Below are 1,057,545 nucleotides of genomic sequence, written 5' to 3'. Positions count from 1 at the left end.
AGATGGCCGGGGTGTTTGGGCTCCTGCCATCCCTGTGGGCGAGTCCTAAGGATGGGACTCAAGCTCTGAATGGAGTCCCAAGCTCTGGGCTTCCTGCCCTGCTTGGCCCAACCTCAGCCCTGGTGCACATCTGGGGGTAAATCAGCAGATACAAGAGCTCACTGCCTCTCACTCTCTGCCACTTTGGCTTTCAAATAAAATAAGTCTTTAAAAAATATATTTTCAAATTCACATTTGTTATCTATTTACAACTAACAGTCTACCAACCAATCATATTATTATGTATTTAGATTTGGGGGTGGGGCGTTTTTGGAGAATTGCCAAGCCCCACTTTCACAGAAAACACAGCAGATTCAATTCAACAGCCCGAGATGAAAGAACGAAGACCGAGGGTCATTTCAGGATTCAAGCCAGGACCATGTGTACTCAATCTGTCCTTGCACTTGCTGCCCTCATTAATCCAAAGGTCCAGCTTTCCGAGAAAATAACATGTTTTCGTGATCTGAAAAACTGATTGGAAAGGGAAATGATGATGTCACGGGAAACAGGAGAGCAAATACCATGGTTTATATAGCAGCATTTGCTGACTTCTGTACATGTCACCTGCGAAGTAACAGGCTGAGGTCTGAACCGCCCTTCCAGAGCTGGACCTGGTAAAACAGGTTGAACTCAACAGTGTGTTTACAAAACGACATGAGGTAACTTCAGTGTCGATTCCAGATCTGACCTAGACAGTCCTCAACCAAGCTGTGTCATTGAGAAGACAGGGTCAGCCAACAGGCCCTGACACTCAACGGCCCCTCTACCCTATAAGAGCAGAAGCACAGCCTCTTTAAGGGCCGCTGGATCACACGGAACAGACAATATCCTAGGCCACAGGACAGATGTACTGTCCCAATGTGCATGGAAGCTTCCGTTACCTAGCCATTAGGAAATGGATGGAAAGCCTCAGAAATGTAGGCTCAGCCACTCTCTTGACAACAGACTTTAGAAACAAGTCCACAGGGCTGAGCAAACCCAGATTCCCTGCACCTGCTTCTGTGGCTGGCGTGCCCGGGATGCCATGATTTGAATTTACACTCACTCTGTAACCTAAGACATGGAGCAGTTTCCCTGCAAGGTTTTTCAAGTACCACTTTTCTTCTTTTTTAAAAGAAATTACTTACTTAAATTTATCTGAAAGGCAGAGAGATGCTCCCCAAATGTCCATGACAACTGGGCCTAGCAAAGCCAAAGGAAGGAACTGAAGTTTCGCCTGCGTCTCCCACGTGAGCGGCCGGGACCTAAACACTTGGGCCAACACCTGCCACCACGCAGGGTGCGCATCTGCAGGACACGGGATCCTAAGCAGAGCCAGGAGCTGAACCCAGGTACTCCACTGTGGAATCTGAGCAGCCCAAGCACCACTCACTACCAATCTCACTCAGGTAATTGAAGCTGCAGCGTCTGAAACTAAAATAATCTTCAAAGTTGAGCTGACCTATGCTTTCTCTCAATCGCTCTTTATATATTACAGATTTCTACATTTTTCTTTTTGTGGAAAAAAGAAGGATTCTTAGGTCTGGCCTCTCTGTTTGTGCTTATATCCTTGGAGACCACTGTTGCACGTGAAGTAGAGGAAACACTCAAGAAATTGTTTAGAAGAGGTGAATAAATGAGCATTTATATTAACAAGCCATTTCTCTATTCTACTCTAATTACCGGGCTAATGGCTGGATAAGTACTCAGTAAACATTCAAGTGGTGAACTCATAAACATTACTCAGTGAGAAGCAATCTACATAACCTTGAAATATTTTCCTCCTGTCCTTGTTGGCAAGTGTAGCTGTCTGACCTCTGATTAGAAGGGCAAGCTGATGCCTTCTGGACTTTTAAATTTTAAAATGATACCACAAAATGGGCTTCTTTGGTATCTTTTATTTTCAATAGCAAATATAAACTCTGATCTCTCCTTGGTTAATTGTTGCCCCAAAGCAGCAATGTAGATCTGTCGTAATCCTGTTTTTGCTAGGCAGTATGCCTTCAGATCCTCTGCCGTGCAAACTTCATCATCGCCCTTCCTCTGCAAATAAACAAAAACAAAACCAACCTTCCTCCCCTCCCCCCCTGCTTCCCGCTCTCCCCTGCTTCTGCTAACCACTATTCTACTCTCGATTTCTTTGACGTCAATTTTTAAAGATTCTCCATAGAGTGGTGGTAGCTGGAGAGGAGGGAGAGGACCTGGAATGGGTTGGCTAATAAGTACTCAATTACAGAGGGGAAATAAGACTTGAGGTACTATTGCACAGCAGGACAACTCCACAAAATGACAATGTACTACTGTGTATTTCAACAAAGCTCGAAGGACACTGAATAGTTTTGCTACGAAGAAGTGACAAAAGTTTGAGGAGACGCTTTGCTTACCCTGATTTTAGCAGTACACATTGCGGGCATCATTAATATGCACACATTAAACATCACATGGTACTCTATACATGCATAATTTTTTGTGAATCAATTAAAAATAACCCCCCCCCAAAAAAAAACCCACCACTATCAATAGCATTTCAAAAACACTCCATTGCAAGATTAGCATGGCCAACCCACAGGATTAGACAGTCCCAGGACTCTGCACCCTGCAACAGCAGAAAACACAGTGCTTTCCCGAACTTGTGGAATACACACCAAGACGATCTCCTGCGCCACAGAACACACCTCAACAAATCTTGAAAGAATGAAATCATAGACAATGTATTGATCCATCATAACAGAATGTGAACAAGAAAATCTCCAGACAACTGGAAAGTGAGACACACACTTCTAAATAATCCACAGGTCCAACAGGAAAACTAAAGGGAAGTTTACAAAATGCATTTAACTGAACAAAAATGAAATCTATCAAAACACGTGGAACATAGCTAATGCAGGGCTGTGCTGGAAATCTGTAGAACAAAATGTATATACCAGAAAAGAAGGAACCTCTCTTAGAAACCCCAGAAAAAAGAGCATGCAGAAGGAAGACACAATTAAGGGTGAAGACAGATCTACAAGAAATTGAAAGCGGAACCAAATTAAAGAACTGCTCTTTGAAAAGACTGATAAAGCTGACAAGCAGAAAACAGGTTATCAGACCCTGCAGGACCCCTCCAAAATAAGGGACTATTATCAACAGCTCTACACACATCGCTTTAACAATGTTGACACAAGGACTAGTCCAAAACAGGGGCTTAGGGCTGGTGTTGCGGTGTGGCAGGTAAAGCTGCTGCCTGCGACACCAGCATCCGAGAAGGCAAAGGTTTGAGTGCCGGCCACTCCACTTCCAATTCAGGTCCAGCTTCCCGTTAAAATGGCTTGGGAAACAGCGAAGGCTCATCCAGGTGTCTGGGCTCCTGCCACCCATGAGGGAGATCCAGACGAAATTCCTGGCTCCTGGCTTTGGCCTGGCCCACGTCTGGCCATGGGGGCATCTGGGCAGCGAAACGACGGACAGAGCGCCTCTTTCTGTCTCACCTCCCCCCCCCGCCCCTGTAACTCAGACTTTACAATTAGTACTCCATAAAAGCGAAAAAAGAAGATCCAGTGGAGGTTCATCAAAACGAACAACTCCTGCTCTGCAAAGGCTTTCGTCTCACACAGAGCCTGAAAATGTTTGTAAAAGAGAACATTTGCGGGCCCGGCGCGGTGGCGCAAGTGGTTAAAGGTCCTCGCCTTGCACGCCCGGGATCCCATATGGGCGCCGGTTCTAATCCCGGCAGCCCCGCTTCCCTTCCAGCTCCCTGCCTGTGGCCTGGGAAAGCAGTCGAGGACGGCCCAAAGCTTTGGGACCCTGCACCGCGTGGGAGACCCGGAAGAGGCTCCTGGCTTCGGATCGGCATAGTATCGGCCCGTTGCGCTCACTTGGGGAGTGAATCATCGGACGGAAGATCTTCCTCTCTGTCTCTCCTCTCTGTATATCCGCCTTTCCAATAAAAAATAATAAAAATAAATCTTTAAAAAAAAAAGAGAGAACATTTGCAAGCCTTGGATCTGAAAAAAACACTTGGTACCTTAAAAGATGACGCTAAATGAAAAAGTCAATTCCAAGCATTCCGATCTCATAACGTTTTTATGAAATGACAAAATCACATGGCGAATACATGAGCAGTTGTCAGGGGGTACAGGGAGAAGATGCAGGGGCAGGCGGGAAGCAGGTGTGCAATAAAAGAACAAGCAGGAGGGGTGCCTGCAGTGATGGGGACCTCTGCATCCTGAGCATGTCAAGGTCCCAGCGCATACCCCGGACCACAGCGATGCAAGATGCTTTTGGGGCAAACTGAAGAATCCCACCATGATCTCGGAATTTAAACTCTAAGATAGGATTACAAGAATTTTGAGCACTGAATTGATGTAATTGCCTCAAAGTTCACAACAGAGGCCAACATCTGCCTCTCCGTGTCAGGGGCTGACTTTTATCATCGCTGTTCCAACTAGCGTAAACCTTCTAGGCATCCCAGGTTTATCAGCCTTTGGTGCAGCCCAATACCAGGATCTAGAAGTGTAAAGCAATGTCACGGAGACCTTTTCTTGAATGTCCAAATCTCACCACCCATACATGCAGGTTGAGGAGGCAAATCACGAACAAATGTAGAAAGCTGTGGAATCCAGCACAGATTGCCCAGCCAGCCAGCACATGTGGCCACCTCCTCATTAAATCATGTTATCACTAAACCAAACTATCAGCCCCCTACATTGCTTGCTTTGAAAGCATGCACCCCATCCTCGTAGCCTCTCTGCTGCTTCCTGTCTGGCACCGTGGAGACACGCAGGAAGTGGTTCCTGTACGACAGCTGCCCCTTACCCACGATGGCTACTTCCAGCAGGTGCCTGAAACTGCAGGTAACACCAAATGCTGCACATACTGCTGTCCCCTACCCATAGCTATTAGTGAAGCTTAATGTGTAAACCAGGCACAGAAAGAGAGGAACAACAGCAAAAGAGCACAATGACCACAATACACTGTAATCAAAGTTATTAAATCTCACGAATGATTTACTTTTGGAATTTTTCATTGAGTAGTTTTACACTGTGGATGAGTGTGGATAACCAAAACTGCCAAAAGCAAAAATTTCAGATAAGGAGATGTCTGTTGTTACCCAACTGTACAGGAGACCCACAGTGGAAGGCCCCTGGCCTGCCTTCCCAGTGCCCACTGTCCCCTTCTCCCCTCCACACTTCATGGGGAAACCAAGGCCCCGCCCGATCCATTCTGTGGGTTCATCTGTGGGTTCACGATTTCATTACCTCCCTTACACCCAGCAGCCCTGTGGCAACGCTCCCCAAGTGCTTTCCTAGGACAACAAAGCCATTTCCGTATGAGTTATAACCCATCTAGGTCTAGGGTGCCATCAGCAAGCACTGCTATGCTGCAGCTTCTCACCCCTCTGGGACCCTCCCCATGGGGAAGCACCTTCCCTGCTAAATTCCACAGGAAGTGTGTCCCAGGCCAATTTTGCCGGACCCCTGCAGTGGTGAGTTTAGGGAAGGAAGGGAACGGCCAGGCACGTGGACGGCCCAGTTCTCTTCTTTGAAACAATCACATCAATTACCTCTTCCATTCGGAAAAGCAGCTACATGCAGTTTATTCTTTTCAATCTGCTCTTCAAAACAGACCAAAGTCTTCCCAGCTCTTTGCACCTGACCTAGAAGGACACTCAGGGATGGTGGCTGTGCCAGTTCAGGGTGACAAGAACCTGAGAGCCCTTCTGCTGAGCTGCTCTCTGCTCAGAGAGCTCGAGTTCTCCTAGACTGATCTGCAAAGATACCAATTATCTTCTTCCCAGAAAAGGGTTCCCAGGGACACAACGTATTCTTCAAAAGTCCCAACCCAGAAACAACAGAGGTGCACTGTGTGGACCAAGACACGGCCTTTAAGGGGCCCACTTTCCAGAGAAGCCTAGGACACAGTGCAGTTCCCTCCTTCCAGGGGTGGGAGACGTTTTTTTCTGCCAAGAGCCACTTGAACATTTGTAACATCATTCACAGGCCATACCAAATTACCAAACTCAAAATTGGCCTGCTCTATAGATTTGTTGAATGTCCACTCCCACTTGTGGTTGCCTCTGCAGGATCAGCCCAAGTGATTCTGCAGGCCTTCTACAACCCACAGGCCCGATGGTCCCCACTCCGGCTTAGAAGCTCCCCACTTCTGAATGAACAAAACAAAACAAAAACCACTGAAAGAGACTGCCAGGGTTTTCCTACAAAGATTAATATGCATACTGGACTCCTCCTACAGTAGGACAGCAATAAAAACGTAATCATGTTCTTAGGGGACTCAGACTCGGTTCTCCAGCGCACACTGACACCTGATAAGCTACTGGATTTTAACACCAAGTGCTGCACCAGCAATGACTTAATCAATCTCAGCCAGCACTCCTTGTGATTAACTGCCTTCAGAAATTTCCCCAGGAAATGGTAAGAAAGCATGGCACCAAATCAGATCCATGCAGCAATGATTCCAGTATTTATTACAGAGTTTGAGCCATCCACCTGTACACATGGAGCCTGATGCGGGGAAAACTGAAGACAATGAACTGCAGCAGCATTCTAAAGGGCCAAGTTGGAAGAAGATATGACATGTACCGACCAGAAGGGTTAGAAAAAGCAGGAGGCGTTCTCATTGCCTCCTCCTCCTCCCAGGGCACCCCAGGGCACAGATGTCCAGCATGCTGTCAGCAGACAGGGCTCCCCTGAGAAGCACAGGTGGTCTGCAAGCAGAACCACCAGAGGTGAGAGGACCCCAGGAACTGACCAGGCCCACGTGTGTCCTTTCCTTGACGCTCAAGATTCTAGCCTGGAAGGAGCAGTCTAGAGGACGTTATCCTCCGGGAAGTCAAGTTGAGACTGCATGAGGAGGGCAGAGCTGAGTGTAGCCCAAGATACAAAGAAGCCTGGACTACAGGAATCTGTAGGGGCAGCATCAGGCTCCAGGATGAGCTGGGAGAGGTTGGGGATGTCCTGGACATTGGGTTGTGTCGCACAGAAGTTGCGGAACTGGGCCTCTGTAGAGGAGGTGCCGGCTTCAGATGCCTCAGCATCTAACAAGGCTGGTGCTAGCAGCCAATGTAGCCATTCACAGAGCAAGGAGACACTCTGAGAATGGTGCAAATGGCAGTGCCAAGACTTGGGAACATCATGGATTGCACTCCCAGAAACTTGAATGGGACAGCCAACACTGTGCACAGACTATGCGGTCTATAGTGCGTTAATGCTATGGCTTATTGCTCCTTAGGCCATGTAAACAAAACATGAGATTCAAACAGGAGGGAGAATGATGCAATCCAAGAGGTGTGGGAGGCAAGCACAAGATGCAGGCGGTCACTGCCAGCTCACTAACAACATTTCATTCAACAGCAGATTGCAAAAGCACTGGCCGTCCCCTGAGGTCCTACTACCCGCAGCCATCTTAGTCTAAATACACTCTCCCAGGATCTCAGACAGTCTCCTAAGCACACATCTCTAAGCATGTGTCCCCATCATTAAGCCATGCGCAACTGTGCAGCATACCCCAAGCAATCAGGTAAATTCCACAAGGTTGAAAATCAGTCTTCCGAATCACCCCTAAAGTCATGGAAAACCTGAATGATTCAAGAGCACTGGTCGCTTCTCTCTTCTGGGATTCCAGTGTCTAATTCACTCGAACGAGGTTTGGACTTAGGGGTAACTTGGCTAGGGGAGCGAGCACAGCAGAGCAGATCCTTCTGGCTCCATCACCGACCAGCAGCCCCACAGCTCGTAAAGTGAGAGTGCAATCCTTTTCTAGGAAGGGCAGGGACCCACAGATCTGGCCAAGTGGCCTGAGGCCACAGGCTTAGCTGAACTTGGTCAAACAAACAGGATCTGCAGGAAGAGGAGCTGGGCCAGGGACCCTGGGGATACTGGGTTTACTGCAGAAAAGGCAAAGGTAGAGAAAGCATAGAAAGCAGGTCTGGCAGATCATAAAATGTACCATGTTAAAGACCATGTGTAGCTTTGCTAAGATACGGTGGATTCCTTCCTAACTCAAGCTTTAAAACATCAGTTGTGTTCTTAAACGTTCCTCACTTAAATCTAGAATCCCTTCGGATATAACAGAAGCTGCAGATATTAATACATCCCCTTCCTTCTTTTTTGTTTCAAATGAGGGTTGGAGGGATGTTATTTCAGAAGGATCCACAGACTGTTCCAGCAGGGGCGCTTCCTTTGAAGGGCTGTATTTCTAAACCCCATTCAGCCCCTGGGTGACAATGGGAGGGCCACACAATGGAGGGTCAGTCTTTACCATAAAGCACTGAGCTGCCTCTGTGCTGGCTGCATGGAAGTTGTTTAGTGGTGGATTTTTGCTTAGGAGTTGGGCAGCAGAACAAATAGAGTGAATCAATTGTTTCCATCCAAATGTTTTAGGGCCAACCTCAAAGTAAACACCATGACCGGCAAAGATGGCATGGCCCAATAAAACCCACAGCCAAATCCAAGCTTTCCGTGGAAAGAGAACACATCACAAGTTCCAGACATGAGTTCACACGTCCGTATTTTTCATTTGTAGCTTTCATGGGACCACACTACCAGGGTGGCTTCCCATCCAAAGGCACAAATGCAGTGGGTCGGGTCTTACCGTCTCAGGTCAACTCAGTTTTAATAACTCAAGAGGACATTTTAGGATGTGTTGCATGATTTAATTAATCTCGGCAGGGTTCCAAGAAGGCCCGTGAAGTCATCGTGGAAAATGTTGTTCGGATGTTAAATTATCACAAGTTGATTAATCATGTCCTCAGAAGAAACAGGCCTAGGAAAGGTTGCTGTTATAAACTAAAACTCTTAGAGACTTTCAAGAGGCTGATGAAAAGAAACACATGGAATCACTCCGTGGGAGTCTGGTTGAAGACTGGTGCTCATCGTTATTTCTTGAATGAACAAAAGCAATGAATGCATACAACAAAAGAGGATACACAAAAATAGACTATTCTTTCCTTAAAACATTTTATGTATTTGGAAAGAGTTCGAGGGGAAGAAAGAGAGAGAGAAATGTCTTTCATTCGCTAATACACTTCCTGGATGGTCACCCAAATGGCCATTGCTGGACCACGTCAAAGCCAGGAGGCGGAAGCTTCATCCTCACCATGGATGAGAATGGCCCCAAACACTTAGGCCATCTTTCACTGCCTTCGCAAGGCCATGAGCAGGAAGCCGGATTGGAAGTGGAGGAGTCAGGACTAAAACCAGCACTTATATAGGATGCTGGCAATACAAGACTTGGCTTTACCCGCTATACCACCACAGTGCTGGCCCCTAAATTATATGTCCTTTCAAATGATGTTTAGAAATCCATACCTTACAATGACATTTAAATCCCAGAAGATAAACTAGCTGCCAAAGCAAGATCAAGTCTAGAAATGGATTGCATGTATTGAAAAACTGGTGTTTAGGTTACAAACGATGGGATTAGCAAAGAGCTCCCTGGGCATCCGGCTGACCTGGACATGCTCATGTGTGCAGTAAAGCTTTGCTCCTTCATGATACTAGACTTTGGTTATTTCACACCTTTCAGTTTTTACTATACAGAAGTAAGCGAACTGGTACTGGAGGTTAGGAAGGCTGGCAAGGTGGGCACCAGGTGGTCTGCCTGCAGCATCATCTTTTGTTATCTGTGAATGGAGCGTGCATACAGAATCAGAAGGGGCTTTTATTTCCCAGGTCTCTGAACAAGAGGGGACCTATCACACAGACCTGCAATAAGCAAGCACGAAGCCTGCTTCCCATCCCTAAGCACCTCAGCCTCTGGCATCACCACAGAGACCCCAAGCACTTTTCCAGTCTGACAGGTACACTCTGCCAACACTGACGGATCAACTCACGCAGTCCTCACACCGTGACCATGGCCCTCAAGCTTGACTGACAACACCTGGGATATTCAAGACCCTTCCACAAAATGGCATAGCTGTGTGTAATCTACACATCCTCCAGTAGACTTTAGGTGATCTCCAGGTTACTTCTGACTTCTAATACAATATATTATAACATCCTTAGAACAACCTAGTATTTACAACATTTAATACAGTGTAAATACCAAGCAAACAGCTGCTATGCTAACAACACGGAAACAGTTTGTACACATCTAGTACAGACTCATGTTTTTCAAAGCTCCAACTCAATCGTTCAATCCCAAGGATGTGGAGCCCATGGCTATGGGGGTGACCCTAAGAGAGCTAACTAGCCCTTCCATCTCTCCCACCAAGTGAGGCGCAGCAAGGAAGCCCTCCACAGCAAAGCCAGAGCTCTGATGATGGACTTCCCAGCTTCCAGCACTGGAGAAACACATTCCTGCTCTTCATACATTATCTAAAGTATTTTGCTCTATCAGGAGGAGTGGGCCAAGACAGATCCTATTCACACGTTTAAGATAGGGCAACTGAGACATAAAGAGGTTAGAACGTTGCCAAGGTCACACAGCTGGTCAACAGTAGGGATGGGAAGCCAGGCTGTCTGAGGACTGCCCATTCCTAAGAAGTCACAGCAGCCAGAGGTGCTGTAGAAAATAGCATACAGGCTTGTGCAACTGACCGGAAGCAGGGGCTGGCACTGTGGCCCAGTGGGTTAAGCTCCCATTCGGCATGCCTAGATCCCCTATCAGAGTACCAGCTGGAGTTCTGGCTCCCATATTCACAATCCAGCTCCTTGGTGATAACCCTGGAAAGCAATGTATGATGGTTCAAGTACCTGACACCTTTGTAGGAAACAAGATGGACTGCTGGCTTCCTCCTGGCTCGGCCTGGCTATTTGGCCATCTGGGAAGTGAATCAGCAGATGGAAGATTCTGTGTGTCTTCTTCCTGAGCTCGCTCTCTCTCCTCTCTCTCTCTCTCTCTCTCCTCTCTCTCTCTCTCTCTCTCTCATCACTTCCCTTTCCCCCACCAATTCCATACCTCCTCTCACCTAGCCTTTCAAATCAATCAATTACTTTTTAAACACAAAGGGAAACCAATGATAGGCTCCTAGGCTGACAACAGAAATAGTACATCAGAAATGTGGATGGTCATGAGCTTGGAAAGAACCTCTAGAACGCCAGCCAGGTGGAGCCAGTCAGGCCACAGTTGTCTTAGAGTTGACCCCATACAGGAAGAGGGTATTCCACCTTGCATTTGGCCTTGCATCCCAAATCAGAGGGCTTGGGTTTGATTCCCAGCTTCATGCTGATGAATACAGATCCTGGGAGATGGCAATGTTGGACCTGCCTTCTGGTTCCCGCCATCCGGTGGGAGACCTGGAGTGAGCCCTGAACTTCACCTTGACCAGTCACAACCACCACGAACATCCGCAGATACACACTGCTGGGCTACCCCCCTCCCCAATGCAGCCTCTGAGGGTCTTCCACAGGTCTGAGGGTGGGGAGGAGCCCCGGAATGCATTTTTCTAACAAATCCTCTAGTGCTATCAATGCCGGGACCACACTAAGCACTTGGAATCAGCCAGGAGTGACAAGTCAGGGCCTGGGGTCACACAGAACAGTTGGGGTACCCCCACAGTCACAAGTTGCCATCTGTCCCAGTGATTCCCCAGAGGCCACAGCACCTCCTCTATCCCTCCCATCCTAGCCTCCTCACTCCTGGCTGGGATTCAGCCAGGTGGACTGAGCTCCTCCAGGAAGCCTTCCTGGGTTTAGGCTCACTCAGGTGTTCTGACCATCACATAGTCCAAATGACTCGGCTTTCACGTGTCCACCCCGCCCCCCCACCACCACCACCAGCACCACGATGTGGGCCTTTCATCTTCCCAGCTTTAGCATCCAGCATATAGCCTGCCATGTTCCTGACACACAAGTAAGTGACAGGCATACACCTGTCCCCACACTCCGCAGGAAAGTCTCCACCAACCCCACCTTGTGGTAGCAGCTCCCACCCCATCCCCTGGAGGCCTCACAATGAATGGGCTGATGCTCACACACTGGGAGGGAAGGACATCCCTGTGTCCATGCGACTGCATCATGAAAAAAGGAGGCTCACATATGATCCACGCATGGCACCTCCAGGAAGGACGGGCCCAGCACACACACTTCTCCATTTTCTCTCCCACAGCAAGAGTGCACCATACAAACCAGTCATGTTCGCAAGTGCATACTGCACTGATAGGACTCAAGACACCTTAATTTCTGTCTAGAGCAGGAGCAGGGAATGCACAAGCTGGCAAAATCATTTGGTGTGGCCCTGCCCGGGCAACCATAGAATTGGCTCGAAATTCACTAAATCTAAATAGCAGGCTAATTTTTTTAAAACATATTTATTTTTGAAAGAAAGAGAGATCTTTCACACCTGGTTCCTTCTCCACTTGGCCACAATGGCCAGCGCTGAGCCAGGCTTACACCAGGAGTCAGAAGCTTCATCTAGGTCTCCCAGGTGGAAGGTAGGGACCCAAACACTTGAGCCAACTTCTGCTGCTTTTCCCTGGCCATTAATAAAGGGTTGGATCACAAGTGGAGGAGCCGGGACGTGAACCAGTGCTCCATATAGAATGCTGGCATCTCAGGCGGCTGCATTACCTACTATGCCACAACACTAGCCCCAAAGCAGGTTAATCTTAAAGCTGCTAATTCTGCATGGCCCATTAAAAAACGTTATAAATCTCCAAATGGCCCCTGGCAGAAGAAAGCTCCTTCACCCCCGATCTAGACAGTGCCTGGCTACCAGGGATGGAGGGCCTGACCTCAGAGATTTAAAAGAGACTGATTTATAATTTCAACACTCAAGGGCAACGGACATGCACAGTTCCTTTCCCATAGATCAACATCTCTGCGAGCGGCTATGATCAAAGGTCCCATCCGCAACACCTGCGGAACAGAGCTCCTCGCTGCCTCCTGCCCCACCTGCTGCAGGACAATAAAAGCTCAGATGCACCTTCCTTTGCACCTGTCCAGGTGTGAGCCAAGACACCCCTTGCACAGGTTCCTCTTGTCCCCCCCTCCCTGATGGCAAACGGGCAGGCGACCGGGAGGGTGCCTGGGACAGGGGAAGGACAGGGCTGAGCCGGAAATCCTGCAGGCTGCCTCCTTCCACCGAAGCCTCTGCATCCACCCACTTCCGGCCACAGTCTCTTATTCTCCAGGAACACTCAGCATAATGTCCTTTGCCACCCTGGTAATGGGGGCCCGAGCAAAAGGCTGGCCCTTAACCCTCCTGGGTTACATTCCTCTACAAGACCCTCCCGTCAAAGGCTGCACTCAGAGCAGGAAGACAGAGGGGCTTCCCAGCCCCCACCTGGCAGACACAGGATCCCTGAAATTACCACAAGCACCCCAAGGACACGGGGCAGTCCTTCCTAGGGGAACGGGGCGCAGGATTCCTGACCAGGAGATGGGCTCCTCTGTGATCCTGGTGAGGAGAGGTGTCGCTTGTCTGGAACACTCTAAGGAGCAGCAAGGATAAGGAGCTACCAGCACTCCCCAGTGCCAATGCCCGGCCACAGCCAAGTGCCACCACCACAAAGGAAACCCACGCACCACATCCTGTGTCCCATGGCACTGCCCCCACTGGATGGCACAGAGAATGCTACACAGAGAGAAGAGCAGCCAGTGGGAACGGAGGGCGGCCCTGGAACTCCTCTCTGAGGGTTCCTAGGTTCAAGGCCCCTCTCCCGCCTCTGGAGTCTCTGTTTCAACGCAGCAGCAGGACCCCCACTCCATGCACGCACCAGGTGAAAGGCTCCTGGAGGTCTGAGTTATGAGCAGCCGGGGTTCAGGTCTCAAGTCTTGTCGTTGGATGTTTGGTGGCCACCAAGGCATCCCTGACTTCCAACCCCATTAGGGAGTGGGAGACCTCAGCAGCTGCCCGGTGTGACAATCCTGATCGGAACAGCAGCACCCCACACAGAAGCAGTTGTCCAAAGGTGCCCTCCCTTCTCCCAAGCCTGGCAGTGCTGACCCATCTCATGAGGCCACTGTATGCCATCAGACCTCAGAGCACAACGCAGGGCTACAGAAGGTACAGTGCCCAGCACGGAGAGAGCAGAGGCATGGATGCGGGTCCGGGGAGAATGCGGCATGGATGCGGGTCCAATGGGATGCATGGGTCCAGCAAGGCCAGTACATCAGCAGCAATTACCCCGTGCCTGTCTAGACACACTTGCCCCACTGCTGTTTGATTGGCAATGCAGCAGTAAAGCAAACCACGCTGCACACTGACACCTCACTCTTTGCAAGCAGCACACATCCTCAAACATGTCAACTACTGGCTTCCAAAGCACCTGTAGGACCTGCAAGCCAGGTCCCTTGGGTGTTGCCACCAGCACTATGGAAATAACGGTAACAGCTTCCTGTGATGGCAGAATTTAGACTTCTGTGACGTTACGGAACCCACGTACCCCATTACATATCTCAATAGCAAGCTTGTTTTTTAGGTGTAGTTGAAGACATCCATGGATGCTTTCCATTCTTAGTGAATCTTTTCCAACATCTTGCAGCTAAGGCGAGGAAGGCCAGAGAAGGTTCGTTGTTTTTAGCTACAGGGGCCAACCCACCGAACTCCAGAACCAGGCGAGAGACTGGGCCCACCTCTGCTCTTTCTCCTCGATGTTTCCTTTTCGGGGCTACAACTCCGTGGTTTGTGCAACAGCAGCCCCCTTCTAGCTGGAAGGAAATGTGGGATCCAGTCGCTAAGATTACACATGGAAATGGAAATAAATAAGACTCATAAACCATACAGCTCTCGGGGATCCTACAGGCCTGCCAGCCAGGTGAAACCGAACACTCAACCAGCGGGAGGAGATGGCTGGCCATGGTCTTTCTCAGGACACTTTCTTCATGGTGGCCTGCAACCAGAAAGGGCCAGTGAGAGGCACGGGCGAGTGCTGAGTGAGTCCAGGAGCCCCGGGCCTTGTCGGGGACTTTCAGCAGTCCCTCCTCCCCCCCCCAGAGCACTGTCCACAGCCCACAGCTTCACTGTGTCAAGTATCATACCCTAAGAACCAAATAGAGCATGTCATTCCCAAAGCTCAACTCCAGCCCGTGCCTGAGCTGAGCTCAACAGGCTGGGGACCCTGAACCTCTGCCAACTGGGGAGAAAGGGCCCCCAGCAACAGAGAGCTGCAAGAATCCCCTTCCCCAGCCTCCTGCTTCTTGTCTCTAAGCTGGGACATTGGTGTACAGGGATATGAGGAGGAACTGACATGAGTGTTATTGTGTGTAAAGTCCTCGGAACAGTGCTGGTCCCTCACTGTCTAATAAAAGCTTCCACATTGCACAGAGCCATCATCCCAGAGCCACCTATTGGACTGCACCAGACTGAGGGGGCAAACTGCCTAGACGCAAAGCGACTGCGAGCCAGAGCACTCCCGCGCCCCTCCCTGCCCACGTCCTCCCACGCAGGATGCACTGAGCCCACGCCGTGTGCAGGAGAGAAGGGTGGGTGCAGAGGAGCAGAAGGAAGCCCGGGGGATGGTGGTGGAGGGGGGAACCACCATGGAAGGAAGGGGGGCGCAAGGTGTACTGTGAGGGCAGCTGGGGGGCTGAGGATGGCACCTGTGGGGGCACCTGTCGGGGGCCCTCGGCAAAAGCCCAGAAGAGAAGGAGAGTGCCCAGGGGAGGAACAGCAGGGAAGGAGGACGAAATCCACAGAAACCCTGGCACTTGGACAGGGAGAAAGAAACAGAATTCGGGGGGCCCTTAGGGGTAGATGAGGGAGGTTAAGAAACACGAAAGTGGAGGGGGAGGGGTGAGGCATGGGAACGAGGTTGAACCCAGCAGCGCGTGGTGGAGGGCAGGAGTCACAGAACAATGAGGTGAGGGCCTTTGCAAGATAGGATGGGGGCTTCAGGAGAAAGGGGGCGTTTGTCAGGACACGAGGAGGGGAAAGGGAAAAGAGTTTCTGTGCCTCTTGGCCGATGAAAAGAAAAGCTGATAAAGGGTGTAACGTGGAGGGGTTCAGGGGCGAAACGGCAGGCAGAAAGTAGGAGGGCACCTTAGGAGGGACAGGGAGGAGCCTTGCGAACACGTGCGGAATACAGCCCAAGTTTCTCCGTATTGTCATCATGGCCCCATGCTGGGACACAACCGGCCAGAGGCTTGTGTCTGGGCCCTTTGGGGCGTATTTGCTCACGCTTTGAAACTGCACCGCCGGACGGACGGCTGCCAACAAGGGGCAGCCTAAGTCCCCTTCCCGGGACCAGAGAAGCAACTTCCCCCGCCCCCAACCAAACCAGGTCGCCCCCCTCCGGGCCAGGGGTGGCCAATGACCGGATCCGAGTCTTTCTCCTGAAACGAGACCGAGCTGGGAGTTTGGGAAGCAACTTGCTATCGAAATTAAGTCCTCCAAACGCGTCTCTTGATGCGAGGGGCTTGCCACCCGAACCCATTAACGGGGACCTGGCCACTACCAAGCTCCCTCAAGCTTTGTTCACTGTGTCAGCCCAGGGAGCGCGGGATAAAGTTTCAGGATAATCCCCGGACGTGTCCTGCTGAAAACGGTCTTTGGGTCTTTCGCAAGAACGCCAGCCGCACGTCTCCCCCGGGAGCGACGCGTTGGGCCGGCTGGGCGGCGCCGAGCAGCCCTAAGGGAGAGGCTTAGCGCCCGCGGTGGCCCAACAGGTGAGCAGCCCTAACCGAAGAGAAGTTGGGAACAGGGCGCCCCCAAGCCAAGAAAGCCGTCGCCTGGAGACCGATTCTCACCTAACAGACCGCGCCCCGCGCCCGCCCGGCAGAGCCACGCTTCCGCGGCGCAGCCTCACCTAGTTGCAGCCCTCGCTCCGCGGAGCCTCCGAGGTCGGCGGATCCAAGCCGTTCCTGCATCCCAGGGCCGGCCTCCGGTGCTGGCGGAGCCCAGGAGCTCGCGCGCCCTCAGGAGCCTGCGTTCCGACGCGCACAGCCAAGAGCTGGTGGCGCGCTCGGCGGCAGCGGGAGAAAGCGAGGCGCGCGCTCCGGGCCCGCGCCAGGTCCCCGGGCCACGCCTCCAAAGCCGAGCGTCCCCGCCACTCCAGGACACGCCTTCCACCCCGGCTCACCCCACTGAGCTCCAGAACCACTTCCCACCCACTCACTCCCACGCCCACCGGACCCCGCCGCGCTGGCCACCCTCGCTCTCCGTCCCCCAGGACCGTTCCCAGTCCCTTCAGCTGCACCTAGCTCACCTCCAACCCAACGTCCCCTCCCGCCACCACCCCCACAGTCCGGGTCCCCTAAAGCCGACTGTCCCCACCACCCCCGGCCAACCTTGCAGTCCCGCCCAGGGCGGGAGGAGCCACCGTGTCGCCGGGGCAACCGCCTCCCGCGGCCCACTCGCCCCACCTCTGCCCGGGCGAGTTCACTCCGGGCGAAGGCTCTTGTGGCTGGGCTTCGGGAGCAAAGGGAAACGAGGTGAGGATTTGCAAGCCTACCGATTTCCCCAGAGCCTGGGGCGACTGTGGTGTGGAGAACCCGGCTCCAGGTCGGCTCGTGAGCGCACCTGAAACCCCAGGTTGCACGCTGAGATCTGGGCCCCAAACTTCCCTGGCGTGATTGCCTCCCGTTAGAGAATTCATCAAACGAAAACATTCTTCCAGAAAGTGGAGTTTTCTAGACGCTTGCTTTTGGCGGTTAGATCCTAGAATTTGTACTATTAAGCACGCGTTATTTGGATCATCAGAGGACAATGCCATTGTGGTTAAACTACGCAGCGTGAAATTATTACTACTCGATGAAAGTCAAAATTGATTTTTTATCTCCTTTTAAGTAATGAAAAAATGACTATGATATTGTAGTCGATACATATATCCTTTGCACTTGTGGAACCCCGTTAGAATGTACCACAAGGGGTAAAGTCAGAAACGAGGGGCATTGCCTCATCGTGATGGGCCTGTGTGGGTTCCTCAGTTGGCAAGGGATACATCAATGTAATAGAAGATGCTAATTACAGACACGCTGCATGGAGGGAAGACTATACTTTTCTCTAAAAAATAAAGTTTAATTAATACACTAATAATAAGCTTCAATAAACTCCCTTAGAAAATAAAGCCTCATGAAAATATACACCAAAATAGTAATGGTGACTAGCTGAGTTGTGTAAATACGGGGTTAATTTAGTTTACTCCTCGAATTCTATTGAAATTTGCACATTCTCAACAATGAGCGTGTTTGATGTCTTGTTCAAAAATTCTATGGGAAATGAATATTCTGAAAAAAAAATTGCATGGATTTTCAAAACTGTTTGCACCAAAGCAGATGTATTTTTAATTACACTTTTTGAAAGGACCTGCCCATTATGTAAAGCAGAATAATATTACAAAATAAGCCCTGGAAAGTTTTAGGGACACAAAAGGGGAGGCAGATATGTATTCCTTTGTATACAAGGCTTATTTGTTTATTTATGTATTTATTCGTGTGAAGGGCAGAGTGGCAGAGACTGCTTGTGCACTCCCCAGCTGACGACAATGGCCAGGGCTGGGCCAGGCTGAAGCCAGGAGCTCCATCTGGGTCTCCTACGTGGACCATCTTCTGCTGCCTTGTCAGGTACGTGAAGAGCGGCTGGAGGGGAAACTAGAACAGCGGGGTGGGCACCAGCAGTCTGACATGGACCTTGCAGCCTCCACACGCTGTATTTCTACTTCATATAGCCAAATCTGCATGAAGCGATCATGAATGTTAGAATGCAATCTATTTTAGAAATATTGAAAAAACACCACGGGCTAAACTGAAGGGGTTTTGTTGTCTCTGTAGAAGTAGCACAAATTTGACACACAGACTTTCATGGAAGCCAGGGGCTAAGTTGCAGAGATCCTGGCTCCCGCTGCTAATTTCAGCTTCCTGCTCAAGTTGGGAGGGAGGTGATGGCTCACCTGCTTGGGAACCGTCTGTGGACAGCCCGGCCCTATGCTGCCTGCCCGGCATCTGAGGAGTGACAGCCAAGGGAGCACCTCCTTTGACTGTCTGTAACTCGTTCTTCTGTCTTTCAAATAAACATAAACACATTAACATATTAAAAGAAAAAAGAAAACCAGGTCTGAAAGCATCATTTCTGCCAGTTTGGAAATCACATTGATATTTACATACAGTGCTTTTTCTAGGAAAAAAAAATCACTATATTGGAAACTAAGGCCTCAGGGGAACAAGCCTGGCCTTCAGGTTTCTGCAGTGTTATAGACTTGGCCTAAAGACATCCTTCTCCCTGACGTCCTGTGTAACCTTGGACAAGCACTTGGCTGAGAGTCAACTTCCTCTTCAGTGAACAGGTACAAGGGGAATGAAAACTTTCACCTATGTCTGCACTCTTGGTGTCATCTCGGCACACAGTGGTGTCTGATAATTGCTAGTTCCTGTCCTTTAAGAAGCAAAACAAAACAGAAAAACATTTTCCAGGGCTTCTGTAAGAACCATGGACTTCTGGGACAAAATATTATTTCTGGATTCAGATTAGAAACTTATTAGAAGTCAGGATGGTTCAAGAGAAAAATCATTGATCTGACTTAGAGAGGTGGAATATTGCCACCCTCACTCTGTTTTCAGCTGCGTGCATACCACGGGTAAGTCACAAACTCTAGTTCTCAGTCTTCTTGAATGAGAATTTAGAACCTTCTCTTTCCATCATTGCCTGGGGAATCAGCATGTGATAGCTAAGTTTTGTTTGTTTGCTTGCTTGTTTTTTAACTGCCTGAGTTTCCGGAGATGGCTGCTCTCTGCCCAGGCAGCCAGCATCACTCCAAGCCCTGATTATTAAGGCCAAAGTCTGCATTCTGTTCGTCCCTGCAGGTAGAATCTTGCAACTCTCATTTTGACCTTTCTTCCCCTCTCTTCTGATACTACCAGCAGTTAGTATCAACAGCAGCCGGTTCAAAACATTCAGCTGAGACTCGTCCTAACAGCCCTGACACTTCCTACAGAACCCTGGCTTTCACCAAGTTTAAGGCATCTGTTTGTGTTTTACATGATAACATCCCAAATGTTGTGTCCTCCAAATGAGGCAGCGTCTTTTCATTCATATTTTTGGACCACCTCATCTTCCATTCTTTCACAATCATCATTTCCCTTAAGCCTCAGAGCAATGGTTGGACTTCTGGAACCATTCTTCTTTTGCAGGTGAGGAAATGAATTGCAGACACCATTATGTGAAGTCACAGTGGTAGTAAGGGAGAGGACCAGGACTGGAACTTCTGCTTCTTCTGTCTGAAGAAAGCCCTCTTAGGCAGGAGTTGGCAGGGGCTTCTAGAAGGGTCAGGGCAAGGAAGAAAACACCTTTGTCCTCATGTTACTTTCATCCTTGAGGGTCTTCCACAAAGCAACAATTCCAGCCTCTGCCCCCACCCTTTACTGACTTGTAGGAAAAATCTCTTGGTTCCTATGTGTTGATACAACAAACCTTATTTATTAACTTATTTATAGCTCCCAAGATTCATTCTCTGTTGCCCATCTTCCAGCCCAGACTACTGCAGGGAGCAACCTGGGGTCAGTGTTTGGACACGGTGCACTAGGACTTCGCCTGGCCGAATAACTAAGGTACAGACCTAGCCAGAGAACCAGGGGGACACTCAGGGTTACCAACAAGAATGGTGCACACATTTTCCAGTGGACGTTTATCAGTAAGACTGCACATGTCTTTATCTTCGTCAAGCAGTGCCCAATGTTGAGCTTGGTTGTGAAGTTGAGAAGGGAAGGAAGAGAGATTGGATGGCCCAAGATTGGCCCTGCAGCATCCCAGGTAAGGTCCAAGACACTAAGTCTCTTCTGGTCTCTTGCCATGTAGTTTCAGGAAGATCAGCTAACCTCACTGTGACTGGATCCTTCTCTGTGAACTGTTGGAGTGAAGATCAAGGGTGACAAGGTGTGTCGAGTCCTCGCTCAGTGTCTGGCATGTGGTCAGATGCTCAGCTAAACGGCACCTACCGTCCACTAGCATGGATAAGGATGATTTCTATCCAAGCAGACGTAGCTCAGATTTAAAGCTTGCTAGGGTGACAGGACAGGGGCAGGCATTTATTAAATGACCTTCACCTATGATCATTTGTTCAGGCAAGAGTGGGAGGAGCCCAATTCATTGGGCCTCAAAGCCAATGGCCTTAGACCGCACAGGAGTGGCCACAAGCCAGTGCAGGGTGTCCCTGGCCACCCAGGCAGGCAGAAAAGCTCTCACACCTAAATTTGCAATGAACGGGGCATTTGCAGGAAAGAGAAGAGAGTGAATACACGATCCTCTCCCCACAATCACCATGGAAAACAGTATTGTGAAGTCTATAAAACTGAAAACAGAATCACTGCACTCTAGGGACACAGCAACAAGAAAGGAACAGACATGGTAACACCCACGTCCACAACAACATCAGTCACAACAACCACAAGCTGAAAGCAACTCACACCTCCAGGGAAGGCCAGTGCGTAAGCTAAGTGTGGTCCATACACACGATGGAACGCTACTGAGCCTTCAAGAGGAACAGAATCCTAGCATGCGTGCCCCTTGAGGACACTGGGTGAGTGAAGTATGCCAGTCCGACAGGTGTCTGTGGCCATCACACACCTAAGAGAGAAGGCAGAGTGATCGTTTCAGGGGCTAGGTAGGGCAAGCTGATAGTGGTTTAGTGGGAAAAGCATTTCAGTTTTTGCAAGATGAAAAGATGGATGGTGGTGAGGTTGCCTAGCAGTATAAAGGTACTCAATACACTCACTTGTGAACTTAAAAACAGGTAAGATGGTAAACCCTGTGTATATTTTACCATCGTTTAAAAAAAAAAATGGCCCCAGCTTTTTGACCGGCGTGCCTGATTTTGCACAAAGCCATTGGGATTGGGGAAAATGTCTGTGTCTGCAACTGGCTGATTCCAGCGAGATCTGGAAGCCCTGGTAGCCTCTTTGTAAATCTAGGATTAAAGATGCATGGATTAGTTTGGAAGAGCAGTCTTCTAGAGTGATTTCCCATAAGCAATCTCTGCCTGTGCTTTAATCAAGTAACCCCTGACATCGTGTCTTCCTGCCTACATTGTCATGATGGATATCCTCATCCATCAAGCTTTGGTTTACCACTTGGACCCCTTCTTCTTTACACAGGGTGCACTTAATGCTCTTTCTGAGTGGACTCTGTCCCTGGGGATGGGGAGGCACACAGACCTCCCATAGAATTCCCCTTTGACCCTTCATTGCCTGGTGGCTTTGTACAAATTGCCCGGCACCTTCATTTCTTTTTGGATAAGGTGGAAGTAATACGACTTGCTCTGCATGGCAACAGAGACTATATGAGGTAATAGTCAACATGAAGAATTTGAGCTTGCCTGATTTATCGAGTGTGTGATAAAAATGACTATCAGGAGGACACACACACACTCGCCAGTTGAGGAGTGAGGTCTGCCATTGACTTACTTCAAGTTCACTTCATTGATGCCTACTCTGGCTTCCGCTGGTGTCATGGAGTACCTGGAATCCAGCATCAACTTCACAAAGAGATCGCATGCTGCTTGATGATAGTAATGCTTCTAAAATTTGATTTGCTTAGGATCTTCCATAATTCCAAGTTTATAGTAGTGCTAGGTATTCAGTAAAATACATAATAGTCATAATAACATGCTATTAGTTACATAATGTAATAAACTAGGTACTAAAACAGAAAAATAAAAATAAAAATAAAACTTATTGCTGAAACCAGAGACCTTAACAGTCTAGGCAGAGACCCAGTTCCTTTTGACTGACTTTTTTATGTTTCACATTAATACAATAATTCTTTTTAACTCTACATTTCTAAGTACATCCCTAGTAACAACCAAAGCAGGCTACTATCCTCTGAGATGTGGCATGTCACCAGCTTTGAGTTTCAGTTCAGACCAATCCCTTCCCTTTTAATGCCCAAATCCATGTTTCCTGCCCCCAACACCTGACTTCAGAAGTGCAGAACAAATGGGAGAGGACCCGATGATTCACTGTTTACCTGTGAGGAGCCTTCCAGCACCAAGAAGCAAACTAAGCAGACATATTTCAGGTGGAGTTAAAGCATTCACTAAGGCAATAGATGGTGAGCATTCAGATGTGAGTACAGGAAAGACAAATAAACGCATGTGCTGGGAAAATAAGCTACTGTAAGGGAATCACATTTGTGGAGTGCTTAAGAAAACAGTGCTGTTTTGATCTGAGTAGGACTTGTCACCCCAAACTCAAGCAGATGTTGAAGAGCTGATATCTTAATGGTTGATGTTTAGGGGTGGAGACTTAATCCAGTTGCCGAGGCTGGGAGGCTGGGCTGCGGGCTGTTTATGGGTCCACTGGGGATGCAGCCTCGGAGGGCGGAGCTCACGTGAGAGGGCAGATTATCATTACAGTTCACGCTTGGCCTAGGTTCTCACTCATCTTTCTGGCATCCCATGAAGTCATTCCTGTCCATCTTCCATGACCAGAGTCCCCATAGCCCCAACTTCGGGACCCACCTGATCCTGAACTTCAACCTCCCCAGAAACTCCTCTCTCCCCAAAAGCTCCTCCCCAGTATTTGAGTTAAACAGAAAACAGACTCACGCAAGTGCTAAAGGTAAGCACCTGACCAGAGTCAGCAGGCGTAGTCCTTAGACCAGGGGTGGGGCACATCTGACTTGGAGCGTGGTATAATGCTGATGAAATCATTTGGCCTGACCCTGCCAAGACAACAGCAGACAGGACTCCGAATTCAAGAAATCTACAACAGGTAATTGCTACAGTAATAGTTAGGTATGGCCCATGAATGATGTTATTAATATGTAAATGGTCCTTGGCAGAAAAAAGGATCCCCTCTCCTTCTGGGATTAGACAGAAATATTGAAATTCTGGAAACTTCTCAGAGTTTCTGCATTGTTTGACATATACAAACTGCTTCCTGAACATGCTTGAGAATGAGACTGGTAATGTTTACAAGCCATAAAGCTGAAATGCTAGCTGTCACTCTAACAGGTGCCCTCCTCTCAGCCAGAGCACACTTTGGGCCCCGCCCACAGCCATGCAATCTTTTGTAACATTCCATGTTTACTTTCTAAGGGACTGCCAGTCATTTTCTCAGAATGGCTTAACCACCACCTTATCCCACCCTCGCTAATGCTTGATGATGACTTAGTCCCAGGTTTTTTTTTTTTAATCAGAAAAAATAAAGTGATATCATTTTTTCTGTTCTGAATTATTCATTTTAATAATTATTTATTTTATTTATTAGACATGTAGAGAGAGAGAGGGAGACAGAGAGAGATGATCCATACACTGGCTTACTCCCCAAAAGCCTGCTATAGCCCAGACCTAGAACTCAGGCCAGAGATCCCATGTGAGTGGCAAGGATACCACTGACTTGAGCCATGACCTGCTGCCTCTTGGGTGTGTATCACAAGAAGCTGGCATCAAGACTCAAGCCCAGGCACTCCATCGTGGGATGCAGGCATCTCAGCAGCACCTTGACAGAAGTGTCAAGTGCCAACTCTCTGTCCTGAATCGATGAACTGTAATGGTGAAGTATTTTTGTTATTACTAGAATTATTACTGTCTCGGGTGTGATTACCATGTGTGGGTACTGCATAGTGTGTTTAATTTCACTGTCAAAGTTACTCTATAGTAGAGAAAGCTTTAAAAAGATTTATTTATTTTTATTGGAAAGGCAGATCAGATTTACAAAGAGAAGGAGAGACAGAACAATCTTCCATCCACTGTATACTCTCCAAATGGTCACAGTGGCCAAAGCTGAGCTAATCTGAAGCCAGGAACCAGGAGCTTCTTCAGGGATTCCCATGCAGGTGCAGGGCCTCAAGCTCTGGGCCATCCTCCACTGCTTTCCCAGGCAATGAGCAGGGAGCTGGATGGGAAGCAGGGTTGCTGGGATTAGAACCAGCACCCATGTGGGATCCTGGTGTGTGCAAGCTGAGGACTTTAGCCATGAGGCTACCGTGCCAGGCCTGACCACAGGGCCTTTGCACAAACTACATTAACCTCTGAATATCTCCGCTGAATGTGTCCGTGGCTTTCGCATACCTGTAAAGCTCCTTCCAGTGGCAGCTCTCCACTAGGCAGGTCAAGGCCATTCTGTCTCACAAGTTCAAGTCTGTGCTTCCCATCCTGCCCTTCCTATCTGTGGAACAGAGCAGCACTCATCCTTCTCCAGAGCTGTTTTTTGGTTCATGTGTCTGTCTTCACCACCAGCAACCAAGCCTCTGGAGTTCCTGGTGCCTGGCATCACATCTGCCAGGAAGCACTTAATAAAGACTCATTGGATTCTGATGCACTGGAAGGGGAGGACTTCAGATGCAGAGTCACTTCAGCAAACTTTATGGTTTGACAACTGCTAAGCGGCTGAGATTCAGGTCCAAGTGTTTTACCCACGAATTCAGCATCTTTCCACAGCCACAGCTGCAAGAGATGTCCGTGAGCATGGTGCGAAGTTCACAAGCACCAGAGGCAGTATCTCTTCGAAGTCCACCCAAGCCAGAATCAAGCACAAAATTCTCGTGCTCTGAAAAGGCGGTGGCAGAAGACAGACAAAATGTTGGGATGTTTCTTAATCTTCAGATCACATTTCAACAGTAGGAGCTGACTCTCGCCTCTGAATTCAGGAGACACGTTTTACTAGTCAGATTTTCACAGTTATAATGAAATACCTGATGCAACACGTGGTATTCCTCTTTAGCTCAGGCATCCCCTGGTTTTGGCTCTGCTGAGGCAGGTGCATAACGATGGCCACAACTGTGAGAAGAAGGGTCATATGACAGGCCAGGAAGTAGAATGGTTGGGGCCAAACTCAGGCTGTTCTATCAACCTTCCCAGGAGAGCTAACTTCAAGGGCACGCCCCTGGGAGGCCCCACCTGCCAGCACTATCATTAAATGAAGCCTCTACCCGCCGAGGACCATTAACTCATGACTTCAAGGTTTAAATATCTGCATGATTCAGAAACCAAATCGTGTCCCAACCACAGCACACCAAGACACGGATGTAAAGAGAAATGACAAACAATGATAACCTTTACTTCATGCCATGAATGCTCATATCCTTATCCTGCCTGGGGTTGGCTTACCCAGTTCTGGTAAGAACTCAGTGAACTGATTTCAGGATCCACTGACAAGACAGTGATCTATCTGAGTGTGAGATGATGCTGCTAACAGCAGGTGCAAACAGGACACCCGGGCCGGTGTGCCTCCGCTTCCTCCTCTAGCAGCCTCTTCCTCTCCGCTGGGGATGCTCTAACAGCTGCCCTCCAAATGTACAGATGTTATTCTCCTGTTTCCGGTACGTTCTAATCATAGCTTCAAGCTTCCAGAAATTTCATTTATACCATAACACTTGATATCAAAAAGGGGCTCGTTTCTAGTTTAATATTGCCACAAAAGAGAAAGTCCAAAACTCAGTTTTGCAAATTGCTCAGACCTAATCTCCCTTGAAGGCGAGTTGGGTGTACAGACCAAAATTACCAAAGTTAACCTAAGCCCTGGACCCCTGGGTGACACTTTGAACCCCTCACTTCCTCAGCTACTAATGATGCTACTCTCTGTTCCAATGTAGCATGCATATTCTCATCGCACTTTGCTTGTAGATGGGGGTTTACGTGCCACCAAGCCTTGTCACTTCCCAGAGTCCCAGAGTCCCCTGTATGTGGCACACTGGGTACAGCCTATCCTGGTAGAAGAAAACGCGTGTGAATAATAAACCAGGAGTTCTGCTGCAAGTCACAGTGACTCCTGTGTCATCCCTCTGCTCTTGGCTCCCCTCCCTGCCTTCCTCAAGTTTCCAGATCTCTCTACACACGCTGGAACAGAACAGTCTTGTTTCTGCTTTTGGCTGGTCTCATCTGTTTGGTTCATGAAGCCTTGCCTATGATGTCAGACACTGTAGACACAAGGAAACAGTTGCCAACACATGCTCCGTGGACTCTCCGCCTGTGCCAGCCTTGGTGTTAAACCTCTGCCCAGTCCTATTAGAATGGCAACGTTATGCTGGTCGCACTTAGGCCAAGTATTTCTAGTCGTGCTTCAGGGCACAGACTCCATCAGCAGCCTTGGGAGGCACTGTTCCTGAGCAGGCACTGAGGTGGTTCATTTGTCTAAGGTTGCCAAGGTAATTCCTTAGCACAGCACGCAGGCACACCCCCAAGCCGTTCCTATTCAACTCTACGGGAATTGCTGCTCTGGGAAACACATAAAACAATCCCTGTGCTCCGTGAAGCCACACAAGATCACGTAGACTCCCCCCCATAAATCACCACCAACAAACTTCTTCCCAGGAACACTAATGTGGCAGTAACAGGCCTAATCAAAGGACTGCATATTAAAAAGAGGTGTTACTATCCCAGTAAAGAAATACCGTAGCAAATAGAGGGCGTTAGCTTTTAAAAGGGTGGGAAAGCCCATGACTCAGCGATTCTGAGTATATGGTGAATTCAGAGAAGGTTCTTGAACAATTCCTGAATGTTCAGAATTCACGGCACATCAGCCACAGAAAGGAAGCCTCAGAAACAACCCAAGTGTCCACCGATGAATGGATAAAGAAAACTGAGTCCATGTAGGCACACACAAGAGGGAATACCAGTCACCCTTAAGAGCAAGGAAATTCTGATCAGCGCTGTGACATGATGAACCTCGAGGAGATTATGCAACTTAAAAGAGCCAGACACAAAAAGACAAACACAGCTAGCCCTCTGTGCCAGGGACTTCGACACCCATGGAGCCAAGCAACCTCGGAACAAAAATATTCCGGAAAAAAATTAAGCTGCATTTGTATTGAACACACACAGACTTGCTTCCTTGTCATTTCCTCCCAAATGATATAGGATACCTAGTAGGCATTATCAGCAGCCAGAGGTGGCTTAAAGTCTATGGTCTAAGGTCCATGCAAGGGCCCGGCCACTTTGTGTCCCAGCTGCTCCACTTCCCATCCAGCTCCCTGCTTGTGGCCTGGGAAAGCAGTCGAGGACAGCCCAAAGCCTTGGGACCCTGCACCCGTGTGGGAGACCTGGAGGAAGTTCCTGGCTTCTGGCTTCAGATCAACTCAGTTCCGGCTGTTGTGGTCGCTTGGGGAGTGAATCATCGGACAGTTCTTCCTCTCTGTCCTCCTAAAGACAGAAGAGATTTCTCTGTCTCTCCTTCTCACCCTAATCCTGTCTTTCCAATTTAAAAAAAAAAATCTTGAAAAAAAAAATAAACTTAGAGTTCATGCAAATGCTACTTCATTTTATATAAGGGGCCCAAGCACCTGCAGGGACCTTGCCACTAAATCCCTCCCTCCCCTACACCATGGCCACTGAGCACGACTGAGATGAAGTGATGGGAGAGCGCAAACTCACAAAGATGAGAAGTGGAATGGCAGTTGCCAGGAGGTGGAGAGGGGAGCACTGGCTCCTAAGTGCCGAGTTTCCTTCTAGACAGCTGAAGTGTTTTGAGGGTGGGTGGTGATGTTGGCTGCAGAATAGTCGTGCACGCAACTCCCTTAGAAACTGCTTGGATGGCCCATTTTATGTTCTGTGTGTCCCACTGAGGCTTTTTACAGAGTGTAGGTTGCTCCACCGTGGCTCAACACTGCTGAATTGCAAAGACAAGGGTAAAATGCACATGGACTGCGAGGGTGGAGAACGTCTCACTTCCTGGAGGGAGAACTCAGCAGGGAAGAAGTGACTGTGGCCTTTGTCGACACAGTGTGGCTTTTGGCTGCATGGGGCCGTTCCCACCCTGAGGCTCTGTTGGCAGAGCTGAGCAGGAGCATGCGCAGGAAAACCGCTGCCGCCAGCATCGCCTTCTCTGTTAAGCTAACTCACCTGGCAGAGACTCATTTGAACAAAGCAGACTCTAGCACAGCATCACGGCTGAGTTGCCCGGTAGTCAACCTTCTCCTTTCTATTGTCACTGCTTTGTGTCCTGTCCGAGTTATTAGACACACCACACATCAAGATATCATCCTGCCCCTCACCCCGTGTCAATGAATCAGGCTTGAGGAACATCTTAAGGATCAGGTATCGTTTTCCTACCGTCTGTGGGCATGGAGTTGTAAATTCTGGAAAATAATGAACTCCTTGAGATCCTATGGGAAAATAATATATACATGTAAATATATATGCATGTGTGTTTATGTGTATGTACACACACACACACACACACACACATATATATATAGAAAGAGAGAGAGAGATCAAGAATCAATGAAACATTTCTTTCCCTTTATTTCCATAGCTTTTTAGGAAGAAAACATTTCATGTCAGAGTAAGGTCTAGTAAAAAGCTGGAACTTTGCACATCCACAGAGTGCAGGCTGTGTTTAAGACTGCACTAAACACAGCCAGTCACAGCGGAATAGCTTTAGCTGCACAGACACATACCGATTAAATACCTAATGTAATCATGACCTCTAAGAATATACAAATGATAAACAAGAAAGCTATTGGCTATGTTTTCCATTTCTGCATACTTCTTGTAATTTATTATCTGAAAGAATGCTTTAGAGGCTATTGAAGGCCTAAATTGCTCTATGCTAATTGTCACACTGGATTATGAATTATCTCCTGGTAAGACTATGTTGATAAGACTATAAACCACTTAGCTATATATCTCCCTAGCAATTTTTAAATGAAAAAACTTAACTAATTAAGCTCATTTGAGATGTAGAGAGACAGAGAGCGCCTATCTGCTGCTTCAATCTTCATATGCCAGGAGCTGGGAACCCAAGTACTCGAGTTCGCACCTGCTCCCTCCCAGGGTGTACACGCAGGAGGTTTACGGTCCGTGCAAGGCTCCAATTTCCTATATCCCGGGAAACTGGATTGAAAGCAGCTCTGGGACCTGAGTGAGATTTGGACTGCAGGTATCTCAGCTGATACACCAAGTGCTTGTCACTCCCTGCTCCCTCCAGTCCAGCCCATGTGGAAGCCAGTAACAGTCACAGAATGACTGGATGGTGGGCTTGAAGAGGCGGACAGGGGAGGGAGAGGTTGGAACCTGGCTGGTTAATTGAGTCAGATTTGAGAAAGCCTGATCTATTCAGACAGGTCCAGTGCCAACAAGCTATCCATCTGCTGCAGCTTGAAGAGCCCCTTCAAAAACACATTTGGACATTCAACTCCAAAGCCTCACATTAATGGAGGTGGAAGGTCATTGGGAGGGGACCGGGATCAGATGAAATCATGACACTGGGGCCTCTGAGATGGAATTCCTGGCTTTCGGGGAGGAGGAAGGTGAGAGGAGAGTGTTCTGCCTTGCCTTGAGGTCCTGCACAGCCTTGCCAGCACGAGGGCCTCGCCAGCGGCTGAACAGCCACTGCATCCATGCCAGCAGACTTCTCAGTCTCCAAGACCGTGAGCCAAACAAACCACCTTTCCATAACCCAGCCTGCGGTGCTCGGTTACAGCAACAGCAAGGGGACCAAGCCTGTGTCCTTTGCATAAAAGATCACAGAGGAAAAACAGAGAGAGGACCTGAGTTCACCTCCCAGCTTCCAGCGGGGTCTTGAACGCTCTGGGAAGGAGGACCAACATCGCGTGGCGCTCCCAGAAAGCACTCGGTGTGGGCAGCAGGTTGTCTTCCCTGCTGCTCTCCCAAGCACAGCGACCACCCATCCTAGATGGGGCAGGTTTCACCGATGTGACATCATCTTATCAACTTCAGAACACCCACGTGAGATAGATGTCATCATTTCCATTTTCCCGGCGAGGAAACTGGGCAAATAATCTGCCAAAGCCCATCTGGCTGGAGAGCCGAGGGTTAAAGCTGTGTGATTTCTGTCGCCTACCTACATGAGCCCTTGACCTTGGATGCCACTGTGCTAGGTGGCTTGAAGCAGCTGGCAAGTACCTGAGAGGGTTAGCTGCTGCATCTTCCCTTTCTAAGATGTCTTTTGTGTTTTGTAGGGTGAAGTTAAGTGAAGATTCTATCAAGGAATCCCCAACCTCAGGTACCCCATCCAGCTTTACAACTGATAGCAGAGTTGGTGAGGTTTGGGAAGAAAGACTACAACTCAGAAAAGAACACCTTTTCTTTAAAAAAATGTTTAAAGACTTCTTTATTTTTCTGGGAAAGGCACATTCAGAGAGAGAGAGAGAAACGAGAGAGAGAGACAGATGGAGAGAAAGATCTTTCTTCTGCTGGTTCACTTCCCAAGTGGCCACAATGTCCAGAGCTCAGCTGATCCAAAGCCAGGAGTCTCCTCTGGGTCTCACATACAGGTGCAGGGTCCCAAGGCTTTGAGCCATCCTCCACTGTTTTCCCAGGCCACAGGCAGGGAGCTGGATGGGAAGTAGAGCAGTTGGGACATGAACTGGCACCCATATGTGTGCAAGGATTTAGCCACTGAACCATTGCATCCAACTCCCCCCCCTCCAATTTAGAATTCATCTTTTAAAAGGGACTAATGATCAGTTGATTCAAAATGCAAAAGAGTAGATTAATGAATGTGTTGCATTATCAGGGCTTGTGCAATACTTTATTCTGATTGCTGTCTACCAACCTCTCTTCATCTACCACTTAGATTTTTAAACATTTTTATTCATGAATTTACTAGAGAAGTAGACAGAGCTAACGCACATCCCCTGGCTCTCTCCACACTAGCCTACAGCAGCCGTGGCTGGGTGGGGTGAAGCAGGGATCGGGAACTCAATCCCAGTCTCTCGAGAAAAGGTCCCAATCACTTAGAGCATCACCTGCTGCCTCCCGGGGTGTGTGTTAGCATGAAACTGGAAGGGACTTTGTATTCAGGCACTCTGGTGTGGGATGCAAACATCCTAATCGGTGTGTTCACTGCTAGGCCAAACACCTGTCCCATGGATGATAATGATTATTGGAAATTTTTAGTATGAAAGAGAATAAGAAAAGAAAAAGGAGAAAGGATGGAAAGGTAGAATAGGAAATGACGTGCCCTTGCCTGATAACCTGCAGTTGCCTTAAATGCTAAAGTCTTTCTACACTTGTGTTCTCATGCACCTGACACTCTCTGTAGACTTTGCAACAGCCTCTTAGGTCAGAACGTGATGTGGCAGGTCCTTCACCCAGCGACAGGCACAACGGCACATCAGTCACCCCAATCCTCCTGCCCCACGGCCTCTCCTTTTTGCTCCCCACCAAAGTAAATATCTTAAGATTCAAGTTATTCTCTCATCAAGGTCAGTTTCTGCAGGCATCCAACCCAAACAATTTTTTTCCTTCTATTTAATTTTTGATTTTATGGTACAAGTCCATAGGCTCTGGGATTTCCTTACTCCTTCCCCAAATTCCCTCCCCATAACTGATTTCCCCGATATTATTACAATTGTATAGTCCTTCATAAGCAGTCATAAGTCCATCATTCTGCTATTGAAGTGTGTCCTGAAATTGCTGAAACAGACAATGGCAGACAGTCCAGGATCCTAATGTCAATATATATCCAATAGTTTCATTGGGAGTCCGTCTTTGATTTGGAAGTAAAGATGCATACTGCATTATATATTCACATGTGGATGATATCTCTATTACACAGATACTATACATTCCCTTAAATGAGAAACCATGAAAGAAAATCAACAACAGGAAGAAAGACAAAACAAAAGATTTATAGCACCATGGAGTTAAGTAACACGCTATCGAATAACCAGTGTGTCAATGAAGAAATGAAACCAAAAACACAAAAGCTTCTTGGAGAAAATGATGCTACTGTGTGATCTATGACTCAGTGAAGAACTTAATAAAAGAAACTATTTTGAAGAAATGAAAACAAAAGCAATATCAAAACCCAAGCAGTTTGTAACCCGCTAAAGGCGGGGGTCGGAGGGATCGTTGATTGGGCATTGAGGATGCCAGCTTAGTCTTCTCGAATTCCTGGTGTATTATCCCAAGATGATGCTGGCTGTTGCACTAGGCTTCCTGAATCAGGACCGCTAGTGCTCAGGCTTTTGAGTGATTACCTTAGCCCATTTTCTGTTGCTATAAAGAAATATCGCCACTGGGCATTTTATCAGGAATAGAGAGGTTTATTTAGCTCACACTTTTGGAGGCCAGAAGTCTGAGATCAGATGATTTGGGAACTCTTAGCAGAGGCCATCTCGGTGTGGCTGCACCTGCAGAAGAGCTTATATGGCAAGACAGGAAGCCAGAGAGAAGCAGGGGTCAGGCTTACTCCTTCATGACAGCCAGCCATCCTGAGTCCTACCCAGGATCTATGTCACCCTTTCTCAGAATGGCAGTGTCTGAGACGACCTAACCATCTCCCACGCATTCCCACCTGCTGAAGGTGCCACCATTCAACACCACCACACCAGGATGAAGCTTCCAGTCCGTGAACCTCTGGGGGATGAAACATGTGCAGAGCAAGGCCTTGAGCTAACAGATTCCTGAGAAACACAGACTGTAAAATTCCAAAAAGAGAAGAAATAATTATCTCTTAATGGGGCAGGCCTATTGGTGCAGCCAGACAAGCCACTGCCTGGGATGCCCACGTCCCGCGTCAGATTGCTAAGGGTTGAGTCCTACCTCTGCTTTTGCTTTTTAATTTTTTAAATGATTTTATTTTATTGGAAAAGCATATTTGCAGAAAGAAGGGGGGACAGAAAGATTCTCCATCTGCTAGTTCACTCCCCAAATGGCCACAACGGCTGGAGTTGAGTCATTCTGAACCCAGGAGCCAGGAGCTTCTTCCAGGTGTCCCATGCAGGTACAGGGTCCCAAGGCTTTGGGATATCTTCTGTTGGCCTCCTAGGACATAAGCAGGGAGTTAGATTGGAAGTGGAGCAGCGGGGGCATGAACCCACGCCCATTTCGGAGCTTGGTGCTTACAAGTAGAGGATTAGCCAGTTGAACCATGGAACCGGGTCTTGCTTTGCTTTTGATTCAGCTGTTGTTAATGCTTTTCTTAGGAGGCAGTAGATGACGGCCCAGTATTTGGACCCCTGCTACCCACGTGAGAGACCAAGAGGGAGCTGCAGGCTCCTGGCTTGATCTAGCTGTACATGTTGCAGCCATCTGGGGGAATGAAGCAGTAGATAGAAGATCTCCCTCTTTCTTTCTGTGTGTCCCCATTCCCACCCCATCCTGGGTCACTGTGTCTTTAGGATACCAATAAATGAATACATCTTTTTTTTTTTTAATGGGGCATGTTCCAAAACTCTCACTGAGAAGGATACAAGACCCCTTGTGGAATTTCAGTTCCACAGAGAAAACCTCAGATCTACTGAAGCCGAGAGCACTCTTCAAGACATCAAGGCCTCAAAAGACAGGACAAAAGTGGAGGAGCTGTAGCAGCTCGCAGTCAGTCGCTTAGTTGACGATGGAATGGCAGATGGGGCCCTGACCGAGGAGGAGGACACCAGCCAGGACGTGATAACTCCCGTGCAGGGCCGGCTGGTCAGGGTGCAGTTCTGCATTGCTGATAGTGATCTAGCCTTGCTTGCTGCCCTGTGCACAGGACAGATGTTCCTACCGGGGAAGGAAGGGGAGGATGACATTGGAACCCTCTGGCCTATTTTTGCAATTTTTTTTTGTAAGCCTAAGATTATTTTTAAGTGAAAGCTGCCTTCCAGACCATCAGTCACAATCGGACAAAGCTTGCTGGATTATTTCTGGTAAACACACACAAAGGGAGTAAAGGCCAAAGGTGATGCCCAGCCTCCTTCTTTTAATCATGCGTTTCCATGCAGGATCTTCAAGTCCTGTGGAGTTTATTCTTGGCAACGCTGCTTCTAAGGGGATGTTGCTGGTTCATCTGCTGTGCCCTGGCAGAGAAGATGCAGAGTAACATGAAGAACTGCCTGCCAGTTGCAAGTCCAAGGAAAATAAAGCACAGCTTTGCAGGAAAGGAAAGCTCTAGACCTGCCCAAAGTGATGGTTAGTCCACACCAGCACATTACTGCCCTCGAAGGGATGCATGAATCAGAGAAAATATAACAATGTGCACCGAGTGATACCTCTGGGTCTTGTTTTGTTAAATTGGAAGCTTCACAGCCACTGGTAGTAAAAGTCCAAAGCTTTCACGGCTTGCCCTACTCTAGACTCCTCTGGTGTGCATTAACTGTCTTCTTTGTAGCAGGCAAGGATCGACAGGACTTCAAGCGTTCCTTCACGAAGCGTTTGCATTCTCATGGCGCACACCCTGAGCCATTACTATATCGATGCGCCTTTAATCAACGGCAGCCCAAATAGTGGGGGAACATGAGTAGACAGGGATTAGATAAGGCTGTCTAAGTGAGGCTTTGAGGAATAAGCAGACGCAAAGAGCAAAGTTGCAGGGAAGGAGAGAGAGAGAAATTTTTCATCTGCTCATTCACTTTGTAAATGCCTATCGTAGCCCTGGCTGGACCAGGTGGGAGCCAGGAGCCTGGAATTCCATGTTTGTCTCCATATGGGAGTCGGTGGCCTACGCACTTGGGCCGTCCTCTGCTGTGCGTTAGCAGGAAGCAGGATGGGAAACAGAATAACTGGATTTCGAATCGTGCTGTGAAATGGGATGCTGGTTTACCAGCTTGCACTGTGATAATACCAGTCCCTTAATGTGTTAGTTTTAAAAGCATTTATTCTCCCTGCTCTCCTGTAAGATTGATTATATGGCACAGATGAGCTTTCCTGATTTTGATGTTAAAAAATGGCAGATGCTCATCAAAGTAAGTCCTGGTGTTTATCATTAATGAGGTCAGAAAATCAACCCAGTACCTGCTGGCCCAACTTGTATACTCGTGATCTTGGCTTTTTTCCTATAGGGAACTGAAGAGTTTCAGAAATACTTAGCTGAATGCTAGTTGTGTTGGTTTATTAAACCACAGAGAGGGCCCAGTGCGATAGCATAGTGGTTAAGTCCTCGCCTTGTGTGCACCGGAATTCCATATGAGCCCTGGTTCTAATCCTGGTGGCCCCGCTTCCCATCCAGCTCCCTGCTTGTGGCCTGGGAAAACAGTCGAGGACGGCCCAAAGCCTTGGGACCCTGCACCCGCGTGGGAGACCTGGAGGAGCTCCTGGCTTTGGATTGGCTCAGCTCCAGCTGTTGCGGTCACTTGGGGTGTGAACCATCGGACGGAAGATCTTCCTCTCTGTCTCTCCTCTCTGTATATTTATCTTGCCAATCAAAATAAATAAATCGGGCCCGGCGCGGTGGCGCAAGTGGTTAAAGGTCCTCGCCTTGCACGCCCGGGATCCCATATGGGCGCCGGTTCTAATCCCGGCAGCCCCGCTTCCCTTCCAGCTCCCTGCTTGTGGCCCGGGAAAGCAGTCGAGGACGGCCCAAAGCTTTGGGAACCTGCACCTGCGTGGGAGACCCAGAAGAGGCTCCTGGCTTCGGATCGGCATAGCATCGGCCCGTTGCGCTCACTTGGGGAGTGAATCTTCTTCTCTGTCTCTCCTCTCTGTATATCCGCCTTTCCAATAAAAAAAAATAAATAAATAAAAATAAATCTTTTTAAAAAATAAATCAATCTTTTATAAAAATTAAAAATAAACCAAGAACTTGTGCCCCAAGGGAAGACGTGGGCTCTGGGCGGTTCTGCTTCTACCTCTGATCCCTTTGCCTAGGATTTCAGAAGGAATCTTCTCTCTCTCTCTCTTTCCCTCAAGACATTTATTGATTTGAAAATCACAGTTACACACAGAGAGCGGGGAGGAACAGGTGTGCACTGGCAGAAAGTCGGAGTCAGGAGCCACGCTCAGGATGGCCCAGACACGCTGCTGTGGAAGGAATACGGATGTCTTAATCACCAGGCTACACACCTGCTCCCCTGATGTCAAATGTTCATATCACTCAAATAATATTTAATGTTCGCATATATTTTTATATATTATGATGATGTCAGATCTTTAAAAAGAAACCCTTGAACCTTTCTGGCTGGGGAGACTGCCCCTCTCTTGGCTGGCCTTGTCTCAGATACAGCAAAATCCCACCCCCAGGAGCATATATTTGACAGACAACACAAACCAACCGGAGCCTAACTCCTGGTTCTGGTCCATACACCCCAGGATCTAAACTTCTCCTCCCTTCGTCATTAGAGAGCCCAGTGCCAGGTAACTAGAGTCTGCTGCCATAGCCTAGAGCCCATGGGCATTACTTAAACCAGTCAATTCTAACCTTTCACCCTGGCCTGCCTTGCCTTTCCCATGGAAACACCAACAAACCAGTGGCCTGCACCTGACCTAACTTTTGTCTTCTGCCTGCTGACCACCTGGGGTCTTTCCCGTGTGGCCCTGTGTGGTGAGCCCTGCCTCTTGCCGCCACGACCTGGGAATGTAGTCAACTCCTTGTTTCATCCAGTGGTTGCATCTGCCTGACTGTCTTAGAACCTAATGTAAAGGTCATCTACCAAAACTTCCACCCTCACTGTCAAAACTTATAATGCACACTGTGCTTTACGACTCTTCATAATGAAAAATTCTTTTGCTGTTACATAATCCATTTCTCACTGAAATCACCAAGGCAAGTTTTTGTTTTTCCCATTTTACCCAGGAGGAAATCAAAGAAACATTGGATGACTTGAGCTGAGCTAATTGTTGGCCACCTCGGGGCTGGAGCCCACGCCTTCACACTCCGGATCACTGACCGTTCACCCCACCATGACACTAGGAAACTCTACATTGAGGACTTGGAAATCAACTTATAAATAAGGAAGCTGAACCTGCCCTTCCCAGAAGTCCGCACCTGTTTCTGAGCCACAGGCCATATCGCTCATAAAACTAACGAGCACATTCAAAAAAATTCCACACACAACCTCCCCCCCCGCCCCTTTTAGCATAAGTCTATTCAGGCATTCGCTATTCCTTAAGCAAATATTTCTTGCAGGCTTGCTAGGTGCCAACCTTGTGTTGGGAGCTCATCGCATCTAAGACTCCAGTAATGGTGGGTACTATTGCTTTTACAGCTGGGCCCTTCAACTTGGCTTTGGGTCATGTACATTCATAATTAATCTAAAATGTGTCCTGAGAGTTTTTCTCCATTATTGTTATTTGAAAATACATGTATTTTTGGAGCTCTGGCACTGAAAGATCAGTCAGGAACTCAGAGGAATCATGTCCTGTTAATAATCTGCTTGGAGAAATTTCTCTCCCACACAGCAGCCCAACCAAGCTTAATATTTTTGAAGCAACTTCTAAGGCTGACTGCTACTGGAAAGTTCTTCACTGGGCTCAGAAAAGTGAGCACTTTATTTTGATGAGATCAATAGCTCTAAAAGGAAGCTCCCCAACCCCTAGCGTTTCTTCATGTTGGCAAATGAATTACTGTAGAGTACTGGAGCACTGACTCACTGCAAAAACCATTAGCATTTCATCATCTCAAAGTTGGGGAAAGGGAGTGTTATCTGAAAATATTTTAAGGGCCAAAGTGAAGCATACTGTGTGGTTTTCGATCTTTGATTTTCTTTTTTTAAGATTTAATTATTTTTATTGGAAAGTCAGATACACAGAGAGGAAGGTCTTCGTCCGATGGTTCACTCCCCAAACGGCCTCCATGGCTGCAACTGAGCCAATCCGAAGCCAGGAGCCAGGAGATCTTCCAGGTCTCCCATGTGGGTGCACAATCCCAAAGCTTTGGGTCATCCTCTACTGCTTTCCCAGGCCACAAGAGGGAAGCTGGATAGGAAGCAGGGCTGCCGGGATCAGAACCAGCGCCCATATGGGATCCCGGGTGTGCAAGGTGAGGACTTGAGCCGCTAGGCCATGCTGCCAGGCCATTTGACTTTGTTGTGGTATAAGGAAGTGAGCTTCTGATAGATCATTTGAATCTTCACATTGCTGTCCCATCTGCTCTCTGCAAGTGAGAGGGAGAGAAGGGAAGGCAGTTTTTTTGTTTGCTTGCTTTTCGTTCAAGGATGAGGGCGTTGGGGTCTTGAGGCTACCTCTGGAAGGACCACCACCTTGTGGGTTTCTACAGATGCTTCGTTTCTCGGAGTCCCAAAGGCTGGGAGTCCGAGGTCAAGTTGTGAGCAGGGTGTGTTCTTTCACGGCTTCCGGGTCCGTTCCTTGGCTTGGGCTGGTAGTTGTTTTCTCCCTGTGTTTCCTCTTCTCATCATCTTTCTTCTGCACCCAAATAACCCTCATTTGGCTAGACAGCAGTTATAACAGGACCCCCCCCACCACCACCCATCGCTGACTATTTCCTAATAAGGTCACATCCTGAGGCTCCCAGTATTTGGATTTCAACAGACAAATGTGTGCAGGCGGGCACATTCAGTGGATAAACACGGACAAAGCCATCGTGAGATCAGAAAACTGCTCCACAGGGGCTGCCATTGAGGCGCAGCTGGCAAAGCTGCTACCTGTAACACTGGCAACCCATAGGGCTGACATTTCCAGTCCTGGTTGCTTCACTTCCGATCCAACTCCCCGCTCATGCAGGGGGGAAGCAGTGGAGGATGGCCTGATGCTGCACCCCACATGGGCACCTGCAAGAAGCTCCTGGCCCCAGGCTTTGCACTGGCCTGGTCCTGGGGAGGGAACTAGTGGGGAGAAGATTTTCTCTGCCTCTCTCTGTTTTTTTTTTTTCTTTTCTCCCTGTAATTCCAGCTTTCAAATAAACAAAAAATAAATATTAAAAAAAAAACACTCAACAAAGGCCTCCTATCACATAGACTCAGGGCAATTTTTGGCTACTCCTGGCTACCACAGTGGATTTCCACTGGGGAATACAGATTTTCTGCTCCAGCTTTACAGGGAACAAGCAGGGACTAAGGAAGACTGCTCAGCTCAGGAGGCCGAAGTCTTGCCTCTGCTGATCAGGAGCCAACAGGTGAGCTGGATGGTATAATTTACATCTTACACGGAGCAGCACATTTTACCAAGAATTTAACTTATTATACCTTTGTCTTAGGAAAACCTCACAAGGGTCTAGGATGGGAAAATTGAGACCTGGAGCTGGCAAGTGACCTGCCAAGATCTTGGAGAGCCAGTTTTGAGTCTGCCATCCATGGCCCCTCCCACCCAGCCTTGCATCCAAGTTTCCTCCTCCAGCTCAGTGGACTCAGTTTCCTAGAGAATGACGAAACTCCTTCCAGCTGTACATGTAATGTCACAGCTAACGCCTTGTGAGCCTAGGATGGACATCCGAGCAATTCTGCCATCCCTTCTTGTTCTATCTGTGTTGGGAGTTGTGGGTGTGTGGGTGCAGCGAGGGTCCTCCAGAGACCTCCGAAGCTGAGTCACGTGGTGAGTGAGGGCACACGCGGCTCTGGGATGCCACTGGCATTCATCAGCTTCTCTTGTAAGTCAGTGGTCCCCAAAGAAGTACGAATAGCTGGGTTCTCAGGATGCCATGGCCAGGGTATCAGTTGATACTTCCTTGCCGCCTTCTTCCCAGAAACACTCTGTTCTCCTCTCTCTTGAAAGCGTTTCCAAGGGGAACCCCTGGGTTGATGCAAGGCGTGGCCCAAACTACCAAAAACAGATGTGCCGTTCTGGGCATCAGTCCAGCCACTCAAGGCGGCCAACGCCCTTCTAACTCCATCTGCCTCTGTGATAAAATAGCAGCTGGAAGGCAGCTGGGGGGGGGGGGGTGTCCCGCCCCTGGGCAGCTCACCAGGGAGTCCTAGGGCAGAGCTACCTATGGGAAAGGATAGCTGGGGTTAGCAGTTTCTCCAGTGGGGTTCAAGGTGCTCGGAGAAGTCCAGACCCCAGTACGTTCATGCCATCAATTACCTCTGCCATTACCCCTTCCTTGCATCAAGGCCATGAGGTCTGCCTCCCAGCATCAAACATAGCACATGCCCTAGTGGGTACATGGAGCCAGCCCTCTCCCAGGCCAGTACACTCATCTGAAACACACTCAGTATGATGTCTGTCCACTGGCTTGACATGGAGTTTATGACTGCTTCTGGAGGCCACAGGGCCAAGACCAGCTCCAGTGCCTTTGTCCTTGATTCAGTCATTTGTCCTGCTCCTTTGCCCACTTGAGTCATGCCTGTGTTTTCTTGCTGTTCTCCTACTGTCTGTCCCATACCCTAGCTCAGTGGGTGGGGCCAATGCCACTTCTCTAGCCATCTGCTGACTGCCCCGGGGGTCTTAACTCAGTCCTCCTGTGTCACACTCCACCCACCCACCTGTTAGGGAATCCATATTTCCACACCGTTCGTTCTGCCTTCCACCTGTTGCTTCTCTCTGCCTATTGTATTCTACCTCCATGATCTGTCACCTCCCCTCCCAACTCCTTTGGGTATCTCCCGCACCTGCTGTAGCGCAGCATGAGTATCCAGTTCCACAGGCAACTGCCTTCCCTGTGTCCGCTGAGGTTAACCCTTCTGAAGCTGTGGGCATAAGCTCTGATAGCCACATGCAGTGACAGACACATAGAGTTGTCTCTCACTATCCGTACAGAGTTGACTGTAGGATTGCCAAAATCCAGGGATGCTCAAATCTCTTCTGTTAAATGGAGTGGGATTTGCATGGAACTTACGCACATCCTTCTGTAGACTTGAAATAAACCTTACATAACTAATACCTAATGCAATACAACAGCTAGGTACAGAGTTGTTATACTGCTTAGGGAATAATGACAAGAAAAAGATCTGTGTGTATCCTGTACATACTTTTTCCACATATTTTCAATCCACCATTGACTGAATCTCTGGGTACAGAATATGCAGATACACAAGGCCAAATCTATCCATATAAACTTTCGTTTTCACAATTGATCCCAAAGATTCCAAGACTGCTGTTTGTTTTTTTTCAGGTGGGAAAACACTTAGTATATTTATTGTGGGCTTATACAGTCTCTACCAGGTTAACTGTAGTTTTATTAGGAGGCATATGCTCCAATGTTCAAGTTTGTCTTTCATCCTGTGCAGAGAGAAAGTTTCAGGAGAGTGGTTTGACCCAGTGCTGTCTTCTAGTCTGCACAGGCCTCACAATCTCTCCATGTGGGTGTGTATGTGGGTACCAACATGTCTTGGAGACACCTGCTACTGCACCCATTTCCCCACTGGGAAAGGCAGGAATCCACTGCTGTTAGCTCCTTCCCATGTCTCGGCTGTGACACTCAGGGATACAATGTCCTCCTTGTTGCAACCCTGAGTCCCTAGGAGGCTCACCAGCCCTCTGCCCACTCACAATGCCTTGACATAACTAGAAGGATCTCTGGATCCCATCCAGAACCTGTACATTAACAAGGGAACCCAACACTTGCCATCTCTTCCCTAGAGAGTAAACAAACGGGAACCAGGACCCACTCTGCCTTTGAGATCCATCCCCAACCCACTTGGAATTATTTTAGAGGCACCATGTTATTCCTAGGATAAATATAGCAGCTGGGGTATGGGTCCACAGGAGGCAGACAGACCCAGTGGAGGGGCCTCAGGAGCTGGAGGTGGTTTTAGACATCAAAAACAGGTGTTTCAATGACCCCAGCTGGGTTAGCAAGGCACCTGACAAAACTAAGGTTTCTGTCCAATAAGGACCATACTCCTTAGCCAATGACCAGCCTCAGGGCTCGAGCCCAGGCCATCTACTGCCTACAACTGCACATCTGTAGAAACTCTGGTTTCCAGGCTGAAGGCAGCTGTCCTGCTTCCCTGAGGGACTTGAGAATATCAGACAGAGAGCAGGGCTGCAGCCCAGCAGTGACCCCGTCTCCAGAGGCTCACTGGCTTGTCCACTCTCTGACCTTTCTCTGGCCCCTCTCCACCTTCTCCAGTTCCAAGGCAACCCTTCATCAGCTTAGTTTGGAGCACTGCTTTTGTTATGTCCACTGCCCTGTTCGGGAACCTGCCGGCGTCTCTCTTGTCTCAGATGCAATCCATGTTCGTCCCACTCCTCAGCAAGCTTACCTGCCCCCCTCCCACTCATCTCAGAAGACTTCCTCCAGATGCTGTTCCTTCTGCTAGGTAAGTCTGCATCGCCGCCTGCCTGTAATGCCAGCATCCAGTTGGCTTTTCCACAGGCAAAGTTTTGATGTGAATGTGGGTATTACTATGCCACTTCACTTAAAGAACTTGAATGTCTGCAGATTTTGGTATCCACAGGGGTCCTGGAGCCTGTCCTCATGCTATGGAGGGATGACCAGACATCGTTTCCAAGGTGAGTAAGTGATTCACACCTAATTGTGTCAGGTGCAATAAAAATTAACAGAATTGCAACTTTCTCCCTTTCCATCCCATCTTTTTCACTGCAAGCAATGCACAAAAATGTAAAACCTCACATACAGGCTGTTCTTCTCAAAGGAATGATCTAATAAAGGGACTTTAATAATGCAGGCTTTAATAAAGCAAAGTTATAAGTCCTTTTCTGGATTACTTTTACTTTCAAGGTTAAATGGAAGCCTTTTGAGAGGCCTCAGTAAAAAAAACAAACCAAAACCAAACCAAAACCTTGCCCTTATTTGTGTGAAAAAAGAAAATTTCAGTAGCTTTTCTATCCGGTAGCACAAAGGTTACAGATGGGCCATGGAACTAGATCTGGCTTCCCATCTCCCCCCATGCCCACAGGACAGCTTTCTAATTCTTGTGTGCCTGGGTGTTCCTCTGTCCCCAGCATTTTAATCTGAGAAAGCAGAACCCAGGCCTGGAGTCCTAAGTTCTTGCTTTCAGCCGGCTCAGACTGGGTCTTTGGATGGAAGGCGTCCACTGCAGCAGTGACCTCTTTCAGATCCAAGCTTCTTAGAAGTTGGCACGTCAGAGGGACTAAGGGGTCGATGGCCCAGCAAGGCGCTGGCGCTCCAGGCACCTATCTTCCCCTGGGCTCTGCAGCTGTCACGCTGGGTGGTGACTTTACTGTCGCCAAGCACCGGGTGGATTGGGATGGTAGAATGAGTTGGATGAGTTTTTATTTGTTTGCCTGTTGATTTTTTTGTTGCTGTTTGCTCACTTGTTTTCTTCTCGGGTTTTAAAGATGAACCGGTCAAGGGGCTGGCACGGTGACTCAGCAGGCTAAGCCTCAGCAAGCTAAGCCTCTGGCACGCGCTGGCATCCCATACAGGCGCCAAGGCAGATATATAGAGAGGAGGAGAGACAGAGAGGAAGATCTTCATGTGATGATTCACTCCCCAAGGGACCGTAACAACCAGTGCTACGCCGATCCAAAGCCAGGATCCAGGAACTTCCGCCTCTGGATCTCCTACGCAGGTGCAGGATCCACAGGCTTTGGGCCATCCTCAACTGCTTTCCCAGGCCACAAGCAGAGAGCTGGATGGGAAAATGTTATTTTGTGGGACATGCAAGCAGAGATTAGTGATAACAGAAGTAAGGTAAATGTTAACTGGTTAAACCTGAGTTATTATCCACTATGGAAAGTAAATACTTTCCTTGTAATAGGTACGACATTTTTATGCTTGAATTCTCCCTAAATATGTTTATTTCCTGCTTTCAGAATTCTGTCTCCATAATAAGGTTGTATAAGTATGTCTACATCAGTGGAACCTTATTTAATTAATTTTTAAATTTTTTTGTTTGAAAGACACAGACAGAGAGAAGAATCTCCCGTCTCCTTCCATTTGGTTCACTTCCCAAATACCTGCAAAATCCAGAGCTGGGCCACACGACAGCCAGGAGCCCAGAGGCAGGCATTCGATCCAGGCCTCCCAGGTGAGTGGCAGAGACCCGACTACTTAAAGCCATACTCACCATCCCCCAAGGTTGACATGAGCAGAAGTTGGAGTTAGGCACCAGGACCAAGAACCAAACCCAGGCATTCCAATATGGTTTGGGGGCATCCAAGCAGCAGTCCAGCTGCCAGATCAACACAGATTCCAGGCCCCAAGGCAGGGAGGTTTCTGAAGCCCTTGACTGAGCGGGAAGGGCAAGCTGCTGGGCTACCAGAGGCCTGAGCAGCATGACCTGGCCTAGGGAACCTTCCTGATCACTGGGCCTCACCACAAGGCTGCCTCTCAGCGTCACTGCTCGCTCCTAACAGCTAAGCCAAAGCCATCAATATCTGACCATGCACTGGAGCTGGATAAATTAAAGCTGATGACTTGGAATGTTTTGAAACACTTGCAGAATAGATTAGGCAAGTTGCAGGGACAGGCCAGGGAAGGACGTTCCTGCCAGTGGCAGTCACTGTGCAGGTTTCTTTCCCAGGCTTGATGAGTGCACCTGAGATGGGAAATGTTTTCCTGCAGTCTTTTTGTCTTCATCTCAGAAGGCTCCTGTGTCACATGAAAGTTCCCTTCAGTAAATGTGTTCTGCTTCTCTCTTGCTCCCCTGTCTCTTGTTGGCAGGAGTGTCTGCCGGGACCGTTCCAGTGGGGAGGAAAGGAATCGCTCCATTCTGACTCCACATAAAAAAGCTCCTGTAGGAAGCGTTCTTGGATTAGCAAAGAGCTTCCCAGCAGGTAGCCACAGTAAGTGGTTTTTGCTCCCCATCTCTGCTTTGCTCCGGCAGCTTCAAAGTGAACATGGGCATCACCGACTCTAAGGAATTTGAGGTAGAAGATCGCCCACATGCAGCGTTTTCTGGGGAACAACCTGTTGGGCTGTGATGGCAGTGTGGCTACATAGAGACCAAGATTTGAGTTTGAGTCTCTCCCTTTCTCATTCATTTCCTTTCTTTTTATCTTTTTGAGAGACTTTTTAATTTGCATGTTGATTTCCTTCCAAAATATCTGCTAATACTGAGTATATGCCAAGGACAAAGACTGAAACCAGAAACCCAAATCTGGGTTTCCCAAAGGGATGGCAGAAACCCAATGACTTGAGTTTTTATACTGCCTCCCAGAGTCTGCAGGCCAAAGCAGCTGGAGCTGGGAGCAGATCTAGGATGTAACCCAGCTACTCCAAACTATAATGCAGGGTTCCGAGCCAGTGTTTGCCAATTGCATGGACAGCTGTCGCATAGACCAAGGCTGTACCCTGTGCCTAGGTACCCCGTCCTGGACTCACTCACAGGTTGTATGTAGTGAAGGATCCCTGTGTTTTCTGCCCACCTCACCTCCTCCCCAGAGGGAGCCCTGTTTAAGCAGAGACAGCTTCATGTCTTGGCTGAAGGCTCGCGCAGCAAACGGGATGGAGGACGAAGCTCGCCCGCCTCTTGTTGGCTGGGTTCAGGGTGGAAGGGGAGAGGTACCAGACTCTCACCTGTTTGACACAGGCTTCCTGATACACCTGCCTTATATCCACTTCTCCAACAGTCACTTTGGTCTTCCTGCTCGTCCTTCATCTTCCCAGTGTACCCCGTCCCCTTCCAGGTCCCAAATAGGAAAAACATCCTCCTCTTGGATCTGGATGATCACAGCTGCATAGAAGAAATTGCCTGGTTCTCAGTTCGCACTGGTGGACTAAGCTCAGCTGGCTCTCCTTTACGCCTTACACCAGACACCTTCGCTAAGAGGTTCAGAAAGGGTGTGTCGGTTGAGAGGGTGTAGTTCAGCTTTCTCCACGTGACCCTTCAAAACGTCACTTCCTTCTCTGTTCACGCTGAAGGACTCCCCGCAGCTCCTATCTTAATTTGATCAACTGTTTTCGATAGCAACATACTGTCCCTTCGCTGGCTCTGGAGACCCCAAGGGTCCTGCTGCTTCCCCCCTAGGTAGTGGGGATGGCTCCGTGAGGGATGAGAGTAGCTTGACCCCTACCCTGAGTTACCAAGCAAGTCTCCACCTTTGTGAGTGGAGGCAGTTCCAGGGCCAGGAACCTACAGATTCCTTCGCTTGTGACGTCAGAAAGGGTGAGCCCCGAGCCATCAAACACCAATTCCGGAACTGCTGCTACCGCAGCTGCTCCAGGTGCCCGGCTAAGCTACAGGGGAGTGGACATGGTCCAGAGGGAGTAGAAAGGAGACAAACTGGCAAGAGTCGGGGACGGGGCGGCCACGACATGAGCGAAGGCTTCCCAGTGCCCCCAGCTTCCTCACCCTGGGAATGAGTGTCAGATACTTCCAAGATCCTTTGCCTGGACGAGGACCTTGTTCTTACAGATCTAGGCAGACAGGCTGATGGGGGAAAATCACAAACCTGAGAGCGTGCTAACAACCTCCAGTCCCACTGCAAATGTTCAGAGCAGTCTCTACAGAATGCAAGAAATGAACAGAAAGGGGCAGAGTGCTACTTACTGTAGAAATACAAGAGTGCCTTGAACAAGTATGTGGCAGGAGGAATGAAAAGATAAATTTATTTAGGGCCTGATACAATGGCTCAATTAAGCTAATGCTTCCCCTGCAAGTGCTGGGATCCCGCTGAGATCCCATATGGGCAAGAGTTTGCATCTCGGCTGCTCCACTTCCCATCCAGTTCCTGCTTGTGGCCTGGGAAAGAAGTGGAGGACAGCCCAAGGCCTTGGGACCCTGCATGCACATGGCAGACCTGGAAGAGGTTCCTGGCTCCTGGGTTTGGATCAGCTCAATCCCAGAAGTTGTAGTCATTTGAGAAGTAAATCAGTGGATAAGAGATCTTTCTCTCTCTCCTTCTCTCTGTAAATCTGCCTTTCAAAAAGAAAGAAAAAAAAGGTTAAAAATTTTATTTGGTCCCCAACCACCAGCCAAGCTTTGAAGTGTAAGCACAGAGAAATCTTCAGGAAGTTCATCAGAAATGCATATTATGGGATCAATTCTGTGTGGATTTCGATTTCTTCTTTTTCCTTTTTTCCTTTACTTCTGACAATCTTTATATAGTTAATTAGGGCAAAAAGGCTCAAGAGCTACAGGAAAGTGGGTAAGACTATTATTTCCACATTGTTTTCTCTTTCTTTTGTATCTGGAGTAAAGGGGGAGATAAAGGGAGAAGTCCCACCCAGTCTCCCACCCATCCCAGGTCCCTGATGTGGGGGCATGCTCCGAGGGTCTTGCTCAAGTGGTTTTGATAGCTCACCAATTAAGAATTGCTGCCAATCTCGCCATTCCAAGCACAATGAGGTTGGATTTCAATTTCTTCGTGCCAAAGGACAAGTTTAACGCATTTATCGGAAGGGTGGAGAGACAAACGAGTGACATCTTCCATCCAATGGTTTACTCTCCAGATGTCTGCAACAGTAAGGTCTGACTCACGTTGAAGCCAAGAGCCAGGAACTCCATGCGAGTCTGGCCCATGGCTGGCAGGGATTGTTGTGCCAGAGTTTGAGATTCCCCAGAAAATCATCAAGTCTGAAGTCAGTACTAATGTATAAAGGTGGTTTATTCAGGCTAACCTAGGTCTTCCAGCAACTTCCCCTGCCCCCATGCCCCGAGGCTGCAGCAGGAACAGCAGGGCATGGAAAAAAAAAAGAGCGAGGTTCAACAGCACAGGGTTTTTATACATTTCAGGCTATTAATTATACAGTCAATGATTGGTCAGTTTAACTGTTAACTTTCAAAAAGAGCAAGTTGGCAGGCTTCTATTGGTGGGTTTGAAGCAAGCAACTTTCAAACAGTACAAACTGGTGGGCTATAGGGCGGTGAATCTTATCTAACACCAGGGACCTCCTTCCTGAGGAGTGGTCTGCCTACGTGACCTGCCAGGTGCCCTGCCGGGTGTCACGTGGACTGTCAGGCCTGGAGTTCACACAGCCCCCAGCCAAGCAAGTAAGGCAGAAAACACCTAGGTTCTTCAGGATCCAAGTGCTTGGGTGGGTTCACAATGTCTTCCCACACACATTAGCAGGGAGCTGGAGCAGAAGCAGAGAAGCTGGGGCTCAAATCAGTCCACCTTGGGATGCTGGCATTGCACACGGTGGCTGAGCCGGCTGTGCCACACAGCCAGCCCCCTAAACTTATCTTCTGGTTCCTTTTTCCATAAACCCTTTGAAGCACCAATCCCTCCACACACCTCATACACATTAAACAAAGGCAAAACTTGCAGTCACTATGCTAGAGAAGACACATGTCCAATGTGAACTATGCCAAGGAGCTAAACAAAACTTGAAAACTCTTACTCATGGTCTGGGCTGGTCCCTACTGTCCCTGGGACCGCCGACCTCCCGTGGCAGCACTGGGAGAACCAACACCCGCTATCTCAGCTCTCCCAGGGGCTGCAGTGGGGCTGTGTCCTTGATGAGGTCTCTGCAGGCTGCTCACCTGGACTCAGTAACAGACAGACGGGCAAGACAGACTCTAAGGCTTGTCTTAGTGCATTCTCTGTGGCCAAAACAAAGCACCCAAGGCTGGGTGTGTTGCCAAGAAAAGAGGCTTCTTGGGAAAGGTCAAGGTTGGACAGCCCAGCCCTCTTGCGAGGGCTGCTGGTCTGCATCACAGCACAGCAGGAGTGTGCATGTGAGACAGGAAGCCAGAGAGACTCAGGGGCCAGCTCTGCTCTTGATCACTTCACTCTTACATCAGAGAAGCAGAGTTCCATAGGAATAGTATAAATCAATCCCCATGTGGTAGCTAGTGGCTAAAGTCCTTACCTTGCATGCACCAGGATCCCATATGGGTGCCAGTTCTAATCCCAGCAGCCCTGCTTCTCATCCAGCTCCCTGCTTACGGCCTGGGAAAGCAGTTGAGGGCAGCCCAAAGCCTTGGGACCTGTGCCCACATGGGAGACCCAGAGGAGACTGCTTGGCTTCAGATCAGCTCAGCTCTGGCTGCTGTGACCACTTGAGGAGTGAATCAGTGGATGGAAGATCTTTTCTCTGTCTCTCCTCCTCTCTGTATATCTGATTTTCCAATAAAAATAAGTCTTAAAAAAAAAAAAAAGAACGATACTACCTTCTGTAGGTCCTACCTACTACAGGCCCATTTCAATATTATCACCCTGTTACCAAGCTTCTTGCTCATGAGCTGTGAGAGATCAGCCACATCCAAACCATAGCTAACAGTGGCATCGAATTCTCCAGCACAGCTGCAGGCAACTGTGTAGGTTGCCTTGGACCTAGGCAAGCGTTAGCACTGCCGAAGAGAAAGCTGGTGGGTATTCTGGACCTGACTCATGCTAACTCTGTGTCAACACCACCAATATGCCAACATAGCTTCCCATTCTCACCCATTAAGCCTTCAAGATGGAGCAGAGGGCAGGGGAGTGAGCAGACCACCGGTACACACTTGCTAGGATGCTGGTCCAGCATGGGGATCACTGAGGGCTTTTGATGTGGTCAGAGCTGCAGCCATGGGCCTCCTAGGTCCAGGCCGTTCCACCTGCAAGGTCTGGCCATGATGCACATGTTACATGATTGGACCACTATGTTGCTGACTGCTGTGCAAAGAAGCCAGCACATCTTAGAGTAATGATGAAGATGTGAGGCACAAAGCCATTGGCACTGAGTGGAAATTCTCCAGCTCAGAAAGGGATCCATTAGATAAGAGAGTTCTGAAACCAGGATGTCCCTGATCAGCAAGAAGTAGCTACAGAAGATGTGATGAATCGGCACCCTTCAACAACCCTAGAGTAAGAGTCGAAAATCTAGGATAAGGAGATGAAATGGAGCAGGCAGGTAACAAGCTTAGGGTCATGAACTGGAAGCCACACTTCCCCAACTTGTCCTAAATCCCACTCACCTCTGCCCTTCAGTGAGGTCTCCCCCAGGCCGTATTTCCTCGCCTAGGATTCTGGGGCAGTATCATGAAGGCACTGCCCTTCCCACAACCACATGAAGGCTGGTAAGTGTGGAAGGGTGCTCTGCAACTTCCTACAGGCACAGAATGCAAGGTAGAAACATCTTCCCCTCTCCTACGCCACACTTCCTGAGCCTCTCCACCCACAGCCAGGATCTATCTCCTCACCTCGTAAATAAACTTTAAAAAAATGTTTTTAAGAGAAAAGATGACACAAAAGCTTGCCATTTAAGTCTTACAACTTTTCTGTAACTTTGAAATTATTAAAAAAAAATACAACTCTGTTTATATTTTCTAGTCCTTTTTAAGACATAAAGTGATATGATTAAAAAGAAGATGCAGAGAGACTTTCAAAAGAATATGGGCAATTGCTGAAAGAAAACTCAGAATTTCTAAATCATTCAAGGTCAGTAAGAAAGGCCTGTGACCTTTGTAAAAGATTGTGATACACTGCATCAAGAGGACAAATCTGTTGTGTTAGCCTTTAGCAAATTTAAAATTTAGAACAATTCACTGTGACTGGCAAGCTTTATTTTTGATGTCTGCATCCAGTTCGTGTAATAACTCGATGTTTCAGAGGTGTTATAGGCTGTGTGTTCTAACTCTTAGCAAAAATATAGACACGTTAAAAAAAAACCTACATTTTGATAGCAACACTTGTAGAATGCTGATTGTTTTTCAATAAAAGGAAAACTTATTCTTAAAAATGATAAACTACTCCAAATGTGTGTGTGGGGGGGGGTGCGTTGTAGCCTAGTGGGTTAGCTTGTTGCCTGTGACTCTGGCATCCCAAATGGTGCTGCTTTGAGTCCTGGCTGCCCTACTTCTAACCCAGTTCCCTGCTAATGTACCTGGGAAAGCAGCAGAGGATGACCCAACGCTTGGGCCCCTGCATCCACATGGGACACCAGGAAGTAGCTCCTGGTTCCTGAGTTTAGTCTGCCCCAGCCTTAGCCGTTATAGCTATTTGGATGAGTGGACCAATGCTTTCCTTCATGCTCTTTCAAATAAATACAATAAATCTTTTTTTTTTAATCACCCCAAATAAGCAATACATTTTAATACTCCAAACAAATCTTGAAAAATTTACAATCAGCATTTGGTATTAGCTAAGAAGTTAGCGTTCAGCCTAGCTAGGATGTCCTCAGCCCATAATGGTACAAGCAATGAGTATACTAATTTTTAATGCAGATCCTTGTCTACAGAAGAGACAGAAATACTAAGCAAAGACCAGTAGTATGTAAAAACAGGAATAAAAAGTAGTTATCAGTGAAGAAATAAGTATACATTCACATGCGAGTGGGCTGCCTGATACTGAGAAATACCCAACATGAGTGGACCATAGGGCTGTTCGTAAGTGAGGGACAGAGCGAGACCTCTGTGGGAGCAGTCCATCTGAGACCGGCCAGTGGCATAAAGAAGGATAAGGAAAGCAGTGACGCAAGCAAGGTCTGGCGGGAAGAGCTCTCTCCACTAAGGCAGGAACTGGCACCCAGGTGGATGTACAGTCAGGCCAGTTTGTGTCCTAATGAGATAAAGTGGGTCTATCAAGACTGCAGGCAGTTAGAGGCAGGTTTATTTTGCCAGAATCCAAGAGCTCCAGCTCGCCTGAACTTTAACTGGTTACATTGTGCCATTCTCAGAGAGCCCTGGCTCAGGTCCTGCTCCAGCTCCTGACTATAGAGCCTCACACATAGGGACCCTGGGAGTGGCTGCGGGTGGGGTGGCTCGAGTAGTTGCATTCCTGGCACCCATGAATTCTCATTGCCCATCTTGATTCCCAGTCCAATCCTGATCATGTATGGTTAGCTTTTGGGGAATGAATAAGCAGACAGGGGAATGGATACCTCTCTTTGAATAACTGTGCTTCTGCATCTCTCTGCATATCAAATGTAACCATCGAAACCATCTTTAATGAATAATCAGCTGGTTTTGCAACGTGAACAATCAGATACCAGCTTTCTGTGTTGAATTTACTTGTTATTTGGTGCTTAGAAGATTCAGCCTTCTTCAGGCTGGGCAGGGCGAAAGAAGCTGGCTCTGATTTTGATAAACCCTGTTGCTTTGTTGACTGCATGAGGCTTGGACTGCAGGCACCAGAATCAAGGCCAACTTCCCCAGCACAGACCCAGTGAGCCTGCACGCACAGCTCCCTGTGTCCTCAGGCTTTCCTTTCCCATGGCCCGGGTTTGCCCAGGTTATCTTAAAAGACTAGAACAGGAAATTTGTGAGGGAATTAACAATGGTTATCTCTGGGGGGAGGAGGTTTAATGACATTTTCTGCTTTAAACAGACATGTATATTTCCCAGTGGGCCTTCATTGCTTTTGTAATAAAAAAAAAAAATTTAAGCAAACACAAGACAACTCCCACTTCCCCTTTATCATTTATAATCTTGCTTTTTTTTTTTTTTTTTTTTTTGCCCAAGGACCAGAAGCCCAGGAAACTTCCCACTGTGGATCCCGTCCACTCCCTCCTGACAGCACAGAGCCCAAGTTCGCCTTTGTGATCAAACACCACCAACTTTCCTCTCAATGCACGCTTGCCCTGCCACTTCTTCAACTTGTAAGCACCAATAGACCACAAATCCAAACACGCCTTGTCACCCTACCGGCTCTGAAAGCCGCACAAAAGGTTTTCTAAGCAGATACCTTGATTTTTGCTTTAAGGATTTGTAACAACCACAGCAAAGGTTTGTGCAGTGTTTGCACCAAATTCTACCGAAGCACTTCTTACATTAACATTTAATCTTCACAGAATCCCAGGACCTCAATTTCACCAAGATCCATGCGTTAAAACCAAGGCACAGGGAGCATAGCAATTTCTCCAGGGCCACACAAGGAGTGGGTGGCAGAGCCGGAGTTTGACCTCGAAGACTGAGCAGCTTATTGTAACTTGCGGCTGGTACTGCAGCCGCGCCAGGGAAAGCAGACCTAAACCAAGGCAAAACAACAGGATAGGGAGGCCGCCCAGCATGCCTCTTTCGGAAAAGCAAGAAGCCTCCCCTTCGGCAGTCAGGTGCAGGACTCCATAATCATTAACTGGGAAATGAGGATGGAGGTTGCTCCTAGTCTCAGAGGTCTGGGGGAGGGGAGAAGGTCCCTGGGGGAGACTGGGGTCCCTGTGGCTTTCATGCCAGATATAGATCACGGTTAGGCTGGATCTGATTGACTTTACTAACAGCTAAAATAAACACATCCGCTCCACGGCGTGCCATTTGGTGGTTGTTCCTGAACGCTCTGTGCTGGGGGGAGGGGATCGCTCGGAGGGCTGCGGCTGCGAGTCAGCAGTGACCTCGCACAGGAAGGCCCATGGAATTCTGTCCAGCCGCCCCCAGGTTATGTACTCTATGGATGCACTTTGGACATGTTCCCTCCTGAGACGGACACTGGAGAACCGACTCCACCCGCCCAGCTGGGGCGCTCAGGTGGTACCTCGACGGCATGTGGCTCTCAGAGGAGCTGTTTACGGAAAAGCGGGAGATGAGGCACCCCACAGCTCAAAGTCTTGGCTAAAGCAGTAGACAGGCAGAGCAGGAAACCCGGGAGGAAGTGACGGGGAGGACTCTGCTCTTGCAACCTGAGCTGTCGGCTGCTTGTGAAGGCGACTTAGTGTGACAGCTGAGGCACACGACCCGCCGTGGCCCCATCTGGAGTGGCAGAGGAGGTGGTATTCCAGACTTTCGGGACCACGTGGAACAGTGTCACAGCCACGGAGAGAAAATTGCATCCGCAAAGCCAAGCTGGCTAATATTCCCTTCTCTCCCAGCAATTTGAGAATGTTATTGTTGAATTTGTGTAGGGTTTACTTCTTTTAATATATTCCCGGGCTTATCCTTGGAGAAGATTTGATAAGAATTTGAGAACAATCACAGAAAAGAATTGGCTGAGGATCTTATGATCATTTTAAATTCATGTAATAGTTAAAGGAAGAGGGAGGAGAGGGAGAGGAGAGGGAGGGAGACAAAGGGACAGAGAGACAGAGAATTCATCGGCTGGGTCACTCTCCCAGTGGTGGCAACAGCTGGGCATGGGCCAGGCCAAGCCAGGAGTCTGCAGCGCCATCCAGGTTCCCATGTGGGTGCAGGGGACCAAGCACGTGGGCCACCTGCTGCTGCCTTTCCAGGCAATTAGCAGCGAGCTGAGTGGGAAGTGAAGCAGCTGGGATTCAAATGTAGAGCTCTTAAGGAATGCTAGTGTCCATGCTGAGGCTTAACCCACTGTGCCACTCTACACCAGTCCCTTAGCTTCTTCGATTCCACCTTCAAAATATCTCTCCCATAACATCACCTTGGAGTTGTGCTAATTCTCCAAGGCTCCGCTTTTCTCGCTGTAAAATGGAATTTTAAATTAATACTTATCTAATTGAGTTGTAGTGATTAGATGAAGTAATTCTGATTGTGTTTTTTGAATTTTGAAGAAATGTATTTGAATAACTTTTGCTTCTTTTTATCATCTTCTATTATTTTATATACTATATATTTTAATTTTGTATATTATATTGAAATGTTACATATTCTATATTTTAATTTTTTAAGATTTATTTTATTTTTATTGTAAAGTCAAATATACAGAGAGGAGGCAAGACAGAGAGGAAGACCTTCCATCTGATGATTCACTCCCCAAGTGAGCCAATGGTTGGTGCTGAGACTATCCAAAGCCACGAGCCAGGAACTTAATCCAGGTCTCCCATGCAGGTGCAGGGTCCCAAGGCTTTGGGCCATCCTCCACTGCTTTCCCAGGCCACAAGCAGGGATCTGGATTAGAACCGGCACCCATATGGGATCCTGGCACATTCAAGGCAAGGACTTTAGCCACTAGGCCACCTTGCCAGGCCCTTAATTGTTTTTTAATTTTTAATATTGAGAGGCATACATACACGTGGGTCTCCAATTAGGGTGGGGAGGGTAGAGGCATGGAGAAAGGTGGGTGGGACAAATGTCTCAGTTATTTTATTTCTCCTGTGTCCACAGTTGGGGAGGGGGAGGAGTCCTCTCCTTGCTGTCAAACTACATTAATACATGGATGGGGAACCATTGTTTAATGACACCTTAGAGACCCTGATGTGGAGAAGAGTGTTTCGAGGGTGTTATTAAAGTGTTTTTGATAGTTCTGAGAAGTTGTCAGCTTCATGGCACCAGGTTTGATCAAGTCCACTTAGTGCCTCTATAGGTCCAGGAACATGTTGCAAAACTTGGCCTGGAGAGTGGTCCAACCTGTTTTGTTTTCAATCCTCTGACAAGGCACTTGACATTCTCTGCTGGCCTAGAGTAGCTGGTTGTTTTATTCCCCATGTACATCTGGGCCAAAATAATTGTCTTTCAGTTCCTTTTTTCTGTGAATGTTTTGAAATCTCCTTGTACATTTATATTTATTGAGCACATACTGTGTTCCAACACGGTTGAGCTCGTTGTCATGTCTTTCATGTGCATTTGGGTCTGCTCTCCAAAAGTCTTGTGACCCTGCACCTGCATGGGAGACCAAGAAAATGCTTCAGGCTCTTGGCTTCAGATCAACTCTGCTCCAGCCATTGCAGCCACTTGGGGAGTGAACCAGTAGATGGAAGACCTTTCTTTCTGTCTCTCCTTCTTTCTGTAAATCTGACTTTACAAATAAATAAATAGATAGATCTTTTAAAAATTTTTGTTTGCTTGAAGGAATAACAAAGAGAACACTGAGAGAGAAAAAAAGAGAGAGAGAGAGATTTCCCACCCCCTGGTTCACTGCTCACATAACTACAGCAGCTAGGGCCGGACAAGGTCAACGCCAGGAACTGGGCAAGGTCAACACCAGGAACTCCGTCTGGTTCTCCCACGTGGGTGGACCCAAGCACTTGGGCATCTGGTGCCTCCCTGGATACATTAGCAGCAAGCTGGACCAGAAGCACAGTGGCCAGGATGGTTACTGACTGCCACAGCATTTGACCCAACCTTGTAAAGTTCTTACTACAGGGACCAGCCTGTGGTGAGTACCAGATAAACGTTCTTACTGTTGTTAATCAATCAGAGATGGCTGTGTGTTAGCCTTTGTGCCAGGAGCTACAAATGGAAAGAAAGACTGTTTACTCTGACGATGACAGCCTCACACAGCAGTTCCCAGGCACTCAACCAGGGAGTGTTGAAAATGCAAATATTCAGTGACTCGATCAATAACCGGGAGGGTAGGGCCCAGCCGTCTTGTTTTTTCTTTGTTTCTTTCTTTGCTTCAAAGCTTTCTCTAAGATCTTCAGGTTCTGATCTTCAGGTTCTCATCTGAAGGATGAGAACTGTCAGAGTGAATGGGACACATCTAACATGTCTTGTAGTGATCCTAGGCGGCAGTGAATTGGGCTTCCTGTGCTTAGAAATTCCTAAATTGCCAAATACATCTTGTTGAACAAGCCGCATATGGCAAGAGTTGTGCATGTGCAATTTTTATAATAATCACAATGGTTGCGCACATGGTTTTTCCGTTGCTGCATATGAGAGGGGATGTATCCATTAATCAGGAAAGATGGGTCAGATCCCTATGGGTAAGAAGGGATGGAGATGGGGAGTGAGCACTCAGGAAATGGAGGAATATGGAGCAGCTTTTTGCAGCACGCGGCTTCTCAGCTGTGGCTTGTTTGTGCTGAGGCCAGCCGATGCTGAAGAGTGGCGTTGGTTTGTGCTTGGGTCCGCTGCTGACAGTGTGTGCTGAGGTTGGTGGTGTGGGCTTGTGCCAACTGCGCAGGTCCGTGCTTTGGGCACTTGGAGATGGTCTCTTTCACTTGTGTCTACACGAACACTTACATCAGAGCCACTGGAAGCCTAGAGCTGATTTCCTGTGTTGTTCAGCATTTTCTCATGATAGTGTGTCTTTCGGTTTCCTGTTTTAGAGTTTTTATCAACCAGTTTGTAATTTGTACTTGGTTCTAAGAGACGAAACTGAATTAGAAAAATAGATTACTATGGAAACTCCTTTCAGAAAACAAATACTATTTATGTATTTTAAAGGCCCTTTTTTCCCCCCCAAAATGAAATCATTTTTATGATGTGAGTTTGATGGTAGGAAGTGATGTTTGGAACCTGATTATGTCGGAGATGAATCAGGCATGCACTTGTAGTTCTCCTCAAACTATGAATGAACAGCGTGTCTTTACACAATGGCACTTCATCTCTGAGCTAGCTATCTGCGCAATCCAACTAGAAGGGAATGAAATCAGCAGCAACACTCCAGCAGCTGGAGTCACTGGGGTGAATGGTCCTTGGGCAATAAAGGGCCCGTGGGGGAGGATGGCTGTCATGTTTTTGTTCTTTGGCTTCCCTTTTCAGAAGGTGCTTAGAAACCATTTCAGGGATCTTTCTGGGACTACAAGGCTTCAGGAAAATGATGTAGGAGAGAGAACTCTAAAGAAGTGACACAGGTATATGCCTCGGAACATCCCACAGTTTGTCAGGAGCTATGCAATAAGTCAGCAAAAAAAAAAAAAGAAAAAAAGAAAGAAAGAAAGAAAGAAAGAAAGAAATCACTTAAGACACATGAAGATGTGGTTGATGAAATTTTATCTAAACACAAATTGCAGCTCAAGACACGAACCAGGGACCAGCATAATAGCTTAATTGGCTAATCCTCTGCTTACAAACTTTAGGATCCCATATGGGCACCGGTTCATGTCCCAACTGCTCCAATTCTGACCCAGCTCCCTGTTTATGGCCTAAGAAGGCAGTGGAGGATGCCCCCTAAAGACTTGGAACCCTGTACCCATGGGAGAAACCTAGAGAAAGATGCTGGCTCCTGACTCCTGATCCTGGCTTCCAGTTTTGGATCAGCTCAACTCTAGCCATTGAGTCATTTGTGGAGTGAACCAGTGGATGGAAGATCTTTCTGTCTCTGCCTTTCCTTCTCTTAATGTATAAGTTTGCCTTTCCAGAAATAAATAAATAAATCTTAAAAAAAAAAGAGTGGTAGGCATGGTGGCATGATAGTCCTAGCGTGAGACAGCATGGCAGGAGTCAGCAGGTCAAGGGCAATTAGGTTACAGAACCAGGGGATCAAAGAATAAAATGTTGGCTAGCTTGTAACACTGACATTTATTACTTTTTTTAGAGCTAAGAATTTCAAAATTAACATAAGACCACACCCATGTTCTCAGTTGTAAAATCTGTATTTATGTTTGAGTTATCCAATCTAAACCAAAGGCGCAGCTTTCATGTTGGAACAAAGGTCTTGTGTTATCTCAGTAAATGTAAGAATTAAAAGTACAGCAGAGTGGTTGTCTTAGCTTGGGTTGCTCCAATAAAATACATAGACTGGGTGTCCTCAATGACAGACATTCCCTTCTCATGGTTGCAGAGTATGGAAAGCCCAAGACCAAGGTGTTGGCTGATTCAGTTCCTGGGCAGGACTCTCCTCCTCAACTGTAGGCTGCCACTTTCTCGTGGTGTTTTCCCACAGCACAGAGACACATAAGGATAGAGCATTCATAAGGACATGAATCCCCCATGAAGAACCCATCCTCATGACCCTCCCCGCATAGGTGGTTATGCCTGATGGCCTCTAATAAACCCCACCTTTGACTCCCACCACACTGAGAGTGAAAGCGTACAGATTTGAGGGACCATGGTTCACTGCATAGCAGTGATGAACACCTCGTGCTTCAACGATGGCTGGATCGAGGTTGGAACTCTGCCTCTGTCACTTGGTATTGGTGACATCAGGGGGAGGGGCCATCCGCTGAGACATTTCGTCTGTGAATTGAGGGAGAAACGTGTTTCCAGGCGGAGTTGGGAGGACCAATTGACATGGCCCAACTGAAGTGTCAAATGAGGACACAAGGCTCACAGCATGTGGTTGAGGGCGGCTGACTTCTAAGTGGACTCAGCATCCTTGCCTGAGGCTCCTACTGCCCATTACTATCACTGAGCAAGTGTGGGTTGAAATTGCAACCCCCAAGATGATGGTGTTAGGAGCTGGGGGATCTTTGTTAATATGCTATTTATCCGGTGAGACAGGGATGAGGAGATGCAGAGAGAGAAATCCAATCCACTGGTTGGAATTGGCCCAAGGCAAAGCTGAGAGCAGGGAACTCAGTTTGGGTTTCCCATATGGTGGCATAGATTCAACTACTTGCAGTCTCCCCAGGTGTGCGCTACCAGGAGGCTGGAACTGGAAGCAGAACCATGCCTCTGTGATGGGATGCATTCTGCAATGCGATGCGGGTATCTCAACCCAGTCTCTTCATCACTAGACCAAATGCTCACTGTAGATGGGATCTTTTTAGGGGGGAAGTGATGAGGTCACAAAGGCAAAATCTGAATCACCCCTTCCATCAAGTGAGAACCCGGCAAGGAGGCACTATCTCTGCTTCAAGAAATAGGCAATCACCAGACTCTCCATCTACCACTGCCTTATACCTGAACTTCCTGCCTCCCTGAGTTGGCAGCCGTACATTTCTGCTTATGTTGCCCAGTCTGTAATTTTTTTTTACTCCAACAGCCTGGACAGACTGAGCTACTCGTCTATTCCTCTCCTACAGTGGATAGGGCTGCGGTGTGTCACCCATGGGGCTTTGCAGGAAGCAGCTGTGGCTCTCACCACATTCTTTCTTGCATCCTTCTCAGGAGGAAGCCAGCTGCCACGTGGTAAGAAGCTAAGATGCTTGCCAGCAGGCTGTCCACTGGGCACTAGGCCGAGTCCCCTTAGAAGCTGGTCTTGTGTGCCCAGTCACAACTTCAGATGGCTCTGTAGTCTCGACCAATATCTTGACTATAACCTCTTTCTACAGGCAGACAAGTCCTGTATCCCTGGCCCTCTGAAACCATCTACAGCGAAGAATTTTCGCTTTCATTTGGGCTCATCTGTCATGTGGCAGCTGGGGTCTAGCCCAGCCATGGTTGCTGCTGCCGTTACTGCTACTGTGAGTGGTACCTGGCACCAGAAGGAGTGAAAACTATATGGTTCTAGGATGCCTTCAGGCTGAAAAAAATACCCAAATGTCTTTTTTTTTATTAATTTTAAAAATGATTTAGCTAGTTATCTTATTTTACCTGAAAGGTAGAGAGACAAACAGACACACACAGAGAGATTTTCCGTCCACTGGTTTCCGACGTCCTTTCAGAGGCATCTCAGGATCACTTCGGGAAGTTGAGTCAGGCATTTCCTCAGTGTCAGCATTCAGTCCACTTCCTGGTGGATACAATCCCGGGAACCCAGCTTCCAGGAAGTCAGTTTTTGTCTGTGGACTCATCCCAGGAAGGACTCTTTTCTACTATGTGGGAACCATAGAATGAACTATGAGCAGTACAATTCTAGAATGTTTTCAAGGACACCTGAATACCAGAAAGGAGGCCTTAGCAACCGAGCAGTAGAAACAGCACAACAGAGTAAATGCATGGTTAAGAATCTGGAGCAATCATGCATCAAGGCGATGTGGAAGAACTTGGGACAGACAGAGAATGCCCCAGGCCTGGGAAGCAGAGATCTACAGGCTAAGCCCCAAGATTCAGAAAGTAGAAGTTGGGACTGAAGAATGGATGCTCCTGGTAGGATCCTGGGATTATGAGACCTCAAAAAGTTCAAGTTGTGGGGCCGGCGCCCTGGCCTAGCAGCTAAAGTCCTTGCCTTGAACATGCCGGGATCCCATATAGGTGCCAGTTCTAATCCCGGCAGCTCCACTTCCCATCCAGCTCCCTGCTTGTGGCCTGGGAAAGCATTTGAGGACAGCCCAAAGCCTTGAAACCCTGTGCCCGTGTGACAGACTTGGAAGAGCTCCTGGCTCCTAGCTTCGGATTGGCTCAGCACCGGCTGTTACTGAAGAACCTAGATGTTTTCTGCCTTTTGTGATTCTGCCTTAATGGCTTGGCTGGGGGGCTGTGTGAACTCCAGGCTTGACAGTCTGTCTACCTGACACCCCGCAGGACACCTGGCAGGTCACGTAGGCAGACCACTCCTCAGGAAGGAGGTCCCTGGTGTTTGATAAGATCCACCGCCCTATAGCTCATCAATTTGTACATTTTGAAAGTTGCTTGCTTCAAATCCACCAATGAAGCCTGCTAAATCATGTCTGTATAATTAATAGCCTGAAATGTATAAGAACTGAGGGGCTCTCTATCTCTCTCTTCTTCTCTTTTGCCTTGGCTGTGGCTGCCCCTCCCTGCCCAGCCTGGCTGGGCTGGGGGAAATGCCTGGGAGATCTAGGCTAACCTGAATAAACCACCTTTATGCCTTAGCACCAACTTCAGACTTGATGATTTTCTGGGGATTTCAAAATCCACCACAACATTATGGTCACTTGGGAAGTGAATTATAGGACAGAAGATCTTCCTCTCTGTCTCTCCTCCTCTCTGTATATCTGACTTTGTGATACAAATAAAATGAATCTTTAAAAAACAAAAACAAAAAATAAATCTTTTTTTAAAAAGTTCACGTTAAAATGAAAATATAAAGAGACTTATTTTGGCATGAAAGTTTTAAACACCATGCAGTTACTTCACAATGCACGTTTCCCCATGAACTTTTTGAGCACCTCTTACAAAGTATTTTGCTATCTATATTTATTGTACATATATAAAATATATCATGTATTGGATCTGTAACAAATGGTTTGTGTTGGACTGTTCAGAACATTTTGTCCATCTGCTGTGTATATGGGTCTGCCATGCATAATGGGGTACAAAGGTGGCACCGTCCTGGCAGTTCTCATGCTGAGGCCCCGTATGTAAGGAGCTTACCGGGTCCTGGCTGGAGACAGAGGACTCCTGTGACTCACTGTAACGGAGTGTGACACATGCAGGGAGGCACTGGGAGCAGAGTACGGAACGGACCTGCTGAGTTCAGCAGAGGTTTTGTTTGGGAGTAGAGCATGTTCAGGCCAAACCTCACAGGTCCCCTGCAGTGCCTGGGGAGGCAGCAGCCAGTCCTCACTCGTGTCCTGCCAGGATCATGCTTACACACAGGCAAGAAGGTGTGGCAAAAGGCATGCAGGAAGGAAGGACACGCCCAGCCTCAGATGAGGTTGAAAGGTGGCTGCCAGTGTCCTGACAGCCAGCAAGAGAAAGGCACGTGCAACCACAGAACTACCGCTAGCATCTCCGCAAGGACGTTTGTCCTTCTGTTCGTCCAGACGACTCCGAGAACAGAGAATGCACCTGTTTGGATAGATCCAGTGCAACCTCAGTACCAACACAATGTTCGCCTGGCTGCTGGGCAGCAGCAGTGCCTGCAGCCTGTCAGCCCTACAGTCCCAAGGGGACCACAGCCCATGCTCTGCGGTGTGCTGGGTGTGGTAAGATAGGTGGATTCAAAGCATTCCTAATTTTTATTTCAAAGGCAGAGCACAGATCATTAGAAAGATAGATGACAGATGATAGACAGGCAGATGCTAGATAGAACTTGATCTTCTAGTCACCGGTTCAAGGCTCCAGATGCTTGCAACAGCCCGGGCGGGGCCAGGCCTAAGCCACAAGCAGAGAACTCCATCTGGTTCTTCCACATGGGCTGGAGGGACCCAAGGAGTAAGGCCCTCACCTGGCATCTCTGGCAAGCGCAGTAACAGGAAACTGGATAGGAAACGGATCAGCCTCAGGCACTCTGATCTTGGAAGTGGGCATCCCAAGAGACTTACTGCACCATGCCATAACGCCTGCCCTCCAGGACAGCTCTGATTTGTATTTTCTAGATGAGACAGGTTCATCAGACTATAACCCCTTGTAAGTGAAGGAACCTCTGTGTTAGTAAGGAACTCCAAACATACATTTTAAAAATCCTTTTATGATCAAGTAGGAAATACAAGGAGGGCTTCACATAAGAAATTGAGGAGAAAAGCATGCTTTGATTACCTAAAGAAATAGGGATCCTACCATGGGGAGAAGGTTCGGGGAGGGGTGGGGGAAATCCCAGCGCCTTTAACATTGTGTCACATAATGCAATAAAATTAATTTAAAAAAAAAATAGGGATCCTTGGACGGACAGACCCCAGGAGCTAAGATGCATGTGTAGCCACAGTGATTCCTCTGTTTTCAAAAGGATTGCATTTTTATTTTGAAAGGTAGTTACAGAGAGAGAGAATTCTTTAGCCACTAGCTCACTCCCCAAATGGCTGCAACAACCAGAGCCAGGCCGGTCCAAATCCAAGAGCCAGGACCTTCTGCATCTCCCATGTGGGTGCAGGGGCCCAAGGACTCAAACCATCCTCTGCCTTTCCAGGCTGTTAGCAGGGAGCTGGATCAGAAATGGAGCCACTGGGACTTGAAATGGTGACCATATGGGATGCTGGCACCACAGCTGAAAACTTAATCTGCTACACCACAGCGGAGTAACCAGTTTCTTTTTATTTTCTTCATTAATCAAAGAAGAGCCCAACAAATTCCCAGATAATGGAAACAGAATTTCTGTCTTTAGACAGGGCCCCAAATCCTTGATGTTAATTCTTTATTCCTTTATCCAAAGTTGTTGATTGGAAGAATGCAATCCTCCCATGTATAATAGGATCCATGGGTTATAAAATGATGGGTGTATTGTCTTAAGTTCTATATGTACCAAATAACATTTCCAGAAACATCCTTGTTTCAATGTTGTGCCCCAGGATCCAGCACACAGAAGGTGTTGAATGGCAGTTTGATAAGTGAGTGACACCTGATCGTTCGTCTATGAACCCTGTGTCTCCAGCACCTTCCCCTAGGTGTCAACCAAGTTTAGACCAAGTCAGGGGGCTGATGCAGTTTCAAGGGAAGCAATTTGTCTCTACAACAGCCATGAGGGTCAAGGGGTTTGGAGCTGATCCATGCACATTTCTCAATACTATGTGAATTTGGATTTATTTGGTTGGGAGGTTCCAGGGGTCAATATATTTTTTTAAGATTTATTTTTTTAATCGGAAAGTCAGACACACAGAGGAGAGACAGACAGAAAGATCCTCCGTCCACCGACCCATTCCCCAAGTGGCCGCAAGGGCCGGAGCTGAGCCGACCTGAAGCTGGGAGCCAGGAGCCAGGAACCTCTTCTGTGTTTCCCACGCAGGTACAGGGTCCAAAAGGGCTGTTTTCAACTGCTTTCCCAGGTCATAACCAGGGAGCTGGATGGGAAGCTGGACTGCTGAGATTAGAACCGGCACCCATGTGGGATCCCAGTGCATGCAAGGCAAGGATTCTGGCTGAGAGGCTACTGTGCCAGCCCCAGGGGTCCATCTTCTTATCTCTGACTCATAAGAGATTTCAAAGGGAAGTCGTGGCTTAAACTGTAGCAGAAAAAAAAAAAAAATGAGACTTACTAACACAGTGAACCAGGCATGCTAGAGCGAGCTACAACCCATAGGGTCAGATCATCCCTCTCCTATTCCCTGTAGGCGTAATGGGGTGGTGCTTTGGGTAGAACTTTCCAGAAAGGGTTGGGATTCTTAGGAATTTGGTGATTTCCCATCTTCTGGCCTTTTTAGGAAGTTTGAGAGGTTATCACTGTCAGGTGCACGGTAAGAGTGTAGCCATGGTAGCTGTATTCTAATAATGAACTGTAAGTCAGCATCGGGACACACTAGGCAGCCCTGTAGGATACACCCAACTGCTGCTGGTTCCGGCCAGCGACTCTGCCACAAAAGCAGTTTGGGGTTGCTTATCCTGGCAACACTGGGCAAGGGTGTGACGACCTAGTTCCTCCAGCTCTTCCGTTGATCCTTGACTGTCTCCCTACCAATAATAGTTCATCCATCTGGGTCCAAACATGCAGCCTCCTCCCCAGATTTGTCCTCGTGAACCCTCATTTCCTGTTGACACCACTGCACAAGGAGGAATGCGGTCTGATGGAGGAGTATCTTCTCTCTCCCTCCGCAAGCCCCCTGGCCTGTGATCTGGCCACTGGCATCACCTGAGGGGCTCATGGGGAACGGGGCTCTATTGGTTTTGAAGAATCCAAGGCTGGGGATGGCGTTACGGCCCAGCGTGGACCACCAGCACCCCCATGGTATCACTGGGCTAAATTCCGGCTGCTCTGCCTCTGATCCAGCTCTCTGCTAATACCCTGGGAAGGTAGCAGAGGATGGCCCAAGCACTTGGTCTCCTGCCATCCCTGTGTTCCTGGCTGTTGTGAATCAGTGGATGGAAGGGCTCTTTTTTAGTCTGTTTCTCCCTCTGTAACACTACCCTTCAAATAAAAATAAAAATAAAATCCAAAGCCTCCAGGATGTTTAGTGTAGAAGTATGGTGTTAATAAGGAGAAAGCCGAAAGTTGAGATAAGATGGCAATTATCTGTCAAATGTGCAAGATTCAAAGGGCCAGAAGGAAATCAGTCCTAACAAAGAAAAAAAAAAAAAGAACCTGATATACACGTTTTATGAGGTCACTTGGCAATGTGGGTCAGGGACCTGAAAAATATGGAGCCCTGTGACTCAGTGGATACAGAAATGCAACCCTAGGAAATAGCGATGTGCCTAGATCATCCCGACAAAGACACTCACTGCAGATGGATCTATTTACCACAAGGCAGATGGACACTCAATACCCAGCACACAGCAGTGCTCTTCAGCGGTAAGCTGAAGTCAGTTTAAAAACAATGATGGCGAAAATGTGAAAGTAACTTCAAAAGCTTTGTGAAAATTGGAATTGAATGTATTTTTGTGCAAGCAAAATGAAACGCATCCACAGTTTTTAGAAACACATGAAGGTTTCTAAGATGGAATTTATTTGAAAGGCAGAGTGAAGGGGTGTCGGGAGAGAGGGAGAGCTGGAGAAAGAGAAAGCCTCCACCCCAAACAGCCAGCGCTGAGCCAGGCTGAGACCGTGACCTCCATCCAGGTCTCCCTGTGGGGCCGGGGCCCAGGAGCTTGGCTCACCTGCTGCTGCTTTCCCAGCATAAGCAGCGGCAAGTGGAGCAACTGGGACTCCAACCGGCACTCCCATATCGGGTACCAGTGTCTCCAGGGATGGCTGAATCCATCGCTCCGGAAAACAGCCTCCATGGTTTGTTTTCTAAACACCTCACATTTCTATGAAATTTTTGAAGATCTTTGTCCTTCAAAACATATTGCTAAATGTATTGCAATAAGCTCATTTAAAAAAGAATTTCCATAGGTCTGATTCTGATCCAGTATAAGTGACAATAACAAAAAACTGAAAAACCACATCTCGCTCTCTCTCCCCATTCCCTGTTTCTGCACCGCCTCCCTTCTAAGACCAAATCAAACGACAGGGAGGGAAATCCGAAGAGCATGAACTGAGGGGGGCAGATCCTCAGGAAAAGAGAGATTTCCAACATTTCTCCGGACAAAGCAAATAACAAAGGGGGTTGCTAGGGGAAACCAAAAGAATTGAACTGCAGTCAGGAGCTCTCACAGAAGGGGGTCTGTTGGGGGAAAGGGTGGAACGTCCTTCAAAGCCCCCAGGGAAACGCTGAGCTTGGGGCCAAGGGCCTTATGTGCAGGGATAGGCAATGGTACTGGACACGGGGAACGCTCTGGATCCAGTGTGCCTCAGCCACCCAGCACCCGTGTCCCCTGCTTCCCCCATCCCCTGGAACCATGAGGAGCAGTCAGCGTTTACCCCCACGCCCCACGCTACTTAGAGTTTCCTCCAAAAAGAAAAGGAAGGCCACTCCTTTGGGAGGCTCCTGGTTTCAAAGGCTTCCACACAAGCTCCCCATAAATCAATTCCTTGCAGGTCATGAGTGGGTCTTGTCCACATAACCACAAGGTCCCAGACCGGCTCCCCATTCGAGGGAACACATTTTCAAATGCCAAGCACCAGAAACCTTTATTCTGAAATACAAATAGGCAGGCATATCTGGGTAGAAATCAAGTCCAACACTGAAGGGTCACGAGATGCTAGAGTCCTCGAAAGAGTTCATGGAGAAAAGAATGAAAAGATGGGTTTACTTTTGGTGCAAACATTTTTTGGAATCCATCTAATTCTTCTAGGATAGGCATTTTCCCTGAAGTGCTCTCCTTGAAATTCAAGTCTGGATCCAGAAGTAGAGGTAACCAATACAACTTCCATGGTTGGGATGGGCCCCCCTCCCAGAATCCGGGTGTTGGAACTTAGTCACCAAGGTGATGACATGATGAGGAGAGGTGGGACTTTGGAGACTGATTACATCATGGGAACAGAATCTTCAATGATGGGATGGCTTCTCACTGCTTCTGCCTCTCCACAGACTCTCCAGAGGCCTCAGCTCCAAGACGCCTGCCCAGAAGTGGAGACCAAGATGTCAGCGGACACCAGCCTTGTCGCTGCCTTCATCTTGTACCGTGAGAAGTAGATTTCTGGTTTTGTATAATTATCCCATGTTTTGATAAAAACAGCCTAAGAACTAAACTTTATTGAAATTGGGAGAGGTGACCCAGGGTGGTACAGATGAGCATGCTTTATGCCAGAGATCCGAAAGATACTACAAAATGTTACCAAATAGGTTAAGCAATATAAGCACCGTATTGACAGTTGGGTGAGAATTACCACCAAAGGGCCCAAAAGAAAAAATGATTGCAAGCTATCTCTGGGGTGTGGGGAGTCCATGTTTATTCCCTGGTTTTGGTTTTTACCATGTCTCTATCTGAGGAGGCTTCAAAAACTGTGTGCACAATGCAACAGACGAATGCGCTAGGATGGGCGTTTGGCCCCCATTCCATGTTGGAATACCCAGGTTCAAGTTCCCACTCTGCTTCCCATTCTGGCTTCCTATGGTGCATCTCCAGGGAGGCAGTGGGTGATGACTCGAGCAGCAGAATCCTTGCCACCCACACGCAAGAGAGCTGCGTTGAGTTCAGGCCTCCTGGGCACGGTCTGCTCCGGTGCTGGCCGTTCCAGGCTTTAGCAGGAGCCAGCAGATGGAATATCTCTCCACCTGTCTGTGTCTCTCACGCTGCCTTTTAAGTCAAGTTTGAAAAACAGAGATATGCACATTTCCCATGATTTTTCTGAGGATTATATAGTTTCAATGCAAATCTAAAATACAGGGAAGAAAAGCTTTTGTAGAAAGAATCCTTCTGCTTTTCTGTGTTCCACTGGAATTCAGAGTCAACCTAAATACAAAACTGTGCGGATCAGTGCTGGGACGCATCTAATAAGAAGATGGTTTTTTTCTTCATGAATTCAGAATTGACATTTGTTTTTCATATTCTCCCAGACAACAAGCTGACTTGCATTAAAAGTTGCTGCATTTACTCTTCTTTTTTAAATATTTGTTTTTATTAGAAAGATTTACAGAGAGAAGGAAAGACAGGGAGAAAAGATCTTCCGTCCCCTGCTTCACTCCCCAAGAGGCCACAACAGCCAGAGCTGAGCTGATCCAAAGCCAGGAGCCAGGAACTTCCTCCAGGTCTCCCACACGGGTGCAGGGTCCCAAGGCTTCGGGCCGTCCTCTGCTGCTTTCCCAGGCCACAAGCAGGGAGCTGGATGGGAAGTGGAGCAGCTGGGATACAAACTGGCACCTATGTGAGATGCCGGTACATGCAAGGAGACGACTTTAGCCACTAGGCTACTGTGCCAGGCCCTACTTTTCTTTTTTAAAGATTTATTTATTTGTATTCGAAAGACATATTTTTATAGCTAGAAGAGACAGAGATGGAAAGATTTTGTGTCTGCTAGTTCACTCCCCAAATGGCCACAATGACCAAAACTGAGCCAATCTAAAGCCAGGAACCTGGAACTTCTTCCAGGCCTGCCATGTGGGCACAAAACCCACGTCTTTGGGCCATCCTCTACTGCTTTTCTAGGCCATAAACAAGGAGCTGGATGGGAAATGGAGCAGACGGGACATGAACCAGTGCCCATTTGGAACGCTACCACTTGAAGTTAGAGGATTAGCCTGTTGAGCCATGGCAACAACCCCTGCATTACCTTTTATTCTTTGAAAGGGCTTCAGGTTTTTTGTTTTCTGTTTTTCCCATTTCTGATAAGCCGTTGCTCTGGCCTCTTGGATAGACCGGGTAGGGACCTGGATTAAGAGGCCACTCTCTGGAGACACGGGTCATCAGGTCTCCAGCGGGTCAGGTGGCCAGGGCAGTTGGGGCAGCGTGTTCCAGGCCCCTGAATCACTAGAGAGCTATGACCTTAAATTTTCTTTTCTTGTTTTCTTTCTTCCAGGGAGACTTCAAAGGACACTGGCATCCCTGGCCATCTTCTGATCATCTTGCATTTCGCTCTCCGAGTCTTAATATATCTACTTTAGTTTCCAGTCTTTTCTTCCCCTGATAGAGTTGTAAAGGCTTTATTTATTCCCTCCACCACCCTAGCAAGCATAAATTTCTTCCCCTTTTTCCCCCCTACCCTTATCGTTCTTTCATGTTTGTGCTTAGTCTGATGGTTCCCAGGAATATAGTTTTCGGAGAGGAAATGTAACTAAAATCCTATCCAGGACATTAGGACACAGTTACATTCTGAATTCATAATCCCACACTCATTGCGGCTTACCCAATCTGCTTTATCTGAAATCGAATGAATTTAGGAACAAGGTTTTTCTTTTGTTGTCTCTTTCTCTACAAGATCACCCATTATTCTAATGACTGTGAGCAAGTGCCTGGCTTAATAGTCCCAACGTGGGATCTCTGTAAAATGGACATGGCCCTCACCTTGAACTTGTTTGTGAAGTCTGCTCTGCACTGAGAGCCAGCACAGGGGATTCCACATGCGAAGCAAACAATGACTGGATTGTTGGTCCTTAGACCCAGTGACACACAATGCGAGTGTTGTTCTGTCTGTGCCAGCGGCTGCCCCTCTGCTAAGCCAGGGGCCAGCAGGCTTTGTCGCTGTCACACAATCGCTCGACTGAAGTGAGAGGAAGGGCAGGAAATCGAAAAAGCTGTCACAATTCCCACCACTTCAAGAGTGGAATACTTTACTTTTTTTTTTTTTTTTATGGATGAGGGAAGCAGAGAAAAAGAATTTTGGACTTCTAACAGAGGAGTGATGAAAGATGGGAACATTTTCTATGAATTACAACTGAAGGTTATAGACTGGGGGATTTAACGGAAATTGATTTCTGCTTGTTCAGAGGCTGGAAGTGCAGATAGGAGGGGTCTCTGCTTCTTTCTCTCCTCTCTCCTTGGTTTGTATAGGCCACCTGTGCCCACGTGGCCTTCCTTGCATGTCTGACAGTCCCATTTAACACTGATCGTCTCATGGTATGAAATGGGTGTTCAGGCCTCGAGCATATGCTCTGCAGGTTTGTTGTAGCTATTGTTGTGTATGCCTTTTCTTTTTCTGAGCACTCAACACAGATTTATCAGGTTGCCAAACCACCACCACCTCACATTGTTGTTGGTGTTACAGATTCCAGGAGAACTCCTGCCCCACAGCAGACAGTGACATGGGAAGAGCATTGTAAAACACGGTATCTTCGGGGGAACGGTGAAGGAGGGGGTGAATGAGGTTTTGTGGGGTTTCAGATGACTATGTGACTCTCATTCTCTTAGGAGCAAGAAAGTCAGAGAGAAAGTAGGAATGCAGCTGCCATTAAAACAAAGACCTGAATTCATTAGGTGGATAAAGTGGAGGTGACATCATTCTAGAAGGCAGAAACAAAGACAGCAAGGCACGGAAGCATAAAAGGAATGGCCCGATTTTTGTTATGAACTGAGAGGTGGGTGCGAGGGACTGAGTTCAGTGAGATGGATGGTAGCCAGGCTGCGGAGCTAGGACTTTATCCAAGGTCAACCAGCCGATCATTTGAGACATGAGCTGGCAAGTGAACATATACACCTGCTATGCGCAAGGCACTATTGTTCTATTATGCGATGCCTCAACTCATTTGGCCTTTCTAGTTAGAGTCTTAGCTCGCAAATCTAGGCCCTTTACCTAACACTTCTTTGCGTTTCCTATATCCCATCATTGTCCATAGGAGAACAGTGACTAAATGAAAAGGAGTCTCCTCTCTCTCTCTCTCCCTCTCTCTATCCTTCCTTCCTTTTTCTTTTCCACTTTCCCTCCCTCCCTCCCCTCTTTCCCTCTTTCTTTTCTCCCTACCTCTTAATTGGCTGTACTTTTAACCCTAGAATTGGGAAACATTCCATTCTACAAATAGAAAAGATGTTCCTGGAATGCTGTTTTCCAGAGGCTTAATGTCCATCCGTGATCACAGAGAGATTTGCATACATGTAAAATACAAAACACTTTTCCTTACACATATTAAGGGAAGGCATATTAAGGATGGGTGTGTTTAAATTTACCTGGAGAATTCTCAAAGCAGCCTGCTTGGAGACTGGATGGACTAAATAGTTTCTTCTTTTTAACAAACATGAAGTGAACTCAGCTGCTTCTCTTTCGTCAAACATAAAACACCCTCTCCTTAAGAAAGATCCTATTCTATCTTTCTATTTGATAAAACCCAACTGTTTCCTTCCCCGTGACCCCATCTGACTGGAATTTTCTCAGCACTTCTGTACATGCTGGACAGCCTATTGTGGATATTCTCAAAATGCTTATCCTGTTCCTAACAAGTTCATAGAGGTAATTTCACTTACAAAATCATTAAAAGAACAGCATTCCTATCTCCCCATCACCCATGTGCCCAGTGTCTGGAAGAAGAGTGGCAATTGCCATCAATAGAGCTCACCATTCAGCACAGGATGAATGCAATCATTTTTTTCCCATCGTCTTTGAGGTAGGTACTGTTTTTGAGGATGTGAAATTGAGGAACAAAGAAGCTAAGCAAAAATCAAAGAGCCATGCTTTGTGTGTGGGTTTTGAGGCTAGAGGTGGGCTGTGGAGTCTGTGACTGCGATAGCTGTTCCATGACCAAAGAAGGCTTCATATCTATTGCTTAGGACTACAAACCTGGAGCCCGTGAACAAGTATGCACTGAAATCCCTCACTCAGGGTACTCAGCTGCTCTTGCTGATCCCAGGAAAGCAGGGAGCAGAGTGGGGGCTGCCCAGGACAGTGCCTGGCAGTGCAGCAGGCAGCCCCTGCTCCCAGCCCGGGCAGCTGCACAGCTGTTCAGGGTCAATGGCCCTGTGTGGGGGGCGGGAGGAAGGCAAAGCGGTGGACAAGAACCAGCTTTCTTCTCCCTCGGCCCAGCAGATAAATCGCCAAAAAGGCTTTTGTTTTTGTAAATACAGCTCAAAGAGAATATAGATTGAGAATGCTATTTATATATAAACCGGATTTTTTTAAGGATAAATTATAGTTAATCACAGTAGTAACAATAGCGTCCATTGATGGAGCCCATCAGTCCCAGCAGGCACTGGGCCAAGTGCGCTCTTGCCCAAGCAGTAGAAACTGCCTTCCCAGTGAAAGGGGACCATGAGGCTCAGAGAGGTGATGCTCACGCAGCAAAGTGCTCAGCCAGGAGGATGGGTCTGGGTCTTTCCCAACTTCACAGCTCTCCCCCTCCATCTTCCTCCATCGCCTCCTGCCAGCTCCCTCGGCACCCTCCGCTCCCAGCTGGGCCCCTCCCTGTTTTGCCTTTTCTTCATCAAATGAGGTATAAGTGACACACTGTTGAAAGACACATCTGTCATTATCAATTTTCTTGAGGAGAAAATAGCATAAGGGTTAAATATATATATATACGTTATATATAATACATATTATATAGCAATAGATATAGAATAGGTTAATATATATATTAACCTCAAAATGTTGGGAAAGGGGAAGGAGCAGAATACCTATCTACAAAATTTTATCATGAAAAATAATCATAACAATAAAAAGAGTCTTTAAAAATCTACCTCCTAGAAATATACAATCAAGTATTTAGAGCACAATGGGAACACGTATGTCTTAAAATGCTAATGATAAGTAACAACTAACTTTTAAAAATGAGCATACAGCTAAAACACAAACAACATACATTTTTATAATATAGATATGTCCCCAGATAGAGACTGGCACTCGGGGAGGCTGGCTTGTCACGCCCACGTTGACTGCCCTGTGGGAAGGTCAGTGAAGTCTTAGTGGCAATCCACGTGAATGCAAGATCTTCTTGGGGTAGAGACAGGAGTGGGACCAGAGTTCAACGGCAAAGATTTCTGTGGCTGAGATGCAGTTAAAAGAAAAAAAAAAAAAATTGTTGACCTTACCAGGTCATTTTTAATTGGAATGTCAGCAGCTGACAGCACTTTTAATTTTCTCTGCCCCAAAGGAATTTGATGTGCATGAAATGAAATGATGCTTAGGAGACTACACATTTCGTCCGGCAAGCTGCCCACGAGACCCTCGCAGTCTGCACTTGGCCAGGCCCCTGGCTGCTTCAAGCTTAGTACAGAGGTGGCCTGGGAGGTCGGGGGCCTGTTGACTGTCACACTGCCACTCTGAATGGCTTCCTGTTTGTGCTGCAAGCAGTTGTAAAACTTGCTCCCGAGTCTTAATAATCGGAAGGAAAAACAAAGCCTTAAAACTTATTGTAAATATTAAGTACAGTAAGGATAGGGCTGTCCCTTTGGGGAAATCTGTATGGTTCTATCCACTTTCAACCAGAGGAGCCACCTTTCATGCCACCGGATGTTGTTTTGCTGCGGAAGAAGTCTTTGTTCAAGTAAAGGGTGGGTATTAGGTAAAGAAAGCTGAAACTGCAGAGGCAGAAGGCAAGTGTCAGTGGTCAGCAGGAGGTGTGGGAGGGAGGCTCGCTGTGCTGTGGTTTCTAATAAAGCAGGATTATTCAAGGACACTATGATCAGAAATGCTGAAGGAAACAAGCTAAGTAATTACTGGAAAGTGCTAAAGTCAGCCCTATTTAGAGTAACTCCTCCTCAGCCACTAACCAGGAAAGTGACAAATGTGACTTGAGGCAGCCTGGCAGCAAGGGCACCCTGCCCCCAGGAGTACTGGGAGGGCAGTTCCGGACACCACCAGTACACACCCAAAGGATGAATGCTCCGTATGAAGGGACCCGTGTTCTTCGGCTTGGACTTCTCTACAGCTCAACGTTCTCCCTTCCTCCTCCAATCTTTCTCACTTCCTGATCTGGAATTGGAAAAATGCTACCCCTTACCCGCTGGTTGGCATTGTATTTACACAGATGCAGGTGCTTGGGATGCTATTGTGTCCCAATACATCCACCACAAGCGTCAAGTGTCAGAAACCAAAATATGCAGGCAATGCTCCTAGCCTCTCGCACATCCCAGCTCAGCCACAGAGTATGCTGCAAAACCTTGACCGTGCCCCCTTGTCATAGTCGCTGTGTGGCTGGATCACAGCTGTGGCCCACGCTGCTGCCTGACATAAAAATGGACATCGGACTACATAACGCTGGCAGGGCAAGGGTCCAACCCGCGCTTCAAAGCAGTGACCTTGGGTCAGGAGCCACTGCCGGGTCAAGGATCATTATCTGTTGGAAAAGGCAGGCTGTGTGTAGGCCTACAGTTACACCTGTCTGAAGTATATGTTTCAACATAGGGCACCAGGATTGGTCGTTTTGAAGCTAAGTGTATAAAGTGTTGAGAAAAAGAAAATACACAAGGAGTCCGGCATGGTGGCATAGCAAGCGAATCCTCCCTCTGTGGCTCTAGCTTTATAGGGGTCCCAGTTTAAGTCCCGCTTGCTCCATTTCTGTTCTGCTTCCTTGCTAGGGCCTGGGAAAGCAGCAGAAGATGGTTCAAGTCTCTGGGTCTCTGAACTCACATGGGAGACCTAGAGGATACTCCTGGCTCCTGGCTTCAGATGATCAGCTTAACTCTGGCCTTTGTGACCATCTGGGGACTGAACCAGCAGACAGAGGACCTCTGTCTCTCCTACTCTCAGTGTCACTTTTACAAATAAAGACAGAGGGTTTTTTTTTGTTTTTTTTCAAAAAAAGAAAGATACATAAATAGGGGTGGAGTGTGTGGGCATTGAAAGCTCCTGCTACATTTTATCATAACATATTCAGGCTTATTTTTTTTTATTTGAGAGTGAGAGAGAAGAGATACAGCATTTCCATTTGCTAGTCCAATCTGCAAATGCCTGCCGCGGGTGGGGCTGCACTGAGGCTGCAGCTGGGAGCTCCCCAGTGGGTGGCAGCAGCCCAATTGCTCCAGCCATTACCATTGCTTTCCGAGGTCTGCATTAACTAGAAACCCGAAATCACGCGAAGGCATCCAGATACACACATCTGAACTACAAGGCTGGAGACCTTTTTCATTTTTAATTCTAATCATTTTAAATTAATTTTTTAATTTTTAATTATTTTTAAATGACGTTCATGGCACTTGTCCTCATTATGTCTTACCTGAAACTGGATAGAAATAGGACTCAAAAGCTACTCTCGACCCAACCATGTGTCCATCTTCAACTGCAGATCCCTCCAGCCTGCTCCTAACCAGTCAGTAACAAGGATTGCCCAGACTGTAACTGTGAACCATGAGAGTGGCACCCATGTAAGAGAGGGGCCCATGACAAGAGGCAGAAAACGCAACACAGTTCACTCCTCGGAGCTTATTGTTCAGAGAATGTCCTGGCTGGGAAAGCTTATCTTGCAGCACTGTCCTTGGAGGAGGCCAGACACACACAGGACAAGAAAAGCTGTGGGACGGGTCAAATATAGCCTAGGTGAGGAGGGTGACGCTTGAGCAAGAAGGCTCCCCTTGCTCCCCGGCTCCCCTCTAAACACACTGCATGTGCATGCGTAGAGGACAGAGACAGAGAAGGGAACAGACAGGGCGTGGGAAAACAGTCATCAAGCCAACACTGCAAGATGATAATAGGAAGTTGTTGTTACCTTAGCTTTTTTGCGGGCATGTTTCAAGATTCTATAACAGGTATGTAATCAGATGGAGGCAAGAAGACCACACAAGTTAGCGTTCCTGCCACCATGAGGAGCAGACACACTGGAACAGAATATCTGCAGTTGAAGATACCCAGAGCCCGATACCCTAGGGTGCTGTGACAGGCTGAAGGGGCCAAGGGGAGTGAAGGGAAGTGGGGGCAACAAAACACATATTAATGGCTCTCCACTCACCCGCATCTCCAAGCAGAAGTTGGAAGTAGATGTTTTGTCTTTTTCTCGGTGCTCCAAAAGACAGTGAATTTTCCCTCCCAAGAATGCATGAATGCACCATTGAATTTACTATCTACTTGAAGAGTTCAGTGGAAGGAAGGCGGGAGCGGGGGTGAGGATGTGCAGTGAGCTGAATCCTAGCTCAAAGCTGACAAGCATGACCTTGTGAGGGTGGGGAGCCGCCGAAAAACAAAATCCACCTTGGTCTCTCTGTTGATTTTTGATGGGAAACAAAATGGGGGATTAAAAGGCCAAAGTGTTAGCCCCTGAAGCTCGCAATTCTGGGACTTCTGGAAAATAGTTTTGCCCCACTGGCAGCCTCAGTTCTCTCCGTGAATGTCAGAGGGGATGGCTCCGGCCAACATCCACGTGTGGCTGCTGGCAGAACATTCTATCACTGTCAGAGATCAAAGCTGACCTATTGGAGAGAGAGTGAGCACATGAACTTTAAAGATGAGCCATCAAAAGATAATTTCATTTGAAAGCTAAATGCATAAAAGTGAAATTTAAAAATCTATTTTTCTTCTTTAAAGAGCTGTTCCATGATGCCATGACATTTCAGGCTAAACCTCTGTCTGCAGCATCCTATATGGTTCCTGTCTTGAATCCTGGCTGTTCCACTTCCTGTCCTGTTCCCTGCTAACGCTTCTGGGAAAGCAGAAGGAGACGGTCCAAGTGCTTGGGGCTCTACACTCACACAGGAGACCTGGAAAAGCCTCCTAGCCCACTTCTGCCCATTGCAGTGAGCCAGTGAATGAAAGATCTTACCCCTCTTTCTATAATGCTGTGTTTCAAAAAAATAAATCTGTAAAAAAAAAAAAAAAGGGAGGGGGGTGTTTAGGAGCCTGGCATGATGGCTCAATGGGCTAATCCTCCCTTTGTATGTGCCAGAATCCCATACAGGCAGCAGTTCCTATGCCAGTTAATCCACTTCCCATCCAGCTCCCTGATTGTGGCCTGGGAAAGCAGTCGAGGACGGCCCAAAGCCTTGGGACCCTGCACCCATGAGGGAGAACCAGAAGATGCTCCTGTCTCCTGGCCTCGGATTGGCTCAGCTTTGGCCGTTATGGCCACTGGGGGAATGAACCAGCAGATGGAAGATCTTTCTCTCTGTCTCTCCTTCTCTGCAAATCTTCCTTGCCAATAAAAATAAATAAGCCTTTTTAAATAAAATAAATAAAGGTTTAAAACATCGTGGAGGACTTGACATCTTCCTAGAGAAGACAGCCAAGCATTGTGTAAGCAGTGTTGGTGCAGGAGAAAGAGAATTAGAGTCACACGAAGAGCGGGTCCAGCCAAGACGAGCTGGTGATGATTAAAATGAGAGGGAAGTTAGCATTGAGTTTGTGCTACAAGCCAGTTTTTGCTTTCTTGTATAGTGGAGTAAGAAGTTGTTTATAAGTGGAAGACCCAAGTCTTGTGAAGTTCTGGTCACTAGTCTGGACTGTTACAATTTGTGTATTTCTGGGAGAGGCATGCTAGCCACCAAATCCCACAGCCCAGATTCTATTTTACCAGGACAGGGAGAGAGCAGATGGTTGCCTTTCCACCAAGCATTCCGGATGGTCCCTGCAGTCTCAGGATCCACCTTTTGGAAGCAGTGTGATCAGTAACACGGCGGCAGCCAGCTCTCTCCCCTCTGTCTTTCCTGTAGTCGGAGTTTTTTTTTTAAGGTTTATTAATTTTTATTGGAAAGTCAGATATACAGAGAGGAGGAGAGATAGAGAGGAATATCTCCCATCCAACAATTCACTATATGGGATATCGATGTCCAAAGCGTTGTCTTAACCACCTGCTGAATCAAGCTAAACGCCTGCTACCAGGCTCTTTTTGAAACTATCAAATAACTAAAGCCTTTGCACCCTCAAATGCAGAGAAAGGGAACCTGGGACTGCGGAGCCAAGCTCCTGCTGCTCAACTCAGGAAGGGGGCCCAGCTCGCGTGAACCCAAAAATGTTCGATTTCACTCTTCATCAAATATTCTTAAAGTCCAGCCCAGTTACCATGAGACACCCCAGATTCCCACTGATGTGTCTCAATGAGACTGACCTGCTAACCTTGTGAAATATAGACCCTGTTGATTAGGGTCAGGTGGGCCAATGGATGGCTTGTTTATTGCTTTGGACAACACGTAATTCAAATAAAATGTGACCTTGCTAGCAACAAGTGAACACTCTCACTGCTTTTACCAGGGTGTTCTGGAAAGCAAGATGAATTATCCTAGCAGGCTATGGTGTCCTCTGATCCCATCCGCAAGGAAATGATCATTTGTGCTGTTCATAAACAGATACCAAATGTTTTGCAATTCAACTTAATGTGGCTGCTCAGGCTGACTCAAAAGTCTCCTAGTTTTAGTCACAGTTTTTAAGTCATAGGATGGAATCTGTGGGCTACACAAAAGCTTTACATAAAAATGTTTATATTACAAAAAAATGACAGCCTTCTTTAAAGCCACATCTTTAAAACACAGAAAGACTAAGGTGCCAGATATGCGTCAGTTTCACAGGGAACCAGCAGGGTAGGGAGTACCATGTTGGAGTCTGGGAGAAGATGCCTGGCTGTGGATGGCACTAAGTGCCATTGCCAACAGACTTTGAAATGGGTCAGCTGTCTTCAGTTTCAATTATTCTTACAAACTCCTTTTAGTCCTTCCCATATGACATCATCACCACCACTGATTTTCAAAATCCGCCTCTCACGGACATTTCTATTTCTAAGACAAAATTCACGGTCTTGTAGTAATCATTCAGGTTGGGCCAAACACAGTCACTCAATAAATAAAGGAGTAATAAAAGCCAACTGAGAAGGGGGGAGTAAAAAATAAACGAGACACACACCTGATGATGTCACCTGACCTGGGAGCCACCCAGTATGCCATCCAAATCACCGTCTCCCTCAGAACGGTCAGGGTGCCTGGTGACATGGTACCAAGATAGCTCTCTTCGCAGGTTGAAGAATGAGCTTTAAGAAGTACCTTCAGTAGTCAACATTGAAGACATGCTTAACATTGGAATATCTCTAAATGCCACTTCTCCATTAAAGAAAAATGAGAAAACTGGCAAAAATAGTCAAAATAACTTTATCAAAATTCTGCAAATTAACCAAAGACTTGAAACAAACCAAGTAGTATTTTTTAAAGACTTATTTATTACTATTGGAACACCAGATTTACAGAGAGAAGGAGAGACAGAGAGGAAGATCTTCCAGCCGATGATTCATCCTTAAGTGAACGCAACAGGCCGAGTGAGCCAATTCCAAAGCCAGAAGCCAGGAGTTTCTTCCAGGTCTCCCATGCGGGTGCAGGGTCCCAAGGCTTTGGGCTGTCCTCAACTGCTTTCCCAGGTCATGAGCAGGGAGCTGGATGGGAAGTGGAGCAGCCGCAACAGGAACTGACACCCATGTGGGATCCCAGCACATGCACTGAGGTGGGAGTGCTTGGTGAACTGCAACAACGTGGCATCCTATAGATTCTACTCAAGATAGGTCTGGGTAGCCCTAAGATCTGAAGGTGAGCAGATCAAGAACACTGGTAGTGGCACATCAGGCACCATTTCATAAGGTGTGCCAAAGATTTTAACACTGCAAAGACAACAGTGAGCTGTGCATGTGCCGAGCTTGGGGAGAACTCACTACTGAGCTTAGTGCATTGCTCTGGAAAATAATACCGACTATGGCATCATACAGGTCAAAAAAGGTCCTTGTGGCCCTCAGACCTAACAGCCAACAGGTTCTGGCAAGATCAGCACCAACAACAACCTAGCCATATAGCATACCTGGTGTCTCCTAATCCTGGGACCTACTTCAACCAGAAGTGGGAGAAAGGTTGTACAGACAATGGTGCAGCCTCAGCATGGTATCACAGGAGGTGGAGACTGGTGAGCCAGGAGTTGGGGCTACAGAGACCATGGTGGAAATCTAACAAAAGAACCCAGACTTGGAACTCGCTGGAGGGAGTGACACAACTGACTGCAACAAAGAGCGTGAAATGTGCACGTGAAACACATCAACTGACATATAAAGGAATACCAATTAAACTCACAGGAGACCTCTCTCAGGAAACTCTACAGGCAAGAAGAGAATGGAGCAACATATTCCAGATTCTAAAAGAAAAAAAAAATGGTGGCCCAGGATAAGGTACCCAGCAAAGCTTTCCTTTGTCTTTGAGAATGAAATAAAATTCTTCCACAGTAAAATTAAAAGAATATGCCTCTTCCAAACCTGCTCTACAAATGGTACTTCAGAAAAAAGGGATAGCTCCCAAAACCAAAGGCAAATGAGAACATCCCAGTAAAATAACAAGAGAACTAAATCAATGAACAACCCATTGCTAAAATGACAGAATCAAATTACCACCTATTTGTACTAACCCTGAATACAAATAGCTTTAACTCATCAATCAAATGTCATAAATTAGTACATTGAATTAAAAAACAAAACCTATCTGTTGCCTACAGGAGACACATTTCACCAACAAAGATCAGCAGAAATTATATCTGATGAATTTTGATTTTTTTGTTGGTTTTGCCTCTTCAAAACACTTTCTTCTGATTAAATTTTTTAATGACTCATTGATCATAAAGCAGCATCATTTTCTTCAAGAAGGTTCTTCATTTTCTTTTTCATTTCTTCAGCAACACATTAGTCATTCAGTAGCATGTTATTTAACTTCATGGTGTAGTCAATTTCTCTTTTTTTTTTCCTTGCTGTTTATTTTGTTTTGTGGCTTTTCATTTCAGGGGATATATAGTAGCTCTGTCATTGAGACTATCATATCCAGATGTGAGGAAACAATGCAGTATGCATCTCTACCTACAGATAAAGATGGACTGCCAATGAAACTGTTTAGTATATCTTGACAATAGGATGCTGGACTCTCTGCCACTGTCCATGCCCGCATTGATGGACATATGATTGTGTGCAAAGAATTATGGTAATGTTATAGGGGAACTCAGTGAGGGAGGAAGGAATTGGGGAGGGAATAAGGAAAATCCCAGAGCGTATGGGACTGTATCATAAAAAGATATAATAAAAAGAAGAAGTATAATTTTTAAAAAAAGAAATACAAGTCAAGCTGGTTAGTTCAAGAGTTGGGATGGTGTTGTGCTGAGCTAGGTGAGACCATGGAATCCTCCAGCATTCACAGATACTTGGACTGGAAACAAGCTGGACAGGTCCAAGTTGTACTTACTACCTGCATGTACATCCTAAAACTGGTTGTGGGACGAGCCAGGCTGCAACATTCACCAGATAGAGGAGGCAGGCTATGCTAGGCAAGGACCTAGCACCCACTGGCATGCATGAGATCTGGGTTTGGGAGTGGGCCAAGTGGGAGAACGTGGAAAATATCGCTAGTGAGTAATGGCTCTCACTGATGAGTACGTGGTCCAGCCCTGGAGGTCAGGGAAGTTGGGCAAGGTAGTTGCAACTGTTGGCAAATGTGTGGGTTGGTTTTAGAAGGAGGCAGACCAGGAAAGGCCGAGCAAACTTAGCTCACTAGCAAATGCTACTGGTTTACATGAGCTAGGGATGGGAGCAGACTGAGTAGGACCAGTTTTGGCACTCGCCAGTGAGAGTTGGGACTGGGGTCAGGCCATTTCAGGCCAGGCTACAACATCTGAAGGGAAAAGTCAAGCCATTGGCTTGGTGAATGTGAGGGCAGTGTGTGGTGGGCAGGGTTAGGCTGTACCACAACATCCATTGATTTGTGAATGATACGGGACTGGAGACAGAACTAAACAGGTGACTGCAACCATCAGTGTTTGTATAGGCTGATGTGGGTGATGGACTAAGCCAGACCCCACACTGGCTGGGACACACAAGAATCAGGTTGGGGACCCACCCCCCACAACTGGATTACTGGATCCAGAACTACAACCAGTGAAAATCATAGGATCTGTGGTCTGACTGTGGAGTGTATGTATCAGAACTGGGTCTCCACAGTTGCTGAGGTCTGCGCGGTGGATGACATGCCCAGATGCTTGTAGGGGTCATGACAACCAGCTCATCGAGGCCTGTAAAGGACATCTAGTACCATGGAGGGCAGAACAAATTGGACAGCTCTCCCAGACGAGTATTTGGGTGAATTGAGACTCTAAGGTGGACTATGTCAGTCAATGGCCCTTGGAAGGATTTCCTCAACCTTGGAGCAATGAAATCAACAGCATCTCAGAACTACCAACAGTATCCTTGGAACATGCTCCACGTAGGCACCCTTTCAAGACCCCACTGCTCCACTTTTGATCCAGCTCCCTGTCCATGCTAATGTGGTACCTGGAAGAAACTCCTGGCTGCTGGCTTCAGTCTAACTCAATTCTGGTCTTTGTGGCCATCTGAGGAGTAAACCAGGACTTGGGAGTTTCTCTCTCTCTCTCTCTCCTCTCCCTTTCTCTATTTGCCTTTCAAATATTTTTTAAAAGAAATATATATAGGTGAATACCATGGATAATTTTATTCCAACAATTTAGATAACGTACAGAAGCTTCAGAAAGACACATACTATTGAACTTGGTTGAAGAAGAGATAAAAAAATCTTGCTAGAAATATATCAAATAAAGAAATCAAATTTATAATTAGTAAACTTCCACAAAGAAAAGCCCAGGCCCACATCGGTTCACCGGTAAATTCTACCAAATGCTTAAAGAATAGTTTGTACCAATCCATCACAAATTCTTCTGAAAAACAGAAGAGAACATTTTCCACCTCATCCTATTAGGCTTACAGTATCACATAAAAATTAGACAAAGATATCACAAAAAAAACAAAAAATAAATACCAATATCTAATGAATACAAAGGCAAAAATCCAAACAAAACCAAATCCAACAATATGTCAAGAGAATTATATATCATAACCAGAGGATATTTATCCAAGAAATCCAGGGTTGTTCCAACATCTAAAAACCAATTAAACTGATATGTAGCTGGAGGGAAGGAAAGAGGGGAGGGAAGAGAACATAGGGGAGGGGGAAGGGAGACGCCAGCGCCAACTAAACTGTATCAAAAATTTAAAAACTGATATGTTTACATACACACATACATGGCGAACAAAATAAAAGACAAGAATTGTGCAATCATAACAGACAGAGAAAAAGGAATTTGATAAAATGCAATGCCATTTCATGACGAAACCAATCAATAAACTAAGCAAAGAATGAACAATTCACAACTGACACTGAACTTCATGGTAAAGGATTAAATTTTTTAGCTTAGCATCAAAAGCAAGGTATGGATAAGTATTTTTAACCACTTTTCTTAAATGCTATACTGGAGATCCATTCAGGACAAGTGAGACCGAGAAATCAAATGACATCAAAATTGGAAGCAGAGAAGTTGGACCTCCTATGAGACTCTAGAAGGCTCTTTTAAATGATTTGCTTTATGTTCCTTTTCTCCAAATTTTCAGACATAAGTGAGCTTATGTCAAGGCTCCAGTGTAGTTTGTGCACAAAAAAATAAAGAAAAATAATGAAAATGAAGTGGATTTGATTTATTTTAACACTTTTATCTTTAAGAGAGAGAAAGAATGCTCTCATCCGCTGGTTTGCTCACTTCTCAAATGGCTAGGATTCAGCCGGCTTCAAGCCAGGAGCTGGGAACTTAATCCAGGACACCCAGGTGGATGGCAGGAACCTAAATACTTGAGCCACCACCTGTATTATTGGAAATCTGAAATTGGGCATTGAAACAGGACTCGTACCTGGTACTCTGACATGGGATGTGAGCATCTTAACCTCTTAACTGACATCTCTATTGCTAGGCCAAACGCTTGTCATAAGACTGAGTAGCTTATTGCTGAAGGAGATGTCCCTTCCTGTCCCCTAATGTTGGACAAATACCAGTGGTCACCATGGAACATGCGCTAGGTGGAGAATGAAGACGGTTCCTGCATGTTGGAATGGTTTCAGTGTCTTCAGAAAAGTCCTGGACTTCATCCCACAAGGGCTGGTTTGCTCCTTATCTGTCTCTCCCCACTGTCCTTCTGTATAAAGAGAAGCAGCTCGGAGGACACTGGCCAGGCATCCAACGACCACAGCCCTGGCTGGCCGAGGGAAAGCTCAGGAGAGCGCAGGGACGCTCCCCACAGCAGGTGGCACCTCTGAGCCAGCCAGATGCATTCCTGCTTGCGGCCTGATGAGCTTACAGACATTCCCAAAGCAGGGACTGGTGTGCACCAAGGGGCCAGACTCCTCCACCAGAACTGAAACAGACACGTGCAGGAGCGTTTCCCAGTACTTCCAAGAACCACTGTCATTGGAAGCAAGGCAAACTGAGACTCAAAGCCACTGTCCTGATTGGCTTGCTGAATTGCAGGAGCAGGCTGAGAACTGGGAGGCTTGGGTTCTGTGCTCTGTGTGGGACTCTGCACTCAGCCTCGCTCATTCCCCCCCTGCCCGCTTCTCTGTCATGTAGGGAGCTGCCCCTCTTCTCCCCAAGCTCTGCAGGGGTTCTCCCAGTAGGGCCCCATCATGTCCCACCTTGACAAGCCCTGACCATTGCGCTTTCTGTCTTTCTGCCTAGCATTGTGACGTAGTGAATACAGCTGTTCCTAAAACACCAGCATCCCAGAGCAGTGCTTGTTTGAGTCTCAGCCACTCCACTTCTGATCTAGCTTCCTGCTAATATGCCTAGGAAAGCAGCAGAAGATGGCTCAAGTACTTGAATGAGACCCAGAAGGAGTTTCAAGTTTGTGACTTCACCCAGCCTAACTCCAGCTATGACAGTCCTTCGGAAAGTGGACCAGCAAATGAAAGGTCTCTCTCTCTCTCTCTCTCTCTCTCTCTCTCTGTAACTTTGCCTTTCATATAAATAATTTTTATAAAGTTTCTGCTTCATTTCCCACCTTTGAGCTATCATTCTTTCCTGGAGTTTCTCCCTAAGCCTTGTCCTGGCTGACTTTGCCCTTCTGGAAGGGCCTCCCCTTCGTACAGAATCCACAGCAGCAACCTCTGTCCTTTCCAAAGAAGACCTCACGTTTGCTTTCATGACACGAATCAGTTTGTTTTGTTTTTGTGCCTGGAGCATAAGGTGCATGGAGCAAGGCTCTTCTGTGTGCTTCATTTCAAATTACATTCCTGGGGGCCTTGAAGACCATACCAAGAAATTGGGCTTTACAGTAAAGGAAAAGCTAGGACGCAATTGGATTTGGGGTTGGCATGGATCTCCCCATCTGACCGCTATGTAGGAAGCTAAGAATGGACAAAGCAAGGAGGCAGGGGCGCCATGAGAGGCTCTCGGGGAAGTCAACAAGAGGTGATTGGCTCCTGCAGCAGGCTCAGCGGTTCCGGCATCCTGTTGTGGCTGAGTGGAGCCAGAGGGAGAGGAGGGGGCCGACACAGGGTTGGCTCATGCTCAGGGGGTGAGGCCGTTCAGTGACCCCTAAGGAGACAGCTGAAGACAGCGGAGACACAGATGTTTATGGGACCTTCAAGTAAAGAGCCTAAGTACCAAGGGCCTCAGAAAGTTCAGGAACAATTTGTTACCATCATTAGTTTCACTTTGTATGAACTTCTTGAAGACTCCATTATAAACAGTCAGAATTAGTGGTTGGGCCAGAGATGTGGTCTGGAGGGACAAATGTAGAAGTTCCACCAACATCAAATACTATTCGTAAATAGCACACCATGGGGCCAGTGTTGTAGCATAGCAGGTCTGGCCTACTCCCACATTAGGGCACCAGGGCTACAAATCCTAGATACTTTACTTTTAGCCTAGTTCCTTGCTGATGTGCCAGGGAAAGCAGGGATGTCCCAAGTCCTTGGGCTCCTGCCACCCATGTGGGAGTCCCAGGTGGAGTTCTAGTTCTTTTTTTTTTTTAAGATTTATTTATTTATTTTAATTGGAAAGGTGGATATACAGAGAGGAGAGACAGGGAGGAAAATCTTCCATCCAATGGTTCGCTCCCCAAGTGGCCGCAACGGCTGGAGCTGAGCCAATCTGAAGACAGGAGCCTCCTCTGGGTCTCCCATGTGGGTGCAGGGTCTCAAAGTCTTGGGCCGTCCTCGACTGCATTCCGCCACAGGCAGGGAGCTGGATGACCGGCACCCATATGGGATCCCAATGCATTCAAGGCGAGGACCTTAACCGCTACGCTATCGTGCTGGGCCCAAGTTCCTGGTTCTTGGCCTCAGCCTGACACAACCCTGGCTTTGTTGCACTTATTTGGGGAGTAAACCAGTGGATGGATGGTCTCTTCTTCTGTCTGATATTCTGCCCATCAGAATATTAGACAAGTTTACTATCTCAGAAGCAGATAAGAGGCCCTTACCACACACCAAACCTGCCAGCAGCCATGATCCTCTAGGGGGGAAAGAAGCCCATTTCTGTCGTTTAGAAATGACCCAGCCTGTTGAACGGACAATGCATAAGTATAGAGGAATCCCAAATAGTGCATGAGCCATATGTACACTAAAGATTCTATGACTTTATAATGGTTTGTGGGCATTTCATGAAAGACACACTTGTGTTATGTATTATGCAAATCCCTCCACAATGCTAAACAGTCATGCCAGCCCTGAGGAATGTTGATGTAACGCTTGTTGTATAAGAAACCATGAAGATTAAGAATGGGGATTCCTGTCTAGACTCCTCCAGTGACTTCATCCATGCTGACTGGCCAGTCCTTTGCTTCTCTGACCTGTGTCCAAGGTGATGAAAATGGAAATAGAATCAGCCTTCCATGTCCATGAGTGTGACATGCTAGATTCATCTAGTCACAGAAGGGAAAGAAGCTATACTGAGCACATGCCAACTTTTCTTGTTATTATTCCTCAAACAGTGCAGTGAAAGCATGGCGTTTATAATGCTGACACTGTATAAGGGCTGCTTCGTGACTTAGAGATGATTTAGTCTTCGGGAGGATGTGTGTAGGTGATGGTTACCTCTGCTACAGGAAGTGGCTGGACACCACAGTGACCTCGGCCAGATGTCTGGCATGCCTCGAAGACAGTCAAGGCCACGTAGGGCCAATGATGGACAAAGGCCAACATTCCTTGCCCTATCAGGGCCCAAGCAGGGCCGATGCCAGCACCCAGGTCAGAAAGGGTATAAAACCTTTGTCTCCATTACCCAGCTTGTCTTTCCCACTTGTGGTCCCCTCCTCTCCTGCTTGTTCCTCCACTGCACGGGGAAAGGCCCAGAAATAGACTTCTCTTTGCTTAATGAAGGCCTGATTGTACTCAGGCTGTGTTTTTCTTTCACAGGTGGTTGGTAAATCTAACGGTACGTTCTATGCAAACCCAACAACGGGTTTATATTAGACTTGAGAACCACTGGATGTTTGGATTTTGAGAGAGACAAACAGATGGACAGGGGTTCTGTCTGAGCAGTTCCAATTTATTTGGGGAGTACAAATTCTTATATAGGGTATTGAGTAGCCTCAGGCCATGAATCCCAGAAATTCCAGGAGGGGAGAACTAGGAGCCAATTGTCACCTGCACAATTGCAGAAGCCACCTCCCATAGGTCAGGGGCAGGGGAGCCAAATGGACCCGGCCAATCAGTCTTTCTTTTGAACGACTTGACGTCTGCCCTGGTTCACGCCCAGGACTCTGTCCCACAGAAATTGAAGGGACAACTCTATATGACCACCCACTCAATTTTTATAATTTTATTTGAAAGACAAGGAGAGAGAGATATCTTCCACCTGCTGCTTCACTCCCCAAATGGCCTCAATGGCCACAACTGGAGCAGACTGAAACCACGAGCCAGGGACTCCATCAGTGTCTCCCACACTGGTGGCAGGGGCTCAGGAAGTCCATCTGGATCTCCCAGCTGCTTGGCTCATCTTCTGTTGCTTTAGCAGGGAGTTGGACTGGAAGTGGAGCAGCTGGGACTTGAATCAGGTATTCATGGCAGCATGACAGGCTATGTAAGGCCTCCAACTTCATTTTATAACAACAGCACACTCTTCAAGAAAATTGTCACTTGTATTTGGCAGGTTGTTCAAAAACTCTGACATGAGAATGAGGCAGATGTTAGAAACACTTGTGTGTATGTTTCAATGGCTTTCTCTCTGGAACCAAAGTGATGCCTCTCACCCCGAGAAGGCCTTACATATGAGCAGTCCGGGCGAGTGGTCCCGACACTGTCCAAAGTCAGCCAGGGGCGTTCCCTGCTCTTACCCAGGTTCATGCAGGGTTCTCTTGGATGAAAAACCATGCACATCTCCTGTATCAGGGATGTCTCAGCTCCTTCGCTTATGTTCTCTCACTCTGCCTCACCAGGGCAGGAATGCCAGTGCTCCCCGCCTCTTCTGAGGCTCCTTGGCAGGTGCAGCAAGGGATGCCTGGAGACTCAGCACAGACCCCACCAGAGCTAGAGGCACTAGGCCTAGTGGGGAGCAGACTTCGGTGCCCCTGGAGTAAGACATCTGGGAGTCAGAGATTCAAAGCCTTCTCTTTTTTTCTTTCACTTTAGGAAGGAAAAAAGTTGAAGCTAAGAAGGTAGGCTTTTTACCTGTAGCAAAATCCCACGCAGTTTCTTATGAATACTTGTAATGACTAAATGTCAGTTTAAGAACTACCAAGAGGTAGGTGTACTGTATTATTTTTAAAGCAAGAACAGTTGCCACCTGGTAGGAGCATCCTAAGATTCTGTCCCTCTCCTGGGTGTTGATTCAACAATGCACATTTGTTACTTCATGTTTCCATAGAGACGGATCACGAGTGCTTGGAGTTCCAAGTGCCTGCTCACATTCGTCTCGGGAGGAAAAAGTCAACTCTGAGCTCCTCCTCAGAGCGTGGACTAGAAACAGACTTCAGAGCTGCAAGCCACTTGGATTTAGGTTCTAATCCCCATTCAGACACTTCACAGTCATGTGACCCTAGCTGATTTCCATAATGCTGCTAGCCTCACTGGACTCTTCCATACAATGGAAACCATCCTTACGGTAAAGCTTGTTTTGGGGAATCCAGAGCTATAAAGAAAGCATTTAGCAAAGAACAGTTCCCTGTCCGTGGGGACAGCCTTCGCTTATGTTCGCAAATTGCAATCCACTCTCACTTAATGAATTAAGATCACAAGGCCAGAGAAGCATGACCCCAGGGCTTTCATCTCAACTGGGCATTTGGCTAGCTCGCAAATTAGAGGGTCAAACGCTGCCATCAAGATGTTACAAAGCAGTTGCTCAACATAATTGGACCAAGGCTGCTGGAGGAGACGCTGGAGGAGGCCCAAGCCTGCAGAGGCAGCACCCGGGTGAGCCGGTAAGCAGCTGAGGGATCAGCAAACAGCAAGACCCGTGGCTGGCGGTGGCTCCAGCCCCCAGGGCTTTATCAGGCTTCCCACCCCTTGCCAAGTCCCTGTCACCACCAGCAGCTCTCTGAGGAGGAGAGGCTGAAAAGGAAGCCTGGGGGTACCCAGACCTGGTGGGAAACTTGCCACGTTGTAAATCCAAGAGCTCAGCTCCTGGCTCAGGGTGCCAGTGGGCTGTCTGTGCCTCATGAGTGAGGTGGAGAATGAAGGGACAGAAGGGGGTGGGGAGGGAAGGGATTTTCAACTCTCTGTCTTCACCCCCTGCGGTGCCCAGCTTTGTCCCGTGGGTCACTACCTTTGAAAGGAGATCAGCTCCTTGACATTTCAGCTGAGGTGTCTCCCTGCGGGAACCTTCTGGGTCTTTTTTGAAGGCAATGGATGCTGTGCTGCCCAAAGGTCAGCTTTTCTCCACAAAACCTAGACGCCAGACAGAGCAAGTGAGCCCCGTGAGAGGCCTTTATTACAGCGAGGGAGGCAGTGTAGGACAGGGATAAAGCGAGAGCAGAGCAGAGGAAGAAGAGAGGAGAGAGAGAGAGAGAGCAGAAGAGAGAGATGGACAGAGAGGAGCAGAGACAGAGAGCACAAGGAGAGGGAACAAAGGAAGAGGCACCTCTATAGCTCGAGGTGGGTATGGGCAGTGCCAGGTCAGGACTGGCAGATGGTGGACACCAGGGCTAAAGGCCTCAGGGAGTGCACAGTTTAAATCTGTAGGTCACTAGGCTTACTTATGCATGTGGGGATTGAAATCTAGGAGGTTTACGGTAATGATGGGTCACCAGGCATTCAAGGCGACTGAGACCTAGGGAATTTAAGGGAGCACTGGGTAAACAGGCTTTCAAGGCATTCAGGGTGGCACTGAGTCCAGGATGGCGGGGTCAGTCTTGGGGTCACTGTTAGTCATTGGTTCTCCCTAGTGCCCTTGGTGAAGAGAAGGCAGAGGGACGTTCATCCCGTGAGCGCCTTGATTGGTTCCTGGTGGAGGGAGGACAGTGGGCTGATCCACACCCACTGTGACTGAGTCCACGGTCAGAGAGCAGGGCCTCACCCTCACCGGGACCCTCTCAGTCGGTCCTGCTAGACTATGCTTCTGTCTGCTCGCATTTCCACAGGGCTGTAGCGCACCACCAAACCTAAGCACAAAACCAATTTTCCCTGGGTCTTCATCTCTTGTTAACCTAGCTTTTGTTGCTGGAATGTTGGCTGCGACCTTCCGAATGGCAAAAAAACACATCATCCTTTCTATCCTTACAGATCCATGCCTGCCTTTTTATTTTTCCTCTGATACAGACCCGAGTCCTCCCGGTCAAGCCAGGACAGTGGTCATCACCGCCCGTCAACCATCCTTACTCCGGGGTCCTCCTCCCCCAGCATGCAGATGGTTCTGCTTAAAACCCAACACAGCTCCTTTGTTCATAAAACTGGAGTGACTATTGGAGTAGGCAATGGTTTAAAGTCTAATACTTGGTTGTCTGTGTATTAAGAAGTTTCAGTGACAGTCTACTTTTATTTCATATCATTGCCTATACCAATAGTGTCACGACCCACATAAAGAGCAGAAAGCAGATCCTTTATTTTCCATCTCTAATGTTAAGTGGTTCCTTTTTCACGCTGTTCTTTGCTAGGAAGTCTAAGTGCTCATTTTGCTTATCTTCTTAAAAAAAATGGCCTTTTGGTGGTGCAACTTATAGTTTTTTTAGCTTCACTTCCATTTATTTTTGCTATAATTACTATCATTTCATGCTTGCTACTCATCTTTTTAAATAAATCCTTGAGAAGCATTATTAGCTCATCTGTTTGAGACATTCGGAATGTTTTTAAGCACCTGACGTTATAAATGTTCTTTTCAATACTGTCTTGGCTACATCTCTTGAGTTTTGCTATTTTTGTTCTCATTATTATTTCTCCACAAAAGGTATTTTTTTTTCCTTTCTCTTATTGATTTATTCAGTGCCACGTCAATAACACCATTTTGGTCGTCAATAACATCATTTTCTTTAAAGTTTCTGATTTTCTTGTTCATTACTTCAGCAACACATTGGTTTTGCATATAAATAGGTTTTTTTTATTAGTTACATTGCATTGTGTGACACAGTTTTATAGACTCTGGGATTCCCCCCACCCTTCCCCGTACCCTCCCTCCATGGTGAATTCCTCCACCTTGTTGCATAACCACAGTTCCAGTTCAGTTGAGATTCTTTCATTGCAAGCATATACCAAGCATAGAGTCCAGCATCTTATTGTTCAGAGAAGTTCAACAGCTTGTTGGGGAGACCTTCTCTGGTCTGAAGGTAGAGCCGGCAGAGTAAAATCCCGCTCAATTAAAAGCCCCAGCATAACATCAGCAACAATTTATAATGTAATGGAATTAACTGACATAGTATTGAGTAACCAATATGTTAAAAAAATGCAAATTCTTAACCACATCCTGTGACTACTTCGTTGACATTTCAATTTTAGTTTATATACAACCGGTTCTATACATCTTAAAATGGCTATAGATTACTCTTCAGCTGTCTCGTGTCTATTTTCATTATAATGTTTAGCATTTTATAGCGTTGAAGCATAATTTTGCTGAACCTGGCTGATTTTCCACTTGTAATGGGGTTACCGACACGTAATCCCATCATATCAAGGGGCATCTGAACTTGAATTTTTGAAACAGAAATAAGCACCTCGACATATCTGTTCGTAGCTGGCATTCAGCACCTTTTAACATCTCACTCTGACATCTCTCTGTTTGTTGCCTCGTGCTTTGAGAGCCCTGTGGTTCCCATGGGAGCCCCTGCATACCAGATGAGCACTGAGCAGCCGTCACAAATACATCCCTAGCTACGGAGCTGTGCAGTGTAATTCCTGCTTTAAGCAGCACAGAAAAGCCAAGTTTCCCTTGCATTTTGGAAGGAGAAATCAGGAAGCACTCAGAGGCCGGGAAGCGAGTCAGGTGCAAAAGGGCTCAGCAAGAATCCACTGTTTGGCAGCCCCTGGCTGCATGTGCTGGAAGCCAACCAAATCTTGAAGAAACCTGATGAATAGCCCTGTCCCTCACGTAACTGGCTCCTGTTCCTTTATTTCTGCAGGCAGCAACAGCACCCCTCCTCCCCACCTTGGCCCAAGTAGCAAATGCCTCCTTGGATTGCCCCTGGGGGCCTATGGGCTCTCTTCCCACTCACAGCTTACCAATCAGTTTAAACTGCCCAGCTCCTTTCTTCTCCCATCCAGCAAGTTGCTAAGTTACAGAAGACAATTAGGGCTGCCTTTGGGAGCTCATTGCCATTCCAGTCATGGGGTGGGGCCCCGCTCTCTCCCCGCCTTGCTCTTTCCAATAAACAGAAGGGAAAGACTGATTAAAGCATGATCATGGTAAATCCTCTCAAAAGCATCAAGCTCTGAGAGGTGGTTCCTGTAAACCGCACCGGTGACTGTATGTTGTAGAAATCCACCAAATGCTTCCTTGGACCAGTGCCGTGCAGCAAGGAAAGGGTGAGGGGTGCACCTGTGCTTGGAGACAGGGGCTGTTCTCTCAGCAACAAAGGATGGAGGGACAGGAAAGTGAGCAGTTTGCACCATGTAACTCTGGAGGCAAAGGGCTTCATTCAGAACTCTGCTTGACTGAACGCCAAATACCCAACCAGCCAGGGCAGCTTCTCTGTCTGAAAAGTGACCCCCCTCTGATCTTCCAAATGGCTCTTACGGGGACGGGTCAGGAGGAAGCTGACTGTCCATCCATGCTGATTGATGTGACCAACACCTAGGCAGTTACTCTCTGAGCAAGGGGTGGGCAAGGATGGGCTCAGAAACCTGGAGGAAACAAATACATCTTCCAGCCACCTGCTGCTCCCCCTGAGGCTGGCTCCAACTCCTCTGAGCACTCCCTATGGCTCACACCAGGGCTGCTGGCTGAAGATTAACTTGCTACTCCACCGCACCAGCAACCAATAATGAAAGAGGATAAATATGGCAATAATTTGCAATATTATTTGAAGCATATGAACTGTTAATCTGAGGAATTTGCTGTTTTGGATAGAGGTTGACTGCAGATATCTGAGCCTATGGGTGAAACAGGGACTATAGCACTTAGGTGAAATAATGCAGAGACCTCATTTGTACTCCAGCTGTAGCTAAGCATGAGGGGGCCCACAGAAAACATATAGAGCAGCTGTCATTGAATGCAAATGGTGTGGGTGCTTGAGAAGCACCTAGTAAACTAAGCAAGAACCAACTGGAGCTTTCTGGGAGGGATGACTATGCTTTAAGGTGTCTCTGTATCTGCAATATCTAGCACAGGACTAGCATGAAACACACAGGAGTTAAGTGCTTCCATGAATGAAGAAAACAAGAAGGAGACCTCAGCTCCTCAAAGAGATGAGGAGGAAGCAGAGGGGAAGCATGGAGCACACTCACTATTTCCTTGCAAAGTTGGCTTTTCTCGATGGGTGGAGTTAGGATTTAACCAAAGGCAAGCATTGCAAGGCAGCCAACGAGGACTCACGATAAGGCACAAAGTGTCTTGCACTCCAGGGGCTTGCTGGAACCCGCATGATGATTTGTATTTGGCTTTGCTGCTTACAGGTTAATGTATGGAGTATGTCATGCAGTATAACTGATATTCTCTGACATCAAGGTCACAGGTCAAATCCCAGGGTCTAATTGCAAGTTTAAGGGGAAATTACCTACCAGATGACATATGGCACGTCAGAGCTAATGGATTCCAGAGTCCAGCCCAACTGGGCTCCAAGCCCCAACTGCAAAAACGTGTCAGCAATTCTGATTTTCCCTTATGGACAGGGTGGTGCTGTGCCCTGCTAGGCTTTATTCATTCTGAAGCAGTGGAGCATGCGACGGCAGCAAGTGCCTGGGATCAAGCAGTGATCCGAATCCTCTGCTTTAATTCCCAGTAAGTCACTGGTACCTGTTTCATCTCTTCATGGGCCATTTGTAACGTAGCAGGAGACTTTGCAAATGGTTGTGTTCATCCGAGTTGTTTGGCTTCAAAAATCTGGGATGTCGTTGTGCCTCCTTTAGATTAGCAACCCTAGAAGCCAGGTTTTCAGAATTCTCAATTCAGTTCCTCAGCTCTCCTACATTATGGTTTTTCTGAACATTTAGAATACTTTTATTTTTTTAGCTTTTTTGCTGTCATGTCATTTTTGAGTCATTGGTGTTTAAAATTCTTACCCATCAATCCCTAAGCAACAAAAAGCTGTTAGATATTATCTTCAAAGTCTTCGCATCCTCAGGGAGCTGCTGTCTCGGAAGACAGGTTGACTTATGCCTGACTTAAGGGCAGCTGCACGTGACTGTCTCCAGGGAGCACCATCCCAGAGGGGCACGACTGGGGCAGGGGGATGGGAAGATGCTACTCTGAAGTGCGACACTGCCAGTTTGTGCTGCAGCGTGCATGAGCACAGAGTTCAAGTGCAAACAGGAGCACTATGGGAGAGAAGGCGTGAGGAAGCAAGCAAGGAAAAAATGATGGGTGACATCATTGTCTGATCTTGGAGGGTCCATTCCCACGGGCACTACTCAAAACCCCCATACTGCCTTTTCTCATGCACACATGCCTATGACAAAGCTTCAGTGGTGATTCAGGTGCACTAAGAGGTTAACAATCACAGCAGAATATATCTTTCAAGATTTTCTTCTTTTTATTGGAAACTCAGATTTACAGAGAGAAGGATCTTACATCTGTTAGTTTACTCCCCAAGTGGCCACGATGGCCAGAACTGAGCTAATCTGAAGCCAGGAGCCAGGAGCTTCTTCCAGGTCTCCCACACGTGGGTGCAGGGTCCCAAGGCTTTGGGCCACCCTGGACTGCTTTCCCAGGTCACAGGCAGGGAGCTGGATGGGAAGAGGGGCAGCCAAGACACCGACTGGCATCTATGTGGGATCCTGGAGCATTCACTCACTTGGGATTTAGCCACTAGGCTGCCATGCTGGGTCCCAATAGAATATTTTTTAAATATTTTATTTTTATTTGAAAGGTAGATTAAAAATAAGAGGGAGAGACACAGAGAGAAATCTTCCATTGGTTCACTTCCCAAATGACTGCAAGAGCCCAAGCTGAGCTGAACTAAAGCCAATAGCCAAGAGCTTTATCTGGGTCTCCTTCGTGGATGCAGGGTTCCAAGACTTTGGGCCCTGCCCTACTGCTTTCCCAGGCCACAGCCAAGAGGATAGATGAGAAATGGAGCAGCCAGGATCAGAAGTGGTGCCCGTATGGGGTGCGGGACTGCAAGGTGTGGGATTAGCCTGTTAAGCCACCAAACTGGCCCCACAATGAAATATTTTTAACAAACTAGTACATAGATCTTCCTACCTTATAAGGTGCTATTTCTGGAATTTTCCATTTAATATTTTCAGGCTGCAGTTGACCACACTTAATAGAATTTGTGGACCTTCCAAAGGTCCACGGAAAGATAAGCCTTGCACAGTAGCCTAGCAGCTAAAGGTCCTTATCTTGAATGCTCCAGGATCCCATATGGGTGCCAGTTTGTGTCCTGGTGGTCCTGCTTCCCATCCAGCTCCCTGCGTGGCCTGGGAAAACAGTCAAGGCCCAAAGCTTTGGGATCCTATACCCACATGGGAGACCCAAAGAAGCTCCTGGCTCCTGGTTTCAGATTGGCTCAACTCAAGCCACCGTGGCCGTTTGGGGAGTGACTCATCAGACGGAAGCTCTTCCTCTGTCTCTCCTCTTCTCTATAAATCTGCCTTTCTAATGAAAATAAATAAATCTTTTAAAAAGACAGAAAGAAGTGCTTAGTGTGAAGTGCAGAGTAGAGACAGGAGCAGTGGCTATACAATAATGAGGGGTACTGGAGCAGGTAAGACTGTGCGCCTTCAGGATTCTAGACACATCTTTGGCTACATAATTGGCACAGTAGGTGTGCTTAGCTCACTGCCTGCCTCGATATTCCTGGTGACCAATATTCCTGGATGCAACTATTGTCCAAGGCTATTTCCCCTCCTGATGCATCAAGGAGTGAAGTTTATGTAAAGGGTTTCACATGGACTTGAGAACTCACCTCACGGCAAAGCTTCTAGGCTAGACCCTAAGCCAAGCTGCAGTGAGGCGGCCACCACTCAGGTCCCCATGTGCTAAATGCCACCATTTACACAGGTGCAGTCATGCTTGCTCCTGTTATGAGCACCATGCCACGTGTGTGATGACAGACCGCATGCCCAAGACTGTCACCCGCCCCAGCAGGAGCAGTCCCTGTGAGAGCTCTCATTCCAAGGGTCTCCATTTATCTCCATGGAGGAAGAGGGAGGAAGGTTGCCAGACAGGGAGACAGGTGGCAAGTCTAAAGGGCCATGCCATGAGGTTCATCTCCAGGAAGGAGGAGAGAGTAGAAACCTTGACAGAACAGGGCAGGGGACATGCAGCCCCAAGGGGACACACTGCGAAGGTTGCCCCTTGCCCCTCTCGAGTTGTCTCAGCATTAATCATCTATTTGTCCAGTTCGCAGATAAGCCTCATTTCTTATTTATCTCAGTCCCAGCTGGGTACTAATGAGGCCTGATCCTCCTTAGGTTCGGCAATTAGATGAGAGCAGGTGCGTTCAGATACGGTCAGCTGTAGACTTCTATTCATCTTTCTGCAAAGCTCTCTTGACTGTATTTAGAGGAGAAGATTGTAAAGACAGTTCAACTCAGAATCATTCTGCAAAGGAGCCTTAAGTTGAGAAAACAGCTTTGCCGGTGTTTCCGGTGTTTTGCAAGCTTTTAAAGAATATGCATCAGCAATTCTAAATGCATCATTTCTTTAATGATGATTGCAAGCTTTGTATGGTTCTAAGAAAATATTTACTCTGAGATGAAGAACAGCTTTCACCGCCCCTCCCCCCACACACACACATACTTTTGTGTATAATTTTATACTTTCTCCAGTTCATTCTGCCTTAATATTCTTGATTGGACTGTGTGTTTGTTAGCTACCGAGCATCCAGGGTCAGCAGTTTTAGCATGCACAAGGATGGGGCTGGTATAGCGGCATAGGAGATAACACTGCTGCATTTGACATTGTGGCATCCCGGTGGGCTTCCAGCATCTGTTTCCTGGCTGCCCCACTGCCAATCCAGCTGCCTTGTAATGGCATGAGAAAAACAGTGGAAGCTAGTCCAATATTCAGTTTTTAATTTAATGCTTACTGTGCATCTTTCATATGTCAATGTATTTGAAAAACCCTGTAGTTTTGACCTATAGAAAGGTATAGGCTTGGTATTCAGTGGAAGGCTAGTTCTTCATGTCTTCTGATTGAGCTACCAAGTGTTGGCACTCTGAAGCTTAATGAGTAGATCCCTATTTAAGTTAATAAGCCGAGTGGTGAAGGGGCCTACACCTCACATCGAAGGTGCTGGGTTGGACACCTGACTCCTCCCTTGGTTCTGGCTTCCTGATGATGCAGATCCTGGGAGGTAGTGATGACAGCTCAAGGAATTGGTTTCCTATCACTGAGTGATGTGGATTGGATCCCTAGCTCTTGGCTTCAGCCTCAGGCCCAGCCCTAGCCATTGTGGGAACCTGGGGGACTGACTCAGTGGACTCTTGATCTGTTTGTCTCTGTCTATCTCTCAGTATCGCAAACAAGCACATACAATTTTATGTTTAAAAAGAGAATGCTAAGTAAGAAGCAAGCAGCAGGGACCTAGCATTAACAGACTTTCCAGGCACCTGCTATGCCAAGTCTGATGTGTATTTGCACAAGGTGTAAGTGAGTTACATTCTGATTTGGGAGGGGAAAGCTGTGAAGACTGAGAGGTTTGGGTAGTGAATCCATTCAGCTTGGTTGAGGGTGGAGGGTGGAGCAGGTGGCTACTGGATAGCCTGGAGAGAACAGGAACAACAGAACAAACCAATTCCATCTGTTTCCAATTTAGCCTTGAACTTGTTATGTTGAAGATGGCACCAGAGGAATACACCGGCTCTAAGTCTGTGGGGTCAGCAGAGGCCACCTTGGCTGTTGTCTCACACATGGCAACCCGTTTTAGGTCCTCTTCCCAGGCTGTGGCTCTGCCTGACCCTCACACAGGGCTCTTGTCTGCTGGGGCCTGGAGGCTGCCGATGTAGTTGGCATTGCCAGCCAATCATGCAAAGTGAGTCCTCAGCTGCAGTGCCAGCCACGGAGCTATTTGAAGGGGCAAGGAGGGGGACAGTGATGGAAGGGGCGCTGCAGCAGTTACAGCTGTTCCCTCCCAGCCCTGTGGGGCAGGCCCAGGCCCGGGTGGACAGGAAACAGCACCCAGCGGGGCTTGGGATCACCCTCCATGTTACAGCACTGTAGCCGCTCTCGGAAATGTCTGTGCTTTGAGATGTAGTTCAAAGACAGGCTTATCCCAAGGAGGTCCCAGTTGGCCAGCTGGCCCCTCGTGGCAGAAGTTCAGGGCAGGAAATGGGGAAATGAGAATTTGAGCTTTTGGAGTCTGCGACATAGTCTTGTGACAGTTCTTTTCCTTGGGCCTCCTCAGTGGCTTAGAGCAGTAGACAGCATACCCAGAGGCACATGGAGGCTATGGCAGCCCTCTGGGGCCTGCTGAGGACATCTGGTACCATAGCAGAGGTGGGAGGGCAGAACAAACTGATCAACTATCCCAGCCAAGCACTGACAGCAAGTATATGGGCAAATGGAAACTTTAAGGTGGACTGTTTCAACCAATGGACCTTGGAAGGATTTCCTCATTCTTGGATCACTGAGACTAACAGAACTGCAGAACTACTGAAGCCATTTGAGCAGAATTCTCAGAGCGTGCTCCGCGTCAGGGACCCTGGGATGACATCAGGTGGCTGTTCCCCATCCCCTGGTGCTGAGGCAGTTGGGAGGCTGGGTGTGGCTTCTCCCCTTCTCATTCTCCTTCCCCCAGACATGGGGACAATGGTCTTATCCACTTTCCCCTAATCCTTGACCCTTCCTACCCCCCCCAGATATGGGAACAATGGTCTTACCCTTGACCCTTCCTACCCTAACCAACTATGTAACATCATCACAAATAAAAATTTAATAATAAATTCAAAAATAGGAATACTTTTAAAAGCAAGACTTTGTTCATAAACAAGTCCAAAAAAAAATACAGTACCATGAAATTCTGGTGTTAATTCCATCGCCTCATCACTAAAAAGTGTAGGTGTGACTCGATGTAACTAGGTGTGACTCAGTGTGACTCGGTGTGACTCGGTGTGATTTAGGGGTTGTCTGCTGTGGTTTGTATGTACCTTGCACAAGTTCACATATTAGCCGCTAGTCCCTGAATTTCTGTATGTTGCTGGTATTTGGAGTCTTTGTGCAATCGCTGCTTGTCACTGTAATGACCTATCTTAAACAAACTCGTGACGAAGGAGGGGTGTCCATTTCCACTCCTGGTCTTGGAGACTCACAGTCCAAGGCTGGATAGGCCATGTGGGAGAGTGGGGGGAGGGGTGATGTATTCACAAAGAGGATGGCAGGCCAAGCTAGGAAGCTGAGCTAGATGGGTTCCGTCTACTCTGGCTGTTCCAACAACCCCCTCATGACAACTGCCCTCCGAGGGCATACTCCCGACCAGCCTTTCTAGTGACCGCAGCCAGATGGAGTTTCTGCACTCTTAGTGCTGCTAACAAAAGACATGGGGGGTTAGACTTGAGGAGCCATGGCAGGAGCTGACGAAGGTGGGGTGACATGATGTGGGTACGGGCCTGATGCTGACATCAGGTGGCTTCGTGGAGAGAGGAAGGGAGGCCTGGGCTGGCACGTTGGCTCTGTTAGGACGCAACAGGAAGACCCCCCTACAGGTGCCACACAGATGCCAGCGCCCTGCTCTTGACTGCCTAGCTCCAGAACCATTAGCCAAATCAATTCCTGTTCTTGGTAAATTACCCAGTCTGCAGTAATTTTTGAAAATTAAGCAATGAAAAACAGACTAAGTCACCTCCTTTGCAGATGTGGGGCAGAATTTATATTTTCATCACTTAGTTCCACATTACTTGCTAATACTCTGCTGCAGTCCCTACTGTGTTGTTTTAAAGATGTATTAGCAATTCAGAGGAAAGAGATTGTCCTGCCGAGTCACCCCCAAATGGCTGTAACATCCAGGACTGGGCCAGCCAAAGCCAGCAGCCTGGTGTTCCTCATTGCGGGTGGGGACTGTGCCATGACTTTGGACCCAGTCTTCGCAGTTTTGAACAGGTAAGAATAACTATGCCTGAGATTCCGAGCGTCCTGTGTTTGCATCAGTTTTGCTCTAACACAAAAGACTTGGCACAAATTGATGCTGGGATCAACAGAAGGGGATCTTGGGTAATCTTGGATTTCATTTCTGGAAAGAAGCTTGTTTTGGAATGGTTCTAGATGAACACACAAGTTTCAGAGGTAGCACAGAGCTTTCCCATGTGGCCCCTGCCTAGCTCCCCATTGTTAACATCAAACATTACTATGGTGCACTTGTCCCGCGCCTGGACTCGGACCAGCACTCTGTTAGCTGACCCCAGAGTTCCTGCAGAGGTAGCCTGTTCCAGGCCCTGCAGGACACCACATGGCATTTAGCTGTCCTGTCTCTTTGATCTAGAATGGTTTCTTCAGCTTTCCCTGTGACACTTTGAAGCAGTATTTGAGCTGAAGGTTTTCTTTCATGTTGAGTTTAAATTACTATTTTCTTGTGATTTGACTGACAGGCATCCTCAGAGGGTAGGTGTCCTTCATATCACAGAAAGTGTCATCACTATGGCATCCACAAGTATCATGAGCTGCTGAACGATATAAAAGGATAGAAATGCATTTCTCATGGTCATGGGGGCCAGGAAGATCAAGGTCAAGACGATGAGGATGCTGTGCTGGTTGAGGGTCAGCTTCTGCATCGTTGATGATGAAATGAAGGAGGTAGCCCTACGGGGTCCCTTTTATGACGGTACAAATCTCTTTCATAAGGGCCCATCCTCATGGCCCAGTGACCACCCAAAGGCCCTGCCCCATAAGAGCTTCATGCTAAGGGATCAGATTTTAACAGGTGAATTTTACAGGGACAGAAACATCCATTCCATTTCTCCACTGTGATTTCTGTTTTCCCTTTTACTTGGTTGTAATCACTTTAAACATAATCCAGCTACTAAATCAAGAGGTGGCGCAACAGAAGTGCGAGACACCAGCCATTTGCCATAGGAGATCTTGGTCAGAGACTGGATGACTGAATGGAAGGCTGCAGTGACAGAGCAGTCTCTTGGGCATGGCAAGCTCCAGGTGCAGCTCTGGGAAAGCACAAAGCCACACAGGCCCTTAGAAAGGAATCCTGCACCTGCAGCACCAGCATCCCATATGAGCACCGGTTCCAACTTCAGCTGCTCCACTTCTGGTCCAGCTTCCTGCTGATGGCCTGGAAAAGCAGCAGAGGATGGCTCAAGGCCTGGGGACACTGCACCCACAGGGGAGACCCAGAGGAAGCTCCTGGCTCTTAGCTTCACACCAGCCTAGTTCCAGCTGCTGTGGCCATTTGGGGAATGAACCAGCAAGCAGAAGATCTTCCTGACTATCCTCTCTCTCTCTGTTTTTAATTGCCTTTCAAATAAAATAAATATTTAACAGATTAAAAAAAAAGGAAGGAAGGAAGGGAGAGAGAGAGAAAGGAAAGAAAAAGAAAAGAGATAAAGGAAGGAAGGAAGGAAGGATGGAATGGATGGGCTCAGCATGGTAGCCTAGCAGCTAAAGTCCTTGCCTTGCACGTGTGAGGATACCATATGGGATGTAGTTCTAATCCTGGCAGCTGCACTTCCCATCCAGCTCCCTGCCTGTGACCTGGGAAAGCAGTTGAGAAAGGCCCAAAGCCCCGGGACCCTGCACCTGCATAGGTGACCCAAAAGAAGCTCCTGGCTCCTGGCTTCAGCTTGGCTCAACTCCAGCTGTTGTGGTCACTTGGGAGTGAATCATTGGATGGAAGATCTTCCTCTCTGTCTCTCCTCCTCTGTGCATATCTGCTTTTCCAATAAAAATAAATAAATATTTTTTAAAAAAGAAAAGAAGGAAAGAATGGAAAGAAGGAAGGAAGGAAGGAGCCATGGAAACCTAGAGTGGTAGCAGATGTCATTCACATCAAATTTCCTGGGACACCAGGATGGAGAGTCGGTGCCCGTGGTGTGTGTGGTAGAGAGCAAGCTTTTGTTTTCTGTTGTCTATAAAGGGTACAGTAAGACTGGAGCAGTGCTGCCCCCTCTTCTTGACCCTGAGTTGCAGAAGGGACAGGAGAGGAGCAGACCTCAGGGGGGCTTTGCTGTTACAGACAGCCAGGACTCAGTTCAGACAGGCAGGTGGAGGGATACTTAGCGATGATGGGAGGCAGGGGTGGGGGACGTCTTGGTTTTCTAGAAACAAGGGTTCCAGAGGTATGTGGGAGGCAAAGCAGTTGAGACACCGGGACCAGGGCAGAGGAAGCCCAGATCAGTATGGGGTTAAGAGGAGAAGAGGCTGGTTGGCCCAAGGTTTGATTATAGGATGGAGGATGGGTGTTTGCCTTAGCACTTTAGATGTGTGTATCCCACATCAGCCTCCTTTCTGCTTCCTGCCAGAACAGGCCTGGAGGCAGCAGGGATGGCTCAAGTAGATGCAAGGCTGAACTGAGGTCCCAGTACCTGCCTTTGGTGATCCACCTCCAGTGGTTGTGGGCCTCTGGGGAGTAAACAAACGGATGAGAACTCTCACCTCACTTTATGTGTCTGCCTACCTCTCCTCTCTCCCTCTCTCTCCCTCTCTCTCTCTCTCTCTCTCTCGTTCTCAAATTAAATAAGGAAAATTAGATGTTATGATACTTAGGTAAGCATGTGAAGAAATGCATGCTTCATGTTAGCTCCATTTAGCCATGGCCCCACATACGTATTTCAAAAACAACATGTTGTATGTAATCACTGCGGGATATATCGTTGGCATTTGTCAATTGAAACAATCATAAGAATCCACTGCTTTCTCCTCTGGACGCTTATTGAGTGCATTGCTACGCCGGAAGGTCATTTGGCTCAGAGGACACAAACAGGGATTGAACAAAGGCCCTCACTGGCGGAGGCTGGACCCTGACTGGTGCTCAGAAGCAGAACCAGGGGTCAGAGAGGGACAGGGGTAGCTTCCTGCAGGGGTGCGGGAAGACCTGTGTGTGGAGGGCGCGGGACAGGGGGGAGGAGCAAAGCCCTGGGCACACAGGACCCCTGAGACCCAGGCCTGATCCCTGACCTTTATAGAGTGCAACATCAGGCCGGAGCCACCTGAGCTAATCACACGGCAGTCAGACCTCCCCTGACAGGCCTGGGGTGTCTCTACAAAGACCAGCGTCCCCTGGCATCTCCAAGGCAGCCAGCTGTTGGCAGAACACTTGGTTGTTTTCTATGTGCAACTTGGCAAGAAAGAGGCAGTGACGGCCTTTGACTTTTAGGAGTCACAAAATCTGGGAAACTGAAGCCATTCTTGGGTGGAGACTGGGGTTGCAGGAACAGGCAGCCCAGCTGGATGGCGTCCCTGTGCCAGGGTGCCAGGGGAGACCCCAGACCCTCTGGGAGAAGCACAGTGGTCTGTTCGGACGGTGGGGTCTGTGTAGGTGGTCCTGGCTGCAGCGGAAGGCCTCGGGGAAGTGCTGATAGACACACACTACCCCCACAGCTCGGGCTGGGGCCAGCACATGAGACCATGACCGCAGCAGGGCAGCATCCAGACAACGTGCGCCCTGCGACAGGGTACAGAGAGATTTCTGGGCAGAAATCCATCCAGAACTAAACTTGGGAAGTTCTGGTTCTTTCTTAATCTGAGCAAGGGACTAGAAGGGAGGATGATGAGAGACAGGTCCCTGGATACAAACACACAAACGCACACGTGCATCTACTTGTGACCTCCTGCATGGCTGAAAGCCAGACACCCCAGCCCACAGTTTGTAAATGGCCGTAGAAGTCAGAGCTGTATGGAAGTTCTTTGTCACCTGTCCTCACACCTCTTCGCTTTTAAAGATGAAAGCCTGCAGAGGGATGGGGTCGATCAGAGACGGCACCCAGAATGACAGAGCCCCTTGGCACTCCCCAGCATGGTGCCGTGGGCCCATCCTGTCTACGTGCTCTTTCTGCATTTTGCTCATGCCCGCTGCCCCCGCCAACCTCCTCTCACCCTGGACTCCCTGCCCTGCTTTCCACGGAACATCACAGCTGCACTCAGTCATAGCTCTGAGACCACGAGAAGTTGGTGTGAGACTAAGAAGACGGCCAGCTCTCAGCACAGCAGTGCCAGTATTAGGAAACCTACCACCATGTGCCAAAGGTCAAGGAAGCAAAGTAAGAGCTCACCCAACCTGTTAGGATTCATTCGGACCAGTGCACCCGCCTTGAGGGTCCTCCCATTGGTCGGTTACGTCTCCACCCAGATATGTCCTCACCACTCAGCCGCCTTGGAGCCCACGGTACCTACCTGGAATCTTAGTTCTAAAGCATCCTAGCTGTGTGACTCAGGATGAGTTATCTAACCTCTCTGAGTGTCAGCTTCTTCGGTTACAGGCGGGCCATAATTATACCTCAACCCAGAACTAAGGAGAGCGTTGAGCAAGATTACCAAAGTGTCAGTACTTGTTCCTGGCACAATGGACTCTCAGAAGCGTTCTGTCTTCATCCTTCGGGAACTGCCCTTGGAAACGGAGGTGCTTGTCTAAATCGCCCCACAGTGTCAAACCACCATTGTCTTCTGAAGACGAACCGTGGCCTGGAAAGCGGCCGCCAGCCACTTAGAAATGGGTGTGATACCTTAGCCTGGCATCGAGCGCACAGCCCAAGGAGCAGCCGCAGCGCTGGTAATGAGAATGCAGGTCGGAGGCCAACTTGTCTTGACCTCCTCGTGTTGCCAGGGTTGTGCTGGGTGCTGTGGTTACCGACTCTGGCCGCTGGCCTCAGGAACCCTGGGTCTGCACGGCTGCAGAGACATCGCTGCCAGAGCCAATCAGCAAATGGAGGGTCCAAGAAAGATAATTTTCAAAAACAGGATGAGTGGGGTTGCAGACAACTTGGAAATTGTATTATTAAAAAAATCAATTTTTTTCTCTCTCATATGTCAATCAATGCACCTGTATGCCTTTAACACAAACCATTAAAAAGAACAATTAGACAATTCTTTCAAATAATTAGCTGTTCCTCACTGACTTGGCATGTTTAAGCAGCCTTAAAAAAAATAAGCAATTGATACGTGATTTGATTTTATAATTGGGTAGGCAATTTTCAATCCACGAGTTTCAGACCAAGGAGGTGATTTTAACTCGATAGTTTGCTCAGCTGGCCTCTCTGAGCGGTGCGTCAGTTACTACTCTTAGTTTCTTACAGCCCATATGGAGGCGAACTGATGTCAGTGAGGGCTGTACACGGGCTGAATGAGCTTACCACCACTCGAATACCTGAGCACTTGAACTCGGCAATCATTTGCTGTTGATGGTTTCCCACCCTGGAATTCTCCCGCCCCTCAGGAGCAGGCAGAGACATCCTAAGTACGTTTTTCTGGGTTTCGTTTCTCTGTCAGTGACAACTTAATTGATGAGGCTTCATTATTAGGGGAAAAGAAATCAATTCAAAAACCCAACCCTTTGACATCAGGCAAGGGGCGTCACTGCGTGGGGAGGTGGGAGCACACCCCAGGTGGCGTGTAGGACCATGGTCACTGTGTTGGCAGTAGCTTGCTAGCTGTGAATTTGACCGTGAACGTGTCTCATGGCCCTTTGCAACAGCGTTCATGAAGAGAATATGCAAGAATTGAGGAGCTGAGGTCATAAAGAGCGGAGTGGGGGTCAGTGTGGCTCTCCATGGGACGGCTCCTCAGCAGACACCCTCCCGCCTCCCTGAAGAAAGTGGGAACTCGGATGTGCTCTCTTGGGCCAGGGTCATGGTGTGCAGGGTAGAGGAGGGAGGTTGGTGGAGACATTCCAAAAGGCGAGGAGTGCCCGTGTTTAGGAAGTCACGTTCACCATGTTGGCTGCAGGTTAGAGATGGGACTGGATGGGGAAAAGGCAAAGTAGATTTGACGTTCCGTCAGGGTCGATCAAGTACTACCACCAAGGCCTGGGCCCTTCTGTATGTTGCATCATGATGCAATCCTACAGAACACCCCAACCACTCAGACTGCCATGGAAGTGGTCCCAGGACTCCAGACAATGCGCCCTGACAACTTGCCTCATTGAAGAGCTCTACTTAAGCATCTGAAATAAGCCTCACTAGAAATGAAATGGGGGCTGACACAGTAGCGTGGCAGGCTATATGGATGCCGGTTCGCATCCAGGCTGTTCTACTTCCCATCCAGCTCCCTGGATGGCCTGGGAAAGAAGCAAAGGATGGCTCAGGGCCTTGGGCCCCTGCATCTTTATAGAAGACCAGGAAGAAATCCCTGGCTCCTGGCTTCAGATTAGCTCAGTTCTGGCAACAGCGTTCGTGGCCATTTGGGGAGTGAACCAGCAGATGGAAGATATCTCCGTCTTTTCCTCTCTGTCTATCTCTGGAACTCTTTCAAGTAAATTCATAAATCTTTTTTTAAAAGCGTGGAGTGAGGCAACCGCACTACACATGGACTTTCCGGAGAGGACCAACAGCAGCAACGAAATTGCCAAAGACCCAGAATTGCTCGAAGTAAGAAGTTCTCTCCTCCCATACACCTGCATCTTGGTAGATAAGAGGAGTCATCCCCTTTTAATCTGTAGGACAATTAGAGGAAGAAAATTGGATCTGTGACCCCATCACTTTGAGAGTCTTATCAGACGTACAGAGCAATTTGCATACTTCTTTTACTATTTGAAAGTCAGAGTTAAAGAATGAGAGAGAGCGCAGGTGCATGATAGATTGATCTTGTATCTACTATTCACTCATCAAATGAGTGAGTGAACTCCCCAGGGCTGGCCGGACCAAAGCCAGGAGTTAGGGGTTTTATGCGGGTCTCCCACACGGGCGGCAAAGGCCCAAGCGCTTGCATCTTCTACTGCTTTTAACAGGGATCTGGATCAGATGTGAAGCAGCCAGGACTCAAACCAGTGCCCAAATAGGATGCTCACACTGCAGACAGCAGGTTTACCTGCTGTACCACAACCCCAGGCCCTAATTCGCATATTCTTGTCTTATCTGCTATCCCAGAACAAAATCACCCAAACACACAGAAAAGGATAGTAGTAGTGTCGGTACCTCAAATTCACAGTTCATTAGGGGAGTTGCTGAAGGACGCCGGCCTTGCCATTTGTTTAAGACATACACATGTAAAAATATTCTATGAGCTGACACTGCAGGAGGGTTCTGCAGCCACAGCCAATACGACTGAACTCAACTCACGAAGGAAAGCAAAACAGCTCAACAAGTAATCACGGTGGCGCTCAGCTAGAGGGACCGAGCACCACGGGAGAACAGAGGACCTAGTTCCTCATGTTCTGTCAGGACACAGAAAAACCAGCCAGGGTTAACTCTGTGCCTTGCTACTTACAAAGCCCAAACAACAGACCTCTTTGGTTCACCAGACGTATAAGTTTTGCCTGCCTGTCCCTTCCCAGGTTTTTAAAAATCTTTCAAATGGCTCCTGAAACACTCAGCTGGGCACACAGTTGGCACTGCATAGAGGCTGCCCGGGGATCTTCGTCATTGTCATCATTTTTGGTCTTTCCTTACCGATTTGATCAAAAGTGACCATTGTGCTGTACACAATGATTCCAACATCCCGGGATGTCAGCGTGTCCTCCGTCAACACACCCTGTAAATTGTCCAAACCACTAATGAATACACGGGAGTAGCCTGACATCTCTCAGTACATCCAAACATCCAAAGGACACTTTTCGTCGGAGGATACAGCCACGCACGTTGCTCTGAGTCGGCAGGGATAGAGTTCCCTGAACATTGAGTGGGAACGTTACCCCTGCACCCCTGCGTGTCCTGAGAGCCCCCAGGGCTCCCTCCCAGCCCTTCTGAGAGCAGCCTCGTGGTTATTCCTTGGAAGCTCATACTCAAAAAGTCACTCAGACAGAACACATTTTGTTATAAACAGGACATTGAGCTATGCCAGACCGTCACAAGACGAATGGGAAGGTTTTTGAGCCTACCCTAGAAGATTCTCCCTAGCCCCCTGCACCCCACCCATTTTCTGGCCAAACATAGCACGGCTGGCGCAGGGTGTGCCAGGAGCACTGGGGCGTTTTGGCGCTGGAAGCAGCCTGCGTGGGATGGTCATGTGCCTCCATCGTGTCCTTGCTGTGACCACTGTATGGGCTTCTCTGCTTCTTCCTCCACATCCAGCAAGGGTGCTGAGTCCAGGGATGGGGAGAGCTAGTATTCAGAATTTCCCTGCCTACGCAAAGCCTCCCAGGCACCTCCGTCAGACCCCAAACACAGGGGTAAGCCTCGGGCTGCTGTGGCATTCCTACAACAGCTGCACCCTGAGCATATAAATAACCTGTCATAACTCCTCCTTTGTGGGTTTCCAAAACATTCCAGTACATTCCTGGTTCATGGCACACACAGGAAGCTATTCCCGAAAATGTGGCTGGTCATTAGTCAGGTTTCAAACCCTGGAAACCAAAGGGGAATGGGTGTGTGGCCTAGTGCTTGGGGGTGCCCCTGTGCCACACTGGAGCTCTTGGAGCCTACTTCCGGCCCAACTGCTGACTTCAGCTTCCCACTTTGAACACCCCAGGAGGCAGTGACGATGGCTCAGGTGGTTGGGTCCTTGCCACCTATGAGTGATACCAGTTAAGTTCATTTAAGGAGACCAGCAGCTGGAAGCTCCATTTTCCCATCTCTGCCTCTAAAATAAATACAATTTCTTTTTTTACAAAAAGAAAAAAAAAACCTGATGCTTTGTTTGGGTGTCTCTGCATCTGGATGGCTGAGGCACCAGCCCCCAAATGATACAAACATGAAACTGAAGCGCTGCCAAACTTGCTCCTCAGTAGGGTACCCCCGCAGGCAGGTGTCCCAGACCTGGGAGAACAGCCCAGCCAGTGCGCGTCCCTGGGACACCTAGTGGCCAGCGAGGGAAGTGCCGGTCTGCACAGGCCACCCTGGACTGCAGGTAAATAAGGCAGGGTTGCTCGGGTATCCAGCTGGCTCATCCTCTTTGTTCCTGCATAAGCAAGTTGAGGTTTGGGGCAAGAGAAGCTGGCCCCGTTGACATCTGCAGTGCTGGTGTTTAGTCCTCACAGATCTTTCCATCAGCTTGGTAGCAAGCAGCAACTGCAGGCAATGCAAGGGCAGTGGCGAGTCCCTGACTGGGAATGTCAGAAGTGGTACACTGGACAGCTGCATCTACATGGACGGATTTTCCCAATTCTAGGACGTTTTCTTTTTTTAAGGTTCATTTTTTATTTGCAAGGCAGACTTACAGACACAGAAGGTTCATTCCCCACATAGCCGCAATGGCCAAAGCTGGGCCAGTCTGAAGTCAGAAGCCAGAAGCTTCTCCCATGGGGGTTTAGGGGCCTAAGAACTTGAGCCATCCCCTGCTGCTTTCCTGGGTCATAAGCAAGGGATCTGGACCGGAAGTGGAGCAGCCAGGACTTGATCAGCACCCATACAGCATGCCAGTGCTGCAGGCAGAATCTTAATTTGCTACACTACAACACTTGATCGACATAAGATTGAAAACTGAGAGATCCAGAGAATTTCCTCTGAGCAGAACATTGCGATTTAGTCACCTAAATACACTCTTCTAGTTTGAAAAGATCTTCATTTGGTTGTATTCTCTCGTAATATTCATTGTATGTTGAAGACATCCTCCATTAATGAATACCAGTGAAAATAGTTCACTCCCAATGAAGTTAATCAAATGCCTCACAGTGCTCCAGTGCAGACACACTGTGCAAATTTCCAAGATGCTGTCTGAATTTCATGATCTCAAAATTCAAGGAAAGAGAAATATTCTTGCTGCTCCAACTCTCACTGCTTCGTATCTAAAAGAAATAAATACCAGCTACAAACAGCTTTGTGCCAGAGGCCCTGATAGGTCTCAAGGGCCTAAAACGAGGTACTGGAAGCCAATTCCTCCTGGTCAGCCCCGTGGATTCCAGAGAGAGAGAGAGCCAGAGCTGTATATAAATCAGAGAGGACCCACGTCAAGAACCGAGGAGCTCAGGCCTTTCAAATAAATAAAAATAAATTTTTTAAAAAGGCAAAATAGGGGGTCTTGAGGTCATTGTGGGCATCACTCTTGGGAGACTTTACTGTGGTTCTAGTAGTTCAGAACTTGAAGCGAAGCACAGTACAGTTAGTTCTGGAGGAAAAGCCAAGGCCCGCTCTGCCCTTGCTTCCTAAACCACACAGCTGCCTATCTTTCTGCTGCTCCCCAATGCCATGACACAGACAAAGGGGACTCTCTCTAGGATGCTGGCACAGTGCAGAGCCCCCAGCCTGAGAATCACAAAGGAAAGCATGTTACCCAGCCCAGGCCTTTGGACACAGCCAGACAAAACCAACTGAGACAGTGCCTGCTAGGCCTCGGCTGTGCAGCCAATTCACCGCGTCGGCAGGGAACTCGGCGAGGCGAGCAGAGACCCACATGACCATTTTCTCTTGCAGACACCTTCACACTTCTCAATCTGTTGAAGTCACAGGACTGACCATCACCGTGCATGTTTGAGAAGCAGATGAAATGCTAAACATGGTAGATATTAGAAAACAGAAACACGGCCTGGTGCAGTAGCCTAGTGGCTAAAGTCTTCGCCTTGCACATGCCGGGATCCCATATGAGGCCGTTTCTAATCCCAGCAGCTCTGCTTCCTATCCAGCTCCCTGCTTGTGGCCTGGGAAAGCAGTGGAGGATGGCCCAAAGCCTTGGGACCCTGCACCCATGTGGGAGACCAGGAAGAGATTCCTGGCTCCTGGCTTCGGATCAACTCTGATCATTGCGGCCACTTGGGCAGTGAATCGATGGACAGAAGATCTTCCTCTCTATCTCTCCTCCTCTCTGTACATCTGACTGTCCAATAAAATAGAAATAAATTAAAAAAAAAAAAGAAACAAAAACTGGCTGAAAGTTTCCCTTCCACTCTAGTTCCTTGAAACCTGATCCTGCTGGCAGGCCAGTCTTCCACAGACAAACTTACCTGCTCAATTATTCTTCCCCAGAAATCCCTGTTGGACAAGGAGGATGTCAGATGCCAAGCCCAAAGCAGGCAGAATGGTTGCAGTGCCCTAAGATTAGAGCTCAGGCCCAAAAGCCACAGCTTGAGGGATGAAGGGGAACTGGGGGCGGGTGTAGGTGCCAGTTGAGCCATTGTGCTGGCCCTAGCTCAGGTTTTTATTATCTTTTCATGGAAACTATTTCCTAAGATCATGCCTCCAATGAACTAAAGACCCGCAGATGGCACACCTCCCAGCACCCTTCTTAACACCATCAGCTGGCAGCTTAGGTGTTTAAATGCCTGAATTATTTTGGGCGTCCTATTCTAGACACTTCCCAAGTGACTACAATAGCAGACCCAGGCTGCAGCTAGAAGCCAGGAACTCCATCTGGGTCTCCCACTTGGGTGGCAGGGCCCTAAGCACTTGGGTCCTCTTCTGTTGCTTTCCCAGGCACATCAGCAGGGAGCTGGTCACAAGCAGAGGAGCTGGGACTTGATCCAAGCACTTGCCGGGGATGATGGCATCACAAACAGCAGCTTAACCTGCTGTACCACATTACCAGCCCTTGTAGGAAATGATTTCAGCTTGTTGGTGTCCTAAGCGAAAATGACCTGGTTTTATCTAGTTATTTACCCAGAGATCAAAAAAAGAGAGGCATACACGCAAGTGGAAAGAACTTTCATTCACTGGCTTATCCACTGCTCACAATAGCAGAGGAGCCAAAGTTAGGAGCCAGGAGCTCAATCTATGTCCCCCATGTGAATGGCAGAAACCCAAGTGTTGGAGCCGTCACCGCCGCCTCTCGGGCACTGCAGCTTGCAGGGTGCAGGTGGCCAGCCAGGACTGCAATTCCGGTACTCCAGTGTGGGATGCCGGCATCCTGGCCTTCCTCTTCACTGTTAGGCCAAACACCAGCCTATCATCAACAGTAGCCAACACCATAGGCATCTCAACTGGTTGAGCTCATAATGAAAAGTGCAGCAAACTTTCTGCTCGTCAAGGTACCAAAACTCCTTATGGCCAGGCCAGCTGCAGAGCTCTCCGTGGAAACTGTAAGCCAGGGAGCTCCAAAAACATGTCTTGGAAGAGTTGCCACCAGAAAGGAAATGGGGCTTTATCAGCACCGTCCTGAACATTGAGCACAGAGCCGTGGCTTCCCGAGAGTGGTCCATCAGAAAAAACGCACAATGGTCAGGAGAGAAGGTCATGACAACAGCTCTTCGGGATGCTGAAGGTGTCTTTCTTGCTGCCTTTCTCGGGGCCAAAGAGTGCCAACATTTGCCTCTTGTGTTTTTTAAAGAAAGTCAGCCAAAGCTCTCCCAGAGAAACACCTAGGAAAGCTTTCCTGCCACCCCCTCGCCCCCACAGCAGGCTCCCGCTCATTCTCCCCTGCCAACAAGGGCCGCTTTTGGAGTGTTTCCCTGGGAAATCACAGGGCGTCCGCTTTCACAGCCGAGAGTCTTTAAAAGGGCACCTGTTTTCCTTCAGGTAATGATGTAAAAATGACTACACTGACGTTTAGATTTTTAGGATCCTCAGTTCTTTAGGGATGGACTCAATGTATCACTAATTACAAAAAAAAAAAAAAAAAGTCATGAACTGGAAGAAGCTTGCCTTGAAAAACAGAATTTACGACTGGTGTGGCACAGTGGGTTAAGCTGCTGCTTGTGACACTGGCATCCCATTTTAGAGTGCCAACTGCTCCACTTTCAATTCAGCTTCTTACTAGTGTGCCTAGGAAGGCATCAGATGATGGTCCAGGTTCTTGAGTTTCTGCCACCCATGTGAAAAATTAGGATGGAATTTCTGGCTCCTGGCTGTGATCTGGTCTGAACTTGGCTGTTGTGACCACTTGGGGAATGAATCAGCAATAGGAAATCCTTATCCCTGTAGCTCTGACTTTCAAACAAACAACACTTATTGTTTTTATCTTTTAATTACGTTTCCATGAACTTTCTGAAGTCCCCTTATGTTATGTGGCCCACCCAATCCAATTTAATTATCTCATCGCTTGTTTAGGGCCTTTGATGGTCTTCCTTCTTAGCCAATTGAACTTGGATCCAAACACGTTGATTGAAAATGGCTATCTCTAAAAACAGCAACAACTCCTGATAAGAGGTGCATTATAGGAAAACTGCAAACACAGTTCAAACCACTGCGGAAAAGGAAGAACTAATTTCGGATGATACAAAGGCCATGGTTAAATTTAGCTCTAAGTTTTCTGGAAGACAAAAAAAAAAAAAAAAGCACATCTCTTTATGTGACAAAAGGAAATAGATACATTATTGAAAGAGGACAACTCTCCAGATACAAATTCCCAAGAGGCAAGAGCCAAGCAAACTCCTGCAACTTTGTCCCAAGACCTGCCAAGGAGCCCCACAAATCACGTGGGGAATGACAGCTGTAAGTGTTGCTTTTAGAGAAAGTTCTTACACACTCAACTGCCTTGGCTTTTCCACTGAGAGCAGGGCCCAGCAGAAGAACAGAGGGAGAAGGAGGGAGCTCGGATCTAAGAAGAGGACCAGGCAGTGATGGAGTTGGGCAGAGGTCAGCCACAGGGCCGTGTCTCAGGGGGCCACTCATCATGGGGACCAGTCCAGCCTCGTCCCTGCTGTGCCTTGGTCTTCTTACCACAAAGTAAATGGAATTAGCAACACCTTCATAGCCTGTTTCACCTCAGGACACCATGAATGCAAGATGCTGTACTAGTGTAATTTCACCATATTATCTCTGGCAATTCCATTACATAGAAAACAAAAGAAGAAAATCAAAAGGCTTTACCATGGCACAGAGCAGTTCATACTGCCATTTGTCATTCCCCTGGAAACCTTGTGTCTGGAGGGGTGACGTCATTTGTCCCACTCACTGTGCTTTCCAGTTTTGTCAGGAGGGGTATTTGTCAGAAACCCTGCAGTGTGATGAATAAGCAGAGCATTTACCCAAGTTGTGCAATAACGTGACCTTTCATTGTTGAGTTCCGCTTGCCCAATACTCTGTCCTTCTGCAGCATGAGGCTATACACCAAAAATTCCCCCGTTCAAGTTATGGAAAATGTATGCTGGAGGGATAGATCGACTAAAAGCTTGATTTTTTTAAGGAAAGCATCATCTTTTCCTCCAAGCTGACCAATGTGAACCCAAATCAGAAAGTATCAGTTAAGAGCTTTTGTGAGTGTGTGTGTGAGAGAGAGGCATGTGTGTAAAACTTCACATGCACATGTGTGTGTGTGGCCCAGGGTGCTGGAATCACAGTGCACTCTTTGCCCTGTGTAGCTGAACCCCAGCTCCTGAGCACCCCAAGCTGCAGAGAACACCACTGCCGACACGCCAGAAGTTGCTGCGGCGTCTGATCCCAGCAGAGACAGCACCCACCACCCAGGAGTCTGTGCACCTGCTCCTCCTCACCCTCGGCAGCATACCCCTCTGCATTTGTCATCAGCAAAGCCAATGTCCCTGGGGAGGAGGGACATTTACCTAAGGCAGGGAGCAGTTTACCCACTGAATGGGAGAGAGGGAACATGACCCAAATCCAGAGATGCCATCAGCGTTTCTCTGTGTAGACCAAAGGAAAGAAAGAACCGTGCCAACACCAACGATGACTATATGAGATTGAATGAGTCTGTGTCTATTCCACTCAGCGGAGCTGCTAACAGCTGTGTTGACCCGGACTCACAGCCCCAAAGGCCTCACCACCGGCTCAGAGCAGGCGAAGGTGACTCCGCACAGCAGTGGACGTGGCATTTGCTGCATCCTGCCTACTGTGGGCCAATGCTGGCATTTTAACTTTGTATCTCAACAAGCAGGGGACTTCAGAACCTTTTTTGTTTATTTGCTTACAAAAATTTTTATTTAATTTTATTGGAAAGGCAGATTCACAGAGAGAAGGAGAGACAGAAAGAAAGTTCTTCCGTCTGCTGGTGCATGTCTAAAGTGGCAGCAACAGCCAGAGCTGAGTCCATCCAAAGCCAGGAGCTTCTTCTGGGTTTACATGGATGCAGGGTCCCAAGGCTTTAAGCCATTCTCAACTACTTTCCCAGGCCACAAGCAGGAAGCTGGAAGGGAAGCAGAGTAACCAGGACAAGAACTGGTACCTATACGGGATCCCGGCATGTATAAGATGAAGATCTAGTCACTAGGCTACTGTGCTGGGGTACAACCTTTTGTCAAAAGCACCTTTCATGTGGTGTTTCTCTATGGAGCATCCCCAGGTCACGTGAGTCAGAGCCAAGGTGCAGGGCTTGGTAGAATGCAGATTCTCTGGCTCCCTGTGGGCCAACTGGGGCAGCCTCTCTGCAGTCAACACAGCAATTTCCACCTTGACCAAGCTCCTCAGATTCTATCTCTAAGTGTCACATTTTGAGAAGTCTTGCCCTTGGGGCTCATGGGGCTCATGGGGCTCATGGGGTAAGGCTATCTCCCAGTGACCAAAGCACCAGATGATGCTCACGAACCAGTTCCATGAGACCCAGGACAGCGTGTGACTGACTCTAGTGTAAATAATGGCTGAGACACAGGACCAATGGCTTCCTCTGGCAACCTGCTTTGCTTAGACAGCTAAAGCAATGTGTGCATGCCACATTTAAGAAAACGGCCCTGAGAGGGCACTTGGCCTAGAAGTTAAGACACCACTCATGGCATGTGCATGCCATACCGGCTTCTGGATTTGAGTTCCGGGTACGGCTCCCAATTCCTGTTTGCTGTTACTGTGGAAGCAGTAGGTGATGGGTTAGGAAGCTGGGTCGCTGCCATCCACCTGGCAGACCTAAGTGAATTTCCTGATCCTGGCTTCGGCTAGCCAAGCCTTAGCCATTGCAGGAGTTGATCCGCTCATGGGTGCTCCTTTTTGTTTGTTTGTTTGTTTTATTTTTTGACTCTCTTAAATAAAGAATATATAAATAGAGACCATCATTAGCAGATTAAACCACCAGTTGAAATGCCAACAACCTATATGGGAGCACAGGTTTAAACTACTACTGCTCCATCTCTGATCCAGCTCCCTGCTAATGTGCCTGGGAAAGCGGCAGAAGATGGCCCAAGTGCTTGGGCCTGTTACGTCGCAGACCTGAATGGAGCTCTAGGTTACTGACCTTGGCCTGACCCAGTCCTTGCCATATGGGTCATGTGGGGAATAAACCAGCAGATAGAAGATTTCTTTCTCTTTCTCTTCCTCTCTCTTTTTCTCTGTCACTCTTTCAAATAAACAAAAATGAATGTTAATATACATACATTTAAAAAAACATAAAATGGACAAAAGATTTTTCTGCAAAGGCTAAAACTTCACCATGGCCTCACTGTTGTACTTTTCCCTATTTCCCACACAATAGGGTATGAATTCCCACTGAAGCCAAGGGAGCAAAACTCCTCTGCTTTCAGGACCGAGACCATGTTGCTAAAAATCTGGAACCTCAAGAGAATCCGCAGAACTGTCCTCTAGGATTAAGCAGCGTTCTCTCCCGTGGCTGACGATCGGCAGAAGATGCCAGGACTTCTCAGCAGATGTGCCTGGGTGCGCTCCACCTGCCTCCAACTCTAAGCCGCACACATCTGCCTCTGTCCCACACACAGTCCCAAGCAAGGAACTCCCCACACGTTTTCTAAACAGCTTCTGTCAAGCAACATTTTCCAAACAGGATGAGGAAAGGGTGAGGACTACATGTCAAAACTTTGCAGATGGATCGCCTTAGGGGTGGGCGAGTGGTACAGTGGCTAAGTCGCCATTTGGGAGGCTCCCATCCTATAAGCGAGCATGCGGTCCAGGTGCCATCAACGCTGCTTCCCTGCTGAGGTGCACTCTGGGAAGCAGCAGGTGACCGCCCAAGCCCTACACTCACATGGGACACCCAGCTAGAGTTTCAGGTTCCTGGTTTCAACTTGGCTCCCACCTGAGCTTTGTGGACACCTGGGAAACGAATGAGCATCTGTGTCATCTCTCTCTCCTGGGCTTTCAGACACAATGTAGATAAATAACACTTTAAAGCTTGGTCTTTCTGACTTGCTCTAATCCACCTGCCCCCCGCCAAGTTACCGTTGGTTACAAATTCCTTTTCGGCCCATCTCAGCCGAGAACAGCCTTCTGCAGCCTGTCCCGTGTGAGCCCTCTTCCTTTTAGTATTGTCTAAAACTCTTCTTTATGGTGTGAGAGACGAGCAGAGTTCCCAATGGCTGGTTTGCTCTCCAGATGTCTACAACAGCTCGGACTGAGCCAGACCAAAGTTAGAAGATGGGAATTTGACCTACAGCTCCCTCTCGCATGGCAACAGTCCACCGTGTCCCGGGATGCGCTGGGGCCAGGAGCCGGAGCTGGAAACCCAACCCAACTGCAACGTGGGACACGCGCATCTGGATTGTTAGGCTGAAACTCACCACTCCTCATTTCCTTGTCACATCCCATTTCCACAGTCACCTGGCGACTAAGTGCCTCTTGGCTTACTGTAGTGACACGAAAGCAGGCACCCCAGAATCCACAACGGTCCTGACTGAAGTCCTTCCCTTCTCTGTTACTCCCTGGAGAGAGTAAAATTACACCAAATTTGGGGGTGTAAAAATATGACGAACTCTGCCTGGAGCAGGAAATGGGGAAACTAACAAAAAGAATCAAAACACGGCATTTCCTAGATACCACCCACGATTCCAAGCCCAAGTCCATGTGTACGTGTACTTCCAATATCATCAAGCCTAGGCCTACAAGCTATTTGGCAAAACTCACGTTGACCTTCGTTGTCTTGCGTACAACATATAATGGCATGAATCTGTACTGGAGGTTCTCATTCAGAGGTATCGCACTCGGACACAGGCATCATAGCTTACTTAACACTGACCCTCGTTACAAAGAAATCTGTGTGTGAGCTTCATACAGACAGAAAAACAGAAACAAAATTCCAGTTGAAGTGTACTTTATCTTTAAGAATCTAAGGAACTCTATAAAATTAAAAGTTGTGAGCTGCTGCTTGGAACACTCAGACCACGTGAGCGCCCATCCCAGCGCCAGCTGCTCCGCTTCCAGTCAAGCTTCCTGCCGACGTGTCCGGGAGACAGCCGCTGCCAGTTCAAGTATCCGGACCCTGTTCCTCATGTGGGAGACCCCACACAAGCTCTGGCTGGCTGCTTGTGGTCTGGCCCAGCCCTGGCTGTTGTAGGCATTTGGGGAGGAAACAAGCAGATGGAAAATCTGTTTCTCTCTCAAACTGGGTGTGTGTGCGCGTCTGTTGCTCTGCCTTTCCAGTAATTATAAAAAAAACTTTTTTTTTTTTTCAGAAGAAAGATGTAAGCTTTTCCAATCTTCTGTTGTGCTTTGAGCACATGCTGACATCTGTATTTTGCTGCATTTTTGTTTGAGAGCAAAAAAACTGCTTTGTCTGTTCACGCCTCCATGTAGCTTTCAGCATAGAAGCTTCCAGCTCCTTAGCCCAGCAGCCTTCCTACTTGCCCCTTACCAAACACATGTGCGCCTTGAGGGTTTCCCGAAGTTCACGGCCTAGCATAACCTCATCGAGCCTAGAGTTGCTGGTGGGTGGACAGCTTGTCTCTAAGCTCAAAAGCCAGGTGGGAATCATACAGAGGAATTCTAAGGCAGAAATTGCAAAAGCCGGAGAGAAGAGATTTAAAAACACAAAAGCATGGCATGTTGAAATACTTCGACGCTTTGTCTGCCTGGTTATAACAGAGAACCCCCCGCTAAATTCTCTCTTGACAATTTCTCCGTATTAAAACACTGTACAATATTGGTGCTTGCCTGACTTGGCTTTGGACTCAGCTGTCCCTGGGCCTCTAAGTGCTACTGACTTACTTCATCCAAGGTCGGCAAGGTCATGCTGTTACCGCCCTCAGCAACCCCCACTTTGCCTTAGAACACAAAGCAGGAGTTAGGCCTGGCTTTGCTTTCTACTGGCCTTATTCATCTCATTACTTCCCAGTGTACTAGTACAGGGAGTGTGGACAGACAGGCTCAGGTGCTGTTCCAAACCTTGACTCAACCCTATCCCACTGGGGAGGACTTGAAAGTCACCTTTTCGGGGCCTGGTGCGGTAGCCTAGTGGCTAAAGTCCTTACCTTGCACACAGCCAGAATCCCATACGGGTGCAAGTTCCTGTCCTGGCAGCCCTGCTTCCCATCCAGATCCCTGCTTGTGGCCTGGGAAGGCTGTCGAGGACGGCCCAAACCCTTGGGATCCTGCACCCATGTGAGAGACCTGGAAGAGGCTCCTGGCTTCGGATTGGCTCAGCTCCAGCCTTTGTGGCTGACTGGGGAGTAAATCAACAGACAGACAGAAAATCTTCTTCTCTGTTTCTCCTCCTCTCTGTATATCTGACTTTCCAATAAAAATAAATTTTTAAAAAAGAAAAAAAAGTCGGGCCCGGCGCAGTGGCGTAAGTGGTTAAGGTCCTCGCCTTGCGCACCCGGGATCCCATATGGGCGCCAGTTCTAATCCCAGCAGCCCCGCTTCCCTTCCAGCTCCCTGCCTGTGGCCCGGGAAAGCAGTCGAGGACGGCCCAAAGCTTTGGGACCCTGCACCCGCGTGGGAGACCCGGAAGAGGCTCCTGGCTTCGGATCGGCATAGCATTGGCTGTTGCGCTCACTTGGGGAGTGAATCATGGGATGGAAGATCTTCCTCTCTGTCTCTCCTTTCTGTATATCTGCCTTTCCAATAAAAAAATAATAATAATAAAAATAAATCTTTAAAAAAAAAAAAGAAAAGAAAGTCACCTTCTCAAAGCCCCAATCTCCTTATTTAACAAACATGCTTTGCGATTCACACAGGGCCTTGTTCTATTGGTCTGCTTTTGGTTGCCATAACAAAACACATGGAGGTTGGGTCCTTACAGAAGAGAGGAGGTTGTTCATTTATCTCAGAAGTAGAGGCAGAAAGGCTGAATTGAGCATCCCATGCTCTGGATTTTATGGTGGAGGTCACGTGGTAGAGAGCATCATGGTGGACATGCATGTGAAAGCAGCCTCACGACCAGACCGGAAGCCAGAGTAACTCGAGCTTCAGACTCCCTGGGGTGCTGAGAGGATGACGCTGACTCCTTTCCAGGCCTCCCCCCTCCCCCAGGCCTTTGCTCTCAGCTCCTGCATCACTCCCTTCCTGGGATCCAAGCTTCCTGCACTTGAACGCTGGAGGGACATCCATCCGCATGGCATCCAAGCCAGAGCACTTGTTCAGAACTTGACACGCAGAGAGTGTCCGCAAAGCCTGCTTCACTGCTCCCGCTGCCTCCCCTGGACCGGGCCTGACCCACACTCCAGATAGTTTAGCTGGAAGCAGTGAGCATCAGCCATTGGTTGGATCACCCAACCGCTCAACGCGGTCCAGACTTGCAGAATTTCTGCCAAATGGGCTTTAGTGGAAGTGCCAGGGATACTGCTCTTGAAACAAATGCTCATCTCAGCAAAAGGCGCTTGGGATTGGTCACATGGAATCAGGCATTTAGTCTTCCTTGCATCAACCTGGATCCATCCACCAGATGCATGTTTTGATACAGGAGCTAGTAACTTGAGAATGAAAAGCCCATGTCAGCCTCTGCTGACGGGCTCAGTGCTGGAGGAGACTGGAAGGGTGCGTCCCTGGGCCAAGGTGCCATTGATGAGCTCAGCACTCGTCACTGACCCGCAGTCAAGGCCCGGTGCAGAAGATGCAAGTCAGTGGTAGGACTCCCGCCACCCCCCACCCCTACCCCATCCCACTCACTGCACGAGTGATGGAGAGAACCCACGGCAACTTCAGAGAGAGAGAGAGAAAAGGAAACACACACCTGGTGATCCCTCCAGTTGGTGGAATAGCAAGAACCAGAAGGGAAAGCGACCAAGGTCAAGATGGAGGATTGGACTGCTGGAGGCCCAAGACCAAGGAGGAAAGTGCCCTTTGGTGAGACCTGACCGTGAGAGGGCCTAAAGGACGCCAAGAGCTTGTTTCCAAGGCTGATTGGCAAGCGGAACTATCTAACCCGCTTCTGTTACTAAGAAGCCATGGAATTATTTCCACTGAGTGTGATCTCTCGGAAATGGCACCAATGAGTTTCTACCCAAGACATACCACTCCCACTGGTTTTATTCCTGCCAGGAAAATGTGCCAGGGAGGTCTGTCAGAGCCAGTTTGCTAGCTGCCGGAGGAATGAGTGGCAGCCACAGCCCCCAGCGATGCAAGGCAGATTTTAAAGTGGAACAATCAAGAAACTGTCTTGAGAACTCTGGTGACATCACAGAGCATGCACCTTGTATCCTTGTCAACATGGAACAAAGGGTCCTCTACTTTCAAGAGGTAGATCAGGAGGCAATCTCCGGAGTAGGAGGTGACCCTCTCTTTGTTGGTGGTGGTGTTGACAATCAGTTTTCATGGTCTCTGTTAAAGGGCTCATGAAAATGCCACCCGCGGCCAGAGTTGCCTGCCTCCCGTGTGGCCCATGACCTGCGATGAGCTAGTCCCTTGGAGTCACCTGCTCCCCTTCCGGCCAGAGGTACAGTGCAGAGTCCTCAAATGTGCCAAGAATCTTTCCAGTGTTGTTTCCTGATTACAGCGGCCAATTCCTAGATCCTGGCAAGCGACGAACGTGAGCAAAAGTCTGCAAACTTCTACCCAGGGGCCAAATGCAGTCCCTGTTTTGGGAAATGGAGCGGCACTGGACACAGCCACACCTGCTTCTTCATTCACCTTTGGTTTTTGTCTGTTCAGGCAATAATGCCAAATGTGAATTGTTGCAAGAGCAACCATATGATCTGCAAAGCTAGACTCTACTACCTACATTTGGCAGACAAAGCTCGTTGGTTGGTCCGTAAGTTAGAATTGTCTTGCTCCTCAGCATCAAGGGAGACATCTTACTGAAGTACTGCGCAGAGGCCCTCAACTTACAGTGGGGCTGTAGTCATATAAAACTGTCAGAAATTGAAAATACTTTTAGAGTAGACATTTAGCTTGGCAGTTAAGATGAGCTTGCACTACATTGCAGACCTGGACTCAATTCCCAGATCTCGCTTCTGACTATAATTCATCCTCATTCCAGATCCGGGGCGGCAGATGCGTTGACTCAACTAATTGGGTTCCTGCTATGGGAGAGCTAGGTTGAATTTCCAGCTCCTTCTCCAGTCCTGGTCCACTTCCGGCCACTGCAGCATTTGGGGAGTAAACAAGTGGTTGTGGGGAGGGAAGCTCTCTATTTCCACATCTCTGTTATTCTTTTAAATAATTTTTTTTTTTACAAAACAAAATATTGTAAGTGGAAAATGCTTTCCATTCACTTGAGCTAAGTGACACCCGGCAGCCACGGCTGCCTGCCGTCCAGTGTCTGAGAGGGGGCGGAGCCAGAGGACACAAGCTTGGCAGAGACCCAAGTTCAAATCCCAAGTGTGATTTCTGATGTAAATTGCCTTGACACCATCACAAAGTCCAAAATTACTTACGTTGAACCACCCAGAGTCAGGGCTATCTAATTGTAACATCTGTGTCTCTGCTACTAACTAGATGCTTGCTCAGGCACCAGGGCTCTCCAAATACCGACTACCCTGGAATCTCAGAGGAAACTGGATTCCAGGATAAATACAGAAAGCGGGCCTGGTGTGAGGACTCAGTAGCTGCATCCTTGCCTGCACGTGCCAGGATCCCTTAAGGGTTGTGGTTCATGTCCTGTCTGCTCCACTTCCCATCCAGCTCCCTGCTTGTGACCTGGGAAGGCAGCGGAGGACAGCTTAACTCCTCAGAACCCTACACCTGCATGGAAGACTCAGAAGAAACTCCTGGCTCCTGGCTTCGGGTTGGCTCAGTCCCGGCCATTGTGGCCATTTGGGGAATGGAAAATCTTTCTCTCTGTCTCCTCTCTGGAAATCCACCTTTCTGATAAAAATTAAAACTCAATACAGAAAGTGACAGACCCAAGGGGCTTGTGAGGCAAGCTGAGAGGTTCGAAGAACTGGGTGTTGGGTGGCCTTTTCTGAATGCATTATGCAGATCTTGGGTTAAAAAAAATTCCCCTAAAAACCAATCGACCTTTGCATTCACTGGGATTCTTGCTTCTTTTTAAGGATTTATTTATTAAAAAGGCAGAGTTACAGAGAGAAAAGGTAGAGAGAGATTAAGATCCACTTTCTATATGCTTGTTCTTTCCTCAAATGGCTGCAGCAGCCAGTTGCTGCGCCAAGCTGAAGCCAGATGTCTGAAGCTTCTTCTGAATCTTCCACAATGGATGCAAGAGCCTAAGCCATTGGGCCATCTTGTGCTGCTTTCCTAGGCGCAATAGCAGGGCGCTGGTTTGGAAGCTGAGCAGTAGAGTCTCAAACTGTGCCCTAATCGGAGGTTGTGGCTTTACCTGCTATGCCACAATATTGGCCCCAACTCTTGCTTCTTTGTTATTAATACTTGGAGTAGAATAGGAGCATTGAAAACTTATGAAAAACATTTTTTTAAAAAAAATTCCATAATTTCTGAAATTCATAAACTCCAATCAGCCAATCCACAAATCCCAGATTAAGAAACTTTGATGAATGTTTCTGCTTGCTGTGGGAAAAACAGACCCCAAAACCACTCATCAAAGAACCTGATTTTAATTAGCTTAATGAACAATTAGCAAGTGCTTAATTGGCAATCAATTTTAAATACTAATTGCCAGCTAATAATACACAGAATAGCACCATTGGGTTCTTGTTGTTTCGGAGAGCAAGAGAGGGCTCCGCAGGAGGAATGTGGCTTGCGTGTGATCCCGAAGAACAGCACAGCTCCTGGCAAGCAGGAAGGGGCGAGCAGGGCTGGGCTACACAAGTCTGCAAGGTGCCAAGAATTCCAGCCTTGCTGTTCTCACCCATGGGCCCAGGCAGGGAGCACCCAGGACCTCTCTGAAAGTCAGTGACCTGCAAGAATGTCCAGGTGTTCGTTCCGAAGTCTACACTGCAAGTAGCTTTCAAGAAACTACCCAGTGGTAGTTTAAGATGTTTTTTTTTTCTCTACTGATGAGACCAGATTTTCTTTGTCTGCTTTCACCAAGACAGTAAATTGCAAAATATGCAGAGGGCAGAGGGACCCAGCTGTCTTCCATCAGGCCTGGCAGGAAAGACACTCAAAGATCTCAGACGTTTTCCTGACTCAACTTTTTTTTTTCTTTTGGCTTTGGAAAATACAACTACCTTCATAAAAACATGCCATTATTGTAATGAGATTATTTTAAAATTAGTATTTTAAAAAAACCCAACTTTAGTATGTAATATTGTGAGCGTTAGTAGAGCTTGGCCATTTTGAACAAGAGTGCCTGGGGAGCCTCCCTTTTTGGAAACATGGAGGAGTCCTGGGGCCATTGCCTTGTATAAACTAAATGCAAGGCAACCTTGTGGCTCCCATTAGTCATGTGGCTCTGATACGTTTTCTACACTTGTTTATTCCTTTTTTTTCTCCCTTAGTTAGGCTGGGTGCCCAATCACCCAAAAGGCTAGGCCACCCTTGTGACCTTTAAGGTTCCTCCTATTCTAGTCCAGGGTAATGTTAAACTAGGTCACTTGAGAAGAGCATTTAGGAAGCAAACAATCCCCAACACAAATAGCACCGAATGCATGTTTCCTTCAATGTGATTGTGACTGTGGTCTTATTTGCTATACAACTGGCATCCACTGGGATAAACACTAAAGACATAGAATCTTCCTCCAAAAGCCTTACTTGTAATCCGGAACTTTGCTTGTTGACAAGTGACTTGCTGGATTCAAGATGGCGAGTTTCTCCATGTCTCTCCCCATTGAGTAGTGGGGTTGATATGCCCACATCCTGAGTCTGGTGTTGCCAGGGGAACGGCTGAAGCCTTAGATTATGGTAGAAGGGACACCACACCAGTTTCAAGTGGACCTTGTAGAGGACGGGCAGCTCTGCTTCTGCCCCCTGGGAGCACCCAGTCCCAGCACCCTGCTTTCCAGATCCAGGGCCCTCACTGTGCAGCTGTGTGATCAGCACTTACCTCCAGGCTCCCAGCCTTTGACCGGTACCAACTAACATCCCTGGGAATGTGCTATGTTGAGCCCAACGAGCCATCAAGCCGATGGTGGCCCCACATGACATCCCAGATTCCACACTGCCCAGCTGACTATATGCATCACACAGAACTCAGGCAACAATTAGATAGCTGCTATGTCTATCAGCTTTGTAGTACTACACCTGGAATGCCTCAGAGGAGCTCTCTAAGAAGCAAGAAGGCTTGTTTGGGCTTACGGTGTTGGAGGTTCATTCACAGCCCATGACTGGGCAGGCCTGTTGGTCCAGGAAGCTGGAGTGGCCAGAGCATGGTGCAGGGATAATTGTATGGTGAGCCAAGAAGGAGAGAGATAGCAGTTAAGATCACATCCAACTCAGCCTTTATAGTCAATCTTCTCCAGGGCACGCTCGATGATCCAAAGACCTCCCACTGGGCTCCGTTCCCACACGCAATAATTACATCAAGTCTCCATCCTTCATCTAATAACCATTGACATTAATCCATTAGCCATTAGAACAAGACTTCGGGGACCCAGCCTGCAGTGCATGGGCCTTGGAGGGACAGCGGAACTATTATCCAAACCGTAACAGCTGCTTTAAATGATCAGATAGTGCCTGGTTTGTCAGGCAGTAAGAGATAAAAGGCAAAGAAGAACATTATCATTTGGGGAGATAATGCTTGAATTTATAGAGAAGTGGAATAGCTCTCCAATTCACGTTTTTTTCTGTCAAGATTTGTTGACAGGGCCCGGCGCGGTGGCGCAAGTGGTTAAGTCCTCGCCTTGCACGCCCGGGATCCCATATGGGTGCCGGTTCTAATCCCGGCAGCCCCGCTTCCCTTCCAGCTCCCTGCCTGTGGCCCGGGAAAGCAGCAGAGGACGGCCCAAGGCTTTGGGACCCTGCACCCGTGTGGGAGACCCGGAAGAGGCTCCTGGCTTCGGATCGGCATAGTATCGGCCCGTTGCGCTCACTTGGGGAGTGAATCATCGGACGGAAGATCTTCCTCTCTGTCTCTCCTCTCTGTATATCCGCCTTTCCAATAAAAAATAATAAAAATAAATCTTTAAAAAAAGAAAAAAAGATTTGTTGACAAAATAAACATCAATTTCATTTTAAAAAGATAATTAAGTCAGGGACCCACACTAAATCCCATGTTAGGTAAGAGATGGAAGACTGCATTAGATAGCCAATGATACGTACCAGAGCCTCTCAAGTGAGCGCTCAGCATTTAAATCCCGGATCCAACTAATTTGATGGGGAATTTGGTCTCCTACATTTCCGCCAGCCCTCCACTGCCTTGGGGGCTGCATCTCAGACTCAAACAATTGTGGAATAAAAACACTCAAATATATATATAATTAGCAACTTCGTTGAATATGCACAGAATTTTTTCTTGTCATTATTTCCTAAATAATGCAATGATTAATCTAGAATTGGCATTGCATGAGGTATTTTAAGTCTTCTAGGGATGAGTTAAAGTATAGGGAAGGACTAGCGTATCCATGGATTCGGGGATTTGCGGGGTTCCTGGAATGGGTCTCCCACGGCTGTCAGGGGTAACTGTATGTGGAGCACAAGGGCTTATCTTTCATTGCATTTCACTCTTCCACTTGGTATTAGTTCCGAGAAGCCAGTCAGTAGGTTATGTAAGGAGGGCTCCCCTGGGTGTAAATTTACATTGCTGATTTTCCCACTGTGGAGTTCCCTTCTTGCCCAAGATCATAATTCCAAGAATTTTCCAGCATCATTCGTGGAGTCTAAACAGTCTCTTGAGCAACTGCTGATTGTTATAAACTCAAGACTCCTTAAAGGAATTTTTCCGTGGGTGGGGAAAAAGCCACCGCCTATGGCTCTTAATCAGATGTTGAAAGTACATCGCAATAAAGAAAGGCCTCGTGTGGAATCTTCAGAATCTCAGATTACATAGATGCCTTTCTCTTCTGCTCAAGTCCCTCCTGTCATCTCCTTCCTGTCCAGTGAAAAGACTCGTTTTGATGAGTGAGACAAGTCAATGGGCAGCTCTAAGCACGAGGGACTCAGCCATGTCTCCCACTTGGCCTTTCACACCCTTCACCCGCTGTTGACTGTCCAGGGTCACCACACAGGTTGGAGTAGAGGACTGACCTGCATGGAATGGATGCAAACACAGAGCAGACTTGGTATGTCAACGCACTGAGCAGTACCTTACACAGGGTCTGGCTTCCCGTGGAATAAGAGCGTGGGAGACACCGGGCATTTCCAGTTCCTCAGTGCTCCCCCTAAGTCCCCACAGTGGGTTAAGCAAGGGATCCAGAGCTCTGTGAGCCTTGTGAGACTGGGGCCCGACACAGCCACCGTGTGGCCACGTTCTCCTACTGCCTTCTCCCATGTGCAAGCTCATGGGAATAACGATTTACCAGTCTGAGTTGAAACTGTTAAGTTATTTACTAGAACATGCCTGTTTGGGCAAGAACCAGGGACACATCTGTCCACAGATTAAACCTGCATACTCATTGGGGTGCGGACCCGGCCACCTGCAACAATGGGGGGACAACCAACATACCCTGGGACCCTATCTGAAAACAAAGATTGAGCAGGCCAGTGCCTGTAACCAGTTTAGGTCCTGAATGCTCCACTTCTGATCCAGCTCCCTGCTAATGCACCTAGGAAAGCAGCAGAGGATGGCCCAATGCTTGGGCCCCTGCACTCACATGGGAGACTCAGATGAAGCTCCTAGCTTTGGACTGGCCTAGCGCCAACCCTTGCAGCCATCTGGGGCGTAAACCAGACGATGGATGATCTTGCTTTCTCTTTCTCTCTCTCTCTTTGTTAACTCTGCCTTTCAAGTAAATAAATCTTTAAAACAAACAAACAAAAAACCCCAAAGATTGAGAAGCTGATCTTTACAATGCCTCTCCACTCAGTTGATCACCTTTTGGGGAAAAAAAAAAACAAAACATTGACTCCTTTTGGCTTCAGTTTTATTAATTTTTGAAATTTTATATTCTGAGTAGTTTTGTCCCATTTAGTGGCTCACAGAGCATGGTGGTCAGGTAGCGGGCTTGCTGTGGCTCTCCAATGGGTCCATTAAACCCTGTGGGTCCCAGAGGCTTCCTCTGTTACCTACCAAAACCCTGAGTTACATAACTTTAATAGATGTCTTATGAATCTAGAGAAAAAAAAAGTCTTGAGTTCTTTTTCTCTCCAAGAAAATCATTATATTTTGCAAACCTTTCCACCCTATCCAAATCGAGCCAAACCAATAAGTGAGTCAAAAATATACCCTCGCCAGGGGTACTGGTACTGCCAATATTGCCAGGCTGGGTGATCTAGAAAACTAAAATGCAGGCCTCAGAGCCACTGACTCAACTAGCCCAAACGGTGAGAGTGGAAGGCAGGCGTGGAGCCCAGGTGAACACCAAGGACAGGGCCACTCAGAGGCAGGGCACTCACTGGTCACTCACATGGGCAAGGTCAGCCACATTTCCAGCTTAAAATGATTCTTACAATTCTTCTGCCCATGAGCTGAATTTTCCCACGTTTCTGAAGTTCCCACACTTCATTTTCAGCCATTAGCCGCCATGAGCTCCATTTCTACAGAAAGGAAAGCGACAAGCAGCTTGCTTTGCTTTCAGCCACCCAAACCCCAGCGTTGTTGCAGTCACTCCCTGTGGCATGGAGAGCTGGACTAACACCAGCCAGCGCCAGCCAGGCTGCTCCTGCCTACACTGTGTGAGCAAACATTAGCAAACAGAACACACAAGACAACTATGGGGTGAGAACTCACCCGAAATGCAGGCAGAGAAACCGAGAGAAGCAGGGAGGGGACAGAGCCACGCAGCCAGGAGCGCACCCACACGCTCACAGCCCACAGTAACACCAGAGCGCTGTCTCAGGGAGAGAGCCGATGGGAGAAGACAGGCCATCGTAGGGCAGAGCAGGGCGTGCTCCACGGTGCCTGACTAGGTACCCAGTACTGAGAAGAGTCTCTATCGATGCTTACCAAGCCAGGATCAAAACCTTGGTTTCTAGAAGCTTTTGTTTTGATCCCATGTTCTATAATCTGAAGATCATTCAGTGTGTTCAGGGCACTTAATTTTCCTTTTCTCTAAATCTAAGTGTGCTTCAATTGTTGACAAATGCCTTGTTAGAGTTATAAGCCTGTTTGGACCATCCTAACATTCGCCAAGTTCAGTTAAATCACGCTTCAATACTACAAGCTGTTAAATATAAAAATGAAAATAGACCCAAGACAGCTGAGTGGTAGCCTAGAGCCATTGTAAGGTGTAGAGCAGCCGGATGTGTATAAACTAAAATTGAAAAGTCAATGAAATAGTCACAGGTTGTGGTTAAAAACTTGCATTTTCTAACATATTGGTCACTCAAAACCATGTCAATTAACCCCATAATGATGTAAATTGTTGATGTTATGTTGGGGCTTTTAATTGACCGGGATGATATTCTACCAGCTTGCCTTCAGACCAGAGATGGTTTCCCCAAGAAACCGTTGAATTTATCTGGACAATAAGATGCTGGACTCTATGCTTGGTATGTGCCTGCAATGAAAGAATCTCAACTGAACTGGAACTGTGGTTATGCAACAAGGTGGAGGAATCCACCATGGAGGGAGGGTACAGGGAGGGGTTGGGGGAATCCCAGAGTCTGTGAAACTGTGTCATAAAATGAAATTTTAAAAAAATCTAAGTGTGCTGGTCACATTTCTGGTTGGTCACTCTATGTTTTCTCCACTGTTCTGACATCTGGGAGGCCTGGAGGAGATGGCACGGAGCAGCCGCACATTGCACGGAGTAGCTGAAGGAGTAGCTGAAGGAGTTGATCTCTGCTTGCAGCTGAGTAAGTGGGAATTCAGGTTTTGGATACACACTAGCAGCAGATGCGTCAGCCCCAAATTCACTGATGGAGTTGAGTTTTTGACCCAGTCAAGTAAAGAACAAGACCTTGGTTGACGCTAAATCTCCCTAAAGGTTGTCAAAGGTTTGAGATCCTGCCCTAGCCACCTGCCAGTCCCCGTGCAGTGTGGACATGGTCTGTGCATGCTGTTTGGTCCATATACAGAGAACAGTTCTAATCATGGCACAAATGAAGAGATTGCAAACAAAAACAAGTAGGCTTTCAAGCCTTTTGCTGCCTTGAGTGGCAATAGGCATTAAGAAGCAGCAGAAACACAGCGCACTGAGTGAAAACCTGGGTTTCAAACGCCGGGGAGCCAAAGGGAAACGTTGGTTGCCATGGGGCTTTGTCACTCAGATGCACTGATGTGATACTGGATGAGGCAGCCAAAGAGCTGTTTTAACCCTGCAGCAAGTGCCTGGCCTCAAGACTAAATACCTTTTAAAATGTATGGCCTGTTCATAGGAGACATTTTCATAAACTGGAAACCGGGACTGGCTTTGAGGTACAGTGGAATAAGGGATGGCTTGCATCCCATTTAGGATGGCTTGTTTAGATCCTGGTTGCTCGGCATCCAATTCAACTCCCTGCTAACACACCTGGGAAGGAAACAGAAGCTGGCCCAACTGCCTGGGTCCCTGGCACCCTGGGGGAGACCGGATGGACTTCCTGTCTCCTGCCTTGGTCTGGTCCGACTCTGGCTATTGGGGCGATTTGGAAGGAAACTGGGAGATAGAAGAGTTCTCTCTCAGTTGTGTGTCATTCTGCCTTTCAAATAATTTTTTAAAAGCTGGATTTCATCTATAGGCAAATATGCTCACAACTGCACACATAATACATAATACGTAATACATAATACATAAGGACAGCAAAATGAAAGTGGGTAAACTCTAACCTTACGTATCGGGATACTTTTTAGAAAACAAAAGGAGAATGTACACACAATATCTTAACAAGCTTAAAAAAAAAAAGATTTATTTTTTGATTTGAAAGGCAGATTTTTACAGAGAGAGACGAGATAGAAGTAAAGTATTCCAAACGCCGGTTCGCTCTGTAAATGGTTGCCATGACGGGAGCTAAGCCGAGCCTAAGCCAGGAGCCGGGAGGTTCCGCCAGGTTTCCCACGTGGGTACAGGGACCCAAGGACTTGGGGCATCCTGCACTGCTTTTCCAGGCCACAGATAGTTGGACGGGAAGTGGATCTTCTGGGACACAAACTCTGCCCACATTGGGTGGAGGATTAGCTGGTTGTGCCACCATGCTGGTTCCAACAAGCTTTCTTTGAAAACAAGTAAAAAAGACAACTAATCCTCAACAAATGAACTGAAATTATTTCCCAGAGAAAGGACAAATGAAGTTGGAAACACTGAATTTTCACGTGCAGAAGTTTGAAACAAGACCCACACCTTACACCCCTGTACAAAAATCAGCTCCAAATGGGTCAAGAAATAAACCAAAGACCCGAAACCATCAAACTACAGGGAAACACGGCAAGATCTTGGCCTAAACGAAACACTCCTTGGGTAAGACTCCAGAAGCAGAGGCAACAAAAGCGAACATCAAAGCAAACGGGGATGGGGGGAGGACATAGGGCAAGGGATGGGCGGAGTTTGCCAAGCATTATTCTGCTAGTTATCACCCAGGAAACATCGGGTGTCATTTCCTCGTTTTTATCTCCAAAAACCACACAAAGTGTTCAAGTCACATTACCCGGCCCTCAGAGAAGAACATTCTAGAACAGTGCTTTTGCTTGAGGTCCACAGCCCTCAGGGGAGCTCGGGGGCGTCGGCTCGGCCTCCGGTGGGTTTCCCAGTGACTTCAGCTGCTGTCCAGCACGACTCTCCTTTCCTGTCGGAGCCTCTACGCACGTTTTCGCTTAAAGTTAAAATTCCAGGGAGACCATCTCTGTGGATGTATCCACCCATCCCACGGGAGAACTCTTCCGTGGGAGTCAGAAGACACAGAGGGAAAATCATTCGGCTTCATCGGGAGTGCTGTTTTGGGGGCCTAGCTTTAACATATTTTCTTACTTGAACTTTTTAAAAATTACCATTAAAAAAACACTTGCTATTGATCGTGTTAAAGCATTTCAAGCTCACAGTGTCGTCGTGTAAACTCACCATGGACCCCACCACCTCCAGCCCGTCGGTATTCTAGTCCCCTTTGTGCACCTGTGCTTCAAGCATCACCCGTGGTGCTTCCCCGTGTCTGCTGTGCCCCGCACGGATCCGTCTCCTCCTCCACGCGTTACAGCCCTTACCAGCCGCCACCTGCTTCCTCCTACCTGCCCCCATGCCTTTCCACTCTCTGGACCCTCCGCTTACTTTCATTCTTATTGTTCTTAAATACTGCGTCCTACTTTGTAACCCCAACGCGTACATAGAGACACACCGTGGCAATTATTTTTCTTTATCTCCCTTTTAGAATACAATTCCTTGAATGCATGCTCAAAAGTATGATTGGTTTAAATTCATGGATAACTTTTGTTTTACTTAAAGAGCAGGAATCAAATGAGTTATTGTTCAAGTGGCATTGGCCAAATCATCTGGGTAGTTCACTTGAAGGATTTTACTGTTCAGAAACCTTTTGTTTGAAGGTAAACAGCTCCCTCTTGTGGCTGCAGAGAGGAACTGGGATTGTGGGTCCCGAGCATTAGCAATCAAAATAGAATTTCAACTTATTTTAGAACTTAAATTTGAATTGGCCTTCAATCAGCGTGCATTTTGGAATTTTAAGTAAACTAATTGCCACGAAAGGAAATTTTTATTAAGTGCAGAATCATATATTTTTGCCAAGAGTATACAGAAGTAGCTATTTAAAATCCAGGTCAATCATTTTCCATCTCAAATGACTGAAAATTCACTTTTAAAATATTAATATATTTTAAGCGTTAATAGCATATTTGCTGAAAATGTAAAAGTTGCATACATCTTTTCAGATCCCAGAAGTGTGGGTATGGGTACCCTAATAAAAGTTCATGAAAAATAGAATGAAAAAATACTCATTCTGATCCAAACATCTTTGCAATCCATGCATTGCTGATTCACAATGCGCATTTTCAACTTTTTGAAGATCCCTCGTGTGCATGGATTCTAAAATTCTCTGCACCTAAATCAGCCTAGCTTTACGTTTTGTTTTCCGTGAGTATGAAGTCTGAAAATGCAGGCCAAACTCACGAAGTCCACAAAGTCATTCTTACCAGGTCTGGGGCACTGGTCACTCCGGAGGACACCACCTGCAAGGGAGCAGAGAGGGGTGGCGTTAGGGCCTCAAGGTTTGAGAGCAGAGTGTCGGGGGGCGGGCGGATCCCACCTGAGAAACACCTATCAAGATGGCATGTGTGCACACCTCACAGCCACTTACACCTGTCAGTTTCAGAGCTGAATTACATCCGTACCAGACGCGGGCTTGTCATCCTTCCCTGGACAGTGGAGTACCACTCTATGACACATCATTCAGTTCTCTGCGAATCACCAAGCTCTGGGCAGCTACGGCAGCACATTAGCTAAGGGACTCCCATCCCTGCAGATCTGCGTATCCACGGGATACTGGAGCCATCCTCTAGTGGATACCCTGACCCCCACACCCAGCCCTGAGAGCAGCTTTCTATAGCCTGACGTGAACCCCGTGTCTGGGCTGTGCATTGGATGACTGCCTTTCAAACTCATCAGACTTGAATTGCACACACGTGTTTCCAAGTGGCACCTCACAGGCTCACAGCGCAGCCCTGCGGCTTGCGGGCCGGCCCGGGGCAGGTTTCTGATGGGGCCAGCAGCCGGTCAACGTGAGAACAGCACCCACTAAGGCAGTGCGGTGTGAGCCTACCCAAGTGTGTGTTGTTAATGGGGTCGGGGCGGGGGGTGGATTTCTTCGGGGGTCAGGAAACTGCGTGATCCTTTCCAGATATTTGACTCTTTCCTTGACACACGGCCGCGCCCCTCGTCCCACTCTAAGGTCCAGCCAGGGCGAGTGAGGGACAGCCCAGGAGGAGGGCGAGAAGGGTGGCTGGTCAGGCCACACAGGCGGAATGTATACTATATAAGGCACATTCCCTTGTCCCCCAAACCCCAAAATAAAAACCACCTCTCACTCCCCCGGGTGCGACCTCCCTGGCCCGCTGTCTGTACCGGACCAGTGACCCTCGCCTGGGAGCGCTCCCAGGAAAGCTTGTTTCAAGCTGATCTTTATTCTGGGTGGATTTCTGGCTCTGGACATGAACTCGAGCTTTGCATCCACCTGGACCAGAGTCCTGCTCCCCGAGTCCTTCCCTTGCGCCTTTCTCCTTCCTTCTGGGGCTCATGGCACCTGATCTTCAGGACACACAGCCCTGCCTGGGAGACCCCGAGTAGGGCAGGGTGTCACATAGTGGAAGGCAGCACAACTGGACTTTGTAACAGACCCACTCCTCTGACGACCCATTAACTGGTGAACCAGTAATTACACTCCTTGGAATATCCCTGTCTCTTCCCAGCTCCGCTCCTGACTCGTTTCCTGCCACTGCACACCCCGGGAGGCAGCAGGTGACAGCTAAAGCAGTACAGCTCCTGCCGTGTGCAACCTGGATGGGGTTCCTGGCTTCAGTCTGACCCAGTCCTGGTTGCTGGGGGCATCCCAGGACTGAACCAGTGGATGGCAGATCTGTCTTGCTGTCTGTCTCTGTGTTTTATTATTGGTGTTATTAAAACATCAATGCTATCTCTGTATTTTGAATGAAGTATTTTTAACTACCCATGAGTGAATCTGCTAATAGAAAAGAGATTGCCAGAAAGGAAGTGTCCGAGGCAGGGTCCTTCCTGAAATAGATGCTCTCCCTGAAGACCCAGCAGTGCCTCCCCCGGCCAGGTAAACCGACAAGGCTTCATGCCTACCCCAGGGCACCAGGGAGGGAAACCCCGACCCCGGCTGTGGAGCAGGCTTGCCCGCGTGCCGTTTTTCTTTTTCCAAGGCCTGCCTGGTTAAGGCTGTCCGAGGTCACTGTTTAAAACGCACAGGCCTCATTCTGTCGAGAAAACACTGCTGTTTCCAGAAAAAGCCAGAAAATGCTCTTAAAAAAGAAACTGTCCCAGAATTACATCACTCCTGCGGGAGTCCCCAGAGCGCCAAGGACAGGAAACTCAGGCGATGCGTGGTGGGGGGACCACCGGAATCCACCTCCCCTCCCCGAAGCTCGCCCCAGGCATCCTCCCCTTAGACGGGTAAACACAGCAAGGTATTTTCAGAGGAAGACATGCAAGATGTTGGGCTAAACTAAGCAACTAGGGACACAGTGCGTGGATTGTCCAAATATTTATGCACCAGAAGAACTCCCAGACGCCTCGTGGTCATGAAAGCCCCCAGGAAAAAATTAGTTCAGTTTTAAAAGCTCTACAGACAGACTTGGAAAAAGCTGTCTCCAGGAAGCGGAAATTTCTACATATACTCAAAAATAAAGCCAGAGAAGCCATGTGTGAGCTGGCCCGACTTGTTCTACCCTCAGATTTTACTTTTCTTTACGTTGGATTTTTAAAATTTATTTATTTGCTCTAAAAGGCACAGAAACAGAGAATTTTCCACCCTCTGATTCACTCCCCAAGTGGTCCAGGAAGAAGCCAATGGCCTGGATTCCACTGGGGTCTCCCACGTGCTTGGCACAGACCCAAGCACTGGGGCCATCTTCGGCTGCCCGCTCAGGCCATCAGAATCAGAGCAGTCAGAACTCGGAGTAGAGTCCTGCCAGGGATGCCGGCGTCGCAAGCTGCAGCTTAACATGCTGTGCCGCGAAGCCAGCCCGTTTCTGTGGGGTCTTGACAAAAGCACTCCTAGTTGTCACACCGTTCATCTTCCAAAGAGTCCAACATCCTCTCAAAGAGGGAGACAGTCTGATAGGATCACACACTCGTGTCGCACGGCCTCTAACTGTTCCTTAGTTAACACTTCACTCCAAGGACTCTTTTACCACAATCCCCCAATTTTCTAAAAGCTATTGTTGAGAAGCCCGCTAAGAATTCAGAGGCAACATCTCCCAAGAACGTCTTTAACGCAGATTTCATCTGAAATAGAACACGTTTCCTTTTATTAAAGGCAGAAAGTGACGCTTACTGGATGGAAATGTTTTAAAACCAAGAAGAGCCACCTGAAGTTAGCAGGTGGACTTCCACGGACCAGAGGAGACTTCCACTTCTGCGGGACTTCCACGGGCCAGGCCACTGCAAATGCAAGGAACCAAGGGGGCTGAGACCAGGTGGTTCGGAGGAGGGAAGCTGGAGCTTGTCTGGGTCAGACCAGGACAGCTGCCCACGTGGGAGACCTGGGCTGGGTTAGCTGGCATCGCTCACAGCTCACTGGCACATATGAAAGCTGGGGCTGGGCTGGACACGGCTGCAGCATCCCTGAGTGTGTATCCAAGCCTAATGGGATGCAGCACAGATCATACTGGTCGGCTGCACATACCAGCATGCGCAGGAACCCAGACCAGAGGTGGGCCTGGCGGGGGTTCCTGGGGATCACTCCAATTGGGCTGCAGTTCCCATTTGGCATACATGAGAGCCAAATGTGTAGTGGACAGGGTTGGGCTGGGCCACGGCATCTATTGGTTTGAGTGTGAGATGGGACTGGAGACAGAACTGATTGGATGATTACAACTACCAGTGTGTTTAGGCTGATGTGGGTGATGGACTGAGCTGGACCCTGCACTTGCTGGCACACAGGAATCAGGTCTGGAGTCACCTTGAGTGAGAGTTCTTAGGGTACCCTGCCCCCAGACCACTGGACTCAAAACTCCAACTACAGGGAAAACAGGATTTATGGTCTGACCTTGGACTGGATGTATCAAAACTGGACTCTTCAGTTGTTGAGGCTCGTGCGGTGGACGGCATGTCCAGATGCTAAAGGGGGACATGACAATTCACTGAGTCCTGCAGAGGACGTCTAGTACCATGACAGAGGATGGAGGGCAGAGCATACTGGAAAACTCTCCCGGCCAAGCTTTGACAACAATATCTGGGTGAGTGGAGAGTAAAAGACTGAAGGATTTCCTCAACCTTGGAGCAACAAAATCACCAGCATCTCAGAATGATAAAAAATCCCTCAAGCAGTACCCTCAGAACATGCTCCACATCGGGGATCCGACATCGAGTTGCCATCCTCCATCCCTGGGTGTTGATGGGCTAGGATGCTGGGAGCAGCCTTTTCGCCCCATTACCCCCAACCCCAATACAGAAAGGAAAAAAATTAGAAACATCTGTCTCATCGACTTTGCCCCCATACCTCAACTTTCCCCGCCCTGATTAGTGGTCCATAAGGGCAAACATCCTTCTCAACTATGTAAACATCATCAAAAAGAAAACAGATTTGTATTTTAACTAAGGGAAGTGGAGCATGGGGAGATGGCAGTGTGGACAGGATGTATGCCAGCAGCACGCCAGAGCAGCTCTCTGGAACAAGCCCCTCCCTGACACACCGGGGGAAGGGTGTAGCCCGGCTCACGCCTCTAGAATTGAACAAGAGCTGTGAGCAGTGCCTGCACTGGGCTCAGCAATGCTTTCAATGCTCACAGAGTGAATCAGCCCCTGCTGTGCAGCCTGGGTGCGGAGGCTTCCGTAACATACAGACACCTAGTGCTTGGGGTGAGTGGAGTATAAAGGTTGGCCCAACACCTCTGCAACCTTCTAAGAAAAACTACGTGAGCGGGCCCGGCGCAGTGGCGCAAGTGGTTAAGGTCCTCGCCTTGCATGCCTGGTATCCCATATGGGCACCGGTTCTAATCCCGGCGGCCCCTCTTCCCATCCAGCTCCCCGCTTGTGGCCCGGGAAAGCAGTCGAGGACGGCCCAAAGCTTTGGGACCCTGCACCCGCGTGGGATGCCCGGAAGAGTCTCCTGGCTTCGGATCGGCATAGCATCGACCATTGCGCTCACTTGGGGAGTGAATCATCGGACGGAAGATCTTCCTCTCTGTCTCTCCTCTCTGTATATCTGCCTTTCCAATAAAAAAGAAAAAAAACTACGTGAGCAACTCAGCCAGGCCGAGCTTTGATGTCCTCCTGGGCCAAATGGTCACAACCACACACACATAGCTCCCTCAGACAGATTCTTCAAGGATGAAATACAGTCCTGCAGGGCCCTTTGCGATGGCCTAGTGGATAATGTCCTTGCCTTAAATGCACCAGGATCCCATATGGATTTCGGTACTAATCCTGGCAACCCCGCTTCCCATCCAGCTCCCTGCGTGTGGCCTGGGAAAGCAGTCGAGGACAGCCCAAAGCCTTGGGACCCTGCACCCACATGGGAGACTCAGAGGAAGCTCCTGGCTCCTGGCTTCAGTTCAACTCAGCTCTGGTCATTGCAGCCACTTGGAAAGTGAACCAGCAGATGGCAGATCTTTCTCTCTGTATATTTGTCTTTCCAATTAAAAAAAAAAAAAAAAACCCTGCAGCAGACTCTCCTAACACTCTGCTGGCTAGAGAGAAGTGGCATTTTCAGGAACAAAAAGTGGAGGAACACAGGAGACGGAACGCTGGAGCAAGCAGGTGGTCAAGGACAACAGCAGGGTGTGCACAACCTACCTCCAAAACTTCACGGCCATCAGCAAATTCCAGGGTAAGTAAAACCACGAAAGACTTGGAAAAGTCCCTTTTTGAGCTAAGGGGAACTTACACTTGCCTGTAGGAATCTTGTCCCTATAGGTTTCTTGCCTTTATGTAAGAACAGGTAGAATCTGTGGCCGTGTCCCGGGTACAGGGCAGAGTACATGGGTGGAACCCTGGGGCTGGGCATGCCAAGAGGGAAGCAGGACAGCTGAAGGAGCCAGGGGAGGGAGGACAAGGCAGTTAGAAGCAGCAGGGTGCCAGCTCTGTGGTGAGGGGCACGGGGACGTGGGACCTAGGGAGATTCCTGGAGAGAAGTGTGGGCAGCCAGACAGGTGAGCAACCAAGGCTTAGCTCTGCTCCTCGCCCAGTGAGGCCGCAGCATCTCCAGGTTGGCAAAGGTTTGCTGCACCCCTTCACACCAGCCTCCCACACTGGCTGTGCACAGCCAAGGAGTCTGCAGCAAACAGAACTCAGCAATGGGCTTGGAAGGCTTTGCTGCCAGACAGAAAGAACATGCCCACGGAGGCCCGCTTGAGTGAGGAGAGAGGCTTGGCCCAGGTGCACCAGCCCTCCAGCCCACAGCCAGGTGTGTGTGGGAGCCCAGACAAGGCCACGGCCAGGAGCCTCACCAGCCTGGGGGCTAGCGAGTCTAATCCAGGTCATTGTCTGCAGTCACTGGGAACTGGGCAGGTGATGTGTGCTGTTACTGGAGCGATACTGGTGGTTGTGGTACCTGAGATGACTCTTCCCCGCAGGACTGTTAGCAGGGAGGCAGCCTGGGTCCAGGAGGAGCCAGCTTGAGTCCAGACTCCTCCCCAGACACGTAGGCCGGTTCTGGGAGACAGGCAGGGAGCAGACTCTCACATTTAGGGAGCAGAGCGCAATGGACCTTGGGAGCTGTTGGGGTTGATCATGTTGGCCAAGTTGAAGGGTCTGTATCAAAATCCAAGGGGAAGCAGGTGCAGCCACCTCTGAATATCCCCTAAGGATTTGTTCTAGGCCGCCCCAACACGCACACATCCTCCTGTAGGCCTCGAATCATCTCCACATGACTCACAGCACCTTGCAATGTAGACAGTGGCTGCGCTGTATTGGTTAGGGAGCACCAGCAAGCAGAGGAGTCTGTCTATGACCAGTACAGGTACAGTTGACTCCCCTCCAAATGTTTTCAATCCATGGTTGGTTGAATCTTGCAGATTTGGAACCCGCGGATCGGGGTACAATTGCGCAGTCTTTGGTGCAGGTGTAGCAGAAATGCTGGGGGTGCATCTGGGCAGCCTGCAGGTCTCCCAAGAAAATGGCCAAGGGGGTTAGCTGAGGCCCACGCCCTCCTTCCAGGACAGGAAGGACAAATTAGAGCTTTGTCTAGCGGATGCCAGGAGTGTTTGTCCTGAAAGGGTCCCCAGGTCCTGTTGCCATGTTGCTATGTTGCCATGACGACGGTCCCATTGTGATGCCAGGATGCTCCCTTAGCTGGGGACTGGCACTTCTGCCACAAGGTAGTCACTCACTGGGCTTCTTGGTCATAAGTGTGGCAGTGCCATAGTGCTCTTACCTCCCTGTAGGGCCAGTGGTCAGAGGCAAAAGTCACAAAAAAGGTGCTTATCTCATTTAGGGACACAATGGCAGGCAAGACCAGTCATTGGCCTGTAACTGTAACTCACTCCCAGGTGTGCCGCAGCTGGTCTGAGGGCTCTGGGTGTGGGAGTTAAGAAGGACATAGGAGCTGCCAGGGTCATCCCTCATGATGACCCTGAGGCCTTCCCAGGACTGTTTGAGACCCTGAAGTTCCAGCTACCTTTTGCAGGATACCTGGCTGTTAGCCAGAGAAGCAGGCTACGTGGACACATGCTCTCCCTGTAAAATCAGCACCCAGTGTCTGCAGCAGCCACAGTTAAAGAAAAAAGCAAGGCAGGCTCAGATTCTAGTTCACAATTCTGGGGGCACTGCTGAACAAGCCAGCACATCCCCTCCCTTCCCCGTGGGTCTGCAGCATCAGGTGCAGCCCACAGCTGGGGACACCGTGGTCTGGGCAGCGAGGCAGAGGTGAGATTCCAGGGTCCTCACTCAGCAGTGGCTGCTCCCAGGAGCCCAGAGCTTCTTCCAGTCTCTCACATGGGTGCAGGTGCCCAAGCACTTGAGCCATTCTCTGCTGATTTCTCAGAAGCACTAACAGGGAACTGGATCGGAAGTGGAACATCCGGGATTTGAACTGGAGCTCACATGGGACTCTGGCTCCATGGTTGGAAGCTTAGCTGTAAGCCACAGCTCTGGCCCCTTGCGTCTGTGTCTTAAACTGAACGAAGCTCTTTTACTGCTTTGACGTAACCATCTATTTGCTCCATTCTGTAACAGACTTAGAGTAGCATCGCATATTACCTAATACTGACTTGCTTCGCCACAGCACTGGTCCCCAGACTTTATCGTCTCAAGAAGCAACTTTGTGATTGTCACACAGCAAGAACACCGTCTCCTTCAAACACCTTACATGGTGTCCCTACGCTCTTGGAATAAAATCCCAGAACAGCATTCCCCATTGAGAGCTGACAAGGCAGAATGTCCTAGTGTTGGCATTTGGGCCATTTGTACTTTTTGCTCTCCTGGCCTCACCACGTGACTGGTGCCCAGCGTGCAATAACTCAATTCCTTGGCTGTAAAATGGAATCAGGGCAGTTCTGTGGTGTAGCTGGTTCACTCATGGCATCAGCCTTCCATATGAGCACCAGTTCAAGTCCTGGCTGGTCCATTAAAAAAAATAAATTTATGTTATTTTTGATGATGTTTATATAGTTAAGAAGGATGCGTGCCTATGTGGCCCACCAATTAAGGTGGGGAGAGTAGAACAATGGGGGAAAGTGGATGAGACAAGTGTTCCCATGCTCCTTTTTTGTTCCTGTACTGGGAGAAAGGGAAAGAGGAGAGGGTCGCTCCCAACAGCCCAACTGCATCAGTACCCAGGGATGGGGGATGGCCACCCGATGTCATCCCAGGGTCCCCGATGTTGCTGCACTTTCAATCCAGCCCCCTGCTAACGTGCCTGGGAAAGCAGCACAGGATGGCCCATGTCCTCAGCATCCTGAGCCCACTCGGCAGAAGCTCCTGGCTTCGAACCAGCCCAGCTTTGGCCATTACAGCCTTTTGGGGAGCGAACTAGTGGATGGAAGATCTCTCTGTAACTCTTTCTTTCAAATAAATAAATAATACTTTTTTAAAAAAAATAGGATCATCACCGTACACATCTTAATGATTACTGTCATGCCAATTGTTTAGCAACTCGAGTCCGAGTTCACTGAATGGCAACTGCTGTTACTCTATGATTACTATTGTTATGAATTATTAGAACCTGCCCATCTTCCTCCCCAAGCTCCCCTGGGACCTTCCGGCACCTTTTCGTTTCTTCACGTGTCACAGTTCAGGACTGGGAACCTGCTGGACTACTTATGTCCCACATTGTCTGAAACCACAGTTCACTCGTGCCATTTCCAGCTTTCCATCTGTCCTGTCTACACTCTAAGGAAGACAAGCTCTGCCATGTCCTGGAGCCGCCACACACACTATTTCCATGCTGATCAATGAATTAGTCCTGCAGAGCCTCGGGCAGGATATTCCTATACACGCTGGGGGGGGGGGTCCACCCCTTTACTATGGGCTATAACACCCAGGGGAGGCTGAGCATTAAAGCTGCCCCCTACCTAGGCCCAGCAACACTGTCAGACACTTCTCCCAAGAGTGAAGATAAGATAATGGGAGAAACTGTGAGAAACTCTGCATGGATTTTAACTTTATTTATTTATTTAGATATTTGTTTTGCTTTATTTGAAAGGCAGAGTTACAGAGAAAAGATCTTCCATCTGCTGGTTCACTGCCTGAATGTCTGCAGAACCAGAGCTGGGCTGATCTGAAGCCAGGAGCCAGAAGCTTCTTCTGGGTCCCCCTCTCTGCTGCTTTCCCACACCAGTAGGGATAAGGTGGGTGGGAAGTGGAGGAGCCAGGACATGAACACTCATACAGAACACCAGCATTCATACAGGCTGCTGGTGGCACAAGTGGAGGTGTAACCTACTATGCCACAGCACCAGCCTCAGATTTTTTTTTTTTTTGCATCAGAAGAAACTTTCTTTTAATTTCATTTTCCCATGAACCTTTCAAAAGCCCTAGTATGAAAGGTTACTTACGAAATTGCTGTCTTTTCTCTGCAGCGCGCATAGAACAATGCCAAGGTCCCACTGCTCTAACCTGGTGTTCTTCAGGGGAACGTCTTACAGCCAGAAGCGTGCGTCCCTACGGGACAGTCGTACAGTGGAGCAGGTGATCACATGGGAGGCAGAGCGCTGCCCTTGCGAAGGTCAGCGCTAAAGGTCAGCCGGGCGGGAGTCATTCTCACCGAGGGAAACAATGTCAGTTATGCTGCTGTGTGCCGGAAGAGGAATCCACTCCTCCATTGGCAAGAATGCCTCCTGCCGGGCCTCGGTAGGGCTGGCTGGCAAACTGAAAAGAATGCGCTTTCTTTAGGAAAAATCTGCTGCAAGACATTTACCAACTGCTCTTCAAGCTGACTATGAAAGTCACTTTCAAGAACCGAAATCCTTCGCATCCTCACGCCGAGAGGGGCCGACGCCTGTGATCTGTTCCCTCGCTAAGCAAGAAAGAGACATAATTTCCCACCAACGCTTCTATATTCCCTCAAGCCTCCTTAAAACGATTGTTTTCGCTTTATGATTATTGTTTGCCAAGATTTATTTGAAAGGAAGGGTGGCGGAGACCTTCCATCCACTGGTTCACTCCCCAGATGGCCACCCCATCTAGGGCTGAGCCATGACCAAGCCAGGAGTCAGGAACTCCACCTGAATTTCTCATGTGGTGGCAGCGATGCAAACACTTGGGCCACCTTCCTTTGCTTTCCCGACACGTCTTACCAAGGAACTGGAGCAGAAGTCCAACGGCCGGAACTTGAACAGATGCTCCGACACGGAGCAATGCCTTCGCTTGCTACGACACGAAACTGGCCCCTACTGTTTTCACTCTATATGTGCACCAACTTTTTCTCTCTTGTGCTCCAGTATGCCCTCCTGCGCTGAACGTGCCCTGCTAAGGTACATGTGAACACATGAATCCATGAGCTGTTTCTACGGTCCACCCAAGCTCCCCAGATCTTACACCTAAACAGATCAGACACACATCTTTTCAGAACGTGGTTTCATCCACACACTCAGATAGAGCAACCATTACAAAATTTTAAGAGGGAAAATTTTGCGGGATGAGAATACCGGATAAAGGCTTTGAACTTATTTGAAATGAAATGATGATGTCCTCTTTGGCATTTTGTTGGCTTCTCTCCCAGAGAGTCAGAAAAGGCCAGAGTTCCTTGACAATAACAGGTCTGAGAAGCTCTCAGACCATTAACATTGCAAACAGCTCATTCTGCTCTGTTGGCTCCCCCTTCGGACCGGGGAGGGTCTCCCCAAGAAGCCGCTCAACTTGACCCGACAATGGGATGCTGGACTCTATGCTTGGTGTATGCTTGCAATGAAGGAATCTCAACTAAACCTGAACTGTGGTTGCGCAACGGCGGGGAGGAACCCACCATGGGGGGAGGGTTGGGAAAGGGGTGGGGGGAATCCCAGTGCCTATATAGAACTGTGTCACATAATACAATAAATATAAAAATAAAAAAATAATAAAATCTGCCATTTAAAAAAAAAAACACTGAAAACAGCTCAGCAAAGCTGACTTACATGTCACTGAAAGACAGTAATATTGCGGCAAGCACTGTGGTGCAGGTAGGTTAGACCACCACTTGGGACACCTGCACCCCATATCGAAAAGGCTGGCATCCAATGCCCCCTCTACTTCCAGTCCAGTTTCCTGGAAGACAGCAGATGGCAGCTGGACTGCCTGAGGCCCTGTCATTTGGGGGGGGACCCCAGTGGACTTCCTGGCCCCTGGCTGCGGCCTGGCCCCGCCCCAGCTGCCACAGGCATTTGAGGAGAGAAACAGCAGGTGGAAGAGTTCACACATTACTATCTCTCCTGCTTTTAAGTTAAGAAAAATAAAATTTGTAAGTAGTGGCAACATCAAAGGGAAGGCAGTTGCATTTTCAAATGCTTATTAATTTGATTTATTCTCAAACATAGATAATAATAGTGATTTTTTAAAAAGCCGAGCGTTGAACTATAAGTTCCTTGCAAAGCTAATGGTAGGAGGAGTTCCTGGTCTAACTTGGGGATGTCTAGCTAGTTGGCAATCTGTCGTGCGAGCACCCGTCTCCATTCCCTCCTTACTGTGATGGTGACTCCAGAGCTGTATTTGTAACTTCCTTACACTACTTTTTAAATAATTCATCTATTATTATTATGTAATTTATTAAACAGTATCTCACAAGACTTGGCAGGGTTTGAAAAGCAGTTTTTCACCTAAGACAGAGAGTCACCGCCCTGGGCCGGAACCCAGATCCTGAAGGACCTCCGGGGGCCGAGGGGACCCCAGGGAGAACAGGCCAGAACAGGTGTGTTACAAAAGCCACAGTACCTGGAATTGTTTATGTACTCCCAGTGGAGGATGCCGCACACAGCCCATGGAAAACAAACTAGGCATAGATACCATTTTTTTCTTTCACCAAAATAAACTTATCTTTTAATTTCACTTGACCATGAACTTCTCGATGCCTGGGAGAATGGAGAGATGGGTGAACATTACGACAGCAACCCCCTAGCATGCTGATTCTGGCTTATGTGGGGTCTGTGTTCACAGATGTCTCCTGTAGGCTTTCTCCTATAGTTACACGTACCTCTAATCACCTCCACTAAATGCCAAACTAAAAAAGAAGGCATTTTGGGGCCCAGCGTAGTAGCCTAGTGGCTAAAGTCCTCACTTTTCATGCGCCAGGATCCCATATGGATGCCAGTTTGTGTCCTGGCAGTCCCACTTCCCATCCAGCTCCCTGCTTGTGGCCTGGGAAAGCAGTTGAGGACGGCCCAAAGCCTTGGAACCCTGCACCCACATGGGAGACTCAGAATAAGCTCCTGGCTCCTGGCTTTGGCTTGGCTTGGTGAGGCCATTTGTGGAGTGACCCAGTGGATATAAGAGCTTTCTCTCTGTATCTCCTTCTCTCTGTATATCTGCCTTTCCAATAAAAATAAATAATTTTTTTTTTAAAAAAGACATTTAGGTCCTTGCCTTGGACACGCCAGGATCCCATATGGGTGCCAGTTCTAATCCCAGCAGCTCCACTTCCCATCCAAATCCCTGCTTGTGGCCTGGGAAAGCAGTCAAGGACGGCTCAAAGCCTTGGGAACCTCACCCATGTGGGAGACCTGGAAGGAGGTTCCTGGCTCCTGGCTTCAGATTGGCGCAGCGCTGGCCATTGTGGCCACTTGGGGAGTGAATCAACAGATGGAAGATCTTCTTCTCTGTCTCTCCTCCTCTCTGTACATCTGTCTTTCCAATAAAATTAAATCTTTTTAAAATTTTTAAAAAATCATTGATACAATGGCTAGAGTATAATATAAAATATTTTCCCAGATATTTTGCAATGTTTTCACTCATTAATAATCCGACTCAATCCAAAATTGCAGGAAACGTAATGAAACCCATGTTAGCTAATTTCCTGCTGTGACATGTAAAGAGCTGATTACAGAATGAGGATTTTAACCTTAACCCTGTTTTTCTTTTTTGTTTGTTTGTTTCCCTTTAATCCTAGGTTTTCTCTCAAGCTAGTCAGCGTCAGAACCCCTTTGTAAATCCCAGGTTCCTCGCGAGCACACCCGTGGCGCTGCCTGTCCCCTAAGCAGTTTGTTTCAGTCCCAGAATCGCTGATCTTCACATCTGATTGGCCCATCGCAAAGCTCCATCATGAAGTTGCCACTGGTACCAGAGGGCCTGAGCTTAGCTGGGTATTTCTGTGGTTGAAACATCACCACGGTTTCACGGAACACTTCCCTGGAGTTCAGGTGGATCTCGGATGTCTATGAAGATAAGCATAGACACACGGGCACCAACAGACGGATTGTTGCGATTGTACTGCTCCGTGGGGGAAATGTTATAAAGGCAACAGTCTAAACCCAGGCAGTGGGATTCCAGATGACTGTGCAAATGTTGCACTTTCAAAGACTAAACTGACAGGCTCTGGGAATGAGATCTACCCACACGCCGCTGGCTGCAGTCCACAGAGGGAATCAACAGAAACAGAAATGGCAGCAATTTTTCCCGCTCACTCCCACATCCGGACAAATATTTAGCTGTACCACTTCTGGGGACATCGGAAGCTAAAGTCCCACTAGGACCCCATTCCACAGGCTCTGGGATTTCCCTTCCGCACACACACTGATTTCCCCTCTGTTACTACAATAATACAGATCTTCAAAAACAGCCACAAGTCCGTCATCCTGCTATTTCAGTGCACCTTGACATTCTGGGTATGGACAACGGCAGAGTCCAGCATCCTACTGTCACGATATACTGAACAGTTTCATTGGGAGTCCATCTCTGATTTAGAAGTAGAGTTACGTGCTGCATTGTATCTTCACATCTGGATATGGTAGTCTCCACTATACAGTTCCTCTGGATGATTATTATGTACATGCATGTTTACCTATATAGCTATTGATCTTGTACTTTGCATGCAGGTTACCTTATAACAGACAGAGCAGGTGATATTTGTCCTTTGGAAATTGGCTTGTTTCACTAAGCATGGTGGTCTCTAGTTGGGACCATTTGATCACAAATGGTAGAATTTCATTCTTTTTGATGGCCGAGTAGTATTCCCCAGAGCAGCTGTGCCATGGTTTCTTTATCTGCTCCTCTTTCAGTGGGCATCTGGGTGATGTTCATTGCCTCTGCCCTGTGTTCCACTGTTCCCTGAGAACTCAGGCACAGCACAGCTGCAGGAAGCTCTCTCGGTAGAGAACCACCACCGCCCTGCAGACAGGCTGCAGGAGCTCAGAACCTCCTGGCGGAGGCGAATTGGCAAACCAGTCTGCAATACGACAGAGCCGCTTTGCACACCTCCTGGCCTGGAGGCTGCTCCAAGTTTTCTCATGCCCTGGGGGCTGTCCTGTGGAATTCATTTCCCCAGAGAGGGGACACTGGTCCCAGTGCGGTATACACTGGTCACACAACATAGGCAATACTTCTTTGAAAGCCTCCCCCAGTCACAGGCGGAGTGCTGGGGTGGGTTACTAAATGGATACAGAGAGACAACAGTGGTTTCAGACGACCTCACATGACAGGCAGCTGGCCCTCGAGGCCCTCCCCCTCAGCACCTGACACCCAGGTACCCCATGCGGCTGTCCCTGGTACTGCCCTCACTTTCAATGAGCTCACCGTCTGCGTGGACGACCATTTGGGCTGCTGCGCCTTCTCGCCACACCTCCCATGATCTTCTCTTTACCTCAACGTCCCATGCCCAGTCACAGCTCAGGCCTCATTTTCTCAAAGCGATACTGTTGCCTTGACAACAAGCCCAGCTGTAGCCAGCTGCTTGCGGCGTGACCTCTGCACCATGCCGCTATGCCTCCCTGCCTCCAGCTCACCGATCTCCTCTCCTCACCCATTTCTCTGTTCTTGGCTTGCTGCTTCTGTTGAAGCATCCTGACCCTGTCCCCACATCTTGGCCTTCCAGCCTCTCACCATCCACCGCATGGACCCGACCCCTGCTTTATCTGCCGCTGGGCGCCCTCCAGGGATTGGATGGGAAGTGCTGAATAGTCACCCAGTTTGAATCTGTTTCCTGCAGCTGCATTGGGTGATGAGTATAGACAGGAAATTCACTTGGCTCTCGCATCTGGGACCTGGGGGGGAGGGGCTGAGGGCACGACCATGGCTTAGTGATGCAGTAAGGTGTGGCACGGAAGCAGAAAGGCAGATGCGTGGAGAGACAGGAGGGATGGGCTTGCCTGGGAACCAGCCCCTCTCTGGGGAATGAACCTGCATCCAAGAGGAGGACAAGCGTCAGCCTCAGGACCCTCCCTGTGGGCCCCTCTTCCAACACTGCTGGTTTAGGGAACTGAGCTTCCACATCCAAACCGGAGCTGACCCCCCAGCTCCAAGGTTTCCCCCGAGGGAGCAGGGACTTCACTACCTGAGCCATCTCCGGCTGCCTGCCAGGAAGCTGACTCTGGAGGAGAGCTGGATCTTGAACTCAGATACACGGGTATGGGATGAACTTGGGTCTTAACTGCTAGGTCAAATATCTACTCCTCTTCCACTTTCAGAGGATTTTCAGGGGTGGGCATTTGCCTAGTGGTTAAGATGCTGGTTGGGATAGACACAAGTCACACTGAAGCACCTGGGTCCCATCCCCAACTCCAGATTCTAGCTTTCTGCTACGGCAGATCCTGGAAGGCAACAGCAGACGACTCAAGTGGCCGAGTTCCAGCCCGCCTTGAGGCAGACATGGATGGAGTGCCTGGCTCCTGCCTTTGGCAGCTGCAAACATCCAGGGAGTGAATCTCTGGGTGTGAATTCTGTCTGAATGTATGTCTTTCCTCCTCTGAAATAAACACATATTTTTTGAGAAGTTCTCCCCGCGGAGCCCCATGCGTCCCCTGGCTGCTTCTCCCTTTTCCTTCTCCATCTGAAGAGGTCTCTGGTGGTACCCATGCTGTGAGATAAGTGTGAATTGTACAGTGAAATATTTGCCCTTTCAGCAGCCTGTGAAATGCTTGTTCAGTGTCATCTCATCCGCCCTCCCCTCCTGGGGTTCTGGGAACTTTATTTGCCTCCCCCCCATGACCAGCCCCCTTCCCTCTCCTTCTCTAGCGCCTCTTCGCCCTCTCTTTCATTTAAAAAAAAAAAAACGAAATTTATTTATTCTAAAATATTTGTCATTTAGATGGGGAGATCACGGATTCATGCAGGTCCCAATGTATTTGAAATATGAAAATTACTTTTTCCGGGCCCGGCGCTGTGGCCAAACGGCTAAAGTCCTTGCCTTGAATGCGCCAGGATCCCATATGGGCACAGGTTCTAATCCTGGCAGCTCCACTTCCCATCCAGCTCCCTGCCTGTGGCCCGGGAAAGCAGTCGAGGACGGCCCAAAGCCTTGGGCCCCTTCACCTGCATGGGAGACCCAGAAGGAGGTTCCTGGCTCCTGGCTTCAGATTGGCGTAGCACCGACCATTGCGGTCACTTGGGGAATGAATCATTGGACGGAAGATCTTCCTCTCTCTCCTCCTCTCTGTATAGCTGACTTTGTAATAAAAATAAATCTTTTTTTAAAAACTACATTTTAAAAAGTCACATTTGTACAGGTTTAGTCACACTGGTGAAGTTGCACCACTGCACAGCTGTTCCAATTCACGGTACACCACAGTGTCTCTATGCCCTTGTAGAGTTCCTTACTGTGGTCATCATGAGCAGCAGGGCTGTGAGCACCCCTACATATATCTTGTGGTGCCTGTGTGTGTTTCTATGGGGATAAATCCAGGAGTAGCTGGGGCCCCTGTACCACACGCACCCATCTGGCCCAGCTTCTCAGATGCCTCTTCAATGTCATATATTTTGCTTTGCCCATCCCTGTAGCCATCAGCACTGTGGGTCTCAGTTGCACCTGTGGGGCCAATTTCACACAGTCCCTGAAACATCGGCCCTTATCAGTGCGGGGGATATGGGTCTGTGCCCCCTCATTGGTGCAACGTTGGTCTCACAGCCTGAGGGACCTACCAGAATTCCGCCATCCATTCTGGGTTTGGTTGGAGGCAAACTCCACCCTTCTCCGGCCACTGTGGTAGCCATCACACCCCAAGAAGCAACACATGATGGCTGAAGCACCTGCCACCTGTGTGAGAGACCTGGATTGAATTTCCAGGCCCTGACCTTGGCCCATGCCCAGCCTCAGCTATTGTAGACAAATAGGAAGTGCATCAGGGGAGCTCTCTTGAATTCCTTGCTAAACAAACAAACAAACAAAGGTAAAATAACATGAAACTCAGAGTTATAGTTCCTGAGCCATTAAGGTCTAAGAAATAATTATAGTAAGGGACCCGATTCAAATCAGTGTTCCCCTCCCCCCAACTCCCTACCAGGAGTCTGAACACTTCAGCCTTTCCCTCTTGAGACAACAAATGCTTTATTTGAATTTCAATGCCCTTCTCATCATCCTCTGCACTTTTTAAAGACGTGCGCGCTTTGATCTTAGCTGCAAATTAGTACACTAATTAACACCATCTCCTGCTAGTCTATGCCTTTTGTGATTTTTTTTTTCCCCAGCAGTTTTGGTAAGAAGAATCAGAACTGTCTAGATCACAAAATCCAGTTGATTATAAACATGAAAAGGAATAGCAGATAAAGATGCAAATATATGACCTCTTTTTATCTCAAAGACAAAACTCCAGTTAGCCTCAAGGCTGCATCTCCTTTGAGTTGAGAACTGTGGCCTTCGAAGATCCACCTGCTAAAGCTGACCACTCTCAATTGTTCCCATCTGGGCACAATTCCTATCTAGTTATCAGCATGATTCGTGGTCTAAGAATAGCTTAGAGCTAATAGCAACTTAACAAACCAAGGACTTGCAGTGCTAACAGGAACATCAAACAGCATGATAAATGGAACTAGTGGGAACAGCATTTAGCTCAAAGGGTTAAGCTGCCAGCTGTGACATCAGCCGGACGGGTGCGTGTTGGTTCCGTCACTGGCTGCTCCACTTCAGATCGCCTGCCCTACTATCACGCCTAGAAAAGCAGTGGAAGAGACCCCGACAGAGTTTCAGGCTCCCAGATTCTGCCTGACCCACTTGCGGCCATTGTGGTCCTTTGGAAGTGAACCAGTAGATTTAAGGTTTCCTTGTACCCCCTCCTTCACATATCTTCTGCTTCTTTAAGATTTTTCAAAAAAATGGGATTTATCACAAAATGACACTATACCCTACTTGGATTCATTTAAGTTAAACCCCCAAAATAAAATAACCTTAGATTTAAATGTGTTCAAAGATCACACTTTCTCTTGTGATTCTAAGGGAAAAGATAAGATCAGGTATGTCTGAAAATTCATTTCACTGAATGACTTCATCGCAGTCTTCTTTAAACAAAGAGGTTTCCATGTAGCTTCAGGATCCCGGAGTTACCAAGGTTTCTCAACCTGACACCCAGCCTTGGCACTACTGCATTTGAGACAAGGCAGGTCTGTGTCTGGAGGCTGTCCTGTGCACTGCAGGGTGTTTAGCAGCTTCTCTGGCCTCCACCCCTCCACTAGGTGCCAGGAACACCTTCACAGACGCAATTGTGACAAGTAAACCTCTTCTAGACATTGCCAAATGCCCCGTGGGGGCCAAGTCATCTCTCATGGAGAGCCCAGAGTCACACTGACTCATCCTGTTAATAACAGCTTAAGCAAACACTTTGGAATGGTATTCTGATATCATTTTAATTTGCTCACCCACCTTTGTCTTGAAAGCTTTTTTTGTTTCACATCCTCAACGTGTGTGTGTGTGTGTGTGTGTGTGTGTGTGTGTGTGTGTGTGTGTGTGTGCATGGCAGGCTGCTGGGTGTGGAATCTATTGCCTATAGACTACTAAAATTTTCTCACCTGTGTCCAAAAACCCATGCTGCTTATATCTTTATATTCAGAGATTCAGATTTTGCAAAGTTAATAAAGAGGCCCTGTCTTCACTACCGTTACTCACTAAATGAAGGACGGAAAACACAAACATTACCTACAATCATTACAGACATGGTCCCAGTCACGCATGCGTGGGATGGAGCCCCCACTCGGGATCGTAGCAGGCAGAGCCAAGGGGCATCTTCAGAATGAAGTCAGCCAGTCCCACTCATGGCTTTCCTCTACCATGGCTCCGCTTTTATTCTGATAGGAAGTTCTGCCTTTATGGAGGAAGACTGCATGACCCCTAGCTTGCACCCCTACCCACTGGCACCATGGCAGGATAGGTCTAATTCTTCATGTGCACAATAATTCTTAGAGATACTGAAGTGTCATTCTACAAGAATATGAGTGTGCCTTATATTCTTGGTGTTTTAAAATCTATTCATTTCAAAGGTGGTTAGAGAGACAAGAGAGATATCTTCCATCTGCTGGTTTGTTCCCCAAACAGCCAGGGCTGGGCCAAGCTGAAGCCAAAAGCCAGAAGCTACATCTAGATTTCCCATGTGAGTAGCAGAGGCCCAACCACTTAGGCCACTTCATGTTGCCTTCTAGACACATCAGCAGGAACTAGAGCAGCTGGGACTTGAACAGGTGTTCCCAGATGGGATGCCAGTGTTGTAGCTGGCAGTTTAAGCTGGGACACAACATCAGACAATTCTCTACATTCTCAACCATTGACATGAGTCCCCACGGAGACTTTTTAGCTACATTTTTTTTCCCGTAGGTTTTTGTCAAAAGTGTTTTGTGGCCTAGAAATCCACGCATAGTTTTTCAGAACCTACATTTTCAACATAGTATGAAAGACAATTTTTCACCAAATAGTCTGACTTTTCATTCCATTTTCCATTAGAAAATTCTTCTGAGTAGGAACTTGAATGCTGGGAGTACATCTTCTTCATCCCCAAACCGCAAGAATCACAAGAACACGCCCAAGTTGGCAAGAACGGGCTCTGACGCTGAAGCATGGCAGTCACTTGCTCATGGAGAAGGAAGCATTTCAAATAACTTAGTCCTGTGTCACTTCCCTGGTGCTCACATACTCGGTGTCTGCATCCTAAGATGCCTAAATTCCGACTGCTGTGGGCAGGCGCGGTGTGCAGCTGGATGGGGAGTTCTCTTAGAAAGATCCTAGACATCATGAGCAAGTTAGCCCCGCTGCTCTCTCCTCCTCTGACTCTTCCAGGTAAATGGCGACAGCCCAGCCCGTAGGTCAGCTTCTGTGGTCCCAGTAGGTGACTCAGCCATGCCTGGCAGTACAAGCCAGGCAGACCAGGGCAATGCCTCTAGTTTTTGGCACAGTACATTGGGAACAAAACATCATATTTTAATGCCATGGAATCAACCACAGACTAGTTGTGGTGGATCAATTAAAACCATGACTGCAAATATAGCCATCTGTGTGCAAGAAACTGCTGACAGCACCACCTTGAACCTCAGAAGTGAGCTGACCCCATAATGCTCTGTCTTTGCATGTGAGCCGACCAGCTGCAATTCTGCATTTTCCAAGCACTAGGCTTAGGAGGCCAGGATGGCCACCTGGTTAAGCTCAGGGACTCTGCCCAAGGCCCAGCATGACAGCTGGTTCACTGTCCTCTGAGTGACAATGCAACCACTACCTTCTTTGAACGCTATCTTTTCTGATGCATCCATCCTTTCCTGCAAGGTCAGAGGTTACAGTATCCCTGACCCTACATCCCACCCTGCCACAGCACACAGCACAGCGCCTGGAGCATCTGAGAAGAAATGGAAATGACAAGAACCTCTCAGGCACAGCTCCTCTCTACAGAATTCTCCAGCAATGTAGGCACGGTGGGACTGACCCTTTTTTAGCTCTTGCCACATGCAGGACACTGTCACAGTGACTTTAGGTCCAGGTGGCGGGGATCATCCGATGTCTTCGAACTCACGCCTACCAGACACGGTTTCCTAGCACTTTGTAAGTCATGGCCATGGTCCCAAGGGAACGTGGACTTCAGAGGGGGAGTTTCTGCCTTGAAGCTGATGAGTCTAAGGCTGCAAGATCCCTGCCCTGCCAAGCCCTGGGCAGGGCTGCAGATATCTGGTCCCAGGCCTCTTTGATTTTATTTTCTCAAGATTTACTTGAAAGGCAGAGTGAACGAAAGAGGGAGAGTGACAAAGAGGGAGAGACCTACCATCTCCTGGTTCATTCCCCAAATGGCAGCAATGGCCTCGGGCTGGAACACGCTGAAGCCAAGATGGCAGAATCCCATTTGGGTCTCCCACATGGGTCCAGGAACACAAGCACTTGGGCCATCCTCCACTGCTTTCCCAGGCTCATTAGCAGCGAGCTGGATTGGAAGTAGAGCAGCTGGGATGATGATGCTACAGGCAGTGACTTAACCCCATAGGCCACAAGGCAGGCTTCCCACCCTTGTATTCTTTTCTTAAAGGGTACCCCCCTCCCAGGTTGCATTCTCTTCAGGACTCACCAAATCTGAACCAGTCCTGCTGACACTCTCTCCTGGCCTGGAGCAGGAATTTCAAGGTCCCAGTGATTGGGAAATTCCACTCTGAAGAGGCAAAGCCTTCATTAGCTTGGAAGCCTGCAGACAGCAGGCAACAAGGTTATCCACACTGCTGGCCAGCAGCTGCCACTGACCAGCACACTGGCACTGGGCTATGAGCAAGTGATAAACAATTGTGTTAAGCCACAGAAATGCTGGGCTTTGTTTCTTAGGGTACTGTGGTGTCACACTAACTCAAACATGGCCTCACTATTTGATATGACGCTCATAACAAACTTGAGTGCTTCGTGTTACTCTGAAGGGCAAACATTGACCTACAAGGTCACACTGCTCTTCAGAACAGAACTGCACTTGTTCCTCCTGGGCACCGACAGAGATGGCATACCCGGGGTTGAAGGAATACATCTGAGGAGACCTTCTCCAAACGGCTTAGGACCAGAAATGCTTTAGATTGGGGAGTTTCTCAGATTCCAGAATATTTTACATATTCACAATGAGATAGCTTAAGGAATGGGATCCAAGTTTAAAAATGAAATTCATTTATGTTTCCCAGCCTGAAAGTAATTTGATGCACATTTTTTTGTGCACCTGTTATGACTGCGACCCGTCACACGAGGTCAGGTATGGAATTTTCCCTTTGTGGCATCAGGTGGTGCTGGCACTCAAAAAAGTATCAAGTTTTGGAGCTTTTTGGATGTTTGGACTGAGACTTGAGAGGACAACAGGGAGTGTCCTTGGCTTTAGTAATCTCACTGAAAATGAGGCTAATTATTCTGCTGATATCACGGGATGATGTGAAGGTGAAATAAAATGATTGATGTGAATCTTCAGCACAGTGCTTGGTTTATAGTAAACACTCGGCAAATACTAGCTCCTGTCATCACTGTAACCTTATAATCACCCTGCAATCGTCATCACTGTGTCCTTGTCCTGCTCGGTAGACTATGAAAGCCTCTACGTCCCAGTGGGCATTGTGACACAGTGAGCTAAGCTCACACTCGGGGCACTTTCATCCCTTATCAGAGTACTTGGTTCAAGCCTCAACTACTGTGTTTCTGGAAGACAGTATGTGACAGCCCAGGGGTTTGGGCCCCTACGACCCACATGGAAAATCTGCATGGAGTCCCTGGCTGTTGTCGGCATTCGGAGGATGAAGCCAATGAAAGATTTCTCTGTGCCTCTGACTTTCAAAAAAGAAAAACAAACTTCAATCTAAGTAGAGTGCCTTAGTCACTATCACCGAGTATGGAAGAATTTCCTTCTCAGAGGTAAAATAAAACCAGTCCACCACTATTCCCAGAGTCTCCGCATTCTGATTTTCTGTAAATAGAGGTCATGGTGCGATAAACCGTGCCTTTTCTTGGACTGAGAAGCGTGTTCCCCTGTCGCAGTTTTGCTTAGAGAGTACTCTGATCACTAAAGCAACACCCATGATGCTGGCACTTGCAGCCCTTGCCCTTTCCTTCTTGGCCTTGCCACGTAATCTCTTCTATGGCTCTTCTATGCGGAGTGATGAGAATGTTATGACACAAGCAGGGGTGTCTGACCCTGCTCGATTTGCCTTACAAAGATCAAGGTGGGGGAGACCGTTCTTCCAACTGTAACAGTCACAGTAAACGCCCTAGGCCCAAAAAAGAGCGCAAAAGGAAGCCACTTGAACGTGTCTCAAGCTCCAGGTTTGCTTGTTGACTTTGGTGAGGGTCTCTTTAGGTGTGACATTCCTCTGTTTGGTGCACTGCTTACAGATGAGACCCTACATTCAAAACTGATGACTGCAGCTTGCAAAGATAGGCCTTCTTACCCTGGGTCAACCCTAAATTACAGCCACAATTCAAAGAGGGGAGACACAAATGATTCAAAGACTAGGTTGTCTGATGGGCTGCCCTTGAAATCAATTTTGATGCAAAAATGAAAATAGGTAGCGAGGAGGAGGTCTCTGGCCCACCACCAGCATTGCCTGCACCCACTCCATAGGATAATCTTCAGCTTGTTCTGATGGCATTAAAATAAAGTTAGCATGGCTGACACTCCCACTGCCATTGGGCACCTGACCTTACGAGATTTCCAATTACGAGATAATTGAACCCCACCCCTAAATTCTATCCATTTTGAATATTCAATTAAGCTTCACTGCAGACACCACCCCCTCTACCTACAGATTGGACAAAGGGAAGGCCCTGTGCCCTGTTGAATGCAGTCCCCTCTTGAACAAACCTCACTCCTTCCCGAGTGCATACTTTCACTTGCCTTTCTGCTGACCTTCGTCTGTGTCTGGTCCTTGAATTTGTTCTTGGGCCAGAAAGCAAAGCCCACACCATACCACAGTGATGGGAGCGTGCAGAGCCCAGAGAGCATCTCTGGCACACTGATCCTGACCACACTCGCCACCTGTGTTCCGAGAGCTCCTGCCCTCTTTGTGACTTCATCAAGGCAATTGGCAGGAGCCTGTTGTTTTCGCTCTGCTTGGTCTTAACCTTGAGCAAACCCCATCTGTCTCAGAGGCTAGTGGGACAGAAGGCAAATGAGACTGCAGCCAACCTAGTCCTCTCTCCTTGCCACATGGAGTTCAGGGGAGACACTGAGGGTCTTACCCAGAACCCTCACTGTGTAATATTCTCACAGGTAGCAAAGTCCCATCCCCAGAAGATCTCCAGCTCTCTAGCATGGTTCACCAGCCAGTCATCAACAGGTGTTTATGAATCCACAATGTGTTCAGTGTTGGGAAGGTGATGGGAAACAAGGTGATTGTGGCTTTGCTTGTTCAACGCTTACAGTCTTTGGTGGGTCGCTGTTTGGACAGGCACTTACAGAACAAGGGGATTGTGAAGGGTGAGCCTTTTGCAGGGTCCTGGGAGAAGCCATTGACAGACTTGGGGATTGTTGGACAAGACTTGCTGGAGGAAGAATGAGCAATGAAGGCATAAGTGGAAGAATCCAGAGCAAGGATAGAACCAGAAGTTGTGAAACAACACTGTGTACCCTGAGTTTAAGAAACTGACAGGTTGCAGGGGGAATAGGGATGCTAAGTGAGGAAACTGAGTGTGAGCAGGCAGAGGGCTCGCTAGCCTCAGTGGCCAGAACAGGGAGTTAGAGTTGAAGCCCAAGGAAGATGGAGCCACCAGAGGGTTTTAATCTGAGAATTGCTGAACAGGAACCAGCTTGTAGGCAAAGGAAGGGACAGAGGTGGCTGCATTGACCCAGAAGCACTTGGGTGGGGATCCGGACAAGGCAGCAGTATCAGGGCGCAGCACACGAGAAGCACGGCTAGTAGACAGAACTCGTGGTCTGTTAAGACACCTATGACAACATGTCATCAACAGCAGCCAGTAAACAGAGATGTATTTTTCAGAGCTGCAGAGGCTCGATCATCCAAGATCAGACCGGGCAGGTTTAAGGAATGATGAGCACACGCGTTTTGGGTTCACAGATGACACGGTCTTGCTGTTTGTTCACTGGCTGGGAGAGAAGGCAGCTCTTTTAGTCCTCAGTCAGGTGGTCTCTGCTCTCAGGGGCTAATGAGCCCGACGGCCTGCCTCTCACACCACCCTCCTGTGGGTTAAGGTTCAGTCTAAGGATGTGGGGGCAACACAGAGTTCAGACCCCACAGTGACACACTGCATTTGGGGGAAGGCAGAGAGAGATCCCCACAAGTGCAAGAACATGGGAGCTAGGCTGTGACTCAGGGTCACGTTCAACCCAGGGCATGTTGGCTATGAGGCTTCCAGGATGTGATTAGTTATATCGGCTCAACAAAATGAAATTTCAAGAGATGCTACTTGGGGGCTGGTTTTAATATCTTGGACTAATACATTTAATAAATGGAAATTTTTATCATGTTCTCACAAAGGTATCGTTTTCTTCTGAATCTGTTCCCTGTTCTCACATCAGACTGTCCCCTTAATAAAATGGACCATCCCTGGGCCAGGACTTGATCAACGGTGTTGAAAGCTGGTTTGACGATTCTCAAACAATGCTCCCGTTTCAATTGCTGAACTCCAAAAGACTCCCACGATCTGTGCTCAGGAGGCCAAACGAAAGCACATTTTTCAACAACAGCCAATTTAAAGAAGAGGGAGGAGGAAAAAGGAGCAGCCCAACTGGGAAATGAACAAAGGAAATACAATGGCTCTAGAACATTCAGAGTTCACTTCAAATGAAAAAAATAGAGATGAAACTGCCCCGAGCCACCTTTTCTGCTTTAAGACGAGCAAGGATGGAGGACTTGGTGAATACATTGTATGGATGAAGGGGAGGCACAGGGGACACATGTGAGTGTTTCATCAGAGATAGCAACATCCTTAAATATAACAAGTCCCAAAGATTTCCATCAGCACATCCATCTCAAGAAAGTTGATTAACCTAGATTTACTTGCACATATGTGAAATGACTTAAGATCATAATTGCTCACTAAAGTATGGAAAAAATCTGAAAGCCCAACAACAAGGAACTTGATTATATCATATGTGTGCTCTAGCTGTAGAATATATTACACGAGTTATAAAAAGGGATGGCATAGTGGAGCAGTGTGTTAAGCTACCACCTGCAACACCAGCATCCCATATGAGCACTCATTCAAGGCCCAGCTGCTCCAGTAATGATCCAGTTCCCTCTTAACAGGCCTAGGAAAGCAGTGCTTGCGTCTCTGCACCCACGTGGGAGACCTGGGTGGACTCCTAGCCCCTCAGCTTTGGCCATTGCAGCCATTCAGGGAGTGAACCAGTGGATGGAAGAGCTCTCTGTCTCATTCTGCCTTCCAAATGAACAAAATATATCTTTTTAAAAAATACAAAAAAAAAAAAGTAGAAATAACCCAAATGTCCATGAACAGATAAATATAATGTAATATTTTCATATAATGGAATGTCATTTAGCCATTAAAAAATGAAACTCTAACAGGCACCATAACATGGATGAACTCGACGACATTATACCAGGAAATTAAACCAGATACAGAACAAAAACACTCTGGTCCCAGTCCCATGCGATGTCTTGGAGTCCAACTCTAGACAGGAAGTAGGATGGTGGAGGGCAAGGGATGAGGAGTGGGGAGAAGTGGAGGATTCGTGTTTAATAGACACACAGTTACAGTTTCGAAAGATGAACAACTTCTGACACGTGCGTACTGGCAATGGCCACAGCCAATTTGCTGTACTTATGCAATAGACTAGGTACTCAAAAACTGACAAGACACGAAGCTTGCAGGATTTAGACTTCCTAATTGATCAACATATAGCAGCAAATCAAGTTCTACTGGCCAAATCAAATCTTTTAGAGAAAAACACACAGCCTGGTGATTGATTACCTAAGTTGGCTGAACACAGACATTCCTTAAAAAAAAAAAAAAAAATTGTTGGTTTAGGCAAATCCCAGAGTTAACAGCAATGACTACAGCAACTTAATTGTCAAAGTGCTTAAACTTCTCTCCGAAGACCACATTCCCACAACCAGGACAACTGTCGATTCTTACTAAAAATTGAGTATTTTACAAGTAGTGATAGATATATTCAAAGAGCTGGACATTAAAAATATTCTAAAGTACCACACTTAATATATACATAAGTTAATAACCACTAAAAGGACATTTGATAAATAAGATCCCAAGATTATGTATTCTATAATCTAAACAATCTGGTTTCATTATAAATGAGTTATATTTTTATGACAAGTTCGGTATAGGATTCAACTAATTCAGCCCTCTAGTTACTTTCAAATATAAGTCCAAAATATCCCAGTTTAGAACTTTTTAGGTTTATATATAATGCAAAATTATATATAATGTAAAACATTATAAAAAAAACACACAAAGTGTGTTACTTTGTATGTGTTGTAACTTGTTGTATAAGAAAATGCTGCCATGTTTCTCTTCAAAGAAAAGATGGACATTTGGCTCAGAGATTTCATTGTTTCCTGTTGCTTTTGTAACATCCCTGAAACCAAGTTAACTTAAACACAGTGGCTTATTTACAGCCGCTTGTTCTGAACTCAGCACTGATCTTAAAGGTTCTGGGCCTGCTAGTCGCATCATATCTCAGTAGACTGCATCACATGTCTGGGCAGAGCAAGTGTGTGTCAGCTCAGGTCTTTCTTTTCTTCTTACATAACCATAAATGCCATCACTGGGGATGCTAGCCTCATGATTTCATCTATCTTAATTGCCTCCAATGGCCCCATTCCCAAATTCCATCAAGATGTGAATCTGGGGATTTAAGTTTACAATATGTAATTTGGCAGGCACATACAAGCCATAGCAAAGAATTGTCCTGTGATATTCATTTGGGACAGCACACAGCCATGCCAAAAGCCCCCTTAAGAGATGGTGACATTCCTGTGCCAACCTGGGCTGCTGTAGGGTCCAGCCTTCTCAAGCAGAGACACCCAAGCCAGCAACACCTGAAGATGAATCTACACAACCAATGCCCAGGTCCAGAGGATGAACAAAGATAGTTTGAGAAACTCTTTCCTCCAAAAATGTTCTTTGTTAACCTCGTGCATGATAACAGGGAGGTATCGCTGACCCCCACAGTGCTGCCAGGGCACCAGAAGACTCAAGAACCAAAGACAAAGACATTGGCATTGGAGAAACATGAGGATTTTAGAGAAGGCATGCTCCTGGCTTTTATAAAGAACAGAATTCCAAAGCATTGGGGGAGCCTAATCAGATCAAACTAATCAAATCTCTCCTCTTGTAGATAACACAGCTAAACCTACAGGAATTGGGCTTTCTAAGCATATGCTAATTTGTGCTAGAGACAAGACATGCACATGGCCGTCTCTGGTCTTTGCTTCTACCAACCAAATAAATAAACTCTCACTTGATCGGAACTTCAAGTTACCAAGGTTTCGTAAAGCAAAAATGCATTTCACTTCTTTGAAATTTAATGTACAGTTTCCTTAAAAATAAGATACACAATGAATGGGACTAACCCCCAAATACATACATGAAAGGGAAGCATGCTAAAAAAAACAAAAATCACCTGCAAACTGAACTCCCAGAACATGGTTTATCCATTCAACTGAAAACATCAGAAGCAATGAAATGAGACAGCACATATCCTCTGCAGATTGCTCCAGGTGCAAACCCTTATGGAAGCTGAATTCCATGGGCACAGGGTGAAGAGCTTGAGCTAACTCCAAGGGGACACTTCTCCATCCCAGGACTGGCTCATTCAGCTCCATGCATTTCCCCCCATCTTTTTCAGGAGATAGACAATTGGTTATTGCCCTGTCTTCTCTTGCCATTTGGAGTTAATACATTTTCGATTCGAAAGAGAGATAGATACATGAGCATTCCCATCTACGGTTCACTCTCCTACAAGTCCTGGCACAGGATGCCAGGAGTTCGGAACTCAATCCAGGTCTCCCACCTGGGTGGCAGAGACAGTCTGTTGAGCCATCACTGCTGCATTCACAAGAAGCTGGAGTCTGGCATCAGAACCCCAGCACCCTAATGTGGGACGCAGGTGTCTTAGCCACTAGGTCATACACCCTTTGCACCGCATGGGATTTCAGATCAGTATTTTCCTCCTTCCTGCCCTACTGTTTTCCTCGACACAGCACAGATTCTTATGTTTCCTAAATGGCCTCTGTCCTTAAAATTATCACTCAGATAGTGCTTTTATTGGCTTTTTTTTTTCTTTAGCGTTTTCACTGGAAACATGACTGCTATCAGAAATGAAGAAGAATGAAGACTCCGCTCCTCCTTCAGACCAGCCCCTTATGTCCTTCAAGAAGATAAAGACTTCCAATCCTTCAACCAGATTCGCCCTAGTTCCAGCCGATACAGGCAGGAATCCTTGAATCACTGGATCAGGTAGGAGTTTGTACTGAAAAGCAGGGAAGTGCCTGGTTTGGGTGTGGACAATGTGAGCAGACAGACCTCAGGAAAGAGGCTTCAGTGAGTGGGAAGCGGGGCGCTGGCGAGCTCCAGGCAGCTGGTGCATCTCTGGGAGAGCATTCCTGTATTCACATCGATTCACCATGAACCTGATGACAAACTGCTCAAGGAGAACACCCATTGGTGTTGAGAGGAAGACCTTCAAAAAGGTCATGGAAACATCGAATTAGAAGCTAAGCTTATTTTGGTGGGGGGGGGGGATTGAAATGCATATATAAAGATCCAGAGAAAGTTTATGGAAAATGTATACTATGAAGAAACTATTTATGCACTATTTTCTAGTTGTTTTTCTTGCACCAGAATAAGCTTATCTCTTAATTCCATTTTCGCACGAACTCCTGGGGGCACTACTGCATGGTACATGATTCACCAGTGCCTGCCAAGTGCTTGAGAGTTTGCACATCTCTCAAGTGCCATCACCTTTTCCAGCAGCACAGCACGTGGGCCTGCCAGCTGTTCCACCAGGTCCAGAGCTGAGGACGCTCTTCAACAGCCAGGAACAGCCCATTTCCCTGGCTCTTTCTCCATTTGCATTTGGTTCTCCTCTTCCTCCATCTCAGGGGGTTGTGTATGAGGTGAGCATTTAATTAAAAGGTGTTACAGAAGCGGCTTCTGCCCTGCCAACCCAGCCTTGCACCGTGCCAGCTGACTTGTACAACTGACCTCTTAGACAGAAGGCTGGCTCAGCTCCAAAGGGCAAAGCTACCACTCTGCCCTGCAGGGATCCGCATCAACCCCAAGTCTGACTTCTCCAACTTCAGGTGCTGGCACCCATCCCTGCACTAATTAGCTATGCGTTACTTTGAGAACCGGGCATTCTTTTCTGGCTGGAATAACAATAGCCGTTCCCACAGAGCCTGTTTGTAAAACCAGCCATCCAGGAGAGCTATTGGATTATGTCCAAAGAGCACATTTTGAAAGCTTGATTCTCTGAAAAAAAAAAAAAATTCAAAAACACCAACTAGATGGTACCCCAGAAGGGACATTTCAGAATACAGTCTGGGACCTGATACTTAGAAGCAATGGGGAATGGCCACAAAGCCTTCAATTACAAGTCTATAAGTCAAGATGGTGGAGAACAGGCTTTGTGAGACTGAAGGAAGAAAAAAATGCCTAAACCCATGGATGGAATTTGAATTTAGCTTACAGAAAGGATGGTGACATGGCTCATTAAAGCTCTCAACAAATAACAAGATAATAAATGCAAAAAAAAAAAAGACACACAACTATACTTGATCTTTCCCGGAAGCAGATATAAAGTTTTAAAAGAAGTTCAGGATACAATCACAAATATTTTGAGATTTGAGGACTGATGATATGAAAAGTTTTATTGCACAAGTCTCTGGCCGGTGTAACCCAGGGCCAAACCCTGGCCACAGGCTTGCTGCCTTCTTTCTAAACCAGGCTATTCTAGGACCACATCTTGTAACAATTTGAGTGTATAACACATTCCGTTTGTAAGCTTGTAACCGGATGCCTCAGAGGAAACCTTCTCATTCTTAAGGGCTACCTTTCTCAGGCTGAAAGCTCTGCCAAGCTCATCTCAGGAGAAACAAGCCTGGAACACGCCACCGGCTGGAGATGGCGCTGGCTCCTCCTCACGGCTGTGCTGCCGGTCACATAGACATCTCACTGTGTCTGCAGTGCTGCAATTCCATTTCCACCAAATGTATCACACGGCACAGGCAGCGACTATGCCTCAAATCACCCCACAGCTCAAAAAGGCGAGACAGGCCAAGCCTGGCAGAAAATGGGATCCTCATCAATTTCAGCATACTGTGTCAAAAAGTAATGAGGTTTGAAAAGGTGGGCACAAAATGTATGAAGCAAGCTAAATACAGAATCCATTTCCAGACATCTTTTTAATTAAATAAATAAATAAATAATATATATATGTGTGTGTGTATATATATATATATCTATATCTCCAGGGAAATATGTGGATATAAAAAAAAATAGCCACAATTCACTCAACCACTTCATGTGCCGGCAGAGACCACCAATAGGCACAATGAGGCTATCAAATAAAACAGCTGGAAAGAGCCTGTCTTCAAAGTCTCGGGCCAGCAAGACTCATTCTACCACGTCAGTCCAACACGCATGTGTGGAAGTCCTCCCCTTCCTCCCGCCACGCCCCATGTCACAGCATGCGACCGCGTTTGGAGAAAGTGCCTTTGTGGGGTGACTGACGGAGATGCGATGAGGTCATCAGGGTGGCCCTGCTCCAATGTGACAGGTGTTCATGTGTGGCGATTAGGACGTGGGTAACACATGGGGAGCAGAGGTCTTCTCTTTCTCTGATGTGCCTGGCACCCTCTTCCCAGCCAGAGATGGAGCCTGGGGAACGGGAAAGGGCAAGGAGCCAACCTGCACCCAGCACCCCAAGTGTGACGAGAGACTCAGTCTCCCAGAGCTTGTCACAGTACAACACAGTGCAAGATATTACAGACACAATACAGAACCATCGGACATCCTCAGAAGGTGTGGTTCCTGCATGACCGTGACCAAGTCACTCAGCTTCCCTGGGTTTCTGCTTCTTCATATACTAAAAATAATAATGAATAATAATAAGCTGGGCATTTGGTGCTGCAGTGGCCACTGCTTCGGACACCTGGACCCCTTATTAACATTCCTGGTTTGAATCCAGGTTACTCTGCTTCCAATCCAACTTCCTGCCAGTGTGCACTGTAGGAGGCAGTAAATGATGACTCATGTGTTTGGGTCTCGGCCAGCTACAGGGGAGACCCGCACTGAGCTCCAGACTCCTGGCTTTTGACCTGGCCCAGCCCTGCTTTTTTGCTGGCATTTGGGAAGTGAGTCAGCAGGTGGGAGATCCCATGTCAGAGTGCCTGTTGGTTCAATCCTGGCCACTCTGTGTTTCTGATTCAGATTCCTGCTAAGGCACCTGGACGGCAGCAGATGACAGCCCAAGCACGTGGTGTTCCTTCCACCCAAACAGCAGATTCAGGTGGAGTTCCTTGCAGGCATTAGGGGAGTTAATTACAAGTCAATTTTTCTCCCTCCCCCTTTCTGTTACCCTTCCTTTCAAATAAATAAATATTTCTTTAAAAAATGTTTTTCTTTTTAAAATATTTATTTGTTTTTATTGCAAAGTCAGATACACAGAGAGGAGGAGAGACAGAGAGGAAGATCTTCCATCCTATGATTCACTCCCCAAGTGACCACAACATCCGGTGTGAAGACAGGAGCCAGAATCTTCTTCCTCCAGATCTCCCATGCGAGTGCAGGGTCCCAAGGCCTTGGGCCATCCTCAACTGCTTTCCCAGGCCACGAGCAGGGTGCTGGATGGGAAGCAGGGTGGCCAGGATTAGAACCAACGCCCATTTGGGAGCCTTGCATTTAAGGCAAGGACTTTAGCTGCTAGGCTACCCTGCCGTGGCCAAATAAATAAATATATCTTTAAAAAGTCCCGGTCACCTACACAGGAAACCTGTTGGTCCAGGCTCCTGGCTTGGGTGTAGTCCAGCCTTGAACTTGAGGGCCTTTGGAGAGAGAATCAGCAGATGGAAGATATCTCTGTCTTTCAAATAAACTAAAAATTAATTACTATGCTTTAAAATGTCATCTTTTAAAAAACATCCAAAGATATCTTTAGTTACAGGAAGATTTTTTTTAAGGGAGGGAGTTCTATTATGGCCATTACTCACTGCACAGGACAAGATCACTCAAACTCCTTGCCTATAATTTGTGGCTGAAACAAGGTTGGCATATTTGTAAGTAAGAGAATTCTCAGGGCCGGCTTTATGGCACAGTACGCAGAGCTCCTGTCTGCAATGTGGGCATCCCATCTGGGCACCTGTTGAGGACCAGCCTGCTTCACTTCTGATCCAACCCCCTGTTATAATGATCCTGGAAAAGCAGAAGAAGATGTCTCAAATACACAGGACGCTGGACCCACATAGGGGACCTGGAAGAAGCTCCTGGTTTCAGCTTGGCCCAGCGCCAGTCATTGTGGCCATTTGGGAAGCGAATCAGCAGATGGAAGCGCTCTCCGCCGCCTCTCTCCCCCTTTGTGTAACTCTGACTTCCAAATAACTTTCTTTAAAAAAAAAAATTATCACTAGAATAAGACACAGCTGATTCACTCCCATCTTTGTAAAAAAAAAAAAAATCACCTCTTAAATGTCTTCAGATCCCATGGAACTATGTGGCTTTTAATACAATAGCTGTATGTGCTTCTACAACAAAAAAAATTCTGTAAATACTGAAGACAAAATTTGCATACACAGACGCAACCAGGGCTTTGCACTTTCCTGCGATAATAATTCAGGAACGTCTGTAAAGGGATGCTATCGTTTTTTTCCTCAACTTAAAAACAAATCGCTTTGTGGTGTCTTCCGTCATTCGGCAATTCAAGAATTCCAAAAAAGCACAGCATCGCGGCGTTAAACAGGCGGTTGCTGGGACGGCGGGATCTTTGAACAAGGAGTGAGTAAGTGGCTGCAGCCATGGTGCATGCAGCAAGTGGCCAGCAGGTCACCGAGGGCCGGCCTGGAGCCCGCGCGCCCTCGGGCGCCTGGCAACCCCGGAACGCGCTGTTCGGACCCGCCCCCGCTGCCGTGGCAACGCGAGCTTTGTGTGGACCCGCGCGCTCTCCTCGCTGCACCTGCTGCGGCGCCCGCAACTTTTCAAATCCTCGCCGCGCCTCACCGCTCCGTCCCTTCGACGCGCAGCCGCCGGGCGCGCATCCCCTGCCACTCTAGTCTCGCGGACCCCTGACTGTCGCCGCAGGCTGCCTTGGTGGTCCTTTCTGTTAACGCGCAGGGGACGTGACACCACTGACCTGGCTTAGCATTCCGCCCACGTTCCTTGTGGGGTTCCTGGGAGGGATGGGACCATCCCGCGGCCGACTCGCAGGAAGAAAAGTCACGGCGCCCGCCGCAGACCCGGAGCTGGGAGCCCAGAGTTCGGCGCGCTTCTCATTTGCACGACAAAGGCGGGGACCCTCTGGCCCCCGGTGCCGCGGCGCCCGATCCGGACGGCTGCCTCCTTCCTGGCCGGAGCTCACATAGGCCCCGAAGTGCTGTTCAGATGCCAAATCTCCTTGGCGAGGAGCAGGTCCGCCGCAAGCGCCACTGGGGAGACGCGGGCGGTGCTACTTGTTCTTCAAAGGACAGGGTGCGGCGGAGCAGCGGCCGGGTCGGGGTCGGAGCGGGAGAGGGCAGACTCAGCTAGCTTCTTGGCGGGTTTCTCTCACGGACTTCCTCCACTCCTCGCTGTTCCATATTCATGAGAAGGCGGAGTCACGTTGCAATTCTTTGGCCTCGCCTGGGGTTGAGCAAGCCAAGGAAAAGAACAAGAGGAAGAGAAAAACTGGGGGGGGGGGGGAAAGCATCCTGACGCCAGCAAACCTTGGATTCCCCAGTTCCTCCCTCCGGGAATGAGGACAGGCCCGAATCACACACAAGACATTTCAAGAAAGTCCTGATCAGATGCTGTGGCCCTGAACTTAAGTTGAGGAGTTTTGTTTTGTTTTGTTTTGTTTTGTTTTGTTTTGTTTTGTTTTGTTTTGTTTTGTTTTACAAAAATATTTTATTTGAAGGCAGAATGACAAAGAGACACAGGCAGGAGAAAGAAGAGACAGAGGAAGAGAGAGGGAGGAAGGTTGGGAGGGACGGAGGGAGAGATCTTTCATCCACTCGCTTATTCCCTCCTGGAAAACTCCCCACATTAGCAGCATCACTAACTGACATCTTGGTTGCTGAGAATATTAAATGAGCTAATGTACAAAAGTCACAGCACTGGCTACTACAATCACCTCTCAAATTTCTTAGATAAGCAGAGTCTTCAAGAAGGAAACAGGAGACAGAGATGAGAGACATCTCCCACCTCCTGGCTCACTCCTCACGAGGCTCCAGCCGCTGGGAACTGTCACTCAGCCACTCAGTCCAGGTCTGCCATGTGGATGGCAGCGACCCAACTACTCAAGCCGTCGCCTGGCGCATCACGAAGGATGCAGCAGGTGGCTGAGTAGGATGCTGGGATAGATAGCAGAGCTGGGACCCAGACCTAGGCACCCCAAGAAGGTGCTTCCCCTGTGTCCCAAGCAGGAGCAGCCAGTGCCACTGGATGACCTGGAGGGCAGCCACGTGGTAGCATCCATCAGTAGTTTCGGTGACTGGATTACAGAGACTAACTTTGTTCTCTAATCATACCACGCACCTCTGGATCTTCCCCTGTGAAGAGCAGTGGGGAGTGAGCGTGCTGCCTGTGAGGTCCAGGCCCTCTGCCTACATTATCTCACTGTGCACTCAGGCTCTTCAACAACATGTAGCACGTGCATGGGACCCAGGACCCCCAGCACCCCCAGGACCCCCAGGACTCCCAGGACCCACTGACCTCTCTCCCACAGCTACTGTTTCTGATCATCCTTCAAGGCATCTGCAACTGTTGCCCTATCAGGGTCCCTCATCCCATGAGCAAGACCCAGATAAGGTAAACATTCTTTGAAAAGTTTATTTCTGCGGACTTCAAGGGTAGTTACAAAGAAAAAACAGTTACAGCAGTTGTAAGATTTATTGCAGCAAAGCGAAAGCAGCTACAACCTAGCGCTAGAGATAGCAGCTACAACATACAACATAGCCTTGTTAGCTCTAGCTCTAGCATCCCCCCTGGGAGAATCTCCTTTTAACCATTTTTTACCCAGACCTTTTTACATTACACAAACCAATCCATACACAGTTCCTCACATCATGTGGTAAGCACATCAATCATGACTTAGGTCACGTAGCTTCCCTGCATGCTGGCCCAATCCTCAGTAACTTCCCGAAACCTGTTTACCACCTTTGTGCCACGAAGCAAGATCAACAAGTGCTATCTTTGAGACACGGCTCTGCTCTCCATATTGCCCAGCGGCGTGGCCTAGCGGGCAAGTCCTCGCCTTGAACACACCAGGATCCCATATGGGCGCTGGTTCTATCCCGGCAGCTCACTTCCCATCCAGCTCCCTGCCTGTGGCCTGGGAAAGCAGTTGAGGACGGCCCAAAGCACTGGGACTCTGGATCCATGAGGGAGACTGGAGGAAGTTTCTGGTTCCTGGCTTCGGATCGGCACAGCACCAGCCATTGTGGTCACTCGGGGAGTGAATCATTGGACGAAAGATCTTCCTCTCTGTCTCTCCTCCTCTCTGTATATCTGACTTTCCAATAGAAATAAACACATCTTTTTAAAAAAGGAGTCCATGGAAAACATGTATTATGACAAAACTATGCATAGATACCAAATTTTTCATGCAAAATGAACAAAACATGTTTTTAACTATTTTCCATAAACTTGTTCCCCCTGCCCCCAATATAGTATAAGATTTGTTCACTGATCTGGAGATCAAAAAATCTCGTAAGAATTCTCATTTGACCCAGTGGTGAGGACAGAGTTTGGGATGCTTGGCTCCTGTTTGCAGTGCCTGAGTTTGAACCCTGGCTCTGCCTCCAAGCCCCGGTTCCCATTACTGTGTACCTCTGGAAGCAACTGTTCATGGTCCAAATAGCTCCATCTCTGCTCCCCGTGTGGGAGACCCAGGCTGAGTGCTGGCTACTACTTCAGTGTGAGCCAGCCTTGGCTGTGAGGGGCATTTAAAATTGGATAAGGGATAGAAGACTGATTCCCTCTCTTCTTTCAAATAAAACACATATTTTATAAAATAACCTTGTTATTGACATCATTTTGTTAGATATTACTGTCCATAAGATTTACTTCAATTGTCAGTATGGTTAACTCTTTAATTTTTTGTTGTTGTTGTTGATTTTATAATTCAGTCCCATAGGCTCAAGGATTTTCCCTGCTCCAATCCCCTGCCCCCACCTATTTTCCCTGTATTGATAGCATAGTCCTTCAAAAATGTCACAAGTCCATCATTCTGTTAAGTAGACATATCCTGATATTGTAGGTATAGATAATGGCACAAAGTCCAGCATCCTATTACCAAGACATATCCCACAGTTCATTGGCAGTCCATCGTTTATTCAGGAGTAGAATGCATTGTGGTTCACTCCTCTCTCAACTTTTGTATTACTCTCTACTTGACTCATCTGGACTTAAATACATTCTATCCTCTTCGTAGGTCCCAAGTTAATATACATCAAAAAAGGTTAATTATGTGGGAAAATCTTTATTCTAAGAGACACAAATGCAAAGATATACTTCAAAACCTCTCCCTCTTTCAAATGTAATATTAGTCCCATGAATTGCTCTTGTGTGTTATTTAGCTTTGAATTACAAGAAAATAAATGAAAGTTACTTATGTCTCCTGCACTAAATTCTTCCAAGCATCAGACTAGTTTAACTTTGGGTCCCTAATTCAAGTCACCTTCTATCATTTTCAACGTGCACCCGAGAGAAATGGGCAATATAAACAAAGCTGACACAAGCTGACAGTCCTATTAACTGCCAGCAACAAGCCTGATGCCTCAACTCAGAGTCACCTCCCAAACTGCAGCTTCAGAAAAACCTCCCAGCCTTCGGTTGGCCAGTTAGCTGCGGAGGGAGGAGGAAGGAGACTGAAGCTGAGGTTTCAGAGTAAATTCACCTTTTAGTAAGTCCTTGAAGGGGATTCAGATTGCCTCATAAAGCAGCAGTTGCGGCCAACTGTGCACATTGCTCTGTTACTATCGAAGTAGTAACTTGCTACTCCTCATGTTGACTTCTGCGTTCAGTAGTAATTTACCACTAAAAATGATGCAGGATGATGTAGCCAGGACTTCTGCAATAAGATGCCAATGGATAAGGTCTTAACTCTGAACATGGCAGACCAACTGAGTATTTCTAGGCAGAGCCCACAGGGAAAGGGTTGGAAGGAGAAAAGGTAAAAGTTCAAGGGAAGGGAGTAGTCTTGTTGAGCCTTCTTGAGGAAGGCAGGCCAGGGTGATCAGGTGACAAGTGTTGGGGAATTCTTGTTGCAACTAAACTAGACAGTATAAAAACTGTTCCCAAGAAAGAGACTCAATTACAAGAAGCTTGATGGTGGGGCTGACCTTGTGGCCCTTCAGTTCAAGCCTTGCCTGTGAGATCAGCATCCCATAGGAGCACCAGTTCAAATTCTAATTGCTCCATTTCTGATCTAGCTCCCTGCTCATGCACCTGGGAAAGCAGCAGCAGATGGCCCAAGTGCTTGGGTCCCTGCCACCCCAATGGTAGACCTTGGTGGAGTATGGCTTTAGTCTGGGCCAATTTCAGCCTCTGTGGTCAGTTGTAGGGAGGAGTGGGGAGTGAAGCAGGGGATAGAAATCTATCTATAACACTGCCTTTCAAATAAATAAATCTTGAAACATGGAGAGAGAGAGAGAGAGAGAGAGATAGCAGATACTCTTGATTATATTTTCTTTGAGGTGAGAATGTTCTTCCATTCGGCAACTATGTATGAAACAAGATGCTAGGCACCTGGGAAGTTAAAAACATAGGAAAAATTGCCCTTAAGGAAAACAAAGTATAATGGAAGACAACAAAAGAGTATAAATTGACTTCAAAGGGTACAATTCAAAATATTAGTTTATTTATCAGTATTTTTGAAATCTGATTCTTTTCAAAAGAGAGAAAGGCAGCCTATCAGAAAGACAGAGCTTTCAAATGTTGGTTCATTCCCTAAACACCCACAGTAGTGAGGACTTGGCCAGGAATTCAGTCCGGAGCTCCTGTGTGGGTGGCACGGATTCACGTACTTGAATCAACCCCTGGTTTCTCCCAGAAAACAGTGCATTATTAGCAGGAAGCTAATACTAAGAATAGAGCCACAAATCAAACCAGGCACTCTGGTATCGGATGTGGAATTTCAAGAGGGTCATTCCCTCCCAGATGATAGTTTGAATATTTTGAATGGCAAACTCTCATTTAAAGCAAGCAATCCAATTGAAACACAAATAACAACCTTTAGTTATTGTGTAGGTAGAAATTTGGTGAGAACACAAGTTGTAAGGCTTGGTCCCTGTCCCTGGTGCTGAAGAAAATAGTGAGGCTAGGTTTGAAGGTAAAGAAAAGGGAAAGTTAATCTATTAGCATATGGAAAGGTAACAGACCTGAGGAGGGGGCCATGCAGTGGGGATGCGGACTTCAGAAAAGTGAGAAGGGAAGTGTAAACTTGAAGCAGATCTCTTGTTGTAGATAGGTAAGATTGATTATGACCACTGTCACCTGGAGAGCTACTTATAGGACTCCAACATGGGTGCAGGAACCCACACATTTGGGCCATCTTCTGCTGCTTTCCCAGTCACATCAGGAGGGAGCTAAACTGGAAGTTGAGCAGCCAGGACTCAAACCAGCACCCATATTGAAACCAAACCCACATAATGTAATAGCAGAACCCAACCTCCTGTCTGTCTGCCTTTGCACAAGATTTCCTTGTCTGTCTTTTATCAAAAGGAATTTACTGACATCAGGGAGCCGTCTAGCTGGCCACATAGGCTTCCAATCAGCACACTCTAGGAGTCATTTGTTTCTCTCATACATAAGAATCTCAATGACCAGTATTGTCTGAAGGGTTTCATCTTGGGGATGTCCTGCAGAAAATGTAACTGGATTCAGGTTACTCCCAGAAAGGCTGGAGCCCACCTGGCCATTGTATATCCCCTAAAAATCACAGCATCACTGATCAAGGGAAAGATCATGAACTGGACTGACCAGCCAGGAGCCTTATGCACATGTACCTCTCAGCTCCAATTTTCTATCTAAAAGAATCTTCACCCCTAACTCCTCAAGGACCTTGGGAATTAAGCGACAGCTGTCAGGTTCACATTCTTCGACCATCCCAAAGTCAGTGATTGGCTTTCTGCACATTGTGTGCGTGGATCCAATCTGCCAGTCCACAACAATCCCTCCAACTGCAGTTAGGCGTGTTGTTCAGCAACAATGTGGAATACCAACATTGCAGGTGGCAGCTTTGCCCGCTATACCACACCACCTACATTCACGTGTTTATGGTCAGGAAGCAGCAACATTGCAAGGAAAGAGAAGGAAAGCATAATTGGGAGAGCAAATGTCTCTACCATTGAACGCTGTGGCATCAAATGCCCTCAGCTCCTTCCCAGGGACCTGGGACACATGTCTCAATCTCTGGGGCACATCTGTCCCACCTCCACTGCCCTGCCTTCCTGAGACCAGCAGTTGTAAAGACCACTGGCTCAAGATGAGGGAGACAGGCAGAATGTCACTGCCCCCTGCTCCCCTCTCCATCCTAGCTCACAGGGAAGGAATCACCTTCTGGGGAACAGAGAGCGAGGCAGGGGATGGGAGAAGCCAGACAGACACCAGATGACTAAGCATTCAGGACCGGACTAAGCAGAAGCCTGGAGCTGGTCTCCCACGTGAGTGGTAAGCATGTGGGCCATCGTCTGCTGCCTCCCCAGGAGCATTAGCAGAGAGCTGGGTCGAAAGCAGAGCAGTGGAGCAGCTGGAACTGAAGCCAGCCCTCTGATGTGTGATGCCAGCATTTGTCAAGCGATGACTGATTCCAGCGTTCCGTGGTGCTGGCCCCTGTCAGCCACTTTCAGGCTGCCGAGGAGTCACAGTCTGAGAGACATCATGAATTTTGGAAGGATAAATGGAAAGGGAAGATTGGTATAGGTAAGTGTTGGCTGACCGCAGAGAAAGAAGCTCTCGTTTCCGTTCATGTTTCTCAGGGGAGACGTAGTTGAACTACGCCAGGCAAAGACGGGATTGAAGCAGGTGGAAACTGGCGAGAGGGAGGAAAGCCCAGGAGGAGGTAATGGTGTGAGTGACAGGAAGGTGGAAATGCTGACCACACCCCCTACGTGCTGCCACCTGCCAGCTCTGAGTGAACTTGGGCGCGCTCCTCCAGCCATGAGCAAATGGGAAGAATCACAGCACCTCCCTTCTCCTGCTTGAGGACCTGGATGAGTTCGGGTAAGCCCAAGGCTCAGAACAGAGCTTGCTGTGGGTGACACATTACCGATACCATTGCTGAAAGAGCCAGTAGTTAAATGTAGCAGAAATTCAGGGACGGAGGAGTGTCAGGGAGAGCCAGCTCTTTTCTGCAACCACTCCTGAATGCTTTGGTGCCATCAGACAAAGCCTTTCAAGATTTTCAGCATCTCCCAAAACTTCACTGGGAAGGAAGTCACTGAATCTGGGCCCGGCATGATGGCCTAGTGGCTAATATTCTCGCCTTGCATGTACCAGGTACCAGTTCGTGTCCTGGCTGCTCCACTTCCCATCCAATTCCCTGCTTGTGGCCTGGGCAGGCAGTCAAGGATGGGCCAAAGCCTTAGAACCCTGAACCCACATGAGAGACCCAGAAGAAGCTCCTGGCTCCTGGCTTCAGATCAGCTCAGCTCTGGGTGTCGTAGTCATTTGGGAAACAAGCCAGCAGATGAAGTATCTTTCTGTCTCTCCTCGCTGTAAAATCTGACTTCCCAATAAAAATAAATAGGTATTTTTTTTTAAAAAAAGCTAATTTTTACACTCAAATATCTTAAAGGGTTTGAATTTTAGCAATGAATGAGATTCCTCTCCATTTCATTCCTGATTGAAAAAAAAATATTTAAGAGCATAGATAAGCTATATAAGTAGTGAACACACACACAGCCACAAATGCTAGATAAGGAATGCCAATTCATATTTGTTTGAAAAATGGTAGCTACCGAGACGAATTAACTGGCTAATTTAGTTGTTCACATCTAATTTATTAGTTTTTCTCTCTGACTGTCATGGTTGAGGTGAGCTTTATTTGACTTTACAGTCATAAAAATCACAGGAGGAAAAACACATTAGCGCAGGTGTACACGTAAGATTACAATATATGACAGAAAGTCCAGGTTTTAACTACTTGCCCTTAATGTTTGGTAATGTGCTCCCTCTGTGTTTTAGTCATTCATATGTCAATGTTTTGCTTCCTTTTTTTTTTTTTCCTTGAAAACATTTAAAAAGGGACTGATGTGTGTCTCAGTGGGTAGATCACTGCCTGCGACAGCAGCATCCCATGGGGGCATCAGCCCACGTCCCAGGCCAGCTCCCTGTGAATTGTCTTGGAAAAGCAGCAGAACATGGCCCTGCCACCCACAGGGAAAACCCAAACAAAGCTCCTGCCGAGACGGGTCACCAGAACTTTAAGGTGACAACTTCGGGAGGCTCTGGGAGCCAGCGTAGGTGGAAGGAAACTGCTGACTTCAGGGCAGGACCTTCAGTTGGGCCAGTAAAGAACAACTTGGCTTCAGGGTTCCCTGCTGTGCACCCAGTGGTCTTCCACTCTCAGACCCAGCCCCCATCCGACTCCCTCACCCCAGGACACACATCCTAGCTGCAGACCAAGGCCTGGTTTGCCATCTCTGGTTTACCCCTCCCCCCAGGAGGCGAAGTGGAGAGGCCACGTTCACACAGCTGGTTTAAAACTGGCTTGCCTACTTCCCATTTCCATTTTCACTGACCTGCAAATACTAGTCATGGTTAAGATACATTAAGCAAAAAATTCTCTCGGAGGATAAGTTTGCTAGGAGACCCTGACAGAGCCTGGGAGGAGCAGCAGAAAGGAGCGACCATGTTAGTAATCAATGTGAGGATGTTGCTCACAATAGGTACCTATGTCTTAAAAGTACAGTTGAGTCAGCTTTGAAAACTGGAGGTGCCCAGGCAACCAGCACTAGATGGAAAGCATTTCTCTCTTCTTCAGGCCATTTCCAGTCTCTCTGCCTCTCTCATCCAGGGGCAGCCATCTCCCTCATCATTGTCATCATTCTGTTCATTTGAAAAGCAGAGCGAGGACACACACACACAAACACAATTTTCCTTCCGATAGTTTACTTCTTGGCTGAGGGCCAAAGTCAGGAGCTAAGAACCCCCATCGGTGTCACCCGCATGGGTAGGAGGGGCCCACGTGCTGAAGTGATCTTCCACTTTTTTCCCAGGCACATGTGCAGGGAGCTGTATCTCAAGTGGAACAGCTGGGATTCGAACTGGTACTCATTTTGGTTGCTGACATCATAGGCCATGGCTTCACCCACTGCACTGGAATGCTGGACCCTTTTCTTTTGGTTCCCATTTCCATGGATTAGTGTTGATGATTGTTGGACTTCATAAACATGGAATCTCACAGGATGTGTTCCTGGGTGCCTGGGTGAACGGCGTGTTTCTGAGAATCATCCACGCGGTGTCTGTGTTGGGAGCTTGCACCATCCCGTTGCTGTGTGGGAACCACCTTCAAGTGGATGATGCCTGTGACGTCTCAGACTTGGCTTATTACCATCATCATCTCCTTAGTTGGAGGTAAATTCTAAATATAGAATTTAAATTTCTCAGCTTTGCTGTTCTCTTAGACAACAAGGGTCACGGAACTAAGACATAAACTGTCTATTTCTTTCAGTCACACATCAATAAACTGACTACATCTGACAACAGAATTTCTGACAGTAATTGGTGGATTCGGCTCCCACTGTTGATAATTAAGGCCATCTGCTTCAAAAGACTATCTACGAGGGAGGCGCAACCCCGGTGGCAAGGCCAAGTTTGTGCAGGCTTAACTGATGTTGACAGATTGTGGAAGTGAGGAAGTATTTTTGTGGAATTGTAAATGAAGAAGACACGCAGAGAAAAAGAAGACATCCCTCCCTAAAAAAGACGAGTGCTTTCTGAAAGTAAATGTGCCCATAGCTACTTCAAAAGGCACTTTGGATCCTTGCAAATGTAGAAACACTGACTGCCCCACAGGTGCCAAGTCAAGATGAAGATGGAGCGACCAGGGAGACAAGGTAAAAGCCGCAGGGTTTCATGAGAGGTGAGACGGGAGGGACGCTAGCCGCATGGTCACTCGGAGGCTGCAATAGGAGGGCCACACCACCCAACCAGCACACATGAGCCCCACGGGGGGTGGCATGGGGCTCCCATACAGGATCACCATTGCCACTGGGGGGCGTGTGTTGAGATGGGGGCTGACCAGGCAGGGCAGAACTACAACACCTGTTGGCCTCATATGAGTTGGACCAGGGAAAACCCAGGCTGGCACAAGCGTAAGTTAGGGTGAGTGCAGGTTGGTTTGGCTTTTCCACAAAATCAGCTGGCAGATGCTGGCCGGGGGCGGGGGGGCGAAGGGGGCGGTGCAGGTAATTTTGTCAAGCCAAACTGCAGAACCACCAGGAGATTGCATGATCCAGGAGTGGGTCTAGTAGGGAAAGAGTGGGCACCTCCCTCCTGGGTTGCCACTCCATCTGATAAGCATGAGAACCAGAACTGGGGCAGGCATGGCTAGACAAAGAGTGTCACCCGTCGGTGCATGTGTGAGCTGGATAGCGGAGCTGGTTGGGTTGAACTAGGCTTTAATGCTCATTGATATGTATGAGAGCTGAATGGGATGTGGGACAGACCAGATGAGTCTGCTGTACATACTGGCAAGCATGGGAACCATGGCAGGGGGCGGGCCTGGTAGGGTTATTGTGGGTTGCTCCAAATATGTGGTGGACAGGATTGGGATGGATTCCAACACTCACTGGTTTGTGTAGAAGATGGGGTTGGAGCCAGAACTGACCCAGCACTTGCAACCACCAGCATATGCATAGGCTGACTGGGGTGACAGTCTGTGCCAGACCCTATACTGGCAGGCACACACAAGAATCTGGTCTCGTACTGTTTCAGTCGAAGTTTCTTTGGAAATTCTCCCAATCAAACTGCCGGACTCAGAACCCCAACCATGAAGAGACTTGCAGGGTCCACAGTCCAACTGTGGAGTGCCTGTGTCAAAGCTGAGCCTCCTCAGAGGCTCAGACGGAGCAGTGGACAGCATATCCAGCTGCACATGGAGGCTATGGTAGTACATTGGAGCCTGCAGAGGACACCTGGTACCACAACAGAGGATGGAGGACAGAACAAATTGATCATCTACCCCAGCCAAGTGTTGGCAATGAAAAATCTGGGCAAGTGGAGATGCTAAGGTGAACTGTGTCAGCCAGAGGATTCTGATGAGATTTCATCATGCTTGGAATGGCAAGACTGGCAGCAATTCAGAACAGTTGAACTATCAAAACCACTTGAGCAGTGCCCTCGGAGCATGCCCCACATGGAGGACCCTGGGATGGTTGGGAGGGTGGGTGTAGCTTCTCCCTTTTGTCTCTCCTCTTCCCCCAGATACAGGAAGGAAAAAGGAGAATGTGGAAACAATGGTCTTACCCACTTTCCTGCAGCCTTTGACCCTTTGAGCCCTAATCAACTGTGTAAAGGTCATCAAAATTACAAAAAGAAGTGAGTGTCCCTCCCTTCTGTGGAAGTCTTCTGTGATGTTTGATTTCACAGAATTATGGAGGAAGTCATGAAGAAAATGCTGAGATGACTGAACTCACACGGGTTTTAGAGTGTAATTGATCAAGACTGTGAGTGATGGACAAGCTTCAGACACAAGCCCCGTCACCAAACCTTGGCTGTCTGACGCCAACGTCGCTGCCTCCGATTTTGCTCATCCTGGACTTTTTGCTGGAATAAAGATGGCTTAAATTTTAAGCTACCTAACATCCCTTTATGGCAAAAGTAGTGACAGATACTCCTCAGGGAGTCCAAGCAATGGGTGTTAGAGCTACCAAAACATCTGGCATTGGGTCAAAGCACCCTGGAGGGACAAAGAGAAGAGGCAGAGAGTGGCTCCCTGGCCTGCCTGCACCTGCAGGGCACCAGAATACTTGAGGAGTGCGGAGCTACAGCCCCTCTGGGCAACCGAGTCGGCAAGGACTGGCAGCAGTCACCTTTTCTGACACTGGCTTGATTTACCATAGCAGGGTAGGCGGGAATCCCAGAGTCCCACTGATGAGCCATATTTGCAGGCAGGAGAGCCCGTCTCCATGACAACAGAGAAAGAGCTTGGATTGTGAATCCTGGAAGGTTTCTTTTGGCCTTTCCCCTCCTCCCCTCCACAGGAACCTTCTAAAATGCCTAGTCCTTCAAGTGCCTCACCTAGGAAAATTCAGTGTATCCCATAACGAGAAAAGCTAAAAAAAGAAAAAAGGAGAAGGCTTAACCTAGTTTCAATACAAAGATTCTATTTAAGCCATTGTGGGGGAAAAAACCCAAACTCACCAACAAGCAAAAAAAAAGTGAATTGAATGACCTCGAGAATGTATACAGAGTGCTAATTCAGATCGTGACCAAGTGTCACCATGAATTGAGAAGATGGATGCAAACCATTGTCACTGCTGGGAAAGTCACACTGCACAGGTCGTCTGTGTTGGCCTCACTTCAGCATAGTTACCAGCACGCAGGGAAACACCAGGAAGTGCATGTTACTAACCTCAAATGCGTGGATACTATCACTAATGAAAGATTTCTCATTGCAGAAATCCAGTGCCACAATGCTTCCCCCAGGTGTTTTATCTTTTGTTTTGCTTAAACAAAAGTATCTTTTGTTTGAACAAGAAGTATCTTTTGTTTGTCTTAAACAAAACATAACAAAACAAAAAAATAAGCAGTTGAGCGGGGGGGCAAACACTACGGCATAGCCGGTTAAGCTGCCACTTGACATGTGATGCCCAGTTGGCGTCCTGGCTGCTCTGATTCTGGGCTCCAGGAATGTGCCTGAGTCAGCAGCAGGTGGCCCAAGGGGTTGGAGTGCAGCTACCACGTGTCTATAGGATTGAACCAAAGCAGAACCCAGGATAAAACTTATAACTTATGTACTCACATAAATTTAAACAATGACTGAAAGTACTCAATGTGTCAAAATAGAAAAAGGAATGTCAAAGAAGGCACTAAGTACTAAAAATAGGATCTAAAGGACTATAAAACACAGCAGCAGAGCAATAAATAAATCCAGAGATTGTTTCTTTTAAATGAACAAATCACTAACTGACCTAGCAACAGAGAAAAGAGACAATTATACACCAGGTTGAACAACAACACGTGCCAGTCCACCTGAGGGCTGGGCTGGGCTGGGCTGCTTTACTCACTGGTGAGAGCTGGGACTGGGGCTGGCTGGGTGAACCAGGCTGTAGAACCTGCTGGTGGGTACCAAGCCTGGGAGCAGGCCATCTCAGACTAGGCTACAGCACTTGATGGAAAATGCAAGACCTAGGGCTGGGAGTGGGCCTGGTAGGGACATTCTGGGGGCTCCCTTGCTGGGTTTCCACTGGGAAAAATGAGATCTGGGACTGGGTGGGAGGGGGCGAAATTTGGGGTGCTGGCCAGACCGAGCTAAGGCTTCTGCACCCATTGGCATGCAGGAGAGTCTGAATGGCCCGAGGTGTTACTTACCAGGCAGCTGCATCCCTTGTTACGTGTGCTGGCTACTGCAGATGACAGAACATGCGATGCTGATCGGTTTGAGATAATTTGGGGGAATTCACTAAAATAACTGCATGATTTGTTTATTAAGATGTTGAACCATCCAAACCATGCTGCTGTAAACTTCAAAGGGTTTTTTTATAGAACTGTTTTAATATAAAGCTAGATTTTTGTTGCGTTCTTATTTTAAAATTTTAAACCCAATGGCTATACATGACATTTGCAATTTTTCTCATGTGTAATATTTTCAGATTTTTGACATTATATTTAATGAGTTTTTCCTTTTTTCTTATTTTTATGTGTTTCTTGAAATTTTTTTCATTTTAAAAATTGTTTACATAGTTGAGAGAAATGTATGCCCGTGTGGGCCTCTAACTAGGGCAGGGGAGATCAGGTATGGATGAAGGTGGGTGGGACACATGTTTCATTGTTTCAGTATTTTTTTTTCCTCTTGTACCCAGGGGAGGAAGGGGAGAGGGCTATTCCTTGCTGTCAAACTACATTAGCACCCCAGGATGGGAGATGGTCTTTTAAGATGCTTGGAGATTCCAATGTGAGGAAAAGTGTTCTGAGGGTGCAACAGCCCTGAGATGTTGTTGGCTCTATTGCTCCAGGGCTGGAAAGTCTTTCCAAGGTCCACTGGTTGACAACATCAACTTTAGTGCATCCACAGACCCAGGAACGTGCTGCAACACTTGGTCAGGAGAACTGTCCAACCTATTCTGCTTTCTGATCTCTGATGTGGCACTTAATGTCCCCCTGGCAGCCTAGATGAGCTGGCTGTTACGTCTTCATGTGCAATTTGACATGCTGTCCACTGCTTAGGCACCAGCAACTGAGGAGATCTAGGTCTGATACATGTACTCCAAGGCTGGACTCCACATCCTGTGATTCTTCCTGTGGCCAGGTTCTGATTTCAGCTCTTAGCGGGGAAGTCCCCAGAATACCTTGCCGGGGATGACGCCAACTCCCTGCTTATGGCCTGGGAAAGCAGTCAAGGATGACCCTTGACTTAAACTAAATCATCCCAAGGCAGAAGGTGGAAGGGAAGAAAAAGATGAAAGAGGGCATAGAATGAGCCAAATGTGTCTTTTGACAGGGAATCCACCCCTGCAATAATGAATGACTCCCATGATGACAGAACTATTCAATTCGCAAGGGTGGTTTTGCCACTACCCACAGGCATGTCATTAGGGTCCACCTCCTGGAACTATCACCTAGAGGATCAAGTTTCCAACAAGGAACTTTTGGAAACACATTCAACCAATGCTGAGATGAGGTGGTTCTATCCCCCAGAGAGGATTTATTGTTAGTTTTAGAAACAATACAGAGAATTCAGAAGGTGTCAAGGAGTTGAGGCACATATGTGCCAAGATGAAGATATAAACGGAATAACAATTTCTTCCATAGAAATGTCTCAAAGTTATAAGAAGCAATCATTTACAAACACTGAAAATTACCAACAATACGCAAAACCGGAAGGGAAAGTCACTGCGTGGGCTCCGTGGTAGAACATGGAAGATGAGAACATTAATCAGTAAGCTTCAATGAGTAAAACGATTTGTGGAATTATGTCGAGAGTCTAACAAGATGATAGAATATTTGAAGAAATGATAACAAAGGAGCTAGGATTTTTTTTTCTTTTTGAAACTCAGTGAAGTCAACAATTCAGAATAGAATCTTCACGCCTGTGGTGTGTACTCGGCCGGCGGAGCCTGCGTCAGCCCCAGCCTGTCTTTGCTGCCTTTCTCTCCTGGCCTGGTTAATGAGACCCAGTGACATGCTACTTTCTCAGCTCCCTAGCCACCCTGCAGGACTCTGACCAATGACAACTGCCCTGAGTGTGATACTCAAGGTGTGTTTAAGCTCCCACCTACACCAATCCTCATAGTCTCTGAAATGCGGGGTTTTGTTTTCTGTTTGAACAAGTGAAGATCTGTGGTTCATGTCCTTCCATCCGGACATCGTTGACTTCCATCTGGACAAGTGAGTGTGCGCAGCTGATTCATTCACAACCCCACTACACAGTTCGACATTATCCCCACTACTAATGTACACCATCCGGTTAGCCTGAGAGTCCATGGGTAGAACTGCTCATTTTTGAATTATTTTTAAGCATGTGACCCAACTTCACTCTGCCTTATCTGTGAGATGACACATTTCCAAGTTGTCTTCCATAGATTATTGGCTCTCTACAGACTTCTCAAGGTGAGATTCGTGAAGTGAAAATCCTAGAGCAGGTGTTTGGTTAGCAGTGAAGGTGTGATGCACAGAGCTGCAGCTCCCAACCCCGGCCTCCTGAGCCAGACCCCAGGAGGCAGCAGAGAGAACCCTAATGACTAAATCTTCACCCTCTTCGTGGGAGACCTGGATGGGGTTCTCCCCACAGGCATTTGGGGCATGAGCCAGAGGATGGGAGCAGTGTGTGTGTGTGTGTGTGTGTGTGTGTGTGTCCCCAATCAATCAATCAATCAATCAATAACACTAAACGGCAAAAGTATAATTAGCCAGATGGATCTATTTTTCTGTGCCTTTTGGAATCCTGGAATCCCTGGCTACTGAGATCTCCGAATGAACATCAGAATACGCTGCTACAGACTCAGCCGCCTCTCTAAAGGAGCAAATGCCTTTGACATCTTCAGACCCTTTTCCTATGGGGCGGTTTTTCCACACAAATCTATTTGCCAACTGCCATTAAACCACAAGACAATGAGCAGACTGGCTGCCTGGTGGAAATGACCTTCTAATGTATGGTGTAGCTTTTGTTCAAATCTCTGGCTGTGGCTGGGCACGGGATTACAATCCCCAAAACTTGTGGGAAATCTGAAAATGAAGTTACAAATTAGAATCACAGACCTCAGAGTTGCTCAGAGGTTTGGCCAGTCCGTCCTATTTGTGGTTCCCCAAGTGCGTATTTTGCCGGCAGCATCTGTAGGGAACAAGCCCGAGTCTGCAACCCCATTTTGGCACGTCTGCTTTCCTGTCCATTCACAGACGGTTTTAGTGGCTGCCTCTCTTTGAAAGAGCGTTTTGCATTTGTTCATAGGGTGGCAAACTCCTCACACATTTCAAAGAAATCACAGCCTTCTTAGCACTCTTACAAGCGCCCCCTCCCTCCCATGTGTTCCTGAAAAGCTGTCTGCCACTTTAATTTTGAATACTTAATGAACTTTGTGTTACTGAAGACTCCTGCTTTAGGAAATCCTATGTGAGCTATTTGCCATTGATTTTCTCTGCAGTCCTGCCCTGGGGAAAAGGATTTTCTTCAACAGGATTATTTCAGATCATCCCTAGCAGCATTTACAAGATAGAGGAAAGGATTTGGGGTGTTTTTACTGTAAAGAAATGAGAAATCTTTGAGGAGATAAGTATGTTTATCCCGATTTGAACTTTCTATGCAGTGCACCCTATAAGGGTACCCTTTAACTATGTATGTTTTTATGCGTCAACTAAAACCCTTTTTAGAAGTATATATGAAAGATAATTACTCCAAACTGCTAATTACTCAGAAATGTAGGATCCATGATCAAGGTTGTGTACTAGGAAGTGCAAAACTGGTGCTCAATATCTGAACTTTGATGTGAAAAGTAGGTCATAGATAAAATTATATTATGTATTACATATTATGTATTACATGCATAATGAATACTATATATCTATAATATGTTACACGTATTTCTTATTTATATTTCATATAATTATCTTACCACAAAATTACATACTTATATGTAACTATAACAGAAAATAGAAATACAAGATATAAAATGTACTAAAAGTAGAATGTATATAAAAACACATAAATATGTATTTTAAAGTAGAAAGAAATTTTTTCATTTAATTTAAATTTTCCTAGATATTTTAAATTTGAATTATGAAAACTAGACAAATCATTCATTTTACTAATCTCTCTCTTTACATTTTCTGCACTGAGTGTTCTATCCCTAAATGTATTTGAAATATGAAAATTACTTCTTCCACTGAAAACTTGAGGCTTTAAGTAACATTGTTCATTGTTACTATTCTTAAATGACTGATATACTAATTTTTATTTTCTTATTTATTTACTTATTTTTACATTTTGATTGGAAAGTCAGATTTACAGAGAGAAAGATCTTCCATCCACTGGATCAATCTCCAAGTAGCCACAATTGCTAGAACTGAATCGATATGAAGCCAGGAGCTTCTGCCCAGTCTTCTACACAGGTACAGGGTCCCAACGCTTGGGTCATCCTTGACTGTTTTCCCAGGCCATAAGCAGGGAGCCGGATGGGAAGTGGAGCAGCTGGAACACAAACTGGTGTCTGGTGCATGCAAGGCGAGGATTTAGCCACTAGGCTGCCACGCTGGGCTCAGCAATATTTTTAAATGATGAGATCACTACTGCTAAGGCCAAAGCTGTGATGAATTGCCAAAGTTGCAGGTTACAATGGCCACCATTACATCCTCACAGTAACTCTGCTTCCATTCCAGCCTCCTGCTAAAGCTCCTGGGAGGGCAGTGGACCTCTTCTGCCCAGGTAGGAGATGACTTCGACCTGTTCTAGAACTGATCGATGTAGCCATCTGCGGAGTGAACCAGCAATGCGGGATTTCCCTGTCTCTAAACCACTTTCAAATAAATAAATAAATATTTAAAGGTAACGATGTCTTTTAAGTGGCATACATATTTTTAAAGATAGAAACACCAACAGTTTAAGAACTTTAATGGCATAGGGGCTATTCTTGGTGCTGGTCACACAGGTGGCCATCTTTAACCATTTGTTCTTAGTGTTAGTGTATGAGTCTTTTTTTTTCCCCTGTAATAGTTGTGCTCAATTATTTCCTTATCTGTCAGTTTGACAGTTTCCCTGTTGACTTCCTGCTGTGACGGATGAGGACTGTCGTGTTTACTCCTTTTCATCTCTATCTTCCTCCTACTCTTCCTTACAATGTATCACTATGCTTAATCTGTTCTGATTATCCAAACACTATTTGCATTGAGAGCACGGTACAGGTCTCCCACGTGGGTGGAAGAGATACAATGACACAATTGCTTACCAGCATCAAGGCTTCTCAGGGTTTGTATCAGCATAAAGCTGAGTCAGAAGCCAAGCTGCGCATTGAAGCCACAAGGCCAAAAGCCCGTCTCTTGTTACATGTTTTACAAGCAAGGGGACAGTTGGGAAAGTGGCAATCTATCAAGGAGCAATGGGAACTCAGCAGCATCCCATATGATCACCAATTGGAGCCCCAGTTGCCCTGCTTCCAAATCAGCTGCCTGCTAATGTGCTGGGGAAAGCTGCAAAAACAGTGGCTCACGTGATTGGGTCCTATTACCCACATGGGAAACCAGGATGGAACTCCTGTCTCTTGCTTTGGCCTGGCCCGTCGCTGGCTATTGTTTCAGAAGTGAACTAGCAGGCAGAAGATCTCTCGTTTTCTCCATCTCTCTCTGTGCTCCTAACTCTACCTTCCAAATACTTTTGAAAATCTCTTTAAAAATAAAATCCTCGCTCCAAAGTCATGGAGGAGACGTCCCTCGGAGTTTGTTACGCACTTACCACATGCACATGGTGAGAAGAGTGAGGAGCAGGAAGTTCATTTGAATGCCTTGCCCTCTCCAGCTCAAGCATGGATTCTCCATAGTTGCTTCTCTCCTCTGATACAGGCACATCCCCCTCCTGCCACTGAGTTCAGGAGTCAAGCGAAATTCTAGGTGAGGGCTATTTTGGTCTTCATGAAGACAGCCAAACAGGTTGAGAAATTACATCCTGTTCTGATACATGATTAATGAACTTGGAAGAAGGCTACAGTTCGTTGTTCATCTCATCCTGACCAGACAGTTTGGCTGTGCTGCTGAATTTTAATCAGGTCTGTCGATTGTGCCAACATAATAAAAATGGGCCAACTTGGCAGGTTACGTGTTTGCCCAGGGATCATCAATCAGCAAGTAGTTTTCTGATGGAATGTGTAAATCAACAAGACACACATCTCTGCTGATCACCAGCCGGCTGAAAGATACGGCGAAGTGAGTGGGTCAAACATCTAATGACAATGAATAAAAAAAAAAAGAAAAAACTAGTCTTTTTTTATTTCTTCGTGTGAAACACACACCTATGTGTTAAGAATTTTTCTTTCGCTGTGCTTAAAAAAGAGCGGTTTTTTTTTTTTCAAAATGAACCGCCATTTGTTTGAAGTATGTATTGAAGGTATTGTAATGACCGTGGTATGTGGCTTATGAATAAGCCGCTGAAGCAGGAAGGAACATGCATAAATAAAGGAAGAATGGGGAAAGATCGATAATGGTTTTTAAGTCGGTTGATGAAATTTAGTATAGTCTTTTCTTTGTGTTTCATATATTCAAACTTTTTAATGATAAAAAAGATATTTTAACGTAGCTATAAATGAAATAGTATGTCCTCAAAATGGCCCTTTGCAGGTACTGTAGTCATATATTATATTTCCAAAAAAGCCTGCTCTACCCTTTGTATCTTTTTATTTTTGTTTTTTTTTTTTTTAAGATTTATTTATTTATTGGAAAGTCAGATATACAGAGAGGAGGAGAGACAGAGAGGAAGATCTTCTGTCCGATGATTCATTCCCCAATTAACCGCAACGGCCGATGCTATGCCGATCCGAAGCCAGGAGCCAGGAACTTCTTCAGGGTCTCCCACACGGGTGCAGGGTCTCAAAGCTTTGGGCCGTCCTTGACTGCTTTCCCAGGCCACAAGCAGGGAGCTGGATGGGAAGTGGAGCTGCTGGGATTAGAACCAGTGCCCATATGGGATCCTGGTGTGTTCAAGGCGAGGATCTTAGCTGCTAGGCCACGCTGCCGGACCCTACCCTTGTATCTTACGTATGAGTTCATATGTTCATCTCCCAAGTGGATAAGATTTCTCAACCTCAGCACTATTGACACTGGAGGTTGTAGCATTCGTTGCTGTCTTATGCACTATACAAGGGTTCTTCAAAAAGTCTTTGGAAAATGGAAATAGAACATTTACTTTGGTGCAAAAAGATTTTGGAATCTATGTGTATTTTTTTTCTCTCTTAAGCTTTCTTTCTTCATTTGATAAGCAGAGAGACTGAGAAAGAGAGGCAGGGAGAGATCCTCCATCCCCTGATTCACTTCCCCAGTGCCTGCAATGGCCAAAGCACGTCAGACCAGGAATGAGGAATTCCCTCTAGTTTACTGTGCAGGTGGTGGAGACCCAAGGCCTTGGGTGGCTATCTGCCGACTCCGTGGTGCATTAGCAGGAAGTTGGGTCCAAATACCGAGTGTGTGGAATTTGTCTTTCAGTGTCTAACTTACTTCACTCTACATGATATCATCGGCTTGCGTCCATTTTGATGCTAATGGCAAATTCTAAGTTTTGTAGCTGAATGTGGTTCCATATATCGCATATACCCCGTTTTCTTAATCCATGTATCTGATTACGGACACTTTGGTAGAGTCCATATTTTGGTTGCTGTGAACAGTACAGCTATAACCATGATGGTGCAGGTATCTCTTTGATATAGTGTGTTGACGTCTTTCAGGTTTAAACCCAGCAATGGACTGATGCATCATATGACAAGAGTGTTTCTAGTTGTTAAGAAATCTCAGCTGTTTTCCACTCTGAACGAATTTACCTTCTCAGCAACAGCGTGTAACTGTCTGTTTTTCCTCACATTCTTGCCAGCATTTGTCACTCTCTGATTTTTGGATAATAACCATTCTAACAGAGCTGGAGTGACAGCCCATTGTGGTTTTGATTTGTGTTTTCAAGATGGCCAGTGATGTCGAATGTTTTTTCAGCTAGTTGCTAGCTGTTTGCATTTAGATGTTTTTAAGAAACATCTAGAGCGCGGCATGGCAGCCTAGTGGTTGAAGTCCTTGCCTTGCACACACGAGAATCCCATATGGGCACCGGTTCGTGTTCCGGCTGCCCCATTTCCCATCCAGCTCCATGCTGTGTCCTGGGAAAGCCGTCGAGGATGGCCTAAAAGCTTGGGACCCTTCATCTGTGTAGGAGACCCAAAGGAAGCTCCTGGCTCCTGGTTTCAGATCAGCTCAACTCTGGCTACGGTGGTCAGTTGAGGAGTGAATCATAGGACGGAAGATCTTCCTCTCTGTTTCTCCTTCTCTCTGTATATCTGACTTTGCAATAAAAAATATAATCTTTAAAAAAAACATTAAGAAAGAAGATACAAATAAAGGAAGAAAGGGGGAGGTGGAGGGAGGGGAGAGTGGGAGACGAGAAGAAGATATTATAGTCTTAGAATTATATCCATGAACTCTACACTCTCTTTGTACTAGTATTACATTAATGTGAAAAAGTAAAGCATCATGTACAACGGCAGAGATGCCAGGACGTGAGCCGGGCGTTCTAATGTCCAAGCTGCAGCTTCGTGCACTGTGCTGCAAGGCGACGACTCCAGCACACGTGCTGTCCATGACCCTTTGCGTGTACTCTTGTGTGGAATGTTGAACAGCATCCCCGGATGCCAGGAGCACACGTGAGCCTCCTCTTTCCCACCCTTGACAAAAGCTTATCCAGATGTCCGGACAGTCCCAAGATGTCCCGGAGGAGAGGGGAGCACACAGAATCACCCAAATGTGAGCCGCTGAATTAGGCCCAACACAGGCGGAGGGCTCCCAGTACTACGTTCCTGTAAAAAAAAATGAGGACTGGAGCATTTGCCCAGCTAGCGTTTAATATAAGTTTGGTGAATGATTAGATTGGAAACCTTCCCAGGAGCTGTAAAAAAGGCAAAGTATGAAGAGAACAAACTAAGCAAGAAAGCAGAGCCAGGTGACAGCTGTTTGGTGACAAGAGAATATCAGTTTATTCTTAAGGAATTGCATTGCTTTAAGATTTATTTATTTTTATTGGAAAGATACATATACAGAGAGAAGGGCCCGGCGCGGTGGCGCAAGTGGTTAAGGTCCTCGCCTTTGCACGCCCGGGGTCCCATATGGGCGCCGGCTCTAATCCCAGCAGCTCCACTTCCCATCCAGCTCCCTGCTTGTGGCCTGGGAAAGCAGTCGAGGATGGCCCAAAGCTTTGGGACCCTGCACCCGCGTGGGAGACCCTGAAGAGGCTCCTGGCTTTGGATCGGCATAGGATCGGCATAGCATTGGCCGTTGCGGTCACTTGGGGGAGTGAATCATCAGACAGAAGATCTGTCTCTCCTCTCTGTATATCCGCCTTTCCAATAAAAAAATAATAAAAATAAATCTTTTAAAAAAAAACATATACAGAGAGAAGAGACAGAGAGAAAGATCTTTCATCCACTGTTTCATTCACAAGTGGTGGCAATGGCCAGATCAGAACTGGTGCAAAGCCAGGAGCCAGGAGCTTCTTCCAGGTCTCCCACGCAGGTGCAGGGTCCCAAGGCTTTGGGTCATCTTCCACTGCTTTCCCAGACCACAAGCATGGAGCTGGATGGGAAGCAGGACTGCTGTGATTAGAACCAGCACCCATATGGGATCCCAACATGTGCAAGGCGAGAACTTTAACCGCTAGGCCACCACACCAGGTCCAATCCCTATTTTTAAAGGTTTATATTATTTGTTCAATAGACAGAGTGGCAAAAAGAGGGAGAGAGATCTTCCATCCACTGGTTCACTTCCAAAATGGCCACAACATTCAGTGTCAAATATGAGAGCCATCCGCGTCTCCCGTGTGAGTAACAGGGACCCAAGCTGCAGGACTATCTTCCTCTACTGTTCCAGGCAGAGTATGAAGGGGGCGGACAGGAAATAAAATAGCAGAGTCTCAAACCAACATCTGCTGTGGGATGCTGGCTTTAAGAGTGGTGGCCCAATGTGCTATGCTGCTGCTGAGCTAGCCTTGTGCTTTTAACTTTAATTACCTATTTGTATAGAATATGATACTTCATTCCGATTTTTTATTTGCATTTCCCTAATTACTTAATTATATTAAGCCTATTTTTCATGAACTTTTGGTCAGTTTGTATATCGTTTGAAGAAAGATCTACTCAAATCTGTATTGTGGATATATATTTTTATATATCCTTTATTTATATATATTTATATATATATTTACATATTTATGTATATAGCTTGTTATATATGCTGAACAAAAAGCCCATTATCAGATATCATTTTCAAATATTTTCTCCCCTTCTATGACTTATTTTCACTTTTAAATAATATTTTTAAGCACAGGCTTTTTGCTTTGAGGAAATCCATTTTATCCACTTTTCTCTTTAGTTGCTTGAAGTTTTGGTGTCATCCCTAAGAAAACTATTGCCTTACAAGGAACAAAGATTAACTCAAGAGTTTTAGGAACTTCAATTCTTGCATGTAGATTTATCATCCATTTTCAGTTTATATTTATTTGTTTACTTATTTGAAAAGCAGGGAAAGGGGAGCAGTAAGAGAGATTTTCTATCTGCTGGTTCAGTCCCTGGGTGGCCACAACAGCTGAACCTGAGCCAAACTGAAGCCACGTGGGTGGCAGGGTCCCATGCACCTGGGTCATCCTCCACTGGTTTCCCAGCAACATAGCAGGAAGTTGGACTGGAAGTAGATCAACCGGAACTCAAATCAGTGCCACATGGGGTATACTGGCATCACAGATGCCAGCTTAACCTGCTGTGCTGAAATACCAGCAACTTGAGTTAGTTTTTATATATTTTGTGCAGTGGAAGCTAAGCTTTTTGTAAATGTGTGGATATTCAATTATCCCACCACCATTTGTTGAAAAGACTATTGTTTCCCATTGAAAGGTCTTTGAACGCATGTCAAAAATCAATTGATCATAAATGTAAGCCTTGACTTCTAAAATCCCCATTTAATTCCACTGACCTATATGTCTGCCTCTGGTTTTTTGTTTTGTTTTTGTTTTCTAAGATTTATTTTTATTGGAAAGGCAGATTTACTGAGAGAAGGATAGACAGAGTGAAAGATCTTCCATCTATAGGTTCATTCCCCAACCGGCCACCAAAGCCAGGAGCCAGGCACTTGTTCTGGGTCTCCCACACAGGTGCAGGGTCCCAAAGCTTTGAGCCATCCTTGACTGCTTTCCCAGACCACAAGCAGAGAGTTAGATGGGAAGGGAGGGACACAAACTAGCACCCATATGGGATCCCGGACGTGCAAGGTGAGGATTTAGTCACTAGGCCATCGTTATATTGGTCTTATATCTTTTTTTTTTTTTACTTCTTCTTCTTCTTATTATTATTATCATTTTATGATACAGTTCTATAAGCTTTTGGATTTCTCTTACCCCCTCCCCAACTCCCTCCCCCCTCACTGAATTTCCCTATATCATTACTATAGTATAGTTCTTCATACACAGTCACATGTCCATCATTGCGGGCACGGACAACGGCAGAGAGTCCAGCATCCTATTGTCAAGATATAGTAAACAGTTCATTTGGAGTCCATCTTTGTCTGGAAGTAGAGATGCATACTGCATTGTATCCTCACATCTGGATAAGTTGTTAGTCTCCATTACACAGTTACTATACATCCCCTTAAATGAAAAGCCACAATACAAAGTCAACAATAGGAAGAAAAAAAGAAATTAAAAGCGTCATGAAGTTAAATAACATGCTACTAGATATGATAGTCTCCATGACACAGCTAATATACATCCTATAATATCTTAATTATGGGTGCTTTCATAAAAGTTTTGGAATTAGAATATGAGAGCTCTTCCACTCTGTTCCCCCCTTTTCAAGACTGGTTTGAGTATTCTGAGCTCCATGAATTAAAAAATTAAAAACGAAATCTAGAATAAGCTTGTCAATTTCCAAAATAAGGCAGGTGGGATTTGATGAGCTCTGTAAAATCTGTAGGTCAATTGGGAAATATTGCCATCTTGGCAACATTGCCTTTCAGTCTTTGAAGGTGCATGACTCTCTTCTTGGCTAGATATTCTTTAAGCTTTTAAACAAGGTTTTATAGTTCTCACTGAACATATTTTGACTTCTAAAACCTCATTTGTAGAGAGTAGGTGCTTGGTCTAGTAGTTAAGACACTTAGGTCCCATAGCAAAATATTTGGATCTGAATCCTTGCTGTGGCTGCTCACTCCAGCCTCCTTCTGATGCAACCTGGAGAGGCAGCAGTCACGGCTCGAGACCTTAGGTTCCTGTCACCCATGCGGGAGACCCAGGTCTCATTCTGTCTGCTGGCCCTGGCCACCCGTCTCCTGCAGGCATCTGAGGAGTGAGGAAGTTGGTGGGGGCTCCGTTTCTCTCAAATGATGAATTGCTTCAAATCATAAAAACGAATCTTATATTACGTTCAATATTGTTGTGAATTGTTCTGTTGAATTCCTTCAACGTTTTTCAGTCGTCAGTCATTCTGTTACTTTTTATATATCCATCTCACAACCTACGTAAGGATAGCCATTTGTTGGCATGCATTGCATCCCACATGTCAGTACATTTCCCTGCAGAGAAAGCTCCCTGCCTTAAAAAAGTAACGTGTGGTTTAAAAAGAACCAGCAAAGCTCATTATTCTTAGAACGAGACAGTTCTAATAGCCGAGAATACTAGAGGTTATTGCAATCGGACTGATATTTTATTAAGCAAGGTCCCTCTCAGGTGTGGCAGTGCTCGACAGAGCACAGCTAATGACAGTAAATGGAAAAACAAAACCATTGAGTGCTGGCACCCTGAAGAGCTCAGATGAACCGCTAAATCAGTCACTACGGTGAGAGAGGATAGCGTGGGTCGCCACTTGCCTTACCCCGACATTTGCCGTCAGAGCAATCAAACAAAACGGCATTTGTCTCTCTTTAGAAAGAAGTCATTGTCAAAAGCTCATTGAGTCTGCGCGTGTGATCAGTAAGCTCCCGAGTGGCCCATCGTTGGACTGGCATTTCGCTCTGTCATTCACACGTGGCCGTGGGGAGGGTGAGCAGGGCTCTCTGATGCCCCCACACTCCCCTGTTGGAGCGACCCCTCAGGAGCCTCTGCTGGCAGCCACAGGCACACTCTGCTGCCGCACAACTTCTTGTGACAATGTCATGACCCTGGCAAGGTTTCTTGGGCCCCCGACTTAGCTTAAGGCTTCGCCAGCTTCAGACATCTAGATACAGTCGGGCTCACCGTGCAGCTGAAGGGACTTCCCACCGTGTAGCATCTGTGATCTGCATGAGTGCCCTGTGTAAGAGGGCATTCCAGGGAGCGCAGGAAAAGCTTCTGATGAAAACACTGTGTAAGGATTTCAAAATGTTTTTGCACTGAATTTCTTTTTAAAGATTTGTTTATTTGAAAGGCAAAGTTACTGAAAGAGAGAGAAACAGAGAAAGAGAGAGATCTTCCATCTGGTGGTTCACTCCCCAAATGGCCACACCAGCCAGAGCTGGGCCAGTCTGATGCCAGGAGCTTCTTCCGGGCCTCAAACGTGGCTGGCAGGGACCCAAGCTTGTGGGCTGTCCTCTACTGCTCTCCCAGGCCGTAAGCAAGGAGCTGGATAGGAACTGGAGCAGCCAGGACTCAAACTGGCGCCCCTACGGGATGCTGACCTAGCAGCTTAACCTGCTATTCCACCTGCTCCCCTCAAAATTTAAAGTACTCTGTAATATAAGTAGATCTTTATCTTTAAAACTCCTAAACAGAAAAGTATGCTGAGACACAAACATGTAGACTGATATATATGCACGCTTATACTGACATGTGTTTAAGAAACTGCATTTCTTGTTGAATAATAATTAAGTCACTTCAGCTGTTTACACGAAGAGCCTATGCAATCCCACAATTTGAAATTTTTCTGGGAATAAAACTAATTCTCTCCCAACATGCTATAAAGCCATTTCTATGCTATGCCACCAGCCACACAATCTGGAGCTGGCATTATGCCTCTTTCTTTGCGACGCTGTCTGTCTCATGTGATCCCAGGAACGCCTTCTCCACCAGTCGGGAAGCAGCCATGGCCGGCCTTGGAGGAGGTGTCCATGAACTTGAGGTCAGTCTTCGCTGGGGGTTCTGCGGCAGCAGGGAGGGTGAGCACTCGCTTCTCAATCCCCACCACACTGTATTTCGGCATGACAAAGCCACTTCCATGGACAAAGTCACCTGAGGGGTGACTCACTTGTGGCAGATGCTGTAAGTCGGTGCAGGCACTGGTCAGCGTGCCCTTCTTGACCACACAGCGTGGCTCCATCCTGCAGATTTTGTAGCTCCATGCAGTGCCCAGCCAGTGCCACAGGTGCAGGCTGAGGAAGTACACCACTCCCCAGTGCAGGCGACCTGGCACAGCTCCTGGGGTGGGGACAATCTTGCCAGACAGTTTCTCGCTGTGCTAGGGGTGGGGGACCCCTTTGCCCTCTCGTCCTGACCAAACCTGCAGTTCGTTGGGATCTGCTGCTCCAGCTGTGCCAGGGGCCCGGCCCAGCGGCTCAGTCGCAGTGTCTCTCTCCAGCTGGATCTTCAGGAGGTGGGCCTTCTTCTTGTGCAGAGGAAGCAGGTGCTTCTGTGTGTGGGCTGAGGGGATGAGTTGGGAGTGCTGCTTCAGACTGGTGGGGTCCTTCCCTGCTGCTTCTGGCCGACGTCATCCCATCACTTCCTGCAGCATTTTGCCAGTTCTTATAAAAACACCTTTTGCACTCACCACTGACCTGCTTGGCAGACACGGTCTTGAAGGTGTGGAAGCCCCGGGGGAGGGGGGTCGCCCACGATGTCTTCACAGTGATCACAGTCCCCACAACATCCTTCTGGTTCACCTTGAGTTCCCACCTGTGCCCACGGGTGAGTCATGCCGGCCTTGTAATGCAGGAAAGCTGTGAGGTGCGCAGGCTGGCACTTCCTTGGGGAGGCTCCTCACTTTTCCACAATGCCTACCTCTGCGTTTCAGAGGTGAGCCGCCCGGAGAGCCATGTCTGGGAGCGGAGCGTTTGCTGAGACATCCTGCTGCCGGGTCCACTGTGGAGCACAAACTGGTTCTTCACTTGTCATTAAAACATCTGAACTCACTCTTCCCCTGAGAAGTCTGATGTCCTGTCTGAGATTCCGGAACTACTGGCAGCCACTCCTTCTTCCCAAAGGTCAACATGAGACGGCAGAAACCCCATATTACACCAGCTCTGTAGCAAAAGCAAATAAAACCAGTAGCTCTTATTCCTGATTCAGGCTAAGAGATCCAACAGGCCATGCCACGTGCAGTCTCTAAAAAATGGGATGGGAGTTAGGGACCACAGGAAAGGTATTCTTTCCTAGTGTCCCATCATATGAGTCAATAACATAGAAAGAATGGCTCATCCTGCCATTGAGGTCCTACCGGTAGTGAAAATGTTTACTGGTGCTGCCAAGTCGGCCGTGCAGGCTTCCCTAAGGGCAGGGAGTCCCCTCAAACTGAACACTGGCTGTGCCACATTCAACATGTCTATGGCAAGAGTGTCTCACCGCTGCCACCTTGTGGGGATCAGATGGTATTAAAACCCAGATGACCTCCAAACATTGACTTACTGACAAGGCCAGCATGTCAACGTGTTTCTAGATGTGGTCACACAAGGAAGAGGTGTGGTTTCCTGAAACAGACAGATGGTAGGAAATTCCGGCATCGTTTCCACGCCACCTGATCTGTAATGACCATCGTAGCCGACAAGTGGATCCCATCCCAAGATGTCAAGACACTCTGCTGTCTCCCGCTTCTTTTTGACCATTGCGAATCAGAGTCTGCAGAATCTGTTCTTGTGTGAGGCTCTGTACTCCTTCGTGTCCTTCCTGGAACTCCAGTGGATCCTAAAATTCCCAAGTGCTCAAGCCCTCGCACAGTATTGCGTGGAACCTCTGCACGTCCTCCCACAGACTTTGAATCTTGATGATCCTGCTAACACCATGTGTGGTACAGATACTCCAGGGTTTCCCATCTGTACTCTGTTGAAGCCTCGGCTGTAGAACCCACAGTTACCCAGGGCCAGCTGTGCCCATCAGCGGTAAGGGCGAGTGTGCTCTGTGCTCTAGACCTCAGCCGAGTCTAACTCCTGCTGGGTTGTGTGTCCTCCACAGACCTCATGACACCAGGTCGCTGCATGGAATTCGGTTGCCAAGGAAATGATTGATGAAAGGAACCACCCATGCTGCTTCCCCTCCTTGCCTCTGCCAGGCCTCACTTCCCAGGGGCTCACTGGGAAAGGGTTTCACGGACTCCTCCAGGGGCCAACGTTCGCAGCCGCATTCTCTGGCTGGCTTCTGTCAATTCAGGGATACCACAACAGATGTCATCCTGAGAAGTGACACCCAGCTGGCCTTGTGGGCCCCGAACAGTGACTAAAGGCAGGCTTCTCACCACAGGTCAACATTGGGTAGAATTTGCACCGTGGGAGATGGTAGCAGTGCCTGGAAACAAGCAGAAATGCCTCCAGATCCAACAAGTCATTGTTCTCAAGGCTGAGAAGAACTCAGTGACCCCATAAATCCCAAAGGGGTAAATATATGAGCAGGGCTGAGCGTGTTTGCCCACCCACCTCCATCTCCTTGTCCAGTCTAGTTTCATCCTCTTTCCACGCTCACCACACACACACACACACACACACACACACACACACACACACGCATGCAGCCTTCGTTCTGCCCAGGAGTTAGATGCGTCTGTCCTCAAGTGCCAAGCAAAGGATTTATCTATAGGAAACAGAAATTGTTAAGTTACATGAGAGGCAGGAACATAGAGACAGAGACATTCCTTAATTCTCTGTTCACCCCCAGCCTGTTCCCAATAACTGCACTGCCCACGCAGGCCCAGGTCAAAGCCGGGAATCCCAAACTCCACGCATGTCTCCCGTGTGGATAAGCAAGGGTCAGTTCCGTCTCCTGCCACCTCCCAGAGGACACCTTAGTGAGAAGCTGGAATTAAAAGCAGAGGCAGGACTTGAACCCAAGTACACTGACATGGGATGCAGGTGTCCAAACCCAGATTCTTAATTGCTAAACCAGTCACCCCAGAAAAGCTAAAATCTGTGAAGAAGAGAGCCATCTAAAATATAAATACTCCTGAAAGTTCAATAGAGTGAAACAGCAACAGCACAGACGGGAGGAAAGCCTAGTGGGTGTCTTTTCCCATCTTCTTCTCCAACTCGTGTCCAGTCGGCCTGTTGGTGGAGCCTTCTCTGTGCCAGGGACTTTGCCAGACCCCGGGGGACACTCCAGACCTTGCCCCTGCCTTCTGGTAACTCACCATCTGATGATAACTTTCCAAAGAGGGACTTCTTTCCTCCTTCATTTTTCCCAACAGACTGCTAAATGTGGCTTGCCCACCGCAAGGTGAAGCAAGAGCCTAAATCCTTGAAGCCACTGGATTCAAGAAAGAAAATGCTTTTTGAAACAGAGGATCTATAGGACCCGATGCTATGGTTTTAACAGGGCTTGTCCCTCCCAGAACTCACACTGAGGCTTGCCTCTCGGTGTCCTGCTGTGCAGCAGTGGTGGGAACTTCACGACGCACCTTGCACTGTAAGGGGCTCTCTCTCCTGGAAGCATTGAGCTGTGTCTGGGCAGTGGACAAGTACGTACGTGGCTGGGATAGTTACTGCAATTGTTGGCTGTTTCAAAGGACAAATTTGTGACAGTCCAGTGCAATGGTCTCCAGAGGCCTTCTTCTGAAACTGAGTCACCTTTTGTTGCATACAGCAGAGTAAATGATCTGATGTGATGGGCAGAAAAGATTGGTTTTGGAGACTGAGAAAGGTAAAGAAAGCAGAAAGAACAAAGGGTGAACTGATTATTGCCACGTTAGTCTCCTGGTAAGGCAGGCCCAGCACCAAAGGAAGACTAAGACACGAGTGACATCAAGTGACTCTAAGTTATCCCCTGGGACTCCAGCAGAGCCTGTGCATTCAGGCCCTCTGGAGCTGGCTGGTTGGGGCAGTCTGGCATTTACCTCCGTAATCCAGGTTCCTCTGAAGGTCGGAGGATGGCTTAGCTTCAGCTTGGTGACGCGTAACTTTAGCATGAGCGATTCCATTTGCATTTTCAGCCTGATCTGCTGGGGCTTAGCGCACAAGCTTGATCCAAACATCATGTCATGGGGTTTTTAAAATTGAGTCACCTTAAAGTAAGGTCATCTTCTGGTCTCCTCTTTCACGTGCAGCGGCTTCCCCTTGATTCCCCTTCTGCAGCTTGAAACAGCAGGTGGCTCTCAACCATCAAGGCCTCCGGATCTCAGCCTCCAAAATGGTGAGTCACAGCAAACCTTTTCTCCAAATAAAGAATTCTGTCTCAGGCAACAAAATTTTGACACAGACATCAACTCGTGGAGGAACATGCCGAGCTGCAAGAAGAGAGAGAGTCAAAAATCATGTGCTGGGGTAAACCTCAAAAACTCTGAGAACCAGGATGCCTGTAGAGGAGTAGAATATTTCCCCATCCGCCCTTCCTGGTTACCTAGCCAGGACTCCCTTAGCAAAAGGCAGACTAACAAGAGAGAAACTGGCTGCATTTCATGCACCGTGGCCCAAAGAAATTAGTGTATCTCTTGAGTGGAACTCCAAGATGCATTTTTTTTTATTTTTTTAAAGATTTATTTTTATTATTTTTTTATTGGAAAGGCGGATATACAGAGAGGAGAGACAGAGAGGAGCGCAACGGCTGATGCTATGCTGATCCGAAGCCAGGAGCCTCTTCCGGGTCTCCCACGCAGGTGCAGGGTCCCAAAGCTTTGGGCCGTCCTCGACTGCTTTCCCGGGCCACAGGCAGGGAGCTGGAAGGGAAGCGGGGCTGCCGGGATAGAACCGGTGCCCATATGGGATCCCGGTGTGCAAGGCCCTTAACCACCTGCGCCACCGCGCCGGGCCCCCAAGATGCAATTTAAGCTTCAGGCTTAAGAATCATTTTGTCTCTCTGAATCAAAGGAAGAAGGAAGTGTGGGAAGGTGCAACCAGCTGTCAAACACGGTCAAGTTAGCCTCGCAGGTTTATGTCAGTTCCTTCCTCCTGGACTGTAAGTCTCCAGTGATTCCTGCTGGACACCCCAGGCATGCATTTCCCTCAGCCAGCTAACTCTCTCTTGTACAAAAACTTTTCAGAGCTGAAATAACTCAAAGGTCCTGCACGGTAGCCCCAGTGCCTAAAGTCCTCGCCTTGCAAGCGCCAGGATCCCATATGGGTGCCAGTTCATGCCCCAGCTGCTCCATTTCCCTTGCTGCTCCCTGCTTGTGGCTTGGGAAAGGCTGGCCCAAAGCTTTGGGACCCTGCACCTGTGTGGGAGACTACGAAGTATTTTTGGGTACAGTGTCCCAAGCCCCATCACTGTAATAGAAATAGACAAGTTAGCATTGCTCATTGGATAAGGGTAATGGTGGACTCGTTTCATGCCATGATGTCATATGACAGGGCCTCGTAGTGTAATTGGACAGCAGCCCATGAGACACAAGGACGGGGTCAAGGTGAAGGGTCAGACTGGAGATGTAGGATAAAAAGACCAAAAAAGACGCACCGGAACTGCTTTTGGACAGATGCACAGAGAGTGCATCGTAAAGTCGTGGCACTAAACCTCTTCCTTCCGAACCAGCGGCAGGAGAGAGAAGGCTGGAGGCGAGCGTGCAGAGTCTCGTAGTTCTGATAAAAACTGGGGCACCTTCTCAGCTGCATTTGATGCAAGAGCAAAAATGTGTGGGCCTCTCCTGGGTGTCCCAACACCCCCAAACTAACACAGTTTTACCTCTTTCACCTTCCTCTCCTGGGAGGTCTTGGTTGCAGTGTGCGAGGCTCTGCGACCTGCAACCACCGTGAAACCATAACAAACAAGCACTTCACGGAAAGACGCTCCACACACACACACCCTGAAATCAGACACGGTCCCTTTCCTGTGTTTTTATTGCAAAGTCGGGACTTGGGTGCCTGTCCCCATTCTTTGGTGCCAATATCTCACCAGACGTCCCTGTCTGCCTCCTGGAAAGCCTGGCGCCGCGGTCACAGCACAGCTTCTCTGGTTTTCCCTGAGACCGCCTGATGCTGCGCTTTCGCTCTTCCCTGCCGCCCGGGGTTGGCCTTCATGTTTGTATGACGGGTCAGGTACTGCGGACTCAGTGTTTCCACCCGATGCGATCAGTGCTACCTGAATGCCTGAGTGGTCCCAGCATGCCAGGCAGGACACCAGGCCACGCCTTTGTGTACCAACGCTTGCTGGGAGAGCTGTGACCCTGCAGCCACCCCCAGGCTCTCTGGGAGGGTTTTACAGGGCTGATTTCTAAGTTGATACTTTTGTATGGCCTGTGAATCATGTTGTTAGTATGCAAATGGTCCTGGGCAGAAAAAAAGTTCCCCAGCGTTAACCCTCGGTGATGTTTACTGTAAACTCGTGTGAAGTGTTTTTGAATTCAGTGTTTTGATCCCATGCTTCTCAATTGGGAGTCATGTCTCTCTTTGGAACCACCCTCACCTTTCTGGTCAAGAGAGGATGACCTGCCACCTTCCCACTAATAGGTCTTCCTTCTAGGCTTCTCAAGGTTCCTCTTTTCCTTGTCAGGAAGGACAGCTCACTTTTGTAAAGTTTCTACCTGATAAAATAAAGATGTATTTCTTTATTTAAAAAGAGCAGTTATACAGAGAGAGAGAGAAAGAGAGAGAGATTGCATCTGTTAATTTACTCCCTAAATTGAAGTTTCAATGAGCAGAGCTAATAATGATGGAAGAGGACCTGGCTTGATGGCTCAATTAGCTAATCCTCCCATTGCAAGCACCAGGATCTCATTTGGGTGCTGGTGTGTGTCCTGGCTGCTCCACTTCCCCACTTCCCATCCAGCTCCCTGCTTGTGGCCTGGGAAAGCAGTCAGGGACACCCACAGCCTTGAGACCCTGCAAGCACGTGGGAGACCCACAGGAAGCTCCTGGCTTCAAATCAGCTCAGCTCCGGCTGTTGCCATGATTTGGGGAGTGAACCAACAGATGGAAGATCCTTCTGTCTCTAAATCTACCTTTCCAATATAAGAAAATAAATATAAGAAAAACAAATTCTGCCACCAGAAGAGCAAAGTGTTGCTCACTCTGTCCCCTCATCACCGCTTGGCGCTGACGCACTGCACACTCTGCAGTGACACCGTGGGTGTCTGTTCCACACAGCATCCTACATGCACATGTACAGGAGCGCTTGAGGAAACTCTACAGGAAAATGGAATTCAAAATTTTGGTGCAGACAGTTTTTGAAACTGAACAGTTTTTCCATAGCATGCATTTTTGTGAAACTCTTTGAAGACTTCCCTTGTGTGTGGCTTTCAAAAATGTTTGCATCCCAACTTAGCCTGTAATTCCATTTTTCACAAACTCTTAGAAGCGCCCGCATAGCAGCTCAGCGAAGAGGGTCCCTGCGTGTTTTTTTCTGACTGTTTGAATACCCAGGCTCCTCTAGGAGTTTTCAACAGGAAGACGGGCGTGGAATGAGCTTGTGAATGCGATGCCTTGCAGGCAACATCTGGTGAGATGCAGGGAACAGCCCCCTGGACCCCTGGCTTCGAGCTGTGGCTTCAGATTGAATGTGAGCAACTCTTAGAGGACCAGGGAGGCCGGCGAGGGATGTTCGGTGCTGGGGCCATCAAATGCAGCGCCGACCTGGGGCCACTGTGCACCACCATTCTTCATATATCCTCCCCATAGTGGGTATCTCAGTGTTTCTTAACAAAGCTGGGCGACCTCATCACTTCTTAGATTCAGGCCAAGTAAACAGGATCAAGGAAAGGGACGGAAGGAAGAGGGAAAACAAGACTTGAATAGTTCAAACTGTGGATGCCCCATTGGCCTGAATTCTTGGACTTTTTTTCTTCCTCAAGGATTGCTTGTTACTGGATGCTTTGCAAACAGGTAGGAGGTTTGGGGACGTCTCAAACCTGCCGTTTCTATAACAGCAAATACTGTTGGAGAGCAAGTCTCGCCCAGGTAAGGCAATTCCTTCTGTAATTAGACTCATTAAAACTGATACACATTGGGCCTTTCAAACAGCTCAGGCAGTATGTCAGGCTTATATTTCACCTGAGCTCTGGAAAATTCTGCAGTGGCAAGAGAGCAATTCAATTAAACACAGGTATTGAAACTAGACAGTGCCGGCCCAAGGGGACCCCAGCGTGCTGCCTTTATTACAGATGAAGCAAGTCTCCCTTCCTGGGGAGTGCGGTGCCTCTGAAAGTGTGAGCTTCTTCGTGCCTGTCCCCTGAGACAGATCCATGCTTGCCCTGCCAGGGCTGCTCCTGTAGCCCCTCTCCTGAGCAGCCTGGAGGAGCCCCATTCAAGCTACCTGGCCCAGTAGCTAGCCAGCCAGCAAGGCAAGAGGAGGGATGGCTGCTCCCCACGTCAGCTATTTGGGACTTTATTCAAATGCTTTGTCCATGCAAAATAGACACCAAGACTTAGAAGAGGGCCTGGCACGATGACCCAATTGATTAATCTGATCCTTCAAGTGCCAGGATACCACCTGGGCCCCGGTTTGTGTTCCAGCTGCTCCATTTCCCATCCAGGTTCCTGCCTGTAGCAGAGGATGGAGAGAATCAAAATGGCGGAATAAGGTAAGGACACGTTTAACAGACAGAGAAACATTAGCCAGTGTGAAGCAGAGAGGACACATTTCAGAAATAGAAGAAGACAGAACGACAGCAGAGGGGTACCTGGGGACTGACAGACACGTGAAAGTAGCAAAAACAACAGTGTGGTGTTGCAATGACTGATACCCCAGCGGCATTCAGTGAGTGGCCATCTGAATTGCAGTGGCAGCCAGAACTCCACCATCAACAAGGTGGGAAGGGACGTTCACCAGGAGCTCAGGGGGTGATCCCAGACAAAGAACTGTCTGTCCTGCTGATCTGTTTGATTTGACCAGGAGTAAAGACAGAGTGGCATGTCCCAGATGGGCAGTGTGGGAACAGGGTGGATGTCATAGCCCAGTCTGCCTCCTAGAGCCGAATTGGGAGACATTTTGTATAGGGACACAAGAGCTATGGGACAGTACTGCGCATTCAGTGAGCTGGGAGAGAACTCATTTCTGGCTCAGTGCATTGCAATGACAAGGCATCCTACAGGTTCCACCCAAGACAGGTCAGAGTAGTCCTCAGACCTGACAGCCAGTAGATCAAGAACTCTAGTAGGGCCCGGCACAATAGTCTAGTGGCTGAAATTCTCGCCTTGAGGTAAATCTACCATCTGATGATTCACTCCCTATGCAGCCATAATGACTGGAGCTGAGCCAGTTCAAAGCCAGGAGCCAGGAGTTTCTTCCAGGTCTCCCGCATGGGTGCAGGGTCCCAAGGCATTGGACCATCCTCAACTGCATTCCCAGGCCACAGGCAGGGAGCTGGATGGTAAGCAGGGCTGCCAGGATTAGAACCAGTGCTCATATGGGATCCTGGCACGCTCAAGGCAAGGACTTTAGCCACTATGCCACCGGGCCCTCTCATTAAAATCTTTATTGATTCATACATCATAAAGCAGCATCATTTTCTTCAAGAAGTTTCTTGATTTTCTTTTTCATTTCTTCAATGACAGGAAGTCATTCAGTAGTATGTTATTTAACTTCATGACACTTTTAATTTCTTTTTTCTTCCTGCTGTTAATGTTGTTTTGTGGCTTTTCACTTAAGGGGATGTATAGTAACTGTGTAATACAGACTAACATATCCAGATGTGAGGATACAATGCAGTATGCACTTCTACTTTCAGAAAAAGATGGACTCCCAATGAAACTGTTTACTATATCTTGACAATAGGATGCTGGACTCTCTGCCATTGTCAGTGCCCGCAATGATGGACATATGACTGTGTATGAAGAACTATACTGTAGTAATGATATAGGGGAACTCAGTGGGGGAGGAGGAAACTTAGGGAGAGGATAAGGAAAATCCCAGGGCCTATGGAACTGTATCATAAAATGATAATAATAATAATAATAATAATAAAAGAAAGAAAGTCCAAGTCCTTGGAACCCTGCACCTGTATGTGAGACCTGTAAGAAGCTCCTGGCTCCTGGCTTCAGATCAGCTCAGCTCTGGCTGTTGCGGCCATTTGAGGCGTGAACCAGTGGATTGAAGATCTTTCTGTCTCTCCTTCTGTCTGTGAATCTGACTTTCCAATAAAAATAAATAAATCTTAAAAAACAAAGACTTAAAAGGACCCTTATCCCAATAGTGTGCCTCCTCTTGTTGTATTTGGATGCCACCTACAGGGTAAGTTATAAAGGAGGGGGGTTCTTTGGCTCATGACACTAGAGTCAAGGTCTGTCGCTGCCCGGGCCTTCTTGTGGGCAGCACAGGGCAGCATGGCCAGCATGGCTTGCCAGCTGGAGTCCCTGCACGGGAAGCCACTCCTGCCATCACAAGGTTCTACTCTCACCACCCTTCTGACTGTAATCACCACCCAAGGCTCCCACTCCACATCCCACTCATTTACGAAATTGGGGATTAGGCTTTCGTGTGAGTTTTGGTAGGAGTGTTCCAACTATAGTCCCAACAAAAGAGGGATCTTCCAAAAGAATGTGAAATATGGATTGTGAAAGCACTTGCATGCTTTTCCAATGCTTTTCCACCAACAATAAAGTTCCCTCAAGTAACAGGCACGTCAGTGTCAGGAGGTTACCGCACGAGCTCCACTTTGAACACACTGCTTATGTCAGGGTCCCGCCAGCACCTTGCTTTCTGTGATGCGACACAGCAGGGACGCTTCTGGGAAGCAAGTGGCCACACCTTCGGGGCTGTTCTGTGTGAGCGTGTTTCTGCACCGGCAGGAGCGGGGAAGTCCTCAGGATTCTGCTCCCTAGGAAAGAGGAAAGGCTTGAAGGCCCTAAGAGGAATCTCGGAAAATCCACAGCATGCGTGGGATGGTGACGGGTGCCAGTCTTCGTGTGACGCAGATGGCTCAGCAGAAGGGAGCTGGGCCAGAAGGATGGCGTCCCTGGCCTGGCTCCACGCACATGCGCTTGCTCTGTGTGTGTGCAAGCACAGTGAGAATGTGCTGCACTGGTATTTGTGGATGAGCATGCATAAGTGTGAACACACATACTTGTGAATGAATATGTGTTTGTCATCTTGTGTTTGAGCATGTGTGTCTAAGTATGTGGGTGTGTGAATGCATGTGTGAGAGTGTGTGTGGCTCATGTATATGTAAATGTGTGTGATGTATGTGAGGGCATGTGTGTCTCGGTGTGTTTTACATGTGGTAATGTATGTGCATGTGTGTATGAATCTGTTGTGTGTTGAAGTAGGGAAAATCTTAGGCAAGTTCCTTAACATCTGGGGTTGATAGTTCTCAACGTCCAGTGCATATATAGATTAGGCAGGCTTTGCAGGGAAGCATGTATACGCACACGGCATCGCGCACCTGCTGTGGTGTGAATGTGGCTGTTCTCTCTGCCAGCGTAGCAGTGTTAAGCGGGGTGGCAGCTTTAGGAGATGAATGGGTGGTTAAGAAGGACTAACGCGGTTCTCCCGAGACTGGACCACTTACTCCAGAGCAGGTTTCCACAAAGGGAACTTCCATCACCCGGTCTGTGTCTCCCACACACCCCGCCTCACCTGGGGTGGGACACACAGCTGCTGCTGCCCTGCTGTCAAATCGCTAGCCTCCTGCATCCAGAGCCAAAACAGAGCCCTCTTCCTTACACGTGTCTTCCAGTCTCAGATACACTCCTGTGGCAACAGAGAATGGACTAAGGCAATAACCTGTAATGCATTTTTAAAATGATCAGCTATACCTCAATAAAGATGAAAGGAATAGGCAAAGTGAAAATGGGTTTCGACTCCATCCCAGCAACTCTGATTCCATGGGACAGGAAACTGATTTTCAAATGAGCCCTTCCTTTGTGATGCCAACACGGGTGCTCCACAGACCATAATATGAGAAAAGCTGGGGTTGGGTCCTCAAGAGTCAACTCACAATAGTTCCCCGCCCCCACCGCAGAGTGCCTCCAAGGGCAGGGAGAGAGTCTGGGGAAATTCACATTGTAAGTTGAAGACTGCATATATGTGCAGGATTGCTTGCTAACCCTTCCATTGTTCACATTAAAGCTTCCGTATCCCTTCCTACAACCGTGTGGATTTTTCTCTAGGTAGGATCTTCCTTTAACTCTAGGTCATTCCCTGCATTCTAATTTTCACCCTCTTCTCTCTGTCCTTCCTCCATGTCTGCCTCCAAGGCCAAGGCTTCCTTGTGTTCAGGCTTTATGCGGTGACTGTCGTGTCTCCATCCAGTTGCGTTTCCCTGGCAGTACACGCTTCTCTGCCTCACACTGTCAATCTTGTCATGAAAATCATCGCTCGTAGGTGCCAAGCTGTCAGGAGCACAGATTTGCAACAGATCTGGGACATCGAAGCCACACCAAATGTCCATGGGACTTCCCAGGCTCTAGGACCTGTTCCGGCTTTGTTGGGTGTTGCTTTTGATTTTTGAATTCACAGGTCCTGTGCACTGCCACAACTCTCTGACTCGCTGGTACTCGGAGCTAACAGTCTTTCAACACACTGCAAACTGATCCTCTTGGGGGTACTGTCCCAAGGTGCTGGCTGGGAAGTGGGATGCCTATAGCCCTCATTTCTGTCCTTCTCATCACCCACCACCCCCAACATCTTACACACAATTCACCTGAGCTGTACTGCCTTGTCTCTTCCTTTCCAGTTGCTCTAACTTGGCCAGGCTGCAACGCCCATCTGCTTTGGTGTGCTCATCAGTGAGCAGGCTGAGATGAATTTGCATCTATGAATATATGACTCAGATAGGAGAGGAGAGTCACTGTATGGTAGATAACTCCTGGAGCTATGTGTGGGACGGGAGGGGATGGAACCACAGAGGGCTCCATCACATGACCCAGACCCCCGTGTGAATAGCACCAAGCTCAATGTATGTGAAAATGCTAAAAAGCTGTGTTAACTTTGCTGTGTTTTAAGTTACTGTCACTTTTCCGTTTAAAATGTGTGTTCAAAAATGTTTAATGCAGTTGTTTCTCTGCATCCCTGAGGGACATTGCAGGACCCCCCCAGGGGCACCAGTGTTGAAGTCAAGTGGCCCAGTATTTGCCTAACACCTGCACAAAGAAGCTTCTCATCTATTTTTTTAAAAATTTATTTATTTTTTTAATGGAAAGCAGATATACAGAGAGGAGGAGGGACAGAGAAAAAGATCTTCCATCCACCAATTCACTCCCCAAGCAGCTGCAATGGCGAGTGCTGAGTTGATCTGAAGCCAGGAGCCTAGAGCTTCATCCTTATCTCCCACGCGCATGCAGGAACCCAAGGCTTCGGGCTGTCCTCGACTGCTTTCCTAGGCCACAAGCAGGAAGCTGGATGAGAAGTGGGGCTGCTGGGATTAGAAGCGGCACCCATATGGGATTCTGGCACATGCAAGGTGAGAACTTCAGCCATTAGGCTACTGTGCTGAGCCTACCTCTCATCTATTGTTAAACAGCTCTAGATGACTTATGATACCTAACATGATGTAGGTGCTCTGTAAGCAGTTGTTCCAGTGGCTTTTTGTTCCAAAGAATAATGACAATAAAAATAATGTCCACTCATGTTCAGAACACACAATTTTGGGGGGAAATTTTTGTTCTTTGTCTTCAGTTACACCTGTGTGGGTGGGACCTGTGTGTAGACATGAAAGCCTTGCTGAACTTGCTCCCACTCCAATAGCAATGTCTAGGGAAGACTAATGTCTATTTTCCGGGGTGTTCCTAGGCGTAGAGTCAGAATTGCAACATCCTCATGTGTGAATGAGGTATCGGCGGTTTGGTTATCACGGAACCAAAGTGAGGTTGAAGCAAGGCCAGTGTGGCAACCTGTACGTTGCATCCTTCTACAACGGTTTCTTTGAAATGTGTCTTTACTTAGTTGAAAGGTGGAGAGAGAAAGGAAGAGAGAGGAGATAGATCCATCTTTCATCTACCAATTCACTCTCCAAGTAGCAAAATGATCAGGAATAGGACAGGCCAAAGGCAGGAGCCTCGAACTCCATCCACAATATCCATGTACCAGGTGCCTGGGCCATCTGCATCTTGCACTGCTTTCCCAGGCACATTCACAAAGAGCTGGATTGGAAACAGAGCAACTGGAACTTGAACTGGTGCTTAAGCCTTGCAGGCACTGGCTTAACCCAATGAGTTACACACCACCCACTTCTCTGACTGAGAGTGGACTACACACATGGGTCAAACAGAGCAACAGCGAAGGGAGTTGGACCATGAACAAAGCATCCTTGCCTTTGTGAGGTTACTGTCTTACAAGAAAAGCAGATGAGTCAACAGGAAAACATAATAACCTGACACGGAAAGTTCTGTTCTGTCGCATTCATGAAAACAACTCTCCTCAGAGTGTGGGTGTTGTGAAATTGGAAAACAATTTTGAAAACTCTACTCCTTTGATGCATTATACTCTCGTGGGAGGTTATGTGTTCCTATGTCAAGGAGAACGTGAGGAGGCAAGTGGAGCTAACAACAAGGGCTGGAATATGCTCAGTGTGCAAGGCCTTCCAACATCAATGGAGGAAAAGCAGCCAGGAATCAAGCAGCAATCCAATGAGGGGATGCAGGTAACCCAAGCGGCAGCTTAACGTGCTGCACTACCACCCCTCCCTCCCCTGTCCTGCTGCTATGAACTTTTTTCAAGACTCCTTGTAAACAAATCAAGAGCGTGGGTAGGCAAAGATTTTTTAAGCAAGACACAAAGGCAATAATTAATAATTATGCCCTGTGCTCTAGACAGAGGCCAGTGCTGTGCCTTCACACCTCCCAGCTGCCAATGCTGAGAGCCAACCACATGCCCATTGTTTATGATTTTCACTGTCTTTAGTCTACTGGTAGAACAGCACAGAAGGGACTGAAACAGTCTGGGGTCTGTGGTTTGAATAAACCCAATAGTTAATGACACAAATGGGGCCTGCCATCCTCCCCATGACCTGTATCAATTCATTGAACCCTCACCCAACCTGCGGGGTGCTCACCAGTACTCTCCCCATTCCACATGTGAGAAGATGTGGGCACTGAAGGGACTGTCTCCAAGCCTACACAGCAAGCAAGCATCTGAACTACAGCTCAGACCCAGGAGGGCCGTGCCACACTCCAGCCACACTCCAGTCCTCTCTTTTATTTTATTTATTTATTTATTTTACATGAAAGGCATAGAGTCAAAGAGGAATAGACTGAAAGAGAACTTCAACCTATAGGTTTACTTCCCAAATGCCCACAACAGCCAGAACTGAGGTCAGGAACTTCAACCAAGTCTCCCACACCGATGAGAGTAGTTAAGCCATCATCTGCTGCCCTCCAGGATGCTGGGCTGAGAAGGAAGGAGCTGGGCTTGAACCAGGCATGGTGATAGTGACTGGTATCCCAAGAGGTGACTTCCGCTGCCTGCATGCCTGCCTTGCCTCCTAGCACCCTAGGCTGCACCTGTTACCCTTTGCTCTCTTTTCCTCGAAGGACCCACTGTTTCGTGTTGGTGACATGGTGGCATCCTGACTTCAGTTGCAAAGCATAGTGAGGGCAAGGGGCAGGTGTCGCCTGTGCTACCCTTGGCCTTGGCCTCTGGCCCTCTCACTCAGCCACTGGGACGTGCAAACTGGCAGCCTTGGGAGCGGAGATTAACTCACAATGTGCTTCGAACATTTCAAAGATCAAACCTTTCAGTGTAGGGCTTGGTGTGATGACCTACTGGCTAAAGTCCTTACCTTGCATGTGCCAGGATCCCATATGGGTGCCAGTTTGTGTCTTGACTGCTCCACTTCCCATGCAGCTCCCTGCTTGTGGCCTGGGAAAGCAGTTGAGAACATCCCAAAACCTTGGGACCCTGCACCTGCATGGGAGACCTGGAAGAAGTTTGGCTCAACTCCAGTTCTTGCAGCCATTTGGGGCATGAACGAGTGAATAGAAGATCTTTCTCTGTCTCTCCTTCTCTTTGTAAATCTGCTTTTCCAATAAAAATAAATAAAACTTTTTTAAAACAATTTTTTTTTCAGTGTAAAAACTCTGTATCTTTGTATCTCATCTCCCCCACATTGCAATGCACACTGTTTTCTGAGGTTTTATTTCTGGCCACACCACTCAGGCATCCTCTGCCACCAAATGGTGTCTTACCCTCAGTCGTGTCCTTTGCTGAACATTGGGGGTTCCAGATGACGGAGTGTCTTCTTTCAGCCGTCTCTGTCACCCCTGAGCCTGGCACTGTGCCCAGAACTGTAGTCTGTCACGCTGTGTGCCTTGGAGGACAGGATAGAGTGTGCAGCAGCGGCCCAGAGTGACGGCAAAATGTGAGAATGGAGGCGACAATGTGACACTCCTTAGGGAGAAACAGCTTCAAGAGGTTCATGCAAAATCCATCTTATTATTTAAAAATGCATGGATTTCACAAATTTTGCGCCAGAATACACTTGTCTTCCCAATCCATTTTTGACAAACCTTTGGAAGCCCCTTTTTAGGCTCCATGAGGGACACTTTTGGGAAATCACTGTGGTTTATGGTGATGCAAAGAAAAATCGTTCCTTCCAAGCAAGCTGTTGGGGAAACCCCTCTCCACTACAAGTCAAATCCCATGTAGTATTCCATGGAAACTTGCCACGTTCTACCAATTAGCTGATTTCTTAATAAGCTAATTCATCTCCGTTTTTACCGTGGCGTTCTCTCGCCTTCACTCGCCATCTGTCCTTTTGAGCATATAGTAATGGATCCCTTCCAAGATGTTCAAAAGCTCTGATGTGGGATAAATGTGTGTTAAAGCTCTCCATCACCAGAAGGACTGCTTGGGGCCCCGCCCCCTGCCAATGAAGACGCTCTTCCCTGATTTCTGTGTCTCAGGAGGGGACGGATTTGTGTCTTTGAAGCCACATATAGTCAACTTCTTCACATTATAGAGTTGTGCACTTTTCAAAGAAAATATCAATGTGGTCGACCGCACGGCAACTTATACAAGAAAAGACCAAGGACCCTGCACTGTCCCCTAGTTGATTTGATTCTGGAATATAAACATGACAAAGAAGAATTTCACATTTCATGCTACCTCCCATGAAAGAAAGCAATTCTCTTCATTCATGTGAATGCCTTGTATAACTGCATCTCACATTCTTACAACCTTTTCGTCTACTAGTAAAGTCTCCTGGGGGAAGAATCACAGTGAGTCTATCATTTCTGGGATGAAGAAAATGGACCCCCGATTCTGAACACACAGAGTTTAAAACATAAACATAACATTCTATCAGTTTTGTCCGTCATTCTTCCCTCTCCCCCTCCCCCACCTACTCTCCCTCACACATATTTTGCTAAGTTTTATTCGTGCTATTTGATTTTATTCTTTTCCCTCCTATAACTTCCACTTTGTTATACAGTCATTCCCTGTGTGCAGTCTTGCTCGCTTTCCATAGTTTTAGCTACTCACATGCCATGTTCTGAAAATGTTAAATGGAAAATTACAAAAATAAACTATTCATCAGTTTCAGATTGCACATCACCCTGAGTAGTGTGATGAAACCATGCGCTGTCCTAATCCATCCTGTCCAGGAATGAAGCATCCCTTTGTGCGGCACATCCACCTTGTATACCAGACCAGCCTATGACCAGTAGCCATCTTGGATACCAGACCACCTGTCACAGCGTTTGAGTTATTCTCAGTGGACCCCCTACTCACGTCACTCCTGATCCCCATCATGCTCTATTTCCTTGGCTCCCAGTTCACAAAGCAGTGGTTACTAAAAGTCAAAGGCTTGCTCTTCCGGGCAAGCCCAGATTCAGTTGGTTAGTGGTTAACCACCTATGTGAAGACCTTTGCCAACAGCTAAACATAGATCAGGTGTTTAGCCACACATCTGCCCTTCAGGTGCTTCCAGGCTGTGAGGATAGAGGCTGCAGTTCTCCCAATCTCATTGAAACCGCAAAGAAAAGGATCTTACGCCAGATCTCAGCCTGGGAGTTCTTCATCTGCGTGGAGCATGCTCCAGACCTTTAGAGCCAGCCCCCAGGGCAGCCTTAGCAGGACTGTGCAAGCTCACAGCTGCTGGCGGGAGACGCCCTTGTCCACCTGTTACCACCCGAGCAAGGCCTGCTGGCCCTGTTTCTGGGATTGCAGCCTGAGTGTGAGCACAACATGCTGTATTCCCCATCACCCTGCACCTCCCACGGAGCATGCAGCATAAAACCACAGAGGGTTAGCAGATCAATCAGACAAACGGAGCCAGAGCTACATCACGAGGGGAACAGAAGTCTCCGCGGTAATTCTGGATGCCAGTTTTCTTATGCTGTCTTCAAAATGCCACCCAGGCTGGAAGTAGCACTGGTTTGGGATTCTAGGGTTGAAAAAGCTGGCGAGTGCCTCCTGTGAATTGTCTTGTGAGAAAGGCGCACAGATGGAAAGGCGTCCATTACTGCTGGCTCTTATCTCTTGCAAGGCTTAGAAGCTCTCTGTCTCCCCTCGTCTCCTCATTAGTCATGGAATACAGGGCCACAGTGGCTTGTATTTCCACTTCAACCTTCATCAAAAAAAAAATTTTGTTTTTAATCTGATAAGACCAAGTGCTAGCATATTTCAAAGCTTCCATTACATAATTCAAGGCAAGTTTAGAGGCTTACTTTATTTCTCTTAAATTATTCATAACAGAAATCTTTAAAATATTCAAACTCCTTTCTCTAGCAATCAAAGGCGAATGCTGGTGGAGAGCTCTCCGCGCATGGCTGAAAGACATAGGATCGATGCTGGGGGCTGGGGGGAGTGGAGCAGGGAGGGCGTGGCCTCTTTCAGAGGCTTCAAAGGATGCTACGCTGCCTGCTCTACTTTTTAGATCAGGGCTGGGCCAAATGGAATTTACTGGGCTAGGGCGCGGCTTCAAGGGAGTCTTTTGCAAAACACAAGCAAAGATGCGGGAGATGGGGAAATGGCGCCCTTCGGGGCCGCTGGAAAGTCGCTCATTAGCAAGACACTGGGGTGCTACTATCTAGACACTAGTGCAGCTGACACTAATTCCGGGAGAAGGATGATTCATTGCCATGGTTACCGAAGCCAGAAATATTACCTCCTGCAATCAGTGCACACAGAGATCCTTTAAAGAGAGTGTAAAAATTAGAGCACTGTAAACAATTCGTGAAAATTGCCGGCAGCACGGAGGCTGCACTTACACAATGCTGCTTTCAGGACATTCGGAGCAGAGAGAAAGCACCATTGCTACAGCAGCAAATTTAGCCGAGACCAAAAAAAAAAAAATTAAAGAGTAGCCACAATGGAAGCTGTTAGTTGTCCATTGCCTGGGCAATGTCCAAGCCAGGCCTGTGTATTGGTAACGCTTACATGATCAAGTTCTTGTTCATTAAAGCGACAGAGTCAGCGAAGGATCTTAGAAAATGCTGTGTTATTCTAGCAAGGAAGGGCTGGAGTCTGGCACTCACGCTTCTCAGGAACAAGCCATGGAAAAAGTTGAAAGGGAGAACACTTGTTATGTGACATATAATAAAAAAACAACCCATTGGTAAATGTACAACCTTTGTGTTTCATGTTTCTGATGACACTGTAATATTTACCCGCTTTTACGGGTACAGTGCACTATTTCAATACATGTGCACAGCCCAGCCCGATCCAGTCCAGTAATTAGCTTGTCCATTCCCTTGCCTCTCCTTTATGTCTGGCGCCTACCAGCTTCTCCTGTTGTCTCTTTGTACCATGCCTTATACATTATTGTAAGCTAAGGTCACTCTACTGTAGCTGTGGAATACTGGATTTTGTTAAGTCTATCTAATTCAGAGTCATTACATGAAGTGAAACAAGCCAGACACAGAAAGACAAATAGCACATGTTCTCTCATAGGTAGAAATTGGCCTCTTTTTTTTTTTTTTTTAATGATTTGAACTTGGAACAGAGATTACTAGAGTTTGGCAAGTTTGATGAAGAGTGGATAGAGTGAGACGAAACATGAACTTTTCATTAGGAAAAAAAATATGAATGATTGATTTTCAAGGCAGGATGACAGAGAAATAAAGAGAGGGAGAGAATTGTTCATCCATGGATTCACTAACGCAGATGGCCCCGACAGCTGAGACCGTCCACGGCGGATCCAGGGGTCAGAAACCCCATCCGGACTCCCACATGAGTGGCAGGACAAGTTCAAATAGATGGATGTCCACGGGAAAGTTACAACTGCATGAGTAAGTCGTTTACGTACCTCGATGCACAAACTTTGCTCGTTTTGAGGAATGTCAGTGTCTTGAAGCAATCCATAATAACCCAGCAAACTGTGCTGAGCTCAGCCACGCCTGCCATTCAATATTCTCTCGTTTGTAAGTCAGGACCATTTGAGCAGACAATGAGCTGAAGTTTACCTTCTGCAACATAATTTCTGCACTAAAAGGTTGCTAAACCAATTAGCGCTCTCAACAAGATCATAGTAGGGGATGGCTAATCTACTTACAAGAAGAAAGCGCTTCTGGCTTTTACAGCATAATTTATAAAGGCAGTGAAAATATTCTAGATTTCCTGTTCGCCATCAGTTCCTTAAAGAAAGAATAGTAGTTGACTGAGCAGCCACAGAATGGGTTCAAATGAGTGAAATTTAATAAACAGATAAATGTAAGGAGAGCTATCCATGTGGGTGGAAGGCAATCTCCACCCAGCAAATGGATCTTTGTGGATGTCGTTCACTGTTTGATCCCCAAGCATCTGGGAAAAGGCAGCTGGCACGCAGGAAGTCACGTTGTACTGTGCCATTTGGCCGACTGCCCTCTCTCTCTAGTATCAGTTCTTTATGGTCGACTAAGTTCTCAAAATACTAAATGGGACATCTCGAAAATAAATATTAGAGGTTCTAAAATATCTTCATCACAATTTTTGCAGTCATTCTATTTCTTTTTTACTTACTGTTAAATATCTTACTCTTCTTGATTCGGAAATTAAACTTAGGGCTCCACACTGTGGTTTAGTAGGCTAAGCCTCTGCCTGCAGCCCTGGCGTCCTATCCAGCTCCCTGATGATGGTTGGGAAAGCGTTGGGGTCTGGCCCAAGTGCTTGGGAGAACTGGAAGAAGCTCCAGGCTCCTGACTTTGGATCAGCTCAGCTTCTGCCTTTGTACCCATTTTGATGGTGAACTAACAGATGAAAGATCTCTGTGTGTCTCTCTTTGTAACCTGCATTTCCAATAAAAATGAATAAATATTTATAGAAAAATTAAACTTCGCTGGACTGATGCTGTGGCATAGAAGGTAAAGCTTCCACTTGCAGTGCCAGCATCCTATAAGATCACGCTGCTTCATTTCTGATCCAGCTTGCTGTCAAATGTGTCTGGGAAAACAGCAGAAAATGGCCCCAATACCTGGGTCCCTGATCCCCATATGAGGGAACCAGGGGAAGCTCCTGGCTCCTGGCTCCTGGCTTCAGACTGACCCAGCTCCAGCTGTAGCAAGAATTTGGGAAGTGAACCAGCAAGTGGAAGATCTCTCTCTCTCTGTTTTTCTCTATCTGAAACTCCACCTTTCAAATAAATCGAACTAAAAAAAAATAATGTTTAGAAAGCCAAATTAAACTGAATCATAGATAGGTGTATGTGGGCAGATTACGGAATAGCAAGCATCCTATGCTATTTGTGGCTTCAGGCATCCAATGTGGTATCTCCAGCGTATCATGTGCAGGTAAGTGGAGACGACCATATATATGTACCGCTTTCTCATAGCTACTTACACTGTATTGCTTGCTCTCTCTGTCTCTATCGAATATAGACTCACTTGTCAAAATTTGGAGTTGTTGTGTGATCTTCTTTGTGAGTTTTCCTGTGCAAAGCACACATTTAATCAGACCCGCAGGAAGGGGACAGCGGTGTGGGACGCCTGTGGGTATTTCTGGCCCCCCAGTATTTAGACAGTGCTCCCCAACTTTTACTTCTTAATTTCTTCATGTTGACTCAACCGCCAAGTCCATGCGATGGCCTTAATGGACTGCTCTGTTCCCCCTCAGATCTCAGGTTCCAACCCTCGATTCTTCTTTTCTTCACCTTGATACACACCTTGATATACTTTTTCAAGCAGTAGCTGAAAATGACCTAACATGTCTGGTCGCTTCTAAACACGACAGTCCTCACCGCTTTTCCGATGGTTGCTATTCAGTTACAAACTCTCCTAGCTTATGATTTGATTTGACCTTATGATGGTGTGAATGTGACATTCATTCAGCAGACACCATGCTTTGAACTGGGTCGTCCCTGGGCTAGCTCTGTGTGGTTCAGTCTTCTCTCTGGATGCAGAGTAGCATTGGTGGCCATACCTCCTCGGCATCCCCATGAGCATGTGAGGGGCTTAAGCATGGCTCTAAGGTGTATGCTCTGTGGCTGAGTTGGGATGGACAGTACACTGGCAGGTGTGTCTGCTTTTGTGGCTTTAATTAAAATACTTGGGCCCGGTGAGATAACGTAGTGGTTAAAGTCCTTGCCTTGCATGCGCCAGGATCCCATGTGGGCGCCGGTTCTAATCTCGGCGGCCCTGCTTTCCATCCAGCTCCTGGCTCGTGGCCTGGGAAAGCAGTTGAGGACGGCCTAAATCCTTGGGACCCTGCACCTGTGTGGGAGACCTGGAAGAGCTCCTGGCTCTTGGCTTCGGATTGGCTCAGCTCCAGCCGCTGCAGTCACTTGGAGAGTGAACCATTGGATGGAAGATCTTCCCCTCTGTCTCTCCTCCTCCTCTCTGTATATCCACCTTTCCAATAAAAATAAATAAATCTTTTTTTTTAATGCTTAACAGGAACTTCCTGGGGGGAGGGGAAGGTTCATTTCTGTTATGATTTGTAGGTTACAGTTCGAGATTGGCGGGTCTAGAGATGGCACCTGTGTAAGCTGCTCGTGTCAGGCATGGAGGAATGATCACATGGTGGTGAGGTAAGAAGAAAAGTGAAGTGGCAAAATTCGAACTCAAACACATCAAACTTCTCCTGAGAAGCCATCCAGTGAATGCACAAACCAAATGGCCCAGATGTTGTCATTAGATCAAGCTTCCACTCTTGGTCCATTAGCCATTAGCATGAAGACATCACAGTTTTAAACATGTGGGTGAGTTTTCAGGAAGACAAATCCTGCCTTATTCATAGCAGGTGGATTTGATATGATTTTAATGGTGATGAGTTTGCCAGCATGTCGCTCCTTATAGGCAACTCACAGCTTTTGGGGAACAAAGTCTTGACACACTAAGGCTCAGGTAGTAAAAGCAAAAATGGACAAGAGGCCGGGGCCAGCTATCTTAACAGGCTTGCAAACTCAGTAGCCCTCAAAGAGATTTTGCTTGAAAGGACAAATATATCAGTCTCCAAGCTCTGCTTTTGAGTTTCAGAGAAGCTCAAAAGGAACTAAAGAAGCATGTGGCACCTGCTGTCCCCTACTCAGGCTGGGTGAGCCCTCTCTGCAGTCCCTCGTCTCTCAGCCTCAGCAGAGTGCCCACCTCTCAGAGCAAGGAAATTGGAGAAACAGAAATCCATTGTCCTATCTACTTCTGTGGCAGGTGGATTTGCAGCCCCTCTCAGAAGGACTTGAGGCCCTACTGTGCTGCTCGGTACCTGCCTGATCTGGGGAAAGGCAGGTGCCTTCTCTGAGCTTCAATTCCTGTAATTGCAAAATGGCCAAGGTGAGTAGCTCCCCCTTGAGTGATCATGAGGATTGGTTGTCAATGAGCATGGAGCGACTGGTATGTGGGAGGACCCAGGCGACTCTGTCCTAACTTCAGCAGCTGGGATGGGCCCTGCCATGATTAACTGCTTTTGTTCACTCCTGTGCCCACCCGGAGCAAACTTTGTGCTTGCACTCATGTCCAGTGGCTGAGCCACATCCACAGGGCAGTCATGGGAAATGCACGTTTTCCTCAAGGTTTCTTGAGGATTCACAGTACCCAACCCACAGTACAAACAGTGAAGCTCTGTCTTCCAAAGTCTCCATTGCTGCTTAAGAATCTTACATTTTCCTCTTTCTCTCTGTGCAATACAGAATCTAAAGTTTGTGCTGCATGTCTTGGGTAGTCGAGGCCCTGACCTCCGCGGGACCCCGCACTGTAAACCACAGGTGGAGGTCAGTAGCTGTCTGCCTCCCCATAGCTGGGTGCCCAATGGCGCGGGCCTGACCATGTCGTTCTGAGATGCTCCTCTCAGTGCTGCCCTTAGGAAAGGACTAAAGACAAGACAAATCCAGCGTGCAAAGCGGCAATGTCACTCATTTAGTTTGTCTAGGAAAGCTGCGATTTGCACGTGGACCTGATTCCAAACCCTTCCCCACCCAAGTCTAGCCTTTTGTATTTCTCTTGGGCATTAAGAGATGACTGGGTTTTCTGTCCTGCTCCACCATGATGTAGTTCCACAAGAATATGGGAGATGCTCAGATAAACTCCCCAAGGCACAGCCATGATATAAAGTGGGCCACGATAGAAAGGACAGCCCTGTTAATAAAATAAACAAATAAATAAGCCCTTGACACCCTAGCAGTAAGTGACCCAAGGGCCTGGTTGCCTGGTGGAACAGAGCTCCCCTCCCCCAGCCTCCTTCTTCCATAAGGTGGGCAGCAGCAGGCCCTTCTCCACCTGCAGGTCTGGATCACACAGAGCCTGTCTCCGGCTCCATGATGGAGTAACAGATGGAATACATGTTCTGTCCTGCCGCTTAGAGTTTAAATCTTGGATTGTCCACTTCCTAATGAGCAAGTTGTCCCTTGTCCTGGCCCATGGTTTCTCTTTGTGTAACTTATGGGTAATGTGACCTTCCTGGGTCGGGGGATGGGGTCATAATTAAGACCCAGAGCATTCTCAGCAGAGAGAGAGAACTTCACTCTGAGTGTGACAGAGCAGGGTGCCAGTCCCTGGCCCTGCCTTTTCCTTCCCTCTGAGGGCAGCCCTGCCAGTCCTCCTCTACCTTGAAGGCAGCTTCTTCCTCTTCCTGCCTGGGCCAGGCGATTGCATTCTCCTTGTCATTCATGTTCCTCAAATAGGAAAAAACATAACCAGTGGTCCTTAATTGCCCCCCGGTCCACCCCGCCCTGGGACGACATTTAGCAATGCCTGGAGGAGGTTTTCGGTTCTTACACGTGGGGAGGCAGATGCTGTTACCCTATGGAAGGCAGAGCCAAGGATGCCATTCAACATCATACAGTGCACAGCAGAGCCCGTCACAACAAAGAAGTGTCCACCCGCAGAGGCCGGCCGGGCTGGGCTGGGCTGGAGCTTAAACAGGCTGTGGCTCCCACTCACAAAAGGGTCAAAGGTGGAAAACGAGAACGTGCACAAATCGTAGTATGTTGGAGGTGAACTTCGTCAGAAGTCCTTAGCCCACGGGGTGTGCTCCTGGAAGATGGTTCTCAGAAGGCTGATTATAAAAGCCTGAGGCAGGCCCAGTCACATTCTATCTCTCTCTCTCTCTGCTTCCTGGATCACCACGTGACACCTCCTCTGCACCTGTTCCATCATCACCACCTGACAGCCGCACCAAACCAACAAACCAGGTAATCTTGCGCTTGACTCAAAAACCTTGGCCAAGGTAAATGGTCCTCCTTAAGCATCTTGTATTTAGGTGTAGTGACAAAAGGCTACCAAAGGTTGCAAGCCCAGAGCTTGGCCAAGTGGGCCCTTCGGCTGTGTCTGTATCCACAGTGTCTGTGATCCCAGGTGAGAGGACATTACAAAGATGTGCCTGCGGGCAGACGGCCTGCCTAGAGAGCAAGAATGGTGGTAGGGGAGTAAGATCTCAGATGATTTTTCTTGCATTTCAGTAGGATTTTTATATTCATTTAATTTCTACTTTATTGTTCATTTAGCCAGAAAATAACAACCACCTATCAGACCAGCCAAGCCAATAAAAACAAAAAAGTCTCACTTCACTGGTTTATGCTCTTTCAAGTTTTAAGTTATTTTTTTGTTTGTTTGCTTGCTTGCTTGTTTTGCTGGATATTATTTTGATCTGCTAGGTCATTAAAAATTGCTAAATCAAAGTGTGTGTATATAAACAGATGAGGGGAAACAGTAGGACAGATGGGAACAAAAAGGAGTCATTTAATTATAAGACCAACACCTTCCACAATAACAAAGGAAAAATGCGTTCCTAATGAAACGCAGGGGCTGAATATCAGAAGACATCATTACAATGAGGCAGAAAAGACTCCGCTGCAGAGCACAAAGGGTTCACCAGGGCGATACACCTGAATGTCCTATTCATTCAAGGCCAGCGCATGGCTTAGACTCCGAAATATATTAAAGAACTAACTGCTTCCGCACCTCCTGGTAGCTGAACACGAGTGTTACAATACATGCTGTTAGTCCATGTCAGCAGAGAGTGGGGGGAGTTTGCATATGATTTACATATAATCTTTTTTGCAGGCACATTATAGTGATCACAAATCTAAGCTTCATTTTTTTCCCAAAAAGAAGAACTCGGTTGGCTTCCTTCAGATGTGTCAGTGTTTGATCAGCTTTTGTTGTTTCTGCCTCTAACCGCTGAACATGCGCAGATTCCCAAGTTGTCCTTTTGATTTGTGTAGTAACACTCTGATCTAGACAAGGCACCAGGCCATCTCACCATTCCCCTTTGAAGTGGTAAGAGAGTGTGGGGTAGAGTGTAATTCCTGAGTAATAAATGCCAGTTATGAAATTATAGCCTCCATTATTTATGAAGAAGAAATGTGTTTTGACAGAAATGAGCGTAAAGACGGTTTTATAACAGGACGGCTTATTTCATTTGCCCATTCCACACTGTCTAGCCTTACTCTAATCACCTATTTATTTACTCATTGATTCACTTATGCTACACTCCCCAAATGGTTTTAGAAAGAATTCATGCACAGAACACACACACAGAGTTAATGTGATAAACATCAAGAGAAAGGCAGGGTGAGATTAACACACAAAATACAACCTTAAAGCACCACAAAACTCTATAAATTGAATGTCAGGCTTCTTCATAGCCAAAGTAAAAATGCACTCCCAATTATCATAAACTTCACAGGCAGAAAAAAGTCATTCCAAAATGGAACATTTCTTGGGATGACCTGAAGGAGCCTTCTGTTGTGTCTCTTGACAGCAAATTTTCAGCGATTTTTTTAAGTTGAAGTCAAATTTGTGTTTTCTGACTCCCTACCTCTGGCTCTTATTTGTACTGTTGCCAAAATACGGGAAGAGAACATTAATTTTACTGAAACTGTCCTGGAGAAATTCACAGACATGCATAAGAAAGGATCCACAAAAATGTTCCCATGGATTCATCAGTATAAGAATGGATCCATAAATTTTGATAAATTGCGATTTAAGAATGTAGTATAGCAAATTAAACTAAATGGATAACATCCACATCATCAGTATGGATAAATCTCAGACATGAACCAAAAGAAGCAACTGGGATGTGCTACCTGTAGAATGAGTTGAATGCTATAAAAGTTTAATCTTCTCAAACAGTACTCTATATTGTAGCTACCGTTAAAATTTTACAATTCTAGTTTGGCAAATCCAGAACCTGTGATTCTAGAATAAGGAGGCGGTTCTCAAAATGAGAACAGGATAAGGAGATCCGCCACACAATCGGAAAGTATTTGCTAAGACACAATGGAAAAGAAGCACAGGAAAAATGAAGCGCAGAAACAGACCCGTTGAGCAGAGCTCCACATTTGGAATGTTGGCTGAACTCCTGGACACCTGCGGTTGACCAAAGCTCAACAACTGTAATTGGCTGAGACTGTTACTTGTTACAAGAGTATACTGTTTTTTAAATAACTTCTTAGATTTATTTAGATTTATATGCGAAGCAGAAACACAGAGAAAGTGCATTCTTATCTACTGGTTCACAAATGCCCACAACGTCTGACAGTCAGAGGCTGGGCGCTGGGAATCCAATCCACATGTCTGCCCTGTGGCCGGCAGGAACCCAACCATTTGGCCCTCTCCATTGCCTCCCAGGGTCTGCAGGAGCAGGGACTCAAATCCAGACACAAGAAGATTCTCAGGCTTTCAGCTCCCTTGCCTCCTGAGTTCAGTGGCAATGCATTCCCTAACAACTCAAGGACACCAATGTGGACACACCCTCAGACCAAGTATTTTCGATTTAGCAATATCATTACCAAATACACTTGAATGTAGGTAGAAAATGGGCACAGCTGCAAGACAGTAACTCCCTTCAGGGGAACAACTACAAGAATACAGCAGTCATGACGTTACCTACGCTCCAGTCAGGGGTGCAGGGCAACACCAAACTCCCACTGTATCTTTAAGATTGTCTTTCCACAAAGATCTGTTGCACATATGGCCAATCCATTCACAGTGCAATCTCAGTAGTAGCAACTTGGAGGTCCATTACACTCTTCTCAGAGCGTTTTAATGCTTTGGAATATTTTACATTTAAAAAATGAGAACAACGACAAGGTCACTTGAGGGCAAATGTTGACCATTCAGGAAGACCAGAGCTGGGATTTACACTTTCTGGGCACCAACAGTATTTCAGCCAGGTACAGTCTTCTTCCAGAATACTCTCCTGCCACTTGGAATGGATAGGAGTTAGGATACACTCAACAGGCACAAGTTGTCGTCCCAAGACATTGCTTTGAGACATCTGCTAGGAATATAAGCCAACCTATTACATCAGTTAGGAAGCCCACACATCACTGCTTAAAAATGAACGGGCTAGTGTAGTGTCATATCACACTAATCCTCTGCCTTTGGCCTGACAACCCATATGAGTGACAGTTTGTGTCCTGGCTGCTCCAATTCCAATCCTGCTCCCTGTTGGTGACCTGGGAAAGCAGCAAAGGATGGTCCAAGTCCTTGGACCTCTGCTCCCATGTGGGAGACTCGGAAGAAGCTCCTGCCTCCCAGCTTTGGGCCAGTGCAGTTTGGCTGTGGCAGCCATTTGGAAATGTAATATATGTAAACCAGTAAATGGAGGAGGATTTCTCTCTGTCAATCTATCTATCTCTCTTTCTCTCTGTAATTCTCACCTTCAAGTAAAAATAAATCTTCTGAAAAAAATATATATATACATGAATCTCTTGCTGCTTGGTTCCCATGACATGTAATTATCTGCATCTCTACATGAGATCATATTTTCAAAACTGTAAACTGCCCCATGGGGATTGGATTATGGGAGCCCTCCCTGTCCCATCCCATCACCAGGCTCAAGGTTTCAACTAGAGATTTGTGGTAGAGAATCTTCTGATTTCTGTTGAAAATAAATAACGGAAATCGGGGCCATGGGAGGGGAGAGAAGCAGGAATAAAGCATGATTGCTATTGCTATTAAGGGCACCCTCCAGGGAGCAACGCAAAATTAAAACTAGAAGCAGATTCTGTGCCACTCACATGCCAAATCATTGGAGGCCCATCTATTTTAAGTCCTGGCTTGATTACATGTGATTAACATGAGCACAGCAAATCCAAGAAGGCACACTGCTCGCAGTCGCCCCAGCTGTGTGCTACGTGGCTTCCGGCTGCCTTGGGATGATCCCAAAGCATGCTGTCACATTTTTCCCAGGAGTCAATCCGCCTTCACCAAGACTGAGGATGAAGTCTGCTTGCCAAGTGCTCTGAGTCAGCCCACTCCAGTGCCCCCAGGCTGCCGGGAGTTCCCCGGAACCCGGGCACTGTCACAGCACCCTCCATGCAAGCCATCATTTCTCTCCACAGCAGAGAAGAGCAGATGGAGACTCGCACTTCTTCTGCTTCTTGCACTCACACTCCAGGCTGAGTCCCAGGCATTCCTCCAATAAACAAATGATTCACAAACGAAGCTTCAGAAGCATGCTGACTGCCTCCAGGACGCAGCCGTGTTGTCCAACGTCAGCCAGCTGTCCTCATTCTAGTGTTTCACATGGCATAGTCTCCTCTTCTGGGTAGCCACAGGGCTGTTTCAGGCTCTGTCCAGCTTCGTAAGTCCTCCCCACACTTTACTCTTCAATGCTAGGTAAGTCCCTCAGTCAACACAGTGATTGGGTCAACAGTAACCATGTGTCTGAGGGACTAATCAATCAGAATCTCTCAAATCCCTGGTAGTGTGATTGGTACAAGGATGAGCTTAACGGGGGCAGATGACATGGCGCAGTTGGTTAAGATGCCACTTAGGTCTGCAGCATCATAGTGAAGTGCCAGAAGTCCTGGCAGCGGGTGATGGCCCTAGTGTTTGGGGGCTCGCCACCACCTGGGAGATCCAGCCGAGTTCCTGACTCCTGGATTTGGCCTGGCCCAAATGTTGGGTTTGCATTTGAGGAATGAATTTCTGTGTGTGCCCTCTCTGTTTCTCGCTACTACCACTCCCACCCACACTTTCAATAATAAATAAATGAATGTTTTTAAGTGATGCTCTCAGGACCCAGATTTTGTGTTTTCTTGAGGACAGTTGGTTAAGATGCCACTTCGGTCTGCAATATCATAGTGAAGTGCCTGATTCCTGTTTCACTGTCAGGTGTTCATCATACCCAGCCCCGCCCCTGCCTTACCACAGAGGATGCACTCCAAGAGGTCCCGCAGGTGCCTGCAGCAAAAGTTTTGCAGGTGCCTGCAGCAGCCATATACAGCACAAACCTCGTGTCTGTTTCCCCTACATAAACATACACATTTATGCTAAAGTTACAATCTATAAATTACACACAGTAAGAGATTAGCAGCAAGAATAATAAAACACAACCACTGTAATAATACAGAGACAGGAGTTATGAATCACTTATTTCTAAGATTTTCTACAGTACATTTGAATCACAGTCGACTGCTGAGATTCAAAGTCACCGAAGGCAAAACCAGGGACAGAGAGGGACTTCTGCATTGGCCATCACTGAGACGTGGAGTCTGTGGTTGCCAGGGACCGGGCAGTGGTGCCTGAAAAGCAGAGCCAGAAGGACAGAGAGGGGAAGAAAATCAACTTCCGGGGGCATTGTCTGAACTCCTAGACACAGCCCTGTCCTTGGTCTTCCAACTATAGGAACCATTGGTTTTCAGTCTTTCTGAACAGGGCTTCCTATCCCCTGATGTTGGGCATTTCAAACAATCCTTTCTCATTGTCCAAAGCAACCTGGGGCCATCCTTCATCAGGCTGCACCAGGACCCTGTCCGCTCACCTTCAGCGGTCTGCTGGGCTGCTTCCCACTCCACAGAGCAAAGAAAAACCCACGAGTCTATGTGAAAGTCTCAGCATCCCTGCTGCCCACCTCCCCTTCTCCTCCATCTGCACCTCGTCCCACTAGAACACCACAAAGGCAACCTTCCAAATTCCAAGAGAGCCTACTGCCTCTGGAGGCATCCCAGGGTCCCCACCTCTGCTTGGATTTAGCCTCTTCAATTCTTTCTGCTCACTTTAGGTTCTGTCTCTTCCATTCCATGGCTCTGTGTCTCAGCAAATGAATGCAGACTGACCTTTCCCAGAAGAAAAAAAAATCAAGGGAGGAAGAAGGAAAGAGAGAAAGATAAATGGTCCTGCTGAAACTATCATTCAATCATCTTTCCATGACTTCACAATTCATTATCTGTTGTGTGGTAGGCAGCTACTTCAGGGTCATGAGCTTGGAAGCCACCTCCCCCACCATCACCTAGGTGTTTCCTGCTGTCCACCTGTGATGCTCACCTATCACCACCTGGAACCTGGGAGGGGGCGGTGTGGTGAAACCACTCCCCTCGCAAGCCCCCAGAAAGGCTCATGATAAGGAGAGGCTCGCTGTCTTGGTCCCGTGCTTCTGTCACTCTGGCACTCCGATTCTTGGTCTCCCTGGTACCACACAGATGCTCTGTATTTCTAATCTGTGTACTTTCAAAAATTCCAGGAGAGGTAAGGCCTAGAGGTCATGGAATGTGGGCAAAAAGAAGCCAGGGAAAAGTGAATGTCTGCAGCTTTGTAAGTGTGTGCAAGTTGTTTGCATGTCTCCTGGGATAACCTATATTGCTGACTTCAGGGTAATGACCATTTGTTTCTCTTGGGGTTTTGATTACATGGACTTGTGATTTGCTATTTCTGTTGGGTTCTATAATCACTAAGCTTGGTTAATAAAGGCTCCTGAATACACCCTAGGCTTGTCTGGCGTGATCTCACTCGCACCACGCAACATTGTCTACAGAAATCTCTGTGTGTTGCATGTTCTTGTTACCCACCCGCCCCACAGCCCACTACGGTCAGCATTCTGCCCCTCCACTTTCCAGAACCTGCCAAGTGCAGTCGCCTTCTTTCAGCATTCACTCCCCTTTCACAGTGGGTTCTGCTGATTGAGTCTCCTCCTCACAGCCTGGCAAGCACTCCCCTCCGAGACCTTTCTGTGCCTTTTCAACGGTTCACCCTTTGCTTTCTATCCTGTAAGTCCACAATACACGGCCTTCCCCAGACGGTAGGGATCGTCAAATGTTTGACAATATCAGTGATTTTTTTTTTTCTCCCCTAAAAACATTCACTTTGCACGGTAGGGTTAAGGCTTTCAGTGGCAGATGCAAACACCTCCCCCCTCCCCAGGGTATTTCCACAGAAAGGGCTTAACCAAGAGGCTAAGAAGATGGGCAGTTCACATCATGGTGGGGAAGCCAGAACTTTCCAGACAAAAGGACTGCTGTGCCTCTGCCCAGGGAGGAAGAAGGCAAAGCCACCCTACCCAACTCCCGGCACAAAACAGATCTGCTTACACTTGTGTCCGGCACACCCATCTTCCCATTCCCATCGTGACTCCACCCCAAGCCAGCTCTCGCCTGATGCTCCCAGAGGGATAAACTTGGTGACTGTCTTGTCCACAAAGGGGGCTTGGTGGGCAGGTACCTTTATTATTGCTCCCCTGGCATAGAAACAGAGACCCTTGGGATGTTCAAGTGAGTTGATCCCACAGCTCGCTTATCTTAAGGAAGACTCAATGCTCACATCTAATTCCAATTCTGTTAGTCCCAAGCCAGCACGATTTGGGGCCATTCTGTTGCATTGTGCTTCTCCTGCCTTTGTGCAGCTTATCTTCTGAGAAAACGGTGCACTGGTGTTGCTGAGGGACCACCTCTAGCAACGGTTCACTAATCAGTTTTCTCAGCAAGGAGAAGAAAATAGAATATAGCTTGGGCTGCCTGCTGGAATCCTGCGATGTTCTGAAACATGATCTTTACCACACCCACACTTTCTGATCCTCAAATGACATTATTATTCTAATGTTCTAAAATATCACAACTCAGCATATCCCAAATTAACACTGTCTCCAATATACCTACTGTCACTTTACCAAACTAGAAATATCTACCACTCTTTTTCTCTCCTTCTCTGTCTCTCTCTGTATTGTGCTTCTGCTAGCTAATTGGGTATTTTCACTAACCTTCAAATTTCTCTCAAAATTGTACTTCACCTCCACCTGGACACCGGTTTCAATTCATAAAGCCTTCCCAGATATTACAGATGGCTCACATGCAAAAGCTAACCGATTTCCCAGCCCAAATCTAGCCCTTCTCATTCACTCCTCCAGAGAACCAGAAAAGGACTTGACTCTGGCTCCTCCCACACACTCACCTCACTAAATCACCTTGAGGAAAGAAAATCCTTTTGGGGACTTGGAGGACCCAATCTGCATGGCTCCTTCCAGCACCGACTCTCTGGAATTCTAGTTCCAACGATCCTGCTCACGGGGTCTCATGACCATCCAGTCACTACCCATGACCATGCGGTTTGGATGCAACTCAGGTTTAAGTCTCCAGGCAAAGAATCAAGAAGCAGCAGTCCGCCAGCAGCGACAGCTCTTGTCTATCCAGCGCGGACTGGGTGCCTGGCACTGTTCTAAGCTTTAGCCTTCACAGGATCTCATTTATTTTGCCGATGTAAAGGAAGCCTGTTAGCCCTTCCTGGCTCCTGGACCATGTTCTACTGTTAGCAGACAAACTGCGCAGTCCCAATGAGCGGAGGCAGGAAGACAGAGCAGATCAAAGGAGCACTGCCAGGACAATGTCCTTGCAGCCACAGAAGGGCAAGCTGTTGGGAAGAGAGGAGGCAGGCAGGGCTCCCTGGTGTGCTGCTGGCAGACACGAAGGTCTCAGGAGGTGAAGTCACAGCCCCACCTGCCGAGGCGGAGACCTAACGCCAACATCTCCAGAGGCAGAACCTACACTTCTCACAGTAAACCTTCTACCTTCCTTTCTGTATATGCACTTTTAAATATATATATATTTATTTTATTTTTGTTGGAAAGGCAGATTTGCAGAGGAAAGCTGAGACACAGAGAAAGATATTCCTTGTGCTAGTTCATTCCCCAAGTGGCCACAACAGATGCCAATCTGAAGCCAGGAACCAGTAGCTTCCTCAGGTCTTCCACATGAGTACAAGTTCCCAAAGTTTTGGGCCATCCTCTGCTGCTTTCTCAGGCCACAGGCAGGGAGCTGGATGGGAAATGAAACAGCCAGGACACGAAGCATTGTCCATATGGGATCCCGGCAGTTGTAAGGCGAGAACTTAAGCCACTAAGCCATCACACCCGGCCCTCTGTGCACACTTCTGAGCTAAGATCCTCTCTCCCATTCACAGGGACCCAGGAGCCTTATCAGCTCCTTTCTTCTTATCCTATTCTGAGTCTTGTCCAGGAAATCTCAAGCCCAAGGTCAAGTTTGGGCTCCCTAAAACAGAGCCAGGGTAGTCACTCCTTGGCCAGTCATTCGAGGTTAGCTCGCAGCTCCTGCAAGAAAGGATGTAGGGAAAACAGGAGGATGGCCAGCAAGCCTTTGGTGTCGGGGAGGTCTGCCCTTGGCCTGAGGTCTCAAGGACACAGGGACCACAGGTCTCTGCTCCATTTGTCTCACTGCCAGCCCAAGGGGCAGGGCTTCTATACTCCTCCTGGCCCTGAGGTGCAATGGAGGCAGCTTCCAGCAGGCCTGAAAAAATGGCTCCTTCCAAGCAGGGACAAAACTTCCTAGGAGGTTACGGGAATGAGTCTATGGGTATCCATGATCTCTCCCTCTTTTCCCCTCTCTCGTTGTCCCTCCCCTTTGTCCTGTTTACTCTCTCCTCTTGCTCTACAACTCTGTTTTTCAAGTTAAAAAAGAAAAAACCTGAAAACCAACTGTCACTTGTGTCACATTATTCACACAACACCACTGTGTTTCTGGCTTCCTGCACCATGTATTTAACCAGTGCATTGAGCCATGGTCACTAATGCATCTTGCACCAGAATCCATTGAGACTATATAGCACTGCTGCTGTTATTTTTCGCACCTTTTGGGATGGGGAATGAAACAAAATGATTTTTTCAGATGCCAGAGCAGGGAAGAGAACTGAAGTGACTGACCACAGCCTGGACTGCCCCTGGACAAGTGAAGTTCATGCGATTCTGGGGCTATCATGACTGTGACGGTGGCCTTCATAGAACATGAGGGCCTGTGTATGGGCCTGCAAAGCAATGTGGAAGGGACCTGGGAATGCTCGTGTCACTGGAGTATTGGGACGTGGTGTTAGAACTGCGTGACTGGGCAATTCCACCATTCTGCAGGCATCTGAGAGTGACTGACACCACTCTGAATGGTGGCACAGAGCTGCTCACGGTGGCTTTTGATGCACTGGAGAGGCAAGGTCGTTGTTGAGATGTGGGAGGCTGCTGGCAGCTCAACAGACAGCTTTACGGTGAGTAGGTACAGGACACAGTGTCAATGCACAAGCCAGTCTAGTCATAGATTATCATGATCCAATTCTGAGGTCTGTACCTAACGGTGATACTGCTTTCATACAACTATCAGTACTGTAGCTGGGTTTATATCAACACACACACGAGCAATGCGTTTCACTATGGCACTAGGCTGGCAATGACATTGCTAGGTGACATATGTGGTCCGTTGTTGGCCAAAATGTTGCTTTGCAGTACATGACTATTCAAGAGGACTTTACAAGTTCATGGAAGATGAGCATTAAGTTAGTACAATTTTTTAAAATTCATTTTCTTTGGAGATACAGACACAGAGAGCGTCCACAGCTGCCTTCCCTTTCCACTGCCCATAGTATCTGTGGCTTGGGCCAAGTCAAAGCCAGAGCCTGGAACTCAGTCTGGATCTTTCAGATGGGACACAAGGACCCAACCACTTGAGCCATTGCTTGGTGCTTTCCAGGGTGCAAATTAAAGGAAGCTGGATTGATAGCAGAGCTGGGATTTTTTTTTTTTTAAGATTTATTTATTTTTATTGCAAAGTTGGATATACAGAGAGAAGGAGAAACAGGGAGGAAGATCTTCCGTTCGATGATTCACTCCCCAAGTGAGCACAATGGCCAGTGCTGTGCCGATCCAAAGACAGGAGCCAGGAAATTCTTCTGGGTATCCCACACGGGTGCAGGGTCCCAAAGCATTGGGCTGTCCTCAACTGCTGTCCCAGGCCACAAGCAGGGAGCTGGATGGGAAGTGGAGCTGCTGGGATTAGAACCGGCGCCCATATGGGATCCTGGTTTGTTCAAGGCGAGGACTTTAGCTGCTAGGCCATGGCGCCAGGCCCAGAGCTGGGACTTAAACCAGGCAACCTCGTATGAGATGTGGAGGTCTTAATTACTATGCCAAGCAGATACACCTGTGTCTTATTTCTTGGCATAATTATATGATGTTATATAAAGAAAAGATAATACTATTTGTCAAGTTCCATAAATGAGAGGGTTCAACAAATTTGTAGGGAGGTAGATGAGTCCAGCAGTTAAGATGCCACTTGGGGTGCCCAGACTGTGTTCTGGGGCTCCTGGCTCCAGCTTGGCCCAGGCCTGGCTCCTATGAGTTTTGAGAAGTGAACACTGGGTTCATTTTCTTTCTTTCTTTTTTTTTAGATATTTATTTATTTTTATTGGAAATCAGATTTACAGAGAGAAGGAGAGATGAAGAGAAAGATCTTCCATCTGCTGGTTCACTCCCCAAGTGGCCACACAGCTGGAGCTGAGCCAATCCGAAGCCAGCAAGCAGGAGCCTCTTCCAGGATGCAGGGTCCTAAGGCTATGGCCTATCCTCGACTTCTTTCCCAGGCCACAGGCAGGGAGCTGGAAGAAAAGTGGAGCAGCAGGGATATGAGCCAGCATCCATCGGGATCCCAGCACATGCAAGGCAAGGACTTTAGCCACTAGGCTAGTATGCTGGACCCATTGGATTCATTTTCAAGGTAAGATGTTTAGCATGCACAGATGACTAGCTAAACAACAGGTTGGTTACATGTACCTGAGAGTTCTGAGGAAACAGGATGCTGGTGACCAAAATAGCTGAAACAAATGGCAGAAGGATTATAATCTCATAGTACTTAGTCAATAAGGAACCAGGGGAGGGAATTGAATTCTAGAAAATAAATGGTTTGCTATAATCTACCTGGAGAGTCTGGCCCACCAGACCTTCCGTGTTGCAAGATCGTTAATGAAGTTGCTTACTGTCCTAGCTGAGTCTGAGTTCATCCTTTGAGTAGACGGGCAAGGCTGTTTCTCACGAGTATTTGGGGAGTGAACCAGCAGATGGATGGTCTTTGTCTTTCAAATAAGTAAGGCATTAAGAGAAATAATCCACAAAGTGTCAGGGAGAAAATGTCATATGAACCTTCTGCAGAACTTTGCAATACAATTTCTCTGAGGATTTTCCTGAGACAAGTGGCTGTCCTCAGAGGGCCTGGTGTGTCCCCCATGGGTTTCCCGCCAGCCAGGGTTCCACATTTCTCCTCTGACTCTCCAGAGTCACCACCAAGGGAAAAACATGTTCAATAAGTGAGTGATAAAACATTGAAGACCGTTTTGCAAGTCTTTCAAACATTTATAACAGTTGAAATTAGGCTGAGCAAGTCTGACCATTCTTCCTCTTCTTATCATTTCAGTTCCTAGAAAGAGGACAAATGGACTTTGAACCCAACCAGCACCTCGACACCAAGCCTTCCACCAGGGGGACAACCTCCTCACTTTTCTCACATGCATTAGAACTGTTTCTCGGGGGCAATGACTCCACTCCAACTGCACATGAACCAGAATTAGACGAAGCAAGCTGATAGGACAGGAAACATTGGGACCAGGCCCACCTAGCCTCCCACAGCCCAGCCAAGCCCTCCCCACACCAAATGAGGCTAACCCCCTGACTGGAGAAGCTGCTCCTTGGATGTTTCCAACACAAGCTCCACCAGCAGCTCCAGCTCCTCGGGCTACTATCAATGGCTCCAACCACAGGCAGCCCTCTGGTCCTTCTGCTAAGACAACTCCATCCTAATCATCCCATTCGCACCCACTTGGTTGTGATGGACAATAGAGAAGTGGATGCCGTTTCCCAGATGCAGGAACAAAGGCTACAAACACCTGACTACAGTCCCTCATCTCACCAGGTTATCAGCCCAAGGCTCTCACGACAAGTCTACAGGGAAAATAATTTTATTTTATCTTATCTTATTTGGTAGGCTGTATGAGAGAGAGAGAGTTGTCTTTCATCTGCTGGTTCAACATCCAAATGTGCTTAACAGACAAAACCAGAATTTAGAAACTCTGACTCTCCCATGGGGTTAGCAGGAGCTCATGCACTTGGGCCATCTTCTGTTGGTGTCCCAGATGCATCAGCGGGGAGCTGGATCAGGAGTGGAGTAGACAGGATTCAGACTGGCACTTAAATGATATGCCAGTGTCATAGCAGCAGCTTAATCTACTGCACCATGATGCGAGTCATAAAAGATCAGTATTGTATGAAGTTCAAACTCATTTAAGAATAAGTGGATTGTTAGAAAGATAATTCTGGGTTAAAGATCAGTATTTAAAAGGCTACTTGGAGCTGGTCTTACGGTGCTGGAGGTTAAGCCGCCAGTGGTTAAGGCGCCACCTGCAACACCAGTTGCCGGTTTGAATCCCAGTTGCTTCACTTCTGATCCAGCTCTTTGCTGGGAAAGCAGAGGCAGATGGCCCAAGTGCTTTGGTCTCTGTCGGGAGACCAGGATAGAGCTCCTGTTTCTTGGTTTTGGCCTCACCCATCCCTGGTTTTTGAAACCATTCAGGAACTGAGCCAGCAGGGGAAAGATCTCTCTTTTTCTCTTCTCTCTCCCTCCTTCTCCCCTGCCCTCTCACTTTCACTCTTTTCACATAAGTTGATATTTAAAAAGAAAGATTAGTAAGAAAACACAGAACATATATGGCAAGAAGGATTAGGACCATAATAGAAGTCTTAAAAGAAACGATTGATCAAAAGATGCCAGTGCTGGAGCTGAGGGCATTACAGATGATCCGAAAGAGTGGCCGCGTAAGATGCCATCTTTTATTGCTACTTATGAAGATATCCAGATTAAGGTATATCACTGTTGCAAAGCCATCACTCCTTCAAATCAAAGGTTGGATTGGCCTCACTGGCTGGTACGTTGTTGCTGCCTCTGTGCAGGAAAAGAATTCAAAGGGGAGGTGTAGATAGAACTGTGGGGCAAAGCAAGATTTACTGATGAAGTAAAGCATTCTGAGACAGGAGTGTGGTGTCATACTTGGGAAAGAAAATGAGCTGCAATTTACAAGATTTAGCGTCACCCTTTTATAAGCTGTGGGATGGTGCTTGGGGTGGCCCCTAATTATGTGAAGGAGGTAGAGCTCAGGGAGCGGATGCGATGCACGGGGTGATCTCCAGGGAGCAGTCATGGCGTCAGGTGCATGATGAGACGTGAGGCTCAGGTACAAGATGGAGAGTGGGTGGCGAGTATGCTGAGCCTGCAGCCATGGTGGGCAGTGTGGGGCTGCAGCACAGACATGGCCGCTGGTCTGCCTCAGTTCCTCACTCCTTAGCAGCTCTCTGCCTACATCAGACAAGGTGCTCAGCTAGAAGAGGAGAAATCTCCCTGACCTCCAGCAAGCAGCCACACACTACTAAAAAGTCATACAGAAGGTCTGGTGCGTGTCTATAAGACTGAGCAAACACAATATGGTACAAGTGTTCTGAAATGCAATCCTGCAGGCCAAAGAAAGATTCAGAAATTCGTTGCAAGGACAGGCATCTGGATCAGTGGCTGAAACGCTCATATTCTTATCTGAGTGTCTGGGTTGGAGTCCCAGCTCTGCATCCAATTCTAGCTTCCCACCACTGCAGATTCCAGGGGACAGTAGATGATGGCTCAAGGACTTGAGTCCCTGCCGTGCACGTGGCAGTCCTGGCTTCTGACTTGTCTAGCCCTGGCTGGTTTCAGCATTTAGAAAATGGACCAGTAGCTAAGAACTCTGCCTCTTCTTCTATCTCTGTTTTTCTGCTTCTCAAATAGATTAATATTTTTTAAAGATTACTGGAAAGTAGGAGTTACAGAGAGAGGGTGAAGTATCTTCCATCTGCTGGTTCACTTCCCAAATGGCTGCAATGAACATAGCTGGACAAATTCAAAGCCAGGAGTCAGGAGCTTCTTAGGGTCTTCCACATGGATGCAGGGGCCCAAGGACTTGGGCCACCCTCTGTTGTTTTCTCAGGCTGTTTGACAGGGAGATGGACTGGAAGCAGAGCAGCCAGCACTCAAAGCAGCATGGGATACTGGTGGCACAGGAAGAAGATTAGCTTGCTATGAAACCTCACAGACCAGCATTTTGGCTCCTTAGCTTAAGCCGCACTTGCAACCTGGTACCTCTTATCAGACTGATGGTTTGAGTTCCGGGTGCTCTGCTTTCCATCCAGCTCCCTGCTAAATGGCCAGGGAAGACAGCAGGTAATGATGCAGTTACATGGGCCCCTCCACCCACAGAGCGAGACCAGGATAGAGCTAGTGGCCCCTGACTTCAGCCTGGTCCAGTCCTGGTTGTTGTATTCCTTTGGAGAGTGAACCAGCAGGTGTGTCTCTGTGTCTCTCCCTCTCTCTGTGTTGCTCTTGCCTTTCACACAAATAAAGCTTTAAAGGACACACACACACAAACACTCACACATACACACACACTGCCATCTGGGAAGAAGTACATGACACAGATCTCAGAGAAGTGGATTAATTCAATAGCCTGAAAGACGGAGAGAAAGAGATCTACCCAGATACCCACAGTGGCGAGGGTTGGGCCAGCCTTAAGCCAGGAACCAGGAAGTCGATCCAGACCTAACACCTGGTGGCAGACTTGGGCCACCACGTGCTCCCCCTCAAGCTTCACACTGGCAGGATGCTAAAGTCAGGAACTGGGGCTTGGCATTGAAGCCAGGTTATTTCTAAGGTGCTGGCATCCTCAGCAACTATGCCCAACACCTATAGTTCTTCAGAAACAAAAGAAGCAAACCCTCACATTCTCACTATTCCTCACTTTGGCATCAAAATACCACAGATTTGAACCTGTTTCATGTAGGTAGCGAAACATATCACCAAAACAAGAGAATGATTCTTTAAAAAAAAAAAAATCCCCAATCATCTTCATGTTGACCTCTTCCTAACAGTCACAGCAGATTAGCTGGCTTTGGGAGGGATTCCATGGAATGGAGATTTTCTGTGTAAAGAGCTCAGAAATCAGATCTGAGTCAGAATAACAAACAACCATTTCAGAAGGCAGCTGCCCAAAGCAAACAGTTCTTTTTCACTTGTTTACTTAGTGGGGGAAGAAAAGAGGGGCCTCCCTCTGCTCTTTCAACCATCACGCTCGTCCACTCAGATCAAATCACACCACCCTTCGCCCCATCATGCGTACGGTGTGTCAAAGCGGGAAAGGCGACACAGAAAATCCAGCCTGGGGAAATGACAGCCAGCAGAATTCACTTTAAATGCAAAGGAGCAACAAAATTTATTGACGGAAACACAACAGTGAAAATGGCAGTGCTGTATTTTCAATTTCAGATGATCAGTTGAAAGTGCTAATAGTCCAAGCTTCTTACATTCGTTAAAAGAGTGATTATCAAAACCAGCAACATGCACAATGAACATATGCACACAACGGAATTAGAGCAACAACTATACAAAATACCCAAAATAAAATATTTACAAGTTTAAAAATATAAACATTGATTCCTCTATCCCATTAAACCATTGGAGTGGAGAAAGGAGAAAAAAACCTATTGCTATTTAGAATCTTTAAAAAAAAAAACAAGCTTTTAAAATTTATTGATTGTGGGAAATCATTTTTGATGTTTTTCAGGGATTTAACATTCTGTTATAAAAATAATATCTATAAACCTACTAACAGTTTTCCTCCAGTGCACGAAAAAATAATACAGCCAGAAGCTTGTCCTCAAAGACATGCCTGACTTTCAGGAAAACTAATTACAGAAATGGAATTTCTCATTTGGGTTTTCTTTGCGCTATTTTCAAACAACCTGCAATTTTTTATTTTACACTGAGATCCTTCGCAGAAATCAATTTGGGCAAAACCTGAAGTTCACAGTGAGTTTGCTAGGGAGCTGGTGACAAGTCCAAGTGTCAGGGACTCAACTTTATTTGTAACAGTGAAACTATTTTCCCTGATATTCTTGACAGATCCACCACTCTCGGATACTCCCTGCTTTGTCAAATTTATCCTGGAAGCAATGGAAATGTTACTTTGTTAGAGTTTCTCCTGCTTTATTTTGGAACGAATGTGTATTAGGGGAATAAAGGTTTGTGCTGTGAATAGTCACAAAAAGTCACTACTTCCTTCAGGCTCCCTGGGGCTGTTTGCTTCACTGCGTGTCTATCTCCTGCTTGACCAGGGGTACTGGACCAGTTACCCCTAGCATTTCCACCTTCACCTGTCAAATGATCCAGGAGTAACAGTGTCCAAGAAAGTCCAGTATGTCTCAGGTGCCAGCAGCGAGGCTACATTTTATTAAACACTTAAGTAAGGAAGAACTTTACTCTGCCCAATTATTGAACGACTTCTAGGAACCACTCCAGTTTACCATCTGATTGAACTGTTACTGAATTTTTCCACTCTATCGCATTAAAACAAAGTCTTGAGCTCAGAGAAATGTGACCAAAGGTGGTTAATTCACTTGTTGGCAAAAAAAAAAAAAAAAAAATTCATGAGATATGACAGCAAGGCAAATTCAAACTGATTTTTCGTAAACATTGAGAGAGGCATCTTTTAGAAGAATTGGGGTGAAAGAAACCTCAGATTGCAATCTGCTGAGGTTACATTGACGAGTCCATCTTAGATTACAAAATCTGCATACAGACTCACTAATATACAGCTCGCAGACAATTTGTGAATATGGCCCAGATTTTGAGTGGCCAGGGTGAGAAAAAAAAAATCCACTGGAATCCGATTATCTGTCTTAAATACCTGCCTGTAATTTAGATGATACAAAAGCCATCAAGTGGTTGTGAGTTCATCCTGGACTAAAACAGTCATCGTCATCATTGTCTATGTTGTCCACAATCATGAAACAATCTCAATTCCTGCTGTTCAGTGTGTTCATCAGATTCTTCCTTAAAAGCAAATTCTACAAAAATTGACCCTTTGGGCTCAGAAGAATTTACAACTAAAGCATGAGCTATAGAGTTCGATTTCTGGCTCAAATTCCATCCCTGGAACTAAACAAGTGGCTCTGGGCAAGGTACTTGACCTTTCCGGTGTAGGTACCCTATCCTTGCCTTACACGGTTCTTGTGAACTATAAAGATAACGGTGGAAAAAAAAAAAAAACACCCAAAGCACCACGCCCAGCACCATGGCAACACACACACAGTCTAGGTTAGCTATTAAATGTAAGCTACAGAGGAAGTCCTAGACACCGTGCAGGAACTGAGAGATGAATGAGCTGGTGAATTGGAAAATAGGGGCCAGGATTCAACCTCTGCAGACAGAACAGGGGACGACTTTGGAAAGAGCCAGGTGTTTTGTTTGTTGTTGTTTGTTTGGTTTTTTTTCTGGAGTTCAGAATTCTATCAAGGCAAGGGATAACTCCACCAGCAGATAACAAGCGCTGGTGGAGACACAGAAGAGCAGGAAGCCTTGTGTACTGCTGGTGGCCGTGTAAAACGGTGCAGCCGCTATGGAAAGTTATGGAGGTCTCTCAAAAAAATTTTTGTAATGATGCAGCAACTCCTCACCTAGGTATTTACTGCCCAACCCCCACCCCACCCCACCCCCACAAAAAAAAACTCTGAGATTTTTCACTCCCTTGTTAAACATAGCACTGTTCATGATAACATGGAAACAGCCTAATGTTTGTCCATAGATGATAAAAATGTAGCGTATACGTACAGCAGAGTATTCTTCAGCTTTTCAAAAGGAGGAAAGGGAAAAATAGTAAGAAGAAAAGAAAAAGGAAGAAAAGAGAGAGACCTGTAATGTGGGACCATGTAGAACAACCTAGCAAACTCTGAAACGAGTTGAAATGAAGGGCCAATGCTTCCTGCCTCCAGCTGCGTGAGACCCCTAGCCTGGTCTAACGCACCAGCCAAGCCCAGAGGGAGGCTGCAGGGGCCGGGAAAGGTGGAGAGTTGCTGTTACACCCGATGAATGAGTTCTAGAAGTGTGCTATACGACATTGTGCCTGGAGTGCCCTTAAACTCCTGTCACCAGGGTAGGACTCCTACCAAGTGTGCTTTCCACAAATACACCTACCTGGAACACCCAGAGCAAGCCTAGACGGGCACAAGGGAGAAGAGCAGCCTTCCAACCATGCCCCAAGAACTTGTCTCAGAAGACCGACTGCCAGGACAACAATGGAGATTTCTTCCGCACCTTTCAAGCTTATCCCTCAAAGGAGGGGAGAGCTGGAAGGGAGACCACTTGCTTGAGTACCAACTGAACAAAGCAGCTGCTTTCTTCAGAATTGAGTCTAAGCCCGTCGGCTCAGGCACAAACCCAATTTCAGCCGTGTGGAGGTGGATCAGGATGTTCTGCACAGCCAAACTATTAATGATGCTAAGCAGTCGGCTGTTCCACACAGGTACTTCGGCAACGATTTGTGCAAATGGCAAGTCTAATATGGTGCCAAAAAAAAAAAAAAAGGAAATCCATAAGTAAATTTGTTTCTATTTTTGTTTTATGATAGACATTTTCCATGAACTCTTGGAAGACCTCTCATTGGCAAGGATTTCAATTTTTTTTTTTTTTTGCACCAGAATAAACTTATTCCTTTTTTCCATGAAGACTTTGAAGCTCCAGATCTCCAGGGAGTTCGTATCCCTGTCTTGGTGATTAGGGGGAGAAAGAAAGGGCAAGAAATACAGAGATCAGAAATGGACCAAACGAACCAAGAGGCTGAGTAAGATGTCGCACCAGGGAGATACTGTGTTCTGCCCTAGGTGCTCCTAAGAGTCAATATTTGTAAATTTCCTAGCAGAGGCTGGCACATAGTAAGTATTCAACAAACACTGATCATTATTATAATGGCTACTATTTTGCTCCAAGGACTTTGGTTTAATTCATACAACCCTCCTTCAATTTCACTACACAAACTGTAAGTCACAAAGTAAATAACAACAAAACAGTGGAAATAAAGATAACTTGAATTAATATTCAGAAAATCCAGTTACAGCACAGCTGTGCAGGAGTTCCAAACGAAATGGCTTTTCAGTAGGCATTAGATGCAGGACACACCCTCACAGATATGCAATGCCTTGTGTCCAGGTCAATACGCATCACCACAGAGAGCCAGTCTCCGCCCTGGAGGCTCTGTGACCCCGGCAATGCGCTGGGTTCCCTTTGAGAAGGACCCCTTCTCCATCAGCAGGAGACTCACGTTCTCATCAGCCCTGCTCATCAGCCTCTGCCTCCTTGAAACAGACGCCACAGCAGAGAGCTTTCTGGGAAGCCCTCCACAACAGCCCCGAGGAAAGCTACAGAGCAGAACAAGGCCACCAGCCAAAGCCCACGCAGGAGCCACCCTCCGATCACACTGCCGGTGTGAGGTCACCTCTAGCCTCCTCATGCTTCCCCACCTGCCCGCTCTGCCCTCCTCAGGCCCCTCAAGCCCCACAGGCTCCACAGACATGGCTTATGCAATGGCGTGGCAACTTCTAAGGCCAAGTGGACACAACAAAGGCCTGCGTGGGAAGGGAAAGGAATGTTAAGTGAGTTGAGGACTTTGGGTTTTTCCTCTAAAATCCTTGGATCCATGTCTCGCCCAGGATAAAGTGGGCCAAGTATGAATACGCGAGAGTGTTCTGCAATGTGCCACAGCCACACCACCGCACAGGACAGCTGTCATTCAGAATGGCTAAAAGCAGCGAGGGAGTTGTACTGTGCGGATGCTAGGGACATGCTCACATCACACGGAGCGTCCCATTCCCGCTGTCAGAGTGTCTAGACAAACATGGCGAAAGCCACGGAGCTGACCACAGAAAGCAAAAGAAGCTAACAAAGATGGAAGGAACGAGAACTCCTGACAAAGCTGAAAGAGATCTTGATACCTGATAAAATCTTTTTGCCTGGACAGTTGTGCTCAGCAAAAGCCTATTTGCATATTCATTTAAATGTAAACCCTTACAGGCTACTTCTGAGGCTACTAAAATACATCCTTTAAGCTCAGTAAGTCATCACCCTCACAGAGGTTAAGCAAAGTACTTAAATAGGCAGACATTTTGTGGCAAGCATATCAAAAGGAAATTCTTAACGGCCTACATCCCATTGTTGTTACTAGGTAAAATACTAAAAATACATTTCCTGATGTCGTTATTGAAAATGCTGTCACTAAACTCTCAGCTGGTTCCGATGGGAGAATAAAAGCATTGACGGTAACAGGTGCACTATAGATTATAGTCAGGGTGTCTGTGCAGAGATAGATACACTTCAGTTCAGGAATGGATGATTTGGCTTTTTCCTACTTTGGACTAAATGGGGCTACTCCATGAAATAACAGAACTGTACAGACATGAGACAGCTATCATCAGGTCATATCCAACCCATCCACTAAATATTAGCAGTTATGGGCCCTTCGAATCCTTGCAAAATCATCTCACCACGCATCGATAGGAATCAGAACGTAAATCCACTAAGATTCTAAAGCATCATCCGCGTGGATACAAGGGAGAGACACCAGCCCTTGGCACGTGAAAGCCCCTCCGTCCCTCTTCCAGAGCTGGGAACTGCTCACCTTCTACCCAGCCTGCCCAGGGCGACTCCCCAGCACACTAAGTCCTTCCTCTGTGCAATTCCCAAAAGCACACGGGTTAAAAAGACAATGTTTTCTATCTCTCACCATTGGTTAAGTGACAGCCCAGGGAAAATGACAGCAAATGTCAGAAACATTTCCTCCTGGACAAGACAAAGCACAGTGGTGTGATAAACACAGAAATCAATCCCAATGAAAAAATAATTTCTTGTAGTGTTTCAGGTTGCCTGCGCTATTGGAATATCTTCACCGGTTCCTCAATTCCTCTGTTTAACTTTTCTGTACAGCTGAACAAAGGAACGAACACAACTTGGTCACTGAGTTGCACAGAGGAAAATATAACCCAGGAAAATGCAAGAGGAATAAATAATATTCCTTTGTTCTACAGTCAGGAATAAAATTTATGTTCTCGCCACTCACCAGGGAAAAATGTATGTGTTTTGAGCCTAAATAGTACTATTGGCAGTAAATCACTTACTCGAGAAGGGAATAATTTCTAAAATATTTCTCAAATCTATAGTAGCCGTCTTCCGTCTGTTGGTGCGACAGCATTGAGTGTCTGAACCCACGTGAGAGTGACACGCCTGTGTGAATTTCTGGTAATGTGCTCAGAACGCTTAAGGCTACGTCTGTGTAAAGGACCACAGCTAGACGCATAAGGAAATTAAATATTAAAACCTTGCTCTGAAATAACATTAAGGATCTGAGGCAATGCAATAAAAGCCATTAATCTGACTTATAAAGCCAATCCAGTAACCTCGGCCACCTCTTCTGATGGAATCACTGCGCATTTAAAATCAAGAACCACCTGCTTTATGCCACTGGCTCACATTTTTTCCCCCCTCTGACAATTTGTCTTGTTACTTCCTTCCTGCTACTAAAACAAGTTTTCACAGATTTAACTTGCCCTCTCTTTCCTATTACAAAACAGAAAACGAATTTAAGAGCAAGGTAACACTTGGTGACTCCAGCAGACTTGTCCCTGTCATCGATACCTGTGCACGTCCACCCGAACATGTACCATCTTCCTGAGACGATGAATCAACTCTCAGTCGAAGCCTGAGCCTTTTGAAGGCAAGTCTCCAGGATGATGCTAATTTAATCATTAGATGCTAACCGCCTTCTAGGAACTGCTCCTGTTTACTTATAATTCCAACCACCGAGGTGTGTAACAGCCCTTTCTGAAATGAATGCATCCTCTGATACACCAGAAAACATACAGAGCAGGAACCAACTTTTCAAACAGTTTTGAGCACACAATGTTTCCCGTATGTAAGTTGGTCAATGTCCCATAGCTGTCTAAGAAGAGAAAGCCAGTCAAGTGATACGCAAAACTCTAGTTTTTAATGTTAAGTGCTCCTCATGGTGGATTCCAGTACTGAGGCATGGTTGAACCCAAGATTGTATAACCAAGCTTAAAACCACTGAAAAACTACAGTTTGGAGTCAGAAGCAAACAGGCTCTTACCCAAGGCACAGCAGAGCCATTCCTCTGGGACATCAATACAGCAGAACTTTCGACAGACAGAAAAAAGAGAGAGAACCCATATAAAACAAAATCAGCATCAATGGTTTGGGATAGTTATCAAATCTAGCTGGAAGGCCAGATTTAAAATGCTAGGTTGTCAACAGATTATAAAATGTTAACAGTGGGATAAACTGCAAAATATGCATTATGTACACATGAGAAGGTTACAGCATATAAATCCATCTGTTGGCATGGAGTGACAGCGTTCCCTGATCCTGATTTCTGCACCGGGTGGGGAATAGAAAAAACAAAACTCTGCTCGCCTGCTCGCCGGGGCCTTTCCCTCTCCCCAAGCTCAGCCAAGCTAAGCCCAGTTCCCCTTCTCTGGCCTACTTCCGGCCACACACCCAGCAACTGAACGCAGGGAAGCTCTCTCTGGTCCACAACATGCCCTCTGCTCGCCGGGTACAGCACCTGGCTCCTCGGTACTATGGGGGATACTTCACAGGGATGGAACAGGGGAAGGAAAGAGGGAGGGAGGGAAGGAGAGAGGGAAGGAGAGAGGGAAGGAGGGAGGGAGGAGGAGGGGAGGAGGGAGGGGAGGAGGGAGGGGAGGAGGGAGGGAGGGAGAGGTTAGGAAAGGGGAGGAGTCCTTGAAGAGGGGCCCTCCGCACAGCCTTCCTCCAGGCCCCTTGCTTCTGGGACGCCCCCACGAGCCTGGCATGACTTAGTGTAAAGGCAGGTAAAGGTGATTTCGGAGTGGTCAGTGCATTAAAAAAAAAAAAAAAAAAGAGGAAAAGAAAGAAAGAAAGGAAACATATTTCTAAAAAGAAAAAAAATGCTTGAAAATAATTCTCAGGGACTTATCTTGAGAGGAGAATTAGGAGAAGTGCAGGCGCAGCTCTCCCTCTGTGGCGCCCCTTGCCCCTGCTCTGACACAGGAACCCCCGGGGGTCGCAGCTCAGGAGCAGCCCCCCCACGACCTTCTTCAGGGGAAGCCCGACTTCCTGCAGGCGTTCCATGCAGGTGGAAGCGGTCCTCTTTGACTCGGGTCCTGTCCCCAACCCCACCACCACCACCACCACCACCACCACCACCACACACCCACGTCCGCCTGGGCCTCGTGGGCCTCACAACTTTTTGGCACTGTCGTGGCACGCGGCCGCTGCGCGCAGAGTGGTCCCAGCTAAGCCGCGACTGCTGACCCTGCGGACCAGCACTTTGGAGACCGGGATTTTTGTTCTGGGCACCTCGCTCCTGGCCGGCGGCTGGTGCACGGCTGGATGGCTGGCCGGGAGGTTCGTGAGATGCTTGATGCTGATGGGGATCTTGGAGTCCTTGAGCAGACTGCCAGGCGTCCGCAGTGGACAGGTGATGGCGCCTGGGGACACCGGCTTCAGGCGGGAGGTGCAGGTCGTCTCCTCGCCGGCGGGCAGGGCTGCTGGGCTGGCGTCGGCGTCGCCTACCCCGCTGTTCCTGGGGACGGCCGCCTTAGGCCCGCCGCCCGCGCTGCCTCCTTCGGGGCCGGGAGTTGTGGGGTCCCAGGAGCCCTGGTCCCCATTGGGAACTCCCCCTTCCAGTTGCCGCTCCTTCTCCGGGCGCCTGGGTTCCTCCTTCGGGTGGGGTTCGGCGGGCATCCGGTTGAGCCTCCTGCGCTTGACTGAAGACACATCCTTGGCAGCTTCCGTGCCCACGGCGGCGTCTGGGCAGGTGTCTGAGCGCCCCGGCGTCACCTCCGGCGCGGCCGCTGTCGTCGCCTCCACCTCGGCCGGCCCCTGTCCTTGCTCCTCCGTCTGGGACAGCATGTCCCAGAAATCCTGCAGGCAGGTGTCGTCCGCCTCGTCCGGGCTGGCCATCTCCTCCCCTCCACCTTGGTATGCCACCACGCCGGGGGTCTTTTTAGAGGCCACTGGCTTGCCAGGCCCGGGGCCATGCCTGTCGCAGCTGGCCCCCGCCTCGTCGTCCCGGTCTGCAATTATATCTCCACAGCCTGTAAAAGAGTCAAAGCTTTTCAGTGAAGTCACGTCAGAAAACATGAGACAAATACGCTCGGCCGACGGGTCTGCGGGCGGGTCGGCGGCGGCGGAGGAGGAGGAGGAAGGGCCGGGGACGGCGCGCGCAGGGCCGCGGCCACACTCGGAGTCCGCCAGCGGGGCCGTCGGGAGCGGAACGTCACCTGTCCTCGATGCGTCCTCGGCCGCGTGCAGCTCGCCGGGCCCCGGTGAGACGGGCGCCCCGGGCTGCTCTCCCCGCGCGGGGCTCGGGGCCTCGCGGCAGGTGCGCGCCGGGGCGCCCTGGGCTCCGGCGGCCGCCTCTCCTCCCCCTCCGAGCTCACCTGCTGCGTCCCGCGGGGCGTCCGGGCCCGGACTCTGCAGAGGCTCGCGCACCGCGGCTGCCGCCGCCGCCGCCCCGGGCGTTGCCTCCTTGACGCACTCCAGGCTGGCGGTGAGCGAGCCGGGCAGGATGAGGCCGCCGGCGCCGGCCGCGCGCGCGCCCTTCTTCTCCTCCTCCTCCTTGCCGCGCTTGTCCTTCCTGGGCCAGCGCATGCTGCTGAAGAGCCCTCTCAGCCCCTTCTTTTGTTTGCAGCCAGCCTGGCTCGCCTCGGCCGGTTCCCCGCGGCCGGGCTCCGATCTCCCGTTCTTCCTCAGAAGGGAGAAGAAGCTGTGCGACTTGGCCACCGAGCTGCTGGGGGCCAGGGAGCCGCCGCCGCCGCTGCTGCTGCCGCCGCCCCCGGCCGCTCTCAGGGGCGCCGGGTTGGGCCGAGCCCCGCCACCGCCACCGCCACCGCCACCGCCACCGCCACCGCCACCGCCGCGCGGCTCCTCCTTCCTGCCGCCCTCCAGCACCACCACCTCGGCTAAGCCGTCGTGCGTCCTGCTCCGCACCATGCCCGCGGGACCCGAGCTCTTCCCATCCCCTTTGTTTTTGACCCCAAAAAAGCTGGGCATGGTGCCACCCGATTTCCTCTTCTTGAATAATTTGAAGGCGGCTTTATTAATCTTGCCCGACGGCTGCTCCGAGGCCGGCGTTTCGGCGGCACAGTCACAATGCAAGTCCATGTCTGCCGAGAGGGTCCCGGCCCCGGCCGCCTCCTTCCTCCTGCAGCCCCCCGCGGACGCGCGGTGCCCAACGCGCGCGCTGACAGCCCCGCCGCCGCCGCTGCTCCTGCTCGTCTCCATGGCAACCGAGCGGGATAAGCCGCTGTCGTCAGCCGTGGGCTCGCGCCAGGCCACTGTCATCCGCGCTCTAAATCAACCGAGCCGCGCTGCTGCACTGCCGCTGCCGCCGCTGCTGCAACCCGAGCACACACGCAGGAGCCACCGGCTCCCCTCCCGCCCGGCGCTTATATAATCCCCTTAACCCACTTCCACGCCGCGGGGCCGGCCGCTGCAGAGCTGGCTCGGGCGTGCGCGGCCAGAGCAGGCGGCAGGCGGCAGGCGGCAGGGCCTGGAGCTGGCTGCACAAAGAGGAATCCTCCTCGGGGCCCGATTCCAAATCCTACTGAGCCTCTCTCCGGCGCACCCACTTTCCCAGTCCTCCTCCTCCTCCGGGGCGGCTCTTACCTGCTGGGGTCCTGAAATGCCCTCTTCTCATAGCCCACCCCACCCCACCCGCTAAAAAGGACAAAGCAGTTCAACCCTGCGAACACCTCTGACCATGTGTCCCCGCACTTCACGCATTCTGCAACATCTGCTCTCGCAGCGCAGCAGGCACGGAGTCGGTTGGTCTCCGGGGCAGTGTTGCATCCCTGGTCTCTGCGGTTCTGATTCTAGTTACCACCTGCAGCCCTCACATGCCAGCGCAGCAGCTCCGTGGGCGTAGGTAGAGCTGCTTGGGCCCTGGGGACAGCAGTGGCACTTAGCCTAGACTCCAGCCACCCAGGAGTGAAACCAAAGAGCCAGTGGGCAGCAGCATTCAGCCATAACGGAGGCATTGAAAACTAGTGTAGACTGTCAGGCCCATTCCACAGGTGGGTCAGAGTCCCAGGGCCTGTTCTGCCCTCTGCCGCTCAGCGGGACACTGGCTTTGTCCCCCCCCCACCACCACCACCACCCAGCCCCATCAGGGAACTTGCACCAGGGATGTCCTGCCGATCCTTCCCCTCTAGGGCAGGAACAGCCTGGCAGAGGTCTCTGTGGAGACTCTGACCCACCCGGTCTGGAGACAACTTCCTGCTTGGGAGGGGCCCAGGCTGTGTGTGGAGTTCTTCTGCGTTCTGACGTGGCGAGTGACAGCTAACCCTGCACCTGTGGCCTCTGGCTTCAGGAACTGACTGAGGGATCACCAGCAAAAAAAAAAAAATAAAAATAAAAGTGATTCTAAGAAGTAGGTATAGTCGAGGGATCTTGTGACTGGAACATGTAAAGACAAACTACACATGAGTTTCAGACTGTTTTGCACCAAAATAAATTTTTTAAATAATTTTAAATTTTAATTATTTGTATTAGAAAGGCTGATATACAGAGAGAAAAGGAGAGACAAAGAGAAAGATCTTCTGTGGGCTGGGTCATTCCCCAAGCAACCGCAATGGCCAGGCTGTGCCGATGTGAAGCCAGGAGCCTGTAGTTTCTTCTGGGTCTCCCACGTGGGTGCAGGTTGCCAAGGCTTTGGGCTGTCCTCGACTGCTTTCCCAGGCCACAGGCAGGGAGCTGGATAGCAAATGGAACAGCCAGGATGTGAACCAGCACCGATATGGGATCCCAGTGCATGCAAGGTGAGGACCTCAGCCGCTAGGCTACCACGCCTGACCAATAAATTTAAGTTTTAAAAAAATCACTGAAAGGCAAAGGGAGAGGGGTTTCCCATGGGTTGGCTCAGTCCTCATATTCCCCCACTGCCTGGGGCTAGGCCTGTCCGAAATGGGGAGCTGGGAGCTCAATCCAGGACTCCATGTGAGTGGTACAAACCTAAGTTCCTCAGACACCTGCTGCCTCCTGGGTGCGCATCGGTAGGAATCCAGAATCAAGAGCAAAGTTCCATGTACTCAAGTCCAAGGCGCTCCAGCACAAGATGCAGAAACCCCAAAAGAATATTATTTTTGATTTATTTTATTTTACTTGAAAGAATTAGAAAGAGAAGGGTGGGGGAGAGAGAGACAGAAGAGGGAGATCTTCCATCTACTGACTCGCTCCCCAAATGGCCACAACAGCCAGAGCTGGGTTGATCTGAAGCCAGTAGCCAGGATTTTCTTCCAGGTTTCCCAACATGGGTGCAAGTTCCAAGGACTTGAACCACGTTCTGCTGCTTTCCCAGACCATATACAGGAATTTGGGTCAGAAGTGGAGCAGCTGGGACTCGAACCGGCATCCGTATGGGAAACTGGCACCACAGGCAGAGGATTAACCTCATAAGCCACCCCATTGGCCTCCCCAAACAGTATCTTAATCACTGTGCCAAATGCCTGCCCCCAAACCCAATTTTTTAATCTATGAACTTTTGAAAGTATTCCTTATATATTATATCTTAGTGGAAATATTATTTATTAAATATTATTTAAGAATATACAATGTTTTTATAGGTCCACAAATATCACTCTATCCCACACTCATCATGAGCTCCGCTTCTATGTGCTACTTTACAGTAAGTCAAGGGATCCCATTTCCCGTCCATCCAAGCTTGGGTTTCACTAACAACATATCATGGCAATTGCAGCTTCCGCAGTCCGGAAATGTACTTGGCTTAAACTTGGACATTGAGATCAATAGCTGCATTCTCTTTATTTTCATCAAGAACACATTTTTGTAAAAGTAGTAAATCAGTTAAGTTTAAGTTTAGAAATTTGATTCCCAGATTTCCAGTCCTGTCCAGTCATTCCATCGGTAACAGTGTATTTGCTGTGTGCAAGGTCAAGTTGAGACCAAAGACAAGCTTCTCCTGCTTCTTTGTTGTTGTTGTTGTTGTTGTTGTTGAATACATTATTTCTCTTTTTAAAATATTTATTGTAAATATTGGAAAGGCAGAATGGGGAGACAGTGACAAGAGATACCGTCCATCCACTGACTCCCTCAGAGTCCTACCTGGACCAGGCAGAAGCTGGAAACCAGGAAGTTCTTCTGGGTCTGCTGTGGGGATGGCAAAAACCCAAGCATTTGAGCGATCTATTCTACTACCTTCCCAAGTGCATTAGCAGGGAGCTGGGTTGGGAGCAAGGCAGCTGGGACTTGAACCTGTGCTCCAACAGGGGATGAGGTGTCCCAGGCAGGGGCTGAACCCTCTGAGCCCACGGGGGACGACCTGAGCTGCTGTTGATGCTGATGCCGGCCACCAGGCTGAGTCTCGCAGCTGCGCTGTGGGGAGATCAGGTGTAAAGAGAACCCACTTGGTATCCTGTCACAACCCCTAGGAGGACAACCAGAAGTCTCTCTCCTTTCTTGCCAGACATGCACACATGTGCACTTGTTTGTAGACACACGCACACACACACTTGACTGTGTTGGTCTCAGTCAGGGACTGTGTTAGTCTGAAGTCAGGGAGCAGAGGATGGGAGATGAAGTAGTTTATCCAAACCCTTCCCTTCTCCACTGACCTTCAACGTGACAGTGGAGAGAAGGTGGCTGGCCAGGACGGCCACAGAAGACTCTAATTTACATGAGAATCCTTGGGTCCCCTGGGAACACATTTGGCCAAGGACTTTGCGATAGATATTATTACTCTGGGACAAAGACTTTCAAACAGAGAGGGACAAAGCTGTCTGCCAACCCAGAGAAGGTACCCTTGGCAGAGACATTGGTGCTGACATATAAGAGCATAAGGATGACTAGAACCTTCTGAAGGAGTTGGCAAGGCATCTTAGAAGCTTTGGTGATGTTAAGGACTCCCATTGCCTCCCACCCAAAGAGCGAGGCCAGCTGATGAGGGATTTACCAGAAAACTCAGACAAGTGCAGGGAAGGCCTGCAAGCGAGGGAGCCAGGAGTGAGATGGTGTGATGGTGAGAGCCCCAGCCAAGCCACTGAATGGCCAAGATTTATCCAGATAGTAAACTGCCCTTGGAGTCACAGGTGGGGGAGATGGCATGTGCACCAAATCGTGACGTATCCTTCTCTACAGACAGATGAGACAGTGAAGCCAGGTGTATCGGAAGTCCCCACTTTTGTTCGCAGTTTCTTCTTCCATTCTCTGCCTCTCTCTGCCCCAATCTAGAGCAAGCAGAAAATTACAATGGAAAGCAACGGAGAAGAGGGCTGGGTGGGGGAATCATTTCAGGACAGAGCTTTCCCAACAATGCCGCGCTTCACACATGCGAACAGCAAGTGGGTTTTGCTTCAAGACACGTGTGTCCTCTTCTTTTTTGGCACAATGGAGTGTTTGTCATTGAGTCTGGGCAGCTGTTTTTGGAAAAACCTGTTGTGCAAGAATCTGCTTCCCAAAGCACAAGGTGCCACCATGTCACAGAAAGAGGGCAAATCCAGGATTGCGGCGTGCAATGTATGGAGAGAACTTACAGAAAGAAGGATAGTCTTGGATGTACATGAGACATGTAGACCTTGTTGCCAAGAGGCAGGAGATAAAGGGTTTTGTTGACAATGGTGGCTTGTGGCTAGTCAGAGTGCACCTGCATTGATCTGGAAAATACTAGCATTTGTAAGACACATTCCAGGGAAGATGTATCCTGGAGAGCAGCTATGAGCTTCAGAGAAGAACAGTGGGTTATCTAAAAGACTATTTATTCCTTAGAGTTTGGTATGGCCATTAGGGCTAAGGGCAAAATGGCAGTTATATCCAAGATGGTCATGGGCATGTTGAGTGACATCCCTACATCAGCATCCTGAAGCCGGGGAGAACGTCCTCAAAACACAAAGGAAGGGCAAGAAGCACGCCACAAGGAGTCACCAAGAACTTCAGCGCATCATCATTTGTTAGTTTCTCCTAGCCAGGCCAATCTCGCCCTGCCTGCGTCCTCCACGAAGCAGTAGCAGTGTGGAACTTCCTGGGTGAGTTACCCAGATGTAACGGCTGCTCAGGTGGCTTTTGCACTTTCGTTTATGGAGACTGCTGGTTGTGATTTAAACTTGCCTTGGGTTTTTAAGAGGTATAAGTGAGATTTGGAAATGGGACCTACATTGGAACCAGTGCTTCCCATCTGAAGACTTCTTGGGCAGTTCTGGACCCCAGCCCGGTTAGAAAGGTCTGGCCTGATGTCACTGGTCATTCCCACCTGTGTCTATTCCTCCAAGGTTAACCTTCAAAGCTAGGATGCCAGAAAGGATGCTCAGATGTCCCACTCAAGGCCAGGTTCATCAGCTTCAGCCCTCCCCTGTCCTCACCCCTGCCCACCCACCCACGGCCTGCCCTAGTCCTCCTCAAGGTTCCATGAGCCTCATAGAATGAAGTGCCCAGGCGTAGGAGGGAGACGTGGTGTGCCCCTTGCTGGGATCCTGGCCCAGGGCCACAAAGCTACTTCCCTGGCCAGAGCTTGAGGCCCAGGCCACAGCCAGCAGGGCGAGTCTCAACTTGTCTGGTGTTCTTAAGGCTTTCCTTAGCACACTCTGAGCTCCCATTTTTTCTAAACTCCAGCTTTCACAATGGGTTAATGGGTATTCTGGTATGTGTCGGTCTAGAGGAGAAATCCGTTTCTAATTAGTGATATTCTTGTGTGAACCCTCCACACAACCTGGCAATTTTCCACCCTGGTATACATGTGAAACTGCCGAGGCAAGGGCAATTTCCATGTCAGCTCAACAGTTATCAAGCAGCTCAAGGAGCAGTGTTCTGGGTGCTTCGGGTGCTGTCTGGGCCTACCCTAGGTACGAGAAACCAAGCTGAAGCTAAGTGAGCATTCCTCTGCAGTACTGACAGCACTGGTGTTTGGTGAGCCATGCAGGACCCCATTAAACCACAGAAACCCCTTGTCTTCCAGCACTGGAGGCTGGAGGGCCAGGCTCCAGGAGCTGGGGGCCGCTGTGGGCCCTAAGGGAGATGCTGTAGCCAGCATCACGTGGCTCCAAGACACGTCATTCCCGTCTCTGGCTCCTGCAGATGTCTGTACCTCATCCTCTTCAAAGGACCCCAGTCCTTTTGGATTAAGGCCAACCTGCATCTTAACAGACATTTTAACTGCATCTGCCAAAACTCCATTTTCAAACAAATTGCCATTCACAAGGACCAGGGACCAGTAGCTCAACATGCCTTTCTGGAGACGTTGTCCAACTCGCAACAGTGTTATTCCCAACAACAGGAGGATCAGCATCCGTCACCTTCAGTCCCTCTATCCCACTTGGTCATCCTGGCCACAGATAACTTCTGGCTGCCCTTGGACTCTGGCTTTGGCAGGGCTTCTCCAGTGGGTGGGGCCTTGGCAGATTGCTGGGTCACAGATGGCTTTTCTGAGGCTGCCTGCCATGAGCACAGTGCCACAGCCAGGGTAAACAGGTGATCTTGGCCAAGAAGAGTGGGCTTCGGCATGCAAACCTGAGCTTTTCGGAGAGAACATGACTGGGAGTCAGGCGCCCCATGGCAGAAAGTGTGGAATGAGAAGCACGTGGCTGTTTTTCTGTTTGGCCCTGCACCTGAGCCAGAGTGACCTGAGAGGTGCACCAAGCCACCAGTCTGCTGCTGCAGCTACTGCAAAATCCTTCTGCTCCGCTCTGCTCTGTGATTGAGCTAGAACCATGCTCTAAAGATACGTGACCTCGCACTACAAAATGGGCTGGGGGCTCTTCAGCTGCTGGCACTGAGATGAGCTCAGTGAGGCCAACAATAGGACAGCATGAGGTCATGGAGCAGTGGGTGTGTGGATGGGTAGCCAGAGCTTCAGATGTGAGCAAACAGAGTGTTGGGGAACAACCAAATTAGCAGTGAGCATCATCTTGTCCTAGAAGCTAAGCGCACGAGAACCAGAGCCCAAGAGGAGGGCCAGGGGCTGTGAACAAGCAAGTAAACAAGGTCCAGGAATTCAGCACTGGGAGGCCGGAGGGGATGCAGGAACCATCTGTGCCACAGTGGAACTGTGACCCAGCGCCCAGGCTCCTGTCACTGGCATCTTTGGCTCGCGATAAAGCAACTCTATTCTGCATCTGCTTGTAGACATGCAGCCAGCATCACACCCAGGCCCTCAGCCAACAGGCCATGGTCCAGCCACTCTGCATACAGACAGTGCGTATGAGCCACGCTGTTTATCCCAGGTAGGCTCCTGCCCAGCTTCCCCTTCCCACCCAGCAGCCTCTAGCTGCGGCAGCAAGCTGCCTTCTGCCCCTGCATCCCCTCATCATAACCCTGAGACCATTCTGGACCACCAGGCTCCTTTCTCAGCTCCTTCTACTTCCATCTAAGAGCTTCTGGAAAATTCTCTTGCTTTGTCAAGCTGGTGCCATTGTCCTCAGATCTTCATCATCTCCCTAGTGATAAGAACACTGTGGACACACACAAAGGTGTCAGACAGTGGCAGAGTCCTCCATCGTGTCTAAGTTTCTAGGGAACAGAGGTATCTCAATCTCCTTGGTGGAGTGAGCAAGCAGTGGAGCCCCTTCCCAAAGGCCCCAGGCAGGTTCTCACAGTCTTTCTGCCAAGCACGTTTGTGGTGTGCAGGTCTAATCCCAGTAGGGGATGCTGAACACTGAGTGAACCCCACACCCTGATGCTAACCTATGTGAGCACCTTGGGCCAAAGCACAGGGAAGCAACTGCAGCATTCACAGGTGGGCAGCACGGGATGGTGGAAGGGAGGAACCTGGAGTCCAGAGTAAGGCAGCCCTGACCAAGGCTCAGGAAAACTGTCCTTGGAAGAGGGACTGTGGTCAGCAGGTCTGCCATGTGGCACTGTAGCTGATGGGCCCTTGAAGCCCACTCTGTCTTGGGTTTCAGCCGCTAACCTTCGAATCGCTGGGAGACCTCCCTCTCCTATCTCTCCTCTCTCTTCCTGTAACACTTTCAAATCAAAAGGAAAGGTCAAGAAAGAAATGCTTTGTTCAGTTCTCAATGCTGAGAAGTCCAAGACGGAGGCTGAAGATCGGCTTTCTGGTTCATGAATGGCACCCTCTAACAGTCTCTTCCCATGGCGAGCCGGGGGATGCGTCCTCTCCTGGGCCCATTTTATAAGGCCGCAGATTCTGATCACAAGGGCTCAACTGAGGAAACCTAATCACCCCCTAAAAGACTTCACTTCCTCATGTCATCTCCCTGGGGTTTTCCACTTGTGAATGTTAGAACACAAGGCTGCCTGCCACAGCACTCACCCATGGGCTTAGGCACGTGTTGGAGGCAGAGGACTGAGTCTCTTTCATGTGATGATTCAGGGTCCACGGCTTCACCCCTCGGAGTCTCCCCTGGGGTCTTGTTGTCTTCTGCATCTACTGGAGCGAAGGGAAAGAGATCCTGGAAGAAGTTTGATTTTTTTTTTAAGACTTATTTATTTTTATTGGGAAGGCAGATCAGATTTATGGGGGAAAAAAAGGAGGAACAGAGAGAAAGATCTTCCGCCTGCTGGTTCACTTGCCAGGTGGCTGCAATAGCCGGAGCCTCTTCCAAGTCTCCCACATGGGTGCAGGGTCCCCAGGTTTTGGACCGTCCTTGACTGTTGTCCGGGGTCACAAGCAGAGAGCGAGAAGCGGGGCTGACAGGATACAAACCAACTCCCTTACGGGATCCCACTGATTGCAGAGTGAGGATTTATCCATAGACCCATTGCACTGGGCCCAAGTCTGCGTCTTTCAAATTCTAAATGTGTTTATTTTTGTTCAAAAGACAGAAAGTGGGAGGGAGAGGGAAAAGGAGAGAGATTTTCTGTCTATCGTTCATCGACGTGTATAATACCTGCGCATGGCCCAGGCTGAACCCAGGAGCTTGGAACTCAGTCCAGGACTCCTACGTGAGTGGTAAAGGTCCAATTGCTTCAGCCATCTCCTGCTGCTCCTGGGGTGTGCATTCGCAGGAAGTCAGAACAGAAGCGGAGCTAGGATTCAGCTCCAGGCACTCTGACGTGAAAAGCAGGTGTCGAGGGCATCCTGTGAGTAAGAACTAGATATGTAGCCACATGCAACTACCAGAGAGTATGACCAGTCTACCCAGGTGCCTGCCACGGTCCTTTCAGTATGGAAGGAGAGCACAGACAGCTAAGCTAAGGTGCCAGTCAGTCTGCTCCGTGGCTCTGCTAAGAAAGGGGGCATTCGGCCTTGCCTACAGGCTCAGCTTCCTTCATGCTCCCACATCCCACGGGCTGTACACCAGACCCCCAAACCCCCCGGGCCAGTCTCCACTCCCAGCCACCTCGCAGCTCTCTTCATAACCTTTAGCCTTCTGCTTCGTGGAAAGGAGTTTGGGTTAAAAACAGACACATCAAGTTAATGTCTGAGAAAGGCAGGATTACATTTTTGGCTGAGGTCATTGCAACTCGCACAAAAGGTCTCTGGGCTGTCTGTTCAATTGAATGAGCATTTATTGAGCACCTACTGTGGGCTAGGTGTTGCCAAGACCATGGTGCCTGCCTTTGAGGTGGACCAGGACACTTGATTCCAGGGCAGTCTCTCCAGCCCCTTAGGCGACAGCACCAATGTTCTTCCCAGGCACTAGGCCAGTATGCCCAGGCCACAGGAGTTTGTATATCTGGGTTCTCGCCTCTGAAAAAAATATTGCTGTTTTCCTCCGTGATGGCTTAGTCCCCAAATAGCCAAGCTTACTTCTGTCACAGATCCGAACCACCAACTGGGTTTTTTCATGGGTGTTGGGTAAAGTCCCTAATCCAGCTTCCTGCCGGCTTTCCTTTCTGTTCTCTTGCCATCCACCACAACAAGGGTACTTTTTATTTCCTTTCTTTCTGGTTTTTTTTTTGTTGTTGTTGTTGTCTGTTTGTAGCCAAGCATAGCATCATGTGCTCTGCTTTTAGCTGTTCCCATTCTCCCAGCAGCAGCTGAAATTCCCTCCGAGAAGGAAGGCTGGGCTCTCTTGACATGCAGCCTTCGTAGGAGTGTCTGCTTTTGTTTAGCGGAAGACTGAAGCTCAATCAGGAAGTTTCTAGGTCAGCTGCAATTTGCTCTAAGAATGATGAAGTCCAGCCAAAAAAAAAAACCCAGCAGTACTATGGCCTAGACTCTTTGGAGTGTCTTGTCTGATTACCCAATTATTAGAGCTCAGATTAGGAAGGGATTAACCCCCAAGGTTGGGCAGATGGAGAATTATTAAAATACCCCATGTGGTGTTTCAGAGTGAGTAGCAAAATGGCCACCTGCCCCATTCCTCGTGTTGTTCTGTCCTCATTTACAGGCCCGAGGCTTTTCTTGGATGCCTGTGTCTGGAGAGACTGAATAGCACAGGAAACAGGCTGACTACCCTTCTGGCCCAAAGCCTATGCCCTCCTGAGCTTCTGTCTTTGCTTTGTACTTTGCCCTCAATTGACCAGGTAAGAAACTTCTAACTGATTTACAAATAACTTTGGGGATATCTCCAAGTGACCTTGAAAACAGAATGTCTGGGACGTTCTGGGTGATCACAGCAGACAGGGTGTTTCCAATCCCAGAGCTCTTTTTCCTACCTGTTTAGGGAATGAGCAAGGCCTCCTTCTGGAAGCTTCTGTGGTTCGTCACGGCTGTTTCCTTACAGGTGTTCTCAGACACTGTCATGGCGCGAGGCTCTCTCCGTGACTTTGTGCCTGTTTGTGCTTGTTGGGAAGCTGGGACAATCTTTGTATCACTCTGCTGGGGAGGGAGGGTCAACGGCTTGGGCCTTGCTTTGAATCCACAGGCAGGAAGATGCTCTAAGCAATTTCTTCAATCACTAACAACCCACTTAGTTCTTCTGCTTGAGTCCTTCAGCTTACAGAAGTGGTAATACTGTAAGCGATGTTTAAGGATTGCTTAGAAGCATTAATGGTTGATTTTTAAAATTACTCCAATTGAAATTACAATGATTCAGTTGAATGCGTTCTTCTTTCTTACACCTCTGATTGAAGTCAGTTCAGGAAATGTGTATCTAGCTCATGGAATGCTGACTCCAATGCAGACAAGCCCCAGCATGAGGGAAACAGAACCTCAACAGCAGCAAGGGGTCAGTTCCAAAATTCTAGAAGTGGCCACCCGTTCATGAGTGGCATCCTCCAGCTTAACGCTGCCTTGAATGGACAGTTCCACTGGAGACTTAGAGTAGAGCTAAGTCGACTTCCTTTCTTTTCTGTTCATCTTCACAGCTCCTTCCCCCTAGTCATACTCCTGTAGTCCATCCGTTTTTATGAACCAGGACCATTCCAAATGATTTCTATGCTTCTGTCACTTAATTCCCGCAGTAGTGACTTGGGTCAACAGCACGACAAAACTCATGGCTGAGGATCAACCCACTTAATCAGTGGTTTGATAAACTATGGCTGAGCAGCATTCTGCTCCAAACCCACCTGGCACGGTGATTGTGGTGTCGCTCGGAAGTCCACAGCTCAGAGACTCAGGCACGGCTCAGCTGGGTGGATCGTCTTGCAGACTGCAGTGGAATGTCAGCAGCCAGGACTACTAAGTCTGGAATAGCTTCACTCACACTCCCCGAATTGTGACAAGGACAGCTGGGTGGTTCCACGTGGCTCTCATCCACCATAGCACTGCCTCGAGCTTCTTTCCATGACCACTGTCCCGCCAGGAGAGCCAAGTGTTCCAGGCAGCCGATCTGCTCGAGCCAGCCTCAGAAGTTACACAACTTCATACCTACCACATTCTGTCGGGATAAGAAAGTCCAAGGCTAGCCCAAATTCAAGGGGAGGGGAGAGTCTCAGGGTCACATGCCAAAGTGCCTGTGAGATTGGTGATGTTAGATGGCCACCTACAGGGACATTCTGCTGCCACAACACCAAACTTGCCTAGCTGAAGACAAGTTGTCATGCATTTCCTAAATGCATTTCTTCCCATATCTACGGCTAGCTGTGAAGTTTGTCTGAGTCTGCAGTTTTTCATCTTATTTGTTGTCAGCTGTTCCTCAGGCAGTACAGACATGCTTACCCTGCTCTTCTGCTGTGCCACAGAAACAGATACCATAATCTAAGGGAGTCCGGGGCTGGTGCAAAATGGAAGAAGAAGCATTTCTTGATTCCTGGTAATGAGATTGGACCAACGGAAATTTTTGAATGCCAAATAACACCTCAAAGGAATTCAAACAAAGCTCTGATTTCCTGCCCCTATCATCTGGCCACCCCCAGTGCTTGTAGAAGTCTTTGAAGGATTCAAGTGAGATTCCATTTTATGAGATGTCGCCTCACATTCCATCTTTGTCTGTCAAAGCAGCTGTGATAGGTTGGTGTCTCAAAAGCAGATGTCTGGCTCCCCAACCCGTAGGCTGAGAAACTCAAAGGCATGGCACTGGTGCACCTGCCTGTTGTCTGGTGAGGACCATGATGTGGCTGAGGACACCATGTGGTCAAACGCAGGGAATGAGTGCCAGCCTTGGTTTCTCTTCTTGTTCTTCTGAAGCCAATAGTGCCACCATCAGATTGTGAGCTCCACCCTCAACACCTGCTCCAATTCCAGTGACTCGACAAAGACCCCCACCTCCAAAATATCATCAACACATGATCTGGGGAATTAAATCTTCAACATGTGAATGTTGAGAAACACATTCAAACCAGAGAACACTTCAATCCATTGGTTTCATCTTCACTGCGTTCACTGTCCTGTCAGCTTTCAATCAGACCCACATTTCACTCAAGGCCTACCTCCTTGCACTGCTTATTCCAAGTTACTGATAAAACCATAGTTTATTCTCTTTCCATAATAAAGAAACACCACCGTGTTTCCAAAAAACACCCCACCGTGCAAAACTTCTCTCCACATTAAAATTCAGCCACTGATCTGCAACTTTGGCAAGCATGTTTAGGTGATCTTGAATTCCTCAATCTGTCCTTGCATACAATGTCCGTTTGCGTACATTTTCTTGGGGTTATCATTGGAATCATTGCCATCTTCTGTTCAGATTCTGGGGACCCATGCTCTCTACGTTTCACTCCGTGTCATGTCAATGATGCAACGAGAGAAACACAGTCAGTCTGAATGTACCTGCTGAGCACCTGCAGACTCCAGGTCATGACATCTTTCCTGTCCCGAGTCACTGTTTAACCCTTCAAGTAGGGCACACGGGATTCTTACCTCGACACCATTCACCCATTTCCAGCCTTCTTCTGACCCCAGTGTTTTGCTGATGTGACTTCAGGGGTGCAGTCATTGAGCCAGTCCCAGCACCCCTGAGAACCTGGCCTTCTTATGAATCAGAGGCAGGAGACACGAAGCCAGAGCAGCAGGGCTGCACAGTCCTTCCGGTAGGCCTGGCCCTGCTCCCCTTCTCTATCTGTTGTATAGTACATCTATGATCAGCCCAGCATCCGCCTTCAAGCTATTTACAGTAGAGTTCAAGGAGATGATATGCTTTGTAATGTGGTATATATTATTATTTACTATCTTCTATATATAGTATAATAATGTGAGCATATATGGTAGAATCCAATCACTGCCTTAGGGGAGGATGAAAAAGGAGACCCTACACTTTTTATTAGCACAGATCACACCTGGAGTAGACCCTGCATTGCAGGTGAATGTCGGTGAATATGCAGAGAAGTAGCCCTCACGGTGCCGTCTGTGGGTCCATACATTTGCAGCCATTCTTGAATGGATGTGGGTAACAATGTAGCAAGTCCCTTTATATTCTTCCGCCATGTTGCCAATGGAATTGAAAGTCCAAGGAAATGAACCAAACACAGACTCCTTCAAAGGGCTGCTCAAAGGATACTGTGCCTAATGGGACAGTGAGCAATCATCCAACATCAACCTGATGTCAGCTGCAGGACCGGGGGACCCTTCCCGGGGTCTGTTGGATGCCTGATTAACATGCCCTGACTCCACAATTTATGAAAAATGCAAATCTTTCCCATTAATTTTGTAGATTACCAAGAGCTGCCCTCCCAGTGCTATTCCCTGGCCGTGGCCTGCCCACGCCTCTCTCCATTCAGTCTCCCTTAGGTATGATATGCTTTGGGGCACTGACCGTAGCTGCGAGTCACTGCAAATGGGCTGTGTCTGTGCACACGGGCTCCTTTCTCTTGTGCCCTGTCACTCACTCGCTCAACTCCCTGGAGCAACTGACACATTATCCTCCAGAGCTTCTCCCCAGAGCTTTTGTCTCAACAAAGCCAAGTTTTTCCATAAAAGGAATTCTTGGATCAGTTGCTAATAATATACATCTTTTCCCCTCATGCTATTGTATGAAGCATTTTTTATGACATGGGAGAATGCTTATGTAGCATGAGCTAAATAAGAAAGCAAAACACACCCTTAAAATCCAACCCAAGATGGTCTGGTGCATCACAGGAAATGGAATCTATCAGCGGCCGTGGCCAGCATCAGCAACAGGACTTTGGGTGGGTTTTTTGTTTTTTGTTTTTTGTTTTTTTTTTTTTTTTGCTCTCCTCTGTGAACATTGCTGTATTTTTACCAAATCTCTGGAGATGACACATGCATTTAGAGTCCAGGTACCTGCAAGAATGATATAGCCCTTTGAACAAATTAAAATCTCAAGAAATTGGAGTGGCTAGCATGGGAAAAAGAAAGCGGGGGCTTCCTTCCTCCACTAGGAGCCAGCTGCATGTCCCTCGGATGAGCCTGCCTCCCTGTCTTGCCACCATCACCTCTAGCTTAGAAGCACAAACTTGATGGTGCCAAGGTTTTTGAAAGGCAGATCTAGTTTTCTGCCTTTCTGATGCCAGACTGCCTCTGTGACGCGCTGTCAGTCAGAAATCTTCGCAAGACACTGAAGGTGCTGAGGGGGTGGGGACCTTGCTGCTGGAGAATGCACACATGGCGTGCACCTGCTGGTCTGGGGATTCGGTGCACAGTTGGCCCCGACTCTTCAGCATGCAACTTGCTGGGACAGATGCACTCTAAAATACAAATGGGTTGCTTTCTTAATCCAGCAAAAGGAAAAAAATTAGCCAGGAGAAAAAAAAAAAAGCATATCACCTGTGTTGCATATTTTGCTTCTAAAGAACCCAAATCATCACCCTGATGTAAACAGCACGCCTTTGTGCAGGGACAGGCTTTCATTGTGAGGTTGGCAAGAGGCGCTGGTGGGTCTATGTGACGCTCCTTTTCCATTTTCGGGGGCACACACACTCATACACACACATCTTACTACTCATGTCAGGACAGACTTGAATCAGCTCGTTCCTCTTCTTCCCTCTTACAGTGTGAGGCATCGGGGGGAAATGTTTTTCCCAGTAGTGATGTGCAAGCCATTTCTTGTAGGTGGCGTGGGTAGGTGCTATTCTTCACCTGCTATCCATCATCGCAGGAGGTTGATTCTCTGCAAACACCGAGGTATGTCTCATCCTGCACCTGTGACTGCAGGAACTGCCTCCTCCAAGCATCTGGCAGATACATAGAGCACAGCCCCCTGATCAGAGGGGCTGGAGCTGCAGACATTCCCATGTGTGCTTCGTTCCCCTCCCTCACTCCCTGCTTGCCACAGGAACAAAGCCAAGGATAGAGCGGGAGTGAGGCCTAGTGGGCAGAGAACCTGGGAGTTTGAGAGCAGAATGACAAAGAGCAAAGAAGAAGAAGGGATAACCTCACGTCAAGGAGGTTCTAAGATAAGGCAAGACCCAGACATGGGACAACTTCCACCTCTAATGCTGCCTTTCCCATGAAAACCAGGGGTATACATTAGCTTCTGTCTCAACAACCCCAAAGCAACTCAAACTTTTTCTGGACTCTGATGACTAAAAAGCAGTGTCCTTGGTGGCAAATACAGCAGCAAAATAATTCTCAGGTCTTCCCTTCCAAATCAATTATGACACCAAGCTCTTCCTTTGTGAAAGTTTTAGAAGGTTCTAAACAGAGGGAGGGTGATGAGAATGGACTGACACTTGGAGACCATCCTTGGCTGCCATATGGAGACTGGATTTGGTAAACAGGCAGACACAGGGACACCAGTTAGGTTTCCGTAATCCAGGGAGAGCTTGCCTGGTGTGGACTAAGCCAGGAGTGATGCAAACAGTGCTGTGTTGGGGGGACAGAGTACCTGGCCATCATTCACAGTGAAACACGGTGCTGGTAAAAGCCACTTAGATGTGACAGCCAGGACACCTACTCTTCCACACTGCTCACTGAGCTCAGTGAAGTAGAATGCAACATGTGCCCTGGATTCACAGAGCTCATAAAATCTAGCATGGGGGCCTGGCATTTTGGCACAGCAGGTAAAGCTGTCACTTACAACACTGGCATCCCATATTGGGCAGCTGGTTCTAGACCTGGCAACTTTCCTTCTGATTCAGCTCCCTGCTATTTCCCCCTAGGAAGGCAACTGATGCTGGCCCAAATGCTTGGGTCTCTGCCACCCACTTAAGAGACTTGGTTGGAGTTTCTAGCTCCTGACCTCTGCTTGGTTTAGCCACAGACATTGTGGCCAACTGGGAAGTGAACCTGCAGACAGGAAGTAAACCTGCAAGACAGGCAGAAATGAGACAGGGATGGGAAAGGAGAGTGTGTTCTGAGGGCATGAGTGGTGGAGAGAGTCACTCCAAGGAGGCCCTCCTGGACAAGGAAGCCTGAAGGTCGAAGGACACTGGCATAAGAGTGGGCACCAATGCTCGATGGCAGGGTTTATTCTATGTTCAGAGTTACAGGAGTCCAAACAGGAGGGGATTGGGGCTTAGGTCAGTTACTGCTGTCTGCATGCAGGTGGATTGAAGAGAGCAAACCCAGGCCTTGGAAATCAGCCACAGTTCTGGCACGTGACAAGAAGAGAAACCAAAGTGAACAATCCCTGTTGGCCCGGAGCTTCCTGGACACTATCTGGTTGAGTGCAAAGAGTCAACAGGAGGACAAAGGGGCACCGGCTCAGAGGGTGGAAGGTGGCTTCATGCTTCTGTCTAGTCCAATCTCAGAGTCCTGGTACACAGGGACCTGCTGGGCACAAAGCAATGCATGGCTGGCACTCACCTAGCAAGACCAGGGTGGGATTCCTGCTGAGCCCCGCCTTAGAGCTAACAGTCACAGCAATGGAAGAGTGTAGGATTATCAGGAGAGCTGGAGGGGACAGAGGCATGACCTCGGGAAAACTCAGCGAAGGGTGCCGGAAGCAGTGCATGAGCCTCAGAGTTAACAGTTCTGCAAGTAGACCTCTCACTTGTTCGGGACAGGTGCCATCTTGACATCATGGCCAACTTGCCAATGCTCCATGCCATCGTCTGGGTTCCTTGTCTCTGCGCTCTCGGATGCCCTAATGCCGAGAGAACTGAACACAGCACAGCTGAGAAGGATGTGTGATGATATTACCACCACAACATTTGGTCCATGAGTTTGTCCAAGTGTGTGCATCAGACCCTTGTTCTGCCTTTGGAGGCTTCCAAAGCTCTCTACAAAGTAGTTACATCATGACTTCCTGGCCGAGTATCTGAGAAGCGTTCACAGGTACTTAAACCGTGGCCTGGTGGACACTTGGTCCGTGATGCATTTTCTTCCATGCAGAGCTATTCCCTTTCTGAAGAGTACAAGTTTTATATAAGTAAGGAAAAGAGGAGCTGTGAAAAATGGACTGGAAGGGCTGGTAGAAGATACCAAGTCTGATGGTGGACTGTTTGCAAGGATTACATCTCACACCATCCTTAGGGGCGGCAGAGTGAAAAGACCCTCACCTGGCAAATAAGCCAGCAATGCCTGTTCTCCATACTGAACCACAATAATGACGGCTTGAGTGATTAGCAAGGCTCAGCCTAGAAAGCCAGGCAGGCTGCACAGCAGGCAGCACCCACTTGCACAGGGCCTGGGCTGAGCTAATGACTCCCTCCTGCTGTATCTGAACACTCTTCGTATTTGTGGAACAAGGGACTTTGCATTTTTATTGTTAGCACTGGGCCCTGCAAAGCACGCTGCCGAGCCTGCAGCAGCAGGTGAACAAGCATCTAAGGAACAACGAAGGAGGGTGGGAGCGTCTCTCCTGGAAATAACGTTTGAAGCCCCAGTAACCTCAGGATGTGGCCCCAGGGGCTCACCCACCCGGCTTCACCGAGGTCAGCCTGGGAGGGGCTAAGGGCCCGGCAGAAGGCACTGGCCCTGGGAGTTACCTTTGAAGCCGGAGCCTGAGCAACAGCTGCTCACCCTGCTTGACCGAAGAATTTAGCTGCAAAAATCTAATTTGGAGCTCCCTAATGAAGCTAATGAAGTCAGATCATTTTAATCTGTTCTTGGTACAGCTCTACATCTAATCTCCGAATAAATAGATCCTTGTGACTTTGTGGCATGTGCGTCCTTTGTGACTTGGAAGCCAGTCCCCAGCTTTCTGGGACTCTTCTTTTGAACTTGAAGGGAAAAAAAAAAAAGTGATTTTTGCTTAGCCAAATGAACGTTCGAGATGAGGCAAAACGGCAATGCGCCTTTAAGATGAATCAACCTCGCCCCCATTTTACTGCCTCTGATTGATGACCATAAATAAACAAGTCACACCCAAGGGGCCCTCCTTCCTGAAAGAGCCCACTTGATCTTCAAATAGTTCTGGTTTGAATAATGTCTGTGATCACACACAGATGTCGCCTGCAACAGGCTGAAGTTGGAGCAGTTCTGTCTTTTGGTCTCAACTTCCATAAATTAGGAAAATTTCCCCAAGATGCATACATCTTCCTGCAAGTGGGGAAAAACCTATGAAATCCACAATTTAGCTGGGTGCTTCTATTTTCTTGCTGGTCAATTCTATTCCCGTGAAATTTTCCTCCCTCTTAACCCCATGAAATACAGTCACTCTTCTCCCTTTTAGGGTTCATTGGTTCATTTACAAAATCTTTTCAATTGCAGTTCCTTCACTAAATATTTTTTTTCATTCCCAATCTGGAATTTTCAAGTAGGATCTGGTCCCCTCTGCAAGAGGTTTTGTTGCTATGCACATGCTTGCAATTTTTATTCATGCGAAAGGCAGAGTTAGAGAGAGAAACAGAAAGAGAGGGAGAAAGGAAAAAGAGGAGAGACAGAAAGGAACAGGCAGAGAAGAACAGAGGGAGAGCGAGCCTCCATCCACTCCATCCACCCCCCCGTGTAGCTGCAGTAACCAGGGCTGGCCCAGGCTGTAGCCAGGAGCCTAGAATCCCATCCCGGTCTCCCACAGGGTGGCAGGGGTCCAAGGACTTGAGCCATCACCTGCTCTTCTCCCAAACACATTAGGTGTAGGATGGGAAATGGAGCAGGAGGGGCTTGAACTGGCACCCATAGGAGATAATAGTGTCTCAGGTGAGAGTTTAACCTGCCAGCCCCTTATAATTTAATTTTCAAACATTGTTTGGGAAAATCCAAAATTCCATTCATGAATATCCTGTTTGGTTGATTATAAGAACAACAATAATTAAATAGACAAGATTGACCAAGTGCTTGCCATGTGTGTCAAGTAACATACAAGTGTCTTGTTTATGTTGAGATTGAATCCTTCACTCACACGTGAAGGCAAGGACTCTTGCTGGTAGAAAGGGGAAACTGAGGCACAGACTGACTCTATCCTGATGCAGAGTGCTCCTGGGGGAAGCAGCGGGCAGAGGCTGGGGTCTGGGCACCTTGGCTCCAGAGCTGCAGGCTGAACTCAGGGTCTTGTCTGTAGGAACAAGCTCTGAGCCACACCTCTGTCTACATCTTCAGCTCAGCTGAGAACTACATGCAAGATTTTTATTTCGGAGCACAACCCCCTGCCCGACTGGATGGGAAAAAGTCAAATCCAATGAGCCCTGATTGACCATGCCTGAGGCTGCCTCCTCCACCCAGCGAGTGCAGAGATCAGAAAAACACAGACCTCCTTTCAGAGAACATAAAGGTATTTCACAGATGTCTTTGATAACGACAATGACCAATTCCAGTGTCCCCCAAAGGAGGAGTTTCACTGGCAAATGCCAAGGTGTGGTGGGCCATGCTAGACTGGGCCGCAGTGCCCAACCAGCACACACGAGAACCAGGGAGGGAAGGGGGCAAAGCCAGTAGGGGGAATGTGGAGGGCTCCACTGCCGGACAGCTACTCCCACTGGAGAGCGTGAGTTGGAATGGAGGCAGACCAGACCAGGCAGGGCCACAACACCTGTAGGCCTCATGTGAGCTAGATCAGGGAAAAGCCAGGCTGGGATGACGGTTTCTACTGGTACAAGCATAAATCAGAGTGGGTGAGTGTTGGCTGGGCTTCGCTGCAGCATCAGCTGGCAGAGGCTAACACTGGGGCCTAATTCTGTCAAGTTAAACTGCAGAACTACCTGGAGAGTACATGACCTAGGAGTTGCCCAGAATGGAAATAGTGGGCACCTCCTTCTTGGGTTACCACTTCCATTGTAGAGCATGAAAACCAGGACAAGGGCATGGGTGGCTAGACAGAACGGCTCACCAGCAAATGTGTGGACTGGGAAAGTAGGACTGGTTGGGTTGAACTAGGCTTCAATGCCAATGGACATGTAAGAAAGCTAAATGGAGTGTGGGACAGACTTAACAAGTCTGTGGTACATACTGGCAAGCATGGGAACCAGGGTAGGGGGCAGACCTGGTGGGGGTTATGGGGAGTCACCTCGACTAGGCTGCAGCTCCCACTGTTTGCGTGAGGGCTGAGTGTGAAGTGGGCAGGATCAGGCTGGACTGCAATACCCACTGGTTCACATGGAAGATAGGGCTAGAAACAGAACTGACCCAGCAATTGCAACCGCCAGTAGGCATAAGCTGATTAGGGTGACAGACTGTGCCAGACCCTGTGCTGGCAAGCACACACAGGAATCAGGTCTGAGATCACCTCAGATGAAGTTTCTTTAGGGATCCCTCCAACTGAACTGCTGATCTCAGAACCCCAACCATGAAGAGACTATGTCAGCCAGTGGATTCTGAATAGATTTCATCACGCTTGGAACAGCAAGATTGGCAGCAATTCAGAACTGTTGAACTATCAAAACCACTTGAGCAAGACCCTCGGGGCACGCCCCACATCGGGGACCTTGGATGGGTGGGAGGCTGACTGGGGCTTCTTCCTTTATCTCTCCTGTTACCCCAGATAGAGAAAAATATATGTATAATGTGTGTGTGTGGGGGGGGGGGAGGAGACTTTCCCCAGGTGTGAGACTACCTGTAAACTCAGGAAAGCCCTTGGCAAACCAAAATGAGTTGCTTACTCCATTAATAGAAAATGCATCCTCGTGTTTGTGCATGCATGTCTATTTGCATGTAAAATAAAATACAGATAGCCCCCCACTTACAATGGTTCAACTTTAGGGCTTTGTGGAGTTTTGTGAGAGCCAGGGAGGACTTCTGCCTTCTGGTTCTACTCCTGAATGCCCACAGTGGCTAGAGGGCTGAAGTTGAGCCCCAGATTGTCAGCCCTGGAGAGTCACGTCTGTGGTAGGGACCCAAGCACTTGAGCCATCACCTCCCCAGGGTGCACTCCTCAAGAATCTGGAATTGGGTGCCTGAGCCAGGAGGGGGACTCAGGAATTCTGTTGAAAAATTCATGTCTCCTAACTGCAAGCCAAACGCCTTCCTCAACTTCAAAATGCTTGACTTACAGTGCTACCCGCAGCGTGGAACTTAGGTCGTGTTCTCTCGTGATTATGGGAGCACAGCAGTAGTTGGGAACTATCCAAATTCAGCTTTTCAAAGACACTTTTGACCAAATGCGTTGCACTTTTGCCCACAGCTTCTGTGCTGGAGAATTTTGCCCAGCAGACTAATGCCAATGTTCCACAAGTGTAATGTTTCCAAAGTGTACTGAAATGCCTTGCAAACGTACAATAGATACTTGGACCTTAGACGGGTCCATTGCAAATGAGCAATGACTCCACACATAACCCCTGTGGTTGGGGCATCTGCCTGAGCAAATATGCAGCTTTTCTGGACCCTTCTGTGGGCCCCTGGAACATGGAGGCAGCATGAGTCACTCGCTGAGCAATGCGCTCAAGACTCCCATCTGGGGCATCGTCAGTCGCTGCATTGCAAAGATGAGGGAACAACAGGCTCAGAGGAAGACCTTCCAGATGCCCTGTGGGGTTTGGGGAGGTGAATGTGAGGACAAGTGCTAAGCCACCTGGAATCACATCTGCCTTTTCTGCCCTGCCCCTCTCTGGACCTCTCTCCACAATCCCATTAATGACCCCAATGTCTCCTGGCTCTTATGAGAGCAGGTGCAGGGCTGGCTGCTCTGCTTTGTCCCCAGTTCAGCCTCTGCACCTCCTGCTGATGGCCCCAGCAACACTGACCTAGGAGCTTTGCATTCCCTGCTGTGGGACTGTGGGACCACACGCACCGGGGAAGACACAGGTGGGGGGACATTTTCTCCCCCAGTGGACGCCACACCTGCTCTCTGGAGAAGCCTTCGCCCACTTGGGGGAAGACACTAGGGCGGAGGGCTTTCATCATGCTCCACATAGGAATCCCAGTGAGCTAGAAAGAACAGAGGAAGACAAAAAGCTTTTCTTACGTTCTTATTTTGATGTTGGTGGCTGAACAGTCCCTTGTTTATAATCCTGTGGGCAGAGATTCAGCTCCAGCGTCATGATACCCGTGGCTCAGCCAAAATGTGAAATGAGACTCATTGTGTACACACACACACACACACACACACACACACACACACACACACACAGGGGACTGGGCAAGGCCACGATCAAGGCAGAGTTGGGTCGGCCCATAACAGTGGGAAGCCGGATGTGAGCTATTCTCATACTCCTTGTGCAGGTTGGAAACTTCTCTCGCTCCAGGTCCCACAATCCCCATAGAAGAGGCTGCAGGGACAGGATAGGAGCAAACAGGCACCTTTCAGTAGGCAAACTGAGCTTGAGCCCTAAGGCAGACCAGGAACTTCACCATTGTCAAGGTCGTTTGCTGAGCTGGGAATCAGTACTCCTGGGACAATGGAGAGTGAGGTCCTGGGGAGACAACACATGCCTGAATGGAATTAACACTTAAGCTGATTTCAGATTCATATTAGCTGGGGTTAAGTGTGTCACCAGAGCAATGTTTTTACATGTATTTTCATTTTGAGGTTGAGATGGAGACAGTTATGAAAACAAGCATGAAATTAATTCCCCTATAATCTCTCAGTAGGAATATGACATCATTATCAGAGCTCAATGTCGAAGAAATATTAGAATAAGAAAAAAAAAAAGCCCTAAATGCCCCACACTATAGAATAATCTCACAGTATTAACATAGGAACTGCCGGTAATTCACCAACACTCTCTTGGTGATATAGCTCTTCCATTTAACTTTTATTCAGGCGCCTGTTTTTCTGATTGACCTGAAAGGTTTAAAACAGGGATCAAACAAGCACATAGCCACTAAATAAATACCTGATGAACACATGAATGTGTGAGAGCACGAATCATGGAAGGCAAATTTTTAAAAAATATGTGCAGAGGCCAATTCAAGACCCAGCTGCTTCACTTCTGATCCAGCTTCCTGCTAGTGCAGTTGAGAAAGCAGCAGCAGATGGCTGAACATTCAAAAAAAAAATGAAATTCTACCATTTGTAACAAAATGCTCCCAACTAGAGACTGTGACCCACAATGAAAAAAGCCAATCCCAGAAGGACAAATGTTCTCTCTGATATAAGACAACCTTTGTACAAAACGCAAGATTAGTAGACATATACGTAAACCTGTATACACACACGTTTATCTAGAGGGACAGTACAATGGAGACAAGTACACTGTGAAGTAAAGATACATTACAGCACCCATCTCTACTCCTGAATAAAAGCCGGACTCCCAATGAAGCTATTAAATATGTCTTGACGATACAATGCTGGATTTCTACCTACAATATCATGATACACTTAAATAGCAGTACGATGGATTTGTGAGTGCTACTGAAGGACTATACTGTTGTTATAATATAGAGGAAAAGATGGGGAGAGGAGAGGAGAAGAAGAATAGAAGAGGAAATCTCTGAGCCTATGGAACTGTATCTTGAAAAATAAAAATAAAATTTAAAATATGGCTGAAGTCTGCCTTTCAAATAAATAAATAAATCTTTTTTTAAAAAATCATATTTGGCGGATCAAATTGACAGATATTCATATTCACTCATTTATTCAGTCAACAAACTTCTAAAAACTTGAGAGAGGGGGTGTTTCCACCTACTGATCCACTCCTCAAATGCTTGCAACAGTGGAGGCTGAGTGAAGAACTCAACCGAGATGTCCCACGTGGGTAACAGGAACCCAACCACTCAAGCCGTCACCTCTGGGGCTGGCACCATGGCTCAATAAGCTGATCCTCCCCCATGTGGGTGTTGCTTTGTGTTCTGGCTGCTCACTGTCATCCAGTTGTCTGCTTGTGCCCTGGGAAGGGAGTAGAAGACAGCCCAAAGCCTTGGGACCCGACACCTGTGTGGGAGACTCAGAAGCAGCTCCTGGTTCCTGGCTTAGTTAGGCTCAGCAGTGGCCATTACGGCCATTTGGAAAGCGAACCAGCGGGTGGAAGACCTTTCTGTCTCTCCTTCTCTGTGTGAATCTGCCTTCCTAATATAAATAAATAAATCTTTAAAGTTAAAAAAAAAGAATCCCTTCTGCCTTCTAAGGGCTGCATTGGCAAGGTGCTGGGGTCAGAGGCCACAGGCCAGTACCAGTCCCAGGCTCTCCAGCGGGGGTGTGGGTGTATACCGCTGCATGTCTCAACCATTAAGTCAAATGCCCTCCCTAAAGGTTACAGCATTTTAAATTAAAACTTCATGTTAAGATTTAAAAACTACGATTTAATGAAAATTAAGTCATGATATTCGAACACTTATTCACACTGTTCCAAACTTTAATCCCTCCACCCCATAATAGTCACAAATTTTCCAAACCAAGCCCAGCTCTCCTCGTGTCTCCATAGAGAGAGCAGCAAGAGCCCTCTTGGGATTTTGATACCACCTGTGTCATCTGCCCGGTCCCCAGGGTCACACTCCCCGACTCAACCCCAACCTGAGCCCCTGGGGTTTCCCATCCTTTCCAGAAGGGTCCTTGGAAAAGCGCTCCTTTTGGCTTCCTTACGAGCAAAAATTCTGAGTGTTTGAAATTTTGGATTATAGGACCAGATGTGACTTCCCAGTGCAGGCAGCTAATAATCCACTAGCTATTCATGTGCATTCATGGTTCTTTGTACTGAAGGGAAGAACACAGCCAGTCGGGAAGTCCTGGGCCTCCCCAGGACTGGAGGCAAGATGCATCATGGGCTGTGTTCTCACAGGCTCAGACATGACCTGACCTCCATGTCCCACACGAGCAATTTGTACCTGACTGCCAGACTCCCACAGTCATCCCGCCAGGGAAATGCCAAGGGAAGCTCACAGCGTGGGTGTTGATGCCAACACAAAAGCACCTAACATCCCAATAAATTCCTCCGTGTCTTCCTCTGCCTGGAAGGCTGCTTCCTGGGGGATCCGTTCCATCTGCTGCAAGCTCCCGGCTCATCCCCAGATCAGACACATTGGAGGCCAGAAAACTGCTCGCATGTTCTAGCTTACAGGTGCTCAGCTGGCAGAGCAGTTGCCTTTGCTCTTAGGGACAATTTCTTCTAGTCTGGCATCTGCCTCTTGTCATTCCAGGAAGGTTTTGTGATTGTCACTTTTTTTTTTCTTTTTTACAGGCTTACTTATTTTAAGTGTAAAGGCAGATTTACAGAGAAAAGAAGAGATGGAGAGAAAGGTCTTCTATCCACTGGTTCACTCCCCAAGTGACCCAATGTCCGGAACTAAGCCAATCTGAAGACAGGAGCCAGGGGCTTCTTCCGGGTCTCCCATGTGGATGGAGGGTCCCAAGATTTTGGGCCATCTTCTACTGCTTTCCCAGGCCATAAAAAGGGAGCTGGGTAGAAACTGGAGCACCGGGGACACAAACCAGCACCCATATGGTATAATGGTGCGTGCAAGGTGAGGATTTAGCCACTGGGCAATCACGCCAGGCCTTGCGATGGTCCATGCTATGGCTCAGTCTGCTAATGCCACAGTGACCAAATATTTATCAAACATCAATCTGGATTAGGTTTGAAGGCATGTATGAGATTGATGTTGAAATCAATGGTCTTTGAATGAAATGGATGTAATGTGCATGGGCTACTCTGATCAGGTAAGCATCAAGAAACAACTGAGGTTCCTCCAAAGAGAACATTCTGCTTCTAGACAGCCTTTGCACTTCAATTGTGATCGTTCTTGTTGGGATTTTCAGACTGCCCTGTAATTTCATATTGTTTTTTTAAAGATTTATTTTTTTTTATTACAAAGTCAGATATATAGAGAGGAGGAGAGACAGAGAGGAAGATCTTCTGTCCGATGATTCACTCCCCAAGTGACCACCACAGCCAGTGCTGCGGCGATCCGAAGCCGGAAACCCGGATACTCTTCCAGGTCTCCCACACGGGTGCAGGGTCCCAAAGTTCTGGGCCGTCTTCGACTGCCTTCCCAGGCCAAAAGCAGGGAGCTGGATGGGAAGTGGGGCTGCCAGGATAGAACCAGCGCCCATATAGGATCCCGGCGCATTCAAGGCGAGGACTTTAGCCACTAGGCCATGCCGCCGGGCCCCATATTAATTCCCATAACTAATTAAAAAAAAAATTCCTCAGGGACACCGCTGTGGCATAGCAAGTTAGGCAATGCCTACAATATCAGCATCCAGTGTGTGCACTGATTCCAGTCCCACCTGCTCCATTTCTGATTCAGCTTCCTGCTAAGGCTCTGGGAGAGCACTAGAAGATGGCCTAAAGACAGGGGTCCCTGTATCCTTGTGGGACACTCTTTGCCTCCCAACACAAAAAGGCACCCTATTCGGCTCTAGTGGGGGATCTGAGCTACGAAATCTACCCTGTTCCCACACCACCTGTTTGGGATCTGCTGCTCTGTCTGTGCTCCTGGTCAAATCAAACAGATTGGCAGAAAGGGCAGTTCTTTGTCTGGGTTCACCTCCGGGTCTCCGGATGCACGTCACTTCCCACCTTGTTGCTGCTGGAGTTCTACTTCCAGTGGAGTTCTGATCACCACCTGTCGAATGCTGCTGGGGCGTCTGGTCACTGCAACAGCACACCGTTGTCTCTGCTGCTTTCCGTTAGAAGCATCTCTTGGACGTAAATAAATTTGAAATCTTTTTATCTTCACAATACATACTTCCATGAATTTTTGAAGACCCCTCATATTTACAAATATTGAAACACTTTGCATCAAAATAGACCTGTTTTTTTCTTCCATTTTCCATGGGATTCATGAAGTACAGTAGTGTTACAACGGTCGCATAAGACCATCATGGAGGTATCCTCGTCAGCCTCATGAGGTGGTGTGTGGTGTGCCCGGGTCTGCCGTGTGGGGGGTAATGCTAATGCAGACCCAGTGCTGTGCTGCCAGGCTTAGAACAGGCACAGTACATGTCATGACATGAAACGCATCATAGTTGATCATGAGAACAAACAACTGCCTGACGTACGTGCTTCCATACTGCACTTTGAATCATGGTGTTAGACTGTAATCTACCTGTAAACAAAAGCAGACTGCTGTACTGTCAGCCTTCCATTGCTTTAATTAAAATTCCCCAGAGGAGTGCCATAGGAATTATGCTATCTTAAATGAAGTGTTGGAGGTGAGCCTTGCCCACTAGGTCAGCTCCAGTTGTCTGATATCTGATGAGAGCAGTTCACAAGGCAAGATAATGAAACAGAACACAGGCCTAGTGCTCTCAATGTGTAACCGGCTCTGCCAGGAGAAGCATTGCCCAGGGCAAGCTCCCAGTGACCTAACTTCCCCCACTAGGCACACTCCCAGCTGCCCTAATAAAATGAAAGCTCCTCCCTTAATCCACTAACATCAATCCTTTAACCACTAACATAAGACTTGGGGCTTAAATGTCTGCAAGAGTTTAGGAAGCCCAATCTGTTCAAACCAGAGCAGCTATAAAGCAGGATGAAGCCTGCACGGCCACAGCCCGGTCCATCGTGTCTGACACACCTTTGGGTTACACAGGAAATGTTCTTCACACCCTCAGCTCTGAGCAGAGCACTCTCAGATGTTCACACATAGCAGGACCTCGTGGTGCAACAGTAGCGCGTTTGACTCCAGACGTTCACACATTACACCTGCTGGTGGATGCAATCAGCTGATACCGCAGTTCCAAGCACGTGTCTGTGCACCTGGGCCACCTCCTGATGCTGTGTCTTAGAACACAGACCTCACAGAGAACTGCACGGGCAGGAGGCTGGTGCTGCTGACGTCAGAGAGGTGGCTGCAGGCTGTCCTCCCCTCCTCCCCAGCCCTAGCCACCCACGAGGCAGAAGTAGAGACAGTCCCACAGGGGAAAAGCAGCTTGCATGGAGAAATGTCTCGTGCCTCCTGACCTGGGATGAGAGGCCCAGGAGAACTGGAGCGCAGGTACCAGAGACCTCAGTGATCCAGCCCTGCTGCCCCAGCATGCTGGTACCACGTTTTCTCCAGCATGGCCAGAGCAGCTATTTAGCAGACAGCATAATTTTTCAAATTATTTTTATTGCAGAGGTAGATATACAGAGAGGAAAGACAGAGAGAAAGATCTTCCATCTGATGATTCACTACCGAAGTGTCCACAATGACTGGAACTACGTTGATCTGAAGCCAGGAGCTTCTTCCAGGTCTCCCATGTGGGTGCAAGATCCCAAGGCTTTAGGCCGTCCTTACTGCTTTCCCAGATTACAGGCAGGGAGCTGGATGGGAAGTGTAGCCGCCGGGATTAGAACCAGCGCCCATATGGGATCCTGGCATGTTCTAAGTGAGGACTTCAGCTGCTAGAAAGAAAGAAAGAAAATTGGCTGGGACATACATGTCAGTAGGGGGGAAATTGAGAGAGTCAAGAAGACAGGTTGTTGGCAACTGTGATCTGATTATGTTTATAATAGTTTAGAACAGGACTGCTGGGGGTTGAAACTTCCGGCAGCCTGCTGGCTGCTGGTGGGTGCCAGACCAGAGCATCTCTATGTTTCGATCCCTGACTCCAGCCACTGCGTGCACATGGTGAGCTGTCCCCAGGCAGCCAGTGCGCCATTTCGCACCAGGCTCCGCCTGCTGGCTGCCCGGCCGGGAGCTCTGGGGTTTTGGTTCTTTGAATCACTGCCTCGGTAGCTCCATGTTGAACCCACAGTGCTTCTGGGATGTAAATCAATCCTAAAGATTCCCAACAACAGAGTAATTTTTCCTTTGAAGAACTTGTAATCACTGAACAATGATGACCACCGAGCACCGTCCATGCAAAACCTAAAACTCAGGGCTTGTCTAGCAGGATCATATCCTATCACCTGATATGATGATGGATCAGGAGACGGGCCACATTAGGCAGGGCCATGACATTAACTAGCACTCGAGAGAACCATATCCGGGGGTAGATTCTGTAGGGGATGTTTGGGCCAAACCCTGTGGAAATTATAGCCCCACTGGTTAGCTCAAGAGCTGGGGTGATGGACTAAGCTAGGTGTGACCAAGGAGCCTGCCATCAATCACAGGTAAAGGAACTGACAACAGTCTGGACTGTTCAAGGCAGTAGCACCTGAATGTGCATCCTAAAACAGGATGTGGGGTGGGCCAGGCTGCAACGTTCACCAGCTCATACAAGGCCAAATGGAAGGGCAGACTTTGCCGGAACCTGGCCTAAAACCCAATTGCATGTATGAGAACTGGGTCTGGGAGTGGATCAAGTGCAGGAACTTGGGAAATTCGCCTAGCGAGTCATAGCTCCCCCGGTGAACATGTAGTCCAGACCTAGGGGTTGGACAAGGTGGGCAAAATAGCTCCAACGGCTGGCCATTGTGTGAACTGGAAATGGAACAGGGTGTCCCGTGCAGGACTGAGCAAACCTTAGCCCACAAGCAAAACTAGAAACCAAGATGAAGCACAGGTCATGCCGAACTAGGCTCTTGCACCTACTGGTCTGCGTGAGCCAGGGACGCCAAGCCACAGTGTCTAAGGCAGAGGTCGGGGCAGGTGAGGGGCTGTGCCAAGCTGAGTCAGAACAACCACTGGCATACACGTGATCTATGGCTGGGAACAGGCCCGGTTGGGGAGCTAAAGGGACACCCTGGCTGGGTTGAGGTTCCCAACAAGGGGAGCGTGGGCTCGAATGGGGGACTGCATTCTGATCAGGAAATGGTTGTAGTCTCCCTTGGCAGAAGTGTGGACTGGGACTGGACGCACTGGGCCAGGTCAGACTCCAACACTGTCTGGTGTTCTGGAGGGTGGACTAGGCTAGGTCTCAACCCCTACTGAACCATGTGTGAGCTGTATATGGGTATGGACGAGCCGTGGCTGGGCTGAAGCATCCAACAGCAAGAACCAGCTTGGGTTGAAGGCCAGTCAGGAAAAGCCACAGTTCCTGCTATAACAGGAGGTGAACTGAGTAGCGCTGGCTCATGGACCCCCTGGTATGTGCGAAATCTCTCATTGGGAAAGGTTCTGATGGAGGAGCCTGGGCAACTCCTCTGGCAGGACACAGACCTGGCAGGTAAGCGCAAGAAACATGACAGGAAACAGCCCAAAACAGGCCATGAAAAGTGTCCCACTGGCATACATTTGGCATGGGTCCAGGGAAGACCAGGCTAAATCAGTTCACATCATCCACTGGCAAATCCGAGCACTGGAACAGAGTGTGGGTCGAGCCAGGAACGGTCACGACAAAAACCAGTGCACAATACGGAATGCCAAGGTGAAGTTGCCTGTACCAGATATGACTGCAGTGCCCAACCAGCACGCATAAGAACCAGGGAGGGAGCGGAGCCGGCAAGGGAAATGTAGTGTGGGTTCCCTTACTGGACAGCTACTCCCACTGGAGAGCGTGAGCTGGGATGGGGGCAGACCAGACTAAGCAGGGCTACAACATCTGTGGGCCTCATGTGAGCTAGATCAGGGAAAAGCCAGGTTGGACTGATTGTTCCTACTGGTGCAAACAAAATTAGAGTTGGTGAGGGTTGTTTGGGCTTCGCCACAGCATCAGCTGGCAGAAGCTGGCACTGGGAGCTAATTCTATCAAGTCAAACCACAGAACCACCTGGACAGTGCATAATCCGGGAGTGGGAGTGACCTGGGAGGGAAATAGTGGGCTCCTCCCTCTTGGGCTACCACTCCCACTGGAGGACACAAAAACTAGGACAGGGGCTGGGTGGCTAGACAGAGAGGCACCCAACAACATCCGTGAGGGCTGGATAGTGGAGCTGGTTAGACAGAACTAGGCTTTAATACCCATTGACATGTACGAGAGCTGAATGGGATGTGGGACAGACTGAACTAGTCTGCTACACATACTGGCAAACCAGGAACCAGGGTAGGGGGGCGGGCCTGGTAGGGGTTATTGTGGGTCGCTCCAACTAGGCTGCAGCTCCCACTGGTTTATGTGAGGGTCGAGCATGTGCTGGGCAGAACCAGGCTGGACTGCAACACCCATGGTTCCAGTGGAAGTCAGGACTGAAAATAGAATCAACCCAGCAATTGCAACCACCAGCTGATCAGGGTGATGGACTGTGCTGGGCCCTGTACTCGCTAGTACATACAAGAATCTGGTCTGGGTTCACCTCAGACAAAGTTCCTTTGGGGATCTCATCATGCTTGGAGTGGTGATATTTGCAGCAATTCATAACTGGTAAACTATCAAAACCACTTGAGCAAGAATCTCAGAGCATGCCCCACATCTGGGACCTGGGGTGGGTGGGAAACTGGGTGAGGCTTTTCCCTTAATATCCCCCTTTACCTCAGATATATGAAGGAAACAATATGGAAATAATAGTCTTACCCACTTTGCTGTAGCCCTTGAACCTTTTTATCCTAATTAGCTATGTAAAGATTGTAAAAAAAAAATATAATAAAAAATTGAGAAAGAAAAAGAACAGGACTTATTTGCTGGAAGGGCCAGTTCCTTTGCTGCATCACTGTCACCCATCAGGGCGTTTTTACTGCTACGGAGCTTAGCAACAAGAAGATCAAACCTCTGGGGACATCCATTTCTCCCTCATGACCATGCTCTTTTTAAAAAAATTATTTATCTGAAAGGCAGAGTGACAGAGTTCTACCATCTGCTGGTTTAATCCCCTAAATGATCCCGATGGCCAGGAGGGGCCAGCCCAAGGCCAGGAGCTGTATCCAAGACTGCCATGTAGGTGGCAAGAGCCCATGGACCTGAAACATCTTTCTCTGCTTCTCCAGGGGAATCAGGTAAAGAACTGGATTGGAATGGAGAAGCTGGGACTAGAACTGGTGCTCCTGGGGGGGTACTATCACTGCAAGTGGCAGCTTTATGCGCTCTACCACAGCAGCCCCAACCCTCCTCTTTTCCACACAGTTCTTCATGCAGGAAGATTCCTGGCCCTCGAAAGTGCTTACATTCCTGGTGGGTGCCTCTGGGAAAGAACAGGAATTTGGCTTCTATTCACTTCCGCAACACGCTTGGGGTCTCTGACCAGCTGGATGCTGCAGACATAGTGGCACAGGAAGTAGGGAGTCACATCACAGCCAAGCCTTCCACGAGGCAGGGGAGGTGGCATTCCTCTCTTTTCTTTCTTTGCCAGATGCAGTTTCATGCTCATTATGTTGAAAGTCTGGCTGCTATACGAGGAATTCTCAGGCTAATAGCAACAGCCCCTGCACTGTGTGTGTGTGTGTGTGTGTGATTACTGCAATTACCATTAATAACGGTCCGGACATCCAAATGCCTGCTGTGCCATCTCATCACAGCTGTCCATCCTGCATCATGGGGCTCGCCACTGCAGGACTGTGTGCGTGTACACATGTATGTGTCTATACAACACATGTATGCAACCAGCCCTTGGTCACCTGTGAGATGGTTTGCTACCCTCCCCTTCTAGCTGTCTTTTTTTGAACCTTCTTTGTCTAGTAATTTCCTGTCCCCAAAGCCTTCCCCGAGGTCTGACAGTCTAGTCACTGGGTTTCAGAGATGGCAATTCTCCCTGCTCCCACCGCTGGGTGAGCTGGTATGAGGGTAAGATCTTGATTCAGAAACTGATTTCATTCTCGCCGTAGCTCATTGAGGTAGCTACAGCTGTTCTCATTTACAACTAGGAAAATCCGAGGCTTGAAACGTTCGTTCACCTGCCAGGATGTCAGTTCACCTGCACAGATGGGAGTTGCAGCAGAGACTATAAACCTTATCAGCTTCAGAAAAGCAGCCTTTCCCTCAATGTTAGCCACAGTCTCATTTGAAAAAGAGTCAAGCCCCATGTTGGTTTAAAGTAAAATGCTTCTCCATACCGATTTGTACTCTTACTTTTATTTTTGTAAACTTTACATACTTGATTAGGGGACGAAGGGCCAAGGGTTACAGGAAAGTGGGTAAGACCATTGTTTCCACATTCATGTGTATGTGTGCATCTGAGGCAAGGAGGGAGACAAAGGGAGAAGCCACACCCAACATCCCATCCCATCCCAGGGTCCCCTACATGGGGCATGCTCCGAGGGCACTGCTCAAGTGGTTTTAATAGTTCAACAGTTCTGAATTGCTGCCAGTTTCGCCATTCCAAGCCTGATGAAATCCCCTGGCTTTCATAGTCCACCTTGGGGTCCTCTGTTGTGGAACCAGGTGTCCTCTTGCAGGCTCCAATGGACTGCCATTTCCTCCGAGTGCACTTGGATATACTATGCACTGTTCTGAGTCTCCAAGGAGGCTCATCTCCAACAACTGCCATCCATGGTCAGATCATGGAGCATGCAATTCTCTTCATGGTTGGGGTTCTGAGATCAGCAGTTCAGTTGGAGGGATCCCCAAAGAAACTTCATCTGAGATGATCCCAGACCTGATTCTTGTGTGTGCTTGCCAGCACAGGGTCTGGCACAGTCCATCGCCTCAATCAGCTTATGCCTACTGGCGGTTGCAATTGCTGGGTCAGTTCTGTTTCTAGCCCTGTCTCCCACACGAACCAATGGGTGTTGCAGTCCAGCCTGATCCTGCTCACTTCACACTCAGCCCTCATGCAAACCAGTGGGAGCTGCAGCCTAGTCGAGGCAACTCCCCAGAACCCCCACCAGGCCTGCCCCATACCCTAGTTCCCATGCTTGCCAGTATGTACCACAGACTTGTTAAGTCTGTCCCACATCCCAATTTAGCTCTCATACATGTCCATTGGCATTGAAGCCTAGTTCAACCCAACCAGCCCTACTTTCCAGTCCACACATGTTGGCAGGTGCCGTCCTGTGATGCTGTATACTAACAGCCCAACCCAGGACCCCCATGTGGGCTGGTGAGTCAGTCTGGCCCAAATAGATCTTATGGACTCTCCCCTCCAAACCACCAGGTCTCAGTCCCCATACTTGCCAGCAAGTTCCATGACCCGGTCGCTAGGAGTCACACAGGATTCATCCCTCACCTTCATTCACATTAGCCTTATCCATGGATGTCCCCAGGCAGCAATTACATACATTAAAAATCCCAGAGCTCACTGCCAGGTGGCCAGCAGGGAGACTGACACCCAATGGGCCGCCCCAAGCCTAGAACTTGCTCACCATGTGGCAGCAGTGGCCACGGCCTGAGTCCCCAGGATTGGGTCTGGCCTGGCTCAAGAACCCGACCCCCCCAACCACCACATTGCAGGGGGCTCCTTTTGCCCCAACTCCACGGCCGAACACTGCTGATTTGTACTCTTAATGTAATTTTCCGTGGAAAGAGGCCAAGTCTCCTTAGAGAAGTAACTGGCATCAGATTTAATGAAGGAAACATAGGACATCTAAGACATCTGGGAGCACTCAGACCTCAGAGTGGTTTCAAATCAACGTAGAACCCTATCTGGTGCCCGGTTTGCCAAACACAAGGCGGCATGATCATCATAAGAGGGAGGATGGTGATCAGGTGTGCAAGCTGGGCCAGCCCTGGGCCCAGCAGATAAGATGCTCTGGCTGGAACATCAGCTTCCTGGCCACGTGCACCTTGGAAGGCAGTGCTGATGGTTCAAGAGTTGGGTTCCTGCCACCCATGGGGAAGTCCTAGATTGGGTTTCTGGTGTGTGTGTGTGTGTGTGTTTGTACACAGTGGCACAGTCTTGTGATCATAGGTTTGTGGAAACACTAAGTCAAGAAACAAACAAGAACCAATACTCGATTACAGCAAGTAGAGCCAGCACCTGTAACAGCAGCATCCCATATAAACACTGACCCAAGTCCCAGCTGACTCACTTGTACACCAGTTCCCTGCTAATGCACTTAGGAAAGCAACAGGACATGATTCAGGCACTTGGGCCCTTGCCACCCACATGGAGATCTGTAAGGAATTCCAGGCTCCTGTCTTCAGCCTAGCCCAGACCTGGTCTTTGTGGTCACTTGGAGAGTGAAACAGCAGTTGGAAGATCTCATGCTCCTGTTTGTCTTGCCTTCTCCTTCTGTAACTCTGCCTTTCAAATAAGTAAAATAAACTTAAAAAGTCAAAAAGGAACAAGCCAAAATCCACTCCTTTGACTATCTTCAGAGGTTGCTAAGGCACCTGCACTTGGTTCTGAAAATGAATATATAAAGGCAAGAATCCAGCATTTGTCTGTTCCTGCTACACAGACTGCATCTCAGAGTAAACAGTCAAAATTCTCCTTCATTCTCCAGCTAATTAATAGTAAACTAATTATACAGCTGGAAAATCACAATTTTGCGGATCCCTGAAGGAATGAGGATACTTGCCAACCATTAACAGTAGCTATTAAAAGCCATCCAGAGAACAGGGTTGAGCTAGGAGGCCCATCCAGTGAATAGAAGGCAAGGGTCCCTTGCAGATCCTGCTGGGAGTAAACCCACTAAGAAAATTCACTTTGGGGCCAAGTGGGAAGATTGAATCTGGACTGCCTGTTATGGGGTTAGAATCAGCTGGATGGATATGATAATGGTTTCATGCTTCATTATTTTGTTTGGGGTTTTTTTTTCTTAATGCCCTTATCTCTTAGGGACACAGACTAAAGTACATACCAGTAAAGTGACACAGTATCTGGGATTTGCTTTCAACTACTTCAGGACAAATAGCAGTGTGACTCCATTAGGCATACAAGGCAGAATGTGCACAATGGTGGGAAGTAAGGGATGAGTGGATGGAGGTTCCTGACTCCTACTTTCATGCACAGATGAAATTTCCAGAAGATGTCTTAGGCACTCCATTGTCACATTCATGCTTCCCTCTGGGCTGGCTCTTCTTTGGGCTGTGCAGGGGCAGAAGAAAAACAGGAGCTCCATCTCGACTGCTCCTCCCACGGTGCGTGCTGTGCTGGGGCTGTGCTGGGGCTTTCTCGCCTGCCAGGCACCCTTGGGATCTGATGTGGGAGACTCCTGGGATGAGCAGATGTGCAGAAAATGACTTCTTTGGGAGAGCTGGGGCAGATTTCACTTTGTTTTTGTTTGGTTTGTTTCATTTTGTTTTTGAGGCTCTCTTCAGCTGGGCTTTCCCACCTACAGGTCTCTTAATGTGAGCCAAGGTGGGAAAGTTTTTCTCTGCTAAGCACTATTAAGCTATTTATAACATCATTTATAGGTCATACAAAATAATCAACTCAAAAATTAGCCTGCTATAAATTTATCAAATTCTGAGTCCTGCTTGCTGTTGCCTTGGCAGGGCCAGGCCAAGTGATTTCACGGCCCTTACGTGGTCAGTGGGTTACGTGCTCCCCATGGCTGCTCATTCTCCCTAGCTGGACCGTTATTATCTACAACCTCACACACATACACACACTCAGCATCCTTGTCCATGGCCTTTGCAGGTCCAGGCAGAGGTCCTCTTCCACCTAGACTATATCTTATCCTGGACCAATGTCCCACTAGGATTGATCTCAGGAACTCCTCATTGGTTTCCTTTACAAATAGATACTGTTGGGGCCAGCACCATGGTGCTTGCAGGCTAAGGCCCTGCCTGCAGCACCAGCATTCCATATGGGTGCAGCTTCAAGTCCAACTTCCTCCATTTTTTATCCAGCTCCCTGCTCATACGCCTGGGAGAACAGCGGATGGCTCAAGTCCTTGGAACCCTGCACCTGCATGGAGAGTTGAATGGAGGATCTGTCTCCCAGCTTTCGCTCGGCCCAGCTCTGGCCATTGCAGCCATGCAGGGAGTGAACCAGTGGATGGAAGCTCTCTATCTCTGTCTCTCCTTCTCTCTCTGCAACTTTCCCTTTCAAATAAATCTTTGGTGGAAAAACCCCACAAATACGCTTGACTGCATTAAACCTGGGGTGCAGGGTGGCTACAGCAGCAGATTCCAGCATGTTCTTGGGGATTACTACTGCTCCTTCAAGGGCTTCACTCTCCTTTTTCTTCCAACCTTCCTCTCTTCCTGCATGCTATCAACTTTTCCAGACAAAACTCACCTCTGTGGGCCTCCCCCAGAGATCTGAGAAGGCACTGGTATTTGAACATGAGCTAGGAGCTTCTGACAGCAGTGGCTTCCTGGAGTGGCTAGCATCAGGTAGCTTCTCAGATGAAAGCTGAATGTTACCTATTAAGAATGTGCGAAAAGAAGGCCTCGCACAGGCCTGATGGTTTGCTGATACCGGAACTCTGAGTCGGCTTCTCTGCTTTTCTGCATTGTCTTGTCCTGATCACATCAGGCCACCACAGCCATAAGCATCCCCATCACTGTACAATAATAAGCAGGCCCTACCATTAAGCAGAAGAAAGCAGCAAATTCTTTTGGTGTGCCTCTGTTTTCTTTGAAACAGAAAATCTTCCCCAAAATTCTCCTACAGCTCACTGGCTAGAATTTGGCCATATGTGCCTGCTCCCTTCCTTCCTCCAACAGAATCGCTAGCCAAAGGGAATTGTTTGGTCACAACCAGCTTACACTGTTCACAACCCATGGTGGCGGTCCCATCTTCCCTTCAACTACACTGGAGCCAAATTGGGATGCGATCAGCAAGGCAAATGGGAGGCACTGTATTGGCTGTTGGGTGGATGCATTCATTGGCTTGCTATCACTGCAACTACTTGAGAAGAACTACTTATGAAGAAAGGATGAGGGCCCGGCATGATGGCGAGGTAGCTAGAGTCCTTGCTTTAAATGTGCCAGGATCCCAAATGAGCACCAGTTCTAATCCTAGCAGCCCCACTTCCCGAACAGCTCTAAGTGAGTCAGGAGACAAATCCTGTTCAAACTATAGCAGTCGTCAGCACAGACACCCAAGACAAACCCTAACCAGTGTCTACTTCCATCTCATGACTCTGACCAGGGCAAAGTCTACTACAGCCCTCATTAGTCCTGACTTGGAACCAATCACACATGTGGGCGTACCACAGGGCACACTCATGTGAGTGCTGCAAGTGGCACACACTAAGCCCAGCTTCCCAGTTCAAAGAGGCTTTGCCACTGAGACGAGCATGTGGCACAGTGTTGCCAACCAGCAGCGACACTAACGACGAGGCACACTCTTAAAGGTCTGGGAAAACAGGAACCGCAACCAGATCCCTTATTGCAAAAAGTGGCTGCTTTTATACTGCTCTGCACCAACCACTTCTCCCCGTAGGTCTACTTGGCGCTACCTGATAGGCCAGTAGCAATGACATAATCCCAGCGAGAGCATCAGTCTATCCCTGTGACTTCCTGTTTGCCTACTGGCAAGACCAACCCCACCTCCTGGCCCTGAGCCAGCCACCATGTTGCAATGGCCCTTCATATTCATGGGGGTAGTTCCAGTGCCCCACTCCCCACAGCACAGCAGTTAGTCATCGCTTGCATCAGAGTACCTGGTTTGAGTTCTAGCTCTGCTTCCAATCCAGCTTCCTGCTAATATACACCCTTGGAGGTAGCAGGGGCTGACTCAGTGCTTAGACTCCCGACACTCAAAGGCAGCCTGGATTGAGTTCTGAACTCCTGCATTCAACTTGGTCCAGCCCTACTTGTTTCAAGCCATTTGGGGAGTGAACCAGTAGATACAAATACTTCTCATTGTCTGTCTGTCAAATATAATGAAAATACATTAAATAAAATGTTAAAGAGGTTTATTCTTGCATCATGCCCCTGGTGACCCTGAACAGCTTAAATCAAGGACTGAGAGCCACAACATGGTGCCACTGAGGCAGCAGGAAGCCAGTATGAGCCTACAACCCCCTCCCTCTTACCTGGGCACTACAGCACCTCAGCCCCTCCACAGGACAACACTGCCAGTCTGATGTCACCTGGAAAACTGGGCTTGCTCAGCCAGGACAGGGGTAAGGGAAAGGGACAAAAAACATGGAGCTGTGACACAGTAACAAAAATAGGAGCTGTCTTTAGACCCTGTGCAGGAGCTGCAGGGAGAGCCGTGGGGGCAGCTGGAAGACCGGAAGAGAACCAGCCTGAAGGAACATGAAGAGGAGGCCCAGCCCTCACAGCCTGAGGCAGGTGTGCAGACGGCAGAGAGAATACAACCACTCCATGCTGGTCAGTGAGAGAGAATGTGGAGCAGAGGCAGAGAACAGGCAGAAAAATGGGAGCATGCTGGATCTGGACTCCAGCAATTGATTGATTGATTGGTGGGAGAGCAGAGAGAGAGAGACAAGGATACTGTCAAAAAGAGAGAATGCCCCCATCCTACTTTTTCTCCCCAGAGACCCATTTGGACAGAAATGCAATCCAGATCTTTCATGTGAGCTTAGTAGGACTTAGGTGCTTGAGCCATCACCCGCTGGCTCCCAGAATCTGAATTAGTAGCAAGTTAGCATTGTATGTAGAGTCAGGACCTGAACTCCGAGGCTGTGACACGGGACGCAGGCATCTTATTGGGTGTCCTGACCACTGGGCCCAACATCTGCCACCGTAGATTCATTTACAGGAATGGTCTTCCTGCGTTCTGCTGCTTCCTGTCTTCCAGTTACCATAGGCAGGTCACAGTGTGGCTGGTTGTAACTCACTGGGCCCTGGGGTTAGTTCTCATGCCTGTCATGGACTAGTCAGAGCCTCCTCCTCTTGGGGAGTTTGAAGGTAAAGGACAAGGGAGACAGAAGCAGATACTTGAATGAGAAGGTCAGATACTTGAAGGCAGCGGCTGCTTTAAGGAGGCAAGGAGGCAAGGAGGAAGCCAGGGCCAAAAGGACTCGGGGCAGAAGAAGCCACTCCCTGGTGGAGAGGAAGCCTGGAGTTTGGGGCTGTGGATGGTAGCAGAAGGGAGCTTCTTGAGGTTGCAGGGGAGGATGGGCAGGGTTGAAAGCTGCTTCGTATCCAGAAGCAAAAGCTCAGCACCCCACTCTCTGACAACCCTGCCACATGACCCAGCCCTTATCTCTTTACTTCTGAAATCACAGTTCCCCTCTTTGCCTATCCCCCATCCCCCCCCAACAAATCCTCCTTATTCACAGGAACCAGCTAAGCACCTATTTCCTGCAGTAAAAAAAACTCGTTAAGATCCAAATGCAGTACTTACTGTTCCTTAACTATCTTCAGTTTATTGCTTTGCAGTTTTGATCTTGAATCAAAAAGAACATGTTTCTGGCAGTGAAATATATTCTGGTTCTCAATTCACAAATAACACAATTGTTGGAATTTGCCTCTGTGTGGATGGTGTGCGGCAAGAAATTAAATTCATTCATGAGTGCATTGATTCCTTGCACCTGCTCCTGTTGAATATACGCTTTGTAAAGGTGAGGAGGTCTCAGAGGTGACACACTGGCATTGAGTGGTACAGTTCTACCCAGAATACTAGGTCTTAGAAAGTAACATGAGAAACCCGCAGCCAGAGGTGTGCAAATATAGAAGACAAAAGATTGAAAAGATGTTCCTAGAGTAGGTGTTGTGATACAGCATGTACAGCCGCCACCTGGAATGGAGGCATCCCATGTACACGCCAGATCATGTCCTGGCTGCTCCATTTCCAATCCAGCTCCCTATTAATGTGCCTGGGAAAGTAGCAGAAGATGGTTCAAGTGCTGTAGATGGAATGCCAGGCTCCTGCCTTCAGTTGGACCCTTCTTTGGCCATTGTGGCCATTTACAGGGTGAACCAATGACTGAAGCGCGCTCTCTCTCTCTCTCTCTCTCTCTCTCTCTCTCTCTCTCTCTCTTTCTGCCTCATGCTTAAGATGTTCACTGACTTGGACCCAGCGTTATCACCCAATTAGCTAATCCTCCCCTCGCAAGCACCAGGAGTCCATATGGGCAAAACTTTATGTCCTAGCTGCTCCACTTCCCATCCAGCTCTCTGCTTGTGGCCTGGGAAAGCAGTCGAGGACAGCCCAAAGCCATGGGACCCTGTACCTGCACAGGAGACCTGGAGGAAACTCCTGGCTCCTGGCTTCGGATTGGCTCAACTCCAGCTGTTGCAGCCATTTGGGGAGTGAGTCAGCCGAAGGAAGATATTTCTGTCTCTTCTTTTCCCTGTAAAACTGCATTTCCAATAAAAATATTTTTTTTTTAAAAAAAGGATGTTCGTTGGCTAAAGGAAAAGAAAGGAGAAAAGAACCCACGTACATCTTTCTCCTGGGAAGATGGGAGAGAAATGCAGGGATCACACAGGCACGCATGGTGAGCAATCATCGCCAGCAGATGAGTGCCTGGCCCTCAAAGCCAGTTGATCCTTTCCAGGCCAGCGGCCTGTCCTCAGGGGTGATGTAGAACTCTCCAGCCAGCACCCCCAGTGCCCAGGCCCTGGGTCCCAGTGCTTCTGCCATCGTCTGAAGCCCAATGCCAAGCCTGGCTCTGCCTGCCCCGGGGGTCTAACATAGCAGATTCAGGTCAGTGCCCACGCTCCGCACAGCAGCTGCAATGCACTTGGCTTTTAAAATTGACAAGCAACAAAAGAACAGGAAGCCACGTGTGATGATCACAGTGTCATAAGCGGCTCATCCCAAGCAGCCCCCTGGCGGTGTGAGCGAGCATGGGGCCAGGTCTGCAGCTGTATTCCAGGGACAGGAAATGGGACTTCTGTGTAATTAGAGATGGAACAGAAGCAAGCACTGGTTCCATTCCCAGCCACCATGCCTGGCACAGTGTGGCCCTGGGAGAAATGGAGCAGGTATGCACGTGTTCAACGAGCAGCTTGCTCTGCAGGGCGCTCCCACCCACACAGGCTTGTCTTGACCACTCCACCTGCACTGGCTCCTGAGTCAAGGCCACCTGTACAAGCAGGGTTGCGGAAGTCCTAGGAGATGGGTGAGCATTCCACGCTGGCACAGAGCACAAAAGCTCCACACAGCCCACTCCAATGTCTTCTCCTTTGTCTCCACTTGGAAATGTTAGGACTTGGAAAATAAATACCCTCTCCTCACCAAAACCGTCCAGTAATCGCTGCCTTTTCTTTGGCCGATCAAGTCAGAAACCTGCCTGCATAGCCTTGATGGTCTGACCCTAGGCTCTGGGTCCTACCTCACCTGCAGCCTCTTTCCACTTCACCCAGTGGGCTCTGACCACCTGGCCCTCAATTTCCCACCTCGTTCCTGTCTCAGCATCTGCTCTGCACCGGCCAGCAATAGAAGACCTGACTTACATAAGCAGCATCCCAAGAACTGCTATCAGAGTAAAGCATTCAGTCAAGCTTCCGATGGGTGGGGGAGCCTCAGAAGACTCACTTCCATCCTCTTCCCCTTCCTCCTCCTCAGAAGAGGACTCTGAATCTACTTCACGCACTTGCTCCAGACTTTGTCTGTTCTGCAGTTTCTTCTCCCTTTTACCCTGGTTTGGGGTCCCAGTTTGGGGTTCCTTCTGTCTTATTCTGGTTCGCAGCTCCTTCTTTCTCACCCTGGTTTGGAGTTCCTTCTGTCTACTTACTGTGGTTTGCGGCTCCCTCCCCCTTCTTACAGATAATTTTTGAAGGAAGGGATGCACCACCGATTGACGGGATGACAAAGCAGTATTTACCAAGCACCAGAGGAAAAAGGTGGCTACAAGGAGAGCAAACCACAGGGATACGTCGCAGACAGCTTCAATGAAACTCTGCGAGGCCTTATGCTTAGTGTCGGTGCCTTGTGACTGGAGCAGATCTCCGATTCCTCTAATCACCTGCACTTTAGCGAGTTCTTGCCCCATGATAAATTTTACTTATGCCCCTGCAAAATTTTTAAACTTGTCCCTAGACTTCCGGGGTCCCTCAGATTGCCCCTCGTGCCCTAGCACTGGGAGAGGGTCTGGGGATGAAATCAGTTATGCCCCTGCAAAATTCCTAAATTCTAAACTTACCTTCGTAGGTCCAGGGGTCCCTCAGATGTCCTCGCGCTGTGCCTGTTAGGCGCCATTTGCTCCGGCCGGCAAGCAGAGCCAGTAACGTGGACACCCGAGGGTCTGGGGATGAAGCACCGACAGACCAGTGATACTGAAAGTCACTCTGAAGCCTCCCTTTATTACTCCTTATATACTCTTTTTTTCCCCAGCCAATGAGTCTGATTAGACCAGGTGCTTTTAGCCTCAAGCCCATTTCCTGCAGTGCTCAGTTGAACAGTGCTAATCAACTCCTTAGCCCATAACACTTCTCCATCCCACCTCTCCCTCCAGGTGGGTCAGGAAATCTGCCTAAGAGGTCACTGCCAAGCCTCTCTGTGCCTTTCCTTCCCTCTTTGCTCTAATCCTCTCCCTTTAAAGTAAACTCACCTGGAGCTCAGCTCATCAGCCTTTTTCTCTGTCATCCCAGCAATTCTAGATGGGAGGAAGGAGAGAGGAAAGGGGGGGGGATGAGCAACTCCTCCCACCAAGACAGGTCCTTGTTTCTCCCCATGAACAGCAGGTGTCACAAGGAACAGCCTCCATCAGATAACTCACTTTGTTTCAGCCCATGCCCAACAAGCAAATCATCATTCCAGGAATTTTTCTTCTAAATCAACCAGTTTTTACCATCATGATGCCTTCCAATACTAGTATGTTTCAATAAAGATGGGTATCTTCAAGCTTTCCACGCACCCCCAAAAGTGCCCTGGTGCCGACAGTGTCGTGTTGAGTATCCACCCACACCCACAGGCCAGACACCATGACAGAGCCTCTGGCAGAGGCTGTTTTGATAGGAGAGCATGCTTCCTACGTGTGCAGACTCTCCTGGTTCTGGGCAGAAGGTGAGAGCTACAAGCACAGCAGGAACTGTGCCTAGCACTACTAAAGGCAGAGCACGACAGGCTGACAGCATCCATGGCTTCCTCTTCCCTGTCCCCCTCCTTCTCCTCCTTCACAATGGCCTGATTCCAGGGGCTCCTGAAAGAACTGCCCGTGGCTTCCAATAGAATTGCCCAGGGGTCCCCATTGAACTGCCCTTGGCTCTTTGAACTGCCCTGTGACTCCTAAAGAACTGCCCTTGGCTCCCAGCAGAACTGTCCTTGGCTCCCAATAGAACTGCCCTTACAATAGCAGAACCTGTGGGTCCCAATAGAAGTGTGCTTGGCTCTCAGCAGAAGTGTCCTTGGGCCCTAATAGTACTATCCGTGGCTCCCAATAGAACTGCCCTTGACTCTCAATAGAACTGCCATGGCTCTCTGTACTGCGCAGTCACTCCCATAGCTCTGACTTGGTGAAAGCCATTCCACAAAGAGAATATTAACAGCTGACAAAATATGTCTGGACTAGTGATCCTGCAAATTAGGATATAAAATAACATTTATGAACTTGTCTGGGCTTTGCGTTGAAATTGAATCATGAGAGTCATGAATATGTCATCACACTCATTAGGGAAGCCATGGTCCCCTGGCCACGCTAGTCAGTCGGCAGCTCTGGGCTCCATTCATCATAGGATTCCAGAGCAACCTCCAAAGCTGGCATTTATAACTTGGAAATGCAGAAGCTAATCTCTGCTGCCGATCCATGAAAGAAGCGCGGGTATGGGAAAACGTAGACAATGGGTTTGGGATTTTCTTGGTAGCTATGGAACAGGATAAAAACTGGGGGACACAGCTTGTTAGAGCAGGGTCCCACAAAGACCTCTGCAGCAGACAAAGACCTCTGCTTTCTCCACCATGAGCAGGCCATGCCTCTGCAGCAGACAGCTTATCAGTGGCAGTGCTGCAAATCAGCGCATGTACCAGACCCTAGGGCTCCCACTTCGAGTCACAGGTGTGGCCTCTCTTATTCCCACAAGAGGACAGCCATTGATTTACTGTTGAAAGGACACTAGATGCCATGTAGCAGCTCCTCTGGGAGCTCCTCCACTCTGTGGACAGAGAAGCCCCCCACCCCACCCCTTGCCATAGCCCCAAGCTCATCTTCTGCACACCAACCCTCAGTGCTCACATACACCGTGAGTGAAGCAGAAACCAAGAGCCAGAAGCTCCAGCCAGGTCTTCCATGTAGGTCCAGAGGCCTAAGCACTAAGGCCTTTTCCCTCTATTTTCCCCAGGTACATCAGCAGGGGGCTGGATAGGAAGTGAAGCAGCCAGGACTCAGACTAGCGCCCATATGGGATGCTGGCTTTGTAGGCAGTGGCTTAAGCCACTGTGCCACTCCACCAGCCTCCATGACTGTCTTTTGAGCAGAGTTCTTTCTAGGGCGATACTGTAGGATAGAATCCAGCCCTTCCAGCATTCCTAAGTCAGCGAGGGGGTGGGCTCAGGACTCAGTCCCAGTCTTGGCCACATTTGAGCGTGGGAGGCCCTCACTCCTGCCCCCTGGGAATTTGATCACTGTTGACAAGATTCCCTCATGCACCAAACTTTAGCCATTGGCTCTTCTGTGCCTTCTTCCAGTGAAGCCCCATCCTCAACCCCCATGCTGCAGTTTTAGCACACACACACACACACACACACACACACACACACACACACACAAAATCCTGCAAAATAACTTTGGTCAAGAATCTCCCCCCCTTGAGCTTCCATCAAGTCCTTGTCTTGGCACCTCTTCAAGCCCCTTTTGGTCGTTTTCCTCCCACCCTGCTCTTGGGCTTTACCCCTGCTCTCTTCAGGGTAGAGTGCATAGTTTCTCGCCTATTACAACAGACTTGAATAAAGGCTTCCTTGCTATTTTTAATGAACATCAGGATCATTTGTCTTTAACAGTTCCAAGACAGAACTTCCCTACATTATTGGAAACCACTGTGTGGTTTTGCTGAGTGTGAGAAGGGCATGAAGGGCAGCCTGTCTCTGATTCACAGTGTCAGCTGGGAGCTGGAGCCACTTTCTTGCCACAACTGACCCCTCTGGGTTTCCCAGCCTCACTGCCAGGCAGTTCACTCTCCAGGACCCCTCCCCATATTTTGCCTTCCCCAACTCAGTGGGCACAAATGTCCCTAAGACTTCTTACACGCAGGCCCATTCAGTCACTCATCAGGCTAATCCTCCACCTGCCAGAACCAGCCAGCATCCCATATGGGCCCCAGTTCATGACCCAGCTGCTCCACTTCCCATCCAGCTCCCTGCTTGTGGCCTGGGAAAGCAGTGGAAGTTGGCTCAAGTCCTTGGGACCTTGTACCCATGTGGGAAACCCAGAAAGAAGCTCCTGGCTCCTGGCTTCAATTGGCTCAGCCCTAGCCATTTCAGCCATTTGGGAATTGAACCAGCAGATGGAAGATCTTTCTCTCTTTGTCTCCTTCTCTCTGTAAATCTGCCTCCCAAATAAAAACAAAATTTTTCTAAGAAGAAGGTAAGAACTCATTAGCTGCTTTTCCTGGTGTAGCATCCCAGCAGGCCCAGGAGGGGCACAGAGCTTGCTAAACCCTCCACCAGGACGCCCTAGCTGTCACTCTGGCCTCTTGCTGTTGGCAAGCAAGTCACTTGGCCCAGGACAGATTCCCTCTGCATGTGGCCAGGGAGGGAAGGAGCACACAGCAACATCTCCGAGGCAAGGTCATCCACCTGCCTCACCAAGAGGGATTTTGTTTTGTTTTGTTTTGTTTTTGGACTCAGAAACCAATCCTGGGTCTGACCCGCATTCTAAATATCACAATCATTTACAGTTTTTAACAGCAGTTGATGAGTCTGTCTCCTTTTTGTTATTGTAATAAAATACTGGAGACTGGGTAATTTTTAATGAGTTTTTATTGATTTTTTTTTTCTTTTTGGAAAGTGAGATATACAGAGAGGAGGAGAGACAGGGAGGAAGATCTTCTGTCTGATAGTTCACTCCCCAAGCGGCTGCAATGGTCAGAGCCTCTTCCAGGTCTCCCACGCGGGTGCAGGGTCCCAAAGCTTTGGGCTGTCCTGGACTGCTTTCCCAGGCCACAATCAGTGAGCTAGATGGGAAGCAGGGTTGCCAGGATAAGGACCAGTGTCCATATGGGATCCTGGTACATCTAAGGTGAGGACTTTAGCCCCTAGGCTACCACACCAACCCAACTGGGTAATTTTTAACCAGAGTTTATTCAGCTGGTGGTTGTATATCATCTCATGGTAGAGAGCATCCCTGGGGTGGCAGACAGCAATCCTGTGTGTGCTCAGACCAGCCCAGCTGCATCATGGGGGGCTATACCCTGATGACCTGATCTAACCCTGGTGACCTCCAAAAGGCCCCACTTTCAAATACCACCTGCATATGAATTGAGGGTTTCGAGGTCCAACAGAGGGAATTTGGTGCACATATTCAAACCATAACAGTTTCCACATCAAAAGAACTCCAATAACCATAGCTCAAATCATCTGAGCCAAGTTTTTATTTTCTATCCTAAATCTGAAATAATAGTGAGCCTTACTGATAAAAATAGGTAAGTGAATAAATAAGGGGAGAGGAGAGAAAATATCTGTAACACAAGAATTTGAATTTATATGTATACATTGCCTAACAGCCCCTAGACCTGGTTAGCCAAAGGAGCAGCTGACAGGACACAAATGGAATCAACGGCAGCTAATGATTTCAGCAGCTCACACTTCGAGTTGGGATTTGGAAGTTGACAATCATCAGTGTCTATGCATGAGTAATTAATTGTAAAAGAATTAATTGTGATGCCATTTGAAATTGGAAACTCCAGACTTTACTCCCCTTTTGCAAGGACAGCAAAGGAATTACATCCAGCATCCTCTGGCTGTATCCGAACCATGTGCACACAAGGAGGCAGAATCGCTCTGCAGGTCCGCTTGCTGCTGCCTGAGGAAACCTAACCCACCAGCCGCAGATGCTCCTGTCCTGAGCCATGGAGCCTCCAGACAGCTTTAACTCCAAAGATGCTGGTAAAGATGTGGCTGGTGACACACATGTGGGGGCTGGGCTGTATCAGTGGAGACGGACCTTAGATGCTTCACTTGGCCATGGCAACGGGGCTGTCCGGGCTGTCATCCTAGTGGCAGCCCAGCGGGAAGCCCATGGGAAGCACAATGCAAGGCCCGCCCTCAAGGCTGACTGGGTGATACACAGAGCTCATTTCCCAAGCCAACAGTGCCTGAAACGGCCCTCACTTCCCGTGCCCCACTGTTAGGCTTCCCACCGCTGTCTTTTTCAATAAGCCAGCATTCATACACACAACATGTTAAGAGCACGGTTTTGATGGTGTATTTGATTTTGTCTTCCCGAGGACAGATGCATGAAAAGGACAAAGGTTCCTTTCAGGACATTCTAGCACAGCTCATGAGTAGGCGGCTGGCAGGAAAGAGGTCATGGATGCTGGAGGGACTCAGTTTTATGTGCAAGCTCTGGGAAGTCACTGAAAGGTTCAGCCATTCAAGGACAAGGTCCACTGAAGAATGCGAGACACCTGCCCACAACTGAGGCCAGTTGAACAGCTGTCATCCACCTTGCACCCTGTAATGACACAGCAAAAAACAGGGAGCTAGGGTTGTGGCACAACTGATTAAGCTCAAGTTCTGGTACCCCACTTCTGATCCAGCTGCCTGCTTATGCACCTGGTGGGCAACAAAAGGTGGCCTAAGTACTGGGGGTCCTGACACATGGGGGAGACCAGGATGGAGTCACTGCCTCCTGACTATAGAAGACATTTGCAGCATGAATTAGCATATAGAAGCTCTCCTGCACGCCCTCGACATCTTTCCTTTTCATCTTTCCTTTTCCTATTCTGCCATTTGAATACATTTTTTTTAAAGAAATAGATCTTTTCTTAAAAGTAGGAAAGGGGATTCAAAAGAAACAGTTTCCCAAAATGTTGGTCTCCTGAATGTGTTTCTTTACCATCCTGTGTTCATGGCATCCCATTGCATAATGGAATGGATTTTTCACACGGAAAGTGGCTCTTGAGATTCTGGGCCATCTGGTGGCAGATTTCAGTTAGGGCACACCTAGCCCTGGTGATGCCCAGACACAGTGCCAGGCACCAGGAATCCTGGCATCAAGATTCGGTCACTCCCAGTGCAAGGAGAGGCAGGCAGCAGGCACTAACTAAATCAGCTGCAATGACAGCTGCTTTTTGTAAGTGCTGTGAAGCACCCCGAATCCAAACAGATAAGGAATCACACTAAACTGCAGTCTAATATGGAGATCCTCCCCCCCATCTGTGAAATGCACACATTAAGAGTAACTTTTTCTGTTGGCATACATGAGTTTTCTAGGGTCAGGAGCTATCCCTTCAGAGGCCCAAAAAGTCAGGACCTGGCAAAGTTGATTTTGGTAGCCTTCTGTTCATTTGTCTATATCCTTCCCAACATCGTTGGGACTTTAAAATTGCTCTTTCCTTCCACTCAGCCCTCTCAGAACAAAAACAAGAAGTTCCATAAAGTCTGCAGTATTTGGGCAGCTGTTTTGCCCAATAGGGTGTTACTATCCTATGCTGGAGTATCTGGGTGTCAGTCCTGGCTCGGACTCCTGACTTTGCAAATGCAGAGCCTGCAGGCAACAGGTGATGGCTGAAGGAATGGGGTTTCTACACTCATCAGGAAGCCTTGGACTGCATTCCTGACTCCCGATTTCAGCAGATGGAAGGTAGCCCTTCTTAGTTCTCTCCTTCACTTTGCCACTCAAGTGAAAAACTTAAAATTCACTGGATGATGCCAGCATCCCACATTGGGCGCTGTTTTGAGTCCTGGCTGCTCCACTTTGGATCTAATTCTCTCCCAATGTGCCTGGGAAAGCAGCAGAAGATGGCCAAAGTCCTTGTACCATTGTGGAAAATCTGGAACAGGCTCCAGGCTCCTGGCTTCAGATCAGCTCAGCTCTTTGGCTACTTGGGGAGTGGACCAGCAGGTGGAAGATCTCTATGTGTGTCTGCCTCTCTCTGTGAATCTGACTTTCCAAGAAAAATAAATCAATCTTTTTTTAAAAAAAAATTAAAGCTAATGAATTTTGAGCTGCATCAATTGCTTAAACATTAGTGTTGATGAGATTTAAATTTGTTTAAGGTTTATTTATTTTTATCTGAAAAGCAGAGTTACAGAGCAAAGAAGAGACAGAAAGAAATATCTTTCATCCACTGGCCAGATCTGAACCATTCTAAAGCCAAGAACACCCTCCAAGTTTCCTGTGTGGATACAGGGTCCCAAAGCTTTGAGCCATCCTCCACTGCTTTCTCAGGTCACAAACACGAAGCTGGAGTGAAAGTGGAGCAGCCAGGACACAAACTGACACACATATGGGGTACTGGCACTTGCAGGTAGAGGATTAGCCAATTGAGCTGTTCCATCAGTCCCAGTTGTTTTAATTGTTTTAATTATGGGTTTAAGACAAGCTCCACTAAATTCCACTACAAATGGTTAACATATAGTAAACAGAAGAAGGAAATACACTTAAGAAAAAATAAAACAAGATGTACTGGCCAGCACAAAAGAGGAAACGAAGTTAGGCACTTTGGAACAATCACATTTGGGGCCCAGTGTCACAGCTCAATGAGTAAATCTTTATCTTACAGACACCTGGATCCCATATGGCTGCCGATTCCTGTCCCAGTTGCTCTCCTTCCCATTCAGCTCTGTGTTTATGGCCTGGGAAAGCAATAAAGGATGGCCGAAAGCCTTGGGACCCCACACCCGCTTGGAAGATCCAAAAGAAGCTCCTCGCTCCTGGCTTCAGATCAGTCCAGCTCTGGCCATGCGGTCATTTAGGGAGTGAACCAGCAGACGGAAGATTTTTCTCTCTCTGTAAATATGCCTGTCCAATAAAACAATAGATAAAGCTTTTTATAAAAGTCATATTTTATTCCTCAAAACAAGCTCATTCAGTGTTCACTAAGCGAAAACAGAGACAGGCTATTACAGCGGGATAAATAGAGTTGCTGGGCTCCGGGAGTGAAGGGTCACCCACTGGAAGTGAAGCCAGCGGACAGCTCTTGCCACAGGTGCACCTTCCCTGTACCTGGGAGGAGCCGGAAGTGAGAAGCAGCAGTAACAGACACGTGCATGCTGGGTAGGCTGCTCTTTCCCAGGGAAGCCTCTGGTGGGAAGGGTCCACTCCTGGAAGAGATGAAGACCATCAAACCCCTAATTTCATGCGGGATTTTTCTAGAAAGAGGATGCTTCCTCCTTTCACTGCCTCCACTGAAGCACTTACTGCCCAAGATCAATAACTTCTTGATTTCTTGTTCCAGAAAGGAACACTTACATGTCTTCAATTATTCAACACGGACCAGTTGATATTGACTCCTCGGAATACGTCTGCTCTCAAGCCGTCTTTGAAAGTGCACAGAGGTGCACGCATACACACCTCACTTCCTACCTGGATCTCAAAGATGAGTTTGAAACCGAGAGGGCCAAGAAGACAAAAACCACAATAACAATCAGTGGGGAATAACAATGTTCCCTTCATGGAGGAGGATCTGATCCCCCCTCAGAGTTCGAGCGAACTATTGGTCTCAGACCAAGTAAAGAGGGCAACTAGCTGTAAGTAGGCAGAGAGTTCTCAGGTTTGATGTTGCCTTCAGCCCCTTTGCTGCATCTGTATGTGAAATATTTTCCCAGGTAGTGACCTTGTGTTTATTCAGAGAGACAAGGTCAGCTGCAAATGGCATTCTTTTGAGTTCTTACATCTCATTTCTGTTTGTCATCTACCTCCAGGCAATGGTGAGTAATCGCAGTCCTGGCGCACTTCTCTGGGTTTTCCTCCTGGCGCTTCCAGGATTCCACAGTGAAGCTGGCTGAATTACACAGAGGATCGCATCCTGTTCCCACCATGCACCTTCATATTCACAATGTTCTGTGCGTTTTTCTAATCCTAATAGGACAAAAGCCCTGAATTTCATAAATCTCCCAAGAGTCGATGAGCGGAATGCTTTTTCCTGCTTTTTGAGATATTGATGTTATCAATGCATTTACCATAGCTATCTTTGTGTTCCTATAGTAAATTCTACATGATCTTAGTCAACTAATCTTTTAAAACATATTTACATATTTCTTTTTATTTATTTGAAAGGAAGAGTTACAACAGGAGTAGGAGGACAGAGAGAATCTTCCATCCACTGATTTACTACCCAAGTGGTCACAACAGCCACCAGAACCCTACTGTTGTACCCAGATTTTGAGATCCCCAGAAATCGTCAGGAGTCTGAAGTCAATGCAAACGTATAAGGGCAGGTTATTCAGGCAGGCCTGGGCTCCCAACATCATCCCAGCCCAGCAGGACTGAGGAGAGAGAACCCCAAGGTTGGACAGCACAGGGCTTTTAAACACTTCAGGCCAATTCCACACAACTCCACAGTCATGACTGGTCAGTTTAACTGTTAACTTTTAAAAAGAGCAGGTTGGAAGGCTTCTATGGATGGGTTTGAAGCAAGCAAGGTTCAAATAGTACACACTGGTGGTCTGTTGGGTTAGTGAGCAAGTCTCATCTAACACCAGGGGCCTCCTTCCTGAGGAGTGCTCTGCCTACGTGACATGTCAGGTGTCACGTAGACTGTCAGGCCTGGAGTTCACGCAGCTCCCCAGCCAAGTAAGCAAGGCAGAAATCACAAAGACTGAAACACTGAGGTTCCTCACTACAACTCCGCTCGGTTACCATGCAGGTGGCAGGGACCCAAACACTTTGGTCATCTGCTTTTGCTTTCTCAGGTGCATTTGAAGGAGCTGGATTCGAAGTAGAGCAGCTGGGACTTAAAGCCATGCTCAAATGGGATGCTCACCTGGCAGGAATAGCTTAACCCACTGCAGCAGGTTGCTGGTCCCAGCAGCTAGTCTTTAAATGTCTGTTAAATAGAACTAGTATTTTATGTAAGATTCACCTCTAAGGAGGGAAGGTAGAGTAATTATCGTGTTAAAACTCTATCTATGAAACACATGAAATCTGCTATGCTTATAAATTTTTTTTTTAAGATTTCATCTACATGTTAAAAAGTGAAACTGAAATACAATATCCTGTTGTAGAACCTTGTGGAAATGAACCTTTATCACAATTTTTAATTTCTTGTAGTATTTGTCTTTCCAACTTTCCCATTTTGTCTACTTAATAAAATGATTTGTATTTATTAGCATCGATTACATTTTATAATCCAACTTCTCTGTACAAGTTATTCATTTCTTCCTTCAAATATCACTTCAGCATGCTTGGGCTCTGTAGGTTCAGTTCATAATGAGATGTTTGCCATGGAAACTTCACATCTTCAGAATTTAATCACTTTAACTGCAGAAGTCGTTTCATTGCAAAACTTACATCTTAGTGGCAAGGAACCAGAGACAACATAAATTATAATAATAATAAGCAAAATAAAAATTTTTTAAACCATGGTACTAGACAGTAGAGATGGGTGAGTTGGGTCCCTTGAGGTGAGTTTGTCAAAAACAGGGTCTCCAAGAAGACAAGGAGGTAGGACTTGAAAGGGGCAGCATTCCTGGGCTGGAAGAGTAGCAAGTGCCAAACGGTCGGGAACAGAAACCGTGTGGCTGAACAAAGAAGAAAAAGGAGGGCAAGAGGAATGCTGGCAGTGACGAAGGAGTCCAGAGAGACGGCACAGGTGAAGTCAGAGGGCCCTGGGCTACTGTGAGGAGAGGCTGGCTGTATGCCCTGGGCAACAGGAAGCTACTGCAGGGTCCTACACAGGCAGCAGCATGACCCAGCTTATTTTGAATGGCTACAACATGGAGTGTTGGGGCAGCTCCTTAGTCCATTCAGGCTCTAACAAATTAACCTAAACCAGGTGACTTACCCGTGTCAGAAGAGCATTGCCCAAGACGAAGGCCCAAGAGGTATCTGTGTGCTTTGAGGGCCCTCCCCTCATGAGTGGCACCCTCAGTGTGTCTTCCCAGTGGCAGAGGTGGCACAGCACCTCCCTTGAGCTTCGTCTGTGTGGGTGCTAGTCCCATTCATGATGGTGGAACGTTCAGGATGTAATCAAAGGCCTGGCCACTTGATACCATCACATCAGGTCCTTAGCCTGCAACAAACTTTGAGAGCCTGTCAACATCTGGACCAGAGCATGCAGGAAACAAGAGCGGGCAGCCAGGGGACATGTGGAGTTCTGTAGTTTCATAGCAAAGGGTTGAAGGTGAGGGGGATGTCTGACCTAGCAGCTAAAACACCCTCATCCCATGTCAGAGAACCTGGGTTCCACTCCCAGTTCTGATTCCCAGTTTCAACTTCCTGTTGATGGAGAACCTGGAATGCAGCAGGTGTTGGCGCAAATAGCTGCAACCCTGTCGCTCTTACAGGAGACTTGGATAGGGTTCCTGGCTTCCACCTTGGGCCTGAGACAATTACAGATGTTTGAGGAATGATCCAGAGGGTGGGAACCCACGTGCTGTCTCTCTCATTGTCTGTGTATGTCTACATGCTTTTTCAAAGAAATAAGAATAAATTTATGAAAAATGTAAAAACACATATTCAGAGATTTGGGTCTGTCCCTAAACCTAACAGATACACAAAAACTTTAGTTTCACCAGATTGGTCAGTTTCGGCACCCATGGCATCATATCAATGGCTTACATTTCCCCAGGTCAAGGTGCCATCATGTGAGCAGTTCTCATTCTTTCTGAAGCCTCTCTTCTACCTGAAGCACTCTGGCGGAACCTGCTCATCCTACATGCAGCTTCATCTTCCACGGGCACACTTGGACCTGAGCTGCTTGGGAATCACTTGGCTTTCACTGATGGGATTCTCCAATGCCTCTCTTTTCCCTCCACTTACATTCTTGTAATTGCAAAGCACTTGTGGAGGCTGTTACACCTCCCCACTTTTGCTTTTATTGAGCAAACACATCCCCCTCCCCCTCCAGTGTTCTCCACGGGGAACTTCTACTTTGCTCTGTGCTTTAAACATACACTGCTTGTACGGGCAGATCGGAGAGAAGTCAAGCCCATGAATATTTGAGAGGCAAGATTTCCCTGAAAAAACAACTGTGTGTTAGCACCTCCAGTGAACCTCAGACGTTAAAAGGCATCACTTTTAACATAGAAGCCCTAAACCACACTTCCCAACCTTACCTTTGGCTATCTGATTGCTTCCACACTTAAAAAGAGAACCTCCAACCACATTCCTTACCATGTGAAGTCTCTGTGCCACTGAACCAATTACAAAGGTTCATTCGAATTATAAATACACTTTAAATTCAATTTTTAATTATAAAATACAGATGGTCCCATACTTGCAAGAATTCCACTTAACATTTTTCTTACTGTACTATGGTGTAAAAGCTATACACATTCCAAAGACACCAAACTTCGAATTTTGAATTTTGATGCAGCTCAATACTTTCCCCCAAATGCTGGGCAGCTGTGGCAAACACGGATCCCATTGGGCCCTACCGTCACGTGGGGCGGTGCTGACACTGCACAACGTGAGCTGGGCTGCTCCACTGGAGAGGCAGAGCAATTGAACTGTCCACTTCACATGGTCAATTTACAATGGATTTGTTGGGAAATAGCCTGCTATAAGTGGAGGAGTATCAGTATTATAAAACCTAAAAGACAGATTGACGGTAAATGAAAAATCTTTAAAAATATAAATCAAAAGCTAAATGTTACAATCTTAAAGGATTTTTCAGTCTAGCGTATAGCCACAATAGGATATTTGAGTACCTGCTATTCATTTTCTCACCAGTGTTTTTAGGCAGAAATACATTCAGTTCATTCCAGGAAGGAAGCAGGGCATTTTATTTTGGATATGAAGTTCCACTGTCCAGTGGTTGCCTTTGAGCTCTGGAATAGGCCACTAAGATAATCCCATAAATAGCTCACTCCTATTTTCCAAAACACACTAATAAAATCATTGTGGAGAACAACTGGACACTCCACGGGTCAACTTCTGAGGCCATAGATCAATGGAAGTTAATAAAAATAGAAAATAACAAATTCTGTACAGCCTTCACAGTAAGAGGGCCGTACAAACTCAAATCAGGGGACGGAAGCCACGGGAGACAGCCTTTGATGAGTGAACCAACGGGCGCCGGAAGCCAAGCCTGATCTAGGGGCAGACTCCCACGGAGGTTTAGTCTTCTGTTCAGTTTTCTATAGTCAGCCCATCACCATGGAGTGCGTATTAAAAGTCAGAGGTTCTTTCCAAGTTTTTTTCCCCTCCCATCTCTGCCACATTGCACAGTAGGGCTCACTCTCCTTTCTAGTCCTTCTCCATCTTGACATCTTGGATTTTCATTGAGCATCTGTTATGTCCTCTGCTTCCATCCCCACTGTGTAAGGGCGTCGTTGGGGGGGGGGGGCATGCCCCAACAGCAGTACACCTGCAGCAGAGAGCAGCCCCGTGCTGAGGTCCCCTCTTGAGACCACAGCTTCAACGCCAAGCGTATCAAGTTGGTCAGCTGAAAGGGTGTGGTCAAGCTACCAGAGGTCTCGAATACCCACCCAATCCAGTACACACTTCTTCCAAAATGTCTTCCTAGAATATGAATCTTCAACATAGTAGAGCAGATGCCTGTTTGACAGGCTGCTTTCATTTCCTTTGGATAGATACACAGTAGAGGGACTGCCGGCCCATGTGGTAGACCTATTTTAGTCTTTTGAGGAAGCTTTGTTTTCCGTAATGGCTGCACTACTTTACATTACCATCAGCAGTATGCAAGGGATCCCTTTTTCTCTTTTCTGAAAGTTTTGTATGTGAATGAAAAACAAAGAAAATAGGGAGCAGGTGTTTCGCCTGGCAGTTAAAATGCCTGCATCCCTAGGAGACACCAGTGACAGCTCAGCTAATTGGGTTCCTGCCTCCCATGTTGGAGACCTGGATGGAGATCCTAGCTCATGATGTTCGTCATCTCACGCAGGGGCTACTGCGGGCATGTGCAGCGTAAACCAGCCGATGGAAAGACACGAACACTTGCCTGCTATCAAACAACAACTGTTTAAAACCTCCAGCTCACGGAGGCTTGCACCCCTGCACCCACAGAAGAAAGCCTGCACATCTGGCCACTGCTCACTCCTCGGTCTCACGTGCTGCCCCCGTCACCTCCACTGCCCTGGGCTCCAGTAGCACCTGAGACCTGCTGCACCCGGAGCTCATCACGATTTGTCTCAGTCCTTTGTGCTGCTCACTTCTCTGTCTTGAATGCTTCCTCCAACCTCTTTCCTTCTCCCGTTGGTAAATCCTTGAGTTTAACCTAACTACCATTTCTCCTGTGGAGGCTTCCTGATTTCCGCTACACAGTCCTCTCCTTGACCACAGACAGCACTCAACCTATCCTCCTTCTCTGTCCCCATAACAAATCATTACAAAGAAATGCTACAAGTGGAATAAAGTCCACAGCCTAACCTTCTTATTACATGCCTGTCTCTCTCCCTTCTAGAAAAAGAGATGTTATGCTTTATTTATTTTGTATTTCCAGTGCCTTAACCAATATTTAACCCATAATGTCATGTACTTATTATTTCATGGAGAATAACAGTATAAATGGAATCATCTGCTTTGCTAAGTATTCAATGCAAATATTGGTTAGCTGCTTCAAGGAACCTAAAAATAGTCTAAATAGAATACACCTGAAACGTTTACAGGTGTGTGGTCAGATAGAGTAAATGCACAATTAAATATGAGTGCCCAGAGGTTTCCAGCCACAGGGAGCAGATTTCACTCTTTTCCTTTCACATTGTACTCTTTAAAATACAGTCCTGGAAGGGCAACGGCTGCAGATTTGATTGGTTCAAGTCAACATCATCAGGAACTTACAAATGGACACGAATCAGGATCTGGAGTGAGATACCTAGGGGGAAGGGGAAATGGAGACCATGGCCCCGGGGAGTGGGAAACTGAGTCAAAGCGTGCACTGCAAATGAATCACCAAGCAGGACAGCACCAAGCCAAGATCTCGGAGGAGAAAAGTGCTTCTCCAGCAGCTGCATGGGAAGGGGAGCATTAAACATTTATTGGCATTGTGCATTTGCAAAACCCATCTGGCAAACAGCCACCTGGCCTGAGTCCTGGAGCGCAGGCTCAGAGCCTCCCCGCACACCCCGCCCCACATTCCCACTGCTAGAAAGCTGCCGCAGAGCTCCGAGCTGGAGGTGGCCGAGTGGAATCGCCTCTGCCAAACACCTCTTAGCAAGGTGAGCGCCATCTCCACTAAGACCGATGTTCTTATTGTCTAGTAGGAACACGGATATTTTAAAATCCTGACTCATTTCCATAAAGTATAAAATATTGAAATATTCTCCTGGGATAGAGGGGAAAGGAAAAGAAAGCATACTGAGAGAAAAACATTATTCCAGTAAATTGAGCAATTAGAGGCTATTTGAAAATTTTAAAAAATCATGCATGGTCCATTTTAATTCTCTCTCTTTTTTTTTAACTTCATCTGAAATTAGGAGAAGATATTCTAAAGAGCCTGGAAATGCATTTCTATCTACCTCATCAGTAGAGATCCGAGCCAGTGGGGGTTGCTTAGGCCGTGTCTGAGGGGTCAGGAGCACAAAGAAGTTACCTCCTAGCCACTGAAGACCTGTTAGAGGCCAAGTATCTCCCATGGACACTTCTTTTCACCTATCCTGTCTGCAGGGTATTTTTTGGTTTTTATTCTCTTTATTTTTATTGGATAGGCAGGTTTACAGAGTCCTTTCATCTGCTAGTATACTCCCCAAGTGGCTCCAACAGCCAGAACTGAGATGATCCAAAGCCAGGAACCAGGAGCCTTCCCAGGTCTCACATGTGGGTGGGTACAAGGTCACAGCACTGGGCCATCCTCCACTGCTTTCCCAGGCCACAGGCAGGGAGCTGGATGGGAAAGCAAAGCAGTGCCCATATGAGAGGCTGGCACTTGCAGGCAGATTAGCCAGCTGAGTTATGGCAGTGGTCCCATACCTTTCTATTTTTTAAAGCTGATGATCTCTCATTGACTTCAACACTTGGAATGATTTGCTTCCTTCTTGGCTGTAATCTATACTCACGGCCTCAGCCTCGTTCCGGACTCACGGTTTGGGCCTGGCCAAAGCCTCACCTCTAATGGGTGCTTGGGAACTAGTGAATGAGCCCTCCCCACCTCCTCTTCTCAAATAGATAAAATAGGAAGTTTAACAACAATAACAAAAACTTTAAAAGAAACCTTTCTTCCTCACTGTAATCAACTCAGAGTCCTTAGGATCAGGATTTCATCTTCAGACTGCTTACGCTTATTAGAATTTTTATATAGAGACTAAGCTTCATTCTCTATCTACTATCCACTGATGGCTCTCCGAGGCCTCTTCCCTTAATTCCAGCCCCATATTCCAATTGTGATGATATAGCTCAACTTGGCTGTCCCATGAACATCTCCAGTAAAACAAAGCTAGAACCAACAGCATTTTTCTCAACATCCCTAAATCTCATGACCTCCCTACCCCAGTCAACGGCAGCCCCATCCAACCCAGTGAGGAATCCAGAAGTCGTCACTGATTTGTGCTGTGCTCGCTCCTCTGAAATCCAAATCCAACCTTATGCAGTGCTTCTCAAAACTAAACCTTGGGCCCAGCATGGAGGCCTAGCAGCTGAAGTCCTCGCCTTGCATGTGCTAAGATCCCGTATAGGCGTCGGTTAGTAGCCCAGAAGTTCTGCTTCCCATCCAGCTCCCTGCTTGTGGCCTGGGAAAGCAGTGGAGGATGGCCCAAAGCTTTGGGACCCTGCACCCGTGTGGGAGACCCAGAGGAAGTTCCTGGCTCCTGGCTTCAGATGGGCACAACACCGACCACTGCAGTCACTTGGGGAGTGAATCATCAGATGGAAGATCTTCCTCTCTATCTCTCCTCCTCTCTGTATATCTGACTTTCCAATAAAAACAATCTTAAAAAAGCCAAACCTTCAAATTGTAATCCATTTTCTTCAATATAACATCTAATGTCAACTTTCAGAAGGCTTTGGTCACACTTTTATTGTATTTAAGACAATGGATAGTCCCTCAAAAGACATGTTTCTTCTATTTCTGAGCGTCCCTCTATAATCTAAGTAGATGACTGGTCCCCTTTCTTCACCTGGATAAAACTTACATATTCATACAAAACTAACTCACCAGGGCAAACAGCTCAAATGGAAGGTGTTGGGATTGCTTATATTTTTATTTATTTATAGGAACAGCAAGAAGACAGAGGTAGGAAGCTCCCATTAGTTTACACGCTCTCCAAATGTCCACAGTGGTCAGGGTTTGGCCTGGCAGAATTAGGGCACTCAACTCAGTCCTCCCACACGGTGGCAGAACCCCAGCTGCAGCCATCATCCGTGGCCTCCCAGGATGTGGATTCGTAGGAGGAAGCTAGTATTGGGAACGGAGCCAGGACTCATAACCAGGCACTCGAACAAGGGGATGGGCATTCCAACCCAGGTGTCCATCACACCAAATGCTCAATCCCAAACGCAGGCTTTTTTTTTTTTAATCAAGTTTCCAAATAGTAAAATTTATTAGGTATGGGGAAATATCACATATACCCATATCAGCACAAATCCAAAACAAAAACAAATGTCTGCTATAGCCTCCTCCCTTCTCCTCCCCCCACCCCATCATCTCTGACAGAACTCCCAAGCATATATGGTTTAGTTGTTTCTTTTCTTTCTTTCTTTCTTTCTTTATTTTTATTTCCATATTGTTTCCTTCATATTTAAAGGGGGGTATTAAGGGAGAAGGCCTACCCAATTTCCCACCCTCCCCAGGTCCTGGATGTAGGGTATGCTCCGAGGTTCTTGCTCCAGTTGTTTTGATATTTCAACACTTATGAATCGCTGCCAATCTTGCCACTCCAAGCACTATGAGGTCTTTGAAGAATCCACTGATTGACTTAGTCCCTCATAGTCTCCGTTTGCCCCGTATTTCGCTGCCAACATATAGCTGAGTTGGACAGCTGACCTGTTCTGTCTTCTCTGTTTTCTTGGCTAGGGTTCTGAGTCCAGCATTTTGATGGGGAGATCTCCAAAGAAACTGTCTGAGGTGCCAGACGCAGACTTTCAATGAGTCACCCCGAGGTAGGTTAGAATCTCTCTGTTCTGTAATAGCAACAACTGGTAACTGCTGTCACAACAGCAACAAACAGCCACAGGGTGCACATTGTGGTACAGCTGACTGAGCTATCACTTGGGAGCCCACATCCCAAATCAAAGTGCCAGTTTGAATCCCAGATGCTCGACTTCCAATCCAGCTTCCCACTGATGCATGCTGGGAGGCAGCAGGTGATGGTTTAGGTTCTTGGGTCTCTCTCATGCACAAGAGAAACCCAGATGGAGTCCCAGAGGCTTGGGTCTAGATTAGCCCAACCTTGGATATTGTCGGCATTTGGGGAGTGGTCTAGTGGATGGCTGCTCCTTTTCTCTCAAAAAGAAAAAAAAAATTCAGCAAACAAACAAGAGCCAAATGCCCAAAAGAAGTTGGCAGGGGTCAGGGGTGGAAGGGCCGAGGAGTGGAGAGACTCAATACAGGCAATGACCCATAGGAAAGGAGAGTAAGAAGACACTCCAAGGGGGGTGGAGATGGAACAGGCAGAACAGGGCACTCAGTACCCCACACACATACATACACACACAGCATCTCAGCGGGTACCTATTTAATCCACTAAATGGTTAAGGGGCAGTGGAACAGGAATATGGCGAAGTGGAATATGGAGCAAGACAGGGGCTGGTGTAGGCTGCAGCTCTGGCAGTGATAACTGCACCCAAGACACCCTGCCCCAGGGCCTCATGTTGTCACCCACAGGCACCCCCACACACACCTTGTACTTACAAAGGGCAAGGAAAGCTAGGAACAAAGGCCAACCACTCTGACTTGTGCTCCCCAAGAGCTGTTGTTGCGTATTCACCAACTGCTGCAGGCGTCGCCCTTCTGCTGGCTCCAGCGAGCCTGACATCCTCCACCGCGCCCCCAGGCCTGCCACGACCACTTGGCCGTCAGTCCTCCCTGCCCTCTCCAAATGCCAAGATGGTTTGCCAAGGGCTCACTGCTTGACAATCTGTCTGATGCCTTCTGTTTCTGGAGAATATATCCACAGGTATACACAACTTCAAGATTTACATCTTCTTATAAATGGTGTTGCTTGCAGTTAAGAACAGAAGACAGACGCTGGCCAGTTCCTACTGCAAAGTTTTCCAAAAAAGTAAACTGCAGAGCAGACATGGACAAGGGAATCCAACTGCCTGGGTCCATGTCGCTGCCCAAGGGCAGCAGGCGACATGCTGTCAGCAAGCAATTCACCAGGTTTTTAAAACTTAGTACCAAAAGTAAAACAGATGCGAAATGTCACCTAGAAATGATATATTGGTTATACTGGGTTAAATGCACTTGTTTCTTTTCACTGTTTTAAATGTGACTTCTGGAAAAACTATGATCACATATAGACCTGGTATCTTATGAATAGAGAACCGGCCTGCGTTTTCCCCAACCTTGATTTCCTGTCACTGCTCTAATTTCAAGAACACCCTCGGGCCCGGCGCGGTGGCGCAAGTGGTTAAGGTCCTCGCCTAGCACGCCCGGGATCCCATATGGGCGCCGGTTCTAATCCCGGCAGCCCTGCTTCCCTTCCAGCTCCCTGCCTGTGGCCTGGGAAAGCAGTCGAGGACGGCCCAAAGCTTTGGGACCCTGCACCCGCGTGGGAGACCCGGAAGAGGCTCCTGGCTTCGGATCGGCATAGTATCGGCCCGTTGCGCTCACTTGGGGAGTGAATCATCGGACGGAAGATCTTCCTCTCTGTCTCTCCTCTCTGTATATCCGCCTTTCCAATGAAAAAAATAATAAAAATAAATCTTAAAAAAAAAAAAAAAAAAAAAACCCTCCTCACAGATCTAAGCCAAGTAGAACAGATTGGTCCTGCCTTTTTAAAAAAAAAAAAAAAAAAAAAAAAAAAAAAGAACACCCTCAGACCACAATGTTTGATGATCTGGTCATTTGAGTAGTTTCTCCTTCACCCAATTTCATATTCATGCATAGTTCAAAAAATTCATGGACACTGGAATTAAAAGGGTGTTATGTACATACATGAAGTGATCCTCTTTAAAAAAAATTTTTTTAATTTGAAAAGTAGAGCCACAATGAAAGAGAAAAGGAGAGAGAACTTCCACCTACTGTTTCACTCCTCAAATGCCCAAAACAGCCTGTGATGGCCCAGGGGGAAGCCAGGAGCCAGGAACAACATTTGGGTCTCCCATATGGATAGCAGGTGTCAAGTTTACTTGAATTCATCTGCTGCCTCTGAGTTAGGAAGCTAGATTAGAAACAAAAGGGTGGGACCCAGTATGAGCCCCCTGAACCCCTCTACCAGGCTCATACCACCCTCATCCCGGGTCTTATGTGTGCTGGTAGGTGCTGTGGCCTAGTCTGACATGACCCACCTCATCTTAGCATTTGCCAGCAAGTGCTGTAGCCTGGCCCAGCCCAGTCCGCCCCCTGTTCTAGCTCATGCTGCTAGGTGCTGCATTCTAACCCAGCTCAGCAAGCCCCCAGTCCTGACACTGAATTGGGTGGTGCTGTGGCCAAACCTGGCCTGTCCTGCACCCCATCCTGGTTCTCAGATCTGCCACTGAATGTTATGAACTGGCCCAGCCTGGCCTGCCCTCAGACCTGACCCACATGTAGGCCGGCGGACACCCTAACCTGGTCTGGGCTGCACTCAGCCTTGGTTTTTTGTGCTCTCCTGCAAGAACTGGTCCTGACAGGAGTTCCAGCTGCTCCACTTCTGATACAATTTCCTGCCATAGCCTGGGAAGGCAGACAATAGACGAAGCGCTTGGGCCCTTGCACCACATGGGAGACCCAGGGGAAGTTCCTGGCTCCCTGTTGCGAATCGGCTCAGTTCTGGCTGCTGCAGCCGTTTGGGGAGTGAACCAGCAGAGGGAAGATCTCTGCCTTTGCCTCTCACTGTGTAAATCTACTTTTCAAATAAGAAACAAATATATATTTTCAAAAAGATAAACTAATAAATTTCATGTCACTGAGATTTTACTGCAATAGTAGTTAAAAAAAAAAAAACTAAACTTGTGTGGGCACATTTCATCAAAGGAGGACAGCTGAAGTCACGCCTGGCACAAACCTGCAGAGCAGCACGTGTGTGAGAAGGGTGGTTCCCAGGCTTTGCTGCAGCCCTCACGATAAAGGCAGACAGATTTCTCTGCTCTGCCCAGAAATAAAATCACCTACCTGAAAAAACATCTTATGCTACAGAAAACTCACCCTAGTGAGGAAATACTGCAGTGACAAGGATGCACCTTACACCGTGGTTCAGACTGAGCTGGACAGCCTGCGGCCGTCCTGCCGTCTCAGTCATCCCTGGGGCACTGCCATCACGGTGCTTCACCCGTTCCTGCAGGCGGCAGTGGTCAGTCACCGGCTGGCTGCCTTGCCCTTGGCTTCATTCCAGTGTGATTAGTCACTCTGGCTTTGTTGCTGGGCGGATTCGTTCACTGCCTGACACTGGGTCAAAGGAAAAAGGAGGGACCGGGCTTAGGAAAACATTTTTGCTTGCTTTTCTAGGAGGAAAGGGGAACTAACAGGAGGTTAAAATAAAAAAAGACCCAACGTGATAGCCTAGTGGCTAAAGTCCTTGCCTAGCACCTCAGGATCCCACATTGGCGCTGGTTCGTATTCTGGCTGCTCCACTTCCCTTCCAGCTCCCTGCCTGTGCCCTGGGAAGCACGGGAGGATGGCCAGAGCCTTGGGCCCCTGCACCTGTGTTGGAGAATCAGAGGAATCTCCCAGCTCCCAGCTTGGCAACAATTCAGCTCTGGCTGTGCTGTGCATTTGGGTAATGAAGCAATGGATGGAAGATTCTCTGTAAATCTTTCAAGTAAATTTTTAAACTTTTGAAAGATAAACATTCTCATCAAATCAGAATACAGAAAACAAAGTAACCATTTACTAGCAGAAGCTGTACCTCTGAAGGACTACTCTCCCGTTCTACAGCTACTTGCGATTCCCGCCTAGGAAACAACACCACAAATAGGAACAGCAAAGCAAGCATCTCCGTTTAATTACTATATGAAAACAAGCAAATCAATAATTAAAACTTCTTTTTAAATACTTATTTTTGTTCAAAAGATTTACAGAGAGGAGACAAGACAGAGGCTCTTCGCTTCCCAAACGGTTCCAACGGGCACAGCTGAGCTGATCTGAAGCAAGGAACCAGAGTTTCATCTAGGTTTCCCATGCAGATACAGGGTCCCAAGGACATGAGCCATCCTCCGCCAGTGTCCCAGGCCACAAGCAGCAAACTGCAGTGAAAGAAATCAAGCAGCTGGGACATCAACTGACACCAAATGGGACATCAGTGCTACAAATCCGAGCAATCTCAGCATGTACTACACTGTGCTGTGACACAGTAGCTTAAACAGTGCCTGTATGGCCAGCACCCCACACCGCTCCCTGCTAATGCGCCTGGAAAAGTAGCAGAGAACGGCCCAACATCTCGGGCCCCTTCCCCGCATGGGAGATCCTGATGAAGCTCTCAGCTCCTGGCTTCAGCCCAGCCCCAGCTGATGAAAACATTAGCAGCAAACCAGCAGATGCAAGGTCTCTGTAACTGCCTTTCAAATAAATCTTTTTTAAAAAGAAACACCTGGGCCCGGCGCGGTGGCGCAAGTGGTTAAGGTCCTCACCTTGCACGCCCAGGATCCCATATGGGCGCCGGTTCTAATCCCGGCAGCCCCGCTTCCCTTCCAGCTCCCTGCCTGTGGCCCGGGAAAGCAGCAGAGGACGGCCCAAGGCTTTGGGAACCTGCACCCGCGTGGGAGACCCGGAAGAGGCTCCTGGCTTCGGATCGGCATAGCATCGACCGTTGCCGGCTCACTTGGGGAGTGAATCCTCGGACGGAAGATCTTCCTCTCTGTCTCTCCTCTCTGTATATCCGCCTTTCCAATGAGAAAATAATAAAAATAAATCTTTAAAAAAAAAAAAAAAAAAAAGAAACACCTTTGGGACTGGTGTAGGCTGAGCCTCTATGGTGCCACATCTCTTACGGGACCCAGCTCATGTCTCAGCTGCTTCACATTTATATACAGCTGCCTCATGTCCCAGCTCCCAGAGTGGCCGCAACGGGCTGAAGCTGAGCCAATGCAAAGCCAGGAGCCAGGAGCCAAGAGCCAGGAGCCAGGAGCCAGGAGCCAGGAGCCAGGAGCCAGGAGCCTCTTCCAGGTCTCCCACGCGGGTGCAGAGTCCTAAGGCTTTGGGCTGTCCTCGACTGCTTTCCCAGGCCACAAGCAGGGAGCTGGATGGGATGCAGGGCTGCGGGACACAAACCAGAGCCCATTTGGGATCCCGGCGCATGCAAGGCAAGGACTTTAGCCACTAAGCTATCGTGCTGAGCACAAAAATAGTCTTTTCTTAAAAAAAAAAAAATCCAGAATAGCACTACTACTGCTTATTAAACTGGATTCATGTCTTGTATTTTCTTACGAAGTATCAGGTACACTGGCCTATAAACTCTTCGCAGAGTAGTAGATTCTAGCTATCCTTCTTAGCATGTATGTAAGCTTTGAGAACTTAAATCTAGAGGAAAAACTAGCTAAAATCTTCATTTACATTTTAGTATGTCCCTGGATTTCCATACCATAAAGGCAACAAAACTTAGCTAATGAAAATGGATCAACATCCCTAAGAAATGTAACTAGCCTATTTAGTGTTGCAGATGATTAGCATTTAATCCAACTTAAAATGTCAGGTAGAAACTTTTTAAGGCCTTCTAAATTGGCCTTCCACAAAAAAAAAAAAATTTCCAAGAAAGCTAGACTGGCACCACCCCATTCTGCTATTCCGCCAAATATACAGAACAGCAATCTTTATAAAATACCACTTACTTTTATTGAGATCCCCCAAGTTACTTACTTAACCTTAAATACCCTCTGTGTACACCCAGAGTTGTGAGGGAGTGTGGGGTCCCAGTTTCCATCTCTAGCCCTGCACCCTAACTTCACCCCCTATGCACTCTAGCAACTCCCATTCCCATAGCTGACCGAAGGCTCCTCCATGACCTGACACGGCCATGACAAGCACAGGTGCACCGTGCTCCAAGAGCAGACACCATCACAGCCTTCCCAGAGCACATGGCCAGCAGAGTCCTGCCCCAACCCTGCCCCATCTGTATATCCCATTAGGATACCAGCCCTGACCCAATGAAAGGAACTACTGACTGAGGGCTAGCGCTCTCCCTCTTACCATGGCATGTCTCTCTCTTCCTGGAGTTTATACCTGGATGCGCATTCTCCTTTCCGAATAAGTTCTCCAAGTTACTTTTGTTTCTACTTCGAATTCTTATCTCACACAGGGTCGAGAATTGGAATACAACAGCCAGGGAACACAGTCCCACAATTTCACCTGCAAAAATTGGAACCTCCCTTCTACCAGGAAGTTGGCAAAGGCATAACAAAATACTGCTTGTACAGTAACAGCCAGTGACAGGCACAAGAAGAAATTTTAATGACTATTAACTATAACCACTGAGTGTTTTAGAACACTAGGCCTATGTTTAAATATTTTGTAAATTATTTGCACATAAAATGTATAATCAATAATCTTTTGGAAAAATGAACTGCTCAAGGCTTATTTTCTATATTAATTCAGTGTACAGATCTCTTTGTCTAGGTGAGGGGCAAAAAAAAAAACCACTACAACTTGATTCTGTTTGTTTCTCCCAGAAGAAAAAAATTCAAAGTAATGCATCAACATTTAATTAACTCTAAATGACAGATGAAATAATGTACAAGCTGTATATATCCAAGACACTGAACATAAATTCAATTTTGTAGGACATACAAGATACACAATCTGCTTTATACCAGCGTATACCCTATAGGTCACTTAGGATGTTAACTGATTTCTCAGCACATGGGGTGAGCACATATTCATATGTATATTTATATACACATATACACACTCACACACACACTTATACACCTGGAGTTGCAGATCATGAAAATAAATCAGAGTGGAAATAAGTAACCTGCCAATAAAAGATTCTAAAGCCACAGCCCACGTCTAGAACGAAGGCACTAAAGCTTCTCTCTCAGGTCAGAGACCATTTCCCTTCCCAGTGCTTAAATATGGAAACAGAATTGATTAACCGCACACTACACTTTATAGTATACTTCTGTTACTACTTAAAACGGAGTATTCTTTGATATTACAAATGTATTACAGAAAAACACTGAAAAAAATAAACAGGATTAGATAAGCTCTTATACAATAAAGCTTTTTTTTCCCACTTGAAAAAGATGTTTATGTTCAAAATTAATATAACAGGCACAGGGTATAATAAAGAACAGCACGAGGGCTCCTACGCAGACTTCCTACTCCTCCCAGGCCAACCAGGTTACTCCATTATTTTCAGCTTTAAAGCCAGCTGGGTGGTACTGTAAATTACAAGTGTTTTTTTTTTTTTGTAATTTAAAGATATATTTATTCAAACAAAGTGAAACCCTTCCTGAAGCTTAAGTTGCTTTTGTTACACATTAACTATGTACTGCACCCTCCTTAATTTTCTTTTTTTTCCCCTTCTATATTTAACAGAGAAGGAAAAAAAAAATGTTCCATACAGAAATGACTGCTTTAAAATTCACGCATCCAAGCAAAATCAGTACTTCCCTTTTCATTGTACCCAAAAGTTTCTAGGTAAACTGAAAGTCAAGAGAGTAAGAATATCAATGCTCTGAGATAAGGCAGTTTAATATATACATATATATAAATATATATTACATATATATTATATATATGAAAACATATTCATTGCTTTCAAAGTTTTGGAGCCTTAGCACGTTAACTTAGAGTTGTTAAAGAAACAAAGCCAACCACAAGAATCAACAGAATCCAGTAATCCATACAAAAAAAAAAAGAGTCGAACGTGCAGTACATGTTCAAGCTGGCATTCAAATGTATCACTAAACAAATGATAACAAAATAAAATGTTCAGTTTCACTAATTCTGAACATGTAAGTGGGGCCAGCTAACTATGACCTGACAGTGTGCCTCAGCAACTGCTGTACACGGATACTGAAGCATGCAACCCCTGCACTAATGACAGTGCAATGCTCTGCAAAGCTGGCCAACGGAAAATCAACACCCCAGAATCCTCTGCCGGCCTACAGAAAACTCAATGGTAAAGAATAAACTCAGAGTTTGTTTTAAGGCTTTCTCAGAAATGTTTCATGGCACTTCAACATTAAACATCACTAAAAGGCAAAAGAAGTAAATATTCAGTTACAGTTACATAATTGAAAGTACATGCTATGTCAATTATTAAGGGACGATTTTGTAAAGTTTTATTTCACTGTAGCTAAATTATACTTAGGGAAGGCAAACTCAAATTATATAGTAATAACTCCTTAGTATACAGTGCAAACTGCATTTTCAGGAAATCCACCAAACACCACTCATTTTTTACAGAACCAAATGTCATCCTTTGCTACAATACTAAAGGGACTTATTTTTCTCACAAGGGCAGTTGTCCTGTCTTCAATAATTCACCCACTGGTGAGCTCTAAGATCATTATTCAACAGGTCCCTTTTGGCCATACACACAGACCATCCTCACAACAATCCAATTCTTGAACGAGGGCAGTCCCGAGAATCCTGTGTGAGCCTAGCAGGTCATTCTGGCCACGCCATACTCCAGGCTCACCACAGCAGGCTCCGCCTTGCTGAACTCCTCGGCATAGTCACTGTACCGATTGTCCGCAGGGCTGCTGCCCTCTATAGTTCGCAGAGCATCGTTCCCCGGCAGCAGACTCTGCTCTTTCAAACACAGGGAGGCCTTCAGAGCAGGTGACTCAGGATGAACTGAACGCAACAGTTCCTTGGCGAGCACGCCATCTGTCTCTTGGTTTTTGCATTGTTTAATTTTCTAGAACAAATAGAAAAAAAAAAAAAAAACCTTAATGGCACATATCACATAGTCAACACACATTAGGTAAAATACATCGTTTTGCAAATGTTCTCTTTATGTATGACACAAATTAAATCTAACAAAGTCTAGTGATTTGACATGGCTGAAAATTCTATTTACAACTTTCTAGGTTAAGTTTTCATATTTGTTATACACACACTCCGGCCTGACATGAATGCAATCACTAGGCCTTCATCTTTAAAAAGGGTGCAGTTGGGCCCGGCGCGGTGGCACAGTGGTTAAGGTCCTCGCCTTGCACGCCCGGGATCCCATATGGGCACCGGTTCTATCCCGGCAGCCCCGCTTCCCTTCCAGCTCCCTGCCTGTGGACCAGGAAAGCAGTCGAGGACGGCCCAGGGCTTTGGGACCCTGCACCCGCGTGGGAGACCCGGAAGAGGCTCCTGGCTTCGGATCGGCATAGCATCAAACGTTGAGCTCACTTGGGGAGTGAATCATCGGATGGAAGATCGTCCTCTCTGTCTCTCCTCCTCTCTGTATATCCGCCTTTCCAACAAAAAAATAATAAAAATAAATCTTTAAAAAAAAAAAAAAGGGTGCAGTTTACCTAGAAAGAATATCACACATTTTATAATGAAAGAAGTCCGGGAGGGGCTCACTTCTTAAATCACAACTGTGTAACAACCCGAAGCTAATTTATAGCTAAAATTCTCACTGTGAGGAGCTTTCTTTACAAAGCTTTCCTATAGTCATTGTTAAGCACACAAAGCAGGCTTTAGAACACGAGAACTTTTTATTTTTTTCAAACAGAATAGCCAAAGCTTAAAGTGTTTTGGTAGTACATTATGCTCCTGAAATCCACAGGCTGATCACCGTCTTCCATTACCCCCACGCTGGACTTAACCCTCTTTAACAAGCACACTCCCCACAGGTTCTCATCTTCAACTACTCCTGCCTGAGGCAGACAGTCTTGCTGAGTTATATCAATTGGCTAGGATTCCAAAAAGATTACAGAAAATTCTTACAAGGAGAGGAATATTTTAGGGTACAAATAAAACACAAAATACAAAGACGGATCAGTTTAAGCAAAATTCCAAAACATCTATAAAAAAAAGTGCCATGATGTAGAAAAGATAAAAATCAGGCTCAACAAAGCCATTTGCAAAATATATAAACGAAGAGTCAGTGCCTGGTATAACAAGAACCCTTACAAACCTGCAAGAAAAAAACAAACGCACCAACAGATTGATGAGTGGTCAATTCAGAGACAAGGAAAACCAAACGGTCAACAGATATGAAAGGTTACTGGATTTCATTTATAACCAGGGAAACCCAAACATGAAAATCATTTCAATATTCACCAGCAGCTCTCGGGTTAGATATATTCATACAACACAAAACTACACACGCCATTAATTAAACAGATGAATTAAAACTACCTACAACAACATGGACACATTACAAAACCACGTTCTAGAGTTGTTGAAAAAGATCACTTTTTAAGCAGAGTGAAAGTTATATGGTCATGTATGTTGTTTGATGTCCTTTATAATCTCATACAAACATGACAGACTTTGGGGTGCAGTCTTTCAACATGCAGAAACGTAATATTTTCTATCACGAAAATATTATATAAATTGTGGATATAAACACACAATGAAAGTGTAACAATGTCTGCAAGAAAATTCACACAAAATTTAGCACACTGCCTCCATGCACCTCACACTGATTGGGGAAGAGCAACTAGCATTACCTAGTGTCTTTACATGTCTATAGTATTTTATTTCCTAAACAATCATGAGGAGCATCTAAAGCACACGGTACATGCAAGCAATCTCCAAGCTGGCTGCTGGGTACCCATGTATGTACCATGTATATGAATCTCTCACTTTGCTCAACACTTCAGGTATTTAGTATATAGAAAATTATTAAAATTCAAACTAATCTATTCAAGCAAGGCAGAGGAGCTCCGATTTTAAAGCATGTGTACTTAGGTTTTAATACACTGATTTACAATGACAGTACACATACTATCGGTTTAAGAGTAAGTTAAAGTAATATTCTCAATATACTACATTTGATACTTTAGAATACTTACAGATTCTAGGTCTTTAACATCTTGCTCTAACTGCTTATTTTGCTCATTCATATTCATAATTCTATTCAACACAGACTGCCTAGGATGCAACGTTCGATCAAACTGGTGGTACATGTTTCTCCAAAACCTTTATGACAAAAAGAAAAAAGTTTCAATCAGTTGTGCTTGAAACAAACACATGAAAAGCTTCAATGTTGCCAACTTACTTAAAATTGAATGATACTGTATTTGGCTCCAAAACTGTGAATCTTTCAGGACTGTAGACAGGATTTAAGTACTTCTTCAGGTCATCCAAAAGAAACGGCCATAAGGAGTACGTCTTCTCCTTCAGCCTTAATGAGAAATATAGAACATGTTTTCAGAGACACAAAGCAGTGTGGCGAGCACTCATTTTCACAAATCAGGCAACTATGTGTACTTTGTTCCTTCTATTCACAGTCTAACTTCTTGTCTCTAAATTTTGTATTTTCTCTTTTTTCATTCATAACCATGCAATTAATAAAGGCATATCACTTGAAGATAGTAGGTCTGCCATTTTCTCTCACAAACATAGGCTTTTAAGGGACTCCTCTCAACTCACATAATTTAAAAACTCAGATTTGCGGGCTGACACTGTGGTGCAGTAGGCTGACGCCAGCACTTGTAATGCCAACATCTCTATCAGAGTGCAGTCTGAATCCCGACTGCTGACCTTCAAATGCAGCCAGTGTACCTGGGAAAGCCACAGAGGGTCAAGCACTTAGGCCCCTGGGCCTACACTGAGGAGCCAAACTCAGGCTCGTGGATTCAGCCAGGCTCACCTCTGGCCTTTGCAACTCTTAGGGGGTATACCAGCTAACTCACTCACATTTTCTCTCTCTCTCTCTCTGACCTCTGTCCCATCTAGTTAAAATTACCACATGCATGGAATTGAGAACAGTATTCCCTATTCTTCCTATCGTTGTGTCATACGAGAAAGTCACCTGCTCCAAATTACAATAAGTACTGTGAATTCCGTAGTGCAGAGCTAAAGTGTTAACGTTCTTCCGATTAGTCACCTCTGCAGTGTTCTAGTTACTTGCAATTCCCTTTATCACTTTTAGAATTCCCACGTGCTCTCAGCTCTGTGTTGTCCCTGTCGAGGGTCTGAGCATGTGGCTGTCTTCCAAGTACTTACAGAGCTAGCTTCTCTAATATGATTAAGAATCTGTAACAGTTCTTCATTGCCCAATCTAAAAATTTGTATGGGATCTCTCAGCCTCACCCCAGATCTTCCCTGAATCCAAGTTTAGGCAAAAATTCTTTTCCCTGAAGACTGGCTAGAAAAGAATCAGTGACTAGGAGCTGGTGTCTCAGAGTGTATCTGAGATCCTGCCTTAGGGACAGGTGACAGGCACTGAGGCTAACGCATTTTCTCCAAAGGGCTGCCTATTTAGAACTGTGGGAAAACCCTAAGGCTATCCTGCACCTTGAAACAAATCGACAGTCAAATCTTTTACCATGCTTTAAAACTACTGACCAGTATTTCTGGGGAAATAATGAGAAGTCTTCTCTGTTCTAAAACAGACTGAGAAGGAGGGTGAGGTGAGCTTCCAGGGAGCTGGCAATGTTTCCTGCCAAGGATTCTGGTTACATCACTGTGCAAGACTACTAAGATCTCCTGGACGACACCTTTCTGTATATTTAAAGTGTACTTAAAATGCATTCCTACTGTTTACCCTGAGGGGAATGGGCGACGTTTGAAGGGTACTTATTTTCAGAAATACAGACAATAAAATCTTTATAATAAAATTCAATTCCTTTTCATACTGTTGAGATTTAAGTTCAACCATGATTTGTTGGACCTCAATGAAAAAAGAAAAACTAGAGTCTGTTTTAATCAAGTTATCTTACTTGAGTTCTTCTCTTTCCTTCTGACAATTTCCAAGGAAGTTTCCAAATTGGCATGAGTAAATATGTTCATGGATCTGAAGAAGAAATGCTTCATTGAATTCAAAGGCTTGTGGAAACTGTTCAGTCAAATGCCATACACATTCCAAGAACTGAGTAAACACTGGTGAGACTTCCTTTGGGTCACCATCCAAATGGCCACACCTAACCCCCCAGAAAGAACGAGCTATTAAAATCGCCTCTGAAAGAGACCCACTGTTAAGGCATTACAAAACTTGAACACAATGACAAAACTTGATTCGAAAACACTATTATGCCAACACGAAAAAAGATGTCTTACTGAAACCATTTACACCTATGTGGTTTCTTACAACACTAAAGGATTTGTTATCTTTTAATGACTATACTGCAGCTCAAAAGGAAGATACCCATGAAAATTAGCAAAGATATTAAAATTGAAATTAATGACAGAAAATAAATCAGTTTTTGCATAAAACACAGCACTGTCATCTCTCATTAGATATTTGAATTCAGGAGAAAAGAAACACTTTGATACCTTCATTTACTAGTTTTAGTTAATATATGGTTAAATAAATAAATGTGACTCACCTCTCTGAAAATTTATGTCCAAAAGAAATCCAATCTTTTTCAATTAAAACCTTAATGAGAAAAAGAAAAACCCACATTATATCCACTTAAAAACTTTACTGCTTATTTTAAATGGATTATATCCTATTCGCCTTAGCTTACACTTTTAATTATAATAAAAATGCAAACGTTAAAGGCCAGACCCTTGGTCAAAGGCAGCTTAAAGAAGAGTAAAACACATAAAGAGTGGTCTTGCAACTTAAATGACCTAGTTGTGCTTATCACATTTTAAGTGAGAACTTCTACGTTGCTAAGGTAGTATTACATTAATCTTCTTGAATGTATAAAGATGATAGTTATAGAAAAATACAAGGAAAATACACAGGAAAGGTAAGCAATGGTCAATTCTGGGAGAAAGACTTGAGCAGATGACCTAAATCTTTTAATTCACTTATACATTAATTATACCTTTTTAAGAAAAAAGTTAATAATGAATAGAACAATGAAAATGTAGGTTATGTGCAGGTCTAAATGTTGCTCTCTCTCCTCTGGCCTGAACTGTCCATATCTGGTTTCTGGGTCACGGCTTTTTTAGCCACACTGTGTTGAAACTCAACGCCTTTCACACTAAACTTGCTCCTCGCCTTAGTTTAGTGAGGAACAAGAGAGGGCACTGCTCAACCCGGAACCTGGAAATTCAGAGGAGCTCTCTCCTCTCTACCCCAATGCATGAGCAGCACTTAGACTCTACTTTCTGTGCACTACAGAAGCCATCGTCTGCTCCCCACCTCCCTGCTCCCGCTTCGCCTTAGATCTGGCCCTTTCTGCCCCCACGAACTCTCCTAACGGCCTCTACCCTGGCCGCCGGATCCCCTTTCCTACACCACTCTACCTTCAACGTGCTATTTGATAATTCTAAACTAATAAAATCATTCCAACAATTCTTATTCACCTGACCTGGATCAGGATGTAAACTTTTTCATCATTTCTAAAATATTCCTAACACATTATCAAACTTAAATGAAGGTGCTTTTCATTTTTTTTTTAAGTCAAGTCTTTATTTTTCATAATACAGTTCCTTAAGCTCAGGGATTTCCTCTTCCCCCCTCTGTCCTCTCCCACAGTGCAACAATATAGTCACAAATCTATCATCCTGCTGGTCAAGTGTATCCTGACATTGTGGGTTTCGAGGATGATATTAAGTCCAGCATTCTATTGTCAATATATTTAAGTTTCATTGGGAGTCCACCTTTTATTGAGAAGTAGGGATGACCATACAGCAGTGTATCTCCACTACATGGTATACTTCCCTGTATTATACAGATCCTCTAGATAAATATATACATATATATGCTTACCGACATATCTGCTAGTCTTGTATTTGGCATGAAGGTTGGCTTATATAAAAGAACATACGATATTTGTCCCTTTGGGAAAGTGTTTTAAGTAAGCTTCCTGGGTCCTGGCATGGTAGCCTAGTGGCTAAGCTCGCCTTGCATCTATCAGGATCCTGTAAAGGTGCCAGTTCATGCCCCAGCTGCTCCACTTCCCATCCAGCTCCCTGCTTGTGGCCTAGGAAAGCAGCTGAGGACGGCTCAAAGCTTTGGGACCCTGCACCTACACGGGAGCCCCAGAGGAAGCTCCTGGCTCCCAGCTTTAGATGAATTCAGCTCTGGCCACTGTGGACACTTGGGGAGTGAAACAGCAGACAAAACACTTTCTCTCTCTGTCTCTCCTTATCTCTTGCATATCTGTACTTCCAGTAAAAATAAAGTTTCTGGAAAAATAAAATTTTACATATTCAAATTTGTGCCTTGTTTTACCATATTACTTACAGCTGTTGGCTAAATATCAGAGATAATATTGACTATTCCTTTGGTAACATTATAGAAAAAACAATCCTTTTAAATTCAAAGCCCTTTGTCACAAAGGAAGCACAAAGGAAAATCAGTCTAACTCAAGATCTCCCAAGCTGAGTGTGACATTCTGAGCCAGACAGTTCTTTGCTGTGACCACTGTCATGTGCACAAGCAGTGGTCAGCAGTATCCACGGCCTCCGCCAACTAGACGCTGGTCACACCATTGGCTTTAGTGCTGAACTGCTTCTTCCAATTGCCTGATGGCCCCGAGGGCACAGGCGACTTCAGATTCTTACCATGAAGCCTGTGGCTGTGCGGTAGAAGGGGTCCAGCAGAAGAGAGCCAAGGGAGCACACCTGGGAAGTCCTATCCCAGCCATCAGAACAGTGCACCAACACACTGGCATTTTCAACCACGATCGCCTGAAAAGAAAGGCGACATCATTAGAGCCTTGCAGGAAGATCAGTAGCCTTTGGAAAACCACACCAACGACTAGTACACTGCATGAAACAGCTGTGCCTACAACGGTAACACTGACATAGCATCATTCCAAAAACAAAACAAAACCACCCGCAATTACATTACATAAAGAAAACATTTTAAAATTAATAAAAATGCTGTGATGAACTTTCTTTAAAGTCTTTAAGTGCTAGGTGATAATTTTAAATCTCATTTCAAAGTGAATCTTGTTTAAGCTAAAGCATATTCAGGGCCAATGCCAGCTGATCCTCCATCCTCGAATACCATTATTCCCTGTGTGTGCTGATTCATGTCCCAGCTGCTTCACTTCCCATTCAGCTCCCTGCTTACAGCCTGGGAAACCAAAGCAGAGGATGGCCCAAGTCCCTGGGCACCCTAAATCAGCATGGGAGACTCAGAACACGTTCCTGGCTTCAGATCGGTTTGGCTCTGGCCATTGCAGCCATTTGGGGAGTGAATCAGTATATAAAAGATCTTTCCTTCTCTGTCTCTCTTTCTTTCTGTAAATCTAGCTTTCCAATAAAAAATGAATAATTTTTTTAAGCAAAGCATAATAAAGTATACCTGACTGGAATAAACAATCAGCAGCTAACAGAATAAATCCATTCCTTTCCAACCAATAGAACCCCAAATCAAATATCAGACAGAAAGTGTTACTTTGGCTAAGAAGATCGCAGCATCCATAACAGCTTTGATGTGACGAAGCCAGCCTGAGCTCTCCAAACCAGAGTAGAAATCATTGACACAAAGCCCTTTGGTACCGTTCACTAAAAAGGGGAAAAAGACATTCTAGTTAGAATGGGCCACTGTCTCCACGCCTTCCGTTTCAAGACTTCTGTGAGTGAATTTTGAGAAACAAGAGAACAAAACAAATCAGCAAGGCTTCTACAAATTAGAAAGAGGTCCAGCGCTAGCTTCAGCAGCACGTATACTAAAATTGGTACGATAAAAAGAGGTCTATTTCTCTGTTATCCCATGTGCTTAAAAAAAATTCCAATCTACTTTTTAAAAAACTATAACACAGTGTATAACTAAAACTATCAAATTTTTTTAAATCTCATAATTCAAAAAAAATTCAATATTTAGATTAAACGTGATCAAAATTAATTTTCACTAACTACTGCCAAACAGAATATCTAACAAGTGTAATTTTTGACAGAACAACCGGACTTGCACTCGACAACGCAGGAGCGGCTATCCAGATGTAGCTACTGAACACCTGATATGTGCAGTCTAAACTGAGATGTGCTGTCAGTGTAAAAACAAGCACCCATTCCCAACCCTGATGCAAAGTAAAATATATCATTACCAATTGTGTACATTTACTACGTGTTAAAGGGAGTATTTCCAGCTATCAGGTAACTGGAGGAGACTTCGAAGAGTTCACAAAAACTGAAACTCTTGAGCTCATTTTGGTGCCAATCATTTTTTCAAGCTATGCATAGATTTTTATTACACATTGTCCATGAACTTCTTGAAGAGCCTTCATAAATTTAAAATTAATCTCACCTGTTTCTTATTGCTTCTGAAAATGTGACAACTAGAAAATTCTAAATTACATACAACCAGCATTTCATTACTACTGAACAAAGCTACTGAAAAGCTAAGCGATGATCATACCTTCCAATAATTTCTGAAGACTGGACCTCATGACATGAATATTCTCAATTCCAACAAACTGAAATCTAATGTTAGAATAGTTGTCTTCGTTTTCATAACCTTTTCCAGCTGCTCTGTTGGCCATGGCATTGAGCTAAAATCAGACATTTTCAGACAAGTTACATTTGCTTTGGTGTTAACACGGCAAAGGTCAAGAAAACACGAACTAAGCCATATTTTAGCTAAGAAAGATTAAAATGAACTTATCAAAGTTGAATAAGCTACTTTTTATAGTAAAACTTTTACCTATATTATTAATTCTGAAGAAGAATACTATAAGCCAATATGATTGTTGTACAATGGGAAGATTCAGATAGAACGTCTGCTTAACAATAAAGGCTTTTACTTGATTTTCCATATGTTTGTAATATTTCCAATTAAAAAGAAAGAAATACTCTCTATCTAAATCCCAAATTCAGATATGAGCAAAGCTGGAAGCTTACATATTACAGAATGAAACTCTGAGATCACTTCAGAAAAGGCCTGAAGAAACTGGTCATTCAGACCGCCACAGGGACCTGGAAAACCAGGTCTGAAGGATTCCCAGCTAGCTGAGGTCCTCCACAGTACAGGTTACAGGGACCCTTAACTGTACAATACAGTGTATCATCCACTATCTGGTTATGTCTTTAAGAATCAGGCCTAAAATAAACTGGTTTCTAGGCAGAAAATAAAAACTGCCCACAGACCCATGGTCTTTTGGTTACCACATCAAATTTTATCACAGGTTCACACAGGATTTGGTATGCTTAACTCTTCATATTAGGATTTCACATAGTATGTTACAATAATTTACTAAGTATTTTTTACAGATTTGGAAGTAAAAGTAACTTTTCATTCAGTGGATTATAATCCAGGTTAGCAGCAAATACATTCAAGTTGCAGTTAATCAAGTCTACTGGTCATCTACTACCTACAAGGACTACAATAAAATTAAAATTTAGATATTAAAATTGCTTCTGCATTATTGCTACTTAATTTTAAAATTTACCAGTAGAGCAAAGAATTTTTTTTGTGTAGAGGACCACTACACAAATAAAAGTTATGGGGTCCTGAGTAACAAATCATTATCAACCCTCTTTTTCAGTAAAGTCTCAATAATAAAATCACCTTTTACATCTAATATTACTTAAAAAAGAGCTCTATCCAATTAGTTAGTCCAGATTATATAAAAGAAGTAAACAAATTTTTCTTATAGGAGACAATATCAGCTAGACTCCTAAAGAGACTCTCTTATTTTGAACCAAAGAAAATATGATCAAATCTTCAGTTTGGGGTTTACCAAATACTTATCGATTTATTCAAATTAACATCAACTGTTTTCGCCCAGAGTTCTGTGACACAGAGTAACGATGAGAATTACTTCTGAAACAGCTACCACTCCTTCCACAAAGCTGCCTCAAATGGCTGGGTTCTACATTGCTCACTCGCTTTTCCTCATCGCTTTCTTTTATCTCCTCATCATTCCAGATTATTGAAGAAATCCTCACTATTACTTTGCCAATGTCCTTTTGTGTATCCCACCAGCTCTGCATGCGGTGCTATAATAAAAATTAAAAGTAATGTTAGCTATCACCACTGAGGATTTTAATTAACTTACCTTCAGGATCCTACAGGAACTGGTGGTTTAACCGTCTAGTCAAAAAAAAAAATCCTAGTATTTATAGCATTTGCCTGTATGATAAAAAATTTTAGCTGTACAGTACAAATGCATAACAGAACAATTTCTTATCTATGATTTATACATGTTGAATATTCCTTATACATGTTGAATATTCCTTAGTGTTTGAGATTGTTGTGGGATTCTGGAATATCTGCACTCTTGGGAGTGGGATCCAAGTATAAACATAAAATTAATTTGCTTCATCTATACCTTACATGTACAGCCAAAGGTAATTTTATACGATATTTCAATAATTTTGTATATGAAGCGAAGTTTTAAGGTAAGAAATTGTCCACTATGGTGGCATCATATCAGCACCAAAATATTTTAAATTTTCAACTATTTCAGATTTCAGGTTTTTTTACCATCAATGCTTAAACTGTGGTTTGTTAGTCAATGCTTCCTAACTTACATTTTCCCTTATTTTCTTGACTATTTCAAATTAAGATCCATTATTTCAACACAAAATGCTTTGCCAATTAAAACTTCTACAAGAGTAATAAGAATTTCTAAATCTTATGAATTCAATTTAGTATTTCTTCATAACAATATAAAACTTATACACCATCCTGATTTCTTAAAATACAATTTAGCCTTCCTGGCACAGGCATTTACAATAGTGCTTAAGGATGTCTGTGTCCCGGGGCCAGCGCAATGGCTCAATGGCTAAATCCTCACCTTGCAAGTGTCAGAATGCCGTACGAGCACAAGTTTGTGTCCCGGCAGCCCCACTTCCATTCCAACTCCCTGCTTGTGGGCTGGGAAAGCAATATAGGATGGTACAAAGGCTTAGGACTCTGCACCCATGTGGGAGACTCAGAAGAAGCTCCTGGCTCCTGGCTCTGGATCAGCTCAGCTCTGGCTGTTGTGGCCATTTGGGGAGCAAACCAGTGGATGGAAGATCTTTCTCTTTGTCTTTTTTCTATAAGACGGATCTGTTTTTCCAATAAAAATCATAAACAAAAACTTAAAAAAAAAAAAAAGCCTGTGTCCCATATCAGAGAACCTGGCTTAGAAGAGTTATAGTTCCTGTTCCAGCTCCAGCCCCAGCCATCGTGGGGATCTGAGGAGTTAACCAGTGCATGGGAGTACTCTCTCATTCCCTCTCTTTTCCTCCCAAATAAATTTAAGGTAAAAAAAAAAAAAAATCTGGTGTTCTAAAAGTATATACCAGAACATATAAGCAATCATCTGTGTTACTTAGCAAAAATGATCTTCTAAGCTGATATACTTTAGAGAACTGAAATCTCAGCATCATTAACCTTGGTCACTTTCAAACCAGGATTCATACATCTTAAATACAGGAAAATTTCTTCATTCCCATTAGTTAAAGTACCAGAGATGAAGGAGCATACTTTGGGCCTGGTGTCCATGACGTACATATAGCGATTGGCCGGGTTGGCTTTGCTGATGGCTTGAAGCAAATGTTCATCCTCCAGACACCTGGCACTGAATCCGGACAACGGCTGACTGCATCGACAAATGGCAGCCTGACGTGAGAAAGAAAGAAAGAAAACAGATTATGCAAACATGGCTCGAAAACCTGTTGAAAAGAAAGAAAACCAAGATGTTAAAATACGCAATCTGTTCAAAACTTGGCAAGACCATTAGAAATCACTAACTTTGAAATCCTATTTGAATTAAATAATATTTCAATATCTTGATACTAAGTTTCCCTATTATCTTCTTCTCCTAAGAAAATGAAATGATTCCTTATCTAGCTTTTTTTCCTTCTTTTTCAGATGTTTCCTTACCTAGTTTGATTAAAAAAAAAAAAAAAGGAAAGAAAAGCAACAGGGGCCCAGTATGGTAGCCTAGTAGCTAAAGTCCTTGCCCTGCATGCAGCAGGATCTCATGTGGGTACCAGTCCAGCAGCCCCACTTCCCATCCAGCCCCTGCTTGTGGCTTGGGAAAGCAGTTGAGGACGGCCCAAAGCTTTGGGACCATGCACATGTGTGAAACACCTGGAAGAAGTTCCTGACTCCTGGCTTCGATCGCCTAAGCTCTGGCCGTTGCCACCCATGTGGGAGACCCTGGTGAAGCTCATGGCTTCTGGCTTCAGCCTGGCCCAGGGCTGGCCATCTAGGGAGTGAACTAACAAATGAATGATCTCTTCTCTCTCTCTCTGTTTCCCCTTCTCTCTGTAAAACACACATAATAAAACCATGAGGCCACGAATAAGTAAAATGAATACAGACTTAGTAAATTCTTTTTAGATCTTTTTTGTGTTTTCTTTCAGTTTGGCACAGTCCTGTGATAAAAAAATTTTACAAACATGTACACAAACTGGGGCTATAACTAAGTAACCTTTCCATGACTTAGTATATGAAGCTTTTGTTTAGCTTTTACTTATTCTCCATTTCAAAATCCAACTAAATATATTTAAAATACATAAGACCGTGGGAAAAGAAAATGGGAAAACAAACAAGAATGGGGATGTCAGTCAGATCTGGGGAGCTGGTGGCAGATTAGTAAATGATAATCAATTCAACAAAGAAAGTTGCCTACTCCTAAAGTCAACGAGAAGCAAGGGCTTTGAGAGGCTCAGGAATAGGTACCTCTGAAAGCCTGAGCAGGATTCTGTTAAAGCAAAACGGACTGAGTGCAGTGTCAGGACTGGTGCGGGCCCCTCAGAGCCTCCCTCACCTAGAGACAAAGGCTCCTTGATGAAGAGGACTCGCCTGAAGGTTCCAGACGGCAGGCAGAGCTATGGGCAAGGCCCAACACCCTCAGGAGCAGATAGATTAAAAGAAAAGCCTACGAAACAGGACAGGGGACACGCACTTCACGCTAACACGGGGGACATGCTAACAGCCAGACATATCACACAATTTATCATAAAATTAGATCATTCTTCTTCAATGAAACCAACCTACACAGCAGAAAGAATCCAAAGATGGACTGCTGATGAACAGAAATTTGTCAGCTTCAATGAGAGCCCAGCCCCTAACCAGAAATTCGAAAGACATAAAACCAAACAATAGACAAAGAGCTGCTCTGAGGGAAAAGCAAACACCACCACTGAAGTGGAAGCCGAAGAGTCTCTACCGCAGGCTCATTCCTAACACAGAGAACTAAGACATAACACCCAAGAAAACCTGTCTAGAATATTTCCAGAAAATAGGAAAGAACTCTTAGCTACTGGAAAAATAAGTGATTCCTGAGATAGAATGGAAATAAGGTTAAGGAAATCTTCCAGAAAACAGAGACTGCAAGTAGAAGAAGCTAAGGCAAGTGGACATTTATGTCAGGAAGCCCAACTGTCAGTCCACATAAGTTAAAAAACAAAAAGTAGTAACAAGAAAGAAGACTACTGCAAAAATTGAAAAAGCAATTTTCCATCAGATGAAATATAAAAAACCAGCCAAGGCACATCACTGTGAAAACTCAAAACAACAGAAAGAAGTTTCTAAAGTTTTTATTTTCTCCAGAGGAAAAATAAAAAGTCACAAACAACTGGGAATCGGAAATAGCATTAAGTGACTAAAGTTACTTGCGGAAAGCTACGGGAAAGTAATTTATCTTCTATAATTTCAGTTTCCCCATGACGGTTACGGTAGCAGTGGGCGCGCAGCCAGTTACATGTCAGTGTGTCACACTGAAGTATGTGAGCCCAGGTCGGCTCTGCCTCCTGCTGAGCCGGACTCCAGCGGGCGGCAATGGAGGTACCAGAAACTGGGTGCCTGTCACCCACACAGGAGACCTGGAATGAGTTCCCAGTCCTTAACTTTAGCCCTGGCACATGCCTACCACTGAAGGAACTAACAGCTGAATGGGGATGTGTGCGTTCTGGCTCTCAAAGATGAACAGAAAAAGGCATAGGTAATTAACACAGCTTATCTTAGATATGAGGATACGCATATAAAATTCTACACATACAACACTCTTGGTCTCATTGTCAGCACGCTACCAAAATTAAGACTGACGGCAATAAGCAGTCTCCATTATTGTACGTCAGTGTAAAGAGTCATGCTTCACTGTTTATGTCATAAAACCTCTGACCTCACAAAGAGCTATGAAAATAAAAGCTGGATACCCCGCCTCCTTCTCTCCATGGTTGGTTTGTCAAACTCCACTGTCCCAAAAGCAGGATCAAATGAGCAGTACAGGGGGGAAAACAAACCTATCTGTTCATGAATTCCATTACTTTGAAGTCACCACTGGAAGGAAAGGAGGGATGAAAAAGGAAGACAACAAGGAGAAGGCCTCTACGCTTTAAGGCAGCATTGTTTCAAAACTTCAAAAATGCAAGTAAGTGAAAAGTCCGCACATCTCTAACAGCAACATTAAAATAATGACCTCAGTTAAAATCAGTGTTCTTCTGTATATCTAAACATGAAGTGGAACTAATACTACATTTGTACAATTCAAACAAAAGGTTCTTACCTCCTTGTCCTGATGATAGTAAGAAAGAACTGGGAATCTTCCCTTGCTCCGGAACTTGGAACTACCAACAATTATTGGTTTGCTTGCTATCCGGGGAACATAAAGTTCTCTAGGATAAGTTTCACAAATCTGTAAATATCAATTAAAACATAAACACTTTATCAGAGTTCAAAAACCATGACGTGGAGACAGCATTGTGGCACAGATGTTAGTTTCCCAATCCTGAAGCATTACTTTAAGCCCTTGCCGCTTAGCTTCCAATCCAGGTTCCTCCTGACATGCCGGGAAACGCAGTGGATGACGGCCCAAGGACGTGTGCCCCTGCCATCCATGCTGGAGACCTGCTGATACGCTGGGAAACACAGTGGATGGATGCCCAAGACCATGTGCCCCTGCCATCCATGCTGGAGACCTGGACAGAGTTCCTGGTCCAGTCCTTACACTTCTGGCCATCTGGGGAGCAAACCAGTGGATGAAGATCTCTCTTGTTCTCTCCCTTTCTCATCCCCTCTTTATCTTCACTACTCCCTTTCAAATAAAAAATCTTTTTTAAACCTTTAAAAACCTTTAAACATGGGCCCGGCGCGGTGGCGCAGTGGTTAAGGTCCTCGCCTTACACGCCCGGGATCCCATATGGGCGCCGGTTCCAATCCCAGCAGCCCCACTTCCCTTCCAGCTCCCTGCCTGTGGCCTGGGAAAGCAGTCGAGGACGGCCCAAAGCTTTGGGACCCTGCACCCACGTGGGAGACCTGGAAGAGGCTCCTGGCTTCGGATCGGCATGGCATCAGCCGTTGCGCTCACTTGGGGAGTGAATCATCGGATGGAAGATCTTCCTCTCTGTCTCTCCTCTCTGTATATCCGCCTTTCCAATAAAAATAAAATAAATCTTAAAAAAAAAAAAAACCCCTTTAAACACAGAACCCATGCTTTGGCATACTGGAGGGCCAGCTGGAAGACCAGCTGCTCTGCTTCTGTCTCAGCTCCTGGCTAGTGCGCCTGGGAAAGCCAGAGAGGACGGCCCAAGCACTCGGGCTCCTGCCACCCATTCTAGAGAGCAGGACGGACTTCCCGCCTCCCAGCTCCAGCCTAGCACAGTCCTGGCTCCAGCAGGACGGACTTCCCGCCTCCCAGCTCCAGCCCAGCGCAGTTCTGGCTCCTGAGGCCCTTTGGGGAGCAGACACGAGACACTTCCCCTTCTATTTCCGTCTGTCTCTGTCACTCTGCATTTCAAATTTAAAACAAAACAAAACCTTAAACATTAAATGCAAGAACAGAAAACTGCAATATAAAGACAACTTTGCTCAATTTCTCCAAAAGGTGACTGAATTACCTTGTATTCTCGGTTGGCATCAGACAACTGCCAATTGGAATTTGGCACTCCCATTCTCTTATATTCCTCAGCAAGGTCAATGAGGTGCCAACCGTGTAGTCGTTCTGAGTCATTTTGTTTAGGATTGTAAGAGAATGCATAAAGATCTTCGTATTTTGCTATAGAACACAAAATGTAAAATGTTAAAACCATACACTACAAATTCCAGCAATTTTTCAGTTTTCCTCCACTTTTTTCCTCAAAATCTTCAGTGATAGTTGGACATATTTGAGCTTTCTCTCTTCTAAGTTCTTTGATGCAAATAAATATACCTAAAGACAAATATATCAATCTGATCAGCAAGTCATTTACTACTATCATTAAATAAACATGTTAAAATACTTTTTCTTAAAAGTAAAATGTAGGGCCCAGAGTGGTAGCCTAGCAGCTAAACTCCTTGCCTGGCACGTACCAGGATCCTGTATGGGTGCCAGTTCTAATCCTCACAACCCTGTTTCCCATCCAGCTCCCTGCCTGTGGTCTGGGAAAGCAGTCGAGGATGGGCCAAAGCCTTGGGACCCTGCACCCGGTAGGAGACTAGGAAGAGGCTCCTGGCCCCTGGCTTCAGACTGGCAATTTGGGGAGTGAACCACTGGATGGAAGCTCTTCCTTTCTGTCTCTCCTTCTCTCTATATGTCCAACTTTCCAATAAAAATAAATCTTAAAAAATAAGTAAAATGAAACAAACACAAATAGTTATTTAAACTTACTACTTTTCCCAAATGAGATCTAAAATGGAAAGACTAAACGTTGCAATGAAAGACTACAGAAGACATCTAGGACAAAATAATGCTGGCCACTCCAGAAGAGAACTGGCCCAAACTGGCCGTGGGCGCACTGAACTCCGGACTGCGCAGACCTGGAGTCACAGGACCACGTTTCCTGCAGGCTCCTGCTTAACACGGGACACAGGGACATCACAGGTTTGGTGTGCTGAGAGAAGAGTGGTCACAGATCTGCTTCCCCATCGCTCATTCAGCCCAGCCTGCAACCAGGCTGTGCGGCTGAAATGCACACCCTACTGCAAGCACACCTCCAGACCCTGAGGACACGGCAGTGAGGGTGCTCTCTGGAGGCTGTGTCCTCTCACCTCTGGGTAAAACAGGGTTCACTTTCTCTGGTCCCTCTGCTCGACTTCCACATTTCTGACCATAACCTGTCAATCATTTCAGTCACACTCAACAGAGGACCTTCACCTTCCTTAATTTTTCACATAGTAGCATCAATTTCCAAGTCATTCTCTGTGATTGTGGAAATCCACTTTTTAAAAATGTTGTGCTACTTGCTACCAAAATAATTTAAAGCATTGGTATAAAGCTATAGTTTCTTTTTTTGTCATTGCTGTTATATTTCTATTTTGAATTTCTGAATTTTGTGGTACAATTTTGTATAGACTGGGATTCCCCGCCCCAAACCCCCCCCGCCCCCGCCGACAGATTTTCCCCATGTTCCCATGTTGCTCCAACAGTATAGTCTAAATCTATGGTTTCTGAGGTCTGATTATGAATATTCACTTTTTGCTTATCACTACCCTTCTTTGGACACCATGCTTAAAATTCATACATTCTAATGATTCCTAGGACAATGTTTGGAGACACAGTGCACAAGGACTGACTGCAATACACAGACATTCTATAAAGAACTTTGGATAACCAATCTCAAAACTAAACAAGTACATTTCCAAGCATAATACCTAGTTTTGACAGCTGCAGTAAGGAGTTGTAAATATCATGGCAATCTCGTTCTCTGGGAACAATGAAATGCACAATCCTGAAGTTCTTGCACTGAATGACAAGTGGGCATCCAGAAGTAGTCAAGGCAAGTTTCTCTACTGAGGCAATGTGGTGGTGCAATATCTATGGTGAAAAACATTTAAGTCATCAATCTAGAGAGCACTACATACATGTTGTCATCCACAACGCACACATGTTAAGAATGTGTCCTCAGAGCATCAAATGTCAAATACCACACGCTCAAACTGAACAGTTTTAAAGGATTGTGTGTTTGGCCTTGCAAAAAGCATAGTGGCTAAATCCTCGCCTTGCATGCCCGAGGTTCCACGTGGGAGCCGGTTCGTGTCCTGGTTGCTCCATCTCCCATCTAGATCCCTGCTTGTGGCCTGGGAGGGCAGTGGGGAATGGCCCAAGGCCATAGGACCTGCATCCACGTGGGGAACCTGGTGGAGGCTCCTGGGTTTGCATTGGCCCAGCTCTGGCCATTGTGGCCGCTTGGGGAGAGGACCAGCGGATATAAGATCTTTCTGTCTCTCTTCTCTGTGAATCTGCCTTGCCAATGAAAATAAATAAATCTAAAAAAAAAAAAAAAAAAAAAAAAAGATTGAGTGCCTGAAGCAGAATGAGGGTGATTTAGAACCTTCCTCCCTCACCTCACATATTCAATACATCATCAAACCCTAAATATTACAGCTCTCAAAATCTCAGTTTAAGGTGCCTATTCTCCATCCCAATGGCCACTTCCACAGCTGCAATGCCCCCATGCTTTTCACTGGAGCTACTTTAGTAACTCCCTAAATTATCTCTAAATACCGCCTCTGAATTTTCTAACCCATTTTGTTTAAGACAGTCAAATGAACATTTAAAAAGCAATCTTAGAAAAGAGCCAATCTAGTCACTTCCCACTTCTCCAGCCTCATTCAAATCCCTCACCAAGCCGCTCAGGATGTTCCAGTAACACCCTCTTGGGCTGCTCAGATGTTTCAAGCTCCTTAGCAGGTACACACAGCTAAATTACTCCCACGAACTAAGATACTGTCACTCTACTTCTCCTAGGAATCCCAAATCCTGTTTCCAGTCCTTGTATCATCAAGAAGACTCGCATCCCTCGCAAGCCTTCCCCAAGGAAGTTCTCTCCACGTTCTTAACTACATATTCACCTGCACTTTACTTCCTAGAATTTACTACAAGAGCAATGAGGAGTTCTACAGTGAATGTCTACTTCTGCAGCTTGCCTGAGAGCACTACTTAAGGAGTAAGGCCAGATTCCAGGCAATCAGCATTACACCTCTTCTCTAAAGGGACAGATGGCAGTGTGGAGAGCAGACCCAGCCCTCCTGTTTTGACAGGCTCAGCGCCAGTCTCAGCCAAGCATTCATCTATTTATGGCAGTCACCTAACAGGAGGCAACAGAGGAAGCACCTGAACCCAGAGCTACCCAGAACGCGGCTGAGGATCCCTGCACTATTCTGCGCTGCCTGTGTGACAAAGAACGCTAGTCAATAAGGAACACAATACTGGTATGCCAATGTACCAAAAAGGGTAGAACAGAGGACGAGACCTTCATGTACATGGAAGCTTTATTTATGGTAGAGCTAATATAAAGATCAATGGCACAAAATGGTCAATAAATTGTACTGGCCATCATATGAAAAAAACAAAACTGAAACCTAATGCCACACCATACACCAAAATACCTCACATTACTAATAAGTTTGAGTCCTGGGTGCTCTACTTCTGACCCAGCTGCCTGCTTTGGCCTAGGAAAGCAGTACGGGACCTCCCGAGAACTTGGGCTCCAGCACCCATGTGTGAGATCTGGAAGAAGTTCCTCTCCCTGTTTTGGACCAGCCCCGCTCTGACCACTGCAGCCATTTGGAAGTGAGCCAGTGCATGGAAAATTCTGTCTCCCTCCCTTCCTCTTTTGTTTTATCTCTGAAACTCTGACTTTCAAGTAAAATAAATAAATCTGGGGGAAAAAAAGGCACGGGGGTATGGGAGAGGACCACTCAAACATCAAAAATGCACACACAGAAACACCTAAAGACAAGCAACACACTGGGCAAAGCTACCTGTCACACACGTTATCTCACCAGGTATTAAAACGAAGACAAAAGAAACAGGAAGAGCTAAAAACATCACAACTGCACATCCACTAGAAAGGCAAGAACCCTACGCGGATAACACAACATTCTCCTTTATCTGAAGTCCCAGCTACCCAAGGTCAACCACAGCCTTCAAATAAATAGAAAATTTCAGTAATATACAACATGCAAGGTCTTTTCTTTTTCTTGAAGATTTATTTGTTTTTCCTTTAAAGACAGGTTTTACAGAGAGAGGAGGAATAGAGTTCTTCCATCCACTGGCTCACTCCCCCAAACAGCTGCAACAGCCAGACCTGAGCTGATCCAATGCTGGGAGCCACGAACTTCTTCCCCCTGTTCCAAGTGGAAATAAGGTCCCAAAGACTTGGACCATCCTCTGCTTCTTTCCCAGGCCACACATAGAAAGGTGGATCAGAAGTGGAACAGCCGGGACAGCACCACACTGGGGGATGACATGCCAGAGTTAGCAGGCGAAGGTTTAGTCAGTTACACCACTGCTCCAGCCCCAACAAGTAAACTTAAAAAACTTTAAGACATAGTGTTAAGTTGTACATTGTTTTAAACAGCCTAGTAAAAGTTTACGCTGTCCTTTTTCCTCCTGCCAGAGACATGACTCATCCCAATCTTAGGCATCGCCCATGTGTCACTTAGAGGCTGTCTCCATTATCAGAACGGCTCTCGTGGTATTGCAGTGTAAGTGTTCAAGCAACTCTTGTTCCATAGAATGATGGCCCCAAACGCAAGAGGACTGACGTTGGTAAATCAGACATACCAAAAAGAAGCCAAGAATCCCCTTCTTCAAGTAAACAGGAAAGATCTCAATAAGGACCAGAAATATACATATATACACAGTATATGCTTGCTAAGATCTACACTAAGAAGAACAGGAAAAGCACAGCAGAGGTACAGCTGAGGACTGCTCGCAGCTTCAGACAATCGCTGCAGGTTCGGTAAGCGCTCTCCTCAGAGAAAGGGAAGGACTGTCATGCTGCTGGGGATTCTGAACAGTGTGTAACACTTTGGTGGAAAGAATGAACTGGAAAATCATTTTTGGGAAATAAATATTGAAATATTAGAGAGCATACTTAGAAAGACTCAATGTGCTCACCCAAGACCCAGTAATTTTAGCTATATTTTAGCAAATATTTCAGAGAAATTCTATACAAACATTAGATTTGAATACACGCATGTTTACATTTTCAAGTACACTTGCACGTATATCAAAGTATACTTCGAATGCACATGGATATCTAAGATGTATACACACACAGGTCTATATACATACACATTTGTATTTAAGCAGTTATTCTGTAACATTTATACTACAGAAAAAATGTCCTACTTCTAATTTGTTATAAAAATATGACAGAATATCCCAAATCCATGTGCTCTAATATGTGTATGATTATTAATTTTCCAAAATTAAAAAAGTAAGTATTTTATAATGCTAGGCCTGGCATGGTGGCATATCAGCTTAAGTGTCTGCCTGCTGTGCTATCATCTGCCATGAGTACTGGTTCATGTCCCAAGGCGCCACATCTGATCCAGCTCCCTGCCAATGGCTTAGGAAAACATCAGAGGATGGCCCAAGTCTTTGAGTCCCTGCACCCACATGGGAGACCCTAAAGAAGATCCTGGCTCCCAGCTTCAGCCCAACCCAACTCGGGCCATAGCAGCCATTTAGGGAGTAAACCAGAAGATGGAAGAACTCTCTCTCTCTCTCTCTCTGTAATAAATCTTTGGTGGGGGTGGGGGGGGAGAGAATCTGGTATTTTATAAAAGGATACCAGATGAAAAATGGCATCAATGATTTATTAGAAGGTGGGCCAAGGGGAGGGAGGATATTTAGCAGTTATTACGATGCCTCTTGCGATTCTTGGTTCTGAACCAGCTTCCTGCTAACGCATGTAACGGCTCAAGCACCCGCGTCCCCACCACCCACATGGGAGACGCACAGAGCTCCGGCTCCAGCTTGGCCCAGTACAGCTCCAGCTGCTGCAGAAATTTAAGGACTAACCAGTCGGTGGAAGACAACTTTTCTCTCTCTGCATCTCTGTGCTTTTCAAACAGGACAAACATAAAGAAGAAAAGAAAAAGGGAGGTCAGGCGTGATCTGCTAACTGAACACGCTTGGCTGAGAGGAGCAGCCAGTGATTCCGAACTCTGTCACACGCATTCCCTGTAACGCACAGTGAACGGTCATGCCCACCGCTAGCATATAAGCGGTCCGGGAACAGTCCTTACCCAAGTCTCTTTTTGGTGAGAGTCTATAAACAACAGATGTGTGGCCGTGAGATAGAGCGTTCCTGTCAACGACTTGTTGTTGGTACTGAACCGGTCAAGTAATTTTACTTGCTCAACCTAAAAAAGAAACAGCAGTTATTTCTCCTTTCAAAAACAGTATGAACTTGTTATCCCAGGGTGTACATGTGCCATTTTCAATTGTCCCTTCCCTCTGTCCCAAAACTATGAGCTTACTTAATGCCGAAAGGTAACTTCATAAATCTCTTGGGGGAACATATGACAGAATAGATATTATTTTTATAGTTTCAGATATAAGCAATAGAGAGGAATGTTATAAAGAACATTAACACAAATATTACAGGGGAGAAAACAAGGAGATATGATGTAAGTAAGTAAACACATTTTGTAAATCCAAAAATCACTCTTTTCTTCTTTTTTTTTTAAATATTTATTTTTATTATTTTTTCATTGGAAAGGCGGATATACAGAGAGGAGAGACAGAGAGGAAGATCTTCCCCAAGTGAGCGCAACGGGCCGATACTATGCCGATCCGAAGCCAGGAGCCTCTTCCGGGTCTCCCACGTGGGTGCAGGTTCCCAAAGCTTTGGGCCGTCCTCGACTGCTTTTCCGGGCCACAGGCAGGGAGCTGGAAGGGAAGCGGGGCTGCCGGGATTAGAACCGGCGCCCATATGGGATCCCGGGCGTGCAAGGCGAGGACCTTTAACCACTTGCGCCACCGCGCCGGGCCCACTCTTTTCTTCTTAAAGCTGAAAATCAAGCAATAAATTATCACCTAGAGTTATAACAGCAACTAACAGAAAAATTAAGCCAGAAACTCCAGTTCAAATTCATATTCTCCTTCCGGGCCCAAGCCCAGACAACAGCTGTTCAATGTCCAGCTCTGGGCTTTCCTCAGTCTGCCCCTCCGTCCAAAACAGGGCAGCCTGCGCTCCACTGACTGCAAAGCCGTCTTCAAAGCTCACTGCCACCTGGCCCTGTAACAGGAAGACCTCTCAGAATGCATCCCTCACTCAGGCCTCAGCTTTGTGGTCCTCCCCAGCTCTGACATCCCTGTGCGGGTGATGTCCGCTGCGTAGACTTAGTGTCTGAGGCAAGGAGGAACACAGCACGGCTTTGCTAATGTGTACACACACACACACACACACACACACACACACAGAGCCGATGCTGGAGACGGTGATCAGAGTTAGGCAGGAATGTGTACAAGACAAACTACTTGAAATTCGGTGATATTCACCCTTGATGGGGTAGGGGAAAGTAAATAACCACTACCCACTAAGTTACTATGAAAGCAGTTTAATTTACAGAAACAGCAGCAGGTATATATAAGTTCTTTAAATTGTGTAGATCTTCAAAACCAGAGAGCTAATCATTTTCATTCGTTCTATACTTTGCTCCATATATATTTCCCCCTTGCTCATCACAGAAAAAAAAAAAAAAAAAAAAAAAAAACCACATCACAAAATAGTGACTTCCAAAGTATAGTGACTTCAGACCAGAATGCAGCCCCCACTCTGGCCCCTGTGCTCACCAGTGAACCCACAACCAGCCAGGACACCCCCTTAGCATCCCAACCAGGCCTGATCCCAGCACAGATCACACGCGTGCCAGTGGTTGCTCTCAGTTCGACACACCTCCTCCCCTGTCTCGGCCCTTGCCTTTAGAAGCTGCAGTCTGGCCTGGCCTAGTCCAGTCAGCCCCTAGTCCCAGCTCTCGCTGGCCGGTGCTACAACCTAGTCCTGCTCAGTCTGCTCTCATCCCTGACTCATGCAAACCAGTGAGTATGATAGCCTAGCCCAGCATGACCTGCACTCCATCCTGGTTTCTGCAGTTGCCAGTGGGATATGGACTGCTTCGCCCCACCCGATCTGCCCCCTTCCAAAACTAATTCACACACTTGTCTATGGATGGAACTACTCTAACCAGCTTACCCAATACCCAGGTCTGAACCGCATGCTCATCAGTGGAAGTTATGACCCACTAGGGGAGTTTCCCAGGTTCCCCTATTCAGGAGGTCACTCCCAGACCCAGATCTCATGCCATGTCAGCGGGTGCTTGGACCTTACCCATCATGTCTGCCCTATCCGTCCAGCCTTTGTATGAACTGGTGTGGCCTGGCCCACCCCACACCCTGTTTTAGGGTGCTCATGCAAGTGCTGCAGCCTGGACCTGCTCCACTTGCTCCCAGCCCCAACACTGTTGAGAGCTGGCAAGTTACATGATCACACCTAGCTCAGCCCATCACCATCCCAACTCTCAAGCTAACTAGTGGGAATTGTAGTTCCATAGGGTTGGGCCTACTCATCCCCCACAGAATCTACCCCCAGACCTGGTTCTCTTGCTTGCTAGTTGGTGTCATGTCCCAGTCTGACGTGACCCATTCCCTGATCCAACACTCACTGTCAGGTACTGTACTGGGATCTAGCCATGCTAGACATGCCCCAAGCCACAGCTTGCATGTGCACTGGCGTGTGGTAGTCAGCCATGTTCTATGCTAACAAGCCCAACCCAGGGCTCCCACATAGGCTGGTGCATCAGTCTGACCCATAAAGATCTTCAGGTCTCTTCCCTCTAAACCACCAGGTCTTACTTGCTTGCAAGTACAGTAGCTTTGTCGTTGAATGTCCCTCAGGATTCATTCCTCACATGGGCTTCCTAAATATGATTCTTTTTTTAAAAATTATTTTATTTTTATTGCAAAGTCAGACAGACTTTGGATGAGACAGAAAGGAAGATCCTCTGTCCGTTGATTCACTCTCCAAGCAGCCGCAATGGCTGGAGCTGTGCCAATCCAAAGCCAGGAGCTTCATCCAGGTCTCCCAAGCAGGTGCAGGAACCTAAGACTTTGGGCCATCCTCAACTGCTTTCCCAGGCCACAAGAAAGGAGCTGGATGGAAAGTGGGGCCATTGGGATTAGAACCGGCACCCATATGGGATGCCGGCGCAGGCAAGACAAAAACTTTAGCCATTAGGCTATTGTGCCAGGCCCAACAGAATGGTTTTTCAACCCATTACACCATTTCTCATTTTTTTCTGCTACCTTTTTCCTAAACAGTAGGAGAGTAGGTATTCAATGAGTAACTCATGAATAAATGAGTAACACAAAAAAACCAGTAGACACGCTGGAACATACAATTACAGTAAGCTTTATTTTCTAGAAGCAAACTTCTAGACTTTCAGTTCTTTATTCAATCCAGTCAATTACAACAAAACAAAAATCACTTTTCCTCTAGAGCTGTATAATACTACAACACTACACAGTTCTTTCTAGCTACATCTCAGTCATGATGGAAATTTCAGGTTGAAAATACTTAACTCTCAAGAGTTTTTTCCTGATTTCCAATATAGTTTAGATAAAACCTATAGGAAAATTCCTTGATTACAACTTTTAATTTTGGTCAACTACACCCAAGACGCAAAGCCCAGGTGTTCACCTCAACTGTCTCCAAAAGGCCGCTAAAGTAGAAACAATCCTCAGGTCCCCCTCAAGTCCAGTCATCAGAGGCGATGCTTAGGCAACTCATACAAGCTCCAAATTAATTCCTCTTACGGTTAATCACCTAAGTTAACTGCCTTCTCTATCTTTTGATTCTTTTCTCAAACACCAAAGCCCTAACTTACCTACATATCCCACTTTAAAAAGAGGAGCTCCATGCCTGGCACAATGGCTCAGTGGCTAAATCCTCACTTTGTGAATGCCAGGATCCCATATGGACGCTGGTTCATATCTTGACTGGTGCATTTCTCATCTAGCTTTCTGCCTGTGATGTGGAAAAGCAGTAGAGGACGGCCCAAAGCCTTGGGACCCTGCACCCATATGGGAGACCCAAAAAAGTTCCTGGCTCCTGACTTTGGATCAGCTCCAGCTCACTGCGGCCACTTGGGGAATGAGCCAGCAAACTGAATGTGGGAAATGCCCTGCTACCTGGTGGGTATGGCCTAAAGCTTACAGGTACAGGTCCCAGGCCTACATGTGGAGTGTGACTTCTCACACAGCTAGAAGGTCAAAAGGAACACACATAGAACATGACTTCTCACACGACCGGAAGATCGAGGGAAACAGACATGTCATATAGCCAATGACAGTGTATTTGGTAGGCAGGGAGGAGAGGAGGATTGGGGGGGTGGGTTGCCGGAAGATGTCCTCCTGCCCACCACTTCCTGAATCTTTATAAGCTATAACCTGTACACACTAAAGCAGACATTCCTCACCAGCTTGTCCCGGTGCTTCTTATGCCCAAAGAGCACCTTGCCTCCCACTCAGAGACCTTGGGACCTGTTGGCAGGCAGAAAAAAAACCTGAGAATTGAAGATTTTCTTCTGTCTTTCTTTCTGCCTTTCCAATACAAATAAAGAGGCCAGCATGATAGTCAGATGGCTAAAGTTCTCACCTTTATCCCTTATGGGCACCGGCTCTAATCCTGGCGGCCCCGCTTCCCATCCAGCTCCCTGCTTCTGACCTGGGAAAGCAGTTGAAGATGGCCCAAAGCCTTGGGACCCTGCACCCATGTGGGAGACCCAGAAGCGGCTCCAGGGTTGTCGCTTCAGATCTGCGCAGCTGCAGCCATTTCAGCCCCTTGGGGTGTGAACCATCAGATGGAAGATCTTCCTTTCTGTCTCTCCTCCTGTCTGTATATCTGACTTTCCAATAAAAATAAATCTTTAAAAATAAATACATAAATAAATCTTTTAAGTTTTTTTTTTTTTAAAGAGTTCATTAGAACATCAGCCTTGGGCCTGGTGCAATAGTCTAGTGGCTAAAGTCCTCACCTTGCACATACCAGGATCCCATATGGGTGCCAGTTTTAATCCCAGTGGCCCCACTTCCCATCCAGCTCCCTGCTTCTGGCCTGGGAAAGCAGTGAAGGACAGCCCAAAAGCCTTGGGATCTTGCACCTGTGTGGGAGACCTGGAAGAGGATTGGGGCTCCTGGCTTCGGACTGGCGCAGGTCCGGCCATCATGACTATTTGAGGAATGAGTCAGTGGACAGAAGATCTTCCTCTATCTCTCCCCTTCTCTGTATATCTTACTTTCCAATAAAAACAAAAAATAAATATTAAAAAAAAAAAAACTGGGCCCTGCCCAGCAGCCTAGTGGCTAATGTCCTCACCCTGCACATGCCGGGAACCCATATGGACACTGGTTCTAATCCCGGCAGCTCCACTTCCCATCCAGCTCCCTGCCTGTGGCCTGGGAAAGCAGTCGAGGACAGCCCAAAACCTTGGGACCCTACACCCACATGGGAGACCTGGAAGAAGCTCCTGGCTCCTGGCTTCAGATCAACGCAGCTCCAACCATTGCGGAAACTTGGGGAGTGAATCAGTAGATGGGAGATCTTCCTCTTTGCCTCTCCTCTCTGTGTATCTGACTGCCCAATAAAAATAAATCTTAAAAAAATAAGAACTTCAACCCTTTGAAATGCACAAATGCATTACAAGCACATACAGAAATGCCGTTGATCAGCATGTTTATAAATATACAGTATCAGGAAAAAGTCTACTAATTCACTCAAAATTGACTGGCTGCCAACTGAAGGTCAGCCTGCTGGGTCTCATTTCCTCACCTACAAAATAAGAACAGTAATCTTCAGTGAAATAATAAATGTCAAAAGTTTTGCTGCTATTTTTCTAAAAATATATAGAGTTCAAATAACTATTTCAACAATTACTAACCAACATGCATCCCTATGTTCACAGCAGCACAATCAGTAATTGCAAAAACATGGAAGCAACCGAAATGCCCATCAGCAGAAGATTGGATAAGAAAGCTTTGGTTCATCTACTCCATGGAATACTACTCAGCTACTAAAAAAAACAAAATGCAGTTCTTTGTGGCTAAATGGGCCCAACTGGAAACTATAATGCTAAGGGAAATGAGCGAATCCCAAAAGGTTAGATACCACATGTTTGCCTTGATTTAACCTGTAATTTTTGTTTGGTTGTTTGTTACTTTTTGAGCCTGTCATTGATACTGTCTCAACCCAGGTGTTTTGAAGAATTGAACTTGCATTATTTTTAACATATTGTTTACTCAATACTATGTCAATTAATTCCATAACATTGTATATTGATGCTGATATTTTGTTGGGGATTTTAACTGACCGGAACTTTACTCTGTTAGCTCTACCTTCAGATCAGAGAAAGTCTCCCCAAGAGGCCACTGAACTTATCTGGACAATAAGATGCTGGACTTTATGCTAGGTATATGCTTGCAATGAAGGAATCTCAACTGAATTTGAACTGTGGTTATGTAGCAAGGTGGGAGGAATCCACCATGGGGGGAGGGTTGTGGGAGGGGTGGAAGGAATCCCAGTGCCTATAAAACTGTATCACATAATACAGTGTTAATAACAATTAAAACAAATAAATAAAACTTAAAAAAAAAAAACAATTACTGTAGTGGGCCCAGCATAGTAGCCTAGTGGCTTTCTTAAGTCCTCACCTCACATGCAACAGGATCCCATAGTCCTAATGGCTGCTCCACTTCCCTTCCAGCTCCCTGCCTGTGGCCTAGAAAAGCAGTCGAGGACGGCCCAGAGCTTTGGGACCCTGCACCCGCGTGGGAGACCTGGAGGAGGTTCCTGGCTCCTGGCTTCGGATCGGCACGGTACCGGCCGTTGCGCTCACTTGGGGAGTGAATCATCGTACGGAAGATCTTCCTCTATCTCTCCTCCTCTCTATATATTTGACTTTGTAATAAAAATAAATAAATTAAAAAAAATAATCTGTAGATAAAAGCATAAAAATAGAGGTTTTTAGTAGTGACCTGGAAGGTTTTTTTTTTTAAATTATTGTTGTCTTTCTTATTTACTTTCTAAGATTTGTTTATTCTGATTGGAAAGGCAGATATACGAAGAGGAGGAGATTCAGAGAGGAAGATTTTCCATGCACTGGTGCACTCCCCAACCCTCCACAAAGGCCGGAACTGAGTCAATCCGAAGCCAGGAGCCAGGAGCTTTTTCTAGGTCTCTTGCGTGGGTGCCGGGTCCTAAGGTCTTGGGCCGTCCTCTACTGCTTTTTCAGGCCACAAGCAGGGACCTGGATGGGATATCACATGGGATCCCAGCAGATGCAAGGCAAGGATTTTGCTACTAGGCTATCACGATGGACACAGCCAGGAAGTTTTTAAGATCCTTGCAATTCCAATACTGAGTTGGTAAGGACAATCAGATCAAACGCCATCCACAATGACTGAGAGAGCTAGTAGTACCTGCGCATCAGGACCAGGGAGCAAGTCACTTACGGGTAATAACAAAATTGATGTGAGAAGAAACTGGAAAAAGGTGTTTCTTAAAAATGTCCACTTGTCAGATGACACGCAAGGAAACTAAGTCTGAGAAAAAACAAAGGATGCCTTCACTATAACTGAGTGTCACTCACTGCGTTAATAAATGTGAATCCTATTCAGATCAAGAAAAGAAATGGCAGAAAAATCATTATATATAACTGCTTCAATAGTGCAATCTCCATATGGACATAACACACAAATGAAATTAACCTGAAACTGTTACACATCATGTAGTACTTAGACTAAGGTTCTGGAGAAAATGCGTGTCTGAGAAAGAACCAAGAGATCTGATCTGTGCTGCCTGTCTCCCCCCCCAGCGTCGGAAACAGAAACGAGAAATAGGATTTTTTACCCTTTGTCAAAATCATTGGCATATAAATTTCAAACCACAGACTTGGCCAATTTCTAAAAACAGCCTAATTTCTGGACACTTCCCCTTTCACCAGGAACCAAGAGTACTTTGCAAATGTTGTGACAGGTTTCCCCAATTTTCCTGGAAATTTTTTTTTAAGATTTATTTATTTTGGGCCCGGCGGCGTGGCCTAGCGGCTAAAGTCCTCACCTTCAACGCGCTGGGATCCCATATGGGCGCCGGTTCTAATCCCGGCAGCCCCACTTCCCATCCAGCTCCCTGCTTGTGGCCCGGGAAAGCAGTCGAGGACGGCCCAAAGCCTTGGGACCCTGCACCCGTGTGGGAGACCCGGAAGAGGCTCCTGACTCCTGGCTTCGGATTGGCATAGCGTCGGCCGTTACGCTCACTTGGGGAGTGAATCATTGGATGGAAGATCTTCCTCTCTGTCTCTCCTCCTCTTCTCCTCTCTGTATATCTGACTTTCCAATAAACAAATAAATCTTTAAAAGAAAAAAAAAGATTTGTTTATTTTTATTGGAAAGGCGAATATACAGAAGAAGAGAGACACAAAGGAAGATCTTTCATCTGCTGATTCACTCCCCAAGTGGCTGCAACGGCTGGAGCTGAGCCAACCCAAAGCCAGTAGCCAGGAGCTCCTCTGGGTCTCCCACGTGGGTGTCCAAGGCCTTAGACCTTCCTCCACTGCCTTCCCAGACCACAAGCAGGGAGCCAGATGGGAAGTGTGGCCACTGGGACCAGAGCCGGCACCCACATGGGATCCTGGCACATTTAAGGTGAGCACCTTAATCACCCCGCTATCGCACCGGACCCTCTTAGAAGTGTTTTAAGCCAGATTTGTTCAGGAAACAACTCCAGTCTTTCAAGTTGCTATCACACAAGCACTCCAGATTCAGTGCTAAGATTCCTAAATGACAGGCATCTGGCCCAGCAGCTAAGCTTCCTCTTTGGATTCAGCTCATATGACCCAATCCCTGAGTTCCCATCCGGACTCCTGTCGCAATGCTTTGCTTGCTACCATGCCTCCTGGGAGGGAGCAGGTGGTGGTTCGCTACCAGAGACCTCCAGATTGCACTCCCGACTGCTGGCTTGAACCGGAAAGCATTACAAGCACTTCCGCAGCGACACAGAGGACAGGTCCCCCGTTCCCCCACACTTTTCACTTGATCATAGCCAAAAGGCCAAGAAGCGATCTCCCGCCTTTCAAAAACAAATTACAAAGGAAAAAAAAAAACACCCTCAACTGGCCTTATTTAATTTTTTAAAAAAGAATACTACAGGTCTCATCATAGGGGAAAAAAGTAAATGGAGAAGAGGCAAAGGGCTTTGAAAGAACAATGACGGGGGAAAGGATGAGATAAGGAGAAAGGCGCTGGGGAACATAGCGAGGGCTGGCCAGGGGCAGCCTCGGCCGACTCTCAGTGAAACCGCTGCCAACTGTGAGACAACACTAACAAGCACCCTCGCTGGTCTAAACAACAAGTTCAAATTTCCATGGGTCACACAACTGGAGATGGAAAACCAGGGAACGACTCACACAGAACAGTTACGCCAAGGTGGGAGAAGCAACCTCTGGCATAGAAAGTCATCACCAATCGTCTTCAAGTCAAACTTCCGTGACCAACCTATGGCAAAGTACTCACTCGGGACTCTTAGAAGAAGAGTCCTGCTCCCCCGGAATTCTGCTAAGCTACACGATCTGTACATCAGGCTGACATCATAAGGAAAGGACAGGCAGAGGGCAGAGATTAGGTTGTTTTGTTCATGTGTCCCCGGTTCCTGGAGCAGCGTCTGGCTGCATAAAACATCAAACAAAAGCTCACGAGCCTGTTAAAAGGGAACAGGGCCACCAAGCTCAGCTCCTGATCCAGCAGACACTGAGCTTTTGTTTAGCCCTAAACACAGCTCCCATTCCCCGCTGCCTTCCTATCTCAGGTAACAGTACTGACAGTAACTTCTCCTTTGCTAGCTTTCATTCTCTCCGCCCTGGCCTTGCTGGTTCTCAGCAACCAGGACTGCCCCACCAGGCCGTGCCCTCCACGGGAACACAGCTCTCTCCCTCACCAGCTTCAAGCCTGTGCTCACCTTCTACACCAACCAACCAAAACCAGTCATCCAACTACCAGATGTACAAGTGTTGCCCCCAATCCCACATTAAAAGACCCTGCTTATTTAATTTGAAGAGAGAAAAAGAGAGACCTCCCGTTGGCTGCCCCAGTCCCTGGAAGCTAGAACAGCAGCCAGAGGAAGGAAGGAGCAGCAGAGTGAAGACAGGAGGATGTGTGGAAGGGAAATAGGACATGGCAACCTGCTCCGCCCATCGGTGACTCACTATTCCAATTTCAGCCACATTACTCTTCTCAGCTCCTCCTCTGCCCGCCCCGTGGCAAGCGCTACCAGAGCTCAACGCTCCTGCGGTTCCCTACAGACAACACACACTACCTTGTGCAAACTCATCCACAAGAGAAAACGCCAATGATTACCTAACCCTGACCACTTCCAAACCCACCTCCGCGGATCGGGTCTTTTCCCTGGCTGTAGGCCTCATAATTAGCCAGCTATTAGACAAAGCTTAAGAGCCACGTTTCTCTCAAACACTCCCTCCTCTGCAGACTACCTCATCTATTCAGATATCTTGATTACATAATTACTCCTCGAGACAGAAGAGAGCAAGCCTGCTTTGACAAAGACCTGGATCCAACTTCTGGCCCCCACTCTTTCTCAGTGGAGCTAACTGCGCGGGGCCGGGCAGTGTTTCTTGTTAAATTCTGCTTACTTCAGTTTCCTCACGTGTAAAATGGGGCAATCTTAGCTACAGTCAAAACAGTACATGACTTGGGGAAAAGCATTCAGGAACCACTGAACTGGCACTAGTTCTCAAGACAATTTATACAATGTCATTTGTCTCAATCCATTGTTAACTTTGTATCTCCTTCCCTCCTCCTAAAAGAAAGCATGGTCTTTCCCATGTCCAGGTACAGTCTTATCTTTTAATGGCAAAAAGCGAGAGTAAGCTATAGAATAAAACAGGCAGTCCATCTCTATAACAAAGCCTAGAAAGCAACCTTTCATTTCCAGCTCAGGAAATGTTTCTCCACTTTGTAAAGTCCCATCCACAGACAGCGCAATACCGTTCAACAGCAAGAGATGATGTCAGCCACAGTGCTGGAGCCTGGCAAGCTGAGGAGCAGGGCAGCATTAAGAACTGTCTGCACATCTCTTACTGCTTCTTGGCAAGACCATCTCATCACGGCAAGAAGAGAACTCCACGCGACGGGCAGCGGCGTGGAAGACTCCAGGACTTGACAGACTTCCTGATGCTATAGTCAGTAAACCACTGTCATCAAATAGGACGAACACCTGTTCCTCAAGTTTAAAACTAGAGTCACTTAGTTAACAATCAGCTAAATTACTTAAGCTGGTAAGTTCTGGTTAGTAAGCTAGAAACCTTCAACAATATGAAAACAGTAACGGAACATAAATATGGTTTATTTATGACAAGAAAAGGTTTGTAAAAGAAAAGCATCTTAGACTCATTATAAGGATGTATTTTCAAATCAACAGTAACACAAGGTTAACCAAAACATTTAAAACTGGAGAGGCACTGGAGGAAGCAGACACGGTCTTCGGAGTCAGACAAAATTGGTTCAGGCCTGACTACTGAGCGTGAATTAACTGGGCAGGGTTACTCAAACTCTCTAAGCTTCTGTCAACACCATTTGCAGGCCACACAGTTGATAGCTTGGAAATGTCTGTTCTAGATGTTCTGAATTTCAAGTCCTGCCAGCAGGTTGCAAGAGCAGGGCCAGATCACGTGACTCTGTGGGCCTTCCCCACCTTTGTTCTAAGCCAATTCTCCCTCAGCTCCCAGTGCAGATAATGCCCAACCGACAAAGTTATTTCACAGATTAACAACAATACCCTATTACTGTAAACGTGTAAGTCCTGTAAAATTATAACATTGTATAATTGGTAATGCTGACATATAAGTTCCTTAAAAAACGGGGATTATCTCTTTTCTATACAACTGTCTGAAAACCGTACACTTCACTACAGAGTCACATCATATTGCAGTCAATTCTTGACCAAATTGCACAGAATTTGAAAACGTAAAAAGCTAAAGCGATCCATTCTGGGTTTTGAAACACAATTATTTTTGCAGCAAATTAAGTCCAGGAAAAGGTTATGCATAATGGAAACAAAAAGTGAACGACCAATCTTTTAAGAATAAGCTCTTTTCCCAACAGATCAGGAATTTTAAGAAAAGAAAGAGTCCACACAATCATCAGAATGCATAATGAGGTCCACATCTAACTTGCTGTCTACCCAGTGTTGTGCAGGACCTGGCCCGTAAGCGGTACCTTCTGATAGCCGTTTACGCGTAGTCTACAACATTCACTTGGAATTATTCCTCATGCTAGAAAACCAACCCTGGGGCCCGGAGGCGTGGTCTAGCACCTAAAGGCCTCACCTTGAATGCGACGGGATCCCATATGGACGCCGGTTCTAATCCCAGCAGCTCCACTTCCCATCCAGCTCCCTGCTTGTGGCCTGGGAAAGCAGTCGAAGACGGCCCAAAGGTTTGGGACCCTGCACCCATGTGGGAGACCCAGAAGAAGTTCCTGGATCCTGGCTTCGGATTGGCATAGCATCAGCTGTTGTGGTCACTTGGGGAGTGAATCATCAGATGGAAGACCTTCCTCTCTGTCTCTCCTCCTCTCTGTGTATCTGACTTTCCAATAAACAAATAAATCTTTAAAAGAAAAAAAAAAACCAACACTGGATAATAACGGAGTGCACATGACAATTTTTAAAGGAAACTGGTCAGAAATCCCTGAATCCTTTATACAGTACAAAGACCCTTACTAAACCACCGACCTGGGCCACTGCGAAGACAAGGACAGTCACAGAGCCGACTGCTGCTTAAAGGGGAGCGGCAGACCAGATGGGGAGCCACCAGTGGCGAGCGTCCCAGGTTAATCAGAGGCTAGCACTCTACAAGCAAGAAAAAAGGGGCCAGTGCCAGGTTGTGACACAGTAAGCCTCTGCCCACAGTGCCCATGTGGGCCCTGGTCGGAGTCCCAGCTGCTCCACTTCCTATCCAGTTCCCTGTCAATGGCCTGGGAGAACAGCAGAGTGCTCACCAAGTCCAAGTGCTTAGACCCCCCGCGCTCATGTGGGAGACTGGGAAGAAGCTCCTGGCTCCTTGGTCCTGGCTTCGGAACAGCCCAGCTCCAACCACTGTGGCCGCCTGAGGAGCGACGGGCGGGTGTGAGATTCTCTCTCTATCTCTCCCTTACTCCTTTCCTCTCTTTCTCTCTCCTTCTCTGTTGTAACACTGCCTTTCTAATACAAATAAATCTTTTATAAATAAATACATAAAACTTCTCCTAAGTTGAAGGAGGAATGACTTAACAAGGGGTCTTGAACATATATCACATCCAATCACTTTTTATAAAGACTCATGGCTTTTAGCAAGGCAGAGTCACAGAGAGAGAGAGAGAGAGAGATCTTCCACCCACTGGTTCTACTGTCCAAATGGCCCCAGAGGCCAAAGCCAAGCTGATCAGATGCCAGGAGCCCACGCATGTGCAGGATGCCAAAGACCTGAGCCACCCTCCGCTCCAGGGAGCTGGATCGGAAGTGGAGCAGCTGGGACACACCCCAGGGCCCCTATGGAATACCAGCACCGCAAGCAGAGGTTCAGCCTACTGTGCCAGGGTGCTGCCCCAACCAGGGTTTTGTCTTATCGTTCAGCCAGGAGCAGTGCTTCAGTTGACCGCACTCAGTCCGTGTTTGTTATTTCCTATGGTGTGCTATGCACTGCAGAGGGCACATGAGACATGCAGAAGGAGGCCCAACCCGGCACGGAAGGAAACCCCAGGCATGCAGCTACAGTAGAATGAACACGTGGAATCCTGAAACCAGGGCACAAACTTGAGCCCTTGATCTTGGGTTGCCTCTGGCTCCCCGCTTCTCGTTCTCGGCTGGGTTGGTTATTTACTTGATCTGTCATTGACCTTCAAAAGCCAGTGACCTCAGTGCTGAAGTTACTTCCTCCATATGCACCACTGAAGAGGGTGGCAACTACTTGAAAGACAGAGACGTCCAATTCTCCGCGAACAGTGAAGGCACTTGGCTCCCTGGCGTCACTAGGTCTAACACAAGCAGCAACCCACTGACAGCGAGGGGCTTTGCTCCTCCCTACTGTGTGCTCTGCTGCAAGCCTGCTAGGGCTGCAGTCATCCTGGCCATCCTCAGACACTATGTAACAAACTGTATGGCTTCTCCCTCCCAAAGCTCAAGTAGTAACCTGGTAATATTCTGAGGTCACTTCCTTCAAATTCTCAGTTTGAAATCGGATGATGGGGTCCAGTGCAGTAGCATAATGGGTAAATCCTCGCCTTGCATGTACCAAGGTCCCATATGGATGCTCAATTAATATCCCAGCTGCTCCACTTCCCATCCGGCTCCCTGCTTGTGGTCTGGGAAAGCAATAGAGGACGGCCCATCGCCATGGGACCCTGCACCCATGTGGGAGACCCGGAAGGGGCTCGGGCTCCTGGCTTCAGATTGGCACAGCTCCAGTCATGGAGGCCACGTGGGGAGTGAACCAGCGGGCGGAGGATCTTTCTGATTTCTCCTCACTGTGGATGTGCCTTTTTCAAATAAAAATGAACACATCTTTAAAAAAAAAAAATCTGCCTTCAAAACCAAAGAAAAGGCATGATAGAGGCTACTGCTTCGGCCTGGAAAATACATATTCTACACACACACACAAATGAGGATTTAATAAACTCAACTAACACGGCCGTGTCTCAGGGCTGCGGCCGAAGCTGGCTCACAGGCGCAGACCCGAAAGGCGCAGGGCAGCGCAGGGCAGGGCAGCGCAGGGCGAGGCGGGCCCGGGGATGAGCCCCCCGCGTCGGAAGGCTCGTTCGAGAAGGCGCTGGAGCTCCGGCCCTCAAGGCGGGAACGGCTGAAAGCACACACACACACGCACACACACACACACGCACACACACGCACCCCAAGCCTGGAGAGCCGCCCTCCCCTCCGGCTCGGCCCCTCCGCCTGCGGCCAGGCCCCTGCCCGCCCGGGACCCCGGGCCCCCACGCGGCCAGCGGCTACCTTGGTCGTCCGGATGTGCTCCATCTCCGGGAGTCGTCGGCCGGCGGCCGGCCTCACAGACGCGGCATGGGGCGAGCAGAGCCGGCGCCCACAGCTCCCCGGGACCAGCGGACACTCGCTCTCCGCCGGCCAGCGCCGGGATCCGTCAACCCGCCCTGGGCGGCGCCCACCGCGCAGGCGCACTGGGCCGCGCCGTCTCCCTAGAAACACTTCCCCAAACCGCGCGGCGGCCAGCGAGCGGGCGGGCGGAGCGAGCGCCGCCAGGCAGGGCTCGGCGGGTTCCACAGCGCCCCCTGCGCGTGGAGGGCTGACACGCACCGCAGCCCCTCCCACGGCGGTTCTTTGTCATCCCAAGGAGCATCCTTGGGGCTTCCCGCGTGACGAGGACCTAGAGCACAGGGCATTTAGGGGATGAAGTTCGACTGGACGTCTCCGAAGCCCATCACTGTGCCAAATAGTTTGAGTTACGTTTCTACTCACTAGCACTGAGGATGCCTTGTAGATGTATTAGAAACAAATTCTCCAATATTACAGGATTAATTATGTGAGGTATGATGTTCTCATTCAATAATAATGGCATCCAATAGAAATCACCCTACAGGAATACCTCCTTGAAAATGCTAGTACTGGACCCGGAGCCGTGTCCAGGCAGCTAAAATCCTCGCCTTGAACACACCAGGACCCCATATGGGCTCCGGTTCTAATCCCGGCAGTCCCGCTTCCTATCCAGCTCCCTGCCTGTGGCCTGGGAAAGCAGTCGAGGACGACCCAAAGCTTTGGAGAGCCTGCATCCTCGTGGGAGACCTGGAGGAGGTTCCTGGCTCCTAGCTTCGGATCGGCTCAGCTCCAGCCACTGCGATCACTTGGGAAGTGGATCAGTGGACAGAAGATGTTTCTCTCTGTATATCTGCCTTTCCAATAAAAATAAATCTTAAAAGAAAAAAAAAGAAAATGTTAGTATTGCAATAGGGGCTGTGGTCACAGTGCCACATAATCATCTCATATTGGGGACTTCACTTCTGATCAAGCTTCCTGCCAATGTCCTTGAGAAAGCAACCCAAGAGACATGCTTGGGCACCTGCACCCCCATGGGAGACCCCAAACAATCTCCAGGTTCCTGGCTTCAGCTTGGCCCAGTCCCTGCAATTGTGGCCATTTGGGGAGATGGGAGATTCTCTCTCTCTCTCTATAACTCCACCTCTCACATCTTTAAAAAAAACCACAAGCGTGGTGCTGTGTCAATGGGTGGAGGGGCCACTGGCTACACAACAGCTCAGTGTGATGATGCTTTGTGAAGTTTACACTTCAGGGTGGCAGCACGAATAACATGTGACTTTCATAATTCCTTCAATGCAGTAGTTCTTGGCCTGTGGCATCAATTGGGGGCAGTTCTGCTTGTCAGTGTAGGGGGCTTTATTTTCTAGGTTAATAACAAAATTCACATTACTAAGTTGTCTTGGTGTTGTAGAGTGTCTCCGTGGAGATGCTTGATAAACACAATTTTGGAGGTGGCTTTGCTGTCCAGCTTGTAAGGTAAATATGTAATAAGATAGGACCGAGTCACCTCCAGTCTTGGCATGGTATCATAGCTAAAGCACCCAGGCACAAATCCCGTCTGTGGGAAGGTCGGGAGGAACATGGAAAAACAATAGTTTTTTTTTTTTTTCAGAAAACAAAATGGCCTGAGTTAGCTTGTATGACATATTCTCATCTTCCCGATACCCACACAGTTCATGCTCCTGTATCTGATCTCTTAATGTTTTTTTTTTCTTTCCTCTTACCAATTCTTCTAGAGAGGAATGATAACTTTATTAGCTAACACCAGGTAATTACCGGGTGACAGAAAGTATAGTAAAGGTGTTATGAGAAAACAGTGTTACTTTCTTCACTTTAAAGATGGGAAAAGACACGATGAACTTAAATGGCATACAAGGCTAGACCATTTTACAAAGGTAGACAGTCTGACTCCGTTCTGTATTGATTTGTTCGCTAAAATCCAGCCAAAGTTCCATTTATGATAATATGATGGATCAGGAAATCTCTCTGCTTTAAAAAAAAAAAGTCTGTAATAATAACAGCATACAGAATCAATGCTAACAGCATCAAATCACAGACAAGGCAGTGAAAAATGACAAATGCAAAACCTAGAGGAACACATATGCCCAGAGAAGGAAGCGGCAAATGGAAGCTGATGCTTCAAGAGAGTTTCTGAGTCAGCAGCATCTACTCTCTGCTGATACCCTTCTAGAACACAGAGTGCAGAAGCCAGAGTCACTGGGGGATCCTTGGGACCCATTTATCCTGCATACCCAGCACCAACAGAAACTCAACCAACCGCAGCCCGGCAGAACACTGCGAGCAAGCCAGCCTTGATGCTGAGACCATGGCATAGTGACTGTCTGGGAGAGTTCACACCCCTCAAAGGGTCAAAAGGCAGATTCATTCCTAGGGAACCTCACAACTTCACGTTGTCAATGTGGCTCACGTGGTAGGGAGTGAGCATTGCTAGTAACTTCGCCGAAACAAACTTTTCTGCTGGAATGCACCTTACTAATAAGCCTGAACTAATTCTTACTATTAACGTTCCAATGAAAATTAAAATAAAGCCACAAAACCAACCAACGAAAAAGGAAGCAATCTGCAACTAGAGTTTATCAGCAGGAACAAGAGGATAGGAACAGATTTGATAATTATCAGACTGGTTTGATAGAATAACCATGCCTGTATTATATATAAATTAAAAAAACGAAAATAGCTGCAAAGTGTGTGATATATTTTTCGAATTTTTCTTTTTATAATTATTATATTATTTTGATGATCTTTACATAGTTGATTAAGGACAAAGGGTCAAGGGCTACAGGAAAGTGGGTAAGACCATTATTCCCAAATTCTCTCTCTCTCTCTCTTTTTTTTTTTTTTCTCCGTAAGGGGTAAGGGGGGAAATAAACCCATCCCATGGGCCCCGATCTGGGGCATGCTCAAGAGGACTGCATAAGTGGTTTTGATAGCTCAACAGTTATGAAATGTTGTCATTCTCACCATTTCAAGCACGATGAAATATCTCCAGAATCCACTGGCTGACACAGTCCACCTTAGAGTTTCCATTTGCTCAGATTTTCACTGCCAACACATGGCTGGGGTAGATGACCAGTTTGTTCTGTCATTGGTCCTCTGCTGTGGTACCAGGTGTCCTCTGCAGGCTCCAATGTACTACCATATCCTCCATGTGCAGCTGGTTATGCTGTCCACTGCTCCGTCTGAGCCTCTGAGGAGGCTCAGCTTTGACACATGCACTCCATGGCAGACCATGGAACCTGCACTTCTCTTCATGGTTGGGGTTCTGAGATCAGCAGTTCAGTTGCGGGGATCCCCTAAGAAACTTTGTCTGACGTGATCCCAGACCTGATTCTGTGTGTATGTGCTAGTACAGGGTCCGGCACAGTCCGTAGCCCCAATCAGCTTATTCATATGCTGGTGGTTGCAATTGCTGGGTCAGTTCTGTTACCAACCTTGACTTCCACATGAACCATTTGGTGTTGCAGTCAAGCCTGATTCTGCCCATTTCATTCTTGGCCCTCACACAAACCAGTGGGAGCTGCAGCCTAGTCAGAGCAACTCCCAATAGCACCCGTCAGGCACAAACCCTACCCTGGTTCCTGTGCCTGCCAGTATGTACAGCAAACTGATTCAGTCTGTTCCACATTCCGTTCAGCCGTCCTTATATGTCAATGGGCATTGAAGCCTAGTTCAACCCAACCAACCCCACTATCCAACCAACACACACATGCTGGTGGGTGCAGTTCTGTCTAGCCATCCCTGCCCCAGTCCTGGTTTTCATGCTCTACGGTGGGAGTAGTAACTCAAGAGCAGAATACCCACGATTTCTCTACTGGGCCCTCTCCCAGTCCCAGATCACGCACTCTCCAGGTGTTCCACAGTTTAACTTGACAGAATTAGCCCCCCACTCCCGTGCCAGCCTCTGCCAGCTAATGTTGCGGCAAAGCCCAACCAACCCTCACCCATTCTGATTTATGCTTGCACCTCTAGGAATAGCCAGCCTGGCCTGCTCTGGGCTGCTCCCTGTCGTGGTTTTTGCACTCACCTGAAGAAACTATGTCCCAACAGAGGAGTTTCCCAAGCTCATCCATCAGAACCTCTCCCAATGCCAGATCTTACACACACAGATGGGTTCATGGGCCAGCCCCACTTAGTTCACCTCCTGTCCTGGCAGGAACAGTGACCTTTCCTGACTAGCCTTTGACCTATTCTGGTTCTTACTGTTGGATGTTTGAGCCCAGCCAAGGCTTGTCCATACCCACACATAGCTCACACATGGCTCAGTAGGAGCAAAGACCTATCCTAGTTCATCCTACATCTACCCTGGTCCTTCAGAGCACCAGATGGTGTTGGAGGCTAGACTGGCTTGGTGTGTCCAGTCCCAGTCCACACTTGTGCCAAGGGAGACTGCAGGTATATCCAGACCAGAACGCAGCCCCCACTCCGGCCCCCACACTCACCAGTAGAAACTCCAACCTAGCCAAGGTGTCCCCTTAGCTCCCCAACCAGGCCTGTTTCCAGCCATAGATTGTGCACATGCCAGTGGTTGTTCTGACCCAGCTTGGCACAGCTCCTCCCCTCTCTTAGCCTTTGCCTTGGGAGCTACAGCCTAGCCTGGTCCCTGACCACCCCCCCCCCATCCTGATTCTCATTGGTGGGGTTTAGAACCTGGCTCTGCTCAGTCTACTCCCATCCCTGGCTCATTGAAACCAGTAGGTGTGAGAGCCTAGCTCAGCATGACCTGTGCTCTAGCCTGTTTCTGTTCTTGCTAGTGAGCTAAGGTTTGTTCGGCCCTGCCCAGTCTGCCCCTTTCATAACCAACTCACACATTACCCAATCGTTGGAGCTACTTTGCCCAGCTTGCTCAAACCCCAAGCCTGGACCATGTGATCATCAGTGAGAGTTAGGACCCAGTAGGAAACTACCCCAAGTTCCCCCGCTTGACCCACTCTCAAACCCAGATCTCATACATATCTGTCGGTGTTGGCCCAGTGCCAGGCATAGTCTGGTCTTCCATCTTGGCCTTGTATGAGCTGTGAATATGGCAGCGCAGCCCACCCCACACGCTGTTTTAGGATGCACACGCAGGTGCTGCAGCCTGGATCTGTCCAGACTGTTATTAGTCCCTGTACTTGTGAGTGATGGCAGGTTCTTTGGTCACACTTAGCTCAGCCCATCACCACCCTAACTCTTGAGCTAACCATGGGGTTTTTTATATTCACAGGGTTGGGCCCACTCCTCCCCAACAGAGTCCACTTCCGGACCTGGTTCTCTCATGTGCTGGTTAGTGTCATGGCCCTGCCTAATGTGACCCATCCCCTGTTCTGACATTCTGTCAGGTGCTAGGACCTAGCCCTGCCAGACAGGCCCCCAGCCGTAGCTTACACATGGACTAGCATAGGTGGACTCACATGTAGGCTGGTGTATCAATCTAACCTATAGAGATTGTTGGACCTATCCCCTCCATACCACCAGGCAGTAGTACCCTTGCTTATCTCCAAGAAAAGAGACCCTGTCATTGGGAGTCCTTCATATTGATTCCTCACCAACACACACAGTGGCCTCATTGACTGACATACCTAGCAGCAATAGCTCCCCCAAGACCCCAGAGCTTGCTGCTGGGTGGCCAGCAAGTGGAGCCTGGTACCAACGGGCAAGGGCTATCCAAAGCCCAGAACTCGCTTACCACATGGCTGTGGCCAGGGCCTCAAGCATTGAGTCAGGCTGTGGAAGCTCTCTCCACCCAGGCCCAGAGATTAAATTGGATATATTTTTTAAATGATGTATCACATATAAAGTAGACCCAAAGAAATTTTTCTTAAAAAAAAAGATTTATTAGTTTTTATCGGAAAAGCAGATCAGATTTATGGAGAGAGGCAGAACCAGAAAGGAAGATCTTTTCATCCACTGGTTCACTCCTGAAATGGCCACAACAGCCAGATCTGAGCTGACCCCAGTCAGAGCCAGAAGCTTCTATCCAGGTCTCCCACGCAGGTGCAAGATCCCAAGGCTTTGGGCCATCCTCTACTGTTTTCCCAGGCCACAAGCAAGGAGCTGGATGGGAAATGGAGCAGCCAGGACATGAACTGGCAGATATTAGCACTTGAACCAGTGGACCGGGTCCCTTGTAAAAGTAAATATAGGGGCCCGGCGCGGTGGCGCAAGTGGTTAAAGGTCCTTGCCTTGCATGCCCGGGATTCCATATGGGCGCCGGTTCTAATCCCGGCAGCCCCGCTTCCCTTCCAGCTCCCTGCCTGTGGCCCGGGAAAGCAGTCGAGGACGGCCCAAAGCTTTGGGACCCTGCACCCGCGTGGGAGACCCGGAAGAGGCTCCTGGCTTCGGACCGGCATAGCATCGACCGTTGCGGCTCACTTGGGGAGTGAATCATGGGATGGCAGATCTTCCTCTCTGTCTCTCCTCTCTGTATATCTGCCTTTCCAATAAAAAAATAATAAAAATAAATCTTAAAAAAAAAAAAGTAAATATAGTTAGGCTTCTGGATTTGTGGATTCCACAGCCAAACATATCCATGAAAAAAAATTGTCTGTATGGAAAATACACAGACTCTTTGGTCTCATTACTCCCTAAATGATATAGTACAGCAATCATTTTCCATGACTAAATACCTTAAGTAACCTGGAGCTTATTAAAATATAAGGGAGGGTACATGTTGATTCTAGGCAAATATCATACCATATCATATAGGGCACTTAAGCATCTATGGATGTTGGTTATTTGTAGAGGTTCTGGAACCAATAGTCCCAAGGATACTGAGACATCCATACAAAAGTTGAAATAACAATAGGCTTAACAATTAGAGACAAAAGAAAAATGGATTAAAAAACTAGCAGTTACTAACAGAAAAAAATGCAGACAATAGAGACAGATAGTAAATATGCCAAAAAATAATATCGCTACAAGAAATGAAGGTTATAGTCAAAAAGTCTAAAATAAATCTAATTGTAGCTTCACGAGCATAGGCTGGAAGAGAAAAGAGGAAAGACCAGAGCTAAGATGATATTTGAAAAAATAATGAATGACAGAAGTCCGCTGAGTTACTACCCAAATGGCCCAATATCCAGGGTTGGGCCAGCCTGGAGCAAGGAACTCCACCCTGGTCTCCCAACCCGTGACAGACCCAGGTACTTGTCCTGGCATCCCCGCTTCCCATCCAGCTCCCTGCCTGTGGCCTGGGAAAGCAGTGGAGGATGGCCCAAAGCCTTGGGACCTTGCATCCATCTGGGAGGCTGGGAGGAGGTTTCCAGCTCCTGGTTCCTGGCTTCGGATCGGCTCAGCTCTGGCTGTTGCGGCCATTTAGGGAGTGAACCAGTGGATAGCAGATTTTCCATTTCTGTCTCTTCTTTTTCCTGTAAGAATCTATCTTTTGGGGCCCGGCGCAATGGCGCAGTGGTTAAGGTCCTCACCTTGCACGCCCGGGATCCCATGAGGGCGCCAGTTCTAATCCCAGCAGCCCTGCTTCGCATCCACTGCCTGCTTGTGGCCTGGGAAAGCAGTCGAGGACTGCCCAAAGCCTTGGGACCCTGCACCCGCGTGGGAGACCAGAAGAGGCTCCTGGATCCTGGCTTCGGATCGGCATAGCATTGGCCATTGCGCTCACTTGGGGAGTGAATCATCGGATGGAAGAGCTTCCTCTCTGTCTCTCCTCCTCTCTGTATATCTGACTTTCCAATAAATAAACAAATCTTAAAAAAAAAAAAAAAGATGATGATTCAGGCTCCCGGTTTCTACCTGGCCCAGCGCCTGCACTGGAGACCCTTTGGGGAGTGAAGCACAGGATGGAAGGTTCCTGTCCTTCTGTAAGTCGTCCTACTAGCCCTGCCAATCACAGCTTATCCTTTTCTTACTGAATTTAAACGTCCACTTCCACTCTGAGCTCCTAATTGGCAAGGTGCACCTGAACACCTGCGGCACTGCTCTCACCCGGTCTCCTTGCAACACAGTATCTTTACTTTTTTTCCTCCTGCTCATGAAGTAGGCAACTTTCCTTTAAACTACAGTTTAGATCTCTCTCTCTCTCTCTCTTTCATTTCCGTTGTGACTTCTAAGAGGCTTAAAATGCTATTTCATTTTTCTGTTAAATACACGGAGTCTGAGCTGCTGTAACAAGATTCCGCCTGTTTGTCACAGTTGTGGAGGGTGGCAATTCCGACGCCAAGGTGCCCGTTGATGGGTTGCTGGTGGGGACCCCTTCAGGCTTTGTCCTCCCACGGTGGACAGAACTCACTCCCTGTTCTCCAGAACTCTACACGGGGACTCACTCTTGCCACTCAAACGTGCCCTTATCTTCCCAAACCCCACGGGGCGTGGTGGGCAGCCAAGAGACCAACGCCTGGCTGTGGAGGCGTTTTCATTCCACAGCAGGTGGTAACGCACAGGTTTCGCAGGTAAGAGTGCTGAACTAGAAGGAGCAGCGGTTTTGGAAACTGTCTTAGGAGGAGCAACCCGGGGTTGTCTACAGGGTAGATTTTGACTGAAAGAGACTGGTCGGCACAGCATCTGAGGAATGGCCGCACCCATCTCCGGGGTAAAAAAAAGCGAAGGCCCACATTATGACGGCAACAGTCGACAGTGCACCCAGGGAACCCTCACATTTCACCGTGTATGGTACTTATTTCCATACAAAAAAGAAAAAAAAATACCTTTCCACACTACGGTTCCAGGTCACCAGCACCGGGTGTGAGAGCCCCACGCAGCCGCGAGGAACCCCACGCACAGGCCCTCCTGCGGGTCCCCGGGGCACTCAGTGTCTCCACCCCGGCGCCCTAATTGCTCCCTGGAACGCAAGTGACGAGATGGGGGGCTCTGCCGTCGCTGCTCTAGGAATGGGGTGCTCCCCCAAGCCAGGCGCCGCCGCTTCTTTCGGGACGCTCTTCGGTGCGTCGTCATTGGCAAGAGCGGGTTGGAAGCAGGTAGACTTAAAGAGGACTTGAGCATAAAGAACTAAAAAGCACAGCTGGGTTTGGAACAGGCCTGCGTGCATGCTTCGGGGTGGGCGGAGCGCGCCCTTCCCCGTCCCGGGCTGCCTTGCGCCGCGCGCCCGCCCCCGTCCCAGGGCTCCCCGCGCTGCGTTCTCGGCGCGCCCCGCTCGGCCTCCGTCCTTCGGGCGCCCAGGCTCCAAGTTCCCGCCAGGCCGGAGCTGGGCTGAGACGATGCTGCCTGGCCCGCCGTGGCGCTGAGGCTGCCAAGAACGCCCTTTGGAAGCTTGGAGACAGCGTGGAGCCCCGGCAGCCATGTCCATCTCTCAGCCATTCTCTTTCGGGTCCGGGACGCTGGGCTCCACCACCGTGGCGGCTGGCGGCACCGCCACGGGCGGCGGTTTCACCTTCGGGACCGGGGCGTCCAGGTAACCGTTTTTTTGTTTTGTTTTTCCCCTCTCCTGCCAGGGTCAGGCCCTGCCCGGCGAGGTTCCCTCCTGGGAGTCCTGCCCTCTGTGTGCTGGGGGAGGCACGGACGCGCGCCTTTACCCCCGAGCGGCACCGTAGGCCTCCTGCCCGCCGCGCCGCGTCCCGGCCATGCCGGCGCCCCGCTGGGCACGAGGGCGGTGGGCTTCGGAACGCACCCACGGCTCCGTCGTAGGAACTGCTGGGTGGGGGTCCCGGTGGGCGAAGGGGCTTGGGGGCATCATTCCTGAGCCTCAGCGACGATTGTCTCGGGCGTAGAATGAATGTTGAACGAATGAATGAAACGGCTGCCATGTTGTGATGTTTTCAGACACGAACATCTAGGAGAACATTTTAAGGACAGTTTTTAGAAAAAAGAAAAGCCGTTTTTTTTCTTCCCTTAACAACGATTGTAATTAATGGAAAGTGACGGTGCTCTGCTGATTGCTTGGTTATTTTTGAGGAGCTTCATGTGCCAAATGGAGTCTTCTTGAAACAGCATTTATTGCTGGTAACTTGGGCGGCAGGTGCGCGTTCGTGTGTCATAGGGACGAATGGTGTGTGGTGAAGATTTCCCGTGGTTTCTTAGGTGACCAAATGCACGCAGCAGGCTCTTCCCGCGTGTGCGTCTCCCTCCTTCCAGGGTGTCGCTAGGTGGCCGGATGTCACTAGAGAGCCCCTTTAGGACTCCTGCCTTTGGAAGACAAGCTGAAGGGGTGGGGAAGGGAAGAAGGGTGCACCCGTGGACAGCCGTAGCTCCTGAAGCTTGCAGCTTACAGGTTGTGTTTGTGGAGGAGAGAGGCAGACAGCATTGTCAGCACGGCTGCCGTTTTCAAAGGGAAGGAAAGAGGGGACTGCGGGCTACTCAGCCAGGGCCGGAATCTGGGAGTTTCCTACCATATCGGTTTGATTCACTTTGACAGGTCCCACCTGTCTTCATCCCCACACCCCCACTTCTCTTCAAGCTGTTCAATTCACCAAAAAGTAATTGCAGGTTAAATTCCTGTGGGTTAAGCTCGGGATTTTTAAAAATATATATATATTTATTTTTATTGAAAAGGCAGATATACAGAGAGGAGAGACAGAGGGGAAGATCTCCTCTCATTCAGCTGATTGACTCCCCAAGTGGCCACAATGGCCGGAAATGCGCCAATCTAACTAAAGCCAGGAGCCTGGAGTTTCTTCCAGGTCTCTCATATCCCGTATAGGGTCCCAAGGCTTTGAGCCACCCTCAACTGTTTTCCCAGGCCACAAGAAGGGAGCTGGATGGGAAGTGGGGCCGCTGGGATTAGAACTAGTGCCCATAGGAATCCCAGCATGTTCAAGGCAAGGACTTTAGTCGCTAGGTGACAGTGCCAGGCTTGGTTTTAATGGTAAGGTAGAGACTTGCATTCCCCTCACATTCTTATTAAAAAAAATACTTGGGCCCAGCATGATAGCCTAGCAGCTAAAGTCCTCCCCTTGAATGTGCCAGGATCCTATATGGGTGCTGGTTCTAATCCCAGCAGCCCTACTTCCTATCCACCTCCCTGGGAAAGCAGTTGAGGAAGGCCCAAAGCCTTGGGACCCTGCACTCGCGTAGGAGACCAGAAGAGGCTCCTGACTTCAGGTCTGCTCAACTCCAGCTGTTGCAGCCACTTGGGGAATGAATCATTGGACAGAAGATCTTCCTCTCTGTCTCTTCTCTCTGTATATCTGACTTTGCAATAAAAATAAATAAACCTTTTAAGAAAATACTTAATTCTTGTTAGGTTTGCAGCCTGGCTTCTGGTGTGGGATGCAAACTGCCCCTGCAACCCCGCTGGGGATGAATTCGCATTTACTCTGACTGCTGAGTCCAGGTCTGCTTGGACAGAGGGCTTTTTCTAACACATTGGTGGATTTAATCAATGTTTTTCCTTTAGAAGATGTTAACATTTCTTTATAATTTCACCGTGGTTCTGCAGGCCCAGTGTGTTGTGGAACTTTCCCAAGCTGCTCTGGGTCCCATCTCGTTTCCAGTGGTTGGAATCTACTGTAGGTGAATGTAGTGTTCAGGTGACCACCCAGCATAAATGCCTGAAACGAAGTGTCGGAGGGAGATACTCTTACTTCCTTGATATTTCCTGTTCTGTTGGATTTTGTCCAAGAATTCCTGCTTGGAACTTGCTAAATTAACCCTGTGCTCTTAGTGGCCCCAGCTTGAACATTCGCTAAGCTACCACCATGGTCTTTTCTCTTCCTCAGAAGAGCTTGGTAAACCCCTTCCCACTTTGGGGCACTTCTGTCTGTCTAACGTGGCTCTCCCTGGACCTGTAGCTGCTGGGGCACAATTACTGTCTTCTTAGGGGAGGGAAGGAGGACGGGAGGGAGGGACGGACAGAGGGAGGGAGAGAGAGAATGAATCTGTGTGTGTGAGAGAGACATGTCAGTCTGGGGGACACTTCCCTTCCCAGGCCCTATTCTTGGGTCTTCGTTGCATTTGTCGTTTACTTCTTGTCTGATCCCAGTCTAGAGCATCAGCTCCATGATGTTTGTTTTTCCAGTAGATACAGTGCATGATGCTTAGTACATACTTAATGACTGAGCCCTTAGCACCCGCCATTCCCAGGAGCGCTCCAGCCTCAATTGGTTGGAAAAGGGGCTTTGAGAGAAATGGTTGTTGAGTAAGTGACTTATTAGAACAAAGTCAGAAGCGTAGCTAAGCTGTGGAAAGGCTTGTGTGAATGAAGGAGAGGACGCAGTCCGGCGTCGAAGACCTGATGGGTGTCCGCGACTCCACCAGCTTGGTCTCTCAGGTGCGACTCTGTGAACAGATCCCAAGGTGGAGCAGGGCTGTACTGCCCGTGGGATCGCAGCGATGGTGGATGGGAGGGGAGCAGCAGGGCGTTGTGCCTGCCTCGTGGGGCAGTCTCGGGTCAGCTTCCAGGCCCTGTGAGGGGAGAGCTCTGATGATGTTCCTCCTGACAGAGTGGAATCAACTTTGTAGTCTTATTTCCTTTGCTTTCCTTTCTCTTCCTCTCCCCCCGTCCACTCCCTACTTCCTAAATGTATTTATTTGGAAGGCAAAGAGACAGACCTCATCGCCGATTCCCTCCGCCCAGTGTCCTCGGCGGCCGAGGCTGGGCCAGACTGCAGCCAGGAGCCAGGACCTGAATCTGGTCTTCCTTCTTGGTGACAGGATGTGCTTGCCTCACCTGCTGAGTGCCACGGTGCACATTACCAGGAAGCTGGGCTCAAGACTGGGCTGGAATTGGCCCAGGCACTGTGTCTGATGCTGCATTGTGCGAGTTGCAAGTCATGTTCTAACGGCCAGGTTAAGTGCCTGCTCCCGCCTTGTAAGGTAGACCTGGAGGAGTCCTTCGAGATAATACTGCATTAAAGTTGGTCAGGCCTGGAAGCACTTCTGTGTGTGTGTGTTTTTTTTAAAAGAGTTGTTTATTTTTATTAGAAAGTGAGATATATAGAGAGGAGGAGAGACAAAGATCTTCCGTCTGCTTATTCTTTCCCCAAGTGGTCACAACAACCAGAGCTCAGCTGATCCAAAGCCAGGAGCCTTTCTGGGCTTTCCACGCAAGTACAGGGTCCAAGGCTTTGGGCCATCCTCAACTGCTCTTCTAGGGCACAAGCAGGGAGCTGGACGGGAAGCGGGGCAACTGGGATTAGAACCATTACCCATATGGGATCCTGGTGCATGCAAGGAGAGAACTTTAGCCAATAGGCTACCACACTAGGCCCACTTTTGTGTTTCTTAAAGTAATTAAATTAAACTTAGAGAAATTCTGTTCTGTGGTACAATGGGAAGGTTTTTATGTTGATGTATTCCTTTTGGTAGCATTTTCAACTTTGGTTTCTTCAGTTGTCGTAACCCCTTCAGTTAACTTAAATTGTAAGACATTTAAATGTTTTAGAGCTCATTGATTAAAAATATTTTAGGGCCCAGCGCCATGGCCTCGTGGCTAAAGTCCTCACCTTTCTTACACCAGGATCCCATATGGGCACCAGTTCAAATCCCGGCAGCTCCACTTTCCATCTAGCTCCCTGCTTATGGCCTGGGAAAGCAGTAGAAGACGGCCCAAAGCTTTGGGACCCTGCACCCGCGTGGGAGACCTGGAGGAGGTTCCTGGCTCCTGGCTTCGGATCGGCGCAGTACCAGCTGTTGCGCTCACTTGGGAGTGAAACATTGGACGGAAGATCTTCCTCTCTGCCTTTCCTCCTCTCTGTATATCTCACTTTGTGATAAAAGTAAATAAATATTTAAAAATATTTTAACTGGAGCCTATGTAACTGTCCAGTGGCTAATTCCTTGTCTTGTACACACTGGGACTGTAGGAGACCTGGAGGAGGTTCCTGGCTCCTGGCTTTGGATCGTTGCAGCACTGGCCATTGCAGCTGTTTGGAGAGTGAATCATCGGGTGGAAGATCTTCCTCTCTCTCTTTCCTCCTCTCTGTATATCTCACTTTGCAATAAAAATAAATAAATCATTTTAAAAATGTGGTGGTTGATTTGTTTAGTGATGAAGGGAGTATAATAGTCATTTTTCTAATTGAATATCTTGCTCATTAAAAAAAACCGTAGGGGCTGGTTTAGTAGCCTAGTGGCTAATGTCCTCACCTTGCATGCACCGGGATTTCATGTGGGCACCGGTTTTAATCCCGGCAGCCCCACTTCCCATCCAGCTCCCTGCTTGTGGCCTGGGAAAGCAGTCGAGGACGGCCCAAAGCCTTGGGACCCTGCACCCGCATGGGAGACCTGGAAGAGGCTCCAGGCCCCTGGCTTCGCATCACTGCAGCTCTGGTCAATGTGGTCACTTGGGGAGTGAATTATCGGATGGAACATCCTCTGTGTTCTCCTCATCTCTGTACACCTGACTTTCCAATAAAAATAAATAAATTTTTGAAAAAAATCCTAGAAATACTAATTCATTCTGTCCCATATGCTATACCCAGCAGGTCCCAAATAAGGCTGTCAGAGTAAGACAAATACTTTTGCGTCTGTTATCCTTTTTTCTCTTTAGTTTTAGCGCCACGTCTGGACATTTATATTCTTTACGCCTCCTTTTTTTTTTTTTTCTTTTCAAAGATTTAATTTGAAAGGCAGATTTACAGAGAAGGGGAGACACAGAGAGAGAGATCTCCATCCTCTTTGCAAATGGCCATAACAGCCGGAGCTGAACCCGTCTGAAGCCAGGAGCCAGGGTCATCTTGTGGGTCTCCCAGTGCAGGGGCCCGGTCCCCCACTGCTTTCCCAGGCCACAGGCAGGGAGCTGGACGGACAGTGGGGCTGCGGGGCTGTAGCCGACGCCTGTATGTAATGCCTGTGCTGCAGGGGGCGGGGCAGCCCATGAGCAACCCGCTCTAGCGCCTCTACTCTTTTGTTTTGTCTCAGTTTTAATTGTGGGTAACTGTTCCTAAAACGCCTTTTCATCCAGTCACTGTAACGATCTGTGCTTTAGTGTAAGTCCTTGTCTGTTGTTTCCCTGCTGCCCTTCTGCACCCACAGGGTCAGCTGAGGCGTGGCTAGCATGCACGCAGTGCCCTGGCTGCTCGGAGCTGGGGCCCGGGTCCAGTTGTGCATCTGTGATGGCTCCCCGATCCCCTCACATTGACCAGCGCTTTCCCTCAGGCTGGTGCCTCCTCGGCTGTGCAGTGGCTGGGAATATTTTGAGGGCCTGCATTTCTACCCCTTGGAGCTAAGTGCTCCCCTCCCTTGAGGCCCCACATGGGTGCAGAAAAATTGGATGGCTCCTTGTGCTGGCACGGGATTGATGCTAGGACCCGTGTGACTTGTAGAACCATTCTGATCTGATGCAGATCTCTCATTTCATCCCCTAAGAAATGGCTTGTGTTGTGGACAGGCGCTGTGTTAGTGGTCTTTGTGCCCCTCAGCTGTTCTGGCATAAAGTGCTGCATATAAGGTGTTCAGTTGAATTTATTCCTAGTGAGAACTATTCCTGAAGCTAACTGTATCCTGCCAAACCTTATCCTGCAAAACCCTGCTACTTTGGCTTCTGTTATTCCCTTTTTATGGATGAGGAAACAGACTCGGGAGGGTAAATGTTGGTAGACACGTGGGGTGACATGAGAGAGCTCGTGCTGGAATCTAGCCATGCAAGTGACATTGCATTCTTACGTTGCGATTATGTTTCTATGCAAGAGCAGAGAGGGAAAATGAGATTGCCCATTTTATTGTGTGTGTTGTTACAATCTCTCTGGACTCTTCTCTGTAATTCGTTTTTAATATTTACTTGTTTTTATTTGAAAGACAGATATATAGAGAGGAGGAGAAGCAGAGAGGAAGATTTTCTGTCTGATGATTCACTCCCTGGGTGACCGCAACGGCTGGTGCTGTACTGTGCTGATCTGAAGCCAGGAGCTTCCTGCTGGTTTCCCATGCAGGTGCAGGGTCCCAAGGCTTTGGGCCATCCTTGACTGCTTTCCGAGACCACAAGCAGGGAGCTGGATGGGAAGCGGGGCTGCCGAGATTAGAACCAGTGCCCATATGGGATCCCAGGCGTGCGTGCAGGGTGAGGACTTTAGCCACCAAGCTACCAACCTGGGCCCTCTTTTTTTTCTTTTTTAAATATATATGTGCCTGGCTGGTAGCCTAGGTGCTAAAGTCCTCGTCTTGCATATACTGGGATTCCATATGAGCATTGGTTTGTGTTCCAGCCGTCCCATTTCCCATCCATCTTCCTTTTTGTGGCTGGAAAAACATTCAAGAACAGCTCAAAGCCTTGGAGCCCTGTACCAGCGTGGGAGACCCAGAAAAAGCTCCTGGCTCCTGGCTTTGAATTGGCTCAGCTCTGGCTGGTGCAGTTGCTTGGGGAGTGAATCAACAGACGGAAGATCTTCATCTCTGTCTCTCCTCTTTTCTGTGTATCAGACTGTCCAATAAAAATAAATAAATCTTTTAAAAGAGAGGTTTTATATAAAATTGAGGAAAGCAGAATATGTGAGCTCCTTATAGCCGATTATATTAAGGTCCAACACTCTCACTTTTCTGATAAGCTGGCTCTGTGTACGTGTGTGTGTTGCACACATGCATGTGTATTTATTTATGAAAGATATTTCTAGAGAAAGAAGGAGAGAGAGGAGCCCTTCCATCTGTTGGGGTCACTCCCCGAATGGCCGCAACAGCCAAAGCCACACTGGGCTGAAGCTGGGAGCCAAGAACTTGAGGCAGCCTCTGCTGCTTTCCCAGACTTTAAGCAGGGAGCTGGATGGGGAATGGAGCAGCGTGGACACAGATTGTTGCCAAAATGGGGTGCCTGGGCTACTATGCTACTCTGCCGGCCCCACTCCATGTGTAAAAATACACCTGGTTGTATATTTTTAAAGATAATTTTACAATCAGATTTGGGTTTTTTTTTTTTAGATGACTAGACGAATATTTGAACTCAGTTAAAAATTTACTGTGAGGGTCCTAGGAGCGTGTACTAGATGTGTTACAAAAACTGAAGTGATTAATTGAAGAATTTTTATTTTTATTAAGTCATATAGCCCTACTAGATTGTATTTTGTGTTTTTCCCAAACAAGCAACCCTTCTGTGGGGCTCAACTTTGGAACTCTGGGAAGCACTGCAACTCCTGCAACCACATCTGCTGCCAGCGGTTTTGGAACTGGGCTCTTTGGATCTAAACCTGCCACTGGACTCACTCTGGGAGGATCCAACACAGGTAAGGGCGACCACACTGAGAGGGGGAGAGCTGGCATGTCGCAGGAGTGAGCCCTGGGAGAGCTGGCATGTCGCAGGAGTCAGCACTGGGAGAGCTGGCATGTCGCAGGAGTCAGCACTGGGAGGGGAGAGCTGGCATGTTGCAGGAGTCAGCACTGGGAGTAGGCCTGACAAGATAGGAAGCACTGAGATTAAAAACTATTGGAGTTTGGGAGAAAAGACCAAACATAGCCCCAGTCCCTGGCTCTGATCTACCATGGTGCAGGGACAAATGTCTGACTCTCTCCAAGAATTTAAGACTGTCTTTTTCTTTAAATATACTTTAATAAGATAATTTAAAATTTTCTATTACATTACATAATGTAGTGTTTCACCTCAGTAATGATTGCTGTTTAAGACAACTTCACTTATTTGGAAGTAATAAATGTAACCCATGGACAATTAGTTATTTTCTTTTGATATGATTTGGAATTTGTTTTAGGGTTTTAGAAGTATTATCACTTCCTTAGAAGGATTCCAAGTTTTTATTTTGGGGAAATAAACTAATTTTAGAATGCCATCTTCCTTTTTGATCGAATTTTATTTTTCTTTTTATCCCTAGGAATAGCAACAACTTTAACTTCAGGATTAACTCTGGGTAAGGCTTTTTGAGGATAAAAATTCCAGATTTGTGTGTTTTGTTTTTGGGTTTTTGTTGTCTGCTGTCCTCTCCCCCGAGCGGGAGTGTGGGGAGGTCAAGTTCTGAGGACAGGTCCTTGATGCTCTCACTGGTTAGCAACAGAAGATGCAGCTTACCCATTTTATCACCCAAGTTTTGAATGGAGTTGGCAGTTGGGGTCCCCTTATTTTCTGAAGCTGTGGAATCTATGTGGCCTGTTTACACAAAGTTGTGTCACGTGTTCGGTATTAGTAAGTCGGTGGGGTAGAGGTGAGGCTGGGCCTGAGGATGAGGTAGGGGACTGCCAAGTGCCCGGGTGGAGCCGTCAGTCTCCTGGGACGTGAAGATGACGTGTTGGTAAAGTAACAGGTTCCTGTGTGATCTGGTCCCTGTATGACAGATGTGGGACGCCACTACAGAGGCAGGCAGGGAAGAGGATTTTCCTGGAGAAAAGTGAGGTTATTCCAGTCGGAGGACTGGCGGGGCACATGGTCAATCATAAAAAGTCCTGGAGACATACAGGAGGCTTTGTTCTTGAAGGTTAGGATTCAGAGATGGGAATGATGAGGGTGACTTAAGGAGCCTGTTGGGAACAGATAGGAAAGGGATGTTGTGTGCCAAGTATTCAGACTATCTTAGAAATAGTCTAGAAACAGGATGTTGGGCAGAATCCCCAGGATATGCGCTTTTAAAGTAAATGAGGTAACTGCAAGACTAGAAGTTCAGAGAGTGTAAATTAAGAGGCTGTTGTGACAGTTCTTGGGACAGGTGGCTTGAGCTGGGGTGTCTCTGAAGGTGCCTGTAATCAGATTGCTGAAGAATGAAGACCAAAGGAAGAAAAGGCTGTCAGGAGAGTAATTTTGGGGCTGAACAATTGAATTGACAAAGGTGAATAATTTAGCAAGGTTTCATGAACTTGTTTATTTAGTCGTCCATTTCTTTTCATGAAGAAATAGAGAGGAGTCCAACGGAAAGAGCTCATGTGACGGGGGTTCAGGCACATACCGCTTAGACTCATGCTTGTAGAAGTGACGAGTATTTGCGAGGTGATGTGGGGTGTGAGGAAGCAGGAGTGGGATAGTAGCGAGATGATTTAAGACTTGAGCAGAGGACGGAGAACTGAAGAGGAAGGGAGCTGGAAGGCCAGAGGAGGCAGCGAGCAGAGCACAGGGCGATGCTGCCCGGTCCCGGAGGAGAGGGGCTGCGGGAAGAAGGGAGGGAGGGAGATGCTGCGGTTTGTGAGGCTCCGTGGCGGGGCCGCCTCTGGCGTTTCTTACCCCAGGCATCCTCTCTGCATTTGCCGTGACTCCGTCACAGGCTTTGTGTTTTCTCTCTCGTGGACTCCTGCCGTCTGTCGGGAAGAAGTACGATCACATTTAGAGACTCAGCTTGGAGTCAGTACGGTGTGCTTGTCCGGACTCGGTAAAATGGGGTTTTGTTTCTGTGTCAGGAGCGCCAGCGACTACGTCTGCAGCGACCTCAGGCTTCAGCTTGGGCTTCAGTAAGCCCGCGGCGTCTGCCACGCCCTTTGCTCTGCCTGTGACAACTACCTCAGCCAGTGGTCTCACTCTTTCTTCTGCCCTGACATCAACCCCCGCAGGTGAGGCCGAGTGGGAAACATTTGCATTTATGGTTAAATTTACATTTTACTTGATTAGAGAACAAACCTACTTGCTTTTATTAATTACAACTTGGTTTTGGACATTAATTGTTAAAGCATTACAAATGTTTAAGCTTATTTTTATTTTATTTGAAGTGCAGGGACATCCGAGATAGGTAGGTAAAGCGCCTCCATCTGCTGGTTCATTGCCCAAGTGGCGCCGACAGCCACCTTGGAGCAGGCTGCTGCCCGAGGCCCAGAGCTCCACGCAGCCATGCTCCGGGCGGAGACCCACGGACTCGTGCCATCACAGAGTGCACGTTAACAGAGGGTGGAATCCAGAGTAGAGAGCTGTGGCCCCCGCCGGACACTCCAGTGTGTGCCGCAGGCATCTCACATGACAGCTGTCACTGCCACACCAAACACCCATTCCCCTTCCGCAGGCTTGACTTGCTGAAGGACGGAAGTCAGGGTGGGTGTTGAAGCAGCAGATGCGGATGGGCTCCACGTGGAGGGTGCAGGGGCGAGGGAGGGAGGCGGGGGCAGAGAGTCCCGTGGAGAGGGGAAACACTGTAATCCTGGCTTGGTGTAAGACTGTCAGATGGATGTAACTTTAAAGGTGTAGGTGGTGGCTTGGGTTGAAGGCTTTTTGGGGTTTTTTTTTGGTGACTCCTGTCTGGGATCGTCTTTCTGGAACTCTTCTAATATGATTCAAAGCCTTTAATTTTGCCAGTGATTTTGCGTTGAAGCAACTGTTTCTATTGCTATATGTCATTTCATCTTTAGTAACTTTTCCAGAGAGTCAGTTGTTATGGAAGTAGTTCTTGGATTTGTTCTTTGTCTTTTTCTGTGGTGTTCTTAACTGCTGCTGCCTGTTGAAGGCTTACTGGCTCATCTTTACAGCATCCACAGGGTTTACTCTGAATAATTTGGGTGGAACAGCCACAACTACCACTGCATCCACAGGCCTGTCGCTAGGCGGTGCTTTGACTGGTCTGGGAGGATCGCTTTTCCAGAGCACGAACACAGCAACATCAGGTAATCGATGGCACTTATTCTTCAGAGTGGTAAATCTTTATATTCAAATTTGCTTTATCCTTCTTTTGGCCCTTTCTGCAGATTTTTAATCAGTATGCTTCTCTCTTAGTGGGAACTGAATTGTAAAAATATTTTTTATACATAATTTAACATCTTAACTATATTTATAGACACAGGTGCAGGGTCCCAAGGCTTTGGGCCATCCTCTGTGGTTTCTTAGGCCACAAGCAGGGAGCTGGATGGGAAGTGGAGCAGCTTGGGCACAAACTGGCACCTGTATGGGATCCTGGCAGGTGCAAGGCGAGGACTTTAACTACTAGGCTACCATGCTGGGTCCTCTTTTTCTAATGATTAGAGTTACAGAGAGAAGAAGAGAAACAAGGAAAGAAAATCCTTCCTTCCACTGGGTCAGCTCCAAATGGCTGCCATGCCTGGAGGTAGACCAGGTGACAGCCAGGAGCCAGGAGCTGCTTGCAGATCTTCCTGGTGGGTGCAGGGCCATGTTAGTTGTTTCCCAGGCTCGTGTACAAGGAAGTCAGTCTGAAGTAGAAGAGCCGGGCCGTCCCGTATGGGATGCCAGCAGCACAGGTGGAGGTTTAATGTGCTGTGACACAGTGGTGGCCCCAGTTGTTTGTTTATTTAAGATTTATTTTATTTTTGTTAGAAACTCAGATATACTGAGAGGAAGAGACACAAAGAGGATGATCTTCCATCCGATGATTCATTCCCCAAGTGACTGCAATGGCTGGAGCTGAGCCAATCCAAAGCCTGGAGCCAGTAGCCTCTTGCGGGTCTCTCACTTGGGTTAAGGCTTTGGGTCATCCTCTACTGCTTTCCCTGGCCACAGGCATGGAGCTGGACGGGAAGCAGGGTGGCCAGGATTAGAACCAGCACCCATATGGGATCCCATTGCATTCAAGGCAAGGACTTTAGCTGCTAGACCATGGCGCCGGGCCCCAAGATCTCAACAAAATGTTAATCTTACTTTTGTATGTATATAAAGACATATCTGTTTTTTACTGTAAGTCAGAATTAGAGAGAGATAGGGAGAGAGATTTTCCATCTGCTTGTTCACTCCTCAGATGGCCACAATGTCCAGAGCCAAGCCTGTCCAAGCCGGCAGTCAGGAGCCTCTGGGTGTTGCATGTCGATGCAGGGGCCCGGACGTGAGCCATCCTCTGTTGCTCTCTCAGGCCGTCTGCAAGCAGCTGGATGGGAAGTAGAGCCATCAGGACTTGGACCAGTACCCGGTGCTTCAGACAGAATTCACAGGAAGTGCCCACACACTAGGCTTGCCTCTTACTATTTTTATTGAATAATAAGACCTTATATTTTGAGTACTCTGGGTGAATAACAATTTTTGTTTCTTCACTGGTTTTTATTTGTTAGACGGTCATGATAGGTGATTTGTCTTTGTATCTACTGCTTTGCAGGGAAGTTTATAGATGAATCCTCATTTTCAGTGTGGTGTCTTTGTTTAAAAAAAAAATTTAAGATCTTATTTATTTTTATTGGGAAGATAGTGTCACAGAGGGAAGGGGAGACAGAGATCTTCCACCTGCTGGTTCACTCCTCAGAGGGCCACAACAACTGGAGCTGAACAGATCCAAAGCCAGGAGCCAGGAGCTACTTCTTGGTCTCCATGTGACTACAGTGGCCTAAGCACTTGGACCATCCTCTGCTGCTTTCCCAGGCCATTAGCAGAGAGCTGGATTGGAGATGGAAGAGCTGGGACTTGAATTGGCTCCCAGCTGGATCAAAGGCACTGCAGTTAGAGGCTTAGCGTGCTGTGCCCCGGTTTGGGCCTCTTGAGCTTGTTCGTCAGCTTTGGTTGTTGGCGCTTCATTTCGCTGAGTGACTGCTGAAATCTATCCGACATTCTTTGTTAGTTTAAGGCGTTTCTACACAGAGTGCTCTGAGTGGGTAGTCTTCTATTCTCTACTTTGTAGTTGTGAAATTTAATGCAGTCCTAAAAAAAAGATTTCTGTAAATATTGTAAGTTCCAGCAAAGGTCTTAAACTTGTTTTATCTGATTGGATTCAGGATTTTATCCATTCATATTCCTTTGGGATTTTATTAGTCACCTGTTTTGATGTATGGGTTATGTCTCTGTTCTGGAAAAGTGGCTGTCCATGGCCTGGCACAATAGCTTAGTGGTTAAAGCCCTCACCTTGCACGTGCTGGGGTCCCATATGGGTGCCGGTTCTAATCCCGGCAGCCCTGCTTCCCATCCAGCTCCCTGCTTGTGGCCTGGGAAAGCAGTCGAGGACGGCCCAAAGCCTTGGGACCCTGCACACGTGTGGGAGACCTGGAGGAAGCTCCTGGCTCCTGGCTTCAGATTGGCTCAGCTCCAGCCGTTGCAGCCGTTTGGGGAGATCTTCCTCTCTGTGTCTCCTCCTCTCTGTAGATCTGCCTTTCCAATAAAAATAAGTAGATCTTTAAATAATAAATAAATAAAATAAAAAGAAAAGTGGCTGTCCAGCCTTGGATTGGATGTCTCCTGAGAGCCCTGATGGACTACTTCAGCATGAACCCTGAGCTGACACCACGGTGTCAACAGGGCACTGTGCTGCCAGCTACGTGCGTCTAAGGGCCGAAGGTCCAGGGCAGGGCAGGGGGCCATGGCACCGTACAGAAGGGGATGTGTGAGAGTGGTGACACCCAAACATGATCTCATCTCCTCTGTTAAGCTTTAGCTCCTTTTTTGTTCTTTCTTGAGATACAAAATATGGTGGAGAAAATCCTGGTCAGTGGCAGGGCAGGAAATGGTTCCGTCAGGATAAGCTGGAGAAATTTGTGGTGTTCAGATTTACACAAAAGGTTTATTTTGTTGTAATTGTGTAGCTTTGTAGATACTCAGAATGTTTTCTGATAACCAAATCAGTAGATGATTGTATCATACATTTTATAAAACAAAAATGAACAGATGATAGCAGGAAGTGGCAGAGTCCATTCAGGTCTCCTTGCTGAATTTCTGGGTGTACTCAGGTTCTTCCTCTGTGCTTGAGACACTCATTGCTTGTTTCATGTGTATGTTAACCTAAAGATGCCAGTAACTTTTATTTTTTTTTTTAAAGATTTATTTATTTTTATTATAAAGTCAGATATACAAAGAGGAGGAGAGACAGAGAGAAAGATCTTCCATCTGATGATTCACTCCCCAAGTGACCACAGCGGACGGTACTGCACCGATCCAAAGCCGGGAACGAGGAGCCTCTTCCGGGTCTCCCACGTGGGTGCAGGGTCCCAAAGCTTTGGGCCGTCCTCGACTGCTTTCTCAGGCCACAAGCAGGGAGCTGGATGGGAAGCAGGGCTGCCGGGATTAGAACCAGCACCCATATGGGGTCCTGGCGTGTTCAAGGCAAGGACTTTAGTTGCTAGGCCATGCTGCCCAGCCCTGATGCCAGTAACTTTTAAAAGCTATTTTAAATATTGAATAAATCATGTTTCTGTCGTGCATTGCCGGAATTTAAATCCAGTTTTTTGTTATTATGATTTATTGTTTTTGTGTTTTTAAAATAGCATGTTGACTATAAAAGAGGAACGGTTGTGTCAGTTTAGAAATACATAGATTTATCTTTCTAAGGTCTTTGAAATGTTGCTGTTGGGGTCACAGTATATGTTAATGACTTACCATTCATTACTTCTTAGTCTCTTCAGTTTTTTTTTTTTTCAGTCATGTAAGAAATAAATGAAGTCTATATCTGAAAGATTTCTGTAAAAAACCTAGAAGTGCTCAGTTGTTCCCAATATATGATTGTACTCAAATGTTATAAATTCACACCAGATTGTTTTGAAAATGCTATAATTCCAAAGTGTGATTTGAAAACAAGATTAGCGGCTGATGTGGCTCTGCAAATTAATCCTCTGCATGCAAACCAGCATCCCACGTGGGTGCCTGTTCAGGTTTCCACTACTGCACTCTGATTCAGCTCCTGGGTCTGGGAAAGCAGCAGAGGGTGCGACCCTGCACCCATGCAGAGGACCCTGCACCCATGCGGGGGACACTGCACCCGTGCGGGGGACCCTGAACCCGTGTGGGAGACCCTGAACCCGAGCGGGGGACCCTGAACCCATGTGGGAGAACCTGTACCCGTGAGGGAGACCTTGCACCCCCTGGGTGCCAGGAATTCAGGTACTTGGCATTGTTGGTTGCCTTGCATTAGCAGGGGCTAGACCTCCTGGCATAGTGGTATGGGTTGCACATGTCCCGAGTTTGACCTGCTGTGCCATGATACTCGCTTCCATTCTGGCCAATAAGCCTTAACAAGTTTTAACTTTTTATTGCAAAGGCAGTGTTGCAGAGAAAGATCTTCCATCCGCTGGTTCACTCCTCAAGTGGTCACTATGGCAAGCACTGAGCTGATTCGAAGCCAGGATCTTCTTCCTGGTCTCCCACACGGTCACCAGGTTCCCAAGATAGGGGGCCGTCCTCCACTGCTTTCCAGGCCACAAGCAAGGAGCTGGATGGGAAGTGGAGCAGCTGGCACACAAATCAGGGCCCATATGGGTTGCCAGTTGAGCCATCTTTTTGGCCCCCTGTTCTGGCCACTTAAGAATGAGAAAACCATATGATCAAAGCCATATACCATTGAATTCAAGCAAGGTTATCAGTCTTTACCAAAGCATATTCCAAATTTAGCTTCAGTTAATTTTCATAAATTAAGTCCAAAGAAAGTCTGAGAACTGTATTAAAAGCACTAAGTGTTTTGGTTAGTGAGGGTCGGTTGTTTCTAGATCTTTCAGTGAGCTGACGTGTTTGTTGTTTTTGTAGGTCTTGGTCAGAATACTTTAGGTTTGACTTTGGGAACTGCACCCGCTACTTCAACTGCAGGCAGCGAAGGCCTTGGCGGGATAGATTTTAGCAGCTCATCAGATAAAAAGAGTAAGTAATTTTATGCTGTGTGTTTGGGAACCTCTAGGTCACTCAAAACACCCAAGTTATATACAACATTTGTTGATGTGTTCAGTTATGTAGTTTTTTTGTTTGTTCACATTATGATTCATTTTTTACATTATGTGTCACCCATTTCAGGTTTTGTGTTTGTAGATAACAGGTTAGTTTGTACATGTGATCTTTAGTGGCTATCTTAATGTGGATATTAATATGTTTTCAATAAGAATCATGTATATATTCGTATTTACTCCGTATCAGAAACCATTGTCTACAAACAATTTGTATTTGTTTCTAGTTTATTTTGCTTTATAGAAAAGTAAGAGAGACGTAAGGAGTTAATATCTCTTCTCTAGGCCGTCCCTGCAGAGTTCATGTAGTCCTAGCGTACCTTTGCTAGTGTTGACCAAGAAAATACAGAGTTTGTGAAAGTGTCGGGAATGTATGGGCATTCTCTTCTTGCCAATGGGAAAAGTTTGTCTTCCTAGTAGTTCTGCATTAACCAGCTTTGGACTGCAGTTTTATCCGTGGGATTTCATCAAGTGAACAGTGATCGTGAGGCAGCATTCAGTGCTCGAAGCTACACACCTGTTGGAGGTGACAAGGACTGGCAGGCTGTGCTTTTGTCCTGAGGCCGTGGAAACTTTGTACGCCACGCTGAGTTTTGTCATTTTGCTAAGGGCATTTGGGATCCAGTGAAGGGTTTCACCTGTAAAGCAGAGAGGGAGGAAGAGAGCTCAGGAGGCCAGCCGCAGGCAGAAGCCAAGGACTGTGTCAGGCTTCCCACGTGAGTGACAAGGGCCAGCTGCTTGGTTCGTGTTGGCAGCTTCGTAAGGTCTGCATTAGTAAGAAGCTGGATTTGGGGGCTGGGACTGGAACTCGGGGTTTAAGGTGTCTCAAATGACATAAATGCTATGGCAAATGCCTGCCCCTACTCAAGGATTTTGATGATACTTATACTTTAAGATTAAGGAAATTTTGACAACCAATATAGAGTATATTGGCATATACAGGAAGGCAAGAATAGGTGTGGGGAAGTATTAAAAAGTTTTGTGGTCATTCCTGTGTGTTACTGAGGCAAAACTAGACTAATTAGAGATCCATGGTAGTCTACTAACAGGCCTGAGTTTGACATATACATATCTGTAAAAACATACATACTTCACAAATATGACTAAAACAGAATATTGAGTAATGCCTTTTAAAAATGATAAATTATTTTGAAAAACAGTATTACTATGTATCATCAAATACAAAGACCCTACTTACCAAAGTTGAGTGCCAAATTCAGAAACATAAAAGAAAAAGAGAATCAGTAAATATGAAATATGGAAAAACAAGGTTCAGTCAGCTGAAGTAGAACAATGAAATCTCAGAAGTGGTGCTGTGGCTTAGTGGATAAAACTGCTGCCTGTTGGCATCGACAGCTGATCTGGTTGCTCATGACGGATCAGCTCCCTGCTAAGGCACCTGGGAATGCAGCAGAGCGTGCCCAAGTCCCTGGGCCCCTGTACGTGTCCAGGTAGGAGGCCCAGTGGAAGCTCCTGGCCCCTGACTTTGAACTGACCTGGCTCCTGCCGCCTTGGCCTTTTGGAGATTGCACCAGTGTTTGGAACATCCTTCTGTGTTGAACTCTGTTTTTCAGCTGAAAAAATAAATCTTTAGGAAGAAAAATGGAATCTCATGTCCAAAGGTAAAAGAAAATGGAAAGTAAAATGTTTTGTTTCAGAGCTTATTTTTTTATCCATATTAGCCCCTCTGAAATCAAGATATATTTAGAATTTAGTCGAATTTTAGAAATTAGAAATGCACGAAGCTTATATCAGTTTGTCATAGTTGAAGTAGTTTTTAGAAGTTAATAATAAAAATATGTGTAGGCAGTTCACAAAGGGACAAATACACTTGCTTAATGAGCATTTGAGGATAATCTTTTTACCTCACTAGTACCTGAAAAATACGAATTAAAATTATATTCTCCTAAATGACCAGAAAAGTTGTTTTTTTCTTCTTAAATATGTTCATTGTTGTTCAGGGTTTGATGCACAAAAGCCTTACTCAAGGCAGATGGAAGGGTAAACTGGGACAGTTGTTTAAAGAAATTGTCAGATTGGAGCTGTTCTTACCGTGAGCCCTTAACGATTCCCAGGTGACCCTGACAGGAGCTCAGCTGTGGTCGGGGTGCTGCTTTGCGGAAGGTGAACGGAGCAGGTGGAAGAGCTGTGCAGCGGGTCTGCGTGCCCGGGTCTGCGTGCCCGGGTCTGCGTGCCCGGGTCTGCGTGCCCGGCTCCGCTCAGCGTGCTGTGTGCTCACAGGAGTCGGAGCAGTGCGGGTTCTGAGAGGCTGGGGAAGAAACAGCAGTGTCTGCTTACACCTTAATTTGTGTTCGTTTAAAACGTGTGATTGGAATACAGTGTCCTATTTTACATGAAATTTCTTGAATTTTCTAGGTGATAAAACAGGAACAAGGCCAGAGTAAGTTTACATTTTAAGATTCTTTAATTAAATGGAGTTTGTTTTATTATATTTATTGGTATGATTGGCAGTTAAATGGAAACATCTACATATGTAAGAAAAAAGTTTAACCTGTGTTTGCCAAAAATAAAATAGATATTTGGAAAGATTGTAACTTAAAACCATTTCTTTCTGGAAAGGTAGTGGTTGCTGTTTTTCCCAATAATACATATCAACAAATTACATGTATTTATAATTTTAACTTACTAAGTATTATGCTTGGAGAATCTTTTTTTCTTTAGACGTGAATTGCTGTGCCAGTGCTATTTATTTCCTATCTGTTTTTAATTTTTTTTTTTTTTTTTTTTTTGCGGTCGTCTGAGGAGTAAATCAGATACACACACATAAATATATATATATATAGACAGAGAGAGAGAGACAGGGAGAGAGAGAAATCTTTGCAGCTGCCTTTCAAATAAGAAAAACTAAGAAAAAAATCTTCTAAGTAGTTTAAGGCCTGTGTATTGTGTAGTAAGATCCCTCTCCCCATATCTTCACTGAATGCACCTAGGGAATATAGAGACAATGCAGGGATTAAAAGAAAGATTCTTACCGTAAGGACATAAAATATGTGTGAATTAAACCAGGGCGGAATATAAAGGAAATTAAAATAAGCAAGGGGTTGTTGGTCCGAAAAAAAAAAATGGATAGCAGAACATTTAAAACATAATCTGAAGTCTGGGAGTTTAAAGGATTTTTAGTGGATGATTTATTTTTATTGTAAAGGTAGCTCTCCAGAAAGGAGGAGAGACAGTGAGAGAACTTCTGTCTGCTGGCTCACCCTCCCAGTGGCCACAGTGGCTGGAGCTGAGCCCCCCGAAGCAGAAGCCTCCTCCGGGGTCTCCCGCGTGGGTGCAGGGTCCCAAGGCTTTGGGCTGTTGCAGAGTGTGAGAGAGATCCCGTGGGAGTCCTTATTGCCCAAGCTTGGTGATGGCAGATGCCACTACACTCCATGAGCTGCTGCCCATCTCTGCTGTCTCTAGTACAGAGAGGGCATAGCTTCCATGTTTTTTATGTATGAAGATAAGCATTGTTTTTAGAACCAATTATATTTTCTTAATTCATATTTCATGACTGTTGAACCTCTCATCTGAAATGCTTGGGACCAAAGGTGTTTGAGATTTTGGATTTGGGAATATTTGTGTAGAATTCACCAAATATCTCTAATAGGAAAATGTTGTAGCATTTCACATTTCATACTTTTAGGTTAGTAATTCTCAGCTTGCTCATGAATGTAGGCTGTAAGGGAGGCTGGGATCCGATTAGGAACATCAGGTTGAGCTCATGATTCCGTGACGTCATGCAGCTTGTTCTGTCCTCGTTAGATATGCGTGGATCCCATAAACTACTGATGACTTGGTCTTATTTTCTCATTCTAGTGCATCTTGAACAAATTAAAGTTGTTAAAGCATTTTGAATGAATGATGGGAAATTTTATAATCTGTTTTAATTTGAAAGTCACAGAAAGTTTTTCCACCTGCTGATTCCCCAGATGGTTATAACAGCAGGAGTTGAGCTGATCTAAAGCCAGGAGCCAGGAGCCTCCTCCGGATCCCTTACCTAGGTGCAGCCCAGGCATCCTGTGCTGTTCCCAGGCTGTACGCAAGGAGCAGGGTTGGCAGTGGAACATGAACTGTGCCCATATGGGGTCTGCTATGCCATAGCATCGGCCCCTAGGATTTTTTTTTTAATGTGTATTTATTTTTATTGGGAAGTCAGATATATACAGAGAGGAGGAGAGACAGAGAGAAGGATCTTCTGTCTGCTGATTCACTCCCCAAGTGACCGCTACGGCCAGAACTGAGCTGCTCCGAAGCCAGGAGCCAGGAACCTCGAACCTCCTCGAGGTCTCCCATGGAGGTGCAGGGTCCCAAGGCTGTCGTTGACTGCTTTCCCAGGCCATAAGCAGGGCTCTGGATGGGAAGCAGGGCTTCCAGGATTGGAACTGGTGCCCATATGGGATCCTGGCACGAGTAATGTGAGGACTTTAGCCGCTGGGCTACCGTGCCAGGCCCAATGGCTAAAATTTTTTAAATGAACAAAATGATCATTGTTTTTGAGTCAAAAGGAACTTGTTCCAATGTTTTTTCCCAGTCTAGGAATTTTGGATTTCCTTTCTTAGACATTTAGATGAATGCTTTAAAATACATTTATGATATTTGCCATTCTTCCTAGACAGGAAACTTCATGTCAAATGAATTACTGAAATCATGTTATAGGTGAATAAATTTTTTGTTCGCAATACAGGATTTTGAAGTGAGCTATAAGGGTGGAATATTTGCTGTTCTCTTATATCACATTCTTTAGCAAATGTCAGCTGTTAAAAACCCCAATGGTTTTAACGTGTTTATGGGATTTTTCGTAGGGACAGCAAAGCCTTGAAGGATGAGAATCTGCCTCCTGTCATCTGCCAGGATGTTGAAAACCTGCAGTAAGTGCTGATGTTGTTAAAGTGCTGTTCCGAGTTAATTCACTGCTGGGCCTGGCGATGTGCTGTGGCGGGTTACTTCTGTTGTCATTGCTTCCCATGTGAGCCGAGGTTCAGTCCCCGCTGCTCCACCTCTGGTCAGCTGCCTGCCGATGTGCCTGGGAAAGCAGCTGAGGATGGCCTGATACTTGGACCTCTGCTGCCTGGGTGGGAGACCAGAGTGGAATTCTTTTGGCTTTGGCTCGGCCAAACCTGGTCGTTGCAGCCGTCTGGGAAGTGTGATCGGGCGGATAGAAGAACACACACTCTCTCTCTGTCTCTCCCTTTAATTCTGTCTTTCAAATAAATAAATAAATTGTAAAGACAAATTTAATGCTTTTAAATATCAGAATTAAAGCAAAACATGAAGAATTAAAATTTATAACTGCCTTTATAAAATATAGTGGAAATTGGGTCTTTTAAAAACTGCTCACTCAAAAAAAAAAAGAAAAGTAGCAGGAACTATAAAGGAATTTTTGGTTTTTACTACTTAAATATTTGAACTCTGACTTTGGAATTCTTGTTTTTTTAAATTTGTTTATATATATGTATTTTAAGATGATTTATTTTTATTGCAAAGTCAGATATATAGAGAGGAGGAGAGACAGAGAGGAAGATCTTCCCAAGTGACTGCAACATCCGGTGCTGCACCTATCCGAAGCCAGGAGCCAGGAACCTCCTCCAGGTCTCCCAAGCGGGTGCAGGGTCCCAAGGCTTTGGGCTGTCCTCAACTGCTTTCCCAGGCCACAAGCAGGGAGCTGGATGGGAAGTGGAGCTGCCGGGATTAAAACTGGCGCCCATATGGGATCCTGACGCTTTCAAGGCGAGGACATTAGTTGCTAGGCCACTGTGCCAGGTCCTGTTTTGTTTTGTTTTTAAGATTGGCTTATTTTTTTTTTTTTTTTTTAATTGGAAAGGCAGTTACAAAGAGGAGAGACAGGGCGATCTTCCATCCACTGATTCACTCCTCACGTAGCTGCAATGGATGGAGCTGAGCCAAAGCCAGAAGCCAGCAGCCTCTTCAGGGCTCCCACAGAGCTAGAGGGTCCAAGGCTTTGATCTATGTTCTGCTGCTTTCCCAGGCCACAAGCAGCTGGGACACAAACTGATGCTCACATGTGATCTGGTACTTGCAAGGCGAGGATTTAACCACTAAGCCATCATAACTGGGCCCAGCCTTTTTTCTTTTAAATATGTATTAGTGGCCCAGCGCGGTGGCCTAGCGGCTAAAGTCCTCGCCTTGAACGCATTGGGATCCCATATGGGCTCTAGTTCTAATCCCTGCGGCTCCACTTCCCATCCAGCTTGTGGTCTGGGAAAGCAGTCAAGGACAGCCTAAAGCCTTGGGGCCCTCTACCCAAGTGGGAGACCCAGAAGAAGCTCCTGGCTCCTGGCTTCAGATCGGCACAGTGCTGGCCATTGCAGTCACTTGGGGAATGAATCGTCGGATGGAAAATCTTCCTCTTTATTTCCTCCTCTCTGTCTTTCCAATAAAAATAAATAAATCTTTTTTTTTAATGATGTATTGGATTATTTAAAAGGCAGAATTACAGAGAGAAAGTGAGAAAGATCTTCCATTTGCTGATTCACTCCCCAGATGGCTGCAACTGCAGAGTTGGATCATTCCAAAGCCAGGAGTTTGTTCGGGATACCCCCGTGGGTGCAAGGACCCAAACGTTTGGGTCGTCTTCTGTTGCTATGCCAGGTGTGTTAGCAGGGAGCCAGGTCCAGCCAGTGACCATATAGGATGGCTCTGCAGATGGCTGCTTGACTCACAACATCACAGTGCCAGCACTGACCAGTGTATTTTAAACATCTTTTTTTTTTTTTGTCCCCTTTTGGAAACCTAACGATACATATTTGTAATTTCTCCTTTTTTTTTTTAAGGAAATTTGTCAAGGAACAAAAGCAAGTTCAAGAAGAAATTAGTAGGATGTCCTCAAAGGCAATGCTTAAAGTGCAAGAAGATATTAAAGCCCTGAAGCAGCTTCTGTCGTTGGCTGCCAGCGGGTTGCAGAGAAACACTCTCAATATTGACAAATTGAAGGTGGAGACTGCTCAGGTGTGCTAACCTACAGCCGGTTACCGTGGGAGGCTTGTTTTCACAAAGTGGAAGTGGAAGTTTGTTTCATCCTAGACTTTGATGTAGATACAGTCTAAGAAGGCCAGTGCTTCTAAGCAATATCTACCTCATTATAGCCCCCATGAGGTATGTGTTGTCTTCATTATGTAGCTAAGAAAAAAAGGCTGTGTCCATAAGCTGAAGAGCCTAGATTGAGACCCAGGTAATCTAGCTCGGAGCTTATGTCCTTAACTGCTTTCTCTCATTAGATACGGAGAAATTTGGTGCAAGATGATTTTTGAGTGTTCGCGATCTAGAAATCTACCCAGAGACCTGTGTTCTGGATTCCTGGTGAATTAGTTGTCAGTTACTAGTCTTCTTTAGTCGCAATCCCTTTTCTTTAAAGACAGTTTATGTTACACATTTCTGTTGTAACAATTACAGTGGATGAGAAGCTTATGGAAGAAAAGTCTTTTCAATATCTGTTTTTGCTGAATAACTCAAGTTTAAGTAGGATGGTAAGATTTTGTTTTGAGACAGGGTGGATGCTGAATGGTTTACTCAAGCAATATTGCCGAGTTCAGCGCTTGAATTATTAGTGCATATTTAAAGGTCTGTTGTGTCCTAGTCACTTAACAGATATTAGGAACCAAAGACTTAGACTGTGGGAGAAATTAAAAATAAAATTTATCTGGTAATGTAAGAGTGTTGTAGATGCAGGGCATTGCAGGGCACCAAGTGCTCAAGTGCACATGGTCATTATCTGTTCAGAGTAGGATACCTTCAGGTGAAGTCTTGAAGCATGGTAGTTGGTCCCTGGCAGGATGCCCGAGCAGAGGCCTGGAGGATCCACAAGCAGTTCAGTATTAGGGCGGGAGTCAGTGCTTGGAGAGGTAGTATGGCATGAGAATGTTGAATGTCCCAAGATGCCTCTCAGGCATTTGTGATAGAGACAGGTGGGTTGGAGGCCTGAATTGAGAAGTGCGAAGGAAATGAACAGTTGCAAACATAATCGATTGGTAATTTAATGAGGGGAAGATTGCTACAGGGAATTAAGAAACATACTAACTACTTTTTTGTTTGTGAGATTTATTGATTTTTGTTGGAAAGTCAGGCTTACATAGAGAAGGAGAGACAGAGAGAAAGATCTTCCATCTGCTGATTCACTTCACAAGTGGCTGCAATATCCAGAGCTGAACTGACCCGAAGCCAGGAGCTTCTTCTGGGTCTGCCACGTGGGTACAGGGTCCAAGGCTAAGGGCCGTCCTCAAGCGCTTTTGCAGGCCCCTGGCAGGGAGCTGGATGGGAAGAGGAGCAGCCAGGACACAAGCTTGTGCCCATGTGGGATCCCTGTGCCTGCAAAGTGAGGATTTTAGCCACTGGGCTACTGTGCAAGGCCTGCTTTTTTTTTAAACTTCACAAAATATTCGTTCACATAATCTTTTTTCCGCCCTGAAGGTTTATTGATTTTTATTGGAAAGGCTGATTTACAAAAAGGAGAGACATAGAAAAGATTTTCCATTCGCTGGTTTTCTCCCCAGTTGGTGGCAACAGCTAGAGCTGATCTGAAGGCAGGAGCCAGGGGCTTTATTCTGGGCTCCCACGTGGGTGTAGGACCCTAAGGACTTGTGGCAGTACCTCCTGCTTTCCCAGGCCACAAGCAGGAAACAGGATGGGAAGTGGAATAAGCCAGGACATGAACCAGTGCCTATGTGGGATGTGGTTGCCATGGGCAGAGGATTAGTGTGCTGTGTGCCAGCACACCAACCTCATCCTTTTTTATTTTAATTTAAAAAATTAAAAAAATTTTTAAAAACATGTATATATATGCATATATATATATGCTTGGGACTGGCACAGTAGCTCAATCAGCTTACCCTCTTGCAAGCGCTGACATCCCATGTGGACACTGATTCATTTCCTAACTGCTCCACTTCTGATCCAGCTCCCTGGGAAAGCAGGGAAGATGGCTCAAAAACCGTGGGACCCTGCACCCATGTGGTATACCTGAAAGAAACCCCTGGTTCCTGGCTTTGGATAGCTCTGGCTATTACAGCCATTTGGGGAGTGAACTAGTGGATGGAAAATATTCCTGTCTCTCCACTTTAAATTTGCCTTTCCAATAATAAAAAAATAAATAAATCAGTAGAAGCAAGGACCAGAGCCATCGTGGTCAGTGGCAGTTTGGTTCTGCATACCCTGAGTCCTGTGCATCACATATGGCGTCTACTTTTATGCAACTGAGATCCTTCTTTCTATTTCTTACATTTATTTTTATTGGAAAGGCATATCAGATTTGTGAAGAGAAGGAGAGAGAGAAAAATCCTCCATCTTCTAGTTCACTTCCCAAATGGCCGCTATGACCAGAGCTGAAGCCGGGAACCCAGGAGCTTCTTCCAGGTCTCCCATGCAGGCTTTGGGCCATCCTCTGCTGCTTTCCCAAGCCATCAGCAGGGAGGTAGATGGGAAGTCAGAGGAGCAGCCCAGACACATGAACCAGTGCCCACATGGGATCCCAGTGCGTGCAAGGTGAGGATTTAGCCATTGAACCTTCATGCCAGTCCCGTAGCTGACACCTAATGGAATGTATTGTTCATGCTTTTTTACACGCCATGAATATTTACTGATTAAACATCCCAAGACTGTGTTAGTGTTTTAAAAACGTGATTATATTACATCAGTGAGATCTGTTAAGAAAAAAAGAGGTAGTTTTTATTTTCTTCGGGACCAAAACTTTATGAAAGACAAAAAGTAACAGCAGGCCTGTCTGCAGATTTTGGCTGGGTTCAAGACTGCGCTGTCTCCCCGAGTGAGGCGACCCTAACGGCACTGGGGACGCACGCAGCTGCTGCTGATATCAATGTCAGCTTCGTGTTGTACTTACCCTTTTGTAAAATGGTGTCTTCTGCATTGCGTGTTGAAGGTCTGTTAGTAGTAATGTAGTCTGACTCTGGGTAAGATCACTCTGGCTCCTTCATCAGGAATACTGCAGAAATCCACAGTTCTTAAAATACATCAGCGTAGTGTTAGAGTTTTTATCACAAAGTTCTTTTTTTTTTTTTTTTTCATCTTTTCTGAAAGAAATTTTAACAACTTGTAGAGAAGCACTTCATCTGTGATCTGATTTTCCAGCGTAGCTCTCCAACAGGGTCACTGTTTGAAGTTCCAGCTCAAGTGACACTTGATACTTTTTGGCCTAGCTTTTATTTGACTTGTTTTCCTCCCTTAGGAGTTAAAGAATGCTGAAATAGCTTTAAGAACCCAGAAAACACCACCTGGACTTCAACATGAAAATACTGCTCCTGCTGAGTAAGTCGCCAGTGTTTCTTCAACTTACTTTGCTTGCTTTGGAGCCCGTGCTGTGGCGTAGCAGGTCAAGCCTGCACCTGTGACGCTTATTTGTGTCCTGGGGAAGCAGTGGAGGATGGTTCAAGTTCATAGACCCCTTGCCCCCATGTGGGAGACCCAGAGGAAGCTCCTGGTTCCTGGCTTTGGATCAGCTAAACTCTGGGGAGTGAACCAGCAGATAGAAGGCCTCCCTCTCTGTAATTCTGTCTTTCCAATAAAAATAAAATAAGTCTTAAAAAAGAAAAAAAGGGGGCCCGGCGCGGTGGTGCAAGTGGTTAAAGGTCCTCCCCTTGCACGCCCAGGATCCCATATGGGCACCAGTTCTATCCCGGCAGCCCCGCTTCCCTTCCAGCTCCCTGCCTGTGGCCTGGGAAAGCAGTCGAGGACGGCCCAAAGCTTTGGGACCCTGCACCCGCGTGGGGGACCTGGAAGAGGCTCCTGGCTTCGGATCGGCATAGCATCAGCTGTTGAGCTCACTTGGGGAGCGAATCATCGGACGGAAGATCTTCCTCTCTGTCTCTCCTCCTCTCTGTATATCCGCCTTTCCAATTAAAAAAAATAATAAAAAAATAAATTAAAAAAAAAAAGAAAAAAGGTAGAATAATAATGTGCAAAATAAGAAATTTTTTTCCTGTGAAATGTTTGGTTTAGCTTATGAGAGGGTTGAGTTAATAAGCACTTTACATAGAGATTTAAAAATAAGGGTCTCATAGTAATCTTAAGGTGGGTAGTACCACTATTTTCAGTTATTCTTCCTGTAAATGTGCTTTAATACATGTAGAAAAAAAATTTTTTTCTTCATCCAATTGAAAGGCAGTGTCAGAGGGGGATAGACAGAGATCTTTCACCTGCTGGTTCACTCCCCAAACGGAGTCGGACCAGTCAGAGCCAGCAGCCAGGAGTTTCCTCCTGAGTCTGCCACGTGCACACAGCACCCCAAGCTTTGGCCGTTCTTGGTTTCCCTGACAGGTGCACCGTCAGGAAGCTGGATCGGAAGTGGATCACCAGGACTCTGACCACTGTCCCCACGGGATGCTGGCAGTGTGGACAGCCAGGACTCTGACCACTGTCCCCACAGGATGCTGGCAGTGTGGACAGCCAGGACTCTGACCACTGTCCCCACGGGATGCTGGCAGCGTGGATAGTGGCCTTATTTGAAATGCCACAGAGCTAGGCCCTGCTACAATACATTTTGTGGATAGTGAAAAACTTAATTTTTACTAATTAGGACTTTTTAAAAATAATTTTGATAGTCTTATCTTTTAAACAGTTGAGATACTAAAACAGCTTGCACAGCTTTAAGTTATTTATATAGGTATTTTTTTCAGGAAGAAAAGTGAGAAATGTAGAGACAAAGGAAAAAGCCACCTGTTATTGTTTCATCACTCAGCGCGTTATTTTCCATAATGTGATATGAATCCTAGCTCAAAATATTTTCATGGTAAATTAAGATAAAAATAGCTAGTATTTACCAGGTTCTTACTATTTTCAACATAATGTGCTCACTGCTGTTTATGCCCTCACCCATTTTTTTTTAAAGATTGTTTTAGTATTTCTTTGAAAGGCAGAGTTGCAGAGAGAGAAGAGGAGAGAGATCCTCCATCTGCTGGTTCACTGTCCCCTCCCAACCCCCCGGCAGTAATCATTAGAGCTGAGGCTCGGAGCCAGGAGCTTTTTCCAGCTTCGCCACATTGGAGCAGAGACTCAAGCACTTAAACCATCCTCTACTGCTTTCCCAGGCCAATAGCAGGGAGCTGGATTGGAAATGGAATAGCCAGCTCGCTTTCTGACACCCATGTGAGATGCCAGCGCTACAGGGGGAGGCTTAGCTTCACGTGCCAGGGCTCTGCCACCTCACTGCATCCTGCTCCATTTTCCATAAAACCTCAGGAAGTGCTGTGGGCGGTTAGCGAGGCGTGTCTGAGGCTCGCAGAGGTGAGGATGGAGCCGTTGCCCTTCACGTGTGCTGCAGCCGGGGGACTCTTGCTCCCTCACTTTGTTTCCTACAAGTCTTCCAGCATCTCGTTCTACTCTTTAAGGGGATTTTCAGTTCTAGAACAGAAGAATTCTCACATTTTTCATCCTAATTTCCCCCCAGTTAATGTTTTTACTATGGATGTTATGATCTGTGTGTGTACATTTGCAAATGGGATACTTGTTATGCATCAATACTTAATTGTGTGGACTTAAAAAATAAGAATATTCTTTTGCAAAAGTGTGATATTAGTATTAAAATCAGGAAATTAGGAGATTGAAGGTCATTGCTTCCTTACCAGACTTCTCTGGTATTTTGCACCCCGTCTTGTTCCTCACGCTGCCGCCACAGCTTGTTTCACAGGAAGCCTTCACAGTTGCCAATGTGTTAGAAACAGGCCCCTTTACACGGGTTACCAGGCTCCTTGGTGTCTGCAGCACTCTTGTGGCTCACGTGTCACAGTGGTAGTAGGAATTGCTTGCTTTCTGTAGTACTCAGGCACTACTCCTGGTATGCTCAGGATTATACATTTTGTTATTGTTAGAGCTCTGAGTACTTGTTCTTTGTTTGTTTTTAAAGATTTATTTATTTTTATTGGAAACGCAAATATACAGAGAGAAAGGTCCAGGAATTTCTTCCCCGTCTCCCACAGGAGCCATCCTCAACTGCTTTCCCAGGCCACAAGCAGGGAGCCGGATAGGAAGTGGAGTAGCCGGGATTAGAACCAGCGCCCATGAGATCCCAGTGCGTGCAAGGCGAGGATTTTAGTCATTAGGCTATGGTGCCAGGCCACTGAGTACTTGTTTATAGAATCTGGTTGCAAGTTGCAATTTTTTAAACTTTAAATTTTACAGCTACAGACAACTTGCAAAAATAATAGAACAAAGAATTTCCTTCTATCTTCCACCCTGTGTCTGTTAACGTTAGCATATTGTTTAACTGTAGTGTAGTCATGAGTAACAGGAAGCTATGTCACTGTGCTGTGATCACCTCAATTGTCCTCACTGCTCACGTGCTTTCTCTGTTGCAGGATCCTGTGTGGGATTCATACACATTTATTTCTCTCCTTAATCTTCCCATCTGTAGTGATTATTCCATTTTCCTTGCTTCAGATAAATGTCAGATTTTGGAAGGCTGTTAATATATATTTCACAGATTATTTAATCCCGTATTTTAGATTTGTCTATTATGGTTGAATTAACTGTACGTTGATAATTTATTTCGGGGTCTTTGCTATCAGTGACAATATCTCAATTGAAAAATCTTGCAAGTAGAGATAAATTTTTAGTATTTTGAATATGGGAAAATGTTTTTTAAAATTTGATTTAACTTTTAACTTTTTTTATAGCTACTTCAGAGTCTTGGTTCAACAGTTTGAGGTGCAGCTTCAGCAGTACAGGCAGCAGATTGAAGAATTAGAAAACCATCTTGCCACTCAGGCAAACAATTCACACATAACCCCACAAGGTAACATTCTTACCATGGCAATTTTTGATAGGTCTGTTATTTTTTTGTCACGAGAGAGAGATTAAAATGTCTGTGCAGTAGGTATTTTAGATTACTAGTATCGTCTTTTAGCCAACTTGTTATTTTTAGAAAATTTCCCATAAAATCCTCATTTACATCTTTATTTTCTGCAAACATGAGATGTTTTCTTATGTGTTGTTGCTGAGGTGACAGGAACAGAATTCTGGCCTTCCTCTCTGTTTGCCAGCTGCTTGAGTAGATGCCCAGTGCCCAGTCCTCACAGCCCACCCACCACCTGCTGTGGCCCTGGAAACACCGCTGCAGTTGTTAAGCCATGTGAAAACTTAGACTCAAATAATATGAAAAGAAGATTTGCTGTGTTGTATTTCTGTATGGTAATGTGATTTTCTTTTATAGATTTGTCAATGGCAATGCTGAAAATTTATCAGACATTTGTAGCTTTGGCTGCACAACTTCAGTCTATCCATGAAAATGTTAAGGTGAGTTTTCATTGCCAGTAAATACCTGGATGTCTCGTGTCAAGTGTTTGCTGGAGACAAATATGTCCATGCTTATTACAAAAATAGCTTGTGTTACATACAAGGGAAAGATTAAACTGCTACTTAATAGCAAAGTAATTTTATAAATCCCTTGTTTTACATATATTTTAAATATTTATTGGCCACAGCATTTAAGGAAAAGCAGTTTCCTTGTAACCTTCCTTCTAAATAGAGTTGACTGTATTTATTAAATAATGTGAACAAAATAATTAAGTGGTAAAATTCTTTCCTTTTTTTTTTCTTTTTTTTTTAAGATTTATTTTTATTGAAAGGGCAGATTTTCAGAAAGAGGCATAGAGGGAAAGATTTTTGTATACTGGTTCACTCCACAAGTGGCTGCAGCAGCCAGAGCTGAACTTGAATCTGGAGCCCAGAGCCAAGAACCTCTTCTAGGCCTGTCCTGAGGTCTCCCAAAGCTTTGAGCTGTCCTCTCCTACTTTCCCAGGTCACAAGCAGGGAGCTGGATGGGAAGTGCAGCTGCCGGGACACAAACTGGCACTCACATGGGATCCCAGTGCATGGAACGCAAGGACTTAGCCACTGAGCCATGGTGCTGGGCCATGGTGCTGGGCCCGGAATTCTTTCTTTTTTTTTTTTTTAAAGATTTATTTTTATCATTTTTTTTATTGGAAAGGCGGATATACAGAGAGGAGAGGCAGAGAGGAAGATCTTCCGTCCGATGATTCACTCCCCAAGTGAGCGCAACGGCTGATGCTATGCCGATCCGAAGCCAGGAGCCTCTTCTGGGTCTCCCACACGGGTGCAGGGTCCCAAAGCTTTGGGCCGTCCTCGACTGCTTTCCCGGGCCACAGGCAGGGAGCTGGAAGGGAAGTGGGGCTGCTGGGATAGAACCTGTGCCCATATGGGATCCCAGGCGTTTAAGGCCAGGACCTTAACCACTTGCGCCACCGCGCCGGGCCCCGGAATTCTTTCTTAAAAGGGTGGCCTATCAGGCTAACCCTCCACTGTGGGGCCAGTTGGAGAGTCCTTGCTGCTTCCCTAATAATATAGTTCCCTGTTGATGGTCCGGGAAGCCAGTGGAGAGTGGCCCAAGGCCCTGGCCCCTCTTCCCATGCAGGAAACCCCCGAAGAAGCTCCTGGCTCCTGACTTTAGACCATAGCTCTGGCTCTTGCTGCCATTTGGGAATGTATCTAAGAATGGAAAATCTCTTTCTATCTCTCTCTCTTTCTCTGTAACTTTTTAAAGTAAAATAAATAAATCTTTAATAATAATAATAATAAAGTTCATAGCAGCCATGCCAAAGTCTAAATAGAGTTGAGATTATCATTGGTTTTATTTTTAATTTTCTAATAACTTTTTAATTGAATTAAGTTTTTAATTTTTTAAGGTTGGTTTTGTTTTGTTTTGTTTTGTTTTGTTTTGTTTTGTTTTGTTTTTAAGATTTAGAGAGAGAGAAAAAGATTTTCTATTCCCCGCAGTGGTGGGACCTGAGCCAATCTGAAAGCAGGAGCGGGGAGTCTCCCACGCAGGTGCAGGGTCCTGAGGCTCTGGGACACCAACCAGCGCCCTTGTGGGATCCTGGTGCTTGAAGGGGAGATTAGCTAATTGAGCCATTGTGCCAGGCCCATGCATTCTTGAAATGATTACATTGGACTTTTCCTTCACTCAGATTGCTTAATCAGTTTAAAGGAGGAATTGTTACATTTTTTGGAAACTTTAGTCTGTAATGTTACTTACATGTTCCAGTTGCTGGAGAGGATTCTGTGTTGACATTTTGAAGTCACGATTTTTGTACACAAAAAGGAGCACTGTTGCATCGAGTGCCCATTTCCCCTCTCTGTTCTTTATAATATGGAGATGCCTTGCTCCTCCTCCTGTAAATCAGTTGGAAGTGTAGCACGTTTATTCAATGGAATTATGACCTAATTTTTAAAATATCTCCCCAATAATTAAATATGTTTCTTGATCAGATTTGATAAGTTGCCCTTTTTTGACAACTTTTTTTGGTTTAGTTTTAGGCTTATTTAATTTTCAAAGAAATCTTGCAGGAAACAATTGCTGTTACATTTTTTACTTGATAATCTGTTGAAACAGGCTTAAACTACTATAACTAGCCAAACCGCAGAGACATGAACAAATGTATTGATTTTGGGAACTATCTATATAAATCATGGTTGATATCAAGTCTTTAATGTTTTGTCTTTTTGAAGTCTGTAGTTTTTTTATTTCCCAGTATGTCGATTATTAAAATGCACATATATGCGATGGGCCACCAATGCCAAGCACTGTTGAAAGAAGGGTGGATTTGAGAGAGAAGGAAGGGTGGATTTGAGAGAGCAGTCTCCTGTAGGTCTGCCCTTCTTACGTCATACACCCTGTTTCCCTGTTTCTGACTGCACAGTTTACTCAGCATTCAGTTTGGGGCAAGCCCCCCTGAGTTTCTTAAAAAGTTTCATAAAGCCTGTCTAACTTAGGCCAAATGTGTAAGAATTCTGGGAAATGTAATAGTCAAGGCAGATGCTGCATTGGATCAAGCAGACCTCTTTGTGAAGCCGCTGATTTTTCTTGTGGAACTATGAGCTGTCGTATTGACAACGTCTTTGGTTACAAGATTCAACATAGAGCTTGCTTAGTGGTTTCTTTCTTTTTGAGTTCTTTCTGCTTTCCTCCAGGTGCTCAAAGAACAATACCTCGGCTACAGGAAGATGTTCTTGGGAGATGCTGCCGATGTGTTTGAAGCCAGGCGAGCAGAAGCCAAGAAATGGCAGAATGCACCCCGAGTTACCACTGGGCCCACACCTTTCAGCACCATGCCAAATGCAGCAGCCGTTGCCATGGCTGCAACACTCACACAGCAGCAGCAGCCTGCTCCAGGTCTGAATGCATTCAAGTTATAATAGCTTCTTACTGTTCAAATGCAAACACTTATGTGCATTTTCGTAAGTCTTCCTTTTGTGTGAGTACAGAAGAAATTTCTATGAACAGCGATTCCAATACACTCTAGAGATTGTGATGGACACAATTATAAATATACCTGATTTAACAAAAGCAGGGTAGTTTAGCAATAATTATACATCAGTTAGATATTGAATATTGTGAATTTACTGTTAACTTGCTGTGTTGCTATAAATGCCCTTTAGAACCTGGTGTTTTACTACTGAATTACATTTAAGAGTAACATTCTGAAACCATGATTGTAACACTTAACTGTTTTAAAATCGAAGATCGTCCATCTAAACATTGCGTTTTTCACATATGATACTGATAGGTGGTGCGTTCTTATTTTCTTCACTTATAAAAATTACAAAGTTCCCACTTTGAGGATGAAGTAGGTGTTTATGGACTAAGACACGTTGAAGATCAGTGGATTTGTTTGTATGTTGACCAAAAACAGAATGCAGACCCTCTTAGTAGTTTGAAATTGTTTGTACTTCTCAAAACAGATCAGGAGCAAGAGCAGAAACAAGGTATTTCAACATGGAAGTGGAAAGTGATTAAATACTGGAAACCAGATCTTTATACTTACTGGTTTAATTCGGCTTAATGGATATAGCCTTAATGGATGTAGTTTTTGTTTATTTAATCATTCATAAATTTTTGAGCGATGCTTCTTGGTTATTTTTTAACATGTGGCTTTCTGAGAGTTCCATAAAGTTTAGTAGTAAATTATAATACCAAAAAAGGTAAAATATGTATTTAGACTGAATTATGCTGCTTTTATTTGGGAAGTAATTTCACTATGGCAGTTTAAAAATTATTTTTCACATTTGGAGATTACAGAATGGCCAGAATTGATGGATTTCTGCCAGACCATCCACATTCCTTGGCTGAGCCCCGGTACCCAGTGGCTTCTCTGAGCTCAGTCTGACAGCCCTGGAGCTGGCTGGAGGGTAGGGCTGCATTCTCAAGTGATGGAGGGGAAAATTTTGAGTTTGATTCCTTTGAAGAGCCAGTCCCATAAACAAGCATTTATTCTCGTGATTATCTAGTTAATCAAGCCAGCCATCATCCCAGTTTACCTTTTAGAGCCAGTATTATTAATTGTAAAAGAATAGCTCAGATAAATGTGGGTGTGGTTAAGTGTTCTTTAAAGAAATATAGTTGACTTCCACTGTAATAAGTAAAACTTGAAAAAAAAAAACTTGGAAAAAAAAAATCAGTTACCTAAACTGTTACACTGTAAGTGAATATAATAGGTAAACTTGAAGCAAAACTACCTGTCAGGGTTTTTCCTTCTCCCTTTTAACTTACGTAAACAGTCTTGAGAAGTTGTAGACTTTTTCTCATATTTTAGCATCATGAACATATGATAGTGTATGTTCATTCTGTAAGTAAGAGTTCCTACTATGTGCTAGGCTTGGGGGAATACAAGAACAGACTAGGTCTTCACCTCTGTAACTGTGGAGGACATCAGCTTTGGAGTTGGTCGCCCCAGGAGCCTTTTGCTCATACACTTTGTCTTCATTTTTGCTGGGGGAAATTTTGCTGTTAATGTTCTTTGCAATTTTGAAGTCCACACAAGGGCTTTGTGATGAAGTGGCAGGTTGTAACTCACCAGCCTAAGCGATCTTTCAACGTTTTCATATAGAGTGGTATGAATTTGTAGAACTGAGAAGTTAACCAATAATGCTAGTAATTCTGCATTGTCTTTTCCACTTTGTTTCTTAAAAGATCTATGCTCTGTAGTTCATTTCTTAATTATTTTGGTTATTCTGTTAGATACATACATAATGATTTTGCAAGTTCCTGGTAGGCAAACAGGCTAAAACTATATTTATTGCGTTGTTTTGCACTCAGTGAGTTATCCCTTATGCCGCGTAATATGAAACCTTCTTAAAGTGCTAATAACAAGTATTAAGACCATCTATGAGAAGCTAGATCTTTGTATATTTCACAGGTTTTACAGATTTCAGTAACCCAAGGGATTTTATTTTCATGTGTGTATGGATTGCTGACTTGTTTATGTACGCATGGGCACAGACCAGATAGCTTCTAAGGCTGCTGGCTTCGGAGGTTGGCTTCTGTAATTGTCTTTCTTGGAGGTGAAGGAATAGTCCAGCAGTCCTTTATGTATGAAATTAACATCATACGTGGATGAGTTATGTACAGACAGAGCTTGAATACACTTGTCCATCAGTGCTTCCACACTTCTAAAAAATGCAAGGCACTTATATTAGGCATTTGAGTGTGATTTGAATTTAAGATAGTTTTTTGTTTTGGGTTTTTTTTTTTTTTTTGACCAGTGTTTTGCTGTTGTGTTTTGACACTTAAAAGTTGTTGATGTTTACATAGTAAGATTTTTCTCTTGTGGCTTAATAGCCATTTTTAAGGAGAGCCTAGACATGTGTTAGGAATTCTATTTTGTAGCTTTTAATGTAGGTTTGGACAATTAAGGTGGGGTGTTAGATGGGAAACCTTAAATATTTCTTAGTTTCTTGTGTTTCTGTGATTTTGGTATTTAATAACCAAAGGAACATTCCCCATTAGACCAATGTGAGTAAAATTTTTCAATTTGGGGAAAAGGCATTTTTTGTTTTGTTTTTGAATTTTTGCTTTAAAATATAACTTAGAAGTTAACCATTTTACTAATTATATTGGGCATTTTGTGTGATCCTGGAAAATTAGTTTTTTAAAGTTAGCACTTTAGTCCTTTTCCTGTGAATACAGTTTTATTTTTAAGAAAGTAGAATTTATTCTGGAAAATATCAATTACAGTGCTAAACTCGATTTTGTTGTATGTGAACATATCATATGGTAACTTTTGTAAAACATTACTCTCTAAAGATTTCTCTTTGGCAATCATTGATATATATTACTGCTAACTTGTTTTTATTTATGGAACTAAACCTCTCATTGAATGACCATTCATAAAGATTGCATAGCAGACTCCTTGAATTGTTCACAAAACTTTGGCTTGAAGGGTTTAGATTTTGCTTTCTTACCATGAAACTAATATATATGGTAGCCAGAGTGTAATATATGGTAACACTTTGGCATGGGAGATATTTATCATGAGTTTCTACTATTTAAAAATGTTATACATTTGCCTATTAGTTTTATAAGTGAGAATGCCTTCAGAATTTGTGTGAAGGTACAAAACTCATAATACCATGTGTCTGTTGTGCAGTGGGAAGTCTTGTCATCATTAAGTAATGAGTTGTTGGTTACCTAGATCCTGACGGTCGGTGATCAGAGATGCTGTGTTACTCTTTAAAGCAGACCCACACCCAGCACAGAGCATCTTTTGGAGTGAACACCGAGGGTTTGAAAGGCCGAGGGGCCGTGCTGTGCACTGTCCTTCGGGGTCTCCCACCAGCAGTGCCTCCTGGGAACACGTGACACTTAAGTCTCTCAATGTTGAAGAAACAATGTGTGTTTTTTATATATTATTTTTGTTAGAACAAAGTATTATGCTTAGTTTCTTTTTCCTATGGTAACATTTTACAAAAGAGCTGCTAGGCAGATGTTTTACTCTGGAATTGATCTCAAACTGGATGTAAAAACTTAAAATCCTTTTTTTGGTTTTGTTTGTTTTTATAGTAGTGTAAGAACTCTGGCTGCTATTAGTTACTTCCTTTATTTTCTGGATGGACGCTATTTGAAAAGCTTTCTGTCCCAGTATAGCAAAATGTAGTTTCTCAGTTTTTTTTTAGTGCTTTAGTATAATTTTACACTACCATTTGAATATACAAACCTCATTCTTCTTTGGATAACTTGAAGGCTTTGATTTCTTTGCCAATTTTAAATTTAATACGTATATTTTTTCCCTCAATTTTGAGATGCACTGATCACTGTGCTTGAAAAAGATAAGACTGAAGATTGTACTATGAAATTTATTAATTTTCATAAATTATTTATCAAATGAGAGATTTTTAAATTTTGTATTCTACTTAGTTTAAAAAAAAAAAAAAAGAGTAGTCGGTAGAGAGGCCAGTAAGTTTGATGCTGTTCTTGCCAGACAAACTCAGCCACAATCTTGTAAAGTAACAAATGGGAAAAGGATGACTAATCACTTTGCATCTGAGTACATTTTCCAAAGTGTTGGAAAGAACTTCCTGAGTTGGAGTCTTGAATGTATTCGATCTGCCGAGGTCCACAGTGGTGCCTTTGTAAATGTCCATGCTCTTACTGAATCAGGTGGCAAGTGGTGTCGTGTAGCACAGCCTGAGAGGGGACTCGGTTACCACTTTGTGTGAACAAGTTGGAATTGTCATGTTATCGTGTCATTGGTTTGCTTTAAAATGAACAATAAATTTAATAAAATAAAACATTGTCTTGTTTTTTTATCTATTTATTGCATATATCATTTATATTTCACATAAAAATCCATGCGTAGCTTTTTGGTTACTAACTCTTGCAGTAACATGATCGTTTTCCCCCGTTTGTCTCAATCTCTTTTGATCAATTGAGACTTGACTCTGACACTAAGATTTAAAAAAAAAAAAAGGTTTTTTTTTCAGTAAAACACTTTAGTGACTATGCCAGATAGTTTTATTCAGGAAACAAGTGAGATCTAAAATAAGTATAGAAGTAAATCTAAAAGAAATAAGACTTATGATACAAGATTTCAGATTATTTAATAGGTTGAACTAATATTCGTCTTTTATTGTGGTAAGCCTCTCTTAATGTCTAGTTCTGGAAAAGTTAATCAAAACATTTTTTTCTGATGAGGTACATCATTTGGGACAGATAAGTTAGTTTGGAAGAGGTATCCTGAAAACAGTTTTAATAAATGGAGTTTGTTAAAAACAATCACTGTTCATTTAAAATAATTTCATAAAGAAACTTTAATCTTGAAAGAGTAAGGCAAATTTGTTTTTTTCCCCCATTTTTTTTTTTGTACCAGGGCCACAGCCGTCTCTGGGAGTTAGTTTTGGAACGCCATTCGGCTCAGGTATTGGCACTGGCTTGCAATCAAGTGGCTTAGGTTCTTCAAACCTTGGAGGTACACTTTAACTTTTCTAATATTTCCTTTAAATATTAATACACTTGAGTTGGTACTAGCCTGTAAAAAGATTTCTAAGAGGATCTGTTGCTATTTTAGAAAGTTAAGGTCCCATCTGGCAAAAAATGACTCTCCAACCTAGTCATTGCTTTCTCATGTTAGATGTAGAGCTTGAAAGAGTTATTCCTTCTGTGAATAGTACATATAAAAAGTTTTAAAAATTAGTGGTAGGACTCTTCATTGTCCAAAGCAATATACTGAAATATGAACCCTGAGAATTCCTTAGCTTCAGCAAGTTTAGTTAGAAGTTTAAAAAGCGGTAGTCTTAATGTTAGTTGGAGTTGCAACTGTTTCTGGATAATCTACATTCTTCCAATCATATTTTTTCTGTGAAAGTCAGCACTCTAAATGGGTTTTACTTCAGTCCGTTTCTCAGCATTGTTGGTGTGTTTGCCTGTCTGCGTACTTACACTCCTGAGCAGTGAAGCTTGTTTTAGTAACTTCAGAGTTCATTGCAGGTGGTAAGGTAAGTCTTCTGCAGAATGCCATGCTAAGTACAATGCATTCACGGTCCATGGGTTGGACCACTGGATCTTTGGGTCATTGGAAGCTGGCTAGGTGTTGACAAGCTCTTCATAGTGATGGATAGAGGGCTTTTTTATTTCCACTGAAATGGCAGAAGCAAAGCGTTTTACTTATTTTGGTTATTTAATGTCACATTTTTTCTTCAGCAAGACAATAACACTTATAAGCTTCATGGCAGACAGCACAATTCTGTGTTCTGTAATCCAGCTTGCCATCAGTCAACAAACCCAGGGTTATAGATGAGCTGCTATCTGCCGTCAGTCAACAAACTCAGGGTTATAGATGAGCTGTTGCATTCTAAAATGAGGTCACCTTCATTTCAACAGTATCTGGCACTGGGGATTATCTGCATGAACTATATGTATTGAAAAATACTTCTGCTTTTTAAATTGTAAAAATGTTACTACTAAGAGGAAAAACAAGGCACTTCCAGCCCCAATATTTTGCGGTTGCAATGTTGGTAGTTTGCGGGGCAGACCACTGTTACTGAGCAGATTAAAAGTGATTGGCCATTATTTGGTTAAGCACTGTTCCAGTGATAAAGATAATTCAGTGAAAAGCAGGATAAAATTACCTTTTGTGTGTTTATTTTGTACATTGTTGTATATGTCATGTTTGTTTATGAATTTAGTGAGTCTTTTGTTAAAATGAGATATTTAAGTAAAGATGCTTATAAACTTTCAGAAATCATTCTTGAATGATAAATAAAATCTCTGTTATGTTTGGGAGAAACAATACTATTGTGATCTTATTTTTTTACGCCCTTTAACATATTCTGCAAGGTCATAAATCAGTTTAAATACCTATGTTTTACTTTAGAATTATTCTGGTCCTTGTAGAAGTCTTACGCCAAGGGACAAATAGCAGATCTTATTAATTTGCCCGTGTTGTTCAACACTGTATTTGTTGTACCTTAGATAAATTTTGACCTAAGTCTCCTTTAACCTGTGTTTTATGTACCATTGTATATTTCTCTATCACCCTTCCACTAGGATTTGGAACTAGCTCTGGTTTTGGAAGCAGCACCACAGGGGCCTCCACATTTGGATTTGGAACAACAAATAAACCCTCAGGAAGTCTTAGTGCAGGTTTGTGTGTTTCTGCCTGAATTTCAGGCAAATTTAAAGGTGCAAGTTATTTAAAAGTGTTGTTACTACCAATAAGCCAAAAAGATCCAGCATGCAAACCTACCTATTCATATACAGTTTTTCTGTCTTAACTCGGTGGGGATTAATTATGAACCAGTGATTAACCTCATGGGCCAAGGGGTTTGGTTTTGTTTTCTTGTTGGAAAGATGAGCCCATTATGATGGACATTTAGCCCAGGTTTTACCACTGTTAATGCAAGAGAACTTTTTCTGTTCCAAAGAGATAATCCTCAGCTGCGACTTCCTCGCATTTCGAGTGCAAGTAATGACTGAGTTCCTTCTTTATTTTTTAAATTGGCAGAATCTTTTGACCCAACTAGTAGAAAATTCAGAATTCTGTCTCTGCTTGCATCTGCTCTCCTTGGAAAGAACAGCTGATCATTTCAGTGTATAATGCTTAGGAATAAATAGCATATCTAAAATGAAGAAGTATATTATTAAAGAGCGTATAAATGTAGTAAATTGCTATTAAAAGAAAAAGAGTTCCAGCAGAGTAAGAAAACAGAGTTTAATGATACCAGGATTATAATCTAAATACTATAATGGTTAAGTAGTACTTGATGTTACAAGGGCTTTTATGAAGCCCAAAGCAGGCAGTGCCGCTCTGTGTGTTGTGTGTGTGTGTTTCAGAGCGTGGAAGGTGGAGACTTGCTTGCAGGGTTGGGATCCCAGGGTTGTGAAAGTCCTCTGCGGATTGATAAAGCTTTTTTGGATAGGACTGAGGAGGGAGGCACCTTAACATATTTGCTTAACTGCAAATTCCCTAGCAACTTGACATTTCCTGTGGATTTATCTGTGCTGATTATCTCTTCACTGCATCCTTAAACTTCTGTCTTTCAAGGTGCTACTCAATTGCTGGCTAGATTATTTTCCTGTAAAATTCCATCTTAGAAATTCAGGAATCCGAGATACTGGCTGTTTGTAAGGATCATGTAACCTTTGAGATACAATTTTGCCACTCAGCCGAGTCTTTTGTATTTTTTTCTGTGATGTAACTTCTGATAATAATCTTTTCTTCCCTAAACATAAGGCTTTGGCAGCTCAAGTGCCTCCGGGTTTAACTTCAGCAATCCGGGCATCACGGCATCAGCTGGCTTGACCTTTGGGGTGTCCAATCCTGCGTCTGCGGGCTTTGGAACAGGAGGACAGCTCCTGCAGCTGAAGAAGCCTCCAGCTGGAAACAAGAGAGGGAAAAGATAATCACGGGGGTTGACGCGTGAGAGTCCGTAGCAGCACCGTTAATTCCATGAGTCTATTTTTCTAATGATGCAGTGATTAAACTGCATTCCAAGAGATTTATAAAGTTTTGATATTTTTCCCTACTCTGGAAGTTGACATTTGTTCATGTTTGCCATACTGAATATCTTGTGGATTTAAAACCCAGTTGCATTGTTTTCGTTATTTTGATTCTCTGTGTTAGAAATGTTCTAATTATGTCACTGATAATAGAAGAAACCATTAACCTAAAACCTACTATTTAACCTAGTACTGATAGCAGTGTTTGTTGTTGAGGTTTCCATGGTGTGAATATTCATGCACATTGTTTCAGGGCCTATATTAGAAACAGTGGGCTCTGACAAAGGCCTTCTGAACTACACTGCAGGGCATCTTGTGAATATCTATGTAAATATACAGAGGACAATACGCACAATTGTGTGCACACATTCACAGACCCACAACTTCTGCCTCAGACTGTTCTGTTTTTAGGGGTACTCGATTTTTCACCTTTTAAAACCTTCAAATTCTCAGTTCTGATAGAGTGACGATTTAGAGGAACTAGATGGTTGCAGTTGTTCATTTAAAGACTACAAGAAGTGATTACTGGACTAAATATTGGATCAGCTTGGCTTCATTGCCCCAAATCTTCCATTTGTTGTCTCCATCTCAGTCTTCAGCAGCTACTCTAAATGAGGAATGTTCTAAGACCTGTCGAACAGACTTTACCAACTTTTATTATCCCTTATATCCCCACGTGGCTTCTGTGGGAGTTTTCATAGCTGAGCTGGTCCTCCAGGCTGGTGTGCTGGGGACAGAGAGCCGCAAAGCCAAGGGGATTCTCTGCAGGTGCAATGAGGACCTTGCTAGCTGTTGGTAGTCACACCAAATGGAGGGGCTTCTTGCCTCTCAACATCTCCAATAAGTGCTTAATGTGAGATAGAAAAACCATATATTTTATGAAAGAAAGATATTCTTTGTAGCAGTGATAAGCACTCCCCTCTTCTAGCAGCAAACAGAGCTCCAGATAATGACCAGGTGTGTCAGACTGCATCTGGGTAGTGTTTGTCTAGACTGGTTAGCGTTAGTGATGGTGAACGGCTAGAAGGCTTGGAAAGAGAACTACCTGAGCTGTGACTTCACGGAACAACCGCTAGGTACACCTGTTCATCTTTCAAGTGTAGAAGGATTTGTCCATGATGTGCGTCAGCGAGGATTTTCAGGCCTTTTCACCAACTCACCTTTTTTTCTAGAACAGGTGTTGGATATATAAATACTCTCGTGTGTGCACACAGATGCATGCACACATACATATTTTTAGTATAATGTTGGCTGGATTTTGTTATAAAGGTCTTGTCATTTGTTTTATTTATCTGCATATAGCAATGATTGGCTTTTTGAATTGAAATGTTTTGCACCTGCTTAATGCACTAAAATAGGGAAAATTATTTGTTTCTGAGCACTAAAATTATGTTTGTATTTCTGTAATCCTCATATCCGGATCGTAGGGAAGTTAGGAGAAAGGTATGATTTTTGTGAGTGTTTTGAATTACTGTCCGACTTACATAAACAGTTATGACAAACTTTTTAAAAAATACATTGTGTTATGCTCTAGAAACCTGAATATTTATATTTCTTGTCTTTTTCTTTATATATTTTACATTTTAATATGTTGAACCACTGGAAATCTGTAAGATTAATTCGTGACAGGAGTTGGAATGTGTTGTCATTGTCCCCATTGTCTTCACCTTGTCTAGAGCCTACTATGGAAACAATAAAATCTGTTGTGTCAGTTTATTTGAATATAGGTGTCAGTAGTTATTCTTAATAATTTATCTTCTTAATATTGTTTTATTCTTTTTGGTTGTTCCCTACTGTCTCCCTCATTTGTTTGCCCATCTTTTTTTTTTTTTGAAAAAACTACTGAACAAAAGATAGTAACTTCTTTGTTGCTTTGCATTTGTGTTCTGAGAATTACAAAAATATGATTTGCCTCATTACACATTTTAACATGAGAGTACCCAGTAAAACACAGATGTCCTGCTCAATTCCTAGGCCCTGATCCCACTTCCATTCCTAGAATGTTCTATAAAAATTGTCTTGTTCCATATGTGCATTCACTCTTTTTGTGTTCCTTGCTAATTTATTGTTATCTTCATGCCCTCTTTTGTTCTTTTAACAAATGCACTTTTAGAATCAGTTCTGTGACTTCTGTGCCCCCTCTCCCTTGCGGTGTACCACAGCATCTTCCTGTGTCAGTTATTCCTGATTTCATGTAATACCCCATAAATAGCTGTACAATCATCTGTTCCGACCCATCTCCCTATTGATGTTTAAGTTCTTCCCACTATTGTGGGAAAGCCTGAAGTGGGTTTTTTTCTTTAAAGATTTATTTAAAAGGCAGTTAGAGAGAGGAACAGACAGAAATCTTCCATCTGCTGGTCCACTCCCCAAATGGCTGCAATAGCTGGAACTGGACCAGCCCGAACCCAGGAGTCAGGAGCTGCTTCTGGGTTCACATCGGTGCCAGGGCCTAAGTTTATAGGCCATCTTCCACTGTTTTCCCAGGCCACTAGCAGGGAGCTGGGTGGAAAGTGGAGCAGCCGGGACACAAATCAGCGCTCATGCAGGATGGTGGTGCCACAGGCGGTAGCTTTCCATACTGCACCATGGTGTTTACTCCCAAAGTGAGCGTTCATTTATGATTATTAGATTGCTTTCCAAAAAATTCTTATCAACATGTATGAATACTCATCTACTGGCATTCTCTATAATCCTGATAATATAATCCTGAAAGCAAGTACTTGTAAGGTTGAACTTTTAAATATATTAACTTTATGTATCTATTGTATGCTATATAGTTTATCTTTTTTGTACCAAGTTATTTAGGTGTTCTTTTATAATATACCTGTCCTTTTTTTTTTTTTTTAAGATTTATTTAGTTTTATTGGAAAGTCAGATACACAGAGAGGAGGAGAGACAGAGGAGAAAATCTTCCATCCATTGATTCACTCCCCAAGTGACCATAATGGACAACCTATCCAGGAGCCAGGAACCTCCTCCAGGGTGCAGGGTCCCAAGGCTTTGGGCCATCCTCGACTGCTTTCCCAAGCCACAAGCAGGGAGCTGGATGGGAAGCAGGGCAGCCAGGATTAGAACCAGCACCCACATGGGATCCTGGCGTGTTCAAGGCGAGGACTCCAGCCGTTATGCCACTGTGCTGGACCCATCTTTTTTTTTTTAAAAGATTCATTTAATCAGGCAGAGTTAGGGAGAGACATCTTCTATCCACTAGTCCACTTCCAAATGGGCCAAGCAAAGCCAGAAACCTGGAAATCGTCCTTGTCTCCATTGTGGGGGCAGGGGCCCTGGCACTTGGGTTATCCGCTGCTGCTGCTTTGCCAGTCACGTTAGTAAGTTGAATCAGAAGTAGGGTGACCAGACTTGGACCCCAGGGTCCTAGGGCATGTCAGTATTGCAAGTGACAACTTGCTATGGCATAATGCCAGTCCTGGGTTCTTGTGATTCTTGTCGATAAGGAACGCTGCTGTTTTTCCAGTGAGCTAAGTCTGTTGTCTACTGTGTTCAGAATCCTACCTTGACCCTGTTTGATCTTGGACAAATCCTCCATTTCCAAGCGCCAATTCATGTTCTGATTGTTCTACTTCCCATCCAGTTCCCTGCTTGTAGCCTGGGAATGCAGCAGAGGACGGCCCAAAGCCTTGGGATCCTTCACCCACGTGTGGCACACCCAGAGGAAGTTCCTGGCTGCTGGCTTCAGATCAGCTTAACTTCATCATTGCAGGCATGTGGGGAGTGAACCAGTGGATGGAAGATCTGTCTTTTATCTGTAGAGCTGCCTTTCCAGTAAATGTAAATAAACCTTTAAAAAAAATGAACTATATAAAGATGATGTTTCTCAAAGGCTAGATTTCAGATTATAATTGGGCAGAGGGGAGACCCTGCTGCAATTACTGCTCAGGTTTTGAGCATTGTAGTAACTCCAGGTAGGTAGTGAGATTGTTACGGAAAAAAGGAAGAAGCTGAGTAAGGTGCCAGAGTTGTGTAATGACGTCGCTTGCAGACTCCAGTGTCCCGGGTGTTCCAGGAAGCCTTTTTGAAGCTGATTACCAAATGGTTGCAGTGTGGTACTGTTTCCGAACTTAATGCCTTCTCTGCTACTAAAGATTCAAAAGGCTCTGGATGCAAATAGATGACTGTGACCAATGAACATTTTAAAAATTATTCCCTTGAAATTTTGCCCTATTTTAGAAATACAAGGACTTCATTCAAGAATATGTAAAAAATGGCCACAAGGCCGTTTTTAAGTCAGTCTGAAGTCCGGAAGCAGTATCTCCCTCCGGGTGTTCCACACAGGTGCGGGTCCCAAGGATCTGGGCCGTCAGCTGCTTCCCAGGCCAGAGGAAAGGAGCTACATGGGAAGTGGAGCAGCCAGAACTCCAATGAGCCCATGCGACCCTATTGCTTGGAAGTGGAGGATTCGACAGTTGACCTGTCATGCCAGAGGTGGGGGTGGCCCACTATTCTCATCTTAATTGATCAATTATAGGGGCCAGCAAGGTACAGTGTGTGACATTACTGCTTGCAACATGGACATTTCAGATTTTAGTGTCAGTTCAGGCCTTGGCTGCTCCACCATTGTTCTTTCTTTTTTTATGATTTATTTATTTTTTATTGGAAAGTCATGTACAAAGAGGACAGACAGCGGAAGATCTATCTTCTGGTTCACTCACCAAGCAGATACAACAGCCAGAGCTGCCCTGATCAGGAGCCAGGAGCGAGGAGCTTCTTCCGAGTCTCCCATGTGGGTGCAGGGTCGAAAGATTTTCGGCCGTTCTCAACTGCTTTCCCAGGTCACAAGCAGGGAGCTTGTTGGGAAGTTGGGCCAGTGAGATCGGAACTGGCACCCGTATGAGATCCTGGGAGTGCAAGGCAAGGACTTTAGCTGCTAGGCTACCACGCTTAGCCCTTTTTTGTTTTTGCTTTTTTAGATTAATTCTTATTTGAAAGAGTCACAGATAATATGAGAGAGAGAGAGATCTTGTATCTGCAGGTTAGTCCACAAATGGCAACAACTACTGAATCTCGGCCAGTCCTAAGCCAGGAGACGGAAGCTCTGTCTCCCGCGTCGATGTAGGGGCCCAAGGACTTGATTGCCTTCTCAGACATAACAGCAGGGAGGCAGACTGAAAGTGGAGCAGCCAGAACTCAAGCACCGCCCACATGGGATGGCACACACCAAGGCCTCGCCACCAGCAGCACCGTTCGGGCCCCTGCTCCACCTCTATCCAGCTTCTTACTACTATACTCAGGAAGGCAGTGAATCGGCCCAGCTACCACTTATGTTAGATACCAGGTTAGAGTTCCCAGATCCTGGCTCTGGCCAGCAGCCAGCAACCTCCTCTGGGTCTCTCACGCAGGTGCAGGGTCCCAAGGCTTCGGGCCATCCTCGACTGCTTTCCCAGGCCACAAGCAGGGAGCTGGATGGGAAGTGGAGCAGCTAGGAAATGAACTGGTGCCCATATGGGATCCCTGCACTTGCAAGGTGAGGATTTGGCCATGAGTTATCGTACCAGGCCCTCTGGGAAATTTTTGAAGAAACCTCATACAATTAAAAATGGCACAATATAAAGCATAAAATGTGTATTTGAGTGCTTGCTTTGGCAGTACATACATAGTAAAATGTAATAACTGAAAATCATGTTCCTATTTTTTATTTTATGTAAAAGACATTTTATGTATTTTTGCATTCCACTATGTTGTTTCCAAATTGACCTAGTCTTTTAAGAATGTCAGGGGCCTGGCACAATGACTCGTTTGACTGTTTGCCCCCCGTTAAAAACTGGGATCCTGTATGAGTACTAGTTCATGTCCTGGTTGCTCCACTTCCCATCCAGCTCCTTGCTCGTGGCGTGGGAAAGCAGAGGAGATGGCCCAAAGTCTTGACCTTGCACCCATTGAGAGACCTGAAGAAGTTCCTGTTCCTGGCTCTTGGCTTTGGGTTGGCTCAGTTCTGGCTATTGGGCACACCTGGGGAGTGAATCAGCAGATGGGAGATCTTCCTCTCTACCTCTCCTGTTCTCTGTAAAATTTATTCTTTGAAGAAAATTTTAAAAAGGTGGGGGGTGGGGAGGGGACCAGGATCTATCCCCACTTCTGATGTTAAATTGTTAAATATTTTTTTAAAGATTTATTTTATTTTTATTAGAAAGTTAGATGCACAGAGAGGAGGAAAGAGAGAGGAAGATGGTCCATCCGTTGATTCAGTCCCCAAGCAACCTCAGCAGCTGGAACTGGGCCAATCCAAAGCCAGGAACCTCAAGCCTCTTCTGGGTCTCCCATTACATGCAGGGTCCCAAGGCTTTGGGCCTTCCTCGACTACTTTCCCAGACCACAAGCAGGGAGCTGGATGGGAAGTGGGGCGGCAGGGATATGAACCGGTGCCCATATGGGATCAGGGGGCACAGGCAAGGTGAGGACTTTAGCTGCTAGGCTACCACGCTGGGCCCAAATTGTGTAACATTTTAAGTTTCATTTTTCATCCAAGTTATGCAGAGGAGAAGTTTAAAGTGTTAGATATTTCTCTGTGAGTTGCTACAGTTGCCGGCATTGTAGGTTAGCAGGTTAAGTCACTAATTGGGATGCTGACATCCTGCATGAGCTCTAGTTGGAGTCCAGCTGCCTCACTTCTCGTCCAGCTTCCCGCTAATGTGCCTGGGGAAGCAGCGGAGGATGACCCTAAGCCTTGGGAACCTGTGCCTGTGTGGGAAACCTGAAAGACTCCTGGCTTTTGTCTGTTCAGTAGCCATCTGGGTAGTGAACCAGTGGTGGGAAGAGCTCTCTGTTTCTCCCCTCTTCTCTCTGTAACTCTGTTTTCAAATAAGTAAATAATAACAATAATAAAAAGTGGCAGTCTCAGACCTTGTACAATGGCTCAGTCGGCTAACCTTCCACATGCTAGTGCTGTGATCCCATATGAGCATGGCAGTTTGTGTCCCAGCTGCTCCATTCCCATCTAGCTCCCTGCTTGTGGCCTGGGAAAGCAGTCGAGGACGGCCCGAAGCCTTGGGACCCCGCACCTGCATGGGAGACCCAGGAGAAGCTCCTGGCTCCTGGGTTTATATTGTCTTAACTCCAGCTTTTGTGGCCTCTGGGGGAGTGAACCAGCAGATGGAAGATTTTTCTTTGTATCTCCTTCTGTCTGTAAATCTGCCTTTCCAATAAAAAAAAAAAAATCTTCAGAAGTGGCTGTCTCCGTTTCTCAACTACAATGACTTCTCAGCTCTAAGCTGTTAGTCAATTCTATTTGCAGTCCCACCTTCATCTGCAGTTGCAGAAATGTAAATAACTTCTCCCTTAGCCCCACCATAAGCTTAAAATGTAGCTTTCTTGATTTGCTCAGTCAGTTGTGTGTCAATTACTTTGGTTTTCCTTCTTTGTGCTTTGGATGATCCTTGAAAGATTTTAATCCTTTCATGGGTACTTTGTGGAAATTAAATTTCAGTTTTCTTTGTCATTTCTAGAAGTTCTGTTCCTTAAAAGGCGTGCCTTGCCACATTTTTTATGTCTTCTGCTATTTCCTCTTCTTAAAGCACATTCAACGTGTTTACATTTATCATCGATGCTTTTGTTGTTTGGCTTTTTTTGACTGACTGTGTCTCTGTGTGTTTGTGATTTTCACTTGTTGAGCTTACTATTGATGGGAGTTCATCTTTAGGAACTCCCTGAAAATAAAAACAAGCTTCTCCAGAAGTGGTTTGCATTTGCTCTTGGTCCAGGATGGTCCTAGAGAAGCCCCCAAAGTGCTGTCAGCTCAGGGCCACGTGACCATCTTGCCTGTACAAGGGATTTTTTGGAGATACGTAAGTTCAAGTCACAGTGCCTCTAGGAACCAGCCAAAAGGAATGCGTTTTCTTGGTATAATTATCTAGGCAATAAGCAAGCTTTCTTTATGAGACATTATTCATTTGTTATTATTTTTTTGGTTGATGATTGGCAGGAGTTTGACCAATTATGTCCTGTGACAAAATAGCCTATTTTAATAAATAAGGTTTTATTGGAATGCATCTATGCCCATTTGTTTACATGTTTTCTGCTTCTAGATATGGCAGAGTTGAATAATTGCAGCAGAAATTAAGTAAACTGTCACAGGCAGACTAATTGCCTGTTATCCGCTACTCCGCTACAGAAAGTTTGTGGATTCCTAGTTACGATCTTTATATCACTGTTGTGTAAGGGGTTCTTTTGTCTTGCATCACTTAGGATCTAGGTAAAACTGCTTGACTTCTGGAAAGACTCAGAATGCAGTGGCTGAAGCCAGAGAGCTTATTTCTCTTCCGCTTCACCCAGGGAGCAATCTATAACCACTTAGGGAAGCAAGGCCTCGACTCCTAGGAGTGTTGATCTGCTGAGGGGAATGTCCTTGTCTGGGTGAAGGCCGGGTTTGCATTCTGGCTCACAGGAAGAAAGAATAGGTGAGAAAACCTTTCCTTTTTAAAAAAGTCAACCCGGAAGTTGCAAACTTCACTTCAACTCACATCACCCTTGCCCAGAATCAAGTCATGAACTTCAGGTAGGGTTGGGCAGTACCTCTTTGAAACTCATCATGCAAAGCAGTGGAGAATTCACAGGAAGGACATCTAGTAGGCTGGCACAGGAGGCTGGGAGCTTGGCAGATCTCCTAAGTAGCTCTGGGACATCCCAGTCTGAATACCAGCAGACACCAGGCTCAATTCCCTGCCCTTCTCACCCTTTCATTTCCTTTTGAGCTACTTTTCTTGCTAACTCAGATATGCATTTAAAAGTGTTTTTAAAAAAATGAACCATCAGGCCTGGCACAATAACTCAGTGGCTAAGGTCCTCGCCATGACTATGCTGGGATCCCGTATGGGTGCCAGTTCGTGTCCCAGCTACTCCACTTCCCATCCAGCTCCCTGCTTGTGGCCTGGGAAAGCAGTCGAGGACGGCCCAAAGCCTTGGGACCCTGCACCCATGTGGGAGACCCGGAGCATGCTCCTGGCTCCTGGATTTGGATCTGCGCAGGTCTGGCTATTGAGACCACTTGCGGTGTGAACCAGCAAATGGAAGATCTTTCTCTCTGTTTCTCCTTCTTCTGTAAATCTGACTTTCTGATAAATATAAATAAATAAATATTTTAAAAATAGTAAAAAATTTAAAAATCAAACATCCTCTCAAGGTGTTTTGTAGCAGGGCCTCACTCTAATCCAGATGAAGCTTTAAACAGAATGTCGTAGAGTTCCATGATGGAGTGTATTTTTTTGTTGTTTTTATAGATGGATCACTACAAAAACAATGATTCAAGTCATTGTTTATCTCTGCTGAACAAATCATAGACCTCAAACAACGAAAGAATTTTATGAAAGCTACTAATGCGCCTACATTTATTCTCTCTGGTCTCAGGAATTCCTTTGGACCCTGTACACTCTGATTTAGATGCAGTTGGTTTAGAATTAGTGAGTGTATCCTTACATATCCTGTGTCTGCTGATCCTTAGACACACACGTGGCTGATGGCCACTGTGGGCCAGCCAGGGCCCGGGCAGCGCCTCTGCCTCAGGCGAGCAATAGTGAAGTTTGCACTCTCCGACTTGACAGTCTGTAGATGCAACCGGCTTATCGGCAGGTTGAATGTGGCAACTGACACTCGATTTCAGATATTGGGCAACGTTTATGGATGTTTGAAACATATGGTGTATGAGTTGTTTATCGATTTAAGTCTTGTGGAATTGAATTCAGATCATGTAGTTTCAGGGAAAATTTATCATTCATAGTAACTGTTAAGATATAACAATTTACTTTGGATTTTAAAGGTTTAGTGTGGAAAAAAATTGCAAATCCATTGTTTATATTGCTGTCATGTTGCAAATATATTTGGTTAAATAAAATATTATTAAAATTAATTTCACTAGTTTATTTTACTTGTTTTAATGTGGCTAGTATAAAACTTAAATTTTTATATTTGGCTCTCACTGTATGTTGATGGTACTGTCCTTGGTCCTGAAATCGTATATGGCTTTCTATCTGAAATAAATAAATTGCAGATATTTAATTTACTTGTTTACATTTTTTAAAAAAAATTCTTTTATCATTTGTCCAAAACGGCTCTTGCCTGGTATTTCAGATCCCATTGTTTCCACCCTGACGCAGCATCGGAGTTCTTGTTGTTATCTTTCCAGCATGCAATAAGGTCATGTCAGTGCCTGTGCTCAGTGGAGCCCTTTTCCCCAGCTCCTTAGTGCGGTGTTGAAGGCAGCCTACAGTCTGGTTTCTGCTGACATCTTCACACTACAAAGCCAACCAGAACACTACTTTCCTTTATGCCACTTGGTGTTTTTCTCACACTGCAGGATTTTCTCTTTTGTCTGGGGTTTTCAGCACACTTGTCTCATGCTCGGGTTCCCCTGTCGCAGCAGGCACCTCTGCGATCAGCCTGTACTTGAGACCTTATGATACTTGCCATTGCGGCTGGGGTATGATTTGGTAGCCTATGTGTCTCCAATATTAGAGTTTGTAATCCCAGGACAGAAGTTCTGTTTTGTTTTGCTTTTATATTCCTGGTGCTTAGCACCATATTGAACTCTATAAATATTTCTGAATTAGTAATTAACTGCAGTGAGAAAGGAGTTAATTTGGTCCCTCCCCTCCTCACTGCCCCACTGACCTTTCTCCGTATGGACGTTGGAGCTAATTGCTAGGGCTGTGGTTTAAGCTTTACCACTCTGCTGCTCTGTGAGCTTAGGCAAATGGGTTGCTGTCATTGTTCCTCATTGGGAAAGTGGAGATCACAATATCCATGTCTTGGGTTGACTGAGAAAATTAAAACAAGTTAGCATTCTTCAGACATTGAAATATGTGGTTTGTGCAAGCTAAGCATGCACTAATTATAAAACTATTATGATTATCAAACAGTAATACAGCATAAATTATTTTTGTTTTTCAGGGAACAAATCACAGGTTTTAACTGGATTTCGAAAACCTAGTGTTACAGAAACCAATGAAGTAGGAAGAAAAATCCAGTTCTGAGTAGGCATTGACTCAGCAAACATCTGTTTTGCAAGGAACTTCTGATGCTTATTTTGTGAATTTTGTTTATAAAGACTCACAGTGCATTTGGTCAAGATGTCTAGAATTCAGAAGAAAATTTGGCCTTGGTGTTTAGGGATGATCTAATGGTGAATCCTAGGCCAGATTCTGGGAATATTTCAAGGAATCAGGAATAGGCCACTAATTCAAGGTGTGTAAGAAAAGATGCAGAATTTACAACGGAGTAGGAAAAGTTAATAAAAAAAGACTTGATCTAGTATACTGGATTGCATATTTGTTTTAATGCTATAATTTACTTTTTAAAAAAATAGCTTTATTGAGGTCTAATTCACTCATTTGAAGTTTACAATGATTTTAAGGATCTTCATAAAGTTACATGTTACCAGAAAAGGCCAGTGGCTTCTTTCCTCAGCTTAGTATAGAAATAAAAAGCCAGGAATCTGTTGCAGACACAAAAGTTTATCTGCGAAGGGACCAAGTGAGCAGGGAAGGGAGAGGGAGGGGGGAAGAACCTCCAGAGAGAAAGACGGGAGGGAGAGAGACCCCAAAGCTTTGAGGAAGGGTCTTGGGATTTTAAGCCTTCCCTGACTCCTCCATGTTGGATGGGAACTTACAGGTAAGATGTTCCCCAGTGGTGGTCTCTTAATCAATTAGGAAGTGGGTGGGCAGTGCTGGTGCCGCCCACCTGAAGGTGTGGCCAAGATCTCAGCAGGCCTGGGTGTGTTCTTATGTAAACACTCCCATCACAGTTTAGGTTAAAATATTTCTATCTCCCCTGCCCACAACCAAAAGAAATAGTGCACATGAGCAGTCAAGATTCCTGCCTTTCCACAACTACCTTGATTTGCAAGTAACTATTCATCTGCCCTTTTCCTCTATAAATTTTCCCACTCTATATTTCATGTGAACACGATGGCTTCTTTGACCTGGTGTTCTGTGCTCAAGGAGCAAGTAACAGCACTTTTCTCCTGCTATTTATCCATCAATCAACTGATGGACATTTCCCTTATTTGCTTTTTAGGTTATAATGAGTAATGCAACTAGAACAGGTTTTTGTGTATATGTATTATTTCAATTATCTTGGGCTATATAACCAGGAACAGAACCGCTGGCTCAGATGATAACTTTATATTGAACGTTTTGAGGGACTGACAAACTTTCCTAAAGTGACTACTTTGTTTGACAATTTTTTGTTAAAGATTTATTTATCTTTATTGCAAAGTCAGATACACAGAGAGGAGGAGAGACAGAGGGGAAAATCTTCCATCCATTGATTCACTCCCCAAGTGACTGCAATGGCCAGCACTGCGCCGATCCAAAAACAGGAACCAGGAGCCTCCTCCAGGTCTCCCACGCGGGTGTAGGGTCCCAAGGCCATCCTCGACTGCTTTCCCAGGTCACAAATAGGGAGCTGGATGGGAAGTGGAGCTGCCAGGATTAGAACTGGCGCCCATATGGGATCCTGGCATGTGCAAGATGCTGTTTTTAAAAATCAATGCTGGGCCCGGCGCGGTGGCGCAGGTGGTTAAAGGTCCTCGCCTTGCACGCCCGGGATCCCATATGGGCGCCGGTTCTAATCCCGGCAGCCCCGCTTCCCTTCCAGCTCCCTGCCTGTGGCCTGGGAAGGCAGTCGAGGACGGCCCAAAGCTTTTGGAACCTGCACCCGCGTGGGAGACCCAGAAGAGGCTCCTGGCTTCGGATCGGCATAGTATCGGCCCGTTGCGCTCACTTGGGGAGTGAATCATCGTACGGAAGATCTTCCTCTCTGTCTCTCCTCTCTGTATATCTGCCTTTCCAATGAAAAAATAATAAAAATAAATCTTTAAAAAAATAAAAACCAATGCTTATTTATTTACTTGAGAGCCAGAGAAATCAAGACAGAGAGATAGTGAAGATCCTTTTTTCTGGTTTGCCCCTCAAATGTCTGCAATTGGGAGTTTGGATCTCAATGTGATTCTCCCACATGGACTGTGGGGACCATCAGCCGCTGCCTCCCAGGATCAGGGAGTGGGGACAGAGCCAGAACTTAGACCTAGGTACTGGATACCAGATGGGGGCTGCCTGACCTGCATCTTACAACACGAGGCTAAAGGCCCAGCCCTAGGAGAGTGTTGTTCATTTCTTTTCATGGTATGGTCATATGCTCACAGGAAACATCCAATGGAGCAAGAAAGAAAAAGAGGGTGATAGAACAGGGAGAGGGAAAATTGTTGGAGCTGTGCCTTTGGGTGTGGGAAGGATGGTGGGGTCTTTAAAACAGGGCTGTTCTTAAGCAGGAGCAGAGACAGCTGTTCATAGAAGAGAGTGCAGTTGAAAGTGGAAGCTGAGAACCCAGCGCAATGACTCAGTGGCTAAATCCTTGCCTTGCAAACGCCGCGATCCCCTGTGAGTGCCCGGTCGTGTCCCAGCTACTCCACTTCCAGCTCCCTGCTTGTGACCTGGGAAAGCAGTCGAGGATGGCCCAAAGCCTTGGGACCCTGCACCCATGTGGGAGACTCAGAAGAAGCTCCTGACTCCTGGCCTTAGATCAGCTCAGCTCCTCCAGCTGTTGTGGCCATATGGGGAATGAGAACCAGAAGATCTTTCTCTGTCTCTGCTTCTCTCTGTAAATCTCGCTTTCTAATAAAGATTAAATAAATCTCAAAAAAAAATGTAGAAAGTGAGAGTTGTGTTAGAAGCTTGTGGGAGCTGAGTGGTGGGGCTCAGGAAAAGTAGAGGCTTGCAAAGGAAGAAGATACAAAAATTGGTACTATGTGGTAGTCTGGTTTACCCCTCAGTGGCGAGTGCCCTCTGCTGGCTGGCAGTCCCCAGTACAAGGAGCCCAGCCTGCTGAGCTGTGTGCTTCTGCGTACAGAAGGCAAGATCTTTGATCAAATCAGTTTTCAAGTTTTGCCAAGCAGAAGTTATGAATAGAAGGTTTGAGGGGGGAAGTAAGAATTTGAAGAACAATGAAGTAGTTCTGGAATTGGTGGGTGTTAAGTCCCTGGGGAATGAAGGATTTGGGGACTTGCAAGAATGTGGTGGCAAAGGCAGGCGTGTGGCCTAGCCGTGAAGTTGCTGCTTGCAAAGCCCACGGCCCATATCAAAGCACTGAGGTTCAAGGCCCATCTTCACTCCTGCTAATGTGCAGGTGAGGGCTAAGCTAACTGGGTTCCTACCGTCACTTGGCAAACAGGGACCTGAATTGGGTTACCAGCTCCAAGCCGCCAGACATTTAAGGAGTGGGCTAGCAGGTGGTACCCTCTTTCTTGTTTTACCCCCTTGAGGGAAAAGGATGGGGAAGGGGAAGGAAAGAAAGAAACTTAAAAAAAAAAAAAAGAAAAGAATGTGAGGACAAAAAGAATAAAAGAGAGAAAGATGGGAAAGGAAGAAAAAGGGCGAGCATGCTGGCGCAGAATGGGATGACTGAATCAGGCTGGGGAGGAGCTTCCAGACACTGCTAAGGATGAAGCGCACACCTGTGCTTTGGGACAAGCTAGAGCCCTGGTGGCTGCTGGAAGTCAAATCAATAGAAAAGGAAAGCCAAATGTAAAAATCCAGTTTCTCAGTCACAGAAGCAACTCTTTAAGAGTCCCAAGTGACAAGTGGTGACCATACTGAGTCACCCTGGTCATCATACACGGCTCCCTCGGACAAGACTGACCAACTCAGCCTGGGCAGGGATGCTAAAAATCCACAGAGGCCAGCAAGAACAGACGGCTTGGCAGCCGCAAGAAAGAGCAAAGCAGCTCCTCATCTCCTGGCCAGCTGTGGGGTGAACACAGCAGCCACCTGTGTCTGCAGGAGAAGCAGAGTCCTCAGCAGAGAAGTGGGTTTGCAGCACAGGACGAATGCACAAGTTGGGTGGGGGGGACTCGGAAAAGTCTGGCAACACAGGGACTTGACCGATGATGGAACGCGTATCACAGGCTATCAGATGAGCGGCAGCGTGGGAGAGGAGATCAGAGAGGTCTGCGTGCAAAGGTCCCTCCCTCCCTTCCTTTCAGAATTGTTTATTTTTATTACAAAGTCAGATATACAGAGAGGAGGAGAGACAGAAGGAAAGATCTTCCGTCTGATGATTCACTCCCCATGTGACCACAACGGCCGGTGCTGTGCCGATCTGGAGCCAGGAGCCAGGAACCTCCTCCAGGTCTCACATGGGTGCAGGGTCCCAAGGCTTTGGTCCATCCTTGACTGCTTTCCCAGGATACAAGCAGGGAGTTGGATGGGAAGTGGAGCTGCCGGGATTAGAACCGGCACCCATATGGGATCCCGGTGTGTTCAAGGCTAGACCACAGCTCAATTTCATTTTCATCTTCTGCTTGATGCTTTAAAAACAGTTGCTTTGTCATTTATGGTTCTTCAAACATTTTATTTTTGATTGTTATAAACATGACATACGATGGATGACCTGCCAAATCATTTATTGTCCTTCAACATTACATTTCCAAAATTTTTCTGGATGGTGCGGAACTTTTTGCTATGGTGTAATCACCCAGTGTGTGAAATATCCTGTTTTCTAACTAAAAGTGGGCACTTTGTGGATTCCACGTAGTTTTCCAGTAACTACCACCTGCCACGAGAATATTTCTCTGTGTCTTTCCTGACACAGACCGCCCAGCGGTTCTCTGTGAGATTTTTCTAGCTGTGGCTCACAGTTCATTGGTGAGTCTTGAAGTTCAAGTCAGTAGCATTCAGCTGACATCCATAAGAGAAGCCAGGGTCCCCCCCCGGCCCAAAACAAAGGAGAAATAGAAAAACTGGAAGCAATGAACACAGCCACTTTTTCCTAACTCTTGATCTGCCGCACTCCGACCAACTATGTTAATATCATCTAAAAATAAAAATTAAATTCATTGTGTGTGTGTGTGTGTGTGTGTGTTTAAAGAAGCCAGGGTTGGGAGCTAGGGTGATGACATAGGCTTCCACACAAGTGGGTATTTCTGACGAATTGCCAGAATGGTGAATGGAAGGGAAAGAAGGGCCCTGTACAGTGTGCTAGGGAAGAAAGGAAGGAAGAAGGAAAGAAAGAAGGAAGGAAGGATGGAAGAAAGGAAAAGAGAAAAAAAGAAAAAAACAAAAAAAGGAAAGAAAAGAAGAAAGAAAGAGAAAGGAAGGAAGAAAAGAAACACAGAGCCATTCCTTGGGGCTCCCTAATGGGAACTCAGGGTGGGGGAAGTGACGTAGACAGCAGGAAAGCAACCACAAGTCCGGAATTCTGAAAGGGAAGCTTCACAGACGTTTCCATGGCAAAGCCAAGTCTCTAGAAGGTGACACGATGTTGCTGAGGCATCCAGGTGCTGAAGGAGCATCTAGGTGCGACTTGTCCTTGTGAGCTGCTGTAATGAACTGAGTGGGCCCCTCCAAACATCCGGAAAAATGATCCAAGGACAACTGGAGTCAAATGAGAAAGACTGCCGTGTCTCCCGGAAACTCCAGCTTGTGTGGCTGAAGCGCCAGCGCCAGGGTAAGGGAGTCAGAGCTGGGAGGCCTGACTGCAAATGGATGCGGGGTTGGTACAAAAGAAACGAGACGGGCCCGGCAGCGTGGCCTAGCACCTAAAGTCCTTGCCTTGAACGCACTGGGATCCCATATGGGCGCCGGTTCTAATCCCAGCAGCTCCACTTCCCATCCAGCTCCCTGCTCTTGGCCTGGGAAAGCAGTTGAGGACAGCCCAAAGCCTTGGGGCCCTGCACCCGAGTGGGAAACCTGGAGGAGGTTCCTGGTTCCCGGCTTCGGATTGCCGGATTGCCGCTGCACTGGCTGTTGTAGTCACTTGGGGAAGGTTAGAGCCCGGGCTGAAGCCCCCGGGCGTCAGCGTGCAAGCTAGTCAACCCCCAGAGAACGACAAAGAGTCTCACTGGTGATGCAAACAGCAAACACAGTCTACTGCGCCAGCATGCTGGGGCCAGACCGCACTTGGGGCACACAGGCCAGCCATGCAGGGCGGTCGGACCCCGAACATCCCAAGACAGAAGCTTATATAGGTGCTTTTTGGGCTGGGAAATACATCAAAAGTTACAACCTTAGACATGTTCATTTTTACGGCCTTCAGGCACAGGCAGCCTGTTCTGTTCCCATACCCATTATCTGTATGGCGCATCCCATTCTCACACCCTTATCTTCCTCCTGTTCCTGGGACCGGAGAAGAATTGTGCCCTTGCCCTCCTGCACCTGGGTTCACAAAGCTGCAGGACAGCAAAGAACAGATTTATCACTGAAGCGGAATCCTCCCAAGCTCCAGGCGCCTCCTGGCCTAGCAAAGTAGCAGTTTTCTCTACACTAAGGAACCTCACACTGCCCAACAATAGTATTTTACCCACACTCTAACAGGGAGTGAATCATCGGATGGAAGATCTTCCTCTCTGTCTCTCCTCCCTCTGTATATCTGACTTTGTAATAAAAATAAATCTTCTTTAAAAATTGTCAAAAAAAGAAAGAAATGAGACTCTGGTAACTAGAGTCTGGAAAATTAGACGACAGAGCGAGCATACCACATGCGGTGGGAGCAAGCACGTCCTGTGAAGATGAAAAGTTTCAAGCCATTCCTCTAGAGTATTTGAGTAGGCAGATGTTCAAATTGTGTTGCTTGTCTATTTCACTATTACTTTAAAATTGCTTATGTATTCATGTATTTATTTGAGAGAGAGGGAGAGAGAGAGAATATGAATATATCGTTCATTCACAGATGCGCTCTCCAGATGTCCTCGACGTCCAGTGCTGGGCCAAGATGAAGTCAGGAGCTAGAGACTTCATCAGGGTCTCCCACGTGGACGAGAGGGGCGTCAGCTGCTCCCTCCCACACTGCTTGTTAGCAGGAAGCTGTACACCAAGAGCTGGGACTGAACCCAGACACTCCCAAGATGTGGGTGTTAACCCTTCTGGCACGCATGCTCCCCGCACACTGTTACATTTCCACCTTGACTAATAGGATGTGTCAGTTCCTATGTTACATCTTCACCAACATTAGTAATGACTCTTTAGACTAATAGGTACTAAGGATTATCTCTTGGGGAGTTGTTAGTTACTGTGTGATTTAGTTACTAGAAGGCTGAGAATATTTTCACAGACTTATGGCAATGTGTCTTTTATATACTGTGATTCCTTTTGCTCATTTTAGTTGCATTATTTTTTTCCTTAAAATTTTAGCTCTTCATCCTTTACCAGTTGGCTATATTGCAAACATTTAATTTCAGATTATTTTTTTTTAAAAAAAGATGTATTTAAGGTTTTATTATTTACAAAGCTTTTTAAAAGATTTATTTATTTATTTTTTATTGCAAAGTCAGTTCTACAGAGAGGAGGCAAGACAGAGAGGAAGATCTTTCGTCCGTTGATTCACTCCCCAAGCAGCTGCAACGGCTGGAGCTGTGCTGATCCGAAGCCAAGAGCCAGGAGCCTCTTCTAGGTCTCCCAAGCGGGTGCAGGGTCCCAAGGCTTTGGGCCGTCCTCGACTGCTTTCCCAGGCCACAAGCAGGGAGCTGGAAGGGAAGTGGAGCAGTTGGGATACAAACTGGCTCCCGTATGGTATCCCAGCGTATGCAAAGTAAGCACAGAGCTGCCGAGCCATCATGCTGGGCCCCTCCTTTCAGGTTGTTTTGCTTTTTCAATCTGTGGTGTCTTTAGGAACAGAAGTTCTCGGTTTGCGTGTTATTCCATTTACTTATTTTTTTCTATGAGTGTCACTGATTTTAAGTATGGCTTAATTTTTTTTTTCATATCTAGAAGCTATAATGTGATCTCTTGTATTACATCATTATGGTTTCAGTCTTTCCAACTGGAATTGACCTGTGTATGCTGTGAGAAATTCAGTTTCATAACGAAGTTGATTTTTGTGGAATAACCTTTTTCTTGCCATTACCTTAAATGCAACCTGTGTTTTATGCCTCGTTTCATGTATGCTTCCATCTCTTGCCATGTGTTTCTCATCGTTCTGTTTCTTTCTGCCAGCATCAGCTCCACACTAATTATAGAGGCTGATTTACCAACTTAATTCCTGTAACTCTCCAGTGAATCTATAATGAATTAGGTTCCCATACTACGTTCCTTTTGAGAGTGCCTATTGGCCCATTCCTTTGCTAGGCAAAGTTGAAAATTGCTTTTCAAATTCCTCTAGCGATTCCCGACTTAAAATGATTTGATTTATGCTTTGTGACCTTATGATAACATGGAAGCGATACGCATTCAGAGCAGTTTGACATTTGACACTGCTCCTGGCCGGGACATGCACATGGGGGATGCGCCCCCCAGCGGCCGCTCAGCGGAGCCGCAGCTCTCAGGGCCGCGTTCAGGGAACAGCCACCCACGGACCTCAGCATGCTGTGTCACTGGCTTATGATATTTGGTGGCCTTGAATATTAAAGACATTTTTACTTATAGGCTCTGGTTATAATGAGTTCATATGATTGCATCTATGGCTTGAAAATCCATTAAATCTGTGGATTAATTTGAGAAAAGTCCACTATCACAGTAGATTATTCTCTATCTTCCTATTGATGAGAATAATTGTAGATTGCCATTACATTTGGGTCTTTTTTTAAATGTCTCTAAGTAAAGTTTTGTAACTTTTTTTTTCTATTGTAGCTCTTGAGCACTACTTGTTAGCTTTATTCACAAATTCTTATTTGCTTACACACTATTCTGGCTTTAGTGAAAAAGTTCTTATTGAGTAAAAATTCAATTAAATGTCATATTATGCATTTGTATTCTGCAATCTCGCTACTTTCTCATTCTGCCGAGTTGCTTTCGTGTGTGTTTAAGGGTCTTCTCTTGATAATCACACGATCTAAGCATCGGTTTCGTTTTTCTGATTGTATTGATGTATTCCGGTGTGGTTTCATTCTCTTACTGTCTTGGCTTAGCTCTCTGGTGTGAGACTCAAGAGAAGCAGTGTCATCGCAGCATCCTTGCCACTTCCTCCTGTTATAGCAAGTGTCGACAGCGTGTCACTCTTGAAGGTTTTCGGGGAGTTTATTCTCTTGTATTCCTAGCAAGTTGTCTTGTATTTCTTGTTCACCAAATCACAAAAAGATGTTGAATTCCTTGTCTTGCATATCCAAGGAGATGATACTATCGATTTCTATTTTATTCCTTGAATGTGATAAATCGTATTTTTTATTTATTTTCTGTTAAGCTACCTGACATTATTAGTACAAACTCAGCTTAGTGATTTCTTAAAAAAAACGTTTTCATACACTATCTTCTTTCATGCTTCCTCACGCAATCCTTCCAGTGGTTTATCTTTGTCTTTTTCCCCAGGTAGATACCGTGACACGTTTTAACCGAGTGACTTCTCTCTTGGCTGCCATTCTTGTAGCAACTCATTGTTCAGCTCATAAGAACTCTGGCTGTGACCAGAGTAAGAGCAGCCTGAACGTGGACCCCCAAACCCGGGCTTCCAGAGCAGCCCAACCAGCCTTTCCTGGCTCTTAGGAAGGGACTGTGATTCACAGGGTCTAAACCTCTGCCTTCTAACCAGAGAAAACCTAAATCTCCATGCAAATACGGACCCCCCAACCTACCAGAAATGTAGCATACAGCTCTTTCTTGGGCCTTTTGCTGCTGCTGTCTCAGTTGCATTAGCAGGAGGCGGGCTTAGAAGCATCACCACTGGGACTCAAGGTCCTGGTGTCCCAAGTGGTAAGCTAACACGCTGTTCTGCAAAACCGGCTCCTCTGTTAAAAAAAAAAAAAAAAGCAAAATAAATGCCATTGTATGGGTATGATTCTAGAAAGAAACAACAACAGCAAAACCCGAAAATGCAGAAGGAAGGGTTGCCAAACCGCCTGTGGGCTATTCTCAAGCATTCAGCATGTTACAGGCCTCAGTTCAAATGAATGTGCCCCGTCCCAGTCAAAATCAAGGCCCTCCCCGTGGGTGCGGCTGCTGTGGCTCCCTCGGCCTTGCTGAGGGTCTCACTCTAGCTGCAGTTTCATGCTGAAACGGAGGATTCAGCCTTTGAGGCATCGCACCGGTCCTATCGTCAGAACTGTGTCGTTGGGCCTCCCCCATCGCCATCAGAAGCACTCGCTGACACTGAAGTACAAGCCGTGTGTGCGAGAGAACTCAGTCTGCAAGTGCGAGCTGAAGATTAGAGGGGAGGCGGGGGGGGGGGGGGGGGGGAAGGCAGAGCACCTCAGGGCCTTGCAGCTATCAGCTGACAGGGCCAGGCAGAGTGGGAGAGAGGCTCACCTGGGCAGGTGAAGGTTTGCAGAGATGGAAGCAGGAGGGTGCGGATGTGCGCACCGAGCTTGCCAGGGCGCCCGGAGGAGCACACACGGTGAAAGGCAGCGAGGGCAGGCATCCTCGGGACTGCCTGTGTGGGGTGCAGGAGCAGTTCCTGACGTCAAGGTCCCACCAAGTGGGTGGAAAGAAGACACAGAGCTTGTTTGCACACCAGTCCCTGCTGGTTAGACACCGTGATCTGAGAGTGCACTTTCTGCTTGTTGAACAAGTGGCTCCTTCAGCCACCGTGGTGTTGTGGCAGGTGTATTTTTGCGGACTTGGCTGTCCAGGACAGTGACCTGTGAAATGACGAGCAGGCTTCATTGCCAGTGTCCTTCAGGAGGACAGAAATGTGCTTGAGCTGGTCAGCGTTTATGTCTGTGGTCCAAATCCGAAAACCGCACAAAGGAGGGCCGGCGGAGCCGCCTGGTGGCCAGGAGGCCTGAGGCCAGGGGGCCGCGTGGACGGCGCACGGAGGCTGAAGACAGAGGCGGGATGCTGGGGGGTGTCCCTCAGCCTGAATCCGCCCTTCCTCTTCCTCCCAGTGGACCTTGCAGCGTCCCCACCGCGCCTGCTCCAGGCGCCGCCCCAGGCCCGCCGCGCCATTTTGGCTGTTGGAGAACTCGAGCGCGCCCCTCGCTCCTTCCCTTATGGCGCACAGCTACATGGTGGGAAATGAGGACGGGAAAGCGTGAATGAACCTGAGGTGCTCTGTGCTCCCTCGACCTGATGGAACAGACGGTAAAGTGCATCTAACTTCGCAGCGTACAGTCTTGAACGTGTAGAATGTCCCAGTACGCGGGGTCCCTGCGTCCGGAACATGGCATCGGTTGCCTGTGGTTCCATTCCCTCCGCGAACAGGTCCGGAGGGGACGCCAAAGTTGCCCGCGCTGGCTTGTACAGTTTTCGTACCTCAGGGATAGTCTTCCTTGGCTCGCTCCTTGTGCACGACACCCTTTCCTTGCAAGAGTGGAGGTTTCGGGAGAGCTGTCGCAGCCCTTCTCTCACAGAACTGGCAAGGCTTGTACCCCCAGACCTGTGGATAAAAGCGTGCACCTGCAGCATTTGAAGAAAATTTGCAGTGATTTACAGAAGGATACGCTCACCTCTCCACCCTAGGCGTAAGGTTTATCTCTTAAAAAAGGACAGTTTTGGGGCCCGGCGCGGTGGCGCAAGTGGTTAAAGGTCCTCGCCTTGCATGCCCGGGATCCCATATGGGCGCCGGTTCTAATCCCTGCAGCCTGCTTCCCTTCCAGCTCTCTGCTTGTGGCCTGGGAAAGCAGTCGAGGACGGCCCAAAGCTTTGGGACCCTGCACCCATGTGGGAGACCCGGAAGAGGCTCCTGGCTTCGGATCGGCATAGTATCGGCCCGTTGCGCTCACTTGGGGAGTGAATCATCAGATGGAAGATCTTCCTCTCTGTCTCTCCTCTCTGTATATCCGCCTTTCCAATGAAAAAATAATAGAAATAAATCTTTAAAAAAAAAAAAAGGACAGTTTTGTGATGGAGTGCATCCAGGTTCATTCCCTAAATGCCAGCAAGAGCCTGAAGCCTGGAGCCAGGAGGTCCAGGCAGGTCGCCCCATGGGTGGCAGGCCTCCAACCACTGACGCCACCCCTGGTGCCTCCCTCGTGCACCTGGGCAGGCAGCTGGGTCCGGAGCAGCGCTGTGGGTTGACCTAGGCTCCCAGTGTGAGCTGCCCACATCCTCACGGACAGGCCCAATGCCCAGGCCTCTTTCCTGTACAAGACAGCCTGTTGACTTAACCGGTGGGCAGCCCAGTTCCTGTCTCACCTTTGGGTGGAGAACGGTGTGACGCCTTGCTTCCCCTCCTGGTCTAGGAACTGGGGCGAGCCGATCCCTTCTGGGGGGCAGCTGTCAGGAGACGACCGGGCCGTCTCCATGTCCCTGCGCCACTGCTCTCAGCCACCCCTGCTCTCTCACCGGACACCACTGAGCAGCCCAGACGGAAGTTCCTCCAGCGCAGAAGCGGACGGCTGAAAGAAGGATGAAAGGAAGAAAATAGTCAGCCCTCTGCATCCGTGGATTCACTCAGCCAATGCAAACGGGAAATACTCAAACAAGAATTGGCACCTTTGCTGAACAGGTACAAAGCTGCTTCTGGTCATTATCCCCTAAATGATATAGCGTAACAACAATTTACATAGTGTTTCTATTTTATTTGCTGTTCTGAGCCAGGAAGAGGGGATTTCATGTGTGTGAGAGGATGTTCCAAGGTTCTATGAGAATTCTAGGCTGTTCATATAAAGGACTTGCGCTCCTTGCTCCCACAGGATAAACTGGCCCCTCTTTTCTCCCCACCTCCATCGTGCTCAGGGGGACCTGGACCTGCTTTAGGCGCGGTGGTCGTGCTGGGTGAAGGGCGAGTGCTTGGAAATCCTGCGGCGTGGACGGGGGCGCTGAGATCAGCTCAGCCCCTCTCCGATGCGGGTGCAGCCTGTATGATCCTCAGAGGGTAAGCCGTCTGCTTGCTTATTTTCCCTGTTCTGGGCCTTCTCCCCTGCCTTATACGCAGCACCAGGTAACAAGTAGGCCAGTGCAGGACTCAGCAGTTGGTGAACCAGCAAGAATGTTCATGTTTTTTAGGATTCCTGGTGGCGTTACATCCCCTGCTTTCCCAGCTCTGCCGCTCAGGCTTTCACAGGCCAGGAGTACCAACAGCTGCACGTGGCTCAGTGCCTCCCTCTGCTGGCTGCATGGGGCTGTCACAGGCATTGAAGGCCACCTAGAAGCCTCCTTCAGGTGCAGGGTCACCCAGAGCCCACTTCTTTCTCTGAGCAGTGATTGAAGGGTTCCTGGAGTCACTGGGGCTGGGGCAGTGCCCAGCATAGAGTCTGGGCAACTATTCACTTTCTTAAAATTCCAACATTGTGGCGACATGGGTGAGTCTGAAAGACATGAAGTGGATTAAGTCAGGCACAGACAGACAGATGTTGTATATTTTTACTTCTATGTGACAGCTAAATGTGCCAAAGGTTTACAGAAGAAGAGACTAGAATCTGGGTGCCAGAGATTGGAGAAGGCGCAGGGGTGCAGTTGGACGGGAGCAGTAAGTTCTAGTGCCATCAGGACAGTAAAGTTGATGTTTGGGTGTATTTCAAAATAGCTAGCAGAGAGGATTTATTTTAAATATCTATTTATCAAAAAGGCAGGGTCACAGGTAGGGAGGGAAGGGGAGTGAGCGAATCTTCCACCAGCTGGTTCTCTCCCCACGTGGCTGTCATGGCTGGGGCTGGGCCAGTCGGCAGCCAAAAGCCTGGAGTTTCTGGGTGTCCCACGTGGATGGCCTGAGCCCAGAAACCCCAGCCATCATCTGCTGCTTCCCCAGGCTTATTCGCAAGGAGCTAGACTAGAGGTGGAAACAGCCAGGATTTGTTTTTCTTTAAAGATTTATTTTTGTTATTTTTTTTTCTTTTATTGGAAAGTCAGATATACAGAGAGGAGAGACAGAGAGGAAGATCTTCCGTCCGACGATTCATTCCCCAAGTGAGCGCAACGGCCGATGCTATGCCAATACGAAGCCAGGAGCCTCTTCCGGGTCTCCCACGCAAGTGCAGGGTCCCAAAGCTTTGGGCCGTCCTCGACTGCTTTCCCGGGCCACAGGCAGGGAGCTGGAAGGGAAGCGGGGCTGCCGGGATAGAACCGGCGCCCATATGGGATCCGGGCATGCAAGGTGAGGACCTTAACCACTGCGCCACTGCGCCGGGCCCAACAGCCAGGATTTGAACCAGTGCTCACGGGGGACACCTGCCTGAGGGCAGCAACTTCACCACTTTGCCATGACTCAGAGGATTTAAAATACTCTCAACTCAAAGGAAAGGTACTTGTTGAAGATGGTGGGTGTGCTAATCACCCTGATCTGATGTGCATTTGAATTTTTTTGTGATACAGCTCCACAGGCTCAAGGATTTCCCCTTGCAGCCTCCGCTTTCCGCACCACCCCATCATTGCCTGCTGTATACATGCGTCCAAATGTATACAAATGTGAGCATCTGGGACCTGAACCAGTGGTCTGATTGCAGGCAGCCCCGTCGCTTACCGAGTCACAATACAGACCCAGAAATTTATTCCTGACCCCTATCCCAAAGATTCTGAGTCCATTTCTGTGGGAAGGATGGGATGAATATGGATTAGAGTTTTACATTAAAAAAGAACCTATATCTTAATAAAAGTAAAGAGAGAATGAGGGAGGCGCACAAGCTTCCGTTTATGGGATTATTCCCAAAGATTCTGGGCCAGCATTGTAATCAGGTCTCCCGCATGGTGACGGGGGCCCAGGCACTGGAGCCACCCCTTGCCGTCTTCCTCAATCAGCACTAGCAGGAATCTGGAGTTGGAAGTGGAGCTTGGGCCCCCAACTCAGATATGCTAATATGGGATGCAAACACTTTAACCTCAAGGCCAAACACCCACTGGAATCCTCTGGAGCGTGAACACGTGTCATCTCACACAAAGATTTTCCTCTTGTGATACCTGAGCCTTGAGTGGAAAAGCTCCACAGAGCTAGGGGAAGGAAATAATTGGTCAGCTTTCACTTGTTTTTAAATGCGCCATGCTATTCAGTACAAATGCCTTAAATTTCTGAACAGCGCTATTCAAGCCTAAGGTACCTACCTACATATCAAATTCACCCAGTTTAATGGTGAACGTCAATGATCTTGACAGGTTCATAGGATTGGCAGCCATCAGCAAGATCCTTTTTGAGATCCGTTTCCATCACCCCCTCAAAGACCTATTTCCAGTCAATTTCCATTTCCACCTCCAGTCTCAGGCAGCTTTTAAGTTGGTTTTTGTTGGATTTTTTTTTTTCCTGAGAATTTCATGGGTATATTTCACATCGTCTTTCATTTAGAATAGTATCTGGCATGGTGTGGATGAGTGGATTAACGGTGACTTGCTTTTCAGTAATGAAGAGTCTTGTCTATCCGTTCCCTAGACGTCGGGTGTCTAGGATTAGGCTGTTGTGACTCTCGCCGCCGTAAGCAGCCGTGTGCACGTGTGCGTGGATGCTTTCATATCCCTTGGTAGATTCCAAAGGGTGAAAACGCTGTGTTATAGGGCAAGTTTTACTGTTTACTTAAATGCTACGTTTAGTTTCACGTGAATGCAGTTTCCAAATGGGTTGCTTGTACCAAATGTGGTTGTAAATGTTTCGCATTCTGAACTGGTGGTGTGTGAGGGTTCTAGTGAGGCTGAGAGTCCTTGTATGTGCTTGGTGTATAACATTTTTGGTGAAATATCTATTCCAACCTCTTGCCTGCTTTTCAGTGGCGTTGATGTCTTGAGGTGTGAAATGTAATGTATGTAATGTAATGATGTGCAGGTGTTTTTAATCTCATCAGTTTTTCCCTTAATGGATTTTATTTTTGGTATTTTTATCTAAAAAGTTTTTCCAAAATCCAAAGTTATGAAGATTTTCTTCTAGAAGGTTTATGATTTTCCTTGCTTGTATCCCAGAACCCTTTTGAATTAATTTTTGCTTGTAGTGAAAGGAAAGGACACGAAAGGTCCAAGTTCGTTTTTTTGCATGTGACTCATTGTTTGTCATTGGTTGGAAAGTCTACTTTTTAAATGTAGAAAGTAAAACAGAAAATGTCCGTTGTGATGGCAGATCTGGTCTGCATTGTCCTTGCTCAGCGGGCACACTGTGTCAGTCAGGTAACCGGCCTCGTGGTCATGGTGGTGTGGACTCAGTGCATCCTCTGTGTTACGGTAGAGTGCTGTGTGTCTGGGTACGTCCAGGAGCTGATTTTGTTGTGTAAATGTAAGCGCAGTAACCCTCATGAAATTAGCAAGTTGCATTATAAACGGGGAGAGGATCAGGGACTCACCTGTAAGAGGAGAGAGGATTCAGGGTGGGAGGGGGAGTAAGTTGCTGGTGTTTGTACTACGTCCACGTTCAGCTTGCCGAGTGCACGACACTCTGTCCTCGGCGTTCTGTTCTCTACCGGCCACCGTGCTTTGCTCTGTGCTGCACGTGGAGAAGCAGGGAATGGCGCTAAACTTTGCTGAGAGGAAGCCAGGGAGGACACAGTGGGTGAAGAAGACCTTGGCAGGCTCTGTCTGCAGGCAGGAGGGGAAGATGGCTTGGGAAGGCAGCTGCTTTTCTAAGTCCGTTTTCCAGAGGCCTGTACTGCTCAGTGTGGTTAACAGAGATGTTCTAGCTTGGTCTCTCCTCACTCGGCCACGGGGGTGTGACGAATTCCTCAAGCCATGCTGGCTGCCCTCTGCTCTGCCTCACTTCCCATCGTTAGAGGGACACTGTGTCAGAAGCCTGCTTGAGTTAAAGATGCTTTCATGCTTGGGCACACAGGTGCAAGTACATGTGGGTCACGACTCGCCTCTCCCGCCTGGATGCTCTGCTTTTTCTGGGTAGTCTTGTGGCTACCTTGAGGTTCTTTCCAGCCGAACCCATAACTGGCTGTTTTGACTGTCAGGTTAATGAGTGACTGAACTGTGGCCACACAGTTGGCAACCTAAACCATTTCAGGGCCCATTCTGGCTGGATCAATAAAATGAAAGGCCAAGGCCTCGCTGCTGTCTGCAAGATCTACAAACTTTAGACTAAATCGAAGGCAGATTTCACAGCATGATTCATGGGCCATTTTTATACGAGTGAGCATCAGCCAAGATTCTTAAGAAAATTCAGGGGCAGAGTCCGGGAAAGTCTGCTCAGAGGTGCGAGTGTCTGAATTTCCCAGCTGTGTGGCTGTAAGCTGGGAGAACCCGGGCCGAGCAAAGGCCTCCTGCCAACAATTGCAGCCAACATCATGTGCATAAGCTGATTGGGGCAACAGATTGTGCTGGATCCAGCGTTGGCAAGTACACACAAGAACCAGGTCTGGGATCACCTCAGAAACTTCAGTGCATGTGTCAGAGCTGGGTCTCCTCAGTGATGGGTCTCCTCAGTGATGGGTCTCCCCAGTGGCATTGATGGAGCGGTGCACAGCATATCCAGAAGCACATGGAGGATATGGCAGTACGTTGGAGCCTGCAGAACACACCTGGTACCACAACAGAGGACAGAACAAATTGACCAACTACCCCAGCCAAGTGTTGGCATGAATATCCTGGCAAATGGAGACTCTAAGGTGGACTGTGTCAGCCAGTGGAGTCTGGGGAGATTTCATCACGATTGGAGTGGCGAGATCGGCAGTAATTCAGAACTGTTCAACTATCGAAACCTCATGAGCAGGACCCCCAGCATGCCCTGGGACCCTGGGGTGGTGTCAGGTGGCTGTCCTCCATCCCAGGGTGCAGAGGCGTTTGGGAGGTTGAGTGTGGCTCCTCTCCTTAACTACCCTTTCTCCCGGATACAGGAAGGAAAAAAGAGAGAATGCGAAAATGGTGATCTCACCCACCTTCCTGTAGTCCTTGACTCTAATCAACTATATAAAAATCATTAAAAATAAAAATAATAATTAAAAAAGAAATGAAAAAAAAAAAAAAAGAAAATTCAGGTACCCTTAGCCTATCTAAGGCTTTGCAAATCAAGCGAGGAGAAGGAATGGAGGGAGGACCAGCAGTTCAATAAGTGTCCAGTTTAATTTTGGAGAAAATTCTTACTGTGCAGTCTTGCCATCTTCTGGTCCAGGATATGGACGGGAAGCTGGGTGCATGCTGTTACAACACTATGCATTGTATACCATATGAGCTTGGTTGTTATTGTAATTGCTGAGTTTCAGAATTCAAAAGCCCTACTTACTTGCTTATTTCCATAAGGCGAAAATACAGCCAGTGGAGGTGTGGTGGCTTGCAGTCCTCTGGATGGTCTAGCTTGGGTCGTATGATCAGCTCCAGCTGCAGCAGGACTGTAGGGAGACGTAATCTGACCCGTCGGCTTGGCTCCTGGGCTAGTCCTTGGTAGGCCAGGTGGGACTATAATGTTACTTTTGTTGTTGTTTTTCAAAACAATCCTAACTCGTTTAGGATTTAGTTGCTGCTGCTGCTTTTTTTAAAGGTTTCTTTATTTTTGTTGGAAAGGCAGATTTAGAGAGAGGAGAGACATAGAGAAAGATCATCCATCCAATGATTCACTCTCCAAGTGGCCGCAATGGCCAGAGCTGAGCTGTTCTGAAGCCAGGAGCCAGGAGCCTCTTCTGGGTCTCCCACACGGGTGCAGGCTCCCAAGGCTTTGGGCCGTCCTCAACTGCTTTCCCAGATCACAAGCAGGGAGCTGGATGGGAAGCAGGGTGACCGGGACCAAAACCGGCACCCAGATGGGATCCTGGTTTGCACAAGGTGAAGACTTTAGCCATTAGGCTACTGTGCCAGACCCTCTGTAAATATTTCAATCCTACTTGCCTGATTCTCTTGTCATTGGGCTTGTTTTCCAGAGTTTTACTATTATAAAACTATGTTTAATATTTATACTTATAAAATATCTTTAATAGTGTAACCTTTTAAAAACTCATTTCCTATATTGGCATTTAAAACTGATACATAGTTTACAATAGAATACATGATCATAACTGTGAAACTTGACAGGTTTTTATAGTTTAGGCTGAAAAAAAATATATATATATATGGAGAGAGAGAGGGAGATGGATGGATTTATTCTCCAGATGGTCAACAGCTGGGCTGGGCTACAGCCAGGAGGTGGGGATTTCATCCGGGTCTCCTGTGTTGGTGGCAGGGATCCAAGTACTTGGGGCATCTTCCATGGCCTTCCCAAGCACATTAGCACGGAGCGGGATGGGAATCGGAGCAGCCAGGACTTGCACCAGACCTCAGATCCAGTATGCCAGATTGCAGGTGCTGGCTTAAGCCGTTGCAACGGGATTTTAGCCCCCAAGTGATGCATTTTCATGAGCAGAAGTCTTATTATGATGCGATTCCATTTATGAATGTTTTCCTTTGTGGTTAATGCCTTTATGTCCTACATATGAAATCATTTCCCCGCTGTTTTCTTTTAGAAGCTTTAGATGCTTGCTTCCTTTCTCCCCATTTAACTGTATGATCGCTTTTGAGTTAATTATTGTGTTATGATTAAGGGGTCAAAGGTTTTTTTCGCATATGGCCATCAAGCTGTTGCAGCATAATTTATTGGAAAGATTTTCTTTTCCCTATTGAATTCGTTAGTCCCTTTGTCAGAGTTAGTTAGCCATATGTGTGTGGCTCTATTTCTGGGTGCCGCTCTGTTCTGATGATCTGTTTATTTATATGCCTACAACACACTGCCTTGGCTAGAATTGGGCCTCCTGGAATTCTTGAAGCCCAGCAAGTTCTTCCCTTGAGTTCTTTGGGTGCCCAAATGTCTTATTTCCAATGTGAAAGTCTTGCACGGCGTTTGTTAGTTTTTCTATAGATTGTATACATTTCAAATACATCACATTTTATTAAAATTGATTGTTACCAGTGCTGACAGACTGTCTTTTCAGAAAATGGCTGCAACTAGGTTTGCAGCTCTCTGGCTCTTCCACAACATTCGCACTTCCCTATCCACAGACACAGCCTGTTCCTTTTCTGCTGGACAGATGTTGCCTTCCCCAACACTGTCCGTTATACAGCTTCTGCCTGGCACAATCTCTGAGGACATTCACCCTTGGGACTCGGCCAAGGGTGAGGAGGCACAGGTGGAGAAGGCGGGCAGACTCCCCGCTGCCAGCTAGCATCCCATGCCAGCTGTTGATCTTATATAGGAATGTTAATATATATATTAGTTTTAATACTGTTTATGTAGTTGAGAGGGATGAATGCCCACACGGGCCTCTGGTTAGGGTGAGGAGAGTCAGGGCTGGAGGAAGGTGAATGAGATAAATGACTCCAATGTAGTTATTGATTTTTCTTCTATGTCCAGAGGAGAGGTGCGGGGGGGGGGGGGGGCGCTGCACTTTGCTGTCAAACTACATTAGACCTAGGAATGGTGGGTGGTCCTTTGATGATGCCTGAGAAAGCCCAGTTGGGGAAGAATGTTCTGGGAGGGTTGCTTGCATGGCTTTGATAGTTCTGAGAAGTTGTTGGTTTCATTGCTCCAGGGTTGAGAAAATCTTTCCAAGGTCTGTTGGTTTTACACAGTCCACCGTCACACATCCACAGACTCAGGAACATCCTGAAAAGCTTGGCCAGGAGAATTGTCCGGCCAGCTCTGCTCTGCATCCTCTAAGGCAGTGGATGTCCCTTGCTGGTCTAGATGAGCTGACTGTCATGTCCCCTGTGTCCACACCGTGTGGGTGTGCTGTCCAGTGCACAGGAGTCACCAGCTGAGGAGGCGCAGTCCCAATATATGCGCTCCAAGGTTGGACCACACATCCTGTGATTTTCCCTGTAGCTGGGGATCTGAGTCCAGCAGTCTAGTTGGGGAGTCTCCCAAGAAACCTTGCCTGGGGTGAACTCAGACTTGAGTCTTGTGTGTTCCAGCCAGCACAGGGTCAGGTTTGGTCTGTCACCTGCGCTAGTAGTAAATGCAGCTGCCTGGTCAGTTCTTCCTCAGCCCTATATTTTGCACAAACTGATGAGTGCTGTGGCCTCACTTAGTGCAGCGTGCCACAGGCCTGGTCTTCATGCATACAGGTGGGTGCTGTGGTCTGGTCAGGGTGTCCCCAAATAATCCCCACCAGGCCTGCCTCCAGCTCTGGTTTTTATTTGTGCCTCTGTCACAGCCCAATCCAGCCTAGCCTGTATCCTGTCTGGCTCTCGTGCACACCCATGGGTGCTGTGGCTTAGCTCAGCCTGTCCTGCTCCCAGACCTGGTCCCCGTGTATGCTGGCAGGTGCTGCCGCCTTGTCCAGGCTGACCTGTCCCCAGCCCTGGTTCTTGTGCTCATCCGTGTTAGGTACAGCTCAGCAGGAGAGTGCCCACAGTTTTTCCCACTAGGCATGTTCCCAGCCCTGGATCTTGTGCCTGCCAAGGGGTATTGCAGTCCAGCTCTGCATGACTCACACTCAGTCCTGACACCTGTCAGCTGGTGCTGCATCCTAACCTGGCTATGTTGGCCTGTCATCACCCCCAGCTCTCTGGTGGGTGTTGAGTCCCAAAGAGGTGAGCCCACAATTCCCCTATAGAATCTGCTCCAGCGTTGATTCGCGTGGGTGCTGTGGCCCAGGCTGAAGTGGCCTACCTCTGCTCTGACACTTGTGGGTAGGTACTGTGGCCTAGCTCAGCCAGGCATGCCCCACGGCCCAGTGTGCCAGTGAGTGGCGGGTGATCTATTTAGCCCAGCTCAGGTCTGCCACAGTGGTGGGTACCCTGGCCTGACCGGGCATGCTCCCGTTTCACCCCTCTATAACACTGTCACAGTCCCCTTGCTTATCTGTGAGTGCAGTGGCTCAGTCTGTGAAAGAGCCAGGGATCGTTCCTTCCCTGTCAATCATACCTTAGGCCACGCCCACTGCAATATGTCCCTTCCCCTTCAGACCCTGATCCACAGGCAATCTTTTGCCCTCCCCCCCCCCTTCCACTTGGGGATTGGGCTGTTGTATCCCAGCCTGGAGCTCCCTGCAGCCCCCTCCCAAAAACATTAAGCCAGTTATGCTGGCATACTGGTATCGTTGACACAGATCTGGCACTAACCGGGCCCAGAGTGCTGGCCAACTACTTACTTTTCTCCCACAGTGTAACATTTGGCTAGGTACAAGGCAGCCTAGGCAGTTGCCCGCATGTGGGGTCTCACATGTGAACGTGAAGGGATGCGTGAAATAATGGAGGGGGATATGGCCTGGGACAACTGTGGCCTCTGTCATAAAGAAGACGAAAATTCTGCTGAATATTTCCCTGGTATCTATTTGGAAAATTTTCTTCTTTAAGAAAAATTATATCGGGCCCAGCGCGGTGGCGCAAGTGGTTAAGGTCCTTGCCTTGCACGCCCGGGATCCCATATGGGTGCCGGTTCTATCCTGGCAGCCCTGCTTCCCTTCCAGCTCCCTGCCTGTGGCCCGGGAAAGCAGTCGAGGACGGCCCAAAGCTTTGGGACCCTGCACCCGCGTGGGAGACCCGGAAGAGTCTCCTGGCTTCGGATCGGCATAGCATTGGCCATTGCGCTCACTTGGGGAGTGAGTCATCGGATGGAAGATCTTCCTCTCTGTCTCTCCTCTCTGTATATCTGCCTTTCCAATAAAAGAAAAAAAATAATAAAAATAAATCTTTTAAAAAATTATATCTAGCTATCTATCTATATATTATTAGGGGCCCAGCGCCATGGCCTAGCACCTAAAATCCTTGCCTTAAAAGTGCCGGTATCCCATATGGGCGCCGGTTCTAATCCCGGCAGCCCCGCTTCCCTTCCAGCGCCCTGCTTGTGGCCTGGGAAAGCAGTTGGGGACGGCCCAAAGCCTTGGGATCCTGCACCTACATGGGAGACCCAGAAGAAGCTCCTGGTTCCTGGCTTCAGATCGGCTCAGCTCTGGCCATTGTGGCCACTTGGGGAGTGAATCAGTGGATAGAAGATCCTTCTCTCTGTCTCTTCTCTCTGTAAATCTGACTTCCAATAAAAATAAATAAATTAAAAAATTTTACCGTACAGGCAGATCTACAGAGAGGAGAGACACAGAGAAAGATGATCTGCCCACTGATTTACTCCCCCCAGTGGCGACAATGGCCAGAGCTGAGTTGATCCAAAGCCAGGAGCCAAGAGTTTGTTCTAAGTCTTCCATGTGGGCGCAGGATCCCAAGGCCTTGGGCCGTCCTTGACTGGTTTCCCAGGCCACAGGCAGGGAGCTGGATGGGAAGTACAGCAGCTGGGATAGGAACTGGTGCCTACATGGGATCCCAGTGTAAGGCAAGGATTTAACCACTATGCTGTTGTGCCTGGGAAATTTTCTAACCCCCCCCCCCCCCGCCTTTTAAAAATTTCCATTGGAAAGACAGATATGTAGCAAGCAGGAGAGACAGAGAGGAAGATCCTCCGTCTGCTGATTCACTCTCCAAGTGGCCACAACGGCTGGAGTTGCACCAATCCAAAGCCAGGAGCCCGGAGCCTTTGCTGAGTCTCCCACACAGGTGCAGGGCCTCAAGGTTTATTGGTCCATTCCTGACTGCCTTCCCAGGCCACAAGCAGGGAGCTGGATGGGATGTGGGGTTGCTGGGATTAGAACCAGTGTCCATATGGGATCCCGGCACATGCAGGGTGAGGACTTTAGCCACTAAACTACCGTGCTGAAACCTCAAAGCACTGTTTTAAGACTGCTAAGAACTCAAAGAGGAGGGCTGGCATGATAGCTCAGGTGGCCCAGCTGCCAACGCTGGGATCCAGTAAGGTTCCCGTTCATATTCTGGTGCTCCACGTCCCATCCAGCTTCCTGCTGTGGCCCGGGAGAGCAGCCGGGGATGGCCCAAGTCTTCGGTGTCCTGCACCGATGTGAGAGATCCCAAGGGAGTTCCTGGCTCTGGGTCGGCTCAGCTCCGGCTGCTGTGGCCATTTGGGAAGCAAGCCAGCATGTGCAAGATTATTTTTGTCTCTGTAAATATGTCTTTTCAATAAAAAATGAATAAATATTAGGAAAAGAAAATGAATTGAGAGATGGGGATTAATCCACCACTTGGGACACTGCCGTCCTGTATTGAAACACTGAATTAACCCCTGTGATTATGTGCCTGGAACAATAATACAAGATGGTCCGATTGCTTGGGTCCCTGCCACCCTCGTGGGAGACCCCGGCAGAGTTCCTGAATCTTAGCTTTCGTCTAGCTCAGCCCTGGATGTAGCAACTGTATGGGAAGTGAACCAACGAAAGGCAGATCTCTCCCTTTCTGTGTCCCCACCGCACCCCATCCCCATTACTCTGCGATTCAGATCAATACATCTTTGAAAGTAACAGTTGACGGGGGCCCGGCGTGGTGGCGCAGTGGTTAAGGTCCTCGCCTTGCACGCCCAGGATCCCATATGGGCGCCGGTTCTAATCCCGGCAGCCCTGCTTCCCTTCCAGCTCCCTGCCTGTGGCCTGGGAAAGCAATCGAGGACGGCCCAAAGCCTTGGGACCCTGCACCCGCGTGGGAGACCCGGAAGAGGCTCCTGGCTTAGTATTGGCATAGTATCGACCGTTGCGGCTCAGTTGGGGAGTGAATCATCGGACGGAAGATCTTCCTCTCTGTCTCTCCTCTCTGTATATCTGCCTTTTCAATAAAAAATAATAAAAATAAAAATATTAAAAAAAAAAAAAGAAAGAAAGTAACAGTTGACGGGCCCAGCATAGTAGTCTAGTGGCGAAAGTCTTTGCCTTGCATGAGCTAGGATTCCATATGGGTGCTGGTTTCCATCCCGGGTGCTATATTTCCGATCTATCTAGCTCCCTGTCTGTGGCCTGGGAAAGCAGTTGAGGACAGCCCAAAGCCTTGGAACTCTGCACCCACATAGGAGATCTGGAGGAAGCTCCTGGCTTTGGATCAGCTCAGCTCTGGTTATTGTTGCCACTTGGGGAGGGAACCAATGGATGGACGATCTTTGTCTCTCCTCTCTGTAAATTTGCCTTTCCAATAAAAGATGAGTTAGAGGAGTCATCAAAATGTACTTAATGATAGAAGAATAAAGATGAAGTGATTTTCCCGTGTGGCTCTTCTGCCTACTACTGTCAGGGTTGTTTGTTCATTTGTTAGTGTGTAAATAATGGCAGCGCTGTGTGGGGAAGCATGCAAGGAGACTGCTGCTGGGGTGGACGGCAGAGCAAGGGCACGCAGCGCCTCCGCCGCTGCCTCTGTTTCCCAAGCTAGGGAGTGGGGACATGGATGATTGCTATACGCTCGTGATGATGTGTAAGTTGATTTGAAAGGCAAAGTTACAGACACTGAGTGGGAGAGATCTTCCACCCACTGACCGACTCTCCAAACGGTCGTGATGACCACAGCTGGGCTGGCGTGAAGCCGGAAGTCGGGAGCTTCTTTTGGGTGCGAGGGCCCAAGGCCTTGAGCCTTCCTCCACTGCTTCAGCAGGCAAGCAGCTAGATCAGAAGTGCAGCACCCTCCCTTCCGACCTCCACAGCGGCTGCACTCGCCTCCCCTCCCATCTGCAGCAGAGCATGGTACATTTTTTCACACATCCACACCAGCAGGTGTTAGATTTCTGTATGTAGGCCATTCTCACTGGAGTTAAGTGGAACCTCAATGTGTGTGTGTGTGTGTGTGTGTGTGTGTTTTAACATTTACTTATTTTTATTGAAAAGTCAGATCTACAGAGAGAGGGAGAGACAGAGAGCACGATCTTCCATCTCCTGGTTTACTCCCCAAATGGCTGCAATGGCTGGAGCTGAGCCAATCGGAAGCCAGCAGCCAGCAGCCAGGAGTCTCTCCCGGGTCTCCCACGCAGGTGCAGGGTCCCAAGGCTTTGGGTCACTCTCTCGACCACTCTCCCAGGCCACAAGCAGAGAGCTGGATGGGAAGTAGGGCAGCCAGGACACAAATTGGCACTCACATGGGATCCTGGCACATGCAAGGTGAGCACTCTAGCCACTAGGTTATTGTGCCAGGCTCTCAGTGTGGTTTTTATTTGTATTCCGTACTATCTAGGGAGCCTGAGCATTTTTTCCTATGTTTGTTAGCCATTTTCATTTGTTCTTTTGGAAAATGTCTGCTCATTTCCTTTGCCCGTTTCTTATCAGGATTGCTTGTTTTGTTGTTGTTGAGGCTTTGACGCTCTCTGTAAGTCCAAGGTATCAGTCCCCTATATGCTGTGTCGCGTGCAATGATCTTCTCCCATGCTGCTGGCTGCCTGTTCACTTTGTTGGTTTGTTTCCTTTGCTGTGCAGAAGCTTCTTAGTTTGATGTAGTGCCATTTTTTTTTCTTAAATTTTGGCTGTTACTGCCTGTGTTCTTGTGACTTTTATACTGTGCCCATATCTTGTAGAGTGCTTTCGAAGTTTTCTTCTAATAGTTTGATGGTTTCTGGGTGCAGATTTAGGTTACTGATCCATTTAGAGCTGATTTTTGGGTGAGGTGAAAGGTGGGGGTCTTGTTTCTTACTTCTGCATGTCTTGTATTGCTATAAAAACAGAGTTCTGAGGATCTTTGAAACAGAATAGAAACCCCAGATGTGAACCCTCACATGTTCAGCCAACTAATTTTTAAAAAAAGATGTGCTTATTTTATTGGAAAGTCAGATATACAGAGAGGAGGAGAGACAGGGAGGAAGATCTTCTGTGCATTCATTCACTCCCCAGGTGACTGCAATGGCTGCAGCTGAGCTGATCTGAAGCCAGGAGCCAGGAGCTTCTTCGTGATCTCCCACATGGGTGCAGGGTCCCAAGGCTTTGGGTCATCTTCAACTGCTTTCCACAAACAGAAAGCTGGGTGGGAAGTGAGGCCACCGGGATTAGAACCAGCCACCCATATGATCCCAGTGTGTGTAAGCTGCTAGGCTACTGCGCTGGGCCCAGCCAACTAATTTTTGACAAGAAGACAGAAAGCCATGATTTGTATGAAAGAACTTCTTGGGAAAGCCAGCAGCTAGGGCCATGAAGACTGAACCAGGGAGAATGTGGCTTATGGTAAGACAGAAGTTTAGTGTGGTGGCCTGGCAGCTAAAGTCCTCGCCTTGAACGTGCCTGGGATCCCATATGGGCACCAATTCTAATCCCAGCTGCTCCACTTCCCATCCAGCTCCCTGCTTGTGGCCTGGGAAAGCAGTTGAGGACGGCCCGAATCCTTGGGACCCTGCACCCGCGTGGGAGACCTGGAAGAAGTTCCTGGCTCCTGGCTTCGGATTGGTGCAGCTCTGGTAGTTGTGGCCACATGGGGAGTGAATCTCTCCTGCTCTCTGTATATCTGACTTTGCAATAAAAATAAATGAATCTTTAAAAAAGTGACAGAAGTTTAAGGTGGCCATGAGAAGCACTATTTGTAAACCCTGGTCATGGACCCTGGTGTGGATTGGCACCAGTGGCTCTGCAGCCTCACTCTTTGCCAGTCTTGGGGAGCGTTTCTGTGCAGCCACAGCCCTGGAAGATGCAGCGTTCCTGGGAGACTCGCCTCTCTCACTGGATAAGGTGGAGACAGGTGACTTCCACCCTGTCAGCTCCACTTTAGCTCCTGCAGGAAAAGGGCTGCCGTGGCTTAGTGAAGTGCAGTTTTGGCCCGTGCCCTATTGGGACCCTCCCTTGAGGGACCTGTTCTTCCTTCTGCCTTTGCTTCTGGACTTGCTTTCGTATAGCTGGACACATACGCTCCATTTGAGCAGCCCTGCTGCCCTGGATTGTGAACTTATTTGCTGTTCCTTCTTCCCACGTGTCTTCCTTTCCTCTGGTTCTAGCCGAGCTCGCCTCTGGCAAGGATCAAAGGCAAGCACAGGTCACTGGGTGATGGTGACTGGCATTGGGAGGTTAGCAATCAGTGCTGGTCATCTGCCAACCGGAAGCCTTTCCCCTTGGAACTTGAAAGTGGTACACACTGTGGCCATTGTTCGTCTAATCCCTCCAACTTCCCAAGAGGCAGACAGCTTAGGAGAATCAACGGTGGCGCACAAGGAAGTGTAGTACATGTTCAAATGAAATACTGACTCTTGCTCCTTGCAATCCTGACCTGCCTTGCGCATGACCTACCAGGTGTGCCAACTGAATGAGCTCAGCTCACTGAGAAAGCTGCCGGACCAGTTTGTTAACCAGAGAATAAACGTGAAAGAAAAAACAAAAATCAAAAGCCCCGTTTCATGACTGGGCTCCGTGAACAACGGCAGAACGTGGGAGCAGGTGCGGCAGTCCCGGGACACGTTTGGTGCTGCACCTGACCTGCTTCTGCCTTCAGCACTGAAGAAGGGACCAGCATTGTGGCGCTCCGGGCTCAGCTGCTGCTGGGATGCCACCTCCCCCGGGGGAATGCCCGGGATCCTGCTCCTCTTTGCCAGTCAGCTTCCTGCTGTTGTCCCTGGAAGGCAGCGGATGGTGGCCTGGGCCCCTGGGTCCCTGCCATTCAAGTGGTACCCCTAGATGAGGCTCCCCTTGGCTTCAGCCTAGCCAAGTCCCAGCTACTGTGGGCACTTGGTGGAGTGGGTCAGCGGGCAGAAGAACTCACTCTTTCTAAATTCTCTGTCATTCTTTCAAATAAAACTTAGAAAATTTGTTTATTTTCTTTTTTGAATTGGGAACAACTTTTGTGTACTCATTCCATGGTTACCGTAGTCTCATATCTGTCTTAAAGGTTGGGATGAAAAGAAACTTATTTTTTTCCTTTAAGTATGCTGTTCCTTTCAGAATTCTGCTCTAGTCCTCAAGGAATCGTCATATAGAGTGACTCCGCATGGGAAGTTTTTGATAAATCCAGTGCTGGGTTGAATAGTCTTAAGATCCACTTGGTACCCAGACAGAATGTCTGCCATCCACGTTTCTGAACAAATGTTTGAGGATTCAGGACGGACAGGTAGAGAGTCCTCCTCCAAGCTAACACTGAATACAGACCCTTGCCAGCCTCGTCTTCCATGCCCATCCTGTCTGGACTGTCCTGTGAAAACCTGCAGCACTGGGCCTCGTGCAGTAGCCTGGTAGCTAAATCCTTGCCTTGCAGCCACCGGGATCTCAAATGGGCGGTGGTTCTAGTCCTGCCTGCTCTGTTTCCCATCCAGCTCCTTGCCTGTTTCCTGGGAAAGCCTTGGGAAAGCCTTGGGACCCTGCACCCATTGCGGAAGACCTAGAAAAAGCTCCTGGCTTCTGGCATCGGATTGGTTTAGTTCTGGCCCTCGCGGCCACTTGGGGAGTGAATCATCGGATGGAAGCTCTTTCTCTCAGTCTCTCCTTCTCTCTGAAAAACTGCCTTTCCAATAAATAAATAAAATAAAACAAAATAAAATCTTTAAAAATCTGTAGCACCGGCTGGCGGGACAGGCCTGTCTTCCCCCAGGCACATTTCCGCTGACCGCCGTGTCCTTCTCCTTGCCCAGTCCCCACTGTCTTACTGAGAGATAATGATTGCTCCCATCAAGGTTGGCTCGGGCTGTAACGGCAGCCGATTGCGTGTTCCTCTTCTCTAACCTCAGGGTTAGAATTGCATCAGATATGATGAAGCGTCTGCTTTGATCCCTCCGTGGAACTGTGCCCAGAAAAGCACCAAGCACAGGCTGCAGAGGCAAAAATAGATGGAGTGACCTTGGAGAAGGCACTCTGCGGTGGTGGAAGGTGTGAGTGTGTGTGTGTGTGTGTGTGTGAGTGTGTGTGTGTGTGGTGGTTTCAAAGACTCCCTAGGGTGTAAGAGAGAGAGATGACAGGTGGAGATCTTCTGGTTCATTCTTCAGATACCACAAACAGGACAGGGCCAGGCCCAATCAGGGATTTACATACTTGAGCCCTCACCTGCTGCCTCCCCAGTGTCCATAATGGGAAGCTGGAGTCACAGCTCGCACTTGGAGACACCAAATAGAATTCTGGAGAGGCCATGGGCGCGGAGGCAGAGGCCGCAGACCTGGGGCCTACGCTGAGTTCTAGGCTACAAGTCTGCTATTTTGGAAAAATATCTGTTCTTCACAGACCTCAGCAGGCTGGGCCAGGACGAACAGTAACGTAACTGCGAAAAGATAGGGCGGCCAGGATCCTGCACATCTCCGGGTGTGCAGGTGCACATCTCCAGGATGAGGCCCCCCCAGGCAGCAGGCAACCCTCCGATGCTGTCGTTTGAAGGTTCCCCCATCTCCTGAGCGCCGCTGCAGCTGCTCCCCAGCCTCCCCGGCCCGCTCCTCCTCCTGCGGGGCGCCGGTCGCAGGCCGCCCCCGCCCCCCACGCCGCAGCACGGCCGGCCAGGCCCGGCGCGCTGGCGTCCGCGGGCGCTGCCGCATTGGCTGCTGCGGCACGGACGGCGCAGCCACGCGCGCGACGGACACCGCCGCGGAGGTCCCCGCCAGTCCCCCTCGCGGCGTGGCGGCGGCCCACACATGGCCCTGGAGCTGCGGCCCCAGCGCCTAGTCTTGTGCGCGTCTTCCGCCGCTCGCCCCGGGCCGCCGAGCCCCCGCTGCGGGCGCGATGCTGAACGGCGCAGGCCTGGACAAGGCTCTTAGGATGTCCCTGCCGCGGAGGACGCGGATCGGCTCGTCCGTGGGTGAGCGGGGAGGGTGGGCTGGGGGCGGGCGCGGGGCGGGGAGGGCGCGGGGCGCGCCCGCGGTTATGTGACACCGCCTCGCCCTCCGCGCGGCTCCCCCTCCCCGGCCGCTGGAGCAGCGGATGCAGAGGGCCACCCTGTGTCTGGGGACTGGGCATCGCTGCACCTGCCGGGCCAGAAGGCCCAGTGGCCCAGCAAGGATCGGATACCCCCCGATCTGCCCCCTACCCCTGTAGACGAGTGCGCGCGCGGCTAAGTGTGTGCTCCACGCGCATGTCCGGGCCCCCCTGCGCGGTGGTGAGGCGGGGACTTGGCGACCCGCGGCGTTGCCAGCTGCAGTGGGCGCTATTGGCTGGGCGCGGAGGACGACTCGCTTTCCTAGGCTGGCTGCGCGCTTCGCCGCGTGGGGTATCTGCTGCCGGGATCACAGGGAGCCAAGGGGGCCACCCTAGGTAGGGCTCTGGATGTCTGGATCTCAGCAGCGACGCTACTGCAGCCTCGGCTTAGAAAAGCTCCCAAGGCAAACACTCAGGTGCCGGCGCTTGGGACTTGAACTACCTACACCTCCTCCCCATGCCACTTCCAGGGGCTTCAAATGTGCCAGCTCCAACCGCTCTTCGCTTTGGAAGCCCGTGTTCTGTCAGAGCACATATTTAGGCGCCAGTTTTCGTGCCGAGCCCCGGATTTCTGTGGTTATGACACATGATGGGTTACCTAGTCCCGTAGATGATGCAGAAGTGGGAGATCGGGTTCCATAACCATTTCAGGACTCCCAGAAAACGCCTGTATGAAGATCTTCTGGTGTAGGAGTGTGTGTGTGTGTGTGTGTGTGTGTGTGTGTGTGTGTGTGTGTGTGCGTGCGCGCGGGGGGGAGTGGGGAGAGGGTAGTAAGTGTGTTTTGTATGTGTGAGTTGAAAAATATGGCCGTAAAAATACTACTTTCACATTTCTGTAGTTGGATAATGCTAGAGGGAAAAGGAGCTTAGCAAGTGGTGTAGTTCACTGTTTGGGAGTTTTGAACATTCACCTGGAGGGGACTTCCTTGTGACAGTATCAGGACAAGGTGGAGGGAGCTTGAACCGCAGCAGCTGGAGGTTGGGGTAGAGGGATGGGGGGGATGGTCTGGGAAGCCGGGGTGGGGGTGACCCCTCCTTTGTAGAGCCAGAGGCATTTGCCCAGGCCTTGGCTCACGCTCTGGAAATGGGGCTTTAGCGTACGAGGGCAACTTCACATGCTCCAGGTTTCTCGGGCTGAGAATGCGTCCGGGTCATGCCCATGCAGGGTCATGCCCACACACTGCAGGAGCCCAGGGCTCTCTTTGTAGGAGCGGGCGCACAGGGGAGGGACTAGGCGCTCAATTTACTGAGGGTGAGGTGTTTTCTGCAGAGCCTGGTGGAGGTGTGCAGTGGAGAGTTGGATATCCCAGCCAGGGCCCTGCAGCCCAGGGTTCAAGGTCAGGGCTGCTTCCGCGGGTATATGCTCTGCTGTTGGCTGAGGCCTCACTGATCCAAGAGCCTTGGGCTTGCGTTCATGTTGGGCCGCTGCTGTCCTGGACATCTTAAAAATATTTAAAAATCGGATTTATTTGAGAGGCAGAGAAGACAGAGCTCTTGTCTAAGAGGGCTGCTTATGACATTTGCTGAAACACCCGAGAGGAGCTTCCTGGGCAAGGAAAGTGTGCTTTCAGCTTACGGTTTGGCGTTCACAGTTCAGAATCCAGTACCATTATAGATTGGCATCAGTGGAGGTTGGCCATGGTGGGTACAAAAGAACATCGACAAGGTGAGCTGAGGACTTGGATCCGAATAACCCAGCTTCTTGTGAGAGGCACCCCCAAGGAGACACCCCCAATAACCCAGCTTCTTGTGAGAGGTACCCCCAAGGAGACACTCCCAATGACCCAGCTTCTTATGAGAGGTACCCCCAAGGAGACACCCCCAATGACCCAGCTTCTTATGAGAGGTACCCCCAAGGAGACACCCCCAATGACCCAGCTTCTTATGAGAGGTACCCCCAAGGAGACACTCCCAATGACCCAGCTTCTTATGAGAGGTACCCCCAAGGAGACACCCCCAATGACCCAGCTTCTTATGAGAGGTACCCCCAAGGAGACACCCCCAATGACCCAGCTTCTTATGAGAGGTACCCCCAAGGAGACACTCCCAATGACCCAGCTTCTTATGAGAGGTACCCCCAAGGAGACACCCCCAATGACCCAGCTTCTTATGAGAGGTACCCCCAAGGAGACACCCCCAATGACCCAGCTTCTTATGAGAGGTACCCCCAAGGAGACACCCCCAATGACCCAGCTTCTTATGAGAGGTACCCCCAAGGAGACACCCCCAATGACCCAGCTTCTTATAAGAGTTATCCCCAAGGAGACACCCCCAACAACCTGCCAGGCACACCCCTCCAGATGCCGTAATTAGATCAGATCTGCACTCGTAATCCATCAAGCAGTAACACATCAGAGCTTGGGGGAGGCAGGTTCTGCCACATTTGCGACAGCTGTCCTCTAGCGGTTTGCTTGCTGGGTTCGGTGGCCTGGACTGGAGGTGCCAAAGCCTGGAGTGAGGAATACGATCCAGCTGTGGGTGGCAGGAAGCCAATCATGTCAGCCATCGGTGCTTCCTCCACAGAGCTGGATCAGCAAGAAGCTGCACGTGCAACCCAAGCCTGTTGATATGGAATGCAGGCGTCTTAATGAGCCTGCGCACTGCTGGGCTAAATGCCCATCTCGGCTCTTCATTTTCGAATAAGGGATCCACATTGTCATTTAACACTGGGCCTAAAGATGATATAACCAGGTCCGGTGGTCAGTGTTTATGGATGTGGCCTACAGAAGAGGGGCTTCCGATGGAGTCCTGACCACATTTGGGTGTTGGGAAATTAGTGGGCAACAGAAAGAGTCCAGCGTGTGAGGCCATTGGCAAACTGCAAGAGATGCTTGGAGGTGCCGTCGGGGCAGGTGTCCAGGAATGCAGGGGTCTGCTGTTAGCTGTGCTGGCTGCTGCTGAGGGCTTGAGACCGTGAGCACTGGCCTTCAGTTCAGACACGTGGAGGCTGAAGGTGACCTTGAAAGGTTATTTTGTGATTGTGAAGAAGAATGTCTGATAGAGCAGGTGCAGGAGGGACCCAGAGGACAGAAATTGCAAGAGACAAAGTGTGGAACTCTGGATGGTTGGGGCAGGGGAGTGGAGTGAAGTTTACCAAAAAGGCTTACAGATCTCATTCTGCTTCAAGGTTACGTGCTCAGTGGTATATACAATTTGGAAAGACAATTCTTTTTTGTTCTAAATTTCTCCCTGGAGACTTCGTGGAGGCGTGCCTTAACCTGGATACCCTTCCCGGTTTTGTTCGATGTGTCTCAGACATTTGACCTGATGGTGGGAATCTGAAGACGAGTTAGGGGGGGAGATTGCCCTGTCCTTGTGGGCCTCACAGTCTGCTCAAGGTAGAGCCTTGTGGTCTAGTGCTGCTCCGTGTTGTGGGTGTGGGTGCACACGTTGCAGGTGTGTGCTGGTGGAGCTCATGTTCTAGAGGTAGATCCCAATGCATGCAGTAAGGACCATCCGTTCTCATTTCCATCCTCGGGCCTGTGAGTGCACAGGGTGGTACACTGTGTTTGTAATGGTGCACAGGCATATTAGGCAGGTCTGTGCACATGTAGGTGTGCCAAAGAGTGGGGTCAGAAAGGAACGGGAAGCTGTTTTCTATGTTCTGTGACATCATCATGTTCTAGGGCAGGGCCCTCCCCATCTTGTTGGATTTCTGGATTTGGCTGGGTAAGTGATCAGCAATAAAGAACAGGCAGGGAGTTCAGTGCACAGACTAACACAAGCCCAGATGGTGATTGCAGATCTCCTGGGAGCTATCTCTGGAGTCCCCCTCAGATCCCACTCCTGGTCTCCTGGGAGCTATTCCTGGAGTTCCTCTCAGATCCCATTCCTGGTCTCCTGGGAGCTATCCCTGGAGTCCCCTTCAGATCCACTCCTGGTCTCCTGGGAGCTATCCCTGGAGTCTCTCTCAGATCCCACTCCTGGTTTCCTGGGAGCTATCCCTGGAGTCCCCCTCAGATCCCACTCCTGGTCTCCTGGGAGCTATCCCTGGAGTCCCTCTCAGATCCCACTCCTGGTCTCCTGGGAGCTATCCCTGGAGTCCCCCTCAGATCCCACACCTGATCTTTTTAGCCTGCCAGCCTTCTGCTAGTCGTCAAAGGTGTGTGTGTGTGTGTGTGTGTGTGTGTGTGTGTGTGTATGTGTGTGTGTATTTAATTGATTCCTACTTGGACCTAGTTTTCCCATAACAAACAGCCCCAAGTTTCAAGGAGGAGAATTGGGGCAGCTAGAAATACTGAGTTCAGTGTTCCAATGCAAGAGCTGGAAGATAGTTCAGAGATGGTTTAAACTCCCTTGCATTTCACAGACGCAGAATGCAGAGGAATTCTTTGATTAGTGATGGATTTCCAGCAGTACCAGCTAATTCTGAGGTCCAGTGTGCTGCTTGTAATCCCCGACCTACCTAGATCAAAAGCAGATCTGGGTTGAACAGGACAAGTTCATTTCCATTATTTTCTCTTTCTTCCTGTTAGAAATAAAACAGACAAGCAAACACATGTCTGGTTCCTTCTGCTTCCGCCTTATGTAATTGTTGTGGGTACTCAGTACGTAGAGATTTGACTGAGCTCTGTCGTCGGTAGTTTTTGAGTTTAATGGACTGGATTGTGCTTAGATGTCTTTTAGAGGCAGTAGAGGTAAACAGACTTCAAAGGATGAGAGAGAACTGGATTTAGATTTTGACACTGTCCTTTGCCACTCATATGACAGTTAAAGTCCTTGGCTCCTGATGTAAATGTAGCTTTTGCATGTCGTGGGGTTGTTCTGCTGATTTCTGACGTGCACGGGTTAATTATTCGTACTTGGTGATGCTCATATGGGCAGTACGCCCTCCTTTTTGCCCACTTTCATCGGAGCAAACTCCTGCACCTGCATATTTATCCTACGTTAGAGTAGAATCAGCAAAGGCATCCGCTGTCTCCATTTTCCCTTCTACAGCTAATGACAGAGACCAAGTGTATTCAACTACTTTTCATTAAATGCCTGACGCTGAGTGCTTTATAAAGAAAAGAAATTTATTTAGCTCACAGTTTCGGAGGCTGAAAGTCCAAACGGTGTGTAAGGCCAGCGATGTTGAGGATTTCCTCCACCGTGTCTCGTCACGGTGGACGGCATGATGGCAGGGAGCAGGTGCCAGAGGAAGAGAGATAGCATGGTGTCACAGAAGCCAGCAGAGAAGGGCTCTTTATAACAGCTTCCTTTCGTGGGAAGTTCTGGTTACACAGGAAGTGACGTTAATTTCTTCCGAGGGTGCCGCTACCGCTGTGGGGGGTGTGACGGGAAGGAGAAGGCATGACCTCAGGACCTCCCACCAGGCCACACCCCTTAAAGGTCCCAAAACCTTTCAACATCACCACACTGGAGATCCAGTTTCCAGCATATGAATCTTTGGGGTATGTACTCAAACCTATTGAAACCATCACACCTAACTAGGAAATGGCGATGTAGGTTATTGTGGCGTTCAGACTAGGTGGATATGATTGTAGAAATAAACATTCATCATGGGACCTGGTGCTATGACTCAATGGCTAACTCCTTGGCTTGTATTCCCCGGGATCCCTGCTGCTCTCCTTCCCATGCAGCTCCTTGCTTGTGACCTGGGAAAGCAGTCGAAGAAAGCCTTGGGACCCTGCACCCATTGCGGAAGACCTGGAAGAAGCTCCCAGCTACTGGCTTTGGATCGGCTCAGCCCTGGCCATTGCAGCCACTTGGGGAACAGTCATTGGAGGGAACATCTTTCTCTCTGTATCACCTTCTCTATGTAAATCTGATCTGTCTTTCCAGTGAAAGCAAATCTTAAAGCATTCATTGTGGTCCCTGATGGAGGGTCTCCCTGAATCCTGCTTTTGGGAGGATTCCTGCTTTTAGCGCCATCTTCTGCCTGACAGCTGGTCAACACGCACCTCAGTTGATGACTTCAGATGGTTAATAATTGAGATTGTTTTTTACACCAGGTATTTTGTCTTTACCTTCTGTCTGACAGAGGTGTCGGCCAAATGATTACATTTATTCTCTAAAAAGTGTTCAAACATTTATAAGGGGAAGTCGACAGGGTGCCTCTTAGGACAAGTCTTCCTCTCTTGATCCTTAGATCTGTACATCTACCAGATATAACCGCTGGTCAATACCATATTGGATACAGGATGTTATTTACATCCATTTAGGCCGGTAAAAGCGCTCAGAGCAAATATTACCAGCCATTAAGAAAGGCTAAAAATAAAAGCGATCTCACATTGAGGCCGTGCAGTTTGTCCCCATCTTGGTCAAGGACAAACGCAGAGATGGAGCTCACTGTAGGCCGGGAGAGAGCAGTTCTGAAGTGGGGATACGCTTGCCCTGCCTCTCCCCAGGTATAAGAGTGCATGACTGCTGTCCGCTCACGAGCCAGGCAGGTGGGCTGGGCGTTCACTGTGTTACTGTGCATCTGTCTCCTGCTGTCATCATGATTCATCCTCAAGAAAGAGCTAATTCTAAGTTTTGATTCAGAGGTTTTGGCCTCTGGGAGTAAGTTTCCCACTCTTGTGTTATCTGGGGTGAGGTTGCCGGCTGAGGGCCTTTCACACATGGCTGAAAAGTGTTTGGCTGCCTCCTGTACCTTTTCTGCCTCTGGAGTGTACTGTGTGTGTGCAGCCCTGAGCAGCCCAGGATTACTGTAAATATGTTAAGCACATTACCAAGGCTGGTTACGTGGGAAACTAGGGTAAGCAAACTGAGCACTTGTCGATGATGCTGACGTTAGCAATCTCATTCAAGCTAACAAGTTGAAAGACAGTTTTTCCCCCCCACCATTGTGATGCCCTAGTGTCGCAGAGCTGCTTGCTTAAATTCAAAGACCCGGACAGAGCACGGTGTGCTGAGGGAGTCAGCTTTTATGCCGCCAGGGGGTCAAGCTTCTTATCAGCTATTTTTAGCTCCATACTGATCAGCCTTTCTGTTTTGCATTTTGTTCCCTTTATTACCATTTTTTTTTTTTTTTTTTTTTGGTGAATGCAAGGAGGAAACAGGGTGCCTCTTACTCCCTGCCCCGGTCATCCCTGGACACGCAGCTAACCCAGCCATCCAGGCTCGTCTGGGTGCTCTGGGCAGTCTCCCCAGCCGCGTTGGAGCTGAGCAGGTGTTGCTAGGTAGGGGAACCGTCTGTCCCTGTGTGTCTGCCTCCGGCTTCCCAAGGTGACTCTGATGCGTGTCTGTGCTAGGGAAAAGAACAAAAGCAGACATTTCTAATGCTCAGAGCATCATTGCTTCAGTTCTACTACACTCTTCCATTGCATGGTTTTGTGATGTGAGGGGTAGAATGCGTTTTTCTTCTGGAAAGGAAAACCTCAGAATGGGCAGGCAACTGAGAAAGGTTCTCAGGTAAGAATAATATGGCTTGGATATCAGCATGCAGGCTGAAGGAAGATTGTGAATGAAGGGCACAGCTTGGATCTGGGAATACTGGGCATACTGGGAATACTGACCTAGGGCAGTGTCATAGAAAACTGTAGTTATGGCAGGCCCAGTATGAAAACATAGTGGTTAAAGTCCTCACCTTGCATGTGCTGGGATCCCATGTGGTACATATCCTGGCTGTTCTACTTCCCTCCCAGATCCCTGCTTGTGGCCTGGGAAAGCAGTTGAGGATGCCCAAGGCCTTGGCACCCTGCACCGACGTTGGAGACCTGGAAGAAGCTCCTGGCTCCTGGCTTTGATTCGGCTCAGCTCTGGCCAATGTGGTTGCTTGGGGAGTGAATCAGCGCACAGAAGATCTTTCTCTCTGTCTCTCCTCCTTTCTGTATATCTGACTTTGCAATTAAAAAAAAAATCTTAAAAAAAACAAAACCCTGTGGTTATTGCAAACAGGCTAAGTTGGAGTGGGCTAAACACAGAGGCGGAGACCAGACTGAGGAGAAATGGGGGAGGCGTGTTCTCTTATCACAGATCGATAGAACGGTGTTTGTGCTTCCGGGTCTCCTGTTTGTCTTTCACAGAGCCCAAGATATTTTGCACAGAGCAGGCCACACAGTAGAGTCAGAAATTGGGCAATACTTGACTGAATCAGAGGTTATCAAGGTTGAAAATGATTTTATAGGTCTGTGCTGTGTAGCTTGCAAAACAGTGAGTCAGAGTTGAGTTGCTCTGTAATGTCAGGTTAAAACTGAATTTCTGGTGGCAGGAAATATCTTCCAATTCTGAGATTCTTTCTTCTGCTTGTTTCATTCTATTTTGAAGACTCTCCACTGAACTTTTAGTTTGCTCCACTGTGTTATTCATTTCTGATATATCAAGTTTCATTGATTCATTTCCAGGGTGACATATTACTTCAATTCCCTGAACACCGGCTTTACATGCTTCTCATTGTTGACAAGAACCATTAAAACAAGTGTTTTGAATTCTGTATCCCCCATTTTCTCGATGTCTTCCTCAGTTAACTCTGAGGTTGGCATAGGGGTTTGCTCCTTTCCAGAGGGAGTTTTCAGTAATATTCATTGTGCCTCTGTCTCTTCTTTTGATCTTGGTCACTGTACTTTTGTTTATCAGATTCTTCCCCTTGGGGCAGGTTTCTAAGCTGTGTCACCCACTGGTCTACAGTTCAATTTTACTTATTGCAGTTGGTACACGCTCTTTGTTTGCAACCAATTATGCCACTCCCTCCAGTGAGTTCCAGGTCTGGGTTCTTATGTTAGATTTCCACCATGAACTTCGTAGCCCCAGCTCTTGGCTCACCACTCTCCACCACCTCCTGTGATACCGTGCTGAGGCCGCACTGGTCTCTCCACAACCTTTCTCCCACTTCCAGTTGGAACAGATCCCAGGATTAGGGAGACACCAGGTGTCCTATATAGCTAGGTTGTTGTTGGTGCTGATCTTGCTGGAGCCTGTTGGACGTTAGGTCTGGGTGCCGCACGGACCTATTTTGACCAGTACGAAGCCACAGTCGGTATTATTTACCTGTAGGACCAATGCAGTCCATGGAACTTAGTGAGTTCTTGTGAGCTCAGCACTTGAGCAGTTCACTGTTGTCCCCTGCAGTCCTAAAGCTTTTGCCACAATGTGCAAAATGGCGCCAGATGTGCCACTACTAGAGTTCTTGATCTGCTGACCATCAGGTCTCAGGGCTACTCAGACCTGTCTTGGGTGGAACCTGTAGAATGCCACATTGCTGCAGTTCACTGAGTCAGAGATGAGTTCACTCTCAGCTCAGCATATGCTCAGTCCTTTCCCTTGCCTTTGTCTGCTTAAGCAAAATGGTACCCAATTCGGCTCTAGGTAGCTGACTGGGCTGTGAAATCCACCCTGTTCTCACACTGCCCGTCTGGGATCTGCGGCTCTGTCTCTGCTCCTGATCAAGTCAAACAGACCAGCACGATGAGTAGCTCCCAGTGAAAGTCCCTTCTCACCTGGTTGCTGGTGGAGTTCCGGCTGCTGGGGAAGTTCTGATCGCTGTTAGCTGAATGCTGCTGGAATATCAGTCACTGTACTGCCACACCTTTGTGTCCTCTGCTTTCTTGTGTCTGTCAGTCTCCACGTACCTCTCTGCTGTTGTTCTGTCCTTTCCTATTTCCTGGAATGTGTCCTCTCTGCTTCATGCTGACTAAATGTTTCTCCGTCTGTTTAAATGAGTCCTTACCCTATTCTGCCATCTTGTTCCCTTCTTTTGAATTTTAATGAATGGGTTTTCATTTATCTGAAAGGCAGGGAGGCAGACACACAGAGAATGCTCCCATCTTCTATTTCAATCCCCTAAATGCCTTTAACAGCTGGGGCTGGGATGCTCCTGAAGCCAGGAACCTGGAACTCAGTCCAGGTTGCCTATATGGATGGCGGGAACCTACATCCTGGTGCTGCCTCCAAATTTGCAGCAAGCTGGAATTAGGAACAAATCTGGGATTTGACCCCAGGTTAGCATATGTGCAAGAGATTAAAGAGAAAAGGGGCAGGGCCTGACAGAGCAGGTAAGACACCGCTTTCGTACCCTGAGTGCTTGGGATGCCATGGACCTGTCTTCCAAGGCGGCTGCACCATTCTGCTTTCCCAGCAGCAAGCAATGAGAGTTCTTGCTGCTCCGTGTCCTCAGCAGCGTTTGGTGTCTTCTGTGGTTTATGAGTTGGCCGTCCTAGTGGGGGTCTAGTGGTACCTCCCTGTTGCTTCCTGGTGGCATCAGCTGTTGAGCATCTTTTCAGTCTTGATTGTCTTGATTATCTCTGCTCAGATATTCCGTCATCTTCACTGAGCTGTTTGTTTTCCTGTTGTTGAGTTTTCAGAGTTTTGGTATAACTGAGAGACAAGTGTTTTCTAAATATTTTGCCCCAGACCTTGGCTTGTGTTTTCATTTTCTTTACAGTTTCTTTTGTAGAGTAAAAGTACTTAATTTTGGTAAGAAAACATATCAGTATTTTCTTTAGTTGGTTGTGTCTTCAGTGTTTTAAGTTTTCCTTGATTCTTTTCTCAGCTTTTTTTTTTTTAATTTCTGTTGGGAAGACAGATATATATAGAGAAAAAGATCTTCCATCTACTAGTTTACTCCCCAAATGGCTACAATGGCTGGAGCTGAGCCTATCCGAAGCCAGGAGCCAAGAGCTTCTTCCGGGTCTCCCACGCAGGTGCAGGGTTCCAAGGCTTTGAGCCTCCTCGACTGCTTTCCCAGGCCACAAGCAGGGATCTGGGAGGGGAATGGGGCGGCTGGGACATGAACTGATGCTCATATGGGATCTTGTGAGTGCCAGGTGAGGACTTTAGTATCTAGGTTATCGTGCCTGATCCTCCAGTTCTTTTAAAATATATCATAGTCAGTGTTTGTAAACTAGAATCGCCGCACTGTGCTGTACAGGAGCAGTCCATATTCCTATCTAACTGTGTTTTGGTATCTGCTGCCCAACCTCGGTCCCTCCTTGTCCCACTGGTGAGCATTATCCTCCCCTCTGCTTCTATGATATGCATTTTTCAGCAGCACGTTTGTGAGAGAATACCTGGTACTTTTCTTTCTGTGTTGGCTTATATGACTTAGTGTTCCCTCCATGTTGCTGCGTAGCTCACATTTTCGTGTATATTTCATGACTGAATGATGCTCTGTCATTTGCCGATCTGTGGACGCCTCTGTTGGTTTGCTGTCCTGGATGCTGGGAACATGCTGCAGTAAACACCAGGACGCAGGCGTGGCTTTCATCCACTGGCTTCATTTCCTTTGGGTTTGTATCCAGTAGTGGAGTAGCTGCATCTTGTGACAGTTCTACTTTTAATAGTTTTCTTTTAAAAGATTTATTTATTTATTTAAGATTTATTTTTATCATTTTTTTATTGGAAAGGTGGATATACAGAGAGGAGAGACAGAGAGGAAGATCTTCCGTCCGATGATTCACTCCCCAAGTGAGCGCAATGGCCAATATTATGCTGATCCGAAGCCAGGAGCCATGCGGGTGCAGGTTCCCAAAGCTTTGGGCCGTCCTTGACTGCTTTCCCGGGCCACACGCAGGGAGCTGGAAGGGAAGTGGGGCTGCCGGGATAGGACCAGCGCCCATATGGGATCCCGGGTGTGCAAGGTGAGGACCTTAACCACTTGCACCACCGCACCGGGCCCAAGATTTATTTATTTTTATTGGGAAAGGCAGATTTACAGAGAGAAGGAGAGAGAGAGAAAGATATTCCACCAACTGGATCACTCCCCAAGTCTCTGCAACAGCTGAAGCTGAGCCTATCCAAAGCCAGGAGCCAGGAGTCTCTTCTAGGTCTCCCATGCACTTGCATGCAGGGTCTTAAGGCTTTCCTCTGATGTGGAGCTGGATTGGAAATGGAGCAGCTGGGACACAAGCCAGTGCCTGTATGGGATCTCAGCACTTGGAGTTGGAGGGTTAGCCAGTTGAACCATTGTGCTTGGGCCCTTGAGTTTTTTTGAGGAAACATAGATACTGTGTTAGCCATGCCAGAAGTTTAATTATCCCTTTATTTTCTTTTGCTGAAACACCCGGATACCGGTTGAGAAGAGGAAGCCGGACATGCTGTGCTGTTTCCATTTGACTTGTGCCACAGTTTGGGCTGATATCAGCTTTTCTGTTTCGGCCCTGATGACTCAAGTCAGGTCTGCTTGAGTTTTGATTCCCTGACACCTGCTGCCTAGATATACCTGGGCAAATTACCTAATTCTTTCAGGTTCCTTTTTATTAATGTCTAAAATATAAATGATAACGCTTCCCTCATTGAATTATTGAGACTGACACAAAAGAACACATACAAAGCACTTTGCACTGCCTAACACTTAGTTACCTCTTATAAAATCAATAATTACTAACCTTTAGTATGCTAACTGTAATTGTTTCTATAATAATATAAGAATATAGCGACATGGGTCACCTTCCTTGTATTTTTATCTGCACAATCTGATTGGGACCTTCTCCGTATTTACTTGGAGCTCCAAGAGGCTAGAATGTTTTTGGACAGTATCTTGGCCACTGCAGTGAGCGGAATTGTTCAGGCGCACTATTGCAGTCTGCTCCCGGCAGTGGACTCAGGGGCGAACCTGCCTCTCCCTGCGAAAGTCATTTGGTTTCTGAGTGATCTACTAAGCGGGACTCTGGTCCTGTTAAGCAGCCCTCTCCCGCCCATCACTGACAGGGCCACTGAGGCAGGCTGAGCTGGCACGCCAGCAGAACCATGCTTTGTGGAAGTTTAAACATCAATAGGTTGCCTTGTATCAGAGAGAACAGATGATATTTGCCCTGTTGGGATTGGCTTATTCCACTGCCTATGGAGCTGTATCATGAAAAATAAAAATTAAAAAAAAAAAAAACCCAAAACCAAAACATTAACAGGAAAGGGTGTTTCTCCCTGGAGGATCCAAATTGTCAGTTCCTCTCCTCATTAAGAATGAAAGCCGTGACTGCTGTATTAACTCTAGTTTCTGCCAATTTAGGGGTACCTTTTTTTTTTCTGTTGTTATTTCATCTTTTCAGTTGATTCTGTAAATGAATGATTTAGCCTCCCTCTCCCTGAGCCATTATGGAGATAAACTTTTCACTCCTTTAGCCTTGGAAATAAAGAGGAAGCAAGCTCATTTTGTGATTGAGGCTAAGGTGCCTCTAGATACATAACAATTGAAGTAATGAAATGTTATTCAGAGCTGTAACTTCTTCAACTTGGATGACAGTTCAGTAATTTTAAGTTTTTGATAGGTTTTAAAGTAAAAAAAAAATGTTTATTTGATTGAGAAGGGGGGGAGGGAGAGACAGAGAAAGAGGGGGAGGGGAGAGGGAGAAAGAGATCAATCTTATTACATAGTTAACTTCCCAAATGCCTTGAATGCTGGTGGCAGGGGACGCGCTGGAGGCTGGGAACTACTGTCAGGTCTCTCACATGGATAACCAAAACCCAGTGACTGCAGCCCCTCATTGCTGCTTCCCAAGGTCTACTCCAGCAGGAACCTGGCTGGAATCAGGAGCCAGAGCTGGGGAGTGAACCTTGAAACCCTGGTGTGAGGGATGGGCGTCCCAGCTGATGACCTAACCACCACTTGGCCCAGTGCCTGCTGCACGAGGATGTTTTATTGTTGGGATTTTGTATCATTGCAGCAGGAATGTGATATTGCAGCTGTGGGCTTCAGGAGGCCAGTGACTGTCAGCAGAGGTACTGGGTGTCGGCCGGGTGTGGTGGAGGCCCTGCCTCCAGCAGGGTTGAGCTGCTCCGGGCTGATGCGGGGAGCTGCTCCTCTTCTCTCCTGCCAGTGATCGGAGGCTCTGAGAACCCCTGAGGTGGTTGGGGAGTGGAGAGGGACATTTGTGAGTGTGCTTATCCAGTTCAATGTGGACTGAGGAGTTTCTATAAAGAAGAATTAAGAGAAAAGTTTACTTTTGGTACACAAATTTGAGATTAATGCTTGGTTTTTCATAGTACACGTTTCCATGAAGACACTTGATATGTACGGATTTCAAAATTCTTCACACTCAAATAAAAGGATTTCTTAATTCAGGCTTCTTCTGGGTCTCCTCATGGTTGGAGGGGCTGACATTTTGGGCCAGCTTCTATTACTTTCCCAGACACATTAGCACAGAGCTGGGTTGGAAGTGGAACAGCTCGGCGTTGAGCTGGTAGCCTTGCAGATTGAGGCTTTACCCACTATGCCAAAATACTGGCCCCAATCAGTGAATCTGTAAAAAACCAGAAGTGTTGGTCCTTGTGAGGGTCTTTACACGGGCTGTTTGGCCTGAGTGTAGGGCTCTGGGGAATCCACAGCCTGCCAGTCCCCTTGTCCTCGTTGAGCATTTGTAGCTATGAAAATGATTTGAAAAAAATGCTAACAGGCATCAGGCTTGTACAAATTACAAGCACGTGAATTAAAAACACAACTATCAAATTCCATTGCATAGAAGTGGATGGATGAAACTAGCCAGAATGTCCCTGAATCCCCTTCGCTATTGCTGAGCTCCCGAAATTTGAGAGGGCAGCGGGCCCTGCCTCCACTGGTGGGTAGGCGCTCTCACCACTGACCCCATGGACCAGTGACTGGCTGTGGTCCCTAACTCAGCATGGGCCCCACATTCTAGAAAAGTGTTTCTTTCACATGAGCCATGCCTTCCTTTGCCTGACAAGCACCCGTGCTTCCAGGCCCTTTCCTCTACAAGGTTGACCAAGATGGCTGAGCTGTTCTTAGTTTCTGTTTTTAAATTTTTTTTTTCAATCCATCTGAATATTGTTGCCAAACTTTCTGGCACCTTTTTCTGACCTCCATTGTCAGGAGGAGAGAATCTGACAATCATTTCATTATGTACGTGGCTGGACTGTAACACAGGCTCTGTGTATGTTCATGGACAGCCCTGGGGCAGTGAGGTTCACCAGGCATCCACGTGCAGTGGGCTGAAGCTGAAATCCCAGACGCTGGTCAGGAGACTTTAGGAGAACTATGAACGTGCTCAAAGACTGCAGCATCCTAGGACAACAGGAATGCAGTGTCAGCATCATCGAGAAGAACTAGACGAACTGCACATCACCTAGCTTCTAAGATTTTAATGGATTTAAAAGATTTTCATCTATTTTCGAGGGATAGAGAATGGGTGCATGCTCTTCGTTCTAGTTCCCTCCCAGATGCCCACAGAGGCCAAAGCAAAGCCAGAACTGAAGCTGGAGGCAGGAACTCTTCCACAGCAGTGTGAGGATTGCAGCTCGTCACCTCTCAGGGTCTACACTGGCAAGAGCCGGAGCTGGGAATGGGATGTGAGCCCTCCAGGGTGCAGTTCGGGTGTGCTAACCATGAAGCCACATACCTGTCCCTTTCCTAGCCTTTAATAGCTCTTCATAAGCATTATTTAGGTTGCTGTCATATTGCTAAGTGAATGAACAGTTCAGCTGTCACCGTTTGAGCTTAAATAAGCTCAGCCTTACTGTGGAATAGCTGTTACTAGTGGCAAGGAGGCGACTGGTTGGATAATGGATAAGAAATCAGAGTTAAGTAGAAGGAGCAAGTCTTGGGTTACAGAGCCCGGTGTGATTACAGTTCACAATAACCTTTAACATATTCTCTGAGCAAACAGAAAAGAGAAACTGCATGGCTCCAATCATAACGTAATGGCCAAAAGGATAAAGTGTTAAGCACCCAGATGTTATGCACTCACATTGTACACAGGAACTGAAATGTTGCGTGGTACTCCCCAGACACGTACCAGCATCACCGTTCAAGGCAAGTTTAATGTTGCAAAAAAGTAAATAAAATAAAAATTTAAAACAAGAAGATGAAAATGAAAGGAGAGGTTGCCAAGGTTTGGATGGATGGCTTCACTTTTCCGTGTCTGCACGGTGGGCGCAGATGGGTTGGGCTTACCCTCAGGTGGTGTGGCCAGATGTGAGGCCGTTCGTTGAGTGGCTGAGAGGGAGGCAGAGTTGGTCTGGGGGTGCCGAGCTCAGCATCCTTGGGTGAGTGGGGATGCAGGAAGTGGGGCTCAGGCAGGCATCAGCAAGGCCGCTGCTTTACAGTTACTTGGGAAACTGCACATCTGCCTTTTGGAGTTTTTGCTATCTGTGTTTCATTCTACATTGAAAATCAAAGTGTGTGTGTGTGGGGGGGGGAGAGGAAGCATAAGCTAAAAGCCAAGACGAAAACAGAAATCCAGGTCTGACCAGGATGTGGTAGGCTTAATCTGGGCCGAGCTCTCCACGTCTGGGGCTGGCTCATTGAGAACAGGCCACTAAGCGGGGATGAGAGGCTATAGAACCTCACGGCTGGCCAGACTGATACTGTGCGTGGTATCTGGGCTTGCCAGGTCTGAGAAGGAGACCAGAATAGGCCACATAAAATATGCCTCTTTGGCATAAGACCCGTCTGAATTGAAGGCAATTAAGAAACAGCAGACACAGACAAAAAGCTCCCTTTGCTGCTCTTATCTGGCTAACAGCAAGACACAAATTTCCATTTGTCAATGCCTGTTCCTCTTATGCTAGAAGTCCCGAGAGAGCTTTTGACTCATCAGTCCAGGGCTCCGAGAGGAATTTGCCAGACAAACCTTACTCAGCACCCCTTGGTGGCCAGTAGTTTCCGCAGGTGTCCACATTCCTGTAATTTACTGCCCTTGGAAACTCCCCATTTCCTTGTGTCTTTTATCGCAGCTCCACAGTTGCTCATTCTTCATTGAGAAGGTGTAGAGGCTTTCTGGTCTATGCACTTCTTTTTTGGATCTTTAGTTTTTGGCTATGATTTGAAAATTTTCCTAGATACATCAATACCAAATAAGATTTTTTTTTTTCTTTTTCCTGGTTTGTCTGTGTCCTGATCGGCAGGGCCCCAGGTTGCTGGATCCAGGTGGGTAGAGGAGCCGCGCTCCCTTACGCTTGGCATCCCTCTGGCCGTCCCTCAGCTCCCGGCTCAGCTGCCATGTGTCCACTGCAGCGAAAGCCAGAGGGGCCTATCTCAGGCCCGAGGGACTTTATTTTCTAGAAAAAGGCTTTGGTACCCTGCTTGCCTTCCTCCGTGTAGCTCTGCAAGTGCTGCCTTGGCTTCGCCGATGCACTTGACTCCAGGTGGCCTGCAGGCCTGAGGCTCTGGGGTACATTATTATCTTCCTGCAGCCTGTCTTTGCTCTTTACTGATCCTGTCTCAGGGCTTATATTTTGGCTGCTGCCAGCAAGGCCTTTGCTGTCCTCTCTGCTTTTCCCCCGGGCAGCTGTGAAGCAGGCTCACGGTGTGCCAGCATCGGTCCCAGGAGAGGATGCAGAACACTTTGGTTTTGGTTTGGTTGGTTGTTTTTCAAGATCTGTTTATTTCAAAGTCAGACTTAAGGGAGAGTGGGAAACACACATACACACACACAGAGATCTTCTGTCCGTTAATTTACTTACCAAGTGGCTGTTACAAACAGCCTTGGGATGGGCCTAGCCAAAGCCAGGAGCCTAAAACTCCACTCAGGTCTCCTACGTGAGTTGCAGACCGTCTTCTGCTGCTCTCCCAGGTGCGGTAACAGGAAGCTGAATGGGAAGTGGAGCAGCCAGGCTGCCAGCTTGTGTGGCTTGCTGGTATCGTCAGTGGTGCTGCACCTGGCACCAGCCCCTGAACACTGTGTTAATGTTGTGCACCCGTGTCGGCTTACGAAGCAAGTGCAGTGAAAACAGAGCACTCACAGAGGTCGGACGAAGCCATTGTGTTGCGTCTAGATGGGCAGCAGAGGCCACCAGAAGACTGGAATTGTTGTGAGCCAATTCCCAAAGGTGCAGGAAAGCTGCCCAGGGCAGACGGAGTCTAGTCCGCACCCAGCCGGTGCACTGCAGCAGAGCCACCCTGAGGACAAGCCCTGCCCTTGGTTTTACACCCGAGGGCAGGCATAATTGCTGGGCTAAAAGCATTGCTTGGCACTATTTATTTCTTTATTTTGAGGACAGTTGGGAACAGAGCCCAAAGTGTCTTGGGCAGTTTCTCCATATCTCAGGATGATGCAGTCCTAGTACCTTCTCAAATCACTCTGAGAATGACAAGCAAGAATCAGGGAGAAAGAGCTGGGGCTGCAGGGCCGTCCAGAGATGTGTCCTGTAACATCTTAGAAAAGGGTTGGTCTCTTTTATCCTGGACTTTATAGGCTCTCACTTTTTAAAAAGGCACCCAAAATACCAGTATAGTGATACGTTAGATCCAGTCCAATTATTGTGTGGCCGAAATCCTGAGTTAAAGAAACCCCTTTAAGCCCGCTTGTTCTGCTGACTGGAATGGTCCTTGCAGCTCCTGAGGGACTCCCTTCTGCTTCTTTGACTCAGGGAACGGTCACATTCCAGGACTCTCAGAAGTCAGGATTGCATTTCATGGGCTGGTGCTGTGTTATAGCACGTTAAGCCTCTTCCTGCTGTGCTGGAATCCCATATGGGCTTCGGGTTCATGTCCACTTCTTTTTGAGCTCCCTGCTGATAGTCTTGGGAAGCAGCAGAGGATGGCTCAAGTCATTGGGCTCCTCTGCACCCATATGGGAGACTTGGAGGAAGGTCCTGGCTCCTAGCTTTGGATCAGCTCAGCTCTAGTTTTGCGGCCATTTGGGGAGCGAACCAATGGGTAGAGGGTCTCTCTGTGTCTCTCTTTCTCTATATAAAATCTACCTTTTAAATAAAAAAGTATTTTAAAAGAAAAAAAACTGCACTGATGGTTTTAAAGACTTATTTGAAAGGCAGAGTGAGATAGAAATATCTTTTGATCTGCTGGTTCTTTTTAAGCAGTAGTTGAGGCCAGGCCAGACTGAGTCCAGCAGCCAGGAACTCCGTCTGGATCTCCCACATGGATGGCATTGCTGTAGGCCATCAGGTGCAGGGGGCAGCCCGTGCAGCTGGGCCTCATTGCGCTGTTCCTGCTGCTCCACACAGCAGGTGCCGAGGGGACATTGTTGACCTTGGGGTGCCCAGTGCAGAAAGGTCTGGGAACACACATTTGAATGTGACTTGAGGACAGCAAGATGCTCCTACAATTCTTTACTACACAGTGTGATAAAGTGACAGGGAAGAGTGTCCGTTTTTTTCCTGGTGGAGGGTGACCAGGAATGATTTCATAAGAGAAAGTCAAGCTATAATAAAGTGTATTTATTCAACTGATGTCAGCAATATGGAAGGAAGCAAGACAGGTGATGTAAAGCCCAGGCTTTGTACCATGTCTGAAGGAGTGTAACAAGATCTTAGTGCTGTCACCAGGCTTTATCTCTGCTTGAAAAATGATGCGTTTGCAGGCTGGCTAAGGCGCAATTGTAGTGGCTGGCACTTGGGTATCTGGCCTGCATGCTTTTATTTGTCTGAGAGGGGTAAGGGAGAGGGAGAGAACGAATGAGATGGAGGGAGTAGGAGGAAGAGAGAGAGAGAGAGAGAGAGAGAGAGAGAGAGAGAGATAGAGAAGAGCCATAGGGAGAGAGAGAAGGAAAAGCAAAGAGAGGGGAAGGGAAAGTGGGAGAGAGAGAACTCCCATCCATTGGTTCCTTCTCAAAATGCCTGTATCAGCTAGCACTGAGCTGGGCAGAAGCCAGGAAATCAATTCAAGTCTCCCAGATGATGCTGGTCAGGAGCTGGAGCTGGCTCAGTTACTTTGATGTGGATGCAAGTATCTTCATGGCCCTAATGTGTGTTCCCAGCCGATTCAAATGCATATGGCTGGGCCTTAGGACATTGGGGGCAGGACTGAGGATTTGGCATTTTTAGCACCAATGTTCTGTCTAAGCTGAAGATTTCTTGAGTTTTCTGCAGCTCAAAGCTCACTCAGGAGTTGTCACATCCATGTGCCTTTTTAGAGATGTGAAAGGATAGGGCCGGGGCAATAGCGTAATGGTTAAGGTTCTCGCCTTGAATGCACTGGGATCCGACATGGGCGCTGGTTCTAATCCTAGCAGCTCCACTTCCCATCCAGCTCCCTGCATGTGGCCTGGGAAAGCAGTGCACCCATGTGGGAGACCCAGAAAGAAGTTCCTGGCTCCTGTCTTTGGATCGGCACAGCACCGGCCGTTGCAGCCACTTGGGGAGTGAACCATCCAACAAAGATCTTCCTCTCTGTCTCTCCTCCTCTTCATACATCAGCCTTTTCAATAAAATAAATAAATCTTTAAAAGAAATGTGAAAGGATACCACTGCCAACAGAACCCCCGCAGGTGGCAGTTAGAAGAAACAGGTCCCACGTGGTCATTGGTGTCTTGATGAAAGAACTAGGGAGAAAGCGAGGCTGGGGAGCAGGTGGGGGAAAGTGTGTTGCAGAAGGATGCTTGGTAACTGCATCCCTGGAGCTGGCGTGGCGTTACCTAGGTAACCCCTATTGTTTGTCAGAGGTGACTCTGATAATAGGGCTATTGTTAGCATCCAGAGCAGTCTGTTCACTCGGGGGTGTGGCCAGCTAAGCAGCCTCCAGTGACCACCGCTCCTGGGAAAGCTTCAGCCCCTGATGGCAGGTAAAGGCCACACTGAGAAGGTAGAGTTCGCCAAAGAAACCGCCTCCCAGAGAAGCACTTTGCCAGGGCTTTCATGGCAGTGCCAAGGGGGATGTTCAGGATGTGGAAAACGGGAGCTGGGTCTGGAGGGCCGTTCCTGCTTGCCATGTACAATCTGTTTACACTGTGTGTGCAGAAGCTGGCCTCAGGCTGATCTTTGGCCATTGGCCCCGAGTACAGTGTTGTAAGAGGAACAGCTTTCCAGGAACAGCCTCTGGAAACCAACCTCACGGTTCCAAGTTGGTCCTGTTCCGGAGCCCTCCCTTGGCCTCCTCTGCTGGTCGTACTGGTGGTGCAGAGGAGCTGAGCAGTCCCTCGGCAGCTGCTGGCCCGTGATGCTCTCTGAGCCCAGCTGCAGGTGACAAAGGCTAGATCAGCAATGTTTCCCAAGGGAGGAGGCCTTGTTTGTTCTAAGGTCCTGATTTCTTGGTACTTTTGAGGCACGCGGTATTCCACAGTGTCTTATACAAATAACTGAAGCTTATCTCTATGAGCTAAGCCTCTGGTTTCTTAAAATGGTATTTAGATAACAGGTTCTAAAATGAATTTTCTACTTCTTCGCTTTCTTTTTTTGTAAAAGTTTTTTTTTTTTTTTAAAGATGTATTGTTATTAGAAAGTTAAATTTACAGAGAGAAGGAGACATATCTTTCATCCACTGGTTCACTCCTCAAGTGGCTGCAATGGCCAGAGCTGAGCCCATCTGAAGCCAGGAGCCAGGAGCTTCTTCCGGGTCTCCCACGTAGGTGCAGGGTCCCAAGGTTTTGGCCCAACCTCTGCTACTTTCCCAGGCCACAAGCAGGGAGCTGGAAGGGAAGTGGAACAGCTGGAACATAAACCTGCACCCATTTGGGATGCCAGTGCATGCAAGGCAAGGACTTTAGCCACTAGGTCACCATGCTAGGCCCTTTCTTTGTTTTCTTAACCAGGCTCTTCTTTGCTTTCAGAATACCATCCTGTTCTTTTTTGATGACTTAGGATTATCTTCATGGTGGCCCAGGGGGTGATATTGGGACCTACTCATACCAGGTCATGGCCACTTGTGTATACTTCTGTGGCAATGGGGCAGGAAGGTCCTGGACACCTTGCAGTTGCTGACTTGTGCGTACTATGTCTGTCAGCCTGAACACAGAAGTGTGATGGCCCAGTTGAATAATCGGTAATCTTTGTTTTAGTTTTTTTCTCATTATCAGACTCTGAGCTTGATTATGAAGTTTTGTTTGAAATTTTAAAATTTTATTTGAAAGGCAGAGTTATAGGAGAGGAAAGAAAGACATCACTCTTCCATCAGGTAGTTCACTTCTAAAATGGTCACAACAGAGAGAGAAAGACAGAGAGAGACAGAGACAGACAGAGACAGAGACAGACATCACCATGCCCTCAAACAGTTCACTTGCCAAAGGGTTGCAACAGCCAGGCTGGACCAGGCTGCAGCCAGAAGCCTGGAACTACTGGGTCTGCCATGTGGAAAGCAGCAGCACGTGTGTTCAGGTCATTCTCTGTTTTTTTCCCGAACTCTTTGGCAAGGACCTGAGTCAGAAGGGCAGCAGGGCCCGACGCACTAGCCTAGTGGCTAAATCCTTGTCTTGCACCCACAGGGATCCCCTATAGGCACCAGTTCATGTTCCAGCTGCTCCACTTCCCACCCAGCTCCCCGCTTGTGGCCTGGGAAAGCAATAGAGGGGTGGTCCAAAGCCTTGGGACCTTGTACCTGTGTGGGAGACCTAGAAGAAGCTCTTGGTTCCTGGCTTTGGATGGGCTCAGCTCTAGCCACTGTGGCCACTTGAGGAGTGAACCAGTGGATGGAAGATCTTTCTCTCTGTCTCTCCTCCTCTCTCTAGATCTGCATTTCCAATAAAATAAAATCTTAAAAAAAGTGCAGCAGCTGAAACTTGAACTGATGCTAATATGGGATATTGGTATCACAGGCTATGGTTTTAACTCACTGTGCCACAACATTGGCCCCCTGCTGCTTGTTAACTTTTATTCATTCCCCAAATAACTGCCAGACAGTTCATTTATACAAAAATGAATCAGGCACACAGGGAATGTGTTGCCAGCTGAGAAATAGAATAGGGTCCTTAACTTGTCAGCAAAATTTGGATACATGTTTGCCATTTCAGTATTGCAGAATAGTAAGGATAAACATATTAAAAATATGCCAGAGCCTTTTACAGTGGTTAAGTGTGACATAAACAAAAGGTATTGTTATTCTTTTTCCTAAAAGCAGTAAAGGAAATAGCACTTCTGAAATCTTGTCATCTGGTAGACCATGGTGTGTGTGTGTGTGTGTGTGTGTGTGTGTGTGTGTGTGTCTGCACCAAGGAGTACACTGAATCTGGAGAAAAATCTGGCTGCAATATTCCTGAGAAAGGAGGCTCTAGTTCAAGCGACAGCCGAAAGCTCTTTTTTCCACCCTCCCCAAATAACCATTTTTCATCACAGATTTCTGGCTTCATGCTGTCCTTTTTTTAGCAGTGAATACGGTTTTAGGCTAGACTTGGTCTGGCGAGTATGTGTGTGTGGAAGCAAGAAGCCGGCCACAGGCGGTGGTGCTGGCCCTCAGCCCTGCGTGTGCTGGCGAGCCGGTGTCTTTCTGCATGGAAGGAAGGACAGGACCTCTGTTCCTGGCTGGCCTGGCTTGCCGTAGAACTAGCGTCTGCATCAGCCCCAGACAAGCCTTGAACTTACAGCCCCTTCTTACTCTTTCTTTGCCTGTTCAATAGGGTATTAGAAGACCAGTGCAGAAAACCCTCCTGAGGATACGGTGGCTGGGGTGGCGGTGTTTGGGTCTCTAACATTCCTGTGGCGGCTTGACCTCAGAGCAGCTGGAAGAAGAGGTGGCCGAGTCCCGAGGGCAGGTGCATTCATCCCATTGCAGGCGGTTGAGGCTGCTGGGGTCCTGTGTCTCAATTAGTAAGCACTGGAGGTTTCTTTTTCACTGTTCTGGGGGCTGGAAGTTCCCAGATCAAGATCCCTGAGATTTCGGTGTTCGCTGAGAACCACGGCTGCTTTTTTTTTTTTTCTTTTTAAGATTTATTTTATGTGTTTGGAAGGAGGAGTGACAGAGAAAGGGAATAACACAGAGCTCTTCCATGCACTGGTTCACTCTCAGAATGGCTACAGTGGCTGGGACTTGGGCCAGGCTGAAGTCAGGATCCTGGAGCCCCAGCCTGGTCTCCCACAGGAGTGATAATGCAACATCGTCTGCAGCTTTCTTAGCTTCGTACTTTCTGGCCTTTCTTTTTGTGAAGATGCAACACGACAGGTCTTGGAAGCAGAGGGTGACCCCCATACCACCCTCGAGACAATCAAGGATTAAAGGATCTTTAATCCGGCACTTTGAGAAATCCATCTTATTATTTATAAGTTACAGAGCAGGAACCAGTCTGTGGTGAAGCTTTGGGCAGGCCAGCACTGTTGAAAGTAGAAAGTGGACACACCTTTCTAGAAGCTGGAACTCTGGACTGCGGTGGCTTAGTGTTATGAAACAAAATGGGTGGTCCCAACAGAAGAAACCCCAAGAAAGTGAGAAGTCTCTGCTTCTCCCAGTCTCCCAAAGCACCATTCTTTTTTTTTTTTTTTTAATGATTTATTTATTTATTGGAAAGTCAGATGTACAGAGAGGAGGAGAGACAAAGAGGAAGATCTTCCATCCGATGATTCACTCCCCAAGTGAGCCGCAATGGCTGATGCTATGCTATGCCGGTCCGAAGCCAGGATCCAGGAACTTCTTCCAGGTCTCCCACACAGGTGCAGGGTCCCAAAGCTTTGGGCCATCCTCGACTGCTTTCCCAGGCCCCAAGCAGGGAGCTGGATGGGAAGTGGAGCTGCTAGGATTAGAACCTGCGCCCATATGGGATCCGGGCACGTTCAAGGCGAGGACTTTAGCTTTAGGCCACAACGCTGGGCCCCCAAAGCACCATTCTTTACAGTTACAGTCAAGGTCAAGAGAAAGGGAAAGAAAGATAATGAAGAAGACAGAGGAGCCTGAGTCAGAGAGCTTGGCAATGCATGAGGAAATGAAGCTTGAAACCATTGCAGTCTCAGGGAGCAACATAAGAAGGCTGCTTTGTGATGAGAGAAATTCACCTTGGCCTATTTGGGGGAAACACACGTCCTCTGATGCTTGAGAAGTAATGACTTGGGTGTCAGAAGACCAGGGTTTCCAGGGCATTGGAAGACCAGGGGGTACAGGGAATCGGAAGACCGGGGGTCCAGGGCGTTGGTAGACAGGGGGTCCAGGGCTGGTTCACAACTGTATGGCTTTCGACTTCAGATCTTAGATTAATTGTACATGAAGGAGTTCACTAGAGAATGTGAGTTTGTGTTCAGAGTTAGATTTTAATGATCCTCCGGATAGCCAGGATTTCTAAGTTTTAGCTACAAAGTGGATTTGACAAATCTGACGGAAATGTAATGCTCACCATCTCCTACTTTGGTATGAGTCACAGGATGGAGACTGGGTCACACAGTTCCCTTTAGCTCAGTCTCTGCATGCATAAGCTGTAACAAGTGAATGGAAGATCTTTCTATCTCTCACCTGTATCAATCTGACTTTCCAATAAAAATGAATAAATCTTTTAAAAAGGTAGAAGTTATAATTACTATTATAACTGTAAAGGTGTAGAAGTTTTTCATGCCCTGAGTATTTCTTTTTTTCTTTTTTTTTGTTTTACTATATTTCATTTTGTGACAGTTTCATAGGCTCTGGAATTCCCCCAACCCTTCCCTGTGCCCTCCCCCCATGATGGATTCCTCCACCTTGTCGCAATATTACAGTTCAAATCCAGCCCAGATTGTTTCATTGCAGGCGTATACCAAGCGTCGAGTCCAGCATCATATTGTCCAGATATATTCAACGGTTTCTTGGGGAGACCATCTCTGGTCTGAAGGCTGAGCTGGCAGAATAAGAGATATTTATTATTAAAGAAAGCACCAAAGAGCCAGACAGAGCCCTGGATGCAGTTGGGGTTTTCACATTTATGGGATGTATGAAATGCATTGTAACAGCTGGGTGGAATATTCATCTTATATGTGAAAAAGGAGTGGTGACATCCGGTAATACCGTCTTCAGTTTTGCCAGGAGCTCACTTGCTGGGCAGTTTTGAATGTTTTTACCTTCTCTGTATCCGTACTTTTATCCTGAGCCTCCTTTCTTTTTTTTCCCTCCATTTTAAAATTTTATTTTTGACAATCTTTACATAGTTAATTAGTTAATTGGGTAAGACTATCATTTCCACATTTTTTTCTGTATTTAGGGTAAAGGGGGAGGTAAAGGGAGAAGCCCCACCCAGTGTCCCACCCATCCCAGGTCCTCTGAGCCTCCTTGCTTCACTAGGGGAATAGGTGGCCTCCTCCACACGTGTAGGAGCCATTATTTTTTCAGACCCCAGGAAGAAGACATGATATAGAAGAAGACATGATATGGAAGTAGTTTTCTCTAATAGGTTTTCTTATACTTTGCTGATTCGATTCATCCAGCCAGTAGTTGCAGCGTTGGCACCTTAGGGAGTTGGGTTTTCTTATTTTTAAAAAATTTCTTTTTAAAATAAAGTTGACTTTTAATGATGTTTACATACTTGATCAGGGTGGAAAGGGTTGAGGTCTAGAGGAAAGTGAGTGAGACCATTGTTTCTAAAATGTCTTTCTCTTCTTCCTGAGCTTGGGGGAAGGGGTGAGTTGGGGAGAGGGAGTTGCCCCCAGCCTTCCAGCTGCCTCATCAGCTGAAACGGGGACTGGCCTCCTGATGTCATGTTAGTGTCCCTACTGTGGAGTATGCTCTGAGGTTCTACTCAAGTAGTTTTGATAATTCTGAAATGTTATCAATCTCATCCAAAGGTGAGGAAATCCTTCCAGGGTCCATTGGTTGACACTATAAGGTTATAGTCTCCATTCACTCAGCTGTTTGTTGTCAACACTTGGCCAGGGCAGCTGACCACTTTGATCTGTCTTCCCTCCTCCGCACTGCTACCAGATGTTCTCTGTAAGCCCCAGATGGACTGCCATATCTCGCATGTGCATCTGGGCATGTCGTCCATTGCTCTGCCTAAGCCACCAAGGAGACCCAGTTCTGACGCATGCACTGCACAAGTCAGACCACAGATTCTGTGATTCTCCCTGTGGTGGTTGGAGTTCTGGGTCAAGTGGTTCAGTCAGGGGGATTCCCCCAAAAACCTTGTCTGAAGTGATCCCAGACCTGATTCGTGTGTGTGCGGGGTCCAGCTTTTAGTCCATTACCACATCAGCCTATGCACACACTGGTAGTTGTAGTTGCCGGGTCAATTCTGTTTCTAGCCTCGTCTCTTATGTAATCCAGTGGCTACCCAAAACCAAAAAGCACAAGAGGGTGGATTGGCACTGAAGAAGAGAACCTATTCATGAATTCACTCTTTCACTGACTCATCTAACCATTCGTCAAGTGTTTATTGATTGCATGTTGAATGCCAGGCATTGTGCTAAGCGCTGAGCATGTATTGTTGAGTCAGATGTGATCTCATGGATCTTGTGGGCCAGTGGAAGATGGACTTTTGCAGAGTATTGGTAAATTCTACACCAAGGAAAATATAGCAAGAGCACTCAGCCTCATGGCCAGAGCAGATCAGAAGAGGGAGATGGTGATATGATGACTGAGACTTCGTCATGCAAATAAGGAACTGGAGTGGCAAGCATGAGCAGGGCACAGGTGAACAGAGATATGGAGGTGAGCAAGAGCATTTGATTTTAAAAAAAGTACTTATTTATTTGACAGATTTACAGAGATGGGGAGTGACAAAATAGAGAGAAATAATGCCTCCATCCAGTGGTTCACTTCCTGGAATGACTGCTATGGCTAGGACTGAGATAGACTGGAGCCAGGAGCTTCATCTGAGTTTTCCCCATGGGTGACAAGGACTTAGGCACTTGGTCATCATCTACTTTTCCCAAGCCATTAGTAGGGAGCTGGATTGCAAATGGAGCAACTGGGACAAACTGGTGCCCATATGGTATGCTGGTATTACAGGCAACAGCTGTACCTGTTACACTGCAATGTCAGCTTGGGACAAGAACCTTTGAGGAGCACTAGGCGTCTTTTTTTTAAAGACTCATGTTTATTTGAAGGGCAGACTTTATAGAGAGAGACAGAAAGATGGTCTCAGGCCCAGCACAGTAGCCTAATGGCTGAAATCCTTGCCTTGCACATGCCCAGGATCCCATGTGGGTGCTGGTTTGTGTCCCGGCTGCTCCACTTCCCATCCAGCTCCCTTCCTGTGGCCTGGGAAAGCATTCGAAAACAGCCGAAAACCTTGGGACCCTGTACCTGCATGGGAGACCAGGAAGAGGCTCCTGGCTTCAGATTGGCTCAGCTCTGGCCATTGTGGCTACTTGAGAAGTAAACCAGCAGATGGAAGATCTTTCTCTCTGTATCTCCTTCTCTCTGCATATCAGCCTTTCTGATAAAAATAATAAATGAATCTTAAAAAAAAGGGAAGGTAGTCTCTTATCTGCTGGTTCCTTCCCAAATGGCTGCAATGGCCGGAGTTGAGCCTATATGAAGCCAAAAGTCAGCTGCTAGAAGCTTTCTCCAGGTCTCCCATGTGAGTAGAGAGAGAGAGAAAAAGAGAGATATCCTTTTGTCAGTTTATTCCCCAGATGATCACAGTGGTCAAAGCTGAGCTTGTCTCAAGCTGAGCCAGAAGCTTCTTCTAGGTCTCACGTGTGGGTGCAGGGCACAAGTGTCTATGCCATCCTCTGCTGCTTTCCCAGGCACCTTAGCAGGGAGCTGGATTATAAATGGAGCAACTGGGACTTGAATCAGCAGCCTTGTGGGATGTTGGCACTGCGGACAGATTAGCATGCTGCACCACGGGCACCGACACCTGTTATGTTATATTTTGAAGCTGCTCAATACCCTGTCCTTCAAAATGCGCCTTCTGGTCAGATGTTCTGGGAAAAACTATGGAAAAGGCAACCTATGCACAGTCAAAAAGCCTTTCTCCTCCTGCTTTTCATTTGTTTATTCATTATCTTTTTAGCAAATTGAAGCTTTGTTGAATAAAGAATGTTCTCCAGCACATCTGATGTGATGGGCCAGAGCTGGTTTACATGCAGCGAGACTGAACATTGCAGAAGCTTAGCGTGGATTGCCGAACAGTCATCGTATAGACTGTAACTGATGTGCAAGAGGAGCAGAATTCTCAGATTTTTAAAGGCATTTAAAGAAACTTTAGCATAGAGTATAAAGAGTACAAATAAATTAGGATAGAGTACCAAACATTAGTTAAATGTGTATTACTGAAATCTGTTTCAACCTTACTTGGCATTCCAAATAAAATACAATGCAGTAGTCACTCCCAATGACCGTCAAACTCAGCAGCCTCTACAACTCGGGCTCTTTCTCCTCCACAGTTGCATGGAATCTGGATGCTTGAACCTGTAGCCTGAGGTTGTCAGACCGAGCTCTGCTGCCCATGTCAGGTGGACAGCTTCCTCTTTCACTCTTCTGAACAAAAAAAATATTTTTTTCATTATTTTTGTGCTGCTGGTGTCCTTGGTGACTCTTGCCTTGGATATCGTTGAACTTTTCTACTCTCGTCTTCAGGGGCGTTAAGGATCGTGTGAAGGGGAAGAGTGATTCTTCCCTACCACAGGGGAACATGAGCAGTGGTGTCACAGGATCACAGTAGAGGCTGCAAAGAAGACATCATGAAATGCTGGGGTAGCTAAGGAGGTGGTGGTGCACACAGGGCACAGAGTGTCGAGGAGGTGGCTGGCGTTGGGGTCTAATGTGGAGGCTGCTTTGGTCGGGTGGCTGATGTTGAGATCATGCTGGGATCTCCTACTGCCTTGCCCACATCCTCTGCCAGTTCTGCATAAAGAGTTGAAGAACCCGTTCCGTCACTCTTTGTGGAAAACATTCTTTCCAGATAAATAGTGTTTTTGTTATTAGACAGTCTGCTAATGCCACAACCCAAGCAGTACCTTCAGTGTTGACTGTAGAGCTGGCCTGTCCCGTGGTTATGCCCCTGTGATAGTGATGCTGTCAGTGCCCACCTGTTCCTTCTGTGTGCAGATTCTGGACACAACCATGGTGTGGTTGATAAGGGACTCTTGCTTCGCCATGGCTGTTTTAAGAACCACTTAAAGATGGGATGATTGAATTAAGAATTGTAGGCGAGACCATCTAATTCAGAGATGTCCTGTGCTAATCTCAGTATATCAGGGCTAAATTTCACTCTAGAATGAGTTCTGTAAATGAATCTACTTGAGCATTGTTGATTTGACAGGCGAAATGATGTCCTATCATTCTGAACATATGATCTTCTTAAAAATGAGATAACTTAAGGAGAAAACTAAGCAGGATTATCCTTTCTGGCTGGCATCTTTCAGAGAAAATGAAGAATGTCTTGGAATTCTAGTGTGACTTTTTGCTTCTAGATTGTATGTTACACAAGGTAGTTTCAGTGAGGTGAGAAATGCATGTATTTTTTTTTTGAAGCATAATTTGTAAGCCATCAGCATGGATTCCAGGACATAAATACCCATTAATTAAAGGAAAGAATGAATGACTAGAAGTTTTGCTCTGATTGCAATGGCCAAACTATTGAGGAAGCTGGAGGTTATCTTGGCAATCTGAGTTTTCTGCTTCTGAGTTCATTCTGGGGACAGTCCAGCCTGGTTGTTATTTACAGAAGTAGAATCAGTGAACCCAGCAGCTGCTGTTCCTTGCCCTCTGCCTCAAGCTCAACTGCACTTCTCACCTTAGGACTTCTTGGGCAGGATTCAGTATTCTCGTCATCCAGAACTATCTGGAAATCATACATTCTCAAGTCAGGAAATTTCTCCAGGGGAAAAAAAAATCCAGGTTATTTTTGCATCTACTTGTTTTTCTTTCTTATAGGCTGTGTTTGCCTGCTGTGCACTCTAGTCCTTTAGGAACTAGTCCCTAGGGAGAGGCACCCTGCCCCGCTTTCCCCAATGTCCAGACAAAGCCAACATCATGTTCAAGGAGGTATGTGTGATGAGTGGGGAGACAGGAGCTCATCTCATCCTGCTCTCAGGCATAGTTCTCTATGGATAAGCAAGTTCTTTTGAATGAATTAGTCCTATCTTAGTGGAAGCTAGTGAACTCTGACTTGGAGGACTCCGTGGGCAGGTGTCACTGACCAGCCACAGGAAGGAGAAAAGTTGTGCAGTTTGGGAATTTGCCAGAAAGTTGAGCTCATTGTGCATCATCGTTTTACTTCTTCCTAGCCTGTTCCTGAGGCAGTGAGGGAGAAGAGTGCTGGTGGGACTTAGGATCCGTCCGCCTCGTGTTGAAGAGTTAAAGCTCTAAAGGGAAGGAAAGCAACCCAGTTGTATGTTTTTTGCAAGTGCACAGCTTGCACCAGTTAGGGTTCCATCTGGTGTTACACATTCCATGTGCTTTGGCAGCTGGCCAGCGATGAACACCCGTCATTGCAGCAGAGTATAGAAAAGTTGTATGGTTGAAAGATTCAGTAACTCATCCTTTCCCCCGACTCCTGATAACCACTCAGAGTTTTGTTGTCTCTGTGGTTTTGCCTTTCCTAGATTTTCATATAGTTGGAATAATACCCTAATAGTCCTTTATATTGACTTCTTTCACTTAATAATAGGCACCCAGGTTTCCTCTACGCCTTATTTATTTATTTGTGGATGATAGAAGGAGGGAGAGAGGAAGGGAAGTGTGGAGAAGGAAGGAGGGACGAGGCTGTTCTTTTTCCAATCCAGTTTTTTGATATTGTGCCTGGGAATGTGGTAGAAGGTGGCCCACATGCTTGGGCTATGCCACCCATGAGGGAGAGCCAGCGGGAGTTCCTCTCTGCTGGCTTCAGTCTGCTCTGGATCTGGTTGTTGTGGCCATTAAGGAAGCTAAGCAATGGTTGCAAGATCTTCCTGCCTGCCCGTCTCTCTCTTCTGCCTTTCAAATGAATGAATAAATGAATATTTTCCCCCTAAAGAACAGAAGGGTTGGGACTTCTTCCCGCTCTGGCCTCTGTCCCAGACTCCTTCCTTCCCCAATGCACATTTCCCCGTCATCATCGCACCATCAGGAAATCCTTCCACGCTGCCACATTGGGCCTCTTTCCCAGGAGATGTGCCATTGCATCAGGTGGTGGGAGTGGGTCAGATATGGGCCAGTTTTCTTTCTGCAGGTTTGGCAAGAATCAGTTTCTTTTTTTCAGAGGTATGGAGTTGGCGTTCCTCCTAGCTGAATAGCGTGCTTTCCTTGAAATAGAAGAGGGTCATCTCTCCTGCACTGTTAGAACACTGGCTCAGGGTCCCAAATATGTTGGCTCAGTCTGCTCTGGTTCCTGCAGGACAACTTGGAGGGTGCTGAAGGCTTCTGCACAATTTGTCATGAGAAGGTTCTGCACATCAGGTTAATCTTGAGATTTTTCTTTGGTCTTGTGTCAGTGGATAGATTGTTGGTGATGAGGGTTTTGAGTAAGAATTGGAAATTATTATATGAATATCTTATGCATTCTATTTTTGGGTTGCCTGTGTTAAGTTACTACCTTAAACTTTCTCCATCTCCAAAAAACCACAGCCTTATTTTCATAAACTATTTAAGTAGGGAATCCTTTTGTCTCTTGCACTCTGGGACACTTTCTTGGTTCTTTGATCAAATAGTTCAAGGAGGCTAATTTTGCATCAAAAATTTTAATCTCTGATTATAGATGCTAAACAGTACTCTGATCCTCTCAGAATGCTGTAGAAGAATAGCTTGAAAACAGTAGCCTTGGGCCCGGCGCGGTGGCGCAAGTGGTTAAAGGTCCTCACCTTGCACGCCCGGGATCCCATATGGGCGCCGGTTCTATCCCGGCAGCCCTGCTTCCCTTCCAGCTCCCTGCCTGTGGCCTGGGAAAGCAGTCGAGGACGGCCCAAAGCTTTGGGACCCTGCACCCGCGTGGGAGACCTGGAAGAGGCTCCTGGCTTCGGATCGGCATAGCATTGGCCGTTGCGCTCACTTGGGGAGTGAATCACTGGGTGGAAGATCTTCCTCTCTGTCTTCTCTGTATATCCACCTTTCCAATACAAAAAATAATAAAAATAAATCTTAAAAAAAAAAGAAAATAGTAGCCTTTCTGTAAACATTGCAAAGAATTGTAACAAGCATTTGAAAGACAAAGCATTGTTGTTAAGCTTGATTATAGTACCTTCAATTTTGGGGGGTTGGGGGGAGGAAATACCTTTTTGGATGCAGTCCTGGGCCACAAGTCTGCACAGTGCTATGCAGCTGGTCCAGAGATGGCAGAACCTTCCATCTCGCCTTTATTGTTTACTATGACCCCTGAATTATCTCCAAAATAGACACACCATCTTTTCTTTGGTATAACTTTTGTTGTGGAATTACCGCTGCTGGATGTGCCTTCCTCCAGAGCCCTGGCTTGCCCTTCTTGTCCATAGCCAGTACCTTCCATTAAAGCTTGCCAATTCCTTTATCAGTCCATGGAATTGTAACTTCCTTCTTGTGTTCTTGTTGTCTAGCATGTGCCCTATGATCACAAACATGTAGATCTTCCTGCAAAGATGCCTTTTTCTGCACACAGCAATTTCTGGGACTCACACCAGAGCAAGACAAGCAGGCAGGCTTTCAGCTATTCTCGGCCATGACACACCCTGAGCACTCCAGTATTGAGTAATGCTGTCAATTGTGTCTTCCCTAAAAATAATTTTTATGGAACTCATTTCTTTTGGGGGGGAGGAAGGAAATGGTCATAGACATTTATATATCTTCCTGAATATAATTGTAATGAAGAATAGAAATTGGAAAACAGAATGACAAATTCGTGGTCTTTGAGGATTGAAGATCTAAGATTTAAAATTCCAGACGGTCTGATAAATATCCACGCTGATAGAGATGTCAGTGTCGACTGCCTGGAAGCGTGCGTGGACAAACTGCTTGGAAAGAGCAGTAGTGTTGGTTTTTAGGTTCTTGCGCAGACTCGTTACGTGCTGTAAATAGCTGAGCAACAGCGGAGTAGTTCCTGTGAAGCTGGGGCACATGGTGCCTCCCCAGAAACAGGGTACAGTGTCTCACAGTCAGAGCCACTGCCTGCCTTTGGTGCTTTTCTCGTAGGAATAACAGAAACCAACACCTGATTGCTCTGTGGAAAGTAACAAGTACCTGTCTAACTCCAACTAGTCGCAGAGGGTCAACCGGTCAGGACAGTGATTTCGCAGAGTTAGTGAAATGCAACGGGCAGCGACCTCCGCCTGGCTCTGGCTGTAGCAGTTTGGTTCACAGCATACACACAGGAGGAACTTCTCCACTCGGTCATGCTGCTTCCAGGTACAAATGCGATTATGCAGCCAGTTCTTTTTTTTTAGTTTTTGTTTTTCACAGTATGAAAACCCCAAAGGCTCAGGGTTTCCTTTTCCAGTGTCTCCATTTCCCCTCCTCCCCCACTGTTTCCTTCTATATTATAATAGTATAGTCCTTCAGCTGCAATCGCAGAGGCAGTTTTTTTTTAAAGATTTATTTTTATTATTTTTCCATTGGAAAGGCGGATATACAGAGAGGAGAGACAGAGAGGAAGATCTTCCATCCAATGATTCACTCCCCAAGTGAGCGCAACGGTCGATGCTATGCTGATCCGAAGCCAGGAGCCTCTTCCGGGTCTCCCACGTGGGTGCAGGGTCCCAAAGCTTTGGGCCATCCTCGACTGCTTTCCCAGGCCACAAGCAGGGAGCTGGAAGGGAAGTGGGGCTGCCGGGATAGAACCGGCACCCATATGGGATCCCGGGTGTGCAAGGCAAGGACCTTAACCACTGCACCACCGCGCTGGGCCCCAGAGCCAGTTTTTAATGGCGTTCTCCCCTTAGTGTGAAACTTCCTGTCTCTGATGAATTTATGCTTGTCTACAAGTCCTTGGTCAAATGCTGTTTCCATGGTATTACTTTCTCGCTCTTCCTGCCAGAATGAATTGAACTTTCCCTGAAAGTCCTATGGCACAGTGGACTCTGCTTCTGCATAGAAGTTGCTTCCCTGCCTGCTACTATCATTGACTTGCCTGCGTTTCCCCCTGGATTTTTAAGTTCTCTGAACTCAAGGATCATATCGTGTTCTTGTTTGTGGTCTCAGTACTCAACAGTAGTACATGGTCCCTGCAGATTCCTCTTAAAGAAAGTCAAAGAATTGCTGCCTTGAACAGCAGGTCCCATCAAATCAATATGGTCTTTAGTGCGTCCTGTGGGCAAGGCCATATTTTGCTAAGCCTTGCTGTCAGGGCTGGAAGAAGAAGCTGTTTGGTGCTGGGCTCTGTCATACGATTAATGTGGAGAGTGCAGGATTGCTGTGAAGCCGGAGCATTTGTGTGGTCAGCATCTGACTCCAGACAGGCATCAGTGGGAGCGTCTCTCCTGGCAGTTGACTGAGCTAACAACTCCTGGGAATTCCACTTGGGAAATTTCCCGGATCTGACTTGAGCTGCCCTCTGGGCTTGTTGCTTGGTCCCAGGTTTTGATGATGCCCCTGCCATCATTTTCCTTTGTTCAGGCTGTGAACACCATCCTATAGCCAATGCTGTTCCCTGTGGCGTGTCTGTTCTCACACTGAGCCTGCCCTGCAGGAGCTCAGGGCTCCTAATCTCCCAGGAAGATGCGTCCTTTCTCTATCCTCCTGAAAGACAACGATTTCGGCAAGATTAGCAAAAGACGATGACTTATTTATAACAGGGTCAAATTTAACTTTTTTTAAAAAAAAAAAGATTTATTTATTTTTATTGCAAAGTCAGATAGAGAGAGAGGAGGAAAGACAGAGAGGAAGATCTTCCATCTGTTGATTCACTCCCCAAGTGGCCGCAAGGGCTGGAGCTGAGCAGATCCGAGGCCAGGAGCTAGGAGCCTCTTCCAGGTCTCCTACACAGGTGCAGGGTCCCAAGTTTTTGGGCCATCCTTGACTGCTTTCCCAGGCCACAAGCGAGGAGCTGGATCGGAAGTGGGACTGCCAGAATTAGAAAAGATGCCCACGGGCCTGGCGCGGTGGTGTAGTGGTTAAGGTCCTCGCCTTGCACGCCCAGGATCCCATATGGGTGCCGGTTCTATCCTGGCAGCCCCACTTCCCTTCCAGCTCCCTGCCTGTAGCCCAGGAAAGCAGTCGCAGACGGCCCAAAGCCTTGGGACCCTGCACCCGCGTGGGAGACCCGGAAGAGGCTCCTGGCTTCGGATCGGCATAGCATTGGCTGTTGCGCTCACTTGGGGAGTGAATCATCAGACGGAGGATCTTCCTCTCTGTCTCTCCTCTCTGTATATCCGCCTTTCCAATAAAAAAATAACAAAAATTAAAAAAAAAGAGCTACTCACATTTATAAGAAAAGAAAAAAAAAAAAGAAAAAAAGAAAAGATGCCCACATGAGATCCCAACGTGTGCAAGGCGAGGACTTTAGCCACTAGGCTACCACGCTCGGCCCACATTTAGCAAATTCTTAACAATCCTGTAGTAGGTCTACACTAGGAACGTAAGATACTGCTCTTAGGGTTCAAGGAAGAGCAGTCAGAGATTCTGCACACGGCGGCTCGTGCTGCCGAAAGGCCAGCCGGGCTGAGAGCCCACTCACGTGTATTCTACATTGTTGTTGGCCACTAAGCGGCGATTGGAACTCAGAGACCTGGTGGGACAGGCAGACGCTGCCTCCCACTTACCGCCTACCTGAGTCTGCACAATAGGCTTCACCTGGGAAACTTCATGTTCTTACACCTGCAGCAGGAATAACAGACCTGTGTGTCGTCAGCGAAGACGTTTTCTCTGCCATTCACAGCCTCAGAAAACTGGTTCAGCGAGTTTGGTGTATCCATAGGATGGGCTGCCAAGTCAGAGCTGTGGGAAGATGCTCATGAAAATTCCTGCATAATTCCGTTTGCTGGAAAAAAGGGGTGTACACACACATGGACGTCTGTACACATGCATGCTTGTGTGTGTGTGTGTGTGTGTGTGTGTGTGTGTGTGTATGTGTGTGTGTGTGTATGTGTGTGTGTGGGTGGGTGGGTGGGGAGGTGTGGAAAGGGGCCCTTGTTGGAAAGAGCACACTTGGCTGAATGCTACGTGAATGGAGAATTAATGTCATTTCATTTTGTTTCATTTCTGATAACTGTGTTTCTTTCCGTGATGAGATTCTGACTTTTACCTTCTCAACTGCAATATGTATACATTTAAAACACAATGTTTAGTTTATGACGGAGATAGCAAGAGCACGCTGGTTCTCTGTCCAGATGCTGTGACAGCGGAGGATGGACCGGGCACAGGTGGGAGCTGCAAACTCCGTCTGCTTCTCCCATGGGGTGGAAGGGACCCAGCTGCTTGAGCTGCTTACCTGGATCTGTGACAGCAAGAAGCTCGAGTGACACACTGCAGTGTCGGAAGTGGGCATCTTATCTACCAAACCAAATGCGCATCCCGTTTGTAGCGTCTAAACCACTGCCAGTCTTCCTGGCCAAGGAAATGAAAGTACAAGTCTTGTCTCCCTTCCTGCCTCAGACAAAAATGGTCACACATTTTTCTTTTTAGCTAAATCTCCACGGAATGTTGGCAATGATCTGATTAAAATCCAGACTGCTTTGTAGCCTGAAGGTGCTTTTGGGCGGCCTGCCTGGGTGAGTGAACCTCCCAGGACAGGAGGTTCAGGTTGGGGGCATTGTGCAGGCTGGGGGCAGGTGCAAGTGGGTCAGCCTGCTTGAAACATGCGAGTGGACAGCTGTGTGTGAGAGCACCGGGCAGGGTGGCGGCTCCAGGGAGTTATTTCAGGTACTTGTCATGATGGCAAAATGCTGACATGCGTGTTTAGACACCGGATACCTTATACCTTATAGGTATACCTTATACCTTATAGGGGAGTACCTGGATTCGACCGACTCTAGCTCCTGCCTCCAGCTTCCTGCTCCTGTAGACCCTGGCAGGCAGCAGGGATGGCTCGGGTCATTGGGTGCCCGTCACCCGCATGGGAGTTCTGGATTGATTCTTACTGGCTCCCGACTTAGGCCTAGTCCCACCCCCAACTGTTGTGGGCATTTTGGGGAGTGTGATAGTAGATTCTCATTCTTCTTTCCTGCTCCATGCCTGTCCAAAAAAAAAAAAAAAGTACTTGTGTTTGAAAATAACATAATTCACTGAATGAATGAAGCTACTATTTGATTCTGATTTAAGGTAAAATGCAGTCTGGGACTGAAGGCAATCTTAAAAAGGCAATGGAGTCTGGAAAGGGGAGTGCTTAACCACTTGGAGACGCTAAGGAACAGGAGAAGGGAGTTCCCCTGGGGTTTGTCTTCTCTGAGCAAAGTCTGATCTTCCTTTTGGAATAAGGGCTCTTTGTTTACTCTTAGGCTGTTCTGATTTTATTCCTCACTAAGACCCTGTTTTAATTAGTGTCTCTTTAAACGCTAATGAGGTTTTTAATTTTCCTATCAAATTTGTCAGCCTGTAGATGTTGGTTGGATATCTTAAGAGAACGGTTCTTTTCTTGCCATTGTGCAGAATTTGGCTTCTTATTTGCAGAGATCTTTAGGTCCCAGAGTCACCAACTGATGGTGGTGTGACGAGGGAGGGACTCCAGTGACTGCACTCTTTGAAGGTGAGGCCTTCAGCAGGTGGTTGGACTGGGCGGAGCCACGCTCTGCTTAAGTCATGTTGACGTGATCAGGAGAGAACTCTGGTAGAGCGGGTTCCTTATAGCTCCGCTTCTTGCTTCACAATGCAATCCCTCCGTTGTCCTTTAACCACACCTGATACCTGAACCAAGGGGCTGTCCACCTGTAGACTGTGGACCTCCACAACTGCGAGCCGCAGCGGAGCTGCTTCTGTCCTAAGTGGCCGCACACGGATGTCTTAGTTATAGTGATGGGCAGCTGACTCATCCATTCAGTGAAGGTAGGAGGAGGGGGGAAGGTTGATCAGGGTTTGCCAAGAGGGATGACCGTGAGCAGAGTGGAAATCCACAGACTGCCGGAGCTAGGCAAGTTGTGATGATTACAGAGCCTGACTTTTGGGGACTGAAGTGTAAATCAAAACTCAGAGACGTGATTGGAAGCTGCCTCTCTTGACTCCTTTATTATGAGAGCTGTGTTTCTAACCAGAAGGAGGAATCATACTGCTCTGGATGAAAACACAGTAAGTTGGAGGTAATAAAGCTGGGTGCTTCTAACCCCAGGCCAGCAGACTGAAGTGTCCTGAATGAGTCCATGAATTCATCTTATATGTTCCATTTTCCAGTAGATTCAGATCTATGTACCTAATGCTGGCATCCTCTTTGTTAGCCAACCTGTTCCTAGTGGTAACTGCATCCTGTAGAGTCCCAGCATACAGACGATGCTCAGTGTCATTGCTTGGTTTGTGGTTAGTGACCTCAAGTGCCTTTTATTTTCAGAGAGCTGCCCCCATGAGATTTTATGTGTTTTCCATTCCTCTTGAGCTCTCACACACCTCAGCTGTTATTTCATCCCTTCTCTAGTTGTTTTGTCAGCTGCTAGTGGCCCACGGTTCTGGAAACCAGCCGCTGTGTCAATAATTAACCAGAAGAGCAGCCTCAGGTCACGTTGGTTGGACAAGTTGTGGGAGAGCCTGGAGCTTCTGTGAGTCAGGAAGGCGGTCACCCCCTTGTGGTTTTAGAGGAAGCTGACACACAGGCAAGCAGACTGTGACAGCTCTGATGGCTTCTGAGCTTCCTCACTGCAAATGTGTCTTCACCACTAGGGATGCGTTTTTAACACTGTGACCCTCTCCAACTCCCTGGCCATCGCTTGTGTGTGTTCACATTAACATACGCGTGCATCCATGCGGTCTCCTTCCTGGCAAAGGGCACACACTGCCATGCAACCTGTTTGGAATGCAAAGACTTGGAGCGTGGGTTGGCTGTCGTTCTCCTCACTGGCCAGGTGTGAGCTGTCAGCAAGCCCTGCTCTCTCTGCCTTCTGAGTATGTCCTGAGTGGAACCACATGTGCCCGCTACACAGCCAGGGTCTGAGCCAAAGCCACTCCTGCTCTCCTTGGGTCTGTGTTTGCCTTCTACCTTACTTGCCTGCACCCATCTGTTCTCTGCAGGCATGGTGAGTCTTCTGTGTGTTTTCATCAGATCCAGCGTGATTCTTGCTGGAATCCTCCAGCGGCTTTGTAGTCCCAGTCCAGAGCTCACGGAGGGGTCAAGGCCATGATGGTCAGGCCCTGGAGCCCTTGCCTGTGCCTTCCTACTGATATCATCTTCTAGATGTACACTAGGGCATGGGCTTCCTGCTACTCTCCACACTCTTCCTACCTGGGACTCTTGGTTTGCTCTTCCGTCCATGTGGGTGCCCCGGCCTCACCCCGGGCCTGCTCCCTGGTTTTAATCAGTTGTCTGCTCAGTGTCACCCCTTACCACCCCATGTAACATGATCTCCTTGGTGTCTCCGCTCACTCATCTTACCCTTCACTTTTCACTGTTGCAAGTGTCTCACCTGCATTGCTTTGTCATGCTTTCCTCTCACTGGATTGCAGTTTCCATCAGCAGGCAGTTCAGCTCACGGTTGAGCTGTGTCACAAGGTTTCTATTGGAGGCAAAGACTTTGCTGCCTGTCAGGACTGGAAAGCCAACTGTTTGTTTCCTGTGATCTGCAAATTCCCCGGCAGCAGGATGAGGAAGTGAGAGCCTTGTGTGTGCTTTCTTGTTTTGGGGCAGCAAACTTAGTGGGTATGGATTCTGGCAGCTTTTATGTGTTTGTCCCTTTTATAGACCTGGGAGAATCTATTGGACTCGCCCGTCTGCCCTCTTGAAGGGAATAGATTATAAAGCCCTCAGGAATCATTAGCCATCGACCACTGTTATTATTATTTGATTGTTTTGTCATATCAATAAGACCTGTAAATTGCCCAGGAGAAAGATAAATTATCAATACCCTTTCCAAGATAACTAACTTTATTATTAATATTTATAATCCTAGGATTAGTCAATCTCTAATTTCTTTTAGCTTTTATTTCTGTTATTCATGGGAAATATCAAGAGTAACTTTTTTTTTTTTTCTGGATGAAAATGTTGCAGCATACTCAAAGAAAGCTATATGACTGAAGCAAATTAAACCAAGGCATGTTTAGAACTCGTGTTTCGTTACAAGTAGTGTAAGGTCTTGCCTGTTTTTGCTGCTTGGGGTTGCCATGCGCTAGAGTTCGGAGCAGTACTTTAAGAAGTGTTAAGATATCTAGATTATTTCCCCCTGTGTGAACAGGCAGTGTTTACCTCTTGGAACCGTCTTTTGTCCTTGATTTCTCATGTACTTTTGGTTGTATGTGGAAGTGGGCATGGTTTCGTTTTCCCCAGTTTAGACCCAACCGCTCATTTCTTCCATCTAGATCCTGTTGCTATAACTGAGCCCCCAGCTTTCAGAGATATATACTTTCAGACGTATGCGATAGCTAGCCAACTCTATTTTCGTTTTCCCCAAAGATGCAGGGTTTCTAAGTCCAGCCTTGTTGATTGAGACAAGATTTTGTTATTGTTTTTCTTTGTGATCCTCGTCAATTACTTTACTGTTTTTTTCATTGAGTTTCTTCACCCTAAGGTGAACAGTCATACTAGTCTCTAGGCACATTCATTTACCAGCAGTTACTTGTGGACTTACTTTCAGACGTGGCTAACTTTTCTTGATTAATTCAGTAAAAAGAGATGCAGAGACAGAGATCTTCCATCTGCTGGTTCACTCAGCCAGAACTTGGATAGAGCAATGCCAGGAGCATGGAGCTCAATCCAGGCTCCCGCACGGCTTGTAGGAACCCAAGGACTGGGCTGTCACCTGCTGCCCTCCGTGGTGTACATTGGTAAGAAACTAGATTTGGAAGCACTGCGTTTGGAACACTGTGCTAAATGCCTTCCTTACCGATGAACATTTTTGCTCATTCATTTAATTATTCATTCACATGTTCTAATTTATTTCAGAAAAAAAAAAGTGAAGGCATCTGAGCAGTAATGAGCACTTGCCATCACAAACATGAAAAACACTTTCATGTGTCTGATCTCATTGGGTGATCATAGTAGTCCCATGAAGCTGGTGATACAGATGTTATCAACATCATGGTACAGACAGGAGAAAGCTCCTTCCAGCAACCCAGATTTGATGACTGTAGGGCAGTGCTCAGGTTGGATCACTTAGTCTAACTATTCCTGCATTGACTTTTTTTTTAAAATACTTATTTTTATTGGAAAGGCAAATATACAGAGAGAAGGAGGGACAGAGAGGAAGATCCTCTGTCTGTTGGTTCACTCTCCAAGCTGCTGATCCAAAGCCAGGAGCTAGGCGCCTCTTCCAGGTCTCCTACACGCCTGCGGGGTCCCAAGGCTTTGGGCTGTCCTCTCTTGCTTTCCCAGGCCACAAACCTGGAGCTGGTTGGGAAGTGGAGTAGCCAGGATTAGAACCGGCACTCATATGGGATCCCAGGACGTGCAAGATGAGGGCTTTAGCCACTAGGCTGCTGTGCCCTCTGCACTGATGTTCAACCTTCAGTTTATGTAAATAAACCGATTGACATTGGAGGTTTTTGATTCTCTATATTTGGGACGGAGCCTGAGAGTCTGCATTCTCGGCCTGCAGTTGGCAGCTGCTCTGCGAGGACTGCTGACTGTGCTGGTTTCTGCACTGACACAGGGGCTAGCCCAGAGAACACAGACATCCATCAGCTGCTTACTGACTTAATTATGGACGAGAGTTTCAGGTCTCTAGTCAATAGAAATGGAATTAAGATTTTCCAGCACGAATTGATGACAGCCTATTTGACCGATGTAACGAGTGACTCAGGTTTATTGTGGAGCCAGTGAAGTGGCAGGTGGAATGTCCAAAGGTAAAATTAAGTAGTGTGTGTTCTGTGCTCCCCGGGCTCCTTTCTCATGCCCTTGACCTCTTGATTTGGCCTCTTCTCAGACCACTCACCCCCTGATAAATGATCTTACCTCCTGTGAACAAGCTCTTCTTAACTGACCTTTCCTCTGTGTCAAGAAGCTGTGAATTCTCCCACCAGCAATCCAGAAGCCTGTGTCCTGCCCCAGCATGCTGCTCCCAATGCACCCAAGTCCTCAGATATGGGAGGATAAGGAACCGCACTGGAAGGCCTTGGGCCTCTGTTGCAGTGCCTCTACCGTGTGCCCAAAGAGAGCCATTAGCTGGAGTCTGCAGGGCTGCATGGCAGCAGCACCTGATGGAGGCTAATGAACGGAGTTTAAAGCCTTAGAGCTATGGGACCTCAGCTCTGAACCGTTGGCACTTGCAATGACTATTCTGCTTTCTCTTGATTTAGTATTTCTCTGTATTGAAGGATTATTTATTGTCCACCTTTAATCCTTCAAAAGAAGGCAGATGAGAGACAGAGAGAGCTGCAATGTATTGGCTTACTTTCCAAATGACTGCATGGGCCAGGGCTGGATACAGCCAAAGCCAGGAGCCAGGAATTCAATTCAGGTCTCCCACATTGGTGCCAGGGTTGCCATCCCTGTTGCCTACCAGGGTTCAGATTAACATGAAGATACAGTAAGGTGTAAGGGGGAGCCAGGACTCAAACCTAGGCCCTCTAAGTGTGGATGTGAACTTTCCAATTGCCAGACCAAACACCTGCTCTTTGGACAGTTTTCTTTACATGAAATCATGAATCTCGTTGAGATTGTGTCAAAGAAGAAACTGGGAAGATGTTATGATCTGGTAAAAGCACAATTCAAAGAACAGACACATATGTAGGTCAGGAATATTGAAATGAATGTGCAAACAGGAGCCAAGCTAGCATCGCCACAGAACGGGGGGAGGGGAAAATAGATGGACTTGTCCCTTGACAACATTTGCATGTCTTGAGATGAGAATGATTTTTGCTTTGCTTTCTGTTATCATCAATGTGTGGAGCTCAAAGACAAGTAACACTAAGACCGAATAAACCGGAAGGGTGAGAGCTCAACAATTCTCAGTTCTTCATTAAAGCTCAGATCTCCCTACCTTGGCTTTATGTACTTTAAGCCATCAACACGCCTGATGGAATTCATCCTCTACTGGTTATTTTGAGATTCCTCACCTAGGCCCATCTATAGAACAGCACCACATCCTCCAGTGAAGGGAAAGTAAAGGGAGAGAAGAGAAAGAATGTGTGAGAATCAGCTGTGGAGTGTGTGTGTGTTGGAAAGGCTTCCTGCATCATTACTGAGATAGTCAACTGCTCTAGACCTTTAGGGTTCCCATTTTTTAAAAAACTCTTTGCTTTTTATTTTGTCACTGCAGTGGCCCTTGTCCCAGAAGATTTGAATTTTATTCTTGGCCAAGAATTGCACCGCTTGGAGCTCTGCTGCAACCGCAACTCCAGATACCTTCATCGAAACAGAGAGGGGGAGCTGTTTTTTTTTCTGCCTAAGTTTATTTGGATAGTTAGAACATCGCTTGTAGACCATTCAAAACTACCAACTTAAAAATCAGCCTGCTGTAGAAGGATTGAATCTCAAGTTCTGTCTTCAGACCAAGGTGATTTCGTGAGTCTTCATATTGCCCATAGTTCAGGTGTTCCCTCCCCTGAAAACGTGAAGTTCTGTCCATGCGTTGACTGGAGGGGAACCAAGGTTTCTATTTCTCATGCACTAAACAATGGATGGTTCATGCCTCTGACAAAGGAAAGAGTAACAAGAAGAAGCCTACACATTAATCCCTGTTGGAAACCTTTATAGATGAGGATCTGTCGAAGCAGACAAACCTGTGTATTTTTGATGCTAGGATCGATGAAGCAGCAGCTATCCGTGGTGAAGTGTAATTGGATAAGAGGTGTGATCACTGAGCATGAACTGGGAGCGGGGAGGAGGTAGCAAGGCCCGTGGCTGAATTTCTTCTCTGTGTCGTGCGTATTCAGTGAAAAGGATGTGTCCTCCCGTCCTTTCCCTCCTGTATCTGTGAGCACCTGTCACCTGAGTGTCTTCCTGCATCAAGGCACAAGGGTAGGCAAACATGAAAACGACTTTCCTGCTTTTGCTGTTTTTGCTGGTTTTTTTTTTTTTAAGAACAGCATGTCCTGAACAACCTGAGTATCTTTGAGGTTTTGTTGGGTCTCAGCAGAGATCATGCATAGGATGACCCCTGAGATGTGCTTGTGTGGGGCGGAGTGTGTAAAATGTCCACGTCCTTGTGTGTGGGCTATTGATTTTACCACGGATTGCCTGGGTCTTTCTATTCTGTCTCTTCACTGTAGAGGGGAGCCAGACAACACCACCATTCCAGCTATCTGGTCTTCCCTCTGTGTGAACACGAATTGATTGCTGGAGCTTCAGAGTGAACATGGTTCCTCTCTTAAGTTCTTGTTAAGTGAATGAAATAATGAGTTAGTTTGCTTCCATTCTGACTTCCATTTTTCCTGGTCTGCAGGCTTGATACTTATTTGTCAGGGAGTGTGTATGTTGGAGAGGGGAGGTGGTGTTAAGAGACATGTACCTTCAAGATGCCTACATCACAAAGAATCAAGATGGTGGAATAGGGTAAGGACACATTTAAAGGATGGAGAAACGTTAACCAGTATGAAGCAGAGAGGGCACATTCCAGGAAACAGGAGAAGACAGAAAAATAGCAGAGGGATACCTGGAGACTGATAGACACAGGAAAGCAGGTGTGGTGTTGCAGTGACTGAACTCAATACATTGCAGTGGTCCCACAGGAAAATAACATCGACTATGGCATTGTATGGCAACAACAACAACCTGGCTATACAAGACACCTTGTGTCTCCCTAATCCTGGGAAGTGCTCCAACTGGAAGTGGGAGAAAGGTTGTAGAGACATCAGTGCAGCCTCAGCACAGTGTCACAGGAGGTGGTGGAGAGTGGTGAGCCAAGAGCTAGGGCTACGAAGTTCATGGTGGAAATCTAACATAAGAATCCAGACCTGGAATTCACTGGAGGGAGTGGCACAATTGGCTGCAAGCAAAGAGTTGTGTACCAATTGCAATAAGTAAAATTGAACTGTAGACCAGTGTGTGACAGCTTAGAAACCTGCCCCAAGGAGAAGAATCTGATAAACAGAAGTACAGTGACCAAGATCAAAAGAGACAGAGGCACAATGAATATTACTGAAAACTCCCCCTGGAAAGGAGCAAAACCCTATGCCAACCTCAGAGTTAACTGAGGAAGACATCGAGGAAATGGGGGATACAGAATTCAAAACACTTGTTTTAATGCTTCTTGTCAACAATGAGAAGCATGTAAAGCCGGTGTTCAGGGAATTGAAGTAATATGTCACCCTGGAAATGAATCAAATGAAACCTGATATATCAGAAATGAATAACACAGTGGAGCAAACTAAAAGTTCAGTGGAGAGTCTTCAAAATAGAATGAAACAAGCAGAAGAAAGAATCTCAGAATTGGAAGATATTTCCTGTCACCAGAGGGAAGCGGAAAAACAAAAAACAAACAAACAAAAAAAGCTAGAAGCAGAGCTGGATCAGGCCAAAACAAAGTTTTCAAGAATTGACAGACACTATTAAAAGACCAAATATAAGAGTTATGGAAGTTGCATAAGGTACACACTCAGAAGCTGGATTTACCAGTGTGCTTAATGAAATAATGAAGGAAAACTACCCTAATCTAGAGAAAGAATTAGGAAACAAGATCCAGGAGGGGCACAGAACTCCCAACAGGCTTGACCAAAAGCAGTCTTCACCACAACACATGATAATCAAGCTCTCTTCAATTGCACATAAGCAAAAGATTCTTAAATGTGTATGTGAAAAAAAAATCAACTGACATATAAAGGAATGCCAATTAAACTCACAGGAAATCTCTCACAGGAAACTCTACAGTCAAGAAGAAAATGGGGTGATGTATTCTAGATCCTAGAAGAAAAATTTATTGGCCCAGGATAATGTACCCAGCAAAGCCTTCCTTTGTCTTTGAAAATGAAATAAAATTCTTCCACAGTAAAGAAAAGTTGAAAGAATATGCCTCTTCCAAACCTGCCCTTCAAATGATACTTCAAGATGTTCTCTTTGACAGGGAAAAGGAATAGCAACAAAGGAATAAACAACAGAACACTGAATCAATGAACAACCCATTGATAAAATGACAGGACCAAATTATCACCTATTTGTATTTACCCTGAATGTAAGTGGCTTAAACTCATCAATCAAACATCATAGATTAGTAGACTGGATTAAAAAGCAAAACCCATCTATTTGTTGTCTAGAAGAGACACATTTCACCAACAAAGATCAGTGGAAACCATATCTCATGGATTTTGATGTTTTTGGTTTTGTTAGTTTCATCTCTTCAAAACAGTTTCTTCTGATTAAATTATTCAATGACTCATAGATCATACAGTAGCATCATTTTCTTCAAGAAGGTTCTTGATTTTCATTTCTTCAGTGACATATTAGTGGTTCAGTAGCATGTTATTTAACTTCATGGCATTGTAAATTTCCATTTTTCTTCCTGTTGTTTATTTTGTTTTGTTGCTTTTCATTTTAGGGGATGTATAGTAGCTGTGTAATGGAGACTGTCATATCTAGTCACATGATATTTAACTTCATGGCATTGTAAATTTCTTATTTTTCTTCCTGTTGTTGATTTTGTATTGTGGCTTTTCTTTTAAGGGGAAGTGTAGTAACTGTGAAATGGTGACTAACATATCCAGATGTGAGGATACAATGTAGTATACATCTCTACTTCCAGACAAAGATGGACTCCCAATGAACCTGTTTACTATGTGACAATAGGATGCTGGACTCTGTCATTGTCCATGCCCACAATGATGGACATATGTCTGTGTGTGAAGAACTGTACTGTAGTAATGATATATAGCGGAACTCAGTGAGGGGGAAGGGATTTGGAAATGGGGAAAGGGAAATCCCAGGCCCTTGTAACTGTATCATAAAATGATAATAATAATAATAATAAATAAAAGAGAAAATAATTTTAAAAAAGATTCCTACATCGCAAAACCATTGTAACGGTTAACACTCTGCCTCCCGTTCACTCAACAGTCTGAGTTTTGAATAGTGGAATTAAAGTACTGTCATTCAAATAGGAAGCAGGCATTGGGAACCAACAGTGAGGTTTTTGTTTTTCCCCAACAGCAATAATGTATTTAGAATAAGTTCTGTGCCTGTACAGGTCCCAAAGGAATGACTAGATGTAATTCCTTGCCTTAAGGAACTTAGTTTTTTTTTTTTTTTTAACTCAAATATTCCCAGCAGTTTTTTTTTTTTTTTTTATTGTTGCTTACATTATATTATGTAGTACAGTTTTATAGGCGCTGGGGATCCCCCCCACCCCTCCCATACCCCTCCCCCCATGGTGGATTCCTCCACCTTGTTGCATAACCATAGTTCAAGTTCAGTTGAGATTCATTGCTTGCAAACACCTGCCTAGCATAAAGTTCAGCGTCTTATTGTCCAGATAAGTTCAGTGGCCTCTTGGGGAGACCTTCTATGGTCTGAAGATAGGTCTAACAGAGTAAAGATCCATATCAGGTGAATGGATGGGAAGTACTAAAGGCCAGAGTAAGCCATAACTGAGTGCTGTGAAGAGAGAGAGATTCCATAGGCAGTCGGGGAAGTGTGTTCCGTGAAGAGCCTGCTCTCCCTGTTTTATAACAATCCCAATAAAGCTGATCTTGGCTGAGATATAGCCGACAATTGCAAGGCGCAAGGAATTGCGGCAGATGTGTGAATGTATTTGGGGAGGAATATGAGAGGTCACTCATGGGAGAATGCACATGTTGGTTGTGAAGAAATTAGTTGCCCCAAGTGCAGGCTTTTTAAAAAAATGAAATAGGCAGGCTTCAAACTGAGGGCTGGGAGCATCTCAAACTTTGACATCAGAGGCCAATGTTATGGGGCAGTGGGCTTAGCCGCTGCTCATGAGACAGCACTGCATACTGAAGGCTATTTTGAGGCCCAGCTGCTGTGCTTCTGAGCCATCTTCCTGTAGATCCACTTGGGCAGGCCCAAGTACTCACCCACGTACTCTGGTTCCTGGTAAACATGTAGGAAATCTGGATGGCATTCCTGGCTCCTGCCGGTTGCCTGGCCCACAACTGGCTGTTGCAACCATTTTGGGGAGTAAAACAGTAGGTGCAAGATCTGTTTCTGTCTGTCACTCTGACTTGGAAGGAAAGAAGGAAGAAAGGAGGAAAAAGAAATCAGTATTATTTTGGGAGACGATATAATGAGAGAATGAGAATTCTCTTTTTCTTATCAGACTTATTTTCTTCTTTCCTCTATTTATTTGTACTTGTTTAAAGAACTATTTTAGAACTCATCAGCCAGCAGCAGGTCAGGGAAGGTGGGGAGGCCCTGCCCAAGGGGCCTCCAGGACCATGGGAGGTGGGATCAGATGGCCAGTGGTGGTTTGACTGGACTGGGCTGTGACCTTGGGATCTTCTGGGAGACACAACTGCTGCCAGCACTTTTTAACATCTGCTTTCATGACACGTAAGATCCCTGAGACTGCTGAAGACAAGACAAACTGTTAGATGGGGTCTTGTGGTGCCGAATGGAGTTTTTGTTGATAACTGGCACCGTGAAATGCTTTCATTGACATGGTCACCAGGAATTTTCCATTAAAGCTGATGGGGATGGATCTCCAAGTAGACAGGTGACCTGAACAAAGGGAATATAGGCCTTCTTTCTCCTTGTAAACTCCAGGTCCCAATGACTAGGTAAAATTTGAAGACTGATTTAGCTGTAAACAGCTACGTACAAAGACCTCTTGTTTCTTGATTCTTTCTGTAGGATGCCTTCCTGAAGTTTGGTTTTGATCCTACCTTCATTTTGTTTGTGAATCTTTGATTTATGTTCCCAGATTATGAGTAATATACTTAGGATTCCAACCGTTGCAGAAAGTGCGACACCAGCTAGGTGCACAGTGAGCTCCAGTTCAGAATTTCCTTCATGGTTCTGCACCGTGCACAGTAGCTGGCCAGATCATTATGTAGCAGCAGGGGCCCTCTGAGACTCTGTTCTTTACTGGGAACGAGAAATGACTTTTCTTTTTCGTAAATGTGTTTCTTCCCACTTTATGGTCTTCCCTCTTTTTAAAGAGGAGTCAACTTTATGGCCATTTGAAACTGACCCAAGTCGTTATTACTGTTCTCTTGCACAGAATGTAAAAATAGAGGTGGAAATTGATATTGGAGCCTGACACTGGCTCTCTGAGGCGCCACAGAAACGCCTGGGGACAAAATGATGGCACGGAGACATTCAGCTCTGTGCTCTGGCACCAGGTGTGCCTGATGGAAGCAGCTTGCCGCTCAAGTTTCATCTGGAGATAACGGAGTCAGTTTTGGATTTTTACTCCATAGCACTTAGAACACATCCTCTCATATCCTCCCACCTTGAACCCCTCAAGTTCTCTTTTTCTCCTTTTAAAGATTTATTTATTTTTATTGGAAAGTCAGAAACCTCAGCCACTAGGCTACCATGCCAGGCCTAGCCTCAAGTTCTCAAACAGTGAAAAGGAACGATCATTGGAAAATGTTGGCAACAGATATAGGGTTCAAATCGCTAGTTCTGTTTTCAGAAAATACAATATGTTTGCCCTTTCCTTTCTGACCCATTCTTTTTTTTTTTTTAATTTTTTATTTTGGCAATCTTTACATTGCTGATAAGGGTAAAAAGTTACAAGGGCTAAAGGGTATATTGAGGAGAAGCCCCACCCAGTCTCCCACCCACCCCAGGTCCTGGATGCAGGGCACACCCCGAGATCCCTGCTCATGTGGTTCCGGTAGTTCACCAGTTATGCATTGCTGCCAATCTCGCCACTCCAGACATGACGAGGTTGTTGCATAATCCACTGATTGACATGGTCCCTTTGGAGTCTCCCTTTGTCCAGTATTTCGCAGCCAACATACAGCTGTGGTGGTTGATTAACCCGTTCCATCTTCCGTCTTTTCTTGGTCAAGGTTCTGAGTCTGCCATTTCAGTTGAGGGGATCTCCAAAGAAACTCTGAGATGTTCCCATACCACATTCCTATATGCACTAGCAAGCACAGGACCTGGCACAGTCCATCTCCCCTACCAGCTGGTGGTTGCAATCGCTGGGTTGGCTCCGACCTCAGCCCTGACTTCCAGTGGAATCGATGTGTGCCGCAGTCCATCCTGGCCCCGCTCATCACACACTCGGCCATTACACCAACCAGTGGGAGCTGCAGCCTAGTCAGAGCGACCTCCAATAACCCCTACCAGGCCCGCCCCTGCCCTGACCTGCCAGTATGTGAAGCAGACTAGTTCAGTCTGCCCCACATCCCACCCAGCTCTCGTAAATGTCGAAGGGCACTGGAGTGACCCTCCCAGGTCACTCTCACTCCCGAATTATGCTCCTTCCAGGTGACCCTGTGGTTGGACTCGACAATATTAGCCCCCAGTGCCAGCTTCTGCTACGGCCAAGCCCCGGCAGCTCTCACCCACTCTAGTTTTGCTAGTACTAGTAGGAATAGTCCGCACATCCTGGCACTTCCCTGATCTGGTCCACATGAGGCGCACAGGTGTTGCAGCCCTGCCCAGTCCGGTCCATCCCCCATCCCAGCCCATGCTCTCCAGTGGGAGCAGCCATCCAGCAAGGGAACCACCCATTGTTCCCCTGTTGGCTCAGTCCCTCCACCCCCCGATTCTTGCGTGTGCTGGTCGGGTGCTGCAGTCTCCCCTGGCACAGGCAGACTCACCCCGGCACCCTGTGTTGTGCACTGCACCTGTCATTACTGAACCTGGCCTGACCCACACACTGCTCCGGCTTTCAGATCTGCCAGTGGATGACGCGAACTGACTCAGCCTGGTCTGCCCCCAACCCATGCCAAATGTATGCCAGTGGTACATTTTCCATGACCTCTTCTGGGCTGTTTCCTTCCATGCTTCTTGCGCTTATTTGCAGGATCCATGTCCTGTCAGAGGAGTTGCTCAGGCTCCTCCGTCAGAGCCCCTCCTGATGCCAGGTTCTGTGCTTGCCAGTGGGTCCATGGGCCAACACTACTCAGTTCACCTCCTGTCCTAGCAGGAGCAGTGGCTTTTCTTAACTGGCCTTCAACCTATTCTGGTTCTTGCTGTTGGATGTTTCAGCCCAGCCACAGCTCGCCCATACCCACATGTATCTTATACGTGGCTCAGTTGGGGTTGAGACCCAGCCTAATCCGTCCTACATCTTCCCTGGTCCTCCGGAACACCAGAAGGTGTTGCAGTCTGACCTGGCCCGCTGACCCATTCTTTAGCTGTTATTCAGATGAAACACTTAGGATTAGAGAGCGGTAATATAAAAGCTTCCTTTAGGACATGATAAATCCATGCAGAGACAGCGCTGGTCAAGTAGAAGTGATTCAGTAGTATATTTTGACCAAGGGATTTGCTCAGTAGACTAAGAGATTTTTCTTTGGAAATCATTGACTTGTTTGCAGTGCTCCACATGGGAGATCAGGAGAGACCTGAGCATACACTTGGTCCGTCATATCGACTCTACAAAATACACATTTTCAAGGTTCCCATTAGAACAAGAGTTAAAACTGTCATTGCTGACTTTCGTCAGTATACACCCTTGTCTTCCCTGTTTTGCTGTTGGTATAGCTTCTCTTTTTTATTTACTAAAAGATGCTTGAATACATTTTATAATAAGTTGTCTTTAATGCTCCTGCTTTTTTTTTTTTTTAAGATTTCGTTTACTTAAAAGTCAAAGTACATCTTCCTACATCTTCCTGCATTCTTCTGCCCCACCACAAGTGTGCCACCTGTCCTCTCTGACTGGCACAGGTGAGCTGTGTGCCTCAGGTCGAGTTAGACTCTTGCTTCTTCCTGTATGCATAGCTTCCTTCCATTTTCTTTCCTGTTCCGTTCTTTTTATTTATTATTATTATTTATTTATTTTTAAGATTTATTTTATTTTTATTGGAAAGGCGGATATACAGAGAGGAGAGACAGAGAGGAAGATCTTCCGTCCGATGATTCACTCCCCAAGTGAGCGCAACGGCCGATGCTATGCCGATCCGAAGCCAGGAGACTCTTGCAGGTCTACCACGCGGGTGCAGGGTCCCATGGCGATGGACCGTCCTCGACTGCTTTCCTGGGCCACAGGCAGGGAGCTGGATGGGAAGCGGGGCTGCCGGGATTAGAACCGGAGCCCATATGGGATCCTGGGCGTGCAAGGCGAGGACCTTAACCACTGCGCCACCGCGCTAGGCCCTGTTCCGTTCTTTTTAGAAAACATTAATTGGATCTTGGGCAAGTATGTAATTTTGAACACATTATCCTATTTGTACACATGGATATGTGTGCAAACATAGCAGAAGAGCTTCCCCATGGACAAACTCTTACCATACAGCTTTTACAAAGCTTGCTGGGTGGTCTTTGGCAATAATATGTGTTTCACATAGTTTTTGAATTGTTGTATGACGGTATCCCAAGAATGGAGTTAAGTCTTTCAGAAATGTGTATATTTCTGTAGTCACAGCAAGACTGAATATAATCATCATTTTAGGTTGCTCCAATGTAAAGGATGTTCCGTGCATCCCCTGTTACTGAGGGAGCATTGTGTATTAATGAGAGAACAGTTGTTGGGCTTAGAGATTTCCTTTCACCAAGACATTTCAAATCTACTGGTAGCTCACTAACAAGGAGGCTTGGGTCACCAGGATGTTTCTCAGGTCGCCATGTTGGTTTGCATCAACTGGGGAGGGGAGAGGAGAAAGAGAGGCAAGCCAGAGGCTTGCTGGCTTTGGTCTAGTGGGTGCATGCCATTCTGTTCACACTCATTTAGGAAGCACTCATCCCACAACTTGCCGGCGGGACTGGGGACATCCCCAGTGGGGTGGCTGGATGGTTCAGTAGGTGGGGGACAGACTCCTTCTCATGCTGTTGCACTTGCAATCCTTGACCATTTCCTTTCTGAGTGTATTGGTTATCCAAGAAATGAACAGCTGTAATTGACTAGATGACACACACGAAGCTAGTGGTGCATAGTCCTTACCTGCTGGACGAGATTATTCGATGAGGCAAGACTTGGACTTGTCTGATCTGACTTGGTGGTCGGGCCAGGAGGAGCCCAGAGGTGTCAGGAAGCAGTCATCAAGGCCTGGAGCAGAGACTCAGGTGTTGGAACAGGACAGGCTGTCCAGGCAGGTGTGGGAGGGCCAAGTCACAGTGGGTTGAATGCGGGCCTGATTCTCTTTGATTGCTGCTGACTCATCTTCATTGTACAGGAATCCCATGTTTATCTTTGCCTCCATTGATAGCCATGATTACTTACTTTTTTTTTTTGAAGATTTATTTATTTTCCTTGGAAAGATAGATTTATAGAAAGAGAAGGAGAGACAGAGAGAAAGATCTTCCATCTGCTGATTGTGGCCCCAACAGCTGGAGCTGAGCCGATCTAAAGCCAGGAACCAGGAACTTTTTCTGGATTCATTTGTGCAGGGTCCCAAGGCTTTGGGCCATCCTCTGTCATGCAGGCCACAGCAGGGAGCTTGATGGGAAGTGGAAAAGCCGGGACACAAACTGGCGCCCATGTGGGATTCTAGACACGTAAGGCAAGGACTTAGCCATTAGGCTGGACTATTAGGCTGATCTCATGGTTACTTTCTATAATGTTTTTATTTTAAAGATTTGGGGCTCAATAGGTTCATGAAGAACCCTGCAAGAGCCCCTCACACATTCTCCGGCATGTGAGCCAGGGCACCCTGCCCTGGGCTTCCTTGGCTGAGGGACACAGGAGCCCAACATCCATGTACGTGAGTGCTCTGCTGAAGAATATGGTATTTCAGGCCCACCTGAGGCTGGAACAGAAACCCCTAGTACATCTCAGTTTTTTCCCTTGAAAATCCCAAGATTTGCATAAACATGTAGTGTCTTCTTGTGTGCATCCCAGCTACTTTAGTTTGGGACCTTTGGCGATATTAGGGCTGCAACTTGCCACTTAGTGGGTCAGGGACCTGAATGAAGCTCTTGGGCAGAAGCGTGTCAGCTATGTGCTGTGCTCCTGGTAACCAAGGTGATGTCTCCAGGTGGCAGCGAGCGATCTAGCCTGCACAGTGGCCACCTGTCACTCTGTGGACAATGTGACTGTGCTTATGCTTCTCCAAGGGAAACGTTTGAAGAATGCTGTCCTTAGGATGCAGAACTAAGAGGCCTTCTGGGTATTTACCTGTTCTTAAGTGGGGGACGTTATTTCATGGGGCCTGATGTTTGATGTACATGCTTTATTTCTTTACTATTTTTAATGAATTAATTCTAAGGTCTTCATTCGCTCGTTCCAGCCACCTGCAGTGGCTGAAACTGGAAGCTGGGGGGATTTCAGTACAGGTGTCTGACATGGGCCATAGCAGGGCACCTGCTGGAGTCCTTCCTCTGCATTAGGGGAGCTGGAATTAGGGGCTTGGGGCTGAGTTTAGAACCCAGGCACCCCAGTTAGGGCTGTGGGTGTCCTGCTGTGGCTTAGCCACTAAGCTGAGAGCCCGCCTCCACGTTTGACTTCTTGATTGCTTTTCACTACACACTGTCTGTTAGAACAGAGTTCATCACAGGGCCAGTTTGTGATCAAACTTTGCAGCATTCATATTCTCTAAAGAGACACTGCCAATTGCTGTTTTGTTTTGTTACTCTCTTCTTTTGTTTTAAAGATTTACTTATTTATTCGAAAGGCAGTTACAGAGAGGACACACACTTTTCTACACACTGGCAGACAGAAAACTCTTGTGTCCACTGGCTTCACTGCCCAAGTGGCCGCAGTGGCTGGGACCGGGCCAGGGTGAAGCCAGTAGCTTCATCTGGGTCTCCCCGATGGGTGGCAAGGGGCCCAAGGACTTGGGCAGTCTTTGACCACTTTTCCAGGAGCATTAGCAGGGCATGGATAAGAAGTGGACTCAGTCTCATGGGCAGCAGGTTAAGCTGCACCAGGCTGGCTCCTAGAGCAGGCTTTCTTGGCGCTGTGTAATGGGGAGTTGTCAGCTTTTTGGAGGTTTTCTCATATATTCTTGCAGATTTGTCTGTGGGGTGGTTTCTAGTTCTTTTTTATAACATTTTATTTTTTTCAATTTTTATTGGAAAGTTAGATATACAGAGAGGAGGAGAGAAAGAGGAAGATCTTCCATCTGCTGATTCGCTCTCCAAGCAGCTAGTCTGAAACCAGGAGCCAGGAGCTGGCTCTGGGTCTCCGACGCGGGTGCAGGGTCCCAAAGCTTTGGGTTGTCCTCGACTGCTTTCCCAGGCCACAAGCAGGGAGCTGGATGGGAAGCAGGGCCACCAGGATTAGAACCGGGGACATATGTGATCCTGGTGCGTTCAAGGTGAGAAAAGAGTGCCCAGCTCTCAGTCATTAGGCTACCATGCCAGGCCAGTTCATAGCATTTTATCTGTTTTTCATGTCTTCCTTGCATCAGAAAGTAAAGTGCACCTGCTTGCTTCTTCTGTGTTGTCTGAAATGTTTATTAGTTTTGCAGGGAAATACCCTGCCTTAGATGTATGTGTTTGGGGAGTGGAAGGGTTGGGGTGGCCAGCCCTGTTGTGTGCAGGCAACCCTGGGGCCCTTGGTGCCATGGCTGCATTCAGGATGTTATCCACAGTCTGCCAGTTGGGGTGGCTGCCAGCTATGGTCTGGTGTAGTTTGTGCTCTAGGTGTTTGGTCCCACGTGGTGCTGTTGGGAGATGGTTCACCTTGTTGGCAGGTGAGGTGAGGCCAGCCCCATAGCTTGGCACCGTCTGCATGGGCTGTTTCTGTTCTGCTTGTCTGTCATGTTGTGATATCGCAGGGGTGTTCTCGCCAGAGGCTGGAAGACCACTGGGGGAATCTGATCCTGAACTTTCAGACTCCACTGCTGTGGACTAAACACTTGTCCTCATAGAAACAGTCAGCCTGAGTTCTTCTGTTATAGCACCAGGAAACGGACTAATGTATAGTCCAAGGTACAATGGGAACCACAAAAACTCAGCCTGTGTCAGTTTGTGTCACATCTCCTTCTGTGACATTATTGAGAAACAGTGTGTGTTGATGCTCACAGTGGTCCCTGTGGGGACGAATCCTGGTCTCCTACATGAGTGGCAGGAGCCCCATTGTTTTAGTTGTCTCTGCTGCCTCCTGGGCCAGCAGTAGCAGGACGCTGGAGTCAGAGGTCAGAGCCAGAAATGGGCCCTGGGCATCCGGATGTGGGACACAGGTGCCTCACGTGGTCACTTCCAGGCCGATTTATTGAGAAGGCAGATGTACGGAGAGAAGACGAGACAGAGACATCTCCCATCTGCTGGTGCACTCCCCAAAGCGCTGCAGTGGCTGGAGCCAGGCCAGCCTGAAGCCAGGAGCATCTTCCAGGTCTCCCACATGGGTGCAGAGGGGCCCAAGGACTTGAGCCATCTTTTGCTGCTTTCCCAGGCCATAAGCAGGGAGCTGGATGGGAAGTGGAATAGCCAGGGCTCGAACCAGTGCCCTGTGAGTGAAGAGTTCTAAACTGTAGGAGTTTGTGTAGAAAATCTTTGTCTGCACAACCGAGTGATGTATGCTACATCTACTGAAAGAGCAAACCAATGAAGTTTGTTTTGTGTTCATCAGCGTCATCTTTGTACCACCCGTCTCCTGGACCCGTCTCAGCTCTGTGCAGTGTTTCTGGCGTAAATGCGACGGAACTGATGATGTAGGTTACCGGTTTTTGTTGGTCTGGACTTTCTGTTCCTTTGGAGTCTATTTGCACAGTTAATGGGTCCTGTGGGTTTTTTGGTCCCTACTGGAACATTACACTTATTGTATTATATTGATTTGTGTCTCTGCTTTTTCTTTAAGAGTTCTACGTTAGGAAAATGTAATGTAGGCTATTAATTTGAAGAAACTATCATAAGACAAGAATTTTATTTATGCTTCTGCTGATTTGATCGTGAACCGTAGACAAAGATGATTTCAAAGTTTTGCAGAGTTAAATAAAAGCAGCACGTGACTGTGCTTGCCTTTTGTGACTAAATTGAAGCTATTGGTATTGTTAATCGAGAGGCAGAGAGCAAGAGTGAGAGCAGGCAGGTCCTCATCTGCTGCTTGATGCTGGAACTGCTCTCAGAGGCTAGGGCCTGGTCAGAGCTCAGTGCTGGAATTCAGGTCTCTGGCGTTGCTGACAGGAGCACAAGTACTCATGCCACCTGATGCTCTCATGGAGTGTGCTAGAAGGGAAACTAGAATCAGAAATGGAGCCAGTTATCAAACCAAGGCCCCCTGATGTGGGATGCAGGCCTCTTACTACATGCCGAATGACTACTTCATTAGTCATGTTTTACATTGATTGTTTTGGCCATAAAGCTGGATCTTTTAAAACGATTGTTATTATGGGCCCGGTGTGATAGTGTAGTGGTGTAAGTCCTTGTCTTGAATGTGCCAGGATCCCATATGGGCACTGGTTCTAATCCCACCGGCCCCACTCCCCATACAGCTCTCTATTTGTGGCCTGGGAAAGCAGTTGAGGATGGGCCAAAGCCGTGGGACCCTGCATCCATTTGGGAGAGCCGGAAAGAAGCCCCTGGCTTTGGATTGGCTCAGCTCTGGCTGTTGAGAGCACTTGGGAAGTGAACCATCAGAGGGAACATCTTCCTCTGTCTCTCCTCCTCTCTGTATATCCGCCTTTCCAATAAAAATAAATGCAATCTTTAAAAAACAATTATTATTATTATTGGAAAGTCAGATATACAGAGAGGAGCAGAGACAGAGAGGCCAAGCAGCTGCAATGGCCGGAGCTAAGCCGATACAAAGCCAAGAGTCAGGAGCCACTTCTGGGTCGACTGCTTTCCCAGGCCACAAGCAGGGAGCCGGATGGGAAGTGGGGCCGCCGGGATTAGAACCGGCGCCCATATGGGCTCTTGGCGCAAGCAAAGGGAGGACGGTAGCTGCTAGACTATCATGCTGGGCCCAAAGCTGGGTCTTAAAGCTGTAGATTTCTAATTTGCTTTAAGTCATGTTGCAAAAACTTGATTTGAAAGATGAGTCTGAAATCTACCTTCCCAAACAGGAGAAGAACAGTATTTTGATGGTCTTGACATTGCTGCTAGCCAGCACCTTAATTTTAATAAAAACTCAGGTGTTCACATGCAAGCTGGTGAGGTTCTAACAAATGAAAACGCGACAAAATCAGCTGCTAAAGCTTTGGAAGCCACGGCACCCTCAGGAAGTTAGCCTAAATAAACCCACACGGATGTTTGAAAAGGAAAGCTTTTGCTGGCGTTGTTGATTGTGTTCAGCGTTTTAAGGGATTCTTGATGGTGGAAATCTAACCACCAAACAGCATTAGGGTGTCACCTAGCTTTTGTTTTTAAAGATTTATTTATTTGAAAAGCAAAGTTGGAGAGAGAGAGATAGACAGACAGCGACAGAGAGACATAGTCTTCCATCTACTGGTTCACTCCCCAAATGCCTGTAATAGCCAGGGTGAAGCCATGAGTCAGGAACTGCTTCCAGGGCTCCCACATGGGTGCAGGGACCCAAACATGTTGGGCTCTGTTCCACTGCTTTCCCACGCACGTTAGTAGGGGATCTGAGTTGGACATGAAGCAACCTGGCTCAACCAGCACCCATATAGCATGCCAGCACTGCAAGCGGTGGCTTCACTTGGTAAACTCCAATGATGGCCTCCAAGTCTCGACAGAGAGAGAAGGAGGAGAGAGAGAAAGGAAAGAGAGGAGAGAATCTTCCTCCCACTGCAGTGGCCAGGGTTGGGCCAGGAAAGGCTGCTGCTGAGACAGTGGGCTGTTCGAGTGCGGAGCTGTTTTTCTGTCGGGCATCCAGCTAGGTGCTGTGACCTGGACCCTGTCCCCTAAGATCCCTGTGGGAGATGGAACAGGCTGCCTGCCGGCCTCTGCCGTGTAGCACCATGAGGACAGGCCTCCTGGCAATTCTGCAAACGTTTCACCTTGGACTGGAAGCCAGGCCATGGTCGTGGAGGCAGGCGATACTACAAAGTGGGGGGGGGGGGGGGAACGAAGGCGCTGCTGGCTGGTTTTCCGGGTCTCTTGCAGGGGCTCTGGGCTCCATGATGTAGGGGAAGGAGTTGGTTCTTGTGCCGTCATGTTCAAGGATAACATTTGTTGTTTGTTCTGCACACCTTTGTTACCTGGCCCATTTGAGTATGTTGTGGGTTTTAACTTCCGTGGCTTGCTCCAAGTTGCAACCGAACATGTATTCCACCTACGATTTTGTTAGATGTATTTAATGTAGGGCTTATCCAGGGAGTCCTTGGAAATTTCATGGAAAATGTGTATTATGAAAAAAAAAATGCATGGATTAAAAAAAATTGCACCAAAACAAACTGATCTTTTCATTCCATTCTCATGAAGTTATTTTAAAATCCTTTCAGTGTTGTTTCTTGTTACTGCTTTCTACATAAATGCCACCCAGAAGCTGTCATTTTGAGAGATGCTGCTGTTGGTGGAGTCTGAGGGTTAAACTCAGAGCTTGTGGTGAGAGAAGGGAGGAATTCAAAGCCTTGGTACCCTGCACCTGAGTGGGAGACCCAGAAGAAGCTCCTGGCTCCTGGCTCCTGGCTCCTGGCTCCTGGCTCCTGGCTTCAGATTGGCTCAATTCTGGCCATTGCGGCCACTTGGGGAGTGAATCAGCAGACAGAAGATCTTCCTCACTGTCTCGCCTCTGTTGTGTATATCTGAATAGAAAGAAATAGAAATCAATAGAAAGAAATATGTCTGAAAAAAAAAAGAAAGAAAGGGAAATGCTAATTTCCCTGATTTGTTTATAACCCATTGTGGTGGACATACCTCAGAGTGTTATACTGTATTCCACAAATGTGCAGTTATTGCACATCAATTAAAATTATGTTCCCCATTGTTCTTCATTCTCTGCTTCCTTCCCTGAGCTTCTTGTCCTGAGCTGTGTTTCATGCTGAGTGAACTAGAGCAGGACAGTGGCAGGGTGTAATTTAATTCTCTCAGATTATCACAGGATCAGCCTTGAGCTCTCTTAATGCTTGGAAACCTAAGAACGGTCCTGTTGCTTCTGTCTTCCTGGAGGAAGATGCAGAAGGACAGAGCACCATGCCTCTCACCTGCGGCTGGAGAAGGTGCTGCGCCATAGGTAACAGATAGCATCTACAGTATTTTCAGAAAGCCTAGGTGCAGCTGCATGGTTTAGTGCTGAGAGGATGCCGGGAAGAGCAGCCGTTGTTTGAGCAAAAGCTCAGGTTATCGCTCACAATTCTTCAGTTCTTTGCCTTGAGCCTGGAGGTGACAGGTGCCGTGGCATAGAACATAGGCATAGTAACCTAGACGATTATTTAGGGAATTCTTTTTTTCTGTTTGTAAATGTTAGCCAGATGTATTTATATACACTAAATGGGCTTATGCGTTTCAGTTTTTTGGATCAAAATTTAAGGTGAATCAAACGGTGTGAGACAGCGAGAAATCCAGTGGTTCCATGGGACAGTGCTCTGGTGATGTCCTGTGGTCTTGGAGAGTGGTGGCTACGTTCAGTGGTCATCTAACAGACATCAGTCAACTCGAGATTGGCTATCATACTGTTCAACATTGCTTGAAAGTTACTTTTTCTTCTCTCAGATCGATTTGTTTTCAGACTTGTTTCTTTGAATTCCAGTACCACGCAGAATTATTGCAAGGTATTTAATCAGCTCTTGGAAATCAGAAGTGTTTTAATAGCTACTGGAATATAGAAACCCAAAGAACATGATTTGAATTCAGAATTTCTGTTCATTGGTAAAAGTTATAACTGATGTAAATGCTGGTTAGGACAAGGATCCAGGACAATGTTTATTACGATATATTGCCTTTGGTAAGTGAGCCTTACCTTATGGTGATGTCGGGAAGAATTGGCAGTGGTCTATGGCAAATCCGTCTGATGAGAAAACAGGTGGGAGAAGGCAGTGCAGGATGTACTAGGAAGTATCCCGCGTCCTTTTAGCCTGGCTGGTCCTCTCTAAGTCTGTCCATTTTATCAACCTGCTTATAATTTGAGACTCAAATTGTTACAACCGTAAATATAAATGATGATTCTTTCATACATAGTTTACATGTTACTGGATTACCAAAATATTGCCAGTGTGAGCACCTGAAACTGTGATGTCTTCCCTTTAAATCTAAAATTTCAAAACAGTCTATATTTTTTTCATAGAACCTTTTATTGCCATTGAGTTCACATAAAAATGTAACATCTTAATCGTTTTTAAGTATGCAGTTTTCTGGTAATAAGTACATTTGTATTTTGTGCAGTCATCACCTTCATATTTATTTTCATCTTGCACAGTGGAAGCTGCAGTATCCATTCAGTTAACTCCACATCCCCTGCTCCATCAGCCCCTGGAGACCTCCATTCTACTTTCTGTTTCTGTGACCTTGGTTACTCTACGTGACTCATACATGTGTAGTTGTACAGTATTTGTCTTTCTGTTTGTAAAGATTTATATTACTTGAGTTAGAGAGAGAGAGAGAGAGAAAGAGAGAGAGAGAGAGAGAGAGAGAGAGAAGAGAATGAGAGCCTTCCATCCATTGCTTCACTTCTCAAATGGTTGCAACGGCCAGAGCTGGACTGATCCAAAGCTGGGAACCAGGAGCTTCTTCCTCCAGGTCTCCCATGGGTGCAGGTTCTCAAGGGCTCAGACCATCCTCCACTGCCTTCCCAGGTTGTGAACAGGGGGCTAGATTGGAAATGGAGCAGCCAAGACATGATCTGGCGCCCTGTGGTATACTGGTGCAGCAAGTGGAGGACTACCATGCTGTGTCACTGTGGCAGCCCTAAGTACTTGTCTTTTTTTTGGCTTTTTGTTCACTTAACATAATGTCATCCGAATCCCCAAGAATATCAGAATATCTTGCTGTTTAAAGTCTGGGCATTGTGTCACCATATGGGTAGCTTGCTTGTCATTGATCCATCAATGAGCATCTGAGTCGCTTTCACTCTGGTTGCTGTAGAAAATTATGCTGTGAGCATGGATGTGTGCCTTTCTCATTAAGACCTGGCTTTAATTCCTTCTGGGTATGCACACAGAAATCGAATTGCTGGAACATATGATTATTAAAGTTTTAATTTTCTTGAGGAATTGTCATGCTCTTTTCTGTATCAACCACACAGTTTCACATTTCCCACAAGGAGCACAGACACTCCAGTTTTGCCACTTTCTTGTCATCCTTGCTACTTTCTATAATGTTGATGCAACCATCCTAAGGAGTGGCAAATACTAGCTCAGTGTAATGTTGGTTTCAATTTTTCTGCTAGTCTGTGCTTGCTGGCTGTTTACATATCTTCCTTGGAGTAATGTCTATTCAAATCTTTTTCTCATGTCTCATTTTTTTTTTGGCTGACTTTTAGGAATTCTTTTTAGAGTCTGTGGGGTTTAACCAAATATCAGATTTATAATTTATAAATTTTATTTTTTGCAGTCTGTGCATTGTCTTTTTGTCCCACTCAGAGTCCTTTGATGCACAGATTTTTTTGGTTTTCAAGTGTCATTTGTCTGTTTGTTGTTGTGTTTCTTGTGCATTTAGTGTTATATCCAAGAAATCATTGCCAGATCCAGTGGACCGCAGTTGTTACGGGCTAACCTCATCCTTGTAGCAGTGAAGAGATTGATAGTTTTCTTCTTTTCCCATTCTGCTTATCAATAACACCCATTGAATAAAAATTTAGGATTTCAAGCCATTGTAACAAATATTAACCCTAACTTCAGACAGGATTTAGAATTTATTTTCAGAAGAAAGTAGGGGAGACATTCTGCTATTTTGTTGGGATATATTGAACAGCAAATAGGGACTTCATTGTGTTGCCTCCTTTGAGTTCTTTGTAAGTAATAGAAACTTTGCCTTACAAAGCAAAAAAAAAGAAAAGAGGCGTGTATGCTCAACCCAGAACAAGGTAAAATGGAAGGACAGAGCTGCTGTTCTCGGCATGGAATGTGCGTGAGGCATCCCTCGTGCAACTGATAGAAACACACCACATCTCGAGCTTACTGAAAGTGTCTCGCCGTCATGATTTAAGCAGCTAAATTTGAAGGGGTCAGTGCTGAGATGGTCATGCCTCTACGTTCCCTAGCCTCATTCCTTGCTTAAATACGAAGCTGCCTTGTCTTTTCTCTGCAGAATCCTGTGGAATCTGTGTGTTGTGTCGGTCTCCCACTTACATCAAGCTCTGTTGGAGGGCTGGGCTCTCTGCTTTGTCCCTTGCTGTCACTCTGATTGTCCAGCTGCTGCATGGCACCTGGCGGCCATCAGGACGTCTGAGGGAAGCCAGGGCGTGCTGTCGGGTGAACCTCTGTCCCCCTATCCCCGTGTCACCATCGTGTTACAGTTAATGCCCTCTGTAACTTGTGCCCAGAATTGTTGGTATTCCCGGAACAGCCTTCTGCCTTCTGAGAATTTCCCTGCTGGTTGCAGAGACTTAATGTTTTTCTGGAAATCTACTTCTTTCGGTTCTGCCCTACCTTAGTGCGGGCAGCCCTGGCTGCCCTGGCTCGACACCGTCGTGTCTTCACCTCTGCTTGAGCCTCTCAGCGCCCCTCCCCTCCCTCGACCAGCTTTTTCTCCTTCCTTAACCAGCCCGTCTGATCTGAATCCTGTTTTGTTCCTTGAATTCTCCAGTGTCTTTCGGATGGGATGTGATGTGTGGGTTCCTGGAGCAGCTTTTGTGGAACTCCCCCTTTGGATCACCCCCGTATCCGAGGGCCAGCTTCAAGTCCCAGCCTTCTGCTTCCTTCTGTGCTCGCTGCTGATGCTCCGGGTGGGAGCAGGGGTGGCTCAGATGCCCGAGTTCCTGCCTTTCCTGCCGGAGACCCTGGTGGTGTCTTCTGGCTTCAGCCTGGCCAGGGCCTGACAGTTGCAGGCACTGACTTTGGCAGTGAATCCATGTGTACAGCATCTCTCTGCCTTTTCCTTTCTCTGTCACTCTGCCTTTTAAATAAAAACATTTTAAAATATGATTTTTTTTAAAAGATATATTTGAAAGCAGGGGTCGGGGAGAGAGAGAGAAAGTGAAAGTGTTCTTTTCTGGGGCCTGGCACGGTAGCCTAGTGGCTAACGTCTTTACCTTGAACGCACTGGGATCCCAAATGGGCGCCGGATCTAATCCCAGCAGCCCTGCTTCCCATCCAGCTCTCTGCCTGTGGCCTGGGAAAGCAGTCAAGGATGGCCTAAAGCCTTGGGACCCTGCACCTGCGTAGGAGACCTGGAAGTGACTTATGGCTCCTGGCTTTGGATTTAGCTCAGCTCTAGCCATTGCGGCTGCTTGGGGAAAGAATCAATGGATCTTCTTCTCTGTCTCTCCTTTCTGTATTTCTGACTTTCCAATAAAAGTAAATCTTAAAAAAAAAAAAAAAAAAAAAGAGTTATCTTGCATTGGCTGGTTCATTCCCCAAAGGGCAACAATGGCCAGGTCAGGGCCAACACAAAGCCAGGAGTGCCAGCCTTGTCTCCCACGTGTGTGTCTCTGCGGCCTTCCTAGGCATATCAACAGGGAAGTGCATTGGGAGCAGAGTGGCCAGGACTCCATCCACACAGTGCTGCGATCTGGGATGCCAGCTTTGCATGTGGAAGCGTAACTGACTTTGCCACAAGGTCACCCTTTCCCGTGGGTGTTGAGGACCCTCCAGGTTTGAGTTTCTGTTCCCTGTTCTCACTTTGTTCAACACGTGATACAAGTCTTGTGTTCTAGTCATGTGAATTTTTTAAAGTTTTCTAGAATTTTTTTTAAAGTAGGCTTGCATGTTCCTTTTTGTCTTTCAAACTTTATTAGGAGAAGCAAGCTATGTAATGTCTAAAACTCAGTTGAAAATTCCAGTTTATTACGTACAAGTCTACTTTTTTCACTACAGCAAAGTGGGATTATGTCATGGTATATTAGAAGAATATATTCATCATTTCCTTCAGCGACCTCTCCAGAAACATCTTAAATGCCCATCTACCCACTGATGTTATCTTCAGGAAAAACAGAAAAGTCTTCAGAAGTTTGCAGAAAATGCATACTCTGAGAAAACTGCGCAGAGATGTCAAAACTTTGGCATAAAAATAAATTTTAATTTCATTTTTGATGAGCTTTTTGGGGTACTTTTGTGCACGTGTATATTTAAGTGATTGTGTAACGGTGTCCCATATTATATGTGGTTGCTTTTATCCAAGTGTTATTTCACGGTTTTCCCATGCATTTTTTATTCTTTTCTAAAGAGGTAGTTACTTTTATTCAAAAGGCAGATTTTACAAAGGGAGAAGGAGAGATAGAGATTTTCCATCCCCTGGTTCACTCCCCATATGGCAGCGATGGTCACAGCTGAGCTGATCTGAAGCCAGGAGCTTCTTCTGAGTTTCCCACATGGATGTAGGGTCCCAAGGGTGTAGTCCCCAGGACTTGGACCATCCTCCAGTGCGACCCCAGTTTTTAAGTAGGGAGCCGAATGGGAACTGGAATAACTGAATGGGAAGTGGAGTAGCCGGGTCACGTGCCAACCCCCACATGGGATGCTGGTATCGCAGGGCAGAAAATGAGCATGCTGACTACTGTGCTGGCCCCATATTCTTTGCTCTGAAAGTGTGGGCCTCACTGTTAACTACTCAGTGCATTGTTTCCCTCATTTGACCTGTTCGCAGGCCGCCTGCCTCCGCAGACCTCGGTGTCTTAGCTGTGGCAACACTTGACATTCTCTTCGGAATGTTTGTCTCCTTTGCCCCTGCGTTGGAGATATGTGAAGGGCAGCAGCTGCCTCATTCGTCTTTGTCCCAAATGTCCTACACCGTTCCTAGCACAAAGTAGACACTGGTTTCATCGACTGAATTGAGGTATGCTGACCTAAGTATTGATTTAAAGAAAATTATAGCTGAAATGTACATTGTCTTGTCCCGTATAAACTTCTCTGAGCTTCTGAAATAGAGACAAATTCTGAAAGGGCAGCACAAAAGGTTATGCAGGAAGACTCCTTGGTCTCAAAAAGCAAGTAAGATTCTTGCAGAGGTTGGCAGGGGCTGGGGAGGGCACTTGGGTGGAGGTGGAGCCAACGTGGGTGTGTTTGGCAGATTAGTGGAAAGCCGGGGACTGGGTGGGGCAGGACTTGGGCCACCTGCAGCTGAGACCTCTGATAGCTGTTCGGTGAGGGGGAGGGTGTGAGACAGGCACCTGTGAGGAGCGTGGCTTCTGATTCCCTTCCCGGCTCTGCCTCTGTGCGCTGGAACCAGTTATCCATTCTGTGGAATTCATGTCTGTGGGATGAGGCAGGTTCAGGACACCATGTGGAATTGCTGGGCCGAGAGAAGGAACACAGAGAGGAAGAGAGTAACTGTGGCGTGCAGGACGTGCTGCACCTGGCAGGGGTGGTCTGTCTGCTCGCTGCTGGGCCTCTCCACTCTGCTTCCTTATCTTAGTATCCAGCCTGCCATTGTCCTTCCATTTCTTCCCTTCCTCCTCCCTCCTCCCACACTCCCAGCCAGGCCACAGGTGCTTTTCCCACTTGCATTCTTTGTAACTCTTACAGCACTTGGATCATAGCACAGAAGGTCTAGTTAGCCTTTACCCAAGTAACCCCAATACAAGTGAAGGCAGAACGTGTGTGAGGCATTTCTGTGCACCTGCTCGTCTCCTTGCTCCCACTCTCCGGCGAAAGCCTTACTTTTCTCTCTATATTAGGCATTTGCATATGTTGCACCAATGTGACTGGTTGGGACAAAATGCTTTAGCTCGAAGGGCAAAAGCCCAGAGCCATGCCCATGATACACAGGGGGCTGTTGTGTGTATTCTGCTATCTTTTTGTAGAAATCAATCCCTTAGCCAATCCCAGGTCGTCTTCTAATGAGCCTGCAGAATTGAGTCCCTTCAGATTTTTATGAGGTTTCTCCTTGAATGAGATTTCTTCTTGTGGGAAGAACCTCAGAAATCCAAAATTCATCCAAAATAAAGCTGTCCAAATGCACAAAATATAATTTTGCTAGGCAGAAAAGGATACCAGAATTTCTATCTGAACTGTCAGGCAGAAATCTTAGCAACTCTTGCAAGATAACATATTTTCTTACACCGAATTCTGAACATATTATTATTACACTGAATATAGTATGTTCCTAATTAACTGCATCACATATTAGCTTGCAGTAAATTTTCAAATGAAGCAAATAAACTAGAGTTTCAGTCTTTGTTCTCAAGGGCATCTCTCCTTGTTAGCATGCAGAGATATTGGGGTTTTTATAAATAGCCACTTGTTTTTTTAGGTCAGCCTGGCATTTGTTTACTATGCTCCTCCACCGTAATTCTTTTAAGATTCATTTATTTTTATTGGAAAGGCAGATATACAGAGAGGAGAGACAGAGAGGAAGATCTTCTGTCCATTGATTCACTCCCCAGGTGAGAGCAACGGTTGGTGCTATGCTGATCTGAAGCCAGAAGCCAGGCCTCCCAAACAGGTGCAAGGTTTTGGGCCATCCTCGACTGCTTTCCCAGGCCACAAGCAGGGAGCTGGATGGGAAGTGAAGCTGCCGGGATTAGAACTGGCGCCCTCACATGAGATCCCGGCGCGTGCAAGGCGAGGACTTTAACCATCATGCTATCGTGCCAGGCCGCACCCTAACTGTTAATTAAGACTACTTTAAGATCATATCTTAAAGGGATGTAAAGATGAGGGCTTTTGGAAGAATTTAGACCAACAGATTAAAGTAAATTCTGTGAACTACTAAAGCAATAAAACTGCTGAAGTCAATTAAGAAAAACTGGGGAAGATAAGACTGAAGAATGCACACCCTGCTTTCCTCTTAATTTGAGAGCCCTGGCATGCGAGTGGGGCTGGGGAGACAGGTGCAAGCTCATTCACGGGGTGGGCCCCCAAAGGCCTGCCCTGGCCAGAGGGATCAGGCTGAAGCCTCCAGCTGTTGGCTCCATCCAGGTCAGCCTTGAGCCATTGTCTCTGCTGTCCATGGTCCATGTGGGCAGGAAGCTGAAGTCGGGAGCAGCACCGGGGTCTGAACCCGGCATTTCAAGCCAGGAGGCGGGCACCTCAACTAGTGTCTTAACTGCTATGCCGTGGGTCTGCTCCAGAAATTCTGTTTCTCCTGACCCTACATTTTGACTTTGTTTTTGTGGTCTGCGTGGTCATTTTTTTTCTATTTACCTTTTAACCTGTCTGTATTTCATATGTAAAGTGGGTTTCTTGTGGTCAGCAAAGGATTGGATTCTTTAAAATTGGAGTATAGCAATCTCCTAGGCTTTACACATGTTAACTTACAGGGCTGCCCTGGTGGTTAGCACGCTAATCCTCCTTCTGTGGTACCGGCATTTCAAATGGGCGCCATGTGTGTGCCCGCTGTTCTCATCAATCCAGCTCCCTGCTTACGGCCTGGGATAACAGTGGAGGATGGCTCACATCCTTGGGCTCCTGCATCCACACGGGGGACTCAGAAGAAGCTCCTGCCTTCAGACTGGCCAGGCTCTCATCATCGAGACCATTTGGGGCGGGGGTGAACCAGCAGATAGATGAATTCTCTGTCTCTATCCCTGTCACTCTTGACTTTCAGTAAGATAAAGAAATCTTTGATTTTTTAAATTATTAAGTGTATTTGTATCTGTGAAAGAAAGGAAGACGGAAAGATCTTCCATTTGAGGATTCCTTCCCCAAATGGCCACAACAGCCAGACTTCCACCGGCTGTCTCCCTCTCGGCTTTTTGGTGTTTTTTTTTTTTTGTTTACTTAGCCCTGGTTGGACTTTGGTCCTGAAACTGTTAATATAAGACTGCGGAGCCTGGCCCTCACCTTGCTTGTTTCCTGTCTCCCACGGATTGCTTTCTTACTCCTCCTATTGTTGGAGATCACAAAGTCGTTGCTTTTATTTTCAAGCATTTTAAATCAGATCTATTTATTCACGTGAAAAGCAGAACAGCCCGGATGGTGAGAGGTGAGTCGAGGTGCTCATTCCCTAAATGACCCCAGCACTTGTTCCCAGCCAGGCCCAGGCAGGCGCCAGGGTTTCCACCCTGGGGTAGCAGGGGCCTGCGTCCCTGGGCCGTCTTCCACTGTCCTGCTTCGTGCATGAGTAGCTAGCGTCCTGGGGTGTTAGTGCCGTAAGCTGTGGCTTGACTTGCCGCGCCTCAGCACAGACGCGCATTCTGTGTGTCACCATGGAAGGTCTGGCCTGGACCTCTGTATATCCTCCTGGCCAGGAAGAGAAATCTCAACAGGCGTGTTTTAAATGTTGCCAATTCGTGAGTTCAGATAATCTCATTTTCATTTACATTTCTTTGGTTATGAACGTGTACTTTTTAAAAAAAGACTTATTCTGTTTTAATTGGAAAGGCAGATTTACAAAGAGGAGGAGAGATGAAAAGATCTTCCATCTGCTGGTTGACTCCCCAGATGGCCACAGTGGTTGGTTCTGAGCTGATCTGAAGCCAGGAGCCAGGAACTTCTAGGTGTCCCATGTGGGTGCAGGGTCCCAAGGCTTCGGGCCGTCCTCCTCTGCTTTGCCAGGTCACAAACAGGGAGATGGATGGAAAGTGGGGCAGCCAGGACACAAATCAGCACCTGTAAGGGATTCTGGCACTTACAAGGGGGTGGATTAGCCAACTGAGCCATCGTGCCAGACCCTCTCTGCAGTTTTCATCTTCTGAAGTAGCCTGAAGTTTCTAAGATTATCAAGGCACACTTTGAGTGGATGTCATCTAACTTCTGCTGTTTTCTACAGGAAAAGCAAGGCCACTAAAAATACAGATTTCATCCCCAATTCCATGGTAAAAATCTCAGTTCAGACTTTAAAGGGTACAAAGGTATACTTTTTTTCTGTAAGCAACTGTATCTTCATGAAGTTAAGTAAGTTCGCACATTTTAATTTTGCAAGCATTAACTCCTAATCTCGCTCAGATGTTAGACATGGGAGAGACAGGGAATGGCAAGGTGGGCAACCATTTCCGGTTCACCTCTGCATCTTTGCCGCCTTTGAGAGCTAACCACTCAGGAGATGTGATAGTCTGTGCTCTTTAAATGCCATGGAGAATCATGTCCGTTCTTTCCCCCGAAATCATTCCTTTCTGTTTAGGTACTTCTCCTTCTTTGCACACTTAGAACTCTTTTTGTATCCCATGTGGCCATGATGTTTTAGTGTGTCATGGGCCACGTTTGTATGCTTGAGAGGGATGTGATGAAAGATTGATACCCTGTTTCAGTTGCAGTAAGTATGTAGTCATGATTTATTGCTCTGGAGACTTTTGAGAGACACAGACGTACCATTACTTACCACTGGGTATTGTTTTAAAAAAAAAATGTCATGGTTCCAGGAATATCTCAGCTATTTTTAGAAAAGATTTATTATTTAGCTTGGTCAATAGATAGCAAATTAAATATGGAAAGTTGATGCTTGAAAATGCGATTTTGATAAACATTTAGCTGATCAATGTCATAGGAAACTTTTGAATTAAAAATAACTTAGGAGGGCACACTAGGATGGCAGCTGAGTAGGAGGCTCCAGGTGGCCATCTCCCAGTGATCTCAGTCTGAACAGCTGTTCATGTAGCAAGCCACCTGCACAAGCGTAAGCTGCAGTGCGTGTTTTTGCTGTCATACTAAGCAATGGCACATTGAAGAAGACAGGAGCGGAGGAGCTGCCGACTTCACCCGTCCCTGGGTACAGTCTGCTTGGTTTGGAGAGAGATGCTGTACCTCTTATTTGGAGGAAAGAAAACAAGTGAAGTCCAGACCTTGGAAATCCAGTATCAGGACCATGACTATAAAACCCACCACTGGTCAGGCAGGGCTCCATCTTCCCTGCCCCCAGTCTAGTACCTGAAGACTGAGCCTCCTTAACCAAGCAGCCAAGGCACTGCCTCCACCATCCTCCCGTGCGCTGGCAGACAGCCGAGAGAGACTGCAGCACCAAGGAGAGGGGTAGTGAAGCAGGTCTGGGACTTTACCTTGGAGCTCACAGCCAGCCACACCTGCTGGCACAGTACTGTGCCACATCAAGCTCAGTGCCTCTCTGCTCGGAGACAGCCCTGGATGTGTCGCAGCATTCAGAGGAGACTTGTGTCCTTGTTGGACGTGTTCATTTTGATCTGTGACACCATCAGCCTGCAGAGGCCTGATACGTATTAGCAAGACTGTGAAGGGCCCTGCAGCCACTAAGCTTGTGTGGCAACAAGTTTATTGTCAGCTTGGAGAGTCGGTACATCTCCTTTACTGTTTCTTCCCAAACTTGGGATATCTGACAAGGAGGAAGCTTCAGCCATTGGGGCATAGGGCACCATCCAAACTGAGCATGAAACTGTCTTAGAACTCGGTGCTGGGCTGGTAAAACCTGGTACTGGGCAGACTGTAGTGGTTCTTGTCAGCAGGCTAGTGGCTGCAGGCAGGAGTCAGTGGATCTGCTGTTATGCCAGCGGAAGACCCACGGCCCCAGCCAGTTGGGTTTATACCCTGTCCAGTGTCCCCTGTGGCTGGTTGTAAGTGATGAGTTCATGTAAACAACAGGCAGCCCATAGCAGCATGGACCTTGGCCCTGATCAGCAGGCTAGGAACACAAGTTGTGGTATGGTTTTGTGGCCTTGGTGGCCACAGTGCTTCCCGTCCTGTTCCTTAGGCAGCACAGCAGAGGCCCAAGTGCCATCTGGGAGAGGAACCTGGACTTGGTCTCTGCACATGGAGGCTTGGAGCCAGCAGAGGTCCATGGTGCCTGGCTGTGGGCCAGTAACCACAGACAAGACATCTTGGCCCCCCCTTGGTCTCCAAAAGAGACTATGAGGGCTCGCTGCCTCCCTTTGGATACTTGCACAGTTCTGTCTGAGCAAGGCTACGGTAGATTTGGGGTAAGCCTGAGGTAGGGTTGCCCTCTAGTGGTAAAACAGCAGCAGCACACCAACTGCCAACCTGCAGACCCGACCTGGGGTGCTACCTGGCGCTCAAGTAGTGAAAAGTGTCCAGGCAGAGACAAAGCAGGTGGATTCTTAGAATCTCTGGAAGTCAGGGGAAAACAAGGGGATTAGGAAGACCAGAAAAAACTCCCCTTCCTTCAGGGTGCAGATGACGTTGTGTGCGGCAGCATTAGGGCTTTCAATAGCTATTTTTAAGGAAACCCGGTAAGTTTCAGGAAAACACAGAAAACGAATTCAGTATTGAATCATTTAACAGACAAGTGGAAGTAATTCTGAAAAAAAAATGGGATTGGGTGTGGCATTCCATATGGGTGCTGGTTTGTGTCCCAGCTGTTCCACTTCTCATCCAGCTTCCTGCCTGTAGCCTGGGAGAGCAGTGGAGAATGGCTCAGGTCCTTGGGATCCTGCACCCACATGGGAGATGTGGAAGAAGCTCCTGGCTCCTGACTTTGAATTAGCTCTGGCTCTGGCCATTGCAGCCATTTGGGGAGTGAACCAGTTGATGGAGGATTTTTCTGTCTCTCCTTTTCTCTGTGAATCTGCCTGTCAAGTAAAAATGAAGAATCTTTTTTTTTTAAAGAAAGCAAATAGAAGTCGGCATTTGGCCTAGCTTTTAAGACACTCACATCCTGTTTCTCAGTATCAGAGTTTGATAACCAGAACTGGCTCCTGCATCCTGATTCCTGCTAATCTAGACTCCTGGCTTAAGTGATTGAGTCCCTCCACCCACCCTGGAGACCTGGAATGAGCTCCCTGCTCCCCCAGGCAGGGATCGTGGCAAGCATTTGGGAAGAGAAGCAGCAGATGAGTATGTGTTCCTTTACTGTTTCTCAAAGGAAAAAAGCAAAAAATCCTTGAGCTGAAAAGCACAGTAAGTGAAATTAAAAATGCCATAGAAAGCATCAGTAGCAATGTGTGTCAGTCAGGAGAATTAGTGAGCTTGGGAGATAGGCTTTCTGAAAATAGAGTCAGAAGAGAAAAAAAAGGAAACAAGAAGAGAAATCAGTACAGCTTAGGTAACCTTATGACAGTGCTTAAAAATATCTGAATCACAGGCACTCTAGAGGAACTGGAGCATTCCAACACAGTCGAAAGCACACGTTCAAGAGACAATAGCACTCTGTAAGAAAAGTTGGAAGTCAAGTCCATCAGATGTGCCTCAAGACATAATGACTTCTTCAAGGATAAAGATAAAGGGAAGATTCTCAAAGCTCCACGAGAATAGAGGCAAATAACATAAAACGGTGTCCCATTTGTTCTGATTGGTGATTTCCTTACAGAAATTGTGGGTCAGAAGAGAGCTGGTTGACTTTCACGGGAGTGAAGGAAAATAATCCACAACCAGGACTGCTGTTTTCAGAAGGCTATCCTTTCACTGTGAGACAGAGACAGACCAGGATTGATCACTGCTGGGCCTGTCCCATGGGAAATATGCTAGGGGGAGTTCTTTCACTTGAAAGAGACACTAACAAGTTAACAGAAAATATCCAGAGGCACAAGACTCACCGAGCAGCCTAGGAGTAAACCTGTGAATCCACAGTAAACTGTCCTTTGGCAGAGGTGCCGAGAAGGCAGTGTCAGCCCTTTCAGTCAGCAATGTTGAGAAAGCTGGACTCACACATGCAGGCAGTAGAGAGCTAGACCCCTATGTTTAATCAGATATTTAAAGATAGAGGTGTAAGTCATGGATTTTGAGGCTATTAGAATAAAATACAGGATAGAGATGACCAAGGCTGTTCTGGATCACACCCCAAAAACATGGGCAACAAAAACAAGAATAAACATGTAAGTTTTGTCAAATTAAAAAGCTTCTGCACCATTCAAGGGGGGAAAAACCCAACATAGAGCATGGCAAAGGAAACAGCAGAAGAGAGAGACAATATGCAGGATGGGGGAAAGTAAATATTTGCAAACTCTACATCTGGCAAGAGGTCAGCAACCAGAGCAGCTAACACAAGAGCAAGCAATGTGAACAAGCATTTTTCACAGGGAGACAAAGAAAACACAAAGAAATGCTCTACGTTACTAATCCAAGCCACAAGGATGTTACTTCACCTGGAGTGGCTGTTTCCAGGAAGACAGACGGGTGGCCGGCCTGGTGGTTCAGACGCTGGCCTGATCCTGGCATGAATGATCCTGAATGCCGTATAAGGGTGCCTCGATGGAAGTCCATGCTCTCCTTATGATTCTCGCTTCTGCTAATGTGCTTCCTTGGAGGCAGCAGGTGCTGGTAGTTCAACTAGGGCCCTTGCCACCCAAGTTGGAGACCTGAATTGAGATTCCAGCTCTCCTCTTCAGCCCCTGCTTAGGGGCTCTTGTGGATATTTTGGAGAAAACCAGTAGATGGGAGATTGTGTGTGTGTTGTGTTGTGTGTGTTGTGTGTGTGTGTGTTGTGTATCTCTGCTTCCTAGAATCAATGAAAAAGTATATGTAGTGTTGCTGAGGATGTGGAGAAAAGGGAATTCTTGTTTGTACACTGCTGATAGAAATGTCAATTAATACAGCTATTGTAGGACACAGGATGGTGGTTCCTCAAAAAGCTAAAAATCGAACTATCATATGATCCAGCAATCGCATTACTGAGTATTTAATATCCAGAGAAAATAGAATCAGTCAGTTGAAGAGACACCTGCACTCCTGTGTGTATTACAGCACTCTTCCAATAGCCGAGACAGGGAGTAGCCCAAGTGTCCATCAGCTGATGAGTAGATAAAGAATATTGGGGGTGGTGGCAAAATCAAGATGTTGCTTGAGATGAGATGTCTTCATCTCAAACAGGGGTGTGTTCATACTCTGCCTGCAGTTCCAGCTTCGTACTAACGTACTCCATTGCAGGCAAGCAGTTGGGTTCCTTCTGCTCTCCGTGGGGTCTAGGATTAAGTTCTCGTCCCTCATGATTTCCACTTGCTCAATTCTAGCTATTGCAAGCAAGCGAGGAATGAACCAGTGCATGGGAGCTTTCTCTCTCTCTCTCTATCCCTCTCATATAAATAAAAAGAATTTATTGAAGATGAAGAATGTGTGTATATACACATGTGTGCAGTTTTTCCCATAAAAAGGATGAAACTTATTTATGACAATGTGGTGGTCTTTGTATTAAGTAAAATAAGCTAGACAAAAACACTGCATTACCTCTTGTGCACATAATGTAAGCAGTCTCGTAGGAGTTGAGAATACAGTATGATACTAGAGGCTGGGGAGAAAGGCGAGAAAGGAGGGGAAGCTTTTGTTTAGCACTTATGAAGTTATGGTAAACAGATGGAAGAAGTTCTGGCATTTATTGCACAGTAGTAAGGCGATGTAGGTGTCGGTAGTGAAGCTTGTGTGTGTCTATGTGTGTGTGTGCTCGTGCACACGCGTGCATGCTGCAAGAGAGGATTTTGAATTTTTTTCACTAAAAAGACTCTGTAATGTTTCAGGATATAGTTATGTTCACCCCCAGCTGCTCAGTCATGTCATCCCTGAATGAGTGCAATTGCCTTGGATCACTTCAAAATAAAAGTAAAAATAAAGAAAGCATCTTAGGCAAAGCATCAGAACGCCCTGGGAAAGTAGTATATATACTTTCTTTTCTTTCTTGTTCTTTAAAACAGGATTTATTTATCTGAAAGGCAGAGTTACAGAGACAGACAGGGCTTACCTCCCATATCGCTGCCATGGCCAGGGCCAGTCCAAAGCCAGGAGCTTGGAATGCCATTTGGATCTCCCACATGGGTGCCAGGCGCCCAAGTGCTTGGACCATCTTCTGCTGCTTTCCTAGGCAGGGAGCTGGAGCAAAAGTGGAGCAGCACCCTTCTGGGATGCCAGCATCACAGGCTTAACCCACTGTGACACACCCACTGTGACACAACACTGAGCTCATGTGTGAGCTCCATGGCATGGAACTTTGGGGTGCAGTGATTGTGGGTACAGGCTGTCTTCATTGTTGGGTTTTCCTAAAGCTAATGTTGATGTTATGTTCGCTCCTTTGCAAGTTGTCGGCTTGGTTGAGGAGTGGGCATGCTCAGACTCTCTGGGTAGAGAAACAAGAACTGGCTTAGTAGCTGATAAGTAAGGAGCAGAATAAGGGTGAAATAATGACTGCTAATGATGTCATAACTGCTACCCCGGCACTATCAGATAAAAATATTTTAATAATATACTGAGCTTTTCATATTTGTTTATTTGAAAGGTAGAAAGAGACACACATGGAGTGAGAGAGAGAGTGGGCAAGGGAAAGGTCTTTCAGTCTACTCCTCTAATGCCTGTAGCAGCTAGGTTGGGCCAGCTGATCCAGGCCCGGAAGCTAACCTGGGTCTCCTGTGTGGGGGACAAGGACCCAGCCAGTTAAGCCATCATGTGTTATCTGTCAGGGTGCACATCAACAGGAAGCTGGAATTGGAAGTGGAATCAAGAAATATATCCTAAATAGTGTTTCAACTAGTGATCAATATCAAAACAATTATTGAGGGGTGAGCGTTGGAATACATGAGTTAAGCACTGCCTGGAATGGGTGCAACTTTTATTGACCTTTATTCATTTATATTGATATTTTAGACTGAAGTGGGTGATTGTCATGTTCACAATAGAATAAGAATTGGATTATTTCATCATACAGTCTGTGTTTCTTTTTCTAAAATTAAAAAATACTAAAGAGGCAGATACATATTATTTCTGTTATCTCCAATGAGTCACCTAGAGGCAGAACTCTCACCTACTGGCTCATCTTTCAAATGCCTGCAGCACTGAGATCTGGCCTGGGCTGAAGCCAGGAGCCGGGAGCCCAGCTCCGAACTGGCTGATGGGACTAGCTCCGTCAGCACCTTGTCAGTCTCGCGCTCTGAGCCCTCGGCTCTGGCCGAGGAGGGAACCCGGGTTCTGGGATATGGGAGCTGTGCATCTCAACTGACATCCTTACAGAGGGGCTGTGTGCTTGCTCTGGAATCTGTGTTTCTGGTAGGAGTCTCGCTCTTTAAGAGCTTGGCTGCAGGTTTGCCTTTCTGTGTCCTGGGCTGCGTTCTAGAATGTGTCCCTGTGAGATAAATGGCATGTTCCTTGTATGTCTGCTGCAGCAGCCTTCGCGGTGTGGCTGGCTCATTTCGAGCGTTGTGTGTGTGTTACTTTTCCATGGCTACCTCATAGGCCTATGACGTAGCAGTTGACCAAGCACCTTTGTCATTATTTAAATAAACCTACTGCTCTTCTTTGACGATTGTAAAAGTGAAATTTGTAGAAGGGGGTGTTCAAACAAGATCTTCTCTTATGTATTTTTAATGTTTATTTATTTTTATTTGAGAGAGTGAGTGAGAGGCTTCAGACACACACAGAGAGGTGTTTCTCTACTGTGCATTCTTCAAGTGCCTGAAAGAGATCCAGGCCAGATCCAAGTCAGGAGCCTGGGTCTATCCCAGGTGTCCATATGGCTGCAGGCACTCAAGCCTCTGAGCATCATCTGCTGCCTTCTGAGACACATCAGCAAGAATCCGGATTGAGCAGAGGAGCCAGGACTCCAGTAACCACTCAGATACGGAGTGTGGCCCAAAACCCCAAACAGCTACGTAACCACGAATCCAAATGCCTGGTTGTACATTTAATTTAATTTCATATTAATTTATACAAAGATGGATTTTGAGTTAAAGTTTATTGGGAACAACACCTCTGAGAAATGAAGATAGGGAGGGAGGGACAAGAGAGCTTTCTCTGGTGATTCTGATCTGGTCCCTGTGACTGGGAAAGAACGGATTGAGCACTGGCAGGTACAACAATGACGCAACGAGAGCCTCTCCACCCGGGACTTGAAAATTGTAGCTGCTAGCTTAGTTGCTGCCTCAGCAATGGCTTTGACAGACTACAGAATTTTAAGACATTCTCTGGCTGTGGTGCATCACATTTTGTGATTCCCTTCCTCAAAGGAGTTGGGACCATTCAGAAAAGCTCTTTGAATTAAGTATTGGAAACCTCAAGGCTCTGGTTGGGACATTTGTTTGGCTCAGAAGCGAGGATAACCCATCCCATATCAAAGTCCCTGCTTCTCTGCTTTGGATCCAACTTCCTGCCGATGAGCACTTTTGGAGGCTTTGGGTCCCTGCTGTGCACACGAGGGACCCAAGCTCTGGGCTCCCAGCTTCAGCCTGACCCAACCATGGCTGCGGCAGGCATTAGAGGGGCATGAAGCAACAGGTGGAGTATCTGTTTCTGTACCTTTGTGTCTACCTTTCAAATAAAAATAAAGGCGAAAAGGAACGTAGCTTTTCTTGTTTTGGTGTCTCTAGTTTTATAGATGAAACGCATGTTTTTGAGAGCACATTTGTCTTCATCTGTTGTATGTGATGAATTTCGGTATATTTAAAGTACAAATGAGTTTCTAGGAACTGAAGGTCAATTTATCTCGCCGTATTTATTGGAAACAAGGCTTTAAATGACCACAGTTCCACTTTCCCCAGCATGCTGGAGCCAAGTAGGTATAAATAAAGTTATCAGCAGGCTATGGCTCTGTCCACGTATGTTCACAGCTGCCATGCCCTCTGCACAGCCAGATCACACGCCTTCTCACAGGCAGAGTTCAGAAGGCTTCTTTCTTGAAAGAAGATAGGATCTGTTTGATCCTGAGATTGGCAGCTGTCTTTGGGTTTTGAATTGCCATACTTCTTGATTTTTAAAATCTAAGCTTACTAAAACGTAAGCGTAGGCCTTACGGTGTATCCGTCTCCCTTCCCATCAAAACGTCTCCCTGCCTAACAAAATGCTTCCCATCCAGGAGATGTTTAATAGCTGTCGGAATGAATTCAAACATCCAACAATATTTCAGATCATAAATAGACAATGTCCGTGACTTCTGTTTGCAGCTTCTCTTTCCCTGTACAAAGAGCAAGACAGCCAGTATGTGTTGGCAGTCATGAGAAACTGGAGCCCATCAATGTCATTTTCCCTTTGGGTTTCTTTTCTTTTTTTCTTTTCTTTTCTTTTTTTTTTTTTTTAATTCTTGGGGAGAAACAGATCACAAATGCTACATTTGGAAAGACATCATTTGTGCAAAGTCGAGCCTTGAGAAGGGCTTCCAAGATGTTTCTGCCAAAGCTAAAATGGTCACATTTTGCATTTGCACAGCATTTTCATTGTGTCTGTCTGATTAGGAGAAATAATGAGCCCAAGGGCTCCCTGTGTGTGGCTGTGCTGCTTTGGACGGGTGTGTGTTCGGAAGGCTTATGAAACATCTTTGTAAACAGGGAGCGAGGCCAGAGTTGAAGCAGACTCTTGGGGGAGGGGAATGTGTGAGTATGCATCCATGACTGCAATAATCAAAGCACCTTACACTTCAGATATGCAAAAGTAAACAAGTGGGCCCAGCGCGGTGATCTGGAGGCTAAAGTCCTTCCCTTGCGCACGCTGGGATCCCATATGGGCGCTGGTTCTAATCCCGGCAGCCCCACTTCCCATCCAGGTCCCTGCTTGTGGCCTGGGAAAGCCCAAGTCTTGGGGCTCTGCAGCAGCATGGGAGACCCGGAAGGGGTTCCTGGCTCCTGGCTCCTGGCTTCGGATCTGCTCAGCTCCGGCCATTGCGGACACTTGGGGAGTGAATCAGAGGATGGAAGATCTTCCTCCCTCTGTCTTTCCTCCTGTCTGTATTATCTGTCTTTCCAATAAAAGTAAACATATCTTTAAAAAAAAGTAAGCAAGTATGTAACCAACCTAGCTTGAATGAGGAAGTAGAAGCTGATAGAAATCCAAGCTGTTCTTTCATGGATGTGGGAGCTGGGTTATAATCAGGTTTAACCCTGTGAGCGAATGGCACTGACATAGTCTCAGCACACGATGGCTTGTGAAGTAAGAATAGTTTTTACATTTGTAGACTTATTTTGGACGGTTTTCGAGTTTTGTTTTAAAAAAAGACGAGGAAGAGGTAAAGAAGAATGAAGGTGATGGGGAGGAGCACAAGGAAGTGTGAGTTAGTGAACACGTGCCAAGTCTAAAATATTTACTAATCCTTTACAGAAAAGGCTTGGTGTTGCAGCATAGTGGGTAACATTGTGAATCCAGCGTCTCAGCTGGGCACCCATTTGTGCCCTGGCTGCTTCACTTCTGATTCCAGTCCCTGCTGATGGCCTAGGAGAGCAGAGGAAGATGACTCAAGGTCTTAGGCCCTTGCCACCCACATGGGAGATTTGATCAGTCTCCTGGCTTTGTCCTGGCCAGGTGTTGGCCATTGTAACCGTCTGGGGAAGTGAACCAGTGGATAATGGAAGATCTTTGTTTCTTCTTCTCCGTGTAACTCTTTCAAAATAACCAAACAACAAGAAAAAAACACCCAATTTGCCAACCCATGATTGGTACGATTTCTGTTTTGTGGTTCCCTCTGAAGGTGGGCTGTGTGCAGAAAACAGCAGTTGTCCTAGTGGAAGGTAAGTCAGTTTTCTGCAGACTTAGCTCCTCATCTGATGTTCGATTTGGACTGACACACTTGTTAAGGTTTTCTCTGGCTTGGCTGTTCTGCATGTCTGCAATGCAGTTCTGAGGCTAACCACCCAGAGTTAGGCTGGTTCATAAGTTAAGGTCACAGACCTCCCTAAGATTGTCTTCATTCAGACACCAGCCACGAGTCTGGGGTTCCCAGGCCACCTGCACTGTGACCAGGTCATCACAAATGCATCCGTTTTCACTCCTCAGAGACTCAAAGGACATGCTATCCTCATAGTCACAGTTTAATGATGAAGGATGCAAATCAGGACCATGCAAGTGGAGATACTTGTAACAAGGTCTGGGAAGGCCACAGACACCTCCCGGCACCATGATGTGAATCACCAAGGAGGGAAGCTCATCTGAATTCAGGTGTCTGGCGCTGGCTTCGGCAGCACCTATTCTAAAATTGGAATGGATCCAGGTGTCCAGAATTTTCATCATGGCCATCACGAAACTGGATCTTTGGCCACGTGATTGAAATCATTCTCCAGCTCCCCTGGCCTCCCTGGAGGCTGGGAGGTTGGAGTGGCCCACATGGCCCAAGGCCCTGATCTTGTAACCACATGGCTGGGCTTTCTGGTGTGGCCAGACCCCATCAAAAGCCAGCTGGGGACCACTCCCCCCTCTCTCAATTATCTTAGTGTAACTCAGGGCTGGCCAGGGTGCCCAACACAAACAGCAAAGATCCTGTCGTCACGCAGGAGATCCCGTTGGTGTGGAAGCCCCCTCCCAGGGACCACAGCCAAGAGCAGACACCTGCTTGCTTAGATGACAGCCTGGATGCTGGGGCTGACTCCTGCTTTTTCTCCCTTGTAAGGGCAATCCCAGAGCTAATTACAGAGGTCATGGAGAAAGACATTCCACTTTGACAGGTCTCACCATAGCTAAGACCATAGTCTTTCTTTCCCAAGGCTCTCAAGTTTGAGATAATAGAATCTCCTGCTTGAAAAAAAAAAAAAAGCAGTGGACTGGGTGAGTCTCAAGCATCCTTTGGAGTTTTGGGCATTTTGAATTGAATTGAGACAAACATACTATAGTCTGTAATGCAGGTTTTTTTTTTCAGGTTATTTAAAGGCAGTGCAATGCTTAGTAATACTTTAAGTGAACCCCTTTTAATTCTTTACTTGAGGTTCTTAGTTTCCTGAATCTATTTAATTTTTGATTTATTGATTTTTAAATTTTTATTAGAAAGGCAGATTTAGAGAGAGAAGGAAAGACAGAAAGATCTTGGTTTATTTCCCCAGTGGTCACAATGGCTGGAACTGAGCTGATTTGAAGCCAGGAGCCAAAAGCTTCCTCTGGGTCTCCCATGCAGATGTAGAGTCCCAAAGGCTTTTGGACTTTCCCAGACCACAAGCAGGGAGCTGGAAGGGAAGTGAAGCAGTCAGGACATGAACTGGCACCCATATGGGATGCCAGCTCATGCAAGGTGAGGACTTTGCCACTAGACCATTGTGTCAGGCCCAACCTATTTAGTATTTCTTTAAGTATGCATATTTACAAAATAGAGGGCTGCTGCTGTGGTACAGTGGGCTGAACCACTGTCTGCAGGGCCGGTGTCACATGTGGGCACTTGTTGGAGAGTCCCGGCTATTCACTTTGAATCCAGCTGCCATGTAATCCAGTTCTGCTGCCTGGTCAAATAGCAGAGGAATGTCCAAGAGCTTGGGCCCCTGCACCCCTCTGCAGCCCTCAATGAAGCTCCTGGCTCCCAGCTTCAGCCTGGCTCCACCTCGGCTGTTGTGGCCATTTGTGGAGTCTCTCTTTCTTGGTAACTCTGGCCTTCAAACAAGTGAATCTCTCCTAAGAAAAGTTTTTAAAAAGAACAAACAGGATAACATATGAGAGTGCTTTGAAGAGGCTGCAGGCATGGGGTGGGCGTGTGGCTCTGTGGTGGAGGTGCCCGCGTGCCCGGTTGCAGTGCTTGCCCCAGCCCAGCTCCGGCTGCCGGCCCTGGCTCCATCCCAGCTTCCTGCTCATCACAGACACTGGTAGGTGGCTGTGGTGGCTCGAGGAGCTGAGCTCCTGCCACCTGTGGGGCGGCTTGGATCGTTCGTGGCTTTCACAGTCGCAGGCATGTGGGGAGTGAACCAAGACATGGATGCTCTCTCACTGTTTAAAAAAAAAATGCTTGTGGAAAAATCAAATTGAAAGGTAAATTTGTTCTGAAGTGAAACAAATTGAAGCCCATGCATGGTTTTTCAATAATATGCATTTTCATGACTTTTTGTAGACTCCCCTGTATGTTGTTGTTTTATGTATTACACAAGAACAAGTTTCAGAAAGTCGTCTTCTTTTCCCAATCTCCATGCATTGGGTTGACGTCCTGGATAGACATGGCTGCTGTCTGTCTGCCTGTAGCTCGTGCCTGGTCTGTCGTTGACTGCTTGTCTGCTTGCTCACCCGTGGCTTCTGCATTCTTTTCGCCACCGACACCCTGTGTGTAAAATGGTGAGGATTTGGAGTCATCCAATAAAATGAAAATTCTACTCCTGCCGTGACATGAGCAAGGGGAAGGGGATGGGCTCGTGGAGGTGGGATCCAGGAGGTTCCAGAACAGGGGCAGGAGTGTCCTTGCCTTTGGCCCCTCTGTGCTCTTACATGTACTGTAACTGACTTCCCCACCTCTGTCCCCTTCCCTAGTCCTCACCTGTCATTGCTTCCTCCACCTCGGTGAACACTCTGTCTCTTGTCATCCTGTTTCTTCAAACCTGGCAGTAATTCTGAAGGGACACAAAGACTGGGTGCTTAATTCTTTGGCCATTTACCTTCCAGCCATGCCTGTGATTCGTCCACACCAGCTGGCCCAGCTGTGTCCTCTGGTGGATCCTATGCTGGCTCTGGCCCCTCCGGGTGTGGGCGGGGACCCGACGCCTGTGCCAGTGGCTTCAACAACTTCAGCATCCTGGGTGATCAAAAAGTTTGTCCCTTATCCTTAACCTTCCTTGATTTTCTTTTTTAAAGATTTATTTTATTTTTAATGGAAAGTCAGATATACAGAGAGGAGGAAAGACAGAGATCTTCCATCCGCCGAGCTGATCCAAAGCCAGGAGCTTCTTCTGGGTCCCCCATGCAGGTGCAGGGTCCCAAGGCCATGCGCCATCCTTGACTGCTTTCCCAGACCACAAGCAGGGACCTGGATGGGAAGTGGGGCTGCCGGGATATGGACTGGTACTCATATGGCATCCTAGTGCATGCAAAGGGAGGACTTTAGCCACTAGGCTACTGTGCCGGGCCCTCTTAATGTTCTATTTTACTAGGGCAAACTAGATTCTTTGTGTTCCTATGCTGTGTTAGTTGAGATACTTGGTTATGAATAATTTATAGAATGTTCAGGGGTTGCTTATGGAACCCAGAAAGCAGCTGGGATTGAGAAGAGCCTAGGGCCTGGAACTCAGAATACTTTAGGGACTCTCCTGCTGCTACTTTGTTGCAGGAGAAGCGCTTCCTCTGCCTCCTGGTTCATTGGGTCCTGGAGGATGGCCGTTCCAAAGATGGTCGTCTAGGGGGTCGAGGACGTGTGTCCTATGTGCACTGGCAGCCACAGGCGGAGGTGGCCTCTGCTCTTTTTCTGTTCAAGTTCCCAGCAGAGACTCATAGTAGTCTGGCCTGAACCGAAAGCCATGAAGAGTGATGGGGTGGCTCAGTGCAGACAGGCTGGGGGCTCCCTGGCCTCTGTGTGGGCAGCTCAGCTACACGATGAGTGGGAAGTCCTTGGTTGGCAGTGGGCATGTGCCTTCCAAAGGCATCCACCGCGTTAGTCTTTGACCCTTCTATCCGTTCCACGTATACTTACAGACAGCTTGCTGTGTGTTAGACATCAACCAAGATGCCTGGCATAGAACTCTGAATGAGATCAAGCCCCTGTTCTTGTGGCTTTGACTGTCAGCTCTTCAAGTTGGCGTTTCCACTTTGCGGTGTTTGTCTGCTGGCCTTTTCTTCTCTGCCTATTTTTTCCCCCCTTGGCTCTGGTTTCTTTCTCAACAAATAGATATTTATTGAACTTCCACTATCTGCTGACGTTGTGCCTGTTTATATGGGGTATGATGATATTTGCAAAATGCATTAACTCAGAATTAATCGCTTGAGACTGAATTTGAAACTGTGCTCACAATGTCCTTTGCTATCTCTGGTGCAGGGTCTTCCTTAGGCAACACATTTGTAATAAATTTGTGTGATTTTGAAGATATTAGTGTTTTTCTGCAGTGCAAGTTAGGTGAAGACGAGGCCACTGAGATGGAAAGCTATCTTTGTGTGTGTGTGTGTAGGTGCATGTGTGCGCACATATGTTTGTGTGAGGTTATGTTTCAGTTCTCCCTGGAATAAAATTTCTAGCTTGTAGTACAGAAAGAGGAATATTGATGCCTGTTAGGTATGGGAGACACTAACCCACTTCATTCTGTTACTAGTACTTGTTTATACCAATATTTTTTTGACCCTAATATATGTTTTAAAGATGTATTTATTTATTTGAAAGAGTTAACAGGGAGAGAGGGAGGGTGGAAGAGAGAAAGGAAGGGACTGGGAGAGAGAGATACAGAGACAGAATCTTCCATCTGCTGCTTCGTTCCTGAAGTGGCTGCAACGGCCAAAGGCTGAAGCAGGCTGAAGCCAGCGGCAGGAGCTTGTTCTAAGTCTCCTGTGAGGATCACAAGGGCCCACACACTTGGCATCTTCTGCCTTTGAAAGGTCGTTGGCAGGGAGCTGGATCAGAAGCGGAGCAGCTGGGGCTTGCACTGGCACGGTGTGGGACACTGGCCTTGCGGGTGGTGGTCTTACTCGCTGTGCAACAACACTGCCCTGCCCTGATATTTCTTATCCCATGTTTGAGTTCTGATTTGGAAAAGTATCATTTCCATTCTTATGTTTGTCATGGGCGCTTTTTAGGCCCAGTTTCTTTCAAACTCCAGGTTTTTGGCCTATACGTTCAATAACTAACATCCCCTCCCCTCAAAAAAAAAGCAGCGTGCAGGGTTTTCTTTGCACTGTTTCGTGTGCCTGTAGCTTCCCCATTTTCCCTCCTCTTGCCTTAATCATCTGGCTTCTGGATGATGGGACGACTTGCTTACCTGATCTCCTCGACGGCAGAGCCTCCTCCCTGCGCTGCCCACCTGCACCCCTGCCAGGCGCTCCACTGTCCCACGCACTGTCCCCAGCTCCTTGACCTTCCGCATGGGGTCCAGGCCTGCCCCGTTCACCCAAAGGCTGTCTGCAGGTTGCTGCTTCCTCTCTGCCCATCTGATTTGGACCCCCAAGGCTTCGTTTTATTCTTTTGAATTGGCTCTTGCTGTAATTTTGTTTAGACTTTTGTCACCGGTACAGTGTCTTCTCCTGTCCTGGCAGAAACCCACCTGTATGGCATGGTCTCATCGCTGTCTCCAGAATCAGCTGCACATGGTGGCTGCCAACCTCCCACGTTCTGGAGGTCCCACGGGCCCACTCTTGGTCCCTCGGCTATGAACGGTCATGCCCCAGTCCATCACCGTGACCAGAACCATGGTGATGACTTGGCATCTTAAACTGGTTGACGTTATTGAAGATAAAATTCAGATATTTTGTTCCTCAGTCTCCAGCAGCATCTGACTAGTGAATCTCAACTGTGGTTCCCATTCAGATCATTTAAGGAGCTTCAGAAACCAAAACACAGCAGTAGCGTTCAGCATCTGTGAGTGTGGGCCAGAAGCTCGTTAGAGCACTCCTAGGGGGACACTCCCGGGAGGAGTGGACGCCACCCAGGCAGACAGCCGTTTGAGCTCACTCCTGTCTGTAGCTTGGGCCCTCTGTCTTATCACAGTATCTCTCCCTGTAGAAGTCAAGGAACTCTAGTCAGGACTCAGGTAGTACTCATGCTGTGCCAGGCACTGGTGGGAGCTGAGGCCACTGCCATGAACACAGCCTGTCCCTGCTGTCTTGGAGCTGATGCTCCTGGGTCAGGGAACCAGCTCTTAAGTAAATAATGTCAAGTAATGATGCTTACTGCTTTGGAGGCAAGCAAGGCTGCATGGGTGGACAGAGAATAAAGCAATGCTTCTTATGTAAGCGAGTTGCAAAAATACCCGCCAACTGCCTTGAATCAGCAATTGCTCCTCACAACCCCTCCTTCCAGGTGAAACCCATGAGCCTGCCTGGAGGTAGGGGCCTTGCTCTCTGCTTCCCCTACTGGTGGGGGAGAGAGCGGAGCAATGGCCAGTGGGGTCAGCCCAGACCGTGGAAGCCCCTCGGGAGCAGGTGGGGGATTTGGTTCTGCATTGAGGTGTATAGCCAGGGTGAAGGCTGGTGCATGGTTGGCCTGGGACCAGGGACCCAGCTGGTGGGGGCCTGCAGCTACCAAGAGTGAGCTGAGAGTCCTAGGTGATTTCTTACTTATCCTTACTATTGAAGGTATTATGTTGGCGTTCAACAACTGATTTTACATCTTTGTTGTTATAATAAGGGTGGCCACTCTTACAATCGCTTTAACAGATGATTTAGGGGGTATGTGGTTTGGGCTGATGGTTAAGTCTCAGGATGCAATGCCTGCATCCCATAATTGGGAGCTCCTGGGTTCAGTTCCTGGCTCTGCTTCGGCTTGCTGTTTTTGCACACCCCGGAGGCGGCAGGTGGTGGCTCAGGTGCCGGGGTCGCTGCCACGCCTGGGGGACACCTAGATTGGGTTCCTGGCTTCTGGCTTCTGCCTGGCCCAGCGCCAGCTTCTGTGGATTGTGGGCCTATGGGGAGTGACGCAGAGGACGGGGGAACTCTGTGCTTCTGCCGCTCAAAAACCAAACAATAACAGCAACAACAATACCCAGACCGAAAACGAAAACAAAAAAACTCATCCACATTATTGTCTTCCAATTTTCGCTAAGACAACAGCGTTGTTTGTAGCTGGGAAGCTGAGATTTATTCAGAGGAGGTGTCCATTTTTAAAATAGGAGGCAACGCGTTGGTTTCTTCGATAGGCGGTAAACACTAGATATAGTAGAAGGAATATATTTTAAAGAAAAAAACAAAACCAAAAAGCAGAGGCTTCTATTTTTCTGAGATCTTTTTACCTAAGACACATAGCCCGGAAGGTCACATCTCAAGGAGGGTCGGCCGTCAGTGGAGGGGACACTTTTTTAGCAGATGAAGTTCAGGGTCGCGCGCGTGCCTGGCAGCTTTTTCTCGGGCGTGTACCTTTCTCCACTCTGCCACCTCCTCAGTGAAGGTTTATGGGGGTGGGCGTGGGGGTTAGCTCACCCCGAGAGCCTTGACTGCGGGACCGGCATCAGAGCCGAAAAGGACAGGCTGGTTTATGTCGCATCCCTGACAGTTGAGTTGCAACGCATCCGCCCGCCGGGGTCGGTGAAACGCCAGCGCCCGGTGGAGCCAAGCTGCACCTCCAGGGAGGGAGGGAGGGAGGGCGGCGGCTGCTCCCTGTGGGATTGCACAGGGTGCGAGCTGCAGCCGGGCGGGCGGGCGCTGAGTGGGCCCTGGCGACGTGGGGCTGCGCCCTGCAGTGTCCCTTCCCGCCACCGCCCCGCAGCCCCCGGCTGCACCGCACGCCGCAGCCCCTGCCCGACCCCGTGGCGGGCGGGGCGGGACGCGGGGCGGGGCTGCCGGCGGCCGCAAGCGTCTCTAGGGGCGGCCAAGGTACATAGGCGCCCCAGGTCTGGGCCTCCTGGCCAGAGCATCTCTTCCCGCTGGTCCCCGCCAGTCACCTGCCGTCCGCCCCTGCGCGCGCGCGCGCTCTCTCCGCCGCTCTCGGCTTTCTGGCTGACTTCTTCCTTTGTGTTGTGTTGTCCGCCCTGCGCTTCATCTCTGAAGGACCCGTTCGCTCTTCCGGCTACAAGAAGGCAGAGGATGAGATGTCCCGGGCCACGTCTGTTGGAGACCAGCTGGAGGCACCGGCCCGCACCATTTACCTCAACCAACCGCATCTCAACAAATTCCGCGATAACCAGATCAGGTAGGAGACGGGCGGCAGAGAGATGCAAGGGCAGCATCTTCCCCACACACAGAGCCAGCCCCCTCTGCTCCCCTCCCCCCACCCAGGGCTTGGCCAGCCCTCCCTGGACCCTTACCCGCTGGGGTCCTGCTCCCTTCCTCATCTCCCCCTCCGTGCTGTGCCTGGTTGTCTGTGAACACTGGGGGATAAGCATCACCACTACCAGCAACAAAGACAAGGTCTGCCTTGTTTTCGTCTCGGGATTCCCAAGAATCTCATCCCAACCCGACCCCCAGCCTCGTTTTCAACCTGTTCATAGCTGTCCTCAGCAGTTTGCAGACCATTGTGTGTGTGTGTGTGTGTGTGTGTGTGTGTGTGTGTGTTGCATCCGAAGGGAACCCCAACAGGTCACAGGGGTGCAGATTCAGCTCTCAGTAGTACATAGCATTTCTCTCTTTGCTGGAAAACTTTGCCCAGAGTTCACAGAAGGATGGGTGGAAGCCGGTGTTATGAGGAGTCTGACTTCTGTCGGCAACTGTATCCGGAGCCTCGGCCGTGCTGGTTTGCTGGCTCCTCATAACTTCTAGGAGCAGGCATGGTTAATCAGCTTCCAATCAGAAAACTGGAATATAAAGATGCTAAATAATGCACATGTGGTCAGAGCCGGGAAGTGCTGGAAATTAGACCTGCCCATCTGCTCATCCAATTCAGGCTGCTGAGTGTACCAGTTGTTTGGTTCAGTTAGCACGCTTTTCAAGTGTCACTGAGTGCTTGGCAATAACTCCAGAGGGTGTTCTGGGACAGTGACTGATCAGTTTCACATAGATTATTGACAAATCCACATTCTAATCAAGCAGGAACCTTTTTTTTGAAAGCTCTGCTAAAATCTTGTTGTTTAAGTATTTCGACGTTGCATCAGCGCATGTCCGAGCTACTTGGCCCGATAGCTTTATCTAGAAAGGTCTGACTGGTGAATACTACTGTCATTGGCAAGGATTTGAGGAAGAGTCATGCTGAATGTTATGTTGAAGGGGTTGCCTTCATTTATTAATGGAATACTGGACGATGCTGGCTTTGTTTTGGATTTTAGGAGTGCTGTGTGTGTATGAATTTTTTTGTTTGTTTACTACAAAGGGCAGCTTAGAAGACTCGCCGAGTCTTTCCATGAGTGGGCTTGTTTTAAGATGCAGAACTTAAATCACAGTGAATTACCACTTCACACACTGGGATGGCCAGTACAAAGGATAGTAAATAAATGTTGGCAAGGATGTAGAGGGATTGAAGCCTTCAGACTTTGCTAATAAGAATAAAAAAAAAATGATGCAGCTACTTTAGAAGGCGAAAGGTTACCAAATAACCCAGCAATGCCGCCCCGAGGTGTGATTAACCAAGAAAAATGTAAGCGTACGTCTACGCCAAAACTCATTCACGGCATTCTCCAAGAAAGTAGGAAATTCAGATGTCCTTTGGCTGATGAATGGGCTGGTAACTGTGGTCCGTCCAGGCCATGGACTGTTATCTGACCATGACAGGAAAGGAGGCACTGATGCCTGTTGCAGTGTGGGTGGACCATGAATGCCTGATGCTGAAGGAAGCGTGTCATTCATAACAAGCCTCATGGTGTGACTGCATTTGTGTGGAACCCTGCTGAGGAGGCACACCTGTGGAGACCTGAGCAGGATCAGGTGGCGGGGGATGGGGGGAATGGGGGACGACCGTTAATGTATCTGGAGTTTCATTTTAGAGTGATGATTGCACAGCTTTGTGAATATCCTTAAAATTGCTGGACTCCTGCACTGCTAACACTAGTTCCATTTCTTCACACTTTCTCTAGCTGTTTCTATTGGAATAGTGACTTTTAAAAAATGTGTAAGAATATGAGAGTTAGACTTATTTTTCTTTCTAAATGTTGGTGTGTTTTCAAGTTATATTTTTGCTTAATTCCAATGTTGGTGCCCATTGGTGCACATCTAAAGGTGAGAGTGTAAGGTGGGGATCTTTGCTTTGTCTAAATGTCCTGGTTTTTGTGGAAGTGGAGAATTTATTTTTATTTTTATTATTTTTTTTTATTGGAAAGGCGGATATACAGAGAGGAGAGACAGAGAGGAAGATCTTCCGTCTGATGATTCACTCCCCAAGTGAGTGCAACGGCCGATGCTATGCCGATCTGAAGCCAGGAGCCTCTTCTGGGTCTCCCACGCGGGTGCAGGGTCCCAAAGCTTTGGGCCGTCCTCGACTGCTCTCCCGGGCCACAGGCAGGGAGCTGGAAGGGAAGCGGGGCTGCCGGGATTAGAACTGGCGCCCATATGGGATCCCGGGCGTGCAAGGCGAGGACCTTAACCACTGTGCCACCTTGCCGGGCCCAAAGTGGAGAATTTTTAAGAGCTTTGATAATGGGGCCTCAATATCTGTTCAGTCAAGACTGAGAGCTGACGGTTGAGACTGGTTGTATTAATCCAAGAGGTCCCAAGTAGCTCCCTGTGGTACAATTTCATTTGCACTTTTTTGGGGTGAGGGAAGAGGAGAGGCCTAAGTATAGGAATGTACAGTGAGCTGGATGGGAATAAATTAGACAGATACTAACTTTTCTATTTGAAGTTGTATGTAAGATGACTTGGCTTAAACAGATAATACTTAATATTAAATATATATTTAAAATTATTTATCTATTTGAAAGAGTCACACACAGAGAAAGGGAGAGGCAGAGAGAAGCACCTTCCATCCACTAGTCCAGGCTCCAGATGGCTGCAGCAGCCAGGAATGGGCCAGGCTGAAGCCAGGAGCCAGAAACCTCATCCATGTCTCCCACTTAGGTGACAAAGGGCATCTTCCACTGCTGTGCCAGGCTGTTAGCAGAGAGCTGGATTGGAGGTAGAGCAGCCAGAGCATGGGATGCCGATATGGGATGCTGGCTTTGCTGGGAGGGCCTTTGCACACCGCACCACAATGCCATTCCCATAAATACTGGAATACATTTGATTTCCAGACTCATGGCTTTCACTGCGAGCATGCATTGCCTGCTGTAGGATCTAAGGTATTAGAATATGTCCTGAGATAGTCTACAAAATGGCCTTTGAGCATTTGACTTGTCTTGGCTGCTTAAGTAGGAATAACTAATGATTGTCAGTGACTTATAGTTCTTCATGGAATTGATTATGAATCTTTCAACCGTACAGTGTAAGAATTTTGGAAAACATTGACTCATGCTATTTTAGCACTTCTAATGTTGCTAAAAGTGAAGCTCTATTAAAAAATATTGATTTTTTAAAAACCAAGCTTTTCAGTTTGGCTGTGAATACTTGGTGAAAGTTTATAAGGCTTTCATCAGCATTATCCTGCCCTTAAGGAATATTTTCATCAGAGGAAGTTAATGAAGGGTTTAGTTTCTTCATGCACATCTCACTGAGAAAAGAGAAGTTGTTTCTCTTGGAGCTGGGTAGGGAGAGTTTAGTCTGGTGTTTGTTGGTTGGGTTTTATGAGAAGCAGACACCTGCGGGGCCATGTGGGGCTCATACCAGCCTCCTGTGTGGATGTTGCACACCCCAGGAGCAGACACCTGCGGGGCCATGTGGGGCTCATACCAGCTGTGTGGATGTTGACTCTGCAACAGAGCTGTCACCTACTTTCCCTCACCTCCAGCCCTTTCTGCCTTGGAAGCTTGTAGACCGTCATGTTTGCTCTGTGTTTGCCTCTGTGGGCAGCTAGAGTTCTACATCAGCACAGGAATTGGGAGTTAGTTTGATGCTGAGGGAGGTAGGTTATTCCTGGGCATTGGGGGATGTTGGTGAAGGGCAGGCAAGCATCGTATGAATGAGGAGAGGAATCTCATGGCCAAGGGTTAACGTTTGGTATTTTTGTGATTCAGCCAAGAGGCTGGGCTGGTGCAAAGACCTGCAAACCGGGAGCGAGCTCATTTCTGGGTTTGCTTGTGAGCTTGCATCTCCACTCCTTCACCTGGGTAATATGCCGCTTGAGAACCCCGATTTGTGGACACTTTCTTGGATTTCTAGGAAGCACAATATCCATATTCATGGCTGTCTCATGGAATCGTGTGTGTGTGTGTGTGTGTGTGCGTGTGTGTGTGCTTAAAGCTTATTTATTTGAAAGGGAAAGAGAGAGACAGAGAACAAGCAGCAGAAAGTGCATCTGTCCAGTTGTTCACTGCAAATGCCAGGGCTGGGTCATCTGAAGCCAGAAGCTAAGAACTCTGTCCCATCTCCAGTGTCGGTGACAGGTGCCCAGTACTTGGCCAGGTTTCCACTGCCTCCAGGTAGGAAGCCAGGTTAATATGCGAGTAGCCAGGGCTTGCACGTCCAGTGTGACAAGCAGTAAATTAACCTGCATGTTGGCACACTGACCCCTTTTTCTTGTTCTTGACACTGAGAATAGCACCAGTGTTTGACCTGAGGCCTGGGTTGTTATCACGCTGGAGAGTTATGAAGTAGTGTTTTCTTCTCGGACTTGATTGGGTTTGGGCCTTAACCTGCTGCCCACTAGTCGTGATGGTTAGGAATCAATGTGACAGTGCTGATACGTGTATTTTGGATTTTCCATGTGTCCATCTAAGGAGATGCTTTGCTGCTGAAGAAGACCATCGTGCGGCTCATGATTCAGCCGCCTGAAATATGCAGTTCAGCGGTTTTTAGTGTGTTCAGACTTGAGCAACCATCACCACAATCCATTTTAGGACATTTTCATCACTTCCAGAACAAACTCTGCACCTTTTAATTCTCATCTCCCTATTTCATTCTCCCACCAATCCTAAGAAACCTCCAGCTGACTTTATATCTTCATAGATTTCTCTGTGCTGGGCCTCATATCCATTTATGTGTCTTATGTTAAATATTATATACTTTTAAAAGATATTTATTTTTATTGGAAAATCAGACCTACAGAGAGAAGAAAAGACAGAGAGAAAGATCTTTCATGTGCTGGTTCACTCCCCAAGCAGGTGAAACAGCCAGAGCTGAGCCAATCCAGAGCCAGGAGCCTGGAGCCTCTTCCAGGGCTCCCTCGTGGAAGCAGGGCCCCAAGTGTTTAGGTTGTCCTCAACTGCTTTCCTAGGCCACACACAGTGAGCTGGATGGGAAGTGGAGCAGCCTATAAGGGATCCTGGCTCATGCAAGGGGAGGGTTTAGTCACTAGGCTACTGTGTGGGGCCCAAATGTTACATAGTTATAAAATCTTGCTGTTTAGAGGAACCTTATGGTTAATCTTTTATGTTGTTTATCTGAATTTTGAGAAATATTTAAAGTTGCATGTTTCTGCACCCCCCCAGAATATCTTTAAGTAATTTATAGATCAAAAGAATGAGCAATATTACTGTCAGCATGATCAGGCATAACTAAAGGTCCTATGAGATTATCGGAATGCCGATTGAAATGACTCTCAAAGCTGAAATGAGATCTTCAAAGCAAGTTAGAAAGGTTGACAGATACTCAGTTTTGGATGAGTCATTCATTTCAGGTGGGCGTTTTAGCTAGCAAAAATCTTCATTAAAGCAATAACTTTAGCTTTGTCAGATTATTGCATTCCTTTAGGTTGCTTTGTCTTCAAGGAAAGTTGCATTATGTAAATATCTTGCTTTGCACCTCGGTATGTTTCAAACAGGATATTGCTTTTAAAGAAAGGGGAATGAGCACTCCATGCTAGGTTGTGCAGGATCATTAAACTATGTAAGCGGAAAATTCACAATCTGTAATGCTTCTGAATTCATAACTCTTCGAATGATGTTACTCCAAGGGCAACATTATGCACTTGGCCTTCTGTGGCAGGTTGCAGTCAGAACAGAAGTGCCTAGAACTAGAACATGAAAGAATCTCAGGCTCCGTGTGTAAGATGTACATGAAATAGCAGAGAACTTCATATCTAAGTTTGGGTCCTGGCCCCAACGGTATGATGGAGTTTCAGAGTGTTTGTGGAAATTTTATAATATGTTTAAATTATATTTTCCTGTCAACTTTTGGAAACCTTCTCTTACCTCTGACTGGGTACAGGCAACGCTTGAGAATATGAAATCGAAGAGTGTAGCCCCGAGCACTTTAGATAAGGGATCCTCCCTTCGTGATCTTGTGCTGCAGTGTGAGTGAGCCGTTTTTGTGTGAGGGGTGGGGCAAACAAGGTAATGTCCAGCTTGACCTGAGTAGGGGCAGAGATGATGCTGGATCCCATGTTGAGTCTTCTGAAGATGAATTTGCTTGTGTTTTAAAGCTGATAATGCCTACGTTGCGTACAGTTTAAAAAAGGATGCAATTCCAAGAAGTTAGGGAGTGCCGCAGTTTTCAGTAGATTCGTAAAGTGATCCCTGCGGAAAACCTGAGGTTTTTGTATTTCTGATTTGAGAGCAGTCCTTGTGAAGTCTGGCACAGCTGCAAGTGTTCCTTATCAAGACTCATTGTCTATGTTGATACATAGCCGCATACGCTGCCTTTAATTTGGAAGCAGATCTGTGTATTTGGTCTCCAAACCAGACAATGCTTTCTGGACATGAAGGTCACGACCTATGAGTCTTTGTATTCTGCAATCTATAGCAATTAATGGCACAAAAGTCCTGGATTTAGAATTGATAGTAGCTGTACAGTCCTGGACAAGGTTTCTGAGCCACCTGGAAGGGAAGATGCTGACACTGGTGGACCTTTGGAACCACGCATTTCAGATAACAGTCAATGTTGAGAGCTTTCTTGAGTTGTATTTTTGGAAACAGAGAAACATGTCAATTTTGGGCCAGTTTTGCGTTTGATGTTTCTAAGGAAACAATGAATGTCTAACGGAACACGGTTTGCTGGTGAATTCTTGCTCATGTTGGCCCTGGTGAGGATGGATAACAAGGCAGTGTGGATTTGACCACAACAACATCTTCGCCCATTTTCAAAAATGCGTAGAGGTATCTGGTTTGAGAATTCGGGTCAGAAACTTACTTCCTTTTTTCCCTCCTCCAAAATTCTGTTAACTCTTATGGTCTTATGTGAACTTGGAAATGATTTTGAATTCTTACAAATAAAAAGAATCTGTGACATCAGTTAAAAATTCAGAACAGTTGGAGGAGATTAAAGAAACGGGACAGCTAAATGCTCTGTGGGTCCATGGATCAGAACAAGTATGCTGAGGGAGAAAGCCCAGGGCCTTGGAGGAGTCTGCAGGTGTGTGAACCTTTTGTCAGTGTCAACTTGTTAGCTTTTATACAGGGTGATCAGCCCTGGTCCCAAAATTCCGTGAATTCAACCTTTGTTGTTGTTGTTCTGACACGAGGCTCATAGAGTTCAGATTGTTGAGCTTTCTAGATTTGTAATTTTGGAGATTTAGGCGTGCTTCGTTTGGTAAAGTCTTTGCAAATGTTCCAAATTCTAGGACTTTGAAACCAGAAACACTTCAGATCTTCAGCTTTGTGGGTAAGGGGGACTGAACCTCTGTACTGGGGTGTGCTGTAGGTATAAGGGACACTGGAGGGGAGTACATAGCAACTCTGCTATTTTACAACTCTCCTGTACGAGTATAATTTGCTTCAAACAAAAAGTAACACACACCGTAATGGCTCGAGCTCTTGGGTTCCTGCTGCTCATTTGGGAAACCCAGATAGAGCTCCAGGCTCCTGGCTTCAGTTTAACCCAACTTCAGCTCTTGTATCAGATATGTACCAGTGGATGGAAAAGTCTCTGTATCTCTTTTTGCCTTTCAGCTGAAAGCATGATTTTAAAATTTAAGTTCTGTTAAATTTTAAGAGTGGAACTGAATGCCGAACTGTTGACTTCCTTTGGTGAAAGTTTGCGAGTCTCGTTGGAGGCGGGCTTTGAAGGACTGATGCTAGGAGGGAAAAGCACCAGCGTCCCCCGTGCGTTCTGCTGAGTAGCTGGGAGGACACTTGGCTGGGGTTGTAGAACATTCTCCAAGCTCACCATCAACACTGAACAGCGTGATGTCTGGTCCGGTTGTATGGAAGCTGAAAGAGCAGGCAGCAATGTAAACTGCAGAAAGTGCTTTTTCTGCTTGGTGTGCGGTCATGGGAGCTTCTAGGTCCTTATTGAGAACGTAGCATCTAGGTGTTTGTTCTCCTGCCTATGGCTGAGTCACTCGATGGGCAGCAAAATGTTTGTTCAGAAATGCCGATCAGCAAGCCTTTCAGGGGGACAGTGCTTAGAGAGAACAAAAGCGGAGGTCTGATTACTGTGGGACACAGGAGTGTTTTACAGAGAACCTTCCTGAAACTCATGAGGTTGGGTTTGCTCACTTACATGCTGACCCGCTGTTTTCTCTTCAGCGGAACCCAGCGCTTCCAAGCACGGGGCAGCACTGGTCATTCCGATGGGTTTTTATGTACTCTTTTTTTAACGTGAGCCTCATCCGCAGGCTGCTGGAGAATGTTGGCAGCTGCTCTCAGCCCCACCTGAGATTCCTCAGCATGAGAGTAGACCCATTATTCTTTTCCCCACTGAAGGTTTGATAACTTTAGTGGATGAAATAAACTGAAAATATGTTAACAGAAAAAAAAAAACCACAGAAAACATGCAGAAACATGAGAGCTCACTGCAAAATGTGGGGATTTTAGGAGGGGGAATATGGCTGAATGTTACAGAGTTAGGGGACAGGGTTGTGGGCTGCGGGGGAGCGAGGCGTTCAGGTTATAGAGGATGGGAACAGGATGGGTACAGCCAACAGGGACTGTCTTGTTATGCACATGAAACCTGCAACGTAAGGGCCACCTGTGGTCACCTCTGCCTTGATCAGCTGATCTGACCCCAGTCTTTTCTTGCTGTGGAAAGGTGTTTCCCAGGAAGGAAGGGGGTTGTCCGGTTGCACATCTGTTCATATGCACTGGCTTACTTCACTAACAATGATTTCCTTTCTAGATGTAAGTTCCCTTTCTAGAAGGGCAGCTTTAATCCGGGGTTCATGCTGTCCGCACTCTGAGCATAGCCGTCCTGAAGGCGGCAAGGACATATGTTTGGAGCTATGCTGTCATGCGTGTCCCATGTCTTTTCCAGTGATCGTGAAACTTCTTTGGTTATTTGTGCTAAAACACTTAGCATGAGCTTTTAATAAACTTGTTTAAGTATCTGTGTTTATGTATTATCATTGTGAGTTACAATCTCAAGACCCAATATGCTGCTAAGATGCTCGGTAGGGAATTGTGGGTCTAAGTATACATTGTTTTATTTATTTATTTTTTAATTTTCATTTCATTTTATTTTTTTTTAGTTTTTTTTTTTTATTATTTTTTTATTGGAAAGGCAGATATACAGAGAGGAGAGACAGAGAGGAAGATCTTCCGTCCGATGATTCACTCCCCAAGTGAGCGCAATGGCCGATACTATGCCGATCCGAAGCCAGGAGCCTCTTCTGGGTCTCCAACGCGGGTGCAGGGTCCCAAAGCTTTGGGCCGTCCTCGACTGCTTTCCCAGGCCACAGGCAGGGAGCTGGAAGGGAAGCGGGGCTGCCGGGATTAGAACCGGCGCCCATATAGGATCCCGGGCGTGCAAGGCGAGGACCTTAACCACTGCGCCACCTCGCCGGGTCCTAAGTATACATTGTTAATGTTCTGTTATTTTGAATGTTATTGGTTGACTTATCAAATTTGATGAAATTGTCCTGAGGACTAATTTAGTAAGGTGGTTTCAGGAAGCTGTTTTAGGAGTAGAAGGGTCTGTTCTGCTGTGTGTGTGGTGTTTTTTAGATTTATTATTATTATTGTTGTTGTTGTTGTTGCAAAGTGAGATATACAGAGAAGAGGAGAGATAGAGAGGAAGATCTTCCATCTGCTACTTCACTTCCCAAGTGACCACAATGGCTGCAACTGTGCCGATCCGAAGCCAGGAGCCAGGAGCTTCATCCAGGTCTCCCGTGCGGGTGTAGGGTCACAAGGTTTTGAGCCATCCTCAACTGCTTTCCCAAGCCACGAGCAGGGAGCTGGGTGGAAAGCAGGGCTGCCTGGATTAGAACTAGTGCCTATATGGGATCCCGCCATGTTTAAGGCAAGGACTTTAGCTGCTAGGCCACCATATTGGGCCTGGTTTTTTTTTTTTTTTTTTCTTTCTTTCTAAAAATTTGATTGTAATTTCTTTGTTAGTGTTGCTTTCAACCTGTGGTTTCATTGCATGATTTTTAAGTTACTTGTTCTTTAGGGTGGGTTGACATAGTTGGAACCAGGTAAAGTAAGTCATAGAAACAGGCAGAGGCAGACACAGGGGTAAGTCCTGTCTTTAGGCTGCCACAACGAAATACCAAGGTTAGGACTGGAGACGACAAGTCTCTGGTGAGGGTGCAGGACTGGGTTCCTGCAAGCCCCCTGTTCCTGGGTGATAGACGATTACCTTCTGGGAGGGGGTGTGTGTGCGTGTCAGGTGCCTAATCCATCATGAGGGCTGTTCTCCCCACACCACTGCTGTGGCTTTGTCTCAGCCTCATCATTACCAGCTACCCCCACGATGGTGACCAGGAGTTCACCATTGTGAACTGTTTTGGGGAACAGAGTTCAGTGTATAGTACTCCCCTGTGCCCAGCCAGTGTGGGCTTACCCTGTCCCATTGTGGAGCTTGTGGAAAACCAGTATCAGTTCCTTCAGTAAGTGGTACTTAACCTTGATAACTTCAACGAGGAGATTCCACCATGGGAAGAGTTAGGTGACAATGTGTAACCCCCAGGTGACGCATCTGTTGACCTGCGTAAGAGTTTAGAAATAGCAGCTCACTCGTGGGAGTTGTTGCTGTGCCAGCCTTGTTGATCATTGTTAAATTCTTTGGTGCTAAAACCATCAGTTGGTAAACTGAAACTTGGGTAAAAGGAAAGTGAATTTGAATATTACTCTGTGCAAGGAACTTGGGTTTCCTAGAATAAGTATAACAAAGTAATGGTGGGTTGTGGCCGAGAGGTTAAGATGCCCGAGCTCCATGCCCAGGTGCCTGGGTTCCAGTTCCACGTGTGGCTCTCGATCCATTGCCTGTTAATGTGGACCTCGAGAGGCAGCAGGTGACAGCTTATTTGGGTTCCTGCCACCCAAGGGGAAGGCCCGGGTTGAGTTCTTTTTAGTGTATTGAGAGAGCAAAATTGCCTGTGAAGTCACATGAAATTCAGTGTACCTCCTGCTGCGGCCGAACAAGCCAAACAGCAGCTGAGTTTTTTTTTTTTTTTTTAACCATTGAGTGGTTAAGGTCTTAAACTTTGTCCAAGTGGATAACTATGATTTTGTTGAATTGTGGATGTGGAGTCTGCATCTTTTTCTCCTCTCCTTCTCCTGTCTTCCTTTGAATGATCTTCTTATTGGCCATTTGGACCTGAAAGAACTTGGCATTTTTAATAATGTTTAATCTGAGTGCTTTATCATAGATTCAATTACATAAAGGAATGTTCTGTAAATTATTGAATAAAAAATATTGCATTCTTATTTTTATCATAGTACAGAGTATAAGTTTTGAAGGTAACATATAAAAAACATGTTACTAAGTTCTGACAGTTTAAAAATAGTTATTTTAATGCACACTCTTTGTCGGCTAGTATCGTAATTGCTTTTCCAGTATTCCGTCTTTGTTACAACCACTTCCTGTTAATTATTAATGTTACTTTTACAAAATTGAGTTCATTAGCCATTCTAGTGTAAATTAAATGATTTCCAAGAATGACAATGCCAAGAGCAGGCTGAAGTACTAGCTTCCTTTATTGTCTGTGTTCTGCCTGCCGTCTGTCATGTGGCTCCATTGCCATGCCTGTTTCGGTAACTTTTGTTCGCTATGTGAGCATAGACACTGCAGGAACAGTAATTTCAACAAAAGTGTATAGTTGTGTGTGTGTGTGTGTGTGTGTGAGAGAGAGAGAGAGAGAGAGAGAGAGAGAGAGAATTTTTGTGAGTTACTCTGAATACTGAGGTCTTGAAATGGGTTCACTATATTTGTTTTTTTCTGTTTTAATTTTTAAGCAATTTTACTTTTAATATTATTTACATAATTGAGAGGGATACACGCCCATGTGGATCTCCCATTAGGGTGGGTAAGGGTTGAGATATGGAGGAAGGTGGGCAGGACAGAGGTTTCAGCTTCTTTTTTTTCTTTTTTTTTCCTCTTATATCCAGTTGGGAGTGGGGAAGGGAGAAGAGGTGGCTGTTCCTTAAACTACCTCAACTCCTGGGGACAGGGGACAGGCCTTTGATGATGCCGTGGAGACCTCAGTGTGGGGAAGAATGCTATGATGGTATTACTTGATTGGTTTTGATACTTCTAAGATGTCATTGGTTTTGTTGCATCACAGTTGAGAACGCCTTTCCAAGGTCTGTTGGCTGACCAAGTCTACTCAGTGTGCATCCACAGACCCAGACACTTGTGGCAAAGCCTGGCCAGGATAGCTGTCCAACCTGTTCCTATTCTGCTTTCCATCCTCTGATGAGGCATTGCTTGCTGGCCTAGATGAGCTGGCTGTCATTGTCCCTGGTGTGCATCTTTGCACGCTGTCCAATGCATAGACATCAGCAACTGAGGAGGCCCAGTCCTAATACATATTCTCCAAGGTTGGATCATGTATTTTGTGATTTTCCCTGTTTCTGGGATTTGAGTCCAGTGGTCCAATTGGGGAGACCCCCAAAGAGACCTTGCTTACGATGACCTCAGACTTGACTTTTGTGTGCACCAGCTAGTGTAGAGTCAGGTTCAGTCCATTACCTATACCAACCAGCAAACATACTGGTGGACACAGCTGCCTGGTTAGGTTATCCCCTGCCCCATCATCGCTCATGAGAACTGGTGAGTGCTGGGGCCTAGCCCAGCCCAGCCCAGCCCACCATAGGCCTGGTGTTCAGGCACACCAGATGGTGATGCAGCCTAGTTGCGTATTATGGTTTAGCCTGGCATGACTTGCACCCAGTCCCAGGTCTTGCAAGCTGATGCTGTGGCCTAGCCTGGCCTGCACACATGCGTTCTGACTCTGTCTTACATCAGTGGGTGTGGCAACCTAACCAAACCTGGCTTGCTTCCCCAGTCCCAGCCCAAATTCCGGTTAATGGGTGCTGCAACTCTGTTCAAACCAGCCCACATCTAGTCCCAGCTCTCACCCTCACCAGTGGAAGCAATCGTCCACCAAGTTAGTCCCTGAGGTTCCCCTAAGAGGTCTACCCCAAGTGCTGTACAGCCTTGTACATGTCAGTAGGTGTTGCAGCTCAGTTTGGGATGGCCTGCCCCAAGTCTCAACATTCACCAGCAGATGCTGCAGCTTCATTCACACTGGCCCGTCACCAGTCCTAGTTCTTGCCAGCAGGTGCAGCCACTTAGCCCAATCTGGCTCACTCCTAGCCTCACGTGAGCTGGTGGGTGTTGTGGTCCAACCTGGCCTGGCTTGCACCCCATCCTGGCTCTCGCTTGTGCAAATGTGTCCTGAGGACTGGCCAAATCTGGCCCACGCCTAGACCCAACCCGTGTGTATGTGAATGGGTGCTGTAGCCCAGCCCAGCCTGCTTTGCCCTCAACCCTGGCAGGAGCTGTGGCCTCGCCAGGGATTTCCCAAAGTTCCGCTATCAAGCCTGCTCCCAGCAAGGGATCTCACGTGTGCTGGTGGGTGCCATGGCCTACCCTAACATGGCCAGCCCCCAGTCCTGGCACTCACTGGTGGGTACTGCAGCCTAACTTGACTGGACAGCACTCAGTCTGGGGTTTACTATATTTGTAAGCCAAATATTGCCATATTTTAAGGTCAAGGAACTCTAAAGTAAAAACATCATAATGGTAGTTTAATGAGTTTACCAACATCCTTCTACTATTTTGTGTAAATGAATACACACATATGCGCAAGCACCAACTCTTGCTTATTATCTTTAATTCACTGTGCTTATGCATGGACATCTGTCTCTATGGGGAGTGTCCATAGAGACACTCCATCTGGCAAACCCTTGTAACCCAGGGAGAGCTGTTGATGAAAATTCTTCCTTTTCATTGAGACTTTCTGCAGCTCCTAGACATTGGTCCTAAGCTGTGGCTTACACATGAGCCTTGATCGGCCCATGAGCAATGCAGGCATGTTTACTTATTATAGCCAACTTGTAATGCTGGCAATCAGGGATGGCTCTTCTCTGAAGTACTTGGGACCACCACTATTTTAGATTTTGGAGGGTTATTTTTATGTGATTTTGGGATATTTAACATCTACTATTGTTTGAACATTGCTAATACGACATTTCGGATTTTAATAGAAATGACTTTTTAGCATCATTCCCGGATACACATGTGGGTTGTTCTTCCATGTTAGGTCTTCTTTTTCATCCCTGTACCCCGAAACTCCAAAATGACTTGCTAACGTGTAGGAATTTTGAGGGAATTCTGAGAAAGCTGGAGATTGTGTCCGCCGACAGTCTTCCCACGCATCTCTATCTCCCTAAGGACCGTGTATTTCTAGTTTTGTGGCCCATTTGCTAGTCTTTTTTTTTTTTTTTTTGGATGGTACATAGGCACTGAGATGCAGTCTTCCAAAATATATATATATATTTTAAATCATATGCCATCCACTTAACTAGACAAGAAGTTCTTTTATTCCAGTGCTGGAGTTTGCTGTAAAAGTGACATATGTGGACCCAGTGTGATAGCATAGGGGTTAAGGTCCTTGCATTGCACACATTGGGATCCCATATGGGCACTGGTTCTAATCCTGGCAGCCCCACTTCCCATCCAGCTCCCTGCTTGTGACCTGGGAAAGCAGTCAAGGACGGCCCAAAGCCTTGAGATTCTGCACCGACATGGGAGACCCGGAGGAGCTCCTGGCTCCTGGCTTTGGATTGGCTCAGCTCCAGCCATTGCGATTACCTGGGGAGTGAACCATTGGAGGGAAGATCTTCCTCTCTGTCTCTCCTCCTCTCTGTATATCTGCGCCTTTCCAATAAAAATAAACGAATCTTTAAAAAAAAAAGTGACATGCATATAGAATCAACTGTGATTTTAAGGATTTTTGAATTGTGATTGCCTTATATAAAAGTTATAGACAGCTTGGAAAGCTTGAATCAGTGTTTTTCAGAGCCAGATATGCTTTGTATATAGTAGTCAAATTTAGTATTCAGCATATTGTTTTGGAACAACATGATGTTTGGTATTTTGGTGCACTACCATTGGAGGAATGAATACAGTAAGCTTATCTAATGTTTTAAAGAAGCTCATACACTTTACTTTTTGAGATGCATCATGTATTTTAAAATTAGGACAGCTAGGGCCTGGCGCGGTGGCGCAATGGTTAAGGGCCTCTCCTTGCATGCCCGGAATCCCATATGGGTGCCGGTTCTAATCCCGGCAGCCCCGCTTCCCTTCCAGCTCCCTGCCTGTGGCCCGGGAAAGCAGTCGAGGACTGCCCAAGGCTTTGGGACCCTTGCACCCGCGTGGGAGACCCGGAAGAGGCTCCTGGCTTCAGATTGGCATAGCATCGGCCGTTGCGCTCACTTGGTGAGTGAAAAATCGGACGGAAGATCTTCCTCTCTGTCTCTCCTCTTTGTATATCCGCCTTTCCAATAAAAAAAATAATAAAAATAAAATTAGGACAGCTAGAACAGAGTCCACCTACACGTACGGGTTAATAATTTGTATAAGATCATGATGAGAGCGGAGGGTGATTTCTACAGAACCAGCAGAACTGTGCAGGGACTTCTAAGATACATACACTGCTTAATAAGGCTTTAAAGATACTCTCTGACCAAAAGGTCAATTGTTTTGTCTCCAGAACCTTCCCGTGGAGGTTTATGCAATTTCGTGAAATCTTTGCCAAGTGGTCTCAGTGCCGACACTGACTTTGGCCCCTGTGTCTGGCTCTTGGAGTGTTTTTGTTCCACAGATTGAAATGTCCGTCTCATTTTCTATTGCATGAATTGAAAGGAAACCTGGCCGTTGAATCCCTGCCGCAGAGGTCAGGTACTTCATTGTCAGCATCATATTGCTTAAGCAAGCAGTAGGGTTATTCGGCCTGGGGCTGGGACTCTGCTTGCTATGTGATGCTGGGACTCTGCTTGCTATGTGTAGGTGGTCTGTGTTTACTGTCACCCTGAACCAACGGTAGTACATATGGGGGAACTTAAAAAGTTGGTGGAGGGGCCAGCACTGTGGTGTGGTGGGTGGGGCTAGCATCCCATATGGATGCTGAGTCAAGTGCTGACTGCTCCACTTATGAGCCAGCTCCCTGCTGACGTGCCTTGAAAGCAGCAGAGGATGGCATGGGGGAGACCCTTAAAACCCTTTAGCTTCTGGCTCCAGACAGGCTCGTTTCCATCTGTTACAGTTTGGGGAATGAAACAATGGATGGAAGATGTCTGTCACTCCCTCTCTCTGATGCCTTGCCTTGCAAAAATAAATAAGTCTTTTCAAAGGTTGATGGAAAAATGGAATAGAAGTCTTTTGGTGAAACATTTTTACATCCACACATAGCTTTTTCATAATACACATTTCCATGAACTATTTGGAGACCGCTGGTGTGCATGAATCTCAAGATTTTTTTCCTCCAAGAGAAACAACTTAACTCAATTTTCCATATCTTTCAAGTACTCTTGTATTTCATAAGGCTGTCGTGAGAATTAAGAGTCAGTTTTGAAACAGTGCCTGGCAGAGTGCTGTATGGATTTTCATATTGCTCTTGATTGTGTGTGTTTGACAATAACCCTCCCAACAAATTTGACACATAACACTTGAATTTACAAAATAAATAGGTTTTAAATTGCACCAATTAGAGTTAAACATAATGTGCTAATTGAGTTGGATGAATGAATTTGCAGAAAACTGGATACATTTTCTTTTTGCAGTAGTCTGATTTGGATATCTTTTCTTATATTTGCTTGGGGTTATCATGGAGAACTTATTAAGTATGCAGTGGGCAACCTTGCCGTGTAAACTGCTTTTGTTTTGGAATAGCCTGTGAGGGATATGAGATAGACACAGGTAAAACAGGACTGGCATTGCGTAAATGTTGGTTCTACCTCTGCCTGTGGCGGGCTTCATGATCTTTTCTGTTTCATGGTTTCTCTGTGCCCAAGCTCCGCTGTTTGTTGGATGGGACACTCACACAGCAGTGTCTCCGCTGCCTCTCATCCCTTCATTTTCGCTTGCCCTACTTGCAGTTACACTGGGCGGGTGGGACTTTAAGAACATTAAATGGAAAACTTCATCAAGAAACAATTCGTAAAGTTTAAGTTGCGTGTCGTTTTGAGTAGTGTAATGAGACCCTGCAGGTCAGCTTTGTCTCATCTGGGATGTGAAGCAGCCGTGTGCCCTGTGTATCCACACCGTGTTTTACCACCTGCCTGGTAGTCATTTCGGAGCCTCCTCGGCTATCAAGCTGTCCTGATTTCACAGTGCTTCTGTGCAAGCCGTCCTTACGTCACTTAATCATGGTCCCAAAGCGCAAGAGTTGTGTTGCTGGCAATTCACGTTTGCCAAAAATAAGATGTGAAATGTTTCTTTTAAATAAACAAGGTGAAATTTCAAGAATTTAGCTTTTCTTTTTGCCTTACACAATACATACATATCAAGAAATAATACACAGCACCCCATAAATATGTACAACTTCTATATGTCTCCTAAATTTTAAAAACTAAATATGAAGTAAGTGTACGATTAAAAGCAAATACAAAAGATGAAGCAGAAAATTTAAAAAATGGTAAATTTCTTATTTTTTAAAAAAAGATTTATTTATTTGAGACAGTTGCACAGACAGAAACACACAAACGCACACACATGCACACTTACTTGAAAGGCAGGTTTACAGAGAAGAGGCAGAATGGAAACAAAATGGGAACTCACCAAAGGGGAACAACAACTGGAGCTGAGCCAATCTGAAGACAGGAGCCAGGAGCCTCCTCTGGATCTGCCAGTTCAGGGGTCCAAGGACATAAGCCATCCTCTGCTGCCTTGCCACCCCATCGCCAGGGAACTGGATTGGAAGTGGAGCAGTCAGAACTTGAACTGACCCCTGTATGTGATGCCAGTGCTGCTGGTGGGAAATAAGCCTGCTGCGCCACTGTGCTGCCACCAGGAGGGAGATTTCGCATCCGTTGGTCCACTCCCTGGATGTCTGAAGTTCATCTTCCTCGGCTTTCCCAGCCACATTAGCCGGAAGCTAGATCAGAAGCGAAGCAGGCAGGACTTGAACTAGCGCCCATATGGTAAGCTGGTATTGCAGGTGGCAGCTTTCCCTGCTTTATGCAATGATGGTGCCCCAAAAGGTGACTTAAAAAAATCATATGCTTAAGTTGCTCAAATCTATGGTGAATTATTAATCTGTCCCAATGCCAATGTATAAGTTGGACTTTTTTTTCCCTGAGTACATATCTGTGAACAGGGAGACACATAGGTATATGCAGGGCTTGATCTGTGGTTTCTAGGGTCCCCTGAGGATGAGGGGTGCCCCTCTGAGGACTTCTTGATCTGTTCTCTGTTGGACCTTTCATCTCCCCGTGCTGCGTCTTTTCCTGTGTTACAGCCACAGCCCAGCATCACCCTGGCATGCCATCTCCTCCTTTCCAGAGTTTTTCCTCCTGGTGAACTTTGCCTATTGAGACTCAGGTCCCACGTGGATCTCCTAAGAAACAACGTGTTTCTTATGCCAGCCTTTGCCAGTCAAGATGCCGCTTACTGGCTGCCACAGTGTTTCTCACAGCCCTGCTGGGAAGCCTAGCAGGCTGCACCATGTCTGTCTGCGTTTGTGTGTCTGGGTCTGCCCTGTGAGGCCGTGTCATCATCAGTGACAGAGTTGACCTGTTTCCCCTTGCGTCCTTCCCCCAGCACTGCACATGGCTCCTGTCCAACAGAAAGCGCAGAGGCCTTGTTGAAGGACTGTGCTGTGCGGGCGAAGGTCAGAATTGTGCAGAAAATAGGAGTTGGCTTAACACGTTGTTTTGGGATCTTCTTCACATTTAATTGCTTATTGAACGATGTAGATCCCTCACAGCGATATGCAGTTACTTAAGCCTCGGAAGTGGATATTTTATGCGGTTTTGATATTGTGCTTTCCTGGACAAATATTAACGATTCCTAAAGGAGGGGGCCTGAATTAAATGCTTTTAGTGCCAATTCTTCAGTCCTAGCAGATTGATGTCTACCCTCAAATGCAGGGTTGTTGGGCGATTTGATGTGCTGGCTGGCATCCTCAGACATTGGTAGTGGTTGAGATTTAAAATGTGTTCATTCAACAAATTTATTTTTAGTACCATGTACACAGCCGTCACTCTGTGTTGGGGACAGCATGGTGGAAAAGAAAGACCTCACCTGACCTGGTGGTTCTTGTTCTTTGTGAGCTCCTTGAGTCTGCTTGAGTAAGGGGCATGACACAGAGCACATTCATTGGGCTACTCATCTCCATAGCCAAGCTCACTGCCTCCTCTGCTCCACTCTTTGGCCTGTGTCTTCAGGCCAAAGGAGAGCAATGATGGGAGATAGAGATTTGGAGCAGTGTTGCAGTGTGTTCTTCCTGGACCACGAGTCATGCCATCCATCAAGGGTTGCCATTGTTACGAAATCTACATTGCCGGGGCCCATTGATCTTAAGCTCTCCTTGGGAGTGGACCAGCCATGGGCTGTGCTCAGGCAGCCCTAAGCAGGAAAACAGAGCTGCTTGCCACTGGGGTCCCTTTTCCCAGGTAAGGCCATGGAAGCCCATTCACATCCCATAGCCTGTGGAGAACTAAAGGCAGTGGTCTCTCTGAGGCTGAGAGGGTGCAACGTTGAGCAAACAGAATGCACTGGAAATCTATCTGCAAGTCTGCGTGGTGTTGGTGACAAGGAAAGGTCTGCCCTTGGGCTCCTTTTTGAACAGTGCTGTCATTTTGTGTACATGTGGTGAATATATTCAAGTGCCTGTCTGCTCCATATGAACACATTTGGATCTCTGTTGTGGCACTCTATCAGAGGTACTCCGGAGTATCCGCTGGTTCCCGGTGCCCAGGATGGAGCTGTGTGTGTGCAAATTGAGAAGAAAGTGGAAATTTGAGCCAGGTGTAGAACTTATTTTGGCATACTTCTGTCTTCCCAAGTGTTGTAGCACTTATTTATTTTTGAGTTTAAGCAGTAAACAAAAGGTAATAGCCTTGGTTCTATCACTTTATATGACCATTTGAGATTTTTTTATTTTTGTATAATTTATTAAAAAATTTATTTACTGGGCCCGGCGCGGTGGCGCAAGTGGTTAAGGTCCTCGCCTTGCACGCCCAGGATCCCATATGCGCAGCGTGAATTCTTGGCAGTGATTGCCAACGGACTGTGTTAGTGGCTTATATACTATGCTTTGGTTGTTGTTTTAGAGTGTACACTTTCTACTTATTTTGTCAGCAGTTGCCTCACACATTTCAGGTTCACTACATCTCTGGATCGCGTTGTTTTCTGTAGTGGTTGATTTAAATGAACTGTTTTCTTCATCACAGTCTCAGGAGCCATAGGCTATTGTAAGTGATGTGCACAAACACCCTGTATAGCTTAGATGTGCAGTTGATGAGACCATCTATGCTTATGTAAGTGCATTCTGTGGAACAGTCACACGACGTTGTGTTTCTCGGAATGTGTGTCCCTGTTGTGAAGTGATTCATGGTTGCATATTGGTCTAGACAAAGCTATGGTATAGGGCAGGGATATGGGGTGGTTGTCAGTTTGAGCCTTGAGCAGAAAAAAAGCAATGGCTCAGTAGCTTGAGTGGAGACCAAGGACAGAACTCGGAGCTGAGTCCTGAGAAGTAGCCTGTACGAGCGATTGCTAAGGAGCCATGGGAGGTGAAATGGTAAGTGAGAGAGGAAACCGTAAGAAGCCTCGGATGACTCTGAAGAGGGCTGGGATGGACAGTGTACGACAGAGGTCCGAGTCCTTCCACTGGGGCAGTTAGGTCACCGGTCAGTTCCAGTAGGGGGAGTGATGGATGCCTGAGTAGCCAGATGGTGGAGACTGATGGGTGAAGGAGAGGTGGGGAGCAAGGATGGATGGGATTGTCCTCTTGAGCGAAGTGGGAAGTAAAAGGAGTTCAATGAAAGGCTGACAAAGTTTGGGAGAGAGTTTATCTTAAATATATCTTGTTACTACTAAGAGTCCTGGGTGGACACGTGGCCCAGCGGTTAAGTCATTGGTTACACCGAACTTGGATTGGCTACGAAGCTCCAACTTGTTTCTCCAGCTTCCTACTGTAGAGCTTCCTTGGGAGGCAAGTGAGGCTTTAAGTTGTTGTTTTCCTGCTGCCTGCTTGGGTGCTTGGAATGAGTTCCTGCCTCCCAGCTTTGGGCCTGACCCGGTCTCCACTGGTGCATGAATCAGTGGGTATATGCTCTGATTTTGTCTCTTTCTGTGTCTGTCTGGCTCTTGAATAGTAATAAGAAGGGGATCGGCATCTGACAGAGCAGCGGAGATGCCATTTGGAATACCTTACATCCATGTCAAGGTACCTGGATTTGAGTCCTGGCTGTGCTCCCAAATCTTACTTTCTTCTGCTGCATACTTTGGGACGCAATGGAACGTGGCCCAAGTACTTAGGCTGCTCCAGGCCACTTGGTGGACCTGGCTGGAGGTCCTGGCTCCTGGATTCAGCTTGGCCCAGCGAAGGCTGTTACAGGCATTGGAAGTGAGAGCCGCTTCTGGGGCTGCAGCAATATGTGGGATGCTGGAGCTTTGACACGCCTCCTGTAGGGGCCTGGACTGAAAACACTGAAGTGATCATTAATATCTTATTAGGTTTCCTTGGTGTGAATCCATGATGCTAAGAGTATGAAAGCTTGCTTGGCGGGTTGGATGTGGGAAGGCTTTTGTGACAAGAGAGGAAGTTATAGGAAATGCAGTCTGTTTTTCATGACTCGTTTGTTGTTTTCAAGTGTAGACAGAATCGTTGGTGTCCGAACCATATTTGAAAATAGTTTCTTATTCTGATATTCATAGGACTTTCATCTTTTAGGAAACAGAAAATACAAGTCGTAAAAACTGATTCAAGGGCCTGGCGTGATAGCCTAGTGGCTAAATTCCTCGTTTTGCATCCGCCGGGATCTCATATGATCGCTGGTTCATAAATAAATAAATCTTTACAAAATGGATTCAGATGTTCCAGCACTTGTATCATTGTTTTTAAACAAACAGCATCTTGCTGTTCGTCATTTAGGGGACCTATCCTAACCCTTCTAGCATTGAGCGGGTTCAGTAGTTAATAATTTCTTTTGTCATGGTGAGGTCAGCACTTCCTGGACCCACAGGGTTACTCCAGCAGTTCCCTTATGGTCTTAGCTTGTGAGTGGCCGTGGCACCCCTCTTGTATTTCACTTTTCTTTCTTTTCCCAGAACTCACCTCTCAAGTCTGTTTTACTACACCCCTTCTTAAACTGTCTGAGTGGGATGTCTGCTTGGGTTCTCCTTTGGATAACTACCTGCCAAACCCTGCACCCCGTGTGAGCCCCGCTTCGGTGGTGTTGGCCAAGACGTTGAGAGAGTGTTGGGTCAATAGAACAGCTATGGAACCTGAGCATGTTCCTGTCGCAGCTGTCCTCCTCTGCCTGGAGAGAGGAGCTCGTCTACCTGACTTCAACCTTTCCCCCTTTGCTCAGGAAACTAAGTGGAGTGTGCTGCTGTCCTGGAGGCAGGCAGGGAGGGACTTGGGTTGGTCCTGGGAAATGCTGATACTGGCTTCCAGAAGGATTGGGGAGTAGGTTTCGTGAGGTCACACGTGTCTCGGCATGGGGAGAGGTGGAAGTATAGGTGGGAGCGGAGGGGTTCTTCATGCTCTCCTCCCCTCCTGCCTACTTCTCTAGCTTGAAATCCTTTTCTCGCTTCCCATACTTAGGTTCTAGCTGTCTCCTGGGTATAGACTTTGATATGAACTGCACAGCTCCACGTCTCTTGATTTGAATGCTTTCTTTCTTGTCTGTGAACACAGAGGATATGATATTTTGTCCATTTTTACTGAGCCGTTGATCCCCCAAGGTTCTTGTCGCCAAGGCTCGTGCACATCTCTGGTTAGGCTGATGGTTGCCAGCACTGAAGGTTCCCGCGTCCATCACTCAAGTTCATATCTGGTGCTGACCTTGAAGGTGCATTTGCTCTCCTGCGCTGCTTTAGCCAGTTTTTATGTAGGAGGACAATCCTACATTTAATAGTTCCAGGTAATCAGAATGAGTTGCTGAAGAGCAGATTGAATAGGGAAAAAGTACTGAAGGTGTGTCGGAAAGCAAAAACAGCTCCATGTTTCCACCATGCTGTCTGCCAAGCTTTGCCCATTGTTGGCATTCTCCTGTGGGAATATTAGAGGACCCGGGGTTTCCCTACTATTTTGTTTTTAAGACTTGCGTAAAATCTGCATTGAAGGCACAAAAACAGCTTTCTCATACCACACCGTAATTTCTCACGGGAATAGTTTTCAGTTAAGGAAATTTGGAAAGGAGTTCTTCCATCTACTGATTCACTCCCCAGTTGGCCATTAACAAGTGAGCCTTGCCCATCCAAAGCCAGGTTCCAGGAGCTTCTTCCAGGTTTCCAACATGAACATGGGAGCCCAACAACTTGAGCCATCTCTGCTGCTTTCCAAGTCCGTAAGCAGGGAGCTGGATGGAACCAGTGTCTATGTGGGATGCCAGTGCTGTAGGCAGCGAAAGAAGTGGGCAGCTCTGCCCTGTGTGAAGAGCGTGTAGTCTTTTAATAATCGCACGTCCCAGAACATACTCTTTACCCCACTTGTGTGGAACTGTCTCTGATCATGCAGATTCTCAGATGACACCACAGGTGCCGTCTCTCCGACATAGCTTCCGACTTCTCCTGGTCCTGATGATGTGCCCCATATCGTAGTTTTCATTTTTATTAGTAGAATTGGCTGATATAGATAATAAATACCTCCACCAGGCCCACCCCCAGCTGTGGTTCCTGTGCTTGCCAGTATGTGCAGTAGACTGGTCTGATCTGTTCCTCATTCCATGTAACTTTTATACACAGCAATGGGTGTGCAGCCTAGTTCAACCCAACCAACCCCACTATCTAGTCCACACTCATACAGGCAGGTGCCACTGCCTGTCTAGCCAGGCCCTACCCCAGCCCTGGTTCCCATGCTTACCAGCAGGAGTTGCAGCCCATTAGAGAGCTGCCCACAGGGTCCCTACTGGGCCCACTTGCATTCCTGGATCTTGCACTATGCAGGAGATTCTGTAGTCTAGCTTGACAGGATTTGCTCCCATTTTCAGCATTTGCCAGACGATGCTGAGGCAAAGCCCAACCAGCCTGCTCTTACTCTGACTCATGTTTGCATTAGTGGATACAGTCAGTCAGCCCAGCCTAGCTCTTCCCCTAACCCAGCTCACACGCAAGGCAACAGGAGTTGTAACCCTGTCTGGCCTGGTCTGCCCACAGTTCCAGGTTTCATGCTCACCAGCAGGAGCAGTGGCTGCCTCCTTATAAGGTTTGCACTCCTTGCCCCAGGTCTCATGAGTACTGGTGGGTACTGTGGCCCAGTCTGGCATGGCCCACCTCACCTTGGCATTTGCCAGTGGACCGGCCCAGTTTATGCCCAATTCCAGCTCATGCTAGTGGGTATTACAGCCTAGCCCACTCAGCTAAGCCCAGTCCCAGCCCTAATGAGAACTGACTGGTGTTGTGACCCAACCCAGCCTGTCCTGCACCCTATCCTGGTTCTTGCATCTGCCGGTAGGTGTTATGAACTGGCTCAGCCTGGCCTGCCCCAGACCTGTATGTCGGCAGGTATTGCAACCTGGCCTGGTCTGGACTGCTCCCTACCTTGGTTCTTGTGCTTACCTGACAGAGGAGTTCCTCAGGCTCCTTTATCAAGTCCTCCAAGTGGCAGATCTTGTGCACACTGGTGGGTTCTTGGCCTGGATTGACTTAGTCTGCCTCCTGTCCTGACAGGAATAGTGGTCTTGCCCAACTGGCCCACACCCATTCCAGTTCTTTTTGTTGGCTGTTACAGCCTAGCCACACCGGTTCTGCGCCCAAACACAGCTCTCACGTGGTTAAGCAGGGACTGAGACCTAGCCCAGTGCATCTTTTACCCACCCTGGCTCTCAGGAGCACCAGTGGGTGATGGAGTCTAGCTTAGTGTTGCACACCCCGGACCCAGTCCACACCCATGCCAAGGGACACTGCAGCCATGTCCAGCCCAGATTGGCTCTCATGCTCACCAATGGGAACCAGAACCCACTTGGGGTGTCCCCTTAGCTCCCCAGCCAGGCTTGTTTCCAACCACAGGTCTTGCACGTGCCAGTGGATGCTCTGACCCAGCTTAGCATATTCCAGCTCTCATTGGTGGGTGCTGCATCCTGGCCCTGCTTAGTCTGCTCCAATCCCTGGCTCATGTAAACTGGCAGATGTGAAAGTCTAGCCCAGCATGGTCTGCACTCCAACCTGGCTCCTGTACATGCTAGTGAGCTAAGGTTGGCCTAGCTCTGCCCAATCTGCCCCTCTCCAGAACCAACCTCCACGCTTGCCAACAGGTGGAACTGCCTTGCTTGGCCTGACCAGCACCCAGGCCTGAATCACATGCTCATCAGTGGGAGCTCTGCCCCACCAGGGGCGTTTCCCAAGTTCCCCCACTAGATCCACTCCAAGACCTGGATCTCACATGTGCCAGTGTGTGCTGGGTCCTTACCTGGCATAGATGTTCCGGCCTATGTATGAGCTGGTAGGTGTTGTGGCCTGGTCTACCCCACACTTTGTTCTTCGGTGTGCCTGTGGGTGCTGCAGCTTGGACCAGCCCGGCCTGTAACTCAATCCCAGTACCCATGAGTGTTGGAGGGTTCTATGCTCATGCCTAACTCAGCCCGCCACCACCCCCAGCTCTTGAACAAATCAGCAGAAATTGCAGGTCCACAGGGGTGGGCCCACATATCCCCTCACAGAATCTGTCCCTGACCTGATTCTCTCATGTGCTGGTTAGTGTCATGGCCCAGCTTAACATTACCTGTCCCCTGTTCTGACTCTCATTGGTGGGTACTGTGATCTAGCCCTGCTGGGTAGGCCCCCAACCCTAGCTTTAGTGTGCGCCAGTGAGTGATATTTGGAGGTGGTTGATGCTAACTAGCCAAACTCAGTTCTCCCACATGGGCTGGTGCACTCGTCTGCCCCTTGAAAGTCCTCCCATTGTCCACTCTGGGCTGCTCAGTCTCGGCTCCCTCACTTACCTGTAAGTGCAGTGGCCTTGTTGATGCAAGTCCCTCAGAAGTCGTTGCTCACCTGCAACATTCTCCCCCGGCATCCTCCCTCCCACATATCCCCTCACCCTCTTCCCCCGGGCAGTCTGCCCTCCATCCTCTGTTGTGGTATCAGATGCCCTCTGCAGGCCCCAGTGGACTGCTATACCCTCTGTGTGCATCTGGATATGCTGTCCACTGCTCCACCTGAGCCACCGAGGCGATGCAAGTCCCTCACAGGTCATCCCCCACCTGGACATGGACCCCATGTCCCCACACGCCCCCACCTGTTCCATCTCCCAGGACCCTGCAAGTTCATACTCCCAGTCCCTCATGAGTGTACTACTGGGAGGCCCATGGGTTCACCTGATGCCAGTGGCTTCCACCTGCCCCACTGGGGTTCACCAGCTTGGCTCCCACCACATATGTGCACCAAATGGCCCAGACCAGATGACCCGGGCCGTTCCTTTTTCTTTCTTTCTTTCTTTCTTTCTTTCTTTCTTTCTTTCTTTCTTTCTTTCTTTCTTTCTTTCTTTCTTTCTTTCTTTCTTTCTTTCTTTCTTTCTTTCTTTCTTTCTTTCTTTCTTTCTTTCTTTCTTTCTTTCTTCTTCCTTTCTTCCTTCCTTCCTTCCTTCCTTCCTTCCTTCCTTCCTTCCTTCCTTCCTTCCTTCCTTCCTTCCTTCCTTCCTTCCTTCCTTTCTTTCTTTCTTTCTTTCTACTTATTTTTATTGGAAAGGCGCAGATATACAGAGAGGAGGAGAGACAGAGAGGAAGATCTTCCATCCGATGATTCACTCTCCAAGTGAGCACAACGGCCGATATTATGCCGATCCGAAGCCAGGAGCCAGGAACTTCTTCCAGGTGCCCACACAGGTGCAGGGTCCCAAGGCATTGGGCCGTGCTTGACTGCTTTCCCAGGCCACAAGCAGAGAGCTGGATGCGAAGTGGAGCTGTCAGGATTAGAACTGAAGCCCATATGGGATCCTGGTGTGCTCAAGGAGAGGACTTTAGCCGCTAGGCCACCTCGCCGGGCCCCCTATCATGTTTCTTGCGCTTACCTGCAGGGACTGTGTACTGCCAGAGGAGTTTCCTAGGCTCCTCCATCACAATCTCTCCCAGTGCCAGATTTTGCGCATACCAGGGGGTCCATGAGCCAGCACTACTCAGTTCACCTCCTGTCCTAGCAGGAACAGTGGTCTTTCCTGACTGGCCTCAGCCCAATCTGGTTCTTACTGTTGGATGTTTGAGCTTGTCCATACCCACACATAGCTCACACATGGCTCAGTAGGAGCAGAGACCTAGTCTAGTCCATCCCACATCTACCCTGGTCCTCCAGAGCACCAGATGGTGTTGGAGTCTAGACTGGCTTGGTGTGTTCAGTCCCAGTCCACACTTGTGCCAAGGGAGACTGCAGGTATATCCAGACCAGAACGCAGCCCCCACTCCAGCCCCCACACTCACCAGTGGGAACCTCAACCTAGCTAGGGTGTCCCCTTAGCTCCCCAACCTCAGGCCCAGCTTTTAAAAAAATTTATTTATTTAATGATACAGTTCTATAGGTTCAGGGACTACCTCTCCCCCACCCCAACCTCCTTGTTGCTTACTGATTTCCGCTATAGTATTACAATAATGCAAATAGTAAGCCAACATTTAAGAAACAAAAATTTAAACATTTTGCTTGTCTATTTAAGAGGCAGAATGACAGAGAGGAAGGGAAAGACAGAAAAAGTGATCTTCCATTTGCTGCTTTACTTTGCACCTGACAGCAATCGCCAGTCAGGCCTTGTAGATGACAGGTGCCCATCATCCCATTCTTGTCTCCCACCTGAATGGTAGGGGTCCAAGTGCTTGAACTATCTTCTGCTGTCTTCCCAGACAGTAGCAGAAAACTGGGTCAGAAGTAGGGCTGCTGGGATTCCGACTGGGACTTGTACTGGCACTGTGGGGTGCTGGGTGGATGTCTTCATTGGTCAGTCAGCTTACGAACACCTGCTTCCAATGGCTAGGACATCAGCGTCCCACATCCAGCTGCCTGGATCAGCACCTTGTATTGAGGCAGCAGTGATGGCTGAAGTTACTGGAGCTCTACCCCCCATGATGGAGAACCGGGTTGAGTGCACGCTCCCAGCCTTGGGTCCAGCCCAGCTGCAGCTCCTGAGGGTCTTTGTGGAATGAAACAGTTGATGGGCGTGCTCTTTCTTATTCTTGCTTTTACTCCATCCCACTTTTCCAGTTTTTTTTTTTTAAATAAAGAATTAAATGCTTGTCACTCCAGTTCTTCAACTCAGTTCTTTAGGTATAACTACCAAATAAAGTCCATGAAACAAGCTCCTCTGTCTGGCTGCAAGCTGCTCCTGATCCCAAGAAGACACGCAGGTGCTGCCCAGGCAGACACTGGAAGGGGCAGACAGACGACTCCTTGCGCCGTGATAGGCGTCAAGCAGAACCAGCACGACACATGCCTGAACATGCAGAAAGCGACAACTGATGAGTGGGAGTGAATTAGTCAGTGTTCTAGGCAGAGGAATTCGCACACTGCAGAGACACACACATCCATTATCCCCTTCGCCCTCCCCTGAGTATTCCAGCAGTTACTATTTGTAGCTGCTGTTGGCAGCTTAAAAGGGTTGCTTCGTCCCGCATCACCCGAAAAACAAGGGACAGGGCGTGCTTTAGACTGTGTGCCCAACCCCAGACTCGGAGTCAATTGTGTTGGGTTCCAGTGCTGGCCAAGGAGATGTGAACTGAGATGTCTGGAGTGTGGCCACGTCCCCGACGGGGTGTGGAGTCTTCTTGCTTCCTGCCTCCTGTGTGGTATAGGCCTCCATGTTGTGACAGTAAAGTGACAAAGTCAGGCAGGGAGGTTGGTGGAGCAGAGAGGAGGCCTCGGATGTGGTTCATTTGTGAACTGCTGGTCTCTGGAGTCTCCGTGCTGGAAGGAAGGCAGCCACAGTCCTCCTCACTCCTGCTAGGTTAGGTGCTGCAAGAGGCCAGGTTCAGTTTCTGATTCAGAATACTTTTTATTCTAATCAGAATATGTGCTCATTTATCTAAAAATTCATGTGCATCTTGAGATGGCCTTTCAATGAAATTTTTTCTTTGTAGTAATTGTTTTTATCTTCTTCTGATAAACAAGGCTTTATTGTTAATGGCATATTGTATGCTTTATTCGAAAGTCAAGAATATTGACAAATTGGCAGTTAATTATGCAGATAATATTGATCTGTCTTATGGGATGACTTTTTAATTTAGTACCACAGTTGCTTTGCCGTTAGCTTAAAATGGCTCAAAATAATATCTATCCCGTAAGATGCATCCTGTTTTTTAATTTGTACTTGTTTATCAGAGTTCTTAAATCATAAGGCAGAAGCATTTAGAAAAGTTGCAGGTATGTCTTCCTAAAATAACGACTTAAGCAGGCCAAGAGACCAAATCTTTGGCATATTTATCTGTAGCATCAAGCATGCAGGGTACAATCAGACAACAATATTTCCTGGAGACACATAGGGTAGAACTGCTCTGCCTGTGATTTCAGCAAGGGGCCAGGTCACAAACCAAAAGAGCACCTTTGTAAAGATGTATTTGATCGGTTTGTAAGGGTGACAGAGAGAGAAGGAGAGGCAACGACAAAGAGAACATCCATCTGCTGGTTGAGTTTCCAAAAGGCCACAACTGTTAGAGCAGGGCCAGCCCAAAGCTAGGAACTAGAGCTCCACCGTGGTAACCCTTGGTGACACAAGCCAAGCACTTGGGCCGTCAGCTGCTACTGCCTCAGACCTGTTAATAGCGAGCTGGATAGGAAGTGGAGCAGCTGGGACTAGAACTGGCCCTCAGGGAGGGCAGGTGCCACAAATGGTGGCTTAGCATGCTGTATTACAACTCTGGCCTGTTAACCATTTAAGATGAGAATGGGAACTAATTCTGTTTTTTTCAGAACTTTCTGTGGAGTTAGTTTCCCATGTAGAACTTGGACTATAAAAATATGCTTCTATAAAATTTACCCATAAACAACTTAATATGCTTAAAATATATGTACACCTCTAAGAAAGTTTTGGAAAAAAATGAAATAACCTTCCCAGAATTAGGACATACAGTTACTGTGAGCCAATGTAGGAACTGACAAAGGTGACTGTAGGATTATAGGATGCCAGCATATTAAAAAGCAGCATCTCAACTTAGCGGAATGGGTAATTGTGCTGAGACCAAGTTATTGAACTGTGGTACTGTCTGCTATGCTTAAGATATACTTAAAACTGGCTCCCACTTTTATCATATACAAAAATGTATTATTGTTGCAGAGATTAAAGACTGACGTGCAAATAAAACCCGCAGTGAAGTTTCGTCTCACTCTAGTTAGAATGGCTATCATACATTCAAACAACCAAACAACACAATACAACAGTAAATGTTGGCAGGAATGTGTGGGAAAAGCTAACCCACTCCGCTGTAAGCTAGTGTTATCATTATGGAAGACAGTATGGAGATTGCTGATAAATCTGAAAATAAATCTACCATACGATCCAAACAATCCCATTCCTGGGAATTTACCAAAATTAGAACAGCATATGAGAGGGTGATTTGTATCGTCATGTTTATTGCAGTTTAATTCACAATAAATGAGATGCACAGTCACCTTGAATGTCTGTGAGCTGATGACGGCGTAAGAAAATGTGATATACACACACCATGGATACCCATGGATATACACGCACCATAACAAGTTTGAAATCCTGTCTTGTGCAACAAATTGGATGCAAGTGGAAACTATTCTGCTTAGAAACTAGGGTAGTCTCAAAAAGACAAATGCATACGTTTTCTCATACGTGACAGCATACATAGAATACAAAATAGAAAATATGCAATATATAGAATATGAAACACATGGCAACATGTATGGAATATAAAAATATATAGTAATGAAATGGTCACTTTGGGATGGGAAGTCGTTTTTAGTGTGTTTGCAGACTTCCTGCTCTTGTTGATTATTATTGCTAGTGGCAATTTAAGCTGCGAATATAGAGCAGGTTAAAGTTATGTACTTGGAAAAACTGCTGAAGAGACAAGAGGAGAGTATTAGGGTGGAATAGAGCCACAAACAAAGTGTGGTTGTCTTCTTGGAAGACTTGTTAGTGGAATGTATAAAATTTGTTCTCTCCATATTAGTGAAAATTAAATGTTTTTAAATTGAATGCATTTAAAAAGGAACTATCAGGAGAATCTATATAGTTGAAGGAGAAGAAATCATTTCCTAATACTAAAATGCTATGCGTTTTTTGAACTTTTGCAACGTTCGGTACCTCTTCGTATGTTGAAAGTACCATTGAAAACTCAGTATCCAAGTGAATAGTGTAGCAAAGTACTCAGTGCAAATGTAGTTCATAGGTTTGAGTGCTTCTAAACTCTTTTTAAATTGATTGATTAAAAAAATATTTTTCATGAGACAGTTCCATGGGCTCAGGGAGTTCTTCCTCCCTCTTCATTTCCTCTGCCCCCACTGATTTCCCCTATATTATTACAATAGGATAGCCCTTCAGCAACAGTCACACACTCATCATTCTGCTGTTCAAGTGTATCGTGACATTATAGGTTCAGACGAGGGTAGCAAGTCCAGCATCCTGTTTTCAAGACATGTATAACAGTTTCACCGGGAGCCCAGCTTTGGTTCTGGAGTAGAGACGCACACTTGGCATGCTGTTCTCCATTCTATAGTTCCTCTAGATGAATTTAGTGCATGTATGTTTACCTGTATATCTATAGGTCTCATATTTTGCATGGAGACTGCTTTATACCAGACAGAACATATGATATTTGTCCTTTGGGGTTGGATTAGTTCACTGAGCATATTGGTCTCTGGTTGGGACCATTTGGTTGCAAATGGTAGAATTTGATTCTTTTGAGTGGCTGAGTAGTATTCCACAGAGTGGATGTACCACAGTCTCTTCAACCATTTCTCTTTGGATGGGCATCTGGGTTGTTTCCATGTCTTTGCTGTTATGGATTGTGCTGCTGTAAATATAATTACATGTCACTTTCTCATATACATATTTCATTTCTGTTGGATACATTGCCAGGAGTGGGATAGCTGGGCCATATGGTGGATCAACTTCAGTTCTCTTCACACTTTCCGTACTGACTTCCATAGTGGCTGTACTAGCCTACATTCCCACCAACGGTGAAGTAGGGTGCTTTTCTCTCCATGTCCAGCTAGCAGCTCATCACCTTAGCGTCTCCGAGTTGCTGTATTCCTTATTACCCTGTAGACTTGTGTTAGATAATTGCTAAAAAACTTGAACTCATCTGGCGGAGACTGGTCGTTTATCTTACGGAAAACACTATGACAACTGGCCAGCAGAAGGCACTATGCAGCTGGACCGAGGTGTGCAGGGAGCACTGAGCTTGCAAAATCTGTGGAAGTGGTTAAGAAATACCTGGTGACCAGCTTAAAGGTCACCTTATAACAGAAAATACTGCTTTCTCTATGCTTTTGTCTCTCTCGCGCATGCACACGTGTAGCATGGAGATGGATGGATGGATGGACGTTATATACTTTGGGTAGACATGAACCGGGAAAAGCTTGTCAGAGAAGATGACTCCTTAGGCTGTTGGCTCCAGGAGGGAAGGATGTGGTTTGATGATTCAGTGGGTTTGGCAGAGGATGAAAAGAAGCTAAGAGTTCTGAACAAGAGCAAAAGCTCTTCAGAATAAAGGGATATGCATTTAAAGGGGAAGTGCTGTACTCTCAAGGCCCTTGAGGTGTGGGGTGTGAGTTACAGGATAAAGGCCCTGGGCAGTCTCCCGGGAGGACATTAGAATTTGGCACTGAGCGCTCCACTTTGGTCCACCTGCTTCAGGCACACTCGAGTGTCCTGTTTCCCCAGCGTCCAGGCTCTGTTGTTGCTGGCAGAGGGAAGCGGTTGTGGGGAGTGCTATCAGATGGGTTGGTCACCAGATCTTTGTTGGCGGGAAGTAGTGTGAGAGCCAACCACATCATTAGCCTAACTCCATTTTCTAATAAACAGCTCCTTATGTATAACCTTTTCAAAAATAGCTGGGAGAATGGACTGTCCCTTAAAAGTTATATCTGGAGACTATTTGTGTTTATTTAAAACGTTAAGTTATTATTCAGATAACACTTGCAGATGGTGAAAAGTTCAAGTACTTTGGAAAGGCTTATTGTGAACCTCAATAATCTCCACCCCATCTCTTACAACCTGGCCCGAACAAGGGCAACCATTTCGAACTCTTTCTGGTTTTAATTCTTCAGTGGTTTCCATCATATTTCAAAAATACAATTTGGAAATAGGATTTCTACTAGATGTTTCAGAATAGAAGTGGTCTCTTGGCATTTGCTTGCAGGCGAAGGTTTAATCTACTGAATTCAGAGTCAGATAGTGAAGTTGCACATTATGTTTGCCACTCCCCTACTTCATTTGCTTTTTCTGCCTCAATCTTTTACATGAACGATCCCATATTAACCGCTGTTTGCTCTATCAGATTGTTATAAATGCTGTGCGGCCTTTCTGTCTGCAAGGCATCTTGCATGGTAGGATGCAGGTTAGTCATCAGCCCATTACACCAGCATCCCATATGGGCTCCTATTCTATTCATCCAGCTCTTTGCTGATGTGGGACATCCACATGGAGTGCTGGGGTCTTGATACTGGCCTAACCCAGCCCTGGCTCTGGTGTCGTTTGGGGAATGACCCACTGGATGCAAGATGTGTCTCTCTCTCTCTCTTCCCCTCTCTTTCTTTCTCTTTTTCAAGGAGATGAAAATAAACATTTGGGAGTACAGTGGCACAGCAAGCTAATCCATCGTCCTGCGGCACTGGCATTCCATGTGGGCACTCGCTCGTGTCCCAGTGCTCCACTTCTGATCCAGCTCTCTGCTTATGGCCTGAGAAGGCAGCAGCAGGTGACCGAGTCCTCAGGGCCCTGCACCCATGTGGGAGGCTGGAGGGGCTCCTAGCTCCTGACTCCTAACTTCAGATCGACCTAGCTTTGCCTGTTGTGGTCATTTGTGGAGTGAACCAGCAGATGGAAGAACTCTTCTTTTCTGTCACTCCCTCTTTAACTTTCAAGTAAAACAAATAAATATTTTAAAATATTAATTAATTACACATAATATAAGAATTATTTATAGGCTCACCGTGATAACTGAGTGGCTAAAAATCCTTGCCTTGTATATGCCAGGATCCCATATGGGCACTGGTTTGTGTCGCAGCTGCTCCACTTCCCATCTAGTTCCCTGCTGGAGCTGCCTGGGAAAGCAGTCGAGGATGGCCCAAAGCCTTGGGACCCTGCACCCGCTTGGGAGACGTGGAAGAAGCTCCTGGCGCCTAGCTGCAGATCAACTCAGCTCCGGCTGTTGCAGCCACTTGGGGAGTGTACCAGCGGACGGAAAAATCTTTCTCTGTGTATCTCCTTCTCTCTGTAAATGTGACATTCCAATAAAACTAAAATAAATCTTTTTAAAAAAATCCAAGATTTATAGTTTTTTTCACAATAAATTCTATTTTTAAATTTCATTTCCCAAACTTTCATATTTATTTATGTTTATCAGAAAGCCAGATTCTATAGAGAGAGAGGTAGCCTGCATCTGCTGATTCACTCCCCAAGTGACTGCAACAGCAGGAGTTGAGCCAATCTAAAGCCAGGAGCCAGGAGCCTCTTCCAGGTCTCTCACACGGGTTTGGGGTCCCAAGGTTTTGGGCTATCCTCAACTGCTTTCCCAGGTCAGAAGTAGGGAGCTAGAAGGGAAGTGGACCAGCTGGGATACAAACCGGCACCCGTATGGGATCCCAATGTGTGCAAGCTGAGGATTTTAGCCACTAGGCTACTGCATTGTGCCCCAAGCTTTTTGAAATACCTTTCATTTTATTTATTTAAAAAAATATTTGTTTTTATTGCAAAGTCTGATATACAGAGAGGAGGAGAAACAGAGAGGAAGACCTTCGTCTGATGATTCACTCTCCAAGTGGCTGCAATGGCCGGAGCTGAGTTAATACAAAACCAGGAGCTAGGAGCATCTTTCAGATCTTTCATATGGGTGCAGGATCTTTTCATATGGGTGCAGTTGGGCTGTGCTCAGCTGCCTTCCCAGGCCACAAGCAGGGAGCCAGGTAGGAAGTGGGGCTGCCGGGATTAGAATCGGCACCCATATGGGATCCTGACATGTTCAAGATGAGGACTGCAGCCGCTAGACCACCGAGCCTGGCCCAAATACCTTTCATTTTAAAAGTCATGTCTCAACATAACGTCGCAATTCTGCTCACCATTCATCCCTCCTGAGATCTGCTTCTCCTGAGAAGCTGCTTCGCTGAGAAGCTGCTTGTCCTGTAACTGTGCAGCATGTAGAGCAGTTAGCCAAGGGCCTTCTTACTGAGGAGCCTTGTGACCCGTGGACGTGTGTGTGTACGTGCGGGCCCTTTGTTTCTGTCTTGGTTACTGCCTGATATTGTTGAAGCCCGCCTTGCCGTAGGTAACTTAAGAAAGCGTTTGTGAAACCTTGGATTGAGTGTTTGGCAGCCTGCCCGGATGTAGAAGTTGAAAGTGTCCTAACTGTTTATGTTGCCTCTTAGAAGTTTAATGTCATGTTTTCTTTTTCCTAAATTAGCTCTTATTCTTCTTGTGTTTTAAATATATCTGATGCACTGTTAGTTTAAATTTTTTCACATGGGTTTCTTGTTTGGGTTGCTTGCTGAGCTCTTTCAATAAAATAAAAACTGTTTTTCTCATATTCTAGGAAATTTTATTGTATAATTTTCTGTTCCTGTAAGACAGCTCTCTTCTTAAATGAACTTAGAGCACTTGCATACCTCTGGCTACTCAGGGACTACTTCACATTCATGATGCCCACATCGCCAAATTTGTCTGTAATGTCTTAATCTGACCAATAGATCATGTTCTTTTTTACATAAAGAGAGAGGTAGGGAGAGAGAGAGAGAGAGAGAGAGAGAGAGAGAAATCTTCTATCTGCTGGTTCATTCCTCAATGGCCACAATGGCTGGAGCTGGGCTGGTCCAAAGGCAGGAGCCTGGAGCATCTTCTGGTCTCCCACGTGGTTGAGGGAGGCCAAGCCCTTGGGCCATCCTGCCATCCTTTCTCAGGTACTTTATCAAGGAACTGATCGCAGGTGGAGCACTAGAGGTTGAAGCTAACATCCATATAGAATGCTGGCCCGCAATATTGGCTCATCCTACAATGTAATAATACTGGCCCCTATTGGCTAACTTTCTGATATTCTCTTTATCTGTCTTTTGTTTTGTGGAATTCTTAGTGGTTGAATATTAGCTCTCTTATGCAATAAATTAAGAGAAAGTAGCATAACCTGGCCCACCTCATATTTTTGGGATCTATGAATTTTTTTTTTTTGCAGGACTCAAGGATCTTGTTCTTTTTAAAATGCATTTGTATGATGAACTGTACTTTTAAGAATACTATACTTTAAATATATATATATATATATATATATATTTTCATTGAAAAGGCAGACTTGCAGAGAGCAGGAGAGACACAGCAAGAGTTGTTCGTACTGGAAGATTTTCAGGGCAGCATGTTTGATAGTGACAGTGTTTTCATCGTCTTAGCTCACATTTCTGTAGAAGTGGGGTGATAAAGGTTTCCGTGACCAGGGTTATTCGTCAATACCACGTGGAGTCATACAACAGAATTAAACATCTGATGGGAGCTGAACACACACACTGTTTCATGGGAACTGTAGAGTCTAACGTATGAACTTGTATTCAAAGACGTATTTTAAATGGATTGATTAGCGGTCAGCCCCCTGTTTTTTTCTTTATGTTTTGTGATGAATAGGCTGCGAGCCGTCATAAAGGGCTGAGAGACAGCACTGTTAGCATTGGCCCCCACCCAATTATTTCATTCTGGGAACAGGCTGGGAGGGAAGGCAGGAGCTGGCACTTCCCCTCCCCTGCCCCATGTGCTAAAATAGCAAAGTGCAGAAAACACAAGTTAGCGAGCTTCCTATTGTAAACGGTGAGAGTACAGTGGTTTAGTGAAAGAAGTGAAGGTTTCTTGTAAGGTGGTCTAGCAAAGCTAGTGTGCATGGACACTGCCGACAGGAATACTTATGTCAGAAATGTTCCTTCCTTCCTTCCTCCTTCCTCCCTCCCTTCCTTCCTTCCTTCCTTCCTTCCTTCCTTCCTTCTTTCCTTCCTTCCTTCCTTCCTTCCTTCTTTCCTTCCTTCCTAAGATTTTATTTATTTTCATTGGAAAGGCAACTCTACAGAAAGAAGGAGATACAGAGAGAAAGATCTTCCATCTGCTGGTTCACTCCTCAAGTATCTGCAATGGCTGAAGTTAAGTCAATCTGAAGGCAGGAGCCAGGAGCGTCTTCTAGGTTTCCCACTCAGGGACAGCGTCCCCAGGCTTTGGGCCATCCTCTGTTGATTTTCTAGCCCATAAGCAGAGTGTTGGATGGGAAGTGGAACAGCCAGGACATGAACCGATGCCCATATGTGATTCTGGCACTTGCAAGGCAAGGCTTCAGCTACTAAGTCACCATGTCGGGCCGAGATTTTCAAAGTGTTTTTGCGAGGAATGGTAGGCAGTGGCACAGGAGTTGAAGCCCAGTGGGGGAGGACATGGGTTTTGCTTTCAGATGGCATGTGCTTGCCAGCTTGCAGTGACATCTGTCATCATTAGATGTCATGGAGGATGCCTGGGCAGGGCCTTTGCCCATAGTGGTTTCCTGTTCATGCTTTCCTGGGAGTTCGTCTTATGCACTCTTAAGGATACAAGGAGCTGTTCATGAAGACAGGAAGAACTTTCTCAGGATAGTTATCTTGCCTTCCTGTCTTCAGCTTGTCATAATCCTGAAATAAGAAGGCACACGAGGTCTTCCAGGACTGTGCGGAACAGAACGCTCCAGAACATCTTGATGTGGGGTTCAGCTTACCTCATGCAGGCAGCTTCTTGGGGGAGGTGTCCAGGAGCCTTCATTCACTCTCTGAGCCATTGTCCAACACTTACTGTCCACAGGTCAGACACAAGGACTACATAGTCTCATGTAAGGCCAAGACTGCTATGTCTGGTTTGTCCTGCCTTTACACAGGCAGGTGGATTTACTTCATATTTGCAAAGGACTCTGAAGCTAGTGTCGTCCCTGGGGGCTTGCTTTGAAGGGGGAGTTAATCCTGGAGCCGGTTCATTTGCCCCCGGAGGACAGTCACCTGCTTCCATTTTTCTCATAGGTGGCCGAGTTCCACATATTCCTGGGGAGAGGATTGCCCATAGATAAGTGATTAGATCGTGTCTTGCCCGTGGAACTTTGTTAAAGAGAGGAAAGCTCTGTGTGGACGTGGGCTGCAGGACCAAGTGGGGAGGCCCTGGTTATCACATCAGTGTTTGTGTCCTCTGTACTTCTCCACGGTCCCTCACCCGCATCGGCCTGGTCCCCGCCCATCCGATGGGAGGAGCGACAGGAACCCCCCCCCCCCACCTTAGTGATGCTGCACAGGCCACCTACCCTGCCTGTGACGTCCTTTCTCTGTGCCCAGTGTGGCTTGTTCTGCTTCTGCCACTTGTCTTTGGGCTCAGCTCACAAGGCACCTTTTGGATGACGCCTCCTCTGATGGCTCAGCTGAACAGAGCGCCGTCTGCTGGTCCCGGGTATGTCCTCCTCCCCCGGCCCCGGCTATGTCCTCCTCCACTGGCCCCGCTGTGTCCTCCTCTGCTGGTCGCTTTTCCTCCACAGCATTTGTCACCAATCTGCTAGGAGTACAGTCTCCTTGAGGTGTGGTTTCTGACCTTGAGGTTCTCTGTGGGACCTCACAGCCTAGCAAAAAGCAGTGTGCACAGTTAGGGCTCAGCAAAGACATGTCGAAGGATGTTTGGGAAGGCTGCATTTGGTAAAAGCGCCCATCTTTCTTCATGTCGTATATGCAGGAAAGCTGAGTGGACCCCAGGAAGCTTACCTGCTTTCTCTGTGCCCAGAACCTGAAGCTGCAAATGCCTTGGACTCACATGCAGGCAGGCCTCCCTTGCTGTGAGCAGTCAGTGGATAACAATACTCACACTGCGTGGACTGGACTCTTTGGGGGTGACCATCAGCTGGGAGAGCAAACTCTTCGGGAAGCACTTTTACTTGCTCACTTGGCCTTGCAGAAATCTGTCTCTTATTTCAGTGGATTATAAAATGTCTCCTATGAACATCTTAGAGCACATGATCTTACTGTCTGTGAATTAGTGAGTAGATTGAACTCAAATGGAAACTTTGAACAACTTGTGTCTCCCCAGCAAGTACTCAAAGCATTGGCCTTTCCTGGATGCTGGCTTAGACAAGCGGAGTCTCGGGCATAGCCCAGACCTGAGCGACAGAATCTGTGTTTTATCAGGCTCTGTGGGAGACACATGTGCATTTTTTCGTATTTGTTCTATTCATTTGAAAGGTAGGGAGAACGATAAAGATAGATAAGTAGATAGACAAGTTGGTAGAAAGATGGGAAGATGAGTAAAAGATACCTGCTATTTGCTGCTTCACTCCTTAAATGGCTGTGACATCTGTGGCTGGGCCAGGCTGACACCAGGAGCTAGGGACTCGATCCGAGTCCCCCAGGTGGATGGGACCCAGTTATTTGGCTCATTACCTGCTGCCTTTTAAGGTGTCCAGTAGCAGCAGACTGCAACTGCAGGCAGAGCTGGGACTTGGGCACACATATTCCAGTGTGGCATGCAGGCATGCCAAGTGATGTCTTAGCTGTTACGCCAAGTGTCTGCTCCTTGTATGATTGAAGTTGTTTCCCTGCACTTGCTCTGGTGGACTGACTTTGCTGGACACTGGCTTTAGCTGCTTGTAATTGTATATCTTTAATTGTGTTACAGGACGATTGGCTCTACATCTGTGAATTCCACATCTGTGGATTCAATCTATGGAGTGAAAATATTCATTAAAAATGAGCCTGTACCGAACATGTAGAGACTTTAAAAATTGTCATTATCCTCTAAATAATAGCAACTACTGAGAAAACATTTACATTGCGTTAGGGGCTACAATTTTAGGATTATTTAGTGTATAGGAAGGTTGTGTAGCTCAATGCAAATACTATGTCATTTTATCAAGGACTTGAGCCTCTTTGGGTTTGGCTGTGTACAGAGCTGGCTTCATAATCCTGCATGGACACGGGGGGATGGACGGATGCAATGGTATTTTCATGCCAGTCACTAATCCTCTCGTGGACAGACCTGAGTTTGTCTGAATTATTGATGCCACTCGTGTCTCAGATTTCAGTCTTTTCTTCCTTCCACTGAAGTGAAAGTCAGTTGTGCGTTTCTCTCCCCCATTCTACTTCCTTGAATCAAGCAGGATCCCTTTCCTTGCCGAACTCCCCATTTTTTTTTTCTAATTTATTTTCTTTATTGCAAAGTCAGATATACAGAGAGGAGAGACGGAGAGGAAGATCTTACGTCCAATGATTCACTCCCCAGTGACTGCAACAGCCAGAGCTGAGCCAATCCAAAGACAGAAGCCAGGAGCCTCTTCCAGGTCTCCCATGTGGGTGCAGGGTCCCAAGGCTTTGGGCCACCCTTGACTGCTTTCCTAGGCCACAAGCAGGGAGCTGGATGGGAAGTGGGGCCACTGGGATTAGAATTGGTGCCCATGTGGGATCCCGGGCGCGTTCAAGGCGAGGACTTCAGCTGCTAGGCCAGGGCGCCGGCCCGAACTCCCCACTTCTAAGTGCCGGGGACATACCCACGGGTTAAGCTTGCTCTGCATTTCACTCAGATAAGGCATGTTCACGGTGGTATAGATGGAGGCTTAGGTTCAAAGGTTAGAGCCACTCCATCTTGCGACACTTTCTATGGTGTTATCTGAGAATGTATGAACTTCATCTTTTCTTCCTGAGAAGTGGTGGTGGCCTTATTTGGGTGTTCATTACTGCTGGAAAGGAATGCGTGATGTTCCATTGAAGTTTGAGTCCTCTAAGCTGGGGTTTAAGAAAGCTCTGCAGCCTGAGCTGATGTGCACACGAGTCTGATATATTTGTCATACTCTTGAAAGAGCCTGACATCAACTAATTTAGTCTATCAGAGTTTTATAGTGACATGCTGTTTCCCCACAGGATTACATAAATGAGGAGAGATTCCAGAAAAGCACCTTTCTAGCTAATTCAGTGATTTTCTTTCCAAGTGTCAGCTGATGTAACAGGAACTGTTTTAAAGGCGGTTTTAATGTGTCAAACATCTTTAGTGCTTCAGACAGAAGAAAGCTCCAAGTGTGTGTGTCTCAGGCAGATTATGATTTCTGTTGTGCCACGAGGGTGATTTTCCCTGAAGCAGTGGCGTAGATGCTGTCCCAGGCTGCTTCTTGCTCTGCCTGATGACTTCTGGCTGCTGTCTTTTCTGAGGTGTCAGCTTCGGTTTGATTTTGTCATTTCGGGATTGCGTGCGATCAGATCTGGCATCCGTACGCATGCCCCTGACGTGGTCCATCGCCCGAGCCCTTTGGCCTCCTGTTTGGTGCTGCTCGTGTATTGTACATTTGGAACCTGCTAGATAATCATTGTAGAATGCATCTCATTGAAGTAGAGGGCCTGAAGCACTTAGAGAGAGAGAGAGAGAGAGAGAGAGAGAGACCAGAGGCATGTTTTTCTGGTGTGAATTTGAATAAACCTGGCAGTAGCCTGAGGAGCTTTGGTTCATTTCATCCCTTAGTCCGTCAGTTTATGCTCCAAGGTTGTTCTGCTATTCTTTGACTATGTGCCAGGTGCTTTGCACTGGGAAAGTGGGAGTTGCAGTGAACCTGCTTGATCTCACTCATTCCAAAATGTATTTGGGGACTGGGGAAACAGAGGCAGTTGTGCCTTGGTATTGGTGGGGGATTTGTTTCAGAACCTTCTATGAATACCAGAATCTGAGCATGTTCACATCACTATGCGTGATGTAGTATTTGCAGGTAACCCGTGTGTATCCTCCAGTAAACTTCAAATCATCTCTCAAATATAAGACCACCTAATGAAATATAGATTCTAGGTATAGAGTTGTATTCTTCAGGGATAATTGTAAGGAAAAAAATCATACCTAGTCAGTACAGATGGCATTTTTAAAATGCAGCTGATTGTAGACACATAGGACACAAAGCAAAGCAGGCATAAACACCGCCCTGTGAGCTTGACGGAGGCAAAGGTGTTTTAAACGATGCAGGTAGGGGAGGGTAAGAAAGAAAGGCTGATAATGGGGAAGACAGGTGAAAAGGAGAGGAGAGTGCGTGTGTGTGAACGTGGTCAGACAGAGCGTAGAAGGAATGGAATTTCTTCATTATGACTGCAACATAAAACCTCTGTGGCAATGATGTGCACCGTTGCCCCTGCCTGTGGGTCGCTGCACACAGCTTCTGGAACGTGGGTCCCCGCAGACACTGCCAAGCCTCAATTGTATGCAGAGTTTGAAAACAAAATCACCCTGGAGGTGTTCTTGTCACCTGAGTCTTTTACAAAATATAAGTTGTTGTCCTGAGCTTTGAAACATTTTGTTTTCACAATGCTGAGTGTTGGACCCTTTGAGTGTTGGACCCTTTGAGTGTTGGAACCCTTGCATCTGTACTTGACCGTGCCGTTTTTCTTTGTGCTTCCAGTACAGCCAAGTATAGCGTGTTGACCTTTCTACCTCGATTCTTGTACGAGCAGATTAGAAGAGCTGCTAATGCCTTCTTCCTCTTCATTGCCTTATTACAGGTAATGCCTTGTAAGTTACTCAGGATTCACATCATCAATTGCAGGCAAAGTCAGGTTTTGTCAAAGCTGTTGGCTACCTGGAAAAGTGTTACAGTTAAAACACTTCAGTTTAGTTTTCTTCTTGTTTTATTAGCTTTTCCTTATTGTTTGATCGTGAGCAAATGGGATGTTTGTATAGAGACCTCTTCGTACAGCTTTAAGGCTAATTGCATCTACTAAAACAGATGTTGAAAAACGACCCTCCTGTCAGCTTTGACCTCTTCCTCTGTTCCAGACACACAGCCAATATTGAACAAAAGGTTAAAAATGTGTAGAGTACAAAACTAGTTTTTAAAATAGGATAATCATTTTTACGTCTCAGAAATGGAGCGTATGTGAAAGAGTGGGCTGCGAGTGCTGCGGGTCTTTGTTTTGGAGAAGGCTCCGCTTGCTCATTACCCTCTGTGTCCTCTGCCTTGCAGCAAATTCCAGACGTCTCTCCGACAGGACGATATACCACTCTGGTGCCATTGATCATTATTTTAACAATTGCAGGCATCAAAGAGATCATAGAAGATTTTGTAAGTGTTGCTTTTTGATTATTCTATGAGATACAGGGTCTATACTGTGCTTTGGGCGGAAGGTTTAAGGTGGAAACTTGGGCTGGAGCTCATGCCAGACTTCTGCTTTTGGGAGGGAATACGCATACAAAATATCTTAACCGCTTACACAGTAACACTGAAACATTCAGAGTTTGCAAACGTGAGGTCTCACAGCCTGCTTTGATTTTGGTTGCATAGCTTATGTTAGAGGGTGCTGATCTGGGTCACCAGTTAGGCAGCATGCTGTTTGGGCTAGCAGCAGTGCACCTGCTGTTCCTGAGGACTCTCTTGCCCAAGTGTATCTGCAGGTTCAGTTTAAGTTCAGCCTAACAACCACGTTCCTGTTCTTTCTCTCCCTTCTTCCCTCTGTCTCCCCATCTACAAACATGTGTCTTCCTGGGAGTAGGTAGACAAATGAACACTATGCAAGTCAAAGCAAAGCGACTTTGTTAGTAAAACAGTTGATTTGTTATTGGGTAATCATCCTGGATAATTTTTAATTTGCCCTTAAACGAAGGAGGAGTGAGAACTTTCATACACTTGTTCATTGTTATCAGTAATAAGTGTAATCCTTTAAACTGAGATATTGGGAGTTTAGCCCCAGGCACTGGATTACAAAACCAGTCATCCATGTTGTATAACATGCCCCCTGTTCCGCCCCCCGCCCCCCGCTCCCCGGTCTTATTGTTTGCTATTTCAATTATTCATCTGGGACTTGTGAATATGAGAACTCTCTCTTTGTTTCTGTAACAGAAGCGACATAAGGCGGACAATGCTGTCAACAAAAAGAAAACAATAGGTAAGATGCCATGCTGGATTACTTTTTCCATTATAAAAACTTAAATTATAAGAACTGGAGGTGAAAGAAATTTTAAGTAGTAATTGCCATTGAGGCAAATTCGAAAAATTATTTATATAATTGCTTACAAGAGTAGTAAGATAACAAACCAAAGAAAATATTGATCTTATAATTAGATTTGAGCAGGATTTGTGTGTTTTAGGATTTTAGAAAATGTGTTTTCAGAAGCTAGAGCTTTTGTGTCTACACAGAGTCTAAGCGTTCATAGCCTTCGTTTGTAATCTCTCTCTACCTCCCTCTTCCTGCCTTTTAAACAATCTTGATTGCTATGATAACAGCTCTGTGTTTTATTTTTTAAAAGCTGTGCAGCAGCAGGCTGTTTTTGCTTTTGGGCTGAAAGTAGTTCTGCTCTATGTGAAGAATAAACATGGGTGTGTGTGGGGGCTTGGGGCTCCGTTTCATGCGGGAAGGTGTAACACCTGTCTGCCTAAGGATGTCGTATGTTAGAGTGAATCAGGGAATTGTAAAGGAGCCATTGAAGTCTTGAGAGATGATCTTACATTGGTTATCACCCATGTTAACTACTATGTTGTTTTTCTCTCTTTTTCAGTATTAAGAAATGGTATGTGGCATACCATTGTGTGGAAGGAGGTAAACACCAATTTTCAAGTTATACCAGAAAGTTTGGGCTCGGGCACTGTCGTAAGGAATTGCTAGCATGGACTGCAGTGGAGGGTGTGCGGAGACACAGGCCCCTGTGAACCACGCAAGCCTGATCTGATGGAGCTTCCCCCTGAAATTGCCTTGGATGTGGGGCTCGTGTCCTCTGTCCCTGCTTTCTGGAATGGGACCCCATGGGTCAAGCTGGGAATACCTTCATTCCCGGAAGATGTTTCTGAGTTCTCAAAAACATTTTCTAATATCTAAATCCATATGGAGGAACTTATTTTTATTTATTGATTTTTTAATTTTTTGCCAGTCCTGTATTACTATGTAAATCTAAATCCAAATTCTTGAAGTTTTTTTTTTTTTAACTTTTGATATTCTTACTTGGGATGCCCTTAAGGAGCTGAGGAGCATGAACCGTGAGTGACAGAGCAGGAAGCAGCCCATTTGCTCCCGTGCAGCGCTAGTGCCATGCGACCAGCAGTGGCTGCTTCTGATGACAGTATTGAGGACAACTTTGCAAACTGTGCACGTTGATGCAGTATGACATTTGAAATGTCCTTGGTTGTTTCGAGGGAAGAATGGAACACTGAGAGGAAATTGACTGTGGTAGCAGAAGATTTTGTCTCTGTGATCAGATGAGCCTCTGAAGAGAGTCTGTCCCAGCTGGGCCTTCTTTAGGGCTTGGGGGTGGTGTGGGGTGGTGTGGGGTGACCCTCCATAGTCCAGCGTCTAAAGCTGTTGGACCCAGTATCAGAAGAAAACAACTTTTTGGAAGAGTAACTTAAAATAGTTTTTTTTCAAAATGCTAAATGTTTATTAAACATTGTTTTTGAAATGCCCCTTCTCAACTTTAAAGAAAGTGCCCATTTTACGACACCTATGGTATCACCTAATTTTTGCTTTATTTTGCTTTGTTTGTGTGGGAGAACCACCACTCTTGGTTCTTCGCAGCCATCCAGAAGTCTTTTTTTTTTTTTTTAAGATTTATTTATTTTTATTGGAAAGTCAGATATACATAGAAGAGGAGAGACCGAGAGGAAGATCTTACGTCCAATGATTCACTCCTCCAAGTGGCTGCACCAGCTGGAGCTGAGCCAATCCAAAGCCAGGAGCCAGGAGCCTCTTCTGGGTCTCTCACACAGTGCAGGGTCCCAAGGCTTTGGGCCATCCTTGACTGCTTTCCCAGGCCACAAGCAGGGAGCTGGATGGGAAGTGGGGCCACTGGGATTAGAATTGGTGCACATGTGGGATCCCGGGCGCGTTCAGGACGAGGACTTTAGCTGCTAGGCCAGGGCGCCGGGCTCCATCCAGGAGTCTTGTGTGGCATTCGTTGTCCTCTCTCTCCCTTGGAAGTGAAGCTGGGGAGTTGTCAGTTGATGGCTGGGCGTTCTTGATCCCACAGGGCCAGTGCTCCGCAGGCTGTAGGAATCCAAGGGTTTTCACAGCACTGGGAGTTGCTCTTCTGTTTCCCTAGGGTTCTTCCCAACCCCATAAAGGCTCCTGTAGTGGGTGGAATGAAGAAGTTGATGGCTCGAACAGCTCCTGAAGTCCTTTACTGTATCCCTGACACACATGGGGAAGGTGGTAACACCAGTTACATGCCACCTACATTTTTAATTCAATTCCGAATGCGTTTTGGTAGTTTCAGTAGAGCTCCTTGCATGTGCCAGAGACTGCACGGTAAGAACAGGACCTTGGGCAGTCTTGCGGTACAGTGGGTCTGTACTTTCAGCAGGTGTCGCAGCCATCTAGAGGGCTGCTACCTTCAAGATGTCTGTTAACTGCAACACCAGAATTTGCATATTTAGCTAGTTCTCAGGCGAGGTGGATGCTCTTGATCCAGGGAACACACTGGAGAACCACAGGTGGGGCTGAAGGGATTGGAGCTAGGCTCGGTGGGAGCCTACCTCCTTGCCAAGTGTCCCTCAGGTGCTCTGGGGCAGCTGGCAGGAGCAGCGGGACCTGCTGAGTCAGGGCAGGAAAGGTGACTCAGCAGACTCGTTCAGGCCCTAGGTGCCAGTCTGGGAGGTGTCTGGGGAGCCTGGCACGGCTGTGTAGCACAACAGAGAGAGGAAGGGATTATGGAAGAGGGCAGCGGTACTAGGCGCCGGAGATGCCAGGCCAGGGGGATTGGCTGCGCTTTGGGTTCCCGAAGCACTAACAGACGCTGTCACAGAGCAGTGGGTAAGCCGCAAGGCCCGGCTGTCTGGCACATCTCAGTGGCTTTACTAGATCTTTGCACTTCTGCAAAATTAAGACACCTGAACCCCGTGTCTTTATTCTTTATTTAGAAAATTTAAGGAAGAGAAAGCCGTAATTTTTCTTCACACTTTGCATTAAAAAAATGTTTTTTTTTTCATTTAGAAAATATGACTAATTCTTTTGTTTCTGTGATTTAAATCTAATCGCTTCTGATTTTTTTCTGGATGACTAAACCATTCATATAAAATATTTTCACTTTTAAAACACCCTTCCGGGCCCGGCGCGGTGGCGCAAGTGGTTAAAGGTCCTCGCCTTGCACGCCCGGGATCCCATATGGGCGCCGGTTCTAATCCCGGCAGCCCCGCTTCCCTTCCAGCTCCCTGCCTGTGGCCTGGGAAAGCAGTCGAGGACAGCCCAAAGCTTTGGGAACCTGCACCCACGTGGGAGACCCGGAAGAGGCTCCTGGCTTCGGATCGGCATAGTATCGGCCCGTTGCGCTCACTTGGGGAGTGAATCATCGGATGGAAGATCTTCCTCTCTGTCTCTCCTCTCTGTATATCTGCCTTTCCAATGAAAAAATAATAAAAATAAATCTTTAAAAAAAAAAAAATAAAACACCCTTCCAATTTGCATAAGTACCCCTAGGTTTTGTGCATGGGATGCTAAAAGTCTTCTGTAGTTATCTGGTTTTCTTCTTTTTAAACTTTATGGAAGCTAATAGTTTGCTCTTTTGCTTTTTAAATTTCATGTTAATTTATGACTTTAAGTCGGATACTAACCTTGCATGGGAAGTGGTTCTGCAGTTTCGTTTTGGGTGCTGTTTTCTGTGCTGAACCCAGTTTCTTACACCTGCCCATCTCCTGAGAAGCAGTTTAAAGCACTAGAATGGTGCCTCTCGGCGTGCCTCCCTTTTCTCTACAAAAAATTAAACTGGGCCCCCACTACCTTCTACAGTCCAGTCGTTTTGCCACCAGTATCGTTATCATTTAGAATTCTTGGAACCTAAGAGAAAAGCAGCGTGATCAGAATAGGAAGCCGAAAAAACTGCGGGTGCTCATTTTCCCATTGGCCGTGCCGGCTGCAGTGGGAGAGCTCTGCCCGCCTGTGTCACCGGGGAGTGCTGGCATCTTGACCCTTAGACTCACCGTGTCCGTCCATCAGCTGGCTGGGAGCGTGTTGCTTCTGTTCCCGTCCAGGACAGTAGTTGGGGCTTGGCTAAGTTAATGTGGTACTTCCCTTCCCATGTCTAACCGCCCTTCTCACCCTTTTCCTTCCTGCCTTGCGTCTGGCCTCTAGGTGGCAGTGGGTGACGTCGTCAAAGTCCTCAATGGGCAGTACCTTCCTGCGGACATGGTCCTGCTCTCCTCCAGGTCAGAAGTGCTACCGGATGCTTTAAAAAAATTTTTTTTTTAAATAAATGTTAAGAACAGTAAAATGTTAAATGTCAACTGCAGAAATGTGGGCTACTTCCATTCCCCTCCCCCCTGCTCTCAGGTGAGCCACATCCTTCTCCTCATTGGCCGGTCCCTGCACTAGAGCATGCAAGTCTCTAATCCCCATTTTACGGATTTAGGATTTTTGCACCAGGGATGTCCAAACCATGCCTCCCATGCCTTGGTCCTGCATTTTCTTTGTCCCGTTCATTCCTGCAGGAGTTTTCTGAAGTTTTAATATATGTTGACTCATTTTAGTGTTCTAGCTACTTCCTGGGGTGGTCTCCACTTACAGGAACGCTGACCCTAGAGCAGTGGAGTGATGTTTCCTTAGTATCCCTTTGCTGTGAGCCTCAGCTTCCAGCTGAGTCCAGCCAACAGCCGCTCGCACAGCACCCGGTGCTGCTCTTGAATTACTGCTTAGAGAACCCTGGTATTGTCCCGGCACAGTCCTGTTGTGGGCCTTTTAATTTTCTGTGTTTTTTCCCCAAGTATTACTGCCCTATCTTCTCAGTAGCTTTGTGCTAGGAAGATATCATTCATCAGTACTATATATGTATATATATACACACACACATATCATATATATATGATAACATATTTAACATATATTTAAAAATACTTATTTAAAAGGCAGAGTGACAGAAAGAGAGAGGGAAAGAGAACAATGAGAGAGGGAGAGAGGAGAGGAGTTAGAGTGTGTTAGGGAAGGAGGGAGAAGGGAAGAAAGGAAGAAAGTGAGAGGGGGAGAGAGGAGAGGGAGTGAGCGAGCGAAGATTTCCCGTCTGATGGTTCATGCCCCAAATGGTGTGTTAGGCTGTGCAGAGACTCATTTTATTGTGGCTCAGTTCACAGAAAATGAAGGATTCCATAACAGACACATACTAAAAAAAAAAAAGAGTTTATTAGAGCAGGAGAACAAAGGAAAGTTTAGCCATGTGTACGTATGTACATGACCACATCTCCCTAGATGACGCAGGCATAGCAGGCAGTGATGGGGAACTAGCAGGTGGACCCTTCTCGCTGGAGAGAGAGGACCGTTTCCTGTTCTTCCCCTACTTCTTATGCATCTGTCTCAAGATGAAAACAGCGTCTGTGTGTGTGTGTGTGTGTGTGTGTGTGTGTGTGTGTGTGTGTTTCAGAGTAGAGTGACCCTGCATTTGGCTCTCAAGTCTGATGCTCCAAGTGTTCCCATTCCTGTGCCCTGAGTAACAGCAGGCTGCAAATGAAGACAACTCTTAATCCGGTCCTGGGTGGAGATCCAGCCCTCCCAAGGACAGGGACGCACATTCCCTGATGTAATTAATCTTTAAAAAAAAATACACTACACCATCGCTTTTGAAAATAAATACTTGTATTACACATAGATACATAAATAAGTGATAAGCCTGTGGAAGGGGGAGCACACAGCCAACATGAAATGGAAAGTATGTTTTCCCTTATGATTGGCAACAAAGAAACCCTTAGAAACATTAACATATTGGTGGTTTGGGTTAATAATCTTGGCTTTGTTTCTCAGGAACCCTGGATACAATGTGGAGTAGCCAGAGCTGAGATCATTTTTAGGATGCTTGTTACTGTGTCCGAAGCTCTGCTTTGTACCGGACCGCCTGTAATGATCCCATTTGGTTCCTGGGAACCCTCTCTGTTCTTCCTTGATAAATGGGACAACTGAGGCAGAGATCAAACCGCCTGCTCGTCAGCCCGTAAGGCCATGGCAAAGGGCATCAAGGGCACGTAGTCTGTAAAGTTAGCCCTGGAGAATCTTAGCTTGCGGCTTGCACGGTTCACTCATTTCACTGCTGACTGTGCCTAAGAAGAGAAGTCGTTAGAACAGTACTGACAAACTCATGCTTTTGTTCTTGGAATATTCTGGTCTGGATGTGAGGGCGATCTGGCTGCGACATCTGTCACCCCATTAATTGCCAGGGTTGATTCGGCTGATCTGGTTGGCTAGGCGGGTGTCCCCTTCCTCCCTCACCGCCCCGTGTGCGTCCCTCCTGAAGCCGGGCGCTCAGTTGAACAGGACAACCATCCCCATTGGAGGAGGACTGATTCGTTCAAGGGAATACGAGTGGCTGCACTCCCCTGCTAGCACCTCCAGACAGGCTCTCAAGGAATCTTCTGGCCTTAACATTTGGTGCTTTGGGATGGACATTTGTCTCGGCAGCTTAGGTGCTGCCTTGGACGTCATATCCTGTTTTGGAATGCCCAAGTAACTTGGGAACCTGCCACCTCTGTGTGAGACTGGAATCGAGTTCTTGGTTCCTGACTTGGGCATGGCCCAGCCCTGGTGGTTGCAGGCACCTGAGGGCAAGGAACCAGTAGATAGAGTGTCTCTATTTGATGTCTTTGTCTTGCTTTGTCATCTGAATAAACAGCTAAAAAAAAAAAACTAAAAATTTCTTCTTTGTGTTCTGATTAAAATTTGCCTATTGATATAGTTTTTTTTTTTTTTAAAGGTGGAGCAAGCAGCAGGTGCTTGCTCTCGTGTCTGTCCTGTTTTCCGGTGCTTGGGTTTCATTCCCCACCCTGTCTCTTGACCCACGCATTGTACTAGCACAGACCTGTGGAGACAACGGGTGGTAGCCCGGGTTCTTGGTTCCCTGCCTCTCCATGTGGCACGCCTACATTGAGCTTGGCCCAGCCCTAACTAGGATGGGCATTTGGGTATGTGTAACCGTGGATGGATGGATGATCTCCAACTTTCTGCCTTTCAAATAAATGTTAAATGTTTTTTTTTTTTTTTTAAAGCCTTAATTACAAAGGCGCAAAGGCCATGTCTCCATCATTCCATTCAGGCTATGATTGTGTTCCCAAGAGGGGTTGTTCTGGCCAGGCCTGGACTGCCTCTTTTGGGCAGGAGGACAAGGCCCAGCTTGGGATTTGAGGGTCAGTCCCATCCAGTGTCTCAGACCGCAGGCCCCGCCCCTTCTCACCCATCCCCAGCATGTCTGTTGAGACCTTGAAGTCAGTAGGTGGTGCCAGAGAAGGTGCATGAACTAGGTAAACAACCATCTCGTGGCGTTGAGTCCCAAAGTTAAGTGTGTTCTTCCTTTGTCCTCCGTGACTACCACTGAAATGGCTGTTGATAACAGTTTCTTTGGAAAGATGTTGTTTCTGTATTATGGATCATCTCAGCAGGAAATTTTTGGCAGATTTAAGTTAATGTGTCTTCCCCCGCACCCCACCTCCCTACCTTCTCTCCCCAGTGAACCTCAGGCGATGTGTTACGTTGAAACAGCGAATCTCGATGGCGAGACGAACCTTAAAATACGTCAGGTAGGGCGACTTCTGCCATCTGCCTTGTCTCGTAGGTCCACGCGCTGCACAGGATCCCCACACATGCCAGTGAGAATAATCAGGCACAACAGGGCGGCAGACTTTGTCAGGGAGAATATGCCTTTTGGTTTGAGGGGACTGTGTTTAAAGTGGTGGGATACATGGAAAAATGGGATTCCACACAGCACAGGTCACAATGGATGCCTTGAAGGGAGGGCACACTGAGCTAGGCTGAACTGGTGGGTAGGCAGAGAGTAGCCAAGCCCTGGTGTCTCAGGTTTATTGCTGTTGAAATCCCAACTCATACTGGAGAGTGGTGTACTAGATACAGAATGTGCAGGCTCTCAATATTCCATTTTGCGTTGAAGATGAAGCAGTTTTCAGTACATAAACATCTTAGGCGTTTTGCTGATGTTGCACACAGTGAAATTTGGTAATTCTCTACACTGTCTTTTGTACTGTAGATTTTTTGCTTTAGACATCTCTTCTGTTTAAAGAAGCGTTAGCAAGATTTATGTACAGTTTTTGTGAATATCTAAAATGTTCAGGATAAAACATTTTTTTTTTCTGGAAGAAAAGTGGGGTTCTGCGTAATGTAAACTTTTCAAGAGATGCTGGATTTTAAGACTCATGTCATAAAGCTAGTAGAGTATACTTTCTGTAAGGTGTCTGAATACGTTCAATATCACGTAACATCTTCTGCTTCACTGAAATCTTTTGCTACTTTTTGTATTCGTTTCTTGTGATACAAGCTTCATTAAAGTCCATCAGGTGTAATTTATCGAATTGTTGCCATGGAGGTGGGTCATCATTTCCTATTGATGCAGGAGGTGCTGAAGGCGGTCGCTTGTGTCGAGCGCCCCCTTGTGGTGTGGTCTTTCAGGGTCTGACTCACACTGCTGACATGCAGTCAAGGGATGTGTTGATGAAGCTATCTGGAACCATCGAATGTGAAGGACCCAATCGCCACCTCTACGACTTCACTGGAAACCTGAACTTAGATGGAAAAAGGTACCATTTTCCGTGTTCTTAGTATAGATTTTTTGGATGTATCTGAGAGTTATTGGGGCTTTGAAACATTCATTTTTTTTTTTCTACTGTCAAAATATTTTAGAACATATCAGCTTAACCATGGTACACTGAACTTTTCTTGAGCCACCATTTCAGTTGATTTCAAACTTCCCTTTAAGGAAAACTCACACACACACACACACACACACACACAAGCATTAACACAAGGAAGAGTCTGCGGGTCTCAGACGAAGTTCTCAGCTCCTGGTCTGTCCCTCCTGTGCCTGTATCTTTCAGGCCAAAAAAAAAAAAAGTTTGTCCCCAAAATATGAAGACAGCGATCTGAGGTGTAGCAAAGCTAACCCACTTAGAAGAGAAATGTATTTATTTATTTTTTGCTAGCATTCTTCTAAGTAACACTCACTTGTTTTCAGAGAGTCAAATGAACAACTATCCTTGCTCTAGAATATTCCATGCTCTTTTTATTCTGTTGTCCTGCGTCACTTTGTGTTTGTTGTTTCCTGATGTTGGGGTGCAGCTTCTGTCTGCTGTCCCCCTTCTGTCTGCATGCTTCTTCCCAGTGCTCGCCAGACTTGTTGCATCATTTTTGTGTTTGATGCAGAGTCATGCCTTGGATCCTGGGAGTCAGCCCACAAGAAGCAAGAAGGCGGAGTGCGCTTGCTTCTGGCTTTTCATGTCACGGACATATCCATTCCATCGGCTTTCCATTTTTATGTCTAAATCATCATTCAGGTTTTAATGTAATCATGAAGTCTTCCCTAGCCAACTTAATAGATTTTGGTTCTTACAATAACCTGTCGGATAAACTCAATTTCCCAAATGAAGAGAGCTTTAGTGGTTATCTTAGCAGTTGCCTTTGGATGTTAAGTTTTTTAACACAACTATATGAGATAAAATTCTAATGTTAATTTTTTTTTAATTGTCTGTCGTAATGATTGGATAAAATAGGCCTTTTATCTGAGTGATTTTATGGGTTAGAATAAGCCAGAGTTAACCTTTATTGCTGTAGTTTCTCCATGAAATAGTTCAAGTTTGACTAAAGCAAACATTGGGTTTACTGCGGGCTTCTGTGGAAGGGGAAATCTCACGCTCATTGTCAGACTGTGATTAAATGTAAATGTTGTTTCTTGTTTTTAGCCCCGTTTCCCTTGGGCCTGACCAGATCTTGCTAAGAGGCACACAGCTTAGAAATACTCAGTGGGTCTTTGGCATAGTGGTGTACACTGGACACGACACCAAGCTGATGCAGGTAAAGCATTTCTGTGCCAGAAAACAACACTGATTTAGTCTCTTTCGCTCTCCTTCTGCTCTCTCCTCTCTCCCTCTTTCATCCTTCCTTCCTTTCTCTTGAGTAGAGAATGGTAAGCGCAGATGTGTTAAGGAGGCCCAAGCTTGTGTGCGCCCCTAAATCTGGAAAGGAAGTGACTTCAGTTTGGTAGGTCGTTTCCTCTGGATCTTGCTTAGCTTTTCAGGTATCTGTTGCTGCTTGCCTGAGATACAAAGAAGTGATCCTTGTTTTCTAGTTTTTCAAAATTAGGCTTTTAAGGAAAGATTTATATTTATTTGAAAGTTGGATATATGTATGGAGAGAGAAAGAGAGAGGGAGAAAGAGAGAGAGAGAGAATCTTCTATCCACTGGTTCACTCCCCAATTAGCCACAAAGGCCAGAGCCAGGCCAATCTGAAGCCAGGAGCCAGGAGCATGGGAAGTAGGGCAGCCCATATGAAATGCTGAAGCCATAGGCAGAAACTTAGTCTGCTATGCCGTGTGCCAGTCCTAGTTTTCTAGTTTTAGGAGGACAGTCTGTTGTAGCTTTTATTTTCTAAACTTAAAAGGGGATTATTTTAAAATTTATAATTTCTCTCTCCACTTTTCCTCTTCACTCTATTAATTAGGATGTTATAGTAAGTTGTGTTACTTAATTGAATTCTAAAGAATTTAAAATCAATCAGTTATTGTTGAACTGGAATTTATTCATCATTACTTAACAAAGGCCAACTTAATAGGTTTTTTTTTTAAAAGATATATTTATTTTTTATTGGAAAGGCAGATATACAGAGAGGAAAAACAGAGAGGAAGATCTTCCTTCCGATGGTTCACTCCCCAAGCAGTCGCAACAGCTGGAGCTGAGCCAATCTGAAGCCAGGAGACTCCTTGGGGTCTCCCATGTGAATACAGGGTCCCAAAGTCTTGGGTCATCCTCAATTGCATTCCCAGGCCACAGGCAGGGAGCTGGATGGGAAGCAGGGCTGCCAGGATTAGAACCGGTGCTCATATGGGATCCCGGGTGCGTTGAAGGCGAGGACCTTTATTGCTACGCTATTGCTCTGGGCACAATAGGTTTTTTTGTTTGTTTGTTTTAATTAACTTAGTAGTTAATAAAGTTTGCTTCCCTGTTTGTTTTTTTTAAAAAGACTAATGTTCATGAATTTATAGGTCATGTTTATGTTACGATATCCTTTTGTAGATATTTTTTTGAAATTCTACATGAAACAGTGTCCCCATGTGCCATTTTCTTTAGGATCACTAGGCATCTTTGCTAATGGTGACTGTGAATGAAAATTGGCTTTTCCAGCTCGTCTACCCTTTTATGCAGCTTCTCGAGTACAGATTTGTCTGTATTTCTTAGTACAAACAATCTAGTGACCACCATGCGCCAAATCTTGGGCTGGCCACGTGGATAGCATAGTTAATGGTACCGTTTTACCCTGTGGGAGCTGGGTAGACTAAGGAGTAATTTAGATTTACCAAGTAGACAGATAGTTGTGTTGTGTGTTATTATGAAATGCCATTCTGTTTTTAGAAGATCAGGCAGCCATAGCTTGACCTGATGTAAAGAATGAGCCCCAAGTAAAAGCATGCCTTAGATACTGAGTGGGTGAGGACAAAACACTGCCTTAGTACTGTTTTTGAAGTCAACAGCTAGTAGGACGAAAGAGTTAAATGCTATAGCAGATCAAGTGTTGGATCCTGTGACCACCCCAGCTAGTTAATTCAGTGAAGACAGGGAAGGGAGATGGGATTGGAAGGGATGAGAGACGCTTTGGGATTGCAGAGGACTGGTAGCATTGTAGAGCGGCCAGATGATCAGTGTACGGGATATTCAGCTTAGTCTGAGGGGGAGATTGTGTAGTGTAGTGAGGTGCTGCGATGACCCACGTAGGCAGGAAGTGAGGTTGGAGCTGCTGAAGACCATTCAACATTGGGCATAAGGAACTGGGACTAAGGCATTTGGTGGGTTGGTGCTGCAATGTTTACGAAGAAAGGATGGTGAATATGCTTGTTCAGAGAACACCATGAGCCAGATTTAAGTCTTCAATGAATGATGACTGCCAGGTCTTACTGGGTGGGATGAGAGAGCACAGGAATGTGATGCCAGATGGCGTGAATTTTGGGAGTGAATTTTTTGACATGACATTAGACAAACATAGGTTCAGAGGTATCAGGAAGTCCGGAATGTATATTGTAACATGTATATCAAATGCCAAGGACTGTGAGTCTTTCCAGGGGTCCTCCTTGCTTGGGGATGCTTTGGAGAAGGCATGACCTTGGCCATGAATGAGGGGAAGGACCATGGGTGATTTCAGTCCTGGGAGGATGGGAGCCCTGGTGTAATAGAACAGTTGCAGGGGCTGTGTATTAGGGGAGCAGGGCAAAGGGCTCCATGACAGTTAGGGGCAGGGGTAGCTGGCAAATGCTGAGGGAATGCTCCTGTGTGTATTGAGATGCGCTGGCCTTGTCCACCTGCCAGGTCTCCTTCCGTTTACGGGGATGGGTTTCAAAGCCTGAAGTTTATTGTTCCTGAGCAGTCTCTATGCAAGGGCTTTATCTTGACAAACAGCTTTGTGCTGCTCAGTGAGACTCCTTGAACCTCTGCTGTCCAGTGTCAGGAAGCATGGCCAGATGCTTGGAGCTCTGGTGACCACAGACCATGCCTGCTGTGTTTTTTAGGATGAAGTGACAGAGTTATCATGGACAGTCAGCTCAAATTTCCACAGGGTCCCAAGGCAAGTGTTCAGATTGTACTTATTACAAATTTAAGCACCCTCCAAGATTTCATAGAAACTGTGTTTTTCCAGAGCACTTTTGCATTGTAACTTGTGTTTAATAGTTAATTAGGTTATATCAGGGCACCTCAAAGTTCATGGGAATGAATTGAAAGAAGTTTATCTTACACACAGCACATTTGGAATGCACATATTTGTTTTTGTAGTACATATTCCCCATGAACTTTTGATGATACCAATATTATTTTCATCTGTTTGAAAGAGAAAAAGAGAGGTGGAGGTGAAGAGCGAGTGAGGGGGAGAGAGAGAGTGAGAGAGAGAGAGAGAGAGAGAAATCTCAGCCCCCAAATACTACAACAGTCAGGGCCAACAAGGCCAAAGTCAGGAGGTCAGCTTACCATCTGGTTGTCCCACATGTGCAACAGAAATCCAAGAACTTGAATCGTCATTTGCTATCTTTCAGAGTGCTTTGGCAGGAAGCGGAATCAGAAGTGCAGTAGTTGGGACTTGAACCCCTGTCCCTTGTGGGTGTGCGCATCTCAAGTGGCAGTTAGCGACCCTCTTCCCCCTGAAACGTTTGAAGCCCTCTCACACATTAAAGGGGCTACATTGTCTTTTCACTGAGGAGGTGTAGGGTAATGGACCTTGTTGCAACCTTGTTGCAGTTTACATCCTGAGGTAGTGAGGGAATATGCCTTGATCTTAGATGGGACAGTTGCCCCAGCAAAGCTTACTCTGGGCTAATGGATGATGGAAAGCCCCAGAATCAATTGTACTAGACAGGCTGTGCCTGCAGGGCTGAAACGAGTAAAAATGACGAGCTTTCCCAGAGTACAGCGTGGTGCGTGCAGCTGGAAGCTGTCCTTGTTTGTCAATAAGCCTTTTCCATCTGCACTTGCACCCCTGGACCACAGAGAGGAAACTGAATGGCCTCAGGGCCCTCGTTCTCCCTCCTTTCACACGCAGTATAGTTACACAAAGAAACGTTTCCATCTGCTAGTTCTGATTCAGTTAACGGGAAAGGGATTACCAAAGGGATTACCGTGTTAATTACAACAAGCATTTCTGACCCCAAATTGTGCCTTGTTTTAAGTGATTCACATATATTGACTCTTTTTTTTTCCCCCTCACCATGACCATTTGAGGAATATAAAGTTAAGTTGTTCTCATTTGGGAAACTGAGGTGCTGGGTGCCTGCATTAACCCCTTGTCGAAGGGCTGAGAATCAAATCCAAGCAGTGAAACCATGGATTCAGCGTTCCAGTTCATATCTTGCTGCCTGCTTTCTTAGAAGGGCATCAAATAAGTCAGTTTTAGGTCTGATTTTAGTGTTTTTTTTTTTTTTTAAATATGACACTTGACTGTATCTATTGACAACTCCATTACATGGAAATAGCAACATTAACATGTTTACACCAGGATATTTCAAAACCTCGGTGGAAAGTTGAAGGTATAATTTATTAAATTAAGCTCTTTGCAGAACCCTCATGGGGGAGCTTATTAGTCTTTGACAAATTTGGCATTAAAAGCTCGTCTCTGCAAGTAGGAATATTTAGGTGGTAGGAATGCACAGAGAGTGCTTGACTATCAGTAACGGTGTATATGGATGTAGGATGTTTTGGAATTGTTTTCCGTATTTTTTTTAAGATTTATTTTTTTATTGGAAAGACAGATACACATAGAGGAGGAGATGCAGAGAGGAAGATCTTCCGTGTGATGGTTCATTCCCCAAGTGGCCACAACGGCTGGAGCTGAGCCAATCTGAAGCCAGGAGCCAGGAGCTCTTCCGGGTCTCCCATGCAGGTGCAGGGTCACAAGGCTTTGGGCTGTCCTCGACTGCTTTCCCGGGCCACAAGCAGGGAGCTGGAATAAAGTGGAATAGCCGGGACATGAACCAGCGTTCATATGGGAACCTGACACTTGAAGGGAGGAGGATTAGTCAATTGAGCCATTGCACTGGGCCCAGAATTGTTTCCGTCTTGTTGGATGAGAGATAAATGTTTGTAACCTTGTTAACCGTCCATAATCCAACTGCTAGAAAAGATCAGAAGTTAGTAACTAATGGGTTGATGAAATGAAGCTTGCAATTTTTTGCAATGAATGTTGTTTGAAAATGGTCAGATCATTGTTGAATTTTAAATGAATAAGATAAATGGTCTTGAAACTTGTCTGCTGGCTTTTATTCTTGGGCCAGATATGGGTGTGTCATCACTATTGGCCTTTCTGTGGTGTTGGACTCACGCCAAGGTAGTCTTTCTTATGGATTTGTACCCATTAGATTCTAGAGGTTTTTTTTTTTTTAAGGCCTATAAGATCTGGATAATTTGGAGAACTAAAACAAAAAAGGAACAGATATAAATAGAAAAGAATGCTACTGTGCTCTTTAGAACGGTACCTAGAAGACTGAGGTTTCTGAAATTACTGCTGTAGAGTGTTTCCACTTCCCTGAAGAAAACCGTAGTGGTAATAGTCATTCAGGTTTGGTGATAGAAGGCACACGCTAGTTTCAGCAGTGTTATTTGTGGTAGGAACTTCTCTGTGAAGTACCCCAGTGAGGCGCCATCTATCTCATTTCCATTCTATTTTCACGTTATGACTTTGTTTACATTCTTTCTTAACAGAGACGTTCATTCTAGCTCTTTCAGTGATCGATCCTTTAAGAATAGTGAACGAGAAGACTGACTCCAGTTTGGTACAGGACGCTGTTTGTGGTCAGTTGGTCGGTGCTGGCCGTGCTTTCTGCAGGCTGCAGGAGACAGTCCACCCTCTTCCAGCCCCTGGAGGTGCCTGCACTCCTTGGCTTGAGGCCCGCTCCCTCCACCTTCAAAGCCAGCAGTGCTGTGTCTTTCTGTGTGGTCACTTCTTCCTTGATCACGAACAAGAAAACCTCTTTACTTTGATAACTCCTGTCATTGGAGTGGGGCTACTTGGGTAGTCTAAAATAATCTCTTCATCTCAAAGTCCTTAATCTAATTATAATGCTGCTATCCCTATTTGGTTTAAAATATGTATAGAGCCAGTGCAGTGGTGTTGCAGGCTAGTTTTCAGCCTGTGGTGTCGAGGTCATGTGGACATGAGCCCTGCTTTGTGTCCTGGCTGCTCTGCTTCCACTTCAGCTCTCTGTTTATGGTCTGGGAAAGGAGCCGAGGATGATTCAAGTTTTTTGGGATCCTGCACCCATTTGGGAGACCTGCAGGAAGCTCCTGGGTCTTGGCTGCAGATTGGCTCAGCTCTGACCATTGTGGCCATTTGGGGAATGAATCAACGGATAGAAGATCTTTCTCTGTCTCTCTCCTCTCTCTGTAAAATCTGCTTTCCCAATAAAAATAAACCTTGTAAAGAAATATGTATGTGCATATTTTCTATATCACATATAACACATATGCACAAGTATGTTACACATAACACACATATTTATGTGTATACATGTACACAAATGTGATATGAAAACATACACACATAGGTAATAGCACACAGGGTCCAGGGATTAGGACACGGACATCATTAAAGGGGAATTATTTTCTTCACAATGGTTAGCCTCATTTTTTTTCCCACGTGGCATATGCATCTTTTTGCTTTGAAAAAATATTAACAGTAATGATATGTTTTATGGGTCACAGTGCACCATTTTACTATGAAGATTATGTGATACTAAGCAGATCAGAGTCCCCAGTGTTTACTCTTCTTTGATGTTACCTTGTGATTGGAGCTTTGAAGCTTCCGTCTTCTATTTGTTCATCATTTTCGTAGGTTGTTATGAATTGTATTCCTCCCTCTGTTCTTGGAAGTGTTGGGTCCGTATTTCTTTAGCCTAACTCTGATTGTCTACTCATCCATCAGACTTCGTTTTTTTTTTTGTTTTGTTTTAAGCTTATTTCACTTAAAATGATATTCTCTAGTCCCTTCCAGTTGTTTGGGAATGACAGGATTTAATTTCACGTATAGATGAGTAATATTCCATTAGAGAGAGTGATGTGCCCAGTCACATTTTATTTGTCCACTCATCTGACAATGGGCACCTTGGTAGATTCCATGTCTTTTATTATGAACAGAGCTGCATTAAATATGGTGGAGTCGGGCACCTTTGTGATATGACGATTTCGTGTCTTTGGGGAGTATAGTATACCCAGTAGGAGGGCTGCTGGATCCTATAGCAGTTCTACATTTTAACAAAATCTTACTGTTATCCATATCGACTATACCAATTTATGGCCGAGAAATTGGTTGCATCAACAGTGTGTAACAGTCCCTCTTTCTCCACATTCACTCCAGCATTTGTTGCTTTCTGCCTTTTTGATAATATTCATTTCTAGCAGGGGTGAGGTGATAATCTCATTGTGGTTTTTACTTGCCTTTCTCTGATGGTAGTAGTGCTGATTGTTTTGTGTATGTGGAATTATTGGCTGTTTGCCGTTCTTCTGAGAACTGTCTATTCAGGTCCTCTGCTCATTTCTTTACTGGATTGGTTGTTCTTTGATTGTTGAGTTTTTTGAGTTCCTAATGTATTTAATTTTTAAAAAGTTAATTTATTCATTTATTTGGAAGTCAGTGTTTTGGAGGGAAGGAGAGGCATTTCCCAAGTGGTTGCAACACCCAGGAGCTAGGAGCTATTTTTGGTTCTCCCACGTGTGTAGCATGGGATCAAGCACTTGGCATCTTCTGCTGCTTTTCCCAGGCCGTTAGCAGGGTATTGGATTGGAAGTATAGCAGCCAGGACACCACCTGATGTCTATATAGGATGCCAGTGTTGCAGGTGGCAGCTTCACTGCTGTACTGCAGTGCCAGCACCCTTCACGTATTTTTGTTTAATCTTTTGCCAGATAAGTAGCTCGCATATGTTTTTTCCAATTCTCTCAGATGTCTCTTCACTCTCTAGTTTCTTTTGCTGTGCAGAAGCTTCTGGGATTGACGTAAAACCCTGGTTTTGTTTCTGTTGGCTGTGCTTTTGGGGTCTTACCCAGAAACTCATTGCCTGCACTAATGCCTTGATATGTTTCTTCTATGTTTTTTTCTAGTAGTTTCATAGTTTTAAGTCTTATAATTAGGTTTTTGTTCCATATTGAGTTGATTTTCATATATGGGCACAGGATGGTGATCTCATTTCGCTTTACTTCATAACTAGGCAGAGTTCTGCCAACACCATTTATTGAAAACACTATCTTCTTTTTCTGCTGCATCTTCTTGGTACTTTTGTCAAAATTCAATTGTCTGTATGTATGTGCATTAATTTCTTAGTTCTCAGTTTCATTTGATTTGTAGCCAGAAATATGTTGCTTTCAATTACTGTAGCTTTGAAGTATGCTTTAAGATCAGAAATTGCAGTACTTCTCGCTTTACATATGTAATTTGAAATAAAATGACATGGTATGGGATTGTTTTACATAGATATTGCTAATGACTTCGCTACTGAGTTCTGATGCTAAGTGTCCACCTGAAAGGCAGTGGTTCTTGAGTCTAGGCATTGAGGAATCTTTTTGAACTTGCCTTCTCTTCTGTTTTTTTAAAGATTTATTTTATTTTTATTGGAAAGTCAGAAATATAGAGAGGAGGAGATGCAGAGAGGAAGATCTTCTGTCCACTGATTCACTCCCCAAGCGGCTGCAACAGCTGGAGCTGAGCCAATCCAAAGCCAGGAGCCCAGAGCCTCTCCTGGGTCTTCCACGTGGGTTCAGGGTGGCAAGGCTTTGGGCCGTCCTCGACTGCTTTCCCAGGCCACAAGCAGGGAGCTGGATGGGAAGTGGGGTGGCCTGGATTAGAACTTGAGCCTCTATGGGATCCCGGCTGCACGTGCAAGGCGAGGACGTTAGCCAGTCCCTACCTGCAGTGAGAATGCAGGAGTGAAGTCTGTGGGAAGACCGTATTTCTTCATCTATTGTGCCTTTTAAGATCCGTTACCATTCTGGTCTCCCTTGTCCATGAAGCCCTTCTGACTTTTCCTGCTCATTTCTTGCTCACGGTTCTTCGATTTTTTTTGCCCATCTATTTCTTGTGTTACCTATTAATGCTCTATTTGACATTATTGACGTGTATGTGTTTGTGTATGTCGGTTTTTTTTTTCCCTTAGATTTTTTGAGCTAATTGAGGGAAAATATGTGCTTTATAAATATCCCCTTGTGAATTCATTGTAGGGCTGTACTGTTCTCCCCAGATTTATATGGTGTAGAATCTTTGACTTTTTCTTGAATTAACAGTGTTCTGATTTCTTTGAAACGCCTTAATTTTTTAGGACTTACTAGGTTCTAAGATGATGACATGCAAGCTAGATCCTGAGTGAACTACATATCACTGGAATTTTGTTTAAGTGTGTAGAATGTATTTTGTTTCTTAATTACTGAAGGCTAACTTGATTTACAAGGAGCCTGGGACAGTTTCAAATGCCATTGAGTGACAGTGAAAGTAGTCTTTCACTTTTTAGTTGTTGGATTTGATTTTCTTACCTCTTTTTTTTCTTACTTCATGTGCCCAAGTCTGTCCTTGGCCCTTATTGATACTACATGTTTCTGTACAGAATTCAACCAAAGCACCTCTCAAAAGATCGAATGTGGAGAAAGTGACGAACGTGCAGATCCTGGTGTTGTTCGGAATCCTCTTGGTCATGGCCTTGGTGAGCTCTGTGGGGGCTCTGTACTGGAACGGATCCCATGGTGGGAAGAACTGGTACATCAAAAAGATGGGTGAGTTGCTAAGACAACGGAGCTGTCTGTCCTTGGGACTCCTTCTGAGCATGACAGCTGAGTGGTGGCCGTACTGCCCTGTATTTCCTTACTGTAGTCAATACCAGCCTTCCAAAAGTGATGAGGTGAAATGGACACATTTTGGGATTATTTTACTCAAATGACTATGTTTTAGCTGTTTCTTAAGCTAAGTCATTGCTGCAGGGACTACAGTGTACATCTTAAATGATTGGAATCGACTTCAGCTTAACACTGGCTTAATTCCAATAATATGCAAACACTGCACTCCAGCATCCATATTCCATTTCTGGATCATCCCCAGTGACCTGGTCTTTCCATTCAAACAAACAGCCCTCCCGTTGGTTCATGCAGTGCCCTGTGAGCTCCACTTGAGTAGCTGTCCCTTGCTGCAGGCACAGCAGGGAGCATGTCCCCTTGCCTGGCGTCCATGGCGAAGCCAGCTGTTTGTTAGCGGGAACTGTGTCTGCTGTTGTACGCACAGTTACTCACACATACACGATGCTCAGTAACTTTTAACTCTTTTAATGTGAATTTTGCGGCGGGCATCATTTAGAGGAGGAGGCTGAACGAAGAGTGAAGCTGAAGCTGCATTTGTGGTTTTCCTCTGCAGACACGAGCTCGGATAACTTTGGATACAATCTGTTGACGTTCATCATTTTGTACAACAATCTAATTCCAATCAGTCTGCTGGTGACCCTGGAGGTTGTGAAGTACACACAAGCCCTCTTTATAAACTGGGTGAGTATCACTAAAGCACAGACTGAAAGCTGAGTGCCCGTGGAACTGTTGACCCCTATTTTCTAATCAGTGTCTCTGTTGTTGAAGTGGGTTCCTGGGAAAGAAGCAGTTGAGATCATTTATGTTTGGGTCCTGGGTCAAGCATGCCGAACAGAAAACTGAGAAAGTATACCCATGAATGTGTCCTACAGAAATGGGCAGGATGATGGACCTATTCAAAGGTTGGCATGAAGACTAATTGAGATAATGGAGGTAGCATGTTACGTAGGTGTTTATCATCTGTAATTGCTGTTGATGTTTTAGAAGATTTATTTATGTATTTGAGAGAAAGAATTAGAGAGAAGGACAGAGAAAGAAAGAGAGATCTTCCATTTGCTGCTTCACTCCCCAAAAGGCCACATAGGCCAGGATGAAGCCAGGAACCTGGAACTTCTTCCTAGTCTCCCACGTGGATTCAGGGGCCCAAGTATCTGGGTCGTCTGTTGCTTTCCCATGTGCTTTAGCAAGAAGCTGCTTTGAAAGTGGAGCAGCTGTGTCTCCAACCAGTGTTCATGTGGGAAGTAGGCATCATAGGTTGCAGTTTAACCTGGTATACCACAGTTCTGGCACTGTTGATGCTTTTAAGGTCTTGTCAGTACTGAACAAACTGCTTATTGGCTTGTTAGAGTGGGGCCCATGATATATTATAATTCGCTGTGACTGTTAAACTTGCGTTCGATTGTACAAGAGAAGTTGGAGTTTATGGAACTGCTGCGGCTCTTGTTGGCCTTTAGCTGTCTGTGCTTGCAGAGAAGATGCAGCTGAAGGTGTTTCTGTGTGATGTTCACAGCAGGCCTGTGAGCAGGATACTCACCAGGCTTGGGGTCATGACTTAGTTCAAGTCATGATCTTGATAGCTGCTGTATTATTACCCCCGAAGTGATTATGAAAATGAAAAGGTCTTAAGCTCTGTGTATTCATCTGAATGGATTGTTAGAATGTGTTTTCTAATCTTTCCATTCTCTCTGTCTCAGGACACAGATATGTATTATCTAGGAAATGATACTCCTGCAATGGCCAGGACATCAAACCTTAATGAAGAGCTTGGGCAGGTGAGAGCCTCCTTGGGAACTTGGGTAATGTGCAAGACCAGTTGAATGCTATTAGAAGAATCATGGGGGATTTGGCAAGCCCAACTCTCCATGTATGTGGTATGGAGTCTGCAGTATTATCCAGCACTGATGATATTTGGTTTTGACTTCCATTTGGAATCAGCTTGCCATCCAGAATGCAGTTATAAAAAAATCTATAACACGTCATCATTTGGGAGCCTTTACATAAGTGTTTATCAGCAGTAAATGACAGCGAAATCAATGGCTAAGGTGTGTGGGTGCTGGGTAACCTCACAAAGTACGTGAGGGCTAATCTGAAATCCAAGTGTCCCTCACGTGCTCCAGGTTTTGTTTCTGGACTATTCCAGGAGGCAGTGTCTTTCCAACTTTATCCTCACAGCTCCACTTTAGCGAGTAATGCTTTGCACCATGTTTCTGTCTTACATTGAAATGGCTATAAGAAACAGTCTTTGTGCATGGGTGCATGGTGATCAAAGATTATAATTTCTGATTTTTTTTTGGTTAAAAATTTATTTTTATTTACTTATTCAGAAAATCAGAGAGAGGGAAGGCAGAGAGAGACAGAGAAAGAGGGAGCTTTTCCATCCACTAGTTCATGACCCAGTGGCTCCTACTCCCAGTACTAGGCCAAGTGCAAGCCACAACCTTCTCTGGGTATTGTTCAGGGGTGACAGGGCCCCGAGCACTTGGGCCATCTTCCATTGCTTTCCCAAGCGCATTAGTAGGGAGTTAGATTGGAAGTGGAGCAACCGGGACTTCAACTAACGTTTACATAGGCTTTCAACACTGCAGGAAGGGGACTGACCTACTGTGTCACAACCCAGACCGTCATTTGTACATTCTGTTAAACATTTCAGCAACCCTAAGGTGACTGATTTTTTTCGTTGTTTTACTTTAATTATTTGAAAGACAGTGTTTACAGAGAGAAGGACAGTTAGAGAGATTTTTGATCCACTGGTTTACTCCCAAAATGGCCACAGTGGCCAGAGCTGCGCTGCTCTGAAGCTAGGAACCAGGAGCTTCCTCCGAGTCTCCCACATGGGTGCGGGGTCCCAAGGCTTTGGGCTGTCCTCGACTGCCTTCTCATGCCACAAGCAGGGAGCTGGATGGGAAGTGGAGCTGCTGGGACTAGAACCAGCGTCCCTATTGGATGTTGGTGTTGCAGGTGGAGGACTAGCTAACTACACCACGATGCTGGCATCATCATTTTACAGGTGCGGACATGCACAGCTCACTAGTGAATGGAAGAAAGGAGACTTCAGATCGTCCAGTTCTAGCCTTCTCACGCTTAGTTGCCTGGTGCAGGGAGTGCTTGGTACCACCTCCCATGCTCAGCTCCTCTGGCCAGGTGCTGGAGAGATGTCTCATTTACCTGAGGGCTAGAAAACATCTTGGATGGAAGTGTTTTCTTTTCTCTCTTTTATTTTTTTTTTCTTTTCCTTCCTTCATTCCTCCATTCCTTCATTCCTTCCTCTTTCTCTAACAAAGTAAATTCTTTAATGCTTTGCAGAAAGATGCGGCTCAAGTTTGTGCATAAATTTTTAAGCAAATACAAATTCATAGATAAAAATGGTATTGGTTCTGTTCCATTGTAATTTCAAAATCTACTCAGCAACGTTTTTGTCTTTAGCTTTTCTTTCATTACGCAGGCTCACATATGCACTTTAAATTTTTTTTCCTTTACACCTCTTTTTAAAAGCATTTATTTATTTGAAAAACAGCTACAGAGAGAGAGAGAGCTCTTTTCCATCTGTTGGTTCGTTGCCCAAATTGTGGCAACAGCCAGGGCTAGATCAGGGTGAAGAAGGGACCAGAAGCTTCTTTGAGATGTCCCTTGGGGAAGCAGAGGCCCAACGACTTGGGCCATCTTCCTCTTTAGCAGGGAGCTGGAGTACAAGTAGAGTACTGGGGACATGAACCAGTGCCCACAGGGGGTGCTAGTGCTGCACATGGAGGTTTAACCTACTGTATCACAGCTCCAGCCCCTCCTTTACATTTTAAAAACAAAGAAGAACAACAACAAAAACTGATTAGAGAGACAGCTCCAAAATCCTGCAGTGTCCAGGGCTGGGCTAGAACTGCAACCAACAGCTGGGAACACAATGGAGTACTCCCATGTAGGTGACAGGGTCTCAGTACTCACTGCTACCTCCCAGAGTGGGTTAGCAGGGTGCTAGAATCGGGAGCAGAGACAAGGACTGAGTCCAAGGGTTCTGATTTGGAATGTGTTCATTACCAGGCCCAGGGCCCACTTCTATGTTCTGTTCCTCACACAGCAGAGAGATGGTCAGTAGGGATCACCCTTGGCTTGGAGACAAGTCCTCCCAGGGAGACTCACACTGAAGGCCTCCACTGCCAGCCTCTGGTGCAGTCACACGGGACCAGGGACTGTCCCCAGAGTGACTTGGCCCTTAACCCCCCATTCTCTGCATCATATTCTCCCCTTCTAGAATGGCACTGTCACTTCCCTTGTCTGCCTGGTAGAATTGTACACTTTTATGAATCACTGAATTCTGGGTACATATCGACTAAGTGTGCATCTTCTTTGAATCCTTGTCCAGGTTTCTAGGCAAAACTCCTTTGTCTGCCTTCTGTATTCCTATAGCATCTCTCTGACATGATAGAGGGCACTCGAGAAAAATGATGGAAAATGGGATTAGGAGAACAATGTGGTGCAGAAAGTCTTGAAGCCCATCAATGGTTTTTTCGTAGTAATTTTCCATGACTTTTTGAAGACACTCAGATAGATGTGACTAGTTGTGTAATTGTTAGTTGTTTCTCTCTGGAGACTTTTGAGCGTTGGGGGTATGTACTGCTGTGCTGTATGCAGCCCGCTACCCATGGGTGTGGACTCCATGTCTCTGGCTTCAACCAACCACAGCCTGACTAAGTGTGGTTAAACCGATGATGCTTATGTCCATACTGAACGTGCTAAGGTCTTTTTTGATGTCATTAATCCCAAAGCAGTATCCTCTCACAAATATTTATGTAGTGTTTACATTATATTAGGCATAATAAGTAATCCAGAGATGACTTAAAATATGAGATATAGCAATATGTTGTAGTTCTGTGCAGAACTATACTATCTTCTATGAAGAGCCTGCATACACATGGATTTTGTATGTATGGGGTGGCACGGGTCCTGGAACCAGTGCCCTCTGGTACCATGATCAATGAGTGCAATCTTTGGTTGTTTTTGTCAGTTTCCCGTAATGCTCGGTATATTCAGTGTCGTGTTCTCCGGCGCCATTGAGCTGGACCTGAATGATGGAAGGGTCCCAAGGTCTCAGGATGCATACTCACGTGAAGCAGTCCATCCTGGCTGGGGAGAGGGGAAAAGTACGTGTGAGGAGGAAGTTCTACATTGCAGCGTTTCTAGAGAGTAAAAATTCAGTAGATATAGTGATGCCAAGTCAATCTTGATCATTCCTTATTGTAAAATTCTCTGCGAAACAGTTTGATAGGCTTTTCTTAAAGAAGAAATCATTGTGTATTCAAGATGGGTATTCTGTTGGGTAGTTGTCAGCATGTATAAGCACTAACTGTACCCCCAGGGCACCGATCTTATAGTTTGATGTAATGTTTGATTTCTTTAGAAGCTTTAATCTTTCTTTACCTGCAGGTCCTTTGATTGCTTTGAAAGTATTCTTTGTGCATATGTTTATACTGCTTAATTAAGACAAAATGCAGAGTAAGCAGTTTGTGTTGTTAATTCCTCTGCTCAGGAGCCGGGAAACACTGCTTCCCCCGATGTATTCCCTGGGTTCTCAGGATGCTATTCGCATCTGGCAGCAGTCTCAGTGGAAAAACACTGAAAAACAAAGGTCCTTGTCCAGGATGCAAATTCCCAGAATGCTCAGGTGGCATGATGTTCTGGCTGAACCTATTATTGCGTAGAGGCAAAGGCAGAGCTCAGAAGGACAGGGCGACTTTCCGGGGATACGTGACTGGGCTGCGACACGGCCTGCCTGTACCGGATTCTCTGCCATATTGTGGTCTTGAGTTCCTAGCCTCTTCCACTTTACATCATCAGCCTCAGATCATATACTTGGCATCATATTTGGAGTATGTCTGCTTTGTATTCAGTCTTGTCACGATGGCTTGCTTGTTAAACTACTCAGTAATTTCTCTTTTCATCTTTGGATATTGAGAGATTTTTGTGTCAGATTTGTGAAGCTTTGCATCTTGGAAAGTGATGTAATAGATTATGGTTCAATCTGCTGTACACAGGCTCATGTTGTCTTTGTTTGCATCTTAACTAGTGGTTGAGAAGCTTTGAGTTTGTTCTGTTTTCTTTCAGGATATGCTTTCTTATTCTGATGGGAGTGAAGTCTTTTCTTAAAAATCCACCTCTCTTTGAGAGAGAGCTAGCCCTGACCTGCTGGTTCACACCCCGAGGCTGAGCCAGCCCCATAGGAGGAGCTACAGACTCAGTCAAGGTCTCCCAGCTGGGTGGCAGGAATCCAGTCAGTTGAACCATCCCCTGAGTCTTCTCCCACCATCTGCAATAGTAGGAATCTGGAGTCAGGGGCTGTGACTTGGAACTGAACCCAGATGCTCCAGTGTGGGACAATGGTGCCATAACCTCTAGGCTGAATGCCTGCACTGGAGACCAAGTGTCAAAAAGAGCAACATATTGTATGAGGTCATGCCTCCTGAGTAATGTTGTGCAGCACTGAGCTGTTTCAACTTATAGGACGCAAAGGCCATGGCTGAAGATTCTTTGGCCTGTTTCTGTGCGATTTGAGTCAGAATTAGTAACGAATATAGGTTAGTGAATGATCTAAGCCTCAAGGTATATACACATAGATTTGTTATGGATTTGCTTGTTTTAAGGCAATCTGTTTATAAGTTTTATGCAAATTTTGAACAACTATACAAGGAGAGACTTCAGGTGTTAGTCTTGCTTCTTACTACGTTCTTCATGTGTACTTATTTGACTTCCTGATTTAGGTAAAATACCTGTTTTCTGACAAGACTGGGACTCTTACATGCAATATCATGAACTTCAAGAAGTGCAGCATTGCTGGAGTGACCTATGGGTACGTGTGTGTATTTGCTGAACATTCCACTTGTATGCTTCTAGTAAAGCAAGGCCATTTTTAACTAGTCAGATATCTTGAGTTTCAGCACTTCCAAAGGAGTTACAGAGTTACTGCTGAGCGTGCATAAACCGTAATAGAGCCCAAATGAAAATTTATAAACGAAGTGTTCATTCCTGCACATACTGACTTAGTGAACGATTCCAGGGTGTGTGTAAATCTCTCTGTCTTACTGGGGTTTTGATCACAGACTGGTGACCATCCCGTTTTCCCTTCCTGACAGCCATTTCCCGGAGCTGGCGAGGGAGCCGTCCTCTGATGACTTCTGGTAAGACACTTCCGCTTCTTGACGCATTAGCACGAAAACTCTCAGATTAGCATTTCTCACCTCAATATTTTTATAGAGAGACTAAAGTGGTTTATGTGTTATCTGAATAATTACCAGAATAAATTCAAACACAAGTTCAGCTTTGAAAGTCCACGCTGTAAAGCTTTTTACAAAAATAACCTGCTCTTGGTTCCGATGCGTCATTTCCCTGAGGCAGCCAGCTTGGACTTCAGGAGTTTAGTTTTTACTTCAGTGTTTCAAAAATCATATGCTTAGGCTCATTTACAATGTGTAGCAATTTACAATTGCTGGAATTCCTGCTGTGGAAAAACAAGGTTTCTCATCTTAAATTTTTCTATGTATCGTCAGCCTTTGAAATTTAAACTAGAAGCTTATGTGTAGATTTGTTTTTCTTCAATGTGTTGGGGATTCAATGCATGACTCATGGGCCATTTCTCTCTGAATGTGTTCCCTTTTGCACTCCTCATACTATTTGATAATTTCTGCTCCTCCAGTTAGACAGATCGCCACCCTCCTGATTGAATCCTCACTTTGTTAACTTCCTATCCCATTTTGCACGTTTTTAGTTTCATTTTCTGACCTTATTTGGCTCGATTTTTTTAATCCTTCAAGTGGAGTTTCTCATTCTTAGTTTCAAAAATATCTCTTGAGCTTGCCTGTGCTTTGTCTGTCTTCTCTGCTCTGTCCCCCTGTGCCCACACACCAGTTCCTTACCAATCCCTAGATTTCATTTCTCAACTTCGCTTTATAGACTTTGTTTGAAGGCCTGATAAAATTGTTGACTGTGTTCCCATATTTTTAAAAAATTATTTTTGTATGATATATATGTAATAGGAGAATTTTAAAAGAAGTTTTAGTTTCACAGTCAAATTAAGATGTGGCGTAGGATTCCCGTATCAATCCTGTCTTGCCCTCCTCTGCTTCCTCTCCCATTACTCCCATTATTAAGCAGAGGGATACACTTGTTACAGAGGGTGAGATGTGCTCAGAACCACACAAAATCGGTAGTTTTCATCAGGTCCACTCTTGTGTTGTGCTGTCCACTAGTAGACTCGTGTTAATACTTATCCCCTGCCCTAAAAATGTGTCGATAGTTTTGGTTTAGGCAAGTGTTATTCAAGGTGCTGTAGACCGTCATGGGTAGGCTTTGGAGATGGACATGAATTGTCATCTTCCTTGGGCAAATACCAAAGAGCTTGGTAGCTGGATTGTGTGGTACGATTATATTTAGTTTTATAAAGAACCTTCTAAATGTCTTCCAAAGTGATCTTCCATCAGCAGTGAATGATGGCTAGTCTTGTTCCACATCCCCACCGGCATTTGGTGTTCTGAATTTTGCTCATTCTAATAGTGTGTGGTGACGTCTCATTGTAATGAACATTTTCATGATGGCGTGTGATGCTGAAGATATTCTCATATGATTTTTTTAAACATCTGCATATCTCCTTTGGTGAGAGTCTTTTAAGGGGTTTTGATTCAGTTTTTTCAATTATGTTGCTTGTTTTCTGTGTAACTTTTTTTTTTTAAAAAAACAAGATTTATATACATGTTTGAAAGTCAGTTACAGAAAGGAAGGTAAATAGAGATTGATTTTATTTTAAAGATTTATTTATTTTTATTGCAAAGTCAGATATATATAGGGAAAGGAGAGACAGAGAGAAATACCTTCTGTCCAATGATTCACTCTCCAACGTGAGTGCAACGGCCAGTGCTGAACCAATCCGAAGCCAGGAGTTCTTCCAGGTCTCCCATGCAAGTGCAGGGTCCCAAGGCTTTGGGCCATCCTCGACTGTTTTCCCAGGCCACAAGCAGGGACCTGGTTGGGAAGCAGGGCTGCTGGGATTAGAACCGGCACCCACATGGGATCCCAGTGCGTTCAAGGTGAGGACTTTAGCCACTAGGTCATGGCGCCGGGCCTGAGAGAGAATGATTCTGTCTAGTGGTTTGCAAAGGCTAGGACTGGGCTAGACTGAATCCACGAACCTGGAACCCCATCTGTGTCTCCCTCCTGGGTGGGAGAGGCCTGTGTGCTTGGGCCCTGCTTTTGCAGATACATTCGCCGGAGGCTAGACTGGAAGTGAGGTGGCTGGGCCTTGATCTGCTGCTCAGAACAATGCCAGATTGTAGACAGGTGGCTTCACGTGCTGTACTACAACCACGGCTCCATTCTTTTATTTTCTCATTGTTGAGTTTTAGGGTTTCTTTGGGTAGTGGTCCTTTATTGGACTGTATTATGTAACTATTTTCTATGACTTTGTGTCCTGTTTTCTTATGCTCTTGACAGCGTCTTTCATAGAAGTTTTAAATTTCAACAAAGCCCAGTTTATTTGTGGAACTTTGCTGTAGCTAACAATCTCTGTCGTATTCAAGGTTATGCCAGCGTTCTCTCGTGTTTCCCCCTAGAGAGTTTATGTTTTGGTGTTTCTCATTTGTGTGTTGGATCCATTTTGAGTGATTTTTTTGTTGTTGTTCAAGGTGTGCACCCTGTGTCTAGAGCCACATGTTTTGCACATTAAGTGTTGTCCTAGCTCCATTTGTTGAGAAGATTATCTTTGCTGCACTGTATTTATGGTTTTTGCTCCCTGACTACATTTACTTTTAATGTCTGGGGTCTCTTTTTGATCTGTCTGTTATACCCTGTCTTAATTCCTGTAGCTTTACAGTAAGCCTTCAAGTTCCAAGGTGTCAGTCCTCCAGCTTTATTCTCTCTTTCAATATTGTGTTGATTGTTCTGTGTCTTTTGCTTCTCTGTCTATACTCTAGAACCAGTCTGTCAGTCCTGCCAAATAACTTAGGGGATTTTTATGGAGATTATGTGAAATTTATAGGTCAAGTTGGAAAGAACATCCAATTAAATTTTTTTATTTATTTAAAAATGCACAGAAAAAATTTAGAAGACATACATATGCAGAAAGAGAGAGGAAACTGGAAAGGGGGAGAGAAGGATGGAAGGAGAGAGAGAGAGGGAGGCAGGGAAGGGTAGAGAGAGAGGGACTGATGCTTCATGAACTGGTTCATTCCTCCAAATGCGTACGTTCATATGATGAGTGGGGCTGCCCAAGCTGAAGCCAGGCAGCTGGGAGCTCATCTGGCATCAGCCACGTGGCTAGCAGGGATCAAGTACTTGCGCTCTCACCTGCTGCCTCCAGCGTATGCGCTAGCAGGAAGCTGGAATTTGAAGCAGAGCCAGGCCTTGAACCCAGGCACCTAGATGTGGGATACAGGTCTTTTGGCTTCTGTGCCAAATGCCTGCTCCTGATGTCCCATTTTAACTATTTTATAAGTGTATAATTTACTCACACTGATAAAATGCTTCATGACCATTTCCACTATTTGTTCCCAGAGCTTGTTTTTCTGAAAACTTGTGTCTTTAAGCAGTATTTCCTTACTACCTCCAGCACTTGATAACAACATTCAACTTGCTCTGTATGTGGTTTTTATCATAAGCACCTAATATTAGCAGAACCATATAGTATTTTTTTTTTCTGGCTTTTCTCTTCTTTACTTAGCATGATATCGCCAAGGCTTATCCATGTTGTAGCTGATATCAGAACTTCTTTTTAGGGTGAGCAGTGTTCGATTGTGTGTCTATAACACACTGTATTTCTGTTCTCTGTTGATGAGCGTTTGGGTTGCCTTTGCCATTGGTTCCTGGGAATAGCTCCTGCTATGAATGTTGGTGTACAAGAATATGTGTGAATTCCTTCTCTCAAGTCTTTCTCTTCTGCACCTAGGGGTGGAATTGCTGGATAACATGACGATTCCAGGCTTAGCATTCCTAGGAACCATGAAATCATTCCTCACAGCAACTGCCTCATTTTGTATTCCTACCAGTAACATACGAAGTTCACGTTTCTCTGCGTCACTGCTTCCTCACCAGCACTTATCACACTTGGATTTTAGTTCCCTTTTTTTTTTTTTTTCTTTTTAAATAACCATCCTAACAGGTTTGGAGTTTTCTTACAATGAGTGTCGTCTGCTCCTACTTTGAAACCTATGTCCTAACAGAACTGCATGGTGGGGCTGTCTCTGAAAATCAGAGCAGGGTAGGTTGTGGACGCGGGCACACACACACACACACACACACACACACACACACACACACAGCGTGTTGCCATCTGCTGATTCTTTCCCTGCGTGCTCACAACAGCCAGGGGTGGGCCAGGCCAAAGCTGGGAGCCTGAAGCTCCATCCCGTGTGTGTGGCAGGTGCTCAAGTACTTGAGCCATCTCCTGCTGTCTCCCTGACTTAGCAGGAAGCTGGAATCAGAAGCAGAGCTGGGATTAGAACTCACACATTCTTGCTGATTTGGGATGTAGGTGTACTCAGTGGCATCTGAGTACAATCTGAGCCAAATGCCTGCCCCTACGGGAAGGTTCTTGCAGGCCGAGTCTTGCTCAAGTCTTCGCTTTCCATCTTCTACATTCTGTGGCTCATGAGTGTCTCAAGCTGTCTTTTCCCCAGCCTTCACAGGGTAGCAGCTTGCATGTCAGGCGCTCTCCTTTGCAGCTCTTGGTTGCCATGTTCTCTGCTATGCTGTATTCTGATCTCTGTTCAGATTCGGGTTGGCATCCCCAGTGTTGTTTCTTTTTCTACTGTCTGAAAGAAAGTGTTTCAGGAGAGAATGGAGAGAGATCAGTGTACTTAGCCCAGTACGTGTGATTCAGTGTAGTAGCACACAGCTGGCATGTAAAACTTCTTTTCTTGTAGTTATATTTTGAAAACATTTCTTTATACATTTAAGATGGAGATAAGAGATAGAAGATGGACAGATAGATGGTGTGTGAGAGCGATCCCACCTGCTGGTTCATTTCCCAAAAGCCCATGATAGCTGGCATCAAGGGCAGGACCTCGCAGCTCAATGCAGGCCTCCTGTGTGGGTGGGAGGAACCCCATTCCTTTGCCCAGGGCACTCTGAAGTAGCATGCAGGTGTCCTAACGGCTAGACCAGACACATGTCCTGGTCATTGTGGGCGTTCGGAGAGTGAAGCAGCAGGTGAGGTCCTATTCTGTCTCACTTGCTATTTCAGATAAATAAAAAATTGAAAAATGAGTTTAGTAGATCTCAGTGGGCTTTCCAGGTAGGGTTCTTCCTGAAGCAGATCACTACCAGGTCTTAAGATGGAAATTTCTGAACTGATTAGATATTTTTAATTCTCTTTTTTTCTAGTCATATGCCACCACACCCTAGTGACTCCTGTGATTTTAATGATCCCCGACTATTGAAGAACATTGAAGATCACCATGTAAGTCCGGATTTTTCTTCAAAGACACTAGACAGCTGATGGTGTACTTTGTTCTCCTCTGTTGTTCAGTTATTTTTAATTAACACAAATTACTTGTATAAATGTAGGGAATGCGGAGGTCTGTACACAGTGGTTTCAGAACGAAATTGGGATGATTAACCTACAGTGTATGATTTGTGTTTTGGAGCCCAAGGTGAGCTGCAGTATTAATTTCCTGCTGCGGGTATTTTGGGGATTTTTTTTTCAGAGATTAGTTTGTTTATATGTTTAAAAGGCATAGTTACAGATAGAGAGAGGGAGAGAGGCAGAGATGTTCCACGTGCTGGTGCACTCCCCAGTGGCCACAGTGGCTGCAGCTGAGCTGCTCCGATGGCAGCAGCTTCTTCCGGGTGGTGCACGAGCCTAAACACTCGTGCTGCAGTCCCAGGCCATAACCTGCAGCACCCATGACTTAAACCAGTGCCCATGTGGGCTACTGACGCGGCAGGCCAGCCCCAGTGGAAGGTCTTTTTCAATACTAAATTATCCTGTTTTCTATAAAATACGGTGAACACATTTCATGTGTTTTCACAGTGCAGACTTAGGAGCGCATTGATACTTCCTGCTCTGCTCACCTGGTCTGCGTGCCAGTGACCCACAGCCTTCCTGCTTTCTTTTTTTAAACAGTTCTTTTACGATGATGTCATTTCAGCTGGCTTCATGAATCATAGGCTTAACACTCCATTAGATAAAGAATTCAGCAAATAGCAAATAGAAAATAAAGGCCACTCATCCTCAACTTTACCAAAAATATAATCAAATTTCAAAATGTCAGTTTTGCTCATAAATAGTACATTTTTTGTAATCTGTATTTTAGGTACCACAGGGAAAATATATGGTAATTTCTTTTTGGGACTGGCTCATTTCACTAAGAATAATAGTTTCCTCTTGATTCCATGTTATTGCAAAACACAACTTTTCATTCTTTTTTAATGGCTGAGTCATATTCTAAATTGTAGTATACAACATTTTCTTTATCCAGTCATCAGTGGGTGGACATCTGGGTTGCTTCCATACCTTGGCTGTAAACTGCTGTAAACATGGGAATACAGATGTCTGTGACATGTGCTGATTGCCTCTGGTTCGGGTCGGTTTCTCGGAGTGGGATGGCTGGGTTACATGGTAGATCTGTTTTCAGTTTCCTGTGGAATAGTCAGACTTCCTTCCAGAATGCGTGTGCTGGGCTACATTCTCACCAATCATGTATTAGAGTTCCTTTCGCCTGATCCTTGTCAGCGTTTCCTTCTTCTATATGTGAACATCTCATTTTCCTAGAACCATTTTTGAAGAGACTGTCCTCTCACCAGGGACCGATTTTAGTTTATTTGTCAAAAATTAGTTGGTTGTAGATATGTGGGTTGATTTTGGGGTTTTGTATTCTGTACCAGTGGTCTACATGTCTATTTCTGTGCCAGTTACAGGCTGTTTTGATTATGACTGCCCTGTAGCCTGGGATTGTGATGCCTCTGGCTTTGTTTCTCGTTTTAAAGATCACTTTGCCTATTTTAGCATCATTTTTTCCAGGTCTAGCGTCCTTGCTCTTTGGCTTGAGATATCACTGAATTTGTAAATTGCTTTGGATAGTATGGACACTGTGATGATATCAGTTCTCCCAACCCACTAAACTGAACAATTCTTCTGTTTTTGTGTCTTATTTTATGTTTTTCTTTAATGTCTTATAATTTTCGTTGTAAAGATCTTTCACATCCTGGGATAGATTTATTCCAAGATGTTTGATGTTTTGTGTAGCTTGATAGGAGAGTTTTATAAGATACAGTTATCTAGGTGGACAGTTTTTTTTTTTCTTCTAGAACTTGGACCTTGTGTTGCTTTTTTTAGCGTATAAAGTTTCTGATGTAACATCTGCTCTAAGTGTTGAAGATTTTCTGTCATGCATATTTCAGAAACTTTATGTCTGACTTTGGACAGTTTGACGATACTTGCCCCTGTGTGACATCTGTAAAATTTTTGGCACTCTTGAATCCAACTGAGATCATCTTGACCTGGGCTACTTTGTTAATTAAGCCCTTTGATATTTAACATCCAACTCCACTGTAGGTTTTGGTCAGAGGCTCCAGCCATTTTCTCTGTGGAGAAGGGTGGTTGGATTCAATGTAGTCGGTGTATGTTTGCAAGCAGTTTAAATACAGGCCCTATGAGGTCACACGCTCATTTTGCCAAAATGTGGTTGGGGAGAAGGAAGATTTGCTCGAGGGCTTCAGGCTGTGGCTGCCCTGTATTCTTATCTACATTGTCTTGGGATCATAGACTAAAATGAAAGCATTTGACCCAAGAAGACCTTGTTTCCCTCCCAAAGGAGTATTTCCATCTGCCTCGGAGCTTTCTTTTTTCCTAGATCATCATTTCTGACTCTCTGGGTCCTTTAGAACTGCCTTAAGCTTTCTGTGGGCCGATAGCCAGGATGGAATTTGGCTCTTAGTCAAAGAATCAACCTATGGAAAATTTCAAAGGACAGTTCATGTGATCCCTTGATTACATTGCTAAGCAGTGACTTTGTGGGATACATTCCCCAAGATTTGCCAAGGAGTAAGGGATATCTTTCTTTCGAATCATTATGCCTAGGAATTTTGAGCTTGAGCCTTCCAGAAAAAATTCATTCATTCTATCTGTGTCTACATGTAGGTGTATGGATATGTCTCTTTGTGTTATTCAGATAACATAGAAAACAGACTAGAAGTAACCAAGGTGTGTGTAGAAAAGAGAATGGAGAGTCCGTGTTTAGTGGATACAGAGTTTGGGGATGATAAGTTCTGGGTAGTGGTGATGGGAATACAGCATAAATATAGATTTTATGCTGCTGAATTCTACATGTATAAGTGTATAAGATAATAGCACATGTATAGTTTGCCAAAGTTAAAAATCTTAAACATTTGAAAAGGTACATGCACACACAATTCTACACATACATACCCACATATTTTATTCTTGAGCTTCAGGTTAATTTGTCTATTTCCCCTGATTTAATAAAGAATTCTGCATTAAGTAAAGTTCCAAAGGTAGGGTAATTAGGTTTTGATAATTTAAAAATCTTCATTAATTTTGTCTGGTTTGACATTTAAGGCAGAAACTGAAAGCCAAGAATTCCACTCAGGTTTCCCCTGTGGGAGGCAGGGACCCCAAGAACTGGGCCATCATCTGTCTGCTGCCTTCCCAGATGCTTTAGCGGGATATTGGATCAGAGGCAGATCAGCCAGGACTCTGACTTACACAGGTTAACTTTGCATCACCATGCCCACCCTGACTAATATGCCTGAGATATTAGCCCGTGTGGATAGATAATAGCTGAAGAAGCGTATCTGTTAGAATGGAGGCGAGTGTAGCTATTGGCCTTGAGAACCAAGGATAGTCCATTGAAACTCAGAGAGCTGTTGAGTGGTCATTACAATTTTTATAAAAAGCAGGAAATAAAATGCCTCATATGGTTATTAAAGACATGTAATTCATGGATTAAAAAGGGTAACCATTTAGTGCAGTGACTAGGGCTCCACTGGGAAGATTTCTGTATCTCGCTCTCCCTACCACTCTTCATTTAAAAAAAATTAAAATAAATTTAAACAATATTGTTTAAAACAGGAAAATTTCTCAGACCAATTAAATTTACAAGTTTAGCTAAGCAAAAGGCATCCCCCAAACTGGGGTGGTGTCTGAGAACTGCAACTAGCAACAGATCTGACAGCATTTGTAGAAAATGTAGGTGAAACAGGAAAGATGTTAACTAACTACACCTCAATCAACCAACCAATCAGTTATAGCTTAACTAGTTAATTGGCTGTGACTTGGCCACTCAGTTGGCCGTAGCACATCCTGTCTGCAGTTGGAACGTGACTGTGATTCAGCTCTGTAGAGGCTCTGTCGGTGTTGTAGGCAGGATCCCTGTCAAAAGCCGTGGAATCCAGCAAATTTTATTGAATCCCATGCGTCATATATGGAAGTCACTGGAAACTTTTAAGCAAATAAAAAGTTGGTAAGTTTAATGGATTGGAAGAATTAATATCAAAATGTGCACAACATTCAAAGCAGTTTATAAATTCAGTGTTATCTCAATCAAAATATCAACAATATTCTTTTCCAACATAGAAAAACATGATGCTAAAATACATATGGAAGCATAAGAGACTCCAAATAACTATGGCAATCTTTAAAAAAAAAAAAAAGATTTATTTTATTGATAAAGCAGAGTTACAGAGAGAAGGAGAGACAGAGAGAAAGATCTTCCATCTGTTGGTTCACTCTCCAAATGGATGCAGTGGCTAGAGCTGAGCTGATCAGGAGCCAGAATCTTCCAGGTCTTTCCAAAGCTTTGGGCCGTCCTCGACTGCTTTCCCAGGCCACAGGTGGGGAGCAGGATGGGAAGTGGGGCAGCCGGGATTAGAACCAGTGCTTGCAAGTGGCAGATTTAGCCCTTGAGCCATCACTGCCTCAGTGATAGCATTTAAAGAGGTGCCGTGCCAGTGTTGCCTGAACCCTCTCAAATCTTGCCCTGAGCTGGACTTTCCTTCATGCCTAGCCATTGTGGCGGACAGCGTGAGATTCTTCAGAAAGCTGAAAGTGATCCCCGCATGTGACCCAACCATCCCACTCCTTGGAACTTACCCCATCAAAATAAAGGCAGCTTGTGAAAGAGTTGTCTGCAACCTCATGTTTACAGTGGCCTGACTCACAGTGGCTGCAGTGTGGAGTCAATCCAGCTATCTACCAACTGTTGACAGGACATATAAAAATGTGGTAGATATTCACTATGGAATACTATTCAGTCCTTTGAAGAACAAAACCCTGTCTCTGACAGCAAAATGAATGCCACTGGAAACCATTTAGCTTAGTAAAAGAAGCCAGTTCCCAAAGACAAATATCACATAGTTTCCTGATCTGTTGTAAGTATTACACAGAGTAGAAAAAGCGTGATGTAAAAGTGAAGCTGGCAGTTTGGTATTTTAATGTTATTGGCAGTGCTTTTTTTATACTCCTGAGTAACAGCGTTTTTTCTATTTACTATTTGTTGAATTCTTTACCCAGTGGAAGAGTAAGCCTGTGATTGCAAAATAAACTGAAAGTCTGTCATTGTAAAATCTAAAATTAAAAATGAAGAAGGGAGATTAGGATGGGAAGCACCACTCTGCTATTAAATCTGTGTGCATGAAATGTGTGAAATTTATTCACCTTATAGGAATAAAATAATTGAAAAAAGGATTTTAAGGCCTTAGGTGGGAAAATAGTATTGAGAGCCCATTTCCCCATTAGTTATAAATGTGATTTGTTTCTCAGTTAAAATTGTAGTTTTTTTTTTTCAGTTGGGATAGGAGAAATTGTTTAGATACATATCTAAGGCAATTTGTGTTTTCACTGCTTTTTCATAGTGGAAGGTGAGGAATATCTGCTTCCTCCCAGGTACGCAAAGAAAAGTTAGAGATCAGACACGCTGTAGAATAAATCCTTGGATGGAGAACTGCAGAGCTGAAGTACATTGGTGAGGGACTGGCTGGTTTTTGTCAGGGAGAGTCTTGTCTTTGCTGTGATGGGATGCCCACAGCAGCAAGGGTCAGCCTCACTAGCCCGCATGGATCTACAGAGTGGGGAGACAGCTCGTGAGAGCCGAAAGGCAGGAGCCTCTTGGAGGTCCCCTGACTGCGTGAGCCAGTGTGTGGGAGCCACATCCCCAGACAGGGGGAATGACGCACTTCTCAGGTGAAGCAGCTGTGGCCCTGAAGGCCAGGGGGTGAGTTAGGAGGAAGAGCACCTGCTGTGAGCAGGTGCAGGATGGAGGGACCTGGAAAGGATACGCTTCGTTTGAGGAACTAAAGGAGGTGGGGCAGAAAGGGGCACAGGTGGAGCCCAGCTTAGCCTCTGGAGCCTGTTGGAATGGCAAGAAGAATCCAGCACTGGACTTGAAGCAGGTGCTGCCTTGGAGCTGATTCTGACGCATGCCACAGGATTGCTCCCAACAGGCTAACTCGGTCTCCTGTTTGCAGCCCACAGCCCCTTGCATCCAGGAGTTCCTCACCCTGCTGGCTGTGTGTCACACCGTGGTTCCTGAGAAGGATGGAGACAACATCATCTACCAGGCCTCCTCCCCAGGTGAGGCTTCTTGCCAGATGTACCCTGCCAGCTCCTTCCCTGGATAACTTGGTGTCTGTAGTTACGGGTGGAAGAAGCGGTGGTGCAAACTGCCTTATGGGAGGTCCCTGTCTCTGACCTCTCACGATGGTTACAGATGCTAAAACCATAGAGAGCAGGTGCTGGGCCCTTCGGACTTGTCAGGTAGCACTGCCTTGGCAGGTAGAGGCCCTGGGCCATGTTACCTTTCCCAGCAGAAGTTAGTACAACCCAGTTCTCTCAAGAGAGAATCCCATTAGTGTCTGTTCATCCTTATGCCTCCTGGGCTTGCTGGGTGCTAGGGTAAGGGGCTTCATATTGGAGCAGCCACTCTGTGCACTCCCTGGTGCTCTGAATGGTTCCGTGACTAAGACCTGCCTCATTCCAGGGGATATTAGGTTGATTAGAGTGAGCTTGATCCTAAAGAGAGAACACCAGGAATGTGGATCACTGGTATGTTGAGTTAGCCTTAGACCTGGGTCCTCCCATTTCAGGGCTCTAGAGTTAGGAAGAGTCAGTGTTCTGTACCCCAAGTTTTCATTCCGGTGTCTAAGTGCAGTGGGTCTCGTTAATTACCAGAGAGGGATGAGTCAATCCCCACCCCCTCCTTGTTCACAGACGAAGCTGCGCTGGTGAAAGGAGCTAAGAAGCTGGGCTTTGTCTTCACCGGCAGGACACCATACTCTGTCATTATAGAGGCGGTAAGCAACCCACCTTCTGCACCCTGACTGGGGGCTGGAAGTGGTCACATGGTGTGTCTGCTGTAAACATGGGAACCGAGCCTCTGTTCTCTTTTGAACTTATTGGAAGGCCGTGGCAGTTCTGTGATCAGCTTAGCTTAGGCCTGCTGCTTTGCACTGCAGCAGTAGGTTCTTGTGCAGTGGCTTCCCCACAGGTATCCCATAGCTGATGGGAAATCATTTATAGCTGAGAGCTTCACAGGCCTCCTGCCTGCTCTGTGGAAGCTTGGAGAACAAGCTCAAAGCCCTCTCATCTCTGCGGGCAGCTTGCATCGCTCTGTGGCCTCAGCGCCATCTCCTCCTCCTTCTTGCCCAGGGAGCCCTCCCAACCCAACTGGGCTTGTCTCTTCTCTGCTTGGAGAGAGAGACGTTACAGTTCTAAATCTCTTCTCTCCATCTGCGGATTCTCCCCTCCGCCCCTTGGTCAAGAGGTTATGTAGTTTCTGATTTTTCTCGCCTTGGAAGCGCAGCTGGCCTCAGGTTCTGGTGGATCTGTGTAGCTTGTCGGCCATCTCTGGGAAGTGGCCACACCAGCCAATCGCTAGGACGCCACCTATGTACAGGAAAATGAGATGCTTCTGCCAGAGGGGGGAGCTCTGACCCCACCAAACTGGAGCACCGTGAAATGCATCTGCTGTGTGTGTGTGTTGATGAATGCCAGACAGTTGCTTTGAGATTTTCCATACTTAGCAACTCAGGTGAGAATCTCTTTTTTCTTTTCTTTTTTTTTTTTTTTTAGATGGGACAGGAGCAGACATTTGGAATCCTTAATGTTCTGGAATTTTCTAGGTATGTTTTGTCTTTTCTACACTTGAAACAAAATACTTGGGTGTATTTAATAGCTTCACCAGAGTGTGTGTGATTCTGTGGGATGACTGAATATGGTCAGTCCTCTAGCCTTAAACATAGGGAACTGATCTCTGCAAACCCGCTTCTCCCTGGAATTTGTGACTTTCATTAAAGATGATGAAGTAGATTGCTTTTTATCCTCCCACCTCCTGCTCTTTCCTCCGCTCTGCAGAGTCTGGCAGTGTTGCCTCAGCAGCCATAGACGTGTCTGCATAGCTTGGAGCGTGTGATGAGGGCATTATTTTCATTGGTGTTTCCCTGGTCCCGTGAGGTCATGCTTCCAGCACCGTCAGGTACTCCGCTGTGAGAAGCCTGGCAGATGAGGACAGGTGCCCTGAACTCGTCCCATCGGAGGTCTGCTCTAACCAGGGCAGTTGTCTCATATGTATTTGGATGCATCCTTGCCTTCTGCAGTTTCTTTCATTTAAGACCTGGGAATATTTGCTGGATTCTTTTGTTCTCCTGGAACATTCGTGGTCTGTTATAAGGGAACAGCTTAATGTTTTATTTCCTTCCTTGTTTCTAATGGGGAACTGTCAATGCCAGAGCAAGATTCAGCTGCTGCCTCAGAAGCGTCTCTTCCTGTTGCTGAAAGTCAGGGGATTTGCAATGACTTTTGGGAAACGATTCCCAAATTGCTTGCTTTCTTGGCCTTGTAAGCTGTTTGATGAAAGTCAGAGTCGTATCCTTTTAAAGAAAATAGTTTCCAGCCCTAGTCCTGCGTGTTAGGATTGCAGGCTTGAGCCCCTGGGGTTAAATATTCAGTGGGAGAAATAGGGGACTGCTGGGGACAGTAGCACTTGCAGGGTGCGGGAGGGAGGCAGTGTTCCTGTGGGTGGTGGCAGGTGTTCCTGTTGGTCAGCATCTCTCTGGACCTGTTTGGTACCTCTTCTTTGTTGGAAACTGTTTTGGCTCTGTGTTAACTGAGGTCAGTAGTTGATTGATGAAACAGAAGGGGGAAAAGGAGTTAGGCAAGAACAGTCCACTGTGGATGAAGATGTAAGGTTCTATTTTTCAAGCTGTAGAAGAGTAAACAGATCATGTGCAGTTGCAATTTCTGTTCCATTGACTCGTCTTTTTCCTGATGCCACTTCATGTTGAAAATAGTTCTTTGAAGCTTTTGATGGTAATTATGCTTTACACATTGGGAACTGTTGAGAAACTGAAATGCAGGTTAACCTTACTAAGAGGATTCAATTACCAGACAGCCGAGAGAGAGTGGAAAACTTAATAGGGAAGTACCGTGGACCAGGGTGCTGAAAATGTCCCCAACTCTTATGTTAGTTCAGCGGGAGTCACCCAGCAGAAAGGCCACAGGAGTTGAGATGAAATGGCAGCAAAGGCATGGATTGGCGTAATGGAAGAAGAGGGAGGGTAATTTCCTGTGTGCTTGAAGCCTGGGGAAAATGAGGAGGTTGCACAAGGTGAGGCTCCAGAGGGAGATGTAAAGAAAGAGAAAGAGGGAATTTATAGGTAACCAGGGAGTCACTGAAGCTCAGTGAGTGCAGGTGGGTCATGGTGAGGGATTTGTGAGGAGAGCAGAGCGAAACACTACTCAGAACGAGGAGGTGTTTAAGTGATGTATGTTTTAAAGTTATTGTAAAAGTTCTACTCTACTATGACTGGGTTGTTAACAGTCGGGTTCATGTTTTGAGCTGTCAAATGGGCATTCCAGAGTATTGTCAAAGTTAATTTGATGTACTTTGCAGCGCAATACTATTGCAAATAGCTGCGCTAGTGCTTACTTTATGGCTGGGAAAGAAAGAGATTGACATCTACTAGATACAAGTGAAAAAAGTGGGTTCATGATGAACATCCTCTTTAGAGGAAAAGTAAGGGGAAAGGAGCTTGACTGCGCTAGGGACTGTTCCTTTTGTTTTGAGAGTGTTTGGTCACAGGACCTGAGACCTCGAAAGCAGATCAGTGACAAGGTTTTTTTTTGTTTGTTTTTGTTTTTGCTTTTTTTTTTTTTTTAACCTGCACAGTGACAGAAAAAGGATGTCGGTGATTGTTCGAACTCCTTCAGGACAACTTCGACTCTACTGTAAAGGGGCTGTGAGTATCAGTAAAGTATGCAATGCCGCAGGGTGTTCTGGGAGCCGCTTGGTTCCCTGGCAGCCTCTGCTCTCTGCTGCCCTTACCCCTGCTGGAGCGTCTGTCCAAGGGTGGAAGGCACTTGCAGGTTCACTCAAGATACTGAAGTTCCAGGCTGCCTGACTGAAGATGGCTGGCACAAAGCTCGCTTTGTGGGTTGGCTTCAGAAAGTAACTTTCTGTGTCACGTGAGATCCTCAGAGTGTGAGTTTCCATTGCACTCTTACCACTCTGTGTGATGACTGCGAAGACAATTTGTGTAGACTCAGGATAATCTTTTAGTACGCTGGTCTGTGAGCGCAGTTTGAAACATTTGTGGAAAGACAGAATGAAAAAGTTGTAAAACGCTTGGAGATCCACTCATGGGATTTTTCTTACTATAAGTTTTCCGACAACCTTGGAAGAGTGATGCGTTGCTTTTCTAGCAGTCATTCTTCTCAGGGTCACGGTGTGATGCTTCTCACAGAGAGCTAGGGTGTAGGGCCCGCGGAAGGACTCACGGCCCAGTTAGTACTGCCCATCCTAGATGGGGTCCTGGGTCAGGCTCTGTCCTGTTTCCCACCTGGTAACCAAAGCTGCATGTGTTATCAAGTGTTACTGATTATGAATTGTACTTACCCTGTTAAATTATGTGCTTATGTATTAAGGAACAGAAATATTTATTTTGTGAGACCATGTCAAAAATAGGAACCTATATGAAGATCAGTGATTTATGGAAGATATTGCTAATCTTCACCAGTTGTAGGAATAAGAGTGGTTTCATTTGAGTATACTCTGACTGGGGATTTTAAAAATGAGTAATGCCTGGGAATTCTAATGACATTATTTCAGGACCCATGAAAGAATTCTGTGCTTATAGAAACAATAATTTAAATTCAGGTCACCTGGGTTATATACTCACATTATATTCCTTTTTAAACTCTGTTTATTTGGCATTATGCTCTAAGTACCACAGCAAGTGAAAGGAGTGGAGTGAGGCAGTAGAGAGGGAAGACTGGATATACAATGGTGGAAGTCTGAAAATGTTGCAAAGTCTATTTTATCTTCATGGGATGGAATTCTCTGCAAACCTGGTCTCCTTTAAGCCAGACTAGATTTCTTAAAAAATATTTTTCAGTGACCTGAAACTATGCAATTTATAATATGTGAGAGGTTTCCCAAAACCTCATGGAAAAGGCACATTAGGAAGATGCACTGAAATTTGCATTTGAATCAGTATTTTTACTGTCTTTTTGAAGTCCCCCCTATTCAATTCATTGTTCAAGAGGGAGAATCCTTATCCAGTCCCCTAGTCCCGATTGTCAGACTTGGAGACCATCAAGAGGCAATAAGCTGCCTTCACCTGTGTGCGTCCCAGCTTCTGCATTGTACCCTCTCTGCTTTGGGGCACGCCCCCTGCCACCAGTGTCAGCAGGTGTGATTGCACGTGAGTCAGTTGGGATGTGCTTTTTACCGTTCCCACTCACATACATGCATGCATGTGGGGTATGAGCTTTTGCAGGTTTGCATGGGTATTATAATTGGGATATCGGAGTCCCTGATTGTTGCTTTGGCTCCTAGGATTCTCCCCAGTGGGTTTTGGTTTGGCTTTGAAAATACATACCAGGTTTTTGGTTCTGTTGGACACATTCATATCCAATTTGTTTTCCAAAAACTCCTGCCTGAACCTGGCCAAGAACTGTATTCCTACCTGCCCACTCAAGTGTTCTCATATTGATAAACACCAACCAAACAAAGCTGTTATTATTAACAACCTCCCTGGAAGGTTTCCTTAAGGTCTCACCAGTCATGCTGTTTCCTATCTTATAGGATAATGTAATTTTTGAGAGACTTTCAAAAGACTCAAAATACATGGAGGAAACCTTATGTCATCTGGAATATTTTGCTACAGAAGGTAAGTGAAGTTTGAAAATATTTCTTGGGCCCGTTGCAGTTAACTTTTAAGTGTGTTTGGGTAGAGAGTCCTGGTCTGAATAGGCTGGCCTTTTTGTGCAGTAGGACAGCTTGTTTTGTAGGAATGTATTCTTTAGGTGCCCTGCCCGAGTCTCATCCCGTCTCCACCCTCTGTCTGTGGCACTGATGAAATGAACAGTACAGTCTGAACTCAGTGACCTGTATGTGGCTCTGCTAAGTCATCACAGTAGTGCAGAGGGGAAAGGCAGAGACTCACAGCAGAGGAATCGTCTGCCAACCAGCATCTCAGAGGAGTCATGTGGTCGAACCTCCACGCCTCACCTGTTAGCCTTCTCATAGGGTTATGGCTTATCACCGACTGGAAATAATATAGTGATCCCCTCCTGAGCAGCAAAGGCTTCATATACCACGGATGTCACATGTTGTCTGAGTACAGGTGATGATAGCTGAGTCTGTTGTTGGTGCTGATTGGTGCTTTCTTGCCATGGGGTGTTCTTAAGGCTATTCTTGAATGCACACGAAAGCGTGCTTACACACACACACGCACTTGAGTATAGCTGCTTGAGTGTGGCTGCTTTCAGGCAATAGCACATGGGGTTTTTACTGATTTCTGGAACCAAACTTCCTGCCTCTTCTACTTGCTGACACCTGCTTGACTACGCAAGTGCCCGTGGATCGTGCATAACTCCTCTACCTCTCTGTTGTGTTGAATTCATTCTTAGAATTCTTGTTTACACAGAAGTTTGTAGAAGACATTCTTCATTAGAAAGCAAAATGGTTTTAAAATGTCTCTATGTAGAGTGTGAATACTGGGGTGATGGCAAAAAGCATTTGGTTTCTCTCATTTTTCGAGCATGCTGATATAAAAGGGAAATGCATGCTACCTCCCGAGGTGAGTATACTACTCATGCACACCCACTTTCCAGGCTTGCGGACTCTGTGCGTGGCTTACGCTGACCTCTCTGAGAACGAGTACGAGGAATGGCTGAAAGTCTACCAGGAAGCCAGCACCATACTGAAGGACAGAGCTCAACGCCTGGAAGAGTGCTATGAGATCATTGAGAAGGTGACTGCACTGTATACGGTCTTTACATACTCAGTGAAGGACTTCGCCACCTATTGAACCAAATCTTTAGCCAGGAGTCCTTTTACTGTAGAGTGATCTGTTTTCTTGTGTCTTCATGAAACATTAGTTTTAAATCATTTCTTTCTTTGCTCTCGGAAGCTCTTAGTTTTCATTGGTCATCCACCCTCAGCTCGTATTAATGATGTCTTAATAGATAAACAGCATCGGTGACTTGCAGGGATTGCCTGGCATTAAGCCTGATAAGATTATCACACTGTTATATGTGCAATGAAAATATTGTGCAGGCTAGTTAGAAATGATACACACTAAGAAATTTCACAGCTAGCTTATTCTAATGATCTTCAAGCTTCATTATAGCTGCTCCCTCTTGTTTATCTTTATTTTTTACTGTTATGCTTTTTAGTGTATCTGAAGGCATTGAGTAGCTTTCTGTGTACTAGACTCCTTTAAATCAGTGGTCTGGGTTTTCAGCATTTTTTTTTCCTGTTTCTTTTTTTTTTTTTAAAGATTTATTTTTATTTTTATTGGAAAGGTGGATATACAGAGAGGAGAGACAGAGAGGAAGATCTTCCGTCCGATGATTCACTCCCCAAGTGAGCGCAACGGTCGATGCTATACCGATCTGAAGCCAGGAGCCTCTTCCGGGTCTCCCACGCGGGTGCAGGGTCCCAAAGCTTTGGGCTGTCCTCGACTGCTTTCCCAAGCCACAGGCAGGGAGCTGGAAGGGAAGCGGGGCCGCCGGGATAGAACTGGTGCCCATATGAGATCCCGGGTGTGCAAGGCGAGGACCTTAACCACTGCACCACTGCGCCGGGCCCTTTTTCCTGTTTCTTATGAGCAGATACTGGCCATCCATTTTCTAGTTTCTGTGGCTGTTCACTTTTCCCCATCATCTATTGTTTTTTTTCAACTTCTCTTTTTCTTTTATGTTCTCAGCATTGACATTGCAGTCGAATTTTGATAAGAGAAAGACTGAATCTAAGCCTTCATTTGCCTTGCTTTAGTGGTATTTAAGGAGAAAAAGACCCTGAGTCAAGTTACTTTCAACAAAATTTACTTAAGCAAACAAGATTCTAGAACAGAGCAAGCAGGCCTGACTAAGGATGATTCTGAATACCCTACTCCACAACATTTGCAGGATGTATTTACAGCCAGGGTACAGGAAATGAGTGCGGAAGCAGCTTCATCGGCTAGTGTCAGCATCTGCCTTATGAGGTTCTGTTTGGGCCGCTCTCAGGCCTTCACTGTCTGGAAGTTCAGCATCTGCACTGGACTGAGACTCAGTTACTTGGTTACAACAGCATCCTTCATTTGGATTATAGTTCAGTTGCACATTAAGATAAAGAACTGTTTGCTATGTACACAGGCCGCTATGGACTCAACTTTATCAGCTAAGCATGGAAACATGGCTATACCAAAGTAAATTTAATAATGGAAGCATCCAAAATGTCTTCCAGACTAATTATTGTAAAAGTCATCAAATGGGTGACATGCCCATGTTGTGGTGTCAGGCCTGGGTTGGAAACTCAGGAGCTAGCTGTTTTCCCACACAGCATGCAGGCTGTCGTGCAGAGGCTGTGGAATCTGCCAGGTCAGCAGGAAGAATGCAGACAGCCAGGGCGACTGCACTTGCATGCCTGCCCTTAGTCCCAGCTGACCCATCCTGGGCCTGGAAGTGGATGACCAGGGGGCAGCCTTGTACTTGGATGCTTTCCTTTTTAACTGTTCAATTCTCAGACCCGTAAGTCCCTTCTCATCTTCCAGGTAAGTGGTTCCTCTAGAACCGGTTCTCTTGTGTTGAATAAAGCACAGTGCTTAACGTGGCGGCTAAAGGGAGGCAGACTCACAAAGTCGCCAAGCTCTGGAGCACTTGTCACACACTCTACTGGCCTGTGATTTTCTAACATGCCTATATGTCACGACATGAATGGCTGGTGCTGGGTTGCCCGCCTGTGTGTAGTAGTCGTAACATGAGAAATCATTGGACAGCCCTACGCCAAAATGTATTAGTCAACTACAAACCCAGGGATAATGTGGAGGAAATAAAATAACCATTTTAGGATGCTATCAATGCCTTTCTGTTGTTGGTATTTTGTTGCTCATGCTGCACTTCAGAATGAATCCACCACTGATTGAAGTTATTTTTCATTCTAGAATTTACTGTTACTTGGAGCCACAGCCATAGAAGACCGTCTTCAGGCTGGGGTGCCAGAAACTATAGCAACTTTACTGAAGGCAGAAATTAAAATATGGGTGTTGACAGGAGACAAACAAGAAACTGCAATTAATATTGGTAAGTAATTTAAAAAAATTATTTGCTGATGTTGGCTTTTGTAAAGTGTTTTGGAGGTAGCTTGGGAGGTTGCCTGAGGTTTTCTCAAATGCAATGCCAGATGATGTATTTTTTAGAACTCTTCATTTAGAAAGCTGAGAAAAGTTTACTGATGTCCAGTGAAGATAGTCTTATGGGCACACCCAGCTATTCTTTTTTTTTAAATATTAATTTATTTTTATGACAAAGTCAGACAAACAGAGAGGAGGAGAAATAGAGAGGAAGGTCTTCTGTCTGATGATTCTCTCCCCCAGTGAGTGCAACGGCTGGTGCTGTGCTGATCCCAAGCCAGCAGCCAGGAACTTCCTCTAGGTCTCCCAAAGCATTAGGCCATCCTTGACTGCTTTCCCAGGCCACAAGCAGGGAGCAGGATGGGAAGTGGAGCTGCCAGGATTAGAACTGGTGCCCGTATGGGATCCTGGTGTGTTCAACGCAAGGACTTTAGCTGCTTGGCCACACCGTCGGTCCCTGCTCCCACCTGTTCTAAACCTTAAAACTGTACTGTTGTAACAATATGGGGGGAAACATTGACAGGGGAAGTGGGGATGAAATAGAAATCCCTGTGCCTAAGGAACAGTATCATGAAAAATGAAATAGCAAAAACCAAAAACCTATCTCATCTGTCTGGAAAGAAACACACTTAAATAGAAATCAAGATTTGATGTTATGGCTTTTCTACTGTTATCTTCACAATATGTAAGTCTAACAGACTAAGAGAACATGTTTTCACTGAAAAATATACAACATTATTTTATATACAACCATTGTACTTTTTATCATTTTATTAATAAATGGTACATTTTTATTCCTAAAGTCCTGGTAGTTTTTCTTTTCCCCAAATTGGCTGGCAGTCTCCTTGCTAAATATTATGGGAATGGCATTGAACAGTGGTGTTCATTGGTGTTGGCATTGTGATGTAGCATGTTAAGCTGTTATGTGTAACACCAGCATCCCATTTGGGCTTTAGTTTCAGTCCCAGCTGCCCAACCTCTGATCTGTCTTTGTACAAATGCGCTGTGGAGAGAGAGAGAGAGAGTTTTTCTAGAGTTAAATAAGTGTATTTTTAAAATCAATAAAGCATAACATGTTTGCCTACGAGCATTATTTGTTTGCAATTGTGTATGAATCGGTGTGATCGTTTCCCATACAAATTTGATCTAAAACACCTGGTGTTAATCCATGGCCTTGTTGTTGATGTTAACTGTTGCCAAAGAGTGCTTGCCTAAAATTTCGGTGATGTGCTCTCTGCCCTTTAAGAGTGGTAGGAAGAATGGGCAGCCTCTTAGGTTAAAGCTGAACTGTCATGATGTCATGATCGCCTTCCTTGGTCAGCCACACCTTGAGCATCCTGATGACCTGATGACCTGTGCGTGCTGCTTGTCACAGACTTCCTTCCGCGCTTTGCTCGCTGCTGCTGGAAGCTGACAGCACACAGGTGGCAAAGTGTGTCACGCCCCCACACGTGCTGTCAGCTACCTCACCTTGCCCTCAGGAGCAGGAGCACATAAGGCTTTTTTCTTTTTCCTGTGAGCCTATCACAGTCTAGCTAAGTTTAGAATCAATACAAGGGAAAGGCAAGAACTGGATATCAACACAGAAATTCCAAATTATTTCTTAGAGAGAATGTTTTATTTGCATGTAACAAGGCTGCCCCAAGGCTTGCATTGATACCTAGATAGCGGTCCTTTTAAAATTTGTGATTGTATTATTTTATATTCTTCCCAGAGAAGGAATGACCATGTGTTTAGTGTTGGCACTGGAACTACTCACATCTGTTAGGTACTTTTTTTTTCTTTAATACGAAATGTTTATTCTTTAATAAACTTTTAGAAATATTTACATTTATTCATTATTTTACTTATTTGAAAAAGCAGAGCCAGTGAGTTCCCCTAATACAACAGCTGAGGCCAGGCCAGGTCAAAGGCAGGAGACCAAATTTCGGTGTCCCACAGGGGTGGCAGGAACCCAGATCCATAAGCCCTTGCTTGCTGCCTCCCAGGATGGGTACCGGCAGGAAGCTGGAACAGCAGGAGCAGGGGACTCAGTCCCAGGAACTCTGATGTGAAATGCACAAGCCCCAAGACGCACCTTCATCTCCTCCCTAAAAGCCTGCCTCTTTAGATATTTCTTTTTTTTATTATTATTATTTTATGATACAGTTTTATAGACTTTGGGATTTCCTTTCCCCACCCCAAAGTTCCCCCTACCAACTGATTGGCCCCATATTATTTTAATAGTGTAGTCCTTCATAAACAGTCCCAAATCACAAGTCAGAAGTCCATCATTCTGCTACTCAGTGTGTCCTGACATTGTAGGCATGGACAGTGGCAGAGAGTCCAGCATCCGATCGTCAAATTATACGTAACAGTTTCATTGGGTCCCCATGTTCGATTTGGAAGTAGAGATGTGCATACTACATGTATCTTCACATCTGGATATGATAGTCCTTATTACACAGTTACTATATATCCCCTTCAAAGAAAAGTTATAAGACAAATCAGTAACAGAGAGAAAAATAGAGAATTTACAACATGAAGTTAAATAACATGCTGCTGACTATCTCGTGTGTCACTGAAAAAATGAAAAAGAAAATTTAAAAAATTTCTTGAAGAAAACAATGCTACTGTATGACCTATGTGTCAGTGAAGAAGTTAAAAAAAATAACTTTTTTGAAGAAATGAAACTAAAAACTAAACCAATATCAAAACTGTATTGAGAGAGACATTTGTAACATCAGGTGCTTACAAAAATTACAGTACCTCAGGCTATCTAATGCAAGGACTTACTAAAAAAAGTGAACAGGAAGCAAGAAATGCTAAAAAGTCACAGCAAAAATAAATGGAATTGAAACTAAAAGAACTACAATTTGCAACAAGAGAGTCACTTTTTTTTCTTTGCTGTTTCTGTTTTTACTTTTTTTAATTTCACTATATTATTCTCTTTCTTTAGAAAATCAAATATGGAAATAGTAAAAAGGATCTGAACAATGCAATTGATGAGGTTGATTTAGTAGGCACAATTTAAATGCAGATATATTTAAAAAGATAAATCCCTCTTTTCAAAAGCTCGTGGCAGCAGTTCGAAAGAACCGCTTTTAAGGTGAGGAAAACAAACTTTAGCCAGATTAGCAAAGAAAAGCAAGAGAGAAAAACTGAGTGAAATTAGAGATGAAAAAGAAAACATCCTAAGAAATTAATAAGGTGATCTCTTCTTGCTGGATGGGTCCTTTGATCATTATGTGGTGTCCTTCTTCTCTGTTAATATTTTTTCATGTCAAAGTCTATATAATGTGATAAAGAAATGGTTACACCAGCTTGTTTTTTCTTTCCATTAGCCTGGACTATTTTTTTTCCATCCTTTCACTTTCAGTTTCCGTATATCTTTGTTGGTGAGATGTGTTTCCTGTAGGCAAGATAGATGGGTTTTATTTATTGGTTCAGGCTGCTAATCTAAGATGCATGGCTGATGAATTTTTTTAAAGGTTTATTTATTTTTGCTGGAAAGGCAGATATACGGAGAGAAGGAGAGACACAGGAAAGTTCTTCTGTCTGCCAGTTTACTCGCTGAGTGGCTGTGTTGGCCAGAGATGAGCTGATTCAAAGCCGGTAGCCAGGAACTTCTGGGTCTCACATGCAGGTGCAGAATTCCAAGGCTTTGGGCTGTTCTCCCATTTCCTCAATGTCTTCATCAGTTAACTCTAAAGTTGACACAGGTTTTTGTTCCTTTGCAGGGGAGGCATCAGTAATAATAGTTGTACTTCTGTCTCTTGTTCTTGGTCACTACACTTCTGGTTAGCAGATCCTTTCCTTAGGGCAGGTTTCTAAGCTGTGTTGTCTACTGGTCCACAGGTCAATTTTACTGATTGCGTTCTGTACCCAGTTCTTCATTTATAGTCACTTGTGCCATTCCTTCCAGCAAGTTTTAGTCGCAGGCTCTTGTGCCAGCTGTGCCACAGTCTCTGTAGCCCCAGTTCCTACTCAGCACTCTCCATCCACTGTGATCCTGTGCTGTGGCTGCACCCTGTCTGCAGTCTTTCTCCTACTCCTGGCAGAAGTACCCAGGATTAGGGAGACATCAACTGTCCTAAATTACTGGGTTAGCCCCAGTGCTGGTCTTGCCAGAACCTGTGGGCCATTAGGTCTGACTGCCACGTGGACCTGTTGGGTAGAACCTGTAGGATGCCAAGTTGGTACTTTCTTACCTGTGAGACCAGTGCAATGTGCTGAGCTGGAAGTGAGTTCTCTTCTGGCTCAGTGCCTGTGCAGCTTGCAGTTGTTTTTTTCAGTCCCATAGCCTTTTCCTCAGTACACAAAATGGCACTGGTGGAGGTGTGGGCCTGCCAGCTCTTAGGTTTGGAGGCCATGTGGACCTATTACAAATGGAACTTGCAGAATGCCAAGTTGGCACTGTTTTCCCTGTGGGAAGGGTGCAATGCGTTGAGCCAGAAGTGAGCTCGTTCCTGGGTTAATGCATGTTCAGCTCACTGTTATTCCTTCAGCCCCCCGGCCTTTTCCTCGGTACACAAAATGGCACCCAACATGGCACTGGTGGGGCGTCTGAGCCATGAGATCCAGCCTGTTCCACCTTCCACCTGCTTGATTCTGCCACTCTGCTTCTGCGGGCAGGTTCTATGCCTGGGTTCACCTCTTGAACTCCTGGTGAACTCCCCTTCCAACCTGGCTGCTGGTGAAGCTCCAATTGCTGGTTGCTGACCACTACTGGGGTATCTGGTCACTGCAACACTGTTTGCTGTCTCTGCTGCTTCCCCATGTCCGTGGCTCTCCAGGTGTCCCTCTGCTGTCGGCCTGTCCTCCCGTATTTCCTGGGTTTGTGGTCTCTCTGCTTCACTCTGGCTAATGATTGTTTAAATGTGTCCTCACCCTGTTCCACCATCTTGTTTCTCCTAGATGTTTCCTCATTGGTCTTTCTTGCCAAATACTCCTGAAGATCAGCAGAAGGTGATGCTTTCTGTTTAACTACCAGTGACTTTGGGCCGGGCCCTCATTTTTGCATTTTGTGACATTTGTTAGGTTTGGCGTGTGGATTATGGGCTCTCTTTGAGCCTGTGACTATCTCTCTGTGTGTCTCAGAGTTTGAGAACTTATTTTGAAAGGGTAGGTTCCCATTCAAACCTTGCAAATAAATATGTCTATTCAGATTAAGTTCTAAGAAAGTATGTCTCCAGTGAGCCAGTGGGCTTCATGGAAGTAGAGGGGTCATCTTGCATGTGAATTTCGCTAGTTGGAATCTGGCAAGTTGTCAGAATCCTGTAGTGCTGTGCTGGGGTTTATGTTAATTAGCTGTGTCTGGGGGAGTTGGCAGTTTTCTCTCTCAGTTTAATAAAATCCGGCATCCGCCAGTCTAAAGTGAAATTTCAGATGTGGCTTTTGCAAATCACAAGTCATCATTTCCTCATTACCAGTGGATGAAATGTCTACGAAATTGTTACACAATTGATGTGGCACTTTCAGTCTCTAATCCCTCAGAAGGGCGTGGGATGAGTGAGAACAGAATCCTGGTGTGTATTCCGGTTTGAAGTCACTTGGTTGCAAACTGCTTTCATCTCACACCATTTCTGAGGTGGAAATCTAAATCTTCTCTGCTCCCTTGCATTTTGTAATCCAGTGTTTGGTATTTTCAAAACCACTTCACGCATTTTGCAAGTTTGTCTTCTGAAGTACAGATTGCACTGTGAATGTTCAAGCTGTGCGACGTGATGCAATGAGCTGACTTGAGAAGCTTAATTCTAACAGTGAGTCCATGTGCTGCTTGCCCGTTTACTGCCTGTGTTGTGTCCTGCTCTGATCCCCACTCCCGGCAGAAGCTAACTGGGCCATGAAAATTGCAGCCTCGGTGGTGGTCCCTGGCTGTATGCTATTTTTCCAGATTTGCATTTCTGGGTTTCTGGCAGTTAATGTTGTGGCACAGGGCTTCTCTGTAGGGCTGGGGGAGTCCCAGTCTGTTTGGGGGACAAGCTGACTGGGAGACGCATTACGGGATGGCATGGATGAGAAAGTGCTGACTGTGGACATCAAACTCCACTGATTTCTGTACCAGTTGCTAGCCAGTGTCATCGCTAGTCCATCAGGCATGTCTGCATTGTCCCTGTGTGGAAGATCAAGTGGGGACCCAGGGAGATGAAGTAACTTAGCTGAGGTGACATGGGTGAGTTGAGGCTGAAACCTGGACACTTGGGCACAGTATTCACTTCCCGCCAGAGGTGGATGGAGTTCCCGGTGTTGGCTTTAGCCTGGTGCAGCACTGGCTGTAACGGGAAGTGGAGGGATAAACCTGGGCTTGTCTTCTGAATGGGAGCAAATGGGAGCTCGTGGGCTCGTCTGTCTGCCTGTTGTCTTTCTGCACCTCTACTTCTCTAATATACAGAAATGGTTAAAAGCCCACAAAACTTTAAAATTAAAAAAGATCTCCAGAGAAAATGAAGTGTGGAAATCTTTGCCAATGATCTTACCTTTCAAGATGGAGCAGAAGCGTTGCTCGAGAGATCTGAGGGGGATTGGTTTGGTCATCTTTTCTCATGTGGAGTGTTATTTTATTGTCTTAAAAGTTAGTCCCCCTTTAAGTACCACAGACTCTGAAATATTTTGGTTTCTTTGGATGTTGGTTATACTCCCATAGTAGAAAGACGAAGCATGCTTGTAGTGTGCTGTTAACGTCAGCTGCAGTAAAAGCCAAATCCCGGAGGTTCTCTTCTCAGCCATTTTATGGCTGTCCTGTGAGATTGCGAGATTAAAGAAGGAGGCCTCAATTTACAAGTGCAGATTGACATTCCATACCTGGCTCCGTTCCAGGAGTTGATCTCATTTTATCCAAAAACATTGGAAATCAGGCACACCAAACGCGGATTGACATAATTTAGTTTGCTACATTAGTTAAGTTACAATTAACTGGGTCAAAGTTCCATGGTCTGTCTAGCGCAAGTGGGCTGTGTGATAATTCTTGCAGCAAAATCTCACCCTATTTTCCAAATTTAAACCAAGAAAAGATCCCTTAATAAGCTACTTCTCAGAAGCCTTTGGCTTTGTATGCTTCATGAAAACATCACTCAGTTATTTTTATTTATTACTTTCCTCTTACCAAAGCCAGAGAAAAAGACTAAAAGTTTCTCTAGAATATCTACAAAGTTGTAACTTCAGTTCTGTAGCTTCACTTGTCAGCTGGTATTTTGTTTGCAAGTGAAAAATATAACGTAAAAAGGTAAGCAAGTGCTTAAATAAAAATTACAGCTTGCAGGCCTGGCATGGTGGCCAAGCAGCTGAAGTCCTTGCCTTGCACACGCTGGGATCCCATATGGGTAGCAGTTCTAATCCTGGCAGCCTCACTTCCCATCTAGCTCCCTGCCTGTTGCCTGGGAAAGCAGTTGGGGACGGTCCAAGCCTTGGGACCCTGCACCTACTTGGGAGACCTGGAGGAGGTTCCAGGCTCCTGGCTTTGGATTGGCTCACTCCGGCAGTTGTGGCCATTTGGGGAGTGAATCAATGGACAGAAGATCTTCCTCTTTGTCTCTCCTCTCTGTATACCTGATTTTACAATAAAAATAAATAAATCTTGAAAAAATTACATCTTGTGGAGAGAATCAAGATGGGGGAATAGGGTAAGGACACGTTTAAACAGATGGAGAAATGTTAGCCAGTGTGAAGCAGAGAGAGCACATTCCAGGAGATAGGAGAGGACAGAACAACAGCAGAGGGGCACCTACAGACTGACAGACACAGGAAAGCAGCGGCCACAATGGTGTGGTGTTGTAGCAACTGATACCCCAGCAGCATTCAACGAATGGCGATCTGAACTCCACCAGCAGCCAGAACTCCACCGGCAACTAGGTTCCATCCAAGACAGGTCTGGGTAGCTCTCAGACCTGACAACGAGCAGATCAAGAACTGTAGTAGTGGTGCAATAGATGCCATTTCTTACAGTGTGGCGAGACTGCAGGGGACAACAGTGATTTGCACATGCACTGAGCTCGGCGAGAACTCACTGAGCTCAGTGGATCGCACTGGTCCCACAGGAAAATAATACCGACTGTGGCATCCTATGGGTCAAAATAGGTCTGTGTGGCCCTCAGCTCTAATGGTCAAAAGGTTCTGGCAAGATCAATACCACCAACAACCCAGCTATATAGGACACCTGGTGTCTCTCTAATCGTGGGAACTGCTCCAACCGGAAGTGGGGGAAAGGTTGTACAGACAATGGTGCAGCCTCAGCAAGGTATCACAGGAGGTGGAGACTGGTGAGCCAGGAGCTGGGGATGAGACCAAGGCAGAAATCTAACATAAGAATCCAGACCTGGAACTCATGGAGGGAGTGGTACAAGTGACTGCAAACAAACAGCCGTGTACCAACTGCAGTAAGTAAAATCGAACTGTAGACTAGTGGGTGACAGAGCTTAGAAACCTGCCCCAAATAGAAGAATCTGCTGGTTAGAAGCACAATGACCAAGATCAAAAGAGAGACAGAGGCACAGTGAATATTGCTGAAGACGCTTCTACAAAGGAGCAAAACCCTATGCCAACCTCAGAGTTAACATAGGAAGACATCAAGAAAATGGGGGATACAGAATTTAAAACACTTGTTATAATACTTCTTTTTTTTTTTTAAGGATTTATTTATTTATTGGAAAGTCAGATATACAGAGAGGAGGAGAGACAGAGAGGAAGATCTTCCGTCCAATGATTCACTCCCCAAGTGAGCGCAACGGCCAATGCTATGCCGATCCAAAGCCAGGAGCCAGGAGCCTCTTCCGGGTATCCCGCACAGGTGCAGGGTCCCAAAGCTTTGGGCCGTCCTCGACTGCTTTCCCAGGCCACAAGCAGGGAGCTGAATGGGAAGTGGAGCTGCCGGGACTAGAACAGGCGCCCATATGGGATCCTGGGCGTATTCAAGGCGAGGACTTAAGCCACTAGGCCACGCCCCTGGGTCTCTATAAGACTTCTTATCAACAAGGAGAAGCATGTAAAGCAGGCATTCAAGGAATTCAAGCAATATGCCACTCTGGAAATTAATCGGATGAAAGCTGATATATCAGAAATGAAGAATACAGTGGAGCAAACTAAAAGTACACTGGAGTGTCTCCAAAACAGAATGAAGGAGGCAGAAAAAAGAATCTCAGAATTGGAAGATATTTCCTGTCACCAGAGGGAAGCAAACAAAAAGCTGAAAGCAGAGCTGGATAAGGCCAAAAAAAAAGTATTCAAGAATTGAGAGACACTATAAAAAGGCCAAATATAAGAGTTATGGGAGTCACATAAGGTGCACAAACAGAAGCTGGGTTTACCAGTGTGTTTAATGAGGGAAAATTTCCCTAATCTGGAGAAAGAATTGGGAAACAATTTCCAGGAGGGGCACAGAACTCCCAACAGCATTGAGCAAAGGCAGTCTTCACCAAGACACATAATAATCAAGCTCTCTTCAACTGAATGTAAGGAAAAGATTCTTAAATGTGCATGTGAATAAAAATCAACTGACATGTAAAGGATTGGCAATTAAACTCATAGGAGACTTCTCACAGAAACTCTATAGTCAAGAAGGGAATGGAGTGACGTATTCTCAATTCTAAAAGAAAAAAATTGTCGGCCCAGGATAATGTACCCAGCAAGACTTTCCTTTGTCTTTGAAAATGAAATAAAATTTTTCCACAGTAAAGAAAAGTTGAAAGAATATGCCTCTTCCAAACCTGCCCTATAAACGATACTTCAAGATATTCTCTTGAGAGTTGAGGAATAGCACCCAACAAACCAAAGGCAAATCTGAAGAACATCCCTTTAAAATAACAGAAGACTAAATTCAATGAACAACCCATTGATAAAATGACACCCATTCATATTAACCCTAAATGTAAATGGCTTAAACTCATCCATCAAACATCACAGATTAGTAGACTGGATTAAAAAGCAAAACCTATCTATTTTTTGCCTACAGGAGACACATTTCACCAACAAAGAACTTCAGAAAATGTATCTCACGGTTTTTAATTTTTTTTGTTAGTTTCATCTCTTCAAAACACTTTCTTCTGATTAAATTCTTCAGTAATTTATAGATCATACAGTAGCATCATTTTCTTCAAGAAGGTTCTTGATTTTCATTTCTTCAGCGACACATTAGTCATTCAGTAGCATGTTATTTAACTTCGTGGTGTCACTAATTTCTTTGTTTTTCTTCTTGTTTTGTGGCTTTTTATTTAAGGGGATATATAGTAACTGTGTAATGGAGACTATCATATCTAGTAGCATGTAACTTAACTTCATATAAATTTCTTTTTTTCTTCCTGTTGTTTTGTATTGTGGTTTTTGATTAAGGGGATATATAGTAGCTCTGTCATTGAGACTGTCATATCCAGATGTAAGGATACAGTGCAGTATGCATCTCTACTTCCAGACAAAGCTGGGCTCCCAATGAAACTGTTTAATATATCTTGACAATAGGATGCTGGACTCTGTCATTGTCCATGCCCATAAGATTGGATATATGACTGTGTGTGAAGAACTATATTATCATGATGATATAGGGGAACTCAATGAGAGGGGAGGGAATTGGGGAGGGAATAAGGGAAATCCCGGGGCCTATGGAACTGTATTCATAAAATGATAATGATAAAAATAAATAAAATTTAAGAGTAAAAAAAAAATTACAGCTTGCCTCTGCAGCTGTTGTTTAAACTAAGAACAAACAAACAAACAAACAAAAAACCTACCAGTAAATTCTTTGCATTAGTTTTAGTGAATTTGTAACAGTTTTTGGTATTTGAGTTTCTGAATTCCCTGGGGCTGAAGAAAGAGTAATCATAGCATAGAGGAAATGAGTAACATTGTAGCATCCCACTTTTGTATGTGCAAGCAAAATGTAGACCTGGGTTCTGAACCTAATGTAGAAATTAGAAGAATCTATAGTCTAGGAAGAAGGATCCCATGTGGGCACTTGTTCTAATCCCAGCAGCCCTGCTTCCCATCCAGCTCTCTGCTTGTGGCCTGGGAAAGCAGTTGAGAATGGCCCAAAGCCTTGGGACCTGGAAGAAGTTCCTGGCTCCTGGCTTCGGATTGGCTCAGCTCTGGCCATTGTGGTCACTTGGGGAGTGAATCATCGGACAGAAAATCTTCCTCTTTGTCTCTCCTCCTGTCTGTTTGTCTGACATTTCAATAAAATAAATAGCTCTTAAAAAAACGAGGGGACTTAAAAAATTCAAGAAAAATGTAATTAGAAGTTGAATTTGAATAAAACATGTGAAATTTGTGTGTAGTTTTCTGTAGCAGGTATTTTTTTTTCCTCATAAGATTGTAAGGTATCTGTGTACTTGCTGGAAGGCTGGGATTCTACAGACTGCTTTATTTTCCAATAATCATTGAACCATTATCTGAAGGTGCTGGAAGAAAAGCTGGTTGTAAGGGCTTTTCAATGGGAACATTTTTTCCTGCCTTTGTGCAGTGTGATGAATTGGGATAGCCTGGTGAAACGTGGGTGGTGATGCCGGGTTGCTGCAGGGAAATGGGACGGTGCAGGTGTTATGAAGCCAAGTTTCACCCCTGGCAGAGACTGTGGGTCTTCGAGGTTGCTGGTCCTCCTCCCCTCCCTCACGGGCACAGGGCCCTGAGCAGGAGGAATCAGGGGGACTGCTGTGTGGAACTGTGCTCTCACCCGCTCGGAGCAGTCATCTAAAACGAAGCCTGAGATGGCAAGCTCTTCCTGGTACATCGCTTCTCCTACTGGGAGGGAAAGTAGACGACAGTGTCTTGCTTCACCTGTCAAGACAAACACTGTGAAAAACTGAGATGAAAATGTTTGGGGAGTCAGGGAGACTTTGTCCTAAGCAAATGTACATTGCTGTTGTGACCTGTAACTCGGGATTTAGTTCTTGAAGCAGCAGTCACTCCTCAAATGGACAGGCATAATGACTCCCTCATTGTGCAGTGGTACCCCACTGAAACCTGTTGTGAGAACCGCCTAGTTGTTGGAAAGGCAGGGAGGGATCTTGGTATCCCAGTAAGTACACTGATGCTGGTTTAGGCACACCGTTAAATTCCATTTGTCTTTACCTAAAGTGTTTGCTGTTATTTTAGGTAATCCAGGCCTTTCCTGCAAGGGAAGCAAGCATAAAGAAAAATCCACAGAAAGTTGACAAGTGTTTATTTTAGCCTTTAGTTTTAAAGACCTTTACAGCTAGTTCTATTCAAGCTGTCTGTGAGAATCAAAATCAACTTACACCTGCTTTTCCTATCCCTCGTTTTGCCCTGTTCCTCCGTGTGAACTGTTTTAAAATAGTAATAAGGTGGTAGAGGGGAGGTTGAATTGAAGCTGCTATTGAAAGCCGACAAGTTAGTGGATAGGAGTACTACATTCACATGTTGTTTCTTCCCCCATTTTAGGATATTCCTGCAAGCTGGTGTCGCAGAATATGGCTCTGATCCTACTAAAGGAGGATTCTTTGGATGTAAGTAGTCTTTCAGAGCTTCCATTTGGTATAATCGCTGATGTGTTTTGGTAACAAGGTCTTATGCTTACTATAAAACAATCGTACAACAATTCCACGTTTGCTGTTTGTAATTTTGAATGGATTTTATAAAACCTTATCTTTAAATATCAAAATAGTCAGCTTAGAATGTTGTCTCATGGTAAGACTTTGTCTTTGCCTGTATCTGTGCGTTGATAATTGAGTTAGTTTTAATCTGATTGAGCTTCTGTCATTAACTATGAGGTATTAATGGCACCTCTTACGATTTACCTTAAGTGATGATAGTTAACTCTAGTAAAGATGGTAAGAGAGATCTGTAGGATTTTCTTGCTAAACATAGCTCCCATGAGTTAGAAGTTGTTTACATTTCCATAGAAGTAGAATACACATATGCACGCAATTCCTCAACCTCCCAAAGCCAGCAGCTCACGGAGAACTGAATACTGTGGTTCCATTAGTATTTTATGGACATATGCCCACCCCATCACAGCTGAAAGGCTCTGAGGAAACCAGGTTTTGGAGCTGGCTCTTGGGTAGCCTATGACCTGCGAAGCGGTTTTATTTGAAAAGAGGAGCTAGACAATGGGAGTCCATTGCTGAGACCCTATAACGAGGACCTGGGTAAGCAAGACACCTACAGGCAGTAAGATAGTTACATGCCAGTCCTGGGAACGGGCGGTAGGACTTGTGACACTTTCAAAGGAAGAAGAGGTCTCTGTACTTGCAAGTCTAGGAGGCCATGGTTCCTACTGTTTGGACAACAGCATTCTCTAGCTGCCTCACAACTTCCAGGTCAAGACTCAGAGAGCCTACAGTTCATGTCAAGATACTACTGGCAGGATAGCCCTCTCTGGAATGAATGCTTGAGCAATCATTTCATCATAATTCTTGCCTTTGCTTGCATGTCACTTGCAAGAAGCTCTGAAACTCAGGTGCTGCTCATCTGAGGGGCTCTGACTCTCACCTGTTTTGTGGTACTGTGGAAAGCTCCCTTGTATCCTGTTCCATTCTCCCAAACATCCCCATTGAACCTGTCTTTAATTTTCTTTATGAAGCTCTGATGCGTTGGAAACTGCATGTGAGTATGTGAGCTGTGGCAAAATAAACCTTAACAAATTTGAAGTGTACGGTTCCCTGAATTGTCATGTAACCATCGCCACCATCTGTCCGTGGATCCTCTGTGCCCGTTAAGCACACCCCTAGTCTTTTGTATTGCGGCCCTTGTCAGTTGCTGCTCTACTTTGTGCCTATGAATTTGATGACTTTAGGGAGCTCCTCTAAGCAGAATCTTCTAGTATTGTGATGTTCATGACAGGTTTATTTCACTTAGCAGGTCCTAAAGGCCCATCCGTGCTGCAGCATATGCCAGAATTTTCCCCTTTGTTAAAATTAATATCCCCTGTGTACCTGTGCACGTTTTGTTGGTCCATGTGCCTGTTGATGGACACTTGGATGACTTCCAACTTTTGCCTATTGTGAATAAAACTGCTATGAATATGGCTGTGTAAATATCTTTTAGAGATCCTGGGTAGATGAGGCTACTTGAAAATTTGTGGAAAGCAGAGTTAGAAGTTGTTGATTTTGGTGCAAAAGTGTTTGCATAGTGCTTTTTTGGGGGGGGCATAAGTATGCTCTTTCTGTGAGCTTTTTGAAGTCCCCCTTCTGCTATTATAAGCATGGATTGCAAATATTTTTTGCAGGAAAGTAAACCTAGTTTTAAGTTCCAGTTTCCATAGACTTTCTAAAGTAGCCTCCTTTTTCCAGACGTGGCATTGCTGAATCATATGGTAACTTCCTGTTTCAATTTTTGAGGAACTGCTGCTTTTCTTTGAAAGCTGTACCATTTTGTGTTCCCACCAACAATGGACATGACTTCTACTCTTTCCATGTTTTTGTCAATTTTTTTTTAAATTTTTGAATTTTTTTTCAAAGATTTATTTTTATTGGAAAGGCAGATATACAGAGAGGTTGGCCACGGTGACATCTCCTTGAGGTTTTGATTTGCGTTTCCCCAATGATTAGTGATACTGTGTTTTTGAATGAGTGACCAAGCGTAAGCTCATTCTGTAGTCTTTAATCAGAATTTCTTTTTGTAAGTCACACAGAAAAGAGTGATGGAGGCAGCCACGATGTGCCAAGTGTGAACTGATAATCCTAGGGGAGTAGATGAGTCAGGCATAGCATCGCATCAGAGGACAGGGATGGAGAGCCGCTACCGAAATTCTTAGAAACCCTGGACAGGCCCAGGACAGCTTGTGAGCACATCAAGAGGGTCTGTTTGCTGGTGGTTTCGCAGCTTCATCCATACCCTTATTAAACAGATGGTTTCTGAGATTGGTATCTGGCAAAGCTGGTACTTGGGCTGTCCAGATGAGGAGAGTGGACTTGAGTCCTGGATCTGCTTCCAATTCAGCTTTCTGACCATGTGCCCCTCGAAGGCAGAAGGTGATGGTTTAAGCACTGGGTTCCTGCCAACAACATGGGAAGTGTGGATTAAGGTTCTGGCTCCTGGCTGCAGTCTGGCCCAGCACTGGCTGTTGCAGTCATTTGTAAGTGAACAAGTGAATGGAAGATCTGACTGTCTGCCTTTTAAATAAAAAAATAATTTTTAAAAATGTTAAGGTCCCTTTTCCTGGTGGTACCTTGGAAATGAGCCTCTACTTTCCCTTTGTGTCAGTGCTCTCTGGAATCAGGTGATGGGCTGTGATTCTATAAAAGAATTTTTGGGTGTGTGCCTGGCTTCCCTGGGTGTATCCTGTAAAGAGTGATCCTATCTTAATCCACTGGGAACTTATTTAGTCTGATGACTTCAGAGCGTTCAGTAACTCCAGACAAGAGGCCCACATTTTTCTTGTTTGACGAGCAACAGGAGGCTCCACATTTCTGACTACACCCTACGGGGAAATCCTCTCTTCACTTTTCTTCCTTCTTGCTTTTGAGTTGAATTAAAGGCATTTCTAGCCTATGTGAAGCATCATTTGGTGGGTATGCAATAAAAGCAGACACACTGGCTCTCCCTAGGACAATAGGTTAGAAGTGCCTTAGGTCCTAATGGAACTCCAGAGTTGAGCTTGTGTAGTCCCAGGGCACTGTTGAGGAAGCAGATGAAAAATTGACCCTGGAATTTGGAAGCATTGGGCCTGACTTCCCTTTCTCTCTCACCTAAGCAAGAGGGATTAAGGGGTTTCCCTCAAAGACAGAACTGACATCTGTCTCCTTCACTTGAGCACATGCCTCGGCTAAGATTCCAAGCACTCTGATGATTAGAACTCATCTCTGTGTTTTGAGTTATCCAGTTGATGTCAGAACAACACCTAGGATCTGTAATACAGACAGTCAATGTTTTGAGGCCAGGTGAGTGATGCTGTGCAGCCAGGGGCATTCTAGATGACAGGTGGAGTGCCAGGAGAAAGTAGTTGTGATTTTTTTTTCTAATTTTTGTTTTCTTCGCTTTCTAGAAAATACTGAGAAGTCAGCTTTATTGATAATCCATATGAATTGCCACTGGCAGTCCTATCTTTGTTCCTGGCCCACAGGCCAGCAATGAGTTTGGGAAGGGTGGGTGGAGGAGAGAGGCATAATTACTCATCAGAAAAGGTAAATTAAAACCACAGGAAGGTATACTGCACTCCCCCTAGAATGGTAACAGTTAAATTTTTGCCTGGTATGACCACATCCTGGTGAAGACTGGATTGTCGTAGAGCAGTGAGAACCCTGAGATACTATTAGTGGGAATGTAAAATGGAACACATTTCGGGCACATTAAAATTGTCTGTATGTGGCTGCCCTTCGAGGACCCTCACTCAGCGTGTTCCCATGTTCTCCCAACCCCGTTGCTGATATTGGAGCTTTCCATCTTCCCCAAATGTCCCTTTGTATTCAACTGTCCCCACTAGAATTTCGTATGAGTGGAACCAGTCAACACCGTTTTGTCTGGCTTCTTTCATCCCTGATGCTGTGTGTATCATTAAAAACTTCATTCCTTTTTCATGCCGCCTAAGTCCTTTATTGTATAACTGTAACGTGTTTTGTCTATCCGTTCATTGCTGATGGACAGTTTTATGGTTCCATGACCATTGCTGTACATGTTTGATAAAATAATATTTTGGTTTCACTCAGGTGAGTACCGAGGAGTGAAATTCCGGGTTGTAGGGAAGGCATCTGGCTCTTACAAGACATTGCCAGTCTTTCCTTCCCACTGAGAGTTTCTGAGCGCCCTCGTTGTTCCACATCTTCCCCAGTATTTAATGTTGTTATATGAGTCTAGCTACTTTGGTGGATATGTAATGATAGCTCATTGTGGCTTGAATTAATTTCTCTATGTCTACTCGATCACCTTTTCTCGTTGAATTCTGTCAAATCCTCCTCTGTTGAATTCTGTCAAATTTCTGTCCTTTTCAAAAACAGTATTTTAGTGTCTGGTGTTGTGATGCAGGAAGTTAAGCTTCCGCTTGGGATGCCAGCATCCCATGTCAAGTGCCAAGTGCTCTGCTTCAAGCCAGGTTGCCGCCAACGTGCCTGGAAAAGCAGTGGCTGCTGGCTCAAGTTCTTGGGCCCTGTCACCCATCTGGGAGACTTGGAAGGAATTCCTGGTGATCGGCTTTTTCCTGGCAGAGCTATGACCCTTGGGATCAACTGGGGAGTGAACCAGCAGATGAAGGCTTTCTCTTTCCCTCGGTCACTTTACGTCTGAAATAAAATAAATAAAACAAATTGCCTGTAGGAGCTGAGAGTGATTCTAGCCTCCAGCCTGCAAGAAAATGAGACTCCTGCAGACACAAGGAGGTAAGTTCTGCCAAGATCCCAAGAAATACTCGGTATATGTTGTTCCCCAGCTACACCTTCAAGTGAGACCCCTGCTTGGCCAAATCCCCATTTATTGTATTTTGAGTGAGACTCTTAAGAAGCAGATCCAACTAAACCGAGCTGGACACCTGATCCACAGAATTTTAGTTCATGGGTCTGTGTGGTGGTCTGTATTGCTAAACTTGCATCAGTGTATTCTATAGCATTAGGGAATGAATGTGATTATGTTTTGATGTGCATACTTTTTTGGCTTGGTTGAAATAGTTATATATCACGGCTTTGGTGCTCTAGAAAGGGAGATCTCCCCCCCCGCTCCCATATTTTATTGTTTTACCGTGTAAGTTAAGTCGGTGATCTGGTTTGTTGCATGGTGTGAGTTAAAGACTGAGTTTAACTGCAATCCTATATCCTAGCACCCACTGTGAAAAATAATAGTATCTCTACATGGAATTAGAAAGCACTCTAATTATAAATCTGTTGACTAATATATGTGATTCTATCTTCAATAGTTTATTCCATTCATGTGTGTGTCTCCATGTCTGATTCCATATTGCATAATTATGGTAGCTCAGCAACAAGTTGTGAAAACTTCCAACTTTCTTGTTTATTTTTCAGGTTGTTCTAGGTCTTTTATTTTATACTTTGGTCACGTTTTAAAATTAATTTTGAATTTCTCCATCTGTTAGGATTTTTGTGGATTTTTCATGTAAATTTATAAATGCGTTTGGGACATTTTAGTGGTATTGATATTTCAAATGCATGAACATGGAATATTCTTGTATAATTATATTTTAGGTTTTTAGAATAAACAGGTGTCACATATTTCACAATACAGATTTAGGAGCAGAGTGATACTTCCCACCCTACCCTTCCTCCTGCCTACGTTCCCTAATCACCCTCTTCTTTCCTTAGTTCTGTTTTTTTTTTTAAATTTTCATGATGCAATACTTTATATCACTTTGTACTGTCATGTGTCTGTTGACCATTTGTATTTCATATTTTACTAACTGGATTATTTTGTTGTTGAATTTCTTTATAGATCCTGGATATATTCCTTTGTCGGTTGCAAATATTTGCAAATATTTTCTCCCATTCTGTTGGTTACCTCTTCACTGTCTTGAGGGTATCCACTACAGTACAAAAGTACCTGATGTAGTCCCATGTGTTTCTCTTTGCTTTGGTTGCCTGTGCTTCGAGGAACTTTTTCAAGAATGATTTGCTTACATCTGTGTTCTGCAATTTCTCTGATGTTTTCCTCTAGTAATTTGATGATATCAGGTCATTGATTAGGTCCTTGATACAATTTGAATTGAATTTTTAAAAAGATTTATTTATTTTTATTTGAAAGGCAGATTTTAGATAGAGAGAAGGAGAGATAAAGACAAAAGGTCTTCTGTCCACTGGTTCACTCCTCCACTGGCCACAATGGCCAGAGCCAAGCTGGCTTGAGGTTGGGAACCAGGAACATCTTCTGGGTCTTCCAAGACCCTAGAGACAGGGTCTTGGGCCATGCTCTATTGCTTTCCAATGTTATAGGCACTGAGTTGATAGCAAGTGAAGCAGCTGGGACATAAACTGGTGCCCAGTGATGCTGGAGCCACAGGGCAGGGGATTAGTCATCGGCCTCCTTGATTTGACTGTTTCTTTTTAATAGGATTTAAGGTAGGGGTCTTTTTTTTTTTCATACTTCTGCATACATAGACTTAATTTTCCCCACAGAGCACTTTTGCTTTCTCTGGTTTGATTTCAGTTTGCTTGTCAAAAATAGATTGTTGTTGATGCATGAGATTGTTTCTGGCATTTTTATCCTGTTCCGTTGATCTTCATGTCTACTTTAACACCAGTATCAGGGTGTTTTGATCACAACTTTGTAGTATCTTGAAGTCTAATATTGAGATACCTCCAGCTTTTGTTGTTGTTGTTTCAGTTTTCTTTAGCTATTTGAGGTCTCCTGTGTCTCTGTATAAATTTTAATATAGTTTTTTTCTGGATCTGGGAAGTTTGCCTTAGGTATTTTGCTTCTAATCAGAGTGACTCTATAACTTGATTTAAGTAGTGTGGACATTTTGATGGTATCAGTTCATGAACGTGACAGATGTTTCCATGTTCTGGTGTCTTCTGTTTCTTTAATATTTCTTAGTTTTCATCATAGAGATTCTTCATATCCTTGGTTCAGTTTGTTCCCGGGTATATAATCTTTTTGTTTTTTTTTTTTTTTCAGCCATTGTGAATGGAAGTGGGCCTACAAGTTTTTTCACAGTCATGGAATTGTCTGAGTATACGAAGACTGTTGATTTTTGCGTGTAGTTTTTAAATCCTGCAGCCTTATCAGATTCTCATGTGAATTCCAATAGTCTCGTTGTAACATCTTTTGGTTCTCCCATACAGAGAATCACGTCATCTGTAAACAGCGATAGCTTGACTTCCTCTATTCCAATTTCTATCCTATTGATTTCTTTTTAATTGCCTAATGAGTCTGGCTAAAACTTCTAGTACTGTATTGAACAGCAGTGGTGAGGTTGGGGGCCCTTATCTGGTTCTGGTCTTAGCTTGAAATTACCCCCACATTTTCTCATTCAGTCTGATAGCTGGAGACAGGTTTTTCGTATATTGCCTTGATTGTGTTGTGGCATATTTCTAATATGCTGAATCTGTTTAAGGATTTTTTTTTAAATCATGAAAGTATACTGTTTTATTAGATTCTTTTTTTTTGCATCTAATAGGATAATCATTCCCATTGTAGTTCTCATGGCAGATAACTCAACATTTGTCGGACTTAAAGATGAAAGACAGCAGAGTAGGTGAGGGGAACTCGAGAGTACCTGACAGGGCTCAAGTCCTGTATACTCTCATTTAAAAAGTTTGACTTATGGTATGTTTCTATTTTTTTTTCCTTAACCTAAATCCAGTTTGATCTTTTCTTTCATGACAGGTAGCTGTATATTCATCCATCTAAAATATGTTTAAAATACTTGAGCCTCCGACCATTTACACAAGCAGACACATTGCTGTTATTTTGGGGAACAGATAGAATGCTCTCCCTTTCATTGGTTTAACCCCCAAATGACCACAATCCATGGGACTGGGCTGGAGCTGACGCTGGGAACTGGGGACATCAGCCAGGTCTCCCACATGGTAGGCGGAAGTCCAGTTCCTTGAGCCATAACCTGGACTCTCCCGGGGCCTGAATTAGAAGCAAGCTGCAGTTGGGCCCAAGCCAGGTATCAAACCCAGGTACACTGCTGTGGTACACAGGCACCTCAGCTGACAGTAACTACTAGGTTAAATGCCCATCTGAAGTGAGATTTTCACAAAATGTGTCATGATGAGGTTGTTTTGGGGTATGGAAGGGACACTTTGCCAAGGAAATGTTTAGAAATGCTTTTATAGCTGTTTTGCATGCCGAAAATGTGGGTCACCTATTTTCACCAGTGGGCCGAGCAGCCCCTGCAGCAGCCAATGCTCCCCTGTGCTGAGCGCTTATTCCTGAACATTCAGCCTTTTGTGTTTATCTCTTAATCCTCCAAACAACTCTGCAAGGTAGTGACTTTTCCCCTTCTCAAGGATTTCGCTAAAATCTTTGTTACAAAATTCTCTATATTTTCACCACCTATTTACTGATAATATTCATGATCTTCAGTATCCTTTTGGAGGGTCGTAGTTTATGGTATACCAGAAATACTACCAGCATAACCTGTGCCCTACCTCGCTGCTGCCTTAATGCAGTTTTTAAACAAATTTTAATCCTTTGAAGGTAGGCTTAATGGTCAGATAAATTACTCAGAGTATTTTTTTTGTCCTTATGTGCTAGAAGTGTAAAACAGGAAGAGCAGGCCATGGAGAGGTGACTCAGTCCTCTAGCATGGGGAGAATGATACACTCTGATCAGCCAGTCAGTGCTTAGCACGGGGAGGCAGCTCTGGGGTGTCTCAGTAGGAGACTGCATACCCCATTTTGCCTAGGATGGTTTTCATTTACTCCTCTTCTGGCATATTTTAATGCCACAAAATGTCCTGGTTTGGATGGCACAATCTGTTATTCTCCTGTGTCTGGAGGGTGTCTGTGTTAGACAGGTGTTCCATCAAGTACAGAGATCCAAGGCTGCTGCTTCTTACTGTATTCAGGCTGCATATGAGATAAGGGGGCAGAGAGCATTAGATGGGGTCTGTGTCCTGTAGGGCGCAGTCATTGTGACATGACTTTTCATCCTGAGTGAAAAGGGGAACCCTTGGTGGGCAAGAACAGAAAACGTGACATGATGTTGATCTGGCTGCTGGAGTAAGGACTCAAAGCCAGAGAAGCTATGGATGTCAGAGAGGACAGGGAGGGTTGGGTCAGGACAGTGGCAACACTGGCGATGGGAGTTGGTAGGATTACGATCATGGAGTGTGGTTATGAGTCACATAATGGCCTTTTGGTCAGTGTCAGACTGTGTGTATGGTAGTGATCCCATAAGGTAATACCACCTTTATAGGTTCACTTGATGACATTCACGCAGCATGAAATTGTCTAATAACACATGTCTCAGGACATGTTCCTGTCACTAAGTGTGATACATTGACTGCATTTTGACCGTAAAACCAATAGAACTGCCCACATGTTGAATGCAGGAGGGTCTGAGCAAGTGGAAAGCCCAAGTTTGCACTTCTGAGATGAAGAAGATGGTAGGAGGAGCAAATGTGGTGTGGGAATCAGGACTCGTTGGATACTTTGGGGTTGAGTGTAACTCTTGTGTGTTCCCAGAGCAGCTGAATAAATGTGACTGAGATTTGAATGGCAATGTCCAGGATGGGGACAAATACATGGGAGCAGTATTGTAGCATCTAAGAGACTGGATGAGACCCTCAGGATTGACAAGAGAAAGCAGAAAGGTGGTAAGGATTTAACTCCGGGGCTTCTTCCTTGTGTAAACATTCGGGACATGATGGCCAGCAAAAGGAGACTGAAAAAATATGACCATTTAGTCAGGTAGAAAAGCAAGGGAGATGGGCATTTTGGGAAAGAACAAGAATAAAGTCTTTCAGGAGGGAGGGAAGGAAGAGCTGTTTAAAGGTTCAGTGAGATGAGATCTGAGAAGTGATAATTTGCTGTAGTAACTATGGTCATTGATGAGCTTGCGGAACTGTTTCAGGGAATTTTCGTGTGGGATCTAGGGATCGATAGGTAGAGAAGAAAAAGTTTTCAAGAATGTTTTCAGTGAGTTTTGCTGGAAGTTCTTGAGCATCTTAAGTTAGCATGGTAATAGATTTCCTTATACAATAGGCAAATCAGTGAGTAATTCAGGGCAGTAAAGTTAATTGGATAATTAATGGGTAATTCAGGCAGTAAAGTGAATATTCTCTCATTAACATGTTCTCTCCTTAAGTTGAAAGAGGTAGATAATTTGAGTTGAATTAGCCCTGCATTAGTACTGAGCTCATGATAACTGAACAATCACACTTGATTATGCTTTCATAAAATAGAGGTGGGTGGCACTCCTTTGTTCTACTGTGGCAACTGGACACATCATTCCCACCCAGTATGTTGATTTATAATAAATAAATCAGGTCTATAGAATGCAGCTTTTGGGGAAGAAAGGATGAACTCGTAAGTCTTTGTTTACCTCTGGGGCTCATGGTATCCTTGAAAGCGCCCAAATCACAGGGAGAGACAGGCATGGATAATATGCCAGGGAACCTGCCAGCCTTTGACTCAGCATCGTTGGCTTCCAAGTGAAGAAAATCAGTAATTACATGGTGCACCATGGATAGGTTACAGAAAATGTTTAGTGTCAACAATGATGGAGGGTTCTGAGACTGAGATAACAACCTGTTTGGGTATGGAAATGGAGCCAGAATATTGTAAGCTTGCATCTGTCATGTTCCTTCATTGGGGAAGTTTACTCTGTGATCAGATTTCTGAGCACTGTTGCCCCTGTGTAAGGTGGCTGTGTCAACCTGGATGAGTTTCATGTAGCGTGACTCCAAGATGCATCTGGGCGAGAACCTTTGATGTAGTTCACTTGACTTCCTCTTCCCCTCATGGGAGACCTGCATTGTTTCCATGTTTAGCCTTGTCTGTCATGAGCATTTGGGAAGTGATCCAGTGGAGGGAAGCTTTCTATTTATTTCTCTACCTGTTAGACGAACAAATAAATAAAATAACAATCTCAATCCTATGCAAAATCTACCAGTGCATAGAAAAACAAAGCAATGCTTTTCATGTAACTTGGTGCCAGTGTTACCTTCAAAGCAAAACTATGAGAGGCAGAATGGTAAAAATAGCAGTCCAATGTTAGGTATGAACTGAGACAAGATAAATTTGAAACTCATTTATCTTGACCACCACCACCAAACTTTTAATCCTCCAAAGGGACTTGCTTTTCTTAAACTGTTAATTAATTTTCCAAAATCTTTGATACCTCTCATACTTCATGGTGAAATAATAGAATTGTCATCTTAAAGGAAGAATGAGAAAGGAATATTCCATGAAATTCCTTCTTTTCATTTTTTTCTTAAAGAATGTAGCTCCAGCATGGCAAGGTAAGGGAACAGAAGATAAAGTTTATGAAAGAAATAGAAGAAAGGGACCTGTAATCACATATGACCATCTACATGGAAAATGCAAGAGAATCCACAGATGGGTCATAATTGATTGGCATTGATTGCTGGGTATTTTAATAGAAACAAAGCATTATAGATAATGGATGCTTCCATTGTCCACTGCTTTCAAGAAATCCACTATTGCGTTTTTATACTTTTAACACAAGTGTTTATGTCTTCATAGGTCGTACATAAGCTTGCTTGGATTTGTAAAATTTGTGCTTTGTTGAAATCATGGGTTTTAAAGAAACTTGAATTTCTCTAAAATATATTTTTATTTCAGAGGCAGAGGCAGAAATATTCAGTCTGCTGATTCATTCCCCAGATGAGCTAGGAACCACAACGTGGTTTCCCATGTAGGTGGCAAGGACCCAAGTACCCGAGCCTTCACTTGTCGCACATTAGCAGGAAGCTGGAATTGGAGTGAGGATGCGTGAACCTCCCACGTGGCAGCTTTGGTCTTGTACTCAACACCTTTGAGTGCTTGTTAGATATGCTATCCCATGCAGGAGGTAGCTTCACTCTGATGTCTGCCAGGGCCCCAGGAAAGAACTAGATTGTCAATAGGTGAACCATGATTTCTATTTTCAGGGTCATAGATTCAGGATGTCCCATTAACCTTTAGGTGGCCTGTCCTCTTTCTTTTTCTTGTAAATTGTTTCTAGGGTTGTTCTTTTTCTTCCATACATAAAAAATATGCATCTCTTTCTTGCGTCCATTATATATTGATATTTCGATGAAATTGAAATTTTAAGAGCAGTATTTCCTATAGTTTATAGCAATACTTTAGTTTTTCAAGACCTGGATAGTTTTCTATTTGAGGATCTAGAGGGAATTTGTTACATGTAATGATATTTGTTTTCTGTAGCATTTATTTTCTGTGTCTTAATCATGAGTACAAAGAATTGCCATTGTTTAACTTAAAAAAACAGCAAACTCTTTTGGGTTGAAAGAGGTCACAGGGTGCACGTTGTTGGGCAGACGAGCACATGTGGCTCCCATTGAACGTAATAACAACTCCTTGACATGTGTGGCAGTCGCTGCCAGAGTCTCCAGCCAGGATCTGGGCCAGAGGGCGGTGCAGGTGTAATTTAAGCAATAGCATACAGATTAAATATGTAATTGGAAATGATTTTACAGAATAAAACTGAAGCCTGGTGTATCTTGAAAAGGAAATTGTTGCAGACATATAAATAGCTTACTGTACAGTTTAATTATAGATTTAGTAGTAGACAAGACTCAATTGATAAATTTCAACAAGGGGAATTAAGGAGGACTGGAAATCCTGCTGCGTCTGTATGGAAACAGCAGAGGCTGCAATGCCAAAATTAACATGATAGTTCATTTCTTTAAGGCTCATTGTTTTGACTGTCATCATTTGGAGAGTTATTACTCCATGATCGTCTGCAATTTGCTGACAATTATCTAGCATATTAATTTGGAATTTTTTGCTTGTTATTTGGGTGGCATGTTATAGAAGCTAAATATTCTTTTCCATCCCAATTTATTTAGATTTAGACTCGGTGTTTTGTTGAACCCTTGAGATATAATTAATATTGGACATTTCAGTTGTCTTCATTGAGAATTGTCTTGATAATTTTGTTGTAAGGGGGAAATGAGGATTTGACTAGTTTGGCAGAATAAAACCAAAACTGAGATTGTCTGGTAAAACCCCTAGCTTCAGAGACGAAGACTCTGTGCTCACCTGGCTCACCTGATCATTGCTTGGAGTCCGTCAACCTGTATGCTTATTGTATAAATTTACCAAATTTTGTTTCAATTTTGTCATGAAGCTTATTGAGATACATAGATTAACTTTTTTTCTGTGTGTTTCCTTCATGAATTCAGAATGGGAAAATAGGAATGATTCCAAAGAGGTTGCCTAGACAAGTACCCCTCCCCCTGTTCCTCTCCCCGAGTCTTCCCTCTTCATGCCTACCCTTACAATACACAGTGTGCATAGATGAGAGCTGATGGATCTGGGAGTTCTTAGTATTTTGTAAAACAGAAATTGGAATGTGATATGTTTATCCATTTAGAATCCAGTATGCTAAATCTTGACCCTTCTGCATAATGACACTTTTTTTTTTTTATATCAGCTGGTATATACATGTTCAGGTTTTAGTTTAGACAACATAAACTTCATTTTTGATCAATATGTTATAAGCAAGTTTCCAACATGTGAGGTTATAACAGTCATGAAAGCCGTGTTGAACTTAAGGCCTAGTCCCCATTGTCTGCTAGTATGTTTAGGAGCTGAAAAGACCGTATGATCACGGATAGAATTAAGGTAGAAGTTGAAACAGAACTTGAGATATTGATGGCTTGAATTTTGCTTTTGACTTGTAGATTTCTGGCTTTACTTGCTCTTCATTCAACTGTAGCCTCTCAGTTGTCAGTAATTTTTAAAAATTAAAACAGGCTGACTAGTTTGAAGGTGACTTGAGGTAACTAGGCCAGAGTTGATCAGGAGTATGTACTTCTTGTCCATTTTAGAGGTGAGGAGCTGAATGGGAAGGGAAGATGTGGAAATGATGTTGGGGTAGATGGTTCTTGATTCAGAATCGCCCATCCAAGTACTAACCAGGCCTGACCTGGCTCAGCTTCCGATATGAGACGAGATCAGGCGCGTTCAGGGTGGTATGTACATGGACTTGACTCATAGTCTTACCACTGACCCAAGACTGCCCTACTGCCTTCAGAAAAGATTTGTCATCTTGGGGAGAGAGCGCTGGATGTGTGCCAGCTGCAAGAGGCCGCACGCAGCAGCCTGTCCTCATGGACAGGCGTGGACTAGCCTGATGTCTACCTTAGCGAGCACCCATGTTCAGTAGACATGAAAACAGTCTCATTCAGAAATTTGTCTTAAGCGCTGTCATGCAGAGGAATTACATCAAAGTCAGGAAAAATGGGTTGAAAATGTACCTGTCCTTTTTAGAAATAGATTTATATTTTATGAATAATTAAAAATTGCTTTGTGAGTGGGAACTAGGGAGATTTCCTGCCTCTGGTAGAAAAGTGATGCCTCATAACCTATGTAAAATTGAAGATCCCTTATATAAAATACTGCAGACCAGAAGTGCTTCAGACTTTGGGGTGTTCGGGTATTGGCAAGTTTGCAAAGACTCAGCCAGCTGAGCTCTCATAAACTGAAAATTGAGAATCTAGATGCTCCCAGATCTGAACCTGCTGAGGCATCGCGCTGCAGCTGACTCTGTGGTGGTAGTTTGCAGATTCCTTAGGCATCACCTCCAACCCGCATTTAGTTAGGTTCTTGGATGATGCAAAATATCTTGCCTAATCACCTTCCTAGTATTGAAATGAAAAGTACTTTCTGGTTCTTCAAATGGCAATAATATAATGAATTAAAAACTTGCACCTGGTTTTCTGTTTTCCAGTGATGAAATACACTAACTCGCTTCCCTAACTGAAAAAGACTGCTCCATATTTGAAAAACATTTGCTTAAAAGCCTAGAAAGGAGGATAGGAGGGTGAAGGGTCCTCAGGGAAAAATGAAGGTTAGGGGCCTGGAGAGGACGAGAGGAGCGTGGGACGCTGACGCCACAAGCGGTGCTGACCTCCGCTTTGGTTGTGACGCATCTGCAGGGTGATGGGTGCAGAAGCTACAGCCCAGACAGTTTCCTCGCAGTGCTGGTGGAGTGTGGGTGTGGGTGTGGGCGGAGGGGGGCGGTGCTTACAGGACAAGATGAGCCAGAAGTGAAACTGGTTTCCTGAGAAAGGGAGTCGTGTGGGCTCCTTAGGGGCATTACATTCAAAGGCCCTCTGGCTATGCGCTTCTCAGAAGTCAACGCTGGAGGGCACATTCATTCCAAATGCTAAGTGACTTCTCTTTCAAGAATGATAGAGTACTAGAAAATAGACACCTTAAGCTGAGAAAAAAAAAAAAAAAAGAAAAAAAAAGAAAAAACCCACTGGAAATAAAGTCTAAAGACTGAAGGTAGAGACCTGATAGAGAATTTAAACAACCGGGCTGACGGTGTTTACAAAGAATTGTAAACTTTTAGTAGAGCATAGAACATGTGAGAATGACCATGTAGAACTTTTAGAAATCAAGTGTCACAGCTAATTCACAACTTCGAGAAATGGTTGGACAATATGGGGAAGGATATTCAAAGCATTCATGTGTTTATGTGTTATGAAGAAAAATGCATGCATTTAAAAATCTTTTCCCACTGTAAATAAACAAATTTTATTTTTTTAATACAGCCCATGTTAAGTTGTCTCATTAAATATCACTCTAGAAAGAATTGGTGTTTCAAACTATAGGTAAGAACTGATCCAGGTAATGGCCAACAAACTTTTGGCAGGGGGTTTGATGGGCTTTGCATTTTGGCTTTATGGCCCCAAATGGTTTTTATTGCGTGTTATTTGGTGTTTTGACCTTGTTTGTAATGTCCTTTTATAATGTGAAAATCATTCTTAGCCTTACGTTCAGACATGGCCTTGACTTGGCCCAGGGGCCCAAGTTTACCTAGACCATTCTGAATCTCCACAATGCAGAGAGGAGTAGGGAGAGAGAATACAGAAGGGGGACTTACACGGAGTATAAATGAGAACATTTACTATGTACTTAATCAGAATTATAGAAGAAGAAAGGGAAAATGGGCAGGCAGAGTAGGATTTTGTAAGTGTGATAAAAATATCGCAATTTATAGGTTCTGCAATTTGAATGAATTCTATACAAGATCAGCAACAACATCTTCACCAAGACACATGATGAAACTCCGCAACACCGACTGTAAAGAGCTAGTTTTTGAGAGTAGACGGGGGAGCGGGAGGGGCAGATTGACTTCCTCCGACAGGCGCTTTCTCACTGGCAACACTGGAGACAGAGCGTAGCAGTCATATCTTCAGTGTGGGAAGAAAATACCTGACAACCCGGAATCTTAGAGGCAGAGAGATCTTTGAAGAATGAGATTAAAATCCCAACACAGAAGCGAGGGCTGGAGCTTTGCCACTTGGTCCATGTTTCCTACAGGAAAGCTTCAAATGTTGAGTAATGTTGCCGAGGAAGAAAATAATGATGGGAAGAACTGAACTAAAGACTGAGAAGCAAAGAATGTGGGAGGCAAGTGACAAAACTTAGATGAGTGAGAATAGACCCAACAGGCACTTGAGGAGTTTCAAAAAAAACCACTGAAAATTTAATGCAGCAGTAGTCTTCAGTCCAGAAAAACAGGAAGGTTGGGGTCCGTTGCCCAGACTCCATAGGTGGGCTTTTCAGTCATTCAACAATTGTTTCCAATAGATTTCGAGCACTGCTTTACAATCGATATAAACTTTCAGACAGGAAAAACACCTCTTTGTTCCATTTTGGATGAAATAATGGAACTGATGTTGGAAGTAGGTATGATAAAGTATATTTCTTCATTTTTGTAGCTAGAGAAAAAAATGAAAGTCGATGTACTCATGGTGGTGCTGTAATTTTTTTCCCCCCAGTAAAACGGTGTGAAACTATAGATAGAGGGAGAGAGACAGCTAAGATAATATGATGAACATTGACAAACCCGTGGTCATTTGATGGGGTGACTGTGAGAAGTGGAGGATTTGCCGTTTGGCCTCTGGGGTGTCACTTGCCAGGCTGTGTCAGGTTTCTTGGCCTAAGCCTCCTGCTAGTCAGGCTCAGCATCCCCAGGGACATCATTCTATGCTGGAAACCTTTGTGTCTGTCGTGTCTTCTGGTGCACAAGAATGTGACTTCGAATGTGTCAGGAATGTTTGCTCTTGCTGTCACTGCTTTGTGCAGTAATCTAAGTGTGAAACCTACTGGGGTTGATGGAAACATTAGAAATGTGTCCAATTTTTCATGGAATGCATTTTCCTTAACCTTTTCTTCTATTGAGCAATCTTTTGTCATTGTCTTAAGTTTTTAAGAGCCAAATGCATTTATTGTATAATCCATGTTCTTCACAACTAACAATATTATCTAAAGAGGTTTTTCTCATACTGGGCAAGGGAGGGCATGGCTGAAAGCCATCCTACCTTTTTAGAGTGAGTTGATTTTTCTTCACTCTAGTTAATGGCAATATTTATCAAATCCAGTCTTGATCCATTAGTAAGATTCTATTGCTAAGGAGGCTGGGGGGGGAAAAAACCCAGTGTTTCTTCTGAGACAAGCAGATTCCTCTCAAGGGCTCAGCGACTTGCTCTTATCTTTGGAAACATCTAAAGGTCATCTGCTTGGAAATTGCACAGAACAAGTTTACACAGGCCCTAGAGCAAACTTACCTCCGGGTTTGATGTCTTTAGAGTCCACCATGAGCCCAGAGTTTTTCCCTATGAATGAAACTCAGTCATGTTGACCACATTACTTCTTTAAATCATGACTGTCAGGGAATCTAGAAGTCAAATAGGAGATATAGAAACAGAACTAAGTGTCATTTTGGCAGCTTCGAAGTTTAGCTTCTTATGGAGAGAAAACAAAAGCAAAACAAAAAATAAAATAAATGGAAATAATCCAATTAAGCTACACAGCTGTGAGAAGAATGAAAACAATCAGAAAGCAGTAGGGTGTCACAAGAAAGCATGAATGTTGACGTCTAGGTTTTCTTGGAAATTTGCAAAGTGATGAGTCTTGCCTGCCCTCCTTTCCCTTCTCTCCTTCGCTTTGGAAAAGCGCGAGACAACCTGAAACAGCAATGTGCATCACTGATTTTAGGGACATTACAGGTCTGTCATCATATGAAAATGAAAAGTTGACTTGCAAAGATCTGGTCACTTTTAAGTAAATATGCAGTAGAACTCTCCTACATGAAATATCTTTGATACTTTTGTACAAATTAAGTATGAGATGCTGAATTTAAAGAAATGTGTATTTGAAAGGCAGTTAATGTACATATGTACACACACATATATACACACATACATATCTATACACACGTGTGTGTGTGTATAGAGACAGAGAGAAAGCGAGTGAGAGTGAGAGTGTCCACCCACTGGGGCACTCACCAAGTGACCACAGTGGCCAGGGCGGGTCCAGGCTGAAGGGTGGACCCAAATGGGTGGCAAGGCTCAAGGTGATATTCTGCTGGGTTTTCAGGTGTATTAACAAGGACCTGGATCAAAGTGAAGCAGCCAGGACTTGAACTGGAGTTCTTGTTGCATGCTGGTGTTCCTGGTGGCAGTTGTGTCATGATGCCAGGCCTAAGGAACATATTTTTAGATGTATCTTGTATTTTAAAAAACAAAAACAAACAAACAAACACTTACTTGAACAGTAATACCAAGGCCAGGATTTTCATGGCCCTGCAAGGCTGGCGTCACATTTGGACATCCATTCAAGTCCTGGCTGCTTCACTTCTAATCCAGCTCCCTGCTGATGCACTGTGGAGTGAAGATGGCCCAACTGCTTGGTCCCCTGAGCCCACATGGGAGACCCAGAAGTTTCTGGTTCCTGGCTTCAGTATGCCCCAGCCCATATTGGGCAAGGGAGTGGTTAATTTGGGGAGTGAACCAGTAGACGGAAAATATCCTCTCTCTTGCTCTGCTTTTCCAATAAACAAATCCATCTTTTTTTTTTTTTTTTAAGATTTATTTATTTTTATTGGAAAGTCAGATATTCAGAGAGGAGGAGAGACAGAGAGGAGGATCTTCTGTCTGATGGTTCACTCCCCAAGTGGCCGCAATGGCTGGAGCTGAGCCAATCTGAAGCCAGCAGCCAGGAGCTCTTCTGGGTCTCCCATGCAGGTGCAGGGTCCCTAGGCTTTGGGCTGTCCTCGACTGCTTTCCCAGGGAGCAGAATGGGGAACAGAGCTGCCGGGATTAGAACTGGCGATCATATGGGATCCTGGCACATGCAAGGCAAGGACCTTAACCACTATGCTATTGCGCCGGGCCGAAATCCATCTTTAAAAATAAAGATTCTTCTTAATGTCAACTCAGACAATGATGAAAGAGTTTCCTTTGCTTTTTATTTGTGATGCAAAATAAAAATAAAAAAAGTCCCAACATATTCCCTAAACATGTATATATTTTTAACGAATTGGTCTAGCTTTCTGATTGTGTATAATCAGTGTTTCCTTGCTCTAGATCCATGAATGTTTCGACATTGGACTTTTTTGTTCGTTTAAAAATTATTTGCATTCATTTGAAAATCAGTTTGCATGTTCCCATCCATGACAGGCGGAGCTCAGTCTAGGTCTTCCATGTGGCAGGAACCCAAACATGTGAGTCATCATTGCTGCCTCACACCATCTCCATTAGCAAGAGGCTGGAGGCAGGGGCTGAAGCCAGGAACCAGACCCACACACTTCCCTGGAGGGCTCTGGCGTCTTCATGTCTAGGCTAACTGATTGTTCCTGGACATGGGAGGTATTTACTTTGAAGGAAATAAAACTTTTGTGTATGTGTTGTAAAAATTTCCCCAAAGCTGTTCTTTCCTCACTTTGTCTCTGCTCTATTATTTACTGACCAACCCTTCCACACGACAGGTTTTACCATTATGGCCCAGTTCCTAACCATGTGTTATGTGCTTAATATATTGAAGGTTGTTGAGTCCTTGTTTTGTAAGTTTTTTTCTGGATCTGCCAGTGTGGTGCGGTGGATTAAGTTGCTGATTGCTGGCATCACAGAAGGTGCTGGTTCAAGTCCCAGCTCTCCATTCTTGATCCAGCTCCCTGCTCTTGCTTCTGGGAGAACAGAGGAAGATGGCCCAAGTGCTTGAGTCCCCGCCAGCCACGTGGGAGAACCAGATGGTATTTCAGGTTCTGAACTTTCACCTCAATCAGCCGTAGCTCTTACAGTCATTTGAGGGAGAGAACCAGTGGGTGGAAAATTCCCTCTCTGTGTGTGAATCTCTACTTCTCAAATAAATAAACCTTTAAAAATGAATGAATAAATCAGTTTTTTTCTGAGATGATGACTCTCAAAACCCTATCCCTGTTTAGGAAAAATGTTATTTCTTAAATCTCACCCCATTTTTCACACTAGACTCAGAGTTCCATGTAAGTATGTACCCTATAATAATGGTATGTTTGACATGCTGGCCTTGCTGTATTCCAGCACTGTAGTTTATTTGTTCATATATTATTTTTGATAATGATGGCTTTTGGAATTCTTCTTTAAGCTCTTTTGCATATTATGTGGCTCTTCAGACACTTGCAATTCCTTCCTAGGGTATTATCTAACAGAAAACTGCCATGCCGTTCATTTTCTTGTCACCTCCTCCTATTCCCCCTTAACTAGCTGACCTCTCCCTTAGGACACAGGCTCTGGGCTTTTCCTTCCCGTGCTTGGCTGCTCAGGTCCCTAGTACGTAGCTTTGAGGACTTTGCAAGATGGCAGGTTAGGCCAGGGGGCTGGAGTGCTTTGATCCCCTGCAGGTAGCTTGTGGTTTATAAATCCAGAAGAGAAAAGGAGACAAATTGGAAGGAAATTAAATAAGAAACTGCCTCAGGTTGATTGAGTTCAGGACTTTCATTCTCAACTTTTTACAACTGTGGGCAATGCTTTAGCTTTTGCTGAATCTCAATGTAATTGATATTTTGCTAAGCTGTTAGGAATAACTCAGTTACTCTAACATGATATTAATTTAATGTTAAACAGTCTTTCTGTATGTTTTCAGTGGCATTAGTATATTGCAGATCATTGCATGAAGAGTGAGCAACATAACTTCCCAGGCACAAATTATAGCATTTCCCAAAATTACATGTTCTAAAGGCAATTGAGATGTGTCTGCAATTATGTGTTTATCAAATTAGTGATTTGCTGTCAGCCGAATAAGTACAAGTTGTGTGAATTGCACTTGCCCAGGGGTGGTCTTGTCTCTGAGCTACTTTTCAGAAAAGACGTCAATTTACGCAAATAAAGTGATTAGTACAATTTTCCTGATGACCAACCCTCCATTTTTTTTTTTTTTTCACTTCTACTTCAGCTCCTGTAGGTTTTAGCAAGAATAGCATTTGAAAAGAAATTCCTTCCATCTGCAACGGTCTGTGACTTTTGGAATATCTGAATCTGCTGAGCTCTACAGGGCATCACATATTTTGTTGTTCTTTAACGGTGTAAGAAGATTTCAGAGCAACCGTCTAGGCAAATGATTCATTTCACATCGTTTTATTTAGGAGAAATAGGAAGTAAGGCTGTGCAATAAGCAAATGTAAATATAGTCAGGGAAGGAAAAAGAGACGATTAGTTGGACGTAAGGCTTGTTCTTGCCTCAGTGGGTAGAGAGAGACCCTTTTCATTAGGGCTGACATGCCTGTTTGAGTCCAGCAATCAGGAAGACATGAGGAATGTTATTTCAAAAGGGAAAAAAAACCTTTCACTTTGTCAGATCCCGTTTTTTGAGGAAGAACAAATGCAGTCTTTGAAAACAGTAAGTGTTTAGAAAAGGGTGCAGACAGGTAGTAGAGCAAATGTGCCTTAACATATACGGCCCTTTGTGTGCGAAGTTTCTACACGGTGTGAAATAATTGTCTAAAATTACAAGAGCTACTACAGTGATTGAACTCAAGCTGCTAATTGAGCCTTCTGGTTTAAAATACACAGGCCTTAGCAATTCAAAGATTATTAAATTACACCTTCTTGTGGGAACCAGCATCCGTGCATTTGTGCAGCGAGCAGTGAAGGTCTTCGGGGAGCAGGGGGCCTGGTGTCTCATTACAGCCTCTGCCACTGTGGAGCCCTGTGGGCTGGCTGTTGCTCCCACCCGCGTTGGCACAATTTAGTGACGCTCGATTCCGTTGGGTGTTTTATAAAATGGAGGCCTCCCGTATCACTTGACCATGATTTTGAGTTTTGTGTTCATGTCTGAGTAACTAGTTATTTGAATAAAATTTCGTCCAACAACAGAAAGCATGTGTTGGCATGTAACCCAATGGTTTATCATTTCAACAGCCTGTCACATGGCTGGTGTCATGTTTTGGAGCTCTTAGCCTCCAAAAGAACTGATCAGAGACCACAGGGCTAATAAGTAGAACTGCTGAGGGTGGACCTATGGAGTCGTCCTGTAGTTTAACTGTTCAGATGATTCCAGTGCTTTGCAGTTAAAATGAAATCTTAAGTGATTTCGATTTATCATTCCAAGGTGGGAGAAGGAGGTTGGTACATACATTTCACTTGCCGTTTGTTTTGGGGTTTGACAAATTTATGTAGCACCTGATGGGTGCTCTTACAATTTACACATGGCTTGAATTATCTTCCAAGGCTTTCTGTGCTGAAATCTAATCTCTGTTGTGAGGTACTCAGGGCTAGAAACTTAATCCAGCTGTGATGCTGGGGATAAGGACTCTCGGACATGATTGAGATTGCTTAGGATCATCAGGGTGTAGCCCCTTGACTGGATCCCGGTGGTTTCATGAACAGAGGAAGAGCCACAAGGACACATATGTGGTCCCATCTCTTGTCACGAGATGCCCTATTCCACCTCGAGACTGTTCCAGCAAGAAGGCTGTTCTGAGATGTGAACCTTTGAGCCACCAGAACTAGGAGTCAGGTGGACCTGTTTGTAAAGTTGCCATGCCTCGGTTATTTGATCCCAGTATTGCAAAATGGAATAGCACAGGCACTAAACAGAGTTTTGGGCAGTTTGGAATATACTATTAAAAAGGTTGTAGAAGGTCCCTTAAGGAGAATGTATTGTTTAGTTGGAAGAAGGTAGATAAATCAGATTTTGTAGTTCCTTGAAGGATAGGTAAGGGGAGAATGTATTGAGAGATTTGGAGAAGGGTAGGTTTAGGGGGTGAACATTTGGCTGAGTGGTTAAGAAGCCTCTTGGGGAGATCTGCATGTCGGAGTGTATGCTGCTAGTCCTGGCTCTACTTCTAATTTTTAATTTCAGCAGCCTTTCTTCTTGAGAGCAGCAGGTGACTGGGTTCCTCCCACGGATGTGGGCATCCCACACTGACTTCTGGGCTCCCCGTCTCAGCCTGGTGCCGCCTCAGATGTTGCAGGTATCTGGAGCATGAACCAGCTGATACACATCTTCCTGCATATCAAGTAAATTTTTAAAGAGGAATCATTTATTAGATACTCATTAGGTGGCCACGAGTGGCTCTGTGAGGAGAATTTTGGGCTCAGGGTCTAAAGAGGTTGAGATAGAGCAGGGGAGGCACATGCAGGAGTAGTAAGTGCTGATCCCACAGAGAGGGGCACTGTCAGACCACACAGGAGGCAGCAGGTTCAGCCTCTTGAGCACATGTGTTCACTGAAGTCAAGAAGTAGACCCGATGGTACATAAAGGAGAGCTGGGTCATTTAAGACGTAGTGTAACTCCATTGAAGGTGCTGGGGATGGCTTTGTTTTCCTCACAGTTTGCATGTTGAAGTCTCAACCCTTGGCATGGCTGCATTTAGATAAGGGAGTAATTAAACTTACTTAAAATCAAAGGGTAGAGTCCTCAGCCAACAGTTTGGCACAATGAGTTAAGCTACCATCTGAAACACCGGGTGCCATATCAGAGTGTTGGTTCCAGTCTGGGCTACTCTGTTTCCTATCAAGTTCTCTGTGAATGCTCCTGAGAAAAGGCAGTGAGAGGTAATTGACCAAGCGCTCGGCCCCCTGGCACCTACGTGAGAGACCATGATGGAGTTCCCTCCTCCTGGCTTCAGCCTGCTCCAGCACAAGTTTGTTGGGGCCACCTGGAGAGTGAGCCAACAAAGTGCAGATGACACCCTCTTTCTGTAACTCTTTCAAATAAATGTGTATCTTTTAAAAAAATTGTGGTATAGTCTCAAAGCCCTTTCCCCACACTGTGAAGAGATAATGAGAAGGCTGCTGTCTGCAAGATGGAAGAGGGCTCTTACCAGTGACTGATGTGGGTAGTCACTGTGACACTCACCTCCTGGAACCGTGAGAAATGCAGCTTCAGTAGACCAAGACATGCCACAGTCTAAGAGAGAGCCACCCGAGGGAAAGGCAGCCTTGGAAGGTCACTCTGTTGAGTGTTCAGTCCTCACTCTGCTGGCGCAAACTCAAGCTGGTTAGGTTTACAGCATTGCGGCTGGTGAGGCCAGCTCTCGGTGTCATGGCTCACAAGTCCTGTGGCAGAGATGCAAAGGCTATTCCTTGGTGATGAATGATGAAAATTGTATCTTCCAGGTGAAATGTGTCTATGGCTTGGACCAACTCCATTGTCTGAAAAGTCATGTTGTCAGAAGGTTGCTGTGGTGAACTTGGACTCATAGCTGAAGGATGCTACCATTTAAATATTTAATAATATCAGGTATGCAGCTGTGAAAAGTCTGGTTGGCTGTTCCCATGCTGCCAACTTAGAATCCCAGGATAGGTAGCTAGCCATGTTTAGCCTAGTGGTTAAGACGTGTCTGAGTGACTTCATTGTAATTCGATGAGCTCTTCAAATAAGGCCACATCCTGGGGATTATTTATTGTTGGACAAAATTCAACCCCTAAACAACACTGACTACTTGCATATCTTACTGTCAGCATGGAATCAAAAGCATCCTAAGACCTTGTTTGGCACTTGCTGATCATCTTTTGGAGGAGAGTGGGATTAGCCACCTGTTAGTTTAATAGGGCTATTAGTCAGCATCTCTTTGTTCTCCTCTCACGTCTGCTTTCTGACTTGTCTTTCACTCTCACTGGACCATTGTCTTCTTTAGGACAAGCAGCAACGCATGCTTATAGTGTCTCCCAGGCAGTAAAGGTCCCTAGGGGCTCATCGCATGGCCAGAGGTTGTTGTAGCCTCTTGACTGAATAGAAGGAGTCATACAGACATTACGTTGTATGTAGTCAGGTAGGAAAAATAGGTTCTGGTGTTCTTTTGCACAATAGGGTGATCTCGTAGTTCAAGAAGCACTAGAATAAAGGATAAATGTTTCTCCATAAACAAATGATCAGTTTTTGAGGAGATAGATAAGCATACCTGTTCACTGTCCAGCAGTGAGGGATTTGGTGCAAGGAGCCGATAATTATATACACGGACTACTGACTGGTGGACAATAGCCAAAGTTTATTAACAGCAAAAGACTTAAGACTGAGGGTCACATAGGCATAAAGAAGAAGGGTCTGAAATAGGATGTGGTTTATGTACCTGCATGCCAGCGGGGGTGGGGTCAGTCAGTATACAATGTGTTCTAACAGGCTGCTGAAGATTAAGCAGCATATGCAAAAAAGATGCACCTCTCTTCTATCTGTTATCGAAGCTTGAGGATTAGGGAGTTCCTGCACCTGTGCTTTTCCATTCCAACTGCTTCGGGACCTTTGGCCTGAGTTCCTGGAGGCCTTTCACAGGTTTACAGTTGTTCATGGTTTCACAATGGCCAGGTTCCGCGTTATCCTCCTATCTAATTGTCTACTTGCACTCACCTACAGAATGTGTATATATATTGAGGTGAGTAACCCCCCAAGGATATGCAATTCTACATGTCAGTTTGAAATATCTGAAGAGCAGGAATATGGCCTAGTAGTTAAAATGGTGTGCCTGCATCCCAGATGTGAGTTTTAGGGTTTGGTATCAGCCCCATTCCTAAGTTCAGATTCCTGTTAATGTAGACCCTGGAAATCAGCAGAAGATGACTCCAGTAACCGAGTTCCCACCACCCACCTTGGCAGACACAGATTGGCTTTCTGGGTCCCATCATCACCCCATTGTTGGGCCACTGAGGGCGAGGACAGAACCAGCAAATGGAAGCATGTGCTGTGACACAGACAAATTGACACTGGTATTAAAATTCAAGTGAATAAATGCTTTTAAACTTCAGAACTTAAAATAAGGGGATAGTAAATGACATAACTGAAAATACACAAGTTTAATTTTTTTTAAATAAAGGCTAATTACAACAGAATAAGGAAGGCATAGGTTATATGAAGTCCATTTTCCTGATCTAACATGTGAATTCTCTTCTTTAATCAGTCATTTAACTCGACAGACAGTCTCCCTAAGTTCTTGCTCTCAGAGTTTCTCTAGGAGTATGTGTGTATCTCTGTTCTACCCACTGGTGTTTGAAGAGTTGTCGGGTGATCTGTACGAGGCCAGATGATTCGTTATAGTGTGGTGCTGTTTGCTGGAGTGTTGGGGCACTCCCACCCCCAGCCCCACTCCCTCCCACCAGCCTTTCCTCTGCGTTTTCCCCCAGTTTAGACCAACCTATGTTCTGTTTCCCTCAGCTCAAAAAGAAGCAAGGTGGGTTTCACATGGGGCATGCGTCATCCTGTTCCTGTTAGCTTTGTGCTAATGTTGATAACATTTTGATATCTGAAAGACAGCTGGGGCTGTGAGGAGAAAGCAGTAATACGGTATTGTGGTTCGTATGACAGCCACTGTTGAATGTTATGGCAGCATCATTGAGCCTTGCAGTGGCCGAGTTTTTAAGGTACGGAAAGCTGTGTGTTGGCAATTTCAAAGAAAGTGATTCTGATTCCTGCACCTTAGGTGTGCACACCACTATCAGGTGATTTCAGAGCAAAGAGCTGGGAAGGAAAACCAGGCCTGGGGGTTTTGTGTGCTTGTTTCTAATGTTTTATTTCTAGATGAATTGAGACCATATGGTCACGTAAACCCAAAAGCTAGGTGATGCAGGGGGTTCATTTTATGGCCTTGACATGCTTTTAGTTTAGCTCACAATTAGTTGGAAATATGTATCGTGTGAATAATGCCTAACTCACACAGACCTACTGGCAAAGAAGTCCTCCCCGGGTACTGTCGTGTGTTCCAGTGAATTGGCAACGTCAATCTCCACAGAAGACTAAGCCCTTTCCCACCTTCATTTGACAACATTTATTTGTTGTGACACTAATTTCACAGTGTCACTTTTGCCTGCCAATATGCTGCTGTCCTAATCCTCATTTCACATGCATCGCTGTTCGTCCCTTCATTGATGAAACTTGGCTGGAGGCAAACAATTTTAAGAGATGGAGCCCTGGTTTACTAAATGCAACTAGCTGCTGTTCGTGTACTCGTGCGAACAGCCAGATCTTCCAAATATTTGCTTGAGGGAATGGTTCCACAGGAAATCCTGAGACAGCCCCAATGTTCATACATGAAAAATATGCTTCTTAATAATGCATGTGGGTTATAATCAGATGAATGGAGTGTTGACAGAAAACTTGGGTAGTGTGATTGGCTAATGAGCAGGATGCTTATCCTGTGTTAATGTCTGGGCATGGAGAAGGAACTGCACCATCTATTGAAAGAAAATTTGTAGAGTCCTATTTCTCACCCTTCATTTTAATTTATAAGAGCAGTAACCGCTTCTAGGACTGACATGGAGTATTTTCTGGGGATTAAATCTGGTTCAAAGGCCGTTGGCTGTGCCGGAGGCCATAGGCTTCGCGCGTTTGAAATAAATGCCCTGGTGCCTCTATTGTCATAGCTTAATTACGGTATTTGCATCTGGATCTCTTAACCAAGGGTTTTCTAAGACTTTGAGAGTGCTAAATGTGATTTTTTTTCCCCCTTCTTCAGTTTGTGGCCTGGCAAGCAAATAACTTTTTCTAGATAGTTGTTAAGTAAGAGGGAAAAAAAGAGCTAGTTGTGATTTTGGGGATGGGGGTCGCGAGGATACCTGCCTTCCGACCAGACCATGAGCGGCAGTGACAGCAGCGCTCCCCTGTAGACTTGTAGTCACATGGCTAGCGTCACTGAGGAATTGCATTTTTAATTTTATTTCATTTTAATGTAAATGTAATTAAGCCTGTGCAGCCAGAAGCTACCGCACTGTATAGTGTAGACTGAAAATGGGATTTTTTTTTAAAACACTGACAACACTTGTGCCAGATGGTTCGGAATCAGTTTAATGCAATTAGGTCTACCACAGGATGAAGTGATAATTTTTGGTCCTAAGTGATTTGAGAAGAGGCTTATATTATTGAGATCATTTTGTATGCTTTCAGAAATTTTGTGTTTATGCAGCATTGTTTTGTCAAGTACCGGGATTCCGTTTGCTTTGGCTGCTTCTGTGTGACAGGCTGATTTGGTGGCCCGATTCAAGAACAAAGGCTGTGCTTGCATTAGTCACTGTCCCTTCCCGATAGATGCTGATTTACCAGGCGTTATTATAGTGTTCTGTAGTGCATTGTTGAAATGCTTCTGCCATCAACACAGATCTCAGATTCACTGCTTTCAGCTTTATATGAAGAGTCTTTACAAAGTTAATGGCAAATGCATATGAAGAAAGAAACTCATGAAGAAAGGACACACATATGTTCTGTGAAAGACAGAACACACTTTAGTCTTTTTCTACTCTTACTCATAGACCCAATGTGATATTTCTTAGATAAAGAGATGTCCCATGCATTCCCCAACCTCTCCATTTGGACCCCGACTGGGAGTTCCAGAATGAGTAAGTTCTGACACTGTCTGAGATTGGAGTCAGATCTCACAGACACAGTTACAGGTCAGAATTGAAGCCTCTGACCGACTGACCGTGAATGAGGATCCCATGACCTTCTCCTTGGGTTTGAATGATGTGTTAGAACCACCCAGATCTCAGGGAGAGTAGAGGACATATTGAGCAACAGATGCAGGCATGCACAGGTAGCATCCTGGGGAAAGAGACATGGAGCTTCCATACCCCCTCCAGTGGTCAGCTCCACGGCCCCTCTGTGTGGACAGCTCTCTGCCCTTTGCGTTCTTTGTAGGCTCCGTCCTATGAGTGATCAAATCCCTGTTTGTTGGTAATGAACTCAACCTTTAGTCACCTTTCTCTATCAAGACACTGGAGATTGCAACTCAGAGTCCCAGCTCTAATCCTGCCTGTGTTTTTCCATGAACAGTTCCATCCTGAAGCTACCCAGGAGCCTTCAGCCATCGCTCATCCCATTAGTACTCAAAATACACTCCTAGCGCCTAGGAGGTTGCAAGGGTTTTAGGAGCTCTTTGACAGGAAATGCTGATGAAACCCAGATAGGAATTTCACCCACTGATATTCTTACATGTTGTCCCTGAGTTTTGCGAGAGGACACCTATCTTTTGCCACAGTCTTCCTGTTACTGGTGACTTCTGTAGGCCTTGACTCAAATCTAAGCAAACAGTAGCTCCTTGGACAAGGTGGGCATGAGATAAAGGGAAGGGTTACGGGCCTGATGCAATGGCTCAGTGGCTACATCCTTACCGTGCATGGGCGGGGATCCCATATGGTCACTGGTTCATGTTCTGGCTGCTGTACTTCCCATCCAGCTCTCTGCTTATATCCTGGGAAAGCAGTCAAGGATGGCCCAAAGCCTTGGGACCCTGCACCTGCATGGGAGACCCAGAAGAGACTCTGGCTGCTTGCTCCTGGCTTTGGATTGGCTTAGCTCTGGCTCTTACAGCCATTTGGGGAGTAAACCAGAGGATGGAAGATCTTTCTCTTTGTCTTTCCATCTCTCTATAAATCTGCCTTTCCAATAAAAATAAATCTTTTTTTTTTTAAGGTGCGGTTGGGGGAGGAGGATCCTGTTCTGCTGTGTGTGTAGCCTGCCCTCTGTGAATTTCTTTTGTTTGGCAGGAATTCAGAGGTCGACTGAGCATGTGTGTTGAGGATGCCTTGACATTCAGTACCCTAGTGGAGAAGTAGCCGCCTTTCGTGCGAGGACTGCTGTGCTCACACCTGTAAAGACTTTAGCCTTTTCCCAGGGAGGAGACCTTGGAAGGTTCTTTTGGAGCCACACAATTACTTTAGTCCTGGTAGTTTGACCATGCTTTGATGTTTAAGTGAGAAACTGTTATAATTTAACCTGAGTCAATGTACCGAGTCACAGGAGTGTGTTGGTGGTGTCTGAGAATGCGTGTTTCTCCAAGAGTTGAAAAAGCAGGTCCTGCTGGTGCATTATGTTCGGCTTGAGGTTAGATTTCTCCGGTGCTTGGTAATCTTCTATTACAGTCCTTAGAGATGCTGACAGATCTGGCCAAGTACCCTTCATTTGCAACTGGAGTCATGATTTTGGTATTTTCTGTGTCTATGCCAGGTTAATAACTTCTTTTCCAGAATGACATGTGAGTGAATTTCTTCCATCCTGCAGTGTTCATTATGTATTGCACATGCAGTGCCCAGGAGCCTGCTTTTCAGGGGTCTTGTTTTCTACATTAGTGTGATTTCTAAGACTAGCGGAGTGGATCATCGATACATCATCACACCTGGTAGCTTTTCGAATTCCAGCCTGGTCCTCCTTTCCAAAAAGAGAGAGAGTGAGAGAATGGGTTAGAGTAGAATTTTTTTTTTTCTGCAGGCATTAAAATTGATTTAGCCATTCCTACTATGGTCTTTCAGTAAGTCACAAAATAATTGCATGACAGTAATGATGAAGATGTAATAGTAGCCACTTCATGTGTTGCTCAGCCTGGAATTGATCCTCCCCGTGGACCTCAGACTCCCCTCCAGCAAACATGAGGAGATACGATAATTAAGGAGATGGGAAAGAACCTCAATCCATCTTCCTGTTCAAAAGGGATTTGAGAATTTATTTTGACAGGGAGGGAGGAGGAGAAGGCGGAGGAGGAGGAGGAGGAGGAGAGAGAGAGAGACAGAGACAGAGAACGAGAATGACATGCTCCCATCCACTGGCTTATTCCCCAAATGTCCACAGCCATTAGGGCAGGGCCAGGGCTGACCAGGGATGAAGCCAGAAGCCTATAACTCCTTCCAGGTCTCCAGTGTGAGTTGCAGGAGCCCAGCCATTTGGACTTGCTGCCTCCCAGGATACATTTTAGCAGGAAGCTGGAATCAAGAATGGAACTGGGATCTGAATGCTGGCACCTGGTTTGGGATTCGGATGTCCCAAGAAGTATCTTAGCTGTTAAGCCCAGCAAAGGTCTTCCCCAAGGTCTAGGGATTTATGGAGTTAGAATAAAATGTCACTGGGTGAAACTAAGTGACAGAGTAGGTGAGTAGGAAAGAAGTGTGGAAGTACCTTGGACTCACACGTAAACGACTCTTGCTTTTCCATGTGCTGCATGTTTAGTGATGGCTGCTGATAAGCCATTGTAAATGTGCATTTAATAGAACCAGGAAGCACTCTTTAACCTGAGTTAGTCTGTTTAGACTCCAGTCACAGTTTTGACTGTAGCTGGTTCTGTCTGATTTTATCAGGAACCCTACAAAGACAACTCAGCAGATTTTTAGCAAAGAAGAGCAATTATGGAATAGCAAGTTGCCATGCAATGGGCCAGGTGAGTGATTATTATGGGCTGTTACTTTGTTACGGAGCCAAGAAAAGCTCACTGTTAAGCAAGAAGAGAGAGAATCTTCTTTTGTTCGTGGAGTCACGTGTAAGTTTGTCCATGGGGAAGTCTTGCATCCGTGGAATTTAAGTGTGAGATCAGTTTGATCTTACAGAAAACGAACCAAATCAAGATCATGGGGAAGTAGAGAATTGCTCACAAATGCAACCACCTTAATGCTTACCATGATTGGGAGAAGAAAATTTAACTGTAATAGTATGGCTAAATGTCAAAAGTAAACTTCCTCAGAAAGCATGTGAATTTAAAGTGAATTCACTGTGTCAGGCCGAGCTGACTTCCAGCTAGCAGCTGTGTTGGGAGACAGCATTGCTGAGTTGTCAGAAGAGCCGGCAGGTGTCCTCAGGGGACCGAGCTGCAAGTGGGAATTGTGCTCCTGATGGAGGAGGCATCAAATAAATTGGACTCATGAATATTAATGATTTGTTAAAAGTAAACACACTAACTCCAAATCACCAGTCATTCAAAATGGGGCCTTTATGCTCTAATTGCTGTAAATACGGTTAGGTTCCATAGTATAATCAGTCCCACAGCGTAATTGTGCAGTCAGCCCAAAACTAAGGTAGAAAAAATACAAAATCTAGCAAGTAATAATTTGTTAGATTATGAGTTAAATGATCTCTTAAAGCCCTCCGAGGGAGCTTGGACTAATGAAGCCTCCTTTTAAATTTTCCTTTGCTGAGCAGTGCCATGGGAAATCAGTCTGTGCGCCTTGGTTATCTCTCTCGCTGCCTTGTGTTTTGTAAGTCCTGTGCCGGTCATTTCTTGCATTTGCCTCTTGTCCATCTAGTCAGGTTTGTTCCCAGTTAACAATGCTAATTCTGTGATCTCCGACCATGGCCAGGATACAATGAAGTGCTTCCATTGGGTAGCCCTGTTGACACTCACCCTCATGTTTAGCATTTGATTGAGACACGGTTGAAGCTATTACCTGGGGTAGAGTGTTGCTGTCTGGAACACCGCAGTCTTATAGCAGAGTCCCTGGTTTGGAGTCCTGGCTCTACTTCTCATTCCAGCTTCTGCAGACCAGCAGCCTGGGAGGCAGCTGGTGAGGGCTCAAGTTCTTGGGTGTCTGCCGCCCACATGGAAGACCCAGGTGGAGTTCCTGCTCTCAGCTTCTGTGTGGCCCCAGCCTTAGCTGTCACAGGCATTTTGGGGAGTGAATCTGGAGCTAGGAATCTCTCTATTCATTTGCCTTTCAGATAAATCTAAAGAATCGAATTTAGTAACTGCAAAGAAACAATTAGGAAGACTTTCTTTCTTTCTTTCTTTCTTTTTCTTTCTCTTTCTTTCTTTCTTTCTTTCTTTCTTTCTTTCTTTCTTTCTTTCTTTCTTTCTTTCTTTCTTTCTTTCTTTCTTTCTTTCTTTCTTTCTTTCCTTCCCTCCCTCCCTCTCTTCTTCCTTGCTTCCTTCTTTCTTTCCTCCCTTCATTCTTTCTTTCTTTCTCTTCCCTTTCTCTCTCCTTCCTTCCTTCCTTCCTCCCTTCCTCCTTTCCTTCCTCCCTCCCTGTCTGTATCTTTTTCTCTCTCTCTTTCTTTCTTTTGCAAGATGTAAGTATCTCCTGAAATTGCTCTGAGAAATGCCCTCTCTAATTTTAAAAAGTAGAGGACCAATGCTAAAGAGAAAAGCGAATTTGTGTTAATGTGCTTGTGCTTCTTAGTGTCCTTAACTTTTGTGAATCTTGAATTATACTCCAGAAACTCTACATGTTGAGGATGTAAGACCAAAGTGACCGTGCACAAGGCCTTCAGTCTCTTGGAGGATGACTCACTTTACATTTTAGGTAGTTGTGTGTATTTATTCGAGAGGCAGAGGCAGTCTCAGTACTTCCATCCACTGGTTCATCCCACAGATATCCCAACACCCAGGAAGCTGGGAGCCAGGAACCAGCTCTCCAATGTGAGTGGCAGCAACCAACTACTTTAGCTTTCCAGGGTGTACACTGGCAGGAAGCTGCATCAGAATTGCTTCAAGGACTCCAGCCCAGGCACTCTAACAAAGGAAGATGGCATTGCAACCAGAGTCCTAATCGTTAGGCCAAGGCTCCAGTAGAGTGTTTTAAAGGCAGAAACTCCTAAGTAGACACAGAGTGTTGTGGAAATAAGGGCTAACTTAAAAAACGGAGCAAACTGAAGCTGGGGATAATTAGAGCTGAAAAATGTTGGAGGTAGAGTGAGGGAGGAGAGAGGTAGGGATGCCAGAGGGGTAGGGAGGAGGTGTGAAAGATCCTGTTGTGGGATGTGAGTGAGATCACACCAGACATGTCTGAGGTTTATTAAGGAGTCTTTATTAATCAAGCTTGGTGATAATAGAGCACAATAGTAAATCACAAGTCCATACGGCAATGTAACCAATCATAATCCAACCAAACATAATTCAAAGGGGAACAAATGGTTATTATCCTTAAGCCTATCCATTAAGCTGAAGACCTATGAGACATGCAACAAATAACCTGGACACACTTACAAAGCTGCAGACATATACTTTTGCCTGGCTTCTTCATGCACATTCCATCACTGCTAGGCTTCACATCTCCTGGAATTCCTGACAGCACACAAACCAGAAACAACATTACTATATCCATTGTCCCAGCTAAGCAGTACACAGGGACCATGCTCAGGGGATTACCTGTCCTGGGTCAGCCAAGAGTCGAGGTGGCAGAGTAATGGAAGCACCTGGCCAGAAAGAGAGTGAGAGCCCTGGCATCACGCGCCTTTTAAAGGGGCTTATGAGGGCAGTGGTTACACAACAATGCAATACCATCCCCTCTCAGTTGATAGGTGAGTCACCACCCCCTCTCAGTTGATATGGGCAGGAGTGAATACCTAGGTGTTGTGGGCTAAGGGGTTGATTAGTGCTCGCTGGGATGGGCAGGAACAGGAGCTGGGCTTATAGCTAAAAACACCTAGGCTAATTGGATTTATCTGCATCCAGTGTCATGGCTAAATTAGGACATGGGGGAAGTGGTTGAGGATGGAATTATCATTCAATTGCTGTTAGGACCTACCTTCAGGACAGAGGGTAGCGAACACAGCCACATTTCATTTGCCGACTGTCAATGGGTGCTGGCTATCACTGGCTGCACCCCATAGCAATCCTTCCATAAGGGAAATCCCTATCATTTGGAGAAGGTATGCTAAATAATTGCACTTCTGGCTGTGTGTAAGTCTTTATTCCTAGTGACAGGATAATAATTGTGTGCAATTGAGTTTTGGGATGTGGCATCCTAAACCTCCCTTTGTGAGCTGCTCAAATCATAACCCTATGAAAACCACCGAGGTGTCCTCTTGCCAGGAGACACACTTAATTCAGGATCATGCAGAGTTTTCCAAGTTTAGATGAGCATGGAATCCTTATAACATCCCACACAATTCCTGCTGAATGATTTGGGAAGTGCTGTCTGCTGGGGTCTGAAGAGCAGCTGGAGAACTTGGCTGAGGCCCGGCCTTGGGAAGTCTCGGGCAATGCCTGAGATTTGAATTTTTCCTCTGTGTCTTCACACCCCCTTTGGGAAATGGAATTGCTGTAATTACACTGAGCTCTGTGCTTTGGAGAGACATAAAAGGAAGAGCTGGACCCTATCCTCCAGGGGCTCAGCACTTAATGAGCCTGGGAAGGCTGTTTAATCAGAGCGTTTGCAGAACACTTTCAACAGGGACAAAGTGCCCCCCACCCTCCTGAGGGGGTTCAGTGAGGTTTCCTGTTTCGATTTGTGTGCCTGCAGGTTGTATGACGGTCAGCCACCGTAGGATCCAGGACTCCTGGAACCAGGACTGGAGTTGGCATGAAACACATGGAAGCTGGGACTGACAGGAGTTGGTGATTTTGGAGCGAGGAAGGAATATTTTCAGTTTGGAAACTTGTCTCAGACAGCTTACAATTAGGTACCCTTCTGGTGGCCCCAGGAATCCTGCTAGAGAATGAGTGGGTGGCCTAGTAGTTGGCTGAGATGCAGGCAAGTTGCTCATGGCTTGTGTCAGAATGCCTGGGTTTTGTAAACAGCTGCCTCCCCATCTCAGACTTTCTGATAACGTGCATTGTGTGGGGCCTTCACTGATGCTGAAGTAATTGGGTCCCACATTGGGAGACTGGACTGAAGTTTCGATTCTTGGCTTTGACTTCTAACAGGGACTGCTGTGGATATTTGAAGGCTAGGATAGGATATCTGTCTGTCTGTCTCTCATCAATCAATCAGTCAATCAAGGCTTTAAAATCCCTGTTGTCTCTACCTTGACTCATGTGAGATACAGAGCAAACATCAAGAAACAAGAGCGGATGGACTCAGTTATATTTTACAATGTGTAGGATCCTCATTGTGCTAAATACTAACCTCTACTTTTTGGTCCCACAAGTAATCTCTGTTCTATTATATGCATGTGGGAACCTCATGACAAGCCCCATGATGGATGCTATCCCTGAAACCAACAAGCCACACACAGGTTTGTAAAACTTCCTTTTTCGTATTTGCTTTTTCTAATTTGTCAAATATTCTTACTTTTCCCAGAGGATACCATCTTCATTTAAAAAAATCTAATATTCACATAAAATTGATATGACAAGTATGATGTAGTTATGACATTTTCACCTAACTTGGGAACCCCAGCATGGTCTTCTCCACTACCGTCTCTTTCTCCCTTCACTCCTATTCAACATATGAGGTTGAAAATCTGTGTGATTAACATTTCTTGACATCATAATGTGTTTTCCTACGTATTTTCTACATTTTCAGAGTGATTTTTTTTTTAGATTTATTTTTATTATTATTTTTTTATTGGAAAGGCGGATATACAGAGAGGAGAGACAGAGAGGAAGATCTTCCGTCCATTGATTCACTCCCCAAGTGAGTGCAATGGCCGATACTATGCCGATCCGAAGCCAGGAGCCTCTTCCGGGTCTCCCACGCGGGTGCAGGGTCCCAAGGCTTTGGGCCGTCCTCGACTGCTTTCCCAGGCCACAAGCAGGGAGCTGGAAGGGAAGCAGGGCCGCCGGGATAGAACCGGCGCCCATATGGGATCCCGGGCATGCAAGGGGAGGACCTTAACCACTGTGCCACCGCGCCGGGCCCGGAGTGATTTTTGGTAGTGGTTGTTTTCCACAACAAAATCTTGAATTGACCTTTTGTTCAGGAAGTGAAGTCATGACCTCATTTTATTTTGCACCATGGGCCCAAGGCATCCTATGAAGAGTTAGCACTCCTGTCCTTGATCAGCATCAAGTCCAGTTCTCTTCTTTTCTCCTTCAAGCGCCCTGAGATGTGGGTCCATGTCTGGCTTTTCTGTTTATTTCTTTCATCAGTTAACGTAAGCCTCTACCCCTAGCACACCTTCTCTGCCATAGCTTTGTAGTAAATTGTGAGGGTCCTTCTGGACTGGCTTTTCACTTTGCTCTTTGATATAAACACTCTGTTGAGATTCAAGTAGATTGCATTGAGTCATTTCCTGAAAAACCCCAGACATTTCTGTGATATTAAGTCATATGAGCCATGATCATGAAAAATTTAGTATTTCCTTGATGTCTGTCAAATAACAATTCATAATTCTTCCTTGAAAATCTTCCATAATAATTTTTGATTTGCATCTAAGTATCTTATGCTTTGCTATGCCATCATAAATGACTTTAAATTTTAAAAATTTTTACCTATACACATCTGGCATTTTAAAATAGAATTTATTATAGTGCATTGTTTTGTGGTCTAAGAACCTTGTTAAATTGTATCTAGTATGTAAATACCTTTGGGTTTTTAAATGTGACTAATGATAGCTTTATTGTAAAGCTGGAATAATTTCCTTCTTGAATTGATTTTTTTTTGTTAGAAGACTTAGTTGCTATTTTGTCAGTTGCTGTAATAATAAAAGACTTTTCTTATTCTTTGGAAGTCAGTCTATTATGTTTTTTTTTTTTCTGGAGGTTTATTCATTCTATTGAATTTTAAAATGTGTTGACTTAACATTGTCCACAATTCTGATTTTCTTTATGATTGTGGTACCCCTCATTTGTATTCCAATTGTTGTTTATTTTTATAACTTGTTTACTAAATAAATATTATTGGGAATTAGCCTTTTCGAAATACAAAGCCAACGTTTCCTGGCTTTGTGATGCACATTGTAAGTATGCAAAGTGCACCAATCCATTTTTCAGTGTCGCGTATCAGTTTCTTTTTAATTTTTGTTTTTGTGTATTAAAAGCATTCATCATTGAACTGGCATCTTGATTGTCAATAATGAACTCAGATTTTGACTTTAGTTAATGCTTTTGTAATTTGTTCCTGGCTCTTAAGGCCATCTTCTGTTCAGAAATTAAAGATTTAAAAACTTCTAACTGTAATGTTCCTTGGGTTGCAGTCTAATCAGACTCTAACCTCAAATCTGGAATTGTATTCTGACTTACGGTGTGAAATATGACTCCAGCACAGTGGTTTTCAAATTCCGGCTTCATGATAAGGTCTCCTAAAACATTTCTCAAAGACCCTATGGTCCAATCCCTTACTGAATCCTGCGTTTAGGAGTGGGAAGTGGGTTTACAGCCTCAAAATGTTTGTTTTTCTGCACCATCACAAATAATTCTTTAGTGGCAACCAGGACTGGGAACCACTGACTTAAGCCAATTTGTTTTTCTGAGTAGCTACCTGACTGTGCCAGCAGCATTTCTCGAGCAGTGCTTTCCCTCCCTGGTGATTTGCAATTTCCCCTTTACCATGTGTGACACTTAGGGAACCCAGGAGTAGCTGTGGCTCTCTGGTTCTTTACCAACATCATGCAAATTATGATGATGTTTTTCTTTTTCTTTCTTTTTTTTTTTAAAAGATTTATTTTATTTTTATTTGAAGTAAAGAGTTACAGAGACGGAGAGAGGTAGAGTGAGCAGAGAGAGAGAGGAGAGAGAGCTTCCATCCACTGGTTCACTCCCCAAATGGCAACAACAGTCAGAGGTGAGCCAGTTTGAAGCTAGGATCCAGAAGCTTCATCTGTGTCTCCAACGCCCACCGTCCAAAGGCTCTGGGCTGTCCTCCACTGCTTTCCCAGACTTCCAGGAGGGAGAAGGATAGGAGGTGGAGCCAGGACTCGAACTGGTGCCCATGTGGGATGTGGGTGGTACAGCCAGAGGTTACCATGTCACAGCTCTGTGCTGGCCCCATGATTAGTTTTCTAACGTGTATTAGGATCTGTTACTACTCATTTTTGCTCTTCTATACTATTTTTTATGTAGTTAACCTTTATCTTCAGAAAATATAAGTTTTTGTCCCTTAAAGATATCATTCATAGCAGGATCAGTTATATATTATTACTTTTTCTATGTAATTTCTGCCCCTTATTGTTAAGATAGTGCAACAGTGCTTCAAAAGATTATAGAAAATGTGTATTATGAATTTATATTTTAAAGTAAAAAGGTCTGTTTGGCATGACTTAGGTGTGTGAGAAAACATAATAAATAGAATATATCTGGAGAAGCTGGCCTGGGAAGGAAAAGTCGGGGGGGAATGGGGTGAGACTTTCTTTTCCCCTGCATATGCTGTATGTCATGTTGAGGTGTTACTGTTTGCCTCAGAATCCAACAAAATGTTTTCAGGTGTGCACCGAGAGTAACTCTGTTTTTCTCACACTGTGGAGTGAATTGATGCTAGGCTCTGTAGTGGGATCTGAAGTAGTTGTGTTGTTGAGCCGCTTCCCTGAGACCCTTAGTCATCCTTTGGTCTTAGGGAACTAGCAGGTGAGCATTGTGCCCGGTGGCTGCCATGGGGTCGTCCTTTGGATGGGCAGTCCTTCTACAGGGATGGTTCATTCCTCTTTCTGTCTGTGCCCTTGGTCTGCAGACTTCGAAGGTCACGTCTTTGGACTTCAGTATTCTGCATCTGTCTTTTTGGGAGACATACCCCACACAGGTTTCTGCATGCGACATTGTGTAGAGTTCAGTGAAATGCTTGTGTGGTATATGTTTGGATGACATTGTGATCCTGAGAAGTTTTCTTCAGGTAACATTTTTCTCTGTAGTACATCTTGGCACCCCACTGCATTTCAAAGAAGCCTCCAAAATTGGCACCAGTTCAATTACATTAAATACCATCTTACTTGAGCATGATGTGTAACAGGTGGAAAATGCAGGGCTCAATTTCTCAGTGGACCAGCGTGATGTATGTCAGTGCTGTCTGAGAGTTGGAAGAGGTGTGTGAGAGCTGGAATTATTGCAAGAACCTGAGTCTCCATTAATTAAAGGAACACTTAACCTGTGATGAATGGTCTAATTTCTTCTTCAGTACAGCTTCTAATGTGATTGAGAAGATCGCTGTTGCTGCAGTTGAGTGCCGTGGGGAGTTGGTCTGTGTATGGTGGGAAGCAGACTTCGGGCTTGTTGAGGTGGAGTGTTTCTCCCCTGCAGTTCTCCCCACGGCAAAGAGGTGAAGACACGCATCAGGGGAGCTGTTGGATGAACAGCTGTCAGATGCCTCTGACTTGGAATAATAGCATTAGATTCCCAAGAACTAAATTTAAGCATCAACAAGTTGTTTCCCAAGCTCTTGGCTCCAAACTAAATCTCCAAAGGAAATAATATACTGTTAAACCTTATGGCATAATTATTTAACTATCTTCTCTACTTTAAGCATGTACAGAGTTTAGCGAAGGCTGGAGTTAACTTCTCAATGAACTGGATGACAGTTGAAATGACTTGATTGGCCAGGAATTGTTCCTATTGGTTGATGAAATGACTTTATGTAGAAAACCCTAAAGATTCCGCTAACAAAGATGTAAAACTGATATGAATCAGTAAATTTGCACAATTCCACAAAATGAATGGAATTCCTGTTTAGTAATAAAATATCATCAGAGAAAAGATAAAGAAAATAATAATTTCATTTATAATAGCATCAGAAGAAAAATACTTAGGAATACATGTAACCAAAGAGATGAAAGACCTGTATGCTGAAAACCATAAAATGTTAAAAGGCATTAGAGAAGACACAAATAAATAGAAAGATGTCCTGTATTCAAGTATTTGATAGAATTAACATCATTAAGATATTTATAACACCAAAAGCAATCTGTAGACCCAATATAATCTCTATCAAAATTCAAATGACATTTTTCACAAATAAGAAAAAAAAAATCCTGACCTTCTTTTGGATCCACAACAGACCATGACTAGACAAAGCGATCTTGAGCAAAAGGAACAAAGCTCAATGCATCACACTATCTCAGGATTTACTACCAAGTTATCATAATTAAAACATCATGGTACCAGCATAAATACACGCACAAAGGGATCCGTGGGGCATAATAGAGAACCCTGAAGCAAAGTCAGATGCTTCTTGCCAAGCACAGCAGCATTTCATATTCGAGAGTCCTTCAATAAATAGAATAGAAACGCACAATGCCTGGATTTCAACCGACCCCATCACGTGGAACCCAGGGCCCAATGTTTACATTCCATGTGCCTTGGTTTCCTGATTCATAAAGTAGGCATCATGGTGAAACTTTAGGAAAGTTGGGAGGACTCGCTGGACCCAGAGGCGTGAATGTGCAGAGAACTGTGAAAGACAACACGCGGAGACTGCAGTGCCGGCGTTGGAGAGGAGGCAGTGGTTCCTACAGTGTCGCTTTACTTTAGGCTGACCGCAGTCAAGGGAGGCTTAGTGATCTGTACTTTCCTTTAAAGCTTGATTATCTTTGTTTTTGTTGTTTTTTTTTTATTTATTAAAAGTCTCAAAGGGTTCAAATGACTGAGATTTATAGCCTGTTATTAAAGTGTGTTTTCTTCATGCAGGATATCAGTTGTCCAAAGAAATGGGAGAAAAACCCAGACCTGGGAGCTGCACTAGCTCTTTGTCTCTAAAAGCCATATCAAATGAGCAGAGGACCGATCTTGGGTGTTCATATCAGGAAACCCGATATGAAACAGGAGGAGGAGGAGTCTGCGTCCCCCAGTGCCTGTCTAGAGAAGGTGGAGGTTGGGAGTGGGGAGAAGCCTGTGAGCAGCATGATTAATGAGCAGATCCAATGCACTGGAGCTTCTCCTCCTTCCTGTCCTGGAGACAGACTTTGTGCCCCTGTGTCTCGTTCTGCAAAGGCGTAGTTGCTCGCTCACTCCCTGGGAGGGGTGAACCAGATGCCAAGCCAGAAGTGGCCGCCCTGGGGGTGAAGATGGACCCCTGCTCCAAAGGAGGGACAGTACGCAGCGCCAACCACATGCTACCTAGAGCAGTTCAGTCCTTTCTGATAGTTTTCTAACAAGAAGTAGAAATCTATGTTTATGTAGGATTTCCCAGTCCAGACATGTTGGAAACCAATTCTGATCTAAGAGTCCACTCTGGAGCCCAATGAATTCCTATCATTTGGCTGGTCTAGGCTGAGAAACCACTAGGCTGCAATGACTGCAGTGGAAAGAAAATATTCGTTGTGCACATAGCACCTGAGTGTTGAGTATTGACAAGTATTGTTATTAGAACATTGAGGAAATAGATCCTTAATGTCTGCTTTTGGTTATCAGGGCATATCTATTCTGAATCAACACATAACTTACCTTTTCTCTTTACCAGAAGTAATCGTTGTAGGTAAACACTGGCCCAGAATTGGCAGATGGCTACTGTGTAAAATATTTGGAATGGAGCTGAGCTTTTTGGATTTTATTAAATCGATGGTATATTGCTTTTTGTTACTCTGACATTTAGCTGGCAGTACAGATTCAAATCCAGAATGCACCAAAGTGCTCTGAAGTCTGAAATGAAGGGCTTGCTTGATGCTCCAGAAGATTTAGATTTTGAAACATTTCAGATTTAGGTATGTCTGAGCAGTAAAGTCAGTGTAGGTATTCTAAAATCAATTATGAAAAAAAAAAAATCTTGCAATCTGAAATACTTCTGGTCCCAAACATCTTTGGAGACTTAAATTCAGTGAAGCCTTAGGAGCTAATCAAGGAATTTGGATAATGGAGTCATGGGGCATCTAAGCCCACTGGTATGGATGTGCATAATAACTTGTCAGAAAGTGATTGTTCCTTGAACCTGTACCAGCTATCGGTTACCTGGCTTTTGCTATAAAATCCCATAAGCTGTTCTTGAGAAACAGTCATTACATTTTGTTTCCTTACCTGCGGATGCTTGTCTAGAACGGTCAGTATCAGAACCACAAAAAAAGGACTGCTAGCCTCACTTTGATCTGCCATCTTCTGGACAGAGTTACCAAGAGGCACAAGCACAGGATTCACTCTGATTGTAGACATCGCCAAAATCTAGAACGAAAGCATGCTGCTGTCGCCACTTCCCGACCCAGAACTCAAACAAACCCACCACCCCACCCTCTTTGCTTGAGAGCCATTCTGTAGTTCACTGTCACCTGCAGGCTCTCTGGTTGCCAAGAGACAAGAAATCCCACCTGGTTCTGCTTCAGGAACACCCCCCTCCCCCGCCCCAGTGGTGACCTGTGGCTGGTGGGTATTGCTATCTCTCCTGTGTACGATTTTGTGACACTATTATTATTATTGTGAAAAATTAAAAGTAGCAGGCTCCATTGTAGGAGCAAAGATTGTTAAGAAAGGCAGATGATAAAAAAAAAAGGTCCCCTTTCAGAAAAAAGTCATTTCACGAATTGCTCCCTTAGGAAGGTTGGGCATGTGCTGCCCTTTCTGTGTCTGGGAGGTTCAGGAGTCACTCGAGGCAGGTTTGCAGACATAGTGGAATTCGCTCTGCAGATTGAAGGAGGCGATCCTTGGAAACCCAGCTAGAAAATGTTCGTTTCAAAAAGCTATCGATTGTGCTGATTGCAGTCACAGCAGGTTTCAACCTGCAGTCCAAGACTGGAACTGGAGAGAAGTGAACATCAACAGGCATTCTGGGATCAAGTTTCATTTAATTAGAGTTTGCTGCCAAGTCATGATTCTGAGGCTAAATTCCGTGCCAGGTGCCTTTCAACGGTGGCCAGTATGAGCAGGGGAGAAGCTGGAGGGGTGCTCTGCCCGTCTGCCAGGGTTACTATTCCACTGAGTCCCAGGGTCTTGCCCTGAGATAAGCTCTCTCGATCATGCTGGAGATAGAATGCAGGGAGGTAGACAAAGGAGGGAGAGCCATCACAGTGGAAAATTCAAGTAGGACAACAACTTTTGTAGTCCTTTATCAGGATGGAGGGTGGAAGAGGGAGAGAACAGTAAACGGACTGATTTTTTGAGGTCGTTTTGCAAAGAAACATACAAAATCTTCTCTCAGGCACCATCTCCTTTTGTAAGGCAAACTTGAAGTGTCCCCTTGCCAGCTTTATTATGCCATTGAATTAATAATGCTGTAAAGACTAGATCAGAAGTCAATTTGGCAGCTGCGCCTTTGGGGAGATTTTTGGGAGAGTGGCCTTCCATTTCTAATAAGCATGTTATTACATTTAGAATCAAATTACCGAGAGCCCAGCTACCCTCTTGAACTTGCAATAGCCATTTTTTTTTTCCTTTTTGTTTTTAATGAACTAGAGTAAGTTGAAGCCAGTTGTTTCTCGCAGTGTATGGTAAGAAAGGAACTCCAAGGCTTTTACTGTCAGACTCTTTAGTTTCAATAACTTAAAATCTTTTAAATCTTAGAATTTGTAGAAATCTTCTATAAAGCATTCTTTTCTTTTTAATTAAAGAGGAACGGGAGAAGCTATTACATTCCCCAGTTTTATGTTTGGATGCCTCCTTAGCATAAAGTACACCCTCACTTGTGAAATATTCCTGTGATCCTAAATTTCATGTGGAATATTAATGATCCAGATAGTCTGGTGTGTTCTGCAACAGAAAACCTGGGGAAGAGATTTAGGTCATCAATTATTAGAACCCAATTGAAAACTCCCTTTTTAATGCAACGTGGTGCTGGAGCAGATGAAGTTGAAACCCAGAGGGAAATTGAGAAAGAGCGAGCTAGCTAGTGGGAGTGATTTTAATAGCAAGTAGCACTACTCCGGCCACAGCAAGTAAGGTCTTTACTTTGAGTTCCTGCCTGCCACACGGGAGGCCACGATTGAATTCCTGACCCTCAGGCGTTCAAGGAGTGAGCCAGCAGGCCAGAGTTCTCTCTCTCTCTCTCTCTCTCTCTCTCTCTCTGTCTGTCTATCTCTCTGTTTTTCTTTCTGCCATCAAGTAACAAAACAAAGCCAAACAAACTTCTCAAATAAAAGACATTACTGATATTGGCATACATATGCTAATTTGGAGCCAAAAATCTAGATCCTGCACTGAAGCCTTAAAACAAATAAACAGAGAGTGCTCCAGATTAATTAAAGATGACAAATTACTGAATAGTAGAGAACATTGTAGAAAAAAAATGTTTTTACATGTGAAGCAATAAACCAAGTCATAGAGCTGGGCATAATGTCTTATTAGAACAAGGTTTCCTTGAGAGCAGAGCCTGGTGAGTATTGGTTTGGTCTCTGGCCCCTGGCATACCTGCTTAGTAAAACCTTATACATACGCTAAGGCAGGTTATTGAATGCTGTCAGTGCTAACGCTGTGTATGAACCAGCAGCGGTGGATATGCGGAATCTATCCAATTACGTTTGTTAGGGTGATTATTGTTGCATTTTAAGAAAAATCTCTAGTGTATTTTCAGAAAAGTTAGGGAAACAGTAAACATCATGTATCAGTATGTATGCTGATTAGGTAAGCGTGGGCACTGCAGAAAGTTTGTGGAAAGCATACATTAAGAGATGAGTTTGTTCTGGGGCAGAAAATTTTGAAATCCACAAATACCAAGGGATCATCAGTGAGTTTGTGGGAATACAATTAATGAAAAGACCGCATAGATTTCAAACATTTTTTTGCACAAACACGTCCAGTTCCATCTTTTCACAAAATTTTTTTTTAAAAGTTCCTTATATTGCTTTGTTGTTGTTGTTGTTGTTGTTGTTGTTGTGTATTTCTCAAGTTGATGATAATGATGTCTTCGTAATGATTAATGTGTGTGGGGGCCATTTAAAAAAAATTAGTGCACATGTAAGAGCTGTCTTTGCATTATGTGAATATATTTAATCAGTGAACCTAGAGTGATAATTCATACATATCCTTTTGAGATTGTGGGAGTCGGAGTTAATTTTTCTGTGTGGATAGAGTGTTTAGATTCCTTGATGTTAAAAAATACTGTGTCCCTTGGGCCCGGCGCGGTGGCGCAAGTGGTTAAAGGTCCTCGCCTTGCACGCCCGGGATCCCATATGGGCGCCAGTTCTAATCCCGGCAGCCCCGCTTCCCTTCCAGCTCCCTGCCTGTGGCCTGGGAAAGCAGTCGAGGACGGCCCAAGGCTTTGGGACCCTGCACCCGCGTGGGAGACCCGGAAGAGGCTCCTGGCTTCGGATCGGCATAGTATCGGCCGTTGCGCTCACTTGGGGAGTGAATCATCGGACGGAAGATCTTCCTCTCTGTCTCTCCTCTCTGTATATCCGCCTTTCCAATCAAAAAATAATAAAAATAAATCTTTAAAAAAAAAATACTGTGTCCCACATCCGCTGACCTGGGAACATAGCCTGGCATAGCTCCTAGGTGTCGGCGGTGAGAAACATCTTTTGTATTCTTCCAGTCAGAAATCTGCCACTGTTGAGGGCTAGCTTATCAGTGCCAGGTACCTTAGCTGAAAAATTTTGTAATCTTAAAGGTCAAAATTATCTTTGTGTGTTTTTCTTGATTCTGATGGCATTCCGTCATTTTATTCCCGGATGAATTGGCCTTTTAGTCTAGGTTAGTAAAGCTACCCAATTTTTGTTATTTTTCAAATAGACCATTAAGAACAATCTAACATTTATCTTTCTCTCTCCTGCTCATTAACTTGTGTTAGCTCATCTGAAATAAACACAAGGATGAGCTCCTTAAGAAGGAAGGATTAAACCAATTTGCATATTTTTAGAGAGACCCTCTTTCCTTGTATCCTTTGAGTAAAACAAGACTGAAAAATGGGACGTCTAACATCTGAGTCATGGCTGGTACGATCTGCCCATGGTGCCGATTTGTCACATCCCAGAAGGCATGGAGATTTGAATCAACACGTCCTTGGAAAGCAGTGATTGCATTTGGTGCTTTTAGAAAGATATTTCAGAAATGAGACATTAAATGTAAGTCACTAGGAAGGATGTGTTACTACCCAAAGTAGTTTATTGCACATGGAATCTTTCATTGGAACTGTGTGGTAGGAACAATGAAGGCAGTATGTGCTGACTGTCTTTGTTTCCCAGGATGGTAGAAATAGCGTGAGATAGCAATGAGCCGAGAGTTGAGCAGTTGGACTGTCTGGATTTGCATCCTGATTCTACCTCTTCCTGCCTCTCTTAGGGGGGGCAGACTATCTAACCTCTGTGTGCCTAGGCGTTCCTATTTATTAAATGATGTTGGGAATCACACTCTCCCCCCAGGGATTTATGTGGGATTAAAGTGAGTTAATTCGTGTAGGTTTCTTTTAATGTTTTTTTTTTTTAAGATTTTTTTTTTAATTGGAAAGGAAGATTTACAATGAGATTGGGAAAAACACACAAAAAGAGGGTTCTTCAATTCATTGCTTTACTCCCAAAAACGTTGCAACAGTTACAGCTGGGCCTTACTGAAGCCAGGAGCCAAGTGCCTCATCTGGGTCTCCCAGGTGGGTGCAGGGTCACAGGGTTTGGGGCCATCGTTGCTGCTTTCTCCGGTGCATTGTCAGGGAACTGAATCAAAAGTGAAGCAGCCAGGATTCCGGCTGGTAGAGGAACAGACCGGGCCACTTAATACTCCATTCCAATGCAGGCTCTTAAATGCACAGTACTTAGAAGAGTACATAGCCTCTTGTTACTATATTATTAACAAGTTTGCTGTCACTTTTTGCTGTGATTAATGGGTCCAGGCTAAGAAAGACGCAGCTGAGCACACAGCATCAGAGATCAAGTCATTCTGGGTTCTGTACCCTTGGTTGATTTGCCTATTTAGGAAGAAAAAAATTCACCGGCTTCTTGGAGTTCTAGTTCCCTGATTAACTTTGGTGTTTTAGTGCTACCTTATTTCTTGTCAAACAGGTTTCTTATCAAACGGGAGCAAGATTAATTTTTGGATTCTTTGAAAAAAAAAGCATAACCACAGTCTTGAAATGTACTGTGTAATTGAGGAACAACTGAGTGCAGATTAATAGCCACTGTAGACTGCAACATTTACTCAGGAAAGCATGAATTCACGGTCAGTTGGCCTGAAGTGAATTAGCAAGGAAAGGAGTCCTTGGCCAGAAATAAACCTCACTGTCCAGGATACTGGTGGGATATTTTTGTTTATGCTCCAAATGTTCCTTGACCCTATTAGCTGGTGGGTCAGAGAAGGTGCACCCAGACAATCAAGAACTCTGGGTCTGGGCTGCAAGGGTCTCTGTGTGAGCTGTCAGCCTCACACAGCCTCCTCTGACAACCAGGAGGAGCATCCCTACACACAGAAATGAGCCCATTTTGCAGCACCCTGGCAGCAGCCAGGTGGAGAGCAGCAGCTCCATACAAGGCAAAGGGTCCTCGAGAAAAGGGGGAGACTTTTTTTTCTGGCAAAGGACATTTGGGTGCAGGTGCTGAGTGGGATAGGGTGGCTCTTTCCTGCAGGGCAGGAAGACTCAGAGACGGTGAATGTGTCAGTCAAGACAATTCACATTGTTAAATGCCAAGGTTCAAATTAGGCTTTAAGAGATTATTCCTCAATTTGAGAGACAGAGATAGGAAAAAAAAAAAAAAGCATTCGTATGCACTGGTGTATTCCCAAGATGTCCACAGCAGCTCAGGTTGGGTCTGGGTAAAGCTGGAGCCAGGAATTCACTCCAGGTCTTCCTTGTGCGTGGCAGAGACCCGATAACCTCAGTCATCATCTGTTGCCACCCAAGGCGTGATGGACTGAAAGCTGGAGTCGAGAACAGAGCTGGGACTCATAGCCAGGCACTGGCTCCGAGATACAAGCATCCCCAAAGATGTCCTTTTATTTATTTAAGATTTATTTATTTTTATTGGAAAGTCAGATATATAGAGAGGAGGAGAGACAGAGAGGAAAATCTTCCATCCGATGATTCACTCCCCAAGGGAGTGCAACGGCCGGAGCTGAGCCAATCCGAAGCCAGGAGCTCTTCCTCCAGGTCTCCCACATGGGTGCAGGGTCCCTAGGCTTTGGGCCATCCTCAACTGCTTTCCCATGCCACAAGGAGGGAGCTGGATGGGAAGAGGGAGTGCTGGAATTAGAACTGGCACCCATATGGGATCCCAGCACGTTCAAGGCGAGGACTTTAGCCCAGAGATGTCTCACACACCAGATCAAACACCTGCTCCCAAGTTCAGTTTTGAGTGTTTCTAAAGCTGATGCAGTTCCTGAATGTGTAGGTTTAGTGCAATTAGATCGAATGCTCCTCAAAATCAGTTCAGTGCAGGAGTGACTTTTGCATCACTGTTAATTGAGCTTTCCTCTTCGAAGTTAAGATCATTATGTTCTTAAAGTTTGGGCCAAGTTTTTTTTTTTTTCTTTTACTAGACATATCTCATAAGTTTGCAGATAGGAATGGTTTTCTTCTAGTCAGCTTTGCCATTTAAACTGGGTGACTAAAAAGGAATGTCTTAATCTAAGCTTACGTTATCTGATGTAATATCGAATGGCCACATAATCCATGCTCACTGGAGGTGATTTGTGTGACTTTTATCTCCTCACCTCTGAAATTCCATCCCAAGTTCTCTATTTCAGGGATCACAGTCAAGTACTTTTTCTGAACTGGCATCCTCATTGTTAAAGCTCTGAAATATAAAGAGGAAAAGTGCCTTTCCTGTGGCAGAATGAAGGGACTTTATCTGAAATTTCGTTAGAAACTATAGAGGTTAGAAGATAATTGTCATAGAGATCACCTTTCAGTATGTCGGATGAAAGACCTTGTAGAAGACACTAGGTGATTAGATCAAGTGGTGGTGGGATCTGATGTTTCATTCTTGGTCGTCCCTTCCTTCTCCCCATCTTTCTGGAGCGGCCAGTGGATTATGTGACCTTGCCTTCCCTCACCTCATCAGTTGGACTGTGGAATTCACCAGCAAGGAGTGTCTGTAGGTACACTGGTGTAGACTGGCTCACAGACGCTGTAGAAGCCTTTGAACACTGTTCAGGAAAGACGGCTGTTGCCAGGTGGCTTTGCTGTTTGGAGTTGGAAAGTGAGAGAGGTTGGGATGGGCTTATCTCTGGAGAGGGGGTTATATGTAACTGGAACTGGGTGGGCAGAGAGAGCCAGTTCATTCAGAACGTGTGGAAGGTCACATAAGGAGGCAGAGATGCGAAAGGTTTGTCTGCATCCATGTGGCTGCCGCCATCCCTGGCTTCCTGACACTTGTGCGGTTTTCTTCTGCATATCCAGTGATTTTATGCCATTTTTTTCCCCTGAGGTTGCATGTGACATGATTTCAGTTGGTGAAAAGCTTTATCTGAGAAGACTTTTCATTCATATTTTAATTTATTTGAAGGAGAGAAATGAACAGGGGTCTCCATCTGCTGGCTCACTCCCAAAATGTCTACAACAGCCAGGGCTGGGCTAGGTTTGGAGCTTCGGTTCCCATCTGGGTAACAGAGACCCAAGTGCTTAGGCCTTTTCTTGTGTCTGAGTTAGTAGGAAACTGGAATCAGCAGCAGAGTTCTAACTGGATTCCAGGTACTCTGGTCTTGGATGTACACATCACTCTTAGGCCAAACACCCACCCTGAAGAATGGTGTAAAGCAAAGCTAAATTGCTCTTACATTTAGTCACAAAGATCCACACTTGGGTCCAAATATTATAGGATTAAGGAAATAGTTTCCCATGGCCCATGATATAAATAAGGCCTTTGGGACCAGGAGCAATGCGGCTGGGAGCTCAGATCAACAAGGCAATATGGACAACAAGGTGGGGAGGCCACCAGGTTCAAGGGCAGTGGAAGTGTCTGCTTTTGTTGGGTGATGAACATTGCCATTTAGATTCATATTCTCCACTTACCGGGATGATGTCAGCCTTTCTAGAAGTCACAGTCGTTTCATAAATCAGTATTTTTGGATATCTCAGAGCACATCAGTAGGAATTGGGATGATCCAGTGCTTTTCAGAAGCACACAGGGACAGTGGGCTGACTTTCAGTCCCTGGGAAACGTGTCCAAGGAGAAGGGGCTTGTAGGGAAGACCGCTAATCACTGTCTGTGTGGTTGTGCCTGTGCCAGTTTAAGGGCTTTATCTGACTAGGTTTGTATCATTCATTGTGTTGTCTTAAATTCTGGAAACCCTGGCTGCATGTGATAAGCATGCTGGCTGGGTTTTTAAATCCAGGGCTTGATGTTCAAGACTTGCATATTCATTAAATACATGGCTACACGTTTTGAGGATGCTGGTTTTCTTCTCTGCTTTTTCTTCTGATGGGAAGGACATGCAAGGGATGATTAACCAGTGTTTACTTAGGAAGGAAGGATGTACAGTCATGTGCCAAAGTATAATTGGTATGATACAGGTACTGACGCGCTGTGGAAGGCTTTTCCTTTTAACATATTAAATGATGATTCTAAAAAACATTGGTATTTAGGTTAGTAGCTTCCAGATGAGTTTTGCTCTCCAAAATCCATTTTGCCCTGTTGCATTCTTCCCAAAAATCAACATAGAACCCTTCACCTCTGATCATGAGAGCATGTCTGGATTATTCCCCATCAACAAGCTGTCCGTTGTGTGGCAGCCACCAGTGGGGTATCTTTGTATTTCTTTCACATATGATGCTTTGTAGCTGGAGCTAAGTTGGAACCCATTGGTTGAGGAATCATTTGCACCAGACTGCCCACACCTGCTCTGGATGTGATTGTTTGCCCCAGGTACTTTGGACCCACTAAGTGTAGATTGTGGTTCTCATGACCCACTCCCCAGATTAACTTGTTAGAGCATACTGACCTTAGGGAAATGATCAGCGATTTCTTATAAAGGATGCAGAGGCTCTCACAGATGGTAGAGCTCATAGTGCTGGGCATCTCGGAAGGAGTGTGACGTTTCCATATCTTCTCTTAGGTCCACCACTCTCCAGGAACCACCCATGTTTGGCTGTTTGGAACTTCCCGAACCCTCTCCTCTGGGTTTTCTGGAAGCATCATTACATAGTCCTGATGGATTGATAATTGATGGTTAGTGATGGACTTAACCTTCCAGCCCGTCTCTTCTCTTCTGGAGGCTGGGGATGGGACTGAAAATTCCCAAGTCTTTAATCCTTCCTGGATTTTTCCTGCACGCTGCCACATCCTCATTTCTTCCGGAGGCTCCCAGCCACCAGTCAACTCATTAACCTACAAAAACGCCATTATGAAGGTTACCAGGATTTAGAGAAATACCAGAAAGTGGGCGAGCAAGACCAAATTTATGTTTCACTATGTTTCACACTATCACCGAATTTGTGTTTCACACTATCACACAATTATAATAATTATTTGACTTGAGAGATGACCAAAAGTGGTTATTTTTTATCTTCCCCTTTTTTTCAAAACTGTGTATGATAAATCCCAAGTCCTTTGATAGATCTTCTGGAGATTTCATTGGGCAAGTAAAGCTTGAGGATGAATTTGTAACTAGATTAAAGTTTTCCAGAGAGAGGCAAGCCTAAAATAATCTAGAACTACTTCTGCTCTTTCTTTGGAAGAGCTCGTTTTGTTCCATCAGTTCTTACAAGGAATGAACATTGGTTGTGTTCCTGTTACTGCTAGCAGAATAAAAAAATTAGGGACAGCTATTTTGCCTAACTTTTTGTTATTTAACTGAAATTCGTGTAACATAAAGTGAATCATTTTTAGTATTAAAATAATTTATTGGTTTGTTCTCTCCCTTATACATATGCTGATGGTATACTGATTTGGGTACAGGGTAGTTATTAAAGACAAAAACAATACAACTTAATAGGAATTGCATACTAATGTAGTTTCAATGGTTTGGTGACTATTTAAAAATTCATAAGTGAAATTGAACACCTTTTTCTTTGCTTGTCGTTCATCGTCCTTTCTATTTTCCTACTGGACTATGATCTTATTTGTTTTATTATTTATTTATTTATTTATTGCTTTATGACACCATTTAATAAGCACTATGGTCTCCCTTTCCCCTCCCCAAGTTCCCTGCCCTCCTCACCCTTCTCCCCTCCAGTGTTACAATGGGTATCTTTCGTGAATTTGCACAAGTCCTTCATCACAACAACGTAGGAGATTGTCAGTCATTTAGCTGTGAGTCCATCCTTGTAGTGCATGCATGAGGACTTACTTCTCTCTGTTTCCACTTATGAACATATTAACTTCTGCTACACTTCCCTTATGTGTCTCCTTGAGTACGGTCCACCACAGGGAGAGAAAAAAAAAGTAGTGAACCTTCATCCACAAGAGGCTGATGAACTTATAGCAAAGGTATCAGTGTGACACGGGGTGGTAAAAAAGAGTGTCCAGCGTCTTCACACAGGGATAAATGCAGTGTGTGTCCCGTGTGGCACTGATGAGAGTACAGTAAGGGCTAGATCATTGTTACTTATGGGCGGCAGCAATAACAGTGATAAAGGAACATTGCCAATCTCAGGTGATTATAAACAATCAGTCTCTATGGATGATTGATTAATGCATTACATTACAATGTCTTATTCCAAAAGGTCCAAGTAATTAGGAAGTGCAATAAGGCAAAATTCACAGGAAAATCCTTTGATTTGACATCATATTGTCTTATATTAGGGCAAACATATGATACCTGACCTTTTGGGATTGGCTCATTTCCCTTTGTAAAATGGTCTCCAGTTTGGCCCATTTGGCTGTAAATAATTGCATTTCATTTTTTAAAAGCTTAATATTATTCTATAGAGTAGATGAACCAAAGTTTATATATCCAGTCCTCTGTTGATGGGCATTTATGTTGCTTTCATGTTTTTGTGATTATTGATTGTGCTGCTCTGAACATAGGGACGCACATTGCTTTATCAAGTAACAAGTCTTTTGGATATATTCCTACAAGTGATATTGCTGGGTCATATGGGTCAGATTTTCAGTTTAAGTATTCTGCATGCAGACTTCCATAGTGGTTGCACCAGCCTGCAGTCACACCAACACTGGAGTAGAGTTCCTTTTTCTCCACAACCTTGCCAGCAGGTGTTTGTTGGCAGTTTTCTATATGTAGGTCATTCTTACTGGAGTTAAGTGGAACCTCAGTGTTGTCTTTATTTGAGTTTCCCTTATTGCCAGGGAGCGTGAGCATTTTTTTCATATGCTTGTTAGCCATTTGGATTTGTTCCTTTGAAAAGTATCTGCCCATTTCCTTTGCCCATTTCTTGATTGGTTTATTTGTTTTGTTGTTATGGTTGTTCTAGAGTTCTTTGTTTATTCTGGAAATTAGCTCTGTATTGGTGTCTATGTCTCCCCTTAAGTCCATCAATAATTGTTTCATATAGCTAGATGCTCTTGTATTTGGCATGTAAACATTTATTATTGTTATTATTGTTGTTTCTTCTTGATGGATGGCTCCCCTTATCATTATGTAGTGTCCATCTTTATCTCTTTTAATGTTTTCATGTTAAAATCTCTATCATCCAGGATTAGAACAGCTATATCAGCTCTTATTCCCTTTCCACTGGCGTGAAATGTTCTTTTCCATCCGCTCACTTTCAGCCTCTTTGCATCTTTGTTAATTGGGTCCTGCTTTTTGATCCATTGTGTTAATCTGTGTCTTTTGACTGATGAGTTTAGGCCATTTGTGTTCAGAGTTATTACTGAAAGGTTATAATTTATTCATGTTGTGTGTGTGTGTTGTGGTCTTTATTTAACTTTGGTTTCTTTTGTGGGCTTTATTGGAAAGATCTTCCCTTTTGCCGTGGTTGTTATTAACTTCCTTTCTTGTTGACTTCAGCACATTTCTGAGCAGTGTTTCTAGAGCTGGCTAGTGTTGGCATATTCTTCCACCTGCTTTTTACTATGAAAATATTTCATTTTCAAATACAAATGAGAGATTTGCTGGATATATTATCCTAGGTTTGTAATTTTTCTGTTTTAGGAACTGCAAAATGCTACTCCGTTCTCTTGCTTGAAGAATCTCTTGTGAAAAGTCGGCAGTGATTCTGATTGGTTTTCCTCTGGTTGTTATTTGCTCTTTTTTTTCTTGTTTGATTCAAAATTCTTTCTTTATGTTCAGTTGAAGGAAGCTTGTCTACAATGTGTCTGAGTCAGGGTCTCTTTGGATTTCATGTTTTTGTTGTCCTCTGCCCTTCCTGAATTTAACTTTTCCTTATGTTCCCAGTATTAGGGAAGTTGTCTTTTATTATTTTATTGAATACTTCCTGCAATTCTGCCTCTCTTTCCACTCCTTCAGGAATTCTTATGATTCTAGTATTTGATTTTTTGACTTTATCATTCATTGTTTTATTCAGAGTTTCTTCAAGATGCATTAGTTGTGTGCACTCCACTTGGTTGTCGCCCACTTCTGATATTCTTTCTTCTGCAGCATTCACTCTGTTGTTTTAAGGTTTCTGTTGTTTTCTTTAACCCTAGTATTTCAGTTTGGACCTGTTTTATCTCTGTGATGATGTTATTCTTGGATTTTTAAAGTTCTTTCCAACATTTTTTATTGTCTCTGAAAAGTTTCATGATGATTTCTCTGTATTCCCAGGATGGGAGCTCCTCCGTGTCTCCATCCTGCAGTTGTAGGATCAAGGTGGTGTTTTGTTCATTTTCGAGGGAAGCACCACTTCCCTCGTCTGGGTTGTTCCCTATTTTTGTACTTTTCGCCATGATTGGTTTTTTTGGATCTGTGGGCTATCTTACGGCTATCATATTGTGTGCCTTCTACTTGTGATGGTTTGCTGGTGTTTTCTGGTACAGCTCTCTGTAGCCTGAGAGGCGTTCACAAGGAGGCTCACTCTGTCCCAGCTTGGGGAGGGGGTGGCGGTTCTCCTGCTGCTCTCAGGCAGCATATTGCACTCACGTGCTGACGCGGGACCAGTTAGCTGGCAACTGACTCAAAGTGAACCATTTTAAAGTGAACGATTCCGTAGTACTTAGTACATTGACACTGTTTTGTAGCTACTACTTCCATCTAGTCCCCAAACATTTTTTTCAACACTGTGAGATAAAACTTGGTATGTTTTAAGCATTTACTCATCCTTTTCTCCTGCTTCCCCATCCCCTGGCAATGACCAGTAGACTTTCTGTTTATATTGATTTACTCATTTGGATATTTTTTCCCATTTTTAAACTTTTGTTTATTTGAAGGGAAGAATTACAGAAAGAAATGGAGGGTGAAGACAGGGAGGAAGAATCTCCAATTCATTGCTGACTCCCTGAATGCCTGTAATCGTTGATCCAGAAAATCCCTCTGAGCCTCCTACATGGGTGGGAGGAACCCAGCCAGGGACCATCATCAGTTGCCGTCTCCCGCACCCCAATACATTAGCAGGACCCTAGGCTAGAAGCAGAGGCAGCACCCCAAACAGGCCCTCCCGTGTGAATAGGAGGTGTCCTAAGTGGCCGTTGACCTCATTTTGCCACAATATCCTTACCTTTACGTCTGATTTCTCTCACTTCTCTGTAACTGCTTTCTTTGGGGTTTTATTTTCTTTCTTCCACATTTTTTACCTCTTTTAAGTTCCCTCCTCATTTTCTTTTTTGAATATGCTTTTAGTTATTATTTAGTGGTTACTAAGGGGATTACACTTCACATAAATTTTTAAATAAGATTTATTTTATTTGTATTGCAAACTTAGATATATATATGTATAGAGGAGGAGAAACAGAGAGGAAGATCTTCCTTCCAATGATTCACTCCCCAAGTGAGCGCAATGGCTGGAGCTGTGCTGATCTGAAGCCAGGAGCCAGGAGCTCTTCCAGGTGTCTCACATGAGTGCAGGGTCCCAGGCTTTGGGCCATCCTCGAGTGCTTTCCCAAGCAACAAGCAGAGAAGTGGAAGGGAAGCAGAGCTGCCGAGATACAAACTGGCACGATATGGGATCCTGGTGTGTTCAAGGTGAGGACTTGAGCTGCTAGGCCACTGCACTGGGCCCACATTTCACATATATCTTAACTGTCTAGTTTGAGTTGGTACAGATTTGGCTTCAGCAGTGTACGCAAAATCTCTGTTTCTTATGCAAATCTGATGTTGCTGTTCTATAACCTCTTAATGTTGTTGCTGTCTCAGATGCCGTTTTTGTATGCATATGTTTTGTAAGTCATATGGGAAAGAATAGGCAAGAATTATCAGACAAATATGAAACAGTACTGAGCTCTATGTTAGCAGTTGGCTGTATCAATGAGCTTCTTTTCATCATGAAGCTTTTCATTCCTGAACAATGTCTCCTCATATCAGCCTAAAACATTTTCTCTTTAGTGTTTTTTTCTAAGGCAGATCTGGTGATTAACTCTTCCAGCTTTTGCATACCTGAAAATATCCTCATCTTCTTTTCTTTTCAATACCTTTGCCAAGCATGGGATTCTTGGCTGAACATTTTTTTTTTTTTCACTCAAAATTTTGCTACTCTGTAGCACTTCTGGTTTCTGTGTTTTGATGAGAAATGATAATTGATTTTATTGAGGCCCTTTGGCCAGAACAAGGTCCCTTTCCCACATTTTTCAAAATTCTGTGTCTGGTTTTAGTATTTGACAATTAGATTTTAATGCATTACAATGTAGATTTTTTTTCAAGTTTATCCTACTTGGCATCTGTCCCAATTTTGTGCATGTGTAGCTCTGAGTCTTTTGTCAAATTTGGGAGGTTTTGGTTATCATTTTTTCAAATATTCTTGCTTCATCTCATTTCGTCTAGAATTCTTGTATGCATTTAAGGGACTTAAAAGGTTTTTGTTGGACAAATTGAATCAAAAGATAAATGTACCATCTAAAATTCTATATGCATTTGAGGAACTCCAAAAGTTTTTGCTGGGCAAATGGAATTAAAAGATAAATATAATTTAGTGTAAAAGTTTAAATCTCTGCATTTTTTTGATAATACATACTTAACTTTTTTGAATACCCCGTGTCTTCTTTGCACCAAGGCAAATTTGTCATTTAATTCTATGTTTTAGAAACTGTTTGAAGTACCCTTAAATGTTGGAATATGCTTGAAGGTTTTGCACAGATGTTTCTGCGTTTATTTTTCTTCACTTTTTTTTCCTTTTTGCTGTTCAGTCTCTGTAACTGTAATTGTTGTGTTGTCACATTTTCTGAGACTTTCTTCTGCCTGCTCACATCTCCTGTTGACTCCCTCTGGTGACTTTTCCATTTCAGTCATGCTACTTTCTAGCTCCCTAATTTCCAGGTAATTCATTCTTATATTTTATGTCTCTTTACTGATACTTCTCTGCTAATACATAATTTTCTCAATTTTTTCTGCTTCTTTGTGTTTCCTTTAGCTTTTCCAGCTGTTTAGGATGGTTGACATAAAAAGCACAATGGTTCAGTTTCCTGCTGGTTTCTGTCAATTTATTATTTTTTTTCTAAATGATATATACTTTCCTGTTTTCATTTTTGGTATGTTTTGTAATTGAGGGTTTGTGTTAAAAACTGGTATTGTAAATATCATTTTGTGGTAATTCTGGGTATTAAATACCCCATCATTAAGCAGGATTTGTTCTTGCTCACTGTTGTTTTCCAAGCTATTATTGTAAGGACTATATTTCTTACTGTGCATTGTTAATGAAGTCTGAGTTTCTTATTTCAGTGATCTGCCACTGATCTGACAAAGATGTTCTTAAGTGTCTGGAGCTAGAGATAAAGAAAGACACAAACTTTTCTCTTAATCTTCTTGGTTTAGCTCTACGTTACATTTGTTGGATGTCATTCTTTGATGCTACACCAGGCCTCCTACAACTCTGCCCTAGCCTTCACCTCCTGCAGTGCAGGGCCCACAGATCCCTCCTAGGGAGAGGGCTGAGGTCTTCACACCTGTCTGCCTTGGGCATATATGTCACACTTCAGATTTCATTACATGAGTAATACAAATGGAGTAATACAAATAAGAGTTTCCAACTCTTATTACCCCAAGAAGCTTCCTCTACAGCATCTTCCTTCCCAAGCTTTAGGATCTATTTTCTTCTTTTCTTATGCAATTATTATTTTTTAAAATATTTATTTATTTATTGCAAAGTCAGATATACAGAGAGGAGGAGAGACAGAGAGGAAGATCTTCCTTCTGATGATTCACTCCCCAAGTGAGCGCAAAGGCCAATGCTATGCCGATCCGAAGCCAGGATCCAGGAACTTCTTCCGGGTATCCCACATGGGTGCAGGGTCCCTAGACTTTGGGCTGTCCTCAACTGCTTTCCCAGGCCACAAGCAGGGAGCTGGATGGGAAGTGGAGCTGCCAGAGTTAGAACTGGTGCCCATATGGGATCTTGGTGTGTTCAAGGTGAGGACTTTAGCCGCTAGGCCATGCCACCAGGCCCCCAACAATTATTTTTTGATACAGGTAGTTACACCTTCAAGGCATCCACAGATGGCACCTGATAAGCTGCTGTGGCCCAAAGGATCAGGGACAGAGGATAGTCTCGCAGCAAAGTCAGAATGCAAAAATGCAAGATTTCAAAAATGAAGTGTATACTGGCCACCTGACAATAACAGGCAGTGCTGGAGATGTAAGTAAGACACCTGTCTGCAGGGCTTCCCCGTGGTACTAAGATGGGCAGTTGATGGACAAACAATTTAAAAAGGCTATAATACTTGGACCAAATGTGTTTGCCCTTTCCTTTATTACATATTCTTCTGGTTATCAAAAGTTTTTTGATTAGATAGTGCAGACATAAAGAGTTGATTATATCAATATTTATCAGCTTCATGGTTATTTTACAAGAGAAAGGAATTGTTTGGATGCCCGAGTCCACCATTTTCTGTGACTTCATTTTGGAATTACTTTATTTTTTTAAAGTAAATTTAATTATTTTAAAATAATGATTACATGGATGATCAGGGTGGGAAGAATTGAGGTTAAGGGAAAAATGGGCAAATTTATTGCTTCCAAATTTGTTGTTTCTTCTTGTTGTTCCTGGGGAAAGGGGAGAAACAAAGGGAGAGACCACTCATGACTTTCCACATGTCCCAGTACCCAAGGATGAGGAACTGCCACCTCACATCAACCCAGAGACTCAGTGTGTACATACTCCGAGCATTGTGTCCAAGTGGTTTGGGTAGTTCTGAAATGCTGCTGTTTTCACTGATCAAAGGATGATGTCACTCTCTCAATGTTCATTGGCTCCATTCACCAATATTTTTTGCTGTCACCGTTTGTTTGGGGTAGTTGTCCAGTTTATTCTGTTCTCCTTCTGCTACACCCCTAAATGTGCTGCCATAGTCTCCTTTTACCACAGGACCTGTGTCCACTGCTCCACCTTTTTTATTAAGTAGGGCATGTGTTTGCAGGCGAGTCCAAGTACCTGGGCCAGGTGCCCCAAACCCCACTGAATCCTCTACCCCTGGGGCTCATGAACTTGAAACCCACCCAAAAGGTAGGCCCGAGGATCTGGGCCAAGTGACCTACTCACCATCAGTTCTCGCATCCCTGGGACTCAATAACCCATCTCCCACCGCATAAGTGGACCTCGTGACCTGAGCCAAGCTACCCAAGCCCTGTTAGATCCCCGTCCCTGGGACTCACATACCTGGCCCCTGCTGGGTCAAGGCTGGCATGACTTACCTCACCTCAATGTCCATAGTCTTATTGCATAGCCTGGCCTAGTCTAGCCTTCCCCCTGTTCCAGCTCCTGTTGGTGGGTACTGCAACCTATCCCAGCCCAGTCTGATTGCTGTCCTTGTCCTATTATGAACTAGCTGGTGCTACAGCCTGTTCTGGCTCCTCCTCCCCCCCTGCCCTGGTTCTCAGATCTGTTGGTGGGTGTTATATGCTGGCCCAGACTGGTCTATCCCCAAACCTGACCCACATGTATGCCAGAGGGTACTGTAACCTAGCGTGGTCTGGACTGCTGCTTGCCTTGCTTCTTGCTTCCCAAGCTCCTCCATCGAGTCTCCTCCCAGTGGCAGTTCTTGTGCATACCAATAGGTCTTTGGCCCAGGTTGACTTTGTCCACCTCCTATTTTGACAAGAACAGTGGTCTTATCAAAACTGGCCACACTGATTCTGGTTCCAGGTCCTTCCAGTGGGAGCCACGCAGATTAGCTGCAGGTATCCATTTGGGTTAAAAAACCTAACCTCTAGGATGGGGTGGCCCTGGAAGCCCACTGAGCTTCCCTCCCCCGAGGGAACTAATGTGTTTAGCTGTACATACCTGTGCCAGGTTCAAAAAGCCTCCAAACCAGGGGTCTTGAATGCCCACTGTGAGCGTCCCTCCCCCAGGGCAGCATGTGGCCTGAATACAGGCACCCATGCAAGTCAAAAGACCTAACCTCCAGGATGGGGTTGTCCTGGAGGCCCGCTGAGTTTCCCTTCCCCGAGGAACATAGTGTACTCAGCTGCATACACCTGTGCCAGGTTCAAAAAGCCTCCAAGCTGGGGTGTACTTTCTAAAGCATGTCCAATTTATTTTTATTCAAAAGGCAGGGAAAAAGAGGTCTTCCATCTTCTATTAAATTATGGGCACATAGAGTGCCCATAACCGCCAGGACTTGGACAAGCCAAAGCCAGGATTTTGGAACTCAGTCTAAGAACTCAAATACATGAGGCATTATCAGCTGCCTTTCAGGGTGCATGTTAGAAGGAAGCTAGTTCAAAAGCAGAGCAACTGGAACTCAAAGCGGAGCCCCAATAGGGGAGGCGGGTATCCCAAGTGGCAACTTAACTGCTGTGCCAAATACTCACCTTGGTCTTTATTTTGTAAGAATTTATCTAGTTAGGGGTAGGGGAATGGGGGACAGACAGAAAGATCTTCCATCTGCTGCTGCACTACCCATATGGCTACAATGGCTGGGGCTGGGCCAGGTTGGAGCTGCTTCTAGATTTCCCACATGGATCCAGGACCCAACCCCTTGAGTCAGCCTTTACCATTTTTCCAGGAATACTAACAGGGATCCAGATTAGAAGTGGAGCAGCCAGGACATGAGCTGATGCCCGTATGGGATGCTGGCATCACAGGTGGCAATTTAACTCACTATGCTATGTGACAGCTACCCCATTGGGGCAGCTTTTATAAACTTTCTAGTATCTTCATGATGAAACCTTGACTTCAAGATGGTTCACAGTCTAGCTCGGCCCTCCTTTCCATCTGCTTTTGCTCCCTGCTATCACTTACGTCCAGAAGTTTGTGTGTGGAGTGCTTGGTCCCCAGGGAGGCACCCTTGAGAGGTGATAGGTCCCTTAGGAGGTGGGGGCTTGTGTGAGGTCCTTCATTCACTGTGGCCACTGCCCATAGTGGGAAGCTTGGTCTCTTGGACCAAGATCTTACCAGAGCAGTTGCTATGGAAGCTTGGGCCTGACCCCTGGGCCTCCCTCTAGCTACCTGTTACCAAGCTGTTGTCTCTGCTTCCCACATGTGCCTCCCCATTTTTTCTACCATGGGGTCTACCAAGGCAATGGGGCTGTCTGATCTTGGGCTTTGTGTCTGCATAAGCGTGAGCCCTGTAAGCTGCTTTTCTTCATAAGCAGCCCATGTCAAGGATTTGTTTTAGCAACACAAAATGATCTAATCAATATACGTGTCGATTCCCGTTGCGTTCCTTTCTGGCCTCTGTTCCTGGTGGAGGTCCAGAGAGCCCCTTCTCGTGGTCCCCTTTACTCCAGTTTCCCATACCACACCATCACTTTATTCTGTGTCTACATTCTAGCTGGCCCCTAATTCTAGCTGAGACTCAGCTCTTCCAGGTGTAGGGAATTAGAAGGCTTTATGAACAATAACATGCGCTTTAAACATTTTGTCATTATTTTACTACTCCGTTGGAGCTCTTAACACTTTGTATTAGTTATTTTTGAGGCATGCTCTGTGTCTTTGCATACATTTTAAGATGTGTGAGGATGGTACACGCTATTCATTTTGTTTTCTGAAGTTCTCCACATGGTCCCTGCAACACTAAATGTTGATCGACATTTGCCAAATACACAAGGGCTTAAATTTGGCTACATAAAAGGAATGAAAATTACCATTTTCAGACATCTGGTTTACCATTTGGGGCAGGCGGGGCTGGCACATTGAAATGGCGAACAAAAACGTACTTTTAAATCTATCTATCTATCTATCTATCTATCTATCTATCTATCTATCTATCTATCTATCTATCTAATGATACAGTTCCATGAGCCTGGCTGGAAGACTTTAGCTTGGTTTCCTTTGTCTTTTTGTAGGAGAATGTTCCTGCTGGTGCGTTAATTAGGAACTTGTAGATACTGGGTTCAGCTATGTGCTCAGGTGTGTTATTTTGCCTCAAGGCTTTACCTGAAGCCACAGATTGGCTGTCCAGCTTTTGTTGGATCACTAACACTGAAGGCATGGCTCCTAGGTGAAATCATGGTGTGAGTTTTTGCAAGTTTCATAACTGAAAACTTTGCGCATTCCATTTTCTGTTGATAACTCTGTTAACTGGATGTAAGGCCTCAGCTGTGCTGCATCTTCTGCAAGCCTAGAGAGGAGCTGGATACTCTTTGCCTTAGATGTTGTAGGCTACGGAGTGCCCTTTGTGCGAGAATCAGTTTAGTGCCCCTCTCTGCCTGGTCCTGGTTCACTCCTGAGACAGCTGCAGTGCCCAGTGCTGGGCTCCTTCAGAGTTACGTAGGTGGGAGGGGCGCAAACACTTCTGTTGCTTTTCTAAGGCCATTGGCAGCGAGCTGGGTCAGAGGTAGAACAGCTGGGACATGTTTCACCAAGAGCAGCTCTGGAGGTGCCTTGCATGCCTCTACCCTTCGCGAGGCACTGGCTTGACTTCTGCTGGATCAAAGATAGGTTTGACCTTAGGACAGGGTCAGCATGTGTACAGTAGGCTCCAGTTCTGTTTGTGGAGCTAATAGAGTCAATCTAATTTCCCTTGCATATGATAGCTATTAAAGCGTTTTAAGACTACGAACATGCTCATTTAAGACCGGAAGAGACAGGGTTACAGGGGAACGAGGAGGCAATTAAAGAGTGGGAGTGGACAGGCCTGAGTGGTTTGGGAGACTTTGGAAGACGTGAATAATAAAAGGCAGTAGTGGAAAAGAGCGAAGGGCAAGATGGAGACAAAACATTCTTGTCCAGTGGTCGTTTCAGTGGTCTCTGCTCTCTTACAATAATCTCTCCTTCGGGATGAAGATGAGAGTAGCATGCTGACTTGAGAAATCCCAAGTTAGTGGGACTCGGCACTCAACCGTTGCCTCTGCCGCACATGGTTGGAAGAGCAGAATACTTCTGCTACGTAGCTTCTGTGATTTTCAGACGGCTGATGCTTTTGTTAGCACACTCATGTTGAAATTCTGAACAGTCCAGGCTGCTGATCTTGTATAAATGTATGTGTGATTCTACTCGATTATTTTTATTTAGCTTCACAGATATTCTGCAAGATGCAGCAAATGAGCTCAGTTTGTGTCACTCTGAAGCTATGACTCTGATTTTTGTATATTGACATGTGTAGTATCCAGGTCATTATAAGGTTAGAAGTCCAAAATATTTTGACAATGGAGATACTGAAAGTCATGCAACCTTAACAACCAATTTACTTTAACTGCGTGGCATTTTACAGATTGGCACTTACTGTTCATTGAATCCCGTTTAGGCACTCTGACCCAAGTGGCCTGATCCTCTCCTGCAAGGAGGATCACCCCCAGTCTACCCACTCTGTTTCTCTAGTAAGCTTGCTTTTTCTACCCCAGACAGATTGGATTGTCACCCTGCATAAATCTCATGAGAACAGATATTGATGAATAGGAAAAACGGTTTAGACTGAAAAAATGATTCCTAACAGTAAGCTTTAAGGGCAGTCCAGTAGACACTAAATGAGCTTACAAGAACTCTGTAATTCAGATGTAATTATAACTGCATTGGTTTTTGTGGTTCTATTTATACTTGCTTGCACATGCAACAGCAGGAACAGTAGCAGGCAGGCTTAGTGAAGGGCAGATGTGGTGGCACAACAGGTTGGAACATCTGTTCCATCGGAGGGCTAGTGATACCACTTCTAGTCTGGCTCTCTATTGATGCATCTGAGAGAAGGCAAGGGCTGGATCAAGTGATGAGTTTCTATCACCTACATAGGAGGTCCAGATGCAGTTCCTGGCCCAACCCTACCCAGCTGCTGTGGGCATTGTAGAAAATCTCTCTCTGTTTGTATGTGTGCGTGTGCATGTGTTGCATGAACATATGTGTGTGTCTTCCTTTCTTTGTCACTGCCTTCCAAATAAATTAATCAACTTAAAATGATACCATTAAACCTAGGGGAAATATGTGAAACATGATATAGAATGTCTCTTGAAAATGACACAATCCAGGCCTGATCCCATATGTGCACTGGTTCTAATCCCGGCAACCCTGCTTCCCATCCAACTCCTGCTTGTGGCCTGGGAAAGCAGTCGAGGATGGCTCTAAGTCTTGGCACCCATGTGGGAGACCCAGAAGAAGCTCCTGGCTTCTGACTTTGGATCAACACAGCTCCGGCCCTTGCGGCCACTTGGGGAGTGAATCATCAGATGGAAGATCTTCCTCTCTGTCTCTTCTTCTCTCTGTATATCTGACTTTGCAATAAAAAGAAGTTTTAAAAAAAATTTACAAAAAGAAAATGACACAATTCAGATGTCATAAAGGAACTCTATGTTATATTATGTGCTGCTTTCCCTGATGAGCCGAGAAGAGTCCGCAGCATGGTTGCAGTTTGGAACCTATGTGGTTGTGGTTTACTGTGGTTCTCTTCTGCAATGAGAATGAGCCTCAGGATTGGCCAAGGAGTTTTCACGATGTTCCTGTTACAGGCTCTAATCTAGTCATTCGAGGATCTCCATGCTCTGACCACAGTAACATTGCTGTGCTCAGAGCTGCCATCACATCTCTGTTTTAGATTAGTGTGAACAGATTCATCCTGGCTCTGTCATTTTCCAGGTTACCATCCATGGGCCCTGAAAAAAATGAGTCTGTTCCATCAGGGCTCAAAGCACTCTCTTTTCTGCTACCCACTGACTTATCTATGTCTTTGACCTTGTATAGAAGTATGTTGCTAATTATGCCTCTGTAAGTGATAGGTTGTTTCCATTCCAATTAGTTTTCAGCCTCTAGGCAGGTCAGCAGGTCTTTGCGATCAGTTGAGACTGGGCGCATGAGAAGGTCAAAATGGGTTTGATGCCCTTTCCGCCTTTGGCATTCTGAGTTGGTGGAGTGTTTATTACCAGACTTGGAGAGCTCAGTGAGATTGAAAATTCAGGGGAATGACTAAGCTTGTTCTCTTGACCCCCAAATCCTCCACTCCATATTCGCCCCCTTTGTTTAGATCAAAACAGTAAGTTTAAATCACATTTAAAAATTATTTTTTATTATTTTTCATGATACAGTTTTGCAGGTGTAGGGATTGAATCACTATTTTGAGTTACAGTTGGATTAAAAGGTCACAGGGGACAGAATTGGGAGTGATCGTGAAGAGAGACATTGCAGGACTCAACCATGCCCAAACCACTTCCCACGTGCCCCACAACACACTTTCCTCAATGAGCTTTTGAATACCTGATTGCATATCCGAGGAGGGGGGAAGCAAATTACAGCCACAAAATTATATAAGGCACTCATGATTTTTCTGTTATGGTATCACTGTGGAACCAAAAGGGGGCGCTCCTGCTGCTGCTTCTTCCCTTGGCCCTTAGATCTCAGTTGCAGGTCTGAGTATACTTCCAGATCCTTAGCATTCGAGTTTTAGAGAGGGAACGTGGTGACGCCTTGAGCCCAAGCAGCACAGCATTTTTGGAATGGCAGCATTGTCACACCTGTCATGTGTGCTTTCTTCTTTGGATTTACACCATGCGACCTCACTGCCAGGTGGCTAAGTGGGAGCCATGTTGAATTTCTGGGGGCTTCAGCTCAGCTGTTGTCAGTCTTGAAGTGCATAGGCGTGTCTGGCATTCCTTCTTTCCAGACAGCAATCTGTGTTTACACGTGGGTCCCTGTGAAGCTGAGCCCAGATGATAGGATCGCAGAACAGGACTGACAGGAGCCAATCAGACGCATGCATACAGGGGCGTGTTGCAGAGTGTAGTGTAGAAGCTTTTCGTTTCAGTATTTTAGAAAATGTGAGGACACGCTTTTTCTCATCTATGTCTTCTGTGCTTTTGATAGAATATGGAATCATTCCACTGAAAGTAGGAAAAGACAGAAAGAAAAATACCATCTATAGACAGTCTGGCAGATATAGTCATTAATTTGGTTGTGGCTACTATTTTCAGAGAGTGAAGGTCTAGGAAGAATGCTGAGTAAATAGAATTAAATATGAGTATATATTGTGTATTTAGTCATATGTACTATTTGTATATATATATAATTAAATGTGTAATCAAACATATAATATGTACTAGAATATGTAAATATTTGTATGTGTTTAAAATCCTTGCAGGATAAGCATTCTGTCAGGTAGATAATGATTGTTAGCCATCAGTAGGGTTAATGGTAGAGATCAGAGATTTGGAATAAAATTAGGGACTGCACTTCTGACTTGGCAGTGTAAGTGCAGAGGTATTGAGATTGCCCGTAGTGGTCACAGGGCTGGGGGTGGTGTGTTTTCACCTGCCTGTCTTCTGATATTCTTGCATTTGCTATGCTCCGTGGCTCTCTCTCTGACTTGGGTTGTAGCAGGAAGATCCTGGCCCTTGAGAGAAGTGGAGGGCGGAGAGGCAATAACGCAGCCTCTCCAGGGCTCGGTGCGCAGTGATGAGATCCGACAGGATTCAGTCCACGTCTGAACTCATTCCCAGGGCCCGCTGGTCACCAGCAGCTCCTGCTGCTTCATGCAAACACATCCTGCTGCCTTTCCAGTGCTGCCAGCCTCATCACGCTCAGAAATCCGCAATTTTGTATGTGCTTAAGAAGCTTGAATTTTGCCAAAGAGGAAAGGAAATGGTGGCTTAGTAAGAGATTGTTTTACATTTTGTATGTTCTTTCTAGAAGTTAAGTATTTTTTGTGTTTGATTCCATAAAGGTGTAAATGTATTAGTAGATCAAAATCTCTTGTTGGCAGAGTTGTTCAAACAGGAAACTCCCAATTTGACAAATGAAGGCTACCGAGCAAAAGAGGGGTCCTCTGTTCTGTAGTCCTGTTCTTTCAAGGGGCTTAGGAAACCCCCGAACTAGCTTTGTGTGTTTGTCTCTTCCCAGTGCCCCACTGGCGGGGCTGAGTGTCTGGTTTGTTCTTTACCCCAGAGAGAGGTAAATCTGTGCCCATCAGTTCTGGGAGCTCCTAACCAGTCTCTCTTGCTGTCACCCCATCTCTCTGCCTACCACCTCATTGTCATTCATCCTCCAGGCTCAGACTTCAGTTATGAAAAACTCTCCATTATGGCAGCCACTTAGTCTAAAACTTTACTACCCATTAAGGTCTCTGCTAGCTGCATGTGTCTGGTGAATTCCTGAAAGTTAAATGAAATTAAGATTTCAGGTGCTGGCATCCTGTATGGGCACCAGTTTGTGTCCGAGCTGCTCTGCTTTCTGTGAGGCTCTCTGGGAAAGCAGTGGAGGATGGCCCAAAACTTTGTGACCCTACAACTACATGGGAGACCCAGAGAGATTCCTGACTCCTGGCTTCAGTTCAGCTCAGTTCTTACCGTTGTAGCCATTTGGGGAGTGAACACCATTGGATGGAAACGCTTTCTCTCTCTCCTTTTTCTGTAAAATCTGCATTTCCAACAAAAATAAATCAATCTTAAAATTTTTTTTCAGGTCCTTGGTAGCACTAACCACATAGTGAATGTTCGGTAGTTGTATATGGACATTTCAGAAGAACATTTCCATTCTGGAAAGCTCTGTTGCACAACACTGCTCTTTTTTTTTTTTTTTTTAAGACACTAAATGTGACCTCCTTGGTGTGGTTTCTAAGCTTCCTCAGTCACTTGCACAGGTTCAATATACTATTAGAAGGAAGACTCTAGAAGGTGGTCAAAAATCTATAGGCGATTTGGTTGGCAGTGGAGACGTGTAATGCTGCTCTAAAGAGAGGATGGTACTGCAGCAGGTGTGAGGTGATGGAGAAAAGAAAAGAGCAAATTCAGGAACTTTGAAGATGGGAACAGGAGTGTGAGTGGATCGTGTAGATTTTGGAAGGAAGAGTGGTGACAATGATAGTGCGAGAAATGAAGGAGGGAGGAAAGAAGGCGAGAGAGATGGGGTCGACAAGGGAGAAGGAGAATTATAGAAGGCTAAGAGGCAAATGGTATCTTTAGAGAAGTCAGATTTTAATGAGTATTAGAATGCAAAGTTTAGGGTGGGTGTAGGTTTACGGTACCCAAGGGTCTCTTAGTATACAAAGGATAGAGTAATAGAAGGACAAATAGTTTCTGATAGCAAGAACTTGGCTTTCAACCTGGTGGCCTTAGTACTTGCACGGGGCTGATGACTCCTTTAAATCCTAGAAATTACCTGGGGGAAATGGTTGAGCTTACCAATTAGAAAGTTTGTGGGGTATGGTGCTGAACTGATTTCAGTGCATTAAGAAGAAATTATAGCAATGAATGAAGGAGGCATGCAGAAGGTTGGTGAGAAAGATGGACACTGAGAGATTTGGCATCCAGCAGTGTGTGAATGAGGGCAGGAGCATTGCTGAGTTTGCACAGTAAGCAGCTTCTCTGGGAAGCTGCCGGTCTACTGGATAACCTGGACCCAAGGTGCCATAGTAAACTTCTGGCACATTCCTCCCAGCCCAGCTTAGCCCGCAGAATAGTTCTGTGGTGGGCTTCTTTTGAACAAGTAGGGCAAGAGTGATAGAGAGTAGGACTGCCCTGGTAGTCATCTTTGGAGACATTTGATTTTCAGCATGCATTATATGCAGGGGCCTTATTGCAGATGCATCTTTTGGGAAAGCAGCCTTGGAAGCAATATGGCTGCAGAACTGTGCATTTGAAATCACTCCAGAGGAACTGTGCTTTGGAAACTATGCATTTGAAGTTGCACTTGTGTCACTCACTAGCTTTGTGATTTTGGGCAAGTTGTTGCTTGCTTATAAAGTCATTTCTCTGTGAGGAAGTAACAACCTCATAAAAATGAGACTAATTCTTTAAAGCTATAGGGATGACAAGTAGGCATATGAAAACATTTTTAAGAAACTAGCATGCTATAAAATGCAAATGCAAATTATTGTTTGGGTGTAATGGTCAGAGATATGGAGGAAAAAAATGTATTTAACAGTAATTACCATGGGTTAATGAGAACATGAATCAAGGTGACCTTAATGAGAATTTGGGGAGACTGTAATAGACAGGTTTGTAACTTGAATTTTAAGATTATACTTAGAGTGGTTGATGTTGTAACCTAGAAGGTTAAGTTGCCATATGGGCACCAACATCCCAGTTCAGAATGGCGGTTCAAGTTCTTGCTGCTGTGCTTCAGGTCCAGCTTCCAGCTAATGCATCTGGTACAGAAGCAAGTGATGTTACCCATGTTGGAGGCCAGGACAGAGTTCCTGGGTCCTAGTTTTAGCCTGGCCCAGACCTGGCTGTTGTGGTAATTTGGGTAGTTAACCAGTGGATAGAAGATCTGTCTTTGTCTCTTGTTTGCACTATGCTTTACATTAAAAATAAATAAATATTTTAAAGTTATACTTGGAAAGCAAAGAAGTGCTAGAAGGGAAATCAGAAGGATAAAGAGGAACATATGAGAGAGATACAAGGAATCTGAGCCTGAATGAGGGTGGTGGAAGATTGAGAACAGGAGTACAAGGAAGGAGTGGAATCCACGTGCTGGGCTCTGGCTCAGACTTCCTGAATTCTAGATTTTAACTACAATACTTTGGTAACAAATGGCATAAATCCTGATTGTAAGTAGAGAGAAGACCCTGGGAGTCAACTACAAGAATCATTGTCTGAGGTTTCCAGATCGGGGTGGCTCTGGGAGCCGGGCCTGGGGAGGGAGTGGTCCACGGCTGGCACAGCTGGCTGCTCACATCCTCGTGAGACTCAGTGCACCTCCGATTCTGCAGGTGACTCAAGGGGCTTCTGCCACCAGCAAACAGGTGCCCTCTGTCTTCATGACTGTGTCTCAGTTCGCCAAGCCTGTCAGTACTTGGTGTTCAGGTTTAAGTTCCACTTATATGGGCATTTAGTTTCTTCCGGAGTATTATAATAGAGGCTTTGGGTAACTAAATGGGGCTGAGGGTTTCAACCGAATTGATTCAATATTCTTAAGCTAATTAGAATGATTCTTACTGTACACAGCTGATAAAACAGCATGCCTTAATTCACTTTCTAAAGAGAGGGAGACAGTTGGTATTGAAGTGACTGCTTTCTTTTGTGAAACCCTCCAGAAACAAACTGGATATTTTAGACTGGGTCTTTGGAAAACAGGGAAAAAGTGATGAAAAGATAAAGCCATGTCCAAGAGCTTCAGGGTTGGAGGGAATATCTCAGCACCCTGTGTGGTTCATCGCTGTTCGCTCCCAGGACTCCAACAATTTGGGAATGATGGAAACGAGTATCTCTAATTAGTTATCCTAGAATTTTAACAATGTAAAATAAATTTATGTTAGTGCAGATGGTTTAGAAGGCTTTTTTTTTTACAGTGAGTACAGAATTAAATGTTTGCTCACAATTCTTCAAGAGGCTGACAGGTGTGTCTTTTAGGTGACGGCATGAGCCCCACTGTGTTCCTCCTATGTTGGTCACTGTGGGGTCCAGGGCAGTGTGTCCCCCCCATGTCCATTCCTTGCAGGCACATGGACTCACAGAGGACCATTCTAAACAGCAACTGGCTTGCTGCTGATGGACAGAGAGAAGCAGAGCCAGGACGCCTGTCAGGACAGGAATTGGCACTTAGCTCTTCTTTTACATCCCTTCTACCCTCTACCAGCATCAAGCTTCAATTTTTGGAAAACTTCTCCAGGATATGTATTTGCCCAAAGAGGTGTAAAAACAGTGATCTTGTTTTTTTTTTTTTTTTTAAGAAGAAAAAGAGAGCTCTGTGTGTTGTTGCATTCTGTGCACGTTTTAAACGAGACGGGACTTGCCTGCCTTGCATGTGGTTGGGTTCACCCTCTAACGGCGGAGAAGTGATCCCTACCAAGTGACTGTGTTGGAATATCATCCAAGCCGCAAAGAACACGCTAGTCCTTGGCAGAGGTGCAGAAGAAAGCCGTATTAAATAGAAGCAGAATTACTGCATATCAGTTAACTGTGCATCACTAGAGCTGAAGGAAAACAAAATTTTAAAAGAAGTGCAATCGTCATTCTTTGTAATGTAGACTATTGAAACAGGAGGTGCCTTGTAGCTATGTTGAGGCTGCTGGTGTCAGGTAGCCCGGCTGAATCCCAAGTCTGTGTTCTTAACTGTCCACTGTTCCCGTGGGCTGCCCTCATTAACTGGATTCTACCTCCAGGCTCCTCTGCAGATGCCTTACCGTTTGGAGAGATGATAATCAGGAATAAGATCCTTCGCCTTCGTCTGGTGCTGGGACCCCAGTCGCCTCCCCCGCTGTGAGAGCACAGGGGCCTGGCATGCTCTTGGGCAGTTAGTTCTTTTGCAATTGTGCCACTGATTTAATTGGCCACAGTTCTCATGTGCCATGGATACTCTGCTAATCACATAAGAGTAATTTTCCCCACTTTCTTTATTGAGAGCATTTTTCTGAGGACAGGGGCACACCGCTAGCCCTCCGGTGGGCTCCTTTGCGTGCTTTCTGCAAGAAGCTGTCATCCAGTGAGCTTCTGCAGACTGACCGATCGAGTTACAGCTTGCACAATGTTGAACTTGGTTCTCAGCTGTAGGATGTCTTTCCCGAAAGTTCTCATCCTGCCAGGCCTGCCCCGAGGATTCACACGTGTGTATTGGTTTACAGGAACATTAAAGCCTTCTCCCCACAGACAGTGGGTGAATTACTTGAGGACTGTGAGGTGGGACTCTCTCAGGGCTCAGGGTTGGCTTGCGGTATAAGCCAGTTCCCTCCTGGCTGGTTTCACATGTATTTATGACTTTCTTCTACACCTAATATCCTTGCTTTGGGTTTTTGAGAAGAAATTCTTCATGCAATTAGAGGGAGATTCTGTGGTGACTTGCCATAAAAGGTTGAATGTTTTACTAATGGAAAACATAAAACAAACCAAAAAAGGTATTGCATACGGCGTGATTTTTAACGCATGAAATGGATCTCTACATATTGCATTTGAGAGGGAGTGAAAGCCCATAAACATAAAAAGGCTTTGCTCACTTTAGGATTTGAGGTTATTTTAGCATAGTGTGTATGAGGAAATAGACTGCAAGACAAGTCAGGAGGAGGGGAAGTTCAGGGTAACACATTGTAGGCTTGAACCATGTTGCAGCTGCAGCATCCAAGGCGAGGTTCTGGGTGGGACTGCAGGTGAGCGACTTGAAGTTCCTGGATCACCACTATTTCTGTGGGATACCTACAGCCAGTGTTCTTGGTTGTAAGTATTTAGACACATGGCGTTCTCTCAGTGTTCCATTTGGTAGGAGAGCAGCGTGTTTTGTGTACGTGTGTGAATCCATCTGTGGATTTACTTCATGTTCAACTCTATGTTTGCATTTCGTTCTTGTTGCGTTGTGTGGTTTGGATGTGGTTTGAGTGCATCTCCCCAGGGTTCATGTGTTGGAAACTTGGTGGGGGAACCTTTAAGAGCTAGGACCAAGGGCCCGGCGCGGTGGCGCAAGTGGTTAAAGGTCCTCGCCTTTCACGCCCGGGATCCCATATGGGCGCCGGTTCTAATCCCGGCAGCCCTGCTTCCCTTCCAGCTCCCTGCCTGTGGCCTGGGAAAGCAGTCGAGGACGGCCCAAAGCTTTGGGAACCTGCACCCGCGTGGGAGACCCGGAAGAGGCTCCTGGCTTCGGATCGGCATAGTATCGGCCCGTTGCGCTCACTTGGGGAGTGAAACATCGGACGGAAGATCTTCCTCTCTGTCTCTCGTCTCTCCTCTCTGTATATCCACCTTTCCAATGAAAAAATAATAAAAAATAAATCTTTAAAAAAAAGAGCTAGGACCAAGTACAAGAGCTTTAGGTCGTTGGAGCCACTGCTGTTGGAAGGGGTGACATCATTCCTGGGGGACCCTAATCAGCTGTTCTTGAGCGAATATACATTGTTCAAGTCCTCACGTCTCACGGCACCTGACATGCGTGCAGGCCGGTGTCTCCCACTCACCAGCCAGGGCGTGGGTGTGGGTGGGGAGGCGGAGCTACGTGGAACTGCAGATGTTGCGTCTGTGAAAGCGTGTTGAAATGCTATATGGACTGCGATTTCCTTTCCTCCTATCAGTCTGTGATTATGCTTGATTTTGTGGTTAACTAATGACCAGCAAGCCAAGTTCAGCCTTGCTGGTCAGCGCTGTGAATCTTGTCAGGTGCTTCAGGCTCTTTCGGGCTGACCCTCGAGCCTGACTCAGTCATCCGTGTATTAAGAAGTAATAAAGTCACCCAAAGGACACTCTCGTGTTACTTCCCCAAACGAGAAGCAGATCGATAGTGAAACAGACTTGCATTATGCTTTGATTTATTTCTTCAATGATGATTTTAGATGAGCATTGAAATGCTCCAAAGATTTGGAAGGAAACGAAAGTACTAAAGAATAAACTAGAACAACTTAGATCCAGGATAACATATTCCCTGGCTAATTAGCCTTGGAGTTCATGGCATTGATCTTAATGACCATGTTTGGCAGCATGGTAGGTTGTATGTTTGCAAGTTTACAGAGGGAACAGTTTGAGTACTGAATGATTTTGGCATATCTTTTTTTCAGTCTTACTGAAAACATTTTTTGCTTCTGATTTTTCCCTGCTCTCCAAATGTTGCTAAATTCACAAAGGCTTTGGAAAGCCCTGAAAAAGCATCTCCATTTCACAGACCTCTCCTCTCTCTCCATTGAAAGTGCTGCTCTCCAGGCAGGCTGGATCAGAGGCCAGTGGCATTGATCTGATTGATTCCGTCATGTGCTCCGCTCCGTGGCCATGGCCGCCTTCTGGAAAGACCGTATCGAGTTCGTCCACTGTTGTGAATGAAAATAATCAGTTGGTGAAAGCACAAAATTAGAAACCTCTCGGTATATTTATTTCTGTGTCTCAAGAATTCTGATTTAAAGCAGACTTTATTTCAAGCGATGTGAACAGTGGGTCGTTCAGGAGTCTCAGATGAATCAGTGTTTTCTTCCCTCCACTCCAACAAAATCTATTTAAAGCGAAGGTCAAATCGCTGCTGGATTTGGAACCTATTAAATAAAAGTCTGGAGCACGGGGCCACTTTTTCAAATTTTTCCATCGTTTCACGCACTGGGGACACAGGAGTCTCCTGGTCCTTTGCTGCATAGCCCAGGTGTTTGAGACTCGTCTTTCTCCTGGGGGATGGAATGTTACCGGTAGTCTACCTCCCCAGTGATCCTTGAGATCCCAAGAGTCTCACTTTAATTGAATTTAGGAATAACTTAACCCTTGCTAGTGATCTCAGAAGAGTTTATTTGGCTTGGAAGTGTCTGACGGTCCTTGAAAGTTCATGGAAAGGGATGGGCATTTGGTTTTGCAGTTGTGATGCCCACCTCTCATATTGGAGTGCCCAGGCTCATTCCTGCTGGGGACCTGATTCCAAGTTCTTGCTACCATCTTCCTTGGGAGCAGGGCTCAAGTACCTGGGTCCCCACTGCGTACACGGGAGACACTGATGGAGCCCTTGGCTTCAGGTTTGGTCTGATTTTAGCCACCGTGATCCACCATAGAGTAGTCATGCCTCGTCTGCACCCAACCTGTTTTGTTTCTCTCTCTTTGACCTTCAAAAAATATATATAGAAAATTGAATTCAAAATTCTGTTTTTGTGGTGCTGAATGATTTGAAATCCATGCATCATTTTTTCATGATGCTAATTTTCATCACCGTTTTGACCATTCCTTAAATATGTGAGCTCTGATAAAAGTTTCATTCAATTATAATTTCTGTGAACTTTTGGAAGTGATTTTGTACCTAAGGAGGCTGTATGACTGTGTCTCATGTGCTTCATTCACTTAACATGCTCAAAAAAGGCAGCTCGCCACGCCCCCTTCCTTCCTGTTGCTCTCTAGCCTGCCCCACCATGTGAAGCTGCAGTTGTATTTCACCCCAACCAAGTGCTTCCCGGGGCTTTCAGGGCGGGCAGTGGACCCTGTGCTCGGTCCTGCTAGGGGCTCGTCCAGGCTGCATCTGGCACTTGGGTGTTGGCATGCTCTTGAACTTGACTCCTACTCCCCGCTTTTCATCTTCTAAGCATTATTTCATTCTGTAAGGATTTGCAAATGTTGTGCAACCAGTCTCCATTCGGGGTTCTGAGGATCCAGCAGTGGAATGGGCTAACAGGAAATCCCCCGCCCCAGGAGCTGATACTGCAGCAAGTAGAGAGAACAGAAAGGGAGCTCAAGATGGAAGCTAAAGCTGCACAGGATTGACCATGACCAGCGTCTGCAGAGAAATAGAACAGAGAAGGGAAATGAAAAGCACAATTCTAAGTCATGTGCCTTAGGGAGACGGTGACTGCAAGGAGGGGTGGAGCCCGTTGGCATCCATGGGGTAGGCAGGGAGAGAGCAGGTGGGCATGTCTCACGCTGTTGTCTCTGCTCCCTCCCAGCCCATCCCATGGCCCATCCCGTGCCACTGGCCATCATCAGAAGATTCTTGTCTTTCTTTTTCTTAAAGATTTGTTGCATTTATTTAAAAGGCAGAATAAGCGGGGGGAGGGAGCGGATGGGAGAGACAGTCTGTTGGGTTCACTCCCCGAAAAGCTACAGTGGACTGGATTAGGCCATGTGGAAGACAGGAGCCAAGAATTCATTCATGCTTCCCACATGGGCACAGGGAAACAAGCATTTGATCTACCTTCCTCTGTTTTCCCTGGTGTTTTGGAAGGGAGCAGCAAGAGCATAACATGCCCATATAGGATGCCAGCATTGCAGGAGGTGATTGAACCCACAATGCCACAGTACTGGGCCCAAGACTGTTGTTTTTTAGTGACGCAGAGCCTATAAACTCAGGAAGACTCTGAAGAGAGCTGCAGCCTCTGCCTGCCTTGGTAACAGGGTCTATCAATCTTAACGTACACCCATCTGGGGAAGCTCAGGAGGAAACTGTGATGGCCCAGCAGAGGGAGGGTGTCCTGGTGAAAATGACATATTTTCCAAGATGTCTCTTATTTTTATTGGAAAATTAGATATACGGAGTGAAGGAGAGATAGAGAGGAAGATCTTCCATTCATTGATTTTCTCCCCAAGAAGCCCTGGCGCGTGCAAGCAGCCGAGGATTTTAGCTGCTAGGCTACCGCACCAGGCCCGAAAATGGATGTATTTTGAAAGCAGAGGTGTTAATCATTTGTTGGTGGGTTGAATATGTTACAAGCAAAAGGAAGAAAAAAAGACCAAAGTATTTTCAGCATAAGAACATGAGAGGAAGGTTTTCACTGCTGTGTCCCCCATGGTCAGTATCCTCTGACTGTCCCATACAGGGAACATCAGGATGGGAGAGAGGGAACCAGGAGCTTAGTTGAGGATATACTGTGGTTGAGCTGCCTTATTGGATGGTTAGGTGGAGAGCAAGTCAGGTAAATTTTGAGGGTTAGAACTTGGGGGCGGATGTCCCTGGCGTGTATATTTGAGAGTCTGAGAGTTGAGAACCCTAAAGATAACAGTTGTGAAAGGTCCCCTGAAATATTTTTTCTAGCAGATTCAGAAGTGTAGATCTCTCAACCCAGCATCTTCCACCTGGGGTCCTAACCCAGCTGGATCTGTCCGTCTTGTGTATGCCAAAGCTGAGCGCAGGTGTCAGTGGTGACGCCCTTGCAGAGTCATCTTCCTTGCACGAGTGGCGTTTGCCTGCGTTACTTCTCTTTAAGGTCAACTCAGCCATTAGTGACACCTGTGTTTTCTCCTGCTCCCTGCCCTTCCCCTTAGACTGTTCTCATTTAACTTGATCGTGAGTGTTCCCTTGCGGTCCTCTATAGCGGCATGTTACGTGTTGGTTTTTCTTCCTGTGTCCCTGATGGAATGAACGTGAGCTCTTTGACGATGCAGCTAGAGTGGGATGGGGAGGGGGGGTGTATCTGTCTTTTGGCCTCAGCACGTGGACTGTCACACCCCCCCCCCCTCCAGGGAAGACCCTCGTGAATACTGAATTGAGAAGTTTTGACATTTTAAGGTTTAGCAGAGTGGTTTCTGATACCTATGTAAAATTTCCCTCTCAGAATTAATTTTTATGTCTTCTCTCGAACCTTTTAGTCCTGATGCTTGGGAGCCCAAAATTATGCATATGAAGAAAGAAGTTCCCTGTAGGCATCCTAGAAGATGCTGACTCCATCCCATTGGGAACTTCTAATGAAAACCATAATACACAGTAAAGCTGGCACTTTTCTTTTTCCCATATTACTGCTAGATTTCTACAAGATTATTTGTGTGTATGTATACATACATATGTACTTTTGTGCGTTTGAGTTTTCTATGTGTGTATTTGTAGGTATGTGTGTGTATTTTGGGGTCCATTCGTGCATTTCATTGTGTACCTGTGTGTGAGTCTGTGTGTGAGATGGGAGTTAAAATCTCTACGGGCAACTATTTGAGACACTTGAGACTCTTGCTGCCATTCACTTTCAGTTTTTCAGTCTAGGCATTTTGTATCTGATTTTGGAGGCTGACCCTTCATCCACCGGGTGGAATAAAGGCTCTGGCTCTGCCCCTGGCCTGGAAGCAGCCTGTGGTGGCCTCAGGAGAAAAGTGGGCAGAGACCCAATGAGAGCCGTTGAGTGGGATGCCCGCCAGGCTTGCAGGCCAGGCACAGAGTGGCATGCTGCGAGTGGCTGTGTGTGCAGCCTCCCGAGCCTTTATTCCTGCTGCTGATAGAGAGGTGAGTCCAGCACGGGCGTCAAGCGATTCTTGGATGGCTGCTGCTTGTGGGGCACATGGGCCCAGAGGCTGGCATTATTCATGGGAAGCCTCTAGTTATTCAGATTCTGAACAACAACAAAAAATTGTTTAACAAAGGATGAATAATGAACTTCTAATCAACCTATTCATTTTATTTCCTGGCCACTCCAATCAGCTGCCGGATCCTAAGCATAAACTGTTGTTATTTCCAACCTTGCTTCAGCTGCGGTCTTCCTGATCATGTCTCTTCTGATGGACTCTGTCCTGCTGGACGCCACTTGAACCTCACCCGGGCACGTGCCGCTCGTGGCGTCTTGGTTGGTGTGCGTCCTTACGGCATCTTTGCCCTCACTGGTGTGTGAACCCCTTCCAAGCACGGCATGAGGACTTCTGTTCACTTACGCATGCTGCAGTCGGGGTGACCTGGCTACTATTGAGCAGCTGTTGAAATGGCCTGACCAGTAAACGTCTCAAAATTCCTAGAGAAGGCCATTGTCACAACACAGGTGCAGAAGGGCATCACGCAGGAGAGGGGAGCACGTGGCCCGCATTTGCCTGGGGACCTTGGCTCTGGCCAGGGTCAGGAGTCCAGGAAGCAGCAGCACATATTCCCTGAGTTAGACCGGGTGTTTTTCAGCACCTGTTGTTGGTTGGGTATGTTGTTCTGTTTACCACAGTCGGACAACTCGAATGGGTCCTTTGACTGTTCTTTAGCATTGATGAAAATACCTGTGTGATCCACTAAGAGAAAGTGACATCTGCTGGGTACAGGCCTGCACAGCTCGCCCGTGACTGGTCTGTGGCTGGGCCTGGGGAAGCCTGCTCACCTCCTGTCCTTTCAGTGGCCTTCCCTGTCACCATCTGATAGGGAGCCCTAGATTACTCTGAAATGCGAGAGCCAACTCTGTCTCTATGCAGCGTCAATTCAGTGCTCCCCACTTCTCCCCCAGTTCCTCCCCTTTTCTTTCCAGTGACTGGCCGTTCCCCCACCTGGCTAGCTACTTGCTCCTTATCCACGATTCTTCTCTCCTGTCCTTTGACTGCTCCCCAATCACTAGTTACTCTCTTGAAGATGTCTGCTTTTTTTTTTTTTCCCCTTTGTTTTCATGGTCGAAGATTAGGCTCTCAGCCTCGGCAGCTTTGTTCTCAGTCTCTCTCTGCTATACTGTGGGTGGATGATCTGTAGAGAAAAACCCAAACGTGGTGGTTTTGTTTGTTCTTAAGATTTATCTTTTTTTTTTTTTTTATTGGAAAGTCAGATACACAGAGAGGAGGAAAGACAGAGAGGAAGATCTTCTGTCTGCTGGTTCAGTCCCCAAGCGGCCGCAGTGGCCACATCCTAATGGGACATGAATTGGCATCTACATGGGATCCCAACGCGTACAAGGTGAGGAGGACTTCGGCCACTAGGCTACCATGCCGGACCCCTGAACATAGTATTTTTAAATATAAAAGCCTTTGCAGGCTTTCAGGGGACGCTGGGATGAAATCCAAGTGCTTCCCCTGCCCTACCAAATCCTCCACCCTGTAGCTCCTGCCCCTGCAGATCCTGTGGTCCCCCACTGCTTACACACCTCTAATAATTGCTGCCCACGCGTGTCACATCCACGTTGATCTCAGGCTGTTTGTGCCTTGATATCATGAGCTTTCTCTCTTTTTCTCTCTCTTTCTGAGAAACTCTGGGTTCCATAATCTTGGACACAAAATAGGCCCCAACTGGTTCAGGGTTAATTTAGAATATTTGTTTTTTCTTTCTGTGTATTTTAATGTAATGTGTTTCTTAATGTCCTTGACTTCTTGCCAACCCATATAGAAAAAGAAATGGTGAGAAGTGTCCCAGATGCCAGCCTTGCTCCCCTAAAAGTTGGATATGTCTTCTGTACAGCCCACGGAGCCTCCTGACTGGTGCATGAGGGCCCCAGGACACTTCTACTGAGGAGGCCTTCTGAGGCAATGAGACCTTTTCTGTATCTTCTTTTCTTTTCTGCTTATTTGTTGAGTTGTATTTGTTTACTGTTAACATTTGTGTATAATAGAGTGTATCACTACCTTTGTGAACCTGAGTGTCTCATTTGGAAAGCACAGCGGTCCTTTCTTTGTTGAGGGCTCCCTTTCTGTGGTTTGAGTTAGCCAAGGCCTTTCTGTGGATTCAATTGAAAAGTCTAGAAATAAACCATTTGTAAGTTGGAAATGGTGCCACAATTTGAGTAGCACGATGGAATATCGCAGCGTGTTATCAAGATGTGAATTTTGTGCTGAGTATCCATACTGTATATGCTACCTGCCTGTGAGTCTCTTAGCAGTATTGCATGGAAACTGGAGAGATTGTCTATTTTTTTAAAGATAATTATTTTTATTTTTGATGATTTTTACGTAGTTGATTAGGGTGGTTAGGGTCAAGTGCTAAAGGAAGGTTGGTGAGAGCATTGTTTCCACATTCTCTTTTTCCTTCCTGTATCTGGGGGAAGAGGGGAAGTAAGGGAGAAGCCACATCCAGCCTCCCAACTGCCTGGGAGATGAGATACCATGAGATGTGGGACAGCCACCTGATGCCATCTCAGAGCCCCCAACATGGGGCATGCTCTGAGGGTCCTGCTCAAGAGGTTTTGATAGTTCAACAGTTCTGAATTGCTGCTGTTATTGCTATTCCAAGCACGATGACATCTCCAGAAAAGATGTTTCCCTCACACACACACACACACTCCCTAAAACTCACCCCTGCTCAAGGAACAGTGGAGAGGTCCTGGCAGATGCAGGCTGTAATGGGTCCCACAGCGGTGTAGTACAGCCTCAGAGCAAGGAGGGTAACTTGCCCCATCCTTCTGTCCTGAGTGTTTGAATCAATAGGTGACTACTGAGCACACCCTTGTGTTTAGGTACTGCACCCGTGGCTAGAAAATTGACCACCTGTTCGTGCAACCTGCAGCTACCACACGTGCCTTTGGGAACTATTCTGATCTGCCTTCTCTCTTCCTCTTTTAAAATGTTTTTGCTGTTTTCATTTGCTGTTTACACAGTTAAAAACAAAGCGTGGGAGCATCACAATTCCTCCCAGAGCCAAGGACACACTGCACGCAGTGCGTGCTGTGGCTATGCCTTCAAAATATTGAAATTAAAAGTTAAAATCCTCGGGAGTCTGGAATGAAGAAATGCAGTTTGGATGGCTGTGTTCGTTTTCATACTTGACAGCTGTGATGTTTGGTCAAAGTCTTAGCCTGTGTTTTTGAAAGAAATCCAAGTCTGCCCAGCTTTGAAATGGCTTCGCACCACTTGTAACAGATACCAGCATTTATCTGTGTGGGCCCTGTGTGGTTCTTCGTGGTATTTAATAGTGTGCTTTGTCTGTCTTTGTTGAAGTTCACCTGGGGTGCCGACTCACGTAGTTCTTTAAAATCACTCTGCAAACAGTCATGGTCGAGGAGTTAATGTCTGCACACTCTCTTCTGTATTAATGTACAAGTCGAATCTCCTCTGTGTTTGATTTGGACAGTTTGGTTTGGGCATTTTTAAATTCCTGTAAGAATCAAGTCGATTCACAAAAAGTGACACGGCTGTGTGGCTGACGAGGTTTAATGGCAAAAGGTCAGGGATTTAACCAGTCAAGCCAAGATTGCAACGTGTTATGACTCTGAATGTGGTAGTGGCTCGTGGTGTCTGAAGTATGCGACAGCAGCATACCGTGACCTCCAGAGACCCAGCGTGGGCAAATGTGCAACAAGCACCTGTTCCCTGGATTTAAGGAGGTCATTTTGTACCTAACCCCAGAGATAGCTCACAAATGCTGGCATCACATTCCTCTTGCAGGGTGGTCACACTTCAAAAGAATTTTCCTGCAGGCGAAAGGGTTGTCTCCTGCAACAGGAATGACACATTTGGAAAAAAAAATTACAAAAAGGATACTGCACAGTTGAGTAGACAAATGCTTCTGAAAGCACACATGTTGTTTCTGAGCTCTTACTATACACAATTATTCAAGAAGATCATTTGTTTAGATTGCCAGCAGATTCCTTGTACTACATACAATAAAATTCCAGTTCCAGGGAAGAAAATAAAAATATTGGATTTGCTATTTAATATCCTTTGAGACATGGAAAAGGGTATGCATTGCATGTTTTTTAACCTCAATGATTTGAACTTTGTCACAACAGTTGGTCACATTCTCTTTCAGTAAATGGGCTGATATTACCATGCTTCGGGGACTCTGAGGCCTAATTGAATAAGCGGTTTCTTTCTTATAAATGGCATCAACTTGTTAACAGCCTCTGCCAGTTTTCTTTCATTCACTTAGTTTCCTGGATTTCATCTTTAACAATACTTGGGATGCCTTTTCTGGAAAACATAAATCTTTTAGATATTTGTGGTGTGCAAAAGGAAGAAACTGAAAAGTGTCTAAAAATCCCAGCAAGCTGGAATTCATTTAATTAGCATTTCAAGATGTTCAGTAATGCCTATATTAACTAGCTTGATTTATTCGTTTGTCATATAAGCATATGTAAATATAAAAGGACACAATTAATTGTGAAGACAGTTTCACAGTTTCTGTAAAGTTAGAGATTCACTTTTTCTGCATGTGTGTGTTTGTCGTGGTGTTACTGTATAGTTCTGGTCTTGCGTTTCTACCTGAAAGTAATAAGAACACTTATTTACATAAAGACTCACTTGCAAATATTCATAATAGAGTTAGTCATAATATTCCCAAACTGGAAACTGCTTAAATATTAAGTACCTGGTGAATGGATGCGCAGATCGTACTGTATGAAGGCACTCCAGAAAGTATGTGGGAACATGTGATTAAAGATACATTTATTCCAGTGCAAAGGACGTTTGGAAGTCATGCATGGATTTCTCATAGTACACATTTCCTGTAAATGTTTTGAAGACTCTCTCATTTCGATACTACTCAGCAACAGAAAGGAATGACCTACTAAGGTGTGCCAAAGCTGGTTGGCTCTCGAAGCAGTAGGCCGAGTGACTAGGTAAGACAGAAAGCCCCGCGCTGATTCCATGTAGCTTTCTAAAGGGGGCGAAACTCCAGCGACAAGAAGTCAGCACTGGTCTGAGGGGAACTTAGGCATCACTGACATCGTCTGTGTTTTGATGGCGAGGCTGCATGATTGTACACCTTTGGCAGTTTTATCTAAATGCGGTAGCTCTTCTGTGCATTACTTGTTGTGCCTTGTTGGAGTTGATCAGTAACAACAAAATTGGTACTTTTGCAGAGGCCTGGGGTGCTAGTAGTAAGTCAGTAGATCAAGTCAGTTTTTTCAGAGAAGATAAGAATTTTTAATCAGGAATAGAAACGCTTTATGGGGGGAGAGGATGACCAATGTAGAAAAACTCATGATGGCAGCCAGGGACAAAAACCCAAGAAACCAGACGAGCACTCGGTGTTTCCAGGCAGGAGGCCAAATCGCTCCTGATATGTTGTAAAACACCTGGGAAATCTTGCCCAGTTCTCTTTGAAATCATTATAGGAAGTCCGGTAAAGGTTATATGTTTGACAGTGAAGCCTCTTATCTAATTCCACACTTGAAATGTACAGACATTCACAGATTGGAGCAAAGCAAACATCCTGCATTAAGAGGTATACGCTCTTCTTTTTTTTTCCCCCTGCCTGCCTCCAACAGTTGCCAAGGGAGGCCTAGTGTAATTCTACTTTCAACCTTGCTAGCCTTTGTTAGTCTGTAATGGATTGGCTGTGTGTGTGCTTTAAGTTTTACAAACTTTTACACCCGTTATGTTCTGTACATGCAGAAGCATGAAGAGCATTCATGCTGCCAAGAGAAAGGTGTGATTGTGGTGGAAATGGAAATGATGTTGTAAAGAAAGGGGAAGGGAGCGACATGGGGGTCAGGCAGTGGGTGAACACAGCTTTCCTGGGTCTGAAAGGGTGGGCATTAGGAATGACTAGAAGAACAGGACAGAGTACCGAGGAGCGAAGATGCAGCTGGCAAGTCAGTAAGACATAATTTAAAAATAGACCAATCTGATGAAAACCAGAAAGCTGAACATACAGGCTAGAGGATGAGTGTGAACAACTGATGCTTGTTTGTCCAAAGAGAATTCAAGAGAAGACAGTCTGCTTTCCCACTTGAAGGCAGAACATGGTTTGGTGGAAAGTGCTGCAAGTGAAACTTGAACCGTCCAGGGTTTCAGCGTGGTCAGCTCAAGCCTGCTGGAATTTGCAGAACATCAAAGGGAAGGCAAAGGCAGCTGCTGCCACCATGGCGTCTAAGAAATCCCTTATGGCACACACGGAGTTCATGGAGGAGGAGAGCTCCTGTGCAGACAGATTTCAAGGTTACTGGAACTGTTAAGTTTGAAGAAAGATTCCTGCTGTCTGCAAGTTGGCAGAAATTCATCAAGGTTCTGGAGGTTTTCATCTTGCCTGGTTTGTTTGTTAAATCCCCAGCGGTTGATGGCAGACCGCGTTTGGGATCCTGTTAGCTCATAGGCTGGGTGATTTGTCAATCAACAGGTCAACTGTCATTTCTTGGGATCACAGGGCAGTGCTGTCTGTAGTATTTGTTGGACATGGCGAAGACAAGCAATGGCCTGTCTGGTTCCAAATGCAAAGTGTCCGATAAAACTCCCCTGGGAGGAAGGCAGACCTTACTCAGCATAGCTAAGGGGACTGTTGTCAATTACAGCTGCCATTTTTGGCATTAAACTGCGTGTGTGAGTTTAATGGTGAAGGAGAGTGAAATTGTAGCACATGAATGAACAGCTGGAAAGCTATAGTTCAATATTCACACCTCCAAGGCAAACTCCAATTAAGTATTTTGGAATGTTTCTTATCTTTCTGGGAATGGAGCCCCTCGCCTCAACTCCCTCTGCCCCTCGTAACACCTAAGTCTATTATAACTTTCAGTAATTGGTTTTTTATTAAAATAAGAGACTGCAGTATAAATTTTAGCAACTGGGCTAAATAGGCATTAACAGGCCCTGGGATCCAACCACAATTTGTAACATCGTCCCTTTGGGAGAATGGATTCTAAGTGCTCAATAACTACCTTACAAACAGACTTTTGAGTCATAGTGCATCTGAGAATAAAGAACTGTTTGTGAGGGCAGTGCCTTCCATCAGCTTGCCAGGGAACAGCACAGAGGGGACCTATATCCTGCCACACATGTGTGGCGAGTCCAGCCCGTCTGGGTTTGATCACAGATTATTGCTGAGTGAGCATGGAAGACATAGGAATGGAAACCAAGGTAGAGGCTGAGGCAAGTGGAGGGTGGAGCTGGGAGAATGGGTCTGGAAAGGTGATAGTGGAGGGAAAGTTTCCCACCTCCAGGACAAAGGTGGGGTTCTAAGCAGATGGGATAAGGGCAAAAGAGGATGGAAAATGGGGTAGGGGGAGAGAGACAGGAGTAGAGGAAGTTGAAGGCAAAAAGGCCAAGGTGCAGGAGACAGAAAGGACTGAGAACCGTTTCAAGGAAACTGTATTCATAATGTACAATGGCTCATAAAAAGCTTAGATGAGATTTCTCCTCCCACTCCCCACTCTGCGCCAGATCTTGTAGACATGTAAGTTATATCCTATAGGTTACACAGTAACATCTTTACAGGGCTTTTAAAGTGAAAATATTCAAAAAGGCAAGGAGAACGAGACAGGGGATCTTCTAGCTACTGTTTGACTCAAATACCTACAGTTGTCAAGAGCTGGGGCTGGGCCAGGTCTAAGCCAGGAACTAAACTCAGTTTTAGGCTCCTAGAAGGGTGGCAGAAAAACGGTTACTTAAGCCATTGCTGCTCCGTCTCTCACTTTTGCGAATTAGCAGGAATTTGGAGTTGGAGCCGAGCTGGAATTCTAACCCACGGACTGTGATGTGACAGCCTTACCGGCATGCCAAACGCCCACCCTTAAAATGTCTGTGATCAAAATTTAGACATGTCAGTTCTCTCATGAACGCAAAATGTTTATTGAAGATTGAGCACCTGTTGCGGGTTACCAAGAGGGTGTCAGAGTCTGCTGACATCAACTCTATAAATATGTGTAATTGTCACCAACCACAAAAATGAGGCAATCCAGGCTGGGGTGTAATGGTGATGATAACTAGAATCTGCCCATAAATTTGCCTTATTTCGTCCTTAATGAAATAGGTTTATTTCATGGAAATTTTTTCATGGAACCCATTTTTTTTTTTTTTTTTTTTTTGCTTGGAAAAAAACTGTTAATGTAAAGGACTTTTCACAAATGGATCAGAAAGTTCTGGGCCACAAGAATCTAAATACGTAATTTCTCTCATTATTGGAGTGTCACTTAGTTGTGTTTGGTGCTGTTTTTCCAAGTGGAGAGGGTGACCTACGCATTTGCATCTAGCCCAGGCAAGGTGTGCTCACTCACCTGCATGCCCCATGTGTATCCAGGAACCTTTGTCCTGCCTACCACCCTCTCTGTGTTTACAGCTGTGTGGTTGGAACACGTCTCCCTGAGGCAGCAGCTCTGGGAGGAGGGGTGAGGGACTGAGAGCCCTTGTGAGTGCTGGACCCTCGATCTTGACATTCCCAGCCCTGAGAACTGTTCGGTGCTGTCTCTCCTTTTGTTAAAAATTAAGCAGGCTGTGTGATGCTGTGATAGCACCAAGTGGATGAGGGCAGGGGCTTCTATGCCCCTGCTCTGTACCATGCTGTGTGTGACTGTCAGAGCTATCAGAAGGCTCATGCTACATGATAAACTTGAAAGCAAAGTGCCTTTCACACCGACAAGACTGTTTCATGGAAGGATACCAGTCCCATCCAAAGTTTTCTGCCCTCCAGACCCAATCACTTCACCTCCCGGACACCATCACTCTGGGAATTAGTGTATTGATAACAAAATGTGGGATGACTTAATAGTACATGGCACCTGTTACGGTTCAGTGTGAAAAATGCTTCTACTTAAATGGCCTCTGTTTCCCACGCACAGGAAGAGTGGCCACATCCTCCTGTATGCTCTCTCCCCTACTCTTGTGCCATTAAAACTCCAGCTCCTTTTTGGGTCAGGAGAGGGTGGAAGGATAAGGGTACTTTTTAGACCATAGGAACCATTTCTTGCATTGAATGTTCGTGCCATTTGTCCTCTTGGAGCCTCACACATGGATGGGAGGTCAACAGCCCACACTGGGGACTTCCTCAGGCATATCTAGCTGAGGAGGGACCGTCTCTGTGCTTGCCCAAGCTCCCAAATAACCCAAGGCTGAGAAAATGCCCTCTTAAAATCCCTCTCTCCTTAGGTCTTCATGGTGTCCTGCTCTCACCAAAGAGCCCCAGGCCACAATCTCCATGTCACAGAGATTTTTTTAACCTTCAAGCTTTTTCTTCCTTGGATTCAGGCAAAGAGCCACGAGGGAGGCTAGCAGAGGGCAAAGGCGCTGGGCTGTGCTAGGCCTCTGCTGCAGCTGCCCAGGACCCAGATTTGTGTGCCAGGCCTCATGCTTCTGGTGATAGATGCTCTTATCCAAGTCCCTTTTTTGTTGCCATAACAGAACACCTGAGGCTGGTTCATTTATAAAGAAAAGAAGTTAAGTTTTGATCCATGGTTCTGGAAGCTGGGAAGTGAGTGGCAGGATCAAACAAGGGCAGAAAATACAGAGAGAAGCAACAGTGCACAGAGGAAATGAAACAGAAAAGGCAGCCTGGCTTTGTTAACAATCGGCCCTCAAGGGACGTTATCCAGACTGCAGAATTCCCTCCCGTAAGAATTTACCCATCCGTTCGTGAGAGTGTTGCCTGTGGCATGCTGTGGCAGAATCGCCATCTCAGGACTGCTGTCCCTGGGGCCTCGTGTTACAACTTGTGGGTTTCCAGGGATGCAGTTCAGACCACAGTAGCCCTCCATGGTGGACCCCTGGCAGGCACACTGTCCAGAACAGCCCAGGTCTGTGTGAGCTCCCTGTCAAGCACACGCAAGCTGGGGTTTCCCTGATGGAGTTTTCTTCTCTTTCCTCAACTTGTAAAGAACGGCCCTTTTTGTAGGAAAGAGACATGGGGGCGATTGGTGTTTTCCATAGCAAAGAAGATACCCGCATTCCACATTGGAGTTTTTGGGTTCAAGCATCAGCTCTCCTTCTAACGGGCAGCCTGGGAGGCAGCAGGTAATGGCTCAAGTTCTTGGGTTCCTGCCACCCATCGGGGAGACCCAGATGGAGTTCTGGATTCCCTGCTTTGACTTGGCACAGCCTCAACCACAACAGGCATTTGGGGGACTGAACAAGCATGTTGGCAAGTTTCTCTTTCTTTCTCCTAGTTTCCCAAATAAAAAGTTCATGCTCCATTTTCAGGATTCTAGATTGAGACTCAGAATTAGATAACTGATAGGAAAAAATGTTAAAGTCTATTTATGCTTTTATCCATGGAGGTATTGTTCTGCTAATTATTACCACATCAACAAAAATAGCATTACTAATAATGGCATTTATTCACTGCCTGAAAAGTGTAAAACACATTTTCTAAGATGTAGGAAGCGTCTTCATGGTTGGGGCCCAGCATAGTGGCCTAGCGGCTAAGGTCCTCACCTTGAACGTGCCAGGATCCCATATGGGCACCGGTTCTAATCCCGGCAGCCCCACTTCCCATCCAGCTCCCTGCTTGTGGCCTGGGAAAGCAGTCGAGGACGGCCCAAAGCCTAGGGACCCTGTACCTGTGTGGGAGACCTGGAGGAAGTTCCTGGCTCCTGGCTTTGGATCGGCATAGCATCATCCGTTGCGCTCACTTGGGGAGTGAATCATCGGATGGAAGATCTTCCTCTCTGTCTCTCCTCTCTGTATACTTGACTTTGCAATAAAAATAATAAAATTAAAAAAAAAAAAAAAGAAAAGTCTTCATGGTTACCTCTTAGGAGGACTAAGAGAGGTTTGTGCTACAGGGAGCCCAGTGCTGTGCTGTTTACTCAAATTAGCTCACTCTTCATTGCAGAAGTGTGTTAGGGGCTCCTAGCTCCATTTTACACACAGACAATAGCAGTATAAGCAGGCTGAGTGTCTTGTCCTGGTGGCAGAAGTCTAAGTGGCTGGGAGCAGCCCCAGGCGACCTGACCTGGCACAGAACTGTGGCTCCCATCCTTCTGATGGCGCACGCTCCCCTGGAGAGTGAAAGCCGAGCCGTGGCAGAGGCCCCTTCCCCATCAGCTGCAGCAGCAGCTATCCTCCGCTTAATGCAGGGTGGGAAGAGTCCTCGTCATTCAGCATGTTTCCTTGAGACTATAATTTATGTTATCAAATGATAAATTGCATATAGATGTAATGCAATAGCCAAAGGCCCGTTGTCCAGACAGAATAATTTCAGCAGACTTTTGTGCTTCCTGATGAACTCAAACCAGATTCGATTATATGAAGCCGACGTTGTATTGTTGCATGGTAGCCGGATTTGCTATTCTCAGTGATAAACTCACTGGGATGTTCAAACATCACTTTTGGTCATCTTAGAAATGGCTCTGTTCTGTAATGCCATGAGGTGAAGGGCCTCGGATCATGTTTATTTGGCTGCTAGTAAAGTTTTGCCAGTTTAATTTAATGAGGTATCTTCTAAAACGTGGCAATAATCAGCGTTCTTCGATGATCCCTGGAGAGAAAGGTGCAATTTGAAGATATCCAGAGGGGTAGAGATGAATCTGCTATTTTAATAGCCTTCTTTATATTTCAAATGCTTCTACCAGAGTTAGAGGATGTTCAGCCCCAGAAGCTATGGAAGGCCTATGAAATCCTTTGGACCGAGCCTGCCAAAGCAGCCCCAATAGTTCTCAAATAAATCTATAGCAGGCAGAGTTTCAAACTGATAATTCTGAATGGTCTATGTTATAATATCCAGATGGCCCTTGACAAAAAAAAAAAAATCTTTTATCCCTGAAAGGTTACCTTGTACAACCTGAGACGTGTTTGTTTTTGTCAACCAGGTCCTAAAAAGGCTATCTTTACCCCCCTGAGCCCCATTTGTTCATATGGTGCTTCCTGTTTCAAGGGTACCAAGCATACAGTGAATATGGTACAAAGGAGGGGAGGGACACAGTCATTGGAGCCTCAGGCATTAACGCTGGAGCAGAGAGGAGCTTGGATGTTCTGACTCAGCCCACCAACCCAGAGCAGAGTGGATGACTGTAAATAGGAGTGGTCTTCAAAGCGCTCATGGGAAAATGGAATTGAAAAAATAAGTTTATGGGGAGAGCCTTTGGCGTGGTGGGTTCGGTGCTTGAGACACGTGCATCCTATATCGGAGTGCTTGGATTCAAGTTCTCCATCTACTGCTGCTTCTGGCCTGGGAGGCAGCAGGTGATGGCTGCACTCCTGGGATCCCTGTCCACCAGGGGGGAGACCTGAAATGAGGGACCCCTGCCCCCCACAGGGGAGACCTGAAATGAGAGACCCCTGCCCCCCAGGGGAGACCTGAAAAGAGGGACCCCTGCCCCCCCAAGGGAGACCTGAAATGAGGGACCCCTGCCCCCCAGGGGAGACCTGAAATGAGGGACCCCTGCCCCCCAGGGGAGACCTGAAATGAGTTTGGGTTCCTGTCATTTGCCTATCCAAACTTAGGGGCATTTTGGGGAATGAGCCAGTAGGTAGAAGATCTCTGTCTCTCTGCTTTTCACATAAATGAAATGCATATTTTTAAGATAAAATTGGTTTTGGTACAAAAGTTTTGAAATTCATGTATAGGTTTTTTTTTCCCATCATATCCTTTTTTTCCCATGAACTCTTTAAAGTCTCTTGATATCAAATAGATTGCCCTATGGGGATGTTGCTACGTAGAAATCCGAGCTAGAGAGCATCCCAATGAATTTCAGTACACGGAGATGAACTCTGTATTTTACATCATAATGCATATGTTTTCAATCGAAGGAACTTGTGAATTGTTTAAAATTCTAAACCCAGAAAATGTGATTCTCCGTCCTTGTGTTGTGTTGCAGGCAACAAGGGCAGCGATCACTCAGCACTGTACTGATCTGGGCGCTCTGCTGGGCAAAGAGAACGACGTGGCCCTCATCATCGACGGGCACACGCTCAAGTACGCGCTGTCCTTCGAAGTCCGGAGAAGCTTCCTGGATCTGGCGCTGTCGTGTAAAGCAGTCATATGCTGCAGGTGGGAACATGGTGCATGCGCACAGCTCCTGGGCTTGCTGATGCATAGCAAAAATAGCCATTTATCTTTCACCGTTGCATCACAGATTTTTCTGGAAAGCATTTTATATTTTTGTTTTGTTTATCTTGAAGAGATTATGATCTAGGAAGCAGGACTTCTAAGCTGTCTCTATGATAGGAGTTTCTAAATTGGAGAAACTCTACCTTCAGCCGGGGTGGCACGTCCAGGGTGCCTACCTGCTTAGTTCCTGATTCAGCTTCCAACACTGGGAGGGCTTGGATGCTTCTCTTCTGAAGGTCACGGGCATTTTCATTTACCAAAGTGCTTTGGTTGCAATCCTGTTATACCAAGTCTTGTGTTAAGGTGTAACTGAAATCTTTGGTGGTTCTCCTAGTGTTTTTTTAAAGGGGTATTGTCACAAGCCATTGACTGCTGGCCACATGGAGGTCCAGTTCTGATGGAAGTTTGAAAGATCAGTGAAATGATAAAGAAAGTAAACTATAAAGATGAGTGCCTGCCGTAAGAAGTGGTAACTCATGGGGTCTCCAGAGTGGACAAGTATGGTGGTGTCCTACCTGACACTGTAGGATATTCAAGGACCATGAGGAACAAATTTAGGGCAGTATGGAACAGAAAATTAGAGTGTGGCTGTGAGGGATACTGAGAGATGAGCAGAACACCTGGACATGAACTATTGCTTGACGGGTTTTATGATGGACCTTCCAGCACTCTCCCTCTTACAACAACTTTACTCACACAGCATGCAGTTCGTCCATTGAAAATATGTTGTTCAGTAGTGTTCAGTAGAGCTGCTTAACCGTCACCACAACCAAGATTAGAATATGTTTCATCACTCTCAAAGCTTCGTATCCATTATCAGTTCATCCCTCTCTTCGTCTTCCTAGTCCCAACTCCCAACCACTAATGTACTTTCTTGTTTATGTCAGCCTGCCCATGGAAGGCATGCCCTATGAATGGAGTAGCACAAGGTGTGGCCCTTGTCTTATATGAAAGCGTTTAACGTGTTTCCAAGTTTAAGTTGTAGTGCAAACTAGCACACTGTTTATGACCTGATAATATTTCATCTTTGGAGCGATCATATGCTACTTATCCTTCTACCAGCTCATAAACCTTCAGTCTTTACTTTTGGGGGGCAGTTACAAATGATGTTACAAGCATCCACATGTGAGTTGGCCAATGGGCATAGGTATTCAGTTCTTTTAGGACCATACCTGGCCCCTCTGGATCCCTGGGGAAACTCTGTGCTTAACTTTTAGGGTAACTGAGTGTACCCCTTTATATTCTCACTATTAATGTGTAGGTGTTTCAGTTGATTCTCATCACTGCTGACACCTTTTATCTATAATTTTGGTTAGTTGACCTGGTGCATGGACAGTGATATTTCACTGTAGTTTCAATTCAAATTTCTCTCATGCGTAAGGGTCTTTAGCATCTTTTCATAAGCTCATGAGCCATTTGTGTATCTTCTTTGGAGAAATATCTATTCTTTAATGTCACAAGAATTCCCTAATTTCTTGTGTGCTCTGGATACAAGTATCTCATCAGATAAATGATTTGCAGTTATTTCCTCCATTCTGGCTGGCTTTTTTTTTTAAATAGGTATGATGGTATTGTTTATAGTGAAAAATAATTTTAGTAAATTTCAGTGTATGTTTTTTCTTTGTCCTTGGTTCTCGGGGGTACTGTATCTAATGAGTTATCGTTTAAAGCAACTGTGGTCCTTTGCTTTCTGGGTTCCATTTGATCCTTTTAGATCAGGGAAATGCATGTTCTCTAGTGGTAGGGAGGTGGTAAAATTCGTTTTTCCCCATAACCTTTCCTTTATGTCTGCATTCTAAAGTTACTGAGTAGCAGGTACCTGATTTCCAAGAATTCCTCAAACCATGGAGTTTGTATGTATGGCTGCCATGTTGGTCAAGGAGACTGTCTGACTTGCCAGCCACAGGAGCCAGTGTGGTGGTGCAGCAGGTTCTGATCCAGTTCCCTGCTGATGTGTCTACAACAGCAGTAGAAAATGGCCCCAGATGGCCACCCTGGCGGGGCACATGGGTGGAGTTCCAGGCCCTCGGCATCAGCCTGGCCTGGCCCCAGCTGTTACAGGCGTTTGGGGAGTGAACCTACAGGTTCTCTGTTTCTGCTGCTCTCTCTTCTCTCTGTAACGCTGCCTTTCAAATAAATAGACACAGCTTAAAAAATAATAATAATAAAACAAGAAAGAAACCAACAAAAGCCCTGGAAACAACATGGAGAAGTCTGGTGCGCTGTCTACCCAAGCACACACGCTAAAGACTTGTGAGGGTGTTCAAGAAGACATCAAAGTGAGTCCGGTTGGAGTCTCCGGGGGGAGCCGGGAAGGCGTGTGGTGCCTTACAGGAACACGCTCCTTGCCTGCCAGGTGCTTGATACCAAAGAAAAACATCTTTTCCCCGGCCTCACTTTGGCTGCTTTTGCAGGGCTTTGTGTGTCACACAGGGCTGCATGCCAAAAGACGTTGCAGGAAGGAGTTCAAACTGGAATTGGCACAGAAAGAGGAAATTTCAAATTAAATGCTGTTACTGTCCATGAAATAGAAGCATTAATTGGAAAAAGGAACCTGGGATCCTGTACTGCTTTCCTGTGCTGGGAGACGTTTCTTGGCTGATCTTGCACTTAGATTAAAAAAAAAAAAAGCAACACATACTTTAGCAAAAAAGCACTCATGTACTTCAAATGCATTTACTGTTCATTGAGAGTTTAAGCTTGAGCTAAAATTAATATGTGGCTTCAAACATAAAGTTTGACCTGAATTTTCAGAAATATTACATCTGAACGAGGAAAACTAAGAGTTACCCTGTTTGGTAATAATAGAAGTCATATTTTTTTTCCGAAAATATTTTTTTCTAGGCTATTATTAAGCGTACTTTTATTAACAGATTCAAAGGTGAGTAAATTTTGTGCGACAGAGAATCAATACCTTTAAAGAGGAAACGGGCAACATTTTGTTAAGTATTTTGCTTTAGTTAGAATGAGAGCATCTTGCTAAGCACACATGGCTATACTCAGACCATTTCCATGTAGTTAAAATCCAGTCTTCATGACAGCTACCAGTCAGTATTCTTTTGCAGATGAAATGTACGTGGCAGGGGCAGTCTAGCATTATTTGCCGGAGAGCAAACTGCTTAGCCCAAAAGGGTTTTCATTCATCAGCATTATGTGTTTTTGGATGGCAACCCTTGAGATGTCATGGGAGACTGAAAATGTAACATGGTTTTTGGCTTGTAAGTGCAAACGATGACTAGCAGTAAGTCTACACTTCTTTGTGTCTCTTCTCTGAAACTACTTCGGAAAGTTTATGGACAGTGGCACTCAAAGATAACTTTATTTTGCTGCACAATAGATTGGGTCATATGTACTCTGCTTCTGATGGGTCTTCAGAAAGCTTATGGAAAGTGTATAGGGATAAAGACAGCATATATTTCGAAAATTTGTATTGGAATATACTTTTAGTTCTATTTTCCCTGAACTTGTCCTTGTTATTTGTTGATTTTTTTTTGATTGGCACATAATTGCACGTGTTTAATTGTGATATAATGTGATACTGTGAGATTTGTCTGTCTGTTTCTTAAATTCAGGCCCTCAGTGCAAATCTCCATCAGGCCCCATGCAACAAACTCTTTCAGTTTCTTTTTTCTTCTCTCCTCTCCCCTTGTCTCTGCCTCTCTCTCTGTAGCACTGTCTTTCAAATCAATAAATCTTTTTAAAAAATAATAAAACAAAAAAGAAACTAAGAAAATCACCTCTACCCTCCCCTCTCCTCTCTTCCCTCCTCTTCCCTTCCCTTTTCTTTCTCTTTTCTTCCCTTTCTTTCTCCTAGCTCCTGCTTTCTCTTCTTCCCTCCCTCTGTCTCTCCCTCCCTTCTTTCCTTCCTTCTGAAAGGCAGGTGACAGTGATCTTCCCCTGTGTCTTCAGTCCCTGAAGGGCTGCAGCAGGAGGGCTGGGCCAGGCCACAGCCAGGAGCTTAGAACTCCTGATTAGCAGGGCCCAGACATTTGGAACAACTTCCACGCTTTCCACGGCACATTAGCAGGGATTTAGGTTGGAAGTGGACTGACCGCAATTCAAATCAGTGCTGTGGTACAGGTTGCCAGCGTGACAGGCTGAAGCCTAGCGCCCTGTGCCACACCCCAACCCCTTCATTTGCTGCATGGACTCTTCAATGGCAGCTATGCAATGCTTTTTTTTTTTTTTTGCCAAAGATTTTCCCTCCGGCCCTATCATATCCTACTCCAGGGTTCCTTGCTAGGCATGTGTCATCTGTTCTCATGCTCTCCTCCATCTTACAAGAGGGGTCTTCAGGGAGCAGCGTTGTGGCATATCGAGTTAAAGTGCTGTCTGAGATGCCAGCATCCCATATGGATGCTGATTTGTGTTCTGGTTGTTCTACTTTTGAGCCAGCTTTCTTCTGCTTGCCTGGAAAAGCAACACAAAGTGGTGCGAGTGCTTGGGCCCCTGCCATGCACGTGGGAGACCTGGAAAAGCAATCCTGACTCCTAGCTGCCCCTGGCTGTGGCTTCATCTGCCCCTGGCTGTTGTGGCCCTTCGGGAAGTGAATTAGCAAACAGGAGATTTTCACTCATGCGCTCTGTCTCTGTGTAACTCTGTTTTTCAAATAAATATTTTAGTTGTGGTTTGGTGTAAAATTTGACAAAGTCAAAGCAACTAATACTTCATGGTCAGTAGTTCATGATTAGTTGTACAGATTGCAGTAAGTCCCGTAGGTCCCATTTACCTAGTATTATGCAGTATGTACCTTCTTATTTTCACTTGAGTTTTGCAAATAATTTTCTACAAAGTCTGTCTTCACTAAGTCCCTGTGTGAACAATTTGAAAAACTATGAAATAAGGTACAAATGTAGTGTATATAATAAATAGTCAACCAAAAAGAAAAAAGAATTTCAAGAAGTTCATGGAAAATGAAATTAAAAGACAAGTTTATTTCGATACAAAATATTTTGAAACCCATACATGTGTGAGGTCTCCAATAAAATTTATGGAGAATATAATGAAAAAGATGCATTTTTTAAATTGCAAAGTCGGGTATGCAGAGAAGAGGAGTGACAGAAAGGAAGCTCTTCCATCTGTTGATTCACTCCTCAGGTGACCGCAAAAGCTGAAACTGTGCCGATCCAAAACCAGGAGCCAGGAGCTTCTTCCGGGTCTCCCATGCAGGTGCAGGGTCCCAAGACTTATGGCCATCCTCAACTGATTTCCCAGGCCACAGGCAGGGAGCTGGATGTAAAGTGGGGCTGCCAGGATTAGAACTGGTGCCCATATGGGATCCCTGTGTATGTAAGGTGAGGACTTTAGCCACTAGGCTACCTTGCTGGGAGCATGGATTTCTTTCTTTCTTTTTTTTTTTTAAACTTCACGAGAAACATCTGATAAGCCTATTTTTCTGTCGCGCCCACGTTTCTTATCGCCCCGCAATAAGACGCAGACGCGAGTGAAGTCTTCTGCGGTAATCTTTATTGCGCGCACCAAGATGAGGAGGGAAAGGCCCCGACCCCGGCAGGCTGTCTGCTCTTATGTGCTGACTGGCCCCGCCTCCACCGATGATAGGTCGGCGTCATGATTACGCAGGGTCCTGGGCGACTGGATTCGTCAGTCCCAGTGTTCATGCGCCGGCCACGCCTCAGCTTTCACGCCGTGAAAGCTACGTAACTCTCCACCAGGAACCAAGGTGTGGCTTTTCCAGCCGGCGCCATTTTGGGTACGGCATGTGGCCAGTACATACAGATGCGGCTGGCAACATTTTTCTATGAGCTTTCTGAAGTGCCCTTGTGTACTTGTGATTCTCATTACCAGTTTCACATAGAGTCATCTAGAAAAGTTGGAAAGAAAATGATTTTCCCCAAAAAGCTAAACATGGAAATACTCTGTGACTACCCAATTTCATTGTTTTTTAGATATATACTCAAAAGAATTAGGAACAGGAACTGGAATGCTTGTACACATATATTCATGTAGCTCTTAACACACAAGCTAGATGCTCATTGATTTTTTTTTTAGTACTTGAGTAAAGTGCAGTATAAATCCCCCAGTGTGTTAGTATTGATTCGTAAGAAGGCCACGTAGCAGTGACACAAGCTTCATGAGGATGAACCCTGAAAAATGCCTACTGAAAGGAGCCAGTCACGGAAGACCACGTGCAGTGGGTGGTCTTGTGAGCTGTTCAGGCTAGGCGCATCCATAGAGCCAGGAGACGTGTTCATGGTGGCTGGGAGTTCCTAGGGACGGGGAACCTGGAGTGGCCACTTAGCTGCTGAATGTGTGTGAGGCTCCCTGTGGAGGGTGGGAGCACACTCCGGAACGGGGTACACTTAATGGTTGCACAATCTTGTGATTACACAAATGCTGCTGGATTTTTACACTTTGGACCGGTTAGTTTTACGTTCCATGATTTTGACTTCAATAAAAATATAAGCAAATGAATGAAAGGACTCATCGATTTAAATGAAATGTTTGTTGAATTAAAAAAAAAAATAAACAGTACTTGGCTGAAGGTTGTATTCATCTGAATGAAATGTTTGTTGAAAGAAAACAAACGAAAAGATTCTCCGGTGTTCAGAGCCAATCAGGACTCTGGGAATTGCACGGAGTCCGTGGGTGGTTGCCGTGAGTAGGGAGTGTTGAGAAGGCAGACTTGGCCGGTCTCCGTCCAGCAGGGGCCCTTGGTGGGCTCCACACCTGGACTCAGTCCAGGGCTTTTCCTTTGGGTTCGTTTTCCCCATGCACCCGTGTGCACCTCCCCACTCCATGTGCCTTCTGTCCTTGGCCGTGTCAGTGGGTGGTGCCGCTGTCTCCTGGGTGGAGCCTTTTGGCCGATGAATTTTGTATGGAAGGAACCGTCAGAGAAACTAGATTATACAAGCAAATCGTTGCTATTGCCCGAGAGATCCATCTTGATTTCTTAGTGCTTGATAAGGATTGCCTTTGTTTTAAAAAGGGGGGATTGGAGAGGATGGTAGAGAAAATGCATCACCTGAAATAACATCTTAGAAATGGAAGTGTTAACTTTTTATCCTGAAACTGAATGGTACCCGGGCCTGTAGTGTTCAAGGATGAAGCCGGCTGTGTCTGCTGACTCGTATTCATGTTCACACTTGTACTTTTGTACAAAAGTTTTTGCTTTGGCTAAAGGTTTTAAGTTGTACAAAAGCCTGAAGCCCTGCAGGATATGTCATTCTGCGAAGGAATAAATAAAGTCATGTTAGAAAATGTGTTAGCCATTTTCAGGCTGTCCAAGAAAGAGTTCTCTGTTCTCCCTCCCCGCCTCTCCCACTTTCCCTTTCTCTTTTGAAGCTCTTTCATTTTTGTCAAAATGGAGATAAATTTTGGCAGCAGAGACTCTGGGGAGCTGGCGGTGAACTTTGACCTCTTGAAAACATTCCAAAATCTGAAAGGTGATTGTACTTGTCAGGAAAAGTCCTGAAGGCTCATCCATGTCCCCGCCGCCAACCCTCACAGGAGGAAAGGCTGCCATGGCCCGGCCGCGGGCCCCTGTAGTTCCAGGGGAGGCTCGTGGCCCCACGCGCCACCTCATCAGTGGACATGATTCACGGCTGCACAGCTCTGGCAGCAGATGGAGGGGAGGAAACACTCCCCCAGCAGGGCTCTCTGCTGGGTGTGTGAATTAAGGGCTTCAGAAGGCATCATTTATTTTCTCGGATGTGTTTACACTTGTGTCTCTCAGGGCAGATCCAAAAAGATAAACGTGTGTGAACCCGTGATGCCAGGACCTTGGCGAGCGGCGGGCGAGGGAGAGCGGGCGCACGGAATGTTTGTAAAACCGTGTGGGGTTTATTTTTCTAACTGACTGATTTCCACTCCTTGTTTAAAAAACAATCAGAAAATAGAGATAAGTAAGAAGAAAGGAAACACTGTTTAGGATCCCACCGACTGGACATCAGCACAGTTAGCAACCCCGTGCTTGCATCTTCAGCTCTTTCTGTACATATCCTTTCTTTGGCAGGGCAGCTGCCCTGCTCACAGTGTATAGATATAAACCATTCCCGAGTCCGATACTAATATAAAATGCATTTTTTGACAACAGTGTTTAATAGGATTCTGCAGACATGATAATCAGTTTAATGGGTTCTCAGTGATGGGTATATAGGTACCAGGCTTTTACAACAAAGATGTACGTGGCTGCATCTCCACAATGACTCTCGATGATGTCTGTAACATAATAGACTCAATAAGCAGCAGCGTGGACATCTGTAAAATGAACTGCTGTGACTCCGATGAAGAGAGATGTGGCTTTGTCCCTGCAGGTTTGCCTGTGTCTGTCTTGGTTAAATGAGCATAGGCCGGACTCCAAGCCCCAGCGTGGGCTCTGTTAGCTCCAGTGAAAAAGGGAGCTGGCTGAGTTTATTTTTACAGAAGGCTGTAGCTGCAAACGGGAACCGAGAAGAAACAAAAAAGTCCAGTGCAATAGCCGCAGTCTCAACACAGACAGCCTGACTGAGCTCTGCCGCCCAGCCCGTGAAGACACTGCAGCGCGGTGTGCCTGTATGCCCCGTCGGCTACACAACTTCCTGATGCTGCTAAGCGTCTCACTCATTCAGTCTGCACCCCAGCCTGCCCTTCTGCGTGTTCGGCCTTTGGAGGACTTAGTGTAGAAAAGAACTGGCTCTTCCTCTTTGGTCTCTCCCACAGCTTGGTTTTGTATGTAAATGAAGCAGGATGGATAATAGGAAATCAGAACAGTGTGCGTTTTGTGGGTGGTATCTTTCAGGCTGTGAACTGCACCCAGAATCATGTCAAAACAGAGTTCCGACATGGTAATTAGAGTTGTACCACCAGTTGTGTTTTGGTTGGCCTCCATATTGGGAGGGATCCAATCATACACTTGCAAAAATAAAACTTTTCTTGAAGAGTTCCTTTCATGAGGTGATTTCTCAGCATCCTGGATGTTTAGCTACAAGCCAGCTTCCTACTTTGACATTTTGTTCCAGAGAGCATTATTAAGTTGTCAAGGTTGGAAGCCAATCCTTGGGTTGTTTGTATTATGGCTTCGCACACATTTGCCCACTGGTTGATTAAACGCAGTCAGAGTAGAACTCATTTCTAGAGTTTTTCGTCTTTGCATTTAGCTCTGAAGTGAACGCTCTTATCTGAATGATGACAGCGATTTTATCTGGTCCTAACTGGCTTGTTACTTTGTGAAGGATGCTTGTGCTCAGCTGTAAGGCTCTTGAATCAAAAGAACATTTAAACGTGCAGAGATTAAAAAGTGTTTTTCCATCTGCAGACCTTACCCATATTTCTTAAGAACTGAAATTAAGTTGTTGTGAATTTTGTGGTGTTTAAAAATGGCTCGTTTGAATAATTGTTGGAATTGAAATGTGTGGAGATTTTGGAAACTTTTTTTTTTTGAATAAGTTATATATAGAGAGAGGTCTTTCATCTGCTCGTTCACTCCCCGAGTGGCCGCAGTAGCCTACACTGGCCATTTAAAGCCAAGAGCTTTATCTGGGTCTGCCATGTGGGTACAGGGACCCAAACATTGGGCCATCTTTCTACTCTTCTTCACAGACCATTAGCAGGGACCTAGATCCAAAGTGGAGCAGCTGGGGCACAAATTGACACCCATCTGGGACCACTGCTGCAGGCACTGGCTTTCCTCACTTCACACCACCTCCCGCCCCAAGATTTTAGCAGGAAACTAATTCTAAGTGATTATTGCTAGTTTAGGAAAGAATTCATTTTATTAAGCTCTTTAACATCAATGCTAATATTAATGATGTGTTCAGAAACGAAAGACTGTTTTCATCTTAAATAACTGTTATAGAAGAAAATGTATGCCGATCACCCTGTAAGTTCAACTTTTGGTTATTAGGAATTTTCTAATGTTTTGCTTCTCCCCCAAGTAAGAGTTGTATATTATCACTATAAAAATATAATGCTTTCAACTGACAACTAGCAAACTTAACCTATTGGTTTAGATTGTGACTGCTGAAAATGTGACAAAATATTTAGTATGAAATTGAGAATGCAAAAACCTCTTTGGTAATGAAATTTATGAGGGTCAGTACAAATTAAAGTATACAGAGGGTTGGCACAGTGGCATGTTGGAAATACCTGCTATAAATCATCCAGCAGGCTTGTTTTGTAATAATGATGTGTTGTGTAATTGGAAGTACATCTCAGATTTTTATTTTGCTTTTAATATTGTTTTCATAACACTTTTATTTCTGTACTAGTACTACTTTTCTGAATAATTCTGGAATGTGGTTTTCTGTAGTATTTCTACACAGAAGGGCAATTATTTGGAAATGAGCCACGAAAGTTGTAAGACTCTCCCTCTTCATGCAGAAAACATTGTGGGATTCGAGTCTGTGTGCTGTGCCTTTATCTGCTCGGCTGCTTTCAGCACACTGGGATCCACGTGGAATGCCAGAGGAGCCCACAGACCTGTGACTTTTCAAGTTTTTCTTTTTTCTTTCCCCTGTGTTTTCTTCCTCTTTATTTTTATGAATGATTAACTTGTGAATGTCTGTCATTTTTGACAACACTGCTTGCCAGATGAAGCAGGGTGAGATGAGGGCAGGCTGTGGTAGAAGCTTGTGATAGAAGCTCATAATATTTGGCATCTTTCCCACTAAGAAAACAAGCCAGAAAAATAGTCAAGAACAGAGCTTAATTAAACATATGGACTATGTCATGAATATTTATGCCCCCAAGTCTTGCCTTGTACTTGTATTTGTACTTAAAGTGCTTTTTCTTCTCTTTCCTGTGAAGTAGTTCAGAATGTGTTTCATTAATACAAGAAAGTGTCATGTTAACTTTTATTCAAAAAAAAAAAAATCCCACTTCTCCTGACAGTACTGACACCTTTTTTGATTGAGAGTATGCAAAGTAGTTCTTACGTTAATTGGTCCCAAAGAAAATTATGTTTTCCACTTTCTTGTGCATACATCTGACACCTTTCCTCATTTATCACCTCCTGAATTATCGATGTTTTCCCTTTCCTGAGCTTGACAGCCAGGATTCCTCCTTATGGCTTTGAAAACAGTAAGGGAAACTCCATCCCAGAAGGTTCACAGGGTTCCAATTTGCCTAGGAAAATCCCAGAATGAGGCAGGTGAGGTGCAGCCCGGTCTGCTGGCAGACAGCGCACAGCCAACTTCTCTGAATCCTCTCTGATTTCGTTTCATTCTTGCTCAACTCCAGAGGAGGCGGATGGTAAGAGTGGGAGGTGTTAGGTCTTCAGTTTCTTAGTGTTCCCTCTACATTCAGTCCTGTTTAGGGGAGCCACAGGTCGGGTGTCCACCTGAGCTGCATCCGATGGATGGAGCCGAGGAAATCTGCCAGATGTTTTTGGAAGGCTGCGCACAGTTGGAGCTTGTCGAGGCTCTCTTGGTTACCACTGTGCTCTGCAAGGCTTTGTTGAGGCAGCAGAGGCTGCGTGCACCTGTTGGATGATTTGCTCTCTGGTCCTTGTGAGTCAGCTGAATTCTGCTAAGTCCCAGCACTGAATTGTCCAGCGGGGGTAGCTTCTGACAGGTTTGCACATACAAAGAGGGAGACAGACGGACACACACACACACACACCCCAACCCCGTCCACACACCCCCTGCCCTGCCCCATTCCATCGAATTCTTGACACCTGGGTCATTGGAGGTAAACAGCAAGTTTTTTTTTTTCCTCCCACTAAGCAAGTATTCATTGTGGTGTCCTTTCACCACTTGCACTCGCCAGCCATTAAAAACTAAAGTAAATATACCAGCCTGAAGATAATTCTTCCACAAATACACAAGTGCCAAGTTAAAACCGCCTGTCAATCGCTTGTGCATTTTTCCTTGCTTTTATTTGTTTTAATGGATGGGAGTTGTTTGAAGATATTAAAGCTTGAGAAATTGGGAGTCCTGTGTTGTCACAATATTTTGCTTACTTGCAGATAAATGAACCATAAGTTCTTATTTTTTTTTTGAAAACCATGATGAATGTAGGTTGAATTTCTCCTCCCATCCTGAAACAGAAAGTAATAGCAATAAACGTTTCTACAAGAGATTATGAACATAGCAGTGAACATTTCAATTCAATGTTTCCTGCACCCCTGTTCCTGTACATTAACATATAAATTGTGAAAGTATCAAAACAGGAGACTAAATGTAAGATTAAAGAGTTTTGCCTTAAAAAGGAAAAAAGTGCTGACGTGTAATTAATTTGTCTTAATTTTTTATTTTATTTGAAAGGCAAATGCTGGAAAACAGGGCTCTCCAATCTGGTGCAGATGCCTGCCCCCCGGGGGTTGAGGTAGACCAGAGCCAGGAGGCAGGAGTTCAGGCTGGAACTCCCACGCAGGTGCTAGTGGAGCTGCCACGGCTGCTTCCCTGCATGCCGTGGCGGATGGCTGGAGTCGCAGCATGCTGTAGCTGAAGCCCTGGCCCTCTGACATGGGACATCACTATCCACGCAGAGTCGTGGACACAGTGCTGAAAGCCTACCCCATTTCTCAAAGCTTGTAATTGATACGTGATATTTCTCCAGGTTTATGGGGCACGGTCTGATAATTCAGAACGCCTGCCTAATGTTCTCATCAAAGTAATTAGCATTTCCATGTCCTTAAATGTTTGTCATTTCTATATTTGGGAATCTTCAGATTCTTCCAGTTACTTTGACCTGTAGCACAAATTCTTGTAGACAAGCATTACCTTGTAATGCCATAGAAGAGCATAACTAATTCCTTCTCTCCAGCTGCATTTTGGTACCTTTTATTTGCTCTCTATCTCCCTCATCCATAAGACCTTTCCTAAACTTCTGCCTAATATTTTTCTACCATCTTCTAGGACATCAGCTACTTTTTAGTCCCCACAAAGGAGTGAAAATGCATATTATGTGTCTGTTTGTGTCTATTTTATTTCCCTAAATTTGATGTATCCCATTTCTATCCATGTACTGTAAATGTCAGGGTTTCATTATTTGTAATAGTTAAATAGTATTCCATTGTGTATGTATGCCACAATTTCTTTCTTCATTAGTCTGTTGATGAAGAGCTAGTTTCTGTTTATTTTGGAATGCCCAGTAGTGGCATTGCTGGGTCACATAGTGGCCATTTTTGCCTTTTGAAGGGCTTTTGCTGTGTTTTCCCCAGGGACAAGACTAATCTACATTGCCACCAACAGTGTGGAAGAGTTACTGTTCCCCCACCAGCATATATTGTATGTCTTTTTGGTAATAGTCATTCTAACTGGAATGAGAGGATGTCCCATATGTGGTTTTATTAAGTTAATGACGTTTAGACTCCGAGTTTCTGTTGCTGTGTTGTTAAGAGCAGTTGCACTGGCTTTCCATATTCTCTGGGATGGATGATGACGCAGATGTGTCGTCCTTAAACATTTAGAACCCGTTATTCTTGGTGACCATGTCCATGTCATTGGGGCTGCGGGGTTGCAGGGAGACGTGAAGAACTGCAGTTAGACCTGTGCTGCCAGAGTGGGAAAGGGGGCTCTTCTCAGTGTTGTGGGGCACAGTGGGAATGCCAGGAGCTGCAAGGGATTCCGCTGGACTGCAGGTGCTGAATCCATGGTCTGAGACGATAGCAAATGCCTCCCTGTTTATTTACTTCATATTTAGCATCTAAGGGTTGGGCATTGTTGCTCTGTCACTGTAGTGTGTGTGCTGCCACAGGGTGAAAAGGAGAGGGAAGCAAAGGCTGGAGGGTACATTGCCCTCTTGCACCCATGGGTTTTGCATCAATCAGGTGTATTTTGTTTTAAAGATTTATTTTTTTATTGCAAAGTCAGATATATAGAGAGAGGAGAAGAGACAGAGAGAAATATCTTCTGTCCGATGGTTCACTCCTCAAATGAGCGCAATGGCCAGTGCTACGCCGATCCGAAGCCAGGAGCCAGGAACTTCCTCCAGGCCTCCCACATGGGTGCAGGGTCCCAAGGCTTTGGGCTGTCCTTGACTGCTTTCCCAGGCCACAAGCAGGGAGCTGGATGGGAAGTGGAGCAGTGAGGATATGAACTGGTGTCTACATGGGATCCCAGCACGTGCAAGGTGAGGACTTTAGCTGTTAGGCTACTGTACCGGGCCCCATCGGGTGTGTTTGTGAGACTCCTCTGAGCTGCAAGGGTTGTGAATGAGCCCCGCTGATGTACCTTTCTTGGAAAGGGTTCTTCTGTCCATCTCTCCATTTGCACAGGATCACGAGACTCTTGGTCTTTGAGCTCTGCAGGTTGGTCTGTGTCACTTAGTGTTGCCACCTTTAGGGACCCCGGAGCTTTGTCAACAGCCCTTCTGTCTAGGTGCACACTCACGACAGCACAACATTTAGAAGAAGTTAAAGAATTCTTCAGTAACTCGGTTCTCAAGGTGGGTGCCTGGGAAGCAGAGCTTTGAGTGAGGCCAGACTTGAAACATTCTTGCTAATGAGCCCATTTGATACAGGATCCATGTGTCACTCAGCCAATCCTGTACCTTTACTGAACTCTGAATAATGCAAGGGTTTAAAGAGGCCCGGGCAGCATCTGACTCGCTCCGCTAGGGTTTCTCAGCACACTGTGAAAGCAAGCCTGATACTAAGCGTGTTCCCATAGTGGTCGGCCTCATCAATACAATCCTTAGTTGCTTTCTTCAGCTGCGATCTTTGCCAGCTCTGTTCGTGATCTGGGAAGTGGAATGGGGAGCCTCTAGGTACATGATGCGTGAGTTAAAGATCACTGCCTGAAATAGAGATACTTCCTTGTGATGTCAGTACAGGTGCGTAATGGGCAAAGCTGCCTTCCGGTGCTGCATCCACTGTGCACACCAGTTGGTGTCCTGGCTGCTCCGCTTCTAATCCAGCTCCCTGCTGGTGCTCCAAGGAAAACAGTGGAATATGGCTTGAGTGCTTGATCCTGCACCTGCGTGGGAGACCCTGAGGAAGTTCCTGGCTCCTGACCTGAGGCCGACTCAGACCCGGCTGTTGTGGCCATTTGGGGAATGAGCCAGAGGCTGAAAGATCTCTCTTCCTCTCTCCTTTTTTTTTTTAAGATTTATTTTTATTATTTTTTTATTGGAAAGGCGGATATACAGAGAGGAGAGACAGAGAGGAAGATCTTCCGTCCCATGATTCACTCCCCAAGTGAGCACAACGGCCGATACTATGCCGATCCGAAGCCAGGAGCCTCTTCCGGGTCTCCCACGCGGGTGCAGGTTCCCAAAGCTTTGGGCCGTCCTCGACTGCTTTCCCGGGCCACGGGCAGAGAGCTGGAAGGGAAGCGGGGCTGCCGGGATAGAACCGGCGTCCATATGGGATCCCGGGCGTGCAAGGTGAGGACCTTAACCACTTGCGCCACTGCGCCGGGCCCTCTTCTTTCCATTTTTAACTCTGCCTTTCAAATAGATAGAATGAATCTTTTTTCTAAAGTGTATTTTCTTGTAAAATAAGAGATCTGGAAAAAAGTGTGGGAAGGGTTTATTGTGGAAAAGATGCGACAAAATCATTGGCAACAGAAAAACTAAATTTCAGGTATTCACAATTTTCTTAAAAGTACCTTTGTGTCATTTGGTATCACTTTTATTTATTTTTTAAACAAAACTTGCTGATTTATTTGGAAATCAGAGTCATGGAGAGAGAGGGAGACACAGAAAAGGAGAATTTTCATCTGCTTGTTAAGTCCACAGATGACTGTAATGGCTGAGGCTGGACAGGGCCAAAGGGGCCTTGAACTTCATGTGGGTCTCTCCTGGGTATCAAGGGCCCAAACACTTGGGTCATCTGCTTTTCTTGTATCACTAACAGGGAGCTGGATTGCAAGTAGAGCAGCCACGACGTCAGCTGGGACCCACGTGCTATGCTGGCATTGCTGGTTGGCTGTATAACCACTACACTGCAATGCTGGCTCCCAATCCTTAAGAAAAACAATGTCATTCCAACAAATATTAAATATTTCCTTTGGTAATATGAAAAAATGTTCCAGCTCCCTAGCAATAAGGGAAATCCAAATTAAAACATCGATGAGGTACCACCTAACACCAGCAAGATTGGCCCACATAAACAAGAACACCAACGACGCTTGCTGGCGAGGATGCGGGGAAAAGGGAACCCTACTCCACTGCTGGTGGAGCTGCAAATTGGTACAGCCTCTATGGAAATCAGTCTGGAGAACACTCAAACAACTCAAAATCTGCATGCCATATGACCCAGCAATAGCACTCCTAGGAATATATCCAAAACACCTGTTTTACGACAAACCAACATGCATCCCTATGTTCATTGCAGCACAATCAGTAATTGCAAAAACATGGAAGCAACCGAAATGCCCATCAGCAGAAGATTGGATATGAAAGCTTTGGTTCATCTACTCCATGGAATACTACTCAGCTATTAAAAAAAACAAAATGCAGTTCTTTGTGGCTAAATGGGCACAACTGGAAACTATAATGCTAAGGGAAATGAGTGAATCCAAAGCAAAAATGAGATCTCTGATGAGACCCGAAACATGGCATTTGGTCTGCTATACTACGACGTCCATTAAAACTCCGCTAAGATGAACTGGATTTATTTTGTCTTAGCATTTAGCTAAGAAACGTTTAGCAGTTTCATCCTTAAAAATGTAAGTGGTGTATATCATATGGAATCCTCTCCTTCCTCAAAATGACAAACATTTCTCTTACCAAATCCCCAGCTGCAGTAGTCTAGTCCACATTTCTGTTTTGGTATAAGTTAAAAGACAGAAATTGCTGCATTCTCTAACTTGAAAGGCATTTTCAGATTTCTGAGTAACAAGTTTCTTTTTTTCTCAGCAATCTGTTGTTTCTGATAGGAATTAAGGGACACATTTTATTTGCTTAGAAATGTTTCATTTGTACACAATATATTCTTCCTTCAAACTTCTTGTGTGTGTATGCACGATATTGATTTAGAATAAATTTACGCTTTTCCAAATCCCATAGTAAGCCTTATTGTTAGTGCCACGAGTCTCATGTAGGTGTTTGGGAAGGGGGCGGGTGGGGATCTGCCCTGACTGAGGTACTCTGTCAGAAACCTGGAGAAATCCCACCTGAACGTAACAGGTGTTCCTGATTCAAAAGTTTGTAATTTAGTTCTGCCGCTGTATCTCTCACAGCCGTTGTTTTCAGAAGTCTCATAAAGGTGATTTTGGGTGTAGGTCACGTCTTGTTGCTTAGGTGATTTGGAAATCCACCCAGTGTGCTGAATGAATTGTGAGAGCGGGTGTAACAAAGGCATCTGCTGCCTGGCACCATGCCCTGGGTTCTTGGGGATGCAGCCTTCGCTGGCATGGACATGATCAGAATGGCCCCCGGCCTCTGTAGGACTCGGGATGGGAGAAGAGTGGGGCAGCAGATGTCACTCGAACAGTACAGGCATGCAGTTTGTTTTGTCTCTTGCATTTTGACGTGTAGATGCTTTTGATCTTGGCCCGTGGAATACCTGAGTTTAAGTTCTCTGATGCCATGATGTGGCATTCTTTGAATGCCCTTGAAGAGCAGCTTGGATTATCCCGGAGTTTCATGGGTCCGTGTTTGCTAACCTTCCAGGGATCTCTCATCTCTTGACAACGTGTAACTGGAACGCCTGGCAGATCAGCTGCCCCTTTTCCTTGCTGCATGCTCGAGGTTGCTCCTTAGGCCCTCAAAGCTGATTTCTCACTCAGGACCATCTCTGAATCTTACCGCAGGTGCACGGGCAACCTGTAGGAACCTGTGGGTCTCTGGTGAGATGTTACCTTCTGAGAAAGACTGCCTTCGAGTGCGTTAACCATGTTACTGTCACTTTCTTTTGTTTGTTTTTTGTGACTTATTGCACTTGCATTAGAAAAGGGATTTTGTGGTTTTTTGGTTCTCTGATCTGTTCTTAGTCTTTAAAATGATATCAAATGCATGGTGTATACACATTTGTGAGTGAATGGACAGTGTGATCCAACACTCAAGCCTTAATTTTCTTGTGGGGAGCTGACACCCTTCTCGCGACAGTTACTGAGGTTATGCTGAGGGTACTGATGGTTGTGTTGATGGAAATGGAAATGTGAATAGTGTTGACGCAGCATCGTTCTGCTTTTACTGTTCAGGATACATCTGTTTAGCTGCTGTTAGCTCTGTATTCTGGACTGCCTACTTGACTGCCAAGTAACAGAGTATTAAAAATGCTTGGGGAAGCCAAAGAGCCTTTGGCATCTTCATTAATATGTGATTCTGAGCGCTGGGTGCTTGTAGGGTCTTCGCTTGGATACCAGAAATGGGCAGGGGGGGCATTGACAGAAATTTGTGGAGATGTGTCTCTTGAACATTGTATACTGTATTCTTTCCTTTCTCATTCTCATACCGTTGCTTAAAGATGAGGTTGGTTTTATGGACAGCTAATGCTTTTCAATTCTGTTATAAATGAACTCACGAAGTGTTGATTGGAGTGACTGTTGTGTGAATGCTTTGTCTTTGGAAGAGTGAGGCGAGATAGAGCCAGAGAAAGCAAGCTGGGTCCCAGGCACACCGCACTGTAAGGTTGGTTGGAACCGGGACTTGGTTCTCTGTAGGCACATTGTAGAACCTTTGAAAAAGTTTAACCAATGAGTGAAGTGGTTAGATGTGTATTCCTTAAATAATGATGTTATTGAGATGATAATTCAGGTACCATAAAATTCACACCTTTGAAACAAGTATTTCAGCATATTTTAGTATATATTCATAGAGTTGTACAGGTATTATTCTAATCCATTTTAGAACATTTTTCATAACCCATCCAAAGAAACTCTGTGCCTATTATTCATTCACAACACCCCCTCCCTCCTACCCACTGCCTACTTTAGGCAAGCATTAAACTGCGTCTGCAGCTGTAGATGTGCCTTGTCTGGACATTTTGTGTGAATGGAATTACATAGCATGTGGCCTTTGTGACTGACCTCTTTCACTTGGTGTAAGGTTTTTAAGTGTCATAGATATCGTCATATGTCATTTCCTTTTATTGCCAAGTATATGTTGTATGGGGGTATACGCCCCATGTCATTTGTCCATTCAGCAACTGGTGAAAATGTGAGTGGTTTCCACTTTTATGATGTTAGGAGCAATTCTACAAACACTGCTGTAAACATTTTGTGTAGGAGTATGTTTTCCATTTCCTTGGGCATAGAACAGGAATAGGATTGCTGGGTTGTGTGGCGACTCCATGTTTAGCTGCTGGAGGGACTGCCACTGTTTGTCAAAGTTGCTACTCCACTTTATAATCCTATAGCAATACACCAGGGCTCCAGCGGTAGCACAACATTACCAAAACTGTCTTTTCAAAAACAGAGTTGTCCTCCCAAGTATGGAGGAGTATCTGTGGTTTTAATTCACATTTCTCAGATGTTTTATTGATGGTGAGCAACTTTTTGTGTGTTTTGTTGGATATTTATGTATCATCTTTAAGAAATATCTACACAAATCCTTTACCCATTTAAAAAATTGAGCTGTCTTTTCATGATTGAATTATACGAATGTTTTTCTGTAGCCTGGATGCAAGTGTCTTATCACCTGTATGATTTGCTGAAGTCTTCTAGCTTGCAGTGGTTCATGTTTCCATTTTCTGCATAGTATTGCATCAGGAAAGCTGTAATCATGATGATGTCCAGTTTGCCTATTTTTTAATTGTTGCTTATGTTTTGGTTATCCTATCAAAGAATCCATTGCTCGAGTAAGATGGCAAAGATATATTCCTGGGTTTTTTTTTCCAGTTTCTATGGTTTTGATTTATTGTTGTAGCCTTTGAATTATTTTGAGTTAATCTTTGTATAAAGTATAAGGTAAAAGTCCAACATTCTTCTTTGTGCACATGGATGTCCAGTTGTCCCAGCACCACATTTTGAAGATACTGTCCTTTTCCCCCCTTGAATAGTCTTTACCAGATTGGTACTTCTAGAAGATTATTCTAACTGCAGCATGGGAAGGGTTTAAAGGGGGCATAAGTGTGAGGGAAGGAAGATTAATCTGACAAATATTTATATAGCTCTTATCCTGTGTTAAACATTATTCTAGGCTGCAGAGCAGTGGTGATAAACAAGTCAGTCATAGCCTCAGTCTCTCAAGACTCACCCTCTGGTGCTGAGGAGAAGGGCTACAAATCTCGCTGAAAAAAAAAAAATGAGGTCTGTGTTGGGGGAGGGCAGTATTCCCCATTTTAATAAGTAAAGCATGAATTATTGCTCAGTTTTTTAAATTGTCAAGTGTTTCCGCACACCCAAATTGAACTTGCTCAAAACACACGAGTTACAGAGAATGAAGCCAAATAAAGGGTTTCCTCTAGAAAGAAAGGGATCATTAAACATTGTTGCCACATCCGCTCAACTTTCATCAGTGAACTTTCACTGAATAGGCCTATCCGACTACTGACAACATTGGCAGAGAGTGGCAGACTGGGGGAAAGACCATTCTTTCATTCATTCCAAGTTCTGGTCGCTGTCGCTTGGATTAAGGAGATGAAGAGGAAGGAGCACCTTTGCAGGTGGTCCTGATGTAAAACGGGGAGGATTTTGTAATCAGGTGTGGAAGTTGAGAGTCAGAAGAGGGATGTCATTAGCTTTGGGAACCAGGATTCAGGATTTTGTTGGCAATGGGAGAGCAGAGAACAGCGAGGCTCCTTAGTGAACACTAAGAACTTCTTCTTGTGATGCTGGAAGAGAAAGAGCACAGACCTTCAAGGTGGGTATCACTGATTGGCACCATCTGATCAGACTAAGGCTTGGGGAGCTAAAATCATTTGCCCTAGGGCATGAAACTTTGAAAGTTGCTAAAGGGGGGGGGGGGGCGGCGGCGTGACCTAGCAGCTAAAGTCCTCACCTTGAACGCCCGGGATCCCATATGGGCACTGGTTCTAATCCCGGCAGCTCTACTTCCCATCCAGCTCTCTGCTTGTGGCCTGGGAAAGCAGTCGAGGACGGCCCAAAGCTTTAGGACCCTGCACCCGTGTGGGAGACCTGGAGGAAGTTCCTGGTTCACAGCTTTGGATCAGCACAGCACCGGCCGTTGCGGCTCACTTGGGGAGTGAATCATTGGACGGAAGATCTTCCTCTCTGTCTCTCCTCTCTGTATATCTGACTTTGCAATTAAAAAAAAAAAATCTTAAAAAAAAAAAAGAAAGTTGCTAATGAACAAAAGTAACTTCTTTTACTTCATTAGTTTTTTTTTTCTTTTCAAACCATATTCAGAGATTGAAAAATTGTATACTAGTTCTAATGAAATGTTGAATAAAGAAAATCTAGAGGGGGAAAATATACAAAAATTAATTTTCCTGTGTTACGGCTATGTTCCCTTTTGAGAGGGAAGCCACAGTTGGAACACAGCCCGTGGTTATTCACACAATCCCAGTCTTGGTGCGTGTGCTCAGCTTCCAGTTCCTAACGGTACTGCGAGTTCCCCACACTCACAGGTCAAGTCAAGAATTGAGGTTAAGCTGCTTTCTTACTGTTGGCACTTTAATTTCCTTCCTCTTACTACCTGATGTATTGTTTTATGGCAGTGCTTATGAGGCTAGGCTAAGAAGGAAAAGGAAACAATATTGCAAATACCTGGGGACTCGGGGAGCAGATGGCAGCAGGGCTGTGTGTGCTGTTCCCGCTCTGACTTGTACAGTTAGCCCAGAACTGTACTCCCTGCACGTCAGTACTGGGGAGCTCATTTATTTTTATCTGTGTGATGTCATGATACTTCTAGAGCAGGACAGTAACATCAGGAAAGTTGGGTTGAGATGACCTTATTGTCATAATTTTAAAAAGAGCAGAAATTTCAAACTCATGTCTATATAGACTTGGTGAGTTGGAGTAGTTTCTTGAACTTTAGTTTATTAAGGAAGTATCTTTGACAGGAACAAAACAATTTTTTTTTTAAATAAGAAAATCGAACTCATTTGGAACGGTGAAATTCCGTTAGTGGTAGCTGATTTCTGTAGTAAAATTGCTGTGTTCTTTTCAGGCAAAACAAAGACCTCCATCAGGAGTCCGTGTATTTCAGTTCCCATAAATATAATTTTTAAAATCCAATTGTATTTATCATATTTATTGTTTAGAAATGATTCAATGATATATTTTGTTCAGGAAAGGCTTAAGAAACATTTTCAGTTAAGGAACGGAGATTCAAAGTGTTAGAAAAATTTTAAAAGGCTAGATATAAAGTAGCATTTTTTTCTTTTTTTTTCTTCTTCTTTTTTTTTTTTTGCCCCTTTCAAAGAATTGGCCTTTTAATGTGAATCTCTTGGTCATTCATTGCCTGTCAGTTTCTGGTTATGCCTGCTAGCTGGTGTATAAAACCAAGAGCCTATTTGTTGCAATGTGGCTGACGTTTGAGTGTGTATGGAGAAGTGTTGATTTCCCACCGAGTGAGCTGTAACACAAGGTGGTATTATACGGAAAATAATAAAGAGACAGCCACAATCTAGAAAATGTCTGTCAAGGACACCTCTTGATTCACATTGTGAATCAGAGCAAGGAAAATACTGTATTTGTTCAAGAATAACGAAGGAAGATTTAAACACTAGTCATTGCTTTAAATTGGTTTTAAAAAGAAAGGTCAGAATTACAGACTTACTACCATACATTGTTTTATTTAAGGACAAATTAGCTTGGGAGTGCACATTCTGTTCTCAGTGACTTTGGGTTAATTAAAATTACACAAGCAGGTAGGTAAAACTGTTGCAAAGACGGTTGAGAATGTGAGGGGCGGTGGACCTCGTTCACCCTATTTAGGTCTCAAAGCATCCCTACAAGCCCATGGACTCCCAGGGACATGGCAGTGTGTTTCATGGCTTCAGAAAACCCTGGCATTGTTTGTGTTCTTCTGAGTTGGAAATGATGGCATCGGTCTGTGTGAACTTGTTGCTTCCTGGAATCCCTGTATTACACATTTGTAACTTATGGAATACAGCTGCATGCAGGGGAAGACTTTACGATGGAGCTCTGGGCTTTCATTTTGAATGCATTTCCATTTCATTTCTTCAAGTGGTTTCCCAGCATCACTGCCCCGGGTTGTCTGGGCAGCACCTGCTCCTGCTCCTTCTCCTTCAGGGACTGCCTGTGTTAATGAGCTCCTGCCCACAGGAGAGGGAAAGCCAGAATGGCCATTGCTTTAGCACTTTGATCTTCATAGGTCCAGTGAATAGACCTAAGGACACTGGACCACAAGCTCCTGAGAGTCGTTCCCCACTCAGGCCATCTGCTACTCACTCAAATGGCCTCTCCCTTTGCACAGGAAGGGCATCTCAAGCTGTGCAGGTGGCAGTCGCGTTTTCTCAGTCCTTTGGATGTAAGTCCTTAGAATCCTTGGCACTTCTCCTGTTTATCCCCCTCAACTATTCCCCACTGCCAGTTCTTACTTCTTCATTGTTGCTTTTAGGTCTAACTGTTCATTGAACACTGAGCTGACTTTATTCTGTGGTCTCTGTGAAGAACTTTGTGGTGCCTCCACTTGTTCTCATAAAATCCCAGATTGTGGCCTGCCCTAGCACTGTGGCAGGTTAAGCCTCTGACTGAGGCAGCATTTCCATGAGTTACAGGACAAGTCCTGGCTGCTCCGCTTCTGACATAGCTGCTGCTTATGGCCTAGGAAAGCAGCAGAAAATGGTCCAAGGCCTTGTGCCCTGCACCCATGTAGGAGACCCAGAGGAGGCTCTTGAGTTTGGACTGACCCATCTCTAGCCATTTTGGTCATTTGGGGAATGAATCAGTACATGGAAGACTTCTTTCTCTCTCTCTCTCTCTTTCTTTCCCTCTCCCTCTCCTTCTTACTCTTTCTGTAACTCTCTCTCACTCACTCCCTCTCCTTCTTACTCTTTCTGTAATTCTGTTCTTTAAGCAAAAATAAAATAAATCTTAAAAACAAAACCAAAAACCTGGGGTTGCAGTTTCTCGGAGATGAATCCCCTGCTGAAACTAGGAGTAGAACCAGCTGCAATAACCAAAACTATGGTGCACTTTTAATTCTATGATTGTTTGAGTTGAAGAACAGAGTCACACACACACACACACACACACACACACACACACACACATGCACACACACAACTTCCATCTGTTGTTTTACCTCCCAAATGAACAAAATAGCCAGAGCTGGGCTGAGCTTAAGCCAAGAGCCAGGAGCTCTATCCTAGTATCCCTCATGGATGATAGGAACTCATGTGTTTAGGCTGTCTTCTGCTGCTTTCCCACGTACATTATCAGGGAGATGGATTGGAAATGGAGTAGCTGGGATTTGAACTGGCACACTGATATGGGATGCTAGCATTGCAAAGAGCAGTTTAACATCCAGTGCCACAGTGCTGTCCATTATGCTTGTAAAAAATAACACTGTTATTGAGATATAATTCATGGACCAAGCAATTCAGTTATTTAGGTGTAATCTCAGTGGTTTGTTTTTTTTTTTTTTTTTTTACTATATACAGTCATTTTTGGAGTCAATTTCAGAACATGTTCTTAACCAGGAAAATGAACCCTGCACGCCTTAGTGTACTAGGAACCAGCCTTCAGCAACCAGTAATTACCCTTTTTCCCCCTGTGGATTTGTCCTTCTCTGCCTTTTTTTTTTTTTTTTTTTTAGAAATGCAATTGCATAACACATGGTCTGTGTGACCAGCTTTATCTACTTAGTGTAGTTTTTCCAGCTTCATTTTTCATAGCGTGGATCAGTGCATCATTATTTTATGTAGCTGAGTGATATTCCATTGTTCAGATGACTGTGTATTCTTTATTCATTCATCAGCTGATGAGCATTTGGGATGTTTCCACTGCTTGCTGGGTCTGATGAATCATTCTGATGTATGCACTTTAAAAAAAATAATAAGAATGCGTGTTTTCATTTCCCCTAAATCTACACTTAAGAGTGGACTTACTGGCTGAAAGATAACTATAGGCCCAACTCTTTAAATAACCACCCAGCTCTTTTCCTCAGGAGCCGTTCCTCTGTATTCCCATCAGCCATGAAGGAGAATTGCAATGTCCCCACAGCGTCAGCCGCACCATGGAGCCAGCTGCTTTCGTGTGATGCATATTTCCTCTGACTTTATGACTGTCGCCATCTCGGGGTGTTTGCAGTGGAATCTCAACGTGGGAGCTGCACTCTCCTTCTTTTCCAGTGGCAGTTTCCTTTCTTTCCTCCCAAGCCACCACCCTCAGACTAGTTGTCCCAGCCCCAGATTCTTGCACAGTTTTCTATGGTACCTGAGCTCCCCTGAAGGAGGCCATCAGGAGGTTCCCACTTCTGCAGGCAGTGTCTGCATGTCGCCTGGGGAAAGGCCTTGCGCTCCACTCCTAGACCTCCTGAGCCGTGACGCTGATCTTTGCTCGACAGACTGTGCCCTGAGACACCTGTGAGCCTTTTCCTTGCTCTCTGCGAGCCTCTCTGCCCTGTTGGAAGGGCCCTCATGTTTATGCTTAGTTACGTGTTTGATGCTGCTAACGCTTCATTCTCCAGTTAACTACCTGTTTTCACTTTTGTCTGTATGTACCAAAAATGCATATAATGTGTAAGAGCCAAACAATCAAAGAAATATTTCTCACTCCCTGGCTGAGAAATCCAGCCTTATTGGGACTGTTCAAGGCTCTTGTGTGCCTAGGAATCACATTCTCCTCTCTGTCCTAGAAATACTTGGGAATATAATGTGTTAGTAGTGGGAAATATGCATTCTCAACTTAACTAAATAATGTAAAATTATATCAGAAACCATTTCTGGGAGTTTATTAAGTTTTATTAGGTCTACATCAATGCCAAAGCTTATATATATATTTTTTAAGATTTATTTTTATTATTATTTTTTCATTGGAAAGGCAGATATACAGAGAGGAGAGACAGAAAGGAAGATCTTCTGTCCGATGATTCACTCCTCAAGTGAGCACAACGGCCGATACTATGCCGATCCAAAGCCAGGAGCCTCTTCCGGGTCTCCCACGCGGGTGCAGGTTCCCAAAGCTTTGGGCCGACCTCGACTGCTTTCCCAGGCCACAGGCAGGGAGCTGGAAGGGAAGCGGGGCTGCCGGGATTAGAACCGGCGCCCATATGGGATCCCGGGCGTGCAAGGCGAGGACCTTTAACCACTTGCGCCACCGCGCTGGGCCCAGCTTATATATTTTTTAGTATGTTCATCTTTACCATTATGAAATGGTATCTGATTTTTACATCTCATTCCTTGTTAATAAGATGGTATATTTTTTATTTATTTATTCATTATTGTTATTAACATTGTATTGTGTGATACAGTTTTGTAGGCACTGGGGATTTCCCCCACCCCTCCCACAACCCTCCCCCCATAGTGGATTCCTCCACCTTGCTGCATAACCACAGTTCAAGTTCAGTTGAGATTCCTTCATTGCAAGCATATACCTAGCATAAAGTCCAGCATCTTATTGTCCAGATAAGTTCAGTGGCTTCTTGGGGAGACCTTCTCTGGTCTGAAGGTAGATCTAACAGAGTAAAGTTCCGGTCAGTTAAAATCCCCAACTAAACATCAGCAACAATATACAATGTTATGGAATTAATTGACATAGTATTGAGTAAGCAATATGTTAAAGATAATGCAAGTTCAATCCTTCAAAACATCTGGGTTGAGACAGTATCAAACAACTCAAAATCTGCATACCATATGACCCAGCAATAGCACTCCTAGGAATATATCCAAAACACCTGTTTCACGACAAACCAACATGCATCCCTATGTTCATAGCAGCACAATCAGTAATTGCAAAAGATGGTATATTTTTATAAAGAAAAAATGATTCATTTTAAAAATCAGAATTCTAGGAAGAGAGCTTCTGTTTTCTGGTTCCCTCTTCCGATGACCACAACTGCTGGGGCTGGGCCAGATCAAAGAAAGACAAGAGCCTGGAAGCTTTGTCTGTGTTTCCTACACAGGCAACGGGAGCACAGACACTTGGGCCATTTTTCATTGCTTTCTTCAGGGTTTTCGCAGAGTTCTGGATCTGAAGTAGAGCAATTTGGACACAGACATCCATATAGGATGCCAGCATTGTAGGCAGTAGTAGTATCTGCTGTGCCACAAATGGGCCTAAGATGATATTAAAAAAATTTTTTTTGCATTTTATTATTATTAGTATCATTTTATGATACAGTTCCATAGGCTCCTGACATTTACTTTATCCCCTCCCCAATTCCCTCCCCTCCTTCTAGTTCCTCTATATCATTACTAACATATACTACTTCATACACAGTCATATGTCCATCATTGCGGGCATGGACAATGGCAGAGAGTCCAGAATCCTATTGACAAGATATAGTAAATAGTTTTATTTTAGGTCCATCTTTGCCTGGAAGTAGAAATGCATACTACACTGCATCCTCACATCTGGATGTTGGTCTCCATTTCACAGCTACTGTACATCCCCTTAAATGAAAAGTCATGATACAAAATCAACAATAGAAAGAAAAATAGAAATGTACAATGCCATGAAGTTAAATGACATGTTACTAGATATGACAGTCTCCATTACACACCTACTATACATCCCCTTAAATGAAGAGCCACAAAACAAAATCAACTTCCAGAAGAAAAAAGAAATTAACAACACCATGAAGTTAAATAACATGCTATTAAATGACTAACATGTAGCTGAAGAAATGAAAATCAAGACCCTTCTTGCAGAAAATGATGCCACTGCATGATCTACAAGTCATTGAATGATTCAATCAGAAGAAAGTGTTTTGAAGAGATGAAACCAACAGAAAACAACAAAACTATGTGATATAGTTTCTGCTGTTCTTTGTTGGTGAAGTGTATCTCCTCCAGACAATAAATAGATGGGTTTTGTATTTTAATCCAGTCTACTAATCTATGATGTTTGATTGAGCTTAAGCCATTTACATTCAGAGTTTAACACACATGGGTGGTACTTTGGTCCTGTCATTTTAGGAATGGGTTGTTCATTGGTTTAGTCTTCTGTTGTCATTTTATTGGGATGTTCTTCCTGTTTGCCTTTGATTTTGGTAGGTGCTATTTCTCTGTCAAGACAACATCTTGAAGTATCATTTGTAGGACTGGTTTGGAAGAGGCAAATTCTTTTAACTTTTCTTTACTCTAGAAGAATTTAATTTCATTTTCAAAGACAAAAGAAAGCTTTGTTGGAAATGTTATCCTAGGCTGACAGTTTTTTTCTTTTAGAATCTGGAATATGTCACTCCATTCTCTTCTTGCCTGTAGAGTTTCCTGTGAGAGATCTCCTGTGAGCTGAGCTTAATTGGCATTCCTTTATATGTCAATTGATTTTCTTCACGTGCACATTTAAGGATCTTTTCCTTATGTTCAATTAAAGAGAGCTTGATAATTATGTGTCTTGGTGAAGATTGCTTTTGACCAAGGCTGCTGGGAGTTCTGTGTCCCTCCTGGATGTTGTTTCTCAATATTTTCTCCAGATTAGGGAAATTTTCCTTGATTATTTCATTAAATACATTTGCAAACTCGGCTTTTCTTTATGCACCTTCTGGGACTCCCATAACTCTTATATTTGGCCTCTTAATGGTGTCTTTCAGTTCTTGAATACTTTTTTGGCCTGATCCAGCTCTGCTTCCAGCTTTTTGTTTGCTTTCCCCCTGGTAACAGGAAATATCTTCCAACTCTGAGACTCTTTCTTCTGCTTCCTTCATTCCATTTTGGAGACTCTCCATTGTACTTTTAGTTTGCTCCACTGTATTCTTAATTTCTGATATATCAGCCTTGATTTGCTTTATTGCTTCCTTTAATTCTTTGAACTCTTGCATGTGCTTCTCATTTTTGATCAGAAGCTTTAAAATGAGTTTTATTTTTGTGTCCCCCATTTTCTCGATGTCTTCCTCAGTGAACTCTGAGGTTGGCATACGGTTTTGCTCCTTTGCAGGGGAGTTTTCGGTAATATTCATTATGCCTCTGTCTCTTCTTTTGATCTTGGTCACTGTACTTCTGGTTAGCAGAGTCTTCTTTTTGGGGCAGGTTTCTAAGCTGTGTCACCCACAGGTCTATAGTTTAATTTTACTTATTGCAGTTGGTACACAACTTTTTGTTTGCAGCCACTTGTGCCACGACCTCCAGCGAGTTCTAGGTCTGGGTTCTTATATTAGATTTCCACCATGGTCTCCACAGCCCCAGCTCCTGACTCACCACTCTCCACCTCCTGTGATACCGTGCTGAGGCTGCACCGTTATCTCTGCAACCTTTCTCCCACTTCCGGTTGGAGTAGGTCCCAGGATTAAAGAGACACCAGGTGTCCTATCTAATTAGGTTGTTGGTGGCGCTGATCTCTTTGGAACCTGTTGGACGTTAGGTCTGGGTGCCACATGGACCTATTTTGACCCATAGGATGCCACAGTCGGTATTATTTTCCTGTGGGACCAGTGCAATCCGCTGAACTCAGTGAGTTCTCGGGAGCTCCGCACATGCGCAGTTTACTGTTGTCCCCTGCAGTCCCAAAGCTATTGCCACAATGTGCAAAATGGCACCGAGTCAGAAATAAGCTCACTGCCAGCTCAGCGTTAGCTCAGTCCTTTCCCTTCCCTCCTTACACAAAATGGTGCCCGGTTCGGCTCTAGGGGCTCACTGGGCTGTGAAATCCACCCTGTTCCCGCTCTGCCTGTCTGGGTTCTGCTGCTCTGTCTCTGCTCCTGGCCAAATCAAATGGACCAGCAGGACGGACAGTTCTTTGTCTGGGTTCACCTCCCAAGCACCCAGTGAAAGTCCCTTTCCACCTGTTTGCTGGTGGAGTTCTGGCTGCTGGTGGAGTTCAGATCGCCGTTAGTTGAATCCTGCTGGAGTATCAGTCACTGCAATACCACACCGTTGTGTCTGCTGCTTTCCTGTGTCTGTCAGTCTCCAGGTGCCTCTCTGCTGTTTTGTGCTTTCCTCTTTCCTGAACTATGTCCTCTCTGCTTCATCCTGATTAAATGTTTTTATGTCCGTTTAAACGTGTCCTTACCCTATTCTGCCATTTGATTCTAGATGATATATTTTTATAAGATTATTTATTTTTTTATTACTAAGTCAGATATACAAAGAGAAGGACAGAGAGAAATATCTTCCTTCCGATGATTTACTCCCCAAGTGACTGCAACGGTCAGTGCTGTGCCAATCTGAAGCCTAGAGCAAGGAACTTCCTTCACATCTCCCATGCAGGTGCCAGATCCCAAGGCTTTGGGCTGTCCTCAACTACTTTCCCAGGCCACAAACAGGGAGCTGGATGGGAAGTGGAGCTACTGGGATTAGAACTGGTGCCCATATTGGATCCTGGCACATTCAAGGTGAGGACTTTTCCTCTAGGCTGCTATGCTGGGCCCATAAGATATTGTTTATCTCTGAGGTATTTGTACATTGGAGTCTTCTTATCAATTTACATTTGATTAGTGGTTTTTGTTTGTTTGTTTAGTTAGCATCAGTCTACCACATCTTTCTCTACTCTTGTGACATTTGTAAATTCCACTGAAGCATTGCCTGGCTGGATTTCATTGGTCTGCTTTCTTTCACTCCCGTTGGAGGCCTGTGCAGCTGGAGATTTGTGTCCGTTTCCATGGAAGCTTTGGTGATGGCTGGTGGTTGTTTACCCTGGGTGAGGAGTGGGAGAATGTTTGTTTACAATCAGGTAACACTTATGACATCAAGATTCCTACCCTCTGCTGGGCACTCTCTGCCTAACCCCGGACAGTGAATTATTGTAGTCCACTCCTTATGATTAGGTTATGTTACATGGCGTGGTTGACTTCAAGAAAAGGAAATGATCCAAAAAGGAGATAAGCCAAGTGGGCTTGACCTATCACATAAGCACTGTAAATCTTGTCTGGGGAACAGAGAGAGGTAGAAGATGAACAGGATTTGAGGACTCTTAGTAGTTTAAAGAAGGAGGGGACTCAGTGGCCAGATGAGAGCACAGCCTAGTCAGTCTCTTAGTTTTAGATTTGAAAGACCTTGAGAAGGAAGCCCAGCTACACTGAGCCTTCTGACCTACCCCTCTGAGAACTAGTAAACAAGTGCCATTTTATGCCACAAAATTTCTAGTTTTTTTTTTTTATGCAGCTACAGAAAACAAATGCAGTTCTATTGTATTTGGGAAGCCTCTAAGAGAGTATTTAGGCACTTCCAGGTGGTACTTGGGTGTCCATCCCTAGCATTCCGGAGAAGGCTCTCGCCTGAAGGCAGACTGCAATGGCTGGATATGTGAGCATAGATTTATGGTATGTGGGACAGGCTGGTTAGAGAGAGTGAAGAGCAAACCTGGGAGCAGCATTAACCAATGTTGAATGTGAATGAGTGCCTGAGGGGCTGAAAAGTTGTAGCTCAGGGCAATGTAAGTGAAGAAATTTGTAATTTTTTTCAATTACATGCTAACTGCTTTCCACATTGCCCAGTCGACAATTCTTCCTGCATTCTAAAAATTCACATTGACTTATGGTTTCACTGTGCACACACAGGATCCTATCTAGTTCTTTAGTCATTTCTTGGGTGTAGAGATCTTTTGCGTCTGATAGGAATAAGTTAGGTTAGCAATGGGAAAGTGAACAAAAACTGGACTTGTGTCCCCCAGGATCGTAGGACCACTGACTGCAGCTAGGGTCCCTTGAGCCACTGGACAGTCTGCTGGGAATGACGGCTCTAGAAGTCCATACTGACTTCATTGCATGCTAGTGCAGGACACCATTGGCCAGCCCAGTTTCTGGATGTTTTAAGCAAGTGTTCTTAGCATGAATGGTTCAAGTCCTAATTTTGTGCCAAGCCTTCTGTGAGAAAGGAGAGAGTAAATGTAATTGCCTATGGTTACATTTCCTACCTTGCCAGAGCCTGCTTCCTGCCGGGGAAGGCACTATTAAAGTGAACATTCTGAAGAAGACACAGTGAGGGATGGCTTCCTTCTTACTGTCCCCTCAAAAGACAATGGCCATTGATGACCTCCTCCAAAAGCAGGAACAATTCATAGGAACAAAAACAGCCTAACATCAGAAAATTTTCCCTTCAATTTTCCACATTTTCTTAACTGTTCTATTTTCTCTTTCAGTTCTCTCTGGTCACGTCTGTAATTAAAGGGTCACAAATCCACCCCTACACATCAGGGTTAGGAAAGGCTGGTGGCTGACCAGCGTGGCACCTGAGGTCCTTTCCAGACCCTGGACTCAGGCTGTGCTGACTGTGACCCGCTGCATTGAGCATCCCCAGTCCCCAGGGCATGTGGGCTAATAGCGAGGGCGCCAGGGAGCTCTCCTGGACGAGGGTACAGGGTGGAGCTGAGTCGAGGTCTTCTTGGAACCCTGGTCTCTTCATGCAGTGGGTGTAAAAATAACATGTCTGGTTGAGGTAGCCAGGCTGTGGGAGTCACTCCCAGATGGATTAGGGTAGGACAACGTGGTGACTCTGCTGTGCTAGCTGGATTCTGTTGGAGAGCCTGGGTATCCGCACCTGCCTTCATGGTGGATGTTCCAATCCTGCTTGGCCAAATGCTTTTCTGCGTTTTATCTGGAACTTTGCACTGTTGCCTGCTTTGTGCAGGACATTGTTTTTGATATGCCTTTCCCCTTGCCCCTTCTACTACTTGCTTTGAACTACTTTTGTTCCTGATATTCACATAACAACTGTTCATTATTCCTATTTGGGTTTTTACATGCACGTTACATTCTCATCTCTGGTATCCAGTTTTGGGCCCCTGCTATTTGTCATAAAATCAAGAAGAAACTAACCAATGGCAGCAGTGAATGTTAACACACATGAGCTCACATCATTTTCTTTTTCAGGCTTGTAGTTTTAGCTTTTAACTTTTTAAAGATTTATTTATTTTTATTCAAATAGCAGAAAGATGTTTCATCTCCTGGTTCTCTTCCCAGATGTCTACAACAACAAGAGCTGAGCTGATCCCAAGGGAGGAGCCTCTTCTGGGTCGCCCTCCCCACTCCGTGGGTGCAGGGTCCCAAGGCTTTGGGCTGTCCTTGACTGCTTTCCCAGGCCACAAGCAGGGAGCGCTATGGGAAGTGGAGCAGGTTGGTTGTGAACAGGGACCCATATGCGATCCCTGTGCTTGCAAGGGGAGGATTAGCCAACTGAACCATCGTGTCAGACCCTATCTGGTGGCATTTAAGTCACTTCTCCAAAGGACCAATGAAGGTCAGTCTGTAGACCTTGTGGCTGGATGTCACATACTGTGGCATGGACAGTAATACCAGTAGACACTGAGCATTGTTTACATACTCATAACTTTACCAGGAGTTTTGTGTGTGCTAATTGATTCATTCACTTGCAATACCTCTTTTTTGCTAAAAACCGAGGCTTAGAAAAGATGAGTAACTTGACAAGCAGATGCTGCTGCTGAATACATTTATGTCATTTCCCAAAGGGATTAGACTTTGAAAAATGCACCGTTAAGTAGTTCTGTTGTTTAAGCCACACAAGGGTGGTTCACCCGTATCAAGATGATAAGAGTCAGTCACTGGATGAAGGCTGTGGATTCAATCAGCAGGCACTGTGACTACACTTACGGTGGAGGCTGTTGGGCCAGTGGGGTGGGATGGGGTGGGTGGCTTTAAGCTGCTGCTTGTGACACTGGCCTCCTAAAGAGTGCTGTTCACGTCCTGCCCTCTCCGTTTCTGGTCCACCTCCTTGTCGATGCACCTGGGAGAGCAGTGAAAGATGGCTCAGGTATTGGTCCTTTGCCACAGGAGACCTAGATGGAGATCTTGGCTCCTGGCTTCAGCCTGACCCAGCCCCAGCCTTGGCAGCCATTTGGGAAGTAATACACCAGATGGAAAATTCTTTCTTTCTCTATGTGAGCAACCCCCTCTGTGTTTCTCCCCTCCCTCTCTCTCTGTTGCTTTGCCTCTTTGATGAGAGAGAGAGAGAGAGCAAGAGAGAGAGAGAGGCCTTTAGGGCAAAATGAAGAAGGCCTTTCCTTATTTTTGTAAGTAGACCCACACTAGCATAATGGTAAGCAGCATGATATAGTAAACATATTAGCCAGTAGCAGTCATGTGAGATCATTATCAAGTGTCATGTGCTGTGCATCCTCGTGCTATGCTTTTATTCAGTAAGCAGCACAGGAGCTGTGTTCATACCGCGTGTGTATGAGGACCACACTGTCCTCCCACTTCATGGTCACCACATCACTGGATCATGGGCATCGTTCAGCTCCTTTGTGTGCTATCTATCACTGACCAGAAGACTGTTGCTGAATTCATGCCTGTGTGTTTAGCTTCTATGTTGGTACACACGTATTTAGTAGAAAACCGAATGTCAAGTATTTTGAACCTTTTTATCAGTGTTATTTATTATTTAAAGAAATCCCTTCATGGCAATTGTTTTGTAAGGAGAAAGGTTTTCTCATTTGTGTGAAACAGATGGTGATTTCGTTGTGTATCAACTTAGGCATCCTGTGATTGAGAAAGTGGAAAGGAGGACCAGAATGTGTGAAGATTTTAAGTGAATTATCAGAGAGGATAGAGAGGTAGAATAGGGAAGTGGCAGATTTGGTTCCGTTGCCACTGCAGTAAGTGCGCCCAGCAACACGGGCTCATTCTTGTAACGTTTGGAAGTCTCCAGCGTAGGTTGCTTTCCCAGCCTTTTTCAACTTCTAGTGAGTGCTTGAATCCTAAAGGAATGTTTCTTACAGAATGAATTTGCTGGCCGATGGTCCCTTGTGCTACCTTCAACTGCTTGTGTCCAGTTTGTGTCATCATCTCTTTCTCCTCTTTTGTGGTTAAATGTCTCTCTCTGGGGATTTGTGATTCCATTTAGGGCCCTCCCATATAATCCGAGATTATCTCCCCATATCTTAATTTTATCTGTAGAGTTCTGTTTTGCCATACATTTGCCAGATGTTGGGGTTAGGACATGGACATTTTGGGGGGCAGTTAGTTGTTTTAAAGGACATAGAGATTATTCTATCAATTACAAAGAGGAGAATGCTAGGTTTTCCAGGATCTGGAGGGAAAGTATCTAGCAATAGTGCAGGAATGCTGGGAGGAAGACTCAGTGTGGAAAGACAAGGGAGAATTACCCTGAGGATAAAAGAGGCTAGGTTTACACCTCGTTGTATGTTTAAACCTCCTTTTCCTTTCTCTTATTTTTTGATTCTGCTCCTGGTATCTAATATCGCAGCCTTGTCTTTGTCCAAATGGGGTACTTGCACGTGTACAACATAGAGCAAAGCCACAGAGAAATCTGGAACATCTTAGCAGGGTATTTTTCTTAGATAATAGTGTTTCTGTGTTGATTGACCAGACTTATGATAGTGCAATCGTGAAACTTGATCAATACCATCGCTTACCCTTTTGTCGCAAACTTTGGTAGGTTTAAAATTATTGCTTAAGATACTGGAACATTATAGGAAGCAGTCGCAAACTTCTTTGGTGGTGTTCCGTTTCACAAAACATCAGATACCACAAAATTGTGCACGCAACCAGAAAGGTGATTTTGGCAGCATCGTTACTGTTTGTATTCTCTTAAGCCAAGGCTAGAGGAGCTGCCACATGGCGCAGCTGCCTTAGCAGTACCAGAAAAGCAAATATCTCAAGCCTTTGGACAACATGATACACCCTCCCATGCCCATGAGAACCTTTGTCCAAGAGGCCTGGAAACACTCAGGGCTAAGGTCAACCATTATCCAGAATCAACTTCCCCAGGGGGAACTTCTCAGACTCATGCCGAGCACCAGTAATAACACACAAACTATGAAGTGTCCTCTAGCAACAAAAACACATGGGATGTTTTTCTATATAATATTTCACATTAAATGTAATTGTAGATTAACTTTTATAGGGAAAATATTTATTCAAGCTAGTTATGCCTAAATCCTTTCATTTCCTCAAGTATGACAAAGCACTGGGAATATGCTCCCCTCTGTAATTTCCTTCCGCCGTGCCCCAGTTGTGGACAGAACATTAACTTCGCAACATCGACAGATGGGAAAGTGCCCAGATGGAAGTCTGAAATTGGCCAGAACCCGGACTCTGCAGTGGAGCGCTGTGCTCCCGCCTCGGCTGAAACGCCCCCAGGAGTCCTGTGGCCTTGCTCACCTGCAGGAAAACCCACCCCCATCCTCACCCCACCCCAAGCCTCCAAGTTCTTATTACTCAGAGGCATGATGATAATTAGGTCATCTTCCAGATCCTTCCTGCTCTCAGCTTGCAAAAAGCTCATCTTTCAAGGAACCACATACTGCGTTAAATTCGGCTAAAACCCAAACTCGTTTTTATGGTCTTTATCAAATGTCAAAACTCAGCATAAATTGAAGAGCATCAGTTTCCCCTCATGAAAACACTTCAAAGCTGTAGAGTTGAAGGGAGCAGGTATTGAAGCAAAACCTGGCTGGGAATCCTGCACTTGCCAGCCGTGACGCCTTTGTCCCGGAATCGGCTGGACTCTCATGTTTTCTCGTGGACGATTGTGGTCACACCTCATCTCCTAGCGATGCAAACGTAAGGTGCTCAGCGGACACCTGGCCAGTAGTGCTACCTGCTTACAGCCTGCAGATGAAAGCAGCAGAAGCATCTTATCTGCTATCAGCTCTCCCTGTGTGGTGTAGAAACCATGAATAAATTACGGAGGATACTTGAACTTGACCCATGGAACAGATTGACCAATGTGTCTATCTACCACCAAGAGAAAATGGACTCTGTATGTGGCCGGGGCTGCAGCATAGGATCGCTAGCACGCACATGGGGGTTGGTCGCCTGAAGACCTGAAAACCGTGCAGATGCAGACTCCCAAGCCTGTCAAGGCTGCACTGTGACCAAGAGCAGCCTAGGTCCTCCACAGCCCTGGGCTCTCCACCAGTGGCTTCGCTGCATTCTGAGCACACACCAGTACTGATAGCAGTACATGCCTGATGCTGTTGGATGCTCTGTTCCCACTCGTGTTCTCCTTGGAAAGTGACTGACGACCTGTAGCACTGGCTCTCATGCCGCTGTTGCTGAGTGTCAGCGTAACTTTGTTGCAGAGTGCTGTCCTGTGGCATTCCTTCAAACACCAAGCTAACCTTGGAATGCTGTCTGCCCGCTCCCTGTCCTAGCTTGTGCAACATTTCCCTCTGTTTACTGGGTTACCATTACATGACCTGCACCTGACTTGCTTCTGTGGTTCATCCTGTGTTTTGCCCCAGTTCTCTCCATTCTTTTTAGGACTGCAGACTAAGCATGCCGAGTTAGGATCCTATGAGGCAGAATTAAGAAGACCTTGCTCAGATGTCTGGGACTCTCTTGTCCTCCCTGCCACCTCACTTCTGTGTCCAGAAGAAAGCCTGGAAGGGATGGGCAGTCAGTGATGTGGAATACCCATAGCATGGCCAGCACTGTGTGGGCACTGCCAGTTGTTGTCTCCTTTGGGCCCTGTTGGAGTTGGAGAACCTATCTGGTGTGTGATACTTGGGAATTGTACCATTAAGATTCTGCTCTAATACCAACCATGACATCATTTCCCAAGCTGTGACGAGGCCCTGAGTTGGCTTCTTGATCTAGGATCCTCCTGGTGTGGCTTGTGTAAAATCACTGCTTTCTGGCTCTGTTACAATGAAACCAAAACATGAAGAAGCCAGGAGTGATGAAGAGAAGGTCTGCAGGAGGCAGGTGCTCATCCAGTCCTGAGTTTCATGCAGGACAGTTAAGGAACCATGCTGAGGACACCTATGGAATGTGAAAGAAAGTTTCCTTCACACATAAATGCGCATCCTTGTTAAATGTGATTGCTTTTCTCTGGGTCCTTAACATGCTGAGGTGCATTTTGTTAGAAGGGAATGTGAGGGTCCGGCACTGTGGCCTAGTGGCTGAAGTCCTCACCTTGAATGTGCCGGGATCCCACATGGGCACCAGTTCTAATCCCAGCAGCCCTGCTTCCCATCCAGCTCCCTGCCTGTGGCCCGGGAAAGCAGTCGAGGACGGCCCAGAGCCTTGGGTCCCTGCACCCGCGTGGGAGACCCGGAAGAGGCTCCTGGCTTCGGATCAGCATGGTATCGGCCGTTGCGCTCACTTGTGGAGTGAATCATGGGACAGAAGATCTTCCTCTCTGTATCTCCTCTCTGTATATCCACCTTTCCAATAAAAAAAAATAATAAAAATAAATCTTAAAAAAAAAAAAAAGAAAGCAAACCTCGGATTAAGACAGGCTTGTCTTCAACCTCTTTCAACTGGTTTTAGTTTTTAAGAAGCTAAAGGAAGAGTGGCTGGGCAGTTTCAGTAGTTGGAGGACCAGCTGAGACTGTGTCATGTCCTCCTGCCTTTACTCTGCTGTTTGCAGTGTTCTAGCCATGCGGAAGGAGCTTCCTAGGGGAGCTGCTGGCCTTCTAACTTATGGCTTCAGATGCAGTAGTATCCATCACACTCTCAGTTGCATATTGCTGATGTCTCCTTATGTATGGAAGCCATTTTATTTTGTACTATATTCTTTTTTAAAAAAATCATTTTTCATGTTTAACAGTCCTGAAATGAATATCCAGGAAAATCAAATGAACAATTCCTGCCCAGTTGGTTTATTGTGAAGAAAAGTAGGGTTTTAGGAATTTTCAGATCTATATTTTTTTAATAGATAGATTTTTTATTTCTTTCACAGGAAGAGTGACAGAGAGAAAGAGAGAGAGAGGAATATCTTCCATGTGCTGGTTTACAGTGGCTGTGATAGCCAGGACTGGGCCAGGCTGAATCCAGCAGTCAGGAACTTGAGGTCTCCCGTTTGGGTTTCAGGTGGCAAGTATTTGATGCATTTTCCATTGCTTTGGCAGGAACATAAGCTAAGATCTGGATTAGAAGCAGAACAGCTGGAATTATCCAGCACGCCAACTTGGTATGCCAGCACTGTAAGAGCAGTATAATCTACTGGGCCACAATGCCAGTCCCTGAATTTTTATTAATGAACTTCATCATTTAAAAGACTGAGCAAGGGTCATAAAAATAAAAACCGTATTAATTGAAATGCTGACCAATGGAATCTCTGTGCCTGTAATTTTTTTCCCATCTACTTCCCAAACTGTTTTATTCAGAGAACATTTTTGGTTTGTGAGAAGTGTAGCCAGTGTTGGATTTTCATTTTTCTGGATCAAGATCCTGAGGCCTCAAGTGCTGATGTAAGCTGATAAAGATCACGCAGCTGGTTTCTGGAACACCTCCATTGAGTTGATCCACAGAATGTTCTCTTTTATATTTGAAAACAAAACAAATAGCAAAATCTGGCAGGGTCAATGGCAAAATGAAATTAACACAAAAATGAAATGGGTAGCAGAGATGACTAAGGCGGAGGTGTTACCAAAATTGGACGAGGAAGAGTCCACCAGAAAGCCACATCTGGAACTTTATTTGGGTTCTATCAAAGATTGCAAGAAACTTAGGCTTAAAAAATACAAGTCCTGATTTGAAGGTAATAACATAAAAATAGGAATAGCAGGGTTTTTTTTTTTTTTGTAAGATTTACTTTTGTTGGAAATATATGTAGAGAAGGAGACACAGAGAGAAATATCTTCCATCCACAGATTCACTCCCCAAGTGGCTGCTATGGCTTGAGTTAAGCCGATCTGAAGCCAAGAGCTTCTTCCAGGTCTCCCAAGTGGATGCAGAGTCCCAGGATTTGAACTGTCCTCAACTGCTTTTCCAGGCCAGAAGCAGGGAGCTGGATGGGAAGTGGATCAGCCAGGACATAAACCGGCACCCATATGAGATCTCAGTGCATGCAAAGCGAAGACTCTAGCTATTAGGCTACCATGCGGGACCCACAATAGAATTAAAAAAAAAATAGATGAAAATGTGCACCGGGATCCCAAATGGCCAAATGGGTGCCGGTTTGTGTCCCACCTGCTCCGCTTCCCATCCAGCTTCCTTCCTGTGGTCTGGGAAAGCAGTGGAGGAGGACAGCCCAAAGTGTTGCAGCCCTGCACTGCATGGGACACCAAGAAGGAGCTCCTGGCTTCAGATCGGCTTAGCTCCTGCCACTGCGGCCAGCTGGGTAGTGAACCAGCAGACTAAGAGCCGTCTTTCTGTCTCTCCTTCTCTCTGTAGTTCTGGCTTTCCGATAAAAATAAAGAAACAAAATCTTTTTTAAAAGCATGAAAGAAAATGTAGGAGAGTATTACAAAAAAAGCTAACAGGAAGTGCATTTTATGAAACAAGTCTGCATGGAGTTTGAAATTCCTCACACCAAAACTTGCAGTTCAGTTTTCCCATGAGCGTTTGGAAGTCGCCCTGCTGTCCCTGTCTCAGGACTTTGGTGTCTGTGGGGGTCTCAGCGCCCTGCTCCAGCTCCTTCTAGAAAGGGCTGCTTCTTTCCTTTGGCTGTGTGATGTTCTCTCTTGGGCTACTGCACCGCAGCGTGCTTATCTGTCTCCCTCATTCGTGGAAAAAGCAATCTAAGCTTTTCTCTTCCTGGCCCGAGTAGCCTATCTGCATCCTCCTTACCCCCTAAACCATGATGGGAAGTTACAAGTGCTGGGAATTCTCTCCAGGCTGTTATTTACAATGACCTTGCTGGATGAGCAGCACTGCATGATGGGAAGGGTTTCTACCAGAGTTCAGAGGCAGGCTGTAGCCATGGAGGCATGTTATCACCCACGAGCTCAGTGGCTTGAACAAAGCATTTACACTTCAGGCCTCGGTTCCCTACATGTGGATTAAGGAAGCGACTGATCGCCAAGGTATCACTTGTTTTGAAATTGTGTATATTATTCAATTTTTAGTCCTTTGGCGAATAAATGAAATGTCACTTACAGATTTTCTACTTGAAAGTCAGAGAGAAGGAAACACAGAGAAAGAAAGGGATGGAGAGAGGGAGAGACAAGAAGAGACTGAGGAAGAAAGAAGAGAAAGAGGGAAGGGGAGAATCTTGCAGCTGGTTCACTACTCATTTAGCTGCAATGTCTCGTCCTGGCCAAGGCGTAAGCCAGGAACTTCATCCAGAGCTCCCATGTGGAGGGCTAGGGCCCCGGTACTTAGGTCATGTCCACTGCTCTCCTGGGCCATTACCAAAAGTGGAACAGAGTGCTAGTCTCCCAGCTGCTGTACTCTGATGCAGCTCCCTGCTTGTTTCCTGGGAAAGCAGCAGAAGACGCCCTGAATCCTTGGGACCCTGCACTCACATGGGAGACCTTTAAGAAGTTCCTGGCTCCCAGCTTTGGATTAGCTCAGCTCCGGATGTTACAACCATTTAAGGAGGAAACCAGCAGATGGAAAACCTTCCCTGTATTTCTCCTTCTCTCTTTGTAAAAATCTGCTTTTCAAATAAAAAATAAATCTTTAAAAATATCTGTGGGGTTTATGTTAATTGAATTGTTTTAGTGGCACTGTATGGATGGTACTGGTTTTCAACCCATCCACAAACAATTGTTCTAACACTCTGAATAATAATAGAATGGATTTTGTGCTTTATGACTCAATTAGCTCTCAAAGGAACAAAAATTATGAGAAAGGAAAACATTTATTTCAGTGAGAGAACAAGCCTGTTACTTTAATTTTTTTTTCTGTACTCTGTATTATTGCTGCTTTTGTCCTCCAGGTGTGAATAAACCTGGAAAACATAAACATTTGGAAGTTATTGAAAAGTTTATTGAAATTGTAGCTACAGCACTCCCATTCTCCTTTTATTCCGTCCGCAAGTATAGAATTATTATAGCTGGCTGGAGTTGGCCTGGTATCTCAGTGGTGTGATTTCCCGGCAACTGGCAGAATTGAATGGGTAGGAGCTAAGGACACCAGGCTGTTCCACAGCATCTTGCATGATGAAGTCCAGGAGATGGGAATTGTGTGTAGTGCAAGTCTTCAGCATCTAATAAGGAAATCACCTGACTGACACAGGCGCTCTGATCCGCAGAGGGCTTTGTTTATAGCATTGTAAAGAAAGATTATATTGTCTTAAAACACCAAGCCAGAATTGTTTGATGAAAGGGAGCAGTTTCTCCTCCTACCCGCACCAAATTACAAGAGTTGTAGTAGCTTTTATGGTAGAAGCTGAAAACAAAACCTGGATTAGCAATCATTAGTCATCTCCCCTCCCGAGAGGGCTAGTTACTTGCTGTCGGACAGTCCTTGCTTGCACGTATCTGCAGTCATACGCAGCTGTCTTTCTGTGCATGTGTCGGAGTTCTCATGGTATGCTCTGTGTCTCGTGCCTTTTCAGCAAGGTCAAAGAGGTGATGGATGGCCAAGAAGAGGCTGGGTAGCTTCGGTCATCAGGATTCTAAAGTTACATTTTTTAAAACTGTCACCAGTTTGCTAGTCATTTCTTCTTTGTCATTGCTCTCACATACTGGGGTTTTTCTCATTTTTGCAAAGGATATAATACACAAAAATTTGAAAGGGTTGCGTCTCTTCATATATTTTATATGTGGGGCTCTCATTAAAAAAAAAATGTCCATTATGGTCTAAACAGATTTTTCCCTCTCCCTTCCTTATAAAGAACTGCCCACAGCTTTCGCTGCATTGAACCTTCTGCAAATAAAACTATAAACCACCAAGCGATGCTTAACACCCTTTGATGTTAGCAACCTAGTTCCTCTACTCAGCCTCAATAACTTATGGCACAGCTTAGCCCCATTCCCTTCTGATAGTTCTCCATTGACAATGGGGAACAGCTGGCTACCCCTTCTGTAAAATTACCTTTGCCAATACACAAACAAGATTGAATTACCCATGGCAAATTCCTTCTTTTTATGCTTTCCTTTTGCCATGGAAAGCTTGTGGGGGAACACTACAATCATGGTACCCGGTGTGTGGTACGCATTTGAGAAATGTTTGATTGAATAAACCTGGAGTGTGTGTTAATTGCTGTAGATAAATAAAGCACCACGCTCCTTCTTAATTACCTTTTCAACATTCCCCTTCTCATCCTTTTCCTGTTAGAACTCCTGAGCAAGGTCCCTGTGTCCATCTGAGAATAGGAAATAGGCCTTCGCTTGGCTGAGGCCACCCTTGGAAAGGCCATGTGTGAAAACTTGTCTTGAGCCTTTGCCAGTGGTTGATCTCATCTTCATTTTGTGTCTGGGGAATCGGGAGATAGTGGTGGATTGACCATGCAGCATTAGATTGCACGAGCTTTCTCGTTTCAAAGCCTTGTTCTCTCAGTGAATTTGTATTGAGTGTTCGCTGTCTGGTACCTCATGGGCAGAATACTGGAGCATCACAGTGATTTCCAATAACCTTTGCTAAGGGTGAGTTTGTAGCCTGACAGGGGGATAGCATATGGCAGAAAGGTGGTTGGAGCTGGCCTTGTTACCTAGTGGGTTAAGCCACCACCTGTGATGCTGCTATGTGTCCTGGCTGCTTTTGTTCAGATCCAGCTCACCGCTAATGTTTACCCTGGAAAAATTTCAAAAGATGATCCAGTGTTTGGACCCTACCACATGGGAAACGCAGGAGAAGCTAGATTTAGCCTGGCCTGTTCTGGCGGTTGTTACCGTCAGGAGAGTGAACCAGTGGATGTAAGAGCTCTCTGTCTCCATCACTCTATTTCTATAACTTTGCCTTTCAGAAAAGATGGCTAATAGAGATAGATCAGGGCGTGGTTGTGCTAGACAGGATCAAGGCATCAGTTCTTTCTGATAGTCGAGAGAGAAGAAAAGGAACTCTCTTGTCTCTGGCACATTTTCTGAAATATAAATGAACATCATCCCACCCTCCATCTCCAATGTGTGCGGGAGTGGTTTGAAGAGCGAGTAGAAAGCGAAGCAGTGGAGACAGCAAATCCAGGGCAGGTGTCAGATGTGCGTGATCTCAGAGAGGAGCAGAGGTTTTTATCCCAAGTGTGTATAGGAGGAAATAGACCCTCACACAGACAAGGTCGGCGACTGAAACCTGAGCCCAAACTCAGATGCAGACGTGTGTGTCCTGTGCTTGTGATGTTATTATCATTTCAACCAGTTTTTACTCTCCACCTTAGCCACGTCCGCTGGTGACTCTACCTACTGCCTTTGAGAGCCCTGGGGCGTCCCAAGGGCTTCTCACAAGCAGATTCCAGAGCACGGTTGTAACGTTCCTTCTTAACTAGTTTGATCACGTGTTCTCTGCCTTTTTTTTTTTTTTCCCCTGCCCCTTTCCTTTCACCCCTTGGCTTTTTCTGGAGCTTGCTGTCTTGTTCCCAAGGTTGCACGGCTGTGGAATGTGGTTACATCCTGTATTCTCATTCTGAGGTCTACCACCATGGCTGGGCATGTGAACACAGCCAGTACTAAATGATAAAAATATGCTGTGATCGGAGGGAGGAAGGGCGGCAAGCAGAGTAGGAAGAAGAAGGGGATTTGTGGTGAAGGGTGGGAAGGGGCCAGGCCTGCAAGGCCCCACGGATGTGTCTGTATGCCCTAAACACTTGTGTTTTCAGCTGGCTTGCTTCTGCTTGCAGCTTCTCAGTTTACATGCCTGAGAACTGCAGGCAAAATGACTGGATTCAGGGGTACATGCCACTTGGAGTGTTGCCAGCTCTTCTTTCAGCCCAACAGCTTTTTGGATGTAATACAAGATTTATACTTGTTTGTTTCTTCTAATGAGGTGGCAAGATAAGGCTGCATCTGTTACAGCGTTTGGGCACAGGAGAGCTGGGTCTTGATTTTTGTTGTTGTTTATTTTCAAGAAACATGGCAATGTAAAATTTGGGGGGCTCAAAAAATAGGGTGTATTATTGAGCCTGGAATTTGACTTAATGTGAGTCAACTTTGTCTACCTTGTTGGTGAGTGAGTGGAAGGAAAAAATTGAAAGATACTCTAGCAGGTGAAAATGATGGGCTAGAATTTTGCTCTTGAACTTCAGTGGTGGGAGTGAGGAGGTGGTCATATATTTGGGAAGGACATGGAAATCTATTGGTATTTCCCCTGGATATCTACTCCATCTGACCCTGGCCACAGAGTGCAATTGCTGAAACTGCAGCTCATTCCCACCTCTGTGGTGTTTGTTGACTGACACCCACAAGGATAGTGTGGGTGCAGCTAAGGATGACGGGGGAAACTGATGTTCGCTCATCAAAGGACTAGAGTTTATCCACCTAAACCTTCTCTGTCTCGTAAGTGAAACATAGAGACCCTGGGCCTTTGTCTGCAGGAGAAATTCTGTTCTCCATCACCAAGCTCAACAGGAGCAACAACATTGTGGAGATGACAGTTTTCAACAGTGGAACCTGTGAATTTTCACTTGTTTCGTGTGTAGTTAAGTCAACTGAGAAATGAGAGGCAGCCTTGATATTGTATATGGAGAAGTTTTCTTTTTTTTCACAAAAATTTTTGAGCATGTTCCATCGCAAAATAGATTCAGCGTGGCTTGGAGAAGAGCCACACAGATGGAAAATAGTGGAAAGACAGTAAATAAAATGTAACATAAACGGCACAGAACTGCTTGTAGCTTGATATCACGAGGGTTTGTGTGATGCATCCTGTTCTATGGAAGAAGGAGTAATCTTCACATTAATGAAGTTGGCAGATGAGCCTGAATCAAGGGAGATTTGAAAAATTTGGGAGGACAGAAATATTGTAATTATACCTTAAGGAGATTAAAAATATAGGCAGGAAATAACAAAATGAGATACAGCTTGGAAAATGCACAGTAATCCAACTGGGGAGAGATAATGTAAAACACAGAACCAAGTGAACTGAAGAAATGTGTACAAAAATGCCAAAGATGAGCAGTATTCGGCAGTCTGCGTTGGAACACAGCACATTACAGTGTGCTGACCATTAAGGGCCACCTACGTTGCCCATCCGCAGTAGAGAAAAGCATGATCATTTTTGCAGAAGGGTGACTGTGTTTATTTCCATTTGTATAATTACACTGTTTAAGAGATAAGGAGACTCTAAGCCAGTCGTTGGAAGAACTTGGGATTAAAAAGTAGAAAATGGGACTAAGACAGTAGGAATGACACGGTGACCCTGAAAGAAGGCAAACTAGATGGATTTAAATGAAATGTCAGAGACAAAATCAATAAAGTGAAGATAAGAACGAAGGAAATTTGAGGGTGTCTCCATCATTAGGTCTTGGGAGAGTGGGTTGCATCACAACTTCTGAGAGGGATTAACTGGAAATGCAGACTTGGCAAGGAAAAAAATGAATTTCATCTTGATTTTGATTTGAAGGATATTCAGCTGTAGGAGTTCTAGTATATTGGAGAGTGATAGAAGTTAATTTGTTGTGTTATAGGTTGGTAGACTATTCCAAGTAATTAAGTTTCATAGACCTTCATTGTTTTACTCGCAAAGACTAGGAAACATGAAAATTCAGCTACCTTGGTCGGTAAATAGAGGTCAATCATTTAAACATTCTCTCTCTCTCTCTCTCTCTCTCTGGTAAGACAATGTTCACCTCTTAAAAAGACAGCTGTAACAGACAAAACTATTCTAATATTCAGACATTTAAAAGCAAATATGCCTACTGAGAGCTGCATCAGAAAGTTTTTAAGAAAATTTGTAAGTTCTCAGAGTTAGATTTATAGGAAAGCCAGAGCTCTTAGGCTAATTTAAAATGAGCTTGAAATTCCCATATTAGTTAAAAGTTAGTCTAAAAATTACCAATCAGTTTTCAAACATAATGCAGATTTTGAAGACTGTTAGATGTATGTCCAGTAGTGTGAGAACGCTAATCATACGGAAGGTGGAGCTCAGATTGCCACTCCGTTTCTGCAGACATTGGAACTGGTCATCTCGGATGGTCATCCCAAGCTGATAAGCTCAGTCACCAGACTAAAGTGTGTTCTGAGAGCTGAAACAGACACTCAAGCCATGTATTAGTTTTTTTTTAAATAGATTTATTTTATTTATATTGGAAAGGCAGATATATAGATAGGAGAAGAGAGAGTGGGAGATCTTATGTCCACTGATTCAATCCCCAAGCGACCATAACGGCCAGTTGAGCCTATCTGAAGCCAGGAGCCATGAACTTCTGGGTCTTCCACACAGGTGCAGGATCCCAAGGCTTTGGCATATTCTTGACTGCTCTCTCAGGCCACAAGCAGGGAGCTGGATGGAAGCGGGGCTGCTGGGATTAGAACTGGCACCCATATGGGATCCTGGCATGTGCGAGTACTGCGCCAGGTCCCATGTATTAGTGTTTTTTTAAATATATTTTTATTTTGAATTTTGAATTGTGGTACAGTTTTGAATAGGTTGGGATTCCCCCCCCCAAACTCCCACCCCCATCTGATTTTTCCCATTTTGTTACAATAGTGTAGTCCTTTATAAGAAATCATAATTCTATCACTCTTATTTAAGTGTACTCTGACATTGTTGGTACAGACAATGTCAGACAGTCCAGCATCCCAGTATCTACACATGTCCAACAGTTTCATTGGGAATCCATCTTTTGTCTGGATGCTGGGATGCATGTTCCATTATACCCCCATATCTGTATATGATAGACTCCAGTACTCCATCACTATACATTACCATAAGCAAGAAGCCATGTAACAAGGTCAACAACTGGTATGAGTTAGAACAGCCACAACAGCCATAACATCAACAACATATTACAGCACCATGAAAAAAGAATGTGCCACGGAGTAACCAACACATGAGTGACAATAAGGAAACACAGAAGTCTCTTGGGAAAAATGATGCCATCGTATGATTCATGAGCCCATGATGAATTCAACTAGAGAAAAGAGATTATTTGGAATGAACCAAACTGAAATAAAAAAAACATCAACACACATTGGATACAGCCAAAAAAGCAAACAATCAATCAAAAAACAGTGTGGATTGGGTTATTGGAGTTACACTTTCCATGTTGGTTTCCTTATGTAAGAGAGAATATATGGTATTTGTTCTTTTGTGATTGACTTTGGTTCTTAAGTATGATGTTGAAGGAAGTTAATTTCCTGTTCTCCAACTAAAATGTAAACGTTCAGTGCATGGAGCTTACAGGGAGAATGCAGGACTCAGAAATCAAAAAGCTGGAGTCTGGGGATGGGGTCCCACTTCCTGCTTTCCCACTCGCCCTGCGAGCTCTGCTGAGATCTGGAGGACCTGGGTCTGGGGGCCAGTGGCAGGCTCCTGGCGCCTCTCCATGTCTTCAGTCTGTGATCATGGACGGAAGTGGCAGCAGCTTTGCATTTGAGTATTTGTGAGACTCCAATGCCTCTACGAACATGAGACCATCCGAAGTTATCCATAGGTTAATGCCAGCACCGTTCATGTGTCCCGGACAAAACATTAGAGGTAGCCATGAGTGCCAACATAAGAAAGTGTTGTGTCAAGTCAAGGTGTTAGAGTCAGTCTCTGCACTTTCCCAACGTGTATGCTTCCTGCTTACTGTCATTCTTCCCTTTTGGCATTGTGTGATTTTAATTTTTGGAAGGGGAATTTATAGTATGCATTGACCCCCTGGTGCATTGATTTGTTGAGCTCCCTCCCTTCCCACCCTGTTGCTTTTGGTGATGACTCCTTTGGGTCATTTCTTCTGAGGCGTGTGTGACAGAAACCTGTTTGGGTTGTAGAGTATGGAATGTGCAGCACCGTGGATCAACCGGATTGTAGGGGAGGTGAGCTGATAGCGGGGCCTGGGGCGTGTTTGGGAGGTAGGGAACTCTCAGAGGGGGCGAAAGACACAGCAGTGCTACCTCGATCTTATCCACAGTTTTGCTTGCTGAGGTTTGAGTTACCTGGGGTCAACTAGCGGTCAGCACAATACAATGAGATTTTTCGAGATGGAGAGAAAGAGAGAGAGAATGTATTCATGTACCTTTATTACATGTTGGAATTCTTAGTTTTTGTTGCTAATCTCTTACTGTGCCTAATCTATAAATAGTTAGGTATTTGTATGGAAGAAAATGTATTGTATAATTGGCCCTCGGCTTACAACAGTAGATGTTCCAACAACTCTGTCACAAGTGAAATTGTAAGTCAAAAGTTCATTTAGTATGCCCAGCTTTCTTAATATCATCTCTTAGCCTTACATACCTTAAACGCACTCAGAACACTTACATAAGCCTGCAGCTGGACCTAATCACCAGCCTATTTTATAATAAGGTATTGAATATTTCGTTGAAGTTATTGAATGCTGTACTAGAAGCTGAAAAATGGTTATGTAGGTATGTTTTCTCATGATCATAATATTGAAAAGTAGTAGTTGACCACGAAATCCAATACAACCTACATATATAGGATTTGATTCTATCTATGGTTTGGGGTACACAGGGATCTTGCAACATCCCCCCCTGTGGGCAAGGAGGACTACTTTATAGAGATGCTGTGGGTTGAACTGTGTCCACCCATAATTCTTAAGCTGCAAATCCTAAACTCTGAGAACATCAGAATATGATCTTATCAAAAAAATAGAGCCCATTCAGATGTAATTTCAAATGACTTCAGTAGGTTGAACTCTAATCCAGTAGGACTTCTGTCCTAAAAAAAAAAAAAAAAAAAAAAAAAGATATTTAGCTACATGTCGCAGGGAGAATACTATGGGGAAATGCCTGGCTGACAGGGTCCGAGTCAAGCTTGAGCCAAGGACTGCGAAGGAAGGCCATAGGTAGGCAGCAGGCAGCTGGAGCCAGAAGAGAGGGACTCACCCTGTCAATAGGTTGGTCAGCAATGTGCTGCCTTCAGAACCAGGAGGTGCTGGGTGCCTGGAGTTCAAGCTACCTAGTTTTTTTGTATTTTATTAGGGAAGCCCTGGAGTACTAGTGCAAATGGATATGGCATCATGAAGCAGGGTTCTAGCCGAGGGATTGCTGCTGGTCAAGGAACAGGAAGGAGGCACTGGGAGGTGTTCCCATGGTGGGTGGTCACGGCAGCCCTGGAGCACAGCTTCGCTTTTCCATATGGAATGTGCCAGCTACATTTTTCATTTGTAATGGGAGATGTTACATCAGGTTCTGGCATATGTTGGGCGGGAAAGGCTTAAGGAAATATTAGACAAATGTGTCCTGAGGTGTCAAGCAGCCCCAGTAAGGGAGCTCTGTAGAGATTTGTTCTGAAGCTTTCAACAAGTTGATCAATTTCATCCACTTCACCTGTTGCTCAGTTTGTCTTAACCTTGGCATGAATGCTAATTAGTTATGAAAACCTATATTGATGAATGAGGTGAATGCCCTCCAAGGAGCCCATGTGCTCTCGGTTAACAGTTGATTTATTCATTGATGGGCTGTTCTCAAAAGTATTTCAGGTTAAATGGAAGGTCTTTCGAAATGTTGTAGGATGTAAGTTAATCTTATAACTATTACCCATTGCTTGGGAAATAAAAAGCATGTACTGTCATTTGGGGCCAGCATTGTGACATAGCTACCTGTTGCAGTGCTGGCATCGCATGTGGGTGCTGATTCAAGTCCTATTTGCTCCACTTGGGACTAATTCACTGCTAATGCACATGGGAAAGTAGAGGAAGGTTGCCCAAGAGTCTGGACCTCTGCACCTGCTTGGGAGATACAGAGAAATCCCCTGGCCTTGACTTCGCTCAACCCCAGCCGTTGTGACATTTGGGGGGTCAACCAGATTATGGGATGTCTCAGTTTCTCTCTAACTCTGCCTTTCAAATAAATAAAGAAAGAAAGATTTAATACATATGCATTTATTTGGTATATGTGTGTACATACATAATATATATTTTACATGTATGCATATATATATATATGTAAAATCACTCGTCGTCTTATATTATGGCTCTGGTTTAGTAATGTTTTACAAGCTACTGTCTTCCAATATATGCTTACTCTTGCATGAGCGGAGGCAATGAACTCCATTTATCTACAATGTGAATTTTCTTTAAAAAAATCTCTTTTTAGTTTCTTAATGTAGATGCAATGGATTGGATTTAACCCTGAAGCTGTGGCAGAGTGGTTTTGTCATTCTCTCCTGTTTTGTCAATTGTGAGATAAACACTTGAAAAAAGTACCATCTGGCTCACCCTGATGGACAGAGTGAGTCATTGTAAAACTCAAGTGATAAGGTGGAAGTCTTATTCAGAGCTTTCAAGCTCTCTGCGGGACCACCAGAGTGAGTGGTCCCTGCTGCCCAACTGGGCAGGTTTGTGGGCCACAGATGTCGCTGGAAGGGGGAGAAAGGCCCTAGTCTTCACTTGTTTCACCAAAGTTTGCACTTTTCCTTGGTTCTTTCAAAAGAGCTAAGGAGAAGAAATGGAGAGCTTAATTTTTATGCTCATGGTGCTGTATTTTGGAAGATGCCAGCACTGCAGTTACATCAGTGAGGTTAATAATTGGGAAGTAAGAGTGGGCTGAATGTTGGAGGGGCAGTCAAGATGCCGCTCCTGCTGGCTCAGCTGGACTCTTAGCACATGGTATCGGTCAGTCATCTTGAAGGCTGCTGTCGTGGTGCATTACCGACTCTGGATGTTGTGTGTGATCACTAGCTTGTTCCAAGGCCTGCTGTGAAATTGTAGTACATTCACCCAGAACGAAATGCTGGGGTCTTGTCTCTTTGCCCCTGAGATACTGACTGTATCTTCACAGGCTCTGGCCCCTCACCATGCAGATAGTAAAAGGAAAATCAACACCTTTAGAGAAAACTGCTGTGCTTTTGTGGTTGTGTTGTGATCGAGGGTAACTATAGGTGGGTGCCAGAGTGGTGGTCTAGCTCTTGCGGTTTGGCTTTGGGATTTGGGGGGGTCTGGTGAGGGTGCTGATATAATAGGGTTCACCTTCTCGCTTGTTTTCCTGAGCTGGGTCTGATAAGCCCTGTGCGTTTGCTATGCTGTAGGCCAGCTGGTGCCAACGGGAAGATGACGCTCTGTGAAGGGGGCGATTCATAACCTGAAGTCAACTTATAACCAGTTTCTCTTCACTGATGCCCAGTTTTGTCTCCAGAATCTGCACACAGGCACTGGATGTGGTACTGCTTTTAGCATTATCTTGTGAGGACTCTTGGAAGAGCATTTGCTTGGTCTATATGTATAACTGCTCTATGACCAAAGATGGAGTTTTCCTAGTGACGTGGGAATGTGCTGGAGTGTTTACATGTAGAATACATGCCAATTCCACCAAGCTGTGACAGATACAAGGGGAGGGTCACACTGAAGAAAGGAAACAAATACTGCATGAATGAAATAAGTACCGGCATTAATGCCTAGTGCTCATACAACATGGATTGCTCGATCTTTTTAAGCATTACTTTTAAACAAGCAGACAGAAAACACCTGAGCTTTTGGAAGCATCATCTAGTTCAGTTTCCCAGGAATGCAGTATATTTTTGGTGCCAAAAAGAGTATTGCAGTGAAAGAGAAGTCCTGTAAGAGTACATCTCCCTGGCTCTGACAGCATGCCAGGGACATGGCTCATTAAATCCTCTTGCCTTCCACATGGGGTTGTTTTCTCTGTGCTCTGATTGTCTGCTGGGACTAACTTCTCATTCCTCCACAGCAACCTTTGTAAACACGCTCTTCAATATTCAGAAGATTACCCCCTTAAGCAAATAGTGCTTGGCAGAAAAGAATTTATCTCCTGGTCAATGCAAGTCATATTAATCATTCTGAGCCAATGTCATTCTCAGTGACTGATGGTTAGGTCGACCCAGAGCCCAAACAACCTAAAAACAAACAAAAACTCAAGTGATAAGGTGGAAGTCTTATTCAGAGCTTTCAAGCTCTCTGCGGGAATTTGTACACTGACATGAACTTAAAGCAGGGCGGATGGCAAGGCCTGTGCATCCCTCTGGATTTTTAACTTGGGAAATGAGATGAGTGAATGTAGCAAATAGGCAGATAAAGTTTTGCGGAATGAAGTTGATTGAAGAATTTGAATTTGAACGGTCTTTTAAAGGTCCTGTTTTTATAGGTAATGGTCTTCATTTTTTTTTTTTTTACTTATTTATTTGCTTGAAAGGCTTTATTTACTTATTTGAAAGGCAGAGTTATGGAGAGTACATGCTCCTGTTGGCTGCTTCACACAGCCACAGTGGCCAGAGCTGGTTGAGGTCCACACCAGATGTGTGGAATCCCATCCGTACTCCCTTGCGGATGGCGGAAAAGTACTTGGTTCTTATTCTACTTTCTCCGGTGTGTTTACAGGGAACTGGGTGGGAAGTGGAGCAGCCAGAACTCGAACCAGCACAAAATGCCATCTTTAGGCCACTTCATTGTGGTGGGACCATCTTAGGGTGTTCCTACACACACCTGCATGACGCAGCCTGCTACATACACACTTAGGCTGTCATCTGTATGTGATATGTCATTGACCGCAGTGTCTTTGTACAGTTGATGATTGATTGTGAACTTGCATTGTAGTTTAAAAAGATGAATCCAGCCGGAGTCCACCATGTTCCCTGTTCACTTCGTAGAGAGCTGATGGTTGTATGCCTCAAGGAAGGCCACTGTTCTCTGGACAGATACAGTTTAAGATACAACAACACAGTGTCTCAGTAACCCAAACACCTTATACTTCACCTTGAAGAGTGGGGAAAAAGTGCACTGACAAGGGCCCGGTGCAGTAGTGTAGTGCTTGAAGTCCTCGCCCTGTACACGCCTGGGATACCATATGGGCACCGGTTCTAATCCCAGCAGCCCTGTTTCTCATCCAGCTCCCTGCCTGTGGCCTGGGAAAGCAGCCGAGGACGGTCCAAAGCCTTGGGATTCTGCACTTGCATGGGAGACCCGGAAGAGGCTCCTTGCTTTGGATTGGTTCAGCTCCAGCCATTGCGGTCACTTGGGGAGTGAACCATTGGACGGAAGATCGTCCTCTCTGTCTCTCCTCCTGAGAGTATATCTGCCTTTCCAATAAAAATAAATAAATCTTTAAAAAGAAAAGTGTACTGAGGTTTGAAAACTAGTGTTTTACAAGCAAAGTTACAGTGTGCGTAGGGTAACTCATAGATCTTTAGTTGATGTAAACGTGGCAGCAGTATCATCTGCCTTGGCCTGCTTGTACTTTGAAGACATCCCCGGGACTGGAGCTTCTTGGCTCTTGGTGGTGAGGGACAGGGCCCAGGAAGGGTCATGTTTGTCCTCCTCTGCCTCCTGCCTAAAGTGAGAGCCTCTCTCCCTCGTTTCCCAGCCTTTCTCCAGAGTTTCCAAATTGTTTTTTAGTGAAGGAATGTTTTGACAAGATTTAAAATATGCCCTGTGGGTAGCTGAAGTCCTCACTTAGCATCCGCCGGGATCCCAGATGGGCACCGGCTCCTGTCTCGGTTGCCCCACTTCCCATCCAGCTCCCTGCTTGTGGCCTGGGAAAGCAGTCGATAACGGCCCAAAGTCCTGGGACCCTGCACCTGCGTGGGAGACCTGGAAGAGCTCCTGGCTCCTGGCTCCTGGCTTCACATCGGCTCAGTTCCAGCCATTGATTTTGGGGAGCGAATCAGTGAACGGAAGATCTTTCCTTTCTGTCCTTCTCTCTGTAAATCTGACTTCCCAGTAAAAGTAATTTTTTAAAAGAAAACTAAAAAAAAAAAAAAAAAAAGGAAAAGATTTCAAAGAGTACATGTTGGTCCTTTGATACACATACAGGAAAATCAAAAGTAGGAATTCTGTCCTCTCCCTCTGTAAACCTTAGCATGACATCATGACAGAGGTGCACACATCTGTGGCGTATGCTGTCTGGGATCCTGTAGCTTCGTGCGAAGGACAGTGTTACGGGGAGGAGGTCACTAGAAAAGTCAGATTTGCATTCGCACATTTTTTATAATCTTATCATGTGGGTGTTTGACAGTGTAAAGAAACTCAGTTTGAATTGACAGAAGGCATCACGTGGTTCCTTTATCTGAGTTTATTTAATGTTCTCCATGTCCCTGACAACCCTGGCAGAAAAATCTCTGCTCTGAAAGTCTTGGTAAAGTCTCACTTAGATGCTCTGCGGCGTGTGCTGGGCCAGAGCAGGGGAGCTCCGGGTGGAGCAGGCCCTCGCACGCGTGCAGCGTGCAAGCTGGGGAGCAGGTGTGTTCTGTGGGAGGTTCTCGTGGCCTGGGCCTGTCGTGGGCTGTGAGGGCAGGCACGTGATGTAGTTGAGCTGGTGGATCTTTGCCTTGTAGCAACCCTTCAAACACTATGAACCCTGACCTGTCTTACAGGTCAGGGCAGAGCAGTGGTGAGCTGCCCCGTGTGTGACCACACAGGGTTTATAAGAACATTCCATGACCTGAGAAGCGTTCTTTAGGGCCATACGATGAAGACTTTTTGATTTTTTTTTTATAATAGGATGACATTTTTAACTTGATTTGTGCAGCTCCTTTTCTACAAATATGTAAACTCTTCCGTGTTACAGAGTCACTGGGTTTTTAAAAGCCAATCCAATAAGTTCTTCACAAAACCTGTGAGGATTAGTTTCTAACACAAGTACAGTTCATTCCGATTTGAGAATCATAGTGCTGTTTAAATTCTACTATGGTGAAAAAAAAATTGCCCAGTGGAGCTCGATTTGTGCAGTTGTGTTTGTGTTAGCTCTGTGTTCAAAGCAGTGTGTATGTGCACCATAGACTGAATGTTTGGCATGGGTGAAAGAGTTGAAGGAAATTTCACTCATAACGGGTAAATTATTTCTCAATGAAAGAAGGCCATGAGAGCGCTTCGCCATGCTGTTTCATGCTGAGGGTATTTCTGCAGACCAGGCAAGAGTTCTGTCCAACTGGTTTGAATGACCCGATTTTTCCTCTCTTGACACATCTGAATTTTCTTAAGCTTTTCAGAACTCTTTTTTTTTTTTCCCTGCTTTAAATGTTATATAAACTCTTTGGTCGGACCACTGAATGAAATGTTATGACATGTAGGGGGAAAAATCCTATAAGCATTAATCAATGTAAGATATTTGTTGCTTTTTCATTCGACCCCATCCAGCTTTCATCCTGACGCGCACCATACTGGAGGCACGGCCGCTTGTTTAATTGTTTAGTGCAGCACGGGGTTTGATCTGTTTCTGGTGCTTTCAGTACTGGTAAATTAATCAAAAGAAGTTACTGCTCTGCTGGGCATTAGCATGGGTTCAGATGTTTCTGCCTCAGGGCCCGTTCATCAACTACAGTGCTTTTAAGCTCCGAAGGGAGAGTAAACAGTTTTGCTGTGGCCGCTTTGAGGTGAGCCATTACTTGTGACCCGCTTACATTTGGGAAGGGGCCTGTTTGTATTAGCAGTTATTCTGGTTTGGGTTAGAGCATTTTTTAAAAAATGCCCCTTTCTCTGCTTTATTTTTTTTAATGCTTCTAGGATTTGCGAAGAGCTGGCCTGTCCCCTCCCCCACATACCCATTCCATAGGCATCCCAATAGCAATAGAAGCAAGCAGTTTAAAGTAAGCAAACACTTCTGTGAGGTTTGAAAGCTGAAGCTTGCGGCACGCCCCGTGCCTGTCATTAAAGGACACTGAAGTCACAACATTGGCTGAGATGCCAGTTAGCAGAACACTTTCGATTGACATCAATAGGGTGGGTCCTTAGGTTTCTGGTTTTGTGTGTGTGTTTTTTTTTTCTTACGTAAGATAAAAAGTTGGTCCTTTTATAAAAGTTGATGCTGTGGGTGCTGAAGAAGATGACATTGACTTTGCAGGAATTTGTCTTCTAGAAGACAGGTGGTTTTTAGAGTGATGGGGAAAGGTTTGAAACCAGGGTGGAAGGAAGGTTTGCCATGGGCAGACGCAGTTGGGAGAAGTGGCATTGTAAGTGGTCTTTAAAGTACAACAGACATTAGCCCAGAGGAGGCCAGGAACAAGGCAGGTGGAGCTGGATGATGGGTCAGGAGAGGAAGGAAGCAGGTGGCAAGAATACGGGAGCGTGGGGGAGCACCATCAAATAGTTCTGAAGTGTGTGTTGTCAGAGGAGAGAGTGGGGCTGCGTGGCCAGTGTGTGGTCAGGAGGCCCCCAGCGTGGGAGTCTCCCTAGTAGGCTGTTCCGGAGGCGTTTCAGAAAGAGCTCAGTGGGCAGCTGTGCTTCATCAGCATGTCAGACTGCAGTGTAGACAAAGGAGCAGAGGGCACAGACTCACTGCATGCATAAGATGTTCTTTAAAGATAGAAGGAAATTAATGGAACTTTCTGGTTATTAATGAAATGAAGGACTCCGAGTAGCTGTCATGTCTCTGGCTTTCTGGTCATTGAAATCTAAGTCCACTTTAAAAATAATTATGTACATGTGGTTAAGTTGCCAGTGACATATGTAACAGTCAGGTCTGTCTGTGGAGGTACTCTCACCGCATCAGTACTTATCGCCTTGTCCCTGGCAGGAAGATCCCAATGACATCTTTTCCCAAGAGTTGGCGGCCTATGTCAGTTTAGAGGGTTTGCGATTGTAGGTGGGGTGTGTGACTAGGGCAGAGTGGGCTCTGCCTCTCCGAGTCTGGGACTGCTGTCACTGGACTATTTCTGAAATCCAACGGCAGAATGCTCTAGTTAAGGAGTTCTTAGGTGTGTGGCAAGTTGGAGATCCCACGGAGAGAAAGTGTTCCCCTGCTAGGAGCTGCTCTTCTCCTTCGCTACTCCTGCAGCTCCAGTTCCTGCCCCTGTGATGCTCTGCCAAGGCCTCGGAGAAGTAGCCCAAACAACCTTCCCGTTCCAGGCTCCCCCAAGATTGCAAGTGACGCCACGCAGCTCTGATTCCTGAGGTCAGCTGGTTGGAGCTCCATGTCAGGAATGAAGCATGGGTGTTTCCAGTCCCACAGGACCCTCCCTACCGCCAAGCGGCAGGGTGTCAGAAGTCAGTCCAGCCTTCCTGCTGGTGGTCACCTCACACATGTAGCATTGGCATCAAGGTCATGTGGGCACAAGGGATCCAGAAATGTGGGCAGGAAAACTCTCTGGCTCTAGGGGTATAAAATATCTATTTTGAAAGAGTGGCTTGGGGGAAAAAAAAATGCTTTTTGGAATCACCTTGATAGTTAAGGAAAGTTCTTCATGACAGTAAAGCTATTTTTAAGACCTGAGAATCTCCCATCTTGTTGTGCTTTCCTGTGTCACAAGGCAGACTGGTGGAGACCTCGGGGGGATTAGCTACAGAGGAACCAATAGACCCACACTTCATTCTGGCTGTCTTCAAAGTACAAAGGCTCCATTTTCCTGCAAAAAAAAAAAAAAAGTAGCTTACTGTGTAAATCTGATTTATTTGGTGGGTTTCCTGATTCTCCTACAACCTTCTCTGTGGTTATTTGAAAGTAACTAAATTAACCTCCCACACCTTTGGCTTATTTTTGAATTCGATCTCATCAACAGATGTCCAGTGAGAATGTTTGGGGTGGGGGAATGGCATCTGAAGACTTAATTTTACTTGTCCTTATTCCCTAAACCAGGCTGAAGAACAACTATTTCCATGTCATTCCCATTGCAGGAGCTCTCATAAGGCATCTACAGATGAGCTGGAACGCAGTCGTCCCTTCGTATCCTTGTAGGGTTGATTTCCATGGAGAGCAAGGCATGAGTGTCCTTCAGCAAGTTTGTGGAAAAAATGGAATCACAAGATAAATGTATTGGGGGACCCAAATTTGCAAACTTTCCATAGTTCTTCCAGAATGCACATTTTTTAGAAGATTATAGGGTGTATTCATTGGTAAAGGGTGAGGGTAATTGCCATACCGTTCCATGTGTGTTGCCGCCTCCTGAGCTTTGCTCATGTCAGTTTCGTCCCATTCTTGCAGTGCTGCCACAGAGAAAAGAACCTGTGTTCTTCCACACAGCTTTGTGTTTCTGCTCGTGCACTGCCCTCCAGCTTGTCTTGGTTAAGCAGTTTCTTACAGTAGCCTTCACCTTCGACCAGCTGGAGTGATTCTAAGCAGGCGCTGTCTGCCCCCGTGAAGCATGGAGCGTTGGAGTGTAACACAGGGGCTGCTTTCTGTGGGGTCTTGGAGTCCTCCTGTGGTACCCTTCATCATGCTGGGCCAGAAGCCCACTGCCAAGAGAAGGAATGAGACAAGCAGGGTGGAGTAGTGGACTTGGGCTACTGCTGTGTGGAGAAAGACCTGCCTGACAGACCACAGCCCTGGATGAACAAAAAAAAAGGCATTGAAATCCAGGAAGTCAAGGCCACAAACCAAGGGCTAACACAAACAGGGTGTGGTTCTCCCAGCTGCCCTTTGGGCTGACCCATACACATTCATAAGCCATTTCCAGCTTCCTGCCAGCCCCAACTCAGAGCTGATTCACGGGAATGTTGGCCCAACGCTCTAGATTGTGTGGTTACTGGCGGCTTCCTCCTCCTTCCTGGTGCATACAGACCTTCGCTTGCCAAGTACAGATGCCTGGCCATCCATGTGGGCATTCATGCTAGCACAGGAGATCAGTGCACAAATAAGATCCCAGATATTAAGGGAACATGAGGAGTAGAGGTAGACACTGGGGCTGGGAATATGGTCCAGGTTGGGGTTGCCCTTTGAGGGCCGGGCAGGGGATACTGGATGGAGAATTAACGTCAGCCTAGAGCAGCGGCCTCTGGAGCTCTGTGACCTCATTTCCCCAGTGGCTCTTTTAGAGATGTCTTTGTCATCAGAGCCGGCAGCCCCAAGAGTCAACATGATGATGCACCTTAATCATGTGAAGGGTCTTCATACATTGTATGCTATGGTACACCAAAAGACAAACACCCCTGCTTAGAAACGCAGCAAGAGCTAAGCCCTGAGAGTGAGAGAGAAGTCTCTTTTTCCTTCATTCACATAGCATCTGGAAGAAATAGCAAATGGCCGTTTCCTAATTACCATTAAACTCTAGTTTAAGCCAACATTCCTGTGCGTTTTTCTCCCATTCACTCAAAGCAACTGAAAAGAAATTACTCCGTTTGCACTCCGTGTGGCGTCTGCATGACTTAGCCATGAGCTGCTGCACCTTCTGCAGATAGAGCCAGTGGTGGTGGTCAGGGCCGACGGTCCCGCCTTATCTCTCTGCCCAGCGCCTCGGGAGCACGGGGCCATCTCAGCCCATCACACTTAACTGCCTAGGACGTTTGTGTCTGCTGATGAGTTTGTTGCAGTCTGCAGAGCTGGGCTGTTTAATATTATCGTTTCTTTGTTCTAATGACCCAAGTTTCATCCCATGCTGATAAAGAGTCCCAAAATATACAAAGGAAACTGTCAGAGAATATCAGCTGCTTCTTAAACTAACTGACCCGGGAGTTGCTGGGAGTGAACATGCCAAAGAGGAGGGGCTCTTGACCACATGGCCCACCTTGCTTATCAGACCCTAATTTCCGGGAAGCAGTGACCTTCGCTGTGCGTCTAAGGAAAAATGTAGACTTTTAAACATTTCAAATGGAAAAAAAAAAAACCCAAACTATGTTAGTTTTAAAATTTTAAGTTTTTCACTGATAGGACTTTATCGACTATGGCTGGCTTCTTGGAAGCAAGTCAAAACTCTGTCCAGTAAAGCAGAGAAGCCTTTCTGTTGCACTGAGTATTAACACATTCAGGTTTAGGAAAAGTTGGGCTAGAGGCTTGTGACTTAGACACAGCCCCGCAAAAATAAGAGGATTGTTGAGGAATTTCCCGACCAGAGGGACCTTGACTCATAAACTTGATCAAATACAGAAATAAACTCTAATTCCAATTCAGTTTTTTTTCTTTGTATCATTTAACTGTTTCAGAGAAGCACTCTCTACAAAAATTGAGATACAGTGAGAGGGATGGAGAGAAGATGAGAGAGGAGAGATGGGTGGGAGACATTGAAACAGAGAACTGCCATCTGCTGGTTCTGTCCCTGTGTGCCAGTAACAGCTGGCAGTGCTAAGGCAGGAGCCAGAACTCAACCCAGGCCTCCCTTTGGGGGTGCAGGAACCTCTTTTGAGCCAGCACTACTACCTTTTAGGCTTTGCATTCTGCAGGAAACTGGAATCCAGAACTCAGCTGGGGCTTGAACCCAGGTGCTCCAGTGTGGACGTGCGCATCTTAACTGCTAGACCAGATGCTGACCCCAAAGTGGTTTTTAGAGTCTATTATTTGTTAATATAACACTAGGCAGAATATGATGTGAGGGAATAATTACATGCTTTGTTTGCGTTTTAGGCTAATAGCCAACATGATCATCTGCTTGTCCTGGGTGGTTCTGTTTTTCACTTGCTGGTTGTCTGGTGGTGTTTTGTAGTTTTCTTTTTGTAAAAAGAATTTTATCAACACTTGAGCTGTCTCGCACTGCTGTCCCAGGCACATTAGTCAGGGGCCAAGGGTGGAAGTGTAACAGTCTGGATTTGAGCCAATGCCCATATGGAATGCCAAGGTCACAGATGGCAGCTTTACTTACTTTGCTACAACATCGGCCACAAAAACTTGTTTTATGTCAATTTCTATTCATCTTCTTAGAAAGAGAAACATTGCGTATAGTCTCCCACTTACATTAATCGCATTCTGGTGAATTGATTCATTGCTTTTTTATTTTGCTTTGTTTTTCTTGAGCCTGGCTTTCCTGGAAGTGAGAATAAGAAGAAAAACCATTCTAGTATTTGGACCCTTTTGTTTTGGTGTGCCTGTCCCTGGAGGAGGCCCTGGTAGGAGGCCGTCGGCTCACATAGATGAGCAGAAGTGTTCTAGGAAACAGTTGATGTTGATGGAGAGCATGAAGGCAGACTGAGCTGACGGCCCAGTTCTAATCATTCTAGGAAAATGAATGCTCCTACTGTGCGAGCTCCCAGCTTCACCCAGGGATATAGCTACTGGGAAAGGATCTGCTGGCAAGGCAAGAGTCCTCTCTGTCTTCCTGCTGACGTCTGCTCCAAGCTTCCCTGTGTGCTGCTCTGGCTGCTGCAGCCTGAGCCACAAGAGGAGATGGACAGCAGGCCTTCTGTGTCAGTCATGGCCTGGGTTTGTGGACAAGCGCAGAATGAAGTTGTAATTTTCACCCTGTGAGAACTCCCAAGCTTTTGTGTTAATGCTTCAGGACGTAAGAACAGTAATAGGTGGGGTTGTCCCTCTTGTAAAATGCTTGGCTCTAGAGGTGTTTCAGACGCCTGATTATTTTGTTCTGATTTGGAACTATTTGCATATACATATTGAGATATCTTGGGATGAAATCCAAGTTTAACCACAAAATGCATCTGCGTTTTATATACAACGCCTGAAAATGATTCTGTACTGTAGCTTTAATAATTTGGTACAAGAACTGTCTTGTGATGTGGAATTTCCCACTTAAGGGTGTCCTGATGGTGCTTAGAAAGTGTCAGATTGGGGGATAAGTGGAATTTTGGGTTAGGGATGTTCAGCCTGTGGTATGACAGTATTATGTAATGGGTTATGTGTGTATGTACATATATAAACTGCAAAAGTGTGTGTGAAAGAGAAGGGAGAAAGGGCCTGGAACATGACCTAATAGCTAAAGTCCTCACCTTGAATGCACTGGGATCCCACATTCTAATCCTGGCAGCTCCAATTCCCATCCAGTTCCCTGCTTATGGCTTGGGAAAGCAGTCGAGGACGGCCCAAAGCCTTGGAACCCTGCACCCGCGTGGGAGACCCAAAAGAGGCTCTGGGCTCCTGGCTTTGGATCGGCACAGTACTGGCCGTTGCACTCACTTGGGGAGTGAATCAAAGGCAGAAGCTCTTCCTCTCTGTCTCTCCTCATCTCTGTATATCTGACTGCAATAAAAATAAATAAAAATCTTTAAAAAGAGAGAGAGAGGGGGAGAGAGAGAGAGAGAGAGAGAGAGAAGGGAGATAACTTTCAACAAGATTGCATTGGTCAAAGCTTCCTTCTCCCTGTTTTTGTTCCCTCTCCATTATGAGGATCTGACGAGGCCTCGAAACCAGGTGCTTACGAAGAGTATCCCTTGTCCAACAGAGCCTGGGCCAGTCACTGGGGATGGTGTTTCCAAGAGAGAGGGGAGGCCTGGAGCCCAGGAGTGCTGTGTGTGCCACAGAGGCGCTTGATCCAGGACTCTGGTGGAAATCAAGAGGTGTTTTGCACCTTCTAAAGTGCCCTTATTCAGCATATATTCAGTCTTCTGGGCTCTCCTGGGAAGCCGGTGGTAGGGGTGATGTTCCCATATGACAAACTGAGGATCGGAGGAATAAGGCAGTTTTGCATGTCAGGAACAGGAACCCCTGTCTTACGTTCTGTGTCCACTTTGTCTGGATTACAGTTGTTCAACAGAGCCATGTAAGAGCTTCTGAAACCTTGTACACAGGAGCCAAAGAGTATAGCTGTGTGGTGGTGTGTGTAGACTCTGGAGTAAGACATTTATAGTTGGGTCTTATCACAGTTCACAGCATCTTTTGAAATAGGGTGTTCTCAGCAATCAATGACATTGCAGGGTTGTACTGAGGAGTAAGATAACCAGTGTGTGGGAAGCACTTAGCCCAGTCTTGCTGTTACTATTATGAAGCTTAAACTTCCCCTCAAGGAGAAGTTTTGGATGGCTCCAGTGGTCCTTGCCAACAGACCAACAGCAACCAAAGTACAGGTTAATTTTAAGGCTTTATTCTTCTAATAATGGAACAGAAGATGAAGCATAGAACTGGATCAAGTAACGCTTTCTCTTCTGATCTCTCAGTTTGAAATATCCACATCCCTTTAGCAGCCAGCCAGTGTGCCCTTGGATCCGAAAGGGGCACCACACACTCAAGCCTCAGCACAAGCTTCGTAGTTTTAGGCTTTGTTTCCAGAAAATCAGCTTAGGCTGCCTGCTGCAGCTGCTGTGTTTCCCATCGTAACACTGTTTTCTCTGTGTATAGAGTGAGTCCTTGCCCTTCTTTTATGGGGTCACCTTGTGAAATTGGTACTTGCCACAGTTCTTACAGAAGCTCTGGTGGGTTTAGGGGCATTTGTCATGTTTGCTGGAGCACTATCTGCACAGAAAGAAACAGCAGCAGAAGTGTCTCTAGTCAGTAAATAGCATCAAAACACGTCATGACTCATCTACATGCCTTGTGCCCCTCTTCACAGCTTTCAAAAAGGGCACACTAAAAGCCTCAAGGGAAGGGATTGGGATGACTCCCCAAGGGACGGATGGAGAGGACCCATCTTCTCCAGAAACTGGCCCCCCAAGCCAGGATGAGCGTGGCTGCTATTGGCAGCATACTCTCCCATCCGACCCCGTCGCCTGCAAGCTTGAGTTTTAGGTGGTGGCTGTTAATCACCAAAGGTGCCACCCTGCTGAACATAACTCTGTGTGTATTAGCTTACCCTGTGGAGTTTAGCTACTAGGTGGACAGAGGCAGAGGCTTGACCTCCCCGAACAGGGGTTGTAATGAATCCAGAGCCTTCAATTTTTATTTGTTAAATCAAATTTGTGAAATGATCATTATGCATTTGGTATGATAAGTGTGTCCTTGAACATGGAAACAATTATAATTAAGAAAGAGGTGAGAAGGGAAAGAAAGCCGTTTTTGAAATCCAAAAAGCCATCATAAAAACACAGGTTGGGCCCGATGCGGTGGCGCAAGTGGTTAAGGTCCTCGCCTTGCACGCCCGGGATCCCATATGGGCACCGGTTCTATCCCAGCAGCCCCGCTTCCCTTTCAGCTCCCTGCCTGTGGCCTGGGAAAGCAGTCGAGGACGGCCCAAAGCCTTGGGACCCTGCACCTGTTCGTGGAAAAGAAAAGTGTTATTATTCCTTGCTGTTGGGATCAAGAGCTGGTGTCATGTTAAACACAGGCTTTAGGTTTGGGGAGGCGTGTGTGCCACCAGGAACAAAAAGCTTTGTGTAAGTTACTTCCATTTCCTTTCTTTTTTTCTTAAGATTTATTTATTTTTATTGCAAAGTCAGATACACAGAGATGAGGAGAGACAGAGAGGAAGATCTTCCTTCCAATGATTCATTCCCCAAGTGGCCGCAATGGCCAGAACTGACCTGATCTGAAGCCAGGAGCCAGGAACTACTTCTGGATCTCCCACACAGGTGCAGTAACCCAAGACTTTGGGCCATCCTCGACTGCTTTCCCAGGCCACAAGCAGGAAGCTGGATGGGAAGCAGGCCTGCCGGGATTAGAACCGGCACCCATATGGGATCCTGGCACATTCAAGGTGATGACTTTAGGTGCTAGGCCACCGCACAGGGCCCAAGTTACCTCCATTATTGTCCAGCCAATTCCACTGTCAATTAAGGGGGCTGGGGGGAAAGGCATCAAGGACAACAGGAAATGAATCTGTGAACTGACTGTTCCTTGGATGAAGCACACGTGGTGTTGACCGCTGCCATCAGTATGAGATGTGAGTTTATGGGAGAGCAAGTCAGAGTGGCCCACCTTTTACCAGGGGAATGTGTACATTGGACGGGGAGTCAGTGGCCTTCTGTTGTAGGCATGGGTGACAGGTGAAGGGCAGGTCTAATTTACAGTGTTCTGCTAGGTATCTTGGTCATCATCATTTTTCTATGGTGAATGGGCTCACAAAGCCTGGTCCGCAGGAGCCACAGGCTTGCTCTGAAATGTCAGAGCTCCGGCACGTCTCAGCTTTCCTGCCAGCTCCATCCCTTATCCCCACCTTCCCCACAACAGGCACGCTGTTTTGAAAAACTAGAGAAAGCTGCAATGGAGAACAGTACGTGTATGTTAATTTCAAGAAAGGCAGACACTCCGGAGAGGGTCTTGGGGGCCTTCATAAAGCATTGCAAGGAAGCAGAGTATCGAATTAATGCTTTTGTGCTAAAAACATTAAGGTATTTAACTGTGTTATTCTAATCCCTCTTCCAGCCTGGGAACAGAAGGATCTAATATCGTCTATTTAAATCCTGGCCTCTGCTAGACTGTTCCTTTCCTTTCAACCTAGGACAGAAAGAGGCAGACTGTTAGCAGTTGACTCCAGTGTCTATAAACCTGGGTATAATTCACAACATGCAACGCGTTCACTTGTTACGTGCAGTGTGGTTGCCTGGATCTGAACATATTCCACACCTTTTCATGGAGATGTTAGGTTTGCAGGAGCTAGACTCCTGTCTGAGCACCACTTTGATGCTTCTGTTTCCTCGATTCGGGATAAAATTGTCACAGACGCAAGGGCAGATGCATAAATTCTGAGCCCCAGAGCACGGTATAGTTGTTTCAAAGGGTATCCTTTCTCAGTCACGGGGTAAGCCGATCCTGGGCAGACGAGGCGTCCTCCTCTTTTCCGACAGCCGCGCTGTAGCCCTCAGCCGCAGTGTGGAATCGAGTTGTAAGGGTTTTGTTCAGTTAATGAGGAGTATCATGTTGCCCTCGCTGCTCTTCAAGGTTCGATGGCAGATGTGTAACTTCTGGGTTGCAGAGAAGAGAGGACATCGAAAGTATTCCCCACGCATGTCGTCATTAGGAAATGCAAATGTGTACCAGATGGAATGATAAAAGGTTTTTGGTACCATTTGAAAAAACTTTTATATCAGTGTGTAATTTTTCATAATATGCAAGATTCTGTGTGTGTAGCAATAGGTGAACTTGTCTATAAACAGTTATTAAGATTTCTTCTCTGTAAAATCCTTGCTTTTGGAGCAAATCTTAAACTTTGGAGTCAGGATTTAGGTACAATGTAAGGATAGCTTTGAGTGACTGGACATAGTCTTAGAATTCTTCAGAGAGACAGACAAGTGGCCTAGCAATAATACGCGTTTTTGGAACAGTTGCATTTAGGAGTGCCTGGGTTTGAGATCCCCGCTCTGTCTCTTTGATGCCAGCTGCTTGTCAGTGTACACCTTGGGAAGCAGCAGGTGCTGGCTCGAGCAGTTAGGTCCCTGATATCCACACAGAATACTCAGCCTGAGTTCCTGCCTTCATCCTGGCCCAGCCTTGGCTGTTGCGAGTATTTGGGGAATAAACAAGTAGCTAGACGATATCCATCCATCATCTAGCCCCAAAAGCAAGACATTAAAAATAAAAGAAAACCTTATATTTAACTCTGATAACCCTTCCGAAAGGAGAGGCACGGTATCCTTTAAGATTCTAGTAAAGGACTGGTGAATGAAAACAATGTCTTATAAAGCTTTCAGAAGGAAAGGAGAATGTTTTGTGGGCCATTTGTTTTGTTTGTTTTGTCTGTGTGCATTTGGCCATTTTAAATCATTCACTTTTAAAATCAGTACTTTTTACCGGAAACAACTTGACCAAAAATCTGTCACAGAATTTTGAGACTCATTGACAAAGAAAGATGCTGGCCAGACTGTTTTTTGAGGTAGAGTGAGCTGTGAGTGTTTATTAAAGAAGCAACATTATATTTAGTGAAGAGGCATAGGTGTGCTTGTTATTAAGATAATCAAACTCTTATTATTAAATATTGAAAATGAGCCATTTACGCTGCACGGCAACGTTAACGCATACTGGCAGTAGTATACTTGTATCTTTTAAAAGGTGTGTGTCTTGGGTCTGAAATAATAACCTAGTGACTAAAGTCGTTGCATGTGCCGGGATCCCATATGGATGCCAGTTCTAATCCCAACAGCCCTGCTTCCTGTCCAGCTCCCTGCTTGTAGCCTGGGAAGGCAGTCGAGGACGCCCCAAAGCCTTGTGGGAGATCCAGGATCGGCGTAGCTCTGGCCGTTGCAACTAGAGTGACCAGAGTGGGGCGTAAAACAGTAGACAGAATATTTTTCTCTCTGTATCTCATTCTCTCTGTAAATCTGTCTTTTCAAGAAAAATAAGTAATAGATCTAAAAAAACAAACAAACAAAAAAAGATGTGTGTCTTTCATTTTACTTTTGTGTGTGGAGTGTGAAGGAGAGTTAGAATTCTGTTTTCAAGGCTGGATTACACCCTCAGAATCTCTTCTAGAGCATGGAAATATTTAACTTCAGCATTTTAAAAAATAAGTACTTATTCTGTGTTGAAAGTTGCTTTCGCATTTACAGTGTGCTGTGGGGATTTTACCTTTCAGTAGTTGGAATTTAATGTATGCCCAAATACATATGTTAAACTATCAAAATTACCATAGAACTGCAGTACCAAGATATCAGTAAGGTGCCTGTCCACCTGCTGGGTCCTCTCCTCGCCTTTGCTGCTGCAGCACCTGTTTGTCCGTCACTATCTCTAAGAGGGAAGACTTCCGGGCTAAGACTGGCCAAATACAGGAAGTGCTATCAAAACATGTGTTTTTCAGCTGTACCGAAATACAGCCCTCAGTGTATCCAGCTTCTTAGCTGCTTCACAAATCCTAAAGTGTGCTGATCTGTTTTTCACAAGGGTGGCCAGATTGCCTCGGGGCTCACAGCTATTGCATGGAAAATGTGATCACTCATAACAAAATATAGGTTCGTCATTTGATTGCATCAACAAGTTGCATGCTTGTTCTGTGAGGTAGCGCTGAATCGTTCCTAACAGTTCAGAGGAACTGGCAAGGCACAGGAGATGGTGATAGAAGGTAAGTGGAGACTTGAGTCATTGTGCCAAGAGTGAATTCCTGATAAGGGGCTTTAGATGTAAAGGCATTGTTTGGATGATTTGCATTGCCTAACGCTGTAGAGACTCTTTGCTAAGCCTTGGTAAGCCACTATCTGTTAAGCCCTCGAAGTGCTTATGCAAGATGATACGTGGGCACTAACAGTCGTAATAGTCAAAGCTCTACAGGCTTTCATAGTCAGAAGCAAACAGGATACAGAGTAGGCTCATGTGTTAGACTTCTCATGGGAGAGCCCTGTGGAAAGCCATGTGTCAGTAGGAGCTGTTACCAAGAAAATGTTTGAAAGATTATTAATAAAGAATCAAGACCACTTCCATGTCGGTCAGCAACTTTACAGGTAGCCTCTGATCCTAACCATGGGAAAAGTGGCATGTTTTGTCTCCCTTCCAGGAATCATGTACAGGTTCACATGTATGTGTCCCGTCATTTCTGTATTCCTTGCATTTGCCCCAGCTGAGAGTATGAGCAACCTGCCGCAATTACACATCAGTAATGTGTTCCTAGGTCTGTTATCTATGTGGCAGTTAATCTAATTTTAGGACTGATGCTGCAGTGTAGCATGTTAAGCCTTTGCCCATGGTGTTGACAGCCAGCCCTACGGGGACCATTTTGAGTTCCAGGTGCTCTATGTCTGATCCAGTTCACTACTTACCACCTGGGAAAGCAGCAGAGACTGACACAAGTTTTTGGGTACCTGCACCCACATGGAAGACCCAGGAAAAGCTACCAACTTCAGACCAGCCCACCTGTGTGGCCATTTGGAAAGGGAATCAACAGACAGAAAATGTAGATAAATGAATGCATGATCATTAATACTTTAAGAGCAGAGTGTGTGTGTGTGTATGTGTGTGTGTGTGTGTGTGTGTGTGTGTGTGTGTGTGTGTGTTTTAATATTTATTTGAAAGAGCCACAGAAGAGAAGACAGAGATCTCCCTTCTGCTGGTTACTCCCTAGGTGACTGCCACAGGCCAATCTCAAAGCCGATCCAAGAGCTTCACATAGGATAGGTTAAGGGGTCCAAACACCTGGGCCATTTTTCGTGTCTTTTTTCCCAGACCATTAGCAGGGAGCTGGATTGGAAGTGGAGCAACGTAGACTCATACGGGTACCCCTAGTTGATGCCAGCTTTGCAAGCAGCAACTTCACTTGCAATGCCACAGTATCATCCCTTAAAAGTAGATTTTAATATTATAAAATCAGGATTTTATTTAAGTGTTGATATTTGAAATAACTTTTAAAAACCTGTTTTTAAATTTGGGGGAGCATCTATCTCATGAGACATTTCAGGATACGTTTTTTTTAACTTTCACAAGCAAAATTTATGAAACTCATTTTAGAATCTATTCTGTTAACCAAAAAAGTAGATGCCTCTCCATTGATTTGATTCTTTGTTTTGATAATTTTATTCATAGTAAACCAGAATGGGCTTTAGAAGTGCCCCAAGTACTTTGCTTTGCTCAGATGTGTACTGGAATTTTTTATTTTATGGCTTGAGTAGGTTATATGTTGGAAACGCTTATTAAGTGTGGCTGGCAATTCCAGGTTACAAATTAAGATTAAGAAATAACTGGCTTGTGCTTCATGGTACTTGGCATACTAAAATACTGCACATGGCCGAAGTGTAATGGTGCCTATTCACGTCTGTAGAAATTAGCTGTTTGACATCTGTTTTGAACCCCTAGTGTGTGCTAGAATTATGTTTTCTCAAGGCCTTACAGCTGGGGGCATAATAAATCCTTGATGAGAATTTCATGCTGCTATGACTTGCTTTATGTGCCCGAGTCAAGTTTTCCCCTTTCTTTTGCTCTTTGGGAAAAGGCAGCTGTTGAATGTGCAGAGCATACTGTGGAACTGAGACTTGGCTTACAGGGCTGCAGATCCCCGAGAGTGGCAAGCAGCAGGAGTTGTTTGACTTTGCTGCTCGTGTCCCGCTCATTACCTATCACAAACTCCCCCTCTAGCAAATCAACAACCGGAACCTTCAGAAACACCTTGGGTCTATCTGCTTGGCTTCTTACCTGTTCCACCTGCCCCTTTCCCCCGAACTCCCACAGTGCCTAGAAGGCACTAGAAGGCCTAGAAGCCCAGAGGGCTTCCCTTCCTTCCAGATCACTTCAGGTTTGCTGAGAGAGAAGCCAACTTGATTGGTTCCTTGATTGACACAGATACTCTTCAGCTTCCAGCCTGTCCATTGCTATTTCCATTTCTGTCCCATGCCATCTGTAGAATAACACCTGCGTGTTCCGGGATGGACCCATTAGGGCAAGTCCAGCTCAGTGGGGTGTAAGTACACTCACAGGCATTGGCAGTGTCAGGAGGAGACATGCTTAGCACATGGATATCCAGGCTCTTTGGACTCACGGTGATTTTTTTCCCCTTTTTGTCTCAGTGCTTCTCTTACGAAGCTCCTAAGCCAAAAGGAAAGCTGAACAGCTTCTGACTAACCTAAAACGTATCTATATCCTGACAGCATTGCAGACATTTGCAGCTAAGGGGGGCAGGCAGGGGCAGGAGTGGGGGATGTTCTTCAGAGATTACGTGGATAATGCGTACTATGACAAAACTATGCATAGGTTCCCTTAGTTGGTTGCATTGAAATAAATTTGCTGTTTATTTTCATTTTGGTGAGGTGTTTCAAGTAGCTTATTTTGTTTTCATTTTTGTTTGAAAGGCACATTTAGAGAGATCTTCTATCCCACTGGTCCGTTTCCTAAATTGCCCCAATGGCCATAGCTGGGTTGATCCAAAGTCAAGACTTGGGAACTTCTGGCTCTCCAACATGGGTGCAGGGTCCCTAGGACTTGAGTTGTCATCTGCTGCTTTTTCAGGCCATAAACGTGGAAATGGGTTGGATATAGAGCAGCAGTCCTGGAACCATCACTCGTGGGATATCTGTGCCACGGGTGGAAGAGCAGCCCCTGTGACACGTTGCCTGAAGGAAATAATTCTTGTTTCTCTCCTTGAATAACCATCACCATTTGCCAGTGGTATGTTGTCACATGCCTGCTGAACTCTGCACAGGTTCTCAGACTTCACTGTAATAATACATGTTGCCTCCTTCATTTCCTCTTCCACAGTGATTTTCATTGGGTTTTTAGTCATCGTAACCACAATATCTCAGTTTCACAAAGCTACATTGTGATCTGATACTGAAGCTGCAAGCTAATTCTAGCTAGGATTTGGCACTATTACTTGAGAGATGTTGCTGCATTTCCCTTGAAGATTTAGCGTTTCCTTGTATGGCACCTTCACGTACTGCTTGGGAGCCAAGAGTCACATGGCATGCAATTTTCAGATGTGTCTGAGTGTCTTGTTCAACAATTGAGGTTTGGCAGGTAGCCCACATTCGGTGGGAAGGAGATAGCATTTGTTTCTCATCTGCCGTGATTTCATATTAATGCATCACAACCATCTTGCGAAATGGGTGGTTCTCATTTTCCCCATCCTGTTTATGACAAGTCGGGGACCTGTAGAATTCGTTTCCTTGCATAAATGGAAGACCTCATGTTTGAGAATTTAGCTCGGCATTCCAGGTAATTCTGTTCCTACTACATTTGATCTTTAATTCTGTTGAGGTCAAAAGTTTTGAAAATTACCTTGGTGTAGCAAATTAGGATTTGCATATGCAACATGTTCAGCCTTTGGCCTCTGAAAAGCAATTCCACAAACTTGGGACAGTCACCGCTTAATATTCTTGTATGAGGAAATTGCTTATGTAATGACAGCTAGAGTTTATGATCATCAGTAGTAAGGCTTCATGTCACTTCATGTTAAGCTGCACTATGACATGCCAAGTGTCAACTACCAGGGAAATGGTGATCCTCTTCTGTCTGTTCCCAGCTGCCTGGGAGAACATCCTGGGAGGCTGCTTTTTTTTGGAAAGCATGCCTGTAAAATCATGTTTGAAAGCTGAGACCATATAGCCAGGAGAAACAGAGCTTGAATTGGAAGGGTGTGACAGGTATCTTTGTATTTCAGCATTCCAAATATTTGAAAGAGGAAATTACACTTGTTTTGCTGTAGCCAAAGGTTGGATTAGTACTGTGGAGTAAATTCAGTGGCAATAACAAACCAGTAGTTGTTGTACCCATTCTAGGAGGCAACAAACTCGTGTCACTGCAGATCCCTGTGAAAATGATACAAGTGACATGATCGAACAGTGTGTCTTCTAACCCCCCTTGAGCCTAAGATTGTGTTTTCCTAACGTTCCGGTTTATCTTTGTTGATGAATACAGCAAAGACTGTGGCCTGTATTCAGTTCACTCACCAACACATTTCTTTCTAGACTTAGTAATTTCAATGTAACATCTAAGTGTTCCATTGGGAACTGAAATCTTCATTTGAGAGACGCAGAGAATGGGACACAGATATCCTGTCTTCGGGTTCAGTCTGTAAACACAACAGCTTGAGCTGAGCCAGGCCAAAGCCGGTGTCAAGAACTCCACACAAGGGGTCTCCAGTTGGTAGAGTTGCAGCACGTGAGCCTCACCTGCTGCTTCTCGGGATGCCCGTCAGCAGGAAGCTGGAGTCAGAAGCAGAGCCAGGACTTGAACCCAGGCTTACTGAGGAAGGATGTGAGCATCCGAGCTGGGGGCTGACCCAGCAAAGCCAAACACCCACCAGCAGCAAAGCATCTTCGCAGGTTGAAGAAATGGAACCAGGTCACAATTCTTACTGGGAAAATCTTTCCCAGTTTCCAAGTGTAGCTCAAATGTAGGTGTAGTCTGCCTTCTCCTGGGAAACCTGGAAAAGCCTTTTAACTTTGTGTTTGCTCCTTGTGTGTATGTGTTGGTGTTCATGTGTTTCTAAGCAGTTGAAGAATTGACCTATACACGTCTCAAATCAACCATCAGTTTACCAATTCAAAATCTAAAATAAATCAAGTCTGAGAGTCCATTCGATTTTCTTAAGTTGCTGTATTGTCTACATAAACATGTGACTGTAATGAACCTGTCCGTGTCTTGGAGCCTCTAGCTGTGAAAGCTCTCCTAACTCCTTCCAATCTTAGTGGGAACCACACTTTCGGTTTCCTCTTGTCTGCCCTCCTGGGCTGTGCTTCCGGCACAGTTCGGCTGTGGCAGACCTTTTGTTTCAAGACTGCCATTCTGTAGTCCTTCTGCTGTGGCCGCCCTTCAAGTCCCTTTCCATCTCTGGGATGGGGAAGAAGTCTTTTTCTTCCCCCTTAACTGGCCTTTCTCCTGCCTTTTCTCAGATTCTGCCAGTTTTCTTTCCCTTCTGTGAAAGCAGATTTTACAGAAAATTCCCTTGCCAGTCAGTTGTAGGTTGTGTATACTGTATAGCAAAGCAAAAAAAAAAAAAAAAAAAGAAAGAAAGAAAATAGTGTTCTGATTTATTGGGAAGACATTTCCAAAGGCCCCTGCAGCCAGCTTAACGGCCTTTATCATTCAGCAGGGCACATGCACCCCCAAAGAGCAGCTTGCCTGCTTCCCGCTGAGCGTGGTGATTACGGAGACGCTGTGTTTTAAGTTAGTTTTGAGTTGTGTATTTCATCTGTGAAGCTGGCAGACACTTAAAAGCCACAAGCTACTGGTTTTTGAAAGCTTCTCTGAACATGAGCATAAAACGTATGTATTGGATTTGGAGGTTGTCCAATAACTGCCCCTTTAATGCAGCTGAATGTAGATTACAGCTGTTTGCCTTGGAAAGCCATGTCTGCTCATAACCTCTCCCTTTCTCTCTCTTCTTGTCCTCAGAGTGTCTCCTCTGCAGAAATCCGAGATAGTAGACGTGGTGAAGAAGCGGGTGAAGGCCATCACCCTGGCCATTGGAGATGGAGCTAATGATGTGGGGATGATTCAGACAGCCCACGTGGGAGTGGGCATCAGTGGCAATGAGGGCATGCAAGCCACCAACAATTCGGACTACGCCATTGCACAGGTCAGTTGCGTGGGTGACCAGTTGTCCCGTCCCGGTGACCATCACGAGCAGCTGGCTTTGAGAGCCTAGCACTTGATAGGCAGTGCAGCCCATAAGAACTCTCTGCTCCTTTGGAGGTCATCATGGGCATGAAACTGCCAGCGTGTTCAGATTTCTCTGTCATTTTGATCTTGCACAATGCGGAGGCCCTGTCCTGCTGATAGGATTTCTCTTAACCAGCTATGGGGCTGGCGACACTGCACTGTCAGCAGGAAAGATTCCCTTCCTGACAGATGGGTCTCTGGTCCCGCTAAAAATAACTTCTCACCCTCCAGTCTGACAGCGGCTGTGTGTGTTTTCCCGATGTCTCACCTACGGAGGCGCAGTTGTGCTGCAAACGCCTGTGTTCTGTCGGTCCTTCCTGGGATCTCTCCTGTCCCACCAGGCACTGGACACACCTTGGGCATTTGGCCAGTGCTTAGGAGGCCCACATCCTGTCTTGGAGTGTCTGGATCCAGTGTAAACCTCCAGCTCCTTACTCCAGCTTCCTGCTAATACAGAGGTAGCCTGGCCAGGGCAATTGGGGGATTGAATTAGTGTGGGGTGAGAGCGGTTCTCTGCATCCCCGTCTCAAATAAAAGAGTGAAGAAGAGAAAGAAGGAGGGGAAAAGAAGAGGAAGAAAGAATACTTCCTGGAAAGGCAATTATTTAGCCCTGACCGGTCTCTAGTGGGCACTGGATACTGCCAGGCCTCCTATTGCAAGATGCTTTGCTCAGAGCTTGAGGCAGGTTTGGGCCACAGTGTTGCCATGGTCAGTAGCAAGCAGCCCCCTGGAGTCAGGCCAGGCTCATTCCTCTGCTCTCCAAGCTGAGCTTGTCATCATCCGTGGAGGCTCCTGATGTATTTCATGCTTACTGCTCAGATGGTTTCAGAGTGAAAGTAATATCTGGTCCTTAATGACAGCCTACAAGGTAAAGGAAAATAGCCCACTCCTGGCCCTAGGTACATGATAAGACCATTTGGGCTACTGAATCATCCAGAAATGGAGCTATCACAGTGAACAGAGAGTCATTCCTGCTGTCCCCAGTTGGCAACAGTGTGTGACAAAATGCCTTCCTATTCACAAAGCGACTTTGTACATATGTTTCTGTGTGGCTCTGGCTTTAAAAGAACATATTAACATTATTATGGAAACACAAGGCATTGTGGCTTTGTCCCTCTTCAAGCTGAAGTAAGAGACTACTTCTAAAATAATGTGAGTGAGCTTCCTGCAGCCTCAGGGTTGCCGCCTGGTTCTCTGCAGGCCTGGACTTCCCTTCCCCAAAGCAGACTCTGTGTTGGATCACCTCTTCGCTTCCTTCCCCGCTCTCAGTTCTGCAAATGTAGGGAGGAATTACGAACTCCATGTGGCTCTGAAAAGTGCATGGAATCAGCCTTGGTCTTTGGTTGACTTCCAATAAATACAGACAGCTCCTGAAGTAGATAAAAGGAGGAATTCTGACTTGACAAAGGTGGGATAATCAGGGTCTGTCCGCATCAGGTCACCTGTCATGAACCCCATGAATGAACTTGGGGGACTGGCCTTGCACACCTGCCCATCTGCTTTCCCAAGTCCACTGCTCCAAGGCCTGGGGGACTTGAGCTTCCTGTGGTCTGTCCACAAATGTAGATGTTATATACCCCAGCGTTATTAAATACTTGAGTTATAACATCACAGGGCTGAAAGAGATCTTAAGAGGTTTCCTAGGAGTTCCAGGAAAATATTTGTCTTTTTCTTTAAAATGTCTAGGGAAAGGAGATTCCATGACCTGCTTTATTGAAACTGCATACTTTAATAAGGTGTACAGTGCGAAGCCATTGCTCTCGTCCAGTTCAGTCTGCAGCGGAGAAGGGCGGAGCAGGGGAGAAGGACTTCCTAACCCCGTTGCAGAGGCTTTCTTGCTCCTTCAGGGAAATAACTGCCTCTGCCCAGGGAACTGTTGTTGACTGGGTGTGTCTGTGAGACCTTGTGTCTCCTGTCCATGAACCCAAGGCAAGGCTGCTGTCACTCCAGGGCCCTGTGTGTGCCATCCTGACACCCTCCCTCCCTGCACTCCCCAAGGCTCCCCGGAAACAATCTCTCTCTCATTCACTGCACTGGGAATGTCACAATGGGATAGGCTCCTCTGCTTCTGCTGCAGCGATAGACTGCTCTGGTTGACGTGCACTGTACCTTTTCATGTTTTGTTTTTAAGATTTATTCATTTTAATTTGAAAGGCGGATTTACAGAGAGAAAAAAGAGAGACAGAAAGTCCCTTCATCCACTGGTTCACTCCCCACATTGGCTACCTTGGCTGGAGCTGGGCTCCCAAGCAGTGCTTTGCAAAGCAGGAAGATACAGAGCTCCAAGATGTGTTCTTGGGAAAGTTGTGTGCGCAGTCCTTGTTCTGTTTCTTCCCTGGCTGCCTCATGCAAGGAAACTTCAGAAAACCCATGCCAAAATGAATTTTAAAGGCTACATTTATTTTGATTGCAAAGGATTTTGGAATCCACACATAGTTGGGTTTTTTTTTTTTCTATAGTAGGCATTTGCCATGAATGCTTTCAAGACTTCCTCATATGCATGAGTTTTAAAAGATTTTTTTCACCAAAATAAATTCATCTTTTAAATCAGGGGTGGGACACATGTGGCCCATGGGCCATATAAGGCCTGTGAAATCATTTGGTGTGGCTCTGCCAAGGCAATGTCAGGTGGGACTTGAAATTCAATAAATCTATAGCAGGCTAATGTTTAAGTTGATAATTTTGTATGGGCCATGAATGATATCATAAATATCCAAATGGCCCTTGGCAGAAAAAAGGGTTCCCCACTCCTGTTTGAAATCCATATGCCTTTCCAAGTTCCCTCATGCCTTTATTGGGGCCGCATGGGGACTGACAGCTGCCATCTGTTTGGCTGCCCTGCCCTGGCCAGTCTTGGCTGCCTCCGATGGTGTGTGATTGCTGTGCCTGTAGCCCTCAGCTTCCTGTTCTACTCAGGAGAGAATTCCTCCTGTGCCCTGCCTTCTGAATGTTCTCTGAACGGCCTCATGAAGACAGCATTGTGATTTAGGATATGCATTTTTAGTTCCTGAAAACAAATCATTCTAGCGCTCCATTTGAGGAATCGGGATGACTCCAACAGATGTTCTGTTGTGCCCCTTGAAGTGAAACTTCAGGGGGTCCAGGTCAAATGCAAGCTTCCTTTTTATTTGGTGAGCGAGTTATTTTATGATTCCCCATCCCCCTGGAGAATCCTTAATGAGCCTTTATGGGGAGTTTGATTTTTCCATCTGCCCCCACTCCTGCCATTTTGAAGTTGTCCTTTAGATTTCCAGGATATGCAGGAACCCACGTGCCTCCCCCAAACCCCCGCCCCGGTCTCCTTTAGGAAGTCACTGAGACACGGATACAGTGCCTTTCCTCAATGCTGGTGGGAATGATTGAGCCCACTGTTCTGGACAAGGGAACATTTTAAAATAAAAATGTCACACTGGTAGTCATAGTCTTGTTAAGTTTAATTTCAAAAGTCGTCTGAAACGTGCAGGAAATTTACAGTAGCACAATTCTCAGGGTTTGGGGATCCACTCAGTGCGGCCTGATTGTCATGTCTCAAGGCATAATCGAGTTAAAGCCGTGGCTTTCCCAGCCACAGGAAGGAGCACTTGCCAATACCATGACTGGCAACAGTGAGTGACACTGTGTTAGGCCTTTGCTCCGACAAGATACTTGAGGCTGGGTGTTTTGTCGAGGAAAGAGGTTTCATGGTTTTGGAGGTCTGAGAGCATGCTGTTGGCACCTGCTGCTGCGAGTGAAGGCCTTCTGACTTGATTTCAAAGATGGCTGATGGTGTGATGGTGGGAATGCACTAGAGAGAGGGGGTCATGTGGCAGACTGAAAGTCAGAGAGCGAGGAAGGTCCTGGACTGCTCTTCTAGAACCTTCTCCTAGGAGCAACCTGAGGTCCCAGGAGGGTAATTCCTTCCAAACTCAGCCCTCCCAGGGATCCCACTGTCTTCCTAGGCTCTACCTATTACAGGTCCCACCAGTAAGCATCCGGCCTCTAACACACACAAGCCCGCAGAGATAAACACCAGCTAAGGTAATCTCAACCAAGTGTGAGGCAAACTGAACACAGAGAAACTATGAACTTAAATAGGATTTTCCCAAAAGTGTGGATTCATGCTAGAACGTAACAGTGCACGCACACACACACACATACCCTCATCTCACTTCCCTCCCTCCTGCTCAGGAGTCAGGCTTTTGGGAATCTTTGGGAAATCAGATGTAGGAGGGCAGACCTGGCTTCAGGGGAGGCAAAGATGATGGAACATGAGAAGGCCCTACTGCCCCTAATGGATCCCTGTGCTTTGCTCTCCTATTGCTGACTCCTGTCTCAGTGGCCATCCCTGCATCGTCAGATCCGTCCTTGACTGCACAGCTTCCTGACTGGAAGTGTGAGGGCAGTGTGTGTGTGTGTGTGTGTGTGTGTGTGTGTGTGTGTGTGTTGCACAAGCACTTAGTGTGAATGTGTAGGAGCCTTTTTAAAGCAAGGATAAGATGGGTCTGTCATGGTGGTGCAGCAGGCTCATCACCTACCCTGTGACGTCAGCATCCCATATGGGTGCTGGTTCGTATCCTGGTTGCTCCATTTTAGATCTATCTCTCTGCTTATGGCCTGGGAAAGCAGTAGAGGTGACCTAAGTCCTGAGGACCCTGCACCCATGTAGGAGACCCAGAAAAAAGCTCCTGGCTCCCAGCTTCAGATCTGCTCAGCTCTGGCCATTCCAGCTATTTGGGGAGTAAATCGGTGGGCAGAAGACCTTTATCTGTGTGTATGATCTGCTTTTCAAATAAAAAAACATTTTTTTTTTAAATAAAGCAAGTGACTGCCTCTTGCTCCTGTTTTTTGTAATAAAACCTGGGCTTATATAAACCGTTTGTTTCCCACTGTACTTTTCTCCCAATTTAGGTAGTCATCTTCTCTTAATTATTGACTTACATGAACTTGTATTATTAGGAGCGTGGGTAACGATTAGCAGTGCAGCAGCACTTTAGAGGACGTAATAGCTAGTGCCCTATTGTTACTGTCTTGGAATGGCTTCCTCTCCCTGACTGGGAGAGCATTTGTTTGTCAGTGCCAGGCTCTTCAGAGCTTGTGGTTTTCCCATTTCAGTTTTCCTACTTGGAGAAGCTTTTGCTGGTTCATGGAGCCTGGAGCTACAACCGTGTGACCAAGTGCATCCTGTACTGCTTCTACAAGAATGTGGTCCTGTACATCATTGAGGTGAGCGCGTCCCTTCCGTCCTCAAGGAGGAAGGTCCTTTTCAGAGGGCGTAGGTGGGTGTTAAAAGTCATCCCAAGTGGGGTTTTGTTCATGGAAAGTTCCACACATGATGCCACGGCGATTTGCATAAGCCTGGGTCCTGCGTAACCTTGCTTTGACACTGGACGTAGATCCCAGGCCAGAGACTCCTGGTGCATGACTGCAGCCAGGAGGCTCTTGCAGCCTTTTTTACCTGACCACCTGTGCCTTTCCCCATCCTCTCCATGTCTGTGTTCCCTGGTCCCTACATCATGTTGTGTCTCATTGGGCAGGGTAGAATGTTGCTGGCATGCAGAAGAGGGGGATCCCTCTTCTGGGGCTGTTTAAAGCCTCGCTAGCAGGTGTCCTTACCTTTCTTGATGGGCAATGAGATATTTCTAGGCAGCATAGTCTGTGTTTTCTTTCCTAAATCAGCAGGGTCTGATGTCTGCCTCTAGTTCTCATGAAATCTGTAAGTCCTCTGAACACGCATCCACTGCCTCTAGGCTTGTAGGGGCCAGGTGCAGGAATGAGTGGCGGAGTGTAGTAAACAAGCAAGATAATTTAGAATGTTATGTGAGCACCTATTCTGTTGTCCAACAGTTTTCCCAAGGTGTGGATTCAGTTAGCAAACAAGCCTACTTGTTCCAGTGAGGGGCCCAGGAAACTGTGGAAAAAGCTCTTGGAATTGGATACCAGTGGGTACCAATGGACACACAGGCCACGTCGTTAGTCCTTGGGAAGGACAGCTCTCAAGGTGCGGGTTTGGATGACCCACTTGCTGATTAGATTTCCACACGTATTTAGAGGAAGCAGGCAATCACCTTATGGTGGGAAAGAAAAACTGTATCGCTTCTGGTGTATTAGTATCTCATTGTGGCATTACCTTATGTCTGACTTCTTAGCTCTTAATGAAAATAATAAGCAAGGCAAGGATCAGCTTTTTCTGATTTAATCTCCTAAAATGCTTTGTTCAGGTCATTTAACAAGTGGCTTGCTCTTGTGCCTGTGACACACCACTTCTTTACCAAGTTGTCTGATCTTTCCTGTTGAATCATGCAAGTCACACATACAGATTCATGTTTGTTGGTTGGTAACTAAATCAGTGATGGTTTTCCCAAGTTGTACAGCCCTTTTCTTTAAAAAAAAAAATCATGTATTTTAAAGTCAGAATTACAGAGAGAAGAAGATACATGCACACAAAAAGAGGGGGAGAGGGGTATCTTCCATCTGCTGGCTCACTCTCCTGGAAGCTGAGACCGAGCCTGAGTCAGGAAGAAGCTAGGAACCAGAATTTTATTCTAGACATGCTGCATGGGTAGCAGGAACCCAGGGACTTGGGACCATCTTCTACTACTTTTCCTAGGCCATCAGCATCTTTGCTGGGTTAGAAGTGGAGCAGCCTGGACTCAAACCTGTGCCCGTAAGGGATGCCCGTGTCACAGGTGGTGGTATTTACCCACTACACCACAGCAGATTGTTTACTATACAGAAATACCCAGCCAACAGGATAGACAGAACCAAAATGGAGCCTTTGCTTCTCTGCCACTCAAGGTGCTTGACACCTGCCTGGAAACAGCTGTGTGTTTTTCTGATGTGCACAGAAGGCAGCCTCGTGAGGATGTGTCCCCAGCATGCAGCTGTGCAGGGAGCAGGCCTCTTCCTTGGGCACACAGAAGCTCCTGGCCAGCCAGGGAGCAGCTTTGGTTCTCTAGGAGTGTTGGAGGCAGTCACACAAGACCTGGTTTACATCGTGAAGTTGGCCTGTTCCTCCGCCTTTAAATGCTGTGTGTGCTTATATTAAACAAAGAACTATTATTTCTCTAAAAAGAAACTAGGCAACCGAGTCTTGAGAGATTTGGAGATGCGTTTGTTCTTTGCTAAGTGTAGTGAGGGTGAAGCCAGCCAACTTTCAGCAGCCTCCATAAACTTTCTGCTTGTCTTGTGCTGTGATCGTCAACTTCTTGCTTATTTGAAGACTTTCTGGGCATTGGGGGAGAGATGTTGACATTTCTGTCCTCTGTACAATTTCTTTGTGGCAGTTTAAGATATTTGCTCCTTTCCTCCTCCTGCCCCCCCCCCTTTTTTCTTTATCCGTGATGGGAGTCACTGGTAAGTGTCACTCGGGGTCTTAGATAAGGGGGTGCAGAGATGTCTGGTCCTAGGTGCCATCCCAGACATCCAGCGTTGTGGACTCCTGTAGCTATTGGCTTCACAAGGCTTCTTAATGATCTGGTTTTCCTCACCATCAGCGACCTGCAGATAGTCTAGTCTCCTTATCGAGGGGTCTGTGCAGAGTGCCCAGCCCCTTCTGTCGCCACGGCATCGCGGGGGCCCTGCTGAGTCATTTGCAGCTATGCTCATGCCATTTCTTCCAAGGCCCACGTGGGCTGCGGCTGAAGGCACACAGCATTAGCCTGTCTGGAAAGCTGTACTTGGAACAATGTCCTGAAAGGGCCCCGCGAGTCGCTCAGATGTGTTTCACAGTGGGAGTGGAGCCGTTGTTCAGTGGCCTCCCAAGAATGACCTTTTTGGATAGTATTTATCAAGTTAACCAGTCTCTGCCAGCCTGAGCTCAGTTTTCCTTTAAGTCTAAGAGATATTAGTTTGAAAACTCAGAAAATGAGATCCTTGATGGAGCCCAGATGGTTAGACCGTAACTTAGTGTCTAAGATTGCCAGGGTATTTCCTTGGCATCCAAGTGTACTTCAAATAGGAAAGTCCTACTTGCCTGCTGTTTTACTGTGTTCTGAACTGCAAGATCAAAGGTTCTTTTCAGTGGTCTTGCTTTCTTGCAAAGAATGCTTCGTTCCAAAGGTAGCCTTATAATCAATTACTTATGCCAGAGCAAGTTGTAATGACAATGAATTAATATAAGAGAACAAACTAAATGTGTTACTTATTTGTTTTAGCATGTTTTGTTGTAACTGAGAGATCCTTCGCAGTCTCATCTCAAATGTCCTCTGATATTTAAAAATAAGTGTCCAGGGACCAGTGTTGCAGCATAGTGGGTTAAAGACTCTACCTGCAAGACCAGCAACCCATTTGGGCACCTGTTTGTGTCCTGGTTGCTCCACTCTGATCCAGCTGCCTGCTGATGGCCTGGGAAAGAAAAAAAAAATGTCCTGAGTGCTTGGATCCCTGCCATCAATATGGAAGACCCAGAAGAAGCATCTGGCTTCTGGCATTTGTGGCCATTTGGGAAGTGAACCAATGGATGGAAGATTCTCTCTCTTTCTCTCTCTCTCTGCCTGCCTCCTTCCTCCCTCTCCTGCTCCCTCTCTAATTCTGCCTTTCAAATAAATAGTCTTTAATTTGAGAAACTGTTTTTGAATTAAATACACTTATGTACACACACATATGCACATACAGATTTTATGGCCTTAGCCTGTCTTATGAGGATCATTATGCAGTTTAGGTTACTAGTGAAGAGCTGCATACCTGCGATGTAATATATTTTTCTCACTTGGTATCCTAGCCTGTAATGGTGAATTTCTGGACAGTGAACACATGGGTGTGTTCTCCTTGCCATATGGAACTGGCTGAAAGTTCCCCTTTCACCTCCACCTGCTGTTGTGTATTATCTGCCCTGATGTTCTACTAACAGAAATATTTGAATGTGCAAACAGATGGCTGTTTTCAGATAAGGGTCTCCATGCCAGACAGTGCTCCATGCCAGACAGTGTTTCGGTTCCTATTCCTCGGTGTGCTTTGCAGGTCTTCCCTTGATACTGCATAGAGGTTGTGCTGCAGCACACAGGGGGATTTCCTGCATTGAGGAACGTCCACAACATCTCCAGCTTCACCCACAAGGAGGAATATAGCCTTCCTTCTATTCAGATCATGTGTGTTCCACCAAAAGGCTATTGATTTAATTTGAATGTTTTCACCATAGTGCCTTGAACATGCTCAACTTACATATATATATATACACATATATGTATGTTTTTATATATATATATTTGTAACATAGGCTCTTTGTTGCTGAGGGGTTTCACATAATACTTGATGTGGGTACTACATACATTCTATTCAGGCCATAGTAGCCATTGCTACAAGTAATTAAAAAAAGAGCAACCCAGTGGGAACAACACAACTTGGTTTTATGATGACCCTGTGCATAGCAACCTTTGTCCCCATCCTCATGGTGCAGCATTGATGTACAGTTTTACCCGGGCAGAGAAAAGCCACTAGTGAGGTTTCCTCACTCATCTTTAATGCAGGATGTAGAAGATGGCTGACAATGACCTCTGCTCCTTTATAGGGTTTGGGCAGATTTGTGAATGGGTGAATGCCACACTGGCTTCAAGCCCTTCAAGGGCGTCCTGCTGTTTTCTGATTGGATCCCGTCTCTCTGCCCACCAGCTGCTTTGTGGCCTGGGCCCCAATTCGCAGCAGCTTCTTGCTTCCACTCTATTTTGTTTTTATTAGTATTGTTGAAGCTTAATTAACATACGGCAACATGGACCTTTCTTTATGAGGAAAACTGGACTTTTCGTAAGAAACCAAAACTGGCAGTTCTCGGTGTGCCTCCCACAGATGATTACAGGAGCATCATTCCCAGCTTTGGGCGTGCCCGTTGCTGAGGGTGGCACAGGGATGGGAATGGGCTGGAGCCGTAGAGAATCCTGGAAACATGCTCTTGGCTGAGGCGAGGGTGGTAGTTTGTGTGCTGTATTCTTTAGTTTTATTTATAAAACACCAGCAAAAAAAAAAGTGAAAGAATTCCACAAACTCTTTGTGCTTTCATCACCTGAAGAAACACAAAGTTAGAAGGCAGATGGCATGCTTCGGGGAGCTCACTGAAAGTTTGCGAATTAAATTTTACCCCTAGTTTGTTTTCTATTAATCCATGACATGCTCAATTTCATGGCCCTAGCCAGATGTACTTCCATTTTCAGAGGTAAAATCCTGTGTTGGGCTGGGTCTCCCGGGTCTCCCGATCCATGCAGAGGGACTCCTGACAGCCAGTTAGAGAAGAGTACCTTCCCTGTGTGCCTGGGCTGCGGGCAGGTGTGACATAGCAATGGGAATCAAAGCAACAAAGTCAAGGAGATCGAGTGAGTTGACGCGGTGTGTGAGTCGATCTGAACACCTTTGACAGGAGTTGTGTTGCTGTGGGAAAAATAACTTTCGAAAATCCACCTGTCAATATGTTAGGTAGATAGTCCTAAGCCTGGAACTTAAAATGTAATTTCAAGTCTGGAACATCAGTCATGATCATTGTGCGGCTGTCTGTCTTACATAACTTATAAGCAGAAAGCAGAGACTGATTTTTCAAAGTCGTTTGATTTTGACAATGAACGGAATTTCCTTAAATGCCAGGATTAAGGCAGAAGAAGGTAGGGGACTAGCCCTAAAAACTTCTGAAATCCTCCTGATGACGTCACTGAAGGAGAAAACATGATAACCCATTTTAGAGTTTCTAAATTATTTAGCAGACTACCAGGGATATTCAGAAGCCTGTGAAAAAAATTTAGAAAGGTTTTTTTGGGGGGAGTGGTGGAAAACAAATTTACATCTATGCAGTTTTTTTTTTCATCATCCGCATTTTCGTGAACTTGCAAGCTCCTCTGTAGAAGTGAGTTGCTCTGAGTTTCCTCAGGAGGTTCTGCAGCATTTTAATCATTTACTAGGTGTTCATTTGTCCGTGTGCTTTTGGGACTCCTGAGAAGGGATCATTTGGGGTAAGAAAAAAAAATGAGTAGTAGTAAATTCAAAAGAGAAAAGTACTAGGACCATTAGTTGAATTTAACCTGTACTGAAAAAAACTGTAATGGGGCTCCTGCATTCCAGTATCAAGTAATGAAGATGTGCCAGATTACCTTTGAAATAGACATGAGACTTTAAAATTATGATGATGGCCAGTTGTCAGTTTCTCACAAAAAAGAATAACGCTAGCATACGGATATTGATGCCCAAATGAAAATTACATACTCCTTCGGGTATCTTTTTATTTTTGGCAACACATAAATGAAATGTTAATGTTTTCTTTCATTAACTAGGTATAGGATAAATGCCAGGAAATGGGACACCTATTTAGTGTGGAGGCCTGGAAATGTTATCACTGAATGAAAGAAAATAAAGCTTCCATAGGCTATAGCAATTGTGAGAACATATGAAAACTAACCAACAAATTTAATTGACAGCTAGTTAAGATTTGTCAATACCTGACCGAACCCAGCACGGTAGCCTAGCAGCTAAAGTCTTCTCCTTGAACAGGCTGGGATCCTATATGGGTGCCAGTTTTAATGCAGCAGCTCCACTTCCCATCCAGCTCCCTGCTTGTGGCCTGGGAAAGCAGTCGAGGACAGCCTAAAGGCTTGGAACTTTGCACCCATGTGGGAGACCTGGGAGAGACTCCGGGCTCCTGGTTTCAGATTGGCACAGCTCCGACCATGTGGCTGCTTGGGGAGTGAATCGTCGGAAGGAAGATTTTTCCTTTCTGTCTTTCTTCCTCTTTGTATATCTCACTTTCCAGTTAAAAAAAAAAATTTAAAAAAAGAGAGATTAGTCAGTACCAGACTAGCTTAAAATAAGGAAATAAAGGAAAAATCTCTTGTCTGTAACACTGCAGAATATGAAAGGAGACTTCCCAGCATTTTCTGTGTCTTCAGATTTAAAAGGCAAAGTGACTTCTGGGGCATGTGGAAGATGTCATTCTAATCCCCACATCTCTCAGTAGATGAGGACTTTGAGCTTTTCTTGTTTTTTTTCTGAAAACATATGCACATTCCCTTTAGCTGTTTTACGACTTTGAGAAGTCACTGGCTTTGGGGGTAGATTTTGCTTTAAATGTTAGAATTCATCGAGAATAGATGTCTTAAGCCACGATCAAAAACTCAATCAATGACTTTTTCCTCCCCGTGGATTTGATGCATGCCTTAGCTAAACTTTGAGAAGATATGTTTCATTCTCAGCACACAAAAATATCATTGTTGTAAAAGACAAAAGTCCTGAGAACCGATCTTGCCTCCTCTGGCAGGTGCACCTGATGGCTTTGCATTTCCTAATGCGGACTCTGCCTCTGCGGGGCTACCCTAGCTGCTGTGCGTTTAGTGGTAACATGTTAATAGGTTAAAAACCAAGGGAGAGAATGCAGTCCACACGTGGGCGTTACTGCAAAGGCCATGACCTTGTCAAGTATAAACCCATCCATTTGCTATTAAAAGCTATAATCAAGTGCTTACTGCCTACTGTATGGCAATCAAAACGCTAAGACTGAGATCATCAAAGACCACCTCTGCCCCCCACCAGAGTTCCCAAATAGTGGGGCATGTGGAGAGGGGAGTACAGTTTGGTTGACCACTGGGTTGTGCGCATAGAGAACTCTGTGTGTGCACAGGCATGGTGCCAACCCCACTACGGGAGTATCCGCGCTTATAGAACCCATGATTAGCTGAGAAGTCGGTATTTCTGCTGCTGCATTCCTGCACAACAATTAAATTATTAGTATGTAGGTAGGCAGTCCCATTGAGCAGCCGAGAACTTGAATAGAAATAACGTTCTTCTGCTTCCTGCTTTCTTTGCCTCATGCCTCCTTGTTGTCCAAGTCAAGCTCTCACTCGGATCACGGAGACAAACTGAATCGGAGTCGCTGTTCTTAGACAAAAGAGAATGCAGAGGAGATGTCCCACAATTACAGTACTGCCCGGTGCGCACTGGCTTGGTGGAAAAGAACTGGCAAAGAAGTTCTCAGAAGTTTGTCCTTTGATAGTACCGGCGGGCCTTAGGTCCGGAGGTGAAATGAGTTAAAAGCTGAGGGGTGAAAAGGGGCTGATCAGGTGAGGGGGCAGGAGAAGAGAGACAGCTCATGATGCCAGAGAGAGGCCAGCTTGCCGCACTCCCTGTTCCAGTTCTGCGGTGAATGTCAGAAGCGAGTCCTTAGTAAACAACAGGGAAGGAGGGCAGGGTGGCGGGGGTTTTATGTTTCAGTAGGAGGATTGGCTGCAGAACTAGTGAGACGTGTGCCCAGGAATGTTCTCTCAAAGGCCAGTTGGTCTCTGTAGGTGATGGAGCAGGAAGTGGATTGGCCAAGGCGGAGAGTGGGGGAGGGAGCGGCAGATACAAAGAGAAATACTTGCGTTTGGGAGGGTTGGACTCACTTGAAAGTTTATGAAAATCGACATTATCTGCCTCTTCCATATGACAAGCTCATGTATGTTTTTTTTTAAATAATGTTTTTGCAGCTGCCTTACCTAAAAGGACTGTTATAAAGATTCCGGCGTATTAAAAAGTATATTTGAGCATTGATGATTGATTTAAAAATTGTGTCTTTAAAACTCCATAAAATGTTGAATTCCCCTCAAATTAAAAAAAAAAAAAGTGAAAAGCCCAAGTCTAAAACCAAAAGTTGCAAAGGAAGTGCAGGGCTGGGGTGGACGCTGAGACCTGAGCTAGAGCTGTGTGTGCTCCACCACTAAGATGTCTCCCACCTCCCAGCACCATCCTGCCGTCCCCTGGTACCTTAGCCTGGACATCCAGCGCACTTGACCTTGGGCATTAATGCTCACATGGTCCAACTTGCCTCCCTCCGTGTCTTGTTGCGTGCACAAGCAGCAGTCAGTAATTGCATTCTGATTGCTTTTGCAGATTCCTGCCGTTTTTATTTTCCAACTTGGTGATGATTCCCTTAGGTTGGGAGCCAGTTCTTTGCTCTCTGACTCGCTGTAGGATCAGATCCATGGCAGTCTGTAAACATAAAACCTGTGACCACATTTCAGGAGGTGCAAACTCCTGAGAATGGTGGGTATTTTGCTTCTTCCTTTTTTTTTCTATAGAATATAAAGTTACTTTGGGCCCAAAGCTTTAAAACATTGTATTTGCAAATGGAATGCAATTATGTGCCAGAATGCAGTTCATCTTTCTCTTTGACTTTGCAGTTGCTTATCTTTCACCTTCAGTGAAAATTGTCTCTAAAGTGGTATTTGGGGGTGCTCATCCTCCTATACCCCCAGTGGTAAAATCTCCATTGCACTCTGACTACTCGTTGGAACTCCTGTCTTGGTGTTTGGGCAGATATGGAAGTTCAGAGTTCTCTGTCCCACTGTCCCAGCAGGCCACATGCACTGCTTTATAGTGACTCAAGAGTAGGCATATGGGGCAAGCTTTTTGGGATGCCCACATCCCACATAGAGTGCCTGAGTTTGAGTTTGATATCTACTTGCTTCTCCTGCTTCCTAAAATGAGTACCCAGGGAGGCATCAGGTGGTGGCTCATGTAGTTGGCTCCCTGCTACACACGTGAGGGAGTTGGAACAAGTTCTCAGCTCCCAGTTTTAGCCTGTCCCAGTCTTAGCTATTGGCGACATACAAGCAGTAAACCAGTAGACAAGGATGATGTGTATTTCTTTGCTTTCCAAATAAAGTTAAAATAAACAGATAAATATAATTTCAGGTGAAAATATTTGAGAAAAACATAATAGGCATGGTATATATGCTTTCTTTTTTCAAAAAAGATTTCTTTTTTGTTGAAAAGGAAGATTTTCAGAGAGAAGGGAAGACAGAAAAATCATCCATCTGCTGATTTACTTCCCAAGTGGCTGCAACAACCAGAGCTGAGCTGATCTGAAGCCAGGGGCCAGCAGCTTCTTCTGGGTCTCCCACGTGGGTGCAGCGTCACAAGCCTTTGCACCAGCCTTGACTGCTTCCCCAGGCCGTAGTCAGGGAGGTAGTTGAGAAGTGGAGTGTCTGGGACATGAATCAGTGCCTGTATGAGATCCCGGGGAGAATTAGCCAATTGAGTCATTGCACCAGACCTGATATATACATGGTGTATATGTATATGTGTATATACATGTGTAGAAACATGTGAATAAATGCATTACAATACACATATGTGTATGTGTATATTGTATACATATGGGTATATGCACATATATGTTCACACACATATATACTTTCTTGCCTGGTTCTTCACATTGATGGGAGGCAAAGTAGATTCATGCTCTTAAATATTGCTTATATCTGAAGTTTGTCCACAAAATATTGATTAAAATATTGGCTTTATCCAGGGATCGTTAGGGTGAAGTTCATTGTACCTTTAACTAAGCTACATGTTACTTTGATAATCTTTTTGTCCATCTCTTGCCAATTTGAAATTTGCTTTTCAGTAATACCAACTCTTACCCAGAAGAGTCTACATCTTTGCTAAGCTTACCTTAAAGCTTCCTTCATTCTTTGGAAGTTACTTACTACTATGGCTTGCAGCCTTGTCTTTTTCTTTTTGGAAAGCTATAATATACGTGCGTTAAAAATGAAACCTTCTCCTTGTACAGTTCCATAAGCATTGACAAATACACAGTTTGGTATTGTCAACACTACGCTCAGACACAGAACCAACCTTCCCAGCCTCCTTTGCAGTCAGCCCCCACGTCCACCCGACTCCCAGGGCATGGTCTTTCCCGCTTGTGACAGCCCTGAGGAACACCTCCAGGCGCACTCACTTTAGTTTTTATTATAAATCGATGATGAAGTGTCCATTGTATTTATCTATTGAGCATCTTTTCACTGGTGTCTCTGCCGTCTGTGGCTCTCCTTTGGTGATACTGCTGTTTTAAGTCTTCTCTAGTATTGTGCTGTGTGTTTATTCATTAGGAAATCTAAAACTTGCCCCTCCCCTCAACTGTATGAATAAGAGATTTTCCTATTCGACCTTCTCAGAATATTTGCTTTGTAAATCAAATGGTCCTTTGTAGTCAATCCTCCTACCCCTTACACCTGTTCCCCGACTCGAATCCCAAGTTTCAGGAAACCATCAGTTGTGTATTAAATCCAGTACATAATCCATTTTCATCACAGGTAGCCGAAGACACAGTTTTGGTTATCTGGAGTGTTCTTTTGGCTATATGGGACCTTTCTGAAATCAACAGGATATTGGGAGTGTAGGAGGATGAAGGTGCATTTATGTCTTCCCTTCCTGTCTAGTTTCTTGTCTCATCTTGGTTACACAAGTACAAACTAATTAATGAGGGAAACCCTTAGGCAGAACCTCTGCCCAGGGGCCTCTGGTTCATAATGCCTTGGCCTCTACATCTTGGGCAGAGGTACCTTTAGATGGGTGGGTTTCGAAAGCTCTAGTGCACACCAGGGACCATGGACCAGGGACCAGCATTTGTATCATGTTTTGAGAAAAAGCATAGAGCTGGCATTGTGGTCCAGAGAGACAGAAAGGTCTTCCATCCACTGTTCATTCTCCAGATGACTTTTACCCCCCAAATTCAGCAGGGCCAGGCTGAAGACAGGAGCCTAACACTCCATTGAAGTTACCCATTTAGTACAAAGGCCCAAGCAATTGGGAATCGTCCACTGCCTTCTCAGGCACATCAGAAGAGAGCTGAATCAGAAAGCAGAGTAACCAGGAGTCAAACCAGCACTCACAATGTATTGCAAGGGGTGACTGAACTTACTGACAATATACTAACCCTTCCGGGATGGACCATATCCAAATTATAACTCATGCCATTATAAACTTAAAAAATTAAAGATCATAACTTTGCAAGATGAGGAATGTCTGTATGGCCTTAAGTATCTAAGATTCTGTCTGTTGCATCTCCCTTTTAGGTGCGTTGGGTGTGGGGATTTAACCCAGTGGTTAAAATGCTGGTAACCATCCCGAATCCCATATCAGAGTAACTGGATTTTATAAATGACTCTACTCCTATCTCCAGCTTCCTAGAGAGGGAAATGATGACAACTCCATCACTCACATTTCTGCCACCCGTGTGGGAGACAGAGATTGTTGTTGACTGGCTGGCTTTGGGCCAGCCCAGGTTTAGCTATTGCAGACATATGGGTAGTGAACCAAAGGATGGAAGTTATCTTTGCCTTTGTATGTTTATGTATGTCTCAGATAAATTATTTTTTATGTAGAAAAAGAAGTCACCTCTGTCATGAGAAGAAGCAGTGATGAGTTGTATCCCAGCCAGTACTGTTTATAATATAAAGACAGAAAATAAGCTTGCCTAGGCCCTGATTGCTGTTCTGGTTGCTGAGTACATTATAAACTTATAAAACCTGCAAGTATTTTGTATATGTTGATTGGTCAAGTACAGAGAGCCTAACAGGAAGGCTTGCAAGCACAGCCATCCCAAAAAGCTGAAGTAGTTCCAGTCTATTTGCAAAACCAAAGCAAATATCATCTTTTGGATTAATCAACGCATCAGAGCCTAAATTGTTAATAATCTTTTTAGACCAATGCCTAAAACCCTCTTTTTGTGTGTGTGTGTCCATGAGTAAAATAAATAAACCTGTTTGTAAGAAAAGGACATAAAATAAATTAACCATCACCCTTGAGCTATAGAAGTTACTAATCACAAACTTCATGTAACCAATGCACTAACATCAGACAGCAATTGTGATCTCAGTTACACTTCCTGTATAATCCAGGTATGAAAGCGTAGTTGTTTTTGGCAGCTGAAGTAATAAACTAGCAAAATATTGCTGCCTATTTGCTCTTGGCAGCCTTGTGGACCGTAAGCAACTGACCTCAGCCCCTTTACCACAGAAACAAGAATCCCTTTCTGCAAGCAGCTTCTTGTTTTGAATATGAATACCTGGAATCTCTGCTGCTGCTGCTGCGTTCCCAAGGCCAAGGTCAGGTGGCTTGGCCTTGCCCCAAAGTCCTCACCAGCTCTCTTTCCCTTGACCTTAGTTTCCCTGACCCTCTTGCAGTTATCATGGGAAGACGCACAACTTCCAAACAACATTTCCAAGGTGTTTCTGAATCCTTCTGACTAGGCCAGGATCAGAGCCACGTCTTTTGTTTATCTCATTCATTTCTTTAGAAGCAATCAGGGAAGAGAAAGTGTGTAAATAATCCTCTATGTGCTTGGTCCGTCTTTATTTATCCAACTGCCCACTGGCTTCTCCGGCAGTCCTTGGGAGAATCCTTCATCTCTACTGTGAAGGGGGCACTCGTGAGACACTACTGTACATACAGAAAGACGGTGAGTGTGGTTTCAAAAAGAGAAAATTCTGCCTCTGCTGGGTCACTCCTCAAATGCCTGCAATAAATAGGGCTGGGCCAAGCCAAAGGCAGGAGGCAGGAGGTCAGCTCAGGCCTTCCACGGGGGTGGCAGGGACTCAAGCACTTGAACATCATGTGCTGCATCCCAGGGAGCACATTAGCAGGAAGTTGCATCGGGAATGGAAGCAGGACTTCCAGCTGACATGTAGCCATCCAAGCCAGATACTCCAATACCCCATACCACAGTGCCTGCCTTGGCCTATGGTTTTGTGTTAATATTTGAAACTATCTCCCTATCTCCACAGGGTACATAAAACTACATAAATCTTCCAAATGCTTAAAGAGAGAGAGAGAGAGAGAGAGAGAGAGAGAGAGAGAGAGATTTTATGTATTTGAAAGGCCGAATCAGAGAGAGATTTAGAGAAAGAGATCTTCCATCCACTTTTTGCCATGAGGATGAGTAAACTTCAGGGATCTCATGGATCAAAGCCTCAAGGTCCTGCTGAACCCTGCCCATGATAGATTTGTGAACAAAACTAACATTGACCTTGTTTTGAGTCAGTCTGTTTGGGGAGTAATTTGTGAAGCACTCACAGTCACTAGAATAGCTCTGTTGTGTTCTCTGTCTGCTGGTTCACTTTCCTTGGAGCCAGACCCTGTTGGAGATACAGAGGGTGACTTGCACACAATGAAGAATATATGATTTAAAAATGCCTGGTTTTTGAGGGCCTTTGACCGTGAAGTTTAACAACTCAGCATCAAGCCAGCTGTATAGTACCTTCTACACAGTCTGCTCTCAGTATTCTGGCATGCTGTTCACCTGGACATGGTCATGGCACTAAAATCAAGTTTCCCAATGACAGAAAAGTACCAGATTTTTCTTCTATTTGTAGTTGATAAACATTGTCTACCCTCTGGCCCATTGAGAAGCAAGGCTTTTGTCTTTGTTGTTTTTTTTGCTTGTTTGTTTTTCCAGCGCATAAACTGCAACAACACTCTCCATTCTTCCTACTTTTAAAAACAATCCTGCTCTGGGGTTCTGTAAATAGAATTGGCATTTGAACACTTTCCTGTGCACCTGCTTTCCTATGGCCCCCACCGCCTGAGAATTCATTTCGGGTATCTTGGAGAGCCCAGACCTGGAGATGAAGGTATTCCACATCCCTGCCTTGTGTAAACTCGCAGATTTTTGTGAGGCTTGCTTTTTTAGATGGGGGACAGTGCAGGGAAAGGATAGAGGCTCTGGAAATATCTGCGTCCTGACAGCCATGAGCCACTGGTTCTCAATGAGCAAGTGGTGGGAATTCAACATAGTGCAACCATCTTCATGAAGAGTTGGTAACTTCCTATAAAGCTGAGGCCACTCTTAGCTGCATTCTAGCAACCTCTAGGTAATCCAGAAAAGTGGAAACCTGGGTTCATGAAAAACTGGGGCCGAAATGAAAGATTATCATGGCTTGATTTCTAGTCTCCCCAAACTACAAGTAGTACGTGAGGAGGAGCCCGAGGACGCGTCCCTCAGTGGGTACATTGTTAGATAAGTTCTGTTCTGTGGTCTTCCAGGATGAATGCCATGAATGATAATGCATCACCTAACTCAAAATAGTTCATGGGGAGATTTAGGATGTATTCACCATAAAGAAGTAATGAAAGTGTGAGGTGATGAATATGCTAATTACTTTGAATGAGTCAGTACCCAACACATGCATGATCAGAATGTCATGTTGCACCTCAGAATTGTTTACAAATGTGATATGTTGATCACAAAAGTGTTAACGTTTGTTGTGAGACCTGGCTACACAAACTGTGCAGTGCCTCCCTACAGCAGAAGAGCACTTGGCAACTAAAAAAAAACAGCAATGACTCCCATGCACACTAAAATACTGAGTCTGCAGATAAGTCATGCTGAAGGGAAAAGACTTAGACATGTGTAGTGACCCACTCGGGTACGCTTCTGTGTGAATATGGTTCTATTTATTCAGCCTTGAGAAAGACAAAACAATGGGGCAGAAACACCTCCATGATCTCCAGGAGCTGAAGCTGGGAAGAGGGTGACTACCAAGGGGCATTAGGGAGGACTCAGGTGGTTGAACGAGCCTGTGGTTGATACACAGGTGTGTGCAGTTGCCCAGACGAGATGGGTTTTAGGATTTGCATGTAATACCTAAAAAAAATAATAATAACGAATGGGTGGTGTGGTGGTGCTACCACTTGCAAGCTGGGCATCCCATACCAGGATGCCAGATCAAGCTGCCACTCTTCTGACCCAACTTGCTCTTAATCTGCCTAGGAAGACAGTGGAAGATGGTCCAAGTACTTGGAGCCCTGCCAACCATGTGGGAGACCAGATGGAGTTCCCAAATTCGGCTTCAACCAGGCCTAGCCCTGGTTATCACTGACATTGGGGAATGAAACAGCAACTAGAAGGCTGATCTCTTTCTCCCTGTCTTTCAAATAAGTAAATCTTTAAAAACAAACAAACAAAAAGCAGCAGAAAGGTAATCTAGAGATTGGCTGTTGAAACTGGAATCTGGCCAAAAGAGCTACAACGAGTGACCTGTGATTTGTGTTGAACTTCTCCTTCCACTTCTTTCCCCTTCTCCTCCGTACACTACAGCATTATCTCTTGGAATCCACAGGGGACCTATGCCTGGAAGCCATATGAATACGTATATCCTTAAATACGATGGTGTAGAATTCACCTGGAATTTGCACACATCCTCCTGTATAACCGAGAGAGCTCCCATCCACTGGTTCCATCCTCAGATGCCTCAGATGGTCAGACCAAAGCCAGGAGCTTGGGAAGTCCATCTAGGTCTCCCTTGTAGGTGGCATGAATCCAGTCCCAGGAGCCAGAGTCTAGACCTACATCCTTGAACCCTGATGTGGAATGCAGCAGGCATCTTAACTTGGCCCAAGGCCGGACCCCTCTCATACAGTCTACACCATCTGTAGATGACTCTAATGCAGTCTACAGTGAGCAGCTGTATGCGTATTGTTCATCCTACAATAACAACAATATCAAAAAATAGCCTGTAGTGTTGAGTGTAGATGACATATTCTTTTCTGAATACTTGGAAGCTGTGGTTGGTGGAGTCCACGGACACAGAACCCATGGCTTTGAAGCGCTAACTATATTCTCTCCCTCATAATCCCATATGCTTTCTTATTGTCACTTTTAAGGGATTTATAGGGTATTCCCAACCCCGGCACAGGTGTCAGCCTCATATTTGCAATTTTAGTGGTTACGTATGCTAGGGGGTTGAGCTATTCAGCCATGGCTGAGTTTCAACACCAGTAATAGGGTTGCAACCAAGCTATTGATTGTATAACTTGTAAACCTGGGGAACAGGAAGAAAAGTAGAGCTTAATTTCAGCAAGACAACTCAAACCTGTAAAAGCATGTGCTTCACGTCTGCACAGGTGGGTAGTGGTGTCCTCTTTTCTCCCTCCTGAGAGGCGAGGTGGCTCAATGGTGTCAGGGTAGGGATGTCCTTTGTGCCACCGGGCTGTCAAAACTTCACGTTCCTCATTATTTTTGAATCCTAAGAGGGTGATAGTTAAAATGTGTGTGTTTCTATACATTTTCTTCACTCTTAGATATGAATATTACAGTTAATCATAAACCATACTTTGCAAATGCAAAGACCTTCTCTGCCCACATTTAGCTCCTTCATCATTTCCCCCCATATTCCCTCAGTGACAGTGGAAGGAATTTCCCTAGGATGACAGATTGTCACCATCTTGACATAGATTGTTTCAGATGTATATTTTTAGTGGGAATGAATGATTCTTAAGTGAGCTTTTCCTCTGAAATATATAATAGGGGGAAGAGTTGTTATTCCATCTGTCAAGTTTCAGAATTCTTTTTTTTTTTTTCCTTTTTGGGTTATGGTCAACCTACTTATTAACTAGTGCCTTGCAAAAAGAAAAGGAAATTTGGAGTTTGCTGGAAAAATTCTCATATATATATATATATGGTAGGATAGAGCTGATGATGGGTAGTAAAGAAATTGCTCTCGAATCATCTTGACACAATACAGAAAGCAATTAGTATAGCTTCTTTGTTTACTTATTTTATCAGCTGGATAATCACCCATTAGAAAAAGGACTTTACAAAATTTGGTAGATGGAGAGTGTATCTATCTGTGAAATTGAACTACTATCTCGCATTCTCAGGGCCTATTTTCCTACCACATGTATTTTTAAAACTGTGATCCCTTTGTGGGATCCAGATTTCTTCAGCAGAATATGTTGGTAGGATTACCATAAGGCCAATCTGTGTGGTTATAACCTAGTTACGACTGGAAGTATTGGAAATCACTCAATATGGAGTCAGTGTGTGTTGTTCTTCACCCTCCCCCAAAATCCAAGGCCCTGCTCCCTACATCAGAACCCTAAGACTGGAGTTCAGAAAGGAAAGGAGATTGGGCCGCCTGGTACATCCTTTTTAGTGTAAGGCCTGCCTCTGCTGATTCCCCAGAGGTTGACACTGGAAGGGATCTCACCGGAAGAGCTGTTTGCAGACATGGAGTAGGGCTGGCTTAGATACATACCCAAGTCTTCCCTACTGACTCAAATGGGTGTATCTCTTTACAGTCATTTGAAATGTGTTTCTCATTAACAGAAAACATTACCTGCCACAGCCCTTAACCCTGAATCCCTTTAAACTACAAGGACAGGGAGCCCAGAGAGAAGAAAACACAGTTTTTAAAAGTGGTGGAAAGTAAAGATGATGTAGCTGAGAAGGCAGTTTTCATTTTCCCTGGGAAAATAGTGGTTGCGAGGACCGTGACTTCTGCAATGGCTACCTGCAAACAGCGTTAGCTTCCTTGGTGGGATCACTATTGAGTAAATCCACCAAGCCCTGGGACATAGCTCTACTTGGTAGAGTCTGGCCCCAGGGAGCTGGAACTGCCCTGGAGCTTTGCCCTGTTACCTGCTCCCCACCTGGCTGCCGGAAACGAGCTTTCCTTCCTCTCTAAGGGAAGGAGGCCTCACGTTGTTACCAGCACACCAGTAGCAGGAATAAACACTGTCCCGAGTGGTAATTGCAGATACAAATACTCTATATAGCTACCCTCGGACCCCGAAACTATGTCCCTTGGTTAGTGTTCTCCTGGTGCTAGCCTGTGTGGGGGAGTCCTTTGGAGTATGAAGGGAGTGGGAAACACTTGGAAACTTTTGCAGTTACTGGGCTGTTATTTGCTGATGCTTAAAAATATGATTATTGAGTGCTCAACAGAAAGCTTTGTAAAGAATTACTGCTTTGTAGTATATGAACACAGCTGTGCAAATGTACATGCATATTCAAAAAAAAACCCAGAAATATTACCATACATACTTACTGCTTGGATGGTGAATCTATACTTGATTTCTTCCTGTGTTTTATAGATTTTAAAATTTCTAAAATGATACATGAACTTTGTAAAGAAAAGTGGTATATTATGATTCATGTATTTGTGTGAATAGATATAGCAATGAACGGTTAGAAAAAAATCAGTTTTTAGCCGAAAGCATATGAAAAAAAAAAGAACCATAGAAACTAAAATGGGCCATGGCAAAAAAAAAAAAAATTCATCAGGATATTGTAGAAAGAAGATTTCTTACAGTGTCTTAAATTATTGAAATCTTTTCTGCTGTCAAGAATACTCATATTTTTATCCACAAATAGATCTCCCTGTAAGATAAATATTATAGTTTTCCAAAATGGCAGTCCCTCTGAGTAGGATTTCATGAGTCTGTAATGAATGTTAAAATAGCAAAAGTTAGAAGCTTAGCATAACACAGGTTAAATGAGAGAGTTCTGTTGCAAAACCTGTTGTAATTGTTAAGTTCATCTGAATTTTAGTTTTTTAAGTTTCAGATGAATTAGCCTGTAATAATTATTGATTTTAGAGTGATTGGCTGCTTAATTTGTACTTTAAGAAAAGCTTTAATCGAAATGGCTTCACATGAACGAATCCAACTTGAAGAACTTCCTGTGCGAGCACATCACCAGGCGCGTGCGCAGACTCTTCCAGGAACACGATGGCTGGGTTGTGTGATTACCGTAAAACATGAGCTGGTGGGCACGGGATGGCCACCTTGGTTCAGTCTGACCGATTTAAGGATGATGAAGCTGACTTGTTTAGAGAGTTTACACACATTGGATTTGCATTCTAACACGAATCCTTTTTATGTCCGCAGTTAATTACATTCCAAGAAGTCTTAAGGCATCTGTTATTTCCCCTGTTTAACTTTGCAGCGGCTGTGACTTCCTCCACGCACGGCTCTCTCGCCCTTGAGAATCCCCTACACTACTAATGGCCATCGTGTGCTTTATAATGAGCTTCCAGGCTGAAATCAAACCAAGTTTGTTTCATTTGCACTGCAAGAAGCTGCAGTTAGCCTACTGGGAAGGCACTCATAAATTGATCAGTGATTCACGCCACCCTGAAAAGCCCTCCGGGAGGCATCTATTATTCGTAGATAATGTCACCTGCTTCCCTAAGAACTTCTTCTGTGTGTGTCTGCGTTGGAGGAGGGGCATAGGGGCATGGGTGGGGGTGGGGCGATGTCTGTGCCTGGCGACTTGGCACACACATCTGTCGATAATGACACACTTTGATGAAACCCTTTGGTCCAGCTGACTCATCGAAGGTATGGAATTCACCTTTTGTTAAGTGGCTTCTTTCATAGCTGGGTGTCCTCCATGGGAAAGCACTGTCTCCAGCAGATTTAACTGCTTGGTGAGAAATTAATATCGAATGGCTGTGCATGGAGATAGTCTTTGAGGGAAGGGTGTTCCATAGGCTGATGTTTAGAAAGAGGGCGCTGGGAACCCAAATTCCCCCGTGCAGAACAGGAACTTTGAATTTTCGTCTTTCAGTACTTGGAACCTAATTCTAATGTGCAGTTTAATTGATGTCCCACGGTAACTGTGACAATCAAAGACTGAGAGGTTGGAGGGGTGAGGAAGGGCTCTGCTTCTCCCCTGTCAGGGTCTCCACTGGGCCTGAGAATTAAATTGACAGAAGACATATTCACAGGAGAAAAACATGCACATTCGCATTGCAATAGGAATTTCACATGGCCTAAATGCCCTCACACACAAATGAAGTACCCCACGGTTAGAGTCAATCACTTGTGTCCTAAATCAGACTGAGAACAGTAAGCAATGAAATGGGGTGGGGAGTAGGGCTTGGGAGTAGGGCTAGCTGATGGGTGCAGAAATGACTGGGAAGCTGTGGGTTCCCGTAAGGAGATTTTATATACAGACTTTCCTCAGCCTCAAACTCCTGCTCCCAAGACTGCTTGTCTTTGTAAAGAGAGGAAGTCTTTCACATGATTTGACTCCTGTGTTTGACAAACAGAAGGAAGGTCAGAGCTGTCTTCCCGCACCTTCAGTTTTCTGAAGTGCCTTGAACTCAAAACAGTTCGTAGACTACAGCAATATACTTGGGGGAGGCATTTTTGTTTAAAAGATTCATTTCTTTTGTGAAAAACAAATATGTGAACAAAAAAGAAGGGGGTTGGAGGAAGAGCAAGACAGAGAGAGAAAGGTATTTTTGCTTTGTTGGTTCACTCCCCAAGTGGCTCCAACAAGTGTTGGATAGGCCAAAGCCAGGTGCCAGCAGCTCCATCCTCATCTTCGTCATGGGTGGCAGAGCCCCGAGTGCATGGCCTGTGTCTGCTACCTTCCCAAGCACAATAGCAAGGAACTGGATGGTAAGCAGAGCGGCTGGTACCCAAATGAGCACTCCAGCATGGGCTGCCAGCATCATAACCTGGGCTCACTCCAGGGTGTATATTTTTCGCTCCTTCAGTGGTATTACTTAGGAGTTTGCTTCCACCAGAGTATAAATATCTTCAAGCTCTCCCTCTCGAAACACAGAATCAGTCTGGTGAATGATTATTTAGGGCCTGACAAAAATTCATTCCTTAAAAATAGTTCTACCACTTTGGAGGGTAGATGCAGGCTAGAGGCCTTGCAAACCACACCTGTGTTCGGAAGAAAGGACTACCTGCCCACACATGCTTTCTCTGTATTGAGTTGACCCAAGAGAAAAACCAGTGGCCTTTTTCATGAAAAAAAAAAAAAAAAGTGGATGTTTTCAGTAAACATCCAGGTCTTTGGGAAATGTTGTACATTTTTTTAAGGGAAGTTAAAAAGTATGAACATTTCTGGCATCTGCATATATTTTAGAACAATCATATTAAAAACAATGGCCAGCTCAACTGACCCCTTTTTATACATGGTCCACTGTTTTAAGTGCTGTGCATGTATTAATTTATTTAATCCCCACTGACCACTAAACTCTGGTTAAATGATCTCTATCATCTTTACCATTTTCATAAAGAAACCAAGATATCCATAGGTTAAGTAATTTGTCCATAGTCAAACAATTTAATCTAAATGTCCGAATTTTTAGTTTAGTAACTTTAATGGTGAATAATTTCAATGATCAGTAACTTTAATGCATCTTTAATGAGTGTGAGTGGAAACAAGTACAGGGGATTTTAGCAGACCTGGTCAGAGAAAAGCTCAAGTCAGCTGAGCCTGAATGACAGCACAAGCACGTTATGAGGTGAACAACTGTAAAATCTCAGACTAAATAATAGGTGAAGCCTGACGAGTTAAGCAAGAGATGCTCACACCAGAAATTATTGCACAATATCTGAGTTGGACCTGGATGCCTAACGTGAGCCCATTTGCAGTGATGTTCAAGGATCTTGGAAGTGATGTAAGGTGAAAACTTATTTTGACTTTAAAGGAGTTGCATGGCAGTTTCTTGAACACCTAGAGGCATGATATGAATTTTTGCCTAAAATGTGTCCTTTGGGAAGAGATTTTCTAAACTGAGAAAACTGCACGTTCTGCAGTTTGTGTCTCAATACGAAGCCATAATACCCCAGAGATCACAATGGTATAGAGCTTTCGCACCTACGAGCCCGACTTCATTCTGCTTCCCCATCTCTATCCGTGCTTCGGAAATTTAACCTTTACTAAATTCTGAGTAAGCAGCACCAAGAACAGCTGTGGGGGTGGGGAGGAATGCAAAAGGAGCTGGTGATCCGAACGTCTTCCTTGACCACATTCTGTTGCACGTCTGGTATTAACCTGGGGTAGAAGCTGCAGAATGCACCTTCCAGGGTCGAGAGCTACTGCGATCTGACCTTCGATACAAACCCATTCCTCTAGGGAGACTGCAGCCTAAGCCCCGAGCTTGCTTGGTTCTGAGATCATGTCTCATGAATTTTTTAAAGGAATATTGCCATGTTGTCCGAATTAAATGAATCGAAGGTAGAACCACAAAGTAAATCTACTTGGGGAAGGAGAAGTAAAACTTGCTGAGTGGAGCTTATGGCTCTGTGTGTGTGCCATCGCTGCGCAGTGGGTACTGTCCTAGGCTCACGTGGAGTTTGTGCTTCCTCTTCTGGAATGGCCCAGGGCCCAGGGCATCTCCAGCACTTTGTCAGCGTCTGCCATTGTGTCTAGACAGTCTTGTCTCAAATGGGTTGTAGTATGGGACAAATGAAAAAATGCCCTTGTTTCTTATCGTTAATCCATATTCTCTTAAGATTTTGGTGTTGTTCCATAGCTCCAACTCATTGGCCCCATACTCATCTCTTTTTGAATTGTGTATGAATAACCCTTAATGAGGTCAATGTTTAATGGGAGACATTTCAGAATGTCATTTCACAATGATGGGAGAGGGGCTGTTTTGGTTAACCTGCCTTCCTGAGTGCTTGATTTTGCTATTAGAGACTACATGGTGTGCCTTGATAAGTGAAACGACGAAGTAGTTTAGTGTGAACAAACGTTGCTGGACTGTTCAAAGATTAAAAATGTGATGTGGTAACCTACATTAATTAAAGACTTTGTATGAATAGAAAACTTTAATCATTTTTGCCTCAGGGAAGACTCTTCCAATATTCTTAAATATACACATACATCTCTTAAAATGTGTCTTTACGAACATCTAAGTGAATAGTTGAGAGGTGTGACACGTGATGAAGTGTCAGCGGTTGAGGCACAGTTTGCAGGGAGGCAGCCTCCTGGAGACCTCCAGGACTGCAGCCACAGTGTCCTGTTCACCCAGAGGGAGGCAGAAGCATTGAAAAATAGAGTGAGTAACACTTTTCAAAGCTGGACAAACTTATAAGAATAAGCAAATCAACTTTAGCGTTATGAGGCATATGGGTATATGGGTTGGATGTCACAATCATTAGTGAGCTTCTTTCCCTTAACAGTGGAAGGAGACAGTGAATGTCCACTCTGCCAGAAAATTTTCTTCTCCAATTTGAGTGGGAGAGACAGCCCAGGAAGCAACAGGAAGCTGAACACAGCGAGGTCTGGTGTCACTGTGTGTCTGCTCTGGTAGACAGCAGTTAATGAAGCAGAGGGTGGAGATGCCTGATATGAACTTAGCATGAGAAAAAAGAATCTGAATGCTGAGGGACCTTTCACTTCATTGCACTGCGTCTCCCTTCTGGGTTAAGGCCCCTCATGTCTTGTGCAAGTGGGGAACAGGAAAGCTGAGTTGTTTCCCTCTTGTTCCGTGTGCCCCAGTTAGTGGTGACCTTAGTCTCGTCTGGTACACGCTGTTAACCACTGAGCTGTTACAAAAAGTGAAGAATCATGAGACTCCGAGGTGAGTTGCCTTGGGTTTTAATTAAATATGAGAGGACAATTGTGAATAACTTGGGAGGACTAAACAAAACCACAAAAGATTACCTTGCACATTTATATACAATAGAACCTAACACTGAACATTTTCTAACTGACATAGTGTCACTACCTCATGCTTTCTGTGTGTGAGGGGGACGTGGAAAATCAACCGGGAAAGTAGTTCTCTGCTGTACAACCAAGTGTTGGTGAATGAATGCATGTTAATATATTCTAAGCACAATATTTATGGATCAGATTTTACTGCCTTTCATTTAACTGACTTACTGCAGAACTCAACTAAATCTGATGACAGGATTGCAACAGGCTTACAAAATGAGATTAAGTATAAATTCATCAGTGTGTTGGAACTGGATGTCAGAATTATAATCTCCATGTGCCGAGACCAAATCCATAACACAGAAATTTGATAGGAGTTCATGTTTTCCTTTTAAGAAATGTCCTATCATATTCATGTGTAAAAGCACATACATGTGTCTTATTGAATAGCACATTAGGAATGATATTGTCTGGTTATAAACTCTGAGATTGTTACCTGCTGTTTGCCTTAGTTGGCACTGGTGCTTAGTGCTGTAATCTGGGGAAGTGCAGTGCTGAAAGTGACCAGAGCCCTGCTCCTGCGACTGTGTTTGTGTACATACACGTGCCAGCCTCCAGTCTTCTAAAAAAGCCATCTTTGCCACTGTTGCCTAACTTTTAAAAATTTATTTATTTTTTTAGAGGATCTTACTTAGTTGATTAGGGTACAAAGGGTCAAGGGATACAGGAAAGTGGATAATACCATTGTTTCCCACACTAATATAATTTTTTTTCCCCTGTATCTGGGGTCAGAGGAGAAACAAAGGGAAAAGCCCCACCCAGCCTCCCACTCATCCCAGATCCCCAATGTGAGGCATGCTCCGAGGGTCCTGCTCAAGCAGTTTTCATAGTTCAACAGTTCTGAATTGCTGCCATTCCAATCGTGATGAAATCTATTCAGAATCCACTGGCTGACACAGTCTCTTCATGGTTGGGGTTCTGAGATCAGCAGTTCAGTTGGAGGGATCTCCAAAGAAACTTCATCTGAGATGATCCCAAACTTGATTCTTGTGTGAATTTGCCAGTACAGGGTCTGGCACAGTCTGTCGCCCCAATCAGCTTATGCACATGCTGGTGGTTGCAATTGCTGGGTCAGTTCTGTTTCCAGCCCTGTCATCCACTTGAACCAGTGGGTGTTGTAGTCCAATTCGATCCTACCCACTTCATACTCTGTCCTCACACAAACCAGTGGGAGCTGCAGCCTACTTGGAGTGACTCCCCATAACCCGCACCAGGCCTGTTCCCTACCCTGGTTCCCATGCATGCCAGTATATACAGCAGGCTTGTTCAGTCTGTCCCACATCCCATTTAGCTCTCATACTTGTCAGTGGGCATTGAAGCCTAGTTCAACCCAACCAACCTACTATCCAGCCCACACACTTGCTGTTGGGTGCCCAGCCCCTGTCCTGATTTTCGTGCTCTCCGGTGGGAGTAGTTACCCACGAGGGAGGTGCCCACTATCTCCCTATTAGGCCACTCCAACATCTGCATGTTGCAGAGGAGATAACAAAGGGTTCTCCACCACCAAGCCAAAGAGCTGAATTTTCAGGGTGAAAAGCACATTAATAAAAATGTTTTGTTGGAAAACAGCTACTTGTACGTGTGGTTAATTATATACTTTGGCTCGATTAAACTTTAGAGTCTTTTAATTTTTTGCATGTGTATATAAAAGAGCTTTTCTTACTTTTTACATTCATGCTTTTGGGGGAGGGATGTGGAATGGCCGTATTGGCCAGATTGGTAGACAGCAGATCGTTGGCTTCAAAAGGTGTGACTGAGTAATAGGACTGCTGTGAAAAGTGGGAAGATAGACCTAGTGCTGCCTGCCTGAAAAGTTGTAAACCTTGAAAGCCTCTGGGCTGAGGAGGGCTGGAAAGCTAATTTTAACTTTGAAATGTAACTTGCGCATGTTTTCCGGTCTGATTTTCTATGACAGTCACCAAGACACATAATGCGTTCTGTGGCTTTGTGAGGGTGTTGATCTGGCAATCAGAGAAGCCATTGTTTCCACATTTGTGAGACCAGCATGTGTGTCTGGGTGCCCTGACATTAAATGGGTTCCCAAACTCCTGTCAAGAGCTTCCTGTAAACACACTCAAAATCTCAATGTAGCTCTAAAACGAATTTCTCTCTCTCTCTTTCTCTCTCTCTCTCCCCCGCTCAAGACAGAGTCTTGATTGGGCTAGCACTTTGTTGACTCTAAAGGGGCTCTTTAGAGAGACATATTGTGACCATCCGTTGGCCTTGCTATAGGCTGCCTGGCTGTCGCAGCCGTTGCCACTATGGGGGCCCTGCTAGAGGACTTCTTTTGGTGGGCAGAAAAAAAATGAATCCTGTGAACTGAAAGTCACAGCCCCTGCAGAGGGGACTTCCAGTACAAAGAAGCAACAAACTCACTGAAGTTTAGGAGGTTTGCTGAGGAGAAAAATGAGGTGTTGAACAGGACACTGCCAGCAATTTAGCATTATTTCATAGCTTTAAATGGTTGAGGTCTTAGGTCCAGAGTGTAGCAATTATCCAGAATCCTGATATTGAGCATCCAGTTGCCAGCTTCTGCTTTCGTTGTTGTTCATGTACAATCAATGCATGGTAGGCACCTTGCTAAGGATTTTGGTTATAATCCTTTTTTGTTTGTTTGTTTCTATTCTGATTTCCTGGAAATTATGACTTTGCTCAGGAATCCACCAGGACAGAGGTTCTTGACCTTTCTTAGAGATAGACAGTGTCTTTGGTCATAAAGGCAGTAATATAAATAATTTACTCAAAGACAGATTGTTTTTAAAACCTTCACATGCTTGAATATAAAGCTGTGTGAATGGATATATTCTCTGTATGTGTCCCATTCTGAAAACCATATTGGTATTCATGAAATTAAATATGATGAGCTGTCACTGTCTTTTTAAAAATGTTAATTGTTTTTATTTGAAAGGCAGAGTTACAGAAATAAAGGGAGGGGAGAGAGAGAGAGATCTTTCATCCCTTTATGCTTCACTCCAGAAATGACTGGAGCAGCCAGAGCTGGACCAGTCTGAAGCCAGGAGCCAGGAAAATCCTTCATATCTCCCACATGGGTAAAGGAACCCGAGGATTAGGCCATCCTCTGCTTCTCTCTCTCTCTCTCAGTCTGTATGTGTCTGTCTCTCTCCCATTCTCCTTTTGTAAATCTGCCTTTAAAATGATAATGTCTGCTAATTATTTTTATATCGCAGTGATACATAAATATGAAGATATTCCGTCACCTGTGAGTGATGAAGGGTTGATGTAGGTATGCATTTGGAACCTGTCTGTGTGAAGAAGCAGTGGGGTCTCAGGAGTGGCAAACGAGCTCTGAGACGGATCATGCGAAGGTCCCACACTGAGCCTCCCAGGATTCCCTTGGAGACATTATCCCAGGACAAACAGCTGAGGATGGCAAGTGTCACCTCCCATCACAGCAGCCCCAGGAGAGGAATTTGAAAGAGGCTTTATGGGTGCGGCTGCTGCAGAGGGGTGAGGAGGGATGAGATCTTAACACCTGCACTGTGGAGCTGATGTTTGGCCCGCTCTCAAGGCACCTTTATCCATTTTGACGTGCCTGGCTTGGCATGCTCCTTCTGACTCCAGCTTCCTGCTGAGGCAGACCCTGGGAAGATGATTCAAGGGACTGAATTCCTGCAACCCACGTGGGAAACCTAAGCTTCTGGCTCCAGGCTTTGGTGCTGGACCAGTTCTGACTTTCGCAGGGATTTGAGGGACGTGAGCCAGCCATGGTGGAGTTTGGTGGGTTTTGTGTTTGTTTTGGGTTTTGGGTTTTCTCTCTGTCTCTCTCTCTCTGCTGACCTCACTCAAATAAATAAAAATCCTTTTGTGCTGATGAAACATAATATCTGACGATGAGCTGGGAGGTCTATCAGGATTGTTCTGGTACTGTCATAGTTCACAGAGTTGGATTGTGGAGATTAAAACCGAATTTATAGGAGCGTGAGATCCAGAAGTGTAGATGCCTTTTAAGAGATAAACATTTTTGCTTGAAGACAGTTGAGAAATGGTTTTTATTCCTTATGTTTTCTTAAACTGTAGAAGGCAATCTATAGGAAGAGATTGAAGAGCCAAACTTCTGGTAGAGACAGGAAGTTTAAATAATATGGTATAAAAGCTCCACCACATGAAGGAAATTGTGTGGAATAGTAGTTAAGCTGCTATAATGGGCCTGTCATCACTCTGGGGGGTTACAATAAAACTAGTTGAGAAAATGTAAGTTATATCGTCTTTCTGTTATATCATCATCAATTGCTTGCTTATTGATTTGAATGGCAGAATGCTGGGTCACTATTTACATAGCTACAATAGGCATGTCTGTCCCAAGCTGAAATCAAGACCTTCAAGTATGTGGCCCATTGTTGTCGGCTTCCCTAGTCTATAAGCAGGAAGAAGGATCAGAATTGGAGCGACTTGAATCAGCACTCTGATATGGTATGGTGGCTTCCAAAGCAGCGGTTCAACTCACTGCACCACAACAGTGGGCTCATCTTTCTGTCTTTAATAAAGAAGCAAATGAGTTTATCTCATGACTTGGGGGTTGGTCATTGGCGAACTACATTGGCTAAGTTCATATTTTCAGGCCTTTTCATGTGGAATCTCTCAAAATACTGCGTGAGTATCCATTCAGAGTATTCATACTGCATCGGTTTTCATTCAGAGGACCCATGGAAATGCTCACAGCAGTTCATTTTCAAAGGAAGGTGTCACAAAGAAAGTTGATGTAGCCTGCGTGGAGTCATGTGGAGTTTTAGAGACAGACTTGGGACTGTCACAGGAACTGCTCAGGCAGGCTTGTGTTTCTTCCGCCGCATTACTGCGGGTAAGTGGAATTCAAGGTGCTCCAGGGAGCTTTCTAGAAGATGGGCAGCTGCTAGTGAGAGGTGAAAGCAACAGGCTGATTTACCTTTGATTCAGATATAACTCACGTACCATTAAGCTGGCTATTTTAGTGCATTTCTAGAGTTGTGTAACTGTCACGACCATATCATCCCAGACAGTTTTCATTACCCCAGAGAGAAGCCCAATACTCACCCGCGGGCACTCTGAGTCCCCCAACCCCCTTAGCCTTCTGACCAACCTCTAATCTATGCTCTGTCTCGATAGATTTACCAATTCCGGGTCTCTCATATGAACAGGATCACAGACTTTGTGGCTTTTTGTGTCTGGTTTCTTTCACTTGATATAAATTTTTAAAGGCACCTCCATGTTCTGGCACACTGTCACTACTTCATTTCTTTTAATGGTAAAATAGTATCTCATTGTATGGACCAATTACATTTTATGCACAATCAGTTGGTAGGCTTCTGTAATTTTCCACTGATTGTCTATTACGAATAATGCTGCTATGAATGTTCATGTACAGGTATTTTGTGGGTCTGGGTTCTCTATTCTCTTGTACATACAGTATTCCTAGGAAATAAGTTGCTGAGTCATAACATGTAGTGATGACTCTGTGTTTAATATTTGGCAGAACTGCCAGTAGTTCTTCAAAGCGGCTATGCCATTTAATATCCTAACCAAAATTACAGTCGGTCTCTTTATGTGTTGTAACTATCCTGATGGGTGTGAAATGGTTTACCTTTAGGTTTTGATTTCCTTTTTCATGTGTTTACTATCCATTTGTGCATCTTATTTATTTAGCTTCATTGTTTATTTTCTTGCTATGTTGTCATTTTCTTGTTGAGCAGTATGATTCTATAATTCTGAATGGAAATCTCTTACCAGTAAAAAATACTGATATGCCATATTAATATTTATACATGTTTCATTTACTCTGTGAGTCGTTAGTTTGAGTGCTGGATGCAGTCGAATTAGACAAGGATTTCTAATTTTGATGAAGTCTGATTTATCTGCTTGTTCTTTTGGTATCTCATTTAAGATCATTACCCAGCTGAGGATCACACAAATTTACCCCAATGTTTTCTTCCAGGTGTTCTGTCTGTTCAGCTCTTAAGTTTAAGAATACTATATAAATTCTTTTTTTTTTTTGCACAGTGTGATTCCTTTGCATGTTGATATCCAGTTGTACCAGACCATTTATAGAAAAGACCATTCTTTTTTTCCATTAAATCATCTTGGCACATTTATTGAAAAATCAAATAACCAGAGATGAAAGTTTATTCCTGAACTTTCAGTTCTGTTCCATTGATCTAGATGTCTGTTCTCAAAACTTTCTTCTTGCAGTAAAAACAGTGAGCTCATTCATTTTGTCACATTACTAAAATCCATGTGGAAAACAGAACGGAAAAGTATCTGTAATCCTGTCCCTCTGAGTGTCTTGCCATGTTTCCCTGGAGTGAGACGTGGCCCTTTGAGTTCCGGTACAGTGGTGACTCCTGCCTGTTTTCCTCGTGCATTCTGCTCGTCTCGTGTTGCCCAGTTCTTCAGCTGGGCTCAACGGAAGCAGGGCTGCGAGGCAGCACGGCCCGACAGTCGCTTGTCCCACACGGACATGCGAAAGGGGCAATAGTTTAATATTTTATATTTTGTTCATTTTTTCTACTGTAAGCTACTCACTTGCTGGTACAGTACCGTGACTGCATACCAGCTGTACAGTTTAGTCTGTCTCTGAATATCACACTTTGAATCACAAGTTACCTCAAGTGAAGGGCAAGAAATGGAAGTACTCAGAACATGACATGAATGTTCTGTGCCCAGTTCAAACTGGCTTTTTTTTTTTCATCTCCCAAAGTTCAGTACACTTAAATTATCTATTTGCACTGCATTTCTGCCAGAGTTTTGCGAAGTAAGTCTTTCTGCACTGCCACACACAGGGTTTAGCCCCCAGAGTTTCTGCGACTTTATTTATCGAGGTCACTGGGAACTAAACTTGGAATCTGTATTTTATTTTCAGAGATCTGAGAGATTTCCCTGAAGAGTTAAAAGAAAGAAACCTAAAGGAGTACATGTGTTGAACGGAAGGGTTGTATCCTACTTCAGAGCTAGATATGAACTTTTTTTTCTTCTCATCTTCCTTCCAAAGATTCACTCCCCAAGTGGCCGCTACGGCTGGAGCTGAGCCAGTCCAAAGCCAGGAGCCTGGAGCTTCATCCGGGTCTCCCATGTGGGTGCAGAGTCCCAAGGCTTTGGGCTATCCTTGACTGCTTTCCCAGGCCACAAGCAGGGAGCTGGATGGGAAACAGGACTGCCGGGGTTTAAACCAGCGCCCATATGGGATCCTGGTGCGTTCAAGGTGAGGAATTTAGCTGCGAGGCTACCGTGCCAGGCCCAAGACATGTAATTCTCCTAAAGCTTATTGGGTTATATTGGTCATTCACATGCTACACTTCACATGATCTGATTTTAACAATGACAGATTGTATATGAAGCAGCAGTGGATTAAAGTGATAAGGCAGTACATATGAAGTGTCTCATTGAAAGTGAAAATCTACCTGCTTGAGCACCTGCTACTCAGTCTATCCAGATGAAGTCAGTGTATCCTTTCATCTTGAGCCTGTTCTTGCTGTTCCGTCTTCCTGTGTACTTACCCTGCATTTCTTAAGGTGGCCCCATGTCTTACAACCTATTTGCTTCAGTCCCCTGAGCACCAGTTATTTGGTAGCTGTTTTGCCTACTGTTCTCAGAACAGGTAAAAGTCTTCTGGTTGATTCACTCCCACACTCTGGCCCTTCTGTGAAGGCTGAGCTGTCTCCATCTCCAGCTTGTTCTGTCCTCTCGGCCCTGAAAGGTGATTTTGTCTGCCTCTCCTTCATTACCTGTGACTCCTCCAAGTCTTTAAACCCGTCTTTTTCCCTGTATCTGAAACAACCTAGCCCAGAGTCAGCAAAGCAGAAAATTGTGCACAAGATCAAACCGAGGTTAGAATGTGTACTTATGGGTGACCCCGTAGTTAATATGTGAACCTGGATAAACCACTGTTAGTAAGGCTGTTAGTAAGGCTGTCAGCCACTCACTTCGCTGGGCCATCTTGGGTCTAGCACCTTGAGCTCTTTTTAATTTTTTCCCACTGGGTCTAAACCCCAGAGAAATGAGTAGCCTCACAGCTTTCCTTTACCACCCATAACCTGTGAGCCCCATTGGACATTGACTTGTAGAAGCCCTTCAAGCCAGGCTTCTCCTTGCTTCTGAATCTGCTCATATGCTGAATGACTTAACACACAAGTCTGCTTCTTCAAATAGCAGGTGCAGACTGAGCTCTGCATGTGAAGTGCTGACCTGCCTGTCCATCCAGGCAGCTGTCCCCTCTCTGCCTGGTGTGGCCTTTGCTCAGTGAACCGGGCCTTTCTCCTTGGTCTCTTCACTGTCCTGTAGAGCAGTAGTCATACTCTGGATGAAGCAAAAACAAAAACAAACCAAACAATGATGGAGTCTATTGTCAGTCCTGGAATTAATCTGTCAGTCCCCTGGAAGGAAGAGAACATCTTGCTGTTTGTTTTGATATGACACCTGATAGGCAGTAAATATTCAGCAGAAGTGAGTTGGAATTAGCCCTTCCAACTTTAAAGCTCTGATGCCTTGAGACTCAATATGTTTTCCAGCAGCAATAATAAAAGGATACATTTTCATGGAAAATTGAATTAAAAAGTAGGCTTATTTTTAGTGCAAGAAAGGTTTTAAAACCTAGGCACAGTATTTTTATAATATACATTTTTCATTAACTTTTAAAGGCCTTTCATGTACATGGGTTGTAATTTTTTTTTTTGCACCAGAATCAGCTTATCTTCTAATTTCATTTTTTCCATGAACCTTTAGAAGTACTTTATAGCTTTACGTCTGTAATATTAAGTAAGTTTCTAGAAAGCTCAAATGCAGTGACATTAATCACTCAATGAGAGGAATGGAGAGTTGAGAAAGAGGAAGAGGAGAGTAGCCAGTTTGAACTGTAGATGAGTCACTTGTTTCTTGGGTAGACCATAGTTACCCGTGTGTTTATTGTGGTATAGTAATTTGTACCATCAACTCCATTAGAATTTGGCAGTTTTTTTGGAAAGTAAATGTTAAAGCATGCAATTAGGATCATGTTTATATTTTATTTCATTGTTTGGTTTTCAGCTTCTCTCTATAAATTCTCTTTATATTGTTGTGGTTAAGGCTCTTGAGGTATGAATCAACAGACAGTTACACAAATTTCTGTAATGTGGTTCCATTAAGAGAAAAATGTTGCTGTAATTGTGTTCACAGTCCCTGTCGTCTTAATGAAGAGGCCGTTGTCCTAGGGGGATGTTCCCTATAAATTATATGAACTACGCTGCGTGGGATGCCGTAACGTGATTTGATAATTAGCGTGTGGAGTGCACTTGGCAGTGACGTTCACACCAGTATGCGTGGCATACTTTGGCAGTAGAAAAATACCACATACGAACACATTGTGCCTGAGTGCTGAAAGCAGTACCAGATAATCAATAACTTATGTCTTTAGGGAAATATAATTAGTTACATAAAATTTTTAAACAAAACAGTAGTAGTTTATTTCAAAGTCATGGTACCTGGAGTCATACAGTGTATGTCTATGTAGTTTTATACATATATATATATATATATATGTATATGTGGTTTTATACATATATACTTGTAGATTTATATTTACAAACATATGTTTGTACTATAGAGTTAAAATGATAATACTTGTTGGGCCCGGCGCGATGGCGCAATGGTTAAAGGTCCTCGCCTTGCACGCCCGGGATCCCATATGGGCGCCAGTTCTAATCCCGGCAGCCCCGCTTCCCTTCCAGCTCCCTGCCTGTGGTCGGGAAAGCAGTCGAGGACGGCCCAAAGCTTTGGGACCCTGCACCCCTGTGGGAGACCCGGAAGAGGCTCCTGGCTTTGGACCGGCATAGCATCGGCCATTGCGCTCACTTGGGGAGTGAATCATCGGACGGAAGATCTTCCTCTCTGTCTCTCCTCTCTGTATATCTGCCTTTCCAATAAAAATAAAAAAATAAATCTTTATAAGAAATGATAATACTTGTTTCCACTTACACTTTTATTTCAGTTTTAAACCTCAAATGAAACTTCCTTTAGTGGTTTCTGGAAGTTGTGTTCAGATTTGAAACTCATAGGCTTGTTCTGTACAGAATTGTTCCTTCTTAGACATATTTTTTTAAAGATTTATTTTTATTGGAAAGGCAGATATACAGAGAGGAGAGACAGAGAGGAAGAGCTTCCTTCTGCTGATTCACTCCCCAACTGGCCACAGTGGCCAGAGCTCACCTGATTTGAAGCCAGGAGCCTCATCCAGGTCTCTCAGCAGGTGCAGAGTCCCAAGGCTTTGGACCATCCTTGACTACTCTCCCAGGCCAAAAACAGGGAGCTGAACGGGAAGCAGGACTGTTGGGATTAGAACTGGCGCCCATATGATATCCAGGTGTGTGCAAGGCAAGGACTTTAGCTGCTAGGCTACCATGCCAGGCCCTGTTAGACATCTTTTGACTCCTGTTTCAATGAGTAAGGATTTTCCTCTGTTAAGCTACTGCATGATACCTCCTTCTAAAACTGTACAATTCTAATGTGTATTTCTTCAGTGATCCTGGTTAAATTCTATTAAATTATGTAAGCAGTGTTCATTGTGGAGCTTAGCAGACTAGTATGATTATTCTTCCTACAGGTGCCACTTGTTCCTTTTGTTCCTACTTGATTTCCTTTATCTCTATGTATGTTTATTACTCTCCAGGTGCTCCACTGTGGCTCCACATGTATCTCCATGTGCTCCACATGTATCTTCCTGAATCACCCATCTTCTTTCTTCTCTCTTCTAAGCCCCTTCCCTCCAGCTCCGACCCACACTGCTCACCCATCTCCTCCCTGCCGGAGCCCCCTTCCCTCCAGCTCCCACCCACACTGCTTGCCCATCGCCCCTCCCTTCCCTCCAGCACCCACCCACACTGCCTGCCCATCCCCTCCCTTCCCTCCAGCACCCACCCACACTGCTTGCCCATCGCCCCCTTCCCTCCAGCACCCACCCACACTGCTTGCCCATTCCCTCCCTTCCCTCCAGCACCCACCCACACTGCTTGCCCATCGCCCCCTTCCCTCCAGCACCCACCCACACTGCTTGCCCATTCCCTCCCTTCCCTCCAGCACCCACCCACACTGCTCGCCCATCTCCTCCCTGCCAGAACCCCCTCCACTCCAGCACCCACCCACACTGCTCGCCCATCTCCTCCCTGCCAGAGCCCCTTCCCTCCAGCACCCACCCACACTGCTCACCCATCCCCTCCCTGCCGGAGCCCCCTTCCCTCCAGCACCCACCCACACTGCCTGCCCATTCCCTCCCTTCCCTCCAGCACCCACCCACACTGCCTGCCCATTCCCTCCCTTCCCTCCAGCACCCACCCACACTGCCTGCCCATCCCCTCCCTTCCCTCCAGCACCCACCCACACTGCTTGCCCATCTCCTCCCTGCCAGAGCCCCTTCCCTCCAGCACCCCGCTGTATACATTGCTTGCTCTCTCTGCCTCTGCCTTTTCTTGAGCTTTGCTCTTCTGACATTCTTCGGGTCAGAACTGGTGCCTGGATTTCCTGCCTTCCTTTTTCTTGGTTTTTCTACTCAGGTTGCTGGAACAAATGTAAGAACACTTCAAAAAGTTTATGAAAAATTGAATTTACACAGAGAATCTGAAAACCGGGCAACAAAATAAAATGTAAACATGATCCTAATTGTATCCTTTCATATTTACCTCCCATCAAACTGGCAAAGTGCTAGTGACCTGATGGCCATTAATTAATGTACCATAATCAACATAAACCAAAAAGATATATTTGTATTTATGCAGCAAATATGAAATCTAAGCATTGTGTTTTTGTAGTAAACCTGTTCCATTAAGTTTTTGAAATGTCCTTATATATCCACAGAGTTTTAAGAAATCTTGCCAAAGCAGTACATTGCTGAGATATTACAAAGTGGAAACTAACTATAATTATCTTGAATGCTAGATTAGCTGGGTATAAAATGCTAGGGTGAATTTCTTTTCTGTCTGAGTGCTGTGTATAATTTAGCTTTTCCAGAAGAGGCATGTAGTCCTGTTGTAGTTCTCAGTCCTTTGTGTTTGTCTTCCCTTTATGGTGAGTATTCTGAATTTACAGAGGTGTGTGCTTGTGTGGGCCTCCTTCCCTCAGTATGCCTTTCCCAGCTACAGGCTGCTTTCCTTTAGTGTGGGCAATTTTCTTGCATTAATTTTTAGTAATGTTTTCTTTTCCATTTTCTACATTCTGTCTTTTGACAGCTTAATTGTGTGTTGAACTTTCTGGATTTATTTCCCAAATTACCTATGTCTTATCTAATTTTCCATCTTACTCTGTTTCTCTCTTAGATATTTCCTTTACTCAACCTCTAGACCCTCTATTCTGATTTGTGTTTCTTGAAAATAATCTTTTTATTTGTTTTTATTCAGATGTTTAAAAAATTTCCATGGCTTTACCGCAACATTCTGATCCTGATACACTTCTCATATCTGTTTGAGACTGTGAAACAAAATGTAATTGAAGTTTTTGTGTGTTCCATCAGTTATCTCTATTTTTTTCTAGATTCCTTTTTCTGTTTTTTTAAAGCTTATCCTAGAACTCCCAAAGTATGTTTTTGTCCTTGAATTAATTCTTCTATTTCTTAATTAATTTAATATTCTCTAATAGTTAAAACAAGGAAACACTAAGTGCTTAATACAGTTTGGATGCAGATAACATCAGCATTTGCTCACAGCAATTTGTCCCTGTGATAAAACACAACAACTTTTCCATGGTTTATTACATTTATTTTCCTCTAATGAAAGAAATTACAGAAAAGTCATGAAAATAACAAACTTTTTTTTGACAAATGTGAAAGACAGATATTATGAGCCTGCTCTTTCAAATACTGTTGTTGAAGAAGGGACTTTACATTGTGTAAGTACCAAAAATGCATTATTATAACTATATATTTTCATGTATAATTGATAAGCAAGGAGAAATGGGGTCTGGTTTTTCCCAGGTATTGATGATGAGTTGTGTAATATATCCAGGTTAAATTGTGTATAAGCTTCGTTAGAAGTGTAAGATACTAGTATCTGGAAAAAAAAAAAAGGATATTTTAAGAATTGAACTCCCCATGAAACACATTCCATTCTGTAATTTGAACCTTCATCCACTGCTGATGCTCCATCTGCATTCATATTCTTAGTCCTTTCAGCAGCACTAGAAAACGTTTCTGGTAGTTTCTTAGCTGCCATAGTTGTCATGAGTATATATACTCAAAATGCACAACTTACTATGCAAATGCCTTAAAATAATCTCCAATAAATGATGTATGTTTCCAAATGTTAGTTATGCTGCAATTAATTGTAAGGTATTGAAGGAGCTATCCTAGTTGCTTTGTTGCTCAGAGTTTAGCAGGGAGCTATTACTTTTGCCTTTTGAAAGTAAAAGAGAGCCTAGAAACAGAGGAAGGAGCAAGGAGCATCTGCTGCTGCTTAAGGCCTGGGATGAATCTGTGGAACTCTGGTGTTGACCAAGAGGAGCAATGCTCCCAGTGTTCTGCATGACAGCAGAGCTAAGCTTGTTGAAGCCCCTTCCCGAACTGAAGAAGCTGTCACTTCTTCGTGCCAGAAACTGATGCAGGTTGAATATCTGTAACCCAAGTATCTGAAATCTGAGACACCGCAAAATCTGAAACTTTGAGTACAAAATGACACCATCAGTGGAAACTTCCACACCTAACCTCATGTGATGGTTCACAGCTCAAGTGCAGGTGCACTGAAAATATTGTGTAAAATGACTTGCCTTCAGACTGTATCTATAAGGGGTGTATGATACATAAATAACTTGCTTTTAAACTTGGGTCCTGTTTTTAAGAGACCTCATATATGTATACATATGTATCAAATATATCATACACATACTTGCATGCCAAATTTCAATCAATTGTAGTGTCAAACATTTTGAATAAGAGATCATCAGTGGATGGCTGGGATACCAGGGTATAATAGTTAGGATGAAGAGCAAAATTGTGTGCTTTTATAGGATAGGTCTCAGCTTTCATTCTTTCGATGGTCTGAATGATTAGTTTTGATATGATTTGGTCTGGTTTGATTAGTAGATCATTGGGGGAGTCAAATCTGCATAGAACCTTCTTCCCCCCAGCCATTCTCTTAACAGCAACAGGGGGAAAAAAAGGAATATTCTTATTTGTTTGAAAGAAAACAGATTTTCCACCCATTGGTTTACTCTCCAAATGTCTGCAGTGGCTGATGCTAGCCCGCACGAAGGCACCAAAGCGAGGAGCCTGGGATTCAATGCAAGTCTTCCACATAGGTGACAGGACTCAGGTACCGAGTGAGGCAGAATACTGACTCAGAAACAGAGCCAGGACTCAAGGCCAGGCACTCCAGTACAGGATGCAGGCATCTGAAGCAGCATCCTAGCTGATCCCGTCTGTTCTCACCCACTGCTCGGAAGGCTGCCTTGTGTCCTTGTTCTGGCCAGTCACATAAAAGTGGAAGTCTCAGCCCGTGAGTAAATATTTACTCTGGGTTAAAGAAATGAGCTATAAACAGTAAGTACCATTTGTAGAATTTATTGCCAAGTGTTCTTTCTCTGCTTCTGTCTTTGGTCTTGTATATGTTGCTGTCACTTAGAGACCTACCCATAGATTTCTTCCTGCCTCTTGCAATTTGCCCTCACCAGGTCACATTGGCGCTTGTTGCTCTGATTGTTAACAGTTCGCTAATGTCACAAGAAAATCTTCCTGTCTGAAACTCTCCCCTGCGCATCAGCCTGGCACTTGGAACTTCTTCCTGGGAACCACAGGAACTGCACATTCAATGAGCCCAGGCTAAACTTCCCTCCCACTTGGTCCTTTCCTTGTAGGTTCCAGCACTTCGTGCTAGGCTCACTACAGGCTCTTCCCTCCACACAGGAAAAAGTTTCAAAGGTGAATGCACAAAGGAGTACAGGAAAACAGGATTTATTTAGAGCAAAGCTAAAGTGCAAATTAGAGAACTAAGGCCAGGCAGAAACAGAAAGAAAGTGCGTAACAAATACTGCAGAAAGACCTCAAAGAGAACCACTCAACAGAGGAAAAAATCTCCTCCATCAAAAAAACCCTAAAGATCTCTTCAACAAAGTTAGGCCTTGTCAGGTACATTATCTAGAGAGATTGGAGATGATGTCTGGGATGAATCCCAGTTGGATATTCAGAAGAGGATGACTTGGGATAGGACTTGCATACACGCATTTCCAGAAATACCAGAAGCATATGGCAATAGGTGAATTAAGGGAGTAGGAATGCCCCCTCACTGTATAATAATGACCTGGAAGTCATCATGGGGATACACATGTTTCCAGCCACTGCAGGTTTTAAGTTTACAACACTGTGGAACTTACAGTTTCCACTACTTGGAAAAGGTGGGAATTTAATGATACATGTGAGGTGCACCTGGGACACACACAGGAGGATTAGCTTGGACTGTGCACAGGATAACGTACAGAAGGGGGCTTGTCGTGCAGCTCTGGCTGGGCTGACAGCTGACCCAGCATGCATGGCCTGGAATTCTCAATCAGTGACTGACAGGGGTCAGCTGAGACTAGCAATCAGCAGTCTGCACAAGTCTGCAGGAAGCGGTCCAGTAGCCATTCCACTGGGGCTGCGGGAGCTCAGCGCATTTCCCTAGCTGCCCACATCCCCTCAGCACTCACTGCAGAGCTTCTGCCCTGGCTGTACCCTCAGGTACGTCCTTTTCTGCCACCTGTGTGTTAGTTTTTCCACCCAGATCCCTCAAGGATGTCTTGCCAAGGCGTAGTTCCATCTGGGATCTCTGCCTCTCAAGGCTGTCTGATTTGCACCTACATTCTCTTGGAATTGTACTGCACCTGCCCCCTCCACCCGAGTGAACCCTGGACTTTGTTTTGAAGAAACAGAATGCACAGCAGGAAGCGCTCTCAGGAACTTGAACTTTCTGTAGGGTGACAGACTGCTCACTTCCATGGTGATCTTGACTCTCTTTTCCCTCCTGTGTCTCCTCAGTGGATAGTTCTCATCGTTTAAAAAGAATGTCTTTACTTCCTGGTTTGCTAGTCACCATTATGCAGTATGAACTGTATATGTGTACATATGTCTACTCTATAAATATATGTACTGTATAAATATATATATGAAATGTTTGTCTATACACGTTTGCCTCAATTATCTTATATTTTGTGTGAATGTTGCCTCATATCAGAGAGAACATGAGATATTTGTCCTTTTGGGATTGGTTGATTTCACTGAGCCTAATAGTCTCCAGCAGGACCATTTTCTTGAAAATGATAGGAATTCATTCTTTTCAGTGGCTCACTGGTATTTTATGAAGTGAAGCTATGTTACAGCAGACATCTTCACTTCCCTTCGCACCAAAAAACGGAAGACTCCCAGTGAAACTGTTAAATATGATACTAGATTTTCTACCATTGCATACATCTGCAGTGTCAGGATGCACTTAAATAGCAGAATGCTACATTTGTGACTGTTGCTGAAGGACTATACAATTGTAATAATGTGGAGGAAAATCGGGGTTGGGGAATGAAGTGGGAGGAAGGGGAAGTGATGGGTGAATCTCAGTGCCTATAAAATCATATGATGGAAAATATTTTTTAAAAAGGAAAGGATACATCTTACCTCTTCAGAATCTTACTATGGGGCCTGCTCCATGGTGCAAAAAACGAAAAAAGAAATCAGTGAGACAGTGTTTAGTTGTGGGCCCTGAGAAGGACCTGCTCATCCTGTGTCACACAGCAGTCCAGGACGCTGTGCTCCTGAGGAACCCTAGGGAAGAGATGTGGAAGGCAATTGCCCTGTATTTCAGGCAGACACCAAGTTCATGGCAAGACCCTGCTTACCGCTTAGCTGGTAGTTCCTGTCTGTGAGTGGATGCTTGAGCCAAAGTAACCTTCATGGGATTCGTGTTGCCATCTTAGTTGAAATTTTAGTGAAATTTTCTACGTTTAATTGCTTGATTAGAAAGTGAAGACAGATGTTGCCAGTTAGATTTCATGGTAGAAATCTTCTAAAACTTGAGTGAGTTAAATATGTGAGTGTAGAATTTGGAGCAGTATGTAAAACATGGCATAATGGATTGTCATGTGTGCTCCAGAGAGCCTTATGAGTGAAACTGTGTGAGCAGAGATGACTGTTTTGTCTGTTTATTTATTTAACCATTTTATTTTAAAAAGCCAGACTGACAAATAGACAGAAATCTTTTATTTTGGGGCTACAGCAGCAGAGTCGAGTTAGGCTGAAGTGAGACCGGGTCTGCCATGCAGCATGCAGGAACCCCCCCCCCCCACTTGCACGCTTACCAGCAGTAGGAAGCAAGGACCGGCAGTGGGTTCAGGATTCAGTGAAGGCACGCCAACATAGGATGTAGATGTTACCTTTGGTAATGTCTTCACTGCTCAAACAAGTGCTTCCCAGAAAGAACTGTTTTACCAAATGGTAATGTAATAGCAAAAGCTGGATTGCTTTTTATTTTCCTCAAATCATATTGTATAAAATAGATGAAATAAATTAGAATCTAGTTGGGGATGATTTATCAGAAGTTACTTGAGACTCCTTGATATGGCATCTACATAGGTAGATTCTTGCTGTTAATTACTTTAGCAAGTCACCAGTTGCTATTTCATTGGTTTAAAAAAAACACAAAACTTTAAAATGACCTCATCACAATGTCAGCTGATAGATCATTTCACAATGTTAGCAGATAGAATAACTTTACCGTTAAAACACATTGGCTATTTGGCACAAGGTTCCAAAAGTACTAATGGATCTGATCTTTGCATGCTCATTCATGTGAACTGAATTCCAAGACTTAAATTTCTCAAACCTGAGTAATAGGAACAGAATTGGTAATGAACTCGCTCAATGTAATAATAGGCAGTATTTGTCACCATTTACATGGACAAATAATCCAGGTGCCGCTCAGCTCCACACTGAAAGATGTGTCTCTGAATTGGATATTTGGTGCAGCAGCTAGGCCACTCCTGGGGACATCTGTATACCACTGAGAGGGCTTGAGCAGAATTCCAGCTTTCTAACTGTATGGCGGTGATAGCTTAAGAAGCGATGGCCCTGCCACTTGTGTGGGAGACTTGGGTGGATGTCCCGGCTTCTGGCTTCACACTGGCCTCGTGCTTGCTGTTGTGAGCAATTGGGGAGTGAACCAGTATATGGGGAAGCTTTTTTTTTTTTCCTCTCTGCCTTTCAAATAAAATAATTCTAAAAAGATGTGCCTCCACTATAACTTCATGTATTGTGTAATAATTATCAGAGATCATTGGTTTTAGCAGTTGTTTACTACTAATTTTAATGAAAATTCAATCCAGAATAACTTTTTAATACATAGTCAAGTAGCCACAGGAAATTAAAAGAACTTAATTTTAATTTACATTAACTAATTTTCATGAAATATGATAGAGTCGCCAATGAAAGACATTGAAAATAAATTCAATTAGGTTAAAACTATGTGAATTGAGTAGTATGGAAAACAAGATTAAGGTTAAATTTCTCACTATTCAAGAATTTTTAATACCTTTCTTAAACTGGGTTACAGTGCATGTCTGATATTTAGAGTCCATTGGCTCATTAAAAAGCAATATAAAATTAACGTAAAGATTTCATATTTCCAGTGTGTCAGAAATTGCATCCTTTCCAACTATGTGATTCGATCATCAAAAATTTTAGACATTGCATTAAAAATGTAATTGAGACCAAAACTGTGTTGAGAGTCAGTCCAGTCCCTTTCAGCTAATGTTTTTGCAGAAATAGAAAAGCCTGTCCTAGAATTCAGGCGGAGTCTCAGTGGACACCACAGTTCCTAGCAATTCTGAAAAGAAAGAACAAAATTGGAAGGTTCACGTTTCTTGATTTCAAAGCTTATTGCAAAGCCACATTGATCGTAAGAGTGTGACAGTGCCTTAAAGGAAGATATGTAGACCAATACAATGGAATAGAATGCTCAGATACTCTCAAATACAAGATCAAATGATATTCAACAAGGGTTCCAAGACCATTTAATCAGGAAAAGATAGTCTTTTCAACAAATATTTGTGGGAAATCTGGTTGTCCCGTAAGAATGAACGAAGATGTACCCTTTCCTAACAATCTATGCAAAAATGAGCTTAAAGTGGATCAAGGTGAGTAGGTTTTGGCATAGCAATTAAATGACTCCTTAGGGTTCCTAGATCAGAGAGCGTAGTTCCCCTGGCTCCTCTGCTTCTAATCCAGCTAATAAATCATTCTGGAAAGCAACAGGTGACAAGGGTTTGGATTTCTGCCACCTGTGTGGGAAACTCTGATGGACTTCTAGGTTCCTGTCGACTGCCTGACCCAGTCCAAGCTGATGTATCAGTATTTAGGGAAAGAACTAGGAGGAGGAAGCCCCTCTTTCTCTCTTTCTGTGTGTTAGTTTGTGTGTATTTGCTCCTTTGTCTTTCAATTTAAATGAACAACAACAACAAAAAAAAAAAACACCTTGATGGATGGAAGAGCTGAAGGAGTAAAACCATCAGAAGAAACCATAGAAGGAATGCTTCGTGGCATTGAATTTGACTATTTTTTGATTATGACAAGAAAAACAGAAGCAGCAACATTTTTGCGTATCAAAGAACACTATCAATTCAATGAGGAGAATTCACAGCACGCTTCTAATGACAGATTAATGTCCAGGCCATAGTTTTGAAAAACTCCTAAAACTCTCAACACCACAAAACCAAAATGAGGAATGGGTAAAAGACATGAATAGATATTCCTTCAAAGAAAATGTGCAGATAGCAAATAAGCATATGTTCAAATTAGTACAACATTGCTCGCCAATTAAGAAAATGCAAATCCAGACCATCGTGAGATACCTTTCCACATCCGTTAGGAAGACTGTCAGCGAAACAACAGAAAATGGCAAGTATTGCTGCAGAGTCGAAGAAATGGAAACCCTTGTGCGTTGGTTGTGAGAAAGGGAAATGGTGCAACTGACATGCAAGAGAGTGTGGCGACTTGATGGGATTTCATCTGGCCGAGCAGTTCTGCTTTTGATTGGTACCCAAAAGAATTGAAACCAACAAGGTTCCGCCTGACTCCGGTGAGAATGATTTGCATGCAGAAATCAACCAACAACAACTGCTGGTGAGGATGTGAGGAAAAGGTCCCCTGAGCCACTGTGGGCAGAATGAGAATTGATGAACATATTAGGAGCGATCCTGTTCCTGGGAATATACCAAATAAAATGACATCTGCATATGAGAACATGATCGGTAATCCTGTAGTTGTAGCAGCACAATCCGCAATAGTGATGACATGGAAGCAGCCCGGATACCCGTCGGAAGAGGAATGGATAAAGAAACTGGTATATCTACTCTATGGATTATTACACAGCCATTAGAGACAATGAAATCCTACCATTTACAGCAAATGGTCCCAACTGAAGACCATTGTGTTTAGTGAATTAAACCAGTCCCAAAAGAACAAATATTGTATATTCTCTCTGATATAAGACAATCTCTATGCAAAGTAAAAAATAAATAGATGTAGGTGTAAAGTATATACGTATATTCTCAAAGATTAACTGCGTAATGGAGCATCTCATACCGAGAAGTTAAGTTTTGTTGCAGTACGCATCTCTACTCCCAAATAAAAGTTGGACTCCCATTGAAGCATGTAAATTTTCCTGTGTAATATGATAGTAGATACTTTGCCAAACCTACTATGTTATGATACATTTAAATAGCAGAAAGTTAATCTTGTAACTTGCTAAGGGACTATATTACTGTGATAATTTGGTGGGAAGTGGGGATGGTGGCAGAGGCAGAAAATTAGAGAGGGCAGAAGAGAGGGGAGGAACATTATGCCTATACAACTGTCTTATGGAAAGTAACAATGAAAAAATTGAAGATAGGGTCTGGCATTGTAGCCTAGCAGCTAAAGTCCTCGCCTTGCATGTGCTGGGATCCCATATGGATGCCAATTCTCATCTTGACGGCCCCACTTCCCATCCTGTTCCCTGCTTGTTGCCTGGGAAAGCAGCTGAGGACGACCCATGGTCTAAGGAACCTGCACCTGCGTGGGTGACATAGAAGAGGCACCAGGCTCCGGGCTTAGATTGACGCAGCTCAGGCCATTGTGGCTGCTTGGGGAGTGAATCAATGGATGGAAGATCTTCCTCTGTCTTTCCTCCTCTCTGTATATCTGACTTTCCAATAAAAGAATAAAAATAAATATTTAAAAATTTTTTTTAAAAATTGAAGAATTGAAAGCAAGAACTAGAACATATATATGTATATATATATGTGCATATATAAACAAAGATTTATTTTATTTTTATTGGAAAGTTAGATATACAGAAAAGAAGAAAGACAGAGAGGAAGATCTTTCTTCCAATGATTCATTCCCCAAGCGCAGGGGCCGGAGCTGAGCCAATCCAAAACCAGGAGCCCAGAGCCTCTTCTGGGTCTCCCATGCCAGTGCAGGGTCCCAAGGCTTTGGGCTGTCCTCTACTTCTATCCCAGGCCACAAGCAGGGAGCTGGATGGGAAGCAGAGCTGCCTGGATTAGAACTGGTGCCCACATGGGATCCTGGCATGTGCAAGGCAAGGACTTTGGCTGCTAGGCTACCATGCTGGGGCTCTAGAACATATATTTTTACAACAATGTTTGTAAAAATATTATTCACAATAGCCAAAGTGGGAAACAACCCAAATATACACCTATGGATGAAATGATAAGCAAAATGTAGTATAAAATTGCAATGGAATACAATTCAGCTTTTAAAATAAGGAAATGCTGATACCTTTTACAACAGAATGAACAAAAGTCCAAGCTAAATGATATGTACCAGACCCAAAGTGGGCAAAACAAGGGTACTTCAAAAAGTTTTTGGAAAACAGATTTGAAAAGTAAATTTAACTTAGTGCAAAAAATTGAAATGCATGCATTTGTTTGCGTAATGCATACTTTCTGGGAACCTTTGAAAATACGCTTGTGTGATTCCACTTGCACGAAGTAACTGAAAGAGCTAAATTCACAAGAATAAGGCTTAAGTGGTCCCAGGGAGTGGAGAAAGGAGGCAGGGATTATGTTATGGGAAGTTTCAGCTTTAACTGATGAAAAAGTTCTGCAGATAGAAGTTGGTGATGGCTGTACAGCACTTGGAATGTTTTTAATGCCACCAAACTTTGCACTTGAAAAGAGTTATAATAATAAGCAGCTAAGTGCTGTATGTTTCTTACCACGTTAAAAAGAGAGAGAGTGCGTGTGTATTGTGCTAGCTTTTCAGCTTGTGAGTATACACACGTTAAGTTTTCTTAGTGAAGGTATGTGCACAAGTTCACCGATTTGGAGGACAAAGTCTGGGTCAGTCCTCTCCTTTCATTGCTGCAGCCAGCTGGCAGTCCACACCTGCTGTACTTCTGTACAGTTGATGAAAGAAATCGATCCTTCAGAACCCAGCCCCTGGAGCCTTCCATGACTGGACAGGTCATGCTGTCTCCTCTGGCAAAACTTGACTGTTTACTCAAAGCTCTGGAGACACCTTTCTCTGCCTCTCACACATCCCAACCTGTCCCCTGCCAGACCGCATTTGAACCAGCATCATGGTAGATAAATAGTTCAATAGCTGGGTTTTTGGAAAGATCATTTGAGGCTTTCCTCGCAGTCCTATTCTGAAAAGACCAACCTTTCCTTTGCTTCCCACTTCCCAGAACAAGAAAATAAGACACAAAGAAAGGACACACCTTAGCCGCTGGGGACAGAAGTACAGCATCAGAATTCTACTGACAGCCCTGGTCTGTGGCACTAAATCTTAATGTTCACAAGTTAATAGCATGGTTTTATTGGTCATAAAACACATGTTCTCAGATACTTGCCATAGTTCCTGCCTGTACGTGAAATGATCTTACATCTATTTCTGCTACCCGTCCCTTAATAAACCCCCTGCCACTTGTCCAACACCAGGAGGCTGCAGGCAGCTGTGTCATTAATGAACAATAGCAGATCCTCACCAATGACCTCCAGATGAAAAGCTCGTTATTTCCTTTCTGATCCCAATAGCTATGTAGTCCCTTAGCATGCCACATGGGATTTGGACTGAAGAGTCCAAACCTTGGAAAATATATATATATATATATATATATATATAGTCCTTGACACAATTTGGAGCGATTATGTTCTGTTGTGCCAAGAATTCCTTACTGAAAATCAATTTAATTGTGCATACCCCATCTGGTCAGTATTATAGTCTTTTATGGGGGGGAGGGAGAGAACAGGATTTTGTATGTACCTTGTGTCCTATACTATAAGCGTGTAATTTTGCAGAAATAGGCATTTGATAGTGCCCAGAAATTATGCAATTCCTAGTGCTAACTTTAGTGACTTTGGACAATAAGATTCAGCTTCTTGCATAGTTTGGGACTTTAATGCAAAAGAACTAAAAGAAAAAAACATAAGAAATGTATGCGTGTATATTACATGCTACATTGATTTGCGTATATTAATTTCTATTTTATACTTGTAAGATTGAAATTCAAGGCCTTTGAAACATAGCCTAGATTAATCATCTGGTATTGTTAAATTTTTCTGTCATTGTTCAAGAATTTGCATAATGAGAGGTAAGAAATTCACTTTTGATCATGTACTGTTTCCACCACAACTGTTGTTGCAAACATTAAAATATTTTACCCTAAAATATTTCAGTAAAACTGTTCTAACGACAGTGACTGCATCTTGGTGAGCAAACTGGAAGACATTTCTATAGCTTGCTTTTTCAAATCAGATTATATACTAATCTAAAAAGGGTCCCTTAGCTTTTTTAATGTGACATTCAAAACTGAGGATCTGATTATGACCTTTCTTTTTAAGATTTATTTTATTTGTTTTTTTTTACATTTTATGATTATTGCTATCATTTTATGAAACAGTTCCATATTGCCTTATCCCCTCCCCAATTCCCTCCCACCTCCCAGTTCCTTTATATCATTACTAACATATAGTTCTTCATACTCAGTCATATGTCCATCATTGCGGGCATGGACAATGGCAGAGAGTCCAGAATCCTATTTTCAAGATATAGTAAACAGTTTCATTGTAAGTCCATCTTTGTCTGGAAACAGAAATGCATACCACACTGCATCCTCACATCTGGGTGTTAGTCACCATTTCACAGCTACTGTACATCCCCTTAAATGAAAAGTCATAATACAAAATCAACAATAGAAAGAAAAATAGAAATTTACAATGCCATGAAGTTAAATGACATGTTACTAGATATGACAGTCTCCATTACACAGCTACTGTACATCCTCTTAAGTGAAGAGCCACAAAACAAAATCAACATCAGGGAGAAAAAAGAAATTAACAACACCAAGAAGTTAAATAACATGCTATTGAATGACTAACATGTAGCTGAAGAAATGAAACTCAAGAAACTTCTTGAAGAAAATGATGCCACTGCATGATCTATGAGTCATTGAATGCTTTAATCAGAAGAAAATGTTTTAAAGAGATGAAACCAACAGAAAACAACAAAACCCATGCGATATAGTTTCTGCTGATTTTTGCTGAAGTGTGTCTCCACCAGACAATAAACAGATGGGTTTTGTTTTTTAATCCAGTGTACTAATCTATGACGTTTGATTGAGCTGAAGCCATTTACACTCAGGATTAATATGTATGAGTGGTAATTTGGTCCTGTCATTTTAGGAATGGGTTGTTCATTGGTTTAGTATTCTGTTGTCATTTTACTGGGATGTTCTTCCCATTTGCCTTTGGTTTTGGTAGGTGCTATTCCTCTTCTCTGTCAGGAAAACATCTTGAAGTATCATTTCTAGGGCAGGTTTGAAAGAGGCAAATTCTTTAGCTTTTCTTTACTCTAGAAGAATTTTTAATTTCATTTTCAAAGACAAGAGAAAGTTTTGCTGGGTATGTTATCCTAGGCCGACAGTTTTTTTCTTTTAGAATCTGGAATATGTCACTCCCTTCTCTTCTTGCCCATAGAGTTTCCTGTGAGAGATCTCTTGTGAGTTTAATTGGCATTCCTTTATATGTCAATTGATTTTTTTTTCACGTGCGTATTTAAGGATCTTTTCCTTATGTTCAATTGAAGAGAGCTTGATTATCATATGTCGTGGTGAAGATTGCTTTTGATCAAGGCTGCCGGGAGTTCTATACCCCTCCTGGATGTTATTTCCCAATTCTTTCTCCAGATTAGGGAAATTTTCCTTGATTATTTCATTAAATACATTTGCAAACTCAGCTTCTCTTTCTGAACCTTCTGGGACTCCCATAACTTATATTTGGCCTCTTAAGAGTGTCTTTCAATTCTTGAATACTTTTTTGGCCTTATCCAGCTCTGCTTCCAGCGTTTTGTTTGCTTTCCCCTGGTGACAGGAAATATCTTCCAATTCTGAGATTCTTTCTTCTGCCTGCTTCATTCTATTTTGGAGACTCTCCACTGTACTTTTAATTTACTCTACTGTATTCTTAATTTCTGATATATCAGCCTTGATTTGTTTATTGCTTCCTTAAATTTTTTGAACTCTTGCATGTGCTTTCTCATTTTTGATCAGAATCTTTAAAACGAGTCTTATGGATCCTGTGTCCCCCATTTTCTCGATGTCTTCCTCCGTTAACTCCATTTTGCTTCTTTGCAGGGGAGTTTTCGGTAATATTCATTGTGTCTCTGTCTCTTCTTTTGATCTTGGTCATTGCACTTCTGGTTAGCAGAGTCTTCTCCTTGGGGCAGGTTTCTAATCTGTGTCACCCACAGGTCTACAATGTGATTTTACTTATTGCAGTTGGTACACAACTTTTTGTTTGCAGCCACTTGTGCCACAACCTCCAGCGAGTTCTAGGTCTGGGTTCTTAAGTCAGATTTCCACCGTGGTCTCCACAGTTCCAGCTCTTGGCTCACCACTCTCCACCTGCTGTGATACCGTGCTGAGGCTGCACCATTGTCTCTGCAACCTTTCCCCCACCTCCAGTTGGAGCAGGTCCTAGGATTAGAGAGAAACCAGGTGTCCTATCTAATTAGGTTGTTGGTGGCACTGATCTTGCAGGAACCTGTTGGTTATTAGGTCTGGGTGCCTCACGGACCTATTTTGCCTCGTAGTATGCCACAGTCGGTATTATTTTCCTGTGGGACCTTAGCGAGTTCTCGGTTGTTCAGCACATGCGCAGTTCACTGTTGTCCCCTGCAGTCCTAAAGCTATTGCCACAGTGCGCAAAATGGCACCTGAGGTACCACCAGTACAGTTCTTGATCTGCTGGCTACCAGACCTGCCCTGGGTGGAACCTGTAGAATGCCACGTCATTGCAGTTCGCCGAGTCAGAAATGAGCTCACTCCCAGCTCAGAGCACGGTCTGTCCTTTCCTTGCCCTTTCCTCCTTACGCAGAATGGCGTCCAATTCAGCTCTAGGGGGCTGACTGGGCTATGAAATCCATCCTGTTCTCGCACTGCCCGTCTGAGATTTGCTGCTCTGTGTCTGCTCCTGGTCAAATCAAACGGACCAGCAGGACAGACAGTTCTTTGTCTGGGTTCACCTCCCAAGCTCCCAGTGAAAGTCCCTTCCCACCTGTTTGCTGGTGGAGTTGAGATCGCCGTGCTGGAATATCTTTTACTGCAACACCACACTGCTGTGCCCGTTGCTTTCCTGGGTCTGTCAGTCTCCAGGTACCCCTCTGCTGTTGTTCTATCCTTTCCTATTTCCTGACATATGTCCTTTCTGCTTCATCCTGATTAAATGTTTTTCCGACCGTTTAAACGTGTCCTTATGCTATTCCGCCATCTTGATTCTGCTTAGTTTATTTATTTGAAAGGGAGCATTAGGAAGAGAGAGAGACGGACAGACAGACACAGAACTTTCATTTATTGTTTCATTCCCTAAATGGTCTCAATGATGGGGTTGGGCCAGGCAGAAGCCACGAGCCAGGAACTTCACCCTGGTCCCTATAGGCAGGCAGGCCAAAGCACTTGGACCGTTCTCTGCTGCCTTTCCAGTCACATTAGCAGAGAGCAGGATGGGCAGCAGAGTAGCCATTAAGAGCTTGAGCTTACCTATCCTAAGCCTGCTTCTGTGTGGGGTTTTCAGTGTTAACTGCTCCTGTTCTGAGTGCGATCAATTATTAAGTACGTCCCGTGTGTAGGACTGTGCTAGATCCCGCATGGGCATGTAGCCATAGGAGGCAGTACATTGCTGATGCAACAAAAAGTATAAACTTGTAACAGGCAAAGGGAAATACTCAATCTGCAGAAGAGACTAGCCAAGTCTTTTTTTTTTTTCTATACAATTCTTCCAAGTTGAATTAGTGCTTTTTCCTTATAATAACCGCAGTGGTAACTAACCCTCGTCTGGCTCCATTTCTGTTCAGATAAACAGTGTAAACCCGTTGGCCAATGCTCTGTACTTTTTGTGACCATACACTTAGGTAAGGCTAGGCCATTTCTATTGTTATTTTACGCCGCCCCCCCCCATGGATCTTATATACTTTATTGTGTAACTTCCTTTTTCTTTTATTGATTTGCCTTGAGAAATCCTTGGAAGTGTGTGAGGATCTGTTGTCTACTGCTAGCGATTTGTCTAAGAAAGACCAACTCAGTGTGAGAAAAAGCCCCAGAGATTTTATAAAGGAGGCTCTTCCCGTCCAACATGCCCTCTTCTATGTGACCCTTTCATTGGCCCCTCAATCCAATAATGTGTTTGGGGGAAAAAATATTGGAGGAATAAGTTTCCAGGGTGTCTTACTGCCATTACTGTAATTTCTGATAAGACTTTTTCTAGAGTAATATCTGATTTTTTTTCTCCTTGAGATCTTATCTATCCAGTTATCTACCTACCCACATACCTACCAATGGCTCATTTGGGTTTTTTTCCCTTTTCTTTTCTCGAACTTGCATTGTCAAACTTGGGCCTTTCCTCATTTCAACACTTATGGACTTAACATTTTTGAAGATATTTTTATTGGAAAGGCAGATCTAGAGAGAAAAGGAGAAACAGAAATATTTTCCATCTGTTGGCTCACTCACCAAGTAGCTGCAACGGCCCAAGCTGAGCCAATCCGAAGCCAGGAACCAGGAGCCTCTTCTGGGTCTCCCACGTGGGTGCAGGGTCCCAAGTCTTTCGGCCGTCCTCAACTACCATCCCAGGCTACAAGCAAAGAGCTGAATGGGAAGTGGAGCTGCTTGGATATGAACCAGTGCCCATATGAGATGCTGGCACATACAAAGCAAGGACTCTAGCCACTAGGGTACTGTGCTAAGTCCCTATATTTGTTTAAAGATAAAGGTTTAAAGGGCTGGCACAGTGGCTCAGTGAGCTAATCTAGGATACCGGCCTGCAATGCCAGTATCCCATGTAGGTACCGGTTCTAGTCCTGGCTGCTCTACTCCCAATGCAGTTTCCTGCTTGTGGCCTGGGAAAGCAGTGGAAGATGACCCAAAGCCTTGGAACACTGTCCCCCGTCCAAGAGCTGGAAGGAGCACTTGGCTTCAGATCTGCTTAGCTCCAGCCATTGCAGCCCTATGGTGGCTGAACCAATGGATAGAGAATCTCTTTGTTTCTCCTTTTCTCTAAAAATCTGCCTTTTAAATATTAAATAAATCTTTAAAAAATCATAAGTGCTTAATATTTCATAGATTTGCTACAGTCATGCCCACTAAAACAAAACAAAAACACAGGTTTTTCTACACTTTTTTAGTTTGTCTTTACCTAGCAACAATGTTATGAAACAAGGTAATGTTTTCATAGACCACTGGTGCTTTTTATTGATTGAAATGAATTTCCCAAAACAGAATTTCTGGGTTGTAGATGTGTATTTTTAATCTGAATCCTGGGGCATATCAAGGGTTGGGAAACGTGGTAGCACTTGGACTTTTAAGCAGGTATTTTTAGAGGCAGTTAAGCAGCTCAGATCTGATGTATAAATTAGTAAGCCATGATGTTATTGATACTCTAGTGAGAAACCATATGGCTAATTTATGTAATTATTCTCCTTGGGGTATTTTTCCAATCCATTCCTACAGAAGGGATCCTGAGAGAACAGTAAGTAGAGGAACAGCTCGTCCCTTCCCCAGTGAAGCTGTCATCCGTCAAGTATGTTGGCTGTTAGCTGAGAATCTGAGAGTGGCGGCAGGTACAACCCGCCGAGGCTATCCAGTGGCAGTGAGACCTCCAGACAGGAGCCTGTGCAATTAGCCAAGATGGTTACTGTGTTTTTGGCAGTCAGGCAGCAGTTAGAGCAAAGAAGGATATTTTTCCAAGAAGGAAAAGCCTTTTAATAAGTTTGGGTCAGTTTGCTCATAACAGTGCATCTGAGGACCAAAAACCCCAGGAGCTTGGCAAGCTGCATTACTTGGCAGGCCTCAGTACCTGCCCACTGAGTCTGATGCCATGCAGCCAGGGCCTCTGCGTCTTTATGGCACTCATTTAACAGCATTCCTGGCGAACAGGAAAGGCAAGGCAGAGGAATCTTTCCCTGTGTTCATCCAAGAGTGAAACGTGGAGGCTCCAGCTAAGCTCCCATGAAAGTCAGCCCGCTTCAGAGGGGAGAGCGGGCCATCTGCACCGAGCTCTGTGTGTCCCGGGGTCGGCGGTGGGGAACTTGAAATGGCATTCGTGCATAGGAATTAGGCTGCGCTGTCTTTTTCGTATATGAATTAGCATTTGTGGGCGGCTAACTAGTGTGAAAGTCTGATTTCATAGTGTGTCAGAGAGCCAGTGTGTACCTGCCTCATGAATAAATAACATAGGAACTAAGTACGTGTGTATAAATATTTGAAAATACAGTGCATTCTCATATTTTTTCCATTTCACCTATGGAAATCTTGCCAAAATGAAATCAAGTTTGAGTGTTTACAATGTAAGAGAAAACCGGTTCATAGATTTGGAAATCCCATGGTGGATATTTCTGTTTGGCTTTTAATTGTTTTTTTTTTTCCCCCTCTCAGACAAATAGATGATTCTAATGAAATAAACAAGTCTGATCCCCCAATGATGAATTATTTGGGTACAGATTGACGTTGGAGCAGCACGTGGGGCTGATAAAAACTAGCACAAATGTGCCAGTGCCAACTTGAAGAAAATCAGAATGCTGACAGCTTAGAAAAAGTATCCCAACATTCTGTTCATCAAAGGCCTTCAGCTGACACACAGAGCGACCATTCGTGGGTGGCTCGAGGTGGCTTGACACAGTGTCATCGTCAGCAAAGTCAATTCAGGGAAAGCAATGTTAGTGGCTTTGGTTTCTCTCAACTATCTTGAATAACTTGAGAGGCTTAGACAACATTCAATTTCAGTCTTTAGTTTCTTATCTTCCTCATTTATCAAGATGCAATGCTGTTGTCAGGCTCTACGTTTGTGAAGTGACTGAGTTCACACTCAGGGTTATTGTAACCTCTGGAGAATAGGCCCCCGAGCACCTACGTGTGTGGTCAGGTTGTAGGGGGATTATTCACAAAGAGGGGGAAGCTCTCTGAACCCACACCCCTCTACATATAAACACATCACAGACCTAAACAACAGCTCATGTCATTATTTCGCTTATAACAAACATCTGTTACAACAAAAACTCTAAGTTGTGTCTAGCTGACCTGTTACATTTATTTCTTTAACCCTGGGTTCTCAGCAGTTGGCACTATTAACATCTTGGATGGATACTTTGTTATAGGGCATCCCTTAGGGACCCCACATCGCTGTGGGATATTTGGCTTTGGGCTATACCCATTCGATGCCCATAGCACCTTCTTCCCACACAAGTCATGGCAATAAGGAATATTTTCAGGTGTTGTGAAAGGTCTGCTCCCAGGTAAAGATCCATGACAGTTGGGAATTACTGCTTGAAACAGTTCCATACACATAACAGTGCAGGAATTACAGCCACGTCTCTCTCTTCTCCCAGGGAACACTTCTACTTATAGTGATTATTCATAGACTCAGAAGCATTTCAGGAAGTTGTCATGCACATACCAAAGTTTTTATCCATCCTGCCCTTCCATGGCCATTCATGATATACCTCTGTTGTCACTGATGCTATGTTTAGGATTTTCATAGTAGATTGCGTATGAATTTATATTAGTCTTTTCAACATCCCTTTAGTGCTTCCATGTTTCATAGTGTTTTCGTTAACTAAGTCACGGTATTCATGCATGTTCTACTTTTTGTTTTTCTAAATGATGGAAACGTTCTTATAGTTTCACTTTGAGCACTGTGTGATTGAAGCATGTCCCTAGCAGTAGAGTCACTGGTTCTACTGCGCTCAGTGGAAATGCATTCAGTGCATTTGTACACGACGGTACATCACCAGGTGTGTCTTGGGTGGTGTAGGCGGGTGGCAGTGTAGCTCTTTCCCGAGGTCATCCGTGTTTTGCCCATCAGAACAGTACAAACTGGTACCTCTCCGTGTAGGCATGTGTGTTTTTATGCAAATGAGACGTCCTGTAGTTCTGAGTGTGTTGTCCTCTGTAATCACACTGAACGCACTATTTGCCTGTTTTCCTCGTGTTTTCCTTCTGATTTATTAAGAACTCTTGATATTCAAAGTCACTTTAGTTTATTCATGGAAAATAAAATTAAAAGATATGTTTGTTTTGATGCAAAAAGTGTGGAGTTTGGGCATATGTTGGGTCTTCAGATAGTTCATGCAAAATGAGTACTATGCTAAAAGCGCTTGTTCCAGGGGTTGTGACAGCCCTTGGGACAATTGTAACCTGTATTTGGGTGCTGGTTTTTTCCACTCCAGGCTGCCTTTCTGACTTCAGGCTCCTGCTAATGCACATATCAGTGATGGCCATGTACTTAAATATCGGACATTGAGTTCTAATCAGACATTGGATTTTAATTTTTTTAATTGGAAAGTCAGATATACATAGAGGAGGAGAAACAGAGAGGCAGATCTTCCATCCAATGATTCACTCCCCAAGTGGCTGCAACTGGAACTGTGGCAATCTGAAGCCAGGAGCCTGGAGCCTCTTCCAGGTCTCCTACATGGCTGCAGGGTCCCAAGGCTTTGGAACATTTTCAGCTGCTTTCCCAGACCAGAAGCAGGGAGCTGGATGGGAAGCAGGGCCACCGAGATTAGAACCGGTGCCCATATGGGATCACATTGCATATAAGGCCAAGACTTTACCTGCTGAGCTACCTCACTGGACCCATGCATTGGGTTTTAACTCCTGTCTTCAGCCTGACCCAGCACTGGCTGTTGGAAGTATTTGGAGAAAGGGTGGAAGATTTCTTTCTCTCTGTGCCATTCTCTCAAATACAAAACAAAAAAAGATTAAGATTTTTATTTATTTTAATTGGAAAGGCAGATCTGCAGAGAAAAGGGAAAAATCTTCCATCTACTGGTTGATTCCCCATATAGCTGCAAAGTCCAGAACTGAACCAGCCTGAAGCCAGGAGCCAGGAGCTTCCTCTGGGTCTCCCCTTGGGTGCAGAGTGGCAAGACTTTGGGCCATCCTGTACTACCTTCCCACACCACAAACAGGAAGCTGGATAGAAATGGAACAGCTCCGACACAATCTGGTACCCATGTTGTTCAGGGTGAGGATTTAGCCACTAGGCTGTTGTGCCAGGCCCAGGTAAAAATAAATTTTAAGAAATGAAAAAAGATCTTTAAACACAGCTCATAACGCATTTACAAATAACTGTGCATGGATTTCAAAAATATTCGCACAAAATAAACATCTTTCATTGTGTGGTACAGTTCCATAAGCTCTGGGACTTCCCCTTCTCGCTCCCCAAATCGCCTCCCTGCACTGAGTTCCCCTTATTATTACAAAAGTGTAGACCTTCAAAAATGTTCACAGTTTAATTTTCCTGTGAACTTTTAAAAATATCCTCACATTTAATATGCTATCATGCTATTTTGTATTTCCAGCTTTTGATGTTTCTTTGGGTCTGTTTCTAAAATTCTTGTCGTAGTTTATGTTGCTAATGAGTTGAGAATATTCACTACTGGCTTCTGATGTGGGTTAGTGCTAGAGAGAAGTGTGAAGCCGGCTTCATCCTTGTATGCTAATTGCTTATCCTCCCCTAATGCATCTACCAACTAATTTCATAAATCTTTCAAGCTCATTAATGCAAATAGCAGGATATATGTTAGTGTGGATCTTGGCATTTTTGTTGTTTGTTCTGTTTTCTGGGCCAAAAACAAATATATATCCTAGTGCTCCAGGAAGTTTGTAGAAAATGGCAGAATTTTCTTCTGTTACATCTTTGAGTACTTTTCTTCCTATTATATTATTTTAAAAAAAAATTGGGACTTGGGCCTGGTGCGATAGTGTAGTGGTTAAAGTCCTCGCCTTGCACACTCCAGGATCCCATATGGGCGCCAGTTTTAATCCCAGTGGTCCCGCTTCCCATCTAGCTTCCTGCTTGTAGCCTGGGAAAGCAGTCGAGGGCAGCCCAAAGCCTTGGGACCGTGTACCCACATGGGAGACCTGGAAGAGCTGCTGGCTCCTGGCTTTGGATCAGCTCAGCTCCAGCTGTTGCGGTCACTTGGGGAGTGAACCATCAGACGGACGATCTTCCTCTCTGTCTCTCTTCCTTTGTATATCTGCCTTTCCAATAAAAATAAAATAAATCTTTTAAAAAAATGCCACTTTGGCTGATTTTTTTGTTGTTGTTATTGTTATCTTAAGGAGGTTTCCGACTCTTTCAGCATTTCTAAATATCAGCACTGCCCTTTGACTCTCTGCTGGTATGTTCCTGCAGCCGCCCCAGCTCTCTCTGATTGGTTCCTAATGATGCCACATCTGATTTTATTTCTGCTGATGTGACTTTTAATCTGTGACTTTGACTTTTTTCTTCTTGCATCTTTCTTTGATATCCTCCTAGCTTATTTTTTTTATCACTTGTTTTAAAGGAAAGTAGTTTTTTCTAAAGCTCTTTTAGGATTACCAAGAATATTACAATTTTTCTTCTCTCTAGCTGCCTGATTGGTGTATAGTGATAATTGCATGTGCCTCATCATCTTGTTTAGTGTATTTCTGTATTATTCTCCCATATGGCGTCATGGAATAAGGCTTCAAAGGTGTCTCAGAGCACTTCCTCATCAAATGTTCCGTCTGTCCCCCACTGGTCACCTGCCACTTTGTAATAATTGACACATTCCTTGCTACCATTTCTTACTTTTAAAGGAAGAATTCTATATACTTTGAAGGAAATGCCTGTGTGTTGTGGATTTCCTCTTTTGTTTTCAGTTTCTCTTGATCAGTGTCTAGCAAATTGATGGCCAATTTTGTTTCTGCTGCGCCCTGCCGTTCTCTGCTTAATTCTTGGCAGGGGAAGGGGAAATGTGGGGAAGAGGAGACGTGTGTCCATGCCTTGCCCTTCAACTTCAGGTGGCCTGACCTGGTAAATCCAAGCAAGAACCTCAGCCACTGCTTGGCCCCGCTTCTATATTTTATTCTCAAAAACAAGAGTGGTTTTACTATTTTTTGGAAAATGTTGAGTTCTGTTTCCATCTACAGGCTTTAAGATTATTAGCTTTTGGAATTCTCCCTTGATAATCTTTTATTTACTAACATGTGTCACATATAGCTTTGATGAAGACTGTCACATGGTTTTGAAAATAGTGTGGACTCCTTTTCCTTTTGATTTTCAATTTTGGGGGGGCTGTTTTTGGTTAATGAAAGGGAGGAGAAAACAGTTGTATCTCCTTTCACTTGACTGGCTAGCTGGATTATGCAATTAAAGTGCTCACTAGCTGCTAATATTCTCTCAAATTAGAAAATTCAGATGTGCAACGTGATTATAGGAAAATTAAAACATTTGACACAACTTCCAAATACAGTTGACTCTAGTCCGTCATTTGAACTAAAAGTTTAGTTCGAGTAAAGGGGAGATCCCAAATAATGAGGCACTGGATTGAGACTGCGACTTTAGGGAAGCCTAATACTTAAATAGCTGTTGTAAGCATCTTCTGAGTGTGGAACGCCTCACAAACGTCTGGGTCTTAGTTGTCCTCCTGTGTTTCCCCACACCGTAGCATAGCCTCTTGGCAAGTCCGTGGGAGGGTAGTTGAAACTAAGAGCTGGCAGAGAGGACCTCTGAAAGTGAACAGGCTTATCTTAGATTCGGGAGGCAACCACAGTAGTCACCAAACTGGGGACTGAAATTATGACAGTCCCAGTTAAGAAAAGCTTCATTAAGCAATTGGATTGACACATTTAATTCTATCCTGCTGGGGCTTGGTGAGTTCCTGTTTATACTATCAGACTGGATATAGTTTGGTACAGAGCAGCATAGCGAACAATTTCTCTGTCAAGAAACTTGGGCAGGTGGAGTTGAGAAGCTGACACAGTTCATTTCGGTACCTGCATTGATATCAACCCAGGTTATCATGGGATAGCTTTCTGTGTGGTCAGTTATTTTCTACACCAGTAGTGGATTTAGCCTCTGGTGGTTGCACACCAGGAGCCTTGATTCTGTGATATGGTATGGGCTGTTGTCACAGCCTCCCTCACAGCCCTGGAGTGATGTTGCGCTTCATGCATTGAAACAGCCATGTTGTTTATCTGTGTTTCCTCACTTCTAAGTCAGGGTTCCCCCCATCCTCCTGATGACTCACTCTGCTTTTCCTCCCTTTTACTGAATCCATGTGTTCTTCAGGTTATACCTGAGAGAACCATCCTTCTCTAAAACGGTTTATTCCCTTGTCATTTGGCACTAATTGCACTCTTGGCCACTTTGCTCTGTGTCCATTTTTTATGTCAGTCTTGCCTAATCAAGTAGAATGGTGGAGGCTACTTGAAAGCATGAATCATAGTATAACATTTTATTTTTCTGTGCACCCATGTTACTCTAAAGGATGATTCAAGTATGTCTCTTTTATGTTTTTGTGTTCTGATCTGTGCGGACCTCCGGTTAAAGAGGGTCAGTACTTTGTGATCTCAGAACACGTGTGACCAACAGAGGAGTTTTTCTTGTTGTTTTTTATTTATTATTTTTTATCTGTTTAGAAGACCTACAACGGAAAATAAGATTTCTCTAATAAGCATTATAGGACAAACATACATGAAGTTAAGGCTCTGTCAGTCAATGAGAAAGTGTCGGCACAAAGCATCTCCAATAAAAATCAAGTTGCTTTTGTGTAAGCATGTGCATACTACCTCTTCATGTCAGTGTGCCTTCAGTGCAAATTGTCTTTACTGTATTGATGTTTGTGATGTCGGGCGCGTATGTCCTGTGGGGGAATAACTGCTGTGGTCCCGTGGCTCATTGCCGCCTAGCAGCTGTGTCCAGCTGTTGAGCCCCGTTCCCTGGGACTTTTTCACTGAATGGAAACGTTAAGGTCAATATTGATGTAAAACTTCATGAACTTTCTTCTCTTTCAGCTCTGGTTTGCCTTTGTAAATGGATTTTCTGGGCAGATTTTATTTGAACGTTGGTGCATTGGCCTGTACAACGTGGTAAGCCTTCTCCCTCTCTACCCGATAGCATGCAGAACGTCAGGGACATTCCTGCACTGTTTATGTCTGGGAAGTGTATCTGAGTCAATCATCTGTGTACTTAGCAGGCAGCACAAAGACATCTTTAGGGTCTTTGTTGCTACGACACATCCTGCAGAAGCCCAAACACTCCACACATGGTTTCAATCACAGCAGATCATTCCCGAATAACCCCATGAAATTATTAACCCATATATCTTGATAATAGACCGTTGTTAGCCCTTTACCAAGTGCCTGCACAACATTTTCATGTTTTTAGCTCAAGTAAAAATTCCTGAGTTACATCTGAACTCCTTGTGCTTCGTGTTTTGACTTCTGAATTCTTAAACATAGAGACGACTGTGCGGCATGGGATCATTTTTTTAAAAGAAGCATCTGTCGTTGTGGAAGAACATTTTCTTCCCATTGGTAGCACTCACATAACGCATTCTGACTTCCAGGCACCATGGTGATTGTAATCAGTTTATTTGGTATCTTTCATGATTTCCAAGTTCTTTTTTTCATTATTTGACTGTAATGAATTCACAAGCTTGGGATATATATAAACTATAAGCTAAAGTGACTCAGGAGCTGCTTAACATTCCTGCTTTTTGTTTCACTGGCAGGAAGAACTGATGGGCTTTTTAGCAGAATGTCTCAGAGACTTCTACATGGCCCCTCTCTTGAGCCTTCTGCTCTCCCTTGCTTTAGACCTTTGCCCAGCAGCTTCTGCCCTCTGGGGTTTTTCTTCAGAAGCAGCTGTCCCAGATAGGACTACATGGAAGTTACCAGACACACAATAATATAATAAGTGGGGTGATGAGTAATTAAAAGTTGTGTATACACAAGTGACTAGTTAGAGCGCTCATATATTCCACCCATTGCATCCGGCAGCTTGTCCTGGCATTGTGTGTCTTACCGGCTAAGATGGCCAGATGTTTGCTCTTGGATGCCACATTAGGCTATAAGGGCCATCTAGGATCTGCATTACTCACTGCCAAGTACCCTGAAACAGCACAGGAACCTCTGACGGGAAGAGACCTGAGCTGACCACCCCTCCCAGGCCCAGGAGCCCAAGGCAGTCTTGCCTTTGAGGAATAAGGGGAGACAAGAAATTGTTGACTTGCAAACCTTGAATGTTTTCTGAGTAGGTCCAAGTTATGCAGTTGAATGCCGACATGTGAGTTTCAGAGAGAGGTAGCTTCTGTTATCCTAGTTGAACACTCAGAAGTAATCCTTCGCCATTTAAAAGCTAAAAGCTGTGACATGGCAAAAAGAAATCAATTACAGAAGCTGATAGACAAAGAGGGAATAGATGAAAATTTTAAACTAAGTAGACATCTGTTCAAGTCACAGAACTCTTAGAAAAGGAGGTAAACAAGGCATGGGAAAGGAGCTAAAGATCTGATATGATGTTTCACCACTTGTAAATCCAGGTAACCAGTCAATCCATGAAAGCATGTTCATGCTCACTGGTGGACAGAGAAGTGTACATTTTTTAAAGCATGAGTTGATGTCTTCAATTTTTCAGACTAGATAATAATCAAAAACCCAATAGGGAAATAGGAACATGCTACTGTTTCCCTTTGCAAGGGGTAAATGATTTAAACCTGATGTGAAAGCAAGCACCCATTGTCTAGTACAAATAAAACTCCATAGTTCCTTTTGCCAAGAAAATAAAGGGAAAAGTACATATGTTATAATAAAGTAGAGATACTTATCCCACAGCCTCTGTGGTAACCAAGGATTGAAACTAAAATGAATGCCTGTCAGTGGGCAAGTGCCTGAAGAAGTATGATCTATCCACACGATGAGTGATTTTTGTGGGTATCAACAGACTCAAAGGGCTATCCATGATGTATTGTGTAGCAAGAAAAATACAAGGAAGAAAATACATATGACGTCTCTCTTTTTGAAAACAAGTAATCCCACACCAATCAATGCTTGCGTGTGCAGGGTGATGCTAGCCCAGCGCTGGTGGGTGGGGGTGAATTTGGAGTGGATGGGAGGAGAAAATCAAGTTTGAAGGGGGAAAAAAGTGAAAGAGACAACCCAGTGCATGTATGCAGTGGTGCTGAGCAATGGAAATGCAGAGGGGACCTCAGAAAGCAGGAGGAGCTTCTGAGCTGTGTTAGATGGGCGCCTCCTTCAAGCCATAGAACAGCCAGCTTCTGTTCCTGGGAGGGCAGCCAATGCAGCAGCTCTGCATTGATTTCTTCTTGAAGTCTTCACAGCTGGAGGAAGTCCCAGGGCTGCTTCCATGTGCTCTGGGCTGAAGGAGGAGCGACAGAGCTTCCCTGGCCCTTTGTCACCTCACCGATCCTTGTAGGCTTGGGAAGGTTTGTTTCTCTGCCTCAGTCTCCAAATAACTCGAACTGAGTTCAGAGTTCTCTTAGAGAAGCATATCTGATTCCCACAGGCTCACTAGCTTGCTGGGTTGGTAGATATGGATTTGATGGGTACTCAAACTCATGAGAGGCCCACGTCTGAGAACTGTATCCAGAATCAAGTGGGAGAATGGCCCACAGTGCCTTGCAGCAGAGATCACACTGATACGATGGGCTTCCTTGAAGCCTCCTCCTCTGCACCTGGCTGTATCTTCCCAACAGCCCAGTGTGGATGTGTCATGCTCCTCTCTATACGCTGATGACAAGGTCTGATAGGGAAGCAGTCCTTTCTTATGGGGTACAAAGCGGCAGGTAGAGAGCAGCTCTGTAGCACAGAGGGTGACAGTGGGTAACAAGCATGCATTGTGAATTGCAAGCATCGCTAGAAGAAAGGATAAATATAAACATTTAACGTAATAACTGTAAATGTTTGAGAGGATTATCCTGATTTGGTCATTGCATATGGTAACACATATATTGCAATAACAGCTGCACCCATGAATATGTACAATTGCATATCAGTGAAAAATAAATGAATAAAATGCCTCAGTGCAAACAAACCCGAGTCTTAAAAAAACACTGTGCCCAAAGGACTCACTTCTCATGGAAAAGGATGAGGTCTCCTTCCCCTCCTTGTCTTGCACCAGGCTCTCAGCCAGCTGCCTCCTGTGTCTTAGAACCCGCTCCCTCTCCCCAGCGTGCCAGCCAGGGGCTAGAACTTTGTAAGGGATGCTGCTTCCGGGCAAATGCCTCCCTGCATACCGTGTCCCTTGTCACCCTGTCAGGTCCTGTCCGTCAGGTACCGTGGTGGCTCTCTTTTCCATCTTCCCTGCCCTCCCACAGATAATATTGTAAAGTGCTGTGTTTTCTTTATCTGTTTGTTTGTATATATGCCTAGTGCTCTGCTGGCTCCAGTCCTACCTGCAGAAGATGCAGTTCCCAGAGGTCAAAGACCTGTCACCTTTTCTTTCTTCCGTTTTTAGCAAGCCCTGTTTCTGGGGCCTATCACAGTGGCTGGCCCATCACACCGTTCACAATGAATAGCAAAAGCCAGAATAGGATGCTGTTAAGACTACACCTCAGCTAGCACCAACAGAAAACAGAGCAGCACTGCACAAAACCAACCGTGATGGGAGTTCCATCACTGCCCTTTTACAAAGGAAGGTAGTTGTGAATTTAGCAAGAGTTCTTGGCTCGTCAACAGTTTATGATGTTGTCTTTAGTGTCAGTGTATTCCTTCTGCACTGATGAACGGTAAGAAAAGGTCTTTATTTTTTTTGTCTGGGGAGTTGTGAATCACAGAGTCTCAGGTTCGGACTTGACTGGAAATGAAGTCATCATTCCTCAGGCCTGAGACACTGGAGCTGTGTGTGTCGGAAGGGCCACTCTTAATGGCTCATTGTTCTCCGCACAGATTTTCACCGCGTTGCCGCCCTTCACTCTGGGAATCTTCGAGAGGTCTTGCACCCAGGAGAGCATGCTCAGATTTCCTCAGCTCTACAAAATCACCCAGAATGCCGAAGGCTTCAACACCAAGGTAGCCACAGGAGATAATGGCGCCGTCACCCTAGAAAGGCCAGTTGAGTTGCATTCATTTGTGACTCAACTCCACTCATCACGCTGTATGGAGCGTGATGAAACAAGACCACGCGTGGGCTCCATGCAGCAAAGCCAGGGAGTCAGTGCTTCCTCTTTGAGAGGCTATCGGGCTGCCTCTTCCGGCTCCAGTTGGTCACCTCCTTCCCCCTTGTCTGCTTAGGTCACCAGGTCCCATGAGCACAGTAACACCCCTAGGCCTGGTTCCTTTAGAATCAGCCCTCAGAGTTCCTGGTGTGGGCCAGCTGGAGTTTGCCTAACAATTGCTGGGATTTTCATTTAAAAAAAGGATTTCAGGTGCAGGTGTTTGGCCCAGCAGTTAAGATGGCATGTGGGGGTGGCATGTGGGGGTGACATTCTATATCAGAGTGCCAAAGTTTAAATCCCAGCTCTACTCCCAGTTGCATCTTTTTTGCTGAGGTGCACTGTGGGAGGTAGCATGTGACAGCTCAAGTTCTGTGGGCCCCTAACACCCACATGGAGGCTCAAATTCGGCCTGATTCAACCCTGGCTGTTACAGGTATTTGGGAAGTCAATCAGCAAGAAGATCTCTTTCTCTAACTTTCAAATGTGTAAGTTTCTTGAAGTAATCAGATTAGATACATAAAAACACAAGGATCAACGATGTCAGGCATGCAGGGTTTTGTTTTTGTTTTCAGGTCAGAATCAAAAAGAGACAGCATCTGGACAAGAGATGCAAGTCAAGTGTCTCCTATGCAACATACTAAGGAGCAAAATTGTTTTGAGTTTCAGAGTTTCGTATTTGGGAATATCTGCATACATACGCATAATGTGGCATCTTGGAGATGGGATCCAGTCTAAACACAGTTCATTTATATTTCATATATACCTTATACATATAGTCCAAAGGTAATTTTGTGTTTAAGAATTTTGAGTGTGTTTAAGAATTTTAAGAAAGTTTCATGGTGTAGGATTTTTGTCTACTTGTAACTTCATGTGAACCCTCAAAAACTGTCAGAGTTTGGAGTATTTTGGATTTTTGGATTTGGGAGGCTCTGCCTCTACAGGTGATCCTGAGAATACCCAAGCAGAAGCAGGGTTGGCTATAAAAGCAGATCACCCAGTCTGGCATGATATAGAGGTCCTGTGGCAGGGGTGCCAGCCACCCAACGGGAACTCACATGCCTCGCTTGCACAGGAGTCCAGATGTGGGTCCAGCTGCTTGGCCAGGTTTCTGTCTTGGAGCTATGTGGAGGAGAGAATTAGGAAGTTTAAACACAGGGCTGTTGCCAAGTCCAGTTCCAATATTGTGAACTAGTTGTGCTCAGCGTGTCCTGTGACCTTATTAGGGATGGCAGAAGGAATAGCCTCGCTGGTCTTCAGGAGGAACAATCCTTGAAGCCTTCCTTCCTGAGCCCAGAGGTCTCCTACCCAGCACCAGGTTTTGTGTTAGTTGAGAGATCAGGAAATAGTTGGGGAGAGGTGGACATGTAAAATTTTGTTATCATACTGAAATTTTTTTCATATTTTCTGTTGTCCCAGTTCTCTTTAGGATCAGACTGTATGATAACTACCAGAACAATTTGGAGGATTTATAATAAATTAAGTCTCACTTTAGCAGTTAGAACCAAAGTCTGTGTTCTTTAGTTAGGCCTTTGAAACATTCATATAAAAGAGAACTTTCACTGGGCATAATTTCAACCAAAATCCCCCAAATTAATGGAAAAATGAATAAGAGATTTTTGAGGATAAAACAAAAGAGAATTTATGTGTGGCAGTTTCAATCTCTTACAGACAATTGAAAAAGTGTCTCTTATACTAAAGAAAACCTATCATAGTTAATTTTTCAAGTATGAATAAATAATGTTTGCACTATATATAATAAATATATGAAGTACATATTTATGTACTTCAAAATATTCATGGGAAAATGGAATTAAAAGATGTTTGTCTTGATGCAAAAGATTTTTAAAATGCATGCATGCAAGAAGGCGAATGAAAAATACACATTTTGAATAATCTGTGCATGGGTTTCAGAAAATTTCTGCACCAAAACAAACTTATTTCTTAATTCTGTTTGTTCCATGATTTTTTTTTTCAATATACCCTGGTATTCTGATCTTCACACTGGAGTAATGTTATTTGGTGGTAGTCCAGTCATTTGTAAGAATGGAAAGAAGTTGGATTTTATAGTAAAATTTGAAAGCCTTGTGCTGCTCGCAGAGCTGTGTAGCCTGCTGCCAGCATCTTGACAATGCCATGTCTGTTGAGAGCTACCTAGAGGTCGGGAGTCTCCGGCGCTTCTGACTCCCTGGGTTTGTTTTCCCACAGGTTTTCTGGGGTCACTGCATCAACGCCTTGGTCCACTCCCTCATCCTCTTCTGGTTTCCCATGAAAGCGCTGGAGCACGGTAACAGCTTCATTTCAACTGTCAGCCCTTCGAGTGCCAGTGTGATCACAAACTTTTTTTTTTTTGCAGTTCTGCAGAATGAGAGATCACAAGAACATATTTCAGAGGAAAAACAAACCTGACAGCCAGCAAGAGCTAGCCCCAGCTCTCCGGCTCTTAGGTTTCATTGGTGCTGGCTTGGAGAACCCATTTTCTTTCCAATTAACTGGGTAGTCCAAGTACTGGGAATTCTAAACTCAAATTTTAATAACTATTTGCATCAGGAATCACAAAAAAAAAAAAAACACTGCCCTATATAACAAAAGGTTGATAGGACTCTTGTCTTGAGTTTGAAATTCTCTTTTAATTACTTGGGCTCTTCTGAGCCTCACGTGCCTATATGCAGAATTACTACGTCTTGCCAGCTTAATCTTACACCTAGTTTCCTCCAAGCGTCTCCCTTCATCGACATACATCTTTTGAAGTTGCAGCTTGTCAGAGAAGTCATTTTCCCGATGAACGTTTAGTCTGTCTCTGCAGCCACGAGAGGATGTGTGAGAACAGAGGCAGTCTCCTTGTTTGTTCACACGTCTTAATACAGCCAAAATGTGGCCTCCTGAAGTGACATCTCTCCAGTCTCAGAAAATGAAACTGTGTCATGAGAATGCTACTCTTTCAGCCTTCTAAAATCATAATAATCCCCCTGGGAAAAGAATTACTCCAAATGTTGACTAGACAAGGCCTTTTATTGTTCAAAGAATACAAAGTTTCCAAGCGCCTTTGCTTCTGTGTCAGTGTGCTTAATGTCTCAACCAAAAATGACTCATCCTCACAAATATCCTTAACCCTTCAATAGTGGCACTGAGGGGAAAATTCATGCACAGCCAATTGATTGCACCCTGTGACCTATTCTCTTAATTTCATCAGAACTGTCCTTCCTTCAAGGATGCCTGAGTCTTTAGATCAGAAAATAAAATTGTGAACCCCTAGAACTTCACTCCAAAGGTCATGCCCATGAGGTCATTTTACCTCGAAAGCTTCCTGTGGTTTATCTTTACTCATAGTGGATCTAACTTGTTGTCAGATGGCTCAATAAGTACAGACTTGCAAGTACTTGTTGGACATGATTTTACTTGAGAAGCTGTGACATTTTAGCAAGAGGAAACATTACCATGGCAGGATGCAAAAGTGATGGGTAATGTATCCGATGAGCTTAAAGGCCATTTTGGCACTTGGCCTCTTATACTCAGTGTTCTGTTTTTAGAACTTAGGAAAAGACAGTGATTTTACATGGATCTGCCAAAGCACTGCCTCCAGCCACCTGACCCTCATCCAACAATGGGGTGTTTTTAATTCAGAAGTGTTCGCCTTTGGGTTTCAGAAGTCTACCGAGATGGTCAATTTGCATGCTTGCCTGCTTCAGAAGGAAGTGACATGGCGTCTTCACAGAAGACACGATGGCTTTCTCCTCCTGGGGTTCTGGCCCTGTGCTTTGAGTGTGTGGTGTGCGGTTTGTGGTGGAGTTGCTCTCATTTGCTTGTTCTGTTCTGTAAATCCATTCCTTCACTTACTGTGGTCAGTGTTGAAAAAGGGGTAGACTCCCAGCAGTTGCTGATCTACTCTACAGAAATCACTGAGTCAGTTTTGTTTTCTGCCCTTAGCTGTTTCCTCCAAATTTTACCGTCTGCTTAATATCCAGCCAAAAGGGTGACTATCTCTTATTTTTTTATTATCATCGATGTCATCATTTCATTGTATTTTTTGAACATTTAGCGTAGGAGTTTCCTTTTCATCCCATTGTAAGCAATAAGCTGTTGAGTCAAACTCTTTCAAGGGAAATAAATTGCAAATAAATTGTCCTGGAAATAACAGATTTCCAGTGTTACTGTTGACTAATTGACTTCTCTAACAAATCAAATGTTTTAGGACTAATATCTAAATTTTTCAGTAAGTGCTATATAAAAATAGTATAGTATTGCTTATCAGTCTTATTCATTTCCTTATGTTCAATACCAATGTAGGCCTTATCGTTCAATAATCTGTAGTGTGGTGCAGGAGATTACATATGCGCAAGGTAGCATGCGGTAGTAACTAGTTAGATATGGGTCAAATGTTATTGGAATTCAGAAGGCTAAGAGATGACTTTCATTTGTAGTTACTGGTGGCTTACTAGTGAAAGGGTACCATGAAGTTCCATGAGGGAAAAGTCAAACAAAATGAGGAGATTCAGGACAGGTGTGAAAGAGTGTGAGCAGGTGAGCACTTGACCGAAGACGAGAAAAATTTGAGAAGTTCAATGAAAGCTGACTGTTAGCTTTGAATAGATGACGAAATTGAGACTTAATTGCAGAGACATTGAAGAGTGAATGAAAATTTTAGATTAAGGAAGCATTTGGCAATGACAACAAATTTAGGAAAACGAGCCCACTGTGTCCTGTAAGGGGAATGGGGGGGAAAAAGTGGTGGCATGGACACTTGTTAGGTCTGCGGAGATTCAGGGACAATACTTAGGGAAGATTAAACCCAGAAAGTGGGATCGTGTCGGAGAAGGGAATTTGTCGGGATGTGCTAGGCACTAGAAGAGCATAGTGGAGATAGGAATAAGCAAGCCGCATTCAGTCTGTCTTGTCCTCCTGGTTCCTACTTACCAAGACCTACATGGATAATTGGTTAATTGCCAGCAAGTAGGGAGGGTACAGGCTGGGGATACAGATTACAATTCAGGGTCACAATTCCTGCTGATGAATCAGGGAGCGTCCTCTTCAAGAAAGTGATACGTTAAGTTCTTGAAAGATAAGGAGGGTCTAGAGCAGGGAAAATGAGAGGAAAGGAACACCTCTAGCCAGGACTGAGCAGGCGCACCGGGCCTTAGCTGCTGAGAAACCAGAGGCGGCCATGGCAAATATTTCAGAGGGGAGTCTGGATCCTGTGTCAGTTCTTATGCGCAGCTAATTCCCGCAGCCAAGTCCAAGTCCTCTTTCCAGGATGTTTGCCGCCATAGTCAAATACCAGGCGCAGTGAGGTACCCAAGGTACCTAGGAGGTTCTTTTATCCAAGCAGCATAGGAATGGGAGCAGAGCCAGAGGAAGGGCGAGAGAAGGGGAATGTCTCCTGCCTTGGTGGCAGGAGGGGGCTGCAAGCTAAAGAAGTGGGAGGGCAAGACGAAGGAGGACTGGGAGTGCCTGGGTGGAGAAGGGGGCAGCACACACAGGGGAGAGGAGGGACACACACCAGGCTGTGCATGTTTTGTGGTGGCGACATGCGTCACAGGGCTGTGAGGGGTTGGTGGATAGGATTGTTGGGCCTCCAGGGGATCGGTAGGTGGACAGGATTAAGGGAAAGGGGACACGAGGCATTGGTGGGTGGAGCTGTCAGGTACAGCGCCTTGATTGGATTGGGGGTGGGGCTGTGCTTACAAGCATACAGCGGATTGGTGGGCAACCAGAACGGCGCGAAATTTGCGAGTCGCCAGAAAGGAAGTCCAAAATGGCGGGTGCCTTTCAGGGCCGATGTTTGAGTCTCTCCTCACATCCTGGACTGTTCTTTGTTGGCATATAATGGTCATTTCTAGATTTCCAAGCTCCTGTGGCCCTGGAGAGTAAATGGCAGTAAACTGTGGCTATAAGCTGAAGGCTTGTTCTTTCCCGAGGGATGTGGAATCTTTACCCCAGGGTGAAGGCATTAGGAAGTGGGCCTTTGAGGAGCTGATTAAGTCATGAGAATGGGGCCCTTCGATGCGACTACTGTCCTTATATAAGGGACCCCTCTCGCCCAGAGAGCTCCCTGGCACTTCCCAACGGTTAAGCCACAGTGACAAGGTGCCTTCTGTGAGAAGTCGACCCTCTCCAGACGTGGAATCTGCCAGGACCGTAATCTTATGCTTCCCATCTTCCAGAACTATGGGGAATGAAATTCTAATGTTTACAAACCACCCAAGCTATGGTGCTGTGTGGTGGCAGCACAAATGGAAGAAGACACTTCCCCTTCCCTTCCCTGTGCTCAAAACAACTAGAAACCAGCACATGTCTGCGCACTTACAGCATCCCTGTGTGGTGGGTGGCACCACCGCAGCCGGGATCAAAGATATTTCCTGGAGAAGGTGACAAAGAAGTGGGGGTTTGGTAGGCCGAGCACTGACATCTGGGGGCCTTGTTCTCAAAGGGTTGAGGTAGAAGAGGTAGCAGATGGGACTTACCAGTGGAGGAGACATGCCAGTTATGCAGAGAAATGCATTGGATTTGGTAAGAACATGGCAAGGTGTGTGTGTGTGTGTGTGTGTGTGTGTGTGTGTGTGTGTAGGAGTGACAGAAGGTCAGTCGTGGAAGTCAAGAAAGGAGGCAAGTTCAAGAGATGCAAGCTCTGTCAGCTGATCGGGCTGTTTCTCGTTTGTATGAGCTCAGTGTCCTAAGTAGAAGGGAGTTCTTACTACACTCTGTTATTCAGGAGGATATGTCTACCCCAGCCATCAGGAGGCAGAGGGACATGGCACCAACCTGAGACAAACAAGGTCCCTTCAAAGCAGGACCCCAGTAGAACAGAAGAGTACCTTTACATTCTCCCTTGCCCAAACACAGTCAGAATCTGCCTCAATCACCCACCCATGCCCAGATCCCCCAGCTGGATCAAGTGTCTAGAGCAGATTCAAACCTTTCTTTGGTGCTGTGTGGATTGAGTCCCCAAGACAGTGAAGTTTCTAGAAAATCCTGTTCCCACCGACCCTGAAGGAGACACAGGCATCTGTCAGCGCTGTTCAATTTGGGTTAGGCAGCATGATCTATGGGAAATATTTCTGAGGAGGTGCAGGCACATTGTTCATTCCCTAAAACACTTCCAAAAATCTAGCCTTGCTTATTTTTGCGTGGTTTTGGAGAGACATTTCAAAGCACTCCTTGGCCATTGAGGATTGTGATGATTCATTTCAAATTTCAAAATAAATTTTTCTGCTGAGGCAGTTCATTAAGTCAGCTTGCTTCCAACCATCACAGCCGTGTGCTTCCTGCTGTGGCCCATCACTCTCACCCTTCAATCCGAAAAGTGGCTGTAGGTTAAGGCCAGGAATGTCACCGACACAGGGACCGGAGGTTGTCCCGAGTCTTGATGTCAGGCCACCCACAGGATTTCCTGCGGCCGGCCACTCTGCGTAGCTGAGCAACCCTTACTAAAGTGGAATGTGACTGTGGACAAAAGCAGGGGGAAAAATGAGCTTTTTTTTTTTTTTAATAAAAAGGAAATTTCCACACTTTTCCTGATAACATTTCAGAGGGAGGTGATGGAAGAGAGAAAGTACTACTGAGAGTTTCCTGAAAAGTCTGGTTATCATTTCCGAGTCCACACACCGTGAAGGCCTTTCCCTCACCTCTTAGGAAGAAAAAAACCAAATGAATATGCTGGTGTCAGCACTAATTAAGCAAAATCTCTTTCACCGTTTTGGAGGGTATTTTATATACTTTAATAACTATATTACTACAAGATCATACATAGATCTATGCTCTACAGTAATAGTGCAGATGTATACAATAAAGTTTGGTGTTTTTCTCTCTACTCATGGCACTATTGGGTCATATTATCTTAAACTCTTTATGACCTGTAACTTGTTGCTGTAGACTTGGGTATCTTATATCGTGTAAATCCTGGGGAGTTGCATTGTTTCACATTAGGCTAAGTACAGGCAAGACTGCCAATGTGATTGCACAACTTAAACTTCATTATTCACTCATTTAAAAAAAAAATCCGTGAGTTCTGGGTATGCCCTGCACACAAGTCCCCAGTGCTCATGGAGTTTATACCAAGAGAAGACAGGATTGAACAAAAAGTGTTAACAGGAATGGACATTGAGACTACTAGTTAGGATGCCACTTGGATGGATGGTATTGTGGCACAAGCAGTTAGGCGTCTGCCACAATGCTGGCCGGCATGCTATATGAGCACTGGCTTGAGTCCTGGCTGCTTCACTTTTCATCCAATTCCAGCTCCTTGCCAATATGCCTAGAAAAGCAGCAGAAAATGGCCCAAGTGTTTGGACCCTTAACAACCCATGTAGGAGATGCAGACAGAGTTACAGGCCCCCCGCTTCAACCTGACTGAGCCCCAGCTGTTGTGGACATTTGGGAAGTGAACCAGTAGACAGAAAATCAATCTCTCTTTCTCTCTCTCTCTCTCTCTCTCTCTCTCTCTCTCCCATCCTTTTTCTACCCATTTCTATAATGCAAATCATTAAAAAAATATAAATATAAAAAGATAGCAGTTAGAATGCCAACAGAGTTGATATCAACCTTGAGTTCTAGCTCTAGCTCTAGCTTCTTGCTAACATAGATCTTGGGAGAAAACCACAGTTGCTCGAGTAAGTAGGCACTTAGCTACTGGAGACCAGGGAGAACTGGAATGGGCTCCCAGCTCCAGAGTTTGGCCACTCCAGTCCTGGCCACTGTGGACAGATGAAAGGTCACTCCTCTTTGTCTCTATCAAATCAATAAATCTGACTTTGCCCCCTCCCCCCAAAATGTTACCAAAAGGAAAAGTCAAAGTCAAATGGGATGTATTCCAAGGAAGACTGGCCTGGTGGCAGCTTTAAGGACCACTTCCTGGAAAGATGAGTGAGGAAAAGCCAGGAAAGAGGAGGGAGGAGAAGAGATTGGGGCGGATGGTTGCAGACCAAGTTGTGAGGCTAAGATTTCATTTGGGATGAAGGTGATAGAGGCAGAGATGAGACGTTTCTAGATCTTTTGGAATAAGCGAGGCTTGCAAAGTGTAGATGTAATGGAAGAAGCCACTGGCAGGTTTCATGTGGGGAGCTATTTAGTTTTATTTCCTTTGACACAGTCACACTGATGTGATGTGATGTGATCAACATGGTTGATCAAGCCCAGTGGGCACGAGGTAGCATAAACTAATAGTGAACTGGAGAAGTTGAAAAGAGAACTGGGAAGATCTACAAGCACATTAATTACTATTTCCCTCTGTGCCTGACCATACCCTGTCAGGAGAGAGAGTTGTTGCATTCACAACAGATAACACTGTGCATGACTTGATACAACAACATCTAACGTCCGTGACAGGGACCTGGATTGTGGCATAATGAATTCAGCTGCAACTGGCAAGGCTGGCATGCCATTTCTGAGTGCTGGTTTGGGTTCTAGCTGCTACGCTTTCTGATCCAGCTTCCTGCTAATGTGCCTGGGAAAGCAGTGGATGTGCTTGTATTCCCTACTATCAATGAGGAAAAGCAGGATGGAGTTCCTGACTCCTGACTTTAGCTTAAATATAACCAGGTTTCCAAAATTCAAACATAAGGGCTTTTTCTTGTTCAGGTTTGTTTCAAGCAATGAAAGACTAAGGTAACCCCTTATTTGTCGAGGTGATAGAAACACAGTGCTGTGTCCCACAACAGGGCTGGAAGAAGCATTATTTTCATTCCAATACCTCTTTTAATGCAGTCTGAGTTTCATGTGTTTTGAATGGTTGTGCTCAGTGTGCTTCATTAAGAAGCATGAGCTTGAGTCTCTGGGATCACTCTTAAGACCCTGGCAGAAGGTTGAGGGGTTGCGTATTACCTGCAGGGAGATAACACCTGCAGCCTCAGAGGCATAGACCACTAAGGGCTCGTTTCTCAGCCATGGCAGAGTGCACGTTCGTGGTTGTGCCGCCTGTGCTTTCTGTATCCTTGAGGTTCTGACATTGATATCCTGATCCAGAAGAAACTGCCCCTGCCCCATGTCTAGCTCATTTATAAAGACAACAATGAACTTCTCCCACAAGCATGCCTTTGATATATAAGCCAACTCCATGCAATGTCCTTTATCAAACTCATACACTTAGCCAATTGTTCACCTGCCCAGGATGCCCCAGAACCATGGACCTGACAGCAAGGACCATCGTGAAGTCCAGAGAACACGGAAATCCTTCAGATCAGTCTAGCCTAAGCTAAGTGCACCTGCCCTGCTTACCCAAGCATTTTGTAAGGACTTCTAGTAACAGCTCTGGCCTAGGTTCTGCATTTTCTGCCTCTAGCTTTGCGACCAGCCTTTGAGCTTTCCCATGAGGCTCTGTAAGGCAGGTGTAACAATTGTGCATTCCCATGACTTCTCTCTGTCAACTAAGCTGATGATAGACAACTCATGGAGATTTGATTATGCACCTAAGCACAGAAGTATGTGACTTAAACCCGAGCAAGGACGATGCCCATTGTTGAGAGCTTCAGAGAGGCACAGGAGCCTTGGGCTGCCAAGCAGAAGGAAGGTAGCTCGGGTTGGGATCAGGAAAAGCAAAGCCATCAGGGGCTGTTCTGTTGTGCAGATGAAGCCTTCCAGTTAACACCCACTGGGGTCATTTCTGGTCCAGGTGTCCTGCCCTCCATCCCTCCTTCCCTTGGAAAGATTCTTCCCACACATAGGAAAGCAGAGACAGCAGATAACAGAGCCAGCACCTGCATCTGCTATTTATTGATGTAGGTAAATGAAAATTTATTTTTGCAGAAAGACATATTCTTGGAATCATTTCTGTGTCTGTGGAGATCCACAGTAATTTTGTGTAACCAGCTTGAAATATGGCCCAAAAAAATACTGTTTGTGTGTCTCATCGTACCTACTTAAGTCGAACCCTGTGGGCCAGGCAGTTGTGGTGCAGTGGGTTAAACCACCACCGGGAACGCCCATAGCCCGTGTCAAAGTTCTTCAAATCCCACCTCTGTTTGCAATCCAGATTTCCTGCTAATGCACCTTAGGTGAGTGGTGCAGCAGATGATGGCCCAAGTATGTGGGTTACTACCACCTATCCGGGAGACCTAGATGAAATTCTGGCCTCCTAACTTCCTTCTGGCCCAGCTTCAGCTATTGCATGCATTTGGAGAATGACTTGACAGGTGGAAGATATCTTTGGATCTCTCTCTCTCTCTCTTTCTCTGTCTGACGTTACCTTTCAAATAAGTGATGTTTTAAAAAAAAAACAGACCAGTACTGATCCACTGAACACAGCTCCTGCATTTGTCCTCAGCCTCAAGAGTGGGAGGGCAGGGAGCCAGGAAAAGGATGGTTGGCTCGCACCTGTCTCTGGCAGGAAGTGATCCATCACTTCTGCTCAGGACTGTCTGGCAGGAAGGAGTCCTAGGGCCCCGCCTAGATGCGGGAGGCTGGGAATGTCGCTTTACTGTGCACACACAGATAAGAAACAAGCTTGTGACTTCACCTGCTGGGTCTCTATTTGGCATTGGTAATCGATCATTTTTACTTACTTTTTCCAAACCTATTTTTGGTAAACAAAACTGAAAAGAAAAAGACTGCAATTTCAGTTTCACATCCTTAACTTTATGCAGCAGAAATGATGTAGAGAAGAGAAAGTCCTGGAAAAGGCTGGAACCAAACCAAGGAACTTAATCCAGCGCTGGTTACAGATGTCGTTATAATCACTAACACTTGGATAAACCCTAGCTTTTTATAAAGCACTCTCCAGCGATGTTACAATACTCTTCACAGAGAAGGGATAAAATGAATGTTCTTCACATGAATACAAAATGCATGTGAAGCAGAAAGAATTGTTTCAGTTGTAGTACAGGTACAACAGCCACGAGTGACTCACTTGTAAACTGGTTGCCTGAAACTAGGAATACATTTTCACTCTAGGTATAAACCTAGTCAGAAGTCAGTGTTGAACCTCCTCTGGTCCTCACTCGGAGGCACAGGGAGTGAAGCGGGTGAGAGGGGCTCATTTAATATTTTGGAATTTGGGCTACTTCTAAGAGAGTACAGCTGGAAATTCTTGAAGTAAAGAGGTGAGAGTGGACCAGGAGGAACTTGGCACCTGCTCTCTGAGCAGGATGTCCTGGCAAATTCCCCAATGCCTAGGGAACGGTGCCGCCTCCCCCTGCCAAGTCCTGTGCCCATGAAACGTCTGAGGTTTTCAGTTCAGCTACATTACTGCTTCTGTCTCCATTTCAGTTACAAAAAGTTACCCCATCTGTTTTCATGATTATTAAACCCTGTCTCTTCTGACAGTGCGGTGTTATGCCATAACTTTGTTGTCAGATTTTTTGCCTTTTGCCAGGGTCATTTCTGAATATACTTTGTGGTTTTGCTGGGTAATGATGTCATATTTTAATGAGCATTTAATTGAAATGGTATCTTTATAAAAAGGTCATCGTCATGGCCCTGTGGGACATGTTGAAATAAGTTCCTTGATCATTCTGTCTGTTTAAAAAAATGAAGCATACTTTTCTTACAAACAGGCTTTTCCCACAAATATTTTCAAAGAGGTTTTTGCATGCTGCATTTTTTAGCTGTTACTCCTAATGTGGAAGGCCCGTGTGGTTTTTTCCCAGTTGTTCACAACAGTGTGTTTCCAGACCCCATTTGGCTAATTCTACATTAATGTCCACCCCTGAACCCAACCACATCTTGCAAATAGTTTAGATCTGGAAGAACAGTCTCGATAGCTACTTGGGGTCATTGGCGTCTAAAGCCACAGCGCTGTGTTGTCTGGGAGAGAACGTGCTGGCTGTCCAGGGCAGGGCTCCAGTGGTTCTCATTTTATGACACTTTTCATGACTTTAATAAGCACCTTCATTTTCTGAGATTTAACATTCAAACCATATGCAATCACAGATCATGCCAAACGTGACTCCGTGTTTTATCAAACTGAACAGATGAGATCACTGTCCTACATTTCTGGTTTTTTTTTTTGGGGGGGGGGGGGGGATTCAGTGGAAATCCTGTGCTGGACTTTTGGGACAGGTAATTCCTACCTACCTTAGCGCTGCCCACTTGCAAGGGCATATCTGATCCTGGATTTGCAAAAGACGAACCGATCTCAGGCCCTTGCCTTAGAGACCCACTGTTGTGATGCAGCTTAATCCTTCTCACCTTTCCCTGGGCGGTTTCAGGCTTTTGTGTGCTAATGACTGGGTTTCTTTTAAGAGGTATACAACCCCCGGCTGGTTAGGGGACAAGAAACAAAGCTAGGGTGAGATCACCTCTTGATGGTTCTCTTTCACACTGGCCTGTTCTGAGCCTTGCTGGTCTGACCCCTGTTGACCCCAGGGCTATGTCTTACACCTTTATAGCCCTGCCCCCACACCATCAGCTCCCCATTCCACTCCAGGCTGCCATTTCTGCCTGAAAAACCCCTTCGGGTTCTCACTAGTCCCTCACCCCCAAATACCACTCAGGCTGTATTCTTGGAAAGAATGGCCTTGCTGGGATGTCCACCGTTGGTGCATAAGTAATGTCCTAAAGGCCAGGTGGGGAATTCAACTGTTTCCCTCAGTCTGGGAAGCATTTTCTTTATTTTCCAAAAACTTCATTTGAAATTTTCACTGAAATGACAGGAGAGATGTTTTCTTAAAAGTTGTGGAAACATGCATCAAGGAGTCAAGTGAAGGACTGGTGTCCAGCCTTGGACAGCCCGTAAACGGCAGCTCTTAAATGCCCTCCTCTGCCCGCAGGTCCTTTAAATGTCTTCTGCAGAAGTTTACCAGCAGAGTTTAAAGAGCACAGCATCCACAGGTGTCTGCCCCTGAGAAATGGGCTCTGAGACACAGTGCCAGCTTCCCCATCATGGAGACACTACAACTTGTCTTTTTCATCAGCTCTTGACCAGTGCTAGAATCTCTCATGGGCTCAAGAGTCTCTCTTCCAAGCAGTAAATTATTTCCAGATGCTATTGGCTCTTCTTGGAGAAAATCTTCCTTCCGAAGGTGTGAGCTCAAATATAGAGTTGAGTTATTCCACCAAAAAGATGAACTGAAATACCAGGTTTGTCCTGGCTTCTCTTGAGTAGCTTCGGTGTAAACATGTTGTGGAGTGCCAGGAGCATGCACTGTTAAGATGAACATTTTTGCACTCCACAAACTCCAGTTGTGCCATGTCCTTTGGATTTTCCTGTGTTGCTTCTGCTGCTAGATAGCCGTGCTATGCTCTGCAGTCTCAAAGAAACCCCTCTTTCTCCCTGGCAGTGCCATCTTCCTAACTTATCACTCAGTCCCTGGGTAGTTAGTTTTCCCCTTTGCTGGAGACTCTGTGGCTTTGTGAACTGCATCGCTTGTGGCACAGCCCACACTGCCAGCTTTCCCCTGCTGGTGTGACCTGGGGCTGAGGGAGAGGGACTGTCCCTTGCCCTCACAGTGGCACTGCTGTGAGAGTCCTGCTCTATGCTTATCCCAGCTCCTCTTTTGTCTTTCCTCTAATGCAGTGGTTCCCAACCAGAGGCAGTTTTGCCTCTCAGGGGACATGTGGCAGTGGATGAAGCTATTTTTCACTGCTATGATGATCTATTTTCAGACATGTTCATCACCCTCTGAAGGAAATGCTATATTCAAAAGCAATCACTCCCTATTTTCTCCAAATACCCTCTGCTCCTGACGGCCGCTTATCTGCTTTCTGTTGCTGTAGATTTGCCTATTCTGGACATTTTAGAATCTATAATCTATGTACTTTTGTGTCTGGTTTCTTTTATTTAGCTTAAGGTTTTCGGGGTCCATGTGTGTTTCCTATTTATATTCTGCAAGATTGATAGGAAGGCATTTCAAAAAGGTCATGGAAAATGGAATCAAAAGACAAGTTCCTTTTGCTGCAAGAATTTTTGAGGTCTGTGTATATTGCATTTTATTTACCCACTCACCAGTTGATGGGCATTTTGGTTATTGGATGGGCTTTTATAAATTCTGTGTCTTAGGCTGTTCTGAATACTTTAATGTAATGCTGCTATGAATATTAATGCACTAATTGTGTGTGTGTGTGTGGTGTGTGTCTCCACTTTTCCTGGGAATGTTGTAGAGAGTGGAATTGCTAAGTCATGTGGCGATCATGCATAACCTACTGAGGCATTGCACTTCAGTTTCCACGTCTACCTCACTTTTCTTCCCCATCACCGGTGGGTTAGGGATCTGATTTCCCTGTTACCCTGGCCAGCCCTTGGCTGCTGCTTGGTTGGTTTGGTTTTATAGCCATTCTAGTGGGTGTTAAGTGAAATCTCATTGTGGTTTTGGTTTTATATTTCCTTTAAGGCAACTGACGTCAAGTTTCATGCACTGAGTGTCCGTTGGCATACATCCTTTGTCCAAATGTCTACTTAACTATTTTCCCATTTTAAATTTGGGGAGGGCTGTCTTTTTGGACCGCAGGTGATCTTTATGTATACAAGTTCCTCGTCAGGTGTATCATTCACAAACATTTTCTCCTTTTTTTCAGGTTGCTTTTTTGCTTTCTGAATGATTTCCTTGAAAGCACATAGTGTGTCATCTTGCTAAAGTGAAATTCATATTTCTACTTTTGTCACTGGGTTTTTGGTGTCATTGAGTGTCACTGAGTTCTTACTCATTTGTGCTGTCAATGAGTTCTTACCCATCACCGAATTTATAGCCATTGTGTGTGTGTGTGTGTGTGTGTGTGTGTGTGTGTGTGTGTGTGTGTGTGTAAAATAAGCCTCAACTTGGTGGTTGTTTTAGCTGTACAGTTCAGAGGCATATATTCAGAAAGCTGTGCAACCATCACTCCTATTTCAAACAACTGCTCATCACCCATAATAGAACACCTGTCCCTAAGAAGTAGTAGCTCCTCACCTTCCCCTGCTCCCTAGTGTCATGTAAAAACTAAATTTTTGTTGTTGTTGTTGCAGTTTATTCATTTCAGTGTTAACAACTATGTACAATTAAGAGTTATCATATCGAACCACCTGATATCGCTCTCCATTATGGTGGAGAATTGCCACCATAGTTTCCAACCCACTGGTAGATTATTATTCTATTTTTGGTCATCCAAGACCTATTCTCCTGTAAAAGCTCAACTGTTCTTGAAGAGGGAAGCTCCAATCCTTTGACTCCTAGCTCAGAAGCCTGCTGTGGTCACCTGTCACAGGTCAACAGGTAAATCCCGGGTCTCCTCTGGGACCTGTGTGTGACTGCCCCTTGGAACGTCTCGGCATTCTCTGTTGGCTTCTGCAGGTCTCCAGCCAGCCTGGTCTCCCTGGTCATCTTTGAGCTCATCTCGTGTTGTATGTACTCACAGTCTTGGCAATGTCTACCCTTTTCCACGTGGAGCACTCTCCCTCTAACTCTTCGTTTAACTCACTCCCTAATACCATTCAGATATGCTCAGATGTCACCTCTGTATCTGAAATAGCATCCCATGTCCATCTGCATTCTGCTGCTCTATTCCTATTATACTGTATCTATTTGTTTTTATGTTCTGTCTCCCTCACTGAAACGCAAGCCATGAAGAAAAAACCTTCTTTCTCTAGTCCCCTTAATACCTGGACAATGTAGACTTTACTGAGTACATGGACAGATGCTGTTATGCCTTTCAAGGCTGTAGTCTATGTCGGAATCAGAGATAGTGGTTCTTTCTGGGGGTGGAGTGCCTCTAAGATACTGCATTTGCTATTAAAACAGTCTTAGGGCCCTGCTGCTGAAAAGGAACCTTCCCCACTCTGGATGGCTCTTCTGCAAATACAACCAGTTTGTTGGCTTCCTGGGGTTAATTTAGCTTCTTTAACCTTACTTTTTGCATTTCTGTTCTTCCTCTCTTTCTAATGCAGCCATGCTTAAGTCTCCAAACTGTCTTTACCATTCCTCTTGTAAGCCATTCCTCTTTTAATCCAGTGGCCCTTTGTATCTGTTCTCCTAGGGACCTTTTAGGTTCCCCGGGAGCAATCTCCCAGTTTAGGGACATCTGCAATGCCACCCTGAGGTCATTGTGCAGGCTAATCTGCCCTTATTTACAGAGTTACCTTTCTAGAATAAAAGTTAAGAACTGTGTGCCCTGGAGCTGGGTCCAGGGGCTCATAATTCCCAGATTTCTCTCATGGCTCCACTTGATCATTTTACTCTTGGAGTAAAATAAACAGGTCTTGATTTTTTACAAAGAGCAGAATTCTTCAACACACAGTTGAGTAAACTGGTGAGCCGCCAGTACATGTGGATTGCAACTGCGGGGTTGCAAATTTGAGTGTGATATTCCCTTGTACAAAGCACATGGGCCCCAGATCTGGATGTAGGTAGGAAAGAGGATAAAAGGAGGTTGTCAGCATCATCCCGGGGAAGTGTTCCTGATCTTAAAACAGGTCTTGCCCTTCTCAGAATGAGAAGCAGATTTCTCAGAGCAGGGCTAGCTGACATAAATTACTGCAGTTCTGTTGGAATTCTGCCACTGTGGTTGGTATTTGCATGATAGTGGTCACCCCTGAAAAGAAGAAAAGCAAAAGATGTGAGAACTGTAGCTTCCAAATCATCGCTGGCTCACTGGCTGCCTTGCTTCCCCCCAGGTGTTAGACTCTGGAAGTAGATACGCTTGCCAAAAAAAAAAAAAAAAAAAGTGGTGACTGTCTCTCCAAAAGGGTACAGTTGATGGAACTTCATTCTGCATTCATGAATTCTCATATTGATTCACAACTCCAGTTTAGCCATAATCAAAGATGAGCATTTGAAAAAGCTCAGTGTTGGCACTTCGTGGATTAATTCTAGTAACAAAGTGTCCATCTTTTTAAAACCAGACACAGAGATTGTGATCTTTATAAAAATGTACATTTCAATGTAGAGCAGATGTTCAGTTATTTGGCTGGAAATCTGATTTTGTTTATTTCCTTCTCCTAAAGAGAAATGATGGGGAAAATACAGCTGAAAAGAAGCATTAGAATTTCGCAGGACAAGTATCATTTGTTCTCTCCTGTATTAGGCAGCCGTGATGCAAAGCACAAAATAAATAGATAATAAAGTATATACATATATTCTCATAGATGAACTGTATAATGGAGACTGGCATACCAGCAAGTGAGGATACATTACAATACACGTCTCTACTCCTGAATAAAAGGAGGACCCCGGATGAAACAGTTAAATGACTTTGGAAGTACGATACCAGATGTTCGACCTTTGCCTGTCTATACCTACGATGCCATGACACACTTCGATAGCAGAATGTTAAGCTTATAAGAGTTACTGAAGGACTATGCTACTATGATAATATGGGGAGAAATTATGGGAGGGGAAAAAGGGAAAGGGAGGAAAGAATCCTATACTACAAACCTGTATCATGGAAAAGATAAAATAATAATCATAATAAATAAAAGAAAAAACAAAAGACATGTAAAAATTAAAGAATCACACGGGATGTAAATCTGTAATATCTTCACATTTTAAGAGATATTTTTCAAATTCCAGTTTTATGTTCTAAATAACAGGTTGCCACACGTAGACATTTGGAAGTGATAGTAGCTTCCATGTTTTTCAGATACACCATTGACCAATGGACATGCTACTGACTATTTATTTGTTGGGAATATTGTTTACACGGTAAGTTCCTCTGTTTATGGAACCATGTTAAATGACTCACATGGGGGCTACTCGTACCCACCCCCTGCGTGTAAGGCTCTCCTCCTTATAATCTTTCAAGCTCTTGGATGCCTGAAAGCTCTAGATGCTGGGAAATGCTTCCACAGTGTTTCACCACAGTACAGAATTAAGGTCTTTGGACCATTGAGTTTCCTCATTCTTCAAATGACCATTTACCTTCCCTTGTAAGAGAAAACGGCAATCTGGGAGGTGATTTCTGCCAACTCATGCCATCAAAGACAAGACAAAACCAGTAGTAGTGGGAGAAGGCAGTCCCTGGAATGAGGGCTTAGTTGAAAGTGGATGTGCCCCCTAAAATAACCCCTGAGAGCTAGCCCCCTGGCAGGGCCCTTTACTCGGTGGCAGCTTTGGAGGAAGTGGTTCTGGAGCAGGATTTCTCATGGGAAGTACAAATAGCTCTTGGGGCAGAATCCGTTTCCCAGACTCCTCTTTGTTTTTGCAGTATGTTGTTGTTACCGTCTGTCTGAAAGCCGGCTTGGAGACCACTGCGTGGACGAAGGTAAGCTTACTGTAAAACTGGTTCCTTATCCAGCTGCATGTGTGTTGTCAGGTACAGTTTCTGGCTTAAACCTTGGGAAAGCAGAAAGCAGTATCTAGCCCCCTTATTTTAAATCTTGCCGGTGAAAACCGATTTGCTGTCTTAACAAGGCATGTGGGCAATCCGCAGTTTCCTAGTAATTCATAAGCCTGGCATATGTCAGCTCCGAGTCATTATCAGTCACTTTATTTGAACTTTAGATGCACATTTGAAGTGATACATGCGGGGCTGATGTGGTGACACACTGGGTTAAGCGTCTGCTTGGGGTACTCACATCCGTGTCGGAGTGCCAGCTGCTCTGTGCTTCCGATGCAGCTTCCTGCCAATGCAGGTGATGGACGGAGCACTTGAGTTCTTACTGCTTCTGTGAGGGACCCAGGGTTAAGAGCCATGCTGATTAGCTAGTCTCAGGAATGCCCTACTGAGGAGATGGGTGCGGGCGCGGGAGGTCAGACTTAAGGTACTGCAGCAGCTGCTTCAGGTGAGAGGTGATGGTCAGGAAAGCCAGAGGAGGAGGTGCTGAGAAGGAGCTGGATTCTGCCTGTTTTCTTTCCTCAAAAAAAGCTCTCAGGGCGCCTTGAGCCATTGGATTGTAGGGTGTGGAAGAAAGGAAAGAGGTCAAGGATCCTGGACTTAAGAGGATAAAGGAGATTAACAACTCAGTGGCTGTTTAGAGGAACATCAGAGAGCAGAACAGTGCTTTCCTGGGCCTGGAAGGTGCGGAGGGAGGGGAAGGAGAGATGGGCACAGGGATAGAGTTGGATAAGAGGGAAAACTGCTGATCTTCTTTAGTACAGTGAGCTAAAAGTTAACAGGATGCTTCAAACTGTTATCTTCAAAAACAAAATTTATTTATTTGACAGAGTTACGGAGGGAGGAGAAAAGAGAGAGAATTTCCACCCCTTAATTCACTGCCAAAATGACCACAAGGCTGGGGTTGGGTCAGGTCAGAGCCAGGAGCCAGGAATTCCATCCAGGTCTCCCGCGTGGGTGGGGCCTTAACCCACTGTGCCACAGTGTTAGTCCCTAATGGAGTATTTCAAGATTGCTGATAAAGGGGATTTTGAATGTTTCCTGCACAAAGAAATAATAAATGTGAGGGGTGATAGACGTGCCGCTCTGATCTGATTGTTGCATATTATGTACATGTTTTAAATTTTATGTTGCACCCCCTAAGTCTGTAAATCATTATATATGGATTAAAGCCAGAAATATATTAAATACAGAAATGAAAAAGATATATAAACCCTACATTTTAAAAACAACAACCCTTCAGACTGAACAAAACAATGAAAGCCTCCCAGTGATAAATAAAAACACTGTTTTTGTGTCTCTTCTGCTCTCTTAACTAAATTAATGATTGCTTGGGTCACAGAGCTCCAAGTTCCAGCAGCCACTTGTGTGGCGCTGGGAGGGAGACCTGCTGCTAGGGGTTGGGTCTTGGAGGAAGGTCGGCTGTGACTGCCAAAGCACTGTCATCTTCAGGGAAGTTTGGCACCACTGATAACTTGAATTCATTGTTAAAAAGTCTTGAGACAGAAGCAAGCCTTTGGCTTAGCAGTTAAGCCATCACACGGAGACCCGTTACAGAGTGTCTGATTTGTATCAGCTTCAGGTCAGCTTCCTCCTGGTGGGCATCTTGAAAGGCAGTAGATGATGGCCCTGTAAGGGAGCTTGGTTCCTGGCTTGCTCCTGGTCTAGCTGTGCCTGTTAGAGTCATTTGGGGAATAATCTCTCTCTCTCTCTCTATATATATATATATATATACACACACACACATATATACACATACACACATATATGTATTATGGATATATGTGTGTGTATGCCTCTTTCTTTCTCTCTGTTTTTTTGCCTGTCAGTTAACTGAAAAATGAATAAATAAAAATTCAAAAACAAACTCTAAGACAATCTTAAAATTAGATGCAATGTGATTAAATGATGTTAAGGATTAGGATCAAGAAAATACTCAGGAACAGAGGAAAATAAAAATGCTTTTTTTAAAAAAAAGAAGTAAGATGATAATGAGAATATCTGCATTGTAATGATGCGTGTTTTACTGCAGTAAATTTTAAAAAGATGAAAACCGGCTCAGAGGTGACAAGGATGCAATACTGGAACATGTTATATAAAAAGAGGTTGTAAAATTACTATAATAAAACAGACAGTGCTAAGCTAAGAGTAAAAATATCCTGTGCTATTACCATAACATATATTAGCAATGTAACATGCTTCCATTTTTGATGATTAATTTCTTTGGCTGTTTTTAGGGGATTAGGAACAGGTCTGTGGTTGTCTGCTCTGTTTTGCGTTATTTGGTTCTAAATTTGGCAGATGTATTTTATGTGAAGAAACAATAAAAGTTAAGGTATATTTACTTCTGCCAAATTCGCTATGTTTGGAAACAATAGGAAGGAAGGAGGAAATGAGATGAAAGAAGGAAGGAGGGAGGGAGGAAGGAAAAAAGGAGGGAGGGAGGGAGGGAGGAAGGGAGGGAGGGAGGGAGGAGGAGGGAGGGAGGGAGGGAGGAAGGAGGGAGGGAGGGAGGGAGGGAGGAAGGAGGAAGGAAGGGAGGAGGGAGAGAGGGAGGAAGGGAGGGAGGGAGAGAGGAAGGAGGAAGGAAGGGAGGGAGGGAGGGAGGCCGGCTTGCCGGTCACTGAAATAAGGGAGCTAGAAACATGGAACTTCCAGTAACTAGGAAGCTGTTGAATCCTTCCACTGGGAAGGGCAGCTTGCATGTGGGGCTTCTGCCGCTCGTGGAGTGGGGTGCATCTCCCAGGCCAGCCCGAATCAGTGTCTGAGTGTCTCTTCTTTGCAGTTCAGTCACCTGGCTGTCTGGGGAAGCATGCTGACCTGGCTGGTGTTTTTCGGCATCTACTCAACCATCTGGCCCACCATCCCTATTGCTCCGGACATGAAAGGGCAGGTCAGTGTGTCTCCAAGTCTTAGGATGACGGTGCTGTTCCAGGTGTGAGTTAAGCAAACTTTCTGTGTCTTGCAAGAACTTGATCAAAGGTTGATGTTACCTTCTTCCAGTAAAATTTTCAGGAGATAACCCAACCAAAGCATGTGGGAGAGGCTATGCAGTCCATGGAAACAGCGTTTGAAAGTTTAACTGTTGCGCAAAGTGTTAACATAAATTCTCTAAATGACCTTGTCCCTTTATGCATAATATATCACATGTCTCCTGTATACAGCGTTGCCATGGATGATGTGTAGCCCTCAGGAAATCGTAGCGGTTTGGATCACTCGTAATCTGCTTGTGACATTTTCACTGGTTATGTGTGTGACTGTACTCTGATGTGTGAATAATTGGTCACCTGTAAAAAGCAAATCTAACAGCTCTTGTAGCTAGATCCATCTCCTTGAACCAGAGAAGCTGTGACTCAAGGCCTCTCACTCCCTGCGGTGTTTTTATCTTATTTTCTCTTGAGTGATCTGGGTCCAGTGTTTGACCCATCAGCAATGACAAACTACATCATGGAGTTCTACCATGTCACGGAAAAAGGAACTTGGCAATCCTGTGGGCCAGATCTCCTCCTCAATGTATACATGAAGCTGTGCAGGTCCCAGTCCTATTCTTGAGGCCCACGCCACAGCCTTAGACCCCCATCCTTTAGGTTTCGGTATGCTGGGCTGGGCTGGGCTGCCTGGGTGTGTTTCCCATAATGATGAGCTGTGGCGCCGAGCCAGTCCTGTCTGATCCCTTTTGGTGACTCCGAGACACTGAGAGTCCTTTATAATCCCACCGTCCTGGTCTTCTGCTCAGACCCAGGCCAGTGTGTACAGGGCTGGGGCTAACAGACACACTGCACTGAGGGCATTGATGTGTGCTGTGGTATATACACCCACATGAGCAGGACACTAGGACCAGCGACCGAGGGCAGACCCGTGTGGGAAGTAGACAGAGGGCCAGAAGCTGGTGGTGCCCCTGCCTCAGAATGCAGGTTGCAGGGGCAGATGAAGCATGGCACACTTGGCTGCTGTCCCTGCTTGCCTGAATCTGCAGAAATGAGTAAAAACACCTGCATCGACCCAAGCCCAAATACATACTCAGCAGCTGCTTCCTGTGAGTTCCTCTGGGATGCTGTGACTCAGTTGGTGAACACACTGCAAGGTGTCTAGGATTGCTCCAAACAGGGGTGCCAAGGTGTCCTGTGAGGGCACCTGTGCGGGTCCTCCAATGCTCTTTCTGCTTTGTGTAAGGAAAGGAGACCCATCCTTTCCAAATCCATGTGCTAGAGGAAATTAAAAAGGCACTCAGTAAAGTCAGAAGTTGTTATTTGGCAAAATGAGAATTTCCTAACAGACTCTTTATGTTCTTAAAGAGTTCATTTCTATTGTAAAGCAATATGGTTCATCTTTATAACATAAACCAGGAAGAGGACCTCCTGCAACCCTAGGAGCGAGCAAGGCATTGAGAGGGTTGGAACACCTGCCATGGGTTGTCTTCCTTCTGGTTCAGGGAGGATCTGCTCTGATCACATTTAGGAAATTTTAGGGAATCCCTGGCTGTTTGGTGTGCAGTTTTCTAAATTACTGGAGAGTTACAGCCGACAAGAGGAGGGGACTGGCTGACAAACCCCTCCTTGCGAAAGCTGCTCAAGCGTCCTTCCAGAACTGCTCTGCGTTCTTTTGGTGCAGAAAAATCAGATTCCAAAGCGCATGAATTAGGCTGCCTACTGCCTGCTCCTACAAGAGAGCTTCACTTTCAAACTGTGCAGGACCAAGCCGACCGCGCAGCTCCTAACAGGACGCACACCAGGACGAGGCACACAAAAGCGATGTCCGGCTGGTTCCAAGGCTGGGCTTCAAGGTGAAATTCACACACAGTCACGTACTGCCTGATGACATTTCCAGCCACAAAGGCCCGCATACACACAGCGGGTCCCATTAGAGCATGTGGTCTACTGACGTCATGGCCGTCTGAGTTGGTGTGATATACTCCACAGTTTACTCTATGACAAGGATGACAGCACATAACCCAGTTTACAGAATGTTGGCTCTGTCGTTAAGTAATGCATGCCTGTGCTGGAGGATTTTGCAGTTAGCGCTTTGGTCTGCTGCTCCATCCAAGAACAAAGAAAAGATTCTAGTAAATCATGGCTTGCCTGTGTGTGGAACTTTCCGTTGTTTGACTTCAGCCGGGTCATTTTGGTCATTCTCTTGATGGGTTGGTTGCTACGGGACTAACAATAGCTCCGAAGCAGAGCACAGCTTGGGGAAGCTGAGGTGTCCCTTAGGTGCTGACTGTGAAAGTGAAGGTCGTTGGCATACTGCCAGGATCTGAGGGGGTCATCAGCTACATACACACCAGGAGCTGGGCTCTCTCTCTCAGTCCAGCTCTGGTCTCCCCGCTTGGAAAGAGTGTCAGAAAATGCCACACCTGCTTGCTCCTGCTTCCTCTGCATTCATTCTTTGAAAAGTGACAGAGACATATATGAAAGCATTTTTGTGATATTTTCGAAGAATCCCTCAGATGGAGGGGAAAGCCTCAAATCTCAGAAAGATTGTTTGCTGATGGCAGAATTGATGGTATCAGAGAAGGGGAGGGAGCCGGGGAGACTGGGCTTGCCTGCACTCGGAGCGTGGAAGCAGCTTTCCCAGACTCTGCGACAGAGAGGTCCCAGCCAAGCCCATCCGTTGGTCAGTGAACACTTAGGAGAGAGCAGTGTCCTGGGGAAGCACTTGTTGCTCAAAAAAAAAAAAATTGCCAGTTTTCAGAGTGTTTCTAGTAATTTTTTTTAAAAGACTTGTTTATTTTTATTGGAAAGGCAGAAATACAGAGAGGAGGAGAGACAGAGAGAAGATCTTCCTTCTGATGGTTCACTAAGCGGCCGCAATGGCTGGAGCTGAGCCAATGTGAAGCCAGAAGCTTCTTCCAGGTCTCCCATGCAGGTGCAGGGTCCCAAGGCTTTGGGCCGTCCTCGACTGCTTTCCCAGGCCACAAGCAGGGAGCTGGATGGGAAGCAGAGCCGCTGGAATTAGAATTGGTGCCCATATGGGATCCTGGCACGTTCAAGGCGAGGACTTTAGCTGCTAAGCTGTTGTGCTGGGCACTCAAGTAATTGTTATAAGCCATTTCTTGTAGCGCTCTGAGCAGTAGATTACATTTTTGTGTTTTTGGGTTATTTTTTTTTCCCCCAAACAAACCCAGTTCTTCTAAGTTCTGGAATGAAGCTAGTGTCTAGTGGCAAATGGCATTTCCTACCCCAGAGCTAGAGTTGCTTTGATATCTTGTGTGTGCTCATCACATCTGCAGCGGTTGAAAAGGTACATTGTTTCTGCTGGGAATTTCTTAAACTAATTTGATTTCAATATTTCTTTGTCTTTTCCAGTATAGTCTTTTTTTTTCCCCCCCCCTCCAAGGGGGCAATGTAGGTTTTCCCTTGAGGGCAGAGGAAGGCGAACAGAGCAGAATTGGAGAGTTGTTCTCACTGTCAAAGCCGCTTTATCTGCCTGAAAGCCCCTGTGTGATTTGGAATCTGAACTCCCACCAGACGCTGGGCCAGGAAGTCCCAGTGACCGTTTCTAAAATCAAAGAAGTCACCAGTGTACTTCCTCTCCTGGAAAGACACAGCATTGGTGGGATTTAAAGCACACCCTGTTTTTCCAGCTTTCTAGACCTGTGCTAGATCTGTTGTAAATTTAAAACTCAGGTGGTGTGTCTCCTGCTAAGGACCAAAGCCCTCAGCTCTGGAAAGCGGGTGAGGATATTTTTTCCATAGGGGACCGTGTTTCTCTCCCCTCCCCTGCCACTGCCATAGCATCGCCATGAAACATCCCATTTCTCCATCTGTAGTACCACCAGCCTGTGCTGCAGAGTGGAATAAGGCCTAAACCCCTTGGCTCTCCCTCTCCCTGCAGTTGCCTTTGACTCTGGGAGCACCCGAGGCATGCCTTCTTACCTGACCTGGGCTCGTGCCCAGCTGCTCTATAACCTTTGACGAACAGCTGCACCTCTGTGGATTTTGCCATCTGCCAGAGCAGAATGAGGTGGCTTCCCTAAAGACCACAGCGGAGTGTGGTGAAGACAGAATGAGAGAAGCTTCAAGAAACCCAAACCCTGCTCTTCTTGTTCCCGGAGTGATCACTGATTTTTGAATTTTTGTTAACAGAAATACTGTCATGACTTAAACTTGCAATGTGTTAAGCCCAAGAATTTTAATGTCTTACATAAGGTTCTAAATGGGATGCTTCTTAACAAGGGTCATGGAACACCAGCATCTGAATCATCTGAGTTACTGGTTAAAATGAGACTCTCCATCTCCCAAGCCAGGGCCAGCGTGGTGGCACAATGGGTCAAGCCATCCACCTGTGATTCCAGAAACCCATATCAGAGTCTGGGTTCAAGTCCCAGTTGCTCCACTCCTCATCCCGATGCATACTAATGCATCTCAGAGGCACATGGGGGAGACTGATGGGGTTCTGAGCTCCTGGCTTTGTCCCTGACCGTCCCAGCAATTACAGCCATTCAGGGAGTGAGCCATTGGATGGAAGGTCTCTTTCTCTCCCTCCCCGGCTCTGTGTTTCTCTCTATAAATATCATTCTGCCTTCTAAATAAATGCATCTTTTAAGAAATAAGGCTACCCCCATGAAAAAAAAATATTAGCACTTGTACACACATACTCTCTCACACACACTCACATATACTCACTCTTAACATACTCACATCTCAGGGTGGAGCTCCAGGTTCTAAAGTTTGATGAATCTCCAGGCAGCCCTTCCCTTTAAAGTTTGAGAACAACTGCTCTAGTATGTCTAAAACACGCCCCCATGGCTATGTTTTCGTGAATACTGTGTGTTACAGGAGAAGGCGGTGCACCCCGGGCCTTCACAGCTGATGGGCTCTCCAGCACAGGAGTACAGCCGTAAGACACAGCTCGTTGTGCTGGTGAGCCCTGGGAGGCAGTTAGCTTTCTAAGTAGGGAATGATTCCAGAAGACATTACGTTGCTCACCATGGAAAACTACTCCTCCCAACTCTGGTGCTTGTCTTTTAAAGTTCTTTTCATTGCTAGTAAAAGAAGGGGGAAAAAAAACCTCTTTCACTTCAAAGCTTACAAACTGCTAATTCTGTCTGCGGTGCCAAGCTCCAGCCCTCAGCCAGTTTCTGGCATATGACAGGCTTTTTAATATAAGAACAGACTTACTTCTGGGTTTTATATACACGCTTGTGTATATGCAGTGCAGATCCCAGTGGGCTGGAAGTCAACCGGGAGGGTGCCTAGATTCCTGACATCCTCCCAGCCTCATCGTCTCCTCAGAGTCTTACAGGCAGCTGCTTGCTGGCCTGGGGCTGTGCCAGGTGAAGTTGGAAAGGGGGTGGGGGCGGAGAAGAGGTTGGAAAAGTTGGAAAAGGAAGGGGATTGTCCCAAAATGTTCATGCTCCAAGAGGAGGGTGAAGAAGGGAGAGGCATCACTTTGGCAGCTTGTCTCTGTGCAGCATGGCTGAAAGGTGTCAGGAGAGAACACATCCCCAGTGTTACCCAGGGGGTGGAGCTTGGGTGCTTGTCTCCAGCCTCCTTCACCTCTTCCCAAGGTCCCAGTTACTGTGCGCAGAGTGCTGTGACCAGTGCACGAGGCCTAGTCCCTTAGGGGAGTCATCTATACCACCCCTCCCTCAGGAGAAAGCACACTCCCCCCCTCCACCCTCTGCCCCAGGAGCGAGTGACTCGGAAGGGGGAGAGGCCCAAGAGAACTTGTGCTGGGAGGTTCTGGGATACAAGTGTATCCATCACCAAGATGGTCTTCCCTTTTTAGTAGTGTGGTTGCTGCTGGGAGAATAGGAACTGGCTGAACACGAGGAACAGAACTGCTGGAGTAGGATGAAAGGGCATAAGACAAGAAGCCATTCCCTTGAGCAGTTATTGAGAGACCACATGAAGCCGACTTCAAAGCCTGGAGAGCATGCTACCTGGCCTTCGGTGTGTAGCGACCATTTCCAGCATGGGTGTCCCCATGGTTCCCTTCTAGTGACCAGTACGTGGTCAACCAAGAACAATACTCTTTCCAAACAGGCTATTGCAGTGTACTTAGAGTCATGGATGACTTCCTCTCTGTCAATCTGCCTTTCAAGTAAATAATAAATTTTAAAAATTAGTGAAACTTACCTTTAAATTCTACCTTCCACCATAGTCTCATGGTGCCTTTGGGTATGTTTTAAAACTAGAAGCTTTTTTAGGTGGGTTCATCATCTTGTCTCCAGTCAGCAACGGGTCCTATGCCTTTCTTCAGCCCCTTCTGCATGGCTTTGGAGCAGCAGAATCCTTCTGACTGAAGGGACCCAAGGCAGACTTCTTTCCTCTTGCATGTAGATCCTGACTGGGGGAATGGGGTTGGAATGAAGGTAACCCCAGTGTCCGTGACATTCACAAATGCGTCCTTGGGCTCCTCCAGGTGCAAGAAGCATATGAGATCCATCTGTGAACTTAATCCTGGAAACTAAGGGAAGCAGGGCACATACGTAACAGCAGGCATTCTGCTCAACAAGCACCATGAGTCAGACAGAGATTTGTATACGTATTGTGTATACGTGCAGTTACACTTAGTGAAGCAGGCATCATTTAGCAATCTGCTCTCATCTGTGGAAGCCAGCTTAGAGAGAAGGGACGGGTCCCTTGGTCAAGTGGAAAGCAGAGTCACAGGGACACCCGTCAAGTCTGTGCACCTCTTTAGTGAGTCTACTCTGTGTTACGGTGGAAAGCAGCCAGCTTGATGATGTCTAATGAATGTCAATCATGTGATCTCCATAAAGTTTTGCTTTTCCTTCATGTGAAGCAACATACCCTTTCTCAACTGTAACTGTCGACTTCAAAGACACCAGTAGGTTAAGTGTGTGCCATGATCTCCTGTGACCCTCAAGCCAGAGCCTCTTCTGATTCCCTAATTTCCCTCACCTCCACCAACTCTCTTCCCTACACAATTCTCTTCATTTTGGAAGATTATTTTATTTTACCCTGTTCTTTCCAGGATGCTGTGTTGATTAGAGGCCAGGCAACTTTGATTGTGAGCTATTATTTCTTTCTTTCACTTAGAGATTTCAGTTGTGGTGTTGGCATTTGTCATTCATTCTGAATGTTAATTTTTAAAATATCTGTCAGCACATTAAAGCACACAGATTACATGCGGATTTTGTTTGTGATACTTATGCACAGTGGTCAAGCGTGCTTCATGTGGTTTTGAAATTTTCCTTTTGTCCCACATGTGGAAGTGTGTCTAGGGGACGCTGCAGCTGATTCTGTGCAGGGCTTATTTCTCCAACATCTGCAGAAGGAGGTGACCTGATCTGATCGCTTAGTGACTATCGATGCAGGTCCCCACCAAGAGGCAACGGGGGAAGATGGAAGCATTCATTGAGTGCTGCAAGCCTGCACCAAGACTTCTGTCTTGTGTATAGATAATTATGCAAAGTTTTCATGATTGCATCTAAGAGGGCCAAAGCTAGGGCAGCAAGAAGTCTTCCAGGGGTTGTGTTTTTCAATTACTATTCTTGCCACCAGCACTGTTGAATATCGAAATGGCCATGGAGGAAATCGGGCACTTTCTGAACCTGTATCAACTGCTATGTAAATCATTGGCTTTCCTTTGACTAAGGACAGTATGTGCACTTTGATTCACAATATTTTCTTTAGTGATTGCAATCTGATTTTGATAAAAGAGGAAGCTGAATGAAGGGCCTGTTTAAAATATGCAGATTCTGGAGCTAGCATTGTGGCAAAGTAAGTTAAACCACTACCTGTGATGTCAGTGCCCTCTATTAGAGTGCCAACTGGCCGCTCCTCTTCCGATTCAGCTCCATGCTGATCCAACTGAGATGGCAACAGGAGATGGCCCAAGTGCCTGGGCCACTATCACCCATGTAAGAGATGTGCGTGAAACACTGGGTTTTAGCTTGACCCAACAGACCAGCTGTTGTGCCATCTAGGGAGTCAACCAGTTGGGGGAATGTGTGTGTGTGTGTGTGTGTGTGTGTGTGTGTGTGTGTGTATACATGTGTTGCTCTGCCTTTTGAATGAATTTTTAATGTGCAGATTCTTCTGAGTATGCTCTGGAAGCAGGCTCTGTCCATTACCTAGAAAGGACAGTGACATCACGATGTCTTCTGCCTGTCCTGGATCCGTTTCCACTGTGATCACGGAACCCCGGATCCTCCTCTCTCCAAACTTGCTTTTGGATATTGCTGGTTCAGCCTCTGCTCCCCACCTCTGTGGTCAGGATCTGCAGCCAGGGGCACATCCACCAGGTCTCACAGCTTGTTCACTGCAGCCATTCACTCTGGGCCTGAGAGAAACAATTCAAGGGCTTTTTATGGAAGGGGATGGAGGAGGGGACTATTATGTTATATGAAGATGATGTCAGATTGAGCCAGCAGAGGCCAGGGCAGAGAGTGTCTGGCTGAGGATGAAATGAGCCCAATAGCAGTGACAACATCAAGTTCATTCCTGGATCCAGCTGTGCCTGAAATGAGAACCATCTCAGAACTCTCAGATACACACAAATCAATAAATTCCCATGTTTGTATTAGACAGTGTAGAATGAATTGCTATTATGCTGAAAAGCATACTACTGATGAAAAATGAATAGCTCCTGTTTTAGGCTTAAAGGGTAAAATGTTCAGGTCTAGTTTACATAGAAGTCTCGCATCCATCCTCCCATCCCTTCTGGAAAATTGGCCTCTGCATAATTAAAAGAGCAGCTGGTTATCTTTCCTGCCACAATTTGCAGGAGTAAGACATCTCTCCGTGACCTTCATTGTGTCCCTCCCCTGGCTCACTACCTGAAAACCTTAGGTAGAGTCTAATTGTTTAAGAATGAGATGGAAGAAAACAGGAGCTCTTTGTTAAGGCAACCAGCTATTCAGCTGGCGTTGCATCAAATAGTCGTGAGTGGTACTGTCCAGAAGTACAAGGATGCTTCACAAACCTCATGGGAAAAGGGGCACCATTTTAAAGTGCATAGATCTCAGATGCTTTTTGCATCACAATAAGCTTATCTTTTCATCCATTATTCTCATGAACCTTTTGAATTATTCTCATTGAATGGGAGACGTGTATCATTTCAAATTATGGTACCCTTATCTAAAAGGAAAACAGGTGGAATTTGTCACTGACATGATCTATCTGGAAGCAACTAAAAGAAAAACAAATCACTTCAAAATATCATCAACGTGAAGAGAAAATATCAATAAGCTATTTCGTGTTCTTCCTATGCTGAGTTTCTGCTGTCTGGAGTGTGTGAGTGTCACACACACCTCTAGCCCCATGCTGCCTGACTCAGGTGCTCAGTAGCCACATCTGGCCAGTGGCCTCTGTGTATGACAGCCCAGCTGTTGAGCAGCAGAAATTTGGGAATTCAGACTCATTTCCCCCAAGGCAGCTTTGCTGCAAGCAGATTCAAGAGGTGGGGAGCGCATTTGGGATGAGCTTGGAAAGTTGAAGAAGCCTGCACGTTCAAGAAGTACCTCACCTAGCCTGTTTCAGGCATTTGCACTGGAATGGATCTTGGCTCACACACAGGACTTTCCCTAAAAGTAACATCTAGGAACAGCTGAGCTGTTAATCTATGGGCTTATTAATTGCCTTAAGCAGAGGTTATAAATTGAGATTTATGAAGTGTGGATCAGACTTCAAGTATTTTATCCAAAATATTGGCTAACATCCCAACCATTTTCTACCAAATGGTAAAAGGAAGAGGTCAGGGCCCAAGACTTTAGTTACATTTGTAACATGCTGCAGCCAGTTGAAGAGTAAGATTCTAAGCCACTTGAAAATAGGTACAAGTTATTCCTTCCTAATTGTCAGTTGAACCCATAAGTGGCCATTTCTCATTTTAAGTGTTTACTTACTTATTTGTTTTATCTACCTAAAAGGCAGAGCAGCAGAGAGAGGGCAGGAAAGAGAGAGGTATTAGTTAAGAGAAATTTGCAACCTAGTAGTCCACTCCCCAGATGCCTGCAACATCAAGGCTGATTCAAGCAGAAGCCAAGAGCCAGGAATTCCATCCTCATCTACCACAGGGTGGTAGGACCCTAAGCAGCTGAACCTGCTGCATCCTAGGATGCTTAAACAGGACACACTGAGTTAGAAGTGGAGCATCTGGGGCCTGTGTGGTACACAGGTGTCCCGAGTAATAGCTTAACCACAGCATCCATGCCCATAAATGACCATTTCTAAGCAGAATTATTATTTAATTCCTAAGGCTGTCTGAACCTCTTATCCTTTTGTCCATCTTGAATTTCAGACCTCCCTACTACATTAGGACAAGTCTAAGCCTTTTCGTTTATTAACCTCCTTAATATCTCTCCTGCCATCCAGATCAATTTGCACACAATTCATTTACGCTTCCATCCTTTCTTGCCTGGACTCTTGCAATCTCCCTGTGACTGGCTCTTAGCATCCAATAAGGATCTATTCCTTCACTGTGGCCAGAATGATATTTCAAAGGACAAATCTAGTATTCCTGGTTTCCTGTTGCCCTCAGGATAAAGTATAATGTCATTTGTACACCCTGGTGTGAACTTTTGGAAACAGATTAGCATAGAATCTTTATGAGCAAGTGACTAATACATTAAAGAATCTAGAATTTTTTTTTTTGTTTTTAAAGATTATTTGTTCAAAAGAGTAAGAAAGAAAGAGAGAACTTTCATTCACTGGTCCACTCCACAAACATCCTTGGTCAGAACTCAGCCAGGCCAAGGTAGAGCCAGGAACTCCATCTTGGTATCCTGTGTGGGCACCAGTTCTAATCCCAGCTGCTCCACTTCCCATCCAGCTCCCTGCTTGTGGCCTGGGAAAGTAGAGGATGGCCCAAAAGCTTGGGATTCTGCACTCTCATGGAAGACCTGGAAGAATCTTCTGGTTCCTTGCTTTAGATCATCTCAGCTCTGGCCATTGCAATCACTTGGGGAGTGAACCAGCAGATGAAAGATCTTTCTCTGTCTCTCCTTCTCTCTGTATATTTGCCTTTCCAAATGGAAAAAAAAAATAAAATCTTTTTAGAAAGAAGAAGTGTGTTCAAAAAGCCAGTAGGACAAACCACACATATTTCCTGTCTTAAGAATGGTAGAACATTTGCAGCTAAAAAAAAAAAAATTTAACCAAATTGCTCAAAGTTCCATAAGTAAAACATGTGCTATGATATTCATTGATTATAATATGTGTATATGAACAGATTATCATATTTCATTCCTTCATTGGCAATGTTTCCCTTAGGGTTGATGATAAAGAAAAAAAAGGCAAAAATGGAATCAAGGTGGACTTTCTGAGTACCTAATTCCATGATGCATTAAGGTAATTGTTATCATTACTAATGGTTTTTATGATGAGTGATAAAATTGAGGGAGATAACCAGTTCCAGATGACACTATAGAAGCATCCATCATGGGAAAGCATTTTTAAAACATTATACTGTTCGGGGGATTGGCATTTTAGAATCAATAAATGTAGATCCCTAGTTGGAGAGGTTTGGGCAAGAAAATCCCCAGGCATAGTTTAGTTAACAGCTAAGCTGTGATGACTACATGGAAGAGGTGGGAAGTTTGAGGGGACTGTTTGCTGGTAGGTCAGATGCAGGGGTGATGGGGTGGAAGTGGGACTGCTGTCCAGGATCACAGAGTGCCTTGGAACAGGCTTAAACAAATGGGTGGGTCTAGCCTTGGGAGCTGAACTGGAGTAAAGGATTTAATGCTAAAGTGGTATTAAACAAGAAGAAAATGTTTAAGATTTGCAAGGTCCCCAACCCAACATCTTAATGGAAATAAAGAGAAAGCAGTAATAACGTGGTTGTATGTCCAGTAAAACCAGGAGAAACAGGAGGGGTGAGAGGAAGAGGAAAAGAAAGAAGGCAGTGACGCTGGAGAAGTCCAGCGTTGAGGGAGCATGACCTGAGCAGAAAAGCCAAGGGCATCTCCCTGCAGGAAGTGACACGTGCACCTTCCTGGAAAAGGTGTTGGGGGAAGAATACACTTGACTGAAAAAAGTCCTGTGACAGAGTTAAATCAGAGTTTCACCTTTTTATGAATAATGTAGAAAGAGGAATTCTTAGAAAGAGAAGGTAGTTGATGGGTTTTCATTTGCCCTACCGTTCTGACTGTTCTGTACTTTAATATGAATAGAACAAAGGGGGAAGTGCTTATCTGAGTGCAAAAAAAAAAAAAAAATCAAAAACAAATCCTTCCACTGTTCAAAAAGAATTAAATATTGCACTGGGGCATTGTAAAGTTTTCTTGTAATATAAACTCACTGATTCTAAATGAGATTTCAAAATCATGGTTTGGGGGAAAGAGCTCGTTATTGCGGGAATATTTTGTTTTGAACAGGAAATATAAAATCAAGATGTAACTTTTGATAATTAACAAAATTGTCTGCTTGGGGACTTGTTCATTAAAAAGAAAAATGAATCCTTTCTTATTTTTTCCAATGTTTTTAGTGGTTCAAATATAATGGAATGACCCCATGAAGTACTAGTCTCATATACACAGAAAGTAAATTTGATTTCAGCATTTTATGGAGTTCTGACATGGGTTAGCTTGGTGAACAGATACGACTTTATCCTCAAATACTTTTTTTTTCCTAGAAAAGTAATCACTTTTTATTCCTTGGTGTAATTTATATGTCTGCCAGAATTGGGATTTGTCCATCTGCAAGTTGCAGTTTAGATATTACTGGTTAATAAGAGCTCATTTTTGCTTTCTCAGATCCTGGTAGGGTAAGCTCCGCTTCCACTTTCAAAACTCTTGGCTAATCAAGCATTGTGCTGGAAGCTGTGCAGTGTGTGAATTCTGGAAATGGACTTCCAGTGTCCTGGAGAGCTGTTTATCCTCACTCATTGTGTGTCCTTTGCTTCTTTGAAAGCTAGGTCTGTATTGCCCTGCTTTGGATGCCTCCTGCCCTTTCCACACCCTCCTGATGGTAGCTTTGTGCAGCAGGTACCTTTCTAGGCATCTGTGTGTGGCTTCTAACCTATTTTCCCAACAAACTCCTCCTGGATGTGAGGGCGATCTGGCTGCGACATCTGTCACCCCATTGATCGCCAGGGTTGATTCGGCTGATCTGGCTGGCTAGGCGGGTGTCCCCTTCCTCCCTCACCACTCCATGTGCGTCCCTCCCGAAGCTGCGCGCTCGGTCGAAGAGGACGACCATCCCCGCTAGAGGAGGACCGGTCTTCGGTCAAGGGTATACGAGTAGCTGCGCTCCCCTGCTAGAACCTCCAAACAAGCTCTCAAGGTCCAACAAACTCCTCCTGATCCATTTACCACCCAGATCACCAGCATTATGAAATCTAAAGCTATTTTGTAACTTTCCACAAACCTCCAGAAATGGCTTGGAAACTGGCTGTGATCCTTAAGGACTCATTAAGGATGCTGCTCACTAGGCTTAATTGCTGACCAAGGGAAAATGCTGCTTTGCTGGAGCTTGCTAACAAGAACTTGTATGATCAACAGAAAGGACACCCTGTACAGAACTGAAATCACAAATCAGCCTGGATATCACCCAAGAAAATAACCAAATTGCTGTATCAATTATAAACCCAGATCAACAGTGTGACCACTGGCTTCCATTCAATGTTGGGAAAAAGTGGGAAGGCTGATGCTGTCACACAGTAGGTTAAGTGTCTGCCTGTTGGGTGCCAGTTCAAGTCCTACTGCTCCATTTTTGGTCCAGCTCCCTACTGATGTACCTGGGAAAGCAATAGAACATGGCTGCAGCCCCTGGGCTGGCATACCCCCTACAGGAGACCCAGAAGAAGCTTCTGACTCCTGGCTTGATCTGTCCTAGCCCCAAGCTGTTGTGGCCATTTGAGGAGCAAAAATGCCTATTTCCCTCTCCCTTTTACTCTGACTATATATGGTTTTGGGTGTGCCTTCCAGACGGGAAACTACTTGGGGTCAGCTTACTGCAGTGAACAGCATTCAGAAAGTGCTTGAAGAAAGGGTGCAGGCGGAGGTGGGGGATTAGATACCCTGGCCATGAGAAGCCTTTCCAGGGGGCCTGTTCCTGGGACAGCCCATCCATGCTCCATGCTCCATGTAAACATTTTGCCTGTGGCCTGTCCTGCTCACGGGGCAGCCTGTCCGTGGGATGCAAAATATCTATGGACAAATCAGATAGATATTCCTAAAATCAGAACTCCACTGCATAGAATTATCCATAATATTTTCATTTCTGAAGCAGCTTAAATAGTAATCTTCCACGTATTTGTGCTTCCAGAAAAATCCAAAAGTCAGCCCATGGAGGGTCCTCTTTTGGCAAATGCGCTTTATGCAAAGTAATCACATGTTCCATCTGATGAAAAAGTGTCATTTCTCCGTTCAGAAGCAACCAACAACAGAAGGGAAGAAGGGGGGCGTGGTTAGCATTACTTTATGCTGTAGGTGCTCACAATGGTGTTTTCACCTTGAGTGAGTCAGACACTGAATCCAGGGCGCTTGTTCCCACTTCCACCATCCTTGCAGTGGGTCCCTCAGAACAATCAGATAAATCCTGGTTTTACACCAGCACTTAGGCCCTGTAAAGATCTTTCTAGAACACATTAAAGCCAATTCATATAAATCTGCTGGGGGATCTTTCTGCAAAGCGGAAATGGTATTGTTAAGTCCCAGCTTTTCCATTCTCAGGAGCTACTGTTTATTGTTAGAAGCTGCATGCCCTAAGTGGAAAGGCCATCTCACCTAGTTGTGTGCATTCCCCAGAGCTATTCAGTGTAAGTTAATCTTTTCAACAGAAGCAGCCAACTTCTCTGGCAAAAGAATTTGCAGTCTTTGTGGTTTCAGTAAAAAGGTGGTTCATTTTTCTGATTTCTTGATGAACTATATTTCATGATGAATTTAATCTTTCCTCAGAAAAAGTTCTCTAAAATCTACTTCTCTGAACAAAATTCAGCATGAAAGCCTTTCTCTATGGAAACAGCCAAAAACTGGGTTTGTGTGGACCTGGACAAACAGTTTCAGGTCCAAGTTTAAGGATATTTGCTGCTGGAAATGTTATGCATATTCCTGTCCAGGAAGAACAAAATCCAGAATGTTGATACTGGGTTTAAAATATATGAATTTACTCTCTCTTGTTTGAGGAGGGTTTTTTTTTCCCCCTTGCCCTCTTTTAGATCCTGTTCTACGCTCGGTAGAATATGGAAGGATTTTTGCCAGGGATAACTAGCAGAGGCACAATGTGTTAATACACAGGAGATCTACGGGTTTCATTGTGGTGACCTCTGTAAACGTTGCTGGCACTCTGACTTTGGCATAGCTTGCAGGAAATTCCTTGTTGGCCTGCCCAATGCAATAAACAGACCTCCTGTATCTCACCATGCTCAAGCCCAAGCTTGTCATGGGGGGTTGCTTTAGCTTTTTGTGTAAAAGTTAAGGGTCCCAGAATTGCTATTCCATGCTTTCTTTAGCGCCCAGCTTTGGAATTCAAGTAGGACTCAGGATTTCATTTTTCTGTGTTCTTCAAGCATGCAGAAAAGGTAGATAAGGTGAACACATCCCCTGTGGAGAAACAAAAACAAATATATATATATCTACACACACATACATATATATACACACACATATAAAACTTTTATATAATCATGTATGGACTTTTATGCAATCATGAAAATGTACCTACTATTTTTTCTTGTCCCTATTCTCTAAATAATACAATGTAACAACTATTTATATCACCCTTACGTCATGAGAGGGTTAAGTAATATAGAGATGCCTTGGGGTGTGCAGGAGGATTACGTGGATTTTATGCCAATGTTATGCGATTCTCTTAAGAAAATAGATTTGTGTAGTCGGCATGAGAGGGAGTTCTAGAGCCAGCCTCCTAGGGAGACCAAGGGACAAGGATGTGCTTTCCATGGCATCAACTTGATCCAGAAGACCGGAAGTGACCATTTGCCTTTTCCCTAGGGAAGTTGTTTACTGTGTCCACCGCAGGTAAATCCTTAAAGCAACCTTGCTACTCTAAGCATGGTCCGCCACATGAGCAGTAAGAGCATTAGCGTGTTAGAAATACCGAATCTCAGGGCCAGCCCAGAGTGGCTGGACTGCAGCCTGCCCATTGGCTAGAGCACCGGGTAATCATAGAACATGAAAGGTGGACAGGTCCGGTGTTGCCTGCCAGGCCACCGGCATGCCTGAACCTATTCCAGGAAGAGCACCGTGGGGGGGTGTGAGCGAGAAAGGCCGGCCACGGGGGCAGAAAGAAAGGCGAGCCTGGAAGACATCGGCTGAGTTAAATTATGCTCATTAATTCAATTTGAGGCAGGAATGTGTGTAAATAAACGCTGGCAGCTGCAGTGGCTCCGCTTCCTGCAGGGCTGGGACCGGAATGCAGGGGCCGAGGAACGCTGAAGACCTAACTCCCTAACTCGCATGGGGCAGATAGCTGTGCAGCCACGAGACGATGATGGAAAAGATGGTATTATCATGATCACATTAGGAAGGTTTAAAATGCAGAGCTCAGTGCCAAAGCCAGTGAAACTGGAGAGGCTGCATTAGCACAGATAAAATCTTCATTATTCGAACAGATTAAGTTTAGGTGACTCCTTCTCTTTTATTTTTTTTCCCCTCCTTTAAATCAATACAGATCGGATTTCCCTGGGGTTGAAGTGAATAGCCATCCTCAGCCAGCAGCATTTCCAAATAATCTATTCGCATCTGCTTTTTCCCATACAAAAATATGTCCAGGAGAAGTGCGAAAGGGAAACTTGAATTGTATAGGTTCAGAACAAGTCCATTGTGCCAACACCCTGTAAGATGCTGGTAGGTTTACTTTTTGGCACTTTGTATTCATCAACTGTTTTGGAGGTGAGTGAGGTCATAGAAAAATGCATATTATGGGGGGGGAACTGCATGGATTTAAAACAATTTTTTGTACCGAAATAATCTTATCTTTTAATTCCTATTTTCTGTGAACATTTTGAGTTTCCTTCATATTGATTAAATGTCATGTGGCTTGCTGGGCTAAGATGTCTGCTTAAGCATTAGAAGGTAGCTCTCATTGAGCTGTCCACTTTCAGAAGCTCACTGAATATGACTTATTCCAAAGACGTATCTGTTTCCCAGCTCAAAAACTAGTCCTTTGTCTAATCCTTTGTCCCTACTCACTAATGAAATGACTGTGAAAGAGAGGTATTCTTTTTGTTTTATCTGGAAATGTTTTCCTGAGCATGTGCCAGTGGTGATGTTGATGATGATGATGATGGTTGCTAACCAAGTCGCTGGACATTCATTGAGTGCTTCCTACACTGAATCTATTGTACGAGTCCTGTTCTGTGCCAGAAACAAGATCCTAGAGCTGCTAACAAACCTGTCCCAGGTCTCACAGCAGGAGGGTGGCTGAGATGTGGCCTCCAGCTTCCACGGGTTCTGGAATAGCAGCCATTCCCGCCTCACTGTCCAGCAATAACTTCTCTGAGAACCACTCTCGTGCCACCCTCGCCCCGGGATTTCAGTAACTTTCTAGAAGTCACTGGCACAGAATAGGTTGTCAGTGAATGGCAGCTCATTTCTCCCAGCATCCTCATTCCTGTGCCTTGCGTGGGTGACAGGTGACCTGACTCTTCCAACACAGTTAGAGTCCTGGGACAAGGGCAGAATGCTTGTTCCTTGGCCACCTTCCAGCTTCCATGAGCAGCCAAAGTCCTCCCCTCTAGGCATCAGCAAGTAAAGTCAGAGGAAACATCTCCACTGCACAGTCTGCTGAAGCCGGTGCACGTCCTGTTGGCAGGGTTGTGGCCACGCGTGTAGAGCCTGGGAACTTGCAGTCTTGCAGGTCCTTGAGGCTTTCATAGACCTTCTTGCCTCAGAGTTGATTTGCAGTCTGAAGGAGAAGGGCAGAAAGCAGAGCAAGGCTCTAGTTATTTCACCACTTTTGTGCAGTCTTTCCGTTCAGGAGAGAATGTGTTCCAGGGACCCAGGATGAGAAGCAAACTTTATGAGCTTGAACATCGAACCCATCCTCTTTATCCCTCATCGCTTGCCATGACACCTTGGGAGGGTTAGTGGAGGCACAGTGGGGCACCTCACCCTTGTCTTTCATGAGTACCCATCTTCTGGAAGGTCCTGAGCCTTCAGCTAGCCAGGATACATCTCTGTTCTGTTCTCAATAACAGCAGTGCCACACAGGATTCCACAGGCCTACACTGGTCCCTGGGGAGCCAACCTGGCAGCTGTAAGGAGGCTTGCAGGTGAGGGAGTCATGTCAGGATTTCTCTCTCCATCTCTCAGCACTCACATGCCCGGCTCCCAGCTATCCAGGACCGAGTTCTTTTAATGCAGTCCTTGCCATCCTTCCCTCTATTTTTACTGGTGTCTTCCAACCTCAGAAGCTCATTAGCAAGCTGTCAGCAGGCAGGCTGTGAGAAGAAACGAGATCATTCCAGAATCAGAATCCGCCTTGACTAGTGCTTCATGTTGGCTTCCTTAGCAGGAGGAAGTGAGTTTTGTACCCTGATTTCTTGAGCCTAGTCATGGTGAGTCCTCTTTCCTTGTCAACTTTTCCCCTGGTGCCAGCAGTTCTGACTATTGTGCGCTCCGCAGTTCTGCAGTTCTTGCTCCCCCCTTGGCATCAGACCTTCCTAAGCATGCCTTGAAACTTGGAGTGTTGGAAGAAGGGGCCTAACCGAGTAGGCGAGCAGAACTTGATTTCCTTATTGCCGCTTCCTCCCCTCCCCTTCGGCCTTGGTGATTTGGCCTCCTGTCTTGAACCCTCTTCCCTAATCCACAGAGCCTCTTCTTCATCTCCTCTAGCTTCCTCTACTCACTGTGGAGTCCACAGGGAACGAGAGAACTTGACAGAAAGGAAAGGGATTTTTTTCCTGTGGCCTTCCTGGGACTCACAGGTGGTTATTCTGTCCTGCTGTTGTGTCTACTTCCAACTTTGGGTGGGACTCACTTGGCTCAAGCCAATCTAAAGATCTGTCTCCTGTCTTTATTGGCTGTGTTTCTCCTGTCCCTCTCTCCTTCATTGTTCTATTCTGGTGACTGGCCTGCTCTGTGAAGGGTCAGAATTAGATCTGGGATGGCTTGGGGACCATTGCTTCCCTTTCCAGCTGGTTCACAGAGTCAGTGGGGGCTGGAAAGATTAGCCTTTGAGCTGGAAAGATCCTGCCCCGCTGTTAGTGATTTTGCAGCTTTCTTCCTATTCAACTTTATAGTCTTGTTTCTCTTCTAATTAAACGATGTAACTTGACATTACGAGAATCCAGTTGGAGCAGGGTATTTGTGGAGCAAGGATACTGTTCCTCTCTTAGAGTCAGCCTGTTAGACAGCCGCTTTTTAATCGCGTGTTTATTTACCTTGATTCACAATTCTCTCTTGTCCTGGGTAACTCGATATCAGTGTAGAGCAACTAAGATTCCGACTGAAGGAAGGGATCTTGTAAAGAAAAGCAAAGGGAATTACACCTTGAAAATTTCAGAGAGGAGCTGGATAAAAGCCTACCCAAGAGGAAGTGGAGACTTAACTGAGAAAGGGGCTCTGCTGTGCACGGGGGAGGGAGAGGAGGCTGCTGGGTAGCCCTGCTGAGCCGCCAGTGTTTTCAAGTGTCATCTGGTTTACGAGACTTTTCCCTCCAACAATACTGTCATAACTAAGTTTGAAGTTGGCAGGCAATGTGATTCGACCTTGGAAGAAAGTATTATTTTTATGCATCTGCGACTCATCCAAGGTAACATTTTAAGTTTTCTAAATTACCTATTACTGTACCTGTCCCCACACAACCTTTAAAGAAAAATGGGAAGAGGAGTATGGTGGTGTTGGAATTAAGTGCAAAATTCCTCCTGGAAGTTCTTGGGAAATGGATGTAAGGGTTGCCTCCTAAGAGGCAACTTTATTTTGGTGCAAACAAAACAAAACAAAAAAAAAAAAAAAGAAAAGAAATCCATGCATACTTTTGCTGAACTTTCTGAAGATATCTGTATTGAATGGATTTCCAAAAGTTTTTTTTTTCCACCTCAATAATTGCTTTTTTAATTCAACTTTTCACGAACTTTTTGTAACGTGCTTATATTCACTGCTGGATTGGAATCATAAATCCCAGTTAGCTCTTGTTCTGGGCCATCCACAGTGTAAGCGGTGCAGTGCTCCTTCCAGACATGGCTGCGTATGCTTTGAGTGTTTCCGTCATTAAAATAGAGTTGTGTGCCTCTGTTTTATACACAGTGCCCGCCGTTTGTCAGCTCCCCTATTTTTGGTCATTTCTGCAAGTGCAGTCTGTGTTTTGTAAACAGGTCACTAAATCCAGCCGAGAGGTGTGAAAAACAGCTGCTGCCACACGCGGCCTTACACACACCACATGTGCTGCTGCCAACCACATGCAAGGGGAGACCGCTGGGGCTCGACTGTGTGGGGCGGAGCCTCTCCTGAGGCCACTTCCAGTGGCGGCTAAGCGTCTCTGTGTGCCATCTGGTAGCTGCTCACTAACAAATAGGCACCAAAAAAAGAGACCAGCAGAGACTTTCTGCACGAGGGTGGGGCAGTGAGGCTTATAAAATCCAGCCGCTTTGTGTTGTGTGGGATTTACTGCCATTGCCACTTGTCATTTGCAAAGTTTATAGATTTGCCATGGATAGCATCATCAGCTCGGACACACAGCTGGTAAACCAGTGGACATTGCATGCCTTCCTGGGCACCAAAGTGCATTATGTTTACATAGTGGACACATCCATGCTGTATGAACCTTTCATTCAATGTCCTGAGCTTTCAAGATAACTTAGGATGGTAGCGGTGAGGATGGTAGTTATATCTGGCTGGAAGCAGGATGAGTAAGAAGCAGAGTGGGCACGAGGAGGCTTTTGCTACAAGTTTCAGGTCCTTGATTTAAGTGCTGTGTCTGCCAGTGGAAAATCTTTTGAGAGTGTACATTCTGTGTGCTCTATTATAAGACTACTGCAAAAACATCTTGGCTGGCAGAACTGAAAGAGGTTTGTTTGAGTGTAAAGAAATGCTGAAATTCATCCATATGAGGGATCTTCAAAAAGTTCATGAAGCGCATGTTATAAAACAAACTATGCAGAGGTCTCCATTTTTTTTTTAATGCCAAAATAAGCTTATGCTTTGACTCTGTTTTTTCTATAAGCTTATTGTGGAAAAATATCTACTATCGTAGATAGTATTCTGTGATAATATGATAGTATTTCATGTATTATTCTTTGTATAATGTTTACATTAAAACTTACAGGGGGTGAGCAGTTAGCCTCGCGGTACCACATCTTACAACATAGCTCTTGGCTAAAGCAGACTCTGGCAGGCAGAAGATGGTGGGTCAAGTGAGTGGGTTCCTGCCAGTCCCCTACATGGCTGACTCCGATTTGGGGCTTTGGCCTCATCTAGCCCTAGCTATGTTCCAGCATTTGCAGTGTGAATCAGGAGATAAGAGCTGTATTTGTCAGAGAAGCATACAGATATAAAAGTACAACATCCACTAATCAATTCTGATCATAGCAAGAAGAAGAAGGCCAGCAGGTGTGGGGTGGACATTTGGCCTAGCCATTGAGGCATCTTCTTGGGATGCCTGCATCCCCTATCAGAGGGCCTGCATTTGAGTCCCTGCACCAACTGCTGGCTGCGCCTTGACGCTAACGCCTAGCCTGAGTCCCTGCTGCCCGCTGGGCAGACCTGGATTAACTCTTGGCTGCTGGCTCTGGCCAGCCTTTATTTTAAGTAAATAAAGATATTTACTTAAAAGATATCTATAAATATTTTGTATAGAATTTTGAAATTGGCTGCTCAGGGAGGTTCCTTTTCTGTCCCCTCCTCGTATCAAGTACAAAGAAAACTGAAATGGAAACAAATAAATATTTTAAAAATGTATATATAGGAAGAAAGGATTTCATGATATACGGAAGTTGAAAAGCCTCCAGGTGGAGGGATGTCTGAGTGCGTGCTGTTTCTCTCTCTGTGTGCTAAAGGGCTCTAGTAGAAATAATTCCACTGTTGTAATCGGCTGTAACTCGGTTCACACGTGCTCGAGGCCCAGGAGTGGATGAGTGAAGGCTTCTCTAAGAGGGACTGTTGTCTTTGGCTTGATGTGACTTTTTATGAAAACTTAGCTCTTTTCCTGTTGGTTGTTCTCGGCATCACTCCACCGCCTCCTCCCAGCTATGGTGGCCTGGCCTTCACCTTCATGGTTCATCTCCTGGACCAGCCCTTGTTCCCCGGACCATTCGTGCTTTCTAGAAATTATTTTCTTCTGGAATGAAATTCTTTTCTTCCTTTCTTCACTGTTATAAAGTATCTTGGTTTATTCTGTGCTGTGAGCCCCCCACACCCTGTTATATATATGTAAGTGGTCTGAAAGATTCTTTCCTCATCAACCTTTTTATGTTCTCTGTAAATTACATCATATTTACCAAGTGTTTCAATTCCAGCTAAAAACTAGCAATTTCCAAATAAGTATGTTGAGGATCACACTTTATAGCTGCTTGTAGCTGGACTGACTTGAGAAGCTAAAGTAGACTCTTTTTTCATCTTTGGTATTTAAGCACCTAGCAGAATACTTGGTACCTAATACAGATCAGATGGCTGGAAACCACATTCAGAGCAGTTGTATCTTGGTAATTTCCATGCTATGCAATGGATGTTGGGTATAGAGGTGAAAACACTGCTTGGGGTGCTGATAATGCCATGACCGAGTGGCCGGGTTTGACACCTGCCTCTGTGGCTCTTACATCTTGCCAACACGTTCTATGAGAGGCAGAAGGCCACAGCTCAAGTGGGAGACCTGGAGTCACTTCAGCTCCTGTTATTGTGGGAATTTGTTGAGAAATGAACCAATCAATGGGTAGTTCCTCTTCACGTTGCATTCTCTCTCTCCCTCCAAACTCTTTCCAACTCTGCCACATTCTCATCTCTCTGCCTTTCAAATAGATACATACAAATTCTAAGGTAGTAATAACTTTCGTATCAGTTTTAGGGTCTTTCAGGAATAAAATTTCCCCCCAAGGTGTCCTGGCAGAAGGACATAGGTGTTGCCTCTCCCTGGCACATACATCCTCTTCTGTCACAATGATACCCCAGGCCACCCTCCCAGTGTCCAGTTTCGCTTAAAGTGGCTCCCAGGGCCCAGAGCAGTAGCCTAGTGGCTAAATTCTCCGTTAGCAGCCTCCAGGATCCCATACGGGCAATGGATTTTTATCCCTGCTGCTCCACTTCCCATCTAGCTCCCTGCTTGGGGCCTGGGAAAGCAAGCGAGGACAGCCCTAAGCCTTGGGACCCTATATCTCTGTGGGAAACCTGGAAGAAGTTCCTGGCCCCCGGTTTTACATTGGCTCAGCTCCAGCTATTGCAGCCACTTGGGGAGTGAACCAGTGGACAAAAGATCTACTTTGTCTCTATATATCTGCCTTTGCAATAATGTTTTTTAATTTAAAAATAAATAAATAAAAAGCCCCTCCATATTTCCTGCATTCAGGGAGTTTAGATGACACTTTTCAGTTCTTCTTTTTCCTTGCTGGACAGATCCATGTTTGAGCAATTGGCCATGGAATAAAATTGCTGAAACATTTGGGAGCTATTCTCTCCCTACCAGGAGACTTTTATTGGCAGAAGTGAATATCCCATGGAACTGAAGAAAGGCCTGTGAAATTTAGCCTTTAAAAACAAAGCTGTGTTTAAGTTCTGTGGAAACAGAAGGTATTGCTTAAAAATGACACTGCAGATGTTATGAAATTTGTTATAAAGCGTGGCTCCCAGGGTAAATCAGGCTTGCCAAGTTACAAGCCAGAACACGCCTTCCCAACTCCACAGAGCACTGGGACCGTGGGTCTGCGGCACTCACAGCGCTCCCTGCTTCTTTCCAGAGCTGACCTCCTGGGGCCAAAGTGAGGCTGGAAATGCAAGTGACATTGGCCCTGTCCGGTAGATGCCGTCCATGGTGCCCATCAGTTTTTAGAGTTACCCATGCATTTCTTCATGTGTATTTGATGTTTCTTTAGCATGTGTGGGGAATGTCTGGCTGTATTAGACCTGCAAAATTATTTGGCCTTGCTTTGCCAAGGCAACTGCAGGCCAAACTTGAAATTCAATAAATCTATTAAGAGCTATTTTTTTTTTAAAGATTTACCTACCTATTTGAAAGAGTTCCAGAAAGACACCCTCCATCTGCTGGCTTACTCCCTAAGTAGTAGTCTCAACAGCCGGGACTGGGTACAGGCTAAAGCCAAGAGCCAAAAAGCCATCCTGACCTCCCCCATGGGCTACAGGGACCCAAGTACTTGATACATCTTCTGCTGCTTTCCCAGGCATGTTAGTAGAGAGCTGGATCAGAAATGGAGCAGCTGGGACTGGAAGTGGCCCTCACATAGGATGCTGGCATTGCAGGAATCAGGTTAATCAGCTGTGCCACAGCACGGGTCTGAACAGATGAAAACCTCTACCCTGGATTTAGAGCAAAACTTTGTCATCTTAAATGAGGAGTAATTGCCCAGGATGGGTTGCTTCTTAGATCTGAACCATTGGCTCTTGTTCTTCCTCCCAGTGAATTAAAATACATACATGCTAGGAGCCCTGTGTAGTGAGTTGTGACACTGGCAGGAACCTGTGACTTCCTCTGCCCCTGCGCTTACAGTGTGTGTTTCTCCAGGGATCACCAAAGTGCCCCCCCCCCGAAAAAAAAAAGATCAGAAAAGCACAGAGACGAAAGCAAGCTTTTGTTGTTTGCTTGATTTTGTGACTTTGTAGTTCTTCCAGAGAAAGCGGCATTGTGTGATCCTCACAGGTTTCCTGTTTTTGTTGATAGGTGATGTCAGCTTGGGTGCTTGTGGTACAGCATCTGCCCTGGCACAGGGTGTCATTTCTTTGGTCATGAGACATTGAGTGTGGTTTTGGTAATGCGGTTTTCTTAATACCTATGAAAGATAAGTTAAAGAGCAGTGGAAGAGCAAATGGAACCTTCCTTCCATGCATATCCCTCTTAGTGAATTAAATTCTTCAGCCTCTGTCGCTCTGCTTTTCCAGGACGCTCAGTGCATACAGGGTCCTTTTCTCTTCCTGTCTCTCCCTGCCATGCCATGGCCTGTTTCACAGCTTAGGTGATTTGTATGAAACCATGCACTGCATGACCTTTATGTGAAGCACGGAGATTATGTTTTATGCATTTGATTGCTGTTGCGTAGACACGAGGATGGAATGATTTGATTATTCCTGATAGAAAATAATCTTCAAAGATTACTCGGGGCTAAGTATATTTAAAAGTCAGCCCAAAGTGCTAAGCAATGGGGAGCATTAGTCAGGCTTAGGTTTTGGCCTGTTTCCATCAAACATGTTGGATGTATCAGTCCAGTGGCTGCCTTAGTGCAGGACTGGAGAAGGTTATTCCTGGCACGCATGGAAGCATGCAGGCCTTGGCTCCATGCTGGGACTCCACCAAGCCAAGATAGCTCAGAATGGACCACCAAGGCAATGTTGTGATTCTGCCTCCCGGGGGTTGGGGTGTCTGCCCTCTCTGGTGTGACATGCCACAACTCATTAATTTAGCCTGGGCATGTCTGGCAAACAGAAGATATAGGACCTACTTATTGGGGGGTTTTGTCATATCCTATTTGAAGGGGTTTGTGTATGTATTCCTCTTGTATTACTCAGTAATGGACACTTAGAGGATTCATCGTATCAACCTGTCAAAATAGTTGGGGGCGACGTATTTTATCAAAAACTGCCTGTAGGCATCAACACACATCTGTGAACGTCTATGTAATAGACACTGTGCCAAGACCTAGGGCTATGGCTAGACAAAGACTGAAGCAGCTGTTCCCATGAAATGTGTGTCCTAGTGATGCCAAACTGAAATGGATGAATGATAAGCAAACATGAGGAGCAGACAATGCATTGCCACCATGCAGGGATTACAATAGAAGGCGACCAGGAGCTTTTCCCAGATGGCAGAATAATTGGCATCTCCAGGGAGCCGCCGTCTTGGCTGAAGTATAATGGGGAACAGTCAGGATGCAGAGTGTGGTGAGCAGTATTCAGGCCCCCAGGAGTGGGTGCAAAGAAGATGACAGAGAGGAGAACACGAAGGGGAGGGGGCTGTGCAGTAGTTAGATTGTGGAAGTTTTTTGCAAAGCACAGAATAAGCCACTTGGAACTTACTCTAAATGATATGCAATGTCTTTGGAGAGGTTTTCTTTATGCAGACAGAGAAACAGAGAGAGAGAGAGAGAGAGAGAGAGAGAGAGAGAGAGAGAAACAGAGAGAGGCAGAGATCCTTCCCCCACTGGTTCACTCTGCAAACACCACCAGCAGTTGGGCTACAAGGAGTCCAGAATTCAATCCAGATAGTCCACCTGTGGAACAAGAAGCCAAGTGCTTGAATTGTCACCCATTGCCTCTTGGGGTCTGCATGAGTAGGAAGATGGTTTGGAAATGAAACTGGGCCCAGGAACTGACTCTCCATTAATTCGCTGATGAAGGAGAACCTGAAAGGAGAGTGGTGGGGATAGTGCCCGGATGCCAAAGCAGCCTGGTCAAGAGTGGTAATCAGAGCTTGGAAGGGTTGCTACAAATTCCACTCTGGGGGGGAAAAAAAGCAAATCCTTCCAAAAGCTTCTGCCTGGGTGGTACTGGAAGTAGCTGAAGGATAATGTCAAGTCAGCAGGGTTTCATTTGTTTGTCCTTATTTATGTACTTGAGAGGCAGAGAAACAACTGCTGGTTCTCTCCCTGAATGCCCACAGTGGCTGAGCCAAAGTCGGGAATCATTCAATTCCAGTCTCTCACATGGGAGGCAGGAACCATCACTGAGCTATCGTAACCTCCTCCCAGGAGTCAGGAGCAAAGCCAGGAATTGGACCCAGTATGCGACAGGTGCTCTCTTTTGAAAAAAGATTGGCAAGGCAGATAAACAGAAAGAACGAAAGACAGAAAGAAGGATTTTCTGCCTTCTGGTTCATTTCCCAAGTGGCTGCAATGACTAGAGCTGAGCTGATTGGAAGCCAGGAGCCAAAGGCTTCTTCTGGGTCTCACGCAATTGCAGGGTTGCAAGGCTTTTGGGCCATCCTCTACTGACTTCCCAGGCCAGAAGCAGGGAGCTGGATGGGAAGGGGAGCAGCTGGGATACAGACCAGTGCCGACATGGGATCCCAGTGCACACAAGGCAAAGATTTAGCCACTAGACTATCATGCTGGGCCTGGGATAGGGACATTTTAACCTGTGTTCTAACTTCTAGCCTGAAGGTAAAGGGCTTTTAAAGTAGAATATGTAGTAGGGGAAACAGAAAATTGGTGTGAGGAGGAAAAGAAAAAAATAAATGGACTTGACTGAAAGGTTTGGGAGTTTTTTAAATAAGGGGCTGCAGTGGCATTTATATGAGTAAAAGAGAACTAGGAAGTTCTTGTATGCACGTACATACCTAAATTTTATAGTTAGTACAAGTGTATTTAGATACAAAAATATATCATAGCTGGGAGTACCAACTCATAGGTGTATTATAAACACATCATTCAAACTGTGATTGGAAGGAGAGATGAAACAGACAAGACTGAATGAAGTTTTTAATAATCTGCCAGTCTCTGCTGTTTCTCTGCACGAATCTTACAAGCAGGGACAGAGTGTTCAGAGGTTACGTGGGGAGAGAGAGAACAGTCAAATAGTCATGCTTTCAATTCGTGTTTGTAACAAAGAAACTGCTATGGAAAGCTGTGATTTGAAAGATAGGTTAGATTTCACTTAGAGCTTATTAGCTGAACTAATAAAGCCATGGAGGCTTCTTCGAGCCTTTTGGCTGGGAAATTATCTCCAAACAGGATATGGTGATTATTTGTAAGCAATCACTGCTCCGTCTAACAGTAGATCATCGCTGGGCTCTCAAGGGAACCTCCCTTTTAGGCGTGCATGTAGAGATGATTTGAATAAAATATCATATGTCCAGCATGTAACTGCTCACTGACCCGCTGAAGCTGGAGAGGCCTGACTAAAGATAATTCACTGTAATTTAGTTATATTACCCTAAATTTGGGATCTATTAAGTATCTAGCTACAGAAAAGGAGAACAAAAAAACTTTATTTTGGCAACCAAGTGGATAACAGCATGGGGTTTATAAAGGATGGTGAAAAACTTCATTGATCAGGAAAGAAGTAGAAGATTGCTCAATAGATCTACAGGAAACTATTTCCCCCACCATCATTTCTGAATTTCAAAAGAAAAATGCAACTCCTGCCAGGAGAAATTATCTGACTGCAGAGTGATGGGCTAATAGGCTCTCTGTGCGTTTTATTCCTTAACTCATCCAGTTAAAGCTTCAATTGCATCTTCTTACCTCCCTTCTCAAAACCTGGGGGAATACTGGACATTTTTGAATGTGAGCATATTGGGTTATTTGCCCAAATAACATTTTAAAAAAACTAGGACATCTAGCCACTACCCGTAAGAAACACTGTATCTTAGTCAAAGACCAGGGGAAAAATATACATTATGTGTCTTACATTTTTTGAGTCATATCATCCATCTATCAGCAGTATCCATGCACATGAAATACTTCACACATCATAGTAGCACAGCAACAGCAGTGTTTTAAAAAATTGCTCAGTAGTGCTTCCTGGACTTGTACATCCATATGTGTGTACGTGTGTAGGATTTCCATATCTTGCTTAAAGGTTCCCCTCCTCCTTCTTTTGTTCTTGAATCAGATCTGCCCCAGCACAGATCTTGGGCCGCCACTGTTCCTGACTGTTGGGTTGTTTTCCTGCATGATTCTTTACCATGACTGCATGTCTGTGTGTCCAGCCCGGACTTGCTCCTTAACCTCAGACCCATTCCCATTCAAAGAGTTTCCAGGTTTTTTTCAGCAGTATTGAATGTCTGTGATCTCCAGCTCCCTGGAAAGCACTGCATCAAAATATCAATTAATTTCATACACCAGTACATTTAAACACACACACATTTGCAAAGGTAGGTACCAAGCAAAAACTTATTCCTCCTGACCTAAATCCTGTTGGTTTCAAATGACTCATTCTTGACTTCCCCCATATGCTCCACGTACAGAGTCCAATGTGACCATGTCAACCTTGCTGTTGGCCTCCCACCTTGTCCTTCCTCAGTCTGTCTCTCAGGCACAGCAGGCAAGCAAGGTGCCTCCTGCCTGCTCCTAACCTTACCTCCCTGTCTCTACCCCACTAAGTCTACACTCAACCAAAAGAAAACTTTTGGAACCAAAGCTCACACGTCACTCTCTCCTCCCTTCAGATACCTGCAGCAGCTCCCAGTCTTTGACAGTGTAAGGTTGAATCCTTTCAGAGGGCCGGACAGTAGCTGTGTGCTGCAGCTGTCCTCACACACTCCTTTCCTGCATGCTGACCTCAGTGGATTCCGTCCCCAGGGTTTGAACTCACTGTTCTATTTCCCTTCAACCCTCCTCCTCGGAAATCTCCATGTGGCATTCACACTTCCTCCAAGTTACCACTCAGATTCTCAGCATACTTCCCCACATGGTCCTAACTGCCGCACCCCAGCATCCACACCTCATCCTGTGTCCATAGCACTGTGCCTTCTGACACACAGCTTGCACATCCCTCATCCCAGGCATTGGAGACCAGAAGTGCTTCTAATTTTGCTTGTCTTTTTTCAGACTTGAGAATATTGTTGTGTACATAGTGCAATGTTTTAGGCGTAAGACCTAAGTCTAAACAGAAAATTCATTAATGCTTCATATAAACCTTTTACACACCCACAGTGACTTTATGCACTATTGTTCTTGGTTTTGTGCATGAAGCAAAGCTTTATGGTATAGAATTTTCCACTTGTGCCATCAGGTCAGCACTCAAACTTTTGGATTTTCGGGCATTCAGGTTTCAGGTTTCACATTAGGGAATGTGAATTAGGGAATTTATCTTGCTTATTTTGTTGTTGTTGTTGTTGTTTGTTTGTTTCCCTCATTGACAAAATAATGAAGGTCTGTGTGAATGCAGGTTTTTTAATGGTGAGTTCTCAACTTCTCTGGTAATAATAACAGGAAGAACTAAACAGTTCTGTCATCAGTGAAAATTGTCTGGGAAGCATTTACAAACGACTGCTGTGCAAATCCAACCTCAGCCCTATCGACGTAGCGTTAGAGCCTCAGTTTCAGGGAATCCACTGCCCAGCCCAGGTGGAGAGACCTGGGCCCCTGAGAGTCTTAAGCCACAGACACCACCCCAGCCTTCTCCCTTCAGCAGAGCTCCAGATTCTCATGGAAAATCTATGCAGTGACATCAGACCCACCACTGACTGCCCCTGGGGAACTAATCCCTGCACACGTGTGTCCTGCCTGTCTTGCCCTGCACGAGCCTCTGTGCCCTCCGTGCCTTCCGTGGTGCCCTGTGTTGCTCTGGGCCTGCACAGTGCTTCTCAGTCTACACTGCTTCCTTTCCACTCTCTGCCCAGAAAACTGCTCATGAGTGAAATTTGGGTTCCAAGTATCAGTGTTACAATGTATCTGTGTTTTCTTGCACTCTCTTTCTTTCCATCTACTACCCATAATAAATGGGTACTTTTTTGTAGCACCTTTTTTGTCCCATCCATACTGATCAGGGGAAAAGTCACTTTTTCCTCGTCTACTCCTCATTAGGTTCTCAACATCCCAGAGGCAATGAGAGCATTCCATTATTTCATCCTCAACATCTAACAAATTATTCAGAGCAGTTCCTTAGCTAGTATACAGAACAGAAGTTAGCTTCATGGATATATTGAGTATCCAGGAACTGGCTGTGCACCCTCATAGATATAAACAAACAGAGGCGCGCACACACACACACACACACACACACACACACACACACACACACACACACACCTTTCCTCTAGGGGTATACTTGTGTGTCTAGGCCTTATCCGTTGGCCCGGAAGACAACACATGGTGCCCTCATTAGATTCTCATTTTTTCAGCTAGAGATATTGCCTGTCTTTCATAAAACCCGATCTTAATTGATTACTCTCTTTCAGTACTTCACTTCTTAAAAACGGAAGACAGCACAACCTTTTAAGCTGCACCTCTGATATGCCCATTGCCAAAAGATAAGACCCTCCCTCCCTCTCCAGATTTAACTTTTCTTCTATCTTGCCGCCTTCTGTCAGATCTTGTTCCCTCTCTAACCAAGTTCTTCCTTTCACCTGGCCTTTGGACCATCTGCTGCTGCTTTCCTAGGCACATTATCAGAGGACTGGAACAGAGGGGACCAGTCAGGATTTGAATAAGCATCCTTACGAGATGTCCATGTCACACATGGCAGCTTAATGTGCAACATCACAGCTCTGATGCTTCACTAGGGATTTTGGACTGTCTGATAAGTTCCTTTTTTTAAAAAAAGTTTTTATTTTATTTTTGATAAATATGTAATAACTATCTATTGGGTACACAGAGTTGTTTTGATACATGTGTACGTTGTATAATGCAGATCGGGATAGTTAGCACATACTTTGCTTCAAACATTTAATACTTCTTCAAAATGAGAACATTCAGCATTCTGTCTTCTAATTATGCTTTTCAACGTGTTTTATTTCTTTGAGAGGCAGAGAAAGAGTGACACAGACAGATAGCACCCCAAGGCCCACAATGGCAGTTACTGGCCCTGCCTGAACCTGGGATCAGGGAGAGCAGTCCAGGTCTCCCAAGTGGGTGGTTAGCAGCCCAGCTACCTCAGCCATCACCACTGTCCCCCAGGGTCTGCATTAACAGGTTCATAGCTGGAAATTGAACCAGGAACTCTGATGTGGGAGTCAACCGCCTAATAGGCTTCTTAAACTTTAGACCAAAAACCCAATGGTTCTTCTATGTCTTTTTTTTTTATTATGATTATTGGAAAGTCAGATATACAGAGAGGAGGAGAGACAGAGAGGAAGGTCTTCCGTCCGATGTTTCACTCCCAAAGTGGCCACGATGGCTGGAACTGAGCCAGTGTGAAGCCAGGAGCTAGGAGCCTCTTCCGGGTCTCCCATGCGGGTGCAGGGTCCCAAGGTTTTGGGCCATCCTCAACTGCTTTCCCAAGCCACAAGCAGGGAGCTGGATGGGAAGTGGGGCCATCAGGACTAGAACTGGTACCCATATGGGATCCCAGCGCAGGCAAGGAGAGGCCTTTAACCACTATGCTGTCGTGCAGCCCCCATGTCTGTTTTGAAGTAGACACTGCTAGTACCTAGTCACTCACCTACTATGCTATAGAACAGCAGAGACTATTTTTCCTTTCTAACTAACATTGTCCCTGTTGCTAAAACCGCTCTGGGGCGGGGTGGGAGGGATTCTTTTTTTTTTTTTTAAAGATTTATTTATTATTTTTTATTGGAAAGGCGGATATACAGAGAGGAGAGACAGAGAGGAAGATCTTCCATCTGATGATTCACTCCCCAAGTGAGCACAACAGCCAGTGCTGTTTTTCTCACTTTAAGACTTTCCCTGTCTATGACAGCACAGGTAAAGGTTGTGTGATGACAAATGAATTCTACCCTGTGACTTCCCCTCTATAAGACAATCAAAATTGTCGTAATTTTTATAAATATCATGATTCAAGGTAAACTTGGGACCGGCATTGTGGACATTGTCTTACAGGAGTGCCTAGGATTAGGTCCCCCCTCCGCCTCTGCTTCTGATCAAGCTTCCTGCAGGTGCACCTGGCGGCAAGTGGTTAATGGCTCAGTGCTGTTTCTTGCCGCTCACCTGCAAGACCCAGACCGAGTTCCTGGTTCCCGACTTTGGCCTGGCCCAGTCCTAGCTGTTTCAAGCATCTGTCTCTCTCTGTCTCCGTCTCTCTCTCCTCTCTCTCCTCTCTCCCTCTCTGTTACTCTGCCTTCCAAATAAATAAAACGCAATAAGCACTTTTATGTAATTTAAAAGTTAAAGATCTCATTTAATAATTAGCCTTTTGCCTCCTGCTGCTTTCTGGTGGGACTTGGCTCTGCTCCCACCCCCTCCCCTTCCTCTTTCCCCTCCACCCCGTTGAAGCCGGTTTCAGTAGTTGCTAACACAATCCTCCCGTGCTCACAGCGTGAGCAGCTCCTTTCTGAGCGCCTTAGGTATGCGGTTACAGTGACTCAAGCATGTTAAATATAGTTTCACCCCGCCAGCCTCCTTGTTCAGCTGGGATTACAGAGGAGCCGAGAAGTTCCCAATTAGTCCTTAGATTGATCTTGAATACTTTCATCTTTTCAAGTTCTTGTCTTGCAAGGAGGTAATGAGGCAGGAATTGTCCTCACTCTTCAGAATAGACCAGGCTATCCGGGAGGCCTCAGGTCCCCGAGGTGTCTTGTAACAGCATTCCACACAGCTGTTCCGTTTTAAGGCTCAGCGCTCTCCACAAATTCCAGACACCCCATGGCTGCTACAGTTGCTGAATGGGGACTTCAGGCTTCACTTAGTTCAGGCCTCCAGGGGGGGCTGAGGTAAAGCTGACATGACTTACTGTTCAGGCAACAAGTTCCGCACAGAGAAAACATTTGAAATTCCAACGGACTGCCGCTTTCTTCAGAAGCAATTGACTTCAGAGAGGAGACTCTTCTGTATGATTGTGACCCCGGTTCCACTTACTTGACCGTGTTTCGTTTTTTAACCCTTTTGTAGTTGGGACAGTTGACCCCGTGATCTTGAAGAATTTGATGGGAGCTATTTAGCTTTTAAGGTAATGAGCCAGCTAAGCAGAAATATAAAACCCTAGCTATGCATGGCTTTACACTGACTCATGGCGCTGCATTTTCACATTTTGAAACAAGTACTCTGAATATTGAGGATCCTTGATAACAACTGTATTTTAAATCTTTCTATCCACTGGTCATCTTTTAGCTGAGCCTGAAAACTGCACATCTCTAATCAGAAGTGTGGATTGATTGATTGGTCACATAACCACTTCCACCCTTGAAAAGGCAAGCCTGAGAGGTGGTCAGATTCACAGGAGTAATACTTGAACTTGTCCGGGGCAGTAGAAGGAAGACAATGTTATAGCTGACTTCAACAATGTTGTATTTTGTATTGAGTCTTTGTTGGTGTAGCTACTTTTAGGGGCACAATTCAGTGACAAACACAGTCAAAGTGTTGTTCAGACATCACCATCATCTGTCTCCAAAATTTTTCTGTCATCCTTCCCCTCTCGTACTTTCTGAGTCTTTGGATTTGCTCATGTAAGGGGAATCATTTAGACTGTCCTCCGTGGCTGGCTTATTTCAAAAAGAATATTTCCTATGTTTAACTGTGTTGCAGTGTGTGTCAGAATTTCATTTCATTTTATGGCTAAGTAATATATACTCCATCATATTTACAGGCCACATTTCCTCTGTCCGTTCATCTGACCATTTATAATGAACATTTATGTTAGTCCACCTTTTATATTGTCATCAACAAGTGTCTGCCTTCAGGCCGGTTTCTTTGACTTTGCTGTCTTTTTCTTAAGATAGGAAATACATCTTTGACAAGAAATACTAAATATTTTCCACTAGTGGTCCAGGATAGGTTTTCAAATGGAATCCTATTTTTAATGGGTGTCAGTCATCTGTTGACAGACCTGGGTTGATAGAGAATTCATTGTGAGCAACATCCTGTCATAGTAACGAGTTCATTCACAGCATCTATAGTGGTTAAGTAACTTTAATTTGGGGGGAAAAATAGCTCCCCCCCTTAGTTAGGGCTGGGGTATTGCAAAGTCCCTGTGGCATTTTGGCAGGTGAGTGAACAGAAGGCTCCAGCAATTCCCAGACCCTTCATTACCCACCCAAAGCTCAGGGCCCACTTCCTGGTGAGTGCTACGAAATTCATCAAAAGGGACTGTCACACAAAGTAATTTGTGGCGAACAAGATGAACATCGGGGAATAATTTCTAAAGCCACTCTTGCAGTGCTGACTATTCCAGATTTTGCTCTGAGTCCTTGCCCCTGCATGAGGTAGGAATTTAAAGCAGAGGCATATGTAAGGTCCATAAGCAGGATTTATTTCAAGTGAGGGTTCATTAAGGTGTGAAAGCTGATATTCACTGTGAGAGCTGTGCACAAGGAGAAAGCAGGAGAAGGTGGAGAATGGAGGCTGCAAAGGGTCTCCAGCATGGCCAGCATTTCCCTGGTCACGTAGGGTAGCGCTGGTGTCCTAAGTGAATACACAGAGGGGTCGGGTTTGGGCAGAATGTAGTGTGCACAAGGTTTGCTGAGAACTGCGTGGTATCTCCACTTGAAGCTCAGCTTACATGAGTTTGTTATGGTGTGTTCTCCTTGCCAGTCCCAGAGGAGATGCCTAAGTGGACATACTTGCATGGTTTGTAAAGGTATGGCGTAACAGTGATAGGGCTGAGACACAGAAATTGTTGGAAAATCTCCTGGCTCATTTTTCCCCAATGAATTTCCATGCCTCCTTCCCTCATATCACCATGGCTGCACAAGCAAGGGTAAGGAATATTTTTTATTTTCAAGGGAGATTAACATATAAGAGGGGATGTTCTTGTCATTGCTTGAAAGAGTGGGTATAAATTCATGTGGGCATAGCTCACAAGCATGTAGGTTGCACGTTATGACAGTAAGGCTTAAACTCTTCTAGGGGTAGAGATATGAGGAATAAAATGAAGCTAAAGAGGATTTTTGGGTGTTTTTTTTGCCCCCACTGCCCAGGTGTGGCTGGTGTCTGCATCTGTCCCTGGTGTAACTAGGTGAATAGTTCAGGTGTGGGTGAGATTGGAAATCCCTGCAAGTGCCAGATGTGATTTCTGTTTTCCCACTTGTCAATCAAAATACCCCTTTCCTGGGTTACACCTGCTTCTTCCAGGATCTAAGGGGAGATGCCATGAAAATATGGAAAGTTCCAGAAGATCCTCAGGTGGCTTCACACCCTGCAGAGGCACCTTGCACTGCCCCTACTTCATGAGAGTGGCCAACTTTAGGAGAGGCTCTCTCTCTCTCTCTCTCGCTCTCTCTCTCGTGACCACAGCTGGACGGCTGGAGATACCCTCTCTCCTCCTCCTTTTCTGCTTCACTGTTCCATAAATCCCGTTCCTGTTTATGCACCTAGAATACTTATCCTTGTGTGCAAAAAGGACCTGTCATAAAGATGAATACACCATTGCCCACATGACCTGGAATGTGGCTGAAAGCCTGGAGGAAAACATTGGAGAACATCAAGTGCTTCCAGAGTCTTGAATTAGAAACGAGTCACAGTAAAGATTTCTGAACAGTTCAAAGCATCAACAAGACAGCTTGTCAGTCACACATCTGTGCCTGACCTCTGCCACTTGAGGCACTGAGTTGAGGCTGTGGTGCCCTACACACAGCCCAGTGGTCACCCTTGGGCACACAGACATGCCTTCGGGAGATCCATGCAGACTGTAGTCTTGTTGAAGCTGGGCTGTTCCAGCTTGATATGTGAGCCTAGCAGGTATCATATGGAAAGCAGAAGGGCAGACATCAGCACACTGGATATTTCCTCTTAAGTCCCATATGTGGAAGCCATGGGATAAAGGAACCCTTATATTTGGCCTCTGTCCAGCTCTCCGTTGGTACCTGGTGATAGTCACTCTGCCTTCCTGTGAGTGAAATGCTGTTTTGCTGTCAAGGCTGAATGAAGGCGGTGATCTTTGCCCAGTACCCGTGAATATGACTGCATTAATAACCATGGAGCTCATCATACTGAGTGGTGACCTTTCAAATGATCTGAGCTGTCTGCTGCATGTCACATTTTACCTTTTCAGAGAAGTGCTAATTCACGTTAAGTCCGCCTGAGAGATTTGTTTAATGAGCAGATTAAATGGATGATTATCCCTCTCTTAATTTTTTTTTTTTTAAGGACGGGCCCCATGCGATACCCCTCTGTTATTTGGCAGGGGAACACAGAAGGGTCTTTTAATATTGCCCCTGCAGGGTCACTGAGACCCAAGCTGTTTGGTTCATTAAACCCTGGTGGCTCCTTTAGAGCTGGCCCTTCCACACCGCCCGCCCGGACACAATTGTATCTAAATTACCATCTGACTGACCTTCCCCCACCCACCCCCACCCCTTTCTCCTCTTTTCAAGCCCCTGCTGACAGGGATTGGCAAAAGATGTTAATTGGTTGGGCCTGGCTTGGAACAATGGACTTGCCAAGTTGACAAAAGGACTAATGTTTCTTTCAATGTGCATCCAGATTCATGTAAGTACCCCTTTTAATGACCAGGAATTATTGTAATGCCTGGTCAATGGAATAATTGACCCTCAGCAGCTAGCGCTTATTCCATAACAAATAATGGCCCAGGCCTAGCCAGGAGTAGCAGGTAGGACCATGATGTGTTGTTCAGCCTCAAAAGAGATTTTCCCAGCTGGCGCGGTGGGAGTCCACGAGGGGGACTAATTTGGGCTTAGCTGGAAGGAAATGTTCTGAGAGCTGCTGAGTAGTTAACCCCTAGGCATTCTGAAGGAGTTGCATAAAGGAATGACTTGAGAGTCATTCTAAAGTTAGCAGCTTGCGGAGTGAGGACTGGGTGAAGATAGGGTAGGGTCCGAGGGCTCTAACACAGATAGAAAGGTTCCTAAGTGTTTGCTTGGGCCTTTGCAATCACGGGGTTCTTTACAGCCACCCCACTTCTTACCTTTGGTAAAAGGAGGCATTTCTGTTTCAGATGCTGGATGCAAAGAGCCCCAAACGTAGGTCATCTCCTTCTTGATGACTGCACCGTGAGAGATTTTGCTTGATGTTGATGCTTTTGGAGAATTTTTTTAAAAGTTCCCTGTGGAGGTGCCAGCACAGTGGTAATCCTCACTTTATGGGGCTAGCATCCCATATGGAAGCCAGTTCATGTCCTGGCTGCTCCGCTTTGGATCCAACTCTGCCTCTGGGCTGGAGGAGCTGCAGGGGATGGCCTAGGTCCTTGGGACCCTGCACTCATGTGGGATGCTCAGGTGAGGGGCACTCCTGCCTCCTAGCTTTGGAGCAGCTCAGCTTTGGCGCTTGTGGCCCTTTGGAGAGTGAACCTGTTGATGGAAGACTTTTCTTTCTGTCTCTTCTCTCTCTGCAACCTGCCTTTCAAATAAAAACAAAGTGAAGCTTGAAAAAAGGAAGTTAACTGTGGAGACAGTACAACTCTTGCATATCATTGATAGGAATGTAAATTAATGTGAGTAGATTTCATTGGATATATACAAGGTGAAAGCATAATGTTACAAAATGGTTACTGTGCGGTAGCAGAGTAGCATAACTGAGAGCAAAAGTAAGTCTTTGGTACCAGGGCTGCTAACATCTATTTACTTAACAAATATCCTGTTTTGTCTCTAGACTGTTCATCCTAGGGAACTACGGTTTGAGGCCCTCCCTGTGTGTTTGCCCTCCCTTGCCACCCGCGTAGGAACTTTGTTTCAATCTCTATCTCTTCTATTGGAGCTCTTTTTCTTTTTTTGTTCCTCCAGTGTGATATCAGGCTGCCTTTTCCTTTCTACACATGGGCTGTCTCACTCAGCATAAAGTGCTGAGGGTCCATCTGTGTTGTGGCACGTGACCATATCTCCTGCTTTTCCAGGACCGTAGAACTTTGTGCGTATTCGTCTCACAGTGGGCTTCTAGGTTATTCCCTAACATGGCTTTTACGAATGATGCTGCAGTAACCGTGGAAGCACCAATGCCTTTACAAGGTGATTTCATCTTCTCTGGGTGTATTTTCAGAAGAGGGATTTCTGGTTACACAGTAGATCCATTTGAGTCTGGTGTGATGGCTCAGTGGCTAAATCTTTACCTTGCAGGTGCCAAGATCCCCTATGGGCACCTGTTCGTGTCCCAGGTGCTCCACTTCCCATCCAGCTCCCTGCTTATGGCCTGGGAAAGTAGTAGAGGATGGCCCAAAACCTTGGAACCCTTTAATTGCTTGGGAGACCCAAAAGGAGCTCTTAGGTCCTGGCTTTGGATCAGCTCGGCTTTGGCCATTGCAGCCACTTAGGAAGTAAACCAACTGATAAAAGATCTTTCTGTTGGTAATTCTGATCTGCCTTTTTAATTTAAAAAAAAAAAAGCCTTGAAAAACAATAGCTCCATTTTTAACTTCTGTAGGACCCTCTGTGCTCTCTTCCTTTAGTGACTGTGAGAATGTTGATTAGTATAACCATTAAAGAAAAATTGTACAGCTGTTTCTCAAATAACTAAAAATAGAATTACGATGTTATCTAGCAACTCTGCTTCTGCATAGATAATCCTAAGATTTAAAATCAATGTGTGAGAAGTCTGTCTACACTCACAGGTTCTTTGCAGCATCACTCCTATAGCCAAGTTATGGACTCAACTTAGATGTCTGTCAGCAAATGAACAAATGAAAAAAAAAATGTGGTATATATTCGCAATGTAATATTTAGTCTTAAAAAAGAAATTTTGGCAACAGCATTAATGCAATTAGATAACATTATGTTAAGTGAAATAAGCCAGGCACAGCAAGACTAATCCTGCATGTTCTGCCTTGTATGTGAATCTGAAATGACGGAATTCAAAGAATCAGAGAGACAGTGGTGATTACAGAGGCCAGGGGAAGGGGGCTAAGAAAATGATGCCCATAGAGTAGGAAGCCTCAACAGGAGGGATGGGTTGTTTTTTTCCTTACATTTAAATGTGGTAAATAATAATAATATATGCTTCAGAATTGCTAACAGTACATTTCAAATGTTCTCACCAAAGAATTACATATTTGAGGGAATTAATGTTAATTGCATTGATTTCATTTCTCCTTATTATATTCATAATCATAGCATCATTATGTACTCACAGAAGTACACACAAAGACAGTTTATCAACTTGCAAGTTTAAGAAGTGTTCGATCCTCTATGTCTGTCTGATATGCACTACTGGAATGTAGTAAGACTTTAAGGTTTAGGTTCTGATGCTAATCAGAGTTAGTATTGAATCCAGCTCCTTCCCTACCTCATTGTAATAATGTTGGGGCACTCTGAGTGCTTAATATTTCATGTAGAGCCTTTGTGAGGAGTTTCTAGCAGGCTAGGCTAAGTAAGTGGTGCTGGCACGTGGGTAATGGTGACCTCCCTCTAGCTGAGCTGCCCATATGACCTTACACATAGAATACCTAAGCTGATAGTAACAGCAGAGAGAAATAAAATAAGTTCAACTGATATTTTATACACTGTCATGCCAGGTGCATAGTAGTCTTTGATATGCCAACTGTTGGGACTATTACCCCGAGGTTGCTAGGCAGGAAGTAGAGCAGATACGCTGCATATGCCCTGAATGCTAGTTGATGCCGAAGCCCAGCACCTTACCAGGGTGATGCCCAGGTCACTCGGGCATAGAATTTAAGAGGAAATATAAAAACTCTTGAAACTATTCTTGAAAGTGTGTTTATTTCCACCTTTTAAGATGACAAGGGAGAAAAATATCAGTTAAAGATAACTAAATTTATAATCACCATTCTGATTTTCTTTGCCCTGAAATCATTTTTCCTTTCACACAACTAGGATTGTTGATTTCCAGCAACTCCTATGAAAGTAGAAGGGAGCATTTAAGCAAGATAATGACTGTCAGTTCTCAAGCCTATTGATGACTTCCCACGTGGAAGGCAGTGTACAGGTTTATGCCTGAATTGGGTGTAAAACATGTTGGGAAATCAGTATACAGAACCACATCTTCCTGTGAGTGTGCAAATGCTGTTTCTTATCGTGGTGAGCAGGGTTTCAGTGGCGGCATCCCCGCCATCAGAAGTTTAGGCCAGCTTCTTTATGAAGCACCCTGGACCCTGGCATGGTCTGGTGTGCCGTGTTTCAGGACTTGTTCTCTCAACTGTGGAACGAAGGAATTGAGCCAGATGCCTGATGCGAGTCCTCATCCTCCGGGCAGAAGCCAGCATCCTCCCGTGCTCAGCGCTGCTTTCTGCTTCTGGATACTCTGCCTCTGCAGGCCTTCAAGTCATCATCTCTTGCCTCTTTCTGTCCCACGTGGCGATTCTCCTCTCCCTGTCTGCCCTTTCTGTCTGCTGTTCATTCAACTCAGCTCTCTGGCCCTGCTCTCTTCTCTCAGCATCAGACTTGTACTTGAAGTACCCCTCACAATCTGCACTTGGGTGTTTGTGCATGGGCACCGAAGATTCAGTACAAACTCAAAACCCATGCCGTCTACTGCAGTGTCTACCTCTCGAAGCTCAAACATGGGCAGTACGTGTTTTTTTTCATGACCCTCCTTGTCGCTGTCCTGCAGCGATGGACTTGGTGCACGGAGCCGATAAGAACACACGTGGACCCTGACTGATGGTCAAAGCCGAAGTTTATTAGCGGCATCAGACTTTATACACTGAGGGTCCTATGGGATAAGGGAGGAAGTATTGAGCTCAACAACAAAACCCAGTAACAGTTTCTGTGCTTTTGTTTGGAACTCCTTTCGTCTTGTATATTCCACCAAGTGTTCTCACACACACACTGTCCATTCAACTGTTCTTATACAAATTATATCCAATCAGGTACACAAAAGGTAGCCATTTGGTTGTCCTCAGGAAAATATTATCCAATCAACTGTAATCCTGTGCTCGCTGACCTTCTAAGGTCACAATGTCCTCCTACACCTCCTGACATGCACCAGCCAACTGTTTCCTGTCCCCTCCTTTCCTTCATCAAGATGTTTCAAGGATCTTGTGGCCCTGTGGCTTACTACTCAGCTGGAGCAGTTATTCAGAATGGACTGTGTGCCATAATCTCTTCACTCCACGCATCCTCTTACAATACAACCCGGTAACTTGTTGAGACTCTTAGAGTTACAACCACCTGCAAAGCAAATCCCAGTCTCTCTGTTTGGACCTATGATGACTCCTCTCTCTACCCCTCCATCACAAGACCTCCATAGGCTAAAGGTGAAACACACTGAACACCCTTCTGCAGAATGCTTCTCCTCCTGCCCCTGGCCCCAGCCACCAGCACCAACCCCTTGTCCTTTGGCAAGGTCCATCATTAAAGATGAAAGATGCTGCCGTGACATCTTCTCCAAACCTCCCAGCCAAGGGCTTCTCTTGTCCTGTGCCCACCCACAACTCTTTAAGTGTTTGCCTCCAAACTACTCAAGGAGCATCTAACATTCTCTTATCCATTCATAGTTGCATCTCTGAAAGTCCTTGTTAGTTACATTGTGCATTAATTCAAGATCTTGGCTGCACAGGTGAGACCAGGACCGAGTGAGAACCCAGAGGTGAACAACTGCGGGCAGGCAGGATGAAAGAAGGGTAGTGTTATCAGTGCCTGGTAGCGGGATTGTTGGAGAAATAGAAATAGATGGGGAAAAACACTGGCTTCTCCCTTTTTCCCACCCTCTAACCTCCTGCCAGAGCCTCCCACTGGCAGAATCCAGTTAGAAGCAGCCTGAAGAAGGAGTCCCAGTGCAGCACAGGTTGGATCTGTCTTCCTCCTGTATTTGCAGCTGCCTAAAAACAAGAACTTCATCTCACTTGCTATGGTGACCGCAGCGCCTAGCACCAAGCAAGGTTTAATAAATATTTAGTGGATTGAAATGGACGCAAAGGTTTTCTTCCAAAGCTAAAATTATACCGTTGTCCACCAAGTGGCTCAGCTCCATTTATCATCACGTTGAAACAAAAACATGAAACGTTGCCACAAAACTTGTTTTCTTTATAAAAAATCGTAGATTTTGTGTAATTATTTACTTAAGCCCATGTGTGAGTTCCATCTCACCCCTGTTCCTTTATTAATATGAAGCCAGGGCAATTTATCAGCTCTGGATTGGTTTTGAAAACATTTTCCACCAACTGTGGATCAGATTAAATACAGGCAGGGAAATGGAGCCATTGGTTAATGGCTCTTACCAATGTAAGCGGCAGGGAGGGGAGGGTGATGTCGTGGGCAGTTTCCACATAATTCATCTAAGCCCACCTCCAACGGGCTCTTTCTGCAGGTTCTAGCCAGGCTTCCCCTGGCCTTGCCATGGGCATGCATTGCTGCTGGCATTGTCGTGGGCATGCATTGCTGCTGGCGTTGTCGTGGGCATGCATTGCTGCTGGCGTTGTCGTGGGCATGCATTGCTGCTGGCCTTGTCGTGGGCATGCATTGCTGCTGGCGTTGTCGTGGGCATGCATTGCTGCTGGCCTTGTCGTGGGCATGCATTGCTGCTGGCCTTGTCGTGGGCATGCATTGCTGCTGGCGTTGTCGTGGGCATGCATTGCTGCTGGCGTTGTCGTGGGCATGCATTGCTGCTGGCGTTGTCGTGGGCATGCATTGCTGCTGGTCCCAGCTTTCCCCTCTGTGTGGCCTTGCTTTGCCTCAGCAGGGACTGGCACCACAGTAGGACCCTGTGGCACTAGCATCCAGCTGCTTACACCGTTACAGGTCTCTCCATGGGTTATGAAGCAGCTGCCAGCCTTTCTCTCGATTGCTTCTGGCTGCTGTGAATCCTGCCATTTTCATCAGTGAGACCTAAGGCACAAGGTAAAACGGCCCATGGGAAGCAACATTTAAGGCATGTGTGGTCCAGGAAAGTGGGAGGAAACATCAGAGAACAACCCACATGCTTTGTGTTTCCATGGGAAGAAAAGTAAAACCAAGGAAAAGGTGACAGCCAGCGGCTTGGGGCTGGTGCTGGAGAGCAGCACCCTGGCCCCAGACCCACCTCGTGTCACTCCTGACCCCTCATCATTCTTGTGTGTTTCATTGCCCACTGGCAGGAGCTGCGTTCAACCTTCACTTTGAACACAGCCTTGCAGTGTCATTCCTGTCCGTGTTCACAAATGGGCTGTTTACTTTGCCTGCTTTTCCTCTTCGCTCTAATTGGCCGATATTCATTTTTTGTCTCTTTTGTCTAAACTTGAATTCAGAAATCATATATTGGGAATTCACCGAGTCCTGGACAACATCTAGACCCTGTGTTTCTTGTTCTCCCATTGGGCCAGTCGCTGTCCCTCCAAAAACCTTTCTGCATGTCACAATTGACTCCCTAGTGTAGAAACAGATCTTACTCAGCTCAAAAAAGTTAACTCTGGTCGCCCCGCCGCCCCCCACCCCACCCCGCATGTGAGTAGAAGTTTGCAGCCTTTGGGATCGTCCTTCTGTTCAGCTACTGGGTAGAACAGTGGTTCTTCGCCCTCTCCCGGGGCGCCGTCAGGGACACAGTCTGCAGAGCTGACCTCAATGCCAGCATAAGCATGGTATCCGAGTTCTTTCATCTTCCTTTCCTTCGTTCTTTTGTTCCCGCTGAAAGACCTTCTACATCTGCAGAGAACACATTTTAACCTGCTTCTGTAAGTCAGCCACATACTGGTTTTGTGCTTTGTGTTGTTTTTTGGTTTTTTTTGTTTGTTTGTTTTTGTTTTTTTTTTTTTTGCTAGTTTTTATTGCCTGCATTCAGTAAAGCAGTGCAGAAAGAGAAAGTTATTGACTTACCCAGTGCCACAGAGCTATTAAAATACAACGCTAGGATTTGAGACTCTGCCTGATTTTATTCGGGGCCCATATTACTTTGTTACTGCATTCTGTTACTCTCTGTATTGTCACTGACTGTACTGTGTTACTGGCTACACTCTGCTGCTCTCCACGCGTTATTACTCACTGCACTGTTACTGTCTACAATGTGCACTGTGAGTCTCTATACTGTACTTCTGTACTCGGCTACTCTCCATGGCTGTGTTGGTGCTCACCGTCCTGTTATTCTATTACTATCTGACTATACCACGTAAAGACGTACAGAACCAACCAGTGGCTATACCAGTTAGAATAACTATAATGTCAGAGACAATTGCTTACTGATCTCCACCTGCTGATGTTCTAGAAAATTCTGTTATTCACTTGTAAGTATAAAATAATTTTCTTATATTTTCTTTTAAAATATATTGATATTTTAAAACATATATATTAAAATATAAATAGATAAGTTCTGTAGTAGGATAAGAAATCCATCTAAATCCAAAACGTTTTAAGTACTAGAGAATATATTTTGTTTCCTGGAATCTTAAAAGCCCCAAAAGGTTGTTGACCATGAAGGAAGATGAGAGAAAGTAAGAGACAGCGGATGTTTGAGGAGAATAATCATCTGAAGGGGGACATATGTTTTTAGATTCAGCAAATACATCTTTTACGAAGTGGAAATCCCAGCCAAACCACATAAATGGACTTGAACAGACTGCCAGATAAGGAGCATTTCGAAAATAAAAGAATACCGGTGCAGCCTGGAGGATAGGTTTCCCAAAGCATTGTGATAAAACACAAAATATTTCAAGATGCTGGAGGTACGCTGGCAAGAGGCAGCAGATTTTTCTTGGGAACACATCAGGCCCTGAAGTGGGAGGGAGGGAAATTTGTAACAGGAAATGGGAAAGCCAAAACGTGATAGCTGTTGATGGGGCTGCCTGTGCCTCCAACGCTCTGAGATGCTAGTTACGGAGTTATTATTCAGTGCTAACAGCCGGGTCCAAGGGAAAGACCAGTAGGATGTGGAGCAGCCAGCCTGACAAATGTACCTGTGGCACCAAAGAGGCTTTCTATTCAAGAGGAACTGAGCAGAAGTGTGGGCAGGCACTGTAACAGAGCCGGGACAGCAGGGTCACTCACGTGCCATGGGAGGACCTGGTAGGAACCTTGGCTTCTCTGCTGTAGGGTGATCCTAGGAGACAGAAGGTGAACTCCGAAGTGTTTGAGATTGGTTGGAGTTCCTGGCTCAGCAGCCCTAGCTGCTACAGGTGCGTAGGGGGAGTGAACCAGCGGACGGTAGATCTCTCCCTAAGTCTCACGTTGCCTTTCAAATAAATAAAAACTTTTTTGGAAAAAAAAGTTCATAGTTTCTTATCTTAGGGAAGATTTATTCTAATTTGTGAAAGTTTTAGTCTCCCATCAAATACATTTTTAAAAAAAAAATACAGAAAATTTGGATACTGTGAAACCAGGGATGACCGGTTTTGAGGTTGATAGTCTTGCTCCCCGTCTCTCCCGTCCCAGCAGCCAGTCCATGCTCATTTCTTTTCATTTTGACCTCATTTGACACATGACATTAGGGGATGGCTGCATTTGTGACTATGATTACTGTAAAATAACTTACCGCACAGTTGACATAAAGGAAAGATTTAAAACAGAAAGTGGCCAGCTGGAGCTTAGTACTCACACGGAGGCTGAGCAGTAGGGAAGCGGGGCTTGCAGTGCTGGGCCTGTGGGCAGAGTACTGCACGTGGGGCTCTCTGCCAAGGACAGCGACACCTCTGTGTGTGCATCCACAGAGTAGACCAACACCACACACAATGAATTTCAAGCTGAAAAAGAACATTCAGCAATTTCCCAGAAAGGAAGCCACCTGTGCTTTAACGTGTCCTCTTCCAGAATTATACTCTGTGTGTGTGTGTGTGTGTGTGTGTGTGTGTGTGTGTGTGTGTGTGGTGTGTGTGGTGTGTATATGTGTGTGTGTGTTTCCCAGCAAGTGTCAGATGAGCTCTTGGCCTAGACATAAGGGGAAACAGTGCCAATTCTTAGGGGAAAAGTGAACAGGGTCTCCAGTGTGTGGCTGAAAATCAGTCTTCTCTCTGTCTTGATGCCTTACATTTGAATCTTGAAGAAAGGGTAGAAGATAAGGGAGGGAGAAGCTCGAGAACTGTTCTCTCAAGAGTCAACTGTACAATCTAGGACCATGGCAGGTTGTGACACTGATGAATGCTGTCTAGCTGAGATGATTCACATATACTGTAAGAATTGATGTGGTACATGCACATGCACACACACGGGAGAGAGGAATGCTAACCCACATGCTGGGAGCACCAGTGCCTTTGCAGGTCAGCATCAGAGATGGCTGGTCCCCAAGGTGCATACCCTGCACCCCCTAGAACTGCTGTTCCCTTACCCGCTGGGATGACACTTGAATCGGTTGGAGGACTCAAAGCTGTGACCACAGTCATAGTGATGTCCAAAATCATATCTCAACATTTATTTACTGCATACGCTTTGCAGGGATCTGTGCTAAAATGTATATGGTTGTCCTTGTGGCTGGTCTCTTGAGCGCAACTGTTTTGAATTTTGGTTTCAAAGCACTATTCATGTGACTGCTCTGACCTTGCACTCTGCAGAATGTGGAAGAAATGTATAGAGCAGGTGCACCCGTGCCCCTGGCCGCAGAGAACAACTCTGAACCCCAAGCAGGGTGTGAGCCTTCAGAGTGCTGCACTTGTGTTGTCACCATCCTGGGTGTGACCCCAGCTCACTACACCCAAAAAGCATGCGATGCTTGGGCTTTGTGACTTCGTGTTTAGGATTTAAGGGGTTTTACTTTATTCCTGTGCTAAGGGGAACAGCACAATGGGGTAGGCAGTAATGTTCATGCCCTGCAGTGTGAGTCCGGTGTCTCAGCCCTCTGCACACTCTAGTTCCAGACCAGGACACTCTACAGCTGCACCTTACAGGGATGGCTGTTCCTTCCCAACCCCTTCCTCACTGGGCATCCAGTCTCCTGGAATCTGCAGCCAGCCCTTAATTCAGATTCCAACACATTCTCCCTTCTTAAAAGGGACTTATTTATTTGAAAGTCAAAATTAGGAAGCGAGAGAGGGGCTTTTTGTTTCTTTGTTTGTTCAACCTGTTGGTTTGCTACCCAAATGACTGTAAAGGGAGGGGTTGGGGTAGTGAAGCCAGGAAACAGGAGCTTCATCTGGGTCTCCCATGTGTATTGGCAGAGGCCCAAGAACTGAAGCCGTCTTCTGTTGCTTTCCCTGGCCGTTAGCAGGGAGCTGATCAGAGGTGACGCTGCTGGGACAAGAACCCATGACCATTTGGGATGTTACTGTTGAAGGAGTTTATCTATTCTGCCATAATGCCAGCCCTTGGAAGATTCCTTTTCTTACAATCGTCTCTGAAGCTGTGTTTCATTTTTCCATTCACTCCTTTTGCATCTTTAAAATCCTGCTTGGGAAATCCTTCTTGTACTCCTGTTTGACCTTCTCGATTCTTCCCTTCTGAACCCTACCAACCCATGCCCTTCGAGATTCTGTCCTTAGCCCCCAGCTCTCGGTTCCTGCATCTTTCCCATTCTTGTTATACCTGTGCACTAATGACGTCAAACCTTGCCCTCCAAAAACTTGGGTCATGATCATGTTTTAGGGAATCCAAACTGAAAGGAAATTCATCTTTGTGTGTTGCACTGAATGTTTTTACCTGTGCCCTCTTGTGCTGGCCTGAAAGACATGAACCTAAAAGCCAACAAGGGCTCCTCAGATTGTGTGATGTACTGTACTCCAGTGCACTGTTTATGTCTTTGAAGTATAGTGTGTGGTCTTTGTTTGATCCGATGCGTATCAATGTGAAAAGTATATTAACGTATTTCTGAACAAGAAATAAATACCAAGTAGATGAGGGCAGCAGATAGTTTTCATTCCATGACTTCTTGGTTAGTCTAGGAGTGACACTGTTGTGTCGTGTGAGGCACAGGAATTAGCTGCATTTTGGGAGCTGTAGCCCAGAGGGAGAATCCTGGTAGTGGGGTTGCCTGTATCTTCGTCAGAGGGGCCCACCGAGAGTTGAAGTGAAGGATGACACCTGCCTTGCACCCTGAGAAAATAGGAAGCGGAACAGTGGCACACCACCAGCATGAGTTCTCTGCACTGTGGGCTTCCCAGCAGCATTCCTGGGAAAGCCTCCATATGGTCCAGCCCCTTGTGGTCCAGCTCTCTGTGGTCCGTCCTCTGGGCTTAAGAAGAGCGTGAAGTCACGTGTGGCCTCCGTGTGATCGGATGCTGGGCAGAGCCGGGGAAGGTGAGAAGCTTGTGGAATCCAAGGACCATTTTACTGGAGTCAGTGTCCCATGTCGATTACTCTTTGAGGCCCTCACAGTGGTTGCTGACAGGGTGATGATGAGGTCTGTGGATCCCAGAATTGCTGGGAACCCCAAATGGGAGGAAATAAGTTGACAACTCTCCTGTTATGGAATGGCAGCTATTTGCCAAGATGACAGGGAGGGACATGTGTTTGCAGCCAGTGGGTTTCCTGCAGGTGACAGCTGCTGCTCCTTCCGTGGAGGCCACCAAGTGCTCCGGGGTTATAAATAAATCCTGGGGTGGGAACCCCTCCAGAGAGCGGTAAGCACAGAGAATAGCGACACCCCCGCATTCTTTCCCAGGCCCGTTTTTAGAACTAGACCACTTCTAAACCGCCTCGTGTGTCTGCACATCGTGCACAGGCGGGTGGGTTTCCAAAAAAGGGGAGCTTTGGTGGCTCCACACATTTGTTGCTCATCTGTTCCCATCTCAGGCGACCTTGTGCCAGCCACACTTTCCAGCGGTGGCAGGCACTGAGTCTGATCTTCATTCCTGTCATTAGAGCTGGCCTGCTAGGAAGCTAGGAGACCACCTTCCTCACAGGGCACTGGACTCAGGCCCTGGGCTGTGTCTCTCTGGATCCTGTAGCAGGCGTTTGCTTTAGAAAGCGAGGGAGCAGTCTAGAATGTGCTGTAGAGCCACAGGGAGTGTCCTCTCACCTCACACAGGCTCAGCAGGTCACAGGTTTGACTGAACAGTGAGAATAGCAACATTCTCCCAGAAGCAGCTCAGCCAGCACAACTCTGCCAAGAGCAGCGCAATGACCCTGCCAGCCATGTAAAGCCTTGCTAACATGGGCTTTTTGTTGTTGTTGTTGTTGTTAAAAGGCTTTTGTTTCACTTTCAGCAAGCCTGTTGTTGGCCAACATCACCCAAGGTTCCCCAGGGACAAGGCAGCATGGGTCACGGGCCACAACCCCAGAGGGCCGGCTGAGTGCTGGAGAGCAGGCAGCCCACAGTGTCGGGGATCTGCTTCTGCTTTTTCCATTACTCCCTTTCAGTTGAAAAAAAAAAATTACTCGGCAAAAAAATGTTTTATGTCTTTTCAGTTGTATTTGAAAGGGAGAGTGTGAGAGAGAGACAGAGGTCTTTGTCTCTGCTGGTTCACTTTCTCAGATGCCCACAATGATCAGAGCTAGGGCGACAGTGAGGCCAGGAACTAGGAATTCAACCCAGATCTCCTGTGTTGGTGGCAGGGACCCAGACACCCGAGCCGCCGTCGTCTGCCACCTCCTGGAGGGAACACTAACAAGAAGCAGAATCAAGAGCAGGGGAGCTGGGACATCATCAGACACTCTGCTTTTGGGAAGTGAGCGTCCCAAGCAGTGACGTGACCATGGCACCAAACAGCTGCCTTCCAAATGTTATTCTTGGGGCTGGCGTGGTGGCATAACTAGCTCATCCTCTGGCTGTCATGCTGCATTCCATGTGGATGCCAGTTCAAGTCCCAGCTGCTGCACTTCCTATCCAATTCTCTGATTATGATCTGGGAAAGCAGCAGAGGATGGGTCATGTCTGGGGGCCCCTACACCCACGTGGGAGACCCAAACAAAGTCCTGGCTTCTGGTTTTGGACGAGCCCACCTCTGGCCATTGCTGAGGTGTGAACCAGTGGATGAAAGATCTGTCTTCTCTTCTTACTATAAATCTGTCTTTCAAATAAAAAGAAAAGCCTCTGCCTTTCCAATATATCTTTAAAGAAAAAAGAAGTTACTCTTGGGACCAGTGCGGTGGCATAGCAGGCTGGGCCTCTACCTACGGCGTTATCATGCTGTATGGCTGCTTTACCTCTAATCCAGGCCCCTGCACACATGTGCAAGAGCTGAAGAAAGCTCCTGGCTCCTGGATTTGAACTGGCTGAGTTCCTGCTATAGCAACCATTTGGAGAGTGAACCAGCAAATAAAAGATTCTCTCTCTCCTTTCCATAATACTGTCTTTTGCAATATAAAAAAAAATGAATTTTTTTAAAGAAAAATGTTACTCTCAAGATTGGTACCATCCAGCCAAGGCTTGTAAATTGTCCAAACTGAAGCCATAACCATCACGATTCCATTCTTCCATCCACAACAAGTTCAGCCTCCATTGTCCCTTCTGTAAAATGTGTCATTTCCCTGCCCCTTAACGGTTATCACAATAGTGGACATGGAACCCCGTGTGGCTTCTCACTAGAGACCTTGCCAACCTCCAGGGAACAGATGGTTTAAGGACACTTTCATTCTCCTCTTCATTTTTGACTAGTGCTGAAACCACTTTAATGCTTCCCGGCTTTGTTCTAAGTGTGTCACATAGATTAAAAAAAAAAGAAGAAGAATATATCATGCCAGCATTTTGTGACAATCCTCTCTATGTAAGACAATATAGAGCCCAGCGCAGTAGCCTAGAGGCTAAAATCTTCCCCTTGCATGTGCCAGGATCCCATATGGGCACCGGTTCTAATCCAGGCAGCCCCACTTCCCATCCAGCTTCCTGCTTTTGACCTGGGAAAACAGTCAAGGATGACTCAAAGCCTTGGGACCCTGTACCTGCATGGCAGAACCAGAAGAGGTTCCTGACTCCTAGCTTCGGATGAGCTCAGCTCTGGCCATTGAGGCTGCTTGGGGACTAAATCAACAGACAGAAGATCTTTCTGTTTCTCCTCCTCTCTGTATATCTGGCTTTCCAATAAAAATAAATAAATACTATCTGATGGACTTAAAGAGAATTAAAGGATAATTCTCTTCCAAAAGCCAACATGGATGCATAAACAAATGTTGGCCAGCAAAGCTGCCACTCATCTTACTTTCTCTTGTGTTTGCATGAAGCGGGTATGTTGCTGATGGCCTGCGCTGTCCATCCCATGTGACAGTCCTCTGCTCTGCTGCTTCCCTCCACACCAGAGCCACTGGTGCCATGAGAGGAGCGGCTGGGCTGTAAGCCATAGGCCCCCCAGAAGCATCGGCTCCAGCTCCAGCTCCCAGGGATGGAAGAGAAAGTTCCACAGACCAGATGGCATTTCATTTTGAAAATTTGTTATTTATTTGAAAGCCAGACTGACACACAGAGAGGAGGGAGAGACAGAGAGAAAGCAGTGAGGGGTGAGAGAGAAGGAATGTTTCATTTGGGCCTGGCATGGTAGCCTAGAAGCTAAAATCCTCGCCTTGCATGTGCCAGGATCCTATATGGGTGCTGGTTCTAATCCCTGCGGCCGCAGTTCCCATCTAGCGCCCTGCTAGTGGCCTGAGAAAGCAGTCAGTGTCTCTTGCCTCCATACTCATCCTCATGTGGTTTTCTCCCTGTGTGTCCCATTGTCTGCACTTTCCCTTTGAAATAGGGACACTGGGTTTATTAAACTTTAGGACCTGTCCTAATGACTCTATTGCTCCTTCCTAAGTACATCTACAACAACCTTAGTTTTGAGTAAGTTCATATACACAGAGGCTATGTGGAGAATAGGACTTCAACACATGAATTTCAGGGGTATACAATCCAACCTATACCAACATCTTAGAAATTAATTTTTTAAAGATGTGTTTGTGTGAAAGGCAGAGTGACAGAGGAGAGACCTTCCACCTGCCAGTTTACTTCCTAAATGATTACAACAGTCCAGACTGGGCCAGACCAGAGCCAAGAGCCAGGCACTGTGCATCTCCCGCATGGATGACAAAGGCCCACGTGCTTGGGCCATCATCTGCTGCTTTCCCTAGGCACATTAGCAGGAAGTTGGATAGAAGCAAAGGACTCAGGACTCAAACTGGGGTTCTAATATGGGGTGCCGAAATCACAAGTGCTGTGACACCAACTCCATCAATTGTCATAAATTGATCGTTTCATTGAGTTCCACCAAGGGTTTTCCAGCTAAAAAACTGCATTGTGATTTGGCTTTTTGGGGAGGTAAGGGGATGGTAAGGGGATTGTTTTTGCCATTTGTAAATGGTGTGTTACCTCTGTTTGACACACACACAAAAAAACACTTCTCTGCTAGACGGGAAAGTCCCAAGGACTTTCACATACTTGCTGTTTGTCTTAGGGGTGGGAGTGTTTATTTGGTTTTTCTATCAAATTCAGATATAAAAGACTATTAATTGTTTCTACTCTCTACCTGCGTGCGGTCAGGTGCATGGCCTTGGAAGAGCTATGGAAAGGGAGAATAGATTCCCCTGTGCTGGGCCATTGTTGGCAGCAGCACAGCTGAGTCAAAAGGCAGGGGAGGGAGTGGTTCTTGGCAGTACACAGGGGAGAGAGAAGTACAGTCAGGATACAAAGATATCTTTGGACGAGGTGACAAAAAGCTGCCCTGAGAGTACAATGAAAATAACGTGGCTGTGATGGTGGGGACGTTTGTAAGTACAGAAACTTGATCCTTGCACATGTGTGCGCTTAGAGTTGAAGTTCTCTGGGTGCAGTTCTTTGTTTTTCTGCGAAATTTCTATGATCACATCACCTGTCATGCATGGAAGCTGAGCTTGCGCTCTTGCTGTTGGCAGTCCTAGAGTGCTGTGACTGGACATCGTGAGAGCGGTCCAGGTTCCCCACGTGACATAAAGGCCCACGCAGTTCTGTGTGCCACGATCTTAGCGAGCGTCTGGAATGTTCCAGACTCTCTACAGCTTCCACTTCCCACACCTGCAACAGGGTGCTCCACTCTTGCAGATTCTGAGCTATCCCTCCACCTCATGATCACCGCTTCTTCATCCTCCCAGCTTCCAGTTGGGGAGAATCTCCCAGTTCTCCCCACTCCTCCCACCACCCACGACCACCATCAGCTCCCAGGCCCCCACTTTGCAGCCTTCCTGAAACTTGTCCTTCACATAATATCTATTTTTTTCCATGATAGGACGCTTTGAGAAGCTGAACTGTATCTTACAGTCTAGTATATGTTCATGTATCTGTCTGGTATGTGTTCAGCCAGTATTTCATTGAATGAATGAAGGAGGGGCACGGAATAGATGGTTCAGGTCTCAAAAGTAAGCTTAAAGATTGGAAATGGAAATCAAAGATATTTCCAGTCACAAAAAAGTTACATTTTAAGTGACTGCATGGCTAACCTAACTTGTGTTTTGTTAGCTCTCAGACATGTTAAAAAAAAGATGAAGCAGTGCATGGAAAATGACAAGGTAATAGCTCCTCTCAGTGCCTGAATGGCAGGGAAGCCCATAAGGACAGCAGGCTTCTCCCTTTCTGTGGATTCTCCAGGGCTGCGTCCTCCTCCTCCTGCCCCCGCCATCCCCTGTCTGCTGGATTTGCATTTGCTTTTCCTCCTGTTTACTCTGTGTTCTTTCACTTTCTTTCCTTTCTCATGATTCACATGCATTGCGTGGTTAAGGCACAGGTGCACAGTATTACCCTCCCCTGCCCCATTCTTGGTCCCTGTGCTTGGGAGCCTCATTGCCATCAAATTACACCTCCTAGGCTGCTCCCCACACTGGAGGGGCCCAGTGTGATGATTCAGTTGGCTAATCCTCCCCTTGCAAGCACTAGGCTCCCATATGGGCTCCAGGTTGTATCCCAGTTGCTCTACTTCCCATCCAGCTCCCTGCTTGTGGCCCGGGAAAACAGTAGAGAGTGACTCAAGTCCTTGGGACGCTGCATCCACATGGGAGACCTGGAGGAGGCTTATGACTCCCGACTTTGGATCTGCTCTGGCCATTGGCGGCCATTTGGGAGTGAACCAGCAGATGGATGATCTATCTCTGTCTCTCCCTCTCTCTCTAGCTTTGACTTTCCAAGTATCATGAACAAGTCTAAAAACAAAAAAGAAAAAAAGAAGAAGAAGAAGGAAGAAGTCTATACTTGGCCACCTCATTGAATAAAAGTTCTTGGGTTTTGGCAAACTTTTTTCTTAAGGAAAAACAAAGTAAATCAAGTTTGGGTTAGGTGTTTGGTCTGGTGTTTACAGTGGCAGTTAGGACTCCATGTCCCATATCTGAGTGCCTGGGTATGACCCCTGGGTCCCACCTTCCTCCGAATGGTGCACCCTGGAAGGCAGCAATGATGGTTCGGAAGAGTAGGCAGCAGACCTGGATTGAGGTCCTGGCTCCCAGCTTCAGCTCAGCCCAGCCCCATCTGAAGAGTGAACCAGTGAGCGGACACTCTCCATTTCTGTCTCTCTCTCTCTGCAGCTCAACTAAATAAACACAACACACGTAAATAATAAAGAATAAATCAGGTTTGACTTTGGGAGGTGTCCTGAGTCCCAGTTGGCCAGTCGCTGACCCCGTCATACTTCTGTGCTCTGTTTGCTGTAATGCCTATTAATGATTTTCAAATCTGTTACTGGAATAAGAAATAATAAGGGTGTGCGTGGGTGTCAGATGAATGTGGACTGAGAAGTATGTTTCTGCACTGAAAGATTTATAAGGCTTGAATATTCATAAGGCCTTATCTGAGCCACTCACTAGTTATTAGTTCTTCCTATTAAGTTAAAGATATGTAAATCCTCAGAGGTTCCTGCTACATCCAGGCCAAATGAATGTGAACCTTTTTAACAAGCATCAGCGCGGAAGTCGCCAGCCCCTGTGTGCGGCCCCCTCCCCGCTGTGGCTGCTGGGACCAGGCTGCCCAGTACCCGCCATCCTTGCACAGCCATGGCAGAAACCCAGACAAACCTGTGACCACTGCATCTCCAAACCCAAGCTTGGTTTAGCTTGATGTCTAGCCCATTCATCTTCCTGTGCTTCAAACTGTTTCCACTTTGAAAGCGGAACACCCGCATTTGCTGCCACTGCGTTCATTTTTCTTGTCTTTTGGCTCCCCTTAATGGTGCTTTTAATATTCATGAGGTCTGAAAAAATAAACATCCGAGACAACTTCCTCTGAATGGAAATGTTATGGTTTCAGGCCCCAGAGAAAACAACTGCTGAGCTCCACACACCCAGGTTTTCTCATTTCCTCGCTGTCGGCGGAATGGTGGCCCCAGCCTGCAGGTCTGACCTCATGACCCTGGGGATGTCCCTGAGTGGAGAGCCCGGGGAAGGGGAAGGAAGTGAGCATCAAAAGCTGCCTTAGCAGGAAAAGGAACCAGAATCCTTGAAACAACCAAATGCTATTATTTCTGTCCTTGAAGAACGTAGAATTGTTCATTCACTTTTCTGTGTTGCAATGTGTTTCACTCTAACCATTTCTCCATCTTCTCTACATTGTACCTGTATGGATCATCATCTTTGCCAGAGTGACTTAAATATTCTGTTTAAAAAGTGTATTTATGTGCATACTCATTTGAAAGGCAGAGAAAGGGAGATTTCTTCCACCTGCTAGTTATAACTTGCAGTGCTGGACCACTTCAAAGCCAGGAGTCAAGAATTCCATCCGTCTCCCATGACGGCCGAGCCATCACCCACAGCCTCCCAGGTGTATTAGTGGTAGCTGGATCAGAAGCAGAACTGCCAGGACTTGAGTGAGTCATGAACTTGGACATGGGATGTAAATGTTCAAAGCAAAAGCTTAGCCTTCTCCTTTGGCCCTCAAATAGTTTGAAGAATCTAGAACAAGAAATTTCACACAAATTTGAATGACAACCTTTTAAGAAAGATTGACAAAAAACACACATTCTGAATAATTAAAACTTGAGCTTCACAATGGCCTTTCTTTTTTTTTAAGATTTATTTATTTATTTTTATTACAAAGTCAGATATACAGAGAGGAGGAGAGACAGAGAGGAAGCTCTTCCGTCCAATGATTCACTCCCCAATTGAGTGCACCAGCCGGTACTGCGCCGATCCGAAGCCGGGAACCAGGAACCTCTTCCAGGTCTCCCACGCGGGTGTAGGGTCCCAAAGCTTTGGGCCATCCTTGACTGCTTTCCCAGGCCACAAGCAGGGAGCTGGATGAGAAGTGGAGCTGCCAGGATTAGAACCGGCGCCCATATGGGATCCTGGCGTGTTCAAGGCGAGGACTTTAGCTGGTAGGCCACGCCACCGGGCCCCACAATGGTCTTTCAACCACAGAATGTTGTTCTGAGAGCACTCTGCTCATTCTTAGCGGTTGGCCAACTGGTTGGCATTCTGTGACGTCACCCAGGGTGACACTCCCACGTTCACCAGCTTGCTTCCTGCCCCCTGGCTGGCAGAGGCTGACCGTGTCCCACACTGATGGCAGAGCTGTGTCACGCACCCTCAGCTTTGTGGTTTTCTTTCTCAGAACTTCCCTCTGTCATCAATCCTCTCTTTCCCAGGATTCCTCCAGTTTGCCTGTTCACCCACCCTGTTCCACTACTGTTGACGTAGCACAGGCTATGTCACAACTACAGAAGAAAGTTTAGAGCAAGTTTAGCATAAACACATGTTAGGAAAAAAATATGCATAGATTTCAATTCGTTTACATTCTCTTTTCACTGTTCCACAGCTTTTATTAAAATATATATTTTTATTAGAAAGTCAGATATGTAGAGAGGAGAGACAGAGAGGAAGATTTTTCATCTGATGATTCACTCCCCCAAGTGGATTCACTCCCCCAAGTGGCCGCAATGCCTGGAGCTGAGCCAATCTGAAGCCAGAATCCAGGAGCCTCTTCTGGGTCTCCCATGCGGGTGCAGGGTCCCGAGGCTTTGGGCTGTCCTCAACTGCTTTCTCAGGCCACAAGCAGGATGCTGGATGGAAAGGGGGGCAGCCAGGATTAGAACTGGTGCCCATATGGGGATCCTAGCACTTGCAAGGCGAGGACTTTAGCAACCTACCTGGGAGACTCGGAGGGAATTCCAGACCTGGCTTGAGGCTGGCCAAGCCCTGGCCATCGTGTCAACTTGGGAGTGAAGCAGTGATGCGAGACCTCTCTGTCTCCATCTCCTCTGTCTCTGTCACTTTGCCTTTCATCTTTTGGGGATAAATAACAAATGAAGGCTTGATGTTGCCGATCGAATGGAATCTCGGCTTCTCGGTCAATGGCTCAAGGGCCTCTAGAGTTCGGCTTCAAGCCAGCTTATTCCTTGGTTGTGATGTGCTGTTGAGCTAAGAAGAAGAGTTCGTTTTTGCTAGCTGCTACCCTGGTTGCAACTGGTCCTTCATCTCAGTCCCTTGCATTGCTGTCTTTATACAAAACCTTACCCATTTAAAAGAGAGAGAGAAATTTATTTATTTGAAAGGCAGAATTACACAGAAAGAGTAAGATCTTACATCTATAAATTCGTTCTCTAAATACCCACAGAAGCCAAGGCTTAGCCAGGCTAAAGCCAGGGGCCAGGAGCATCTCCCAGATCCTCCATATGGGTGCAGGAATCCAAGCATTTGGGCCATCCTCCACTACCTTCCCAGGTACGTTAGCAGGGAGGTAGATTGGAAGCAGAGAAGTCTTAGAACCCAAACCGGTTGCCACAAGGAATATGAACATCACAGACAGTGGCTTAACCCACAACCCTGCTACACCAGCACCACTTTATCCATTCTGTCCAAGACTAATTCATGTCGCCATGTGATGCACTGTGGCTTTGTCCATATCTTAAGCCTGGGTTTTGTTATGGTAACTGTGTGAAGAAGTTTACTCAGCTCAGAGCATTGTTGTTGAACATAGGAAATCAGGTGGTTCTATGGTGGAGGGCCTCATAGTGGATGACAGGGCATCCTCTATGGTAGAAGCCTGTGTGAGAGCAACAGCTCACATGGCCAGACAGGAGCTGTAGCAGGAAACAGGCCAGGCCTGCTTTGTATTTTATAGCAACCCTTCAGGGCACCAGGAGAACTACATAAACCCTTCCTGGAGTAAGGATCCCCAGAGCCTAATGACCTTGTCCTGGACCCCACTTCTAGAAGGTGTCACTAGCACCACACTAAAACCCATGGGAGCACAATTCATCTACATCCACACTGTAACAGTGGCCAACTACAGTTGGCTCCACCTGCCCTGTTCCCCCACACTGTCATTCACATGATACTTTGCTGCGTTTTCACTATGGCTCTTGTCCTGTGCTGTGTGGCATGTCTGTATACCTTGTTACTCCAGAAATAGGAGTGTGCAGTGCTGGAGAAGCGGCCATGTTCATTAGGTCTTGATGTCACCTGTCCTTCTGGGTACAGAGCCTTGTTTGATAGATATCTTGCATGAGCAGATGGGTGAGGCAGCTGGGACTGTGCATTCTGTCAATGCATGGAGAGAGAAGGCAAATTAGAAAAAGCTTGAGGTCCCAGCATGATGCATCAATGGCTAAATCCTCACCTTGCAAGTACCAGGATCCCATATGGATGCTGTTTTGTGTCCTGGCTATTCCACTTCCCTTCCAGCTCCCTGCTTATGGCCTGGGAAAGCAGTAGAGGATGGCCCAGAGCCTTGGGACACCACACCTGTGTGGGAGACCCAGAAGAAGCCTCTGGCTTTGGATTGGTTCAGCTCTGGCCATTGTGGCCATTTGGAGAGTCAACCATTAGAAGAAAGATCTTTCTCTTCTTTTGGTAAATCTGATCTGCTTTTTCAATAAAAAAAATAAATTTTAAAGAAAGGGAAAAAAGCTTGAGTCAGCAGGAGACTCTTGAAGCTTCTTGGCCAACCTCAAAGGAGAAGACACTTGATAAAAGGTAACGTGGCATCCAAGAAAGAGGAGAACCAGGAAGTTGAGGTCTAGGAACCTGTAACCTGACATGATTTCCGTCTGTTCAAGTAAAAACAAAACAGCACAAGACAAGACGATTAGCTTGATGATGATGTGTGGATCGAGGGTCCCAGAGGGGAACACCCAGGCCTCCAGTGTGCTTGCTGCAAGAGAGAGCCTGCCCCAGTCTCCTGGAGGTTGAGGCCAGGGAGCGGGAATTCCCTCATGCCTGTTTTATCATAGCTGCCCGCGGGAAACAAAGTTTTCCATCCCTTGGGTAATGGCTGCCCTGCTCCTCTCAGAGGAAAATAAACTGAAAAATGGCCCTTTGGGCAGCTGTGCACATCAGCTGTAGCTGGGCCGGCAGATCAATCCGGAATGCTCACACCTTGTGGTCACTGGCATCAAAGGCTGCAGGTTTTCTTTCCACCTCATTTTAATATACTTCTGAGCCTTGGGAGGCTTAATTAAAACTGCAGGGGAGCCAAAGTAAGCATATAAAGGAACTGTTTTGATGCTTCAAAAACCCAAGCAAACAGAATCTGGATTATTCAATGAGGTATGCTTATAGGATTTGTCTTGGGTGTTTAGACTGCTCCAAGCCTGCGGGGGAAGTCAGTCACGGGTTTTAAATCTGAAAGAAACCATAGTTAATGCCCCCCAGTTTCACTTTTCATCTTATTATTTAGGCTTCCCATTACTGGTACTTGTAAGCTGAACATGAACTTGCCTTCCTATTTCTGTTCACTCAGCTTCTCCTTGCCTGATAGCAGATTTCCTGCAGGGTCACCCTGACTTTCCTAATTGGTGGTCACATTCTTGGATTGCCTTCCTCCTTTTCAACACGGCCTTTGCTGTGAGACTGCATGGCCAAGTGCTTCAAGATCTTCCAGTTGGAAGACTTGTTGTCTTCTTGGTCTTAGACAAATCCTCCTATCTCTTTATGTCTCCTTCTCTCATCTCATCCGGAGGTAGTAGAAACGTTACCAACATCATGTGGATTACTCTGTTAATTCAACGTTTAGAAATGTGTCAAAGTACTTAGTACCTAGGTCAGAATGAGTGCTCAGGAAATGACAACTATGACCATTATTCAAGGATACAGGTGCATCCCTGTTAGTTGCAGCCAGTGAACCAGGGACCACATAGAAGGTTCTACAGGGGTAGATCCAACCTCAGCTTCCATTCTGTGCACAAGCCTAGTCTAAAGTGGCCTCCAAGGTCACATTACAAACTACACACATAAACTGAGGTCCCTGGAGTGTCTGTTGATTCAGTTGGCTTACTTAGCAAGCATCTTAATCACCAAGAATTCTTTTTTTTTTTTAAGATTTATTTATTGGAAAGTCAGATATACAGAGAGGAGAAGAGACAGAGAGGAAGATCTTCCAATGATTCACTCCCCAAGTGAGCGCAATGGTCAATGCTATGCCGATCTGAAGCCAGGAGCCAGGAGCTCTTCTAGGTTTCCCACATGGGTGCAGGGTCCCAAGGCTTTGGGCCGTCCTTGACTGCTTTCCCAAGCCACAAACAGGGAGCTAGATGGGAAGTGGAGCTGCGGGGATTAGAGCCGGCGCCCATATGGGATCCTGGGGCGTTCAAGGCGAGGACTTTAGCCACTAGGCCAGGCCGCCGGGCCCCACCAAGAATTCTTGTAGTAAGTTTGGGCTGCACCCAAATTGTCACTACTGCATCGTGTGACTCTCACTCTGAAGATGTAATTCAGAGTCACATCACCAGAGAAATTTATTGGCAAAGTCATGGACAGAGCAACACATAAAGGCCAAGCGGCTATATCTCATGGGGCTGACATGACTATCAGCTCAAAATAGACCCATGACAGCTGCTGGGAAGCCAACGAAGAGCAAAGGTATACTGGACTCCAACTCAAAGATCCAAACAAAATACTTAATGTTGGTTGCTAAACATTTATAAACTGCTATTGCTTAAAATATGCTGACCTTAAGTTCCTTTCCAGATATTTATACCCCAGTAAAGCAAGCCATATGGAAATTATAGGGTACGTAGATAGCTTATGGAGAACAGTTTCCCCTTCATTGTCTGCCTGTGGTACACCAGCTGCTGAGGACACAGGGCTGCAGAGAATACATGGTTACCATTAGGATGCCATCGGTCTAATGTAGAAAAAAGGATGACATTGAGCATTGTACGAAGTCACCAGGCACAGTGGCACGAGCTGTGGACCAGGTTTTGATGGTGATTTGTATTGCTAGTCAGCAAAATGACCTTGGAGGAACATTGGATTTCTCTGAATCAAAATGTTCTCACTTAGCAAACGAAACAGTGTACTTTTGTTGCAGGGATAGCTGCGTGTACTTGATGACAGGAAGGCGGGTGATGAGCCAGTCCCTGATAGGTTACTTGTCAGTCATGCAACAAATGGAGGAGGAGGAGGAAGCACCTGGTTCTGCCTGGAGAACGGAATCATGAAGAAGAAAGAGGACGTCTCAGCGTTACAGCAGTGGCAGACGGGGGCACTGTTAGTTGAGTGAAGAATGAGACAGGAAAAGGCAAAAAAGCAAGAGAGAGAGAGAGCAATTCAGATAGTTCAGCATGGTTAGGTCAGCAGGCTACTGAGGTATTGGATGCTCAGTAACCACCTGTGAGTATCAGCTAACCCCGCTTTATAGAAGGGTAAGCCCAGGCTCATGAATATTAAGATACTTCATAATTAAACTCACAACGGACTAGCCACCTGATGGACAAAGTGTTTCACTTAGTATTTTACATCAGATTTTATTTAGTTTTTGTTCCATATTTATTCATTGTGATTCTATCTCAGATACATTTGGGGAAAACAGTACATCAGATGAATTCTCTCTGATATCAAACTTGAATGAGTTTGATCACCACCCATACAAGGTGCATTTGTTGAACAGAAATAGAGATGTGGCTCACCGTCATGGTACCATTTGCTGATGCAAAGATTCATCTTGACTTACAGTCATATCATTTTCCCTCAAATAATCCAGCCTTATATTAAAAACTGCACACTCTAATTTTTCATGATGGTTATTAGGCTTGCCCCTTATTAACTTAATACGGGACATTTGGTTCAAGTTAAACCTGTAGGTTTCATAACATTCCATCTTTCACCCGAAAGAAGTAAGACCCAAAACAACTTTACATGGACCCTCCTCAGACAAAGAAATGTACGCGTTAACATCAGCCCTAGGGACCTGGAATATGAAGTGCACCCCAGAACCCTGAGTTCTGTCGTCTGAACTGCTCCAAACCCTGACCCTCCAAATAGTCAATAGTAAAGACGAGTTCTGAGCAGGTGTTTCCTCCGCGTCGCAAATGGTTTTGACTGGAGCCTTATTTGCATCCAGCATGCTCGGCTGACATCACAGGCCCAGCTGACGTGCCGCACACATCTGCTCATCTGACAGCCAGTTTCTGCCAATTCCCACATTGGTCAACGCTGGACGTAGAACAGATGTCGAGGATTATAGGAAAGGTTTCGGGGAGGCCGTGGGTCCAGGTGTGTGTGAAAGTTATTCCTCGTGGAGACGCAGACAGGCCCCGCTGAAGCTGTAGTGGGAAGTTTAGTGAAATAAGCCTCAGTAGGCCTGCATATCAGGACTCAAAACAAATGTCTTTCCAGGTATTCTTTAATCAAAAGCAAAATAATAAATCATCATCTTCAATTCAAGCCAAACAAAAATAAGGGGAAAGATCCCAAGCTCACAAATTTTCATTTGAGGCCTTGCTGGGATCTCGGCACTTAGGTGTGCTGACTGGTCCCAGGGTGTACCACTGAATGCAGTTTGCAGAACCCCAGCAGACATTGAGTCCTTGGGCAATCCTTTCAAGCTAAACCCTCCTTCCTCCCAACACAACACAGGGCTGTTGCCTCCTGGCCGTTCCTGTTTGTCTTGAACACACTTTGCCAAACTCTGCCACCAAGAGTATTTCAAAATGTTTGTGGAAAATAAAATTTAAAAATAAATTCATGTTGTACAGTAAAATCGGGCATTAATTTTTCACAATCATATTTCCATGAACTTTCTGAAGAACTCCGGTACGCATGGGTTTGCAAATTTTTCTGTGCCAAAATAAACATCATCTCATTGCGTTTTCCATGTGTCTGTTGAAATGCCCTCATTCTGCCTACCTCTCAGCTTACAGCTGAAGACACTGTTTGCTCAGCAAACTGACATTCCCTACCCTCCTGGAAACTTACTGCTTGGAAGCTGCCTGCCCCAGGTGGCATCCAGTTTTCCTGGGCATTTCTGAGCAGCTCTCTGTAGGCTTCACAAACCTGAACTTTATGTTTCTCCTGGCAGTCCAGGTGCATCAGATAGTGGTAACAGTACATTTCAACAAATGCAATTGGCTTAAAAGTGAGATTAAAGAGACATCAAGAAAACGGTGATGATTTTTTTTTTTTTTTTACCTCTAATGATCAGTTAAGTTAGAAATAAGACCAGATATTCAAATAAGGATCCTAAGAGGAACAGAATTCAGAAAAATTATTTGGGGATTGTTCTTGTCCCCTGCCAACTTTTTAATAGTCTGTTAAGGATTTTGGTAGGAATGGTGGCAAGCTAAAATGTTTTTCCAGTTGTTAGTGTCATAGAGTTGATTTTGTTTATACTCCTCAGAATATACATCTTTTTCTGCTAAGGAGGAGGCAACTTTTAAATACAATATTTTATTAATGGTTTTAAGAGGAAAGAAAGGATAAAAGAGGTATGAGAAGTTGTGTGATGGGCATGATATATCATAGCAAGAAAGCAGGCCAAAATATAAAGAAAAATGCAACATACCTTTGCAAAATATGAAGAAAAATGTGAAATATCTATGACTCAAGATGTCTAGACAATAGCAGTATTAATTCATGTAACTATGGAATTCGCTGGAAAGTTTCTTTTTTCTTTCTTTCTTCCTTCCTTTCTTTCTTTTTCTTTTGCTTTCTTTTGCTTTCCTTCTTTCTTTTTCTTTCTTGAAAAAAATCCCCAAAAGAAAAAAAGTAATTTGATCAGTTTCATTTTTGAAAAAAATGAGAGGAAAGGATAATTACTGTATCTTGCTTCTGTTTCTCTGGAAATCTTTTAGTTCTGCAAAATTAATGGAAGAATACAAGAAAGTTCTGTAAAAGCAAAAGAAATACCTTGGTGCTGTTGACAATATTAAAGGGAACAATAATGTAAGAACATCTGGGTGTCTCCATGAAGAGCATATGGCATCAACCACTTTTTTGCATACTAATCCAGTTTTAATATGGGTCACCATAAACATAGAAGGATCTGTGAAAAAGTAACCACATTTGATCATATCCATAAATTTTAAAGGTAGAAATGTTGTATTGAAAAGATAAATTGAAATATATTGCAAAGGGAAATGTAACTGAAGTGTTTCCATTAGGGTGTGCGGGGGAAAAAAATTGGATCTGCTTTATGTAAATTTTCAACAGTGACCTGGTAAAGAAAGTCAGAAGTACATTAATTAAATTTACAGAGCCAGAAAAGGTGAAGACCCAGGAGATTAGATGTAAAATATACAGATGGACTGAGAGAGATGAGAGGAAATGGACAGACTTTTACAACATGATACTCAGCTTGGAAATATGCACGCTAATACGATGGGGAATTCTAGCCAAGAGAGAGATAGTTAGTTTAAAGGAAAAGTTAATAAAATGTTGAGTCTGAAAAACTGTGCAGACCAAAGCCAGGAAATTACAACATTATGGATCCCGCAGTAACTATAAATTAACCCCATTGCACATATGTAGTATTTCATGTTGCCATCTATGGTGTTAACTTTCACGCCTAAACATATATGTGTGCACGCTTTGCCTGAATTACAGTTGTAATGGGAGCAGAGGTGCAAACAGGACATGGGTCGATTGCCTGTTCCCTTTAACAGGTCACCCAGGAGTCCATGAGCCCAGGCTCCTTGTGTGCCTTGAAATAGAGAGCACCAAGAGACAGGCTTTGACACAATATCAGATTGCTCACCAGAGGAGCTGGGAGGAGATGTGCATTTCCTCACAATTCTAAAAAAAGTCTTGAACATTGTGGGTAAATGGAAGAAAGGTTCTCACGTATCCCAGAGATGGCTTGTTGGTTTGGAGTGAGTTCCTGCTTCCAACCCCTCCTTTTCATATGAACTACTCCAGCTTTCACCGACATCCAATAAGTAACATTGAAGTTGCTTATTTGAGAGAGAGACCACATGCTATCCGCTGGCTCACTCCCCAAATGCCCACAATGGTATGGATTGGATAGGATTGAAGTTGGAAGCCAAGAACTCCAACTAGGACTCCTGTATGGCGACAGAACCCAGTTTCTTGATCCATCACTGCTACATCCCAAGGTCTGCATTAACAGGAAGGTCAAGAGAGAAGTCTGGGTCAGGATTAGAACCCAGAATTCCAGGATAATACATGGACATCTTGACCTCTGCTGGAAAGATCTATCCTAAAATTATCCTTTATTCTTTTTGCCCAATTACCATATCATTTTCCTTTCTAAAAACCCATTTCTCTTGTGGGTTCATTATAGGAGCTAGAACAGTGTGGAGAATTCGGGGTTTTGTTTTTTTAAAACATCCAAAGTGCTGATCTCGCCATTTGCTCCTTTGTTTTGGTTTGGGTTATTGGTGTTTTTCAGTCAACTCAGATGGTACACTAGTTTGCCTCAAACAGTTCATGGAAGATAAAGCTGGAAGCTTGTGTGAGGCAGAGAAATTAGAAATCTGTTCATCTAAAATGCATGCTATAAAAAGCTGCAAGTGCATTTCTCCCTTTCTTTACCTCCCTCTCTTTTGAGAAGAAGAGTGACAGAAAGCAGGAAGGAGAAAGTACACTCGCATTTTTCACTGGTTCACTCCCCAAATGCCAAAAATGGGCTGGAGCTGGACCAAGGCCAAGGCTATTAACCAGGCATTTGACCCATGTCTCCCCCAGGAACCCGACTGTTCGAGCCTTTACTACTGCCTCCAGGATCTGTGTTAGCAGGAAGCTGGAAGCAGGCACGAGAGCTGGGCATCAGCCCGAGTGTTCCAACATGGGATGCGTATAAGACCAGCATCTTAACCAATAGGCCAAACAGCCACCCCTGGATTTCAAAATATTTTTGCAGTAAAACAACCTTATCTTTTAATTACATTTCTGGTGTACTCTGTGGGTTCCATACCCTGTCTCCCTTGGGTTGTGTGTCTGCATTCAACATCTTTTCCCGTGCCCTTACCTGTGGCAAGGTAGTGGTTTATCTTTCTCTTCCCTGAGGTTCTCCATGTTACTGGGGGCTTTTCTTCTCATGTAGGTCACTCCTTTATTATCTTCCTAATCCTTTCCTAATCGTGAGCTTTCTGCACAGCCACATTCTCCTCTCTTGATGAGGCTGTTCTTGCCAAGGGTGGCCATTTGAACGCATGTTCTTTGGGATTGACCCCAACACCAGTCCTTCTTGGCTCACAAAAAGCCTTTGCCATCTGTAGGACCTCATTGTCATTCAACCTGCACTTGGCCATAATTGTTACCATCTTCCTCTCAAACCAAGAATTGGTGTCGGGTAAATACAAATACAACCTCACCAGTTCTCCTAGCCTTCTCCTTCCCTTTTTCCAGCTGGGCTCCAAAATCGATTATTTAAGGTATCTATTTATTTTCATTCTTGATCCTCTTGACCTTCTGATTCTGGGATATTTCTACCTTCTCCTATTCTTTGATCAGTTGTCTCAGGGCTCTTAAGATGGGTACCATTTTTAGGGATCCTGGACACATCCATCAGCTGAGCTGTTTAAAGTTCCATTCTTCAAGGAACAGTTTCTTGATGATTTCATTTTCTGCTTAACCAACAGAGATTGAAGCCACCTCCCAACTGGTTCTTGAGCATCTTCTTCATATCTTCTTAGTGTTACCTTCTGATGCTGATTCCTCCCATCCTTTCCACTCTTACCCACTTATCTCTTGATTTTCAGCCAATAGTTTATTAGAGAGACAGAAAGAGAGAGAAAGATAAACACAAAAGGTCACACACGGTGACTGAGGAAGTGAAAAATCAAACCAGGTCTACACTTGGGTATCAGGATTGCAATTGCTTCAGCCGTCATTGCTGATTTCTGGGGTGTACATTAGCAGGAAGCTGGAGTCGGGAGCTGGGGCTGGGGTGTTGTCAGAGGGCCAGCCCTGTCCCTCATGTCACAGGGAGACATGAGGGATCAATTGGGATCAATTCCAAAGTCATGGCAGCAGCATGCGTGACTTCCGGTCATGGTGACTTTGTGCCCATGGCCCATCCTGGAAACCCTGCATCTTCCTTTGGCCCCCACTGTGCCACGTGTCTGCATGGTAGACTTTGTCAAACTTGTGCGGATTTTACTTATAGAGATAAAGCAAAAGGCATTAAACACCTAGCCTATTCAGAATTTTTAAAAAGACTTACCTATTTGAAAAACAGAATATAAGCAGAAGTCAGGGGAGGGGGAGGCAAAGAGAGAGCGAGCCTCCATTTGCTAATTCATTCCCCAAATTTCCACCCTAGCCAGGAGTAGGCCAGGCCGAAGCCAGGAACTCCATCCTATCCAGGTCTCCTGTGGGGTAGTACCTCAAGGACTTGGACCATCGTCTACTGCCTTGTAGACACATCATCAGAAAGCTGGATCAAAGGCAGAGAATCAGGATTTGAACCAGGGACCTGGATATGGAATTCAGATATCCCAAGCAGCGGCTTAACCCAACAAGAAGTGTCCCCCCATTTTGTGCTTGTTGTTTAGAAAAAGACACACAGGAAGAGAGCCGCCACCGTTTCACTTCCCTAACGCTCACCGTGCTCAGGGACCCTGCCACAGGGGCCATCACCTCCCAGGGTGTTCATTCGCAGGAAGCTGGGGTCAGGACTCGAACCCAGGTCTTCTGATACAGATGTGGGTATCCTCACTGGCAACTTACCACTAGGCCAAGCACCTCCCTCCCTTTCAAGTAGCGCCAGACTACCTGCTTCCTATCTTTCTTAAAGAAAATGTAGCCCACATTATTGAGGCCCCCCATTGCCTTCCACAGTCTCACCACCTTCTTGTTACTTGGACTGTCTCTGTGCATGTTTTCCGTATGGATAAACCTGTAGAAAATGTACACAGCATTCGGCGTTGATTTTGCAAGATTTGGAAATTTTATATGGAGTAGAGCATGCGTACTCTTCTCCGTGACAATGTGTTACGCTGTGTTTTCTTAAACAATCTTGAAAGTACATCTATAATAAAAGAGTCCATGCATTTAAATTGTAATTTTAGTTTACAAATATAATGAGATTAATTCATGTATCCAATTGAAAAACATTTGTGCCTTTTTTTTTTTATAAACTACCAAAAGTGTTAGAGTGAACATTCCTGAACATGTCTTTGTGGAGACGAATGATTAAGAATATTTAAAGCAGGAATGGAGTGCACATTGAAAATCTCTGAGTCTCAGGCTTTTCCTTGGCTTTGTTTATATTATCTTTTTTTGTGCAGAAATTTCTCATTTTAATGAAACCAAATATATTTTGTTCCATGGCTTTTATTTTATGCATAAGGCTACTTCAGAAAGTATGTAGAAGGCCCAGTGCGACAGCGTAGTGGTTAAAGTCCTCGCCTTGAACGCGCCGGGATCCCGTATGGGCACCGGTTCTAATCCCAGCAGCCCCGCTTCCCATCCAGCTCCCTGCTTGTGGCCTGGGAAAGCAGTTGAGGACAGTCCAAAGCCTTGGGACCCTGCACCTGTGTGGGAGACCTGGAAGAGGTTCCTGGTTCCCGGCTTTGGATTGGCGCAGTACCGGCCGTTGCGCTCACTTGGGGAGTAAACCATTGGATGGAAGATCATCCTCTCTGTCTCTCCTTCTCTCTGTATATCCACCTTTCCAATAAAAATAAATAAATCTTTTAAAAAGAAGAAGAGAGTATGTGGAAAAATGGAATTTAGCAAGTTATTTTGACAAAACAATTTTGAAATCTACGTGTATTCTTTTGAAAATATGAGTTTTCTATGAACTTTTTGAAGACTCCTTCTTTGCATGGATTTGACTTTTTTTGTTTGTTTGTTTGTTTTGGTTTTTTGCACAAAAATAGACTTACCATTTAGCTTCATTCTGCGCAAGTTTTTGGAAATAACCCCGTATGTTTTCTGAAAACTGATCGAAGTCATAATCTCCTATATGCTCTTTTAAAATATTGTAAGTCGGGCCCGGCGCGGTGGCGCAAGTGGTTAAAGGTCCTCGCCTTGCACGCCCGGGATCCCATATGGGCGCCGGTTCTAATCCTGGCAGCCCCGCTTCCCTTCCAGCTCCCTGCCTGTGGCCTGGGAAAGCAGCAGAGGACGGCCCCAAGCTTTGGGACCCTGCACCCGCGTGGGAGACCCAGAAGAGGCTCCTGGCTTCGGATCGGCATAGTATCGGCCCGTTGCGCTCACTTGGGGAGTGAATCATCGGATGGAAGATCTTCCTCTCTGTCTCTCCTCTCTGTATATCCGCCTTTCCAATGAAAAAATAATAAAAATAAATCTTTAAAATATTGTAAGTGCTGTTCACTGTGAGTCTTGGATCAACCTGACAGTGTTGGCTGCATGTATGAGGCAGGGCATAACTTGATGTTTTCTGGCCAGATGCGTCCCATGTGGAGCAGCGACACCCTGCGACGCTCCGCTGCTACATTGACAGGAGTGGGAGTGGTGGAATCTAAGAGCAGCTGACGTGGCCCATGATCCCTGTGTGGGTGGCCTTCACCCTAGGGAGCTTCTGAGGGGTGCTGTCTCCAGTGGAAGGAGCATGGTTCTGGGTGACATGCAGGTGGTTTCTTATAGACTCAGAATCCCTGTAAAACTCTCAGGCTGGCAATTTGAAGCTCCCTTTCCTCACTCCGAATACTTCCTTTTTATAGAAACTATTAGTTCGTCATCTGCTCATGCCCTCTAAGGTGATCTGAAGGAATCTTTTGCTTCATAAATTCTGACCTTATGGTATAGGACCTATCCTACTAAGGAATGGTGAGGATCCACAGAATCCAGTCGATTCCCCCCATTGATTTAGAGTCTCAGCTGCTTACGAATGGGTGAGCACCACGCAGTTCTGTCACTGAGCACCAGGAGGGAGCAGTCTTTGGTTTACCGAGTCATGGTGCATGTTGCCTGCATGTGAGCACAGCGGCAGTGCTCAGGGGAACAATGGCACGCCCTGGAAACAGTCCTGATGATCAAACGCTATATTGGAGATAGGATAGATAGACACAGACAAGGACCGGGGACGTAGTAAAGAATTAATACGTGGGTGTGGGTGAAGTCCACTAGGAGTCCCCTGGTTCAAGTTCTGGCTCTACTTGTAACTCCAGCTTCCTGCATGTGTGTGTCCTGGCAGGCAGAGTTGGTGGTTCAGGGGGTTGGCTCCTTGCTGCCTGTGTGGGAGACCCAGATGGAGTTCCTAGCTCTCAGCTTCAGCCGGGACCAATCCTGACTGGGGCAGACGTTTGGGGAGTGAACTCCTCAGTGGACACTCTATATGTCTGCCTATCAAGTACCGGTTCAAGTCCTGACTACACTGCTTTTGATCCAGCTTCCTGCAGATTCACCTAGGAAAGCAACGGAAGATGGCTCAAGTGCTTGGGCCTCTGCCACAGTTGTAGGAGACCAGGAGTTCCTTGTTCTTGGTTTCGGCACAGTACAAACCTAGCTGTTTGAGCCATCTGTGACGTTAACCAATGGATAGGATTCTTTCTCTCTCCCTCTCCTTCTTTCTTTTTCTTTCTCATTCTGCCTTTCCCATAAGAAGTAAACCTTCAAAACAAAATAATATGTTATGATAACATCTGAGCTAAATTTAAAGGCATGCAGTTGATTAAAAATTCTTGAAATGCTAGCAGTTCATACTAGAGAAAAAGCAAGTAAACCCTGAAGAAGGCAGCGAAGCAGCTGTCCACTAAAAATAAGGATCTCCTGGACATTGACTCTAGATTTGTAGAGACATGGAATCAAGTGCTGACTCAAGACTTTACTGTGTAACCTTGATTTTGACTGGCCCATCTGCAAGATGGGACCAATTGCCATCTCTCTCATGGGGCTTTTTGTGGCTTAGAAATGATGTACACGAGGGCACCCAGTTAGAACCATTGACAGAGCAGAAGCTAAACCAGGATTTCCCTCTCGCTTGTGCTTTTCACCAATAGGAAAGGTATGGGAGGAAGTGGGGATGTTGTATCTGAGTATTAGTGGGATGCCCTTGTTGGGAGTTTGGGATGAGCTGATAAATGCTTGTAGGCATCTGTAGATGGGTAATTCCCCTGAACATGTGTACCACATTGTGGTAGAGTTGCGTGGGTAAGAACTAGAGGGGTATGCCTCCTTCCTGTATACCTCTTCCGAGTAACCAAGGTTTAGACAACATGCTGAGGGCTCAAAACCTGACGGTGGGAGGAAGATCCATGGGTGACTGTTGTCCAATTTATCGGTTCCCTGGAATAGATAAAACAACTTTAAAAATAGAAAGCATTATTTTTCATTTCTGAGTCTAGTGTTCTGGATAGGTTTTGCAGTCTTCTTTGGGTTACCGTGAAGTCTTCACTAGGTCAACTGTTTTCTCCTCAAGAACGATTATCTATTAAAAAAAAAAAAGGAAGAAAGAAACATGAACTTTGTTGCGGAAGAGTAGTAAAAGGGGTAACAATCAGCGAGAGAGAGAAAGAGAGCATGCGCCAGGCAAGGGGTGTCCCTGGGGGCCTTGAAGCCACTGCTAAATTTCAGTTGCAGTTGTCAGAGTTAAAGAAAACATTGGAGAAAATGTCTCATCAAGGGGTCCCCAGATTGTTCTGCTCCGGGAAAGGCAGGCTGATGGATCGCGGCCAGCTGGCATGGTTCAGATGCCTGGTACCTTGCAGCAGCCACCGAACTCATTTGCTCCAGCAAATTCGTTTCACAGTCAGAGCTGTTTCTAGATCAGCACTAGGACGCCAGCACCTAGGCACTGAACAGATGTGTGGGGGAAGGGAGGGATGGCAGAGCTGCAGGAAGGAGCAGTGTATGCTTACTTTTTTTTTTTAATTGTTATTAACATTGTATTATGTGATACAGTTTTATAGGCACTGGGGATTCCCCCCACCCCTCCCACATCCCTACCCCCATAGTGGATTCCTCCACCTTGCTGCATAACCTCAGTTCAAGTTCAGTTGAGATTCCTTCATTGCAAGCATATATCTAGCATAAAGTCCAGCATCTTTTTATGCTTACTTTTTGAAGATTTAACCCCAGGGCTTCTTGGGATTCTGGTCAAACGGAGTCAGCTAGAGTATGAGCATACCTTACTGTGTGCTAGACATGGCAGCCTGCAGGGAGGGCTGTGCTGCTCTTGGATTTATAGAAAGGGAAACTGAGGCACAGCACGGCAACTTACCATACTTCCATGTTGCAATCTCAGGTTCCAAGGTACAATTCTGGATCTATGTGAATCCAGAGTCCTCAGATACTGACACTATTCCTGCAGCTCCTCTGACTGCTGCTATAGTGCTGGCTTGCTGTCGCTTGGGCATCTTCCCTGAGAACTCAATTCTGGGGTGCGGATTGAAGAGCACCCTGAAGAGATACACCAGGATGGAAACAAGGGTAGCTTTGATCCACAGCTGTGACCCAGAACCCACGGAAACCTGGATTAGAGAATGGTGATGCAGTAAAAGCTTGGCAGGTTCACCTGAGCATGTCCTGTGCTCACCAACTGGCCACCTGATGTGTAAGTTATTTTTAGACCCACATGTGGGCTAATGACCATGAATCCCATGCTTCTCCAGTGTGGAAGAGGTCTGGGCCAGCATCCTCCAGCACAGGGTCTCAAAAATGATGCTAGTTGAACACTGTGGTTATAGAAAAAATAACTCATGGGCCCGGCGCGGTGGCGCAAGTGGTTAAGGTCCTCGCCTTGCACACCCGGGATCCCATATGGGCGCCGGTTCTAATCCCGGCAGCCCCGCTTCCCTTCCAGCTCCCTGCCTGTGCCTTGGGAAAGCAGTCGAGGACGGCCCAAAGCTTTGGGAACCTGCACCCGCGTGGGAGACCCAGAAGAGGCTCCTGGCTTCGGATCGGCATAGCATCGGCCCGTTGCGCTCACTTGGGGAGTGAATCATCGGACGGAAGATCTTCCTCTCTGTCTCTCCTCTCTGTATATCTGCCTTTCCAATAAAAAAATAATAAAAATAAATCTTTAAAAAAAGAATAACTCATGCAGAATGTTCATGGTTTTCATATGAACTCATCCAGGGAGAAGTGCCATGTTTATCGCACGGCTGGGTGTGGATACCGACTTGTTGCTACTCTAACCTAGGATACATGAATCTTCTAGATTATGGAGTGATACTTCAAAAAAATTTACAGAAAATGAAAAATTTATGTTGATGCAAATTTGAAACGTAAAGCATCTTCACAAGCTCATGGAAAACCCATATGGTTAGGAATTACCCATGACTTCCAGATTTTTTTGCAACAAAATAAACTTCATCTTTTCATTTCCATGAGCCTTGTAATGTCTCCTTAGATTTACCCTTTTAAGGGTCCTCTGGATGTCCAAAGGAGTGAGTGATGGGGACTTCTCGGTAAGGTAAAACATCTCCAAGGCAGACACTTGGCCTCATGCTTAAGATGCCTTTGTCCTGTATTACACTGTTGGGCTGGGATGCCTGGCCCCAGCTCTGGCCCCTGAGTTGAGCAGCATTGACCTGCGAAGGCAGTGGTGAGTGGTCTCCTGTAGCCCCACCCCCGACTCCTGACGTGACCCAGAATCCTCAGCTTCAGCTTCTGCCTCCCACATCCCTGGCTTCTGTGGGCATGTGAGGAGTGGACCAGTACACGGGAGCTCTACTTCTGTTTCTGTGTATCTCATCTCTCAGATTTGGGGAGCATCTCATGTTAGGATCTATTTTTGTGTCCTGTTCATTATGTGATTTGCATCATGACCTTCTTTAATTCCAACTGGGAAGGCACAGACTAGGGGGTGCTGGTCCTTCTTGGGGTCACTGCTGTCAAGCCACACTGGTGGCCACTGGCCTACAGTAACTACGAGGCCGGCTCTCCGGACGGGGGAAGCCTGTGTGCTCAACAAAGGGGGCTCCCTTCTGCCTCTTGTTGGGGTTCCTCCCGTGAGGAGTCTATGGAGAAGCCTGAAGCTTCTCCGATCATCTCCAAAATTGCTGCTCATCTCCGATTCTGCAATTCCTTTCGATTCCCTGAAAGGGTGAGCTAATTACACAGCCACACGGGCCGGCCCTGGCAGGACAGAGGCAAGAAACCACACTACTCGTCAGTCCCTGAGAAGCAGCTCAGCTCTGGCACCCGATCCACACTGGGAATTTCCTTCACCTTCCCAGGGCCGTGACTCGGACACCCTAGTCAGTCCGTGTAACCTGGGCAGTGACACACGCTGTATGTCCTGAGCATTTATCTTCTCCTTTTGTCCTACTCTGGGCATAAAGTTCTTGGACATCTGTCATCATCAGATAGCAACATCTATGTGTACCCTCAAGCTTTCTCTGGACAGATGAGAGACAGTGCCTGGCCCAGCATGACCACAGGAAGTCAATACCACTAGGACGTGGCAGTCCCGTCTAGCCTAAGTGAGTGGTGCTTACCCTGGAATCTAAAGAAAAGGTTTCAGCTTTCCATCTGCACCTCTACCCGCTGCTGGTCACCAGGAAGCCACTTTTTGGCAGTGTGCTTTGGAAATTCCATGGCATGAGGCCCAGCCCTTCCACCCATCTTTTGGGCCCATTACCTCTTCAAGACTCATTCGGGAATTATTATTCATCCCTGCCGGCCACTTCTAGGATGTGTGTCATTTGTGATTGTATTTAATAGGTACAATTCAGTTACTTATAGGTAACATGTGTGGTGCTTCCTATGTGCCAAGCACTTCTTGCACTGCTTCCATTAATTCATTTCAACCTCAGGGTAATCCTATGAGGTAAAGACAAAGCTATTTCCAAAAGATTCATGGCAAGTAAAATTAAAAGATAAATTTATTTGGGGGAGTGCATTTTTACATTTTGTTTACATTTTTACATTTTTACAAATGTGTTCTGTACATAGCAAGGATACTCAGAAAGTCAATGGAAAATGAATGATATGGGAAAAAATGCACCGATTTAAAGATTGGGAAACCAAAATAAATTTGTTTTTTAACTCCACTATTTCACAACCTTTTCAAAGAACACCTTTGATATATGTTTTCTGTTTGGAGAAAAGAAACCAGGCGTGGTGGCGAGTAATAAGTAAATGATGGAGGAGAAACTGGCGCCTGGGTGGTCTGTCCTTGCTTGCTATGGACTGAATGCTTGTCCCACCCCAAGTTCAAGCGTGGAGGTGCTGACCTCCAGTGCGAAGATACTGAGAAACGAGCTGGATGAGGTCATGAGGGTAGAACTTCATGTCAGTTGGGCTTAGGGCTTCTATCAAAAAGGACCCCAGGGAACTCATTTTGCTTCTTTGTGCCCATGAGCTCATCCTGGGTGGGGGAAAGGCCCTCCCAGGACCCAATCAAGCTGCCACCCCAGTCAGACTGGAGACCACCAGAACTGTGCTATCCCAGCAGCCCCACCTGAGAGGCTGGTGTGCGGCCCAGCCCCTCCCACATGCTCACCTGCCCCTCGGCCTCTCCCTAGGCACTGGCTGGTCACTCTTTGAGATGCCCTTCCTTGGCAGTGCCTGCCTGAGGTTCCTGCTTGGAGACCTTGACTTCATTTCCTCAGTGAGTTGGTATAGTGTCTCCCCTGCAAGCTAGGAAAGTAGGGATCCCCCACAGCCTGGAGCTCAGGGTCCTCCCCATCCAGGGAGTAAATCAGATGAATGTGGTCTCTGGCCTCTAAGGGCCAGGAAGCTGAATCAGCCGTATCCTGGTTTGTGCTGCATCCTGGGATCTTTCAGGCAGGGTGGCCAGCTGCTTAGAGCTCAGCACTACCCACTCTCTTCTCCAGGTTCATTAGGTAGAGGGTGACAAGATGGGACAGCCAGCTGCTCTGTTCTTACCAGGGTGTGTTGAACTGGTTATTCCAGATTATCCAAGTTTTGTGACTTTTGGGAAGGTGGATAACCCTTGTGCCAGAACAAGGTCTCTTCTGACTTTCTGTATAACCACACAAGGCTTGCAACCCAGAAACAGTGTTGGTTAACATTGCCTATCAGCACACAGTATAAACAACTTGCTGCAGTACCCACCCAGATCTCAATCTGACTGCTAGAAGCCCCAGTCTCACCCTTGCTGGCAGACTCAGAGCTAGTGTCACAGCCATTCCTGGAGCAGCTGAGGAGATAGACTACCCCTGTGTCTTTTCTCAGCCTTGCCTTTTTTAAAAAAAAAAAAAATCTTTATTATTATTATTTAAAAAGTCTATTACAGAGAAAAGGAAAGACGAGAAGAGAGAGATCTTCCATCAGCTGGTTCACCCCCCAAATGGCCACAATGGCCAGAGCTGAGCAGATCCAAAGCCAAGAACAAGAGAGCCTCGTCCAGGTCTCCCACATGGGTATAGGGTCCCAAGGACTTGGGCCATCCTCTGCTGCTTTCTCAGGCCACAAGCAGGGGAGCTGCATGGAAAGTGGAACAGCTGGGACATGAACCGGTTCCTAAAAGGGAGGTCAGCACCTGCAGGTGGAGGATTCGTCTTTTTAACCATGCTCCAGCCCCACCTTGCTTCTCTTACAATGTTCTTGAGAGGGGAACAGAATCAAGATTACTCGTTTCTGAACTGCACTACAGTGATTTTAAATCTGCCTGACAATTTTCACCTTGAAGATAAGGATCACACACTCCTTAGGCTCTGCCCGGCTAGCTCTCATTTCCCACTGCATGCCCTGTGTAGAGTTACCATCTTTACTGCCTAATAACAGCTTCAGGAAGTTAATGGAAAGTGTAGAATAGGAGTCATGGTGGGTAATACAGTAAGCTTTTTGGTTAGCACAACCAGTTGGTATCTAAAATTGAGTGCTAAAGAGACAAGTCGGAAATAAAAATGTGCCCTAACCCAGTTAACAATTAGAGAAATTGAACAGCCCCACCTCTCTCCCTTGAAATAAGCAAATTGCAGTGTCACCAATCTGTGACCTCACATCCTGTTTGGGAAAAGTGAAAACTATCTTCTTCCAGGACTGGGGGTATATGTAAGTTTATTGCAACCAATTGAAAACAAAAGCACGCCCCATTTTGTATATCTTGAGTGGAGGCATTCTTGTTTGCCTCAGGGTTATTTTTTTTTTCACCCTAAAACTGTTGTGCCACTTTCCTGCAGCTTCTGTCTTCAGTGGCTGCTGGGATGGTGATACCACTGGTCACAGGAGTGGCTGACATCAAGCACTAGTAACACTGCATGATGGTGAAGGTTTAAAGCCATCAGAGTGCTCATGCATTTGTTTTGCTCATACATACGTGCTGTAAAGAACTTTCTGGCCATTTCTATAATGCCAATCATGCTCTTCCCGTAAGACGCAGCAACCACACTGCCAGCTGTTTACCTAAGAGAAATGGAAACACGTGTCTAAAAACAGAGGCTTACCCAGGCACATGTTGAGCAGCCCTGCTCTTCAGAATGGACCCAACCTGGAAATCACCCAGAGTCCATCAGCAGGAGGCTGGACAAGCAAACTGTGCTGCGTTCACACAGCAGAATATCGTCATCAAAGCAGAAAGGTACAGATGCAGGCAGCAGCGTGGATCAATCTCAAGGAAGTTTTAAAAAAACATATTCAAAATGTTCATGCTGTGTTGTTTATCTAAAGGAGACTCTATGATAGGAAAATTTTAGCTCTGGCTACAGAAGCCAAGGCACTGATCACCCTTTGCGGGGTGGGATCAACTGGCAAGAGGCAAAGACGACCCTGGGGGATGATGGGTGTGTCCTGTGTTTCGTGTTAGATGGCAGCTACACGGAGTTGCAACGCCTTCAGACTAATTCTTTGGAATGTAGGCATTTTGGTGTACATAAATTATAACCCCCAGGTAGTTACCTCTCCCTCCAGGATGGAGGACATGCTTGATGAGCCAAGGAATGGCTTAGAGAAACCCCTATGAGGTTGCTTTTGGCATCTCAGCATAGCAACATCTATTGGTAAAGCTCCCTTAGGCTTTGGTGATAAAACATGCCAGTAAAGGCCATTGCTGAAAAGAATGTGTTTGTTATATCTCTGTTTCTAATGACATAGGTGTGTAGGAATCATATTTTAGGTAGTTCTAATCTCTCCCACCTTCTGTTACAGGTGATTTGGGGTAGAACTGACAGGGTTTTTTTTTTTAAGATTTATTTATTTTTATCACAAAGTCAGATATATAGAGAGAGGAGGAGAGACAAAGAGGAAGATCACTCCCCAAGTGATGATTCACTCCCCAAGTGAGCGCAATGGCCAGTGCTAAGCCAATCTGAAGCTAGAAGCCAGGAGCTCTTCCAGGTCTCCCACATGGGTGCAGGGTCCCAAGGCTTTGGGCCGTCTTCATCTGCTTTCCCAGGCCGCAATACAGGAGCTGAATGGGAAGTGGGGATACCAGGATTAGAACTGGCGCCCATATGGGGACTTTTGCCACTAGGTCATTGTGCAGGGCCCTGGGTTTTTTTGTTTTGTTTTGTTTTGTTTTGTTTGTTTGTTTTTCGTGCTGAAAACTGTGGATTCAGATTTTCTCTGTGTAGATTTCCCTACACATAGGAACTAAACTGGAATTGTTTACACATTGGGATTGGAGGTAGCTTTTAAATTATTTCAAGTGTGCAGGTGCTTCTGGGATTACTTGGTTGTTTATATAAAAATTCATTTGCATTCACACAGGGTGACTGGCCTGAGTGGTTGGAGAGACTCTCTTTAGAAAATGTTCCAAAGTATTCAACTGAGATGACCTCCACCTTTGCAGTAAATCAAAGCTTAAAATTGGCACCATGCTGGGACAGGCATTTGGTGTAGCGTTAAGCCTCCTGAGAAGATGCCAGTGTTCTAATGGGAATGCTTGGGTTTGTTTGGTAAAATTGCCTCTGGCTCCTGACTATGCCAGTAAAGACCCTGGAGGCAACAGTGATGACTCAGGTGACTGGTCCTGCCACCTGCCTGGGAGATCTGAATTAGGCTCCTGACTTTGGCCCCCTCTCTTCATAGCTGCTGCAGATAGTTAGAGAATGGACCAGTGGATAGAATCTCTTTCCTGTTCTCTCCTCGCTTTCTCGTGCTCTCTCCTTCCCCCTCCCCCATCACTCAAATTAAAAATAAATTGGCACCAGGCTGTAGGCACAACGGATGGAGGGGGAGTCGGCATGAAGGATGGCAGAAAACAATCAACTAGATTTCAGCCCAAATATGCCTCCTCCCCCTCCTCCTGTGGTGTACCAGCGTGGTCTTTCCAAGTGCTTTAGCTGCCCATGATATTTTCTATTGAGATGTACTGCAGAGTTAGGGCCAGGCTGTCATTCCTTGGGCTCTGAGTGTTTTGCCTTCAGGCACGGCACAGCTGCCCCAAGCCAAGTCCTAACTCCTAACTTGGAACTGCCACACAGCCCTCCTGAGCAACAGATTTGGAATTTACAGTCCCATCCTTCTTAAAAGGGCTCACAGCAAAACGAAGGGGATTTATTCAGCTTCTGTCCTGCAAGGCATGGAGGACAGGTTTCCAGGAACCTCATAAACAAGGTGGAGGCTACCTTGTTCTTTAGGGGAAAAGATTAGGAGAGAAAGATGAGGGATAGGTAGGGTTGAGGAGACACAGGTGACGGTACAAGTGTTTTTTAAACCGCAGTTTGTATTTTGGACTTGATTTTACCTTGTTTTTTGATTGCTGCATGAGATGAATTTCTTGCCCTTCTGGATTTCCTTTTGCTTTTGTAACCATGCAGCTTCTCCAGGTTTTGTTTCACTTAGAATTTGAAGTCGGTGCCCGGTATTTGTGGTGTTGGACACATGAAATGTGGCAGTGGGGCTGTGGAGACTGTGCTGGGCAGAGAGCAGCTGGCCTGGCTTGATCCCTGCTCGCCCTTGGAGGAGTCAGCAGGGCTCAGGGGCAGATCAGCCTCTATGTGAACCTTAGTGACTGTACTCCCTTATGATCAGATCCAGGGGGAAGTGGCAGGCTTGGCATTTCTTCTATAAAATGGCTACCATGGAGGAGTAGATGCAGAGCTCTCCTCTGTATCAGTTACATCTCTACTAATTTATTACCCAGTTGGGGGCATATTGACCTCAGCTCCAGTTACACCAGCCTCCTTTGCTTTCTGGTTGTCATCTGATAATTATACATGCTTAGGGGGTGCGAGGTGATGTTCTGTTAGATGTATTATAATTATATAATATAGAATGTAATGTGTACAGTGCGCAAAGATGGAGTATATAGTACAACATGGATCATGATCACATGACGGTAGTTATAGTATCTCTCACTTTAAGCATGTCTCACTGCCTGTGGAAGATACGTTGTTGTTAATCATAATCATTCTATGATCTGGTTGGGACTTTGTATCCTTTGGGGTCACTTCCCGTCTCCTGCTATCCCCACCTCCGGCAACCACTCTTCTACTCTCAACACCACAAGATAAACCTTTTCAGTTTCCGTGTGTGAGTAAAATCATGTAAGATTTGTCTTTTTGGGTGGGTCTCAGGACAGGGCGTCTCATGCCTGGATCCCAGACAACAGCCACCATGTGCACATGTTGAGCTGTCCCCGGGCCTGCCTGGGCTCCGGGGGCTGCTTCCCTCGGGGTGAGTACACCGAAGGGGGAGGTCTCCGTGACTGGGCAGGTCTGGGGCCCACCTGCTACCCTCATTGGGCAGCCAGCAGGTGGAGCCTGGCACCAAATGGCGCACTGGCCACCCGGCTGGGGAGCTCTGGGGTTTCGGTTCTTTGAATCGCTGCTTAGGTAGCTCCAGGTTGAACCCACTGTGCTTCTAGGACGTGAATCAATCGTATAAATTCCCAATGACAGTAACTCTTCCTTTGAAAAGTTGTAATCACTGAGCAATGCTGACCTTCAAAAACCAGACCATGCTAAAGCTATGGCTCGGACTTGTCCAGCAGAATCATATCCTGTTACCTGACATGATGATGGATCAGGAGACTGGTCACATTAGGCAGGGCCATGACATTATCTAGTACTCGAGAACTATAACTGGGGGTAGATTCTGTGAGGGTTGTGTGGACCAAATCCTGTGGAAATTCTAGCCCCACTGGTTACCTCAAGAGTTGGGGTGGTGATGGACTAAGCTGGGCGTGACCAAGGAGCCTGCCATCAATCACAGGTAAAGGAACCCCCAATAGTCTGGACTAGTCAGGGCAGCAGCACCCAAATGTGCGTCCTGAATAGGGTGTAGGGTGGGCCGGGCTGCAACGTTCACCAGCTCATACAAGGCCAAATGGAAGGCCAGACTTTGCCAGAACCTGGCCTAAACCCAATGGCATGTATGAGAACTGGGTCTGGGAATGGGTTAAGCGGAGGAACTTGGGAAACTCCCTTGGTGAGTCATAGCTCCCTCTGGTGAACATGTGGTCCAGACCTGGGGGTCGGACAAGCTGGGAAAAGTAGCTGCAACAGCTGGCTAATGTGTCAATTGGTAAAGGAACAGGGTGGACAGGGCAGAACTGAGCAAACCTTAGCCAACAAGCAAAACTAGAGACCAGGACAGAGCACAGGTCATGCCGAGCTAGGCTCTTGTACCTATTGGTCTGCATAAGCCAGGGACACCAAGCCACAGTGTCTAAGGCAGAGATCAGAACAGGTGAGGGGCTGTGCCAAGCTGAGTCAGAGCAACCAATGGCATGCATGTGATCTATGGCTGGGAACAGGCCCGGTTGGAGAGCTAAGGGGACAACCCTAGCTGGGTTGAGGTTCCCACCAAGGGGCGCGTGGGCTGGAATGGGCGCTGCGTTCTGATCAGTAAACAGTTGTAGTCTCCCTTGGCACAAGTGTGGACTGGGATTGGATGCACCGAGCCAGGCCAGACTCCAACACCCTCTGGTGTCCTGGAGAACCAGAGTAGATGTGGGATGGACTAGGCAAGGTCTCAACCCCTATTGAGCCATGTGTGAGCCATATGTGGGTATGGACGAGCCATGGCTGGGCCTTTCTATTAGATGAGAATAAATAAAGACATTCAAGTCTAAAGGCAAAAGACATAATTAGACATGGGTGTCCCTGGTAGTTAGTCTAACCCAGGGCACTTCTGCACAGCTCAGACAAGCCTTCACTCCCGTGCCCGGCTCTGGCCAGCCACTGTCCTAACTTAGCACATTTTCCCATTCAGCCTCTACTTCATTGCCATTGGTTCTGCCAAATTGGTACCTACGTGTTTTGTAAATCACTAGCCAAAGGTGTATTAATTGAAAGGTGCCCTCTTTGCATGGAACTGCTTGCACACCCTAAAGTAGTGTTTAGAACCCTACCCAGTCATATTGAGTATGGGTAAAGAGATGGTAATTATGAAATATTTGTCAATAAGCATTTCAATGCTGCAGCTTTAATGACTTTAGATCTCACTACGTGAAAATCAGGACAATGGGACCCTTTCTGAGGCATACCTTTACAGAGTTTAGTATGTCCTACATTTATAATACCTAGTTCTTAACGGCGACAGGGGTAGGTATTTGGCATGGCAGTGAAGACATTGCTTGGGATCCCGAATCCCTTATCAGAGTGTCTGATTCTCTCCCAATTGCAGCTTCCTGGGAGGCAGCAGTGATGGCTCGCATAGCTGGGTCGCTGCAGCCGTGTGAGAGGTTCCGATGGAGTTTGCACTTCCTGGCTTCAGCCTGACCTTGTTGCTGTCTCTGTCTCTGGCTTTCAAATAAAGAAAATCAGTGTAAAGCACGTGTAGGTCTCCAGAGATGACTTTGTTTGTGTGGACCTGGGGTGAGGTGGTTGACCTTCACTTTCTCTGTCTGCGATGGGTGTGATTTTCCTGGTAGGTGAAATTACAGGAAGAAGGCTGAAGTGGTTGCATTCCTCTTTGGTGAATTCAACCATCATATGGATAAGAGAACTGCAGGGTTAAACATTGGACATGTCTGCCTATTCACCAGGGCAATTTATTTATTTCTTTAAAGATTTATTTATTTTCATTGGAAAGGCAAATTTACAGGAAGATCTGCTATCTGCTGGTTCACTTTCCAAGTGGCCGCAACAGCCAGAGCTGGGCTGATCTGAAGCCAGGAGCTTCTTACTGGTCTTCCATGCAGATGCAGGGTCCCAAGGTTTTGGGTTATCATTCTCTGTCTTCATGAACCGTAAGCAAGAAGCTGGAAGTGGAGTGGGGCTGCTGGAATTAAAACTGGCACCTATATGGGATCCTGGCACATGCAAGGTGAGGACATGAGCCACCAGGCTGCCATGCCAGGCCCACGGACAATTGATTTAAAATAAACAGCATACCATGACACCTTGTTTGAGGGTGACAATACCTGGACCCCTTAAGCTGCATCTGGGAATAACTTCAAGTTAAAGTTCTTTTTCCAAGCTCCCATGATAGGTACCCATTAGAACCCTGCTTTTCATGGGCATATCTCTGTGTTGAAATATGTAATTCTGTACTCTAAGTGCTGTGTGAAAATCCATCATATATAGGTACCAAAATGTTTTTAACAAGTCATTCTCTCTTTTTTTAAACAAAGCAGAAAGGTACTTTATTCATGTATATAAATATTGTATACAGTAATCAAATCTTGCACATATATATTGCTTTTTTCTTTTTTTCTAAATTTTTATTTTTGAAATCTATCATACAATTTTGTATAGTTTGGGATTCCCCTCCCTCCTTCTTCCAGCCCTGATTGATTTTTCCCATAATGTCACAACTCTTCATAAGGAGTTACAATTCCATCAGTCTGCTATTCAAGTGTGCCCTGACATTGCTGGTACAGACACTGTCAGGCAGTCCATCATCCCGTTGTGTGGATATATCCAACACGTTTGTTGGGAGTTTATCTTTTGTTTGGAAGCAGAGATGCATGTTGCATTGTATCTTCACTTCTGGATATGGTAGTCTTCATTACTCCACCACTCTACATTCCAATTTGCACGATGGATTCCTTATGTTAGAGAGAACATATGGTATTTCTCTTTTTGTGATTCACTTATTTCACTGAGCATACTGCTCTCTAGTTAGGATCGTCTGGTTGCAAATTGTATAATTTCATTTTTTTAATGGCTGAATAATATTTCATGGAGTCAATGTACCACAGTTTCTTTGGCCACTCCTCTTTGGATGGACATCTGGGTTGTTTCCATGTCTTCGCTATTGTAGATTGTGCTGCTGTAAACAAGCCAGACTCTTGAACATTTATTTCAAATTTCTTTACTACTATAGTAGTCACATGAGTGTTCCTTTTCTGAAATAAAACAAAATAAGAATTTTATTTGAAAGACAGAGATGTTTTGGTCACTGGTTCCATTCCTAAATGGCCGCCACTGCCCAGGCCTGGCCAGGTGCCATCTGGGTTTCCTGTGTAGGTGTGAGAACTGGGATACCCATCACTTGCTGCCTCTCAGGAAGTGTGTCAGTAGGAAACTGGATTGGAAGTGGAGCAGCTGAAAGTGGAACTAGGCACTCAAATAAGGCACACAGACATCCCAGACATATCTGCCAGCACCCCTTGCCCTGCTCTGAATGTGTCTGCACTCACTTCTTAGACTGATAGAGGAGCAGTCTGTCATAGTAATCCGAGGGCACTGGCATTTCCCTTTCAGAAGGATTTAGGATAGTGTTCTCAGGGCCGGGGACTTGGGGCACAGTGTAAGACACATCAATGTATGCCTGTAAGTGAAAGAGTGGATGTGGATGCAGCGGTGATCCAGTGAGGAATCACCACCCCACTCCCGCTTTCTGCTTGGCAGGTGTAGGCTACCTTCTGCTGAACATAATGCTGCTCATGGTTTGGGGGCTGGGGAGTGTTTGTGTTTGGTCAAGTCCCACCTCCCTGCTTGGGACTACAAGCATTAATGCATGTGCCCCATCTCTTGGTCTCTTGCAGGCAGCCATGGTCCTGAGCTCTGCACACTTCTGGCTGGGATTGTTTCTGGTCCCCACTGCCTGTTTGATGGAAGATGTGGCATGGAGAGCGTAAGTGGAAGAATGAAGAAGCAACCACGAGTCTTACTTCTCTGTCCTTGTACTCGTCTTCCACATGACCCCTGCTGCAGAGGGCACTAGGGACATGGGTATTGTGAAGGAGCAGGCGTCCTTCCACCCACAGGAAAAGACTTCCATTGTTTTTATTTATTTTTTAAAGATTTATTTTTATTATTATTTTTTTTATTGGAAAGGCGGATATACAGAGAGGAGAGACAGAGAGGAAGATCTTCCGTCTGATGATTCACTCCCCAAGTGAGCGCAACAGCCAATACTATGCCTCTTCCGGGTCTCCCAAGCGGGTGCAGGGTCCCAAAGCTTTGGGCCATCCTCCACTGCTTTCCCGGGTCACAGGCAGGGAGCTGGAAGGGAAGCGGGGCTGCGGGGATTAGAACTAGTGCCCATGTGGGATCCTGTGCGTGCAAGGCGAGGGCCTTAACCACTGGGCCACCGCGCCGGGCCCTTCCATTGTTTTTATTTTAAACTTGCACTTTATCTTGATAGGGAAATGTGTGCAACACAGAGTTTGAGAAGAGTTGCTGGGACAGTCAAGAGGGAGGCACAGGCCCCTTCTACTGAGTTAGGCAAGCTTGACTGAAAACTCATTTCTGCTTCATACCTGATGCTCAGCGCTGCATCCATGGGCCTGCATTCAACCCTGTACATCCCAGTGAGTTGTCGATCTATAAGTCATGCCTCAGGGCAGGAGTAAAGTGTTCTTCGTTTTTCACAGCTGGAATTCCTCCAGTAAAAATCTTAGAACATTAATTTATAAGACTGAGAAAAATCAGCCACAAAGATGGAATTATAAATTAAATATGAAATACTACAATCTAATAAGACATCATACAGTATCATGTTTATAGGTGTTAGCTACTCAAATTTTTTTCCTATGTTTTAAACTATGCTTCCAAGATACTCTTGTAAAAAAAAAAAAAAACAGCATCTAAGAAACAGCCAAGGCACAAAATTTTCATTTCATCCCTAAGCAAAGGAATGGTGGCTCTAAATGAGATGATATGGATTTTTGCTTTGGATGAGCTTAATTCCTTCCACAAACAGTGTCCAACTTCCCTGAAAACTGAGGCCCTTCACTTGGCTTTATGCTTGCTGTAATTATTTCAGGGCCCTTGAGACTCGTAATCCACACCTTCCAGGAAAAGACATCAAGTTTCATTTTTATCTCTCCTTTCCTCCTACTCTCTGAGAATTATTCTTGCTTGACAGTTAAGGATGTCTTTTGAAAAAGTCTTCATTTTGGCATGATCTTGACAACCAATGATAGCTAATGCAGGACGAAGGAGGAAGGATTTTACAGTGCCTCTTAGTTCTCCTTCTGTTCCCTGAGTTTTTCAACTCTTAGTAAGAATTAATTGTAATTTCCTAATTGCTTTATCAGTGTGCCCATTTTGTGTGGTGAACCTGTGTTCTGTAAATGGTAGAAGGAGAATATTCAAGATAATAGCCAAAGGATGTATTGTTTAATCTAATTAGATGCACTGTAAGGAAACATTAGTTCTGTTTTTGCTGTCTTAAAGGCCAATATTCCATTTCTGAATTTGTTTGGTTTTGCAGAGGTAAGTTGGTTTTCGGCAAATAGAACATGGTCTTAGCTCATCAGAAGGGCTTTTTCCATTTATAGTGATTGAGAAGCGGTTACACGCTTATACATTAGTCTCAGAGTGTTTTGATTCAACTCTCTTAATGTCATGAAAAAAAACACATTTTATTGACACCATTTGCCAAGTAGTTTTTTTTTTGGTTTTTTTTTTTTTTTTTTTAGCAAAAGCCTCTTCTGTTTGAAAGCGAGCATTTGTAGATGACAGAGTCTCTCTGTGTCTCCTTGTCTGTTTTCTGGCTCTTTCCCAAGGTGTCCCAAGTACAAGGACCAGAGGCAAATCAGCTAGCCCCTCCACCAGGAATTGATTTCGCCCTGTTTTGTAGGAACTCGCACTGTAAAATTAGCACCATTTCCGTCTCCACTAGGATATGGCAAACAGCCCTGCTTCCAGCTCCACTACATGGAAAGAGACAAGGTCTCTTCCTTTGTGAGGCGCTGGCCAGCTGGGTTGAAATAGGGCTCCTACCAAGGAGGTAGCACTGAGTGTGGCTGGGAGCAGGTGAGTGATGGCAATTGTTGGCAGCTACCTACTGCTGGGTGCCACAGGGCCCATCCACAGCTTCGTCTGGGAGCCTTGCAGTATCTCAGCTCTGGACCGAGCAGGAAAGGCCACTCCTAAATTCTACAGGCACTTCCCAAAATGCATTTTTGTTTTGTCTCACTGAAGGAAGTAGGGCGAATAGCAGGTGTTGGTTATCACCTGGGTTCATTGCTGCCAGTGTATGCTCAATGTGTATTGCCTGTTTAAGGCATCGCCTGTAACGTTTCCTCTGGAACACCTCTTCTTCAAAGACATAATTTTTGTGACTTTAATTGGACATTTTCCCTCCGATTATTGTATTCATATTATGCTCCACGATTGAAATATTTGTTGCTAAGGCAAGTTCAGTTAGGAGGCTTATCTCGGAGCACTGCAGAAAGCTTATGGGGAAACGCATGTTTAGTATCTAAAATGCCTGCATTGCACAGTCGAGTGCCTAGATTTGAATCCTAGCTCCAGTTCCCAACTTTCCATCAGTGCAGAACCCGTTGAGTTCCTTCCTGTCACATGAGAAACCTAGATTGGGCTCCAAGCTCCTGGCGTTTTTCATTCATTTAAAAGGCAGAGCAATAGAGAAACAGAGAGAACTCTTCCATCCCCTGGTTCACTCTCCAGGTGCCTACAACAGTGTTGGCTTGGGCCAGGCCGAATGTAGGAGCTAAGAACCTGGTCTCCCACCTGAGCGACTAGAGGACCCAAACACTTGAACTCTCCTCTCTTCCCTGCTACATGCAGTACTGGGGAGCTGGAGTGACATCAGAATTGCTGAGACTTCAGCTGACACTCCCAAATGAGAGGCTGGTATCCCACACCACCACTGCACCGGCCGTGCCACAGTCCCCACCCCTCTGTGTGCTGTTTGACGTGCTCTCCGACGGTCGGCCACCCACCTCCTTTGAGACTTTGGTGCTGAGCTGTGATTCCTGTTTCAGAACTGCAGCCTTAGAATACATGTTCTGTTCTGTTCTTCCACGTGCTGAACAAACGTGTTGCCCCTGGTTACCCGCAACCGCCCATCTTCTGATTTCAGTTGTCAAACATCCATGGAGATGTGCAATACTAGGACGCACCTGGAACTCCCGAGAAGTGTTCTAAAAGAGTAAATAGGAATGAAGGTGCCTGATGGTGGCACCTGGCAGGGAAGCTTCTACATGTTGCAATTCCTTGCTTTTGCTTTGGGCCAAACTCAAGGGTTGGTTCTCAATTGCAGTACTTAGCTCTTTCTGGAAACAGTCTTTAAATTGCAGTACCATGCAGACTTGCCTTTTTCAAATATACTCCTGTAAGCACTTTTAAAAAAATAGGCGGCTGTGTCTTCCTGAGTTTTTCCTCTTTCTTTGCCCAATCTCTCACTTCCATTTCAAGACCTAGGCTGTGATGAACCAGAAGAGAGTGAGGTAATTCAATCACTTTTTCCGTGAAGTCTGTCATCTTTGTGGATGAAGATCTGTTAATAGAGCATACCAAGTTAGACCTGGAGTGCCTTGAAAGCGCTTGCGTAATTGTCCTCTTCGCCAGCATTTTCATGAGGCACCAAACTAACCTATCCTTTATTAAAACAATTGATTTATTATATGTGATACCTGGCTAACGAGTACTTTTATTAGAAGCATGATATTTCAATTATCCAGAACTATTTTAGTATTCTTCAGCTTACACTCTTCCAAAATGTTTTGCTCTGGCAGCAGAGTTAGGTCAGCTACCATGCACCGATTCTTATCTAGGAGAAGTTTGTTGGTGTTGTCTCATGAAAATACTGCAGAGCTCAAGGCTGCTGAGCACAGAAAGACTGGTTTCCTTTTATCTGACTGCATCTCCTGTCTTGTTCCAGGGATCACACAACACGATCCCCAATTCCAGAATGACTTCATTTCCTTATTCTAATCCCAAATAGGCAGTTAAGTGGAAAGGTAATAAGCAAATTCTATGTACAAATGGCCTTGATTTTTTTTTTTTATTAACCTAACTATGTTCACTGCTTTTGGAGCTCATTGTATTTGGGTTGACATCCACCTTCAACAATTAACATTTTCTTTTGACTCACTACTTTTCCACGCAAAAGAAAGATAGTTCAGGGGGAAAAATTGTATAAGTAATGTCAACTTCAAGATGCTAAGTCAGGGCCCAGAGTGATAGCCTAGTGGCTAAAGTCTTTGCCTTGCATGCCCTGGGATCCCATATAAGTGCTGTCACTCTGCCTTTCATGCAAATCTTCTTTAAAAAAAAAATAGAGTAGTTAATCCCATCCCCCGCCCCATGTTGCATTTTGCGATTCTTACGGAGTACTGATTTCTCTCGGAGGTTGCCTCAGTGCTCCGTCAGATTGCCTCGGCGTTGTTGGGCCCGGTTGGGGCTTCATCCGTGGCACCTGACTGGGGCAATGAGATGCTCAGACCACTGTCCCGAGGCCTTTTGTGAAAGAGAAATACAACTGGCATCTCCAGCATGGCAGTTCAGACCCTTTGTTTTCCTGATCTGAGCTGAAGATGCCAAGTTTTTGTCCCTGCCCACCAACCTAGTTTTTTTTTTTCTTTTTCTAATTTCTGGCCTCCTTTTCCGTGACCCAAAAGATAGTAGTGGGGGCTGCTGTAGACCTTGGGTGAGCGTATAGAAATGATGGGCGCTAGGGAAAAAGGGTGAAGTTAGGAGGGTCTTGAGAGAGTGAGAGAATCAGGCAGATACATCCTCCTGGGAGCTGTGCTGTGTGCAGGGCTACTGTGAGCAAACCACACAGTCAACTTGTTCTCCTTAGAACCCCAAAAGCTTATGCAGTCAAGGTCAAGTTTAAGACCAGCCATGTATAGTCATGTAGAACAGTCTGCATTCTAGCATTCTTCTAGAAAATTCTCTCATTTGCTGTTTAAATTAAATCTCTGCTTTGAACTACAGCATTTTATCAATAACGGGTCTCAGGACACTGAAGTAACGAAGGTGTTAAGTGTTAAACTCGGTGTGGTTTTCTCTCGTGTACTGTGTGGAAATGGATGATAGGCACGGAGGCAGTACCTGGTGCTAGTGCTCCATTACAGATTAAGTCGTCGTGTCCAGGGACAAGCAGGCTTTCTTTCCTCGAGAGCGGAGGGAACACATCTCCGCCAAGCTCTCTCCATCTGCAAAACATGCCCAAGGCACTGTTGTTACTTCCAAGCAGAAATGCTCAATTTTGTTCTTTTGTGTGTGTGTGTGTGTGTGTGTGTGTGTTTAGCCTTGTTTAAATTTTGAAATTTATTTGAAAAACAGAGTTCTTGTATCCACTGATTCACTCCTCAGATGCCCACACATAGTCGGGCTGGTTCAGGCCCAAGGGAGGACCCAGCACTAAATCCAGGTCTCCATTTTGGATGGCAGGGACCCCAGCATTGCTTGGGCATCACCTGCTGCCTCCAATCCTGCAGGAAGCTGGATTGGAAACAGAGGCATGACTTAGAATCAGGAGCTTCTGTATGGGACACAGGCATTCCAAACAGTGTCTTCCCTTCCATACCAAATGCTTTGAGCCCTGCTCCCTAGCAGGTTCTGGACATGCATTTATTTTGAAATGAAACTAATACACAGTTTTTCAGAACAGGGAAACCTGCTTTCTGTGGCTAACTCATGAGCCTTTTCTTTTCTTCCATTTCTCTTATGTGACCTGTATTTTTGAATACCTTTTCTTTGCCTATATTGTCTCCAACCCAGTAACTCCGTTTTAGCGTTGCCTGTTCTCAATCTGTTAAAATAAAACAAACAACAATCTGATCCATTAAATGTTATTTAATGAGGAACAAGAAGGTAGTACAAGTTAAAATAAATTCAGAGTCAAATACTATATACTACATTGTTTTACTATTTGGAAGGAGTAGCTTTTAAAGATTTTTTTCTGGTTTCAGGATTCCTTCCATTTTCTTTTTAAATGACACATAACTATTCAGGTGTATGGGGTATATTGTGTTAATTCACTACAATGTGTAATTTTTCAGTTTCAGTGTTAGAAAGTCCCTTGGTTGAAGCAAAATGATTTCCTTTGCATTCTCCTATGCTTACAAGAGCAGCGACACACGCAAACTGAGGTTCACACTGAGCTAAGAAAGGCAGTTTGCTCTTGCTAGTTGATAGCTGTATCGTGCTGTATCGTGCTGCTGAGGTTTGCCGCCATGGGCCTTTGTGGTAAGTGGTTATCAGTGGAAGCTGTTCTCGAATAGTTTCTTGACTCCAAATCAAGGGTCTGGCATCTAGAACTTGCTCCGTCCCTGTTGTGGCCGTAGCTGTTCGCACGCTGAAGAGTAGGGGAAAGGCCGCGCTAACCCAGGAGCTCAGTGACTACTGTCAGAGTCTGGGTCTGCTCTGCAGCACCTGGAGTGTTTTTAAGCCGCACACATGGAGCCGTGTGGTGTAGGGAGATTGCAAATGTGTTTCCACTTTTTCAACCTTGACCATAGTACATCCGGGTGTGGCATGAGGGAGGAGCAGGTGATCTTTGCAGCCATGTCAAGTTCACATACTATGTCCTGTTTGTCTTTATCCTCCTTACACAGAGCCAAGCACACTTGCAAAAAGACGCTGCTGGAAGAAGTACAGGAGCTGGAAACCAAGTCCAGGATGATGGGGAAAGAGATGCTGCAGGACAGCAATGGAAAGAGGTGGGCAGCTCTGTGTGGGGATTTCAAGAGCCGGAGGCTCTGGGCTTTTCTCCCCACCTTTCCTTCTCCTGCCCCTGTTTCTCTTCTTGGTTTCACAGTGAGAGCACGGCTGCTCGAGCTGAGGCCTTTGGATTGTTCTCTAAGTATGTCATCCAAGTTGGGTTAGGTTGCTCTCTCTCTCAGTGGTCACATGAAATCTGACTTTGTACGTCACTGGGACCCATCCTTGGGCATGTCTAGAGTTTATACTGGAGCTGCTCGCGGACAGAACAACCCATGGATCAAGCAGGGATACACATGCATGTTGCATCAGTGTTAATTTGAAGTGGAAGGACAGCAAGATTTAGCAGTGTGAGCAGAGAGGATGTGGAAAGCCAAGCCTTGGGATTTCAGGATCAATGACTGGCAGTACTCAAAGAGGAGTGGCTACCAGGAGGGTTTGCATGGCTAGTAACGCACGGAGAGCCGCCCCTGTAAACCTTGTTACAGCGCATTAGGGCATATGTGGAGGAGACACGTTTATAGTGGTCATGGCTTTGCCCCGGATCGGGATGCCATGTGTGAACTCTTGACACAAATGTAGTTTCTGGGTGTCGTTTCTCACAGAGCAGCAACCCACTTTTCCCCATGGACGTAGTTGGACATGGGATCCCGTTTGCTTTATTGAGTATGTGCAAACAACATTGAAGTGCCTTTGGTTAACGTCAACGTGCGACCAGAATACCCTGTATCTGTAACACTTGGGACCAGAAATAATTTGAATTTTAGATTTTTATGACTTTTGGATCATGCACGTAGGTGTAGTGAGAAATCCTGGCCACTGGAGCCAAACTTTCAACTTGAAAGTCAGTTATTTTTCCTACACTCTTTATACATACAGGCTAAAGACGTAGGATTTTTCCTCAAGGCGTTGATACTTGGACGGTTTTAGGTGCTCAGATTAGGGATGTGTGACCTGAGCTGCTGAAGGCAACTTCCCTGGGCCCAAGAGGACTTGGAGAATAATAGGAAATCCTGACTGTCTGAGGATTGTGAGGTTTCCAGACGGTTCTGAATGCAGCTCTCTCCTTCCTGTTAGCACTTAACCAAAGTCTAGAACCAACTGCTAATGAAATAAAAATCTAGGAGATGGATACTTCTAGATAATCGCACTTCATGGTTGTTCATTTCTGTTTCATTTGTTCCTTTTAAAGCAGTGAGGGTTTTAGGAGTGTAATTAATTCCCAGTAACCACAGACCTTTTGGGAAAAGGGTTTTTGCAGTATGCAGTTGGTGTGGTTTTTGTTTGTTTCCATGACTTACTGTTACTAAGTGAGTTCATGGCATTGTCATTTGGGGTGAGAAGGTAAGCCACACTTTGTGACAGCCACATCCCACATTTGGGTGCCGGGTTTGACTCTGCTCCCGATGCCAGCAGTGCATTAAGCATAGCAGCCGTGCTGCCAACTCTAAGATCGTCGGTTGAAAACTCACTGTGTTCAGTCAACTTAGAATTGTGCGCACGAGAATCAGGGCTGCAGCAGGTCTGTGCGTAACTGCTGTACCACGCAGAGCCAGCTCCACGTGCAGACCAGCAAAGCACAGCGCTCATCACGCCCCAGATCCTACCGCCGGAGATTTTCAGGATGCTCTGGTGTCCTCTGAGACCTAAACAAAGCAGATCCATAGGATCCAGAAACTCTGCGTGCGTGTGTGTGTGTGTGTGTGTGTGTGTGTGTGTGTGTGCGTGTGCATGTGTGTGCAAGCCTGCAAAAGGGAGTTAGTAAATACTGACAGCTCTGTCAACTGGTGGTCTTCATAAACGCAGTAAGTTTCAGCATCGTTGGCGACATCTTACAGGCTGTCTTGTATTTCAGAGATTCTGCAGACTTGACAGTGGCTACCGAGCAAGTGTAAGTGATTAATAAGTCGAAAGCGAATTTTAACACTAAGTTCTAAGCCCTCTCCCACCATCCTCCTCCCCACCCCCCCCACCCCCCACTTCACACATTTAACAGGAAAGCAGGCCATGGAATCAGAAAACCCTGATGGCCATGTTGCTCCCGTGTGGGTCAAAGTCGCCTTCTGGCCCCCCTGGCTGGAGCTGTCAAGATGGGAGGGACCCCAGGGGTTTGAGCTGGGAAGGGTGCCAGCAGACAGCAGCGAGGAGGCTGTGTTTCAAGTGTATGAACAAATATGCTGCGTCTAGCTACCTGCAGGCGGCTGACCCCGTCAGTCTTGGAGACTTTTCTTCCAGTCATCCAGAGCCTGCGTTTGAATTCTGCCTGAGTCACTGAGCCACGTGACCATGCGCAACATAGCCCTGTGTGAGGGGGCCTGTTCCTCTGTGGGAGAGGAAAGCTAATCTACTGGTGCGGGGTTGGAGCTTAGGAAAACAATGCATACAACACAGTTTCCAGCCTAAGCCCTGATGGGAACGCAGAGTGTCAGCTGCTGGTCTGCAGAGTGGCCAAGAATCGTGGCAGGGAAAAGGGGTTGTAGCCTGTTACCCTGAAAGGGAGCATGCGCCCCTGTCTTTTTGCTTAATGAAAAAAGGGACATAACTTTTAAAACCTGCTTATCCTCTTCAGATTGACTGTGAAATGTTCCAGTGGGCAGTAGAAGATAGTCTCATTGTGGCTGCATAAGATCAGAAACCTCTGCAAGTTTGCAGCTTTCATCGTGTAGTTATGTCATTGTGCATACCAGAACATGTGTGTGTTTATGTAGATACACACGTGGTAGGGTGCACTCACAGACATGTATCTGAATGTTGTGCTCATGTGTGCTCACGCATGTGTGTGTACACACGCCCACGTTCCCTTGCTTGATTATCCAATTCTGCCCTTCTCAACTCCACCCTGTGCTGCTATTCTAGGGGATTGTTCCCAGAAGACTGTGTGGGGACTCCAGGACACCCCACCCCCATTTGTTTTTCTCAGTGCTCCTTGCTGGGGCTTCCCTGGGTGGCCCATTTGCAACCTCGATAAAGGACAGGAGCTGCTCGCGGCAGGGGCGGTTTGTCCTGTCTGACCTCCCCAGAGCTGCTTCTCAATCCTTCCATTCTCACCTCCGGTGTGCTTGCGTCACACCTGCTCTGATGCCTGGGTCCAGGGGCAGAGACTTCTCTAGGAGATCTGAGGGCCTCTATCTGAGTGTTTTGGTCTCTTCTCATACCTCCCCACTGCTTCGGCCCCAGCTCCCATTCGGTATTTCAGTCTCCTCTCCATCAGTTCGGTGGCACAGGCGGAAGAAGCACTCTCACTGCTTGTTGATTAACCAGCTGGGAATGTAGACGCAAGGTTTAGGGGGCTACCAGGAAAGAAAGGTGGAGCAGGTACCTGCCACTTGCTGGCAGTGGCCACTGAGAGACACTGGTGGTCATGTGGCCTCCAAGTTACCTCCTGGCTTAATATTCAAGCCAGCAGTGGGTCACAGCTGGTGGGCTTTGTGTCAGCATCATCCTGCCCGGGCAGAGGTGTTTAGTCTGGGAGCTGGTGCTGCCTTGCTGGACCAGTCAAGCTCCCTCCCCCACAGCGTGCCAGCAGGCTGTTCCCCAGCACCCTAACCCCAGGTGAGTGACTCTGCTTGGTTCTGACAACATTCATTCAAGGACATTCTGCCAAGTGGCAGACATTGTAGCAGTTTTACTTCAGAATGTGCTTACAGGAAATGGAACAAAAAAAAATCCTTATGCATTAATCCTAACAATAGCAAAAAAAACTTTTGTGGCAAATTTACAATTACAGTATAGAAATGGTGACTAGGGACTCAAAGGTTTCGACTCTACCTTTTATTCGTTTGATGAAACTTGGCTAAGTCCCAAACATGTACAGTATTTTGGTAACTTGTTGAATTCTCATCATCATGTGTCTGTACTTTGTCATTAGTAAGTCTGGTCTTCCTAAATTAACTGCAGAATTTTTATACACCAACAAGTCTCAGATAAGAGATGCTGGTAACGAGAAAGGGTGACATCCTGAAGATGCAGCGAAGGCAGGAAAGTGCCCTATGTAGCCAAGACAAAGATTTGTCCTGGTTTTAATTTTGTCCTCCTTGAGAGAACATTTTTTGAGACTTTTGTTAAAACTTGGGTTGGCCAAAATCCCTTTCCACAAACTATCTCCCCTGGAAATCCTCCCCAAGAGGGGCAAGGGAGGCAGGCTACTGTGTCCGGAAGGGACTGCCCTGTGCATGGCTAAATTTCCAAATGTCTGAAAAATTAGGAGCCAGGTAGACTTGCTTTGATCAGTGTGTAGGTTTTTCCCCGTCTTTATTCTTACAGTGGAACTCGTGCAATGTTTTCCTCTAATGGATTAAAATCCACTTACAGAAGTACACGAAACTCCTCCACCATCACCTCAGTGACTGTTGGGATCCGGTTTTGTCAATTTCCCATGAACGACAAAGAGCCTTACTGATAATGCAAAAGCCAGCAGTTTATTGTGCCAGCATGCTGGGGCAGACCGATCTTGGGGCTCTCAGGCCAGCCAAGGAGGGGTCGGACCCTGAACTAGCAAAAGGCTAGAGATTATATAGGCCCCTTCAGTCGTTACATGCATCTTAGCCCGCGCAAATTCAAACACAGCAAGCAGACGCATCATCTTTAGGGCTTCAAGGTGCAAACAGTCCACTTTGTTCCCAGACACATTGTCTTTAAGGCCCCTGGGTCTAGGCAGCTCATTCCGTTCCCACACACATTCCTGTTCCAGGGACCGGATGATTGTACCACTGTCCTCCTGCACCTGGGTGCATTCTATAGATAAGGCTTGTGACACTGTTCACAAGGTCACAGAGGAACATTTATCGCTAAAGTGGAGTTTTCCCATGGTCCAGACGCATCCTGACCTAGCAAAGCTTCTTGGCACGAAAGTGCCTAACATTGCCTAACGCTGACATTCTAACATGCTAACATTATACTAGCACCCTCACGTGACACTTTCCCTTCATTTTTTTTCCTGATTGTAGAGTGAGGGCTTTTCTGCCATGGTTTTTTTTTTTCCTGCCATGTTTTAGGCATGTTGACAAACAAAAGATGACTGTATTTCATGCAAACATCTAGTGTCCAAATTATGCTTAGCCTGAAGCAGTAAGTAGATCCTTATTTTATTCCAGATTATCTCTCTGTCCCATGGGATGGCGTGGGCCGGGCCGAGTCTCTGCAGTTTCAGGGTCACGCAGTGTTAGTTGCTGCCTCAGTGGGTTTTCTTTCCAAATGCTTTGTGTCAGATCAGGGCTGCTGTAGGGCTGGCTTCAAGCCTCTTGTGTTTTCCATGAATAACACAGTGCTTGGCCATGTGGGTAGACTGCAGCTGCTGACCACGGGTGACCCTGGCAGCCCAGCAGACACTGCAGGGAAGCCTGATTTCCCCCCCGCCAGGGTGGCCCAGCCTCAGCCAGGACTCGCTGGCTCCCTGCAGACGGGGCACGCCACAGATACAGACAGTGGCCTGGCAACTCCAGTGGAGTGTTATCTGCTGACAAGGAGACAGAGGCAGACAAGCCGGCTTCTTCCTCAGCTCCAGACAGCACGGTCCTAACTGCTTTGAAAGAAAAAAAAAAAAAAAAACCAGAAAAATGGTGTGTGTTTGGCGAGTGGTTGGGGGAGAGTTGTTACCAAAACTTCGTGGAAAATGAAATTAAAATTCAATTTCTTTTGTTCCACACATTTTGAAACTCGTGCATAATTTTTTCAACTGCATGCTCTTTTTATGAACCTACTGGAGACCCCCACCTATGTATGGATTTCAAAATAATTTTTGTGCCCAAAATAAGCTTTCACATTTGCATGCACTTCTTGAAGTAGTACCCTTCTCTATATTTCAAACAGGCAAATCCTGTATTATTTTTCAGATTTTTAAAAATTTATTTGAAAGGCAGAGTGGCAAAGAGAGGGGTTTTCCATCTGTTTATGTTTGCAGCTAGCTTTCTCCCACAGCCATGCCCGGGACAGGCCACAGCCGTGAACTCCATGTGGGTTAGCCTGCTGAGCCTCCACACCAGCCCTGGGACTCTACCTGCATCTCCCACAGGAATGGCCCAACCACTGGATCCATCTTGGGTTGCCTCCCAGGCACACTCATAGAAAGCTACAGGGCAGGGTAGACACTCCTCTATGGGATGAGTGCATTCTATTCAGCAGCCTAATCTACTGCACCACAACACCCGACCTCAACCGGAAAGCACCCATTATCTTGTTTCCTTGAAGCAGAATTTATCTGGGGAAGGGAGCAATTTTTGGCTATTGGTTCACACTTGCATTCCACAACAGAGTACCTGAGTTAGAGGCCTGGAGCTGGTTCCTGACTCTGACTTCCTGCCAGACCATGCCCTGCGATGTAGCAGTGACGGCTCAAATTATCAGGTTGCTGTCGAATTCACTTCTTTCTTTCTTCCTTCCTTCCTTTCTTTCTTTGATTTAAAAAAAAATTTTTTTATGCAATTTAGTTGGCGCTGGGCTCTCTCTTCCCCCTTCTCCAAGTTCTCTCCCCTCCCCTCTGTTCTGTCATCCAGTTTCAAAATGTGTGTCTTTCATGAATTTTCCCAAGTCCATCATGCTGCTGCTGGAATGTCTCCCAACCATATAGGAGACTGTGTCATTTTGTTGTGAGTTCATTCTTGTATCCTTGGGCCCTAATGTAGGTACAGTGAGGACCAAATCTTCGTTATTTGTGGCAGTAGCAATAACAGTGACCACCATGCTGAGAAATTTTGAGCCAATCTCAAAAGGTCAGATATCATATTTTTGCTCTAATATAAGATAATATGATGTCAAATCTAGGGATATTACACGTGAATCTTACTCTGTGTCACTTCATACTTACCTGTACCTTCTGTAATAAGACCTTGTGATGTAATTCATAAGAGGCTGCTTGTTTATCATCACCTGAGATGGTCAGCATCCGAGTTCTTTCTTAGCTCCCCTTGGATCCCCTACCTAGCCCCGGCTGTGGGGTCTTTTGGGGAGTGAATGAGCAAATGGGAGAACTCAGTCAGTTACATCAGGTACTGCTTTCAAGGTCACATCCATTCACCTCACGGCACCTGAGTCACCTGGAGTTGACATTCTCTCAGCACAGGAAAAGTGTTGTTTTTCTCAAAGTATTGGCTGTTGCCCTTGTATCTCTCTCTGTTCCCTTTATTTCCCTTCTACCTTACCCAAACTTTTCTCTGAAAATATCTTTCAGGTATTATTTTTTTTCAGGTATTATTTTTTTCCCCCATTGGCCAGAAGGATTGGAAATTATGGCATCATTGCAGCAGAAGTCTCCAGGCCAGGTGGCAAATGTCTGCCTCCAACACCTGCTTGAGATTTATTCCCCTTCCAACTGCATTTTTTCCATGGCTGTATCATGAAGCAGGCACACAGGCTGACCGTGAAGATGACAGACCTCAGCTGAGCCCCAAGCTCTGCCACTTACTTGGCTGTGTGACCTTGGGTGGGTTTTTAATGTCTCTGAACGCTAGTTGCCTCATCATACATGTGGCTTGAGAGAAAATTTGCAGCATATGTAAGACATTCAGAAAATGTCTCATCCTGCAACTTAGAAGCTGAACAGCAATGACATTTCACAGACGTTTCTAAATGTCTGAGTTTGTGAATACAGCAGGCACTCTAGTTTGCCTCCTTGCTTCCTTGCCTGGGGTCAAACGCAGAAATCCAGCTGATCCCCAGGCACTCAGTGCGGTGGTGGTGTGGGTGGGGCACGGGGGGTGGGTGGTCAGCCAGATCAGGTTTGCTGGGAAGCAGGGGGAACTCGCAAGGATGTCCAGCCAACGCCAATCCAAAGAAAACCTTTGGAGCGCTGCTTCCAGTTGGCTCTCCTGCTGGCCCCTGCACGCTGAGCCCTTCCCAAGTGCCCTCCGCCCAGGATGGCCCCACCAGCTTCCCCTAGGAACAGCCCTTCCTTCAGCATGCTCCACTCCGTGCATGGTGAACTGTTCGCATCCAGCTGACGCCTTCTTTGTCTTTGCAGCTGCTTGTCCCAGGCCTCCCGCTTGTCCCTGGTGTCTTGTACCACTTTCCCCTTCCCTCACAAGGCAGGGTGCTCCTCCCCGGGACCTCCTTCACTCCACCTTCCACACGACTGCACATCCTGCGAGGCACAGCCCCACCCAGTCTTCTGCTGAATCCAGTCTCTGCAGCAGATGTAGCCCAAGACCTTCTCACCCAGGTGATTCCAGCCTCTGCTCCCTGTCTGCCCCAGGCTCTGCCTCTCTGTAGTGGCACCATCCTTTCTATATCCGTGAGTTTTATACCTCGTTCTCATGGGGACAGCCCTTGTCCTAGAGGCTCTTGGCCTAGGGGACACACACCGTGTAGGTACACTGCCCGACCTGATTTCCAGTTTGTCTGCTCTGTGATCCTGTCAGCCTCGGCTTCCTTTGACACATTCATTTAAGAGGTTTAAATTAACCAAATAGTCAAGGTATGAGGACACTTCAGGAAGTTACTGCAAAAAAAAAAAAGAAGAATTTCATGCAAGTTTATTTCATACAATACCCATTTTATATGTATTACGAAAATAAATGTGCATCAAAGTAAACTCATACTTTTAATTCTGTTTTTCCACAAGTGGTTTGAAGTGCCATCATTCTAGCCTCTGCGATGGCACACATGATGCTCTCTTAGGCTATAAGTGTTATAACAACAGTGCCCACAATCATTGACTGACCTTACAATGTCGGTCAAAAGCCCAGTCCATGAGCAGACTGTCTGGATTGCCCCAGCCCTGTCTCAGGGTTTGCTGACTTGAATAAGGACCTACTCTTGGGATTCGGTTTCTGAGTTTCCGAAATCTCTCCTTTATCTGCCCTTGGTGGGTTGTAGTGCCATGGGCTTCACAGGGCCTGTGCCCCATTTTTATTTTTATGTAACATGGATCATCACATACTGCAATTGAAAGTTTCCTCATTGCAGAAGCAGGAACTGAGCTGAGTCTTTGGGGGCTCTGTAACATCTGCCCGAGATTGTCCAACTCCAGCGAAAGGCAAACTCTCCTGGCTTCCAGCTTCAGGCCTGTGCCCCCAAGCCAAGGCACCAAGCCACACAGATGTTCCCATTTCACCTTCATCCCGGGTTCTGGAAAGCCTTGGAGCAACCCAGGAACCAAAAGGAGTGCCCCCACAAATGTGGGATGCTGTTGGGAGGAGAGTGGCCCAGAGGTTCAGAACGGCAAGGAAGCTGGGGAGTAATGGTTGCAGGGCTGCCTTCTAGATCCCCTCATGGAGTCAGCCCAGCAACCCTGCCCTCCCCGCTCCCACCCTCCCCCAAGGAATGCAGGAACCAGGGGATCCTACAGACTCTGAGCAAACAAGGTGAAGGAGTTGGGGAAAGCAGCTCACCATTTCGCTGGGGTTCAGAAAATGGAAACCTGACCAGGGAAGATGATTATCGTAGAGAATCTATCAAAGAAATTAGTTAAATGCATTTAAGCTTGTCAAGGAGAGGACATTGAGCTGGGCAAACATTTTAGTTTAATCAACAGGGCAGGAATTCTTAGGAGAACAATGGAAACAGCAGCACTCCTGGCAAGTCCAGTTAAAGCTCTATTCTAGCTGACAAATCCTCAGGCCAGGTGAGGAAACGCATCCATCAATCAAAGGGAGTAATTGGTCCAGGAAATTACAGAAAGGCCCAGGGATTACCCACTTGGGGTTTGTGCTGGGAACTGGATCCCGGGTACAGGAAGGAGAGGAGCAGGAAAACAAACTCTTAGGAAAGTAAAAACCTCATTAGCATGTAGTTAATGCCTAAGCTGTCTGTGTCAACTGAAAAGAACTGCTGCTCTGTTATTTTGCCGAGGTGGAATCCCAAGAGCCTTCCTCGCCCCTCATCATCTTCACCGTCATCGTCATCATCATCGTCGTTGTTGTTATGGCCTGATGCTGAATACTGTTTTCATGATTTTGTGCCTGCAAGTAATTCAAAAAGTCCATAGAAAAAACTGGAATGAAGAGTTTTATCTTAATGTTGAACATCTTTTGTTTTTTTTAAATCCTTGCAGAATTTTTTTTTTCAGAGAGCTTGCTTGCCATGGAATTTTTGAAGGCACGTGTGTGCATGGATTTTCAAAATGTTGTGTGCCACCGAAGTAAACTTTTCTTTTGATTCCATTTTCCACCCGGTGTTGGAAGGACGCCATCCTGGTTATCATTGGTTAGGAAGCCAGACAGGGACCTCCGGTTCACCTGCAACATGTTTGTTAGTCATCTCCTGGGAGTAAAGAGCGCAGTGCTAGAAAATGCCAGGAGAGAACCGGAAGAACAAAACTGGATTCTTTGCAATGTGTTGGGGCAGGGAAAGGGGCTCAGGGTTTGTAGGTGACTTGCTGTTCTCTGACCTTCTGTCCCAGATGGCCTGTAGTCCCTTGGTCTTTGAATTATGCCTGCACCATCTGTATTTGCTAACATAACTTTATTTTCAAGAACGAACTCATGAATTTAATGTCAGTACGTAGCTAAACAGGGGCTGATGGCCTGTTGCATAACATGGACAGCAGTGTTGAAGTACGTTTAGATGCTTATTTTTATCTATGTAGAAAGTGGGGAGAAAGAAGAGGAGTGCAAATGCTTCCATTCACTGACTCACTCCTAAAATCTCTGCAACAGCCAGAGCTGGACTGCACCAAAGCCGGGGAAATCCCACTCGGATGGCCGGGGTGCAAGCTCTCAAGCCATTGCCTGCTGCCTCTTAGGCATTCGTAGGAAAGTGGACTGGAAGCAGAGTAGTTGGGACTCAAACCCAACTGGCAGCTGACTTCCACCCCACTAATGAAGTATTTTTCCTTGTGTATGGAAAAATTGGTTTTAACTCAGGTGAGCAGCAATACAACATAAAATCCTTTAAAAATCCTGGTTTGGGGGAGGGGGTGGAAATTGAAACAGTGATTGAGATAGTGACTTTCAAAATCCCTCCTGGTTCCTGCGGATTTCAGCTTCCTGCTAAAACACACCCTGGGAAAGAGCGGGGGTGGTTTACCTACTTGGTCCCTTCCCCCTGCAAGGGAGGCTCCATTGAATTCTAGGGTCCTGGACTGGGCTTGGCCTGGCCTGACCAGAATGTTACAGGCATTTAGGGGTGAACCAGAGAAATGAAAAAAACCTCTCTGCCTTTTAAATCAATGAAAAAAATAAATATCACTTTCAAAGTTGCTTTTCATGAATACATCATATGTGATGTTGCACATTCAAGTCAAGGATTAGTTCTTTCAGAGGTACTTAGAGTTTTGCTAATTGCTTTTCTCCTTCATTATCAGTGGGTTGTTTGCTTTTCCATCTGACTCCCCTTTCTTCTCTGCGTCTGGCTGCTGTGACTCTGCAAGCAGCGCATTCCTGCCATCCGACTGAAAACAGCTGACCAGGTGCAGCTATTCTGAAAGGAAGCTACTACAGTCACAGTGTTAGCTGAGAATAATAAGATCCTGCTGTCCCAGTCTGTCTTGCAAAGCCAGTGGAGATCTAAATGCTTAGGGAGGGTGAGAAAAAAAAATGGTTTCTCTGGCACCCTGGAGTTCAGGGGTGATGTTTGTAGTGCATTTAGGAGAATTACTGAATCTCCTGGATGTCTGGGACTGCAAGAGAAAACCACAACATAGAGCAAAGTGCTGGACACCTTGGGGTTTGTGTTTTGTGCTTGCTTTTACTCCCTCCAAAACAGCATGCTGTCTGCCCAGGCTCCTTTGCTATAGGATGCTGTAGTCCCATGTCTTTTGCTGTCCCCCTGCCCAGTGCAGACTTTGCTTAATGTGATATCATTGACCTTGTGGTTGAGAGGAACATGGGGAATTGGTAAAAGTTACCAGAGGAAATGTTTATTGTAGCAGGAATCACTGTATGTGGTAATTGATTCGGTGGATTTCTGGAAAGAGGTTAACAAAACCCTTGTTGAATTTAAATAAAAGTGAGCTTCTAATTGTCTGAGCAGGTTAGATCCGGGAGACAGGAGTGGCTGCTTATCTCAGAGGGTTGTTAACTCTTCAGCAGTCCTAAGTAAGTGCTCTCTAACAGGGTGTTGCCAATACTGTTATCAGTGTTTGTTCTCTTTCCCGGCAATTAGGATTGGCCTCCAGGCATGCTAGTTGGTGGTCATTGGGAATTCACAGTTACTAATGAGTAAACACGTTGGCTTCCCAGCTACTGTAACCAGTGATTGACCTGATAGACGAATCATTTTTCATCCATGAAGTTGATGTTTATTAAATAGTGAGGTAGTGCTAAGTCAAGGTGTGGTCTGCAACCGAAGAGATGGATTCCCACTGTGCTCGAGCCTGCAGGCTAGTGGGAACAGCTGTGAGGGGAGAGGAAGGGATAACTCGTGGGAGACAAAAGCAGCAGAGAATGAAGAGTTACAATGGGGGAAGGAATCTTGGGACTGAACTGGTCAAGGTGTCCTTCAGAGACAGTTCAGAGGCAAGGTCAAAACATTCTCTTCTCCTCACCCATTGATACCCTGTAACAAATAAAGTCTAGCTGATGATACAAGTTTTGCTTAACATAGGAGCTTCAGAAAGGAAGGCCCAATGGGGTGTTTATGTGTAGGTTAAGTAGAGGGACAGTCAACAGGGCAATGTGATGGGACAGAAAGGACACGTCCTAATGTGATCAGCTAAGGTATCCCAGGAAGGTCTGTGTTTAGATTGTTCTTGGCCTCTCTATGGCATGCTCCCCCCACCCCTCCCCCACTCCCAGGTATGGAGTAGATATGCCATAAGAGCCCTTCTGCCTTGAGAGCCAATGAGCTAGTTCAGGTAAGGAAAACCAGAGAATTCCATTACTTTCTATGCCATCCACAAAGGCAGGTGTCATCAGCTGGCCTTGTTGCTCCTGACTGTCTCCTTCAGTCTCACGCACTTTGAGGAAGCATTTTTTGACCTTAAAAGGAAGCTACCACAATTGACAGCATTTCATAAGTTCTAAGTGACACATGTGGCCCACCAAGTCCAGATGTGGGGAGAGAGCATTCCAGACAGCAGAAAGAGTTGGTGGGGAGGCCCACTCAGACCTTTGGTCCTCCTCTATGTTGTTTTGTTTTGTTTGTTTTTTGTAACAAAGAACTAAGAACAGGAACATGATGAAAACACTTTTTGTCATATGGAACTTGCAGCTCCTTGTCTAAGTTCTCATCTTTGCACTGTCCTCACAAATTCACTGAAAATAAAAAATTTCCCCAACTGTCATTTGCTGGAGACAAAGCCTTATCCACATCCCTGGTCCAATGCCTTTCATAGGCCACAGAGGAAGACAGACTCCATAGTACAAAGTTGGGCCTGTGCTTCCTGCGCTGGTTACATTTGGTGACCAAACATCTAAAAATAGGAAGGGACTTCCAAAATGTTCATGGAAAAAGCCAAGTAAAAATTTAAAAATAAAACCATGAACTTTATTTTTCAACACAAGCTGGACAAGGTCAAGACACTTGTAAGTAATGATACCAACCATTAAAATCTGTGTAATTGTTTATGTTAGTAACCAAAGAAAAATGAATTTATTTTCAATTTTTTTTTCATATTACAAAAAAAAAACCTGGGATTTTAAATTTGATGCCTAATCAATTCCCATCGAAACTCATCAGATGGTTCTTGTTTGATGAGAGAAATGAGCAGGAGGTTTGCCAAGGTCGAGAAGGATTCTGAATGAAGATTTCCTGGGCATTTTTCCGATACAGCTTTAGGTAACTTTCTCAAAGCACTCTCCTGAAAAGCAGATGGCATTGTTCTTTGGCCCTCCAGAAAGGCAATAAGCAAAATGCTTTCAGCGTCCCCTCAAAAAACCTGCTGTGATGGTTTTGTTCTGAGCACTCTTTTTTCTTACAGTGGGTCACCTCTACGTCTTGGTAGCCATTGCTTTGATTGTGCTTTGGGTCATTCGGAAAATCCAGGTTTCGTTCCCTGTTATTATCAAAGAAAGGCTTAAAGATATTGATTCTACTTGAAAATTTTCCATTGAAAGCTGCTGTGGTCTGCAGCTGCTCTGGGCAGAATAGTTTTGACGTGCATTGAGCAGAAAGTTTGTTCCACTTGAAGATTCAAGAATAACACAGGGTGAACCAACTAAGATGTCATGATGTTGGCAGCTATTGTTTATGCTACGGTTCAGTAAGGGAACCGACAAGATTTATTCCTTATTTCTTGCAAATTGATGTAAATGGCCTGTTGGTAGGGTCTTCACCTTCAATATGAATCACCTCATTTTTTCTTGAACCTGTGAATCAACTGATTTCTTTGGGGTTTTGTCTCCACCATTTTTTCATAAAGCAGCAATTTCACTGTGTTCCTACCCAAACTTGATGCTCTCTTTCAAAGAGCTATAGCTCTTCAGAAAAAGGGGCTTCTAACAGGAGCCCTTAATGTCTTACCCTTCTTAGTGCCTCAAACTAAATCCTGTTAAAATGTGTTGGAATAAGTCAGTACAAGTTAATCTTGCAAAAGTAATTAAAACCCATGCATAGTTTTCATTGTATGCGTTTTCCATGAGTGTTTTTGCAGACATGCTAGTCTGTCTACCGAAGAATCTGAGACAGTGACCTTTTAAAGTACAGTCTGAGCCAGCTTTGTGTTTGGTAACACAGAGAAATTCAGGGGCCACACGTTTCTCCTGCTTGTGACCTGCTCGGGATCCAGGAACCATGTCATTGAAATGCAACTGGAAAGACTATGGTTTTGGTTTGTTTTCTTTTTCCTTGAAGTTTTTCACTTTGGGGTCCAGCAATAATTGGAAATGAAAATCCACTTACATCCTGCTCTTTTGCAAGGAATGTCTCCAGGAAAAGTGCACTGTCTGATCCCAGATGAAGACATTTTTTGAAGGATCTGCAGGGAATTCTTCCATTAGGCAGGGCAGACATCTGTGTGGTTTAGAGCTGCAGTTTCTGGACTGTTCCCTGCAGGGTGCCTTTCTAGTCTTCCTTTTTACGCAATATTCTCCAAGGACATAACCACACCATTACATCATATAGACTTCGCAGTTCATATCACCGCTTTCTTCTTGTGTTTGTTTCTTTTCTGAATACAGAAGCTTTTCCCTTGCCCAAGTTTTATGTTTTCTGACTTTTCTTTGTTTATAGCTGTCACAAACTGTCCAAAACTGGTGACATCATTAGCAGCAGTGCGCGGGCTGGGATGAACCTCTTCCTTGATGATTCTCTCTGTTACTGTCATGCTAGCATGAGCAAAAATAGTTTCACCTTTCTAGCAATCGATATGCAGACAGCAGCATTTTCACAGTATAAACCATAGTCAAGAAGAGCACAAGAAAATGAAGCAATGACAGTCAAGCCAAAAACAGACCCTAGAGTTAGCTGTGAGCTTGTCGTTTGTTCTAAAACTGCTTATCTGGGAGCAGCCCAGGATGCAATATCCCCTTAACTTTTTTTCCTCCCTTGTATACACCGAATTCATTTGCATACTAATCCTTAGCAAAAGTGTTTGTCCCTCCAAAAATGCTAAGTGAATTACCAAAATGCGTACTTTTAGTCTTAAGAATGAGCATATGGGTGCTCATGTTCTATCCGAGTTCTCTCCCATAACCATGGTGAGTTTTCTTCCTGATCTTCAGGCCTTCACTTGGGTGATAGAAAGGCATCTGAGGCTTTCCCACACCTAGTTTCTCTTTTGTGGTTTCTCATGTAAAAATGTCAGTGTTGCAGGCTCTATGGTGATACTGATCCAGGTAGCAGCAGTGTGTCACCCCCTCACAATTCAGGAAACATCGACCTGGACAGTGAAGAAACAGGTAATGGTGGCCAGTACATCACCATAGAATGGGAACTCCATGGGATCGTGTGTGAATTGAAAGCATCTTAATACATGGGTGCTTCACAAGATGAAGTTATTATAATGCAAAGGATTCTAAAATGTGTGCATGCAAGGTGCTTTCAAATAGTTGCACAGTCGAGTGCCCAGCTCCCCTTCTTGATTGCAACTTCCAGGTAATGTAGATCCTGGGAGGCAGTGGTGATGGTTCAAATACTTGGGATCCAGGACCATAGCAGGTGATTAAACCTCGACGTGCAGCATTGACATCTGTATGAATGCCAGGTGGTTTGTGTCCCAGCTGCCCTACTTCTGGTGCAGCTCCCTGCGAATGTGTATGGGAAAACAGTGAAAGATGATCCAAGTCCTTGGGCCCCCATAAGCCCCTGCCTTGAGTTCCCCTGGTTTTTGGGAGATCTGAAAGGTGCTCCAGGCTCCTGGCCTCAGACCAGCTTAGCCCCAACAGTTGCAGCCATTTAGGGAATGAACCAGGAGATAGAAGATCTCTTTCTGTCTCTCCTTCTCTCTGAATTTGCCTTTCGAATAAAAACAATTTCTAAAAAACTTTTAAGAATAATAAAAGTCCATGGGAAATATGCATTATGCAAAATTATGCATAGATTTCTCATTTTTATGCACCAAAATAAGTTTATCTTTTAATTCCATCTTTCATGAACTTTTCCATACAGATCGTTGGAGAGGCTTTCTGGAGATCCCAGGGCAAATTAGAATTTCTTATCAGGTGGGAGTAGGGGTGGTTCCAGCTGCAGAGAGTGACTTGATAGATACAAACAATTATCTAGGAAAATGAAAAGTTCAGTTTCATGGGGTCAGGACTGGAAAGGTATAAGACTTAAGGCGGGTAGATAGATGAGGGCCACATCACATGATCTGTAATGAAAATGGGACTGTGTTCTTGGGAGTCATCCCAAGCCTCACAATAAAACAGTATCTTTAATGTTCTAGGGAATGTTAAAAGGAACAACTAGGCCCTTACTTCATCATAATCTCTGAAGTTTGACTATGCAACCCTGGACTTACATGTCTCCAAAACTCCTCTCTGGGACAGGGCTGTGTCAAAACATGCACGTTTCATCTTGAGGGTGTGTGAAAGTCACCCCTGACACCCCCAATTCTGAAATGATTTATGTTCATTGGAAGGCGTTTCTTACATCGACCTCACACTCTTTTGAAGAGAAAATAAAACCACAGGTTAGCCACTGCCTTCATAAACACTAAGCAACCGAAGGTGCAAAGGTAGGTTGCCCCACCCTTGGGCTGACCATAAACTACCCTCCCTGCCCTAGGGGCTCGTGTCACTGCCAAGATGGGGGACATAGTTTGTCATAAAAGAACTAATGGGTAGTTGTTCCTTTAGTAGAAATGATGTATACTGGTTAGGAACATGGAAAAGATAATCAACTATTTCAGATTATATCCCTTGAGTGTGTTTTAAAAAGTAAGTCCTAAGGATATGTCGGAGTCAGGTATCTGACGGTACCAGCCATGCTCTTCCTGTCTTGTGCTCCATGCGCTTTCTGTTCACCCTTCTTCACCTCTCCCTTGAGCTTGCTTGCTCAGCTCCTTGAGGACTTACCTGGGGCAGTGGTTCTTAATGATCTTGGGACAAGAACTGTTGTGTCAATCAAGGGTAATTCCAGTTGCAAATCATGGAGTCCCTGGTTCCAACAGATCTTCAGGAGGCAGGAAGCATTGTCTCCTTACACGTACTGCTGTAGGACAGCCATGTTGGTCATCCCCTGTCCGTGTTTTCACTGTATGTGCCATGCTTTCTAGAAAGTGCCCTTTACCCGTCTCCCCTGGCTTGATCACTCAGCGGTTGTCCAATGTGATAGGGGTCACCATGGGGAGAGGGAACGTTCTCTGCCGAGACCATCATGAGCCAGTCTGCGCTCTGGGCAATACTGGAGTGGATTGAGTCAGGCCTGGGTGACTGACACCCACACATGACAGAAGATTGGATGGGAAGGTCCCTCTGCTGCTGGTATTCTTCAGTGGGGCATGGGAGGAGTGGGTGCTGAGAGGAAATGACCATCTTCCACTGACTGAGGCCTCTGAGGATGAGATGAAAGCAATGTGCCATTTCCACGCATATCCATTTTCCATGAGATTCTGGGGACCAGAATGGACCAGAGGACCATTACCTTTTTTTTTTTTTTTTAAGTTTTCAGCTTTACTGAGATGTAACTGACAAATAAAAGCTGTGCATACATTCAGGATATGCAGTGAGACACTTTGACATACACTGTGAAATGATGACCGCAATCCAACTAATTAGCACATTCAGCACTCGCCTTTGTGTGCAGGTGCTTAAGAATGCTCAAGATCTATACTGTGCTAATAAAGTCCATATATGTATTACTAAGTTTTGGAAGCATGCTGTACATTAGAGCTCTGGAACTTCTTCATGGTATAGCTGGAAGTTTATGCCATTTGGCCAACTTTCCCCTGCCTGCTGTCCCTGACCCCTATTACTCTCTCGTCTCAGTTTCAGAATTGTGTGTTTTTAGATTCCACATACAGTTGACATCCTGTGGTGTTTCTCTTTGTGCACTTGGCTTGTTTCACCTAGTGCGTTGTCCTCTCAGTTCATCCACATTGTCATAAATGGCAGGATTCCCCTCTTTAAGGCTGAATAGCACTCCATTGTGTATGTGTGCAGCGTCGTCTTTTGCCCATTCATCCTTCAGTGGGCACCTGCATTGACTCCATATCTTGGCCATTGTGAATAGTGCTTCAGTGAACCCGCATGGGAGTGAAGACAATCTCTCCAATATACTGTGAAATTCCTTTGCAGACATCCTCAGAAGTGGGATTGCAGGTGATATAGTAATTTTATTTTCCATTTCTTTGAGAATCCTTTATAATGATTTCCATAGAAATTGTACCATTTTGCATTGTCTGTAACAGTGTATAGGGTCATTCTTTATCTTACAAAAAATGACACAACTTGCAAGCGGCAGAGGTGCCTCTGATTCCTGGATTTCTGCATTTCCCAGATCAGGGAGAAAGACCAGCAGGCACTAGGGATGAACTGTTCTTCTTTCCTCTTCTTTTGGATGATCTAGGTAGAGTCCAGGTAATAATGTATGAAAAATTAATCTCAAAATTCAATACAATGTTAAAAGTTTTATAGCCTAAAGATTTTTATCCCTTCATTAGAGAATAAAGAATTTCCCTCTCTTTGTGTTCCACATGCTCTCTGTTTTAAATTTTTACTTAATAGATAGAGACCAAAAGAATTCCCATCCCAAGATTCACTCCCCAAATGCTCATAACAGCCAAGGGATTGGGTGGAGGGTGAGGCTGGGAGCCAGGCAGGAACAACTTGAGCCATCATCACTACCTCCTCCGTTGTGCACTGGCAGGAATCTGCTGGAGTCAGGAGTTGGAGCCAAGCATCAAATCTAGGCCCACCAAGATGGGGTGTAGGCTCCTTACTCAGCAGGCCAAATGCATGCCTGCATACTATTATTTCAGACCATGCTTCCTGGGACGCCATCCCACCCTCAACTGCCGTGAGTCTCTCTGCAGACTGTGAGCCCTAAGCTCTTTTGGGACAGCCTGATTTGATGGGAGCAGCAGTGTTGTGGGGAGAACCACTAAGCTGAGAACTTCTCCCAGCTGGAAAGCATGAGCAGGCAACCATCCAGACAACGGCCACGCTGGTTTGAAATTATAAAGGAACAAATTTGCCAGAAATCCTTGGCAGGTTTAGCAGCTGCTGTATCTGGAAGAAGGCAAGGTGCTTGACCTCTGAGGAGTCTTTTAGCCTTGTCTATCCTGTGTGGATCAATTTTAGGCAAATGTGGCTTTAAAAGCAATGAAAGAAGCGGCTGGCACCTCACCATGAGCGATCAGCTGTGTGCTGTTGTCTTACTCTCCATCAGCACCTGGCAGCCTCTTCGTCAAATATGAGACCCAGAGGAGATTCAAAATGTTGCCAAGACCACCCATAGCCCTCGCCCATGCGAGGCTGGTGTTACATTTCTCAGCTTGGTACAACACAGTACTAAGCACAGTTCATGTGAACAGCTGTCTTAAAGCCTCAGACAACTGAAGCTGATTCTCCCTCCCATCTCATCAGTGATAGAACCAAAAGTTCAAGAGGCAGCCAGGGACCCAGCATTGTGGTGCAGTGGCTGAAGCTACTAGTTGCCATGAGGACATCCCATATCAAGAGCTCCAGTCTGAGTCCCGGCTGCTCTACTTCCAATCCAGCTCCTTGTAAATGGCCTGGGAGAAGCAGCAGAAGATAGCCCAGGTGCTTGGGCCCCTGAATCAACATAAGGGACCCAGAGGAAACTTGGGCCATTGTCATCCCCGTAGGAGACCTAGGTAGAGTTCCCAGTTCCTGGTTTCAGCCTGGCCCAGCCCTGGCTGTTGAGATCATTTGAGGATTCTCTGCGTCTGTCTCTCTCACTCTCTCTCTCTCTTACTCTGCCATCCAAATAAACCTTTAAAATATAATGTAAAAGCCGTGGTTCCACAGGGAACCTTGCCGCTGACTTCCCTTGGCAAGTTGCTGTTCGCTTGCTGGCAAAAAAAAATCCACCTCCACCTTCACCTTTGGGTGTTTGTGGTTTGTTTGGTTTTGATGACGCAGGGCGGTTTAATATTCTTTGCCCAACTGCTTGGCCTCAGGAAGGAAAGTCCAAAGTGCCAGTGCAGATTGGTGAGAAATGAAATGTTACTGACTGCACAACACCTCAGCTGAGTGCAGAGACCTGTCAGAGCTCAGGCCTCCGAAGGCCCAGCTGACACTCTGTGCCCCAGCATCCAGCTGTGCCAGGCAGATAGATCATCAACCCAGCTGGAAGCAGTAAGCGTCTGGCGCTGCAACCCTTGGGTGGCAGTTGGGTCAGAAGAAGTCTTTGTTCTGTTGCAAGGGTGCTGGGGGCCAGCACCTGCTGGGAGCTGGCGAGGGGCCTTGAAAACAAAGGATGAGGCTGGCAGCCACATTACCTTTTATGCATCTGGGTCGGCCTCCGACCTACAGTGTGTAACAAACAGTAGCATGTGGGGATGTCTGGGGCCTAGGATAAGTCCCAGAGAGAGAGAGAAGCTCAGATGCACACAGACAATTTTGCCCTGTGACTTCTTTGTCTGCCTGTACCTGAACTGCTCCTGCTGCTTCTTTCCACCTAGGAGGAAGTGGGAGCCTCATGGGGCGAGTCTTCCGGTTTGCACTGCGAGACTCCAGCACATGGTATCCGATGCAATTCCCCATTCCCTGCAGCTTGTTTTCCCACATCCCACCTGATTCTAGACAAGGCCTCAAGAACACAAATGAAGAATTTAAACTTAAAAAGCAATTTCTCCGATTCCTGGGGCTCCATGAGGCTGAATGGTAACTCACCCAAGTCTGAAATCAGGCAAACAGGTACCCTTGACTGAGATCTACAAAAGTCCCTGTTTGTGTTTCCAATGGAGGAGATGGGAGTGTGCGTACCTGATCTCCCCCAAATGGGCGGTGTGGGTTCCCAAGGAGGCAGCATGAGGCAGGCACCTGCAGCCATTGGATGCTCCCCTCCCCTGTGAGTCTTGCACAGGCCCTCAGCCTGCTGGTGAACCCTTCACAGGACAGGGAGGTCAGTCGCTGCCAAACACCTTGAACCCTCATTATCATTAATTAGTGCTTAGGAGGTTAATTGGTGGCCAAGCTCATTTTGCCTTAATTGCTTCAACAATTGGATTGGGAAACCCTTGCAGGCTTGGCTTTGGTTGGTTCTGTTTGTTGGACTGCCTGTTTGAATTTGTAAAGTTTTACTTTGTAAATTTGTATAGATGTTTACTGCCCAGACCTAAACTCTGGGAGGAGACATGTGCAAACCTGACCTGCATCTTCTGAAGCTTCAGTAAGCACTTTTGTTTCCTTCTTCGCATTAAGGACAAGTTCACAGTTAAGGCATGTAATGAGTTATAGAATCCCGGCAATTCCTCCCATCGCTGCACATAGAAGCTGTACTTAATAGCGTTGGACGCAATGAAGTTCTGTGACTTCAGAGCTGTCTTTGATGTGTGGCTGGCATCCGGGGCTGTTTCTCCCGCCCACTTACTTTTAGGGGTGACCATTAGACTATGAGATTATCTTTTCCCAAGTTGCCCCCTGCCCCACCTCTGAGCTCTCTACTTGGCCTTTCTTGCCATGCCCATGTAAGTGTCCCTCAACTACACCCACCGTTCTCGGCACTTCTAGGGAGCAGGAGTGTCAGCTCTGGGCTGAAATCCCCGTTCACAGGCATCCCAGGGGTCTCCCAGATGAGCATCCCCTCCTCCTTAGCAGTGTTAAGATCCAGCTCCCTGGCAGAAGATCTTGGAAAGTCAGCTGTCAAGCTCCTTCCTCCCTATCCCAGGCCACGGGCACATCCAGGCGGTCGTCCCAAGGATGCGGATGAAGCATCCTGCAGCCTGGCCAGCTCCATCCTGATCCTCTGTTCCTCTCTAGCTCAGTCTTCCACTGACAATTCTGCACTTCTTCGGGTCTTTCACGAATAGTTACTGAGCGTCTACTTCCTCCCAGGTATTGCTGTCTGGTGTGGATTTAGAAAGTGAAAGCGTAGACTGGTCTTGAGTGAACTGTATCTGTGGGAAGAACATCCCTGGCAGAGAGAGGGCAAGTGCCAAGGCCCTGAGGTAGGGAAACACTGAAGGTGTTCATGAACCACGAGGAAGGCTGTGTGACAGGCTGGAGGAGGGATGCAAAGCCGGAAATGACCTGTGAAAGGAAGCCAGGATATCTGCATTTCTCGTGTGACGTTTGCAGAGGGAAATGCCGTGGTCCTCTTTGTGAATGTAGAATGTGATTGGGAGAACTTTCACCTCATTCAGTAATCAAGCTGCATCCTTGTGAGCAACTTCAGCTCCTGGTACTCCTTTCTTCATGCTGTGGCACCCGGGATTTCCCACCCCACTGTGCAGCCTTCTGCCTGGGGCCTCTCCAGGTCAGCCAGGTGTCCTGCTAATTTATCTGTTCCTAACAGCCCAGTGACTCCAGGCTGACCTTTCCCTAGGCTTAGTGGTGCAGGCTTGTAAGAGAGGAGCCGGGCTACCTCATTGCAAGGCCTGGAATGAGGTAATAGTTTCCATATGCACCAGGGCTGTCATTCAAATGCTGCTTTGCCTACTCAGCTAATGAGGTCAGGACGGCCGTGCTGGGTGCACAGCCTCTCCCTGGGGCAGAGCGCTTGTGGACACAGAACAGAGCCCTGTGCCTGCTTCAGCAGCATGCCAGACAGCATCCCATAACACTGCTCAAAAGGGGTGACAGCAGAGGAATAGGAAATGGAAGGGGACAGGGCAGAGCACATGGGATGGTTTTTCTTTTTCTTTTTTTAAGATTATTTTATTTTTATTGCATGTAGAGAGGAGGAGGAGAGATAGGAAAGATTTTCTGTCCGATGATTCACTCCCCAAGCAGCCGCAATGGCCGGAGCTGTGCCGATCTGAAGCCAAGATCCAGGAACTTCTTCCAGGTCTCCCACATGGGTGCAGGGTCCCAAGGCCTTGGGTTGTCCTTGACTGCTTTCCCAGGCCACAAGCAGGGAGCTGGATGGGAAGTGGAGTCACAGGGACTAGAACAGGCGCCCATATGGGAACCCAGCATGTTCAAGGCGAGGACTTCAGCTGCTAGACCCCGGCGCTGGGCCCGGGATGGCTTTTCTAACTCTAACTTTGCATCAGGAGCTCCTGTACACGTGCAGTTGTAAGAAATCACAGAGAAGTCTCCGGTACCCTCTGCCTGGTTTCCCCCAGTGGTAGCATCTTACAAAGCCATGGTGCGTATGTCACACTCAGGAATTCAGCCTTGACCCAGGCCACAGAGAAAACACATCCACGTCCCAAGGGTCCTCGTGTTGCCCCACAGCCTGCCCTACTTCCTTCCCCTCCCTTTACTCTTGTCAACCATTAAGCTGTCGTCTGAATCTGTCATGTTGTCATTCCAAGGACAGTATGGAAGCTGAGTTATGTCATAGGTAATCTTCAGATGGAGTTCAGACGTGGCAGCGTTTCCTACTGTCCATGGCCTGGCAGTAGTCTACCGCGTGAGTGAAACTCAGCCCACCTCACTGTCCACTTGCTGGAGGCTATCCGAGTTTCCAGTTTAGGGATGTTGGGAATGGAGCCCTTAGAAACTCTTCTAGGCAGGGCTTAGTGTGAACATTACAATTTCATTTTTCTAGGATGAAACCTAGGAGTGTAATAGATGGATTGATGGAAGTTGTACATTTAGCATTTTGTTTTTCAAAGACTGCTTAGTGTGCTGTCACAGAGAATAAAAGAGATCACACTGGACACAAGTGTAGGATGTTTGAAGGAGTCTTTAGCACCCCAGCTTGGTGGTGCCAGCACCCACCATTCTGGGAACCACTAGCCTGTTTGGAGCTGTACCTTCCCACTTAATAGCTGCAGTTACTAGGCAACCACTCATCTGGTGAAAACAGACATTAGCAAATGAGAAGTCACAGTGGCAATCCAGTCTGAATAAAAGCCTCGAGAGGAAGAAATGGCCATTTCCATGAAATCCATCGTTAAACTGAATAACTACATTTTGGCTTCTCCAGCAATATACCTTATCCTAAAAGACCTGCAGCAAACAACCTGGTCACACTTAGAAAATTATAAACTTACCTTTTCCTGGCTTCTCTGCCCATGTTCCATAAATGCTAGGCCTCACCTTTCCCGGAACTGTTCAAAGTGCACAAATTAGAAATACAAAATATTTTAGCATTTGCATCTTCACTGACTTGCCCAAGCAATCAGCAGAGGTTGAAGAATGCAGACATACAGGGCCCATGTTCATGGGCTACCTTTGTCCTTGAAGTCTGTCTGTGGGAGAGCAAGCAGGTACTGGGGAGGTCTGGAGTCACAGAGTGACAGAGAACACCTTCCCAGGACAGGCTTCTATGAGGCTTTGGAAGGAGTGGTTACACAACAACACCCAGGCCCAGGTCCCAGGTAGTGATGGGAATGCATTCTTTGCAAACTATTACATAGGCGGGGGAGGTGTGGCTTCCAAACTCATGACCCTGAACTAGCTATCTAAGACCGTATCAAAGCTGTGGGTGGGTGATTTGGGCTGTATGGTAAACTAGATTTGTCTGAGACACATGCGCAAATACACACACATACGTCTCTCTTTTTGAGCTATTATTCAAACCTAAATGTTGTTTAGTTTCATATTTACTATCAAGTTTGCAATCTTTGCCAGACATGCCGTATTAATTTTTGTGTTAACACAGATGGTGGCTGAAGAAAGGAAGTGGTTGGTATGTGTGCGTAGTTGATCCAGCACCATTTGTTGAAAAGACTATTTTCCCATGAAATTGTTTTTGTATCTTTGACAAAAATCACATGGGCGTATTAGTCAGGTTCCAGGGTCTCTTCAGTTCTCTGAAGTGTTTCTTCCCGCCTCTATAGCTCACACTCTTGATTACTGTGCTTGTATCCCAAGTCTTAAAGTCAGACAGATTCCTTCCATTTCTTTTTAAGCATTTATTTATTTATTTGAAAGGCAGAGTTAGAAAGAGATGGAGAGACACAGAGAGAGACATCGCCCATCAGCAACTTCACTCCCCAAGTGGCCCCAAAGACTAGATCTGGACCAGTTTGAAGCCAGAAGCTCTTCTGGTCTCCCTTTTGGTTGCAGGGGCCCCAGCACTTCGCCCATCCTCTGCTGATTTCTCGGGGACATTAGCAGGAAGTTGGATCGAAAGTGGAACAGCCGCCAGGGACTTGAACCAGTGTCCATTTGCGATGTTGGCATCATACAGGATAGCTTTACATGCTATACCACGATACTGACCTATTTTGTTTTTCTTTTCCAAAATTGTTTTTAATTATTTTACTTTCATACACAAACACATACATACACATTTATTCTTGTCTGTAGCTGCATAAAATCTGGGCCACCTTTCCTGTAAAGTAGAATTAATTCTTTTTTAAGATTTATTTATGTATTTACAGGATTATACAGAAAGAGACATGAAGAGGGAGAAAGAGATTCTCCAACCCAAAGCCCAAAGGGCTGGAGCCAGGACAGGCTGGGTCAAAGCCAGGGGCTTCCTCCAGGTCTCCCCATGGGTGCTGGGACCCAAACATTTGAGCCAGCCTCTGAGGCTTCCAGCTTTGTTGGCAGGGAGCTGGTTTGGAGGTGGTGTAGTTAGGACTCAAAGCGGTACTCAAACAGGATCCTGGCTCAGTAGGCGGCAGTTCTACCTACTATGGAACAGCACTGGCTTCTAGGTTTTTATTAATTCCTTTCCTTAGAGTTATGTTTTCAGCTTACAAATTCCGTAAATGTTTTTCAGATTTATACCTAAGTGTTCCATACATTTCTTGGATCAGTTTTGAATTGCATTGTTTTTTTATTTGTTTGTTTTAAATATTTGTTTATTTTTATTGCAAAGTCAGATATACAGAGAGGAGGAGAGACAGAGAGGAAGATCTTCTGTCCGATGATTCACTCGCCAAGCAGCCACAATGGCCGGAGCTGCGCCAATCAGAAGCCAGGAGCCTGGAGCTTCTTCTGGGTCTCCCACATGAGTAAAACGTTCCAAAGCTTTGAACTGCCCTGACTGCTTTTTCAGGCCAAAAGCAGGGAGCTGGATGGGAAGTGGGGTCACCGGGATTAGAACCGGCGTCCACATGGGATCCTGGCATATGCAAGGTGAGAACTTTAACCACTAGGTCACCAGGCCAGGCCCGCATTATGCTTTTAATGTCAGATTCCTTCTGTTCCTCGCTAATGTATGGGAATGCAAGTGATTTTTTTTTTATATTGACCTTACATAACACAGTTTTGCTGAACTCATTAGTACCATAGCTATGTGTATTTGTTTTTCATTTTTCAAAAAGTCTGTGAGAAATGAAACTAAAAGACATATATCGATTACAAAAAATTTTAATCTTGGTCTTCCCTGTACATACTGTGTACTTCTTATGTTTTGCTGAATTTTATTTATTGATATTTTGTTCCAGTTTTTCCATCTATATTCGTGGAGAATAGTGGGCTGTGTTTTTTTGTTTTAATTTTCTCTGTATTATTTGGTATGAAGAAATACTAATTGCATAAGTGACCTGGGAAATATCTTTTCCTCTTTTGTTTCCTGAAAGAGAACATATAGGATCTTTAATGACTTGGTAGAGTTCTCCAATGCAACCCTATCAATTCAGTTTTCTTAAGAGTTGTTGCACTATGAGAAGTATTCCATGGGTAGGCATTTAGGCAAGTGATTAAGATGCTGGCTAGGACGCTGCATCCCATATTGGAGCATCTGGGTTTGGTACCAAGCTCTGGCTCCTGATTCCAAGTTCCTGCTAACATAGACCCTCCACAACAGCAATGACAGCTCATGTGACTCATTCACTGCCACCTGGCTTCATCCTGGCCCCAGCACTGGTCAACAGAGGTATTTATGGAGTGAGCCAGTGGCTGGATCACTGCTCGCTCTCTGTGTCTCCCCCTCATAAATAAACTTTAAAGCTTTAAAAAAGTATTTCAACTGCATCTCGGTAGTTATTATTAGTTATTGTTGAAGAATTGCCTTGTTTCATCCTGGTTATCATATCCACACATGTGGAGTTGTTTGTCGTCATCCAAATATCCTTTTGATATCTGCAGGATCTGTAGTAATACTTTATTTCCCTTCTAATACTGGTAACTTATAACACACCTTTCACTTCTGTCCTCTATTTGCTGCCTTTCTATGAATTATATGAATGTTTTTTATTTATCTACTATGTCCTGAGTCTATTAGTACAGCAATTTTTACAAGTTGCTCTAAGTATCATATTATATGTGCATATCTTACTGCAGTCTGCTAGTGATCTCATTTTTCCAATTTGAGTGAATTAAAAGCTGTTACCTCTTATCATGCCTTACCCTCGCGTCTAAAATAATTATCATGTATTTTCTCTACACACTTGAAAGCACACTAGGTACTGCTTTAACTCAAACATAATTAAGAGAATTTAAAAAAATGAAGAATCCCATTGTATGGAGTCATAGTTTTGCTTACCATGTTCTCTGTAGCCCAATTTCCTAAGAAAATTAGATTAATGATGGCCCCAATCTGTCATTCCTCATGAATACCATACAAGAATTATCTCAGTCATCATTATAAAATTCACTGTTCTGAGATTAGTGCTGGGTATGTGGACAGATGCAAGTACAATGACGTCACCATGTTATGGAGAACGAAGAAGAAATGATTTGCAGCATGCATCAGTAAATGCAACGTACAAATGCAATTTTATCTCTTTAAACCTGCACTCTACTTCAGCTCAAGACAGATACTGTGTGAAAAATGCAGAGGAGGTACAAGACTTGGCTCCAGGGGAAGAAAGCAAGCCCTCCAGGAACTCGGACAGATGGTACATTGGTGTCTCCCCACCGTCAGGAGGCTCATTGCTTCTTCCTCACTCTACTGACTCTCCGTCGATTTTCATTGTAACACCGTTAGCTTAGACCTCTTTCAGACACCAGTGTCCCGTGACTTCCGGAAGTCTCAGAGGCCTTAAGTTTAAAACTAGACTCATCAGCATTCCTGTTAAGCCTGTCCTTGTTGCTGTTTGCATCTGGCTGATCAGCCAAGAACCATCTCATTGTATAGGCTACAACTTCAACGTCAACGCCTTTGGAATCTTCGCAAACCCACTGCAAGTGTTTTACTCCTCCATGTCATGGCTGAGCCAACATGATCTCTAATAGGGCACTCTTTGCCTGATATGATGGCATTTGCACAATTAACTTCTTTGGGGACCTTGAACTTCATGAGGGCAGAAGCTGTGTCTTGGGAAACCTTGTCTCACCTACAGTAGGGTCTCAAGAATAGTGAATGAGAGAAGGCAGCAACTCAAGTTCCAATGAAGTGGGATGTATGTGGATTGACAGAGGGGACGAAGAATCATTTTCTGCCATTGAACAGAGTATCTGAAGGGTTTCTTGTTTAGCATACATAAAATAGATGTAATTTCTTGGTTAGGAAAATTTACCCTTTAAAATTCTTGTTACGGGCCCGGCGTGGTGGCACAGTGGTTAAGGTCCTCGCCTTGCACGCCCAGGATCCCATATGGGCGCCGGTTCTATCCCGGCAGCCCCGCTTCCCTTCCAGCTCCCTGCCTGTGGCCCAGGAAAGCAGTCGAGGACGGCCCAAAGCTTTGGGACCCTGCACCCATGTGGGAAACCCGGAAGAGGCTCCTGGCTTCGAATCGGCATAGCATCGGCCATTGCGCTCACTTGGGGAGTGAATCATCGGACGGAAGATCTTCCTCTCTGTCTCTCCTCTCTGTATATCCGCCTTTCCAATAAAAAACTAATAAAAATAAATCTTTAAAAAAAAATTCTTGTTAAGTTCCTCCTTACACAAGTATGTGTGACTAAGCTTTGCTTTTTGACTCTACAAAACTTTAGGTAGATCTGGAATACACTTGGATGTGGAATGTTCTCCTTTCCAAATGTTCACATTTTAATGAGTAAACAAAATTACCATTTGAAGTCATAAAACGCTATTCTGTAAGGATCTTTCAAAACAAATTGAGATTTCAACAGCCTGCTGAACGGGTAGAGGTTTGACCTTTTCTGAAGACAGGGAGCTGTGGGCCAGCTTATTTCATAAGACCTACTGTCACATCTGTTCTGAAGACTGTTGAGCAGCTAATTTAAAAGTGAGTTTCTAAGAATACCTGTTTGTTTTGGCTTTGTTGTGGTGTCGGCCATGATCCTTATCAGCTGAAGGAATTGCAGTCTCCAACTCAGATTTGCTGTCATTTGTTTTTTACTCCATGAGCGTGCTCTCCGGCAGACACACATGTGTGATTTTGGCAGGTGTCGCTTCCTAACAGGAATGTGGACACAGGAGCTTCTTCTTCGCCAGTGCAGCCCTTCTCGGGTCTCCACTCCTTCCCAAGGCTGTTCATTTCTATGACAAGAACAGAACTCCTCCTTTAAATGATGTCAGCTTCTGTAAAGAGCCTGTTTGTAAAGGCCGTGTGAGATTGAGTTTCACCGTCATTATCCAGGAGGCACCCAGATTGCACGTACCTCTTGCAAACTTACTTGTACACAACACCTCTGGCATTGGAGATCCCAGTTAGAAAAATGTTTAAGCCAGCAAGAAAAAAAAAAAATCAAAACACTATAACTCCAGCATCCTCCCACCCTGGAGAAAAAGCTGTGGAGACAGCACTCTTACCAGCTGTTTGAGTGCTGACGGAATTTGTCCCGATCGGGGACCCAGTTTTCCTCTTTTTAGAAATGTAAGAATTTGGGAGACAGATCCACCAAATTCTTATCCACCAGTTCATTCCCCCATAGGCCTGTCACCTCAATCCAGGTTTTTTCTGAGGCAGGGAGCAGGAACCTAACCATTTGAGCCATCACCGTTCCCTGTCAGGGGTCTGCATTTGCTGGAAGATGGGATCAAGTTAGAGGTGGCTGTGCAACCCAAGTACTCCACTCTGGGCTACAGGTGTCTTAACCATGAGGCCAAACACCTCTCTCTTCCCTTTAGTTTGTAATAGAATTTTTCTCCTTTAAAACAGTTGTGGTTAAAATTCAGTTAGCATAAAATGCACAGAGTAGGCATTTGGCCTAGTGGGTTAGATAGCTTATAAGATTCTCAGGTCGCTTCTCAGAGTTGCTGGTTCTATCTGGCTAACTCCTGACTCTCCAGCCTCCTAGGCTCGCAGGCAACTGGTCATGCTCAAGTGCCTGGGACCCTCTGAAGTGCATGGGAAATCGGGATTGGGTTCCTAGTTCCTGACTTAAGCCCTAGCCCAGTCTTGGCCTTGGTAGGTATTTGGAGAGAGAAATGGCAGTTGGGGGTCTTTGTCTCTCTCTCTGAAAAAACAAGCAAGTGCATTTAAAAAATAATAATAATAATTTTAAAGTCCGCAATAGCTTATAAGGGCACTCGATCATATTTCACACTGTTGCACAACCCAAACCGCTGTCCAGTTCCGAAAATTTTTCAGCTCTCCAAATAGAAGCCCGTTTTGCTTTCAGCAGTCACTCCTGTTCCCCTGTCCCCACCTCCTTGTCCTCGAGTCCCCGGAAGCCCCTTACCCTGCTTTCTGTCTCTACCTAGCTGCCTATTCAGACATTTCCCATAACGATACAATGGGTGGGCTTTGGGGCTGGGCTTTTTCTACTTGGCATTGTATTGCCCTATGAGTTACAGCACATATGAGTACTGAATTCTTGTGACTGAATGATATCAGATTGTGTGGAATCTATTTTCTAATACCGTTCCTCTGTTGCTGGATATTTGAGTCATTTCCACTCTGAGGCCTCTGTGAGCAGTGCTGCTGTGGATATTGTTGTCCCAATATCTGCTTTTCAATTTCAGGAATATATGCTGAGGCTTGAAATTGCTGGCTGGTAGATAATTATGTATTTAACTTTATGAGAAACTAGAACTATACCGTTTCACAGTTGCCCAAATTGGGTGAGAAAGTTCCAGTTTCTGCAGATCCTCTCCAGATTTTGTCATTCCCTGGATACTTTTTGTTTGATTCCGTTTGGTTTGGGGATGTTTTTAGTAGCCGTGCTAGTCAGGTTTGTGGGATTGCATTGTGGTTTTCATTTGCATTTCTCATATAACCAATAATGTTGGTACTTTGCCATGTTTGTATGATTAATCTCCTCTGGATAAATATCAGTTCAGTTCCCTTCCCATTTTGAAATTGAATTATTTGTCTTTTTCTTCACTGTTGAGTTACAATGATAATTTATATAATCTTAGTACTAGACCCCTATCAGATATGATTTTCAAATATTTTTCCCATTTTTGGTTGTCTTTTGAGTTCCTTGATAATGCCCTTGAGTTTCTAATTGTAATGAAGTCCAATTTATCTGTATTTTCTTGTGCTTGTATTTGGATAAAATACTTTCACGTCCAAAGGAATGAAGATTTACTCATTTTTCTTGAAATTTCTGAGGTTTTAACTCCTTGGTGTCATCCTTTTTAAGTTAGTAGTACCTCAATTGAAAAATCATGATTGTATACATCTATGGTGTCTTCCACGTGAGTAGTTTCTGCTACCCAAGTACTTGGACCATGCTCTGGTTCCTCCCTGGTGTATCAGCAGGAAGCAAATCTGAAGTAGAGGTGGGACTCAATGCCAGGCACTCTAGTACTGCATGCAGTCATCCCAAGCGGGGGCTTAAGATGCAGTGCTGTTAATGCCCACCCCTTAATAAGTAAATTGCTCTTATAAGATCATGTCATCCACAAAGAGCGATAACTGTACATCTCTTCCTGTGTTTGGATGTGTTCTGTTTATTTTCCTTACCTCATTATTTTGATTAGAACCCTCAATCAATGTGTTGGACAGAGTGATGAAAGTGGGCATCCTTGTCCTGTTGCTGGGCAGAGATAACTTTCAGCATTTCACCCATGGGTGTGATGGGTGTGATGCCAACTGTGGGTTTTTGATGAACGCTTCTTAGCATCTAATGGACTTTTCTTTATAGTCTTACTTTTCCAGTTGTTCTGATCATGAAGGATTTTGTCAAATGCTGTTCTGCATTGATGAAGGTGACCGATAAAATGATGTGCTATATTGATTGCTCTTTTTAAATTTTTTATTTGTCTAGTTTATTATTCCATGACACAGTTCTATAGGCTCTGGGACTCCCCTTCCCTCCTCAAATACCTCCCTCCCACACACATACACTGATTTCTCTCATGTCATTTAAATAGTATAATTCCTTCACAATCAGCCATAAGCCCATCATTCTACATTTAAGCGTATCCTGACATTGTAGGTATGGACAATGGCAGAGAGTCCATCATCCTATTGTTAAGATACATTCGACAGGGCCCGGCGCGGTGGCGCAAGTGGTTAAGGTCCTCGCCTAGCACGCCCGGGATCCCATATGGGCGCCGGTTCTAATCCCGGCAGCCCCGCTTCCCTTCCAGCTCCCTGCCTGTGGCCTGGGAAAGCAGTCGAGGACAGCCCAAAGCTTTGGGAACCTGCACCCGCGTGGGAGACCCGGAAGAGGCTCCTGGCTTCGGATCGGCAAAGTATCGGCCCGTTGCGCTCACTTGGGGAGTGAATCATCGGACGGAAGATCTTCCTCTCTGTCTCTCCTCTCTGTATATCCGCCTTTCCAATCAAAAAATAATAAAAATAAATCTTTAAAAAAAAAGATACATTCGACAGTTTCATTGGGAGTCCATCATTGATTTGTAAGTAGAGATGCACACTGCATTGTATCTTCACATCTGTATGTGATAGTCTCTATTACACAGTTACTATATATCCCCTTAAATTCAAAACCACTAAAAAATCAACAGGAAGAAAAAAGAAAATTTACAACGATGTGGAGCTAAATAACGTGTTACTAAATGATCAATGTGTCGCTGAAGAAATGAAAATCAAAGACCTTCCTTTTTTTTTTTTAATACTGAATTACTCTTTCATTCCTGAGATAAATCTTATTTGGTTGTGATATATAATCCTTTTAATGTACTACTGAACTTTTATCCCTGCGATTTTGTTGAGAATTCTCTCCTTAAAAGACTGTTTTATAAAGAAAGAGAAACAGAGATATGAGTTTTGCTAATTCATTCTCCAAATGTTGGCAACAGCTAGGACTGAGAAAGGGACAAAGCTGGGGTCTGGAGCATGGACAGCTGGAAACCACCTTCAGCTATCACCTGCTGATTCACAGGCTGAGCATTAGGCACAAGCTGTAACAGAGAACAGAGCTGGACTTTGAACCAGGAATTCCAAAAATGAGACATTGGTGTCCCAACCCATGGCTTAACTGCTAGACCAGAAACCCATCTTGAAAATTCTTCACTTAAAATAAATAAATAAATGAAATTTTAAAATCTGTCTAAAGAAAAAAACTCCCATTAGTTTTGTTATCTTTCCCTGGGTTAATTTATATTCCTGTTTTTAAAGATTTATTTATTTTTATTGCAAAATCAGATATACAGAGAAGAGGAGGAGAGACAGAGGGGAAGATCATCTGTCCAATGATTCACTCCCCAAGCAGCCCCCAAGGCTGGAGCTGTGCCGATCTGAAGCCAGGAGCCCAGGGCCTCTTCTGGGTCTCCCACGTGGATGCAGGGTCCCAAGGTTTTAGGCCATCCTGGACTGTTTTCCCAGGCCACAAGCAGGGAGCTGCATGGGAAGTGGGGCTACCGGGATTAGAATTGGCGCCTCTATGAGATCCCAGCACATATAAGGTGAGAACTTTAGCCACTAGACTTCCGTGCCAGGCTCAATTCATATTCCTCTTTAATTTTCTTCTTATTTTTCAGAATTAGCCCAAGCTAACACTTGAAGTCCTTTCTTCATCTTTTTCCTATGTATTTGTGAGCAGGTAGATTCCAAATTGAATACTGATGATGTAATACCATAAGCAGTAAATGTTAGTATGCTTATTTCCACCTCTTTCTGTCCTCAACTCTTGCAACATTATGGTTCATGAGAAATTTTAATAATGTCTATTCACAATGATCCTTTCTCCCCGAAAACAGAACAATACATTGAGAAAAGAATATCTTCTAACATGTCCACATTGGAGTTCCTGAAGAGGCCAGGCCCTTCCAATAGGACATGACGTTATAGTCTCTTCCACACCTTTTCATGGCCTAAGGCTTGTCATATCCATTGATCCTTTAAAAGACTATAGGAGAAGGTTCCTGTAGTTAAGGAAGCTGGGTAGCCATGGTATGCTCTTGTACCTGGATTTGGGGAATGCAGATTCCTTATGGAAACCAGATAGAAGCAATCCAGTACACTCAGCTACCTCCAAAAGAGCTTTTCAGACACATGGACATCCTGGGTGAAATTCACACTGTCAAAATATGATTAAACTCAAAAGGAAATCCAGGTGCTAGCAACAGGGTCACATCAAAGCTACCAAGGTGAGAGGGGACTGCACGGGGCTCCCAGAGCTTAGAATGGGCTCAAAAAAAGGAGACCAGGGTTTAATGAAGCAAGAGAATAAAAGACTTTAGTCCCATGTGACCTAGAGTGGGAACTGGGCATGGAATAGCACATGTTTACAGAACTGCCATGTTAGTGAAACAAAGTAGTTTACTCATTAGACTGACAAAGAAATAATGAGTCCTACTATGTGTCCAGGAAAATGGGTAGAAGGAAGAATTGCCTACTGGAAACTGGAAGCCCATGCCATGGTTGAGGTCCAAGTTGAGATGACTATCAATGATGCTGAGATATTAATATAGAAGTTTCTGTAATCCGTATAGTCATGGTGCAGCGAAAGAGGAGTGATTCTGAAGAAAGAAGACACACCTCAGAAACACACCCTGATGAAGGAGAGCCATTCAATCCCACGGCTAGGGAAGTTAACTCAGCGAGACCTGGAGAGGCAAGGAGAGTCTACAGGAGTCTTACAGAAGTTACAAGAGAATAGTATGTAAGACCATGTGAATGTGGTGGAAAAAATAAAATATATGGGCATGAGAAGATAAGTAGTTTAAATCAGTGGATACTTTTCAAATGGTTTCAAATGGTTTTCCTTCAGCTTTTCAAAAGCTGAAGGAAGGAAGAAAACAGAAAAGGTGGAAGAGATGGGTGAAAGAATGAAGAAGATCCATCTAACAGAGGCTCCAAAATGAGCAAAAATAAAGAATGAGGGAAGGACAATATTTGGTCGTTTCCATAAGTGAAAATGAACAAATCTTGGAGTTACTGTAGCTCTGCAGGCTTGAGTGGCCAAGCAGGATACAAGAACAAATCTATGGCTACTCATACGTATGTTTTAACGAAACAGCAAAACACCAGAATCAAAGGGAATTGTAAAAACAATGGGAAAAGACTGTGTGTGTAAAAGCAAAAAACAAAAGTGCCCAAACTAGACAAGCTTCAGTGCTGACCATGTAAAGAAGTGGGGGAAGATACATACAGATTCTTCATGCCCCAAGTAGCTGCAGTGGCCAGAGCTGGGCCAGGCTGAAGCCAGGAGCCAGGAACTCCCTGCAGGCCTCCCAGGTGAGTGGCAGGACCCAAACACTCAGCTGCCCTCCCAGGTGCATCAGCAGGGAGCTGGAGCAGAAATGGAATAACCACAACTCCAGCTGTTGTTTTGATAAGGAATGCCCGTGTTGCAGGTAGCAGCCTAGCCCACTGCACCATAAGGCTCACCAACGAACACCCTTTGGAAGAGGACACCATGGAATCAACCTACTGTAAATACTGGATTGACTTGAACGACGGGACTCTTGCCTAGCTATGGGGCACCCGTCTCTCACCCTGCACCTTCATCTGTAATTTAACAACCTGAGGTTATTCATCCAATCTCTTGGAGTGGTGTTGGGTAAAGCTGGAAACTGACTGGGTTTGTTTTCCCTGCAGGATGAATGAGCGTGACCGCCTGATCAAGAGGCTCAGCAGGAAGACACCCCCGACCCTCTTCCGAGGCAGCTCTGTCTCCCAGAGTGTCCCCCGTAAGTAATGGGTGTAGAGCAGGAGAGGGCAGGAAGTCCCCTGGACGCTTGAGTGGGTCTTGTTAAGGACACGGCCAGCCGCCATGAGAGGTGCACTTTTGAAAGTAGGGCTCTATGGGTTCTTTCCAATCAAGTGGCATAAGCGACAGAATCCTGAAGGTAACAATCTGCGAGATCCTTCTCGTGACCTCCCAAGCGATTTCTCTAAAGGCTATTTCTGAATGGATAGTACCTTTGAATTACTGCACTCAAACTCAGAAATCTGAACTGCTTTGTTTGTTTAAGCTCAGCAAATTGAAATATCGACAATCCCAGAGAGAACGGCCTCACATTTGCTCACATGGCTGTTGCTACCCTCCCTGGCATCTGCCATCCAGAGGAGTGGACCGTCAGCAGCCGTGAACGTCTGCCCACTTGGCATCTCACCAGCCTCTGTTTGCCAACCCAGGGTGGGCAGCAGTGGGAGAAGTTGTTCCCAGGCAGCCTTGTCAGGCAACGACCCTCACATCTCTAGGTCCCTCCCTCTGCAACCCCCCTGTGTCTTTCCTGTACCCCATCACGGCCTGTTTTCCTCTCCCTCTCAAAGGAAGTTAGAAGGAACTGGCATAGCAAGAACACTCCCTGAGCCATCCATGTGCTCAGAGTGCAGCAGGTACGAGAGGAAGCAGGTTCAGCCCATCTCCCTGCAGGTATTCACAGATGTACTTAGCTTTCGTAATGCCCTCCATCTGCACATCATCCCAAGTGGCATGTCCCATGTGTGAGAGAGGGGACTCAAGCCTGCTCCATGGCGGTGCCCTATCTGCTACCTGTCCAGAAAGCAGCCCAGTGACGCAGCTAATGCAGCACGAAGCAGACCCAGGAGAGAGAAACTGATGTTGGCAGCGCTTTCGGTTCCCTGGGAGCCTTGTCCCTGTGTGTCCTGTCCACCTCCTTTGCCATGGCTGCAGGAAACTTTGTCCAGACAGGAAATTGCTACATTTCTTAAGAAGCTATTAGAGCTCAGAATCCAGGGTGTGCTACTTCAGGCAACATTTATTCTCAAATAATAAGGGTGAGAGAAGGAAGATACGCTCTTATAGCCTCCACTGAACGTCCTACTCAGAGGAGATAAGACAACTAAGAAATCCACCTGCCTCCTTCCCCCCGCCGCCCCTGTCTTCTTCTGCCTTCCTGATCTGTCCCAAACCTTATAGATGCATCAGGAAACCACTGGGCCAGGTCCAGGCTGCCCCCATGGTGATGTGCTGGCTGTCAGTACTTCCTGAAAGATGAATGAACATGGGAAATGTGATGAGCTGGAGACCTCCCCTGAACTCCCTGCCTCAATGCAGAAAGCAATTAAAGGCTCATCAGACAGGGCCTGGGGAGCTGATGGTGCATCACATCAGCCTGGGGGCAAGGCTGGGCAGGAGGAGGACAGGGGACTGGTTGGTTCGGGTGCCTGTTGCTCTGCTGAATGAGATATTTGACCTGAACCAGGGAGGAGTAACCTCACTACCCCTGAGGCTAAACCCATGAGGCCAACTACCTCTTGTTTTAAAAATATTTATTTATTTAGAGAGAAAGAGAAAAAGATTTTCTAACTGCTGGGTTACTCCCCAAATGCCTACAACAAACAGAACTGGAATGGGACCAAACCTGGGAGCCAAGAACTCAACCCAGGTCTCCCACATGGGTTGCAAGAACCCAGTCACTCGAGCCATCCCTGCCTCCAGGGGTGTGCGTTAGCAGGAAGCTGGAGCCAGGGGCTGGTGCTGTAGCTTCTCAGATTATACTGCTGCCTGTAGTGCCAGTGTGCCATATGGGCACCAATTCAAGTCCCAGCTGCTCCACTTCCAATCCAGCACTCTGCCGATGGCCTTGGAAAGCAGCAGAAAATGGCCCCAGTCCTTGGGGGGACCCTGCACCATGTGGGAGATCTGGAAGATGCTCCTGGCTTCAGCCAATCTCAGCCCTGGACGTTCCAGCCATTTAGGAAGTGAGCCATCAGATGAAACATATCTCTCTCTCTCTCTCCATCTCTATCTCTGCCCTGCCTCACCACCCCCACCTCTCTCTCTCTCGCTCTCTCTCTCTCTCTCTCCCCTTGTCCTCTATGGCTCTGCCTTTCAGATAAATACATAATTTTTAAACAAGCAGAGAAAATATTACAAAATGATGAGGAGGCTGGATACAGGCAGTCAGCCCGGATACTGCAGTGCGGGTCATACCTGTCCTCCAACATCTCAACTGCTTAGCTAACCACGCACCACTTACAACGTTTAAAACATTTACTTGTTTAGGTAAAAGGAAAGAGAATAGTGTTTCATGTTTCAAGACATTTTCTTCCACCCTGCACCCCCACCTGTCCTACCCCCATTTATAAAAGGCCATAAAAGACAGGACGCACATTCCACCCTCTCCATTTCACACCAAGGGGCCAACATCCACAGATTGAGCCAACTCAAAGAAAAAAAGAGTATCCCAGTGACTATATCGAGTCTTTTTCTTGTCATTATCCCCCAATCGGCACACCGTAGCAACCATTCACATTGCACCACATGTTAGACGTTGTCATCTGGAGATGCTGCACATTTCAGGGAGATGTGTACAAGTTATGTGCAAAGATTTCTGTGCCTGTTATACAGGACACTCACTCACCTGCCAGTTTGGGTATCCCTGGGAGTCATGGACCCATCTCCCATGGGCACAGAAAGATCACTACATCATTCTGTTTGGACAGGTGGCCAAGACAGGCACCTTCTCCCCGAGCAGGGCTACGGAGGCCCTCCCCTTGGGTTTACAGTGGAAATTAGCAGTGAAGGGGAGGGGATTCTGCAGCCTGGGCGAGGTTGACCAAAGAGGTACAGGGGAGCTGCAGACAAGCCTGGAGCTGTGAGCGAAATCTGGGCTTCTCCTGGGCCAGAAACTAGACACTGGAGAGCTTAAAGAATGCAGGCACATGGCCAGTGCCTCCACCTCCCAACCTGAAAGCTCAGAAGTCCAGAAGTCATGTTCAGGTGGGGAGCTCAGGACGTCTGTGCTAGCCAAGGGCAGGGTTTATAAAGAGCAGGCAAGGGGACTCCGGGTTACAGGTTGTGATTAGAACAGCCTCTGTTAGACGGAGGCGCAGCTCCAGCACAGAGGCAGGGCTGAGCCTCCCATTGCTTATCCCACCCAGACACAGCTGCCACGTTGCCCTCTCAGAACCCATCCGAGGTTTATTAGAAACATTCCTTTTTCAAAAATCAGCGAATGAAAGCGGCCCAAGCTGACCACAGTGCCCAGCCTTTTTTGCAGGGGAGACAGTGTTGTTGGCTGAATTCTGCTTTGAACCATCCCTGGGAACACCTCTCCTCTTGGACTGCAGTAAAAGGGCCTCACAAAGAGCGCCTTGTGTGGGGCCGGACAGGAGGTGTGCTGGGCAGGGGCGGGAGGCTGGGAGCAGCCAAAGCCAAGGGGCAGGACAGGAGGTGTGCTGGGCAGAGGCGGGAGGCCCGGAGCAGCCAAAGCCAGGTCCTGGAGTTTCCTTGTCCCACCCATGCTCTCTGAACAAGCAACATGACAGAAATCTCAAGGTTCCTAGGGAGCAGGGGTGGCTAGAAGGGTTTGCTCATCAGAGCTCTCACAAGTGGGTCCTGAGAAGACCATCAACAGGAGCATCAAAGCAGAGCCACCTGCATGCAGAGCTGACCTCGGGAAGTTGGAGTGCACTGGCTGTGAGCCCGGAGCTGGAAAGCTGCAGCAGCTGAGCAAGCACTTCCAACCCTACAGGTGCCTTCCCCTCCTGGGGGACCTGCTGCTGCTCTGCGTGCCCCACCACCTGGGAACCCTGGTCTGGAAGCTACCTCTGTGTAGCTCCCCATGATGTGCTCTTTCTGGCTTGTTAGGAGCGAAACACCCGTGGAGGACTGCTCTCCATGCCTCCCACCCTCTCTCCCCCATCCCATGGTTTATTCTGCCTTCACTCCCCTCTTCTCTCTCTCCCTCCCTTATCCTCCTTGGTCTGGACCCTTCTCCCTGCTGCTGGCCTCCCCGTCCTCAGTCGACGCTGGATCACCTCTGCAGACAAGCCGTGCCTGCTGGGGTGGCCACTCCAGCATTCAGGTTTTCTCAGGCGGCAGTGACTGCAGGAGTGCAGGGTGTCCAACCAGGAAGTTTGCGGGCGCTCAGAGTCTGCCCCTTTCCTCTGCACCCCCACACCGCTACCATGCAGTGGTGTCAAGGCTATCTCCCTGCTTGGCTGAAGCCAGCTCTCCAAGGAGATCGCCAGCCACCCGGGTGCTGATCCATGGGCACAATTTCTGGTTTCGATTTCTCCTTTGAAAGTGTGCATCACTGATAAATGGTAAACCTGCAGGGATCGGAGGCGCTAGTGCAAAGCTCTTGCTGGGCTGCTCTGAAGAAGAATGGCACTTCCTGTTCCCTGGCCAGGAAAGGGTTAGCCCCAGGGAGTCTTAGCATCCTTTCTGCCCCATTCCATCCCCAGTTCGGCTGCTCTCTCTTCATCTGTGGTCTTAGGCTAGCCATTATTTTTACAAGTGCCTTAGTGTCCCCACCTGTGAAACGGGAAGGAAGCTCTGCTGCATCTCCTGCGGTTACTGGGAGGACCAAGGGCTGTTTGTCAATAGGATATAGAACAGTGCCTCCTGCACATAGCATCTAACAAGGGTTACTTTATCGCGATCATTGGAGTTGATTATAAGAAGCGTTTTTCCCGAAGCCACAAAATCAGATGTTAGATTGCTCTTGATTTTGTTATGTGATCTTGCTCTTTATTTAAATGAAAAGAAACTCACTCCCGTTCCTTTGGACCAGTTTTAATCAAGCCACTTGAAAAGCAGGAACACTGCAAGCCTCCGGTGCGCGGCCAGCTCCTAGTGCTGTGTGTTGGTGTGTGTATCTTGCTTGACGAGTTTACAGCTTCGTAAATCAGCCGGGCAGCACCAGGCAGCATGCGGTACTACTCTAGAGTGGCACTGGGACGCAAAGCCTCTGACCAGTGCCCACTGCCATCCACACCGGCCCTCAGAAATGTGAGGGGACCTCCAGAAGTTTGTGCAACATAGAATTGAAAGATGCATTTGTTTCAGTATAAAAAATAATTTTTGAGATAGCTGGGTGGGTGTTCAGCATAGCAGTTAAGCTCCAGCCTGGGATGCCCACTTCCCAAGATGCCCAGATGCCAGGCTGGAGTGCCAGGGGTAGATTCACAGCTGTGCTCTTCAGCCCCAGGTCCTGTTAAAGTTCACCCTGGAAGGTCATTCAAGCAGGAGGTCATTCAAGTCGCTGGCCCTTTGCCGCCCACATGGAGGTCTAGACTCTGTTCCTGGTTCCTGTGCTTTGGCCTGTCTCAGCCTGGCTATTGTTGGTATCTAGGGAGTGATTGAATCAGCAGGTGGTGAGCTGTGTCTCTTTGCCTTTCAAACAGAATGAAATGACTAACTTTAAAATACATAATATGAATTCTGTGTATAAACTTCTGTATATAGACTTCTGTGTATAGATTTCAGCATTAAAAAAAAAAAAAGATTTATTTTTTATTGGAAAGTCAGATATACGGAGAGGAGGTGAGACAGGAAGACCTTCCATCTGATGATTCATTCCCCAAGTGGCCGCAGCAGCTGGAGCTGTGCCGATCTGAAGCCAGGAGCCCAGAGCCTCCTTTAGGTCTCCCACACGGGTGCAGGGTAACAAGGCTTGGGGCCGTCCTCGACTGCTTTCCCAGCCTACAAACAGGGAGCTGGATGGGAAGTGGTATCACCAGGATAAGAAAACCCTTGGCCTTATGGGATCCCGGTGTGTGCAAAACAAGGACTTTTCTGCTAGGCTACTGCGCCAGACCCAGACTTCAGCCTTTTTTACACCAAAATAAACCTACATTGAAAAAATAAAGGCTTATTTATTTGAAAGAAAATTACAGAAAGGGAGAGGTTTTTTTTTTTTTTTTCATCTGCTGGTTCACTTGCTTAATAGCTGCACGGGCCTGGGTGGGGATCCTGGAATGCCACCTGGGTCTCCTATGTGGATGGCTGGAGATGCAAACCTTAGGGCCATTCTGTTGCTTTCCCAAGCACTTCAAGAGGGAACTGGAGCTGAAGTGCAGCAGCTGGGACTCCTACTGGCATCCATATGGAATGCCACTACTGCAGGCAGCAGCTTAATTGCCACAAAACCAACCCCTAAGGTCATCTTTTAATCCAAAGCTCTACAGGCATCTTGAAGTGCCCTTGGAGGAAACTCGTCCCGCAGAGCCTTCTCCACGGCTGCTTCTGCCGTCAGAGCCTTCTGAGCTCGGTGAGGCCACCTGAGGCCACTCCTTTCCCTTCCAGGAACGCAGGCCTTGGGCTGTGGAGGCCAACAGCATCCACAGCTCAGCAGCCTTCCCCCCAGGGGAAACTTCTCCTTAGCCCAGCTCGCTCCTCCAACCCCTCTAATCTTACCGTCTTGTGATGCTCTCGCAGATGGCTATGCCTTTTCGCAAGAAGAGCACGGAGCTGTGACTCAAGAAGAAATAGTCCGCTCTTACGACACCACCAAGAAGAAAGCCAAGAAGAAGTAAGAGGCTCCCGGCGGAGGAGCCTAGGAGAGAGATTGCGGTTTGTTACACCCAGTATTCACAGGTCTCGGTGGGATGAGACGGGCGGCAACCGCCCAAGCGCCAGAAAAACACATTTCTGTGGCCTTAGCCAACCAGTTGGTTAGTTATATATTCCCCCGCAAACCCGGAGTAGACCCCGCTGGGGAAGCCGTTTGTCGCCCTCCCCGTTTGTCTGCAGTGCTTGGCCTGATTTCTGTTTACACGGTTATGAAGCGTTCAGCTGAGCTCTGTGAGGTGTGAAATTAAAAACATTGTTTCACCAATAGGTCAACCCCACAACAAGTTGTTGCAAGAGAGGAGGAAGGGGGGTTTAAGCTGCGTGAAAGACCTGTCTCCTTGGACTGTGGCGGTCCCCGTTTAGTGTCCCTGTTGGGGGCAACTGGTGAGTTGTGTCCACCCAGCTGCAAGTGAACTGCGCCCTGGGCAGACAACGCACTGGCTTTGCCTCCTGTTTTGTTTGTGTGAAGTTGACATGAACTTCTGGATCAAGTGAAATCACAAAAGGCAACCACCCCTTACACACAACGGTTATAAACCTAAGAACATGAATTTGAACCTCAGCTACAGTGTTGATCGGGCAGTTCCAGGTGACCATCCCGCGTGCCCACTCCAGGTGCCCCACCAGCGCTTGTCCACTGCTGACCAGGCCGTTGGCGGGGCGGCCACTGTGCGCAGTGCATGGCAGCTGCTGCCACCCAGCCCGATTTGCACTTCTTCTTGTCTCACTGTGGGCTCACAGATAACGGAAATCCTTTCTACTCTCATACTTTACACTAAGTCTGTTGCGCACTGTATTCTAAATGTTTACCTGCCCGGCTCTGACAGCGGGCACCCCTCCAGTCAGGTGATGGGGGAGCCCCTGGGACAATCCCTCTGCCCTGATCGGCTCCACGGACTCATTTCCCACCCTGCAGAACCCAGGCCTTTGGCAGCCGCTTGCGTTATTAGAGCCCCCATTTGTCTTCTTGAGAGTTGAGAGCACAGCTTGGATTTTCGCTGTTAGGAGGAGTGACTTTGGAACGCACCCTGGAACGCACCTGTTCCACTGTATAGCTTTGGCGTCGAGGATGGGTTGGCATGAAGGAAGGATCTGCGACACGGAGCGTGGTGAGGAAGGTGACCACAGGTGTTCCCAGTCAGAAAAGGGAAGACCCAGGAGACCCACGGAGGGGGCCCTTGTGGCAGCTTCTGCCTGCTGTCCGCTAAAATCCAGCCCCCAGTCCCGGGCGATTGTTGAGATCGGCCTCACGTGTGTAGGAGCTCAGACAAGCACTTGCAGAGGTTATCGAGAAGAATTCCAGCCATTTCAAAGGAACGTCCTTTCTGAGTGTTGACCTGGGGACCTCCCTGGGTGTGTTCATCCTGCATTCAGTGAGGAAAAGGCGTGCCTAGTCCCAACTTCCCCAAACGCACAGCTCCCTGCCCCTTCTAAATTTGCGCGGAACCTGGGTGCCTTTGGGCATGAACGTGAACACCTGGAGCCCCTATTAAGTGGCTGGCCTGCAGGCATGTTCTCTCCTCTTTGGTTGCCAAAGCAGATTTTTGGATGGGTTAATGTAAATACTTTTGGACAGCTGATTCTGGTTTAAGTGGCACAGTTCCTCTGGGGGTGGTTGTGCTAAATTAGGAAATAAAACCATCATGCACTTCACTTCCCAACCCTTTCTTTTCAGAATTTCCACAATGCACTCGCATTGGAAATCATCTGGAATGAGATTTGCATTGACCTTATGCTGTAGCCAGGGTACAGGAAGGGTTGCTGGGGAAGTGGAGCAAGGCAGTTTGTTATTGGTGAGGCTCGGAATATTGCCCTCCCATCCCGCAAGGGGAGTGAGACGTGTTAAAACCCCAGGGCACCCTGTAATCAGGATCAATGAGGGACTGCCATGCAGAAACGTTACGACAAGGGGCATACCCGTGACTGACACAGCGCACCCAGGAAGATGATGACCAAACCCAGAGCAGAAACCAAAATGAGAGTCGAATATACGCAAAGCTTTTTGCCTTTGTATGGGGACTTCAGAAAGTCCATGGGAAAATGAAATTAAATGATAGATTTGTTTTGGTGCAAATAACTTTTGAATCCATGCACAGTTTTTTTTCCCCCTCAAATATGTATTTCCCATCAACGTTTAAGATCCTCTTCATCTCTGGTTGTATTTGGAACTGAAGTGCATTTGGAAAGAGTGGATGAAAACGGAGTTCCCTGTCCCACACACTTAGCTCTTTTCTTGAACAGCACACTTCCACGTCACAATTGTCAATTAAAGTGTGTTGTGTTTGTGTCTGATTGTTTTGCTTGTTTGCTTGCTTTTTATGTATTTTATTTTCCATGTTGAACTGCGGTTTGCATTTTCTGGGATTTACGTGCGTTTTACTATTCTTTGGAGAAGTTTACTAGACAGTCATGGCCATAGCGAAACGTGCTCACAGAAGAAACCCTCCAAGGGCTGCGTTTCCACTGCTCCTCTCCGTGATGAGCCTTCTTACTGTCGGGGACCCGAGAGGCTTTGGAGGAGGAGCAGCTGTCACCATGTGTGATGTATAATATTCAGCTAGGGCAACATGGGGCTGTGTCATTTGTCCTATCTTTAAGTTGAGGTCAGAATGTCATACAAATCCCCTCCCCAGGGAAGCGGTTGGACAGGACCAGTTTGCCAGCCCTGGCTGTCAGCTCAGCGGAAATGCCACCTGGGACTTGTCAGTCAGCCGCACAGTAAGTGACTCACAGGCAGGCAGGTCACACTCGGTCAGTACTCCAGGGCCTGCCTATAGATAGGGCTAAGCTGGCAGAACCACTTAGGTCAAACAGCCCTGGGCCCAAAGCTGCCTAGAGCCGACCGGCTCTCATTGGAGGCCGCCTTCCCTTCCCACTGAAAGAGGGAGGCTTGCTGCCATCCGCATTCAGTTCTGGGTGCCACTGCTCGCTGGCACCTGCCCGAAGGTTGCTACAAGAAGTCACGTTGCAAAGAGAAGAGGAGAGCAGACTGAGCCAGTGTCTTCTGCTAGGCAGTCTGTATTAGGACAACCTGGCTGCTCATAGGCCTATCTCTATGCAAAATATCTCAGGCTGCCTGCCTGGCGTTACGCTCCTAGCTCCCAACAATATGCGCACACACACACACGCCACACACACACAAAGCAAGTGATCATGTTGAAAATCATTCTATCATATAAAACTTGTGCTTTGGAGGAAAAAATAAAGGGGGGGGATAGTTGTTTCTTTAACATTCATAGGGGACACGTTGTGTAAAGGGAGTCCAGTTGGAGCAGACACAGCTCCGCTAAGCACTCAGTTGATATTTTCTTTTCCCTGACAAGGCTTCAGGTCTTGCTATATAGGGAGCTGGCAGTGAAAATTAGTAATAACTTGTCAAGGAGCCGTGAATAATGGAAAGAAAGGCAATCTGGGGAGGTCACGTTTGAAAATGCAGAGGGATGTGCTGTGGAGGCCTGAAGGTTGAGATTTTTTGTTCAAAGAAAGCTGGAGTCTACAGTCTGCAATTGTTATGGCAGTGACCCTTTATCTTGTTAATCTGAACCCCAAGGAGAAGCGCTTGCTCTCAGCTACCCTCGTTCCCAGGGATTGATGTCCCGGACCCGCGGTTGAATGGAGTGTCTGCAAAGCACACTGCAGAAGGAGCAGTCTATGGTTTGCAACATGGGAAAAGACTACACATGTTTCAGCCAGGGTTTGAATTACTACCCAGGGTCATTGTCCCAAAGCAATTCAAGGAGTGATTTAGCTCCAGGATTTGCTATGTAACTTCCATCTCCTGAGACCCATAAAAAATGTGAGCAGGGAAATTGTAGCTAAACAGAGCCTCAAACACTAACTTGGTAAAGCAATGAGTTTATCAAGTCAAGTCAGAATATGACAACCCACCCATCGTATTCCATTAAATACATCTTTCATGCAAACACCGAAACTATCAAAAAGAAGAAATGTTGGAGATCATTAAAGAAGGCTGCCTATACCAAAAAAAAAAAAGCAGTAATAAAAATAAAACACAATAATACAGACACATTGGCTTTGTGTTAGCTCAACCTGTTGGGGTTAGTACTGTCTTAAGGGAACTTGGTGAACCTCCCACTGAGCTTTTTGTCCATCCTGGAGGTCTAGGAGGCTGGAAGGGTTTCTGAGGGGTCACGGAAGTGGGGGCCCAAGACTCCTATCATGATATTGTTAAGTGTTTTTGGAAGAAATAGACCAGAAGTACCCCACTTGATGTACTCTTTCTGTATCACTTTTCTTTCCCCTGCATCCCAAGTTGTCCAACATCATTCATTCCCAGCTTCCCTCCCATGAGTTGCTTTGTTTGATGCCATGCTTCCAGCCTATGCTGGCTCGGACTCTGTCTCCATGTGCTGAATGTGATTTGTGACTGGGGACTGGGAGTCAGGCTTGAGTGGAAGGCAAAGACGCTGAGTCAACATCAGCCCAAGCGGTCAGGATAACTGGGGGTCTTGGAGGGCCAAGCCCATTCCCAGCCCGCAAGTCATCAGAGCCCTTGACCTCAGCACAGAATACCTCTGTTTTCCCTACAGAGCATGGGGGACAAAAGGCTGATTCTTCTTGCCCCCAGCCTGGTTCATTTGCAAATAAGTCTTGGGCCCTGGTTGAATATCTTGGGCCCTTTGCAAATATCTATTCTTGCTTCTCGCAGGCCCCAGACCAAGGGGGTGGAGGGAAATGTCAGGTGGCTTTGATCTATGATAGAAATAGGAAGAAGAAAGTTGAAGGAGCAGGACTATTCAAATAACCCTGCCCAGGAAGCGGTGGTCAAGAGAGCTTTTCGAGAGCCTTTTGTAGGTAAGCTCTTCCGTGCAGGAGACAAGAGGCTGGAAGGAGGAGACATCACAGATCAGCTGGGAACCCACTGGCCATAGCTTAGGCCAGGCCAGGGATGGAATCTGGTTGTGTTGCCAGAGATGGTGCAGCCTGCCAGTACAGGTGAGCCTCCAAGCACCAACAGCAACCACATCACAGAAAAACCTTCCTGGCCTTCCAACAGGAAACTCCCTAAATACAATCATTCAGGGTCAACTAAAAACTCCCTGTACCAAGAAAGACTTTGGGGCTCTTGGACTAATCAAAATCATATAAGGATGAAAACAAAAACACCTCTCGCTCGCCTCTTTGGCACCCTTTTCCTCCTCACCGCTGGTGGTGATGGTGGTAGTGGTGGCGGCAGAGTTCAGAGGGCACCAGGCTACTCTGTTCCAAACCCTTCCTGTCCAGGGCAGTGCCAGCTGCATGGGTGGGACATTGTCCCTGCAGGTCCCTCAGTCCCCAAAGGAATGCAGCGTCTTTGTTGTGTCTCTCCCGCAAGCAGAGCCCCACGCTCCCCTGTCGGCTGTCAAACTGTGCTCGGACTGCTTAAATATCCTTTGCGATGGGGAGATTTTAATCTGGGTATGCACGAGGAAGCAGGCTGTGGGGCACGTTTAATTGGCTCCCAGCAGAGTGGTGGGGCTTCTGAGGCGTGTGGGGATTTTGTTCCCTCCCTCTAGAAGTGTTAGCGTTTTCACGTCCTATTAATGTCCTCTGGTTGTTAAATTAACAGCAGCACATTCTGGCAGAGCGGGAGGTGGGGGGGTTTCCCTCCAGGAGTGAATACAAATGAAGGGCATCTACTTGTATGTTTAGAGGTTTTTGGAGAATTTAGTGATTTGTGGCTTTCATCAAACCTGTTGACTGGTGTATGTCTCCGCACAAACCTGTTTCGAATAAATCTTTTGTTAAGGTAAAAGGTTGGACCGGGTTTTATTTCGAAATGTTCTTTGTCGCTAATAAGCGGTTCCTGCCGTGGGGATTTGGGCCTGTAACACAGGGCTTTGTCAGCAGGTACGGCCTCTGCCTGCAGAGCTGGCTGCAGCCACAGGCACACAGGGGAGACTGACTCACTGATGAACAGGAGCTCCTGCTGGCAGGCCTCCTGCAGAAGGGAGGGTCCAGGAGGCCACGCTGAGCTTGGGTTCGGTTGCTCAAAAGGAAAGCTTTCTTTCCTCACGGTTCATCTCCATTCCCTGCAAGCCAGTGGGGACAATTCAACCATTATCATCTAACATAAAATCATGAAGTTATTTTAGAGAGCAAAGATGCTCTTACCCCTTTTCGGATAGGACAAGCTAAGTATCCCCAAGCAAAAATCTGAAATGCTCTAAAATTTGAAACTTGTAGGCATCAACATGATGCCGCAAATGGTGAACTCCACACCTGGCCTCCTGTGGCAGGTCACAGTCCAAACGCAGATGAACGAACAATAAACTTAACTGTTTGTGTGAAATGGATATGAACCATAACTGAATCTCACGTTTGGACCCGGAGCCTATCCTCAGGATATCTCACCATGGCTATGTAAATATTCCAAACACCCAGAAATCCCAAGCCCTAAGCATTTCTGGCCGTTTTGGATGAGGGCTGCTCAAGACGTACAAGGGACTGCATCAAAGTAAGTCTTGAGGTTCCTTGTGATGCCTCACACCAAGGAAGCCATCTTGAACTTGGGCAATGTGGGAGCTGCAGGTTGCTGGGGAGTGGGCGCTCCTGCCCCTGAGAAAATCCGCCCCAGGCTTTGTGCACACCCAGCTCACTTGGCTGTGTGTGAGCCCCTCTCTGATTCTCAGCTGCTGTGACCTGCTAAAGATGGCTGTCTAAGAGGCCAGGGTCTGGATCCCAGAAGCCACACTGAATGAAGTGTTTCCCAAAACTGACTCTGAGTCAGACAGCCTATGTCATCTTAGACCTGAACTTGCCAGCTCACAATGGTCATGGCCTGTGCAACTGCCCCTTCCCAGGTATGCATGAGGATACAGGAGGCCTGGCCAGTAGGTGCAGGGCAAGCTAGGTGAGTATTTTCTCTTGCACTACACAAGGTGGGCCTTTTTGTTTGTTTGTTTGTTCTGGTGGTAGAAAACTGAAAATGGCTTAATACAATCAGTGGCAAAACGATGCATTCCAACCTTTGCTATTTTGTGGCTGTATCTTTATAAAATTTGCACTTGCTGTTACAGCAGATTTTCTGAAATGTCATTCTTCACTGATGCTCACCAAAATAAACTTGAACTAGGGCAGGCCAAGATCGGCTGAAGATGGTGCAGACCCTGGAACTGTGCCTCAAGCAACTTTCTCAGTGTGCTCGGGATACTTTGAAACAATTGTCAGAATCTATTTTCACAATGTTTGTATCAGAGATGTATGTCATGTGAAATGGATAGTATTGCAACAGGGACCCTCTCCAGCCTGTAATATCTTCCTGTGTGTGTGTGTGTGTGTGTGTGTGTGTGTGTGTGTGTATAGCTCCCTTACTCGTGTGTGCAGATATGTGTGTATATGTGCCTATTTCTGCATAGGCTTGTCGGTGTATGTGTGTGCATGTGTGGGTGCTTGTGCATGCCTTTGTGTGTGTCCGTGTGTATATGTGCATTCAGGCGTGTGTGTGTGTGTGTGTGTGTGAGTGAGGCTTCTCTAAGAGCAAGGTGATGAGTAATGTGAGAGTTGAAGACAAAGTGGTCATTCACCTTCACCTTCCCTCCGACTCATCTCTCAGACGCCTCATGCCTACCTTTTGTGTTTCCAACCCCTAGCGAATGAAGCGCTTCATTGTGAACGTGCTGGGGTGGAGGCCAGCATTGGAGGTGCAGTGGGTTAGGCTACTGTGCAACACCACTGTCTCATCCAGAGCACCAGTTGAAATCCTAGGGGAAGGCAGTGGAACGTCCTGGAGCCCTGGAAGGATTCTGGGCCCTGACCTTTGCAGTCTTTTGGGTGCTGAACCAGTAAGTGGAAGAAAATCCGTTCTCTCCTCCTTCTGTACCTCATCCTTTTTCACTCATTCAAATAAATAAATCTTAAACAATAAAAAAAAATTCCAAAAGCCCTTGAATGGACAAGTTCCCTTCCCTTTGCTTCTTCCCATTTTTCTGCACCCCTCCTGCCCTGCCCTGCTGGGATGCACAGGAGAGCTTGCTCCTGAGGCAAGGGGACCAAAGCGGGGGCTCGTGGTGCTTGAGAAAATAATCCAGGCTCCTCCCCTCAACACGCACATACACACAGACACCTCAGAATGCCCTCAGTGGGAACTTCACTCCTTGATGCCACAAGTTATAGAGCCCGGCTTAGACATTAGGCCTTAGGGAGCTAAGCTGCTGGGCAGCCTGGCTGTTGGGTACAGGTGCCGTGGGAGTGCCAGCTGCAGGTTTTACTTCTGCACATCTGCTCCCTCTCCCTTTCGGGCCCACCCACAGGTCTGCCCAGGGCCTGTCTCCTGAAGGGGCATGTAGCTGGCAGCTTCTTCCACTTGTGCAGCAGCGGCCTTGGCTGACACGTACTGCAGAGCATCACTGTGGCAGAATGCACTTGGCTGGACACTGCCAATGGAAAACCCAGGAAGGCTCGCTCTCCCGTCTCACCCCCCCTCCACCCCATTGAATGCATCTCAGCTAATTCTCTTTGCTCCCATTAAACCCTTGGGTGTCCTGGCCTCCCCAGATCTTACTCCAAGTTCACAGCATGGGGGAAGGAACCAGAGATGGGAGACTCCTTCTGAAGTGCTCCCACACTCATATGGGATCCTGGCACATGCAAGGTAATGACTTTAGCTGCTAGGTTACCAGGCCGGGCCCCCATGCAGGTTTTGAAAAACCCTTCTATGAGTCTTTCAAGGGGACATTGCAGCACTTGTTGAAAAAACAAACAGTGCTTAGATCGATAGCTGGGGGCAGGGACTTTGTGTAGAGGTTTAGCATCCCTAAATTCACAAACACAAAATCCAAGGTGATCTAAAGTCCAAATCCTTTTGAGCACCTACACAGTGCCACAAGTGGAAAGTTCTATTCACAACTGGCATTTGGCATAGTAGCTAAGACACAAGAGGCCTGCATTTCCTTCTGCTCTGCTTCAATTCATTTTTCTCTTGCAGACCCTAGGGAGCAGCAGTGTTGCCTTACGTAGTCGGATCCCTGCCACCCATGGGAGAAAGAAGGATTGCAGTCAGGGTCCCAGCGTGGGCCTGCTCCCACCCTGGCCGTCACAGGCGTGTGGGGAAGGAGCCGGTGCATGGGAGCTCTCTGGTTCACTTCCTCCTTTTGTTTGCTCTGTGTCCCCAATAGATTTTCAAATTTTCAAATTTTCAAAATCTTCACCATGAAACGGTCTTATACACAAAATTAATACACATATATTGTAGAAAATTTCCTTCAGGCTATGTGTGTAAGGTATATATGAAACATGGTACATTTTCTGCTTAGACATGGGGTTTTAAAAGAAATCTTATTAACTATATGCAGATATTCCACAGTCCATCAGATCCCCAAATCTGAATCACTTTGGGTCAGGATCACCCCCTTTGTATCACCAAGCCTCTAAGCCAAGAGTCACACTACATGACAAAAGGAGGAAAAACAAAAAACCCACACCGACCCAGGTGACCTGCTCCGAACTCACCAGCCCAGCTCACAAGCATCAAGCCTTCGTTTGCTAATAGAAGGCCATGGACATGAACACAGCGATCGGAATTTCTCTCAAAGCTCTGTCTCTCTGTGTTGAGCTGTTAGTCTTTCCTTAATCAACTGCCCTTGACCTGTGACTGGGGAGCAGTGCACATTAAAGGCAGCCTGTTGCAAGAAGGACGTCCTCGGCCCGGGCCTTGGATTTGAATGTCCATGCCCATGTCCTTATGTTTTCCACTGCCACCCAGTTCCGTCTGCAGCTTGCTGCTACTGCAGAGCTGCGGGGTGGGCTTAGAGTGGGCTGACAGCTCGCTAGTTCAGAGTGGAGCCCAGATGTCCTGCGCAGGGACTCTCAAGGTCTCTCACACACCCATACCACAACAACTGAGAACCCACAGGGCTGGCAGATGTCCCAGAACAGGCAACCACACTGTCAGCCACCTCATTACCTTAATTAACCTAAGACTCATTATAATATCATTAGCACTGAAGTTTCCAGGGAGTCTCACTTTCAGAATCGCCACTACAAATCCAAAAAGACCCTAGAAGGAAGGAAAGTAACTGGCAGCCCAGTTCCAGGAGAGGCCCGCCTTATTCCTAAAGCCAAGCCCCTTCACCATTTCATGAATACCCTGCCCCATCACGGCAACAGAAAGAGAAAACTCCCTGGAGCCCGCCCACTCCCCTGCTCTTGGTTATATAGATTTCCCTTACAATCAATTTTGTTTGCTTGCTTAATAACAATTTAACCCTGACAATTCTGAGAATTCTCACAACCGCATCAAGAACCTGGACACCCATTTACCGGGCACATTTGAGTCCCTAACTTTGGCTGGACCCAGGCCTGGCTGCTGTGGACATTTGAGGAAGGAGTGAAGCAGCAGAGCAAAGATTCTCTCTCTGTCTTCTAAATACATAAATAAATAAATTCTAAAAACAAACTCGTCTTCTGCCCTAACACATCTTGCCCCAAGGCCAGGAGGGCGGTGCTGGTTGATGTGGCTTCCCCAGTGGCCTTGAACATGGACTACGACCAGATACTGGACATAGAGGAAGAGCAGCACATCAGCCACCCATAAAGCTGTTCAATTCACTTCATTCCGTTCTCAGTGTCCTTCAAAGGAGCTGCCTGCAAACTACAAAGACGACTGCAGGAAAAAGCCCGTGAATTTATTTTAATATTGCACTTCCACTGTAATTTTACATTCATCATCATGTTCGTCTCAATATTCCATTTAAAATTAGATGAAGACACCAGAAGTGGAATTGGTGGAAACCTTTATTCATCTGTAAAAGAAACTGCCTCCAAGCAAATGTGCTCAACACTTCGGCTGGAAAATGTCTCAGTGCAGTCCCACTTTCCAGAATCGACAGCAGGAAGTGGATACACAGAATCACCTGCGTCTGTTGAAGAAGAACTGTTCAGACAGGAAGGAAAGGCTGCTTTCTGCACTTCAGTATACACACATTTTTGTAAAAAGGGATTAAAAAATAAGTTGATTTGGGTGCAAAGAAATGAAATGCATAATGTTTTCATCACAGGCATTTTCTACAAACTTAAACATTTTTTTGTTTCATTTTTCAGAATTTTTAAAATACTCTCAAACATGAATAGCCATCAATTCTGTTAGGGTAAATGAAGGAATAAATGTGCATGAATTAAAAAAAGAAAAATAATACTTAAAAAAACCCCATTTATTTATTTATTTGAAAGGCAGAGCAACAGAGATCTTCCGTCCACTGGTTCCACTCCTTAAATGACCAAAACAGCCAGGTCTGAATCAAGAGCCTGGAGCTTCATCTGGGTCTCCTACACAGATGGCAGGGGTTTAAAAGTTCATTTTCAACCTTGTGAATCTGGTGAAGCTGCCCTGGTAGTGCTGCGGGGAGCATGTAAAAGCTCAATGCATTTCTTATTTTTGGAGACAATGGGAAACTCCCTCTATCCTATGTGCACCAAAGGGATCAACCAGATGTCCAACCGAGCAGACGGGTATTGCAGGGCCCACTTTCTACTGCGACTAGCGAGACCCCTACTCCCGAGAGGAGGTTGGCAGGGAACCTGGCAAGGACAGGATGGGGGCAGGGGAGGAGCTGTGCTGACATCAGCAGCAAGAGCGGCCCATGTGTCTGAGTTCTGTACCCAGAGAGCTGCAGCCCTTACTGAAAGCGAGCTGACTTGTCACTGGAGATGTCCTCCTAGAGCTGCCACCTGAGTGGGAGAGACAGACAATAAGAGACTACACAAATAAGAGCTGCTATCATGTGCAACTGGTAATTCAGATGCAGGCCAGGGGCCAGATCTCACGCTCCCTAGTGGATGGTGCAGATGTCTCAACATATGCCCCCATCCTTGTCTTGTGAAAACAACCTCTGCATGCTGAACTGACCCTGTTGGCCAGACACATAAGTGAGAAGGCAAGGAGTCAACAGGCCCACTCTTCTGCTCACCAAAGACAAGCTCTGCCTCAGCTAGACCTTGGAGTCCGCTGAGGTCTTGGGCTCCTCGTGTCCACTCAACCTCTGCTGCTCACTCTTGCTCCTACTGCCTGGTACCGTACATCCTACCCGGTCCTTGGGCGCTTAGACTCAGTCCACTTACTCCATGAAACTTTCAGAACAGTGCTTGCTTCTGTCCCCTGGACCCCCGGCTGATTCATGTTGTAGCTTACACGTGTAAGCCTTATCTCTCCAGGAAAAGATGCTATGGTGGACATGAGGACCCATTACCACACCTGCACAGCGTAGCCTGTGTCACAAAGGAACACTGGAAATAGAAGGAAGTCACTTGGATGCGTACATGTGTTGGGTCACTTTTGAGCCTCATGACCTTGAAGAAATTAATGCTCTGTAATTCATTTTCTTCCTGTGCAGGACTGGGAGTAGACCTGCCTCTCGCAAGGCTGTATGCTCAGGGCTGTAATGCAGCGCTTACAAAGGCACAACTATACTGTTCATTCAAGTTTTCTAACATGCCTCCTCCAGTTTTCATTGATTCATTATTGACACAAACATAAAAGTTGTCTTCTAAACCAGTTTTGTTATAATGATTTGTCCATCCTTAACATATTTTGCTAGCATAAATTTATGTATTTCTCTATATGGAAAATTAGACTAAAAATATCTGAAGTTAGGGGCCAGTGAGGTGGCCTAACAGGCTAATCCTCTGCCTGTCAGCACTGGTATGTCATGTACGCACCAATTCATGTCCCATCTGCTCCACTTTCAGATGCAGCTCCCTGCTCATGGCCTGGGAAAATAACAGAGGTAGTCCAGGTCCTTGGGTCCCTGAACCCTCGTGGGAGACCTGGAAGAAGCTCCTGGACCTGGGGTTCAGGCCAGACCAGTTCTGATGGTTGCAGGCATTGGAGAGTGAACTGGTGAAGGAAGAGATTTCTCTGTGTGTGTGTGTCTCTTCCTCATTCTCTGTAACTTTTTCAAGTAACAATTTTTTAAAAGGCTTATTTATTTTTATTGGAAAGGCAAATCTACAGAGAGAAGGAGAGATAGAGAAAAATCTTCCATCAGGCAACGGCCAGAGCTGAGCCACTTCAAAGCTAGGAGCCTGGAGCCTCCTGAGGGTCTCCTATGCAGGTGCAGGGGCTCAAGGCCTTGAAACATCTTCATTGCTTTCCCAGGCCACTAGCAGGGAGCTGGGTGGGAATTGGAGTAGCCGGGACATGAACTGGTGCTCACATGGGGTTACGGTGCTTGAAGGGGGAGGATTAAGCAATCAACCCATTGTGCTGGGCCTATAAATCAATCTTTTAAAAAGTATCTGAAGTGAAATTACAGAAGGGCAGTTCAAAATATTTGCAGAAAATTGGGATTGAAGACAGTGCTCTGAAGTAGACGCTTAGCCTAGTGGTTGGGACAGTCACATCCCACTTCACAATATCTGGGTTCAGTTCCTGACTCCATCTTCCTGTCAGTTCAGACCCTGGCAGCCAGCAGTGGTGATGGCTTTGGTAGCTGGATCATGGCTGATTGTATGACAGTAAGTTAACCCACGACTGTGATACCATCCCATGTTAGAGTGGTAGCTTGTAAACCAGCTGTTAGACTTTTAACTCAGTTTCACATTAATGCACCTGAGAAAGAAGCTGATGATGGCTCCAGTAGGAGTCCCTGCCACCCAAGTGGGAGACCCAGACTGAATTTCTGGCTCCTGAATTCTGCCCAGACTTTGGAAATGCCCAGAGGTTGTAGATATTTAAGCAGTGAACTGCCCTCTCTCAAATAAACACAAACAGATCTTTTTAAAGCTACTGCTTATTTTTCATGAGCTTTCTGGCAGAACCTCATATCTATTATGAAAACCCACGGAGTGCCACTGGGACCTGCTGCTGTACTCAGAGCATCCTAGGGCACTGGTGGTATTAAGCCACCTTTAAAGCAGGAAGCATTGGGGTTCAAACTCTACGCTCATGACACAGGTAGGAAACCTCAGTACAGAAAGAGCTCGTAACTCGAGGCTCCAAGACCGGAAGAGTTGGCAAAGCAGTCAAAGCTGAGCACACTCACAAATTCCACGGCAAAAACCCCAGCAGGAAATCAAATGGTTTAGGATGCAGTCGCCTGACCTAGTGTGTTCTCTCTGTTGTACATGTTCCTGTGATCATTCCGTGCACGTATGTATACACATGTGGAAATTCTATATACAGATGGCAACCAGCCTGCCTCAGCTGTACGGTTTCTTGAGTAAATAGTGCATTGTGTGAACCATGATTTTCTAAATGGAAAAGAACAGATTTCAAGATGGTTGAAATTATGTGCAATGTTGCAGGTTGAAGATCAATCTTAATACAACCATGATAATTCTTAGCTTTAGAATCTCAATTTGAGCATCAATCCTGAAATTCTGGGTCTCAGTGTTGAAGGCATTCTGAAGATTTCACTGTGAATGGCAAAACGACCCTCTCAGCCCAGTCCTCCCTTCCAGCCTTGTCTCTGGAAGTGATTCGCCCATGGCAGGGCAAGGTTCTTATCTCCCAGCAAGTCACAAGGAAGCCAGCAGGAGACTGTTGGGCTGTGGGAACGGTGTGAAGTCAGAGGGAAGTTGATAGTAAGCTGAGGAGGAGAAAGCAAGTTGCTCCAGAAAATCCTGTGAAGGAACAGAGTCCCACGCCCTTCAGAACTCCAAGCAGAGCGACAGCTGCAGCAGCCTGACAGGTTGGGAAAAGGAGGTGTGTCCGTGTTGGGGACCCAAGAGGGAGAGTTTGCACTGAGAGGCAAGAACACTAGGTGGATCCAGAAGGTGGAATGAAGCCGGGCAGAAAAGGCATTTCTTTACCCCAGAGCAGTAGAGCTGGCTGAAAAAGCCAATTTCTTCCACTGGTGATGCAGCAAGAAAAATGTAAAATCTGAACCAGATGATGCCCAAAGTGTCCTAGTTATTTGAATCTTTTTACCTTGGCTTATGTTTTCTAAAATTCTAAATTGCATAGATTGCATCGTTGGAGTGCAGAACAATTTGTAGCATGAACTTCTTAAAGCGCATGATGAAGGATATTCCAAGTAAAGTGAATTGTCACCTTCACTAAGGATTTCTTTGTGCCCACCGAGTGTAACACAGCCAAGTAATCGCAAAAACAGAAACCTCACATCTCTGACGGGGGTAGCTGAGCATTGTGCTCTTCTAGGTTTCGATTGATTCGATTCAGAAGAATACAAAACAAAGCACAGCAGATGCGAATCAATGCACCAAAATGCGTTTCCAGAGTTTAGTTCCCATCACTTGGAGAGAAAGAGTCAATAATTCCTAATTCTTTGGCATCTTGTACTTAACCCTATGAGGCACATGAATCATAACGTTCATGGTGCCAATTAATTGAGAAAAAGATCTGAGAAGGCACACATTTTTTAAATGGGTGATTGGATGAAGATAGTTGACCTCTTGGGTAGAGAGAGTGAAAGAGAGAACCTTCCAAAGCATACTAGAACAAACCAGATGGACCCAACCCAAGGTGGAGGTGGCTGTTGGGCAGATGTATACCCATGAACTTGAGTGGGGCTGAGGAAGCCTGCACAATACTCAATGTTGAGAAGAGATGCAGGCATTCCCAGGGCAGCCCCCACTGGCCACAGGACACAAGGCTCAGGGCTCCGGACTTTCTCCTGTTTGCTACAAATACCTGAAGCCTTCTGCCTGTAGCACGAGCAGCCCCTTCTTTGCACATTCCCAGGAATGTACTAAGATGGATCTGCCAGGTGACCACCAGCATGCTTGCCTTACGATGCTCCACTTTCCCAAGTGCCTCTTTCTCTCCCATCCCGATCAGTGTAGCTTTCCCACAGCGCTCAGGTCACAGGGGCGTACTTGGTAACCTGGGGACAGAGGTATCAGGAAGCTGTCCTAACGTCTCTTCCAACTGGAAGGTTCCAGGAATTTTACTTCCTTGCAGCAGCAGGAAATTTCCATTGGAGACAATGTTGGGAGCACAGGTTGGCTTGATAACGCTGTGATCTTCCCCAAACAGCCTCCCGTGAGGTGTCATCAGAACTTCCCACGGAGTAGTCGACTAATACTCCAGACTCACAGAGCATGCATGAAAGCTACCTACTGATGAATTTTAGAAGGAGGCTCTTTGTTCTAGAAAGCAACATTTAGGGTTCTTTTTCGAAATTTTATTCTCTTAATGGATTTGCTAGAGCATTTGAAAAGCTCCCAAGTACTTCACTGAAAACAAAAACCCCAAACCAACTCCTTTAGGAATTCACACCATAAAATATTTATTAATAGGTAAAATGACTTTCCCTGCCTTTGGTATCAAAAAAAAAGTGTGTTGACATCAATTGTTGGCGATTTTACATTATTCAGTGGTGACAAGGAGAGACAGACTGGAGATGACAGAGTCCATACCTTACAATGATTATTTAATTACAACTCTTGGTTTTTCCAGCAGTTAGAAATTTACTTGCAGTTAAATGTATCTTTTTTATATGTAAACGATACGCATAAAAATTCACTTTCATCTGGTAACTCGGAACACTGCTAAAGGAGAGTGCTTGTTGGAGCCTGAGGAGAAGAAAAACAAGAACCCTGGGGGAAGAAAGGCCATCTCCTTCGCAAAGCCTTCCTCTTGACTTAATCACCTTGCTTGTCAGAAAAATAAGCCTTCAAGATAACAAGAATATAAGAACCCTTATGATTTCCACAGTAACCCCTATCTGTGGTCTACATTTCAGCGCAAGTCTGGTGTTTGTGTGGCCAGGCAGCTCTACTGAGGATCTTTGTAACCCAACATTGCCTTGACTGTGAAGCTCTTACACAAGAAAAATAATGAACAGATCCGAGCAGCCAGGCTGGTCTTCATTCAAACTATGGAACTGACCTGCCATCAGTACTAAACGAACACGAGGACCTGAACAAAGTCCACATCCTGCCACACCGCAAAAGGAGAAGGAATCCAGAGAGGTAGTGGGTGACAGGTTCTGATTTCAATAGAAAAAAAATCTCATTACTTCTCAGGTGTCACTGTAAATCCAGAGATGCAAGATACAATCCACAAAGGCATGGAGATTATATTACTATGCCACCTACTACTTCAAGATTAAAATAATCGCAGAGTTCTGAAATGTCTTCCTTGGTGAAGTGACTTTACAGTTCTGTCTCTGTTTAATGTAGAAAATCACTTTGTCATAAGACCTCTACCCAAGGTAAAAACAAAAAACAAAAAACAAACAAACCAAAAAACAAAAACCCTAAAGCACAAAATAAGTTCCCAAAGCACAAAAATAGACAAAATATATATATCTTTTTACAATGAAGTTAAGGTGTGCCTGTGGAGTACTGAGTCCCGTAACACATCTCACAGATTCTAAACTGGCTGCTTTCTAGAAGAATCATGTTGTCTACACCTTGCGTTCAACCTCAGATGCTTCAAACAGGCCCGGGCAAGAAAGGAGGTAACAGGTGTCCCAATCTGGTACCGTTGAGGACAAAGCAAAAAAATAATTCTCATGATATCATCAAATGTCTTCACCTACAGTTTAGAAAATTTTGTTTGAAAAACCACACTTCGAGGGCACTTAAGGGCTCAGGCATCTGTCACATACTCCTCGCGAGAGCGCAGCGCCGGCCGGGGCTATCTTTCCTTCTTGCACCAGTGTGAGAAAACCACATGCAGAAAGGCTAACCCAGAGTCATTTCCAGACAATATGGAACAAAGGAAGCCATCCAAAAGAGACGTGCCGCCACCGACAGACCTGGGCCTCCCCTCAAATTCCACTGCTGTTTGCTCTCAGTCTCACCAAGACATTCAGTGGACACCATGAACTATACGGTCACCGCTGGGTACATCTTCTGTTCGCTGTTGGGGTGGGGAAAGGAGGGCTGGATCTGCCGGTAGCCAGGCTGCAGGCCGTCCATGAAAGGGGGCACAGGTGTCACAGGCACAGAGTCATGCTGCACTGGGTACCCCACGAACGGAGGATGCAGGTACTGCCCTTGGTGTGGCACGATCTGGGTGGCCTGCTGGCAGTTCAGCACGGAGAAATTGGTGGGCATGTTGACATAAACATTGTTCATGGCACCTTCGGGCAAGCAGCAGTTGGTCTGTGACCTTGTCGGGGGTGCCCGGGCCCCGGAATTGGCGCTGGAGCTGGAACTGGCAGCAGTGCTGGACTGGCGGGAAGAAGACCCCCGTGACGTGCTGGCGCTTGGGATCATGGGGATGGTCTCCATCAAGCGGTTGCCGCTGGGGGCTCGGCTCTGTTGGGGCTCCTGTTTCGGCCTCAGGCACCTGCAGCAACAGGCAGCCACCAGCGACCCCAGGATAATGAAGGCCACAAACACGGAGCCAACGATGAGGAAGGGCACATAGATGGGCACTGAAGGAAAGAACAGAAATATAACATTGGGATCCATAACAGGGAGTATAGGAAAAATGGGTGCCCAGCAGTGGCCCCAGACAGGGAGCAAGGATGGGCTGGTTTGTATATATGTTAGCAGCCATGGGATACACCACACCCTGTGCCAGGGACAGGGACCCAGACTCAAAAGGCACACCCTATCACAACCCCAGAAAGAAAACTTTTTATCTTGGGTTAGACTCAATACTGATGGATACAGATATCCAACTTGGTACAAGGAGGGCTTAAGGTGATAAGGTCATGATGGTGGAGTCAGCACTGTGGCTCAACAGGTTAATCCCCCACTTTCAAGTGCCAGCATCCCATACAGGTGCCAGTTCAAATCCACTTCTGACCCAGCAGAGGCTTATGGCCTGGGAAAGCAGCAGAGGATGACCCAAATCCCTGGGACCTGCACACCCACTCAGGAGTCTAGAGGAAGCTTCTGGTTTGGGATCAGCACAGCGCTGGCCATGGCAGCCTTTTGGAGAGTCAAACAGTGGATGGAAGATCTTTCTTTCACTGTCTCTCCTTTTCTTTATAAAACTGCCTTTGTAATAAAAAACAAAAAAACCACCATGATGGTTCTAAAATTCCTATAGCACCAGACCCCTCAAATGGAAGGCTACCCTGAATGGAGAGCTGTGGGAACTGCCTACTAATGAGGAACCGTGACTTCTTTTAATAACTTCTTTTTCCATAGGCAAGAGAAATCAAAAATAAAACGTCAGCCTCTGAGCTTCCGCTTGGCGTGGGAGGCCCAAGAGGACCAGGAAGAGACCAAGAACTCCACACACCCTTGACAGCTGTGTGCAGGGAAAGCCGTGCCTGGCAAGAGGCTCTGCATGATAGAGAGTGGTAGGTGGCCAGCAGTGAGAATGTACTAGAGCAGGCATTGGTCAACACTGTTAAGACACCACTAGACATATTTGCATCCTATAGTGCACAGCCTGCATTCAAATCCCCGCTGCACTCTCCATTCCAGTTTCCCATTAAAGCACCTCGAAGAAGCAGCAGTTGATACTGGCTCAAGGACTTGGGTTCCTGTCACCCATGTGGGAGATCCAGATGGAGCTCCCGGTTCCTGGGTTCCACCTGACCCAGCCCTGGCTGTTGTGGGCATTTGGGGAGTAAAGCAGTGCATGGAGTAAAGCAATGGAGGAGGGTCTCTATCTTTCAAGTAAATAAGATCAGTGCAAAATTCTTAAAAGAATCCTTAGAAAAGGAAACAATGCTCTGAGAAGAAGAAGAAACATCTTAAGCCGTTAAGATATTTGTTCCAGGATCAAGAGAGCTGGGGAGAGGTACCCAGGGAAAAACAGGGTGCCTGATACCATATTTAAGTCCAAGTGGTGGGCAGAGAACTTCACTAAAAGTCTGTATAGCAGAAAACGTCATAGTTAATGTTCACTAGCAGAGCTGGTGTGGTGGTGTGGCTACGTAATCCACTCCTGGTGAGGAGACGAGCATGCTACACTGAAGCACCCGTTTAAATCCCAGCTGCTCCGCTTCCCATCTAGGTTCCTGCTGAAGCATCTGCAAAAGCTATATGGGCATCAGCCTTCCTCCTGGATCGGCCCCAGCTGTTGCAGCCAGTTGGAGCATGAGCTAGCGGTTAGAACAGTCTTACCCTGTCTTCCAAAAAAAAAAAAAAAAAAAAAAAACTGTAAAGAAGTTTATAGCAGCAAACTTTATGTTAAAACTATTTTCTTTACAAGAAGATTTAAGAGCCAGAGGATGGCACTGCAAGCATTAGACAGGCGGGACTGGAAGGGCAGTTTCTATGTGTCCGCTCCAGGACGTGGTCCTGTCCCATCTCCCCAACAACTTGACTTACATCCTGAAGGACCAGGACTGCCTGGATCTTAGTGGTCCTAACACAGCATGGTGCCAGCACCCAGTCAGAGGGGCAGCAAATCTGGAAGGAGCCCGCCTTTGCGGTCAGACCCCAGAAATCCCTTTGACTGTCTTGTAGAGGAGCAGGGCTCTTTAATTACACTTCTTTAGACAGTTCCGGTATTCTGGAAGTTAGTGATTTTACAGTATACTACTATATGGAATCACAGACAAATGATGCCTTTTAAGTAAAACGTGTACAGATATTTAACTGAGGACTAAGTGTTAGTGCTGAACAGAGCAAGTTCTATATATAGCAGCCCGTTAGCAGGTGCAAATACGGCTACAGTCTCCAGCACAGCTGGGTCCCCGCCATGGTCCTGCCTAATTATACCATTACTGCAGGCTAACTACAGAACAGGAGTAGGAGAGGCAGCGTGGGAGGGGGGAGGCTTATCTTTACATTTGCTATAAATATTTTATCCTCAAAATTAAGATACCAGCCTTAAATATGTTATCAGGAAATTAAAAACAAATAGTAAAACATAAAACTATAATTTTTTTTAAATTTCAAACATGACAAGGGGGAAAAAAAACCCACCTCACTGAAACCAGTCTCAGTTCCCATAATGAGTTCTGGGGAGAAATAACTGTTCTCTTTCCAGGATTTTTAATTGGAAGTGTAAATAACTACACAGAGGTAAAGAATGCAGCACTACCATGCGCCTTGGGCAGCCTTAATTAGGCATGCCCTTCTTCCTTCGAGAGAAGACCTGAAAGGCTTAGGGATTTTAGGGAAAGTTGAAAAGCAGAATGAAGTCGCGTCCCCGCCCAGCGCACAGTGTCCGCCCAGCGCACAGTGTCACCAGAAGTCTGCCGCCCGCCGAGGCGTCCAAAGCCATCCCAACTTTTTAAAGAGATCATTAACTAGTCTTACTTCACAAACATCTCATTGTAGCAGTTCAGGCACTGGCTCCCTTCCCCAGGTTTTCTTCCTGGGCCACACACCCTGCAAGGCTGAGCTTGCGGTTTAAGATGGCATCTTTGCTGGAACTGCCCTCAGTTCTCCAACTCTTTCGATCCAAGGCAGTCCAACAATAAGAGCTGCCTGATGCGAAAAGGTTTGACCGCACAGAGGGCTGTGAGGACAGCGCCTCCGAGCAGCCCCCCACCCCCAGGACACAGCGCTGGCAACAAGAACCCACTTCAGGCCAGTGCTCAGGCCCCTGCGCTCGGGCCCCTGGATCTGAGTTCTCCAGTCCTCCAGTCTCCCCAGACTGCATAAAAAGGAGCAGCCGCCCCCCGCGCTCGTGGACATACTTGCCATATTACCTGCACTTCTCCCGGCCACTGCCCTGGACTCGCACACGGAATCACTGGTGCAGTGTCCTGGGGAGGCGCCCTGTCGGGCTCTCTCAGTTCCAACTTCTTCCCGCCTTTGTTTATTTTCCAACTCTGACTTTGGCCGTTTGGAAAAGCACACAATTTTAAGGGCGTGGGGAGGAGGGGAGCTGTCCGAGTCACAAAGAGCAAGGCTGAGCACAGCGTTGTCCATGTCACACCTAAGTCTGGCGTGTAGATAGAGCCACACGGGAGCAGAAAGGTGCTGCTGGGGGCCTCCAAGGAGTCCCAATTCCCCCCACTGGGAGGATGGGTGTTAGCTGGCTTTGGGGAGTATACCACCCACAGGCAAGCCCCAAGGAGCCGTCTTCTACCATACTCGCATACTTCCTATAGGGAAAGGTGAATCAGAGGGGCACAGACAGCGGGAAAGTGGCCCACACCGCCCCAGCGTGTGATTTCCTTAGGGAAGAATTCACACCTGCCCATCTCTAGGTGACAGCCGGGGACGCTGAGCCCCAGCGCGGTCCACGGGTGCCCCACTTGGTAAACTCTCCAACGGCCCCCATTCCTTTCCCCCCTGTCTCTCGCCTTGCTGGTTCGCACCAGCCGCCTTACCTGCAGAGCCGTCGGGGCCGTCTTTGTCCGCACGGCCAGGCTCGCCAGCGCCCTGCTGGCGGTCGTTGTCGCAGCCGCCCTGGTCCAGGCGCGCCTCGGCGCTGGAGCAGCAGTAGCGCAGCGCACAGCTGCCGCAGCAGATGGTGGCGTCGCCGCCGTCGAAGCGCTCGGGGCACTGGAAGCCGATGCGCCAGACGCCCTGCGCGTCCAGCCAGCCGTGGCAGTACTCGCCGCTGGCCTGCGCCCCCGCCGCCAGCAGCGCAGCCAGCAGCAGCTGCAGCAGCGAAGCGGCGTTCCGAGAGGAGGCGGCGGACGAGCGGCGTCCGCCCCACATGGCCCCACTCCGGGCGCGGGCGGCGCGTCTCCAGAGGGCGCGGGGTGCTCTCCAAGTCTCCGCACCTCGGCTGCGGGTGCCTTCCGCGCCGCTTTCTGCACCAGCTACCCTCCTCTGCCTCGACGTCAGGGTGCAGGGCCAGGAGGAGTCCTAAGCCATCCCCTTCTCCAGCCGGATGGCCGCGTACCCTTGTTTCGGGCTGCCTTTTCTGAGTGGCACTCGCTGATGGAACTGTTGGGCTGCAGTCAGAAGAGGATGGCGGGGGCTGCCATCCCACAGCCCCTGAAGGCTCCACACGCGACAGGACCGAGACGACGACAGCAGCTGAGGAACTGGACTCGGGTCGCTGCTGCGGGTTTGAGCCCCTGGGTCTCGCGCGCGAGTCCGGACGCGTCTCCTCTCCTTTATTCCACTCTCGGACGGTGAGCAGCGGCGAAGGCGGCAGGCAGCGCGCGCAGGGCTGCGGGCAGCAAGTGCAGCGGCCAGCAGCGCTCAGCCTCCCCGGCTCCGAGCTTGGTCCGCATGGCTCGGGCCGCGAAACCCGCGCAGCCCTGGCGGCTGCAAGCCCCGATACTCGGCTCGGCGGGGCCGACGGTCAATCCTCCCAGCGCACGCCGGCCGGGGCTGTCCGGAGAGCGTCCCTCCGCAGTCCCGGGAGCTGCCCGGCTGGCGACGGTGGGTCGCGGCTACTGCTGCTGGGCGCCGGTCCAGGAGGGCTGCGTTCCCCGGCTGCAGGGTGGTCTCTAGGGCGCCGGGCAGCCTGTGTGGAGGCTTCCCCTTCGGCCCTCGTTGCTGCGCCCTCAGGAGGTATGCGCTCAGGGGAGCCTCCCACGGAAGTTTCAGTCCTTGGGGCTACGGGAGAAGCCGACGCGGCAGCCGCCTGCACCGCGCGTCCTCACCCGGCGCCAGGCCAGCTCCGACTGCGCTCGTAGTGGCGCCGCGCTGCGCTCTTAAGAGGGGCCGGCGGCTCCCCGGCGCGCATGCGTGCTGCGCGGGCTTCCCTCCGCCCCTGGACTCGCCAAGGTGCCCAGGAGCCTACAGCTTGCCCGACCCAGACCCAGGAGAGAGGTGTGGCCCTGGGCAGGATGCTGCCCGCTGCAGCGGGCGCGGGAAAACACTTGACTCTGGCCATTCAAACCTTGCTCACACGAGAACAGCAACAGTAACAAATGCCAACTAAACTTGCTTTCGGTCTGATTGCCAAAACTTCTCAATATGTTACCGAGAATGATGTGGCCAAGAGGTGCACGCTCTCTCCCGGGTCCAGCAGTGGATGTCCTGGTCAAAGTTGTTGCCAGACTCCGGTGGAGGGATGGGGAGTCAGGTGTTTGTGACCCTGTTCCAGTGCCTGGGTGCGTCCCAGGCTCCCGCGGCGAGGTGGCGTGAAGGGGGTTCTGTGGGGACCTCACCGATTTGGCCAGGATCCGGCCGGTGACTTGTGGCTGTCCCTCTTTTTCTGTGTTCGGGGGTGGCGATGCGCGAGACTCCAGGGGAGAGATGCCCGCGTCCCACACTTGGCCTTAGTGATTTAGACAGCTGCAGTCAGGAAACAAGCCTAGACAGACCAGGAATCCGGCCTGGATGAAGGAGAAATGAATAGCTCCTCTCTGGCGGAAGCGGAAACAACAGGTGCTGGGATGAAGGCAGCAGTGGTTATTTTGAAAGGAAGGAGTGCCCCTTGGCCCACGGTCTGGGAGGCCAGCAGCTCTGCCTGGAAAGACTCCTGAGTCCTCATCTAGAAAGCGGAGAACACCTGTGGTAGCAAGAAGTCTCTCTCCCAAGCCCACCGCCGCACAACACAAGGCAATCTTATTCATAGCCAAGAATATTCAATCTTATTCATAGCCAACTGTCTCACCTCAACAGCGTCAAATCACAGACACCCTTACCCTTCTCCCTCGCTCTCCCATAAACGCTTAGCTCTTTTCATCAAATCTCTCCCCAAGTATTGTACTGTATTTCCAAACATTTTTTTTAGGGTGGAAGGTGTTATTTCTTAATTTTAGCTTATATAAGATTCTGACCATTCTCAAGTTAGTAAGTTAGCAAAACTTCAGCAGCAATAGATGATGCCTTCGGCAAACCTATGTTGAGCACCTACACTATTCCATGCTCTCTGTTGGATTCCAAGGCGCCACCAACCTCAATATTAGGCCATCTCCTTCAAAGAGAGCCTAAAGTCCCCTGGGATATCGCACCAACACTGGACCGAAAGGCAAAGAACAGCCAAGGTCGCCCAGGTCTGTTCAAAGCTCTGACTTGTGCTATACAAGGTGGCTTTAGAATGTAATCTAGGGTTGGCAACCATGTTGGGAGATTCAGTGGAATGGCAGAAATCAAGGGTGGACTTGGGTTTTCCTATCTAGTCACTTTCGGAGACAGTGTTTGACATGTGTTGAGAGCCCACCATGTGCTGGCACTGCGTTAGGACTTCTGCTTATGTCGTTTCCTTTCATCCTCCCAGCAACTCTGTAAAGAAGACATAATTACTAGCCTTGTTTTACTGGGGAGGATAACTTGCCAGCTCCACATGGATGGAGTGTCAGTTTACCTGGACTGCACCCAGTTCTTGCTGAGTGAGTCCAAAGCCAGCCAGGCCTGCTGTTAGTCTCAGTCTGCACTATGGGAAACTGCACTGTCCACCAACCGCTGGATGATTCAGTGTCGTTTTAGTGGACAGTCTCAAGTGATTTGGGTAGCGCTTGTATCTCTCTCTCCTTTTTCTTTAAAGATTTGCTTTTCTTTATCTGAAAGGATGACTGAAAGTGCAGGTGAGGAAGGGAAAGAGACAGAGAGAGAAAGAGAGAGAGAGAGATCCTCTTCCAACCACTTGTTCACTCTTTGACTGGGCCAAGCATAAGCCAGGAACCTGAAACTCCAACTGGTCTCCCACATGTGGCGGGAGCCCAAGTACTTGGCCATCTGCTGCTGATTTCCCAGGTAAATTAGCAAGGAGCTGGATCAGAAGTGGCGTGACCAGGATTCAAACTGGTACCCATAAGGCATACTCAGAATGAGGCTTAATCTGCTACACTACAATGCCAACAATGCCAGCCTCTTCTTAAAAAAGAATGCAGCGTTTTAGTTCACGTAGTACCCATGTCATATTTTCCTTCTTTCTGTGATCCATTTATTTATCCTCATTTCAAAAGTGCCCACAGTTTGTCAGAGTTTAGGAAGAAAGAACTTGTTGAATGTTTCATATTGAAATTGATTCAGTGGTCCAATAGTGCTGCCATTTAAACACTATTTCCCAAATAGTCTAGGGCTCAGTTCATAACGGGTGAGACTGGGAGTGTGGGACTCTGAGCCTACTCACTGTCTGTTTTGATTGTGGGGTTTCCTTTACTGTCATTTTGATTGATTACTGACAAATCAATGCTCCCAAACTCTTCATGCCTTCTTCTAATTCGTTGGTATTTTTTAAATTTTATTTTTGATGATTTTTACGTATTTGATTAGGGTGTAAAGAGTCAAGGCTAGAGGAAAGTGGGTGAGAACATTGTTTCCACATTCTCTTTTTTCCTTCCTGTATGTGCGGAAAGGAGGGAGAGATAAGGGGAGCAGCCCCACCTTGCATCCCAACCACCTCCATACCCTGGGATTGGGGAGAGCCACCCGATTCCATCCCGATGTGGGGCATGATCCGCGAAGGTTTCTCTCATGAGGCTTTGATAGTTCAACAGTTCTGAATTGCTGTCAATTTCACCATGCCAAGCACGACAAAATCTCTCCAGAATCCACTGGCTGGCATAGTCCACCTTGGCGTTTCCATTTGCCCAGATATTCATTGCCAACACTTGGTGGGGGTAGTTGATCGATTGGTTTTGTCCTCTTTTATGATACTAGGTGTTCTTTGCAGGCTCCAGTGTATTGCCATATCCTCCATGTGCACCTGAATATGCTGTCCACTGTTCTGTCTAAGCCACTGTGGAGGCCCAGCTCTGACACATGCACTGCACGGTCAGACCATGGAACCTGTACTTCTCCTCATGGTTGGAGTTCTTATCCAACGGTTCAATTGGGGAGATCCCCATAGAAACCTCATCTAAGGTGATCCAAGACCTGGTTCTGTATGTGTGCATGCCAGTACAGGGTCCAGCACAGTCCATTGCCCAAATCAGCCTGACTCACATGCTGGTGGTTGCAATTGCTGGGTCAGTTCTGGCTCCATCCCTGTCTTCTATACAAACCAATAGGTGTTGCAGCCCAGCCTGATCCTGCCCACCATACACTCGAGCCCCACAGTGGGAGCTGCAGCATAGTTGGAGTGACTCCCAATAACCCCCACCAGGCATGCCCCTGCCCTGGTTCCCATGCTTGCTAGTATGTATAGTAGATTGTCCACTCTGTCCCACACCCCATTCAGTTCTCATACATGTCAATAGACATTGAAGCCTAGTTCAACCCAACCAGCCCCACTATTCAATCCAAACACATACCAGTGGGTACCACTCGGTCAAGTCATGCCTGCCCCAGTCCTGCTTCTCATGAACACTGGTTAGAGTGGCAACCCAAGAGGGAGGTGCCTACTGCTTCCCTACTGGGCCCACTCTCACTCCCTGATCTTGTACTCTCCAAGTGATTCTGCAGTTTGTCTTGAAAGATTTTACCCCTCAGGCGAGCATCTGCCAGCTGATGCTGCAGCAAAGCCCAGCCAACCCATACCCACTCTGGCTTATGCATGCACCAGTAGGAACAGTCAGCCCAGCCTATCACCCCTGATCCAGCTCACATGAGGCCAACAGATATTGTAGCCATACTCAGCCTGGTCTGCCCTCATCCCATCCCATCCCAACTCTCATGCTTACCAGTGTGAGTGGTAGTCCAGCAGGAGAGCCCCCATGCAGCCTCCCTTTTGGGTTTGTCGTCTCTCTCTCTGGATCTCACATATGCTGGTTGGGTGCTGTGGCCCAGTCTGGCATGGGCCGCCTCACCATAGCATTTGTCAGTGGGTGCTATAGCCTGGCCGGGCCCGGTCCACTCCAGTTCCAGCTCACGCCACTGCAAGCTACAGCTTAGACCAGCCTGGCCAGCCTCCAATCCCAGCCCTAATGTCAACTGGCTGGTATTGTGGCCCAACCCGCATGTCCCACATACCATTCTGGTTCTCAGATCTGCAAGTTGGTGATATAAACTGACCCAGTCTGGCTTACCTCAGACCTGAGCCAAATGTATGCCAATGGATAACCATAACCTGATTTGGTCTGGGCCACTCTCTGTCTTGGTTCTTGGCCTCATCTGCAGGGACCTCATCTTGATAGAGGAGTTCTCCAAGCTCCTCCATCAGAACTTCCCAATGCCAGATTTCAAACACATCAGGTGGGTCCATGACCTAGCCCTACTTAGTCCACCTCCTGTCCTAGCAGGAATAGTGACCTTACCTGATGGGCCCTCATTCATTCTGTTTCTTATTGTTGGGTGCTACAGACCAGCTAAGCCTGGTCAATACCTAGACATAGCTCACCAGGGCTCAGCAGGAGCAGAGACCTAGCCCAGCCTGTCTTACACCCATCCTGGTTCTCACGAGCACCAGTGGGTGCTGGAGTCTAGCCCAGTCTGGTGCACCCCAGACCCAGTCCACACCCATGCCAAGGGACACTGCAGTCATATCCAATCCAAATTGCAGCCCCCATTCCAGCTTTTGCATTCACCAGTGGGAATCACAACCCAGTCAGGGCATCCCCTTTACTCCCCAACCAGGCCTGTTCCCAGTCACCGATCTCTCTCGTGCCAGTGGTTGCTCTGACCCAGCTTGGCATAGCTCCTCACCTGTCTCAGCCTTTGTGTTTGGATTCTGTAGCCTGGCCTGACCCTGCTGGCCCCTAGTCCCAACTCTTGCTGGTGGGTGCTGGAACCTAGCCCTGTTCAGTCTGCTCCCATCCCTGGCTCATGTAAATTGGTAGATGTGATAGCCTAGCCTGGCATGACCTGCACTCCAGCTTTTGCACTTTTTTTTTTTTTGCACTTTTGCACTTTCGCTGGGCTAAGGTTTGCTCAGCCCTACCCAGTCTGTCCTCTTTCAAGACCAACTCAAGCACTTGCCATCAGATGGAGCTATTTTGCCTAGCTTGCCCAACTGACCAATTAGGGGATTTTCCAAGTTCCCCCACTTGGCCCACTCCCAGACCCAGATTTCACACATGTCAGCAGGTGCTGGGCCCTTACCTGGCATAGCCTGTTCTTCCATCCCGGCCTTTGTATGAGTTGGTAGAAGTTGTGGCCCAGCCCACCTCACACCCTGTTTTAGAGTGTGCATGTGGGTGCTGCAGCCTGGACCTGTCCATCCTGTTCCCAGTCCCACTACTCGTATCAGTGGTTTCCTGGGTCATGTCTAGCTCAGCCCATCACTACCCTAACTCTTAAGCTAACCAGCGGGTCTTGTAATTCCAGAGAGTTAGGCCCACATGTTTCCCATAGATTCTACCCCTGGACCTGGTTCTCTTGTGTGTTAGTGTCATGACTCAGCCTAATGTGACCCATCCCCTGTTCCAACACTCACTGTCAGGTACTGGGATCTAGCCCTGCCAGAAAAGCCCCCAACCCTAGCTTTCATGTGGACTGGTGTGTGGTAGTCAGCAATGATCCATGCTAACAAGCCCAGCTCAAGTCTCCCATGTGGGTTGGTATATCAATCTGACACATAAAGGTCTTCCAGCCTCTCCTCTCCAAACC

The 1,057,545-nt window shown here is 45.9% G+C and overlaps 5 protein-coding genes and 2 long non-coding RNA genes across 13 annotated transcripts; 4 read left to right on the top strand and 3 right to left on the bottom strand.

The window, feature by feature from the left end:
- The first annotated feature begins 19,988 nt into the window (after positions 1 to 19,988).
- LOC121156293 lies at positions 19,989 to 32,383 on the top strand. The gene is made up of 3 exons (XR_005883840.1): positions 19,989 to 20,024; positions 20,560 to 20,643; positions 32,352 to 32,383. It is a non-coding gene; the product is annotated as an uncharacterized LOC121156293 (long non-coding RNA).
- A 211,867-nt stretch (positions 32,384 to 244,250) lies between these two features.
- AMER2 (APC membrane recruitment protein 2) lies at positions 244,251 to 246,299 on the bottom strand. Of its 3 annotated transcripts, none has more exons than XM_040979912.1 (2): positions 245,297 to 246,299; positions 244,251 to 245,110 (listed from the first exon to the last, which is right to left on the bottom strand). In XM_040979912.1, the coding sequence occupies exons 1-2, from the start codon at positions 246,297 to 246,299 to the stop codon at positions 244,251 to 244,253; spliced, it is 1,863 nt and encodes a 620-aa protein (XP_040835846.1). The 3 variants fall into 3 exon arrangements, with proteins under 3 accessions (XP_040835846.1, XP_040835848.1, XP_040835845.1); XM_040979914.1 differs by having other exon boundaries at positions 245,456 to 246,299; XM_040979911.1 differs by having other exon boundaries at positions 244,251 to 246,299.
- Positions 246,300 to 313,700: 67,401 nt separating this feature from the next.
- On the bottom strand, positions 313,701 to 352,886 carry MTMR6 (myotubularin related protein 6). Of its 2 annotated transcripts, XM_040979873.1 has the most exons (15): positions 352,748 to 352,886; positions 337,938 to 338,054; positions 333,549 to 333,711; positions 331,817 to 331,974; positions 330,487 to 330,615; positions 327,456 to 327,590; positions 325,865 to 325,978; positions 324,399 to 324,531; positions 323,436 to 323,545; positions 322,595 to 322,720; positions 320,461 to 320,510; positions 319,855 to 320,055; positions 318,189 to 318,314; positions 317,983 to 318,109; positions 313,701 to 315,884 (listed from the first exon to the last, which is right to left on the bottom strand). In XM_040979873.1, exons 1-15 carry the CDS (start codon positions 352,769 to 352,771, stop codon positions 315,624 to 315,626), a joined length of 1,974 nt encoding a protein of 657 aa, XP_040835807.1. In that variant the 5' UTR covers positions 352,772 to 352,886; the 3' UTR covers positions 313,701 to 315,623. The 2 variants fall into 2 exon arrangements, with proteins under 2 accessions (XP_040835807.1, XP_040835808.1); XM_040979874.1 differs by lacking the exon at positions 325,865 to 325,978.
- LOC121156261 lies at positions 331,119 to 341,778 on the top strand. The gene is made up of 3 exons (XR_005883838.1): positions 331,119 to 331,188; positions 334,715 to 334,717; positions 341,744 to 341,778. It is a non-coding gene; the product is annotated as an uncharacterized LOC121156261 (long non-coding RNA).
- Positions 352,887 to 361,936: 9,050 nt separating the features above from the next.
- NUP58 (nucleoporin 58) lies at positions 361,937 to 414,635 on the top strand. Of its 3 annotated transcripts, XM_040979870.1 has the most exons (16): positions 361,937 to 362,168; positions 369,725 to 369,864; positions 370,465 to 370,500; positions 371,972 to 372,121; positions 373,025 to 373,159; positions 377,934 to 378,044; positions 380,501 to 380,525; positions 382,930 to 382,995; positions 384,919 to 385,093; positions 388,323 to 388,402; positions 391,765 to 391,883; positions 392,301 to 392,383; positions 395,078 to 395,279; positions 400,252 to 400,350; positions 401,928 to 402,023; positions 403,114 to 405,101. In XM_040979870.1, exons 1-16 carry the CDS (start codon positions 362,056 to 362,058, stop codon positions 403,281 to 403,283), a joined length of 1,800 nt encoding a protein of 599 aa, XP_040835804.1. In that variant the 5' UTR covers positions 361,937 to 362,055; the 3' UTR covers positions 403,284 to 405,101. The 3 variants fall into 3 exon arrangements, with proteins under 3 accessions (XP_040835804.1, XP_040835806.1, XP_040835805.1); XM_040979872.1 differs by lacking the exons at positions 370,465 to 370,500; positions 403,114 to 405,101 and adding an exon at positions 414,279 to 414,635; XM_040979871.1 differs by lacking the exon at positions 370,465 to 370,500.
- A 29,603-nt stretch (positions 414,636 to 444,238) lies between these two features.
- LOC121156258 (phospholipid-transporting ATPase IB) lies at positions 444,239 to 1,028,697 on the top strand. 2 transcript variants are annotated; one of them, XM_040979868.1, is made up of 37 exons: positions 444,239 to 444,550; positions 533,015 to 533,156; positions 575,803 to 575,902; positions 576,364 to 576,462; positions 577,237 to 577,282; positions 577,893 to 577,933; positions 581,450 to 581,523; positions 584,799 to 584,868; positions 585,752 to 585,879; positions 587,038 to 587,149; positions 596,416 to 596,581; positions 597,213 to 597,340; positions 598,354 to 598,431; positions 603,406 to 603,494; positions 603,778 to 603,822; positions 609,014 to 609,089; positions 615,116 to 615,221; positions 615,858 to 615,940; positions 616,719 to 616,768; positions 618,814 to 618,883; positions 620,731 to 620,815; positions 621,762 to 621,901; positions 624,077 to 624,215; positions 636,629 to 636,693; positions 727,969 to 728,141; positions 801,905 to 802,088; positions 807,263 to 807,373; positions 867,404 to 867,478; positions 871,298 to 871,420; positions 873,772 to 873,850; positions 890,041 to 890,102; positions 890,605 to 890,661; positions 893,519 to 893,626; positions 978,790 to 978,878; positions 985,564 to 985,668; positions 1,021,761 to 1,021,852; positions 1,028,299 to 1,028,697. In XM_040979868.1, the coding sequence occupies exons 1-37, from the start codon at positions 444,475 to 444,477 to the stop codon at positions 1,028,394 to 1,028,396; spliced, it is 3,564 nt and encodes a 1,187-aa protein (XP_040835802.1). In that variant the 5' UTR covers positions 444,239 to 444,474; the 3' UTR covers positions 1,028,397 to 1,028,697. The 2 variants fall into 2 exon arrangements, with proteins under 2 accessions (XP_040835802.1, XP_040835803.1); XM_040979869.1 differs by having other exon boundaries at positions 444,415 to 444,550; positions 893,519 to 893,630; positions 978,794 to 978,878.
- Positions 1,028,698 to 1,046,166: 17,469 nt separating this feature from the next.
- SHISA2 (shisa family member 2) lies at positions 1,046,167 to 1,050,917 on the bottom strand. Its single transcript, XM_040979910.1, has 2 exons — positions 1,050,537 to 1,050,917; positions 1,046,167 to 1,046,720 (listed from the first exon to the last, which is right to left on the bottom strand). Exons 1-2 carry the CDS (start codon positions 1,050,868 to 1,050,870, stop codon positions 1,046,167 to 1,046,169), a joined length of 888 nt encoding a protein of 295 aa, XP_040835844.1. The 5' UTR covers positions 1,050,871 to 1,050,917.
- Positions 1,050,918 to 1,057,545: the final 6,628 nt, after the last annotated feature.

Source organism: Ochotona curzoniae, unplaced genomic scaffold (assembly GCF_017591425.1).
Source record: "Ochotona curzoniae isolate NIBS_2020 unplaced genomic scaffold, NIBS_Ocur_1.0 contig_3332, whole genome shotgun sequence".
In the NCBI taxonomy this organism is placed as follows: Eukaryota; Metazoa; Chordata; class Mammalia; order Lagomorpha; family Ochotonidae; genus Ochotona; species Ochotona curzoniae.
The sequence above is the reverse complement of the archived record's forward strand: the minus strand, read 5'-3'. Positions and strand labels throughout refer to the sequence as shown.

Excerpts from the sequence above, each read along its gene's own strand:
- LOC121156258 (XM_040979868.1), top strand. The coding sequence starts at position 444,475 with ATGCTGAACGGCGCAGGCCTGGACAAGGCTCTTAGGATGTCCCTGCCG. Across the intron at positions 581,524-584,798 it reads ATGGTCCTGCTCTCCTCCAG|TGAACCTCAGGCGATGTGTT; the intron begins GTCAGAAGTGCT and ends TTCTCTCCCCAG. Across the intron at positions 618,884-620,730 it reads GACTCTACTGTAAAGGGGCT|GATAATGTAATTTTTGAGAG; the intron begins GTGAGTATCAGT and ends CCTATCTTATAG.
- AMER2 (XM_040979911.1), bottom strand. The coding sequence starts at position 246,299 with ATGGAGACGAGCAGGAGCAGCGGCGGCGGCGGGGCTGTCAGCGCGCGC.
- SHISA2 (XM_040979910.1), bottom strand. The coding sequence starts at position 1,050,870 with ATGTGGGGCGGACGCCGCTCGTCCGCCGCCTCCTCTCGGAACGCCGCT. Across the intron at positions 1,046,721-1,050,536 it reads CGGCCCCGACGGCTCTGCAG|TGCCCATCTATGTGCCCTTC; the intron begins GTAAGGCGGCTG and ends TCTTTCCTTCAG.
- MTMR6 (XM_040979873.1), bottom strand. The coding sequence starts at position 352,771 with ATGGAGCACATCCGGACGACCAAG. Across the intron at positions 324,532-325,864 it reads AAAGCGATGAGGAAAAGCGA|CTCAATGCCATGGCCAACAG; the intron begins GTGAGCAATGTA and ends GTCTGATTTTAG. Across the intron at positions 322,721-323,435 it reads CTGCGATCTTCTTAGCCAAA|GCGATCGTGGTTGAAAATGC; the intron begins GTAACACTTTCT and ends CTTTCTTTTCAG.
- NUP58 (XM_040979870.1), top strand. The coding sequence starts at position 362,056 with ATGTCCATCTCTCAGCCATTCTCTTTCGGGTCCGGGACGCTGGGCTCC. Across the intron at positions 369,865-370,464 it reads TCTGGGAGGATCCAACACAG|GAATAGCAACAACTTTAACT; the intron begins GTAAGGGCGACC and ends TTTTATCCCTAG. Across the intron at positions 373,160-377,933 it reads CACGAACACAGCAACATCAG|GTCTTGGTCAGAATACTTTA; the intron begins GTAATCGATGGC and ends TTGTTTTTGTAG.